General features: G+C 40.7%; 23 protein-coding genes, 3 non-coding genes and 5 pseudogenes across 52 annotated transcripts; 14 read left to right on the top strand and 17 right to left on the bottom strand.

Annotated features, from left to right (window-relative positions):
• Positions 1 to 21,038: 21,038 nt before the first annotated feature.
• Positions 21,039 to 21,992, top strand: LOC116572768 (olfactory receptor 49-like). Its single transcript, XM_032312050.1, has one exon. The coding sequence runs from the start codon at positions 21,048 to 21,050 to the stop codon at positions 21,990 to 21,992; it is 945 nt and encodes a 314-aa protein (XP_032167941.1). The 5' UTR covers positions 21,039 to 21,047.
• A 16,627-nt stretch (positions 21,993 to 38,619) lies between these two features.
• On the bottom strand, positions 38,620 to 39,573 carry LOC116573217 (olfactory receptor 6C74-like). The gene has a single exon (XM_032313157.1). The coding sequence runs from the start codon at positions 39,571 to 39,573 to the stop codon at positions 38,620 to 38,622; it is 954 nt and encodes a 317-aa protein (XP_032169048.1).
• Positions 39,574 to 54,419: 14,846 nt separating this feature from the next.
• Positions 54,420 to 55,382, top strand: LOC116572760 (olfactory receptor 6C74-like). Its single transcript, XM_032312038.1, has one exon. The coding sequence runs from the start codon at positions 54,420 to 54,422 to the stop codon at positions 55,380 to 55,382; it is 963 nt and encodes a 320-aa protein (XP_032167929.1).
• A 23,295-nt stretch (positions 55,383 to 78,677) lies between these two features.
• Positions 78,678 to 79,634, top strand: LOC116572707 (olfactory receptor 49-like). The gene has a single exon (XM_032311918.1). The coding sequence runs from the start codon at positions 78,690 to 78,692 to the stop codon at positions 79,632 to 79,634; it is 945 nt and encodes a 314-aa protein (XP_032167809.1). The 5' UTR covers positions 78,678 to 78,689.
• An 18,162-nt stretch (positions 79,635 to 97,796) lies between these two features.
• On the top strand, positions 97,797 to 98,608 carry LOC116572958 (male-enhanced antigen 1-like). The gene has a single exon (XM_032312475.1). It carries the CDS (start codon positions 97,823 to 97,825, stop codon positions 98,345 to 98,347), a length of 525 nt encoding a protein of 174 aa, XP_032168366.1. The 5' UTR covers positions 97,797 to 97,822; the 3' UTR covers positions 98,348 to 98,608.
• Positions 98,609 to 100,038: 1,430 nt separating this feature from the next.
• LOC116572825 lies at positions 100,039 to 100,991 on the top strand (annotated as a pseudogene).
• A 35,339-nt stretch (positions 100,992 to 136,330) lies between these two features.
• Positions 136,331 to 137,293, top strand: LOC116572758 (olfactory receptor 49-like). The gene has a single exon (XM_032312032.1). The coding sequence runs from the start codon at positions 136,331 to 136,333 to the stop codon at positions 137,291 to 137,293; it is 963 nt and encodes a 320-aa protein (XP_032167923.1).
• Positions 137,294 to 152,224: 14,931 nt separating this feature from the next.
• Positions 152,225 to 158,282, bottom strand: LOC116572668 (olfactory receptor 49-like). The gene is made up of 2 exons (XM_032311833.1): positions 158,271 to 158,282; positions 152,225 to 153,184 (listed from the first exon to the last, which is right to left on the bottom strand). The coding sequence occupies exon 2, from the start codon at positions 153,176 to 153,178 to the stop codon at positions 152,225 to 152,227; it is 954 nt and encodes a 317-aa protein (XP_032167724.1). The 5' UTR covers positions 153,179 to 153,184; positions 158,271 to 158,282.
• Positions 158,283 to 180,337: 22,055 nt separating this feature from the next.
• LOC116572802 (olfactory receptor 13A1-like) lies at positions 180,338 to 181,324 on the bottom strand. The gene has a single exon (XM_032312168.1). The coding sequence runs from the start codon at positions 181,322 to 181,324 to the stop codon at positions 180,338 to 180,340; it is 987 nt and encodes a 328-aa protein (XP_032168059.1).
• A 24,253-nt stretch (positions 181,325 to 205,577) lies between these two features.
• LOC116572824 lies at positions 205,578 to 208,927 on the top strand (annotated as a pseudogene).
• Positions 208,928 to 244,095: 35,168 nt separating this feature from the next.
• Positions 244,096 to 245,049, bottom strand: LOC116573123 (olfactory receptor 6C2-like). The gene has a single exon (XM_032312914.1). It carries the CDS (start codon positions 245,047 to 245,049, stop codon positions 244,096 to 244,098), a length of 954 nt encoding a protein of 317 aa, XP_032168805.1.
• An 8,709-nt stretch (positions 245,050 to 253,758) lies between these two features.
• Positions 253,759 to 254,700, bottom strand: LOC116573124 (olfactory receptor 6C74-like). The gene has a single exon (XM_032312915.1). It carries the CDS (start codon positions 254,698 to 254,700, stop codon positions 253,759 to 253,761), a length of 942 nt encoding a protein of 313 aa, XP_032168806.1.
• Positions 254,701 to 264,476: 9,776 nt separating this feature from the next.
• Positions 264,477 to 265,463, bottom strand: LOC116573122 (olfactory receptor 13A1). The gene has a single exon (XM_032312912.1). The coding sequence runs from the start codon at positions 265,461 to 265,463 to the stop codon at positions 264,477 to 264,479; it is 987 nt and encodes a 328-aa protein (XP_032168803.1).
• Positions 265,464 to 319,892: 54,429 nt separating this feature from the next.
• Positions 319,893 to 362,638, top strand: ALOX5 (arachidonate 5-lipoxygenase). 2 transcript variants are annotated; one of them, XM_032312650.1, is made up of 14 exons: positions 319,893 to 320,144; positions 325,512 to 325,710; positions 329,729 to 329,810; positions 337,321 to 337,443; positions 345,703 to 345,809; positions 347,776 to 347,948; positions 351,243 to 351,389; positions 356,893 to 357,096; positions 357,806 to 357,892; positions 359,347 to 359,525; positions 359,846 to 359,967; positions 360,366 to 360,466; positions 360,782 to 360,891; positions 361,935 to 362,035. In XM_032312650.1, exons 1-13 carry the CDS (start codon positions 319,995 to 319,997, stop codon positions 360,869 to 360,871), a joined length of 1,764 nt encoding a protein of 587 aa, XP_032168541.1. In that variant the 5' UTR covers positions 319,893 to 319,994; the 3' UTR covers positions 360,872 to 360,891; positions 361,935 to 362,035. The 2 variants fall into 2 exon arrangements, with proteins under 2 accessions (XP_032168541.1, XP_032168540.1); XM_032312649.1 differs by having other exon boundaries at positions 319,894 to 320,144; positions 360,721 to 360,891; positions 361,935 to 362,638.
• Positions 362,639 to 370,550: 7,912 nt separating this feature from the next.
• On the bottom strand, positions 370,551 to 495,818 carry MARCHF8 (membrane associated ring-CH-type finger 8). Of its 7 annotated transcripts, none has more exons than XM_032312268.1 (8): positions 495,657 to 495,818; positions 444,406 to 444,585; positions 392,156 to 392,206; positions 379,591 to 379,673; positions 378,528 to 379,367; positions 376,922 to 377,102; positions 374,834 to 374,981; positions 370,551 to 374,409 (listed from the first exon to the last, which is right to left on the bottom strand). In XM_032312268.1, the coding sequence occupies exons 2-8, from the start codon at positions 444,505 to 444,507 to the stop codon at positions 374,105 to 374,107; spliced, it is 1,710 nt and encodes a 569-aa protein (XP_032168159.1). In that variant the 5' UTR covers positions 444,508 to 444,585; positions 495,657 to 495,818; the 3' UTR covers positions 370,551 to 374,104. The 7 variants fall into 7 exon arrangements, with proteins under 7 accessions (XP_032168159.1, XP_032168161.1, XP_032168162.1 ...); XM_032312270.1 differs by lacking the exon at positions 495,657 to 495,818 and adding an exon at positions 495,527 to 495,648; XM_032312271.1 differs by lacking the exon at positions 495,657 to 495,818 and adding an exon at positions 495,118 to 495,517.
• Positions 495,819 to 505,361: 9,543 nt separating this feature from the next.
• ZFAND4 (zinc finger AN1-type containing 4) lies at positions 505,362 to 599,178 on the bottom strand. 6 transcript variants are annotated; one of them, XM_032313053.1, is made up of 10 exons: positions 599,094 to 599,178; positions 589,454 to 589,754; positions 543,965 to 544,040; positions 541,346 to 541,413; positions 537,462 to 537,648; positions 528,250 to 528,397; positions 516,168 to 517,343; positions 515,566 to 515,620; positions 507,246 to 507,363; positions 505,362 to 506,288 (listed from the first exon to the last, which is right to left on the bottom strand). In XM_032313053.1, exons 2-10 carry the CDS (start codon positions 589,713 to 589,715, stop codon positions 506,153 to 506,155), a joined length of 2,226 nt encoding a protein of 741 aa, XP_032168944.1. In that variant the 5' UTR covers positions 589,716 to 589,754; positions 599,094 to 599,178; the 3' UTR covers positions 505,362 to 506,152. The 6 variants fall into 6 exon arrangements, with proteins under 6 accessions (XP_032168944.1, XP_032168942.1, XP_032168946.1 ...); XM_032313051.1 differs by lacking the exon at positions 599,094 to 599,178 and adding an exon at positions 597,535 to 597,985; XM_032313055.1 differs by lacking the exon at positions 599,094 to 599,178 and adding an exon at positions 577,898 to 578,058 and having other exon boundaries at positions 589,454 to 589,536.
• LOC116573178 lies at positions 569,016 to 569,354 on the top strand (annotated as a pseudogene).
• Positions 588,907 to 589,009, top strand: LOC116573851. The gene has a single exon (XR_004279038.1). It is a non-coding gene; the product is annotated as a U6 spliceosomal RNA (small nuclear RNA).
• Positions 599,179 to 600,825: 1,647 nt separating the features above from the next.
• LOC116573052 (WASH complex subunit 2A-like) lies at positions 600,826 to 656,248 on the bottom strand. Its single transcript, XM_032312678.1, is given in 32 exon segments — positions 600,826 to 601,537; positions 603,703 to 603,841; positions 603,843 to 603,881; positions 604,695 to 605,312; positions 607,022 to 607,234; positions 607,591 to 607,653; positions 608,915 to 609,037; positions 610,455 to 610,535; positions 610,664 to 610,792; positions 613,181 to 613,363; positions 615,647 to 615,802; positions 619,695 to 619,797; positions 623,345 to 623,508; positions 626,000 to 626,131; positions 627,837 to 627,938; positions 631,100 to 631,186; positions 632,627 to 632,754; positions 634,894 to 635,085; positions 635,476 to 635,535; positions 636,694 to 636,751; positions 637,191 to 637,309; positions 638,032 to 638,103; positions 638,632 to 638,719; positions 639,249 to 639,359; positions 641,287 to 641,334; positions 642,958 to 643,016; positions 643,781 to 643,874; positions 646,772 to 646,945; positions 649,640 to 649,702; positions 654,938 to 655,102; positions 655,888 to 656,010; positions 656,115 to 656,248. Coding segments are annotated over 32 exon segments (4,029 nt in total). The 5' UTR covers positions 656,118 to 656,248; the 3' UTR covers positions 600,826 to 601,397.
• A 28-nt stretch (positions 656,249 to 656,276) lies between these two features.
• Positions 656,277 to 717,726, top strand: NCOA4 (nuclear receptor coactivator 4). Of its 5 annotated transcripts, none has more exons than XM_032312683.1 (11): positions 656,277 to 656,591; positions 659,066 to 659,163; positions 710,169 to 710,323; positions 711,558 to 711,698; positions 711,880 to 711,968; positions 712,493 to 712,601; positions 713,144 to 713,233; positions 713,768 to 713,914; positions 715,588 to 716,433; positions 717,059 to 717,199; positions 717,573 to 717,726. In XM_032312683.1, the coding sequence occupies exons 2-11, from the start codon at positions 659,139 to 659,141 to the stop codon at positions 717,576 to 717,578; spliced, it is 1,749 nt and encodes a 582-aa protein (XP_032168574.1). In that variant the 5' UTR covers positions 656,277 to 656,591; positions 659,066 to 659,138; the 3' UTR covers positions 717,579 to 717,726. The 5 variants fall into 5 exon arrangements, with proteins under 5 accessions (XP_032168574.1, XP_032168571.1, XP_032168572.1 ...); XM_032312680.1 differs by having other exon boundaries at positions 715,423 to 716,433; XM_032312681.1 differs by having other exon boundaries at positions 656,278 to 656,591; positions 713,771 to 713,914; positions 715,423 to 716,433.
• A 2,252-nt stretch (positions 717,727 to 719,978) lies between these two features.
• TIMM23B (translocase of inner mitochondrial membrane 23 homolog B) lies at positions 719,979 to 751,528 on the bottom strand. The gene is made up of 7 exons (XM_032312686.1): positions 751,266 to 751,528; positions 748,886 to 748,944; positions 738,440 to 738,533; positions 738,039 to 738,123; positions 733,645 to 733,703; positions 731,709 to 731,819; positions 719,979 to 720,461 (listed from the first exon to the last, which is right to left on the bottom strand). Exons 1-7 carry the CDS (start codon positions 751,369 to 751,371, stop codon positions 720,346 to 720,348), a joined length of 630 nt encoding a protein of 209 aa, XP_032168577.1. The 5' UTR covers positions 751,372 to 751,528; the 3' UTR covers positions 719,979 to 720,345.
• On the bottom strand, positions 726,652 to 728,937 carry LOC116573057 (annotated as a pseudogene).
• Positions 735,391 to 735,594, bottom strand: LOC116573805. The gene has a single exon (XR_004279013.1). It is a non-coding gene; the product is annotated as a small nucleolar RNA SNORA74 (small nucleolar RNA).
• A 37-nt stretch (positions 751,529 to 751,565) lies between the features above and the next one.
• On the top strand, positions 751,566 to 880,773 carry PARG (poly(ADP-ribose) glycohydrolase). The gene is given in 21 exon segments (XM_032312679.1): positions 751,566 to 752,068; positions 759,342 to 759,408; positions 760,023 to 761,009; positions 762,082 to 762,265; positions 767,014 to 767,136; positions 767,258 to 767,341; positions 772,740 to 772,814; positions 809,069 to 809,161; positions 813,410 to 813,567; positions 823,198 to 823,277; positions 827,219 to 827,279; positions 831,597 to 831,672; positions 837,340 to 837,487; positions 851,810 to 851,888; positions 854,841 to 854,883; positions 854,885 to 854,927; positions 854,930 to 854,949; positions 864,115 to 864,183; positions 864,185 to 864,219; positions 877,851 to 877,981; positions 878,667 to 880,773. Coding segments are annotated over 21 exon segments (2,931 nt in total). The 5' UTR covers positions 751,566 to 751,848; the 3' UTR covers positions 878,822 to 880,773.
• TRNAK-CUU lies at positions 860,632 to 860,704 on the bottom strand. The gene has a single exon. It is a non-coding gene; the product is annotated as a tRNA-Lys (tRNA).
• A 42,959-nt stretch (positions 880,774 to 923,732) lies between the features above and the next one.
• Positions 923,733 to 950,121, top strand: OGDHL (oxoglutarate dehydrogenase like). 3 transcript variants are annotated; one of them, XM_032313400.1, is made up of 24 exons: positions 923,798 to 923,888; positions 926,178 to 926,248; positions 927,714 to 927,918; positions 929,752 to 929,910; positions 933,475 to 933,577; positions 933,988 to 934,103; positions 934,207 to 934,361; positions 935,117 to 935,263; positions 936,687 to 936,777; positions 939,062 to 939,241; positions 939,523 to 939,651; positions 940,682 to 940,861; positions 941,156 to 941,308; positions 941,852 to 941,954; positions 942,544 to 942,672; positions 943,721 to 943,871; positions 944,351 to 944,478; positions 945,082 to 945,260; positions 946,688 to 946,759; positions 946,840 to 946,965; positions 947,068 to 947,140; positions 948,452 to 948,615; positions 948,782 to 948,936; positions 949,343 to 950,121. In XM_032313400.1, exons 3-24 carry the CDS (start codon positions 927,715 to 927,717, stop codon positions 949,464 to 949,466), a joined length of 3,021 nt encoding a protein of 1,006 aa, XP_032169291.1. In that variant the 5' UTR covers positions 923,798 to 923,888; positions 926,178 to 926,248; position 927,714; the 3' UTR covers positions 949,467 to 950,121. The 3 variants fall into 3 exon arrangements, with proteins under 3 accessions (XP_032169292.1, XP_032169290.1, XP_032169291.1); XM_032313401.1 differs by lacking the exons at positions 923,798 to 923,888; positions 926,178 to 926,248 and adding an exon at positions 923,733 to 923,795 and having other exon boundaries at positions 927,710 to 927,918; XM_032313399.1 differs by lacking the exon at positions 926,178 to 926,248 and having other exon boundaries at positions 923,786 to 923,888.
• A 17,605-nt stretch (positions 950,122 to 967,726) lies between these two features.
• C14H10orf53 (chromosome 14 C10orf53 homolog) lies at positions 967,727 to 978,827 on the bottom strand. 6 transcript variants are annotated; one of them, XR_004278678.1, is made up of 4 exons: positions 978,729 to 978,827; positions 969,927 to 970,046; positions 969,064 to 969,234; positions 967,727 to 968,398 (listed from the first exon to the last, which is right to left on the bottom strand). XR_004278678.1 is itself a non-coding variant. In XM_032313291.1 (3 exons), exons 1-3 carry the CDS (start codon positions 978,823 to 978,825, stop codon positions 969,170 to 969,172), a joined length of 282 nt encoding a protein of 93 aa, XP_032169182.1. In that variant the 5' UTR covers positions 978,826 to 978,827; the 3' UTR covers positions 968,975 to 969,169. The 6 variants fall into 6 exon arrangements, 2 of the variants coding, with proteins under 2 accessions (XP_032169182.1, XP_032169183.1); XR_004278679.1 differs by lacking the exon at positions 967,727 to 968,398 and adding an exon at positions 968,909 to 968,957; XM_032313291.1 differs by lacking the exon at positions 967,727 to 968,398 and having other exon boundaries at positions 968,975 to 969,234.
• Positions 978,828 to 982,574: 3,747 nt separating this feature from the next.
• Positions 982,575 to 982,910, bottom strand: LOC116573695 (annotated as a pseudogene).
• A 913-nt stretch (positions 982,911 to 983,823) lies between these two features.
• CHAT (choline O-acetyltransferase) lies at positions 983,824 to 1,036,280 on the bottom strand. Its single transcript, XM_032312200.1, is given in 19 exon segments — positions 983,824 to 986,856; positions 988,614 to 988,751; positions 994,853 to 994,915; positions 995,043 to 995,184; positions 997,996 to 998,118; positions 1,000,676 to 1,000,804; positions 1,001,705 to 1,001,805; positions 1,004,239 to 1,004,408; positions 1,023,493 to 1,023,670; positions 1,025,734 to 1,025,914; positions 1,027,439 to 1,027,492; positions 1,028,927 to 1,029,045; positions 1,029,876 to 1,030,067; positions 1,032,231 to 1,032,313; positions 1,032,316 to 1,032,333; positions 1,034,444 to 1,034,537; positions 1,034,540 to 1,034,712; positions 1,035,723 to 1,035,799; positions 1,036,252 to 1,036,280. Coding segments are annotated over 19 exon segments (2,334 nt in total). The 3' UTR covers positions 983,824 to 986,586.
• On the bottom strand, positions 1,036,123 to 1,038,541 carry SLC18A3 (solute carrier family 18 member A3). The gene has a single exon (XM_032312754.1). The coding sequence runs from the start codon at positions 1,038,050 to 1,038,052 to the stop codon at positions 1,036,499 to 1,036,501; it is 1,554 nt and encodes a 517-aa protein (XP_032168645.1). The 5' UTR covers positions 1,038,053 to 1,038,541; the 3' UTR covers positions 1,036,123 to 1,036,498.
• A 36,771-nt stretch (positions 1,038,542 to 1,075,312) lies between these two features.
• ERCC6 (ERCC excision repair 6, chromatin remodeling factor) lies at positions 1,075,313 to 1,151,154 on the top strand. 4 transcript variants are annotated; one of them, XM_032312455.1, is made up of 21 exons: positions 1,075,313 to 1,075,424; positions 1,078,917 to 1,079,353; positions 1,081,205 to 1,081,325; positions 1,083,268 to 1,083,379; positions 1,090,158 to 1,090,863; positions 1,106,136 to 1,106,261; positions 1,111,531 to 1,111,689; positions 1,118,053 to 1,118,188; positions 1,128,186 to 1,128,356; positions 1,128,802 to 1,128,978; positions 1,133,275 to 1,133,391; positions 1,137,089 to 1,137,184; positions 1,139,773 to 1,139,988; positions 1,140,428 to 1,140,538; positions 1,140,930 to 1,141,049; positions 1,141,675 to 1,141,769; positions 1,143,292 to 1,143,437; positions 1,143,523 to 1,144,224; positions 1,145,766 to 1,145,970; positions 1,146,560 to 1,146,638; positions 1,147,777 to 1,151,154. In XM_032312455.1, the coding sequence occupies exons 2-21, from the start codon at positions 1,078,932 to 1,078,934 to the stop codon at positions 1,148,194 to 1,148,196; spliced, it is 4,437 nt and encodes a 1,478-aa protein (XP_032168346.1). In that variant the 5' UTR covers positions 1,075,313 to 1,075,424; positions 1,078,917 to 1,078,931; the 3' UTR covers positions 1,148,197 to 1,151,154. The 4 variants fall into 4 exon arrangements, with proteins under 4 accessions (XP_032168346.1, XP_032168347.1, XP_032168348.1 ...); XM_032312456.1 differs by lacking the exon at positions 1,106,136 to 1,106,261; XM_032312457.1 differs by lacking the exon at positions 1,145,766 to 1,145,970 and having other exon boundaries at positions 1,147,777 to 1,148,007.
• The last annotated feature ends 2,279 nt before the right edge of the window (positions 1,151,155 to 1,153,433 follow it).

Genomic DNA, 1,153,433 nt, shown 5'->3' with positions numbered 1-1,153,433 from the left:
GATAGAGCCCCACATCGGGCTCTCTGCTCAGCAGGGAGCCTGCTTCCCTTCCTCTCTCTGCCTGCCTCTCTGCCTACTTGTGATCTATCTGTCAAATAAATAAATAAAATCTTAAAAAAAATAAATCTTATACTTGGGGTTCATTTTGGCTGGGTTCTTTTTATTTATTTATTTATTTATTTATTTTTTATTTCCAGCATAACAGTATTCATTATTTTTGCACCACACCCCGTGCTCCATGCAATCCGTGCCCTCTATAATACCCACCACCTGGTACCCCAACCTCCCACCCCCGTCCCTTCAAAACCCTCAGATTGTTTTTCAGAGTCCATAGTCTCTCATGGTTCACCTCCCCTTCCAATTTCCCCCAACTCCCTTCTCCACTCTAAGTCCCCATGTCCTCCATGCTATTTGTTATGCTCCACAAATAAGTGAAACCATATGATAATTGACTCTCTCTGCTTGACTTATTTCACTCAGCATAATCTCTTCCAGTGCTGTCCATGTTGCTACAAAAGTTGGGTATTCATCCTTTCTGATGGAGGCATAATACTCTATCCCCAGGGGTACAGGTCTGTGAATCACCAGGTTTACACACTTCACAGCACTCACCAAAGCACATACCCTCCCCAGTGTCCATAATCCCACCCCCTTCTCCCAAACCCCCTCCCCCCAGCAACCCTCAGTTTGTTTTGTGAGATTAAAAGTCACTTATGGTTTGTCTCCCTCCCAATCCCATCTTGTTTCCTTTATTCTTCTCCTACCCACTTAAGCCCCCATGTTGCATCACCACTTCCTCATATCAAGGAGATCATATGATAGTTGTCTTTCTCTGCTTGACTTATTTCGCTAAGCATGATACGCTCTAGTTCCATCCATGTTGTCGCAAATGGCAAGATTTCATTTCTTTTGATGGCTGCATAGTATTCCATTGTGTATATATACCACATCTTCTTGATCCATTCATCTGTTGATGGACATCTAGGTTCTTTCCATAGTTTGGCTATTGTGGACATTGCTGCTATAAACATTCGGGTGCATGTGCCCCTTTGGATCACTACGTTTGTATCCTTAGGGAAAATACCCAATAGTGCAATTGCTGGGTCATAGGGCAGTTCTATTTTCAACATTTTGAGGAACCTCCATGCTGTTTTCCAGAGTGGCTGCACCAGCTTGCATTCCCACCAACAGTGTAGGAGGGTTCCCCTTTCTCCGCATCCTCGCCAGCATCTGTCATTTCCTGACTTGTTGATTTTAGCCATTCTGACTGGTGTGAGGTGATATCTCATTGTGGTTTTGATTTGTATTTCCCTGATGCCGAGTGATATGGAGCACTTTTTCATGTGTCTGTTGGCCATCTGGATGTCTTCTTTGCAGAAATGTCTGTTCATGTCCTCTGCCCATTTCTTGATTGGATTATTTGTTCTTTGGGTGTTGAGTTTGCTAAGTTCTTTATAGATTCTGGACACTAGTCCTTTATCTGATATATCGTTTGCAAATATCTTCTCCCATTCTGTCAGTTGTCTTTTGATTTTGTTCACTGTTTCCTTTGCTGTGCAAAAGCTTTTGATCTTGATGAAATCCCAATAGTTCATTTTTGCCCTTGCTTCCCTTGCCTTTTGCGTTGTTCCTAGGAAGATGTTGCTGCGGCTGAGGTCGAAGAGGTTGCTGCCTGTGTTCTCCTCAAGGGTTTTGATGGATTCCTTTTGCACATTGAGGTCCTTCATCCATTTTGAGTCTATTTTTGTGTGTGGTGTAAGGAAATAGTCCAATTTCATTTTTCTGCATGTGCCTGTCCAATTTTCCCAGCACCATTTATTGAAGAGGCTGTCTTTTTTCCATTGGACATTCTTTCCTGCTTTGTCGAAGATTAATTGACTGTAGAGTTGAGGGTCTATTTCTGGGCTCTCTATTCTGTTCCATTGATCTATGTGTCTGTTTTTGTGCCAGTACCATGCTGTCTTGATGACGACAGCTTTGTAATAGAGCTTGAAGTCCGGAATTGTGATGCCACCAACGTTGGCTTTCTTTTTCAATATCCCTTTGGCTATTCGAGGTCTTTTCTGGTTCCATATAAATTTTAGAATTATTTGTTCCATTTCTTTGAAAAAGATGGATGGTACTTTGATAGGAATTGCATTAAATGTGTAGATTGCTTTAGGTAGCATAGACATTTTCACAATATTTATTCTTCCAATCCAGGAGCATGGAACATTTTTCCATTTCTTTGTATCTTCCTCAATTTCTTTCATGAGTACTTTATAGTTTTCTGAGTATAGATTCTGTACCTCTTTGGTTAGGTTTATTCCTAGGTATCTTATGGTTTTGGGTGCAATTGTAAATGGGATTGACTCCTTAATTTCTCTTTCTTCTATCTTGCTGTTGGTGTAGAGAAATGCAACTGATTTCTGTGCATTGATTTTATATCCTGACACTTTACTGAATTCCTGTATAAGTTCTAGCAGTTTTGGAGTGGAGTCTTTTGGGTTTTTCACATATAGTATCATATCATCTGTGAAAAGTGATAATTTGACTTCTTCTTTGCCGATTTGGATGCCTTTATTTTCCTTTTGTTGTCTGATTGCTGAGGCTAGGACCTCTAGTACTATGTTGAATAGCAGTGGTGATAATGGACATCCCTGCCGTGTTCCTGACCTTAGCGGAAAAGCTTTCAGTTTTTCTCCATTGAGAATGATATTTGCGGTGGGTTTTTCATAGATGGCTTTGATGATATTGAGGTATGTGCCCTCTATCCCTACACTTTGAAGAGTTTTGATCAGGAAGGGATGCTGTACTTTGTCAAATGCTTTTTCAGCATCTATTGAGAGTATCATATGGTTCTTGTTCTTTCTTTTATTGATGTGTTGTATCACATTGACTGATTTGCGGATGTTGAACCAACCTTGCAGCCCTGGAATAAATCCCACTTGGTCGTGGTGAATAATCCTTTTAATATACTGTTGAATCCTATTGGCTAGTATTTTGTTGAGTATTTTCGCATCTGTGTTCATCAAGGATATTGGTCTATAGCTCTCTTTTTTGATGGGATCCTTGTCTGGTTTTGGGATCAAGGTGATGCTGGCCTCATAAAATGAGTTTGGAAGTTTTCCTTCCATTTCTATTTTTTGGAACAGTTTCAGGAGAATAGGAATTAGTTCTTCTTTAAATGCTTGGTAGAATTCCCCCGGGAAGCCGTCTGGCCCTGGGCTTTTGTTTGTTTGGAGATTTTTAATGACTGTTTCAACCTCCTTACTGGTTATGGGTCTGTTCAGGCTTTCTATTTCTTCCTGGTTCAGTTGTGGTAGTTTATATGTTTCTAGGAATGCATCCATTTCTTCCAGATTGTCAAATTTATTGGTGTAGAGTTGCTCATAGTATGTTCTTATAATAGTTTGTATTTCTTTGGTGTTAGTTGTGATCTCTCCTCTTTCATTCATGATTTTATTTATTTGGGTCCTTTCTCTTTTCTTTTTGATAGGTCGGGCCAGGGGTTTATCAATTTTATTAATTCTTTCAAAGAACCAGCTCCTAGTTTCATTGATTTGTTCTATTGTTTTTTTGGTTTCTATGTCATTGATTTCTGCTCTGATCTTTATGATTTCTCTTCTCCTGCTGGGCTTAGGGTTTCTTTCTTGTTCTTTCTCCAGCTCCTTTAGGTGTAGGGTTAGGTTGTGTACCTGAGACCTTTCTTGTTTCTTGAGAAAGGCTTGAACCGCTATATATTTTCCTCTCAGGACTGCCTTTGCTGTGTCCCACAGATTTTGAACCGTTGTATTTTCATTATCATTTGTTTCCATGATTTTTTTCAATTCTTCTTTAATTTCCCGGTTGACCCATTCATTCTTTAGAAGGATGCTGTTTAGTCTCCACGTATTTGGGTTCTTTCCAAACTTCCTTTTGTGGTTGAGTTCTAGCTTTAGAGCATTGTGGTCTGAAAATATGCAGGGAATGATGCCAATCCTTTGATACCGGTTGAGTCCTGATTTAGGACCAAGGATGTGATCTATTCTGGAGAATGTTCCATGTGCACTAGAGAAGAATGTGTATTCTGTTGCTTTGGGATGAAATGTTCTGAATATATCTGTGATGTCCATCTGGTCCAGTGTGTCGTTTAAGGCCTTTATTTCCTTGCTGATCTTTTGCTTGGATGACCTGTCCATTTCAGTGAGGGGAGTGTTAAAGTCCCCTACTATTATTGTATTATTGTTGATGTGTTTCTTTGATTTTGTTATTAATTGGTTTATATAGTTGGCTGCTCCCACGTTGGGGGCATAGATATTTAAAATTGTTAGATCTTCTTGTTGGACTGACCCTTTGAGTATGATATAGTGTCCTTCTTCATCTCTTATTATAGTCTTTGGCTTAAAAGCGAATTAATCTGATATAAGGATTGCCACTCCTGCTTTCTTCTGATGTCCATTAGCATGGTAAATTCTTTTCCACCCCCTCACTTTAAATCTGGAGGTGTCTTCGGGCTTAAAATGAGTTTCTTGGAGGCAACATATAGATGGGTTTTGTTTTTTTATCCATTCTGATACCCTGTGTCTTTTGACAGGGGCATTTAGCCCATTCACATTCAGGATAACTATTGAGAGATATGAATTTAGTGCCATTGTATTGCCTGTAAGGTGACTGTTACTGTATATGGTCTCTGTTCCTTTCTGATCTACCACTTGTAGGCTCTCTCTTTGCTTAGAGGACCCCTTTCAAGATTTCCTGTAGAGCTGGTTTGGTATTTGCAAATTCTTTCAGTTTTTGTTTGTCCTGGAAGCTTTTAATCTCTCCTTCTATTTTCAATGATAGCCTAGCTGGATATAGTATTCTTGGCTGCATGTTTTTCTCGTTTAGTGCTCTGAAAATATCATGCCAGCTCTTTCTGGCCTGCCAGGTCTCTGTGGATAAGTCAGCTGCCAATCGAATATTTTTACCATTGTATGTTACAGACTTCTTTTCCCGGGCTGCTTTCAGGATTTTCTCTTTGTCACTGAGACTTGTAAATTTTACTATTAGGTGACGGGGTGTGGGCCTATTCTTATTGATTTTGAGGGGCGTTCTCTGAACCTCCTGAATTTTGATGCTCGTTCCCTTTGCCATATTGGGGAAATTCTCCCCAATAATTCTCTCCAGTATACCTTCTGCTCCCCTCTCTCTTTCTTCTTCTTCTGGAATCCCAATTATTCTAATGTTGTTTCGTCTTATGGTGTCACTTATCTCTCGAATTCTCTCCTCGTGGTCCAGTAGCTGTTTGTCCCTCTTTTGCTCAGCTTCTTTATTCTCTGTCATTTGGTCTTCTATATCACTAATTCTTTCTTTTGCCTCATTTATCCTAGCAGTGAGAGCCTCCATTTTTGATTGCACCTCATTAATAGCTTTTTTGATTTCAACTTGGTTAGATTTTAGTTCTTTTATTTCTCCAGAAAGGGCTTTTATATCTCTCGAGAGGGTTTCTCTAATATCTTCCATGCCTTTTTCGAGCCCGGCTAGAACCTTGAGAATTGTCATTCTGAACTCTAGATCTGACATGTTACCAATGTCTGTATTGATTAGGTCCCTAGCCTTCGGTACTGCCTCTTGTTCTTTTTGTGTGTTGAATTTTTCCGTCTTGTCATTTTGTCCAGATAAGAGTATATGAAGGGGCAATTAAAATACTAAAAGGGTGGCAACAACCCCAGGAAAATATGCTTTAACCAAATTAGAAGAGATCCAAATCGTGAGGGGGGGAAAAAGGGTATAAAAAGAGGTTCGTAAAGGAAGAAAGAAAAAAAAAAAGAAAAAAGAAAAAAAAATAAAAGAGAATTAAAAAAAAAGTAAACACCTAAAAAATGTAAAAAAGAAAAAAAATATATATTAGATAAACTAGTAAAAAATCGTTAAAAAAGAAAAAGGTAACAGTTAAAAAAAAAATTTTACCCGAAGGCGAGAAAAAAAAAACAAAAAATGAAAAAGAAAAAAATTAAATTAACTGCAAGACTAAAAAACATCACAGGGAAAAAGCCATGAGTTCCGTGCTTTGCTTTCTCCTCCTCTGGCATTCTGCTGCTCTCCTTGGTATTGAAACCACACTCCTTGGTAGGTGAACTTGGTCTCGGCTGGATTTCTTGATGATCTTCTGGGGGAGGGGCCTGTTGTAGTGATTCTCAAGTGTCTTTGCCCCAGGCGGAATTGCACCGCCCTTATCAGGGGCCGGGGTGAGTAATCCGCTCGGGTTTGCTTTCAGGAGCTTTTGTTCCCTGAGCGCTTTCCGTAGAGTTCCGGAGGACGGGGAATACAAATGGCGGCCTCCTGGTCTCCAGCCCGGAGGAGCCGAGAGCCTAGGGCCCCACTCCTCGGTGCGCCCTCAGAGAAAAGCGCCCAGTTACTTCCGTCTGCCTGACCTCCAGCCGCACTCCGAACTCACCGAGCCTGTGACCGGTTCAAGGTAACACCAAGCTGTGAGCTTACTGTTGGCTCTGTCTCTGTAGCCGGCTTTCTCGTTCCAATACCCGCAAGCTCTGCGACACTCAGACACCCCCGATCCTTCTGTGACCCTGCGGGACCTGAGGCCACGCTGAACCCGCGTGGGCTTCGCCCCGGTTTAGCCTCTGGAGCGATGTCCCTCAGCGGAACAGACTTTTAAAAGTCCTGATTTTGTGCGCCGTTGCTCCGCTGCTTGCCGGGAGCCGGCCCCTCCCCCCGGGGTCTATCTTCCCATCGCTTTGGATTCACTTCTCCGCCGGTCCTACCTTTCAGAAAGTGGTTGTTTTTCTGTTTCCAGAATTGCTGTTCTTCTTCTCTTCGATCTGCCGATGGATTTTCAGGTGTTTGCAATCTTTAGATAAGCTATCTAGCTGATCTCTGGCTAGCTGAAGTAGTCTCAGCCTGCTACTTCTCCGCCATCTTGACTCCTCCCCACTTCCCAACATCATTTTTTGAAGACACAGTCTTTTTTTCCATGGGGTATTCTTTCCTGCATTGTCAAAGACTACTTGACCAAATAGTTGTGGGTCCATTTCTGGGTTCTCTATTCTGTTTCATTGATATGTGTGTCTGTTTTTGTGCCAGTACCATACTGTCTTGGTGACTACACCTTTGTAATACAGCTTGAAATCTGGAATCTTGATGCCTCCATGTGTTTTTCTTTTCAGAATTGCTTTGGTTTCCATGAATTGTTTCAGTTCTTCTTTGATCTCCTGGTTGATCCAAGCATTCTTAAGCAAGGTGGTCTTTAGCTTCCAGGTGTTTGAGTTCCTTCTGAACTTTTCCTTGTTGATTGAGCTCCAGTTTCAAAGCATTGTGATCTGAGAATGTGCAGGGAATAATCTCAGTCTTTTGGTATCAGTTGAGTCCTGATTTGTGACCCAGTATGTGGTCTATTCTGGAGAAAGTTCCATGTGCACTTGAGAAGAATGAGTATTCTGTTGCTTTAGGGTGGAATGTTCTGTATATATCTATGAGGTCTATCTGGTCCAATGTGTCATTCAATGCTCTTGTTTCTTTATTGATTTTCTGCTTCGATGATCTGTCTATTTCTGAGAGAGGCGTGTTAAGATCTCCAACGATTAATGTATTCATATCAATATGACTCTTTATTTTGATTAACAGTTTTCTTATGTAATTGACCACTCCCATATTTGTGACATAAATATTTACAATTGTTATATCTTCTTGTTGGATAGTCCCTTTAAGAGTGATGTAGTGTCCTTCTGTATCTCTGACTACAGTCTTTAGTTTAAAATCTAATTTGTCTGATATGAGAATCACTACCCCAACCTTCTTTTGAGGCCCACTGGCATGAAAGATGCTTCTCCATTCCTTCACTTTCAGTCTGGGTGTATCTTTAGATTCAAAATGGGTCTCTTATAGACAACATATGGATGGGTCCTGTTGTTTTATCCAGTTTGCAACCCTGTGCCATTTTATGGGTGCATTTAGACCATTCACACTGAGGGTGATTATTGATAGATACATTTTTATTGACATCGTGTTACCTTTGAAGTCTTTCTTTATGTAGATTGTCTCTATATTTCTGTTCAATGCTATTCTTGAGCTTTTTCCTCCTTTAAAGAAGCCCCCTTAATATTTCCTGCAGTATCAGGTTGGTGGTTGCATAGTCTTTTAAGCCTTGTCAGCTTTGGCTATTTGGGGTCTTTTGTGGCTCCTTACAACTTTTGGGCCTCTTTGCTCTACCTCTTTGAAAAATGTAAGTGGTATTTTGATAGGGATTGCATTTCATGAGTGTATTGCTTTGGGTAATATAGACACTTTGACAATATTTATTCCTCCAATCCATGAGCTTGGAGTGCTTTTCCATTTCTTTGTGCCCTCTTCAGTTTCTTTCACAAGCGTGTTACAATTTTCAGAGTACAGACCTTTTACTTCTTTAGTTAGATTTATTTCTAGGTGTCTTTTGGTTTTGATGCAATTGCAAATTGGATCAATTCCTTTATTTTATTGTTGTTTCATTATTTGTATATAGAAATGCAAAAGATTTCTGCACATTGATTTTTTATCCTATGACTTTGCTGAATTCATGTATGATTTCTAGCAATTTTTTGGTGGAATTATTTGGATTTTTTATGTAGAATATCATGTCCCCTGTGAATAGTGAATGTCTGACTTCTCCTTTGCCACTCTGGATACTCTTTTTTTTTTCTTTTTGTTTTCAGATCACTGAGGCTTAGACTTCCAGTACTATGTCAAATAGCAATGGTTAGAGTGGACATCCCTGTCTTGTATCTGACTGTGGGAAAGGCCGTTTTTCCCCATTGAGGATGATATTACATATGGGTCTTTCATATATGGTCTTTATGAGGTTGAAGTATGTTCCATCTATCCCTACTTTGTTGAGGGTTTTTATCAGGAAAGGATGCTGTACTCTCTCAAATGCTTTTTCTGCATCCATTGACAGAATCCTATGGTTCTTTTCTTTTATTTAGATGGTGTATCAAATTGATTGATTTGCAAATATTGAACCACACCTGCAGCCCAGGAATAAATCCCACTTGACTGTGGTGAAGAATTCTTTCAATGTACTGTTGAAATCTATTTGCTAGTATTTTATTGAGAATTTTTGCCTCCATGCTCACAAGGATTTGGGCCTATAATTCTTTTCCATGAGGTCTTTTGTCTATTTTTGGAATCAAAGTAATGCTGGCCTTGTAGAATGAGTTCAGAACTTTTCCTCCCACTTCTATTTCTTGGAACAGTTTCAGAAGAATAGGTATTAACTCTTCTTTAAATGTCTGCTAGAATTCCGCTGGGAAGCCATCCTGCCCATGACTATTGTTTCTTGGGAGATTTTGAATATAGATTCAATTTCTTTGCTGGTTATAGGTCTGCTCCATTTGTTGGCCTGGATATTAATCTTCTAGCTACTGATAACACTTTGGCAATTATCCCCAGTGGCAATTTTCTAATAAAAATTTTTCATTATTATTTTAATATTTTCCCCTTCAGTGGTCCTAGGAGCAATCGACAAACTCATTTTTGATGAGTAAGATTCACAAATATAGCATTATCATGCTCTCTATGTATTACTTGAATAACCTATTGACACTTCTTAGCTGACTTTTTGCAGTTCTCAACATCATATAAATTTGGATCCAGCCAAAAAAATAGGATTTGTTGATGTAATATTATTTCAGGATTATAAATATTCTGAAACTGAATCATTATGTCTTGTGATGGAAACAGAATTTTATGCTGTGCTAGAATCTAGAAAAGAATAAAGTTTGTGCTTGTGTACAAAGCATTCCTGCATATCACCGTAATCTTCAAGGGACATAAGGAAACAGTGATTGACTAAACGAAACTTCTATTACATGAAAATTGTTTTCTTTACTTAAGAGAAATGTTGAGCAAGTGGAATATGTCCAGGAAAATACTGAATCTGATCTCAGTGACCTTGCATGGGAACTCCCAACAAAACATCATGAAAATAAAGAATACAAAGACATATTTAGTTCTTGTTTTTTAAAATAGACTACAGTTCACTATCAATAAAACACATAGCCCTTGAAAAGGATCTCAATATTCTTCTAAAAGTGTCCTCAAGGTTATAAAATAAAAGAGGAAATTATTTGAACATTAAAGAGTCACAGGACATTTTTGTCATTAACACATAACTACATCTGTATTCTTCTTCCTATTAGAGTTAGGAAATTTTTGTGAGAATGTGAAGTTTTTTCACAATAATTATATTCACAACTCATAGTTATATGTACTATTTTGTAGGATTCTATTTAATTTTTTTATTTCAACTTTGGGTAAGTACATTATTTTTAAAAAATATTATGTGTCTATTCATAATTTATATCAGAATTTCACTTTATATGTAGCATTTTTTCAATTTCTTACTTTTTGTGGTTATATGATTTATGTTTAAATAAATAGCATACTTCTCAAGTTAAAGCTGAGAACTAGTTTGACCAATGTATACACCCATGTACCCACCATCATAACTAAGATATGCCGCATTTCTGTGACCCCAGAAATTTCCCTTCTCTCTTTTCCCAGTTACTGAATTTAGGCTATTATGTCTTCCTCTTAAATTAATACTTTTATTATTATAAATGTGTTTTGTCCACAAGTTTGTATATATACAAATCTGTGTATCTTTATCTCTTGTCATAGTTTTTGCCTTAAAGTTTACCTTATCTAATACTCATAGAGCTAGCTACCTCACCATCCTTTGAGTTTGTACAGTATATGTTCAGTCCTTATTTCTCTATCCTTTTATTTATAGACATTCTATGTTCTGATATTTCCAGTCTGTCTCCCGTGGGCAGCATATAGTTCAATCTATTTATTTCTTAAATTTAATCTGACAATGTTTTAAATTGGGTGTTTAGCCTATTTTCATTAATGTGTTACTATAACTTTGGGTTAATTCCTACCATCTTATTACTTGTTTTCTACTTTTCTCTTTTTCTCCTTTATCCTCCTTTTTGAAAACATTTTGTTGTCTCCTGTGAGTTAAGATGGTGGAGGAGTAGGAGACCCTAAGTTCAAGTGGTCTCTGGAATTCAGCTAGTTTGATAGATATCAAATCATTCTGAACACCTGTGAAATCAATCAGAGATCCGAGAAAAGAAATGCTGCAATTCTACAACAGAAAAGCAATCACTTTTTAGAAGGTAGGCAGTACAGAGACATGAATCAGACGTAATTTATCAGTGGATACAGGAGGGTAGGGAGCCAGCTTAAGAAGACAGCCACAAAGTATTATAAGCAATGAGCACAGAATTGGAAATTGTAAGTCTGCTGAGGTGGGGAACATCCCTGGCTTAAAGGTACTCAGGTGGTGAATCAGGCAGAATCCCAGAAGGGACAGCATGGTCTCAGGATTCACAAAGATGGTCTCAGGGTCACAAAGAAAATGTTGGTGCCAGATTGCAGCAGAGTTCCCAGGCATAATAGCAGGGAAGTTGGCTGGAAACAGAGTCTTGGCACTGAATTTCTTCTCATTGTGCTATCAACTATGAACCACTGCATGATCACGACTGCTCTCGGGGCAAGGGCCCATCAAAATCCAGAAGCACGGACACATGCCTCCTCACTTGCCTGGGAGGAACAGCAGAGGTCTGGGCTGCTGGAGTACAGAAAGTTTGGAGATTTGAAACTGAGTCACATGTCTGTCATAAAAATTCTTGGTCATAAGCTAGGTGAACACAGAGTACAGACAGAAACCGAAGAGACACAAGTGATAGATGCTTTTCTGTGAGAGTTGTAGGTGCAAACTTTCAGCTCCAGGGCTACAGTTTGGGGTGCTGCCATTTTAGTTCCTTCCCAGTGGTGCTGAAAGCTTTCAGGGAACAAAACAGCACCACATAGTGCAATCTGGAGCCAAGTACACTGAGCTCGGTCCTCTGGAGAGAGAGGCGCAATGACACCAGGGAAAGGACACAGAATCAGGGCAACAGACCCCTCTCCTAGAAGACCAGGAGGAACAACTGACTAGTTTCAAGTTTAAAAATCATAGAGAATTGTAGAACTTCAGCTCGTAGGGAAAATAGTATATAATATTCTTTTTTTGCTGTTATTATTCTTAGTCTTTCATATTTAGCTATTTTCTTATCACCTCAATTCTTCTTTTATTCTTTTTAAATTTTTATATACACATTATATACATATTTTTTCATTTTTGGTCTCCTCTCATTGTATTTTATTTCATTTTTCTATATATGTAAGTTTTTCTTTCCTTCCTATTTTGGCATCTAATTTCCTTTAACAAACAAGCCAAAATACACTCAGGATCTAGTTTATTGCTTTGATCTGTTTTACTTCTTGTTAGATTTTCTTTATTTTGTTTTGTTTTTCTTTTCTTCAGGTTTGTTTTGTTTGTTTTTTCTGCTGCTGTTGTTATTTTTCTCTTTTCTCATTTTCTCTTATTCTTTTTTGGACATAATTAGGAAATAGAGAAACTCACCCCAAAAGAAAGAACAGAAGGAAGTACTCATTGCCAGGGTTTTAAAAGGAGAATTACAGACCAATATCCCTGACGAACATAGCTGCAAAAATTCTCACCAAGATAATGGCTAATGGGATCCAATAGTACATTAAAACTATAATTCACCACAACTAACTGGGATTTATTCCTGGGCTGTCAGAGTGGTTCAACATCTGCAAATCAATCGATAAGATAAATCACATTAATAAAGGAAAGGACAAGAACCATATGATCTTCTCGTTGATGCAGATAAAGCAATTGACAAAATGTAGCATCTTTTCTTGATGAAACAAACAAACAAACAAACCCTCCAATATTCAGGGATAGAGGAAACATACCTCAACATCATCAAAACCATATATGAAAACCCACAGCAAATATCAGCTTCAGTTGGGAAAAAAGTAGGGATAGAGGAAACATACCTCAACATCATAAAAGCCATATACGAAAACCCACAGCAAATATTATCCTCAGTTGGGAAAAACTGAGAACTTTTCTCCACTGTGGTTCAACATAGTGCTAGAAATCCCAGTATCAGCAATCAAACAACAAAAAGAAATAAAAGGCATCCGAATCAGCAAAGAAGAAGCCAAACTCTCACTCTTCACAGATGTTATGACACTTTACAGAAAACCCAAAGACTTCACCCTTAAATTGCTAGAACTGATACAGGAATTCAACAAAGTTATAGAATGTGAACACAATGCACAGACCTCAATGGCATTCCTATACGCTAAGAACAAGGCAGAGAAAGAGAAGTTAAGGAATTGGTCCCATTTACAATTGCACCCAAAACCGTAAGATACCTAGGAATTAATGTAACCAAAGAGGCAAAGGATCTGTACTCATAAAACTATAGAACACTCATGAAAGAAATTGAGGAAGACACAAAGAAATGGAAAAACAGGGGCACCTGGGTGGCTCAGTGGGTTAAAGCCTCTGCCTTCAGCTCAGGTCATGATCTCAGGGTCCTGGGATCGAGCCCCACATCAGGCTCTCTGCTCAGCAAGGAACCTGCTTTCACCTCTCCCTCTCTCTCTCTCTCTGCTTGCCTCTCTGCCTACTTGTGATCTCTGCCTGTCAAATAAATGAAATCTTCAAAAAAAAAAAAAAAGAAAGAAAGAAATGGAAAAACATTCCATGCTCATGGATTAGAATAAATATTATGAAAATGTCTCTGCTACCCAGAGCAATCTACACATTCAGTGCAGTCCCTATCAAAATACCATCAAAATTTTGCACAGAACTGGTATGAACAATTCCAAAATTTGTATGGAACCAGGGAAATTCCCAAGTAGCCAAAGGAACGTTGAAAAAGAAAACCAAAGCTGGAGCCATCACAATTCTGGATTTCAAGTTGTGTTACAAAGCTGTAATCATCAAGACAGTATGGTATTGGCACAAAAAGACACATAGATCAATGGAAAAAACTAGAGAACCCATAATATGTTCTTACATACAGTAACAGTCAAGTACATTTTCTCCATTTGAATACCTACCTGATAGAGCACCATCTACATGTGTTGCAGGACTATCATTTCCTTACTGCATTAGACTATCATCGTTGTCATAAATCTAATGATGTAAATTTTAATGCTAAGTCAAATAAGTCAGATAGAGAAACACAAATACTGTATGACCTCATTTTTATGGGAAATATAAAAACATGGAACTCATAGAAATACAGTGAAATGGTGGTTGTCAGGAGCTAAGCAGGGGGGGAAAGGGACGATGTCGGTCAAAGGGTATAAAATTTCAATTATAAAATGAGTAAGTTCTGAGGGTCTAAGGTACAACATGGTGTCTATAGTTAACAATATTGTTTTGCACCCTTGAAAATTGCTAATTGAATAGAGCTTTACTTGACAATAGAGTTTTTAATGTTCATACTATAACAACAAAATGGTAATTATGTGATGTGAAAGATGAGTTAGTTAATCTTACTCTGGTAAACATTTCATAATATATGGGTATATCATCACTTTGTACACCTTAAATTTACACAATGTTATATGTCAATTGTAACTCAATAAAAACAGGGGAAAAAAGAATATTCTGCTTTATAAAAATTTTTATGAATTATATTAACTCTTTTCATACCTTCTGAAAAACTGCATAAGATTTGTATCATTGCTCCATTAAATGAAGCACTGAGATGTACAACAAGAAAGTGTCACAGTCACTATGAATCCTGTGTCACTGAAAAACAGAGGGATAGAAATTAAGAGTATAAAGAACACCATTTAGTAGTAGGCCGTAAATTTGTAGACATGAAGAATGTGGCTTGAGGGTTAATGGGAGAGCAGTGGAAAGAGAATCCAAACACCCAGATGCTGAAGTTCCTAGAGTTGCCTGAATCTAGAATCACTCTCCACCTTTAGTGCCCTTGACAGCCAGGCCTATTGTGACTCCTGTTCAGGGTTTCTATGAATGAGATGCTACTTGTGAAATAAAAACCCCTCATTGACCATGATTGGTAGGATTTGCATTCTTTTCAAAACAAAGAATCAAACTAAGACGGGTATGAAGAGAAAGCAGAGTTCCTCTATTTTTGGTGGCTGTATCTTTCCTGAAGAGCAGACCTGATGGACAAGGGTGAGGCATGCCTCCAGAAGAAGCCAGCCTTCTGAGAATGCAGCAGGTGCTCACCCTGGCAGTATGCCTCTTGATCAGTCTGAGCATGGGCTCCCCCACTATGCCTGCACTGGACACTTTCCTTCCCTGCCTTGTGGGTGGCCTGACCTCCCAACTAAGGAAGAAGAGGCTGATAGATACCTCAATCCCACATTGAGCAGCCCAGCCATATTGGAGGCTGAAGAATTCTAATTCATCTCCTCTGGTTCCTGAGGCTTCTTCTCAGGAGCTTTGTCTCCAAGCAGTGATAAATGCTGGATAGGAAAACAGAATTTGATTGTGTTGTCAGTCCAGAGAACATCTCCCTCTACCCATATCTTACAAAAGCCCTGACCAGCCTCAGATTCCCAAAGTCACACGTGTGGAAAGAGATCAGTCTGGTTTACAAAATCTTAGGAATCTTGGACACTGACTTTATGACAGCCACCAATATAATACCAATTATTGGTGAGGTGATGACTGAATCCCAGCCAAAAGAATCCCATTTACTAAAAGAGGATCATACAAATTAGTTTTCTTTCCATTTATCATTCACCTTCTCCTCTAAGTAGTTCCCCTCCATTAAGAGTAAAACTAGTTCATGTAATAAGCTGTAAGGGTGTCCCCAGAAGAGATGTGAGCTTAAAAATATGAACTTTGCTTCCATTTCAAATTAGGTTTTTGGGGGAAAGGGGAAGAAGTTAATGAGAGTTCTTCCATACTTTGTGTAAAATATTGACCTTGCAAAATGTAACATTCACCATTTCATTTTTGAAGGGTACTGAGATAAAGATACTTAAGAATCCTGTGCTAAAAACACAACTAAGAACCATACGTGTTGTCCCCAGTACCTGGAGCATCCACACATCTGAGGGGAGACCAGCTCAAGAAATCCTACCAGGAAACAAGCAGTAGTGGAGGATCCAGATCCTTACAAAGTAGTTTCACTTCTGAGATTTATAGATAGCTCTTCTTCCTCTACCTTTTTTTCCCACCCACATAACTGAACTTAATTAATCATTTATATACATACATATACCCATATATATAAATCACTTATATACATATATTTTTTAATAACTATATATATAGTCATTAAAAAAAGAAAACATTTCTTTTTCCATGAATAAGTAAAAAAGAAAACATAGAAGCCCAAATAGGATAAATTACACTATACCTTCAGTTTTGCTTCATGGTTCCATGTTGGAAGCTACTAACACTACCATACTTTTCCTCACCTGGAGGGATATGTATTGGGTGTGGTATTAACAAGACCTCTAAATCAGAATTGATCTGTTCCAGGTCTCTATTGATATCATTACCTTACATTTATTGAAATTCTGAGGGAAAATGGTTCTCCATGTATTATTAGTATGCCAATAGCTCCAACCTCAGCCTGGGATTTGGCCTAATGAGTGTTTCTCGCCTTCCTGAGGCCCACATCCTGTTCAAATTAGTATCCTCTACTCCCTCTCCCACAACATCATAGCTGATAGGATTCACCTTTCCTAGGGCGTTAATTAAGGCTTCATCCTTAGGGATATAATATTAGAAACTGACACTCTTCTAGGAACAGACCATATTAACAAGATACACTATAAACCAAAATACTCTTATTCTCTAAATCATGAATATATATGTGTAGCCTAACTTGTCAAGAGTGGCTGAGGGTTAGTGTGGCAAACATGATCATATTCTGCAGCGAAGAAACCACAAACTGATATTTGCTTTATCTTTTCATGTTTGATAATCACAAATACAACTTTAATAACTATCCCCTTCCATACTCTAACTGGCTAACTAAAAATCCAAATCACAGCTAATGCTGGAAATGTCCAAGATAAATAAGATCTCAAGGTCATTAAAAAAATTTTAAGAAATGGCAGGTCTTGGAGAGGAATAAGGGAACTCTCTGAGAAGAGAGAAACCATGGGCCAAGGACAATTTGAAACATTTCTCAGTGCTAGATGCAATGTAGAGTTATCTCAGCCAATTTCTTTGAGTGTCTTCTCTGTAAGCCTTTCCATCAAACCTCATAGAGCCCCTCTCCTCCCACATTCCCACCATCTTTTGCTACTTGGACTTGCTCAGGTGTGACAGGCATTTTTGCACCATGAAGTTAGCACTGAATAAAATTAAAACCCCATGAAATGAGCCTTTATCTGGGCATTAAAATCTATAGATAGTCTCACTTTGCTCCAGCTTCTATAACTTATCTCTTGTTATTGTTTATTTTCACACATATCCAGGTTTGGCCTGGATTGAAAGCAGAGTGGGTAGACAGATAGATGTTATAAAAGTGTTTTTCTCTGTGGCACTTGGGTGGCTCAGTTGTTTAAGCAGCTAACTCCCGATTTTCCTCAAGTCAGGTCATCATCTGAGATTTACAGAACAAGCCTCCTGTCTTACTCACTGCCCCCACCACCTTCAACCACACATACTCTTTCTCTCTCTCTCTCTCTCAAAAAAAGGGGGATTTTGTCTATTTTGGGGAAGGTGGGACCCAAACGGAAACTCATGAAAGTTCCTATATTTCCCTTGTCCTTCTAAGATCAATATTAATACGGCAGACACAGGTAGAACAAATTTCCAAACAGCTCCCATATGTACCAGGGTTGCCTAAAAACACTTTGGGAGGTTAGTATTCTTCTCTGGCTTGTGATGGGAAGCAAGAAGTCACAGAAACATGGGTCTCCCGTGCCACAGTAGCCCAGCTGAGATACCCAGTAAAAGAAGCAGCTTTCCAGGCCACTGGTTGCTATGGATACGGCTTCTCCACCCTCAGGCTCACATCTCCACCTCTTCTGCATCTAGAAAGAATCTGGGTTCCATTTCCCACATTCTTTTTTAAAAGAGAGCCCTGACAGGCTAGGGATGTCACAGAAATCACCTAGCATTCCCCCTTCTTCCCTGATGAGCAAAAAAGGTGTACTTTCCTTTTTCAAGAAGATTGGAGAGCATAATGAAATTTTTTTCATATGAAAATATGGAATGAAAAGAACCATAACATTGGTGAAAGCATAAAGAAAAATTGACCAAGAAAGGCAGGCTTCCCCAGTACCTTCTTAAAAGCCTCATGAAATCTAGAATATAATCCAGCTTCTTCTCACCATAAAATCTGTTCTTTTAACAAGTATGCTCTGGCCTCAGTGCACACAGCACACATAGAAAACTAGTCTGGACTGTTAAGTCAAATCAGTAGCAACATTCAACTTGGGATTTTAAAAACCCTTGGGAAATTGTCATATAATTTTCTTCAAAATATTGCATAGAACAGTGTGGACATCTGGGAGTCAGCATCACCACACAAGGGAAGATAAATATAAGGGTTGCACCAGTAAATCTTGTCCTCAACATTGACCAATTAGCTGTCCCCAGGATACCAACCATGCCCTTACTTTCTGCCCCTGTCTCTTCAGCATCTAAGAAGGTTTGGGGGCCTGCACTCTCTGCTCACTGGCTGGGTCCATCCTGCTTCACAACCATACATTCTGGTAAGAAAACTATCACAGAGTCCCAAACTTGCATGACAGCTGCTTCTCAATGTTGATGCAGTGAACAAGGATGATTCTCCATATGAAAAGGTGAGGATGTGATGGAGGAACTGTAGAAGGAGACTTGGTGCAGGTGTACAAATGACATGAAGCCCTAAACTCAAGACCCTTGCCTCAGCAACACCAGGGCTAAAACTATAAGAAGCTACCTATTCCTGTTAAGAGTATAGGAGGTGACAGCAATGTTTCATGGTAGGTGGGCTTTTACTCACTGAGGGAGCAGAGCCAGACCTTTATCAGAATGCTAAGTAGATGTGGTCCATATACACTATGGAGTATTATGCCTCCATCAGAAAAGATGAATACCCAACTTTTGTATCAACATGGATGGGACTGGAAGAGATTATGCTGAGTGAAATAAGTCAAGCAGAGAGAGTCAGTTATCATATGGTTTCACTTATTTGTGGAGCTTAACAAATAACATGGAGGACATAGGGAGATGGAGAGGAGAAGGGAGTTGAGGGAAATTGGAAGGGGAGATGAACCATGAGAGACTATGGACTGTGAATAACAATCTGAGGGTTTTAAGGGGTGGGGGTTGGGAGGTTGGGGGAGCCAGATGGTGGGTATTGTGGAGGGCACATACTACATGTGGTGCATAAACAATGAATTCTGTTACTCTGAAAAGAAATAAATTTTTTAAAAAATGCAATTAGTTTCAAAAGAAAAAAAATATGCTAAGTAGTCTGGAAGTCCAGCTCTAGCCCAGAACAGTAGGCAGTGAAATATAGTTGTTTTAGTCTGTCTCCTCCTTTCTGGGCCTTCCGTGGTCAAGGCTGCCCATAGCTATGCTGTGCTATGAAACATCTGGGCTTTGGAAAAATAGACTTTGTCAGCCAGACATTGGCAGCATGGGATGTATATTCATCCCTCTCTGGGACAACAGGCTGTGACCAACAAATTTGCTTCTCCTCTCCTTTCCCTTCAGCCCAGAACAAGCTCTTCATTTCTTAGATTTCTTAGAACAGTAGTTGCAGGTGACTCCTGTGTGTGAACCTGTGGTGGCTTCATGGGTTTACTGGGTCCACTGGCACAGAAGCAGAGGCTCCCGCAGGCTGTGGCACTCAGGAAGGAGCAGATGGTTCATGAGCAGCCCTTCACAGGACTTGGCCCAGGGTGAGTTAATGAGAGAGACACATGCCACACAGCTGACCTTCAGCCTAGCATTGAGATGCTACAGCCAAACAGCCTGGTGAGAGAAATCAGTGACGGAGAGCTCTGAAGACAGCAAAATGTTCACCAAGCTTCAATGTAAGAGTGAGTGCATGAGTGAAAGGTGCCCAGCCTTTATACCTCACTGGGCTAATTCCTGTGACCTAATGTCACTCCTACCTCATCACAGGACAGCATGAACCCTGGGTGGGGGGTGGGGTAAATCCTGGATTTACAAATTATGTCATGCTGTAGAGAAGCCCCCAAAGTCTCTAGTCTCATGTTGCTTCTATAAAATGATTGTGTTAAGGTAGATGCTCCCTAAGCCTCATGTCATTCCACAGGTCTCTAACTCATCAGTGATACTAACTAAGGGTAGAAACAAGATAAATAAAGCTAATCCTTCACTTCAAGTTTAAAGATCATTAACAATACATTTTTTCTCTTTCAAATACCAAAATATTGACATAGATGGAGATAGAGAGTATACTACTAAGCCAAATATGGCAGTCAAAATATTTTGACATTGCATCTGTCAACAGCAGGGTTTCTGGATCTGGAAGATATTGGTAAAGTGCCAGCTATGTGGAGTTAATTCTCTGGAACTCTCTAAGCCTCAGTTCTGCTTCTCTAGAAGAAGGGGCTCTTTGTTATTGTGAAGAAGAACAGAAATACTGAATTTCAGTGACCAGCATAGTACCAAACATAAGTCCTCAACACAACATGGTGATCACAGTTTGGACCACAGAATGTTTTACATTATTAAAAGAAACATTTAAAGGTAATATTACTAACATCATCATTATGTTTACAAACAAATTGGTAATACTATTAAAAATAAAACATTGTATAACTAGGAAAGTGTCAATACCCCTGCCTACAGATGTTGCTCTCCTAAGCATTATATTAGTGATCATAACATTACAATTAGACTTTGAGGAACACATAGGAAACACTGGCATCGTATACCAAGTGAGTTACATGCTTTTCCTTACTTAATTCTCACAGGAACATGAACAGGTAGATCCTACCAACTTCATTCTGCAGAGGATGAAAAAAAGTTCACAATGGTTAACTAACTTTCCAAAGATGCCCATCTCTCATGAGTTAGGACTGAGCATTTAACTAATATTGAACTGAGGTCCATCTGATTGAAGAACCAACTGGCTAATCCACTTTACTACCAGCCTAGCCATCTTTCTGGATTGTCAAGTAACTTAATCATGCTCCTCTAAAATCTTTGTGTTCCTTGATGTCTTCATTGCAGAATAAGTACAGCCGAGACACTGCTGTGGAAAGAGATGCCCATGGAAATGGGGAATGGGACAACTGTCCACGAATTCACCTTGGAGGGGTTTCCTGCCATCCAGCACCTGGGAAAGGTCCTCTTCCTGGTGCACTTGCTGGCATACCTGGCATCCATTGCTGGCAATGTGATCATAATCACCATCACCTGTGCTGACTCCCGACTCCATACACCTATGTATTTGTTCCTCAGCACTTTCTCCTTCTTGGAGTGTGGTGTCATAAGTGCTGTTATTCCTAAGTTGCTTGTCATCTTTCTCTCAGGCAAGCAAAAAATTTCCTTTCCTGCCTGTTTCATACAAGCATTTGTCTTTTTATTTCTTGGAACAGTAGGTTTCCTCCTCATAGCAGTGATGTCTCTGGATCGGTATGTGGCCATTTGCAAGCCTCTGCATTACCCGACCATCATGAACCTGAAGACTTGCTTCCTCCTGGTCACTGCCTGCTTCATATTGGCCTTTCCCTTTATCACTGGGCTGGTAGTGAAGGTTTTCCAGTTGTCCTTCTGTGGTCCCCGTATCATTCCTCACTTTTTCTGTGACCTTGCCCCCCTGATTCATCTCTCCTGCTCTGACACCAGACCTACTGAAATGTTGACCTTTGTCCTCGCTTTGTTTGTCCTTATAACATCTCTTATCATAACCATCATTGCCTACAGCAACATAGTAGTCACAATCATACAACTCCCATCAGCCAAGGAGAAACAGAAAGCTTTCTCTAACTGCTCCTCTCACCTCATAGTCCTCTCTCTGATGTATGGCAGCTGTGTGTTCATATATGTGAAACCAAAGCAAACGAACAGGCTGGAGTCCAACAGGGAGGCTGCCCTTGTGAACACGGTGGTGACCCCCTTGCTCAACCCTGTCATCTACACTCTGCGGAACAAGCAGGTGCACCGGGCTCTGAGGGAGACAATGTGCAGAATGAAAATATCAAGATAAAAAACTCACATGGCTTTGGAGTGGAAGGCTTCAGAGAATCCTGTGTCCTCATTCTGGCGAGTGTAGCAGTCCACAGAGTTGTATTGCAGGGTCTCTGATAGACCTCACTGAATTCTGCACATTCCTAACAAAATGGAAACCTGCTTCTTCCAGGCTACATTTTACCTTGATGTGCATAGTTATCCCCTCCATAAATATCCCACATATTGATGACAACTGATTAATTGTAAAATTCTTCACTGAATTTTTATTCTTCCCTCTTTATAAATCATGTGCTTGAAATTTCCAAAATTTAGTAAATTTATAGTTATTATTTCCCTTCTCTCTACCCATGAATGTGGCTGAACAGAATTAATAAATATTTACCAGAAGTCATTTAGATATTCAAATGATATAAATTTATATAATAGGAATGTAGAAAATAATGGAAATAGTATGAATGTTTGGGTCTGCCTTACCTCCATGCTTAGACCAAGGAAATAGTGGTCATAGTACCCTTCACCTTGGAATTATTTGCTTTGCATTAGGTGTGCTCTTAAATGCTGTTCTTGGCCCTTAGCTTTGCTACATATATATGCATCAATCCCATTCTGGAGATAAACAGAATTGTTCTCAGTCTTAGAGAACAAAACACTGAAGAGGGAATAATCACAGCATCCCATGGCTGACCAATGTTCCTACTTCCTAAATTATTTATTCTAGCTCCAGCCCCTCAGATGCATAATGTACATTTCTGAGTGTTTCCCATCCTAAATCTCTTACCACAGATGCTTGTGTACATCAGTGGATGGGAGCACTTATTTCATATTTCTTTAATTTCTTCCAAAGATTCAAGTTGGGGAATCTGAGTAATTTGCTTATCTTCTTCACATTACTAATGAAAATAAACAAGTAAGATTTTTCCTGGTTGACTGGTGTTGTCATGTATAAGGTTATCTTCTGATAGATAACCTACTTTAAAACCAACATTTCTATGATCTCAATCCTTAAATGTTGTATACCTTTATAATCCAGCACGGTATGTATATTTTTTCTTCAGAATAAATATCTTCAAAAAAGATTAACAAGAGAGTAGAGGAATTAAGGTGGCCATGTAGCAGGGGGACACCAAGGTTGCCGTGTCCCTCTAACACAGCTAGATCAACATCCAACTATTCTGAACAACTATGAATTCAAACTGAGGATTAAGAAAACAGTCTGCACAGTTGAAGGGATAGAACATGGCAGATGGGAGGTTCAGAGCCCTGAATTAGGGGAAAGGAAAGCTGCAGGATGCAAAGGTGAGGGAACACTTTTCATGGAACAAACTCTAGAAGAGGGAAAGAGTAAGAGACTGCACAGTGGGTATAGATCAGACAAGAAAGCTTGGTGAGGAGATCCCCTGTCATACTGGATGAAATTATTTCCCTTTCCAGAGCACATTTGGAAGAGCACACTTTGAATCTTGAAGGACAAAAGGCTATTTGCAAGCAACTGAGCAGTGCTCAACAGGAGGGACAGAAGTGTGCACAGAGGGCCAGTAACCTCAGTTGGAATTCAGAAAAAACACAATGCTTCCAGTGGAGGCTAGAGTCCTCTAAGCTGAACCCCATCCCCTGAGCCAGGCAGGGGCATCTTTATAAGGTAAAGTTAGCTTCTGAGCTAGCCCAGCAGGCTTCACTCTCAGAAGACTAACACAGGCTCCCCACATGTACCAAGCCTACGGATTAAGAGTGCTCCAAAACATCAGGCTCTGGTGGAAATAAGATGAGGCTTGCTTCCTTTTTCTTTCTTCTTGTATTTTCTGGACAAAGTGAGATAGAGAAATTCACTCCAAAAGAAAGAATAGGAGGTAATACTCATAGCAGGGGATTTAATCAATACAGAGGTAAGTAAGATGTCTGAGCTAGAATTTAAAACAATGATTATAAAGATATTAGCTGGGCTTGGAAAAAACAAAGAAGACATGAGATACTTCCTTACTGTAGTGATAAAATAACTAAAATGTAGTCATGCCAAAACGAAAAATGATAAAACTAACATGGAGGCTATAAAAATGAGGACAAATGAAGCAGAAGAGCAAATCAGTGATGCAGAAGAAAAAAGTATGGAAAACAATGAAACTTAAAAGAAGAGGGAAAGAATACTATTAGTTCATGAAGGTAGACTTTGGGAACTCAGCAATTCCATAAGGCAATATGATATCTGTATTATAGGAGTCCCAGAAGAAGAAGAGTGAGAAAAGGGGGCAGAAGGTTTATTTGAATAAATCAGAACTGAGAACTTCCCTAATCTGGGGATGGGAACAAGAATTCATGTCCAAGAGACACAGAGAACTCCCCTCAAAATCAACAAGAAAAAGATAAACACCTTGACATATTATAATGAACAATGCAAATGACAAAGATAAAGAAAAAATTCCTGAAAGCAGCTCAGGACAAGACATCCTTAACCTACAAGGGGAGACACATAAGGCTGGCAACAAGGTTGTCCACAGAGACCTGGCAGGCCAGAAAAACTAGGATCACATATTCAACATGCTAAATGGGAGAAATATGTAGCCAAGAACACTGTATCCAGCAAGGCTGTCATTAAGAATAAAAGGAGAGATCAAAAGTTTCCAAGACAAAACCTAAAGGAATTCATGAACACTAAACCTGCCCTTCAAGAAATATTAAAGGGGACCCTTTGAGCAGAGAGAGAGGACAAAGATAACAAAAATCAGAAGGGAACAGAAACACTCTATAGAGACAGTGACCTTACAGGGAATACAAGGACACTATTCGTATCTTTCAATAATTACTCAGAATGTAAATGAACTGAAATGCTCCAAACAAAAGACACAGGATATCAGAATGGATGCCTCAGCAATCAGACAACAAAAACAACTAAAAGGCATCCAAAATGGCAAAGAAGTCAAACTATCACTCTTGCAGACTACATTATACTTTATGTAGAAACCCAAAAGACTCCACCCAAAAATTTCTAGAACTGATATAGGAATTCAGCAAAGACTCAGGATATAAACACAGTGCGCAGAACTCAATTGCACTTCTATTCACTAACAATGAGGCAGAAGAAATAGAAGTCAAAGAAATGATCCCAATTACAATGGTACCACAAAACATAAGATACCAAAAAATAAATCTAATCAAAGAGTCAAAGGATCTGTACTCTGCAAACTATAGAATGCTCATGAAAGAAACTGAGGAAGACACCAAAAAATGGAAAAATATTCCATGCTCATGGATTGGAAGAACAACCAGTGTCAAAATGTCTATGCTACCCAGAGTAATCTACACATCCAGTGCAATCCCTATCAAAATACCACCATCATTTTCCACAGAGCTTGAACAAATAACCTTAAAATCTGTATGGAACCAGAAAAGATCCAAAATAGCCAAGGGAATATTGAAAAAGAAAACCAAAGCTGGAGGCATCACAATTCTGGACTTCAAACTATATTACATAGCTGTAATAATCAAGACAGAATGGTACTGGCACAAAAACAAACACACAGATCAAGGGAACAGAAAATAGAACCCAGAAATGGACCCTCAACTCTAGGGTCAACTTATCTTTGACAAAACAGGAAAGAATAGCCAAAGGGGGGCAAAAAAGTCTCTTCAACAAATGGTGTTGGGAAAATTGGACAGCCACATGCAGAAGAATGAAACTGTACCATTTTCTTATACCATACACATAAATAAACTTAAATGGATGTAAGACCTAAATATGAGAAAAGAATTTATCAAAATCCTAGATGATAACACTGGCAGCAACCTCTTTGACCTTGGCTGTAACAACTTCTTTCTAGATACATCTTCAAAGACAAGGGAAACAAAAGCAAAAATGAACTATTTGGACCTCATCAAGAGAAAAAGCCTTTGCATAGCAAAGGAAACAGTCTACAAAACTAAAAGGCAGCCTATGAAATGGGAAAAGATATTTGCAAATTTCTTACCAGATAAAGGGCTAGTATCCAAAATCTATAAAGAACTTATCAAACTCAACACACACATACGCACACACAAAAAGAAACAAATAATCCAGTCAGGAAATGGGTAGAAGACATGAACACATATCTCCAAAGAAGACATTTAAATGGCCAACGGACACATGAAAAAATGTTCCACATCACTCGGCATCAGGGAAATACAAATCAAAACCAGAACAAGATACCACCTCATGCCAGTCAGAATGGCGAAAATTAACAAGTCAGGAAACAACAGATGTTAGCGAAGATGTGGAATAAGGGGAACCCTCTGACATTGTTAGTGGGAATGCAAACTGGTGCAGTCACTGTGGAAAATAGTATGGAGGTTCCTCAAAAAGTTACAAATGGAGCAACCCTATGACCCAGCAATTGCACTACGAGGTATTTATCCAAAGTATACAAAAGCAGTGATTCAAAGTGGCACATGCACCCAAATGCTTACAGCCCAATGTCCACAATAGCCAAAATATGGAAAGAGCCCAGATGTCCATCAATAGTTAAGTGGATAATGAAGACATGGTATGTGTATGTATGTGTATATATATATATATATATATATATATATATATATATGAAGACATGGTATGTGTATGTATGTGTGTGTGTGTATATATATATATATATATATATATGTATATATATAAAATGAAATTTTATGCAGCCATCACAAAAAGAATTCTTGAAGGTACTTGGGTGGCTCAGTCAGTTAAATAGCTGCCTTTGGCTCAGGTCATGATCCCAAGGTCCTGGGATTGAGCTCCACATTGGGCTCCCTGATCGGCAGGGAGCCAGCTTCTGCCCCTCCCCTCAGCTCATGTTCTCTCTCTCTCTCTCTCAAATAAAGAAATAAAATCTTTAAAAAAAGACTTTCTTTAAAAAAGTGAAACCTTACAGTTTGCGATGATGTGGATAGAAGTAGAAGGTTATTTTGCTAAGTGAAATAAGTCAGAGAAAGATAAATACCATATGATTTCACTCATATGTGGAATTTAAGAAACAAAACAGATGAACATAAGGGAAGGGAAGGAAAAATAAAATAAGATAAAAACAGAGAGGGACGGCAGCCATAAAAGACCCTTAACTATAGGAAAACAACTGAAGATTGATGGAGGGGTGGTGGGTAGGGGGATGAGGTAATTAAGTGATAAGCATTGAAGAAGCACTTGATATAACTAGTATAAAATGGGTGTTATATGCAACTGATGAATCACTAAATTCTACCCCTGAAACTAATAATATATGTTACCTAAATTGAATCAAAATTTAAAAATTGAATAAAAAACAAACAAAAGATGTTAGTTTAAAAAAAAAGTTAACAACAGAAGAAACACATGGCATTGGGGAGATGTGGAGAGAATTGAACCTTCTTACATTGTTGGTGGGATGCAAACCAGAGCATCTACCCTACCATCCAGCAATTGCACAACTAGGTAATTACCCAAAGAATACAAAATAGTAATTTGAAGACACATGCACCCTGATGTTTATAGCAGCATTACCTACAACAGCCAGTTATGGAAAGAGCCAATTATACATTGACTGATGAATGGATAAAGAAGATGTGGTATTTATAAATAAAGGAAATTTACTCAGCTATAAAAAAGAATGAAATCATGCCATTTGCAATGACATGGATAAAGCTGGAAAGTACTATACCACACCAAATAAGTCAGAGAATATACCATGTGATTTTCTAATATGTAGAATTTAGAAACAAAACAAATGATCATAGCAGAAAAGATAAAGGCAAACCAAGACACAGAGTCTTGACTATAAGGACCAAACTGATGGTTACCAGGGGGTGCGTGAAAAAGGTGATGGAGATTAAGAGTCACTTAATGCGATGAGCACAGGGTGTTGTCTGTAAGTGCTGAGTCACTAAATTGTACACCTGAAAATAATATTATATTGTATGTTAACTAACTGGAATATAAATAAACACTGAAGAAAATTTTTTTAAATGTTTAACACAATTTTTTATTTTGTTGGCTTTTAGCCAAAACCTGAGGTTAGGTTGTCTCAAATACATTTTGTGAAACATAATTAGATCCTTCTTGTCTTCATGGTCCTATTATAAAGTCCAGATTTCACCTAACTGACATTGAAGAAGTATCAACATGACCTAAAAAAATCACAGATGATTAGCTATACACATTGCATCAACAAATTTGGAAAAGCCAAGATCAGAGTAGGAAAGTGGCTACAGACCCTGTTACAGGAATTGGAAGGACGAATGATGGTTTAGGGAAGTGTCAGTGGGAATGGAATGCAAAGGGACCACAGTAGACTCTGAATCATTTGCACTAGACAAACCTGGTGTTGTCTTTAACTAACTGATCAACTTCCGAAAACACAAAAGTCACTGACCTTCTCCATAAAATATGGAGATTGAGCCAGATGATCTCTAGGGTCCCCTTGAAAATACTTACGGACATAACATCAAGATGCTGCAGGAACATGGAAATAATGTTCTGCTCTGAGAGTTGAACAACTGAAGAGTGTATGGAAGTGGTTGAGGTTCAGTAATGTAGGAATAAATCAGGGAATTATGGTCAAACTACTGAAAAGAATGTGAACCTCCCAACATTTTAGTAACCATTGGATAATTTATCATACTCAAACTAATTAAATGCATTTATATTACCTTGGGAAAGATTATACTGGTTGTGTGAACTGACCAATAGAAAAATGAAAACCAGAAATCTAAAACTGAGTCTATAAATCCAGGCTGATAGTTGCCAGCCTTAGATGGTACCCAGTGAAGAACAAACCCCAATGTGGAGATTAATGCACTAGATTCTGGTACTTTAAAATATTTATTGAGATAAATCCCTTAAGTTAATTGAATGTTAAAGTTACATGATTTTAAAATACTTCAATGAAGTATGGGGGCGCCTGGGTGGCTCAGTGGGTTAAAGCCTCTGCCTTCAGCTTAGGTCATGATCTCAGGGTCCTGGGATCAAGCCCTGCACCCGGCTTTCTGCTCAGCTGGGAGCCTGATTCCCCCTCTCTCTGTCTTCCTCTCTGCCTACTTGTGATCTCTGTCAAATAAATAAATAAAAGCTTCAAAAAAAATTCAATGAAGTATGATTGACATATACATATTTAGTGCATACAACTTGAATATTTGGAGTGAAGTACACACCCTTGAAGCCATCATCACTATCAATGCCATTAACTTATCTATCACCTTCAACTATTTCTTCCTGTAATCTTTGTTGTGGATTTTTTTTGCCCTAACATGAGAAGTAAAAGCACTTAATTTACGCACCCTATTAGCAAAATTTTAAATAGGCAATAAAATATTGTTAACCCTAGGCCATATGTTATATAGCTCTCCAGAACTCATTCATTAACGCCTAACTGAAATTTGATCAATACCTTCCTATTTCCCCTTCCTTCCAGCCCTTGACAACCACTATTCTACTCTCTGCTTCTCTGTGTTTGGTTAGATTCCACATATAAATGAGATCATGCAGCATTTGCCTTACCATGTTTGGCTTATTTTACTTATAATAATATTCTACCTGGGGTAGGGCTGGGGGAAGTCCAGGGTGTCAGCCTGTGCTCTGTCCTCAGCTTGCCTTCTGCTCCCTCATTAACACCATGGTACTTCTTACTGCTTCCACGGTAACAACTTTGGAAATTAACAGCAGTCATAGCCATGATCTGTTAAGGGCACAGTAACGAGAGGCTAAGACCACTCAGGTATGAAGGTCTATGTTACCTTAGAGGGCAAGCAAATGAAACTAGCAATCATTTGGCAAAGGGTGAAGAAAAACATGCTAAATGAATGAACATAAGGAAGATAATGGAATATTTATTTGGACTTCATAATGTGGGGGGAAAATAGCAAAAGAAAAATTAAATTTCCGGACTACCTGTGGCCCACTGATAAATCCTTGAAAGGGGCAGAGTGATGTTCCTCTAGGAACTCAACTGCCTCAATGTTAGTACTTTGCTAAGGGCAAAAGGGAATCTAGCCCAATGCCCAGTATCCTGTAAGTCTACTTTAACACATAAAAATTACTTTGGAAACTTCCTTTTTCTCTACCTCCAAAGATCCATGTTGACAATCATCCCCCAAGCATATAACCCACAAATATACATCTGAAGGGTCTCATTGAAGAGGAAAATTACGCAGAGCAAGCCCAGACCAGGAGGCCCCAGAAGACGGAAGGGTGCTAACAATAAGCTAGAAGCCCTACTGAAAGCAAGAGATAACCAGAAGCCCTACTGAAAGCAAGAGATAACCAGCCATTTCTGCTTCTGTAAAAAGGCCTCGCTCTTCAGGCTCCCTGCACTACTGTTTCTGCCTAAAGCAGCCCCCACTCCTCCAGTTTAAAACCACCTACCAGCAGTCAGTATAGCCCTTGGAACCCGACTGCCTCCATTTCCTTATAAAAGCCCTATAACCCCATTGTCCAGGGCCCAGAACTTCAAGCACATGCTCATATAGGTCTGTAGGTGTAAAATAAATCCAAGTTCTCCTACTTCTCCAAGTGTCACTTGGTCTCCTGCTGGTCTGATTTTCCACATCATGACTAAGGTTTTATTAGACAGTAGTAAATTATTTTTTCCCAATAATAGCCCACTCAAGGTCCTGGAAACCTTGCTTTTCAAATTCCTTAGAGACTGACTTACACTATCTCTAACCCTCTCCCAGCTTTAAAGTATATAATGGGCCACTCCTAACCCCAGTGGAGCTCTTTGTGCCCGTAGGTCCATGCCCATGATTTAAGAAAACCACCTCTTGATGTCTCAAGAATTCTTCCTTGTCTGTAGTTGATGAAACCTACCATGTTTTCTTACATCACTGGGACCAATGGCCACAGCAGGGCCTACAGCTCACCCACTTACCCCTCTGCTGTGAGTCAGGTTTTTTACTTTAAAAATGATGAACCACTACAGTAAAGAATAAGTAATAGGACAGGGTGAACTTAAGATGATATAAAAGTAAATCTAATTAGTGTACTTGGATTAAGAAAGACACTGCTAGACCCCACCAATATTACTTTGGTATTCAACTTGACTGGCAACCTGTAGAGTGTTTACTGCAAATTCCTGCAAACTGTGCTAGAGCAGTATTTTCTGGGCCTGGGAGCACATTTTTTGATGCACGAGACAAGCAATAAGTGCTTGAAAAGTTACGCTCCCAGAAGGAATCCTCGCGAATGATGGGTGTGATGAGAAAACAAAAGGCAAGCTGAGAACAAAGCAGAAGCTGACACTCTGCAACACCCACCCTCCATGGGATATATGTGACATTCCTCAGGCACTCCCAGCTGCCCTAAAGGAAAAACAAATAATTAGCTTGTAGGGATCACAATCCTGTAAGACCTGAGTCTCCCTCGGTTTACAAATGTCTTAGCAATCTACAAGAAAAAAGCATTCCTATCAATAACCTAGCTTCCAGAAGGAAATGTAGATATAATTAAATGTCCTTATAACCTGCAGCCATTGAAAGATACTTTAAGTGGGCAGAGTATAATGTTTCTCTAGGAAGCTCCCAACTATCTTATTGTTAATGCCTTACTAGAGGAAAAACAACTTTAACTTGACAATACGAACACCTCTGGTATCTTGCAGGTCCTCTTTAGCATATGAGAGTTCTTTGGAAACCTCCCTTTTTCCTTGCTTCCCCCAACCCCACGGTATATAATCAGCCACCCCTCAAAATCCTTGTGCAACAGCTCTTTCTGCCCAGGGGCCTTGTCCCTGTGCTTTAATAAACTGCCATTTTGCACCAAAGATGTCTCAAAAATTCTTTCTTGGTCATTGGCTCCCCCTTGAACCTCAGCTATACCTTCACCCCCTTGAACCTCAGCTATACTGTAAAACCCAACTGGGGCACAATTGCTATATATACACTCCATCTTCTTCTGGGTTTGAAAAGCTGTGAAGAGTATATTCTACACTACACTCAGAATTCCACAGTGAGACTGGGCTTCAAGTTCCCAGAAGGGTAACTGGCTTGGTAATGCACAATTCTTTTAACTACAATTTTCTGTCCTGCCTATTGGTCTTCCCTGGCACCAACTCTCCAATAAATTACATGTCTTCAAATTCTTGCCTCTGGGTCTGCTTCTGGGGTGATTCATCTAAGACATTGAGTTTTTTTCTACTACCTAGTTAACTGCCCCAGAAATTCACATCTTCTTTGCATTTTGTATACATAGTAAGACTATGAAGTTTCTTCTGTGAATCCAGCCTCAGATCAGTTTTCATGGGCTTCCATATGAGGAATGTCTTTCACAAAAAAATGCCTTTCAGTCCAAAATAACTTTGATTTCAAGGAGTTCATTAAGGACTTTCTCCATCAAGGTGGAATAATCCCTTTCTTCAGGTCTTTCCTCTGTATTTTTTTTTAAGATTTTATTTATTTATTTGACATAGAGAGAGAGAGAGCTCACAAGTAGGCAGAGAGGAAGGCAGAGAGAGAGGGGGCAAAGAAGGCTCCCCACTGAGTAGAGACCCTGATGTAGGGCTCAATCCCATGAGACCATGAGACCATGACCCAAGCCAAAGGCAGAAGCTTAACCCACTGAACCACCCAGGTGCCCTAGGTCTTTCCTCCTTAAAATAAAATACCCTGAGGGTGCCTGGTGGGTGGGTCCATTGACTGACTCTTGATTTCAGCTCAGGTCAGGATGTCAGGGTTCTGAGATAGAACTGAATTTGGTTCTGTGCTCAGCAGGGAATCTGCTTCTCTCTCCCTCTGTTCTTCCCTCTGCTTTCATGCATGCACACTCTTTCTCTCTAAATAAGGTAAACCTTTGCAGCAAAGGAAACAGTGAACAAAACAAAGAGGCAACCCACGGAATGGGAGAAGATATTTGCAAATGACAGTATAGACAAAGGGCTGATATCCAAAATCTATAAAGAACTCAAACTCGATACTCAAAAAACAGATAATCATGTCAAAAAATGGACAGAAAACATGAACAGACACTTCTCCAAAGAAGATATGCAAATGGCTAACAGACACATTAAAAAATGTTCATCATCATTAGCCAGCAGGGAGATTCAATTCAAATCCACATTGAGATACCACCTTACACCAGTTAGAATGGGCAAAATTAACAAGACAGTAAACAACAAGTGTTGGAGAGGATGTGGAGAAAGGGGAACCCTCTTACACTGTTGGTGGGAATGCAAGTTGGTGCAGCCACTTTGGAAAACTGTGGAGATTCCTTAAGAAATTGAAAATAGAGCTACCCTATGACCCTGCAATTGCACTCCTGGGTATTTACCCCAAAGGTACAGATGTAGTGAGAAGAAGGGCCATCTGTATACCAATGTTCATAGCAGCAATGGCCACAATTGCCAAACTGGAAAGAACAAAGATTCCCTTCAATAGAAGAATGGGTAAAGAAGATATGGCCCATATATACAATGGAGTATTATGCCTCCATCAGAAAGGATGAATACTCAACTTTTGTATGAACATGGACAGGACTGGAGGAGAGTACGCTGAATGAAATAAGTCAAGCAGAGAAAGTCAATTATCATATGGTTTCACTTGTGGAGCATAAGGGAGGACATTAGGAAAAGGAAAGGAAAAGTAAAATTGGGGGAAATCAGAGGGGGAGCCTGTGAACTCTGAGAACCAAACTGAGGGATTTCCAGGGGAGGGGAGTGGGCCGAGGGTGAGCCTTGTCGTGGGCATTAAGGAGGGCACATAGTGCACTAGGTGTGGTGCATAAAAAATTAATCTTGGAACACTGAAAAAATAAAATAAAATAAAATAAAATAAAATAAGAGGTTTTTTCTAGATGCAGAAAAGGAAGAGATGTAGAGAATCTGTGTCCATAGCAACCACTGACTTGAAGAAGTTCTTCTTCTCTTCTGTATCTCTGCTGGGCTTCTATGGCAGGAGTGAGCCACTATTCCATGGTCTGGCTTCCCTTGAAAGCCAGAGAGGGGGAGTAAACTCCAAAGTGTATTGTAGGCAACCCTGAAGCATGTGGTAGCTGAAAATTTGTTCTGCCTGAATCTTCCCTCATCAGAGTTGATGTTACATCAAAGTCAACACAAATATTATAGAAACTTTCAGAAGCATTTATATGAGTCCTACCTTCGCACAAATAGACTAAATCATTTTTATAACATTTGTCCTTCTACCACTGTGCTTTCAGTACAGGCCAAACCTGGAACTCATGGTCATATTCTCAGTTGAAGTGAGGGAAAATAAAGAATAATGGTAGATGAGTTACAGAAGCGATAGTAATGTGAGACTGTACATTTTAATGCTCAGTTAAAGGCTCGTTTGCATGGGGTTTTAATTTTATTCAGTGCTAGCTGCATGGTGCAGAAATACCTGTCACACCTGAGTGAGTCCCAGTGCCAAGTTCATGGTGAGAAGGTGGGAGGAGAGGGACTCTACATAGTTTGATGGAAAGGCTTACAAAGTGGAAAGCCAAAGAGATGGACTAAAGTAAGTCTACACTGCATCTAGCATAAGCAATGGTGAGCTGGCTCCAAGATTTGCTTCAAATTATCCTTCGCCTATAGTTTCTCTTTCTTGTATAGTGCCTTCTTGGTTCGCCAATACCTAGGATTTCTTCCTCTGATTTTTTGTTTTGTTTTGTTTTTTGTTTTGTTTTGCTGTGGTTGTAATAGTTTATTTTTTTGTTTTTGCTTTTTTTCCCCTTGCCACAGAGACATATCTAGAAAGAAATTGCTATGGTCAATGTCTAAGAGGGTACTGCCTATGTTCTCCTGGGATTATGTTGTCTTTTTGTCTCATATTCAGGTTTTTCAACCATTTTGAATTTATTTTTGTGTATGGTGAAATAAAGTGGTCCAGTTTCATTCTTTTCATGTTGCTGCCCAATCTTTCCAACACCTTTTCTTGAAGGGACTGTCTTTTCCCTTTGGATATTCTTTCCTGCTTTGTTGAAGATTGATCGACCATATAGCTGTGGGCTCTTTTCTGGGTTTTTCTATTCTGTTCCCTTCATCTAGGTCTTTACTTTTGTGCCAGTACCACACTGTTTTAATCACTACAGCTTTGTAATAGGTTTCAAAGTCTGGAAGTATAGCTTTTAAAAGGCAACAGGGATGTTTGTGGTGTTAGAAATGTCCAGTATCTTGATTGTGATGGTAGATACATGAACTAAGACAATGTGATAAAACTGTACAGGAGGTACACACACACACACAACCCACACACCCACACATGAGTATAAGTAATATTGGAGAAATCTGAAAAAGATTGGTGGATTGTATTAGTCAATATCCTGACTGTGATATTAAACTATAATTTTGCAAAATGTTATCATTGCAAGAAAATGAGCAGTGTACACGAATCTTCCTATTTCTTATAACTGCATGTGAATCTACAGTTATGTCAATAAAAATTTCAATTAAAGAAGAAAAGGATAGTTTGGGAGAGTTGAGTGAGGGTGTTTCATAAAAAGTAGTACATTCCCTGCTTTTTCAAAAAATGGATATTTAATTTCTAATTGTAGTGAAACAAAAATAGTAATGCTAAAGGCTCATGAAAATGCAAAGACACTGGGCCACTCATGCATTGCTAATGGGAATGTAAAATGGTATAATCACTCTGGAAAACAGTTTGTCTGATTCTTGTAAAACTAAATGTGCGATTACCATACAATCCAGCTGTTGTGTTCTTAGGCACTTATGCAAGGAAAATGAAATCTTATATTCATACAAACACCTGTACATGAATGTTCAGAGAAGCTTTATTTGTAACAGCTAAAAACTAGAAATGGGACACCAGAAAGATGTTAGGATAGAGGACCTCTGCCCCCCTCTTTCCACAGACACCCTGAATAAACAGCTACATGCAGATCAATTCCCTCTGAGAGATATTCAGAAATTAGCTGAGACACTCCTACAGTACCAGGCAACTGAGAAAATAGCCACATCAAAATAGGTGGGAAAAGCTGAGACACTCTCACCATAAACACCCTACATAGCACTTTATAATCAGGTGAGAACCCCTAACCCCCAGCTTTTCCCAGAAGAAGAAAGGGCTTATTCCACACATCTAGGGCCTCAACTTATAGGGTGGACAACCAAAGGATTGGATCCTAACTTGCCTGTTTCTAGGAGCTGAGAGACCCATCATAGACTAAAATCAGAGACCGGCATTAAAGCAGCATGCAAAAACTTTACTCAGCTCTTCCACCTGGGTCAACATAGAGCAAGCAGGCAAAAATGGCCAGCTCTCAGTTTCTCCGTAGAAGAGATTAGACTATACATCTAAAGTTTCAACTTGACCAGCTGCTACCTTGACGGTCGGGCTTATAACTAGCCTGCATCTGGGAGCTGACAGACAGGAAGTCACTACTTTCTAGGAGTCTGAATAAGCCAGTGGCCACTTTCTGTAGCTCCTTCTCTCCCTGGCTTGCTCCAGAGACAGAACCAAGTCTCCAACTAACCTGCCTGTCTCTGAGATCCAATGGCCCCCAGCTTCCATTAGGCCTTTGAGGATGACAGACAGTAAAGCAACAGTTTTAAAAGAGTGTGGTGTGAATGAGAGTGTAGCCATTTCCCACAGGGCCTCTACCCAACTAAGCGAACAGTGAGTAGAGGATTCACTAACTCAGCTGCTCACTGAGGAGAGAAGGAATTGGACCACGCATCCAGCATTCCCCACTTTTCTAGCTTCTGCTAGAAAGACTAGTTTCTATCCTACCTGTCACAGGGACCAACAGGGTTTGGCATACTTTAGTCTCCTGGGGCATACTAGAAACAAAGATAGTGGTTTGGATGAGCACAAAGGTTCAAGAAGTACCCAGAATCTCGCTGGGCTGATAGGGGAGGTTCATCTCCTCCACTAGTCTGATTCATGAGGCCAGGCTGTGAAAAGTGGCAGAGGTGGCTATTTCATCTAATGCATAGAAACCAGAAACCACGGGAATTCCTGCTTTTAGATTAGGCTCAGAAATTACTTCTTTTGGGGCACCTGGGTGGCTCAGTGGGTTAAAGCCTCTGCCTTTGGCTCAGGTCATGATCCCAGAGTCCTGGGATCGAGTCCTACATCGGGCTCTCTGCTCCACAGGGAGCCTGCTTCCTCCACTCTCTCTCTGCCTGCCTCTCTGCCTACTTATGATCTCTGTCTGTCAAATAAATAAATAAAATCTTTAAAAAAAAAAAAGTAAATACTTCTTTGGAGAAAGAAGGGACAAAGACACAGTTGTCCTTGGAAGTGCATAATCCCAAGGACACTTTATAATCAAACCATTCCCAGACAAAAAAAAAAAAAAAAATTCTAAATCTGCCAATATTTTTTGACAGGCTAAAATTCTTCCTAATCAGATTATGCCTTGAATATAGGTAATTCTCAAATCAAGCAGGAAGGAGTATATGTGCTCAAATCAGACATAGTGAAAATCAAATGCATAGTATGCAAGTGCCATGTGGGATGTTACAGGAACCATTTTCCATTAGAGCCAGTTGTCTTCAGGTGGAAGCTGCTTCCTCCATGAACCTACAAACACAATAACTGACCCAATTTTAATCCATTTTTTAAAAATTATCAATTACACTCATTTTCCTTTTAAACTTTCCTAATTATGAGTTTTGTTAGCTTTTGCTGCATACAGGGTCAACCGTAATTTAGCTTAACCTGACAGCAGCAGCTCCCACACCCAAAGTTACATTAGGAGAAAACATCTCTTCCATGTAGGGAGAAAATCTGGTAGTAGGGTCACCTACCTTTCAGCAATTTATAGGGGTCAAGGCTTGGCAACATCAATTACAGGGTAATAAACCGGAACAAATCTAAAAGTTCTGGGATGCCTGGGTGGCTCAGTCAGCTAAGCATCTGCCTTCAGCTCAGGTCATGATCCCAGCATTCAGGGATCAAGTCCCGCATTGGGATCCCTACTTGGTGGAGAGCCTACTTCTCCTTCCCCTTCTGACTCATGCTCTCTCTCTCACTATTTCTGTCTCTTTTTCTCAAATAAATAAATAAAATCTTTTTAAAACTTTTTAAAATTTTGCCTTTTATTTCTATTTTAAGAAAGAGTTAAAAACAATTTTGTTGATAATATTAGCTACATCCTAACCACCTGGAGTTACACTGAGCTATTTACACCTCTAAAACCAATAGACCCAAAGAGAGAACCAGCTTACTGTTGGCTCATTTACATAAAAGATCCAATTAATGAAATACCATTAATTTTAATTAGGCTATAATATTATGACTTTATATAATTTCAGAACAATTTGCTTCTAAAATTTCAAACCCTGAAGACATAAAATGGTAATGGTTTCTATCCTTTCTTAGTATCAGAAAACTCAAGCATGAGCATGTACCATGAAGAGTAATCATTATTATCTGATTGACAACATTTTTATTACTAAAGACTTTGTATTATGTGATTTATGTATACTGGGCTCTCCATAAATGTTGTATGAACTGAAATGAAAGACCACTGAGTAGAAAAATCAAGGAATATGTATTTCAGCATGATATAAAGAACTAAGAGGAATTTTCAAATAGTGAAAAGTATTGTATTATAAAGTAATATTGTACCAGCCAGATGAAAATTAGCATAAGCAGGATCACCTGATCCTGTAGAATCCTGATCCTGTAGATCCTAATATGTAGAATTCTATAGAAAATATTTCTTCAATTGTGGGAAATTGAACTAGGAGACCGAGAAGATCCACTTACCCTCCAAAGCTCTGTTTCTGTAACCTCAACCTCAATAGAGCCTCCCTCAGAGCCCGATGGACCTGCTTGTTCCGCAGAGTATAGATGACAGGGTTGAGCAACGGGGTCACCACCGTGTTCACAAGGGCAGCTTCCCTGTTGGAGTCCAGCCTGTTTGTTTGCTTTGGTTTCACATATATAAACACACAGCTGCCGTACATCAGAAAGAGAACCATGAGGTGAGAGGAGCAGGTGGAGAAAGCTTTCTGTTTCTCCTTGGCTGATGGGAGTCGCAGGACTGTGACTACTATGTTGCTGTATGCAATGGTGGTTATGATAAGAGATGTTATAAGGACAAACAAAGCAAGGACTAAGGTCAACATTTCAGTAGGTCTGGTGTCAGAGCAGGAGAGATGAATCAGGGGGCCAAGGTCACAGAAAAAGTGGGGGATGACATGAGGGCCACAGAAGGACAACTGGGAAACCTTCACTACTAGCCCAGTGATGAGAGGGAAGGACAAAGCCAAGCAGGCAGTGACCAGGAGGAAGCAAGTCTTTGGGTTCATGATGGTCTGGTAATGCAGAGGCTTGCAAATGGCCACATACCGATCCAGAGACATCACTGCCATGAGGAAGAAAATTATTGACCCAAAAAAGAAAAAAGAAAAGGCTTGTATGAGACAAGCAGTAAAGGAAATTGGTTGCCTTCCCAAAAGAAAGATGGACAGCAGTTTAGGAATAACTGAGGTGATAAAACAGCATTCAGAGAAGGAGAACGTGCTGAGTAAAATATACATTGGTGTCTGGAGGCGATGGTCAACCCAAGTGATGGTGATGATCACCACATTTCCTGTGATAGAGGCCAGGTATGCCAGCAGATGGATCAGGAAGAAGACATTCCCTAGGGCCTGGATGGCAGGAAACCCTTCCAGAATGAATTCTTGGATTGTTGTCTCATTCCTCACCTCCATTTCTCTATCATCAACTCTGCTGGATCTTTCAAATAGAAAATGTCACCACCAAAGAATAAAAATTTAATTCATGGCCACTATTAAAAAACAATAAATACTACTTGTAGCTACAATTCTGAATGAGGAATCACTTTATATAATTTAAATGTTATATTACAAATTATTTTGAAATTTGCAATTATTAAATTGTAAAAATTGAACATTTATTGTTCATTTTTGAAAATAATTTTGAATGTGCAACTTAAGTTTTCTGGATAATAATATATTTGTATAATAGTCCACAAGGTAAACACTATAAAATAGAAACTATTTTCAAATAACATATAAACCCAACAGATAACAGTGAAGGCTGTCATCCCACAGAGAATATTTTTATGGGGTCACAATGTTAATTTTTATACTTCAGGTAGTATATGCAATATATAAAGGCCTTCAATGCACTGGCTTTAGCCCTCTGGAAAAAGAAAGTATGGGGGAGGAAGCTGTTTTCCTATTCGCATGTTTCAAACCAGTTATTTTCCTCAGTTGGCTCATCCTGAGTTCTTTGCCCAAAACTTTAAGACTGAGCAGGATATCTAGTTTATCACAATATCTCATAACTACCCAGTCTTTGGGTTTAAAGAAACTATGTCTGAAAATGGGAGTGAGGGATGGTTATATGACTTGGTTGTTCAGAATCAGTGAGAAAACATTGAAATGTGCATCAGTTTCCCTCTCACTCTACACACCTGGCAGAACAGTTGATATTCCTTCTGCTATTAGTCATATCACCTTTGAACATTGTTTTCTGGGAATATTTTTGTTACACTGGAAAGTTTCAGTGTGGTGGAATTATACATATATTCCCATTGCAATCACAATAGGAACATTCATTTTTTTTCTTTCTTTTAAGATTTATTTATGTGAGAAAGAGCATGGGGGAGAGAGAGAAGAAGAATCCCTGCTGAGCAGGGACCCCAAGCGGGGATCAATCCCTGCATCCTGGGATCATGACTGAGCTGAAGGCAGATGCCTAACCAACTGAGCCACCCAGGCACCCGAGGAACATTTGTTTTTTAAAAAATGCCAGTGCCTACCCCAAAGATACAGATGTATGAAAAAAAGGGCCATCTGTACCCCAATGTTTATAGCAGCAATGGCCACGGTCGCCAAACTGTGGAAAGAACCAAGATGCCTTCAATGGATGAATGGATAAGGAAGATGTGGTCTATATACACTACAGAGTATTATGTCTCCATCAGAAAGGATGAATACCCAACTTTTGTAGCAACATGGACAGGACTGGAAGAGATTATGCTGAGTGAAATAAGTCAAGCAGAGAGAGTCAATTATCATATGTTTTCACTTATTTGTGGAGCATAACAAATAACATGGAGGACATGGGGAGTTAGAGAGGAGAAGGGAGTTGAGGGAAATTGGAAGGGGAGGTGAACCATGAGAGACTATGGACTCTGAAAAAAAATCTGAGGGTTTTAAAGGGGCGGGGGGTTGGAGGTTGGGGGAGCCAGGTGGCGGGTATTAGGGAGGGCATGGATTGCATGAAGCACTGGGTGTGGTGCAAAAACAATGAATATTGTTACACTGAAAAGAAATAATTTTTTTTTTTTTTAAATGCCAGTGCCTAGCTGGAAGCTGAATGAATTGTCATGTAATCTTTGGGAAGGGATTCAAGCATATGTTGGAAATCAGTGCTTTAGTAAGTCACCATAATTGAATTGTATTTTACTTAATTGTTTGACTTAGTTAAAACTATTACATTAACTATGCATGATCCACAATACAAACTTAAACATTACTAGTCTCTGCTTTAAATATTTGACTTATTAGATTGCAAATTATCCCCACGGTCAAGTACTCACCAAGAAACAGCTCACAGGAAACAGCTTCTTTGACAATGTGCTGCTTTTTTCTTCCCACAAACCAGGATCTTTCTTCAAAGCTAATGGAAGGGGGAGGTGAGATGTACTTATTCGGGAACTTTAAAGAAATCAATGAATGCCTATGTCTTAAATTAATAGGAGATTATTAAAGCTAATTTTTTTCATGGAAGACAGAGATTTCTAAACTCTGGAAGATTAACAGTCATAGTTTCCCCCTATGGCAATTGGAAAGATAAATCCTAGACCAAAACAGTAGAAACTGCTGTAAATATGCACAAGAATATGCTGATGTAACCATTTAAAATTCCTGAACAAATTTATATCCATTCTATGGGATACAATGACACAGTCCATCATGAACATCAAATCTGGTGGGTTGTGCATCCAAAAACAGAAGAGAGTCAGGAAGTAGAAACAACAAACATTACTTTCCTTTGGACCCTGTTGCTAGTCACTTTCTTAGCAACTAGTTGCTTCCCACCTTTCAGAGTAGGTGAAGATCATTGAAGTCATAAATGAGAATATATTCAAGTGCCCTGATGATATATTTACCACAGAGTTATTTACCATCCCTCATGAGGACACACAGAACCCAAAAGGACAAACCTCTCGAATAGTCAAGATTCATTAGAGGAGTACCAAAAAAAGGGAACACAAACTTAAATCACAACAGAGTCCCAGAGGACATTTAATTGTTCATATTTGGAAATTAGAAATTTCAGCAGAAACATACCCGAATAACCATTTTACTGCATGTTGTAGCATACTATCACCATCCTCAGAAGCCTATGCAGTCCTTTGTACAACTCCTCAAAGGTTTATTTGCCATGAGTGCCCTAGATTTGCAAAATTTATAGAGTCCTGAATTACATATGTCAAAAAAGACAAGCTTAGGCATCAGAAAGAATGTTGTACAATTGCCCTCACTCGCTTTTTTTCCTTTTTAACCTGGTATTTTCTTTAATGAGGTATAATTTATACACTGTAAAATCCATAAATTTTAATTACAAGTTGATAATTTTCTGCATATGTAAACGTCTATGTAACCACTACCCAAACCATAGAAATTCCCATCTCATCACAAGTGTCCTTGTGCCCTGTCCTAGTCAGTAGCCCACACCAAGAGAAAACAACTAAAGAACTACTTTTATTTCTGTCATCGAAATTTACTTTTGCCACCTCTTGAAATTCATTTATGTTTAACCCACTGAGCCATCCAGGCGCTTCTGAAATTCATTTAAATGGAACACAGCATATGTCTGGCTTTAGTTTTCCTCGGATTCCTCAGAGTTATCCATGCTGTCACATGAACCAATGATTAATTCTTTTGTATTGTTTTGTAGTAAGTCGTTATCTATGTATATCACCATTTTCCATTCTCTCACTGAAGGACATTTATGTCCTTTCCAATTAAGGGCTACTATGAATACATTATGAATATCCTTCTACAAGTCTTTTTGAAGACAGCATTCATTTCTCTTGAGTATATGGCTTGGAGTAAAAGTACTGAATTAATTATAGAATAGGTCTTAGCACTGTAAGAAATCACAAAACAAGTTCCCAAATCGGATTTAGGCTCTCAATAGCAATGCATGAGAATTCAAAATGCTCCATATTATCACACTGGTCTTGTAAGTCACTTTTAACTGAACACATTCTCTGTAAATTGGTTCGGCCACTATGGAAAACAATATGGAGATTCCTCAAAAATTTAAAAATAGAACTACCTTATGATGCAGAAATTCTACTTCTGAGCATATATCCAAAGGAAATAAAAACAAGATATTGAAAGATATTTGCACTACCATATTTATCACAGCATTAGTCACAATGGCCAATATATGAAAACAGCCATCAGTAGATGAATGGGTAAAGAGGACATTGTGTGTGTGTGTGTGTGTTTGTGTGTGTGTGTGTGTATAACATGTATATATGCATACATTATATATAACATGTATATAATACATATACATTATACATTATGTATGCATATATACTGTGTGTATGTAATGTATATATATAATACATTCACATTATGTATAAAATAATATGTGTATGTGTGTATGTATATGTATATAATGTATTATTATTAAGCCTTGAGAAAGAAAGAAATCCTAACATTTCTGACAACATGGATGGTCCTAGAGGACATTATGCAAAGTGAAATAAGTCAGAGAAGGATAAATAACATATTATATCTCTTTTTTCTTGTCAGTCTTGTTATGAGTTAAACAATTTTGTGAGTCATTTCAAAGAACCAACTTTTTACTTTTTTATTGTTTGTTTTCTATTCCGTTGGTTTATATATATTTGCATTCATATTTATATGAATTCACACTTATTTGCATACTTCAGTTGTAATTTCCTTTTATATTCCTACCATTTAAAACTGAACATCTAAATGATTAATTTTATAGTTATTTCTAATATAAATATTAATGCTATGAAGTTTCCTCTAAGCATGGCTTTAGGTTGCATTTCAGAAATTTTGGTATGTTGTGTTAATATTTTTGCATCCAAAATATTTTCAGATTGTCTTAGTAAAATTTTCTGTAATCCAAGAGTGATATAGAAATGTATTGTTTATATCCAAGTATTGAGGAATTTTCTAGATGAATCATTGTAATTGATTTGTTTAATTCAATTGTGACTAGAGAACGTATTCTATCGTATTCTGTATTTTCAGTCCTTTAACATGTTTTGAGATTTATTTTACAACCCAGCATAAAATATATCTTGAAATTTCTTTTTTTTTTTTGTAGTTTCAAGTTTTTATTTAAAGTCCAGTTAGTTAAGATACAGTGAAATATTAGTTTTAGGAGAATGGTGATTCATCACTTATATATAATAGCCAGTGCTTATCAAAAGTGCCCTCCTTAATATCCATCACCCATTTACCCCATACTCCATCCACCTCCCCTCCAGTAACCCTCATTTTGTTCTCTATAGTGAAGTCTCTTTTATGTTTTGCCTCTCTTTTTTTCCTTTCCCTCTTGTTCATTTGCTCTGTTTCTTAAATTCCACATGCAAGTGAAAACATATGGTATTTGTCTTTCTCTGATTGACTTATTTTGCTTAGCATCACATACTCTAGCTCCATCCATGTCATTGCAAATGACATTCCAAGTCCAAAAATGACATGACATTGCAAATTCCAAAAAAAGAGTATCATTCTTTTTTATGGCTGAGTAATATTCCATCCTGTGTACACACGCGTGCAGGTGGATGTTTCACATCTTCTTTATCTATTCGTCAGCTGATGAACATTTGCCTCTCTATATTCTTTACTATCGCTGATAATGCTGCCATAATCATCTGGGTGAATGTATCCCTTCAGATTAGTATTTTTGTATTGTTTGGATAAATACCTAGTAGTGCAACTTTTATGTGCACATGGAAATAATGTGTATTCTTCAGGTACTAAATGTAACAATGTACAATTATATGTACAATTAATGTACAATAATCTACAATTATGAATTAAGTCCACTTAGTTGATAGTCAAGTAAATTCTCTACACTTACTGATTTATTTTTTGACTTTTTGCTGTATAATTATTTAAATCATCATGTTTAAACCTCTAACTATGACTGTGGATTTTCTTTACTTCTCCTTTTACTTCTTCTAAGTTTTCTTTTATAAACTTTAAACACTATCATTGTGTGCATATACATATAGAATTATGCCTTCCTGATTATTTCATTCCTTTATCATTATAAATTTACCTCTTTATCTCTGAAATATACTTCACTATAAAGTCTGTTTTTTAAATATATATTACTACGGTCTCACAAGCTTTCTTTAGCTTGATGTTTGCTTGGAATTTCTTACTCTATGTATTTAAATGTTATTCTTATGACCAGCATGTAGTAACACCTTCCTTTTGACCTAATATAGTAATCTCTGTCTCTGTCACTATGTGTGTGTATGTGTGTGTGTCTCTCTCTCCTTTTTTAAATTAGAGTACTTAGTCCATTTATATGAATGTCATTATTGTAAGGTTAGATTTAACTCTACCATCTCAATATTTCCTTTTATTTGTCCCCTCCCTTATGTATTTCTTATTCTCCTTTCCTGTCTTCTTTTGAATTAACCAAGCATTTTTAGTATTCCCTTACAATCAGCTCTACAGATTTCTTGAGTTATCCCTGATACACAATGTCTATATCTAAAGTGTATAATTTGATATGTTTTAACATTTAAATACTTGTGAAATGACTTCTGTAATGAATATCATAAAAATATACATCAACCCAGTTTCCTACTGCCCAACTGTGATGATTCCATTTTATCTCTTTTTGTTGGCTTCTTACCTGTAACTTTTGATTTTTATTTTAGTGGTTGCTTTAGTATTACAGTGTACATCTTTAACTTGTCACTGTCTACCTCCAGGTGATAGTTTACCACTTCACATATAAGAAACTTAAAATAACATACTTCTACCCCCTCAGCTTTTATGATATTATTGTCATATATGTTCCTTATACATATGTTATAAACACCACAGTGCATTGTTACTATTTTTGTTGCAAGAGTCAATTACCTTTCAACAACATTTAAATAATTAAAACAAAGCTTCTTAGATGCCAATATAATTGCTATTTCTGGTGCTTTTCCTTCCTTTCCATACACCCATATTTCCATGTGGTATAATTTTCTTTTTCTTGGAAGACTGACTTTACCAATTATTATTCTGTAGATATTCTGGTGATTAATTTTTTTTATCTTTTGTATGCCTCCATTTTTTTAAAGATTATTTATTTAACAGAGAGCAAGATATCACAGGTAGGCAGAGAGGCAAGCAGGGAGAGAAGGGGAAGCAGGCTCCCTGCTGAGCAGACAGCCTGATATGGGGCTCAATTCTAGGACCCTGAGATCATGACCCGAGCCAAAGGTGGAGGCTTAACCCACAGACCCACCCAGGCACCCCAGTATGCCTCCATTTTTGAAAGATATTTACACAGGTATAGAATTCCAGGTTGGCAGATTTTTATCCATGTCCTTTCAAAGTCCTTGTATCATTGTATTCTCATTGTTTTTAATTTTTTTCCAACTAACATCTTTTTTTCTTATATCTTGTCTTATTTAAATTCAATTAGTTAACATAGGGTGTCATTAGTTTCAGATGTAGATTTCAGTTATTCATCAGTTGCATATAACACCCAGTGCTCATTACATCATGTGCCCTCCTTAATGCCCATCACCCATTTACCCCACCCTCCAACACGCCTCTGCTCCAGCAACCCTCAGTTTGTTCCCTACAGTTAAGAGCCCCTTAGAGATTGTCTCCCTCTCTGATTTCATCTTATTTTTCCCTCCTTTCCCCTATGATTGTGTTTTGTTTCTTAAATTCCACATGAATGAAACCATATAATCATTGTCTTTCTCTGGTTGACTTATTTCACTTACCATAATACCCTCCAGTTCCATCCATGTCCTTGTAAATGATAAGATTTCATCTTTTTTGATAACTAATATTCCTGTGTGTGTGTGTGTGTGTGTACCACATCTTCTTTATCCATTCATCTGTCAATGGACATTTTTCCAGAGAAGATTCTATGTTATCTTTATCTTTTTTCCTCAACAAGAAACATGTAATTTTTCCTTCTGGCTGCTTTTAAGATGTTCTATTTATCATTGGTTTTAGGCAGTTTATTGAGTGCCTTGGTGTAGATATTTTCATTTTCCTAATTTTTGGGTTTTACTGAGATTTTTGGTTCTGTTTTCATGAAATTTAGAAAATTTTGGCCATCATTTCCTTGAATCTTTTTTTGTCATCCCCCTCCACACATAAACTTCTCCTTCAAAAATTTAATATACATGTTGGATTATCTAAAGTTACCCCATACTTCACTGATGATCTTTTCGATTTTTGGTAGATTACTTTGTGTTTAACTTTCTGTATCTTCAAATTTGCAAATCATTAATCTGCAACATCTAAGATGCTATTCATTCCATCTATTAAAATTATTCAGAAAAATTCTGATACAAATAAGTGCAATTTTCTTTTTTTAAAGCCACTTGTTTCACTTAGGATTGACATACAGGAAGTTGAAGGGCAAAGTGGGGGGTTTGTGGGGTAGAGAAGAAAAAGGTGAAACAAGATGGGATTGGGAGGGAGACAAACCATAAGAGAATCTTAATCTCACAAAACAGAGGGTTGCTGCGGGGAGGGGGTTAGGAAGATGGTGGTTGGGTTATGGACATTGGAGAAGATATGTGCTATGGTGAGTACTGTGAAGTGTGTAAACCTGGCAATTCACAGACCTGTACCACTGGGGCTAATAATTTAATTGTATGTTAATTAAAAAAATTTTTTTTTAAAGAACTAGAAAAGATAAACTCAAAATCGATAAAAGACCTCAATGTGAGACAGGAATCCATCAGAATCCTAGAGGAGAACATAAGCAGTAATCTCTTCGATATCAGCCACAGCAACTTCTTTCAAGATATGTCTCTAAAGGCAAAGGAAACAAAAGCGAAAATAAACTTTTGGGACTTCATCAAAATCAAAAGCTTCTGCACAGCAAAGGAAACAGTCAAAACAAACAAACAAACAAACAAACAAACAAAAAAACAAAGAGGCAACCCATGGAATGGGAGAAGATATTTGCAAATGATAGTACAGACAAAAGGTTGGTATCCAGGATCTATAATGAACTTCTCAAACTCAACACACACAAAACAGACAATCATATCAAAAAATGGGCAGAAGATATGAACAGAGACTTCTCCAATGAAGACATACGAATGGCTATCAGACACATGAAAAAATGTTCATCATCACTAGCCATCAGGGAGATTCAAATTAAAACCACATTGAGATATCACCTTACACCAGTTAGAATGGCCAAAATTAACAAGACAGGAAACAACCTGTGTTGGAGGGGATGTGGAGAAAGGGGAACCCTCTTACACTGTTGGTGGGAAGGCAGGTTGGTGCAGCCTCTTTGGAACAGTATGGAGATTTCTCAAGAAATTAAAAATAGAACTTCCCTATGACCCTGCCATTGCACTCCTGGGTATTTACCCCAAAGATACAGATGTAGTGAAAAGAAGGGCCATCTGTACCCCAATGTTTATAGCAGCAATGGCCACGGTCGCCAAACTGGAAAGAACCAAGATGCCCTTCAATGGAAGAATGGATAAGGAAAATGTGGTCCATATACACGATGGAGTATTATGCCTCCATCAGAAAGGATGAATACCCTGTTTTGTCGAAGATTAATTGACCATAGAGTTGAGGGTCCATATCTGGGCTCTCTACTCTGTTCCACTGGTCTGTGTGTCTGTTTTTATGCCAGTACCATGCTGTCTTGGTGATCACAGCTTTGTAATAAAGCTTGAAATCAGGTAACGTGATGCCCCCAGCTTTATTTTTGTTTTTCAACATTTCCTTAGCGATTCGGGGTCTCTTCTGATTCCATACAAATTGTTGGATTATTTGCTCCAGCTCTTTGAAGAATACTGGTGGAATTTTTATCGGAATGGCATTAAAAGTATAGATTGCTCTAGGCAGTATAGACATTTTAACAATGTTTATTCTTCCGATCCAAGAGCATGGAATGGTCTTCCATCTTTTTGTGTCTTCTTCAATTTCTTTCATGAGTGTTCTGTAATCCCTCGAGTACAGATCCTTTACCTCTTTGGTTAGGTTTATTCCCAGGTATCTTATGGTTTTTGGTGCTATAGTAAATGGAATCGATTCTCTAATTTCCCTTTCTGTAATTTCAATGTTTATAGCAGCAATGGCCATGGTCGCCAAACTGTGGAAAGAACCAAGATGCCCTTCAACGGACGAATGGATAAGGAAGATGTGGTTCATATACACTATGGAGTATTATGCCTCCATCAGAAAGGATGAATACCCAACTTTTGTAGCAACATGGACGGGACTGGAAGAGATTATGCTGAGTGAAATAAGTCAAGCAGAGAGAGTCAATTATCATATAGTTTCACTTATTTGTGGAGCATAACAAATATCATGGAGGACAAGGGGTGTTAGAGAGGAGAAGGGAGTTGGGGTAAATTGGAAGGGGAGTTGAACCATGAGAGACTATGGACTCTGAAAAACAATCTGAGGGGTTTGAAGTGGCGGGGGGGGTGGGAGGTTGGGGTACCAGGTGATAGGTATTATAGAGGGCATGAATTGCATGGAGCACTGGGTGTGGTGAAAAAATAATGAATACTGTTATGCTGAAAATAAATAAATTTAATTAAAAAAACTAGAATATTATTTTCTCAGCTGTAACATTCATTAGTTGCTTGATTGTGGGCAATTAGTTTAGTCTCTTCATGCCTATGTTTTCCCATTTGTAAAACAAATAATAATATGTAGCTTATAGGAATATTGTGAAGCACAATTAATTTTTGTAAAGTGCTTTTTAACAACTTCAAAGTCATAGAAATGTAAAATAGCCTTAATTAAAATTTTCTTTTAAAAAGGCAACAAAGGAATCTGGACAGGTTAATTTACTCTATGCCTTCACTTCTCCTCTCTGACTCAGATTGGAAGCTACTAACACTACCATGCTTCTCTTCACATGGTTGGGTGGGTAATGGGCACGGTATTAATGAACTCCCTATTTTAGAATTGATGTATTCTGGGTCCTTATTGCCGTTGTTGCCTTAGTTTTATAGAAATTCCAAAAGGGACCATGGTTCTCAGAGTATTATTGTTCCTACAGTTCCACCCTCACACTCATATTCTGCCTAATGAGAATTTCAGTGGGTTCTGATCCCCACTTTCTGTTCAAATTAGCATCCCCTATGCCCTCTCCCACAATATCATAGATGATGGGATTCACCTTTCCTTAGGCCTCAATTTAGCCTTCTTCCTTAGGGATATAATACTAGAAATTGGAACCATTCTAGGAATAGATCATATTAACCAGACACACTATAAACCAAAATAGTATTACTATCTAAATCCTGAATATATGTGTAGCCTATTTTTAAGAGTGACCAGGGGACAGAATGGCTAACATAATAGTATTCTGGAGGGGAGAATCCACAGTTGATATTTGCTTAATCTCTGAATATTTTGATAATTACAAATAAAACCTTAAGAACTATTCCTTCCCTAACTAAAACTGTATACTTACACATTCAAAGCACAAGGAATTCTTGAAATGTTCTTGATAACAGAGATCTCAAGGTGTCCTTTTAAAAAGATATAGTGTGTATTGGAGAGCCAAAAGGCACTATCCAAAAAACAGAAAGTAGACCAAAGACAATTAGAAATATTACTTGGAGGGCACCTGTGGCTCAGTGGGTTGAACCTCTGCCTTCTGCTCAGGGTCCTGGGATCGAACCCTAAATCAGGCTCTCTGCACAGCAGGGAGCCTGCTACCCCCACTCTGTCTGCTTCTCTGCCTACTTGTGATCTCTCTCTTAAGAAAGAAAGAAAGAAAGAAAGAAAGAAAGAAAGAAAGAAAGAAAGAAAGAAAGAAAGAAAGAAAATAAATATTTCTGGGTATCAGCTCACCATCCCCTATGCTAGATACAATGTAGAGTTAGTTCAACCCATTTCTTTGATTGTCCACTTTGTAAAACTTCCCATCAAAACTAGATCCTCTCCTCCCATGTTCCCACCATCACACTGTTGTTGGGACTCACTCAGATATGATAGGTATTTCTGCACCATGAAGCTGGCACTGAATAATATTAAAACCCCCTGAAAATGAGCCCTGATCTGAGCATGAAAATGTATAGTCTCACATGGCTCTAGCTTTTATAACTCTTCTCCCATTATTCTTTATTTTCTCTCACCTCCAACTGAGGTCCAAGTTTGCCATGAACTGAGAACAGGGTATATAGATGGACAGATGTTCTAAAGGTGATTTTGTATACTTGTGGGAAGGTGGAACCCATATGAATACTCATGAAAGTTTCTATAATATTTGCCTTGACCTTGTAAGATCAGTAATGTTGAGGGCAGATTCAGGCAGAACAAATTTCCAGCTACCATATATCCCATGATCTCCAGCAAATACAAGAGTTTAGTCCCCTTCTCAGGCTCTGGATGGGAATCCAGAGGCCACAGAAAAATGGGGCACCCCAGCCACCAATGCTCAGCTGACATACACAGGAGGAGAAGCAACCCCCAACCCAGTAGTTGCTATGGGTACAGCTTCTCCACCCTCAGGCTCACATCTCTTCCTTTTCTGCATCTAGAAAGATCTGGGGAGCCACATCCCAGAAACTTTTCAAGAGAGAGGGTTACAGATGTTACAGAAACCACCTACCATGCCATACCCCCTTCTTCCCTGAAGAGGAAAAATTGCATGCTTTCCTTTTTCAAAAAGACTAGGGAGCACAATGAACATATTCTTCAGATGAAAATATGCAATGAAAAGAATTGTAATGTCAGTGAAAGCATGAAGAATTTGTTAATAAAAAGGAGGACTTCTCCAGAATCTTTCTAAAAGCCTCATGAAAGCCAGAGTGTGATCCCACTTTTTTTTTTTTAAACCATAAAATATGTTATTTTAACAACTATGTTCTGGTCTCAGTGTATACATCACCTGTAGAAAATTGTAGTCTGGACTTTTACCTACAATCAGGATGAATATTCAACTTGGGACTTTAAAAACCCTTGAGAATTTGTCATATAATTTCCTTGAAAAATCTTGGCAGAGAACAGTGTGGACATCTGGGAGTCAGCGTTACCACACACAAGGGAAGATAAATACAAAGGTTGCATCAGTAATTCTCATTCTCAACAGTAACCAATTAGCTGCCCTTAAGACACCAGCTGTGACTTTACTTTCTGCCCCTGTCTCTTCAACATCTGATAAGGCTTGGGGGTCCACACTTTCTGCTCACTGGCTGGGTCCATCCTGCTTGGTGACCAAACAGTATTGTGGTAAAACTATCACAGAGCCTCAGAACTGCATGTCAGCATCTCTTCGCTGTTGATGCAGTAAAACAAGGATGCTTCTCCATGTGGAAAGGTGAGCATATGATGGAAGGGCATATGCAAGAGAAGGTGTTTGGAGCAGGTGTGCCCACGACATGGAGCACTGACACAGAAGGATCCTTGTCTCAACAGCACCCAGGGCTAAACCAGTAAGAAGCTGTGTGCTCCCATTAACTGCTATAGGAGGTGACAGCAGTATTGCATGTTAGGTGGGTTTCTATCACTGGGGAAGGCAGATCCAGACATTTCATGAGAACCCTAAGTAGTCTAGGAGTCCAGCTCTAGGCCAGAATTCGGAGCGGTGAAATGTGCTTGTTTTAGTCCTTCTGTTCCTTTCTGGGGTTTCAGTGGTCCAGGGTGCCATGTAGCCTTTTTTCACTTTGGATACAGGGACTGGCAGCCAGAATACTGGCAGCATGTGATGCATATTCACCGCATCCCCTCCCCTTTCCTGACCCAGCCAGGGGCCCCAGGCTGACAAATGAGTTTCCTTCTCTTCCCTTTCCCCTCAGCCCAGAGCAAGCTTTTGATTTCTTAGAAGACAATAACTGCAAAGGAAGGAAGCCCTACACCCCATATGGTGACTCTTGGCTGAGTGCCTGTCCTCAGGCATCCTGCTAACTTGGTGGATTTACTGGGGTCAACAGGAACAGAAGGAGAGGCTCCTTCAGGCTGTGCTACTCAGGGGTGAGCTGCTCAGTTCCATGAGTTGCCCCCAGAACACCAGTCCCACAGTGCTTTACTGAGAAGGACACATTCCTCACTGCTGACCTTCAGCCTAGAGTTGATATGAAGGAATCAAACACCATCCTGAGAGAAGGTACTGATGGAGAGGACTGAAGAAAGAATGTTCACTGAGCTTGGATGTGAGAGTGAGTGCATGAGCGCCAGGTGCCCAGCACATTCTCATAAGTGGGTTAATTCTATGAACTACCATCATACACTCTTCTGTCACAGGCCAGAGTGAATCATGTGAAGGTGGGTGGTAAATCCTAGATTTACAACTTACCTCATACTATTGAGCAGCCCCTAATGCCTCTGGTCTCCAACTCCTTCTATAAAATGCTTGTACTAAAGCAGATCCTCTCTAAGCCTCATGTCATTCCACAGGTCTGTAACACATCAGTGCTATTGTCTGAGGAGAGAAACAATTAAGATAAATAAAGCTAATCTTTCACTTAAGGTTGAGAGGGCATCAAAAATACATTTGTTCTTGTTTTAAAATATTTGGGGGACGTCTGGGTGGCTCAGTGGGTTAAAACCTCTGCTTTTGGCTCAGGTCATGATCCCAGCGTTCTGGGATCAAGCCCCGCATTGGGCTGTCTGCTTAGCAAGAAGCCTGCTATCTCCTCTCTCTCTCTCTCTCCGCCTGCCTACTTGTGATCTCTGTAAAAAGAAAAGAAAAGAAAAGAAAAGAAAATATTTTGTCACTGTATTTGGAAACAGCAGTTACTTCAAATTTGGGCATTCTGGCTAAAGTCCCCGTTATGTGACTTAAGAAAAGTCCCAGTTATGTGACTTAAGATCCCTAGAACTTTCTAAGCTTTAATTTCTGCTTTTAGAAGGGGATCATTATTGTTATGGAGTAACAGAAATACTGAGTTTCGGTGATGAGCAGAGAAAAAAATGTAAGTTCTCAACATACGATGATGGACCATAGAATGTATTGCAGATTTTAAAAGGGATAGTCAAAGGAAATATTACTAACATTACTATAATGATACTTACAAATAATATTACAAAAAGAATAAAACATATAAGACAAAAATGTTAATAACTCTGCCTACTTAAACTCCAGGAATAATACTAGTGATCATAATACTACACTTAGAATTTAAGAAACACATTAAGAAACTTTGACACCATATGTCATGTGAGTTACATGATTTATCTTAATTAAGTCTCACAAGAACATGAACAGATAGATTCTATTATATTCATTGCCTAATGTCTAGCCAGCTTCTTGGCTACTGAAATAACTTAATCATGGTCTCCTAAAATCTTTGGGTTCCCTGATGTCTTTATTACAGGTTAGACCAGCAGTGATGATGATGTGGAAACAGATGCCCATGGAAAGGGGGAATGGGACAACTGTCCAAGAATTCACCTTGGAGGGGTTTCCTGCCATCCAACACCTGGGAAAGATCCTCTTCCTGGTACACTTGTTGGCTTACCTGGCATCCATAGTAGGCAATGCTGTCATAGTCACCATCACCTGTGCTGACTCCCGGCTCCACACACCTATGTACTTTTTCCTCAGCATTTTCTCCTTCTTTGAGTGTTGTTTTACAAGTACTGTTATTCCTAAGTTGCTGGCCATCTTTCTTTCAGGCAGGCAAACCATTTCCTTTCCTGCCTGTTTCATACAAGCATTTGTATTTGTATTTCTGGGAGCAGCAGGATTCCTCCTCATAGCAGTGATGTCCCTGGATCGGTATGTGGCCATTTGCAAGCCTCTGCATTACCCGACCATCATGAACCTGAAGACTTGCTTCCTCCTGGTCACTGCCTGCTTCACATTGGCCTTTCCCTTTATCACTGGGCTGGTAGTGAAGGTTTTCCAGTTGTCCTTCTGTGGTCCCCGTATCATTCCTCACTTTTTCTGTGACCTTGCCCCCCTGATTCATCTCTCCTGCTCTGATACCAGCTCCACTGAAATGTTGGCCTTTGTCCTCGCTTTGGTTATCCTTTTGACATCTCTTATCATAACCATCATTGCCTACAGCAACATAGTAGTCACAATCATACAACTCCCATCAGCCAAAGAGAAAAAGAAAGCTTTCTCCACCTGCTCTTCTCACCTCATAGTCCTCTCTCTGATGTACGGCAGCTGTGTGTTCATATATGTGAAACCAAAGCAAACGAACAGGCTGGAGTCCAACAGGGAGGCTGCCCTTGTGAACACGGTGGTGACCCCATTGCTCAACCCTGTCATCTATACTCTGCGGAACAAGCAAGTCCACCAGGCTCTGAGGGAGACAATGTACAGAATGAAAATATCAAGATGAAAAAAATCACATGAAAAAAATCACCTTTGACTAGAAGACCTTAGAGAACCCAGTGTCCTCATTCTGGCCAATGTAGCAGCCCACACAGTTGTAATACAGGGTCTCTAGCAGATCTCACTTGACCTAGCACATCCTTTTAAAAAATGGAAATCTGCTTTTTCAAGGTCACATTTTACCTTGATGCACATACTATCTTCTCTCTAAATATTCCACATTTTCATGACAATTGATTAACCGAAATATCTTTTGCTGAATTTTTTCTTCCCTCAGATATAAAGATATGTTTGAAATTTCCAAAATTTTATAACTTATGCACTTTTTTTAGATTTTATTTATCTGACAGACAGAGATTACAAGTAGGCAGAGAGGCAGGCAGAGAGAGGAGGAAGCAGGCTCCCCACTGAGCAGAGAGCCCGATGCAGGACTCAATCCCAGGACCCTGGGACCCCTTGAGCCCAAGGCAGAGGCTTTAACCCACTGAGCCACTTAGGCACCCCTTATGTACTTTTTATCTCACTTCTCTCTAGCCATAATCATGGCACAATGGCTTGATGATTAATCAAAAAGCATTTAGATAATTAAATGATAGAAGATTGTTTATTACTTTCTGGTTATGAAGGAAATGATGGGATTACTACCAATACTTTGGTCCATATTCCCTTCATGCGTAGCCTAGGGAAACAATGGTCATAGTACAATTCACCTTGGAATATATATGGTTTGCCTCAGGAGTTCTCTGAAATGCTGTTTTTGGCCCTCAGCTTAGCTACATATGATTGTGTCAGTCCCATGCTGGAGGGAAACAGAATTTTTCTCAGGCTTAGACCATTCTCTAAAGAGAGAGAATGACTGCACTATGACATAGCTGACCAGCTCCTATTTCCTAAATCATTTACTCTAGCTCCAGCCTCTCAGATGCATTATGCATGTTTATGATTGGTTCCTATCCTAAAGCTGTTACTACAGATGCTTGTGTATATCGGTGGAAGGGAGCACTTCTTTCATACTTCTATAATTTCTTACAAAGATTCAAATGCTTTATCTACTTCATGTTACTAATGAAAATAAATAAATTAAAAATTTTCCTTCACTGAAGTGTGTTGTCAACTATAAGGTTATCTTCTGTTTGATCATCTATTTTAAAAAATTAACATTTCCATTATCTCAATCTTATAGCTTGTGCTTTTTCCAACTATTTGACAGCTAGAATGTATCTATTTATTCTTCAAAAGAAACCTCTCTAAAATGATTAAGACAATTTTTTATTTTGTTTCTCTTTAACCAAACCTTGAGGTTAGATAATCTCATATATATTTTATGAAACACATTGTACACCATGGTTAGATACTATTTGGCCTGCATGGTCCTATTACCAAGATGAGAATTCATCTGATTGATAGTAAGGAAATATCAAACAAGTCCTAAAAAAGATCTCAGAAGATTGGCTGTTATCCATTGTATAAAAAAGGGTTTGGAAAAGCCAAGATCAGAGTAAGAAAGTGTAGAGTGTGTTACAGGAATTGGAAGAAAAAGAATGATGGTTTAGGGAAGTGGCAGTGGAAATGGAATGTAAATGGACCAGAGTAGACTCTGAATCATTTGCACTGAACAAGCCTGGTGCTTGTGAACAAGCCTGGTGCTGCCGTCAACTAACTGGCCAACTTCCAAAAACACGTAAGTCACCTTCTCCATAAAATATGGAGACTGAGCCATATAATCTCTAGAATCCACTTGACAATACTCATATGCATAGCAAAAAGATGCTGCATGAACATGGAAATAATTGTCCACCCTGAGAGTTGAATTATGGAGCAGTGTTGTGAAGTGGTCAAAGTTCAGGAATGTACAGAATAAATCAAAGAATCGTGGTCAAAGTAATGAAAGGAATGTGAGCCTTCCCAAGGTGTTAGTCAGCATTTGATAATAAATTATTACACATAAACTAGACAAATGCACTTTACATTACTTTGAGATAGACTATGATTGAAGAGTGAACTTGACAAACACAAAAACAATACCAGAATTCTAAAATTTAGTCTATAAGTCCAGGATGGTCATTACCAGCCATAGATCATAATCAGTGAAGGACAAACCCAAATCCTAACATGGAGATTAATGCACTAAATCGTGGTCCTATAAAATATTTTATTGAGACAAATCCCCTGAACTAATTCTGTGTTGAAGATACATCCAATCATAAAAGTTAAACCACTTAATTGATTAATGATGGTCATACAAAAAGCTGTAGATATTTAAAGTATAGAACCTGATATGTTCAGAGATATGTAAACCCTCTTGAAACCATCATCACTACCATTACCATACCTATCTGCCACCTCCAAAAATTTCTTCCTAGCTACTTTTGTTGATTTTTTTGTCATTACATGGTAGGCAAAAGCACTTAATTTAAGATATTCCCTCTTGGTCAGTTGTTGAGTGCCTGCCTTCAGCTCAGGTCATGATCCCAGGGCCCTGGGATTGAGCCCCATATTGGATTCCTTGCTTGGCTGGAAGTCTGCTTCTCTCTCTGCCACTCCACCTGCTTGTGTTCCCTCTCTCACTGGGTCCTTTTCTGTCAAATAAATTTTTAAAAATCTTAAAAAAAAAAAAAACCATATGAAAGTAGACCAAAAATTTTTAAAATACATATGAAAAGTATATATATGTATATATACATACACACACATATTTTTTAATTTATAATAAGATTTTAAAAAGGAATGGAAAATATAATAAATGAAAAAATAATAAAAATAAAGGAAATTTTAAAAAGTGAAAAGGAAGCTCAAACCTGTATCCTCTAGAGCTGAAGCTTTGCAGCACTCTGATCAATAAACTTGGTGTGAGCTAGTTGTTTGAGTTGTTTGTGCTGGTCTGCTGGAGGAGGGGCCAATGGCACTGATTCTTAGGATGACTTGTGGGTGGCTTGTTTCAGTGGAAACGCTTCTCAAGGACTGGTACTCCGTGGGAGGGATGGGAACCCTTGTGGTATACACAGCTCCAGCCTCCACTAGATGGTGCTGTTTTCTCCCTAAGTCTTACAGCAGTGATGGGCTGGATGAAAATGGCTGCCTCCTACTCTCTAGCCTCAGACCTGAAAGATTCATGTCCCTATTCCAGTGAGCCCTCACAGAAGAGTAACCAGTCACCCTATTTGTTTCCCCAGTTTCCACCTGTACCCTGCCTTCACCCTGTCAGTGCCCCCAACCTTTTTATCTCAGGTGTGTAACAAGTTTCAAAACTCCAAATTCAGGGATGCTTACAGCACAGACCCCCAGTGTTCCTCCAAGGGAAGGTCTTACAATGCCTGCTAGGTCTGCAGTTTATAGCAGAAAGCTGACACCAAGATCCTCTGCACTCTACTAGCTTCCCAGACACTATGGCTGGGAATAGTGTCACACCTTGGTGCCACCAATTCTTCTTGTGACTCCACGGCTCAGACCACCCTTTCATTCCTGGGATTCTGCCCTTCTTTGCCACCTGAGGACCTTTAATCCAGGCACAATTCTTCTCAAGATAGTAAATTTTTAAAGTTCAGATTTTTTTGCTCCACCACTTCAATACTTTGCAGTAGCCTCTAAGCAGGATCTTTCCTCATCACTATTTCCCAAGTGAAACTCCACACCGTCTACCTTCCAAAAAGTGGTAGCTTTCTACGTATAGACTTCCAGTTTTTGTTCTCTCAGACCTCTGATTGACTTCTTGGTGTTCAGAATAATTTGACAACTATCTAGCTGTATTTTAGGGACAAGACAAGCCCAGGGTCCTCTTACTCCTCTACCATCTTAATTCCCTTTGTGAACTGACAATTTTATCATTATGTTATCCTTCTCTTTAAGTCTTCATAATTATCTTTGCTCTGAAGTGTATTTGTCTCATATTAACATAGCTACTCTAACATTATTTTGATTAGCATTTGCATGCTATGTCATTTTCCATCCTTTTGCTTATAACTACTTATATCATTGTATCTCTTTAGTTTCTTACAAACCACATTTAGTTTAGTCATGTTTTATTTGTTCATTTCTATGTTTTCAACCTGACAGCTTCTGTCTTTTTGTTGTTGTAATAAGTACATAATATAAAGCTTACCATCTGAACCATTTTTCAGTGTGCGGTACATCAGTATTAAATATATCTCCATTGTTGTGTAGATATATTTAAAAAGCTCAAGATCTCTTGAGCTTTTTCACCTTGCAAAACTCAAACTCTGTATCTACCAAAGATCTCCCTTTACCCCTCCTCCTATCCCTGTCAACCACTATCCTACTTTCTATTTCTAGGAGTTTGAGTACTTTAGATACTACATATACAAGGAACCTTGTAGTATTTCTTATGCCAGTCTCTTTTAGGTGGGTGAGATTAGGTCATTTCCACTTAATGCAAATATTGGTATCTTTAGATTTAGTTGTATCATTTTTAAATTTGTTTTTAAGTGTTTTTTCCTGTTTATTCTTCCTTCATGTCCACAAATCCTGCCTTCATTTGAGGTCTTAGAATATTGCTATTATTCTATTTTAATTCATCAGATTTTTAAAAATAATACCTATTGGTATAGATTTCTTTAGCTGGTTACTAGGAAAATTACAGTTTACATATTTAACTTTCCATAGGACAAATAGAATCAACACATTACCATTTAAGTGGAATTTGGAAATCTTTCAATCACGTAGATCCCAGTACCCTCCATCTCTCTATGTTACAATCATCTTATATATTATACTGGGATACATTGAAAAAAACCTCTGCAGATAATGTCACTGTTTTTTTCTTTCAACCATCAAATATATTTTTCAAGAGCTCAAAAACAGAATACGTGCTAAGATATTTACCATTTCTCTTGCTTGTTATCCCCAATGTAATGTTTTCTTCTGGTATCATTGACTTCTCTCTGTAAGTACTTCCTTTAGCTAAAACAATAAAATAAAAAAAATAATTAATTTTAAAAATAAAAATAAGTTACAAAATAAAATAAGAACAACAATACCAACAGTAATAAAGAACTTCATTTAGCAATTCTTTTATAGCAGCTCTGGTGAGAACAAACTCTCTTAGCTTTCCTTCATCTCAAAACACCTTCAATTTACCTTCCTAAAGGTGGTTTTGCTAAAAATAAAATTACAAGTTGACAGTAGGTATTTTCTTTCTACAATTGAAAACTATTGGGGCTCATCTCAAAACACCTTCAATTTACCTTCCTAAAGGTGGTTTTGCTAAAAATAAAATTACAAGTTGACAGTAGGTATTTTCTTTCTACAATTGAAAACTATTGGGGCTCCTCGGTGGCTCAGTGGGTTAAGACTCTGCCTTCAGCTCAGGTCATGTTCTCAGGGTGCTGGGATTGAGCCCCACATCGGGCTCTCTGCTCAACAGGGAGCCTGATTCCTCCTCTCTCTCTCTGCCTGCCTCTCTGCATACTTGTGATCTCTATCTGTCAAATAAATAAATAAAATATTTAAAAAAAAAAAAGAAAACTATCATGCAACTTCCTTCTGTAGTTTCTGCTTAGAAATCCACAGTCATTCAAATTGTTCTTCTCCTACAAGTAATACACATTTATTTTTTTAGTTGAATTGAATATTTCTTTTGTCATTGGTTTTCAACTGTTTAGTTATGTTTGGCCTGAGGATAGAATGTCTTTGGATTTATCTTGTTTAAGGTTTTTTCAGCTTCTTGAATCTTTGGGTTTGTGTGGTTTGCTAAATTTAGGAAGTTTTCAGCCATTGTCTCTTGAAATACATTTTTCATCACTGAACTCTGTGCATGTACTTCTGATAAAAAGAAGTTTTACCTTCTATTCTTCTAAAGGTCCCTGAGGCCTATCCATTTGTTTTAAGTCTTTTTTTTTTTCTCTTTTTTTTCCAGGTGGAATAATTTTTCCTGATCTATTTTCACTTTCATGGACAATTTTATATCATCTTTTGAGCTTAGTCAGTAAGTGTTACTTTAATCATTGTATTTTTCAGTTCTAATGTTTCCATTGGCTTCTTCTTTAAACATCATTGTGGAGTCTTATGTTTCTATTCATTTTACAAGTGCTTATAATAGCTTGTTATAATATTTTTAAATAATTGATTTAAAGTCTTTGTCAGATAATTTCAACATCTTTTCATGTGAGAGTTGAAGTGTCTTGACTATCTTTTCCTAAGAGAACCAAGATTTTCCTGGTTCTTCATGTGCTGGGTAATTTTGAACTGGGATATCATGTTTTCAGATTCTGAGTCTTTTTAAACATGCTTTTGAAAATGGTGCTGTCTTTATTTTGGCAAGAAATGGACCTGATTCGGTTTAGACCATACATGCCCTCCCATCTTCTATAGGCAGTTTCAATGTCAGTGCAGTTTTCAAAACCTTTGCAAAGCTATTCAGATCTGTCCCACATGTGCACCACCAGTGGCAGTCTGGGATGGGCCAGATATCTTTCTGGTAATTCCATTTTCAAAGTTTTGATTATGCTGATTAAGATCAGATTCTGTCATGCAGAGTTTGGGAGTACATCTTTGAGTTACTGAACAAATTAATGGGATCTCTTTCCTCTGGTTACCCCTCATCATAATCTCCCCAATACATCTCATGTCCCTAAAGTGCCTCTTATGGGTTTTGTGGCCAGAAGCATAGGGCCTTAGTTACTCTTCTCTGTTGCTCACTTTTGTGACTGGACCAAGAAGCTAGAGAACCAGAGAATAAATAAACATGGTAAACTCATCACTGATTTGGTGGTATGTCAAATTCTGGTCTTCTTTCCAATCCTCCTGCTGTGGTCCACAGGGCAGAATCCTCTCACAGCTGCCCCAGCTTACAGTTCCTACAGTTATTTAATTCCTTCTTTATTTTTGTATTTCACCTTCATCCAATCTTGGACCTCTAGTTTTTGAACACCTTCTGGTCTTGACTCCCTTTCTTTCTTCACTGGTCAAAGCCCAATACTCAGTTGCTGTATTGCTAAAGACTTGTGTATCTTTTGTATTGTAGCTAGTCCCATTCTGAGTTCAAAGGTCAGAGTCACTGAGGTTTTGGGAGGGGAAATGCCTGATGACTGTTTTCCTGCATTAATTAATTAAGAGTATTAACAAGATAATGATAGCAATATTTTATGATTTCCCACAAGCTTGTAAGTTTCACAGAAAAATATTTTCAAGTTGAACTAAACAATGAAAAAATGCTCCCTAAAGAATTAATTATCTGCTAATTTATCCCCACTGGAGTCACTAGTAGGCTAGGAAATGAATTTTTTACTTCTTATTATAAGCCCAAGTGCACAGAGAATTTCTGTGTGGTAGCTCCTTACTCATGGTGTTCTGGGATGACAAGGGTCTCATGCAGCTCTGGAGAATTCCCTGATAATATTCTACCACAATTACCACTAACTAACTCTGAAGCCACTTCTGCTTATGGCTCTTAGAGCCAGTTGACACACCAAGTTAAGCAAAAATAAATAAATAAACTCCCTGTTGCCTGTCACCCTGCCTCTTTATTCTTTCTACTCCTTCCTACAAACTGTTCCATTCTAATAAGCCCCTCACCTGAGACTACAATTTCCCATGGCATTCATTTGCTTATACTCCACTTTGTTCCTGGATGTAAAACAGATTTATTTCCTTAGCTTCACCTTCCCTCGCTGATAATCTTCATGAAGATGAATTCACACTTACTGGAAGCAAATTGGAATGATGTCAAAGGAGTGAAATATCTCATTGGGTCTCAAAGTGTGGTCCCTACACCATTAGCAATACTCCACCTGGTAACTTGTTATAAATGCAAATCCATAGGTACCATCCACACTGTCAGAAACTCTTGGGATAGGGCCTAGTAATGTGTATTTTTACAAACTCTCCAGCTGACACTGATGCATGCCAGTGTTTGGGAACCACTGTGACTAGGGAGTTAATCACCTGGCAGTGGCATAATGAGGGAGAAGAGTGTTTCAGATGTGGATTGCTTGTCAAATTGAAAGTAGCTTTTGAACAAGTTTCCACTGTGCTTAGAAGAAGACTTCTTGCTAGCACTCTGAGTGGTTCAGTGGGGTGCGGGAGGGGGCGCAAAGTACAAATGTCAAGTCAGATGGGCTGACAAAGCCTAAAGCCTTCATTCCCTCTCTGCCTACCTGCTCCATCTGTTAGCCTAGAGATTAATCTCTTCACCTACTGATAACACTTTGGCAATTATTCCCAGTGGGATTTTCAAATAAAAATTCACTCATTATTATTCCAGCATTTTTCTCCTTCACTGATCCTGGGTGTAATTGGCAAACACAATTTTAATGACTAGGCCTCACAAACATGACATTATTATGCTCTCCATATATAACTTCAATAATGTACTTACACTTCTTGGCTGGGTTTTTCTATTCTTACCATATAAATTTAGATTCAACCAAAAAAATGATTTTGTTGATGTATAGTTATTTCAGTTTTATAAATAATCTGAAAGCTGAATCACTTCAGTGACACATGGACCGTCTGAATTTTACATTTTAACCTTGCTGATTTATGTGAAATATAAGTGCAGTGTGGCTTTAATTCATATTTCCCTCATCATTAAATACCCTCAATATTTTAATATAGTCCCAGCCTTTTGTAAAATCTTTTTGTGTAGGAACTCTGCAAATATTTTTGACCAGTTTTGTTTTTTTCCATTGCCTTCTCCTTACTGATTTGTAGATTTGTCTAATTAAAAATAGCTTCTCCAACACTGTGACTTGCCCTTTCATTTCCTTAATGCTGTCTTTAATAAATAGAGGTACTTAACACCATTGTTTTTACGGTAAATTCTTTAGTCTTGGTCAAGATATTTATTTGTTTTTCCCCAACCACGTTAAGATATTCTGCCATGTTGTCTTTTAGATGATTGTTATGCCATTTACATTTAGATCTACAACACATCTTCTGCATTTCTTTTCTCTTCTTCTCTTTTTAATTTTTTTTTGTATGACATAGAGAAAGGGTGAAGATGTATTTTCTCCATTTGAATACTCACTGACACACCACCATCTACATTTATTGAAGGACAGTCCCTTCCCTACTGCATTAGACCGTCATCTTTGTCATAAATCTGCTGGTATATATTTTATGGCTAAGTCAAATAAGTTAGAGAAAGACAAATACTGTATTATCTCATTTGTGTGTGAAATCTAAAAGCAACTAACTCATAAGAACAGATAGTGAAATGGTAGTTGTCAGGGCTGAGAGCTGGGGGAAATGGGGAGATTATTGGTCAAGGGTATGAACTTTCAGTTATGAAATGAGTAAGTTTGGAGGACCTAAAGTGTAGGAAAGTGACTATAGCTAACAATATTGTATTGCACACTTGAAAATTGCTGAGAGTAGAGTTTTTAACATTCTTACCATAAATAACAAAATGGTAACTATGTGAAGTGAAGGATGTATTAGTTAATCTTACTGTGGTAAACATTTCATAATACATGGGTATATAAATCATCTCTCTGTACACCTTGAGCTTATACCATGTTATATGTCAATTATGTCCCAATAAGGTGGGGAAAATGAGAATTTCTGCTGCATGAAGCTCCTTGGAAATGCTGGAAACTTTTCATACTGATGAAGTTTTAGAATATAAGTGAGGTTCAGTGAGATGAGGTCCAGAACCAATGACCAAGAAAGAATTCTTGAGACATCTTTAGTGCAAAATGGTGCTTTATTTAAGCATGGGGACAGAACCAGTGGGCAGAAAGAGCTGCTGCCCAGGGGTTGTGAGGAGTGGCAGGTTTTGTACCAGGGAGTTGGGAAAGGAAAAGGGAGGTTTAAGTAGAACTTTCATATGCTAAAGAGGACCTACAAGATACCAGATACCAGAGGCCTTGCCATTGCCAAGTTTCTTTTGGTCTTTAGCAAGGTATTAACATTAAGATAGTTGGGAAATTCCTAAAGAATGTCACAATATGTGCCACCCAGGAGTGGGGGTGGGAGAAGGTTGCTGTATGGCAGCTTTTGCTTTGTCCTCAGCCAGCCTTCTGTTCCCTCATCATTTCCCCCCTGAACAATTTGACAATTAAATCTTTAAGGTTGTTGAAGGTGGAAGGTCCCAGCTGCTGTAACTTCTTCCTGCTGACAGGGGCATAGAGATGTCCCTACTGCGGGTCGACATTGGCCAGTTGGGAAACATATAGTGGAGTTGTGAAAGGCAGCAGCATCTGAGACCAGGGGATACTGCTCAGGTGATGTTCCAAAGTGGAAAGGACCATCTGTGGAACTTATGGCAGCAAAGGAGTCGACGCCAGGTGAGGAGACATGGGAGAAAATAGCAAGACATGATTAGTGTAGCAAAAAGAAAATGAAGCTCAAGTAAGTTTTTTGCTAGTTGAGAAAAAAATCCTTTTCCAGTCTAGGAGTTTAATAAATCATTAAAGGAGAGAGGAACTGTTTAAAGTGTTAACTTGAGAATGTCAGAACCCAAGAAATAATTTGTGATAAACTGAACTATAAACATAGTATTTTGTTTTTGTGATAGTGCAACTTCTACCTTGTGTGACAGTTAAAACATTCAATGCCATTCTATCTTGTAAAGCTGCTTCACATTTGTATTACTATAGCATTTTAATAGAGAAATGCTACTTTGAGGGTCATTTAGGGTTGACCATATATTTATTAAGAGCTTTCATGTGCCAAACATCCTCCAGTTCCAAAGGGGGAACAAAAGTGGCTGTTAATTGGTCATATCAATGAGACAGAATGATTTCACCACTGTTTTAGGTTTTGGAAGGTTGGCCAGGTTGATAATGGTTTTAATAAAGCATCCGTGATTCCAGGCAAAACCCAGAGTACAGTGGCCTGTTCCACCTGGCAGAAGCCATGAGCACAAGTTAGAGCCATATAACCATTGGGTTAGGAGACAGTCCTCCAATTTTGGGTTTCTGTAACTGCAGTCAAGATATCAAGGGCTATTCAGTTTTGGAGGGCCATCTTTTAATGTGTAATAAAAAGCAGTCCATTGTTACTTTGTAGAGACCAAGAGAGTCCAAACCTAGGGACAATTTTCCTTTATGAAGTTTGTCACCTCCAAGGCCATTTTGCCCAAATCAGCAGCCTGGTGTAAAACCTATATTGATTTTATTGGTTCCTAAGGTCATACCTTTTAATGTCCTTTGAAGTGAATTACAGCTATCTCCTTAGGTAGGTGTATAGCCTTAAGAGTAATATTTATAGGCCTGTATTTGATTATGGAGTTATGGCTTGATAATAATCTCCTTTTTTCCAAATTGCTCCATGGACATGTAGGACTAGGAAAGCATATTTGCAGTCAGTATTAATATTTATTTTTAAGGCTTTGCCAATTGCAAAGTGCTAGTGAGCACTATGGCATACCCAGCTTTTCTTGTTCTTTTTATGAAAACCATTGTCATCAGTAAACCAACTGTCATTTGCATTTTTAACAGGGGCATCTTAAATCTGACCAACTAGAGTAAGCAAGATCAATAACCTCTGAACAGTTTTTGCTCTATAGAGAAAGTACAATGGTCACGTTCAGGCATACAGGTTAACTAGGTTTAAAATTTGATAACATTTAAGTATTATTTCTGGCATATCTGTAAGTGTAGTCCAATATTTAGTAAGTCAGCCTCTATCATCCATTGTGGCCTTTGGTTTCTAAGACAAATCTCATCCTGATGTGAAGTCATTACAGTCAAGGACTGTCCCATAGTGAGCTTTGAGGCTCCTTTTATGAGGAGGGTTGTTCTATGCTTGGCTAAAGCCTTTGTTTGCAATTGTACCTCAGTAGAGGTGGTTTCTAGGATAAATATGACTAAGGGATGAAACCACTAAGAAACCCTTTTTGAGTGGCCCAGCCTTAACAATATCCTAATTACAAAGGATCACTGGCAAGTGGGAGAAAACTTATCAAGAAACAAGGTGAGTCCCACATGCATTATCTAATCCAATCCTAAAGAAAGTGGGGTCATCCATTATCTCTACAAGTTTGTAGTTATCCCTGTGGGGTGGGGGATGCTCTGAATTTTAGGAATGAGGTCATTCCAACCACATAGAATTGGTCAAGGTGAGAGTTAAGTTATCCAATTTGGGGGCATCAATTCCATTTTCCAGTTATTTAATCATGTGCCATGGGGTCCTGTTATTATCCCCACAGAATAAAAAGCAAGAAGATCATCTAAATGAGCATTGTGCAACTTCTCTGAAGTTTACGTCAAGTTATCTAGTTGTTAGGTAAACAACAAACATTTAAAGACAATCAAATCTAGAACTTAACATCCACAAAGTTATGTTATTGAAACATAATTTTCCTCTCTAAAATAATCCTCATTCACAGAAATGGCCAAATCAGGGCTAATTTATTTGAAAAGTAATTCCAGTTTTAACAAACTTGGCCTAATTATTTACATAAGCTTAGCATGAACAGTGAGTAATCATAGATCTTTTAGAATCTGCTTTGCTGGACCTTCTTATAAGGAATCTCTAAGTTGAACTTTTTGTAGCATCTCCAGGCCAGAAGCCAAGTCACATACTTGCCATCAGACATGCCTGTAATACCTGTCAATTTGGGTGAAGAGGTCCCCAAAGTATCCTGAGGTTCCTGCACCTGCCAGGAAGTGACATTCTTTACTCACCTGGTGAAACTGCTGGGAACCCTGTAAGCAAGGTATCAGGCCAACAATTCCAAGGGCTTTACGGTTCCAGGTTTCATAAAATCAACCTTAGTTCCTTTTAGCTGTCTGATTATATCTGAGTCTATACATATCTTTCTCAAATATGACATTCCAGTCAAAGCCTTGTAAAAATAACCAATGTTTCCAATAGTGTCCTGTTACAAGGACAACAGATTCTTATTAAACTTATGCAAATGACTGATTTCCATGGAAGAAAGAATAATTATGAAGACCTTTTGAGTTTCAGAGGGTTCAGATAGAGAGAAAAGTTGAATGCTTTGATTTCTTTACAAATGAATTACTTTTACATTTCTGTAAGTAACAGCTATCTTAAGGAAAAAAGATTCCTTAGTCTTGAACAGTAAACATTAGAGAACCAGCAATGTTTAAAATGAAACACAACACTATAATCTTTTAGTTCATTTAGTCCCATGTTACTAATTTTGGTTTAGTTTGAATGCAGCTTTAGTTAGTTCTGGAAATTCTTACTCATTTCAGTTTGGATCTTAAAGATATTGAATGCATGTGTTGTCCCAAAAGTCCTTTTTATGAATCTCCTTTAAGATAAAACTCATTTTACAAGAGAATTAGAACAAAAAAACCTCAGAAATGGGACATTGTTAATGATCTGGGAGTTCACTATGATACTGTAGACAAGGAAACTCAAGTTATCCTGTGACCCACTGACACCTAACACTTCAATAATTCCAATATCAAGTGATGATCTATCAAAACATTTAAACTTTAGGAAATGCACTGAATCTCTAGAATAGTTATAGCATTTACCCAGATGTAACCCAAGGTTTATCATTTGTTTAGGAGTACTTCCTGAGTAACTGAGCAAACCAAGGAAAAGCATAATGAGTTAAAGTGATTTCATTTGCAATTTAAATCTTGTCAACATTTGCTAAATCTTATAAAGTTTTAAAGCACATGCCTACATATAATTAGAGATGGTAAAGACCTGACAGGCAAAATGTGAAAAATGGTTTTTGTGCGCAGGCAAAGAGGAAGCAACTATTTACATTTTCTTCATAACAGCAGATTTAAGAAAACTGTCTTTTTGAATGGCGACAATTTTAATCTTATACCAAGGTACCTTTAAAACCTGTTCATTTCAATCTTAGTCTGTCCTGACCACACCTAACCCTCTTTTTCTGAAGGCTTCCCTGCACAACCCTTCTACTAATTTTCTTTTACATTTAGATTTTGTCCCAAGCCATTTCTTTCCAAACAACCAGTTCATTTAGAACAAAATTACCTTTTATCTTTAACAAAATGAATTCCCATTCCTTATCTTTCTTACATATCTACTTTCCCACATACAGCGTTCTTTCCCTTATTTCCATTAGTCTTAATTATAGTTAGCAGAATTTTGTAGTCTTAGAAACACCTTAATCTCTAGTCAGTTAAGTACTAACCAATTGCGAACCATTAGGGAAGAATGCTTTAAATGACAAATTTATGAATCAGTTAAGCACAAAACATGTTAAACAACAGATTTAAATATTCTTAGTGTCTTTGCAGTAAGTCAAAAGCACAAACCTATGTCCAGTAATCAATGCTTTAGTACTTTATCCTATTTGGAAAAGACCTAGATGCCCAACAAATTTAATTCCATTTGTCATCCAAGCAAAATTATGAACTTTCAGGTTACCAAAGAGTTTGAAATCTATGTCAACAATTACCTATAAAAACTTTGAGACAGACAATTAACCATCAGTTTAGTCATCCTTTAGCTAACAACCCAACACAGGTAACACGAGGTTATTTGACCTTCAGTAAACCTTGATAGAATAAGTTTCACACTTACTGCTATAACTTCAAAAACATGTATATCCTAATTAAACCAACAAACTTAACTAGTTTAAATACTGATTTATGTTCCACCTGGGCCCACCCCATTTTCAGTATTTACCTGAGACATGGATGGGAAATCTGGAGTGGGGGGTGTTAGGCCCAGGGGGTGCTCTTCTTGCTCCTTGATAGTGAAGAGAAAGAGCCTTGGTGCATGGTCTAGAGGCCAGTTATTCAGGCTGCACCCACATTGGTGCAGAAACAGGAGAAAGGGGAGACAGAAGAAAAAAAGTGCTGCCAGAAGGCGGAGAAAGGATTCCTGGTTTTAGAGCTCATCAGCTCCAACAGAGGAGCAGATACCATGCTTTCCCACCAACAAGGGGTGGAGGGGTCAGGCAGTCCACGTTGGGCCAGAGAAGACAGGGAATTTCCCCAAAAGAAAGGGAGTTTTGGCAGCTGTTTGGGAATATTCCTTAAAGTCTCCGTTTTGATGTAGACTAACCCCAGTTGGCTCCAGTTATAGCCATTAACACAGGAAATGAGTAAGGGAGAAGCCCCCACATCTATTAGGAGGAACAGAGAGAGATAAAGTCAGAGTCTTCCTTGCTAGGGATGACCTGTGTATCCTCCAGCAACCTGGGTTTACTAGGAGAAGGCTTATTTACATAATTATCATCCAATATGACAGGAGGGAGTTTAATAGCTAACCCATTTGAGCAAACACATTCTGCAAAAGAACCTTAGGTTGGGGTCTTGGTGTACAGCAATGAAGGCCTAGGTATGAACAATGAAGGTTTCCTAGGTCCATGTGTCTGTTTCCTGCAGAGGAGCTCTAACTGATCGATCCCACTGAGGCCATGCAGTGTTACAGGAGCTCAGTTCTTTCCTAAGTTTCGCAATCCAAATTATTTCCAGTGGGTTAAAAGACACTCCAAGGTAGAGTCGTTGGGAACAGAAGAAGCCTACTGAGGCCATGACCCCAGAAAAGTAAAGAAAGTCCATTACAAAATCCCCCCTGGCTCCTGGGTGGTGTCCCATGCAGGATATGTCAGAGGTTCCCCTGTGTCAAAAGCGACCAGAGGCGTCCCTCAACAAGACATCACTATTGATCATGATCTTGCCTTCCTGTAAAGGCATTCCTGCTATAAAAGGCTCTGGAGGTGTGCGAGCTCCCTCCTTTACCCCATCGCATCCTAGGCTGCCGATGGGTGCCTGGTGAATGGAACAAAATGCTGTGCCGAGCCATGGCATCATCTGTCTTTAAGATTGCATACTCTTTTGCCATTTTAACCCATGGAAAATACTAGACAAGTTTTACAAGGGTAAATTACTGAATTTCTAGCTTTAAGTAGTTAGTAGAAAACACTGACAAAAAACAGTAAAGATGGAAATCCATCATGATCTATGCAACATTCCAACACATGTGATCTTTTCAGCCAACTTCCCTAGAAAACAGTCCCCAGTTGTGTTTTAATTCAATCGGGTACTGGTTTCAGCTGGCTCCCAGTGGAGGTCCTGCAACCAAAAGTGGCTAGACCAGGGATATGGAGGGAATCATATCAGACCAATCAGAAGGAAACCTCACATGGGAGTCTTCAAATTGGCAGCCATCCTGGTGACTTAGGTGGCTATCCCATGTCCAAGACAGACAACTATGTATAAGAACAGGAATGAAGAGAGGGCATTAAGTTTCTGGGTCTTATTACTATACTGGCCAGAGTACTAACTTCCAGCCAAAAGGCAGACATTCTCCTCCCCATAGAGTAGCCTCGAGCTAGAGGATTACAGCCTGAGCAATTGACATGCAAGTGTTCCAATAAGACCATACTCCTTGAAAAGCCCCTAATATAAGACTACAGGAAGAGGAGAGAAAGTACTCACCAATTTTGCACCAAAGCTCAGAGTCCAAATGTAGAGACTCACAGCCCCATGTTGGACACCAAATGATGAAGTTTTAGAATATAAGTGAGGTTCATTGGGATGGGGTCCAGAGTCAATGACCAAGAAAGAATTCTTGAGACATCTTTGGTGCAAAATGGTGGTTTATTAAAGCACAGGGACAGGACCTGTGGGCAGAAAGTGCCCAGGGATTGTAGGGATGGCAGGTTATGTACCAGGGAATTGGGGAAGGAAAAGGGAGGTTTCAGTAGAACTTTCATATGCTAAAGAGGACCTACAAGATACCAGATACCAGAGGCCTTGCCTCTGCCAAGGGCATTTTGGCCTTTAGCAAGGTATTAACATTAAGATAGTTGGGAAATTCCTAAAGAATGTCACAATATGTGCCACCCAGGAGTGGGGGTGGGAGAAGGTTGCTGTATGGCAGCTTTTGCTTTGGCCTCAGCCAGCCTTCTGTTCCCTCATCAATGGCAGTATGCTTCTTGATCAGTCTGAGCATGGGCTCCCCCTCTATGCCTGCACTGGCCACTTTCCCTCCCTGCCTTGTGGGTGGCCTGACCTCCCAGCTAAGGAAGAAGAGTCTGATAGATAACTCAACCCCACATTGAGCAGCCTAGTCATATTGGAGGCTGAAGAACTCCAATTCATCTTCTCTGGTTCCTAAGGCTTCTTCTCAGGAGCTTTGTCTCCAAGCAGTGATAACTGCTGGATAGGAAAACAGAATTTGATTGTGTTGTCAGTCCAGAGAACATCTTCCTCTACCCATATCTTACAAAAGCCTAAGATCCCCAGAGTCACACGTGTGGAAAGAGATCAGTCTGATTTACTGAATCTTAGGAATCTTGGACACTGACTTCATGACACCCACCAATATAATATCAATTATTGGTGAGGTGATGTCTCAAGCCCAGCCAAAAGGATCTTCTCATTTACTAAAAGGGGATCATACAAATTAGATTTCTCTCCATGGCACGTCCTTCACCTTGTCCTCTAAGTAGTTCCCCTCCATTAAGAGTAAAACTAGTTCGGGGCACCTGGGTGGATCAGTGGGTCAAAGCCTCTGCCTTTGGCTCAGGTCATGATCCCTGGGATCAAGCTCTCGCTCAGCAGTAAGCCTGCTTCCCCCCATCTCTCTCTCTCTGCCTGCCTCTCTGTCTCAAAGAAATAAATAAAATCTTTTTTTAAAAAAAGAGTAAAACTAGTTCATGTAATAAGCTGTAAAAGTGTTACCAGAAGAGGTCTGAACTTAAAAATGTGAATTTTTAAGTTTGCCACCTCAGAGGAGTTTTTTTTTGGGGGGGGGGGGATTGATGGCTCTTCCATACATATTGACCTTGCAAAATGTAACATTCACCATTACATTCTGGAAAGGTCCTGAAATAAAGATACTTAGGAATCTTGTGCTAAAAACACCACTTAGAACCACATGTGTGAACACGTGGAGCATCCATCCATCAGAAGTGAGACAAGCACAAGAAACCCTACTAAGAAAGTAACAGAATTGGAAGAGACAGACCTTTACAAAAGAGTTGCACTTCTGAGATTTATAGATGGCTTTTTCTACTTCTTTCTATCCCACACACATAATTCAATTTAATCATTCTACATGCAAAGGCAGGTTCATTAAAAAGGAAAAAAATTCTTTTTTCCATGCACGCATTAAAAAGAAAACAAAGATACCCAGATAGAATAAATTACCCTATAACTTCAGTTTCACCTCACGACCCCAAGTTGGAAGCTATTAACAAACACTACTATACCTTTGCTTATGTGGAGGGATAGATATTGGGTATGATACTAATGAGAATTCTAGATGAGAATTGATGTGTTCTGGGTCCCCAATGCCATTGTTGCCTTATTTTTATGGAAAATCCATAAGGGACGGTAGTTGCCAAAGTATTATTAATAATCCAACACTCCACCTTCAGCCTTGGGTTCGGCCTAATGAGTGCTTCTCTCCATCCTGATCCCTACCTTCTGTTCAAATGAGCATTCCCTATGCCCTCTCCCACAATATTGTAGATGATGGGATTTACCTTTCCTCAGGCCTTAACTTAGCCTTCTTCCTTAGGGATATAATACTAGAAATTGGAACCATTCTAGGAATAGATCATATTAACCAAATACACTACAAACCAAAATACTCTTATTATCTAAATCCTGAATATAGGGGTAATCTAATTTTTCAAGAGTAGCTGAAGGACGGAATGGAAAACACAAGAATCCATAAATTTAAGTGTGTTTTATCCTTCTAAATTTGATAATCACAAATACAACTTGAAGAACTGTCCCTTTCCTTACTCTGATGGGATAATTAAACACTCAAAATACAAGCAATGCTGTAAAATAGCCACAATAAATGAGATCAAGGTATCACTTAAAAACACAAAGAAATAGTAAGTAAATAATTAGCCAAGAAGGCACTATCCAGAAAAGAGAAAATAGACCAAGGACAATTAGAAATATTTCTTAGTATCAGCTCACCACCCCTTATGCTAGATACAATGTAGAGTTAGTTCAGCCCACTTCTTTGTCCATTTTGTCCACTTTGTAAAACTTAACATCAAACACAGACCTCTTCCTCCCACATTCCCACCATCATGTTGCCGTAGGGACTCATTCGGGTATGATAGGTATATCTGCACCAAGAATTAGCACTGAATAAAATGAAAACCTCATGCAAATGTGCCTTTATTTTAGGATTAAAATATATAGTCTCATATTGCTCTAGCTTCTGTAACTCTTCTCCCATTACTCTTTATTTTCCCTCACTTCCAACTGAGAAAATAACCATGGGGTCCAAGTTTGGCCTGGATGGAAAGTAGAAGTGTGTGGTGTGGATGGACAGATATTGTAAAAATGATTTTGGGACTTCATCAAGATCAAAAGCTTCTGCACAACAAAGGAAACAGTCAACAAAACAAGGAGGAAACCCACGGAATGGGAGAAGATATTTGCAAATGACAGTACGGACAAAAGGTTGATATCTAAGATCTATAAAGAACTCCTCAAACTCAACACGCAAAAAACAGATAATCATATCAAAAAAATGGGCAGAAGATATGAACAGACACTTCTCCAATGAAGACATACAAATGGCTATCAGACACATGAAAAAATATTCATCATCACTAGCCATCAGGGAGATGCAAATTAAAACCACATTGAGACACCAGTTAGAATGGCCAAAATTAGCAAGACAGGAAACAACATGTGTTGGAGAGGATGTGGAGAAAGTGGAGAAAGGGGAATCCTCTTACACTGTTGGTGGGAATGCAAGTTGGTACAGCCACTTTGGAGAACAGTGTGGAGATTCCTCAAGAAATTAAAAATAGAGCTTCCCTATGACCCTGCAATTGCACTACTGGGTATTTACCCCAAAGATACAGATGTAGTGAAAAGAAGGGCCATCTGTACCCCAATGTTTATAGCAGCAATGGCCATGGTCACCAAACTGTGGAAAGAACCAAGATGCCCTTCAATGGACAAATAGATAAGGAAGATGTGGTCCATATACACTATGGAGTATTATGCCTCCATCAGAAAGGATGAATACCCAACTTTTGTATCAACATGGATGGGACTGGAAGAGATTATGCTGAGTGAAATAAGTCAAGCAGAGAGAGTCAATTATCATATGGTTTCACTTATTTGTGGAGCATAACAAATAGCATGGAGGACAAGGGGAGATGGAGAGGAGAAGGGAGTTGGGGAAAATTGGAAGGGGAGGTGAATCATGAGAGACTATGGACTCTGAAAAACAATCAGGGTTTTGAAGGGGCGGGGGGTGGGAGGTTGGGGGAAACAGGTGGTGGGTATTAGAGAGGGCACGGATTGCATGGAGCACTGGGTGTGTTGCAAAAACAATGATACTGTTTTGCTGAAAAGAAATAAAAAATTTTTAAAAAATGATTTTGTATATTGGGGTAGATGGGGCCCACATGAATACTCATGAAAGTTTCTGTAGTAATTGCCTTGACCTTGTGAGACCAATTATGGTGAGGGCAGATTCATGCAGGACAAATTTCCAGGTATCTCCAGAGCTGCCAGCAAATACTTTGGGAGTTTTGTCCCCTTATTGGACTCTGGATGAGAAACCAGAGGTCACAAAAAATTGGGTCACTTCTGCCATGGCAGCCCAGCTGAGATACCCAGAAGCAGCAGTTTTCCAACACAATGGTTGCTATGGATACAGCTTCTCCCCCCTCTAGCTCACATCTATACTCTTCTAAGTTTAGAAAGAATCTGGGGTTCCACATCCCAGATACATTTAAAAAGAGTGGGGCCTGCCAGGTTAGAGATAGTACAGAAACCACCTAGAATTTTTTTCTTCCCTGAAAAGGACAATGTGCACTTTCTTTTTTCAAGGATATTGGAGAGCACAATGCAAATATTTTTCAGATGAAAATATGCAATGAAAAGAATCATAATATTGGTGGACGAATGAGGAATGATTGACCAAGAAAGGCGGAGTTCCCCCAAAAGCCTCATGAATGCCAGGGTGTAATCCAGCTCTTTTTCACCCTAAGGTCTGTTCTTTTAACAACTGTGCCCTGGTCTCAGTGCAAATATCACTGTATAAAATTGTAGTCTGGACTGTTAACCTCAAATCAGTAGCAATATTGAACTTGGGATTTAAAAACCCTTGGGAAATTGTCATATAACTTCCTCCAAATCTTGTGAAAAATCAGTGGGGACATCTGGGAGTCGCTATCACCAGAGACAATGGGAAGATAGATATAAGGAAGGGCTAGGTCAGTAATTCTTGTTCTCGACATTGACTAATTCGCTGTTCCCAGGCACCAGCCATGCCTTTACTTTCTGCCCCTGTCTCTTCAACATCTAGTAAGATTTGGAGGCCTACATTCTCTGCTCACTGGCTAGGTCCTTTCTGTTGGGTCACCAAACAGTATTGTGGCAAAAACATTATGGAGGCTTCAAATTTTCATATCAGCACCTTCTAACTGTTGGTGCAGTAAAATAAGGATGCTTCTCCACATTGAGAGGTGAGCATACGATGGAGGACCATAATGCAGTAGAAGGTAACTTGGAGCAGGTGTGCCCATGACATAAAGCACTGCTGCAGAAGGTCCTGTGTCTCAGTAGCACCTAGGGCTAAACCTATAAGAAGATGCCTTCTCCCACTAACTGGTGTAGAAGATGACAGTATAGGAGGTGACAGCAATGTTGCATGTTAGGTGGGCTTCTACCCACTGAGGGAGGCAGAGATAGACTTTTCCTTAGAATCCTAAGCAGTCTGGGAGTCCAGCTCTAGCCCAGAATTGGGGCCAGTGAAATGTAGTTGTTTTAGTCAATTTTCTCCCCTCGGTGGCTTCAGTGGTCAAAGCTGAATGTAGCCTTGTGCCATGAAACATTCTGAGCTATGGAAACAGGGCTTCGGCCTTCAGAGCACCGGCAGCATGGGATGCATATTCACCCCACTGTGGGACAACAGGCTGTGAAAAATGCATTTCCTTCTCCTTTCCTTGCAGCCTAGAGCAACCTCTTGGTGTCTTCCAAGACAGTAACTGCAAGAAGAGGAAACCTGGCCCCCAATGAGGTGATTCATGTGTGTGCCCGGCTTCATGGACCCTGGTGACCCGGTGGACTTAATGGGGTCAAGAGGAACAGAAGCGGAAGTTCCTTCTTGTTGTGCCACTCAGGGGGAACAGTTCGGTTTCATGAGCTGCCCTTCAGAGGACCTGGCCCAGGGTGTATTACTGAGAGATACACATCCCACACACCAGACTTTTAGCCTGGCATTGAGATGCTAGAGCCAAACACCATCGTGAGAGAAGTTAACTGATTGAAAGGAATGAAGAGAGAAGAATGTTCATGGAGCTTTGATGTAAGAGTAATTTATGAATGCCAGGTGCCCTGCACAACCTGCATAATAGTGGGTTGATCTTGTAAACTACTATCACTCCCACCTGCATCACAGACCAGCATGACCAGCATGAACCCTGCAGAGAGGATAAGGGGAGGTAAATCCTGGCTTTACAACTTACCTTAAGTTGAGCAGCCCCTAATGTCTCTAGTCTCCAGTCTCTTCTATAAAATGTTTGTGCTAAAGTAGTTGCTTTTTCAGCCCTGTCTCATTCCACAGGTCTGTAACTCACCAGTGAATCTAACCAAGGGTAGAAACAATTATGATAAATAAAGCTAATCTTTCACTTAAGATTGAGAGATCATCAACAATAGATATTATCCCATTTTAAAATATTTTGTCACTGTATTTGGAAATAGCAGATCCTCCAGATTCTGGCATTCTGCCTAAAGTCCCAGCTAAAGTCCCAGCTATGGGTCCCAGAGAGCTCTCTGGAACTCTCCAGGCTTCAATTTCTGCTTCCATTGAAGGGGCTCATGGTTATTGTGAAGACTAATAGAAATACTGAACTTCAGTGACCAGCATAGAACAAGCATAAGTCCTCAACAGATCATAATGAAACAACTTAGACAATAGAATGTATTGCATATTTTACAGAGGATATTCAAAGGAGGTATTATTAACATTATTGTTATGTTTACTTACAAATTAATATTACTAAAAATAAAATATTTGTAAGTATGAAAATGTCAGTAACTCTGCCCACCAATGATGCTCTATTAAGCATTATATTATTGATCATAATATTACACTTAGACTTTGAAGAACACTTAGGAAACATTGGCATCATCTATCAAGTGATTTCCATGGTTTATCGTAATTAATCCTCAATAAACATGAATAGGTAGATCGTATCATCTTCATTCTACAAAGGGTGAAAGTGAAGTTCACGGAGGTCCCTAAAGAAGACCCATCCTTCAGGAGTTAGAACTCAGTATTGAACTAGTACTGAACTCAGGTCCTTCTGATTCAACAACCAGGGCACTAAACCACATTGTTATCTGCCTCTCCACGTTCTTTGATAGGCAAATAACTTAATCATGCTCCTCTAAAACCTTTGTGTTCCCTGATGTAGGTTAAACCAGCAGTGATGTTGTGGAAAGAAATGCCCATGGAAATGAGGAATTGGACAACTGTCCAAGAATTCACCTTGGAGGGGTTTCCTGCCATCCAGCACCTGGGAAAGGTCCTCTTCTTTGTACACCTGCTGGCGTACTTGGCATCCATTGCAGGTAATGTGGTCATAGTTACCGTCACCTGTGCTGACTCCAGGCTCCACACACCTATGTACTTTTTCCTCAGCATCTTTTCCTTCTTGGAGTGTTGTTTCATAAGTGCCGTTATTCCCAAGTTGTTGCTCATCTTTCTCTTAGGCAAACAAACCATTTCCTTTCTGGCCTGTTTCATACAAGCATTTGTCTTTGTATTTGTGGGAGCAACAGGTTTCTTCCTCATAGCAGTGATGTCTCTGGATCGGTATGTGGCCATTTGCAAGCCTCTGCATTACCCGACCATCATGAACCTGAAGACTTGCTTCCTCCTGGTCACTGCCTGCTTGGCTTTGGCCTTCCCTCTCATCACTGGGCTGGTAGTAACAGTTTCCCAGTTATCCTTCTGTGGCCCCGATATTATCCCCCACTTTTTCTGTGACCTTGGCCCCCTGATTCATCTCTCCTGTTCTGACACCAGGTCTATTGAAATGTTGGCTTTTGTCCTCACTTCCTTTATCTTGTTGACATCCCTTATCATAACCACCATTGCATATAGCAACATAGTAGTCACAGTCCTGCGACTCCCATCAGCCAAGGAGAAACAGAAAGCTTTCTCTACCTGCTCCTCTCACCTCATAGTTCTCTCACTGATGTACGGCAGCTGTGTGTTTATATATGTGAAACCAAAGCAAACGAACAGGCTGGAGTCCAACAGGGAAGCTGCCCTTGTGAACACGGTGGTGACCCCACTGCTGAACCCTGTCATCTACACTCTGCGGAACAAGCAGGTCCACCAGGCTCTGAGGGAGACAATGTGCAGAATGAAAATAACAAGATAAAAAATTCACATGCCTTTGGAGTGGAAGGCTTCAGAGAACCATCTGTCTTCATTCTGCCAATTTAGCAGTTCACAGAGTTGTACAGCAGTGTCTCAGGCAACCGTAGCCGATCTACACATCACTAGCAAAATGAAAATCTGTTTTACAAGACACATTTTACATTGATGTGCCTAACAATCTTTCTACATATTGAAGACAATTGATTAATTGTAATACCCTTTACTGAATTTTTATTCTTACATCTGATAAAAATCCTGTGCTTGAAGTTTCTAAATTTTAGTAATATATACATTTTTATTTTACTTCTCTTTAGCTGCAAACACGGCACAACAGAATTAATAATGCGTTAAGAAAGGCATTTAGATAATTAAAATAATAGGAGGTTATATATTGCAATGTGTTTAGGAAGGAAGGAGTGGAAATAGTACAAATGCTTGGCTCCACATTCCCTCCATGCCTAGACAAAGGAAACAATGGTCATAGTACCCTTCAACCTGGAATATATTCGGTTTGTATCAGGTGTGCTCTTCAATTCTATTCTTGCCCCTTAGCTTAGCTATATCTATATGCATCAGTCCCATGCTAGAGAGAAACAGCATTGTTCTCACCCTTAGAGAACCAAACTATAAATAGTGGAATAACCACAGCATCCCACAGCAGACCAATACTCCTAATTCTTAAGTTATTTATTCTAGCTCCATCTCCTCAGATGCATAATGCATACTTACAATTGTTTCATTTCCTAAAACTGTTGCCATAGAATGTGTCTTTATGTAAATGGAAGGAAGCCCTTATTTCATATTTCTGTAATATTTTCCAAAATTCAAGTTCTTAAAATCTAAGTTATTTACTTATCTGCTTCATATTGCTAATGAATTATAAACAAATTGAACACATTTCCTGGTTGAGGGTTTGTGTTGACAACACCGTTGTCAACAGTTAAGATTGTCTTCTGATTGATAACCTATTTTAAAGGCAACATTTCCTTTATCTCAATCCTTAAAATTTGAGTACTTTTCACACCTTTCCAATGGGAATATATTTACTTATTATTCAGAAGAAACATCTCTAAAAAAGATTAAGATAGTTTTTAATGTTGTTTGTCTTTAACCCAAACCCTGAGGTTAGATAATCTTCAATATATTTTATGAAACACATTCTACACCATGATTAGATCCTATTTGGCCTCGATGGTCCTATTACAAAGTTCAGATTTCATCTGATTGACATAAAGAAGTTCTAAACATGTTCTAAAACATGTTCTAAACATGTTCTAAAAAGTCACAGATGATTCACTATACACGCTGCATTAAAAGGAGTTTGGAAAAGATCAGAGTGGGAAAGTGGGTACAGACAATATTATAGAATTAGAAGAAAAAGAATGATGGCTAAGGGAAGTGGCAGTGGGAATGGAATACAAAAGGACCAGAGTAGACACTGAATCATTTGTATTGAACAAGGCTGGTTCTGCCTTCAACTAACTGGTCAATTTCCAAAAACAGGTAAGTCACGTTCTCCATAAGATATCAAGATTGAGCCAATAATCTCTAGGGTCCACATGAAAATACATGGACGTAGTAGTGAGATGCTGCAGGAACATGGAAATAATGTTCCACCCTGAGATTTGAATAACTGAAGAGTGTATGGAAGTGGCTGAGGTTTCATAATGTAGGAATAAATGATGGAATTGTGGTCAAATTTCTGAAAAGAGGGAGTTTCCCCAAGGTTTTAGCCAGGGTTAGATAATTATTTAGTAGACGTAAACTAATTAAATGCACTTTATATTATGTTGAATTCGGCTGTGATTGAAGAGTGAGCTTGACAAACACAACACTGAAGGCCAGAAATCCAAAACTGAGTCTACAAATCCAGGCTGGTCATTACCAGCCAAAGATAGTATCAAGTAAAGGAAAAATTTTCATGTGGAGGTTAATGCACTAGATTCCGATGCTATAAAATGTTTTATTGAGACAAATCCCTAAGCTAATTCTATACTGAAGATACATCCAATCATATTTTTAAGACACTTTGTTGGCATGTGATTAACATATAAAAAGCTATAGATATATAATGTATACAAGTTGATGTGTTTTGAGATAAAAATACATCCTTGAAGCCATCATCAGTATCAATGCCAGGAACCAATCACCTCCAAAAGTTTCTTCCTGGTCCCTTTATTGTCAATCTTTTTTCCTTTGCAGGTAAAAGCACATACTTTTTTTTTTTTAAAGACCTTATTTATTTACTTGGCAGACAGAGATCACAAGCAGACAGAGAGGCAGGCAGAGAGAGAGGCGGAAGCAGGCTCCCCGCTGAGCAAAGAGCCCAATACAGGGCTCGATTCCGGGACCCTGGGACCACGACCCGAGCCAAAGGCAGAGGCCTCAACCCACTGAGCCACCCAGGCGCCCCAAAAGCTTATACTTTAAGATCTAGCCTCTTAAATTTTTATATAGGCAATAAAGCATTGTTAGTCATAGGCTCAATATCACACAGATCTCCAGAATTTATTTATTATTTATAACTGAAACTTGATCAATAATCCCTATTCACCCAGCCCTCAAACCATCATTCTATGGTCTGCTTCTACATATTAGTTTAGATTCCACATAGAAGATCATGCAGTGTTTTTTCTGTTTCCAGCCTTTTCCCATAGAATAATGACCTCCAAGCATATCCACATGGTTGCAAGTGGTATGACCTGCTTCTTTGTAAAGGCTGAATGATATTCCATAACATATACATGACACATTTTATTTATCCATGCCTCTTTACAGAGATTTTTAGGTTATTTCCCCATCTTAGCTATTATAAAAAATTCTACAGTGAACATGGGAGTAGAGATATCCCTTTGACATCCATATTTCAATTACTTTGGATATATACCCAGAGGTGGAATGCTGGATTAATGGAAATCTTATTTTGAAATTTTTCCGGCAAGACTATATTATTTACCAGATTGTTTACACCAATTGACACTTTTTTGTTGTTGTTGTTTGATTCAATATTTTTTTGTGTGGGTATAGTTCTTTTTTTTTTATTTTTTTTTCAGTGTAACAGTATTTATTGTTTTTGCACCATACCCAGTGCTCCATGCAATCCGTGCCCTCCTTAATACCCACCACCTGGCTCCCCCAACTTACCACCCCCCACCCCTTCAAAACCCTCAGAGTCCATAGTCTCTCATGGTTCACATCCCCTACCAATTTTCCTCAACTCCCTTCTCCTCTCCATCTTCCCATTTTACACTTTCATCAAGAGTGTACAAGGATTTCTTTTTCTCCACAACCTTGTTGACACGTCTTTTCTTTTGTGGGTTTTTGGTAATACCCATCCAAATAAACTGTAAAGTGATATCTAATTGCGGTTTTTACTTGTATTTCCCTTAGTAATGTTTGCAATTCCATTAGTGATGGCAAGCATCTTTCAATGTATCTGTTCGTCATTTGCATGTCTTCTTTGGAAAAATGTGTATTTAGTTACTCTGTCCATTTATTCCCACTTTCTTTAAGTGTTTATTTAAATTCCACTTTGTTAACATACAGTGTAATATTGGTTTTAGGTGTACAATTTAGTGGCTCAACACTTATATACAACACCCAGAGCTCATGATGACAAGTGAACTTAATCCCCACCCCCTACTTCATTCATCCCTCCAGCCACATCCCCCCTGGTTACCATCATTTTGTTCTCTATAGTTAAAATGTTATTTCTTGATTTGCTGCTCTCTTTCACTTTACACCCCATGCTCTTTTGTTTTGTCTCTTAAATTCCATGTATGACTGAAATCATGTTATTTGTCTTTCTCTGACTTTTTTCACTCGGCATAATATTCTTAAGCTCCACCTACATTTTGCAAGTGGCAAGATTTCATTCTTTTTGATGGCAGACTAATATTCCATTGTATATATATGCCACATCCTCTTAACTATTCAGCAGTCAATAGATACTTCGGCTCTTTCCATAATTTGGCTATTGTAGATAATCAGCTATAAGTATTGGGATGCATGTATTCCTTCAAATTAGTACTTTTGTATTCTTTAGGTACTAGTAGTGCAATAACTGGATCACAGGGTGGTTCTATTTTTAACTTTTTGAGGAATCTCCAAATTGTTTCCCAGAGTGGTTCACCAGTTTGCATTCCTACGAACAGTGTAAGAGGGTTCCCCTTTCTCCACATCCTCAAAAACACTTGTTGTTTCTTGCATTGTTGATTTTAGCCATTTTGACAGGTGTGAGGTGATATCTCATTGTAGTTTTGATTTGTATTTCCTTAGTGATGAGTGACATTGAGTATCTTTTAATGTGTCTGTTGGCCATCTGTATTTCTTCCTTGGAAAATGTCTTATCACATCTTCTGCCCACTTTTTAATAGGTTATTCATTTTTGGGGTGTGAGATTTTGCGCTTTTTATAAATTTTGGATACTAACCTTTTATCAGATATGTCATTTGCAATTATCTTCTCTCATTACATAGGTTGCTTTAACTTTGATTGTTTCCACCACTGTGGAAATATTGCAAAGCAATATTTACATTTTATGCAATCCATATCTAAATGCCCAACAGTATTTTTCACAGAACTAAATCAAACAATCCTAAAATTTGTATATAGCCGAAAGACCCAAATAGCCAAAGCAACCTTGAAAAAGGAAAATAAAGCTAGAGGCATCATAATTATGGACTTCAAGTTATATCAAATAACTATAGCAGTCAAAACAGTAGAGTAATGGCACAAAAATAGACACATGGATCAATGGAAAAGAATTAAAAACCCAGATGTGAAACCAGAATTACATTACCAATTAGTTTTTACCGAAGAAAAAAAGAATATCTAATGGGAAAAAGATAATCTCTTCCACAAATGTTGGGAAAGCTAGACAGCTATATGCAAAAGAATGAAACTGGATCACTTTCTTACACCACACACAAAAATAAATTCAAAATGGATAAAAGACCTAAATGTGAGACATGAAACCATAAAAATCCTTGAGACAAACACAGGACATAATCTCTTTGACATCAACTAGAGCAATTTCTTATTCAGTATGTTTCCTGAGGCAAGTGAAACAAAATCAAAAATGACTATTGGGACTACATCAAAATACAAAATTCAGGTATGAATAAAAATGAGGGGGGGAAACATATTCTTAAATATAAAGAACAAACTGATAGTTACCAGAGAGTAGGTGTGTGAGGGGATGGATTATATAGGAGATGGGGATTAAGGAGTACACTGGTGATGAGCACTGGGCGTTGCATGTAAGTGTTTAATCAAAAATTGTACACCTGAAACTAATATTACATTATATGTTAACTGACTAGAATTTAAAGAAAAACTGGGGAAAAAAAGTGTGTCCCTGGTAAACAACCAAGGTCTACACACATTCCAAGCATGTGGAAAGTTTTGGGAACCCACTGAAAATAAATAGATAGATAGATAGATAGATAGATAGATGATAGATAGATAAAATGGAACACTCATTATCCCCATTACCATTTTGTTTATATAGCTGCACCTGCCCTCATTAATAGTTCAATAATTCTTGGATGATGGAGGGTCTTTCAAATCAATTTCTGTTTTAGGGACTCTTTGTTTTATCTCAATAGTGTAAGTTTGTTGTTGGCCCTAAACTTATCAATTTTCTATGTCCATCTGAAAATATTCAGCCAAATACTGGTGAAATCCCAGATCTACAATTACTCATACAATTTTCTGGTCAGTTCCCTATTTCAGATTTTAGCCATTTATACAAAGAGAGGACAAGGATCCTTCCATGTCAGCCTGGAGTCCCCAAAAGAAATCAAAAGATTCTTGAAGCAGAATTCTAGATTCTTCTCTAGAGTGGATTTTTTTGGTTGTTTTTTTTATAAATGTCGCTATTCAAAAATAGCCCTACTTTTCTTTTCTTACTGTTTCTGGGCCTTGGTAGGTGTTTTCCATGACAGAATTTTAAAAATCTTTTTAACTTTCCCACATGATAGTTTTCAATAAATTTTGTCTTTATCTGAGAAAAATGAAGTGGCCAGTAAAAGACTAATACAATTCAATGTCACATAGCAATGCTTTGGTTTTTCTGTGGCTTTGGAAGTCTTCTATTATGGCTCTAATATGACTTTGCTTACATGCATCTTCCACTGATTGACCTAAAAATCTGAAGTGAGGAAGGACCCATTAAAGCAATAGTCTTCTGAGTAAGTAGTAAAGGAAAGTAGTCTAAGTTGTGAAATCACAGTAGGTAGAACATAAGAAGACACTGTGGGCCAGTGTATGGTGATATGAATAGATTATTCCTAACTTTAGGTTTTCCCAGAGAATTTTTGAGGAAGGCCGAAATGGAGTCAAAATTTTATTTTGAGCTCTCAGCATACCAATTCAAATACTGCCTTCTGAATACCTGGGATGTTTCCTTCTTTCCAGAAGTTACTCCAAAATGCTTTGTCTTTGCCATTTGAAAAGTTCTCCATAATGATCTTTGCAATTCTAAATCATGCTTAGTAAACTTGTGCTATTTTAGAATTTAAGTACAAGAATTATGATTATAGTGAGAATACATATGAGTTCTGATTGAAGAAAGTTTGATGTAGGCAGAGAGAAAATCATTGTGGCATACACACACACACACACACACACACAATAGAGCAAGTCTCAATAGTTAACATCTATGAGTCGTTATGAAATTCTGTGTCAGTCTTTTTTTTTTAATTAATTTTTTATTTTTTATAGACATATATTTTTATCCCCAGGGGTACAGGTCTGTGAATCACCAGGTTTACACACTTCACAGCACTCACCAAAGCACATACCCTCCCCAATGTCCATAATCCCACTCCCTTCTCCCAAACCCCCTCCCCCCAGCAACCCTCAGTTTGTTTTGTGAGATTAAGAGTCACTTATGGTTTGTCTCCCTCCCAATCCCATCTTGTTTCATTGATTCTTCTCCTACCCACTTAAGCCCCCATGTTGCATCACCACTTCCTCATATCAGGGAGATCATATGATAGTTGTCTTTCTCCGCTTGACTTATTTCGCTAAGCATGATACGCTCTAGTTCCATCCATATTGTCGCAAATGGCAAGATTTCATTTCTTTTGATGGCTGCATAGTATTCCATTGTGTGTATATACCACTTCTTCTTGATCCATTCATCTGTTGATGGACATCTAGGTTATTTCCATAGTTTGGCTATTGTGGACATTGCTGCTATAAACATTCGGGTGCATGTGCCCCTTTGGATCACTACGTTTGTATCCTTAGGGTAAATACCCAATAGTGCAATTGCTGGGTCATAGGGCAGTTCTATTTTCAACATTTTGAGGAACCTCCATGCTGTTTTCCAGAGTGGCTGCACCAGCTTGCATTCCCACCAACAGTGTAGGAGGGTTCCCCTTTCTCCGCATCCTCGCCAGCATCTGTCATTTCCTGACTTGTTGATTTTAGCCATTCTGACTGGTGTGAGGTGATATCTCATTGTGGTTTTGATTTGTATTTCCCTGATGCCGAGTGATATGGAGCACTTTTTCATGTGTCTGTTGGCCATCTGGATGTCTTCTTTGCAGAAATGTCTGTTCATGTCCTCTGCCCATTTCTTGATTGGATTCTTTGTTCTTTGGGTGTTGAGTTTCCTAAGTTCTTTATAGATTCTGGACACTAGTCCTTTATCTGATATGTCGTTTGCAAATATCTTCTCCCATTCTGTCAGTTGCCTTTTGATTTTGTTAACTGTTTCCTTTGCTGTGAAAAAGCTTTTGATCTTGATGAAATCCCAATAGTTCATTTTTGCCCATGCTTCCCTTGCCTTTGGCGTTGTTCCTAGGAAGATGTTGCTGCGGCAGAGGTCGAAGAGGTTGTTGCCTGTGTTCTCCTCAAGGATTTTGATGGATTCCTTTCGCACATTGAGGTCCTTCATCCATTTTGAGTCTATTTTTGTGTGTGGTGTAAGGAAATGGCCCAATTTCATTTTTCTGCATGTGGCTGTCCAATTTTCCCAGCACCATTTATTGAAGAGGCTGTCTTTTTTCCATTGGACATTCTTTCCTGCTTTGTCGAAGATTAGTTGACTGTAGAGTTGAGGGTCTATTTCTGGGCTCTCTATTCTGTTCCATTGATCTATGTGTCTGTTTTTGTGTCAGTACCATGCTGTCTTGATGACGACAGCTTTGTAATAGAGCTTGAAGTCTGGAATTGTGATGCCACCAACGTTGGCTTTCTTTTTCAATATCCCGTTGGCTATTCGAGGTCTTTTCTGGTTCCATATAAATTTTAGCATTATTTGTTCCATTTCTTTGAAAAAGATGGATGGTACTTTGATAGGAATTGCATTAAATGTGTAGATTGCTTTAGGTAGCATAGACATTTTCACAATATTTATTCTTCCAATCCAGGAACATGGAACATTTTTCCATTTCTTTGTGTCTTCCTCAATTTCTTTCATGAGTACTTTATAGTTTTCTGAGTATAGATTCTATGTCTCTTTGGTTAGGTTTATTCCTAGGTATCTTATGGTTTTGGGTGCAATTGTAAATGGGATTGACTCCTTAATTTCTCTTTCTTCTGTCTTGCTGCTGGTGTAGAGAAATGCAACTGATTTCTGTGCATTGATTTTATATCCTGACACTTTACTGAATTCCTGTATAAGTTCTAGCAGTTTTGGAGTGGAATCTTTTGGGTTTTCCACATATAGTATCATATCATCTGCGAAGAGTGATAATTTGACTTCTTCTTTGCCGATTTGGATGCCTTTAATTTCCTTTTGTTGTCTGATTGCTGAGGCTAGGACCTCTAGTACTATGTTGAATAGCAGTGGTGATAATGGACATCCCTGCCGTGTTCCTGACCTTAGCGGAAAAGCTTTCAGTTTTTCTCCATTGAGAATGATATTTGCGGTGGGTTCTTCCTAGATGGCTTTGATGATATTGAGGTATGTGCCCTCTATCCCTACACTTTGAAGAGTTTTGATCAGGAAGGGATGCTGTACTTTGTCAAATGCTTTTTCAGCATCCATTGAGAGTATCATATGGTTCTTGTTCTTTCTTTTATTGATGTGTTGTATCACATTGACTGATTTGCAGATGTTGAACCAACCTTGCAGCCCTGGAATAAATCCCACTTGGTCGTGGTGAATAATCTTTTTAATGTACTGTTGAATCCTATTGGCTAGTATTTTGTTGAGTATTTTCGCATCTGTGTTCATCAAGGATATCGGTCTATAGCTCTCTTTTTTGGTGGGATCCTTGTCTGGTTTTGGGATCAAGGTGATGCTGGCCTCATAAAATGAGTTTGGAAGTTTTCCTTCCATTTCTATTTTTTGGAACAGTTTCAGGAGAATAAGAATTAGTTCTTCTTTAAATGTTTGGTAGAATTCCCCCAGGAAGCCGTCTGGCCCTGGGCTTTTGTTTGTTTGGAGATTTTTAATGACTGTTTCAATCTCCTTACTAGTTATGGGTCTGTTCAGGCTTTCTATTTCTTCCTGGTTCAGTTGTGGTAGTTTATATGTTTCTAGGAATGCATCCATTTCTTCCAGATTGTCAAATTTATTGGCGTAGAGTTGCTCATAGTATGTTCTTATAATAGTTTGTATTTCTTTGGTGTTAGTTGTGATCTCTCCTCTTTCATTCATGATTTTATTTATTTGGGTCCTTTCTCTTTTCTTTTTGATAAGTCGGGCCAGGGGTTTATCAATTTTATTAATTCTTTCAAAGAACCAGCTCCTAGTTTCGTTGATTTGTTATATTGTTTTTTTGGTTTCTATTTCATTGATTTCTGCTCTGATCTTTATGATTTCTCTTCTCCTGCTGGGCTTAGGGTTTCTTTCTTGTTCTTTCTCCAGCTCCTTTAGGTGTAGGGTTAGGTTGTGTACCTGAGACCTTTCTTATTCTTGAGAAAGGCTTGTACCGCTATATATTTTCCTCTCAGGACTGCCTTTGTTGTGTCCCACAGATTTTGAACCGTTGTATTTTCATTATCATTTGTTTCCATGATTTTTTTCAATTCTTCTTTAATTTCCCGGTTGACCCATTCATTCTTTAGAAGGATGCTGCTTAGTCTCCATGTATTTGGGTTCTTTCCAAACTTCCTTTTGTGGTTGAGTTCTAGCTTTAGAGCATTGTGGTCTGAAAATATGCAGGGAATGATGCCAATCTTTTGATACCGGTTGAGTCCTGATTTAGGACCGAGGATGTGATCTATTCTGGAGAATGTTCCATGTGCACTAGAGAAGAATGTGTATTCTGTTGCTTTGGGATGAAATATTCTGAATATATCTGTGATGTCCATCTGGTCCAGTGTGTCGTTTAAGGCCTTCATTTCCTTGCTGATCTTTTGCTTGGATGATCTGTCCATTTCAGTGAGGGGAGTGTTAAAGTCCCCTACTATTATTGTATTATTGTTGATGTGTTTCTTTGATTTTGTTATTAATTGGTTTATATAGTTGGCTGCTCCCACGTTGGGGGCATAGATATTTAAAATTGTTAAATCTTCTTGTTGGACAGACCCTTTGAGTATGATATAGTGTCCTTCCTCATCTCTTATTATAGTCTTTGGCTTAAAATCTAATTGATCTGATATAAGGATTGCCACTCCTGCTTTCTTCTGATGTCCATTAGCATGGTAAATTCTTTTCCACCCCCTCACTTTAAATCTGGAGGTGTCTTCGAGCTTAAAATGAGTTTCTTGGAGGCAACATATAGATGGGTTTTGTTTTTTTATCCATTCTGATACCCTGTGTCTTTTGACAGGGGCATTTAGCCCATTAACATTCAGGGTAACTATTGAGAGATATGAATTTAGTGCCATTGTATTGCCTGTAAGGTGACTGTTACTGTATATGGTCTCTGTTCCTTTCTGATCTACCACTTGTAGGCTCTCTCTTTGCTTAGAGGACCGCTTTCAATATTTCCTGTAGAGCTGGATTGGTGTTTGCAAATTCTTTCAGTTTTTGTTTGTCCTGGAAGCTTTTAATCTCTCCTTCTATTTTCAATGATAGCCTAGCTGGATATAGTATTCTTGGCTGCATGTTTTTCTCGTTTAGTGCTCTGAAAATATCATGCCAGCTCTTTCTGGCCTGCCAGGTCTCTGTGGATAAGTCAGCTGCCAATCTAATATTTTTACCATTGTATGTTACAGACTTCTTTTCCCGGGCTGCTTTCAGGATTTTCTCTTTGTCACTGAGACTTGTAAATTTTACTATTAGGTGACGGGGTGTGGGCCTATTCTTATTGATTTTGAGGGGCATTCTCTGAACCTCCTGAATTTTGATGCTTGTTCCCTTTGCCATATTGGGGAAATTATCCCCATTAATTCTCTCCAGTATACCTTCTGCTCCCCTCTCTCTTTCTTCTTCTTCTGGAATCCCAATTATTCTAATGTTGTTTCATCTTATGGTGTCACTTATCTCTTGAATTCTCCCCTCGTGGTCCAGTAGCTGTTTGTCCCTCTTTTGCTCAGCTTCTTTATTCTCTGTCATTTGGTCTTCTATATCACTAATTCTTTCTTCTGCCTCATTTATCCTAGCAGTGAGAGCCTCCTTTTTTGATTGCACCTCATTAATAGCTTTTTTGATTTCAACTTGGTTAGATTTTAGTTCTCTTATTTCTCTAGAAAGGGCTTTTATATCTCTCGAGAGGGTTTCTCTAATATCTTCCATGCCTTTTTCGAGCCCGGCTAGAACCTTGAGAATTGTCATTCTGAACTCTAGATCTGACATATTACCAATGTCTGTATTGATTAGGTCCCTAGCCTTCGGTACTGCCTCTTGTTCTTTTATTTGTGTTGAATTTTTCCTTCTTGTCATTTTGTCCAGATAAGAGTATATGAAGGGGCAAGTAAAATACTAAAAGGGTGGCAACAACCCCAGGAAAAAATGCTTTTACCAAATTAGAAGAGATCCAAAATCATGAGCGGGGAGAAAGGGGATAAAAAGAGGTTCAAAAAGGAAGAAAGAAAAAAAAAAAGAAAAAAGAATAAAAAAAGAAAAGAAAAGAATTAAAAAAAAAGAAAACGCCTAAGAAAAATGTAAAAAAGAAAAAATATATATATTAGATAAACTAGTAAAAAATCGTTCAAAAAGAAAAAGGTAACAGTTTAAAAAAAAAAAATTTTACCTGAAGGCGAGAAAAAAAAAAAAAAAATAAAAAAGAAAAAAAATTAAATTAACTGCAAGACTAAAAAAAAAATCACAGGGAAAAAGCCATGAGTTCCGTGCTTGGCTTTCTCCTCCTCTGGAATTCTGCTGCTCTCCTTGGTATTGAAATCGCACTCCTTGGTAGGTGAACTTGGTCTCGGCTGGATTTCTTGTTGATCTTCTGGGGGAGGGGCCTGTTGTAGTGATTCTCAAGTGTCTTTGCCCCAGGCGGAATTACACCGCCCTTACCCGGGGCCGGGGTGAGTAATCCGCTCGGGTTTGCTTTCAGGAGCTTTTGTTCCCTTAGTGCTTTCCGCTTTCCGTAGAGTTCCAGAGGATGGGAATACAAATGGCGGCCTCCTGGTCTCCGGCCCGGAGGAGCCGAGAGCCCAGGGCCGCACTCCTGAGTGCTCCCTCAGAGAACAGCGCCCAGTTACTCCCTTCTGCCTGACCTCCGGCCGCGCTCCGAGCTCACCGAGCCTGCGACCGGTTCAAGGTAACGCCGAGCTGTGAGCTTACTGTTGGCTCTGTCTCTGTAGCCGGCTTTCCCGTACCAATATCCGCAAGGTCTGCGACACTCAGACACCCCCGATCCTTCTGTGACCCTGCGGGACCTGAGGCCACGCTGAACCCGCGTGGGCTCGCCCCGGTTTGCCTCTGGAGCGATGTCCCTCAGCGGAACAGACTTTTAAAAGTCCTGATTTTGTGCGCCGTGCTCCGCCGCTTGCCGGGAGCCGGCCCCTCCCCCCGGGGTCTATCTTCCCGTCGCTTTGGATTCACTTCTCCGCCGGTCCTACCTTTCAGAAAGTGGTTGTTTTTCTGTTTCTAGAATTGCTGTTCTTCTTCTCTTCGATCTGCCAATGGATTTTCAGGTGTTTGCAATCTTTAGATAAGCTATCTAGCTGATCTCCGGCTAGCTGAAGCAGTCTCAGCCTGCTACTTCTCCGCCATCTTGACTCCTCCCTGTGTCAGTCTTTTGATAATAAAACTACATAGTTAATAGCCTAGTAATCATTAGATCTGGGGCAGGAAAACTAAAAACGAAGACCTCCTATGTTAAAGTGCTTTCTCTTCTAAACAGAGAAGACAGGACCTTCTCATTGAGCATTTTTTAGAGAAAATGTTATTCCAAAATAATTATTCCAAAAATAAACAAAAACAAATCTGGCCTAAGAGCATGTGTATTAGTTCCAAAAGTCAGTTTAATGGCAATAAAATCTCTACCAATGCCCTATCCTTAAAAAGTTTCCTTCTTAACATTGAAGCTATGGTCAGACAAAATAGACCAAAAAAAAAGGGGGGGGGAATAATTTCAGAACTTCATTAATAACAGTGAGAGGAAATGACAGTATAGAAAGGCAGTACTTCTCCTAGAAGAACAGTTTCTATCACAAATTCCTATCTATTTAGAATTTTCAAAAACTAAGTAATCAAATAAAGCATGTGGGAGTGCATGAGGACTTAGTCCTAGGAAAACAAAATAAAGGCAGCTAGATTCAGTGGTAGAAACTCTATTAAAGAGTTGAAAGCTTCAGATGCAATGAAGACATTCATCAATCATGATGGGGCTGAAATGGCCCATGTCAACCCAGAAAAAGAACCAGAGCTCTTTGGAAAATGGCTGATTACAATGTTGCTGCAAGAAAAAACACAATGGGGATGACTGGGTGGCTCAGTCCTCAAGCATCTGTCTTTGGCTCAGGTCATGATCCCAGGGTCCTGGGATCAAGCCCCGGGTCTGGCTGCCTGCTCAGTGGGAAATCTGCTTCCCCCTCTCTCACTCTCCCTGGTTGTGTTCCTTCTCTCGCTGTGTCTCTGTCAAACAAATAAATAAATATAATCAAAAAAAGAAAGACAGAAAGAAAGAACAAATGAACACAATGAGCTTGGAACTCCTTTTGATGTTAGCAGGTGTCCCCAGAATAATGTAGACATGTCAAAAGGCATAGGAGTTTACTTGAAAGGGAACCCAGTGACCACATATGGAACAATTTGAGCAATACATAAACAGTGATATTAACAGACATAGACCATTACACAAAACAATTACTCTTGGTCCATCCATGCTGATATGGGTAAAGAATTGAATAAATACTGGTTGTTACACAGAACTATTGAATCATTGAACATTATATCAAAAATCAATGATGTACTATATCATGGCTAATTAAATTTAAATAAAATTAGAAAGTAAAAGTAAAAAAAAAATGGAATAAATAAATAAGGGCAGAAGGAAAACCACTTCCTTAGAGTAGAATTCTACGTGTAGATGGAATGATGGAAATAGGACCTCTCAATTTGAAAAATACCATGGTAATAACTGTTTCAGATAGGAATCATCACTGGATAATAAGTGAGTGGGCAAAAGTATGAGGATGGGTATTTACATAGTCCCAAAGCATCATTCAATAAGATATCAATTACCATGGGAAAAATAGTAACTTTACCAATGTTAAGCAGACACCACTTTAACCAAGTGATTATGTGTAATGGACAGTAAACTACAACCACCAATAATAAGATATGGTGACATCATATCCCTGAGAAAGGCACAATATCTTTTCTATAGTATTTTTGACAAAATTGCACAAGCTAACTTTAATCAGAAAAACCCACGTTAAGCATCATTGTATAGAATAAACAGCATCTTCAGGAGTATCAAAGCCACGAAAGGCAAAGAAATATGGGAGAAACTATCCCAGATCGGAGAGGGTCTAAGAAACAGGAAACTATGCACAGATGCATCATATGTCCTGGATTGGATCTTGGACTAGACAAAGGACATTCAGTAGGACAACTGACAACTTATGAATAAGATCTACAAATTAAATGTTCATTTCCCAGTTTTGATCATTGCTCTTTGGTTATATGGTTATATTGGAGGATATTGTATGAAGGGTGTATGAGAATTCCCTGTGTTCAGTTTGCAACATTTTTTGTTAAGTCTGGAGTTATCGCAAAGTGAAGAGTTAAATAGAAAGTTTAAGAGAAAAAAAGCAGGTTTTAAAATTAATGTAATCAGGGGTGCCTGGGTAGCTCAGTTGGTTAAGCATCTGCCTTCAGGTCAGATCATGATCCCAGGGTTCTGGGATCAAGTCCCACATGGGGCTCCCCTGCTTGAAACAGGAAGTCTACTTCTTTCTCTCTCCTATTTTCCCTGTTTGTGTTCCCTCTCTCGCTTTCTCTCTCTCTCTATCAAAAAATGGATAAAATCTTTAAAAAATAAACTAAAATAAAAATCTGTTGTGGACTGGGGTGCGTGGGTGGCTCAGTAGGTTGAGAATAGGAGGCTCCTGGTTTCAGCTTAGGTCATGATCTCAGAGTTGTGGATCAAGCTCTATGTCATGCTCTGTGCTCAACAGGGAGTCTGTTAGAGATTCTCTCCCTGTGCCCCTCCCCCAACTCACACTCACTCTCTCACTCCAAAATAAATAAGTGAATCATTAAAAATCATTAAATTATTAAAAAGTCATTAAAATATTTTTTGTGTAGGATATATATATAAAATCTCCACACACATAAATATGAAATTGCTGGATCATGTAGCAAATACGTACAATATGCTCAACATCAATAGATTTCCAAATTTTATCCTTCCAGTGTTGGTGAATAGGAGTTCCAGTAGTATCACTGACACTTGGCAGTGCCTGAATTCTTCATTTAGCCTTCCTGGTTTGTGTAAAATATTACCATATTGTGGTTTTAATTTGTATTTCCCTCGAAATGAAATAACCCAAATATTTTAATGTAATACCAGCCATTTGTATGGTCTCTTTTTGTGAAAGGACTCTGAAAATATTTTCCCAGTTTTCTTTTGTTACATTGTCTTTGCCTTACTGAACTGTAGATTTGTCATTTTAAAAATAGCTTCCCCCAGGCTGTTGCTTCCACTTTCATTTCCTTAATGCTGTTTTCCAATAAAGAGAAATACTTAATATCGTTGTTTTTTAGGATAAATTCTTTTGTCTCCATCAAGAAATATTTTCGTTTTCCCCCGAACACATGAGATATTCTGCCATGTTTTCTTTAAAATAAATGTTAAACCATTTGCATTTAGATCTACAGTGCATCTTCTGCATTGCTTTTCTTTTTTTTTTTCTCCTCTTAAAAAAATTTTTTTTGGTATGATAAAGAGTAAGGGTCAAGATGTATTTTCTCCATTTGAATACGCACTTGACACAGCACCATCTACCTTTATTGAACGACTTCCACTTCTCCACTGCATTAGACTGTCATTTTTATCATATATCTGCTGGTGTGTATTTTATTGCTAAGCAAAATAAGTCAGACAGAGAAACACAAATACCGTATGAACTCATTTGTGTGTGAAATCTAAAAACATCTAACTCATAGTAACAGACAGTGAAATGGTAGTTGTCAGGGGCTGAGCAGTGGGGGAAAGGAGGAGATGTTGGTCAAGTGGTGCAAACATTCAATTACAAAATGAGTAAGTTCTGATGATCTAAGATAGAGCATGGTGCCTGTAGTTAACAATACTGTATTGCGCACAGGAACATTGCTGAGAGTAGAACATTAGTGTTCTTACCACCACCACAACAAAATGGTAACTATGTGAAGTAAAGGAGGTGTTAGTTAACCTTACTGTGGTAAACATTTTATAAAATATGGGTGTATCAAATCATCACTTTGTACACTTTATAAAGTCATATGTCAATTAGATCATAATAAAGTGGGGGAAAAGAATATTCTGCTTATAATTTTTTTTGAAATTACATTAAATCTTTCCACATATTTTGAAAGAGTGCATAAGAATTGTATTGTTTCTCCCTTAAACAAAGCACTGAGATGTAAAAAGACAAGAAAGGAAAGTGTCACAGTCACTGTGGGTTCCATGTCACTGAGAAATAGAGGGATAGAAATTGAAAGTGTAGAGAAAACCATTTAGTGGAAGGCCGTAAAGACCGAGACATGAAGAATGTGGCTTGAGGGTCAATGGGAGAGTAGAGGAAAGAGGATCCAAACACTCAGAAGGACTTGCCCAGTATCTTCCCAAAAGTCTGAAAGCCAGGGGGTAAACCAGCTCTTATTCACCATAAAATCTATTCTGTTAACAACACTGTTCTGGCCAAGGTGCATAAACCACATGTAGAAAATTGTAGTCTGGACTTTTACTTTCTATCAGTAGCAATATTCAACTTGGGGTTTTAGAAACCCTTGGGAAATTTTCATATAATTTCCTTGAAAAATCTTGGCAGAGAACAATGCAGACATCTGGGAGTCAGCATCACCACAGACAATGGAAAGATAAATATAAGGGTTGCACCAGAAACTACTGTCCTCACCATAAACTAGTTAGGTACACCCAGGACACCAGTCATAACTTTCCTGTTTGCACCTGTATTTTCAGCATCTCATAGGGTTTGGGGGCCTTTACTCTCTGTTCACTGCCTGGGTCTATCCTGATTGGTGACCAGTCTTGTGGCAAAAATATCACAGAGCCTCAGACTTGCCTCTCAGCAGCTTCTCATTAGAATATAGTAAAATAAGGCTTCTTCTCCCTTGGAAAGGTGAGCATTTGGTGGAGGAGCTTTGTAACTTAGAAGGTGTCTTGGAAGAGTGGAACCCATTATGAGGAGTACTGCAGTAGAGGGAGCCTTGTCTTGGTAACACCCAGAGCTTAATATAGAAGATGCCAGCTTCTGCTGAAGAGTATGGGAGGTGGGCAGCAACGTTGCATGTTTGGTGGGCTTTAACCCACTGAGGGAGGCAGGGCCAGACCTTTCATCAGAACCCTAAGTAGTCTGGGAGTCAAGCTCCAGTCCTGAATTGGAAGCAGTGAAATATGGTTGTTTTAATCTCTCTGATCCTTTCTAGGGTTTCAGTGGTCAAGGCTGCCCTGCAGACTTGTGCTATGACACATTCTGGGCTGTGGAAACAGGGCTTTGTTGGCCAGACCCTGACAGCATGGGATGCACATTCACCCCCCTCAAGGACAACAGGCTGTAACAAATGAGATTCCTTCTCTCTCCTTTCCCCTCAGCCTAGAGCAAGCTCTTGATTTCTTAGAATCAAGAATCAATCGCGGGCTCCGAGCGGCCCCTGCCCGGATGGCAGCAGTAGTTCTAGGGGGAGACACCATGGGCCCCGAGCGTATCTTCCCCAACCAGATTGAGGAACTAGGGCCACATCAGGGCCCTACGGAAGGCACTGGGGATTGGAGCAGCGAGGAGCCTGAGGAAGAGCAGGAGGAAACGGGGGCAGGCCCAGCTGGCTACTCTTATCAACCCCTGAACCAAGAGCCTGAACAAGAGGAGGTGGAGCTGGCACCAGTGGGGGATGGAGAAGATGTAGTTGCTGATATTCAGGATCGGATCCAGGCCCTGGGGCTTCATTTGCCAGACCCACCACTAGAGAGCGAGGATGAAGAGGAGGAGGGAGCTACAGGATTGAGCAACCACAGCTCTATTCCCATGGACCTGGAACATGTGGAGCTAGTGAAAAGGACGATGGCTGGAGTAAGCCTGCCTGCGCCAGGGGTTCCGGCCTGGGCTCGGGAGATATCAGATGCCCAGTGGGAAGATGTGGTACAGAAGGCCCTCCAAGCCCGGCAGGGGGTCCCAGCCTGGAAGTGACTAGCCTGAGAGCTGCCTTATCCCCTTGCATTCTGGGCCAGAACCAGCACAGGACTGAACACATCCCTGGTTGTAACGTCCATCTCCATCTTTCCCATCTCCCTTTCCACATCAAGGCAAATCAGACTTCTTCTCAGAGACCCACTTTATTCAGTTCTGTACATATGGGGACATCAGCCCAAGCCCAACCCATCTTAGCATGTATCACTCTGTGGAGAATAAAGCACCCTATGTACACAGCCAAAAAAAAAAAAAAAAAAAGGGGGGGGGCAAGAGGAGGAAGCCCTGCCCTCCATTTGGTGACTTGTGTGTGCACCTGGTCTCGGGGTCCTGGTGCCTTGACGGACTTAATGGGGGCAAAAGGAACAGAAGCAGGGGCTCCATGATGCTGTGCCACTCGGGGGTGAGGAGTTCGATTTCAAGACCAGCGCTTCAGAGGACTGGGCCCACAGTTGGTAAGTGAGAGTGACACATACCACACTGCCACCCTTTACCCTAGTATTGATATGCAGGAGCCAAAAACCATCCTCAGAGAAGTCACTGAGAGGACTGAAGAGAGAAAATGTTCCTGAGCTTTGATGTAAGAGTGAGTATATGAATACCAGGTGTTCAGCATATTCACTTAAAAGGATTAATCCTATGACTTGCTGTCACTCCCACCTCTACCAAAACCCAGCATGAACCCTGGGTGGGGGTGGTGTTAAATCCTGGATTTCTACTCTATGTTGTGTTGCTGAGTGGCCCATAATGTCTCTAGTCTCCAGTCTCTTCTATAAAATGCTTGTGTTAATGTAGATCCTCTGTAAGCCCCATGTCATTCCACAGGTCAGTAACTCATCAGTGACTCTAACTAAGGATGGAAACAAGATAAATAAAGCAAATAGTCCATCAGCAATACATTTGTTTCCCTTTTAAAATATTTTAACACTGTAGTTAAAAACAGGAGGGGCTCTACAATCCAGCAGATCTAGCTCAAGAACCAACTCTGTGACCTAAGCACTCTGGAACTCTCTAAGCCTCAGTTTCTGCTTCTGAGAGGAAGGAGCTCATGGTTATTTTGAAGAAAAATTGAAATACTTAGTATCAGTGATCACCATACACCATATGATGCTGATGCTGACATCTTGGACTATAAAATGTGTCACATTATTAAAGTAGATATTCAAACAGAATATTACCAACATCACTGTTATACTTACTTACAAATTAATGATATTATTAAAAAAGCAATAAAATGTAATATGATTACAAAAATCCCAACCCCTGCCTACTAGTGATGCTCTATTGAAGCATTATATTAATGACCATAACATTACAATTAGACTTTGAGGGACATATAGGAAACATTAACATCATATGCCAAGTGAGTTGCATGCTTTATCTTAATTAATTCTCACAAGAACATGAACAGGTCCTTCCTATCATCTTCACTCTAAGAGGCTGAAATAGAAGTTCACAAAGGTTAACAAAGGTTCACAAAGGTTTCCTTTCCAAAGGAGACACATCCCTCAGGAGTTAGAACTCAGTATTGAACTAGTATTGAACTCAGGCTCTTCTGATTCAAGGACCAACTCCCTAAACCACTTTGATATCAGCTTAGTCACCTTTTTGGATAGGCAGATAACTTCCATATGCTCCCCCAAAACATTTGTTCTCCTTGATGTCTTTATTGAAGGATAAGACCGGCAGGGATGCTGCTGTAGAAGGAGATGTCCATGGAAATGGGGAATGGGACAACTGTCCAAGAATTCACCTTGGAGGGGCTTCCTGCCATCCAGCACCTGGAAAAGGTCCTCTTCCTGGTGCACCTGCTGGCATACCTAGCCTCCATTGCAGGCAATGCGGTCATAGTCAACATCACCTGTGCTGACTTCCGGCTCCATACACCTATATACTTGTTCCTCAGCATTTTCTCCTTCTTTGGGTGTTGTTTCATAAGTGCTGTTATTCCTAAGTTGCTGGTCATTTTTCTCTCAGACAAGCAAACCATTTCCTTTATTGCCTGTTTCATACAAGCATTTGTCTTTTTATTTCTGGGAGCAGCGGATTCCTCCTCATAGCAGTAATGTCTCTGGATCAGTATGTGGCCATCTGCAAGCCTCTGCATTACCCGACCATCATGAACCTGAAGACTTGCTTCCTCCTGGTCACTGTCTGCTTGGCTTTGGCCTTCCCTCTCATCACTGGTCCAGTAGTAATGGTTTCCCAGTTATCTTTCTGTGGCCTCCATGTCATCCCCCGCTTCTTCTGTGACATTGGCCCCTGATTCTTCTCTCCTGTTCTGACACCAGGTCTGTTGAAATGTTGGCTTTTGTCCTTGCTTTGTTTATCCTTTTGACATCCCTTATTATAACCATCATGGCATACAGCAATATAGTAGTCACAATTGTACAACTCCCATCTGCCAACGAGAAAAAGAAGGCTTTCTCCCCAGTTCCAATCACCTCATAGTCCTCTCTCTGACATATAGAAGTAGTTCTTTATATATGTGAAACCAAGGCAAAAGAACAGGTTGGACTCCAACAGAGAGGCGGCCCTTGTGAACACAGTGGTGACCCCACTGCTGAACCCTGTCATCTATACTCTGTGGAACAAGCAGGTCCACTGGGCTCTGAGAGAAGCTATGTGCAAAATGAAAAGATAAAGATGAAAAAAAAAAATGACATGGCCTTCGAGTGGAAGGCTTCAGAAAACCATTTGTCTCCATTCTGGCCAATTTAGCAATCTACAGAGTTCTTGTGCATTGTCTCTGGTCTACCTCACTTGAACTCTGCACATCCCTAGCAAGATGGAACTCTGTTTTACAAGCCACATTTTACATTGATGTGCATAACTATCTTCTCCCTAAATATTCCACATGTTGATGACAATTAATCACAATATCCTTTACTGAATTTTTATTCTTCCCTCTGATAAAAACTATGTGCTTCAAACTTCCAAAAGCTGGTAAATTTATACACTTTCTGTTTCACTTCTCTATAGCCATAAACATGGTCCAACAGAGTTTATAATGAGTTACCAAAAGGCATTTAGATAATTAAAATGATACAAGACTGTATCTGAAGGAAAGGATGGAAATAGTATCAATGCATGTTTCTTGATTCCCTCCATGCCTAGTGCAAGGAATCATGTTTGTCTTTGTGTTGCCAGCATTTTTCCTTAGAATAGTGTCCTCCACATATATTCATGTGGTTGCAAGTGGCAAGATCCTCTTTGAAAAGGCTGAATGATATTCCATAATGTAGATATACTGCGTTTTATTTATCCATTCTTCATTATGTGGACTTTAAGGTTATTTGCACATTGTAGCAATTGTGAAACCTGCTACAGCGAACATGGAGTACAGATATCTCTTTGAGGTCCATCTTTCAATTTCTTTGGCTATATACCCAGAGGTGGGATTTCTGGATCAAATGGTAATTCTATTTTGAAATGTTACAGAAAATACTATATTGTTTACCAGAGAAGTTCACCAATTTACATTTTCATCAACAGTGTACAAGCGTCCCTTTTTCTTCACATCCTTCCTAACTCTTCTTATCCTTTGTGGGGCATTTTGGTAAAAGCTATCTAAGAAGTGTGAAGTGATATCTGATTGTGGTCTTACTTGTTTTTTCCTTTAGTGACGTTTGCATTTCCATTAGTGATGGTGAGCATCTTTTCATGTACCTGTGGGCCATTTGTTTATCCTCTTTGGAGCAGTGTCTATTCAGTTTCTTCTTCCATTTTTTTAATAGTTTGTGGTTTTTTGTCTCCTTATGTTTTTTAAAATTTAATTTAATTTAATTTTTTCAGTGTTCCAAGATTCATTGCTTATGCACTACACCCAGTGCTCTGTGCAATACATACCCTCCTTAATACCCACCACCAGGCTCAACCAACCCCCTAATCCCCCTCCCCTCCAAAACCCTCAGTTTGTTTCTCAGAGTCCACAGTCTCTCCCTCTGGTTTCTCCCAATTTACTTTTCCTTTCCTTTTCCTAATGTCCTCCATGTTATTCCTTATGCTCCACAAGTAAGTGAAACCATATAATAATTGACTTTCTCTGCTTGACTTATTTCACTCAGCATAATCTCCTCCAGTCGTGTCCATGCTGACACAAAAGCTGAGCATTCATCCTTTCTGATGGAGGCATAATACTGCCTTGTGTATATGGGCCATATCTTCTTTACCCATTCATCTATTGAAGGGAATATTGGCTCTTTCCACAGTTTGGCAATTGTGGTCATTGCTGCTATGAACACTGGGGTGCAGATGGCCCTTCTCACTACATCTGTATCTTTGGAGTAAATACCGAGTAGTGCAATTGCAGGGTCATAGGGTAGCTCTATTTTTAATTTCTTAAGGAATCTCCACACTGTTTTCCAAAGTGGCTGCACCAACTTGCATTCCCACCAACAGTGTAAAAGGGTTCCCCTTTCTCCACATCTTCTCCAACACTTACTGTTTACTGTCTTGTTAATTTTGGCCATTCTAACTGGTGTAAAGTAGTATCTCAATGTGATTGTGATTTGAATCTCCCTAATGGGTAGTGATAATGAACATTTTTTCATTTGTCTGTTAGCCATTTGCATGTCTTCTTTGGAGAAGTGTCTGTTCATGTCTTCTGCCCATTTTTTGATGTTATCTTTTTTGTGTGTGTTGAGTTTGGGAAGTTGTTTATAGATCTTGGATATCCTCGATTTCAAGCTTTACTACAAAGCTGTGATCATCAAGACAGCATGGTACTGGCACAAAAACAGACACATAGACCAGTGGAACAGAGTCCAGAGTACAGATATGTACCCACAAGTCTATGGTTAAATAATCTTCAACAAAGCAGGAAAAAATTATACAGTGGAAAAAAGACAGTCTCTTCAATAAATGATGCTGGGAAAATTGGACAGCTATGCATAGAAGAATGAAACTCAACCATTCTCTCACACCATACACAAAGATAAACTCGAAATAGATAAAAGACCTCAATGTGAGGCAGGAATCTATCAGGATCCTGGGAGGGTGGAGGGGGGGACATAGGCAGTAACCTCTCTGACATGGGCCACAGCAACTTCTTTCAAGACATGTCTCTAAAGGCAAAGGAAACAAAAGCGAAAGAAACTTTTGGGACTTCATCAATATAAAAAGCTTCTGCACAGCAAAAGAAACAGTCAACAAAACAAAGGGGCAACCTACAGAATGAGAAAAGATACTCTATATGTTTTGAAGAAAATCAAAAGGTTATTTTGATTGTTAAACACCTGGTTTAGCAGAGAGCTAAAAGCTACTTTGCTCTCTCTGTTAAGTAGATCTTTCTTGATAAGTTCTTCAAAAACAAGACAGATTCAAACCCATCTCACATGTAGAGTTATGGAACTACCAGAAGGAAGAATAGTGGGAATGATTTCATTGAGCTCAAATATCTAATATCTTATTCCCATTGTATACCTGGATTATAGCTTCAAAGCAGTTGTAGGGCCAGGTAATGGTAAAAACAAATGGTATTATGGACATTGGGGAGGGTATGTGATATGGTGAGTGCTGTGAAATGTGTAAGCCTGACGATTCACAGACCTGTACCCCTGGGGCAAATAATACATTATATGTTAATAAAAATAATTAATTTAAAAAAAAACTAAAAATCAATGAATACCAATGTATATTTTTTGAAGCAGAAAACCATTCATCAATAGCACATGACTACACATACACTATCACCAAACTTTCATTTTGTATATATTTAGATCCATCAGATCAGGGACATACTAAGGCAATGATCACTTTGTCATTGTGTCTTGGCTAAGTTTAGTCTTTATTATGGGATACCATGGCAAATTAAAGTCATCTGTTGAACAGAAGGAAGACACAAGAAATGTTGTGTCTTAGAAGACACAAGAAGTTTTCCATTTTGATAATGAAAATGGAGGGTATTTCAAGAGAGACAATAGCATTGTGAAGCATGTCGCTATAAAATCATGTTTCCATATGCTTACAGGGATGGTGAGATGGAAAAGAAACAGAACAAGATGAGCTGAAGGCATAGGCAGAGTCTAAATTATCAGTGATATCAAATGCCACATGCAGGAAGAAAGTTTTTCAGTAGCTGAGTGGAAATAGATAGACATTCAGGAACCAAAATAGGAAGACTTGTAGGTGATGATTTTAGCTTATATGAGGGCAACAGGGGATTCATTAGGGTTGAAACCCTGGTAAGCTAGGTCAGATTTGCATTGGTAAGGTCATTATGGCTTCAGTGGGGGATGTGAGTAGTTTTAAGAGTAACTGGAGTCTGCAGTTTTATTAAATGTTTTCCACAACCACACTGTGTTCTCCAACCTTCAATTCCTTGATACCATTTTCTTTGTAGCCCATACAACCACCACTTTTAAAGGAACAATAATGGTTCTTCTTCCTTCTACATTCCAGCCATCACACTAGTGGGATTCAATCTGGATCCTGCTGGCAAGGAGTCTCTAAAATGTAGTTACCAGAGTGCCATCGGCTGTGATCTAGAAGGTAAGGTAGAGCAGGGTGGAAACAACTGCTGCTACCTCTTCCCTCCAAACCCATAAAAAAGAAAATGAAAAACAAAATTCATCACACATTGCTCCAAGATAATATTGCATCCTTAAAACACTGCTAAGTGCTGAGGTCAACAACTAACAAAAGAAAAAGCTTTTTATAAATTAAATGTGCAGTAGCTGAAAAAAAGAATCATCAGGATTGTTGACAAATAAGTAAATGGAGACATTTTAGGAAGTAAAATACAGACAGAAAAAGAGATAGAAAAATTATAGGGAAAGTAATTTGGCCCAAAATATCCAAATTCTGTCTATTAGGGATTTTGGCATAGAACAGAGGAAAAAAATAGGGGAATAAATTATTACATAAATGGTCAAGACAAATTCCAAATTGCTTGTATGAACAGCTTAAAAATTAAAATGTTGGTATCTAGACATGCATGATACAACCTACAAACACCAAATATAAAGAAATCTTAAAATCTTTCCAGACTAAAAAATAAATAAAAATACCTTTTCTGCAAAAGACCATAGAATCCCATCTATCAACTTCTGCACCTTTGGGATGCAGCAAAGGCAGTCTTTTTTTTTTTTTTTTTCTTTTCCGTGTTCCAGAATTCATTGTTTCTGCACCACACCCAGTGCTCCATGCAAAAGCAGTCTCAAGAGGGAAACTAGGAAAACAGGCCTACCTCAAGAAGCAAGAAAACGCTCAAATAAATAACCTAATGTTATGCCTATAGAAGTTAGAAGAAGAAAAATAAATAAACCCTAAAGTCAGTAGAAAGAAGAAAATGATAAAAAATTAGAGCAAAAAAATGATATAGAAACTAAAAATAAACAATAGAACAAAAAATGAAACCAGGAGCTGATTCTTTGAAAAAATTACTAAATTGAAAACTCTAGCCACACTTATCAAAATGAAGAGAGAAAGGACCCAAATACATAAAACCAAAAAAATGAGAGAGGGGAAATAACAACCAATACCACAGAAATACAAACAATTGTAAGAGAATATTATGAATAACTATTTGCCAAAAAATTAGAAAACCTGGAAGAAAAGGAAAATTGTCTAGAAACATAGAAACTACCAAAATTGAAATAAAAGAAATAGAAAACTTGAACAGACTGATAACCAGCAAAGAAATAGAATCAAGAATAAAAAATTTCTCATCAAACAAAAGTCCAAAACCAGATGGATTCACAGACAAATTCTACCAAACATTTAAAGAAGAGGTAATACTTATTCTTCTGAAACTATTCCCAAAAATATAAGGAAAGTTTTCAGATTCATTCCATGAGGACAGCATTACCCTAACACCAAAACCAGACAAAGACCCCAATAAAAGAGAACTACAGGCCAAAATTCATGATGAACATGGACACAAAAATTCTCAACAAAATACTAACAAACCAAATCCAAGAGTAAACTCACCATGAAACATTCACCATGATGAAGGGGCAGTGATTCTTGGGCTGCAAGTGTGGTTCAATATTCAAAAATCAATCAACATGATACACCACATTAATAAAAGAAAGGATAAGAGCCATATGAACCTTACAATAGATGTAGAAAAAGCATTTGACAAAGTATAACCCCCATTCATGCTAAAACCCCTGAACAACATAGGTTAGAGGGAACATACCTCAACATCATAAAAGCCATATATGAAAAACCCACAGTGAAACCAGTCAGAATGGCTAAATTCAACAAGTCAGGAAATGACAGATGCTGGCGAAGATGTGGAGAAAGGGGAACCCTCCTACACTGTTGGTGGGAATGCAAGCTGGTGCAACCACTCTGGAAAACAGCATGGAGGTTCCTCAAAATGTTGAAAATAGAACTGCCCTATGACCCAGCAATTGCACTACTGGGTATTTACCCTAAAGATACAAACGTAGTGATCCAAAGGGGCACGTGCACCCAAATGTTTATAGCAGCAATGTCCACAATAGCCAAACTATGGAAAGAACCTAGATGTCCATCAACAGATGAATGGATAAAGAAGATGTGGTATATATACACAATGGAATACTATGCAGCCACCAAAAGAAATGAAATCTTACCATTTGCGACAACATGGATGGAACTAGAGCGTATCATGCTTAGCGAAATAAGTCAAGCAGAGAAAGACAACTATCATATGATCTCCCTGATATGAGGAAGTGGTGATGCAACATGGGGGCTTAAGTGGGTAGAAGAAGAATCAATGAAACAAGATGGAATTGGGAGGGAGACAAACCATAAGTGACTCTTAATCTCACAAAACAAACTGAGGGTTGCTGGGGGGAGGGAGGTTGGGAGAAGGGGGTGGGATTATGGACATTGGGGAGGGTATGTGCTTTGGTGAGTGCTGTGAAGTATGTAAACCTGGTGATTCACAGACCTGTACCCCTGGGGATAAAAATATATGTTTATAAAAAATAGAAAATTAAAAAAAAATAGAACAAATAGCCATATTAAAAAAAAAAAAAGATCTCCAGAAACAATGATAACAAGTAATGAAATGTCATTAAATACATATCTATCTTTTATTATTCAGAATGTAAATCAACTAAATGCTCCAATCAAAAGGCATAGGGTCAGAATGGAAAAGAAAAAAAAAAGCAAGACTCATCGATCTGCTGCCTACAAGACACCGCTTTTAGACCTAAACACATCTGCAGATTGAAAGTGAGGGGATGGAGAAACATTTTGCATGCATATCAACACCAAAAAAAGTAGAGCAACAATACTTTTATTGGACAAACTAGACTTTAAAAACAAAGCCTGTATCAAGAGATTAAGAAGGACACTATAAAATAACAAAAGGATAACCAAAAACAAGATCTAACAACTATAAATATTAAATATTTAATATTTAACATGCACCCAACATGGGAGCACCCAAATATATGATATACTGGGTTAAAATATAAAAAATAATTAGTAACAAACATAATGGAACTCACTGATAATACAATAATAGTAGGGGGCTCTAACACCCGACTTACAGCAATTGACAGATCATCTAAACAGACAGTCAACAAGGAAACGGTGGCTTTGAATGACACACTGGACCAGATGGACTTAACAGACACATTCAGACCATTCCATCCTAAAATACCAGAATACACATTCTTTCCAAGTGTACATGACACATTCTCAAGAATAGATCACATGTTGTGTCACGAACAAGGCCTCAAAAAATACAAAAAGTTTGAGATCAACCATGCATTTCTCCTGAGCACACTACTATGAACCTGGAAGTCAAACACAAGAAAAAATTTGGAAACACCAAATATACAGGAAGGTTAAACAATATGCTACGAAAAAATGAGTGGGTCAACTAGTAAATCAAAGAAGAAATGCATGAAAACTAATGCAAATGAAAACCCAATGGTCCAAAAACTTTGGGACTCAACCAAAGTGGTCCTAAGAGAGAAGATATAGGAATAGAGGCCCAACATATGAAGCAAGAAAATCTCAAATAACGTACATGTAAACCTAAAGGAACTAAAAAAAAAAAAAAAAGCCTAAAGTCACCAGAATGAGGGAAATAATTAAGATTAGAAAACTATAAGCCAACATGCCTGATGAACATGGATGTAAAAAAGTAATAACAAACCAAATCTAACAATACATTAGAATCACTCACCATCATCAAGTGGGATTTATTCCTGGGTTGCAAGTGTGGTTCAATATCCACAAATCAGTCAATGTGATACAACATATTAATTAAAAAAGGGATAAGAACCATATGATCCTTTCAATAGATGCAGAAAAATCACTGAACAAGTTAGAGCATCCATTCCTGATAAAAATCCTCAACAAAGTGACAAAGTGAGTTTAGAGGGATCATACCCCTATTTAATAAAGGCCATATATGAAAAACACACAGTTATTATCATCCTCATTGGGAAAAAAGAGAGCTTGCCTCTATGGTCAGGTACAAGAGAGGGATGTGCACACTCACAACTATTATTTAACATAGTACTGGAAGTCCTAGTCACAGAACTCATATGACTAAAAGAAACAAAAGTTTTCCAAATTCGCAAGGAAGAGGTCAAACTTTGATTATTTGCATATGACTTGATACTCTATACAGAAAACAGGAATGACCCTACCAAAAAATTGATAGAACTGATACACAAATTCATAGTCACAGGATACAAAATCAATGTACAGAAATCTGTTGCATCTCTATACACCAATAATGAAGCAACAGAAAGAGAAACGAAGGAATCAATCTATTTACAACTGCACCAAAAAACAACAGCATGCCTAGGAGTAAACCTAACCACAGAGGTTAAAGACCTATACTCTTAAAACTATATAATACTGATGAAAAAATTTAGGATGACATAAATTAATGAAAAGACATTCCATGCTCCAAGATTGGAAGAACAAATGCTGTTAAAATGTCTGTATTACCCAAAGCAATCTACACACTTAATACAATACCTACCGAAACACCAACAGTATTTTTTCAGAGCTAGAACAAACTATCCTAAAATAGGTATGGAACCACAAAAGGTCCCAAATAGCCAAAGCAGCCATAAAAAAGAAAAGAAAAGCTGGAGGCACCACAATTCCAGACTTCAAGTTATACTACAAAACTATAGTGATCAAAGCAGTATGGTAATGACACAAAAACAAACACATAGATGAATGGAACACATAGATGAATAGAAAATCCAGAAATGAACCCACAACTATATGGTCATATGTAAAATAATGGGTTAGTATCCAAAACATATAAAACATAACACTCAACACTCAAAAAAATGAAAAATCCAATTAAAGAAAAGGCAGAAGACATGAATAGCCATTTCTCCAAAGAAGACACACAGACAACCAAGAGACACATGAAAAGATGTTCGACATCCCTCATTATCAAATAAAAGTCAAAACTACAATGCATATCCCCTCATGGCAGTAAGAATAGCTAAAATCAAAAACAAAGGAAACAACAGGTATTGGTGAGGAAGTGGAGAAAAGGGAACCTTCTTACACTGTTTCAGGAATGCAAACTGATTCAGCCACTCTGGAAAACAGTATAGAATTTCCTCAAAAACTGAAAAAAACAGCAATTTCCTACTAAGTATCTACTAAAAGAATACAAAACCTCTAATTCTAATGTTACATGCAGTATTATCTACAATATCCAAACTATGGAAACAGCTCAACCATACATCAATGGGTCAATATATAAGATGTGATATATATCACACCTTACATATATTATATTATATATATGTGTGTATGTGTGTGAATATATATATATGTATACAAATATATTAAAGTGGAAAAAGTTTCTTTTTTCAATGCAAGAATAAAAAGGATACAAAGACACCCAAATAAAATAAATTACCCTATGCCTTCAGCTTCCCCTCCTCATCCCAATTTGGAAGCTACTAACACTACCATGCATTTCCTCCCATGGACGGATGGGTATTGGTGTGATATTGGTGAACTTCTAGATCAGAACTGATTTTGTTCTGGATCTCTGCTGCCATTGTTGCCTTACTTTTATGGAAATTCCATGAGGGACAGTGGTTCTCAAAGTATGATTAGTTATCCAACAGCTCCACCCAATGCCTGGGTGCTTCTCTCCATCCCTCAATTCCTCTTCAAATTAGCATTCCCTACACCCGCTCCCACAATATCATAGATGATATTTGGGACACTTGTGATCTCTGAAAGGATTTACCTTTCCTCAGGCCTTAACTTAGCCTTCTTCCTTAGGGATACAATATTAGAAATTGGAGGCATTCTAGGACTAGACCATATTAACCAGATACACTATAAGCCAAAATATCCCTACTATCTACATCCTGGGTACAGGTGTAGCCTGATTTTTCAAGAGTGGCTGAGGGACAGAATGGCAAACATAACAATATCTTGCAGAGGAGAATCCACAAACTGATATTTGCTTTATCCCTCCATGGTTTGATAACACAAATGCAACCTTAAACAATAATCCTTCACTTACTCTAACTGGATAAACACTCAAAGCACAAGGAATGCTGAAAAATAGTCAAGATAAAAGAGATCTCAAGGTTATCATTTAAAACATAAAGAAATGCTGGGTGTTGGACAGTCATGAAGACTCTACTCAGAAAAGAGAAACTAAACTAAGGAGAATTCGAAACAGTTTACCACATCTGATGCTAGATGCAACGTAGAGTTAGTTCAGCCCATTTCTTTGACTATCCACTTTGTAAGCCTTTCCATCAAACTACATACCAGACTCTCTCCTCCTACCTTCCCACCATAATGTTGGCATTGGGACTTGCTAAGATGTGATAGGTATTTCTGCACCATGAAGCTGGCACTAAATGAAATTAAAATCCCATATAAATAAGACTTTACCTTAGCATTAAAATATATAGTCTCACTTTGTCCTAGCTTCTGTAACTCTTTTCCCATTATTCTTTATTTTCCTTCACTTTTAACTGAGAAAATAACCATGGGGTCCAAGCTTAGCCTGGAGGGAACATAGAAGTACATAGAAGGACAGATGTTATAAAAATGATTTTATTTGGTTTGGGGAAAGTGAGATTCATATGAATACTCATGAAAGTTTCTATACTAGTTGCCTTGACCTTGTAAGACCAATTATGATGAGGGCAGATTCAGGCAGAACAAATTTCCAAACAGCTACCAGATGCCCCAGGGTTGCCAGCAAATACACTTTGTGAGTTCAGTCCCCTTATCTGGCTCGGGATGGGAAACCAGAGGCCATGGAAAAATGGGTCACTATTGCAACTGTCTAGCTGAGATACCCAGGAGAAGAAGCAGATATCTAATTCAGAATCTGATATGGATACACCATTTTTACTCTCAGGCTTACACTTCTTCCTATTCTGCATCTAGAAAGAATCTGGGAATCCAACATCCCAGATTTTTTTTCTAAAGATTTACTTATTTATTTTGAAGAGAGAGAGAAAGCACACCACTAGGGGGAGGGGCAGAGGAAGAGAATCTTCAAACAGACTCCCCACTGAGCATGGAACCAGATGCAGGGCTTGAATCCTCTACCCATGAGGTTATGACCTGAGCCCAAACCAAGAGTTAGACACCACATGCCCAGATACATTCAAAAAGAGAGGGCCTGCCAGATTAGAAGTGTTACAGAAAAATCCACTTCTTCCCTGAAGAGAAAAAAATGTGTGCTTTCATTTTTCAAGGAGAAAGGGAGCACAATGAAAGTATTCTTCAGATGAGAATATGCAATGAAAAAAATCATAACATTGGTAGAAGCATGAAGAATGATTGACTAAGAAAGGTGGCATTTACCAGTATCTTTCCAAAAGCCTCATGAAAGGAAGAGTGTGATCCCACTGTTTCTCACCATAAAATCTGTTCTTTGAACACCTATGCTCTGGCTTCAAGGCATACATCAGAGTAGAAAACTGTAGTCTGGACTTCTACCACAAAGTAGTAGCAATATTCACCTTGGGATTTTAAAAACCCTTGGGAAATTGTCACATCATTTCCTTCAAAAGTTTTGGCAGAGAAGTGCAGATTCTGGGAGTCAGCATCACCAACAAAGATGGGAAGATAAATATAAGCATTGCCCCAGTAATTCTTGTTCTCAACATTGACTAATTAATTAGGTGTACCCAGGCACCAGCCATGCCTTTACTTTCTGCCCCATCTCTTCAGCAACTAATAAGGTTTGAGGGCCTGCACTCTCTGCTCACTGGCTGGGTCCATTCTGCTTGGTGACCATGCAATGTTGTGACAAAAAAATATCACACAGGCTTCACACATTCCTGTCAGCACCTCAGTGTTGACACAATAAAGCAAGGATGCTTCTCCACATGGAAAGGTGAGAATATAATGGAGGAGCACAGTGCAAGAGAAAGTCTTGAAGCAGGTGCACGCATAACATGGAGCACTGCCGCGGAAGAATATTTGTCTCAGCAGCACCCAGGGCGAAACTTAGAAGTTGTTGCTCCCAGTAGCTACTATAGGAGGTGACAACATAGGAGGTCAGAGGAAAGTTGCGTGGTTAAGTGGGCTTCTACCTACTGAGGTAGGCAGAGCCAAACCTTTCATCAGAACCATAAGTAGTAATGTCTGTTCATGTCCTCTGCCCATTTCTTGATTGGATTATTTGTTCTTTGGGTGTTGAGTTTCCTAAGTTCTTTATAGATTCTGGACACTAGTCCTTTATCTGATATGTCGCTTGCAAATATCTTCTCCCATTCTGTCAGTTGCCTTTTGATTTTGTGAACTGTTTCCTTTGCTGTGCAAAAGCTTTTGATCTTGATGAAATCCCAATAGTTCATTTTTGCCCTTGCTTCCCTTGCCTTTGGCGTTGTTCCTAGGAAGATGTTGCTGCAGCTGAGGTCGAAGAGGTTGCTGCCTGTGTTCTCCTCAAGGATTTTGATGGATTCCTTTCTCACATTGAGGTCCTTCATCCATTTTGAGTCTATTTTTGTGTGTGGTGTAAGGAAATGGTCCAATTTCATTTTTCTGCATGTGGCTGTCCAATTTTCCCAGCACCATTTATTGAAGAGGATGTCTTTTTTCCATTGGACATTCTTTCCTGCTTTGTCGAAGATTAGTTGACTGTAGAGTTGAGGGTCTATTTCTGGGCTCTCTATTCTGTTCCATTGATCTATGTGTCTGTTTTTGTGCCAGTACCATGCTGTCTTGATGATGACAGCTTTGTAATAGAGCTTGAAGTCCGGAATTGTGATGCCACCAACGTTGGCTTTCTTTTTCAATATCCCTTTGGCTATTCGAGGTCTTTTCTGGGTCCATATAAATTTTAGAATTATTTGTTCCATTTCTTTGAAAAAGATGGATGGTACTTTGATAGGAATTGCATTAAATGTGTAGATTGCTTTAGGTAGCATAGAAATTTTCACAATATTTATTCTTCCAATCCAGGAGCATGGAACATTTTTCCATTTCTTTGTGTCTTCCTCAATTTCTTTCATGAGTACTTTATAGTTTTCTGAGTATAGATTCTGTGCCTCTTTGGATAGGTTTATTCCTAGGTATCTTATGGTTTTGGGTGCAATTGTAAATGGGATTGACTCCTTAATTTCTCTTTCTTCTGTCTTGCTGTTGGTGTAGAGAAATGCAACTGATTTCTGTGCATTGCTTTTTTATATGCTGACACTTTACTGAATTCCTGTATAAGTTCTAGCAGTTTTGGAGTGGAGTCTTTTGGGTTTTCCACATATAGTATCATATCATCTGCGAAGAGTGATAATTTGACTTCTTCTTTGCCGATTTGGATGCCTTTAATTTCCTTTTGTTGTCTGATTGCTGAGGCTAGGACCTCTAGTACTATGTTGAATAGCAGTGGTGATAATAGACATCCCTGCCGTGTTCCAGACCTTAGCGGAAAAGCTTTCAGTTTTTCTCCATTGAGAATGATATTTGCGGTGGGTTTTTCATAGATGGCTTTGATGATATTGAGGTATGTGCCCTCTATCCCTACACTTTGAAGAGTTTTGATCAGGAAGGGATGCTGTACTTTGTCAAATGCTTTTTCAGCATCTATTGAGAGTATCATATGGTTCTTGTTCTTTCTTTTACTGATGTGTTGTATCACATTGACTGATTTGCGGATGTTGAACCAACCTTGCAGCCCTGGAATAAATCCCACTTGGTCGTGGTGAATAATCCTTTTAATGTACTGTTGAATCCTATTGGCTAGTATTTTGTTGAGTATTTTCGCATCTGTGTTCATCAAGGATATTGGTCTGTAGCTCTCTTTTTTGATGGGATCCTTGTCTGGTTTTGGGATCAAGGTGATGCTGGCCTCATAAAATGAGTTTGGAAGTTTTCCTTCCATTTCTATTTTTTGGAACAGTTTCAGGAGAATAGGAATTAGTTCTTCTTTAAATGCTTGGTAGAATTCCCCCGGGAAGCCGTCTGGCCCTGGGCTTTTGTTTGTTTGGAGATTTTTTAATGACTGTTTCAATCTCCTTGCTGGTTATGGGTCTGTTCAGGCTTTCTACTTCTTCCTGGTTCAGTTGTGGTAGTTTATATGTTTCTAGGAATGCATCCATTTCTTCCAGATTGTTGAATTTGTTGGCGTAGAGTTGCTCATAGTATGTTCTTATAATAGTTTGTATTTCTTTGGTGTTAGTTGTGATCTCTCCTCTTTCATTCATGATTTTATTTATTTGGGTCCTTTCTCTTTTCTTTTTGATAAGTCGGGCCAGGGGTTTATCAATTTTATTAATTCTTTCAAAGAACCAGCTCCTAGTTTCGTTGATTTGTTATATTGTTTTTTTGGTTTCTATTTCATTGATTTCTGCTCTGATCTTTATGATTTCTCTTCTCCTGCTGGGCTTAGGGTTTCTTTCTTGTTCTTTCTCCAGCTCCTTTAGGTGTAGGGTTAGGTTGTGTACCTGAGACCTTTCTTGTTTCTTGAGAAAGGCTGGTACCGCTATATATTTTCCTCTCAGGACTGCCTTTGTTGTGTCCCACAGATTTTGAACTGTTGTATTTTCATTATCATTTGTTTCCATGATTTTTTTCAATTCTTCTTTAATTTCCCGGTTGACCCATTCATTCTTTAGAAGGATGCTGTTTAGTCTCCATGTATTTGGGTTCTTTCCAAACTTCCTTTTGTGGTTGAGTTCTAGCTTTAGAGCATTGTGGTCTGAAAATATGCAGGGAATGATCCCAATCTTTTGATACCGGTTGAGTCCTGATTTAGGACCGAGGATGTGATCTATTCTGGAGAATGTTCCATGTGCACTAGAGAAGAATGTGTATTCTGTTGCTTTGGGATGAAATGTTCTGAATATATCTGTGATGTCCATCTGGTCCAGTGTGTCGTTTAAGGCCTTTATTTCCTTGCTTATCTTTTGCTTGGATGATCTGTCCATTTCAGTGAGGGGAGTGTTAAAGTCCCCTACCATTATTGTATTATTGTTGATGTGTTTCTTTGATTTTGTTATTAATTGGTTTATATAGTTGGCTGCTCCCACGTTGGGGGCATAGATATTTAAAATTGTTAAATCTTCTTGTTGGACAGACCCTTTGAGTATGATATAGTGTCCTTCCTCATCTCTTATTATAGTCTTTGGCTTAAAATCTAATTGATCTGATATAAGGATTGCCACTCCTGCTTTCTTCTGATGTCCATTAGCATGGTAAATTCTTTTCCACCCCCTCACTTTAAATCTGGAGGTGTCTTCGAGCTTAAAATGAGTTTCTTGGAGGCAACATATAGATGGGTTTTGTTTTTTTATCCATTCTGATACCCTGTGTCTTTTGACAGGGGCATTTAGCCCATTAACATTCAGGGTAACTATTGAGAGATATGAATTTAGTGCCATTGTATTGCCTGTAAGGTGACTGTTACTGTATATGGTCTCTGTTCCTTTCTGATCTACCACTTGTAGGCTCTCTCTTTGCTTAGAGGACCCCTTTCAATATTTCCTGTAGAGCTGGTTTGGTGTTTGCAAATTCTTTCAGTTTTTGTTTGTCCTGGAAGATTTTAATTTCTCTTTCTATTTTCAATGATAGCCTAGCTGGATATAGTATTCTTGGCTGCATGTTTTTCTTGTTTAGTGCTCTGAAAATATCATGCCAGCTCTTTCTGGCCTGCCAGGTCTCTGTGGATAAGTCAGCTGCCAATCTAATATTTTTACCATTGTATGTTACAGACTTCTTTTCCCGGGCTGCTTTCAGGATTTTCTCTTTGTCACTGAGACTTGTAAATTTTACTATTAGGTGACGGGGTGTGGGCCTATTCTTACTGAATTTGAGGGGCAGTTCTCTGAACCTCCTGAATTTTGATGCTTGTTCCCTTTGCCATATTGGGGAAATTATCCCCATTAATTCTCTCCAGTATACCTTCTGCTCCCCTCTCTCTTTCTTCTTCTTCTGGAATCCCAATTATTCTAATGTTGTTTCATCTTATGGTGTCACTTATCTCTCGAATTCTCCCCTCGTGGTCCAGTAGCTGTTTGTCCCTCTTTTGCTCAGCTTCTTTATTCTCTGTCATTTGGTCTTCTATATCACTAATTCTTTCTTCTGCCTCATTTATCCTAGCAGTGAGAGCCTCCATTTTTGATTGCACCTCATTAATAGCTTTTTTGATTTCAACTTGGTTAGATTTTAGTTCTTTTATTTCTCTAGAAAGGGCTTTTATATCTCTCGAGAGGGTTTCTCTAATATCTTCCATGCCTTTTTCGAGCCCGGCTAGAACCTTGAGAATTGTCATTCTGAACTCTAGATCTGACATATTACCAATGTCTGTATTGATTAGGTCCCTAGCCTTCGGTACTGCCTCTTGTTCTTTTATTTGTGTTGAATTTTTCTGTCTTGTCATTTTGTCCAGATAAGAGTATATGAAGGAGCAAGTAAAATACTAAAAGGGTGGCAACAACCCCAGGAAAATATGCTTTAACCAAATTAGAAGAGATCCCAAATCGTGAGGGGGGAGAAAGGGGATAAAAAGAGGTTCAAAAAGGAAGAAAGAAAAAAAAAGAAAAGAAAAGAATTTAAAAAAAAAACAAATAAGAAAAATATAAAAAAGAAAATATATATATATTCGATAAATTAGTTAAAAAACGTTAAAAAAGAGAAAGGTAAAAGTTAAAAAAAATTTAACCGGAAGATGAGAAAAAAAACAAAAAATGAAAAAGAAAAAAATTAAATTAACTGCAAGACTAAAAAAAATCACAGGGAAAAAGCCATGAGTTCTGTGCTTGGCTTTCTCCTCCTCTGGAATTCTGCTGCTCTCCTTGGTATTGAAACCGCACTCCTTGGTAGGTGAACTTGGTCTCGGCTGTATTTCTTGTTGATCTTCTGGGGGAGGGGCCTGTTGTAGTGATTCTCAAGTGTCTTTGCCCCAGGCGGAATTACACCGCCCTTACCCAGGGCCGGGGTGAGTAATCCGCTCGGGTTTGCTTTCAGGAGCTTTTGTTCCCTGAGTGCTTTCCGTAGAGTTCCGGAGGACGGGAATACAAATGGCGGCCTCCTGGTCTCTGGCCCAGAGGAGCCGAGAGCCCAGGGCCCCACTCCTCAGTGCGCCCTCAGAGAACAGCGCCCAGTATCTCCCGTCTGCCTGATCTCTAGCCGCGCTCCGAGATCACCGAGCCTGCGACCGGTTCAAGGTAACACCGAGCTGTGAGCTTACTGTTGGCTCTGTCTCTGTAGCTGGCTTTCCCGTTCCAATACCCGCAAGCTCTGCGACACTCAGACACCCCCGGTCCTTCTGTGACCCTGCGGGACCTGAGGCCACGCTGACCCCGCGTGGGCTTTGAGCCGGTTTAGCCTCTGGAGCGATGTCCCTTAGCAGAACAGACTTTTAAAAGTCCTGATTTTGTGCGCCGTTGCTCCGCCGCTTGCCGGGAGCCGGCCCCTCCCTCCGGGGTCTATCTTCCCGTCGCTTTGGATTCACTTCTCCGCCGGTCCTACCTTTCAGAAAGTGGTTGTTTTTCTGTTTCCAGAATTGCTGTTCTTCTCTTCGATCTGCCGATGGATTTTCAGGTGTTTGCAATCTTTAGATAAGCTATCTAGCTGATCTCCGGCTAGCTGAAATAGTCTCAGCCTGCTACTTCTCCGCCATCTTGACTCCTCCTCAATCAGTATTTTTTAATCTATTGGGTAAATATCTAGTAGTGCAATTGCTAGATCATCATGTCGTTCTATTTTTAACATTTTTGGAAACTTCATAGTGTTCTCCAGAGTGACTGCACTAGTTTGCATTCCCACTAACAGTGCAAGAGGCTTTCCCTATCTCTGCATCCTTGCCAGCACCACTTATTTCTTGTATTGTTATTAGCTATCCCTGAGAGGTGTGAGATGGTATCCCATCATGGTTTTGATTTGTATTATCCTGATGATGACAGATGTTAAGCATGTTTTTATAAGAAAAGATGTTAGCCATCTGGATGTCTTTTTTTGAAAAGTATCTATTTGTATCTTCTGCCCATTTCTTAATTGGGTTATTTTTTGGTTTTGAGGTGTATTTGGTTTTGTTAAGTTCTTTGTAGGTTTTGGATACTAACCCTTTATCAGATATGTCATTTGCAAATATCTGCTCCCATTAAACGGGCTGTTTTTTAGTTTTGTGATTGTTTTCTTTGCTATGCAGAAGATTTTATCTTTTTTTTTTTTAATTTTCAGTGGCTAGTGATGATAAACATTTTTTCATGTGTCTGATAGCCATTTGTCTTCATTGGAGAAGACATTTTTGACATGATTATCTGCTTTTTGAGTGTTGAGTTTAAGAAGTTCTTATAGATCCTGGATATCAACCTTTTATCTGTCCTGTCATTTGCAAATATCTTCTCCCATTCCGTGGGTTGCCTCTTTGTTTTGTTGACTGTTTCCTTTGCTGAGCAGAAGCTTTTGATCTTGATGAAGTCCCAAAAGTTCATTTTCACTTTAGTTTCCTTTGCCTTTGGAGACATATCTTGAAAGAAGTTGCTGTGGCTGATATCGAAGAGGATACTGTCTATGTTCTCCTCTAGGATTCTGATGGATTCCTGTCTCTCATTGAGAACTTTTATCCATTTCGAATTTATCTTTGTGTACAGTGTAAGAGAATGGTTGAGTTTCACTCTTCTACATATAGCTGTCCTGTTTTCCCAGCACCATTTATTGAAGAGACTGTCTTTTTTTTTTTTCCACTGTATATTTTTTCCAGCTTTGTCGAAGATTATTTGCCCATAGAGTTGAGGGTCCATATCTGGGCTCTCTACTCTGTTCCACTGGTCTATGTGTCTGTTTTTATGCCCGTAGCATGTTGCCTTGGTGATCACAGCTTTGTAGTAAAGCCTGAAATCAGGTAACGTGATGCCCCCAGTTTTGTTTTTGTTTTTCAACATTTCCTTAGCATTTTGGGGTCTCATCTGATTCCATACAAATTTTAGGATTATTTGCTTCAGCTCTTTGAAAAATACTGGTGGAATTTTGATTGGAATGGCATTAAAAGTATAGATTGCTCTAGGCAGTATAGACATTTTAACAATGTTTATTCTTCCGATCCAAGAGCATGGAATGATCTTCCATCTTTCTGTGTCTTCTTAAATTACTTTAATGAGTGTTCTGTAGTTCCCTGAGGACAGATCCTTTACCTCTTTGGTAAGGTTTATTCCCAGGTGTCTTATGTTTCTTGGGGATATAGTAAATGAAATAGATTCTCTAATTTCCCTTTCTGTATTTTCATTGTTAGTGTAGAAGAAAGCCACTGATTTCTGTACATTGACTTTGTCTCCTGCCTTATTACTGAATTGCTGCATGAGTTCCAGTAGTTTGGGGGTGAAGTCTTTTGGATTTTCCATATAAAGAATCATGTCATCTGTGAAGAGAGAGAGTTTGGCTTCTTCATTGCCAAGTTGAATACCTTTTATTTCTCTTTATTATCTGCATGCTGTTGCTAGGACTTCTAATACTATGTTGAACAAGAGTGGTGAGAGTAGGCATCCTTGTCGTGTTCCTGATGTCAAAGGGAAGGCTGTCAGCTTTTCCCATTGAGGATGACATTCACTGTGGGTTTTTCATAGATAGAATTTATGAAGTTGAGGACTGTTCCCTCTAGCCCTATAGTTTGAAGCATTTTAATCAGGAATGGGTGCTGGATTTTGTCAAATGCTTTTTCTGAATCAATTGAGAGGACTTTGTGGTTCTTCTCTCTTTTCTTATTTATTTGTTATATCACATTGATTGATTTGCAAATGTTGAACTACCCTTGCAACCCACAGAGGGTAGTTCAACATTCACAAATCAATCAATAATCTTTTTAATGTGCTGTTGGTTCCTATTAGCTAGGATATTGTTGAGAACCTTAGCATCCATATTCATCAGGGATATTTTCTAAAAGTCTCCTTTTTGGTGGGGTCTTTGCCAGGTCTGGGGATCAGGGTAATGCTGGCTTCATAAAAAGAGTCTGGAAGTTTTCCTTCTGCTTCAATATTCTAAAATAGCTTCTGGAGAATAGGTATTATTTCTTCTTTGAAAGCTTGGTAGATTTCCCCTGGGAATCCATCAGATCCTATGCTCCTGTTTTTTGGAAGGTTTTTGAACACTGCTTCAATCTCATTACTAGATATGAGTCTATTCAGGTTGTCAATTTCTTCATTCAATTTTGGAAATTTATAGTTTTCCAGGAATGCATCCATTTCAGCTAGGTTGCTTAACCTATTGGCATATAACTTTTGATAATAATTTCTGATGATTGTTTCTATTTCCTTAATGTTAATTGTAATCTCTCCCTTTTCATTCATAATTTTATTAATTTGGGCTTTCTCTCTTTTATTTTGGATTAGTTTGGCCAATGGTTTATCAATCTTGTGGATTCTTTCAAAAAACCAGCTTCTAGTTTCGTTGATGCATTCTATTGTATCTCCAGTTTCTACCTCATTGATCTCTGTTCTAATCTTGATTATTTCCTTTCCTGTATGTGGAGGTGGCTTAATTTGTTGTTGATTCTCCAGCTCTTTAAGGTGTAGAGACAGCTGGTATATTCTGGATTTTTCAATTTTTTTGAGGGAGGCGTGGATGGCTATGTATTTCCCCCTTAGGACTGCCTTTGCTGTATCTCATTGCTTTTAGACTGAAGTGTCTTCATTATCATTGGTTTCCATGAGTTTTTTTAAATTCTTCTTTGATTTTCTGGTTGGTCCAAGCATTCTTAAGCAAGGTGGTCTTTAGCTTTCAGGTGTTTGAGTTCCTTCCAAACTTCTCCTTGTCGTTGAGCTCCAGTTTCAAAGCATTGTGATCTGAGAATATGCAGGGAATAATCTCAATCTTTTGGTATCATTTGAGCCCTGATTTGTGACCCAGTATGTGGTCTATTCTGGAGAAGGTTCCATGTGCACTCAAGAAGAATGAGTATTCTGTTGTTTTAGGGTGGAATGCTCTGTATATATCTATGAGGTCCATCTGGTCCAACATGTCATTCAATGCTCTTGTTTCTTTATTGATTTTCTGCTTCGATGATCTATTACTGAGAGCGGCATGTTAAGATCTCCTTCTATTAATGTATTCATATCAATAAGACATCTTATCTTGATTAACAGTTTTCTTACGTAATTGGCTGCTCCCATATTGGGGGATAAATATTTACAATTGTTAGATCTTCTTGGTGGATAGTCCCTTTAAGAATGATGTAGTGTGGGACGCCTGGGTGGCTCAGTTGGTTGGATGACTGCCTTCGGCTCAGGTCATGATCCCGGAGTCCCGGGATAGGGCTCCCAGCTGCATGGGGAGTCTGCTTCTCCCTCTGACCTTCTCCTCGCTCATGCTCTCTCTCACTGTCTCTCTCTCAAATAAATAAAAATAAAATCTAAAAAAAAAAAATAATGATGTAGTGTCCTTCTGTATCTCTGACTACAGTCCTTAGTTTAAAATCTAATTTATCTGATATGAGAATTGTTACCCAGCCTTCTTTTGAGGCCCACTGGCAAGAAAGATGCTTCTCCATCCCTTCACTTTCAGTCTGAGTGTATCCTTAGGTTCTAATAGGTCTCTTGTAGACAACATATGGATGGTTCCTGTCTTTTTATCCATTCTGCACCCTGTGCCATTTTATGGGTGCACTGAGTCCATTCACATTGAGAGTGATTATTGAGAGATATGTTTTTATTGACATCGTGTTAACTGTGAAGTCTTTCTTTCTATAGATTGTCTCCATATATTTCTGTTCAATGATATTCTTAGGTTTTTTCCTCTTTTATAGAACTCCCCTCAATATTTCTTGCAGTACTGGCTTGGTGGTCACATACTCTTTTAAACCTTGCCAGTCTTGGAAGCGCTTTATCTCTCCATCCATCTTGAATGTCATTCTTGTTGAATAAAATATTCTTGGCTGCATGTTCTTCTCATTTAGTGCCCTGAATACATCTTGGCAGCCCTTTCTGGCTTGCCAGGTTTCTGTGGACAGGTTTGAAATTATTCTGATGGGCTTTCCTCTGTTCTTAAGCAATCTCTTCCCCCTAGCTGCTTTCAAGAGCTCCTGTCTAAAATTATGATTCATCACTTTCACAATCAGGTGTCTTGAGGTCTTTCTAGGTTCTAGATCTTGGTGGCAGACCTGTCTGCCTCTAGTACATGAATGCTGGTTCCATTTGCCAGATTGAGAAAATTTTCATGAAGAATTTGTTGAACTATATCCTCTAGTCTTTTTTTCTCCTCCCTCTCAGGGATTCCAATAATTCTGACGTTGGAACATTTCATGGCGTCATTTATATCCCTCATTCTTTTTTCATGGCTTCTAAGCTGTTTATTCCAGGCTTCCTCCTAATCCTTTTTCTCTGTCAGTTTGTTCTCCAGATCACTAATTTTATCTTCTGCCTCAGTTATCCTAGCTTTTAGAGAATTTAGATTGAACTCATTGAGAGCATTGTTAACATCATCATTGGTGGCTTTCACTTCTGCCTTAATCAATTCCATTTTGTCATCAAAGGCTTTCTCCAACCTAGCTATTGCCTAGATAATTGTTAGCCTGAACTCCTTTTCTGACATACTGTTTATGTTCATATTTAATAGCTCTGATGGATAGGTCCCAGTTTCTGAATTTTTCCTTTGTTGGGCATTCTTCCTCCTGGTCATTTTGGTGAGAGATGGCTGAACGGATGTGTAGGTGAATGTATCAACTATGGTGCAGGCAAGGTGCACTCTGGGACCCTTCTGAGCAATCAAGAGTCCCCACCAAAAAGTAGAAAAAGAGAGAAAAAGAGAGGGTGAGGGAGAGAGGAGAAAAAGAAGAAATAAAAAAAAAAAGAGAGAGAGAAGGCCCAGCCCAAATGGAACCCAAAGGTAAGATTTATGAAGTATACAAACAAAAACAAACAAACAAAAAGACCGTCAAAAGTAGATGACCTGTACCCCTGGGGATAAAAATATATGTTTATAAAAAATAAAAAATAAAAAAAAAGTAGATGACAAGAAAAATAAGTAAATAAATAAATAAATAAAAAGAACCCAGCCAAAATGAACCCCAAGTATAAGATTTATACACTACCAGAACAAAAACAAATACATATAAACACTGACAGAAGAAAAAGATGAGAGGGTGGTTATAAATTCTCAGTGTGGGCGAGGAAGGTTATTTTGAGTCTTCTTGGACGTATCTTGATATCTTTGTTAAAGGACTCAATTTTCTTGAGATAAAGGGGTATTAAAACTGGTTTACATATAAGGGTAGCATTGATTGGGGAAAGGGAATTACCTTAAAGCTTATCTCTATATGAATATTAAAAATAAAATAAAAAATAGAAAAGCAAAACAAACACAGGTATATGTAACAAAAAAGTTCAGGTTAAAAGGTTATTATGGAACTTGATATACTGAACATCTCATTGTGATGGTAAATAGGTTAAAAATTTATTAAAAAAATGAAAAAAATGAGAATAGTGGGAATGAATTAAAAATAAAAGTTGTATCTATGAAGTAGTGGTGGCTGTCCTCTGGTTTGTTTGTTTGTTTGTTTTTGTCTGGCTTTCTGGGGGAGGGGCCTCCTGAGTGGTTTTTCAGGGAGTCTTGCTAGAGTCCTCCTACCCCCATCAAAGGGCTGAGCTCTGAGGAAACCAGTTTTTCAGGCTTTTGTTCTCTGGAGGTTTTTTTGTTTGGTTGGTTGGTTTTTCTCCCCCTGATGGCTTTTGGGGGAGTTTAGAGGAAAGCAAACTGTACTCAGACCTCCATCTCAGAGAGAAGCCTCCGTTTGTTCCTCTCTCAGTGCTCCAGACCACATAAATTCCCCCTCTGCCACTGGCAGAGCACATCCCCAGTCACAATGTCTGGGGTCAAAGGAATGCCCACTTGTACCCAAAACCACGAGAAATACTAGCCGTGGCTGCCTGGGCAGGTCCAGACCGCCAGAGAGGTCCCAACCAGAGAGAGCACACTCAGATTTTCATGCTGGCCACGGCTGAGAGTGTTCAGAACCTCCTGGTCCAAGAGAGTACCAGCTAGCTCCTGCACCGACCTTTCTCAGGGTAGGGCATGGAGCATGACTCAGACCCTGGTCACACAGCACACGTGCAGAGTGCAAAAGGCTACAGTTCTAGAGAGCGCAGGTTGACGTCCCCACACCAGACTCCCTCATGGGCGCAGCCACCCAGATGCTCTCAGGCATGCCAGCTGCTCAGGGACCAAGACCTGGCTTCTTCGCTGCAAATTCCACCAATTTCCCCTTAAGATCTTTTGCTATTTTTGAGTGGTTTAAAGCAGACTGCAAGTTAATGCTGGTCCCTAAACACAGTGCACTCTCGTAATTGGGGATTACTTTCAAATGGGTCACATCTGTTGGCTCCCTCCCCCTTTTGTTTATCTTCTGATATCAGTCCTATGTTCCCACTCCACTTTACCTGCCCACTGGCCTGCCCCCATAGAGATCCAGAAGTGTATAATTCTAATCTCAGGCTTATTTCATGGGTGATCAGAGTTCTTTGGTAGATAATCAGCTCAATTTAGGGGACCGTTTGAAACAGTGCCTCCTACTTCTCTGCCATCTTGTCTTCTATCCAGATCTTTTACTTCTTTAGATTTATTCCTAGGTATCTTTTGGTTTTGGTGCAGTTGCAAATGGGGTTGATTCCTTTATTTCTTTTTCTGCTGTTTCATTATTGGTGTATAGAAATGCAAAAGATTCTGTGCATTGATTTTATATCCTATAACTTCTCTGAATTCATGTATGAATTCTAGCAATTTTTTTTTGTGGAATCCTTTGGGTTTTTTATGTACAATATCATGTCCCCTGTGAATAGTAAATGTCTGATTTCCCCTTTGCCCATCTGGATACTCTTTTTTTTTTTTTCTTTTTGTTTTTTGATCATGTATCTGACTGTGGAAAAAGGCTCTGTTTTTCCCCATTGAGAGTGATATTACCTGTGGTTCTTTCATATATGGTCTTTATGATGTTGAGGGATGTTCCATCTATCCCTACTTTGTGGAGGGTTTTTATCAGGAAAGATGCTGTACTTTCTCAAATGCTTTTTTCTGCATCAATTGACAGGATCATATGGTTCTTTTCTTTTATTTACATGGTGTATCATATTGATTGATTTGCAAATATTGAACCACACTTGCAGCCCAGGAATAAATCTCACTTGACTGTGGTGAAGAACTCTATCAATGTACTGTTGAATTCTATTTGCCAGTATTTTATTGAGAATTTTTGCCTCCATGCTCACAAGGATATGGGTCTGTAATTCTTTTCAGTGCGGTCTTTTGTCTATTTTTAGAATTAAAGTAATGCTGGCCTTGTAGAATGAGTTTGGAAGTTTTCCTTCCACTTCTATTTTTTGGAATAGTTGCAAAAGAATAGGTATTAACTCTTCTTTAACTGTCAGCTAAAATTCCTCTGGGAAGCCGTCCTGCCCACAACTTTTGTTTCATGAGAGATTTTGAATGCATATTCAGTTTCTTTGCTTGTTATACGTCTGCTCCATTTGTTGGCCTCGACATTAATCTTCCAGCTACTGATAACATTTGGCAATTATCCCCAGTGGCAATTTTCTAATAAAAAATTATTCATTATTATTCCAATATTTTCCCCTTCAGTGGTCCAAGGAGCAATCGACAAACACATTTTTAACGAGTAAGATTCACAACTGTAGCATTATCAATGCTCTCCATATATTACTTCAATAACCTAATAACACTTCTTGGCTGACTTTTTGCAGTTCTTAACTTCATATAAATTTAGATTCAACCAAAAAATAGGGTTTGTTGATGTAATAGTTATTTAAGTATTATAAACACTCTGAAAGGTTAATTATTATGTCTTGTGATGGAAACAGAATTTTATGCTGTGCTAGAATCTAGAAAAGAATAACGTTTGTGCTTGTGTACAAAGCATTCCTGTATATCACTGTAATCTTGTTTGACTAAACAAAACTTCTATTTCATAAAAATTGTTTTCTTTACTTCAGAAAAATGTTGAGCAAGTGGAATATTTCCAGGAAAATATTGAAACTGATCCCAGTGATCTTGCATGGGAACTCCCATCAATACATCATGAAAATAGGGGCACCTGGGTGGCTCAGAGGGTTAAGCCTCTGCCTTTGACTCAGGTCATGATTCCAGGGTCCAGGGATCATGCCCCATATCAGGCTCCCTGCTTGGCTCCCACTCCCCCTGCTTGTATTCCCTCTATCACTTTGTGTCTCTCTGTCAAATAAATAAAATATATCTTTTAATTTTTTTTTAAATTTATTTATTTTCAGCATAACAGTATTCATTGCTTTTGTACCACACCCAGTGCTCCATGCAATCCGTGCCCTCTCTAATACCCACCACCTGGTTCCCCCAACCTCCCACCCACCACCGCTTCAAACCCCTCAGATTGCTTTACAGAGTCCATAGTCTCACATGGTTCACCTCCCCTTCCAATTTCCCCCAAATCCCTTCTCCTCTCTAACTCCCCTTGTCCTCCATGCTATTTGTTGTGCTCCACAAATAAATGAAACCATATGATAATTGACAGAGTGAAGTAAGTCAAGCAGAGGGAGTCAATAAAATATTTTTTAAAAGATAATGAAAATAAAGAATACAAAGGTATATTTAGTTCTTATTTTTAAAAATAGACTATAGTTCATTATCAACAAAAGACCTAGCCCTTGAAAAGGATCTCAAATATTCTTCTAAAAGTTCCTCAAAGTTATTAAATAGGGGAGGAAGTTATTTGAACATTAAAGAGTTAGAGGACATTTTTTGTCATTAACTCATAACTACTTCTGTATTCTTCTTCCCATTAGAGTTAAGAAGTTTTGTGAGAATGTGAAATTCTTTTTCACAAAAATGATACTCACAACTCAAAGACAATTATATGCATTATTTTGTAGGATTCTATTTCTAAAGAAAAAACATTTTTATTTCAATTTTCAGTAAAGACATTATTTTTTAAAAAATATTATGTGTCTGTTCATAATTTATGTTAGAATTTCACTTTATATTTAGCATTTCTTTTCTATTTCTTACTTTTTGGAGCTATATGATTTATATTTCAATTAACAGCACAATTCACAAATTAAGGTTTGACCAATGTATACACTCATATACCCACCATTGTAATTAAGATATGAAGAATTTCTGTGACCCCAGAAATTTCCCTTCTCTCTTTTCCCAGTTACTGAATTTAGGCTATTATGTCTTCCTCTTAAATTAATACTTTTATTATTATAAATGTGTTTTATACACAAGGTTGTATACATACAAATCTGTATATCTTTACCTCTTTTCATAGTTTTTGCTTAAAGTCTACTTTACCTAATATTCATAGAGTTACCTTACCATCCTTTGAGTTTGTATGGTATATGTTCAGTTCTTATTTCTCTATCTTTTTATTCACAGACTTTCTATGTTCTGATACCTGCAGTGTGTCTCCCTTGGGCAGCATATAGTTCAATCTATTTATTTTTCTTTTCAATTTTTTATTTTTTATAAACATATGTTTTTATCCCCAGGGGTACAGGTCTGTGAATCACTAGTTTTACACACTTCACAGCACTCACCATAGCACATAGCCTCCCCAATGTCCAAAACCTCACCCATCTCTCCCAAACCCCCTCCCCCCAGCAACCCTCAGTTAGTCTTGTGAGATTAAGAGTCACTTATGGTTTGTCTCCCTCTTAATCCCATCTTGTTTCATTTATTCTTCTCCTACCCCCTTAACCCCCCCCATGTTGCATCTCTACTTCCTCATATCAGGGAGATCATATGATAGTTGTCTTTCTCCGTTTGACTTATTTCACTAAGCATGATACCCTCTAGTTCCATCCACATTGTCTCAAATGGCAAGATTTCATTTCTTTTGATGGCTGCATATTATTCCATTGTGTATATATACCACATCTTCTTTATCCATCAAAATCCTTGAGGAGAACACAGGCAGCAACCTCTTCGACCTCAGCCACAGCAACACCTTCCTAGGAACATCGCCAAAGGCAAGCAAAGCAAGGGAAAAAATGAACTATTGGGATTTCATCAAGATCAAAAGCTTTTGCACAGCAAAGGAAAACAGTTAACAAAACCAAAAGACAACTGACAGAATGGGAGAAGATATTTGCAAATGACATATCAGATAAAGGGCTAGTGTCCAAAATCTATAAAGAACTTAGCAAACTCAACACCTAAAGAACAAAGAATTCAATCAAGAAATGGGCAGAAGACATGAACAGACATTTCTGCAAAGAAGACATCCAGATGGCCAACAGACACATGAAAAAGTGCTCCACATCACTTGGCATCAGGGAAATACAAATCAAAACCACAATGAGATATCACCTCACACCAGTCAGAATGGCTAAAATTAACAAGTCAGGAAATGAAAGATGCTGGCGAGGATGCGGAGAAAGGGGAACCCTCCTACACTGTTGGTGGGAATGCAAGCTGGTGCAGCCACTCTGGAAAACAGCATGGAGGTTCCTCAAAATGTTGAAAATAGAACTATCCTATGACCCAGCAATTGCGCTACTGGGTATTTACCCTAAAGATACAAACGTAGTGATCCAAAGGGGCACGTGCACCCAAATGTTTATAACAGCAATGTCCACAATAGCCAAACTATGGAAAGAACCTAGATGTAAATCTATTTATTTTTTAAATTTAATCTGACAATGTTTTAAATTGGGTATTTAGTTTATTTTCATTAATTTGTTACTATAAATTTGGGTTAATCCTTACTATATTACTACTTGTTATGTACTTTTATTTTTTTCTTCTTTATCCTCCTTTTTAAAACCATTTGTTGTCTTGAGTGAGTTAATATGGCAGAGAAGTAGGACACCCTAAGTTCATCTGGTCCCTGGAATTCATCTATTTTGATAGTTATTGAATCATTCTGAACACCTGTGAAATCAGAGATCTGAGAAAAGAAATGCTGCAATTCTACAATAGAAAAGCAATCACTTTTTGGAAGGTAAGTGGCACAGAGACATGAATCAGATGTGATTTATCAGAGGATACAGAAGGGTAGAGAGACAGCTTAAGAAGACCCCCACAAACTTTTGTAAGCAATGAGCACAAAATTGGAAATTGTAAGTCTGCTGAGGTGGGGGACATCCCTGGCTTAAAGGTACTCAGGTGGTGAATCAGGGCAGAATCCCAGAAGGGACAGCATGGTCTTAGGATTCCCAGGGTCACAAATAAAATGCCAGACTACAGCAGAGTTCCCAGGCATCATAGCAGGGAAGTTGGCTGGAAACAGTCTTGGCACTGACTTTCTTCTTAGTGTGCTATAAAGTATGAACCACAGCATGGTCACATGACTGCTTTCTGGGCAAGGGCCCAGCAAAAGACAGAAGCATGGGCAGATGGCCCCTTGTTCCCCCTGGAGCAACAGTACAGGTCTGGGCAGCTGGAGTGCAGAAAGTTTGGAGATTTGAAACTGGGTCACATGTCTGTCTTAAAAATTCTTGGTCCTCATATTGGAAGGGGAGGTGAACCATGAGAGACTATGGACTCTGAAAAACAATCTGAGGGTTTTGAAGGGACGGGGGGTGGGAGGTTGGGGTACCAGGTGGTGGGTATTATAGAGGGCACGGATTGCATGGAGCACGGGGTGTGGTGCAAAAATAATGAATACTGTTATGCTGGAAATAAAAAAAAAATTAATGAAAAAAAAAAATTCTTGGTCATAGGCTAGGTGAACACAGATTTCAGACAGAAACCAGGGAGACATGAGTGATGGACCACTTTTCTGTGAGAGTTGGAGGTGCAAACATTCAGCTCCAGGGCTACAGTTTGGGGTGGTGCTATTTTAATCCCTTCCCAATGGTGCTGAAAGCTTTCAGGGAGCAAAACAGCATCACAGAGTGAAATCTTGAGACAAGTACACTGAGCCTGGTTCCCTGGAGAGAGAGTTGCAATGCAACCTGGGCAAGGACACAGAATCAGGGCAACAGACCCCTCTCCCAGAAGACCAGCAGGAACAACTGTCTAGCACCAAGTTTGTAGATCTTAGAGAATTGTAGAACTTCAGCTCATAGGGAAAACAGTATATAGCATTCACTTTTTTCCTTATTATTCTTTAGTCCTTCAGGTTCTATTCAGCTATTTTCTTATCATCTCAGTTCTTCCTTTATTCTTTTTTAAATTTCTTATACATATTTTATATATATATATATAAATATGTATAAGAAATATATATATATTTTATATATATATAAGAATATATATATATATATATATTTGGTCTCTTTCATTGTATTATATTCATTTGTCTACATATATAAGTTTTATTTCCTTATTTCATTTTTCTACATATATAAGTTTTTCTTTCCTTCCTATTTTGGCATCCAATTTCCTTTAACAAACAAACCAAAATACACCCATGATCTAGTTTATTGTTTTGATCTGTTTTACTTCTTGTTAGATTTTTTTAAATTTTGTTTTATTTCTATTTCCTTCAGGTTTGTTTTGTTTGTTCTTTTCTGCTATTATTGTTATTGTTGTCTTCTCTTTATTCTATTTCTTTTGGACATAATGAGGAGACAGAGAAACTCATCCCAAAAGAAATGACAGGAGGAAGTACTCACTGCCAGGGTTTTAAAAGGACAATTACAGACCAATATCCCTGATGAACATGGCTGCAAAAATTCTCACCAAGATACTGGCTAATAGGATCCAACAGTACATTAAAAGGATAATTTACTGCAACTAACAGGGATTTATTCCTGGGCTGCAAGAGTGGTTCAACACCTACAAATCAATCAATGTAACACATCACATTAATTTAAGAAAGGATAAAAAACATAGGATTATCTCATAGATGCAGATAAAGCATTTGATAAAATATAGCATCCTTTTTTGATTAAAATAAAAAACCCTCCACTATGTAGGGATAGAGGAAACATACCTCAACATCATAAAAGCCATATACAAAAACCCACAGTGAATATCATCCTACATGGGGAAAAACTGAGAGCTTTTCTCCACTGTGGTTCAACATAGTGCTAGAAATCCTAACATCAGCAATTGAACAACAAAAAGAAATAAAAAGCATCCGAATCTGCAAAGAAGAAGCCAAATTCTCACTCTTCACAGATGACATGACACTCTACAGAGAGAATTGATCTGTTCTGGATCCCTGTTGGTATCATTATCTTACTTTTATGGAAATTGCATGAGGAAAAATGGTTCTCCATGTATTATTAGTATGCCAATAGCTCCAACCTCAGCCTGGGGTTTGGTCAGATGAGTGCTTCTTCCCTTCCTGATGCCCACATCCTGTTCAAATTAGCATCCCCTACTCCCTCTCCCACAACATCATAGGTGATAGGATCCACCTTTCCTTGGGCTTTAACTAAAACTTCGTCCTTAGGGATATAACCTTAGAAATTGGAACTTTTCTGGGAACAGATCATATTAAAAAGATACACTAAAACCCAAAATACTCTTATTATCTAAATCATGAATATATATGTGTAGCCTATCTTGTCAAGAGTAGCTGAGGGTTAGTGTGGCAAACATAATCATATCCTGCAGAGAAGAAACCACAAACTGATGTTTGCTTTATCTTTCCATGTTTGATAATCACAAATACAACTTTAAGAACTATCCCCTTCCTTAATCTAACTGGCTAACTAAAAACCCTAATCGCAGGTAATGCTGGAAATGTCCAAGATAAATGAGATCTCAAGGTCATTTAAAAAAAATTAAGGGGTGCTGGGTGGCTCAGTGGGTTAAAGCCTCTGCCTTCAGCTCAGGTCATGATCCCAGGGTCCTGGGATCAAGCCCCACATCAGGGTCTCTGCTCGGCGGGGAGCCTGCTTCTCCCCTCTCTCTCTCTCTGCCTGCCTCTCTGCCTACTTGCGCTCTCTCTCTGTCAAATAAATAAATAAAATCTTTTAAAAAATTAAGAAACAGTGGGTATTGGAGAGGCATAAGAGACCCATCTCAGAAGAGAGAAACCACAGGCCAAGGACAATTCGAAACATTTCTTGGTGTTAGATGCAATGTAGAGTTAGCTCAGCCAATTTCTTTGAGTGTGTACTTTGTAAGCCTTTCCATCAAACCTCATAGAGTCCCTCTACTCACAAATTCCCAATATCTTGTTGGCACTGGAACTTGCTCAGGCATGACAGGTATTTCTGTACCATGAAGTTGGCACTGAATAAAATTAAGTTAGCACTGAATAAAATTAAAACCCCATGAAAATGAGACTTTATCTGGGCATTAAGATCTATAGATAGTCTCACTTTGCTCTAGCTTCTATAACTCATTTCCCATTATTGTTTATTTTCTCTCACATCCAGGTTTGGCCTGGGTTGAAAGCAAAGTGGATAGATGGACAGATGTTATAAAAGTGTTTTTGTCTGGGACACCTGGGTAGCTCAGTTGTTTAAGCATCCAACTCCTGATTTCCGATCATGTCAGGTCATCATCTGAGAGTTACAGAACAAGCCTCCTGTCAGACTCATTGCCCCCCAGCACCTTCAATCACACATGCTGTCTCTTTCTCACTCTCAGAAAAAGGGGGATTTTGTCTATTTGGGAAGGTAGGACCCACATGGAAACTCATGGAAAGTTTCTATATTTGCCACATGGAAAGTGTCTATATTTGCCTTGACCCTCTAAGATCAATATTAATATGGGCATATACAAGGAGAACAAATTTCCAAACAGCTCCCATATGTACCAGGGTTGCCTACAAACACTTTGGGAGGTTAGTACTCTTCTCTGGCTTGTGATGGGAAGCAAGAAGTCACAGAAAAATGGGTCTCCGCTGCCACAGTAGCCCAGCTTAGACAACCAGTAAAAGAAGCAGCTTCCCAGGCCACTGGTTGCTATGGATACGGCTTCTCCACCCTCAGGCTCACGTCTCCACCTCTTCTGGATCTAGAAAGAATCTGGGTTCCATTTCCCACAGTCTTATTTTTAAAAGAGAGCCCTGCCAGGCTAGAGATGTAACAGAAACCACCTAGCATTCCCCCTTCCTCCCTAAAGAGGAAAAAGGGTATACTTTCCTTTTTCAAGAAGATTGGAGAGCACAATGAAAATTTTTTCATATGAAAATATGGAATGAAAAGAATCATAACATCGGTGAAAGCATAAAGAAAAGTTGACCAAAAAAGGCAGGCTTCCCCAGTACCTTCCTAAAAGCCTCATAAAATCTAGAATATAATCCAGCTTTTTCTCACAATAAAATCTGTTCTTTTAACAACTATGCTCTGGCCTCAGTGCACACAGCACATGTAGAAAATTTTAGTCTGGACTGTTACATCAAATCAGTAGCAAATTCAACTTGGAATTTTAAAAACCCTTGGGAAATTGTCATATAATTTCCTTCAAAATATTGGCAGAGAATAGTGTGGACATCTGGGAGTCAGCATCACCACATAAGGGAAGATAAATATAAGGGTTGCACCAGTAAATCTTGTCCTCAACATTGACCAATTAGCTGTCCCCAGGATACCAGCCATGCCCTTACTTTCTGCCCCTGTCTCTTCAGCATCTAAAAAGGTTTGGGAGCCTGCACTCTCTGCTCACCGGCTGGGTCCATCCTGCTTCACAATCATATATTCTGGTGGTAAAACTATCACAGAGCCCCAAACCTGCATGACAGCACCTTCTCAATGATGATGCAGTGAAACAAGGATGCTTCTCCCTATGAAAAGGTGAGGATGTGATGGAGGAACATAGTGCCTTAGAAGGAGACTTGGTGCAGGTGTACCCATGACATGAAGCCCTAAACATAAGACCCTTGCCTCAGCAACACCCAGGGCTAAACCTGTAAGAAGCTACCTGTTCCTGTTAAGAGTATAGGAGGTGAGAGCAAAGTTGCATGGTAGGTGGGGTTTTACTCACTGAGGGAGCAGAGCCAGACCTTTATCAGAATGCTAAGTGGTCTGGAAGCCCAGCTCTAGTCCAGAATGGTAGGCAGTGAAATATGGTTATTTTAGTCTGTCTGCTCCTTTCTGGGGCTTCCATAGTCAAGGCTGACCATAATTATGCTGTTCTATGAAACATCTGGGCTATGGAAAAAAATACTTAGTCAGCCAGACATTGGCAGCACAGGATGTATATTCACCTCACTATGGGACAACAGGCTGTGACAAATGAATTTCCTTCACCTCTCTTTTCCCCTCAGTCCAGAGCAAGCTCTTTATTTCTTAGAACAGTATTTGCAGGGGAAGGAAACCCGATGAGGTGACTCCTGTGTGTGCACCTCTCCTTAAGGACTAGTGGCTTGATGGGCTTACTGGGGTCCACTGGCACAGAAGCAGAGGATCCCACAGGCTGTGTCACTCAGGGGTGAGGAGTTTGGTTTCATGAGCAGCCCTTCACAGGACCTGGCCCAAGGTGGGTTAGGGAGAGAGACACATGCCACAAGGCTGACCTTAAGCCTAACATTGAGATGCTACAGCCAAACAACACAGTGAGAGAAATCAGTGGCATAGAGCTCTAAAGACAGCAAACTGTTCAGTGAGCTTTGAGGTAAGAGTGAGTGCATGAGTGCCAGACACCCAGCCTATATGCCTAACTGGGCTAGTTCCTCTGACCTAATGTCACTCCCACCTTCATTAGAGGACAGCATGAACCCTGGGTGGGGGTGGGGTAAATCCTGGATTTACAAATTATATCATGTTGCAGAGAAGCCCCCAAAGTCTCCAGTCTCCTGTTTCTTCTGTAAAATGCTTGTGTTATGGTAGATGCTCCATAAGCCTGATGTCATTCCACAGGTCTCTAACTCATCAGGGATACTAACTAAGGGTAGAAACAATTAAAATAAATAAAGCTAATCCTTCACTTCAAGTTTAAAGATCATCAACAATACATTTTTTTTCCCTTTTCAAATATTTTGACATTGCATCTGTCAATAGCAGGGGCTCTAGATCTGGAAGATCTAGGTAAAGCGCCACCTATGTGAAGCAAATACTCTGGAACAATCTAAGCCTCAGTTCTGCTTCTCTAGAAGAAGGGGCTCATGGTTATTGTGAAGAGGAACAGAAATACTGAATTTCAGTGACCAGCATAATGCCACACATAAGTCCTCAACACATCATGGTGATCACAGTTTGGACCATAGAATGTTTTGCATTATTAAAAGGGACTTCTAAAGGGAATATTACTAATGCCATCATTATGTTTACAAACAAATTGGTAATACTATTAAAAATAAAATGTTATATAACTAGAAAAATGTCAATACACCTGCCTACACATGTTGCTCTCCTAAGCATTATTTTAGTGATCATAACATTACAATTAGACTTTGAGGAACACCTAGGAAACATTAGCATCATATGCCAAGTGAGTTACATGCTTTTCCTTACTTAGTTCTCACAGGAACATGAACAGGTAGATCCTATCATCTTCATTCTACAGAGGATGAAAAAAAGTTGACAAATGTTAACTAACTTTCCAAAAACAATCCATCTCCCATGAGTTAGAACTGATCATTGAGCTAATATTGAACTCAGGTCCATCCGATTGAAGAACCAACTGGCTAATCCACTTTACTACCAGCCTACCCATGTTCCTGGATAGTCAAGTAACTTAATCATGCTCCTCTAAAACCTTTGTGTTCCCTGATGTCTTAACTTTAGCTTAAGCACAGCTGTGATGCTGTTGTGGAAAGAGATGCCCATGGAAATGGGGAACGGGACAACTGTCCAAGAATTCACCTTGGAGGGGTTTCCTGCCATCCAAAACTTGGGAAAGGTCTTCTTCCTCGTGCACCTGCTGGCATACCTGACATCCATTGTAAGCAATGCAATCATAGTCACCATCACCTGTGCTGACTCCCGGCTCCACACACCTATGTACTTTTTCCTCAGCATTTTCTCCTGCTTGGAGTGTGGTATCATAAGTGCTGTTATTCCTAAATTGCTGATCATCTTTCTCTTAAGCATGCAAACTATTTCCCTTTCTGCCTGTTTTATACAAGCATTTGTCACTGTATTTCTGGGATCAGCTGTTTTCTTCCTCATAGCAGTGATGTCTCTGGATCGGTATGTGGCCATTTGCAAGCCTCTGCATTACCCGACCATCATGAACCCGAAGACTTGCATCCTCCTAGTCACTGCCTGCTTCACATTGCCCTTCCCCCTCATTACTGGTCTTGTAGTGAAGGTTTCCCAATTATCCTTCTGTGGCCCTCATGTCATTCCCCACTTTTTCTGTGACCTTGGCCCCCTGATTCATCTCTCCTGTTCTAATACCAGCTCCACTGAAATGTTAGCCTTTGTCCTCACTTCTTTTATTCTATTGACATCCCTTATCATAACCACCATTGCATACAGCAACATAGTAGTCACAATCCTCCGACTCCCATCTGCCAGGGAGAAACAGAAAGCTTTCTCCACTTGCTCCTCTCACCTCATAGTTCTCTCTCTAATGTATGGCAGCTGTGTGTTCATATATGTGAAACCAAAGCAAACGAACAGGCTGGACTCCAACAGGGAGGCTGCCCTTGTGAACACGGTGGTGACCCCCTTGCTCAACCCTGTCATCTACACTCTGCGGAACAAGCAGGTGCACCGGGCTCTGAGGGAGACAATGTGCAGAATGAAAATATCAAGATAAAAACAATCACACAGCTTTGGAGTGAAAGGCTTCAGAGAACCCTGTGTCCTCATCCTGGCCAGTGTAGCAGTCCACAGAGTTGTAGTGCAGAGTCTCTGACAGATCTCAGTGAACCCTACACATCCCTAGCAAAATGGAAACCTGTTTCTTCAAGGCTACACTTTACCATGATGTGCATAGCTATCCTCTCCCTAAATATTCCACATACTGATGACAACTGATTAATTACAAAATCCTTTACTGAATTTTTAGTAAATCAGTAAATTATTTATAAATCATGCACTTAAATTTCCAAAATTTTGTAAATTTTTACACTTATTATTTCATTTCATTCTCCAATAAGCATGGTTCAACAGAATTAATAGTGATTTACCAATAGGTATTTAGATAATTAATATGATAGAAGGTGATATATTACATTGTGTGTAGGAACAAAATGATAGAAATAGCATGTTTGGGTCCGCATTCTCTCCTAGCCTTGCCCAAGGAAATAATGGTCAAACTACTCTTCATCTTGCAATATATATTTTTTGCTTCAAGTGTGTTCTTAAATGCTGTTCTTGACCCTTAGCTTAGCTACATATGTATGCATCAATCCCATGCTTTGGGGAAACTGAATTATTCTCAGGCTTAGGCCATTCTCTAAGGAGAGGGAATTATCACAGCATGCCAAGACTGACCAGCTCCTAAATCCTAAATTATTTATTCCAGTTCCAACCCCTCAGATTCATAATGCATGCTTATGATCGGTTCCTATCCTAAAGCTGTTATCACAAAATGTCTGTGTATATCAGTGGAAGGGCACACTTGTTTTATAATTCTATAATTTTCTCCAAAAACTCAAGTTGGGAAAACCTAAGTTATTTGCTTATCTACTTCATTTTACTAATGAAAATCAACAAATTAAACATTTTTCCTGTTGAATTGTGTTGTCAACCATAGGTTATTTCTGACTGATAATCTACTTATTTTTATAACTGTTTTATTTATTTATTTGAGAGAGAATAGGATAAGGGGCAGAAGGACAAGCTAACACCACACTGAGTGCAGAGTCCTATGTAGGGCCTTATTTTGGGACCCAGAGACCATGACCTGAGCCAAAGTCAGACACTTGACTAAGCCACATAGACACCCCTGATTGATAAGCTACTTTAAAACCAAAATTTTCAGTGGGGAGGAGTCATGATGGTGGAGAAGTAGCAGGCTGAGATGACATCAGGTACCGGGAGATCTGCTAGACAGCTTATCAAACCATTCGGAACACCTACAAATCCAACAGGAGATTGAAGAGAAGAAGAGCAACAATTCTAGAAACAGAAAATTGAACACTTTCTGAAAGGTAGGACCAGTGGAGAAGTCAATCTAAAGCCACAGTTAGATAGACTGTGGGGTGAGGGGTGGCTCCCAGCAAGCGGCAAAGCAACGGAGCACAAAATCAGGACTTCTTTAGAAGTCTGCTGCACTGAAGGACATCACTCCAGAGGCTAAACTGGGGAGAAGCCCACATGGGGACAGCATGACCTCAGGTCCCACAAGGTCACAGAAGGATCAGGCGTGTCTGAGTGTCGCAGAGCTTGCAGGTATTAGAGCGGGGAAGCTGGCTACAGAGACCGAGCTGAGGAGTGATCTCTCAACTCGGGGTTACCTTGAACTGTAATCCATGGCACAGGCCACTATTCTGTGAGTGGGGTCCCCACAAGATCCAGGGACACCCCCCGGAAGAACGCAGGGATCTGTGGGGTTCAGAGACTCCAGGCAGAGCTCTGTGCCAGAGACAGAGATGCTTGGTCACAGGCTGGGTGAGCTCGGAGCACAGCCGGAGGCCAGGGAAATGGAAGTGATTGAACGCTTTTCTCTGAGGGCACATTGAGTACTGGGGTCCTGAGCTCTTGGCTCCTCTGGGACAGAGATTGGGAGACTGCCATTTTCATTCCCGTCCTCTGGAAATCTACAGAAAGCGTTCAGGGAACAAAAGCTCCCCAAAACAAACCCAAGCAGATTACTTAGCCTGGCCCCTGGTAAGGGCGGTGCAATTCTGCCCTGGGCAAAGACACTTGAGAATTACTACAACAGACCCCTCCCCCAGAAGATCAACAAGAAATCAAGCCAAGACCACGTTCATTTACCAAGGAGAACAGCGGAATTTCAGAGGAGGAGAAAGCAAAACATGCTTGCATGGCTCTCTCCCCATGATTCTTAAGTTGCAAAGTTAATTAATTTTTTTAATTTAATTTTTTTCTTCTGCTGAATTTTATGTAACTTTCACACTTTCCTCTTTTAATGTTTTTTAACAAGTTGATCTTAACAATACCTTTCATTAAAAAAAATCTTTTTTGAAACTTCATTATTATAATCATATTTTATCATTCACTGTATCTAACTATATTTTTTTTGTATACACATAGGGATTGTTCTTCTAAAAAATTTGGGGTACAACTTCTTCTAATAGATCAAAATACCCCTGAAATCTAGCACATGTCTTGTTCTAGTCTCCAGCCTGAACAAATTCTTTCCACTTTCTTTTTCTTTAGTCTCCCAACCAACTTACCTTATCAAGTCCTTTTTCAGAAATTCAAAAGAAAATTTTTTTCATCCTTATTATCATATTCCATCCCTTCATTGTGTTTACCCTTATATATGTTTTTCATTCTTTAAAATTTGGGGAGGTACTTTCTTCAAAGAGACCAAAATACTCCCAAAATTAAGTGGGGACCCTGTTCTAGTCACCAGTCATATATATTTTTTTTCTTTATTGTATTTTTTCTTTGTTTTATTTTTTTAACTTTTTTCCTGAACTTCTTTTTACCCCCTTTCTGCCCACCCCCCCCCACACAATTTGGGATCTCTTCTAATTTGGTTAAAGCACATTTTCCTGGGGTCTTTGACAGCCTTTTAGTATTTTATTTGCTGCTTCATATATTCTTATCTTGACAAAATGCAGGGCAGAAAAACATCACCACAAAAAAAAGAACAAGAGGCAGTACCAAAGGCTAGGGACCTAATCAACGTGGGCATTGGTAATATGCCAGACCTAGAGTTCAGAATGACAATTCTCAAGGTTCTAGCCCAGCTCGAAAAAGGCATGGAAGATCTTAGAGAAACCCTGTATGGAGAAATAAAAGCCTTTTCTGGAGAAATAAAAGAACTAAAATCTAACCAAATTGAAATTTACAAAGCTATTAATGAGGTGCAATCAAAAATGGAGGCTCTTGCTGCTAGGATAAATGAGGCAGAAGAAAGAATTAGTGATATAGAAGACCAAATGACAGAGAATAAAGAAGCTGAGCAAAAGAGAGACAAACAACTACTGGACCACAAGGGAAGAATTTGAGAGATAAGTGATACCATAGGATGAAACAACATTAGAATAATTGGGATTCCAGAAGAAGAAGAGATAGAGGGGTGCAGAAGGTATATTGGTGTGAATTATTGTAGAGAATTTTCCTAATATGGCAAAGGGAACAAGCATCAAAATTCAGGAGGTGCAGAGAATCCCCCTCACACCACATTTACATGTCTTAGCGACAAAGAGAAAATCCTGAAAGAAGACCGGGACAAGAAGTCTGTAACATACAATGGTAAAAATATTAGATGGGCAGCAGATTTATCCACAGAGACCTGGCAGGCCAGAAAGAACTGGCAGGATATATTGAGAGCACTAAATGAGAAAAACATGCAGCCAAGAATACTATATCCAGCTAGGCTATCATTGAAAATAGAAGGAGAGATAAAAAGCTTCCAGGACAAACAAATACTAAAAGAGTTTGCAAACACCAAACCAGCTCTACAGGAAATATTGAAAGGGGTCCTCTAAGCAAAGAGAGACCCTAAAAGTAATAGATCATAAAGGAACAGAGAAAATATACAGTAACAGTCACCTTACAGGCAATACAATGGCACTAAATTCATATCTCTCAATAGTTACCCTGAATGTAAATGTGTAAATGGGCTAATTGCCCCAATCAAAAGACACAGAGTATCAGAATGGATAAAAAAAAAAAAACCCATCAATATGCTGCCTACAAGAAACTCATTTTAGACCCAAAGACACCTCCAGATTTAAACCGAGGGGGTGGAAAACAATTCACCATGCTAATGGACATCAAAAGAAAGCTGGGGTGGCAATCCTTATATCAGATCAATTATATTTTAAGCCAAAGACTATAATAAGAGATGAGGAAGGACACTATATCATTCTCAAAGGGTTTGTACAAGAAGATCTAACAATTTTCAATATCTATGCCCCTAACATGGGAGAAGTCAACTATATAAACCAATTAATAACAAATCAAAGAAACACATTGACAATAATACAATAATAGTAGGGGACTTTAACACTCCCCTCACTGAAATGGACAGATTATCCAAGCAAAAGGTCAAAAAGGAAATAAAGGCCTTAAATGACACACTGGACCTGATGGACATCACAGATCTATTCAGAACATTCCATCCCAAAGCAACAGAATACACATTCTTCTCTAGTGCACATGGAATATTCTCCAGAATAGATCACATCCTGGGTCATAAAATCAGGTCTCAACTGACACCAAAAGATTGAGATCATTCCCTACATATTTTCAGACCACAAGGCTCCGAAGCTAGAACTCAATCACAAGAGGAAATTTGGGAAAAAACCAAATACCTGGAGACTAAAGAGCATCCTTCTAAAGAATGAATGGGTCAACCAGGAAATTAAAGAAGAACTGAAAAAATTCATGGAAACAAATCATAATGAAAACATAACGGTTGAAAATCTGTGGAACACAGCAAAGGCAGTCCCAAAAGGAAAATATATAGTGATACAAGCCTTTCTCAAGAAATAAGAAAGGTCTCAAATACACAACCTAACCCTACACCTAAAGGAGCTGGAGAAAGCACAACAAAGAAAACCTAAACCCAGCAGGAGAAGAGAAATCATAAAGATCAGAGCAGAAATAAATGAAATAGAAATCAAAAAAATAATAGAACAAATTAATGAAACTAGTAGCTGGTTCTTTGAAAAAATTAATAAGATTGATAAACCCCTGGCCAGACTTATCAAAATGAAAAGAGAAAGGACCCAAATAAATAAAATCATGAATGAAAGAGGAGAGATCACAACCAACACCAAAGAAATACAAACAATTATAAGAACATACTATGAGCAACTCTAAACCAACAAATTTGATAATCTGGAAGAAAAGGATGCATTCCTAGAGACATATAAACTACCACAACTGAACCAGGAAGATATAGAAAACCTGAACAGACCCATAACCAGTAAAGAGATTGAAAGAGTCATCAAAAATTTCCAAACAAACAAAAGCCCAAAGCCAGATGGCTTCCCAGGGGAACTCTATCAAACATCTAAAGAAGAATTAATTCCTTTTCTCCTGAAACTGTTCCAAGAAATAGAAATGGAAGGAAAACTTCCAAACTCATTTTATGAGGCCAGTATCACCTTGATCCCAAAATCAGACAAGGATCCCATCAAAAAAGGGAACTACAGACCAATATCCTTAATGAACACAGATGCTAAAATTCTCACCAAAATACTAGCTAATAGGATCCAACAGCACATTAAAAAGATTATTCACCATGACCAAGTGTGATTTATTCCAGGGATGCAAGGTTGGTTCCATATCTGCCAATCAACCAATGTGATACAATACATTAATAAAAGAAAAAACAAGAACCATAAGATACTCTCAAGAGATGCTGAAAAAGCATTTGTCAAAGCTTGACAGCACCCCTTCCTGATAAAAACTCTTCAAAGTGTAGGGATAGAGGGCACATACCTCAATGTTATTAAAGCCAACTATGAAAAACCCACTGCAAATATCATTCTCAATGGAGAAGAAATGAGAGCTTTTCCTCTAAGGTCAGGAACACGTCAGGAATGTCCATTATTACCACGCTATTCAACATAGTACTAGACGTCCTAGCCTCAGCAATGAGAAAACAAAAAGAAATTATAGGCATCCAAATTGTCAAAGAATAAGTCAAACTATCACTCTTTGCAGATTATATGATCCTTTATGTGGAAAACCCAAAAGGCTCCACTCCAAAACTGCTAGAACTTATACAGGAATGCAGTAAAGTGTCAGGATATAAAATCAATGCACAGAAATCAGTTGCATTTCTCTACACCAACAACAAGACAGAAGAAAGAGAAATTAAGGAGTCAATCTCATTTACAATCAATTGTGCCCAAAGCCATAAGATACCTAGGAATAAACCTAAACAAAGAGACAAAGAATCTATACTCAGAAAACTATAAAGTACTCATGAAAGAAATTGAGGAAGACACAAAGAAATGGAAAAATGTTCCATGCTCCTGGATTGGAAGAATAAATATTGTGAAAATGTCTATGCTACCTAAGGCAATCTACACATTTAATGCAATACCTATCAAAATCCCATCCATTTTTTTCAAAGAAATGGAACAAATAGTTCTAAAATTTATATGGAACCAGTAAAGACCTCGAATAGCCAAAGGAATATTGAAAAAGAAAGCCAAAGTCAGTGGAATCACAATTTTAGACTTCAAGCTCTATTACAAAGCTGTCATCATCAAGACAGTATGGTACTGGCACAAAAACAGACACATAGATCAATGGACCAGAATAGAGAGCCCAGAAATAGACCCTCAACTCTATGGTCAACTAATCTTCGACAAAGCAGGAAAGAATGTCCAATGGAAAAGAGCCTCTTCAATAAATAGTGTTGGGAAAATTGGACAGCCACATGCAGAAAAATGAAATTGGACCATTTCCTTACACCACACGTGAAAATAGACTCCAAATGGATGAAGGACCTCAATGTGAGAAAGGAATCCATCAAAATCCTTGAGGAGAACACAGGCAGCAACCTCTTCGACCTCAGCCACAGCAACATCTTCCTAGGAACATCGCCAAAGGCAAGAAAAGCAAGGGAAAAAATGAACTATTGGGATTTCATCAAGATCAAAAGCTTTTGCACAGCAAAGGAAACAGTTCACAAAATCAAAAGACAACTGACAGAATGAGAGAAGATATTTGCAAACGACATATCAGATAAAGGACTAGTGTCCAAAATCTATAAAGAACTTAGCAAACTCAACACCCAAAGAACAAATAATCCAATCAAGAAATGGGTAGAGGACATGAACAGACATTTCTGCAAAGAAGACATCCGGATGGCCAACAGACACATGAAAAAGTGCTCCATATCACTCGGCATCAGGTAAATACAAATCAAAACCACAGTGAGATACCACCTCACACCAGTCAGAATGGCTAAAATCAACAAGTCAGGAAATGACAGATGCTGGCGAGGATGCGGAGAAAGGGGAACACTCCTACGCTGTTGGTGGGAATGCAAGCTGGTGCAACCACTCTGGAAAACAGCATGGAGGTTCCTCAAAATGTTGAAAATAGAACTGCCCTATGATCCAGCAATTGCACTACTGGGTATTTACCCTAAAGATACAAACGTAGTGATCCGAAGGGGCATGTGCACCCGAATGTTTATAGCAGCAATGTCCACAATAGCCAAACTATGGAAAGAACCTAGATGTCCATCAACAGATGAATGGATAAAGAAGATGTGGTATATATACACAATGGAATACTATGCAGCCACCAAAAGAAATGAAATCTTGGGCGCCTGGGTGGCTCAGTGGGTTAAGCCGTTGCCTTCGGCTCAGGTCATGCTCTCAGGGTCGTGGGATCGAGTCCTGCATCGGGCTCTCTGCTTGGCAGGGAGCCTGCTTCCCTCTCTCTCTCTGCCTGCCTCTCCATCTACTTGTGATATCTCTCTTTCAAATAAATAAATAAAATCTTTAAAAAAAAAAAAAAAGAAGAAATGAAATCTTGCCATTTGCGACAACATGGATGGAACTAGAGCGTATCATGCTTAGCGAAATAAGTCAAGCGGAGCAAGACAACTATCATATGATCTCCCTGATATGAGGAAGTGGTGATGCAACATGGGGGCTTAAGTGGGTAGGAGAAGAATAAATGAAACAAGATGGGATTGGGAGGGAGAAAAACTGTAAGTGACTCTTAATCTCACAAAACAAAGTGAGGGTTGCTGGGGGGAGGGGGGTTGGGAGAAGGGGAGTGGGGTTATGGACATGGGGGGGGGTTGGGCTTTGGTGAGTGCTGTGGGGTGTGTGGACCTGGCGATTCACGGACCTGTACCCCTGGGGATAAAAATATATGTTTATAAAAAATAAAAAATTTAAAAAAAAAGAATTTTTTTTATTATGTTCAGTTAGATGACATAGCATTTTTCCAGCTATGTTCATAGAGGATATTGGCCTATAGTTCTCTTTTTTAATGGAGTCTTTGTCTAGTTTTGGTATCGGAGTAATGTTGGCCTCATTGAATGAATTTGGATGTTTTCCTTCTTTTTTTGTGGAATATTTTGAGAAGAATAGGTATTAACTCTCCCTTAAATGTTTGGTAGAATTTGCCTGTCAAGCCATCTGGCCCTTATTGCCCCTAGAAAGGGTGCTGCAGGAGGTTTCAACTCAGAACTACTATTTTTTTAAAAGTAGCTCCAAAAACAGGGGTGGGAGGGAGCATGTTTCCCTAACCAAAAAACTGGGAGAAAAATGAAATAATAAGAGAACTTTTGTCAATACCAACCAATACCAACTACTCCAGACAAATGCCAACAGAAAAGCCATACATGCTTCTAGTGGTTGAGCAGGGATTTTATCTTGCCTACCCATTCATGATTAAAAAATAAAAATAAACTCCCAATAAGCTAGGAGTAGAGAGGAACTACCTCAACTTGATAAAGAGTATCTACTAAAGACTTAGAGGTAAGACTTCTTAGAGGTAACATCATACTTAATGCCAAAAGACTGAATGTTTCCCCTCTGAGATAAAGAACAAGACTACTTTGGAAGTTTAACCTCTGTAATAAGGCAAGAAAAAGAAATAAAATGCATGCAGATTGGAAAGGAAGATATAAAGTGATCCCTATGGGCATATGATATAAAAATTTAGAAAATCCCAAACAAACTACAAAAGTAGTCACAGAATTAATAAGTGACTTCAGTAAGGTCATAGGTTACAAAATCAACACCCCCCCAAAATCACATTTTTATATAGTAACTATAAACCTGTGGAAACCTAAATTAAAAATACATTACCACTTGCAGTAACAAAGGAATGCTGCTAGAGTAATTGGACATCTGCATGCAAAAATAAAAACAAGAGAGAGAGGGAAAGAAGAAGAGAACAAAAGAAAACCTCAGTCTAAGTCTGACAAATAAAACAAACAACAAAACTAACTCAAAATGGATCCCAGACAAACATAAAACACAAAACAATTTTTAGAAAAAAATAGGATATCTGCAGGATCTAGGGCTAGGCAAAGACTTCTTAGACTTGACACTCCAGTGTGTGATCCATAAAAGAAAAATTAGAAATAAGATCACATCAAAATTTTACAAACTTTTGTTCTGTGAAAGTATATGAAAAGAGGATAAAAAGAGAAGCTACAGACTGGGGAAAAATATTTGCAATCCATGTTCTTGACAAAAGAATTTTTTATGTAATTTTTATATATTCCTTTATATATCTGGAATATATAAGGACCTCTTAAAACTCAAGAGTAAAAATATTAATAATAATAGTAAACCAATAGGAATATGGGCAAAGGACATAAACAGACATTTTACCTAAAAGGTATACAAATGCCATTTAAGCAAGTGAAAGACATTCAACATCATTAGTCATCAGTAACAGGCAAATTAAAACAATGAAATATTAGTACACACTGTACAGAGTGACTGAAAACATAGTGATAAGACCAAATATTTTTGAGGATGCAGAGAATATGGTCCACTTATATACTGCTAGTGGGAATATAAATTGGTACAAGCACTCTCAAAAATTATTTGACAGTTTCTTATAAAACTAAACATGCAACTACCCTACAACCCAGCATTTGCACATTTGGGTGCTTATCCCAAAGAAATGAAAACCTGTGTTCACACAAAAACCTGTACACAAACATGAATGTTCATGGCAGCTTCACTGGTAAAAGCCAAAAACTGAAATCAGCCCATATGTCCTTTAACAGGTGAATAGACACATCATACCATCCATACCATTGCCTACTATCCAGCAATGAAAAGGAATGCAATATTGGCATGTGCAATAGTTTAGATGAATCTCAAGGGAATCATGCAGTTTTTTTTAAAAAGATTCAAATGTTTACATTTTATATGATTCCATTTGTATAACAGTTTTGAAATGAGAACATTTTAGAAACTGAGGAAGTGGGATGCCTGACTAGCTCAGTTGGTAGAGCATATGGCTCTTGATCTCCAGGTAGTGAGTTCAAGCCCCACATTAAGCACAGAGCTGATTTTAAAATGAAAGAAAAGAAAAAAAACTGAAGACATTGCTTAGAGATGGAAAGGTAAAGTAAGTGTAGCTTTTAAAAGGGAACAAGAGGTATGTTTGTGGTGTTGGAAATGTCCAGTATCTTGACTGTGATGGTAGATACATGAACCAAGACAGTGTGATAAAATTGTGCAAGAGGTAAACACACACACACACACACACGAGTATAAGTAATATTGAGGAAATCTGAAAATGATTGGTGGATTGCATTAGTCAATATCCTGATTGTGATATTAAACTATAATTTTTCAAAATGTTATCATTGCAGGAAAATGAGCAATGTACACCTATCTTTCTATTTCTTATAACTGTATGTGAATCTTCTTTCAATAAAAATTTCAATTAAGGAAGAAAAGGATAGTTTGGGAGGGTTGAGGGATGGTGTTTCATAAAAACTAGTACAGACAAAAGGTTGATATCCAAGATCTTTAAAGAACTCCTCAAACTCAACACACACAAAACAGACAATCATATCAAAAAATGGGCAGAAGATATAAACAGACACTTCTCCAATGAAGACATACAAATGGCTATCAGACACATGAAAAAATGTTCATCATCATTAGCCCTCGGGGAGATTCAAATTAAAACCACATTGAGATATCACCTTACACCAGTTAGAATGGCCAAAATTAGCAAGACAGGAAACAACATGTGTTGGAGGGGATGTGAAGAAAGGGGAACCCTCTTCGACTGTTGGTGGGAACGCAAGTTGGTGCAGCCTCTTTGGAGAACAGTGTGGAGATTCCTCAAGAAATTAAAAATAGAACTTCCCTATGACCCTGCCAAGGCACTACTGGGTATTTACCCCAAAGATACAGATGTAGTGAAAAGAAGGGCCATCTGTACCCCAACGTTTATAGCAGCAATGGCCACGGTCGCCAAACTGTGGAAAGAACCAAGATGCCCTTCAACGGATGAATGGATAAGGAAGATGTGGTCCCTATACACGATGGAGTATTATGCCTCCAACAGAAAGGACGAATACCCAACTTTTGTAGCAACATGGCTGAGACTGGAAGAGATTCTGCTGAGTGAAATAAGTCAAGCAGAGAGAGTCAATTATCATATGGTTTCACTTATTTGTGGAGCATAACAAATAGCATGGAGGACATGGGGAGATAGAGAGGAGAAGGGAGTTGGGAGAAATTGGAAAGGGAGGTGAACCATGAGAGACTATGAACTCTGAAAAACAATCTGAGGGTTTTGAAGGGGCGGGGGGTGGGAGGTCGGGGTACAAGGTGGTGGGTATTATAGAGGACACGGATTGCATGGAGCACTGGGTGTGGTACAAAAACAATGAATACTGTTATGCTGAAAATGAATTTTTTTAAAATTTAAAAATAAATAAATAAATAAATAAATAAATAAATAAAAGTAGTACATTCCCTGATCTTTCAAAAAATGGACATTTAATTTCTAATTGTAGTTAAATGAAAATAATAATGCTAAAGTCTCACGAAAATGCAAAGACACTAGGTCACTCATGCATTGTTAATGGGAATGTAAAATAGTATAATCACTCTGGAAGTTTTGTCAGATTCTTATAAAACTAAATATTTGATTACCATTCAACCTAGCCATTGTGTTCTTAGGCACTTACCCCAGGAAAATGAAATCTTATATTCATACAAACACCTGTACATGAATATTCAGAGAAGCTTTATTTGTAATAGCTAAAAACTAGAAATGGGACACCAGAAAGATGGCAGGACAGAGACCTCTGATTCCCCCCCTCTTCCCACAGACACCCTGAATAAATAGCTACACGCAGATCAATTCCCTCTGAAGGATATCCAGAAATGAACTGAGACACTCCTACAATTCCAGATAACTGAGAAAATAGCCACATCAAAATAGGTGGGAAAAGCTGAGGCACTCTCACCATAAACCCCACCCCACATAACACCTTACAATCAGGTGGGAATGCCCAGCTTTTCCCAGAAGAGCAAAGGGCTTACATCACACATCTAGGGCCTCAACTTACAGGGTTGACAACCAAAGGATTGTGCTCCTAACTTGCCTGTTTCTAGGAGCTGAGACGCCCATCATAGACTAAAATCAGAGACCGGCATTAAAGCAGCATGCAAAAACTTTCCTCAGCTCTTCCCCATGGCTGAACATAGAGCAAGCAGGCAAAAATGGCCAGCTCTCAGTTTCTCCATAGAAGGGATTAGACTATACATCTAAAGTCTCAACTTGACCAGCTGCTACCTTGATGGTCGGGCTTCTAACTAGCCTGCATCTGGGAGCTGACAGACAGGAACTCACTACTTTCCTAGGAGTCTGAATAAACCAGTGGCCACTTTCTGTAGCTCCTTCTCCCCTGCCTTGCTCCAGAAACAGAACAAAGTCTCCAACTAACTTGCCTGTCTCTGAGATCCACTGGCCCCCAGCTTTCATTGGGCCTTTGAGGATGACAGACAGTAAAGCAACAGTTTTAAGGAATGTGGTCTGAATGAGAGTGTAGCCATTTCCCACAGGACCTCTACCCAAATCAGTGAACAGTGAATAGGGGATTTACTCTCTCAGCTGCTCACTGAGGAGAGAAGGAATTGGACCATGCATCGAGTATTCCCCACTTTTCTAGCTTCTGCTAGAAAGACTAATTTCTATCCTCCCTGTCACGGGGACTAACAGAGTTAGGCATACTTTAGTCTCTTGGGGCATACTAGAAACAAAGATAGTGGTTTGAATGAGCACAAAGGTTCAAGAAGTACCCAGAATCTCGCTGGGCTGATAGGGGAGGTTCATCTCCTTCACTAGTCTGGTTCATGAGGCCAGGCTGTGAAAATTGGCAGAGGTGGCTATTTAATCTAATGCACAAAAACCAGAAACCCTGGGAACTCCTGCTTTTAGATTAGTCTCAGAAATTACCTTCTTTGGAGAAAGAAGGGACAAAGACACAGCTATACTTAGAGATCATAACCTCCAGGACACTTTATAATCAAACCATTCCCAGGAAAAAAAAAAAAAAAAGAAAGAAAGAAAGAAAAAAATCTAAATAAGCCAATATTTTTTGACAGTCTAAAATTTCTTAAATCAGATTATGCCTTGAATATAAGTAATTCTCAAATCAAGCAGAAAGCAGTATATGTGCTCAAATCAGATATACTGAAAATCAAATGCATAGCATGTGCATGCCATGTGGGATGTGATAGGAACCACTTCCCATTAGGGCCAGTTGTCTTCAGCTGGGAGCCACTACCTCCATGAACCTACAAACACAATAACTGACCCAATTTTAATCCATTTTTTTAAATTATCAATTGCAGTCATTTTCCTTTTAAACATCTCTTCCATGTAGGGAGAAAATTTGGTAGTGGAATCACCTACCTTTCAGCAACCTATTGGGGTCAAGGCTTGGCAATATCAGTTATAGGAAAAAAAAAAACTGAACAAATTTAAAAGTTCTGCATAACAAATAGCATGGAGGACATGGGGACTTAGAGTGGAGAAGGGAGTTGGGGGAAATTGGAAGGGGAGGTGAACCATGAGAGACTATGGACTCTGAAAAACAATCTGAGGGTTTTGAAGGGACGGGTGGTGGGAGGTTGGGGTACCAGGTGGTGGGTATTATAGAGGGCACGGATTGCATGGAGCACGGGGTGTGGTGCAAAAATAATGAATACTGTTATGCTGGAAATAAAAATAAATAAATAAATAAGTAAATTTAAAAAAAAAAAAAAAAAAAAAGTTCTGGGATGCCTGGGTGGCTCAGTCCACTAAGCATCTGCCTTAGGCTCAGGTCATGATCCCAGTGTACTGGGATCAAAGTCCCACATCGGGATCCCTGCTCGGCAGAGAAGCTGCTTCTCCCTCTCCTCCCGACTCATGCTCTCTCTCACTATTTTTGTCTCTCTCTCTCAAATAAATAAAATCTTTTTAAAACATTTTAAAGTTTTGCACTTTATTTCTATTTTAAGAAAGTGTTAAGGACAATTTTGTTGATAATTTTACATACATCCTAACCACCTGGAGTTACACTGAGCTATTTATACCTCTAGAACCAATAGACCCAAAGAGAGAACCAGCTTATTGTTGGTTAATTTACATAAAAGATCCAATTAATGAAATACTATTAAGTTTCATTAGGCTATAATATTATGACTTTATATAATTTCAGAACAATTTGCTTCTAAAATTTCAAACCCTGAATACATAAAATGGTGATGGTCTCTATCCTTTCTTAGTATCAGAAAACTCAAGCATAAGAATGTACCATGAATAGTAATTATTATCATCTGATTGACAATTTTTTATTCTTAAAGACTTTGTATTCTGTGATTTATGTATACTGAGCTCTCCATAAATGTTGTGTGAAATGAATTCATGAAAGACCACTGAGTAGAAAATCAAGGAAGATATTCTTCAGCATGATATAGAGAACTCAGAGGAATTTTCAGAGTGAAAAGTATTGTATTGCAAAGTAAGATTGTACCCAGCCAGATGAAAATTAGCATAAGCTGGATCACCATATGGAGAATTCTATAGAAAATATTTCTGCAATTGTGGGAAATTGAACTAGCAGACCAAGAAGTTCCACTTAACCACCAAAGCTCTGTTTCTGTAACCTCAACCTCGATAGAGCATCCCTCAGAGCCCGGTGGACCTGCTTGTTCCGCAGAGTGTAGATGACAGGGTTGAGCAGTGGGGTCACCACCGTGTTCACAAGGGCAGCCTCCCTGTTGGAGTCCAGCCTGTTCGTTTGCTTTGGTTTCACATATATAAACAAACAGCTGCTGTACATCAGAGAGAGCACAAGGAGGTGAGAGGAGCAGGTGGAGAAAGCTTTCTGTTTCTCCTTGGCTGATGGGAGTCGCAGGACTGTGACTACTATGTTGCTGTATGCAATGGTGGTTATGATAAGGGATGTCAACAAGATAAAGGAAGTGAGGACAAAGGCCAACATTTCAGTGGAGCTGGTGTCAGAACAGGAGAGATGAATCAGGGGGCCAAGGTCACAGAGAAAGTGGGGGATGACATGGGGGCCACAGAAGGACAACTGGAAAACCTTCACTACCAGCCCAGTGATGAGAGGGAAGGACAAGGCAAAGCAGGCAGTGACCAGGAGGAAGCAAGTCTTCGGGTTCATGATGGTCGGGTAATGCAGAGGCTTGCAAATGGCCACATACCGATCCAGAGACATCACTGCCATGAGGAAGAAAATTATTGACCCAAAAAATAAAAAAGAAAAGGCTTGTATGAGACAAGCAGTAAAGGAAATTGGTTGCCTTCCCAACAGGAAGATAGACAGCAGTTTAGGAATAACTGAGGTGATAAAACAGCATTCAGAGAAGGAGAACGTGCTGAGTAAAATATACATTGGTGTCCAGAGCCGATGGTCAACCCAAGTGATGGTGATGATCACCACATTTCCTGTGATAGAGGCCAGGTATGCCAGCAGATGGATCAGGAAGAAGACATTCCCTAGGGCCTGGATGGCAGGAAACCCTTCCAGAATGAATTCTTGGATTGTTGTCTCATTCCTCACCTCCATAGTGATCTCCATTTCTCTATCATCAACTCTGCTGGATCTGTCAAACAGAAAATGCTACCACCAAAGAATAAAAATGTAACTGATGGCCACTATTAAAAAGCAATAAATACTACTCGAAGCTACAATTCTGAATAAGGAATCACTTTATATAATTTAAATGTTATATTATAAATTATTTTGAAATTTGTCAATTATTAAATTGTAAAAATTGAAGGTTTATTGTTCATTTTTGAAAATAATTTTTAATGTGAAACTTAACTTTTCTAGAAAATAATATATTTGAATAATAGTCCACAAGGTAAACACTGTAAAATAGAAATTATTTTCAAATAACATATAAACCCAACAGATAACAGTGAAGGCTGTCATCCCACAGAGAATATTTTTATGGGGTCACAATGTTAATTTCTATACTTCAGGTAGCATATGCAATATATAAAGGCCTCCAAAGCACTGTGGAAAAAGAAAGTGTGGGGGAGGGAGCTGTTTTCCTATTAGCATGTTCCAAACCAGTTATTTTCCTGAAGTTGGCTCATCCTGAGTTCTTTACCCAAAACTTTAAGACTGAGCAAGAAATCTAGTTTATCACAGTATCTCATAACTACCCAGTCCTTGGGTTTAAGAGAAACGATGTCTAAAAATGGGAGTGAGGGATGGTTATAAGACTTGGTTGTTCAGAATCAATGAGAAAACATTTAAATGTGCATCAGTTTCCCTCTCACTCTACACACCTGACAGAACAGAAGATTTTTCCTTCTGCTATTAGTCATATTACCTTTCAATGTTGTTTTCTGGGAATATTTTTGTTACACTGGAAAATTTCAGTGTGGTGGAATTATGAATATATTTTCATTGCAATCACTATAAGAACATTCATTTTTTTCTTTCTTTAAAGATTTATTTATTTGAGAGAGAGAGTGAGAGAGAGCATGGGGACACAGAGAGAGAAGAAGAATCCCTGCTGAGCAGGGAGGCCAATGCAGAGATCAATCCCGAGACCCTGGGATCATGACTGAGGAGAAGGCAGACACTTAATCAACTGAGCCACCCAAGCACCCCAGGAATATTTGTTTTTTAAAAAATGCCAATGCCTAGCTAGAAGCTGAATGAATTGTCATGTAATCTTTAGGAAAGTATTCGGGCATATGTTGGAAATCAGTGCTCTAATAAGTCACCATAATTTAAATTGTATTTTACTTAATTCTTTGACTTAGTTAAAACTATTATGATTACATTAACTATGCATGATCCACAGTACAAACTTAAACATTACTAGTCTCTGCTTTAAATATTTGGCTGTGCCTGGGTGGCTCAGTGGGTTAAAGCCTCTGCCTTTGGCTCAGGTCATGATCCCAGGGTCCTGGGATCAAGCCCCATATATGCTCTCTGCTCAACAGGTAGCCTGCTTCCCTTCCTCTCTCTCTGCCTGCCTCTCTGCCTACTTGTGATCTCTGTCAAATAAATGAAATCTTTAAAAAATAATAATAATAAAAATATTTGACATTATATTGCAAGTTATTCCCATGGCCAAGTACTCACCAAGAAGCAGCCACAGGAAACACCTTCTTTGATAATGTGCTGCTTTTTTCTTCCAACAAACCAGGATCTTTCTTCAAAGCTAATGGAAGGGGGAGGTGAGATGAACTTTTTTGGGAACTTTTAAATCAATGAATGCCTATGTTTTAAATTAATAGGAAATTATTAAGGCTAGTTTTTTTCATGGAAGACAGAGATTTCTAAACTCTGGAAGATTAACAGTCATAGTTTTCCCCTATGGCCATTGGAATGATAAATCCTAGATCAAGACAATAGAAACTGCTGTAAATATACACAAGAATATGCTGATGTAACCATTTAAAATTCCTGAACAAATTTATATCCATTCTATGGGATACAATGACACAGTCCATCATGAACATCAAATCTGATGGGTTGTGCATCCAAAACAGAAGAGAGTCAGGAAGTAGAAACAATAAATGTTACTTTCCTTTGGACCCTGTTGCTAGTCACTTTCTTATCAACAGTTGATAAGAATAGTTGCTTCCCACCTTTCAGAGTAGGTGAAGATCATTGAAGTCATAAATGAGAATATATTCTAGTGCCCTGATGATATATTTACGACAGAGTCATTTACCATCCCTCATGAGGACACACAGGGTCCAAAAGCACGAACCTCTGGAATATTCAAGATTCATTAGAGGAGTACCAAAAAAAAAGGGAACACAAACTTAAATCACAACAGAGTCCCAGAGGACAATTAAATGTTCATATTTGGAAATTAGAAATTTCAGCAGAAACATACCCTAATTACCATTTCACTGCATATGGTGGCATACTATCACCATTCTCAAGACCCTATGCAGTCCTTTGCACAAGTCCTCAAAGGTATATTGCCATGAGTGCCCTAGCATTGCAAAATTTATAAAGTCCTGAATTACATATGTCAAAAAAGACAAGCTTAGGCATCAGAAAGAATGTTGTACAATTGCCCTTGCTTTTTTTTCCTTTTAACCTGGTATTTTCTTTAATGAGGTACAATTTATACACTGTAAAATGCATAAATTTTAATTACAAGTTGATAATTTTCTACATTTGTAAACATCTATGTAACCACTACCCAAATCATAAAAATTCCCATCTCATCACAAGTGTCTTTGTGCCCAGTCAATAGCCCACACCAAGAGAAAACAACTAAAGAACTATTTTAATTTCTGTCATTGAAATTTACTTTTGCCACCTCTTGAAATTCATTTATGTTTAATCCACTGAGCCATCGAGGTGCCCCTGAAATTCATTTATATGGAACACAGCATATGTCTGGCTTTATTTTTCCTCAGATTTTTCAGAGTTATCCATGCTGTCACATGAACCAATGATTAATTCTTTTGTATTGTTTTATAGTAGGTCATTATCTATGTATATCACCATTTTCCATTCTCTCACTGAAGGACATTTATGTCCTTTCCAATTTAGGGCTACTATGAGTAAAGACATTATGAATATTCTTCTATAAGTCTTTTTGAAGACAGCATTCATTTCTCTTGAGTATATGGCTTGAAGTAAAAGTACTGAATTAATTATAGAATAGGTCTTAGCACTATAAGAAATTGAAAAACAAGTCCCCAAATAGGATTTAGGCTCTCAATAGCAATGCATGAGAATTCAAAATGCTCCATATTATCACATTGGTCTTGTAAGTCATATTTAGTTGAACACATTCTCTGTAAATTGGTTCAGCCACTATGGAGAACAATGTGGATATTCCTCAAAATATTAAAAATAAAACTACCATTTGATCCAGAAATTCTACTCCTGAGCATATATCCAAAGGAAATGAAAACAGGATATTGAAAGATACCTGCACTACCATGTTTATCACAGCATTAGTCACAATAGCCAATATATGAAAACAGCCATTAGAGGATGAATGGGTAAAGAGGACATTATAGGTGTGTATGTGTATAACATGTATATAGAATACATTATATATAATATAATGTAATATATAATATGTATACATATAATATACATATAATATGTATGCATTATACATTATGTATAATGTATACATATGTATACATATACATATACATATATACAATATGTATACATTATACATTATGTATAATGTAGCATATGCATACATATACATTATGTATATGCATAATGCAATATGTATACATTATACATTATGTATAATGTATATGCATATGCTACATTATACATAATGTATAGTATACATTATCTATAATGTATAACATGTATATATTATACATTATGTATACGTATGTACAATATATATGTACACATATATAATACATGCACATTATATATAATATGTGTATGTCTGTATATATATATATGTAATGTATTATTATTAAGCCATGAGAAAGAAAGAAATCCTGACATTTCTGACAACATGGATGGTCCTAGAGGACATTATGCAAGGTGAAATAAGTCAGAGAAAGATAAATAATATATGATATCTCTTCTTATCAGTCTTGCTAAGAGTTAAACAATTTTGTGAGTCATTTCAAAGAACAAACTTTTTAATTTTTTGTTTTCTATTCCATTGGTTTATATATATTTGCATTCATATTTGTATGAATTCACACTTATCTGCATATTTCAGTTGTAATTTCCTTTTACATCCCTACTGTTTAAAACTGAACATCTATATGATTAATTTTATACACTTATTTCTAATATAAACATTAATGTTATGAAGTTTCCTCTAAGCAAGACTTTAGGCTGCATTTCAAAAATTTATGTATGTTGTGTTAATATTTTTGCTTCCAAAATATTTTCAGATTGTTTCAGTAAAATTTTCTGTAATCCAAGAGAGATATAGAAATATGTTGTTTATAGCCAAGTATTCAGGAATTTTCTAGATGAATCATTGTAATTGATTTATTTAATTCAACTGTGATTAGAGAACACATGCTGTGTATTTTCAGTCCTTTAACATGCTTATTTTTATTTTTTAATTTTTTTATTAACATATAATATATTATTAGCCCCAGGGGTAAACGTCTGTGAATCACCAGGTTTACACACTTCATAGCACATACCTTCCCCAATGTCCATAACCCCACCACACTCTCACTCCCCTCCTCCCCCAGGAAACAGTCATTTTGTTTTGTGAGATTGAGTCTTTTATGGTTTGTTTCCCTCCCGATCCCGTCTTGATTCATTTATTCTTTTCCTACCCCCAATCCTTCCACATTGCCTCTCAACTACCTCATATCAGGGAGATAATATGATAATTGTCTTTCTCTGATTGACTTACTTTGCTAAGTACAATACCCTCTAGTTCCATCCATATCATCGCAAAGGGCAAGATTTCATTTCTTTTGATGGCTGCATAGTATTCCATTGTATATATATACCACCTTTTCTTTATCCATTCATCTGTTGATGGACATCTAGGTTCTTTCCATAGTTTAGCTCTTGTGGACATTGCTGCTATAATAATTCGGGTGTACATACCCCTTCAGATCACTACGTTTGTATCTTTAGGGTAAATACCCAGTAGTGTGATTACTAGGTCATAGGGGAGGTTTATTTTCAACTTTTTGAGAAAACTCCATGCTCTTTTCCAGAGTAGTAGCACCAGCTTGCATTCCCATCAACAGTGTAGGAGGGTTCCCCTTTCTCAGCATCCTCACCAGCATCTGTCATTTCCTGACTTGTTAATTTTAGCCATTCTGACTGGTGTGAGGTGGTATCTCACTATGGTTCTGATTTGTATTTCCTGGATGCCAAGTGATGTGGAGCACTTTTTCATGTGTCTGTTGGCCACCTGGATGCCTTCTTTGCAGAAATATCTGTTCATGTCCTCTGCCCATTTCTTGATTGGATTATTTGTTATTTGGGTGTTGAGTTTGGCAAGTTCTTTGTAGATTTTGGATACTAGCCCTTTATCTGATATGTCATTTGCAAATATCTTCTCCTTCATTATCTTACAAATTAATATCTTTAATTTCTTTAAATAATTTCATTACCTAATCTTCTCCAGTCTGTCAGTTGTTTTTTGGTTTTGTTGACTGTTTCCTTTGCTGTGCAAAAGCTTTTGATCTTGATGAAGTCCCAATAGTTCATTTTTGCCCTTGCTTCACTTGCCATTGGCGATATTCCTAGAAAGAACTAACTGCACCTGAGGTCTAAGAGGTTGCTGCCTGTGTTCTCCTCAAGGATTTTGATGGATTCCTTTCTCAAATTGAGGTCCTTCACCCATTTGGAGTCTATTTTTGTGTGTGGTTTAAGGAAATGGTCCAGTTTCATTTTTCTGCATGTGACTGTCCAATTTTCCAAACACCATTTGTTGAAGAGACTGTCTTTTTTCCATTGGACATCCTTTCCTGCTATGTCAAAGATTAGTTGTAGAGTTGAGGGTCTATTTCTGGGCTCTCTATTCTGTTCCATTGATCTATGTGTCTGTTTTTGTGCCAGTACCATACTGTCTTGATGATGACAGCTTTGTAATAGAGCTTGAAGTCTAGAATTGTGATGCCACCAACTTTGGCTTTCTTTTTCAATATTCCTTTGGGTATTTGAGGTCTTTTCTGGTTCCATATAAACCTTAGGATTATTTGTTCCATTTCTTTGAAAAAAAAAAGATGGCATTTTGATAGGGATTGCATTAATTGTGTAAATTACTTTAGGTAGCATAGACATTTTCACACTATTTGTCCTTCCAATCCAGGAGAATGGAACATTTTTCCATTTCTTTGTGTCTACCTCAATTTCATTCACAAGTACTTTATAGTTTTCTGAGTACAATTATTTGCCTCTTTAGTTAGGTTTATTCCTAGGTATCTTATGGTTTTGGGTGCAATTCCAAATGGTATTGACTCTTTAATTTCTCTTTCTTCTGTCTTCTTGTTGGTGTATAGAAATGCAACTGACTTCTGTACATTGATTTTATATCCAGACACTTTACTGAATTCCTGTACAAGTTCTAGCAGATTTGGAGTGGAGTCTTTTGGGTTTAAAGGATCATATCATCTGCAAAGAGTAATAGTTTGACTTCTTTGCCAATTTGGATGCCTTTCATTTCTTTTTGTTGTCTGATTGCTGAGGCTAGGACTTCTAGTACTATTTTGAATAGCAGTGGTGATAATGGCATCCCTGCCGTGTTCCTGACCTTAGTGGAAAAGCTTTCAGTTTTGCTCCATTGAGAATGATATTTTCAGTGGGTTTTTCATAGATGGCTTTGATGATATTGAAGTATGTACCCTCTATCCCTACACTTCGAAGTTTTGATCAAGTATGGATGCTGTACTTTGTCAAGTGCTTTTTCAGCATCTACTGAGAGTATCATATGGTTCTTGTTCTTTCTTTTAGTATGTATTTTATTACACTGATTGATTTGTAGATGTTGAACCAACCTTATAGCTCTGGAATAAATCCCACTTGGTCATGGTGAATAATCCTTTTAAGGTACTGTTGGATCCTATTGCCTAGTATTTTGATGAGAATTTTTGCATCTGTGTTCATCAAGGATATTGATCAGTAATTCTCTTTTTTGATGGGGTCTTTGTCCGGTTTTGGGACCAAGGTAATGCTGGCCTCATAAAATGAGTTTGGAAGCTTTCCTTTCATTCCTATTTTTTGGAACAGTTTCAGGAGAATATTAATTACTTCTTCTTTAAATGTTTGGTAGAATTCTCCTGGAAAGCCCTCTGGATCTGGGCTCTTGTTTTTTGGGAGATTTTTGGCGACTCCTTCAATGTCTTTATTGGTTTGGGTCTGTTCAAGTTTTTTATTTCTTACTGGTTCAGTTGTGGTGTTTATATGTCTCTAGGAATGCATCCATTTCTTCAAGATTGTCAAATTTGCTGGCATATAGTTCCTCATAATATGTTCTTAAATTGTTTGTATTTCTTTTGGTGTTGGTTGTGATCTCTCCTCTTTCATTTTAATTTTACTTATTTGGGTCCTTTCTCTTTTCTTTTTGATAAGTCTGGCCAGGAGTTTATCAATCTTATTAATTCTTTCAAAGAACCAGCTCCTGGTTTCATTGATTTGTTCTGTTGTTTTTTTGGTTTCTATTTCATTGATTTCTGCTCTGATCTTTATCATTTTTCTTCTCCTGCTGGGGTTAGGCATTCTTTGTTGTACTTTCTCCAGATCCTTTAGGTGTAGGGTTAGGTTGTGTATTTGAGACCTTTCTTATTTCTTGAGAAAGGCTTGTATCACTATATATTTTCCTTTTGGGACTGCCTTTGCTGTGTTCCACAGATTTTCAACCGTTATGTTTTATTATAATTTGTTTCCATGAATTTTTTCAGTTCTTTTTTAATTTCCTGGTTGACCCATTCATTCTTTAGAAGGATGCTATTTAGTCTCCAGGTATTTGGTTTTTTCCCAAATTTCCTCTTGTGATTGAGTTCTAGCTTCAGAGCCTTGTGGTCTGAAAATATGCAGGGAATGATCTCAATCTTTTGGTGTCAGTTGAGACCTGATTTTATGACCCAGGATGTGATCTATTCTGGAGAATATTCCATGTGCACTAGAGAAGAATGTGTATTCTGTTGCTTTGGGATGGAATGTTCTGAATAGATCTGTGATGTCCATCAGGTCCAATGTGTCATTTAAGGCCTTTATTTCCTTGTTGACCTTTTTCTTGGATAATCTGTCCATTTCAGTGAGGGGAGTGTTAAAGTCCCCTACTATTATTGTATTATTGTTGATGTGTTTCTTTGATTTTGTTATTAATTGGTTTATATAGTTGACTTCTCCCATGTTAAGGGCATAGATATTGAAAATTGTTAGATCTTCTTGTTGGACAGACGCTTTAAGTATGATATAGTATCATTCCTGATCTCCTATTATAGTCTTTGGCTTAAAATCTAATTGATCGATATAACGATTGCCACCCCAGCTTTCTTTTGATGTCCATTAGCATGGTGAATTGTGTTCCACCCCCTCAGTTTAAATCTGGAGGTGTCTTTGGGTCTAAAATGAGTTTCTTGTAGGCAGCATATTAGTGGGTTTTGGTTTTTATCCATTCTGATACCCTGTGTCTTTTGATTGGGGCACTTAGCCTATTTACATTCAGGGTAACTATTGAGAGATATGAATTTAGTGCAATTGTATTGCCTGTAAGGTGACTGTTACTGTGTATTGTCTCTGTTCCTTTCTGAGCTACTACTTTTAGGGTCTCTCTTTGCTTAGAGGACCCCTTTCAATATTTCCTGTAGAGCTGGTTTGGTGTTTGCAAACTCTTTTAGTTTTAGTTTGTCCTAAAAGCTTTTTATCTCTCCTTCTATTTTCAATGATAGCCTAGCTGGATATAGTTAGTATTCTTGGCTGCATGTTTTTCTCGTTTAGTGCTCTAAATATGTCATGTCAGTTCTTTTTGCCCTGCCAGGTCTCTATGGATAAGTCTGCTGCCCATCTAATATTTTTACCATTGTATGTTACAGATTTCTTGTCCCGGTCTTCTTTCAGGATATTCTCTTTGTCGCTAAGACTTGTAAACTTTACTATTAGATAATGGGGTGTGGACCTATTCTTATTGATTTTGAGAGGGGTTCTTTGTATCTCCTGGATTTTGTTGCTTGTTCCCTTTGCCATATTAGGAAAATTCTCTACAATAATTCACTCCAATATACCTTCTTCTCCCCTCTCTCTCTTCTTCTTCTGGAATCCCAATTATTCTAATGTTGTTTCATCTTATGGTATCACTTATCTCTCAAATTCTCCCCTTGTGGTCCAGTAGTTGTTTGTCTCTCTTTTGCTCAGCTTCTTTATTCTCTATCAATTGGTCTTCTATATCACTAACTCTCTTCTGCCTCATTTATCCTAGCAATGAGAGCCTCCATTTTTTTTATTGCACCTCATTAGTTGCTTTTTTTTTTTAATTTCAACTTGGTTAGATTTTAGTTCTTTTATTTCTCCAGGAAAGGCTTTTATTTCACCATACAGGGTTTCTCCAATATCTTCCATGCCTTTTTGAGCCCAGCTAGCACCTTGAGAATCGTCATTCTGAACTCTAGATCTGACATAATACCAATGTCTGTATTGATTAGGTCTCTAGCCTTCAGTACTGCCTCTTGTTCCTTTTTTTTGGGGGGGGTGAGTTTTTCTGCCTTGTTATTTTATCCAGATAAGAATATATGAAGGAGCAAATAAAATACTAAAATTGTGGCAAAGACCCCAGGAAAATGTGCTTTAACCAAATCAGAAGGGACCCCAAATTGTGGGGGAAAGAAAGGGAGTAAAAAGAAGTTCAGGGAAAAAAATTTAAAGAAAAAATAAAGGGAGAATATAAAAAGAAAATATACATCTTAGATGGTGAAAAGAACAGAGTTTCCCACTTAATTTTGGGAGTATTTTAGTCTCTTAGAATAAACTACTCCCAAAATTTTAAAGAATGAAAGAAAAAAATTTAAAATATATATATATATATATACACACACAAACTAAGGGTAAACATGATGAAGGAATAGAATATGACTATAAAGGTGAAAAAAAATTTTTGTTTTCTAAAAAAGGAGTTGATACATTAGTTTGGAGAATAAAGAAAAAGAAAGTGGAGAGAATTTGCTCAGGCTGGAGACTAGAACAAAGCCCTGTGCTAGATTTAGTGTGTATTTTGATCCATTAGAAGAAGTTGTAACCCAAATTGTTTTAGAAGAAAAACCCTATGTGTATACAAAATGTAAAATTAGATAATCATAAAGATTCAAAAAAGATTTTTTATAAGGTATTGTTAAGATAAACTAGTTAAAAGAGGAAAGAGTAAATGTTAAAAAATTTTAGCATAAGAAAAAATAAAATAATTTTGCAAGACTAAAGAATCATTGGGAGAAAGCCATGAATTCCATGCTTTGCTTTCTTTTCCTCTGGAATTCCTCTGTTCTCCTTGGTAAGTGAACTTAGTCTTAGCTGAATTTCTTGCTGATTGTTTGGGGGAGGGGCCTGTTGTAGTGATTCTCAAGTGTCTTTGCCCAAGGCGGAATTGCACCGCCCTTACCATGGGCCGGGCTAAGTATTCCATTCGGGTTCACTTTCAGAAGCTTTTGTTTCCTGAATGTTTTCGGTAGATCCCTGGAGGACATGAATGAAAATGGCAGCCTCCCAATCTCTGGCCCGGAGGAGCTGAGAGTTTGGGGCCCCACTCCTCAGTGCACCCTTGGAGAAAAATGCTCAATCACTCCCATCTCCCTGGCCTCTGGCCGCACTCCGAGCTCATCCAGCCTTTGACCAGGCATCTCTGTCTCTGGCACACAGCCCTGCCTGGAGTCTCCAAACCCAGCAGATCCCTGCGCTCTTCGGGGGATGGAGGGAGGTTTCCCTGAATCTTGTGGTCTCTGCTCACAGAGCAGTGGTCTGACAGTGCCACAGATCATAGTTTAAGTTAACCCCGAGTTGAGAGTTCACTCCTCGGCCCCATCTTGGCTTCCCTGCTCTAATTAATGCCTGTGAGCTCTGTGAGACTCAGACACCCCCAATCCTCCTGTGACCCCATGGGACCTAAAACCACATTGTCCCCAGCTTAGCCTCTGGAGAGATGTCCCTTAGTGGAGAAGACTTTTAAAAGTTTTGATCTTGTGCTCCATTGCTCTGCCACTTGCCAGGAGCCATCCCCTCCCCCTCCCCCACAGTCTATCTTCCTGTCACTTTGGATCCACTTCTCCACAGGTCCTACCTTTCAGAAAGTGGTCGATTCTCTCTTTCTAGAATTGCTGCTCTTCTTCTCTTTGATCACCTGTAGGAATTATAGACTTTCTGAATGGTTTGATAAACTATTTAACTAATCTCCTGCTACCTGATGTCATCTCAGCCTGCTACTTCTCTGCCATCTTGACTCCTCCACCCCTTTAACATGTTTTGAGATTTATTTTACAACCCAGCATAAAACATATCTTGAAATTCCTTTTTTTAGTTTCAACTTTTTATTTAAAGTCCAGTTAGTTAACATATAGTGTAATAGTTTTAGGAGAATGGTGATTCATCACTTACATATAACACCCAGTGCGTATCAAAAGTGCCCTCCTTAATATCCATCACCCATTTACCCCATCCTCCATCCACCTCCCCTCCAGTAACCCTCATTTTGTTCTCTATAGTGAAGTCTATCTTATGTTTTGCCTCTCTTTTTTTCCTTTCCCTCTTGTTCATTTGCTCTGTTTCTTAAATTCCAAATACAAGTGAAAGCATATAGCATTTTTCTTTCTCTGATTGACTTATTTTGCTTAGCATCGCATATTCTAGCTCCATCCATGTCATTGCAAATGACATTCCAAGTCCAAAATGACATGACATTGCAAATTCCAAAAAAAAAAAAAAAAGAATATTTCTTCTTTATGGCTGAGTAATATTCGTGTGTGTGTGTGTGTGTGTGTGTGTGTGTGCCACATCTTCTGTATCTACTTGTTCAGCTGATGGACATTTGGCTCTCTCCATAATTTGACTATTGCTGATAATGCTGCCATAATCATCCGGGTGAATGTATCCCTTCAGATCACTATTCTTGTATCCTTTGGGTAAATACCTAGTAGTGCAACTTTCATGTGCACATGAAAATAATGTGTATTCTTCAGGTACAAAATGTAACAATGTACAATTAATGTACAATAATCCACAATTATGAATTAAGTCCACTTAGTTGATATTCATGCAAATCCTCCACACTTACTAATTTTTTTTGTCTTTTTGCTTTATTAATTATTTAAATCATGGTGTTTAAACCTCTATGATTGTGGATTTCTTTTTACTTCTCCTTTTACTTCTTCCAAGTTTTCTTTTATGAACTTTAAGCTCTAATATTGTGTGCATATCCATACAGAATTATGTCTCCTTGATTATTTCATTCCTTTATCATTATAAATTTACCTCTTTATCTCTGAAATACACTTCACTTGTGAAGTCTATTTTTTAAATGTGTATTACTATAGTCACACAAGCTTTCTTTGGCTTTATGTTGCTTAGAATTTCTTACTCTATGTATTTAAATGTTATTCTTATGACCAGCATGTAGTAACACCTTCCTTTTGACCTAATATGGTAATCTCTATCTGTCTCTGTCACTATGTATATGTGTGTGTGTGTGTGTGTGTGTGTGTGTGTGTGTGTCTCTTTTAATTAGAATACTTAGTCCATTTATATGAATGTCATTATTGCAAGGTTAGATTTAACTTTACCATCTTGATAGTTCCTTTTATTTGCCCCCTCTCTTATGCATTTCTTATTCTCCTTTCCTGTCTTCTTTTGAATTAACAGAGCATTTTTAGTATTCTATTACAATCAGCTCTACAGATTTCTTGAGTTATCCCTGATATACAATGGCTATATCTAAGGTATATAATTTGATATGTTTTAACATTTAAATACTTGTGAAATCACCACTGTAATAAATATAATAAAAATGTATATCAACCCAGTTTCCTACTGCCCGATTGTGACGATTCCATTTTATCTTTTTGTTGGCTTCTTAAATACAACTTTTGATTTTTATTTTAGTAGTTGCTTTAGTATTATAGTATACATCTTTAACTTGTCACTCTCTATCTCCTAGTGATAGTTTACCACTTCACATATAAGAAACTTAAAATAACATACTTCTATTTCTACCCCCTCAGCTTTTATATTGTCATACATTTTCCTTATACATATGTTTTAAATACCACAGTGCATTGTTACTATTTTTGTTGCAAGAGTCAATTACCTTTCAACAACATTTAAATAATTAAAACAAAGCATCTTATATGACCATATAGTTACTATTTCTGGTGCTTTTCCTTCCTTTCCATAGATCCATATTTCCATCTGGTATAATTTTCTTTTCCTTGGAAGGACTGACTACCTGTTATTATTCTGTAGGCTTTCTGGTGATTAATTTTTTTATCTTTTGTATGTCTCCATTTTTGAAAGACATTTTCACAGGTATAGAATTCCAGGTTGGCAGATTTTTATTCATGGTTCTTTCAAAGTCCTTGTATCATTGTATTCTCATTGTTTTTTTTTTTAATTTTTTTTCAACTAACATCTTCTTTTCTTACATCTTATTTTATTTAAATTCAATTAGTTAACATAGTGTAACATTAGTTTCAGATGTAGATTTCAGTTATTCATCAGTTGAATATAAGACCCAGTGCTCATTACATCATGTGCCCTCCTTAATGCCCATCACCCACTTATCTCACCCCCCAACACGCCTCCCCTCCAGCAACCCTCAGTTTGTTCCCTACAGTTAAGAGTTCCTTAGAGTTTGTCTCCCTCTCTGATTTCATCTTATTTTTCCCTCCTTTCCCCTATGATCCTCTGTTTTGTTTCTTAAATTCCACACATGAGTGAAACCATATGATCATTGTCTTTCTCTGGTTGACTTATTTCACTTACTGTAATACCCTCCAGTTCCATCCATGTCCTTGTAAATGATAAGATTTCATCTTTTTTGATTACTAATATTCCACTGCATGTATGTATGTATGTACAAGTACATACATACATACATGCAGTGGAATATATATACAAATGTGTATATATATATACACCCATACATACATGTGATATATATATCACATCTTCTTTATCCATTCATCTGTCAATGGACATCTTTCCAAAGAAGATTCTATGTTATCTTTATCTTTGTTCCTCAGCATGAAACATGCAATTTTTCCTTCTGGCTGCTTTTAAGATGTTCTGTTTATCACTGGTTTTGGGCAATTTATGTCCCTTAGTGTAGATTTTTTCATTTTCTTAATGTTTGAGTTTTACTGAGATATTTGAGTCTGTTTTCATAAAATTTAGAAAATTTTGGCCATCATTTCCTTGAATCTTTTTTTGTCATCCCCCTTCACACATAAACTTCTCCTCCAGAAATTTAATTATATACATGTTGGATTACCTAAAGTTGTCCCATACTTCACTGATGCTCTTTTCAATTGTAGGTGGATTACTTTGTGTTTAAGTTTCTATATTTTCAAATTTGCTAATCTTTCATATGCAGTGTCTAATATTCTATTCATCCCATCTATTAAAAATTGTTCAGTAAAATTCTGACACAAATAAGTGCAATTTTCTTTTTTAAAGACATTTCATTCAGTTATGATTGACATACAGAAAGCTGTGCATATTTGATGTACACAACTTGATGATATTAAAGATAAGTATACACTCATTAAGCCATCCTCATAATTGAAGCCGTAAACATATACAACACCTCCAAAACCCCTTTTCTTCAACTCCTTTATTTTTGTTTTCTTTTGTGGTAAGAGCATTTAACATCAGTAAGGTCTACCCTCATAACAAATTTCTAACTATACAGTCCTATAACAACAGACCCTATCTTGTACCATGGATAGGTAGAACTTATTTACCTTGCAGTACTGAAATTTGGTATATGTTGACACCTTCCCCTCTCTGTCTCACCTCAGCCCCTAGTAGCGACAACTACACTCTCTAGTCCTACGAGTTTGAATATTTTGGATTCCTCAAAAAAGTAAGGAAGATGTGGTCCATATACACTAGGGAGTATTATGCCTCCATCAGAAAGGACGAATACCCAACTTTTGTAGCAACATGGACGGGACTGGAAGAGATTCTGCTGAGTGAAATAAGTCAAGCAGAGAGAGTCAATTATCATATGGCTTCACTTATTTGTGGAGCATAACAAATAGCATGGAGGACATGGGGAGTTAGAGAGGAGAAGGGAGTTGTGGGAAGTTGGAAGGGGAGGTGAACCATGAGAGACTATGGACTCTAAAAAACAATCTAAGGGGTTTGCATTGATGGGTGGGTGGGAGGTTGGGGTACCAGGTGGTGGGTATTATAGAGGGCACAAATTGCATGGAGCACTGGGTGTGGTGAAAAAATAATGAATACTGTTACGCTGAAAAAAAAAAAATGGCCTAAAAAAAAAAGTGAGATCATGTAGTATTTGTCTTTCTGTGTCTGACTTATTCCACATAGTACAAGGTCTACCAGGTTCATCCATGTTGTCACATATTTTACGGCTTCTTTATTTAAAGGGTCAGTAATAGTCCGTTTTGTATATACCACATTTCTTTATCCATTCATCCATCAATGAACACTTGTGTTGTTTCTGTATCTTGGCTATAGTGAATAATGCTTCAGTGAACAAGAAAATAGCTGTTCCCAGGAAAATAAAGACAAAGGCTTGTGTGAAGCAGGCAGCAAAGGAAATTGATTGCTTCCCTGAAAGAAAGATGGCCAGAAATTTTGGAATAACAGTGGTTATAAAACAGCATTCAAAAAAGGGGAAACTGCTAAGGAAGAAGTACATGGGTGTCTGGAGATGATGGTCAACCCAGTGATGGTGATTATGAGAATGTTTTCCATGATGGAGCTCAGGTCTGCCAACAGATGCACCATGAAGAGAACCATCCCAGGTGCTGGACGTTAGGAAACCCCTCCAGGGTGAATTCCTGAACTTCTGTCTGGATTCTTTCATCCTCCATCACTGACTTACCATTTCTTCAATTCTATGAGCTATGTTGTAGAGTATCATGACTAAATAATGAAGAAGTTTGTTTTATTAAACACATAAAACAGTGTAGGCAAATGGTGAAGTAAAAGGTACAGACTTCCAGTTATGGAATGAGTAAGTCACAGGAATGAAAGGTATAGCATAGGAAATAAAATCAATGGTATTGTAATAGTTTGGTATGGTGACAGAGAGTCGCTATACTTGGTGGAGCATAACATAACATAAAGAGTAGTTGAATCACTAGATTGTATACCTGAAACTAATGTAACATTGTGTGTCAATGATACTTTAATCAAAAAGCTTTTTTTCAGAATGGAAAAAATAAAAATAAAATAAAAGAGTGTGATCACAGTGACTGGATTTTTCTACTATTTTAAGCATTATATTTTATGTCTAATTGTTGCACTTAAGTAAAAATAAATTTTTATCTCTGAATATATTTATGTTAAATTACAAAAAAAGAACTGTGCATGTGGCTGTAAGTTTTCATAAAGAATAATGTAATTTTAACAGTGTTAGTCATTCTTCTATATTCTATTGAGAAACAGGAAAAAAATCCTTCTTTTAGTAATATATCTGATCATTAGTGATAGGTACCACTCACATCATGCATTCACTTGGTAAATATTGCAAAAGGAAAAATTGTAGCCTTAAAAAAAAAAAAACTTTGTCATGAGTAGGTCATTCCACAAAAAAATATTCCCCAATGATATCCTTAGGATTTGTCATCCATATTTGAAGTCATAACATCACCTGTAGGAAAATTTCCTTTGGTTCCAGTTGCTGCCCTCTAAAGTGAGAGAGCACTACAGTAGCAGATGGACACTAATTATATTGTTGGAGACACACATCAGGCCATTTTCCTATGGAGCTTGAGACTACTAAGAGAGGAGAGTTTTCCCTTTCTCCTGTGTTAAGTTGTCCATCTAAGGGAGACTCTCTATCATCTGACTCTTTCAGTCCATATATTTAGGGGATACTAATGTGATGAAAGAGAAATTGTATGCCTTGACTCTGGCAATTCTTTTTTTTTTTAAGATTTTATTTATTTATTTGGCAGAGAGAGAGAGACAGCGAGAGAGGGAACACAAGCAGGGGGAGTGGGAGAGGGAGAAGCAGGCTACCCATGGAATAGGGAGCCCAACGAAGGGCTCTATCCCAGGACCCTGGAATCATGACCTGAACTGAAGGTAGACACTTAACAACTGAGCCACCCAGGTGCCTAAGCAATTATTTTCTGATTCTTTCTCTCTTCTATTGTGCACTTAAATAAAATATTCTCTGTTACCATTTAAATCCATAAACTTCTCTATATGAGCCTTGTCACTCTGGTCAGCTAGTGTTCATCTCAGATCTCTAAAGTAGCTGGGTGACTTAGTCAAGCCCCACTCTTTTAATGTGGTAAATAAGCTTGAAGAGGAACAGACCCTGCTTCAATTCACAATAAACAAACAGCAAAATAAGCCAATCACACTACAGCCATGTACTCACCCAAATGTACCTCAGCATAAGCAGAAATCAGTCTCCCTCTCTTTCACTCTTTCAACAAACCAAAATGCTGATCTAGGCACTTAAAAATGTGTGTGTGTGTGTGTGTGTGTGTGTGTGTGTGTGTGTGTGTGTGAGAGAGAGAGAGAGAGCAGTTGCATTTGAAATGACCCTAATTTGTCCTAGAGAAATGCTCAAAATGTGCATCATGTGTCCTAAGCATGCTTCTTCATACGAAATCAGAACTTCCCAAAGTTGGGGTAAATGAAAGTGAATGTTCCATGGCAATCTGGCCTGATGAAATCCTGGAAAAGAAAGAAGAGCACATACATACAGTCCCTAGTGCTCCACTGGAATCTGAGAATAAGTTAACCTGGAATTCCAAAAACCTTTTATGCCTTCCTTGCAGGCTCTAGGTTCGCCAAACTCCCATTCTGCTCCTGAATTAGCCACCACCAACAAGAGACCCTGCTTGTTGGCAAATGCTCCAGGGCATAATGGAAGGCATTAAACTCCTCATTCCAACTCCTCCCTCCTAATAGTATTCTTCTTAAATGTATTCCAGGGCAGGTAAAATGCATTTCTACTTCTTGACTTCTCTAGGTTGAGTAGAATACACATGTCATTGGAAGCTGAGATAAAAATGAAATTAATTTTCCCCATCATATTCTTAGCATTGGACTCTCTTGACACCACTCAGAATCCACCAGGAGCACTGGGCAAACCCCAGACACACCAGACCTTATTAGAATATAGAACAAAACTACTTAGAGATCAATGTCCCTCTAGGATCCCCAGTGGCAACTAATTGGGCATTGTTGGAAACAGAAAATTATAATTAAAAAATCAAACCTACCCTTTCATTACATATGCAAATACAATAATATGGACTCCCAAATGTCTATGTCTTCCATGAAAATCTTCAAAGATAGACTGCATATAATCCTCCCAGAATTTATAAAGTCCCAACTTCATAGTGCTACTAAGGTGGAGTTGAAAGCTCAAGTGGGGGAATTAGAGCCCCACCTGTGGTAATAAAGTAAAGCTCCCCTTAATCTCCCAGAGAAGTGTCAAAGAACACCAGACAAAACACCAAGTTTACACAAGAGCTAAATGCCCAGGTTTCAGTTGATAAGAATTTGTCACACCAAGAAAAATGAAGAGTTCAACTTGAATGAAAAAAGACAATCAATGGACACCAACATCAAGATGTGAGAGATATTAGAATTATTTGACAGAGTTTGAAGTAGCCATCACAAAACACTTACAATTACAATTACAAGCATGCTTGAAACAAATTTAAAAACAGAAATTTTCAGCTAAGAAATAAAAGGCATAAAGAGGAACCAAATGGGGGGCGCCTGGGTGGCTCAGTGGGTTAGACCTCTATCTTTGGCTCAGGTCATGATCTCAGGGACCTGGGATCGAGCCCAGCATCGGGCTCTCTACTCAGCAGGGAGCCTGCTTCCCCCTCTCTCTGCCTACCTCTCTGCCTACTTGTGATCTCTGTCTTTCAAATAAATAAATAAAATCTTCAAAAAATGTATTTAAAAAAAAAAGAGGAACCAAATGGAAATTTTGGAACTGAAAAATATCATAATTGATTTTTTTTAATTCAGTGGATGGTGTCAACAACAGAATGCAGGAGATAAAGGAAAAAAATCAATGAACTGAAGAAAGAATAACAGAAATTACCCAAATGAAAAACAAAAAGAAAACAAACTGAAAAAAAAACCCACAGATACAGCCTCATGGATCTGTAGAACTACAGCAAAAGATCTAACATTCGTGTCACTAGAGTCTGCAAAAGAAAAGAAAAAGAGTGGGGCTGAAAAAGGACTTGGAAAAAAACAAAGGTTGAAAACTTCTCAAATTTGGCAAGCAATATAACTTACAAATCCAAAGAGCTGAATAAATTCTAAATAGTATAAATCCAAAGAAATCCACATCAAGACACATCATATTCAAACTTCTGGTAATTGAAGAGAAAGAAAAAGTTTAAAAACAGCAAGACAGAAACAACACATTACCCATGGGAAAAAACAATTTAAATGACAGTAAATTTCTCAACAGAAACCATGGGGGCCAGAAAGAAGTAGCACAATATTTTTTAAAGTGCTGAAAGAAAAGTATTGCCAATATATAGAATCCTACATCCAGTGAAAATATCCTTCAGGAATGAATGGGAAATAAAGACACTCTCAGATGAAGGAAAACTCTAAGAATTTCTCAACAGCATACCTATCCTAAAAGAATGGACAGAAGTTCTCTGAACATAAAGGAAATGATATCCGGAGCAACCACTAAAACTGCTGTGCAAATACATACACTTAAAAGCATTATAGATAAATCAAAATTTATTATTATAAAATGTTCGAGTAACCCATATGAAGGCAGGAAAAAGAAAATATGGAAATGAAAAACAAACAGAAAACAAACTGTAAAATGGTGGACTAAGACATCAAAATGGTGGACCTAAGATATCAAATGTGAATGGTCTAGCTACACCAATTAAAAGAAATATTGATAAAATAGATGAAAATCATAACCCAACTATATGATGCCTATAAACATTCACTTTGAATATAATAAGAGAGGCTGTTTGAAAGTAAATGGATGGGAAAAGATTTTCACATAAATATTTATCAAATGAAGGCAGGAGTGACTATATTAATATCAGACTAAGTAGACTTCAGAGCAGTAAAATTTACCAAAATAAGAGAGGGATATTACACAATGATAAGAGCATCAATCCACCAAGAAGATACAGCAACCCTAGATATGTGCACCAAACAAGAGACCTGCAAAATATGTAAAGTAAAAACTGATAGAACTGAAAGGCCAAAAAAAGACAGTCAACAATTATATTTGGATAGTTCACCATCCCTCTCCCAACAATTAATAAAACAAGTAGCCAAAAAATCATTAAGATGTAGAAGAACTCAACACCATCAACTATCAGGTTCTAACCAACAATTATAGAACATTCCACCCAAGAACAAAGAATAAAATAAAAGCTCTGAAACTATGAATGAGGTCAGGAGAAAGTCCTCTAAAATATTCAAAGGGATTTTTCTCCAGCCCAGTTGTGCAATGAGGAACACGCTGACCTGTTTTTAAAAAGATACTGGGTGTGGTGCAAAAATAATGAATACTGTTATGCTGGAAATAAAAAATAAATAAATAAATAAATAAATAAAAAGATCCTGAAATCTGTGAGGAAGCCTGAAAAAAATTCTTAGCTCTTATAATAAATATCACTTAAGGTCATCAGAAATGTCAAAAAAAATCAGAATTATGGTCTCCTGGCTCCTTGGGCAGGATAGGCTCTGGCCCTTTATCATCTGTCAAATGTCTGAGACAGAAATTGATGGAGTATGGCTTAGATATATCAGAGCCTGAAGCACTCCTGCTGGAGACAATAGGAGCAGAAGCAGCAACAACATTAAAGCAAACATCCACTGAACGGAAGCCTCCATCAAAGTCCAAGTTGGGAAACAGAAACAGTATCACACAACTTTACAGAGAAGATTTAATGTAGGAACTGGTTAGACAAGTTTTGGTGGACCATAGGGCATGAAGCGAACACTGAGGTGATACAGAGACAGCAAGTGCAGAAGAAAGCTTCATCTCCTAGAACTGGAGGAACCAAGACAAAGATTAAGGCTGTTGTAACTGAGAAGCCCAGAGAAGGAACTCCACTGAGCTACAGAGCTACAAGCAACAGAGACCTCTGTTGAAGGTGTGTTTCCTGGGTAGCCCTGGTCTTCATGTGGTGTGAAGAGATTCTATGGAGCTAGGACTCAGGCCCCTGAGGCATAGGCAGTCCTCAGAGAGTGCAGTTTCCTCAGGATCTTGAAGGAGAGATCGCCTGCTGAGCTGGGATTCAAACTTCTAAGTAGGCAAAACTTGTGACCACAGGACACTGTTTCTGTGGGGCTAATAACGGTACTCCTGTAAGTGTGAAAACTGCAGCCAGCTGCTGCGCCTGGGCTCAATCACTGCTGCAGAGTTAAAGAACGAGTATTAACAGCAATGCTGACAAAAACAGGAAGCAAGTGGAACAGAACAAGTCCTTTCTGCCTCTAGCAGCTCAGTCTTTCTCTAGGGCTCCCTCTGGGCAGACACTAACAGAAATCCTGGTGAAACATGGTTTGCAGAAACCCTGACTCAGAGTTCCAGAGCTGGGGTTGGCGCTGAGAGATAATAGGATGATAATGATCCAGCTGTTGCCCAAGCAACTCAAGACCTCCCCATCTAGACTAGCTCAAGGAGCTATCTCAGCACAGAGGGCAGCAGAAGAATGTGGTTGTGTTTCCTGGCATGTAGACCCACACAAAAGTTATGCTGTGTAGATTAATTAGCATCCCAAGGAATCTGAGTGAAGAATGGATTATAATTCGGTCTCTGAGTTTTTCCACTGTCCAATACAGGAAACATGGATGACAGTTTTGTTTCAGAAAACACACATTTATGGGGCTACCCAATCACCATAATTCATTCTAATCCAGAAAAATGAAGTATTCTGATGGGTCTCATTCTTCTCATAAGCATATCATAACCTCTACAAGTCTACCATGGCCTGTACTGGAGTACATGTGTTGAAAATGGCATCATACTACCAATAGATTCATACTACTCAGCATCACACTACCAATTGATTCAGACTCAAATGTATGGGAAATCCCAGCCCACTGAAGTCCTGAGGCTTGCTTTACCCCCCGCCCCACCAAAAGAAGACAAAGCAAGAACTAATCATGACTTGGTCCTCAAATCTGACATGAAACCAATGTAAGGAAGCACTGTCTTCAAAAGCCCAGACCCTCTCTTCATCTCAAGTTTCTCTAAGAGAATGCCAGGTGTACTCTCTAGCTGAGCTGTCAACATAGTATGACCAAAATATGGTGCCCAGCTAATGATCTAAGGAGGCTACTGGGCTCACTCCAGTGGGTGGTGGAAAACTAAGGACTAGCCCTGCCTCTGGGCTCTGTAGCTCCTAGATGAGGTGGGCCAAATAACCTTTTGCTTGTCTTTGATGAAAGCAACCCCTCCAAACTCCTAAGAGAAAGGAGAATCTTAGATTAAATTTTAAAAGATAACAAGAATCTGTTCCATGCAATGGGAAATCAAATGGGACAGGGATTCTGTAATTTTACACATCCCTTTCTCTGGAATAAAGGCCTGCCCCTGCCAAAGGGGCCTCTGAGAAATCACATCTGGGGAAATGGCTCAGGTCTCTCATCTCTGTTAAATAAGTGATAGACATCACCGCACCAATTCAGTATTGCTCCAAAAGAGTTATTAGATTGTTTTAATTTTTTGCTGTTAGAAACAGTACTAAATATTCTTGTATGTATGCCATTTTTTCTTATATGTGAGTATACTACTCAGATCAGTATCTAAGAGTGGAATTGCTAGGTCAAAAGGAATGTCTTTTTTTTTTTTAAGGAATGCCCTTTTAACCAATCTATTGATCTATCTATTTATCATCTATTTATTTATTATGTTAGTCACCATACAGTATATCATTAGTTTTTGATGTGGTGTTCCATGATTCATTGTTTGCATATAACACCCAGTGCTCTATGCAATATGTGCCCTTCTTTTTTTTTAATTTATTTTTTATTTATTTTCAGTATAACAGTATTCATTATTTTTGCACCATACCCAGTGCTCCATGCAATCCGTGCCCTCTATAATACCCACCACCTGGTACCCCGACCTCTCACCCCTCGTCCCTTCAAAACCCTCAGATTGTTTTTCAGAGTCCATAGTCTCTCATGGTTCACCTCCCCTTCCAATTTCCCCCAACTCCCTTCTCCTCTCTAACTCCACATGTCCTCCATGCTATTTGTTATGCTCCACAAATAAGTGAAACCATATGATAATTGACTCTCTCTGCTTGACTGATTTCACTCAACATAATCTCTTCCAGTCCCATCCATGTTGCTACAAAAGTTGGGTATACGTCCTTTCTGATGGAGGCATAATACTCCATAGTGTATATGGACCACATCTTCCTTATCCATTCGTCCGTTGAAGGGCATCTTGGTTCTTTCCACAGTTTGGCGACCGTGGCCATTGCTGCTATAAACATTGGGGTACAGATGGCCCTTCTTTTCACGACATCTGTATCTTTGGGGTAAATACCCAGCAGTACAATTTCAGGGTCATAGGGAAGTTCTGTTTTTAATTTCTTGAGGAATCTCTACACTGTTCTCCAAAGAGGCTGCACCAACTTGCATTCCCACCAACAGTGGAAGAGGGTTCCCCTTTCTCCACATCCCCTCCAACACATGTTGTTTCCTGTCTTGCTAATTTTGGCCATTCTAATTGGTGTAAGGTGATATCTCAATGTGGCTTAAATTTGAATCTCCCTGAGGGCTAGTGGTGATGAACATTTTTTCATGTGTCAGATAGCCATTTGTATGTCTTCATTGGAGAAGTGTCTGTTCATACATACAAGAATATTTAGTACTGTTTCTAACAGCAAAAAATTAAAACAATCTAAATTCCTATCAATTAAGGACTGATTCAATTACTATATATCCATAGAATGAAATATACTACATACCGGTAATAAATGAATATCTGGGGCACCTGGGAGGCTCAGTGGGTTAAGCCTCTGTCTTCAGCTCAGGTCATGATCTTAGGGTCCTGGGATTGAGCCCCGCATAGGGCTCTCTGTTTAGCATGGAGCCTGCTTCCCCCTCTCTCTCTCTCTGCCTGCTGCTCTGCCTACTTGTGATCCCTCTCTTTGTCAAATAAATAAACAAAATATTTTTTCAAAAGTGAAAAAAAAAGTTATGAGGATCTAAATCTGTGTCCGCTGCTGAAGCCAGTTGCTCCATTTCAAAACACTTTCAAAAAGATTGCTCTTCCAAACCCACTGGTCAGACAGGAGTTGCAGCAGGTTTGCTGCATGTTAACAAACTCCCCTGTCCCAACCGTGGACAGTGGCAGAAGGTGGATTCTATGACAGGCTCTAATATGCTTTGGTGGATAAGAGCATATGCGCTGGATTCATGGAGCTGTAGCTGAAATCCTGTCTCCACCTCCCACTCATTGTAGAACTTGGGTGTATCACCTAGCCTCTTATAGTGTTCCTGGAACACCAAAGATAAATTGTGGCAGTACTTAGTCTCAGACCTGACACACAGAAGCTACCATGGCTAGAGGCAGTAGTCAGTGGTGGAAGTGGCACACCAGTGACTACAAATCCCAAAAGTGAGAGAGACTGGTTGGTTGGAGCTCAGTGGTTCTCACCCAGAGATGATTTTGCTCTCTCCTCACCTCCAAGGAGATCTGGCAATGTCTAGAGACATTCTTGTCTGGAGTGGTTCTACTGACATCTAGTTGGTAGAGTCCAAGTATGCCGCTAAATTTACTATGATGTACAGGATGGCACCTGCCATGATCAACAAGTTCAACGTTGACAAACTCTGGTATAGTTGTACCCAAAGGTCAATCCTAAACTGAAGAAAAAGGAAAGCCAATATAAAATACAAGACTAGAAGTACCTCATTGTCTGGAGCCAAAGGACAGTTCAATTCATAAAGCAGTTCAGTTCATAAAGCAGCCTCCATAGAGGAGGATCTGGATATACCACAGGCTTGTATCTTATCTCCATCATCCAGACCTCTCACCAGCTGTTGGTGCTGCCGGACTAATCTGGTAGAACACTTACAGAAGATTGTCTTGAGTCAGGGAGGCTAAAATGGTAAGTGCTTGTGGTTGGAGAAACATCTGAAGAAAGGTAAGCCTCCCTTGACTGATAGACATTATCAAAAACAAAAAGCAGAGAAATGGGTAAGTTGGAAGTTTCACAGTTTCCTTCTGTGGTTCGTCAAAGAACTGATAATGTGAAGTCATATCAATCAGTCACAGAAAATGCTGCCTGCTGGATGCCTGTGGAGTCATGAGTTTGTCTACATGAAATCACAAGGACTAATTTCAAGAGATAACATCTGAGAAGCAAGAGCTGCATCTCTGTCTCAGCTAAGAAAAGCAAATCTGTTCCTGTATAAAGGAGCCACCAAAACAAGGTGTCAGGTATCAAGTCTATTGAAGGAAAGGAAGGCATCTAGAGATGTTCTAGAGAAAGGAATGTTCTAGAGAAGAAAAACTCCAAGCAAGACAGTACTCTGGCAGGGAGAGGTGCTCTACCTGGACATAGAGGTCACAGAGAGAAAAACCAGTTACTCACATAGAGCTCAGAAGGACAGAACCTGACACAGGGCTCCACTGAACAGGGAAGAAAAGTAATCTGAAAACTAAAATGGACTGTTTGCATTTGAAAATTTGGGGGAAAAGTTTGCAGCCTGAAATATGAAAGGCTTTAGGAAACTAGGAGAGAATCCACTAAGGAAATATGGATATTCTATCAGGAACTCCATTTGGCCTTCCCTGAGCAGAGCTGGTCTCACTCATGATCTTGAGACTCGCTGAGATAAACAGCGAGGATCCACTCTATATCAAAAACCACCAGTCTGAGGGGTTTGAAGTGGCGGGGGGGTGGGTGGTTGGGGTACCAGGTGGTGGGTATTATAGAGGGCACAGATTGCATGGAGCACTGGGTGTGGTGAAAAAATAATGAATACTGTTATGCTGAAAATAAATTAATTTAATTTTAATAAATAAATAAATAAATAGATTAATTAATTAATTTAAAAAAACAGAATGGCTTTTCATTTTCTCATCTCAATGCTGCTTCTCACTATGTCATTCTTAGATAGCTGAATCCACTGCCATCCCTGCAGTCTCTTCCTATGTTGTTGGATCATCTTAACCCCCACCTACCCTTTCCAACTAGTCACCACAAACATCACCCTGAGGCAGGCAGAGGTGAGGGGCTGTGATATCCAGACTATTGGGCTGCTCCTGTCCTCAGCTCACCCACCACAACAATATCATACACTTAGACAGCACTTGATAGCATTGTCTTCAGTTCTCTTGTTCAGTCTTGACAGCACCTCTGGGCTATTTATTTTCCTCATTACACTTAGAAGGAAACTACAGCTGAAGTGAGTTGAGTGCTCTGAAAGAGTCTGAATACGAATCCAGATCTTCTCCCCAACCAGTGCAGGGATCCTTCCACATTGCATTCATCTTTGTACATAAACACCACACCCTGGAATGCAACACTCCTTATGTCTTTTCTTTTTATATTCACCATCATGGATACTGCTATATTCTTAAACTGAATTTTTTTTAAAGATTTTATTTATTTATTTGACAGAGAGAGACAGCCAATGAGGGATCACAAGCAGGGGAGTGGAGAGAGAGAATCAGGCTTCCCGCTGAACAGGAAACCCAATGTGGGGCTCTATCCCAGGACCCTGGGATCATGACCTGAGACAAAGGCAGATGCTTAACAACAGCCACCCAGGCACCCCTTAAACTGAATTTTCTAAAGATATAATCAAATGAGCATTGTTTTATCAAATGAGTAATGTGTTTTCAATCACTCAATGCTCATTTAAATTTTTTTTATTTTTTAAATCATTACAAAATGTAGAAAATATAAAAATTACAAGATTACAAGAAAGCAAGATGAATGACAATAATGGCTCTTCAAGTCATTAGAGAATCTATTAGTAAACACACTGAGTCATTAGTGGTAGTTTCCAAAACCTTATTCACTGGACAGTCTCTGAAACCACTGTGGACTTCAACATGTAGTCTCCAACAAAAGCTTCAAAAGACAGAAATTAACTTCTGGAGAAGGCGAAAATCTTCCTGAGGGCTGCCTTGACCTCCTTGTTTCTTAAAGTATAGATGAGGGGGTTGAGTGTAGGGCTCACCATAGTATACAGTACACCAGCCAACTTGCTCTTCTCTGCACTATAGCTGGAGACTGGGCTTATGTAGGCATAGAAGACAGCAGTATAATACATGCACACCACAATGAGGTGGGAGGAGCAGGTGGAAAAGGCTTTCTTCTTCCCCTCTGCAGTCCGCATCTTGAGGATGCTAGAGATGATAAAGCCGTATGACACGATGGTCATCAGGAAGTTCAATATGCCATAAAACGCATCAGCCAGGACAATCATGATGCTGTTCACATAGGTGGAGCTACAGGAGAGAAGCAGCAGAGGAGGGGCCTCACAGAAAAAATGGGTAATGACATTGGGGCCACAGAAATTTAACCGTAGCATCAGCCCTGTGTGGATGGCCGCATTGAAGGCACAAAGCACCCATACACTTGTAGCCAGCTTGCAGCAGAATGCCTTGCTCATTGTGGTGCTATAATGCAGAGGATGGCAGATGGCTGTGTACCGGTCATAGGCCATGACCGTGAGGAGCAGCAGCTCAGAGGATGCAGACCATGTGAGGAAATAGAGTTGGGCCATGCAGCCCCCGTAAGAGATGGAGCTGTCCTTTGACAGCAGACCCTCCAGCACTTTGGGCATGATGGAAGAGGTGCAGATAATATCCATAGTAGCCAAGTTGCACAGAAAAAAGTACATGGGGGTATGAAGCCCAGGGTTGAAGGTGATGGCCAAAATGATGAGAATATTACCTATGAGAGCCACAGAGTAGAGGGAGAGGAAACAGCTGAATAAGAGCACATGGTATTCTGGGTGCTCTGAAAATCCCTGCAGGATAAATTCTGTTACTAGTGTCTGGTTACTCATGGTCCTTAGGCTGAGAGGGGTTTCCAGGACTATCAGGTGAATTTCTACCCACAGCTTCATGTGATTTCCAGGCTAGAGAGAGAAATGAGAGGTATTCTAAACTAGGCTGCTATTGCTTATTCAAACTTGACATCATGCCATGAGCAATATTATACAGATGTACTGGGATTTATTAAGGAAGAGAAACATGCCAATAGGACATTAGGCAAAGGGCATGAACATTTAGCATATAAAAAGTAAGTATAAGTGGCCAATTAAACTCATAAAGCATCATTCAACCTCAAAAAAATGCAAGTTAAATCAACAACCCAATCTTTATGAACCATGATTTGGCAAAGTTTGAAAAGTCTGGTTTTGACGAACAATAGCATGGGTGCCAAGAGGCAGGCCTTTTAAAATTCATATTCAATAAGAGCCAGAATCTCCACTTTTAGGAATTTAGCCTAAGGAAATAATTAAGAGCATCTTCAAGATGTCATCACAGCATTATTTACAATACTGAAAATGGAAAAGCAACTATACTTTTAAAGGTCAGTATATTATAATGTATTAATATAGAGTAATGCTCTATACCTATCAAAATGAAGGTAGAGGGGTTTTACTGGTGTTATTAAAATAGAATGAAGAAAATTCAAAAGTAAAAAAAAAAAGAAAATTCAAAAGTAGTGTATACAAAGGTATCTCATTTTGAGTTTAAGAAAAAATACTCATGTTTGTATATACAACTGGAGAAAAAAACAACAGGTGAATGACAGTACAGAATTTGAATAGTGGGGATAAATTATACTATACTTGATTTCATTTCTTTGCCTTTGCTTCTCTGTATTTTCTGATTTTTCCATTTTATAACCTTTCTAAAAGTCAGGTCTGACAGAAGAAATGCCCCCAGCTGGTACCTTGGATCCACCTCCTCTCCAGACATTTTCTTCCCTCTCATCTCACTCCTCAAAGCCCAAGCTCCAGCACACCCAGGACCCCCGAGTTTGGCCAGATTTTGTGGCTTTGTTCTTGCAGCTCCCTCAGCCAGAAATGTTCTCTTGCTCATGAACCAGGTCATCATCTCCAACCTTTTCTAGAGATAAAGATAAAGCTCTCCCTTCCCTAGAGATAAAGATAAAGCTCTCTCCTTTGTGACCCCTCAGGATTCTGTACTGACTTCTATCCTAGAACCCATTGCACATCACTTCACGGTATGGTCCTCTAAGACTGAGGCATTTGCCTCATTCATTTCTGAGCATCGCTTCTTGTTCTCCAGATATTCATGTTGAAGTAATAGTAAGGAACAGTCCAGTAGCAATAAAAGCAGAGTGATTTCTATTCTCAGCACAGTGCACATTCTTTATTGTTTAAGATGAAATCAGCATGGTACCACATTTGCTTTTCCCTTTTTTTCAACTCTCTATTCATTAAAAGGGTTCATTTAAGGAAGATGCTCATTTTCAATTAAGAATTCTGCTTTTGGAAGATCAACTTTTGGGACTTCATCAAGATCAAAAGCTTCTGCATAGCAAAGGAAACAGTCAAAGAAACAAAGAGGCAACCCACAGAATGGGAGAAAATATTTGCAAATGATAGTAGACAAAAGGTTGATATCCAAGATCTATAAAGAACCCCTCAAACTCAACACACACAAAACAATCATATCAAAAAATGGGCAGAAGATATGAACAGACACTTCTCCAATGAAGACATACAAATGGCTATCAGACACATGAAAAAATGTTCATCATCACTAGCCATAAAAAACAATCTGAGGGTTTTGAAGGGACGGGGGGTAGGAGGTTGGGGTACCAGGTGGTGGGTATTATAGAGGGCACGGATTGCATGGAGCACGGGGTGTGGTGCAAAAATAATGAATACTGTTATGCTGGAAATAAAAAAATAAATAAATTAAATATTAAAAAAAAAAAAAAAAAAAAAAAAAAAAAAAAAAAAACCACATTGAGATACCACCTTACACCAGTTAGAATGGCCAAAATTAGCAAGACAGGAAACAACATGTATTGGAGAGGATGTGGAGAAAGGGGAACCCTCTTACACTGTTGGTGGGAATGCAAGTTGGCGCAGCCACTTTGGAAATTCCTCAAGAAATTAAAAATAGAGCTTCCCTATGACCCTGCAATTGCACTCCTGGGTATTTACCTCAAAGATAACAGATGTCGTGAAAAGAAGGGCCATCTTTACCCCAATGTTCATAGCAGCAATGGCCACGGTCGCCCAACTGTGGAAAGAAAAGATGTCCTTCAATGGATGAATGGATAAGGAAGATGTGGTCCATATACACTATGGAGTATAATGCCTCCATCAGAAAGGATGAATACCCAACTTTTGTAGCAACATGGATGGGACTTGAAGAGATTATGCTGAGTGAAATAAGTCAAGCAGAGAGAGTCAATTATTATATGGTTTCACTTATTTGTGGAGCATAACAAATAACATGGAGGACAAGGGGAGATGGAGAGGAGAAGGGAGTTGAGGGAAATTGGAAGGGGAGGTGAACCATGAGAGACTATGGACTCTGGAAAACAATCTGAGGCTTTTGAAGGGGCAGGGAGTGGGAGGTTGGGGGAACAAGGTGGTGGGTATTGGAGAGGGCACGGATTGCGTGGAGCACTGGGTGTGGTACAAAAATAATGAATAATGTTACGCTGAAAAAATAAAAAATAAGAATTCTGCTTTTGGGGCTCTGGGTGGCTCAGTGGGCTAAGGCCTCTGCCTTCGGCTCAGGTCATGATCCCAGGGCCCTGGGATTGAACCCCACATCAGGTTCTCTGCTCGGCGGGGAGCCTGCTTCCCCACTCTCTCTCTCGACCTATCTCTCTGCCTACTTGTGATCTCTGTCTGTCAAATAAATAAATAAAATCTTTAAAAAAAATTCTGCTTTTTGTCAAACGTCAATAAATATATTTACCACTGAAGAGTTAAAAGGTTTATACAAAATGACTAAACACCTATGATCAAGTCATGTCACCACTTTGTAAGATGAAGATGATTCTTTGAATAGAAGAGCATAAAATTTCTCTGACTCAGAGCAATAGGCTGATTTAGTATAAATTCTCTTCAAAGGTGATGCAAATGATGGAGCTCCATCTGCATCTTCCCAACAGCAAAGTATCAGGTCAGCCCTATCACTTTGCCAGAGATGACAAATGTAATATGTTTTAACTTATTTTATATTTTTGGGGGACAAAAGTAGTGAATATTATTTTTGTCCAACTCGGTTGGAGATCTGGAGATTTTATTTTCTCTCCTGGAACTTTACTAGCTCCTCAACACAGTCTGATGGGTGACTCCTGTTTAACTCCAGGGACCACTGTGAGACTGAAAAGCTGAAGCAGGCTGAAAAGGGACAGAGTTGGATTTTCCCCATGGATGTCCCCCTGTGAGGTCCTCCACTTTCCACTGATTTCCTCCCTAGGATTCTAACCACCTGACACTCCCCAGTCATCCCTCACAGTCCACTCCGCCACACAGATTATAAGCCAGACACTCTTAAGGCTGTAGCCACACCTAAGAGGAGACAGACACCTCCATCACCAAACACTGAGCAGCAGTGAGTGGGTCAATCACACAGCATGACTGGAGTACCAAAAGAACCTATTAGGAAGGAAACCTTATATCCAACCTTTCTCTTAACTCCAGAGTGAGGATAGAAAAATAAATAACTGAAACCTAAATGGAAGTTTTGAACAGGCACTCAGCACAAGGAAGCCCACAAACTGATTCACATTCAGGGAACAAATTACCCCTCAGAAAATTACCCTCTCACTATAATTTCCACAGCAGGTGAACAGTCTCCTCATCCAACTGGTCAACAGGAAGATCAAAGAATTTGGAAGCCAAGATTCTTTCTGTGAGAATGACCATAAAATCTCTGTTGGACTTCAGCCAGTCACTTCCTCTTCTAAAAATAACAAAAAACCTTTCTCTCCTGAGGTCCACAGGGCATTGGCTTTAACCTCATCAAGTATTACAGAATTATTACCAAAGTTGTGAAGGAAAAGGAAAAGATTTCACGTACCAATTGCCAAGTTTAAACATGTACTACATGCAGACTTCATGACTCTCCACATGTAGGGTGATAGGACAGTTAAACAGTGATAATTTTCCATGCTTACCAGACCCTTCAACACTCAAGTCTCAAAAAATAAAAATGAATGTTGGATGATTTGATTACTTTAGAGAACCAGCACAAAGTGTCCTCAAATCCCTGAAATTAAAATGTTCATTTTACTTAATTTTTTATAAAGATAGGTTGGATTTTATGTGAAATATGTTTTATTTTTAATGAAATTTTATCTTAGCTCCAATTTATTGTTCATAATTTCAAAACTGTAGAATTATTGTTATTGTAAGGTACTCAACTAATAATGGAGAAGTTGACTACTTCTATTATTTTATCTCTAAAGAAGTTTGAGAATTTTCAGACACCATATAATAAATCCAATGTTCATTTATTACATATGAAGATAAATATTCTTATTGCAAAAATATTTTAAGAACAGAAAAATAAAAATCAGAAAATGCCAAAATCTCAAATGTTTGGGTTTAAATCTGAAAGATGCTTTGAAGACAACCTAGTCCTACCCATTTATTGTAAAGTCACAGAGGCATCCAAGTGACTTACCCTAGTCACTCACAGTATTAGTGACAAAACTAATACCTAGTCCCAGGACTTTGGGATTCCAGGCTAGAATTCTTTGCTATGTAATTTGCTAGTTGCCCCACTAAATCTCATCTCATTGAATGTCCAAAGAAAGTCAAGAAAAAGAAAAATCAATGAAGAATTTATATGATTACTATTATGACTGAGGTATGAATGCAAACCCTAACTCTCCACCAGTCTTTGCATCTTAGTTAGTCTATTCATTTAGGGATCAAACAGTAATAATACAGAGTGATAAATCTATAAATGTTAATGGTTGTAGGTCAGCTAAATGAAAAATATCAGGTCTTATAAATAGTTAATGATAAAAATTAAGCATACTTAGAATTATGAGCAGAATGTTTCTCATCCATTTATATCACCCAACAGAATGAGCCATCTTCACAATACTCTTAATTACCTTGAAAAAAAATTCTTCACCTTTGTGGAGCTAATGGATTTTATGTATAGCCATCCTTTCGCCATCAGTCACGACTGAGGTTGGAAACATGGTGACACTGAAGCAGTATGCAATCTAGGACAAGATCAGTCTAGATAAAAAGCTTTCCCCTATTTAAGCTAATCCTGCCAAGAACTTGTGACTCATCTTCAGCAAAGTTTGTCACTGCCAATGGGAGACACCTGGGGACACCCATTCTCAGCTATTATTCTAAGTGGACCCTGAAGGAGCTATTAAGTACCACTTTGCTGGGTGCTTGGCTTCACTGGTTTTCAGACAAAGGCCAGTTCACGTTTCTAATCCAAATATATATAAAAGGGTGTGAGCTTGGACAGAGAGCAGGACCAAAACTGTGTCCTAGTTCATAGAACCTGGGCAGTGCAAACCCAGGTTCAGGTGCCCAGAATAATGACCTCACAGATATGGACAGGGCTGAGGGGGCAGGGATATCAGGAAGGCAGCTGGCATTTCTAGACTACCTTTCATGGAAGTCTAGAGCCATAAAGCAAATGTCCCCATGTTCACCAGCATAAACCTTCCCTACCAACAGCGCTGGCCCTCTCACCATCTTTCACTCACACTTTGGCTCCCTTACCAAGCTATCTTCCCTTTCCTTGTCCTCATATTTTCTCTCCCTATCTAAATCCTATCCAGATCTAACTCTAAAAGCTCAAATAAGTCTTCTTTGACTTCCTGGAGTGACATAATTACCCTCTGGTAAATTTCAGTCATATCCAGGGACTCCCACACCATGCTTTAGTGATAATAACATGAGCTTTGCAGTCTTTACAGACCCGGGGTCAAATCCCAAGCCTGAAAGCTACTTGCTGTGTGACTTAGCATAAGTCTCTTCACCTCTCTAGACTTAATTATAATAATAAGACTTACCTCATTATTGCAGTATTTAAAACATGAAAATGGCTTGGTAATATTTTACTTCCTCTTTCCCTAGTGTGGCACCTACTTATACATATACATGTTCTTCTGTATGAGCAGAGAACAGGCTAGAAATGTCTATAACCTTCTTCCCTATGAAAAGGAACTGAATATCCCTGACAATGCATAGTTGTTGATTAAGGGACTGATTAGTTTGCTTGCAGACTTAAGTGGGTTTGTTATTAAAAGACACTTCAATCACTTCTAATTTTACTAAGCAGTGTGAAGTACTTAGAACAAGCACTAAAGTAAATAGTTCACAAATGGCTTTGAAACCTGTTAATTAAACTAATGTAGTCCTTTTTTAAAAGATTTATTTATTTATTTATTTATTTATTTGAGAGAAAGAGAGACCACACATGCATATGTGCATGCACAAGTGGGGAGGAGGGGCAGATGGAGAGGGAGAAGCAATCTCCCTGCTGAGCAGAAGCCCTATGAAGGTTCTCATTCCCAGGACCCTGAGGTCATGACCTCAGCCAAAGGCAGACATGCTCAACAAACTGAGCCCCCCAGGTACCCTGAATTTATAGAAGTCTTCTAATTTCTCTGAGTTCAATTTTTTAACCTATAGAATGTTAATAATAATATCTACCTTCAGGATTTTTCAGGACTCCATTTTAGTTTTTATTATGTATTATGTATTATTAATTTGGTTATTTTATTTAATTTATTATCTATTATTAATATGGGAATAGTTACACGGAAAGATTGTGCCCTGACAGCACTATACCCAATAAGATTATTTTTTTTTTCCAACAAAATAAAAGATACATAAACAAAAATTTCCTTCCTGGGATGTTAATGATATGTCACCGTTCATGAAAAAATGTGTATTAGTGAAGTTAAAAACTCAACTGTTATAATGAACTGCTATAATGAAGAAACACAAATATACTGTGGCTTAATATTTTTCTCTTTTACTCAATAATCTGAAGTGTGTATGCGTGGTGGGGTAGTTTCCAGATGGGATAAACTTGCCCCATCCTCATTAAGGATCCATTTCCTCCCAAGTAAATGATTCTTGATCTCCTAAGCCATTATTGTCTTCAACTATATGAAAGATTCCACAACCTCCACATTTCAGCTTTTAGGAAGAAAAGTGACAGGAAGCCCTAGGAAAGCAATTTATTTCAAGCAAATGAGACATATTTGTATACATAACTTCTGCTCACAGTCTATGGGTGAAAATTTAGTTATATTGCCTATTTAGCTACAAGCAAAATGTAGTCAAGCTGGGAAGTCATATAGGAAAAACGGAGAGTAAATCTTTGGGAAAGAAATAACTATTTCTATAGATATACAAGAAAAAACTAAAGATAGGAGAATTTACAATGGGGAGGTGAACCATGAGAGACTATGGACTTGGAAAAACAACCTGAGGGTTTTGAAGGGGCAGGGGAAAGGAGGTTGGGGGAGCCAGGTGGTGGGTATTAAGGAGGGCATGTATTGCATGAAGCACTGGGGTGTGGTGCAAAAACAATGAATACTGTTATGCCAAAAAGAAATTTAAAAAAATACTGGTAAGTCAGAATGAAATTTATTCTACTCTTTTAAACAGAGACTCAAAAAAGGAAAGAAAAATTATCATATATTTACACAGGAAGGAAAAGAAAGTTAAAGGGAAGGTAAAAGAAAGAGAGACGCAAATGATGTACACTGAAAGTTCAAAGGAGAAAGTAAGAAAATGAATTTAAGAGTTCTAACATTCTTATATAGTATCAAGAGTCCCATAGTGGTGGGACTCAGAAAAATTATGTGTAACCCCCCAAAGCTGCCATTTGACAGACAAGAGTACCAGGCAGAGTTAAAGAATGACTGACTGAAAGACAGTAGGGCCTGTGCTGTGAGACAGAGCAGAAAGGGAAGGCTTTCCAACAAGGAGATGTTTGGAAACTTGTACAAACTTAGGGATCTACAGAATGCCATGGGGAGTCCTACCTAGGCAATACCATAATCCACTCTTCCCAGGGCCTATGTCCTAACCTCAGCTAGGACCAACTGTTAAAACTATCTAATTATTGGGGCACCTGGGTGGCTCAGTCATTAAGCATCTGCCTTTGGCTCAGGTTATGATTCCAGAGTGCTGGGATAAAGCCTTGCATTGGGCTTCCTCCTCAGTGGTAGCCTGCTTTTCCCTTTCCCACTCCCTCTACTTGTGTTCCCTCTCTTGATGTGTCTCTTTCTATCAAGTAAATAAAATCTTTTTTTAAAAATCTACTTATTAATTTTTGGTTGATTCCATACTTCCCAGCTATAGCCCTGAGTGTATTTCTTACTCTTCAAGTCTTTCCTTTTCTGCCTTTTTCTCATACCTACCAGCCTTGCCTCATACCTTCCTGAAAAGGGAAACACCATCCTATCAGACTTCCTTCACCTCGTTCCTTCTCATCTCAATCTTTCTACATCATTATCCTTGGTCTTTGTTTACTCCTGTTCTCTGTTAAAGTTCTATGAGAAACCAGTAGAATAACCAAGAACAGCTCATTTTCCCTAAAAACTGTTAACATTATTATTTTCTTTAAGATACCTATAGAATCTTGAAATGATTCTCATGCTAAGCATAATTTGTATATAAGACATGCAGAGAAGGAGGAAAATGTACTCATATTTTGTCGTGAGAAAAATGAATCAAATCTCAGAAATGACAAAAATGATAAAATTAGTAGACAAGATCATTAAAACAGATATTATAACTATAGTCTAAATCTTCAGAAAACTACAGAAAAACATAATAAATGGAGACATAGAAGATTTAAAAGATTCAAATACAATTTCTGAGATGTAAACTACAATGTCTTCAATTAATATACACTTAATGGGATTAAGAGTAAATTATACATTGCAAAAAGAAAATTGGTGAATTTGAGAAACTAGTAATACAACCTACCCAAGTCAAACACAGAAGAAAACAAAAACCATAAGAATAGTGCATCAGTGGGCCATAAATCCACTTCAAATAGCCTAATATATGTGTGATTAAACCCCATAAGGAGATAAGGAGTGGGGTAGAATGTAAGAAATAACTAAATGAAAAAAGACTAATATTTTCCATATTTAATAAAAAAAATATAAATTCACAGATGTAATAAATTCAATACACTCCAAGCACAATAAAAACTGAGAAAATCACACCAAGACATATGCTTAAAACCAATGACAGAAAATCTCTAAAAACAGAGTAAAAAAGACACATTAAGTCAGAGAGAAAAAACAAATACAGAAGACCTTCTATAGAATCAATGCAAGAAAGAAGACTGTTAAGAAACATACTTAAAGAACAGAAAAGAGGGAAGGGAATGTCAGTGTAGAATCTTACATCCAGGAAAAAATATCTTTCAAAAGAAAAGGTGAAAAATATTTCAGAAATATAAAAGGAATTCATCACTGGCAAACCTATATAAGAAAAGTTAAATGAAATCTTCAGTGAAAAGGAAAATTACACCAGAGGGAAATCTAGGTTTACTCAAAGGAATGAAGAACACTGGAAATGGTAATTCTAGAAAAGATGCAATATTTATTTATCATTTAAAACTATTTAAAAGATAATAAACTACCTAAAGGAAAATCATAACAGTATTGTGAGGTTTATAATATATTCAGAAGTAAAGGATGACAGTGACACAAAGACCATCTGGAAAGAAATGAAATAATGTTATCATAGATTCTTAATACTATATGTTAAATGATGCAATACCACTTAAAATACACTGTGATAAATTAAAGATGAATACTATAAGCCCTAAAGCGACCACTAAACTTAAACACAGAGTTATAGTTAACAAAGCAGAAATCAAATTGAATCATAAAATATACCTATAGTCATGCATAAGAACGCAGAAAATAAGAATAACGGGAACAAAAAGTAGATGAGGTAAAGCGAAAGCAATTAGAATACAGTAAATTTAAATCTGAAGTTCAAGTGTAGGACACCCTTAAGAACAGTGGAGGTTGTGGGGAAAGACATTCCACCTTTAGAATCATGGAGCAAATGAAGATACAGCCTAGACTTAGCAGCTAGTTCACAGGGGAGAACCCAGGAGTAAAATAGCTGGAAGAAACTGTCTAGGCTAAGAACAAATATCAGACACTGACCTCATACAATGGATTATTATTCAGCCATCGAAAAGAATGAAATCTTGCCATTTACAATGATGTGGATAGAGCTAGAATGTATTTTGCTAAGTGAAATAAGTCTGTCAGAGAATGACAAATACCATACGATCTTACGCATATGCAGACTTTAAGAAAGAAAATAAACACACATATGGGAAGGGAAACAGAAAAAAAGGAGAGAGCAAAACATGCCATAAGAGACTATTAATGATAGAGAAAAACTGAGGGTTGATGGAGGGAAGTGGGTGGGGGATGGGCTAGGTGGGTGATGGGTAGTAAAGTGGGTACTCGTGCTGAGCCCTTGTGTTAGTGAATTCTACTCCAGAAACCAATATCGCACTGTATGGTAACTAACAAAATGTAAATTAAAAAAATATATATTCCTACTAAGAAGCTGCAATTTCATTGAATTCATTCATAGAGGCTTTTATGCCCCAGGGCATTGCTGAAAACAATACAGCAATCATCTTGCAATTAGTGAAATTGAACAGCAGGGTATGATGGGGAAAGAGTGGAAAAGAGACCTACCATTGCCACTGTCACACCAGGATGACTGTGGGCAAACTCAAAGCTAGGCTTCCTAAGGCTTATAGTAGATATTTCACACTGCAGGGAGGAGAGAGACCTCACTAAAATGATCCAGTTAGTCACTGAACAAATAAGCAGAGTAGGAAGTCCTGGGTTGGGGAGCCTGTCCCAAAGTTGATACAATATATTACCTAAAATGTTGAGTTCCCAACAAAAAATTACAAGCCATACCAAGAAACAGAAAAATATTACACACATACCAGAAAAAAGTAGGCAACAGAAACTACCTGCAAGCACAACCATATGTTGGATTTAACAGAAAAAGATTTTCAAACACACATTATGACCATGCTCACAGGAAGAATCATCTTTATATAAGAAAGGGATGATGACAAATATTATACCAAATAGAGAATACCAATAAAGAGATAAGAATTATAAAAAAAAAAAATCGTGGAAGTGATGATATGTGAAAGAGGGTAAAACTGGAAGCTCCAGGCCTTCATTTCCCCCAGGGAGACACTGAATTAACTACAACAGATAAACCAAAACACCTCAAAACCAAAATTTTGAACTAGTTTGAAACCTACAATCTCCAAGTGGATACACAGATAAGAACTGAAAGTTCACAAAAAGGGTAAGTTCATAGCATTTTACTCACCTTTGCCTCTCCCCTTATCTGGCACAGAGCAATTCAAACAGAAGGAAATCTCCCAATTTTCACCCCATCACTTAGGATGGACAGAAAAGAATGGGACTTGTGTCCAGAGTTTTGGTTTGTCACTGGGCTGCCTGAGGGACTGGTTTCTGTCTCAGTTGATAGGGAACATGAATGAGAATGGCAGCATTGATCTGTCACCATTTTAGAGGTCACTGAACACAGAGGCAGGTGCCACAGCACATTTAGAGCCACAAGGAATCTGATATTCCACAGATACGTGGCAGAGAAACAAGAGATTATGGGCAGAGGAGTAAAACAGATGCCTAGATCAAAAGCTTCCAAGAAGCAGAGAAAGTCTTAGGAAAATTAAGACTGATAAAAACAAATGTGTATGTTTTGGAAGAAAGGCACATATAGAAGCCTAGAGAAGATGCATCCCCAGAAAAAAATTGAAAGTCCCAAAAACCTCTAACTGGGCTACTTGGTGAAGGTCTTCTACATAAAGAGTGGGAGAAAGCAGCTTTTCAAGTGCCCAAATCTCAAAAAAGGATCATATGGGATATAAAGAAATAGGGAAATACGACCCAATCAAAGGACAAAAATAAATCTTCAGGACTGACCCTAAAAATAACAGATATCCATGGATTACCTGGCAAGTAATTTAAAACAATTGCTTTAAAGATGCATGATTAGCTAAAAAAGAAACACAAAGACAACTAAATGAAATCAAGAAATAAAGAAAAAATGATAATATCAACAAGGAGACAGAAACTATAAAAACTACATAAATTCTGAGGCTAAAGGATATAATAACAGAATTAAAAAATGCACTATGCAGGTTGGAAACTTAAAGGGCAAAGGGGAGAACCAGTAAACTTGAAGACACATCATTTGAAATTAGCAAAAAGGTTAGAGGGGAAAAAAAAAAGGTTAGAGGAACAAAAACAACAAAAGAAAAAAAAGAAAGTTAAGAGAGCCTAGGGGACTAAAAGATTACCATAAAGCAGACCAATGTACACATTATGGAGTCCCAAAAAAACAAGAGAGATAAAAAGGAGCGGAGAGCACATTTTTAAAATAATGAGTGAAAATTTCCCAAGGTTAAGGAAAGAAATGGACAAACAAATTCCAGAAGCTCAAAAAACTTGAGGATAAATACAGAAAGATTGATACTGAGGCACATTATAATCAAAATACTTAAAGTCAAGGACCAAAAGAGAGTCTTGGAAGCAGCAAGAGAAAAGTGACTTGTCATGTTCTAGGAAGCATTTATAAGATTATCAGTGGTTTTCTCAGCAGAAACCTTATGTTGGGCTAAAAAGCACTTGTATGGCACTGAAAGAAAGAGGCACTGAAAGAAAGAGCAATCAAAAAAATTATACCCAGCAAAACTATCCTTCAAAATTAAGAATAGATAAGAATTTCCCAGATGAAGAAAAACTGAAGGAGCTCATTGCCACTAGATCTGCTCTATGAGAATGCTAAAGAAATCTGCTCTATAAGGAAATGCTAAAATGTGACACCTTCAAGGTATAACAAATGGATGTTGTACAGTGACATAAAGTCATGTGAAAATATAACCTTCTCCTGTAAAGGTAAATGTATGGATGTATAGAGACTTGTATCATCTATTTTTGATATGTAAATCCATGTTAAATTCTTACACAATGTTTAAAAGGGAAGGGTATAAAAATAACCACAAAGCTATGTTAATGGATGCTCAATATATCAAGATATAATTTGTGACACATCAGTAACATAAGGTGGAGGCAAAGCTGTAAAGGAATAGAGTCTACATGCAATTGAAGTTAAGTTGTCATCAGTTTAAAACAGATAGTTAAAATTTTAAACTGTCTTACATAAGCTCCATGATCTCTCTCATCTCCACATAGAAAATATCTATAGAAAGCACATAGGAGATTAAAAGGGAATCAAAGCATGTCACTATAAAAAAGAACCAGCAAAACACAAGATAAGAGAATAACAGAGGAAATCAGAGTCAAAAACCTATAATACATACATTAAATATACATACATTAAATTATTAAAAAGCAAGATTAAATCCTTTCCTGTATTCATTAATACATAAATGAATTAACTCTCTAATCAAAATATATAGATTGGGAAATTGACTTAAAAATAGGATCCAACTTTATTCTGTCTACAAGAGACTCATTTTTGTGAGATTTTATTCATTTGATAGAAAGAGAGAGAGACAAAAGACTCTGCTGAGCAGGAAGCCTGATGAAGGGCTTGATCCCAGGACCCTGAGATTATAACCTGAGCTAAAGGCAGATGCCTAACCAACTAAGCCAGGAGCCCTGAATTAATGTAAGTCTTGTAATCTTCTGAATTCAATTTTTTAATCTATAGAATGTAAATAATATCTACTCTTCAGGATTTTTCAGGACTCCATTTTAGAAACCATGTTAGTTGTTATTATAGATTATTAATTTTATTTATTCATTTATTATTTATTATTAAGAAGGAAATAATTACACAGAAAGATTATGCCCTGGCAGCACTACACCCAATAAGGTTCTCTTTTTTCCAAAAAGAGCTCAACTACAACCAAAAAGTGTCAAACAAGAGTCCTATATCCAGCAAAGTGATATTTCAAAAATGAAGGTTATATACTTTACCACATAAACAAAAACTGAGATAACTGATTGCTCTTGAACAGGTTTAAATCAAGGAACCCCCAGACAGTAATTTAAATCCACATTTTTAAAAAAGCCACTTGAAAAAATATAAAGGTAATTACATAATTATGACATAGAAATAAATTTTTTCTTGTCTTCTCTTAGATGATTTTTAAAACAATATATTTTAAAGATTTATGTATTTATTTTTAGAAAAAGAGATAGAGAGAACAAGTGGAGAGGGGCTGAAGGGAGAGAATCTTTTAAGCAGACTCCTTATACAGTGCAGAGCTCAACATGGTCTAGATCCCATGATCCATGAAGTCATGACTTGAGCTAAAACCAAAAGTAAAATGCTTAACAATGGAACCACCCCACCTCCTGATTTTTAAAACAACTGTATAAAATTAAAAACATTATATGTCACATATGATGTTATAGATATAACATGCATATAATGTGTTCTGTTGGACCTATAACATGTACAAATGTAATAAATTAGTATTACATTTGCTAATAGCAGCAAGGAGCAAAGCTGTTATAGGCTAAGGAAATGACTACAGATGGCAAAGTAATAATTAAAACATCATACTATTGGGTTTGTAGCACAAAGATATGTAAGATGAATAAGAATCACCACAAAAGGGGAGAGAAGTAATAGGGCTATACTCTATTATAGAGTAATGTTTCTATATTTTACTAGAATCAAGCTACTATAAATATGAGATTAATACTAACAAGTTAAATGTATATAGTAAATCTAGAGCAACCATTAAAAATTTTTCAAAAACATAATGAAAAACATCAATGGAATTAAAATGCTTTATTGGGGGAGGAGTCAAGATGGCAGAGGAGTAGCAGACTGAGATGACATCAGGTAGCAGGAGATCAGCTAGATAGTTTACCAAACCATTTTGAACACCTACAAATCTAACAGGAGTTCAAAGAGAAGAAGAGCAGAAATTCTAGAAACAGAAAAACAATCACTTTCTGAAAGGTAGCACCTGCAGAGGAGTGAATCCTAAGCAACAGGAAGATAGACCACTTGGGGAGGGTCCGGCTCCCGACAAGTGGTGGATCAATGGAGCACAAAATCAAAACGTTTAAAAGTCTGCTCCACTGAGGGACATCCCTCCAGAGGCTAAGTTGGGGTGGAACCCTCACAGAGACAGCGTGGTCTCAGGTACCATGGGGTCACAGAAGGATGGGGGGTGTCTGAGTGTGGCACAGCTTGCAGTTATCAGAGCTGGGAAGCTGGCTACAGAGGAGGAGCCATGGAGTGAGCTCTCAACTTGGGGTTAGCTTAAACTGTGGTCCATGGCACTGCTGTTTGAGCAGGGACCCCACAAGTGGCAGATCTGGGGAGACTCCCCCAGAAGAGTGGCAGGGATCTGCTGGGTTTAGAGATTCCAGGCAGGGCTGTATGCCAGGCACAGAGATGCTCAGTTGCAGGCCCGGTGAGCTCAGAGCACAGCCGGAGACCAGGGAGATGGGAGTGATTAAGCGCTTCTCTCCAAGGGCACATTGAGGAATGGGGTCCAGAGCTCTTGGCTCCTCCAGGCTGGAGATTAGGAGGCTACCATTTTCATTCCTGTCCTCCAGTGCTCTACAGAAAGCATTGAGGGAACAAAAGCTCACAAGAGCAAACCTGAGCAGATTACTCAGCCTGGACCCTGACAAGGGGGGAGCAATTCGGCCTTGGGCAAAGACACTTAAGAATCACTAAAACAGGGCCGCTCCTTCAGAAGATCAGCAGAACATCCAGGCAATACCAAGCTCACTGACCAAGAAGGACAGCAGAATTCCAGAGGAGGAGTAAGCAAAGCATGAAATTCATGGCTTTCTCCCCATGATTCTTTATTCTTACAAAGTTAATTAATTGTTTTTTTCTTATTCTGATTTTTTAACTTTTACTCCTTTGTCTTTTAATTTTTATAACTATTTTCTCTTAATAATAACTTTCTTTAAAAAATCTTTTTGAACCTTCATTATTATAGTCATATTTTATCCTTCATTGTTTCTAATGCTATTTTTTGTATGCACATAGGGTTTTTTATTCTAAAAAGTTTTGGGATAAAACTTCTTCTAATAGGTTAAAATATACCTAAATCTAGCACAGAGAGTTGTTCTAGTCCCCAGCCTGAGCAAATTCTCTCCACTTTCGTTTTCTTTTTTCTCCCAACCAACTTATCTTATCAACTCCTTTTTTAGAATTTTTTAACATGAGGATATGGAGAGGAGAAGGGAGTTGAGGGAAACTGGAAGGGGAGGTGAACCATGAGAGACTATGTAGACTGAAAAACAACCTGAGGGTTTAGAAGGGGAAGGGAGTGGGAGGAGAAAGAGGAGAGATCACAACCAACACCAAAGAAATACAATTTAAGAACATATTATGAGCAACTATATGCCAGCGAATTTGACAATCTGGAAGAAATGGATGCATTCCTAGAGATATATAAACTACCACAACTGAACCAGAAATAAATAGAAAACCTGAATAGACTTATAACCAGTAAGGACATTGAAGCAGTCATCAAAAATCTCCCAACAAACAAGACCCCAGATCCAGAGGGCTTTCCAGGGGAATTCTACCAAACATTTAAAGAAGTAATTAATATTCTCCTGAAACTGTTCCAAAAAATAGGAATGAAAGGAAAGATTCCAAACTCATTTTATGAGGCCAGCATTACCTTGATCCCAAAACCAGACAAAGACCCTGTCAAAAAAAAAGAGAATTACAGACCAATATCCTTGATGAACACAGATGCAAAAATTCTCACCAAAATACTAGCCAATAGGATCCAACAGAACATTAAAAGGACTATTCACCATGACCAAGTGGGATTTATTCCAGGGCTGCAAGGTTGGTTCAACATCTGCAAATCAATCAGTGTGATACAATATGTACTAAAAGAAAGAACAAGAACCATATGATACTCTCCATAGATGCTGAAAAAGCATTTGACAAAGTACAGAATCCTTACTTGATCAAAAGTCTTCGAAGTATAGGGATAGAGGGTACATACTTCAATATCATCAAAGCCATCTATGAAAAACCCACCATGAATATCATTCTCAATGGAGAAAAACTGAGAGTCTTTCCACTAAGGTCAGGAACATGGCAGGGATGTCCATTATCACCACTGGTATTCAAAATAGTACTAGAAGTCCTAGCCTCAACAATCAGACAACAAAAAGAAATTAAAGGCATCCAAATTAACAAAGAAGAAGTCAAACTATTACTCTTTGCAGATGATATGATCCTTTATGTGGAAAACCCAAAAGACTCCACTCCAAATCTGCTAGAACTTGTACAGGAATTCAGTAAAGTGTCAGGATATAAAATCAATGCACATAAATCAGTTGAATTTCTACACACCAACAATAGGACAAAAGAAAGAGAAATTAAGGAGTAAATCCCGTTTACAATTGCACCCAAAGCCATAAGATACCTAGGAATAAACCTAACCAAAGAGGCAAAGAATCTATACTCAGGAAACTATACAGTACTCATGAAAGAAATTGAGGAAGACACAAAGATATGGAAAAATATTCCATGCTCATGGATTGGAAGAACAAATATTGTGAAATGTCTATGCCACCTAAAGCAATTTACACAATTAATTTAATCCCTATTAAAGTACCATCTTTTTTTTTTTTCAAAGAAATAGAACAAATAATCCCAAGGTTTATATGGAACCAGAAAAGACCTCAAGTACCCAAAGGAATATTGAAAAAGAAAGCCAAAGTTGGTGGCATCACAATTCTAGACTTCAAGCTCTATTACAAAGCTGTCATCATCAAGACATTATGGTACTGGCACAAAAACAGACACATAGATCAATGGAACAGAATAGAGAGCCCAGAAATAGACCCTCAACTCTATGGTCAACTAATCTTCAACACACCAGGAAAGAATGTCAATGGAAAAAAGACAGTCTCTTCAACAAAGATATTGGGAAAATTGGACAGCCACATGCAGAAAAATGAAACTGGACCATTTCCTTATACCACACACAAAAATAGACTCCAAATGGGTGAAGGACCTCAATGTGAGAAAGGAATCCATCAAAATCCTTAAGGAGAACACAGACAGCAACCTCTTTGACCTCAGCCAGAGTAAATTCTTTCTAGGAACATCACCAATGGCAAGGGAAGCAAGGGCAAAAATGAACTATTGGGACCTCAGCAAGATCAAATTAGAAAGGGCATGGATTGCATGGAGCACTGGGTGAGGTGCAAAAACAATGAATACTGTTACACTAAAAAGAAATAAAAAATTTTAAAAAAATCAAAAGATTTGCACATCAAAGGAAACAGTCAACAAAACCAAAAGACAACTGACAGAATGGGAGAAGATATTTGCAAACGACATATCAGATAAAGGGCTAGTGTCCAAAATCTATAAAGAACTTATCAAACTCAACACCCAAAGAACAAAGAATCCAATCAAGAAATGGGCAGAGGACATGAACAGACATTTCTGCAAAGAAGACATCCAGATGGCCAACAGACACAGGAAATAGTGCTCCATATCACTTGGCATCTGGAAAATACAAATCAAAACTACAATGAGATACCACCTCATGCCAGTCAGAATGGCTAAAATTAACAAGTCAGGAAATGACAGATGCTGGCAAGGATACAGAGAAAGGGGAACCCTCCTCAGTGTTGGTGGGAATGCAAGCTGGTGCAGCCACTCTGGAAAACAGCATGGAGTTTCCTCAAAGAGTTGAAAATAGAGCTACCCTACAACCCAGCAATCACACTACTGGGTATTTACCCTAAAGATACAAATGTAGTGATCTGAAGGGGCACATGCACTCAAATGTTTATAGCAGCAATGTCCACAATAGCCAAACTATGGAAAGAACCTAGATGTCCATCAACATATGACTGAATAAAGAAGATGGGGTATATACACACAATGGAACACTATACATCCATCAAAAGAAATGAAATCTTGCCATTTGCAATGACATGGATGGAACTAGAGAGTATCATGCTGAGTGAAATAAGTCAATGAGAGAAAGACAATTATCATATGATCTCCCTGATATGAGGAAGTTGAGAGGCAATGTGGGGGGTTGCAGGGTACAGAAGAAAAATAAATGAAGCAAGATAGGGTCAGGAGAGAGCAAACCATAAGAGACACTTATCTCACAAAACAAACTGAGGGTTGCTGGGGGGAGAAAGGTAGGGAGAAGGTGGTTGGTTATGGACATTGGGGAAGGTATGTGCTTGGTGAGTGCTGTGAAGTGTGTAAACCGGGCAATTCACAGACCTGTACCCCTATGGCTAATAATACATTATATGTTAATAAAAAATTTAAAAATAAAAGACTTAGAATATTATTTTCCCAGCCGTAACATTCATTAGTTGCTTGACTGTGGGCAATTAGCTTAGGCTCTTCATGCCTACATTTTCCCATTTGTAAACAGAAATATATGTAGCTTATAGGAATATTGTGAAGCACAATTAATTTTTGTAAATTGCTTTTTAACAACTTCAATGTCATATAAATGTAAAATAGCCTTAATTAAAATTTTAGGGGGAAAAAAGGGAACAAAGAAATCCAGACATGATAATGTACTCTATGCCTTCACTTTCCCTCCTGGACGCAAATGGAAGCTACTAACACTACCATGCTTTTCCTCACATGGATGGATGGGTAAGGCATGTGATATTAATAAACCCCCTATTTGAGAATTGATGTGTTCCAGGTCCTTATTGCCATTGTTTCCTTAGGTTTATGGAAATTCCATCAGGGACAGTGGTTCCCAGAATATTATTAGTATTCCTACAGTTCCAGCCTCGCCCTGGGTTTCAGCTTACTGAGAATTTCACTCAGTTCTAATCCCCACTTTCTGTTAATTTTAACACCCCATGCCCTCACTCACAATATCATAGATGATGGGATTTACCTTTCCTCAGGCCTCAACTTAGCCTTCTTCCTTAGGGATATAATACGAGAAATCGGAACAATTCTAGGAATAGATCATATTAACCAGATACACTACAAATCAAAATATTCTTACTAAGTCCTGAATATAGGTGTAGCCTCTTTTTAAGAGTGACCAAAGCTCAGAATAGCTAACATAATAGTATTCTGAAGAGGAGACTCTGCAGCTGATATTTGCTTAATCTCCAAATATTTTTTTAATTTTTTTTTATTTTTTGTTTATTTTCAGCATAGCAGTATTCATTATTTTTTCACCACACCCAGTGCTCCATGCAATCCGTGCCCTCTATGATACCCACTACCTGGTACCCCAACCTCCCATCCCTCCGCCACTTCAAACCCCTCAGATTGTTTTTCAGAGTCCATAGTCTCTCATCGTTCACCTCCCCTTCCAATTTCCCCCAACTCCCTTCCCTTCTCTAACTCCCCATGTCCTCCATGTTATTTGTTATGCTCCACAAATAAGTGAAACCATATGATAATTGACTCTCTCTGCTTGACTTATTTCACTCAGCATAATCTCTTCCAGTCCCGTCCATGTTGCTACAAAAGTTGGGTATTCATCCTTTCTGATGGAGGCATAATACTCCATAGTGTATATGGACCACATCTTCCTTATCCATTCATCCGTTGAAGGACATCTTGGTTCTTTCCACAGTTTGGCGACCGTGGCCATTGCTGCTATAAACACTGGGGTACAGAAGACTTCAAAGGTAACACGAAGTCAATAAAAACGTATCTATCAATAATCACTCTCAATGTGAATGGCCTAAATGCACCCATAAAACGGCACAGGGTTGCAGACTGGATAAAACGACAGGACTCATCCATATATTGTCTACAAGAGACCCATTTTGAACCTAAAGATACACCCAGACTGAAAGTGAAGGGATGGAGAAGCATTTTTCATGCCAATGGGCCTCAAAAGAAGGCTGGGGCAACGATTCTCGTATCAGACAAATTAGATTTTAAATTAAAGACTGTAGTCAGAGATACAGAAGGACACTACATAATCCTTAAAAGGACTATCCACCAAGATGATCCAACAATTGTAAATATCTATGCCCCCAATATGGGAACAGCCAATTACATAAGAAAACTGTTAATCAAGATAAAGAGTCATATTGATGTGAATACACTAATAGTAGGAGATCTTAACATGCCTCTCTCAGAAATAGACAGATCATCGAAGCAGAAAATCAATAAAGAAACAAGAGCATTGAATGACACATTGGAACAGATGGACCTCATAGATATATACAGAACATTCCACCCTAAAAAACAGAATACTCATTCTTCTCAAGTGTACATGGAACCTTCTCAAGAATAGACCACATACTGGGTCACAAATCAGGACTCAACCGATGCCAAAAGACTGAGATCATTCCCTGCATATTCTCAGATCACAATGCTTTGAAACTGGAGCTCAATCACAAGGAAAAGTTCAGAAGGAACTCAAACACCTGGAAGCTAAAGACCACCTTGCTTAAAAATGCTTGGATTAACCAGGAGATCAAAGAAGAACTGAAACAATTCATGGAAACCAATGAGAATGAAGACACTTCAGTCCAAAACCTATGGGATACAGCAAAGGCAGTCCTAAGGGGAAATACATAGCCATCCAAGCATCCCTCAAAAAAAACTGAAAAATCCAGAACACAGAAGCTGTCTCTACACCTTAAAGAACTGGAGAATCAACAATAAATCAAACCAACTCCACACATAAGAAGGGAAATAATCTCCAAATATTTTTATAATTACAAACAAAACCTTAAAAACTATTCCTCCCCTAATTCAAACTGTATACTTACACACTCAAAGCATGAGGAATGTTTGAAATGTCTTTAATAAATGAGATCTCAAGGTATCCTTTAAATACCATAAAGAATTAGTGTGTTTTGGAAAGCCAAGAAGGCATTATTCAGACAAGAGAAAGTAGACCAGGGACAATTAGAAATATTTCTTGGTATTAGCTCACCATGACTTATGCTGGATACAATATAGAGTTAGTTCAACCCATTTCTTTGAGTGTTCACTTTGTAAAACTTCCCATCAAACCCACATTCCCACCATTGTACTGGTATTGGGACTCGCTCAGGTATGATAGGTATTTCTGCACCATGAAGCTGGCACTGAATAATATTAAAACCCATGCAAATGAGCCTTAATATGAGCATGAAAATGTATAGTCTCACATGGCTCTAGCTGATGTAATTCTTCTCCCATTATTCTTTATTCTCCCTCACCTCTAACTGAGAATATGACCATGAAGTCCAAGTTTGCCATGAACTGAGAACAGGGTGTATAGATGGACAGATGTTCTAAAAGTGATTTTGTATACTTGTGGGAAGGTGGAACCCATAGGAATACTTATGAAAGTTTCTATAATATTTTCCTTAACCTTGTAAGATCAGTAATGATGAGGGCAGATTCAGGCAGAACAAATTTCCAGCTACGATATACCCCATGATTTCCAGCAAATGCAAGAGTTTAGTCCCCTTATCAGGCTCTGGATGGGAATCCAGAGGCCATAGAAAAATGGGTCACTCCTGCCACCAATGCCCAGCTGACATACCCAGAAGGAGAAGCACCCCCCCAACTCAGTAGTTGCTATGGGTACAGCTTCCCCATCCTCAGGCTCACATCTCTTACTCTTCTGCAACTAGAAAGATCTGGGGAGCCACATACCGGAAACTTTTCAAGAGAGAGGGGTCTGACTGGTTACAGATGTTACAAAAACCACCTACCACGGATGTCCCTTTCTTCCCTGAAGAGGAAAAAAATGCATGTTTTCCTTTTTCAAAAAGACTGGGGAGCACAATGAACATATTCTTCAGATGAAAATATGCAATTAAAAGAATCATAATGTCAGTGAAAGCATGAAGAAATTGTGAATAAAAAGGAGGACTTCTCCAGTACTTTCCCAAAAGTCTCATGAAAGCCAGAGTGTGATCCCACTGTTTCACCACAAAATATCTTATTTTAACAACTATGCTCTGGTTTCAGTGTATACATCATCAGATGTAGAAAATTGTAGTCTAGAATTTTACCTAAAATCAGGATGAATATTCAACTTGGAACTTTAAAAACCCTTGAGAAATTGTCATATAATTTCCTTGAAAAATCTTGGCAGAGAACAGTGTGGACATCTGGCAGTCAGTGCTACCACACACAAGGGAAGATAAATACAAATGTTGCATCAGTAATTCTTGTTCTCAACAGTAACCAATTGGCTGCCCGTAAGATAACAGCTGTGACTTTACTTTCTGCCCCTGTCTCTTCAGCATCTAGTAAGGCTTGGGGGTCCACACTTTCTGCTCACTGACTGGGTCCATCCTGCTTGGTGACCAAACAGTCTTGTGGTAAAACTATCAGAGCCTCAGAATTGCATGTCAGCATTGCTTCATTGTTGATGCAGTAAAACAAGGATGCTTCTCCACATGGAAAGGTGAGCATTTGATGGAAGGGCATGTGCAAGAGAAGGTGTTTGGAACAGGTGTGCCCACGACATGGAGCTCTGCTACAGAAGGATCCTTGTCTCAACAGCACCCAGGGCTAAACCAGTAAGAAGCTGTGTGCTCCCATTAACTGCTATAGGAGGTGACAGCAATATTGCATGTTAAGTGGGCTTCTACAATAGGGAAGGCAGAGCCAGACCTTTCATGAGAACCCTAAATAATCTGGGAGTCCAGCTCTAGCCCAGAATTCAGAGCAGTAAAATGTGCTTGTTTTAGTCCCTCTGCTCCTTTCTGGGGCTACAGTGGTTCAAGGTGCCACGTAGCCTTGTTTCACTTAGGAAACAGGGCGCTGGCAGTCAGAACACTGGCAGCATGGGATGCATATTCACCGCCACTCCAACCCGGGGCCCTAGGCTGTGACAAATGAGTTTCCTTCTCTCTCTCCTTTCCCTTCAGCCCATAACAAGCTTTTGATTTCATAGACGACCATCACTGTGAAGGAAAGAAGCCCTGCTCCCCCATATGTTGACTCTTGGCTGTGTGCCTGGCCTCAGGCATCCTGGTAACTTGGTGGATTTACTGGGGTCAACAGGAACAGAAGGAGAGGCTCCTTCAGGCTGTGCCACTCAGGGGTGAGCCGCTCAGTTCCATGAGCTGCCCCCAGAACACTAGGCCCACGATGCTTTACTGAGGACACATTCCTCATTGCCGACCTTCAGCACAGTGTTGATAAGCAGGAACCAAACACCAACCTGACAGAAGTTACTGATGGAGAGGACTGAAGAGAGAATGTTCACCGACCTTGGATGTAAGCATGAGTGCATGAGTGTCAGGTGCCCAGCACATCCTCATAAGTGGGTTAATCCTATGAACTACTATCATACCCTCTTCTGTCACAGGCCAGCATGAACCATGTGAAGGTGGGTGGTAAATCCTAGATTTACAACTTACCTCATACTATTGAGCAGCCCCTAATGCCTCTGGTTTCCAACTCCTTCTATAAAATGCTTGCACTAAAGTAGATCCTCTCTAAGCCCCATGTCATTCCACAGGTCTGTAACACATCAGTGCTATTGTCTGAGGAGAGAAACAATTAAGATAAATAAAGCTAATTTTTCACTTAAGGTTGACAGAACATCAAGAATACATTTGTTCCTGTTTTAAAATATTTTGTCACTGTATTTGGAAACAGCAGTTACTTCAAATTTGGGCATTCTGGCTAAAGTCCCAGCTATGTGATCTAAGATCCCTAGAACTTTCTAAGCTTTAGTTTCTGCTTTTACAAGAAGGAGCTCATGATTATTATGGTGAGTAATAGAAATACTAAATTTCAGTGATGAGCAGAGAAAAAATGTAAGTTCTCATAAAATGTGATTGTTTTATCTGTCTGCTCCTCTCTGAGGTTTCAGTGTAGATGACTTGTGCTATGAAAGGTCTGGGCTACTGAAACAGGACTTTGTCATTCAGAACACTGACAGCATGGGATGCATATTCACCCCCACTCTGGGACAACAGGCTGTGACAAATGAGTTTCCTTATAGTTCCTCTCAGCCCAGAGCAAGCTCTTGATTTCTTAGAAGACAAGAGCTGCAAAGGAAGGAAGCTCTGCCTCCCATGTAGTGACTTCTGTTATGTGCCTGGTCTCAGGCATCCTGGTAACTTGGTGGGCTTACTGGGGTCAACAGGAACAGGAGAGGCTCCTTTAGACTGTACCACTCAGGGATGAGCAGTTTGCTTTCATGAGCAGCCCTTCAAGGACCTGATCCATGGTAAGTTAATGAGAGAGACACATTCCTCACAGCTAACCTTTATCCCAGTATTGAGATGCTAGAGCCAAAACCATCCTGAGAGAAATTACTGATTGAAGAAGAAAGAAAGAAAAAAAAAGCACTGAGCTTTGATGTAAGAGAGAATGTAAGAGTGCCAGGTGCCCAGCATATCCACCCAAGTGGGTTAATCCAGGAAGTATTAACACTCCCACCTTCATCACTGGCCAGCATAAAACTGGAAGCTGAGTGGGAAATCCTAGATATACAGCTTAGCTATTTTTGAGCAGTCCTCAATATCTCTGGTCTCCAGTCTCTTCTGTAAAATGCCTGTACTAACACAGATCCTCTCTAAGCCCCATGTCATTCCACATTTCAAAAACTCATCAGTGATACTAAAGATAGAAACAATTAAGATAAATAAACTGAATCTATCTCTTAAGGTTGAAAAAACAATAACAATAGATTTGGTCCAATTTAAAATGTTTTGACACTACATTTGGAAGCACCACGGATTCTGGATCTGGCAGTCAGTCTAAAGTCAGCTATGTGACCCAAGCTATCTGGAACTCTGTAAGCCTCAGTTTCTGCTTCGATAGAAGGAACTCCTGATTATTGTTATGAGTAATAGAAATACTGAATTTCAGTGACTAGCATAGAACAAGCTCAAGCTCTCAACACATCATGATGATGACGATTGGACCATGGAATGTGTTACATTATTAAGGGGATACTCAAAGGGAATATTACTAAACTTACTGTTATGTTTACTGAAAATTGATAATATCATTAAACACAATAAAATGATAGAACTATGAAAATGTCAATACCTCTGCCTACTGATGATGTTTATTTAAGCATTCTATTAATGACCACTATGTTAAAATTAGACCTAGAGGAACACATAGGAAACGTTGGCATATGCTAAGTGAGTTATGTGCTTTATCTTAATTCTCAGAAGAATGTGAAGAGGTAGATCCAATCATCTTTATTCTACAGAGGTTGAAAGTGAGGTCCACAAAGCTTAACTACCTTTCCAAAGATGACTCATTTCTCAGGAGTTGGAAGTCACTACTGAACTAGTATTAAAATCTGGCCTTTCTGGCCTTTCTGATTCGAGAACCAACTGCCTAAACCACTTTGCTATCAGCCTAACCACTTTCTTAAATAGGCAAACATCTTAATCGTATGCCCCACTAAAACAATTGTGCTTCCCAACGTCTTTACTGTAGATTAAAGCAGCAGTGATACTACTGTGGAAAGAGATGCTCATGGAAATGGAGAAGAGAACAACTGTTCAATAATTTACCTTGGAGCAGCGCCTGGGTGGCTCAGTGGGTTAAAGCCTCTGCCTTCGGCTCAGGTCATGATTCCAGGGTCCCAGAATCAAACCCCACATCGGACGGGCTCTCTGCTCAGCAGGGAGCCTGCTTCCTCCTCTCTCTCTCTGCCTGCCTCTCTGCCTACTTGTGATCTCTCTATCTCTCTTTCTGCCATATAAATAAATAAATAAATAAATAAATAAATAAATAAATATCTTTTAAAAATTAAAGAAAGGAGAGAAAGAAAGAAAGAAAGAAAGAATTAATTCACCTTGGAGGGGTTTCCTGCCATCCAACACTTGGGAAAGATCCTCTTCCTGGCACCTGCTGGCATACCTGGCACCCATTGCAGGCAATGCTGTCATAAGCAACGTCACACCCGCTGACTCCCAGCTCCACACACCTATGTAGTTGTTCCTCAGCATTTTCTCCTTCTTGGAGTGTGGTGTCATAAGTGTTATTAATAAGTTGCTGGTCATCTTTCTTGTAAACAAAAAAATCATTTCCTTTCTTGCTTGTTTGATAGAAGCCTTTGTCTTTTTATATCTGGGAGCAGTAGGTTTCTTCTTCATAGCAATGATGTCTCTGGATCGGTATGTGGCCATTTGCAAGCCTCTGCATTACCCCACCATCATGAACCTGAATACTTGCTTCCTCCTGGCCACTGCCTGCTTCGCTTTGGCCTTCCCTCCCATCACTGGGCTGGTAGTGAAGGTTTCCCAGTTATCCTTCTGTGGTTCCCATGTCATCCCCCACTTCTTCTGTAAACTTGGCCCCTTGATTCATCTCTCCTGTTCTGACAGCAGGTCCACTGAAATTTTGGCCTTAGTCCGTGCTTTGGTTATTGTTTTGACATCCATTATCATAACCATCATTGCATACAGCAACATAGTAGTTACAATCATGCAACCTCCTTCAGCCAAGGAGAAACACAAAGCTTTCACCACCTGCTCCTCTTACCTCATAGTTCTCTCTCTGATGTATGGCGGCTGTGTGTTTATATATGTGAAACCAAAGCAAATGAACAGGCTGGACTCCAACAGGGAGGCGGCCCTTATGAACACGGTGGTGACCCTGCTGCTGAACCATTTCACCTACACTCTGAGGAACAATCAGGTCCACTAGGCTCTGAGAGAGACAATGTTCAGAATGAAAATATCAAGATAAAAAAAAAATCACATGGTCTTAGAATTGAAGACCTAGAGAACCCTGTGTAAATGTAGCAGTCCACAGAGTTCTAGTGCCATGTGTCTGGCCACCATAGATGACCTCTGCACATTCCTACCAAAACAAAAATCTACTTTTCAAGGGTATATTTTACCTTGATGTGCATAACTATCTTCTTCCAAATTTTCCACACTTGAATGACAATTGATTTTTTGTGTCTTCCCTCTGATATCTATCATGTGCTTGAAGTTTCCTAAATTTAATAATTTACACACTTTCTTTTTCACTTCTCTTTAGCAATAAACATGTCTCAATAGAATTAATAATGACTTACCAAAAGGCATTTAGATAATTCAATTGATAAGTGAAGGTATATTATGTTATTGTTAGGAAGGAAAGGATGGACATAGTACCAATACTTGGGTCTACATTCCCTCTAAGACTAGCACAAGGAAATAAGGTTCATAGAACCCTTCATAATGGAATATATATACTTTGCATTAGGTGTGCTCTTAAAGGTTGTTCTTGGTCCTTAGTTTAGCTACATATGTATGCATCAATCTCATGCTGGAGAGAAAGAGAATTATTCTCAGGCTTAGACCATTTTCTAAGGAGAAGGAATAATCCCAGCATCCCAAGGCTGACCAGTTCTTCTTTCTTTAATTATTTTTTCTAGTCCCAGCCCCTTGGATGTGCATAACATATTTATTTTAAAAGCAGTGACCAAAGAATGGTTGTATATATCAGTAGAAGAGAAGGATGCACTTATTTGGTATTTCTATAAATTCATCCAAAGATTCAAGTTGGTAGAATTTATTTGCTTCTCTAATTCATTATTAATGAAAAAAATTAAACATTTTCCTGGTGGACTAGTGCTGTCAATTACAAGGTTATCTTTTCCTTGATAACCTACTTTAAAACCAACATTCCCATGTTCTCATTCTTTAAACTTTGTATAATTTTCACACCTATTTTTTAGCTAGGATGTGTCTATTTTTTCTTCTGAAGAAATATTTCTAAAATGATTAAGATGAGTTTTTATTTTCTTGCTCTTTAGCCCAAACCCAGAGACTAGATTTTCTCAAATACATTGTATGGAACATGTTATACACCATGATTAGATACTATTTGTCCTTGATGTCCTTATTTCAAAGTTCTTACTTCATCTGATTGAAAATGAAGTAGAATTGGGCATCCCCTAAAAAGTCAGAGATGGTTCTCTGTACAGATTGCATTAAAAAAGAGCTTGGAAAAGCCAAGCCCAGGGTAGGAAAGTGGCTACAGACACTGTTACAGAAACTGGAAGAAAGAGAATGAGGTTTAGGGAAGTGGCAGTGGTAATGGAATACAAAAGGATCAGAGTAGACCCTGAATCATTTGCACTGGACAAGCCTGCTGCTGCCTTCAACTAAATGATCAACTTCCAAGAGCACACAAGTCACCTTCTCCATAAAATATGGAGACTGAGCCAGATAATCTCTAGGGTCCACTTGAATATATTCATGGACATAACAAGATGCTGCAAGAACATGGAATGTTCCATCCTGAGTTGTTCTAAAGAAGAGTGTTGTGAAGTGGTTGAGGTTCAGTAATGTAGCAGTAAATCAAGGATTGTGGCCAAACCACTGAAAAGAGTGTGAATCTCCCCATCATTTTAGTCAGGACTGGATAATAATTTCATACATAAACTAATTAATGCATTTATATTACCTTGAGGTAGACTATGATTGAAGAGTGAATATGATCAACACAAAGATGAAGAACAGAAATCCAAAACTGAGTCTGTAAATCCAGGCTAATGGTTACCATCCATAAATGGTACCCATTGAAAACAAACCCCAATGTAGAGATTAATGCACTAGATTCTGATACTGTAAAACATTTCATTGAGATAAATCTCCTAAGCTAATGCTATGTTGAAGATACTTCCAATCATAATTTTTAAACTATTTCATGGTACATGGTTGATATACAAATGGCTAACAGACACATGAAAAAATGTTCATCATTTGTCATCAGGGAGATCAAATCAAAACCACATTGAGATACCACCTTACACCAGTCAGAATGGCCAAAATTAACAAGACAATAAACAACAACTGCTGGAGAGGATGTGGAGAGAGGGAAACCCTCTTATACTATTGGTGGGAATACAAGTTGGTGCAGCCGCTTTGGAAAACAATGTGGAGATTCCTTAAAAATAGAGCTACCCTATGACCCTGCAATGACACTACTGGGTATTTATTCCAAAGATACAGATGTAGTGAAAAGAAGGGCCATCTGTACCCCATTGTTCATAGCAGCAATGGCCACAGTCACCAAATGGTGGAAAGAACCAAGATGCCCTTCAACAAATGAATGGATAAAGAAGATATGACCCATATATACAATGGAGTATTATGTTTCCATCAGAAAGGATGAATACCTAACTTCTATATCAACATGGACAGGACTACAGGAGATTATGCTGAGTGAAATAAGTCAAGCAGAGAGAGTCAACTATCATATGGTTTCACTTACTTGTGGAGCATGAGGAATAACACAGAGGACATTGGGACAAGGAGAGGAGAAGTGAGTTGACGGAAATTGGAGGGTGAGACAAACTATGAGAGACTGTGGACTCTTAGAAACAAACTGAAGGTTTTGGAGGGAAAGTGGGGTAGGGGGTTGGGTGGGCCTGGTACTGGGTATTATGGAGGGCATATATTGCATAGAGCACTGGGTATGGTGCATAAACAATGAATGTTGGAACACTGAAAAAAAAATAAAATTACCAAAAAAATAGGAACATGAAAACAAACAAACAAAAAAACCCACAACAACAAAAAAAGTTGTAGATATTTATTGTGTACAACTTTATGTGTTTGGAGATAAGTACATACCCTTGAAACCATCATCACTATCAATGCCAGGACCTATGCATCACCTTGAAAAATTTCTTCCTGGCCATTTTTTCTGGTTAGTTGCTTTTTCTTATATGCCAAGGAAAGCATTTAAGAAATACCATCTTAGTGAGGGAGGAGTCAAGATGGCGGAGAAGTAGCAGGCTGAGACTGCTTCAGCTAGCCGGAGATCAGCTAGATAGCTTATCTAAAGATTGCAAACACCTGAAAATCCATCGGCAGATCGAAGAGAAGAAGAACAGCAATTCTGGAAACAGAAAAACAACCACTTTCTGAAAGGTAGGACCGGCGGAGAAGTGAATCCAAAGCGACGGGAAGATAGACCCCGGGGGGAGGGGCCGGCTCCCGGCAAGCGGCGGAGCAACGGTGCACAAAATCAGGACTTTTAAAAGTCTGTTCCGCTGAGGGACATCGCTCCAGAGGCTAAACCGGGGCGAAGCCCACGCGGGTTCAGCGTGGCCTCAGGTCCCGCAGGGTCACAGAAGGAGCAGGGGTGTCTGAGTGTCGCAGACCTTGCTGGTATTGGAACGGGAAAGCCGGCTACAGAGACAGAGCCGACAGTAAGCTCACAGCTCGGTGTTACCTTGAACTGGTCGCAGGCTCGGAGAGCTCAGAGCGCGGCCGGAGGTCAGGCAGACGGGAGTAACTCGATGCTGTTCTCTGAGGGCGCACTGAGGAGTGCGGCCCTGGGCTCTCGGCTCCTCCGGGCCGGAGACCAGGAGGCCGCCATTTGTATTCCCGTCCTCCGGAACTCTACGGAAGGCGCTCAGGGAACAAAAGCTCCTGAAAGCAAACCTGAGCTGATTACTCACCGGGCCCCGGGTAAGGGCGGTGTAATTCCGCCTGGGGCAAAGACACTTGAGAATCACTACAACAGGCCCCTCCCCCAGAAGATCAACAAGAAATCCAGCCGAGACCAAGTTCACCTACCAAGGAGTGCGATTTCAATACCAAGGAGAGCAGCAGAATTCCAGAGGAGGAGAAAGCCAAGCACGGAACTCATGGCTTTTTCCCTGTGATTTTTTTTTAGTCTTGCAGTTAATTTAATTTTTTTCTTTTTCATTTTTTGTTTTTTTTTTTTTTTCTCGCCTTCGGGTAAAATTTTTTTTTTTTAACTGTTACCTTTTTCTTTTTTAACGATTTTTTACTAGTTTATCTAATATATATATTTTTTCTTTTTTACATTTTTCTTAGGTGTTTTCCTTTTTTTTTAAAATTCTTTTCTTTTTTCTTTTTTTTTTTCTTTTTTCTTTTTTTTTTCTTTCTTTCTTCCTTTTTGAACCTCTTTTTATCCCCTTTCTCCCCCCTCACGATTTTGGATCTCTTCTAATTTGGTTAAAGCATTTTTTCCTGGGGTTGTTGCCACCCTTTTAGTATTTTACTTGCCCCTTCATATACTCTTATCTGGACAAAATGACAAGACGGAAAAATTCAACACAAAAAAAAGAACAAGAGGCATTACCGAAGGCTAGGGACCTAATCAATACAGACATTGGTAATATGTCAGATCTAGAGTTCAGAATGACAATTCTCAAGGTTCTAGCCGGGCTCGAAAAAGGCATGGAAGATATTAGAGAAACCCTCTCGAGAGATATAAAAGCCCTTTCTGGAGAAATAAAAGAACTAAAATCTAACCAAGTTGAAATAAAAAAAGCTATTAATGAAGTGCAATCAAAAATGGAGGCTCTCACTGCTAGGATAAATGAGGCAGAAGAAAGAATTAGTGATATAGAAGACCAAATGACAGAGAATAAAGAAGCTGAGCAAAAGAGGGACAAACAGCTACTGGACCACGAGGGGAGAATTCGAGAGATAAGTGACACCATAAGACGAAACAACATTAGAATAATTGGGATTCCAGAAGAAGAAGAAAGAGAGAGGGGAGCAGAAGGTATACTGGAGAGAATTATTGGGGAGAATTTCCCCAATATGGCAAAGGGAACGAGCATCAAAATTCAGGAGGTTCAGAGAATGCCCCTCAAAATCAATAGGAATAGGCCCACACCCCGTCACCTAATAGTAAAATTTACAAATCTCAGTGACAAAGAGAAAATCCTGAAAGCAGCCCGGGAAAAGAAGTCTGTAACATACAATGGTAAAAATATTAGATTGGCAGCTGACTTATCCACAGAGACCTGGCAGGCCAGAAAGAGCTGGCATGATATTTTCAGAGCACTAAACGAGAAAAACATGCAGCCAAGAATACTATATCCAGCTAGGCTATCATTGAAAATAGAAGGAGAGATTAAAAGCTTCCAGGACAAACAAAAACTGAAAGAATTTGCAAACACCAAACCAGCTCTACAGGAAATATTGAAAGGGGTCCTCTAAGCAAAGAGAGAGCCTACAAGTGGTAGATCAGAAAGGAACAGAGACCATATACAGTAACAGTCACCTTACAGGCAATACAATGGCACTAAATTCATATCTCTCAATAGTTACCCTGAATGTTAATGGGCTAAATGCCCCTGTCAAAAGACACAGGGTATCAGAATGGATAAAAAAACAAAACCCATCTATATGTTGCCTCCAAGAAACTCATTTTAAGCCCGAAGACACCTCCAGATTTAAAGTGAGGGGGTGGAAAAGAATTTACCATGCTAATGGACATCAGAAGAAAGCAGGAGTGGCAATCCTTATATCAGATCAATTAGATTTTAAGCCAAAGACTATAATAAGAGATGAGGAAGGACACTATATCATACTCAAAGGGTCTGTCCAACAAGAAGATTTAACAATTTTAAATATCTATGCCCCCAATGTGGGAGCAGCCAACTATATAAACCAATTAATAACAAAATCAAAGAAACACATCAACAATAATACAATAATAGTAGGGGACTTTAACACTCCCCTCACTGAAATGGACAGATCATCCAAGCAAAAGATCAGCAAGGAAATAAAGGCCTTAAACGACACACTGGACCAGATGGATATCACAGATATATTCAGAGTATTTCATCCCAAAGCAACAGAATACACATTCTTCTCGAGTGCACATGGAACATTCTCCAGAATAGATCACATCCTCGGTCCTAAATCAGGACTCAACCGGTATCAAAAGATTGGGATCATTCCCTGCATATTTTCAGACCACAATGCTCTAAAGCTAGAACTCAACCACAAAAGGACGTTTGGAAAGAACCCAAATACATGGAGACTAAACAGCATCCTTCTAAAGAATGAATGGGTCAACCGGGAAATTAAAGAAGAATTGAAAAAAATCATGGAAACAAATGATAATGAAAATACAACGGTTCAAAATCTGTGGGACACAACAAAGGCAGTCCTGAGAGGAAAATATATAGCGGTACAAGCCTTTCTCAAGAAACAAGAAAGGTCTCAGGTACACAACCTAACCCTACACCTAAAGGAGCTGGAGAAAGAACAAGAAAGAAACCCTAAGCCCAGCAGGAGAAGAGAAATCATAAAGATCAGAGCAGAAATCAATGAAATAGAAACCAAAAAAACAATAGAACAAATCAACGAAACTAGGAGCTGGTTCTTTGAAAGAATTAATAAAATTGATAAACCCCTGGCCCGACTTATCAAAAAGAAAAGAGAAAGGACCCAAATAAATAAAATCATGAATGAAAGAGGAGAGATCACAACTAACACCAAAGAAATACAAACTATTATAAGAACATACTATGAGCAACACTACGCCAATAAATTTGACAATCTGGAAGAAATGGATGCATTCCTAGAAACATATAAACTACCACAACTGAACCAGGAAGAAATAGAAAGCCTGAACAGACCCATAACCAGTAAGGAGATTGAAACAGTCATTAAAAATCTCCAAACAAACAAAAGCCCAGGGCCAGACGGCTTCCCGGGGGAATTCTACCAAACATTTAAAGAAGAACTAATTCCTATTCTCCTGAAACTGTTCCAAAAAATAGCAATGGAAGGAAAACTTCCAAACTCATTTTATGAGGCCAGCATCACCTTGATCCTAAAACCAGACAAGGATCCCACCAAAAAAGAGAGCTATAGACCGATATCCTTGATGAACACAGATGTGAAAATACTCAACAAAATACTAGCCAATAGGATTCAACAGTACATTAAAAAGATTATTCACCACGACCAAGTGGGATTTATTCCAGGGCTGCAAGGTTGGTTCAACATCCGCAAATCAGTCAATGTGATACAACACATCAATAAAAGAAATAACAAGAACCATATGATACTCTCAATAGATGCTGAAAAAGCATTTGACAAAGTACAGCATCCCTTCCTGATCAAAACTCTTCAAAGTGTAGGGATAGAGGGCACATACCTCAATATCATCAAAGCCATCTATGAAAAACCCACCGCAAATATCATTCTGAATGGAGAAAAACTGAAAGCTTTTCCGCTAAGGTCAGGAACACGGCAGGGATGTCCATTATCACCACTGCTATTCAACATAGTACTAGAAGTCCTAGCCTCAGCAATCAGACAACAAAAGGAAATTAAAGGCATCCAAATCGGCAAAGAAGAAGTCAAATTATCACTCTTCGCAGATGATATGATACTATATGTGGAAAACCCAAAAGACTCCACTCCAAAACTACTAGAACTTATACAGGAATTCAGTAAAGTGTCAGGATATAAAATCAATGCACAGAAATCAGTTGCATTTCTCTACACCAACAGCAAGACAGAAGAAAGAGAAATTAAGGAGTCAATCCCATTTACAATTGCACCCAAAACCATAAGATACCTAGGAATAAACCTAACCAAAGAGACACAGAATCTATACTCAGAAAACTATAAAGTACTCATGAAAGAAATTGAGGAAGACACAAAGAAATGGGAAAATGTTCCATGCTCCTGGATTGGAAGAATAAATATTGTGAAAATGTCTATGCTACCTAAAGCAATCTACACATTTAATGCAATTCCTATCAAAGTACCATCCATCTTTTTCAAAGAAATGGAACAAATAATGCTAAAATTTATATGGAACCAGAAAAGACCTCGAATAGCCAAAGGGATATTGAAAAAGAAAGCCAACGTTGGTGGCATCACAATTCTGGACTTCAAGCTCTATTACAAAGCTGTCGTCATCAAGACAGCATGGTACTGGCACAAAAACAGACACATAGATCAATGGAACAGAATAGAGAGCCCAGAAATAGACCCTCAACTCTATGGTCAACTAAGCTTCGACAAAGCAGGAAAGAATGTCCAATGGCAAAAAGACAGCCTCTTCAATAAATGGTGCTGGGAAAATTGGACAGCCACATGCAGAAAAATGAAATTGGACCATTTCCTTACACCACACACAAAAATAGACTCAAAATGGATGAAGGACCTCAATGTGCGAAAGGAATCCATCAAAATCCTTGAGGAGAACACAGGCAGCAACCTCTTTGACCTCAACCGCAGCAACATCTTCCTAGGAACAACGCAAAAGGCAAGGGAAGCAAGGGCAAAAATGAACTATTGGGATTTCATCAAGATCAAAAGCTTTTGCACAGCAAAGGAAACAGTTAACAAAATCAAAAGACAACTGACAGAATGGGAGAAGATATTTGCAAATGACATATCAGATAAAGGACTAGTGTCCAGAATCTATAAAGAACTTAGCAAACTCAACACCCAAAGAACAAATAATCCAATCAAGAAATGGGCAGAGGACATGAACAGACATTTCTGCAAAGAAGACATCCAGATGGCCAACAGACACATGAAAAAGTGCTCCATGTCACTCGGCATCAGGGAAATACAAATCAAAACCACAATGAGATATCACCTCACACCAGTCAGAATGGCTAAAATAAACAAGTCAGGAAATGACAGATGCTGGCGAGGATGCGGAGAAAGGGGAACCCTCCTACACTGTTGGTGGGAATGCAAGCTGGTGCAGCCACTCTGGAAAACAGCATGGAGGTTCCTCAAAATGTTGAAAATAGAACTGCCCTATGACCCAGCAATTGCACTATTGGGTATTTACCCTAAGGATACAAACGTAGTGATCCAAAGGGGCACATGCACCCGAATGTTTATAGCAGCAATGTCCACAATAGCCAAACTATGGAAAGAACCTAGATGTCCATCAACAGATGAATGGATAAAGAAGATGTGGTATATATACACAATGGAATACTATGCAGCCATCAAAAGAAATGAAATCTTGCCATTTGCGACAACATGGATGGAACTAGAGCGTATCATGCTTAGCGAAATAAGTCAAGCAGAGAAAGACAACTATCATATGATCTTCTTGATATGAGGAAGTGGTGATGCAACATGGGGGCTTAAGTGGGTAGGAGAAGAATCAATGAAACAAGATGGGATTGGGAGGGAGACAAACCATAAGTGACTTTTAATCTCACAAAACAAACTGAGGGTTGCTGGGGGGAGGGGGTTTGGGAGAAGGGGGTGGGATTATGGACATTGGGGAGGGTATGTGCTTTGGTGAGTGCTGTGAAGTGTGTAAACCTGGTGATTCACAGACCTGTACCCCTGGGGATAGAGTATTATGCCTCCATCAGAAAGGATGAATACCCAACTTTTGTAGCAACATGGACGGGACTGGAAGAGATTATGCTGAGTGAAATAAGTCAAGCAGAGAGAGTCAATTATCATATGGTTTCACTTATTTGTGGAGCATAACAAATAGCATGGAGGACATGGGGACTTAGAGTGGAGAAGGGAGTTGGGGGAAATTGGAAGGGGAGGTGAACCATGAGAGACTATGGACTCTGAAAAACAATCTGAGGGTTTTGAAGGGACGGGGCGTGGGAGGTTGGGGTACCAGGTGGTGGGTATTATAGAGGGCACGGATTGCATGGAGTACGGGGTGTGGTGCAAAAATAATGAATACTGTTATGCTGGAAATAAATTTAAAAAAAAAAAAAAAAAAAGAAATACCATCTTAGCAAATTTTTAAGTTGACAATAACATAGTGTTAATCATATGCCCTATGTCATGTAGATCTCCAGAATTCACTTAGGTATGACTGAAATTTGATCAATACCTGCCTCTTCCCCCACCCCCAGCCCTGACAACCACCATTCACTTTCTGCATCTGTGTATTTGTTTAGATTCCACATAGTGAAATCATGCAGTGTTTGTTTTCTTCTGGGTTATTTTACTTAAAATAATGTCGTTCAGGTAGATAAATACGTAGTTGCAAGTAGCAGAATCATTTTCATTGTAAAGGCTTAATGATATTCCATAATGTGTATGTGTCATATTTTCTCTATCCATTCTTTTTTTTTAAAGCATTTTATTTATTTATGTGTCAGAGAGTGAAAGAGGGAGTGCGCACAAGCAGGCAGAGTGGCAGGCAGAGGCGGAGAAAGAAGCAGGCTACCTACGAGCAAGGAGTCCAATGCAGGGCTCGATCCCAGACCTTGGGATCATGACCTGAGCTGAAGGCAGTGGCTTAACCAACTGAGCCATCCAGGCCTAGTCGTGTCCATAGTCAGTTAATGTGATCCTGAGGGTAGGATAAAGGAGGGTGGAAACAAATCTTGGTACCTCCGCCACCACTGCAAAAGAAAAAAAAAAAAAAAAAGAAAGAAAAGAAAAAGAAAAAAGAAAAACAAAATCCGACACAGGGTGCTTCAAGATAATACTGCATCCTTAAAACACCATTAAGTTTTATCAAAGAAAAGGTAAACAACAAAAAAGTCTTATAACTTAACAATTTATAAAACTGTATAAATTCCACAATAGTTAAAAAAAGAGATTCAGGACTCTTAGCAGATGTGTTATGGAGAAGTTTCAGAAAGTAAAATACAGACAGAAAAGAAGGTAGAAAATTTGTGGGGAAAGTAATTTGGTCCAGAATGACAAAATTCTGTTTATTGGGTATTTTGGAAGAAAGAACAGAGAAAAAAGAGGGGAATAAATTATTAAATAGACAAAGAATGTGAAGCTTGCCAATTCAGAGATAAAGAGAAAATCCTGAAACCAGCTTGAGACAAGAGGTTCTTAACCTACGGATGTAGAAACATTAGGCAGCCAGCACACCTATTCACAGAAATGTGGCAGGCCAGAAAGGGTTGGCATAATATATTCAGGGCACTAAGTGAGAAAAACATGAAGCCAAGAATACTTTGTTCTGCAGGGCTGTCATTCAGAATTGAAGGACAGGTATAGAGCTTATAGGACAAATAGAAACTAAAAGAATTTGTGATCTCTAATGGAAGAGGATCCTGTAATCAATGAAAGAACCCAAAAGTGACACAGACCAGAATGAAACAACAACAATATACAGAAACAGAGACATTACAGGTAATACAATGCACTAAATTCTTATCTTTCAATAGTTACTCTGAATATAAATGGACTAAATGCTCCAATCAAAAACCACAGGGTATCAGATTGGATAAAAAGCAAGAACCATCCATACGCTATTTACAAGAGACACATTTTGGATGTAAAGACACCACTGGATTGAAAGGGAGGAAGTAGAAAACCATTTCTCATGCTATTGGGTCTCAAAAGAAAGCTAGGGTAGCAATCCTGATATCAGACAAATTAGATTTTAAGCCAAAGATTGTAATAAGGGATGAAGAGAGACAGTATATCATACTTCAAAAGTTTATCCAACAAGAAGATCTCACAGTTATAAATATTTGTGCTACTAACTTGGGAGCAGGCAATCATATCAACCAATTTATAACCAAATTAAAGAAACACATTTATAATAAAAATAATAGTATGGGACTTCTATGCCCCACTCACAGCAATGCACAGATCAACTAAGTAGAAAGATCAACAAGGAGGGGCACCTGGGAGGCTCAGTTAAGCCTCTGCCTCCGGCTCAGGTCATGATCTCAGGGTCCTGGGATCAAGTCCCGCATCGGGCTCTCTGCTTAGTGGGGAGCCTGCTTCCCCCGCTCCCTCTGCCTGCTGCTCTGCCCATTTGTGTTCTCTCTCTATGTCAAATAAATACATAAAATCTTAAAAAAAAAAAAAAGAAAGAAAGAAAGATCAACAAGGAAGCAAGCACTTTGAATGACATAGTGGACTATATGGACTTCACAGATATATACAGAGCATTCCACTCTAAAAGAATAGAATACACATTTTTCTTGACTGCACATGGAACATTCTCTAGAATAGTTCATATACTGGGCTAAAAATCAGGTCTCAACCAAGACAAAAGATTGGGATTATTCCCTGCATATTTTCAGACCACAATGTTTGAAACTTAAATTCAATCACAAGAGGAAAGTTGGAAGGAACTCAAACACTTGGAGGTTAAAGAGCATCCTACTTAAAATGAATGGGTCAACCAGGAAATTAAAGAATATTTTTTAAAAAATTCATGGAAACAAGTGAAAGAGAAAACACAATTGTTCAAAACCTTTGGGATACAGCAAAGGCAATCCTAAGAGGAAAGTACAGAGCAATATAAGCCTTTCTCAAAAAATCAGAAAAGTCTCAAATACACAAGCTAAACTACAACCTAAAAGAGCTAGAGAAAGAACAGCAAATAAAGTCTCAATCCAGCAGAAGAAGAGAAATAATAAAGATTAGAGTAGAAATCAATGAAATAGAAAGCAGAACAGTAGAACAAATCAATGAAACTAGAAACTGGTTCTTTGAAAGAACTGATTTAGATCAATAAACCCTTAGCCACATTTGCCAAAAAGAAAAAAGAAAAGATTCAAATTAATGAACTCAAGGAATGAAAGAGGAGAGATCATGATCAAGACCAAGGAAATACAATTGTAAGAACATATCATCAGCAACTATGTGCCAAAAAATTAGGGAATCTGAAAGAAATGGATACATTCGAAACAAACAAACTACCAAAATGGAAACAGGAAGAAGTAGAAAACCTGAACAGACCCATAATCAGCAAGGAAATTGATGTAGTGATCAAAAAATCTCCCAATACACAAGAGATCAGGGCCAGATGGCATCCAGGGGAATTCTACTAAACATTTAAAGAAGAAATAATACCTATTCTTCAGAAGCTATTTCAAAAAATAGAAATGGAAGGAAAACTTTCAAACTCATTCAAAACTTTCAAACATTACCTTGATCCCAGGACCAAAAAAAGACTGCACCAAAAAGGAGAAATACAGACCAACATCCCTGATGAACATGGATGCAAAGATTCTCACCAAAATACTAGCCAATAGGATACAACAGTACACTAAGAGGATGATTCACCATGACCAAGCAGCATTTATTCCTGGGATGCAAGGGTGGGTCAACATTCACAAATCAATCAACATGATTGATCATATTAGTAAAAGAAAGGACAAGAACCATATGATCCTCTCAATTGATACAGAATAGGCATTTGACAAAATACAACATACCTACTTGATTAAAACGCTCCGCAGTGTAGGGATAGAGGGAACATAACTCAGTATCATAAAAGCCATCTACAAAAAGCCCATAGCAAATATCTTTCTCAATGGGGAAAACTGAAAGCTTTCCCCCCTCCTATGATCAAGAACAAGACACGTGACCACTTCCACCACTGCTGTTCAACATAGTACTAGAAGTCCTAGCCTCTACAGTATGACAACAAAAAGACATAAAGGGCATTCAAATTGACAAAGACTAAGTCAAACTCTCACTCCCTGCAGATGAAATGATACTCTATGTAGACAACCCAAGACTCCATCTGCAAATTACTAGAACTCATGCATTAAATTAACAATGTGAAAGGATATAAAATCAATGCACAGAAATCAGTTGCATTACTATACATGAACAATGAGACAGAAGAAAGTGAAATTAAGGAACTGATCCCATTTACAATCATACCAAAACCCATAAGATACCTAGGAATAGACCCAACCAAAGAGATAAAGGATCTGTATTCTAGGAACTATGGAACACTTGTGAAAGAATGGAGAAAAACACAAAGAAATGGAAAAAAATTCCATGGTCATGGATTACAAGAATAAATATTGTTAAAATGTCTATGCTACCCAGAGCAATTGACACATTCAAGCAATCCCTATCAAAATACCATCAACATTTTTCACAGAGCTGGAACAAATAATCCCCAAATTGTTATGAAACCAGAAAAGAAGCTAAATAGCCAGAGGAATGTTGGAAAAGAAAACCAAAAGCTGGTGGCATCACAATGCCATACTTCAAGCTATATTTAAAAAGTTGTAATCATCAAGACAGATTGATATTGGCACAAAAACAGAAACACAGATCAATGAAACACAATAGAGAATCTAAAAATGGCCCCTAAACTCTATGGTCAACCAGTCTTCAACAAAGCAGGAAAGAATATCCAAATGGGGAAGTGGGGGAAGGCAATCTATGCAATAAATGGTGTTAGGAAAATTGGACAGACATATCCAGAAGAATGAAACTGGACATTTTCTTACACAATACACAAAGATACACTCAAATGAGATGAAAAACCTAAATGTGAGACAGGAATCCATCAAAATCCAAGAGGAGAGCACAGGCAGCAACCCCTTTGACCTCAGCCACCGGAAATTCTTCCTAGACACGTCTCTAAAGACAAGGGAAACAAAAGCAAAACTGAACTGTTAGGACTTCATCAAGATCAAAAGCATCTAGTCAACACAACTAAAAGGCAACCTAGAGACTGGGAGAAGATATTTGCAAATGCCATATCAGATAAATGTAGTATCCAAGATCAGTAAAGAACTTATCAAACTCAACACCCCAAAACCAAATAATCCAGACAAGGAATAAGGAGAAGACATGAATGGACATCTCTCCAAAGAAGACATACACATGGCCAAGAGACTTAAGAAAAAAATGGCCCACATCACTTGGCATCAGAGAAATACAAATCAAAACCACATTGAGATACCCCCTCACACCAATCAGAGCAGCTATAATTAACAAGACAGGAAACAAAAATATTGGTGAGCATGTGGAGAAAGGGGAACCCTCTCACACTGTTGGTGGGAATGCAAACTGGCACAGCCACTCTGGAAAACAGTAGGGATTTTCATCAAGAAGTTAAAGATAGAGCTACCCTATGACCCAACAATCATACTATGAGGTATTTACCCTCAAGATACAAATGTAGTGATCCAAAGGAGCACCTGCAGCCCAATGTTCATAGTAGCAATGTCCACAATAGCCAAACTGTGGAAAGAGCTGAAATGCCCAACAACAGAGAAATGGATAAACAAAGAATGAATACTTAACACTGACATCAATGTGAATGAAATTTGAGGGTATTATGCTGAGCTAAATAAGTCAATCAGAGAAATACAATTATCATATAGCTTCAGTAATATGTGGAATTTTTTTAAAAAGTGCAGGGGAAGGGGGGGAAACTGAATGAGATGTCACCAGACAGGGAGAAAAACCATGAGAGACTCTTAACTATAGGAAACATACTGAGGGTTGCTAAAGGATAGGTGGGGGAGATGGAGTAATTATTTGATGGGCATTAAGGAGGGCACATGATGTGATGAGCACTCGGTGTTATGTGCAACTGATAAATTATTGAACACACATCTGATATTAAAGATGTATTATATGATGGCTAATTGAATTTAAATTTTAAAAATAATAAATAAACAAACAAACAAACAAACAAGACAATCTCCAAATTGCCTTTATGAACAGTTCAATAAATTAAAAAGGCTGGTATCTAGACATGACATGATACAATTTACAAATGCCGAATATAAATAAATCTTTAAATCTCTACAGATTAAAAATAAAATAAAAATACCTTTTCTACAAAGGAACACAGAATTCCATATATCAATTTCTTTCCCACTTCTGATATTGGAATAAAGTAGGATGAGGCTGTTAAGCTTTGGGTAAATGATTTACAGTGTAGAGTCTTTTAGTCATTCAGCTACTGACAAATGTTAAAATAAATTATAAACTTTTAAGGTGACTAGGAATCATAAAATTTGCTTTTCATGCACCATTTCCTAGGTAAATTCCTGACAGTTTGTTCCCATGAAATAAGCAAACAATCTACCCCCTCAAAAGAAGTAAAAACTGCACCTTTGTTTCCTCATATGTGAAATAAGATGTGGATTGAGGAAATTAAGACAAATAATGCAATTTCAAAATTGTTTACGATTTAGCAATGCAATCTACTTAACTGTGGTGGTAGTTCTGGTGGTGGTAGTGATGATGATGATGACGATGATGATGATGATGATAATGATGGGTCCAGAAATGCCCAGAACTAAAGCAGAAAAAGAATTACAAAAACATTAGGGAGAACACCATATCCGATTTAAAAATGAAAAGGAAATAAAGAATAAAATCAAAGCCATGATGAAAGGGGAGGGTCATTAGAAATTCTAGGAGGTTAAAACCCTGGTTAAATTAAAGTGTTTCATATTCTATAGTCATGACTTCAGTAGCTCTTTGACGTTATATAGGAAGGTTTTTTATTGCCACAAAAAGTATTGATTATAAAACTACTATTGATTTCTAGTTCTTGTACATTTTGAATAGGGAATATGAATTCTACAATATCTGATTTAAAAGTTATTTTTACATTATTGATATCTTCTTTAATCTGTAATGTGGATCATGGACATATGCAAGCAAAGAGTCTTCTCCTCATAGGGCAAAGACTTCCTTCTGTAAAAGTCTCTGTGGTTTCATCTCATCAGTGTCTGTAGAAATGTAAATTTTCCTCTACATTTTTCTGGATATTTCCTTTCATGCTATTTGCTGAATGTTACTGAGGCAGTCTCTGATGGATGAAAACATACCATAAAATATGTGTTAATTAACCGAGAACCCAGTCCAATACAAGAAGCGGTTGTGGTGACAGGTATGAACATACATCCATTAAGCCAAACTTCCATATCTACACTGCAGAACATTTTTCAGGTACAAAAATCCCCTGGTATTAGCACGTACACTTCAGAGAACATAATTAACTCTCAGTAAAATTTGCCAACCAATGTTTATGTAAGAAATATTACTATTTGTAATAAACTCAATATGACATGAAAACAAATTATATGCAAAAAATACAAACTCAATTACAAAGATGAATGGTAGAAAAGCCACAGAATGTCAACAAAGTGGTAGATATCATGTGGTACTAAGAACCAGGGTACTAGGCACTCATGTGGCATCATGTGGTTCTAAGTACAGGCACATTTATATGTAGAAAGCAATGGTTTGCCAAGAATCATATTAGTTTCTTAGAATGTAGGACCAATGGCAGCAGCAGGGACTATAGCTCACCCACTTACCCTTCTGCTATCATTCAGGTTTTTACTTTAAAAAATCTGACCAACCACTAAACTGAAGGTTGAGTAATAAAACAGGGTGAACTTAAGGTGGTGGGCAAGTAACTCTAATTAGTATAAAGGGTGGACTGAAAAAGACACTGTTAGACCCCACCCATATTACCTTGGTATTCAACTTGTCAGGCAACCTGGAGAGTGTTTACTGAAACTCCTGAAAACTCTGGCAGAGAACTATTTTATGGGCCTGGGAGCACATTTTTCCATGCACAAGATATGCCAAAAGTTCTAGGAATGAACGCTCCCACAAGCAACCCTCAGTGAATGATGGGTAGAGAATTGTTATACACACATCCCATCTTCTTTTCTTTTGGGTTTGAAAAATTTGAAGAGTGTTCTACATGGGTATACAGAATTCCACAGTGACACTGGGCTCCAATTTTCCAGAAGGGTAACTGGCTTGATAATACACAATTCTTTTTACTATATCACATTCCCTCCTCCCTACTGGTCTTCCCTGGAACCAATTCTTCAATAAACTACTTATCTTAAATTCCTTGCCTCTGGATCAGCTTCTGAGATAACTCAACTAAGACATTGAGCTTTATTCTGTTACTTATATTTCTCCATAAATTCACACCTTCTGTGAAAATTATATACAGAGTAATAATATGAAGACTTTCCTTTGAATTCATCCTTATCTCAATTTTCATGGGCTGCCATATGAAGAATGTTTCACAAAGAAATGCCGTTCATCCAAAATAAATTTGATTTCAAGGAGCTCATTAAGGACTCCCTGTTCCACCAAGTAGGAATAGCCCCTTTTTTCCCAGGTCTTCCCTCTTTAAATTTAAATATCCTGGATGGTGGTGGGGAGTGAGGTGAAAAGATAGTGGGGGAGTAAGTTTACTCAAGGCTCATCTTGTCTCATAAACACAACTACTTAACTATGAAATCATCCTGAATACCCAGAAATCAACCTGAAAACTGACAGAACAAACTCCACAACAAAAGACACAGAAGAGACCACATCAAAGAAAGTAGGAAGTGTGATTTAGCGGAGAAATGATCGTATGTGTTGCAGAGGGGAGAGAGCCATAGTCGTGGAGAAGAACAAAGGAGTGTAGAACACACAAGGGGAACAAAGGAGTGTAGAACACACAAGGGGAATACAAGTTATTGATGGGGGGAAAAAGGAGGGCTGATTTTCATGAGTTCTTGCAACCAGCAGGGTTTACAGCCTGAGGTTTAAAGGAGAGCAGGCTTGGCTAAGATAGATCCCAGAGGGCACTGCTCTACTCCTGGATGGAGGACAGACAAATGTCCTAGGGGGGAAGGGTGTGGAAATAGTGTTGTGAAGAATCGCAGGGACACACAGAAGGGAATTACTCACTCTTCTTAGAGTGCATCCCCGAGAAGCAGCATTCCCAGAGACACTTCTCCGGAAACCAAGGAGTTGGCCAGTGCCATTTCCCATCCCATACCCCTGAATAAACACAAGAGCCACCTGCAGGAAGCAGCAAAGCACTGGCAATGGCAGCCTAACTAGCTTACATCAAGTCCCATGCTCCTGCACTCTGGGGGGACTGCCCTTCTCAGTGAAGCTGTCCCAGACTCTACTTTGCAGACCTCTACCCAGATCAGCCCAAGCCTTAGCCCACACCATGTCTCCCAGCCAGACAGGTTTGCGGAGCTTCAGTTCTAATAGAAGCAAATCATGTCTCATTTCACAGCAGACCAGAGCACACCAAGTTGAAACTCAACACATTTTGGCTAAGGAACAAACACTGCCCACTACAGGCAAGGAGAGCCTCTGCAGATAAACACATATACAGCACACACCACAGACACTCCTTGAAGTGCTAGGCCCTGGACACCTAGACCTCTTCTTCATTGTGATTACTCTCAGGAGGAAGAAACAGAGCTGGCTTTTTCAACACACAGAAGAAAGCAGAAACTTAGACAAAATGCCAACACAGAGGAATTCATCTGAATTGAAAGAACAAGATAAGGCCATAGCCAGAGATCTAAGTGAAGCAATATGCCTGATGGAGAATGTAAAGCAATGATCACAAGAATACTTGCTGGGCTTGACAAAGGAATGGAAGACTTCAGGGAGACTTTGACCAAAATTCAAAAGTCTTTGATAAAAGAGCTGAAAAAGTATCGTCAGAAATGAAGAGTGCCATAACTGAGATTGGAAACAGGATTGATGCAATGAATAGCAAGCTGGAAGAAGCAGAGAATGAATTAATCAATTAGAAGACAAAATAATGGGGGGTACCAAGGTGACTCAGTGGGTTAAGCCTCTGACTTCAGCTCAGGTCATAATCTCAGGGTCCTGGGATTGAGCCCTGCACCGGGCTCTCTGCTCAGCAGGGAGCCTGCTTCCCCCTCTTTCTGCCTGCCTCTCTGCCTACTTGTCTCTCTCTCTCTGTCAAATAATTTTTTAAAAATCTTTTTAAAAAAGAATACAGAACAATGAAAAATAAAGAAGCTGAGTAAAAGAGAGAAAAAAGAATTATACAACACGAGAATAGACATAGGGAACTCTGTGACTCCATCAAAAGTAACAACATTCATAGTCTGGGGCCCCAGAAGTGGGGTAGAGGGTGGAGAGGGGGATAAATTATTTGAGGAAATACTAGCTGAAAATTTCCCTAATCTGGGAGAGGAAAGAGACGTCCAGTCCCAGGCAGCACAAAGAACTCATATCAAAATCACAAGAGCAGGCCAACATTAAGACATATTATAATTAAATTTGCAAACTACAGTGATAAAGAAAAAACATCCTAAAAGCAACAATACAAAAGAAGTCCTTAACTCTCAAGGGAAGATCCATAAGTCTAGCTGCAGATTTTTCAACAGAAACTTGGCAAGTCAAAAGAAAGTGGCTCAATGTGCTAAATGAGAAAAAGAGACAGCCAAGAATACTTTATCAAGACTGTCATTCAGAATACAAGGAGAGATGGAGAATTTCCCAGACAAACCAAAACTACAGGAGTTCGTGACCACTAATTCAGCCCTGCAAGAAATAATAAAGGTGACTCTTAAAGCATAATGAAACACTAAAATTGAAAAGGACAAGAAAGGATCTCCAGAAACAATGATAACAGTAATGAAATGTCATTAAATACATATCTATATTTAAATACTCAGAATGTAAATTAATTAAATGCTCCAATCAAAAGGCATAGGGTGTCAGAATGGCAAAAAAAGCAAAACCCTCTATCTGTTGCCTATAAGACACTCCTTTTAGACATAAACACACCTGTAGATTGAAACTGAGGAGATGGAGAAACATTTTGGCAAATCAACACCAAAAAAAAGTGGAGCAACAATACTTATATTGGGCAAACTAGACTTAAAAAACAAAGCCTGTATCAAGAGATTAAGAAGGATACTGTACCATAACAAAGGGGATAATCCAAAAACAAGATCTAACAACTGTAAATATTTATGCACCCAACATGGGAGCACCCAAATATATGATATACTGGATTACAAATATATAATTAATAACAAACATAGTGGAACCCACTGATGATACAATAATAGTAGGGGACTCTAACACCCCACTTACAGCAACTGATATATCGAAACAGAAAGACAACAAGGAAACAGTGGCTTTGAATGACACACCGAACTAGATGGACTTAACAGACACATTCAGATCATTCCATCCTAAAATAGCAGAATACACATTCTTTCCAAGTACACATGGGATATTCTCAAGAATAGATCACATATTGTGTCACAAACAGGGCCTCAAAAAAATACAAAAAAGGTTGAGATCAACCCTGCATTTTTTCTGAGCACAACACTATGAACCTGGAAGTCAACCACAAGAAAAAATTTGGAAACACCAAATATACAGGGAGGTTAAACAACATGCTACTAAAAAATGAGTGGGTCAGCTAGTAAATCAAAGAAGAAATACATGAAAACTAATGCAAATGAAAACACAATGGTCCAAAAACACTGGAACTCAACCAAAGTGGTCCTCAGAGAGAAATATATAGGAATAGAGGTCCACATTATGAAGCAAGAAAAATCCCATAAACCTAAAGGAACTAAAGAGAGAATAAACAAAGCCTAAAGTCATCAGAATGAAGGAAATAATAAAGATTAGAGCAGAAATAAATTATATAGAAACTAACAAAAAAAATTAATGAAACCAGGAACTGGTTTTTCAGAAAAAAAATTAATAAAATTGATAAACCTCTAGCCACACTTACCAAAAAGAAAAGAGAAAGGACCCCCCCAAAATAAAATCACAAATAAGAGAGATAAAAACCAAACCCACAGAAATACAAATAATTGTAAGAGAATATTCTGAGAAACAATATGGCAACAAATTGGACAACCTGGAAGAAATGGAAAAATGACTAGAAACATAGAAACTACCAAAACTGAAACAGACAGAAATAGAAAACCTGAATGGACTGATAACCAGCAGTGAACTTGAATCAACAATCACGAATCTCCCAACAAACAAAAGTCCAGGCCCAGATGGATTCACGGCCAACTTCTACCAAACATTTAAAGAACAGTTAAACTCACTTCTGAAACTATCCCAAAGAAACAGAAAAGCAAGGCAAACTTTCCAATCATTCAATGAAGCCACCATACCCTAAAACCAAAACCAAAGACTCTTCTGAAAAAGAAAACTATAGGCCAATATGCCTAATGAACATGGATGCAAAAAAGTAATAGCAAATCAAATCCAAAAATACATTAGAATCATTTACCATGATCAAGTGGGATTTATTCCTGGGTTGCAAGTGTGGTTCAATATCCACAGATCAGTCAATGTGATACAGCATATTAATAAAAAATGGATAAGAACCATATGATCCTTTCAATAGATGCAGAAAAATCAATTGACAAGTTAGAGCATCCATTCCTGACAAAAACCCTCAACAAAGTAAGTTTAGAGGGAACATATCCCTGTATAATAAAGACCATATATGAAAAACACACAGTTATTATCATCCTCATTGGGAAAAAAGAGAGCTTGCCTCTATGGTCAGGTACAAGAGAGGGATGGGCACACTCACAACTATTATTTAACATAGTACTGGAAGTCCTAGTCACAGCAATCATATGACTAAAAGAAACAAAAGTTTTCTAAATTGGCAAGGAAGAAATCAAACTTTGACTATTTGCATATGATTTGATACTCTATACAGAAAACAGGAATGACCCCATCAAAAAATTGGTAGAACTGATACACAAATTCATAGTCACAGGATACAAAATCAATGTACAGAAATCTGTTGCATCTCTATACACCAATAATAAAGCAGCAGAAAGAGAAATGAAGGAATCAATCTATTTACAACTGCACCAAAAAACAACAGCATGCCTAGGAGTAAACCTAACCACAGAGGTTAAAGACCTATACTCTTAAAACTATAAAATACTGATGAAGAAATTGAGGATGACATAAACCAATGAAAAGACATTCCATGCTCCAGGATTGGAAGAACAAATATTTAAAATATCTATATTACCCAAAGCAATCTACACATTTAATACAATCCCTACCGAAACACCAACAGTATTTTCAAAGAGCTAGAACAAACTATCCTAAAATATGTATGGAATGACAAAAGGTCCCAAATAGCCAAAGCAGCCATAAAAAAGAAAACAAAGCTGGAGGCACCACAATTCCAGACTTCAAGTTATATTACAAAGCTATAGTGATCAAAGCAGTATGGTAATGTCACAAAAACAAACACATGGATGAATGGAACAGAATAGAAAACCCAGAAATGAACCTACAACTATATGGTGATATATATGATAATGGGTTAGTATCCAAAATAGATAAAACATAACACTCAACACTCAAAAAAATGAAAAATCCAATGAAAGAATAGGCAGAAAACATGAATAGCCATTTCTCCAAATGTCTCCAAAGAAGACACACAGATGACCAAGAGACACATGAAAAGATGTTCAACATTCCTCATCATCAAATAAAAATCAAAACTACAATGACATATGCCCTCATGCCAGTCAGAATAGCTAAAATCAACAGTACAGGAAACAATAGGCATTGGTGAGGAAGTGGAGAAAAGGGAATCTTCTTACACTGTTTGAGGGAATGCAAACTGGTTCAGCCACTCTGGAAAACAGTATGGAATTTCCTCAAAAGTGAAAAATAGACTACCCTATTATCCAGCAACTGTACTACTGAGTATCCACCAAAAGAATACAAAACTACTAATTCAAATGGTACATGCAGTATTATCTACAATATTCCAATTATGGAAACATCTCAACTGCATCAATGGGTCAATATATAAGATGTGATATATGTCACATCTTATATATTTATATTATATATAATACATATATAAAACATATGTGTGTGAATATATATGTATACATATATATATATGTATAAAAATGGAAAAGGTTTCTTTTTTCAATGCAAGAATAAAAAAGATACAAAGACACCCAAATAAAATAAATTACCCTATGCCTTCAGCTTCCCCTCCTTGTCCCAAGTTGGAAGCTACTAACATTACGATGCTATTCCTCACATGGACGGATGGGTATTGGTGTAATATTAGTGAACTTCTAGATCAGAACTGATGTGTTCTGGATCTCTGTTGCCATTGCTGCCTTATGTTTATGGAAATACCATGAGGGACAGTGGGTCTCAAAGTATGATTAGTTACGCAACAGCTCCACCCAATGCCTGAGTGCTACTCTCCATCCCCCACTTCCTCTTCAAATTAGCATCCCCTACACCCTATCCCACAATATCGTAGATGATATTTAGGACACTTGTGATCTCTGAAAGGATTTACCCCTAAAATCAGCATGCACAAAGGTTTTAGAAGAGCATGACTAAGTTATTTGATTATTCAAAAGGGTGGCTAGGCTGAGAGTAAAGTGGTTTAGTTGTAAAGTTAGTTGGTTCTTGAGTCAATAGAACCTGAGTTCAATACCAGGTCAATACTGCGTTTTAACTCCTGAGAGATGGGATTTCCTTGGAAAGTTAGTTGCCTTTGTGAACTTCAAGACTTCAAGTTATATTACAAAGCTATAGTGATCAAAGCAGTATGGTAATGACACAAAAACAAACACATGGATGAATGTTTCACCCTCTGGAGAATAAAGATGATGGGATCTACCTGTTCATGTTCTTGTTAGAATAAGATAAAGCATGTAACTCATATGGCATATGATGCCAGTGTTTCCTATGTGTTCCTCAAAGCCTAATTGTAATGTTATGATCATCAATGTAATGCTTATATAGGGTATCATCAGTAGGCAGGGTTGTTGATATTTTCATAGTTATACAACATTTCTGGTTTTTAATAATACTCTCAATTTCTAAGTAAGCATAATAGTAACACTAGTAATATTTCTTTTGAATAATCCCAACTGGAATGTTGCTAATTATTCAAGGTAAAAGTCCAGACTACAATTTTCTTTAAGTGATGTATGCACTGACATCAGAGCATAGTTGTTGAAAGAACAAATATTTATGTTTAAAAAAGCTGGATTAGATCTTGGCTTTCATGAGGCCCTGGAGAAAATATTGAGGAAGTCCACCTTTCTTGGTCAATCATTCTTCATGCCTCCACCAAGGTTATAATTCTTTCATTGCATACTTGTATGTGAAGCATGTTTTCTTTGTGATCCCAAATCTCTTTGAAAAAGAAAAGCACAAATGTTTTTCTTCTGAATGGAGTAAACAGGAATGCTAGGTGGTTTCTGTAATATCAATAACCAGGACAGCGCCTCTCTTTTTAAAAGAACCTGGGAAGTGGATCCCCAGATTTTTTCTAGATGCAGAAAAGAGTAAGATGTGGAGAAGCTGTGTCCTTAGCAACCACTGGCTTGAAAAGTTTATCATTCTCCTCGGCATATCTGCTGGGCTTCTGTGGCAGGAGTGAGCCACTATTCTGTGGTCTGGCTTCCACTCAAATCCAGAGAAGGGGACTAAACTCCTAAGTGTATTTGTAGGCAACCCTGAGGCACATGGTAGCTGGAAATTTGTTTTTGCCTGAATCTGCCCTCATCAGAATTGGTATTACATTAAGGTCAACACAAATATTATAGAAAATTTCACAAGTATTTATATGGGTCCTACCTTCTAACAAATAGACTAAATCATTTTTATAACATTTGTCCTTCTACTACTGTGATTTCAGTCTAGGCCAAACCTGGCCCTCATGGTCATATTCTCAGTTGAAGTGAGGGAAAATAAAGAATAATGGTAGCTGAGTTACAGAAGCTATAGCAACGTGAGACTACACATTTTAATGCGCAAATAAAAACTCATCTGCATGGGTTTTAATTTTATTCAGTGCTAGCTTCATGGAGCAGAAATACCTGAGTGTCACACCTGAGTGAGTCCCAATGCCAAGTTCATGGTGGGAAGGTGGGAGGAGAGGGGCTCCATGTGGTTTGATGGAAAGGCTTACAAAGTGGACACTCAAAGAAATGGGCTGAAGTAACTCTACACTGCATCTACCATAAGCAGTGGTGAGCACCAAGACATGCTTCAAATTCTCCTTGGCCTATAGTTTCTCTTTCTTGGATAGTGTCTTCATGGTTTGCCAATGGATTTCTTCGTTTGTTTGGTTTTTTTTCCTGTGGTTGTAATTGTTTATTTTTGCTTTTGTTCCTTTGCCACAGAGACATATCTAGAAAGAAATTGCTATGGTCAATGTCTGAGAAGGTACTGCCTATGCTCTCCTGGGATTGTGTTGCCTTCTTGTCTCATACTCAGGTTTTTCAACCCTTTTGAATTTATTTTTGTGTATGGTGAAATAAAGTGGTCTGGTTTCATTCTTTTCATGTTGCTTCCCAATCTTCCCAACACCATTTGTTGAAAGGACTGTCTTTTCCCTTTGGATATTCTTTCCTGCTTTGTTGGAGATTAATTGACCATACAGCTGTGGGTTCATTTCTGGGTTTTCTATTCTGTTCCCTTCATCTAGGTCTCTACTTTTGTGCCAGTACCACACTGTTTTAATCCCTACAGCTTTGTAATAGGACTCAAAGTTCAGAATTCTGATGGCTCCAGCTTTGCTTTGCATTTTCATGATTGCTTTGGCCATTTGGGGTCTTTTGTGTTTCCATACAAATTTTAGGATTATTTGTTCTAGCTCTGTGAAAAATGCTGTTGGTATTTTGATAGGGATTGCATTTAATGTGTAGATTTCTTTGGGTAATATAGACATTTTAAGAACACTTGTTCTTCTGATTCATGAGCATGGAATGTCTTTCCATTTCTTTGTATCTTCTTCAATTTCTTTCATCAGTGCTTTGTAGTTTTCAGAGTACAAGTCTTTCACTTCTTTGGTTAGGATTATTCCTAGATATCTTACTGGTTTTGGCAAAGCTGTAAATGGGATTGGTTCTTGATATCTCTTTTGCTGCTTATTATTGGTGTCTAGAAATTTCTTGACATTGACTTTTGCATTCTGTGACTTAACTGAAATTGTGTATCCATTCTAGCAATTTTGGGGGTGGGGTCTTCTGGGTTTTCTATATAGAATATCATGTCACTTGCAAATAATGACAGTTTTACTTTCTTGTCAATATGGAATGTCTTTTATTTCTTTTTGTTGTCTGATTGCTGAGGACTTCCAGTACTATGTTAAGTAACAATAGTGAGAGTGGACATGCTTGTAGAGTTCCTGACCATAGAGGAAAATCTGTCATTTTTTCTTCATTGAGGATGATACTAGCTGTTGGTTTTTTATATATGGACTTTAAAACGTTGATATATATTCCCCCTCTAAATCAACACCTTGAGAATTTTTATTATAAATGGATGTTTTACATTGTCAATGCTTTTTCTGCATCTATTCAGAGGATCATATAATTCTTATCCTTTCTTTTATTAATTTGGTGTATCACATTGATTGATTTCTTTTAAAGATTTTATTTATTTATGTGACAGATAGATCACAAGTAGGCAGAGAGGCAGGCAGAGAGAGAGAAGGGGAAGCAGGCTCCGCGCTGAGAAGAGAGCCTGATGCAGGACTTGATCCCAGGACCCTGGGACCATGACCTGAGCCAAAGGCTGAGGCTTTAACCCACTGAGCCACCCAGGAACCCCACAATGATTGATTTTTAAATATTGAACCACCCCTGGAACCCCGGAATAACTGCCACTTCATCATGGTGAATGCTTCTTTTAAACTACTATTAGATTTGGTTTGCAGTATTTTATTAAGAATTTTTTTATTATGTTCAGTTAGCTTACATAGTATTTTTCCATCTATGTTCATAGAGGATATTGGCCTACAGTTCTCTTTTTTAATGGGGAGTTTGTCTGGTTTTGGCATTAGGGTAATGTTGGCCTCATGGAATGAATTTGGATGTTTTCCTTCTATTTTTTTAATAGTTGGAGAAGAATAGGTATTAATTCTTTAAATGTTTGGTAGAGGGATGCCTGGGTGGCCCACTGGGTTAAGCCTCTGCTGTCAGCTTAGGTCATGGTCTCAGGGTCCTGGGATCTCACTGCTCAGTGGGGAGCATGCTTCCCCCTCTCTCTCTGCCTGCTACTCTGCCTACTTGTGATCTCTCTGTCAAACACACAAATAAAATATTTTAAAAAATAAAATAAAAAATAAATGTTTGGTAGAATTTGCCTGTCAAACCATCAGGCCCTTATTGGCCTTCATAGATCCCAGAAAGGGTGATTTAAGAGGCTCCAACTCAGAACCACCAGATTCTTAAAAATAGCCCCAGAAGAGGGGAGGGGAGCCTGTTCCCCTAACTAAAAAAAAAAAAACTAGGAGATGACCTAATAACACAATTTTTGTCAATACCAACACTACTCCAGACAAACACCAACAGAAAAGCCATACCTTCTTCTAGTGGTTGAGCAGGGATTTTATCTTCCCTACCCATCCATGACAAAAAATAAAAATAAACTCTCAATAAACTAGGAGTAGAGGGGAACTACCTCAACTTGATAAAGAGTATCTACAAAAGACTTAGAGGTAAGTCTTCTTTGTTTTATTTTTTTATTTTTTTTTATTTTTTTTAAGATTTTATTTATTTATTTGACAGAAAGATCACAAGTAGGCAGAGAGGCAGACGGGGGGGGGGGGGGCGATGAAGTATCCCCGCTGAGCAGAGAGCCCGATGTGGGACTTGATCCCAGGACCCTGGGATCATGACCTGAGCTGAAGGCAGAGGCTTAACCCACTGAGCCACCCAGGCATCCCTCTACCAAACATTTAAAGAATTAATACCTATTCTTCTCAAACTATTAAAAAAAAAATAGAAGGAAAACATCCAAGGCACCCTAGAGGTAAGTTTTTTTTTTTTTTTTTTTTTTTTTTTTTTTTTTTTTACGCAAGCTGGTGCAGCCACTCTGGAAAACAGCATGGAGGTTCCTCAAAATGTTGAAAATAGAACTGCCCTATGACCCAGCAATTGCACTATTGGGTATTTACCCTAAAGATACAAACGTAGTGATCCAAAGGGGCACGTGCACCCGAATGTTTATAGCAGCAATGTCCACAATAGCCAAACTATGGAAAGAACCTAGATGTCCATCAACAGATGAATGGATCAAGAAGAAGTGGTATATATACACAATGGAATACTATGCAGCCATCAAAAGAAATGAAATCTTGCCATTTGCGACAACATGGATGGAACTAGAGCGTATCATGCTTAGCGAAATAAGTCAAGTAGAGGTAAGTCTTTTTAGAGGTAACATCATACTTAATGCCAAAAGACTGAATGTTTCCCCTCTAAGATAAGGAAAAAGACAACTCTGGAAGTTTAGCCTCTGCAATAAGGCAAGAAAAGGAAAAGAAATGCATGCATATTGGAAAGGAAGATATAAAACCATCCTTATTGGCAGATGATATAAAAATTTAGAAAACCCCAAATAAACTACAAAAGTAGTCCTAAATTAATAAGTGATTTCAGCAAGGTCAAAGGTTACAAAATCAACACCCCCAAAATCACGTTTTTATCTACTAACTATAAACCTCTGAAAACTTAAATTAAAAATATTACCACTTGCAGTAACTCCAAAGGAATGGTGCTAGAGCAATTGGACATCTGCATGCAAAAATAAAAACAAGAGAGAAAGGGAGAGAATGAGAACAATCTAAGTCTGACAACTTAAAATAAAACAAACAACAAAACTAACTCAAAATGGATCCCAGACAAACATAAACCACAAAACTATTAACAGTTTTAGAAAAAAAAAATAGGAAATCTGCAGGATCTAGGGCTAGGCAAAGACTTCTTACACTTCACACCAAAAGTATGATCCATAAAAGGAAAAATTGGAAATCAGACCACATCAAGATTTTAAAAACTTTTGTTCTCTGAAAGTATATGAAAAGAGGATAAAAAGAGAAGCTACAGACTGGGGAAAAAATATTTGCAATTCACATTTTTTTTTTATAAATAATCTTTTTTTTTTTAAGATTTTTTATTTATTTATCAGAGAGAGAGGGGGAGAGAGCGAGCACAGGCAGACAGAATGGCAGGCAGAGGCAGAGGGAGAAGCAGGCTCCCTGCCGAGCAAGGAGCCCCATGTGGGACTCGATCCCAGGACGCTGGGATCATGACCTGAGCCGAAGGCAGCTGCTTAACCAACTGAGCCACCCAGGAGTCCCTGCAATTCACATTTTTGACAAGAAACTTATATCTGGGATATGTAAAGACCTCTTAAAACTCAACAGTAAAAATATTAATATTAATAGTAACCCAATAGAAATATGGGCAAAGGACATAAACAGACATTTCACCTAAAAGGTACACAAATGCCATTAGAGCAAGTGAAAGACATTCAACATCATTAGTCATCAAGGACATGCAAATTAAAACAACAAAATGTTAGTACACACTTCACAGAATGGTTGAAAACATAGTGATAAGACCAAATATTTTTGAGGATGCAGAAAAACTGGTCCACCTATACACTGCTAGTGGGAGTGCAAGCAATCTCAAAAATTATTTGACATTTTCTTATAAAACTAAACAAGAAATACCACACAACCCAGCAATTGCACATATGGGAACTTATCCCAAGAGATGAAAACCTGTATTCACACAAAAACCTGTACACAAGCATAAATATTCATGGCAGCTTTTTAAAATATTTTTTATTGGTATATAATGATTATTAGCCCCAGGGGTCATGGCAGCTTAATAATGAATACTGTTATGCTGGAAATAAAAAAAAAAAAAAAAAAAAAGCCAAAAACTGAAATCAGCTGATATGTCCTTTAACAGGTGAATAAACATATCATACCATCCTCACCATTGCCTACTATTCAACAATAAAAAGGAATGCAATATTGGCATGTGCAATAGTTTAGATGAATCTCAAGGGAATCATGCAGAGTTTATAAAAAGATTCAAAAGCTTCCATATCACATAACTCCATTTGTAGAACAGTTTTGAAATGAGAACATTTTAGAAACTGAGGTTGTGGGATGTCTGGTTAGCTCAGTTGGAAGAGCATGTGGCTCTTGATCTCCAGGTAGTGAGTTCAAACCCCACATTAAGAACAGAACTTACTTAAAAAGAAAAGAAAAGAAAAGAAACCGAAGACATTGCTTAAGGGTAGGAAGGTAAAGTAAGTGTAGCTTTTAAAAGGCAACAGGAGGGATGTTTGTGGTGTTGGAAATGTCCAGTATCTGGACTGTGCTGGTAGATACATGAACCAAGACAATGTAATAAAATTGTACAAGAGGTAAACACACACACACATACACACACGTATAAATAATATTGGAGAAATCTGAAAAAGATTAGTGGATTGTATTAGTCAATATCCCGATTGTGATAATAAACTATAATTTTGCAAAATATTATCATTGCAGGAAAATGAGCAGTGTACACAAATCTTCCTATTTCTTAAAACTGCATGTGAATCTATAGTTATTCCAATAAAATTTTCAATTAAGAAAAGGATGGTTTGGGAGGTTTGAGTGATGGTGTTTCATAAAAAGTAGCATATTCATCCTTTCTGATGGAGGCATAATACTCCATAGTGTATATGGACCACATCTTCCTTATCCATTCATCCGTTGAAGGGCATCTTGGTTCTTTCCACAGTCTGGCGACCGTGACCATTGCTGCTATAAACATTGGGGTACAGATGGCCCTTCTTTTCACGACATCTGTATCTTTGGGGTAAATACCCAGGAGTGCAATGGCAGGGTCATAGGGAAGTTCTATTTTTAATTTCTTGAGGAATCTCCACACTGTTCTCCAAAGAGGCTGCACCAACTTGCATTCCCACCAACAGTGGAAGAGGGCCTCCCTTTCTCCACATCCTCTCCAACACATGTTGTTTCCTGTCTTGCTAATTTTGGCCATTCTAACTGGTGTAAGGTGATATCTCAATGTAGTTTTAATTTGAATCTCCCTGATGGCTAGTGATGGTGAACATTTTTTCATGTGTCTGATAGCCATTTGTATGTCTTTATTGGAGAAATGTCTGTCCATATCTTCTGCCCATTTTTTGATATGATTGTCTGTTTTGTGTGTGTTGGGTTTGAGGAGTTCATTATAGATCCTGGATATCAACCTTTTGTCTGTCCTGTCATTTGCAAATATCTTCTCCCCCATTTATTTGTGGAGCATAACAAAAAGCATGGAGGACATGGGGAGTTAGAGAGAAGGGAGTTGGGGGAAATTGGAAGGGGAGGTGAATCATGAGAGACTATGGACTCTGAAAAACAATCTGAGGGGTTTGAAGTGGCGGGGGGTGGGAGGTTGGGGTACCAGGTGGTGGGTATTACAGAGGGCACGGATTGCATGGAGCACTGGGTGTGGTGAAAAAATGATACTGTTATGCTGAAAATAAATAAATTAAATATATATATATTTAAAAAAAACAAAAAAAAGTAGCATATTCTATGATTTTTTCAAAAAATGGATATTTAATTTCTAATTGTAGTGAAACAAAAATAGTAATGCTAAAGGCTCATGAAAATGCAAAGACACTGGGTCACTCATGCATTGCTAATGGGAATGTAAAATGGTATAATCACTCTGGAAAACAGTTTGTCAGATTCTTGTAAAACTAGGTGAACCATGAGAGACTATGGACTCTGAAAAACAATCTGAGGGTTTTGAAGGGACGGGGGGTGGGAGGTTGGGGTACCAGGTGGTGGGTATTATAGAGGGCACGGATTGCATGGAGCACGGGGTGTGGTGCAAAAATAATGAATACTGTTATGCTGGAAATAAAAATAAATAAAATAAAATTAAATAAAATAAAAATAATAATAAAAAAAATAAATAAAAATAAAAAAGAGTCTTCTCAAAAAAAAAAAAACTAAATGTGCGAATACCATACAACCCAGCCATTGTGTTCTTAGGCACTTAACCCAGGAAAATGAAATCTTATATTCATACAAACACCTATACATGAATTTTCAGAGAAGCTTTATTTGTAACAGCTAAAAGTTAGAAATGGGACACCAGGAAAATGGCAGGATAGGAGACCCCTGATTCTGCTCCCTTTGCCCATAGACACCCTGAATAAACAGCTACACGCAGATCAATTCCCTCTGAAAGATCCAGAAACTAGCTGAGACACTCCTACAATACAAGGCAACTGAGAAAATAGCCACATCAAAATAGGTGGGAAAAGCTGAGACACTCACCATAAACCTTACCCCACATAGCACCTTACAATCAAGTGAGAACCTTTAACACCAGCTTTTCCCAGAAGAACAAAGGGCTTACACCACACATCTAGGGCCTCAACCTATAGAGTTGACAACCAAAGGATTGGCTCCTAACTTGCCTGTTTCGAGGAGCTGAAACGCCCATGATAGACTAAAATCAGAGACCACCATTAAAACAGCATGCAAAAACTTTCCTCAGCTCTTGCCCCTGGGTCAACATAGAGCAAGCAGGCAAAAATGGCCAGCTCTCAGTTTGTCCATAGAAGGGATTAGACTATACATCCAAAGTCTCAACTTGACCAGCTGCTACCTGACAGTCTGGCTTTTAACTAGCCTGCATCTGGGAGCTGACAGACAGGAACTCACTACACTTCTAGGAGTCTGAATAAACCAGTGGCCACTTTCTGTAGCTCCTTCTCCCCCTGGTTTGCTCCAGAGACAGAACCAAGTCTCTAACTAACCTGCCTGTCTCTGAGATCCAATGGCCCCCAGCTTTCATTAGGCCTTTGAGGATGACAGACAGTAAAGCAGCAGTTTTAAAAGAGTGTGGTCTGAATGAGAGTGCAGCCATTTCCCCACAGGGCCTCTACCCAGCTCAGCGAATAGTGAGTAGGGGATTCACTCTCTCAGCTGCTCACTGAGGAGAGAAGGAATTGGACCATGCATCTAGCATTCCCCACTTCTCTAGCTTCTTCTAGAAAGACTAGTTTCTATCCTCCCTGTCACAGGGACCAACAGGGTTTGGCATACTTTAGTCTCCTGGGGCATACTAGAAACAAAGATAATGGTTTGGATGAGCACAAAGGTTCAAGAAGTACCCAGAATCTCGCTGGGCTGATAGGGGAGGTTCATCTCCTACACTAGTCTGATTCATGAGGCCAGGCTGTGAAAATTGGCAGAGGTGGCTATTTCATCTAATGCACAGAAACCAGAACCCCTGAGAACTCCTGCTTTTAGATTAGGTTCAGAAATTACCTTCTTTGGAGAAAGAAGGGACAAAGACATAGCTGTCCTTGGAAGATCATAACCCCCAGGGCACTTTATAATCAAAACACTCCCAGGCCAAAAAAAAAAAAAAAAATCTAAATCAGCCAATATTTTTTGAAGTCTAAAATTCTTCCCAATCAGATTATGCCTTGAGTATAAGTAGTTCTCAAATCAAGCAGGAAGGAGTGTATGTGCTCAAATCAGACATAGTGAAAATCAAATGCATAGTATGCAAATGCCATGTGGGATGTGACAGGAACCATTTTCCATCAGGGCCAGGTGTCTTCAGGTGGGAGCCACTTCCTCCATGGACCTACAGACACAATAACTGACCCAATTTTAATCCATTTTTTTAAAAATTAGCAATTGCACTCATTTTCCTTTTAAACTTTCCTAATTATGAGTTTTGTTAGCTTTTGCTGCATACAGGGTCAACCATAATTTAGCTTAACCTGACAGACAGCAGCAGCTCCCATACCCAAAGTCACATTAGGAGAAAACATCTCTTCCATGTAGGGAGAAACTTTGGTAGTGGGGTAACCTACCTTTCAGCAACCTACAGGGATCAAGGCTTAGCAACATCAATTACAGGGAAATAAACCAGAACAAATCTAAAAGTTCTGGGATGCCTGGGTGGCTCAGTCAGCTAAGCATCTGCCTTCAGCTCAGGTCATGATCCCAGTGTACTGGGATCAAAGTCCCACATCGGGATCCCTGCTCGGCAGAGAACCTGCTTCTCCCTCTCCTCCCAACTCATGCTCTCTCTCACTATTTTTGTCTCTCTCTCTCAAATAAATAAAATCTTTTTAAAACTTTTTAAAGTTTTGCACTTTATTTCTATTTTAAGAAAGAGTTAAAAGCAATTTTGTTGATAATATTAGATACATCCTAACCACTTGGAGTTACACTGAGCTATTTACACCTCTAAAACCAATAGACCCAAAGAGAGAACCAGCTTACTGTTGGTTCATTTACATAAAAGATCCAATTAATGAAATACCTTATTTTTCACTTGGCTATAGTTTTATGACTTTATATAATTTCAGAACAATTTGCTTCTAAAATTTCAAACCCTGAATACATAAAATGGTGACGGTTTCTATCCTTTCTTAGTATCGGAAAACTCAAGCATAAGAATGTACCATGAATAGTGATTATTATTATCTGATTGACAACTTATTTATTCTTAAAGACTTTGTATTATGTGACTTATGTATACTGGGCTCTCCATAAATGTTGTGTGAATTGAATTCATGAAAGACCACTGAGTAGAAAATCAAGGAAGATATTCTTCAGCATGATATAGAGAACTAAAAGAAATTTTCAAAGAGTGCAAAGTATTGTATTGCAAAGTAATATAGTACCCAGATGGATGAAAATTAGTATAAACTAGATCACCATATGTAGAATTCTATAGAAAATATTTCTGCAATTGTGGGAAATTGAACTAGAAGATCAAGAAGTTCCACTTAACCACCAAAGCTCTGTTTCTGTAACCTCAATCTCGATAGAGCATCCCTCAGAGCCCGATGGACTTGCTTGTTCCGCAGAGTGTAGATGACAGGGTTGAGCAGTGGGGTCACCACGGTGTTCACAAGGGCAGCCTCCCTGTTGGAGTCCAGCCTGTTCGTTTGCTTTGGTTTCACATATATGAACACACAGCTGCCGTACATCAGAAAGAGAACCATTAGGTGAGAGGAGCAGGTGGAGAAAGCTTTCTGTTTCTCCTTGGCTGATGGGAGTCGCAGGACTGTGACTACTATGTTGCTGTATGCAATGGTGGTTATGATAAGAGATGTTATAAGGATAAACAAAGCGAGGACAAAGGTCAACATTTCAGTATGTCTGGTGTCAGAGCAGGAGAGATGAATCAGGGGGCCAAGGTCACAGAGAAAGTGGGGGATGACATGGGGGCCACAGAAGGACAACTGGAAAACCTTCACTACCAGCCCCGTGATGAGAGGGAAGGCCAAAGCGAAGCAGGCAGTGACCAGGAGGAAGCAAGTCTTCAGGTTCATGATGGTCGGGTAATGCAGAGGCTTGCAAATGGCCACATACCGATCCAGAGACATCACTGCCATGAGGAAGAAAATTATTGACCCAAAAAATAAAAAAGAAAAGGCCTGTATGAGACAAGCAGTAAAGGAAATTGGTTGCCTTCCCAACAGGAAGATAGACAGCAGTTTAGGAATAACTGAGGTGATAAAACAGCATTCAGAGAAGGAGAACGTGCTGAGTAAAATATACATTGGTGTCCAGAGCCGATGGTCAACCCAAGTGATGGTGATGATCACCACATTTCCTGTGATAGAGGCCAGGTATGCCAGCAGATGGATCAGGAAGAAGACATTCCCTAGGGCCTGGATGGCAGGAAACCCTTCCAGAATGAATTCTTGGATTGTTGTCTCATTCCTCACCTCCATTTCTCTATCATCAACTCTGCTGGATCTTTCAAATAGAAAATGTCACCACCAAAGAATAAAAATTTAATTCATGGCCACTATTAAAAATCAATAAATACTACTTGCATCTACAATTCTGAATGAGGAATCACTTTATATAATTTAAATGTTATATTATAAATTATTTTGAAATTTGTCAATTATTAAATTGTAAAAATTGAACGTTTATTGTTCATTTTTGAAAATAATTTTTAATGTGCAACTTAATTTTTCTAGAATATATTTTAATAGTAGTCCATAAGGTAAACAATGTAAAATAAAAATTATTTGCAAATAACATATAAAAACAACAGATAACAGTGAAGGCTGTCATCCAACAGAGAATATTTTTATGGGGTCACAATGTTAATTTCTATACTTCAGGTAGCATATGCAATATATAAAGCCCTCCAAAGCACTGACTTTAGCCTTGTAGAAAAAGAAAGTGTGGGGGAGGGAGCCATTTTCCTATTAGCATGTTCCAAACCAGTTATTTTCCTGAAGTTGGCTCATTCTGAGTTCTTTACCCAAAACTTTAAGACTGAGCAGGAAATCTAGTTTATCACAGTATCTCATAACTACCCAGTCCTTGGGTTTAAGAGAAACTATGTCTAAAAATGGGAGTGAGGGATGGTTGCCTGACTTGGTTGTTCAGAATCAATGAGAAAACATTTAAATGTGCATCAGTTTCCCTCTCACTCTACACACCTGGCAGAACAGATTTTCTTTCTGATATTAGTCATATTATCTTTTAACGATGTTTTCTGGGAATATTTTTGTTACACTGGAAAATTTCAGTGTGGTGGAATTATAAATATATTCTTATTGTGATCACTATAGGAACATTCATTTTTTTCCTTTTTTAAAAGATTTATTTATTTATTTGAGAGAGAGAATCAGAGAGCATGGGGGCACAGAGAGAGAAGAAGAATCCCTGCTGATCAGGGAGCCCAATGCGGGGATCAATCCCAAGATTGGGATCGTGACCTGAGTTGAAGGCAGACACTTAACCAACTGAGCCACCCAGGCACCCGAGAAACATTTGTTTTTTTAAAAATGCCAGTGCCGGGCGCCTGGGTGGCTCAGTGGGTTAAGCCGCTGCCTTCGGCTCAGGTCATGATCTCAGAGTCCTGGGATCGAGTCCCACATCAGGCTCCCTGCTCAGCAGAGAGCCTGCTTCCCTCTCTCTCTCTCTGCCTGCCTCTCCATCTACTTGTGATTTCTCTCTGTCAAATAAATAAATAAAATCTTAAAAAAAAAAAAAAAAAAAAAAAAATGCCAGTGCCTAGCTGGAAGCCGAATGAATTGTCACGTAATCTTTGGGAAAGGATTCAGGCATATGTTGGAAATCAGTGCTCTAGTAAGTCACCATAAATAAATTGTGTTTTACTTAATTCTTTGACTTAGTTAAAACTACTACATTAACTATAGATGATCCGCAATACAAACTTAAACATAACCAGTCTCTGCTTTAAATACTTGACTTGTTAGATTGCAAGTTATTCCCATGATCATGTACTCACCAAGACGCAGCTCACGGGAAACAGCTTCTTTTGACAAAGTGCTGCTTTTTTCTTCCAACAAACCAGGATCTTTCTTCAAAGCTAATGGAAAGGGGAGGTGAACTTTTGGGAACTTTTAAAGAAACTGATGAATGCCTATGTCTTAAATTAATAGGAAATTATTAAAGCTAATTGTTTTCTCATGGAAGACAGAGATTTCTAAACTCTGGAAGATTAACAGTTATAGTTTTCCCCTATGGCCATTGGAATGATAAATCCTAGATCAAGACATTAGAAACTGCTGTAAAGATGCACAAGAATATGCTGATGTAACCATTTAAAATTCCTGAACAAATTCATATCCATTCTATGGGATAAAATGACACAGTCCATCTTGAACATCAAATCTGGTGGGTTGTGCATCCAAAACAGAAGAGAGTCAGGAAATAGAAAGAATAAATGTTACTTTCCTTTGGACCCTGTTGCTAGTCACTTTCTTATCAACTAGTTGCTTCCCACCTTTCAGAGTAGGTGAAGATCATTGAGGTCATAAATGAGAATGTATTCTAGTGCCCTGATGATATATTTACCACAGAGTTATTTACCATCCCTCATGAGGACACACAGGGTTCAAAAGGACAAACTTCTGGAATATTCAAGATTCATTAGAGGAGTACCGAAAAAGGGGAGCACAAACTTAAATCACAACAGAGTCCCAGAGGACATTTAATTGTTCATATTTGGAAATTAGAAATTTCAGCAGAAACATACCCTAATTACCATTTCACTGCATATGGTGGCATACTATCACAATTCTCAAGACCTTATGCAGTCCTTTGTACAAGTCCTTAAAGGTATATTTGCCGTGAGTGCCTTAGTGTTACAAAATTTACAAAGTCCTAAATTACATATGTCAAAAAAGACAAGCTTAGGCATCAGAAAGAATGTTTTACAATTGCCTTCACTTCTTTTCCTTTTTAATCTGGTATTTTCTTTAATGAGGTATAATTTATACACTGTAAAATGCACAAATTTTAATTATAAGTTAATGATTTTCTACATATGTAAACATCCAAGTAACCACTGCCCAAACCATAGAACATTCCCACCTCATCACAAGTGTCCTTGTGCCCCGTCCCAGTCAATAGCCCCCATCAAGAGAAAACAACTAAAGAACTACTTTTATTTCTGTCATCGAAATTTACTTTTGCCACCTCTTGAAATTCATTTAAATGGAACACAGCACATGTCTGGCTTTATTTTTCCTCTGATTCCTCAGAGTTTTCCATGCTGTCACATGAACCAATGATTAATTCTTTTGTATTGCTTTGTAGTAGGTCATTATCTATGTATATCACCTTTTTCCATTCTCCCACTGAAGGACATTTTTGTCCTTTCCAGTTTAGGGCTACTATGAATAAAGACATTATGAATATTCTTCTACAAGTCTTTTTGAAGACAGCATTCATTTCTCTTGAGTATATGACTTGGAGTAAAAGTACTGAATTAATTATAGAATAGGTCTTAGCACTATAAGAAATCACAAAACCAGTTCCCAAATTGGATTTAGGCCCTCAATAGCAATACATGAGAATTTTAAATGCTCCATATTATCACATTGGTCTTGTAAGTCATTTTTAATTGAACACATTTTCTGTAAATTGGTTCAGTCACTATGGAAAACAATATGGAGGTTCCTCAAAAAATTAAAAATAGAGCTACCATATGATCCAGAAACTCTACTTCCGATCATATATCCAAAGGAAATGAAAACAGGACATTGAAGGATATCTGCACTACCATGTTTATCACAGCATTAGTCACAATAGCCAATATATAAAAACAGCCATCAGTGGATGAATGGGTAAAAATTACATTATGTGTGTGTGTGTATAACACATATATATGCTTACATTATATATAATATGTATACATTATACATTATGTATACATATATACTGTGTATATGTAATAAATATATAATACACGCACATTATATATAACACAATATGTGTATGTGTATATATGTAAATAATGTGTTATTATTAAGTCATGAGAAAGAAGGAAATCCTGACATTTCTGACAGCATGGATGGTCCTAGAGGACATTATGCAAAGTGAAATAAGTCAGAGAAAGATAAATAATAATAGTCCATCATGTATATACCGCATTTTCTTTATCCATTCATCCATCAGTGGACACTTGTGTTGTTTCTGTATCTTGGCTATAGTGAATAACGCTGCAGTGGATGTAGGAGTACAGATATCTCTTCAATATCTTCACTTCAACTTCTTTGGATATATATCCAGAAATAGGACTGTTGGATCGTATGGTAGTTTTACTTTTTTATAACTAACTTTTAAACCGTTTTTTTAGTCAAATATAATTTTATACAGTGTTATATTAGTTTCAGGTATACAATATAGTGATTCAATAATTCTATACATCACTCAGTGCTTGTCATGAAAATGTACTCTTAATCCCCGTCATCTATTTCACCAATCCCCCCACCTACCTCCGCACCAGCAATCACCAGTTTGTTCTCCATATTTAAAAGTCTGGTTTTTTGTCTCTTTGTTCATTTGTTTTGTTTCTTAAATTCCACATATAAATGAAATCATACGGTATCTATCTTTCTTTGAATGACTCATTTAACTTAGTATTATACCTCCCCCATAACTGGGTGATGGGCACTAAGGAGGGCACTTGATGTAATGAACACTGGGTGTTATATGCAACTGATGAATCACTAAATTCTACCCCCTACCTCATCCCTGCTGCCTCAAATGACAAGATTTCAATCTTTTTTTGTGGCTGAGTATCCCATTATGTGTATATATATATACATTTGTGGTATGTGAGATATATATATATAGCCATATAGAGAGAGATATATATCTCTCTACATATGTGATATATATATATATATATATATATATATATATATATCACATCTTCCTCTTCTTTTTTTATATCACATCTTCTTTTTCCATTCATCTATAGATGGACACTTGGGTTGTTTCCTATTTTAATTCTTTGAGGAAATTGTTTTCCTTATTATTTTCCAAAATGACTGCATCAGTTTAGATTCTCATCAACAACGTACAAAAGTTCCCTTTTTTCCACATCTTCACCAATACTTCTTACCCTTTAATTTTTTGGATAATAGCCATTCTAACCTAAGTGTGAGATAATATCTCATGGTTTTGAGTATTTATCTGATGATTAATGATGCTGAAAATCTTTTCATATACCTATTGGCTATTTGTATGTCTTTGGAAAAAAATGTCTATTCAAGTCATTTGCCCATTATTTTATTTAGATTGTGTTTTTTATTATTGGTTTGTATCAGTTCTTTATGTAGTTTGGATTAGCTGTATGTGGCCCCAGATTTGGCCCTGACTCCTGTCACTAGCTTGTACCACTGGGCTCACCTTCAGGCCACCCCCATAGCTGTGCACCCGCAGGCCAGAGCCCAACTGCCATCACCAGTTTCCATCACCATGTACACTCCTATAGGGAGACCCTGCTGCCAAGAACCACACTATTCATTGTTCATTCTGGGGAAAAATCATTGACAATGTGATAACTTGAGCAAAGGGAATATCCCAAATGTCAGAAAAAGAGATAAGCCTACATAAAAAAATACATGGAAATCTTTATATATGCACAATGTTCTGTTAGTGGAGTAAAATATATTCTTAAATTCTTACATAATTGCATGCCAGAATTCATAACACAGTCAATTATTATCCTTGCAATCACAGAATAATCAGACCAAACTATCAGAGTAGCCATTAAGCAACCCATGCCAACAAACACCAGTACCAGGATTTTTCTTACAGTATTTTGTGTCCAAATCTATCCTTTCCTATGAAAATCTTGAATAACTAAATTACAGTTGTAATTCTCCCACAAAAATATCCCACTAACTATTCCACTAAAATATCATTTGCACAATGAAGGAAACCATCAACAAAAAGGCAACCTACTGAGTAGAAGATGTTCACAAATACCTATCTAATATACCTAATAAAGGGTTAATATCCAAAATTTAAAAAAAAAAAAAAACCTTAGGGGTGCTTGGGTGGCTTAGTGGGTTAAGCCTCTGCCTTCAGCTCAGGTCATGATCTCAGGGTCCTGGGATCGAGTTCTGCATCGGGCTCTCTGCTCGGCAGGGAGCCTACTTCCTCCTCTCTCTCTCTCTCTCTCTCTCTCTCTCTGCCTGCCTCTGCTACTTGTGATCTCTGTCTGTCAAATAAATAAATAAAATCTTTTAAAAAAAATCTTAAACATCCAAAAAATTCAAATAATCTGATTTTAATATTCATGACCTGTATAAACAATTTTCCAAGGAAGACATATACATGACCAACAAACACATGAAAGAGAGAGAGGCAAACCATAAGAGACTCTCACTACAGGGAAAAAAACTGAGGACTGCAGGAGGGGAGGTGGGTGGGGGATGGGGTAATTGGATGATGGGCATTAAGGAGGGCACTTGATGTACTGAGCACTGGGTGTTATAGTGAACTGATGAATCACTAAAGTCTACTCCTGAAACTAATAATACACTATGTGTTAACTAACTTGAATTTAAGTTTTAAAAAATGGCATGTGTGAACACACTCAAAATTTTAAAAAGGACTAAAATAAACAAACAAAAACATCTTATCATGTTCTCTCTTCTAGGCTCAAATTCTATTTCTGTTACAGTGTGTCTCCATGTCATGTTTGGCAGCAATAGAGTTATTTCACACTAGTACTAACAATGGTCACTCAGAGATTATCACATCAAACTTCTCATTCCACAAATAAAGATACTTATTTATAGATTTATTTGGAAAGACTCTACAGCCACCATTAGACTCCTTTCTACCTATGAATAGATTCATCCCAGTTCCTTTAAATTTCCTATAGTAGAGAGACAATCTTAACTACTCAATTTCTTGTCCTAGAACTAATAATGCTTCCTTTCCTGTGGTACTCGTCATCAGGTCTTTAGTACTGATATCAACCTGGCAAACCAGTAAAACCAGTGGGAACTTTTGATTTCAACCAGAGACACTTATGTGTCTTCATTATTGTGGGAACTAGAATCATAAGGATTTATATTCTATTTAAATAAAAACTGTAGACATCTAGGTTCTTTCCATAGTTTGGCTATTGTGGACATTGCTGCTATAAACATTCGGATGCATGTGCCCCTTTGGATCACTACGTTTGTATCTTTAGGGTAAATACCCAATAGTGCAATTGCTGGGTCATAGGGCAGTTCTATTTTCAACATTTTGAGGAACCTCCATGCTGTTTTCCAGAGTGGCTGCACCAGCTTGCATTCCCACCAACAGTGTAGGACGGTTCCCCTTTCTCCGCATCCTCGCCAGCATCTGTCATTTCCTGACTTGTTGATTGTAGCCATTCTGACTGGTGTGAGGTGATATCTCATTGTGGTTTTGATTTGTATTTCCCTGATGCCGAGTGATATGGAGCACTTTTTCATATGTCTGTTGGCCATCTGGATGTCTTCTTTGCAGAAATGTCTGTTCATGTCCTCTGCCCATTTCTTTTTTTTTTTTTTTTTAATTTATTTATTTATTCCTCTGCCCATTTCTTGATTGGATTATTTGTTCTTTGGGTGTTGAGTTTGCTAAGTTCTTTATAGATTCTGGACACTAGTCCTTTATCTGATATGTCGCTTGCAAATATCTTCTCCCATTCTGTCAGTTGTCTTTTGATTTTGTTAACTGTTTCCTTTGCTGTGCAAAAGCTTTTGATCTTGATGAAATCCCAATAGTTCATTTTTGCCCTTGCTTCCCTTGCCTTTGGCGTTGTTCCTAGGAAGATGTTGCTGCGGCTGAGGTCGAAGAGGTTGCTGCCTGTGTTCTCCTCAAGGATTTTGATGGATTCCTTTCGCACATTGAGGTCCTTCATCCATTTTGAGTCTATTTTTGTGTGTGGTGTAAGGAAATGGTCCAATTTCATTTTTCTGCATGTCCATCAACAGATGAATGGATCAAGAAGATGTGGTATATATACACAATGGAATACTATGCAGCCATCAAAAGAAATGAAATCTTGCCATTTGCGACAACATGGATGGAACTAGAGCGTATCATGCTTAGCGAAATAAGTCAAGCAGAGAAAGACAACTATCATATGATCTCCCTGATATGAGGAAGTGGTGATGCAACATGGGGGCTTAAGTGGGTAGGAGAAGATAAATGAAACAAGATGGGATTGGGAGGGAGACAAACCATAAGTGACTCTTAATCTCACAAAACAAACTGAGGGTTGCTGGGGGGAGGGGGTTTGGGAGAAGGGGGTGGGATTATGGACATTGGGGAGGGTATGTGCTTTGGTGAGTGCTGTGAAGTGTGTAAACCTGGTGATTCACAGACCTGTACCCCTGGGGATAAAAATATATGTTTATAAAAAATAAAAAATTAATTAAAAAAAATAAAAACTGTGCACCAGGGCGCCTGAGTGGCTCAGTGGGCTAAAGCCTCTGCCTTTGGCTCAGGTCATGATCCCAGGGTCCTGGGATTGAGCCCGACATCGGGCTCTCTGCTCAGCAGGGAGCCTGCTTCTCCATCTCTCTCTACCTGCCTCTCTGCTACTTGTGATCTCTGTCTGTCAAATGAATAAATAAAATTGTTAAAAAAAAAAAAACTATGCACCATTGAAAACAATTGCATTGAGTCATTTCGAGTAATGTTTTAATATCATGACAGATACATATACATATATGTCCTTCAAAAATCATTATAGTGAGACCATTTCCATCTATCCTTGAACAATTTGATAATCTTAATTCTTGTGAATTCATTTTTCATCTCCATGCACTTACCACAAGTAGACACTTGAAAACACACCTTTCCAACTTTGAGATTCCACATGCATCAAACAGAATCATGTATATGAAGCTTCTCATTAAAATTTGTTTAATTCTATTGAGCTAAAACTAGTGAACAGATCTGAGAAGAAAATTTCATTCAACATTAAAAAGAATGTTAGAGTTTTCAAGCAGGGGCGTATATTGGATTACAAGATAAATTGGTCCCTATTCTAAGAATAAACAAGTAGAACCTCTAAAAACACATTTGCAAGTCTATATAGGAGATACCAGAAATAGGAGGGAGATTGAATTCGATGGAGAAAAGGCATTCTCCTCTGACAGTCTCGTGTTCTATTTTTGCAATCTAACCCTGGACAGAGCATTCCTCAGAGCCTGGTGGACCTGCTTGTTCCGCAGAGTATAGATGACAGGGTTGAGCAATGGGGTCACCACCGTGTTCACAAGGGCAGCCTCTCTGTTGGAGTTCAGCCTGTTCGTTTGCTTTGGTTTCACATATATAAACACACAGCTGCCATACATCAGAAAGAGAACCATGAGGTGAGAGGAACAGGTAGAGAAAGCTTTCTGCTGCTCCTTGGCTGATGGTAGTCGCATAATTGTCACTACTATGTTGCTGTATGCAATGATGGTTATGATAAGAGATGTCAAAAGGATAACCAAAGCAAGGACAAAGGCCAACAATTCAGTAGATCTGGTATCAGAACAAGAGAGATGAACCAGGGGCCCAAAATCACAGAAGAAGTGAGGGATGACATGGGGGCCACAGAAGGATGACTGGGAAAGCATTATAACTGGAACCACCATGAGGACAAAGCCCAAAGCTAAACAGGCCATGACTAGAAGGAAACACATCCTTGGGTTCATGATGGCTGGGTAATACAGAGGTTTGCAAATGGCCAAGTACCGATCGAGGGATAATACAGCCATAAGGAAGAAAACAGTTGTTCCCAGGAAAAGAAAGACAAAGGCTTGTGTGAAGCAGGCAGAAAAGGAAATTGATTGCTTCCCTGACAGAAAGATGGCCAGCAATTTTGGAATAACAGTGGTTATAAAACAGCATTCAAAAAAGGAGAAACTGCTAAGGAAGAAGTACATGGGTGTCTGGAGACGATGGTCAACCCAGGTGATGGTGATTATGAGTATGTTTCCCATGATGGAGGTCAGGTATGCCAACAGATGCACCATGAAGAGAACCATCCCAAGGTGCTGGACATTAGGAAAGCCCTCCAGGATGAATTCCTGAACTTCTGTCTGGTTTCTTGCATGCTCCATCATTGACTTTACATTTCTTCAATTCTATGAGCTATGTTGTAGAGTTTCATGACTAAAGAATGAAGAACTTTATTTTATTAAACACATAAAACAGTGTAGGCAAATGGTGGAGGGCAGGTACAGGCTTCCAGTTATGGCATGAATAAGTCACAGGAATGAAAGGTATAGCATAGAAAATACAATCAATGGTATTTTAATAGTGTTGTATGGTGACAGACGTTGCTATACTTGTGGAGAGCATAGCATAACATATAGAGTTGTTGAATCACTAGATTGTATACCTGAAACTAATGTAACATTTTGTGTCAACTATACTTTAATCAAAAAACTTTTTTTCAGAATAGAAAAAATAAAAATAAAATAAAAGAGTATAATTGCAGTGACTGGATTTTTCTACTATTTTAAGCATTACATTTTATGTCTAATTGTTGCACTTAAGTAAAAGTAAATTTTTATCTCTGAATATATTTATGTTAAATTACAGAAAAGGACTGTGCATGTGGCTGCAAGTTTTCATAAAGAATTAATGTAATTTTAAAAGTGTTAGTCATTCTTCTACAGTCTATTGACAAGCAGAAAAAAAAATCCTTCTTTTAGTAATATATCTGATCATTCATTATAAGGTACCATTCATATCATGCATTCACAGGGTAAATATTGTAAAAGGAAAATCATAGCTTTAAAAAAAAAACAAAAACTTGTCATGAGTAGGTCATTCCACAAAAAAATATTCCCCAATGTTATCCTTAGGATTTGTCATCCATATTTGAAGTCATAACATCACCTGTAGGAAAACTTCCTTTGGTTCTAGGTGCTGCCCTCTAAAGTGAGAGAGCACTACAATAGCAAAGGGACACTAATTATATTGTTGGAGACACACATCAGCCATTTTCCCACATAGCTTGAGACTAGTCAGTAAGAGAGGAGAGTTTTCCCTTCCTCCTGTGTTAAGTCGTCCATCTAAGGTAGAATATCTTCTGACTTTTCAGTCCATACATTTAGGAGATAATAGCCTGATGATAGAAAGAGAAATTGCATGCCTTGATTCTGGCAATTATTTTTTTAAGATTTTATTTATTTCTTTGACAGAAAGAGAGACAGGCAGAGAGGGAACACAAACAGAGGGAATGAAGGAGGGAGAAGAAGGCTACCTGTGGAGCCGGGAGCCTGACGAGGGGCTCCATCCCAGGACCCTAGAATCATGACCTGAGCTGAAGGCAGACACTTAACAACTGAGCCACCCAGGTGCCCCAGCAATTATTTTCTGATTCATTCTCTCTTATATTGTCCACTTAAATAAAATATTCTCTGTTACTATTTAAATCCATAAACTTCTCTATGTGAGCTTTTGTCACTCTGGTCAACTAGTGTTCATCTCAGATCTCTAAACTGGCTGGGTGACTTAGTCAAGCCCCACTCTTTTAAGTATGTTAAATCAGCTTGAAGAGGAACAGACTCTGCTTCAAATCACAATAAACGAACAGCAAAATAAGCCAATCACACTACAGTCATGTACTCACCCAAACATAGCTCACAATAAGCAGAACTCAGTCTCCCTCTCTTTTACTCTTTCAATAAACCAAAATGCTGATCTAGGCACTTAGAAATGTGTGTGTTGGGGGGGCCAAGGAGAGCACTTGCATTTGAAATGACCCTAATTTGTCCTAGAGAAATGTTCAAAATGTGCATCATGTGTCCCAAACATGCTTCTTCATATGAAATCAGAATTTTCCAAAATCGGGGTAAAGTGAAAGTTCCATGGCAATCTGGCCTGATGAAATCCTGGAAATCCTCGAAAAGAAAGGATTACATACATACATATAGTCCCTAGTGCTCTACTGGAATCTGAGAGTAAGTTAATCTGGAATTCCAAAAAACTTTTATACCTTCCTTGCAGGCTCTAGGCTCCCCAAACTCCCATTCTGCTCCTGCATTAGCCACCACCAGCAAGAGACCCTGCTTGTTGGCAAATGCTCCAGGGCATAGTGGAAGACATTAACCTCCTCACTCAAATTGGTCCCTTCTAATAGTACACTTCTTGAATGCATTCCAGGGTAGGTATAATGCATTTTCACTTCCTGACTTCTCTAGGTTGAGGAGAATATGCATGTCATTGGAAGCTGAGATAAAAGTGAAATTAATTCTGCCCATCATATTCTTAGCATAGGAGTCTCTTGACACCACTCAGGATCCACCAGGACCAGTGGGCAAACCCCAGACACACAAGACCTCATTAGAATATAGAACATAGCTAGTTAGAGATCAATGTCCCTCTAGGATCCCCAGTGGCTACTAATTGGGCATTGTTGGAAACAGAAAATTGTAATAAAAAATCATACCTACCTTTTCATTATATATGCAAATACAATAATATGGACTCCCAAATGTCTATTGTCCTCCATAAAAGTCTTCAAAAATAGACTGCATATAATCCTCCCAGATTTTATTAAGTCCCAACTTCATAGTGCTACTAAGGTGGAGTTGAAACTCAAGTGGGGGAATTTAGAGCCCTGCCTGTGGTAATAAAGTAAAGCTCTCCCTTAATCTCCAAAAGCATTGTCAAAGAACACCAGACAAAACACCAAGTTTAAAAAAGAGCTAAATGCCCAGGTTTCAGTTGATAAGAACCTTTCACACCAAGAGTAAGGAAGAGTTCAACTTGAATGAAAAAAAGACAATCAATGGACACCAACATCAAGATGCAAGAGATATTACAATTATTTAACAGAGTTTGAAGGAGCCATCACAAAATGCTTCAATGACCAATTACAAGCATGCTAGGAACAAATTTAAAAATAGAAATTTCCAGCTCAGAAATAAAAGGCATAAAGAAGAACCACATGGAAATTTTGGAACTAAAAATATCATAATTAACTTTTTCCTTAAATTCAATGGATGGGGTCAACAGCAGAATGCAGGAGATAAAGGAAAAAAATTAATGAACTGAAGAAAGAATAACAGAAATTACCCAAATGAAAAACAGAAAGAAAACAAACTGGAAAAAAAAAAAAACAGATACAGCCTCCTAGATCTGTGGAACTATAACAAAAGATCTAACATTTGTGTCACTAGAGTCTGAAAAAGAAAAGAAAAAGAGTGGGGCTAAAAAGGGACTTGGAAGAAACGAAGGCTGAAAACTTCTCAAATTTGGCAAGCAATATAACTTATAAATCCAAGGAGCTGAATAAATTCTAAATAGTATAAATCCAAAGAAATCCACAACAAGACACATATTCAAACTTCTGGTAATTGAAGAGAAAAAAAAGTTTAGAGCAGCAAGAAAGAAACAACACATAATCCATGGGAAAGAACAATTCAAATGACAGTAAATTTCTCATCAGAGACCATGGGGGCCAGAAAGAAGTAGCACAGTATTTTTTTAAGCGCTGAAAGAAGAGTATTGCCAATATATAGAATCCTACATCTAGTAAAAATATCCTTCAGGAATGAAGGGGAAATAAAGACACTCTCAGATGAAGGAAAACTGTAAGAATTTCTCACCAGCATACCTATCCTAAAAGAATGGACAGAAGTTCTCTGAACATAAAGGAAATGATATCCAAAGCAACCACTAAAACTGTTGTGCAAATACATACACTTAAAAGCATTATGGATAAATCAAAATTGAATTATTGTACAATGTTCAAGTAACCCATATGAAGGCAGGAAAAAGAAAATATGGAAATGAAAAACAAACAGAAAACAAAATGTAAAATGGTGGACTTAACCCTTAAAACATCAAAATGTGAATGGTCTAGCTATACCAATTGAAAGAAATATAGATAAAATAGACTGAAAATCACAACCCAACTACATGATGTCCATAAACACTCACTTTGAATATAACGATAGAGACTGTTTGAAAGTAAGTAGATGGGAAAAGATTTTCACGCAAATATTTATCAAATGAAGGCAGGAGTGGCTATATTAATATCAGACTAAGTAGACTTCAGAGCAATAAAAATAACCAAAATCAGAAAGGGACATTACACAATGATGAGAGCATCAATCTACCAAGATAGAGTGATCCTAGATATGTGCACCAAACAAGAGACCTGCAAAATATGTAAAGTAAAAACTGATAGAACTGAAAGGCAAAAAAAAAAGATAGTCAACAATTACATTTGGATGCTTCACCATCCCTCTCTCAACAATTAATAAAACAAAGCCAAAAAAATCACTAAGATGTAGAAGAACTCAACACCATCAACTATCAGGTTCTAACCAACAATTATAGAACACTCCACCAAGAACAAAGAATAAAATAAAATCTCTGAAAGCTTTTATTAAATAAAAGCTTTTATTAAAATAAAAGCTATGAATGAGGTCAGGAGAAAGTCCTCTAGAGCATTCAAAGAGATTTCTCTCCAGCCCAGTTGTGCAATGAGGAACATGTTGACTTTTTTTAAAAAAGATCCTTAGATCTGTAAGAGGAAGCCTGAAAAATTCTTAACTCTTATAATAAATACCACCTAAGGTCATCAGAAATGTCAACAAAATCAGAATTACGGTCTCCTAGCTCCTGGGGCAGGATGGGCTCTGGCTCTTGATCATCTGTCAAATGTCTGAGACAGAAATTGATGGAGTATGGCTTAAATCTGTCAGGGTCTGAAGCATTCCTGTGAGCATAGGAGCAGCAGCAGCAACAACATTAAAGTAAACATCCACTGAATGGAAGCCTCCATCAATGTCCAAGTTGGCGAACAGAAACAGTATCAGACAACTTTACAGAGAAGATTTAATGTAGGAACTGGTTAGATAAGTTTTGGTGGACCATAAGGGCATGGAGCAAACACTGAGGTGATAAAGAGACAGCAAGTGCAGAAGAAAGCTTCATCTCCTAGGACTGGAGGAACCAAGACAAAGATTAAGGCTGTTGTAACTGAGAAGCCCAGAGAAGGAATTCCAGTGAGCTAGGTCAGAGATCTCTGTTGGGTGTCTGTTTCCTGGGTAGCCCTCGTCTTCCTGTGGCGTGAAGAGATTCTATAGAGCTAGGTCTCAGGCCCGTGAGGAATAGGCACTTCTCAGAGAGTGCTGCTTCCTCAGGATCTTGAAGGAGAGAGCTCCTGCTGAGCTGGGATTCAAACCTCTAAGTAGGCAAAACTTGTGACCACAGGACACTGTTTTTGTGAGGCTAATAATGGTACTCCTGCAAGTGTGAAAACTGCAGCCAGCTGCTGCCCCTGGGCTCAATCACTACTGCAGAGTTAAAGAAAGAGTATTACAGCAATGCTGTAATAAAACAGGAAGCAAGTGGAACAGAACAAGTCCTTTCTGCCTCTAGCAGTTCAGTCTTTCTCTGGGGCTCCCTCTGGGCAGAGACTAACAGAAATCCTTCTGCAAAGGTGAAACATGGTTTGCAGAACCCCTGGCTCAGAGTTCCAGAGCTGGGGTTGGCCCTGAGAGATAATAGGTTAATAATGAGCCAGTTTTTGCCCAAGCAACTCAAGACCTCCCCACCTAGACTAGTTCAAGCAGCTATCCCAGCACAGTGGGAAGCAGAAGAATGTGGTTGTGTTTCCTGGCATGTAGACCCACACAAAAGTTATGCTGTGTAGATTAATTAGCATCCCAAGGAATCTGAGTGGAGAATGGATTATAATTCGGTCTCTGAGTTTTTCCACTATCCAATACAGGAAACATGAATGACAGTTTTGTTTTAAAAAACACACATTTATGGGGCTACCCAATCACCATAATTCATTCTAATCCAGAAAAATGAAGTATTCTGATGGGTCTCATTCTTCTCATAAGCATATCATAACCTGTACAAGTCTACCATGACCTGTCCAAGAGTACAAGTGTTGAAGGTGGAAAAGGCAACATGTGGGAGCACATGACAGTAGATCAACTCAGCATCACACTACCAATAGATTCAGACGCACATGTTTGGGAAATCCCAGCCCACTGAAGTCCTGAGGTTTGCTTTATCTGCCCCCCAAAAGAAGACAAAGCAAGAACTAATCATGACTTGGTCCTCAAATCTGACATGAAGCCAATGTAAAGAAGCACTCTCTTCAAAAGCCCAGACCCTCTCTCCATCTCATGTTTCTCTAGGAGAATGCCAGGTGTACTCTCTAGCTGAGCTGTCAACATAGTATGACCAAAATATGGTGCCTAGCTGATGATCTAAGGAGGCTACTGGGCTCACTCCAATGGGTGGTGGAAAACTAAGAACTAGCCCTGCCTCTGGCCTCTGTATCTCCCAGATGAGGTGGGCCAAATAACCTTTTGCTTATCTTTGATGAAAGCAACCCCTCCAAACTCCTAAGAGAAAGGAGGATCTTAGATTAAATTTAAAAAGATAACATAAGAATCTGTTCCATGCAATGGGAAATTAAATGGGACAGGGCTTCTGTAATCTTACACATCCCTTTCTCCAGAATAAATGCCTGCCCCTGCCAAACGGGCCCCTGAGAAATCACATCTGGGGAAACGGCTCAGGTCTCTCATCTCTGTTAAGTGATAGACATCACCACACCAATTCAGTATGCCTGAAAAAAAAGTTATTAGGATCTAAATCTGTGTCCTCTGCTGAGACCAGTTGCTCCATTTCAAAACACTTTCAAAAAGATTGCTCTTCCAAACCCACTGGTCAGACAAGAGTTGCAGCAGGTTTGCTGCTTGTTAACAAAGTCCCTTGTCCCAACCATGGACAGTGGCAGAAGGTGGAGTCCATGACAGGTTCTAATACACTTTGGTGGATAAGAGCATCTGCTCTGGATTCATGGAGCTGTAGCTAAAATCCTATCTCCACTTCCCACTCGTTGTAGAACTTGGGTGTATCACCTAGCCTCTTACAGTGTTCCTGGAAAACCAAAGATAAATTGTGGCAGTACTTAGTCTCAGACCTGACACACAGAAGCTACCTTGGCTAGAGGCAGTAGTCAGTGGTGGAAGTGGCACACCAGTGACTACAAATCCCAAAAGTGAGAGAGACTGGTTGGTTGGAGCTCAGTGGTTCTCACCCAGAGATGATTTTGCTCTCTCCTCACCTCCAAGGAGATCTGGCAATGTCTAGAGACATTCTTGTCTGGAGTGGTTCTACTGACATCTAGTTGGTAGAGGCCAAGGATGCTGCTAAATTTACTATGATGTACAGGATGGCACCTGCCATGATCAACAAGTTCAAAGTTGACAAACTCTGGTATAGTTGTACCCAAAGGTCAATCCTAAACTGAAGAAAAAGGAAAGCCAATATAAAATACAAGACTAGAAGTACCTCATTGTCTGGAGCCAAAGGACAGGAATGTGGCTAAGACTTCAGTTCATAAAGCAGCCTCCAGGGGTACCTGAGTGGCTCAGAGGGTTAAACCTCTGCCTTCGGCTCAGGTCATGATCTCAGGGTCCTGGGATTAAGCCCTGCATCAGGCTTTCTGCTGAGCAGGGAGCCTGCTTCCCCCCTCCTCTCTCTGCCTGCTGCTCTGCCTGTTTGTGATCTCTCTCTCTCTGAAAAATGAATAAATAAAATCTTTATAAATAAATAAATAAATAAAGCAGCCTCCATGGAAGAGGAGCTGGATGGATCACAGCCCGTATCTTACCTCCATCATACAGACCCTTTATCACAATATGGCTTCTGGTGCTGGTGAACTAATCTGGTGTAACACTTACAGAAGATCTGCTTGAGTCAGGGAGGCTAAAGGGGTAAGGGCTTGTGGTTGGAGAAACATCTGAAGAAAGGATGAGCCTCCCTTGACTGATAGACACTATCAAATACAAAAAGCAGAGAAATGGGTAAATCAGAAGTTCTAACAGTTCCCCTTCTGTGGCTCACCAAAGAACTGATAATGTGAAGTCATATCAGCCGATCATAGAAAATGCTGCCTGCTGGATGCCTGTGGCATCATGAGTTTGTCTACACGAAATCACAAGGACTAATTTTAAGATAACATCTGAGAAGCAAGAGCTGCATCTCTGTCTCAGCTAAGAAAAGCAAATTTGCTGCTGTAAAAAGGAGCCACCAAAAAAATTGTCAGGTAGGACAGGAAGGCATCTAGAGATGTTCTAGAGAAAGGATGATCTAGAGAAGATAAACTCCAAGCAAGACAGTACTCTGGCAGGGAGGGGTGCTGACCTGGACATAGAGTTCACAGAGAGAAGGACCAGTTACTCACATATGGCTGAGAGGGACAGAACCTGACACAGGGCTCCACTGAACAGGGAAGAAAGTGGTCTGAAAACTAAAATGGACTGTTTGCACTTGAAAATTTGGGAAAAACTTGGGGCCTGAAATATGAAAGGCTTTAGGAAGCTAGGAGAGAATCCACTAAGGAAATGTGGATGATCAGACGAGATCGCGTGCATTCAGGGTGGTATGGCCGTAGACTGGATGATCTATCAGGAACTCCATCTGGCCTTTCCTGAGCAGAGCTGGTCTCACTCATGACCTGAGGCTCCCTGAGATAAACAAGATCCACTCTACATCAGAAACCACCAGAATGGCTTTTCATTTACCCTTCTCAATGCTGCTTCTCACTGAGTCTTAGCTGAATCCACTGCGATCCCTGCAGCCTCTTCCTCTGTGGTTGGATCATCTTAACCCCCACCTACCCTTTCCAGCTAGCCACCACAAACGTCACCCTGAGGCAGGCAGGGGTGAGGGGCTGTGACATCCAGACTTCCTGGGCTGCTCCTACCCTCAGCAATAACCCACCACAATAAAATCTTACACTTAGACAGCACTTGACAGCATTGTCTTCAGTTCTCTTGTTTGGTCTTGACAGCACCTCTGGGTTATTTATTTTCCTCATTACACTTAGAAGGAAACTACAGCTGAAGTGAATTGAGTGCTCTGAAAGTCTGAATACGAATCCAGATCTTCTCCCCAACCAGTGCAGGGCTCCTTCCACATTGCATTCATCTTTGTACATCCACATCACACCTTGGAATGCAACACTCTTTATGTCTTTTCTTCTTATATTCACCATCATGGATACTGCTATATTCTTAAATTGAATTTTTTTAAAGATTTTATTATATTATCTACCTGATATGAGGAAGTTGAGAGGCAATGTGGGGGGTTTGGTGGGTAAGAAAAGAATAAAAGAAACAAGATGGGATTGGGAGGAAGACAAACCACAAGAGACAATCTCACAAAACAAACTGAGGGTTGCTTGGGGGAGGTGGGTAGGGACAGGGTGGTGGGGTTAGGGACATTGGGGAAGGTATGTACTGTGGTGAAGTGTGTAAACCTGGCCATTGACAGACCTGTACCCCTGGGGCTAATAATACATTATATGTTAATTTAAAAATTATTAAAATTAGAAAAAATATTTTATTTATTTATTTGATAGAGAGAGACATCAGAGAGAGAATTCAAGCAGGGGGGAGTAGAGAGGGAGAAGCAGGCTTCCTGTAAATCAGGGAGCCCGATGTGGGGATCAATCCCAGGACCCTGGGATCATGACCTGAGCCAAACACAGACGCTTAACGACTGAGCCACCCAGGCGCCACTTAAACTGAATTTTCGGAGTATACAGATCAAATGAGCTTTGTTTTATCAAATGAGTAATGTGTTTTCAATCACTCAATGCTCATTTAAATGTTTTTTTTTAATTTTTTAAATCATTACAAAATGTAGAAAATATAAAAATTACAAGATTACAAGAAAGCAAGATGAATGACAATAATGGCTCTTCAAGTCATTAGAGAATCTATTAGTAACCACACTGAGTCATTAGTGGTAGTTTCCAAAACCTTATTCACTGGAGAGTCTCTGAAACCACTGTGGACTTCAACATGTAGTCTCCAACAAAAGCTTCAGAAGACAGCAATTAATTTCTGGAGAAGGCAAAAAGCTTCCTGAGGGCTGCCTTGACCTCCTTGTTTCTCAAAGTATAGATGAGGGGGTTGAGTGTAGGGCTCACCATAGTATACAGTACACCAGCCAACTTGCTCTTCTCTGCACTATAGCTGGAGACTGGGCTTATGTAGGCATAGAAGACAGCAGTATAATACATGCACACCACAATGAGGTGGGAGGAGCAGGTGGAAAAGGCTTTCTTCTTCCCCTCTGCAGTCCGCATCTTGAGGATGCTAGAGATGATAAAGCCGTATGACACGATGGTCATCAGGAAGTTCAATATGCCATAAAACGCATCAGCCAGGACAATCATGATGCTGTTCACATAGGTGGAGCTACAGGAGAGAAGCAGCAGAGGAGGGACCTCACAGAAAAAATGGGTAATGACATTGGGGCCACAGAAATTTAACCGTAGCATCAGCCCCGTATGGATGGCCGTGTTGAAGGCACAAAGCAACCATACACCTATAGCCAGCTTGCAACAGAATGCCTTGCTCATTGTGGTGCTATAATGCAGAGGATGGCAGATGGCTGCGTACCGGTCATAGGCCATGACCGTGAGGAGCAGCAGCTCAGAGGATGCAGACCATGTGAGGAAATAGAGCTGGGCCATGCAGCCCCCGTAAGAGATGGAGCTGTCCTTTGACAGCAGACCCTCCAGGGCTTTGGGCATGATGGAAGAGGTGCAGATAATATCCATAGTAGCCAAGTTGAAGAGAAAAAAGTACATGGGGGTATGAAGCCCAGGGTTGAAGGTGATGGCCAAAATGATGAGAATATTACCTATGAGAGCCACAGAGTAGAGGGAGAGGAAACAGCTGAATAAGAGCACATGGTATTCTGGGTGCTCTGAAAAGCCCTGTAGGATAAATTCTGTTACTAGTGTCTGGTTATTCATGGTTCTTGGGCTGAGAGGGGTTTCCAGGACTATGAGGTGAATCTCTACCCACAGCTTCATGTGATTTCCAGGCTAAAGAGAGAAATGAGAGGTATTCTAAAGCAGGTTGCTATCATTTGATTCATACCTGACACCATGCCATGAGAAATATTATACAGATGTACTGGGATTTATAAAGGAAGAGAAACGTGCCAATAGGACATTAGGCAAAGGGCATGAACATTTAGCTCATAAAAAGTAAGTATAAATGGCCAATTAAATTCATAAAGTGTCATTCAACCTCAAAGAAATGCAAGTTAAATCAACAATCCAATCTTTATGAACCATGATTTGGCAAAGTTTGAAAAGCCTGGTTTTGACGAACAATTGCATGGGTGCCAAGAGGCAGGACTTTTAAAATTCATACTCAATATGAGCCAAGCCTGGTTTTGACGAACAATTGCATGGGTGCCAAGAGGCAGGCTTTTTAAAATTCATACTCAATATGAGCCAGAACCTCCACTTCTAGGAATTTAGCCTAAGGAAATAATTAAGAGCATCTTCAAGGTGTCATCACAGCATTATTTATAATACTGAAAATATTTATAATATTTTTATATTTATATATATTTATAATATATATTTATATTTATAATATAATACTGAAAATGCAAAAGCAACTATACTTTTAAAGGTCAGTATATTATGATGTATTAATATAGCGTAATGCTCTATACCTATCAAAATGATGCTTTAGAAGGGTTTTACTGATGCTTATAAAAATAGAATGAAGAAAATTCAAAAATAAAAAGAAAGAAAACTTAAAAGTAGTGTATACAAAGGGATCTCATTTTGAGTTTAAGAAAAAGATCTTATGTTTGTATATACACGTGGAGAAAAAAACAACAGGTGAATGGCAGTACAGAATTTGAATAGTGGGGATACATTGTACCTGATTTCATTTCTTTGCCTTTGCTTTTCTGTATTTTCTGATTTTTCCATTTAATAACCTTTCTAAAAGTCAGGGCTGACAGAAGAAATGCCCCCAGCTGGTTTCCTCGATCCACCTCCTCTCCAGACATTATCTTCCCTCTCATCTCACTCCTCAAAGCCACAGCCACAGCCCAGTCTGGCCAGATTTTGTGGCTTTGTTCTTGCAGCTCCCTCAACCGGAAATGCTCTCTTCCTCATGAACCAGGTCTATCATCATCTCTCACCTTTTCTAACATCCCTTCCCTAGAAATAAAGATAAATCTCTCTCCTTTGTGACCCCTCAGGATTCTGTACTGACTTCTATCCCAGAACCCATTGCACATCACTTCACAGGATGGTCCTCTAAGACTGAGGCATTTTCCTCATTCATCTCCGAGCACCACTTCTTGTTCTCCAGATATGTTTGTTGAAATAATAGTAAGAAACAGTCCAGTAGTAATAAAAGCAGAGTGATTTCTATTCTCAACACAGTGCACATTCTGTTTAAGATGAAATCAGCATGGTACCACATTTGCTTTTCCCTTCTTTTCAACTCTCTATTCATTAAAAGGGTTCATTTAAAGAAGATGCTCATTTTCAATTAAGAATTCTGTTTGTTTTCTTTTTTTGTCAAACTTCAATAAATATATTTGCCACTGAAGTGTTAAAAGGTTTATACAAGATGACTAAATACCTATGATCAAGTCATGTCATCACTTTGTAAGGTGAAAATGATTCTTTGAATAGAAGAGCATAAAATTTCTCTGACTCAGAGCAATAGGCTGTTTTAGTACAAATTCTGTTCAAAGCTGATGCAAATGACAGAACTCCATCTGCATCTTCCCAGGAGCAAGGTATCAGGTCAACCCCATCACATTGCCGGAGATAACAAATACAATATGTTTTAACTTATTTCATATTTGTTTGGGACAAAAGTAGTGAATGTTATTTTTGTACAGCTCAGGTTGGAGATCTGGAGATTTTATTTGCTCTCCTGGAACTTTACCGGCTCCTCAACATAGTCTGGTGGTGTTTAACTCCAGGGACCACTGTGAGACTGAAAAGCTGAAGCAGGCTGAAAAGGGACAGTGTTGGATTTGCCCCATGGATGTCCCCCTGTAAGGTTCCTCCACTTACCACTGATTGCCTCCCTAGGATTCTAACCATCTGACACCCCCCAGTCATCCCTCACAGTCCACTCCGCCACACAGATTATAAGCCAGACACCCTTAAGGCTGTAGCCACACCTAAGAGGAGACAGACACCTCCATCACCAAACACTGAGCAGCAGTGTGTGGGTCGATCACACAGCCTGACTGGAGTACCAAAAGAACCTATTGGGAAGGAAACCTTATATCCAACCTTTCTCTTAACTCCAGAGTGAGGACAGAAAAATAAATAACTGAAACCTAAATGGAAGTTTTGAACAGGTGCTCAGCACAAGGAAGTGTCAACAAACTGATTCACATTCAGGGAACAAATTACCCCAGATAATTACCCTCTCACTATAATTTCCACGGCAGGTGGACAGTCTCCTCATCCAATTGGTCAACAGGAAGATCAAAGAATTTGGAAGCCAAGATTCTTTCTGTGAGAATGACCATAAAATCTCTGTTGGACTTCAGCCAGTCACTTCCTCTTCTGAAAATAACAAAAAACCTTTCTCTCTTGAGGTCCATAGGGCATTGGCTTTTATCCTCATCAAGCATTACAGAATTATTACCAAAGTTGTGAAGGAAAAGGAAAAGATTTCACGTACCAATTGCCAAGTTTAAACATGTACTACATGCAGACTTCATGACTGCTCCACATGTAGGGTGATAGGACAGTTAAACAGTGATAATTTTCCATGCTTACCAGACCCTCCAGCTTCAAAAAAAAAGTTTCAAAAAAAAATAAAAATGCATCTTGGATGACTTGATTACTTTAAAGAAACAGCACAAAGTGTCCTCAAATCCCTGAAATTAAAATGTTCACTTCACTTCATTTTTCATAAAAATAGGTTGGATTTTTGTGAAAGACAATTTTTAATGAAATTTTGTCTTAGTTCCAATTTATTGTTCATAATTCCAAAAGTGAAGAATTGTTGCTATTGTAAGGTATTCAATTAATAATGGGTAAGTTGATTACTTCTATTAATTTTATCTCTAAAGAAGTTTGAGAATTTTCAGACACCATATAATAAATCCAATGTTCATCTATGACATATGAATACTCCTATTGCAAAAATATTTTAAGAACAGAAAAATAAAAATCAGAAAATGCCAAAATATCAGATGTTTGGGCTTAAATCTGAAAGATGCTTTGAAGACAACGCAGTCCAACCCATTTTTTGTAAAATCACAGAGGCATCCAAGTGATTTACCCTAATCACACAGACTATTAGTGACAAAGCTAGTGTCTAGTCCCAGGACCTTGGGATTCCAGCCTAGAATTCTTTGCTATGTAATTTGCTGGTTGTCCCACTAAATCTCATTTTATTGAATGTCCAAAGAAAGTCAAGAAAAAGAGAAATCAACAAAGAATTTATATGGTTACTATTATGATTGAGGTATGAATGCAAACCCTAACTCTCAGCCAGTCTTTGCATCTTAGTTAGTCTATTCATTTAGTGATCAAACAGTCAATTATCATATGGTTTCACTTATTTGTGGAGCATAACAAATAGCATGGAGGACAAGGGGAGATGGAGAGGAGAAGGGAGTTGAGGCAAATTGGAAGGGGAGATGAACCATGAGAGACTATGGATTCTGAAAAACAATCTGAGGGTTTTGAAGGGCAGGGGAGGTTGGGGGAACCAGGTGGTGGGTATTAGAGAGGGCACGGATTGCATGGAGCACTGGGTGTGGTGCAAAAACAATGAATATTGTTACGCTGAAAAGAAATTTAAAAAATGTTTTTAGGCAAAATAAAACAGTAATAATACAGAGTGATAAATCTATAAATGTTAATGGTTATAGGTCAGCTAAATGAAAAATATCAGGTCTTATAAATAGTTAATGATAAAAATTAAGCATACTTAGAACTATGAGCAGAATGTTTCTCATCCATTTATATCACCCAACAGAATGAGCCATCTTCACAATACTCTTAATTACCTTGAAAAAAAATTCTTCACCTTTGTGGAGCTAATGGATTTTATGTATAGCCATCCTTTCGCCATCAGTCATTACTGAGGTTGGAAACATGGTGACACTGAAGCAGTATGCAATCTAGGACAAGATCAGTCTAGATAAAAAGCTTTCTTCCCCTATTTAAGCTAATTCTGCCAAGAACTTGTGACTCATCTTCAGCAAAGTTTGTCACTGCCAATGGGAGACACCTGGGGACACCTTTTCTCAGCTATTATTCTAAGTGGACCCTGAAGGAGCAATTAAGTACCATCTTGCTGGGTGCCTGGCTGTCACTGGTGTTCAGACAAAGGCCAGTTCAGATTTCTGATCCAAATGTATATAAAAGGGTGTGAGTTTAGACAGAGAGCAGGACCAAAACTTTGTCCTAGTTCACAGAACCTGGGGCAGTCCAAACCCAGGTTCAGGTGCCCAGAATAATGACCTCATAGATATGGACTGGGTTGGGGAAGGGAGGGGTATCAAGAAGGCAGCTGGCATTTCTAGACTCCCTTCATGGAAGTCTAAAGCCATGAAGCAAATGTCCCCATGTTCGCCAGCATAAACCTTCTCTACCAACAGCGCTGGCCCACTCACCATCTTTCACTCACATCTTGGCTCCCTTACCAAGCTATCTTCCCTTTCCCTGTCTTCATATTTTCTCTCCCTATCTAAATCCCAACCAGATATAACTCTAACAACTCTACCAAGGCTTCTTTGACTTCCTGGAGGGAAATCATTACCCTCTGGTAAACTTCAGTCACATCTAGGAAATCCCCCACAAGCTTTAGTGATAATAAAATGAGTTTTTGGAGTCTTCACAGACCTAGGGTCAAATCCCAAGCCTGAAAGCTACTGGTTGTGTGACTTGGCGCAAGTCTCTTAACCTCTCCAGGACTTACAATTATAATAATAAGACTTACCTCATTATTGCAGTATCTAAAACATAAAAAGGGCTTGGTCATATTGTACTTCCTCTTTCCCCAGTGTGGCACCTGTTTATATATACATGTTCTTCTGTATGAGCAGAGAACAGGCTAGAAAGGACTATTACCTTCTTCCCTATGAAAAGGTCCTGAATATCGCTGACAATGCATAGTTGTTGATTAAGTGACAGATTAGTTTGGGTGGAGACTTAAATGAGTTTGTTATTTTTCTTTTAAGTAATCCCTTTTTATTATTTATTTATTTTTAACTTTAAAATTAACATATAATGTATTATTAGTCCCAGAGGTGCAGGTATATGAATTGCCAGGATTCCACTTCACAGCACTCACTATAGCACATACATCCCCCAATGTCCATAACCCCACCATGCTCTCCCTAGCCCCCTACCCCCAGGACCCTCAGTTTTTTTGTGAGATTAAGAGTCTCTTATGGTTTGTCTCCCTCCTGATCCCATCTTGTTTCATTTCTTCCTTTCCTAGCCCCAAGCCCCCAACGTTGCCTCTCAACTTCCTCATATCAGGGAGATCATATGATAATTGTCTTTCTCTCATCAGGGAGATCATATGATAATTGTCTTTCTCTCATTGACTTATTTTGCTCAGCATAATACCCTCTAATTCCATCCACATCACTGCCAATGGCAAGATTTCATTTCTTTTGATGGCTGCATAGTATTCCATTGTATACATATACCAGATCTTCTTTGTCCATTCATCTGTTGATGGACATCTAGGTTCTTTCCATAGTTTGGCTATTGTGAACATTGCTGCTATAAACATTCGGGTGCATGTGCCCCTTCGGATCACTACATTTGTATCTTTAGGGTAAATACCCAGTAGTGAAATTGCTGGGTTGTAGGGTAGCTCTATTTTCAACTTTTTGAGGAACCTCCATGCTGTTTTCCAGAGTGTTGCACCAGCTTGCATTTAAGGTATTTCAATCACTTCTAATTTTACTAAGCAGTGTGAAGTACTTAGAATAAACACTAAAGTAAATAGTTCACAAATGGCTTTGAGACCTGTTACTTGAGTAGTTGTGTAAACTAATGTAAGTCCTTTTTAAAAAGATTTATTTATTTATTTATTTATTTAAGAGAAAGAAAGACCATGCTAGCATGTGTGCATGCACAAGTGGGGAGGCGGTGCAGAGGGAGAGGAAGAAGCAAACTCCCTGCTAAGCAGGGAGCCCAGTGAGGGGGTTTAATTCCAGGACCCTGAGATCATGACCTCATGATCCAAAGGCAGACATGCTCAACAAACTGAGCCACCCAGGTACCCTGAATTTATGTAAGTCTTCTAATCTCTCTGAATTCAATCTTTTAATCTATGGAATGCAATTCCTTCAGGATTTTTCAGGACTCCATTTTTGTTGTTTTTATGGATTATTAATTTGGTTATTTTATTTAATTTATTATTATTAATATGGAAACAATTACACAATATGGAAACAATTAAACAGGGCACAAGATTGTGCCCTGACAGCACTACACCTAATAAGGTTATACTTTTTCCAACAAAATAAAAAATACATAAACAAAAATTTCCTTCCTGGGATATTATGTATGTTAATGATATGCCACCATTCATGAATAAATGTGTTAAAGTTAAATTAAATGTGTTAAATTTAGTTAAATTAAAGACTCAACTCTTATAATTAACTGCTATAATAAAGAAACCCAAATATATGGTGGCTTAATATTTTCTTTTTTCTCAATAATCTGAAATGTGTATGAGTGGTGGGGTAGTTTCCAGACTGATGGGGTAAACTTGCCCCATCTCATTAAGGAATCCAGTTCCTTCCAAGTCAATTATTCTTGATTTCCTAGGCCATTATTGTCTTCAACTTCACGAAAGATTCCACAATCTCCATATTTCAGCTTTTAGGAAGAAAAATGACAGGAAGCCTTAGGAAAGCAATTTATTTCAAGCAAGTGAGGCATATTTGCACACATAATGTCTGCTCACAGTCTATGGGCAAAAATTTAATTATATTGCCTATTTAGCTACAAGGGAAATGTAGTCAAGCTGGGAAGTCATATAGGAAAAAGGGAGAGTAAATCTTTGGGGGAAAAATAACTATTTCCATAGACATACAAGAAGAAACTAAATAGGACAATTTACAAAAAAAAGACTGGCAGTCAGAGTGAAATTTATTCTACTCCTTTAAACAGAGACTCAAAAAAGGAAAGGAGAATACAGGAAGGAAAAGAAAGGTAAACGGAAAGTAAAAGAAACAGGCAAATGATCTACACTGAAAGTTCAAAGAAGAAAGTAAGAAAGTGAATTTAGGAGTTCTAACATTCTTATATAGTATCAAGAGTCCCAGAGTGGTAGGACTGAAAAATTATGTGTAATCACCAAGAGCTGCCATCTGACAGACAAGAGTACCAGACAGAGTTGAAGAATGACTGACTGAAAAATAGTAGGGGCTGTGTTGTGAGACAGAGCAGAAGGGGAGGCCTTTCAGCAAGGAGATGTTTGGAAAATTGTAGTAAACTTAGGGATCTACTGAATGCCATGGGGAGTCCTGCCTAGGCAATACCATAACCCAGTCTTCCCAGGACCTACGCCCTAACCTCAGCTAGGACCAACTGTTAAAACAATCTAATTACTAATTTTTGGTTGAGTCCTTATTTCCCAGATGTAGCCCTGAGTGTACTTCATACTCTTCAAGTCCTTTCTTTTCTGCCTAACTTTCTCATACGTACCAGCCTTGCCTCATACCTTCCTGAAAAGGGAAACACCATCCTATCAGACTTCCTTCACCTCGTTCCTTCTCATCTCAATCTTTCTACATCTTTATCCTCAGTCTTTTTTGACTCCTGTCCTCTGTTAAAGTTCTATGAGAAACCAGTAGAATAACCAAGAACAGCTCATTTTCCCTAAAAACTGTTAACATTATTATTTTCTTTAAGATACCTATAGAATCTTAAAATGATTCCCATGCTAGGCATAATTTGTATACTAGACATGCAAAAAAAGTAGGAAATATACTCATATTTTGCGGTGAGAAAAATGGGTCAAAACTCAGAAATGACAAAAAATGATAAAATTAGACAAGATCATTAAAACAGGTATTATAACTATATTCTAAATCTTCAGAAAAATATAGAAAAACATAATAAATGGGGACATAGAAGATTTAAAAGATTCAAATACGATTTCTGAGATGTAAACTACAATGTCTTCAATTAATAATACACTTAATGAGACTAACAGTAAATTAGACATTGCAAGAAGAAAATTGGTGAATTTGAGAAACTAGCAATACAACCTACCCAGTCAAACACAGAAGAAAACAAAAACCATAAGAATAGTGCATCAGTGGGTCATAAATCCACTTCAGATAGCCTAATACATGTGTGATTAAACCCCATAAGGAGATAAGGAGTGGGGTAGAATGTAAGAAATAACTAAATGAAAAAAGGCTAATTTTTTCCAAATTTAATTAAAAAAATAAACTCACAGATGAAATAAATTCAATACACTCCAAACACAATAAAAACTGAGAAAATCACACCAAGACACATGCTTAAAACCAATGACAGAAAATCTCTAAAAACAGAGTAAAAAAGACACATTAAGTGCAGAGAGAAAAGACAAATACAGAAGACCTTCTATAGAATCAATGCAAGAAAGAAGACTGTTAAGAAACATATTTAAAGAACAGAAAAGAGGGGAGGGAATGTCAGTGTAGAATCTTACATCCAGGAAAAAATATCTTTCAAAAGAAAAGGTGAAAAATATTTCAGAAATATAAAAGGAATTCATCACCAGCAAACCTATATAAGAAAAGTTAAACAAAATCTTCAGTGAAAAGGAAAATTACACCAGAGGGAAATCTAGGTTTACTCAAAGGAATGAAGAACACCGGAAATGGTAATTCTAGAAAAGATGCAATATTTATTTATCATTTAAAACTATTTAAAAGATAATAAACTACCTAAAAAATCATAACAATATTGTGGGATTTATAATATAATTCAGAAGTAAAGGATGACAGTGACACAAAGGCCATCTGGGAAATGAAATAATGTTATCATAGATTCTTAAAACTATATATTAAATTATCTAATACCACTTAAAATACACTGTGATAAATTAAAGATGAATACTATAAGCCCTAAAGCGACCACTAAACTTAAATACAGAGTTATAGTTAACAAAGCAGAAATCAAATTGAATCATAAAATATACCTATAGTCATGCATAAGAAAGCAGAAAATAAGAATAACAGGTACAAAAAGTTGATGAGGTAAAGTGAAAGCAAATAGAATACAGTAAATTTAAATCTGAAGTTCAAGTGTAGAATACCCTTAAGAACAGTGGAGGTTGTGGGGAAAGACTTTCCACCTTTAGAATCATGGAGCAAATGAAGATACAGCCTAGACTTAGCAGCTAGTTCACAGGGGAGAACCCAGGAGTAAAATAGCTGGGAGAAACCATCCAGGCTAAGAACAAATATCAGACACTAACTTCATACAATGGATTATTATTCAGCCATCAAAAAGAATGGAATCTCGCCATTTGCAATGATGTGGATAGAGCTAGAATGTATTATGCTAAGTGAAATAAGTCTGTCAGAGAATAACAAATATCATACAATCTTATGCATATGCAGAATTTAAGAAAGAAAACAGACAAACATATGGGAAGAGAAACAGAAAAAAGGGAGAGAGTAAAACAAGCCATAAGAGACTATTAATGATAGAGAACAAACTGAAGGTTGATGGAGGGAGCAGGGTGGGGGATGGGCTAGATGGGTGATGGGTAGTAAAGTGGGCACTGGTGCTGAGCCCTGGTGTTGTATGTAAATGATGAATCACTGAATTCTACTCCAGAAACCAATATCGCACTGTACGGTAACTAACAAAATGTTAATTTTTTAAAAAAAGAAATTATTTCTACTAAGAAGCCACAATTTCATTGAATTCATGAATTTTATGCCCCAGGGTATTGTTGAAAACAGTACAGCAATCATCTTGCAATTAGTGAAATTGAACAGCTGGGTATGATGGGGAAAGAGTGTAAAAGAGACCTACCATTGCCACTGTCGCCTCAGGATGACTATGGGCATACTCAAAGCTAGGCTTCCTAAGGCTTATATTAGATATTTCATACTGGGGGGGAGGAGAGAGACCTCACTAAATGATCCAGACAGTCACTGAACAAATAAACAAGCAAAGAATAGGAGGTCCTGGGGTGGGGAGTCTGTCCCAAAGTTGATACAATATATTACCTAAAATGTTGAGTTCCCAACAAAAAATTACAAGTCATACCAAAAAACAGAAAAATGACATGCATACCAGAAAAAGTAGGCAACAGAAAGTACCTGCAAGTGCAACCAGATGTCAGATTTAACAGAAAAAGATTTCCAAACAGACATTACGACTATGGTCACAGAAAAAAACATCTTCATATAAGAAAGGGATGATGAGGGGCGCCTGGGTGGCTCATAGGGTTGGGCCTCTGCCTTCAGCTCAGGTCATGGTCTCATTGTCCTGGGATCTAGCCTCACTTCGGGCTCTCTGCTCAGTGGAGCGCCTGCTACCCCCTCTCTCTCTGCCTGCCTCTCTGCCTACTTGTGATCTCTCTCTCTGTGTGTCAGATGGATGAATAAAATCTTAAAAAAAAAAAAAAAAGAAAGAAGGAAAGAAAGAAAAAGATGATGACAACGTTATACCAAATAGAGAATACCAATAAAGAGATAGGAATTTTAAAAAATTTAATAGAAGTTGTAAGGGCCTGCTTAGCCAGAGCGAGCCATTTTGTTGTTTATGCAGTAAACTTAGATTGACCCTGCCCCCCCCAGAGGAACTTACTTAGAAACAAGTCTGGGAAACCAGAAAAAATATGACTGACCAGCCCCTGATAACAGAGCCCATATACCAGGACGTGCCAGGTCAGGGGGAGGTAACAGAGACCAGAATACAAGGATGAGCCAAGCCAGGTGGAGACATCCAATCAGGAAAGCACCTCCCTAACCACCCAAGAATGTGGGCCCTGCCTTTTGGGTGCCAATTCTGACCAGAGAGATAGGCCAGTTCAAATAACTACTATAGGGTAAATTGTAATTCAATTGGCCACCTGTGTGTGGCCAGACTCAACCACATGGCCTTTACTCTATAAAAGTTAGTCTGTGAGGCTGGGAGGGGTCACCTCGTTGCAAGAGACGGCCCTGGCCGGTCAGTTTGATTCTCGATGCTTGGCGTGAAATAAAGCTTTGCTTGACATTCGCTTTGTATCAGTCTCATTCCTTTGACCATGGACCCAACAAAGTGATTATATCTGAAAGAGAGTGAACTGGAAGCTTCAGACCTTCATTTCCCCCAGGGAGACACTGAATTAACAACATATAAACCAAAATACCTCTATGAGAACTTCAGGAACTAGTTCAAAACCTACAGTCCCCAAGTGAATGCACAGTCAAGAAATGAAAGCTCATAAAAGGGTAAGTTCATAGCATTTTGCTCACCTTTGCCTCCCCCCTTATCTGGCACAGAGCAATTCAAACAGGAGGAAACCTCCTAATTTTCACCCCAACAGTTAGGATGGACAGAAAAGAGTGGGACTTGTGTCCAGAGTTTCGGTTTGTCGGTGGGATGCCTGAGGGACTGGTTTCTGTCTCAGCTGATAGGGAACATGAATGAGAATGGCAGCATCAATCTGTCACCATTTTAGAGGTCACTGAAAACAGAGGCAGGTTCCACAGCACATTTAGAGTCAAAAGGAATCTGATGTTCCACAGACAGGTGGTAGGGAAGCAAGAGATTATGGGCAGAGGAGTAAAACAGATGCCAAGACCAAGAGCTTCCAAGAAGCAGGGAATGTCTTAGGAAAATTAAGACTGATAAAAACTATATAGGTTTGGAAGAAAACCACACACAAAAGCCCAGAGAAGATGCATCCCCAGAAAAAGACTGAAAGGTCCAAAAACCTCTAACTGGGCTACCTGGTGGAGGTCTTCTACATAAACAATGGGAGAAAGCAGCTTTTCAAATGCCCAAATCTCAACAAAAGATCACAAGGGATATAAAGAAATAGGTAAATAGGACCCAATCAAAGGACCAAAATAAATCTTCTGGACCTGACCCTAAAATAACAGATATCCATGGATTACCTGGCAAGTAATTTAAAACAATTGCCTTAAAGACACATGATTAGCTAAAAAGAAACACAAAGGCAACTAAATGAAATAAAAAAACAAAGATAAAATGATAATATCAACAAGGAGACAGAAACTTTAAAAACTAAATAAATTCTGAGGCTAAAGGATATAATAATTGAATTGAAAAATTCATGATGCAGGTTGGAAATTTAAAGGGCAGAAGGGAGAACCAGTAAACTTAAAGACAAGTCATTTGAAATTAGCAAGTTAGAGGAACAAAAACAACAAAAGAAAGAAAACAAAGTAAAGAGAGCCTAAGGCACTAAAAGATCACCATAAAGCAGACCAACATACACATTATGGAGTCCCAAAACAGGAGAGGGAAAAAGGGGCAGAGAGCACATTTTTTAAATAGTGAATGAAAATTTCCCAAAGTTAAGGAAAGAAATGGACATACAAATTCCAGAAGCTCAAATAACTTAAGGACAAATGCAGAAAAACTCGTACTGAGACACATTATAATCAAACTGCTTAAAGTCAAAGACCAAAAAAGAGTCTTAGAAGCAGCAAGAGAAAAGTGGCCTGTGATATTCTAGGAAACATCTGTAAGATTATCAGTGGTTTTCTCAGCAGAAACCTTATATAGGGCTAAGAGGCACTTGTATGATATCTTCTCAGTACTGAAAGAAAGAGCAATCAAAAAAATATTATATTCAGCAAAACTACCCTTCAAAATTAAGAATAGATAAGAATTTCCTAGATGAAGAAAAACTGAAGGAGCTCGTTGCCACTAGATCTGCTCTATGAGAAATGCTAAAGAAATGTGCTCTATAAGGAAATGCTAAAATGTTACACCCTCAAGGTTAACAAATGGATGCTACACAGTGACATGAAGCCATGTGAAAATATAACATTCTCCCATAAAGATAAATATATGAATGTGTAGAGACTGAAATCATGTAATTTTGGTATTTTTAAATTCACTTTCAATTCTTACATAGTGTTTAAAAGGGAAGGGTATAAAGATAACAACAAAGCTACGTTAATGGATGCTCAATATATCAAGATATAATTTGTGACACATCAATAACATAAGGTGGGGGCAGAGCTGTAAAGGAATAGATTCTACATGCAATTGAAGTTAAGTTGTTATCAGTTTAAAACAGATAGTTAAAATTTTAAACTGTCTTACATAAGCTCCATGATCTCTCTCATCTCCACATAGAAAATATCTATAGAAAGTACACAGGAGATGAAAAGGGAAGTAAAGCATGTCACTACAAAAAAGAACCAGCAAAACACAAAATAAGAGAATAACAGAGGAAATCAGAATCAAAAACCTATAAGACATACAGAAAATTATTAAAAGGCAAGAGTAAGTCCTTCCCTGTCAGTCGTTACTTTATACATAAATTAATTAACTCTCCAATCAAAAGATATAGAGTGGGAAATTGATTTAAAAATAGGTTCCAACTTTATGCTGTCTACAAGAGATTCACTTTTTTTTAAGATTTTTATTCATTTGATAGAAAGAGAGAGATAAGCAGACTCTGCTGAGCAGGGATCCTGACAAGGGACTTATTCTAGGACCCTGATATCATGATCTGAGCTAAAGATAGATGCCTAACCAGCTAAGCCAGGAGCCCCAAATTAATGTAAGTCTTATAATTTTTTGAATTCAAGTTTTTAATCTATAGAATGTGAATAATATCTACTCTTCAGGGTTTTTCAGGACTCCATTTTAGAAACAATTTTAGTTGTTTTATAGATTATTATTATTTATTATTAATAAGGACACAATTACACAGAAAGATTATGCCCTGGCAGCACTGCACCCAATAAGGTTATCTTTTTCCAAAAAGAGCTCAACAACAACAAATGTCAAACAAGAGTCCTATATCCAGCAAAGCAGTATTTCAAAAATGAAGGTGATATACTTTACCAGATAAACAAAAACTGAGATAACTGATTGCTGGTTAACAGGATGAAATCAAGGGACCCCCCCATATAGTAATTCAAATCCACATTTTTAAAAAGCCACTTGAAAAAAATGAAGATAATTACATAATTATTAGACAACAGAAATGAATTTCTTCTTGTTTTCACTTAACTGATTTTTAAAACAATATATTTCAAAGATTTATTTATCTATTTTTAGAAAAAGAGAGAGAGAGAGAACAAGTGGAGAGGGGCTGAAGGGAGAGAATCTTTCAAAAAGATTCCTTAGCTAGTGCAGAGCCCAACATCGTCTAGATCCCATGACCCATGAGATCACGACCTGAGCTAAAACCAAAAGTGCAATGCTTAAACAACTGAGCCACCCAGGCTCCTGATTTTTAAAACAATTGTATAAAATAACACACATTATATGTCACATATAATATTATAGACATAATATGCATATAATGTGTTTGTTCTGTTGGACCTATAATATGTACTAATATAATATATGAGTATTATATTTGCTAATAGCAGCAAGGAGCAAAGCTGTTATAGGCTAAGGAAATGACTACAGATGGCAAAGTAATAATTAAAACAACATATTTTAGGGTTTGTAGCACAAAGATGTGTAAGATGAATAACAATGGCCACAAAAGGGGAGAGAAGTTATAGAGCTATACTCTATTATAGAGTAACATTTCTATATCTTACTAGAATTAAGCTCCTATAAATATGAAATTAATACTAATAAGTTAAATGTATATAGTAAATCTAGAGCAACCATTAAAAATTTTTCAAAAACATAATGAAAAACATCATCAATGAAATTAAAATGCTATATTAAAAATATTCACTCGGGGCACCTGGGTGACTCAGTAGGTTAAAGCCTCTGCCTTCGGCTCAGGTCATGATCCCAGGGTCCTGGAACTGAGCCCCACATTGGGCTCTCTGCTCAGCAGGGGGCCTGCTTCCCTTCCTCTCTCTGCCTGCCTCTCTGCCTACTTGTGATCTCTCTCTGTCAAATAAATAAATAAAATCTTAAAAAAAAAATATTCACTCAATGTTAACGAAAGAAGTAAAGGAATGGAGGAACACAAAAAGACACATATATAGACATATATATACATATAAAGACATATATATAGTGTATATATATATACACACATATATATATAAAATAAGATGGTAGAAATAAATGCAATAATAATAAAGATAACATTAAATGTGAGTGAAACAGGGACACCTGCGTGGTTCCTTTGATTAAGCACCTGCCTTTGGCTCAGGTCATGATCCTGGGAGCCTGGGATCCTGGGATCAAGCCCCGCATCCAGCTCCCTACTCAGCAGGGAGTCTGCTCCTCTTTCTCTCCCTCTGCCTCTCCCTGCTGCTCATGCCCTCTCTCTTGCTTGCTCTATCTCTCAGGTAAGTGAGTAAAATCTTTAAAAAAAATTATTTTAAATGTGAGTGAACTAAACTATCAAAAAAGAGATGCTGGATTGGATAGGAAAACATGATCCAATCATATGTTGCCTACAGAAGACACCCTTTAATTTCAAAGACAGAAATAGGTTGAAAGTGAAAGGATGGAAAAAGATTACACAAATAGTAACCACAGGGAAGTTTGAGTGGTTATACTGATATCAGGCAAAATAAACTTTAAAACAAAAAGTGGTACTAGAGACAAGAAGAAACTTTTATAATGACAGAAAGAATCAATCCATTAGGAAGATGCAATGATTATAAATTAATATGAACCAGTAACAGCACCAAAGTAATGAAGCAAAAGCTGACCCAAATGAAAGGAGAAATAAACAAGCCAACAAGCCAACAATCATAGAGACTTCAATACTCCACTTTCAATAATGGGTAGGATGACAGAAGATTAACAAAGAAATAGGGAACTTGAACATTATAAACCAAATATACATAAAACATACCATAGAACACTCCTCTCAACAATAACAGAATATACATTCATCTCAAGGACACCTGGAACATTCTAGAGGATAGACAATATACTAGGTCATGAAACAACTAAACAAATTTTAAATAATAGAAAGTATGTTCTCTGACCAAAATAGAATGAACCTAGAAATCAGTAACAGGAAAAAATGTGGAAATGTAAAAACACATGCTAAAACAACCCACAAGTTAAAGAAGAAATCAAAGGAAATTATAAATACTTTGAGATGAATACTAATGAATACATAATGTATCAAAACATGAGATGCAGCTGAAGAAAGGCCTGGAGTGAAATTAATATCTATAAATACCTATATTAAGAAAGAAGAAAGATTACAAATCAATAACCTAACATTCTACCATAAGATACTGAAAAAAGATCACAGTAAAATAAGCTGAAGAAAGGAAATAGTAAACATTACAGCAAAAATTAATGAAATCAAGACTAAAAACAACAGGTAAATCAATGAATCCAAAAGCCAATTATTTGAAAAAGTCAGCAAAGTTAATAAATCTTTATCTAGTTTCATCAAATGAAAGGAATCAAATTATAGAACCTAAAATGAAAGAAGGGACATTACTACTGACCTTACTCAAAAAAAAAAAAAAAAGAATTATGAAAGAATACTATAAACAACCATATACCAAAAACTGGATAATCCATATGAAGTAGACAAGTTTCTAGAAAGATACAACTATCAAAACTTACTCAAGAAGAAATAGACTGGACTTGGAGGGGAAGATGGCAGTGGAGTAGGAAAAGCCTAGGCTCATCTCATCCCACAAATACAATCAATAACTATCAAATCATCCTAAACACTCCAGAAATCAATCTGAACACTGGCAGGATAAATTAAACAGCTAAAGTTAAAGAAGAGGCCACAGTGAAGAAATCAAGAAGTCTGGAGAGACAGATTGAGAGAGAAATGGATTATGGCTGCTGTGGTAGAGAGGAAGCCACAATTGCAGAGAAGGGTGAGAGCGAGCCTAGCACACAGGAGTGTGCATGGGGGAAACAAATCCCCATACAATTGGCTTGGAAATTGAAAGGAGCTGAATTTCATGAGTTCTTGTAACCAGCAGGACTTAAAGCCTGGAGTTTTAAGTCAGCAGGCTTGGTTCATCTGAGGAGAGCCCAGAAGCAGTAGGGCTGCTCTTGGACAGAAGGCAAGGCAAGCCCATGGACATACAGCATGAAGACAGTGATCTGAAGAACATTTGGGGCACACAGTGGGGAGACTATTTGCTCATCTAAGAATGTGTCTCAGAGAGGCAACATTCACGGAGAGACCAATACAGGAACACAAGAACTGGCAGGTGCCATTTCCTTCTCCTACCCCTCAAGATACACAGAGCCACCTGTGGGAACCAGCACAGCACCAACACTTGCTATCTAACTTGCTTACACCAAGCTGTGCCCTCCTATGCTTCAATGGAACTGCCCTTCCCTGTCACATTTGCCTCAGTCCCAGCATAGTGGGTCCCCTCCCCCCTGAAGACCTGCCCACACTACATCTCCAAACCCATGAGTTTTACAGGGCCTTGGTTCTGATGGCAGTGGCAACAGGTCTCATTTCACAAGCTGATGAGAGCACATCTGTTGAAACATTCAGGTCAGGGACCAACACTGTCCACAACAAGCAAAGAGAGCCTCTGTAGATGACTGGTCTAAAGGACAAAGCAGCCAGAAGACAACAGCAGAGCACATACAGCACACACTGCAGACACTCCTGGAAGTGCCAGGCCGTGGGGACACTACACTACAGAGCACTACTGGACCTCTTCATAAGTCCATTACCCTCAAGAACAGAAAAGTAGTTAACCTTCCTAACACAGAGAAGCAGGCACAGAGACTTAGACAAGATGAGAAGAGAGAGGACTGTGTCCCAAATGACCAAAAAAAAAAAAAAAAAAAAAAAAAAAAAAAAAACAGGACAAAGCTATGACAAAGCTAAGTAACAGGGCTGATAGAGAATTTAAAGTAATGATCACAAAGATACTCACTGGAATACAAGAAAGAGTGGAAGACATCAGTGAGAACTTTAACAGAGATAAGGAATAGCATAGCAGAGATAAAAGGCTCAGTAAATGAAATGAGAAACATGCTGGAAGGAATGAACAGCAGTCTGGAAGAAGCAGAGGAACAAATTAATGACACAGAAGATGGAGTAATAGAAAATAATCAAACTGAACAAAAGAGAGAAAAAAGAATTATGCAAAGCAAGAGGAGACTTGAGGAACTCAGTGACTGCATCAAACGTAATAACCCTCAAATTATAGGAGTCCCAGAAAAAGAATAGAGTGAATAGGGGGCAGTGAATTTATTTGAAGAGGTAATAGCTAAAAACTTCTGTAATCTGGGTAATGAAACCGATATCCATTTCCAGGAGGCACAGTGAACCCTCCCCCAAAAATCAACAAAAACAGGCCCATACCAAGATATATTATAATTAAAATGGCAAAATATAGTGATAAAGAAAAAGATTTTAAAGCAGCAATACAAAAGAAGACAGTTACATACAAGGGAAACATCATAAGGCTATCAGGGGATTTTTCAGCAGAAATTTTCCAAGACAGAAGAGGGTGGCATCATATATTCAAAGTGCTGAATGGGAAAAATCTGCAGCCAAGAATACTCGATCCAGCAAGGTTATTATTCAGTACAGAAGGAGAGATAAAGACCTTCCCAAACAAAGGAAAACTAAAGGAGTTCATGACCACTAAAGCAGCCCTACCAAAAATATTAAAGGGAGTTTTTTTTAGTGGAAAGGAAAGATCAAAAGTGACAACATGAAGGTAGGCAACATAAAATCCAACAAAAATGAGTATTTTTGTAAAATACCCATTAAGGAATTCACAAAAGAAAAGGATATGAAGTATGACACCATATATATAAAACATGGGAAGGAGAGAAGCAAAGAATGGATTCCAACTTAAATGACCATCCAGTTAATATAGACAGCTATATATAGAAGTTATATACAAACTTAATGGTAACCACAAATCAAAAACCACTAATAAACATGCAATGAATAAAAAGAAAAAAATCCAAATGTATCATCAAACAAAACCAGCAAACCATGAAAGAGAAAAACAAAATAGGATCAGAGAAAAATCTTCAAAAACAACCATAAAACAGGTAATAAAAACACTCTCAATCATAGAGAACAAACTAATGGTTACCAGAGGGGAGGGGAGGGTAAGGGGAATAAGTGAAATAGGTGATGGAGATTAAGGAGTGCACTTGTCATGATGAGCACGGGGTGATGTATGGAATTACAGGATCACTATATCATACACCTAAAACTAATATAACACTGTATATTAACTAACTGGAATTTAAAAAAAAAAAAAGACTATGAAAATTTGAACAGGTGAGGAATTGCTTCTTATGGATGAACAAAAAAAAATGGTTTCTTGAGAATGGAATGGAATATACTCCTGGTGAAAATGCTGTGAAGTTTTCTGAAAAGACAACAGTAGATAAAGAATATCACATAGACTTAGTGACAAGATTGACTCCAATTTTGAAAGAAATTCTACTAGGAGTAAAGTCCTATCAAACAGCATCACATGCTACAGAAATCATTTGTGAAAGCATAAGTAGATCAAGACCACAAACATCATTCTTGTCTAATTTTAATAAATTGCCACAGCTAGCCCAACTTTCCTCAACCACTGGCCTGGTGAGTCAGGATCTATCAGATCAAGGCTATACCTTCCACCAGCAGAAAGATTACAACTCACTGAAAATAAGGATGATGATTATCATCTCTTAGCTGGGCATTGGGCTCTCTGCTCAGTGGTGAGCCTGCTTCCTCCTCCCTCTCTGCCTGCTTCTCTGCCTACTTGTGATCTCTGTCAAATGAATAAATAAAATCTAAAAAAAAAAAAAAAGTAAAAGTGTAGAAAAAGTCATATCATGCTAAAACTGATCAAAAGAAATCTAGATTAGCTTTATTAATAGCAAAGTAGATTTCAGGGCAGAAAATATTATCAGGGATAAAGCAGTTATTTCATAGTGTTAAAGTGCTCATTTAATCAAAAGGACATAACAATTCTAAACATTTAGGTACATAATAAAAGAGCTTCAAAATACATGAAGCAAAACTGATAGAACTGCAAGGATAAATACAGAAATTCAAATGACAGTCAACGATTTCAACAACCTTCTCTGAGCAATTGATAAACCGTGTAGAGAGAATAAAGGTAAACATTACTGTGACCAAACTTGATCTGACAATTTTCACTCCAAGCAAAAATAGCAAAATACACCTTGTTTTAAAGTGCACGTGTTTACCAAGACAGTCCAGCGTCTAGTCTTCAAAACAAGTCTCAAAAATGTATTCAAATGTCTTCAATATACAAGTAGGTTATTGGAACACAATGAAATTAAATTAGAAATCAGTTAAAAGATGTCTGGAATATACTCAAATATTTGGAAGTGAAATAATAAAATTTTAAATAGTAACACATGAACAAAGAAAAAATTAGAAGAAACAGACTCTTACTATAGAGAAAAAACTGATGGCTGCCAGAGGAGAAATGGGTGGGTGGTTGGGGGAAATAGGTGATGAGGATTAAGGAGCACCCTTGTACTAATGAGCACCGTGTTGTATGGAAGTGTCGAATCACTAAACTGTACCCTGAAACTAATACTACATTGTACGTTAACTGACTGGAATTTAGATGCTTGTTCCCTTTGTCATATTAGGGAAATTCTCTACAATAATTCTCTCCAATATACCTTCTGCTCCCCTCTCTCTTTCTTCTTCTTCTGGAATCCCAATTATTCTAATGCTGTTTCATCTTATGGTATCACTTATCTCTCGAATTCTCCCCTTATGGTCCAGTAGTTGTTCATCTCTCTTTTGTTCAGCTTCTTTATTCTCTGTCATTTGGTCTTCCATATCACTAATTCTCTCTTCTGCCTCATTTATCCTGGCAGTAAGAGCCTCCATTTTTTTATTGCACCTCATTAATAGCTTTTTTAATTTCAAACTTGGTTAGATTTTAGTTCTTTTATTTCTCCAGAAAGGGCTTTTATTTCTCCAGACAGGGTTTCTCTAATATCTTCCATGCCTTTTTTGAGCCTGGCTAGCACCTTGAGAATTGTCATTCTGAACTCTAGATCTGATATATTGCCAGTGTTCATATTCATTAGGTCTCTGGCCTTCTGTACTGCCTCTTGTTCTTTTTTTGTGGTAAGTTTTTCTGCCTTGTCATTTTATCCAGATAATATATGAAGGAGCAAATAAAATACTAAAAGGGGGCAAAGACCCCAGTAAAATGTGCTTTAACAAAATCAGAAGAGACCCTAAATCATGGGGGGAAGAAAGGGGGTAAAAAGAAGTTCAGAAAAAAAAATTTTTTTAAGAAAATATATATATTAGACTGGTGAATAGAACAGTGTCACCCACTTAATTTTGGGAGTATTTTGTCTCTTAGAAGACCTCCCAAAACTTTAAAGAATAAAAAACATATATAAGTGTAAACACAATGATGGGTGGAATATGACTATAAAGATGAAATTTTTTTTTAACTTCTAAAAAAGTAGTTGATAAGGTAAGTGGGTTGGGAGAATAAAGAATAAGAAAGTGGAGAGAATTTGCTCAGGCTAGAGACTAGAACAAAGCCCTGTGCTAGATTTAGGATATATTTTGATCTATTAGAAGAAGTTGTATCCCGAATTTTTTTAGAAGAAAAAACCCTATGTGTATACAAAAAATAAAGTTAGATACAATGAAGGATAAAATATGATTATAGGGGCGCCTGGGTGGCTCAGTGGGTTAAAGCCTCTGCATTCGGCTCAGGTCATGATCCCAGGGTCCTCGGATCGAGCCCCACATCGGGCTCTCTGCTCAACGGGGAGCTTGCTTTCCCCTCTCTTTCTCTCTGCCTGCCTCTCTGCCTACTTGGGATCTCTGTCTGTCAAATAAATAAATAAAATATTTTTTTAAAAATGACTATAATAATGAAGGTTTAAAAAAGATTTTTTTGAAAGGTGTTAAGATAAACTAGTTTAAAAACGTTAAAACTTTTTAAAAAAATAGCAGAAGAAAAAATAAAATTAAAAAAAAATAATTAACTTTGGCAAGAATCATGGGGAGACAGCCATGAATTCCATGCTTTGCTTTTTCCTCCTCTGCAATTCCGCTGTTCTCCTTGGTAAGTGAACTGGGTCGTGACAGGATTTCTTGCTGATCTTCTTGGGGAGGGGCCTGTTGTAATGATTCTCAAGTGTCTTTGCCCAAGGCAGAATTGCACCGTCCTTACCAGGGGCCAGGCTAAGTAATTCGCTTGGGTTTGCTTTGGGGAGCTTTTGTTTTCTGAACACTTTCCTAGAGTTCGGAGGACGGAGGATGGGAATGAAAATGGCAGCTTCCCAATCTCCAGCCCTGAAAAGCAGAGAGCTCAGACCCCACTCCTTTTTCCCCTTGGGGAAAAGTGCTCAATCACTCCTGTCTCCCTGGCCTCCGGCCACACTCTGAGCTCATCCAGCCTGTGGGCAAGTGAACTAACTGGAATTTAAATAAAAACTTTTTTTAAAAGGGAATTTCTAACTAAATGAATATGAAACTATATCAAAATTGTGAAATGCAAATTCAAGCTATATTTAAAGGAACATTTTTTATTATATATATTTTATTATTTTTTTATTAACATATAATGTATCATTAGCCCCAGGGGTACAGGTCTGTGAATCGTCAGGCTTACACACTTCACAGCACTCACTATAGCATATAACCTCCCCAATGACAATAATCCAACCACCCTCTCCCCACACCCCTCCCCCCAGCAACCCTCAGTTTGTTTCGTGAGATTAAGAGTCTCTTATGGTTTGTCTCCCTCATCCCATCTTGTTTCATTTTTTCCTTCCCTAGCTTCTTAACCCCCACTTTGCCTCTCAACTTCCTCATATCAAGGAGATCATATGATAACTGTGTTTCTCTGATTGACTTATGTCTTTCACATAATCCCCTCTAGTTCCACTTACATCATTGCAAATGGCAGGATTTCATTTCTTTTGATGGCTGCATAGTATTCCATTGTATATATATATATATACCACATCTTCTTTATTTAAAGGAACATTTCTAATACTACCTGCACATTTTATAAAAGAAGAAATGTCTCAAATCATTTATTTGTCTCATTTTTTAGAACTAGCAAAAGGAGGAAATTAAACCCAAAGTAAACAAAAGAAGAAATATTAAAGAGCAGAAAGGAAAAAAATCCATAAAATCAAAAACAAATCAGAAAAACCTACTAAATAAAAAGTCTGGTATGAAAGTCAATAAAATTGATAATTCCCTACCCAAATTAATTAGGGGAAAAGAGACAAATTGCCCATATCAGGAATGAAAGAGGGGTTTCAATACAAGCTCTAAAGACATTAAAAAGATAATGAAGGAATAGTGTGGAAATGGTATGCAAATAAATTCCACGACCTAGCTGAAAAGGACAAACTCCTTGAAAGAAACACCTCCAAAGTGCACTCAAGAAGAAATAGATAAGCTAAACAGTCCTATATATAATTAAAAAACTGAATTTGGAGATTTACAACTTTGCCCTCAAAAACACTCTAGACCCAGGAGTCTTTATTGATAAGTCTACCAAACATTTTTTTTAAATAATGCCAATTCAATACAACTCTTCTGGGACATTGAGGATGAGGAAACATTTTCTAACTTATTGTATGAGACCAAAGTTACCCTAGCACCAGAATCAGATGAAGCAATTACAAAAAATAAAAAATTATAGACCATTATCCTTCATGATCATAGATACAAAAATTCTAAATAAAAGTTCAGTCAATCAAATCCTACCAATATATAAAAAGGATAATATACCACAATCAGGTGGGTTTTATCCTAGCAATGCAGGGTGGCTCTAACATATGAAAATTAACCAATGTCATTCACTAAACAAATTAAAAAGAGAAAAACCATATAATCATCTCAACAGACAGAGAGAAAAAAATTTACAAAATCCAACATTCAATGTCCATTCATGATAAAAATCATGAGAAAACCAGGAATTGAAGGAAACATCCTCATCCCAAAAAAATGGCTTCTGTGAACCCTACAGCTAACATCATATTTAATGGTGAAAGACCAAATGCTTTTTTCTGAAGATCAGGAAAAAGACAAGGATATATGGGTTTTCACAGTGTGTTTATAGAAGCCAACAGACCTTTGGATTCTAAAACAAAAACAAAGAGAAAACAAGCTGCTAGAACAAATAAGTGAGTTTAGTAGGAGTGCAGCAGTTACAAGATCAATATATAAAAATCACTTGTGGGACGCCTGGGTTGGTTAAGCAGCTGCCTTCAGCTCAGGTCATGATACCAGCGTCCGACCCACATCGGGCTCCTTGCTCGGCAGGGAGTCTGCTTCTCCCTCTGCCTCTGCCTGCCATTCTGTCTGCCTGTGCTCGCTCTCTCTCTCTCTCTCTCTGATAAATAAATAAAATCTTTAAAAAAAATCACTTGTATTTCTATGTGCTAGTAATGAATGACTAGAAATTAAAATTACCAACTTATTACTAAATATATAAAATATCAGGATTTATATAGAGAGATAAATCTAACAAAAGACATGTAATATATGTACACTGAAAATTACAAAATATTGCTAAAAGAAATAAATAGGATATAATGAAATGAGGAGATACACTATGTTTGTGGATTCAAAAACTCAATTGTCTCCAAATTGACCTGTGGATTTAAAACAATCCCAATCAAAAGTCCAGCAGATTTTTTTATAGGTCTTGCTAAACTAGGTCTCAAATGTATAGGAATATGCAAAGGATCTAGAATTGACAAAATAACTTCAAAAAAGGACAAAGTTGGAGAACTACCTACCACCACCTTACTTTAAGACTTACTTTGGTGAAAAGATAATACATAAGTAAATGGAAAGGAATAGTTAGCCTATAAGTAGATCTATATACACACAACAAATTAATTTTGGAAAAATGTGCAAAGACATTTTCATGGAAAAAGGTCTTTATCAAGCAAATGAAGCTAGAAAAATGGGACATCTACAAAGAAATGAACTTTGATTTATACCATACATTAGATACAAAAACTGACTCAAAATGACTCATAGGTTTAAATGAACAGAAACCTGAAACTACATGAATTTTAGAAGAAAAGATAGGAAAATGGGGTTTTTTGATCAGTTAGGCAAAAATTCCCTTCATGCAATACCAAAAGCACAATCCATGAAATAGAAAATCTAATAAATTGTATTTCATCAAAATTTTGAAGTCCTGCTCCTCAAAATAAGCTGTTAAAAATAAATCCATGATTTATATAAAATATGTGCAAATCAAATACCTGATACAGGACTTACATGTAGAATAAAAAAGAACACTTAAGGGAGGAGGAGTCAAGATGGCGGAGAAGTAGCAGGCTGAGACTGCTTCAGCTAGCCGGAGATCAGCTAGATAGCTTATCTAAAGATTGCAAACACCTGAAAATCCATCAGCAGATCGAAGAGAAGAAGAACAGCAATTCTGGAAACAGAAAAACAACCACTTTCTGAAAGGTAGGACCGGCGGAGAAGTGAATCCAAAGCGACGGGAAGATAGACCCCGGGGGGAGGGGCCGGCTCCCGGCAAGCGGCAGAGTAACCGCGCACAAAATCAGGACTTTTAAAAGTCTGTTCCGCTGAGGGACATCGCTCCAGAGGCTAAACCGGGGCGAAGCCCACGCGGGTTCAGCGTGGCCTCAGGTCCCGCAGGGTCACAGAAGGATCAGGGGTGTCTGAGTGTCGCAGACCTTGCGGGTATTGGAACGGGAAAGCCGGCTACAGAGACAGAGCCGACAGTAAGCTCACAGCTCGGTGTTACCTTGAACTGGTCGCAGGCTCGGAGAGCTCGGAGCGCGGCCGGAGGTCAGGCAGACGGGAGTAACTGGGCGCTGTTTTCTGAGGGCGCACTGAGGAGTGCGGCCCTGGGCTCTCGGCTCCTCCGGGCCGGAGACCAGGAGGCCGCCATTTGTATTCCCGTCCTCTGGAACTCTACGGAAAGCGCTCAGGGAACAAAAGCTCCTGAAAGCAAACCTGAGCGGATTACTCACCCCGGCCCCGGGTAAGGGCGGTGTAATTCCGCCTGGGGCAAAGACACTTGAGAATCACTACAACAGGCCCCTCCCCCAGAAGATCATCAAGAAATCCAGCCGAGACCAAGTTCACCTACCAAGGAGTGCGGTTTCAATACCAAGGAGAGCAGCAGAATTCCAGAGGAGGAGAAAGCCAAGCACGGAACTCATGGCTTTTTCCCTGTGATTTTTTTTAAGTCTTGCAGTTAATTTAATTTTTTTCTTTTTCATTTTTTGTTTTTTTTTTTTTTTTTCTCGCCTTCGGGTAAAATTTTTTTTTTTTTTAACTGTTACCTTTTTCTTTTTTAATGATTTTTTACTAGTTTATCTAATATATATATTTTTTCTTTTTTACAGTTTTCTTAGGTGTTTTCCTTTTTTTTTTTTTTTTTTTTTTTTTTTTTTTTTTTTTTTTTTTTTTTTTCTTTTTTTTTCTTTCTTCCTTTTTGAACCTCTTTTTATCCCCTTTCTCCCCCCTCACGATTTTGGATCTCTTCTAATTTGGTTAAAGCATTTTTTCCTGGGGTTTTTGCCACCCTTTTAGTATTTTACTTGCCCCTTCATATACTCTTATCTGGACAAAATGACAAGACGGAAAAATTCAACACAAAAAAAAAGAACAAGAGGCAGTACCGAAGGCTAGGGACCTAATCAATACAGACATTGGTAATATGTCAGATCTAGAGTTCAGAAGGACAATTCTCAAGGTTCTAGCCGGGCTCGAAAAAGGCATGGAAGATATTAGAGAAACCCTCTCGAGAGATATAAAAGCCCTTTCTGGAGAAATAAAAGAACTAAAATCTAACCAAGTTGAAATAAAAAAAGCTATTAATGAAGTACAATCAAAAATGGAGGCTCTCACTGCTAGGATAAATGAGGCAGAAGAAAGAATTAGTGATATAGAAGACCAAATGACAGAGAATAAAGAAGCTGAGCAAAAGAGGGACAAACAGCTACTGGACCACGAGGGGAGAATTCGAGAGATAAGTGACACCATAAGACGAAACAACATTAGAATAATTGGGATTCCAGAAGAAGAAGAAAGAGAGAGGGGAGCAGAAGGTATACTGGAGAGAATTATTGGGGAGAATTTCCCCAATATGGCAGAGGGAACGAGCATCAAAATTCAGGAGGTTCAGAGAACGCCCCTCAAAATCAATAGGAATAGGCCCACACCCCGTCACCTAATAGTAAAATTTACAAGTCTCAGTGACAAAGAGAAAATCCTGAAAGCAGCCCGGGAAAAGAAGTCTGTAACATACAATGGTAAAAATATTAGATTGGCAGCTGACTTATCCACAGAGACCTGGCAGGCCAGAAAGAGCTGGCATGATATTTTCAGAGCACTAAACGAGAAAAACATGCAGCCAAGAATACTATATCCAGCTAGGCTATCATTGAAAATAGAAGGAGAGATTAAAAGCTTCCAGGACAAACAAAAACTGAAAGAATTTGCAAACACCAAACCAGCTCTACAGGAAATCTTGAAAGGGGTCCTCTAAGCAAAGAGAGAGCCTACAAGTGGTAGATCAGAAAGGAAAAGAGACCATATACAGTAACAGTCAACTTACAGGCAATACAATGGCACTAAATTCATATCTCTCAATAGTTACCCTGAATGTTAATGGGCTAAATGCCCCTGTCAAAAGACACAGGGTATCAGAATGGATAAAAAAACAAAACCCATCTATATGTTGCCTCCAAGAAACTCATTTTAAGCCCGAAGACACCTCCAGATTTAAAGTGAGGGGGTGGAAAAGAATTTACCATGCTAATGGACATCAGAAGAAAGCAGGAGTGGCAATCCTTATATCAGATCAATTAGATTTTAAGCCAAAGACTATAATAAGAGATGAGGAAGGACACTATATCATACTCAAAGGGTCTGTCCAACAAGAAGATTTAACAATTTTAAATATCTATGCCCCCAACGTGGGAGCAGCCAACTATATAAACCAATTAATAACAAAATCAAAGAAACACATCAACAATAATACAATAATAGTAGGGGACTTTAACACTCCCCTCACTGAAATGGACAGATCATCCAAGCAAAAGATCAGCAAGGAAATAAAGGCCTTAAACGACACACTGGACCAGATGGACATCACAGATATATTGAGAATATTTCATCCCAAAGCAACAGAATACACATTCTTCTCTAGTGCACATGGAACATTCTCCAGAATAGATCACATCCTCGGTCCTAAATCAGGACTCAACCGGTATCAAAAGATTGGGATCATTCCCTGCATATTTTCAGACCACAATGCTCTAAAGCTAGAACTCAACCACAAAAGGAAGTTTGGAAAGAACCCAAATACATGGAGACTAAACAGCATCCTTCTAAAGAATGAATGGGTCAACCGGGAAATTAAAGAAGAATTGAAAAAAATCATGGAAACAAATGATAATGAAACTACAACGGTTCAAAATCTGTGGGACACAACAAAGGCAGTCCTGAGAGGAAAATATATAGCGGTACAAGCCTTTCTCAAGAAACAAGAAAGGTCTCAGGTACACAACCTAACCCTACACCTAAAGGAGCTGGAGAAAGAACAAGAAAGAAACCCTAAGCCCAGCAGGAGGAGAGAAATCATAAAGATCAGAGCAGAAATCAATGAAATAGAAACCAAAAAAACAATAGAACAAATCAACGAAACTAGGAGCTGGTTCTTTGAAAGAATTAATAAAATTGATAAACCCCTGGCCCGACTTATCAAAAAGAAAAGAGAAAGGACCCAAATAAATAAAATCATGAATGAAAGAGGAGAGATCACAACTAACACCAAAGAAATACAAACTATTATAAGAACATACTATGAGCAACTCTACGCCAATAAATTTGACAATCTGGAAGAAATGGATGCATTCCTAGAAACATATAAACTACCACAACTGAACCAGGAAGAAATAGAAAGCCTGAACAGACCCATAACCAGTAAGGAGATTGAAACAGTCATTAAAAATCTCCAAACAAACAAAAGCCCAGGGCCAGACGGCTTCCCGGGGGAATTCTACCAAACATTTAAAGAAGAACTAATTCCTATTCTCCTGAAACTGTTCCAAAAAATAGAAATGGAAGGAAAACTTTCAAACTCATTTTATGAGGCCAGCATCACCTTGATCCTAAAACCAGACAAGGATCCCACCAAAAAAGAGAGCTATAGACCGATATCCTTGATGAACACAGATGCGAAAATACTCAACAAAATACTAGCCAATAGGATTCAACAGTACATTAAAAAGATTATTCACCACGACCAAGTGGGATTTATTCCAGGGCTGCAAGGTTGGTTCAACATCCGCAAATCAGTCAACGTGATACAACACATCAATAAAAGAAAGAACAAGAACCATATGATACTCTCAATAGATGCTGAAAAAGCATTTGACAAAGTACAGCATCCCTTCCTGATCAAAACTCTTCAAAGTGTAGGGATAGAGGGCACATACCTCAATCTCATCAAAGCCATCTATGAAAAACCCACCGCAAATATCATTCTGAATGGAGAAAAACTGAAAGCTTTTCCGCTAAGGTCAGGAACACGGCAGGGATGTCCATTATCACCACTGCTATTCAACATAGTACTAGAGGTCCTAGCCTCAGCAATCAGACAACAAAAGGAAATTAAAGGTATCCAAATCGGCAAAGAAGAAGTCAAATTATCACTCTTCGCAGATGATATGATACTATATGTGGAAAACCCAAAAGACTCCACTCCAAAACTGCTAGAACTTATACAGGAATTCAGTAAAGTGTCAGGATATAAAATCAATGCACAGAAATCAGTTGCATTTCTCTACACCAACAGCAAGACAGAAGAAAGAGAAATTAAGGAGTCAATCCCATTTACAATTGCACCCAAAACCATAAGATACCTAGGAATAAACCTAACCAAAGAGACACAGAATCTATACTCAGAAAACTATAAAGTACTCATGAAAGAAATTGAGGAAGACACAAAGAAATGGAAAAATGTTCCATGCTCCTGGATTGGAAGAATAAATATTGTGAAAATGTCTATGCTACCTAAAGCAATCTACACATTTAATGCAATTCCTATCAAAGTACCATCCATCTTTTTCAAAGAAATGGAACAAATAATGCTAAAATTTATATGGAACCAGAAAAGACCTCGAATAGCCAAAGGGATATTGAAAAAGAAAGCCAACGTTGGTGGCATCACAATTCCGGACTTCAAGCTCTATTACAAAGCTGTCGTCATCAAGACAGCATGGTACTGGCACAAAAACAGACACATAGATCAATGGAACAGAATAGAGAGCCCAGAAATAGACCCTCAACTCTATGGTCAACTAATCTTCGACAAAGCAGGAAAGAATGTCCAATGGCAAAAAGACAGCCTCTTCAATAAATGGTGCTGGGAAAATTGGACAGCCACATGCAGAAAAATGAAATTGGACCATTTCCTTACACCACACACAAAAATAGACTCAAAATGGATGAAGGACCTCAATGTGCGAAAGGAATCCATCAAAATCCTTGAGGAGAACACAGGCAGCAACCTCTTTGACCTCAACCGCAGCAACATCTTCCTAGGAACAACGCAAAAGGCAAGGGAAGCAAGGGCAAAAATGAACTATTGGGATTTCATCAAGATCAAAAGCTTTTGCACAGCAAAGGAAACAGTTAACAAAATCAAAAGACAACTGACAGAATGGGAGAAGATATTTGCAAATGACATATCAGATAAAGGACTAGTGTCCAGAATCTATAAAGAACTTAGCAAACTCAACACCCAAAGAACAAATAATCCAATCAAGAAATGGGCAGAGGACATGAACAGACATTTCTGCAAAGAAGACATCCAGATGGCCAACAGACACATGAAAAAGTGCTCCATGTCATTCGGCATCAGGGAAATACAAATCAAAACCACAATGAGATATCACCTCACACCAGTCAGAATGGCTAAAATCAACAAGTCAGGAAATGACAGATGCTGGCGAGGATGCGGAGAAAGGGGAACCCTCCTACACTGTTGGTGGGAATGCAAGCTGGTGCAGCCACTCTGGAAAACAGCATGGAGGTTCCTCAAAATGTTGAAAATAGAACTGCCCTATGACCCAGCAATTGCACTATTGGGTATTTACCCTAAGGATACAAACGTAGTGATCCAAAGGGGCACGTGCACCCGAATGTTTATAGCAGCAATGTCCACAATAGCCAAACTATGGAAAGAACCTAGATGTCCATCCACAGATGAATGGATCAAGAAGATGTGGTATATATACACAATGGAATACTATGCAGCCATCAAAAGAAATGAAATCTTGCCATTTGCGACAACATGGATGGAACTAGAGCGTATCATGCTTAGCGAAATAAGTCAAGCAGAGAAAGACAACTATCATATGATCTCCCTGATATGAGGAAGTGGTGATGCAACATGGGGGCTTAAGTGGGTAGGAGAAGAATAAATGAAACAAGATGGGATTGGGAGGGAGACAAACCATAAGTGACTTTTAATCTCACAAAACAAACTGAGGGTTGCTGGGGGGAGGGGGTTTGGGAGAAGGGGGTGGGATTATGGACATTGGGGAGGGTATGTGCTTTGGTGAGTGCTGTGAATTGTGTAAACCTGGTGATTCACAGACCTGTACCCCTGGGGATAGAGTATTATGCCTCCATCAGAAAGGATGAATACCCAACTTTTGTAGCAACATGGACGGGACTGGAAGAGATTATGCTGAGTGAAATAAGTCAAGCAGAGAGAGTCAATTATCATATGGTTTCACTTATTTGTGGAGCATAACAAATAGCATGGAGGACATGGGGACTTAGAGTGGAGAAGGGAGTTGGGGGAAATTGGAAGGGGAGGTGAACCATGAGAGACTATGGACTCTGAAAAACAATCTGAGGGTTTTGAAGGGACGGGGGGTGGGAGGTTGGGGTACCAGGTGGTGGGTATTATAGAGGGCACGGATTGCATGGAGCACGGGGTGTGGTGCAAAAATAATGAATACTGTTATGCTGGAAATAAAAAAAAAAAAAGTGGAAAAAAAAAAAAACACTTAAATCTCAACAATAAAAAAGGAAACAATCCAGTTCAAAAAACTGGTCAAGGGATTTGATCAGATAGTTCGCCCAGAAAAATATGAAAGACACAAAGAAGCACATGAAAATGTGCAAATGCCACTAGTTATTAGGGAAATGCAGACTAAAACCACAATGAGATATTAGTGTAAGCCTAAATGGTTAGCATTGAAACAACACACTTCACACTGACAACAAATGGCACATCTGGAACTCTCATACACTGCAAATGATATAAACACTTTGGAAGACAGCTTGTCAGTTTCTTAAATGGACACTTACCCATCTTACCCAGCCCTTCTACTCCTGGATATTTATTTACCTTACAAAAACGAAAATGTATGTCCTTATAAAGACCTGTATGTAAATGTTGATATGGCTTTATTTCAATAGCCAACTGGAAAGAAAAATAACCAGCTGAACAAAAAATGAATTGTTCATCAACAGGTGAATGGATAAACAGCAATATACTCATACAACTGAATATTTCTCAATGATTTAAAACAATGAAAAACTAATACAATACAGTCACATTGATGAATTTCAAAGTATCCATACTGAGTGAAGAAAAAAAAAAATCCAGAAGGAAAAGGGTACACACGGTAGGATTCCATTTATGTAAAAATTCTATAAAATGTATACTGATCTGTTGTGACACAAAACAGATCAGTGGTTGCCTAGGTAAGGCACAGGGAGTGATTCCAAAAAAGCACGAGGAAACTTGGGGTGCCTGGGTGGCTCAGTGGGTTAAAGCCTCTGCCTATGGCTCAGGTATGATCTCAGGGTCCTGGGAGTGAGTCCCCCCATCAGGCTCTCTGCTCACTGCTCAGGAGGGAGCCTGCTTCTTCCTCTCTCTCTCTCTGCCTGCCTCTCTGCCTACTTGTGATCTGTCAAATAAGTAAAATCTTTAAACAACAAAAAAAAAGGGCATGTGGAAACTCTTCAGAGTGATGAGTACCAATTTTCATTATCATGGTGACTTCAGATGTGCTCAAACTTCAAATTGTACAGGTGAAGTAGGTAAAGTTTGTTGTATGTCACTGACAGTAAATTGCAGTCACTTAAGAATCAAAAAAAAAGGACTCAGAATGGAGAGGCTGTGGTTCAAAAGAAAAAGAAAAAAAACTAATGGTAAGCATCAGACCCATTTAAATATGGACCCAGCACTAAGCAACTGTGGAATTCATGGCTACAGGACACAATAAATAATAAACGCAGTAATATAATTGTCTAGCACTGAAATTACTGTGACAAGGGATTTTGATAGATGTTGCCTAAATTGCCAACCAAGGGAATATTTTCACAACTATACCCATAATATTTTGGTATTTCATCTTTGCTAAGTGAGAAATATATTTTATTACTTTAACTGAAGGTTGAACAGCTTTTCATATGTATTAAATTTACACGGTTATTCTTTTTCTGTAATTTGCATGGGCTCTCGATATGTTAAGAAATCACCCTTTCATCTACCAGACATTACAAATAGCTTTTGTTTAATGTGTGTATCTATATGCATGCCTGTGGGTGCATAAATTTTGAATATTTTATGTAGTCAAATCAGTAAATGTTTCTTATTGTGAATTTTGTCTTTCCTGTCTTACTAAGAAAAGCTTTCTTTACTTTAGCATGTTAAAGATATCTAGTATTTTTCCTTGGTAATTTTAAGGCCTAATATTTTATACCTAAAATTATGAATCAGCAATTCCTCAAAAATTTAACATAGAATTATTATATAACTCAGCAATTACACTTCTGGGCATACACTCAAAAGAATCAAAGCAGGCATTTGAACAGATATTTACACACAAATGCTCAGAGCAGTATTATTCGCAGGAGCCAAAAGATGAAAGCATTCCAAGTGGCCATTGATAGACGAATGGATAGATATTTGGTGTATACATACAATGAAATTTTATTTGGGTTTAAAAATGAAGGAAGATTCTGGCACATGCTACAATACGGAGGAACCTTAAATACACTATGCTACGTGAAATACACTTAAATACACTTTGTGAAAGTCACAAAGAGAGAAGGGAAAATTGTGGCTGTCAAGTTCTGTGAGGAGGGGGAAATGTACCTACAAAGTGCAGATACCAGTGTTGAGCACTATGGTTGGCAGTGGAGTCAGTTCTCAAAAGGCAGGATGCCTTGAAGACATTTCTGATACCTTTAAGAGGGATCTGGCTTAGTGAGGAAAGCAGGTGGCCCATGACATCCTAAATGTACCCACCATACTCTGCCCCTTTTGCTACCACCAGTTGGGGGCATACTATTGAGATGAAAATCAGGAGGTTTTGTCTCCTGAATCATGCCTAACCACCCCCTTCAAGCTCATTCTGGAGCAGCTCTCAATTTTGCCAGCCAGCCCAGCTCTACAGGGCCCTTCAAAGACCAAAGATGTAAAGTGTTTGCCCCAGGGCTGGGTGAGGAAAAGGGTATGCCCCTGCTTTTCCTTCCATGCCAGGATTCCTTCTTTCACTCCCCAAGAATCCTTAGACTTGCCCCTGGGGAGCTGGCATCTGGTGTGAATGCCACCAGCCTCCAGTCCTGGATAGGTGAGAAGATGAATGAGAACCACTGTGGCCACTCCATAACACATACTTACTGGACAAGTCACTTCACCTTCCGGGGCTTCTCTTTCCCAACTGTTGGCTGAGAATAACCACTAAAACTCACCTCATCTGCCTCTCAAAGCTATCATGGGAGCACAATGAAGTCCATGCAAGAAAATGCTTTGTGCTGGGCAAGGAGATATGTAAGGGGTAACTGACACTATCATCATTGGTCTCACAGATCAAAAAGACTTAAACTCTAAAAGGTGAGGTTTTTAAATTCATTTTACTGATCGTACCTCCCTTCTCCCCTACAACTTTGATGAAAAGCTGGGACCCTAAAGTTAGCCCACTGAGAGTCACCACTTACTGGTCTGCCACTTAACTGGGGACGCAGCCTTGGGAATGTAACTTAGTTCCTCTTCCCCTCAGTTTCCCTATTTGTAAAATGAGGGTGAGAATAGTATGTGCCCAAATAAGAGTCAGGTCAGTTCCTGGCAGCATGGAGCCTCCAATAAAGGTTAGTCAACATCACACACATAATTGACATTTTGGGGTACTGGGTTTTAATCACACCAGATTATTTTGCTTTCTAAAGAGTTTTTCACTCTAAGAAGCACTTTCTTGGATGCTGATTGCTGTCCTCACCTACTTGAGACATTTAAACACATACACACACACACACACACACACACACACATATACACACAATGCCATTCGGGAGATATTTAAACTCAGGTTCCCTTCTCTGTAAAACTGAGTAATGATATTTACTTCCTGGGGGGTGTTATGAGAACAAATGAGATAGAGTATGCAAAATTTCTTAGCCCACAGTGCCTGAAAAATTCCTAGCTTCCTTTCTCCCCACCTACATGTGACCACAAATCTTTGTGATGGGAATCACACACTGAAAGTGAACAGAACTGGAAGATCTTGTGGTGCTCAGCCTCCAGTAGAAGACACAGACAATCAACTAGGAAAGACATACCACAGAGTCAGCCAGCCATAAGTGCAGTCATTATCAGTAAGAGCCACCCTGAACTCAGGAAGCTCCTAGAAGCTTCTGCCTAGCTACCAATTTTATGTTTTCAAAACTAACAAATGGCTGTAAATGGGAAAGAAACATTTTGAGTATGACCCCTAGGATGATGCCTGGGCAGATGAAATCATAAAGTGACCAAAAGTTAAGCCAGGTTCATTATATTATTAAAATCCCATCCTGGGAGGGGCATAAGCTTCATTAACATAACACACAATGTATGCATAGGTTTATTTTCTGAACGGGCATTTGCTTCTTTATGCCTGCCCATGATGTGCGATGATGGGACCTCCCCTTCTGAATATTCATCCCAAACCCTAATAAAAGGAACCTGCTTAACCCTGTTTGAGGAGTCAAGGCTTTGGAAATCATTCCCCATGATCTCCTTGTTTGCTGCAAATACAGACGACTTTGTGAGGCAACTCCACCTGGTGGAGGCTCTGTCTGTAACTCACCCAGGAGCAGACCCACCCTGGCTCAGTGAAAACAGTTCACATGGCATGAAGGGAGTGGTCTTTTCAGACAGGAGGTTAGGGCAGGCCTCTCTGGGGAGAGGCGACCATGCTCAGTCCCCCTGGAGTGAATTAGTCCTCTTGTGCTTGTTCGGTTAGGGTTCATAGAGATAATCTCTTGTGATTATCTGATGTTGGGATGAAAAATATCACATAGGTTTCAGCCTGAGTATGAGAATTATTCTTCATTTTGAAAAAATACACTAATCACAAATATAACAAGTGTATTTGAATCTCGTCCTTCATGGATCAGAAAGTATCTCTATACTCGGTGGTTAAGTTCCAAAGGGAAGAATGTCCACTAGGTTTGTCTTCCTAAGCAAAATAGTTGAACCGGACCACAGAGGGTAAACCTACCTGGGTCTTAGGAGAGTATAAAACAAGGTAAGGTAGTATGGGGTGCCCCATCCCACTTCTTATATATAACAGCCTTGCAGGCTAGGAGAGGGAGCAACCAACAAAGGCCTGATCTGGTTCTGAAATGCACAAAATGGGAGAAAGTGGGGGTTTGAGGGAGTACTCACTCAAAAGGGCCTGAACTCTGACCACAGACTGAAGAAGGAGCAACAGGCTGTTTCATCATTATCCTTTCAGGATCTTACAAGGAGTCACTCTCACAACTCAGTCTTATTCTTCTTATTCTACCTGGGAAAGCCTCAAACAATGGGGCTGGAGAAGCAGATGACAGGAGGGGAACTCATCCAGGACTAGGAGGTCATCTATCCAACGGCAGGGGTGGGGAGGTGGGGTTCTGGACAATATTTTTTCTTTTTCCTTCTTTTTCTTAATTCCCGGTGAATGAGCATTAGTCAGTGCTTAATTCTGATTAACTATGCAAATGAACTGGAAGAAACTGAAATGAGCTACAAATGTTTGGGGATCACCCAAAGAAGGTGTGGTCCAGGTGACAGATGATAACCACACTTATTATGGTCATGGGCATATCATCATGTATGAAATATCAAATCACTATGTAGTATACGTGAAACTAATGTCATACGTATGCCAACCGTACTTCCATTTAAAATGTTTAATGAGAAAGAAAAGAAAGTATGTATCTATGAAACAGTCTCCAGAGGGAAATGACTACTCAGAAGGACCTGTTGGCAGTCACATCCCCTGGCCAGCCAGGGCACCAGAACCACGCTGTCCGGTGGCAGTCATTAGTGCCATGGCTACAGGGCTTCCTGTATGCATGCCATGAGTTCCACTCCGTGACTCAGGCCATCATGAGACCCGCTAGAGGGGAAGTTAGAGCTGCTCTCTGGAACTTGGGCTCAGGCTGCCTGTCTGCTGTGCCTGCCACAAAAACCAGACTTTCCTAGCAAGTTTCAGGTTCTCCAGTTACTCAACCTACCACGGATCTACTTATAGCTTCTCTGTGCCTGACATCATGCAGGAGACCAAGAGATGAAGAAGCTACTCTCTCTGCCCTCACATACTCCAGGATATGTTGAGGGAGATAGAGACAGAAGCAAATGCCCATGGGACAGAGGGTCAATGTGCCAAAATATGGGCATGAGCAAAAGTTGTGGGAGCTCAGAAGACATGCAACTAGCTCTGCCAGGGAGAGTTCCACAGAAGAAGCAACACTGGTGTCATTTCTTGGAGGAGGAAATCAGGAGACAGAGAAAGAAGCCAGGAGTACTTCAGACAAAGGAAGGAAATATGCCAAGACTTCGAGGGGTGAGAAGAAGTAGTGTTCAGGAAAGAGCAGAATAGTTGAAATGTAGCATGAGGTCAGTTTTCTCTGTCAGTGTGGCTAGGCTATAGGACCCAGTCATCCAAACAAACACTAACCTAGGTGTTACTGTAAGATATTCTGTAGATGTGCTTAATATCTCTAACCTTTTGACTTTATGTAAATACAGACTATCCTGGATTATCTGGGTGGGCCTGATCCAATCAGTTGAAAGGCTTTAAGAACACAACTAAGTTTTCTCTGAAGAAGAACAAATTCCTCCTGTGGATAGCTGCTTGGCCTTAGAGCTCCCAACCTGCCCTTCTGGATACCCTGACCTATAGATTTCAGACTTGTTTACCCAACACCCCCAGTCACATAAGCCAATTCTTACAATAAATCTCTTCCTGTATACACATATGCTTCTGATCCTATGTCTCTGACGGAACCCTGACCAAAACACATGGGAAGGATGGAGAGTGAGTGAACCCTTGCCCTTGCAAGACTGTGAAGGGCCAGTGCATAGAGTGAGTCCTTCACCCTAAAGGCAAATGATCCTTAAAAATGTTCCCACTTGTATCAAGGACTTGGAGGATAGCAATGAGAGGTGAAAAGCCAATCAATCAGCATTTCCAATCCCTGCATTATTTCACTTTATGTTCAACCAGAGCATCTCTGCTTTTACCTGCTTTCGTGTAGGATTCCTTTTGAAAAAAGGATTCACTCTTCAGGTTGGAAAGCAAGGATGCAAGAAGCATTTCCAAAATGATGGCATGAGGAGCTCCGCAGACATTCTCCAGAGTGAAGCCACCATAACTGGTGAGAATCAAAAACAAAACAGAACAAAAAATATGAAAGTGAGGAGATATTGTCCTAAAGTCATACAGAAAATGAAGAAACATTTACTCAAGAAAAGCTGCTGACCTCAGTAAGAGTATTGAGAATCTGTGGCATTTTAGCCTTGACCCACTCCCTTTCTTCCCTCCACACAGCCCTATAAAACAGATACTTTACTCTGGGGACGTCCAGCAAAGAAGATAGGGCTCCCACATCCCTCAGCCCAGCCTATAGTGGTTATAGTGCCTTCCAGGAGGCAAAGACCACCACAATTTTTCATCTCATCTGGCTCTATGTTACAAAAGCTGTATTCTAGCCAAGCTTGGCCAAGAGGTTGAAAGCTCCTCTCTGGCTCCCAGTCCCTACTCTTAGGACATGAGCTCTCTCTGAGGCCCTGCAGGCCAAGAATACTGTGTTCTGAATGTCCTTACCCCAGGTTACTCATAATTGGTGAATGCCATGCCACGAGAGGAGATTCCATGCCACAAAAGGCAGAAAAACAGGGACTACTGCCCCACTCATAAAGAAGGGAAATCATCTGAAAAAAGTATGCCATTGTCTCCAACCTACCTCCAGAGCAGGGGCATGGTACTGCCCAGAAAGAGAGAGGCAGATCATAAGAAAGTCTCCCTAAGAGGACTGACTTTATTTGGAAGAGAGCATGGGGAGGTTCAATCTAAGGATGCTATCAAAAACAGTAGAGATTTTGGCAGTAAGCAATTAAGAGGAGACACCGGCTTACCGGGAGCAATAATCCAAAGTATAAACCAACTAGAAGGATACAATAGAAACCAAGAAAGGAGACTACCATGAAAAGCTTTCATGGTTGAAATGCTGAAACAGGTTGAAACAAACTTCAAATACAAGTCTCAGAGACTACTGCTATAAAGGGTCCAAATTTATTTGGATCTTACCATGAAGCAATTTATTCCCCAGGGAACTGTCAAGAACAACAGCAATCAGTCAGCAATTAATATAGGATTAATAGTAGGATGTGGTACCAAAAGAGGCAAAAAACTTAGCGGACAGGGAGAGACACAGAGAAAGAAGTGCTAAAAACAATACAAAACAAAACAAAGAAAAAAAAAAACACATTGTCATCCCGCTTGAGAATACACGTGCCCAAGTCTGCATCCTGTGGAGTGACAGCAGAGCCCCCCACACTGCAGAGGAAACAGACTTCACTGTACCGACCAGTCAAGTCAATAAAAAATAAACAATCAAATGAGAGCAACACACACATCGACCAACTGAATAGAACAGAGTGTCCAGAAACAAACCCATATACGTGGCCAACTAAACTATAACAAGTTTGCCAAAAATACACGATGGGGAGGTGTGCCTGGGTGGCTCAGGTCATGATCCCTTAAGGGAGCCTTCTTCTCCCTTCTCTTTATTTATTTATCTAATAAATAAATAAAATCTCAAAAACAAAAAAGAATACATAATAGGAAAAGAATAGTGTCTTCCATAAATGATGTTGGGAAAGCTGGATATTCACAAGCAAAATGATGAAAACAAGCTCTTACCTTACACCATATAAAAAATTGACTCAAAATAGATTAAAGAATTAAATGTAAGGCCTGAAACAGTAACATTCCTAGAAGAAAACATAAGGAAAAAGTACTTTGACATTGTTCTTGGCAATCTTATTTGGATATGATACCCAAAGCACAGAGCAACAAAAGCAAAAATAAATAAGTTAGACTACATCAAACTAAAACTCTTCTGCATAGCAAAGGAAACAATGAATAAAGTGAAAAAAACAACCATTCAATGGAAGAAAATATTTGCAAACCATATACCTGATAAGAATTTAATCTCTAAGGGAAACAAGGGCAAAAATGAACTATTGGAACTTCATCAAGATCAAAACCTTTTGCACAGCAAAGGAAACAGTTAACAAAACCAAAAGACAACTGACAGAATGGGAGAAGATATTTGCAAATGACATATCAGATAAAGGTCTAGTATCCAAAATCTACAAAGAACTTATCAAACTCAACACCCAAAGAACAAATAATCCAATCAAGAAATGGGCAGAGGACATAAACAGACATTTCTGCAAAGAAGACATCCAGGTGACCAACAGACACATGAAAAAGTGCTCCACATCACTTGGCATCAGGGAAATACAAATCAAAACCACAATGAGATACCACCTCACACCAGTCAGAATGGCTAAAATTAACAAGTCAGGAAATGACAGATGCTGGCGAGGATGCGGAGAAAGGGGAACCCTCCTACACTGTTGGTGGGAATGCAAGCTGGTGCAACCACTCTGGAAAACAGCATGGAGGTTCCTCAAAAAGTTAAAAATAGAGCTACCCTACGACCCAGCAATTGCACTACTGGAAAGATACAAACGTAGTGATCTGAAGGAATATGGACACCTGAAGTTTATAGCAGGAATGTCCACAATAGCCAAACTATGGAAAGAACCTAGATGTTCATCAACAGATGAATGGATAAAGAAAAGGTGGTATATATACACAATGGAATACTATGCAGCCATCAAAAGAAATGAAATCTTGCCATTTGTGATGATATGGATGGAACTAGAGGATATTATGCTTAGTGAAATAAGTCAATCAGAGAAACACAACTATCATATGATCTCCCTGATATGAGGAAGTGGAGATGCAACATGCGGGGTTTGGGGGGTAGGAAAAGAATAAATGAAACAAGATGGGATCGGGAGAGAGACAAACCATAAGAGACTCTTACTGTCACAAAACAAACTGAGGATGGCCTGGGGGAGAGGGGTAGGGAGAGGGTGGTGGGGAGGGTATGTGCTATGGTGAGTGCTGTGAAGTGTGTAAACCTGGTGATTCACAGACCTGTACTCCTGGGGCTAATAATACATTATGCATTTATTAAAAAAATTATTAAAAAGTAAGAAAAGAAAATAGAATAATTTAATCTCTAAAACATATAAGGAAATCCTACAACTCAATTGCAAAGAAACAACCCAGTTAAAAACTGACAAATGATCTGAATAAACATTTTTTTCAAAGACATACAAATGACCAACAGGTGCATGAAAAGATATTCAACATTATTCATCAGACAAATGCAAATCAAAACGACAGTGAGGTACCACCTCACACTTATTAGGATGGCTACTAACAAAAAGACAATAGATAACAAGTGTTCACAGTGTGGAGAAAAGGGAACCCTTGTGCCCTCTTGGTGGGAATGTAAATTGATGCAGGAACTATGAAAACCAGTATGGAGATTCCTCAAGAAATTAAAACAGAAGTACCATATGATCCAGCAATCCTACTTCTGGGTATAGATCCAAAGGAAATGAAATGGGGGTCTCAAAGAGGTATCTGACTCGCATGTGTATTGTAGCATTATTCACAATGGCTAAGATACGGAAACAACTAAGTGTTTGTCAATAGATATATATATGCATATGGATGTGTATATACATATATGCACACGATGGAATACTATTTACCCATTAAAAAGGAATTTTTGTCATTTGCAACAACATGGGTGATCCTGGAACACATCATTCTAAGTGAAATAAGCAAGACACAGAAAGCAAATACTGTATGATCTCACTTATATGTAGAATATAAAATGTCAAACTCAGAACCAGAGAAGAGAGCAGTGGTCCCCAGGGTCAGGGGTGCAGAGATATTGGTCAAAGGGTATAAACTTCCAGCTATAAGATAAATAAGTTTTGGATATCTATTGTACAGCATGATGACTACAGTCCATAACATTATATTGCATACTCGAAACTTGCTAATAGATCTTAAGTGTCCTCCCCCACACCAAAAAAACAAACAAACAAAAAACAAACAACTATGTGAAGTGATGGATGTCTTAATGGTTTGATTGTGGTAATCATGTCATGGTGTATCCATATCAAAACCTCACACTGTATACCTTAAATATATACAATTTCTATTTGTTAATTATACCTTAATAAAGCAAAGGAGAGGGAGGGACAAAAATAAATTGCATTCCTTCAAAAAAAAAAAAGGTAAAATATTCAGGAATAAATTCAATAACAAAAAAGCACACTGAAAACTATAAAACATTACTGAAATAAATTAGAAAAGATTTAAATAATTTGAAACATATCCCACATACCTCATTCAGAAGTCTTAATATTAGGATAGCAATAGTTGGTGGGAGGAGTCAAGATGGCGGAGAAGTAGCAGGCTGAGACTACTTCAGCTAGCAGGAGATCAGCTAGATAGCTTATCTAAAGATTGCAAACACCTGCAAATCCATCGGCAGATCGAAGAGAAGAAGAACAGCAATTCTGGAAACAGAAAAACAACCACTTTCTGAAAGGTAGGACTGGCGGAGAAGTGAATCCAAAGCGACGGGAAGATAGACCCCGGGGGGAGGGGCCGGCTCCCGGCAAGCGGTGGAGCAACGGAGCACAAAATCAGGACTTTTAAAAGTCTGTTCCGCTGAGGGACATTGCTCCAGAGGCTAAACCGGGGCAAAGCCCACGCGGGGTCAGCGTGGCCTCAGGTCCCACAGGGTCAAAGAAGGATCGGGGGTGTCTGAGTGTCACAGCTTGCGGGTATTGGAACGGGAAAGCTGGCTACAGAGACAGAGCCGACAGTAAGCTCACAGCTCGGTGTTACCTTGAACCAGCCGCAGGCTCGGTGAGCTCGGAGCGCGGCCGGAGGTCAGGCAGACGGGAGTAACTGGGCGCTGTTCTCTGAGGGCGCACTGAGGAGTGGGGCCCCGGGCTCTCGGTTCCTCCGGGCCGGAGAGCAGGAGGCCGCCATTTGTATTCCTGTCCTCTGGAACTCTACGGAAAGCGCTCAGGGAACAAAAGCTCCTGAAAGCAAACCTGAGCGGATTACTCACCCGGCCCCCCTGGTAAGGGCGTGCAATTCCGCCTGGGGCAAAGACACTTGAGAATCACTACAACAGGCCCATCCCCCAGAAGATCAACAAGAAATCCAGCTGAGACCAAGTTCACCTACCAAGGAGTGCGGTTTCAATACCAAGGAGAGCAGCAGAATTCCAGAGGAGGAGAAAGCAAAGCAGAGAACTCATGGCTTTCTCCCTGTGATTATTTTTAGTCTTGCAGTTAATTTAATTTTTTTCTTTTTAATTTTTTTTTCTTTTCTCGCCTTCTGGTAAAATTTGTTTTTTAATTTTACCCTTTTCATTTTTAACGTTTTTTAACTAGTTTATCTAATATATATATATTTTTTTCTTTTTTATATTGTTCTTTATTCGTTTTCTTTTTTTAATTCTTTTCTTTTCTTTTCTTTTTCTTTCTTCCTTTTTGAACCTCTTTTTATCCCCTTTCTCCCCCCTCACGATTTGGGATCTCTTCTGATTTGGTTAAAGCATATTTTCCTGGGGTTGTTGCCACCCTTTTAGTATTTTACTTGCTCCTTCATATACTCTTATCTGGACAAAATGACAAGACGGAAAAATTCAACACAAAAAAAAGAACAAGAGGCAGTACCGAAGGCTAGGGACCTAATCAATACAGACATTGGTAATATGTCAGATCTAGAGTTCAGAAGGACAATTCTCAAGGTTCTAGCCAGGCTCGAAAAGGCATGGAAGATATTAGAGAAACCCTGTCTGGAGAAATAAAAACCCTTTCTGGAGAAATAAAAGAACTAAAATCTAACCAAGTTGAAATCAAAAAAGCTATTAATGAGGTGCAATCAAAAATGGAGGCTCTCACTGCTAGGATAAATGAGGCAGAAGAAAGAATTAGTGATATAGAAGACCAAATGACAGAGAATAAAGAAGCTGAGGAAAAGAGGGACAAACAGCTACTGGACCACGAGGGGAGAATTCGAGAGATAAGTGACACCATAAGACGAAACAACATTAGAATAATTGGGATTCCAGAAGAAGAAGAAAGAGAGAGGGGAGCAGAAGTTATACTGGAGAGAATTAATGGGGAGAATTTCCACAATATGGCAAAGGGAACGAGCATCAAAATTCAGGAGGTTCAGAGAACGCCCCTCAAAATCAATAAGAATAGGCCCACACCCCGTCACCTAATAGTAAAATTTAAGAGTCTCAGTGACAAAGAGAAAATCCTGAAAGCAGCCCGGGAAAAGAAGTCTGTAACATACAATGGTAAAAATATTCGATTGGCAGCTGACTTATCCACAGAGACCTGGCAGGCCAGAAAGAGCTGGCATGATATTTTCAGAGCACTAAACGAGAAAAACATGCAGCCAAGAATACTATATCCAGCTAGGCTATCATTGAAAATAGAAGGAGAGATTAAAAGCTTCCAGGACAAACAAAAACTGAAAGAATTTGCAAACACCAAACCAGCTCTACAGGAAATATTGAAAGGGGTCCTCTAAGCAAAGAGAGAGCCTACAAGTGGTAGATCAGAAAGGAACAGAGACCATTTACAGTAATAGTCACCTTACAGGCAATACAATGGCACTAAATTCATATCTCTCAAGAGTTACCCTGAATGTTAATGGGCTAAATGCCCCTGTCAAAAGACACAGGGTATCAGAATGGATAAAAAAACAAAACCCATCTATATGTTGCCTCCAAGAAACTCATTTTAAGCCCGAAGACACCTCCAGATTTAAAGTGAGGGGGTGGAAAAGAATTTACCATGCTAATGGACATCAGAAGAAAGCAGGAGTGGCAATCCTTATATCAGAACAATTAGATTTTAAGCCAAAGACTATAATAAGAGATGAAGAAGGACACTATATCATACTCAAAGGGTCTGTCCAACAAGAAGATCTAACAATTTTAAATATCTACGCCCCCAACGTGGGAGCAGCCAGCTATATAAACCAATTAATAACAAAATCAAACTTTAACACTCCCCTCACTGAAATGGACAGATCACCCAAGCAAAAGATCAGCAGGGAAATAAAGGCCATAAATGACACACTGGACCAGATGGACATCACAGATATATTCAGAACATTTCATCCCAAAGCAACAGAATACACATTCTACTCTAGTGCACATGGAACATTCTCCAGAATAGATCATCCTCGGTCCTAAATCAGGACTCAACCGGTATCAAAAGATTGGGATCATTCCCTGCATATTTTCAGACCACAATGCTCTAAAGCTAGAACTCAACCACAAAAGGAAGTTTGGAAAGAACCCAAATACATGGAGACTAAACAGCATCCTAAAGAATGAATGGGTCAACCAGGAAATTAAAGAAGAATTGAAAAAAATCATGGAAACAAATGATAATGAAAATAAAACGGTTCAAAATCTGTGGGACACAACAAAGGCAGTCCTGAGAGGAAAATATATAGAGGTACAAGCCTTTCTCAAGAAACAAGAAAGGTCTCAGGTACACAACCTAACCCTACACTGAAAGGAGCTTGAGAAAGAACAAGAAAGAAACCCTAAGCCCAGCAGGAGAATAGAAATCATAAAGATCAGAGCAGAAATCAATGAAATGGAAACCAAAAAAAACAATAGAACAAATCAACGAAACTAGGAGCTGGTTCTTTGAAAGAATTAATAAAATTGATAAACCCCTGGCCCGACTTATCAAAAAGAAAAGAGAAAGGACCCAAATAAATAAAATCATGAATGAAAGAGGAGAGATCACAACTAACACCAAAGAAATACAAACTATTATAAGAACATACTATGAGCAACTTTACGCCAACAAATTTGACAATCTGGAAGAAATGGATGCATTCCTAGAAACAGATAAACTACCACAACTGAACCAGGAAGAAATAGAAAGCCTGAACAGACCCATAACCAGTAAGGAGATTGAAACAGTCATTAAAAATCTCCAAACAAAAGCCCAGGGCCAGACGGCTTCCCGGGGGAATTCTACCAAACATTTAGAGATGAACTAATTCCTATTCTCCTGAAACTGTTCCAAAAAATAGAAATGGAAGAAAAACTTCCAAACTCATTTTATGAGGCCAGCATCACGTTGATCCCAAAACCAGACAAGGATCCCATCAAAAAAGAGAGCTATAGACCAATATCCTTGATGAACACAGATGAGAAAATACTCAACAAAATACTAGCCAATAGGATTCAACAGTACATTAAAAGGATTATTCACCACGACCAAGTGGGATTTATTCCAAGGCTGCAAGGTTGGTTCAACATCCGCAAATCAGTCAATGTGATACAACACATCAATAAAAGAAAGAACAAGAACCATATGATACTCTCAATAGATGCTGAAAAAGCATTTGACAAAGTACAGCATCCCTTCCTGATCAAAACTCTTCAAAGTGTAGGGATAGAGGGCACATACCTCAATATCATCAAAGCCATCTATGAAAAACCCACCGCAAATATCATTCTCAATGGAGAAAAACTGAAAGCTTTTCCGCTACGGTCAGGAACACGGCAGGGATGTCCATTATCACCACTGCTATTCAACATAGTACTAGAGGTCCTAGCCTCAGCAATCAGACAACAAAAGGAAATTAAAGGCATCCAAATCGGCAAAGAAGAAGTCAAATTATCACTCTTCGCAGATGATATGATACTATATGTGGAAAACCCAAAAGACTCCACTCCAAAACTGCTAGAACTTGTACAGGAATTCAGTAAAGTGTCAGGATATAAAATCAATGCACAGAAATCAGTTGCACTTCTCTACACCAACAGCAAGACAGAAGAAAGAGAAATTAAGGAGTCAATCCCATTTACAATTGCACCCAAAACCATAAGATACCTAGGAATAAACCTAACCAAAGAGGCACAGAATCTATACTCAGAAAACTATAAAGTACTCATGAAAGAAATTGAGGAAGACACAAAGAAATGGAAAAATGTTCCATGCTCCTGGATTGGAAGAATAAATATTGTGAAAATGTCTATGCTACCTAAAGCAATCTACACATTTAATGCAATTCCTATCAAAGTACCATCCATCTTTTTCAAAGAAATGGAACAAATAATTCTAAAATTTATATGGAACCAGTAAAGACCTCGAATAGCCAAAGGGATATTGAAAAAGAAAGCCAACGTTGGTGGCATCACAATTCCAGACTTCAAGCTCTATTACAAAGCTGTCATCATCAAGACAGCATGGTCCTGGCACAAAAACAGACACATAGATCAATGCAACAGAATAGAGAGCCCAGAAATAGACCTCAACTCTACAGTCAACTAATCTTCGACAAAGCAGGAAAGAATGTCCAATGGAAAAAAGACAGCCTCTCAATAAATGGTGCTGGTAAAATTGGACAGCCACATGCAGAAAAATGAAATTGGACCATTTCCTTACACCACACACAAAAATAGACTCAAAATGGATGAAGGACCTCAATGTGCGAAAGGAATCCATCAAAACCCTTGAGGAGAACACAGGCAGCAACCTCTTCGACCTCAGCCGCAGCAACATCTTCCTAGGAACAACGCCAAAGGCAAGGGAAGCAAGGGCAAAAATGAACTATTGGGATTTCATCAAGATCAAAAGCTTTTTCACAGCAAAGGAAACAGTTAAATCAAAAGACAACTGACAGAATGGGAGAAGATATTTGCAAATGACATATAAGATAAAGGACTAGTGTCCAAAATCTATAAAGAACTTAGCAAACTCAACACCCAAAGAACAAATAATCCAATCAAGAAATGGGCAGAGGACATGAACAGACATTTCTGCAAAGAAGGCATCCAGATGGCCAACAGACACATGAAAAAGTGCTCCATATCACTCGGCATCAGGGAAATACAAATCAAAACCACAATGAGATACAACCTCACACCAGTCAGAATGGCTAAAATCAACAAGTCAGGAAATAACAGATGCTGGCGAGGATGCGGAGAAAGGGGAACCCTCCTACACTGTTGGTGGGAATGCAAGCTGGTGCAACCACTCTAGAAAACAGCATGGAGGTTCCTCAAAATGTTGAAAATAGAACTTCCCTATGACCCAGCAATTGCACTATTGGGTATTTACCCTAAAGATACAAACGTAGTGATCCAGAGGGGCACGTGCACCCGAATGTTTATAGCAGCAATGTCCACAATAGCCAAACTATGGAAAGAACCTAGATGTCCATCAACAGATGAATGGATCAAGAAGATGTGGTATATATACACAATGGAATACTATGCAGCCATCAAAAGAAATGAAATCTTGCCATTTGCGACAACATGGATGGAACTAGAGCGTATCATGCTTAGCGAAATAAGTCAAGCAGAGAAAGACAACTATCATATGATCTCCCTGATATGAGGAAGTGGTGATGCAACATGGGGGCTTAAGTGGGTAGAAGAAGAATCAATGAAACAAGATGGAATTGGGAGGGAGACAAACCATAAGTGACTCTTAATCTCACAAAACAAACTGAGGGTTTTTGGGGGAGGGGGGTTGGGAGAAGGGGGTGGGATTATGGACATTGGGGAGGGTATGTGCTTTGGTGAGTGCTGTGAAGTGTGTAAACCTGGTGATTCACAGATCTGTGCCCCTGGGGATAAAAATATATGTTTATAAAAAATAAAAAATTAAAAAACTAAAAAAAAAAAAAAAAGATAGCCATAGTTCCCAAATTGACCTATAGCTTCGATGTGATCCCAATCAAAATCCCACCTTCTTTTTTTTTCTTTTTTGTAGAATTGAGAAGTTGATCCTATAATTTGTAAGAAAAAGCCAAAATGCTCTCAAAAAATAAAGAATGAGTGTGAATTCACACTTTCCAATTTCAAAACTAGCCATAAAGTTATAGTAATCAAGACAGTGTGGCACTGACATATACACATACTGGTCAAAGGTACAAAATTGAAAGTCCAGAAATAAATCCCTACACTTACAGTGAATTAAATTTTTTAATAAGGTACAAAGACAATTCAAGGGAGACTCATCAACAAATGATGCCACAACAACTGGATATTCACATGCAAAAGAAAGAATTTGGATCGTTATATCACACCGCTCATGAAAACTGGCAAAACGGATCATAGGTGTAAATGAAGAACTGTAAGTATAAAATTCTATGAAGAAAACACAGGAGTCAATTTCTGTGAACTTAGTATAGGCAACAGTCTCCTAGATGTGGTATTAAAACCTTAACAACAAAAGAAGAATATATGTAAATTGGGCTTACTCGAAATTAAAACTATATTGCTTCAAATAGAACCATCAAAAAAGTGAAAAGGCAAACCACAGAAGCAACAAAACACATATAGATAATATTGTTACATCCTATCCAGGATGTATGAACACTTACAGCTCAATAATAAAATAATAAAAAGTAAATAAGCTAATTTCATAAATGGGTCAAGAGCTGAAAATACATTTCTTTAAGGAGATATAGAAATGGGAAAAAGTGTTGCTCAACATCATTAGCCATGAGGGAAATTTAATAAGATATTTGCAAATGACAGTACAGACAAAAGGCTGATATCCAGGATCTATAAAGAATTCCTCAAACTCAACACACACAAAACAGACAAGCATATAAAAAAAAATGGGCAGAAGATATGAACAGACACTTCTCCAATAAAGACATACAAATGGCTATTAGACACATGAAAAAATGTTCATCATCACTAGCCATCAGGGAGATTCAAATTAAAACCACATTGAGATACCACCTTACACCAGTTAGAATGGTCACAATTAGCAAGACAGGAAACAACATGTGTTAGAGAGGATGTGGAGAAAGGGGAACCCTCTTACACGGTTGGTGGGAATGCAAGTTGGTGCAGCCACTTTGGAAAACAGTGTGGAGAGTCCTCAAGAAAATAAAAATAGAGCTTCCCTATGACCTGCAATGGCACTACTGGATATTTACCCCAAAGATACAGATGTACTGAAAAGAAGGGCGATCTGTACCCCAATGTTTATAGCAGCAATGGCCACAGTCGCCAAACTGTGGAAAGAACCAAGATGCCCTTCAACAGACGAACGGATAAGGAAGATGTGGTCCATATACACTATGGAGTATTATGCCACCATCAGAAAGATGAATACCCAACTTTCGTAGCAACATGGACGGGACTGGATAAGATTATGCTGAGTGAAATAAGTCAAGCAGAGAGAGTCAGTTACCATATAGTTTCACTTATTTGTGGAGCATAACAAATAGCATGGAGGACAAGCGGTGTTAGAGAGGAGAAGGGAGTTGGGGTAAATTGGAAGGGGAGGTGAATCATGAGAGACTATGGACTCTGAAAAACAATCTGAGGGGTTTGAAGTGGCGGGGGGGGTGGGAGGTTGGGGTACCAGGTGGTGGGTATTATAGAGGGCACGAATTGCATGGAGCACTGGGTGTGGTGAAAAAATAATGAATACTGTTTTTCTGAAAATAAATAAATTAATTTAAAAAAATTTTTTTTTAAAAAGAGAGCATTATGTCTTAAACTCTGTTAGCAATCAAATATCACACACAAAAAATGGGTCAAACACTTTATTACATAAATCTTACAGGATTTTAAATTGTTGAAATCAAGATAATTAAATTCTCTGCATTTAAATAAAATAAATTACTTTGGGCTGCTTTAAAAAAAAAAAGATACCACTTCACTGTGTTGAAAAGGATGTGGAGAAAATGGAACCTTACAGATTGCTTATGAAAATGTAAAATAGTGCAGCCACTTTAGAAAACAATCTACATGTCTGCAAAATGAAGTTACCATATAATTCCCCAATTCACTTCTAATTATCTCCCGAAAAGAAATGAAAACATATGCCTATACAAAAATTTATACATGAATATTCATGGCATTATTATTCACAATAGCCCCAAAGTGCAAACAACTTAAATTTCCATCATCTGATGAATGGGTAAACACAATGTGACACATCCATATCCATAAAATGGAATATCATTTAACCACAAAAAAGAATAACATACTAATGCAAGCTATAACATGCATCAATCTTGAAAACATTATGGTAAGTGAAAGAAGCCAGCCACAAAAGGTCACATATTGTATGATTCTACTCCTAGGAAATGTACAGAATTGGCAAATCTATAGACAAAAAGTAAATTAGTGCTTCCCTTTGCGGGAAAGATGAGGGGGGCAAAGGAAAGTGACTGCTAATGAGGTGGCAGAAATGTTCTAAAATTGATTGTAGTGATGGTCTCACAATTCTCTGAATACTACTAAACACCATTACTTTAAATGAGTGAATTGTATAGCATACAAATTACATCCCAATAAAGCTGGATGGAAGGAAGAGAGAGAGGGAGGGTGGGAGGAAGGAATGCAAGCAAGCAATGATGGACTGTAAATCAGGTAGTGAGATTATCCCATCTACGCTACAGGGAAACTACTCCGGTTAGAGAATCGGAGGGAGGGGGGTAGCTAGGCTAAAGACCGAGAGATGAGGTAGGAAGCCATTGTTATAGTCTGTGTAGGAGATCCTGAAAGCCTAAACCTGGACAGAGACAATAGGGACAAGATCTAGGGATATTTTAGAAACTACCCCACGATGCCAAAATTTCTATGAAAGCAACATTCCATGTTATACATTACAGTAAGTGGCATAAGTATAAATTACTACAGTCCTTGGAAAAGTAGCTTAATAACATGTTACAAAGGTCTCAGAATATTCATACTCTCTGGTCCATTTCTAAATCCTTATCTTAAAACTTTTTAAAAATGTTTTAAGCACCGGGGTACCTGGGTGGCTAAGTGGGTTAAAGCCTCAGCCTTCGGCTCAAGTCATGGTCCCGGGGTCCTGGGATCAAGCCCAGCATTGGGCTCTCTGTTCGGCGGGGAGCCTGCTTCCTCCTCTCTCTGCCTGCTTCTCTGCCTGCTTGTGATCTCTGTCTGTCAAATGAATAGATAAAATATTTTTTAAAAAAATGTTTTAAGCACCAAATATGTACTATAGCAATTAATGAGGGAAAGCAACTTAAATGACCGGTAATAGTGGACTAATGAAAAGAAAGTGGTATATCCATATAATTGATTATACAGTTGTCAAAATATTTAAAAAGTAAAATTACGTAGGAAAATGCATGTTACAATACTAAGGAACATAGACATACAAAAAAATTACACACAATAGTGTGGTCCTAATGGTGTAAAAATGCCTAATAAGGAATATTTACTAACCACTTTTTCTACATGTTATGAATTTTGTTTATATATCCACTTTTCTCTAATTTCTACAATGACAATTTATTACTTTTGTTCAAAAAAATATTGCATTTACTTTTTAAAGAAAAACAACAGTCATCTCATTCTTAGATGTGAAGTCCAATTCCACAGCCATCCTTCACTCCCCCCCTCACCGGGGGTTCCTGGAGCCTATCTCCTGCCTGGCAGGGATTGGGTTCCAATTCTGAGATATCTTCACCTGCGCATCTCAGCTATGACCATTCCTCCGTGTCTTATTTGATGCTCAGAGAACCCCTTCAGTGCCTGTCTTTCCATGAATAAAGCCAGTCCGGCTGAAAACTGTCCTCATCTCCCACTGTAGAAAGTGGATCAGCAGGTTCCCTCTCTGCTTTGAGTGGTGGTCCTGCCAAGACATTGGAGGAAGCAGGATTTGCCACAAGGTGGAGCCCCGCATCCCAGAAATGGGGAGCCTGTCTCAGGCCTGCCTCTTTGCACCTCCCAAACAGTGAGTGTACAAAGCCGAGGACTTGACGCACCCACCCGACATGGAATGAACTTATATTTTAATTCAGTTCAGCTCATTATCGAATGCGCACCACAGTCAGACCCAGTTCTTAAGGGGGGGGGGGGGGGGGCGGCGGCGCTGCGAGCCAAGAAAGTGGAAATGAAAGTTGGGGTAGGTGCAGGCGAACACAGAAGACATATCAGATTAGGTCACAGCAGTAGGAAGGCTGACCACCGATGGGAAGCTTCCTTCTAGGGCCTTCTACAATCATCTCTTTCAGGCCTTAGTCCGCCACCTGTTGAAATCCGACCAATTTACTGGGCCAGGCAGCCTGCTCCCCAACTCCCAGCCATAACGCCTGGAACATGCTTGCTGTGGAGTCCACATCTTTCCCAGGACTTCCAGCCAGTGGTCCCCCTGCCCCCCGAAAAGCTATCACTAAGGAAGCCTAACTTCTTCCCCAGCCTCCCGCCTCTCCCAAAGTCCGCTGACCTTCTCCAGACAACACCCCGGTGTTCAGACTTGTGTTTTCTTGTCCCGGCCCGCTCTGGCTGCCCCGCTTCCCGCAGTACACCGGCAATCTCTAGTCCGAGAGCGGCTGGCATCTGACTCACCTGGGTGCCCACGTGCAGCTTGCCCAAGGTGACACTCAGCCAAGCCTGTGAAGAACCCAGAGCTGCCCGAAGTCTGTGTTCCAGATACCACTCTCAGTATCAGCTCCGGTGTAGCCTCCTCCAAGAAGCCTCTCTGGTGTCCCCAGGTGAGTCCCCCTTTCCCCTGTAGACTCCCAGAGCACCCCTAGTCTAAGAAACCACGGCATGCGTAATCGCCCCAGGCACAACCGGAACCTGGTGAGAGTAGACACGACTCTCATTTTCAGGGGTCGTCTAGGGGCTTCCGGGAGCGTGGCGCTGAGGCAGGAAAGAAGGATGAAGGGTGAGAACAATGAATGGGAGGCTGAGTGAGTGAATGAACGGATGCAGGGGTGAGGGGACGGCAGCTGAGGTGTCCCCAGTCCCCAGACGGCTAAAACAGACACCAGGCCCATAGGGTGAAAAGCAGGAACGCGCGACCCCTACCACGTCCGCCGCGAGTCCGAGCCGTCCGAGCGGCAGGGGCGGGGGGCGGGGCGGAGGCGGGGCCGGGCTTGTGGGGTCCCGGGAGGGTTGGGTCTGGCCTGGTGGAGGGCGGGGGAAGAGGCAGCTGCTGTGCCGACGCGCGTGGACCAGCAGCACCGAGGCTCCTGGAGTTCGCGTCCTCTGCCATGCCGTCCTACACCGTCACCGTGGCCACCGGCAGCCAGTGGTTCGCTGGCACCGACGACTACATCTACCTCAGCCTCGTGGGTTCTGCGGGCTGCAGCGAGAAGCACCTCCTGGACAAGCCCTTCTACAACGACTTTGAGCGCGGCGCGGTAGGGGCGCGAGGCTGGGACCGACCGGGCTGGGGACACCCGCGGCCCCATCCGGGCGGCACAGACCGAGCCGGGGGAGCCCCCGGGACCCGCTGGAGTGGTTAGGGACTGGGCTAAGGGAGTGTCCGGGACCACGTCGGGGCGGCTGGGACCCAAGTTCCGGGGCGGGAGGCTTGCAGGGTGAGGTCTGCAGCGCGCGGAGCTTCTCCCCCAGGAGAAGGTGCAAGGTCTGCTCTCCAGTTCACAGACAGGATTCCGAGGCTCTGAAAGGTCCCTTAACTGGGCAAGTGCTGTGGGCATGCTTGTGCCCCATTTCATAGGGCTCCTTCCACAGGTTGTGGTGTGCGGGAGTCTGGGGGTTGTGCAGTCCTTGCCCTGCTGTGAAGCACAGATGGCACCTCGGAGCAGCCTCAAGCTTTGGGGAGAAGGCACAGGTCTGGAAGTTCAGAGACCTGGGTTGAATTAGGGCACCACTGCTAGTTCACTCTGCCTCCTCACTGGACCTCAGTTTCCCCAAATGTAAAATGAAAGTGATGACTTCAAGCTGGTCCAGGAATCTGCGTGAGCCCAAGCGGGGCTGCTGGTCCAGAGTGATACTTGTAGGTGTCTTCACACCCGGGTTCCTGGCATTCTCAGACAGGTCCCCAGCGGAATTTAGAGGGTAAGAACGAGAAAACTCAAGCAAGAAGCCTTTTGCAACCTGGAGATATCTGACTCCCCACAGAGTATTCGCCAGGGAATACTTGAGCCCCAGGTGTGAGGGCTCAGCGGAGCAAGAAGAGGAAGGAGGGCTTCCTTGTCACTAGATACTCTGGAGCTGGGGGAGTCCAGGGAGCAAAGGGAGCCAGTGTTTACTGTACCTCTAATCTGTGCTGCCAAGTACTATATAAGGCCATGCACAGGTGGCCACATTTATAAGTGAGCTCCTGATGCTGACCTGGGCAGGAATTCCAGCCCCGTGGCTTTCTCAGTGAGCATGGCGGCTCATGGTCTTTACCGAGCATTTAGTGACTTGCCCAGTCCACTGCCAAGTGCATAGGAAGTGCTCATTGTATGATTATTCTGACAGTCCCAACACGCTTTAGGTAGGTGTGCAGGGAATGTTCCCATCTGTCAGCCCCCAGCTCCAGAACTGGGCCAGAAAGATTTAGACTTCACTAAACATTCTTTTCTCCAATTAGTTGATTATTGGGTTGAACCATATGAAATTACTCAGAGTTGACAATTTTTGATAAACAAAACCAGGAATTTCATATGGTTCAACTGAATTCTTCTGGGATAAAATTTGAGAATTAGGTTTTAGGTGTGTAGAGGCTGCAGTAAGTAAATAATAGTTCACTCCTTTCCCCATTTCCAAACTTGGAGTGGGCTTGATTCCTCCCCCCAAGAGCTTCAGAACCATGTTATTAGCCAACTTGGCAATTAGCTAAGTTCGGCATGTTAAGCCCAGCTCAAGCTCCCTTCAGGAAGAGCGAGGTGTTGAGTATAAATACAACCATTTGTTGTCTGGGTTCCCCCATTAGGGAACTGGGCCTGAGGACAGTGGGGTAGGAGGGAGGGCAATGAGACGTCCACTTGGGAAGATGACACCTTCTGCCATTTCTGAAGCACCTTCATTTACTTCCATTCTTTCATGGTTTTGCCAACACCTCAGGGAGGAAGACTGAGTGCAGACTACTTTCCCTTCGTAAGGGGGCCATGGTGAGCCTCATTATCCTCTAAACACACCAGTGTGCTCACGCTGTGCAGCGCAGAGTGCCCCATATGCAGAGTCTACCCAAAGAAGACACTGCGGTGTGGCCATAACAGGGTCATTAGAAGAGGGCTGAAAGCACCGTTCTGTTCATTATTTCCCCTTGAGATTTCATTCAAATGACACTATGACTAAACACCTCAGTGAGCGCCCCAGAAGCAAATTTCAGGAGAGGTTTGCATGTCACATTTCCATTAGGGTGAGAGAGGGCAAGTTAGGAAGGCTGCTAGGCTGCAGAGGAATCAGCTGGGTCCTAAAGGCTCTGATAAAAATCCACTTTTGAGAAAGTTCCTGTTGGTACAAAGTTACTCCACACTTTGTCTTGCACAGCCCAGTGTTACTTCCCCATTCTCCAGCCAGTGGCTCTTTAAGGACAGTCTGTCCCTGTTGGGTAAATGTGAAAAAGAAACCTTAGAGAAGATACTTGCTCTAGAGGAGTTGGCTATCCCGTTTTACTTGGACAAGTGTCCGAATCATTACGGTTAACAACAGTTACAGTCCCAACAATAAGGACTGTTACCAGCTAGTTCAGTCATTTCTAGGTCTTTGGCACATCAACATCCACATACCTCTGTGCAGAATTCTGTCAAACAGTAGGACTGATTTCTTCTCCACAATTTGAGTTACAGAGCCCCACTTATTCTCATCAGAGTTCCACATTCTGATTTGGGTCAGGACTAGGAATAGTTCTCCAAAGGTGAGACGCTCCTGTAAATGGTCTCTCCCTCAGGAGCTCCCCACTGCCTGCTTGGGAATGCCCAGACCATGGACCCAGACAGCTCAGAGACTGGCCTGAGGCTGGGCAAATTTGGAAAATTGATTTGTTTCCTTACTTCTTTCACCTGAAAGCTGTTCAAGGCAGATGGGATGACTTTTCTTGATCCAAAGATCTCTGGGAAGTCACTTGAGCCACTTTCATTCCAAGACAGCACTCTTAGGAAAGCTAGGGACAATACAGAAGTGTTTAATATATTGTCCTTGAATATATTCGGTGAGTATAGACAAGTCTTACAACTCTATGTACCCCTCATATATTCAGGGAATGTTAACCTTATTAATTTCTATGAAGAGAACACTCTAGAATAACTCTTCCTCAATAATAAGAATTACTGATTAATGAAGAATAAACATTTCCTTATGAGCTTCCATCTATATTCCCCGTCTTCCCTCTCTGTCCTCTCTTCCTAGATTCTGCCTCCTGTTCCTCCTTTTCTTCCTTCCTCTACTCCCTAGTCTCCACCATGCCCCAGCGTCCCCCATTTCTCTCTTCTTTTCTGCTGCAATTTCTCACTCTCGCTCTGTCTTCCAGTCCCCCCCCCCATCCGGAGTTCCCTCTTCTCTGCTTCACAACATCCCCCTCTCCCTGCCCAGCCCCTCATTAGCTTCCACCAAGAAAAGCATCCCAGGCTGGGCCTCAGGTCTCTCTTCTGTCTCTGCTTGAGCAGAGAGATCCCTCTTCTTGTCCCAGCAACAACAGGGATCTGGGACAGAAACAAAACCTTTCTAAAAATGCTCATATAAAGATGAAATAAAAAGTGACCAGCTAACACATGGATGAAATATTCAAAAGCCTTAAAACCATATAACCAATAAAGCATTGAAAGTAACAAGTGAAATCAGAAAACTGGCCCTTCTGTGAGATAAGGCTGGGGAATTGCATGTTTCCCTGACTTCCCGTCCGTCTTTAGCATCTGAGCACTTCTGGCCCAAGGAGCTCCAGGCTCTAACCTCCTCCTTCTAAATATGCATTCCCCACCTAAGGAGTCTTGCTCTCTGTTCTCTACAGATAAATGCCTTGCCCATTCCTTCCCCTCCCCATTGACCTCACCTCCGAAACCTTACCACTTGGCCTACTGATGCCTCCGCTCAGGGGTCTCCATTCTCTCCCACACCAGAAGTCACCCCGGAAGAACTGTGTACTTCCTTTCCTCTTCTCCTCCCAGCTCCTTGGGTCCTCCAGCCCTTTACTGGGACTCCTGCACCCTGGGGCTTCCTGGCTTCTTCCCAAGGGATTAGCACCCTGCAGTACAGATAAACTACTCAGCTGAAGTCCCGCAGCCTGGGGGTCAGTGCTGTCTGTGACCTCACCTATGCATTCTGCTCTCCCACAGGCACACTGTGGGAAAGAAGGGTTCTTTCACTTTGCAGGAGGGTGCATTCTGGCAGCACAGATATGCTTGTGCACCTGTTAGGGACCAAGAAATGTCATCCCAGCACAGAGGACTGGCTCCTTGGTCCTCAGAAACATTCTGAGGACCCAGGCCCAGACCACAGGGCACAGGGAAGAGACTTCCACTTTCTGACCACAAGTGTCTGGCATCTTCAGTAACCGCAGCATGCGAGCTGCTCACTGCACTCAGAGCCAAGAGGTTTGCTAAAAATACCCAACTTCCCATTCCTCTTAGGAAGTCCTCCCTGGGGTTCCTCTGGCAGTTTGGTGGGAGAAGGTTGGAGACAGAGACCATGGGATCACATGCAGGATGAATCCCTCGCCCCTCCATTTACTTCACTATCACACTGAGAACTCTAGGTTCTGCCACCAATGAAAAAGCTCAAGGACTGGTGAAATCCGGCTTAGAAAGTACCTTGGCGGGGGGTGGGGAGGTACCGAGTGCAGGGCTTCCCAAACCTGCTAGTATATAGAACACCCGATGTAATGCTTGAGCTCTCTTGCTTCCTTTTCCTCTGCCACCAAGAGTTGCAGACACACAGATCACCCCAGAGCCTTGGAAGGGTTGCCTGCCCATCTCCCAGAGTCAGGAGCCTGGCAGCACAAAGCTCTGAGCAGCTCAGGGACCTGTTGGGCAGTCTTCACAGGGCCTACGGTGGCACCTTCTAGCAGCAAGACCAACCTCAGCCCACCACTCCCACAGATCTCATGGGTACCGCTTATCTGATTTTCTTGACTTTTCTGTGGCTCAGTGACAGAGGATGCCCTAGGATGATGTGTATCTGTGCAACTTCTCTTATACCTGAGGCTCTTCATTTTCGCTCAGTTATTTGCTCCCCAGAGAACAAGGGAGACACGGAGTAGCTGTACTGGAAAGGTCTGGACTAGAACTCCATCTCTGCCAATGAATAGCTGAAGTGGGACTTAGTAAGCCTCAATATCTTCGTCTGTGACACAGTCATGACTGCCCCTCATCCTCACGTCATTGTAGGGGTCCATAGCAATTGTCAGTAAGCCCTTTGTAAGATGTAAAGGGCCTCCAAGCATGCAAGGACTAGTTTGCCCTCTCCAGCCTGCAGGGCGGGAAGGCCAGCTGCCCCCCTGCCCTCATTGTGAGCAGGGGCAGCTGCAGGGGACTCTTACCAAGCACAGCCTAGCATAGGGCATCCCTCCCTGGAGTCCCCCCTCTTCCAGCCAGAACCATGTGCAGACAGAAGAATGTCCCACTCTGAATGTGATGAATGTCCCCATCCATCCCTCACTCACTAGACCTCTGTCTCCGTAAAGGCGGAGCCAGGATTTGTCCCCGTGTGTCTCCCAGGTGCAGCATGGAGCCTTGCCAAGGGCAGGCATTCGGACAGTGTCTTAGCTAAATGAACTAAGAGGTGATACAAAGACTCAGGAAACCCCCCAAACAATCTGATTTGCCTTTTTCTCCTCTCAGGTTGATTCCTATGATGTGACAGTGGACGAAGAACTGGGCGAAATCCAGCTGGTCAAGATCGAGAAGCGCAAATACTGGCTCCACGATGACTGGTACCTGAAGTACATCACGCTGAAGACGCCCTACGGAGATTACATCGAGTTCCCATGCTACCGCTGGATCACCGGCGAGGGCGAAATCGTCCTGAGAGACGGACGCGGTGAGTGTCCGCTCCGGAGCTTCCCAGGGACGGATGGACCTCGCAGGCCCTCCTTCCTCCAAGAACTGTATTCAGGGGAATAGCAACACTGCTGCTCTGAGCCTCCATGCAGCGGCAGGTGCTGTGACCTTCCTCAGGGTACTAACAAGCCCCACACGCAGAGGGTGGAGGGAGAGGCCCCTGGCCGCGTGCTCAGCTGTCTTCCATCTGTGCTGCTGTCCTTCAGGGGCAAGCTTATGACTCCCTTTTTGCCGGAGGGTCCTTCATAGCACATGCCTGCAGGACATCTCCCTAGATGGGCAGTTTCCAGGGGAATTCTCCAGTTTTCCTCTTTGGGGGTCATAGTGGGGCTTGGGCTCCAGGGCATCCCACACAGGTCTGGGAGGGGAGGAGGTTGATAGGAGTGTCCCAAGTGCCAGCCTGGAGGGGCCATGGCCAGACCCGGCAGTCATTGTCACCAGTTGTTAAACCAGAAGTCCTACATTTTGCTAAAAAAGAACCTAAAATCTACCCTCTTAAGAAAGACCCTCCAGTGTACAGACCTCAACCCAGCACTTCCTTGGAAGAGCATTCCTCATAAGAGATAGGGAGTTGGCCTGGTGTGGAGGAACAGAGAGAGGGATGGATGGCAAAGGTCAGCTAAGGCCGCTTTCCCTCTGAATGACTCCCCCTTCCACACTAGCCTCTTAGCGTATGGGAGTCAAACCCATGCCTTGGCAAAATTCTATCTGACTTCAAGTCATGACCCTTCAGTTTTCTCACACTCTAAAACCCGAATGAGAAATCTTCAAAGCTGTGTACCACTACAATAATAAGGAAGAGGACAGATGTTTTAGCCATAAGATGTTTAATACTTCCTAGTCGAAAGCGCATTCCTATCACTAGATCATTAATTCTTCACAGAAGGTGAAGGTAAAATGGAAATGATTACTACCCCCATTTTTTATCTAAGAAAACTGAGACAGAGGAGGAAGTTCTTTTCTACTTCATGTTCTTAAACTAGCAGGCCACATCCCCTTGCTTCTCACATGGAATTTAAGAAACCAAATTTTAAAAATATTTCCAAACTGAGTGAGTGGAGCTAGAAAGATTTTATTTTTGTCTCCTGGCCTCATGACAAAAAAAAATAAATAAATCACAAAATTCACTCTGTCTTGTGGTGGCCAGAATGTGAACAGTTGTACACAAGGTTCTTCTCTTTCTCTAGTATTTGAAAAACACTAGCTCCTGGTCTCCTTCCTGCCACTCCCACCCAGGGCCTTGGTAGGACAGTCCCTCTTCCCACATACCCTAAATCCCTTTCCAGCAAAAAAAGTATGGCCCATTCAAATGAGGGTGTTTAGAAAGACCAGTGTGCAGGGGAGCACACCAGTGTGGAGGCCACTGGCACTGCTAGTCCTGGTAGTGTGAGGGGAGAAAAGGAAAGCCAGATTAATCCAAGAAGGGAAGTGTCCTCGAGACGGTGCTCCCTTGGGAGTAGCTATGGCTCCCAGCAGAGATGCAGACACTGCATCACCGGTGCAGACACTGGGGAAGTACTGAGAGAGGACCTGGGGAATTATATCCTCTCCTCATTCTCCCACACCCTCCTCTCCCTGGTCAGGGTTCCCAGTGGCTAACCCAGTATGAAGCCCATCAGTGCAGTTCATTCCCATCAAGGACAAGATGAGGGTCTTCAGGGACAAGACAAGGTAGATCTGGAGGGACACGTAGGAGCTATCCATCCAGTTGGTTCCACTTATCGATTGCTGTGTAACAGTCTGGTGGCTTTAAACAGCCATTTTCTTCTGTGCATGATCTTAAGGGTCAGAAATCTCGGAAAGGCTCAGCTGGGCAGTTCATCTGTGAGCCGAGAAGCATTGGCTAAGGGGGAAGGACTAGAAGGCTCACTTTTAAGATGGTTCTTCCCACATATGCCTAGTGCCTCAGGGCTCCTTGCCCTCTCTTTCCACCTGGAATCTCATTCTTGAAGCTTTCTCTATGGCATTGGGCTTCTCACAGTTTGGTGGTCACAGGATAGTTGCATTTCTTATGCAGTGGCTGGCTTCCAAGAGCAAGTACTCCAAGAAACAGGAGGTGGAAACTGCCAGTCTCTTCCTGCCCAAGCCTGGAAACTGGCAGAGGGTAATTTCCACCATATTCTATTGGTCCAAGCAATAGAATAGATCACAGAACATACCCAGACTCAAAAGGGACATTCCCACCTCCTAATGGAAAGAATGTCAAGGAATTTATGGCCATCTTTAATCCACGACATAGCACAACAACCAACCTTGGGACAACTTGGAAATGAAGGGGCCCAGCCCACGAGTGACATGGTAACCTCTGCCATCTAATACTTTCCCATGGCACCTGGGGTGAACATAATGGTCAGAGGCCCATCACTGTGGTCCTGGGGATCCAGAACACCTATGTGGAAAGACAGCTTCAGTAAGGCACTCATATCAGTGTTTTGGCATCAACCCCCACTCCCGAGCTTTGGGGCATTTAGTCTAGGTCTTGTCACCTGGTCACCTGCTATGTTCCCAAAAGTTCCATCAGTCACTGCAGTAAATGTCCAACACCCTCAGGGCCAGGAGAAATGGAGCTTACACCTTTTGAAACTTGGTACATGCAGTTTCACATGTTCTGACTTACTCATACCACTGGAACTGAAGAGACCCAATTTCTCAGATATTACAAATGATAAATGTCGAGTCCCCATGACAGTGTCTCCTACAGCCAGGGACAGCTATTGTTACAATTAATACTTATCTTGCCTTCACTGGCCTTTCACTCAGGCTGCACCTACTGGATGGCTTTCCATCCCCACTGGAGAACAAAGAGGTGCCCTATTGATCTTCCTCTGTGGGCCCCAGTTCCAGCCCTGGACTGGAGCTGCCTCAGCCAGAAAGGGTTCTGAGTGTGGGCTAAGAACTGGTGGGTGTTGGTCTTTAATGAGATAAGTACAGAGACTGAAAGTAGGCATTTACAAGCTTTTATAGTAACTTGCAAGAATTATCCTGTGACTGTTGCATCTTATAATAAAGACCGGGCTTTGTTTTGAATGTCCTTGGTTTGTTTTTTATTTCATTTTTCCCATAGTTAATTTTTATTGCATTTTACAAAAATATCAGTCTGTGATGGAATGGAAATTTTTAAAAACCACAGAGCTTGTGAAGTACTATTATAGGCCCCCTTTTCAGGAGATGTTCTGAAATCCTGCTAGTCTGGACTCCCACTAACTGTTCACTGGATTTACCTTAAATATATAATATTTATATATATATATATATAAATAATATATATATTTATATATGTATGTATGTATAAAGGGTAATCAGTAATGAGCCTCTCCTGCTCTAAAGGCCCTGAGAAGCTTGACCTTGCCCTTAAGCTACTTACCCCACTTCTGAAATGAGAACCAAGACACCTTTGAATCTGGGCTAAGAGGGAGGAAGAAGCAGCTCAGGTCCATCATGATTATAAGGACAATAATAATAATTATTGTTCCCACTTACTGGGTGCCAAGCACTGTGTGAAGTACTCCCAAAATCCCCATCATGACCCCAAAAATAGGCATTATTATCTCCATTTTACATGTGAGGAAGCTAAAACAACTTGCTATATACCCAGTGCTTGCGGGAGAGAGGCAGCAAATCAACGGCCTGCCCCCATAATGCCTGATAACCAAGCCCGGGGCTGGTTATCTCTCAGGGCCCCGAGTGCCCCCAGCTTAATGAGTGAGCAGGTAGAAAGAGGGGCAACTGGATTTGTCTTTTACAATGGGAGTGGCTAAGAGCACAGGTTTTGAATCTTGTGTTGAAAATCTACTAATTAGGTATATGACCTTGGGCAAAGTTCAAAGGCAAAGCTGTTCAAACTCCCTAAGTCCCAGTGTCCTCAGTATGAATAGGGGAGGGTATTCTGAGGCAGGTAAAGATGGCACACAGGCAGGGGGTGTGAGGGAAACCCAAGTACTGAACGTTGTTACCCTTCTTCTTGTGACTCTTCTCACAGTCCTGCCCTTTCCTCACAGCAAAGTTGGCCTGCGATGACCAAATTCACATTCTAAAGCAGCACAGACGTAAAGAACTGGAAACACGGCAGAAACAGTATCGGTGAGTTACGACAAATGGCTATAAAAAAAACTGTGCCCACAGGTTATGGCCGACCACTGCTGACAAATAATGGCCAAGCCACCAGTTCCCTGGAGGGCTCCCCAATCCTCAGGCTACCCCTGACCACCACTCCAGGCAGAGATGGTAAAGAGCATTATGGAGAAAACTTGAGGTCAACCATATCAGCATTTAGGAGGAACTGGGCAGCAAAAGCTTGGATTTACATTAATGTTCTTTCCCCTCCCAAACATGGCTTCCATAGAGTTTGGAATTACATTGTTTAGGGAAAGTTATATAGCAGTGGAACAATAAATAATAACAAGGAAATGATTCTCATAAAAGGGAGAATGGTGAGTGGGAAGCAGGTGCAGGTGGGGGTGCCAGTAACATTCTGATTCTCCATCTGGATGTTGGTTATATAGATGCGTGCATTTTTCTGCATGCGTCTGTATGTATATATACATATACACGTACACATATTCATATATTCAATTTCATAATAAAACGTTTATATAAAACTTTTATGTCTTTATATCAGGTAAGGAAAGGCAATCAGATTATATGAGTACTGTTAAAGATTTATGAATTTGTGATTTAAGACATTTGTGTGTGAGCTTCTCACTCAGACACCATATGGATGCGTACTGAGACTTGTGTATTTGGTACAGTGCACAGGGCATTGTCTGGGAGCTCTCCACCACCATTCCCATCTTAAAGGATTGTTATTTCTTTTTTTTTTTCTGAAGTAATTTTTTTAAATTTTTTCCCATTTTTTAATTTTTTAAATTTAGATTGATTAACATATAAGGTATTATTGGTTTCAGTGGTAGAAATCAGAGATTCATCAGTCTTATGTAATAATATCCAGTGCTCATTGTATCACATGCCCTCCTTAATGTCCATCACCCAGTTACCCCATCCTTCCACCTCCATCCCCTCCAGTTGTTTCCTATGATTAAGGGTCTCTTATGGTTTGTCTCCTTTTCTGGTTTCGTCTTGTTTTTTTTCCTCTCTCCCCCTATGCTCCTCTGTTTTGTTTCTGAAATCCCACATATGAGTGAGATCACATGATAATTATCTTTCTCTGATTGACTTACTTTGCTTAGCACAATACCCTCTAGTTCCATCCACATCATAGCAAATGGCAAGATTTCATTTTTGATGGCTGAGTAGTATTCCATTGTGTATATATACCACATTTTCTCTATCCATTCACCTATCGATGGACATCTGGGCTCTTTCCATAGTTTGGCTATTGTGGACATTGCTGCTATAAACTTTTGGGTGCACGTGCCCTTCAGATCACTACATTTGTATCTTTGGGGTAAAAACCCCATAGTGCAATTGCTGGGTTGTAGGGTAGCTCTATTTTCAACTTTTTGAGAGTTGTTATTTCTACGTTCCTTCCTCAGCTTTCCTCCCCACTTCGGCCACCCCTGCCAAAACCCCTACAGTGAGCACTTCATGTACTTTTGGCCCTGTGGGAAGAGGGAATCTTAGACTGCGGTGATGCTAAACAACTTTCAGAGAATCGGGCTAGTTTGTATCCTGTTAGGTGAGTGGACAAGTTCTATCAGTTCCACTGTAACTCAGACTAAGATGTTATCAGCTGATAAATTAGTCTTACAGGCACGTTGTCTTAACTCAGTATTTTCCAAAGTGTGCCCTGGAGCACTGTCCCAGAACTTTGTCCTCAAGATAAGACAGGTTCAGGAAATCCCATGCCCTTCCTGGAGGTTTCCAGGGCACATAAGCATGGAGAATTCTGAAAAGTTCTGTGCTAGTGGACTGTGCTTAATTTTTTTAGTCCAGTGTTTCCCAAGAGAATCTGACATATAATTCTTAGCATCCAGCAGAACAAGTCCTTCGTGGAACACCCTTTGGAAAATGCCCCTTTCCTAAGGAACGGTCAGTCCAGGGGTGTGTTTGTTTCACAGGGATGGGGCTGTGGCTAGGAAAATGGGGCTAAGAGCTTTCTGGTGAAACAGTTTTCCCCTTTCTTAGATCTAATCGTCATTTTTTTCTTCCTCCTTCCACTCATCTGTCCTTTTCAGATGCCTTCCTCTCCTTCCGTTCAGGAAACACTGAACTTTGCATTGTCTGCATAATCTAGGGGTTCCTCTTTCTCTTGAACTCTCGGGGTTCCAGATGAGAGTTTGGAAGTGAAGTAAGAACCGTCTCCCGTCTGTCAGCAAGCTGCAGGTCCAGCTGGCCCTCGGCCCTCAGTGAGCCAAGCAGGCCGTTGGAGAAGCCCACACAGCTCATCACGCACTGCCCTTTTCTTACTGTGACTGCACAGATGTAGATGGTGCACTCAGACAGAGCAGCGTGTAGTGTAATGGTTTGTGATTTATAACACATAATCTCTTCATGGCTTGCTTTTTTCACCCATTATTCTGTTTTGAGGGCAGCCAGTTGACACAGATAGGTGCCATCCATCCGTTAGGCATCTGGACAGTGCACCATGGTAGGAGCAAACCACCAGGCTCGCCCACTCTCCGGCGGAGGGACAGGTGGGCCATCGCTCATTCCTGGCTGTCGCAAGCCACACCTCAGGCAGCTTCCTCGTACGTCTCCTGGTGCTGTCATGGAAGAGTTTCTTTAGGGGCTATTCCTACAGATAGACGTGCAGGATTGCAGGCCACATTTTAAGTTTTCTAGATATTGCCAGTTGTCTCCCAAAGAGGTTCTGCCAGCTTTCAACCCTAGCAGCTGTTTCTGAGGGTTGCAATTTCCCTGCATAGTTCACATACTTTTCATCTTGAGACATTCTTGTTCAAGTCAGTCTAATGTCCTGAAATCGTATCGTATCTCCTTGATTTCTTCATTCTTAAATTGCCACATATTTCTATTTCATATTTCATATTTCATATTTTCTAGCTGTGTGTGAATTCAACCATTCCCCTACTGATGGACATTCAGCTTGGTTTTCATCTGTCTGTCCATCTGTCTCTGGCATCGCCCACAGTGCTGCAGGACGCAACCTCCACAAGCACCTGGATGCCCTGGTGCTTTCTTCACTGTCCATTAAGTTCCAGAACTCACACTCCTGGGTCAAAGTAGCAGTTTCATTTTAAGAAATACTAACAAAAGTCCTTTCCCACAATTTTATGCTAATTTTTGGTGCAATTTTCCAGTTGCATGTGTATACCTATGACATACCTGGTCATGACGATCTTTTATATTTTTAACAATCTAAAAAGCTGTAAGTTGGACCCCATTGTTGTTTTAATCTGCATTCCCCTCACCACTGGTGAGTTTCACCTCTGTGGAGGTCCTCTTCTTTGAATTGCTTATGTGTAGGCTTTATTTTTCTCCCTTCATTACGATTAATCCAAAGGAGCCCTCTGTATATCAGGCTAGTATCCTTCCGTTGTAAGTATAGAACATGTCATTTGTCTTCTGTTGCTTTTGTCACAGAAGATTTTAGTTCTTTGTTTTCTTAACTACATGTATTGGTTTTCCTGTATTGCTTCTGGGTTTCCTGCTTTGCGTAAGAAGGCCCTCCCCACCCCAGTGTTACATAAATGCACCTTTACTTTTGTCTAATACTTTTGCGATTTAGCCTTTAACATTTGGCTTTTAATTCGCCTGCCATGTATTTTTATACACGATGTGAAGCAGGGGTCCAGCACCCCAAGTATCACTTATTACGGATTATATTCCTCCCTCTTGCCTGGAGTGGACCCCCACCGCGCAGAGCCAACCTAGGACAGTGGTTATGAATGGGCGTGGGCTCTGAAGCCCGCTTCCAAGCTCGGCTCTCTCAATGTCCTGCAAAAGTTGCTTAGTCTCTGTGTGCCCCACCCCCTCGATCTAGAAGATGGGTAAAAGAATAGTACTACCTGACCAGGTTTTGAGAGAATTAAATCGATTAAACCATGAAAACACATAGACTAGTATTTGGCATCTAGAAAGCCCTGGATAAGTGTTAGCTAGTTTTCTGTCACATTTACGTAATTTCTTGGGGCTCTTTCTGGACTTCGCATGTTAGCCCGCGTTTCCTCTCTGCAGCCCAGTGCCATGTTTTGATTATTTAACTTTCTTTTTTTTATTATTATTTAATTTTCTAATATGTGTTAATAGCTCTGAAATTCTCTCACTGTTCTCTTTTAAGATTTTCATGATGAGGATTGCTTTGAAATACATATAAATATGTATGTACTGACATGCTGATGACATTCAGTCCTCCCCACCCCCGTGGAGACCTAGAACACAGTGTGCCTTCCCCCACCTAGATCTTGTGTAATGACCTCTGTGGGTACTTTAGACAAAAGAAAGTATAGCTTGTACCATTCTGAGTGGACTATTCTTCTGTTTGTAAATAAATATTGCTGGGATAAAGATAAATTAGTTATTTTTAAAAATATTTTCCTTGTATTGACATCTTACGAAGCTCTTTTATTGGCACTAATCTTTTCTGTTAATGAGTCTTTTTAGTTACTTAGTCAGTCATACTATCTAAATGATGATAATTTTGTCTGTTATTTTCCATTATTTACATCGCTGTATTTTTTTCTTATTTCACAGCTGGAATTTCCAAAACAAGTAATAGCAGCAATGATGGTCTTGATTTCTGAAAAAAATACCTTTGATATGTTTATTTACAATTATACTTGCTATTGTTTTTTGATGAATACTCTTTACTACATTTTAGAACTTCTTGGTTCATTCTAATTTTTTGGCTGAACATCTTCAGTTAATTTCCTCAGAAGAGGTTTGGGGGTAATATAATATCTGAGTCAGTGCTTGTCCCCACCCCCCCAAAATTCTCCCACCCTCACCAATTACTTGATGATATAAGAGGCTTAGAGGATGACCTAAAAAGAAGTCTGTAAACACTTGACACCATCTCCCCATTTTCAGTATAAAATGAAAAACCTAATGATAATTCTATTATTTTTCTTTTCCTGGAAATTCATGAGCTTATGAGAGCATCTCTCTTCTCTCCCCAGCCCCCCTCTCCTCTTCCCTCCCTCCCACACCCTCCCCTTACCCCCTCCTTTCCCTCCCTCCCTCCCTTTCTCTTTCTTCCCCCCCAACACACACACATACACGCACACACACACGGTCTTCTCTCTCTTTGGCAGTATATATCTAAACATGCCCTTTTTCCTTTTCTTTCCTGCCTAGGACTTACTCAGTTAATTGAAGTCTTTTCAACTTAAGAAAGTTTTTCTCTTATTTCTTGATTTTTTACTTCTCCATATATTTTTCTCTCTCTTTTTGGACCTCTTAGTCTCTGTATGTTAAATCTTCTATATCTGCCTTTCATGTCTCCTGTGGTTTTTTTCTTTAAGTTTTTATTTTAATCCCAGGTAGTTAACATACAGCATCATACTAGTTTCATACATAATAGTACACTATTCAACACTTCCATACAACACTCGGTGCTCCTCACAAGTACACTCCTTAATCCCCATCGTTGTTTCCTTTTCTCTGTGGTTTTGCTCTGCATTTGTGTTACATTCTCTTCCATTTTGCACAGAGCAGCGCCTGGCCCATGACAAGTTCTCAATAATTATTTATTGAATGAACAAATTTTGTCCAGGAGACAAATTAGATCTCTCATTGACTGTTCTCTTTTCCCATTTCTCTGTTGAATTTTCAATTCAGAAATCATGTTTTGCTGTTGAAGAAAGTCTTTTAACATTCTACTTATATCTCTTTAACACTTCTCCTTTTTTAAAATAAATGTCTTTTTTGCTTCTTTCCTTCCTTCGGCCTGGTTGTTCAACTTGGCCTTCCTCAGTGGAGTGTGATTTTATTTTTCTTTGCATATTATCAGTGGGCACGAAGTCCTTTGAACCCTGTGCAGGTCAGCCTGTTAGGTGTCTGAGACAGCAGTGGCCTGCAGTAGGAGGGACACCAACGTTTTTGGTGGTGAGCTTACGAACTGTGCTGTCTCCATGCACTAAGTGGCCCTAGTCTGGCTACCCTGATGGGGCACGTCCATCTCTCAGTGCTGCCACCCTCAGGAGGCCTGGGGAACAGCAGCGGGAGGCCGGGAGTTTAAGGAAATGAATCATTTTCTAAAACAAAGGGGAAAAAATCAGTAGATTAGTTGACGTACATGCGTCTGCATTTTATCCTGTTAATGTACCAGCAGTGATGCTAATACATATACAACAAATATGGAAGATTAAAGTCCATAAAAATAGAATATTTTAAGTAAGCCAACAGTGAGAAGTGACAGTACTGCATGACAGAAAATGCTTTTCAAAATGCATCTGCTCTGACTGAGCGTATCCAGTTCCTGTTCACCTCTGGTGGTCCTATTGGGAGTCTTACTGGGCCGACAGGGCAGGATGAAAAACCATAGGGACTTTCATGACAGTAAAAGGACAAGATGATATTAAAGGGATGCCAGAGTTTTTTATGACCTCAACTCTTAGTGCTTTAGTTTGCTGTCATAAGAGAGATTTTATTAAAGGAGAATTAGGAATATAAAAGGAAAAGCTGTTTACTCAGAATGTAAATTTTGGTTTTTAAACAAATATAAGATCATTCTCCCTGAGCTAAAGAAACAATCTTGGTTAGTTTGAGTTTTGTGGTAAGCAAAGAAAAAAAAATAAATTTTTTTTTTGTTTTTAAGTAAAATTTAAGGGGCACCTGGTGGCTCAGACTGTTAAGTGTCCAACCCCTGATTTCAGCTCAGGCCATGATCTCAGGGTTGTGGGAACCCCACTTCAGGCTCTGTGCTCTGTGGGGAGTCTGCTTGAGATTCTCTTTCTCCTTCTGCCTCTGCCCCTCCCCACCATGCTTGCAGGTGCTCTTTCTCTAAAATAAATAAGTCTTTAAAAAAAATAAATTAAAAACAAAAACAAAATGTATGTGCCCAATGCCGCAGGATAAGTTTCAAGACACCAGGACTGGAAAATTTGGCCTGGACAGAGTGCATGGCCCATGTTTGGGGGGAATTATTTTGATTATAACAGTCACTAAGCCAGCCACGGACAGCGTCTGTGCCTAAAGCCCCGCATCCAATCACCCTGCTGTCCTGGGCACCCTACTGGGAAGGAGTGACCGCCGTCCCCATTCCCCAGCCACCACTCAGAGTGCAGGGGCATGTCGACTGAACTGGAGGGATACTGGCTGCCCAGGTCAGCCTGGAAGTGGGGGAGCCTTACCCACTTCTACCTCCAGTGACCAGCAGGGCTGCTCTCTGCCAGGGGAGAGATGGCGGTTGAGTGTCCCATCAAATCAGTGAGGTCTTCGGCTGCTTCCTTTCAACTTCTTTTTATGCACTGGTAGGTGCACACCTACCATTCTCTACCCCTCTGCCAAGAGCCCAGTTTCAAGTTCAGAGGACCTTGGGCCTCCTACTGTGATGCTCCGGGCACAGGGAAGCAGACTACCATCAGCCCCTGGGAGGGGTCCCTGTACCTCTCGGGCTGCACACTCAGCTGACGGAGGATACCCCCTCAGACCACATGGGCAGCCTTTAGCCTGAGGGGCCAACCCAAAGGTGACCATTTGATAAAATTTTCTTCTTATTATTCATTCTCAGGTGGATGGAGTGGAACCCTGGCTTCCCTTTGAGTATTGATGCCAAATGTCACAAGGATTTACCCCGAGACATCCAGTTTGATAGTGAGAAGGGTGTGGACTTCGTTCTGAACTACTCCAGAGCGTGAGTTTCCAAGAGCTTAAGGATGCTGGGCAGGCCCTCCATGGGTCAGGGCGTGGGTGGGACCCTCACTCCTTTCTCTGTAGGGGCTTGGGGCTGGGGGGTGGCTCATCTGGACGCCTCTTCCCACATCATTTGACTGGATCCTCAGTGCACAGCCACAGGGTGGCCTGTATCTAAACTAAGTTACCACCGTGATGACTCCAGACACCAGACATAGCTCTGTCATCAGCCCAAAGTCTAGGTCTTTCCTTGAAGTGCCCCATCCCCATCCATCTCTCATCCCCCCGGGCCAGTTCAAGGATGGACAGAGTCCAGCCTGTCACCTAGGTAGCCGGGCTCTGCAGTGAGAATGGCCACCGTGGCTGTGCTGGTCACTGACACCCATCCCTGGCTGTCCATCCCAGAAGCCCCATGAGACAGGCACGGTTGTGATCCTCACCTTATCATTGGAGAATCTGAAGACGAAGGAAGTCACATACCTTGTTCAGTGGCCTCTGCTGATAAGCAGCAGAGGCATGAGTTCTGTGCTCCTTCTTTATGACTGAATTCCCACAGGGCTTCTACTGAGCCTGCTTGGGGGCTCCTGAAACGTATGGAGCCCCAGCACCATCCCAGGGCCAGTTGGGGAGCCCCGAGATGCACCTTGACACTTTAAGGAATTCTCACAATCATACACATCTAGAAAACTCTACATCCATGATTCTGCCACCCGACTGAGCTTCAGCACCCGCTGGTTCCAGGCCAACTCCACAGCCAGAAGGAGAGTCTCTGGGGTGGGGCCCTGGCCTCCTGTACGCATATCCAGGAGGCAGACAGGTAGAGAGCCACTAACCCAGTCAGCTTCGATGGCAGCATCTGCCTAGAGCAGAGCTGCTCCCCTCGAGAAGGGCCCCGCATCTGGTTGGACACACTCAGGCCTGTGCCAAAGTCTTCTTCCTCCTTTGCACATTTAGGAAGAACTCTACATGCAAACACAGCTTTACAATCAACCTCCATAGAGGACCCCCTCTATGGAAAGGGAAAGACCATGGGCATTCATCTCCCTCAGGCTGCACCTACCTTGGGGGGATGAGGTGGTAGGGGCCTAACTAACGCCTCTGCTGAGTGCCAGGCTCATAAGTGTGGGTGTTTTCTAGTAGAATCATCTATTTTAACCTTCACAGCCATCCTGGGAGGTAGACACTGTTCTTGAATGTCTCCAGGTAAATAAACTGATGTTCTCCTGGATCCAGGTCATGGAATTTGTCTAAGGACATTTAGGCAGAGATCAGCACAATCAGAATTTGAATTCAGATCTATTTGGGTCCAAAGCTGGGGATACTTTTTACCCTGCTACAACTGAGATCAACTAGGAGAAAAACTAAAACCAAACATCTACATTAGTAATGTATTGTAGTACCCAACATCTGGCTTCCTGGAAACACCAGGGCAATTAAATGTCTCATGTCCCACTCAGAGATTCCCAAAGTCATGTGGGTTTTCCCTAAAACATGTGGGTTTTAGGGCAAAGCCCTGACCAGGATGGTCCGAGCAGGAAAGAAGGCCTTTGTGGGGGGGCAGACTGGAGAGGAAATGATAAGGATGGAGAGGCAGCAAGGTCAGAGGGGATGATACTGCTTTGTGGAATAGGACCACCTCTTCTTAGTAGTGGAGAAGGTATAGATGACAGAGGGATAGTGGACGATGGATGGATGGGTAGATGGTGGATAGACAGATGGTAGAGGGATGGATGGATGATGAAGGGGAAGTGGACGATGGATGGATGGGTAGATGGTGGATAGATGGATGGTAGAGGGATGGATGGATGGTGGATGGGCAGTGGATGATGGATGGATGGTGGATGGGTAGTGGACAATGGATGGATGGTAGAGGGGTGGATGGATGGTGGATGGGTAGTGGATGATGGATGGATGGGTAGATGGTGGATAGACGGATGGTAGAGGGATGGATGGATAGATGGATGATCAATGGGTAGATGGTGGATAGACAGATGGTAGAAGGAAGGATGGATGGATGATAGAGGGATAGTGGACGATGGGTGGATGGGTAGATGGTGGATAGATAGATGGTAGAGGGATGGATGGATGGATGGTGGAGGGATAGTGGATGATGGATGGTAGAGGGATGGATGGATGGATGTTGGGTGGAGGAATGGAGGGAGCAAAGGAAGGTGGATGGCTGGTAGAAGAATATGTGGATAGATGGATGGAGGGTGAGTAGATGGAGAGTGGAGTGAAGGCCAGATTTTGCCTTTCCTATGTCTGCCCAGTGTTCCTGAAATTAATTGCCATCTTTGTATCTCAGGAGCCTAACTCAGCAGCTTCCGCAGAGTAGGTGCTCAGTAAACTCTATCGTAAGGAATGGAGTATGACCCAGGTGGCCTCTCAAAGGCCTTTGTTATCACCTCTTGGGTACGTCACACACCCACACTCACTCTCTGTCTTATTCTCTTTCCATCTCTCTCTCTCTGCCGCACGCACACACGCACACGCACAATCACCTTTCTCCTCTCATGTACCCCCAACACGGCTGACAGCCTCTTCGCTGTACTCTGTCTGCAAGCTCACCCCGCCCGGCCATGCCCAGACTGCTAACCCAGCCTCTGTGACGCCATTTCTACATATGTTCTCGGAGTCCCCTGGGGGATTCCAGTGTATAGTCAGGGCTGGAACCACTGGCCTCCATGCCTCCCTTGGCCTCTTCCTCCACCCAGTTGCCTGTGGGGTCATGTCTATCCCCTAGGGTCTCAGGATGTATGTCCTTCCCTCCCAGCTCTGTCATCTCTCCCTGGGACATTCAGGAATTCCCTTCTACCTGTTTCCCTAGGATCCATCCAACACAGCAATTGGAAGTTCATTCTCAAGTGCCCATATAGTTTGTTGGAAGCTCCTTCTACAAAGGCAAATATAATTCTTTTACTTCCCCATAAAAGCCTCACTGATAACCCTAGCTCCAGGAGAGAGCCTGCACATCTCTGCCGGGCTCCTCTGCCTTCCCTCCTGCCCCCAGATACAGAGGACATCCCAACCATATATACATCCAGAACTAGTTAGCAAGGCATCTTCATGCCCTTTGTCTTTGCCTGTGCCATTCCCTGCAACTCAGATACCATTCTGCCCTTCTCGGCCTAAACTCATCATTTTTCAGGACCTTCTCCCAGAAGCTCCTAGAAGCCCCTGGGCCTGAGTGAGTTCTCCTCCCTCGTGCTCCCCAGTACTGGCCGCACAGGCCACCACTTCTCCAATGACATCACAGCCCATCTTTCTCCACATCTGCTGTATAACTTGGTCCCTTGAACTGAGGACTATTTGGCAGAAACAAGCAAAGAAATCTTGAAATGGGCGCTCAGCCCCTCCTGCTACAGCACAGCTTGCAGGGTGGGGGGGTCAGCTAAGCCCTGCCTCTGCTGGCTGAGCACCATGAGGTTCTAAGAAGGAAACTAGAGATTTGCCCCCTGCCTTTGAGGAGGTTGCAGCCTGAATGAAGGGAACTGGACGTCAAGGAGATAGCTCAGAGTACCCCCTACCCTAAGAAGATGAGGGGCACATGGGAGAGGCCTCTGGGCCAGTGGAGGGTGATGTTAGGGAAGCTAACTTCTCTGAGCCTCAGAGTCTCACCTGAAGAATGAGACCACAGCTCCTGCTCAGGGCTGTTGTGTGAATATAATGAGGCCACATATGTCAACCCTGCACAGAGAAGATGCTCCCTAAAAACAGTATTAATTTCCATCCATTCTTGGTAATGGGGTCAGGTCAACAGGACTCAGGTCTCCATCATCACACACCCACTGAACACCTGCCTCCTCAGATTGACTTCCGCCCTCAAGGACTCACAGAGGACCCCTCAGTCTGTCTGGTGTTGTCTTCTTATGGGGACCATGAAGTCTGCACAGCAGGAAGGCATCTGGCCTGGCCTTGCAGTGAGCAGGCAAACATAGGCAGGGGCCTGGAGGAATGGGACAAGGATGCTCTGGCAGAGAGGGCACCTTAGGCCAAGGTCAGCTGTGGCAGGGCCTGTTCATAGAACCAAGTACATTGTAACATTTCCTGCTGGCATCAAAGGAGGAACAACTTGTGCGTTTACTGACCGCTCACTGTTTGCAGACTAGAGCTTGATTGCAGGCATTGGTGGGCTGATAAGGGAATATCCCTTTAAAGGAAATTGAGAAAGAGAGCTTCCTTCCTAGTAAGGTAGAACACTGCAGAAATGGGACTGAGTTCCAGAGGAGGTAACCAGCCTCGTGCCAAGACCAGGTGGCTCGGACCCTCATGCCCTGGGCATTTCCCATCAGATGGGATCCAATGGAGGCAGCTCCCTGAAGGGGCACCCTTCTCCCTGAGGTCCCAGGGGCACCTCACTGTGACCACAGATGGCTTCCTGGGAGGGCGGCCTTAGAAGAGCTGCCACAGCCTGCACGGACTGTTCCGGGCCTGCGTTTGCGGGGTTCGGTGACAGACGGGGAACTCTGAGAGTGATCATTGCTGCATTGCAGAAGCTCGGCCTGGCTGCTTTCAGGGGTCAGAGGAGAGAGCCTAGAGCTGGTGAAGAGGGGAAGCAGGAGAGTAGGGAAGATTGTGGGATGTGGTATGGATGGACCTGGGATCTGGTTGGAATTCAGGCATAATGGAGAGACTGAGGGGAGACCCCCAGGCTTCCTTGGCCTGCAGATCCGTCTGTCAGGAAAATAGAGTGATCCTTACAAAGTGGAGCTGGGGAAGGAAATGGGGAGATGAGTGCCACTTGGGAGCATTGATGAGGTTGAGAACCCCAGGCAGCCTCTGGTGGTGCGAGCAGGCTCAGGAACAAAGGCCAGAACTTGCTACAGATAGGATTTGGAACTTGTCTGCTTGTCCCCCAGAATGCCAGTGCTTAAGGCTGTAGACGTTAATATTAATAATGAGGAACTATTAGGGCACTACTTGCTAATGTTTGTTGAACTCTTTTTATGAACTATGGCTTTCTGTACATTAGGTCAGCCCTGTGAGGCAGGGACAGTCATTGTGCCCATTTCACAGGTGAGAAAACTGAGATGCAGCAAGATTAGGGACTTGCCCAAGGCCGCATGGCTGGGGAGTGATGGGGCTGAGATCTTAGGCCAGGCCTTTAACGCCTGGTGCAGAGCAGCCCCATTTCAGCTGTCATCACTCAGGGACTCCCAGCCCCATCCAGACTGCGTCCAGACCCCAGCACTTGGGTCTGGGGCTCCAAGACCCCTTGGTGCAGTCCCCTAGAGGTCTGACGGAGTGTCCTTGAGGAAGAGACATCAAGTGCCTGGCATCCCGCTCTGCATGGACAGAACCCACAAAGCCAGCGCCTAGCTAGCCTGTGTCCCTGCAGCCCACGCTGGAGCGTGCCACTCTGCCCATGATTAAATCAAGTCCTGCTGTGGGAAACAAACTTGTGGCTGAGGTCACCAGAGAGACCTTCTCCATTGAATCTCCGGCTTTGGGCAGTTCAGCCTCCACACCACTTGTGAGTAATTCCGGGGACTTGTCTCTTCTGAGCCACCTGCTCTGCCTGGCATGAGGCAGCCATCCTGTGCAGGTGCTGCCCCCCCTCTCCAAACAGCAAAACTATGAAGTGGAAAATGGAGATGCTGTTAGAAGGAAAGGGGCAGGGGAAGCAGAGGAGACCAGACCTGTCCTCTCTCCTGACACAGAGCAAGCAGCCCAGTACATGTTGGCGCTGGCTGTGTGACCCTGAATGAACCAGTCGCCCTCTTTGGGCTGCAGGTTCCTCTTTGTGCAGGAACAGGTCATCGGAGTCCCAACAGTCCGGTTGTCTGTAAGCATGTAGAAATATTTTGCCTTGAGATGACATGCAAATGTTTTCCTCCTAATTCCACTTCTTCCTGAATCTGTGGCTTCCTCTGGGTACCAGCCCACCCCACCCTGTGTTCAGTGCCAGCCTTTTGTTTTGAAGTCAAAGACACCCAGCTGGGGAGACGATGAGCCAAGGGCTGTGACTCACTCCCGGTTCCCCACAAGATCCTCAGACTCAGGACCTCTTTCCTGGGCACCATCTGGCATGTGCTGGGGCTCCTGGGCCTGCAGAGACCTGGGAAGGCCTGTCTTCTCCCAGAAACGTGTCCTTTTCCATACCCGGTCTCCAGTGGATGTCACAGTGCAGTTTACTCTCAGTTAATGCTGTCTGCCCCAGGAGGCTGAGCGGGTCAGGGAGGCTGAGGAGGACAGCAGATGCCGGCTGAGGAAGGGGCAGCGACGCTGATAGCAGCTTAGCGGGGCCTGCCTAGCCATGGCGAGGCTCCAAAGCGTGTGTGCAAAATAAGCGTGCGTGTAAGAGCCCCTCCCTCCTGGGGAGGGGCTAGGATAAAGTGTTGAAGAGACCAGTCCAGCTCATTCTCTCATTCTCCAGCCCCAGGGTGTGGAGCGCGGGCTGTGTGCATGGCACAGCCCAGGCTGCACCCCAGCACCTTCCCAGCACTGCAGCCTCTCCAGAAGCCTCAGGCAGCTGGGTCATCCGGCTCAGAGAAGGCGAGGCCCATAGAGGTGACCAGCCTCATGGCTCCTGGACCCACTCTGGGCGGTGTGGCCTCCTCCTAGGGGTCCCAGGGCAGCTGGTGCAGAGGAGAAGCATTTGCTAGATTAAGCAGGGGGATCAGAAGGGGAGTCGTAAAAGTGTGCCGTGTTCTGCCTCACGTGCCTTTCCCACATCTGGCAGGGCTAGGAGGGAACCCTGCTTTCCTGCATTCGGTCACTCAGACTTGCTGTCCTCGTGCATGCTTCCTGGTAGCTCCCCTGGGATGAGACAGCCATCTGTCCCCATCAGCCAAGGTCACTCTGGACAAAACACCCAAATCTCAGTCCTTTGATGCTGCTCGGAAAGGTGTGAGGTGGCTTTGGAACTCCCACACTGTCCTGCAACTGTGCTCAGGCCCCAGCCAGCACCAACCCTATCCCCTCCCACCCACTCCCCAAGGATCAGGTCTAAGGAGGGCCCCTGGCCTGCACAGGTTGGGCTGCTGCTTCTGGGGGGCAGTGACTCTGCTGCTCATGCCTGGGAGGTGGGTGGATGGGAAGGGGGGACCCCAGGAGGAGCACTGGTCAGCGTGGTCCCCTGCCTGTATATATACACTGTCTCTCTCAGTCAGTGATCAGGGCTGCCAGAGTCACTGGAGAGCCTGGAGCCCCCGGCTCTGCATGGAGCAGTGCAGATGCACCCTTGTCCTCCTGGCGCTGCAGGCAGAAGCAGGGCTCAGCATCGCTGAGACAGCATCATGGGGCGGCCTGGGCTGGGGAAGCGGAGCTCCCCTGAGATCAGAGGAAGTGTGGGGGTCCTCGAGGCCAGCCCTCCAGATACACTCACCCCATAGACCCAGGAGGAGAAGAAAAAGGGCACTTGAGGCAGAGGAACGGCACATGCGAAGGCCCCAAGTGAGGATATAGAAGAGGCAGTGCAGGCGGGAGGCTTGAACTCTGGAGTGGGCAGTGAGCGTTGACAGTGGGGAGGAACAGGGTGACTGCCTGGTACCCTTAGCTATGGGTGTTCCAGAGAGAGAAACTGAGGCAGAATGCGTCACATGAACACTGACCAGAAGGCCCTAACCTCAGTCCTGCACCTTGCTTGAGTTAGTAGGGAAGTCTGGGAGACCTCTCTCTCTCTCCCCCACCATTCCCAGGCCCGTTCCAGAGTTCCCTCCTCCGGTAAGCCCCTGGGATCGCTCGGACCACTCAGATCTCACTCCTGAGTGTGTGCAGCCTGCTTTTGGGATATGAAGCTCCTGTCCTGGCTTATTTGGCCGTCCTGTGTAAGGAGCATTTGGAAAACTCTCTCTCGGTACCAGGCACAGAGCCAGAGTTAGGCAGAAAGTAAGTAAGGGATGAACTCAATCAAACTGCTCATGCCCTAAAACTCTAGGTAGCTGGCTGGAGTAGCTGTGTAGGAACTAGGGTGCTCTGTGCCTGGGAGCTGGTCCCTGGTGGGAGCTGGTCCCTGGTGGGGACCAGCTTTACTGAATGACTGAAGGCGTGGGTGAAAGCCGGTGTGGAGGGGATTGGAGGCACTGTGGGCTGTTCTCGAGGGTGGTGGCGACTTTCCTTTCCAGGGCAGATGCTGTAGAGAGAGCATCGGCGTTGGTGCTGGTTCCTGTCCTGGTTCCACCAGGCTGACCAATTGTCCTCTCAGAGCGGCCCTGGGTTCAGTTCTTTGCTGCCCGGAGGCCACAGTGTGAAGGGGCTGTGCGGAGTGGGGCAAGGCCAGAGCGTGTGCGAGTGGGGAACGCTGTCTCCTGGTCTGCAGGATGGAGAACCTGTTCATCAACCGCTTCATGCACATGTTCCAGTCTTCCTGGAGTGACTTTGCCGATTTCGAGAAAATCTTTGTCAAGATCAGCAACACTATTTCTGGTGAGTGTACACACCCCTTTCCCAGGGTCTCTCATGGGGCTGGGGAGATTTGCCTGGGACCTTCCTTGGGCACTCAGGGCTAAGCACCCTCAACCTCACTTTGTCATCAAAGGTCTCAGAAGTGTCAAACTTTGTATTTACATGAATCAGTCATTTATGGTATATCTGAACAGAGTAAAAGCAGAACTTAGCTTGTTGTTGTTTTTTTTTTTAAGATTTTTTTTATTTATTTGTCAGAGAGAGAGAGAGAGGGAGAGAGCAAACACAGGCAGAGAGAATGGCAGGCAGAGGCAGAGGGAGAAGCAGACTCCCCGCCGAGCAAGGAGCCCGATGTGGGACTCGATCCCAGGACGCTGGGATCATGAACCGAGCCGAAGGCAGCTGCTTAACCAACTGAGCCACCCAGGCGTCCCTTAGCTTGTTTTTTAAGCATTTACAGAAAAGTAACCTTGGGTTTGCTTGGACTCGGATATGTTTGGTAGGTGTTGACTTGCAATAGCAACATAATTATCAGGGATGGTCCAGGAAGGAAAAACAGAAAAGATAAGGAAACAGGAGTGATGGGTGAAGAATGAGCATTGAAATAAGCCCCTGGGAAGACCCTGCGCAGACTTCTCCCCAGGAGGCCCCTCTGCTCCCCCTTCTCCCCCTTCTCCCCTCCTTCTCCCTTCAACTTAGGTGGAAGGTCTGGAGTCCCCCTCTCCCCTAGAGGCACAATGTTATACAGCAGATCTCTAGAACATACTCATCTTGCTTAACTGAAACTTCTTGGTCATTGGGTAGTAACTGCGCATTTCCCCTCCCGCAGCTCCTGGCAACCACCATTCTGACTTTAGGAGTGTGACTGTTAACAACCACGTGTCAGTGGCATCGTATAGTATTGGTCTCCCCATGACTGGCGGGTTTCCTTAGCATCATGTCCTCTGCGTTCACCCACGCAGGCAAACTGCAGGGTGTCCTTCCTTTCTTAAGGCTGTTTCCACACCTCGGCTGTTAGGAAGTGTGCTGCAGTGATCATGGGAGTGCGGATATCTCTTCCAGGTCCTGATTTAAGTTCTTTGGGATAAATGCCCAGAAGTGGGATCGCCGGATCATACAATAGTTCTACTTTTAATTTGGGGGGACCCCACCCTACTGTTTTCCATAGTGGCCACACATTTTGCATTCCCACCAGCAGTGCACAAGGTTCCAGTTTCTCCACACCCTCTCCAACCCCCGCTGTCTTGTTCTTATGATAGCCATCTGGACAGGTGCAAAGCGGTACCCCACTGTGGTTCTCACTTGCACTTCCCTGATGATTAGTGACATTGAGCAATTTTTCATATACCTGCTGGTCATTTGTACATCTTCTTCAGAAAAATGTCTGTTCCAGTCTTTTGTCCATTTGTTAATCAGTTTATTAGTTTTTTTGCTATTGAGTTATAGGGGTTCTTTATATATTTTGGAGATGAACCATTTATCAGATGTTCAGTTCACATGTGTCTGCTGCTCTGTAGGTTCTTTTCACTCTGTTGACTGTTCCTTTGCTGTGCAGAAACTTTTTTTTTTTAAGATTTTATTTATTTATTTGACAGAGATCACAAGCAGGCAGAGAGGCAGGCAGAGAGAGGAAGGGAAGCAGGTTCCCTGCTGAGCAGAGAGCCCAATGCGGGGGCTCGATTCCAGAAACTTTTTAGTTTGGTGCAATCCTTTTGTCCATTTTTGGTGGTGTTCTTGAGAATGAAATTCCCCAGGAACCTTCTGAGCCACCTGGGGCAGCTCAGGGAGAACAGGGTAGCGCCATGTCCTGAGCCAGGGGTCAAGCAGTAGGGCACAGCCAGCGGGATTATGGTTGACCAGCTGGTCGGCAAACACATGGGGGATGGGACCCAGCAGGGACTCTGGTCCTCAGCCAGGGTCAGAAGGGCTGCAGCCCGGATTGCCGCTACTCAGAACTTGGGCAAGGCCACAGTTTTCTCCCCTTTAGAGCGGGTCATGAACCACTGGCAGGAAGACCTCATGTTTGGCTACCAGTTCCTGAATGGCTGCAACCCAGTGTTGATCCGGCGCTGCACGAAACTGCCCAAGAAGCTCCCTGTGACCACAGAGATGGTGGAGTGCAGCCTGGAGCGGCAGCTCACCTTGCAGCAGGAGGTCGAGGTAGGACCTGGTTGTTGGATGACTTCAGCTGTGGCCAGCTCAGATGGCAGGGTCACACTTTGTGGGGCAGAAAGCACTTTCTGCCGGCTGGTGCTCACGAACCTGTCTCCAGGCGCCTCTGCCAGGCTAAGGTGGAGATCAGCTGCCCTCGGTGAGGAGGTCTCCTCCTTTCCCTGGGCACTTATGGAAAATGTCTTGTCCAGTGTGGGACGGTGGGAATTCTCAGTGCTCAGGGCTGGGAGCATGCCTGTATTTTCAACATCAATGTCACTAATTAAAAGAGCTCCCCCTCGGTAGGGGCTAGTTGTGGGCCAGGCTTTGGGACAGAAGCTTTACACACATGGCTGTTGGGTTGTCACCAACCTTGCAAAGGTAAGGAAACTGGAGAAAGGCACAAGCCTTGTAATAGCACAAGGAAAAGAGAGAAAATGGGTGGAATTTTTAACTTTCTAATTAAAAATGTTGGTGTCTTCTGCTTCTGCCCTCACCTTCCTCCCAACCCTCCTTCTGGCTCACCTGCAGGGAGCTGAGGCCCAGAGATGGTCCTGGCTCTCTAGTTCGTTGGCCTCTCCCACCAGAGCCAGCACAACAGTACCCTGCCCCCAGGTGTCTAGGTAGCCTTCTGTTTCTGGTCACATGTCTTGTTTGCTCAGCTTGTCTTGGGGCCCCAGTGAGTGAAGGGTGGTCTATGCCATCTGTGGAGATCCACCTTCTGCCCACCTGGCTCTAGAGGGCTACCTGCCCAGCTGACCATCCCCCACCCCAGGGCACATGGTCCCAACCCCTGCACCCTGGACTGCCAGGCCCCCAGGACACTAACAGGTCACATGGACTGCTGACCAGGGCCGCACATGCCCCCACACAGGCCCATACTCACACACACGCACACCCAGTGGTAGCCTTTGTAGATTCCATTTCTGGCCAGATGAACAGTGATTCAGTGACTATGGGTTCCCCACTTCAAGCCAGAGAATCCTACAAGCTCGAGAGCCACAGAGTTGTACAATGGGAAGGGACTGCATAGCCCTCTGGCCGGCGGACGGCTTCTGCTTAACAGTCCTTGCCACTTCCAGGGCTGGGGGTTGTGACCATCTTTGTTAGAGTGGCCACCTTTCTTCTGAGTGATGGTCTAGAGGCTCAGCTGTGGTTTTTGTCACAAATCAATAACCTAATAGCCACCACTGACTAGAGTCTTACATGCCATCCATCTCTTACACACACCACCAATCTCTTACACACACACTACCCATCTCTTACACACACAGCACCCATCTCTTACACATGCCTCCCATCTCTTATACACACAGCACCTATTTCTTACATGCCATCCCTTACACACATTTCCCATCTCTTACACACACCTCCCATGTCCTATAGCACAATTCTTAATTCCCTGAATCAGTCATTAGGGCCAGGAAAATGGAGCCTGTGGGCCAAAAGGAGAGGACAGGGACACCAGACAGGCAAGAATACCAGAATCCCAGAACAGCACAGAATCCCGGATGTTCAGCACAGAATCCCAGAACATCAGAACTAAGAGATAGGGTCTCCCCCCTCACTTTTCAGGAGGATGACACTGAGACCCAGAGAGAGGAGGTGACTTGGGATAACAGAGCAGTGCCCCTGGCACAGGCCCAAATTCCAGGCCTCCTGGTTCCCTGGCCTGGGTTCCGAGAGGCTCTGGTTAGCCTGGCATTCATCACCTTAACTAACCTGGGTCTCCTCGAGATTGGATTGGCAGCCATTCCTGGGCAGTACTCACGATGGTCATGTCCACTCTAAGAGTCCAGTTGTCCAGCCCATGACAGGAGCCCACCCAGCCCGGTGACCCACCAACCCATAGGCCTCTACCTTCTTGACAAGGTGATCCTGAGGGGCCCGGTCACACGCTCTCCTGAAACCAGCTTCTCCCCACACTCCTGCCCTGATGAGCGGTGGGCACAAACTCCGTCCTCTCTACCCCTGCCTCACACACTTTGCAGACAGACATCCCAGAGCTCATCACTGGTGCCAGGTGACTGCCAAGTTCCCTCGAGCTGAAAAAGGAGGAAGATGGTGACCAGGCCCTTAGCTCCTGTCCCATGTTCGGTCCCCGCTAAGGGGGATTCTTAAGGCTTGTGCTGGGTGGTCCAGCACGCCCTCTGCAGGGTTGTGGACACACATCTCACCTGAGCACTGGTGGACCCAGCTCTGCCGCATCGGGGACCACCCCCTCCGGTAACATCCATTACTTGCTTTAAATGAGAAAAGCTTTAGAAGAAGCACCCCATCCTCCCAAATTCTTCAAGTTCTGGCCTGAGCAGGCCCCAGCTTTAAGAAAGGAACCCTCACGGGGCACCTGGGTGGCTCAGTGGGTTAAAGCCTCTGCCTTTAGCTCAGGTCATGATCCCAGGGTCCTGGGATTGAGCCCCGCATCAGGCTCTCTGCTCCATGGGGAGCCTACTTTCTCCTCTCTCTCTGCCTGCTTGTGTTCTCTGTCTGTCAAATAAATAAATAAAATCTTTTAAAAAAGAAAAAGAAAAAGAAAGGAGCACTCACAGCTCTCAGGTTGGGCTCCCTGTAGAAGACTGATCTATAGTCCGTGAAGAGTGGCTTTCTCCCTTCCCTACATCCCAGACACATGGCTTTTTTTTTTTTTTTTAAGTATAACAACCCCAGAAAAAAAGCCCGAATCAGGAGTGTCAGCAAGATCAATGAATTTTCACCGAGTTACCCCACCTTGCCACCAGCCTCAGACCAGGCTGCAGAACACACGAGGGACACAATCCCTCTTGACCCCAAAGAGTGTACCCTCCTCCAAGGCCTAAGGACCCCCCCCCAGGACCCTGCAGACCCCTGCCCCTGCAGATGCCCCTGCAGAACCTTCCACTTCCGAAGACCCGGCCCCATTTCTTCTCCCAAGGGTGACATGTCGTGACACCATGTAAGTGCAGGCCGGCGGCGGTGCTCTGCAGAATTTGCATTCTTGTCTATCTCATCTGCACTCTCTCTGCTTCCTTATGATGCTGCCGCTCTGGGGTGTCGTCCAGCATCTTGCATGAAGGCAACACAGCTTCCAAGGACAACACGTGCAGACCAGGCCCCTGCCATTCCTTCACATCACCAGAAAACCGCCACAACCTCTGAATACTCTGGATGCGAATCAGCCCAGAGTCAGAGAACAAAACTGTCCATTTGGAGCTCTGATCAGATGTTAGGGGCCTCTAAAGCCACCTCTCCCTCCCCCTGGGCCTGGTTCTTGGGTCCATCTCTGTCTGAGGCTGACGCGGCCATATTTCCTCTTGCCTCCTGCAGCAAGGGAACATCTTCATCGTGGACTTTGAGCTGCTGGATGGCATTGATGCCAACAAAACAGACCCCTGCACCCTGCAGTTCCTGGCAGCGCCCATCTGCTTGCTGTACAAGAATCTGGCCAACAAGATTGTCCCCATTGCCATCCAGGTAGGTCATCACCCTGCTCCTTTCCTGGACAGCTCTGCCCTCAGCAGCAAGGGCTTGGCAGGGAGTTTCCTGGGTGTCTCCACCTGAACCTCCAGGAGAAGGTAACCACTCTGCTTCACATCTCCTAGGGTGGGTGCAGAAAGCTGAAGACTGTGCCAGGTAGATAGGAAAAACAAGAACTTAGGGCTTCCTGCCAGCGGTGGGAAGAGCTGGCCCCAAGCAGCAGGAAGGGCTCCCCTCCCCAAAATACACTTGACAGATTCCTGCTGAGCACCTGCCCTGGGATAACATACTACCCACCTTGCTCCCTCCCAGCATCCTGACCAGGGGCCCCAAGTCAGAACATCAAAAGGGGTCTGGCAGGTGAGGCTGTGAGATGAGCTATAGACTGAGGCCACCAGGGGACACCATGGAGGCTGGGGTCAGGAAGGGGCCAATGCTGCAATGCTGCCTTCTAGCGCCCAGGGGTTCTTGTTTCTACCAAAGAAGATGGAAGAGAAAGAGGAGCAGTTCGGGTGAATGGAGGCAGGGGCAGAGCATCCTCTCTCCCACTCCCGGCTGCTGCTTCCTCAGAGCACCAAGCACTCTGTGACCACTGGTGTGCATACAGTGGGAAAGCAACACCCAGTACAGGACTAGGTGTAGGTCTGTGAAGAGGGCTGCTGCCTAGGGGCCCCTGTGGGGGACAGATGGACAAACCATCTGCAGACTTGACTTTGAGCCAGCTGTGAACTGGGCGTTGAGTGCTATGGGCATAAGAGCCACTGGTTTGCCCTGTGCTAACCCCATGACAAGACTGTCCCAAAGGTTAGCCTGCACAGTCCACAATCCTTTACCCTCAATTCTGAAATCTAAGAAGTCCTAAAACTGCTAGGTTTTTCAAAAGTGTGCACCAAATTCATTGGCAGCAAAACTTGCTCTGAACCAAAAGGAAAGACTGTTTAGAAGCTTCGCCGCACCCAGTGTGGTATGCATGTGCATCATAGAGAAGTACTGATGCATTTGATTGTAAAATAGTGTGTTGCCCCGGACCCGGTGTAGGGGGAGAAAGGTGTCACCAAATGAAGTATATGCACTGCTAAAATCCTAAAACTTCTGGATTCTGAGACACGTGGTCATCAGGGTTCCGGACTCGGACCTGGCTCAAGTTATATCATTGTCTTGACAAGGCTCCGAGGTCAGGGACTACTGCCGTGAGTCATGTCCAGCAGAATAGAGGACAGACACAGGTGCACAGTCAGCATAGTGGGGCTTAGTGCCAGGCTGTCTGGCTCCAGAGTTCATGTTCTCCCAGGCTCCTGGTCTCGGGCACATCTTCCCCTAGAGGAATTCCTAGCCTAGCAGAGAGAAGCTCTGTGCTTAGGAAACTGAAGCTAAAGGTAAAGGGACATGAGATGGGGAAAAAAGCAAAGAGGACTTAGAGACCTGAGGAAAGGAGATGTTTACCAGTGGCAGGCACCCTGAAGCAGCCTGTCCTCCAGAGAATTCTTGGAGTGGCCTGGAGTCAGGGGCCTGGCTTCAGTCCCAGCTCTGTCACTTGCTAGCAGACGTGGGACCTTGGGCAAGTCACAATGTTCCTGAATCTCTTCCCTCTGTTAAAAATGCAACCTTTGCAAACTATGAAGAACCATGAAAATAAAACCAAAAGAATAATAAATCCAAACTTTGGTTCTTTGAAAGGTTCAAGAAAATCGAAAGAAAAAAACAAAAATACGTAAGATTAGGAATAAGACATAATCACAAGGGTGTTTGTTTTCTTTAAAAGTAATAGCATGGCATCAAATTTTTAAATTGGAAGCAATGGGTAAAAACCTGGCAAAATATAAATTATGAGAAGAAATTGTAGAAAATAGGCCAATATCCATATAAGCACCTGGGAAGCTGACTGAACGTCTAGTGGGGTGAGGGGCCTGGGAACTGAGCAGCTGAGCTCCAGCCAGCGTTTACCCAGTGGACACTTGCCGAGCTGTTTCACAGGCTTCAGCTCCGGATCTCGTTCTGGGAAGCCGGCATAACCTTCATGCTGAGCACCCCAAAAGGCAGACTCCCAAAGAAAGCTGAAGACCAATCCAAATTACAAACACAGATTTTATTTTATTTTTTAAAGATTTTATTTATTTATTTGACAGAGAGACAGCAAGTGAGGGAACACAAGTAGAGCGAGTGGGAGAGGGAGAAGCAGGCTTCCCGGCAGGCAGGGAAGCCAGGGTGATGGGGCTCAGGGCCAGGACTGAGCACCCGCATCACAGAACAGGTGTCCCCCAGCTGGAGGAGCACAGAGTGGGACACTCTCTCCTAGAACAGCCCTTCCGGGCCCAGCAGCCTGTCCTCTAGCGCCCGGTCCACAGAGACCATAGAGATGCAAGCCCTCACAGTTAGGGCATCACAAGCATCGCTCATGGCGGGAAAACAAACAAAAGACCATTTGAAGGCAGCAGAGGGTTGATTGAATGAAATCTCTTATGTCCAGACAATGAGCTGTTGCACCACCTTTAAAAGGAATGAACTTGATGTATCGCAGCAGACCTGAAGGGTTTCCACAGTGAGCTAACAAAGCAGAAGAAAGGACATCGGGCAGAGATCATCGCATCTCCTCTGTGCAAACGAAATGTAGGAAGCGGCACACCACTGACAAGACAGTACTTGCGGGAGTGGGGAGGTGCAGAAGGACACAGCCTCACCAGTGGAGAGCACTGGGATGGACTGGCTGGGGCACAGGTGAGCAAGAGAAAGAAGGGAGAGGCATTTATTATAGCAGTGTTCGACTTATGGAACATTGAACAGGTTAATATGCACATACACAAAGAGCTGGATTATGAGATTATTTATTAATACGCTCTTCTGAAGTGACCAAAATTGTTTTTTCTAATCAGAAACAAAAAACTACTTTGTTGTTAACCAAAACACAAATTTAAAAAACAAAAACAAGTTGTCCAGGGTACATTCTGGACTCCCACAGTTTCACTGAGCCTGGACAGAAGTGGGGAGGATGGGACGACGGGTAGGAGAGGGGAAGGCCCAAGCCGGCACGGCCTTCGAGGCCGTGGGAGAGTTCCAGGAGGAGAGCAAGGGAGAGTCTGGACTAGGCAGTGAGAGTTGAAGAGCAGGGCTGAAGGCAGTGCCCAGGCCCCATCCCAGCTCAGATGTTTACCCACTATTGTGGCTTGGGAGACCTGTGCAACCACTCAGAGCCTCAGTTTCCCCCTATGTAAAATGGACAGGAATACCTGCCTTGCAGGGTGCTGGTGTGAGGATTAAAAGAGACAGTACAGGCAGGGTCCCTCACAGCAGAGGGTGTCCTCAGCCATAGGGCCATGTTCCAGAGCATGACAGGCCACCCATGTGTTCTGGAGACCAGGTGCCCAGGCAAGTGTCTATGGGGCCAGGCAATTAGTAAAGAATGAATGAAGCTCCATGGAGCGGAGCTGACTCTGGGAGGGGAGGGACAGAGTGGAGGGGGGCAGCCGTGGTGGGGGGGCAGCCAGAGAGCAGAGCTAGTGGAAGAGAAGGGAGCTGCAGGGCAGGGAGTGTGGGAGGGGTGTGACCACAGGGAGGGGCGGGGGCAGAGGGGCAGAGCGGGCACTGTTTAAAAAAAGGCATGAGTGTTTTCTGGGAGAATGTTCAGAGTTCACAGACTTAGTTTTTGAAGAAAACCTGGTAATCCCAATTTTTATGTGAAATTCTCTGATAATTAAAAGTTGGCAACTAAATCTCATTAATAAACAAGCAAACATGAATAGTGTGAAAGTCAGACTGCTCTATCCTGGGTGAGCGGGACAGAACCGAGTCTCGAGCTGCTGGACACCCAGGGTCATAGAGCACTTGAGATGTGGTTAATCCAACTTCTGTAAGTGCAAAATACATGCCTGATTTCAAAGGCCTAGAATGAGAGAAAAAAAATGTTAAAATATCTCAATAATTTTATATTATTTTCATGTTGAAATATTTTCAAAATATTGGGTAAAACAAAATTACCAGAAGGTTCACCTGTTTCTTTTTACTTTTATTACTGCAGCCACCTGAACATTTTATTTTATTTTTTTTTAAGATTTTATTTATTTTTTGACACACAGAGATCACAAGTAGGCAGAGAGGCAGGCAGAGAGAGAGTGGGGGGAAGCAGGCGCCCCACTGAGCAGAGAGCCTGACGCGGGGCTCGATCCCAGGACCCTGGGATCATGACCTGAGCTGAAGGCAGAGGCTTTAACCCACTGAGCCACCCAGGTGCCCCACCTGAACATTTTAAATTCCATATGTGGCTTGAACTAGATTTCTACTGGACAACACTATGTTCAAAGGAGAGACAGGGAAATTACCTTCCAAAATACTTACCATGACCTTAAGGAGTCCACTGGATTTGGCCCCTCCCCACGGTCCCGGACAGCTGTCCTCCTCAGTTGGTCACTGTGCAGCTACACTAGTCTCCAAAGAGCCTAAGGGGCAGCCCAGCTCCTGCCCACGCCAGCCTACAGTTCCTCCAGCCCAAATGCTGCTCCTCCACTCCAGATAATTCCTTCTCGTCCTAAATGTTCACCCCTCCAAGGCTCCCTGTCTTCCTCCGAAAGAGGAGGTAATGACAGCGCGCACAAGACCTCACACTGTCGAGTCCAGAAGCTATGCAGGCTAATGGCTGTTGTCATGGGCAAAGCTAGGGACCAAGGAATTGGTGGGCAGGGAGGGCCAAACGTAGGGCTACTTCTGCAGAGACGACAGCGGCCAGAACATGGACTTTGGGGGCTTTCTTTTCTGGCATTAAGAGGTGACTGGTTTTAAAGAGGAGATTGACATAACATGATTTGCATTCAGGAAAAAAAAAAGTCACCTTGGCCCCAATGTGGAGTTGAAACTGGAAAGGCAAAGGCAAGCTTTGTTTCTCTGACAGGAGGCAGCTGGCTACAAGTCTGGACTCAAGTGACAGGGACCTAGGTCACTGCATCCTGAGGACCTTAGAGCCCTAGAACTGGAGGAGCTACTGGAGGGCAAGAAGGGAAGTCAGGTGCACCAGCCCAAGCCTGGGGAATAGCAACATTAAGGGAACAAGGGAGGAAAGGAACATATGGGACGTGGACAAGCAGCAGTCAGAGCAGTGGGAAGAATCCAGGAGGGAGAGAGCAGGCAAGGGAGGCAGGAAAGATGGGGGCAGGAGTAGAAGAGCAGAGCAACACACTCTAAGCACCTAAGCTGGTCATCTTAGTCACTTAGTCATCTTAGTCACTGGGCCATCTTAGTCACTTGCCGTCACTCTGGGAGGTAAGTAAAAAGTGTGGCAGATGGTGGAACCAGAGCTCGGAGAGGCTCAGGTGCCCAGTGTCCTACAGCTAGTAGGTGTTGTCACTGGGGTGGGAAATGCAAACCCTAGACCCTCTGCCCTCCTCCATGATCCTCTCATGACTCCAAGACCACTGTTTAGGAAATCTGGACTCTTCTGGAATTTCCTGAGATGCCAGGCTTTCATATGTAGAACAAAATATTACCACGTATTTTCTTTCTCCAATGTTATCAGCTCAACCAAATCCCAGGAGATGAAAACCCGATTTTCCTCCCTTCGGATGCAAAATATGACTGGCTTCTGGCCAAAATCTGGGTGCGCTCCAGTGACTTCCACGTCCACCAGACCATCACCCACCTTCTGCGCACACACCTGGTATCTGAAGTTTTCGGCATTGCCCTGTACCGCCAGCTGCCCGCCGTTCACCCCATTTTCAAGGTACGGCAAGCTACCAGTGCCCTCAGCTGGTGAAGGAGGGCATTGGCACATGGTGGGGGATGGCAGAGGGAAGGGGGCGGGGCCCTGACACCCCCACAGGGCTGGGGCCAGGAGTAGCCGGCAGAGAGGGGCCCTTAGGGATGCTCAGGTGGTGGTACTACAGCTCTGAGGCTGCTGGTTCCTGAGGACACGAGGCCTGGGCCTGACAGGGCCTCACTGGCCTGGGAGCAGAGGTTGAAGAGGCAGATGACGTCCATGTGACCCTGGTCTGATCCCAGGTGCCATCATCACTGCCCTTCTCTTCCTGAACCTCGCTGGCACTAACTCCTGGGACACAGCAGGCTCGGGGCCTGTTTCCCCATCCATGCAGCAGGCATTGAAGAGGACACCTGCCTCATAGGATTCCCGTCAGAACCAAGAGTTAACAAATTCCAGAGCTGAAAATACTACCTGGCACATAGTTCAGCTCTATACAAGGCCTGGCTGTTATCATTTTCATCATTATCAGGTCACTAAGCGTCAAAGTGGCAGTCCCCAGGCCCCCCAGCAGCTCACCTGACCTGCACCTCCTCCTTAGCCCTGGCATCACCCCTCCTCAGCGGACTGGGGTGCAGGGTGCTGGGGGTCTCTGGGGCACGCGGCGGGTGCAGCCCTGGTCAGGAGGCCTGGCCAGGCCTTTTCTGAGGCCTCCTCCTGCTCCTCCCCACAGCTTCTGGTGGCACACGTGCGGTTCACCATCGCCATCAACACCAAGGCCCGCGAGCAGCTCATCTGCGAGTATGGCCTCTTTGACAAGGTGGGCACCTCTCGTCCACCTCTGTGCAGGGCCCTGCCTCTCCAAACCTCCACCGCCAGCCCAGGTTTCCTCTCAGGAGTCAGGCATCTGGGCACCAGGGTGGCAGTGGGTGCCTGAGAAGGGTGGGGGGCTGGAGGTGCTCAGAGTGAAGGCTCCCCAGGTCCTCTGGCCAGTCTGGCCCTTCTCTATGGGTGACCTGCCCCCTCCCCCCCAATGCACTGTCTGCTTCTCTGCACTTCCTCACATGGCCTGTGTCACCCCTGTACCCTCCTCCTCCCCCGTCCTCTGGCTTGTGGCTGTGGATTCTGCCTTCCAGCCCCCACTCCTCCCCTCCTGCTCTGCTTCCCCATGGAGCACTACCACCCACCCTCTGCACTTCTGGGCTCACACTCCTACCCTCCCCTCAGCTGGGTCTAACCCCTACCCATCCCTCAAGTACTCCCAGGCAGCTCTTTGCCCGTTCTGACCCCTGAGGCCTTGCTAAGCCTGGAGCCTCCTAGCAGCCATTGCCCTGCCCTTCCTCCTCTCCCAGCGCCATTAGTGAGGCAGCCCGCTCATCAGTAAGGCTGAGCCCCCTCGCGGGCTGCAGATAACCAAGCCCAAGCCAAACAAGCTGAAGCTGGAAAAGAAGTGTATTCTCTCAAAACCCAGAACATAACAGAGGTGAGGGGCTTCCAACCCCTCCCAAAATGGACTCAGGGACTCAAATAATGGCCCCAGGGGACAAATGCACTGGCTGGCACTCTCTTCTACTCTTTAAACTGTGCGGACCCCATTCCCCCAGTCAGGCTCTGCGGACAGGCTTTCCCCCACGGGAGGGGAATGGGATCTCATCCAGGGAGCACCAGGCTCATGTCCCCACGCAGGGACCATCCTCTCCCATCCAAACAAAGTCCAGGGAGCAACTCCCATCACTCCAGCTTGGGTCATACGACCCTGTGGACCAACCTGTGGCATTCCAGTACCCAAGTCATCCTTTACAAGGTCCTGTGGCCTGAATGCTCAGCCACCGTGTGTGCTGGGATGGGGACCAGGATGCCTCCTGCGCATCTCTCACCCTCACCTAAGCAAACACAGGCCCTCAACAGTTGTGTGGCTCTGGGGGCTGCTATCTGCCCCTTTCTTGAGCCCAATGCTCAGATCACTGCAGTGCTTGCACTCCAGGCAGCCTGTGCTCAGAACATGAGCCCTGCCCTCCCACAGTCCCTGCACACACCCTTCGGCTATAACCCCTCGCATTAGATGGGGCCTCCCTAACATCTTCTGTGGGCTGCTGTTTAGGGAACTAAACAGCCCTCCTACCCCATCTGCTCAAACCCCCAAGACATGGGCTTGCCAGTCCGTGTTCCCGGCTACCCAGGCATCCTCTCCCAGTTTCTCATGGTGAGCTCTGGGTGAGAAGGCTGACCAGGGACGGCCAGCTTCAGCTCATGCTCTCTCCCCTCCCACTCAAGGCCAACGCCACAGGGGGAGGAGGGCACGTGCAGATGGTGCAGAAGGCCATGCAGGACCTGACCTACACCTCCCTGTGCTTCCCTGAGGCCATCAAAGCTCGGGGAATGGACAACGCAGAGGATATTCCCAACTACTTCTATCGGGATGACGGGCTTCTGGTGTGGGAGGCCATCAAGACGTGAGTGCCTGCTGGGGCCAAGGGACCCACTCTGCAAAATGAGTAGAGGTCCTGCAGGAGGAGAGGACAAGGGCATTGACTGGCAGGCCAGACCAGGGGCCTGGACCACTGACTCAGCGGGTCAGGGCATGGCTCTGTTGTCAGGGCCCTGAGACAGAGGAAGGTATGTGGGTGGGGGCAGGAATGAGTGACCCGGGTCTGGACATTAGGGAGTAAGTCACAGGGTCACCAGTGGAACCCTTCCCTGGGGCCCAGGGGCCCGGCTCTGCAGATCCTGGCCAGGTCACCCACTCCTAGCTGGGCCCCTCCTCCTGAGCCAGGTTCACGGCCGAGGTGGTAGGCATCTACTACGAGAGTGACCAGGTGGTGGCAGAGGACCAGGAGCTGCAGGACTTCGTGAATGATGTGTACGTGTACGGCATGCGGGGCAAGAAGACCTCAGGTACAGACCGCCTCCACTCTCCTCCTGGCAGGCTCTGCTCTTCCATGCACCTCTGACTTTCCTTGGGCAGCACTGGCCCAAGGCATCCACCTTAGCACCTGGTGCTGGGGCCAGAGCTCCCAAGAGACCCCTACCCACCAGTATGTCTCATGGGACTTTCTGTAGCCAGAAGTCAGGGACTTTCTGTAGCCACTGAGAACCAGGGCCGGAAACTTCAGGAACACTGGGCCACTGTCCCTTTCCAGTGTCTTGCCTGTGCATGGGCCCCCAAAGTCCTCATATGGGAGAACTCAGAGATTGGGGGAAGGGCGGGGGAAGGGTATCTGTGGGTCATCGGTCCACTGCGCCCTCTGTCCCCCCGGAGTCGGGGCCTCAGCAAGCCCCTGGCTCTGCCCTAGGTTTCCCCAAGTCCATCAAGACCAGAGAGAAGCTGTCGGAGTACCTAACAGTAGTGATCTTCACAGCCTCAGCCCAGCATGCAGCAGTCAACTTTGGCCAGGTGGGCTAAGGCAGGGCGGGTCCTCTGGGCGGGACATTGCCAGAGTCACCTTACCTTGACTGCTGCTGATGGGCCCAGACAGAGCTGCCCCTCTTTCTAGTCTTTGGGGGCTGGTCTTGGTGATGGGAAGGAGGGTGGAAAGTGTCTGGGTGGTTGCTCCCTCTGTGGGGCAGGTAGGGGATGGCCTGCTGTGGGAGCGGGGGGTGGCAGCTGGCTGACGAGGGGCCCAACCATGTCTGCGGCTGCCCCTGCAGTATGACTGGTGCTCCTGGATTCCCAATGCCCCCCCAACCATGCGGGCCCCACCACCAACAGCCAAAGGTGTGGTCACCATCGAGCAGATTGTGGATACTCTGCCAGACCGTGGCCGCTCCTGCTGGCATCTGGGTGCAGTATGGGCACTAAGCCAGTTCCAAGAAAATGAGGTGAGCAGGGGAGACATTCTGCCCCCTCTAAGGGGTGGGGTGCCCAGATTTAACCCATTCCTCCCTCTCAGGCCTTTGCGATTAAGGGCTTAGGCTAGACACCTGTTCTGACTTCCAAGGCTGGGGGTGCCTAGGGGGTCCCAGGCCTGTGCTTGGACAGAGCTCGGGGTGGGGGAGGGGCAGGAGAGCACAGGGATTCTGCTCCACTGGTGACCACCCAGAGGGGACAACTGGGTATCCTGCCAGACACTCCCATGTACATACACCTTACTGAACCTAGGGTCAAAGCTGGGTATCTCAGATGCAACCCCATGGCATTAGCTCAGTGTCACACAGAATGACTGCCAGTTCAACCAGCCCCAGACCCATGGGCATTTTAGGGGGTGTTGAGGCTGCTTTGGGGACTTTGCTAATGTCCCCACTGACTCACTAACATCTTTGTATATGTGTCTTTGCACAAGTGTTCAGGAGGGCCAGATGACGTGCTCCTCGTAGAGGAATTTCTGGGTCAGAGACCATTGAGACCGATGTGTCCACAAACTAATCCCAAATCCCATCCTTGCTAGCCCTGGCTATGAAACTTTCCAGTTTTAACAATCTCATAGTTTTGAAAAAAACAGATCTAGTTTTGATTTGGAGACATCTGTGTGAGTGTGGAAATGGGCACAGCACCACAACAGGGCCCGGCGGGGGCTGCCCCAGGCTGGAGAGGCTAGCGCTGGCCCCCGTGCTCCCGCTGCCCAGAGCCCAGACAGGAAGGCGGGAGCACCTCGGAGGACAGGGCCCAGCAGGAGCGGACCGCCGCCCACCCACATGCCATAGCCCCCCTGCGCCTGCACCATCCCACACAGGGCAGCTGTTTCTCCCATTTATCTGAGACCCCAGACTGGGGGCATTCTTGGGGTACTCTCAGCAGGGGGTGGAGAAGGGGAAATGAGCACATGCTTCCTCACTTCCCCAGGGATGGTCTCTGGGGATGAGACAAGGCCTGTCAGTTTGCATCACCTCGGCAAAGATTAACCTGTCTATGTTTCGGCCCTTAGCTGTTCCTGGGCATGTACCCAGAAGAGCATTTCATCGAGAAGCCTGTAAAAGAGGCCATGGCCCGATTCCGCAAGAACCTTGACACCATCGTCAGTGTGATCGCCGAGCGCAACAAGAAGAAGAAGCTGCCGTATTACTACTTGTCCCCAGACCGGATTCCCAATAGTGTAGCCATCTAAGTGGCCACCCGAGCCAGGCTCATGTGCAAATGGCCAGCTGCTCGAAGCCGAGCTCAGCACCCAGACTCCAGGCTGCCCAGGTAGGCAGGCCCACAGGTGGCCCCCAGGGCAGACCTCCTGGCCGCTTGCTCTCCAGAGACTGCCCTGGCTCTTCAGGGCCCAGGATGACTGGCTTCAAACCAAAGACTTCCAGGTTGGGCCATGTTATACCTCAGCTTCAGTGCATTTTCCAGTTTGTTCCTCAATCTTTAGTGAATCCCATACTTTGACCACAGTGGGCACACGGCAGGGACCTGTCCTATACAGAGCAGGACAATGTCGCTTCCTGCCGTAGGCCTCGCTCAGCACTTCTCCACTGGGAGCGGTGAGAAGTCAGGACCAATCTGCTCTTGCTGGGGGGCGTGGAATGATTCTCTTTGATTTATGCTTCATCCAATTTCCTGCATATAGTAGATGCCCAAATAAATCTTAATTGAATGAATGAACTGGTTATCCTAAAAGTAAAGGAGCACATTTAAAACAAACATCTGCCTGCATGTTATGTTCCAGGCACCCCAAACAGCTCATATCCCCACTCACGACCCAAAGAAAAAAAAAAAATGCCATAATCACTGTGATTCCATCTCGGCAAAAGCTCCACCCACCAACCCCACAAAGCCCAGTCTAGACAGAAGGTGGTTCTTCCTCTTCGTTCCTCAGAAAGCTCCTACATTTTCTTCAGAACACATCCTTAATATCGTCCAGCCTGGGGAGGCATCTTTGATTCTCATCTCTACCCACCACCACCCCTCCAGGCCCAGGGCTTTGTCCGAACCTTTGTTGTTTTCTTCCCACATCATCTCTCCCTTGGACTCAAAGCCCACGAAGGACAAGGAACTCACCTTACTTGTGGCACGAGGCACCAGCCTGCTGCTCTCTCATTTCCCTCCTACAAGGCACCTGGCAGGTTCTAGGCACTATATGGGAGCTGCAAGAGAGAACTTAAACTGACTTGTAAAGTGCGTTTCTTTCCCCACACCCAAGAAGCAGAGCCAGCCCTGAGCCTGGGCATGACGATCCGTTATGTCCTCCTATACACACTTACCCAACCTATACCCCCAGCTCCTGGCTTCAGAATCAGATCGCCAGGGTCTCCAGAATTTCTGGAAGATGTACCCAATGTGCTAGGTCAGAAACTCAAAGTCTAGGACAAAGACTTCCACTAGGGCCCATAAAGCATGGGAGAGGTCATGCAGGAGAAGGGTCCTGAAGCCACAAGTCCCTCTGAGGAAACTTGAGCACTGGGGTGGGGACTAGAGAGAGTGAGACCTGGACATTTACTGCCCTGGACTCCCTACCATCCCTCTGAGAACTGCCCACACTGATGAGTGACCTTGGTGGTGGACTCCATAATCTTACGGTCGTAGTAAAGTCACTCATTCAGCTCCATGTTCCTGCGAGGGCCAACGTACCAAACTTTAGAAGCTGCGAGGCCTGTGAGCAAAGGAAGGAAGAGGAGCAGGCAGGAGTGATGATTCAGGCCTGATCCTGTGGGTACAACCAGGGAGGGAAGGAAGGTCTGGGTAGAATAGACTCCCGACCGCAGGGCACCGCGATGAAAGCCTCACTCAGCTAATGTGGAGTCCTCAAACAAAAGTGGCCCATTACAGAAATCTTGCATCAGGCAGGAAGGACAAAAATGGTCTTGGCATGAAGGTCACAACAGATCCAAAGCTGTGGCAGCTAGAGCTATTGGTTAATTATGTTCTCTGCAGCTGGCCCTTGGCCTTGCCCATTCCCCCACAGCTGGGTATTTAGTAGCACACCCCAGCACGGCTAAAGACAGGGAAAACCCCACTTCTGTGCACAAACTCTGTCTAAACCTCTGGCTGACCCCTAAGCCAAGCATGCATGTGGCCAGCTGCAAATAGCTCAACTGAGGATCAAACCACTAAAGCAAGATTTGTTAAACAGTTTTCAGTCTCAGCTCAACCAAGTTAACTGCTTGCTTTAAAAAAAAGTCCTCTTCAGAGGAATGGAAGAGAACTCAGAATCTCTACAAAATGATATTCACAATACCCAGGGCACAATCCAAGATTATTCAACATAGAAGGAAAATGTGACCTACTCTCAAGGGAAAAGGCAACCAAGAGAAACTGATCATATATGATATCACAGATATTGGAATCAATAGATAATGATTTCAATGAAGCTTTTATACCTGTGCTTTGTGGGTTAAAAGAAATATATTACCAATTCATGAAAGGATAGGAAATCTTAGCAGAGAACTATACACGGTAAAGAAGAAGAAGAAGAAGAAGAGAGCGAAGAGGAAGAAAAAGAATCATCATCAGATGGAAATTCTCTAACTAAAAATATCTGGAAAAAATAATCTAGCAGAACAGAAGACAAGAGAGCAAGGAATCAGTGAACTTGAAAACAGATCAATAGAAATGATCTAATCTGAAGCAAAAAAAGATTTTTTTTTTACATGAACATCAGAGATCTATGGGACAATATCAAAAGGTTTTACCTCCATGTCATTGGGAGTCCTAGAAGGAGAGGGGAGGTTAAAGACGATGGGGCAGAGCAAATATCTGAAGAAATAAAGGCCAAAAATCTCCCAAATTTGGTGAGAAACAAATTTATAGCTTCAAGAAGCGCAGCCAAACCTAAGCCCAAGCAGAATAAATACAAAGAAAACCATACTTCAGAGACAAAGAATGAAAGAGCTACACAGAATTCTATAACCAGCAAAAATATTTCTCAAGTATGATAACGAAATAAAGAAATTTCCAGGTACAATAAAATAAAGAGATTCTATTGCCAGCAGATCTACAAGAAATGCTCCCATGGAAACTCAGATCCTCAGGAAGGACAGGGCAGTATCAGATTGGTAAATATTTGGTAAATGTAAGAGACTTTCTCCCCTCCTCCTTCCTTTAAAATAAATATCATTATTTGAAGCAAATATTATAACACTGTCATGTGGTATTTATAATACATGTAAACACAACAGGAAGATAGCATCAAAGACAATGGGTGTTAAAAGACTATTTCAGGCACATGGTTTCTACATCTTCTATCAAGGGGTACAATATTAATTCTAAGTAGTTTGTGAAATTGTAAGTAGGTAGATTATAACCTCTAGAGCAACCACTAAAATAATATAAACAAGTATAGCTAAAAACCGAGAGGACTTAAAATGGAATTCTAAAAATCTACAGATAATTTAAAAGAAAGGAAAAAAAAAAGAGGAACAGAGAAACAAAAACACAGAGGACAAATCAAATAATAAAATGCCAGGCACAGAACCAACCATATCAGTAATTACATCAAATACTTTAAGGATTAAAAAATCCAACTAAAAGCAAAGATTATCAGGATAATTTAAAAATCAATACCCAACTACATGCAATATATAAGACACAGACTCAAATCCATAGCAGCGTCAAGCAAATATTTTAGGTTTGGTAGGCCGCATACAGTCTGCTGCACTTGTAATTGTTTTTAATTTTTTTGAGATTTTACTATTTTTTTGGCAGAGACACAGCAAGAGAGTGAAGGCATATGATTAACTAAGCCATCCAGGTGCCTCTGTTTTACAACTTTAAAAGGTTGTTTTAAAAATGCAGCAGGCGGCACCTGGGTGCCTCAGTGATTAAATGTCTGCCTTTGGCTCAAGTCATGATCCCAGGGTCCTGGCCCCACATCAGGCTCCCTGCTCATCAGGGAGTCTGCTTCTCCCTTAGCCTCTGCCTCTGCTCCTTCCCCCACTAGTGCTCACACTCTCACTCTCTCTCTTAAATAAAATCCTCTAAAAATTAAATGAATTAAATAAAATTATAAAACACAAACTCAAGAACTTTACGAAAATTTGCCATGGGCTGGATTTGGCCAGTGGATTATAGTCTGTCAGTCCTGGTATGAAAAGATAGATAAACGGGCGCCTGGGAGGCTCAGTCAGTTAAGCATCTGCCCTCAGTTCAGGTCATGATCCCAGGGTCCTGCTCAACTGGGAGCTCAATCCTTCTGCCTCTTCCCTTGCTTGTGCTCTCTCTCTCAAATAAAAAAATAAAATCTGTTCAAGATATGTCCCCAAAGGCAAAGGAAACAAAAGCAAAAATGAACTTTTGGGACTTCATCAAGATCAAAAGCTTCTGCACAGCAAAGGAAACAGTCAACAAAACAAGGAGGAAACCCAGAAAATGGGAGAAGACAGTCGCAAATGACAGTACAGACAAAAGGTTGATATCCAGGATCTATAAAGAAAAACTCAAATGCAACACACACAAAACAGATAATCATATCAAAAAATGGGCAGAAGATATGAACAGACACTTCTCCAATGAAGACATACATGGCTATCAGACACATGAAAAATATGTTCATCATCACTAGCCATCAGGGAGATTCTAATTAAAACTACATTCAGATACCACCTTATACCAGTTAGAATGGCCAAAATTAGCAAGACAGGAAACAACATGTGTTGGAGAGGATGTGGAGAAAGGGGAACCCTCTTACACTGTTGGTGGGAATGCAAGTTGGTGCAGCCTCTTTGGAAAACAGTGTGGATATTCCTCAAGAAATTAAAAATAGAGTTTCCCTATGACCCTGCAATTGCACTCCTGGGTATTTACCCCAAAGATACAGATGTAGTGAAAAGAAGGGCCATCTGTACCCCAATGTTTATGGCAGCCATGGCCATGGTCGCCAAACTGTGGAAAGAACCAAGATGCCCTTCAGCAGATGAATGGATAAGGAAGATGTGGTCCATATACACTATGGAGTATTATGCCTCCATCAGAAAGGATGAATACCCAACTTTTGTAGCAACATGGATGGAACTGGAAGAGATTATGCTGAGTGAAATAAGTCAAGCAGAGAGAGTCAATTATCATATGGTTTTACTTATTTGTGGAGCATAACAAATAGCATGGAGGACATGGGGAGATGGAGAGGAGAAGGGAGTTGAGGGAAACTGGAAGGGAGGTGAACCATGAGAGACTATGGACTCTGAAAAACAACCTGAGGGTTTTGAAGGGGTGTGGGGTGGGAGGTTGGGGGAGCCAGGTGGTGGGTATTATAGAGGGCACATATTGCATGGAGCACTGGGTGTAGTGCAAAAACAACGAATTGTTATGCTGTAAAGAAATTTTTAAAAAATTTTAAAAATATATATTTCTATAAAAAAATATAAAGAAGATTTGTGAATGTTAAGCACATGACAAGAAGCACACAAAAAGACACTCAACATCATTAGTCACTGGGAAAATGCAAATGCAAATTAAAAGTAAATTACAACTACGTATCTATGTGAACAGCTAAAATTCTTACATTTTAGGTTAGTGACTGACAACACCAAATGTTGCAAGGGTCTGAAGTAACTGGAAGCTCCCACCTTGTTGGTGGGGATGTAAAATGGTACACCTGCTTTGTGAAAATGTTTCTTTAGTTTCTTATAAAACTAAACATCTCTACCCTCCCTGAACCAGCATTTTATGCCTAGGTATTTACCCAAGAGAAATGAAAATGTGTCCACAAAAATAATCTTAACAGTTCTATTCATAATGGCCAAAAACTAGAAAGAGCTCAAGTCTCCAACCATAAGAAAATGAAGAGATTGGTATATTTATACAGTGGAATATTATTCAACACAAAACAGGAATGTGCTGATACGGGGCATAGACAAAACTCAAAAACACTGTGCTGACTTCAAGAATGCTTACACAAGGGGCACCTGGGTGGCTCAGTGGGCTAAGCCTCTGCCTTTGACTCAGGTCATGATCTCAGGGTCCTGGGATCGAGCCCCGCATCGGGCTCTCTGCTCAGCAGGGTGTCTGCTTCCCTTCTCTCTCTCCGCCTGCCTCTCTGCCTACTTGTGATCTCTCTGTCAAATAAATAAATAAAATATTCTTTAAAAAAAAAAAAAAAAGAATGCTTACACAAGAGTGTGAGCTCCATGACTTCACTAAAATTAAGCTCCAGGACAAGCTAAAACCAAAAATCAAAACTACGATTTTGCTTCGGAAGGTATGGGGACAGGGGTGGCCAGGGAAAGGGCATCGTGATTTTCAGGACTGAGATAATGTTCTGTATTTTAACACAGAACCTATGGTTTGGGGTTTCACAAGTATATACATCTGCCAGACTCATCAGATGGTACACTTAAGGTTTATACATTTCACTGTATGTAAATTTTTCCTAAGAACAAAAAGAACCATAAACACATGTTGAATTGTAGCTAACGATATACAATACAAATTGAGGTGGGGTAAAGTATACACTTCCGGTTGCAGTCCACTCTGAAAGGCACTCAAAAAGCAAGGTGATGGAAGGACAGTGTAATGAACAGATGGAAATATATGGCAAAGCTTATACAGCAAAATGCTAACTGTAGAATCTAGGGTACATGAAATCTCACTAGGCAATTACTTAAAATTTTGTCTTAAAATTTTTCGTAATAAAATGGAGAAAAAAATGAAGAGCCAGTAACATCAAACCAGAGTTAATGTTCTTTGACCAGAAAAAGCACCTATGATTTAATGTAAAACATACCCAAAAAACCCAAGAGAAATGGCCAAGCCAGAGAAATTCACTCAAGCAGACACATACAGTAAACAAAAGATGCTCAATCTCATTTATCCAAGAATGCAAAGTAAAATATCAATGATAAGAGAGAAGACAATCATTTTAGTAGCAATTTAAAATACCTCCATGATACAATGTAAGGAGAGACCAATTTTTTTAAGTGAGCCATTCTGGAGGGTGCTTTTGGAACTTAAGCACCTTTACCCTTTTCTCTCCTTCTAGGAATTTGTCTTTCAAACCACTCCCCACAGCCACACACACATGTGCGTGCACATACAAAGATAAATGTCATGGATGTGGACTTCAGCCTTGTTTCTAATATCAAAATTCAATTAAACATCCTTATCGTTGTAGTCACGTGACTGCCATAAGCAACACGCATTTCCCAGGTCTTTCAGACACGTGGAGAGTATGTGACGCCTCTACTGCCTGACTACGGCCCAGAATCCCTGCCTTCCTGGGACCCAGTGCTGGGCTCCTGCTCAAGGCCTTTCCCTGAAAAGGGTTTGTTTTATGTTCTGCCTTTTTTTTTTTTTTTTTTTTTAAAAACCCATGCTGACCACTTTGCTTGTTGCATGCCTGCCCCTCCCCTCGGAATGATTAGTCAGACATTTCATCTTTTCCAAAGGGACCAGCCACTCCTGGTCATCTAGGTAGTTCTACTACCTAGCACCAGGCTCACCCTCCTCCCACCAGCCTGACACCCCAAATGATGAGCAGTAAGTATGTCACTATGCCACTGAATGGGGCTATAAGTCTGTTAAGGTTTCTTACAAAACAGGAGGTTGGCCTGCGTGTAGTCTGCCCCCCTGGAAGTGTGCCAGGCCGTAGCCATCACCCTATCACTCTGTGGCTGTTGTTAAAGGGCAGAAAGGCCTGGGGACAGCAAGGTCAAGCCTCTGTGCAACAAGACCCCACTGGGCATCTCTTCGGCCACCCTCACCAAATTTGGTGGATCCCCAAAGCAGAGGTGGGGAGCACCCCCCACCTCACCTTTTCACCCATGATTCCTCTTTCAGCTCTACCCTCCTCACCCCTCCAAACACTAGTCAAGCACTCCCTCCCTCCCATGGGCACATACCTGTTCAGCTCCTCCGTGGTCATGTCTTCCTCCACAGGCCTCAGCAGCTCCCGAAGTCAGGCAAGGACACTTGGCAGAGTATCCTCCAGCTTAGTTCCCAAGTCTCCTGGCAGTCACTCCATTACCCTTAACTGGTGACGATTCTCTGGGCTCACCTAGAGAACAGTACGTACAGGGCAATCCTGGCCTCCATTTTCACCTTGGGCACACAGATAAAGGCAGATGCCTGCCCTCGGCACACACAGCCCTGTCAACGGTTTTCAGTCTCAAGGCAGAAGGACCTATGACACCACCATGACTCAGGGAGGCCCCATCAGAGACTGGGAGATACAGCCAGGCTGAGCTATGGCCAGAACCTCCCTGATTCTCCTATTCAGCAAGGCTCTGGCTCAGTAAGTTTTTCAACAGACAAGGGGAATTAGGCAATAATCACCTGCTCCATGGTCACATCGCCAGACACACCCTGAACTTGAATCTGGCTTCTCGCAGGGCACAGAGTCCAAGTAGAGCCTGGATGTTTGAAGCAAGCACAGCTGTGTGAGCTACTTCTGTCTTCACTCCCGTGCCCGCACACTCTCCTGAACCCAACCCCTCCCCACCAACCAACCACCAGTGTCTGGGGGAGCCATCCCCCGTGCCTAGGAAAACAGATACCTCCAGAGGTTGCATGATTTTCTTCCCCAACGTGCAAGTCAGAGGACCAGGGACAGGGGAGTGAGAACCACTGGAATGCACGCCGACGGTCCCCGCCTTCTTGCAGGAAAACACTTGCATGGCAAAAATCCCTTGTTAAAGAGATGCTTTATTGCTGCAATTAGACCCCCATGTATAACACAAACAACCCCCCTAGAGAATGATTCAAGTAATACTGAGAAACAGTGAACATACACAAAAGGATACAAAACCAGACATTCAGATAACTAGAAACTTCACAAGTTAAGAAAATCTTCCAATGTGAAGTGCCTTTTAGAAACTACACCACACATGCCAGTGTAAATTTGGTTTTTATTAACAATCAGCTTTCTATAAACATTGCCTGTAAATAGGTGAAGAGCTGCACAACTTAATTATGTCCAAAACAAAGATAAATGCTTTTACTTCCCTGTGTTCCAGTCCTTCCTTGGGCTGGAGAGGGAAGCTGCATATTTCAAATCAGATTCAAAAGGGAAAGTATTCAAAAAGTGTCTTTGCCTCGGGCTAAATGCACAGCATCACGGCTCCTGGCCCTGTGGTTCCCAGGGCCCTTCCAGCCCTGCAGCCAACCCACCGGGCAGCAGCAGCAGCCCCAGCTGTGCAGGCCCTACCTGAGGCTCTGGAACTGGCCCACTGCCTGTGGCCTGCATGTCTGCAATCAGGTGGGGCACACCAGCATGGCTGAAGAGCAGACCCATAAGACTGAAAAGAGTGGAATGAGGCAGAAAAGGAGGAGATGGAAGAGGCCTTTGATAGTTTCCAGAATTTCTTAAAATCAACTCTGGCGCAAAAACTAAGTTCCTGCTGGCAGCCAAAGTTGGAAGTCCTCAGGCCAACTTTTGAGGGAACAGAGGCCAAATCAGAGAGGGCTGACTGGCAACACCCAGGAAGCCACTTCCCTCTCCTCCTGGCCTGGCCCCCCAAGTACCAGCCTCCAGGCCCTGAGACCACCAGCTCATCCCACATTTCTGGTTCAGCCAACTGTTGTCCGCCCACCAAAGCCACGTGCAGAATAAGGGGAAACTGGGGAATAAATACCCCCCCCCAAAACTCGAAGGCAAGGTGCTACAACTAAAGGAACCCCCTGGCAGATCCGCTGCGCCCACTAGATGGCAGCAGAGCACCACCTTTCCAGAGCTTGGGCCTCCAGGGTCCATATCTGGGGGTTAGTGATTAGAGCAGAGACTGAGAATGGAGTCAGAGGTGTTCAACTAGAACCTACGAGAAAAGAGAAAGGCAAGGGAGCATGTGTGTGCCATCCCAGGCGAGGAAAGAAAGATGTGGGATGGACCGTCCCCAGGCAGAAGGCTTTTTTTTAGGACCTTGGTGGAGGTGATGAGATGGTATTAGGCCTTCCTGAAAAGAAGTGAGGGTTTCACATGAGAATTTGGTCAGGCACGGGAGCAACACAGCAGTCATGGGTTATAAAGGCACCTCTGCCATAGGGGGTGCCAGCCATGACAGGTGGGCTGCCCAGAGGCTGTCCCTACCTAAGCACACTTTCCTCTCTGCGAGAAATCTAGTGACTTTCAAGTTCAGTGCAAGGGGTTCCATCAGGGACAGGAGAAGGAATCCCACTTAAAAATCAATCCCAGTCTTCACAGGACTGCTCATCTGCTGTAAGAGGGCAGGGACAAGGGACCTTCCCTGGGAAGCTCCTAAGGGGCACAGGTAGGGCCAGCCCAGGACTCAGCTCCCCTGAGTGGAGATACTGTGTAGCTACCGGCCATCCCCAGGCTGAGAAGGGGTGTGGGTAATTGCACTTTGGGGCACAGTGAACACGGGCATGGACTGGATGCGGCCTGGGAGGCGGAGAGAGCGAGCAGGCTGACCTATTTTTCAGGGGATAACCGGAGGAAGGCCACAATGGGACAGCTCCTTAGACCAGGGTCCGTGATGCCAACAAATGAGACACAGGATGGGAAGAGACGGCAGGACAAAGCTACCCTCCCCCAGAGCTTAGTTGCACTTCAGCCTCCTCCAGGCTTTCAAAACAAACCAGAGCACTTCCTCTCTGAAAGGCAAAGGGATCGTCTTGTGTTTGCTTCATCCTCTTAGCAGGACAGCAGAGTCAGCTAAGGTTCAGGGGACTGAGGGCAGGACCCCCGGGCACCCTTCCCCTCAGAGGAGGCTTATACATGCAGAGTCGCCTGGAGAGTAAGTACCCGGGCACGCTCGTGTTACACTGCAGACCCTCCTGGCCTGTTTTCCTGGAGTTGACTCCTATTTTCCTGGTGAAGTGAAACTCATTTTTTAAAAATAGAATTTTAAGCAGACTTTTTAAAGGGACAAAGGCCATCTGATGGTAGTGATTTTGGTTTTGTCTTATGAAAATGGTACAGGAAATAATCCCTGATGACAGAACGAACTGATCACAAGAATCCTCTCTGTGCAGTCCAGTTAAGGCGATAAATGGGTAGAGGTATGGCTGGGGGCAGTGACCATGGGCCATGGCAGTTTGCTGCTCACTCCTGGCCTTCGTCCCAGAGCCAGCCCGTCTGTCTCTCTGCCTGGGCCAGCGATCCACAGAACCTCCCCCGAAGCAGAAGCCGTCCAAGGTGGCAGGCACCCAAGGAGCACCCCCTGGGGCCATGCCCCAGACCAGGGCAGTGCACACTTACTCATTCAGTGAAGCCTCACAAACTGGAGAGGTTTGTCTGGAAAGGAGTCGTTTCTAAATATTCAGTTTTGTTCTAATTACTCGCTTGCTTCCTTTCGTTTAGATCTCACAAAACCTTCTTTTTCAAAGTTGACCAAAAAGAAATGTTTGGGGAAGGCCAGTGACATAAACACTTGTCATAAAATAGGCTTGAAACCACAAGAATTAGGCTCAAATTGCCATGCGGCATCCACTAATTCCCATGAAATGTCAGGAAAAAGCCTCCGATCTGTTTGTCCTTGCTTTAGAGCCACAAGTCCCTTTTATGGACACAGAGTAGATGTCAGGTTTCTTAGAATATATAAGGCAAAGAGGGTTTTAGATCTATTATAATGTAAAAGAGATAATGAAAGGAAGGCTTCTAAATGAGACGTTCTTTTAAATGTCAATCCCACTGGGCACACATATTACAAAATAAAGATTCTCTTTTTGTAAAGTGCTGTTTGCTTAGTGAATCACTCGCCACCATGCAGAGAGCACTACAGCCCCGTCTGCTCAGGAAAACGGTCAGTGGCAGCCCTGGCAGAGGGGCTCGGCTCCCCACGCTCTTCTCAGGGAGGAGGGAAATCCTCTCATCATGGCTAGACATTCCCAAACACTCTGTGCCCGGGTAGGGACTGCTGCCAACCGGGAGAGGCCAGGCTTCGAGGCCAGGGTGCCACCCTGCTCCTGCTCTTCCCTTGGGTTTGGCATTTTATTCTCTCATTCTGCTCACGGGCCAGAACAGCCAGCAACCCATCATAGAGCATCACAGGGACCTCTCTTCCCATGCAAATGCTGGCAGAAGTGGAACCCGGCCATGCAAAGCCAACATGAGGGCTTTCCAGAAGATTCACTAAGGAGGGTTTAGAAAAAGAGAAGCCATTAAAACAGTCACCTGCCCGGTCTATGCTATTAAAGGACATAAGAAAAGGTACACAATTGGCAGTAAACAATTTCCTTCAGCTGTTCTTCGATGCCTAGGAAAACTACTCCTCCACAAAATCAGACATGAACGATTTCTGTTCCAGTGTCTTCAGGTTCTGTCCAACAAGAAGAGTTTGTGTCAGAATGACAGATTCCACGTCCATCTTTATTTTCAAAGTTGGCTTCTGCTAGCGCAGACTTTTCAAAAATATTCTTTTTGCTTGTTTCTGGACAGTTCTGAACATAGATTACTCTGTTATAAGCCTTGAGTCTCTTCCATAATTGCACGTACACTTTGCACTGAACGTACATAAAAAGAAGTCCGCCGGTAAAGCCGATGGCCACAACCACCAGTTTAGTCCAAAAGGGCCACTCTAGGATTCCTGGAAGGGGAAAAACCTGGTTAGCCTATCCACAGACCTAATTTAAGACCTGAAGTAAATAAAACACAACTTCTGACCTTCACATAACCAATGGAATCTTTACTCATCAAATCCTGCTTCATCATAAGTGGGGAGGCAGAGGGTGTCCATTCTCTTATCCTGCTGCTCTTCCAGGAGATTCTCTCTTTCTCTTCTCCCTGATTGATCTCTTCTGACTGGGTTTTTTAAGAAGTGCTCACCACAGCAAGAGAAACATCCAAAAAGGATGCTTGGTGCCTCTTAACTGATGCCCCCACTCCAGAAATCCAGATATTTGAAGCCTGACTTAAAAACCGATCTGGAACGATGCCCCAATCCTAGAACCCCTGTGTGTTATCCAGGATGTCTACGCTGCCCTCATCTTTCACCCTGAGCACATACATACCTGTTGCCTGTCCGTGTTTGATCTCCTCGGTGGTACGGTCAATGAGCACATACAAGGACCAGACCACGCAGGTGATGGCGATGACATGGAACGTCACCGAGCACATGATCTTCCTGCGCTCACTGGCCGTCATCTGCAACCTCTCCCACTGGAAAGACCACACACAGAGCATGAGGTGCAGGACCCCAATGGAAAGGGCAACAATGGGGGTGAGAGCATTGTAGATGGGTAAGATTGGCTTTCTTGCCCCTCCCCTTTCCCCAGACTTCATGAATTTTCCCAAATACCAAACGTCATTCTCCTTAAACCAACCAGGTACCAGGCACTGGTATTCTGTCGACAGCCAACTTTTCATGCAATGAAAAGAAGCTGGGATCAAGATGAGCTATGAACCACAACCAGGTATCAATCCTCCTGTCTGCTTATTCTTGCAGGCAGACAGCCCATGGCTAGCTGAAGGCCTCTATGGTTTCAATCCTGATGAAAACAGCATGTTGGCCCCCGACCCAGGTGGCACACACGAGACCTCCCTGCCTCGCTGACTGGTGTGGGCAAGGGGAGGAGGGCTGATGACACCACGACACACTAGCAGATGGGTCACACTACATCGTGAAGGTGATGGCGGGAGGCGCTCACTCTTTGGTCCTTTGCTACTTTGGCAGCAACAGCTTGAAACCGATGCTAAGAGTTCCTGGTATAAGCAGGCTCTGCCAGTCCCATCTCCTCTAGGAGCTCATTAACTTACTCCAAAGAGCCAGATTTTCTTTTTCATTTACTGCTTTCCAAATCAGAAGAAAACACATAAGGGCAGAGAAAAAGAACAAAGTGTGAACACTCTACATATCCTTGGCCAGCCCTAGTCATTGCATCTTTCCAGAGAGATCTGTGCAGGACAAGCTGAGAACAGAGTCTCATGGATTATCTACATCGGTCAAAGTGCTACAGGCCCACTTGAGAGGCCAGCGCAGAGTAGGTACCCAATAAATCACATGGTCTCCATGGGGCAAAACATTCTTCAAGTAGTTTACATCTGCCTTCTCCAACAGCGTGAATGCTTTCTGCTATGGTTTTATATAGTATCTTCTTTTGGCTTTCCTCCTAAAATCCCCCCTGCTCCCTGATCTCCTACTATTTCCTAAGATACAATTAGTCCAAGCCTTCCACACTGCCCCGCAATGCTCACACACACTGTTTTGGTGTATGCTTCTCTACACAACCGGACCTCTCTAAACTCCTTTCACTTAACTCCAAATCCTACTGATCCTTCAGAAATGGCTTTAACACCCAAACATTCTGTGACACAACCATCATTCCACCTCCCCAAGGCTCCAGCCTATAGCCCGTACTTCCTCCTCTGAATGTCTGACATGCTCTGTGCCACTTAATCTAGCCTTCACTTGGCTATGTCATGTGTTGTGATTTGACTGTGTGACTGTCCTTGAATACACATTCCAAAATCCTGAGATAAGAACAAGTCTTACTCTTCCAAATAAAACCTCACATGCTGGGCATATAAACAAACACATTAAACCATTTTCACAGGAGGCACAAGTCAAACGAGGCTCCATGGAGAGGGAGCCATGACATGGGGCACAGAGAGAGTCGCGTTGCCCATAAGGCCTGCGGTTCCTTTCTTTTCCCACCCACCCTCCCCTTACCGACTGGCAAATACTTATCACAGGTACCGAACAAGTAACTATGTGCTTTGCACAGAAGAGAGATACTAATGTCTAATAATATACAGTCCTAATCAGAGACAAGACACGAACAGTTAATACATATAAAATTAAATGCTAAGATGTCACAAAACAGTCTGTGATCAACGGCCAAATGACTGACACAGATAAGAAAGCAGTCTTAGTTTGACGGAAAAACACCTTAGGACTGAAGGGTTAGAAAGAGCTTCTTCCCAAGAGGAAGGAGCAGGAAAGAAGACCTGGAAAGGATGACGCCCGTAGCAGGAATGCACGCGCCAGCACCCACTTCCGACAGAGGAGTCCAAGGCTTCGCCCCCGCCGAGGTGCTGACTCTGCCCGGGCCCTCATTTCAGTGAGGCAAGGGCACCTCCAAAGGTGTCCTGCCATGTACCTTTCTCAGAGGCTTCAGCTTGACCTCCATGATGAACTCGTACTTGCAGAGCTCACAGCAGCGCGTGTCCGAGCTCTTGATCCACTGCTGCAGGCACGTCTGATGCACGAAGTGCAGGCTCCCCGTGCAGCGGCAGGGGGTGATCAGAGGGCTCTCGTCGTCCCCCTCACAGTGGCAGATCCTGCGGGGAGAGGAGAGCCAGGCGTTACCAGGAGACCCGCGTGCCAGAGAAGAGGACGCTCCAGGGGAGGGTTGGTCCCCTAGTGAAAACTTTCAACAACAAACATCACAGAAAGGACCACAGGTACAAAACACACAAACACGGATGTGGACAGTGACTACAAACTAGAAACTTCTAGCTTACCGCACCAATATGGGAAGTCTGGATGGCATTTGGCATCAGAGAGGGAAAAACAATATAAAAAATGACAAAGCAGTCATTTTGGGTAAGATTTAAGAACTTCACCGAAAGCCAAATTTAAGGCAACATGGAAGCATCCTTCACAACATGTTAAAACAATTAGAAGAAAAATTTCCATGTAAAATGGAACCAGCACTCTACTTTCCAAAAATACCAATGTCTTAAAAAGATGATGAATTTGTTGGCGGTAATCACAGACGTCACCTTCACACACCACACTACACGTCTCCGGCCTCCCACAGACAGTACACAGCAAAAACACAGGACCTCTCCTGGACCTAGAAACCCCATTAGAAGGTGCCATTTCTTTTTTGAAGACACAAGAATTTAAAATCATTTCTGAGGACGCGAGAATTTTAAATCATTCATGATTTCTAAGAGTGCATGCAAGAGGACATAGCACTAACCTCAAGGAACTTAAGAGACTTTTGAGACACAGAAGGGTCTGTTCCAGCTGCTGAAGAACAGGTAGGGATACCTGGCCTGACAGGAGCTGGGCCCCAGCCCTGGCCGTGCTCGCAGCTCTCTGTTTCTGTGAGAGGAGTTTCTGATCCAACTGTTAGAAATGGTAACAGCTGGCCCGGAAGGGGCGCCCAAGGAAAGGTTGGAAGAGGGAAAGCATGAGCGTGGTGACCAAAAGCAGATTCTTAAAGATTCTAGAGGCCAGACAAGGATGCGGCACACAGGAAGACAAAGGTGGGAAGTGGAAGCAGGACCCAGGCAGAGGTGGCCACATCCGAGTTAAAAAGAAGGAAGGAAGGTACTGCAGAAGGCTGGCCTCTTCCCATTCACACTGTGTTGCAATTGGAACAAAGGGTAAAAATGAGGTTGGAAGGGGCAGCCAGTGCTTAACAACTAGATCCTCGAGCTGGCAAACTGGAGATAACTATTTTCTCTCTTCCTTAAGCAAAGTCTACTTATTTTTGGTTGAGAAGAGTCAGCTTGGCCTTTAATATGTGTAGCTTCTTCCTCTTTTGTCATCTGTGAAACTATTTGGGACCCAGCTCATAAAAATTTGTCAAATCACACCAATACTCCACTCTTCTGGAGGAAGCTATCAACCCACAATCGTCTACCTACCGCCCATTACTTCATTTTCCTGAAACTTCACATATTAAAGCAAGATGAGGCCACCGAGGTATGGGGAGCAGAGCTGGCCAGAACACTGGTTCTTGGCAAACCAACCTGCAGGCATCCCCTGACGTGGACACAGGAGAGATGGGGGGGCATTTTTCAGAGGGGGGAGAAGGACAATCCAGGTCACTGTCCTTCTCCACTGAGCAGAGGGGCGCCCGCAGGACCTTGCTCTTCCATTTTGCAGATGTGCTGTCCTCAAAGACATCGTCGTCTCCCATTTCATCAGAGTAGAAGCCCGTGCTCCCTGCCAGCCCGCTAGAGGACTTGGTGGTGTGCAGGTGGGCAGCACGGCTCTCCAGCTCCTGGAACCTGTGCAGGCTGCTGGCACTCGAGCCGTGTGAGAGCGAGAACAGGTACTGGAGCAGTCGCCGGCCCCGGGACACAGCATCGCCATCCGCTTTCTCTTCCAAAAGAGGGACATGCCTGCCCCCCTTGCCAGCGTCCACCTCTGAGGCAGTTGACCGATGGGCAGAAAGGGAGGAAGCACAAGAATGTTTGGAATTGCCAAGAGGTTTGTGATGCAGTGCTCTTTTTTCCTTCTGATGGAACCTGTTAATTCTCAGACCCGGATCTGGAGGGAGGATCAATTTCCCTTCGGAGCAAGTTCTCTCCACGTAGTCAAAACTTTCCACAGTATCCTGGGCCTTCTCACCCACATCGTTCAGGGATTTTGAGAACTTTAGCGTTCTTCTGGCTTTGGTATTGTCAGCAGGCTTCAAGGCCTGGGCCCATTCGGAACCACAGGAATTTCTCTTAGACAATGTGTCTTTACAGATAACTGTCACAGTGAGCCCTTGTGTCAGAGAACTCGGGCCTGGAGGAGCTTTCAAGACAACAGCAGACTGCACGGGACTGTGGTGACAACACTCAGAACACACTGCCCTGGAACTGCATGCAGAGAACAGTGGAATAAAAGCACAGAAAGTAAAAACAATCTTAAAGGAGAACAGACAGGTGGGAACCTGGGGAGCAAACAGCACAGAAAACTGAGCCAGATGTTTACAGCAAAGGTATACTGACCGAGCAAATGGAAAATCGAGAACCTGCAGACACTAATGCTTATTTCCGGGATGTCACATGAACCACTCCAGCATGTGAAGCAGAGTGTTACCTGCAGATGTCCTGATTGGACGGCGTGACAGAAGAGCGAGGGAAGGTGGACACCGGAGCCGACGCCAACGAAGAACCCCCAGCCTGCAACGACACACCCCCGGTCAATTTCAGAGGAAAGAGCAAAGGGGACGGTGAACACCACCTCCTTCTGGAGGGCAATGGACAGAGAATCTAAGAACACCTGCTATTTCCAACTGCTTGCTGAGTAATACATATTTAAGGTCCTGATGTGCGGAGGCGAGACAAATCAAACAGGACTCTCTTGTTCTGTGTGGGTTAAAGCGTAGCCAAGAACTATCTGAGACTCTAAAGCGGCAACACCAACCTCCTGCAGATTCAGTGATCCTTATTTACTGAGCATCTAAATTTAATTAGTTCATACATAGTCAAGATATCAAGTACTAGACAGGGGGGCGATGTCTGGCTGGCTCAGTTGGAAGACCATGCAACTCTTGATCTCAGGGTCGGGTCTTCTAAGTTCAAGCCCCACACCGGAAGCCTACAAGAAGGAAAGAAGGAAGGAAGGAAGGAAGGAAGGAAGGGGAAGGGGAAGGGAAGGGAAGGGAGGAAGGAAGAAAGGAGGAAACCAAGTACGAGACGGTATATGCAAATGCAAAAGAAATATGAGGGGCCATCCCTGCCAGCGCTTACCTTCCCCACCTGGCACTCTTTAGCCTGGTTCCAGGGGTAATCCTAATCAGGGTGGCTGGATGTGAGGGCTCTCTCCTACTCACCTCACACTGGGTCCAGGAAACCTTGCTACCCACCGGATCTCTTTACACAGAAGGGAAACTAGTTGATCACAGGGCCATCAATCCGTAACTCAACCTGGGGCCCAGGATGGGGGTGAGCACAGAAGGTTCCCCAGAATTCTAATCATGGGATTGGGAGTTAAGAAAAAGAACCAAGAAAATTTAAATTTGAAAGAATGTGTCACGACCTAGAGCAAGGGCCCTGAGGGTTTATAAACAAGCCAAAATGAGAAAGGAGCTGTAGGAGGGTGAAGGAGCACCACAGTGGAAAGAAACAGGAAGAGTGTACCTGAGCCTCCCTCTGCAGACTCCTTGTAAGCCTTCTCTAGACGCACATTCCTGAGTTCCCACGGCCCTCGGAGCACCATGTGCATTCACATAAATGCATTCCTCCCTCCTAACACAGTCAGCCTATCTGCCCCATACAACCTGAACAGCCACATGAAATCAGTACTAAGAGCAAGCCCACATTACCTCCCTACCTTCCCCACCCTACCTTCCCCAGGCCTCCCCAAGTGGCCTTCGGCCTTTCTCCTTCATTCGAGGGAGCCTCACAATTCCCCCCGCTGAGGAAAACACCCCAGTCTCACTAAGCGCCATCCCCCAGGGCCACACCCTCATCCTGGCACTGAAGCTACAGGACCCCTGCCATGGACCAGCCACCAAGCCAGCAGCACCACTGTCCAGAAGCTCTCTCCATTGGCCCTCCCCAGTAAATGCACCCACGTCGGGAGAGAGCCGGCCTGGCAGTCAGATTGAGGGCTTCAGTGGATCACTCTTCCCGTTCCCCAGCAGAAGAACTAAACATCACTTTAAGTGCAGCTCAACCTGAAACTTGGCCCAAGAAGTTACATGATATCACACTGCATGTGTGTGCTAAAACCATGCAGTAGTACTCAACTAGCACAGCTGCTGAGTCACCAAAGAACCTACATGTTCTAACTGAATGTGGAAAATATTCAGTGTCCTGGGAGGAGGCAGATCTCAGATGGGAAGCTGAAATCAAAAGAAAATGGCTTCTCACTCCTGTCCTGAGTTCAAGTGACCCAGGTCAAAAAGGGAAGTCTGGGGTTGTGAGAGCATCATCACGCGCCCCAAAACAAGGGAGTGCTTGGAGGCAGGAGGGAAGAGCCTCAGGGCAGAACAAAGCCTGCACTGAGGAAGCAGGGAGATGGTCCACACCCACAGCAGGAGCTGGGATCACTTCCCCGTGGATTCCATGTCTCAGGCGGACCCCTGGGAACCCGCACAGTCACCTGTGTACTTGCAGCAAAGCATCATGCCTGTGAATTGGTGGCAGCAGTCCTAAGTCCATGATCTGCTTATTCAGGAAAAAGGAATAGTCTCAGCATCCTCTCTCTGTGTCCCTGTCCTCATTTCATCCTATCTAATCCCACAAAAATATCACGAGACACCTTCAACAGGTAATGTCCAAGCCTCAACAAGCCTCCCAGTTATAGAGAAAAATTTTCTCTTCTCATTAGATCACGAGGTTTCAAGAAAATTTTAAAAATCTACTTTCTGTTGTTTGATATAAACACAAACCAACAAGGGCACCTGGGTGTCTCAGTAAAGCATCTGCCTTCAGCTCAGGTCATGATCCCAGGGTCCTGGGATCAAATTCCACATGGGGCTCCCTGCTTAGCAGGGAGTCTGCATCTCCTTCTACCCCTCCCCCCGCTCATCTCTCTCTCTCTCTCTCTCCCATTATCTCAATAAATGAAATATTTATAAATAAATAAATGCAGACAGACAGACACACAAACCAACAAATTTCTTATCCTGGCAGAGTCCTTCTCCAATAAGAATGAGAAAACAAGCAAGATTTGTGGGGCCATCACAGATCTCATAAGAGGCTCCTGCTGTTTCCAGTTAAAGAGGAGCCCATGTTGAAGTTCAGGACCAGTCTACATGTCAAATGATCACCAAAGCACAGCATGAACAATTTTAAAGAGCTTAACTTGCTGCTGGTACCAAGTTGAGTAAAATCTATCAACCTACCGATGAGGATTTATAAGACTGGATTCATCGTTAACAGCAAGAACAAAATGTAGCCTATATATACAGTTCAAATACAGTGCCAGGGTCCAACTGGGGAGGTCAAGATAGGTCAGGAGACACTAGGCCCCTCTCAGAGGCCTGGAGCACTAAACAGCTCTCCTGCTCATCCTGAGGAGAGCAGCCGGGTGGCATGGGGGAGGCCATGAGTCAGCAGGTAGTTGCCTTAAGCAGTCTGCCTTAAGGGAAAAGGAGAGAACCCTCTCTCTTCTACAAGATCAGACCACCCAGGAATGTTGCTGATAAAAGTAAGTGTAAATGTTCATAATGAGAACATTCCCATGTGTCGAAAGAACTAAAGCCCTGTGTTCCCGAAGCTCTTTGTTGGTTCTCAAACAAGAGATTTTCTGGTTCTGTAAAGAAATGTAAAGCAATCTCAATACAAAAAAATTTTCATAAAAAATCCCCTCTTCTTAAGATGTCGTAATCAATTATGCAAACAAACCTCTGGATTGCATCTAGGCCTAAACCCAGTTGATTGTATTTCTTAGGAATGACAATTTTAGACAATCGTCAGTAGTCAAGTCACTTGAGGGTTGTCCTTCCTATCAGACTTGTTGTTTTAAATTCCTTTACCAATGCTGCCAAAAACAACCAAAGGAAAACTTCCCATATAGCTTTAGTAGAAGCTGGCATTTCCTTTTGCGAGAGCTTGCTGCCACAGAAAGGGCTATCATGACAGACTCATGAAGTAATTTCTCCATTCATGCCGGGAACTTCACAATTTCGCATCCGAGGGACTTTCTCACTGCAGGACACCAGCCGGACCTTCTCTTCTTGCATCAGGTCCTTTCCCTGCTCCTTCCAGTAGGTTACTTCCCAACCTCCCTCTCTCTACCAACCGTTCCCTCCTTCTCTGCTGTAAACCCTCAGTGGGTCTTCTTTTCCTTTACTGACAAAGCTACTTTTAAACATCTGGGGCTCAGGCCCCCAACAAAAGTGAATTCACCCATCTGATTTACATCAACAGGTATCGGGGCCACAAGAAATGGTCTGGTTGGGTTCATTTGCTTTTAAGCCAGGTGCAGTTTGAAGAACGACTGGATAAGGAGGGTAAGAGATAAGTGGGGCTCCTGTTTACAAGTAACCTCAAACTCAACAGAAAAAATGGGAAAGGAAAAGGATTTCCCAATTTAGATGGCTCTCCAAACAGAAGATGCTTAGCCTCTCTTACAATGAGAACTACAAATTAAAACGACAATGAGATATACCATCAGCAACAACAAGAAAAAAAGCCTGTTTTTTTCTTTTTATATCACCTAATACCTGTGTTGGTAAAATGTGGGAAAACATCCATGCTTCTACACTACTGCTCAAGGGATTCCATTCATTACAACACAATATCCTGGGAATGACGCCTCGTCACATACAGGCGTCACATAGGCACAGGGTCTGGGTGTCGGGGTGGGGCATTTTAGAAGCAGTGCTTACCAGGCTACCTGACACTCCCTCACTGCTCAGTACTCACTAAACACTGCTGCCGTCCTCACGCCCTCCCAAACTGGGAGATAATCATCTGGTCCTTATTGCCAGCTCAGCAGGCCTGCCTTCATATAAATAGAGCCAAATAAAGTCTAACTTGGTGTTTAGACACTGCAATACAGACTGCCGACTGCATTTCAGCAAACTTGCCGCTTAGTACAGAAGTTGCTCTGTGAAAACAAATGCTTCCTTATAAACAGAGACCCTGGTTTCTATAAATACCCAGTTGTATTCAACTTCGAAAATGAGCTACAATTGAAGGAGAGGCCAGTTCTATGGCTGCTCTGATAAACACATGTTGACTCTTGATGAAGGGCTGTGCCAAGAACAAGCTTTCACAATGGCAGTTAATTAAAACTGACGATTAAGAAAGTAAATATAGAATATATACAATATAGGATTCATGGAGGAGAGTGTACAATAAAACTACTGAATCCTCAAATGAGTTCCATTATAAATGACTCTCCTTATTGCCTAGCAAGTAGTCCTAACATTGAACTCTGTTCTATGGTGGCCTTTTAGAGACACAATCACAGGAATAATAATACATCCCCAGCACAACGAGGGCCACATATCACAGCACTGTTAGAGGCAAAGCAACAACTGAAGGGACTTTCTCATGGCTCATCTTCCAAAGTAGGCTTTCAGCTATTGCTGGGAACATTACAATTATAGCTGGTTTTCAATAAATTACATTGAAGGCAATGATTTCTGAGCAAAGATAGCTCCACATTCCCAGAAAATACAAGTGTAACCATAAAAAGATCCAAAATCATGGTGTTGGGTCACCCAGCACTGCACACCCCCTCGCTCTTCCTAGGGATGCTCCATGCCCCATCCAGTAGGACCAGCCTCTCCTCAGATTTCTCTTCAAAAGGGGCTTTTCACTGTCCTTGTAACCCCGTTCTTTTCTTTCACAGCACTTGTGAAGGTTTACCAAAAGATCTTTCTGCTAACTCAGAAGTCATGGTTTAGCCTAGCATAGTGCCTGGCACACAGTAGGTGTTCAAGAATACTTCTGAATGAATTAAACAAGTACACTCTGAAGTGACTGCCTGTTCATAGGTGTAAAACAGGTTCTCAAACATGTGGGTCTCATGAGGGACCCCTTTATGCTATTAAAAATCACTGAGTCTCCCAAAGAACTTGTGTTTACGAGGGTTACATCAATCAATCTTTACTCTATCAGAAAACATTAAAACAAAAGGGGCTCCTGGGTGCTAAGTCAGTAAGTGTCCAACTCTTGATTTCAGCTGAAGTCATGACCTCCGGGTCGTGAGCTTGAGCCCCAAGTGTGGCTCCTTCCTGGGCATGGAGCCTGATTCCGAGTCACTCTTTCCTCTCCTTCTGCCCCTCCCTCTCCTCTCTCTTTCTAAAAAGAAAAGAGAACTTTAAAACTCAAGGCCATCAGCACATGTCCCACTAGTGCCAGAGAGAAGATGCCGTCTCACAGGCTACACAGCCCCGGGCAGCTCCTCTGTACACTCATGAGAGACTAAGAGCGAAAAAGGCAATTAAATAACATGCAGCTATGACACTGGTTTTAACCTTGCCCCTTCTCCCTGAGAAGATGCAGAACCAAGTGTTGAAAACCGCTCGTCTAAAGCTTTAGCCAAAAATGAAACTACAAGCAGTCAGAAGGAAAAAAAAATACATGAAAATATGGTCAATCTCTACAAAAGGTGAGCCACACAGCAAAACAGTGCCCGTGGCCCTCTGTCAGCATCCCAAGTGAGACCACATCGTGCTGGTGAAGCCACTCAGCTCCTCCACGTCACTTCCCTGTTCCTGCCACAGGAAAGTACGTATCTCATCCTTAGGACTGATGTTTTCTTCAATACAAATTAAGAAAGGTATAGTTTGGCCTATACTTAATCTGTAAGTCTGAGCAACCTAAGTCTGTCATTCATCAGCTCTGTCTTTAGAAACACAAAGAAGCAGACACTGGTCTTGACAAAAATACCACAGACCGTGACCTCCCTCCTAAGGCTGCATTTACATCTACACATGACATTCTACTATAACTCATTCCTATCTAACAGCAGCGATAACAAGAAAATATTCAAGACATCTGGGAAAGCCAATGCTTTCACTCAGATCTGCTTGCCAAACAATAGAACAGCAGTAATTTTAGGTGCTCTTTCAACAGGTCTGGTTGGACTCGTCCCCAGGAATATCTGATTAACCAGAGACACATAAGGCTCATGGTATCTGAATAAAATTATGCAGGAGCTCTAAAATATTCTACTAGGAACCAGCCTTTAGCAAATGTCAGAGCCTAGAAGGACTAACTGCCTGAGCGCAGAAAGGACAGGACCCATGCTCCAGTTTTCATGATGTATGTCTAGTTCACCTCCCCACTACCATCTCCTTTTATGTGCTACCAACCATGAATTTGCTCGAAAAAATGGTGTCACCTGGACCAAGTCCAATTCTCAGGGTCAAATGAGAATGCTTCCCTCATGATAAACTAATGCCATGTCTATGTGCTACGAGAGGTTGGAGGAAAGTCTCTAGTCCGGCCCCTACAATGAGCCAGGCCTAAGCAAATTCCTGGTGCCTGAAAGAACTCCAGTGGGAATAAGTGAGTTCAAGCATCTCCAGGGAATTCCAACCTTCCTCTGAAGAATTTTAAGCCGAAGTACGGTCGTCCTCACTGGAATGCCCCCAGCCAACATGGTCAGCAGGCACCGTGCAACTGGGCAGTTAGGACAGTCTTCACTCCCGGTATACAGCTGCCTTCCATTTCTACCTATTGTTTTGGATTTCTCAAGGTTGTCACCACAACCAGTTTTCTACAGTTTAATCCCACCCTGGCCGGCTCCTTTTCACGTTTTACGGTTTTTACGTCCTGCTTTAAGGAGCCCCTCCTCAGCCACACCTTTCCCAAGCAGCCCTTCTAAACTCCATTCCTTTCTTTCCCTACCTCAGCCCCTGTCTTTTACCTTCATAATAATTCTCTCCAGCTTTCCGCATTTTCTGGAGGTCTGCTTACTCATCTCCTCTGGCTGGTTCAGAGTTCGGAGCACAATGGTTGGCATAGAGTTAAGTTGTGAGACCAAATCTGACCTCACATAATCCTCATACATGCTGCACTGGGCCCCCTCGTCTCCTCTATGTTACAGATGATGATACTTCACACTGGGGTGATGAGAGAGGCTTTAGGTGAGAGGCAACTGTGGTATGTTCCCCTGGACAGGGAAGCATATCACCTCAATCTGATGTGGCAGGCCTGCCACAAGCGGTCATCTGAGGCCACCCTGAGGCTCTGCTCAGTACCTCACTGCACTCCCTCCACCAGCTCAAGCTCCAAATGACCCTGGGAGTGATGGCCACTGAAGCCACACACCACACTCCTGCAGCAGAGAGACCCCATTGAGCCCTCCCCTCTCTCTACCACACAGCCTCCCAAATCCCCTTGTCTGTCAGTTCACAAAGGGCAGAATCAGGAGCAGTGGTGGGTGACAGGGCAGGTGTTTAGGTGACATACTGAAGAACACATTTTTTAATATCTTTGTTTTAATTTCACATCAGAAAACTAGCAAATCAAAAATGTGATTTCAGATACCACAGAGGGATAAAAATTCTCACAGCAAACAAGTTTAATTAGAGTAAGTCAGTTAAAAGAAAACAATGAAGCAAACACAGCAGCACAGGTAGTGCATGGGGTGAGGGTGGGGTGTAGACGGCTCCTGCCTGGGGAACACTGCTGAACCACATGATCAAGGTCCCGTTGACAATGCAAAGGTCAAGGACAGGCTGCATGGAGAGCTGCATTCAAGTGCCCCCCTTCCACAAGCATGCCTCCAGTGGGACTCATCACACCTCAACTTCTCTAGGCACTGAGTCAACAGAACAGATCTTTTCCCAGGGGGCAACTCTGCTGCTTCTTCAAAAAAATAAATAAACAGGGGCACCTGAGTGGCTCAGTGGGTTACCTCTACCTTCAGCTCGGCTCATGATCCCAGGGTCCTGGGATCAAGCCCTGCATCAGGCTCTCAGCGGTGAGCCTGCTTTCTACCCACCCTGCCCACCACCTGCCTCTCTGCCTACTTGTGATCTCTGTCTGTCAAATAAATAAATAAATAAATCTTTTAAAATAAATAAATAAATAAATAAAGGCTTGGCCTCATATTGCTACAGTATCATTACAAACTACAGTAAGTGATTCAAATGAATGAGTGTGCATAGGGCTGGGACCGGATCACCTCAGATGTGGCACATGAAGGTAGAGAGTTTGAATCTTATTCTAAATGCAGTAAGAACCCACTGAAGGCTTATATGAGAACCAGTGGGATTCTGTTTACCTGTTGCTGGAGTGGAGGCTGATTTGGAAGGTTGCAAGAATGAAGGCAGATTCTTAGAAAGCTACTGCGGTAGTCCAGGGAACTTGGGCCTGTGATGTGGCTGTGACAATGGACAGAGCAGGGGGCTAGATGTCAAGGGTCTATCACAGCACTATGCACACATTCATCCAACAAACATGTACTGAGCAGCTCCCAAGCTACTGTCTATCCTTGGCTCTGAAGATTTATGGGTAAACAAAACACAATCTTAGCCTCATGGAACTTACTTGTGGGGCAAAGGGGCAAAAGAAAAAAATCAATAAAAACTCAGGGAGTGATAGGTGTTCTCTTGAAAATAAAATTGGAAAAGGTACCTAGGGGACCACTTAAGTGATTAGGATGGGCCACTAGGAGGAGGTGACCAATTTCATGAAAACTTGCACTTGTAACAAAGCCTCAATAAATGATACCCACTTAACATCATTACCATTAATACAAAACAAAGTACTCGGTGTAGACTTTGCAATCGAAACTGCTTGAAAGTCCCAATATTCTTCCTTAAATTAATTAGTTCTCTAAGAGGACCACACCTGGATGCCCATTTTAAAGCCAGAGGAGCCATCTAGCAGCCTCTCACACAGCCCATCTAATCTGCCTGTTTCCTTCTTTGAAAGGGGTGCATGGTTTCTGAGGCTTTAGCAAAACATGGGGAGCCTCCAACAAACATTGAATGAGACACCCCATCACTCTGTAACAAGATCTAGCTGGAACACTAGGAGAGAGATGGAAGGTTTATTTTCACCTGTGCTCAACCTCTAACTTCAGGTACCTTCAGTTACCAGTAAGCGGTACACCACGGCAGCATCATGCACACAGCAGATGACTGACTAACATGGACACCAGCCAGCACTGAACTCGGCCAGAGGCTGAGTCAGCGAGAGACAACGGAGATTTCAGGTTGCATAAGCCATGTCTGTGTTCTAACCTTTTTTTCTATCTTCTATATCAAGGGTATGAGGCATCGCCCTAAGTATGTCTGCTATATTGAAAATAGAGTTTTATGTGCCATGGCCTAAAGTGGCCTCAGACAACAGGCTCATTTTATAGATATTGCAAGAAAGAACTGCATTCTCAAAAACAAAGTTCTCTTTCATAGCAGTCCTGCCCACCTCCCAGCCCCATGTAACTGGTTCGTCGTGCCTAACGACTCCACATTATACAACTTTCTTATTTCAGAGGGGTACATTTTGCAACGAAATTTCATGCTGATAGTTCACTGGGAAGTAATGTGTGCACAACACACCACTCCTGAGATTTCCCTCTGACGCCAGTTCAGTGTGCAGGAACTCCTGCTTTGAAAATGGAAGGGGCCCACAGCTTCTTGGCCCTACTCTGTGGCAGAAAGCTGTTACCCCGTTTCTAAAACAAAGTGTGGAGCTAAAATTGCTTTTTAAGAAAACCCCAATCCTGCCCATAGGAATGCGCTACGTCAGTGCCCATGTTTGTTTTCCTCATCATTTTATGCCTGTACCCAGCTTAGAGCCTGGCACAAAGAACACATAATAAAAATGTATGCAAGAAGGAAGAAAGAAGGGGCGCCTGGGTGGCTCAGTGGGTTAAGCCGCTGCCTTCGGCTCAGGTCATGATCCCAGAGTCCTGAGATCGAGTCCCGCATCGGGCTCTCTGCTGAGCGGAGAGCCTGCTTTCCTCTCTCTCTCTCTCTGCCTGCCTCTCTGCCTACTTGTGATCTCTGTCAAATAAATAAATAAAATCTTTAAAAAAAAAAAAAAGAAGGAAGAAAGAAAAGGCCAGAGTTTTTATTAGATTTAATTTCCACCCCAGTTGGTATTTATTTTAAAGTACGTAGTCCTGCCTTTGATCAGTAATAAAATAGTAACAGCTATCATCAAGGACCAGCATGCCCCAATCCACCTAAGATCACCAGGGTTCAACAAAGGTTGACTACAGTGAGTTCACTGATTCACTGCAATGAGGGAGCTGCCCTAGGTTCCTTGCAAACATTATCCCCAAGACTCACAGCAACACTGAAAGTTGTATTATTTCCTGATTTTACTCATCAGGAAATTAAAATTCAAGGAAGTATCTTTCCTCACAGTCTCATGACTAGTAAATTCCTGTCCATCAAATTCACAGAGTAACTCAGAATATCACAACCCAGTCTGCACCAAGCTCATAAGATGTTCCTACAGACCATGTAAGCCAGTGGTTTACAATGTTTTGTTTTGGTTTGGTTTTTTAACTGCAGGAGGAAACTTCCCTCCAAATAAAATCTTACTAAAACCATAAATAGACATATATTTGAGGCACAGGATATTGCCGTCCTTCAGAACTGCCCTAGCCATTGGGGCAAGGCAATGAGTGCTAATATATACTTTTAAAATGTTTAATTCAACGTAACCAGACAGGCCATCTGGATCTACATCTTCTCACTCTTCTCGATTCTCAAATGTTGGACAGCTCCTTCAAAGGGGGTAGGACAAAACTGGGCATTTAACGCAGACAGCAAAGACCTACCACTGCATAGTTCCATTAACTCCCAAGGTCCCAGGTGAACAAACAGCAAAAGAAAAGAAATGGAGGTTGGAAGAAGAGGGATTATTTGTTGAAAGGTATTTATTTGAGATGGCCAAGGCCTATGCCTTGAAACATTGTTCTGGGGGTGGGGGGAGGAGGAGAGGTCAAGTCAGGAATGCACCAAGGAGCACTCTAAAAGACCTTTGGTATCATACTGAGCACTATCGACTTTTCTTTTTACACAAAACTAAGCGGATGGATGATATGGTGAGATCTGAAATATGTCTAAGAACAGACTGATCATCTCAAAGGATTTGCTAGATTCTACTTCTCAGTTAAAAAAAAAATGAGGGTGCCACAAATGAAAGTATCTGTATAGTTTTTAAATTAAAATGGCATATAACATGGATATTTATTTCTGAGTACTCAGGAGGTCCGAGACAGCAGGTCAGGTTTCATCACACTGTTCAGACCTTCCTGTCAGGATCTGTGTCGGTGTCTGGCTGACCGACACAAACATGAGGAGAAGGCCCATCTCTGCAAGGAACCTACACAGACACACTGCATGGATGACACTGGCAAGAGCCCGTGTCTGGGATGGGAACTGAGCAGTCCCTACAAACAAGTTTGCCTGCTGGCTCCTGGGTCACCCGTAGCAGCTAATATGCTCCTGACAGTCTAGTCGAGTGACTACACCACAGGTCAGGTGCTTTCAGATGGCCAAGTTTCCTAGCCACTTCAGCGGCAGGCAGCTCTGTGATCCAGTTCTGGCGGGTGAAATGTAAGCAGAAGTCAGGCAGCTGGGTGGGGCGTCTGGGAAAGCTTCTGGCCTTCCTGCTGAAAAGGGTTGCTCTCAGCTGACAAACCCCTCCATCCTTCATCATTCTTCTTAGTCCAACCAAGGCCACGGCCATGATACCTGGAGTTCCAGCTCCCGTCTTGAGATAATGAGGTATTAAAGCAGGAGGATGACAGTGTGCTAAGTAAAGTGGCAGAGAGAGGACAGAAAATGCCCGGGTCCCTGACAACACCTGGGAGCAACTGCATCAGCCTTGACCCACCTACCTCCAAACACACTTCGTATTCAGGACCACATAAACCCATAATTACTGAGGGCACCCGAGTTGGCTTTTTGTTACTGTCAGTCAAATGCACTCCTGAGGGGACAGATTCTCTGGTGACTCCCTGAGACTTTTTTAACCTCAGAGTAAATGACTTCCACTGGAAGAAATACAGGGTTTTCTCCTATTAGTCACTAACTTCAACACACATTTGAAACTGCCTCGCTAGAAAAAAGTAACAGCCATATACCTCACTGTATGGTCCTAATGAAGATTAAAGAAATGTGTTGATAACTTCGCATACTGAAAAATAAAGAGTACAAATACCTGCAAGATAGAAGAAACCAAACCCCAAACTACAAAAATAACATATTTCATTGGCACTCTACCTTAGAAATGTTACTTGAATGACTCATGGAATGTCCCAAAGTCTTCTCATTCTGCAAGAAAATGAAACAGGTGTTAAGCATCAAGAAAATGAAACAGGTAATTAAAATGTGCAGAGAAGGGGCGCCTGGGTGGCTCAGTGGGTTAAGCCACTGCCTTCGGCTCAGGTCATGATCTCGGCGTCCTGGGATCGAGTCCCGAATCGGGCTCTCTGCTCAGCAGGGGGCCTGCTTCCTCCTCTCTCTCTCTCTTTGCCTCTCTGCCTACTTGTGATCTCTCTCTGTCAAATAAATAAAATAAAATCTTTAAAAAAAAAAAGATGTGCAGAGAATAAGTAATTTACTCCTAACAATCCTCCTGACATGATTTCCTCAACTAAATGTGCTAAGCACAAATTATTATGTACTAGCAAAAATGAATGAAACAGTAGTCCTTGCCTTAAAGGAACTTAAGAACAGGAATTTAGAATTAACTAAAAATAAAAGAGTTAGAAGTGTTTTAAGACACATTCAAATGGAGGTTCAGAGGCAAGAAACTGCAGGTTGAGTTTTATCTGATGTTGCCAATGCTGTGAGGAGCCACTGTAGGATCAGGAAGAAAGTGGGATAACTGACCCCACCCAGGTCATTTGGCTGTCCAAGTGGTGGGTACTCAACAGGGACATCGCACACCTCATATCTGTTCCCTTAAGCCTGTTTCTCCTCCTGGATTAGAAAAATCTGAGAGTCATACTAGACTCCTCCACCTTTAGTAACAAAGTCTTGTATCAAAATCTTCCTGTTTAAGGTGTTGGCAAGGACGCAGAGAAAGGGGAATCCTCCTACACTGTTGGTGGGAGGCAAGCTGGTGCAGCCACTCTGGAAAACAGCATGGAGGTGTCTCCAAAAGTTAAAAATAGAGCTACCCTATTATCCAGCAATTGCACTACGGGGTAATTACCCTAAAGATACAAATGTAGTGATCCAAAGGGGCACTTGCACCCAAATGTTTATAGCAGCAATGTTCACAATAGCCAAACTATGGAAAGAGCCTAGATGTCCATCGACAGATGAATGAAAAAAGAAGATGTGATACACACACACACACACACACACACACACACACACCCCACACAAATATTATTCAGCCATCAAAAAAAAAAAATCTTGCCATTTGCAACAAGTGAATGGAACTAGATGCTATTATGCTAAGCGAGGTAAGTTTATCAGAGAAAGACAATTACCATATGATCTCACTGATGTGAGGAATTTGAGAAACAAGACAGAGGATCATAGGTGAAGGGAGGAAAAATGATACAAGATGAACTCAGAGAGGGAGACAAACCGTAAGAGACTCATAATCTCAGGAAACAAACTGAGGATTGCTGGGGGGTGGGGGGGAGTGATAGGGTGGCTGGGTTATGGACACTGGGGAAGGTATGCACTATGGTGAGTGCTGTGAATTGTGTAAGACTGATGATTCACAGACCTGTACCCCTGAAGCAAATAATACATTATATGTTAATAAGTTTAAAAAAGAAAGAAAGAAAAACTGCACAATCAAAAAAAAAAAATCTTCCTGTTTAATGTCTCTCAATCTTGAATCTCTACCCCCTACCCCCACCCACAAGCTCGATCAGACTTTAGTGAGCAAGCAAGCAACATAACGCCCCCAGAAGAGGCTGGAGCCTACTTAAACCAAACACCACCCCCCAGGGCTGGCAAGGGCATCTTTAGTAGGGAAGGTCTGACTTGTGAACCACCAGTGTAGTGGGCCTCTCCGGCCGAGGACCAACACAGGCCCCCTGCAGGTACCAAGGCTACTGATCATACCATGCTCAAAGCGTTGGCTTCAGTTCTGGTGGAAAGAGGACCAAGCATTTTCTTTTTTCATTAGAATCAAGCTTACAGTTTTTTGTTTGTTTTTTGTTTCCTTTCCTCATTTTTTGGATCAGACTTTATTTTTTCTTTGTTTTTCTTTGGAATCAGACTTATAGTTTTTTTGTCTGTCTGCTGGCATTTTTGTTTGTTTTCCTTTTGTCTTGGATCAGGCTTTCTCTTTTTTCTTTTCCAGGCTTATTTTAACAAAGAAATCAAAGCACGCTTAGTTAAAGGTCCAAATTCTCCCCACTGAAAGCAAGCTTCCTTGCTTTCAGTCCTCTGCAGAGGACTGACCTGTGGGAAAGAGTAGCCAAAACACCACAGTGGAGTGCACACAGCATACACCAGAAACACTTCCTGAAGCACCAGGCCATGGACAGTGTATGACCCGCTTCTTAATATGGCATTACTCTCAGAAGCAGAAAACAGAACAAGATTTTATAACATGCAAAAGAAACCTGGACAAAATGACAAAACAGAAATTTTCCCCAAAAGAAAGATCAAGAAGAAATCACAGCCAGGGATTTGTTCAAAACAGATATAAGCAGTATGTCTGAACAAGAATTTAGAACAACAGTCATATGACTACTAGCTGGGCTTGAAAAAAGCACTGAAGATACCAGAGAAACCCTGGTTCTGCAGAGATAAAAGACCTAAAAACTAGTTAGGCCAAAATAAAAAATGCTGTAACTGAGATGCAAAACCAACTGGATGTAATCACAATAAGGAAGAAGCAGAGGAATAAATAGGTGATATAGAAGATAAAATTATGGAAAACAATGAAACTGAAAAGAAGAGGGGAGAAAACAATTAGGTCACAAATAAGACTCAGGGAACTCAGTGATTCCATAAAGCACAACAATATCCATATCATAGGTGTCCTAGAAGAGGAATGAGAAAACAGGGCAGCAGGTTTATTTGAACAAATTATAGTGGAGAACTTACCTAATATGGGGAAGGAAACAAGGATTCAAATCTAAAAGGCAGCGAGAACTCCTCTCAAATTCAACGAAAACAGTTCAACACCAAGACAGATCAGAGTGAAACTTGCAAAATACAAAAGTAAAGAGCAATTTGAAAGCAGCTTGGAACAAAAAGTCCTTAATCAAAAAGGGCAGATATATAAGGTTAGCAGCATATCTGTCCACAGAAGTTTGACAGCCCAGAAGAAAGTGGCATGATATATTCAACATATTAAATGGGAAAAATACACAACCAAGAATACTTTATCCAGAAACCCTGTCTTTCAGACTAGAAGGAGAGATAAAGAGTTTTCAAAACGAGCAAAAACTGAAGGAGTTCATGAACACTAAACCAGCTCTGCAAGAAATATTAAAAGAGACCCTCTGAGCAGGAAAGACAGACCAAAAGTAACATAGAAAGGAATGGAGACACTCTACAGAAACAGTGACTTTACAGGTTATACATTAGCACTAAATTACAATAAATACATTGCATGTCAATGAACTAAATATGCCAATCAAAAGACACATGGTAACCAAATGGATAAAAATAATAAGACCCATGGATATGCTGCTTACAAGTGACTCTTTCTAGACCCAAAGACACCTACAGATTGAAAGTAGGGGGGTGAAGAACCATTTATCATGCTAATCTCCAATCTCATTTATAGTTCTACTATCAATGCCTTAGATTTAGGTTCTCTTCATTTTTCACTTGAAATTCTTGAATAACTTCCTATCTTATCATCTTTCTACTTTGAAAGTGACCTCCCTGATACATAATTGCTATGGACTGCATCGTGTCCTCCCAAATTTGTATGTTAAGTTCTAGCCCCTAGTATTCAGAATATGATGATATTTGGAGATAGGGTCTATAAAAAGGTAATTATGTTTAAATGAAGTCGTTGGGGTGGGACTTGACCCAATATGAATAGTGTTCTTATAAGAAGATAAACTTAAGACATAGGCACACACAGAGGGAATAATATCATGTGAAGACACAGGAAGAAGTCAAGGGAAGCTATCTAGGAGCCAAAGAAAGAGTCCTCAAATGAAACCAAACTTGCTGACATCTTAATCTTAGAATTCTAGCCTCTAGAACTGTGAGAAAATTATTTCCTGTTGCCTAAGTACCCATTGCCTCATTAGTTTGTGATGGCAGCACCAGCAAATAATACAAGAATCTTCCACACTATAACTTTCTTTAAAAAAAAAAAATGAATGTTCAAACTTGTAAATCTGATTTTCTAAAAATAAGAAAGTAACTCTCCCTGAATCTAATATTCTTACTCTAAACCCAAATGAGTAAAAAAAACAAAAACAGAAACTATTACCTATGGAAAAATCATGTATTTTTAAGATTGTCATATTCTCTTTTCATTTCACATGCTTTGCAATAATCATGGGGAAGACCAGAGAAGGTTGAGATGTAATTAGCAGGTAAAATTCCTTTGGTCAAAAGTACAAAGGAGCTATTGGATCATTTTAAAACTGCTTGGAGAAGAGTTGATTCCATTCCACCAAGCTTCTCCTTAAAGAGAACCAGCAATCAAGAAAATTTTAACTTTCCCCTTCCCCAAAACCCACTAAATGACATACTGCCTTGACTTTGGTACAGTTGGCTTTTGAATACTCAACACTCCTAAAATGTTAGTAAAGAAACATTTCAAGAGCTCCCAAGTGGCCTGCCAGCTGGCACTTGTTTCAACAATATTGTCTTTACAGCAATGTGTCTGTACAATTCTTTTGAGTATTTTCATTATATTCTCTTATTTTATAAATCTGAGTGAAAACAGAAGTTCAAATCTCTTTTAAGTATAATACAATATACACACTGCTATTAAATGTTTTTCCATCACTGGAATGTTTCTTAGTTTTAAGCTAGTCAATTAGCTTTAGGAAAAGAACAAAATTATAAAGTATGCTCTAAGTATTGACAATGTCAGCAAAGACTATTTCTAAAAGACAAGAAGAATCAAATTTCATTCATTCATCTTATTCATGCATTCACTCATTGGGAGTAGAGAGTCTCTCTGTCCAAAGCACAGGTAAATCTGTAACCAGTCAAGTGTTGTTCATGAGTCAAGAATGTACTATGGACAAACACAGGGCACTGCTGTGAATCCATGCTTTAAGGTTCATTTACCAGCAATTTACTACTAAATTTTAAGTTAGCTTACTAAATTAAAACAAAGGTTCCATATGCCCTGGAATATCTGTACAGAAAATCATTATAACCACTATGACATTTACCCACTACCTTAAAGGAAACAGCCAGTTTAACACCACCTGGAAATGTACAAATAAGTTCTGAGGTACAAAAGAAACAGTAATTTCTATCCTTGACTTTTTTTTTGACATTTATTATTCCACAGGGAAGGGTTACTGGGGTGGGGAGAGGCCTAGGTGTTAAGCTAGGTAACATTATAAATCCAGACTGAGATGCTCTTTACCTTATGAACTTGAGAAATAAATTTAATGATGCCTGTATCCTGTTTTCCTTCTTAGAATAAGTCAGTATTTTACTTTGGTAAAAATCAAACAAATTATCTAGCCCCAGAACATACAGATGCTTTAAAGCCTGAAACCTGTCAACATTTAGAATTGTTTCTTCCACTTGGCAGGAAATTAATAATTCCAAAAGACCATTTTTTTCCCCTTAAATACTAGTACATTTATTTGGACTTACTGAAAAAAATCTAAGAAGTTCAGGACCATAACCAGACCTATTTTTCAGGAAGCAAATCCCAGGATTCATTCAAACCAGTGACTCACTCATTCCATACGTATTTACTATTTGACTAACACATGCAAGCAAACGTTATTAGGCACAAAACATGGGCAAAAATAAATCTCACCTCTAAGCTTGTTCTAATGATGATGTTAACCACAGAACTTCTTTGAAATAGTGTTTCAATGAGAAATATATAACCAGGGAATCAAATAAATAAAAAAAAATTTTAAACATTAAAAAAGCACAAACATGGGGCGCCTGGGTGGCTCAGTGGGTTAAAGCCTCTGCTTTCGGCTCAGGTCATGATCCCAGGGTTCTGGGATCGAGCCCCACATTGGGCTCTCTGCTCAGCAGGGAGCCTGCTTCCCCCTCTCTCTCTGCCTGCCTCTCTGCCTACTTGTGATCTCTCTGTCAAATAAATAAATAAAATCTTAAAAAAAAAAAGCACAAACATGAATTATATCAGGATACAGTGGGTGACACCATTCTTTCCTACAGTAAAACTCGCATGTTTCAGAATGAAAAGGACAGGTTACCAAAGATCAAGGTCGAGAACTGGAATTAGGCATTCTGAAGAGAAAAAGAGTTCCATTCCAGTTCAAGCCAAAATTAAGTTCCAATGCCCAAGTGATACAAACCTTAGCAAATCATTTTCATAAATCTTAATATACTTAGTCACTGCTTACTGAGTCCACCATCTTATTATCCTGGGTGAGATAAAAGCCTCACTGCTGGTAGCAAAAAGCTGTTACTTTCTCTTATTGGAGAAGGTACCAGGAGATGCCCACTCTGATAGCACAAACTCCCCTCGCTTGCTCTCACCTCCATGTGTCTTTGGTGGGCTTCTGTCTACATTTTTAAAAAGAGGAGCTCCTCAGAACACAGTTCCATGCCCTCTTCTCATTTGTTGTCTCCCTCAGACCAGTGCTTCTGAAACTTTGTGCATTTCAATCATTTAAGGACCTTCATAAAATGTAGACTGTGATTTGTTAGGTCTGAGGTGGGTTGAGATTCTGCATTTCTGTTAAGCACCTAGGTGACTCCCGTGCTGCTGGTCCCCAGACTATACTTTAAGATGCAAGTTTCATTCCAAATCCTGGGTGAGAATAATCCATAAAGGCTATGATTCATTTTTCCAATTGAGGTATAACTGAATATGACTCATATTTTAAATAGCAAGTCATGACTACTGTAAAAGTAAATTTCTGCATAAAAGATGGTAGTGAGCTCACAACCGAGTTAATACAAATAAATCAATCAGGAAACAGACTGATACATACACTGGGAAAGACTGAGTCTGAGGGTGTGAGAAAGAAAAGTCTTATTAATGTTAAGAAGTTACCAAATCACAAAGATAAAGAGAAGCTCTGTTGAAGAATAAGGGACATTTCACAATTTACTCAGTCCAGTCAGTGGTGTTTTGCAAGTCCATGTGTGGCTCCAACAGAATGTACCTTGAGGGTAGAACTGAGATGCAGAGCGCACAGAGACCAAACATGCCCTGGGAAGTAGAAGCCAAGAATTAAAGAGAAGACAATGAGGTGAGATGCCCAAGCAAGTTTTGAGGATTTTGTATAAAGGAGTCAAACAATAAAACTTCACGTGGGAGTCTCCCTGAAACTCTGACCAGGAACAGTCTTTTTTTTTTTTTTTTAAGGTTTTATTTATTTATTTGACAGAGGTGGTGGGGGGAAGCAGGCCCCCTCCTGAGCAGAGAGCCCGATGGGGGCTCGATCCCAGGACCCTGGGATCATGACCTGAGCTGAAGGCAGAGGCTTTAACCTACTGAGCCACCGAGGCGCCCCAGGAACAGTCATTTAAACACACACACATACACACACAAACACACACACACACACCCCAAAAACCAAAAAATAAGCAAACAAGCAAAAAACCAAAACAAACAAACAAACAAAAATCTGTGTAACAGATATGCTATCTACCCAATCTCCATCCCTACATAGAAAAAATTTGTTCTGAGCAGCAATGGGCCCAAGTAAAAGTTCTCACTTTCTCACTCTATTTTGCAATTGTAAGTAAATATGTGAGAAAGTTCTCGCCAAACACATTAAACTTGAAGTTTTCTGGAAGAACATTCTGCTACAGCCACTGCTCCTTTATCCAGCATTTCTTCTTTCCTGAGTCACCCTGGAATATAGATGTCATGCCAGGAGGTGCAGCAGTCACCTTGAAACCATGAGGAGAAAAAGTATACACAGAGGTCTCCAACTTTTTGTTTCAGGACACCTTTACAAGTATATTACTGAGGACTCCTCAAACCTCCTATTTATGTGGATTATATATAATTGATATTTGCCATATTAGAAATTAAAACAATTTTTAAAATATGAATCTCTTAATTCAATTAGAATAAACCCAGTTAATATAAATAACATTTCTATGAAAAACAACTATTTTTCTGAAAAAAATTAAGTGAGCAGAGTAACATAGTTTTATATTTTTGTAAATCTGGTTATTGCTTAGTTAACAGAACATCGCTTAATTCTCATATCTGTTTGTGCATTCAATCTCCTCTGTTGTTCTGACTGAAATAAATGAAGAAAATTTGGCCTTCTACAGTTATGTATTTATAAACGGAGTGTGTATTTAACAGCCATTTGAGATAACTGGATATTCTTTTTACTACACAAAAACTCAACAAGTAATTAAAGGTGATGTACACTCTGAAATGGTATTAATAAATTTTTAATACTCCATTAAAATCAACTGGTCCATCTTCTACTTTGAATTGATCTCTTCTTAATCGTGTATGACTTTATAATATCACACTAAATTGGTCATTTAGAAATTACTGGTTCACTGGGTTATGCAAATCGTCCAAGACTGACACATTTCATAATGCAAAATGAAAAAAATCACACTTGTTAATATGACCATAATTATAGGAAAGCTATCAAAAAAAAAAGAAAAAAGAAAAAGAAAAGTTATCAAGCTCACAGTGGTGGATAAAAGTTTTCCAAAATCCTAATTTTTGCTTAAAGACTTCAAAATTTTTTTTGGCAACAAAAAAGCTGCTACTTTAAAGATTGGCTCATTCATTCAATTTAGAGAAAATGTCTACCAAATATCCAAGTCAGAATAAGCTAGAGTTTGACTGCCAGTAATTCTTTCAAGTAAAAATTATACTCCGGGGCACCTGGGTGGCTCAGCGGGTTAAAGCCTCTGCCTTCGGCTCAGGTTATGATCCCAGGGTCTTGGGATCGAGCCCCGCATTGGGCTCTCTCTGCTCAGTGGGGAGCCTGCTTCCTCCTCTCTCTGTCTCTGCCTGCCTCTCTGTCTACTTGTCCGTCAAATAAATAAATAAAATCTTTTAAAGAAAGAATTGTATTCCACTAAAACTGACTAGTTAACTTAGCAATTCAATCACAGGCATGCTTTACTCTGAGTCAAACAATGCACTTTGGTATTCAGTGGAAATGATTTATATCAGATATGCAAAAATGGAATAAAACATATAATCTAAATGGAGAATAGTCAAGAGTGGCAATAGTTAAGAATGGCATACATATTAAAATGAGCAGAAAATGAATCAAAGTATTATTATAATTATCTTCAAAATGTTCCCAAAGTTAAAGAGACATTAAGATACAAGAAATATATCAGGGGAGCCTGGGTGGCTCAGTGGGTTAAGCCGCTGCCTTCAGCTCAGGTCATGATCTCAGGGTCCTAGGATCAAGTCCCACATCGGGCTCTCTGCTCAGCAGGGAGCCTGCTTCCTCCTCTCTCTCTGCCTGCCTCTTTGCCTACTTGTGATCTCTATCAAATAAGTAAATTAAAAAAATCTTAAAAAAAAAAGAAATATATCAAACTTCTAAAGATAAACACTAAAAGAGATAAAGAGATACACTCATCAACACCACACATAAAACAAAAAGAAATTCTTAAAAGGGTTCAAGTAGCCTACATGATGGTAAGAAAAAGAGAAGGAAGAAAGAGAGATGGGGAGAGAGGGAAGAGAACAAACAGAAAATAAAAAGTAAAATGGCACCCTTACTTCCTAAGATGTCAGAAACTATCCTAAGGGCATGTGGCAAATAGAGAAAAATTTATTCAAGAAAGCTGACTACACTTTGGTATGAACAGTAGGAATCTGTGGTATTTGAAGCATAACCCAGTCCATCTTCAGGCTAGAAGCTCCACTCTGGAAGGGTGCAGCCAAGAAAAAATACCGACCTTTCCACCCAGCTCCCAAAGAACAGAAAAGCATCTCGAGAGGGGCAGACTCCAAGCATGACACATTCTACTCTACCAACTCTATGTTCCGGAAGTCATGTTCCAAGCAAAAGTGATTTAGAAGTAGGTCTGGGCTCCTTTCCACACAGTGGCCACTACCAGAGAAGAAGCTTCTACTTTGCATGTCGAACTGGGTATAATGCAGCCCAGGACTGATAGGTGGTAGTTGCAAGGACTGACAGGTGGAAGCTGCACACCAAGAAAGGCAAGCCAAGAGAGACACAGGCTACTGCCCTACATAAAGCAGGTTTGTCACTCCAAAAGATGTGGTCTACTACACCTACCCCCAGCTCTAAAGCACAAGCTTAGACTTTGAAAAGGTGGAAAGGCAGGCCAAAAGAACAGAGAGCTCATAAGCTATCTCCAAGGAAACAAACATTAACTGGAATAGAAAAAGTAGAAATTCCAGCCTAATGCTACTGGCAAAAATGATGGCATTTTAGGTGGCTGGTAGCTCTAAGAGAGCAACAAGAAAAACCATAAAAGTGTACCACAGAAAACCAGGGATAGAGACAACTAAGAAGGTCCTCCAGGAAGAAACCTCAAATACTGCCCAAAAACAGCTGTAGCAAAGGAATCTGCATTTACATAGATCAGACGTGAAGAATGCCCCCAGGGAATTGTCCAAAATAGCAGTGCCATCAGCCAGCAGTTAACGGAACTAAAAACTGAGTGTGAAATCAACAGAGACAAGAAAACATAAGAGGTCAGGGAGACAATCAGTCAAAAACCACTGCTCCCAACAGTCATCTCAACTTGAGAAAGCACACACCCAAGGCTTACCCCTCTGAGAAGCAAAATCAAAGACTACATATTGTGAGGAAAACAGATTTTGCTGTAAAATCCAGCCAAGTTACTAAACAAAGAACAACCCACAGGAGGTGGAGGGAGGTAAAAGAATTTTAATTCAAAGATGCTAAAAAATATTATCTAAAATATACAGCATTGAGTACAAAAATTACAAGATATGCAGAGAAAGAGGAAAGCATGACCCAAATGGGAAAAAAGGGAGGTAAAAGAAAAGGCCCTACAGAGAGCCCACAAACTGTCTTTAGTATACAAAGGCTTCAAAGTAACTATGATAAATATGTTCACAGAACTAAATGAAACCATACTTAAAGAGACAAAGGAAGATATGGTGCCAGTATCTTATCCAACTGATAAAAGCAATAAAAAAATAGAAACGATAAAAAGTGAACATGGAAAATGAAGAACTGAAAAGTACAATAACTGAAATGAAAAGTTCATCACAGTCATTCAACAGCAGATCTGACCTGGCAGAGGAAAGAATCTGTAAACATGAAGATGGATCCTCAGATTATGCAATCTGAAGAATAGAGATCAAAAAGAATAAAGAAAACTAAATTCAGCCTTAGAGAAACAGGGAACATGATTAAGTACACCAATATATCCATAATGTACAAGGGAGAAAGAAGAGAGGAGGAGAAAAAAATTCAAAGAAATAATGGCTGCATACTCCTAAAATTTAGTAAAAACATCATTCTCCACACCAAGAAGCTAAATTAAATTGTAGCAGGATAAAAGCAAAGGGACCCACATCCAAACACAACAAATTAACATGCTGAAAGACAAAGAGAAAGCTTTGAAATCAGCAAGGGAAAAATAACTAATTATATACAGCAACCACCCCCCCTCCAATTAATAGCTGATTTCTCATCATTTGAAACCATGGAGGACACAAGACTGGGGGAGGAGGGAGGGTGACACATTTATAGAGAACTGAAAGAAAAAGAATTTTAATCAAGAATATTATTCCAGCAAACCTATCTTCAATAATGAAGGTGAAATAAAGATATCAAGAAATTATCAAGAATGACAAAAACTGAGAGAATGCAACAGTAGTAGACACAGGTTAAAAGGAATATTAGAGAGAAGTTCTTCAGGCTGAGAACAAGTAACACCAAGCAATAATTAGAAACTATGTGAAAAAAAAAAAAGAATGCCAGAAAAACTAATTACATGAAAATAAAAGACAGTATACACATATATATTTCTTGTCCTTTTATCTCTTAAGTGATTGTAAAAGGAATTATACAAAAACATGTATATATTGTATTTTTGGACCTATAACAAAAAGAAATGTTAACATACTTGATAATAACAAACAAAAGAGATGAGTGGGTACAAAACTGTATTGGCAAAGGAAGCATTACCAGATGGCAACACAAATCCACAGGAATAAGTAAGAATGAGAAATGTTAAATAATTTTGAAAGAACAAACTCTGTAAATGCTCTTTTTTTACTTATTTAAATGACAAATTAATAACTGCAACAATGTATTATTAGGTTTGGAACATATATAGTGTAATGTATAACAATAAGCAAGAAAGGGAAAGAAGAAATAGAGGTATACAGGAAGCATGATTTTATATCTTATGGAATTTAATTAATATGATGAAGTTAGAGTGTGTTAAAAGAATGTATACATTAAACCCTGGAGCCGACACGATGTTGATAACTTTAATCACTTAATGCAACACAAAGCAGTAAAGGAGAAATAGAGAAAAGAGATGTAAGATATATAAAAAACAAAAAGTGAAATGACTAACAAATCAACCATATTAATAGCAATAAGTATTAACAATCCAATCAAAATGAGTTTATCAAAGTAGACAAAAATGCAAAATGCAAGGGCACACAGTCTAGAGAAAACACACTTTACACTGAAAATTACGAATAGGATTAAAATTAAAAGAAGGAAAAGATAAAATTGCAAAAAACAATAACCATAAGAAAGTTGAAAAGACTATACCAGTATCAGACAAAACAAAATTAAGAAAATTATACTAGAGATAAAGAGGGGTGTTCATTATAAGACAGTCAATCCATCATGAAAATGTAACAATTATAAACATATATGTACCTCATAAGAGACCCAAAAATTGCTCATAAGAGAGCAAAAACTGACAGAACTGAGTGAACACCAGATAATTCAACAATATTGGCAGATCTCAATACCATATATTCAACAGTGGACAGAACAACTAGGTAGAATACAACTAACAAAAAAGAACTAAACAGTGCTATAAACCAGATAGACCTAACAGACCTCTACAGGACACTAAACCCAACAACAGAATACACATTCTTCTCAAGTGTACATAAAACATTCTCCAGGACACACTACAAGGTAGACCATAAAACAAGCCTAAAGAAATTCAAAAGAATTGAAATAATACAAAGTATGATTTCTCACAACAAAGTTAAATTAGGTATCAAGAACAGAAAAATAAGAGATTCACAGATACATGGAAATTAAACAATAAAATCAGAAACAACCAATTGGGTCAAAGAATTCACAGGGAAAATTAGAAAATGTGAAATTAATAAAAATGAAAACACAAAATACCAAACTTATCCAATGCAGCTAAGACAGTGCTTAGAGAAATAGTTACAGCTGTTAAGTGCTGATAAATATAAAGAATAAGCTCAAATAAATTACTTCCACAATAAGACACTCGAAAGAAAAGAGCAAAGCACACCTAAATTAGAAAACAAAGGGAAAGATTACAAGGAGATGTTAATAAGGACTAGAAGATTGATGGAGAAAAAGCAACAAAACCAAAAGTTGGCTCTTTGAGACAAGATTTTTTTTTAAGTCAAAAAATTTATGTAGCTTCACTAAGTAAAAAATGAAATATAACTCAAATTATTAAAATTAAGAATAAAAGAGCATGTCCTACCAACCTTACAGAAATATAAAGGATTATAAAAGAATACTGTGAATAATTTTATGTCAAAAAAATAGAAAAGTAAAAGAGGAAATTCCTAGGGCCACCTGGGTGGCTCAGACCATTAAGCATCTGCCTTTGGCTCAGGTCAAGATCTCCAGGTCCAGGGATCGAGTCTCACATCGGGATCCCAGCTCAGCAGGGAGTCTACTTCTCTGTGCTCTGTCTCTCTCTCTTTCAAATAAATTAGTAAAATCTTAAAAAAAAAAAAAAAGAGGAAATTCCTGCAGAGATAGACACAAACTACCAAAAGTGACTTAAGAAGAAATTAAAAATCTGGGGGTGCCTGGCTGGCTCACCTGGTACAGTGTGTGACTCTTGCTCTTAGGGTCATGAGCTCAAGCCTCACAATGAGCATGGGGCCTAGTTAAAGTCAAGCAGAGAGAGTCAATTATCATATGGTTTCACTTATTTGTGAAGCATAACAAATATCATGGAGGACAAGGGGTGTTAGAGAGGAGAAGGGAGTTGGGGTAAATTGGAAGGGGAGGTGAATCATGAGAGACTATGGACTCTGAAAAACAATCTGAGGGGTTTGAAGTGGTGGCAGGATGGGAGGTTGGGGTACCAGGTGGTGGGTATTATAGAGGATACAGATTGCATGGAGCACTGGGTGTGGTGAAAAAATAATGAATACTGTTTTTCTGAAAATAAATAAATTAATTTAAAAAAAAAAGAAATAAAAGAAATTTAAAAAATCCAAATAAACCAGATTAAATTAGTTTTCTAAAAACTTCCCACAAATAAGGGCACCTGGGTGGCTCAGGCAGTTGAGTGGCCAACTCTTGATTTCAGTGAAGGTCATTATCCCGGGGCCCTGGAATCAGGCCCTGCATTGGGCTCTGCACTCTCTCCCTCTTCCCCTCTCCCCTGCTCATTCTCTCTTTCTCTCAAATAAATAAATAAATCTTTTTTTTTTTAAAGACCAAAGATATCACAAGAATAGAAAATTGCACACCAATATTCCTTATGAATACAGACTCAAGAATTCTCAACAAAATACTAGCAAACCAAATCCAGCAAAAGATAAAAAGGATATACACTATGACTAGGTAGCATTTATACTAGGAATGCAACACTGAAATAGCTAAAACTCAACATAAGACATATGATCAAAAACTGCGTAAAATACACTATAAACATTTGACAAAATCTAACACCTTTCCTGATAAAAACACTCAACAAAAGGGGAGTGTACCTGATAAAGTGTATCTATAATAAATCCACAGTAGTTAATATCACACTTAATGATCAAAGAATGGTTTTACACTAAGATTGGGAACAGGACAAGCTGTTCACTCTTTTTTTTTTTTAAAGAATTTTTTTAAATTTTTTTTTCAGCATAACAGTATTCATTATTTTTGCACCACACCCAGTGCTCCATGCAATCCGTGCCCTCTATAATACCCACCACCTGGTACCCCGACCTCCCACCCCCCGCCCCTTCAAAACCCTCAGATTGTTTTTCAGAGTCCGTAGTCTCACATGGTTCACCTCCCCTTCCAATTTCCCCCAACTCCCTTCTCCTCTCTAACTCCCCTTGTCCTCCATATTTGTTATGCTCCACAAATGAGTGAAGCTGTTCACTCTTTCATCTTCTATTCAACATTGTAGTGAGAACTCTAGGCAGGATAATTAGGAAAGAGAAAGAAAGAAAAAAGACATCCAGCTTGGAAAGGAAGAAGTAAAAGTAACTTTGTCCCCAAATGATATGATCTTGTATACAGAAAATCCTGAGGATGAAAATAATATACAAAAATAACTTGCATTTCTATATATCGTAAATGAACAACCCAAAAACAAAATTTGGAAAACTCTTTTACAATACTGTCAAAAAAGGTAATATATTTAGGAATAACACTAACAGGATAAATACAAAGTTCATACTCTGAAACTACAAAGTATTTTTGAAAGAAATCAAAGACCTAAATAAATGGAACATTAAGTTATTTGCTGTTGTTGAGTTGTAGGGAGTTCTATATATATTCTGAATATTAACCCCTCATCAGATATACGATTTGCAAATGCTTTCTCCAATCCAAAGACTGTCTTTTCATTCTGTTGATGCAGTTTTTAATGTTGATATAGTCCAGTGTATTTATTTTTATGTTGCTGCCTGTGCTTCTAGTGTCAATAAATCCTTGCCAATCCAATGTCATGAAGATTTTCCTCCTGTATTTTCTTCTTCCAAGAGTTTTACATAGTTCATGTTTAGTTAGGACTTTGACATATTTTGAGTTAACTTTTGTATGCAGTGTAAGAAACCCACTTCATTCTTTAGCATGTGGATATTTAGTTTTTCCCAGCACCATTTGTTGAAAAGACTACTCTTTCCCTACTGATCCTCTTAGCACTCCTAAATCATTTAGCACTCGAAAATTATTTGAGATCTATGTGAGGGTTTATTTCTAGGCTTTCTACTCTATATCACTGGTCTAAATGTCTATCTTTTTTTTAAATTAATTAATTAATTTATTTATTTCCAGCATAACAGTATTCATTATTTTTGTACCACACCCAGTGCTCCATGCAATCCATGCCCTCTCTAATATCCACCACCTGGTTCCCCCAACCTCCCACCCCCCGCCTCTTCAAACCTCTCAGATTGTTTTTCAGAGTCCATAGTCTCTCATGGTTGGTTCACCCCCGCTTCCAATTTCCCCCAACTCCCTTCTCCTTTAAATGTCTCTCTTTATGCCAATACCATGCTGTTTTGATTACTGTAGCTTCTGAAATCAGGAAGTATGAGGCTTCTAACCCTGTCCTTTTTTCACAATATCATTTTGCTATTTTGGGTCCCCTGAGATTCCATATGAATTTTAGGATGAATGTTTTACTTTGGGTACTACTGACCTTTTAACAATAGTAAATTTTCCAGGGGCACCTGGGTGGCTCAGTGGGTTAAGCCTGTCTTCAGCTCAGGTCAGGTCCTGGGATCCAGCCCTGCATGGGGCTCTCTGCTCAGCCGGGAGCCTATTTCCCCCTCTCTCTCTGCCTGCCTCTCTGTCTATTTGCGTCTCTAGCTCTCTCTTTCTGTCAAATAAATAAATAAAAATCTTTAAAAAATAAAAATTAAAAAAAACAGTCTTCTAATACACGAACATAGGATGCCTTTACATTTACCTATATCTGCTTTGATTTCTTTCAGCAGTGTTTTACAATTTTCAGTGTAGGTATCTTTCATCTCCTTGGTTAATCAACAAAAAACTCCTAAAATAAGTAAGTTCAGCAAAGTAAAAGGCACAAAATAAACACAAAAAAACTTAACTGCATTTGTCTATATATCAACCAACAAAAGCACATGAAAATTATTATTTACAGTGCAAATCTAACAAAACAAGACTCGAATGCTAAAACTAAAACACTGATGAAAGAAATACAGAAGATCTAAATGAACAGAGATATACTGTGTTTATGGATTAGAAGACTCAATATAGGAAAGTTGTCAATTCTTCCCCAAACTGATATACAGTTTTTTGTGTTTTTTTTTGTTTTTTTTTTGTTTTTTTTTTTTTTTATTTGTCAGAGAGAGAGAGAGCGCAAGCACAGTCAGAGAGAGTGGCAGGCAGAGTCAGAGGGAGAAGCAGGCTCCCTGTGGAGCAAGGAGCCCGATGTGGGACTCGATCCCAGGACGCTGGGATCATGACCTGAGCCGAAGGCAGCTGCTTAACCAACTGAGCCACCCAGGCGTCCCTGATATACAGTTTTAATTCAATTTCTATCAAAACCCCAGCAACTACTTTGTAGATACAGAGAAACTATTCTAAAATTTATATGGAGAGGTAATAGAATTAGAATACCTAAAACAACTGCATAAAAGAAGATTAAGGTGGGAATAAGAAGTCTATATGATTTCAAGACCTATGAAATAGCTACAGTAAGTAAAACTGTGTGGTGTTGGCAGAGAAACAGACATACTGATCAATGGAACAAGACTGATAATTCAGAAACAGATCCACACAATGGGTCAAACTGACTTTGGAGAAAGAATCTTCAGCAAATGGTGCTGGCGTCATCGGACAATAAGCAACAAAACAAGACAAAAACCTGTAAAACTTCTAGAAAAAAACAAAAACAAATCTTTAGAATTAGGTAAAGAGTTCTTATACTTGATATCTAAAATATGACTGATGCAGGGGCACCTGGGTGGCTCAGTGGGTTAAAGCCTCTGCCTTCAGCTCAGGTCATGATCTCAGGGTCCTGGGATCAAGCCCCACATCGGGCTCTCTGCTTAGCGGGGAGACTGCTTCCTCCCTTCTCTCTCTATGCCTGCCTCTCTGCCTACCTGGGATCTGTCTGTCAAATAAATAAATAAAATCTTTTAAAAATAAATAATTAATTAGTTAATTAAAATATGACTGATGCAGAAAAGAAAAAAAATGGTAAATCAAACTAAAATTTAAAACTTTTGCTCCATTAAGAGGATGAAAATAAAAGCTACAGACTGAGAGAAAATATCTGAAAACCACATATCCAACTAAAGACTAGTATCTAGAATATATATAAATTCTGAAAATTCAACAGCACAAAAAATTTGATTAGAAAATGGGCAAAAGACATGTAAAGACATTCGAATAAGAAGATATGCGGATGGCAAATAATCATAGGAAAACACGTTCAACATCATTAGCCATTAGGGAAATAGAAATTAAACCATAATGAGATACCACTACACATCTATCAGAATGACTAAAATAGAAAATAGTAACATCACCAAATTCTGGCAGAGGATACAGAGAATCTGGATCATTTGTATATTGCTTGCAGGAATATAAACATATTTACTGTGGAAAAACACTGGAAGTTTCTCTAAAAATTAAACATGCAAATACCACATGAAATAGCCATTGTTCTTCTGGGCATTTATCCCAGAGAAGTGAAAACATATGTTCATATAAAAACTTGTACCTGGAGGATGCCTGGGTAGCTCAATTGGTTGGCATCTGACACTTGATTTCGGCTCTAATCATGATCTCGGGGTCATGGGATTGAGCCCGGGAATCAGGCTATCCATTGAACTCTGCTTGCGCCTCTCCCTCCCCCTCTGCCCCTCTCCCTGCCCATGTAGGCTCTCTCTCAAATAAAATATTAAAAAAAAAAAAAAGCCTTGTACATTGGTGTTTACAGCAGCTTCGTTCAAACAAAGTCTTTCAAGAGGTGAATACTTGAACGCCCTGCTATATTGATACCATGGAACACCATTCAGCAGTAGGCAGGAAATATCAAGAGAATTATTCATAATTTAAAAAGCCACTCTCAAAAGTTCACAAATATGATTCCATTTATATAACATTCTTTAGTTGACAAAACTACAGAAAAAAGAATAGATTAACGGTTGTCAGTGGTTAAGGAGGGAAGTAAATATGGCTATAAAGGGCAACTGAAGGATCCTTGTGGTGATGGAAATATTCTATATCTTGACTATATCAATGTCAGCATCCTGATTGTGACATTTCACTAGAGCTCTGTAAGATGTTACCATTGGGTGACAGTAGGGAAGGGTACATGAGAGTCTCTGTAACATTTTTTTACAACTTTGTATGTGTGATTTTATGATTTATAAGAAATGTATATTTGGTCATTCAGATGACCAAAATCTATTTCTCATATATATTTGGTTTTCATCCATAGTTTGCCGCTCACAGTTCCCAAAACCCTTGGAATTTCCTAAGCTGAGAGTGGTAAGGGTGTCGTTGGTTACGTTAATGAATGACTTAAGGATGGGAGGCCATGTGATTACAGAGTTGGAACTTTTACGGTAAAGGGGGTGAAGCCTATCAATTGCCAATGGCTAATGATTTAATCAACCAATCATACCTTATGTAATGAAGCCTCCATAAAAACCCAAAGGACAGAGTTTGAAAGGCTTTGGGGTTGGTGAACATGCAGGGATGTAGGCAAAGTGGTGCTCCTGCAGAGGACATGGGGGCTCTATGCCCTTTCCCTATACCCTGCCCTTATGCAACATTTCCAACTATCAGGTTGTCCCTAAATTGTATCTTTTTACAATAAACTGGTGATCTACTAAGTTAAACATTTCTCTGAGATTTGTAGCAGATTAATCAAACCCAAGTAGGGCAGGCATTGTGAGAACCCCTGATTTATAGCTGGTAGGGCAAAAGTACAGGTAACAACCTACACTTGTGACTGGTATCTGAAGTCCAAAGAAGGGGTCATGAGAACCTCCAATCTGCAGCCAGTTGGTCAGAAGCACAGGTAACAACCCAGGTTTGTGACTGGCATCAGAAGGGAATGGTGGAGGTAAGGGGGCCAGTCTGGAAGAACTGAACCCATAATCTCTAGATCAGATGCTATCACCAAGCAGACAGTATCAGAATTGAGCTGAATTCTCAGACACTCTGCTGGTGTTCTGATAACTGCCTGGTGCTATGTAGGAAGCCCCTCTCCTCGTACTGGAATCAGTACCAGAACCAATTTGTATGTATATATGTATGTATGTATATGTGTGTTTGTGGTATACATGAATTAAACACCATAACTAAAACACAGAGGTTTTCGATTTGGAGATAAAAGCAAGATACAACTACATGCTACATACAAGAAAAATACTTTACATATAAAAATACAAACAGGTTAAAAATAAAGCCAGGGACACCAATAACAAAATTACACTAATAGTAAGATGACAGAGGTGTTGAAACTATCTGGCAAAGACTGCAGCTCAAATGACCATTCACAATTCTTAAAACAGAAAATGGACTCAAAAGTAAAGAAATAAAAGAAGAAAAAAAAATCAATGACAGAAAAAGTATTCAATCTTACACAACAGAGAGAAAAAAAAAAGATTTAAAAAATATGGACAAAATCTCAGGGACCTGTGAAGCAAAACCAAATGGTTTAACAGTCCTATCACTGAAATCTAAAAAGGAGAACGAATACAGTGCTGAAAAATACTTGAACAAAAATTTGCTGAAATGCTCCCAAGTTCATAGAAAGACATAAACCTACAGCTTAAAGAAGGCGAGTGAACTACAAATAGGATAGACAAACAAAAAACTTACTAGAAATCTTGCTTTAAAAAATAATCACCTTCGGGGCACCTGGGTGGCTCAGTGGATTGGGGCCTCTGCCTTCGGCTCCGGTCATGATCCCAGGGTCCTGGGATTGAGCCCCGCATCGGGCTCTCTGTTTAGCAGGGAGCCTACTTCCCTTCCTCTCTCTCTGCCTGCCTCTCTGCCTACTTGGGATCTCTGTCTGTCAAATAAGTAAATAAAAAAATTTAAAAAATAATAATAATCGCCTTGGTCAATGCTCTGGATTGAACTTGCCACCACCAAAGTTCCTATGGTGAAGCCCTAACACCCAAAGTGACTGTATTTGGAGATGGGGCTTAAAGAGGTACATAGAGTTAAATCGGTCATAAATGGCCCTCACCCAACAGGTCTGGTGGCCTTATGAGAAGAGGAAGAGAAAGAGACATCTCTGTCTCCAAACTCGTACTATTTTGTTACAGCTGCCCAAGCAGTCTAATATAATTGGCAGAAAGAAATATTACGAAGTAATCTACACCTATCTCAAAAATAAAAGAAAAACTCAGTTTTAAGGAATAACAAAAATGGCACACACTTTATAAGAAGTTCAAATCTGAAATAAAATTTAGAGCACAACTTGAGTCATTACAACTATAACCCAGGAAAAAAACAATTGTATCACAAAAATTTGGTGGGGGGAGCTTATAAAACTGTATTTCAACACATGGACTATGCAATTTATTTAAAGTTATACAAAATGCATCAATAGCTGTCTTCAGTAAAACAGTTCAAATTTACAGTAATGTGACTATCCACTTCACTTTTTTTAGCTTTAACACAATAATGAAGTAACAAGAAACTAGAAAGCATGAGACCATAACAGTAACCATTTTTTCTTGGCCATTCATCTATACTCTCTGGACTTCAGTTTTGCCCTTTATAAAGAGGGCTTGTATGGAAGGGGGTGGGTCAGAGAAGTTAACAAAGAGGACCCCTTTGGTTCCTCTGAGCTCCCAAATGTGATATATCTAGGGGGAAAATATGTTGCCCTATTTAGTTCTACTCATCACTACACATACTACAGTTTTCAAATCAGCCCTGAAGATATGAATAAATGGGTTTATAGTTCCAAAAACCCTCTGACATAGACTAATTAATATTTTTTAAATGTTAAATGTAACTGCATGAGTAGAGTGATAATCTTCCTAGTAATGTATTGATCAATACAAACTTTTTCAAAGGAGTTTTCCATTAATTTTCATTTTTATTTTTTGAACATGAAATAGTTATGCTGAAAAAAATTCAATGTCTTTGTATTCCTTATTCATATTTTAAAAACTTAATTATATAAACAGTAAAGCAGATTTTTAATTTCTGTCATTTAAAAACTCTATATATCCAATAAATTCATAGACTCTTGAGGTTAGCTGAAAAATCTTTATCAATACAAATCAGAATACATTAGCTATAAAAGTTATTATAGAAACTATAGCACTGAAAATACTTCCCACAGTGCTGCATAAGAAAGAGTGTTCAATTTCTTTAATATAGAATGTATTCATTCAGGGAACACATTCATTGACCACCAACTATGTGTCAGGTACCACTCTAAGTCCTTGCAAATGATGAATGAACAAAACAAAAATTCCTACTCTTGGGAGCCTAGGTGGCTCTGCTGGATGGGTGTCTGACTCTTGGTTTTGGCTCTGGTCATGACTTCAGAGTCGGGGGATTCAAGCTCCTGCATCAGGCTTTGTGCTTGGCTAGGAGTCTGCTAGAGTTTATCTCCTCTCCCTCTGCTCCTCCCCCTGCTCATGCTCTCTAAGATATATAGGTAAAATCTTAAATAAATAAATAAATAAATAAATAAAAATAAAGATTCCTACTATTGTAGAGCTTGAGAAAATGGTGCAGAAGGAGACTGTTCTTCTTTCCTGATTGTCTCAGAGCTCAGAGTGTTATCTGTTCACAACATGTCTGTTCACTGAAGAGTTTCAAAACTGTAAGTAGTATTTCATGGTGAAATACATACATCCAGTTTGGCCCAGATGCCACGAGGCTCTGATTCCTTTCATCTTCACTATCTTTGTCCCTTATAGGTCAAGAGCATCTCATAGTCTTAGCAAAGTTAACGGAGATAGATAGCATCCATACAAAATCAGACAGACATGCAAATGGCAACATTAGAATGTCCCTGACAAATGAAATCACATGTCTGGTTTAGATACACACACACACACACACACACACACACACACACACACACACGGTATTACCAACAAACAGAACTAAGAGCCATTGTTACTGTTCCGTCTTTATGCATTTTCTATCCTGTAAGAAGCTAAAATAAATCTTCCCAGAATAAATGCTCCAGTGAAAGAACCAAGCAAGGAGCCTTCTGAAAACAAAACTTCCTCAGGAAAATGCAATGGAGCCTGCAGCTGTGCTCATTCCAATTAAAAACTAAGTTTTCTCTTTCAGAATCTTTCCAAAGCCATAATTCCCTGATTTAAATTTATATGGGCAGTATCACATCAAAAAAAAAAAAGGTACTTTTTACACTAGCAGGAGAATACCATTAAAAGAAATCTGCTACAATTTATACACTTAAATGCTCATTTGGCTTAAGAATACTTTTCACAATTTCAAGGAACAGTTTTGTTACAAAGCACACCCTTGAAAATGGAATTAAACCCCTAAGCTTCTCTGGTTGAGAACCTCAACAGTGAGGCGTCCTTGAACAATTCTGGTTCTCTCTGTATTTACTCCATAAGGCCTAATGCATCCCTAAAATCAATGAGAAATCCAGCCACTTGCTGATAGGGCACATCTCCTACCTGAAGCTTCATTTTCCAGCAAGATGCATCAGGGAGTCCTCAGTGCAGCTCTCCCCAGCAGCATGTTCCTGGGTTCCTCTGCACAGCAGCTGCCGCCCTACAGCAGCCAGCAGACACACATCTGCGCAGCTGGACTTGTAAAGGCTTGCTGGAGCCCTTGGCATACCACTGCTGTGATCAAATTGGACTAACTACTTCCTCCAGCTGATTTCCAAGGAACTAGACAGTGAATGAATAATTCATGACAAGTCCATTCCAGCAAACCATTTCTGCTCTACGGTCTACTCCCCACAGCAATTTGCAATGTAAAGATTCTAAAGCCTATACTTGCTGGCAAAGAATGAAAGTTCACTTTCCTAGTCAATGACAGTAAATGTTAGTAGATCTGTTTGCTCTTCTTTCGTGCTAACCTATCACCCAGACTTACTTAAGAGATTTTTTAAAATGTAGGAAAGGTAAATGATTAACCACAGATATTGGACATATGCACACAAAGAATTTTTTCTCCATAAAACCTGTCCTACACAGTGGTTTCTGGTGGTAGGAAAAGCAGCAAAGTGCTTGCTCTAAGATCAGCAGGTCAGTACTTACATTTAGCAAAAGACCAGTTCCAGCAGAGCACAGGAAATCATCACATGGTAGGGGAGGGGAGTTTCAGTATCAATGCCAGGAAACAAATTGCTTCAAAGGGGAATTTTCCTGGTCTCTCAGGCTATAAATATAACTTTCATCTCATTGGTATTCTTCTAGGAAGAACATGAACATTCATTTTCACCAATTTGTCCGTGTTTACATATTTCCAAATGAGTGATATCTAAAGTAGTCAAATCTCTGCAACCAAATACATGATGCCAAGAGGAACGTGAACAAAAAAAAAAAAAAAAAAAAACCTTCTAGCTCAGCTCCACATCCAGGAAATCCAATCCTACACCTATCATTTTTACCTGCTTCAGCCTTTCTTTCCTTTTCTTCTGCACTTACTGGAGCTGTCTCAAGCTTGTGCCCTGTCAGTAAGTTCATTTTCCAGATATGACTACTCTGTTCCTAGCTACTTCTAATGTATTTGTTCTGCAAACTGGTTCTCATGTGACTCCTTGGCTTTGTATTCTTCCCTTTTCACCTCATTCTGCCATTTTATTATTTTTTTCATTCTTTTATTTTATTATATCATTTTATCCAACCCAGGTCCTTAGCAGCTTACTCCTTATAATAGCTTACTCGGGAATTCTCTTCATTCTGAAGGGAAATGAGTATTTCTTCAAGAATAGACTCTGCATCCTTCTTCTATACATCCTGTGCCTGTGCCTTTCCCTCCTTCCTGCCATGTGTTCAGAGGGCTTGTGATGTCTTCTTGTTGGCTCAAGCTTCACTAGGATGTTGTGCAGAGCGCATGACCTTCTTTTATATGAGTTAGTGAAGTTTTCATTGTTTAAGCCAGGTTGGGTTGGTTGTTCTGTTACTTAGAGCTTAAAGCATCCTCCTTGGACTATCTGTTTACATAATTAAACCCTCTTTTGTTAGCCTGTATATTTTTAAAATTAACACAGAACCTCAAACTGATTATTAAGACTCAAGTATGGCTGAGGATGCTTAAAAAAAATCAAAATCAGTGATTCTCAGAATGAACAGAGACAAAAGTCATCTATTCCAACCCAACACAGAACCTGAATCCTTGTATAATACTGAAGCTCTGGCTGTTTCTCCTCAACACTCCCAGGAACAAAGAGTTCTCCAGCCACCTCCCAAGGCAACCGATTTGCTTCAATCTGCTGATAAATGAATCCTTGTTACTGTCAGGCTCATCATCCTTTGGCCTGAGGGGTCTACTGGAACACTGGGTTTTAAGAGCAAATTAAAAAGAGGGCGAGCAGTTTGACACAATACTGGCAGCAGCAGCACATTGATGGCACAAGGCACACTATGGACACCAATTTTCCCAAGAATTAGCAGTTAGTTGGCAGAACTGTGGCTCCATTAGCATTTAACCAGATTATGAAAACTCTTTCTCAGGATGGACTGCACACATATACAATTCTATGCTGCATTTTAGGGCCTCTTTCCACTCCTCACTATAAGAATAAAAACATGAGAGGTACCTGGGTGATCAGTCGATTAAACATCTGCCTTAGGCTGAGGTCAGGATCCCAGGGTCCTGAAATTGAGTCCTGTATTGGGCTCCCTGCTCAGCGGGGAGTCTGCTTCTCCCTCTACCCTCTGCTTGTGCTCTGTCCCTCTCTCCCCAAATAAATAAATAAATAAAATCTTTTTAAAAAAGAATGATGAGGGCGCCTGGGTGGCTCAGTGGGTTAAGCCGCTGCCTTCGGCTCGGGTCATGATCTCAGGGTCCTGGGATAGAGTCCCGCATCCGGCTCTCTGCTCAGCAGGGAGCCTGTTCTCTCTCTCTCTCTCTCTCTGCCTGCCTCTCCGTCTACTTGTGATTTCTCTCTGTCAAATAAATAAATAATAAAATCTTTTAAAAAATAAAATAAATAAAATAAAATAAAAAAGAATGATGATCTGGTATCATGTAAAAAGGAGAACCTCTGCTATAAGAACGACCTATGGGGTGCCTGGGTGGTTCAGTTGGTTAACCGGCCAACTCTTGATTTTGGCTCAGGTCATGATCTCAGGGGTCTTGAGAGTGACCCATGCACTGAGGTCCACCTCCGTGGGGAGTCTGCTTGAGGATGCTCTCTCCCTCTCTCCCTCTGCCCCTTCCCCACTCATGTGCACACTCTCTCTCTCTCTAATAAATGAATCTTTTAGAAAAGGGCCTATAAGTTTTATAAGAAACTAAAGCTACAAGAGAAGATTCTGGAACCTAGAATCATTCAAGTTTTCTTCTATTTTCCATGTCCTCTTCAGCAGACTAAAGTTTGGGTAAACACATCCTAAATATCATAGGTAAGGTTTTCAACATTTTTCTATGACAAACCATGAGAAAAACATAAAAGACTGCTGGATAATATATTAATTCTGCATGATAAACTAATTCTGCAATTTTGAGATACTCATCGTTTTAGTCACAATCTACTGGATTTTTTGTATACTCTAAAATATAACAAATTTTTTGAGTTATTATTCTATTTCTTCCTTTTGTCTCTTAACTACTGTCATCTATTCCTTATCTCAACTTCCTCTTTTCAAGTATCTTGTGCTCTGGGTTTAAAACTCTCACTGAAAGAAACATTCTTCAAGATTTTAAAACATCCATATTTTCTGGTAAAGGTTTTTTTCTCCAAAGATCATTTCATCTGACAGCTGAAACAACAGATGATGAACTCACAGCATATTCCAAGCATCTCATGAAGAACTGATTCCTTTGGGGTGTCTGAGGTGAAAGGCCTGATTATGGAGGGCCTGGCCTTCATTTAAAAAAAAAAAAATGAAGTAGGGCAAGATGGTGTTGGTCAGGCAAACCTTTTCAACTTTCATAAAAACACTACATCAGGAGCACTTGTCTGCCTTCGGCTCAGGTCATGATCCCAAGGTCCTGGGATCAAGCCCCACATCAGGCTCTCTGCTCAGCAGGGAGCCTGCTTCTCCCTCTAACCCTTGCTCCATGTGCTCTCCCTTATCCTCTCTCTTTCAAGTAAATAAAATCTTAACAACAACAACAACAAAAAACTCTACATCAAAGTTGGACTTCCCCAGAGTATTTTCAGTCTATATTACAATGCCACATGAAATGCAGGATAGAGAGCCTTAGGTGAGACAGAATACAGAGGTTGTGGCTTGATTACAGTACACATGTACTCTCCCCCACCACTGATGACATTCCAATGAAGACCTTCAAGTTCTTAAGACCATTACAATGACATGTCCCTAAAGCTGCAGAAAATATGAAAGGAAAGTAGCCATTACCCTGCCTGCCTGTATCAACAATCACTCATGGCTTTTCTCTGTCAGTGCCACTGTTCTGAGGACCCTGATGATGAAGTCTTGGCTCATCAGCTCTTGAACATTCTTAAATGCTCCTTCAAATTTTGCCCAATACCCTAGACAAGCTATCTGGTTTGCTCTGACCTCTACTATACGTTTATTTGAGTCTTTCAGAAGGACTGGTCTTCCTTGGTTACTAAAGTTACCCAAGAGAGCATACTGTGTGAGAACTTAGTAGATCTTTTCTACATTATCTCTAGAATGCCAGTCCTAGCCTGGCCTACTGATAACAGCTCAGCAGCAAACTGTGCCCTCAGACATCGGTACAGTTTTCTACCTGGAGCCTTCTTCTCACTTATCTGCCACATACAAGAACATTCTTGAAGCTACCACTCTCTTATCATTGCTCTACACCACAATGTTTCTAATAAAGCACGCATTATATACTTATTGAAACAATTTAGCTTTCAAACCACTGTAGTTGTCGGAGGACTGGGGGCCTTACCAGTTTTAGAGCAGACATACTGAAAATCCCACAGCTACAGAAACTCTAACAGATGTGCTGGGAAGAAGTCTACACAAGAAAATCTTTCCCAGGGGCACCTGGGTGGCTCAGTGGGTTAAAGCCTCTGCCTTCGGCTCAGGTCATGATCCCGGGGTCCTGGGATCGAGTTCCGCATTGGGCTCTCTGCTCAGCAGGGAGCCTGCTTTTCCCTCTCTCTCTGCCTGCCTCTCTGCCTACCTGTGATCTCTGTCTGTGAAATAAATAAATAAAATCTTTTTTAAAAAACCATGAATTAAAAAAAAGAAAGAAAGAAAGAAAATCTTTCCCAGATTTTTCCAAATGCCACTGCATACTTTTTTTTTTAACATACTCTTAAAATGAAAATCCAAATATTTGAGTAGAATTACAATTACCATTTACAAAAGGTTGAGTATGTCTTCATTCAAAGCTGGATAGCTGTATGTTACAAGGGATTTCTGTTGATGACTAAAATATCATCCATTCTCAGGACCCTTGTACCTGATGCTAGAATGCAGCTTGGCTCCCCAGGAGTTCCCAGAACCCCCTGCTCCACATGCCCTCAGTCCTAGTACTGCCTCCAAAGCTGAAGGTCCATTCTACTTGCACTCCCCTATCACGTCTGGGGGCCTCATGGTTTCCAGGTATTTCCCTCCTTTGTGGGTCCTCTCTGTATTGCCCTCCTTTCCCCAATTAAAGTTCTAGCCTGGGGGAAAAAAAAATCATCCCAACCAGTAAGGAATTCATACTCTATTATGGGGATATAAACACAGGACTACAGGTAACAATCATGTAGTAGAATTTTTTAAATGCCACATCAGATAAACAGATGTTAATTTTTCTTTTTCTCTTTTACATATCTACCCATTACAACCCATTCATGGAAGAAGAGAATGGAGGATGGGGTGAAAGAATGGAGTCCCTAATAGGCATATGAATGAAAGAATTTATAAATACTTTATACAGGCCTATAGAAAAAAACAGAGTATTCACAGTAACAAACATCGAAGCAATTCTTGAATACTTGATATAATATACAGTATATTATCAAATTTATAATTTAACAAACTCAATTATATCAGATTAAATTCCTTCAATGCTAGAAAAAATTAATGCTAAATATATACCCAGGGGGAAAAAAGTACAAATGAAGATTTGTGCGGTTTGGATAAAGCAAAATCAGACTTCGGATTCAGAAATGGAGTAGGATCTGAAATAGGTATTAAGTAGGATTCAGACTTGTGCCAGTCACCCAACTGCATGCTTTTGTTACGTTCTAAAGACTGATGTAGTCTATGAATTCCTTTCCACCACAAAAGAGACGATGTGGAGAAAATATCAAGGTGAGATTACTAAAACCTACTGCAATTACTGTACTGCTAAAAACAAATTAGCCTGGCAGCAAGAATATAATTTCATTTTTTATTAATAGGAGGTAGAAAATAGAAAATACAAAATATTTTGAAAATTAAATATAACTAGAATATTTTATGATAAAATTCAATAAAGAGGCATTAACTTTGTTGAATGATACACATTTTATCTGAAAGAAACTACAAAATATTTTTATCCTTACATTTTACCTGAAATACCCTGAAACACTGTGTAGTCCCAGAAAATATTCTAGTCACATTTTAAAACAATCAGCTTCACTAACAAGTACTGCTTCAGCTGTTCAAATATGCATTACTCCATCGCTATGACCATCATAGCAACTGAGAACTGAGAATAGCTGAAAAATTAGCTTATCTTTAAATATGTTATCTTAAAAAAAAATTTCTATCACTTGAAACTTACTTTGCTCTGCTCTCAAAGGTTTCTCCCTCAAAAGCTCTTGACTGAAGAACAGTAATTGGGAGCAGAAGAGATGAAATCACTTTCATGAAGCTATCTATACTATGAGTTCAAAATATGCAATCACAGGGCAATATAGCCTAGCTCTGAGGCCTCAGAAATATAGTTCGTATAAGACAGAAAAAGATAAATGGCCTAATATTATAACGAAGTAATGTGATTACTTATTAAAATATTTCCCCAAATCAGTAATTCCACTTGTCCCCCCGATGGCCTAAGATGTTAATTTCCTAGGAATGGCGGCAGAGTTAAGTAAACGGATGTGTCCTCCTTCTTCCGAGGAGGGAAGAGCTGCTGGGAGAGGAGGTGCAGGTGAGCAGTCCCAGGTCCCAGGCTCCAGTGTACATGGAAGGGGAAGATCTGAAAATGGATCCCCTTAAGCCCACCCACGCTTGTGCATCCTCTGGAAAGTCTGCATACACCTCCCAGATATGGGTATGCCAGGCTGAAGAATATTCTTAAATACATCAGAGAAAAAAGGTTAATCAGAAAGAGTGAGCCACTCTTTCTCATTTGTATGTATTCTTAAATACATCAGAGAAAAAAGGTTAATCAGAAAGAGTGAGCCACTCTTTCTCATTTGAGAACACTGAAAGTACAGATATTTGATAGCACAACTTGCAAAAACCTAAACAAAGGAAGAAAATTCTCGTAAAATACAACACAGAGAAAATCTACAGCTAGTCACAACTTTATTTTAGATATTCTACTAATGTGATAGGTGAGGAATATCACTACTGGTCAGCAATAACCACATTTTAAAAACAGAACTCTCTATTCTGAGCATAAACATCAACCAATGTCTACATAATCCTAAAATATTTAGAATAAGATTTTAAAATATATGAGTATCTAGGAAGCATCTCATTAGATAACTTACCCACTTAGCCTTAAAAATGTTGTTTACTGTTTTTTCATTGTTTACTGCAATCCGAGCTTTATCTTATATCTGACAACAGCATAGTCTTTTATTTCCCAAAACTTTTTATTTTGAAAATTTTTTCATTTACACAGAGGTTGAAGAATAATATGATACCCTGTATCTTTCAACTAGATGCATTAACTAATATAAAATTTGCCACATTTGCTTTCTGATACACAGACGCGCGCGCGCGCACACATACACACATTTTTTTTTTCTCTTGTTATTTTTCTTTTTCTGGCAGAACCATTTGAAAGTTAGTTGCAGGGATCCCTGGGTGATTCAATCAGTTAAACATCAGACTCTTGGTTTCAGCTCAGGACAAGCTCTCATGAGTGGTGAGATTAAGCCCTTTGCTGGGCTCCACAGTCAGCAGTCAGTCTCTCTCTCTTTCTCTCAAAATAAATAAATCTTTCTAAAAAATTAAAAAATAAAAAAACTTTTAAAAAAGAAAGTAAGTTGAACACATTATGTACCTTACCACTGAATATTTCTGTATGCATTTTCTAAGAAAAAGGATATTCTCCTATACAACCACAGTCCCATTTTTATGTCTAATAAAATTAACCATAAGTCTATACTTAACTTAACAACTAATACATACACACTATTCGAATGTCCCAGTTGTCTCAACACAGTTTATAGCAGCTAATTCTATCTAGCAGGTTCCATTAAGGTTTACACATTACATTTGGTTGTTAAGCCCCTTTAAATCTAAAACACTGCCCCCATATTTTTGTTTTTCATAATAATTTTTTAAAGTGAAGAGCTCAAAGTTTAAATTTTTTTCAGAAAAACTCTCAGTATTATCTTGAGCTTAATGGAATTTTTTCAAAGTTATGAAAGTGCACTTATTGGAAGACTCTGTTTAGTCTCTGTGTCTATTAGTTACATCCGCGATAACAACTGCTATGGGTACACTGGCTATGGGAGGGCCACTGAGGCCAAGAAAGGAGGATAGTGATTCTCAATGAGTGATGAAAAGAACTATTCCAATAAGCAGAGGCTCATCCAAGTTCAGCAGAATCCTAGGTCACACAGTGTATTTAAAGAGAAGACCTCTGTTCTCAGGGAATAGCCGTCAATGAATCTTGGGGTACAGTACGAATCACTTGAGCATGTTTTTCACAGTGTGACTCAGCTTAGAAGAGCTAATCACAAGGCTGATAATACTTAAGCATTATGCCTCAATTGGCCCAAGCCTAATTAAAAAACAATGCCCCAGGGTAAAAGACATTAAGACTTTCTTGTAATGCAACCACTACTAGTTATTCACATATCACCCAAATACCATGAATCTGACAGCAGTCTCCTGCTATTTAAGAAAAGACATTTTGAAATGTGGTAAATTGAGTTCTTTATAAGCAAACACAAAAAAACACACAAACTCAGCATTAGGAAGACTGAACAAAAGGCGCACTATTTCATGGCCTGAGCAAAAGTGGCATGGAAGAAAGATAAAATATTCTCAAACACAGCAAGCACCAGAAGCCACCTGAGGTGCTTGCTGCTGTGATAAGGAATGTCTCTGAGACAGTGACTCCAGATGGTGCCTCCCCTTCCTCAGTGTCCTGTCCCCCCTTTTTCTTCTCACAATTCATTCTGACAATTTTATCTCTTCCTAGGGCCTTCTTTACCATCTATATGCTACCCAACTTCAAAATTTCTCTCTTTCTAGCTCTTGCTTCAATAGATTTCTCTCTAAAGACTGAGACACAACTGAATTCTGGACATCTTCAGGTGACCCACCCACACTTGCACATTCACCATCAAATTAACCATCCAATTTCCCCATCTTTCTGATTAACCTGCTGCCCTTCCTCCATCAAAGTGAATGTCTTGACGAGACCTCACCTCCCCAAGACCACCACAATCCATCAGCCACCAGCACTGTTATCAGTCCCGCCTCCTGTCCCTCTCCTGTGATCTGCTCACTTCTCCTCCCTGATGCCACCTCCCTGGTTTAGGCCGTCATCACATGGAGCGTAGCATTAGCTTTCTGAGTGCTCTCCTCCCCCATCCCCTTCACCAAACCACAGTCACGTTACTAAAATAGAGCTCTACTCCTCACGGTTTCAGTTCCCTTAGCCCCACTGTGGCTATTCCCACCTCATCTCACTGCTCCCCCACCTGATACGGCAAGCTCCAGCACAATGAGTTTTTCTCAGTACTATGTTCTTCTCTTCTCTACGAATTTTTGCTCCATACTGTACTGAACACTCTTCTCCTCAATCTTCAACCAGCTCTTACTTTTCAAGACTCATCTCTGACATCTCTTCTTCCAGAGAAGCCTCCCTGTCACCACAAGACTAGGTCGGGGTGCTTCTCTAGACCATGGCACTTACCACACCAAACTGGGCAACTGCTTATTTTCCCAGGCAGCAGTATGCAGAGCAGGAAGAGGGAGGCCGAAGTACAGAAACCAACATGTGGGTTGCTGCAGCAGGAGAGCCGACCAGGACCTGGACTACAGCCGAGGCGTGGCTTACAGAAGCATAAGCCCTGGGAGATTCGGGCAGCAGTGAGGGCGTCTCTGTGTTACACAGCACTTATGCCCACCATCTGACGGCAAGTGCCATGAAACGGGTGCTTAATATGGATCTGTTCAGAAAATGAACAGATCAATGAAGACAGAAGATAAAGACATAAGGAAGCAAACAGAAAAACACTGAATCGAGCTCAGTATAGACTCACTGAGTGCTGGGAGACTGAAGACACAGAGCAAGCGAAGCTCAGTATAGATTCACTGAGTGCTGGGAGACTGAAGACACAGAGCAAGCGAAGCTAGGCGAGTTTCATCAGGAGGGACATGTGGTTTAGAGAGATAAAGAGCAGTGGCTGGCAGAGCAGCATGCAAAAGGCAAGTGAATGAAGAGCGTAAGTGTGGAGGTTGGGTGTGAATACCAATTCTGATACTCGCCAACCGCCAACGGGGGAACCCTAGGCAACTCATCCAGCTGTTCTGTGCCTCACCTAGAAGATGAGGGTGACAATGGATGACAATGATAATGCCTAATGGTACTTGGATGAGGATCAAACGAATCCACTGAGTTAATGTTTGTAGAGTCCTTAGAAGAACCGCGCCTTGTACAGAATAATCATGAAGTATGTTAAATTAAACAAATCCTTAGTAGAATCTCAACCTATTTGGATGCAGTAAAAATGGCCACCTGTGAAGTGAATAATTAATTAATGGTATATGCATACCTCCACTTATTGGAAGGAGATGTATCAACCATATTTACTGTAAAATGTGAAGAATTTTCTCAACCAGAGTTTTAGGTAACAGAACTGTTTTTACACATATACACACAATTCACAGTACACTGGGGAAACTGGAACTTCTGAGCTACACTAAAAAAATACAAAACCCTATTCCCATCTCCAATCACACACAAATCCTGGGAAAATACAGCAAAATAATTTTTTAAAGGTTTTTTATTTATTTGACATAGAGATACAGAGTACAAGTAGGCAGACCAGCAGGCAGAGGGAGAGAGAGAAGCAGGCTCTCCACTGAGCAAGGAGCACGATGTGGGGCTCAATCCCAGGACCCTGACATCATGACCTGAGATGAAGGCAGCTGCTTAACCAACTGAGCCACCCAGGCACCCCAGCAAAATAACTTTTAGTACACAGCCGAGCTCAAAAGCAAGAAGAAAAAAATTCCCAGAGGCCAAGAGCAAGGAAAAAATTTAAAGTCAGAGCATTAAACAAGAGGCTAAAGCTAAAGGAAAGAAACAAATTACAGGTTCACAGAGATAAAGAAAAAATTCAAAAAACATTATGCGAAGACAAAGGAAATTATTTTTTAAAATTATGAAATAAAAACATGGAGACATTGAAATTATGATCGCGATAGCAGAACTAGACCTGGCTAAGGAGAGGGTTAGTGAACACAAAGAGAATGCTGAAGAAATCACAGCTCAGCACACAGACAGAAAGCATGGCAGAAGACAGTGAGCTTTACTCCCAGAGAGGCAAAATGAAGAGAATGGGGGAGAGGTACTATTTGAGGAAATAATGAGTGAGTGCTTTCCGAAAGTGAAGAAAGACCTAGGTCCTCAACTTCAAAAACTGAAAAAGCACACCTACATTCCAAACAGAAATGGGATAAACAAAAAACAAAAGCATAACAAGCTACATCACAGATCAAAAGACCTCCGGTTACAATACACTGGAGAAGCTGCCATCAGAGCGTTCACCACATTCTCTGACTTGGCTCTTCCCATCTCCCTGCTACATTAGAGGCTCCTCGAGTGCAGGGTACTTTCCAGCACATAATACACTGTTAGTATCTGCTTGTTGCATGAATGAAAGTATAAATGTGTGCAGTGAATTCATATTCATGGAAAAGCATTTTTTAAAAAGATTTTATTTATTTACTTGACAGAGATCACAAGTAGGCAGAGAGGCAGGCAGAGAGAGAGGAGGAAGCAGGCTCCCTGCTGAAAGTATATTTTAAAGATGTATATTCATCTCTTCATTTAAACACACTCATATGAAGAAACCAGGAATGGTCTGAAAGAGAACAATCAGAATGCTGAGAGATTCAATTTTGTGATACATAAAACAATGGATTTTTATGTTGCAGAAAAAGACTGATGGTCCTTGGAAGAAAAAAGTTAAGACTGAGGTGCCTGGATGGCTCAGTCAGTTAAGCATCTGCCTTTGGCTCAGGTCATGATCTCAGAGTCCTGGGATTGAGCCCTGAGTCAGACTCTCCCTCAGCGGGGAGTCTACTCCCTCTTACTCTCCCTCTCTCTCTCAAATAAATAAAATCTTAAAAAAATAATAAAAAAGAAAAAGAAAAAAGAATGCCAATAAAATAAAGTTACAGAGAATTTGTTCTTATAGTGGATCTCAAATTTCTGGTCACCTAAAAAAGAACAAAACAGTCAGGGCCATGAGAGATGCCCTAATGGTGCCCCAAGAACAAGCCAGCCACAATGATACAGAGCAGATTCAAGCATTAACTTAGGAGGTGGGCTAGATTCTGGTATGTCAGCAACTTCTTTCAAGATATGTCTCCAAAGGCAAAGGAAACAAAAGCGAAAATAAACTTTTGGGACTTCATCAAAATCAAAAGCTTCTGCACAGCAAAGGAAACAGTAAAAAAAAACAAAGAGGCAACCCACGGAATGGGAGAAGATATTTGCAAATGACAGTATAGACATAGGGTTGATATCCAGGATCTATAATGAACTCAAACTCAACACACACGAAACAGGCAAACATATCAAAACATGGGCAGAAGATATGAACAGACACTTCTCCAATCAAGACATACAAATGGCTATCAGACACATGAAAAAATGTTCATCATCATTAGCCCTCAGGGAGATTCAAATTAAAACCACATTGAGATATCACCTTACACCAGTTAGAATGGCCAAAATTAACAAAACAGGAAACAACATGTGTTGGAGAGGATGTGGAGAAAGGGGAACCCTCTTACACTGTTGGTGGGAATGCAAGTTGGTGCAGCCTCTTTGGAGAACAGTGTGGAGATTCCTCAAGAAATTAAAAATAGAGCTTCCCTATGACCCTGCAATTGCACTCCTGGGTATTTACCCCAAGGATACAGATGTAGTGAAAAGAAGGGCCATCTTTTCCAAACATCCAATGTTTATAGCAGCAATGGCCACAGTCGCCAAACTATGGAAAGAACCAAGATGCCCTTCAACGGACGAATGGATAAGGAAGATGTGGTCCATATACACTATGGAGTATTATGCCTCCATCAGAAAGGATGAATACCCAACTTTTGTAGCAACATGGACGGGACTGGAAGAGATTATGCTGAGTGAAATAAGTCAAGCAGAGAGAGTCAGTTATCATATGGTTTCACTTATTTGTGGAGCATAACAAATATCATGGAGGACAAGGGGTGTTAGAGAGGAGAAGGGAGTTGGGGTAAATTGGAAGGGGAGGTGAATCACGAGAGACTATGGACTCTGAAAAACAATCTGAGAGGGGCGCCTGAGTGGCTCAGTGGATTAAGTCTCTGCCTTCGGCTCGGGTCATGGTCTCAGGGTCCTGGGATCGAGCCCCATATGGGGCTCTCTGCTTGGCGGGAGCCTGTTTCCCCTTCTCTCTCTCTGCCTGCTTCTCTGCCTACTTGTGATTTCTGTCTGTCAAATAAATAAATAAATAAAATCTTTAAAAAAAAAAAACAAAACAATCCGAGGGTTTTGAAGTGGCGGGGGGGTGGGAGCTTGGGGTACCAGGTGGTGGGGATTATAGAGGGCACGAATTGCATGGAGCACTGGGTGTAGTGAGGAAATAATGAATACTGTTTTTCTGAAAATAAATAAATTAAAAAAAATTTTAAAAAAAACAGATTTTATGATTTAAAAAGGGAATGATTTATCAACTAGAAAAAATTAAATAATTTTTAATTATCTTTTAATTATTTAATTTTTAAATTATTTTAATTAATTTAGTTATTTGATTAAAAATTAAATAAATTTTATAAAATTAAATTATTAAATTATTGGATAATTAAATTTTATGAAATTAATTTAAATTATTAAATTGTTAAATTATTAAATTATTAAAAAGTAAATATGTAGTGATTATGCCTCAAAATACTGTTATCAATTGAGAGGCCATCTTTTCAGAAAATGTCAGGTAAAGATGAGTACAGTAATAGCTGCCAGCATTCATATATTCTTATAGCAAATATAAATCTGGTTAGATGATCATCACCCTATAAGTGCATATAAACTTAAGTGTAAAAGCAAATGAAATAGCTATGTGCTTAACACACTGAAACTACAGAACATATAAACCATCTTTCCAGTAACAACTTATTTCACGAAGATACAAGTATTTGTAAATGTATGTGGCAAAGCATTAAAAAAAAAAAAGGATCATCATCCTGATGCTTCATGGTAAAATCAAAAGCAATACAGTGAGGCCAAAGGGGTCAGCAAAGGAACTGTTCATAAAAATACAAAAGAAAATAGTACTTTCTTTTCCTACTGTTTCAATATAAGCTATTGACTGAATTACCTTTGTTTGCCCTTTTCCAAAACTACCATAAGGCGGGCCAGTTCATTCAGTATCCATACACATCTCATCTCAAAAGGATATAAAGCAGAAAATTTAAAACTGTATTTTCTGAACAATCTTGCAATATGGGTCCAGGCATAATCGGATTGTGCTTATTCAATGCACTCACACTCAGTGTTTTGATTGGGAGATGATACGTGGGGGTGAAAAACAGAGGGTAGAGCATCCACTTTGCCCATCCAGATCACAGCAAAAGTGAGTGGCTCTAGAGCCAGCAGCTTCTTCCCACTTCAGCGAAGTCTGTAACAATGTGGCAGCTATTCCAACTATGGTTAAGGTAGTGATTTCTTCACCAGAAATGGCAATAACAACTTTAATTTGCCAGCTGATCTCTGCAGAACAGTCCCAAGAGTGCAGGGATTAGCTGTTCCTGGAAACCCAGCCTGCTCCTCCAGCCATTCAATTATTTTGTAAGCATATAATACTTCGCTATATTAAATCCCTCTCCTTAAACTAATTAGAAATAATGCTGTTGCTTACAGTGGACCTGTCAGTAACAGGGTAAAATGGACATCATTCTGGAAAATAATTTACACATATTGTCAAGTGAAATGTGCATTTCTAAACATAGATTTGGTGGCCAAGTACAAAATTTGTCTTTTAGACTTTTAAGAGTACATATTAAAAATCCTACTTAAATGAACAGAAGGGTATTTTAAAATAGGTCTAAGTGGGGCACTTGCGTGGCTCAGCCAGTTAAGGGTCTGCCTTCAGCTCAGGTCATATCACAGGATCCTGAAATCAAGACCCTTATCAGGGTCCCTGCTCAGCCAGGAGCCTGCTCCACCCTCTGCCTGCCATTTCCCCTGCTTGTGTGTGACATATGTGAGCTCTGTCAAATAATAAATAATATATTTTTTAAATTTTATTTTATTATTTTTTTCAGTGTTCCAAGATTCATTGTTTATGCACCACACCCAGTGTTCCATGCAATATGTGCCCTCCTTAATATCCACCACCGGGCTCACCCAACCTCCCATCCCCCTCCCCTCCAAAACCCCCAGTTTGTTTCTCAGAGTCCACAGTCTCTCATATCTTTCAAAAATAAAATAAAGTATGCCCAAGGATAGGAAAAAGATCAAATAATGGGGAAAGGAGACAAAAGAATGAGAAATACATGGATTTTTTTTAAACGGTGAAATTATGTGAAAGAGAGACCTGATAATGAAATATAGAAAAATCTCAGTTAATCAAGTAGATACCCCAAGTACGCTAAAATTAGAGAAAGAAAAAAGTCTACAAAGATATCCATCACTTGGTATCTTAAGTCAGTTTTATTCTTAAATAAATTTTTTAAAGTTCAATTTGGATCACATGATCAAAAAATTTAACAGAGATATGGAAGATATGAAGAAAGAATCCAAACTAAACTTCTAGAGACAATAACTATACCATGAGATGAAAAATACACTAAAAAGATTAACAGATTAGACGTGGAAAAAGATTAATAAACTCAAACACAGCAATTAGAATGATCCAAAATAAAACACAGAGAGAAAACAAAAATTTTTTAAATGTAAGCATTAACACTGGACATCTTCCAAGAGTTAATGTGTGAAACGGAGTCCCAAAAGAAGGGAGAGAGAAGAATATTTGAAAAAATTTCAAATTAATGGAAACCATGAACTCACAGATCCACAAAGTTCAACAAACCCCAGATACAAGATATGAAGGGAATAGGGGATGCCTGGGTTGTTCAGTCAGTTGAGCATCCACCTCTTGGTTTCAGCTCAGGTCATGATCATGGGATGTGCTATCAAGCCCCAGATCAGGCTCCATGCTCAGTAGAGAGTCTGCTTGAAGATTCTCTCCCTCTGCCCCTGTCCCTACCATCACTCTCTAAAATAAATAAATAAATCTTAAAAAGAAAATGAGGAAAACAAAAAAAGAGGGAAAAAAGCTGAAAAATTCTTTACCAGCCAACTCACACTATAAGAAATGTTAAAGTCTTTCCCAAAGAGATAGTGAACAACAGAAATGGTATTTATGAGAGTAAACAGATATTTTTCTTACTATATTAATCTCTTTAAAAATGTTTTACAATGACACTGGGATTTATAGCATATACATAAGAAAGATGTATAACAACAATACCATAAAAGCCAGGAGGAGAGAAATACATAGTATATTGAGGTAATATAATATCACTTGAAGGTAGACTGTGACAAGTTAAAAATGTACACTATTACAAACCTTGAAAAAAAATTTTAATTAAAAAACCATTAAAGTAAAGAGTTATAGCTTATAAGCTAACCAAGAATTTATAAAGGCCAAAAGGGATGAGAAGGGGAACAAAGGCAGATGAGACAAACAGAAAACAAACAGGAAGACTTAACCCAACTGCAGCAATAATGTCTTCAGATATAAATGGTCCAAACACCTAAATAAAGAGTAGAGATTGTCAGACTAGATTTTTAAAAAAGACCCAACAATATGCTGCTTATATAAAGACCACTTTAAATATAAAGACACAAATGAGTTAAATGTGGAAAGACAGAAAAGATGATGCTTTGCTAACACTTACCAAAAGAAAGATGCAGTGCCTATAGTATTAACAAAGTAGCTTTCAGACCAACAATTATTATCGCCATGATAAAGATAGTCATTTCATAATAGTAAAGGATTAATTTATCAAGAAGACCAAACAACCCTAAATGTTTATACATCTAATAGCAGAGCATCAAAAACATGTAGCAAAATTGGGAAAAATAAGACAAAGCTAGAATTATAGTCAGCAACTTCACTGCCACTCTTTCAACTAACAGAGCAACTAGACTCTAGGATACAGTAGACTTGGAAAACATTACCAAACAACTTGACCTGACTTACATTCACAGAACACACCATCCAATAAGAGAGAAATATACATTTGTCTAAAGTTAGTACACTGCACATTTACAAAAAGAGACCGTGTTCTGTGCCATGGAACAAGCTTCAATAAATTTAAAGGATTTAACTTATTCAAAATATGCTTACAGACCAAAATGGAATCAAATTAGAAATAAATAAGAGCAAGATATCTGGAAAGTCCAGAAATTTTGAAAATTAAGTAACACTTAAAGACACCCATGGATCAAAGAAGAAATCGAAGGGAAATTAGAAAGTATTTGAACCAAATAAAAATGAAACTCAAGAAACAAAATTTGCCAGATGCCACAAAAGCAGAAATTGGGAAATTTATAATCTCTAAATACCTAGCTTAGAAAATAAGAAAGTTCTCAAAAAAAAAAAAAAAAAAGGGAAATAAGGAAGGTTTCAAATAAATAACCTTGGCTTATACCTTAAGAAGTTAGAAAAAGAAGAGCCAATTAAACTCAAAGAAAATAGAGGGGAAAAAATGAAAAAACAGAAAACAACAACGGAGAAAATCTATGAAACTGAAAGAATTCTTTGAAATCACTTAAACTAATAAACTTGTGACCAGATGATCAAGAAAAAAGGATAATCAGTGCCATAGATGAATGTTTGTGTCTCTCCCAAAATTCATATTCATATGTTGAAATTCTAATGCCCATGTGATTATACTAAGAAGTGGGGACTTTGCATGAGAGCAGAGCTCTCATGAAGGGAAAGAGGCCTCAGAGATATCCCTTACCTCTTCTGCCACATGAGGCTATCATGAGATGTCTGCAACCCAGAAGGCTCTCACCCTGGATCATGCTGGCACCTTGATCTGGGACTACAGAACTATGAGAAATGAATTTCTACTTTTTATAAACCATAAAGTCTGTAGTATTTTTTATTATAACAGTGCAGAATGGACTAAGACAACAAGGGAACATTATAAGCAATTTTATGTCAATAAATTCAACAATGAAACTGACCAATTCCATAAAAGACACAAATTATCAAAGTATATGAGAAAAGAAACAGATAACCTAAATGACCTTCTATTAAAAATATTGAGACTTTAGTTTAAAATTTGCTCACAAAAAATTTCAAGGAGCACCTGGGTGGCTCAGTCAGTTGACTATCTGACTCTTGATTTCGGCTCAGGTCATGATCTCAGGGTCATGAGACCGAGCTCCACACTGGGCTCTGCACTCCCCGAGGAGCCTGCTTGAGATTCTCTTTCTCTGCCACTCCCCATCCTTTACACACGTGCTCTCTCCAAAATAAATAAATAAATCTTTTTAAAAAAAAATTTCCAGAGCCAGATGGCTTCACTGGTTATTTCTACCAAATTTTAAATTAGAAATAATAATACCAATTCTATTTAAACTCTTCCAAAATACTCAAGAGGAAGAAACAATTCCTTAATCATTGAATGAGGCCAGTATTGTCCTTATGACAAAATCAGACAAAGACATTACAATCAAAGAAAACTACAGACCAATATCCCTTTCGAACATAGATGCAAAAATTCTAGACAAGAATTCTAGCAATTCAAATCCAACCATATATAAAAAAGTTAATACAATACAGGGTGCCTGGGTGGCTCAGTCATTAAGCATCTGCCTCTGGCTGAAGTCAGTCTCCAGGTCCCTGCTCACTGGAGGAGCGTGCTTTTCCCTCTTCCTCTACCCCTCCCCCCTGCTTGTGTTCCTTCTCTCTCTGTCAAATAAACAAAATCTTTTTTTAAAGAAAGCTCATACAGTATAAACAAGTGTGGCTTATACCAGAAATGTAGGGTTGGTTTAACATTAAAAAAAAAAAAAAAAACCCACTAACCAGTATACTTTGCAATATTAACAAACTGTGATGGTTATTTTTATGTGTCAACTTGACCATGCTAAGGAATGCCCAGATAGCTGGTAAAACATTATTTCTGGGTGCATCTATAGGAGCAGTTCCAGAAGATATTAACATTTGAATGCCCCCAAAGCAGGTGGGCATTATCCAAATCCACTGAGGGACTGAATAAAACAAAAGGCAGAGGAAGGGTGTATGTGCTGTTTACTTGAGCTACCAAGTCCATCTTATTCCGCCCTTGGATATCAGCACACCTGCTTCTCAGGCCTTCGGACTCCAGCTCTGTAATCAAACTGAGACTCTAACATTTGCTTCCCTGGTTCTGAGGCCTTTGGATTTGGACTAAATGACACCATCAAACTTCCTGTTTCTCCAGTTTACAGACTGCAGGTGGAAGGATTTTTCAGCCTCCATAATCATGTGAGCCAAGTCCTATAATAAATCTCATATCTATATCTATATATCTATAGATAAAGATATCTTTTTTAAAGTTTTTTTAAAGGTTTTATTTATTTATTTGACAGAGAGAGAGATCACAAGTAGGCAGAGAGGCTGAGAGAGAGGGAGAAGCAGGCTCTCCGCTGAGTGGACAGCCCGATGCGGGGCTCGATCCCAGGACCCTGAGATCATGACCTGAGCCGAAAGCAGAGGCTTAACCCACTGAGCCACCCAGACACCCCTAGATAAAGATATATTATTGGTTCTGTCTCTCTGAACAACCTTGATGAATATACAAAATAAAAAAATAGAGGGTGCCGGGGTAGCTCAGTTGGTTGGGCCGCTGCCTTCGGCTCAGGTCATGATCCCAGACTTCCAGGATCGAGTCCCTCATCGGGCTCCCAGCTCCTTGGGGAGTCCGTTTCTCCTTCTGACCTTATCCTCTCTCATGCTCTCTCTCACTCATTCTCTCTCAAATAAATAAATAAAATCTTTAAAAAAAAATAGAAACCATATGATCACCTCAGTAGACAGAACTGCAAGTACCCTTTGGTACATCTGACTCCATCCAAAACCCTGCACTAAGAGATTTGAACAAACACTAACTAGCATCATTTTTAACTTCTCATGGCCATGTCCCTAGAATGATGATTAAACAACCCTCTTAAGTTCCTGCCTGGAAAAACTCAAAGGTTGCCAAAAGCATTTAGTGTTTGTTCCAGCCAACAACCTGAAGATAGAACCCCTGTATCCCAATCTCTATAGGAGAGTACAAGCCTAATCTGAGTAAGCACCAGGTAGCAAATCCAGATGATTTAATCACCCTAACCAGCTCCTTTCCAACTTTTTGTAAATTTCAACATCCCTGACACTGCTCAAGTCCCCACTCACTTCCCATTTTTTCCTCCTTTCTACATCCTCATTCTCTTTTTAAAATATTCTAGTCACCTCCACACAAAAAGAAGCTGAGTTCTGCTCACACTGGACTCTCCTCCCCACTGTAATATTTATTACTGAATAAAATCTGCCCTTACTGCTTTATCTAGAATACATCTTTTTATTTGGTAAGACACAGAAAAAGCATTTGACAAAACCCATGATCCATTCCTGACCAAAACTCTCAGCAAACTAGAAATGGAAGAGAACTTCAACCTGATGGTATCTACAAAAAACATACAGCTTACATCATACTTAATATTGAAAGAATAAATGTTTTCCCCCTAAGATCAGGAACAACACAAGGACTACACATGTTCACTAGGACAAAAAGGAAGGAGGCAGGCATCCACATAAAAAAAAGACAATGTAAAACACTATTCATAGATGACACAATTACCTACATAGAAAATTTAATGGAATCAAAGCTACCACAACTCATAAGTGAGTTTGCTAAAATGTCAAACAAGATAGAAGATAGAATGGGCGCCTGGGTGGCTCAGTGGGTTAAGCCGCTGCCTTCGGCTCAGGTCATGATCTCAGAGTCCTGGGATCAAGTCCCACATCGGGCTCTCTGCTCAGCGGAGAACCTGCTTCCCTCTCTCTCTCTGCCTGCCTCTCCATCTACTTGTGATTTCTCTCTGTCAAATAAATAAATAAAATCTTTAAAAAAAAAAAGATAGAAGATAGAAGATCAATACAAGAACATCAGTTTTATTTCTAAATATTAGTAATGAGCAATAGATGTTAAAAAAATTTTTTTAAATAGTACGATTTACAAAGGCAGCAAAAGTACAAAGTAAATAGGGATAAAACTGACAAAAAAAAAGACTGACCTACACACTGAAATTTATAAAACATTGCTAAGAGAAATTAGGTAAGACTTAAAGAGAAGACATCTTGTTCATGGGTCAAGACTCAATACTGTTAAATGTCACTTCTCCCACAAACTGAACTACAAATTCAATAATCCCAATAAAAATCTCAGCAGACTTTTGTGTAGGAACTGACAACCTGATTCTTAAAATTCATATGGAAGTGCAAAAAAACAAATAGGCAAAACACGTTTGAGAAAGAACACTACTGACTTTCAAGATTTATTATAAAGCTGGAGTGTTTATGACAGTGTGGTATTGGCGTAAAGACATTAAATAGATCAATGAAACAGAAAAGAGTCAAGACAACTGACACAATGGGAGAAGATATTTGCAAATGATATTATCAGATAAAGGGCTAGTATCCAAAATCTATAAAGAACTTATCAAACTCAACACCCAAAGAACAAATAATCCAATCAAGACATGGGCAGAAGACATGAACAGACATTCTCCAAAGAAGACATACAAATGGTCAAGAGACACACAAAAAAGTGCTCAACATCACCTGGCATCAAGGAAATACAAATCAAAACCGCAGTGAGGTATCAACTCACATCAGTCCAAATGGCTAAAATTAACAAGTAAGGAAATAACATGGAGTAAACAGTATGGAGGTTCCTCAAAAAGTTGAAAATAGAACTACCCTATGACCCAGCAATTGCACTACTGGGTATTTACCTTAAAGATAGAAATGTACTGATCCGAAGGGGCACATGTACCCCAATGTTTATAGCAGCAATGTCCACAATAGCCAATCTATGGAAACAGCCTAGATGTCCATCAACAGGTGAATGGATAAAGATGATGTGATACACACACACACACACACACACACACACACACACACACACACAGGAATACTATGCAGCCATCAAAAAACAAAATCCTGCCATTTACAGGATGGAACTAGAGGCTATTCTGCTAAGCAAAATAAGCCTATCAGAGGCCATTACCATATGATCTCACTGATATGAGGAATCTGAGAAACGAGACAGGATCATAGGGGAAGGGAGGGAAAAATGAAACCAGAGAGGGAGACAAACCATAAGAGACTCTTAATCTCAGGAAACAAACTGAGGGTTTCTAGAGGGGAGAAGGGTGGGAGGGATGGGGTAGGTAGATGATGGACAGTGGGGAGGGTATGTGCTATGAAGAGCTCTGTGAATTGTGTTAAGACTGATGAATCACAGACCTTTACTCCTGAAACAAATAATACATTTTATGTTAATAAAAATAAATGAATAAATAACATTACAAAAATAGCTAAAAGTTGAGACCCAAGGCTTAAACTAATATGGAAATTTTTTTAAAGATTTTATTTATTTGACAGACAGATAGAACACACGTAGGCAGAGAGACCGGCAGAGGGAGAGGGAGAAGCAGGCTCTCCGCTGAGGAGGGAGCCCAGTTTGGGGCTCGATTCAGAACCCTGGGATCATGACCTGAGCAGAGGGCAGCCGCTCAACCGACTGAGCCACCCAGGCACCCACCCCCAATATGGAAATGTTTACAAGCATAAAGGAAAAGTCCTCTATTTGGATTCACAAATTAAATTACGTAATGTGTAATTACAGGTTTGACACATGTGATAAGGATTCCTGTGACCCAAAGTTTAAACTGAGCCAGTAATGTTTTAACCTGCAAAACCTAACTAACATATATTTTAGAAACTGTACATGCATTATGAATGCTCTTAGCCTTCTTCATCTGTACACCATACCCAGAATACATGCTCACTTCCCAACTTGCTAATTAAATGTATTCAATAAACCACGATGAGTCCAATTAATCACAACCAAAGAAGCATGGTAATTATACATCATACAATGTTGGGGGCAGCTGACACCCATCAAGCACTTAGGGAAAAAAGAAAAGAGTCAAGAAATAAGCACATACATATTTGGGAAACTGATTAAGGTAATGTGATGGAGAAAAGACAGTCCATTCTACTCAAAGAATGTTACTGGAGCAACTGGATATTTACAAAAAAACTATATTGGATATATACTCCATATAATAAACAAAAATTAATTCAAAATAGATTCCAGACATATGGGTAAAACCAAAACTATAAGTGTTCTAAGATACTATTTGCACCTTTGGGTTAAGTAAAGCTTTCTTTTTCTATTTTAAGATTTTATTTATTTGACAGAGAGAGAGATCACAAGTAGGCAGAGAGGCAGGCAGATAGATGGGGGGAAGCAGGCTCCCCACTGAGCAAAGAGCCCAATGCGGGGCTCAATCCCAGGACCCTGAGACCATGACCTGAGCTGAAGGCAGAGGCTTAACCCACTGAGCCACCCAGGTGTCCCAAGTAAAGCTTTCTTAATAGAACACCAAAAGTACAATAAATACAAGGGAAAAAGGATAAATTTGACTTCACCAAAATTTAAAAAGTTAAAACCAAACTTTACTCTTCAAAAGACACTGGCAGGAACATTAAAAGACAATCTAGTCCCTGGGAGAAAACATCTGTAAAGCACTTATCTGATAAAGGACTTGTCTCTAGAATACATACAGAATGCTCAAAATGGGGGCGCCTGGGTGGCTCAGTGGGTTGAGCCGCTGCCTTCGGCTCAGGTCATGATCTCAGGGTCCTGGGATCGAGTCCCGCATCGGGCTCTCTGCTCGGCAGGGAGCCTGCTTCCTCTTCTCTCTCTCTCTGCCTGCCTCTCTGCCTACCTGTGATCTCTATCTGTCAAATAAATAAAATCTTTAAAAAAAAAAAAAAAAGAATGCTCAAAATCAGACAAAAGAAAAATGGCCACCAATTTTTTAAGTGGACAAAAGATTTAAAGAGGCTCTTCAACAAAAAAGACATAAGGATGAAAAGATGTTCCACATCATTATTCATGAGGGAAATGCAAATTAAAACCACAATGAGATGCCAGTATATACCTATTAGATGTTAAAATTAAAAAGACAGACCAGGGCGCCTGGGTGGCTCAGTAGGTTAAGCCGCTGCCTTCGGCTCAGGTCATGATCCCAGGGTCCTGGGATCGAGTCCCGCATCGGGCTCTCTGCTCAGCAGGGAGCCTGCTTCCTCCTCTCTCTCTGCCTGCCTCTCCGTCTACTTGTAATCTCTGTCTGTCAAATAAACAAATAAAATCTTAAAAAAAAAAAAAAGACAGACCATATCAAGTGTTGGCAGAGATGTAGAAGAATTGGAACTCCCCTCCTTCTGGCAGGAATGTAAAATGGTACAATCACTTTGGAAAACAGTTTGTCCATACCTTAAAAAGTTAAACATACATCTACCATATGTTTCCACTACTAGGTATTTACCCAAGGGAAAGGAAATATATGTCCATACAAGGGCTTATATGAATGTTAAGAGTAGCCTTAATCATAACAACCCAAAATAGGAAACAACCCAGATGTCCATCAACAGGAGAATGAATAAACAAATTATGATAGATCCATACAATGAATACTACTCAGCAAGAAAAGGACACAACTTTGTACACACACACACACACACACACACACACACACACACATAAACACACACATAGGAATATAACTCAACCATCAAAAAGAATGAAATCTTGCCATTTGCAATGACATGGATGGAACTAGAGGATATTATACTAAGCAAAATTAAGTCAGTCAGAGAAAGACAAATATAAGATTGCATTCAAATGTGGAGTTTAAGAAACAAAACATACACATAGGGGAAGGGAAGGAAAAATAACAGGAAACAGAGTAGGAAAAACTGTTAAGAGACTCTTTAACTACAGGAAAGAAGCTGAAAGTTGCTAGAGGGGAGGTGGGTAAGGGGATGTGGTAACTGGGTGATGGGCATTAAGGAGGGCACCTGATATAATGAATAATGGGTGCTCATGCAACTGATGAATCACTAAATTACCTCTGAAACTAATAATATACTATATATTAATTAAATTTAATTTTTAAAAATGTAAATAAGTAAGAAAAGGACATAACTATTTATACACACAACTTGGATGAATCTCAAAAGAATCTCTGAAAAAAACTAAATTTAAAAAAGTACATAATATGTAACTCCATCCCTATAAAACCCTAGAAAATGCAAACTAATCTACAGTGAAAGAAAGCAGATCAATGACTGCTTGAGTAGAGGTATGAGGAAACTTACGAGTGATGGATATGTTCACAATCTTGCTTGAGAAGATACTGTACATTTTAAATATGTTACTGCATGTCAATTATAATGTAATAAGGCTATTTAAAAATGAAATAAAGCAAAAAAAAATCTTAAAAAATGTAACAGGACCTATCAAACCACGAGACAGATTTAGTTTTGATAAGAAATTAACGACTCTCTAAACTATAAGAAAAAATATTTTCCAAAAAAACTATGAAGAATATATTCCTTATAGATGGAGTGCAAATAACCTCCATATCAGGTTTCTAAATGCAGACCAGAGTCCGGAAGGTGACAGATTGATACTTATAAAACACTAAGAAAAAAAAAAATTCTCAAGAAACATCTACCCAGTTCATAAGCAAGAGTAGCAGAAATCTTTTTATTATAAAACATTCCTCTTAATTCCACAGTGGTCCCCATACCATTAAACTAAATTCATTCATTCATTCATCAACTGTATTGACTGCTCTGTAAGTCATTATCTGTTTTTGGAACTGTATAGATATGGGCTCATGCAATGGATGCTATAAAATCATGTACCCGATAAATCTAAGTAAAACTGTCAACATTAAGAGTTATATTATTTGATTCCGGGTAAACTGCAAGGCTCCTCCTCCTTACAAGATTCAGAAGGAATAAAACTATTATTGATGTAATGAACTGTCTCATGTTATCCCAGAAACTGTGAGATTAAGTTCAACCTTTGCAGCTCTGAGAACAGTGGGTAATGAGCAGGAAGGAAGGAGTGTCTCCTCCCCTCCTCTCCAAACACAGAGGATCAGAAATCATACCAAAGAATTCTGTTGTGAACTCACTGGGCCAGGGAAACTGGATAAAGGAAAACAGACTCCAATGGACAAAATGTGCCTTCCAAATCAATTCTGATACCACACTGCAAAACCTAGACACTCAAAAAAATCATTTTCAGCAACGTGCCAGCTGCTGCCGAAACTTCAAGCTCCTGTCTGGGCTGCAACCCCACTGCCTGCAGCCTCACCTTGGCACCTTGATTCCCCGAACTCTCACAATGCCATCAGGTGTCCAAATTATTCCCCACACTAAAGTGGCACAGAATGGTGCCTCTTCTCAATACCGATTAAAATCCCAACTCCATGAACATAGTCATTAGTGCTACTTATTTAAACCTTAAAATCCCCATCCAATAGATCAATTCACTAAGTATTTACTAAATACCCACTACAACAAATCTGCAATAGGGTTTTACATCCAAATGAATCTCCCTTCCTGGCCTAAAATGTTGGACTTCTTCCTTTTTTCCAAACAAGTCTTTTATATATATATATATATATATATATATATATATATATATTTTTTTTTTTTTTTTTTTTTTTGAGATAGATAGATAGATGGATAGATATCTCAAAAAATCCTGCCATCTGGTGTCCAAATTTGACACTGCACTGAACAGGGACCGAGCAACCTCTATGTGGTATAGGCAAGCACCCTAAAACTAAAAAATGTTCCATGTGGGGGTATTTAAAAATCCATTTGGGGGCGCCTGGGTGGCTCAGTGGGTTAAGCCTCTGCCTTTGGCTCAGGTCATGATCTCAGAGTCCTGGGATGGAGCCCCGCGTCGGGCTCTCTGCTCAGCAGGGAGCCTGCTTCCCCTTCTCTCTCTGCCTGCCTCTCTGCCTACTTGTGATCTCTCTCTCTGTCAAATAAATAAATAAAATCTTTTTTAAAAAATCCATTTGGACTAAAGAGTTACAAGAAAAGACCATTAATTTAAATGAATCTTAAATGAAGTCTATTAATTAACTTAAATGAAAACTGAAAGAATATGGGAAAACAGGCCTTCTCCCATCTCTAGCAAATCGAGGAAAAACTGAAGCTGAAAATGAAATATCCAAAACCCATCTACACCAGCACCACTCCTGGTCAGCCTTTCAATCAATGCTGGCCACACTCCTAAGAGCTCAGCAAAATAGAAAGGGTGCAGACTGACCACACAAACATCTGAAAAAAGGAAAACACAAACTAAGAATATAGAGACCTATTTTATGTTATATGGTACCTTTTCATTTTCCATAGTCCATGTACTTCAAGAACTATGATATGATAAATTCAGGGTTGGTTTTTTTTTTCATTATTTATGTAATAAGGCAAAGAGTGGTGTCCCATCAGCTATAATGACTCAACTTCAAACAAGATATTACTTTTTGACTTGACAAGGATTCTTTAGAGTCTTCAGCAAAGATTTACTACAAAATAGGAAGGGTATCAGAACTAATGAGCATGTGTCTACACAGCACATGGTAAAGGCGAGGAGAAAGTAGGAGGAATCAGGGATGACTCCCTATCTCACCCCACATGCAATTACCAAGCTCAGTGGATGAATAAACTAAGTATCTCTATCCCCACTGCCCTACCCTAGACAAAGTCACCATCACCTTTTCCTTAGACCAGGAACTGGCAAACTACAGCCTACAGGCCACATCTGGCCTGTCACCTGTTTTTGCAAGTAAAGTTTTATTGGCACACAGTCATGACCACTCATTTATATGTTATCTTTGGCTATTTTCATGCTACAATGACAGAATTAGGGAGATGTGACTGGCCTACCAAGTCTAAAACATTTACCATCTGCCTCTTTACAGAGAAAGTTTGCCAAACTTGGCCTAAGTAGGCTATTAAATAATCCTCTAACTAGTCTCTCTACCACTCAGTTAATTCCCTCTCTAAACTCCAGTCTGAGTGAAAAGTTTTAAGAACAGAAATTTGATCATTTATTCTGCAAAGATAAACCCAAATTCCTTATAAGGAATTTCTATTCCTTATTCCTCTTCCAACCTCCCATCCTGCCACTACCCGTTATGTTCCAGTAATTCTATCTTAATCTCTCCAAACCCACCTTGCTTTAGCCTCTGAGCTTTCAGCATATGATATTTCTTCCAACTGGGATACTCTACCTTTCTTTAGCTAACTCCAGGTCACTCTTCAGGTTCTCTATGTAAATGTCATTTTCTCTAGGAAGCCATTCCTGACCCCTTCGGCTGGAATTTGGTGGTCCTGCATTCCTCCATCACTGACCTTGTTTTTAGACTCTAATGCATTTTAACTGTCAGACCAGATCAAGAGCTATATAAGGGCAGAGACAGGCTCTGTGCTGTTAACTACGATACTCTTGCAGGAAACAGGGACTAGTACATATGAGGTATTTATAAAGTCTTTGTTCAAATTAATTTACCCTTTGCATCATGTTCTGAGAATTAAAGAACTTGTTCTCAGAGACTTATCAGAAATAATCATACCATTGTAGGCAATGAAGATAAATAAGTCGTGTATAACCATAGCAGAATATGTTGATACCAAAATCTGAAACCTAGAAACCTATAGAGAAAACTTCTGAGCCCAACGATTTACACCTTTTTAGTGTAATTTTTAGTATATTACTGGAGAAATATACTATATTTTAGTATATTACTGGAGAAAACCTTGATTGTCAGAGCTTATCATTCCAGACCACACATAATAAAAATGATGAAACTGAAAAAACATTCTCCTAATACCTGCTCTTCCCTCTCCTTTTCTTTGGTCTTACTTCTGTAGACTCTAGCAGAGGCGACATCCTGGGTTGGAATGGCAGAGATCTGATGCAGTGGCATGCTCATCCCAGCCTCCTGTCTGGTTGTCGTCTTTACTGAAGAGAGTCTCCAGTGGTAGAGTCATTTTGGGCCATCAACGTCAAGCTGAGAGGGAGGATACAAGACATAAATGAGCTTAAAACACTTCAAATTTCCAACAGTGAGATTAGCATTTCATATTTATACTCTTACATTCGTATTTGAATCAGTTACAATATCTGACATAAATATTTGGTATCCAAAAACAACAGAAGATACACGTTTTATGGGGGAAATTTTAACATTTTTCTCATATAATAAGATGGAAACACCTGAAAGAAGCTGTGGGTCAGGTACAGGTATAATGAGATATTACTTTTCCATTGTCCATTAGGTTTTAACCAGCAGTGTCATTCTTTAAGAGTATTTCTGAAATCAAATGTTTTTCTTGAAAAGGCATTCATTCTGACTAAAGTAGTCATCTTTCCTTAAAACCACTGCCCTAGAAAATCCACATAATGGTAGGATTAAAGGTTAAAAACTCTAGAATAAATTTAAAAGATCTATGATCTCTGCTTAACCTTCTGAAAGTCTAGACTGTCTAAACCAGTTGTCGGCAAACTTTTCCTACAAAGGACCAGAGAGTAAATACTTTAGGCATTGTGGGCCATATATTTTTTTTCTTAATTACTCAGTTCTGCTGTTGTAGCATGAAAGCAGCCACAGTAAGTGTGTAAATGAATGGGAATGGTTATGTTCCAGTAAAACTTTACTTACAAACACAAATGGCTGGCTAGATTTGGCCCATAGCCTACAGTGCTAATCCTGTTCCAAGGAATTTTCCAGGGAAGAAGAATGTCATCAGGAATATTCCTGGGATCTTGAAAAGGCTGCCCTTAGGTAAAATAATAGTTTCTAAGTCCAACGATTCCAGGCACACCCGTCTTTTTTCTGGTTCTCTTTTACATTCCTCCAAAGTACCTGGTAACTGAATTGTATGCTTTCCATCCCCCCAACACTGTCCCCACTGAAATTTATCAAACTCTGTATATAAAACCAATTATATATCCAAATTATTCATTAACTTTAATGTAGTAACGTTTCATGCTATTTGAATTTTAACAAAGGATGGAAGCATTAAACCAAACAATGAATCTCTGATTTGGGGCTTTTCACTTAACTAACCATGCATTGGAGGGTGGGACAACAGGCAGGGAGCGTAAACAACAGGGCTTGACAAGCCTGAGGTCATATTTGATGAGTGGCCATTTATTCTACCCAACCCTAAGGTCACATCTGAAGGGCAGCCAATTATTCTACCTCTCCCCAAACTCTGTTCTGTGTTTGTATGGCTGATCCCATCCTTGACAGTGTTACTAACCAAACCAATGAGCAACAGAACTCACAGAATTAATTTCTTTCACCAGATTCTCTGATTAACAAGCCACAAGAAGGAATAAAAACTGGAAGGGATCAACACTATGAGAAAATGAACAAAAAGAATATTGTTCTTAAAAGTCTAGTGTTGGGGTGCCTGGGTGGCTCAGTGGGTTAAAGCCTCTGCCTTCGGCTTAGGTCATGATCCCAGGGTCCTAGGATTGAGCCCCATATCGGGCTCTCTGCTTAGCGGGAAGCCTGCTTCCTCCTCTCTCTCTGCCTGCCTCTCTCTGTTTACTTGAGATCTCTGTCTGTCAAATAAATAAAATCTTCCCAAAAAAAACCCACTTTAAAAGTCTAGTGTTATAACAGGGGGGCGATCACTGATAACAAATAAAACAGGGAAATACAGGTGATATTAATGTCTACATATTACAATCAATAATTAATAAAATGTTAGTATCCACATACTATACATTACCTACTCTATCATAAGCCTTTGATGAGGCTGACTAAAGATGGAACACTGTGCCCAGCAAATGGTCTGGATATTTATGTTCGCATCACACAAAATAAGAGGCACTTACTGCTGAGTTGTCTTATGCTGTCTGGGTGGTCACAACAGTCACTGGAGAGCAGTTTTTTCATCACTCATGCATCAGAGTTCTCTGTCACAGATGGCAAACTCCATGTGGCCTCTTGGAATACTTACACAAAATAACCATGTCCACAGTCCTTACTACATATCATATCTATAGCTGCCTTTGGTGCTTCTAGTATAATAATCATTATTACATCATTGTACATGATCATGACAAGCCTGAAGAGGACTATTTATGCCAGAGAGACACAAATGTGAGAATAGGTTTTAAATATTTTGCAGAATTTTGAAGGTCCTCCCCTCCTTACAGTCATTTAAGCTACTCTTTTGATATGAACCCCTATCTCCAAGTAACAGTCCTGAAAGTCTGCCTGAAGCAATTCCTCTCCTATGCCGTATTTAGGACAAAAATGATAATGGTAAGGGGCGCCTGGGTGGCTCAGTGGGTTAAGCCTCTGCCTTCAGTTCAGGTCATAATCCCAGAGTCCTGAGATCAGGCCCCACATCAGGGAGCCTGCTTCCCCCCTGCCCCGCCTGCCTCCCTGCCTACTTGTGATCTCTCTCACTGTCAAATAAATAAATAAATAAATCTTTATTTTAAAAATGTAATGTTAAAAACCAAAATGCAGAACAGACCATGCCACTTTCTGTGTGAAGGCTCATGTGAAAAGCATAAAACAGGTATTACTTGTACTACTTTCTTTGCATGATTACCAAATACCCATTTTATATCAATTCATCTGTAATGAAGGGCAATAATTAAACCTCTGCACTATGCCTGACAATCCAGGCATGAGGACTTCAATTTCTACTGCTAAAAATATAGCACAACTGATACAAACATCCATATCTAGAAGAAATGGACAAACTGGGTGTTTAAGAATATGGAAACGGGGGCACCTGGCTGGTTCAGTTGGTGGAGTATGCAACTCTTGATCTTGTGGTCATGAGTTTGAGCCCCATGTTGCATGTAGAGATTAGTTTTTTAAAAATCTTTAAAAAATTGGGGGAGTATATGGAAAGAAATGGATATTCCATGTCACCAGAACAGAAGACTTACTATTACGAAGGTGGCAATTCTCCCAAAACTGATATTATACACATAAAGCAACCCTTATCAAAAATCCAGCAGACTTCTAGGCAGAAATTAGACAAGCTGATCCTAGAATTCGTATAGAAAGTAGAGGAACCCAGGATACTCAAACAATCTTGAAGAACAAAGTTGGATAACTCACACTTCCCAATTTCAAAACTTACTACAAAGGAATAGTAACCAAGACAGCATCAAATCGGAATATGGGTAGATATATAGATTAACAGAAGAGAACTTAGAGTCAACAAATAAGCCCATGTATCTATATCTATGGTCAACTGGTTTTTCAACGAGGGTTCCAAGACTATTCAATGGGGGAAAGAACAGTCCATTCCATATGCAAAAAAATGAATTTAGATTCCTATCTCACACAAATAAAAAATAAACTAAACATTGCCAAAATAAAAACGTTTGTGCTTCAACAGACACCATCAAGAAAGTGAAAAGACAGGGACACCTGGGTGGCTCAGTGGGTTAAGCCTCTGCTTTCAGCTCAGGTCATGATCCCAGGGTCCCAGGATCGAGCCCTGCATCGGGCTCTCTGCTCAGCAGAGAGCCTGCTTCCCCCTCTCTGCCTACTTGTGATCTCTGTCAAATAAATAAATAAAATCTTTTAAAAAAAGAAAGAAAGAAAGTGAAAAGACAACCATAGAACACAAAAAATCATTTTGCAAAACATACAATAAGGGTCTTGTGTGTTGAATATATGAAAAGGGCTGTCACAACTCAACAATAAATAGACAAATAACCCAAAGAAAAATGCGTTGTTCAAGAGACTCTTAATTATACAGATTACTAGAGGAGAGGGAGGTGGGAGGATGGGTCAAATAGGTGACAGGGATTAAGGAGTGCACTTGTGGAGATGAGCACAGGGTGATGCATCGAAGTGTTGAATTACTGTATTATAAAACTGAAACTAAGATAACACTGTTAACCAACTAAAATTAAAATAAAAACTTTTAAAAAGCAAAAATGGGTCGTTTAACATCATTAGCCAACAGGAGAATGCAAATCAAAACCATGAGATATACTTCCAATTATGACTATATTTAAAGACAGATAAGTGTTGGCAAGGATGTGGAGAAACTGAGGTCCTCATAAAGTGCTGGTGGAACTACATGCAGCTGCTTTGGAAAACAGTTTGGGTCTTCCTTAAAATGTGGAAATAACACAAATGTCCATAAATTAATAAACGGATAAATAAAACATGTTATCTATATAATGGAATACTATTTAGCAATAAAAAGGAATGATATATGAATACATGCTACAACATGATGAAACTTGAAAGCATTTTACAAAGTGAAAGAACAAAATATTTTATGATTACAGTTTTATGAAATTGTCCAGAGTAGGCAAATCATAGAAACAGATTGCCAAGGACTAGGGTAGGACTCAGGAATGGGAGCTGATGGCTAAAAGGGTTTCTTTTTAGAGTAATAAATATGTTCTAAAATTTATTATGGTCATGTTGCACAATTTTTAAAGATACCTAAAAGCCATAGAATTAAAGAATTTAAATGGGTGGATTGTAACAAATGTGAATTATATCTCAATAAAGCTGCTTTTAAAAAGAATATATAAGTAATTACTATGAATTAAGATAGATAAACTGACCCTCAACTGTACGGTCAACTAATCTTTGACAAAGCAATGTGAGTTTTTCCCAATGGAAAAAAGACAGTCTCTTCAAGAAACAGTGGTGGGAAAACTGGACAGCCACATGCAGAAGAATGAAACTAGACCATTTCCTTATACCATACACAAAAATGGACTCAAAAGTTGATGAAAGATCCAAATGTGAGATGGGAATCCATCAAAATCCTAGAGGAGAAGACAGGCAGCAACCTCTGTGACCTTGGCCACAGCAACTTCTTGCTAGATAAGTCTCTAAAGGCAAGGGAAACAAAGCAAAAATGAACTACTGGGACTTGGTCAAAATAAAAGCCTTCTGCAAAGGAAACAGTCAACAAAACCAAAAGATGACCAACAGAATGGGAGAAGATATTTTCAAATGATATTATCAGATAAAGGGCTAGTATTCAAAATCTATAAAGAACTTATCAAACTCAACACCCAAGGAACAAATAATCCAATCAAGACATGGGCAGAAGACATGAACAGACATTCTCCAAAGAAGACATACAAATGGCCAACAGACACATGAAAAAGTGCTCAACATCACTTGGCATCAGGGAAATACAAATCAAAACCAAAGTGAGATACCACCGCACACCAGTCTGAATGGCTAAAATTAACAAGTCAGGAAACAACACATGTTGGCGAGGAAATAGAGAAAGGGGAACCCTCCGACACTGTTCACTGTTGGTGGGAATGCAAGCTGGTGCAGTCACTCTGGAAAACAGTATGGAGGTTCCTCCAAAAGTTGAAAATAGACTACCCTACAATCCAGCAATTGCACTACTGGGTATTTACTATAAAGACACAAATGCAGTAATCCGAAGGGGCAGGTGCACCCAAACGTTTATAGCAGCAATGTCCACAATAGCCAAACTATGGAAACAGCTTAGATATTCACAACAGATGAGTGGATAAAGAAGACGTGGTACATATATACAGTGGAATATTATGCAGCCATCAAAAACCTGAAATTCTGTCATTTGCGATGACGCGGATGGAACTAGAAGCTATCATGCTAAGGAAAATAAGTCTATCAGAGAAAGACAATTATCATATGATCTCACTGATACGAGGAATTTGAGAAACATTACAGAGGATCATAGAGGAAGAGAAAAAAAAAATAAGACGAAATCAGAGAACCATAAGAGACATCATAGGAAACAAACAGAGGGTTACTGGAGGGGAGGGGGCTGGGAGGATGGGATAACTGGTGCGGTAATGAGCACTGGGTATTTATATAAGACTGACGAATGGTTAGATGATTAGTGGACCTCTACCCCTGAAACTAATAATATATTACATGTTAATTAATTGAAATTTTTTTTAAAAAGATAGATGAAACTGTTTTTCTTCATGGTGTCCCTATGTCATTTATCTGATGACATTATCCGATGACACAAGATACCACTGTTACCCGCTCTTCTGTTTTGAGAAAGGTAACAGGAAGAGTGTAAAATCAGCAATCATAAATCTAAGTTCAAGGCTTGACTCTTGAATACTATGTGATGTTGGACAAACTAAGGAATTTCAAAGGCTCTGTTTCCTTCATCTGTAAAACTGAAAGGTTAATAATCTCTACTCCATTCACAGGGTGATTGTAAAGACCAAAGACAACTGTGAATGTGAGGGTTGAATGTAAGGGTTCTTAACGTCAGCACATTTTCCAGCCTGCTTTTTCAGGCATCTGCAGTGATCCCCCTCACTGCCTCACAATGGCCAGTTTGTTTCATTTGTCTTTCCAATACTATTTTCTGTCTTCCTACATCTCATTCTAATGCAAGATTTACACAACTGGGAACTTCAAATCCTTTCTGACATTTATTTAGGACCTCTAGCAGCATGACTCTGAGGGGAAGCAAGGCTGACAATGCTATCCCTACAGGGGCAGAGGTAGGAAGGCCTGACCGTAAAGATGATCAGCGTGGTGTAACAATCACACTATTCTATGTGCTTTCCAAATGGTCAAAATAAACGAGTCTACCCATTCCAACGATGATGCTCAGGACAAATACAGACAACAAAGAGGCAGCCAGGAGAAGACAAAGATGCCAGTCGCAGCTTCCCTGAGGGACAGTCATCACAGGTCTGCGTGCCTCCCTGCACCCCTCCCTACAGGGTGCCAGGCTCCAGGAGCAGCCTGCTCCTACCCTTTGTGTGGTGTTGAACTGTAACATCCTGAATGGCACTCAGAATAAACAACTTTAAGTTAAGCCTGTTTTTATCAGAAGCACATTTCGTACAGAAAATGAGAAGCCTGGGTACAGCAGCTAACAGATACAAAGAAAAAAAAAGCAGTAAGAGAAAGGAGACCAGCTGTAATACTAATGAATGATCAAAGCAGGACTTAACACAGTGAATGTGGATGGAGGGAAGAGAGAGATGATTTGAAAAGGAGTACGAACATAATCTAGTGAGGGGACTAAAGCATACCCTGGCCTCTCACTGTACATTCAGAAGACCAGGATGCACAGAGGAGTGGGGGATAAAGAGAAGTTCACTGAGAGCACATTGAGCTTGACATGCCTGTGGGAAACCCAAGATATGTACACGGTGTACACTGGGAATCACCAACACGCCACAACACCTGAACACAGAGGAACAGAATTAAAGGAAAACCTGCAGAATCAGTAGTTTACATTAGATGCTATAAACAGATGATAAAACACAATTATCAATACAGAATTTTTAGATAGCAAAGAAGTATTCCCAACTTTGAAAAACACCCATCTCAACCAAAATTTAACTTTACAAACAGCAAAATTCCTAGAGATGTTCTAACTAAACCAAGAGGCAAAATAAGCACATTACCACTACCGTATTTAATATATAGATTTTTTTCTGCTAATGTGATAATAAGACTTAAATAGAGAACTTTATAGGGGCGCCTGGGTGGCTCAATCGCTTATCTTTTTTTTTCCATTTTATTTTATTTTATTTTCAGTGTTCCAGAATTCACTGTTTATGCACCACACCCAATGCTCCATGCAATCTGTGCCCTCCTTAATACCCACCACCAGGCTCACCCATCCCTTCACCCCACTCCCTTCCAAAACCCTCAGATTGTTTCTCAGAGTCCACAGTCTCTCATGGTTTGTCTCCCGCTCTGATTTCCCCCAACTCACTTCTCCTCACCATTTCCCAATGACCAAATGGTTATCTTGATCTCAACTCAAGTCTTGGTCTCGGGGTCATGAGTTGAGGCCGTGTGTTGCGCTCCACACTGCACACAGAGCCCACTTAAAAAGAAGGGGGGGGGGACTTTATAGTACAATAAAAGAGCTAAAATCTAAAGGAATTTTCTAAAAACTACTAGAATCAGTTAAAAACATAAACACTTGGGCGCCTGGGTGGCTCAGTTGGTTAACCAAATGCTGTTGGCTCAGGTCATGATCATGAAGTCCCAGGGTCAAGTCCTGCACTGGGCTCTCTGCTTAGCAGAGAGTCTGCTTCTCCCTCTGACCTTCTCCTTCTCCATGCAGGCAAACTCGCTCACTCTCTCAAATAAACTTAAAAAAAAAAAAAAGTCTTAAAAAAAAGCTCTTTAAAAAATAAAAAAATAAAAACATTTGTGTAAAATCAGTAATGTATTCTAGTGTAAAAGAAAAAATACATAAATATATAATGTCACCACATGCCTTTTATGCATGCCCTTCTTCTCAGCTCAGGGCCAATCCTTTTCCACTTCCCTCAGGAGCTATAAAAAACAGATGGTCACACCACCTTTTTGAATATGTCAATGAATCACACAAAACCAACAGTGTTTTTCTAGAGGGACAATACAGAGTGACATATCCCAGTGTGCTCTGCACATGGAAACTTACCAGGAAAAAAAATATACAATATCGCCAACATTCCTTTACACCAACATAACAAAAATCATGAAACAGAGATGAATGATACAAAATCTACTTAAGACTTTTTAATGAAAAATATTCAGTGATTTTAGAGTATATTTGAAAACTATAATAATAGTTTGTTGTAATAATTTTTATTCTTCCCAAATAAAGCATATGTATAAAATGTAATTCCAAGGAGTCTAAGTAAGATTTTTCCATTTTACAAAATGATTCTAAAATTATGCATAAGAATTAACGAGAACATCCAATAAAAATGTTGAGAAAGAAGTAATAGAGAGATCCTCTTGGAATATAGACATAAAAAAGCAATCATTATTATTAAAACAACAAGATACAGAAAACTGAAAAGACAGTCCAGAAACTGAATGAATTATACAGAAGAGTAAAATAGCAGCCCAAAATTATAGGAAAGGGACATTACTTCTTAACTTATGTTGGGATAATTGGATAAGAATTTGGAAGAGAAAAGAGTACCAATTAGGACTCACATTTCATTCACTAAAATAAATTCTGATGGACATAAAAGTTAAATGTTTAAAAAATCCACATAAAAACATAAAATGTAATTATGAATGAATATATTAAGGAACTAAAGGATGACTAACTTCCTACGTCTCAAATTAACGGGAAAAAAGTTACAAAAGAAAATGAATTATAGATATGACACTATAATTAAAAATAAAAATAAACAGGCAAAAAAAAAAAAAGACTGGAAAACATTTCTAGAATATAGGAGACAAAATCAGTATCTTTTACATATAAGAAGTTAATACAAATAACTTTTCAAAAACATTAAAATTCTCACAGATAAAATCGGCTTAGGAACAACTGCTTCACAAATGAGGACACAGCATAGGTCCTCACTTAACATTTTAATATTCAGGGAAAGCAACAGTTCAAAGAACCTATTTTTCAGGCACCTGGGTGGCTCAGTGGGTTAAAGCCTCTGCTTTCAGCTCAGGTCATGATCTCAGGGTCCTGGAAGAGAGCCCCACATTGGGCTCTCTCCTCAGCAGGGAGCCTGCTTCTCCCCCCACCTCTGCCTGCCTCTCTGCCTACTTGTGATCTCTGTCTGTCAAATAAATAAATAAAATCTTAAAATTAAATAAATAAATAAAAGAACCATTTTTCCCCTTCACAAAATTCTACAAAAAATATGGCAAAACCTACCATTGACCAGTAAGTGCCAAGCCTATGTTCTATGATCCTCCTGAAGAATCATAAAAACTCAGAATGCCTATCAGGAAAAACACTGAGCAACAGGGCTGAGAAACTGTGGAAGATGATGCCTTTGGGAAGCTTAGCCTGAAGAAATACATAAAAATCTACGAGCCCCAAGATTTTCACCATTACACTATTTACAGCAGAGAAAAACACACTTGACACTTTTGCCCTTAATTTTGCCAAACTGGGGAAAAGCTAATTAAATTACAGTGCTAGAACAATTAAAGGAAGGTTATGCAGGCATTAGAAGCAAGAGAAACATGGGTTTGATAAAAAGCACACACTGTAATTACAACTATGTTAATATATACCCAAGCAAAAATCCTAGGAGGGAAACTCATTAAAAATGGTAAAAGCAGTGGGGCACTTGGGAGGCGCACTCAGTTAAGAGTCCAAGTTCTGGTTTCAGCTCAGGTCATGATCTCAGGGTTGTTAGATAGAGCCCTGAGTCAGGCTCCATGCTCAGTGTGGAGTGTCTGCTTGAGTTTCTCTCTCCCTCTGCCTCTGCCACTTCCCCTAATCTCCACGTACTCATGCTTTCTCTCTAAAATAAATCTTTTTTAAAAAAATGCTACCAGCAGTTTAATGATGTAGCAATATAAGTGATTTTTCATTTCTCTGTATTTGAAAACCTTAGTTTTGATATATTACTTTTAAAGTTCAAATATTTAAAGAATCAAAATTAAAAGTTCAAGTTATTCCACCTAGGTTGGCAACAATCAGAATTTTAGATTGTCAATGACCATATACAACCATAAAAGGTAGTACATTTCTGAGGACCTCACAAAATTCAAGCTTAATCTTTTTTTTTTTTTTTAAAGATTTTATTTATTTATTTGACAGACAGAGATCACAAGTAGGCAGAGAGGCAGGCAGAGAGAGAGGAGGAAGCAGGCTCCCTGCTGAGCAGAGAGCCCGATGCGGGGCTCGATCCCAAGACCCTGAGATCATGACCTGAGCCAAAGGCTGAGGCTTTAACCCACTGAGCCACCCAGGCGCCCCAATCTTTTTTTTTTTTTAAGATTTTATTTATTTGTTAGAGAGAGAGAGAGCACGAGCAGGGGGAGGGGCAGGCAGGGGGAGAAATGGGTTCCCTGCTCAGCAAGGAGCCTGATGTGTTTTAGACTATTTTAGAACTGCAGTCCCTATCTTAAACTATTTTAACTATATGTTACATTACATAATGTTATAACATATCCTTAAACTATTATAGCTATATAAAACTTAGAGTCATATCTTTAAACGATTCTAGTAGATTACTCAAGAAGAGGGACAGAGTGGACTCCAGGTATGCCCAACAATGCTGCCCCATGGGAGGAGAATGGGCCCCTAAAGAAAACTGATGGAACTTGGTACTAAGTTCTTGCCCAAAACAAGACGTGGGTGGGGCGGGTGCCTGGCAGGCTCAGTTGATAGAGCGTGAAGCTCTTGATCTCAGCATCATGAGTTCAAGCCCCATGCTGGGTGTAGAGAGTCCTCAAATAAACTTTTTTTTTTTTAAATGGTGGGCAAGAGAGAGGAGATGTGCTGCAGACTTAAAGGCCTGTATGTATAATTTAGAATCTCAAGCAGCAGAGCAACACAGCAAGTAAGGGAGAAAACAATGTGGGGCAGATGGGACTCAGCTCAAAGAAGTGCATACCATCTTCTCCAATGACCCTGGGAGACCTCGGTAGAACCACTCCACCGTTACTGGGTAAAGGATGTGGACTAACATCCAGATTTTCCAAGAGTCTGAACCCTAGGAAAGTTAAGGAGGAATACTCCTGGGCATTCCCTTGCTCACAGGACAAATACAAGAATACTGAAAACACTCAGTTAACAAAAGGGAAAGAGCTCTATTGGGGTTCTTTCAGCATTTCACTTCTGAGAAGGAAGTGTGAGTCTGACTGACGTTAGAGATAGAAAACGCTTCCAATGAAGTACAGAAATAGTCAACTTCCTCTAGTTCCTCCAAATGTTCTTCAATTCCTGTCCTACGGAGAGTAGTGCCTGATCCTTAGAGCTGAGGAAAGAGGGACAGAGAAGAGATCAAGGCCACAGCAGCCCAGAGCCCTTCCTGGGCATTTACCACACTGTAACAAAGTGACCTACTTATATTTCTGCCTTCCTCACTGGACTCTGGGAAACTTGAGGGTTCAGTAATGGAACCATGACTAGAATACAGAGATAGATTCTAGCCATTTATCATAGGATGTTTCTGTTTGCTATTGCTGGGAAACAGACTACCCAAAACTTGGTTGCTTAAACAGCAATGATTTCCTACTTCTCACAATTCCATGGGTTGGCTTCTGCTGCCTTTATCTGACTTAGTCATGCTGCAGCATTGGGTCAAGGTCAGCCAGGGACTAGGCTCAGTGGGGAAGGCTGAGCCTCCCTTTCCATGTGGACTTCCTCCTAAGCTTCTTTCTGTAGCAGCAAGCAGCACTCTGAGAGGCGAAGCTTGAGAGGGGTGGCTCACTGCACACGGTGCCTCTGACTGCATCATGCCTGCTGATGTCCCACTGGCCAGTTCAAGTCACATTGGAAAGCCCAGCATCAGGGGTGAAGAAACCGACTTTACCACTTGATGGAAGAAACAAGCAGATTCATATTGTGAAAAGAAAGAGAGATGGACAGAGAGGCGGTTCATCAGGGGCCATTTTGTGCCAAACTACCAAATACTATTTGTGCTATTTTCCTCTCTGATAGCAATTGTTATTTTTATTGGTAAAGGGGTTTTTTAATACCACAAGGTATTTTTATACCTATTACATTTAAAAAATTAATTAGGTCATTTAATTTTTGATATTAAAAAAAAGTAACTGGGCTCTATTTCTATTTCAGAATAATGGATCCAGAAGTATTTCAAGGCTTTGAGACTGGAATTACTTCTGGCAGCAATTCACGTATGAAGTTATCATGTTTCTTCACAAACACATGGATCTTTTGAAGATCTTTATTAAGTTGATAGAGGAACACATTTTATAACAAAAAAAATCTAAGGCAATTAAATTTCATTTGAAACGCTTCTTGCAAAGGAATTCTCTTCACATCGTATAATACAGCAGATAATGCTGGCCATGCAGACAGCCCTGCACCAGTCACCTGTCACCTCAGGCTGGAGCAAGCACCTTCTCTACTTACTGCAGTGAAGTGGAGAAACCAGGGTGGGCCTTCCCTCACCTCTTCAGTCTTACCTCCCTCACCTTCTAAGATAGGTCTGTCCATCCAGGACAAATCTTCTCAAGGACTCCTGTACATGCCACAGTCAACTCTAGCCTTGTTCATTCTCATCTACCCTCTTGTTATGCTCTCCATACTATGTACACTGGGCCATAAACTCCCTGGCCTTCAGAACACATTCTGAAGCTTGTCTCCTCTACAAGAAATAAACAGCAAAACTAATTCCCCCTCCCCTTTAATACCACCCACTGCACTTATCCATTATTCTTTATGGTGTGAACAAAATGGCCCTTCAATATTTGCAATGGCTACTTTTTTTTTTAAGATTTTATTTATTTATTTATTTTGACAAAGACAGAGATCACAAGTAGGCAGAGAGGCAGGCAGAGAGAGAGGAGGAAGAAGGCTCCCTGCTGAGCAGAGAGACCGATGCGGGGCTCGATCCCAGCACCCTGGGATCATGACCCGAGCCGAAGGCAGAAGCTTTAACCCGCTGAGCCACCTAGGCGCCCCTGCAATGGCTAATTTTATGTCCACTTGACTAGGCAATGTACCCAGATATTTGGTCAAACATTATTCTAGACGTTTCTGTGAAGGTATATTTTCAGATATGATTAACATTTAACTCAGCAGAATTTGTATAAAGATTACTTTCCATAACATGGGTAGGCCTCATCTAATTACTTGAAGGCCTTAACTTTAAAGGACCAACCTCCCCTGGAAGAAGAGAGAATTCTGCCAACAGAATACCTTCAGACTTGAATTCCAGAATCAATTCTTCTCTGGATTCCCAGCCTGTCAGCTTCCACAGCACATGAACCAACTTCTCAAAAATCAAACAAAATCTCAATCTCAAATCTTTTTCAGTGTCTCTGTCTCTGTCTCTCTCAGTTTCTCTTTATACACACACACACACACACACACATATACATATGTGTACATATATTTTAAAAGTACCAATAGATTATATATACTTAAATATATATTATATGCCTATATAATATATAGATTTGGAGATATAAATATAAATATAAATAAATATATATATATATATATATATATATATATATATATATATATATATATATGTTTGGAGAACCCTAACAGACTACGTACTTCTAGATGATTATTTCCATGCATATAAAGCTTAGCTTACTTAAATGGCTGAATTCTCTCTGGAACATTATATTCCTTTACCACTCCCTACACTGTCCTGGATCATCATATATTTCTTTAGCATTCTCTACAGTGTTCTATATAGAACAGTGGTGAAACACTTCTGCAATTTTAACTGGTGTTTCTTTATGACTAAACTTTGAATCCTTTCATTTCCTAACCTTTTGCCCCAACTGACTATGACATGCCTGTAAATGCATGACAAAACAAAAGCTGAAAGAAAGAAAAGTAACCCTGGTCCTGTTTTCTTAAGGAAAATACCAAAAGGTGGCTAAGGTCAATTAAGAATTGGTAAATTTAATATTAATTTGCGTATGGGTGGTTAAATATTAAGAACTTAGGTATACTATTTTTTTCATGATCCTGGAGCCCATTCTTTTTAGTTTTCTCCCTCTAGATAGCATTTTCTAGTGAAAAAACTATAGTTACAGAAAAAATATTTCAGTCAATCATCAAAATAATAAACCCAATCCTAATTTAAAAGTAATATAAACCAGGAAATAGTTATTTGCTATTTTTTAATTTTTAATTTTTAATTAACATATAATGTAATATATGACCCAGGGGTACAGGTCTGTGAATGGCCAAGTTTACACACTTCACAGCACTCAGCACAGCACATACCTTCCCCAATGTCCATAACCCAACCATCCTCTCCCTCCCCCCAGCAACCCTCAGTTTGTTTTGTAAGATTAAGAGTCTCATATTTTGTCTCCCTCCCGATCTCAATCTTGTTTCATTTTTTCCTTCCCTACTCCCCAAATCCCCCACTTTGCCTTTCAACTTCCTCATATCAGGGAGATCATAATTGTCTTTCTCTCATTGACTTACTTCGCTCAACATAATAGTTGAGCGAAGTTCCTAGTTCCATCCTAGTTCCATCCACATCGTCACAAATGGCAAGATTTCATTTCTTTTGATGACTGCATAGTATTCCATTGTATATACATACCACATCTTCTTTATCCATTCATCTGTTGATGGACATCTAGGTTCTTTCCATAGTTTGGCTGTTGTGAACATTGCTGCTATAAACACTCGGGGGCACATGCCCCTTCAGCTCACTACATTTGTATCTTTAGGGTAAATACTCAGTCGTGCAATTGCTGGGTCATAGGGTAGCTCTATTTTCAACTATTTGAGGAACCTCTATGCTGTTTTCCAGAGTGGCTGCACCAGCTTGCATTCCCACCAACAGTGTAGGAAGGTTCCCCTTTCTCTGCATCCTTGCCAGCATCTGTCATTTCCTGACTTGTTCATTTTACCCATTCTGACTGGCGTGAGGTAGTAATTTGTTTTTAAAATCAACTATCAATTCTCAGAGGTTTTCACTTCATTAAAAATGCCTTCTTTTTGGGAAGACATGAAATATCTGAATCAATTAAACTAATCAAACAAAAGGAGAGACATGTATTTTCACAGGAATAAGAAAGCTAGTCTGGCCCAAACACTAAAATGGCTCATCAACATTTTCTGAGCACCTTCTAAGTGGCAGGATCCTATGGGGAACTGAGAAATGTTAGAATGGGACTGATTCTAGCCATCCCCTCCCTAAAATATACTGGCTAATACCCAGAACATACAGACTACTCACATTTAATAAGCAAATCTCAGTGAATGTGCACATTTCTGCTCCCATCAATTATGTGCATATCCAAAATCTACCACTTATACCTGCTAAAATAACCAGATTACACCCAAAAAGGAATCCCTCAAAATAAGTCCTAAGTCAACAAAGCAAAACTTAACTAAATCTCTATGTTCATCTCTTCCAGAAAAGGAAAATCTAGGTTAACAGTCAGCAACTGTCTGCTCAGCACAAACTACCTGACCTGGCTCCAAGACTTCCCTCTCCTCCATATAAGGAAAGTAACCATAATCCTGCTCTGACCAATGAGCAAACGGCCAGTGTAACTTCCTTAATTCACTTTGATCTATACACATCTTATAGAGTGCTTTTGATCTGCTAGGTTGGATGCTGCCAATTCATAAATCGCTGAATGAAAGCTAACTAGATCCGTAAACTGACTGGAAATTTTCTTCTAACATATCCAAACCTATTTATGTCAGCTGTTCTCCTGATCACAACTGTATAATTTAATATTATATAAACTAATCCCAAAGGAGGAAAAATGTGGCTACAAAAATAAGAAATTACTCTTCTCATAAAAACCAAGTTGACTACTTTGGAAATTACTGATAAAGGCATATTATTTCCCTAAAATCTTCTGACAAATGGGTTTAAGACAAACAACTACAAGAGACTAGGAAAAAATACTCTGAAACACTAGAATTCTGTGCTCAGATTGCTTCAAAAATTTCTGAAGTCTCAATCTATTTTAAAGAAACTAAAACTAGAAAATACAAGTTACCAGCTGGATGTAGTTTATATAACAATAATGATGTGGGACGCCTGGATGGCTCAGCCAGTAAAGCATCTGCCTTCAGTCTGCCTTTGGCTCAGGTCATGATCCGAGGATCCTGGAAACGAGCCCCACACTGGGCTCCCTGCTCAGTGGGGAGCCTGCTTCTCCCTCTGCCTGCCACTCGCCCTGCTTGTTCTCTGCCTCTCTGACAAATAAATAAATTAAATCTTGAAAAAAAAATGATCTGGAACTCCAATCAGTGGAAGCATACTCTAGGTCAAAAAATTGGCCTCCTTCATTCCCCACTGATATCAAAACAATCTATCAGTGGCAGTACCCTTGCATCTGAATGCTTCCCCCAGTTATTCTACTTAAATTTCCCTCGAGGGTGGTAAAAATTCAGAAACTGTATAGATATACCAGTTATTCACTATAGCACTATTTGTAACAGCAAGAGACTAAAGACAAAATATCCATTAATAATGGACTGGGTGAATAAACCACATCACATTCACACAAGGGAATACAATATAGCTGCAAAGACAAAGAATACTCTCTATATACTTGCACTGTATGATCTCCAAGAAATAACATGAAGAATAAAAGCAAGGAGAGAAAATTATATATAGTATGGTATCATTCATCTAAGACGAGGTTGAGAAGCCGAGATAAATACATACATGTGAATGCGCAACTGCATGCACACACATATGCCTACATGTTTTAAGTAAAATGACAGGGAGAGAAGACCAGAACAGAGGGGACGAGGATCAGAGCTAGGCTTTTCTGATGCTGTCCTGTTCTGTCGACTTGGCTCTGGGGCCATGTATATGTTTTCTGTAATTATTAAGCAAAAACACAAAAAAACAAAAAAATTTTTAATTCCTAAAATTCAAAAGCAAAATGAAACAAACCTAAATATTTATACAAGCAGTAGTATAACTATACAAAAAGGAATTATTTCAAATGACTGTAAACACAATTTCACCATACATCCCTTGAGGATATTATCTTAAGAATAGAAAAAAGAATCAGAGAAAAATGTTTTTTAATTCTTAAACCATTTTTAGTAATCATATTGTTAGTAGTAAAATTTATAAATATAAATATCAAAGGAGTTCATGTCAAAAAGACCCAGGAGCCAATCTGAATGAAGCTGCTCTCACTGGCCAAAGATGGGACCATATGATCAATAAGAATAACTGTGATGGACTGAAAAAATAATCAAATATGTTAAAATTCATGTGTTCATAATGATGTGTTTTAAAATGAAGAAAAAATCATTTACCATCTTTGGAGATATTAAGAATCCTCCAAAAGTTAAAAATAAAGAGAAAAAAACATTCATTTAACTTGTTTCCTGTGTATGAACTGTTACCTGGAGTAACCAATACTTAACAAAGAGAAACCTAAGGATGTATTAAAGCTAATAAATGAAGGAATGCTGAAATTAGAATAGAAACATCTTGGGGCGCCTGAGTGACTCAGTGGGTTAAGCTCTGCCTTCGGCTCAGGTCATGATCTCAGGGTCCTGGGATGGAGCCTGCTTGGGCTCTCTGCTCAGCAGGGAGTCTGCTTCCCTTCCTCCCTCTCTGCCTGCCTGTGTTCTCTCTGTAAAAAAAAAAAAAAAAAAAAAAATCGCAACATCTTGCAAGCCTCTGATTAAATAATGGATCTATGCAAATTATAAGTGGCCATTAACATCACAAAGGAAAAACAATCAGGCATGAAATGCTGTTGGAAACCACCCTCTATGAAATATTCTTGCAACAAAAATAAGCCTAAATCAAATCAAATCTCTAAAATTCACATTCAGTTTACAGGAAAAATGGGGTAGGGAGAGAAACATATTAAATGACACCACTGGGATGCATTCTGCAAAATTCATAGTATGGACAACTCTAAGATAAAATCACAGGATTTCTTCAGCAAATATGTTTCAAGAACAAAGTAAATAAATAAGAAGGGGAAGCTGTATGTTAACAGATAGTTAAAGAAAATGTACTAACTAAATGTAACATGTGGATGAACCAGGCTTAGATTCAAACAAATAAACTGCAAAAAAGAGTATGAAATAGATGTGTCCTGGGTGGCTCGGTGAGTTAAGCATCTGCTTTGGGCTCAGGTCATGATCCAGGGTCCAAGGATGGAGCCCCTCAGTGGGGCTCCCTGCTCAGTGTGGAGTCCGCTTGTCCCTCCCCCTCCACCCCACCACTCGTGCCTGCTCAAGAGCTTGCTCTCTCTCACTCTCTCAAATAAATATTTTTTTAAAAGGTATTGAAATAATTGTGGGAAAACTGTGGTATTGCAGTTAATTCTAAGAAAATGGCCCTTCTCTCTCGGTAAGAGTACCGAAATATTTAGATGAAATGATATTATAACTAGAATTTCTTCAAAGATGCAGGGGGGTGGGTGTAAGGAAAAAAAGGAACTAGGAGGGGATGTCAGAAGCATACTATACTATTCCTCTACTTTCATGTATATCTGAAATATTCCATAATTAAGTTTTGAAAATTTGATGAATGAGCAAATATATACTTTTAATTACTAATAAAATGTTCATGGTATATACAATTCTTCTCTTCTGTAATTCAGTTTAAGTGGCAATGCTTGTACTGTGTCACCTATCTGTCCTCTAGGGCATATGTCTCTTAGATCTCTAAATTATAAACCAAAAACACGGAGCCTACTATACTGGAGGTGCTTGATAAATGTTACATGAGTATATTCTGTTTGTTGTACATCTGCTCTGCTCTGGTAAACCTTCCAATAATTCTAATTTGTCAATACAAGTTTGTGATAAAGGATGAATAAATAGAACCAAGTAAAAAAGAAAAAGTTTTAAAATCCCAAATACTGTACTTAACTTTTTCAATCTACATCCCACAAAAAATACTCATTCTTCTTTTATTGTGGTAAAAAAAAAATGTATGAAATTTATTAAATTAACCATTTAGGTGTACAGTTCCATAGTGTTAAATTTATTCACACTGTTTTGAAAAGATCTCCAGAACTTCTTCAACTTGCAAAACTTAAAAACTTCCATACCCATTAAACAAAAGATGCTTCTTCTGAATACTTCCAACCCACTATTTTATCCTATACATGCCTCTAACTACAACAGCCTTTGAAACATAATTCTTCTAACAATAAAAATTATGGATCACTAGCACAATAGCAGATTTTAAAAAAAGAAAAAAGAAACACCTTAGTGTTTAGGAAATGGGAGAGGTCAGAAGTAGGGCTATGAACAGAAGATCCATATGAGCGCCTGTGCAGAGAGGAGGACAGGGCTGAAGAGCGGCTTCAGAGTTCCTCTGAAGGGGCATGAGGGGCCAGAAGCAGTGGTCCCAACACTAAGAGAAGTCCCGTGAGGCAGCACCCCACAGGTGTGCTCAACAGGGCTTACCGTGCCCCCAAAAGCCCCACAACAGTGATGGCAATACAGCTGACAAGAACACACCGCAAATCTACCGGACACCTTGGATCGGTACCTAGAAATGCTCTGTGCCGAGATTCACTCAACACTTTCAGTTAAGTATGCCTATTCAGGCATACAGTAATAATAATGGCAGCTGCAAATCTGGAATAATTATCTACCACAGTGTATCTAACAAATATGTAAGAAGAAGGATCACTGATACTTTTTTGCCTCTTATTACAGTTCCAGTTAACTTTGGTTATTTCTATCTTAGAAAGATGAACCCTGGGGTACCTAGGTGGCTCAGTGGGTTAAGCATCTGCCTTCAGCTCAGGACATGACTCTGGAGTCCTGGGATCAAGCCCCAGGTCGGGCTCATTGCTCAGCAGGGAGGCGGCTTCTCCCTCTCCCTGTCACTCCCCTGCTTCTGTTCTCTCTCTCTGAAATAAATAAATTAAATCTTTTTAAAAATCACTCCATACAATTTTATTCCTCCAAAGCACAACTCTCAGCTGAGCCTACACTAGGACCACTCTAGGAAAGACAGATTTTTCACAGGAATGAGGACACTGGCAGGGCCAGACCAGCCAAAGGCCTGTTTACAAAAGGCACCAAGAGGACTAAGAAATCTCTATGGGTGGGCTGCAGGGAGGGGAGAAAGGAACAACAATTCACAATTAAACTGGGTTTAATCCAAATAAGGCGACGACGGAGCATGAGAACAGAGTTGTGGTCTGGAAGACCAACATGGTGTGCGTCACTCACACTACGCTGCACAAAATAGGGGAGCTGTAGATAGAGACACTTCTCAACAAGGCTCTGTAGAACAATAAAATCTCAAGGAGTTGACAGGACAAGAAGATGCATCTGTTAGCCAGAAAACTAATAGCAGCAGGGATAATGACCATCCTGGTGCCCTAGCCGCAATGGTGCCCTGTCAACACAACATTTGCACCAGTAACAGTGGCTGTACTGACAATGTGGGGCATAAGGTGAGAGCTCTCAGTTCTGCCTCTAGTACCAGAAGGTTGTGTGTGGGCATGTGTGTATGCACAAACACACATATGTACAGGTGTGTGTAATATCCAACTATTAACAGTGTAACTGGAAAGCATACAGACAGAGAATGTGAGTGGCATCACAAGGGAACTTTCTCTTTTGTTATACTGACTGGGTTTGTTTTTTTTTTAACAATTATGTTGTAGTACAAATAAACTTATATTTTGGAGAAATAATGTCTACAAAAAGTAGAACATTTCGAGGCCTAAAGGGAAAAAAATATGTAGTAAAATCAGCAAAATTTAATACAGAATTTACAAAAAAGCCCCAGTCATACTTTGACAATTCTTGCCCTTTTATTAATTTTTTGAGAAAAAGAATGAAAGAGAGTACAGGGAGCAGGCACAAAAAGAGAGGAAGAGGGAGAAGTAGACTCCCTGCAGATCAGGGAGCCTGAACGCAGGGGCTTGATCCCAGGACCCTGGAATCATGACCTGAGCTGAAGGCAGACACCTAAGCAACTAAGCCACCCAGGTGCCCCTATTCTTGCCTTCTTATCTAAGTGAATGTATCTTTAAAAAGAAAAAGTGTGGTTTAAAAAGTAATAATTTCTAGCAATATCAATTATTCAGGAAGAACATAAATTTTAGGAAAGGAATGAATAAATGTAGCCTCTAATCATATGTACACTAAAAGTTGATAAACAGATCATAAACTTAATAGGCCATCAGAAAAAACACAATATAAAAGTACAAGATTCAGAGTCAGGGAACCTGGTCTGAGTTCTGGGTCTGCCAACAGGGTTAGTGACCTGCACCAGAACAAATATTAACAGAGCATTTACTGCACCACAGGCCAGCTCAACATACTTTACATATACTAAATACAGCAATCCTCACAACCCTATCAGACAGACCCTATTATATCCATTTTACCCATGCGGAAACTAAGACACAGAGAAATGGACTGGCATGCTGAGGGTCCTTCATCTGGTAAGGGCTAGCCCAGATGGCCAGCAGCAAGCCTAGTCTCAGAGTGTGTGTGTAACATCCAACTATTTAAAAACTATTATAAATATTGTATTATTATATGTATAACTATTATAAATATTTATAACTATTATAAATATGTATAACTATTATAAATCCTCATTAGCACAGCTCCCTACTTCCTGGCATAATTCATATTCAATGGCCTCTTAGTGAAAATATCTTAAGGGGGGTACGTGGATGGCTCGCTCGGTTAGTTGAGCATCCAGCTCTTGGGTTTGGTTCAGGTCATGATCTCAGGGTCATAAGAGAGAACGTCACATCAGGCCCTGCATTCAGCAGGGAGTCTGCTTAAGATTCTCTCCTTCTCCCTCTCTCTCTGCCCCTCTCCCTGCTCATGCACTCTCTCTCTCTAAAATAAAGAAATCTTTTTTTTAATTGCTCAAAAAAAAAGAGAGAGAATATATCTTCAACTGAGGCTCTTTGGACTCTAACAGACTAAGTCTGAAAAAATAAATATAAGCTCAAAATCAAATTTTGCCACACACATGAATATGTCTCTATGAGTGAAAGAGCAGAAAGAACAAATACCAGAAACAATACTTGAAGTGATAAAAGCTGAGAATTTTCACAAACATATGAAAGACTTGGACCAAGATTAAAGAAAAACAATATATACTAAGTAGTATAAATAAGAACTCAACACCTAGATACACTGCAGAAAACTGCAAAATGAAAGACTTTAAAATAGCCAGACAAAAAAACTGATTACTACAATTAGATCTGACTAAAGCATGCTGACCAGCAACAACAAAAATCAAAAGATAGCAGATTATCTTCAAAGTACAGAGAAAATGTAATGTCATCAAACACTGTATGCTCAAGAAATAAAGATGAAATAAAAATATTTCCAATTAAATAACAGAGTTTATAACCAGCAGATCTTCACCAAAGAAATTTTGAAAGACTATAATGCAGAAAAATGGAAAATTATCTCAGAAAACAGATCTGAGATAAAAGAAGCAATGATATAGTAATTATGGGTAAACATGCAAGAAAATGTAAACAAACATTTTTCCATGCTATAAGTAGTAATAGTTTGCAATTGTGGGTTTAAACAGAAGAGAGGAAATAAAAATCTGAAAAACTAAAGTGTTTAAGTTAAGGCATATAGATGGGAAGAGAGTACTATCTCAAGAATAAACCAGGGAAAAACTCCCAAAACAATACAGAGGGGAAAACATCATAAGAAAAAAACAAGAGAGGGGCGCCTGGATGGCTCAGTGGGTTAAGGCCTCTGCCTTCAGCTTAGGTCATGATCTCAGTGTCCTGGGATCAAGCCCCACATCGGGCTCTCTGCTCAGCAGGGAGCCTGCTTCCTCCCTGCCTCTCTGCCTACTCATGATCTCTCTCTCTGTCAAATAAATAAACAAAATATTTTTTTAAAAAAAGAGCAAAAAATCTTATTTTTTTTAAACAAGAGCAAAAAAGAAAAAAGCATAGAAAAGTGCAAATAAAAAGTGCAAAGTAAAACAGCAGGGATAACAAATATATCGACAATCATAATATACATAAGTGAATTAAAATTGCCAATTAAAAACAGATTATAATGTTATTTTATAAAATAGAAATAGCTTATATATTGTTTATATGTTGTTACATATTGTTTTCACAAGACATACCCAATAAACAAAAACTAAAAGTTGAAAGTAAAAGGATTAAAAATTTTAAGTTAAATATTAAGAGAAGACGGGAATAGGTATAATAATATCAGAAAAAAATACACTTATATCAGCTGTTACCCACTGTAAGCGAAAAAAAATAAGAAAATGTGGTCTTAATGTGTAGAAATCTCAACTGAGAACGAAAATGAAGAAATGGAACCAAACAGAAGTCCAAGAAGTGAAGAAAATTTAAAATTAAAAACTCAATAGATGATCTTAACAGTGGACTGGAGAGGATAGGAGAGTCAGTGAACTGGAAAACAGACCAACAGAAATTATCCAAGCTGAAAAATGGGAGGAAAAATTGGAAGGAAAAAAAAAAAAAAAAAGAACTCTCACAAATCTGTGATACAATATCAAGAAGTATAACATACATATAATTGGAGACACAGATGAGGAAGACTGTGAAAGTGGAGCAGACATGATAGCCAAAAATTTCCTAAATTTGATGAAAAACACTGACCTGTAAATCCAAGAACCTCAGTAGATACTAAGTAAGATCAAGAAAAGAGAATTATACCAGAGCATATAATAAACTACTGCAAACCAAAAACTTTATTTTACTTATTTATTTAATTTTACTTATCTTGAAAGTGCCTAGAAAGAAATGACAATAACAGTAACAGCAATATGAATGATAGCTGACTTTATCATTTAAAAAGAAGCCAAAACACAATGAAACAACATCTATAATGCTGAAAAACTGTCAGCCCATACTTCCATATGCAACAAAAATATCCTTCAACAATGAAAGACAGGGCACCTGGCTAGCTCAGTCAGTAGAGCATGTGACTCTTCATCTCAGAGTTGTGAATTCAAGCCCCAAGGTGGCTATACAGATTACTTAAAAAAATAAAATCTTAAAAACAATGAAGGACAAAGATCTCCATATAAGCAAAAACTAAGGAAATTTAGCCCTAGCAAATGACACCTGATAAAAACTAGGATCTACAAAAAATAATTTATCAGAAATAGTAAGTATGTGGTAAACATTAAAAAATGTCTTTCATTTTCTCCTCTTAATTTCTTTAGAAGACACTGGCTATTTAATCAACATATATAACACCAGGGTTTATTATGTAGGTATATGACAATAATAGTACAGTGAATGGGGCGAGAACAGAATTATATTTTTATAAGGTCCTTATATTTTACAGGAATTGTATAATATTAACTCTAAGACTAAGATAGCCTAGGGTAAGTTAAGGATGCATATTGTAATTACAAATGCAACCACTAAATAAAGTTCTTAAATAGAATACTTTTTTTTTTAAGATTTTATTTATTTATTTGACAGCGAGAGAGATCACAAGTAGGCAGAGAGGCAGGCAGAGAGAGAGGAGGAAGCAGGCTCCCTGCTGAGCAGAGAGCCCGATGCGGGGCTCAATCCCAGGACCCTGAGATCATGACCTGAGCTGGAAGCAGAGGCTTAACCCAATGAGCCACCCAGGTGCCCCAATAGAATACTTTTTTAAAAAACAGTCGATTTGCCCTAAAAATAAGGAAAAAGAAAAGAAAAAAGAGATTTAAGCCCAAATACAGTCAATTCTCATTATGCGAAGCAGTTATATACTTAAACTAGCCGTGAATATTGAATTAACAAATACAGAACCATTGTTCCTAGGGGAAATCTAGGGCTGGGTTCCTGTGAGACTTTGTTAACACTTTGGTCATCCAATCAATATGCAACCTTGTTTTATGTTTGTTTCTGTTTGAAACCACCTTATTTAGAAAATATATATTGCTGATTCAATAACACAAAACTTAAGACCAATAGCACTATAACTCATGCCTAAAGAGAAGTTTTATCTAACATGTCTGTATTCTTTGTAAGGCACATCACTGCCTTCTTGCACTAAGGAACACTAGACAGCACCTCACATTATATTTAGGGATTCAGAACTTATTTTTTTCACAAAAATATTTTTTTACTTGTAGCATACTTCAAAAAACACGGTTCTAAAAGATATATATAATACATTCCATCCAAGAAAAACACAACACACATTTTCTGTTAAGATATATTTATTTATTTTAGAGAGAGTGAGAGTGTATGCAGGGGATCAGGGTGAAGGAGGAGAGACGGAGAGGGAGAGAGAATCTCAAGCAGACTTGGAGCTGAGCTAAGAGCCCAATAGGGGCAGGAGGGCGGGGGAGTCTCAACCTCACGACCCTAAGATCACGACCTGAGCCAAAACCAAGAGTCAGATGCTTAACCAACTGTGCCACCCAGGTATCCCCACATTTCAAGCACACAAGAAGAATCCCCTGGTTATATTACATAAAAAAGATATAACAGAAGTGCCTGGGTAGCTTAGTCTGTTAACCATCTGACTTAGACTCAGGTCATGATCTTGGGGTCCTGGGATCTGGCCCAGGGCAGGCTCTGCCATGCTCAGCAGGGTGTCTGGTTCTCCCTCACCCTCTGCCCTTCCCCTGCTCCTGTGCTCTCTGTCAAATAAATAAATAAAATATTTTTAAAAAGAGAGAGACATAACCAATATTACAAATTTAGGAAGACTGAAATCATACCAAGTGTATTTTCCAACCACAATAGTAGAAAACTAAAGATCAGCAATAAACAAAGCTGGAAAATCTACAATGTAAATATTTAATATGTCAATATTAAACAACACACTACTGCACAAGCAATGGACCAAGTAAGAAATCAAATGGCAAATCAAAGTATGTCCCAGAACAAAAACTAACATGGCATGTGGAAAAGCACTGGATAGATGGCAAAAACGACACATGTTTATAGTAAGAAAGCTGAAATAAGAAAGCAGAATATGACTTTTTCAACCTCAGCTGAGAACATGAATGTCAGATGACTCAAATTTTTCACTGCCATGTGCATGTCCATCTTGAGAGGACTGCCGAGTATTGATTTTGGGGTTAAAATAAATTTTAGCAAGCGGACAAATTTGCAGATAGAGAATCCATCAATAATGAGGATCAACTGTGTATCAATAAATACATTAAATAAAAAGGGACGAAATACTCCAATTCAGAGGTAGAAAATGTCCAACTGGGAAAAAGAGAAAAATCAAGTAAACAAGGCCCCATATACTATGTCTACAAGAAATACACTTTGACTATAAAAAAAAAGGTTAAAAGTAAGAGGATGGAAAAAAAATCTACTACAATGATAAGAAAAACACAACTTACCACAACTGACACAGGATGAAATTTTAAAAATCTGAATAGCCATTACCTATTAAATAAATAAATGAATAAATAAATAAATAAAACTACCTTAAAAATAACTGAATTGGTTAGCCAACCCTTTTGCAAAAAGAAACTCAAAGCTCAAATGTTTCACTACTGAATTCTATCAAACATATAAGGTAGACAATTAAGGAGGAAAGACTTCCCAAGTCCTTTTAGATGGTTTGCCTAAATCTATTATCAAAACCTAAAAAAAATTATAAAACAACTACAAACCATGAACACAGGTTATAAATACAGATGAAAACACTCTTGGCAAACTAAGGGAAAATCAAGATCAGTAACTTAAAGAAGGATAATATATCATGATCAAGTGGGGTTTATCACAGGAATATAAAGTTGGATTAACATTTGAAAGCCATTATCTTTCAATATAATAACAGATAAAACACAAGCATTTGACAAAAATCAATACCCTTTCTAAGTTTAAAAAAAAGCCTCAGCACATTCCAAGGAGAAATTTCCTTTATAATATAAAACCTATGGCAAATAATATAAAAATGAAATCCTCAGAATTTTCCCTCTATGGTGGCAACAAGTCAAGTATGCCCACTCTTACCTCTTCTATTCAACAATAAAGAGAAAGTCCTACTCAGTATAATCTGGCAAGAAAAAGAATAATATGGTATAAAAATTGGGAAGAATGATGTAAACCTGTCTCTCTTCCCAGATGACATAATGTTAACAAATTCCTAAGAAATCTAAGTCAGTTTAACAAGATTAATCAAGGTCAATTCAGCAAGTTTGCAAGATGCAAGGTCAATAAACAAAATTCAAGTGAATTTCTATATACTAGCAACAAAAAAATGTTAAAAATTCATCTTAAAATAACGTCAAATGCTGAGTAATTATGAAACATTTTAACAAAAGCCATGAATTCCCTATATACTGAGAAATTATAATTTAAAAAAAAAAAACCTCCTGAGAGAAGTTAAATATCTAAGTATCTAAGTAGAGACGTACATCTTGTTTGTAATTTGGAAGATTCAGTGCTATAAAGATACTGATTCTGCCCAAATAAGAATTATATTCATATTCCTACCAGGCATTTTTATAGAAACTGGCCATTTGATTCTAAAATTTATATGGAGAAGAAAAGACTCTGGAACAGCCAAAACAATCTTAAAAAGAATGAAGCTGAAGGACTTACACTTCAAGACTTACTATAAAGTTCAGTAATCCCCAAACTATGGCCCAGGCCTAAAGACAAAAAGATCACACCAGGAATAAATGCACACACACAAGGCCAACTGATTTCAAAAGAGGCAGGGAATCAATTCAATTGATAAACTTCACTCTCTGTCTCACACCATAAGCAAAAAATAATCTGAGATCATAAATCATAAACTAAAAGCTAAAACTATTAGATTCCTAAAAATAAACATAGTAGAGTATCTTTTCACCATTAGTGTAAGCAAGATGCAACAGCATTTGAAAAATTCAATATATGCAGGGACACTGGAATGCATCTCCATGGTGTTGGATAACATTAGTAGTATCTCTATGAAATCAGGTGTTTTGTTTTGTTTTGTTTTGTTTTGAGAGAGAGAGAGTGCTTGCAAGCAGGGAAAAGGAGCAGAAGGAGAGAATCTCAAGCAGACCACACCCTCAGTGTGAAGCTGGACACAGGGCTCAGTCTCACCACCCTGAGATCATGACCTGAGCTGAAATCAAGAGTCAGATGTTGAACCCCGGCATCCCTGAAATCATTTTTAATATATATACATGTGTATACACACATGTATAAGTAAAAAATACAGATATTATGTGACTATGCATCTGCATACACACACACAAACATATGCTGGCTCTGTCCCCTAAGAGACCTAGATAGTAACAACACACTAGCTGCAGTAAGTATATCATGCACCCAGATCTTGTTCCCCACTTTTCCGAGGAAAAAAGTTTATTTGAGGGCTGAGGCACATAAAATGAGCCCAGAGTGTCTTGTTGTACCAGAAAGCAAATAAATTCTCAAAGAACTGCAGACATACAAAAAGGACAGAGGAGTCAACTTGAGAAGGTTCACATGGACCAAATCTGGAACAATTAGAGTACCCAAATAATTATAGGTCACTAAGTTATAATAAATTATAGGTCACTAAATAATATACCTATGAATCATTCAAATAAGTAAATAACAAATAAATGAGGGGTGGAGGGAGGAAGGAAGCTCTTTTTTACAACAGAATGACAATTAATAAACACAGAAGGAAAATGGAGTTGAAAGATCACAGGATGCTAAAACTAGTGGATGAAGGGCACCTGGGTGGCTCAGTGGGTTAAGCCGCTGCCTTCGGCTCAGGTCATAATCTCAGGGTCCTGGGATCAAGTCCCGCATAAGGCTCTCTGCTCAGCAGGGAGCCTGCTTCCCTCTCACTCTCTCTCTCTGCCTGCCTCTCTGCCTACTTGTGATCTCTGTCAAATAAATAAATAAAATCTTAAAAAAAAAAACTAGTGGATGAAGAATACAATATTTATATAGTGTCAATAATAACCTCAAAGGGAAAAACCATATCTTGACAGTGGAGAACTCTAACAGACAGCAACTTAATCAAGTGTTAAATTATTGGTGGTTTTATCACCAATATTGGAACTTCCTATCATCTGGAGGCTCCTAATATGTTTCACTGAAAAAATTTAAAACCACTTTTGTATTCTCCCCATCTAAAATGTATAATCTGAATCTAACCACAAGCAAACTTTAGATAAGCACAAATTGAGGGATACTCCAGAAAATATCTGGTCTGTACTCTCCAAAAATGTCAGTATCAAGAATGACAAAGACAGGTTGAGGAAATACTCCAGATTAAAGGAGACTACAGAAACCTGAGCTCCCCATGCCTGTTATTCACCAACCCACTTTCCAGCAATGTCAGTAACTCAGCTGTCTCACAGTGTTTCATTCAAGCAGCTTGACTTATTAACTATCATTTACATCACAGCTCACTTTATGGACTATACCAACTTGGTATTTTTATATCATCTATGTGGGGACAGCATGTGTCCATTCTGTAAGGACAAAAATTTGCAACCTCCACCCATTTCCAAATGGCTGTGTTAGTTTTGGCATATGGTCAAATAATTTTTGGCAAAGGCAATAAAGTGATACACGCAGATTAAAAAAAATTCAGTGTGATTCTGGATTGCATACTGGACAGGGAAAACAAAAGATCAATAAAGAACATTATAGGGACAATTGTTAAAAATGCAATATGAGGAGAAAGGAGTTGGGGGAAATTGGAAGGGGAGGTGAATCATGAGAGACTATCGACTCTGAAAAACAATCTGAGGGGTTTGAAGTGGCGGGGTGGGTGGGAGGTTGGGGTACCAGGTGGTGGGTATTATAGAGGGCACGGATTGCATGGAGCACTGGGTGTGGTGAAAAAATAATGAATACTGTTATACTGAAAATAAATAAATTTATTTTAAAAAATGCAATATGAATTTTGAATTAGGTAATAGTACTATACCTAATCATTTAATTTCCTGACAAACATTTTACTGTGGTTCTATAAGAGAATGCCCTGGTTCTTGGGAAACACACAAATTAGACTCAAATTAATCAGAAAAACGTGCATTTAAATATACGCACAGAGAGCATGATAAAGCTAATGGGTAAAATAAATAACCAGTGAATCTTGGTAAAAGATATGTGAAAATTCTTTGTATTCTTCTTATACTTCTCTAAGTTTGAAAGAGTATCAAAATAAAAAGTGACACATAACACAAAAGACATAATTGAAAAACTGGAAAACTTTTGACAAATATGTTAAGCGAAAAGTTACTTCCTTTAATAAAGAAACTGTACAAAATAATCAGGAAAAAAGTAACACCTCAAAAGATTAATGGGAAAAGGGTATGTACAGCTTATTTCTAAAAGAAATTAATAAACTTGTAAAGGAAAAACAACAAAAAAAATCAACTTCACTAATAATTTAAATAGGCAAAGAAAGACGAGATGTTTTCCATCTCTTAAATCAGTTGGCAAACATGCCCTAAAATGGCCGCTCAAAACCCTGTAGGTTAGAGTGTTAATTATAACCTCAAAAAAAATAAAAGAAAAGAAAAAAGAACCTTTCAGTAAAGCTTCATAAATATAAATCAAAAGCCTTAAAAATATCCACACCACCTTACTCAATGATTCTAGTTCATAATACTACGCTAAAGAAATCATCTGAACTATGGATTTAAAATGTATGCCCCAGGTAACCAGGGTGACTCAGTCAGTTAAGCATCTGCCTTTGGTTCAGGTCATGATCCTGGAGTCCCAGGATCAAGCCCGGCACCAGGCTCCTAGCTCAGCAGACAGTTTCCTTCTCCCTCTGCCCTTGACCCCACTCATGTTCTATCTCTCTCTCTCTCTCTCTCTCTCTCTCTCAAATAAATAAAATCTTTAAAAAAAAAAAAAAGAAAGACTTTACAAAATGAATGCCCAAAGATATTCATTAAAGGATATTAACTAGCAAAATTCTTTAAAGCAAGCTATACGTTCAACAATAGGGAAATGGGTAAGTAGATCAGGATATAATTATAAATACAACAGGCAGTCATTAAAAGTTATTAAAAATGGGGACTATTAAGAAATAAATGTTAAGAAAATAAAGTTTATAAAAACAGGTATTCAAGGATGACCCTGACTAGGTAAAAAAAAAAAAAAAAAAATCCATGAAACACAGAAGAAAAGTACTAATAACAAACACTGATCATTTGACTATAAACAAGGACTGTGAACACCTGTTCCAATTCTCAAGTTATCTGTAAGAGCTCTCCTTGTCCACCCCTTAGCATATGCCCCCACCTAAGAGAGAGCTATGGCCCCTTACATGGTGGCATCATTCTAAATTACCTGCCTCGCTCTTCAGAACTCAGTCTTTCTTGAAGGTATGGCACTATGCCCAGCTGCACTCATCAAACATTTGCTGCTTTATATTTACAAATTCTCCTACATCGTTTCATATATGTTAAAAAAAAAAAGCCTGTTAACAGTATCTAGCTATTTAAGTCACCTCAACAAGCCTGTTAACAGTATCTAGCTATTTAAGTCACCTCAACAACAAAATCAAAATTGAACATGGAAGTTCATCAAGAAGCAGTCTATCTCCTCTTTGTTTCTTTCAAATAAAAACATTAAAGAGAGAACATCCCTGGAGCTTTCTTTCAAAACCGCAGACTCCCAAGGCAGACTTCAGACAGCGTGAAGACATCACTTACCTGATGAGCATGAAACCACTGTCACTGTCAGCTCACTTTCATGTCAAGAAACATTTGTTTTTAAGTCTAACCATTAGCTGCCACCAAAAAACACCCATCTGTGCGTTGCAGGGATCAGCCCCTACCCAGAGCCACACCTTACACCAGCTCTGTCCTATTCCCCATTGATTTCACTATCTCTGCCCTATTCCCCACCTACCCCTTGGGAACTTTCCACCTAATTAGCTGAGCACAGCACAGTCACAGGGAGGAAGCCATGAGCAAGACCAGTAACATGAAGAAACCAGATGGGAGCAGGATGACAGAGGGCTGGCAGAGAAGCATCCGTAAGTCAGTGGTTCTCAACTGGAGCGATTCTGCCACCCACAGGACTTTTGGAGATATTTTTGATTGCCCTAACTGTGGGGTGCTACCGGCATCCAGTAAGAAAACACCAGGGATACTACTAAATATCCTATAATGTACATGACAGCCTCCCACAACGAAGAATTATCTGGCCCCAAATCCCAATAGTGCAAACACTGAAAACCTGCTATAAAATTATTTATCCACTAGCACAGTGCAATCTAGTCCCAACTCAGAAGGAAGAGGACACCCAGTGGGTAAAGGGGATCTGAGGTAGTTTAGGAAATGCACATACACACACACAACCTCCTCAACAAGACGCTAAGTCAGGGTGAAACAACTGTTCCTCTGATGACCAAATTCTACCGCAGTAAGTAGGAAAAGGAGCATTATAATTCAATAAAAGGATTAAGAATAATTTTTTCCCCAAGGGTGTGCTCCCCCACATATATTCCTTCAAAGACTGCTTCAAAGCAGAAACTATAAGACTGTACTACCAAAATTTTCCGCCTGGACCCGTAAACATCTCCAAAGAAGCTGGCAATGTACTCACAAAGTCAATGACAAATTTAGCTGGTATGTCAACAAAACCCAAGAACCCAAATTCACAGTTCCCAGCTTAGCTTAAAAGAAAAGTGCCAAACATTCACACATCAGTCAAAACAAAGAAAATAACAGTGCTGCTTTTCCCAGATGAATCACCAAAACTACACAAGACTCAGGAGGAGCAACATTTTCAAAACCAAGAACAAATAACAGTCTAACACTATCATGGAAAGAAAGGCAGAAAGAAACAAAGAAACAAACAAAAACAGAAATGAATTTTGAATACGAATGTCATTGTTACAATTCAGTTAAAGTCCGACTACTTTGCCAACTACAATATGGCTTTCTTTTATTGATTATTTTAACAATTTTATCATGTCATGATTTCCACCCATGGGAGGCCAGAAGGTTTCTAGAAGTCATCCAGCACCATCCCTGGCTGAGGCAGAAATAACTGGTCTGACTCTGAAGCATCACTTGCCAGTCTGGCCTTGGCCTTTATCCTTCCAGTGTGAGGAAGCACTTAACGTGGCCCATTTCAATGCTAGGACAGGAGTATCTGTTAGAAATGCATCCATCATGCCAAATCAAGAGCTCTTCCCTTCCAACTACATTCTTCCCTAGGTTAGAATTAGTGAAATAAACCTAACTATCAATGTATCAGTCCTTACTGTTTTCTGTAAGCCCATACTGTTTCTCCTGACTCCAAGCTTTTTTTTTCTCTCTCTTTCTTCTCCAGGATGTAAAATATGCTCTCCTCATGAACTGTGTTATAGCTAGATCAATTATGATTCAGTGGGAGACAAAAAACCAGAATGGAAGAACTGGAAGGACTCTTGGAGATCAACAAGTTCAAACCCAAGCCCAGTTTTTTTTTTTTTTTAAGATTTTATTTATTTGACAGAGAGAGACCACAAGTAGACAGAGAGGCTAGCAGAGAAAGAGAGAGGGGGTTAGCAGGCTCTGTGCTGAGCAGAGAGCCCAATGCGGGACCCAATCCCAGGACCCCAAGATCATGACTCAAGCTGAAGGCAGAGGCCCAACGCAATGACCCACCCAGCCATCTCCCAAGCCCACTTTTATAAATGAGTAAAGTAAGGCAGAGAGAGAAAGCAAGTTTGCTTGCTTACCAGAGTCAAGTGGCTGCTCAGGAAAGTAGGAAGTGGAACTCAGGTTTCCTAACTCACAAGCCTAATGCTCTCAGAACTATACCAAACTATAGAATATTCTGTGTATGTAACAGAATTGACATATTTTCTTTAAAGTTCTATAATTTAAAAAAAATAAATTTCAGTCTTAACAAGTTAAAAAAAAAACAGATTTCATGTTGTCACAACCACCCTATGAAATAGTAGAACTGTTATCATCTCCACTATATGGATGGTAAACCCCTGCTCAAGTCCATACAGTAAGAACTGAAGCTGGCTCCAGGGCCCATATCCTTAACTACTATGTTACCTGGGTAAGTAAGTACTAGAACATTCCTAACAGTATCTCAACTGAATTAACAAACTTAAGACTTCCAATAATTCTTGAAAATATTAATGCTTAGACAGAATCTAATATAAAAGTTATCCTTCCTGAGAATATAGTTAAATTATTTTTTAACAAATCAAGATAAATGCAAAAGATTATAGCATAAGAATTATAATTTATAAACTATAAATTTAAAGGATATATTATGCCAGTATTCCTGGCAAAAAATGTCATTTTAACCTAAAAATCAGGTTATGGTATTAAAGTATCATCTTCTACATCAGCTACCCTCAAGAAATTCACCTAAAAGCAAACTAATCTTTCTGGGAGTAACACAGAAGGGATTCATTTATAGAATGGAGGTTTTTGAAAAATCTTAGTAAAGCAGAGTTTCATGCTCTCAATCATTTCTCAAAGGCCTTCCCACATACTGTGTGCCATGTACAAAACAAGCACTGAGCAAACAAAATATGTAATCTCCCTAATTCATACAAATGTACTAAATCATTAATAAGTAATAAAAGTATGGATTAAACACAAGTTTAATTCCTCTTCCACCAAAACTATTAAAATGATGGTAAAATTACTTTTAAAAATGAAATGCTTATGTTTCTGGGAAGATGGAGTAAACATATTTTTCCTTCTCTCACTAAGTACAGCTAAAAACTGCAGACATTATATATAAAGACTCTGAAAGGCAGATAAGAAGGCAGATCAGCTAGGGACCTCAGGCTTTAAAGAACAATATGGTATCGAGGTTCCTTGTGTTTTGTTTATATAACCCAAACTTACAGATGAATAACTGGCAATTCAGAAACATCAAGAAGTACAGACTGAAAAAAAAAAAAAAAAAACTTCAAGAAAAGCCAACTCTTTCTACTCAACAAGCAGAAAAGGGTCAGCCCAGAAAGACAAAAAAAGTTTAAGACAGTAAAACTTTTAGACACCTTACTCCAGCCAGACACCACAGAAAAAAACTGCAGCTACAACCCCACCCAGTCCAGCAACTACAGAAGATAAACTAGACTTTTACTCCCACCAAGATGTAACAAAGCATCCCAATATTCTCATCAGGATGGTATTAGAGAAAGCTTAATAACAGCAGGGATTTTCATTCCCATTACAGCTGTGTCTTGGTAAAACAAACAAACAAACAAACAAACAAAAAACAAAGTCTCAGCAAGGAAATACAGGATACAAAGAAGAACCAAAAGGCGATTTCAGAACTGAAAAATATAATTATCAAAATATAAAAGTCAAGAAATGGGTTCAATATCAGAAAAGAGTCAGTGAACCAGAAGACAGAAGAGAAACTACCCAATCTGAATGACAGAGAGAAAGAAAATTTAAAAAAAGAAGAAGAAAGAAAAAAAAAAAGAGAGAGAGAGAGAGTGTTTCAGGGACCTATGGGACTGTAACTAAAGAGCCAATATTCATGTCATCACAGAGGACTGAGTTGAAAAAGCATTTGAAATAATGGCTGAAAACTCCCAAATTTCACAGAAGGTAATTTATACACTAACAGACTTAAGATTCTGAGCAAACTCCAAACAGGATAAACTTAAAGAACTCCTTACCAAGACATGTCATAGTCATACTTCTGAACACCTCAAAGAAAACATCATGAAAGCAGTGAGAGAGCAAAAACACCTCACCTACAAGGGAAAAATCATTTAAATGACAGCAAGTATTTAATCAGAACCCAAAGAGACCATTAAGAGAGACACAGTACTTTTCAAGGACTGAAAGAAAATAACTATCTAACTATATCACCTCAGAAATGTACATCCAACAAAAATATCCTTTCAGAAAGGAAAGGGAAATCAAGACATTCTGAGATAAAAGTAAATTAAGAGAAAGTGTCACTAGGGCACATACTCTAAAAGAATGAAATGGCTACATAATGTTCTCTCAACAGAAAAGAAAAAGAGAACTTTAACAAAGTATTCACAAACAGAATTTAGCAAATATAAAAAGAAACCATGACCAAATGAACTTTATTCTAAGGATATAAGATCTGTCCATTTTTGAAATCTATAATGTTAATCTACAATGTTAAAAAGCTAATAAAATTGCATGTTCCTATCAATGAATGCAGATAAAACATTTGATGAAATTCAACAACCATTTATGATAAACTCAGAAAAATAAGAAAAAGGAATTTCCTTAATTTGATAAAAAGCATCTACCAAAAAACAAACACCTACACCTTTTTGCTTTCCCCACTAAGGCTGGGGAAAAGGCAACTCTTATTTAATATGGTGCTGGTGGTGCTAACCAGTGCAATAAGGCAAGGAAAGGAAATAAGAGGCATGCAGATTGGAAAGTAAGAAATAAAACTGTACCTATTTGCAGCTGGCATGACTGTCTATATAAAAATTCCCAAGGAGTCTACCAAAACACTCCCTGAATAAGTGAGTTCAGCAATGTGCAGGATATAAGAGAAGCTTACTAAAATTAGTTGTACTTGTATATACTATCAATTAAAACAAGGACACAAATTATAAATACAACACAATCATTAAAAAATTATATACTTAGGTATAAAACAAAGATCTTTTATGCTGAAAAGCACAGAATGCTGGTGAAAGAAATCAGAGAACTAATAATATAAAGACACATAGTGTATTCACGGACTGGAGTTCAACAAAGTAAAGATGTCTATTCTTTCCTAACTGATATGCAAGCTTAACATAATTCCTATCAAAATCTCATCAATATTTTTTTGTATACATAGACAAGATTATTTTTGGTCACCTAGGTGGCTCAGTCAGTCAAGCTTCTGACTTTTGATCTCAGTGTTGTGCAAAAGAGAGAAGGAAAAGAAAAAAAAAAGACAAGATTATTTTTAAATGTATATGGAAAACCAAAGAATCCCACAATAGCCAAAATGCCTTTGAAAGAAAAAAACAGAATGGGATAAATCAGTCTACTGATTATAAGACTTTAATTACAGAGTTACCATAATCAAGACTGTGTGGTATTGCCAGAGAGACAGACATAGAGTTTAATGGAAAAGAATAGAGAACCCATAGATACATCCACACAAATATGTCCAGAAAATTTTTGATAAAGCCATTCAATGGAAGAAAGACAGCTTCTCAATAAATGGTGCCAAAGCAAGAGGGAAAAAAATGAGCCTTGACCTAAGTTTCATACATAATACAAACATTAATTCAATACATGTATAATATAAAGCTATAAAACTTTTAGGGAGAAAAAAATTATAGAAGAAAGTCTCTAGGATTTAGGGCTAGACAAAGAACTCTGAAACTTGACACCAGAGTCATGATCCCCAAGAGGACAATTTATAGATTTCATAAATATAAAAAATTTTGCTCTGTGAAGGGTGAAAAGAAATACTACAGACTGAGAGAAAATATTCACAAAGCACATATCTGACAAAAAAAACTAGTAAAAAATAAAGAAAAAAGGTAAAAATAAGAAGGCTACAAATAGAGAGGGCACCCAAGGAGTGGGTTTTTTGTTTTTTGAAGGAAGAAAATATGGAAACATTAATAATTAAATTAATATACAAATATTAATAATTAAATTAATTAATGCTAAATTGATGATTTAGCAAGGTGAAGAAGGCCACAATGTAAAATACATGAAATGATGGATAAAGATACAAAATGAACTAATTCAGGGCACCTGGGTGGCTCAGTCAGTTAACCATGTACCTTCAGCTGAGGTCACGAACCCAGGCTTCTGGGATGAAGCCCCACATCAGGCTCCCTGCCCACCCCACTTGTGATCTCTTGTGTATGCACTCTCTCTCAAAACAAATTTTTTTAAAAAATGAACTAACTTACCTATTTAAAAGAAAAAAACCACCACAGGGCTCAGGCTTCAGGTTACGAATGGAAACAATCTAAAGGCTAAGAAACAGAGATATGATAAAAGTCTATAAATAAAACAATTTGTCCCTGACCACCTCCCCACCGGGAAACTTCTACTAGAAGTAGGGTGCTATCGTAACAAAAACCTAAATAAGTTGTATTTATTTAGTCATCACTTTGTAGGCAATGAGGAACTTCATATAGAGAATGCGATGATGATGATTCATGTCATGAAAGGCAAAATATTTAGAAACTCTGCTGATAGCTCTAATTCAGAAAACAAACCACACACCTGGTGAACTTTAACCTCTATGGGTCTTGAAAAAGCTAGAAGTTGAAAATGATGGTGTGTTGGTTACTACCAGCTATTTCTATCAGGATATTACAAGAAAAAAATTGCCCCAGAGAAAATCAGATTATAGTGTGACATTACAGATGGCTTCCACTGAAACAAGACAGAGGACTTGAAGCAAGAAAGCAGAAAAACAGAATAGATTTCAGAACTATGTCTCAAAAACAAATTTGATTATTGGCACTGTGATTAACTAGAAGCAAATGAATAATGAGTCCGCTAAATTTCTAAGGGAAACACACTGGCAGAAAACTAAACCAGATTTGGAAAGTATGACTGTTCAAGACCTAACAGAAATCCCTGGTAGTCCAACCTTCTACAAAAAGACTAACCTCACAATACCCAAGAAGTGCAAGCTCCAAACATCAAACTTGGATATGGGATGTGGCCAAATAAGACAAGCAGGTGGGGTGAGAACCTTCTAGAGGATGGTGCCTGGAGCCATAAGGAAAAAAGAATGTGAGAGTTCGTCCCTGGAAACAAAATCAGAATCTACTTAAATATCCTTTCCTTCCATGGATGGGAATCTTCCTTTATAATGTCCGTCTGTAAGGATTAAGGAACTGTTACAGAAGAGTGACTTCTGTCTCTCTATGCTTCACCTTCCAAATGGGATTGATTACTAATCATGCTGTATTCTTACTATAATACATTTGAGGGGGGGTAGGGAGTAAATAGGTCACGTTAGTTCACTTTAACAAGAAAGGCTGATGTGGACTTGACAGCCAGTCATAGAGATCCTGTACTTTGAACCAAAGGCAATGACTGGTTGGATAGGGGATTAGTGAGCTCTATGTGTGGGAAAAAGAATGAAACAGTTTGGGAACCAGAATGACCTACCGAAACAGTGTCAATGCTATTTACCTACTACAGACTTTCTGTTCCCAGGCAAACCAGAGACTACATTTTCCACTCTCTCTTGCAATTATGTGAGAGGCCATGTGACAGATTCCCAGCCAATATAATAGGGGAGAATAATATTTGTCACTTCTAGTCCCTTAAAAATATTCACTGAGGGGCGCCTGGGTGGCTCAGTGGGTTAAAGCCTCTGCCTTCGGCTCAGGTCATGATCCCAGGGTCCTGGGATCAAGCCCCACATCAGTCTCTCTGCTCAGCGGGGAGCCTGCTTCCCCTACTCTCTCTCTCTCTGCCTGCCTCTCTGCCTTCTTCTAATCTGTCAAATAAATAAATAAATAAATAAAATCTTAAAAAAAAAAAAATATTCACTGAGATCCTCCAGCCAGGTCTCTCTTCAACTGCCATCCTGGAGGCAGATGGCATACTTACAGATGGAAGAGTTACAGCCACCTTGTATTAAATTTTGCATAACAATATTTTGTTGTTCCTATTGTTACTGTTACCACACTATAGCACAGCCCCGGGCTTTCAAATTTTTCAACACGTACAAATCATCTTGTTGCAGATCTGGGATGCAGCCTGAGATTCTATAATTTCCTAATAAGCTCAAAGATGATACTTAATGTGGCTGGTTTATGGAATACATTTTGAGGAGCAAGGGTTTAAATTATCAAGACTAATAGACAATGAGAGAACAGATGATTATCTGGAGAAAGTGGCCAGGATAGAGGTCTCCCACACAGTGACTGAGCAGGAAGCCCAGAGAATTCAGGTTCATATTAAATCAGGATTATGGAAGGCTCTAGGAGCAAAGACCTCCAGAATATTAGAGATTAACAGAAGAGATATAATAGATGATATAGAAGAGCATCTCGTAAAAATTAAGAACGTGTATATGAAAAGTTGTGTCACTAAAAAAATGAGGTAACTTTAAAAAGATACGTAAGAAAGAAAAAGTAGTCACAGACTATTACTTGGCTCTATAGAACAATAGTTAAGTGGTCACTGACTGTTATTTCAACAAAAATAGGGTTATAACCATAGCTGGAATACAGAAGAGGAAAGTAAAAAATTTAAGATTCCCAAATCCACGTAACAGGAAGGCAATGTATAATCTAAAGCTGGTAAGTATGTATATGCATTATAATGTGTTTGTATAATATGCATAAGCATATAATATGCATATGCATTCGTAATGCATAAGCATTACGAAACATGGAGGTAACTACCTAGAAATGAGAAAACAGAAATTGCCTCTGTGTTCATTATGAGCCCTTTGTATTCATTATTTTTAAACAATATCCAAGTATTTTGATGAAAACTTAAACATCAATTTTAAAATACAGAAAAATATAGAGATGGGTAACATAATATGGGCAAGGAAGTGGAAAAAATGTACCTACACATTATTAGGGGGAAATACAGAGTGAAAAAAAATTGGGGCAACAACTGCCACTACACAATTTAAATCTCATTTGGCCACACAATACCACTTTAGGACTCTATACTATACCAATACTTCAATGAATGTTCAAAGACATACATATGATAACAGGCACTTCAACACTGACAAATGAGAAAAAATCAGGGATGCTGGGGTAGCTCAGTCAATTATGTGTCCAACTCTTGATCTCAGCTCAGATCTTGATCTCAGGGTCATGATTTCAAGGCCCACCATGGGTGTAGAGATTACCAAAATCTAATAAATAAACTTTAAAAAATTTCACATAACTACTGCTCATAACAGGAAAAAAATTAACAACCCAATTATTCACCAAGAGTACAAAGATCAAATCAGGGAATACTCATATAATGTAATGCAATACAACAATTACATATCAGTGGACTACAACCACATACAGAAATAAGGGTGAGTCTCTCAAGTCTCGTATTATGTGGGATAAAAAAGCAAGTGATGAAAGTATACACGCAGTTTGATTCTAGTTACTAAGTTCAACAGTGTGAAGACTGAAAGAACACAGCTTAGGGAGGCAAATGTGATACAACTATTAAAAATAACAAGGAAATAGGGCGCCTGGGTGGCTCAGTGGGTTAAAGCCTCTGCGTTCAGCTCAGGTCATGATCCCAGGGTCCTGGGATCGAGTCCCACATCGGGCTCTCTGCTCAGCAGGGAGCCTGCTTCCCTCTCTCTCCCTCTGCCAGTCTCTCTGCCTACTTGCGATCTCTGTCTTTCAAATAAATAAATAAAATCTATAAAAAAAACACATTTAAAAAAAAATAACAAGGAAATAATAAACACAAATTTAGGGCATCAGTTATGTCTGTGAAGAGGTAAAAAAAAATGGGGTGAGAGGAGGACCAAGGGGCATCAAAGATAACAGAAGGCTTTGTTCCTAATCAGGGGTGATTAAAAAATAAAAGTATTTAAGATCTAAACATATTTCATAATTTTTATAGCACTTATTCAATATTTAAAAGATGAAAACATCAAGGAATAAAACTTCCAGATAACAAAAAAAAGAAATATTTTGCTTTTGTTAAGACATGTTCCTTGAAAAAAAATAGGAAATATTATAAATAATATAGGAAATCATATAGGAAATGTCCAAATAATATAGGAAATATTATGGGAAATAATATAGGAAAGTCCAATCATTCTTTTAAACCACCTAAAATTTCACCATCTAGACATAATCAGCAACAATTTGCTGAACATCCTTTCAAACATTTCCTATGCATGTGTGTACACATACATTTAAAAATTTTACACAGAATTACTCTATATAAAACATCTGTGCTTATTCTATAAAAGCTATTTACACCCTTGCGTTTTTTTTTAAGATTTTTATTTATTTATTTGATAGACCGAGATCACAAGTAGGTAGAGAGGCAGGCAGAGAGAGAGGAGGAAGCAGGCTCCCTCCTGAGCAGAGAGCCCAATGCAGGGCTCCATCCCAGGACCCTGGGATCATGACCTGAGCCAAAGGCAGAGGTTAACCCACTGAGCCACCCAGGCACCCCACACCCTTGATTTTTTTTTTTTAAGATTTTATTTGTTTATTTGACAGACAGAGATCACAAGTAGACAGAGAGGCAGGCAGAGAGAGAGAGAGAGAGAGAAGCAGGCTCCCTGCTGAGCAGAGAGCCCGATGCGGGACTCGATCCCAGGACCCTGAGATCATGACCTGAGCTGAAGGCAGCGGCTTAACCCACTGAACCACCCAGGCGCCCCACCCTTGATTTTTTAAATCAACTGTATTGAGTCACAATTTACATAAAATACCCATGTAATGTTGGAAGTTTTGACAAAAACACGGTGTAGCAACTAACCAATTAAAATTCAAACAGAACATTTCTATTACTGCAAAAAATTCCCTCTTGCTCCTCTGTAGTCAATTCCTCCCACTCTGGCCCAAGGCAATCACTAATCTGCTTTATTATAGATTAGTTTTGTTGGCTTTAAGAAGAATTGAATGGAATTATACGGTATGTACTCTTTTGTGTCTGGCTTCTTTTGCTCAGCAAAATGTTTTTTTGATTACGTGCTGTGATAGTATCAGCAGTTCCTTTTTTCCTGTGGAATAGTGTTCCACTGTGCAATTACTGATGGACATTTGGGCTATTTTTGATCTCTGAACATTTGGGTGTAAATCATTTGTGATGTAATGTTTTATTTTATAACTAGGAGTGGAATCGCTGGATCATCCCGTAAACGCATGTTCAAGCTAACAGGAAACTGCCACGCTGTTTTCCACACTGCCTGTTATCATCATACACTCCTACTAGCAATTCATGTAAGTTCTGGTTGTTCTACATTTTCACCAGCCCTTAATAAAGTCAATCTCTTCAATTGTAATCACTCTTATAGGCAAAGAGTTGTTCATAATTTTGATTTGCTTTGCATTTCCCTAAATTACTGAATATATTGAGAATTTTAAATGTGCTTCCTGTGAATTCAAATATCTTCTTTTGTCAAGTGTCTATCGAAATCTTTTACCAATTTTATAATTTGGGTTGTCTGCCTTATTAATGATTTATAGAGGTTCCTTATAAATATTGGATAAAAGTCCTTTGTCAGATATATGAATTGCAAATATTTGTTCTCATTCAAAGCAGTCTTTTGGGCACCTGGATGGCTTAGTGGGTTAAAGCCTCTGCCTTCAGCTCAGAGATCTGATACCAGAGTCCTGGGATGGAGTGCTGCATTGGGCTCTCTGCTCAGCAGGGAGCCTGCTTCCCTTCCTCTCCTTTTGCGCGCCTCTCTGCCTACTTGAGATCTCTGTCAAATAAATAAATAAAATCTTTTTTTTTAAAGGCGGTCTTTTAAAGTGCAGAAGTTTTTAATTTTTATTAAGTCTAATTTAACATTTGAAAATGTTTATATTTAGTACTTATTGTATCATTCTTAAGACTCAATCCTTTCTCCCTCAGACTGAGAAATAACACATGATTGTCTGCTTTCCACTTCTATCATAATGTTGGATTTGAGGTGTTAGCCAATGCAGTAGGTCAAAGAAAGAAATTAAGAAGGAAAGAAAGAAGGCAGGCAGGCAGGAAGGAAGAAATGGCATACTGACTGGAAAGGAAGAAATAAAACTGTCTTTATTCAATGATCACATTATGTAGAAAATTCTTAAAACGTAACCAAAAGACTACTAGCAGTAGTACGGGAATTTAGAAAGGCTACCAGATACTAAGGGAATACAAAAAACTGTACTTCTACATATGAGCAATGAATAAGTAGGAAATGATTTTTAATCCCATTTGTAACATCAAAAACCATAAAATATTAAGATACAAACTTGACAAAATATGTCCATGACATGTACACTACAAAATCAAAAACAGTTCTTGAAACAGATCTTTGAAAATAAAGAACAAAGGTAAAGAATTCATACTAACCAATTTCAAACCACACATAAAGCTACAGTAAGAAAGGCAGTATGGTACTGACATAGGGACAGACTTATAAACCAACAGAAGAGTGAGTCCAGAAATAGATCCACATATATCTCACCCATTGACTCCCAACATAAAATGGCAAGGTAATGCAATGGGCAAGGAATAAAGGACAACAAATGCAATATGGAAAGGATAATCTTTTCAACTAATGATACCAAATCAACTGTGTATTCATCAAGGAACCTAGATCCCTATCTCATACATATACTATTAACCCCTAAAAATAGATCACAGACCTAAATATATAAACTATAAAACTTCTAGGAGAAAACTTCTATGGCCTGCTTTTCTTCATATAACAACACTTTACTGATATCTTTGTATATTAATAAATATACATCTTTTATACTTTTTAAAAGATAGAAAAAATAAAGGACAAAGAGAATCCTTAAAACCTTTTTAAACATGTCTTCATTTTTATTTTTTTATTTTTTTTTAAATATTTTATTTATTTATTTGTCAGAGAGAGAGGGAGAGAGAGTAAGCACAGGCGGACAGAATGGCAGACAGAGGCAGAGGGAGAAGCAGGCTCCCCGCCAAGCAAGGAGCCCGATGTGGGACTCGATCCCAGGACGCTGGGATCATGACCTGAGCCGAAGGCAGCGGCCTAACCCACTGAGCCACCCAGGCGTCCCGGCATGTCTTCATTTTTAAAATCAAATTTCAAAACCCACAAGTTCCTTATCCACAGAGTCAATCTTTCTTCAACTGAAATACAGAAATATTCAAAGGCAAAGAAAAAAAAACTTTACCTTCCTTTCATATGGTTTCAATAGAATGAGGCTGTAGGGAACTGTGGTTTTTCCCTCAGTAACTATTTTCTAAGTGCTATGCTAAAGTCATAAATAATAAAATAAATCTGCCTAAAATATATTAATACCATCCATAACTTCTAAATATAAAAGAGTTATCAGAAGATCATGAAAATATGAGAAATAGTCTGTACTGCTATATGGTCTGGAAGTGGCCTGCCATGGCTGATAAAGATTCATAATGCAGCACATAGGATTATAAAATTTTTTAATTATAATAAAACAAATTGAAAATATTCTAAGCATAAATTCTCTTCACCCCCCAATAATTTAGAGAATATCTCAAGAAATATATTACTAACTCTTGGTCATGAGTTGTGGTTAACAAAATGATAAATAAAACGAAGAGTCAATTATAGTATATTAATTTAACCACCATGGCTTTCCATAACACCAAATGAAAGGCAACCCATAATGCAATGCTACTGCCCATGTATTATTTGTTGTGCATAACAAATTACCTCAAGACTCATTTAAAACAATGACCATTTACTATCTAACAATTATTATGGGTCAGCAATCTAGACAGCTAAAATGGGTACCTCTGGCTCATGGTCTGTCACAAGGCTGCAGTCAAAACTGCTGGCCGGGTTATGGGATCATCTAAAGGCTTGGCTCTGTATAAAAGGGAGGAAGAAGGAATTTGCTTCTAAGCTCACTCAGATGGCTATGGGCAAGTCTTGCTCCCTCACCACACAGGTCTCTGCATAGGGCTGCTCACAACATAGCAACCTTTTGTGTGTTTTGTTTTGTTTTAATATCCTCCCTTCTCTTAGGTGTTCAATTCAATGGTTTTTCACATATTCACAGAATTGTGCAACCACCAGCACAATCAATTTTAGGACATTTCATCATCCTAAAAAGAAACAATACTGATTATCAAATCTCCCATCTACCCTCAACCCAACTCCCAGCTCTAGGCAATAACTGACATATTTTCTCACTGTATACATTTGTGTATTCTGGAAATTTTGTATAAATGTAACCATACAATATGTGGCCTTTTGTGATTTTTATCATTTAGCATCATGTTTTCAAGGTTCATCTATTTATGTTGTAGCAAGAATCTGTACTTCATTCCTTCTATGGCTGAGTAATACTTCCCTGTATATACAAACCACATTTTATTTATCCATTTATCAACTGGCATACATTTGTTTCTATTTTTTGGCTATTATGAATATTGACACTGAACATCTGCGTACAAGTTTTGGTGTGAATATATATTTTAATTTTTCATAGGGTATAAACCTAGGAGTATAGTTGCTCTGCCATTTGCAATCCCTATGTTCAGCCGTTTGAGGAAATACCAGACTGTTTCCCAAAGTAGTTCCATCACCTTGCATTCCTCACAACACTGCATGAAGACTCTCATTTCTCCACTATCTCCTCAACACTTGCTATTATCTTTTTGACTACATCCATCCCTGTGCGTATGACATGGTTATTTCATTGTGGTATTCATTTGCATTTCCCTGGTGGCTAATGAAATCAAGCTTCTTTTCAGGTGCTTATGGGCCATTTGTACATCTTGTCTGAAGAAATGTCCATTCAAATCCTTTGTTTTTAAAATGAGTTCCTGTTCCTTTTGTTGTTGAGCTGTAAGTCTTCTTTACATGCTCTAGATACTAGACTTTTCTTATTAGGTATATGATTTGCTCATACCAAATAAAAGACAGCATATAGACAGGAGAGCAACAGGAACTCTCATACACTGCAGGGAGGAAACTAAAACAGCACAACCACAACAGAAAGTAACTTGGCAATATTTAGGAAATTACAGATACCCATATCCTACAAGCAGCAACCCCAATCCTAGCTGTTTACCTCAGTGAAATCCTTAAACTTCGTAAAAACACGGGTGGAACGTTGGGGGGGGCGGGAACATGAATGAAACATCGTAACCTAAGTGGAAAAGTCTCAAAAAAAAAATACACATAGTATGATCCCATTTATATAAGGTTCAAAAACATATAAAAGTAAACAATGTTTGGGGGAGTAGTATACACATAAGATAAGTTTATGAAGAAAAGCAAAGAAATGATAGAATTCAGTATGTGCTTACTTCCGAAGGAAAGGACAAGGGGTGTCTAATCAGGAAGGGGTACACAGGTTTCAATGGTGTGATAATATTCTATTTTTTAAGCTTTATATATGCAAATTATACATTTTTGTATGTGTAACATATTTCATAAATATTTTTTCAGAGAGCTACACTGACATCTGAAGATCTCTCTAATATATACACTGAAGAAATTTCATTCCAATATACTTAATGCAGATGAAGAGTATTAGTGAACCAAAAACTACATATATACAATATTATCAATTACTTTTAACCCAAAAAAGTGTATGTATTGTGTAACTGAGAATATGGATCCCCTGCCTTTTCCTGCTTCTTCATACCTTTCTGTAAGCCTGTCTTCCTGACCCAACATTTATCACAATGATCTAAATTACATACCACCTCCTCTAGGATGTTCCGCCATTCAATCTTTCAACTGATGGGTTCTCATTCTCCTCTCAATTTCCACGGTATTTGTATTAATTCAAGGCCCTGATCACATTATCCCTAGAATGCATGCGATTTAACTCCTCTGTCAAAGATAAGCACCTGAAGATCTAGAACACTGATTACAAGAGCCTGGCTCATAAAAGACACTCAATTTTTTGTTGACTATTTAACGAATGAATGAATTTGAAAATTCAGGAATTTCGGAGAGAGGTGAGTAAAAGATTGGCCTAGTTTTCTTTAAAACTCTCAAAAATTATAAAAAATTAAAAACTATACCCCTTGGAAAGGAATTTCAACACTGAAATTCTTCAAGATATAGCAAATACAAGATGAACAGTGGTCGGTTAAAATATAAAATGTTTAGGGGCGCCTGGGTGGCTCAGTGGGTTAAAGCCTCTGCCTTCGGCTCAGGTCATTATCTCAGGGTCCTGAGATCGAGCCCCGCAGTGGGCTCTCTGCTCAGCAGGGAGCCTGCTTCCTTCTCTCTCTCTGCCTGCCTCTCTGCCTACTTGTGATCTCTGTATGTTAAATAAATAAACAAATAATCTTAAAATATATATATATATCAGCATGCACTAGGTGTTTAAAAAATAGTAAAATAAAATATAAAATGTTTATACTGCATACATTGATTATTTTCCATATTCACACGGGACCAAATCATAGGTATAACAACTTCGTGAAAGATTATTTACCATTAGAACAGTCAACTGCCTTAGAACATATCTTAAAGTCAATCATATAACTGGAGGACAGGTAGAGTTTTATCTTCTATAGAAAAAAAAATAGTACATACCATTTCCTGACCCAAATTTGTTACTTTTAGAAATTTAAGCAACTTTTTTTTTCTTTCAGGTATTTAAATTGCTTACCAGGGAACCTTGGTGGCACAGATGGTTGAGCAACTGACTCCCGGTTTCCGCTCAGGTCACGGTCTCAGGGTCATGAGATGGAGCCCCTAGTCAGACTCCAGGCTCAGCATGGACACTCAGCAGACACTCTCTCCCTCTACCTCTGCCCCACCCTCCTCCTGTGCTTGCTCAAGTTCTCTCTAAAATAAATAAATCAATCTTTTTTTTAATTTAAAAATTTAAAAAAATAGTTTACCACCAGAAGTACAAACCTAAACATTATATGCCTGTGGTAGAAAAGGAATTGCTTCATGGTGCAACCACAAATGAAACAGAGCTGTTCTTCAAGAACTAGACACTACTGCTGATAATAGGGAGTCTTGAGTGAATAAATTCCTTCCTGTCTATGCATCTATAATTCCTTCCTAAAGCTAATTTAAAGACAAAAATGTTGAAGTAGGGTCACCAGATTCAGCAAATAAAAATACAGTAAGCCCAGTTAAACTTAAATTTCAGATAAACAATGGATATTTTTTAGTAATGCATGCCTTATGCAATATTTATACTAAAAACTTTTTCACTATTCATCTAAAATTCAAATTTAAACTAGGTTATCTGTATTTTATCTAGTAACCCTATCTAAAGCCAAAAAACTGAGTAGTAATCAATCCAATTTCCTCACTTTGTAGCAGAAACTGAGATGTAAAGAAAATATGTGACTTACCTAAACCTACACCAAAGATTAAGGAAGTGAGTCTACTTTGAACAGAGAAAACGGGGTACCTGGGTGGCTCAGTTGTTAAGCGGCTACCTCCAGGTCTGGTCATGATCCCAGGGTCCTGGGGTCAAGGCCCGCATTGGGATCCCTGCTCAGAGGGAAGCCTGCTTCTCCCTCTCCTACTCCTCCCTCCCTGTTGGTGTTCCCTCTCTGGTCTCTCTGTCAAATAAATAAAATCTTAAAAAAAAAAAAAAAAGGAAAAGAAAAGAGAAAACATATTCCATAGATCTCCTTGGGTTCCATTCATAGTACTTTCAACCTCCAATCCTGGCTCACCTCACAGAAGCACCAAGTGGACAAGCTGCAAAAAACTATGGTTTTCCTCTTTCAATATCAAACTTCAAGTTTCAGTAAATCTCTTATCAACCCTAATCTTCGAAAACAACCAGGAAACTAAGCAATTTCTCTTAAATTAAAAAAAAAATCCTAATAATTTTTGGTCTACAGACCACAATATGAAACAGGACGTCCTCTTCACCTAAACCCAGTTCTCTCAAAATCCAGAATTTCAAAATTTGTAGTATGTTCATGTTATTACACGACTCTATCGATGTAAGTCATGTATTCTTACTTATATATTACTTACTTACCTATATATTTTTCAGAGTTAATGTCCTAATCCATTCAGTTGGGCCTAAATAAAAGTCTTACAAAAAGTCTTCCACTCCCGTTCCATACCTGAGCGAGTAGGTTAATAAGGAGCACTAGGTCTATTATAAGCATACACTTACACCCCTTGGGCCGGGAACGCAAGCAAAGATGGAAAACAGAAAGGTCCATCGGAAATTTGGGGGCCTTTCCCACGTCTATATGCGAAATATACCAATTGTCTAACTATATGACGCAAGGCCGAACAAAATTGAAGGAAAAATAATAGAAAACTCCACATAAGCAAAAGATTCATCTTCCAGAGCCTATTAAATCTAACAAACACAGAACACTTCCTCAACAGTGTAACAGTGCTTTTCAACCTGTGATCCCTGGGGGCCCTTTGGGGTATTGCAGTGGAACAGGAAGACAGAGAGGCAGACAAAGGTTTCCAGTTTCTTTTCTTTTCTTTTCTTTTTTTTTTTTTTTCCTAACTAACTGGGCTTCAGAAGAGGTTCTAAGAAAGGTTTCGTTGCATAAGAAAAACCTGGGGGGGGGGGGAGCAGCAGCATAAACCATTATGACTTTGTATAGTAAGTTTTCTATTAGAAACTTCACCCACGTGAACAAGAAGCCAGATCGTGTCAGATGAAAAATTTAAAAACAGGAACTTAGCAATTAAAAGACAGGTATCTACCTAAACTTTCCCTCTGGCAGTTTCCAAAGTATGCAGGTCTTTCTCAAGACCGCACACGTCAGAAGTGGAAGCTCCTCACAGATCACCTAGCCCGACGTTCGTTACAGATGTGGAAACTCAGGCCTGGGCCAGGGCCGGGGCCACGGCTGAGGCTGACTTGCCCAAGGTCTCACAGCCCGCGTGGGCCGGCCACTTCAACCGAGACTCCACGCTGGCAGCCCCACACCCTAAGCGCCCGACGGATCCTGCAGCCCCCGGCTCGGCCCGTTCCCAGGGGCAGCCTCGAGCAGCCGGAACAGAAGGGCCCATAACCCGGGGTCGATGCCGCCTTTCCGCCGACTCCACGCCAGAGCCGCGACCCAAGGAGCTGCAGAGCCCTGGCCTCGGCGGCCGCCCCCGCCCACCCCACCTGTCGCAGACGGCACAGCCGGCAGCCACACCCCCTGCCGGGGCCGGGGGCTCTCTCGGCCCGGTCGGCGGCGGGCAGCAACTCCTGCAAGCGGCGTGAGGTACGCCCGTTCCGAGGCCGCAGGGGTTACCTCAGGTGGGCGCTGAGCTCGCGGCTGGGCCGTCCGGGCCCGCCCGAAGCATGCCGGACACCAGGATGCAGCAGGCCCGCAGCTCGGCCGCCACTGGGCCTGTTTACACCCCTCCGCGGGAGGACGCCACGGCCCCATCACGTGACATGCGCGTCACGTGTTCGCCCGCGGGCGGAGGTTGTGGAGGTGTTGCCTGGCAACGACCGGCAAGCTAAGGGGTCGGAGAGGAGCCGCGGAGGCTGTGGTGGCTGTGGTGGGTGGCTGCGGCAGCTTCTGCTTCCCTGGTCTTGGCGAGGCCCGCGGGTCGTACGCGGTCAGGACGCGGAAGGGGAGACACCGTTCCTGTTTCCCACCGTCCCTTTGTGAGCCCTGGGCTCGACCGCTTATATTATTAGTGCTTTGAAAGGAGAAGGGAATTCGGTCAGGTATTCTGATGTTGAACTTGGAGAAAAAAAAATGGAAATACTTCTTAACCTAAGACTAGCAAACGAAGACAGAGTGTTTGTTTACCTTAAGGAATATTTGTTTCCTTTCGCTCCCTAATCTGGAATGAATGGCTCTTCCACAGCCTACCCCACCCTGACCCCCATCCTAGAATGGGTGTGAAAAAGGCTTATGGGACTTCCAACTTCTATTTTAAATTATATTTTATTATCATTTTCATGAGAATTAGTTTTTGCATCTGTAAATACAAACATACCTAAATAAATATTTGATTCAGGGGGCACCTGGGTGTCTCAGTGGGTTAAAGCGTCTGCCTTCAGCTCGGGTCATGGTCCCGGGGTCTGGAGGGAGCCCCGCGCCTGGCTCTCTGCTTAGCGGGGAGCCTGCTTTCTGCTCCTCTCTCTGTCTGTCTGCCTCTCTGCCTGCTTGTAATCTCTGTCAGTCAAATGAATAAATAAAATCTTTTTAAAAAATATTTGATTCAGCATTCAGGTTTTGTTCACATCAAACTTTACTTATTATAGCTGACACTTGTTTTTAGTAACTATTTCTACCAAGTCATTTTCCTCCATCAGACTTTACAGAAGTAAAGTTTCAGCCACTGCCAATTTCTCCCATAATAGTCATTATAAATTGCATAAAAACCTGATAATATGTACTATTTCTTGCAAATTAATAGGAATTGTGACCCAATTCCTTCAAATATTCCAGAATTGTCCAGGAATGATCTATTGCATAATTAATTCTTTCATACAATCCTGATCATGTTGCATACATGGCTAAGAGCAAACTGACAGGGTCAAAACAGTGGGCTTAAAATATCCTTCCAGTCAGTGCAAGGTCAATCATCCTCTTCATTAACACACCTAAAATGCAACACTACAAAGAGAAGAAAATAGTGATTTTTCTCCATACTCATCTTTTACTATAGAAAATAGGTTACAAGGCTAGTTGCCACAACCTGCTTGACTTTTTCTGCTGCTCCTGGCAGCAGATGTTCCATGAAGGCAGGGAGAGTATCCTTCACTGCTATACCTTATGCCTCGACCATGCCTGAGAAGCAAAAAAGTTGGCTTATCTATGGCTTGTGGATCTGTAAGAAGTGGAAAAGACCCTTTAGATATCCAGAGGGATCTGTAAGTTAGGCTGTACTCATGGAGACAATGCTAGGATGAGTCCTGGCTCAGCCATTTCTATCTAGGCAATTTACTTCACATTTCTGAATCTCTTCATCCACCTAAAAGAAAGATAGTAGCTACTGAATAGTTTCAAGATGAAATGAAATAATGCTGGCCTAGCACTTTAAAGTGCCCAATACATACAGTGCTCAATAAATATTAACCATATATGACCTTTAGCAAGAGGTAGTGATATAGGAGGTCAGAGTCCTGAGGGAAATGCAACTGACAGCTTGAATGGGTTCAGGACCCGGGTCTGGACTCTTGCCACCTGGACTGGAGTTGAGCATTGCCAGCAAGGAAACTTAGCACAGCCACAAAAAAATCTTTGCATTTAGAATGGAAGGCTACCAATAAGGGAATTTCTCACGGATGACCAGGTCTTCACTCCAAGGCGAGTATTGGCCATATGGCAGCAGGTTAATTCCACATTATGTTTGTGGTGATGGCGACTCCTTGTATACTACCTGTCCACTGCCTCAGTCCACATAGGAAAATTGCCTGCCCTCTCCTAGTGTTTGTGGGAAAGAAAGAAGTCACCACCAAATGGCTGAACATATCTAGTTTTTCAGTTAGGGTTTCACTGCAAACAAAATGCATTGGTAGGTAGGACAAGATATACTATAATTATTGCTATAATTACATATGACTCTATAACAGCATATCATCCAACACAGTGCGTATACTAGAGTTCTCCCTAGAGTGATGAACACAAGGAATAACAGGACACTTGCAAACAGAGAAAGAGGTGAATAATCACCTCTTAACCAATCATCATAACAAAGCTATGATGTGGTAAAGCCAGCCTCGTATTTACATCTCCTGACTAAACGTCTTTTCCTTTTTATTGATAACCATCAAAATGTGGTTTCACTATATCTGTTTATTCTCTTGATTTTGGCCTTCCTATGCTATGCTAAATGACAGTCTTGCTTCACTTAGTATTTTTCATATTTCAAAAGTAGAGCCAATAGGATATTCAGATTGATTAGAGGTATTTGTTAAAGAAAGGAGTGAAGGATGACTCCAAGGTTTTTGGCATGTACAACCAAAGGAATGGAACTGTCATTTACTTAGATGGAGAAGGGTGTGAAAATTAATAAAGGGAAACCTCACTAAAATGGAGTTGGGATGGGGCGCCTGGGTGGCTCAGTGGGTTAAGCCTCTGCCTTTGGCTCAGGTCATGATCTCAGGGTCCTGGAATGGAGCCCCACATGGGGCTCTCTGCTCATCCGGGAGCCTACTTCCCCCCACCCCAGCCTCTCTGCCTACCTGTGATCTCTGTCAAATAAATAAATTAAAAAAAAAAAATCTTTAAAATGGAGTTGGGAGGCCAGAAGAGGGAGCTCTTGTGCCATACCACTCATCAATAACTGGAAGAATTACCTATTACCCCGACAGAAAAACGCGTAACAGGAAAGAATTATCAATTACAGGTCCCAATAGGAAAAGATGTACAGCATATCTCCTATATAAAACTATGCCAGCAATTCAGCCAATAAGAAACCCTCATCACTGGGGTGCATGGGTGGCTCAGTGGGTCAAAGCCTCTGCTTTCTGCTCAGGTCAAGATCTCAGGGTCCTTTGATCGAGCCCTGCACCAGCTCTCTGCTCAGCAGGGAGTGTGCTTCCCCGCCTCTCTCCGCCTCTCTCTACCTGCCTCTCTGCTTACTTGTGATCTCTGTCTGTCAAATAAATAAATAAATAAAATCTTGGTTGGGGGAGGGACCTCATCGCCCTGAATTCTTGCTTTTCTCCAATGGACTTCTGTTTAAAAAAAAAAAAAAAAAAAAACCTAACTTCCTCCTTCATCTCCATAAAATAATGTTCCTCTTTTCTACGACGAGCCTAAAGTTTTTGCTAAACCTTGCTTCTCCTGAATTGCAATTCTCTGCTATTCCCAAATAAATTCACTTTTGTGGTAAAATAACTGACTTACATTTTTAAAGTCAAAAAAGGGTATGTGCAGGCTGGCAGGAAAAAAAAAATCAAGAATTTGATTTTGGACATGCTAAATTTGACATGCCTGTCTATTAGCCATCCAAATAGAGGTGTACAGTTAGCAACTGCACAGAAGACACTAGAATTCTGAGGAGAGCTACAGAGACATGAATTGATTGGTCGGTAGTATCTAGGGCTACAAGATTGGATGACATCACACAGAAAAGCAACTTTCATACCTTCTGATGTCAACCCAGGATACAAAATACATTTTTCATACTGACCAAACACATGTCGATAACTTAAAAAGTTTCAAAAAGCAAATCTACGATAACTTAAAAGTTTCAAAAAGCAAATCTACCCTCTATAATTCACTATTTCCTTTCTTTTCCACTTTATTCTGTTCTACTTTTTAAAACTTCTCCCAACTCAACTGATTTTTTTGACAGAGTAACTGAACAGTATGGTGTTACAGTTTGAAAATCACTGAAAGTTGCTGACCAAGGCCATGAATTGCATAATTGCAGGGGAAATAAAAGATCCAAAGGCTGCTCATGTAGCACTTTGGAGATGGGGAGACTAGCAAAGAAAACAGCAGTAACAACTTAAGAGGAGAAAAATGAAATAGAGTTCTAAAGGCTAAGTGAAGAAAACTTTCTAGGGAGAAGGAAGTGCCTCAGTGTGTCATTTCATTTGCTGCTGAGAAGTTGAGTAAAATGAGAAGTGACCTTTGGATTTAGCAATTGAGAGATCTTTGAGAACTTGAGAACAGAGCAATTAAGATAAAGTGGTAGGGATACAAGCCATATTGCAGAGAGATTCCAGCGTCCTGGAATCAAGTCCCACATCCGGCTCCTTGCTCGGCAAGGAACCTGCTTCTCCCTCTGCCTCTGCCTGCCTCTTGGCCTACTTGTGATCTCTCTCTCTCTTTCTCTCTCTCTCTGACAAATAAATAAATAAAATTTTTTTAAAAAGTGGACAGAAGACATGAACACACACACTTCTCCAATGCATACAAATGGCTAGCAAACACATGAAAAAAATGTTCATCATTAGCCATCATGGAAATTCAAATCAAAACCACATTGAGATACCGCATTACACCAGTTAGAATGGCAAAAATTAACAAGGCAAGAAACAACAAATGTGGGAGAGGATGTGGAGAAAGGGGAACTCTCTTACACTGTTGGTGGGAATGCAAGTTGGAGCAGCCACTTTGGGAAGCAGTGTGGAAGTTCCTCAAAAAATTAAAAATAGAGCTACTCTATGACCTAGAAATTGCACTACTGGGTATTTACCCCAAAGATACAGATATAGTGAAAAGAAGGGTCATATGTGTACCCCAATGACATCGCAGAAATGTCCACAAAGCCAAACTGCGGAAAGAGCCAAGATGCCCTTCAACAGACAAATGGATAAAGAAGATATGGTCCATATATACAATGGAGTGTTACTCAGCCATCAGAAAAGATGAATACCCAACTTTTGGATCAACGTGGATGGAACTGGAGGAGATTAGGAGACTTTCAAGCAGAGAAAGTCAATTATCATATTGTTTCACTTTTGTGGAACATAAGAGATTGCATGGAGGACATTAGGAGAAGGAAGGGGGAAATAAAAGGGGTAGGCTCAGAGAGGAAGACAAACCATGAGAGACTATGGACTCCAGGAAACAAATTGAGGGTTTTAGATGAAAAGCGGGTAGGGGATGGGTTAGCCTGGCAATGGGTATTAAGGAGGACATGTATTACATAGAGCACTGGGTGTTATACACAAGCAATGAATCATGGAACACTACATCAAAAACTAATGATATACTGTATGGTAACTAACATAATAAAAAGAGAGAGAGAGAGTTTGGGGGGGAGGGGCAGAGGAAGAGGGAACGAGAGTCACAAGCAGACTCTGAATCCCAATGCAAGGCTGATCTTACAATCTTGAGATTAGGACCTGAGCTGAAATCAAGAGTCAGATGCTTAACTGACTGTGCCACCCAGGAGCTCCTGCTTTCAATTTTTAAATCAACCCAAATACAAGGCAAAAAAGGCAATAATATCACTTAATATTACTAGGTCACTAAAAAGACTTAGCACATCCTTAAAGTTTTTTTTTAATCATTCAACAAATACTAAGGGCTTCTCTCTGCAATGCTTGGGAACAAGGATAGATAGACAGGAGGGCAATTCCTACTCTGATGGACTTGCCATCTTATGCAATTCAAATGATCACAGAAATATCAAAATAATATTGTGGTTCATTCCATGAAAGAAATGTATATGGTAGGAAGAGGAATGGTACTGACTTAGACAAGAATACATCAGGGAAGGCTTCTTTCAGGAAGTAATGACGGAGTACGCATCTGAAAAACCACTGGGTATTAAGGAGAAAGAAACGGGCTGCGAATACTAAAAGAAAGTCAATGTGAGCAAATTTCAGAAAGCACGGGGAAACCATGCAATTTGAGACTGGAAAAATTGGTGGGGGCTAAATCACAGGGGCCTTACTAGGAAGAATTATTAAGGATTTGGGTCTTTATTCTAAGAACATAGAAGTCACTAATATATTTCAGGCACTGATGTGCTCAATTTTTGGTTCTCGAGTTCACAAGTGTAGAAAATGGGGTTATATAAAGGACACAGAAGTAACTCAAGAATCCCAGCTAGGGACATGTGGAGTTAGAGAGGAGAAGGGAGTTGGGGGAAATTGGAAGGGGAGGTGAACCATGAGAGACTATGGACTCTGAAAAACAATCTGAGGGTTTTGAAGGGGCAGGGGGTGGGAGGTCGGGGTACCAGGTGGTGGGTATTATAGAGGGCACGGATTGCATGGAGCACTGGGTGTGGTGCAAAAATAATGAATACTGTTATGCTGAAAATAAATAAAAAATAAATTAAAAAAAAAAAAGAATCCCAGCTAGGAAGCTTAAGCAGTTACAACAGCTCAGGTGAAAGCTATGGTGATAGGGACAAGAGTAACTGCAGAGGAGTGAGTGAATTTGACATAAATACTCTAACTATAAAGAATTGACCAAAAAAAAAAAAAAAAAAAAAAGAATTGACCAGTATGGACTAAATATATGTGTGTCCTTCAAATTGTTAAACCCTACCTGGTGTGGCTGTTTCTGGATTAAGGAAGTAACTGAGATGAATTGAGGTCATAAGAGTAGGGCCCTGGTCCCATAGGATTAGTACTCTTGTAAAACAAGACACCGGAGAGTTCCATGTATGCACACACTGAAGAAAGGCCATGAGGATACAATGAGAAGGCAGCTCTCTGAAAGCCAGGGTAAGAGATCTTACCAGAAAACCACCCTGCTGGACAGACCTTGATCTGGGACTGCTAGCCTCCAGAACCATGGAAAATTAATTTCTGTTGTTTAAGCCACCCAGTCTATGGTATTTTGTTACAGCAACCTCAGCAGACTAATACACTAATAAAAATTGGGGAGAACAGAGGTAATGAGTTATCAGGTTAAATTCCTGATCTATAATAATGGGGTGTCAAAAAATAATGTCTAAATATATTGGCTAGTGTTATGATAGTAACTACCAGAAAAACTAAAACAGAAACTTTTAAGAGGTGGGGGGAGGAGGTTGTCCATGGTGAAATTTCAACTTTCATTTTTTATCCTTATGTATTTTTTCAAAAACAATTAAAAATCATAAAAATCATTTTTCAAAAATCACTTTCATCAACCATTCTTAGAGTCTAACATAATTTTCAAAGAAACATGAGATACCTTATTCCTAAATTTCAGTCATTCACATCTACTGTTATGATGTTATACATACTCTTGCTTGTCAATTTTCAATCAACTTTTTTTTTGTATAAATTTATTTTCAACTTAAGCTACTTGAGTCATTTCATGATAAACATTAAAAGTATATAAATATTTTTTAAAAGTTCATTCATGTGTCACTTAAAATCTTGTGTTTCAAGATAGGTACAGGGTTCATACTTTGGAAAACCCCACTAGAAAGGAGATTGGATTCTCTATCCTGATGGCTTAAAACCACATTAAACATACACTAGGAAATCAATTCCTGTATTCTCTGTTATAATTAAATCCTTCCACAAGTGAGAACACATGAAATTTTAAAACATCTAAGTATATAGTTGAAATTCTCATGTTAGAATGATTAAAAAGCACTAAACTTAACTTGAAAAATATTTATTAAACATTTTAACTTTTAATGTTGCTAAAACCAAATACTTACTGTTTAAAAATAAAATTCAGAGAGGGTTCCTGGGTGGCTCATTGGTTAAGCATTCAAATCTTAACTTCAGCTCAGGTCATGATCTCAGGGTCAAGAGGGAGCCCTGTGTAGGGCTCTGGGCTGGGTGTGGAGCCTGCTTGAGATTCTCTCTCTCCCTCTGCCCGCCTCCTCAAAAAAAATAAAATCCAGAAACTGAATTTTATCACATAAAATTAGTTTAGCTATATAAAACAATATGAACACCTTGATTTTTGGTCACAGTTAAGCTGTCCCATATAATTAATTTATTTAACTAATGTTTAATCTGGGTCTACATGCAAAGCACTCTGATAATTACTGGGGTTGGAAAGACAGATCTGAGATCTGCAAAATTATGATCACCTCTTTGTAAGAATTTAAAGCATAAAGAAATGCTTTCCAATGATATTATTCCTGGAATTTGACTGGTTTCTCTCTCAGTGACTTAAAAACTAGTATGACAAGGACCAAAAACTCACTTTTAACCATAATCTTTGATGGACTTAAAACAAGACTTATTTCTACATGGTCTTAGTTTAAAAAGCATAGTGCACTGAGCATATATCAATACCCTAACCATTCATATTTATTGTAGAATAAATGTTTTGTCCTTTTACAGAAGCCTATCCATGCAATAGATTTTAAATGTCTAAAGTACATGTTGTCTTGATAAATGGGGGAGGAAAACTGAATTACTCAACACAAATGTAAGTATTTTCATTAGTTTGTATAGCTTGCCCTAAAAACCATCGCCATCGGGGCACCTGGGTGGCTCAGTGGGTTAAGCCTCTGCCTTCATCTCAGGTCATGATCCCAGGGTCCCGGGATTGAGCCCTACATCGGGCTCTCTGTTCAGCAGGGAGCCTGCTTCCTCCTCTCTCTCCCTGCCTGCCTCTCTGCCTACTTGTGATCTCTCTGTCAAATAAATAAATAAAATCTAAAAACAAACAAACAAAAAAAAAAAACAAAAAAAAAAACCATCGCCATCAACCCCTAATTGTATCACTCCTCCACTAGTATCTTTCCCACTTGTAAATGTATTTCCTTCCTGACCAGGAGCATCTTGAGATGTCTTCAGAAGGATGAAGGCTCTTTATCCATTTAACATTCCATCTCTTTTTAAGAAGTAGCAGGAAGAGTAGAACTCTCCAGTTCATTCACCCCTTTGTGGAGAAAGAGACCCTGCAGAGTACCTAAATTAGCCTCAGGTACCATTGTAGATCCAACTTGGGTGGGGCTAGAGTTGCAAAATCTATTTGGGTTGCCTGCCACCTGTTTACCAGGGATCAGGATCTGATTCAACTAAGCTTTCATGAAACGAATGAACTCTCAAAAGCTTATATTGGTTATATTGCTTACATCTGGGGAACAGGGCCCTTATATCCTAGAAGAATACCTTTATACTGATAGTCATTTTTTCCAATTAGAATAAATTACTGATTTACTTAATGAAATCATTGAGGGTATTATCCCAAGCAAAATCAGTCAGTCAGAGAAAGACAAATATAGGATTTCACTCATGTAGAATTTAAGAAACAAAACAGATGAACATAGAAGAAGGGAAGGAAAAATAAGATAAAAACAGAGAGGGAGGCAAACCATAAGAGATGCTTAACTATAAACTATATATAAACTATTTATAAACTATAAACTGAGGGTTGCTGGAAGGGAGGTCATTGGGGGTTTGGGGTAACTGGGTGATGGGCATTAAGGAGGGCACGTGATGTGATAAGCACTGGGTATTACATGCAACTGATGATCACTAAATTCTACCTCTGAAACTAATAATATAGTATACATTAATTAAATTGAATTTAAATTAAAAAAATTTTTAAAGTTATAAAAGAAAAATTATTGTAAATAATCAAATAATCAAACTCATAATGAAAATGAATATTTATTTGAATTTCTCCTGGTAATAGCACTCAACTTATAAGAAAAACAAATCAAGTTGTAAGATTTTGTTTTAAATGTAGCCATTTTTCAAAAAGTGAAAAGTTGGATTCCGTATTTAATGGCAACAACTGAGACCCCTTGTATTGTAAAACTACTCAAAAATACTACTCAAAAAGTAGTATTTTAAGAAATATATAGTATGATTAACATGATGTGTTTTATAGAATGGATACATATCTGAATGCCAATCTGAATATGGAAGAAATATATATGTGTTAAAATCACACCGAGAAACAAAATGTTCTTTTTTATAAAAAGTAGCTTGAAATAAAAAGGAACTTGCTGGCAAACTCAATAAATTTTCACACATGGGATTTAAAAAAAAAAAAACCAAATCCCCACCCCCCGCCCCACACCCCTCAAAAAAGTGGTGGATGTGAGTAGAGCCGCTGCGTGGCGGCACATTTCTGTACAATGTGGAAGCTGGTTACATGGTCAGTGATAACTTCCTAAAGTGCATCTTTTGAAGACTTGTCTATGAAATTGCAATATCAAATATAAAATAGTTAACACAAGACATGCAATAACAAAGCTAAATCATTATAAAGTTTTTAAAACTACTTTTTAAAACTTTCGATTCACCAAAGGATAAAGATGTCAAATACAGTAGTATTCTTTCTCCAACAGTATGCATTGTATGGTTTTGTCATTTGGCAAATCTTTTAGAGTCGAACAAAAATAATGCAGTCTGAACAATACTTCTTCTGTCATTGTAATACAATTCCTAGGCGCAGAGCAAGAGCTAGATTTTTGGAAGTTTGGGTGCGTTAACCACAGGATTTGCCTCCTGTAAGTATCTCCTCCCTGCACTCTTGTAATCATAGGTGCAGCCGTGAGTTTCTGCATAGCGATGAGATGCACAGAAGTTGTTTCCACATCTAAAGCACAAAAAAAGTCCATGTGAATGGTCACATTTCTATAGAGGCTCATCTCTTTGGAAGATCAGAGCTTGATTTCAGGTATCCAGCAGGAGCCCTCTGATTCTCTTAGCAATTTCCAGCACTGACATTTCCCTTGTGTTCATAAACCAGCACAAGTACCCCAAAAAGAAAAAGTTAACTGTCCATGAATATGAGTTTGTAATAAAGAACCTATTATGAAATGAAACCGGATACAGATCTTTATGAAGCAGTAAAACTGCAAAAGCTGGCAAATATGTCTATCATTTCTCTTTTATCTAGTAAACCTGGGAGAACTGAATTTGTGAGAAATTCAGTCTCAAAAGAAAATCACATAAAACCTAATTATTAAAGGACTTTTAAATATTTATAACAAATAAGATGAGCTATTTCTATTTGAATAAAAAGTACTCTGTGAAGTAGCAGTTCATTTTAATGCCTGCACTCAAACTAAGGGCAGATACTATCCTCAGAGCATATTAATCAATGCTAATGAGATAATTATGAGAAAACTCATTAATTTTTGTGAATGTATTATTCATGTTTTCAAATTAAACTGTACCATATAATAGTTAAATTAACAGTACAATAAATTTAGTCCCTTTTGTGTTCAATTTCAAATAGAATCTTGGAGGATGGATTCTTCCAAAGTTATATTAAAAAAAAACAAGCATATCTATCATGAGACAAAGAAAGTCTATTCTCCCATTGATTTAAATCTCCTAACTTGAAGTAACAGGAGAGGATCTCATGATTTATAAACTCAGGAGCTGTCTACTTACTCTTTAGCCAATTAGGAGCTGAACTGAGGACTGCTATTTGAACATCATCTTAATGATGTTAATGAATAGCCAGTTTAAAGAGTGTTTTATACTGTATCCCTACACTGGGTCACCACAAAGAAAGCATCTCAGCTTTTCCAGCCAGCCAACCTGCCTGCATTCGTAGCTAGTAGCCAGTCCAGTTTTCTTCCCACAAAGGAAACAATGCTTTGTTGCTTTCTTCTTTGTCTGAATGGGGGCATTCACAGGTGGGAGGTGATGAGTACATTCTCCTGTTTAAAGAAAGGATACCCTGATTAATACAGGCACAGGATTTTAAATGTGAAATAGTATTAGGCAAAACATGAAACACATCCCTGTCACAGGAAACTTCCTTGCCATAAGAAATTAATTTGTGTTATTTTTATATACAAAATTATCTATAGAATCTACAAGTGAAGATCCAATAGAACTGTTATAGGTTTCTTCTGACTGAGACTTGTATTTTCAGGACTTCTGTACACACTGGCACGTTTCTGATTACTTCCAACGACAATTGGTAATTGTAAAGTATATCAAACTTTGACAGAGAATCAAAAGAAAATGTCTGGGTCAAAATCATCTTTATGAGGCCTCTGAGAGGAAACAATGTAACCCTATTCTTTTACACCAAGAAGGAACACCAGAGTATCATGAAACTGGTCTTTTAGTCCTGGTTACCATTGAAATTATATTCATCAAAGTACAAGTAAGTTATTTATTCTTTTTTTTTTTAAGGTTTTATTCATCTGAGAGAGAAAGACAGGGAGAGCACAAGCAGAAGGAGAGGCACAGAGAAGCAGACTCCCCGGACTCCCCAGTCTCCCGGCTGAGCTGGCAGGTTAATGGGCTTGATCGCAGGACCTGGAGATCACAACCTGAGCCAAAGGCAGTTGCTTAACCATCTGAGCCACCCAGGCGCCCCTATTTATTCTTTCAAAACTTCAATTTATTCATTTTTAAGACAATGTAACATGTTATTTTTCTCCCTTAGGTTTCTAGGTGTTTTAAGGTCAACTCAGTTCTCACACGTAAAAAACATTCTGAAAAATTTAAATGTTATAATTATATTAAATATCCCATAATCAACAGTGATTAATATGGTACACTGCTCAATTTCACAGTACTACTACCTTTCCAAAAAATATTTACTAAATTTTGTACTATTGTAACAACTTGATTTTTTTAAAAAGATTTTATTTATTTATTTGACAGAGAGAAACACAGCGAGAGAGGAAACACAAGTTGGGGGAGTGGGAGATGGAGAAGCAGTCTTCCCACCAGGTAGGGAGCCTAGTATGGAGTTCGATCCCGGGACTCTGGGATCAGGATCTGAGCCGAAGGCAGATGCTTAATGACTGAGCCACCCAGGTGCCCCATAACTTGATTTTTTAACTTAAAAAAAAAAAAAAAAAAACAATTGCATTGATGTGGATGGAACTGGAGGGGATTCTGCTAAGTGAAATAAGTCAAGCAGGGAAAGACAATTATCATATGGTTTCATTCATATGTAGAATATAAGGAATAGTGTGGATGACCACAGGGGAAGGGAGGGAAAACTGAATGGGAAGAAATCAGAGAGGGAGATAAACCATAGGAGACTCTGAACTCCAGGAAACGAACTGAGGGTTACAGAAAGGAGAGGGGTTGGGGGGAAGAGGTAACAGGGTAATGGTATTGAGAAGGGCATGTGTGGTGATGGGCACTGGGTGTTATACACAACTAATGAACCACGGAACACTATACCAAAAGCTAATGATGTATTGTATGCCAGCTAATTGAACATAATTTTTTTAAAAGCACATGTCATCACATAAGAAATAATTAAATCAGGGGTGTCTGGGTGGATCAGTTGGTTAAGCCTTTGACTCAGGTCATGATCTCAGGGTCCTGGGATCGAGTCCCACAACAGGATCCCTGCTCAATGTGGAGTCTGCTTCAAATTCTTTCTCCCTCCCCACCTGTCCCACCGTCCCTTCTCTCATTGTCTCCAAAATAAATAAATAAAATCTTTAAAAAGAAATAAAAAGAAAAGAAAAAGAAATAATTAAATCAATTTTTTTTAACTTTCATTTTTTCAGTGTTCCAAGATTCATTGTTTATGCATCACATCCAGTGTTCCATGCAATATGTGCCCTCCTTAATACCCACCACCAGGCTCACCCAACCCTCCATCCCTTTCCTTCCAAAACCTGTTTGTTTCTCAGTGTCCACAGTCTCTCATCGTTCGTCTCCCCCACTGATTTCCCCCAACGCCCTTCTCTCCATCTCCCAATGTCCTCCATATTATTCCTTATACTCCACAGGTAAGTGAAACCATGAGATAACTGACTCTCTCTGCTTGACTTATTTCACTCAGCATAATCTCCTCCAGTCCCGTCCATGTTGATGCAAAAGTTGGGTATTCATCCTTTCTGATGGAGGCAAAATACTCCATTGAATATATGGACCATATCTTCTTTATCCATTTGCCTGTTGAAGGGCATCTTGGCTCTTTCCACAGTTTGGTGACTGTGGCAGTTGCTGCTATGAACACTGGGGTACAGATGGCCCTTCTTTTTACTACATCTGTATCTTTGGAGTAAATACCCAGTAGTGAAATTGCAGAGTGCTAGGGTAGCTCTATTTTTAATTTCTTTATTTTATTTTATTTTATTTTATTTTATTTTATTTTTAATTTTTTTTTATTTTATTTTTATTTTTAATTTTATTTTATTTTATTTTTCTTTTATTTTATTTTATTTTTAATTTCTTAAGGAACTTCCACACTGTTTTCCAAAGTGGCTGCATGAACTTGCATTCAATTTCTTTTCATTACTAAGTGAAATACTCTTAGAACTGAGCAAAATTCCAACAAACCTGACTCAAGCATACAGGCTCAAAGTCACTGCCCACAGTTGTTAACAACAGCAGTACAAGCACACTGTGCCTTGTGGCACTAAAAGGCCAAGAAGCAAGAAACAAACAAAACAAAAACAAGGGGGAAAGAATGAGAAGAAAAATGATAGTCTCAATGGTACTGGTACCTATTCACTACTGAAGAAGGTTTGGAAGGCCTGGGCTAAATGTTTATATGGCACTGAAAATCCTTCAAGCGTTCAAAAAATTGTAATTACAATGAATTGGTGCTATACCTTTTGCCACCCAGATTGGGGACTGGATATATAAACCCAGGAAAATTAAGTCAGCTTTATTACCAGCCTGAAATACTTTCCTAGATCTTGCCTAAAATTATAAACAAAATTGGACACTAACTGAATGACTCCTTATGGTAGAAACAAAACTGAAAACAAAGTGAATGGCTCCCAATAGTGCCATGATGCTAACTCAGCTAATAAACACTTTCTTCTTCAAGTACACTTAGAGTTATTATCAAGAAGAAGGCGATGGGGTACTTCCCACTTCTTAAAAAATGAAAGTAAGATAAGCATTTGCAAAGGACACAAAGAAGAGGCATATAGTACCAGATATCCTCTGAAACTCATCTAATTGCAATTATCTTTGAAATTCAGGTTTAGAATATCCTTCTAATAATTTAGATAATAATTTGGTTCAGTGTAGTCGTATTTTCATTTTTTTTCTTTCCTTGGAATTGCTTTACTTAATGTTTCCCAAACTGTTTCCATTCAAGAACTTTTGTGAATGTGCAGAAACATACAACACAGTAGTGACAAGAATGAGTTTGCAGGAACACAAATGCAGTCTTCTTCTATGAGAGTGGTTTCCATATATGCTTCTATCTTTTTACATAAATAAAACTTTTTAAATAAATCTTTTATTTTAAAAAATATTTTATTTATTTATTTTTCAAAGAGAGAGAGAGCACTATTTTTCAGAGAAAGAGCAAGCACAAGCGGGGGCCAGAGGCAGGGAGAGGGAGAAGCAGAGAGAAGTCCCTGATACAGTACTCGATCCCAGGGCCCAGGGATCACGACCTGAGCCAAAGGCAGACACTTAGTTGACTGAGCCATCAGGCATCCTTAAATAAATGTTCTAAATAAAACAATTTATAAGTCATCTATTCCATGATAGGATCGATCACTAGTATACATGTTTCCTACTATTTTTTACAGTGCCATCCGGAGTCTTATATGTCCAGTATGATATCTTTCTGACTTCCAGAGCCATTTTCTGTCATTTACCACATCATACCCACTCTTCAATGAAGCACCAGACCCCCTCATAGGTGCAATCTCTTCTAAAATGCTCGATTCCACCTTGTCAACCCAGAAAAACTCCACTCATCTTGTAAGAACATATCATCAATTATCAATTCCTCTCTGAAACCTTCTCTCATGTGCATTGGACATATGAATAAAGAAAATAGAGTAATATAGTAATTCCAATGTGAAAAGTTGCTTTTCAAAACAAGGTTAAAGTTATTTAGAATAACTCACTTGTTTGGTATTTCCTAGCCTAATAACTGATCTAAGACAATGATCTATAAAAATTTACCCAACGGAAAAGATAGCCAACAAAGTAATAAGAGTAGTGTTCTGGATGCTAGTAGGCAGTAATCTCTGCCTAAAAATGATGACTACACAGTGGATAAGATTTCCAAGGGAGACCCTGTAAGTTAAAAGCAAAGAAAACCAATGGAAGAACTTAGCAAATCAATTAAATAAAACTTATATCAAACTCTCACAGACTCAAGGAAATTCAGGATGATACAGTTATTACTGAAAAGAAATGTCAGTAAGTTACACAGCTCTGTTCAGGTGATGATGACTGCAGGTAGCAGTTGATGGCTTGACTTAAATGAAATCAACCAAAAGAGTATATACCTGGAGATAAGCAAAAGGCTGGTAAAACAAGTCAAAAAAGAAACTCGGGTTTAAAAAAATGAAAAAAAAAACAAAAATCTACAACAATACGATAGCCCAGAATTAAAAAAAGAAGAAGAAATTTTAAAAAAGAGAAACAAAGGAAAAGAAACAAACTATTTCAAGAAGGAGGGCCACAAAAATCAAACAAGATAAGAATATAGAAGTATCCACTGGATTTGAAACTGTGGACATCTTTGGTGACCTCAGCAACAGCAACTTCAGAAGAAGAGTGAGAAGAAAAGAGAAGAAGCACCAAAGGCCAAATTAGAATTAAACATAGATATATTACAGTAACATTGTGGTACTGCATAAATAAAGGCAATAAAGAACCCAGAAAGAAACCTTCACATATAGAGTCAAATGATTTTTGACAAGAATGCCGATGGCCATTCAATGGGGAGAGTATGGTCTTTTTAATAAATGTCACTGGAAAAACTGGATATACACATGAGAAAGAAGAAAGCTGGACCCTAACATTACACCATATACAAAAATATATACATTAAGGAGTTAATTCAAAGTGTATCAAAGACCGACCTATAAGACCTAAAACTATAAAACTCCTAGAAAGTATAGGGGGAAAGCTTCATAACAGTGAATTTGGCAATAATTTATTTTTTATTTTTAAGATTTTATTTGACACAGAGAGAGAGAAGGAGAGAAAGAGAGAACGCACAGAAGCAGGGGGAGTCACAGGCAGAGAGACAGGGAGAAGCAGGCTGTCCACTGAGCAGAGTCTGAGGTGGGGATTGGTCCCAGGACTCTAGGATCTGAGCTGAAGGCAGGTGCTTAACTGACTGAGCCACCCAAGCACCCTTAATTTGTCAATGAGTTACTGGACACAACATCAAAGTCAGAGGCACTAAAGGAAAAAAAAAAAAACAGCAAAGCTGGACTTCATGAAGATTAAAAACTACTGTCTATCAAAAGACACTGTCAGGGGCACCTGGGTGGCTCAGTCAGTTAAGCATCTGCCTTTGGCTCAGGTCATGATCCCAGAATACCAGGATGGAGCCGGGCTTCAGGCACCCTGCTCAGTAGGGAGTCTGCTTCTCCGTCTCCCTCTGCCCTTCACCCTGCTCACACTCTCTCTTTCTCACTCTTTCTCTCAAATAAATAAATAAATAAATAAATAAAATCTTAAAATAAGAAAAAAAGACACTGTCATTAGAGTAAAATGACAGAACGGAAGAAAATCTTTGCCAAGTATATATCTGATAAGGGATTGGTATCCAGAATATATGAAGAATATCTAAAACTCAGCAACAACAAAAAACCCCAAAACAACCCAATTTAAAATTGGGCAAAACATCTGACAGACATTTCTCCAAAGATGTACAAATAGCTAAGCTCAAAAAAAATGTACCTAACGTCACTAATCATCAGGGATGTGAAAAACCACAAGGAGATACTACCTTATACCTACTAGGAGGTCCATTATCGAAAAACACACACACAAACAAAAATCCAGAAGATAAGAAGTGTTCTTATGAATGTGGAGAAACTGGAATTTGCACACTGTTAGTGGTAATGTAAAATAGTGCAGCCACGATGGAAAACTGTATGGTAATTCCTCAAAAAATTAAAAATGCAATCACCATATGAGCCAGCAATTCTACTTCCAAGTACATACTCAAAATAATTAAAAGGAGGGTCTCAAAGATGCCCTTCAATGGATGAATGGATAAGGAAGATGTGGCCCATATACACTATGGAGTATTATGCCTCCATCAGAAAGGATGAATACACAACTTTCGTATCAACATGGACAGAAATGGAAGAGATTATGCTGAGTGAAATAAGTCAAGCAGAGAGAGTCAATTATCATATGGTTTCATTTATTTGTGGAGCATAACAAATAACACAGAGGACATGGGGAGATGGAGAGGAGAAGGGAGTTGAGGGAAATTGGAAGGGGAGATGAACCATAAGAGACTATGGACTCTGAAAAACAACCTGAGGGTTTTGAAGGGGTGGGGGGTGGGAGGTTGGGGGAGCCATGTGGTGGGTATTATGGAGGGCACACATTGCATGGAGCCCTGGGTGTGGTGTAAAAAAAATAAATTGTTACACTGAAAAGAAATTAAAAAAAAAAAGAAATTATGTTTGCTTCATTTATTGCCTTTGCTCCTTTGTCTAAGATCAGGGGAAAAAAAAAAAAGGAGGGTCTCAAAGACATATATGGGCATCCATGTTCGTAACAGCCTTCTTCACAAGAGCTAAAATGTGGAAGCAACACAGGTCTCCAGCAACACAGGTCTCCATCCAGAGATACATGGATAAGCAAAGTGCTGTATATATACACACAATGGAGCATTATTTGCCTTAAAATGTATGGAAATTCTAACACACGCTACAACACCAATGAACCCTGCTAAATGAAGTAAGCCAGACACAAAAAGACAAATGCTATATGGTTCCACTTATATTAGACGCTTAAAGTAATTAAAATTATTGAGAGAGAAAGTAGAATGGTGGCTACTAGAGGCTGGGGTGAGGGGAGAATGAGAAGTTAGTGTTCAATGGATACAGAATTTCAGTTTTTTCAAGATAAAGAGTTTTGGAAATGGATTCTCCAACAATGTGAATGTGTGACTGTACTTAACCTCAATGGGTTATATGCTTAAAAATGGTTAAGATGGTAAATTTTATGTTATGTATATCTTACCACAATGCAAAATTGAAAAAAGTATATATATTAAGACTTTAAAACTTTGGGTCTTACACAGCAGTGAAAAACAAACCTTAAGTATCTCTTTAAAGGCATAAAACTCATGTGATAACCATAATATATATTATATTGGTTGTCAGATCTGTTTTACAGACTTTTATAAAGTATCCTTGAGAACTCCTCAAGGGACTACAAAAGTGGTACATCTTTGGTAATGAGTTCCCACCCCTAGTCTGGGTATTAAACCATAAAAGATGAGAAAACAACGGCTGCCCTGGAAATAAGGATGGGCCAGTGCACTTTTTTTTTTAATTTATTTTTTTTTCAGCATAACAGTATTCATTATTTTTGCACCACACCCAGTGCTCCATGCAATCCGTGCCCTCTATAATACCCACCAGGTGGTGGGTATTAGAGAGGGCCAGTGCACTTTTAAGGTGTTCCTGAAAGAAGGAAGTGCTAATGTTATAGTCACTTCTGCTACTGTGCTTTGGAAAGGGCTGGTTCAAGGACTGTCCTTTCCTTTTACCCAGAAATAATCTGATTCATCAAAAGGAGATCTTAATAAAGCCATCCTTGATATTGGATCATGATATTAAGACACACCTCTCTAGGATACTTTCACAAAACCCACCCAGCAGCCCAGAATGGCTGTAGAGTGGCCAGTAACTGAGAGGGCTGGGAACTACATGTTAGTTCTTCATTCTTCTTGTCTTTTCACAAGGACCAATCTTTTCCAGGCAACAGAGAACTCAATTCCAATTTTTGCCTTATTCTTCAAATATGTCCTACAGTGAGTTTTCATAATCATTTTCTTAAGTGGAAAAAAGTTTAGGGAGAGTTTACTCCATACATACCACAAAGAATGTTCTTCTTTTCTTATTTCTCTCTGAAAATACAACAGCATGCATAATGAAATCATTGTTAGGCTTATATTTTCAGAATTATCAGCAGCTTACCTACTCTTTTCCCTGCTGCTGTGTTATTTCCATTCATTCCAATACCACGGGGAGACTATAATTAAAACACAAAACATCTACAGTGGTAAGTTAATGAAGAACAGAAGAAAAGATCACTAAACATGAAATACTTGTATTTTTTTAAGACTTTATTTAAATTCATGTTAGTTAACACTTACTGTATTATTAGTTTCAGGGGTAGAATTTAGTGACTCATCAGTTGCATGTAACACCCAATGCTCATTACATCCGTGCCCTCCTTAATGTAGGGCACTTAATTACCCCATGCCCCTCCCATCTCCCTCTCCAGCAACCCTCAGTTTAAAGACTCTTGTGGTTTTATTTTATCATGGAAATGCTATTAGGCTTTCATTTAATTAAAATTTTAATTATTTTCAAATTACAGCTCTCAATTTAGGACTAAAACATTTAAAATTCAAGTCAAATATATTTTCTACAAACTAGATAAACATTGTGAAAGAAACTTATGAAAAGAATTCATCCTTACACTTCCTTACTTACGTAAGCAAAAAAACAAATTTTAAATATGTTGAATGACTATAAAGATAACGAGGAGAACATACTGAAAGGCAAATACTTACTAGAAAAAAATCCGTAGGTTCTACCTGGGGAGAACTTTTCCTAAGATTTTCCTCCTGAAAATGCTGGAGGCTTGTAGACAGCCCGAATCCAGAGGTCCGAAGCCTGCCTGCTCCACGTGTGCTCTGTAAGCTATCTCTGCTTGCGCTCCGGGCCAGTGAAGCAAGAAAACCTATATTATTTACACAACCAACAGGCTCTTTGGAAGCCTTGTTAGCCATTTCTGTGATATCCCGAGCCTCAACTTTAGAAATAACATCAGATCTTTTCCCGGGTGAATCAACTTTAACAGCTCGAAAGCGAGTAGTCCTAGAGAAAGAAGAATCAGTTACATTTCGAACATCCAATGACCGAAGCACGTTTTGTGATGCAGAAGACTGGAGATTCCCAGACTCAAAACATTTGGACTGTCTCTGTGATTTCACCAGAGAATTATGGAGTGACATTGGTGTAGAACAGCGAAGAGGTGACAAGAGTCTATTCTTGTGAGGACTTAATTCACGGTGGTTGAGAACTGTAGTTTCTACTGATTCACCATTCAACATTCTTGCAACATGTTTAAGATGCTGCTCTGCAGCTTTCAACCCTTTATCATCATTAGTGAGTAAGAACTCTGGATTTACCTTCTGTGTGACTTCTAAGCCACTGCTCTGTTCATCAATGTTTCCTTCTCTAAATGTAGCAAATGAGCCCACTTCAGGCAGAAGTGATTCTTCAGTTACACCTTCTTCTGAAGTTGAAAATAAAACAGTGTCATCTTCATTATTAGATGACAAATTTCCTGAAAAGTGTTTTGTCCGCCTAGGCAGGGATGATCCAAGGTGGAGAACAGAATCAGCAAGCTCTTTGTCATTTTCCAATTCCATGTGGGGTATCTGAGGTGATAGTTTGATGCTACTATTGGAATGAGACAGTGTCTTACTCTCCCAGTTGTCATCTTCCTTAAGAAAATCACTAGTGATAGATGATAGGGGTCTATCAGCAGGGGGCAAAGTTGCCAAACTTGAAACTGCATTGTTGGAAGTTTCAGGTAGACATGCATTCCCAGGAGAAGGTAAACAAGACTGACCAATGTGGGGGAGAACCCTTAACAATCTGTGGCGAGCAGCTGCCGTGGAACTACTAGAAGGTCGAGGAGCTATAGGTGGACGAGGTTTTACCTTGACAGCTTTTTTAGGCTAAAAAAAAAGAGTGAATATATAATTTCTCACAGTCATTTTGTCTACCTATTAACAAAAACTAATGAAGGAAGAAAATGTTATTTATGCAACACTGGCATTTTGATAACCACAATTTAAAATGTCTTAAAAGATTAAAATTTTAAGCTTAGGACAGAAGAAATTTGCTCTCTTTCTTCACTGAGGAATGATTTCTTGAGAATGGTAAAGAAAACGAATTGTTTTATTTTCCTCACTACTGATTATTTGTCAGAGTTTTGCTGAGAAAAAATCTTACTGATTTATAGGAGATAGGATATCACCAATCTATTTTAGATCCCCAACAATTTTTCCTAGTAAGATGAACAGGTGTTGACTATATAGGCACTACAGAAAAGAGGTAACAGGTCTAAACTGCTATCCTCACAAAGGCCTGCTTGCAAGGTTGGCCCTTGGCTAGCTTCTAGGAACTTATATTTCAAGAGCATTCCCACCACCCTCACTGAAAAGTGCCTAACCTGTTGGTATAAGCAATATCATTTTTGCTAAATACCAGCTTTCCTTCTGGGAGTCTGGAATTTTGGTACATGTTAGGCAGAGGCTGTCTATATCAATGGCCCCTGATAAAACCCCTGGGCACAGAGTCTGTAATAGACAATATTCTACAGATGTGCTGAGACAACTCATTGATAGAGGAATAAAGCATACCCCATGAGACTCTTCTAGGAAAGGATTCTGGAAAGCTTGTGCTTGGTTTCCTCCAGATTTGAGTCATGAGCCTTTTCCCTTTGAAGATTTTACTTCATAGCGTTTTGCTGCAATAAATCTTAACCATGAATGCAACTATATGCTAGTACTGTGAGTCTTCATAGCAAATGATAGAACTGGGGAGTGATCTAGAGGTCCTCCATACACGAAGTTCTAATGCAAGTATCATGACAATTCATGATGTTATGGATAAACTTAAAAATCAAGGATATCAAGCCTCAAGATATTGGCTGAAATGTGCATCAGTAAAGGATGGAACACCTGATGACCTAAACAACACTCCCAACCTAGAAATACAAGAAAAGCCAGATACTTCAGTGGACACCAGTTAAGGCAAGAAACCGAGGAGCTAAAACTATAAAGAAAGAAGAACCTTGGAAAGAGATGCTGGCTCCTGCAGCTGCTTATACTCTAGGGCACTGTCTTATCAAACTACAATTCTCTACTCAACAAAAATATGTTTCAGAAATAAAGGTGATGACTTCTGGGCTGTTGAGATTAATGGGTGGTTGCCTAAATCTGAATTTCTCCATGTGTCCTCCAAAAAACAATACAAATCAACAAGCAAATAAGCAAATAAAACAACCCACAACTCATGCCTTCATCAAAACCAGGTGACAGATAAAATTAACTTCAAATTACTTATAAGGAGAAAAATATCCAAATCTAGGAGACTCATCTGCAAAGCTTATGCCTGTGCTGAGAGACAAGAAAATATGTTGAGCCAGAAAAGAAGGAAGAAAGGGAGTAAGACAGAGAGGGACAGAGGAAGGGAGAAAAGAGGGAGGGAAAGAGAGGGTGAGAGGAAGGAAAAGAAGAAAGGAAGAAAAAGAGAGGTGTAGATAACCCAGGGCTGATGGAACGGCCATAAAATAAACCCTTAAAAGAGAAAATCCCACTTGATTATGAAAACACTGAAAAGAGGTTTAAGATCTAGGATATTAATATTTATTTATTTATTTATTGTCAGAGAGAGCGAGAGAGGGAAGGAAGATGGGCAAGCACGAACAGGGGGAGCAACAGGCAGAGGGAGAAGTAGGATCTTCACTAAGCAAGGAACCCAATATGGCACTCCACCCCAGGACCCAGGGATCGTGACCTGAGCCAAAGGCAGACGCTTAACTGACTGATCCACCCAGGCATCCCAAGATCTAGGATATTAAAACATGAGCTGCTGGGAAACCAAAGGCAAGTGACCTGAAACTGTTCAGAAATAAGGAGATAGCTTCAAGAAGACATGACTTCTGGGGGAAGTAGGGGTAAATTCAAAGTACTCCATTGAGAACTTGTTAGTGAAGATAAAGAAGGCAGGAAAAAAATAAAAGTAAGGATCCATAGACACAAAAGGGAGTTGCCAAATCAGAAAACACAACAACCCAACCCTCCAATGAAAGAGTACTACTGATTTTTTAAAAACTGCATTTCACTATACCAAGAAAAGACGGTGCTCTTGAAATAAGAAACTTACTTTGCCACACAAAAGCCTCAGTTTTGTCTACACACGATTAATATTCCTTTGGGTAAATAAAAATTATAGGCATATCTCATTTTATTATACTTTGCTTTAATGAACTTCACAGATATTGCACTCTTTACAAATTGAAGGTTTGTGGCAACCCCGCATCAAGGAAGTCTATTGAAGACATTTTTCCAACAGCACTTGCTCATTTTATTTCTCTGTGTCACATTTTGATGATTCTCACAATATTTTAAACTTTTCCGTTATTATATTTATCGTGGCTATCTATGATCAGTGATCTCTGATGTTACTGTAATTGTTTTAGGGTGCCACGAATCCCGCCCATACAAGATGGCAAACTTCATTGATGAATGTTGTGTGTGTTCTGACTGCTCCACCAACAGGCCATTCCCCCAACTCTCCTCCACTCCTTAGGCCTCCCTATTCCCTGAGAAACAATAATATTGAAATTAGAACTACAACAGCCTTGAAGTGTTCAAGTGAAGGAAACAATTGTGCATCTCTCACTTTGAATCGAAAGCTAGAAATGATTAAGCTTAGTGAGGAAAGCATGTTGAAAGCTGAAAGAGGCTGAAAGCTAGGCCTCTTACAAACAGCCAGACTGTAAATGTAAAGAAAAAGTTCTTGAAGGAAACAAAAAGTGCTATTCTAGTGGACTCAAATATGATAAGAAAGTGAAACAACCTTACTGCAAAAATGGAGAAAGTTTTAGTAGCCTGGATGGAAAATCAAACCAGCCACAAGATTCCCTTAAGCCAGAGTCTAATCCAAAGCAAGGCCCTAACTCTCTTCAAATCTATGATGGTTCAGAGGTAATGACAGTGCAGAAGGAAAGTCTGAAGCTAGTAGAGGTTTAAAGAAGCAGCTGTCTCCATAATATAAAAGTGCAAGGTGAAGCTGCAGTGCCGATGTAGAAGCGGCAGCAAGTATCCAGCGATCTAACAAGAATACTTGCTGAAGGTGGCTAACCGAAACAGATTGGCAAGGAGACGAAGCAGCCTCATATGGAAGAAGATGCCATCTAGGACTTTCATAGCTAGACACAATTCTGTATAAAAGGAGACCAAGAAAACATTACAGCTAGATGCAATGTATGGTTCTTGACTGGAGCCCAGATTGAAAATAGCAAAAAATCAAAACAAATAAAATCAAGTGCATTACTTGGACACTGAGGAACAGGAATATAGCTGACAGAATGCATACCAAGGATAAATCATGTGTATGATAACTGAATTGTGGTTAGGCAAAAGACCCTTGTTCTTAAGCGAGAAATGCAAAATGAAGTACTTACAGGGAAATGATATTGGCAACTAACTCCCAGATAAATCAGGTGAAGAAACAAGGACAGAAAGCAATGTGTAAAAATGGTAATTGGTGAATCGAGGTACAGGTACATGGGTGTCCACAGTACTGGTCCTATAACATTTCGGAAAGACTGAACATTTTTCAAAATACAAAAGATAAAATAGTAAGTTTTCTGACAAAAGTTGAAAGAATCTATTGTTAGGAACCCTAAATGAAAAATAAATACTAAGAGAAATGATTCAGACAGAAGTAAAATAATCCTTGAAGGAAGCACATAATTGCAGAAAAAAGTAAATAGCAACAGAAAAGCTTAATATGTGGGTAAATATGAGTAAAATATTGGCAATATAAAACAACGGGAGAAGTTCAAAATTTTTGTAAAATTAATATATGATAACAATGACACAAAAGATATTTGAATATATAAGTAGAGTTAGACTCCTAGAATTCTGTCATTAACAAGAAAGCAATAAACATCATTTTTATTGGAATTTAATTTAATAGTCAAGGTTGCACATTTTAAAGGATATATTTTTTTTAATTTTTATTTATTTTTTTGACAGAGAGAGATCACAAGTAGGCAGAGAGGCAGGCAGAGAGAGAGAGAGGAGGAAGCAGGCTCTCTGCTCAGCAGGGACCCCGAGATCATGACCTGAGCCGAAGGCAGCGGCTTAACCCACTGAGCCACCCAGGCACCCCGAGGTTGCACATTTTAATCTCCAGAGTAATCACCTGAAAAACCAGTGTTTAAGGATCCATAACCAAGAAAGTAATGCAGAACAAAAACCAAATAAGGAAAAAATAGACTAATCCAAAAAAGGACAAGAAGGAGAGAAAAAGAAACAAAACAGCTGATTTAGCAAAAACAAAGGTGATAAAAATCAAAATATAACAGTAATTACACTAAACTTTAAGTAAAATAAAAGACTTAAGTTTGTCAGTTTAGGTTAAAAAGATAATATGTTGTATGTCTACTATATTTCAATAAAAGATAAAATTAAAAAATAATAAAACTAACCACATACCAGTTAGAAGAAACAAATCCTAAATATAGGGACATGAAGAGATTGAAAGTAAAAGAACAGAAAGAATATACAATAGAAACACAAATGGAAAGAAAGCTAGGATAGCTATGTTACTAGTGACAAAGTAGATTTTAGTAAAAGTGCGTTACTAGAGGTAAAACATTTTATAATAATACAAATGTTAGATACTACAATTCCTTGATATCACACAAATCTGTATTAGATCAAATGACAGTTTCTAAATATGCAAAATAAAAATAAAAGGAGACACACAAAGCTATAACAAAATAGGGAGACATTTTAAATAAACCTCTCTCAAAAATGGAGAGAAAACAGACCCCCTACAAAAACATTAGAAAGGATACAGAAGATCTGAACAACACAATAAACTTGATCTAATTAATACATACAGAATATTACATATAGTGACTCATTACATAGTCTTTTCAAGGACACAAGTGGCACCAATATGCTTTGTCACAAATCAAACCTTAACTATTATCAAAGGCTTGAAATCATTAAGAGTATGTTCTCTGATGACAGTGAAAGTAAATGACAATAACAAAAATGTATAAATATTCCACATGTTGGAAACTAAGGAGGCCACTTATAAATAAGCCATAAGTCAAAAGTAATACAAAGATTTAATGTAATCTCTATCAAAATCCCAACTACATTTTTTTCAAAACTAATAATCTATCCTAAAACTCATATGGAACCTCAGGGAACTCCAAATAGCCATAACAAACTTAACAAAATTGTAGGTTTCTCACTTCCTGATTTCAAACTTATTACAAAGCAACATAGTAATCAAGAGTGTGCTACTCTCAAAAAACGAAACTAGACCAGTACCTTACACCATATACAAAAATAAATTCAAAATGAGGACTCCTGGATGGCTCTGTTGGTTAAGTACCTGCCTTCGGCTCAGGTCATGATTCCAGGGTCTCAGGATCAAGTCCCACATCAGGATCCTTGCTAGGCAAGAAGCCTGCTTTTCCCTCTGCCTGCTACTCCCTCTGCTTGTGCTCTCTCTTTCTCTCTCTCTCTGACAAATAAATAAAATCTTTAAAAATAAATAAATAAATAAATAATGGATTCAAACTTGAATGTAAGACCTGAAATTATAAAACTCCTAGAAGAAAACATAGGAAATAAGCTATTTGACAATGGTCTTAGCAATATTTGGGGGGGGCCAGTCTCCTTAGGCAAGGGCAACAAAAGATAAAACAAACAAATGGGATTACATCAAACTAAAAAGCTTTTTTTACACAGTGAAGGAAAGCAACAAAACAAAAAGGCAACCTACTGAATGTGGAAAGATATTTGCAAATCATATATCTGATAGAGGTTAATATCTAAAATATGTAAAGAACTTACATAACTTAATATCGAACAACCAACCATCACATTAAAACATGGACAGAGAACTGGAATAGACATTCTTCTGAAGAAGACAGACAGATGGCCAACAGGCACATGAGAAGATGCTCAGTATCACTTATCTTCGGGGAAAGGCAAATCCAGACTACAATGAGATGTCATTTCGTATCTGTCAAATTGGTTATTACCAGGAAAATTAAAATAACAAGGATTAGCAAGGATATACAGAAAAACGAACCCCCATACGTTTGGTGGGAATGCCAGTTGGTACAGCCACTCTGGAAAACAGTAAGGAGGTTCCTCAAAAAATTAAAAATAGGAGACCCTGGGTGACTCATTTGGTTAAGTGTCTGACTCTTGATTTTGGCTCAGGTCATGATCTTGGGGTGAGCCCCCAACTGGGTTCTACACTCAGCAGGGGGGCTGCTTGAGGATTCTCTCTCCCTTGCCTTCTGCCCCCCTCCACTCATGCTCTCTCTCAAGCAAATAAATAAATCTTTTAAAAAATTAAAAACAGAACTACCATACAGTATATCAAAATTCCACTTCTCGATATTGACCTGAAGAAAATAGAAACATCAACAGAGAGAGATGTTTGCTCCTATGTTCAGTGTCACATTATTTACAAAAGCTAAGATATGGAAGAAACCAAGATGTGGTATATATATGCAATGAAATATTAGCCAAAAAAAGAATGAAATATTGCCATTTGTAACAACATGTATAGACCTTGAAGGTATTAGCCTAAGTGGAATAAATCAGACAGAGAAAGACCATTTCCGTATGATTTCACTTATACATGGAATCTAAAAAACAAAACAATCCAACAAAAGCAAATGGAGACAAACTCAAAGATACAGGAAACAAACTGCTGGTTATCAGAATGGGGCAGGGCTGCGTGGGACAAAACAGGTAAAGAGGATTAAGAGATACAAACTTCCAGTTATAAAAGAAATGTCATGGTGATGTAATGTACAGCATAGGAAATATAGTTAATAATATCGTAATAACTTTGTGTGGTGACAGATGGTAACTAGTTGTATTCTGGGGATTATTTCATAATATATAAAAAGACTGAATCACTATGATGTATACCTAAAATTAACAGGATACTGTATGTCAATTATATTTCAATAGAAAAATAAAGTGTAGTATTGGCACAAAGACAGACACATCGACCAATGGAATGGCGTAGATAACCCAGAAATAAACCTTCACATATATGGTCAAATGACTTCCAACAAAGTATCAAGACCACCAGGGGAAAAGACTGTTTCTTCAACAAATGGAACAGGGAAAACTGGATATCCACATACAAAAGAATGAAGCTGGAGTCTTACCTTATACCACATATAAAAAATAAGCTAAAATGTACCAAACATCTAAATATAAGACTTAAATTTATAAAACTTTTAGGAAAAAACAGAAGGAAAAGCTTCATGACATTGGATTTGGCAATGATTTTTTGAATATGAAACCAAAAAAGTATGGGCAACAAAAGTAAAAATAGATAAACTGGACCACATCGAAATTTAAATTTTGGTGTATCAAAGGACACCACCATCAGAGTAAAAAGGCAACCTACAGGAGAAAATATTTGCAAATCATGTGTCTCCTAAGACTTTAATATCCAGAATATGTTTCTAAAGAATTCTTAAACCTCAATGACAAAAACAAATATCCTAATTCAAAAATGGACCAGAGACTTCAATAGACATCTCTCCAAAGAAGATATACAAATGGTCAACTAGCACATGAAAGGATGCTCAACATCACTAATTTTTAGAAAAATGCAAATCACCTGCAATGAGATATCAGTTCACACTAATCAGGATGACTACTCTTTAAAAGTTAACAAAATAGCAGCAAGTGTTGGTGTGAATATGGAAAAACTGAAAACTTGGTGTACCATCAGTAGATTGTAAGATGGCGCATACAACTACTTTAGAAAACAATATGGCAATTCCTCATAAAATTAACAATATAATTACCACATGATCTTGCAATTCTGGGTATATATTTAAAGGATTGCTCTCAAAGAGATATTTATATACCCATGTTGCTAGCAGCAACATATGTGGTATAAGGTAAGACTTCCCAACAGACAGAAGGTGGAAGCAACACAAATCTCCATCAAGAGATGCATGGGTAAATAAAATATTATATATTTTTACACACACACACACACACCCACACACACTCAACCTTAAAAATATGGAAATGATGGCATGTAACAACATGGATGAATTCTGAGGACATTGCTAAATGAAATCATTCACAAAACAACAACAACAACAAAAAAAACCATGATTCCATTTTATAGAAGGTATCTAGAGAGTCAAACTTAGAGAAACAGAAAGCAAAACTGTGGTTGCCAGGGACTGCAGGGGGAGCAGGGAAATGGGGAATTGTTTAATGAGTACAGAGTTTCATATGCATGATGAAAAAGTTCTAAAGACTGATTGTGAAATAGTATGAATGTACTTAACACCCTGAACAACATGTAAACTTAAAAATGATTAAGACAGTAAATTTTATGTACATTTTACCATAACTAAAAACAATTGTTAAAAAAATGTTAATTATAAAATCTAGGTGGTAGATAAATGGGTATTCACTGTAAAATTCTTTCAATTTTGCTGTATGTTAGAAAAAAAATTACAGACCAGTATCTCTGATAAACAAAAGTCCTAAATATAATATTAGCAAATAAAATATAAAGATATAAAAAGGAAAATTTGTCACAACTAGGAATGGTTCATTCTAAGAACATAATAATGATTTCATACTAAAAAAGGTAATTCACATTATCAGAACATTTCTGTTCCATGCAAAATGATTTTTAATTTCTCTTTGGATTTCTTTGACCCACTGATTACTGAAAGTATGTTATTTCCAAAATATTAAACTTTCCATATATCTTTTATTGATTCTTAACTTTATCTCATTATAATAAGAGAGACTTTTTGTATGATTTTAATCTTTTCAAATTTACTGGGACTCATTTAATAGCAAACAATATGATTTATCTTAGTAAATGTTCTGAGTGCCTGTAACGAGAATGTACATTCTGCTGTTTTCAGGTGGAGCATTCTGTAAATGTCAATTAGAACAAGTAGGTTGATAAGAGTTATTATGTCTTCTTACATCCTTTCTGATTCAGCAGCTTTTTCTATCAATTTTTTCAGAGTGTAAATGTAGAATAATTCTAAAATAACTGGATTTGTCAATTTCTCTTTGTCACCTTTGCTTTGTGTTTTATTAGATGCATAAACATTTAGATTGTGGGGAAAGGAATTTTTTTCAATAGAGCTAGGTCAATTGTTCTCCACTTGAAAGAAATTCTCTTTACCCTACTTCACATTACACTTTTTTTAAGTTTTTTTTTTTTTTTTAGAGGGGTTATAAATCTAAATGAGAAAGGAAAATTACAGAGCTTTCGCAAAACTGTCTGGCATAGTGACTAAAGCTACACATAAACCTACCTATGACACGTCCATTCCTAGGCTTATGCCCCAAAGAAAAGAGTGCATATGTCCACCAAAAACATATATAAGAATGTTGAAAGCATCTTTACTGATGAAAGCCAAAGACTACAAACAACACAGCCTATCAAAAGGAGAGAAACAAACAGAAGGATCATCATATAATGCAATAGTACCTAGCAGTAAAAAAGAATGAAGTGATACCCACAAAATGGATGATTTACAAAAGCATGATGTTGGGCAAAAGAAACCAGACCAAAAAAAAAATAGGATATTTATTTATACAAAGTTCAACAAGTGGCAAAATAACTAATTTTTGGTGACAAGTGTAAGAATAGTAGTTATTTCTGGGAGTAGGGAAAGGTTATAAGGAAACCTGGTCCTATTTTAATCTGGGTTGTACCTGCATGAGTGTATATAAAGGTAAAAATTCATCAAGCTGTACATTAAAGATCTATGAACTTGGGGCGCCTGGGTGGCTCAGTGGGTTAAGCTGCTGCCTTCGGCTCAGGTCATGATCTCAGGGTCCTGGGATCAAGTCCCGCGTCCGGCTCTCTGCTCAGCAGGGAGCCTGCTTCCTCCTCTCTCTCTCTCTGCCTGCCTCTCTGCCTACTTGTGATCTCTCTCTGTCAAATAAATAAAATCTTTAAAAAAAAAATCTATGAACCTTACTATATGTATATATTATATTTCAAGAAAGAAAAAGGGATTAATTATTAAAAGAGTGAAAAGCAAAGTAACAGTAGTAAGTGTGTGTGTGTGTGTGTGTGTGTGTATGATAAAAAAATTTATATCCAGAATATAGGAAGACCAAAAAAAATCAGTAAGCAAAAAACATACCACTGAAGAGAAAAATGCCCAAGAGATCTGAACAGGCATTTCACCCAATAAATACGAGAAAGGTGCTCAACCTCATCAGTCAGAGGAATTAAAACCACAATGTGAGGCCACTACACATCAACCAGAATGAGAAAAACAAGAAAGAAGAATCATACCAAATGCTGGTAAGACTATGTGAAAACCCTCTCTCATTCATTACTGGACGGAATGTAAACTGGTTCAATTACTTTGGAATCACTTTGGACAACTGACAGTATCTAGTACAGCTACACATAGGTATATTCCTTTCAAAGCGCAAATAGAGGAGATATCCATAATAAACAAATATTAACAGAGCATTTTAAAAAGTAACTATTGAAAGATAAAAATTAGGTTATTTTTTATTATCTTTCTTACTAGAGCTACGAAATTTTAAAAAAACAATGAATTATTTTAAGTGCAGCATATCACAGTAAATAGTGGTGGCCTAAAAAAAAAACAATTCATCGCTTTTAATATCTCAATAAATAACTGAGGCCAGAAACTTGAAATGAACAATATTTTATAAATAATCTGTTTGCACAGTTACCAACAGACCTCAATGCTGTAAGCCCTGCAGGGACAAAGTAGAGAAAAGCCTGGCCAAATGCCAACAGCTTCACCTTTTTGCTGAGATTCATGTTGTCCATCTTAGCCTTCAGCAGCTTCATCTTATTCATAGTTATTGAATTTTCAATTATCTGTTGTCCAGAAGGAGAAGGCTCAATTTCTTCATCTTCATCCATATACAAATTATACACAGAACCACCACTGCAAAGAAAGTAGTAATTACTGCTGAGATGCTTCTGATACCTGCTCAATGACTAAAAATATTTATGTGCAGATGTTGCTAATGATAAAAGAATAAATCTTGCCAATGTAAATTCAAGGCAAATGTATTTCAAAAAATATATTTCTTAGAAGAAAAAAATCAATATGGACCAATAGCATGATGTAGCATTACTGACAATCTAGCACAGCTAAGCTTTTCTGAAGTCAGTGCACCACCACTGAAGGTCTTATGCCACCTACTACCTCACTCCCACAGAAGCAAAATCCATCTTCACAAAAATGCCCTGATTTCATTTTATCAGCCATGGCTGATAATTGTGAGACCTAGACCTAGGCTGATCAGAATTCCATTTAACCTTAATGAAAAAGAAATTGACACAGAAGCCAGATTTTCATTCATCCTGAGAGGATTTTCACTAAAAGAGAACTTGCACAGGTATCATCAGAACATTATCTGTTCTTAAGAAACAAACAAAAAATAAAATTAAAATAACAAGATTTTTTTCAGTGTTTGGAAGCATAACCCCCTAGAATAGCATGTATTTTAAAATGAAAAAAGAAACCCCAGTCATGACACAAATTATTATATATGTAAAACATCTGAATTACTGATCAGTCTCCATGACATTTATTGATACCTTAACAGAATTCTTTGGAGCACCTTGTCTTTGACTTCATAATATAATGGCATTTATCACACTATCCTCATATTTAGATTTATACGTCTATCTTCCTTCCCACTCCCCCATATGTAAACAAGGTGAAAACGGATATTGGGCCTTACTCATATTCTTGGTCTCAGAGCCTGGCACAGTGCTTGGTACATAGCCAATAAATATTTCTTGAACTGAATATAAACATGAATGAAGTTTCACTCAGCTTTTTCAGTAATAGTAAAAGGTAAAAGGTTTGGGAAAAACATAAGTTCAGCACATTTGTAGAATGACAAAGATTTTACATAGAGCAGACTAAGTATAAGACACCATGTCTGATTAACTTACAGAACTAAAGCATGTATCTCTGCTAAAGTATGAGGGTTAACAAAATTTCCTGTTTTATATGATTGTAGGAAATGGAAACAATGTAGGATAACCTTAAATAATAAGGGTGTATTCCATAACACTTCTGAAGTGTGTACTACCACCACACAAAGGCAATGTGTGGACAGCCCCATTCTTAAAACTTTACATGGTGAAATGATGACATTTTGAAATCACAGATTAACTACCTATATAGCAGGTATGGGCATCAGAAGGAATGATAGCAGGAACATGTCTCCATAATCAATTTAGTCCCTAGTGTTCGACTTGTGACCATCACCACTTCTACCTACTGTAGATGCCCTCCACAGTATGGAAATTGACACAATGGGAACAACACTAATATTGTTAACACTTACTGAATGCTACTCTGCCAGATTCTTTTTACATGCTATTTCTAATTCTCACAAGAACTATATAGGTGATATTCATTTTATAAATGACGAAACTACAAATGAGAGAGGTTTTACTAAGCCTGTAAATGTGGACTTAAGATTCACATCCCTGCTTCCAAAGCCTATTCTTTGTACTAATTCCTGCCGCTCCCTCAGGCACTGAACAGATTTTACTGCCTCATGCCTGTGAACCCAAGTAAGTGCCAGAACTTAAGAGTATGTGGGGGCAATTGTCTTGACGTTAACTATACCTGAAAAGGAGGGATGAGTGATTTTTGCCAGTTCACCCTTGGAGTTAGAAGGAATGACTCAAGTATTTTCTATCCTTGGTCAACTTGCAGTATTTTAAGTACTTCTCTCAACATCCTATGGTTATTTTAACTTAAAATATTGAACATTGAATACTGAAAGAGGTTTCTGATTCAAATTTCTTGTCATAAAAATTGGTCCTTTAAAGTTTTCCCATGGAAAACAGTGTGTCTGTGTGCCTGGGCTTGCATGCACACATGTATGTATGTATATACATATATTTGTAAAAGTACAATCATGACAACTATTTTAATGGATGCATTTTGGAGGGTAAAAACACTTTTAGATTCACTTAATGTTTTCAAAGAACCACATTACCATGTTTTCTCACAGAACAAATTTAGAAGTCAGTTAAAAACCAATCAATTTCTTTCAAAATGGAAAAATGTAACTAGACTAGGATAACATAGTAATTTATAAACTTAATCCATAAGTATCTTTTTTGTATTTAAATGTTCCAAATATTTTCTTAAGTTTCTAGATAATTTCTTGAATGCTATATTTAACTTTTTCTGAATCTTTTAATCTAATAATGTGATTAAATACAAGACATGGGCAAATGAATATTTATTCCAACATGAATATTGTTCATCCAGAAGCCACATACTCACATGACTGTCACAGACAACTTACCATGTAATTAAAACTGTCTTGCATTGCCTCCTTTAATTTCTTCCCACTTAATAAAGCAATAAGGTGGCATGATTAACTATAAAGGTTCAAGGTTAAAAAATGACTGATACTAGATTTTGTATTAGAATGAGCTTAATTAGCACCCTGTCTTCCTGTTTCCTCCCTAGAGCAGGAGTTGGTAAACTATGGCCACAGGCCAAGTTCATTCTATCACTTATTTTTGTGTGGTCCACAAGAATGGTTTTGACACTTTGAAATAGTTGAAAAAAATAAAAATAATATTTCATAATGTTAAATTATATCAAATTCACATTTGTGTCCATAAATAAAAAGTTTAATTGAAACATTGCCACACTCACTGGATCACATATTGCAGATGGCTGCTTTTACATTACAATGACAGAGATGAGTAGCCCCATTAGAATTTTATGTGGCTGTCTCACTGCTTTGCACTGTGGCTTGGCACACTACAAAGCACAGTGGCACAATCATAATTCAACAGCATTTTAAAAAAAGATTTTATTTATTTATTTGATAGAGAGAGATCACAATTAGGCAGAGAGGCAGGCAGAGAGAGAGGAGGAAGCAGGCTCACCGTGAGCAGAGCGCCAGATGCTGATGCCGGGCTCGAACCCAGGACTCTGAGATCATGACCTGAGCCGAATGAGCCCAGGACCCTGATATCATGACCTGAGCCGAAGGCAGAGGCTTTAACCCACTGAGCCACCCAGGCGCCCCAATTCAACAGCATTTTGAGTGCCATGTGTATCACTGTACCATGACACTGACACACACACCCAACATGTCAACAAGAAGAGAGGACTTTGAATGCTTTAGTTAAAAAGACAAAAAACAAAAACAAGATGAATGCCACAGTTTTAAGGCACAATAGAGAGTGGACTATTTTATTGTCAATTACATGGCAAAGCATTATGTTCATTATGCAATGACACTATAGCTACGTTAAAGAAAAACAACTTATTTGGACGTTACCAGAATGAGAATTCATCACACTATTCCCAAGTTGCAGGGAAGTGTCAGGAAAATTGCAAAAATTTAAAATGGAATATCTCATCAAAGTAGAATTTCTTTGCAAAAAGAAAAAATAAAAATGAGACTGCAACCAAAATAAGCTTTCAAATGGCTAATTTACTGGCTAGCTAGAAAACCTGTTTGCCAACAGTGAATTAATTAAACTATGCTTGAACATAGTAATTGAAGAACTATGTCCAGAGAAAACAAACTTGTTTAAATAAAGACTACCCCTTTGGCAAGAACAATTTCTTAAAGAACTGATAACAATGGAAGCAACAACAATAGTCAACTAAACAAGGCAATGATTTGGAATTCTGTTCCTTGGCTTTTGATGAGTAAACATAAGTTACTGGTACTGTTCAGTTGTTTTTGTGTATCAGGGCATCAATACCAACTTTGAAGTTATGGAAGAACAAAGGCCCTATCAATAGTCTGCATAAAACGACTGGAGGTAAGATTTTCAAGAGTTGCTAAAACACTAATTCAGTACAACTTGAAGTGAAATCTCCTACAAGTGATGGAGTAAAAATATGTGTGAACAGTAAAAAAAACAAGGTGGACAAATTTACAATGCTAATGAAAACCTAAAATATTAAAAGGCTATGGTTACTCGCTGTATCATGCATTAGCAGGTATTGGGGGTAAACATCTGCATCTATTATGTATTCTTGAACAACAGTAAACTTTTTTGGTTCATGGACTTAGCCATCTGTTCAATGTCGTGACTGTAATAGTTTTATTATGATTCTTTAAAGCTCAGGGCTAACATCGAATTTTTCTGAACACGAAGAATCACCTTCACCTAAATGCTTCTGAAAATTAGTTTTTGCTGTGGACTTAATGTTTCTTACTGAATTCCAACTGAAATAAAAACCAGAATAGTGCCCCTATAAGAAACTTATACTTAAGTAATGTCATTCTGATGACACTGATATTACTTTGAATCACATGTAATAGCATGCTTTCAAAAGTTAAAAAAACAAAAGAACATTCCCACACAAATTTATAGGGGGCATGCTTTGTAAATTTCCATATTTCAAAATCCATGTAAATGTGCAACTGAGCTCCACCTATCTTTTTTTTTTTAAGATTTTATTTATTTATTTGACAGACAGAGATCACAAGTAGACAGAGAGGCAGGCAGAGAGAGAGGAGGAAGCAGGCTCCCCACTGAGCAAAGAGCCTGATGTGGGGCTCAATCCCAGGACCCTGGGATCATGACCTGAGCCGAAGGCAGAGGCTTTAACCCACTGAGCCACTCAGGCGCCCCAGAACTCCACCTATCTTGAAGTGATTCATATGCAATGTAATGCCATGCTAAAGGCAAACAGCAAGAGGACACTGTATTGGAATTCTATAAATGCCTTCCAAGCAATGAATATGTTCAATTAAAATCATAAGCTTATGGACTGGTATCAGTACTTTGGCAATGTCTGTGTAAAAAAATTTTTCAAAGGTAAAATACATAAGATCTCATTACAGATTCATATTAAAGGATGAATTTTTACAACTGATTTTGCAAGTCTAATGGGCAACACTAGCCTGCAACCTCAATTAAGTAAATTATTACCCCCCCAAAGCATTCAATTCTCCTCTTTCATGGATCCAAATCATAAACACACACAAGTACTCAATTATCAATTTTTTTAATTTTTTTAAGAGAGTGCGTGTGAGGGAGGGGCAGAGGGCGAGAAAGAGAGAGAACCTTAAGCAAGCTCCATGCCCAGGTTGAATCTCAAAATCCTGAGATCATGACCTGAGCCCAAATCAAGAGCTGGGCACTTAACCAACTGAGCCACCCAGGTGCCCCTCAATTATTATTATTAAATTATTAATTTTATCAGTAAAAATTATGTGGAAATTCTTCTCTGTTGTTATGTAAGTACTGACACAGTACCCTTGATTCTATCCCTTGGCCTGAAAATCCTAGAATAGTTACTATTTTAATGACTTATTAAGCCAGAGGCTTCCATCAAGATTAAACAATAACCTTGTTGTTTAACCCTTAAACTGTCCCTGCTCCCTTCCCCCAGGGGACTTACTTAAAAACAAGTCCCGGAAACCAGCCCCAGGTAACAAAGTTCAGATACAAGGGTGGGTCAGGCCAGGTGGAGACATCCGATTAGTGGGGGGATGCATACTGTCTCCCTAGCTACCGAGGAGTATGGGCCTCGCCCTTTGGGAGACTTTTGGGTGCCAATTCTAACGAAGGTGATAGGCTAGGTCAAATGTCTACTATAGGGTAAATTGTAATCCAATTGGTCACTTATGTGTGACCTAACATGACTGTGGAGTTTCCTCTGTGTGTTACAATCTCATTGGCCACTTGTGCGTGGCCAGGTCCAACCACATGGCCTTTGCCCTTGAAAGCTAGTCTGTAAAACAGAGAAGGGTCGCCCTCTCTTGTAAGAGGTGCGGCCCTGAACGTTCGGTTTGATTCTTGATGCCTGGCAAGGAATAAAGCTTTGCTTGACCTTTACTTTATATCAGTCTCGCTCCTTTAATCACGGACCCATTATGGGGGGGGGGGGCATATCACTATTTGGCCCTTAACAAAAAAAGTTTGCTGCCTCCCTGCTACAGAGTAAGAAAGCCTCTCCTACAATAGTCAAGATAAATGTCATTCAAAGTATGGACAGGAAAAAAAGTTTTCTACTCTCCTTTCTCACCCATCCTTATCCCTTGTCCAATTCTGGTAGGTGAAAAGAACGGAAGAGAAAAGTTTAAAAAAAAAATCTGGGGAGGAAAACTATAATTTCAATTGAAATCCTCGGCAACATCTGGGCTATGTCTTAAACACCAACAGAAGCTGGCTGAGGAGAAACTGAGGTAAAAGGAGAAAATGACATTTCAAGCAAAAGGTAATGGCATAATGAAGGGGAGCTGGAAAATGGATAATGACAGGTTGTAAAAGGCCTTACAGGAAAAACTAAGGAGCTTGGATTTTCTCCTTCGGAAAAGGGAGCCAGAAGAGGATGTTCAAAGGAAGGAAATCAAAACAACAGTGAGCTAGCACATAGGGAGACTGGCATGAAAAAATTCTATTTGTGGTCCAAGTAGGAGGCAATGGATTAAGGCTGTAGCCCTCATCCCTCTTCTCTACTTCTGGACTACATGGTTGTGGTTACTATGTGCTTACTACTATACTTTGTAGTAACCAGATCCTAATAAGTTAGTCAGCAGTCAACACCCATTTGTCACACTCAGCTCTCAAAGAATGAGTCTAATCCTTCTTCCACATAACTTGTGGTGGGCAGAATGTAAAGGAATCCCCATGATTCTCAATCCCTGGTGCTCATATCCTGTATACTCCCCTACACTTGAGTGAAAAATGACCTAGGACTTGTTTGCAGTCAACACAATATGGCAAAACTGATTTTTCAGATGTTATTTAGGTCCCAAATCTGTTGATTTGAGTTAATCAAAAGGGAGCTGAGGGCAGCCTCTAGGCAAAAGCCAGGAAAAAACCCAGGGCCCTCAGTCATACAAGTGCCAGGAAATGAATTATGCCAAGAACATCATTAAGCTTGAAGTAGATTTCACCAGGGCCTCCATATAAGAATGCATCTTTGCCAATGCCTTGACTGTAACTTTGGGAGACCCAGAGCACCCAGCTGACCTGTGACTAGACTCCTGAGCCACAGAAACTGTTCTCTAGACTACAAGTTCTTTTTTCTATAATTTTTTCTATTAGCTTTACATACTGTGGGACTGAATTTAGGCACTTGTATCACCAAAGGATCCCCAAATAGCCAAAGCAATATTAAGAAAGAAGAACAAAGCTGGAGGTATTACAGTCTCAGATGTCAAGATACACTACAAAGCTATAATAATCAAAGCAGTATGGTAAGTGACACAGAAATAGACACATAGATCAATGGAATAGAACAGAGAGCCCAAAAGTAAACCCATGCTTATAGAGTCAAGTAATCTACAACAAAGAAGGCAAAAATAAATCATGGGGGAAAAGACAGTCTCTTCAATAAGGACAACTACAAGAAAGAAAGAAAAGCAAGCAAGCAAGCAAGCAAGTGAGAGAGAGAGAGAAACTAGATACTTTCTTACAGTCTACACCAAAATAAACTCAAAATGAGCTAAAGACCTAAATGTGAGACCTGGAACCATGAAATTCCTAGAAGAAAACACAGGCAGTAATTTTTTTGGCATCACCCTTAACAAAATTTTTCTAAATATGTCTCCTCTGGCAAGGGAAACAAAAGCAAAAATAAACTATTGGAACTATACTAAAATAAAAAGCTTTTGTACAGTAAAGGAAACCTTCAACAAAACGAAAAGGCAATCTACTGAATGGGAGAAGATATCTGCAAATGATATAACCAATGAGGGGTTAGTAACCAAAAATATATAAAGAACTTATACTATTCAACAGCAAAAAACCTCACAATTAATCTGATTAAACTTAGTTATCTATAATACTTTTCCTTCCTTGGTCTGCTTGGAAAATTCCTACTCCCTTTTTAAGTTCCCTTCTTCTCAGAGTTTGTCCCTAACTCCCCACCTTTCAGGCAAAATGAAGACCTTCTTATCCGGTTTTCCAGAGATGTTGATATATTTTTGTAACAACTGGTTAAGAATATATTATAGATATAGCTACAGCAGACTGCATGCTCCACAAAGGGAGGGACAGTCATCTTCGTAAGCCAGTACTCGTGTACAGACTGGCTAAAAAGTTCATTAAGTGTTTAGTGGCTTAAAGTGAAAGGCAATAAAGAATCAAAGTAAGACAGAGTACACAGAAACTTACAGATGACCTTTTCTTATTTCCTAATTGTTCTATTGCCTAGTTAAGTACCTTTAAAGTTTAGAATCTAAAGCTAAGTATGTTGGAGTTTTAAATCAATTTAACAACTCCTCTTCCTTTTACAGAGCAGGAGAACAAGACCAGAGAAGTAGAGAGATTTATCTGCCTCTAAGCAGCAGAGTTGTTAAATTTTGAATTAAAAAAAAAAAAAAACAGCAACTCTAGGTTCAACTCTATTATGTCTAGGCTATACAATAACAATAACACACTATTATACCAAGACTCTGTAATCAAGTCAGCATCTTACAGTTTCATAACTCTTGTTAAGAAATAAGTCTTAATAAATATATAGTTTTGGGGCACCTGGGTGGCTCAGTGGGTTAAGCCTCTACCTTCGGCTCAGGTCATGATCTCAGGGTCCTGGGATCAAGCCCTGCATTGGGCTCTCTGTTCAGCTGGGAGCCTACTTTCCTCTCTCTCTCTGCCTGCCTCTCTACTTGTGCTCTCTCTCTCTCTGTGTCAAATAAATAAATAAAATCTTAATATATATATAGTTTAATAAGTAATATACTAATAAATATATTATTTTTATTATTAATAAATATACTTCAATATAAGTAAATGAGTATAAAAATTCTACTCCATAAAGAAATTTCAGTTTTATAAATTACTCTCCAAATATCAATCATATGAAGGACAACTTCAGAATTAAACAGTTGGGCCAGGGATTGGGGAGAATGCATGAAATTTAGTTAGTCTTATGAATATAAGATTATTCTGAAAACACAAAATAAACATTAAGATTTATGGAGTATATCATACAGTGTTCTCCTTTTCAAATTGAGACATGCAAATGAAAACCTATTTACCTTAAAGATTCAGATAATGGTGTTAAAGTGCCATCTCCCCTATCTACTACACGAAAGAAATTCAATTGATCTCCTTCTCGGTATACCAAAAATGTAACTTGTTTGTTGCAGGAGGTCTTCTCCCAGACCTCATCTCGACTGGAATCCATGTACTCAGCCATCTCCCTAAGTGGATCTTCCATAGGAACTACAAATGGAAAAATTGATAAACAAGTCTTGAATTTATATCAGGTTTTATGCATGTTGGTACAGTGACAGGATATAATGTGCTGAATTAGAACAACATATACATGATGGTCTTTAAAGAAGTTTCTCGCCTTTTTTTTTTTTGCAATGTTTTATTTTTTTTAATTTCTATTTATTTTTTTAATTTCTTCTCAGTGTTCCAGAATTGTTTATGCACCACACCCAGTGCTCCATGCAATACGTGCCCTCCATAATACCCACCACCAGGCTCACCCAGCCTCCCAGCCCCCGCCCCTCCAAAACCTTCAGATTATTTTTCAGAGTCCACAGTCTCTCATGGTTCATCTCCCCCTCCAATTCCCCACACTCCCTTCTCCTCTCCATCTCCCCATGTCCTCCGTGTTATTTCTTGTGCTCCACAAATAAGCGAAACTATATAATAATTGACTCTCTCTGCTTGACTTATTTCACTCAGCATAATCTCTTCTTATAGTTAATACAGCATTCCTTATGTTGTACTAACATGAAAGAAACAAAACGCATTATTATGTTATTACATACAAAGACAGGGCTTAACTAAATACATTAGTATTTTCCTGTGCCACTAGAGTCTGTGTAGTTGCTGATTCTATGACATAATTACCTAAGACTATTTTCACTTCACATGTCTACTTCCTATATTTTCCAATATTGTTACATCAATAATTTAAAAGCAATATAAATTCCACTTACTTAAGATTTTAAAAAAAGGACACATACACATAACTAGGAAACATTATGTTGGAAATTAGAAGGAAATGAATCTCCTTTTTTCTTTCTGGTTTTGGATTCTTCTTTGATTTTGGTTTTACATTCTTCTTAGAGCTGTTTCTTGACATGAAGTTAAGTAATTAAAAGTATACAACAATTTAGAACACAAAGGGGCCCGTGAGTGTACTGAAACGGGCATGTGTATAATGGGTAGCACATTGTTTCTTGAAAGCATCCTCCCAGGACTCCCAACTGTCCTGAAGTGTACCCATGTGTCTAGTCAGAGCACAAGAACTGAGACAAAGCCCTGTACTACTATAGGCTCTTCTGGCCTCAAGTCATCCTCTGGTTGATATTACAGGCATCATTACAACCTGCTCGTGTCCACAGTAGCCACAGATTCTGCTCCTGTGGGCAGAAGGGACTCAAAGATTGCTGGCTCATAGGTTTAATGTTCGAAAAGACTCTGACCCCAGACTTAAGTAATGATTACAGGAAAAAAGTTGACTCCCAGAAACTCTCATGTCAAACTGCAGAAACATTTGTTCTTTCCTAAAAGATGCAACAACTTCTCAAATTCCCTAACTTTGATTCAAGTAGCTTATTTATTAACAGAATCACAGTACTGTGCTAACCTTTTAAAAACTTACAGCAATAAGAAATACAAAACTGGGAAAGTAACAAAGTAGAAACATTAAAGATGTCCCCAAATCCTAATCCAATACCACCATCACTAAAAGAGAAAAAGTAGAAATATAGTAAGATTTAGCTTATTTTGTAAAAATATTTGGATGTTTTGACCAACTCTTTCATAGGCACAAAATGTGCAAATATTAAAAGACATGCTTAAAATAAGTTCTTGCCATTTTTTAGATAATGTTACACGTTCCACATTACCTTAAAAAGAAATAAAATCTATGTTGCTGCCACTACTAAAGCCGTGCAAAGGCTTTACCTAAATCAACATGGTGTGTCCTATATCAGGAGGCTCTGGGATTGAGTACATGCACCACCTATGTGGTATATGCACACACCTTTTCATAACAGAAAAACCAGTCTGATTTCACCAGGTATAACACACTGTATATGTACTATAAGATAAAATTTAGTTTTAGAAAGGATTTTCTATGCTGTTTGATATTTTTAAAACTAAGTATTACTGAACTCATGGTATTTTCTAAACCATAACTTTCAAGTAAGACTAAATAGCCAAAAGGGGCGCCTGGGTGGCTCAGTCATTAAGCAACTGCCTTCAGCTCAGGTCACGATCCCAGGGTCCTGGGATCAAGTCCCACATTAGGCTCCCTGCTCAGCAGGAAGCCTGCTTCTTCCTCTCCCACTGCTTGTGTTCCCTCTCTGTCAAATAAATAAACAAAATCTTGGGGGGGAAAAAAAAGACTAAATAGCCAAAAAGTATGGTTTCTCAAATACAACGTGAAAAAGTTGTAGATCTGGGTATCATTTTTAATCTTCACAAAGTTTTCAATGATACATGGAGACAACAGCAAGCTTTTAAAGAAGATGATTCAATAAATTACAAAACACAGAGATAAAATTTGACTTGTGGAAGAAATAAAGCAGGGCGGAATCAATAATTAAAATATGACACCCTTCCCCAAATGAGGCCCACAGGAGCAAGACTTCTCTGAGCAGTCTAAGGGTCCCTCTTCTTTGTGGGGATTCATGTGAATCAGGAACCCAGGCAAACACTCCCAGTTTTTCCAATGCTTAGAGCTCTCTTGTTAATCAAGTCTCTGCTCACATCATCTCTTCGAAGGCCCTTCCACAATCATCCTCCTAGAATCCTACTTTCACAGACACTGTCCCAACTCCCTTATTTCCTCCACAGCACGGGCAACTGCCTGATATGACTTCGAATCTTTTCATCTTTATTGTGGGCACTGTCAGTAAGCAGAAACTTTTTCTTTCATGGAACACTGCACTGAACATCTAGTAGATACATAAAATAAATTTGTTAAATGAATGAAAGACCTCCAGGGACTGCTCACCTTCTCTTTTTTTTCCCTATTTACAGGGCTGTAATTTTAATATGGAACATATGGTGAGGTCTTTTTTTTTCCATGTTTCTTTTCTTTTTTTTTAAATAGATGTACACTTTTGAAATTTAAATTCAATTAATTAACAAATAATGTATTACTAGTTTCAGAGGTAGAGGTCAGTGATTCATCAGTCTTATATAATACACTGTGCTCATTACATTACATCCCCTCCTTAATGTCCACCACCCACATTCTGAAAAAGGATTCAACAGGGCTGCAATAATATCTATAAACCCAAATGCATCAAAAACCAGGTTAACAGGCAACTTTAGAATTGGCTAACAGGCAATTTCAGAATTTCTGTAAAAATCATTACATCCAGAGTTGAAGACTCAGTGGGTAAAAAAAAAAAAGAAAAAGAAAAAAGCAACAAACTGGTATGAACTTACACGATGATAACAACATATTCACACAATACTATTCATTTCCTTTCCCTCTCTAGTGACATTTATTTTTAAATATCCCTGGATTGAATCAGGAAATTTTTCTGAAACCTGAGGTTCTTCTGCACATATATGCTTTACAGAACAATGCTTAGAAAAACAAATGCTGTTCTAAGACCTAATAGCAGAAAGAGAACCTGATTAAAACTTGAGACTATAGGGCGCCTGGGTGGCTCAGTGGGTTAAGCCGCTGCCTTCGGCTCGGGTCATGATCTCAGGGTCCTGGGATCGAGTCCCGCATCGGGCTCTCTGCTCAGCGGGGAGCCTGCTTCCTCCTCTCTCTCTGCCTGCCTCTCTGCCTACTTGTGTTCTCTGTCAAATAAATAAATAAAATCTTTAAAAAAAAAAAAAAAAAAAAAAAACTTGAGACTATAAAAATACCAACCGGCTTGAAAATTATTATTGTCAAATTGCTTTAATGTACATGATTCTAATTAATGCTTACCTCTTCTAGTATTTATAGGTCCACCACGCATAGCCAATACCAGCTTCAAGGTACAACCTTCTGATATGCTGTTAACAGAAAAACAAACCATCATTATCAAAGCACATTTGGTGTTAGACATAGACATAATTAAGTACTAGTTTATCAGGCATCATACTCACCCTCTATAATATAAAAAAGATACAGCAATATGCATAAATATAAAATGTTAACTTAATTACTTGTATAAGTAATGAAAAAGTATGTTCTCATAAGCTAAATATGACATGACACCTCAGTTTAGCATCTTCATTTCACATGTAAAAAAAAAAGAGGCTGTAAGAAGTTTTCCAAGACCCAAAGTGTTAGAAAACAGATCTATTTAGTAAAAGAGAAAATAGAAAAACAGCAAATCTACAATATCTACAAGCGCTCCCAAATCCCAGTGCTCTTCCAGATATTTCACATCGCCTCTGACTCTTCTGTTCTTAAGAAAAGAGTGAAGAAAACTATGGCAAGAACCTAGATGTCCATCAACAGATAAATGGATGAAGATGTGGAATGGAATTCTACACAGCCATCAAAAGAAATGAAATGTTGCCATTTGCAATGACGCTGATGGAACTAGAGGGTATTAGGCTGAGTGAAATCAATCATGATCTCTGTGATATGAGGAATTTGAGAGGCAGGGCAGGGGGCTGTGGGGGGAAGGGAAGGAAAAAATGAAGCAAGATGGGATCAGGAGGGAGACAAACCAAGAGAGACTCTAAATCTCACAGAACAAACTAAGGGCTGCTGGGGGGTGGGGGGGGGGGGTAGGGATAGGGTGGTGGGGTTATGAACATTGTGGAGGGTATGGGCTATGGTGAGTGCTATGAAATGTGTAAGCCTAATGATTCACAGACCTATACCCTGGGGCAAATAATACATTTCATGCTAATAAAAAATAATTTAATAAAGGAAAAAAGAGTGAAGAAGTGCATGAGAGAAGGGAGAAAGAAAGACAAAAGTCAAATAATATATCTACAATCACTGGTGCATATACAGTGTCACTTAGTAATAGAAGGAGGGCTTGATGAAAAATGAAGGACTTGGTGAAGAGCAAAACTCTCTTATCCAATACTCTTTTTTTGTCTTTATCAAGTGTATTTTATGTTTTGTTTTATTATTTTTAATTCTAATTCCAGTATAGTCAACAGTGTTATATTAGTTTCACGTGACAATATAATGATTCAACAATTCTACTGATTACTCAGTGCTCGTCATGGTAAGTGTCCTCTGAATCCCCTCCACCTAATTCGCCTATCCCCCCGGCCCAACTCTTCTCTGATTAACCATCAATTTGTACTCTATAGTTAAGAGTCCATTTCTTGGTTTTTCTCTTTTTTCTTCTGCTCATTTTTTTGGTCCTCAAATTCCACATATTAGTGAAACTATATGGTACTTGTTTTGCTCTGACTTATTTCACTTACGATTATACTCTCTAGCTCCATCCATGTCATTGTAAATGGCAAGATTTCATTCTTTTATGGCTGGATAATATTCCATTGTATATACAGCACATCTTCTTTATCCATTCATCTACCAGTGGACACTTGGGGTGCTTCCATAATATGGCTATTGTAGATAATGCCACTATAAATATAGGGGCACATGTATCCCTTTGAATTAGTGTTTTTGTATTTCTTGGATAAATACCCAGTAGTGCAATTATTGGGTTGTAGGGTAGTTCTATTTTTAATTTTTTGAAGACCCTCCAAACTGTCTTCCACAGTGGCTGTACCAATATGCATTGGTACAGTGCAGGAGGATTCCTTTTCTTTCCACATCCTCACCAACATCCACTGTCTCTTTGTTATTAATTTTAGCCATTCTAACAGGTGTAAGGTGACATCTCACTATAGTTTTGATTTGCATTTCCCTGATAATGAGTGATACTGAGCATTTTTTCATAAGTCTGTTGGCCATCTGGATGTCGTCTTTGGAGAAATACCTATTCTTTAATTGAATCATTAGGTTTGGGCGTGCTGAGTTGTGAAGGTTTTTATATATTTTGGATACTAACTCTATTGGATATGTCATTTGCAAACATCTCCCATTCAGTAAGTTGCTTTTAGTTTCATTGATTATTTCCTTCACTGTGCAGAAGCTTTTTGTTTTGGTGTAGTCCCAAGAGTTTATTTTAGCTTTTATTTCCCCTGCCTCAGGAGACATACTTTAGAAAAATGTTGCCACAGCTAATGTCAGAAAAATTACTGCCTGTGCTCTTTCCTAGGATTTTTATTCTTACCCAATTCTTTTACAAAAATGAAAAAAAAAAAAAAAGGAAAGTAGTCAAGTGGGAATGGGCCAATATCAAAAGAAAAGAGCACAAGGCAAGTTCAAAAGAGAGGGATCTAAAAAGGCAGGGGATATATAACTTGGTGTGAATAATGAAAAGATAAAACAAATAATCAAAGGAAAGGATCAGGTAGTTGGCGTACTGAGCCAACATATCTTAAGGTGCAGGATTTACATTTAAATCTAGGGGTCACAACTATTCAGAAGAGACATGATACAAGGATTTCCCAAGAAAAACACTGATACATGGAGTTATAATACTGAGCATCTATAAAACAGCTAATATTTAATTACACTCACTTGTAATCATTCAAGCAATAATCATCTTCAAGTTCCATGTTATTCCAAATTAAGTGCTGCTGACAGATGGGAATACCTTAGGGGAAGGTTATAAAAATATGGTTATAAATTCAATAGAATCTTCAAAAGAGTATGATACAAAGCTCTTCTATTAAAGGACTACCTAATGATAAACATACTTCTAAACTGAATGCTAAGTGCTTAGCTAAAATTGACAGAATCACAGATAAAAGCTATGGTTAAAAGTAGATGGAATCCAGTCCGCTAACTTTAGAACGGTGTTTTAGTAACTCTCTATTCTTCAAGCCAAGTATAACATTAGGGAGCACTTTAAAGGATAAGTATCATGAAATCAGCCCTGAAGCATTTAAGATTTAAGGTCTATAAGACTGTTCTCAATGCTACAAAGTACAGTCTTCATTCAGTTATATGCAGTTTGTTAAAAGTATATTGTAAGCAGCAGTGGAGATGAAATGGGTTAAGGTTGTTAAAATATACAAAATTCTCTTGGGAAGCCTGGGTGGCTCAGTGGGTTAAAGCCTCTGCCTTCAGTTCAGGTCATGATCGTAGGGTCCTGGTATCAAGCACCGCATTGGGCCTTCTGCTCAGTGAGAAGCCCGTTACCTGACTCTCTCTGCCTGCCTCTCTGCCTATTTGTGATCTCTGTCAAATAAAAAAATAAATAAAATCTTTATTAAAAAATATATAAAACTCTCACTATAAAATAATTAAGTCATAAAATACATAAAATAAAGTATAACATGGAACTATAGTTAATAATATTGTATACCTGAAAGGTGCTATGAGACTAGATCTTAAAAGTTTCCATCACAAGAAAAAAATTTTATAACTATGTATGGTGATGGATGTTAACAAGATTCATTATCCTGATCACTTATCAATAAATACAAATTTTGAATCATTATGTTGTACATCTGAAACTAGTATGTCAATTACGTCTAAGTTTAACTAGTATTTCAATTATATCTAAGCTTAAAAATATAGAACATTTAATTTAGTTTACTGTCCTTTTGGGGGGGTGTATTCCTAAAATGTGTTCTCAAGTAACATTATTTAGTGATTAACATGTCATCTTTCATAATGCTTCTGAATGGAAGTCATTAATCTTGAAAAGGGCAGAAAATTAATTTCCAAAATAAACATTAATGTACTAGAAAATTCCTTCCACCTTAGCATTTGTATGTGACTGTACTTTAACATGACAGACTCTTTTGTAGAGTCTGAACACTAATTACAGAATAATTCAATACTTGAAAAAAAAACTATGTTATAATTTTCAATACTGGAAATTGTAGTCTATAAGAGAGTTTATTTGTATTTCTGTGATGTTAAAGAAATATTAAAAAGACTCCATACACTAGCATAATTAACCTTTTTCACTTGTTTTTTTTTTTTTTTTTTGCAAAGTACACATTAGACTTCCCAAAGAATATTTGGACTATACTAGTCAGAGAGTATTATCTACTCAACAGGACATTTAATGGATACTGATACTGATGAAAATCTTTTTTTAATATCTCATATACTGTCTTCTCAAATTACTTTTTCTTATGATACTAAAACTTGACAAGAATAATAACAGTGGTGGGGCCTCTGGATGGCTCAGCCAGTTAAGCATCTGCCTCTTGATTTTAGCTTAGGTCATGATCTCAGGGTCCTGAGATCAAGCCCCTCATCTGGCTCTGTGCTCAGCATAGAGTCTGCTTGTCCCTCTCCCTCTGCTCCTCCTGATGCTTACACTCTCTTTCCTTCTCTCTAATAAATAAATGAAATCTTTAAAAAACAAAAATAACAGTGGTATGTATGCTAGTCTGCATTATTATAAGCCAAGCACTGTTAAAAGTGCTTGACTTCTATCATCATACTTTAATTGCAACCACAATCTTGTGAAGTGTGCATCAATATTATGTTCACTTCACAGGTTATAAAACTGAATGAAGTACTGAGGAGTATGTAGGTGGCTCTGCCAAATAAGCATCCAATTCTTGATTTCAGTTCAGGTCATGCTCTCAGGGTTGTGAGATCGGGCCCTGTATGGGGCTCCATGCTGAGCATGGAGACTACTTGAGATTCTCTCTCTCTCCCTCTGTCCCTCTCACTTCCTTTCTTTTAAAAAAATGAATAAATAAAACTGAATACTGACAGACTGACACACAGAGTAGGCGGATTTGAGATGTGAAGCCCCCACAGGCCAACTCCAGTTATCAGACTGGAAATGTTAAAATAACTATGATTATTTTGCTAAAAGCTCTAACAGGTAAAGGAGATAGCAAGCAAGATTAGTTGGGCAATGTAAGCAGAGAGATGGAAATTCTAAGAAAGAAAAGGAAATGCTGGAGAGATCAAGAACACCATAACAGAAAGGAATAATGCTTTTAATGGGCTCATCAGTAGACTGGACACAGCTAAGGAAAGGATATATGAGCTTGAGAATAATAAAAAACATGAACAACTCCATGCCCACAAATTTGATGATCTAGATGAAAAGGGCAATTCTTCCCACACAAAACACACAAAAAAGAGATAATGTGAATATTCCTTTATCTATTAAACATAAATGGAGTCAGTAAGTAATGACCTTGAACAAAAAGCACTGAGGCCAGATTGTTTCACTGGTGAATTCTACCAGATATTTAAGAAAGAAATTATCCAATTCTCTACAACTGATTCCAGAGGCAGATTGGATACATCCTAATTCATTCTATGAGGCCAACATTACCCTAATACCAAAACCAGATGAAGACATTACAAGAAAACTACAGACCAATATCTCTCATGAACATAGATGACAAAAAACAACAAAATATTAAATGAAATTCAACAGTGTATAAAAAAGAATTATGCAAACCTTGTTGATCATTCAAAAATCAATGTAGTCCATTACCTCAAAGGGCTGAAGAAGAAAAATCTCATGATTATATGAACAAATGGAGAAAAAGCAAATCCAAAAGTCATCCATGATAAAAATCCTCAGCAAACTAGAAATAGAGGGGAAATCCAACTTGACAAAAACCCTATATATGTAATGGCTTAAAATTTAAAGTTTTCCCACTAAGACTGTGGAAAAGGCAAGGATGTCCCCTTCTTACTAATGCTTTTGAATACTGTACTGGAAGTCCTAGCTAATGCCAGGATTAGCTAAAAATAATAAAAGGAAATAAAAGGTATACTGATAAGGAAGAAATAAAACCATCTTTGCAGATGACATGATTGTGCAGAAAATCTAAAAGAAACAACAACAAAAACTATTAGAACTAATAAGCAATTATAGCAAAATTACAGGACACAAGCTTAATATACTAAAGTTAATCACTTTTTTATATACCAGTAATTACCAAGTAGAATTTGAAATTTATAATATATTGGTGTGGTGCAAAAATAATGAATACTGTTATGCTGAAAATAAATAAAAAATAAATTTAAAAAAATACCTATATCTTAAAAATATATATGTAGATTACCATCTACATTAGCACCTAATAAAAACAGGCATAAATCTAACAAAATATGTATAAGATCCATATGCAGAGGGGGAGGAGCAAGATGGCAGAGAAGTAAGAGATCTAAATTTTGTCTGGTCCCAGAAATTCAGCTAGATAGTTATCAAACCATTTTATTTTATTTTATTTATTTTTTTTTAAAGATTTTATTTATTTATTCGACAGAGAGAGATCACAAGCAGGCAGAGAGAGAGGAGGAAGCAGGCTCACAGCTGAGCAGAGAGCCCGATGCGGGGCTCGATCCCAGGACCCTGGGATCATGACCTGAGCCGAAGGCAGCGGCTTAACCCACTGAGCCACCCAGGCGCCCTCAAACCATTTTAAACACCTACAAACTCAACAGGAGTTTGAAGAGAAGAATAGCAGCAACTCTATGAATAGAAAAGCGACCACATTCTGGAAGACAGGATGTGCAGAGAAATGAATCTGAGGTGATATATGGGAAGATAGGCCCAGGGGGGAGGGGCTGGCTCCTGGCAAGCAGCAGAGCAGTGGAACACAAAATTGGAACTTTTAGAAGTCTGCTCCATGGGCTCCATGGGGCGCCTGGGTGTCTCAGTCGTTAAGCATCTGCTTTTGGCTCAGGTCATGATCCCAGTGCCCTGGGATTGTGCCCCGCACTGGGATCCCTGCTGAGGAGGAAGTCTTCTTCTCTCTCTCCACCCCCGCTGCTTGTGTTCCCTCTCTTTATGTATCTCTCTCTGTCAAATAAAATCTTAAAAAAAAAAAAAAAAAAGAAGAAGAAAAAGAAGTCTGCTCCATTGAGGGACCTCGCTCCAGAGGCTAAGTGGAGCTGGAGCCCTCACTGGGACAGTGTGGTCTCAGGACCTGCAGGGCCACAAAAAGACCAGTGGTGTCTAAGAATGGCAGAGCTCCCAGGTATCAGAGCAGGGAAGCCAGCTGCAAAGACAAAGCTGAGAAAGGGGCTTTAGAGTTCAGAGTTACCTTAAATCATGATATGAGGCACAGTCATGCAACTATTCTTTGAGCAGGGACCCCACAAGTAGCAGATCTGGGGAGAACACCCCCACTTACTCCACCAGGAGGAGTAGCATGGGAGCACACTGCAGGAATCTGCTGGGCTTGAAGACTCAAAGGAAATAAAAAGTATACCGAATCTGCTGGGTTTGGAGGCTCCAAAAGGGGCAGTGTGCCAGAGACAGAAATGCTCGGTCACAGGCCAGGTGAGCTTGGAGTGCAGTCGGAAGCCAGGGAGACAGGATTGACTGCTCTTCTCTGAGAGCTCACTGAAGAGGGAGGCCCTGAGCTCTCCACTCCTCCAGGGCTGGAGATTAGGGAGCTGCCATTTTCATTCTTGTCCTCCAACGCTGTACAGAAAGCATTCAGGGAAGAAAAGCTACTAAAAGCAAATGCAAGCAGATTGCTTAGCCTGGTCCCTGGCAAGGGCAGTGCAAATCCGCCTCCTGCAAAGACATTTTAGTAACTGGCCCCTCCCCCAGAAGATCAGCAAGAACATCCAGCCAAGACCAAGTTTAACAATGAGAACTGCAAACCACCAGTGCTGCGGGAATACAACACATAAAATTTATGGCTTTTTCCCCATGATTCTTTAGTCTTTCAAAGCTATATCTCTTAAATTTTCCTTATTTTTTTTCTTCTTCTATCTTTTTAAATGTTTCCATTTTCCTATTTTAACCAATTTTAACTATCTTATCAATACCTTTTTTAAAAAAATTATTGTTTATTTTCAGCATAACGGTATTCATTATTTTTGCACCACACCCAGTGCTGCATGCAATCTGTGCCCTTTATAATACCCACCACCTGCTACCCTGACCTCTCACCACCCGCCCCTTCAAAAAAATTATTTTTAATTTTCATTTTTATACTTATAGTCTATCCCTTCATTCTGTATAACCTTATTTTTCTTATACATATAAGTTTTTCTTTCCTTAAAATTTTGGGATGCAGACTCTTGTAACAGACCAAAATACACCCTAAATCCACCATATGGCTTTGTTCTACTCCCCAGCCTGATGACATTCCTTCCCTTTTTTTTTCCCCAACAACTTATCACCTCAATTCCTTTTTTAAAATCTTTTTAAATTTTCATCTTTATAGTCATATTCCATCCCATCATTGTGTTTACCCTTATTTTTATATATATATAGAAGTTTTTCTTTCTTTAAAATTTTGGGAGGCAGTTTTGTCTAACAGACCAAAATATACCCCATATCAAGTGTGTGGCTCTGTTCTCTTCACCAGCTAAATAATTTTTTTCCCTTCTTCTCCCCCTGGTTTTGGGTCTCTTCTGATTTGGTTAGTGTATATTTTTCTAGGGTCAATGTTACCCTTTTAGCATTTTGTTCTCTCATTCATCTACTCGTCTCTGAATAAAATATTCTTCTCTGGATTAAAGGCAGAAAAACTCACCTCAAAAAAACAACAAGAGGCAGTACCGACTGCTGGAGATCCAATCAATACAGATATAGTAAGATTTCATAACCAGAGTTCAGAATGATGATTATAAAGATGCTAGCCAGGCTTGAAAAAAGCATAGAAGATACTAGAGAATCCCTTTCTGGAGAAATAAAAACTAAAATCTAACCAAGTTGAAATTTAAAACAATATATTAATAAGGTGCAATAAAAAATGGAGGCTCTTACTGCTAGGAAAAATGAGGCAAAAAAAATGAGGCAGAAGAGAGAATAAATGATATAGAAGACAAATGACAGAGAATGAAGAAGCTGAGGAAAAGATAAACAACTATCTGGATCATGAGCGGAGAACTCAAGAGATAAGTCATACCATAAGACAGAATGGTATTAGAATAATCGGAATCCCAGAAGAAGAAAGAGAGATGGGCAGAAGGTATACTGAAGCAAATTATAGCAGAGAACTTCCCTAATTTGGGGAAGGAAACAAGCTTCAAAACTCAGGAGGCACATAAAAACTCCCCTCAAAAACAATAAAAATAGGTCAAAACCTCATCATCTTATTAGTAAAACTTATTAGTCTTAGTGACACAGAGAAAATCCTGAAAGCAGCTTGGGACAAGAAGTCTGTAACATACAATGGCAGAAATCTTAGACTGGCAGCAGACTTATCCACAGAGACCTGTCAGGGCAGAAAAGACTGGCAGGATATATTCAGAGCACTAAACGAGAAAAAAATTCAGCCAAGAATACTATATCCAGCTAGGCTGTCACTGAAAATAGAGAGATAAAAAGTTTCCAGGACAAACAAAAACTAAAAGAATTGGCAAACACCAAACCAGCCCTAGAGGAAATATTGAAAGGGGTCCTCTAAGCAAAGAGAGAGCCTAAAAGTAACAGAACAGAAAGGAACAGAGAAAACATACAGTAACAGTCACCTTACAGGTAATAAAATGGAACTAAATTCGTATCTTTCAATAGTTACCGTGAATATAAATGGACTAAATGCTCCAATCAAAACACACAGGATATCAGAATGGACAAAAAAAAGACCCATCGATATGCTGTCTGAAAGAAACTCACTTTAGACCCAAAGACACCTCCAGATTTAAACTGAGGGGGTAGAAAACCATTTACCATACTAATGGACATCAAAGGAAGCCAGGGTGGCAATCCTTTTATCAGACTAATTGATTTTAAACCAAAGCCTATAATAAGAGAGTAGGAAGGACACTATATCATACTGAAAGGGTCTGTCCAACAAGAAGATCTAACAATTTTAAAAATCTATGCCCCTAACATGGGAGCAGCCAACTGTATAAACCAATTACTAATAAAATCAAAGAAACACATCGACAATAATACAATAATACTAGAGGACTTTAACACTCCCCTCACTGAAATGGACAGATCAGCTAAGCAAAAGATCAACAAGTACATAAGGCTTTAAATGACACACTAGACCAGATGGACATCACAGATATATTCAGAATATTCCATCCCAAAGCAACAGAATGCACATTCTTCTCTAGTGCACATGGAACAGTCTCCAGAACAGATCATATCCTGGGTCACAAATCAGGTCTCAACAAGTACCAAAAGACTGGGATCATTCCCTGCATATTTTCAGACCACAATGCTTTGAAACTAGAACTCAACCACAAGAGGAAGGTTGGAAAGAACTCAAATAGATGGAGGCTAAAGAACATTCTATTAAAGAATGAATGGAAAAAATAAAAATAAAAAAATAAATGTCTCAACTAGGAAATTAAAGAAGAATTGAAAAAATTCATGGAAACAAATGAAAATGAAAACACAACTGTTTTGGGGATGCAGCAAAGGTGGTCCTGAGAGGAAAGTATATAGATTTAAAAACCTTTCTCAAGACACAAGGAAGGTCTCAAATACACAACCTAAGCCTCCACCTAAAGGACCTGCAGAAAGAACAGCATATAAAACCCAGCAGAAGGGAAATAATAAAGATAAGAGAAGAAATCAATGAAATAGAAACCAAAAGAACAGTAGAACAGATCAACGAAACTAGGAGCTGGTTCTTTGAAAGAATTAATAAGATTGATAAACCCCTGGCCAGACTTAGCAAAAAGAAAAAAGAAAGGATCCAAATAAATAAAATTATGAATGAAAGGGGAGAAATCACAACCAACACCAAAGAAAAACAATTATAAGAACATACTATGAGCAACTATATGCCAGCATATTTGACAATCTGAAAGAAATAGATGCATTCCTAGAGACATATAAACTACAAAAACTGGAGAGGAAGAAGTAGAAAACCTGAACAGATCCAAAACCAGTAAGGAGATTGAAGCAGTCATCAAAAATCTCCCAAATAACAAGAGCCCAGTGCCAGATGGCTTCCCAGAGGAATTATACCAAACATTTGAAGAATAATTAATACCTATTTTCCTGAAACTGTTCCAAAAAATAGAAATGGAAGGAAAACTTCCAAACTCATTTCACGAGCATTACCTTGATCCCAAAGACAGGCAAAGACCCCATCAAAAAGAAGAATTACAGACCAATATCCCTGATGAACACAGATGCAAAAATTCTCACCAAAATACTAGCTAGTAGGATCCAACTGTACATTAAAGGATTAGTCACCATGACCAAGAGGGATTTATTCCTGGGCTGCAAAGTTGGTTCAACATCCATAAATCAAACAATGTGATACAATACACTAATAAAAGAAAAAACAAGAAACATATGATACTCTCAATAGATGCTGAAAATCCATTTGACAAAGTACAGTATCCTTTCCTAATCAAAACTCTTCACAGTATAGGAATAGAGGGTACATACTTCAATACCATCAAAGCCATCTATGAAAAACCCACAGCAAATATCATTCTCAATGAGGGAAAACTGAGAGCTTTTCCACTAAGGTCAGGAACACAGCAGGGATGTCCACTATCACCACTGCTATTCAACATAGTACTAGAAGTCCTAGTCTCAGCAATCAGACAACAAAAAGAAATAAAAGATATCTGAACATGCAAAGAAGAAGCCAAACTCTCACTCTGCAGATGATATGATACTTTATGTGGAAAACCCAAAAGATTCCACTCAAAAACTGAGAGAACTCATATAGGAATTCAGTAATGTGTCAGGATATAAAATCAATGCACAGAAATGTTGTATTTCTATACACCAACAAGACAGAAGAAGAAATTAAGGAATCAATCCCATTTACAACTGCACCCAAAACCATAAGATACCTAGGAATAAATCTAACCAAAGAGGTAAAGAATCTGTACTCAGAAAACCATAGAGTGCTCATGAAAGAAACTGAGGAAGACACAAAGAAATGGAAAAACATTTTATGCTCTTGGATTGGAAGAACAAAATTGTGAAAATGTCTATGCTACCTAGAGCAATCTACACATTTAATGCAATCCCTATCAAAAATGCCATCAACTTTTTTCAAAGAAATGGAAAAATTATCCTAAAATTTTATATGGAACCAGAAAAGACCTCAAATAGAGGAATGTTGAAAAGAAAAACAAGTTGTTGGTATCACAATTCCAGACTTCAAGCTCTATTACAAAGTTGTCATCATCAAGACAGTATGGTACTGGCACAAAAACAGACATATAGATCAGTGGAACAGAATAGAGAGTCCAGAAATGGACCCTCAACTCTATGGTCAGCTAATCTTCGACAAAGCAGGAAAGAATGTCCAGGAAAAAAGAAAGTCTCTTCAACAAATGGTGTTGGGAAAACTGGAAGGCCACATGCAGAAGAATGAAAGTGGACTATTTCCTTACACCACACACAAAAATAGACTCCAAATAGATGAAAGACCTCAATGTGAGACAGGAATCCATCAAAATCCTTGAGGAGAATACAGGCAGCAACCTCTTTGACCTCAGCCACAACAACTTCTTCCTAGAAACATTGCCAAAGGCAAGGGAAGCAAGGGCAAAAAAATGAACTATTTGGACTTCAAGATCAAAAACATTTGCATAGCAAAGGAAACAGTCAACAAAACCAAAAGACAACTGACAGATATTTGCAAATGACATTATCAAATAAAGGGCTAGTGTCCAAAATCTATAAAGAACTTAAAAACTCAACACTCAAATAACAAAGAATCCAATCAAGAAATGGGCAAAAGACATGAACAGACATTTCTGCAAAGAATACATCCAGATGGCCAACAGACACATGAAAAAATGCTCCACTTCACTCGGCATCAGGGAAATACAAATCAAAACCACAGTGAGATACCATCTCACACCAGTCAGAATGGCTAAAATTAACCAGTCAGGAAATGACAGGCATTGGCGAGGACGCGGAGAAATGGGAACCCTCCTACACTGTTGGTGGGAACGCAAGCTGGTGCAGACACTCTGGAAAACAGTATGGTGGTTCCTCAAAAAGTTGAAAATAGAGCTACCCTTTGACCCAGCAATTGCATCACTGGGTATTTACCCTAAAGATACAAATGTTCTGATCCGAAGGGGCAGTTTATAGCAGCAATGTCCACAATAGCCAAGTTATGGAAAGAGCCTAGATGTCCATCAACAGATGAATGGATAAAGATGATGTGGGGTGTGTGTGTGTGTGTGTGTGTGTGTGTGTGTGTGTGTGTGTGTGTGTGTATCTGCAATGATGTGGAGGGAACTAGAGGGGATTATACTAAGCAAAATAAGTCCATCAGAGAAAGACAATTATCATATGATCTCACTAATATGAGAAATTTGAGAAACAAGAGAGAGTATCACAGGGGAAGGGAGGGACAAATGAAACAATATGAAACCAGAGAGGGAGACAAAACATAAGAGTCTCTTAATCTCAGGAAACAAACTGAGGCTTGCTGGAGGGGGTGGTTGTGTGGAAGGGATGGTTTGGAAGATGGACAGTGGGGAGGATATGTGCTATGGTGAGGAATAAATTAATTTAAAAATCCATATGCAGAAAACCATAAAATTCTCAGGAAAGATTTCAAAGAAGAACTAAATAAATGGAGAGAGATTCCATTTCAATGGATAGTGGGATTCAATATTGTCAAATGTAGGTTCAAAACAATCTTAATGAAAATTTCAGCAAATTATTTTGTGGATATCAACAAAATTGTAAGGTTTATATGCAGAAGCAAAAAGCCCAGAATAGGCAACTCAATACAGAAGAACAGAGATGGAAGACTAACACTACCTGATTTCAAGACTTGCTATAAAGTTTCAGTAATCAATACAGTGTGGTAATTATTAAAAAACAAATAAACCAACAGAACAGAATACAGAGCCCAGAAGTAAACTCACATAAATACCGTCAACTAATCTTTGATAAAGGAGCAAAGTCAATATAATGGAGCAAAAGCAGTCTTTCCCACAAATGGTACTGTAACAACTAAACATCCACATGAAAAAAAATGAATTTATTCACGTATCTTAGTTACACCCCTCACAGAAATTAATTCAAAATATACTGGGGACATAAATGCAAAATGCTAACTACAAAACCTTAGATGTTAACATGCTAAAAAACCTCGTTGACCCTGGGTAGGATGATGACTTTTTATTTTTAATTTATTTTCCAAAGTTAATATTTTCCCTTTTCTAAAAGATTTTATTTATTTTAGGGGTACCTGGGTGGCTCAGTGGGTTAAGCCTCTGCCTTCGGCTCAGGTCTTGATCTCAGGGTCCTGGAATCAAGCCCCGCATCAGGCTCTGCTCAGCAGGGAGCCTGCTTCCCTTCCTCTCTCTCTGCCTGCCTCTCTACCTGCTTGTGATCTCTCTCTCTCAAATAATAAATGACTTTTTTTTTTTAAGATTTTATTTGAGAGAGAGAGAGGAAGAGAGAGAGGAGTATGATTTGGGGGAGGAGCAGAAAGAGAGAGAATCTCAAGCAGACTCTCCACTGAGCATTGGAACCTGATGCAGGGTTCAATTCCATGACCCTGTGATCATGACCTGAGCCAAAACCAAGAGTCAGACACTTAACTGACTGAGCGACCCAGATGCCCCAATGATAACTTTTTAGATACAATACCAAAAGCATCATCCATGAAAGAAATAATTGATAAGCTAGACTCCATTAAAATTAAAAACTTATGCTCTGTGAAAGATAATGTTGAAGAATGAGAAGACAAACCACAGACTGGGAGAAAATACTTCCAAGAGACCTATCTGATAGAGGAAAATTATTCAAATTATTCAAATTATACAAAGAACTCTTAAAATGCAACAACAAGGAAACAAACAAAATCACTGGAATCATACAGTATGTAGGGTTTTTTTCCCAGTTAAAGACTTGACAAAACACTTTATCAAAGAAGATATAGATAGCAAGCATCTGAAAAAAATGTTCAACTTATATCACTACTGAAATGCAAATTGAAGCAAGATACGACTACAAAGCTATTAGAATGGCCAAAATCCAAAACACTGACTTCATCCAATGCTGACAAAGATATGTAGCAACAGAAACCCTCATACCTTGCTGGTGGAGAACACAAAATGGTACAGCCACTTTGGTAGTTTCTTACAAAACTAAACATACACTTACCATATGATCCAGCAATCAGTCACTCTCTTGGTGCCTGCCCCCAAAAGTTAAAAACTTATGCCCACATAAAAGCCTTCACCTGAATATTTATAGCATCTTTATTCATAATCTTCTGAACCTGGAGCAACCAAGATGTCCTTCACTAGGTGAATGGATCAACTGTGGTACACGCAGACATGGAATATTATAGAGTGCTATAAAGAAATGAACTATCAAGTCATGAAAAGACATGGAGGAAACTTAAATGCCCATTTTTAGGGAAAAAATCCAATCTGAAAAGTCTACATATTGTATGATTCCAACCATACAACATTCTGGAAAAGGCAAAACTATGGAATAGATAGTAAAAAGACTGGTTGCAAAAAAATTTTAAAAACTGGTTGCCATGGGGCACCTGGGTGGCTCAGTTGGTTAAGCAACTGCCTTCGGCTCAGGTCACGGTCCCGGAGTCCCGGGATCGAGTCCCGCATCAGGCTCCCAACTCCATGGGGAGTCTGTTTCTCTCTCTGACGTTCTCGCCTCTCATGCTCTCTCTCACTGTCTCTCTCTCAAATAAATAAATAAATTCTTAAAAAAAAAAAATAAAAAAAATAAAAAAAATAAATAAAAAAAACTGGTTGCCAGTGGGTTGTTGTGGGGAGGAAAGAATAAATAGGCAGAGCACTAAGGACTTTTAGGGCACTGAAATGATTCTATCTGATAATGGAATGGTGGACACACATCATTACACATTTGTGAAAACCCAAAGAATGTAAACATGCAAGAGTGAATTCTAATATAAACTACATGCTTTAGGTGGAAAATGATGTGTCAGTATAGATTCATCAGCTGTAACAAATGCACTACTCTGGTGTGGAATGTTGATAATGGGAGAGGTAGGAGGGGAGTGGTTGTATTTGGAAACTCTATTTTTTGCCCAGTTTTATTGTGAACTTAAAATTGCTCTAACAAAGTATATTAATTTAAAAAAAAAACACTTATTTTTTTGGGGTGCCTCGCTGGCTCAGTGGGTTAAAAAGCCACTGCCTTTGGCTCAGGTCATGATCCCAGGGTCTTGGGATCGAGGCCCACATCGGGTTCTCTGCTCAGCGGGGAGCCTGCTTCCTCCTGTCTCTCTGCCTGCCTCTCTGCCTACTTGTGATCTCTATCAAATAAATAAATTTTTTTTAAAAACTTATTTTTAAGTGGAAAAAAATCAATGCAATTAAAATTATTTCTATTTCCAATTTCTTGTCAATACTGAATGTGTACATCTATTCAATACTAAGAATTACAACTTTAATTCTTAAGGTTACATTGTTATAAATATACATATAACATGCAAACTTTAAAACAAAGATCTTGAAAGTAAATTTGAAAACTGTAGGGAATGCAGTCATTTCAGAAAAAGCAAAAAATAGTAGAAAGAAGATTGTGAGAATGAACTAGAGAAGGGAGTGGTATAAACATATAAAGGATTGCATATTTTAATTTCATAAACAGGAAAATAATCTACACCAGAAGATCACATTTCAATTAGATACAGTTAAGAAATATTAAGCATCACTCTGGATTGCCTTCACTCATTCATTCTTCAAATATCTGAACGCCTATTCTATATCAGACATTATTCTCTGAGCTGAAATATAACAGTGAACAATAAGAAAGACAATGCCCACTGGGCTTTGGATTAGGCAGTGGCTTCTTGAAAATTACCACAGTTTCTCGTGACTTTTCCAGATCATGTCCTGTGGCAGTCCCACTTGCTGATCCACATTAACAGAGAAGTTCACTTTTGGTTCTGGTTCAAGATGGTTATATAAGGAGGCACAACTCCCCTAAAGAACACACCAAATCTATTAGATGTATAAGGAACAATTCCCTCTGAAAGAAATTCAGAAACTAGCTGAGCATCAAAAGAACAAGGAAAAAAAACCCATATTTAAATAGGTTGGACAGGCTGAGGAACAACCTCACCATAAACCCCATCTCTGGTACAACAACACACAACTAAGAGGAAACTCACAATTCCTAACTTCTCCTTAAGGATCAAAGAGTTTAGACCTTGCACTGGGCATCTCCACCAAAGAGAAAGGACCTCAAAATATGTTGCTTTTTGAAACATGAGACTGACAAGGCTGAGACAGTTCTTAAAGGATTAATGTAGACTCACTATCTGAGGTGGGCTAACCACCACCTCAGGCCCAACATAGAAGCAGCAAACAGAAATGCCCAGACTTTCTGTGAAAGAGATCTGTTTCCTTAAGCTGGAGCCTGAGAGGCATGCTTCTAATTTAACACACATCAAGGGGTTAACTAAAATAGTCTCCAGAGACCAAGGAAACCAACCAGTGCCATCTTTGTACTTTCTCTCTCTGCATTGCTCCAGGCCTCTCTTACCTCCAGAAAGAAGCTTACACACATACTTGTCACTCTGGTTTTTGTGGGTGATGAAAAACAGAGAAACAATTCTTGCAGCAGATGGGTGGCTCAGTTTGTTGAGCATCTGACTCGGTTTTGGCTCAGGTCATGATCTTAGGGTTCTGGCTCCGAGTTCATCAGGGAGTCTGAGATTCTTTCTCTCCCTCCCTCTCTGCCCCTCTCACCACTTGTGCACTCTATCTCTCTCTGTCTCTAAAATAAATAAATAAACTTTTTTCTTTAAAGAAAATAACATAGAAATAATTCTTAACTGGATAACTACAGTACAGTGCAGAAGAGACAGATGGAAACACCCATCTACGAGTCTTTCCCTAAAAGAAGTAAATCTGCATACTTGAAAGGCTGTAGCCTAAGGGTCCAGCTTCCAAACAGCCTGCATCTACATGCTGAGATCTTCCCCTTTGGGACACCCACAGTCTTGGCAAATCCTCAATTACTGCAACCACAAAGAACAGACTATTTGGACAATCACAAAGATCTGAGACACAATGAAGAGCTACGGCAGGGTTGAATGATAAGGTTTATCTCCTACATGAGACCACTACATCAAGACTGGGAGAAGTGGCTGTTTTATCTAAAACATAGAAACCAACATAGAGAGTCAAGAAAAGTGAAGGAAGAGGCAAATACATTCCAAACAAAAGAGCAAGAAAAAAACTCAGAAAAAGACCTTAATGAAATGATACCTGATAACAAGTTCAAAATAATGGTTGTAAAGATATTTGCCAAAGTCGGGAGAACAACGCATGAACAAAATGAGAATTTCAACAAAGAGACAGAAAATGTACAAAAGCATCAGATAAATCAAGAGCTAAAGAATAAAATAACTCAATTGAAAAATTTAATATAGGGGTAATCAGCCAACTAGATGAAGCAAAAGAAAAGACCAGCAAACTGAAAAGAAAAAATCAGCAAACAGTGGAATTCATCTAATCAGAGGAGCAAAGAGAAAAAAAGGGTAAAGATTAATGGACTTATGGAACAATATTAAGACCAATATTTGCATTATAGAGGTCCCAGAAGGTGAAAGTACAGAAAAACAGACATAAAACTTAGATGAATCTATGGAGACCCGCATCAAGACACATTATAATTTAACTGTTTTAAGTTAAAGACAAGGAGAGCATTTAGAAAAGTAACGCGGCAAGAGAAAAACAACTTCTATTTTTTTAAAGAGTTTATTTATTTGACAGAGATCACAAGTAGGCAGAAAGGCAGGCAGAGAGAGAGGAGGAAGCAGGCTCCCCGCCAAGCAGAGAGGCCGATGTGGGGCTCAATCCCAGGACACTAAGATCATGACCCGAGCTGAAGGCAGAGGCTTTAACCCACTGAGCCACCCAGGTGCCCTAGAAAAACATTCTTAAGAACAAGGAAACCACCATAAAACTATAGGAAGACTTTCCAGCAAAAAAATCTCCAGGTCACAAGAAAGTGTTACAACATATTCAAAGTGCTGAAAGGGAAAAAACAACAACAACAACAACAACAACAACAAACCTGCCAACTAAGAATACTCTATCTACCAAAGCTGTCTTTCAGAATTACAGATAAGATAAAGTTTTCCAAAAAAAGTAAAAGCTGAAGGAGTTCAGCAACAACAGACAAGAATTATGAGAAATGTCAAAAGGACTTCTTTAAACTGAAATGAAAGAATACTATAACTAGTAACTGAATACACCTGAAAGTATAAATCTCACTGTTAAAAGTAATGGTTAAATTCAGAGTAATCTAATGCAATGGTGGTGGGCTAATCACTCATAAATCAAGTGTGAAAGTCATAGGACAAAAGTAGTGAAAACAACTGTAACTACAAGAATTTGTTAATGAATACAAGAGAAATTATGACACCAAAATGTAAAACATAGGAGGAGGAAGAATAATGCAGAGCTTTAGAGTGCATTTAAAATTAAGTTTTTATGAGCTTAAAATAAACTGTATAAACACAAGATGTTTTATGTAAGCTTCCAGGTTTTAACCACAAAGCAAAAAACTATAGTAGATATGCAAAAGATAAACAGAAAAAAATCTAAGCATACCACTACAGAAAATCATCAAATCACAAAGGGGCAAAAGAAAAGGGAAACAAAAGAATTACAGAACAGTAAGAAAACAATTAATATAATGGAAATAATGCCCATACCATAACAATAATTACTTTAAATGTAAATGGACTAAATTCTCCAAGTAAAGAGAGTGTACCTAAATGGGCCAATGATAATAATCGTAAGACCTAACTATATTCTGCTTAGAAGACTCACTTCAGCTTTAAGAACACACCAGAAAGGGATTGAAAAATGCATTCCATGTCAAAAGAAACCAAAAGAAAATCTGGAGCAACTGTATCAGACAATATGAATTTCAAGAAAAAGACTATAAAAATAAAGACAAAAAAGGTAATTATAGAATGATAAAGGTGGGTGGCTGTAATATCCCACAGAGGATATTTTATTTATAAATATCTATGCACCTAAATATATAAAACAAATATCAACAGACAGCAATATAATATAGTAGGGTACTTCAATGTCCCACTTTCACCAATAGATCATCAAGATAGAAAATCTATAAAGAAACATCAGATTTAAATTACCTGTTACACCAGCTGGATTTTTTTTTATTTAAATTCAATTAGCCAAGGTATAGTACATCATTAGTTGTTGATATAATGTTCAATGATTTACTGGTTGGTTTTAACAAACATTTACAGAACATTCCATCCAAAAATAGCAGGATGCATACTCTTCTCAAGCACAAATGAACATACTCCAAGATAGATCATATATCAGGTCACAAAACAAGTCTTAATAAACTGAAGAAGACTGAAATCATATCAAGTCTCTTTTCCAACCATAATGTTATAAAACTAGATATCAATTACAAAAAGAAAACTATAAAATTCACAAATACATGAAGATTAAACAACATGCTGTTGAATAAATAATGGGTCAAAGAAGCAATCAAAGAAGGAAATTGAAAAATACCTGGAGACAAATGAAAATGGAAATACAACATACCAAAACTTAAGAGATGAAGCAGAAGTAGTTCTAAGAGAGGCATTCACAGTTATAAACAATTACATTAAGACACAAGAAAGATTCCAAATAATCCAACTTTACAACTCAAGGAACAATGAAAAAAAGAACAAACTAAACCTAAAGTTTGTAGAAGGAACAAAATAACAAAGATCTAGAGCAGAAATAAATGAAATAAAGACTAAAAAAGCAATAGAAAAGATCAAAGAGTCTGGAAGTTTTCCTTCTGCTTCAATTTTCTGAAACAGCTTCAGGAGAATAGGTGTTATCTCTTCTTTGAAAGTTTGGTAGAATCCCCCAGGGAATCCATCAGGTCCTGGGCTCTTGTTTTTTGGGAGGTTTTTGATCACTGCTTCAATATCATTACTAGATATCGGTCTATTCAGGTTGTCAATTTCTTCCTGGTTCAATTTTGGGAGTTTATGGTTTTCCAGGAATGAATCCATTTCATCTAGGTTGCTTATATAACTGCTGATAATAACTTCTGATGATTGTTTCTACTTCCTTGGTGTTAGTTGTGATCTCTCCCTTTTCATTCATAATTTTATTAATTTGGGCTTTATCTCTTTTCTTTTGGATTAGTGTGGCCAATGGTTTATCAATCTTATCGATTCTTTCAAAAAACCAGTTTCTAGTTTCACTGATACATTCTACTATATCTCTGGTTTCTACCTTATTGATCTCTGCTCTAATCTTGATTATCTCCCTTCCTATGTGTGGAGTTGGATTGATTTGTTGTTGATTCTCCAGCTCTTTAAGGTGTAGAGACAGCTGGTGTATTCTGGATTTTTCAATTTTTTTGAGGGAGGCTTGGATGGCTATGTATTTCCCCCTTAGGACCGCCTTTGCTGTATCCCATAGGTTTTGGACCGAAGTGTCTTCATTCTCATTGGTTTCCATGAATTGTTTCAGTTCTTCTTTGATCTCCTGGTTGATCCAAGCATTCTTAAGCAAGGTGGTCTTTAGCTTCCAGGTGTTTGAGTTCCTTCCAAACTTTTCCTTGTGATCGAGCTCCAGTTTCAAAGCATTGTGATCTGAGAATATGCAGGAAATAATCTCAGTCTTTTGGTATCAGTTGAGTCCTGATTTGTGACCCAGTACGTGGTCTATTCCTGAGAAGGTTCCATGTGCACTTGAGAAGAATGAGTATTCTGTTGTTTTAGGGTGGAATTTTCTGTATATATCTATGAGGTCCATCTGGTCCAATGTGTCATTCAATGCTCTTGTTTCTTTATTGATTTTCTGCTTCGATGATCTATTTCTGAGAGAGGCGTGTTAAGATCTCCTACTATTAATGTATTCATATCAATATGACTCTTTATCTTGATTAACAGTTTTCTTATGTAATTGGCTGCTTCCATATTGGGGGCATAGATATTTACAATTGTAAGATCATCTTGGTGGATTGTCCCTTGAAGAATTATGCAGTGTCCTTCTGTATCTCTGACTACAGTCTTTAGTTTAAAATATAATTTATCTGATATGAGAATCACTATCCCGGCCTTCTTTTGAGGCCCACTGGCATGAAAGATGCTTCTCCATCCCTTCACTTTCAGTCTGGGTGTATCTTTAGGTTCAAAATGGGTCTCTTGTAGACAACATATGGATGGGTCCTGTCATTTTATCATATCTGCAACCCTGTGTCATTTTATGGGCACATTTAGGCCATTCACATTGAGAGGGATTATTGATAGATACGTTTTTATTGACATCATGTTATCTTTTAAGTCTGTCTTTCTGTAGATTGTCTCTATATTTCTGTTCAATGCTATTCTTACAATTTTTCCTCTTTTGTAGAACCCCCCTTAATATTTCCTGCAGTGTCAGCTTGGTGGTTGCATAGTCTGTTAAGCCTTGCCGGTCTTAGAAACTCTTTATCTCTCCATCCATTTTGAATGTCAGTCTTGCTGGATAAAGTATTCTTGGCTGCATGTTCTTCTCATTTAGTGCCCTGAATATATCTTGCCAGCCTTTTCTGGCTTGCGAGGTCTCTGTGGACAGGTCTGACATCATTCTGATGGCTTTCCTCTGTACCTAAGGAGCTTCTTTGTCCTAGCTGCTTTCAAGAAAGTCTGCCTACAATTATAATTCTTCATTCTTTTTTTTAAAGATTTTATTTATTTATTTGACAGAGAGAGATCATAAGTAGGCAGAGAGGCAGAGAGAGATGAAGGGAAGCAGGCCCCCTGCTGAGCAGAGAGCCCGATATGGGACTCAATCCCAGGACCCTGAGATCATGACCTGAGCCGAAGGCAGCAGCTTAACCCACTGAGCCACCCAGGCACCCATAATTCTTTATTCTTACTATTAGATGTCTCGATCACCAAGACAGCATGGTACTGGCATAAAAACAGACACATAGACCAGTGGAACAGAGTAGAGAGCCCAGATATGGACCCTCAACTCTATGGTCAAATAATCTTCGACAAAACAGGAAAAGATATACAGTGGAAAAGTCTCTTCAATAAATGGTGCTGGTCATCAAAAGAAATGAAATCTTGCCATTTGCGACAACATGGATGGAACTAGAGCGTATCATGCTTAGCGAAATAAGTCAAGCAGAGAAAGACAATATGGTCTCCCTGATATGAGGAAGTGGTGATGCAACATGGGGACTTAAGTGGGTAGGAGAAGAATCCATGAAACAAGATGGGATTGGGAGGGAGACAAACCATAAGTGACTCTTAATCTCACAAAACAAACTGAGGGTTGCTGGGGGGAGGGGGGTTGGGAGAAGGGGGGTGGGGTTATGGACATTGGGGAGGGTATGTGCTTTGGTGAGTGCTGTGAAGTATGTAAACCTGGCGATTCACAGACCTGTACCCCTGGGAATAAAAATATATGTTTATGAAAAATTAAAAATTAAAAAAATTAAAATTAAAATTAAAAAAAAAATAAATGGTGCTGGGAAAACTGGACAGCTATATGTAGAAGAATTTAATTCAACCATTCTCTTACACCATACACAAAGATAAACTCAGAATGGATAAAAGACCTCAACGTGAGACAGGAATCCATCAGAACCCTAGAGGAGAACATAAGCAGTAACCTCTTTGTTATCAGCCACAGCAACTTCTTTCAAGATATGTCTCCAAATCCAAAGGAAACCAAAGCAAAGATGAACTTTTGGGACTTCAAGATGAAAAGCTTCTGCACAGCAAAGGAAACAGTCAAAAAAACAAAGAGGCAACCCACGGAATGGGAGAAGATATTTGCAAATGACAGTACAGACAAAAGGTTGATATCCAGGACCTATAAAGAACTCCTCAAACTCAACACACACAAAACAGACAATCATATAAAAAAATGGGTAGAAGATATGAACAGACTTTTCTCCAATGAAGACATAGAAATGGCTATTAGACACATGAAAAACTGTTCATCATCACTAGCCATCAGGGAGATTCAAATTAAAACCACATTGAGAGGGGCGCCTGGGTGGCTCAGTGGGTTAAGCCGCTGCCTTCGGCTCAGGTCATGATCTCAGGGTCCTGGGATCGAGTCTCACATTAGGCTCTCTGCTCAGCAGGGAGCCTGCTTCTCTCTCTCTCTTTCTCTCTCTCTCTCTTTCTCTCTCTCTCTCTGCCTGCCTCTCTGTCTACTTGTGATCTCTCTCAGTCAAACAAATAAATCTTAAAAAAAAAAAAAAAAACCACATTGAGATACCATCTTACCAGTCAGAATGGCCAAAATAAGCAAAACAGGAAACAACATGTGTTGGAGAGAATGTGGAGAAACCCTCTTACACTGTTGGTGGAATGCAAGTTGGTACAGCCACTTTGGAGAACAGTGTGGAGATTCCTCAAGAAATTAAAAATAGAGCTTCCCTATGACCCTGCAATGGCACTACTGGGTATTTACCCCAAAGATACAGATGTAGTAAAAAGAAGGGCCATCTGTACCCCAACGTTTATAGCAGCAGTGTCCATGGTTGCCCAACTGTGGAAAGAACCAAGATGCCCTTCAACAGATGAATGGATAAGGAAGATGTGGTCCATATACACTATGGAGTATTATGCCTCCATCAGAAAGGATGAATACTCAGCTTTTGTAGCAACATGGACAGAACTGGAAGAGATTATGCTGAGTGAAATAAGTTAAGCAGAGAGAGTCAATTATCATATGGTTTCACTTATTTGTGGAGCATAGCAAATAGCATGGAGGACAAGGGGAGATGGAGAGGAGAAGGGAGTTGAGGGAAATTGGAAGGGGTGGTGACCCATGAGAGACTATGGACTATGAAAAACAATCTGAGGGCTTTGAAGGGGCGGGGGGTGGGAGGTTGGGGGAACCAGGTAGTGGGTATTAGAGAGGGCATGGACTGCATGGAGCACTGGGTGTGGTGCAAAAACAATGAATACTGTTACGCTGAAAAGAAATTTTAAAAAAAAATCCAAAAAAAGAAAAAAAAAGCAAAGATCAAAGAAACTAAGAGCTAATTTCTTTGAAAAGATAAAACATATAAATCTTCAGCCACTCACCAGGAACAGAGGGGACTCAAATAAATAAAATGAGAAATCAAAATGAAGCTGCAATTGATACCACAGAAATACAAAAGATTAGAGACTACTATGAAGAATTACAAGCCAAAATATGGGACCATGTAGAAAAAAATAGAATAAATAAATAATATAATAATAAATAAATACATAGAATAAATCTCTAGAAACACACAACATACTAAGACTGAATCATGAAGAAAGAAAAAATCAAACAGACCAGTTCTAGTAAGGAGAATTAATCAGCAATCAAAAATCTACCAACAAACAAAAGCCCAGGATCAGATGGCTTCACTTGCAAATTCTAGGAAACATTTAAAGAACAGTGAATACTAATCCTTCTCAAACTCTTCCAAAAAGTAGTAAGAGGGAACATTTCCAGACCTCATTTTACCAGTCTACAATTACCCTAACACCAAAACCAGACAAGGATACTACAAGAAAATTACAGGACCATATTCCTGATAAACGGAGATGCAAAAATCCTCATAAAATATTAGCAAACCACATTCAACAATACATTAAAAGGATCATATACCATGATTTATTCCAGAATGCAGGGATGGTTCAATACCCATAAATCAATGTGATACACGCCATTAAAAATTGAATGATTGAAAAAAGGATAAAAATATGATCATTTCAACAGATGCAGAGAAAGCATTTAACAAAATTCAACATCCATTCATATTACTGTCAACAAAGTGGGTCTGCAGAAAATATACCTCAACATCATGAAGAACACATATGACAAGCTCACAATGGTCATCATACCAAATGGTGAAAAATGGAAGGATTTTCCTCTAAGGTCAGTAACAAGACAAAGATGCCCACTCTTGCCACTTCTATTCAACATAGTACTGAAATTGAGTGAGAGCAATTAGGCAAGAAAAAAGAAAAGGTATCCAATTTAGAATGAAAGAAGTATAACTGTTCCTATTTGCAGATGACATATTATGTATTAAAAAACTCTAAAGATGCCACAAAAAAAAAACCCTGTTAGAATAAAACAAATTCAGTAAACTTGTGGGATACAAAATCAATCAAAAATAACAGTTCTGTTTCCATACACTAATAATGAACTATCAGAAAGAGAAATTTTTAAAAACCCAATTTACAGGGGCACCTGGGTTGCTCAGTCAGTTAAGTGTCTGCCTTTGGCTCAGATCATGATCTCAGAGGGGTGGGATCAAGTCCTGCGTCCGGCTCTCTGCTCTGCACCTTGTCTATTTCTCCCTCTCCTTCTGTGCTCTCTCTCAAATAAATAAATAAAATCTTTAAAAAAGTTAAACAAAATAAAAACCCAATTTACAATTGCATCAAAAAGAATAAAATACCTAGGGTTGTGTGGGTGGCTGTCAGTTAAGCATTTGCCTTTGGCCCAGGTCATGATCCCAGAGTCCTGGAATTAAGCCCTACATTGGGCTCCCTGCCCCAGGGGGAGCCTGCTTCTTCCTCTCCCTCTGCCTGCACTTCTCCCTGCTTGTGCACACTCTCTCTTTCTCTTTCTCTATTAAATAAATAAATAAAATATTTTTTTTAAATGAATGAAATATCTAGAAATAAATTTAACTTTGAAGGTTAAAGACCTGCACACTGGGGCCCCTGGCTGGCTCAATGGGACTCTTTATCTCAGGGTTGTGAGTTTGAACCCCAGATTGGGTACAGAGATTACTTAAGAATAAAAGCTTAAAAAAAAAAAAAAAAAAGACCTGTACACTGAAAACAATAAGACACTGATGAAAGAAACTGGAAAACAAATAAATGGAAAGATATTCTGCACACATGGATTTGAAGAATTGTTAAAAATTTCACTAGGGGACACCTGGGTGGCTCAGTTGGTTAAGCAGCTGCCGTCAGCTCAGGTCATGATCCCAGCATCCTGGGATCGAGTCCCGCATCGGGCTCCTTGCTCGGCAGGGAGCCTGCTTCTCCCTCTGCCTCTGTCTGCCTGTGCTCGCTCTCTCTCTCTGATAAATAAATAAAATCTTAAAACAAAAACAAAAACAAAAAAAATTATCTTAAAAAAAAAATTTCACTAGGTATTACATGCAACTAATGAATCATTGAAAACCACACAAAAACTTATGTACTATATTCTGGCTAACTGAGCATTAAAAAAAAGTTCATACTATCCAAGGCAATCTATAGACTTAATGCAATCTCTATGAAATTCCAATCGCATTTTTTTACATGGAAATGAACAATCCTAATTTTTTTTTTTACAGATTCTATTTATTTATTTGAGAGAGAGAGTGCATGAGCAGGGGGAGGGACAGAGGGAGAGGAAAAGGGACAAGCAGACTACTTGCTGAGCACAGAGCCCAACACGGGGCTTTGATCCCAGGACCCCAAGATCATGACTTGAGCCAAAGTCGGGAGCTTAACCACCTGAGCCACCCAGGGACTCCAACAATCTTAAAATTTTTATGAAACCACAATAGACCAGGAATAGCCAAAACAAATCTTGAGAAAGAAGAACAAAGCTGGACACATCAAGCATCCTGATTCAAATTATATTACAAAGCTATACTATTCAAAATAGTATGGTACTGGCATAAAAATTGACACATAAAACAAGAGCATAAAGAGCCCAGATTTTGGCAGCTACTCTTAGTTGGGGCCCACACCTAACACAGAAAGACAGGAAGATGGTGGCAGCAAAGAAGACAAAAAAGTCTCTGGAGTCAATCAACCCTAGGCTCCAGGTCATTACAAAAGGTGGAAAGTAGGTGCTGGGGTACAAGCAAACTCTGAAAATGATAAGACATGGCAAAGAGAAACTGGTCATCCTCGCCAACAACTGCCCAGCCTTGAGGAAATCTGAAACAGAATACTACACCATGTTGGCCAAAACTGGTGTCCACCACTACAGTGGCAATAATATCAAATTGGGCACAGCATGTGGGAAATACTACAGAGTACGCAGGCTGGCTCTCATTGATCCAGGTGATTCTGATAGCATGCCAGAACAGACTGGTGAAAAGTAAACCACGCAGAATTTTTCTTCAATAAAACTGGCACACAGCTTGTTTAAAAAAAAAGAGAGAGAAAGAAAGAGAATAAAGAGCCCCAAAATAACTCATACACAAAAGGTGAATTAACTTGTGAGAAAGGAGCCAAGAATATGCAACCGGGAAAAAAGTCTTTTCAATAAATGGTGCTGGGAACACTGAACGGCCATATGCCAAAAAATGAAATTGGACCACTATCTTATGTACATAAAATGTGCATCTCTCATAAATAAACATCAACTCAAAATGGATTAAAGACTTGAATATAAGAACTGAAACCATAAAGCTCTTTTTCTTTAAAGACTTTATTTATTTCAGACAGAGAGAGAGAGAGAGAGAGAGAGAGAAAGCACCAGGAGGTAGGGCAGACAGAGAGAGAAGCAGGCTCCCAGCTGAGCAGGGAGTCCAATGCAGGATTTGATCCCAGGACCCTGGCATCATGACCTAAGCAGACATTTAACCAACTGAGCCACCCAGACGCCCCTGAAACCATAAAACTCTTAGAAAACATAGTGGGTAAGATCTTTAACATCTGTCTTGGTGATGATTTCTTGGATTTGACACCAAAAGCAAAAATGAATAAATGAGACAACATCAAGCTAAAAAGCTTCTTACACCAAAAGAGCCATCAACAAAATAAAAAGGCAACAAAATGAATGGGAGAAAACAAATGCAAATCATATATAAGGGATTAAGATCCAAATATATGTTAAAAATTCATAAAACGCAATAGCAAGAAACCAATTTAATAAATGGGCAGAGGGTCTAAATAGAAATTTTTCCAAAGAAGAAATTTAGATAGCCAATAAGTACATGAAAAGGTGCCTGATATCATTAATCATCAGAGGAATGGATATCAAAACCATAGTGAGATATCACCTCACATCTATTAGAATGGCTAGTTATCAAAAAGATAAGAAGTGTTAGCAAAGCTATGGAGAAAAGGAGACCCTTGTGCTCTGTTGGTGGGAATGTAAATTGGTGCAGCCACTATGGAAAAAAGTGTGAAGTTTCCTCAAAAAAATAAAACTAGAAAGAACTACATGATCCAGCAATTTCACTTCTCGGTATTTATCAAAAGAAAATGAAACCACTGGGGTGACTGGGTGGCTCCGTGGGTTGGGCCTCTGCTTTCCGCTCAGATCGTGATCTCAGGGTCCTGGGATTGAGCCCCTGCATCCAGCTGTCTGCTCAGTGGGGAGACTGCTTCTCCCTCCTCCTCTTTCTCTCTCTCTCTGCCTGCCTCTCTACTTGTGATCCCTCTCTCTGTCAAATAAACAAATAAAATCTTAAAAAAAAAAAAGAAAAGAAAAGAAAATGAAACCGCTATTTCAAAAAGGCACCTGCACCCGCATGTTCACTGAAGCATTAGTACCCAAGGCATGAAAACAACCTAAATGTCCAAGGATGAGGTGAACCATGAGAGACTATGGACTCTGAAAAACAATCAGGGTTTTGAAGGGGCGGGGGGTGGGAGGTCGGGGTACCAGGTGGTGGGTATTATAGAGGGCACGGATTGCATGGAGCACTGGGTGTGGTGCAAAAATAATGAATACTGTTATGCTGAAAATAAAAAATAATAAAAAAGAAAATGTGCTATGTATTATAAAATACATATTATTTAGCCATAAAAAAAGGAATTCCTAATATTTGTGACAAGACTGATTAACCTCAAGAGCATTATACTAAGTGAAGTAAGTCAGAGAAAAACAAATCATGTACAGTATTACTTGTGGAATTTTTAGAAAACCAAACTTAAAGATACAGAAAACAGATGGGATATTTTCCAGAGACTTTGTCTAAGGAGTATGCAAAATGGGTGAAAGTGGTCAAAAGCACAAATTTCCACTTAAGAGAAGTCCAGTGTACTTACATAATGTACAGTATCGTGGCTATAGTTAACAATACTGTATTGTATACTTGAAAGCTGTTCAGAGAATATCTTTTTTTTAAAGAGAGAATATCTTGGGGCGCATGTGTGGCTCAGTAGTTAAGCGTCTGTCTTTGTCTCAGGTCATGATCCTAGGGTCCTAGAATGGAGCCCCACATCAGGCTCTCCGCTCAGTGGGAAGCCTGCTTCTCACTATCCCACTCCCTCTGCTTGTGTTCCCTCTCTCGTTGTATCTCTCTCTGCCAAATAAGTAAGTAAAATATTCAAAAATAAAGAAAGAACATCTTAAGAGCTCTTATCAGAAGAAAAAATATTGTAACTATGTATGGTGATGGATATTAAGTAAATTTACTGTGGTACTCATCTTGTAATATATACATATATTAAATTTTAAATTACTGTTATACATCTAAAATTAATACAACATGATACGTCAATTAAGTTTCAATTAACAATTATTTTTTTAAATGACAGCAAAAGCACAAGCAACAAAAGAAGAAAACCTAAGTTGGACTTCATGAAATTAAAAGTTTTGAGCATCAAAGGCATTAAAAGGAGGGCCCGTGATGTGATAACCACTAGCTGTTATACGCAGCTAATGAATAACTGAATGCCACATCAAAAACAAGTGATGAACTGTATGTTGGGTAACTGAATTTAAATTTTTTTAAAAGCCTGCAATAAATAAATAAATAAATAAATAAATAAATAAATAGATGTCATCAAGAAAAGTAAGAAGAAAATCCACAAAAGCAAATATTTTCTCCTGTTCTGTGGTTTGTCCTTTCATGAAGGTTTAGCATCTAAAATATATAACCAACTATTGTAACAATACGACAAAAAAACATGTAATTCAACTTAAAGATATGCAAAGGATTTGGCTAAAGCTTCCCCAAGATGATGGGCAATAAACACAAAAACACACCTACTTAATATCTTTAGTCATCAGAGAAATGCAAATCAAAACCACAATGAGGTATCACTAGGATAGTTATAATAAAAATTTGGAAAATAACAGGCATTGTTGAGGATATGAAAAGAGGAATTCTCACCCACTGCTGCTGACAATGTAAAATGGTGCAGCCACTATGAAAAAGCTCAGCAGTTCCTCCAGTTGTTAAAGATAAAACTATCATATGATCTAGTAACTCCGCTCTTAGGCTTATACCCAAGTGAACAGAAAACATTTGTTCACATGTAGATTTGTACATAACTGTACATTACAGCATTAATTCATAATAGCCAAAACTTAGAAATCAATTAAATATCTACCAACTGATAAAATGTTTAAAATGTATAGTATATGATGACATACAAGTGAGACATTAAAAAGGAATAAAATACAACTTGGATGCACCCTGAAAACATGCTAAGTGAAAGAAGCCACATACAGTGTAATTCCATTTATAGAAAATGTCCTGAATGGGCAGATCCATACAGACAGGAAGATTAGCAGATGCCAGGGTGGGCTGAGTATAGAGGTAAACTGGAAAGTACAAGGCTACTTTTGAGAGTGATGGAAATTTTCTGAAATCAGGGAGTGGTGATTAATGCACAATATTGTGAATGTTAAAACAGTGCATTATACACATCAAAATGGTGAATTTTATGTTACATGAGTTTTATCTCAACTTTCAAATGTAAAAAAGTGAAATACAAACATCTCAGACATACAGGGGGGCCTGGGTGGTTCAGTGGGTTAAGCCTCTGCCTTGGGCTCGGGTCACAATCTCAGGGGTCCTAGGACTGGGCCCCGTGTTGGGCTCTCTGCTTAACAGGGAGCCCGCTTCCCCCTCTCTCTTTGCCTGCCTCTCTGCCTACTTGTGATCTCTCTCTCTGTTAAATAAATAAATAAAATCTTTAAATAAAAAAAATCTCAGACATACAAAAGCAGAAAAATTCATTACCAGCAAACCTACACTACAACAAATGTTAAAGAAGTCCTTAAGGAAAAAGAAAAATACTACATTAAAATTTGGATCCATGTAAAGGAATAACAAGCATCATAAACAGTAACTCAGTATTTTTGCTTATTTTTTAAACATTTTTAAAAATAATTTTTCAAGTGTAATTACTAATGTATTGTGGGATTTATAACTTTTATAAAAGATGCATGACAACAATAGCATCACGGCCAGGATGAGAGAAGTGGAAGTATTATATTGTAAGGTTTGTATAAGACATGTAAAATGGCATAACAACACTCAAAGATAAAGAATGATAAGTTAAAGATGTATACTACAGAACACCAAGCAACACCTAAAATATCAAGATAAAGTGTTATAGCTGATAAGCCAACAAAGGGGAATAAAATGAAATTATAACAAATAATCCAGAACAAAGATGGAAAAAAGGAGCAAAGAACAGATATAACAATAGAAGCCAATAAAATGACAAAGTAAAACCTAAGCACATCTATAGACATTTTAAATGATCTAAAAACTGCACTTTAAAGGCAAGGGTAGATTGGATTAATCAATAATAATAAAAGAAAAACAAGATTCAATTACATGTTGCCTATAAGGTATAGCCACCTTGAATATAAAGACACAAATAGATTAAAAGTAAAAGAACAAAAAAAAAAATATTTTTTCTTGGCCACAAATCAAAAGAAATCTGGGGTAGATTTCAGGGCATACACAATTACCAAGAAAAAGGAGGTAAGTCATTTCATAATGATGGGAGTCAATGAAATAAGAAGGACATAAAATCCTAAAGTATATGTACCTAATAACAGTTTCAAAATACATAATGCAAAAGCTGAAAGAATTGGAAGGAGAAAAAGACAAAGCCACAATTATAGTTGGGAGTTTTATATACCTCTCTCCCAAATGGCTGCCAGAACAAGTAGATAATTAATAAGAACATAGTAAAACAGAACACTATCACCAATACTGAACTGATTGAAATTTGCAAAAGACTCCACCAATCAACAGAATATCCATTTTTCTTCTCAAGTGCACAATAACATTTACCAAGATAGACCATACTAAGGACCATAAAACAAGTTTCTACAAATTTAAAAGAATTCATGTTTTGTAGTGGAATTAATTTATTAGTCAGTAACAAAGATTTCTAAATATTCTCCAAATTTTTAGAAACTAAACAATATATTTCTAAATAACCCACGGATTAAAAAAAATCAAAGGAGAATTAAAAAAGAATTTGAACTGAATGGAAATACAATATAACAAAATATATGGGAGGACAATAAGGCACTACTTGGAAAGTTAAGACACTAAATTCTGGTATTTTTTTTTTAAGATTTGATTTATTTATTTGAGAGAGAGAGAAAGTGCACACACGTGAACAGAGGGAGGGGTGGAGAGAGAGGGAAAGAGAGAATCCCAAGCAGACTTGACTAAGTGCAGAGTCCAGTGGTGGGCTGGATCCCAAGACTTGGAGATCATGACCTGAGCTGAAACCAAGAGTTGGACGCTCAACCAACTGAACCACTCAGAAGCCCCATAAATATCAATATTTCATAAAAAATGTTTCATATCAACAATTTCATTCTCTTTATTAGAAAAAGCAAATTAAACCCAAAGTAAGCATAAACATAGTAAAAATAAAAACAGAAATAGATGAAATAGGAAACAAAAAAAATCAATGCAAGTAAAATCCAATTTTTTTAAGTAGGCTCTATTTTTTTTTAAGTAGGCCCCCAGTGTGGAGCCTGAACTCACCACCCCAAGACCAAGAGTCACATGTACCACCGACTGACCCAGCCAGGTGCCCCAAATATCTCTTGAAGAAATTGATTAAAATTGATAAAAACTGATTTTTAGGGGCACCTGGGTGGCTCAGTCATTTAGGTGGCTGATTCGATTTTGGCTCAGGTCAAGCCCCAAGTCAGGCCCCATACTCAGTGGGGAGTCTGCTGAAGGATTCTCTCTGCCCCTCCCCACACTTTCTCTCTCTAAAATAAATAAGTAAATCTTTTTTAAAAACTTGATTTTTAGAAAGAGAATATACAAATAACCAGTATTAGGAATGAGAATGGTGACATCACTACAGATTCTACAACTACTGAAAGGAAGTAAGGGAGTATTATAAACCCTATGCCAATAAAATTCAACAGATGAGAGAAATCCTTTAAAGATTCAAGCTACCCGAGCTCACTCAAGAATGAAAAGAACTTGAAAAACCCTTTGTTTATTAAAGAGATGGCCTCAAAAAAAAAAAAAAATGGGGTATGGTGCTTGGCTAGCTCAGTTGGTAGAGCACGCGACTCTCGGAGTTTGTGTTCAAGCCCCACATTTCATGTAGAGATTACTTAAAAAAAAAAAAAAAAAAAAAAAACTTGAAAAGAAAAAAAGGGCACCTGGGTGGCTCAGTAGGTTAAGCATCTAACTCTTGATTTCCCCTCAGGTCATGCTCTCAAGGTACTGGGATTGAGCCCTGAGTCAGGCTCCACACTCAGCAGGGAGTCTGCTTGAGGATTCTCTCTCTCCCTCTCACTCTGCCCCTACCCCTGCTCATGTGCACTCCACTCCCTCCTCCTCCCTCTCACTCTCGCTCTAAAATAAATAAATCTTTTTTTTTTTTTTTTTTTTTAAGAAAAAGAGAGATGGCCTCACAGGTATGGATACGATACCAATTCTACTTTCTTTGAAAACATTGCAAGGGGAAGGAACAGTCCCATTTCATCACATGAGGACAGTATTTCCCTGATCCCAAACCAGAAAACCAGACAAAAACATTACAAGATAAAACAAATATCCTTCATGAACACAGATACAAATATTCTACACAAAGTTTTAGCAAACAGAATTCAATACATTACTGTTATACATTATTATCAAAGATAATACAACATAATCAAAAAGGTTAATTCCAGGGATACTGATTTAATACTAAAAAAAAATCAATGAGGGGTGCCTAGGTGGCCAGTCTGTTAAACGTCAGACTCTTGGTTTCAGCTCAGGTCATGATCTCAGGGTGGTAAGACTGAGTTCCATGTTGAGCTCCACACTCAGCATGTAATCTGCTTGAAATTCTTTCCCCCTCCCTTCACCCTTTCTCTCTGCTCTTCCCCCGCTCTCTCTCTAAAATAAATAAATAAAATATTTTTAAAAATTAATGTAATTGAACTTTTAGAGAAAAAACTCTATGACTTCAGATGAGATAAAGATTTTTTAGATACGACATCTATATCAATGAAAAAAACTGTCTTGACAAACTGGAACTTCAGCAAAATTAAAATGTCTGCTCTTCAAAAGACACTGTTAAGAGAATAAAAAGATAAACCACAGCTGGGGAGGAAAATCTCAGCAATTATCTAATTAAAGCCAAATCTAATTAAATATCTATATTCAGAATATATAAAGAATTTTCAAAATTCAACAGTAAAAAAAAAAACAACCTGATTTAAAAAAAAATAGGTGCAATAGTTGAATAGACACCTCAACAAAAACAAAACAAACAAACAAACAAAAAAATATATATAAGGATGGCAAACATGCTCATAAAGATGCTCAATATCATTAGTCATTTGGTGAACACAAATTGAAACCACAATGAAATATCACTACATGACTATTAGAATGAAATTAAAAAGATCAGCCAAACCAAGTGCTGATGAAGATATGGAGAAAAAATCCTCTTCCATGCTCCTCTCCAACTACATTCTACCCCCTATCCAGGGGTAATCACCATTGCAAACTTGGTGTGAATTATTCCTCTGATTTTTGTTATTCCTTTACTTCAATATGTAGTATGGTTTCTTTTGCCCTTTTTTTTAGCTTTATATAAGTAGAATCATAGTGTATTTGTTCCTCCAAGATTTGCTTTTTTAATTCAGCATTGTTTTTAATTTATCCATGTCAGGCATGAAGCTATTATTCCAATCATTTTCCTTGTTGTAATTCTATTCCACAGAATTCGATTCCAATATATAATATTTACATATATCACAATTTATTCATTAATTAGTATACTCTTTATACTTCATTATTAGTATATTCTTCTGAGTGTTTCCACAATTTTAAAATTATCAACAATACTACTATAAACATACCTATATGATTTGTTCACATGTTTCACTTTAAATGCATTTTACATAATTATTAATACAGAAACACCAGTTTTCTTCAGGATAATATTTGCCTAGTGAATCTTTTTCAGTCCTTTCAACATTTTGAGGTTCTTACACTTTACATTAATTCTCTTGTAAACAGAATTTCACAGGCTTTTTAACTAATCCATCAATTGTGGTCATTCAATGAGAGACTTTTTTAATACACTTTACATTATTGGTATTACTGATATATTCTTTTTTAATTTTACCCTCTTATTTTGTGCTTTCTACTTGCTCTGGTTTAACTGCCTGCCTCCTTTATGAATTAATTTAGACAAATAGAAGAAGGTAGGGTACTTCTACCATTTGGAAATCAGATAACTCCATTTCTAATCTCTAATGATTACTCTGGAAATTTAAATGATCATATTTGATAAAATTTAGAGCTAATCACATCTTTACCCTCTTCATGAACAATGCTAACAGCTTTAGCACTGTTATTACAAACAACTCTTTCTTCACTTATGTCATTGTTACCAGCACTTTAATTCTATTTTTTCAAACCTTCATACATTATTATTTTATTAAGAAATGTTTATTTAGATTTACCCACAAGTTGCCATTTTCATAATCATTCCATCCTGCACCAACTTCCTTTAGAGATCATTTGTCTTCTAAGATATTTCCTTTAGAAGTTCCTTTTGCAAGAGTTTGTTGTTTGGAAATTCAAGTTTTGTTTTTTCTGGAAATATCTTTACTTTGTCATCATCCTAGAAAGACAAACTCAATTCTAGAGATTGTTATTTTTCTCAGCCTTGTAAAGATAATATTCCACTGTCTTCTGGTTTCTATTATTGTGGCTGAAAAGTCAGTTGTCATGCCCAAATCTTGGTTTCTAATACTACTCCAATAAAAGGAACCAGGACTCCTTGAAGAAGTGGCTGATTCTAAGACAGTACAGTACGTATACAAGATGATCCAAAAGCATCTTGCAGTACCAGAAAGTAGGTGGCAAAACAAAACAAAAACATGGTGGTTGTAGAATTTGAGGAACAGATTTATCTCTGAGCCAACTTCTCACTGTACTGAAATACCAGATTTTCTCTCTTTTCCCTTTTGCTTCCAGGCACAGGAGGATTTTGGTGGGGTTCTTGATTGTGGTGACAGTTACATGACAGTAATGTTTGCCAATAACAATAAAACTATACACTACATAAGGGTTTTCTTGTGTCTCCCAAAAGTTCATATATTGAAGTCTTTTTTTTTTTAAAAGATTTTATTTATTTGACAGAGAGAGCTCACAAGTAGACAGAGAGGAAGGCAGAGAGAGAGAAGAGGGAAGCAGGCTCCCTGCTGAACAGAGAGCCCGATACGGGGCTTGATCCCAGGACCCCGGGAACATGACCTGAGCCAAAAGCAGAGGGTTTAACCCACTGAGCCACCCAGGCACCCCCATATATTGAAGTCTTAACCCTAACCCTCAAGACCTCAACATGTGACCTCATTCAGAAATAGGGTCTTGATAGATGTAGTTACCTTAAAAACAATATTGAGACTTCCAGTTTCAGATACTACATGTAATATCTTAAAAGAGCTTAAAAGTTGCCACTCCCAAACTTAAAACAAAACAAAAAAGCTGAACAAATTGAAAACCAACAACCCCTCTTCAATTCATTAGAGACATAGGGAGGAGGACAAATCATCACCCCAAAATCTACAGAAATATGAAAATCCTGAGAGTTACAGCTAAAATCTGTTTACCTGAAGAAACACTGAAATGGCAAGTTCAATGAACTGCTGAAGGCTGTAGATGGACTAGCATAAGATTGAGGAATTCCTGGAGGCCACAGTTTGGGGAGGGCTTCCATACGATTAAGAGTTTTATCTCTAAGAGTCCCACCTGGTTCTCCCTGTGAAGAGTCAAGAAAGATCGTCTTGTAGCCCAGGCAGAGGGAGTAGAAACAAACATTAAGAAAAAGTTCAGGGGGTGCCTGGGTAGCTCCGTTGGTTGGGCGACTGCTTTAGGCTCAGGTCATGGTCCCGGGATCCTGGGATCGCCCCTTGACAGGCTCCTTGCTCAGCGGGGGGCCTGCTTCTCCCCCTCCCTCTCCCTGCTGCTCTGCCTGCTTGTGTTCTCTCCCTGTCAAATAAATAAATAAAATTTTAAAAAGAAAAGAAAAGAAAAAGTTCAGAGCAGTCTCCATAATAAAGGTCTATACTCACTTTATCAGAACTTTATCTCATCTGGGGTAAGGATATTTCACTGATTCCAGACCCGTCTAGCCTTCTTATTGCACCTAAGTAATAACAGGGTGGGGGGAGAGGAGATACTAACAAACACATTGAAGGTCATGGCCCAGGAACACAGGTCCAGCAGAAGAATGAGACTGAATAAGATTAGAGATGTTTTCCCTTCCCCAATACTTTACCACCATACTAACAAAGATCTAACATAATAACAGTGGTTTATACGTAAGTTACAAGACAAATTCTTTTGAAGCAGGAATTCTTACAGAAACCCATAGACAGCAAGGGAGACAAAACAAGGAAACTAGAGGAATCTGAAGCCTCTGGCACTTACAGCTACAACAAACATTAACCAAAGCCCAACTCCTGGCTAGTTTAATATAAAAGCTATTTAATTCAGTTATTATTACCTAATAACATCACATCTGGCTCTCAAAAAAAAAAAATTACAAGGCATGCTCAAGGAAATCACAGTATGAAGAAATAAAGTAAACATCAGAACCAGACTCAGATATGACAGATTTTGTAATTATCAGAGAGGGAGATTAAAATAACTATGATAAATGTGTTAAGAAATCTAATGAAAAAGTAGACAACATGAAAAAACAGACTGAAAGTATACAAAAGAATTAAAACTAAATACTGGAAGTAAAAAACAATAGCATATTTTAAAAACCCAGTAGACTGGATATGTTAACGACAGACTCAGTGAGCTTAAAGAAATGTTGATGGAAACTTCGCAAATTCAAATACTAAGAGAAATAAAAAAAGAAATCCTAGAATAGCCAAGAACTGTGGAAAAAATTTAAAAGGTGTAACTGGAATGCTAGAAGAAAGAGAAAATAGAACAGATGCAATATTTTAAGTAATAATGACCCAGAATTTTCCAAAATTAACAAGATATACCAAAGCAGAGAACAGGAAACGCAGAGAACACCAAACAGGATAAAAATTTTAAAGCTACACCTAGGCATGTCATACCAAACTGCAGAAAAGCAAAGGAGAGGAAAAAACTAGACAATAATTATAGGGAACTTTTCATTACAAATCCTGTAAGCAAGAAGAGAGTTTTTGGTATTTTTTTTTTAAAGATTTATTTATTTGAGAGAGAGAGCACACACACACAAACAGCGGAAGCAGTAGGCAGAGGCAGAGGGAGAAGCAGGCTCTGCCGGAATAAGGAGTAAGAAGAGAGTCTTTAATGAAAACCACAAAAGGCAGAAAAGAGTGGAAATGAAGTAACAAAGAACCAGGAGGATGAATAGAAAATAATAACAAATACAGTAGTCATTAAGCCAACAATATAAAAAATAATTTTAAACATCAGTTGCCTAAATAAACCAATTAAAAAAGATAGAGATCATCAGACTTGATCAAAACTGAAGACTCAACTATATATTGTCTATAAGAAATGCACTTTAAACATAAAGATATATATAGGTTGAAAGCATAGGGATGCCTGGGTGGCTCAGATGGTTAAGGGCCTGCCTTTGGCTCAGGTCATGATCCCAGGGTCTTAAGATCAAGCCCCATATCAGCCTCCCTACTCAGTGCAGAGCCTGCTTCTCTCTCTCCCTTGCCCTACAGCTCCCCTTGCTTGTGCTCTCTCTCTGTCAAATAAATAAAATCTTTAAAAATAGATAATTAATTAATTTAATTTAATTTAATCAAAATAAATTAGAAAGCTGGAATTGCTGTATCAATTGCAGACAAAGTAGACTTCAGTGGAAGGAAAGATCAGGGATAAAGAGAGGCATTACATAATGATAAATGGATCAACTCTCTAAAAAAAATAATTATTTTTTATTAGAAAGAGAGAGAATGAGAGAGAAAGGGCATGACAGTGGGGAGGGTCAGAGGGGAACCATAAAGTAGGTTATGCTGAACACCCCCCAACAACCCCAGAGATGTTAGTGGCTTAAAACAAAAACTGATTTCTTGCTCATGTTACATGTCCATAGCATATCAGCAAGGGTTTTCTGTTCACTACAGTTATTCAGGACTCAGGCTGAGAAAGACTTCTTTTCATAGCTCACTGACCAGAACTAATAACAGGGTCCCACCCACTCATATGAAGGCCAGGGAAAAAACCCTATCCCATGCATAGAAGAGAAATCTTTATAGGCAGTAGTAGTGCCAAGGACTGGATGTGTGAGAAATCCACTGCCCGTGGCAATCATGAACCAAATGACAATAATCCCTTATATTTCTTGGCACACTTTCTCTTTCCAAATTCCACTGGATTATTTCTCATATCCTCCTAGTATGCACTCTCCTTTGCAGACCATTGTTCTAGGTAATAAGCTCTGAAAATTTCGCCTTCTCTGAAAAACTAAGAGAGCTAAATTACATCCCCTCCCAAGGACATAGTTCTCATATCCGTGGGTACATACTGCATACTGTAACCATTTTCCCCTGATAAAGAACACGGATGCTCTGCTAAATGTTTTATATTTATTAACTAGGAATCCTAAGAACAACTTTTTGTGACTGGTACTATTATTATTCCTATTTTGAATTAGCACAGCTGAGGTAATTAGAGGTTAAATAATCGGCTCAGCTAGAAATATGAAATCAGGCAGTCTGGCTCCCATACTCCTGTCCCTTCAAGGACCATTGAAGTTCCCTTGCAGATTCTGCTTTCTTCCTGCTACAGCCCTGTCATTCCTACCAGCACATTCTTGGGTATAAAGAGAAAGACCACGGGTCCTTGGGTGACACAGTCAGTTAAGCATCCGACTCGTGATTTCGGCTCAGGTCATGATCTCAGGGTTGTGAGATCAAGCCCTGCACCTGGCTCTGTGCTGGGTGTGGAGCCTGCTTAGGATTCTTTCTCTCCCTCTGCCTCTCTACGACCCTTCACACTCAGTCTCTCTTAAAAAAAAAGAAAAGAAAGGAAAAGGAAAGAAAATAGACCACCCAGAAAAAAATCAAAATTCATTTTTCTTTTTTTTTTTTAAAGATTTTATTTATTTATTTGACAGGCAGAGACCACAAGTAGACAGAGAGGCAGGCAGAGAAAGAGAGGAGGAAGCAGGCTCCCCGCTGAGCAGAGAGCCCGATACGGGGCTCGATCCCAGGACCCTGGGATCATGACCTGAGCCGAAGGCAGAGGCTTTAACCCACTGAGCCACCCAGGCATCCCCCAAATTCATTTTTCATGAAAGATGCCTTCTTGAAGCCTCCTGAAGAACAGAATGATTATCAGTGCCCATGGGCTGCAGGAAGTTACAAGAAATTATGGAGAACAGGAGAAAAGAAACACATGAGGGATATAAGGATCAGGAAGGGGAAAAGGAATTAAGATCTACTGACAGCTTATGGTAGGTGCTATGGACTGAACTGTGTCCTTATCCTCAATTTTTATTTTGAGGCCCAAACTCCAGTGTAATGGTATTTAGAGTCATGATCTCTGGGAGATAATTAGGCTTAAATGAGGTTTAGAATAAGGCCCTCATGGTGGGATCAGTGCCCTTAAAAGAGATGTCAGAGCACATGTGCGCTCTCTCTCCTGCTGTGATATGATGACACAGCAAGAAAAAGGCAGTTTGTAAGTCAGAAAGAAAGCCCTTAGTAGAATCTGACCATGCTAGTACCCTGATCTCAGACTTTCAAGCTCCAGAACTATAAGACAATAAATGCCTGTTGTTTAAGCTACCTAGTCTATGGCATTTTGTTATGACAGCAAGATTTGTATTTACTATTTTATTTTACCTCATTGAATTTACCAGTAACTATATGCTTTATAAACATCTATATTAAGATTCAACTGTCTAAGAATAAATCAACAAAACTAGGACCTGTTTCTTTGAAAGAATTAATAAGATTGATAAACCTTTGGCCAGACTTATCAAAAAGAAGAGAAAGGACCCAAGTAAGTAAAATCATAAATGAAAGAGGAGAGATCACAACCAACACCAAAGAAATACAATTATAAGAACCTATGAGAGGCTGATATCCAGGATCTATAAAGAACTCCTCAAACTCAACACACACAAATCAGATAATCGTATCAAAAAATGGGCAGAAGACATGAACAGACACTTCTCAAATGAAGATATACAAATGGCTATCAGACACATGAAAAAATGTTCATAATCACTAGCCATCAGGGAGATTCAAATTAAAACCACATTGAGATACCACCTTACACCAGTCAAAATAACCAAAATTAGCAAGACAGGAAACACATGTGTTGGAAAAAAGGGGAACCCTCTTACACTATTGGTGGGAATGCAAGTTGGTGCAGCCACTTTGGAGAAGAGTGTGGAGATTCCTCAAGAAATTAAAAACAGAACTTCGCTATGACCCTGAAATTGAAATACTGGGTATTTACCCCAAAGATATAAATGTAGTAAAAGGAAGGGCCATCTGTACCCCAATGTTTATAGCAGCAACGGCCACAGTCGCCAAACTGTGGAAGGAACCAAGATGCCCTTCAACGGACAAATGGATAAGAAAGATGTGGTCCATATACACTATGGAGCATTGTGCGTCTATCAGAAAGGACAAATACCCAACTTCTGTAGCAACATGGACGGGACTGGAAGAGATTATGCTGAGTGAAGTAAGTCAAGCAGAAAGAGTCAATCATCATATGGTTTCACTTATTTGTGCAGCATAACAAATAACATGGAGGATATGGGGAGATGGAGAGGAGAAGGGAGTTGAGGGAAAGTGGAAGGGGAGGTGAAAAATGAGAGCCTACAGACTCTGAAAAACAATCTGAGGGTCTTGAGGGGGTGGGAGGTGGGAGGTTAGGGGAACAAGGTGGTGGGTATTAGGGAGGGCACGGATTGCATGGAGCACTGGGTGTGGTGCAAAAACAATGAATATTGTTACGCTGAAAAGAAATTAAAAATTAATTTAAAAAAGTATTAAAAGAGGCAAGAGTAAAATTAAAAATATTAGAATAAGGAAAAAATAAAATTAAAAAAAATTTTAAAGAAAGAACCTATGAGCAACTATATGCCAGCAAATTTGACAATCTGGAAGAAATGGATGCATTCCTAGAGACATATAAACTACCACAACTGAACCTGGATGAAATAGAAAACTTGAGGGGCACCTGGGTGGCTCAGTGGGTTAAGCCGCTGCCTTCGGCTCAGGTCATGATCCCAGGGTCCTGGGATCGAGTCCCGCATCGGGCTCTCTGCTGAGCGGAGAGCCTGCTTTCCTCTCTCTCTCTCTCTGCCTGCCTCTCTGCCTACTTGTGATCTCTCTCTGTCAAATAAATAAATAAAATCTTAAAAAAAAAAAAAAAGAAATAGAAAACTTGAACAGACCCATAACCAGTAAGGAGATTGAAGTAGTCCTCAAGAATCTCCCAAGAAACAAGAGCACAGGGCCAGATGGCTTCTCAGGGGAATTCTACCAAACGTTTAAAGAAGAATTAATTTCTATTCTCCTGAAACTATTCCAAAAAATAGAAATGGAAGGAAAACTTCCAGACTCATTTTATGAGGCCAGCATTACCTTAATCCCAAAACCAGACAAAGACTCCATCAAAAAAGAGAACTACAGACCAATATCCTTGATGAACACAGATGCAAAAATTCTCACCAAAATACTAGCCAATAGGATCCAACAGTACATTAAAAAAATTATTCACCACGACCAAGTGGGATTTATTCCAGAGCTGCAAGGTTGGTTCAACATCCGCCAATCAATCAATATGATACAATACATTAATAAAAGAAAGAACAAGAACCATATGATACTCTCAATAGATGCTGAAAAAGCATTTGACAAAGTACAGCATCCCTTCCTGATCAAAACTCTTCGAAGTGTAGGGATAGAGGGCACATACCTCAATATTATCAAAGCCATCTCGGAAAAACCCACTGCAAATATCATTCTCAATGGAGCAAAACTGAAAGCTTTTCCGCTAAGGTCAGGAACACAGCAGGGATGTCCTTTATCACCACTGCTATTCAACATAGTACTAGAAGTCCTAGCCTCAGCAATCAGACAACAAAAAGAAATTAAAGGTATCCAAATTGGCAAAGAAGAAGTCAAACTATCACTCTTTGCAGATGATATGATTCTTTAGGTGGAAAACCCAAAAGACTCCACTCCAAAACTGCTAAAACTTGTACAGGAATTCAGTAAAGTGTCAGGATATAAAATCAATGTACAGAAATCAGTTGCATTTCTTTATACCAACAATAGAGAGAAGACAGAGAAATTAAGGAGTCAATCCCATTTACAATTGCACCCCAAATCATAAGATACCTAGAAATAAACCTAAGGAAAGAGGCTAAGAATCTATACTCAGAAAAGTATAAAGTACTCAAGAAAGAAACTGAGGAAGACACAAAGATATGGAAAAATGTTCCATGCTCATGAATTGGAAGAACAAATATTGTGAGAAGGTCTATGCTACCTAAAGCAATCTACACATTTAAGGCAATCCTTATCAAAACCCCATCCATTTTTTTCAAAGAAATGAAACAAATAATCCTAAAATTTATATGGAACCAGAAAAGACCTCGAATAGCCAAAGGAATATTGAAAAAGAAAGCCAAAGTTGGTGGCATCACAATTCCGGACTTCAGGCTCTATTACAAAGCTGTCATCCTCAAGACAGTACGGTACTGGCACAAAAACAGACACATAGATCAATGAAACAGAATAGAGAGCCCAGAAATAGACCCTCAACTCTATGGTCAATGAATCTTCGACAAAGCAGGAAAGAATGTCCAATGGAAAAAAGACAGCCTCTTCAACAAATGGTGCTGGGAAAATTGGGACAGCCACATGCAGAAAAATGAAATTGGACCATTTCCTTACACCACACATGGAAATGGACTCAAAATAGATGAAGGACCTCAATGTGAGACAGGAATCCATCAAAATCCTTGAGGAGAACACAGGCAGCAACCTCTTCGACCTTACCTGCAGCAACTTCTTCCTAGGAACATCGCCAAAGGCAAGCGAAGCAAGAGCAAAAATGAACTATTGGGACTTCATCAAGATCAAAAGCTTTTACACAGCAAAGGAAACAGTTAACAAAACCAAAAGGCAACTGACAGAATGGGAGAAGATATTTGCAAATGACCTATCCGATAAAGGGCTAGTACCCAAAATCTATAAAGAGCTTATCAGACTCAACACCCAAAGAACAAATAATCCAATCAAGAAATTGGCAGAGGACATGAACAGACATTTCTGCAAAGAAGGCATCCAGATGGCCAACAGACACATGAAAAAGTACTCCACATTACTCGGCATCAGGGAAATACAAATCAAAACCACAATGAGATACCACCTCACACCAGTCAGAATGGCTAAAATTAACAAGTCAGGAAATGACAGATGCTGGCAAGGATGCGGAGAAAGGGGAACCCTCCTACACTGTTGGTGGGAATGCAAGCTGGTGCAACCACTCTGGAAAACAGCATGGAGGTTCCTCAAAAAGTTGAAAATAGAGCTACCCTACAACCCAGCAATTGCACTACTAGGTATTTACCCTAAAGATACAAACGTAGTGATCCGAAGGGGCACATGCACCCAAATGTTTATAGCAGCAATGTCCACAATAGCCAAACTATGGAAAGAACTTAGATGTCCATCAACAGACGAATGGATAAAGAAGATGCGGTATATATATACAATGGAATACTATGCAGCCACCAAAAGAAATGAAATCTTGCCATTTGCGACAATGTGGATGGAACTAGAGGGTATTATGCTTAGCAAAATAAGTCAATCAGAGAAAGACAACTATCATATGATCTCCCTGATATGAGGAAGTGGAGATGCAACATGTGGGGTTTGGGGTTAGGAAAAGAATAAATGAAACAAGATGGGATCAGGAGGGAGACAAACCGTAAGGACTCTCAATCTTACAAAACAAACTGAGGGTTGCTGTGGGGAGGGGAGTTGGGAGAGGGGTGGTGGAGTTATGGGCACTGGGGAGGGTATGTGCTATGGTGAGTGCTGTGAAGTGTGTAAACCTGGCGATTCACAGACCTGTACCCCTGGGGCTAATAATATATTATATGTGTTTATAAAAAAATTTTTAAATTAAAAAAAAAAAGATTCAACTGTCCAGTAACTACAAAGCCACTGCTTCTACACTGACGAAGCCTACTCCTACAGAGGACAGGAAGTTCCCATCTTGGCTCTGAAACCAACTCTGTCAGCAATTAAACATTTCCCTTGGATGAGGCCCCAGTCTTCTGTAAACTCAAGTTTACTAGACACTATGATACCTAAGCAAGGGGTGCCTGGGTGGCTCAGTCAGTTAAGCGTCTGCCTTTGGCTCAGGTCATGATCCCAGGGCCCTGAGACTGAACCCCATGTCAGGCTCTTGGCTCACCGGCGAGTCTACTTCTCCCTCTCCCTCTCTCTCTGCCTGCTGCTTGCCTTGCTTATGTGCGCGCGCGCACTCTCTCTCTCTTTCTCTGTCAAATAAATAAATAAAATAATATTAAAAAGGGGGGGGTGTTGCCAGGTGGCTCAGTCATTAGGTATCTTCCTTCGGCTCAGGTCATGAGCCCAAGGTCCTGGGATCAAGCCCCACATCGGGCTCCCTGCTCAGCAGGAACCCTGCTTCTCCCTCTCCCATTCCCCCTGCTATGTTCCCTCTTTTGCTGTCAAATAAGTAAGTAAAATCTTTTAAAAATAAAATAAAATAAATTTAAAAATTAAAGAAAAAAAAGATACTAAGCAAGATACTCTCTAAAATGCTTTTGCTGCCGATGATTATCCAAAATCCTTGAAAGGGGGGAAATACAGAAATTTAAATACAAGAGGGTTTTATCTTCCTGCTCCTAAAAAGATATCACTACGCCATCATATTAATAACAAAGCAGAACAATGCCAAAATAACCTATGCTGACTCCATGTCTCAGCAAATCACTTGAGGGAAAAGATGTTTCGTGTGCCATTACTCTATATACTAATGTGGTCACTGGACTCAGCTGGCCACTAACTTAATAGAAGTTAGTTGGAAGAGAACAGCAAATATTTAGAAGCTTAGCCACCAGGATCCTTGACTTTACAAAAACAAAAGATTCCAACCCTAATCATCCTACAATTCAGAACTTAAACTGGACAGGGGGCAATGCTAGTTATTACTTCTAAATTACAGCAAGACCCACTTACTGTTATAGAGACAATTAATTTTCAGGTACATACTGGGTTCTAACAACTACAATGGCAAATACCACTTATTTCTGAAATGCACAAAGTACAAAGAAAAAGACTCTAATTCTAACACAAAGTAATTTATGATACCTGTCACAAACATGTTAACCAGAGGGACACTGCACAATATTCAGCATCCCTGCTATACTGAGGAAACTTCAAATATATGTAAATGTAAACCAAAACTTTTAGAAAACCTCCACACTAAAAGAAGAAAAGTGCTCACTTTGGCAGCACATATACTAAAATTGGAACAATACAGAGAAGATTAGCCCCATGTGCTAGGATGACATGCGAATTCGTGAAGCATTCCGTATTTTAAATAAATACATAAATAATAAAAGTAAAAAAAAGAAAGGTATTTGCAAAGTAGTATAAATAGGTAAAGAAGGTCACTAAAAGGGAACTCAATTATGATTTTCCACTGAAAGTAACTGTAAGGTACTTATGGCAGATTTTGCATATCATGATAACCTGTTGAAAAATTATTTTAAAATATTATTTCACACACTATTACCACAATGCCAGGGATTTCCTTCAAAAGAATCTGGTAGAAGTGGAAGGGGGTAGGAGGAATATAAAACATGATAGTTCATGAATCAATAACTGCTGAAACTGAGTAAGGAGTATACGGGGTACATTATCTTATTTTTCTTAATTCCATATAGGTTTGACATTTTATCCATAAGGAAAGTTAGAATTATACATTCTTGATGAATAAATTTAATCCTAAATTTTACCCTAAAAGCAAAGAGAAACTAATACCTTCCAATCTTTGAATTTTTGCTTTCACAGAAATAACAGCTTCAAAGGGTGAAACTCTCAGCTCAAAACATGTTCCAGTCAATGTTTCAATGAAGAGCTCCATGGTATCATAGAAAGGAAGTTTGTAGTAAAATGGTCCCACGTTATCTTCATTGAAGAATGGAGGATCTTTTCTGTTATCCATTACTTTGAGTTTTCTAATTCCTCTGGAATATGTTGTAGGCAACCGTATTCCAGTTCTAGCCAAATCAGCTTTAAACATTGGTAATATATATTGTTGTTCATGTTTTGAATTTTGTACCTAAAAAAAAAAGAATATTTTTTTAATGAGACTATCTGGAAGTCTTACTCTGCCATAATGATTTTCTGAATAAGGGCACCTGGGTGGCTCAGTGGGTTAAGCCTCTGCCTTCAGCTCAGGTCATGATCCCACAGTTCTGGGATCAAGCCCCACATCGGGTTTTCTGCTCAGTGGGGAGCCTGTTTCCCGCTCTCTCTGTCTACTTGTGATCTCTCTAGCTCTGTCAAATAAATAAATAAAATCTAAAAAAAAAAAAAAAACCTTTCTGAATAACTCTGGCCCATATCAATATGCCAGACAGCCCCAGAACTCTTTTTAGTACTTAATTTATCTTTCAAGTTTATCTCCAAAACCACTCTCCCAATTAGACTGTAAGATTACCGAAAACAGGGATATTTACAATAATTCATGTATCCTTCTAGAGCTCAGCACATTTACTTATAGTACATATTTAACAAATATATATATATACACATATACATATTTTTTATTTTCAGCATAACAGTATTCCTTTTTTTGCACCACACAACAGTGCTCCATGCAATCCCTGCCCTCTCTAATACCCACCACCTGGTTCCCCCAACTCCCATCCACCCCCGCAGCTTCAAAACCCCTCAGATTGTCTTTCAGAGTCAATATATTTTTGTTGTTAATGACATTTAAAACAATGAACTCAACACAGAGATACATATTTGCAAGATTTGGGGAATTTTATGCATATCCTATACTAAACCATGTAAATTATGTTTTCTAACCCATACAAAATATAATTTTATAATCATTGTACATCTAAATCACTCTGAATAAAAGAACAGCAACCAATTTGATAGATTCCTTAAAAAATAGGACTCATTAAATAATCAATAAGCAAGTTATCTATCAGTACAGCACTGAAATGATATCAATATTGATAACAGACATTAGACATAATCGCTACACACAAACATGCAATGACTAATGAACAAGAGAGGCAAGCACACCAAACAGAAGTCCTAAAAGTGTATAATTAAGATAAAAGGAATAATCAAATTGATAAATTGTTATTAATCAGTGAAAACTTTGTAAAGGGAATGTCTTGAATCTATACTAGAACAGGTGATACACATCTTCTTGGAGGGGTAGGTAGCTTTACTGGTCAATTATGAGTTTTACTGAAACCTTACTGAAGTTTATGATAACTTTACTGAAATATAATTTATATACCATAAAATTCATCTACTTAAAAAAGTCTAAAATTGACTGGTTTTCATTACATTCACAGGATTGTACAACCATCACAATCATCTTTAGAACATTTTTATCAACCCAAAAAGGAACCCCATACACTTTAAATATCTCTCAAATTCTCCTTTTCCCTCTCAGCCCTAGGTACCCCTTAATCAACTTTCTGTCATTTTGCCTATTATGGTAATTTCACAGTCATACAATATGTAATCTTTTGTGAATAGCTTCTTTCACTTAGCATAACATTTCAAAGTTCATCCATGATTCTAAGATGCATCAGTATTTCATTCTTATTGCTAAATAATAATCCATTGTATGGATATACCACTTATTGTTTATGGAGTTGCCAAATGATGAGTGTGTTGGGTTGCCTCCAATTTGGGGGGATTATGAATAATGCTATGAGAACATCTGATTATAGGTTTCTGTGTGGACATGTGTTTTCCTTTCTCTTCCATATATACCTAGGATTGGAATTACTGGGTTAGGGGGTAACTCCACATTTAGCAATCTGTGTTACTACCAAGTGTATTCCATCTTACCTTCCCACCAACAATGAAAGAGGATGCTGATTTCTCCACATCCTTGAAATACTTTTTATTTCCTTTTTGATTAAAGCCAACCTAGAGTGTGTGAAGTAGTATTTTAATGTGGTTGTAAATTTTCTTTCTCTAAAGACTAATGATGTTGAGCAACTGGCTATTTGTGTATCATCTTTACAAAAATATCAATTCAGAAAAATATACTCATATCCTTTGTCTATTTTTATTTCAGTTGTCTTATTACTGAGTTGTAAAAGGGATTTTTAATGTTTTTTTAGATACAAGCCTCTTAAAGATATATGATTCTCAAATATTTTCTCCAGTGTTATGGGCTGCCTTTCAATTTTCTTGATGGTGTTCTTCAAAGTAAAAAAGTATTCTTTAATGATCTCCAATTTGGATTTAATGATCAACAATTTTCTTTTGTTGCCTGTACTTTCAGAAACACATTTTATTTTTATTTTTTTAAAGATTTTATTTATTTGACAAACAGAGATCACAAGTAGGCAGAGAGGCAGGCAGAGAGAGGGGAAGGGAAGCAGGCTCCCTGCTGAGCAGAGAGCCCGATGTGGGGCTCGATCCCAGGACCCTGGGATCATGACCTGAGCCGAAGGAAGAGAGGCTTTAACCCCTGAGCCACCCAGGCACCCCCAGAAACACATTTTAAATGCTTGACCTAATCCAAAGTAATAAGATTATTCACACATAGTTTTCTAAGAATTGTATAGTTTTAGCCTTATATGTAGGTCTATCCATTTTGAATTTATTTTGTGGATGGTGTGAAAGCAGGGTCCAGCTTTATACTTTTCCAAGTAAAAAAAAACAATTGTCCAAGCAGCATTTGTTGGAAAAACTATTCTATTCCCTTTGAATTGTCTTGGCACCCTTGTCAAAAACCAACCAACCATAAATATGAGGGTTTAATCCCAATCCCTCAATTCTATGACATTGATCTACATGTCTATCCTTGTAACAGTACCACAATGTCTTTTTACCTTTGTAGTAAGTTCTGAAATCAGAAAGTGTGAGTTCTCTAATTTGTTTTTCTCTTTCATGATTCTTGAGTTATTCTGGGTCCTTTGAATTTCCACAGGAGTTTTAGGATCAGATTGTCTCTTTTGCAAAAACACCAGTTGGGCTTTTGAACAAGGACTGTGTTGAGTATGCAGATTAATTTGGAGAAAATTACCATCTTGACAATATTGTCTTATAATCCATGAACAGGCAATGCCATTAGTTTATTTACAACTTCTTAATGGTGCTTGAGTGGCTCAATTGGTTAAGCGTCTGCCTTCGGCTAGGGTCATGATCCCAGAGTCCTGGGATCAAACCCCACATGGCTCTCCCTGCTCAGCGGGGAGTCTGTTTCTCCCTCTGCTACTGCTCCCCATGCTTGTGCTCTCTCTCTGTCTCATTCTACATCAAATAAATAAAATCTTTTTTAAAAAACTTCTTAAGTCGCTTTTAACAATGTTTTATAGTTTTTAGAGTACAAGTTTTGTTTTAAAAACAGTATTCTTAAGAATATTCTTTTTGATACTGCTATAAATGAAATTATTGTGTCCTATTCAATTTGTTCATTGCTAGTGTAGAGAAATACAATTGATTTTAATATATTGATCTTGTACATTGCAATCCTGCAATTCATCCATTAGTTCTAGTAGTTTTTCAGTGGATTCTTTAGGATTTTCTTCATCAAAGATCATGTCATCTGCAAATGGAGATTTTTACTTCTTCATCTCCAATCTTCAACATTCCAATAAGATGCTCTTTATTTCCTTTTCTTATTTAATTACCCTGCCTAAATCTCCAACACAAGGTTGAGTACTGGTGGTGGGAGCCAACATTCTTCTCTTATTCCTGACTATAGGGGAAAAGCATTCAGTCTTTCATCACAAAGTACAGATTTGGACTAGGGGGTTTTCCATACATAATCTGTATCACAATGAGGGTGTTCCTTTCTACTCCTACTCTAAGGTCTTTTTTTTTTTTTTTTGGTAAATCAGAAAGGTATTAAATTTTGTCAGATGCTTTTCTGTCCAGTGTCTATTGGGATAATCATGTGGTTTTTGTCTCTTATTCTATGAATACGGTGTTTAAAAGAACACTGATGGTGGGGTGCCTGGGTGGCTCAGTTAGTTAAGCATCCGACTCTTTATTTCAGCTTAGGTCTTGATCTCAGCATCATGAGACCAAGCTTTATATTGGGCTCCCCACTCAGCAGGGAGTCTACATGAGATTCTCCCTCTCCTCTCTCTCTGCCCCTCCCCACTCCTGTGTGCTTTCTCTCTAAATAAATAAAAAATTTTTTAAAAACCCACTGATCTTGTTTTCTTTATATGCCTTTGTCTGGTTTTGGTATCGAGGTAATATGGGTCTCACAGAATACACTGGGAACAAAATTTACAGAGTTCCCATATTACTCCCTTCCCCCACACATGTACAAACTTCCCCTCTGTCAACATCCTACACCAGAGCAGTGTGTGTGTTACAACTAAAGAAACTGCAGTGATATCGCATTATCACCCACACCCAAAATTTATAGTTTAATCTTGGTGTTTTCTATTTTACTGGTTTTTACAAACATATACTGGCATGTACCCACAATTACGCTATCACACAGAATTGTCCCCCTGCCCTAAAATTCCTTTGTGGTTCACCTATTCATCCCACCTGCCTTCCCAAATCCCTGGCAATCACTGATATTTTACCATCCTCACAGTTTTACCTTTTCCAGAATATCATGTAGTTGCAATTATACAGTATGTAGCCTTTTCAGATTGTCTTCCTTCATTTACTAATATACATTTAAGTTTCTTCGATGTCTTTTCAAGGGCTGACAGCTCATTTCTTTTTGACACTGAATAATATTCTATTGTTTAAATGTCCCACAATTTATCCATTCACCTACTGAAGGACATATCTTGCTTGTTTCCAAGTTTGGGCAATTATGAATATAACTGCTATAAACATCTGTGTATAGGTTTTTGTGTGGACATGTTTTTAGCACCCCTGGGTAAAAGCCAATGAGTGTGACTCCTGGATCTTACAACGTGTTTAGTTTTATAACAAACTGCCAAAGTGTCTCCTAAGTGGCTGTACCATTTTGCATTTACACCAGCAAAGAGTAAGAGTTCTTATTGTTCCACGTCCTTATCAGCATTTGATATTGTCGGTATTCTAGATTTTGGCCATTCTAGTAGGGGTGTAGTGGTAACTCAGAGTTTTAGTTGGCATTTGCCTAACAACATATGGTAGGGAGCACACCTATCTTATTAAAGGTAGAACTAATCATGTATTTCTTAGCTCCAGGCCCTATGATGGCTTCCACAGAATAGAATGCCTGTAGAATAAAATCACGGAATTAAATTCACTGCCTAGAGAATAAAATTCAGACTCCTGAGAAACGCCCTGAGGTCATGCATCTCACCTTCCAGCCTCATTTTATTTAGACACATACATCATCTCACCCTGCAACACCTCTAGTACACCTGTCTTCTAATGGTTTCTGCCTGCAGCTTCAGAATACATCAGCTCTATCTCATTTCTCCTACTTGACTCTACCCACTGCTATCCCCACACCTGGCTACCCAACGAGCACCTAATCATCTTTCCAGACGCAGCTCAAACAGCAACTAATCCACAAAGCCTTTTATGTGTCTCTCCTTCGTCCCCTGACGCCCTCCAACATATATTGCACCCATTACAATCCATTTCATTGTTTACATGACTTTCTTATTCTTCTAAATAAACTGTAAGCTACTTAAGAGGGAAACCACAACTGATTTTCTGCCCTATCACCCACCACAATGTTTTGTGTATACTAGTACTCATTAAAGGTTTGTTCAATAAAACAGTAAATAAATATTCACTCCTTCAATTGATCCTTGGAACAAACCTGTGATAAATATATATGGTATTACCCTTGTCCCAGAGATGAAGAAATATCTGGTCTTGCTCTAAAAGTCATGGGAATATTGCTTTCCCATGAAAATTATGTTATGATTCACTTCAAAGTTCTTTGCAAAGTTTGTCTAATTTATAACATACATGCACATACATGGATTTCTGCTACAGTGTGAATTTTTATATCATCATCCAGAAGTAGGATTAATTAGGCAAACTGAATGGCAGAATAAAGACTGCTAATGGTCCTACAGAGAAGGCACTTCAGGAAGAAAAGTTGTTGCTGGCACCACAGCTGCTTTGAGTGCTATAATACTAGTTATCAAAACAATGAGTAAGTAAATACAACAATACGAAGTACTATGCTAATAATACTGCTGGTGATAGTGGTAAAAGGTCATTACTCTTAAATATAAGCCAAATAAACGGCTGTTTTGCTCAGGTTTTGTTTTTTATACCTTTAAAACACTGAAATGGCTACAATAAAATGAATTTTTATGAACCTAATCCCTAACCTCTTTTTCCCCCTCTCTGAAACAACTGCTTTTGTAATATGACTTTGGGTAACGTGTGGAATTTTTAAAAGCATAGTTATGCTCCATCAAATAAGAATGTACTAAAGAATTATCAGTGTCTGTTTCCCCACAGCCAACGGCAATCCCACCTACACAGCGGCAGCTCTAGCAATGGAAGTCAGGGATGGGATCCGTAATGCTGAAATAAAGGCACGGGTCACCAATGCCTGCCCCAGGAAGGTAGAGACAGAAGATAGAAGGATCATTTCCTTCACTACAGTACCCTTCCACAACAATACCCGGAATACAATAAACATGCGGAGACGGGAGAGGGTAACAGATTTGGAAGTTCTTCACCCATAAGGAGAGAATGGATAAAGTAACTACGGGCCAAAAGAAAAACCGCAACTGCGGGCATCGCTAAATTGCATTGGAACACCCACCAAAAGTTTGGCACCGAGAATCAATGAAGTAATCTCCAAATCCAGAAAGGAGCAAGGCTGGTAACCAAATTCAAAACTGAAATGTATGCCTCTAAAAAATAATTACACTTCTCCTCGGTAGAAAACACAGTGAGAGAGGACAAAATGAGACTGTGAAATCTGGTAAGCCAGACTGGAGGACTAGATAATGGCAGAGAAGAAAATTAAAGTTCCAGCCAGTCGAAGACCTAGTCAGTACTAAAACCCGGGACCAATGACAGCTTCTTAACGTGGCGTGTGGTCATTCTCGACTAAGCACATTATGGAACCCTATATAATGCTGGAAAAGGAGGGCAATGAAGACTCAAAGACAGGATGGGAAATGTTGTATGAACATTAACAGCTAAATTATACAAAAGCAAGAGCAAAGAAAGGGGCAGGTAGAGAAAAAATATACTTCCAGAATTTTTATCAGTTATTTAAAAAACCTACTTAGCTATTAAGAGGAATGGCATCAAAAAAACATTCCTAGGGCGTCTGGGTGGCTCAGTGTTAAGCCTCTGCCTTAGGCTTAGGTCATGATCTCAGGGTCCTGGGATCGAACCCCCCCATCTGGCTCCCTGCTCAGCGGGGAGCATGCTCCCTTCCCCCCCTCAACACACCCCACGCCTGCCTCTCTGCCTACTTGTGATCTGTCGAATAAATAAATAAAATATTTTTTAAAATGTGATTTTAAAAATTCCTAAATCAATTCTCCCAAAACCTTACTTTCTTCTGCAAGAGTCCTAAAAATACACAAAGAGAGAGAAATTAAAGACAGGTAAAGCAGTAAGAGCGCTAAGTAATTTCACTAGAAATTGAGTTTATCCTATTGTAAAGAACATTAGCCACACAGAGCAGTTAGTTATCTTTTAAACTTTTCCCCCAATATGAAGAGACCCAGAATGTTACGCAACCATTAAAAAAATACTGCCTTTTAATGAAGTTTTTACTAATTATGTGAAAACATTCCAGTTTTAAACACAAGCTACATCAGTCTGCCCACCACTTCGTGCATATGTACCCTAAATTCTCGCCTAGCCTCAATCTTCTAGCGGCTCTGGGAAAACCCCTGAAGCCAAGTCCGTCTACCCGAGCCTACAATGTACACGCTCGAAGCCCGCCGGGTCACCTGCGCTGCCCGTGCTCCTCCGGGAGACTCCGGCTACCCACACGCTCGGGCCCGATCTGGAGGGCAGTGCTCAGGCTCCGCGTCAGAATCGGCGACTGGCAGATCAGCACCCGTCGGACCCGGCGGGGCGGTCCGGCGGAAAGTGCAGGCGGCGTCCTCGCGGAATGCGTCGCGCCGCGCCGGTCTTAGAGAAGCCGCGGCCGAGGGGGCGGGGCCTGGCTGCCCCGCGCCGAGCGGCCAGCGCTCCTCTCCCGCCCGCGGAGGACGGCGGCGGCAGCGCGGTCCGGTGCAGCGGCCCGCAGCCCCGGGCGCCCTCCCGGCTGTCTCGTTTACTCGTTCGCCTGCCCGCAGGCCTAGAGAGAGGCGCGGCCCAGCGAGCAACGCCAGGGCAGGCACGGACGAGCAACACTCGGCAGCCGCCGCGCCCCGCCCCTTTGTGACACCGCGTACCAATCGCTCGCCAGCGCTCGCGTCGCCCTCCAATCAGCGAGGGTACGGGCGGGGGCGGGGCCTGTCCGCCCGACGCCGGCGGTTGCTCGGGAGCCTGAGCTTCCTCTGCGTTCGGTGTTGGGTGTCGGTTAGAGGAGGCCCGGATGTTGGCCTTTTATTAGCAGCAGTGGGCACCTGCCTGAGACCCAGTTGGTTGGGTTGGAGACCCGCCGCACGGTCTGCTGGAAGCGGCGGGAGTGGCCCCTGGCCGGACGACGGTGTGGACTGCACCTTACCAGAGGCCACCCAAGGTTGCTCTTAGAGGCTCCCCAAGGGCTGGTGTGAGGAGGGTAACGAGCAGCCGGCCTCCAGTGGGTCCCTTCCAGAACCCGCGCATTCCTAGTGCTTTCAGGGCCGTCCTGCCTTTAACAGATACACCCTTCCAGTGCTTCACTGTTTCCTAACGTTAAGGCCTCAACGGTCTCATCTGAAAGGGGGCCACTACTATACCAACTTGAAAACAAGGGCAAAAGCAAATTACCTCTCTTGGTCTCTATTTATGCCTCATCCGCTTTACCATCTGAGAAATGTAGGTCAGGTACTAGAGTGGGCACCTTGGGTTGTTGAATCTCAGAGTTGGGTAAACCTAGCTACACTTTTTTCCCCACTCTAATTCCCAAGGTGCTGAACTCAAGTGTTTACGATGACAATATAAACCCTCCAACCTGAAATGGGCCCTCACTCCTTTTCCTCTCCATTCCCCACACATGTTCTAAATCCAACCTTTACAGATTTTCCAACCAAAGAGGCCTATTTCACTAGGTGGGTTACCAAAATGACAATGAACAGTAATCCCCCTCCCAATCTAGCTTCATCATCCTCATCTTTAGTCAGAGGAATGTATCTAAAATGAACCCCAGCATCTAATCTATCCTTTCTCACAGCTCCTCTGAGACCCCACCCACCAATTAATCTCCACAATCCAACACTGAGCATACACTGGGGTTTATGATGAGACATAACTTCAGGCTCTCGACCCTGATTCCTCCTTAAACTCCAATACTGAATTGACTGGAGCTTCTTAAGGACAGAGATATTATCATCTTTGTATACAGATTCTAAAATAGTACCTGTGATGGAGGGAATCATACTGAATCAAAACTTTGGTCTTTCAACCTGCCTCCTCACTTCAGTCAGGGAGAACTAAGATCACAGGCTTTGTGGAATCAGACAGATGGGTCTGTAGCCTTGGGTTCCAACACAGAAGCTGTTATGTTGGCCAAATCATTCTTTCTCATCATCATCATCATTTACTGTTTTTAAAATGCTTGTGGTCAACAAAGGTCATTGCACATTCTCTCCCATCACAATCCTACAAAGTTGGTACTGAACACTTGACAAAGTTGACAAAGGAGACAGAAGCTAAGAAAGGTAAAATACTTTGCCTACTCTCAAACACCTCTAGAACCAGATTCTCACTACAAAAACCCAAACTTTTTCCACAATTGTACTCTGCTTCCACATTTTATCCTCATCTGTAAAATGAGGACATTACCTATATGGACTTATGGAGACTGGATAAAAGACCATTGAAAGTGCTGACCATAGGACCAATAAGTATAAATTCCCTCCCCCTTTCAAACCTCTCAAAATAGAAATTTGCATTTGTTCTAACTCTAATTTCTCATGAATTCCCTAATCTGTCCTAATGATGACTCAGTAGAGCTATCATTCCCAAAAGAAAACAACATGTTTAACAAATGCCTACTGAGGGGCCCCTGGGTGGCTCAGTGGGTTAAAGCCTCTGCCTTTAGTTCAGGTCATGATCCCGGGGTCCTGAGATTGAGCCCCGAATCAGGCTCACTGCCCAGGAGGGAGCCTGCTTCCTCCTCTCTCTCTGCCTACTTGTGATCTCTGTCTGTCAAATAAATAAGTAAAATCTTTAGAAAAAAAAAAAATGCCTACTGAGTCAGACACAGGGGCAGGTAACTATATACACAAGTAACCTAAGAAACAAAAGGTATAAGCACCCTCTTTTGCCATCAAGTCACTCTCAGAGCAGAGCACCACAAACAGCTGATCTATGAGAGCTGTATAAATCTGACTCAGGCTCAGCAATTCCAAGTTCAATCTTAAAAAGTGCCGAAAGGGGGCGCCTGGGTTGCTCAGTGGGTTAAGCCTCTGCCTCCAGCTCAGGTCATGATCTCAGGGTCCTGGGATCATCAGGTTCTCTGCTCAACAGGGAGCCTGCTTCCTGCCTCCTTCTCTCTGCCTACTTGTGATTTCTCTCCCTCTCTCTGTCAAATAAATAAATAAAATATATATATATATATTTTTTTGTTTTGTTTTTGTTTTTGTTTTGTTTTGTTTTGTTGTTTTTTTAAAGTGCCAAAGGAAGAAGTTAGTGGTTTTGGGACTGGTAAAACCAACTGGGCCTGCCTGTAAGACTGTGCTATGGTTACAGTTTGAATACTTAGCACCAAGTCTGCACAGCACAAGAAAACACAAGGAAGGGTCAGGTATCCATGTGGCTAGCAGCTACCACACTGGACAACATAGTTATAGAGTATTCCCATTAGTGCAGAGTTCTAAGGTACAGTGCCGCTCCACAGAAAGACGTCTCCATCTTCAGTACTTTTCCTTCCATTATCTGGGTTCATTCTGCCTCATTCACAAAATAATGAAAAGCTCCAAAGGAATGGAAATGGATGCCTTAGAGCAAGGTTCAGAATACTGTTTATGTAAAGGGTCTGAAAGAAGATATCTTGGGCTTTGTGGGCCGTCCAGTCTCTGTCACAACTACTGAACTCTGGCATTGTAGAAAGGGTGAAAACAGCCACAGACAATAGGTAAATGAATGGGTATGGTTGTGTTCCAATAAAACTTTATTTACAAAAACAGACAACGGAGGGCCATAGTTTGCCAAACGAACCTATAGAGGCATTTTCAGAATTCAGTGGACTCAGAGGAAACCTACTCTCCTACTGCAGAGAGTCATGAAGTATACAATCTCTCATCCCCTTCCTCTATCACCTGCATAGGCCCTGAGCTAGGGCTTCTATCCATGAATGGAATATTCCTGGTCATCTGCCTGGCACTGCTTCCTCTGGAATTCCCTGCCCATTCATGAAAGGCACATAGAAGTTTTTTCTCCAACATGCCCAAAATCATACTGTGGCCCCATCAAGGCAATTAAATGGAAATATAGTTAAAAAAAAAAAACAAAAAAAAACACTGTGAAATACTTATTTTTGTTCTGTCACATTAAGCATGATTAAAACTGGGGCATAAAAATACTAAGTATGTTGGGTGAGAAAGAGGTGAGCTAGCTGCTTCAGTATTTGCTTTTTCTAATTCAATTAAGACAATGAGTACACAAGACAGCATTAACTCAAGGATGTAGCTGAAGGGTGAGATGTGATACCCTGTATGCTCTACTGGCCTCCAAAGGCGTTCAAGGGATCATCAAAAATGTTGGACACCTTCTGTTCGGATCTGGATTCAGGTGCTGCCTGTGAAGATCGACTTTTTGGTTTGGTTGTCTTAGCCTGGATACCAGAGGAGAAGATATCATCTTTAAAAAGAAAAAAGAAAAAGAAAAAAAAATTGCTGATTAGGCAAGAAAAACAGACACTTTTAAGACACATCTACATAAATCACCAAACATCCAAGTCTGGTAACAGTACATGATACCAAAAACATTAAGAGTCAAGCCCTTTAGATTCTGGTCCTGGCTTTGCTACTAATTTTTATAATCACATAAAGTCACAGGTTCTCTCTGACCACAATTTTCTCAGCTACAAGGTACGTGTATACACATGGAGGAGAAGAAAAAGGAAGGATAACCAAACTCCAATCCTGCCCCCGACTTTACTATCTGCGACTTATCTACTTTTACATTCTCTTCCCACTGGATTTTAAAAGGAAAGCGCAATACAAACAAGCAATGGGAAATCCAACATAGGAGTACCCCTCGCTCAGAATAAATGCACCTATCTGAGGCACATCAATGCCAAAATTCTAAGTCTTTATGACTACATTCATGTTTAGTTGTTTCGCTACTTCCAGTGTTTCATGGGTCATCTTACTCACCTGAAGCATTACTGCTAGGATTCTATCCTACATTTTAGCATGTGTACACAAAGATATGTATATATAAATGTTAAAGACCATGGCATTATTTTTTTTAATTATTATTTATTTATTATTTTTTAAATTAACATATAATGTATTATTAGCCCCAGGGGTACAGGTCTATGAATCACCAGGTTTACATACTTCACAGCACTCACCATAGCACAACCCCCCCCCCATTGTCCATAACTCCCCATGGCATTATTTTTAATTAAAAAAAAGTGGCAACAATCTAGATCACCTTCAATATGCTAATGGCTGAATACAAAGGAATACTATACAACCACTAAAAATAAGGAAGTAGATAGATCTCTATACTGACATGGGAAGACATCAAGTGACTAATAGGAACAGCAGAACAGATAAAATATATTCATATTTTGGAAAAAATAAGTATACATTTCTATGTATACAAAGCTCTATTAACATCACTCAATCTGATGTCTGAGTGATGGTTACCTCCAGGGCTTGTTTTTCACATTTTACACTTTTCAAATAGTAGTCACCTATTACAACAGGTATGTGTTACTTTTGTTGTAATTAAAAAAAAAAAACAAAGTCTCTTCTGCATCCCCTGTGGTGGGAAGCAGGTGGAGACAAAGCACATGGCTTACTCCAGGAATAGGCCCCATGTGGCACTGCAGCAGCTGCTTTCTTCCAGTTAACCCCAAGGTGTAGATCTGGGAGGGAGGAGAAAGTATGTCTTTGGCTTCAGCTCAAGTCCTATCCACCAACACAGGACATGAAAGAAGTGCCATATTTAAGATCAGGCATTCAGCTTGTCCGTTGATAAAGGAGATGTTATGCCATGGGGCGGGTGGGGGGAGTGGAATGAGCATGTTTACAAATGCAGAAGATCTCTGGTTAGACATTAAGTCTGAGTTATAAGCTGCTTTCATAGATAATCCTGCTCTGCTCTTGCACTCCACCACCTCCACCCTCTGAACTCCTGACGCTCACTCCCCACTTAGAACTGACTCGAACAATTGCACCATGCCCGAAGAAGCCATCGGGGCCTCCTTCAGCCTACAGGCGAGTTTCTGACCCCCCTTTCATAACATCAGAATGTTCAGAGTTATCACAGATGATTGGTGGGGGGGCTTACTAAAATAAAAGTTAAATTATAACTAAAGGTCAAATTCTGGGCTTTTTCAAATTACTTGATGACCATCAGGACAAAAAATTGTCTCACTGAAATAACTAGTCCATTTATTGATCTATCCTCAGCCTACCTCCAGATTATACAGCAAGCCAAAGGAAACCCACTGGGGAATATTTTCCAAGAAAGGGCCCACACAAAGGTAGAGAAATAACAGTCACTGAATGGTAATCACTCTCTGTGTCATATATAGAAAATCACTTACCCAGGGCACCTGGGTGGCTTAGAGGGTTAAGCCTCTGCCTTCGCCTCAGGTCATGATCCCAGGGTCCTGGGATCGAGCCCCGCATCAGGTTCTCTGCTCATCCAGGAGCCTCCGTCCCCCTCTCTCTGCCTGCCTCTCTGCCTACTTGTGATCTCTCTCTCTCTCTCTGTGTTAAATAAATAAAATCTTAAAAAAAAGAACCACTTTGCTAACTTAAAAAAAAAAAAAGAAAATCACTTACCCATATCATCATCAAATATAGACTTAGCTTCCACCTTTTTTTTGGACTTCTCTTTTGGTTTTACAGTTAGGTCAGCAAAGATATCAATGTTATCATCAAACAAGTTGGATTCAAATGTTCTTTCCTTGTCTCTTGTTTTTTTGTGTGGGTTTGATTGCTTCTGTAGCAAATATATCATCCTTGTTGAGCCAAAAAAACAAATGAAACAATTTTAAATCAAGTTGCAGAAATGAAAACTGCCACCATATTCTGGGACAGCCAGGTGACCTGTTCTCTCTGCTTAGAATGCCCTACTCCATCCAGATTCCTGCCTGGCCTACCCTTGGTCTTTCTTCTAGTCCTAGCTCAAGTGTCAGCTCTGTAAAGAGGCTTTCTCTACCAATCCTACCTGAAGGAGTGGTTCCTGCCCCTATCCATTACACTGTACCACTGCCTTGAGGTGTTTTCTTTATGGTACTCAACATTATCTGAAAACAGTTTATTTATATGTTGCTCTGTCTGTATCCAAAGCCTCTAACATACTGGGCCTAGCTCACTTTGTGCCTCCAGTACCTGGATGCTCAACAAACATGTGTCCAGAGAGTGGCACTGAAGGCTTTCCTGCCAGCACTAAGTCGTCAGCTCCAGCCAGGGCCCTGTTTCCCCAAGAACCACAGGCTAAACCCTTAAGCTGTACTGAAGCTGCTTTATGTATGTGTCACAGAGCGACAGGCCAAGGACACTGACGACAGCAACATGCTGGTAACAACTATACAAATGAAGATTTGTATCAGTAACTACGGCTGGCCAAGAACCACCCCCACGTGAAACAAAACAAAAAACGACTTCTGAGTAAATTTCAAAATTATTAATAAAAGGAGCTAACTTTACGTACTAAGTAGATAGCAAGCAGCAATGAAACAAGATTATTATAATGTATGGCTCAATGAGCCAATCCAGCATCGTTTTAATATAAAATCAGGCCCAAAAAAGGTACTGTTATGTCCTGTTACCTCAAAAATATCTTGTGCTTTTGAGATGACATCCTGCTGACTGTTGGATTTTGACTCATTCTTCTTGGCTTTCTGATCTGTAAAGAGATCATCCTCATCTTCCAAGAGGGGGAAAGGATTCGTTTTCTTTGCGGGTTTTGGTTTAACAGACTGGAACAGATCATCATCACTGCCTGCCTCCCCTAGAGCAGGAAACATGGAGCTCTTTTCTTTACTTCCCCCTGGTGGGTTGGCCACGCCCTCTGCTGCCTTTGCCTTGGCTTTTCTTCTCCCAGTGGACTGAGATCCAATACCCTTGGAGAAGATATCTCCAGAATCAAAAAGGTCATCCTCAAGAGGCTGACCCAGAGATTTCGCCAAGGGGCTTCTGTCCACTTCAGACACAGGACCACCTGCCCAAGCTGGAGCAGCAGCAGCCACGACCTCATCAGAGCTGTCTTGTCCGCCAGCTGCCCTGGACTGTGGCTGAGGATCACCTGGTGAAATGTCTCCATCTGTCAAGTGTGCAATGGACCTTCTGGGGACACTCACATCCTCAGTCTCAGTGGATTCCTGGGCAGCCAACCTCCGAGCTGCACGGGTCTGTGGTCTACGCTTCCCTCTCACTTTGACCCGGCTCTGCAAGGGCAAAAAACCACATGTTGATCTAACGATTTAAAAAAAAAAAAAATCTCTCCCCTCATGCTCTATCTCAAATAAAATCTAAAAAAAAATTCTTAAAAAAAAAAAAAGCATTCAAAGCTAACATAACAAGTAATCAGTGACTCAAAATATTCTAAGATTGTCTGATCTACCTCAATCAAGATCTTATCTAAGACACAGAAGAGATTATTTCCTAAAGATTTCCAAAGACATTTAATGGCTGCTCCAAGACCGCATTACTCTGAATCTTTTAATGTTCCCCACTCTTGAGTCTTGGAGGGCAGTATCAGTTGTTTCATACAAAAGGCTTCATTTGCTCCTGGAACCCTGCAGAGCAGGCATGTTGGTACACTTGTGTTCTATGCCCTAACTGGCCCTTACTCTGCCCTTGGCTTATATGTGGGTATCTTTCAAAACAAGAATCAGGGGGAATTCTAAGGGTAACCTTTATCAGGGGCTAGCCTAAAGCCAGGCTCCAAAACCAGGAAGATAAAAGACAATAAAGAAAGAGAGGCAATCTGAAGTGTTCTTTTCTTCAAGTCAACAAACACTAAATTCAAATGCTAAATATTTTATACAAAAAACCTGGTTTAGAAATCAGAACTTTTAAAATAACCACAAAATATGAGCTATTAATTAGCAATAATGCAGTATTTGTGATATTTTCCAAAATATACAATCACGTAGTTTTAAGAAGGTACAAGCTCTTTGGCCAAAGTATTTGGTTGTGTGTGCCTATTTCAAGAAAATATCACAAACAGTCATAAAGAGTAGCCAATGTAAACTCACCCTTCCCCTCTCCAAAGGCTGACCAAAAAACAAAAGGAAGGATATTTTTTAAAAGGAAAACAGGTTTGGAAATACTTAAAATGAATATATTTGCCAGGGTTATCTGAGGTACTGCTGCTTACTCAGATCAGCCAAGATTTCCTAGAGAAGGAAAGCTGGATAGAAGAGAACCAACTAAAATGAAAGCAAAACCTCAAAGAGTTCAGTCTATCGAGCATACATCCACAGTCCTGTGGGCCAGTGTGACAGAACCATACCACTGGGAAATAAGTGCCCTGGGATCGCAGAGGAGGGAGCCCAGGACAAGGCGGCAGGAGGGGAAACATCACAGAAGCAGGGAAGTCTGAGCAGACTGTCCATGTGCAAGAGAGCATTCCTGACAGAGGAAGCAGCCCAAGCTGTTGGCAGCAGAGGGCGGGAGCGTGTGTGTTCATGGAACGGTGCCTGGTAGGACTGGAGTTTAGGCTGACAGTGTGGTTGGTAAGCAAGTTGGAAGCTTTGCTTAGCATGTTTGTAAAAGGCTTTAACACCAAACCAAGGAGCTTGAATGTCCTCCTCCCCTCAGCACAGAGGCCAGAAAAAGGAGGGACGTGATCTGCTCTGTGTTTAAAAGACCTCCAGGGGGCAATGAAGGAGAGCCTGGAGGAAGTGGGACTTTATGTGGCTACTGAGCAGAACATACATTTAACAAACAGAGGCAGAGGAAGGCAGAATTAGGAAGGCGTAAGGGAGATGGAAAGGCTGAAGGAAGGAAGATGTGTCTCCTTCATGTGGGGGAATGGGAGGTAGCCTATGATATGTAACTGATGGACTAGAAAGAAATATACAAGTTATTCGGGCTTAAAAAAAAAAAAAGGCAAGCGAGCAAGCAAGCAAAGCGAAAGTGGTTTCATCACCTTGTTTGCACTGTGTAACGTGTCTGCCTGAGCTGGAAGGTCGAAACTCACGCCGGCCTCCCCACTACTGAGAAGAGTGGGCGTACGATCCAGATTGTGGGTCCTCTCAGGCTCAGATGAAGGAAAAGCCAGTTCTGGCGAAACGGGCTTTATTCCAGAGATCTGGGGAACCGCTGCAGGCAGCAAGGCTGCTGGGTTAATTGCTAAATTGGCCTAAAAAAGAAAAAATGAAATTTACTCTGTATGTTTTCTTAAACGCAGCAGTCTATTATCACTACTGTGACACATGACAAGAGACATGGTATACGTAATGTATAATGTGATAAGAGAAAGAAAAATGCAGGGAGGTCTCCTGATCTAGACTTAGAATTAAAAGAGTAAGATTATATACCTGTGCCCACCACTTGGACCAAAGAAAAGATGTTACAGACGCAGCACACAAGAAGCAACAACTAGAGGATGGGAAAGAGTAGGAAAATGCCAGGCAGCAGCTGACAAAAGTAAATATCCAAAAAAGTTTATAGATGCCACAAGGCAGGCAGTGCAGATTCCAGACATATTATAATTACTTGTATTTTCCAGATCCGAGGGGATGGCTCTTTGGTTTTAAATGGAGCGGGACCTGGTGAGTCCTGTGTGAAATTACATTCAGTTAAAAATCCATTGGGGAGATAGAAAAAAGAGGGTCTCTTGGATTATACTCATGCCCATTAAATTTGATGGAGCAAAGCTGTCCCTTTCTGTAATTCTATAATGGGAAAGACATTCAAATCTCTCCTGGGGCCTTGAAACCTTTCACTAACATTATTTCACTTCTGCCTCCTCATCCGTTGTGTAGGTGGAATGCTGTCAGACCATATAGGAAGTAAAGGCCCACAAAGATCATGGATAAGATTCCTAAGAATCACAGTGTATCCGAGCACCAAAACCTGACCAGTTGGCAAAATTACTATGCTGGTTCCCCCACACAGCAAATACCACAGGGCACACCAAAATTCATACACAACCTAATGCACTGAGGTTCTAGAAGCAAGGGAAGCTGAAATTTGGGGCACGTCAATGCAAACGTGTTTTCCCTAGTGCCTAATTTTCACAGCTCAGGACACTGAAGCCTCAGGGAAACATCCAGAGACAGCTGTAAGCCAGAACCAGATCTCACTCCCCGGTTCTGGTCTGTTTCCAGAACAAGCTCCAGAGAGAAGAGGGCTGAGGGCAGAGACCTATCAGCAGTAACCTCAGGAGAGGTAACCAAGAAAATGGGGTAACGAAGGAATACTGGTTACAATTTACATTTAATTGTTTATAATTTATATTTAATTCTAATGTAATTCTACTCCACCATAGCCCAAAGGGAGAAATTGGGGTTCTAACAGGAAAAATATTCTTCACCCTAGATCAACTCTATTTTGGAACTGAATTTCAAAGTTCTTTAAAAACAGTAATCATTAAGTATAGCTTCGTGGAACTGGGCTGTAGACGGAGAAGAGACGCAGTAGGGAGGCGTGTTTTTAAAACAAACACACACACACAGGAGGGGCGCCTGGCTGGCTCAGTCAGTCTTAGAGCATGAAATTCTTGATCTCTGGATTATGAGTTCAAGGGCCATACTGGGTGTAGAAATTCTTGATCTCCAGGTTATGAGTTCAAGGGCCATACTGGGTGTAGAGCTTTATTTTTTAAAAAATGTTTAAATTGTGAATTAAAAAAATTTTTTAAATTTAAAACACACACACGCGCGCGCGCGCGCGCACTCCCACTTAAGAAAGAGAGGCAGTCCTACTTGCTGTTTCCTCCCTAATCAAGAGAACTCTGAATAGCCTCAGGTCTGCGCAATGGAGTACCTCTGTCCAGATACGCAAATGAGAGCTGAAAGTCCTTATAAGCAGATCTCACCTGAGGTGTTTCTGGTTTCAATGTACTTTTTTCTTTGACACCCTGAGTGGATTCAGGATGTTTCTGATTCTTGAAAGAGGATACCGAGTGGTCTTTTTTCACTACTCTCTTCTTTTCTGGTATCTTCAAAAGAAAAAGAATACCAAACACCTATCATGTATCTTAGAAATTTTAAAGTAAAGTCATAACTCATAAAAGTAATCTGGCTTTTGAGTTTTGGGTCATTTCTCAAATGAGGGTTGAAGACAAAGGTAGCATTTCAGAAATGGCATTCTAAAGCCTGTGACCTTCTCAGGAGTCTTCACTATGCCAACAGAAAATAGAGAGTATCCAGGGATGCCTGGGTGACTCAGTCAGTTAAGTGTCTGCCTTTGGCTCGGGTCACAATGTCAGGGTCCTCAGCTAGAGCCCCGTGTTCAATGGCGAGACTGCTTCTCCTGCTCCCTTCGCCCCTCCCCTGCCGCTCATGCGCACTCTCTCTCTCTCAAATAAATAAATAAATAAAATTTTTTTAAATTAAAAAAAAAAAGAGTATCTAACAAAATCTACTGGGGTGGGGAAAAATGACACAAACAGGTTAACACTCAGATTTAAAGCTTTGCACCTGAAAAGCTAGAATATTTAGTCACCACATTGCATGCACTGGTCTTTCAACAAACAACCTAAAAGTCAAACAAATCTGGGAACACCTGGGTGGCTCAGTCGGTTAAGAGTCCGACTCTTGAGTTCGGCTCAGGTCAAGATCTCAGGGCTGTGAGTTCAAGCACCATGTCAGGGATCCTTGCTGAGCACTGAGACTGCTTAAGATTTTCTCTCTCCCTTTGCCTCTGCCTCTTCCTCCCTGTGCTCTCACACTCCCTCAAAAAATAAAAAAATCTAAAAAAAAAAAAGAAAATCAAACAGGGACACCTGGGTTGCTCAGTCAGTTAAGCATCTGCCTTCAGCTCAGGTCATGATGCCAGGGTCCTGGGATCAAGTCCCAAGTTGGGCTCCCTGCTCAACAAGAAACCTGTTTCTCCCTCTGCCTCCCGCTGCTTGTACTCTCTCTCTCTCCCTCTCCCTTTTCCTCTCTCTCTCTGCCAAATAAATAAATAAAATATTTAAAAATAAATCAAATCTGTAATGCAGTAAGAACCTGGGTTGGTTAACACTCTAATGTCAGTTAGGAAACATTAGATGGGGACACCACAAGCACTGTCATCAGCATGCTATTTGCCATTCTTTTACTAGTAAGCACCACAATTCTCTGTGGATTTTCCCTACTCTTTTTTCTAAAGATTTTTTTTTTATTTATTTGGGACAGTGGGGGAAGAGAAAGAGAGAGCACAAGGGCGGAGTGGGAGGGGTTGAGGGAGAAGCAGACTCCCCACTGAGCAAGGAGCCCGACATGGGGCTTGATCCCAGGGTCCTGGGGTCATGACACTTAACTAAGTGAGCCACATAAGCACCCCCATGTTTTCCTTACTCCTATAAATATATGTTAACTTCCTTCCCAGAACCCTTCCCCCACACCCTAGTATTGAAAATAAAAGGCTTATACCAAAGACCGTGACTTGACAGGGCTGAAAAGATCATCATCATCATCGTCCCCAAACAGGCTCCCAACACTTGGCTCCAATAACTGGAATAGACAAAATTCAAATTCAATATTCACAACAAAAGCCATTTACAAAGAAAATTAGGTAAGCTACTGACACGGTATCTAATACAATAACAGCATCATGATGTGAAGAACCTTTTGAAACTGACCCTGGTTTTCTTGGTGCCAGAGAAAAGGTCAACATCGGGGTCATTGTCCTTCTGGAGCTTGTGACTAAAAAGGAGCTCTTCATCCTGAAAGACACCTGTGCTCTTTGGGCGGGCATCAGGATCAGGACTCTGGAAAAAAGAGGGATGTTCTAAGGATTTATTCCAAGGAAATCACAGCTGCAAATGTGGAAATACAAAGACATTCCCTGCAGCTATTTACACATGGCTAAGGGCTGGGTACAGCCCAAGTGGCAATCGAAAAGGGAAGGACACATTCATGTAACAGAAGCTACCAAAAACAGTGGAAAATCTATTCGTAAATACAGATCATATATATACAATCTGGAAAGATCACCTTCCACAGCCTGTGTGTAATAAATGTCTGAACTTTTTATTCAAAAAACAATCCATTAGTTCCCAAAACAAGAAACATTTTAAGGGTGAAAACATACAAAAATCGTAAGTGCCCTCCATCTCATTCACAAAGGGACGAAGAGAACTCAGCTGACTTAATACCAGAACTACAGAGTGGTCAAGCACATATCCCTAAACGGTCAGCATCCGACCCCAACCTTCCCCTATGCCCATTCACCTTCCACCCCACCATCTTCGGATTCCAAACAAGTTCTTTTTATTTGGTAGAGTATCTGACATTTCAATGTTATTGTTCACATTACTTGTTTTGACACTCTAATACCCCCGACTTGACATTCTAAAATACTCCCGTAGTTTTTTTTTTTAATGCTAGATAGAAGCTACCATAACAGAGCAGTGGAAGGCAGAGTCCCAAGTCCTTGAGGGGAATGATAGAGACAAGAGCAGGAGGCAAGAACGATATAAATAAGCATGACAGCCTGACCTTGTGACTTCCAAGACCTTGGGGCTGGTAGACCAAAGAGCCACAACTATGGAACACAAGTTCTCCTCTCTCATCTCTGCCCCAGGGTAATCCCTAGGCCCATTATAATGCATTTGCATTGAAGGTACCCCCCCACCACCTCCACCATCAAAACCCAAGGAAAAAGGCTGCCAAGACCTTTGGGTAACAAACCTCGCCATGTCAAGAACTCCCCCTCCCAACCTGTGGAGCTTCCCAAATGACTGGAAGCAGCCTCCATTACAGACCACCCCACCTCTCAGCCCAGAGAGACCCACAAATAACCAATTCCAAAACAACCACTCTCCCACCATGAGAGTGTACTTTCGCTTTAATAAACTGCTGTGGTTACTACTTTCCTTCTGGCTGTCTTCATTCCGTTGACAATCCTCATGGAAAGCTCCTAAGGAATCCAAGGACTGAGACCTTCTTTCACACAATATATACTTTCTTGCCCATAACATTTAGTATCACAACCACAGAGTAAACAAAAAAACTCACAACTGAGGAGAGGTGTCACATTAAAAATTAACTAATTATTATTATTGATTATACATAAAACCCCAGTGTAACACAATAACTAAGTTTCACAACCATGAAAATCTATACAAAATCACACAGTAAAAGAAATAAAATATATTTGAAAAAAAGAATATAGCAAATAATTCATATTCACTATGCGTAGCTCCCATTTATAAGCAGGGATATACTACCGGTATAATAAAAAATAAAACATTTTTTATAGAAATCAACATGGACCATGCCCTCAGTTTGGTTTACAAAAAAGCACTGGCAATATGCCACCTTACAGGTTTTTTTTCAACATCCCTACTGAGATAAAATTCACATACTATAAAATTCACCTAGAGTATGATTCTGTGATTCTTAGTATATTCACAGAGTTATGCAAACACCACCACTGTGCAGAAGTTTAGAACACTCCCATCAACCCAAAAGAAACCCCAGTCCCTCTCCCTTCTCATCTACCCCACGCCCCCAGACCCAACCAACCACTCATCTACTTTCTAGCTCTATGGATTGGCCAAATCAAGACATTTCAAATAAATGGGATCAGAAAATTCGTAGTCTTTCGTCACTGGCTTCCTTCTTTCAGAATGTTTTCAAGGCTCATCCACGTTGTAGCAAGAATCAGTAACCCATTCTTTTTACTGTCAAATAATATTCCATTTTGAATAGATACGTTATACTGTTTACCCATTCATCAGCTGATGGATTTTTGAGTTCTCTCCATCTTTGGACTGTAATAAATAATGCTGCTGGGAACATTACATTCTAGTTTTGTGTGACTGTATGTTTTCCTAACTCTTAGATACATACCTAGGGGTGGAATTGCTAGGTCTCGGTGGTGACTCATGTTTACCAATTTCAGGAACTATGCAATTGTCTTCAGAAGTGGCTGCACTAACTTATACTCCCCATAGCAACACAGGAGGTTCCAGTTTCCCTGCACCACCAACACTGGGCTACTACAGAAAAAGTCAACAAGCATTGGTGGAGATGTAGAGAAAATAGAACCCTCAATTCTTCAGTAATTCACATGACAGAATGGACACCATAAAATGAGATTCTTTTGTCCTTTCAAAAACCTGAAATTAATAACTTGACTGATTTTTGCTCACCTTTCCAACTTCTTTCTTTGGAGCTTGGATACTGTTTTGATCTTCTGTTTTATCTTCTTCCTCATCAAACAAACTAAGAACAGTTTTGGTTCTACCTTTGGTTCCTTTCTCCACGGGGGATGATGAAGAAAATATATCGGAATGCTTGACTGCTTCCTGAGCAGATACAGTCAAAGGGCCTCCCTTAAAATGGAAACAACAAAAAAATTAAAAAACACGGAGAAATACAAGTCCCACTGTGGGATGCCCCCCCAACAACTCCTCAATTTTCGGTAATGGGGGGCGCCTGGGTGGCTCAGTGGGTTAAAGCCTCTGCCTTCGGCTCAGGTCATGATCCCAGGGTCCTGGGATCGAGCCCCACATCGGGCTCTCTACTTAGCGGGGAGCCTGCTTCCTCCTCTCTCTCTCTGCCTGCCTCTCTGCCTACTTGTGATCTCTGTCAAATAAATAAATAAAATCTTTTAAAAAAAAAAAATTCGGTAACGGCGACATCTGCATGTTTCCAGGTGCTATGGCTAATCACATCTACTCCAAAGTATCAAAATACCAAGGCCAACTCTCCACTGACTGCTTCAACAGAGACTCCTGTGCAGGTCGTTCACAGCCAAAGATAATTTCCCCAACTAGTTTAAAGTCATGGCTCCCTTCCTCCTACCAAGAGATTTATGTATCAGTTATAACCCTGATCCACACAGGTTGCTCATGAGCTATCAGCTTAGTCATAGAGAAAACACAAATGCCAATCACCAGGAGTGGATCATGTATTTCCTAGTATTCCATTAATACTTCAGACCCAAGGAAAAACCTTACTGACAAAATCAGACGCTTAAGCTATGGAGGACCCACACCACATTATACAATTAGAAGAATCACTAAAATAGCCTAAAATGTAGCATTTATTCATTCAACAAGTTCCACATTTCAAGTAAGAGACCACTGATTCTAAGAACCACTATTACTGTATGAACCACTAAGAAAAAAACAACTCCCAGTTGAACATGCCACTTATTGTGAAGCATATCCTAATATCTATCTGAGTGATTAAAATTGCGGAAAATACGCTTCTTTGAAGAAACAGGTAATTTCAAAGTGCCTGCTAGGTGGGAGGTAATCTGCTAAGGACTACAGATGTCACAGTGAGCCAAAGAAACCTGGCCCCGGTCCTCAAGGAGCATGTACTTGAGCCAGAGCCGGCAGTGCAACAAGCAACTAGACCTCCAGCTGACTGGGGTAACTCAGGGGGCTACAGGAGCACAGAAAATGTCCACACAGAAACTACAGGTAGGGAATGTCCCACAGTGTTTCAGGTACAAATAAAATATTTGTATCATTACAGCTCTAAGGGCCTCAACAGGAAAAGTATATGTGATATTCTTCACATAGGCCCTGAAAAAGAGATTAGATGTGAACAGCTGAACATGCAGAGAACTAGAAAAGTTAGAGGAAAATAAGAAAAAGTAGGGGCATCTGCATGGCTCAGTCGGTTAAGCATCTGCCTTCAGCTCAGGTCATGGTCCCAGGGTCCTGGCATCAAGCCCCACATTGGGTTCCCTGCTCGGCAGGAAGTCCGCTTTTCCCTCTCCTGCTCATTCTCTTTCTCTCTCAAATAAATAAATAAATAAATAAATAAATAAATAAATAAATAAATAAATAATCTTAAAAAAAAAAAAGAGAGAGAGAGAAAAGAAAAGAAATAAAAAGAAAGAGAAAAGGTATACAGACACTGAAGGCCATCAGTAACCCCCAGGTGCAGCCAGCAACCTTGTCCATAGGTTCCTGATGACAGACCACCCAGGAGAAGTCAGCAAACATTTTGGAAGACAAGAGATTTCACTTTACTCTCTAATTAACAGCCAACATCAACTAATGCAAGAACAGGAAATTTAGATCTTCTTAAAACGGTCATTTTAATTGAAGTACAGGTAGAAGCAGAAGAGAACTTGGTGTAGGGGTGGGGGGAAAGAAACGCTACAAAAGACACATGACCCAGAGCAGACATGCAGAGAAAACCGAAATGAAAAGCAAGCTGTGGGAGAACACCGTGGTGAGAGAAAGGCAAAACTGACATGGACACAAGATGTGTCCATGTGTCTCTTTGTAGAGAGTGTAAAATGGGAGCAAGGTACAGCACTGTGTGCACCTGCGCCTACGAAAGAGACTGAGCAGCAAGAACAATGGTGAAGATTTCCCTCAATGGTGGCACCAGATTTTCTTCTTCAGGCTTTGCAGTTTTTTCAAAATTTTCAACAAATTTGCCATCTGTTTTCTGTGCTAGAAAAAGGTAAGGGTGTGTGTGTATGTGTGTGTGTGTGTGTGTGTGTGTGTGTTAGTTACAAGACACAAGAAACAAACACAACAGAATGGACACGCCAAAAAAAGGCTACCTTCTGTGTGTTTGTGTGAGTGTGTTAGTTACAAGACACAAGAAACAAACACAACAGACTGGACACGCCCAAAAAAGGCTACCTTCTCAGACTCCTCCACCACGACAGTGTGCCCCAGTTCGGACGGCTCTTTGGCGCCCTCAACCTTCTTATCCACGGGTTTCACTCCGAATGGTGCCTCCTTCTCTTCTTCATCGCTGAACAGCAAAGGTGGTACCTCAGGGACAGGCTCTTTTTTCTAGCAAAAGAAAAGTAGATGACATCCTTAAAAACAAAAGTGTGCTTACCCAGCGTGACAACCTAAAGAACAAGGTGAAACCACAGTCCTCAAGTGAGCGAAACGTGAGGGCAGGAGAGAAAGGGCGTGACAGTGAAGGACGCACAAACAGGGCGAAGGAAAAACCACCACCCCAGACACAATGCTTCACACCTTTGGCTACAACACACGCACCTGTCTCCACGTGTCTGTCCCCTTCACAGACACTGCCATCACCTAGACCCTAACCTCTGCCACCCAGACAGCTACTAGTCTCCTGCTTCCCTCCTCCCTTTCCAGCTCAGTGACATCATCCAGAGGGCTCTGCTAAAATAAAATGCCCCCCAGATTACTTCATCTCCCACCCCACGCCTGCTCTATTTGTGTTAAGCAAATGCTAAACAGGATAATCAACTGACACTTCATTTTCTCCCTTTATCCATCTGTGCCCTATCAACCCTCACTACTCCCTACACCTACCGTAAACTTTCACACTTCCGTGCTTGCTCCTCACTGGAGAAGCAAACCCTCATCTTTCAAGCGCGGCCCAGCTCAAGGTCACCCATGAAGGTTTCCCCGTTCTCTTTCTACCTAGTAAGTATCGCTGCTACGCTGGTAAGATTATCCCTCTTCCGAGCCTTTACTTCACTTGCTTCCTAGTGTACATTAATAGCAATCATACATCTGTCCGTTCACTGAAAGGATCATATATCGCCACAGCCAGTCATGGTGTCTTATACCAAGCAGGTGGTCAACACAAGTTTGCAAGCACTTTGTCTCATCTCCCCTCTGTTGCCTACGTGGGAGGCAGGAAATTCAGAGATTAGAAAACTGAGGTTATGTGCCTTGTCTAGAATTACTGGCATCCTTCAGGCAAAGGATTGATCAAAAATTCTTGAGGAAAAAAACTGTAACTGTCATATCAGCTAGAGTAGGTGTTATGAGGAAGTACGCTCCGAAGCAGTATCTAAATCAAGTCAGGAAGACAGATTTGGGAAATCAAAGAACCCTACTAACTATGAGAGAAAAAATTACAAAGGAAGTAAAAATAGGGTAAGATGATTGAATATTGTTACGAAGAGGTCCTTAAAACGCATAATCATTTGAACCTGAAATAAAAGACTGGAAATCCAAAGAAACAGTTTCAGAAGAGATCAGGCAATACTGAAACGATTAAAGGAAGAAACTTTTGTGGAATGCGCTGGTCTCGCTGAGAACTACATACTACTTCGATGCAAAAGTCAGTCTGGGTAAGAAACAAGATTTAAACACGGTCTCTTAAATCAAGAAAAATGCCACCCAAACTTTTGGTTGTAAATGTTCCTAAAAATAAGCTGTATTCATCTTGATCATGAAATTAATTTCACTGATAGGCTGATAACTGAGTCACATCTAACTTTAAAATATTCTAAGATCTCTGAACAACAACAAAAAATCTTTTCTACACTGTTGTCCAGAGGCGTTTATATTTCACAAATGGTACAGTTCTGTGTGCAGTTTGTTCAGCTACTTAAGATGCTGATCTCTGACTTTTGTCTCATTTAATAATCACTATTACTACAGGTAGAAAGAAGTTTTCCATTTCCAGAACCTTTAGTATTTATTAAATTATTGCTCATTTATCCAGAGTAGAAGTTTTTATTTATAATCTACAGAAGAAAACCACTCAGATCTGACTCTTTTAACCACCTGATGTCTTCTTTAGGGAGATCCAAGGATGGGTGATTCAAGGAGAAGAGGACAAGAACCTCAGAAGTAGCAGCAGGGAAGGCAGCACGCTCCTCCCCATGCTGAAAGCTTCTGGTACAATTCCACTTACTGGGAATGTGGTGGAAAAAAAAAAAAAATTCCTAAATCATCAACTGACATGTGCCTGGTCTGGCAAGTTTTCACAGGACAAGTTAATGTTTGTCCTCTGTCTGAAAATATGAAGACTATTTCCAGATCGAGGAGAAAATAAGGACCCCTGGAGTATTGTGAGACAGGGTGAGTCACCTAGAGCACATGGCAAGTGAGGGTGGAAAAGAGGAGTGCCGCTTGAATGAGATTACAGGCGGCATGGGAGGCTCAGCTGAAGTATTTGTGACAAGGACAAGAGAGTACTGGGTTGTATTTACGAACAGAACCAGGGCAACGGCAAGGAGAGCAGAGGAAGAAAGGAAGAAGCAATCACGGAGAAGTCAGATATAAAATTATCTCAAGTCAAGGCTAAATATGATAAGGCAGTAAGGATGGGAAGAAACATCCCTAATAAACTAGAAGGAAACGGTGACGGTTACTCCATCTAAGCCAAAGTCAGTCACACATGTCCCAATACAGTTACAGGGAATATGGAGAGTGGGGAAAAAGAACAAGCTCAAGCTTATGAAAATGAAAAACATTCTGCAGGATGAGAAAAAAGATGCATAAAAATGTATAACATGATCTCACTTAAATAAAACAGACACGGGGTGCCAGGGAGCAGGCCTGAAAGAGCTGACAACACATAGTTACTGATGACTCCTCCGGGAGGAGAGTAAGGACTTTGCATTCTCTATGCACTTTCTAAACCTTTTTAAAGAATGCACATGGGAAGCGGCCCAGACGCTCTACCTTCTTCTCTGTCATGTGGGTCTTTTTGCCTCTATCACATACCAAATCTGAAGGGCCTGAAGTTGGGACTGAAGGCCTGATGGCAGGCTGTGACATGACTTGATTCTTGGCCTTTTAGGCTAACAGAGCCAGATGAAGGTTATCTCCATGCAGTCTACCCTAAAAAGTTTTACGCTCCCCTTTGGGGCTGTTAGCAACTGCCAGCTGGTAGTAAACCAGCGCTTGGCCTCACTTTGTTCTATGTGCACACGCTCACATATACCCACTAAGGGAAGGAGATGGGGAGAGATGAACGGCAGGCCAGAGCAGGATTCCAGTACGCCTGGGTTCCCTGAACTATTATCATAATCCCACCTTCCTCTCGTGCCTTAATACTCCTTTTTGATGTAACTATCATCACGACTGGCTCAATTTTTTAGCTTAGGTGACTGTGGTAGTGACATCACGTAGATGCAGTCACCAGAATCATTTACACTGGATAGCCACCGACTGACTTTTTCTTATCACATCCTTTTAACTACAAAAAAAAAATTTTTTTTACTCTCTTTAAAAAACATAAAATTGACCATCTTAACCATGTATATGGTTCAGTAGTGCTAAGAATATTTACACTGTTAGGCAACCAACCTCCAGAATTTTTCCATCTTGCAAAACTGAAACTCTGTACTCATTAAAAGACTCCCCATTTCCCTCTCCCTCTAGCCCCTAGAAACCACAATTCTACTTTCGGTTTCTTGAAAGCTGACTCCTCCAGGTACCTCGTCTAAGTGGAATCATATACTATATTTTTCTGACTGCCTTATTTCACTCAGTGTGAAGTCCTCAAGGTCCATCCATGCTGTAGCACATGCCAGAATTTCCTTCCCTTTCCCTGACTGGCTACTGACAGTAGTAAAAAGTGTTAGTACTTGAAATGTGCTCCTAAAAGGAATAACGTGTGCCTTTCTGGCCTGGTCTAACGTTAGCAGGATTCCACACGGCTGCGGCTGAGCCTGGCGATCCCCACCAGGACTGCAGCAGCGCTCTCCCCTGAGACTCCAGATCCCTACCCCTGATGCTGAAGGGGGTGCACGACATGGAGGAAACCTTTCCTCCACGCTTTGTGCTTATGTTTCATCTATAAAATACCACTAATAGAAGACCTCTTTCTAAAACTAGGCAAATGGGATTTTCCATTAGACTCAGCCTCCAAGATCGGTTTTAGGGGCTGATTCAGGGAAGTATCACTCTTCATGTGACATCGCCTCAAGGGTATTTCCTGGACCTAGGAAGCTACGAATACCGTTGTTGTAGGAGGAACAGATGCAGGAGGAGAGCCGAAGAGAGAGCTTCCACTGTCAGCATCATCTTCAAAGAGGAGTGACACTCTCTGGGTCTTCTTTTGGCTGTACAATCAAACAAAAGGTCAAATAAGCCAAACGTGATTAAAAAATACATACAGTATTCCCTCTAGGCCATACTCATAGGAACCCCCCTACAACTAAAACACCCAAGTCATCGCTGACCTTACATAATTAAAAAGAAACCAGAAAAACCTTTAAAATGGGTGCAATTTGTATCTAACATATCATCAGCCTCTGGCTCTCACCCATATGTAGAAGTTTGAAGGCCTCTTCATCTTTCCCTTTGACTCACTATAGGTGTACTAGTAGTTAGCTTGGCCAAGTATTTAAAAGCATGTTTGGTGATGCTGGGAAGAAAGGTAGGGTTGGAGTAAAAATGGTGTAAAGATTTGAATTATTAGATTTTAAAGCAACTGCTAGCTTTCTAGAATTCTTGAGAAGTACAGAAACTAGGGATCTCTAGCATCTGTTTTCAATAAAAAATATACTGGAGAGGGGAAGGGGGTACCTGGCTGGCTAAGTTGGTGGAGCATGCAACCCTTGCTCCTAGGGTCATGTGTTCAAGCCCCATGTTGGGTGTGGAGCCTACTTTAAAACAATAAAGCAGAATGAAGTTAAAATATTAGAAAAAAAAGGGAGAGGAGGCTGGGGGAGCGCACGCCTGGGTGGCTCAGTCAGTCAAGGACCTGCCTTCAGCTCGCGTCGTGACCCCAGGGTCCTAGGATCAAGTACTATGTCGGGCTCTCTGCTCAGCAGGAGTCTGCATCTCCCTCTCACTCTCCTTGTATGCTCTCTCTCTCTAATAAATAAATAAAACATCTTTAAAAAAAAGGAAAGAAGGAGTAAAAACATACTGGGCTCTTTCAGCCACAGCTCTCCTCACCACCTTCCTCTAGCCTTTACCTACCTCGTCGCCTAGGATTCTGCCCTGGCCCCTACAGAGAAGGTGACCAGTAAACACCTGCCAGAACAAATACTGGTCAGGACTTTTAATGGACAGGAATACAACAGTGGAGAATCACACGGAGGCTTAGCACTAGACGTGGGGAATCCAGAACAGAAAATGAACTGAAAGGTCAAGTTCCAGTTTTCACTATGTGATAAAGAGTCATCCAATTAGCACACTACACAATTACCAATGTAACAAAAACTTTAAATTCAATTTTAGGGGCACCTGTGGCTCAACTGTTAAGCATCTTCCTTCGGCTCAGGTCATGATCCCAGGGTGCTGGGATCGAGCCCTGCATTGGGCTCCCTGCTCAGTGAGAAGCCTGCTTCCCCCTCTCCCACTCCCCCTGCTTGTGTTCACTTTCTCACGGTTTCTCTCTGTCAAATAAATAAATCTTTTTTTAAATAAAAATAAAACAAATTCAATTTTATCTAAGTAAAAATGATACTAACACATCATTTCAGTAAATTGTTCACCATCTACACCTACATACACTAGGACATAATTAATATATATACACAAGTATACATATCAAAAATCTTTTTCGTATGTTTAATTACTAGCAAGGCACAGTCTATGTAGCTTATTCATTAGTTTAATATCGACTTCTGCCTATCTTAAAAAAATTTTTAAAAACCTAAGCATCACAGACTAGAGAACACAAGTAACCAAACCCTTGAGTGTACGTAGTTAGACATATATACCGAAGAAGGTTAAACATTAAGGCTGTACCTTGAAGAAGTTATAAAAGCAAAAAGCCATAGTACGGTAGTATTTAACAAGCCTTTATGGATATATACCACTAAAAATTTACACAAATTATAACCAAAATATTTCACTACTTGGTGATGAGTGATCACAAAATATTTACAACTATGTCGGATGCCAGAATACCAGAAACCTCATTAAGCTGCTACAGCAGGAAAACACCTTAGGCATGATTTTCTGAACAATTTCTAAAAACAAAACAGAACACCAAACCAACCCACAAAAAGTACATGATGACAGATTCTGAAGGTAAGATACAGAAAATGAGTTAGCTCTCTGGACAGAGCTACAGCAGAAAACAAAAGACTCAGCAACTACTGGTTAAATTGGGGCCTCCCATGGAGCTCTGTCCTCAGAAGAAAAATATGCTGCTCAGTGAACTAGGGTATTTCTCACTGTAAATAACAGGTTGCGTATTTTGATTTATTTGAAAGGTGCAGACATCAGTAAACATGAAGATAACCAGAGCCGATGGCCTAAAACAGGACATTTCTGAGAATGACAGGGAAATTAACAACAATCATGCTGGAATGACGGGCACAAACCGGGGCTGTCCAGACAAGCCAGGACGTGTGAGTGCCCTGCTCACAAGCAGTATTTCACAACTTGTTAGAGTCACAGCTCTTCGTTTTTTCAGAAGGGTTTTGAGATATCATTTACATGCCATAAAATTTACCCTTTTATAATATAGTATGAAATTCACTGGTTTTTTAGTACAGAGTTGTATAACTAACACCACCATCTAACTTCACAATATTTCCATGAACCCAGAACAAAACCCCATGCCTGTTAATAATCACTCCCAATTCTCCTTGCACCTCAGTCCCAGGCAAACACTAATTTACTTTCTGTCTCTATAGATTTATCTCTTTGGGATTATTATACACAAATGGAACCATACATGTGGTCGGTCCTGTGACTGGCTGCTTTCAATTAACACAATATTTAAGGTTCATCCATGCTGTAGCATGTATCAATATTTTATTCCTTGTTATTGCTGAGTTAAGAGTCCACTGTATGGACATAACACATTTTCTTTATCCTATCATCTATTGATAGGATGTTTGGCTTGTTTCCACTTTTTGGCTACTATGAATAAGGCTGTAACAAACATTCACATAGAAGTTTTTGGCTGGACGTATTTTCATTTCCCTTGAGCATCTACCTAAGAGTGAAATTAAGTCCTACGGTAACCACATTTAACTTTTTAAGGAACTGCTCGACTGTTTTCTAAAGTGAAACCATCTGACATTGCCACCAGCATTGTGGGAGGGCAACAATTCTTCCACATGCTCCCCTACACTTGCTACTACCTGTGAAAGCAGCATGGTACACCGCCAACAGGGCCCATGCGCAGTCTACAAAACATTCCACGGGCTTTAGTCCAAGTATCCACGTAGAGAGCAGCCAGAGCAGTGAAGAATCACCAGCCACTGGACTGACACCAGCCACTGGGCTGACACTGCACGGCTCTGCAGAGAACCAACCTTCAAACAAGGTTTTTCAATGCTTAGTAGATTTTCATTCAAATGGGAAACTTAAGTACTCAGACCAAACTTTACTTTCTATAGGGTATCCCAGAAGAAAACAAAAAAGATAAACTGCACTTGAATCCCTAGCAAAGAAAAATAATGTTTAGGGGTTAAAAAAATAATAAGTAGAAGAAATTAGATAAATCCACTATGAAAAACATTTCCCAGCAATGAGGAGAAAATACCCTACACGTGAAAATCAAAGATGTTCTCCCTTGTATGACTACTAAGTAATGAATGATAATCACGGCACCCCAAGTAACTGACATCTTGTGAATCAAATACCTTTACTTATTACCACAGACACTGGATAAACAATTTCTTACAATGACTATCTCACCTGTCCTTAGCAACAGCAAAGAGATCATCTTCATCATCCTCGTCAAAGAGACTGGTCTTTTTCACAGCCTTGGCCTCCTGCTCCTGAGTGGCACCAGAGTCCCGAAGTTTAGACCTGTTGTCAGATGCTGAGTTTGTCTGTGAATCAGCAATATTCCACTGGTCCTTAAAATATAAAATATATATTAAAATCCTGTGGCAATTCAGACTAAGGAACCTGGAAGTAAAATAAAACTTACATTCATTAAACTAAATTGTATTTAAACTAACTATTAAACTAAGTATATCATTCTTTTTTTTTTTTTTTAAGATTTTATTTATTTATTTGACAGAGAGAGATCACAGTAGACAGAGAGGCAGGCAGAGAGAGAGGGAAGCAGGCTCCCCGGCCGAGCAGAGAGCCCGATGCGGGACTCAATCCCAGGACCCCGAGATCATGACCTGAGCCGAAGGCAGCGGCTTAACCCACTGAGCCACCCAGGCGCCCTTAAGTATATCATTCTTGAAGAAAGTTCACATCTGGGGCTTTTCTTTGAACTCAAGTCTAGACATCTGGGTTCTTTAACCTCCAGTTCTGACCTTATGCCTTCCTCTATCACCACATGTTTCTTCCCTCTATGGTTTTGTTCTGGGTTAGGACAGGGAAGTTGTCTACCTTAGCAGATTCAAACTTATGTATAGAGGGGGATGAGAAGAAAGAGGAATATTAAAAAAAAAAAAAAAATTGAGAACACCCAACTTTTGAGGAAAATGATACTTTAAAGATCTTAAAGCAGACTGGAAAAAAATGTATGAAAAGCTCACACAATGCACATCTAAACAAGACACAATGAAAGTGCTAGTGGGAGACCTGGATGGCTCAGTTAAGTCTTCAGGCTCGGGTCATGACCCCAGGGTCCTGGAATGGAGCCCTGCGTGCATGGGGCTCCCTGCTCAGTGGGGAGCCTGCTTCTCTGTCTGCCTCTGCTGCTCCCCTTGCTTGTGCTTGCTTGCTCTCTCTCTGTCAAATAAATTAATTCTTAAAAAGCAAAAAAGGAAGAAAGCTGCTAGTGACCCTTTCACCACAAAAGCCTAAATCTTAGACCTTTAGAAAACATTAAGGGAATCCCACCTGGCTATGCTCTCAAACACAGGAATTCCTGAACACTTCCTTAAGTGGTCCTTTGGTCTCTAGAATCTAGAGTTTTGCAAAGCAAAGTGGGGTTCACAAGCAGCGGCATATGTTATACAGACTTCTGGTTCCAGCCCAGACTTTCTAAATTAGAGTGCATTCATAACAAGATGCCCAGGTGATTTCTTGACATGTCATGGTTTGAGAAGTGCTCCTCTAGTGTAGCGAGGCTCTCCCAGGAGAGCTTTAGAACATTCCAGTGGCAGGCCACATACCAAACCACTCAGAATCTACAGGAGTGCAATTAAGTAAAAGTACTCTTTTAATTTTCTCCAGATAACTTCAATGGGTAGCCAAGGTGGGGAGAGTAACTGTTCTAGAACCTTGATTATCTTTACTGAGCAAGTACTGTTACTCCCAGCTTTAGCTAACAGGATTGACCCTTCAACATGGGTTTGAACTGCATGTGGATTTTTTCGATAAATCTATGTACAGTATTGTAAATGTATTTTCCCTTCCTTATGATCTTAACAATTCTTCTCTAGCTTGCTTTATTCTAAGAATACAACGCATAATCCATATATACATGTAACATATAAAACTAAGTGTTAACCAACTACTCGTGTTATTGGTAAGGCTTCTGGTCAACAGAAGGGTATTGGTAGTTAAGTTTTTGAAGAGTCCAAAGCTACATGACAATTTTCAACTGTACAGGAGGTCAATACCCCTAATTCTCACATTGTTCAAAAGTCAATTGTATTTTTATTTTCCCTGAACCACTTTAATACTGTGTAGGAAAAATTCCAGATAGTTGGCCATTACTATAGGGAGAACAACTGAAAACAATGCTAGAGAGAAAAAAAATGGAAAACCCATCATAAAATTTGTATGTTTGAGTAGAAAAAGCAAATTATGTTTTATCATTTTAAGTTGCTTCCAATAAAACACATTACTATGTCTATAATTTCTCCATCCACATCATGCCTTCATAACTTGCCTACACTGTTAAAATAAAAAATAATTATTTTAATGCAAAAAGATTTTTAATGCTCAGGATCTGTAATGTCATTATATTTAAGGTCTTTTCCTATACAATTAAATCAGCAACTAAACCATATTCACTACTAGCTCTGCTAATCTGTATCTAGACAGCAAATAAAAATATTGTTAAGACTCACAAAAAAGGAGTTAAACTTGCAGAGGATATTCCTACCACGTCTAGCTACAGTTCTTGATTCATGAAACATAATAATCATTTAACAATATAAAATAGTCCTAACTCATCTGAATTGGCATATAATTTAAGACGCATACTTCTTTTATTCTGAACTGTTCTCTGAAAACATTAATTTTTACGTTAATATACTATACTAAATATCCTTCCAGAAAAAAAAAAATGAGACAGTTTTATGAACAAAATCTTTGGTGACTAAACTTCACTGGATATAAAATAGGTAGGAAAAAAGAAAATGTTTAGGATAGTTGTAACTCTTAAACCCCATCAAACAACCTCTTGCTCTTCTCCAAGAGAAACTTTCCACCCACCTCCTCATCACTGCTGAACAACAAAGCAGACGCTTTCTTTCTGGAGGGCTCAGATGGTTTTGCTTTTTCTTGGCTCTGAGTTAGAAGAGATGATGACTGCTTCTTAGCAGCTGTTGCTGCAAAAAGATTATCCTAGAAAAACAAATGGCAGAAGAGTATGGTAACTTTATAGACATAAAGCAAAAAACAGACAATTTTCCATGTCAAACTGTTGAAGAATAAGTCTTTAATCAAGTACAGCATACATATAATACCTTAAGGGGGAAAACACAAAATGCCAGTAAATCCCACTTTTCTCCTACAGATAACCCTAAAACAACAGTCTATAATCTTCTCTAACTGTATTCTCCATCCACAGAGGGAACAGACCATATGGAACTCAAAGGCAAAACACTTGGGAGGTAGTGGGAAGAGGCCAAGGTCACAGAGATAGGAGGAAACCTGGCCCCACTCAGGCCAGCTATATGTGGGCCCTCCATGCTCATCAGTGAGAGCAGTCCAGACTGTGTGACAGGCAACAGCTTGCACACCTTTCTATGACTTAGAAACCAGAGCAATGAATTATAGAGAGAAACTGGGAGCTTTCTCCACTCTCTCACCTACAAAAGACACATACCTGGGACAGTGGGAAGGAATGACTTGTGTTTTCTGGTTAATTTTAAAGAGACGATACAAACATAAGAAACAGTTTACCAAATAAAATCACTGGCCTACTAAAGAGCTGATTCTCCAGTTCAATGGCATTTACCAATTTTTGTACAGTCAAGCATTCCAAAAGTATCTATTATTTTCATTAAGGTAAGAGAAACAAAATCATCAGAGCGCCTGAACCCAAGTTAGACAAAAAAAATACTCTTAACAATATACCACAGTGGATGAATAGCCCTAAAATGTAAAGATTTGATAAAGGGAAGCTTTAAGCAAAGTGTGGGAAGGTAGGAAGGCCAAATGAACTGCTATCCGATAGAGATTCTAATGACAACAGTGAACACTTCCCATGCACTTACTATGTGCCAGGCACAGTGCCAAGAGCTGTACATGAGCTGTTCCAGCTGCCACAATGACTCCACATACTATTAAGCCATGTAAGATTTGGGAAGTTTAAGTTACTTGCCTAATGTCCCTGATTTACAGGTGAATGCAGGGATCTGGTGCCAAAGCCCATGAGCTTGACCACTGCACAGTACTGCATAAGAAAGAAGATTTGATTCGTCTTCCCTCTTATTTACTTCCCCCACTTCGCCCTCTCATCCAGGGTAGAAAAGAAAAACAAGGTGAGGACATGGCTCTCTTCTATTTGCGCTTTATCCAAGACATTCTCATAGGTCATTGGGTATAATAAAGACATCCTCTGAAAGGTATTTTCTTAAAGACCGATTTTTAAAATGAAATCTACAAAGCCTTCCATTAAAAGCTGGGTCAAGAATCTAACGTCCATAGGGCACCCAGGTGGCTCAGTTGGTTAAGTGTCTGCCTTTAGGTCAGGTCATGACCCCTGGAGTCCTGGGATCCAGCCCTGCAGCAGGATCTCTTGTTCAGCGGGGAGCCTGCCTCTCCCTCTCCTTCTGCCTGCTGCTCCCCCTGCTTGTGCTCTCTCTCAAATAAATAAAATCTTTAAAAAAATAATAATCTACTGTCCTGCCCATTGTACAGCTAGGAGTCAAAGAAGAAGGCAGAGACAAAAACTAAAATATTTTTGTTATATAAGCCTCAGATTATTTCACTGCCTCTCATCATCTTATTTTACTGTATGAGCCTCCGACTATAAAGCTACATCAGCAAAGATTTTCTACTCATCAAAAACTTATTTATCTTGCATTGCAATAATACCATTTACCTCTTCATCTTCGTCATCAAAAAGCGAGACTGACGTGGGGAGTTTGCTAGGCTGGAGAGATGCATCTTTTGACTTACTCACATTTTGAGAAGAAAACAAATCCTGTTGGACCAAGATTAAAGTTCCTGGTTAACAAGACAGATCAGCTTTTAAAGTATCAGTTAAATATAAAACACTGAAGACTATGGCATGATGGCTGCGTGAGTCTAGGTCTCTCCGTGAGAGGGAAGCTGGCTGAGAAGACACGTCAGTTTATCCTGGCGGGTGCAGCACAGACGCCCGACGCCCGTGTGTGAGAAGGAAGATGCCCACATGGAACTCCAGGTGGCCTCACTGGAACTCTGGGGTTTCTAAACTCCCACATGAACATCATTTCCCAACCGATCTCTTATCCTGCTAAAAAAGTAACAATGACTTCCTTTTTTTGCCCAGAGAATTGGAGCAATTAAACAGATTCAATAACGGAAGTAGAGGCTAGATTCCCAAATTACTGCATCTATGACTCTGTTGTATTTACTAACACTCTCCTCTCCCCTTATAAAAGTATGATACTATTTCTTCCACATATATACAAATCCAGATTTTATTTTAAAATGTTTGGTATTCTACTTGAACTATAGATAACAGATGCTGCTACTAGATCTACTGGATCTACTAGACCCTGAAGAAACTTCATGTGGTAGATCTACTAGATCTACTGGATCTACTAGACCCTGAAGAAACTTCATGTGGTAAGTGTCAGCCTATGATGCAAACTGAGCTGCGTGAACTAGAAACATAAAAATAGGATAGCTATTCCCTTAGGACAGAAACATCAATAGCCAAGAGCCAGACAATTAAATAGGATGAAAACACAGTTTCTGAGAGCTCTCTGGGTATTTCTTTTTATTATGGCATCAATGCCTCCTCTCAAACACAGACCTTATGAATTCATTAACTGAGAAGAGCTCTTCTCAGCCCAGTGGATTCACCTGGACCCCATGGAGACCCACGAGTCTGTTGAGGTAAAGAAACCACATGGGCGGAGCGACAGCCTCTCCTGCATTTTACACATTGGCAAGATTTCACTTACAGAAAGATTTCTTTGTCTCACTTTTCCTTGCATAAGTACCCCGACAGCATCCAGTAATAACAATCTATGACAGGGGCGCCTGGGTGGCTCAGTGGATTAAGCCGCTGCCTTCGGCTCAGGTCATGATCTCAGTGTCCTGGGATCGAGCCCCGCATCGGGCTCTTTGCTCAGCGGGAGCCTGCTTCTCTCTCTCTCTCTGCCTGACTCTCCGCCTACTTGTGATTTCTCTCTCTGTCAAATAAATAAATAAAATCTTTAAAAAAAAAAAAAAAAAAATCTATGACAATGCACACGGGACAAAGCCTTCGGTGGTGGTAGTGAAACCTGTCTGCAAATTCTTATACACTCCTACCACCAACAAGTAGAGTCTGCATCACCTCACCTGGAATCTCGGCGGGTCCCTGTGACTATCTCGACCATGCTGACCTCCAAGGCCAGGTTACAAAGAGTAATATGGCCTCTGCACTGCTCTCTGAGCAATCTCACTTTGAAGTCCTGTGCTACCACTTAAGAACCCACCTTCCCTGCAGCTGCCATGCCAGGAGACCACAGAAAGATGGAGAAGGGTGCCCCCAGAGCCCGAGTCTTTCTGCCCAGCTACTGGACACAGGAGTGAGAGGATTCTCAGCCCAGCCACCTTCAGACCAGAACCACATGAGAGACCCTAACTGACAAGTGCCTGGCTGAACCCAGTCCGGTTCTAGAACCGCAGGAGATAATAAAACTTACTGGTGTTTGATACCACTAAGTTTGGGAATGATTTATTTCACAGTTAATAGGGAACTGGAACACATTTTAAGTCACTGAAATTGCTCACATTTGGTTTTTTCATGTAGTCAACAACTCTAAAATTGGCTTACCAAAGGCCGAGCACTAGCCTAAGTGTTAGAGGTACAGGAAGAGACAAGAGCTTATTCTAGTTGGGACTGAGGTACAGGAAGAGACAAGAGCTTATTCTAGTTGGGACTGAGGTAATGAACAAGCACACATGAAATGTCACACAGCAACACATATCGTGGGGAACAACAGAGCAGAAGAGAAGGCAAGGAGTGCAGTGTGGCGAGTGCTGGCGGGCTTGCAATCATGCAAAGGATCGTCAGAGGAGGCCTCAAAAAAAAAAAAACAAAAACAAACAAAAAAAAACCCTGTAAGAAGGAAGGAAGCAAGGCATCCAGATTCTAGGACAAGCACTCCCAGAGGGCAGGAGTCAGTGCAGGTGTGCTCTAGGATGAGGAAGCCGGGAGCGTGGGATGCGACTGGAGTGCGAGGCCCCACCATGCTGTGCTCATGTGTCAGGAGTTTGGCTTAACTGGAGTCTGGTTAGTTCCTATCTTCTGTACACTGGCCGTCAATGAAATATAAGCCTCATGGGTTTTATTTACATCAATGGCAATCACTCCACTTCCAAAGAGTTGTACGTCCATCCTGGCTGTTAGTGCAAAGTAACCACAAATGCTTAATCCAGAGTTCACAATTTAGTGACATTACATGTAAATTTCTGCGATGTCCATATATTTTTCTGTAAAGGGGACTTACAATGCCCATTACATTTTCAGATAGGTCTCTGATCCCCTGAGCCCCATACTGGGTGTAAAGATTACTAAATAAATAAATAGGGACGCCTGGGTGGCTCAGTCCATTAAGCATCTAACTCTTGATTGAGGCATGAAATCAGATCTAAAAGGACCTAGGCCTGTGAGAGACACTTGTGAGAGGGTTGCTGTTCCACTGGAAAGATGCTTCCAGATGGGAACCTTCAAGAACTGAGGCTGTCTGCAAACACTGCCAGCCCACAAACCATTACTGGTCACAAGATAAAAGCCTATGCCAGAATACATACCACACGGCACTACGCCCGTTACTCAATGAGACTACTGAAAAAAGAAACAGCATGTTGACTTCTGTTCTGGTAAAGGCACCTCACCGCACCATGGATCAACAAAGAGCCTGAGAGTTGAGCATCCTCAAGAGAGTATTTTTCTCCCAGGAGATGCATTGGATTCAAACCCAACAGTGAAAAGTATTATTACACATACTGCTTTCTAAACACCATGTGTTCTCAAAACATGAATTTCAAAAAAAAGAAGTATTTAATAAAAGATCTTGTACCTCTACTAAAAAACCCTGATTTAGAAATATTTTGTCATATCCAAAGACTAGTTCCCTAGAACTAAGAACGAGAATTCCTTACCTCAGAGTCCTCTTCATCTGAAAATAAGCCTTTTTGAGTCTTTGTTTCTGGCAAGAGCTTGGGATTTTTGCTGGAAGGAAGGGTAACCTTGTGGGGGGGGGGGGGGCGGAGAAAACCAAAAACCTAAAGGTTAACAAACAAGATAAATAGAAATGAGGGTTTATTCAAACATTCATTTGGAATACAGACTGGGTCTCTGCTCGGGTAAGGCACCAGGCCATATGCCACGGGAATAAGATGCAGACCTTAAACACGTATGAAGAATTAATGCAAAAGAAGAATCACGAGAATTTAAAAATCGGTGTAAGTTAGGAAAGAAGAAAAAAATAGTTCCTCAATAAAGTAAATTTCTCAGGACAAAGCCTAAACACAGGAGATAGCACAAGCGAGGACAGGCCAGACAGAGGGAACTGCAGGAGAAGAGAAAAACAAGTTAAGCCAGAGGGTACAACTGGTGGATCTGGGTATTCAATACCCAAATGGGACATGTATAGCTGGAGCCAGCAGAGAAAGGCAGGTTACCCCTAGGAGCCTGCCAGACCTGAATGCTAAGGCACAGGTGGTCAGCAGTGGGAAGGTCTGGGTTTCACAGAAAGGACACACAAGAGGTGCTTTAGAAAGAGGATGATCAGGACACCTAGCTGGCTCGACTGGAAGAACATGCAACTCTTGATCTCAAGGTCATGAGTTCGAGCCCCATACTGGGTGTAAAGATTACTAAATAAGTAAAGAGGGGCACTTGGGTGGCTCAGTCCGTTAAGCATCCAACTCTTGATTTGAGGCTCAGGTCATGATCTCAGGGTACTGGGATCAATTCCTGTGTCAGGCTCCATGCATAGGAGGAGTCTGCTTGAGATTCTCTCTCCCCCTCTCCCTCTGCTCCACCCCCTCATGCACATGTGTGCACACGCTCTCTCTGTAAAATAAATAATCATTAAATAAACAAAGTTAAAGTATAGAGAGAGAAAGAAAAAGGATGGATCAAGCTATGTAGGATACCAAGGAAAGGGACAACAGCCAGAAGAGTTTAAAGGCTGATGGGGATGCATCCTGTTACCCAAACACAGGTTCATTTAAAACAAACAAACAAAAACAATGATGCTAATGGTTTATATAACAGGTTGAAGAGAGAATCCATAATCCTATAGTGACAACTTAAAAATCAGGAAAGAAAGAGGAAAGAAAGTTCTTCAGTTCTGTTTGGAAAAATGTTAGCTAATACAGAAGAAATGAGAGAATTGGAAAAACGTTCTTTTGTAACCCTTAACATGATAACCGGTTCAGGAACAGATCATCCATGGAGGTAAAACCCACTGAGCAAGGCAAAATCCCAACAATTCTATAGTCTAGGTGGTAGGTATTCGGATGTCAGTGCTCAGTGTTCTTTCACCTTGTGGTATGATTCAAGTCCTTCACCATACACCTGAAAGGAAACACCACTTCCCTCTAGGTTCCAGACGGACTCACAAGATGCCCCAAATCAACACTTAACAAGGCTTCACTATGTTAAGTTTCCCTCCTGCTCACCTTTTTCTCTGCCCTTGCTTTATTTTCCTCTGTCCGAGTCACAGTGGCTTCTGGCAAAGCAGCTGCTTTTTCTTGGAACAGATCTCCTTCCTCATCATCAAAGATACTGGCCGTGGATTTGACTTTGTCTTTAAAACATACCACAGCAGAAAATTACACTCAAGTCAAAACTCCCACCACTAAATTCACAGACTAAAAATTCTTCCCTCCCAAGGAGTAACTAGAAGAGAATTATTCTTTGATTAGTTATGAAACAGTATTAAGTTGGAATTTTTCAAAGTACACAAGAGCAGCTCAAATGAAACACAGGACCCGTGGTTTAACCACCTGGCTCACATACTCATCCAAGCAGTGGAGTCCTAAGCTTAGCCTAGCTTGGACTGCCATTAAAGGTAAACAGAGACCTAAAGAAAGAAAGATCATTTAAGAAGCAACCACCTTAGGAATCTGAGAAGTGAGGGTCGGGTCTTCCTTTTAAAAAGTCAAACTACTGGACACCTGGGTGGCTCAGCTGGTTAAGCAACTGCCTTTGGCTCAAGTCATGATCCTGAAGTCCCGGGATCGAGTCCTACTTCGGGGGTGAGAGGTGCATGCTCGGTGGGGGATCTGCTTCTCCCTCTGACCCTCCCCCCCCGCATTCTCTCTCTCTCTCTCAAATAAATAAGTAAAATCTTTAAATAATTAATTAAATAAATATATAAAAAGTCAAACTACTGGGGTACATGGCTGGCTTAGTCAGCAGAGCATGTGACTCCTGATCTCAGGGTTGTGAGTTCAAGCCCAATGTTGGGGGTACAGATTACCTAAAAATAAAAATCTTTTTAAACAGTAATAAATAAATAAATCAAAATTAAAAGTCAAACTATAAAGGCACACAAAAACAAATACTGAAATCTCCCGCATAACTCCACCTGCCCACCCAAACAAAACTACCATCAGGAATAATTTATATACACATACCTAATTCCTCCAAAGGATACACTGACATACTCATTTCAGTGACTCACAAATAAAGCTATAAATGATAACATAACTCTAATAATATTTCTTATGATTTGTTTTTCACTTAATGTACCTACATACTCTTTCTTGTGTCAACATACACAGACTTTATCCTTTGTAACACCTCACCAAATCCCACTGAACAGGAGACCACTGTTGACCCTATGGGTGAGAACCAGGGCAATCTCCAGCCTTTCACTACCAAGAGCACTCTTGTTTGGAACGAGTTATGTGTCACTGCAATGAGGACACTGACTTGCAGCAGCTGTCAACTTCTCTGTAATTTTAAATCAGTTCTCAACAATCCCCATTAGGCGAGAGACCTTCCAGGCCAAGAGAGGCACCACGACCTTTATTCACTGCCATTTTAGTCGGCCTAGATCTGAGTGTTTTATGCATCTGTTTGCACGCTTTCTAAAATAACTAGGTGATCATTTCTCTTGGGTTTCTGTTTCTATCCTTACTTCTCACGCTCACCACTGGAAAAGGAGTTAAGTCCAGAGAATGTGTTTCCCACTGAATCCTGGTTCACTTTGTCTTCAAAATAACAGTCTTCTTCTCATGTTGCTGGAAACTGTACACCTAGTAGTATCCTTCTTTTCTGGAAAACACTTGATGTTTCCCACCAGGGAGGCTGTCAGAAATGCAGAAATCACAGGCCTCACCCCAAACCTGCTGAATCTGAACGTGAGTCTGCATTCTGATGAAAGTCCCAGAAGACTCATCTGCACAGAAACAACTGATTTAAGAAGAGCGACTTCGTGACCATATGGGCTTGAATTTGAGGAGAGAAGAAAGGAGAGTGCCCAAGGGGCTGAAAACCCTGCCATATAAGAAAGGCTAAGGTTAGGTGGGCTTCCTAGCACAGGGACAAGAAGCTGGGAACTGAATAGCTAACACGTGGCATTCTGCTCATATAATTTACTATGTGCTGCCAGAAGAAAGCATCGTTAAAACTTCCTCTGTAACTCCAAGGGTCACAACCAGAAATCTTCAGAAGGTACTACAGGGGAACAGATTTTAGCTCTCCATAGGGCAGATAATCCTAGTAATTATTTTCCAAAGCAGGAAAGATTAGTTCGGGAAACAGAGACCTCTAAGGCACCATGACTAAGGAAAGCGAGATAACACTCTATAGCAGGAATGCTTGAGGAACACTCTATGGCAGGACTGCTTCCGTTACTGGAAGACATAGAGAACTTGACAAGCTTTGTCAACATTCTCTCCCTGGCTCAATTTCCAGAAAAAGATGCTGGAAGAGGTACCTGTTTTGGAAGGTTTGCTGCAGGATGCCGTAAAAAAGTCATCGTCGTCATCATCATCATCAAAGAGGCCAGCTGGTGCAGGAGGGTACGGGCTTTTCCCTGGAGTCGGCTGCTCAGGCTTCTGGGGCTCCTTGGCCTTCTGGGGCTCCTTCAGAGAAGGAACAGAGGTGGCACCAAACACATCAGTGTCCCCTGTGGGTGGAGGGACAGGACAGCCACAGCAGTGAGCCAGAGTGGGTAGGTCTCTTGATTTTACGGGGGTAAAAAAAAAGGACCACCCACCAAGAACAATCAGTTTCCGCTCATACACAAAACACATTAACAGGACCCAACAAACCCCATTCTTTACTGCTACAGAACATCCCATGACGCCAATCACCTGGTCACTAAAACATAAGGAAGTCCAAGGCCATTGCCTTCTGCAAGAATATGAGCTAACACCAATGAATGAGCTCTTCCTGCAGGCTATCCGTTGCCCTCTGAAGCTCCTCCTACTCTCCAGATGGCACTTGGATGACAATTTAAAAAATGACAAAACAGGACTTAGGTGGTTTTTAAAAAATAAACCCTAGGTCATGATACCTAAAAATACAGAAACAGCTCCTGCTGGGATTTTCTTTCCAGGTTTGGAGGACGAAGACACTAAAAATGAGAAAGAAAAAAATTACCACTTCAGGAAAGATGACTTTTCTTGTTAAGGCACCTTACTGAAATATGTACAACACAATACAGAGCTAATGGGAGACCTTTGAAAACTAATTTTTCCTAAAAGAGCCATTTTAAAACTCCTTAGCTTTAGTTCACTCTTCTCTCCACCCCAGTACTTTTTTCTTGGTACTAATAAAATCCAAGCTTTGATTCCCAGGGAGGATCACTCTGAGTCAGGTCAAACAATAGCACTGGGTGGGCTGAGGGGCCAAGGAAGGAGAAAGGCCCAAAGGGAAGGCAGAGGCAGAGCAAACAGGCCTCCTTAACAGTTTTGGCTCTATGCATTCCAACTGGAGAACAAACAATTCAAAGAGAACAGCAAAAATTGTGAAATATCAACAACAACAAATAAATGAAGACAGTAACAATAAGGAGGGGAAACCAGCATCCACTGATGCCAAGAAGTAGAGAGCAGGAACAGCAGGACATCAAACCAACAGCATCACAGCAAGACCAAAATCTGATGGCTGGTGACCCAAGGAGACCATTTGCTTCAATTAATTCCCAAATCCCAAGAACTACCACATATGGAATGAATAAAATTTGCCAAGTTTTTTCTTTTTCATGTGTGCTCCACAGACGATTCTGATGAACACCGGACAATGGAATTACTGACCTCCAAATTATATGCAGAATTCTAGAAATGCTCCTTTGAATTAAACATGATTAAATTAAAATATCATCAACACTGCTACAGAGTACTTTCCCAGTTTGACTTTTTATGACTTCTCTATTAAGAAAGAGATAAAGGAGGGCATGTGCTATAATGAATACTGGGTATTATAGAAGACTGACGAATCATAGGCCTGTACCTCTAACATCAAGAATACACTATATGTTAATTAATTGGATTTAAATTTTTAATATGTTAAAAAACACAAAATTTTAAAAAGAGACAAAACTATGATGTGGATTTACAAGACATGAATTAGAGAAAATCAGAAGCTCTTAACTAGACCAAGGCTATAAAACAGCTTCCTGCCTAACGAGCAAGGCTTGGGGAACAACTGTAGGGGTTCCTCTTCCTACTGAGAAATTAAGTTCTGGAATTCTGTTCACGAATAAGAAGAGCCAGCCTCAATGCAAGCTTACCTGCATTAACAGAGGTTTGAGCTTCCCGATCCTGAGGGGCTTCTGTGAAGAGGTCACTCTGCTTGCATGAAAGTACGGGACATGAAATTTAAAAAAAAAAAAAAAAAAGGAAAATGCAGCTGCGTTTGAGGATTTCTAAAGAAGAGTACCTTGTAAAGTTTAAAGATACATATTTATTGCTCTGTCAGAACTTAGTTTCAAAGTTAAAACTACGGCAAAATCAGAGTCTTAAAGAGTGTAGGTCTGTCCAGGAATTAAATATAATGGAAGAAAATAACAGATAAGAAATGACCATGTGATCGAGTATTCACTATAAACGCTCTCACAATCTCTCTCCACCTAACAAAGGGCCATCAGGATACAGTATTTTCTCATTCTGTGATCCTTAGTTCAAAATATGAGAAAGTACAACTTGCATCTAAGAAGCCGTTTCTTCCCTACTGAGTGTGAACCCAGGACACCACGAGGGGGAGCTTCGTTGATTACCAAGGACTCACCTCATCATCCTCATCATCGAAAAGTCCTTTCCCTCCACTGAACAGGCCACCTCGGGAGCCAAATGGGGAGAAGTCTTCATCAGTCAGCTTGGGGGGTCCGAATAAGTTGTCCTCTTCATCTAACAAGCAGAAAGGGAAATGTTTTGTGGGGGGAGAGTTAAAAGATGGGTTTGGAACTCAAATTTCCAGGGTTAGTCTTTACAACAACTCCGAGACTGGTATGGAGTGTAATATACATAACAGCAGTCCGAAGAATTTCAAATAAAATTCATTCAACAGTCCAATGAATCCCTTAAAAGGCTCTCTGGGTTCCTACCCTTAACTCTATATGTCTGAAGCAAGATGAATTCCACAGGCAACCCTTTTCACCTAGATTTGTTTCTCTGGAAGCAAGTAGCTGGTTCAATTGCCTTGAAGACCTACCCCACCAAGAATGTGGGAGGAGGGCAGACCGAACAAAGATCTGTAGATTGACACAGTCACAAGTAGGAATGTAATGGATGTTATTGTTAAATATGAAAGGCTCTGATATATTCTTTATTGAAAATAAATGCTAAAAAAAAAAAAAAATGCTAGAGATCCCTAGTTTCTCTACATCCTGAGAATTCTAGAAAGACAGCTGATGATAGCTTTAAAACTTAGTAATTCAAATCTTTACAGCATTCTGATGCACATACAAATCTCCTCCCAGGACCCCAAAGCACACTTTTAAATGGTTTAGAAATGAGAAGAGAGACAGACCCCATCTGTCGGCATTTAAAGCGGAATTCTATGAATTACAAAAGTGATATTCCTGAATCAGGAGCCTCCTACCATAACAGAAATGAGGGGAAAGGATTACCATCTGAGGGAGTTTTCTTCTCCTTCTTCTCCTTCAATGTCTTCCGAGGTTTTGCTTCTCCTGGAGACAAGGCTTGAAGAGTATTTCACAGTTTTAAGCATACACAGTCTACCCTTAGTATTTATAGACTGACTTTTTACACTTATTTCTGTCAGCTGTGGGGCTCCGAAGCTAAGAGCAGGACGTTCAACTTTGTGTCTCAGCTCTACCTTAGAACTACAGTCAGTACCCTCAACCTGAAAGAATTATTCTGACATCATTCCATCCTGCCCAGACTAGAATATATGAGATAGTACATTCGCGTTTAGTCAAATATAGGAGTAAATATTGAGTAAGAGATCCCTAATCTGGAGCCTGTGATAAATGATTAGGGCAGCTATTAAGCCTCTGAAACTCCATATAAAATATTACACACATGTGTATACGTGCATTGTTCTTGGGGGTTCCACAATGTTCAATTATGAAAGAGTCTACAACCAAAAAAAAAGAATAAGCTTCTCATGCCTCAGTAAAATTAAACAGGGAAATATGCTCTTAGTGAAGCACAGCAGAGGATTCTGCACTCCCTCCCTGACCCGTCAACTCCTCTCAGTGACGTACCTGTTCGCTCCTCTTCCACCTGGCCTGTAGCCTCCCCTTTGATTCGAGCAGCCAGCTCATCAGCAAACGATGTAGGTCTACTTTTTTTCTACAGGCAGAGAAGATCAAAAGTATCACCTTTCTCCGTAACACACAAACTACTACAGTTTCTTTTGATGCCTAACAAAATTACGTAAACAAAGGCAAAGGAATTGAACTGATTAAAAATTTAACTAAATGAATGTAAGCATATGTACCCTATCCAGATCACGTGAGAAAGAGAACTCCCTTCATAGGGAGAGGCTCCTTATTTGCTTATTTTATTTCAATATTTCACTTTAATCCTGGAAGAGTCAGATTAAGAACGCTTCCATGAGGAACTGAGTGTGAGAAGAGGAGTAGGGTCTTCAAACTCTAGGACTGAATAGACTTGAACGATCTGACTTGTAAAACTGTAACAACTGGAAGAGAAAGTGATCCTTGTAAGGCCAACTAGTGATGCTCCACCATTATTTTCAAAAGTGTAAATGTACAAAATATAATGCAAAATGAGATAGTTATGAACATAAATGACAAAAGAAGTAATGAGTCCTCATTTCTAAAACCTTGTCAAGAGAGTTAACTGTAGTCTTTCTTACAGGTCTAGTATTTTCTTCAATGTCCTCAATATCTTCCTCCTCCTTCTCAGAGTCAGCAAAAATGTCACAGCCGTCATCATCCTCTTCTTCATCACTCATTTGTGCAGTGTGCTAAGAGCATAAACCTCGAGATTAGAACTAAGAGATAAGGTCATCCAACTGAAACAGATACTGCCACTTAGCCTATCGACAAAACACTCACAGCTTGTCAAACAAGGGGCATGATGGTGGGGATGCAGCGGAAGTTCCAAAGCAATAAATATGCTACAACAAATAACACATAAGATGTATTTTCAGTGCAAATACTAGACAGAATAATAAACACTGAAATGTGTAAAACGTCCATCACTGGAGAAATGATAACCTGAATAAGCAGAATCTCATCTTGCTAAGAATACGAACAATTAAAAGGAATCAGATGTAACAACTGCAGAGGCATCAAAGGCATCAAGTGAAAGAAATGCTGAGTGAGAAACTGAGCATGATTCCCTGCCCCCCACCCAAACACCTATCTCACTTCTAGGGACACAGATACATTTGAAAAAGCAAAGAAAGCACTTACACCCCCAATCATAACACCTGTTACCTCTGAAAGAGTGTAGAATAATGAAGATTGGAGGGCTCAAACTAGGCTTTATCTGTGAAGTTCTAATCTTTATAAAAGCAGCCACTGGTAGGTATCATTTGTATAAACTGTGTGAGGTACTAAGCTAAAAGCACTTTATAAGCTACTTTAATCCTTAGAATCCTGAGGCTTGCTGGAGCACAGAAAACCAGTCTGTCTTTACCAATAAAATAAATGGTTAGGTCAATGCTTTTAACCACTATATTGTATTATATAAAAGTCTGAAGTTATCAATCTTAATAGTAAGTTCCATAGATATAAATATCTTCTACAGACCGATTATTAAATCGCCTCTGTGAATACAACCGGGAAAATACAAGTACTAACCAAAAAGTATGAAATCCTTTACTTGGTAGCTGAAAATTTTTGTGAAAAAATATTTCCCAATTAGGAAGTTGAAATGCAAATTGGGACTATCTCAATATACCACTGTACGTATATTACGGTAGCAAAAATCATAATCCCAGTGCTGATGAGATTATATGAAACTCATTATGCATGATCTGTAATGAGACAATAATATCAAGAGCCTTTATTCTAATTCTATACCATCTCATTCCTAAGGAAATTGTTCATATAAGCAGATTTTTGTGTACGGAAATAACATAATACAGCATTGACTAAAAAATAAAATCCTGGAAATAAACTACTTCCCATATAAATTTAGAAACTATGAGAGTATCATTATATTATTATACTTAAAATATGGAGTTCATAAAGCAAATATGAACAATTCAAAAATAAGAAAATATTTTAATATGTTAACATAAAAGAGCAGAAAAGATATGCATATTAAGGAAAGAATACATCCTTAGAAGGTCATGCAAAAATTAAGACTGCTATGCTAACAGAGTAGGATTAGATTTGCACCTTCTGAGTGTCCCTTAACCTTACTGCTGTATTATCTCAAATTTTAAAACAGGGGAAGGGGATTCATGTGAAATCATTCCGCTTGAGTAACTGGGCCTTCTTTTAGGGACTCTGTTTCTCAATTTTGTTTTTCACTTCTTTGTTTTCTAAGAAAAATGAAGGTAAAATACAAAGCAAAATGGAAAAAAACAAACAAACAAACAAAAAAACCCCAAGGTGATAACTTAAAAACATGAAATGCTTGAAGGAAAATTAGAAGTAAAAATAAGGAATAAATCTTTACTTTCCCTTAAGTCATTCTAAGTAATTTTTTATTTGATTTTTTTAAATTCCAATATAATTAACATACAATACTATATTAGTTTCAGGTGTACAATAGTGATTCAACAATTCTGTATGTTACTCAGCACAATCCCCTTCACCTATTTCACCCATCCCCCCCACCCAACTCTCCTCAAAAGTAATTTCAGCATACATTTAGTAATACATGCTATGCTTCAGTTAAAATTTAAAAGCAAAGTCACTTTAGTACATGAGACTCACCCGGTTTTGATCGTTGTCACTATGATTAGCAAAATCTTCATCTGACTCCTTTAGGGGAAAAAAAAGGCTTTGTTGTTAATACAGGATTTACTCACAAGCAGAAAAATGACTTCAGGTCTAAGTCTCTGGGGCACCTCTATACTCAGTCTCTTTGTACTGCTTACTGGTCACTTGGAGTATCAAGGTGCAGATAAAGTGGGGAGTTGGCAGTAGCACCAAGAGCCATTCAGGCTAACATGTAATTTTTGTGGTTAATTTAAACACCTCTAATAATTTGCTCATACCTATCTGCACTATCATTGCTAACCTCTGAAGTTAAAGTAATATTTGTACATTTAATTAAACTCTCACAACTTGGTTTGTGTGATGTGACATTTTAGACTCCACTCTCTATATTCCCTCTAACTAAGATAACTACTACATCAGGCCCAAGAAGGGGAGCATCAGTGTTTCTTACCAGCAATCGAATGCTAAAAGCAAAGGATTCAGCTAATGAACATCAGTTAGAGCCAGTTTATTTAGGAAAAGTTTATTCCTACTGTTAGGGGCTCTATTTGGAGGGCCAGCAGGAGGGCAGGGGAGGCCGACTGCAGAAAGAGGAGCTGAGAGGAGCATACATATAATACCGGCTCCTTTTAGGAATCCACACTCATGAACTATCCTTCACACATTAGTAACAAATATTCTGTCTCAAGGAACAACCCCAGATACAACAATGGTCAAGGTCCACAGAGGCCAAGGCCCTAGAGCAGGGAGTCAGATCATGTTCTGTAGATATGAAGATACTAGAGCCAGCAGCAAAATGAAAATGTAAGTGAATGCTTCAAGCCTTCTTCTGGATTAGGATTTATAGTATAAACAAGTTTTAAATATGGACTTTTTCCCTAAAATTATTCAAAAATAGAAACTCAAAGACTGCACTATAGGTAGATTGTTCCAAAATATCTAAGCTGCCCCCCTCTAAATATACTGGTAAGAGAAGGGCTTGATGGGGAGGTGAGAGGGAGGGGAATGGTAAAAAAGGGATTAAATGGGACGCCTGGGTGGCTCAGTCAGTTAAGTGTCTGCCTTGGGGTCAGGTCATGATCTCCGGATCCCAGCCCCCTCACAGGGCTCCCCGCTCAGCAGAGCAGTCTGCTTCTCCCTCTCCCCCTGCCCTTCTCCTTCTGCTCATGCTCTGTCTCTGGCTTTCTCTCTCCAATAAATATATAAAATCTTTTTTAAAAAAGCGGGGGGTAAAAAAGCAGTTTCCTTGCTTTTGTACACAAGACAAAAGGTAAACTCAGTAGCAAAGAAAAAAAAAAAAACCTCAGATTATGGCTGCTATCACTATTAAAAAAATTTGTGAAAAGAGATTGTTTTTTTTTTTTTAATTTTTTTTTTTTTTAAAGATTTTATTTATTTATTTGACAGAGAGAGATCACAAGCAGGCAGAGAGGCAGGCAGAGAGAGAGGAGGAAGCAGGCTCCCTGCTGAGCAGAGAGCCCGATGCGGGGCTCGATCCCAGGACGCTGAGATCATGACCTGAGCCGAAGGCAGAGGCTTTAACCCACTGAGCCACCCAGGCGCCCCGTGAAAAGAGATTGTTAATTGACAAATACTTATTTAGCTTGCTAAACACACCCTTAGGTTCCTGCCCACCATGACCTGGAGACACCAAACAGCCCTTACCTCTTCTTCATTCTCTTCACTGTCTGCAATACTGCCACGATCACTGCCTACTGACCCCTCTGGTTAGAAGAAAGAAAAAGCATTATCGCCAATATTCATAATAAAACATCCTACACCTGAGCATCACATTGATTTTGATAAAAGCATCTATACACATTAACTGGAACTGGAAGTATCTTCACTGTAGTGAGGAGTAAAACATTTACATAGCCTTAAAGGATCTCCCCATAAGGTACTTACTAGCTACAAAAAAAGTTAATTACCAAGGGAATAAAACTGGCCTGCATGCTTCAAAAATGTGAAATCTATAAAAACCAAAGAAAAGCTGAGAGATTATGTCAGACTAAAAGAAGACCAGAGATCTGACAACTAAATGCAGAGGGTGATCCCACACTGGAGCTTAGACCAGAAGGAAAAGAGCCCATAAAGGACATAAGTGGGACAACTGGCAAAATCTGAAATATGACTGAGAATTAGCTAGTAGAATTATGGCAGTAAAATTTCCTGACTTTGATAATAGACCCTGGATACATTTGAGACTGTTCTTGATCTTAGAAAACACACACAGAGATATTTTGGAGTAATAAGGCATGATGTCTGCCTCTCTCAAACAGATTCAGAAAAAAATATTACGTATAAATAATCAAAAAAATCAAACAAATGTGATGGAATGTTAACAACTGGTAAACCTGAAGGAAGGGTATAGAGGAGTTATCCGCAATATTCTAATAACATTAAGGTAAAGACTGAAATTATTTTAAAATAAAAAGATATAAATGTTCAAAGTAACAAAAATATTTGGCTCAAAAGAATAAAAGAATACCTTCACTAGACAGCTCTCCAAGACCTACATCTTCCTGTTCCATGAAGAGCTTTGACCCAATTAAATAAGGTAAAGGACGATCAATGTATAGATCCTATAAAGAATGAAAGATAACAGCCATGAAATATTCAGGTTGAAAAATAAGTTTCCAGGGCCTCTAGGTGGCACAGTCATTAAACATCTGCTTGAGCTCAGGTCATGATACTAGGGTCTTGCAATCAAGACCCGCATCAGACTCCCTGCTTGGTGGGAAGCCTGCTTCCCCCTCGCCCCCTCCCCCTGCTTGTATTCTCTCTCTTGCTGTATCTCTCTCTGTCAAATAAATAAATAAATAAAATCTTTAAAAAAAAAAATGACAAGAAAAATAAGTTTCCCATTTGACATCTTGTTGCATCTGACTACCCTAAACAAGTTACATAATGAGAGTGAAGAATAAGAAACAGCAGGATGCAAAGTACCAAAAAAAAAAAAAAAAAAAAACACTGACTTTTTAAAAAGTTAAATCTTTAGGTAAAAAATAGCCAAGAGAAGTTAAATCACTTCTCAAGGGCCTCATTATACTCGAAATAGCAAAGGTATGCACAAAATTTACCAGCAGTAACCAAATAAGGGTCACAACTTCATAGTAACACGTTCAAGAGGAGGACCAAGTAAAGAAACTGAAAGCTCTGGCCAGCTCTGATGGGTCCTACCCCTGCCTTCCTCTCCTAAAATGCAGTGCTGCTGAGCAAAAATCAACCACTCAAACAATCAGTCTTGAGAATCATCAATCATCATCCCAAATTTGCAAAGAAGCACACTGAGGATATAACCCAGATGCTTTTTTAGGACTGTGGGAGGCAGGGTGTGTCCAGGTTTGGGAGTGGGAAAAGGTGGGGACCAACAGCCAATTCCTGAACACTGCACTGCAGCAAAGAGAAGGCTGGAGAGGGCACATAAAGCATGGGCTAGATAAGAGGAAAACAGAGAGCCACTACGCAAGTATCTATGGTCAACAAAATGAACTAAAGGCACATGACAACTAATGAGAACCTGCCTGGGAGAAAAAAATGACCCAAAGAAGGAAAAAGAATATATTCCCCAGCAGCACCCACTGTATAATTTAGAAAAATGAAGTTGGTAAAATAAAACCAGATTATAAAACAACAGAATAAAATGAAGGACACGATATATAAGAGAAAACCTGCTGGACACCCTTCCATTCCCATCTTCTAAGTCCCACCCAACACACGTGTATTAAAAATTTAAGTTCAAGAAAGCACTTCACCACAGGAAAACCTCCCACCTCCATAGAAAAAAACTGATTTGTACTTTGCAAAGCAGGGCATTTGGCCAACACCTCTCTTCTGTATGGGAAAGACCCTAGGGGTGCAGGAGGAAACAATTCTGATGCTTAACCCAAGACAGAATTTGGGAAGGTTAATGTAAAGGTTAAAGACACCACAGCAACTGGGGCGCCTGGCTGGCTCAGTTGGTAGAGTGTGCAACTCTCAATCTCAAGGTCGTTAAGTCTGAGCCCCACGCAGGGTGTGGAGATTACGTGAAAAAATAAAAACTTAAAAAACAAAAAGATACAACAGTGCAAACAAAAAAGTACTAACTGGGCTAACCGTGACTTAGAAGGCCTTCCCACTAGAAAAGAAAGCAGTGTAGGACCTGGAACTAACAAGTGTGGCCCAGGCAATACTCCTGCCCAGGTCCACAGCTGACTGATAATCTCTACAGTGGGAAGGCAAGCTAGCAAGTGTACCAGTGCAAAAGGAATGGCTCTGACACCGTACAACACTGGAAGCTTAAACTAGAAGGAGAAGCGTGCAGCAGAATGAATGACCAGAAGAGCTTGGCTCTGTGGTATGTTTCTTTTTCTGTTCTTTTTTTTTTTTTAAGATTTTATTTATTTGTCACAGAGGGAGAGAGACAGAGGGAGCACACAAGCAGGAGGAGTGACAGGCAGAGGGAGAAGCAGGCTCCCCACTGAGCAAGAAGCCTGATGAGGAACTCAATCCCAGGACCCTGGGATCATCACCTGAACTGAGGGCAGACGCTTAACCCACTGGGCCGCCCAGGCACCCCTGTGGCATGTTTCAATTCATAACACACTTGTGTCTCACAAGGACTCTCTCTCAAAATCAATACGGCAACCTTTTGTGTTAACTTCCGAGTGGCTGTGCTGCCCCAGATGTCTGCTCTGCAGATCTGAAAGTAATAGTAAAGCAGTACCTAATTTCAAGGCTAATAGTCTATTCATGAGCGCTCATAACGGCTTTACTCATCCAAGCCAAAACCTGAAATCAACCCAAATGTCTTTCAACGCTTTTTTTTTTTTTTTAAGATTTTATTTATTTATTTGACAGAGAGAGATCACAAGTAGGCAGAGAGGCAGGCAGAGAGAGAGAGGAGCAGAGAGAGCTCAGGCTTCCCGCTGAGCAGAGAGCCCGATGCAGGACTTGATCCCAGGACCCTGAGATCATGACCTGAGCCAAAGGCATCAGCTTAACCCACTGAGCCACCCAGGTGCCCCTCAACGCTTTTTATTTTTTAACTCTTTCAATACTTCTGCAGTGTCCCTTAGCACAAGCTACAGAGAACTTCAGGTTCCCAACAATCTGCCCCTCTCATGAGCCTTCCCATACTTGGAAACACAATCGAAGTCTCCTCTGTACCCTCATTTTCCAGCTAGAAGTCAGTTCTCTCTCAGAACACTTACGATCAGGACTCATATAAATGTCTCCTCTCTCCCACCAACTGGTAATGCTGTAAGAAGCATTGTGAGAGTAGGAACCATGCCCCACACCCTTGTACTCTCCTACCCAGGCATGCTGCCTTGTATCAATGTTCAGGTAAACCAAGTCTTTCCAGAAGAAGCAATGTGAAGTTGATAAGTGCCACGCCTGCTTCCTCAAAGTCAAGTCCATGTCTTACTAATTCTGTGCCCAAGTAAAGCACCCAAACACAAGTATAAAAATAAATATATGAACTGAATGTCTTTACCTTGGGTTCAAGGATCAGTTCCACCCGTTCATTAGCATCTTCTTCTTCAGAGTCTGAGTTTCCCGCTTTTATATCCAGTTGCTCAAATGCACTGTCCAGTACTTGCAAACCATAGTTCACAGCCTCCTGAACTTTAGGAATCAGATCTACTTCTTTCTGTTCCCGGGTCTTCTCCTACAAAAAAATACTGTTCAGCATGGATCTCCAAAATATTGATACCACCCTAATAAAACACAATAAAACAAATAAATTAAAAATGTTAACAGAAGTCAGATTCTGCTGAATGTCTCAAGAGACCTTGGAGTAGGTTTTAAACCCCAAATTTGTCACTTTCCAGACATGGATCGAACTACCTAAGGTCCCAAAGTTCCCAGTTCACCACCTACAGAAACAAAAGCACAACTCTGGTACGAGGGTTCAGCTAAGTAACCTATGCAAAAATCCCCTGCCCATGAATGGTACATCACTCCCCTGCCACTGAAGGAATGAAGGGCCTAGATGTTCAGGTTCATTATGACTGCATCCCATGAACTTTGGTTAATGTGTCTTTGGACAATTCAGAAGTTAAGACTTTAGAAATACTCCAGCCAGAGATGTCATTTTTCAACTAGTTAAAATACAAAAACCAAAACCTAGTAATTATGGCTATTTTATAAATCTGTTTCAAACCAAGAGAGGGTCAGTTCCATCTCGGACCTATCCTGTACAAGATCCTAAAACAACGCCCCCAATGAATGTCTGTATGTATCACCAAGCTGCTGAAAATACTCCACAGGCCTCCATTTTCTACCACAGCAGCTCTCAGTGACAGTCCCCTCACTCATCAACTGTGTCTTAAGTTGTGAGAAATATTGAAAAAAAAAATTCATGTCATTTCCCCTCTTCATAAATATTCTAGAAGCTGATATAAATTATAGAAAGAACCAAATCATACAGTGCTGTTATGAGGGTCAAAGGGAAGACCTATGAGTCTCTTACACTTTTATCTCAAGTATGGAAGTCTTTCTTTTTTTTTTTTTAAAGATTTTATTTATTTATTTGATAGACAGATTACAAATAGCCAGAGAGGCAGGTAGAGAGAGAGAGGAGGAAGCAGGCTCCCCACTGAGCAGAAAGCCCGATGTGGGGCTCCATCCCAGGACCTTGGGATCACAACCTGAGCTGAAGGCAAAGGCTTTAACCCACTGAGCCTCCCAGGTGTCCCATGGAAGTCTTTCTAATGGGGCTTTTTTGTTCTGGCTGCATCTTTTTTCCACTCTGGTATCCTTGGTTCCAGTTAAATAGCTAACAGTGCACTATGTGTGTGAAAACGTGTTTGTTTAGTAAATATAAAGTAACTTTTTAAAAATAATGCACTACACACTCATCACTTCACAATGAACCTGATCTGGTGTAACCATATCCATTGCATTCAAATTTAAATGGTTAGCAAATTGTTTGAGAATCCTTAAAAGTAACTTTTTTAAAAGCTGAGAATAGGCAGAAGTATGGGTGGTGTCTGACATCCTATCTTAACAGTTTCATCTGAGCAACAGTTACTCACAGAATACCAACTTTTTCAAGTGATGTGTATTTTCTCAGTAAATTAGAGCTGAGCCGAGGCTACTCCCAGTATAATCTGATATTCCAGGGCTTTCCTGAGTGGAAGGTACAACTTATGCCAAGGGACTAGAAAGCCCAGAATGTCTTAACTATGCTCTGGCCCATGGTGTGGCAACACCCAGGGATAGCCCTCCAGTACCTACCCCTCACTCCCTTTTCCTTCTTCCTACCTAGCCACCAGTATCTTCCATTAACAAAGCCATAAAATACCAGGCACATACCCCAACACTGAACTTAAGCTGCTGGCATTCTCTCTCACTGAAATGGCCTTAAAATCTGGCCCTTCTTCCTTCACCTAGCTAACATCATATCCTTGTAGGTTTTCCCTGCTTATATCACTCAGCTCTTCTCATCTGAACTTTCAGAACAGTTAGCAGTTCTGACATGTTATTCCCTAGTGCCCCAACCAAGACCATAAAAGCTCCTGAGGATTAAGCCTTTAAGTCACCAGCTCCCTGCAATCTTAGGAGAGTCAATACATGCTCTCTGAGCATTCCATGCCCTCTACTAACACATCCTGTGGCGAGCTGGAGGCACTCAAATGTGTGTGGATTAAACTAGCATTCGTCTCACTGTCATTTCCAACTGGTAGGAATCCAGGCGGTCATGAAGGAACAGGGAAACATGGTCTTCAAAGAACTCACAACCTACAGACCAGTCTGTGGCCTGCTTTTGTATAGCCCTCAAGGTAAGAATGGTTTTCATATATTTTTTTTAAGATTTTATTTATTTATTTGACAGAGAGAGAGATAGCAAGAGAGGGAACACAAGAAGAGGGAGTAGGTGAGGAAGAAGCAGGCTTCCTGCCAAGCAGGGAGCCCGATGCAGGGCTTGATCCCAGGATCCCGGGATCATGACCTGAGCCGAACGCAGAGGCTTCACGACAGAGCCACCCAGGCGCCCCATGGTTTTTACATTTTCTAAGGGTGTGAGAGGAAGGAGGAGAAAGAGAAGAAGGGAAAGAAGGGAAAGCGACAGATGTAGCCAAACAAACCTAAAACATTTACTATCTGGTCTTTTACAAAAAATCTCCACTGACCTGTGCTCTGCTCTGAAGCCAGAATTTAGAAACTTTATATATTTCTTACTATACAAAATTTCAGAAACAAACCAAAAAATTTAACCCCTGGGCTCTCAGGAGCAGCCTTTGCATTTCCCCTAGTGACCATCCTCTTGCTCACAATCCCCTACCAGCCACATTACAAAGTTCCACCACTTTCTTTCCCTAAGTCAAGACTCAACAGAAGAGAGATTTAGTGCCAGTACCTGTTCTGCTTTTTCTGTCTCAGCCTTGAGCACCGGTTCCTCCACCTCTTCGTCATATACACGCTACATGTGGAAGCAAATTCACTGTTAAACGGTCAAAATATTTGCAACACCATGCAATATACAATATACAAATTCAACACTCAATATAAAAAGTCAAAGACAGAGGAGAAACGATCATTCAACAAATGACTGAGGCCATCAGTCAAAGACAAAAGTCAAAAAGCAGCAGTTAATGCACCAAATACTAAACTTGAAAAGATACAAAAGATAAAAAGACTAAGAAACATGAAAAAAAGTTCAATCTCATGGCTGGTTGACGAAAGAGTCACAAAAACAATTAAGATACCATTTTCATACCTTCTGGTGTAACCTAATACCTAATGCTGACAAGTGCAATGATACAGGTACTTAAACATGAGGCTACTGGAAATGCCAACTGGTAGAACTTACCTACTAGGTAACAAGAGTTTTAACACTTTGAGCAATGGAAATGGTAAAAGTTGTTTTTCATCCTGTTGCTTAAAATTGTTGATAAACTTTTATTATCCTGATTATATGAAAGCAGGTAAGCCAAGCCCACCAAATATTTGCCAGAAGGCCAGGCGTTTGATTGACCTGTACAGCACGCGCAGGCAGGCATCTCTTTTCCAAGAGAGCTATGGCTCCAGTAACTCACTGTGATGTCTTTTACTTTTTGACTACTTAACTATTAAAATGAAGACATGGGAATGTGTCCTAGTAAGACTTATTCGAAATCCACAGTATTTAATATTGGGAGACTGGCATAGAGATAATCATAATAAAATTCAGAGGTAAGAAACTGATCCATAATTACACGTAAGCCTCATTTTACATTCACAAAACACAAATGTATATATACATACTTCCATACACGAGTCAGTGAGGAAAAGAACTTAAAGCTTACGCATACAGGGGAAAAAAACAAAGTAACATTGCTATTTGGTACTACATCTAGTAACACTCCTACACATCCATGCAGATATATACTTTCCAGGTAAGAATAAAAATACAGATATACAAAGAGAGTCCCTCACCCAAAATATCTCGAGTTCAGGTAAAAAATGAAAAGTTGGTGCCTTTGAAACAAATATGGAAAAATATTAAAGTCTGCTAATGCAAAGTGGTGCATATTACTAGCATTTGTGGTTACTATCTGTTCTGTTCTAGACATTTGAAAGATTCTATTAAAATGGTTATGAAATAATAAACTAATATTAAGAAAAATGCAGCCTACAAATATATACATACAGAAAAGATTAAACTTTAAAAAAAAAACTAGAAAGAAATATGGCAAAGTGTTCAATGGCTGGTTAATTTGGGGAGGTGGAATTATAGTTGATTTTTTGTGGTCTTAATTTTTTCACTTTAGTACTTTTTATCTATTCCAATCTCTTCTACAAGTGTTCATTAATTTTGTAACAGGAAAGAAAAAACTTAAAGGCCAATGTCAGCATGGGAAATGGACTTAGAATGCATATATGTCAGAACGCTGAGAGGCCCCCTCCACCATCTGAAATTTCAGATGCTGCTTCATCTTCCATACTTTTTAAAAAAATAACTATTCTATAAGGACAAGAAATTTGGGGGGGCGGTTAATCTTCAGAGACAGAAACAGAAAAGTAAATAAATCTCAAAACTAAGGCTTTCAGACAGGGCAGCTACCAGGGTAACTTCATATTTTAAATAGCAAGACCATTTAACCTAAAAGGTTGAGCTTCACGCTCAAGTCTGAACAGCACCGACATCTTACTTTTTCCCCTGCTTGTCATTAAAAACTACTTCATAAGATACTAGTAGACTGCAGCTGGTAGGCCAAACTTGACCTCTAAGAAACCAACCAGCAAATACATAAAACCTGTGGATCTTCCAAGAGTGAAAAGAACGATGTATCTCAAGTCCTCAGCATGCAGCAGATAATCAGTGCTAACTTCCTTCACTCTCAACAGGCTACCCTCATAGCTTCGTGTGTTTCTTGATAATTTTTAAATCAGGTAGCTATTCCCAGATTGTTATGAAATAACAATCTTTTGTATTTGCCCTCAAAGGATCTTTTCTTCATTTGGGGAGATGGGGCCAGAGATATGGTGGTAAACTGGAGAAAAGGAACCAGGGGCTGAAGACATCTTAACAGATCATAAACAGCCCCAATCCTTTTATGTGTTCTCTTGTTCATTCATTCAAACCTTCTCTAGGGTCCTACAAACCAGGGACGTGCTGGGCCCAAAGAATACAATATTTAGAACAAATGTGGGGCCTGATTTAGTAGGGTAGATTGACACAACAAATTATATCAATAAATATGAAATTACAGTCATAAGAAGTGCACTAAAGAAGTCACTTCTTGGGTGCCTGGCTAGTTCAGTCAGAAGAGCATGCAACTCTTGGGGCGCCTTGGTGGTTCAGTGGGTTGACCCTCTGCCTTCACGTTGGGTCATGATCTCAGGGTCCTGGGATTGAGCCCTGCATTGGGCTCTCTGCTCAGCAGGGAGTGTGTTGCACGCCCCCGCCCGCCTGCCTCTCTGCCTACTTGTGATCTCTGTTAAATAAATAAATAAAATCTTGAATAAAAAAAAAAAGAAGAAGAAGAGCGTGCGACTCGTGACCCTGGGATCATGAGTTCAAGCTCCATTTTGGGTGCAGAGATTATTTAAAAAATTAAGTTAAAAAAAAAAAAGGCATCTCTAGGTCACTTAATGTTTCAGGACAAAATTCTTAAATTAATAGGTTAATGAAATCTTAAGAATTCTGTTCCCTTCTGATAACATGCCACTGTTAATTAGTCTGTCTTCTCCTTCAGAGTCCCCTCTTGGGCTTTTACTAAAGGTATTAATTTCTCTTGTCCTAGAAAGTTTTGATTGCTCTTTAATTTCACTAATTCTGTAATGCATTTTTCAACCTGGGTACCTGCTCCTGAGGTTAACTACCAAAACCCAGAAACGTACCTGTGATTTTGAATAACTTTCTAATAAACTACCGAGAAACTAAATGGTACCATCATGCAAGCCAGAATTGTAATACATGAGCACCAGTGTCAGGGTTTGAAAAAAACATATAAAAAGCCAAATCACTGAAAAGCGTCTTAACATATGTAGATTTTTTTTTCACAGTTTTTTTTTTAATTATTTATTTACTTGATAGACAGAGATCACAAATAGGCAGAGAAGCAGGCAGAGAGAGAGGAGGAAGCAGGCTCCCTGCTGAGCAGAGAGCCTGATGCGGGGCTCGAGCCCAGGACCCTGGGATTATGACCTGAGCCGAAGGCAGAGGCTTTAACCCACTGAGCCACCCAGGCACCCCAGTTTTATTAAGCATCAGCTGCACTCTTCACATCATTATGTTCTGCCAAGAATAAGAAGACCATGTAACACGTGGCATTACAGGGAGGTATGAGAAGCAGTAGAACAAGCAAACTGAGCAGGGAATTCTGGCTGCAGAATGGAAGGGGAAGAAGCTTAAGGACTAAGGCAATGGAAAAACGTATGGAAAAAAGGGCACCCAAGAAGTGAACAGAAGGGTGCCTGGGTGGCTCAGTGGGTTAAGCCGCTGCCTTTGGCTCAGGTCATGATCCCAGGGTCCTGGGATCAAGTCCCACATCGGGCTCTCTGCTCAGCGGGGAGCCTGCTTCCCTCCCTCTCTCTCTCTGCCTGCTTCTCTGTCTACTTATGATCTCTCTCTGTAAAATAAATAAATAAAATCTTTAAAAAAAAAAAAAAGAAGTGAACAGAAATAAAGAACTATTACCAAAAAAAAAATCAACAAGAACAAAAAAACCTGCTAGATCAAGGAAAACTCAAAACCTGAAAAAACCTGGCCAGAAAGTAACAGCTAAATGAAAGATAAGTATGACATGAAGACTGTGATTCAAAAAAAAATAGTTTATGATGCCCACCCCTACTCCACAAAATTCAACTGGGTACCAATTTAGTGGTACAGGCACATTGGGTACAAGGAGACCCTTCCAATTCAACTCCTTGCCCATTGTAGGGCTCCAGCACTGACTGCAGAGAAGAGCCAAACACCTAACCCAGCAAGAAAGGTGCAAAATGAGGGCAAACAAGTATACTTAAAAGGAGACTATATGTGGCTTGATGAAAATGAAACGGGGCTGCATACACCTGTAAACTGCATCTGCCAGTGAGAAAGATGCTCAGAACCAAGCATGCATGTTCTACACAGATCACCAAAAGCTGACTACAGATTTTAATAGAACACTTGCCATATCTTAAACTTACTGGCAAAGAGATCTCGAACTCCTTCACTAAATCCTTATTTTATACAGTTTCCCAAAAATGGTAATGGCTATTCAACATGAATTACTTAAAAAAAACACATTACTACGTGGCATAAGATACCTGCATGACAGTATTTGGCTCTCTCATCACAATCCTGAATCTCAGGCTTTTATAATTTTGCAATTTTCAAAATCCTTCCTAATACTTTACATCTAACAATCTCGGGAAATAGGCTACTTTAATAATCCTCTTTTGGCAGATTACTTAAGGCTGACACTCAGGAAGTTAACCTCCTGATGGACTCAGAGATGTGCTTAACTAAGCTTCCTCTCCATTCTCATCTCTTAACAGTCTCCCCTTCACTCACTGGGCTCTAGCCACATTTGTTTTCTTTCTATTCGGGAATTACACTATTTCAGAATATTGTTGTATTCTGCAAAGAGAGTTCTAGCTAATTTACCTATGTATTCCTAGGACCTAGCACTCAGAAAGTCAATACATATATAGTGAAAAATCACACATGGTTCAAAGCTCAGTACTCTGTTTAGAGCTGACTCCATATCACAGGTTCAGCCATTGAAACAAAACGTTAATCAATACTATAAAAAAAAAGACTATTTCAAGTAGGTACACGCATGCCTTTAATATAACTTATCAGAACGTGATGGACACAGTCAATATTGCAGCCACATTTTGGTGCCCAGATGATCAGACTAGGTGTACAGCTCTCCTTACAGAACATGTCCACAAAAAGGCTTGTTGGAATGCCACCCAAGTCAGCAGTACTACAACTAAAAACGGATGAAAAAACTAGGAGTAAGAAAACTGTATCACTAGATTTTTTTTTAAAGCTTGAAAAAATAAACTTTACTAATTTAAAAAAAAGTGATTAATCCTAGAGGAAGAAGCTTCAATTCCCAAGAACCCCTACATTCATCAAAATTGAATAGGGTACCTAATAAAAAACCACTAAGTATCACAACAGAACTCTCGCTTCTCCAACAAGCATTATTTATAAGTCTGATACAACTAGGTAACTCACGTTCTCAATGAACTGGGTATTAGACAGCATAAGGAAGTCATTGAAGACATTGTGAAGACGACAATCTGTGGCTTTAGTTTCCCGGATTAGTCCATCCACTTGTTTCTTGATTTCATGGGTCCTAGAAATAGTCTGCTGTGAGAATTCCTGTAGAAACTGTAGCAGCTATTAAAAAAAAAAAAATACAGCAATATCAGCATCACATGTGTCTGCTCTGTGGGTCAAAAGAAAAATGAACCCATTTTCTTTTCAACTTTGAGTGTGCGTGCTGGAATGCAACGGATGCTGCTTTTGACAGTACCCAAGACCAAGCAGCACGGAAAAACATTAAAGCAGCTCATCACAACAGTGACAAGGAGTGAATGGACACTTGCTATCTCGTATCTGGAGAAATTTTAAAGTCTTGTTTGGTTATCATTCTTCAGAAATCCCAGACGAAGAGTGAAATAACAAACCACCACTATTATTTTTTTTTAATGTATTCATATGGGACTTCAGAATCACAGTTCCGAGCTTCTAGGTCCCGAGGCCTTTAAAGTCCCACTGCAGGAGATGCGGCTTGTCTATCTCCCCATACAGTCCGGGTCCCAACGTGGAATGGCCTCATGATGCCCTAGCAATCCCGGGCGCAGAGAAAATCCATCTGCCTCGCTCAAGATGGAGGTGGGTGCACCGCTGGAAAACCCAAACAAGGAACAGAACCCCGCGTCTGGGCTGCAGTCCGAGTGGGGGCACTCAGCCAGCTAAGGACAACAGGCCCGCCCCCGCCCAGGTGCCTAGGGTCCGCCACCGTGGCGTTTGTGATATAGAGAAGGGGCGTGTTATTAAAAATAACAGAGACAGCGGGATAGACCGGGTGAAGTATTCGGGGTTCCCATCCTTCTGCTAGCAAGCTGCGCGTCACCCCTGGCGGGCCCCCTCCACTCCCGTCCCTGGGGCCCGCCTCTCACGCCCGCATCAGCCGCCAGCGACCAGCTCTGGCTGCTCCTGCGGATCTCCTCCACCGACCAGGGTCGCTCCCACACTGGCTCCGACGCCGGCGGCCGCTCCTGGTCGGGGGTCGTCCGGTTCATCTGCAGCGGGAAGGATGAAAAGAAGGGCTGAGCTTTGGGGAGACGCCGGCCCCGGCCCGGCCCCGACCCAATCCTGCCCGCTGCACGCCACCCTCCGCCCTCACCATCTCGGCGGTGCAGTTCGGCGAGCTGCTGGGTAGCCACCACGGTATTCGCCGAGGCCCGCAGGGCTGCGGAAGCCGAGTCCCGCACCCTGAAGCCCCGGCACGTGACCGGTTGTCACGTGACCGGGCTCGCACGTGACCGGATGTGCCGCGCCCGCGGAAAAAAAAAAGTAGCCAAGGATTCGGAGTTGAGTCACAAGGTCTGCGGCTGGGCTAAGATGGAAGCGGGGAGAAAGAGAGGGTGCGGACGCCTGGGGGCGCTAGTGGTCGGGTTGCTGTGGAGCCGGAGGGCGCAGGCGGTGGCTGTGGGGCGCGCTGCGTGTCCGGCTCCTCTCCAGAAGGGAACCCCGAAAGGAACCTGTGAAACAACCCGTCTAGGGGCTCCGGCCTTCGTGGGAGGAAGCAAAGCTTTCCCAACTGCGTGTCTTCCTGGTTGCAACTCTGCTGCCCTTCGCTGGGTCCGCGCCTTGGCGCACAGTAAGTGGAGGAGGAATGTTTTATGATTTACAAGATTTTATTTTTCACAGTGGAAACAATGGCATATTCTTGTCTTTATTTTTCAGTGAATTACTATAATGTGGATATTACACAAAGTCAGGGACAGGTCTAACAATTTTCTTGAAGACATAAACTTCTGAGCATTCTATAATCCAATATAATATATATTATTTCCTAATAATTTAATGGATTGTTCATTAATATTAGAGGATTTAATAAGAGAAAAGTCACTGACAAAATCTGCCTTACAATCAAAATCCAGGGGTGCCTGGGTGACTCAATCAGTTAAGTGACCAACTTTTGATTTCAGTTCAGGTCATGACCTGAGGGTCATGAGATCAAGTCCTGGGTCAGCTCTGTGCTAGGCTTAGAGCCTTCTGAAGATTCTCTTTCTCTCCCACTGCTCCTTCCCCTCCCCACGCCCTGCATGCACTCTTTCTTTCTCTCTATCTCTAAACAAACAAACAAAAATCCAAACAACTGAAAACCCAGCATTTTCAAAGCTACAGAACTGTTCACTGTTAAGACACAGTTTCATAAAGTCATTGCTGAAGCTGCAAATACCAATGGAAAAAGTAATAACAATAATACTAATTTTAAAAGCCTCAATTTATCCAAATTCTTTATCATTGATATAATTCATATAAGCAGTGTTAAATATCACATGTTTTACATTACAGTGTGAGGCAAGACATTTATAACAAGATCTGGGCCATAGCTTCAGTATTTAATATATGTAAATGAATTTGGACCCATAACTAAAAGTGCTTAAATCCAGCTGGTTTTCTAAGTAATGTGTGATACAAATGGTGTAACTATAGCATGAGAATTTGGGATTGTTACCAACAATCTCTAACGAAGCCCCCAGTTCCTGTGCATGTATTGATACCACTCTGTGGTTTGATTATTCTAGAGGACTTGTGAGTTTTGTTTTATGAGAGCCCACAAACCTAAGAATCCAGTAATATAGTTCTGACACAATTTAATAAGTCTACTAACTGTAAATTATATGCTTTTTTAAAGAAATGGTAGTTATGATTTTTTTAAGATTTTATTTATTCATTTGAGAGAGAGAACACAAACAGGGGAGGGGCAAAGGGAGAGAGAGAAACAGACGTCCCACAGAGCAGGGAGCCTGATGCAAGAGTCAGTCTCAGGACCCCAAGATCATGACCTGAGCCGAAAGCAGACACTTAACCAACTGAGCCACTCAGGTGCCCCAGTTATGATTATTTTTAAAGTATTATTTTAGTACTTAATTAATTTAGTACTTACTTAATTAATTAATTTAGTACTTTATTAATTATATCTCTGGTAGTGTGGCCAAATTGAAGCCAAATTACTACCACTATTATCATTTTGCACTAGTATATGAAGTGTGAGCAGCAAATGTGTGCAACTATATTCCAACAGTGTCAAATTCTATAACTCTTCAAGTTAGATTTCTTAGCTACAAGATATATTTTACCAATCACCCCCTGACCAAATTCTTTTTTTTTTTTTTAAGATTTAGTTATTTTAGAGAGAGAGAACGGGTGGGAGGGGCAGAGGGAGAGAGAGAGAATCTCAAGCAACCTCTGCAGTGAGCACAGAGCCTGATGCAATGCTTGATCTCATGACCCTAAGATCACGACCTGAGCTGAAACCAAGAGTGCGACGCTTAACCAATTTTGCCACCCAGGCACCCCACCAAATTCTTTTTTATTTCCCACCAGTTTCTTTTTAACAAGACTCACAAAATTATTTATGACATTGTTCGTTCTCTCTGGTGAAACCCCTGGTTTAGTTCAACAAACTACTGCCTGCAAGGTGAGTTTACAGCTCTTAAAATGTACGTGTAATTATTCCGGGTAGCCTTTATCTGAAATATTTTTTAAATACTAATGATCACAAAAATCTCCTTTCATTTTATAACAGTTTCTAACTTAATTCAACGTATACGCAATAGTGTAAACCACTAGCTGCTTGCCTTCTCAATAAAGGAGTTCCGAGGTATTAAATAATGTGTAATGTTTTCTATAGTATTATTAATTTTATGTCTTTAGGGCATTACAGGCTGAGAAAGTTGGCAAAAAAAAAAAAAGAGTACATGGTTTTATGCTTTTATAATGCATAGCTCTCAGATTTCATGCTGAACTACCCCCAGTTTTAAAATACCCATGGTTGGGGCACCTGGGTGGCTCAGTGGGTTGGGCCTGTGCCTTCAGCTCAGGTCAAGATCCTGGGATCAAGCCCCGCATCATGCTCTCTGCTCAGTGGGCAACCTGCTTCCCTTTCTCTCTCTGCCTGCCCCTCTGCCTACTTGTGATTTCTCTCAGTCAAATAAATAAATTTAAAAATTTTTTTAAATATCCTTGGTTGAAGTTGACCATCAAATGTGTTATACGTAAGAATTGATTCTCTAACTCTGCTTTCTTGAAAATAAAGTCTAGCCAACCTGCTTTATTTTACAGAGGCCCCTCCAGTGAGCAAGCCATGGTTCTTCTAACAGTCACTTAAAGTGCCTGAGAGATTTTCTCCAAGAACATGCAATTCAGAGGCTCCACGAGAGGTGAGTCAGAAATGCTTCCCAGTCAGAAAACCCAGACACCATGCACCCCACAGTAAGTACAACATATTCCTCTAAGAGATCCCTGCTCTCTGACCTGGGCAGAAAAGCTGATCCACATACAGAGTGACAGAGGCTGATGAGTTATGGGAATCAAGCGGCTTTGCTTACTGATACTAAACTCTGACTTTATATGTCAACAAGCAGCACTTTCTCGGTGGTCAGGAATGCATTTCTACCATAGCCTTTCTCCCTGCCTCTGTTAATCATTGAGCTCTTTTTTTCTGAATTTGAGAGTAGTCAAGGCTTTAACTCTAGGACAGCCTGATAAAGATTCAAGAGTTGGAATTTTAAATCAGCTGCAAACCTTTGAGTATTGGTGGAGGGTCATCTCAAGCCACGGGGGCAAAATTTGACTTTCTGAAAAATAGTGCTGAAACAACTGGGTAACTATTTGGGAAGAGATCAAAGTAGAACCATACCTAACACTTCACATAAAAATAAATTCCTACTGGATTAGGGATCTAAACGCAAAAACCAAAACCATGCAGTACTAATAGACAACATGAATGATTTCCTCTTTAGCTTCAGTGTAGAGAAAGCCTTACTATGACTTGAAATCCAGAGTGATAAAGAAAAATTAATAAATTTGAATACATAAACATAAAACATTTTTCATGGTTAAAAGCCATCATAAAAAGTCAATGAACAATTGACAAACCACGAGACAATATTTGCAGCATATATAACAGACAAATGGTTAGTATCACTAATATATTAAGAGAATATTAAAGAGTTCTCAAAAATTAAGTAGCAAGACAGCAAGAGAGAGAGAGAGAGAGCGCTACCTTCCAGTATCTCTGATGAATGTAGATGCAAAAATCCTCAACAAAATATTAACAATTCGAATCCAACAGTACAATAAAAAAAAAATCATTCACCATGATCAAGAGGGATGTATTCCCAGGATGTAAGAGTGTTTCAGTATCCAAAAGTTAATCAGTGTGGGGCGCCTGGGTGGCTCAGTGGGTTAGGCCACTGCCTTCGGCTCAGGTCATGATCTCAGGGTCCTGGGATCGAGTCCCGCATCGGGCTCTCTGCTCAGCAGGGAGCCTGCTTCCCTCTCTCTCTCTCTGCCTGCCTCTCCGACTACTTGTGATTTCTCTCTGTCAAATAAATAAATAAAATCTTTAAAAAAAAAAAACAAAAGTTAATCAGTGTGATATATCATTACAATAAGAGAAAGAGAAAGAATAAAACCCATATGATCATCTCAGTAAGTGCAGAAAAAGTTTTGACAAAGTACAACATCCATTCATGATAAAATCCCTCAACAAGGTAGATCTAGAGGGAATATACCTCAACATAATAAAGACCATATATGAAAAATCCCAAGCTAACATCATACTCAGTGGGGAAAAACTGGGAGCTTTTCTTCTAAGGTCGGGAACAAGACAAGGACACTCTCATCACTTTACTTCAACACAGTACTGGAAGTCCTAGCGACAGCAATTGGACAACAAAAAGAAAGAAAAGGCATCCAAATTGATAAATAAGACTTTCACTATTTGCCGATGACATGATACTATATATAGAAAACTTGAAGGACTCCATCAAAAATCTACTAAAACTGATAAATGAAATCATAAAGTTGCAGGATATAAAATCAATGTACAGAAATCTCTTGCATTTCTATTTACTAGTAATGAAGCAGCAGAAAGAAATTAAGAAAACAATCTCATTTACAAGTGCAAAAAAATAATAAAATACCTAGGAATAAACTTCAGCAAAGTGGTAAAAGCCCTGTATTCTGAAAACTATAAAATACCAATGAAAGAAATTAAAGACAACAAAAAGAAATGGAAAGACAGTCCATGTTCATGGGTTGGAAGAACAAATATTGTTAAACTGTCTATACTACCCAATGCAATCTACAGATTCAATGCAATCCCTATCAAACTCTCAACAGCATTTTGCACAGAACTAGAACAATACTAGAATTTGTATGGAACCACAGAAGACCCCGAAGAACCAAAGCAATGAGAAAGAAAAACAAAACTGAATATAGCACATTCCAGACTTCAAGTTATGTTACAAAGTTGTATTATTCAAAACAGTATGTTGCTGGCATAAAAATAGACATGTGGATCAAGGGAAGAGAATAGAAAACCCAGAAATAAACCCACAATTATATGGTCAACTAATCTTTTACAAAGGAAGCAAGAATATGCAATGGGAAACAGTCTCTTCAACAAGTGGTGTTGGGAAAACTGGCCAGCTACATGCAAAAGAATGAAACTGGACCACTTTCTTAACACCACACACACACACACAAACACACACACACACACCCTCAAAATGTGAGACCTGAAACCATGAAAATCCTAAAATAGAGCACTGGCAATAATTTCTCTGACATTGTAGCAACATCCTTCCACATCTGTCTCCTGAGGCAAGGGAAACAAAAGCAAAAATAAAGTACCAGGACTACATCAAACAAAATGAAAAGCTTCTGCACAGCAAAGGCAACAACCAACAAAACTAAAAAGACAACCTACTGGAAGGGAGAAAATATTTTCAAATGGCATATCTGATGAAGGGTTAGTATCCAAAGTATCTAAAGAACTGATTCAACTTGGGGGTGCCTGGGTGGCTCAGTCATTAAGTGTTTGCCTTCAGCTCAGGTCATGATCTCAGGGTCCTGAGATTGAGTCCCACCTGGGGCTCTCTGCTCAGCAGGGAATCTGCTTCTCCCTCTCCTTCCCACTTGTGCTCTCTCTCTCTCTTTCAAATAAATAAATAAATAAAATCTTTTAAAAAAGTAGGATTCAACTCAACACACAGAAAACCGAGTAATCTGATTTAAAAATGGACAGGAGACATACATAAACATTTCTCCAAAGAGGACATTCAGAAAGCCAATGGACACCTGAAAAGATGTTCAAAAGCACTCATTATCAGGGAAATGCAAACCAAAACCACAATGTGGTGGGGCACCTGGGAGGCTCAGTGGGTTAAAGCCTCGGCCTTCGGCTCAGGTCCTGATTCCAGGGTCCTGGGATCGAGCCCCGCATCGGGCTCTCTGCTTGGCAGGGAGCCTGCTTCCCTTCCTTCTCTCTCTGCCTGCCTCTGCCTACTTGTGATCTCTGTCAAATAAATAAATAAAATATTTAAAAACAAAAACAAACAAAACTACAATGGGATATCACCTCACACCTGTCAGAGAGGCTAAAATAAAAAACTCAAGGGACACCTAGCTGGCTCAGTTGGTGGAGCATGTGACTCTTAATCTCAGGATTGTGAATTTGAGCCCCAAGTTGGGTGTAGAGATTGCTTAAAAATAAAATCTAAAAAAAAACCCAAAAAACAAAAATAAAAGAACTAAAAAAGCAACAAGTGTTGATAAGAATGTGGAGAAAAGGAACCCTTCTGAACTGTTGGTGGGAATCCAAACTGGTGCAGCCACTCTGAAAGACAGTTCCTCAAAGGGAGGTTCCTCAAAAAGTTAAAAATAGAACTATCCAGCCATCTAGTAATTGCACTACTGTATTTTTACTGAAAGAATACAAAAACATTAATATAAAAGGATACATGCGCCCCTATGTATGTTGTAGCATTATTTACAATAACCAAACTATGGAAGCACCCAAGTGTCCATCAACAGACAATGGTCAAAGACATATCTCTCTCTCTCTCTCTCTCTCTCTCTCTCTCACACACACACACACACACACACACACACACACACACAAACAGTGGAATAGTATTCAGCCATAAAAAAGAATGTAGCCTTGCCATCTGAGACAACAATGAGAGTATAATGCTAAGCAAAATAGGCTGATCAGGCAAAGACAAATATATGATTTCACTCATATATGGAATGTAAGAAACAAAACAAACAAAGGGAAAAAAAAGAGAGAGAGACAAACAAAAGAACAGATTCTTAACTATAGAGAACAGAGGGGAGGCTACCCTGTGGTTACCAGAGGGGAGGTGGGAGGGTGGGTAGGTGAAATAGGTAGAGGAGATTGGGAGTGCACTCGTGATGCACAATGGGTAAGTATGGAACTATTGAATCACTATATTGTACACTTGAAACTAATATAGCTCTGTATGTTAACTGCCCTGGAATTTAAATAAATAAATAGCCTGATGACAATGGCGCTTCACATTTGTGACAATTAGATCATGTAGGTTACTGGGACCAACGTTGACCCTACATCTTTAAACCACACCTGCCATCCTTCTTCGTACATCACCACCACCACTCCCAATAAAGGAAAGCCCTAAATAGCCCAGGGTCCTTTAAGACTGTTACTTGGGGCTTTCCTCACTTCTTGCCCAGCCTACTCTAGTTCTTCTCCAATTGTATCAGCTGCCAATCATGAATTGCATCTCTGAGTTTGCAACCAGTTTGAAGGCCCCTGAACTTGGTATGATATTTGGTTCTTTGTCTTTGACCATTGGCAAAGATTTTGACTCAGATTCTCTGCTCTGATTTTACTCTCATGTGGTCACTCCAAATAGTAATTTGAGCCATATGAAACTGCTGTTTTTATATGACAAAAACACAAATATTTTGTATGGTTCAACGTAAAAGGTTACCCCAAACCTGGCCTGAACCTATTGACCAGCACAGCAGCAACGCTGTGTTCCCAACTTAGAGTATGTTCTATTTCAGTTTTGCTTTCCCAAACGTTTAATTATTTTATTATAGTCTCTTTTGATGCCTGCTAAGTCCCTTTCCATTCTTTTTTAGAATTATTCAGTGTGCTGTTGCTTATCTCATCATTTCTTTGCATATCTCATCATTTCTTACTGAAAACCTGGCTTTTTAAATAATATAACTTGGCAACTCTGTAAGTCAGATACATACCTTCCAGGCTTTATTTTAGTTAATTTTTCTTAACAGTTGTTGTTGTTGTTATGTGTTTATTTAGTGACTTTCCTGTACTACTTTTGTAGCCTGTTTTCTTTGTCATGTGTGGCCACTGAAGTCTCTGTTCACTTAACTTAGGGGTTAACCAGTGATTGGACAGAGATTCCCTGTATGCCTGGTACCAGTAAGTCTCCCAGCCTTTGCCAAGGGGTGTATGTCTGTGTGTTAGGGTATACCTTAAATCTGGCAGTTTACAACTCAGGCCTAGCCTTCAGTTCCTGCTTATATGGAGTCTCAGCACTAACCAGAGGTGAAAGATTAGGGCCTTCTCCTGGGCATGTGAACTGGCTTGTACATTAAATGGCCTCTAGGCCCCAGGAATGCATTGGCACTTTTCAAAGTCTTCTATGGACATGTCATTCCCCAAACTTCCTTTTCAGTTTTTGGGCAGTCTCTTCTTTATTCCACAACTGTTAACCTTCTTCATGTACCTACAATGTTAAACAGTCACTACTGATTTTCTTTTTTTAAACAGATGTTCCAGGAAAAGGCTTTCACAGTGAGTAAGCTCTGAATGAGGTCAAGTAAAGATAATCCCTGTGAGTGGGAATTTCCAGGAGCCTCTGAAAAGGTCAAACTGTGTAATTCTCTAGGAGTGGGGCTTTTTCAGGAGTCCCAAACTTGTCTGTTCTCTCCACTGGTTGCTAGGTGGCTGGGTTGCACAGCTACCATGTTGTGAGGCTGTAAGTTTTCCCAGCTACAAGAGAGCTGGGAAGAAGGGGATCAGAATAGGGCAAGTTATAATTCTGAAAAGCTCCCTTTCCTTACTGGGACTCAGCCATTTTTCTTGAATAAATGTTCTTTGGATTGTTGCAAGCCTTTGGTTTATCTTCAGAGTTCTGAAAAAGTTGATTTAAAATTTTTTTGCCAGAGTTCTCATTGTTTTTATGGGGAGTGGATGGAGGTTCTTAGTCTGCCATTCCATTCTCTGGTGGAATTTTGAAGTTTCCTTTCTTTTCTTTTAAATTTTATTTGTTTATTTGAGAGAGAGAGTATAAGAGCAAGAGCGAGCGAGAGAGAGAAAGCATGAGCAAGGAGTAGGGGCACAAGGAGAGGGAGAAGCCATCTCTCAGCTGATCAGGGAGACTGATATGGAACTCGATCCCAGGACTCTGGGATCATGACCTGGGCCAAAGGCAGATGCTTAAACAACTGAGCCACCCAGGTGCCCTGAAGTTTCCTTTCTATAGATATTATACATTTCTGAAGTTTATTCCTAGGGTATTTTTGTTGCTATTTTAAATACATTTTCTTCCACTATATTTTCTAATTGGTTTTGTCTTTATTTAGGAAACCTCTTTTTTTTTTAAATTCTAGTATAATTGATGTACAACATTATATTAGTTTCAGGTATATAATATAATAATTCAACAATTCCATATATTACTCAGTGCTCATCATGATAAGTGTCCTCTTTATCCCTTTTACCTATTTACCTGTTCTCCCACCCACCTTCCCTGTGGTAACCATCTGTTTCTCTTGTTGAGTCTGGGTTTTTTTGGTTCATCTCTTAGTTTTCCTTTGTTTCTTAAATTCCACATATAAGTGAAATCATACAGTATTTGTCTTTCTCTGACTGACTTATTTCACTTAGCATTATACTTTCTAGATCCATCCATATTATTGTAAATGGGAAAGTTACATTCTTTTTTATGGCTGAGTAACATTCCGTTGCATATATACACCACATCTTCTTTATTCATTCATCTATCAAGGGATACTTGGGTTGCTTCCATATCTTAGCTATTATAAATAATGCAATAAATTCAATAAAAGCCAACATTCAATAAATAAATAAATAATGCAATAAATATAGGGTGCATACAGCCCTTTGAATTAGTGTTTTCAAATTCTTTGGGTAACTATCTAGCAGTGGCATTATTGGGTCATATGGTGATTTTGTTTGTAATTTTTTGAGGAATATTTTGAGGAACCTCCACACTGTTTTTTACACTAGCTGCACCAGCTTGCATTCCCACCAGCAGTGTAGGAGGCTTCTCTTTTCTTACATCCTCACCAACACTTGTAGTTTCTTGTGTTTTTTATTTTAGCCATTCTGACAGGTGTGAGGTGATATCTCATTGTGGCTTTGATTTGCATTTCCCTGATCATGGGTGATGTTGAGCATCTTATCACCTGTCAGTTGGCGATCAGAATGTCTTCTTTGGAGAAATGTTTGTGTGTGTCCTCTGCCCATTTTTAAATTGGGTTATTTGGTCTTCTGTGTGTTGAGTTGTATCTTTAGATACTTTATTTTTTTTAAAGATTTTATTTATTTACTTGACAGAGAGATGACAAGCAGGCAAAGAGGCAGGCAGAGAGAGAGGAGGAAGCAGGCTCCCTGCCGAGCAGAGAGCCCAATGTGGGGCTCGATCCCAGGACCCTGAGATCATGACCCGAGCCGAAGGCAGCGGCCCAACCCACTGAGCCACCCAGGCGCCCTTCTTTAGATACTTTAAATCTAACCCCTTATTAGATATACCACTGTCAAATATTTTCTCCCATCCAGTAGGTTGTCTTATTTAGGAAACCTCTTGATCATTACATATTAATTTTGTATACAATGGATTTTGTTGAATTGTTGTATTGCTTATAATAGTTTTATTGTTGTTGGTTCTAAATTTTCAGGTAAACGAATAATGATACTTTTGCCATCTTTTTTCCCTCCAATGTTAAACCTCTTTTTCTTATTTAAATACATTTGTTAATACCTCCAAAGCCAAGTTAACAGTAGTAAGAATGAGCATTCTTGCATTGTTCCTGACTCAAGTGGATATTCTTTCACTATTTTACCATTAAACTTGGTGTGTTTTTTTTTTTCAATCATCTTCATAGTTTTTAAATACATGCCGATGACCTATTCTCTCTGCCTGACTATTCTTCATCATGGCTTCATTTCAAGGCAATCTATTCCAGCCCTTCCTTGTCTAGCCTGGACTCCTTCTAGTCATAACACTCTTCCGTATCTCCCCCTGGAGGAGAGCAACCAGGATTTCATCCTCTGGAGAAATACCGCAAACAGAGAAGTACAGCACAGAGATGATGATAGCAGTAATAACATATCAGAGGGGAATCTTTGAGAATATTAAAGCAAATATTTTTAATTTGTATTAGCAAACAGAATCCAGAAGCACATGAAAGTAACAATAGGCCAGTAATGTGTCTCTTTTCCCAAGCATGCAACAGTCTTCCAATAAAAGGGAATTTGATAATATAAGTTACCATTTTAAAGGTCAAAGAAGATGATCTACTGTCTTATACTAGACACAAAAATTAACTCAAAATGGATTAAAGACACAAAAATAAAGGCAACAGAAGCAAAAATAAACAAGTGAGACTGTATCAAACTAAAAAGCATCTGCACAGGAAGGAAAACATTAGTGGAATGAAAAGGCAACCTATGGGATGGGGAAAATTTGCAAAACTGACATATATCTGATAAGAGATTAATATCTGAAATATATAAAGAACTCACACAACTCAATAGCAAAAAACCCCAAAACAATCCAAGTAAAAAGCAGACAGATACAAACAGACATTTTTCCAAAGATATATAGATAGCCAGTGGGGTATATGACAAGGTGCTCAATATCTGTAATCACCAGGAAAATGCAATGAGATCACCTCACCTGTTTTAAAACACACACACACACACACACACACGAAGCAGCAAGGGCAGATGAGAACAGAGAGAATTGGGAACTGTTGTGCACTACTGGTTGGAATGTAAATTGGTGCAGTCACTATGGAAGACAGTTGGAGTTTCCTCAAAAATCAAAAATATAACTACCATATCCAGCAATTCCACATCTCAGTATTTATCTGAAGGAAATGTGAACACTAATATGGTCATTTTGTCACCAGCTAGACCCCAAGACCTGATCTTTGCTACCCACTTGCGTATTCTTACTGACCTTTGCCCACATTTTTCCTTAAGTTCTTTCCAGCTTATCTTTTAACTCAGGCTAATGGAAACCAAAGCACCCTCAAGCAGTAGTGACTACCCAGATGGGAGACCTCCTGCTGGCACAGACCTCCACTGATCTGGAGTCACTCCACTGACCTGGGGTCATTCCACTGACCTTTGCAGGATATAATTCAGAAACAGCCAGATAGAAGAGATGCATATGGAGAAGTATGTGGGGAAGGGCGTGGAGTTGTCATGCCTTCTCTGGGTGCCACTCTCCCTGTACCTCCCAGTGTTCACCAACCCAGAAGCTTTCAGAACCCCACCCTCCTGGGCTTTTATGGACGCTTTGTTATTACATAGGCATAGTTGATTAAATCATGGCCATTGGTGATTGATTCAGCCTCCAGCCCTTACCTTCCCCTGAGGTCAAGCCTATCTGATAACAAGGTTGGTTCCTAGCCATCAGTCCCCACACTTTGGGGCTTTCAAAAGTTACCTCATTAACACAAATATAGATGTAGTGGAAGGGGGCTTGATAGGAATCACAAAAGACACCTTCATTGGTCTTATCGTTTAGGAAATCCCAGGGGTTTTAGGAACTCTGTGCTAGGAGTGGGAATAAAGACCTAATATATATTTCTTATTACAAAGCACAATATTACAGTGCCCAAATGAGGAGCAAAAGAAATGGCATCTTGTTAACTTTGCAGGCATCAACTTAACTTTTATTTCAAGCCCCCATCCCATTGGGATGGTAGATAATTTCACCTCAGCCCTTTTGGGGAATTTTTGCCTATACTTCAGGGCATGCCTAGGTTATAGGGATTACACACAGTCAAGGTTTTGGAGGGGGTGCCCAAGTGGTTTTCAAACTCCTGTCTCCTCATGTTTTGGGGCAAACACTTGTTGTCTCTGGCCATGTGATCTCTTTGGATCTATAGCTGGTACGTGGGGTGCAAGAGCACCTGTCCCAGAGGGTCCCAAACAAACCAGGGTCAGCCATTAGTGCTGACAAAATCCACAGGCAGAAAGACAAGCATCAGTGAAACAAGAATGGAGTTTATTTCAGTGAGGCCAACACCAGGAAGACAACAGACTAGCATCTCAAAGACTGTCTCCAAAGTGCTGAATATACTTTCAGGTTTATATAAGGAAAAGGTGGGGCAAAGGTTGGTGGGTACATGCATCTGGGCAGTCAAGGTCAAATTGGTCAGTTTTTCTTGGGGTCAATCAAGCAGGGTCTTGTCAGCTCAGGACCATCCTTATTGCCTGAGTGGGTAGTTTGAGTTTCCATCTGGGGATGCTTTGCCCACAGGGCCTTTTGTCTAAGTTAAGAGATAAGCTGGAGAGAACTTAATGAATTAGAAAGTACTGACTGAGGTCAAAATGGAGTTAGTTGGAGTCCTCTTTTAATACATCATTATTTTTATTGCTTAATAATATGCCATTATAGGGGTGCCTGGGTGGCTCAGTGGGTTAAAGCCTCTGCCTTTGGCTCAGGTCATGATCCAGGGTCCTGGGATTGAGCCTCACATCGGGCTCTCTACTCAACAGGGAGCCTGCTTCACCCCCACCCGACCCCGCTCCCCGCCTGCCTTTCTGCCTGCTTGTGATCTCTGTCAAATAAATAAATTAATTAAATTGTTTAAAATAATATGCCATTGTATGGATAGACCACATTTTGTTTATCCATTCATCCAGTACATACATTTGACTTGTTTTTACCTGTTTTTTTTAAACTATTGGCCCTTGTGAATACTGCTATAAACATTTATTTACAAGTATATATCTGAGTACCTGTTTTCAGTGGTCTTGCGTATATACCTAGAAGCGGAATTGCTAGGTTAAATGGTAACTCTGTTTTTGACTTTTTAAGGAATCTCATCCAGTTTCTATATTTCCTTATTCCTGGCAACACTTGCTTCTGTCTGTCTTTGTTTATTATAGCCATCCTAGTGCGTATGAAGTGGTATCTCACCGTGGCTTTGATTTACGTTTCTCTAATGACTAAAGATGTTGAGCATCTTTTTATGTGCTTACTGACCATTACAGTGGAACTTTTTAAAACTTTTAGTTTTGATTTAGTTTCACATTTACAGAAAAGTTCCAGAATAGTAAAAAGGAAAAAAATATATCCTGTATGCCTTTTACACAGAATTACCAACTGTTAACATTATGTCCCCATTCAAGTTATTTCCTCTGTCTCTGAGCACTCCAACAGTAATGCACATTCATCATGCCCCTTTTCCCCTGCATAGCTGTGTGAATTTCCTGAGAACAATGGCTTGTTTCTTAAACATGACCTCAGTACATTTATCAAAATCCTGAAACTTTTTTTTTAAATTTTAAGTAATCTCTATACCCAAATTGGAGCTCAAACTTACTACCCTGAGATCAAGAGTCACATGCTCCACTGTCTGAGCCAGCCAGGTATTCCAAAATCCTGAAAATTTAACATTGATAAAATAATTATCTAATCCACTATATATTTGAACTTCTCCAGTTGTCCAGATATTCTAGTTTTGAGTCCAGGATCCAATCCAAGATCCCATTTATATAGGTGCCTTTAATCAAAGACAGCTCCCCAGCATTTCTTCATCTTTCATGGCCTTGATATTTTGAAGAGTATGGGCCAGCTATTGTGTAAAATATGTTCACATGATGTTTCCTTGTGATTAGATAAAAATATGCATTTTGGGCAGGAATTCCACAAAGGAATGTCCTCAGGGCCTCATAGCAGGAGGCTCATTTTAACCCAACCTTGGCGGTTAGAGTTGATTCTTTGGTTAGGTAGTATCACTTGGCCTCCATTGAAATTGCTCTTTTTTCTTTTGTAATTAAAAAGCAGTATGGATGAGTTACTTTGATTTGATATAATATTCTGTTCCTCATTAAATTTTCACTCACTAGTTTCAGCATACTGTGCCTTTATAAAAAATCAGTTCTAAGGTATGCCTCAGTGGCTTAATTGGTTAAGCATCTAACTCTTGATTTAGGCTCAGGTCATGATCTCAGGGTCTGTCTCTCCAAAGGAATAATGTGAGACAATAGATAGAAACCCAGACATGTGCTATCCCTAATCTTAAAGAACTTTGAAACTCTTTCTGAACCAGGCCTTACCTTCAAGCTCATTGTCTTGGTAGGAACTCAAAACATTTTATCCCTGATTCTTTGGGTGGGAGGGAAGCCACAAGGCAACAGGTCATACAGAGCATGAAAACATATTAGAAGTCTTTCCAGAAATATCTCTCCATGACTAGGGGTTATGTTTGTCTTCATTGCAAGGTTCTTGCAAGCCTGATGTCCTCCCAGAGGCCACAAGAGCACAGATGTGTTCCCTCACCACCCTTGGGGCCTAGGAGACAGGGCAGCTGTTGCCCCATAGTGCTGTTGTCACCACGTGCAGTGGTGTGGGGACACTTGAAGACGTGGCTTGCTTTCCCTGGTCCCCACAAGAATTGAGGACAACTTTCCTTTCCTGCTCAAAGACTCTCCCACTTACCTGAGGGTTCTGTGGCCCACACTCTTTTCTGGGCTGCCTGTCCTGGGTTGGGTAACGAAGAGGATAAGAGCTCTCTTTCAGGGACCTCATCAGTGACTTGTCTGTTGCTCCCTCTCCAACTCTCTCTTTTCCCAAAGCTATGTCATCTTCATCTAATCTGCCTGGTATTAGGTATTTTTCTATGCCTAGTGCTCAGGCTAAGAATTGGATTGTTAATGCCCCCAAAGCCTTTTTCTCCTAAGCTGTTATTTCTACCATGGGCTGTGAAGGTCTACTTTAAAATTAATAGTTGAGCATTGAATCACTTCTCTCTGAATTGCTGTAGGAAGTACTACTCTACCATCAGCCTTGGGTAACAGGAAGTAGAGTCGGGTAGGAGGAAGGGGCAAGCCTCTGGCTAATACATGTCCATACCGTGCCATTATTGTGCAATTGATTTGAGGTAAATAAACACAGGCCTTCACGTTTATCTACCTTAAATATTATCATTATGTATCTACCTTAACTTCTCCTCCTTTTAACTTCAGGACAAGCCAGATAAGGAAATCTCTCTGTTCACTGTTCATTTTTCTTTTCTGGTAGTGTATCAGGTAGGAAGGAAGATAAAGGTAGAGTAAAGATGACTGGAGAAAGCAATAAAGGATTAGATCCTGTAATGGGATGTGAGTTTGGGCTTTGTGGAACAGAGCACCTGGGCCTGAAGGAAAAGAGAGGCACCTTTCCAAGCATTTGAGAAGATGGCACATGTCCTGACCAACCAGTGTGAAGGGAACGGAGAAGGAAAGGGGGCCATGTCCTCCAGTATCATCTCAACCTAGGTATGTTTATTGTGCAATAAATAGGATATATTTGTAAATACTTAGTATATCTAATACCATTTTCACTTCTCCCAGAATTTTATGGACAGTGTACTTATTGTTAATTACTTCAAGCATGAATGGAACTTCATAATGAACTTACTGTTTTCCTTCCTATTGTATTAGTCACTTGGGCTGCCAAAACAAAATACCACACACTGGGGGGCTTACGCAATAGAGATTTATTTTTCACAGTCCTAGAGGCTGGGAAGTTCAAGATCAAGGTGCTGGCAGGATGGGTTTTATACCTGTGAGGGCGCAAGAATTCCTGTCCCCTTCAAGGGTCCTTCTAGCTGGACTAAGAATCAAATTGACACAAGACAGATTAATAGGAGAAAATTAACAGCATATCTATAGGAAATCTACATAGACATGGAAATTCCAAAGATAGGCAGGCAAAATGCCAATAGGTAATTCTGAACTAAGGAGAAAGGGGTAGGGGTCTGGGACTTCAGAGGAAAGAAATACAATTTACAGGACAGTAAGAAAAAGAGCAGATGTTTGGTAATTAGTTGTTTGGTCCGCTATACAAGTGGGTCACTTGGACAAAATTTATCTTTGCTAATAACCCTTACTCTAGGAAAGAACCAATTTAGATTCTTCTGTGTAGTTAAGGAAAGGACAGAATTTTCTCCTCAGCCCACAAGGTTTCTATTGCCTTCAGCTCAAAATAATCCACGTGCCAAAATATCCCGTCTTGGGGAAGCCTGCCCTTGGCCTCTATAATTCCAAGCCCTCTCCTCTTGGCTTGCAGACAGCAGCCTTTTTGCTATGTGCTCACATGATCTCTTTTTTGTGTGCTTGTTCGAAAAAAGGGGGAACTCTCTGGTGTCCCTTCTATAAAGGCATTAAACCCACCTTGGAATTCTCATCCTCATGACTTCATTCAATCTTAATTACTTCCACAAAGGCCCTATGTCCAAATACAGATATATATGAGGATAGGAGTTCATTATGTATTGGAGGAGGAGGGGAGACACAAATACTCAGTTCATAACATCTGTCTAAAACTGGCCCTTTTGTTTTCTAATAGCGTACCCTCCCCCAGCTATGATTTACCAGTATTTCCAAAAAGTCGTGGCCATGTGTAGTCCTCCTTCTACAGGAGTTTACAATGAGCTTTAAAAAATTAAAATGCTTTTGTCCATCTCAGTAGCAAAAGACAGTGGAAAGCTTTAATTATGCCTTAACACTATTTTCACACTCTCATATCTAGTGCCCCAAACGCTTATATAGACACCAGTATTCTTCTCTTAAGAAGTTCTGCATAAAGGGTGCCTGGCTGGCTCCGTGGATTAAGCCTCTGCCTTAGGCTCAGGTGGTGATTTCAGAGTCCTGAGATCGAGCCCCGAATCAGGCTCTCTGCTGAACAGAGAGCCTGCTTCCCCCTCTCTCTCTGCCTACTTGTGATCTCTCTTTCTGTCAAATAAATAAAATATTTAAAAAAAAAAAGGAGTTCTGCATAAAGAACTTTGTTTGGGGGTACCTGGGTGGCTTAGTGGGTTAAAGTCTCTGCGTTTGGCTCGGGTCATGATCCCGGGGTCCTAGGATCAGGCCCCACATCGGGGTCTTTGCTCAGCAGGGAGCCTGCTTCTCCCCCCTCCAACCCTGTCTGACTCTGCCTACTTATGATTTCTGTCAAATAAATAAAATCTTTTTTTAAAAAAATAACTTTGTTGGAAAGACAGAAAACAGCATTTACTTATTTACTTTTTAAGTAGGCTCTATGCCCATTGTGGGCTCAAATTCATGACCCTGAGATTAAGAGTCATATGCTCTACTGACTGAGTCAGCCAGGTGCCCTCAGAAGGCAGAGAGTAGGACTGCAGGCCCTACTATCCCATTTTTAAAAATACTGTTTATTAACATTCTTAAAAGTATAGAAATATGCAAAGAAAATAATTTAGTCCCAAATCCCACTTCCCAATAATCTCTATTGTTTTTGTTTTTTAAAGATTTTATTTATTTATCTGACAATGAGAGATCACAAGTAGGCAGAGAGGCAGGCAGAGAGAGAGAAATGGGGAAGCAGGATCCCTGCTGAGCAGAGAGCCCAATGCGGGGCTGGATGTGGGGCTCAATGTGGGGCTCGATGCGGGGCTTGATGCGGGGCTCGATACGGGGCTCAATCCCAAAACCCTGAGATCATGACCTGAGCAGAAGGCAGAGGCTTTAACCCACTGAGCCACCCAGGCACCCCTATTGTTTTTTTTTTTTAATTAATCTCATGGTGCTCGAGCTCATGACCCCAAGATCGAGAGTCCCACACTCTACCAACTGAACCAGCCAGGTGCCCCCAATATTTTTAAAGAGTAATGTATTCAAGAGATTAGAAAAATTCAGATAGTAAAGAAAGTGTAAAATGAAAAGTCAACCCTCCATCCTTCACTGTTCCAACACTTTACCCCAAAAGTAGCCTGTTAATATTCATTCATTAATTCATTGACTTAAAATAGTTGTTGAGGGGCAGCTGGATGGCTTAGTCCATTAAGCATCCAACTCTTGATTTGGGCTCAGGTCATGATCTCAGGGTCATGAGATCAAACCCCAAGTCAGGATGGCTCTGCACTCAGTGGGGAGTCTGTTTCAGATTCTCTCTCTCCCTCTCTACCCCTCCCCACCAATACATAAATCTTAAAAAACAAACAAACAAACAAACAAAAACCCTTGTTGAGTACCTGCTATGTGATGAGCACTGTTCTGGGTGCTGGGATTACAGTGGTGAGCAAGATATGTCCAGTTTATACCTTGTGGCACTTGCACTTGTTCACTTCAACATGGACAAGGGAGGTGATAGACAAACACATAAAATAGTGTCAGCTGTAAATGCTGTGAATAAAAAGCAGTGTGGGTGGGTGGGGGGATGGGTTAACTGGGTGATGGGCATTAAGGAGGACATGTGATATGATGAGCACAAGGTGTTATGGAAAACAGATGAATCTTTGAACACTACATCAGAAACTAATGATGTACTATGTTGAATAATTGAATTTAAAAATGTTTAAAGATTTTATTTATTCAACAGAGAAAGAGAGAAATCACAAGTAGACAGAGAGGCAGGCAGAGAGAGAGGAGGAAGCAGGCTCCCCGCTGTGCAGAGAGCCTGATGCGGGGCTTGATCCCAGGACCCTGAGATCACGACCTGAGCCGAAGGTGGAGGCTTAACCCACTGAGCCCCTTGGCACCCCTAATTGAATTTAAATTAAAAAAAAAGAAATGCAAAAAACAATATGGAAGAGAGTATTGCAAGAGGAGGACTATTCTGAGCTATGACCTGCAGTGAGGGATTAAGCCTCTGAAGATCTGGGGGAAGAACATTCTAGAAAGAGAGCCTAAGTGCACAATTCAGGGTTGAGAGTTTTCTTCCTGGGCCAGCACAAGGTCCACCATCCCTGTTGTTTTTGGAATCTGTGCTGAGTGTCAGCAGGCACTTACCATTACATTCGTCCAGTTCCCCTCTTGCAGTAAAAACTGAAAATTAAGGGAAACCTTCCAAAATGGAGCCAGGAGACCAGAAGGGGGAGCTCTCCAGCCCACTCTGCATGAGTTACTGGAAAAACTGTCAATTCAGACCCAGCAGAAGAATTGTCAACAGGAAAGAATCATCAGTTATAAGCACCAACGGGAGAAATGTATATTACATCTCCTACTTCAGCAACAAAGCCAATGAAAAACCGTCATCATCCTGCACTCTTGATTTACTCCATGGGACTTTCCTTCAAAACAACCCCTTCCAACTTCCTCTTCCTTCTCCAGAAAATAACATTGCTTTCCTTTGTTGGACTAGCCTATGGTTTTTGCCATAGCTTATTTGTCCCACAATGCAATTCTCTTCTATTCTTGAATAAACCCATTTTTGCTGCTAAAATAACTTTTATTTTTAAGGTCATTGAAAATGCATGTGTTATACATATGTCTCTGTCGAAATTGAGATAAAATTAAATAGACGAGAGGCAATATCCACTTAAAGAAAAATGAGAGAAAGCAAATTTGCTTGGGGATGTGGTCTCTTCTTCACTTTTTATGTTACCTGTCTGGTTCCTATAAGCATTTGAGCTTGCCACCCCAATAGAGAGCAGACTCCCTCATTTGCCAAAGAGGAATCTGGGACTATAACAGCATTCTAACCAGGAGTTAAAGGTTAAACTGTTTCAAGCTTCTGTACTCCCTGCTTGCTGACCTAAACTTCCTGCTTGCTGACCTAAGTTTCTTGGTCTGTAGTCCAACTAACCTACTTTCCTTGAGATTTGCAGGCCACTGGCCTTGAGGAGTGAAGGCCCAGACTTTTCCAGAAGGCCTGACCACCATTGAAAACACCTACCTCTGATGCTGGCCAGTCCGTTCAGCATCATGTCCAAATGTGACTAACTGCCTGGCCACTGCTTCTCCTGCATAGAGGCCCCTACACCTGACCTTCCCCATTTCCTGCACCTGTCCCCTTTAAAACCCTTCAGCTTCAGGGGCGCCTGGGTGGCTCACTGGGTTAAGCCTCTGTCTTTAGCTCAGGTCAAGTCCTGGGATCAAGCCTCACATCAAGCTCTCTGCTCAGCGGGGAGCCTCTTCCCCCTCTCCCTCTGCCTGCCTCTCTGCCTACTTGTGATCTTTCTCTCTGTCAAATAAATAAATAAAATCTTAAACAAACAAAAACAATCTTCAGCTTCACCTGGATGGGGAAGATGGTCTTGGAGATGTTAGTCCACCATCTTCCCAGGTTGCCAGCTTCCCGAATAAAGCAATGTTTCCTTTCCCAATATCATTTATCTCTTGAGTATTAATTTCCAAGTGGCAAACAGCAGAGCCTGAGTTCAGAACCATTCTCCACCTGGTAACAAGACCTGGGGAGGGTGGACGACTTGCCCAGGTCTTTCACCAATTTAGCAGTACGCTCCTTTTTACCTTGTCCGCCCCCCACCCCGACCATGGCAAAGATTAGTAACTATGTGACAGGCATTTCTTTTCCTACTGAACACCTATTAAAGGAGGGTGGTTTGAAAAATAAAACTGAAAACAGGTGGGCTGTGCCCTAAAGTTATTAGGCTGGTTGGCTTCTGCTGAAATTCCCTAATGCCAAAGGTCATGGAAGGTTCACACACATTGTCAAGAGAGAAGTAGGGCAGTAGACAGCCTGGCCTGAAGGCCCTATCCAGTTGGTAATGGCATTCTGGTTTTTTTTTTTTTAAGTATTTATTTACTTATTTGACAGACAGAGATCACAAGTAGGCAGAAAGGCAGGCAGAGAGAGAGGAGGAAGCAGGCTCCCCGCCGAGCAGAAAGCCCAATGCGGGACTCGAACCCAGGACCCTGGGATCACAACCTGAGCCGAAGGCAGAAGCTTTAACCCACTGAGCCACCCAGGTGCCCCTGGTAATGCCATGCTGGTGCTCCAGCTCCATAGTGCTTTTGTTCTTCTCACTCAAATCTAGCTATCGCAGGCCCTTCAGGCAGGTGCATGTGGGATACAGAATCAGGCTGTAGAAGGAGCACAGGCTCTGAATCAACAGGCCTAGGTTCAAACGTTGCCTCTTTCTCACCAGCAGGAAAACCTAGAGAGATTTCTTCGCCCTTCTAAACCTCAATTATCCCACCTATAGAACGGGTGTGAAAATGCCTATTTTGCAATGTTGCCATGAAAAGGAGGCAATGCATGCAGGCAGTTGTAAGAGGCCTGGTATGTTGGTTCTGCTCTACTCCTACCTCTTAGGCCTCTGTGCTGAGGGGATTCCAAACAGCATGACTCATAGGGAGACTGCAAAGGCTGCTGATGACTTTTTTCTCTCTCATGCTGGTGGCCATATTTACTTTGCAGGTGCTCCTTGACAAGAGACCATCAGGGCTGGTGATGCTGATGTGCAGCAGTTCAGACCTGCTGGGGGATAAAAGGCCACTTCCCTAAGTCCCTTAAGCGCCTCCACTCCCCATGGAGAATATCTTGGCCCCTCCACACCTCAACAGACCTGGAAACAGAAGAGGTAACACCTGGCCCAGCGGGGTCCCCCACACAGACTGCTGGCAAATGTACCAGTGGCTCAGTGTTTGAGTCACACTGGTTGTTCAACATTTTGACTAGCACCCATGAAGAGCAAGCTCTCTGTCACCAAAGCCTTATTGTCACCACCTGGTCTTCAGTAGAAGGCAAGGACCAACTTTGCAAAGGGTGCTGTCAGGGAGGCAGTGGCTCCTAACGTCTTTGTGTAGTTACTCTAAATTGGAAACATGATCCTTGACTAAATAGCCTTTAATCCACTTGCCAAACAAGAGTTCTGAGGTTTTGAGGGAATGCCTGGGCCACCCCCTCTGTCTGGAACAAAGCCTGGTTTTGTTTCTTGGTAATCCCAGACCTGTTTGCTTCAGCATTTTATTTGTTGTTTTCACCCTTCTCTGATAAACTTTCTAATTGCTTTACAGGGAAAAGAAAAAGATTTACCAGCATTTTTTTTTGGTCTCCAGATCCTCAGCTTTAAATATTCTTCTGATACCTGCGCACAGTACACATTGCTCATGGTGTTTAGTGTCCCCAGATACCCACAGCTGTGACAGTTCTTGGTATACTTCTGGTGGCTTCACAGTCACACTGTGAGGTTCCCTTGGAACTACAGAATCTCTGTCCCAGAATCTCTGGCCATCCTTCCCCATTGTAGAGAGAATTCACCCTACAACATTCCCTATATTGTAAAATACCCTTTTATTGCAACTTTGGGCACAGGGAAGTGAATTTGTGTTATTGCCCTTATTGCCCTGTAGAAGTCAATGGAAATATTCATTTTTGCATAAATAAACACACAGAATAGGGCCGGCCTCCATCTTTCTGGTTTCTGGAGAGTGAAAACTATAAGGTCTGACACAGTCTCAGATCCTATTTCCAGAAGCCTATTCACCTCTGGATTGAACACTTGAAACCAAAACATTTCCATTTGCCAATGCTCATTTGAGTCCATTTTTCTAACACAGCTGACGAGATCCTGACTTTGTGCAGAAATTGGTCTTGCCATAGGCTATTGTCGCAGACTCTAGAATGATAAACTGATGGGGTTTGGTGGCCCTTCAGAGAGGATTGTTCTTTCCTGGCTGGAAACTTGACAATTCTCACATACTGGGTATTTTTCCATCTGCCCCATCAAGCCCACCTGTCATGAGGGAGGCTTGAGGAAGCCCCTGGGAAGGTGTGTAGAGGTGAATGGAATTCAAGATGGCGTCTCTGATAGAACCAGGAAGCTGGAGGGAGAGCTGAAGGAGTAGACGGGTGGGGCGGTTCTCATCTCCCTTCTTTGCGAAGTAAGAAGCAAGGTTATCTTCTGGGTGTCAAGGAGGCACAGATGGATGGGAGGTTTGGGAGATGTGATAACAATCTGGGAAGGCGCTAGGAAAGGATGGAGGGTGACTGACACGAAACAAGTACTCAATTTGGAGACTGATGGAGAGGGGTTCCACTAATCCTAGGAACCCAGTATGACACAGCTTCAGTCCAAGGGAGGGCCAGCTGGCCAACTGTGGCTCTCTGGATGCTGAGCAGCTCTGTGGGGCAGAGCTGGACAGCAATTGATGGGCTGATGGACAGGCAGGGATAGTGTGGGTGCAGTGAAAGATGGGTGCAGAGGAGCTCACACTCAGGCTGACATCCCATTGGAGTCCACCCTCCTTTGAATGACAAACTGCACCTCTTCCCACAGTAGCCCAAATTCCGAGAAACAGCACCTGAGAAGATAGGCATACACCTGAGGCATGGGGTGGGGGGATGTGCCTTGACCATTCTTGTCTGGCATTATAGTCTCCATGAGAAATTGTCCATAGGAAAAATGTCCATTACAAAGATTCCATTTCAAAGCCTGGCTTGTAAAGGCCAACCTAAAATAGCTTTTAGGTTTTAGGTGGTGAGAGAGGACAGCATATTTTCTCCATTGCCACCTGATCAATCAAATTCAACAAAACTGAGCCTCCGCTGGCAAAACAGTATTTCCTATTCCAAAGACAGCTCATCCCAAGAGATTAAAAATTAGACCAATAGTTGTCCACTAGAAAACTCCTGAACAGTCCTTATTATAATTATAGCAAGGAATAGAAAGCCTCGTTTATAGGGTGTTTTATGTTCATTCTTTGCCATCTGTTACTTCCCTGAGTCTTCACAATAGCCCTGGGAGGTAAACAGACTTATCCCACTCTTTCTATACTTGGGATGATGATGTGAGGTGCCCCATTCTTCCTCCTTTGGGAGGTAAACAGACTTATCCCACTCTTTCTATACTTGGGATGATGATGTGAGGTGCCCCATGCTCATTCTTCCTCCTTTGCCCTGCTCTCTGAGACTAAAGGCATTTCCCTCTGACAGTGTATGGAAGTCTACAATTTACTAGTTAGTCACCGGATTTCCCTCCACCACCACCCCCACCCTGCCCAGTCTCGAGCCTTGCTCACTGCTGCTTAAAAGCCATAATACAACTTGTTACAATAAATGTTTCAAGGGCTCACTTGTAAAATGGACTTGGCAAAAAGGTGAAGGGCCAAGCAGTATTTTTTCTGTATCATTTGTCTCCCATGGGAGGGATGAATCTATGTTAATTAAATTAATTAAATTGCAAGACCAGCTACCTGTCAATTTGGCAAACATGAATTTCTCTGGGTTACTATAAGGGAAGTTGTGTTTCTGAAAATAAAATAATCCTGGATTGGTACTTGAAAGGAAGGAGTTGTTGTAAAATCAGAAGGCACCAAATGGGCACTCGATGAATATTTATCAAATCAATGCATCAAAACTCCTGCATGTGCCAATACGTTGCACCTTTTCTCAAAGGCCTATCTGTGAACTATGGGGAAGCAATGTTTGGGGATCAACAGGAAAGATATTTACCCAGTAGCTATGACAAGATGTCACATGGTATCTCATAAAATGTGAAATTGAAGCTACTTCTAAGGGAAATTAGAAAGTAAAAACATACATGTACCAAGATCATCCACTTAGAGAAGGCAGCTGCCCCACCTCCCCTCTTCCCCAGAAGCACAAGCTGCAGACAGATCTCATGATGGAGAGGGTGTGTTTCCAGTGAAGTATGGCCTCGTGCTTGTGGCTTTTGGCACTGTCCCCAGTGTGAAAGCAAATGGCACATCACAGAGACAAAATCCAGCAGAGAATTGCCAACACTGCCCAGAATAGAGGAGACTTGGGCTACAAGACTCAGTGGAGGGAGGGTGGGCGGCAGTGTGGGGGCGGGGGGGGGGAATGCAACAAGACAATGTTGCTTGCCATTACCCGCCCTATCAAAATGATGACATCACCCTTTATCAGGCCCTGGGCTGAATCTTTAGAACAGTATGTCATTTATTTTTCATGGCAATCCTTTGAGAACTTGGATTAGAACATACTTTTGTCGGCCTGTGCACAAATCTTGCTCTGATTCTGCATTCACCCGGCTCCTCAGGCAGTGTTTTCTAAAGGAGAAGACTGTGGTCGACAGAGACCATGAGACCCAACTGAAAGTGAATGCAGAGAGCTAGCAGATCAGAGTTCTGATTCAGATACTCTCGTTGGTGAGCTGGGGATAGTGAAAGGGTCTTCTCTTTCCTCATCATTCTCTTTCCGCAAGTGAGAAGATTTGGTGACCTCACAGGGAAAATCTCTTTGCTGCTATAGGGAATTCCCTCCATATGTGTTCTCCCTTTCCTCTTTGCCCTTATCAGTGTGATAAAGGGAACTTAGTAGGTCAACATTCATTTATGGGTTTCTTGGGAGTTTGGTACAATCCCGTGGATTCACAGACCAAAGCAAGTAGTGGATTTGTCTGTAAACTCAGATGCTGATTATTGCAGGCCAGCACTCCCCATAAAGACCCGGCTGCCGAGCAAGCCCACTTCTTTTTAACTGCACTGATATTAAATATATTGGCACAACACTGCTTGTGGCCTTGAAAGTCCATTTCAAAGGAGAGTGATAGAATATTTTTTCTCCCAGCAGTTGGAGCCTGGGAGGGCATGGCAAATGTCCTGGGGACAGCAGTGATTAGAAGATTCTGGCTTAGAGAGAGGGTCTTGGGTCAAGTGCAGACGGTGTATTCTCCTTCCCAAGCATTTGCATCTGGTGGGGCAGAACACAGAGCACAAACTTTACATCCTGTCAGGGCCAAACTATTCTTCTTGGAGTTACTCTGTTATAGCCTATGAGTTCTGTTGAGTACTAGAGTCTGGTCCCCAAAATGAACCAAGTCTCCAGGTTATCACCAGACATCCTTGTGATAATAATTCTCACCCCTGTTTGCATGGCACTTTATAGTTTCTATCACCCCTTCCACATACATGGCTTGATTCAAATCTCACTGCAAGCCTGGTGCTTGTTATCACTGGTCTCAGTTTCTACGACAGCAGCAGTGAAGCTGTGGCTCCCATTTCCAGTGCACATGTTGCGTGTCAGGAACTGTGCTAAGCACTTTTTGGTCATTCATTCAGTCATTCAACAAGTATTTGTTAAGCCCCTACTATGTGCCCGGTTCTTTTCTGAATGTTGGGAATAAAACTATGAGCAAAAGTGTCGAAATACCTGCTGTAAGGGAGCTGAGAGTCTAGCTGAGGGGAGGCAGACAATGACAAATGAACAGGTAGGTCACTGTATCTTAGGTGGGGGAAGATCTGTGCTTTGGAGAACAAAGCAGGGGAAGTGAGGAAGAAGGTAGTGTGTGGGGGCTGACCTGTGGGTGGGATGTTGTGTAATTGCTCAGGAAAGGGTCTACCGAGAGAGTGATATTTGAGCATCGGTCTGGAGGTGTCTGCAGCCAGCAAGGAGGGTGGGGGCAGTTGGGATGGAATGCGTGAGGGTGAGGGGGTCTTGGAAGGGCTGACAAGCCAGGGAAGGACTCCAGCTTGGACTCCAAGTGAGTTGAGAGACTGTTGGAGGAGACACCTGATCGCACTTGACTTTTAGCACGTTTTATTTCATTTAATTTGCAGAACAACTCCACAGAGTAGGCACTATTATAATCCCCATTTTAGGTGAATAATTAGGCACAGGGAGGTTAAGTCATTTGCCCAAGATCTTATGGTAAACATTTTAGAACCAGGATTTGAGCCCAGGTCTGTCTGCCTGCGTAGCCTGCAATCCTAAGTCCTCCCTAAGTGATACTAACTTTCAGGCACAAGCAAACTAGTGCCACACATATCCAGGAAGCCATGGGCTAGTTGGCCAATTTGAAATCATTTTCGCTTGCACCGATGTCTTGTATTTGTTTATATTTCATTATTTCCACCTCTATGGGAAAAGGTATGGGAAAAATAGGTAAAATATTTTCCAATGTACCAATCTTAGATTTTTCCTACCCCCCTTAGATTCCTACTACTTAGATTTTTCCTGACTCCAGATTGAAAACACACACACACACACACACACAAAGAAATAAAATGAAAGTGTATCAGGGACCTTGATAAAAGCCACCTAATGAAGGTCATCAATTGTGAAAAGATTAGGCGATGTCTGATGCTACTTTGGGCAAGTGACAGAGCCAGTGTGATATGTCACATGGCTCTCGACTTACCCTACCCTATAACATGGTGGAGAAGGCCCAGATAGCCAAGTGGGATGGTGTTAAATGGGACCCGGGCACACCAGAAAGCACCTATAAAAACTTCCGAAATCAGAATTAATTTTATAGTTTAAGTTATACTATTACACAACTGTGCCAATGTCAAGTTTTTGGGTTTTGAAAATGTGCTATGATTATTTAAGAGAGTATCACTAGGAGAAGCTGGGGAATGGTACACAGGAACCCGCTGTACAGTTTTTGCAGCTGCTTGTGAGACCTAAATTATTTCAAGAGAAAAAGTTGTTTAAGAAGTGGGAATATGGGGCCCCTGGCTGGCTCCGTCAGAAGATCATGTGACTCTTGATCTGGGGGTCTTAAGTTGGAACCCCACATTGGGTGTCGAGATTACTTAAATAAAGCTTTAAAAAAGTAAGAATAGGGCTCAAAGGCATGTAAACACAAAAAGAATAGAGCACTAAGAGAAGAAAGTAAGATGCAGAAAGAACAATGTGCAAATGCCCTGTGAACTGGGTTCCACAAAGTATGCACATACCCATGGATGTACAGACCAGCAAGGCTGAATCAGTGACAGCCACGAGTTCAATCTAGAGGAGCGGACAGACTGGGAGACAAGTGGAAGAGAGGCACGTGTGTGTGCATCTAAAATAAATTTTAAAACAAAGAGGAAAATAAAGCCCATTCAGTCTATAAAGAGGAAAGTTGAAATTGGAGCAAACATTGAAAATCAATCTGGCAGGTTTGGGTAGAGCGGGCTGCAAGACATCTGGGGAGGGCTGCTCCTTTTGTTTTCCTTTCTCCCCGCTCTCTGTGAGCAGCCCTCACCTCTGCTCACAACATTGTTTCCCTAGTACTCAGGCTCCTGGGGGTGGAAGGGCAGCGAGTGAGGGGGTGGGAAAGCAGAATCACCTTCCTGCCAGCACCTACTGAGTAGCAGATAAGCTCTTTCTAACCACAGCACAGATCTTTCTCCTGCTCTGAACACCTGCATTAACCCAGCTGCGGTTCTATCCCGTGTGGCTGCTCTCTGCCAGGCTTTGTGCCAGTCAGGGGGAAGGACATCAACAGAAATAAGTTATGCTCACTGATTCACAGAGTTCTCAGCTATAAACAACAGAACCTCCTCCAGTCTGTGAGCAGGAAAGGAATTTATTAAAGATAATGGGAAACTCACAGGCTTTGTGGAAGGCTAGAGATGCAGTCTTGGCTCATCCAATAAATACCCCAAACCCCTGTCCAGTGGCTCCAGAAAGACCTCACTGTCACTAGTCCCAGTCACTGCACATTGGCCTCTAGAAACCCTTGTCCTAGGAGCTACCTAGCCACCTTTGTTCCTAGGTAAGTGGTTCCCCCGCATGCTCTTTGAGGGAGTCCTGCTCGGTGGGTCTGATTGTGGAACCGAGGTAACGTGTTTGTGACAAGGATACTAGCACAGCAAGTCCTAGCCTCTACCTATCTGTAATGGGACTCAGATCCTAGGAAATTCTTCAAACTTGGTGTTTCAAAAGAAACCGAGGGGGTACAAACCATGAAAAATATGCCCTTGACTTCCAGGAACTTAGAGTTGATGTGGTTTAAACATACACAGGCAAAAGCAGAAGTGTGCAGGGGCCTGTGGTCTCCTAGTGAGTGGGGAGGCAGGCCTTCGAGGAAGCAAGAGAGTACACCAAGCAGTGTCGGTGGGTGGTAAGACTGACTTTCCAGTTGGTAGAGGATAGCACCGGAGAGGATCACTGTGGTCTGCTCTGAAGATCCCAGAGAGTCAACTGGTTAAGAGGCCTGTGCTCTCCTCTGTGGGTAGAGGAAAACCGAGGGTGGAATTTGAGGCACTGTAGCAAGCTGTGGAGGGGGAGCAATTAGGGACAAAATGGTGTGGTGGGTTGAATTGTGTTCAACCCAAAATTCATATGTTGAAGTCCTAAGCCATAATACCTCAGAGTGTGACTCTATTGAAGATAGGGTCTTTATTTATTTTTTAAAAGATTTATTTATTTATTTGAGAGAGCAAGAGAAAGCATGTACATAGCGGGGGAAGGTTCAGAGGGAGAGAGAGAACCTCAAGCAGACTTACCACAAGCATGGATCCCAAAGCCCCAAGCCTGAAGCCCCGTCTCAGGACCCTGAGATCATGACTTGAGCCGAAATGAAGAGTTGGAGGCTTAACAGAGCCACCCAGGCACCCCTGGGTATAGGGTCTTTAAAGAGGTGTTTGAGGGTAAAACAAGGATGAGCCCTAATCTAGGCTGACTGGTGTCCTTTTGAGTAGAGTAGGAAGCAGATGGCCAGAAAGCAAAGAGCATGTGAAGACTCAGGGAGCAGAAGGCCGTCTGCGAACCAAGGAGAGAACCTCAGAAGGAACCAATCACGCCGACACCTGGATCTCAGACTTCTGGCCTCCAGAACTGAAAAAATAAATTTCTGTTGTTTCAGCCCCCCAGTCTGGGATATTTGGTTATGGCAGCCTGAGCAAACCCATGCATATGGTAAGCCCCTCAAAAATACCAGGAGGCTCTGCTTGTTGCTGCCCCTTAAAAGCCATCCTGGGCATCGTGGGAGCAAACAGGGTTTTTTGGAAGATCATTGGTCTACAAAGGGAAGGAAGGCTTGCTTGATGCTTGGTGCCTGAAGGCTTGCTTCTCAAGATTCAAGAAGAGTTCTAGGAAGTTCGAGCTGTGCAGGCTGGGTTTGGGACATTCCCACTCTCTCAGAATAGACTCCAAGAAGAGTGCACTGGTGGCTGTGCTGAGCTGACCCACTGAGCTATTCTTACGCCTTCCTGAAGTCCAGCTTGGACAGGCTGCGTGACTGGCATCTGTGAGTCATGTGCCCAGCCATCTACACAGCACAGGATAAAAGCTCAGGAAAGCAGTTCTCTTCTCTGCTCTTTCAAATCAAGAGCAAATGAGGGGTGTCATGACAAAAGTAAATGTATAATTGGGGTGGAGACCTTGTTCATGAACAATGAAAGCATCTAAAAACATAGTTTCTTGTTGGTAGTCAACCTTCTGTAAACACTGAATGTGTTCTTGGTGAGTTGTCTTTCTGAGTAGTGTCACATAGGTGGTTGCCCTCTCTTGTGTAAGTTTGGGTGCATGGCCTTTACTTCCTGGGTGCATAGCCTGTAAAGATTCCTGCTCATCACGACGGCAGGTAAACTGATGTATCCTGCCGTGTTTCATTTCATGATACATAGTGATCATTTGCTCATGGCATTGCACATTCTTTTACCTCCTTGGTTTATCAGGTTTTTGCTTTGTTTTATTTTGTTTTGTTTTCTTGAATCAGCATGTTCTCAACTAGCCCTGTTCTTGGGCATTTGTGTTGGTTGTTTGGTTCATTTTACATTTTCCCACTGCAGTGGGTGTCATTGAGGATACCATACCCCTTCACTATACCGTCCTTCTTAGAATCAAGTCCTTGAGGTGAAAAGGTGAAGTCAAATGTTGTAAACAGTTTTAAGAAGTTGGAGATGCACTATCACATCCCTCTCTAATTGCTCTAACATACACCATCCTTGTGCATTTCACTTCCCATACATACCTCTATTTCCCTCTGGGTATTAGAACTTAGATAATTATTCTTGTTATTTCATTATGGTTCTGTTTTATCAATGTACTTAACCTTTTTTGTGTTATCGGTAAGTTGAACTTTTTCATGTGTTCACTCATCATTTCTATTTGGGTCCATGCGTGTGCGTGAAATGCCCCTTTATTTCCTTTGTCATTTTTCTACTAGGATGTTTTTCTTTTTCCCACTGATATTTAGAAATAAAGTCTTCATATAATGAAATTGTTCTCCAGATTTGGTCATTGCTTTTTAATTTTGTTAACAGACTCACGACTTTCACATATTCAAACTTATTTCTTTTTTTTTTCTTTTCTACTCAGAATAAGACAAATATTTACCTGTATTTTCTCTGATGAATTCACGATCTTACTGTAAAAATTTAGCCTTTGGATCCTTTTAGAATTTATTTCATTGTGGGAACTAAAGTAGAAGGTTAGTTTTGTTTCTTCCCAAATAGTCTACCACTTGTTGTAATACCATTTATTGAATGATCAATCTGTACAGATTTCTAAGACTAGATTTATTTTATGTAATCTTTTATATATACTTATATTTTCTGGGTTTTCTATTTCTGTTCCTGTGTCTTTCTATCCTTATATCAGTAGCACACTACTTCAAGAAGTATTCATAATTAATTTTAGACATCTTACAGAATAAGCATCCTCAGCCCATCTTCCTTTTCAAAAGGTTCCTGTAAATTCTTACATTAAAGTCTGTTTGTCTAGCTTGCTCATCTCAAAATGTTGACAAAAGCAATTTGATGCTTTTCTTTGTCCTACAGATCCAGTATCAGCCTAGATGAACTAATATATACATGCAACCTTCAAGATGCCTTAATCATCTGGAAGTGAGGTTCTTTGCCTCATGGTCCAGGAACTTGGACTAACCCAGTTACCCCATCAAGGCTCCTATTGTGTTTTCTTTGTCTCTGTATCTTTATCAGTGTTTTATCATCTTCCTGAAAGTTCCTTTACTGCCTTCTTTCTTTTTTTAAAGATTTTATTTATTTATTTGTGATAGGGCGAGTGAGAAAGAGAGAGTATGAGCAGGGGGGCAGGGGAGAGGGAGAAGCAGAGTCCCTGCTGAGCAGGGAGCCCAAAGCAGAACTTGATCCCATGACCCTGGGATCATGACTCAAGTGGAAGGCAGACGCTCAACTGACTGACCAACCCAGGTGCCCCACTGCCTCATTTCTATCCTTTAAATTCTACGTACTGTGAAAAAGCAGCTAAAAATCACCTATCCACAAGGTTTCTAGAATATCCTCTGTAATAAAATAGAACACTCTCATTGCTCTGTGACTTGGGACTCACATTTAGCTCTTTTCCCAGTTCATTTCAAATATTATGTGTAGGTTTTGTTCGTTTGCTAGATTACCTAAGGGAAGAAGGTCTACCTTTAATCCATCTGCCTCAGTCCATCAGGGATCCTGGTACAGGATTTTCACTCAGTGATTACCATCTGAATTCATTCTCAGCCCTGCTTACCATTACATAATGTTCTGGGCAGCCTCTGGGTTTTGGCCTCGTTTGTGATTTTATGCAGTGCTCAGTGCTCTACCTAATAAGAATGCTCCATGTGATTTATCTAATGATAGGTCCTGCTTCTCAGTTTGTTATATTATTGCATCCTGATAGATGTAACTTGTTGGCAGATGAAGGCCTTTGCATCTGCATGAGAAGGAGGGTTAGGGCAGATATAGGAATGGAGTAAAATGAGGAACTTGGATATGCCATTATATAAGACATTATTTCTCAACCCTTGCTGTTTAAGAATTACGTGGAGGAAAAAAAAAAAAAAGAATTTTGTGGAGGGTTTTTGAAACTTAGCAATGCCTAGGCCCCATCCCAGACCAGGTAAATCAGAATCTCTGGGGTAGGAGCTGCATGCACATTTAATAGCTTTGTGATCAACTCCTACATGCAGCCAGGGTTGAAAACCATCCATGAGTCCAAAGCAGTACTTCTCAAACTTTAGTGTGTATGCAGACCTGAGAATCTTGTTAAAATACAGGTTCTTATTCTGTGGGCCTGGAGTGGAAGTGATGTCCCAGATGGCCTCAAGGGGGTGCTGATGCTCCAACTTCTTCTAGCACACTTGGATCACTAAGGATCTAATCTCACCCTTGGTTGAATATTTGAACCACTTGGGGAGTTTTCTGAAAATATGACAGGCTGGACCCTATGCTCAGAGATTCCAATTTCTCTGTTCTGGGGTGAGACCTAGGTGTAAATTTGAAAATACTCAAAATGTTTTACATGTGCATTTGGGGTTCAGAACCAAAGCAAAGTCAAGAAATGAAGCATTTCTCCAGTGATAATCCAACAGAAAAAAACAAAAAGCAAACAAACAAACAAACAAACAAACAAAAAACAGAACAAAAAACTTGACCCCAGCCACCCATCAGCTCATAACAGCTGTCTGATTAAAGAGGAAGGCCTTATTTTTTCTTGAAATGTCTGTTCTGAAATAAAACTTGGAAGGATTTAAGCTTGTTTTAAGAAAGTATGACCAGTGGTATGAACTGGACATTACCTGAATTTAGCTGTGGGTGAACTCGGAAGCATTTCTTAGACACCTTTTATATTGATGAGATGGCTCTTCTCTGAGAGAGAAGGAGATGGTAAGGGCTGTCCTATGTTGCATGACTTGGGGACTCCACTGACCTTGCCACAGTGCTGCATGTATTATTTTAGAATGCAAGGATTTCGGTGGAGTGGAATACTAAGGTTTGTGAGGAGTGTTTTTGTGGCCAAGATGGAATTAACTGTTGCTACAAGGAAGTCTCAAGCTAGTAGGATCAGTAGGGGGTTTCAGCTCTGTTGGGCTGCTCTCTGAGGAGTAGCTACTCCCTTCTTTAAAATTCCCATCCTGGGACGCCTGGGTGGCTCAGTTGGTTAAGCAGCTGCCTTTGGCTCAGGTCATGATCCCAGGGTCCTGGGATCGAGTCCCACATCGGGCTCCTTGCTCGGCAGGGAGCCTGCTTCTCCCTCTGCCTCTGCCTGCCTCTCTGTCTGCCTGTGCTCGCTCGTGCTCTCTCCCTCTGTCTCTGAAAAATAAATAAAATCTTTAAAAAAAAAATAAAAAAAATAAAAATAAATAAAAAAAAAAAATAAAATTCCCATCCTGAAGGGGGTTTAGTTTTTCAGTGGTATTTCTTTCTTTTTTTAAATTTGTGGTAAAATATATAAAACATAAAATTTACCATTTTAACCATTTTTAGATGTAAAATTCGGTGGCATTAAGTACATTCACATTGCTATGTAACCATCTCCAGAACTTTTTCATCTTCCCAAACTGAAAGTCTGTACTCATTAAACAACTGTCTGTTCCCTCCTCATCCAGTCTCTAGCGACCCCCACTCTACTCTGTCTCTATGAATTTGACAACCTTAGGTACCTCATATAGGTGCTATCTTACAGTATTTGTCCTTTTGTGACTGGCTCATTTCCAGGTCATGTCCTCAAGGATCATGTGTTGGAGCATGCCTCAAGAATTTCCTTCCTTTTTGAGGCTGAATACTGTTCCATACATTTGGGTTGCTTCTACCCCAGCCTGACTTCCTTTATGTAGATTTTGAAACTTGATAAATATTTTATTATTAAATGCCTATATCCAGATGGGTTGTGCTCAGGATAGGAAATCATCTGAAGGTATTCTAGAAGGTATTCTAGAAGTTAGCCAGTGTCACTTCAGCTTTGGCTTGTGGCCATTTGCAAGAACAGAAGCGGTGGTGAGCACAGTGGAAGGATTGGATGTGAAGGTACAGAGGATGTCTGTAGTGTGCTTTACACTCTAAACTATGGTTGCTTCACTGCTCAGTTTAATTTAAGTCAGCACAAAAGTTGTGTAGATGTTTTCTGCTGGATTACTGTGGACATCAAAGGTCTAGTGCTTGGGGTGATAACAGAGTGTACTCAAATGGTGGCCCAAATTGTTCTGTTTCCTCAGTGGCTATGTCCATAAGAGCGACTTTCCACACCCATCCCCCACCCAAGTCCATGTGTCATCTTCATGCCAGTCTTGGCCTACAGCGTTTTGCAGGAACAGGAGCTGCTCTGATGACAGAAGCATTGGCACAAATAGCATTTTCCAAACTTGCCCGATCACAGACAGAGCTGGGAGATTTGATGAAATACAGATTTCTAGGGCACATCCCAAAGCCTACTGAATCAGAATCTTTGGGGCAAAGAAATGGAATTTTAACAAATGCCTCAGAGAGACTTATGGCACTACCAGTGAGTAGAGGGATGGAGCACTTAAACACCGGAGTGCTACAGATTTTAAGTGTCGGGAATATTCCAAAAATATGTATTGAGTGTGCCCCCATGCTAAGTGCTTAACGGGACAAGAAGGATCATGGATTGGGAGGCTGGCTGGCTGGCTGGTGGAAGCAGGTGTCCAGGTATTGCCTTGGTGGGGCCACCACCTATTCCAGTTGAAACTTGGTTTTGTGGTTCCAGAAATCCGACATTGTCTTTGTATAAAGTGTCAGTGTGGCTCTGGGGTGCGATTTTTTTGGACCAAATTAAGGGCTTGTGAAATGTTCCTCTCTGATCTAAGAGTGCATCTCCAAAGAGGCCAATGCATCCATGTCCCCTGGATTTGTCACTCCCCCACCCTGGTCAGTGCCGCATCATCACAGCTATGTCAACATAACCCTCCTTCAGGGTTCCCGTGGATCTAGTATAGAAAAGAATGAAGTGAGAAGAGCCCCGATGCTTGAGTCAGAGTAACTGGGTCTGATTCTCCATTCTCTTTTATACCAGTTGTGTGGCCCTGATAAATTTCTTAATCTCTCTGAGTCTTGGTTTACTCACTATAAAATAAGGATAATCAGGTGAATATAAAAACTAAATGAGATTTTAAATATAAATTAATTAACTCAAATATGTAATGCCTTCTCTCTGCTAGTTTGGAACCCGAGTCAGTAACTGACATCTAGTCTGGGCTCACGGTGCCCCTCCCCCTTTCCTGCCACATTGCCTGTTCATCCCATTTAGCACACTGCTCCACACAGAGGAAATACGTGCACTTCTCCCTACTGTTCAGAGCCAACTCCTTTGCCCTGTAATTGTTTCACAGCCTACTGGGTTTTTCTCATAAACATTAAAAAATTTTTTATTTTATTTTTTGCCATAGCAAAATAGAGGGTTTGATTACATTTTGTCTGGGAGAATTTTTTGACTTGTTACATTTTCTGTCCGGATCTCAAGCTGCCCATTGGTAGTCCAGCCTGAGGTTGGAGGCCCAGGCTCAGACTGCCCTGGTTTCCACACTGCCCAGGACACCCACCCCAGGAGCCCTGGGAAATCTTTTTTCATTTCTCATTATGGTTTCTACTCTTTGGGGAGAGTATTGAAATGTCCTCTTTTGTTAAAATAAATCAAGGGCCACATTTTAGAAGGAAACATTATCACAAAGGACCCTGAAGATAGCTGTTTCTATGTATACTTCAGGGAAGGGCAATTTAAATCTGGGGTTTATGGGTGTTTCTGGAGGGCGATGAGCCCTAAAATGGTTTGCACCCTTGAATGTGTGGGTGGACTTTCCCAGGGAGATGATCCTCATGTAACAGCACTCCAACCTGTCTTGAGGGTGACTTGCTTCAAGCTTAGGCACTCCTTGCTTGCTGACCTAAGCCCCTTGGTTTGTAGCAGAACTAACCTACCTTCCTTGAGATTTTGCAGACCACTGACTGGCCTTGAGGAATGAAGGACCAGACTTTCCCAGGAGATAAGTCCTGACTACATTTGAAAACAGCTGTCACTGATGGCAGTAAGTCTATTCAGCATCATATTAATGTATGACAAACCAACTGAGCCCTGGCTTCTCCTCTCATTGTTTCCCTGTTTTCCTGTTTACTACTCTCGGGCTTCACGTGGATGGGGAAGATGGTCTTTAGGACGTTAGTCCACCATCTTCCCCGGTGGCCAGCTTCTTGAATAAAGCAACCTTTCCTTTCCCACCATCACTTGTTTCTTGAGTATTTCGGAACAGTTAAACCTGAGTTCGGAGTTGGTTCTCTGTCTGATAACATCTAGTTTTCATCAGTTTCTTTCTGAGCTTCATGCACCTGGAGTGATTTTTTTTTAATTAAAAAAAAATAATTTGAGAGAATGAGCACACACATGCAAGATAGAGGAGGAGCAGGGGGGAGGGCAGGGGCCGAGTAGGGGAAGGAAGGGAAGGAGAGGAAGAAACAGATTTCCTGCTGAGCAGAGAGCCCCGTGAGACAACGTGGGGGCTTGGTCCCAAGATCCTGGGATCATGAGCCAAAGGCAGAGCCACTTAGGTGCCCCCCCACCTGGTGATTCTTTGTTCCTCTTGGCTGAGCTAGCTCCTGTCCTAACAGGCCTCCATGCCAGGAAGAGTTCCCGTCACATATTCAAGCAGCAGTACCGCTGGCAAATCCTGAGTAGGGAGGGCAAGAAGAGTCAGGCTGGAACAAGCTGACAGGCCCCACAGGAGCCCAGATCTGCTTCTGGGCCTGTCAGAACTTACTGCTGCCTTTCTGTGGATGCAGGGCAGGGTGGAAAAGAGTGATCTTAAGATGGTGAGGGTCAGGGCTCCTGGGTGGCTCAGTGGGTTAAAGCCTCTGCCTTTGGCTCAGGTCATGATCCCAGGGTTCTGGGATCGAGCCCTGCATCGGGCTCTCTCCTCTGCAGGGAGCCTGCTTCCTCCTCTCTCTCTCTCTCTCTCTGCCTGCCTCTCTGCCTACTTGTGATCTCTGTCTGTCAAATAAATAAATAAAAATAAATTCTTTAAAAAAAAAAAAAAAAAAGATGGTGAGAGTCACCCCAGACAGCTGGAGTGTAGGCTGCTTCCATCACAGAGCCAGTCCTGGGGAGGCCAGGCATTCTATGCCTTCTAACAGGCCTCGCTCTCATCTCAATGACAGCCCTGCTACACCTGTGTGCTAATGACAAAAACCAAGTGCCAGAAAATCTTCAGGAGGAGACCTACAGCCATAAGGTGGCGGAACAGAATCACCCAGAAAGGACTTGTATTGTCAGTTGAATAGGTAATGTAATGTGCTTGTTATGGGCCCAGGGCTCCCAGCCTGAGAGGGCCCAGGCTTTCCCAGGCCAGGCCTTGTTCCTCTTTGGTCTCTAACAATCCATGATTGTGTAACCCTACCTGCCAATAAAAAAGTTTTTGAACAAACACTTAAATCTGTGTATGCTTTTAGTTTATAAATTATTATGCATCAGTTTATAAATGTGTATGTGTTATAAATCATGCAAACACTGAAAGGAGACAAAAATAAATACGAATAAGGGGCACCTGGGTGGCTCAGTGGGTTAAGCCGCTGCCTTCGGCTCAGGTCATGATCTCAGGGTCCTGGGATCGAGTCCCGCATTGGACTCTCTGCTCAGCAGGGAGCCTGCTTCCCTCTCTCTCTCTCTGCCTGCCTCTCTGCCTACTTGTGATCTATCTCTGTAAAATAAATAAATAAAATCTTAAAAAAATACGAATAAAAGTTATAATGGTTTTATAATGTATACTGCAGTAGATCATTGTATGTCTCCTACTTAGGGAACCACTGCTGCTTCTGTCACTTCTAATGTCTGCAGTCTTCTGCCCTGGTGTCCAGCTATCTGGAGAACAATCCAAAAAAAGCATGTGTCTTCAAGATGAAATCAGATCCCTCATTTTCTTTGAGGTTTCCATGTTTATTCTTCCTTCCTTTTCTTCAGAAAGCATCCTCCATACTGTGTCCCACATATACCCTTGTGTTTGAGGTTAGGACAGGGTTTTTTGTTGTTGTTGTTGTTGTTGGTTTGGTTTTGTTTTCCAAAGTAAGCTCTAGACACAATGTGGGGCTTGAACTCATGACCCAAAGAGCAAGAGTCCCATATTCTATCAACTGAGCCTGCTAGACACCCTAAAGTTAGGGCAGTTTAGATCGGATGGCCTGGGAGAAGCACCTCCAAGACCACACACATCCTGACGGGGTATTAAAAGGCCAGGGATTGTGCCTTGTAGATGGAAATGGCTTGGGTGCAGGGCTTTGCTGCATACAGACCACCCCAAAATGTCGGAACTTAACGGAACTTACGTTTTGTGACAGTGACAGTGTTAATCACCTCTTGCTGTTTCTGTGTTAGAGAATATTTGTTCACTCAACAGCTCTTTACTGAGTGCTTGGGCTAGATAGTGATCAGAGCCTGGGGCTAAGCAATGCACCAGAGAAACAATGTCTCTGCTGTCCTGGGGTTTAGAGTCCAATGTGTATGTGACAGATCACAAACAAGCAAACAGTCCTCTTTTGAACAATCTGCAGGCAATCGGTGAAGAGCTTTATTTTTCCTCTGCCCCTGAACCCAACCTGTTTAAACATGCTATGTAGACTAGTTGAGCAATCTAGGCAGGCTCTATAGTGTTTTGATCCTAAGATAATTAAAAAGTGCTTTGGTCACTTTTAGTTACACTAAAGTATCTGTCCAGAGTCTGTATCTGAACTGGAGAGGGGGATGAGAAAATTAAGGGTCAGGTACGTCTTGGCTTCTTCTGCCAGTGGCAGTGTTTAGGATGATTTTCTTCCTTTTGAGGCTTTTGTGGACTTCTCCAACATGCCTTGCTGTTCCTTCTTCTCAGCACCCCTTCCACTACATGCTCTGACTGCCTTTTAGCATCTGTATTTAAATCCATGCTTCCCATTGCCTTCTGCAGAGATTGCTTTGCCCCTTGCCACTCTTGGGTGGGTCCTACTTAGATGGTCTTTCACCTTGCTGGGAAACGTGGGAGAGCAGATAGCTGAGTACTGGGGACCTCTGTCAAAGTTGAGACAGAAAGATTCCTGTATGACTATCTGGTCACAAATAAACAAAAAAGTTCTGATGTGGGTAATGTCACACTGTGAAAATTTTGAGAAAAGGTACAGAGTGGTGAAATGTGGAGAATGGTACAATGTGGTGCAAATGAACATATGCTTTGGAGTCAGATGATGTGGCTTGGAATCTGGACTCTGACATTTGTTTACTAAAATTAAAAGAAGAAAGTTGTATCCGAATATACAGGATGTAAATTTTACCACTTTAATCATTTTTAAAGTTTACAGTTGAGTGGAATTACATCCACATTGTTGTGCAGCCATCACTACGTCCATCTCCAGAACTCTCCATCATCGCAAACTGAAAGTTTATACTCATTATACAATAATTCCTCTCTCCCAGCCTGTGGCAACCACCAACGTGTTTCCTGTCTCTATAAATCTGACTTGCTCTAGGTACCCTCTGTAAGTGGAATCATACATGATTTGTCATTTTTGAGTCTTCTGACATTTATTTTTGCAAGCATAGGTTAAAGCTAAAATCTATCTTATGAGGACATTTCTTGTGAGAGAATCACTTAGGATAATCCTTGGCACAGAGTGTGCCTGCAACACTTTTTTGCTTCACTTCATCTGATTTATTTAGAAACGGTGGAAAAGGACACGGATATCGAACGCCTGAAAGAGTGCGCGCCTGCGCTCTGTGCTCTCTAGAGGGCGGACAAGGGCTTTGCGCTGACCCGAGCGAATATCTCGCGAGACTGTCAGACGTGTGGCGTGAGGCGTGGGAGGAAGGTTGTGCTCTCGCGAGAACTCTTCCTTTCGGCCCCTTACTTGATCGGGCCGGTCTTTCTCCCACGAAGCTTCCACTCCGATCGCCAGGAGCGGCCACTTGGAGCTGGTAAGAACCGCAGTGGCTCGTGGGGCCTGCACACCTCCTCTAGCCCTCAGGTCGAGGGCTGGTCCGGGGTGCCATGACCGCTTGTTCGCCGGGCATGGGCCTGCGCTTCCCGGCCGGTCTTTACCTCAACCCGTCCGCCCCCCAGGGTAGGGTGGGGGTGTCACCTTTTCTTGACTGTTGGCTGCGCTGAGCCTGTCCCCTCCCCAGCGCTTGACACGAGCTCTGCCAGGGGATCACCACCTTCTGCCCGTCCGCCTTCTCCGGCCCCGGGAGTGACAGCAGCAAGGTTTAGCGTGCCCTCGCCAGGGCCTCATGGATGCGAAGAGGTCCCCGTTTTCCAGAACGGGCGCAGAGCATATCCATTCCCAAACTGTTGGGTGAAAACGCGAGGAAGATGATGTTTTTTCGGCCGTCTGTGTGCCAACACAGCGTTACCTACCCTCTCATGTAATACTCCCCACAATCCGAGAGGTAGCTTGATTCTCTCCTTTTTTACAGAGAAGAGCAGGGTTTGCTCATTCCTTGATTCATCCCACCAGCGATCATTTATTCATTGCCTACGTGTTCAGCCTTTGTTGAGGCCACAGCAATGGGAAAAAAAAAAAGAAAAAAAAGGCACAACGCTTATTTTCGTGAAAGTAAATTCCTGTGGCGGGGTAACAGTAATATAAAACAGTCTTAGTGCCATGTGATGTAAGATGGGATGATGCGATCCAAAATGACAGCGGTCAAAGCTGTCTGTCAGATGGAAAAAGCAGCTTTTTCATAATACCTTTTTCCGGTGTTTTCTAATCAGGATAAGTTTCACCATCGCATAACAGTATTTTGGATAGGTTTATCTTTCCACCGCCCGCTTGGTGATCTGGAAATGTGGTTGTAAGGACTCTTGAGTTTTTTCCTGGGGTGAGGATGAGACAGGTAATCATGGTTGCCTCATTTCTGTACTGGGGTCCTAGCGTGACATTTCTGAACTTTAATGACTGTCAGACCCTCTAAGGAAGACTTACGCAAATGCTACAGTGGTGGGGCTGGGGGTGCATGTGCCTTGCGGCGTACGGAAATTACTTGGTTTGCTCTTTGGAATGTTTGCTAGCTTGCCTCTTTGTTAAGAGAAGTGAGATAATATATTTAAGTTCTAGCCCAGTAATATTCCTCACATTTTATTTTTCCTTCCCCCTCTTCTACGGGACTTTTGTCCTTGGGTGGGCAGGGAAAATCCTAGGGATTTAAAGTTTTGTGATATTTTGTGTCTAAATAAACCTCTACAATTACATTACTACTGTTGGACAGGTAGGTATTTAAAAAGTGGAAAAGCACAGTGAGCTGTGTAAGGGAAGGAAAATGTGATTCTCAGAGGGGGAGGAGATATCCTATTCTAGAATTACATAGGACACGCCTAGCCACCCGATTTAAATCAGCTTAGCTGTGCCAGAATTTCAGGAACCTGTGGAGGGGCTTCAGAAAACTGCAGGATATTCTGATACATCCCTACCCCCATCTAAAAGTCTCTTGGCTCATGTTTTATAATACTTTCCTTCTGAGAGTAGGGGTTAGCATACTGGAAAAAATTCAGAAATAGTCATCATTGCTGCTGGTGTATTTTTAACTCTCAGTGTCTTATTTCAAAGAATTAGTATGTTCTGCTGAATTTTTGGTGAATCAGTGACACAAATTCTCCTCTAGGTAGGAAGTTCACCATTGTGCTCAGGGACTATCATAAGTATATGTCAGTGTAGTCACTCAGTAAATATTTGTTGAGTAAATACATAAACTCTTAGTATTGAAGTGATCCCTTTAACATATATTGTGTGGCTAAAGACTTTAGACTCAGACCTGAGATTAAATCTTAGTTCCTCTACCTGGAAGCTTGTGATTATAGGTGATACATATTTAATTTCATCAAGCCTTATGATCTTTATTTTTATTTTCTTTTTAAAGATTTTATTTATTTATCTGACAGAGAGACAGATAACACGTAGGCAAAGAGGCAGGCAGAGAGGCAGACAGAGAGAGAGGAGGAAGCAGGCTCCCCTCGGAGCAGAGAGCCCCATGCTGTGCTTGATCCCAGGACCTTAGGATCATGACCTGAGCGGAAGACAGAGGCTTTAACCCACTGAGCCACCCAGGTGCCCCTAGACTCTTTATTTTTAATGAATTGTGGTGATAATATGTACTTTAAATGTTTGTGGGGACTAAATGGAAAGTTTAAAAAAAGAAACCCTTGGCACATAGATGTATTAAATACTTACTGAATTCATTCAGAAAATATTTATTGAATACCTACTATATAACAGTGTACAAAAAGACAAAGTTCCTTCCTGGGTGGAATTTACCTCCTAATGTGTTTTCTGAAGTGGGGTCAGAAAATAAATGGTTTCTACATGTCAGATTATCATAAATACTGTAGAATATATTAAGGGGGAGTGTATGGAAGAAAGATTTATTTTGTATAGGATAGTGAGGAATGGCTTCACTGCAAAGACAGCCTAAGGAAGTAGTAGTCAGACACCCTAAGGAAGTGAAGGAGTGGGCATATGGATATCTGGAGGAAAGTGCAAGGGCCCTGAGGCAGAAGTATCCTTGGTATGCTGGAGGAGCAGCAAGGAGGCATTTGTGGCTGGACTGAGTAAGCAAAAAGGTGAGGAGAGAGGAGTAGGGAGCAGTCATGAGGTTTCTGTAGGGATACTGGAGAGATACAATGGTGACTTATTAAGTTGATGAGCTACATAATAAAATGTGTTATTATCATTCTACCATCATTTAACTCTTACCAGAAGTAATAAAAATAGCTACCTATTATACTAATATAGGTATCCTCTGGTTTTTTAAAGCTTGCATTATGCCACTTTGATTTATGAAAGACCTGCATTTGTGTCTGTTTTCGATAAGTGAAAGAAATCCAAAGAGGATTTTGCGTTTTATAAAAAAGGGCAAAAACCCAAAAATGATGTTCAGCATTTGTTTTGTTGAGGCAGTATGCAGTATGCGCCCCAGCAGCTAGAGTGGCACTGCCAAGCTCCTTCCCTGGGAGTTACACTCCGCATCTCAACATCAGGCCACCACAGCTTTGAACTGTGTCTCTGAGGACCAGTGCTTTATCTCAGTTAATTTTGTGCATCTGACTTTTTCAGTAGCTGGAGCCTCAGACAATAAAGATTTATCACTGTGCATGATACACAATAGAACGTGCTCCTGGTTCAGAGAGCACTTTTTTAGGCATTGCTGAAACCAGTGAATTTAGTACTTTTGTTTGCATACCAGGTAGGTTGCAAGTCTAAAGTGATTATAATCAGGTATGTATGTATGGATTGTATGGATTGGATTAAGTTCAGTTTGATGGAGGCACTATAGATGTCCCTGGCATTTTTGTTACTATTCCTGCTACTTTCTTAAAGCTTTTATCTACAACTTAGATTTTGGCTTTGTTTTCATTATAGATGTGTCTGAATGCTTTGTTTCAGCATAGAACACACGAACAAGGTGAGTGGCCTAGGTGATATGGGGGCCAAGATGAGCACTTTTACTTGAGTAGCTTTAGATAGTGTCTCTAAATAGTGTGCTTGTCAGAGGAGCTGCTGTATAGTTCTTCTCACCTTGTCTTTGCTTGTTAAATTTTAATATTTGGTATAATTTATAAAAATCACATCAAGTCTACAATACCTCAGAGCCTGACATGGTAATCATCCTCTTTGAATTAGGTAGATTCACTGGCAAGAGAATAAAATAGTTATTTTTTTAAAACAGTGTTTCAACTTTTTTTTTAATTAAGATTTTATTTATTTGGGGGCATCTGGGTGGCTTAGTGGGTTAAGCCGCTGCCTTCAGCTCAAGTCATGATCTCAGGGTTCTGGGATCGAGCCCCACAGGAGGCTCTCTGCTCAGCAGGGAGCCTGCTCTTCACCCCCACCCCCCGCCTGCCTCTCTGCCTGCTTGTGATCTCCGTCTGTCAAATAAATAAATAAAATCTTTAAGAAAAAAGGATTTTATTTATTTGACAGAGAGAGAGAGAGCGCGCGCATGAGTGTGCACCTATGAGGGAGAAGCAGGCTTCCTGCTGAGCAGACCGCTATGTGCAGCTCTATCCCAGGAGCCTGAAATAATGACCTGAGCCTAAGGCAGATGCTTAACCTACTGAGCCATCCAGGCATCCCTAAAATAGTTATTTTGAAGCCGTTCTTTTTGATTCTGATGTGAATGATTCATTCTAATTCTCTTAGCCATTCTTATCCCAAGTCATCATCCCTGATTTTTGCCTGGCTTGATTATTCACTGGAATCAAGATGTTATTCTCTGGTGGTAGAAGTATGTCTGGGGACACTTGAGACGTACTATTCCTCTTACCCAGTGCCTAGAGTGCTCTACAGATGTGACAGTTTGGTTCAACGAAGGAGTGAACTGACCATATAGGTTAAAAGGTTTTTGATTGCCAGTTTAGTTGCAGATAAGAAATTAAGTCTTTTAATACAAGTACTGATTTCATAAGAACATAATCTTAGGTGTATTTTGAATTTAATTTTGACATTATTGCTAGTCCCCTGGGCTTGAAAGAAAAAAATTATTACTTGTTCATTTCCTGTTGGAAAAAACCACAAGATATTTATCATACAATTAGGGATAAAATGGTATTATTGCTGTGATGGTAGATGTTTTCCTATCCTTGATTGTATTATGGGCAGAAGTTTCAAGTTGAAAATAGGGCCCCAGTTCTGAAAGCCAACCAAACTTTTGTGGTGTCAGCTAGAATTTCTGTGGTACTGCAAAAATCTTAGGAAAAAAAAATCCTGAGTTGGCTCAAGTACTTAACTGTGCTGAAGTACAGTTAATATTTCCCCCTTTAACTCACAGACTTCCTGATGTTTGTGAGTCTCTATAGCTGAACTTTGGCAGGTCTGGACTGAGGAAAGATGCTTTATCTCAGTGCCTGTTCTGGGATCATGGTGTCAGTGGCAATACCCTTGCTAGTTTTGTCTTGTTTGAGAGAAAACTAAAAGTAGCATTACACTAGAAACATTTCCACTTCTGAAAAACCTTCCTGAATTAATGCAGGCCTTAAGTGTGACATCAAGTTAATTATCTATGTTTAATGAAGAACTATACTTAATCTGGCTAGTCTGAACTTGAACATTTGCTTATCATTTATTCATCTATCCATTTATCAAACATAAGTTAAGTCTTTGTTAAATTTAGGGTCATAGCACTGCACAACTTCAGGGACACCATTCTCTTTATGTCAGTGCAATAGAGCATGTAAAGTGAAGAGGGTTGGTAATGCCAAGACACCCTTATCAGGCTATCTGTTCAGCATTAGGGTGTACAAAGCCAAATAAAACATGATACCTTCTCCTGGAGGTCTCAAGCTAAGGAGGCAGACATGTAACATGTAATTAGAGTAACATGTTATAGGTGTCATGCTGGAAACCTGTCCTGATTAGAGTGGGTCCAGAGGAAGGAGCATATAACTCTGTTGGCCCAAACTAGTGAGGAGTGGGGTTGCTGGGTCAGGAAAGGTGTCAAAGTGGTGGGACTTGAGCATAGTTAGAAAAGCATACAGGTAGGGAGAAGGGAACTGATATTGCTGGTGGAGAGCACTGGGAGAGCCAAGCTGGACAAAGTGAACCAGCCTGGATGACTGTGGATAGAATAGCTGTGTAACAGGTCACAGTATGGGGCTGCCCTGAGGAGATAGCAGAAGAATCATGTTGGAGCAAGAAAATAGAGAACTTTATTAACTTTGTAAGAAATTTGGACTTTATGGGCGCCTGGGTGGCTCAGTGGGTTAAGCCTCTGCCTTTGGCTCAGGTCATGATCCCAAGGTTCTGGGATCGAGCCCCGCATCAGGCTCTCTGCTCAGTGGGGAGCTTGCTTCCTCCTCTCTCTCTCTCTCTCTCTCTCTGCCTGCCTCTCTGCCTACTTGTGATCTCTCTCTGTCAAATAAATAAATAAAAATCTTAAAAAAAAATTTGGACTTTATCCTATAGGCAAGTAGGGAGTCATTGGAGAGTTATAGTTTATGTTATCTCTAAATGAGATGATCTACTAGGAGTGGATGGTTCTCTTGTTCTGAGACAGCATAGAAATCTTGAAGCAGAAGAGAGGTAAAATAGAAACATTTTATAAGGATGTAAGGGCAAATAATGAAGTTTAAGGGCCTACAAAGTAGTTTGAATGCAGAATTCTAGATTTCTTTTTTTTAAGATTTTTTTATTTATTCCGGGCGCCTGGGTGGCTCAGTGGGTTAAAGCCTCTGTCTTCGGCTCAGGTCATGATCCCAGGGTCCTGGGATCAAGCCCCACATTGGGCTTTCTGCTTAGCAGGGGGCCTGCTTCCTCCTCTCACTCTCTCTCTCTCTCTCTCTCTCTCTGCCTCTCTGCCTACTTGTGATCTCCGTCAAATAAAAAAATAAAATCTTTTAAAAAAAAGATTTTTTATGTATTCACTTGAGAAAGAAGCAAGAGCATGAGCTGGGAGGAGGAGCAGAGGAAGAAGCACACTCCCCACTGAGCAGGGAGCACTACCGAGGCTTGATCCTAGGACCCTGTGATCATGTCCTGAGCTGAGAGCAGACATGTAACCACTGAGAAACCCAGGCACCCCTGGAATTCTTCTGGATTTTTATGATTTTTTCCTCCACAGTCTTTATGTTTATATAAAATTGAATAAATCACATCATTTAATAACAACTAAAGCTGGCATAAGCTGACAGAACAAACACTAACTCTCAGTTACTGTAACTCAGGAATTCAAGTGAGGGAGAGCTGGCGCATTTAGTGTGTGGAGGCGCTGATCAGGATCTTTTAGAGAGGGTGTAGAGACTACCGGTTATGTAGGTGATAGCACAGTTTCTACTGTATTTACACTGTGAGTATTTTATAGGGGCATCTAAAAGATGAAAGTTCTTGACATCAGTTATATTTTGATTGAGAATTCCTCCCTTCTAGCCATTTGACTTCAAGTACAAAAGGCCAGAAAATTTAAACTTTAATCATTTAGAAGTATGTCTAATTTTTCATCTTTACAAAATGTGTTATCCAATGAAGAAGAAATTGTTTTCTCCTTATTTCTGGTAATTAATATCTGAAACGGGATCCCAGAAACTTTGTGCATCATAGATAAAACAGAGCCTCCACAAAGTCTGTTCATCTGAAATCTGAGGGTTTCCTAATTGAAGGTGATGGCCATTAGTGTTTCCTTTGTCTTTTTTCATATGGTTTTGCTTTACTCTTACTATTTACAAAAATAAAACTATTTTTATTTGTGTATGCACATGAAACCATAAGCATAGACAAGAGCAAATTTTTTACATTAATAAAATGGATTGAAAGGGAATGACTAGTGCTGTCTAGATTTTGTCTTCTGGCCTGATTGGATATACAGGCTGTAAGGGTTGTTTTTGGAGAAAAGGACACCAAATTAGTCGTACTATGAGCATGATAATCAAACAGGAATACTGTATGCCAGGTACTGTCGTAAACATTTTACATATAATTCATGTAATTCTCATTGAGTTGGCGACAGTAATAATGGACACCTGGAACAAAAGGCGAGGGCTGAACTCCAGCTGTGCTGACAGTGGTTATCTCGGAGGCATAAACTACTGGGCAGGGACATGCCAAGAATAACTCCGTAAGCCTTCAGAAGACCCACGGTTGTTATTTCTCTGTAGTGAAGAGCAGCAAAATCCTTAAGCCGTAGACGCCTTGACGACTTGGAGCGCGGAGCGGGGTGGACAGAGGCTACGAGCTGGAGCATCTGGGTCGAGGGGAGTTTGGAGAGCGGCCCCTGGGAACCGGCTTCCGGAAGCGGCGGGGCGGGGAGGGAGGAGCCACGCCCGAGCTTTGCCAGCTGCTGCAGGGGCCTGGGGTTGTCGGGGGAGGGGAGGTGCCCGAGTGGGCGGAGCCTCTCTGCTCGTCCCCGGCGCCGACGTGCGCGCTCCCAGCCGCCGAAGTCTGCGGCCAGTATCAGGCGGGGTGGGACGTGGCTCGTGGCCTCGGGAACCTTCGGCACTCCAGTCGTGGTCAAAGCGGCTCCGGTTCGGCAGGCTGGTCGCGCGGCGGAGACCCGCCTGTGAGGTTCGTTGGGCAGCCCAGGGGCGCCGCCGGAGCGCTTGGAGTCTCTTACCACGCTGCTGTGGGAAAGGGGGCTCTGCGGCCCCGGCTGTGCGCATGCGTGCTGAGCGGTGACCCCTGAGGGCTGCGGGTTCGTAGGGCTACTGTGCTCTTAGAAAGTGTTGGGGAACCTGGAAAGTTGCATGAATCATTGTTGCTTTTAACTAGAAAAGTCTTACTTGGCATTAGGTGGGGAATTTTGTAGTCGGTTTGCAGTTACTGCTTCGGAAAGATGATGTGCTCGGTTGCTGTAGTTAACAAGTATACAGCGAAGTAAACTCTGAAGTGTAAATCTTAAAATATGCTATCGTGATTTCATGGTTACTTATTTTGTGTAAGTCTCTTCAGGTATTAACCTTTATTTGCGAGGTGTAAAAAAAGTTACGGAGAATCAGATCCTGAATTTCAAAAATACTTGTGTTCGTAAAGAATTAAAAGTGGGCTGAGGCTAGCGTAGGACATACATAGCATTTGAGTGAATGAACTGTGAAATAAAAAATAAGCTTTTTTAAACAATAACGTGTGATGAAGAAATGTCTCAAGGTAATGTGGAATATTAATTACTTCATAATTAATAATTTTTTTCCGGAAAATTCTAATCTATATTGTCTCATCAAAGATAACCAAATTGGCAGTATTTCGGATTTAGTAATCCATACAACACAGATGTATGCTGTGGATTGCTTTTTCAGGGCGTGGGCTTCTAGCAATGATTTGGATGCCAGGAAAATAAAAAGTGGAAAATTTTTTTTGGAGAGGAGGGGCAGGTGGAAAGGGTGACAGACAGTGAGAGCTGGAAGGTGCAGTTAGAGATGACCTGGCCTAAGCCTTCAGATAGACAAATGGAACTTCGATTGTGATACAGATGAGGGATCAGAATCAAGGTCGCTTGCTGTGTCCTTCATACTTGGCACTGGTATTTGGCAGTGTTTTGATTATTCCGAAACTATCATGACATGCACAGGTACTATTTGTTAGCATTATCCAAGGAAGAAGTTCTAAATATAGTCATAATTTCATTGGGGAGGGTATGTACTATGGTGAGTGCTGTGAATTGTGTAAGACTGATGAATCACAGAGCTGTACCCCTGAAACAGGTAATACATTATATGTTAATGTCATAATTGTCATAATTTATTGAGGACTATGAAAATGGACAGAATCTTGGTGTAAGTTACTCCAGTAGCATGCCATTGGAGTGTTCATTCTTGGGTTTCTTTTTTTTGGAATGTTAATTTCAAACTTTAGTATTGGCAAATAAAAGTAATTTGTGGGTGATAAGACACTAAAGGAAGAACAAGCTGGTCAGAGAGCATCCAGGACTAGACCTTAGGAACTTTAGTTCTGAACTCAAGCCTGTGGTCTTTAGATGGGTTGTTTAAATTGTCTGGGCCTTAGTGGCTTCATCTGTAAAATGAGAACAGTCTACAAAAGAGATGGCTAAGAGATTTTCAGCTTCAAAGTGTGGTTTGTGCTGGTCACTAGAGGGTTATAGCTTTTGGAAATTTTATGGTTAAACCGCATGATAATGATTTAGCTTCATTTGTGGTTGGTTGCTCAATCCTGGTTTCATGATCTTTGGGTTTCATAATTAGATTTGTGCAAAGATAGCATGTATAGTTTGTAGAACTCTTTGGGGAGAGCTCTAGGTTTTTCTGGAACTTTCTTTATTTGAGGGGTGCGTGTATCTCTCCCTTCTCCTTCCTCCTCCCCTCCAAACCTAATAGGACAGGAATCCTAGAGGCAGGAAAGTTTTAGAAGCACTTAAACTTTTGACTTTGTCTAAAAAAATGTACATTTAAGACAGTCTTCTGTTGAAGGTGGTGGGGCAGTGACAGATGGGCTCTAAAGACCCTTATTAACAAGATGACTGCGTTGAAGGATAACATGTGAAAACATGTGATAAATATGTGGGGAAAATCAGTTTTGTAACTTAAATCTCATCCTGCCTTCTGTTCATAGCTGATAAAGAGAAAACCCAGTTTGTATACTTTTGCCATTTTTTGTTCCTATTGAATAGTTTTTATAGTACTTGTAATTGAATTCAGAAGATCTACTTTAGGGATCTAGTAATAATAGCACTTTTATGCATTTGACTTTGCCACCTGTGTGATCTAGAGCTCGGGTTTGGCATTGTGAAGTACATTTTAATTTATTATTTATATACTTATTTTTTAAAAAAGATTTTGGGTTTTTTTGTTGTTTTTTGTTTTTTTTTTTTGTTTTTTTTTGGTCAGAGGGAGTGCGAGTGCACACAAGCAGGGGGAGCAGCAGGTAGAGGGAGATGCAGGCTCCTCGCTGAGCATGGAGCCTGATGTGGGACTTGATCCTAGGACTCTGAGATCGTGACCTAGGACCTTAACCGACTGAGCCACCCAAGTGTCCCAGTACATCTTAGTTTAATTTTATTGATTGCATTTTACACTGTGCCAGGCATTATGGCATTCCATACAAATGATGAAGACCTAAGAATGGGAAATTTGGCACAAGAGAAAGTTGGTTAATAATTGGAAAGACAGCTAAATATGCCTTGCATGTAACTTTTAAGTGCAAAGTGAAGCAACTTTTGGTAATGAGGTGACACTAGCTCTCCACATATGAGCCAGCAGTTCAGTTGTGTTGCACAGGTATTGTTCAGGGTCTCGACAGTGTGCACTAAATGCCTGTGCTTAAAACAGGTCAGTTTTACAGTGTGAAAAAGAAGTTAGCAAAATAGTTACAGCTGGCCTTTTGAGGGTTAAAAAAAAATTCCACAAAGATTTCTGTCAAATTTAGTTATGGAGGCCCTTCCTTTTTAGAGGTCATTATGGGGAAACAGATTGAGATAGCGAAATAACAGGGAAGTTACAAAGTTTCCTGAATCTTTCAGTTTCTTAGAGGATCTCTAGTTCCTCAGTATGTATCTTTCCCTGATTCTCAAAAGAAAGCCTATTAGGTTTCTTCTTCCCATCATTTTATTTAAGGATGGGGGTCATACCACTTTTGTCCCTTCCCAGCTTTTAGCTAGCTATGTGGTCCTGAACCCTAGGCTTGCAGGTACAGTCTAGGCCAGAAGTCACTTGCTTTCAGATGAAGAGTCAGCCTTTTGGAGGACTCTACACTGGGTAGGCTGCCATTCAGCCAAAAGCTGGCTTCTTTGAGAAGGTCTCTGCCTTCAGAACTGACAGGAGGTTCTTTCACGTGTTCCCTCAGATGTCTCCTGGTAATCCTCCTCTACTCCCTTTGGGTGATTCTGAACAAATCTAAGTCTTTTCAAGCGGTCACCAAGTATTTGAGTGTCGTAATCAAGTCCTCCCAGACACTTATCTAGGCTAAACAGCTTCCCTTCCTGGAGAAATTTTTCATGGTTTGAAGGTCCCTTTGCCTGTTCTAAACTGTGTTAATCAGAAAGAAATTTTAAATTTAGTTTAATAAACATGGAACAGCTTAGTCCTGTGACAACCACTATACTGTTGGTAAATGCAAATGGTGTGTTTTCTCTCGGACCCAGCACAGTGCTAACTCATATAGAGGTTACTTTCAATTAAAAATCTTCATCCTTTTAAAAAACATTTTATTCTCTTCCACTTTGTCCTCCCCCATTCAAGTTTTAGAAATTTATATTTAGTTTTATCAAATTTAACAGCTGTGTAGAGATTGTTGTGGAATCTTTTTATCAAAGTCACTTGTTAACTGCAACTGTAATATCTGCTTTCTGTTTTGTTTTTTTTTTAAATCCATGTAATTAGGGAAAACAGGGGAGTTTGGGGGAAAACATACCTCTAAAAACTTTATAGACTGGCTTCATTCAGTCTTCTATCCTTTTGAGTTGTTTGTAAAAAATAATCTTTGGATTCCATTTAGTTGTACCTGTTTATCTCATATTCACTTGTCCCCAGAGATAGGATATCACCTTGACACAGGACATACTGTTGAGCATCCAGATAGAGTGTGGCTGCAGGACTACATTGAGTGGCTGGTTTAGTAGAATTGTCCGAGAAGGAGATAACTTTGATATCATCAGGCTTAGTGAACACCTGCTGGGTTACATTGATTACTGCTTTTCTCTAAGTGTTTAGAAACTATCTCTGATTCTAGATCTATCTACGATAGACACCACACTTCTTCCAGTGGTTTTTGTCAAACTTTTGCTTCATTGTTTTTCCAACCATCTTCTGTCTCAGTCTCTTATCATTTTATCATTGCTTGTGTGCTGTTCTTTCCACTTCTGTTTCTTATCTCTTGTAAACCTAAGATGATTAGAAAACTCTGTAATTTCCCATACCAGTGCCTGTAAGCACCTCCCTTATATCAGAATCCTTTGAAATTACTTTGTTAGATTTACATTCTTGAGAGCATCCTACCTATGAAACCATTCCTAAAGCCTTTCTAAATTAAAAAAAAAAGTCCCACCTTAAAGAAAATAATTTAAAATTTACATTTTCCTAATCAATTTAGGTAAGTGCCAGATCCAAACAATGTTCTTAATTCTCCTTACCAAGTTAGTAGTTTTTAGTTGCTTTTCAAAGTAATTACGGATCCTTCTAGACCTTTCAGAACAAGAACATGTGCTCCCTATGTGTGCTATAAATAGAAACTTGCACTATAGTGTTCTTTTAACTTCTTGGAGGCCATTTGCCATATCAGTTCAGGAAAATTAGTGCTTTTTTTTTTTTTTTTTTTTTTAGGAATAATCTGTTCACATTTAAAATGTCACTAAAGTACATGCATAGAATTGTAGGGTAGGAATGCCGTAGTGGTGGGCAGGGAAGAAGAGGCAGTATTTCTTAAGGGTATACTATGTGTCAGGTCTGTGTTGGAGGTAATCTAAGTAAGTTAGTAATTGGGAGCTGGTTGGAATGATCATTTGGGGGATGATTGAAAGGTGGTTTTTGGTTGTAATTACAGTACAATTTAGATTGTTCTTTTTTTTTTTTTTTTTTTTTTCTTTCAAAGGAACAGTGAGCAGAATGAGTACCTCACAGGACCAGAGTGGCTGCTCCAGTACTAGAGAGCCCCTTTTGAGGTGTTGTGATGCACGGAGGGACTTGGAGCTTGCTATTGGTGGAGTTCTCCGGGCTGAACAACAAATTAAAGATAACCTGCAAGAGGTGTGACATGTGCTTTTTTCTTCGCTTGTCTGGACTCTCAGCACAGGGCTAGTTAGAGTATGGCTAAGGGCTTGGCTTCTGTGCCAACCAAAAAGTTTCACCTGATGCCTTGCATGGTATGCCTGAAATGTTGGTACCTTTGATTCCCAAGTGAAATTAAGCAGATGGTAGAAGAGTCTGAAAAACCTTGTACTACCTTAAAGAGTTCAGTTCAGCATGCATTTTTAAATTGTTCCTCTCTGTGGTCCCTGTGCCACGTACTGCCCTCAGTAAAAAATAACAAAATGAATGAGTACCATACTTCCCAGCTGTGTGTCCTTGATGCATGAAGGGTGGTACTTCATCATGTCCCCTGCCATCTTTTAACTTAGTGGTGGCATGGTTTTGGTGGTGGCATGGTTCTGTAAATAACTTTATCTGTTAGATCAAGCCAGAATGAAATCTCTTTGTTCCATTGACCTAATATTATTCTATTGGTGAGTGGGAAGACCATGTATTACATGACTTTGAAATACAACTTTATTATACAGAAAAAAATTGTTTTAAAATAGTTTCTTATGTGAATTCTCATGGATAATTTATAGCTGTTCTGATTTCTGTCCTTCGGATTTTTATATTTGTTCTTTTTTGAATTGCTGTTTATGCTTCCAGAAACACTTAGTTTATAGGTTTACTTAAACTGTCTGTCCTTGTGGTCTTCTGTCTGTTCACAGGTAGTCGCACATATCTTTACTGAATTGGCCTCTGTAAATAGATGGCTCATTCATAGAATGAGAAAAGGGATAAGGGCTAGCTATTAAAACTCCTGTCTTACTCCACTGGCAAATTTGTAAGACTTTAGGTTTTCAACTTGTATGGAAAACTGAGGGGGATCAGCATTACATGATCTGTCCTTTTATTTTCTCTTGATTGCTTTAGGTCATCCAAATAAACCTGCTAATCTTTGGAGAGAGGGGGTATTGAAGGAGGATTTTAGAGCTTATGAATGCTTTTATGGCTGGAATTCTTAAACTGGGTCCATGGTTTCGCTTTGGGGACCATAAATTCCAGAATTAACGGGCAAAATTTTGAGTATATAATATGTATTTTCTGGGGAGATGCTCCATAGATATGATTGGATGACGAAAAGGATTTGGGATCCCCCCCATAAGCTTAAGCAACTCACCATTCTGTGGGAAACACCATTCTTTGGGCTTTTTAACAGCAGTGAGGCTAATAGGTACATGTTTCCTAGGTCAAAGCCCAGATTCACAGCTGCATAAGCCGTCACCTGGAATGCCTTCGAAGCCGTGAGGTGTGGCTGTATGAGCAGGTAGATCTCCTCTATCAGCTTAAAGAGGAGACACTTCAGCAGCAGACCCAACAGCTCTACTGGGTAAGGAGGCTGTAAGGCAGTTATCAGTTTGAGTATGGTTTCTGGTTTCCAAAGAATGTCTTTCCTATAATGTAGCATTAATAAAGATCAGGTATAAGTTTAATTTCAAGTGCTGTTTGTTAACTTGGATATATTTGGTGCTTTTAGTATCACTGGCTACATGGTTCCATTTTTCTTACAGTTACTGGGCCAGTTCAATTGTCTTATTCATCAGCTAGAGTGCACCCAAAACAAAGATCTAGCCAATCAAGTTTCTGTGTGCCTGGAGAGGTAAAAATATTTTTTACTTGTTTTGACTTTTGGCTCTTTGATTTGATGTATGTATGTTATTTTTAAAAAGATTTTATTTATTTACTTGAGAGCGATATCAAGAGAGAGCAGGAGTGGGGGGCAGTTGGAGCGGGTGGGGAGAGGGAGGAAACAGGCTCTCCGCTGAGCAGGGAGCCTGATATGGGGTTTGATTCTAAAAGCCCGAATTATAACCTGAGCCTGAGGCAGATGGTTGACCAACGGAAGCACCCAGCTGCCCCAACCTCGATGTATTTAAAAAACAAGTCAATTTTGTGTCTTATTGTATGTCTTGGATTTAACCTGACTTCTCTTTTCCTGTGATAAGATCATCTGACTTTATATACTTAATATTATACCTGATGGTACATAGTGAAGTCATCTGCCTTTGATGAGTTTCTTAGAAAAGTAAAGTACAGTCATTTCAAATCATTCACACTTTGGCTTTTGTTTTAGATTAAAATCATTATTCCTTAAAAAATAGATTTTGTTTATTTTTTCTCCAGACTGGGCAATTTGACCCTCAAACCCGAAGATTCGACTGTCCTGCTGTTTGAAGCAGACACAACTGCTCTGCGTCAGGCCATCACCACGTTTGGATCCCTCAAGACCATTGTGAGTAGTGTTGATCTCTGATAATTCATAGAGCACTTCTCAGATCTGTGGACTCACAGATGGTCTTGAAAATTTTTGCTATGAATAGTGGCTTTCTTGAGCATTTGCTATGTTTCAGAAGTTTCATGTTCTGATTAAGTTGATAGAGCATTAGGCTGGTAGTTCTTGGAATGTGGAACTGACTCACTTAAAATCTCAAGAATTCATCTTGTATCCTTTTACATAACTTTTGACATTTTTCTTATAAAATCTATGACTTGAATGGTCTTTAAAATAAAAAACCAAACGGTCTCATTTGGGTCTTGTAAAAGCGGTAATACTACCAGTTCTGGTGAAGAATTCTCTTGTATAGTGAGTTATATAGTAGAGAATTCTCAGATTTCATAACTACTTGTGTAGGGCATTGAATTTAGTGTAAAGAATATTCTAGTGAAATGATAATGCTTTGCTTATTACTTTTGAAATTGAGGAATTACAGTTTCACCTTTTTGGGATGAAAGCATAACGTTAATAAATGTGATTAATTTCCTTTCATTTTATAGCAAATTCCTGAGCACCTGATTGCTCACGCTAATTCATCGAATATTGGGCCTTTCCTGGAGAAAAGAGGTTATATCCCATTGCCAGAACAGGTAAAATGTCATTTTTGTTTCTGGTAACTAAGTTATTACTTGGCTTATATGTCTTTTGGCTTTTGAGTAAATCACTTTTATTTATTTACTTTTTGGTACCATTTATTTGCAAAATGGCACCAGTGGAAATGAGTTAATTTATGCAATTAAACACTCCCTTTGAGACTGAATGTCAGATAGAAATTTAGAGATTTTATAGGTGTTATGAGAAAAAGGCAATTGTTGTCAATTAGTTCATAAGACATATTATCATTAGCTCTCTGATTGGGGTAGTTCTCTCTTAGGGAACCTTCTCTTTATAATTCTTAAGGCAATGTGAATAGGAATGCTAGATATTTTGAATTGAGAGCAACCCTGGAGATGAGCTATACTTCTTGTTTTATAATTGTTAAGATGGAGGGTTAGGGAAGTCATGTGATATGTGCGGGGTCGGTGGGAAGCCAAAATTAGAAAGTGTGGATCTCCTGCTTTTCTGGTGAAACTTCCATGGCATTTGGCATTGCCTTGTTAAGCAGCAGAGTATTATGTGATTAGCAGAAGTCAGCATCCAGCACCACGGCTGTCTCTCTCAGTGACTGGCTCGTTGGAAGCAAACCTGCCAGTGGTCGTCAGGCTCCTTACATCCCCAGCACCAACCTCCAGGACTGGCTCACCCAAAAGCAGACCTTGGAGAACAGTCAGGTGTGTTGCTGCCTTTATTGTTTCTGAGGTAGATGCAGTAGTAGTAGATGGTTTTAGTTTTTCACTTATGGTTTATGTCTTTGTTTGGTTTTTAGTTCTAAGCTGAAAATATTTTTACAACTCTTTATTACAACAGTGATACCTCTTCACTACAGATAGAAAGCTTAGAAAACGGAACCATAAGGAAATACAAACTCATAATCCCAAAATTCAGAGCTAATTACTGTAACACTTGTTTATATACTTCCATTTTTCTATGTGTACATATACTTCAGAAACATGATTCTGTAAATCCTGTTTTGACTGGATTTTTTCCACTAATAGAGCACAAATATGTTTCTCTTTAATTTCTTCCATAAAATCCTTAATAGCATATAATATTTTATTGATTGGCTCTAACTTAAACTCTAGTTTTCTAGGTATAAACAGAGTTCCCCTAAACAGCCAGGAGTTCGTTTGTGCACATTCTTGATTAGTAAAATCCTAGAAATTGCATTTCTAGATTATAATTCTGCATACCCTTCAAGACTTGGATACATATTGCCAGTTTGACTTTCCAGGAAGTTGGTACCAATTTATATTCAGAAGAACACGCAGCAGAATATTGAGGGTGCTTCCTTCCCTGAAACTTCTTGAATAGTGACAGTCATATTTATAAGTTCCTTTTTTCTCCAAATTTGATACAAAAGTAACAATTTTACTTGTTTTGAAGTTTCTTTGCTTATGGAGGTTGAATATTTTTCATGTTTATTAGCCTTCCTGGATGAGTTGCCTAATCATATCCTTTGTTCATTTTTGTCTTCTTTATTCATAAAGTTTTTTTTTTTTTTTTTAAAGATTTTATTTATTTATTTGACAGAGAGAGAAATCACAAGTAGGCGGAGAGTCAGGCAGAGAGAGAGAGAGAAGCAGGCTCCTGCTGAGCAAAGAGCCCGATGCGGGGCTCGATCCCAGGACACTGAGATCATGACCTGAGCCGAAGGCAGCGGCTTAATCCACTGAGCCACCCAGGCGCCCCCATAAAGATTTTTTAAAAAAATATTTTATTTATTTGACAGAGAGGGAGAGATCACAAGTAGGCAGAGAGAGAGGGGAAGCAGGCTCCCTGCTGAGCAGAGAACCTGATGTGGGACTCCATCCCAGAACCCTGAGATCATGACCTGAGCCGAAGGCAGAGGCTTAACCCACTGAGCCATCCAGGCGCCCTATTCATAAAGATTTATTACGTAGAACTGCCAGACTCTTTTCTATCAAATATGCTACAAGTACTCTTTCCTACTTTATCTTTACTATTTTTTTTACTTTTTTTAAAACTGCAGAAAATTATTTTTTTTTTGTTATTCACATATATAAATATTGCAGTAGAGAAATCCTGTGTCTCTTGGCCTTATCTATGTAAATTTAGAAACACTGGGCAGTGTAATAAATGTGCAGATAGAACTCTTATCATTGAATTCCAAAGCAGCCATAATGTTCTTTTGAACTAATACTGTGTACTTCTTGTGTAGACTTCTGCCAGAGCCTGCAATTTCTTCAGTAATGTCTGGGGCAATGTAAAGGGCTTAGAAAACTGGCTCTACAAGAGTCAGCAACAAGAGGTTCCTGAAAAACCAACTTCCCAAAAGTGTAACAGCCATTCTACCACCAGTTCTTACTCTGTTGAAATTGAAAAGGTTGGAGACCTGGACCTTCTTGATCAAGATGAGATGGACCTTTCTGATTGGCTGGTGACTCCTCAGGAATCCCTGGAGAAGCCTGGGAATGGCAGCTGTGAAACCAGTGAGAAGTTGAAGCTCCTGTTGCACGTGTTCCAGGAGCCCTACAGTGTGAATGATTGGCTTGTCAAGCCCGATTCCTGTACCAATTGTCGGGGCAACCAGCCCAAGGGTGTAGAGATTGAAAACCTAGGCAATCTGAAGTGCCTGAATGACCATTCTGAGGCCAAGAAACCCTTGTCTACTCCGAGCCTGATTATGGAGGATTGGCTTGTTCAGAACCATCAGGACCCATATAAAGTAGAGGAGGTATGCAAGGCCAACGAGCCCTGTACAAGCTTTGCCGAATGTGTGTGTGATGAGAACTGTGAGAAGGAAGCTCTGTGTAAATGGCTTCTGAAGAAAGAAGGAAAAGACAAAAATGGTATGCCTGTGGAACCAAATCCTGAGCCTGAGAAGTGTACAGATTCCCTGAGTATGTGGCTCTGTCCTTCCAGAAAAGAGGCAGCACAACAAGCTAAGATGTCAAAGGCAGTGGCTCCTTCTAGAATTGCTGATTCCTTCCAAGTCATAAGGAACAGTCCTTTGTCAGAGTGGCTCATCACACCCTCATGCAAAGAAGGTTGTCCCAAAGAAGTGCCTAGTATTGAAGATAGAGCTGGCAAGCAAAAGCTTATGAACCCGGCGGCCACTTCGTGGTGTCCCTTAAACACAGCTGACTGGGTCTTGCCAGGAAAGAAAATGGGAAACCTCAGCCAGTTAACTTCAAGAGAAGACAAGTGGCTACTTCGAAAGAAGGCCAAGGTGAGCACACATCAAAATAACACCATTTGAACTATAGTTAGTAGATTTGTACTTTTTTTTTTTCTTTTAAAAAGGAAAATTTTACTTGACAGAGAGTGAGAACAGGAACACAAGCAGGGGAAGTGGGAGAGGGAAAGCAGGCTTCCCTTGGGGCAGAGAGCCTGTTGTGGTGCTCGATCCTAGGACCCTGGGATCACGACCTGAGCTGAAAGCAGATGCTTAACCATCTGAGCCACCCAGGGGCCCTGATTTATACTTTAGTCATGAATCTTGTAAAAGGGCCAGATCCTTAAATATGTTAAATGTTATTTGGCCTATTAATTTTGATGGAAGATTAGTGATTCACACTGAAATTTTGGTGTATTTTCCAGACCCCCAATTCCCATCCTGCAGGAAACAATAAAAGGAAAACAAAACAAAACCCAGACTGTTATTGGCTGTTTATGGAAAAGCCATAAACTGTTGTACCATTGCTCTTGCTTATTAGAATGGCCAACATTTACAACATTATTACAACATCGCAAAATATTCCTTACAGACACTACACTATTTGGAAGATGAGTTAGGTTGGGTCTCTTGCCTCCCAGCTGTCATGTAGCAACCCACCCTTATTGTCTTCTTGCAGGAAGTATTACTTAACTCACCCCTACAGGAGGAACATAACTTTCCCCAAGACCGTTACGGCCTCCCAGCAGTTTGTGACCTCTTTGCCTGTATGCAGCTTAAAGTTGACAAAGAAAAGTGGTTATATCGAACTCCTCTACAGGTGTGTACATTCCATTAGTGTTAAAAAAGCGAGATTTTAGCTGTTTGTAAATGTTTTGTCTTCACTGGGAATTATCAGGACCCATTGAACTATATTCCTGTTAATGGCATGTATGCTAGGCAAGTGAGAGTGGCTGGGGTGGGGGTGGGGGTCATAACAGTTTTTCAGGTATTTCAGTTGAACTTGCTTTATGAAATAACTTGGACATACTTGAAAGTGACCCTTCAAGATGATAAAACTGTTGGGAATTTTCAGAGCCTGTGTGGATTTTATCAGCCTATTTAGAAATAAATCAGCTCTAAGGAAGGTTGTGGGAGAGATGTGCTTTTATCCTATAGTGAAGTGACTCTAATCTTTGAACTTTTCTTTATAGATGTGAAAGAATGGAACACGAGTCAAGCAGCTTTTCTGCAAATTTACACATCCATGGGCCGAGTGACTGTGTGGCTTACCAAATCATTGTGTTTCTGGGTCTGACCAGTCAGCTTAGTTCCTTTCCTGTCTAATTTTTAGCTAGTGAAGAGAAATAAGTCATCAAATTATGAGTTACTGTGTAAAAGAAAAAGGCTGTTTGTTGATGCTAAGGTGATTCAGTTCCTTCTTACAGAAGTATTAACTCAGCCCTACACTAGAAATAGCATCTTGGTGGATAGGTCTTTTTCATAAGCCTCTACAGCTCCTTAGATTGGATTGTTACTAGAAGTACACTAAAAGACTGTAGTTTTTAAAATGAAATAGTTGTATAATCAAGGCGTGTTGATGTATTGGAAAGCTAGTAAGCTTCCCTAAACTTTTGATTGTCCTCCTTTAGATGCTTCCCTTGCTGTGGGTTTTCTTCCATTGGTGGTGGAAATGATTCTTCTGTTTAATATATAGTGTATTTCACACAAATAATCAACCTTGCCAATGTAGTGATTTTTTTTTTTCCTTACCAAAATGTGTGTTAACAATCTTGGCCATTTTGGACATTAATTACAAAACATTTTAACTTACATGTCTGATTCTACATTATTTTTCTCTTTTGAAAGATTCAGCTACTGCAAAATTGTCTTTTTCCCTTTTCTAAATATTATTATTAAAGTATCTAGTGAGCTCTAAAAGAGCTCCATTATTGCTTCAAGACTGTATTTAGGGTAGTCCTAGCCACTTTCAAAATATTCTGAACTACAGGTCAGAGAGCCCTAGTGCTGACTAATCAATCAAAGAACAAAAGGCAAGACATGTTGGAAATTTACTACTTGAACTATTTGCTATCCTAAGGGTTATTGGTGCATCCTGTGTAAGGGGAAGCTGAGCTTGACACCTGGTGCTTTTAACTAGGAATAAATTAAATGTCCTCTCACTGCAAGCATAGCAAATCTATACCTCTGAAAGTATTAGAGTGCAGTGACATTTTAGTGAACAGGCCGTTTTGAACACTTGTGCCTTGGGGGTGTTTACTGAAGCTTTATGAAAACTTGATGTCTTCTCAGTATCCTTAAAAGTCATGTCCATGCTTTAAAAGGTTTCTCTGTAGGAAATGCGATTTATAATGTTTTTAAATTCTCTAAGGTGAGATAGATAGCTGCTTTCCAGGCTTTTAAACTATTAAGCCACTCAGCTTGCCTCTGTGTTATTGTTAATACTTTCCAGGTTTGTGATATGGTTTAAAAACCCTTCTGGGGAAAACTTCATAGTCCCACAGTCCTTGCCATACAGCTTCATTAGACTTCTTGAACCACAGCTGAAAAGAACCTTCTATTTTTTTTTTGCCCCCCACCCATACCACTTAGAACTTTATTAATAAAGATGGCAGGTAAAAATTTAAGGAGCCTTTTCCATTATCTTAGGTTGCAGGAAACTTTGTAGTTTTTTGAGGTTTAAGGATGTATTTCTAATTTTACATTCATCACCATGCTAATGAATATGTAAAACATTCTTTTGCATTGATGCATTTTGTACCCACTCCATTAAAAGCATTAACAGCCATAGTTGTTGTGTGTATTTGTAAGACTGCCTTGTCACAAAATGTTCTACCACGTTAATCCTTGGGTAGGAGTACAGCTTAGAAACTTGAACATAAATTGTTTTTATATTCACTTATGTATCAATATATTTTATGAATCTTAAATTAGTAAAAGGTATATTACTAACTTCATTTTGAGTCTTTTCCTGCAGACTTCAGACCTGCTATTCTAATTTTTAACCTGCTTTTTATGAAATATATTAAACTCATTTTTAAAAAGAACTAGAGGCCTTTAGCTAAGGTTCAGAGCTTTCCTATCAAGACTCCTTAGTAGGTGCATGCCGAAGGCCCTACTTTTCCTCTTTCCCTTCATAATAATCACCAGTTGTTTAGTATTACATATATGTATAACCTGCAGTGCAGTTTTATTTAACTTTATTTCATAGGTGAGAAAACAAACTCAGAAATTAAGTACCTTGCCCTTACCTCCCTTAGCTTTCCCAAGACCACCTTAAACCCTTGTAGCTTGTCCCTTTCCTCTGATTATGTTTCTAATTACCCTCCATGAGATGATGACTCAATGAGTAGAGTTAAGCATGATGGTTGGACAGACTAACAATAATACTCTAAGGGCATAATGGTTAATCTCAAGTATCTTGAGGGAGTTTTGTGTCAACTCTGTTAAAGAAAAATTGTAACCTAGCTGTTAATGGTGCCAAGAAGCCCTTCATTTCAGCACAACCAAGAAAACATGTATTGGCCGAGTCAGACAAAAATGCTAAGAGTAACTTTCACTTTATACCCAGAAAAATGCTTTTAAATGGAGACTCACACTATGTTTACACTTTGGTTCTATTTTCACCTTTTATTGGGAATACAAGGCAACATTACAGTTTCAGATCATTAAATAAACAAATGTGGTGATACCGTATTAACAATCATGACCTGAATTCTGTGAGTAAGCAGTTTTCCAGTTCAGGGAGTAGGGGAGAACCACATACTCAGCCTCCAGAGGGTTCTGGCTTCAACTCTGGGTAGAAGGAATGCCAGTCCTGGTCAACCATCCATGATCTTCACCACAGCAAACTGGAATCTCCAATTTTTGAAACTAATTGTAGGAAGAAAGAGTAACTCCAGACTGACATAAAAATTGATCGGGATGACTACTAAAGTGTCCTCCACTCCTAAGGTGGCAAAATCTTCAGAGTGACTGTTGGAGTAAGGAGCCTTTCATGTGCTCCCAGTTATTATACAGTGCATAGAGGCTGGTAAGCGTTAGTCCTGCTAGACCACCTCGTGCTACCCCTCGAAGACCACCTGGAAAACAGAACAGGAGGAATAGCCTTGTATTATACAGTGTCCTGGCATCAAAGGATTAAGTAACGTTATCATGAAATTGAGACACACAATTCATGTTTATAAATATTCCACCTCAAACAATAAAAGTCCTAAAGTAATATAAGAAACCAAGATCTTTCAAGTGAGAAATTCCCTTAAATCACTTGGTTACTACATATACTGTATTCTCATTCACAACCTTTCCTATTTACTTTTAATTCATAATTATAGGTAAGATAATAAGCATTAGTAATTTGATTTTTCTCAATCTTACTTGTTCCTGTAACACTTCAGACAAGATCTTGTGCCTATTATTGAAGTCCCAAACAGATCAATAATCTCCTCCTAGTCCTACTGTTTAGAACCTCATAGGCATTGCCAGTTGATTTAAGGCTGTAATATAAACAAGGTGACACTCTCTTTGGGAAGAGTATTAACAAACTTTGGACTCTGGACAGGTCTTCTGTTAACTCTGAAGACTCAAGAAGTAGTGGTGATAAGATGGCTATATCAAGCTTTGAGTTAAGTAATGAGAAAGCACCACCTGCCGCTGCCACCCCCACTCCTACACTGACGCATCACAGTCTTCGACAGCTCATGAGCAATGAGGCACTTAGCATCATCACATTCACTGAAAAACACTGAAGGATTAGACTTAGAACTATTTTTGCATAACAATAGTTTTTCATGTGAAAAAAGATTAGCAATATGTATTTCACTTGAAATGAAATATAAAAACAATGCTTTAATCATTGCCTGAAAACCAACCCAAGTCTAACATGAGGGCTAGGGGGTACCCAAATAAGCTTTTAAGAAATAACCTGATGCTCTCTTACAGTTTTACAAACAAGTGGATAACATAAACTTAAGGTAGCCTATGCTATACTTATGGATTGTTCATTCCAAGTCATGTGTTAGGAAGGCAAAGGTTGAATGGAGCTGTGGTTCAGTGATTACCTTACCAGAGGTCCTTTGGCTATGAGCCAGTAAATTCTGTGAAATTCAGTGACACTGCCAAGTTACAACACTTCAGACTAACCGTTTCTGCAATGAATGTTCTGCCAGATGCCTTCAACTGATAGATTAAAAGGCCAACCCCTCCAGGAGCCTCTCCAGTCTGAAGATGTATGATAGCTGACCTATGTAGGTTTCCACCATGAAGTGCCCTAATTATCTCTCTTAAACACACTGAAACAAACTGCAGTCATCATCTAAAAACAGCTGTCAAATATGTGGGAGGGAATCAGAAACAAAAAATTCAATGGAAGATCTCTCCTTGAAGCTCACATCATCTCTTTGTATCATCTTGCTATATTTAGACTGGGTATGGCAGCTGAATTTGCGGTTGAAAAATGTACACTCAACGGGCTAACTTAAAACAACCTGCCCAATTTAGTAATGATCTACCTCATATCTTTGACTAGTAAGTCAATAAAAAGTTTTAGGGACTGAAGGTGAACTATAATTAGACCAATTACTAAAATGGAAAAAAACTCTTGAAGCACAGGAGAATAAATGCTACAACACTCTGTAATGAGGGTTCTTTGAACAAGGAGGTTACAAGCATACAGTCCCCCATTCTGAGTCAACACAAAAAAAAGGAAAGGTGGCCTCACTGCTGTTTATTAGCAGAAAAATGATGGAGGGCTAGTAAATGAAAGCACACTAGGTTTGCAGATGTTTTCCTGGGACCAAACACTCAACTTTAGACTAACTCCCCCAGGTCGATTACAGATCCACAGGGCTCTGAACACTACCCTCTGGTTTGGAAATAGCTGTAACCTGTTCCAATTGGTCCTTTGCTTTGAGTGTCGCAAACATGTAGTTCCTGCTCAGCCTTTTTAGAAGGATTTTCACATTAGTTTTAGGCTATCAAATAGCAAGCCTCCCTGAGAAGAGGCACTGGGGTAACATAATGAAACCGGGAACTGCAAGACTAAGATCTTTGGGACACCACTGGCATATTAACTGTCCCTTGAGAACAATTTATTCCCTAGAATGCTTTTTATTTTGACCAAAATGAAACAAACTCTATTTTGAAGGTTAGAAAACCCTTATTTCCAGCAAGCAGACACATAGGCAGCGTTTGATTTACCTTGATCAGCACAGCTGATCCTGATTCAAGGGCAGCCTCTTATCACAACCCATGTTTTAGTTTTTTTTTTTTTTTTTAAAGATTTTAATTGTTATTGGACAGAGAGAGATCACAAGGAGGCAGAGAGGCAGGCAGAGAGAGAGGAGGAAGCAGGCTCCCCACTGAGCAGAGAGCCCGATGCGGGGCTCGATCCCAGCACCCTGGGACCACGACCTGAGCCAAAGGCAGAGGCCCAACCCACTGAGCCACCCAGGCGCGCCCCCATGTTTTAGTTTTAACTTTGCATTAATTCCAGCATTTCCCAACTGGTTGTGTTAAACGTTTGAAGGCCTTGGCTTAAGGCTTTCTGTAACCAATTTATGCCCAACTAAGCACAGGAAGTTGATTAGCAAACATTCCTGCTTTGTACCCAGTAACCAAGTAAGGCCAACGGTCAATCTGTATAAAGGAAAACAAACACAAGACGTGTGTTTCAGTTTTACCTTCTATCTTTTGGTCCTTACACAACTATTCCAGAAAGGGCAAGTATTATCTCTTCTCAACATAGGAAAACAAGGCCCAGATTATTAAAGGACCTTGTTTGTGGGGTACAGAGTTGGTTAGTGGCAGAACTAACATACTGAACTGACAATTACATTACAAATGGGACCAGCAAATTTTTCTTAAAGTGGCCAGAAAGTAGACATTTTAGGCTTTCAGGGCCCAAAGGCTATTATGTAGATAGTTACATAACCACTTAAAAAGTAACTACAATTGACCCTTGAACAGTGTAGAGTTAGGGGTGCCAACGTCCCACACAGTCAAAAATCCATGTACGTCTTCTGATACTCCAAAAACTAATACTCTACTGTTCACTGGAAGCCTTCCTGAATATATACACAATTGATGAACACGTATTTTGTGTGTTCACAAATTATTTATTCTTTATTTATTGCATTCTTACTTACTGCATTCTTAAAGCAAGCTAGAGAAAAGATTACTATAAAAATCATAAAAAAAATAACAGAATTATACTGAACGAAGAAAAATCATGTATAAGTTGACTCCTGCAGTTCAACCTCATGTTGTTCAAGGGTCAACTGTATTTAAAAATACAAAACACATTCTCAGCCTCCAGGCAGTAAACAGACAGGCATCTGTCTGGCCAGCAGAAGTTGCTGGCCTCTGCAGCCTTAACCTACACACTCACATGGTTACTACAGAATACATCCACATTTTTTTTGCACTATTTAAATTTAAATTTTGTTAAATTTATTTTAAAAATTGAGGTAAAAGACACATAAAATTGACCATTTTTAACTGTACAGCTCAATATTATTAAGTATATTGGCATTGTGCTGCCACCCCCCCAAACCATCTCCAGAGAATTTCATGTTGCAAAACTGAAACTATGTATCCATTAAACAGTAACTCCCCACTCCCCCTTCCAATCAACGCCTAATTTTTATTATGTTGATATATAGATATTTGCTCACTTAATTATTATTTTTAAAAAATTATTTACTTAATTATTTGAGAGAGAGAGAATGAGAGAGAGCATGAGAGGAGGAAGGTCAGAGGGAGAAGCAGACTCCCTGCTGAGCAGGAAGCCCAATATGGGACTCGATCCCAAGACCCTGGGATCACGACTTGAGCTCAAGAAGTCCCTTATCCAACTGAGCCACTCAGGCGCCCTCACTTTTTTAATTTTAGTAAAGTAGTTCACAGGCATAATTTTAAGTCAAAATAGTACTAAAAGATTTTAGTGATGCACAATGTGGCACACAAACCATCCTGTGAATTCCTAGTTCCCAAAGGCAACTACTTTCATTCTTTGCTCTTTACTTCTATGGTTTTAAATAACACAACTACCTTGCTATTTCTTGATTTTTCCATCTGAAATTTTATCTGACTTCCTACCAGGAAAACTGTGTTAAGCCTTGTAAGAACCATATAAAATGTGCTTATGGTGGGATTTAAGTCACTTACTTTCTATAGGTTATCCCATTTACAAGTCAGTGAGGGGAAAATATAGGTTGCCCTCATATAACAAAGTGAAATTCAGACAAGTTCCTCTCTGCATGTAGTGGTTTAGGGATCTAGTGGTAGTCGAGTCAAACCCAGTCTGATTCCAAAGCCCTTAGTCGTTTCACCACATTGAACTGCCTCCAGGATAGATTAAAAACAAAACAAAACAAAACTATCTATTAAAAGGGATAATAACAGTTGAGTTGGGCCTTATGGATGGACTGGATTTCAAATTTATGTGTTTGGTCATATGATATATATAAGGAAGTTATGGGGAAAAGCCTGAAAACATAGGACAGGATTAGAGCCTGGAAGGCCAGGGTGAAAAATTTAAGTTGAAAAGCATTATGTCACCATCAAAGGTTTTTGGACAGTGAGTACTAGAATTAGAACCATACTTGAGGAAGATTAAGCCAGAAATAGTGAACAGATAAGACAAACTGAAGGTAGAAACCTAAAATCAAAATGGCCAATGAAAAAGTTCTGCTACGGAAGTTTAGACTTGTGAGAAAAGGCAAATCAGGTGATGGATGGTGAACCTTATGAATGATGCAATGAGGGGATGATGAAGGCAAGGCGGAAACCAAAGGTGACTGAAGCTCTACAACAGGGGCTGTCTCCTGCCTTTTTTTCCTTTGCTCTCTCTGTTCAAGAGTGGAAGGAAGCAGGGTGTGTGGCTCCGGGCAGCAGAGCAGCGGGCTTTCGGGCTTCCCTCACAGGCGCTCCACCAGTCCTCTCCCAGCACTCCGAGTTTTACCAAGCAAGACAACACTTATTACATGATCTTACACCATCGCAGCTGTGTATGGATTTCAAATTTATGTGTTTTTATTATGGCTGCCTAGATGACTGTTCTCATTGGACTCCTTTTTTCACCAGATTCTTAGTCATTTTGGTGGTTGCTTTCCTGTGGTGGTATGGTGGCCCAGATCCCTTTGAGAATCTTAGGTTAAGTTTTAGAGGATTTATAAACCCTGACTTAACTAACATCTCCTGTGTAAACTGTACCCAGAACAACAGTGAAAGCTTACCTCTCTGTTATGATAAACAAGGCTTCCAAGTAAATGGAAATGCTTGTATTCAGAATGTACAACTTAAAGCCTAGTGAAGTCAAATTCTTTACAGTGGCCTATGAAGTTCCATCTTCTATCTGATTTGGTCCCTTGCCACTTTTATATCTCTAGATTCTACTACTCTCTCCTTCCCCCACTGCCTTTTTTTTTTTTTTTTTTTAAATATTTTATTTATTTATTTGAGAGAGAGAGAGATCACAAGTAGGCAGAGAGGCAGGTGGGGGGGGGGGGGCGGGGAGGGGAGAAGGCTTCCTGCTGAGCAGAAAGCCTCATGTGGGGCTCGATCCCAGGACCCAGGACCCTGAGATCATGACCTGAGCAGAGGCAGGCTTAACCCACTGAGCCACCCAGCCCCCCCACCCCCACTGCCTTTTAACCACCACTTCAGGGTCTTCATTCTGTTAGGCTTTACCTACATCACTGCTTCCAGACGTCCACCTTACGTGCTTCCTCATCTGTCTCTGTTCAAATATTCCCTCTCCTCGAAGCCAGTCTTAAACACATTGGTATAAGCAGTTTTGGGTGTATGCCATAGTTTGCTGTAGGTTAAATTCTTGAAAGATTACCTGAGCAAAGGATCTACGTATTTAAAACAGTAATAACTAATGCCAGTTGCTTGTTTACCTTTGCCAATATGCAGTGTCACCTACCATCACTTTTTTCTTTAAGTTTTTATTTTAATCACCTGGTGCTCATCACCAGTTCACTCCTCACTCCCCGCCACCAATTTAGCTGTTCAACCCATTCCCCAACCCACCTCAGGTCGGTAACCATCAGCTACTTATCATCACTTTTTAATTTATTTGACAGAGAAACACAGTGAGAAAGGGAATGCAAGCAGGGGGAATAGGAGAGGGAGAAGCAGGATTCCTGTTGAGCAGGGAACTGGATGCGGGGCTCGATCCCAGGACCCTGGGATCATGACCTGAGCCCAAGGCAGACGTCTAATGACTGACCCACCCAGGCACCCCTTTACCATCACTTTTTATTTTTATTTTTTTATAAGACACAGGCTTGCACTGAGTTTTAATTGCAAACATTAAAAAAATTTAACCACTCAGTGAATTATAAAACTTTGACAGTTAAATTGTACTTTCATTTACGAGGCATTTATTCATTATTTTGGTAGACCTGAAAGAAACTTTGCATACTTGTGTTTTCTGTTCTCATTTCAGAGGAATATTATGAAGAGGAGGTCTGAAGTATTTATAAATCAAAAGCCAGCGGAGCTGGAAGTGAAATATAAAGAGAACAAAGTCTATATGCAGCTGTGCTGAAAGAGCAGCAGTGGGTTTTAGCTCATGTTTTGGGTATGAAAACTGAGCTCTTCTCAAACAAAATGAAAACAGGTGCAAGAGTAAAGCTAAATCATGAAAAACCTAATTAGTTATTTTTAGCATGCCTCTTAATTTTCCTTTCCCCTGGTTTCTTGTCTTCTGAGCCTGAGTCTTGAACAGGTAACCTACTTGAGGGGGTGCCGGCGGTAAACGGGCCATGGAGGAAGTGTCAAGAAACATGAAAAAGCAAATCCGGCCGTAACTATATAGACAGTCTACCCAAACTGTTCAGCCACGTACCTACAGATAAATCCAACTATTGCAGAAAAAGAAAAATTCCCTGAAACATCTGTTTGGCTAGCTCTGGCCCTCGTAATCCATTTGTGTGGGCAGCGAGCTCAGATGCTCCAACATGACTGGCTGAGAAGGCTGGCGGCAGGGACTCGGGGACCGCACGCACCAGTATTTGATACCAGGGGCAGCTCGCAGAGCTGAGCAGTGGGATGGCTGTGGCCCCCTACCATCACTTTTTAAAAACCAGATGGTGAAAAATATTATCTTATCTTATTTTGCTTTACCCTGGTTGCTTGTGAAACTGAATGACTTCTACTGTTTAGTGGTGATTTGTATTTTTCCCTGAAGCACTCTGTCAACTCTACTCCATTTTCTAATTAAATTACTGGTTTAAGTGATCTGTCAAAATATTTCGTTTATTATAGCAGCTAGCCCTTTGCCTGTTACATACGTTATGTGCATTTTCATTTATGGGAAGAATACTGCTGCCAGAAATAGAAATAAAGAAGTTGTTAAGGAAGTCCTTTTAGCACATACAGTTTCATTCTAAAGGCCTGGCATTCACTGATACACATACCTATTAACAATAACTCTGACAGAATTTGCTTAATATGAAGAAATGTCTTTGTATATCCTTTTACTTTTATTTAGTTTGCTGTTCTAAGACTACCTTCTTAGGGAAGGCACAGAATGAATAGGCAGGGACTTTTTGTGAGGGAACAGGGAGTACCCATATCTTTTGGTCTCTGATGCCCTGTTCCTGATATCAGATAAATGACCTTTAAAGCCTTTAAAACATTAGTCTTAAGTTTATGAATGATAGTGAAACTAGAGCTGTTCATGTTTCGGTAGAATACTGGTCGTTACTATTTTTTCAAGGTATTATTTGAGAGAGAGAACACAAGTAGGGGGAACGGCAGAGAGGGAGAAGCAAACTCCCCACTGAGCATGCAGCCCAATGCAGGACTCGATCCCAGGACCCTGGGATCATGACCCAAGCTGAGGGCAGACACCTGAACCACACAGAAGCCTCAACACTGATCATTATTAAACAGATTTTCATATGCCACAGAAAAGCAAATAATTTTTCATACCCTTTGAAAATATTTACATAGATCCATTAAACAAGTATTAGGTATGAACTAAAATCACCTCCACAGAATTATTCCTTTTTTGGTCTGACAACTATCGATTTTCTCATGTATTTTTCCTCATGACTTTCTTTCCACTAAAGTAGCTCCATACCTACGTTGAGTCATACTACTTTAATTTTAAACCTTTTTAAAACTTGAGTTTCTATTGTTAAAAAATACATTGGGGATTGGAAATGTTTTAGGTTGGCAGTAATCAGCCATTCCCTAAATGTAAACTTCTGTCCTTAGGAGTTTATGCCGGCTCTAGTCCAAGAGTGCCTGAACTCTACTCCAAATCCCTGAATGTACAAGTTGGAAGTTGTATTTGTATTTCTGCCATACAAAATTCGTAATTCTGTGCTGTCTTATTAAGTTCACTCTAAACCAAAAATCAGTAAAACACACTGATCTGCCTTTGTAGACTGATTTTGATGTGTTGAGCTAAATTTAAATGGTTCAGCTAGGAAAGATGAGTCAACACTGGAATTCTAGGTCAGCAGTTATTAACTTCCCCTCTGCTTCATAATTGCAATGGAAGATGAAATCTACTGTCACCTGACACAGAATTAAGGGATAGTCTTTTTTTTTTTTTAATTTTTTAAATTTTATTTATTTATTTATTTATTTATTTTTAGGGATAGTCTTTTTTGCTTTTTCTTTACTGAACCAAGACCTTTCTCTTTTATAATTTATGTGGCAGGTGTGTCAGACTGTGTTACAAATGCCGTTACTGCAGGAAAGTTTTTGACACAGAAAGCTGGTCTCCCATTTCCTTCAAAATCAATCATTTGGCCTTTTCCTTTCTATCTTTTAAATATACATAGTATGTCCCAAGATATAATCCAGTACATTCTTATACCCCGGGCTGCCCTCAGCACAGGAAATGCCACAGTGGCTTGCCCTGAAGAAGACAGGGACTAGCGGGATGAGCTAAAACTTCAGTGCCCATCCAACTAGTACAGAAACAGCTGCCACTCAGCCCCAGGCATTTTCCAGTGTGAATAATGTAAGCTTGGTGTTTTCCATTTATTCAAAAGAAACTGGAATTCCAGATTTTTATGTGAAATCTTGTCTTTAAATATATATATATATATATATATATTTTTTTTTTTTTTAATATTTTATTTATTTTATTTGACAGACAGAGATTACAAGTAGGCAGAGAGGCAGGCAGAGAGAGAGAGGAGCACTGAGCAGAGAGACCGATGCGGGGCTCGATCCCAGGACCCTGGGATCATGACCTGAGCCGAAGGCAGAGGCTTTAACCCACTGAGCCACCCAGGCGCCCCTAAATATATTTTTTAATAAAGATTTTATTTATTTATTTGACAGACAGAGATCACAAGTAGGCAGAGAGGCAGGCAGAGAGAGAGGAGGAAGCAGGCTCCCTGCTGAGCAGAGAGCCTGATGCGGGGCTCAAGCCCAGGACTCTGGGATCATGACCTGAGCCGAAAGCAGAGGCTTTAACCCACTAAGCCACCCAGGAGTCCCTTGTTTTTAAATATTAATTGGATCTTTTGTAAACCCAGTTCGGGCCAGGTAAACTCTTGCTGAGTGTGTCCCTGTGCCAAGTTTTAAATTCTTCTGTCTGACCCCAAAGATTTTCCGAAAATTATATCTAGATTTTTAACAAGGTTTTTCTATGCCAAGGTAACATCTATGTGGACATAAAAGGTAGTTGCTGTCTCACTCTACCTAGGAGGTCCATTTATGCAAGTACACACGTGTGATTTTGTTGCAAGTACTGTGAGCTCTTAGGGATAAAATTCCAAATGTGGTCCATTTTCTTTTCTCTTTTTTCCCTTCTTTTTAAAGATTTATTTATTTATTTTAAAGAGAGAGGGAGAGAGAGAGAGAGAGAGAGAGAAAGAGAAAGAGGGAGAACGTGCACACACGTGCACATGGGAGAAAGGGAGATCATCCCAAGCCGACTCTACCCTGAGCAAGGAGTGATAGTGGGGCTCAGTCCCATGACCCTGGGATAATGACCTGGGCCAAAACCAAGAGCTGGATGTTCAACCTACTGAACCACTCAGGTGCCCCTGGTCCATTTTCAATAAAGGAAAAACCTCTTACTCTCAGATATATCAGGAAATCTTGATTTCATGATCCTCTTGAGTCTTGTCTTTTCTTCTAGTAAAAGTGAAGTAAAAATGCTACCTGATATTTGTGATGGAGGAATTACTAAAAAACAGATTTATTCAGTTAATCGTGTCTAATGCATAATAAAACAGAAGTTAATTCTCAAAAGCATGAGTACAGAACATATGTACTTTAAGCTTTTTTTTTTAAAGATTTTAAAGATTTTTAAAAGAATTTTTTTTAAAGATTTATTTGACAGACACAGATCACAAGTAGGCAGAGAAGCAGGCAAAGAGAGAGGAAGGGAAGCAGGCTCCCTGCTGAGCAGAGAGCCCGATACGGGGCTCGATCCCTGGACCCTGGGATCATGACCTGAGCCGAAGGCAGAGGCTTTAACCCACTGAGCCACCCAGGTGCCTAGCTATTAAACTGGGGTGTAATGATTATCATTTCAAAGTTTTAAATAAGTTATAGTAAGTGCTTATAGAAGTATAATCATAAGTCAGTGAATGTTAGTTTGTTTTCCATCCCAGAGGAGATATTTGATCTCCATGCAGGTCATTTTGGTTCAACTCTTAGGGTTCTGATTATTTTTTCAAAGTTGAGTTGTATTTAGTTCGCCCATCATTAAGGCATTATTCACAGTGGTCAAAAGTGGAAGCAATCCAACTATCCACTGACAGACGAATGGATAAACAAAATGGGGTAAATACATACAATGGAGTTTTATTCAGCCTTGAAAAGGAAATACTGAAGATGCTACAACATGGATGAACTTGAGGATATAATGCTACATGTGAAAAGACAGTCATAAGAAGACAAATACTGTATGATTTTCCTTACAAAGCTAAAGTACCTCAGAGTTCAGATTTATAGTTAGAAAGTAGGACGGTGGTTGCCAAGGGCTAAAGGAAGGGGAAAATGAGGAGTTTCTGTTTAATGGTTATAGAATTTCAGTTTCATAAGATGAAGAGAATTTCTGGAGTTAGATGGTGGTGATATTTTACAATGTATATATTAACTTAACATTTCTGAACTTACACTTAAAAAATAGTTCAGATGGTCAATATTATGTTTTGTATATTTTATCAAAATAAAAAAACCAAAATAAAACCCCAAACCCAAAACAACTATTAGGTTTTAGACAACACTCTGTTCCACTGCAAAAAATGTGTCAAGTATCCTTTAAAAACTGTGGATACCTAGTTTTTAAAGCATACTTCAAAGTATATTGAGAGAGAGCGCCTTCATTCAGTAGTACCTACCTGTACATTTATACAACATGCCTGTCATGGTTCCAGCTGCTATGGTGTTAAGGTCATCTTCTGCACCTCGTGTTTTCTCAATGATGACACCAAATGCACTATAGAGCAAAGCTACAGGGAAAATGGAACTGATCAGTAATAAGAGATTAAATGTCAGTACAGCAATTATATTTAGAGAAATATATCTTATAGACATTATATAAACATAAAGAATATATATATTCTTTATACACACACACACACACACACACACACTCACACACTATTTGTAACAGGAAAAGTCTGGCACCAAATAAAATGCCCACCAAAGGGCACAGACTAAGAAATGGACTTTCCATATAATGAAATACTGCATACTCAAAAAAAAGGAAAAAAAAGGCAAGAAAAACTACATTCACTAGCATGTAAAGCAGGGACATGTGTGTAAAACTTGGGAAATGCAAAGAAAATCTTTGGACTTTCTTCCAAAGAAGAAGAAGAAGAAGAAGAAGCAGCCTTTCTTCAGAAGGCTTCCGAAGAAACATGAATGGTAGCTAATTATAAAAAGTACCACTGGGGAGTCCCAGGAGAAATATTTTTAATCTTCACTTGTATTTTATTCATAATAGCTATACTTTGGATTTAGAAACAAAAACACACACGTTTCTACTGTAAGAAAAATGTTAACTTAAAAAAATTAAGGTATGGTTCCAGCCCATGTAAAAAACTAACACTAGCACTATTTAGTTTTAACAAAATGTTCCCCAGAACTACCTTTCTCCCACACCTGTAAAGATTCCTAGTAATCCTTTTCCTTATATTTTCTCAAAATTATACCATGTTTGACCCATCAATATTACACCAAACTCTGCCTTACAAATCCTGTGTGATGTTCTTATACTTCTATAAAAGGCTCTTACCAGTTCAACTTTTTTAACTGAAACTGAACTTGAGCAGAACATTGTGATTGATCATATTACACTGGGAACACACAAGGCAACTGGCCATCCCAATTCACCCACGACTGAGAGTTTCCTGGAGCATGAGATCTGCAGTGCTAAACGAAGACAGTCCCTGGACAGACCAGGATGGCTGACTAGGTATATAAGCATCCACACAGAAACAAAGAAGGGTGACACTGTATGGGGTGGGAGCAAAGGTGACATGAACAGGCTATGGAAGCAGTCATTTCCTAGGAAAAATGTACTGCTTCTAAATCCCGTGGCAAAGCTGGGATATTATTCTCTCACAACAGATGCCTCTTCTATTTTTTCAGTAAGATGCTTGCATTTTATTTTACTTAATCTGCCACCAATAAAAGATTTTCAGACTTTCAACTAATTTACAAAAACACAGCTGTTAGTGTAGGCACCACAGGTAGTATAATTTTTAAAAGCCATGAGTCATCAAAAGAGTCAATCATTCATAAACAATATAATATGAAATACTTTGGTCCTAAGTCCTACTAAATGACCCTTTAATTAGAACTACAAACGTCTTTCTTATCTACAAAGGCCCTATTGCAACTCTGTAAATTAGGTCTGGGAAATCTCCGAGGTAAAGAGAATGCTGAATGGGTTATTAGGAAAACATACAAAGAGGGATGAATTAATCATATCTTACTACAGAACCTCTGAACCTTTCCTAACATACAAAGGCATATGACTTGGACCTAAATTATCTGGATTTTCTATCTACTTAAAACATGATTTGGTAACTTGCTTGGACAGGAGAGTACGTAATATTGAAAAAGACTTTTAAAACATTGAGAAATGGTATTATTATTACTTTGTTATATTGTTCATTGTCTTTTCCTAAGTATTTACACTATTCATTACAATAGATTTAACTAAAATTTTTAATATCCTGAGGCCAGAATTTTGATTAAATTGCTCATGATAAATATACATTCTTTCTTTGCATTAATGATTTATTATTAAGTGAGATTTCTACTTACCCAGAGAACCTAGAGTATTAGCCCAAAGTGCCCCTTGCCTAGTCACCATGTTCAAAATCCTACCAGGGCAGAAAGAGAAAGAATTTGTGCTTAGAATCACCATTTCTCTAATGTGAAAAATCATAACTATAGCTATTTACAATGTATTAATCCAACAGCCAAAGTTTTCTTAATTTTATTTATTTTTTATTTTTAAAAGATTTTATTTATTGGGGCGCTTGGGTAACTCAGTCACTAAGTGTCTGCCTTTGGCTCGGGTCATGATCCTGGGATCCTGGGACTGAGCTTCTCCCTCTCCCACTCCCCCTGCTTGTGTTCCCTCTCTCAGTGTCTCTGTCAAAAAAAGGAAAAAAATCTTAAATTTATTTATTTGAGAGACACAGAGAGAGAGGAAGAGAGAGCACAAGCAGCAGAAAGGGGAGAGGCAGATAGCCTGATGGGGGCTTGATTCTGGGACCCTGGGATCATGACCTGAGCCAAAGGCAGACGCTTAACAAGCCGAGCTACTCAGGTGCCCATAGTTATTTTTAAAAAGATTTACTGACTTATTTTAGAGAGACAGCAGGAGCAGGGGGGAGGGGCAGAGGGAGATGGAGAGCAGCAGACACCCCACTGAGGCAGAGCTTGATCCCAAGACAACCTTGATCATGACCTGAGCTGAAATCAAGACTCAGATGCCCAACCAACTGAGCAACCCACGTGCCCTCCAAAGTTCTATTAATTTAATTTTATTTTTAAGATTTGTACTTATTTGACAGAGGCAGTGAGAGAGGGAACACAAGCAGGGGGACTGGGAAAGGGAGAAACAGATTCCCCTTCGGGCAGGGAGCCCAATGTGGGGCTTGATCTCAGGACCCCGGGATTATAACCTGAGCTGAAGGCAGACACTTAACGACTGAGCCACCCAGGTGCCCCCAGTTTTCTTTTTCTTTCTTTCTTTCTTTTTTTTTTTTTTTTAAGATTATTTATTTATTTGACAGAGAGAGATCATAAGCAGGTAGGGAGGCAGGCAGACAGAGATGGGGAGGCAGGTTCCCCGCAGAGCAGAGAGCCTGACCCGGGGCCCGATCCCAGGACCCTGAGACCATGACCCAAGCCGAAGGCAGAGGCCCAACCCACTGAGCCACCGAGGCGCCCCCAATTTTCTTAACTCAGTATCTCCTCAGAATTTATTAAGGATGATTATATAAATATAAATAACGGTTAAACCTCAAACATTTTCAGGCAGTGAGTAAAGAAATTTATTATTTTTAAATATAAGGCAAATATAGAAAGGCTCTGAATGACAACCTAGAATGTATTTTATAAAAAAGCTTATAGTAATTGATTTACATTAAAAATACCATTATAAGGGCGCCTGGGTGGCTCAGTGGGCTAAGCCGCTGCCTTCGGCTCAGGTCATGGTCCCAGAGTCCTGGGATCGAGCCCTGCATCGGGCTCTCTGCTCAGCAGGGAGCCTGCTTCCTCCTCTCTCTCTGCCTGCCTCTCTGCCTGCCTGTCATCTCTCTCTGTCAAATAAATAAATAAAATCTTTTTTTAAAAAAAAAATAAATAAATAAAAATAAAAATAAAAATACCATTATAACGGACAAATTAGCTTACAATTAAGTTTTTTAGGGAAGAATATACTTTGGATGTTAAATGGGATCAAAGCGTGGGATACTATAGAATATAAAGCAGAATTAAAGGGAAATACTCAAAGAGAACGGAAAAGCTGTCCAACTAGAATGCATGGAGAAAGCATCCTGTGTCTGCTCCCAGGCTAGAGCGAAGCGGCCAGAGTGAACGCTCAGCACACTCTCAAGGAAGCACAGTTCTGCCTTGCACCAGTGCCAGCTGTCACCAGAACAGTGACAGAGGCAACTGGAGGAAGAAGACAGGACATTCCTCTCCCAGCAGTGTAACACCATCACAGGAATGGGTCTATCCGGACAGCTGACTACTGCTGGAAATTATGGAATTACAGTAAGAGTGAAAAAACTTATTTAATGCAATTAAAATCTCACTTAAATTAATGCCCAAATAACAAAAATTTGTATTATTTCTAAAAGGCTTTTAAAAAATATTAGTAATGAAGTATATTGTTTCTAATTAATTCTGTTACATATTTCCTAACATTTTAAGTTCAGCATATTGTTGTCCTATGTAACACTTTTGTAAAACTAGTAATTTTCATTACTGCACTGCTGGAAGCACTGCAAACTGGTGAAATTGTCTGGCGTATGACTGGGCAATGCATCTCCACATACTGGGCCCTTATTAATCACCTCTCAATAACCCTTCAAGGCCGAAAGCAGAAAAAACTTACCTAAGATCACAAAACAGTAAGTAATGAAACTAGGCTTTGAAGCTACATAGATCTGTCTGGCCCCAAACCTTATCTTCTTTCCATTTTTAGAGGCTGTCTCCTATTTTATTAATTTTATTTTTCGAAGACTTTATTTACTTATTTGAGGGAGAATGCAAGAGAGCACAAGAGGGGATGAGGGATAGAGGTGGGGAGGGAGAAGTAGACTCCTCTTTGTACAGGGAGCCCAAAGCAGGGGTCATTCCCAGGACCCTGAGATCATAAACTGAGCCAAAGGCAGCAACTTAACTGACTGAGCCACCCAGGTGCTCCAGCTGTCTCCTATTTTAAACACTTCCTATTTAGTAAGATCAGAATTGTTATATAAAAATGATATATTTAAAAAATCTTATCTAAAAAATACAAACCAATTTGACTCTCTCCAAAAATTACTATCACTGTTTTAAGAAACAAAATTTATCTTTCCCAGGAGACCTTCCACTTTCTTTCCTTTTTTTTTTTTCCTTAAGATTTTATTTATTTGACCAAGAGAGACAGTGAGAGAGGTTAACACAAGCACGGGGAATGGAAGAGGGAGAAGCAGGCTTCCTGCTGAGCAGGGAGCCCAACAGGGGGCTCGATCTCAGGACCCTGGGACCGTGAACTGAGATGAAGGCAAATGCTTAAGGACTGAGCCACCCAGGTGCCTGGACCATCCACTTTCATATTTAATATGATGTTAGGGACTTGCTTTAAAGTAATATGGGAGAGAAGAATGAGATGGAGCACAATTGGTCCCAATCCTGGTTGACTGTTGAGGATGGATTATGGTTCATGGGTCTTTCACTGTACTATTCTGTCTACTTTGGTATATTTAAAAAAATTTTCTATAACACAAAAAAGTCAAAAATAAAAAGTACTAGAATAAGGGACAAATATATTTTTAAAAGATTTTATTTACTTATTTGACAGTGAGAGGGAGAACAAGAGTGAAAGCACCTGAGAGCAGAGGCAGGGGAGTGGCAGGCAGAGGAAAAAGGAGAAGCAGGCTCCCCCATGAGCAGGGAACCTATTATGGGGCTCAATCCTAGGGCCCTGGGATCATGACCTTAGCCGAAGGTAGACACTTAACTGACTGTGCCACCCAGGTGCCCCGGAGTAAGGGACAAATATTAATATAAATGTAAAAATATTCAAGGATGTGGCTTAGTAAAGCCAAGATCTACATCCTAACAGGAATATGAGAAACTTGACAAGCCTTCAGGATTCCCAACATCTAATTTAGCAAACCTGCTGCCACCTGCTGGCTAAATAACATACAAAGAAAATGGAGTTTAATGTGTCCTAAAGCAAAACCAGAAGGCATAAAATTATGTAAAACTAAACATCGAATTATTTAGAGAGTATCTACATGGACTGGTCATGTTTATTTCTTAGGCAGGGTGAAGACATCTGTACTTTCCTTTCTTTAGCCTTCTTTCAGAAACGGGGTGTGAACTCAGTAAGTAGTTCAATTCAAATGACAGCATATCCAGCAACCACTCTTACATGCTTTTTTTTTTACTACCAAGTCCTGTGGTTTTTGCATGCCCTCGAACAATCCAAATAATGAAGCAACTCAACAACTTGAAAAGAATGCCATATAGGCCTACAGAATGAAAAGGTAGGTAAGTTAGGTTGGGGTAGCACCAGCTAATTGAGGGACACAGACCAAAAATCACTCCTTTTAAAATGTTAGCCTCATTCTGGCTCAATGGTTTAAGCATCTGCCTTCGGCTCAGGTCATGATCCTGGGGTCCTGCATTGGGTTCCTGGCTCAGTGGGGAGCCTGATTCTCCCTTTACCCTTTCTCCCTGCTTGTGGTATCTTTCACTCTCACTTAAATAAATAAATAAAATCTTTTAAAAAAAAAACAAACAAAACAAACCTTAGCCTCAGTAACCTGATTCCTTAGTTTCTTTTATTTTGATTAAGTAAATTAAAAAAATCGATCAAAATGGATGTCAATCCTCTAAACATGTGTAATCTCAAGATTGTGTTCATCAGGTCAACAAAGTAGAGGTTAATATTCAAACACCACTACATGAGATGATTACATAAGACTTACTGTACGTTTCTCGGTTTGGACCAGGACATGTTCTGGGTTTCCTTCAATCCTAGCCGTAGACCATTCATCGCTCCAAATGCAGCCCCTAGTGAATCATAGTAAAAAACAACTGCACTTCAGATTCTTTTTTACTTGTATTTAATAGGAAAAAATAAAAAATGTAAATAATGATCATTTACTTATTTACTATTATTAAAAATTCTACTTTTAAGTAATCTACACATCTAACATGAAACATAAACTTAAAACCCCAAGATCAAGAGTCACATGGTCCACTGAGTCAGCCAGGTGGCCCTCAATAATGATTTTTTAAAACCCTGAAACCAGTACTTGAATTGCTTTTGATTTTAAGAACTTTTGCCAACTTGGATTGAGGACAGTGAAAAAATTATCATACCCACCTGTCATACAGCATCCTCCAATGGTAAAGAAGGCCAGCTCAAATCTGCCCCGGGTTTTATTAGCTCCAGTCGGTAAAATAAACTCATCTGTATCCTAAAGGGGCAATAACAAAAAACAAGCTGAGCTCCCCTCAAAACCCAGTACTTAAAAAGTGTTTTTTAATTTGTCAAATTAACAAAAGTAAAACCTGAGATTAACTAAACCTCAACTATACTTAGTCAAACATAAATTAAAACTTTCTGCAACAGCAATACCTAAATCAAAGTGAAGTGAAATGAACTACACATACAGTTACACTCATTAGTTTTTAGGAGGCATTCTCATCAGAACTTTGCTTTTGAATTAAGTTTGACCAATTGTATGTAATTTGCCCTACTTAATGATAAATATGATGCAACATGCAAGAGAGTTTAGGAAGACCAGCTCTAGAGAAAGGTAAACGGAAAGGTAAGAGAAGTAACGGTTTATTCGGTTGAGATACCACTGTGGAAAAAGAACTCTCATTCTATAGCTACTATTTATCAAGCATAATTTTACTATTATCATAAAAAATGAGCAGAAACTATAAAAGCATAACAGATTAGATCAATTATGCAAGGGCAAAACTACCTTCTTAATTCTTAACAGTTTGGGGAAGCATCTATTTTAATAATCTTAAAACAGCTAGTTTTCTAGTAAATGCATATACAAATTTGGTATGAAACCCATGAAGACTATTTAAGAATTTTAGGTTGAAAATGCTAACTGTAAGTGCACAATATGATTAATTCTATAATACAATACACTCATACAGAACACATTCAATACAGGTTTGCCAAGCTTTCTATACAAAAATGGTTAAAATAAGCCATAAGCACACACGGCTGGCAATTTGCTAACAAGTAAACATCACTTTACCAAATATGGAACTTCAGTAAATGCATTCCTGATTAGGAAAACTGCAGCTATGCACTGGTTTTTGATTTCTGGCTTATGCATACATTCTCACCAAAAAGTGCACAAATAAGCAAGCACATCTACTTTCATCACATAAAAACAGTCTGTTGGGCAATAATAAGCCAACTCTGAAGAGATCCCGTATCATGATATACATGGTTTCTCAAAAGTTTTGGACCTTTAAAGATTTTATTTATTTATTTGACAGACAGAAATCACAAGCAGGCAGAGGCAGGCAGAGGAGGAAGCAGGCTCCCTGCTGAGCAGACAGCCGGATGTGGGGCTAGATCCCAGGACCCTGGGATCATGACCTGAGCCGAAGGCAGAGGCCTTAACCCACTGAAGCCACCCGGGTGCCCCAGTTTTGGACCTTTAAATTAATCACTTAATTTTAAACTGTACTTCTGGCTTGGAATTTTTAGAAATGCTATACTTAATGAGGTATATAATTCTTCAACCTAGAAATGGATCGCTAATTACAAATAGAAAATTTTTTTTAAAAGGTCCTGATGAAGATTAATAAGCAAAGTGCATGTTATCACCAACTCAACTCTTTGCTAGGGTCAACCATAATAAAAGTACTAAAAGGACGAAGGCAAATGTACATCAGTTCACACACAGAGCCTCTTGAAAACAATTTCATGGTTAGCTGTCATTGGGGCTTAATCTTTTAAATGCAATTAGAATGCACTGTTTCAGTCCTTAATTTTTAAAAAAGATTTTATTTCTTTACTTGACAGAGACAGAGATAGTGAAAGAACATGAGTGGTGGTGGGGGATGGGGTGGTGGGGAGAGGGAGAAGTAGGCTCCCTTCCGAGCAGGGAGCTGGATGCATAGCAGGAATCCATCCCAGGACCCTGGGATCATGACCTGAGCTGAAGGCAGATGTTTAACTGAATGAACCACCCAAGAGCTCCTTAAATGTACTGCTTCACGTAACAAAAATCTGCAAAGACTTTTTTGAGGGAGGGGACACTGGACAAATTACATTAATCCTGGGAGAAAATGAAAAGTCTTTTGGCTTTCTATAAAAATGTGATTAATAGCTTTTTATGTTATGAAAAAAACTTCTGCAAGCCAAATTTGAACTGCAAGAAATAAGCACTTAACAGGTTGCTCTTGAAGTAAAGATAACACATGGATGTAGGGAAGATACACTGAAACGTTCTTGTGCTGAGGACACAGTGTAACAATCACCAGTACCACTGTTTGCCACACAGAAGAGAAACGCATCCAAGGATGGGAACCACTGTACCTGATAAAATAGTCGGAAGGCCAAGATTATGTGAAATATTTATATTTCAACTGGAGATACTGGATGTTAGAAATATTCAAATTCATCTTGTTTTTATATTGGATGTTCATCTGGCCTAAAAAGCGGAAGATTATCTACCAAATGTAATTTTTAATTTATCAGTGACGATGCAAAGGTGGGGACAACACAAAGCAATAGTAAGAGAAACCACAAATAGTGTCTCAGATAAAAGTTGTTGACAAAAACCAGTAGATGGTGAGTACACCTGTAGTACTTAAGATGTCTCTGTACTTCAGAAGTATGGAAAACTGTTCCATAAAATTCAGTTTTAACTAAGGTAACCTTTAAATTTAGGCTTTCCATAGTTTTTATAATGAGATGAGAAAAACTTCTCAATTCTGAAACCCCTTTGCATTTGAATGGAAAAGGTCACTACAAATGTCTGTGATTAAGCAAGAATCCCAAGCCCCACCTAGCACTGCAGGGTCACAGTGTTATGTATTTATTTATTTATTATTTTTTATTAGCATATAATGTATTATTAGCCCCAGGGGTACAGGTCTGTGAATTGCCAGGTTATACACTTCACAGCATTCACCATATTTTTAAATGGAGCTACAGTACAACCTTTAAGCCTACATTCAACATTGAAGCAAAACACATGTGACTAGTTTTGAAATTTTGAGTAAAATACTGAAAGAGATACTCTTGAAATAAAATCAATAAACATACACTACAGATATTTGACAAACATTTCCTGCAAAAACAAACAAGTCTTAAGTCCCAAATCAACTTGCTTCTATTGAAACACACTGAACAAGAAATGCAGCCAATTACTGTCAGTGATTCAACTTGAAACAAAAAGTCCCAACCACTACTCTTAAAAAACCACCCCAAAACCCATCCTATTTACTAATATGTAATTCAAATACTATATTATTCACCTATTTAAAGTGTATAATTCAATGGTTCAGTATTATACAACAAAGACTACCATCTTTAGAGCATTTTCACTATCCCAAAAAGAACCCCATACCTGTTAGCAGTCGTTCCCCATTTCTCCCCTACCCTGGGCAGCTACTAATCAGTCTGCTTTCTGTCTCTTTGTATTTGCCAATTCTGGACATTTCATGTACATAGAATCATACAATATACGGTCTTTTATGACTGGCTTCTTTCATGTAATAAGTTTACAGGGCTCAACCATGTTCCATCCAGCATGTATCATCACTTCTTCCTTTTTTCCTGCTAAATATCTCATTGCATGGAGATGCCACATTTTGTTTATTTTTAAGTTGACAGACATTTGGGTTGTGTCTACCTCCTGGCTATTCAGAATAAACCTGATAAGAGCATTCGTGCACAACCTCTTGTGTGGATATATGTTTCCAATTCTCTTGGATATATATCTGAGTAGATTACTGGGTCATATGGTAACTCTACTTTTCATATTTTGAGAAACTGTCCAATTCTTTTGGGTATAAATCTATTGAGGAGAATTAGTGGGTCAAATGGTAACTCTATTTTTAATATTTTGAGAAATTATCAGACTGTTTCCAAATCAGCTGTTTCAATTTACATTTCCACCAGCAGTGCATGAAGGTCCAATTTCTCCATATCCTCACCAACATCAGTTATTGCATGTTTTTGATAATACCTATAGCAGTGGTAAAGGAGTATCTCATGTCAGTTTTGTGATTTGCATTTCCCTAGTAAGTGACATTAAATATCTTTTATGATTATTGAACATTTCTATATCTTTTTAGGGAAACATATACTCAAATCCTCTACTCTTTTTTATTTTTAATTTTAAAAGATTTTATTTATTTATTTGTCAGAGAGAGAGAGAGAGAACACAAGCAGGGGGAGTGGAAGACAGAGGGAGAGGCAGGGTCCTTGCTGAGCAAGGAGCTTGATGCAGCACTTGATCCCAAGACCCTGGGATCATGACCTGAGCTGAAGGCAGATGCTTAAGCTTAACTGACAGAGCCACCCAGGCGTCCCTAAAGCTATAAATTATTGACATTAACAACTGAGAGGAGGAGTACACACCTGTTAAAGAGGAAGTGTTTTTGCATGTTATGGAACTTAAACTGGTAAAAATTAGATTTATAATATAATAAACCTATATAATATATGATATATATTATATACTTATAATATATAATAAAAACTAGATTTATAATTTTATGATGTTAAATTTTAGGATGTTAAATCCCCCAGTAACTAAAAGGAATATAACTACAGAACATACACAAAAGAAAATGAGAAAGAGATTTAAACATTTCACTGCAAAAAATAAATCAACTAAACACAAAAGACAGTAATTCAAGAAACAAAGGACAAAAAAGCTAGAAGACATATAAAAAACAAACAGCAAAATGATAGAAATCCCTCCTTATCAGTAATCATTTTAAATATAAGTGGATCAAACTCTCTAACCAAAAGACATTAAGATTGGCACAATAGATAAAATACCAGGATCCAACTACACTGGGGGTTACTTTCATTCCAAAGACACAAAAAGATTCAAACTGAAGTGATAGAGAAAGATATCCTATGCAAGTAAAATCCAAGACAGCAGGATGGCCATACTAATTTCAGAAAATATAGACTTTAAATAAATGAAAGGTTACAAAGAAAGAGAATATTAATAAAAGGTCCAATACAACAAAAAGATTCAATTATAAACATTTATACACCTAATAACAGGCCATTAAAATATATTAAATATAAAACAGTCGAATGAAAGGGAGAAATAGAAATTTCTACAGTAATAATTGGAGACTTCAATACTCTATTCTCAATAATAATAATCATAACCAAACAGAAAATAAGGAAATATGAGCACTTAACACCATAAATCAAAGAACAAACAGATCTAACAAACATCTACAAAACACTCTACTTATCAATAATATAATAGCATAGACATTTTCCTCAAGTGTATGTGGGACATTTTCCAGGACAGATAATATATTAGGACACAAATTAAGTCTCAATGGATTTTAAAATATACTATACAGACTATCTTCTCCAACCACAATAGTATACATTAGAAATCAGTAATAGAAATAAAATTAAAAATACACAAATTCATGGAAATTAAATAATACACCCATAAACCACCAACAGATCAAAGAAGAAATCATAAGGGAAATTAGAAAATACTTAAGAGATCAATAAAAAAGAAAACACAACATATCAAAACTTATGAGATCCAGTGAAAGTAGTGCTAAGGGGAAAATTCAGAGCTATAAATGCTTATTAAAAATATCAGAAAGATCTCAAATATACAACCTAACTTTGCAACTTAAGGAAACTTGAGGAACTAGAAAAAGAAATGAGAGAGTACTATAAAAAAACTGCATGCCAACAAATTGGATAACCTTGATGAAATACACGAATTCCTAGAGACATAAAACTCACCAAGAAACAGGAAATCCGAACAGGCCTATAATTAGTGAGAAGTGTGAAATCAGGAATAAAAAATGTCACACCAGGGACACCAGTGTGGCTCAGTTGGTTAAGGGTCCAACTTTTGATTTCAGCTCAGGTCATGATCTCAGGGTTGTGAGATAGAGCCCAACATCGGGCTCTGAGCTAGGCATGGAGCCTGCTAAAATTTCTCTTTCTCCTTCTCCCTCTGCCCCTGTCCCCTTTAACTCCATGTTCTCTCTCTAACACAAAACACAAGTCACAACCAAGAAAAGCCCTGGACCTAATGACCTCACTCGTGAAATCTATCCAACATTTAATGAAGAACTAATGCCAATTCTTTTCAAACTTTTCCAAAAAAATTGAAGTGGAGGGCGCCTGGGTGGCTCAGTGGGTTAAGCCGCTGCCTTTGGCTCAGGTCATGATCTCAGGGTCCTGGGATCGAGTCCCGCATCGGGCTCTCTGCTCAGCAGGGAGCCTGCTTCCTCCTCTCTCTCTCTGCCTACTTGTAATCTCTCTCTGTCAAATAAATAAATAAAATCTTAAAAAAAAAAAAAAATTGAAGTGGAAGTAATATTTGGTATAAGGCCAAGATTACCCTCATACCAAAGCCAGACAAAGACACTACAAGAAAACTACAAACCAATATCCCCTATGAACACTGACGCAAAATCCTCAACAAAATACTAGGAAAACAAACTCAGCAGCATATTAAAAGGATTACACACCATGACCAAGTGGGACTTATTTATGTAATGCAGGATGGCCCAATATATTAAAACTGATCAACATAATACACCACATTAAAAGAAAGGGGGAAAAAAAACCCACGATCACCTCAACTACTGCAAAAAAAAGCATTTCACAAAATCCAACATACTTTTAAGGTAAGAAGAATTCAACAAACTAGGAATAGAAGGAAACTACCTCAACATAATAAAAGCCACATATGAAAATCCCACACTGAACATTATATTAAAAGGTAAAAGATAAAAGTTTTCCCTCCAAAATCAGAAAAAGGTAAGGATACCCATTTCTGCCACTCTTCTTTCAACACAGCACGAATCCCCTATATCTATAAGTAGAATATTCCTATGAAACCTCCTGTAAGTCAAAATGTCATAAAGCAAAGAAGCAATTATCATCAACTTACATGGAAAAATGTTTTGAGTACTCCTAGACCCAAAATAAAACCTCTCTCAGTGTTTTCTGATACCTCAGAACACAGCTTGCTATCAAACACACAAAATAAATCAAGATAAAGCACAGATGCTCACAGATAAGCTGCGATGGCTTGATGCTGAGTGCAGATGCCCAGGAAGGAGCTCGATGGTGCCACTATAACAGCTCACTGCAAAACAAATGCTGAATGCTATTTTTGCTTTTTTGGCAAAAGCAAAAATTCTCTTCTGATTTCTTCTGTTCAGCGTAAACAGGTACTACATACACACCTACATAATAAAGACCTCTCATGAAGGTGAAATGGAACAATGAGAGCTTTGAAAAAGCAGGGGATATTTGTACTAGATGTTCTAGCTACAGCAATTAGGGAAGAAGAAATAAAAGGTATCCAAATTGAAAAGGAAGAAGCTAAATTTTCTTTGTTTGCAGATAAAACAATCTTATATGTAGAAAATCCTACATATTGCACAAGGAAACCTATTAGATCAAATTCAGCAAAGTAGCAGGATACAAAGTCAACACAAAAAATTAAAAGGATTTCCATATGCTAGTGATGGACAATTTGAAAAGAAATTAAAAAAAGCAACTCCACTTATAATAGCATCAAAAAGAATAGGGGTGCCTGGGTCACTCAGTTGGTTAAGTGTCTGCCTTCAGCTCAGTTCATGATCCCAGGATCCTGGGATCAAGCCCCAAAACGGGCTCCTTGCTCCACAGGGAGCCTGCTTCTCCCTCTTCCTCTTCCTACTGCTCCCCGGGTTGTGCTCTCCCTCTCATCCCCTCCCCCTCTGTTAAATAAAGAAATAAAAAACCATATCTTTAAGTTAAAAAAGAATAATACTTAGGAATGAACTTAACTGATGAGGTAAAAGTCCTACACAATGAAAACCATAAAATGCAAACAAAGAAGAAAGGGAAACATAACCCATGTGTGTGGGTTGGAAGACTTAATACTGTTAAGATATCAATACCATCTGGGACGCCTGGGTGGCTTAGTTGGTTAAGCAGCTGCCTTCGGCTCAGGTCATGATCCCAGCGTCCTGGGATCGAGTCCCACATCGGGCTCCTTGCTCAGCAGGGAGCCTGCTTCTCCCTCTGCCTCTGCCTGCCATTCTGTCTGCCTGTGCTCGCTCTCTCCCCCCGCTCTGATAAATAAATAAAATCTTAAAAAAAAAAAAAAGATATCAATACCATCCAAAAGAATCTACAGATTCAATGTAATCCCTATCAATATACCATGTTTTTGCAAATGGAAAAATCTATTCTCTAATTAATATGGTATCTCAATGAGACCCAAGCAGCCAAAACAATCTTGAAAAAGAACAAAAATCGGGATGCTTAGGTGACTCAGTTGGTTAAGTGTCTGCTTTTGGCTCAGGTCATGATCCCAGGGTCCTGGGAATGAGTCCCACATCAGGCTCCTCACTCAGCGGGGAGCTTGCTTCTCCCTCTACCTGCTGCTCCTTCTGCTTGTGCTCTCTCTCTGACAAATAAATTAAAAAAAAGAAAGAAAGAAAGAAAGAAAGAAAGAAAGAAAGAAAACAATAATCACATTTCCTGATTTTAAAACTTACTACAAGGATACTGTAATCAAAAGAGTGTGATACTGACAAAGACAGACAAATAGACCAATGAAACAGAATAGTGAACCTGGAAATAAACCCTCACATATAGTCAAATGATTCTGAACAAGACCATTCCATGAGGGAAAAACTCTTAACAAATGAGGCTCTGAAAACCAGATATCCACATGAACAAGTAAAGTTGGATCCTTAGCTAACATGTAATAAAAAAAAAATTAAACACCTAATATAAAAATTGAATGGATCTAAATATAAGACCTAAAATCAAAAAACTCTTAGAAGAAAACATGGGAGAAAAGCATGACACTGGATTTGACAATGACTTCTTGTTTTTGACACCAAAGCCCAGGCAACAACAACAACAAAAAGAAAAATAGGGGGCTCCTAGGTGGCTCAGTGGGTAAAGCCTCTGCCTTTGGCTCAGGTCACAATCTCAGGGTCCTGGAAATGAGCCCCACATTGGGCTCTCTGCTCGGTGGGAAGCCTGCTTCCCCTCCTCTCTCTGCCTACTTGTGATCTCTCTCCCTCTGTCAAATGAAAAAATAAAATCTTAAAAAAGAAAAATAAGAACTGGCCTTTGTGAAAATTTAAAAATACTGTGACTCAAAAGATAGTAATCAGCATAGTAAAAAGGCAACCCACAGGATGTGAGAAAATATTTGCAAATCATGTTACCTGTTCAGGGGTTAATATTCAGAATATATAGAGAACTTAAATTCAACAAAAAATAAAGACTCAATTCAAAAATAAGCATTTCTCCAAAGGTATGGCAATGGGCATAAAATGGGCAAAAATCATTATGAAAACGTGTTCAATATCACTAATCATTAGGGTCATGTAACTCAAAACTACAAGGAGCACCACCTCATACTCATTAGAATAGCTAAATCAAAAAACTGCAGAAAATAACAACTGTTGGTGAGGATGTAGAGAAATTGCAAACCTTGTGCAGTTCTTGGGAATGTAAAATGGTATAGTGCTACAGAACACAGTATGGCATTCCTCAGATAAATAATAATAAAATTTCCATTAAGATCCAGTAATTTCACTTCTGAATATATAACTGAAATTAAAAAAAGGTTCAGGAAGAGACATTTGTACACTAATGTCCAGAGCAACACTACCCCCAATAGCTAAAATATGAAAGCAATCCAAGCGTCCAGGGACAGATGGAAAAGCAGAATGGAATATTATTCAATTAAATATTAGTCAGCCTAAAAGGAAGGAAATTCTGACACATGCTATAGCATAAGTGAAACTTGAGAATATTATGTTAAATGAAATAAGCCAATCACAAAAAGACAGATACTATAATTCTACTTATTTGAGGTACTTAAGAGTATCAAAACCAGAAACAAAAAGCAAAACAGTGGTTGCCATGGGATAGGTGGGTGGAATGAAGTTATTTTTCAATGGGTATAGTTTGTTTTACAGGATGAAAAGAGTTACAGATATGGCAGGTGGTAATTGTTGCACAATATTATAAACATAGTTAATACTACTTGACAGTACACTTAAAAATGGGTAAGATAGTAAATTTAATGTTAGTACATTTCACAATTTAAATGGGAAAGGGGGGGATGCCTAGCTGGCTCAGTTGGTTAAGCAACTGCCTTCGGCTCAGGTCATGACCCCAGCGTCCTGGGATCGAGTCCCACATCGGGATCCTTGCTCCGCAGGGAGCCTGCTTCTCCCTCTGATTCTGCCTTCCACTCTGTCTGCCTGTGCTCGCTCTCGCTCGCTCTCTCTCTGACAAATAAATAAAATCTTAAAAAAAAAAAAAATGGGAAAGGGGAAAAAAACCCAAAACACCTCAAACCCCAGAAACCCTTTAAAGGGAATTAGTTAATTAGTAACAGAGAGATAAAAGTCAAATCCTGGAGTTTCTGAGAAAAGAAAAAGAAAAAGAAAAGAAAAGAAAAAGGAGTTGGTGCCCCCAGAAATATGTATCACAGATCTAGTTAGCATAAGAACCTGGATTTTTTTTTTTAAAGCAGTAAGATAAATCACCAAACTAATAAATTCATAAAAGGACTAGTCTTAATTTTACCTGAACGAGATATCGTGGATCCACATTTAAATACGGAGACAGAGGATTCATACCAGTCACTAGAGAGAAAACATCACATTGCAATGAAATTTTAAAAAGTTATTTCATTCAGTGTTAATTACGCTGTTCCGGGTGTTTTTCAATTTTGATATACAGGCTTACTGAATATGAAATTTTCTCCTTTTCTCCTTATCCTGTCTGGCAGTTTGTGGCTGTCTCCTCCTGAGGTCCTGAATTTCAAACCAAGTCCTGCACTAGTGGCTCAGGCTCTCATACCAAGAAGATATTGGCAATAACGTGGATCAAATAATCAAAGTAGCAGGAAGCATAGCCGAAGTCAATTATAAAGCTAATTTCCTCTACTTTACTACAAGGATGCTAGACATCCATACAAATTGCAAAATAAGACTGACAATAGACAAGTGAATTTCATGGGAAAACCAGTGCTTGGGTTATGAGTTATATATAAATATTTTAAGGCCATTCCTTCAAATCTTAGTATTGACAGTTGCTGACAAAGGTGAGTTGCTGTGGCAGTGTAGAACATTCTTGGGTCATCACCACAGGAATGGGAGTCAGGACAAAAGAAAATGGAAACTCTCAGAGAGCCAGACTTGAATCCCACTAACTTTGACAATGGGAAAAAAATCTATCAAGGAATATCAACTTTCTCATATTCTGAATTTAATCCTTGAATCCTTTGGATGTTCACAAATCTAAGAAATACCCAGGACTCCAGTCCTTTCATCAACTGAAAGTCCTATTAATTCTATATTCAATATTCATCTTGAACTATTACTTACCACCATCCTTACTGCTACCATCTTAGTCCAACCATTACATCTCACCTAGACTACAGTAATAATCTCCTACCTAAATGAACTCCTTAATCTGCTCTAGTCCCTTCAATTCACTTCCTATATAGTAACTCAAGTGACTTTTTTTAAGGAAAAGGAAATCAGCCTTAATGGCTTCCATTCACAATTTTAATCAAATCCAAACTCCTTACCATGGCTTATAAAACAATGCATTAGTGGCATTACTTGCTCTCCTGATCTCATTATCTCCTACTGCTCCAACTCGCTCTCAACTTTGTAGACACACTGGCCCATCAGATGTTCTTTAAACATGTCAGGTCTGTCCCCCCTCATCCCAGGGCACTTGGACTAATCATTTTCCCTTGTGTACCTCCATGTGCCTATGCGCCCCCACATTTGTACTGTATTCAAGTCACAGGTCAAATGTAAACACCCTCTGGTTGCTTTCCCTGACCTATTTATTCTAAAACAATGACCTGCTCCCATCCCCGATCCTGTTTTGATGCCTTTACATACACTTATTAACTGAAATGTGTTTGTGTTACTTGGCACACTAGGATGTAAACTCCATGAAAGCAGCAATCATCTCTTTTGACCACTGGTAGTCCTGCACCCAGAAAAGTCGTTGGCCCATTCCAGGTGTTCAGTGAATGGTGGTCACCCTCGACCTTCTCAATTTACCTTCAAACCCTGGGGACCCAGGGACTCCAGTCACCCCTTTCTGGTGTCTTGTGTAAATCAAATTAGTGTAACAATGCTTTGTCTTATTAAGGCAGTGCCCTTTGTGCTCCAAAACTCAGACCTCGGAAGGGTTATTATATGTAAAATGTGTTCCAGATTCAGTTTTGACGTAAGTGACACTAGGACTCTTTTGCTCTTGACCAAAGAAGACCTGGAGAAGTAGAACAAGTTATATTCATCCAGCTGAATACCCACAAAGTCCCAAACATCTGGACGACATTCACAGGATTGAGAGGGCACAGACAGGTAGTATTCATATTTCTGCACTTTTGGCCTTGCGTATTTCGTTTCCTAAAATTCTTACCTGGCTTCTTTTTTCAAGTCCATAAATGGCCTATAAAGTGCAGTTCACTTCTTGGCTCCTCCCCCGGCCCGACTCAGATTTCTTTCTTGCCTACATTCAATATTAAATGTTCTGCCCTGAAGGCTATATCGCAGTTTCGAAACACTGACTTAGAGCTTAAAAGTTATTTATAGCCTATTTGGAATGTATTTACTTGCAGAGGTAGGCTCTTCTCTTAATCTAGAGTCAAACACACAGCTCAAAGCACAAGAAATGTGTGGTAGGAAAGATAAGGCACCACACTCGTCTATAAAGGGAAGAAAACACGCAGCATCCCGCGTCCACGTCACCCGAACAGAACTTCTCGGGGATCCATGGCTCCAAAAACTCGAGCGGCAGCGCAAACACCCTAACCCCATCACTGGTACTGAAGATTGTAAAAGCCAGCCGAAAAAAAACCCACAGTAAACACACTGTATGTCTGGCGGGGTCGCCAAGAACCACTGAGAAATGTTCACAAGGTAGGCCTGATACTTACGCGGGACGCCGGCCAAATCCGCGTGCGAGTAACCTGCCCCGCCCGCTCCAAAAAAGCCGGCCAACCCCCCTGTGGTTTTGTTCCCGCTTCCCCCGCCGCTCTCCATGGTGTCGCAGCAAACTGCTCGTCTGCTTCTCACCGCCGCCTCAGGCCAGGTTCGTCTGTTTTGCCGTTGCTCCCCAGAAACAGCGGGGAGACCCGCGTACCCACCGCCTCCTTCACACGGTGACCTTCCGGGAGCCGGTACCCGCTAATCCTTATACTTCCGTTTTGCGACATTATACGTCCCGGAAAACGGAAGCGCCTGACGGCAACCTTCCGGTGGTGGGAAAGTGAACCAAGCCAGAATCAAAGCGGCGCATTCTGAGGCAGGTGGGGGTGCCTGTGGAAGAGGGAAGGCAGGCGACTGGCTAGGGCTTGGCTCGGGAGGCCGGCGGAGCAGCAACTGCAGAGAGAGGCAGCGGCAAAGAGGGAATGGTGCCGGGAGGCGCCGAGGAGGAGGCGCATTCGGTCCCTCTCAGGGTTAGTGAATGAGGCTCTCCGCCCGGGCCGGCCCGGGGACTCTGCGCTGCGGGTCCCAAGCATGAGTGCGGGCCCCGGCTGTGAGCCCTGCACCAAGCGACCCCGCTGGGGCGCCGCTGCAACTTCTCCGCCGGCCGCCTCGGACGCCCGGAGCTTCCCCAGCAGGCAGAGGCGCGTCCTCGATTCCAAGGACGCTCCCGTGCAGTTCAGGGTCCCACCGTCCTCGTCAGGCTGCGTCCCGGGGCGGGCGGTACCGCACAGAGGCAGCTCCACCTCGCTTGGTACGTGGGGAAATAAAGATCTTTGTCCTTCGCTTTGGCCCGAACCTTTCGGTCTCTGTCTGGGGACCCAGGGACTCCAGTCACCCCTTTCTGGTGTCTTGTGTACACCACTCTGAGGCCCTCTTGTTGAGCCAATGAGGTCGCTAGTAGGGGAATGTGGCTGAATTTTCTCCTTTGGGATTGGTGGTGTGAGAAACCCTGGTGAGCAGTCACTCTCAGGGGGGAAAATGGCAGTAGACTCCACCTGTTTGCTTTCTCGGGTTTGACTGAGAAATTGCATTAGTTGTTAAGAAAGTCTAATTGTGTATGTGAAGCTCCAGCCTTTAGATGGAAAAAAGGTACAAAGAAGGTCACAACTTCTTTTGGTTCAGATTTTATATGGGGTGGTGGTGGTGCAGAACTGTTAATATTAGCTGGCATTGCGCTTGTTTCTGGAATACAGGATTAAACAAGTGTAACTTGGGCACTGTCTTCAGATCCTAAAATCTATCAGGAGAGATAAACAATTACAAAGTCCACAGTCTGACAGGTGAGAGACATACATCGTTATGGTAGGAGTCAGGAATCTTAATCCACTCTGTGGGATCAGAGATAATCTCCCAGAAGATGAGGTGCCTATTCTGAGGGCTAAAAAAGAATGAAGAGTTAGCTAGAAAAGAGGAAGTAAGGAAATGTTCCTGAAGTTCAACTGGTGCATACCGTCAACAGAAGAGAGTAGAGAGAGATGGGGCTGCAGCGAGGTAGGAAAGGATCAGATCATACTGGGAAATAATAGGCAGTCCTGAGGGTTTTGAACTTTACCTCTAAGGGCAGTGAGAAGCTTTTAATGCGTTTTCAGTAGGGAAGCAACTAAGTATGTGCATGCACCCACATCTTTTTTTTTTTTTAAAGGTCTCTGGCTGGTGTGTAGAAAATGAAGAATGGATTGAAAGAGAGAAGTAGTACAGGCCCAAGACTAAAGGAGTTAGTCTAGGTGGGAGATAATGATGGTTTATACTTGGTTGTGTACAGTAGAGAGGGAGAGAAGTGAATGGAATCAGAGAATGGGATCTGTGGGTTTGTACCTCTTAATCTGTGCTGGAAATAAAGATTTGGGGATTCTTGGCATAAACGTGATAATTGATGCTTTGGACATAGATTCGATCATATAAAGCATATAGAGAAAATAAAGGTGACCTAGGAAAGAAACTTTAGGAACACCATCATTTAAGAGTAGACTGAAGAGAAGCAGCCAGAAGAGTAGAGTGAAAGCCTGACTTTTGTTGTGTCATGCAGGAAAGAACATTTCAAAAAGGATGCAGTTGTCAACAGTGTAGAAGGCTAGCCAGAGGTCCGTCTTTGGGTGACTGGTATAAACTTAGTTCTCTCAGGACTTAGTGGCAGTGGGGAGTAGATCTCAACTATAAATTGAAGGATGAGCAGGATTTGCTGTATAGATCAAGGAGAGAAAGAAATACGCAGAGGGAATGGTATGTGCAAAGGTGGTAGGACTGGAGCATAAAATGACAGGAGTGACAGGACTTAAGGCCAGGAAGAAGGACAGAACTTACTATGGACAAATTCTAGTGCCATTTCAAGGAATTTGGACTTTATTCTCTAGTTAGTAGGAAGCCACTGAAAGCTTTTAAAGAGAGAGATAACATTTGGTTAATATTTTGGAAAAGATGGTTTAGTGGCCTTTGGACTTCTCTACCTATAGTCCACTGTATAAATTCAGCCACTACACAGAGTTAGAAATCTTTGAACTGGGTAAATATGCCATATTTATTACAAACATGTTTCGTGAAATAATGCCTATTATGTAGGGCGCATTCTCACGTTGTTTGTATTTCACTATAAAAAGTTAGTCCTTTAAATATTACTCAGCCATCAGAAAGAATGAAATCTTTTCTTTTGCAATGCTGTCAGATGGAGCTAGAGTGTATTATAAGAGAAAGACAAATGCCATATGATTCCACTCATAAGTGGAAGAAACAAAACATGAACCTAAAGGGTAAGGAGTAAAAAAGGCGGGGGAGGCAAATCATAAGAGACTTTTTGAAAAGATTTTATCTGTTTATTTGAGAGCATGAGCAGGGATTGTGGGTGCTGAGGGAGAGGGAGAGGCAAACTCCCCCCTGATCAGGGAGCCAGACATGGGGCTCAGTCCCGGCAATCTGGGATCATGACCTGAGTGGAAGGCAGACGCATAACGGACGGAGCCACCCAGGCGTCCCAGAAGACTCTCAGAGAACAAACTGAGGGTTGTTGGAGGGGAGCTGGGTGGGGAATGGTCTAAATGGGTGTTGAGTATTAAGGAGGGCACTTGTTGGGATGAGCACTGGGTGTTATATGTAAGTGATAAATCACGAAATTCTACTCCTGAAGCCAATATTACACTATATGTTTAACTAACTAGAATTTAAATAAAGACTTTTTTAAAAAGTTAGTCCTTTATGTTAACACTGGTATAGAGATAGCCAAGACTAGACAAGGAGATCAGTTGCAGGAAGTAAATGCAGTTGTCCAAAAAGTACCTATTCTTTTGTTATTGGTGCTGTTTTGAAGATGGAGAGGAAGGAATGGATTTAAGATTTAGGCTGTAGGGTGCCTGGGTGGCTCAGTGGGTTAAGCCGCTGCCTTCGGCTCAGGTCATGATCTCAGGGTCCTGGGATCGAGTCCCACGTCAGGCTCTCTGCTCGGCGGGGAGCCTGCTTCCTCCTCTCTCTCTGCCTGCCTGCCTCTCTGCCTACTTGTGATCTCTCTCTGTCAAATAAATAAATAAAATCTTTAAAAAAAAAAAAAAAAAGATTTAGGCTGTAGATTTCAGAGAACTTAGTGAAGGAGAGTGGAAGAGAGGGGCGAATGAGAGTGACCTCCAAGTACAGTATCTGACTTCTGCGAGAAGCTAATTTGTAGACCCATTAACTTTATTTGCATATAAAGGTGGAAGAGTTCGTTGCTACTGGAGGAGGGCAGTCAGTCCTCATGGTTGGATCTTATTTTCTGCAGATTTCTGCAGAAGAGGAACCAAGTTAATACTTGGGCTGTACTTCATATGTGTAAATATTTTTGTATACTGGGCACAGGACACAAATTAACAAAATGTGCAAAGTCCAAACAAAAACTGTTGTTTCAAATTTGAAATTCTTTTAGGAACTTGGTATTAAAAATTTTAGTATATAATTTTCTTAGGAGAATAGGTGAGAAAAGGAAATGGATATTCATTCAACATCTTTAAATATGGTATTATTTACCTCCCTGGGCATATTATATTAGTTGAAATCTGCAGATCTGCATATAGGCAGAACTCAGTGCTACTCTTTTCTGCCTTTTATAGCTACCTGGAGTTTGTCTCCCTGCTCCAGGCATGGTCTAAGTGTAGATCAGTGGGGGCGATGGTGGTAGCAGTTGGTGAGGGGGCAAGTAACTGGACCCAGCTTGTCCCCCTTTCTCCATGTCTTTCCTTCAGCCTTAGTGCTGTCAAAAGCATCTTCTGACCTCTTTCCTCATCTCAAAACTCCACTGTCCATTACTTTGGTCTCACCATACCTGTCCTTCTCATACTTTATCCTGCTCCTACTGGAAGAAGGGGACTTTTTGTGGAGGTGGGTTGTTCCTTTGAAATGCAGGTTAGTTTCAAAGCTGTTGTGTCTTCCGCCTGTGTTGGTGGCAGGAAGTAATTGATTTGCTCAGTGAACTTTGAAATACACTGGTTACTGAGTGATGTTACTAAGGAGATTAAGTGTAAATGGTGTGAAATTAGAATAGAGTTGGAGAACTGCTGATTTCATTGAAAAAGAGATTGGGTGGGAGTGTTGCAAGAGAAGACATTTGTTGAATTTCTGCTTTGTGAGACTAGACACTTATTATTTTCTCTCATTAATCTACATAAACCTTTAGGTAGATATTTACTGCTAACCCCGTATTATAGTTGAGGAAATACTAGAAGCTCAAAGAAGTGAAGTACTAGTAAGTGACTGAGCAAGGATCTCAGTCCAAGATCTTGTTTGACTCCAGATCTTGTATCTTTTTCATCACCTACCACTGCTCTCCTTTTTGTTTGCTGTGATTATTCCTAGTAAAAAGACAGAAATTACCAGATAATGTGGAAAGCATAATTTTATCCTCAATTCAGGAATTAAGGGGTAAAATTCTGAAGCAGTCCTGTGGCATGTTGCAAAAGAAACCTTTGAAAGCCAGAAGTAGTGGCAATGGAAAGAAGTAGGACTCTCAGAAGGACTGAGGAGTATCTTATTATCAGGAAATACTGGTTCCGCAGCTCCTGCTCCTCCTTTATCCTTTTCACAGGCTTCAGGAATTATAGTAGGAAACTTGAAGCTGAAGAGAGGGCACATTCTCAGTGTCAGAGCTGTAGGAAAACACTTCATAGTTTTTTATGAAATAATGTTGGATGCAGTCTTTCAATTCTGTAGACTTGCCCTCATAGTGCTGGGCATACCATTTAATCCTTATATTTATGGAGAAAGGTGTTTTAAACTCCACACTGGCTCAAAACGTGAATTTTTGGCTCCTTGCTAGTTTGTAATTTGAGGATTTTCTACACTTGTGTTTGATGTAATGAAATTAAATGGATGGAGAAAGATGAAACTACAGAAGTAGTCTTGGAATCAAGTGGTTCATCCTTTTCTGATTGAAGCTAGTTTTTTTCTCTGAAGCCTGATTTTCTGTAGAAGTACTAACTTAGTAAAATCACGGAAATGTGGTGTTTAATAAGAAAATCGAATATAATTACTTTGTTGTGATAGAAACTATTTTTAAAATGCTAATCAAAGATTTTTACTGGTTGGAATGTTAGTATTTTTTTAAGGCATGTAAGGAATGAATTATATGGCACTCAAATACAGTGATAAAGCTGTTGATTTTCATGTGTTTGGGACAGCATCTGTTATGAGACTTGTTATGCTCATGTTATAGTGTTTGAGGAGAGACATAAGCAAATAAGAATGAGTCTGTGTCTTAAGGGGCTCAGATTCTTACATTGCAGTTTGGGGAATAGTTGAGAATATTTATCATCTTATATTTTCTTATACTAAGGTATTATATACATTTAATCCATAGGCAATGCAGTTAATTTTGAAAGCATGCTTATTTTTAATGCTTATGTAAATTGTGGTTTGCATTTATTTATGTTGTATCTTCCTCTACTGAGCCATAAATTCTACTTTGCTATTGTCTGCTGGTCATTTCTATCTGTTTATTTCTGGCATCTCAATTTTAGTATGTTCACAATTGATGTAATCATATTTTCCCCAAAATCCAGTTGTCTTTTTTTTTTCTTTTTTTAAATTAAAGGGGCAGGGATATAGACTGCACGCCTTACAGGGAAGAGTAGCAAAGCCCCTCCCCCCCTTTTTTTTAAGATTTTATTTATTTATTTGTCAGAGAGAGTGCACAAGCAGGGGGCAGGGGGACAGCAGGCAGAGGGAGAAGCAAAGCTCCCCACTGAGCAAGGAGCAGGACTCCATCGCAGGACCTTGGGATCATGACCTGAGCCAAAAGCAGACGCTTAAATTGATTGAGCCACCCAGGAGTCCTGGAGAAGCAGACTTCCTGCTGAGCAGGGAGCCCCACATGAGGCTTGATCCCAGGACCCTGGGATCATGACCTGAGCCAAAGGCAAATGCTCAACTGACTGAGCCACCCAGGTGTCCCTCCAGTTGTCTTATAGTCTACATTTTTTTTTTAAAAGATTTTATTTATTTATTTGACAGAGAGAAATCACAAGTAGATGGAGAGGCAGGCAGAGAGAGAGAGAGGGAAGCAGGCTCCCCGCTGAGCAGAGAGCCCGACACGGGACTCGACCCCAGGACCCTGAGATCATGACCTGAGCCGAAGGCAGCGGCTTAACCCACTGAGCCACCCAGGCGCCCTATAGTCTACATTTTAACTTAATGCTGTAACCATCTTTCAAGTCTATAAGACTTAAAGCTTAGTATCACTTTTAACTTAAATCATTGTGAAATCTGTGATGATTCATTTCTCAACTTTTATTCTCTCTTCTCACAATGACTAGTTTTGGTTCTTCGCCATTAGTTCTCCAACCTAGCTAATGATCATCAGAGTCACTTTTTGAAAAAAAATACAGAGTCCAGCTTCCCTCCTGACTCCATCATCATACAAAGAGTGATTCAGTAGGTCTGGGGCCTGGTCGCAGGATCCATTAATTACCAGTCCCTGATGATTCAGAAGGTTTGGGAGCTACTGACCTAGACCAATAGCTTCATTTCTACCAATAGGCTCTTCCTTCTGGCCCCTTTAGATTTGCCCTCAAGGATATGTATCGTGCATGACTGGGCACCTCCGAGATTTGAGTTTCGAAATTATAGCTCTGAGTATATGCTTTTTTTTTTTTTTAAAATAAAGGATTTTATTTATTTATTTGACAGAGAGGGTGAAAGAGCACGAGCAGGGGGAACAGTAGAGGGAGAAGCAGGCTCCCTGCTGAGCAGGGAGGCTGGCAGGACCCTGGGTCAGGACCGAAGTTGAAGGCCGACAGTTAACCAATCTGGGCTACCCAGGTGCCCCCATTTGTATCTGTTTTTGTGGGTCATTTAGGAACCTCTCTGATATGGTCCTAGTTGACTTTCCAGTCATATTTTCTGTTGCTTTCTTTTTAAGTTCTTTATATTTCCCTGGCATTGGTGCCTTTGCTTATGATTTTCCCTTTATGCGGGTATACGTTTATTCTTCAAGGAACAATTCAAGCCCTACTTATCAAATTGTCCCATTTACTCCAGTTCCCTAAAGTAGTTTCTTTGGTGGCCAGAAGCCACCAGAAGTGCACTTTAATTCTTTATCAGGATCTCTTTTAATACTAAAGGTAGTTAAGAACCAACATTTACTGAGCATGTACCAGATTGTGCCTTAAACTTAACACCTTGCATGTGCTATTTAATTTAAACCTCATAATAAGTCCAGGGGAAATACTATTAATTTGCAATTTTACAAATGAAAAATCTGAAAGACAGAAAAATGATCCCTCACAAAGACACATAAGGAATCCAATGGGAGTACTAGGATTTGAATCCAGGTGATTTGATTTCAGAGCCTGTACTCTCATTCATTAGGCCATCCCAGCTCTTTCATAAGCCTTTCTGCTCAAAGCCAAATGCATTTATATTTATATTTCTGTCTTATCTCCCATTGCTTGAGTGTGGAAGGAATGATTAATCTCTGTTTAAATCACAGAACCTAGCACAGTGCCTTACATGTATAAATGGTGCCATAGGTATTTTATCTTTTTGGTGTGTGTCTTTTCTTTTTTTTACAGTTTTCAAACAAAAGACTATTACCAGTTGGATGGACACTAAAGGAAACAAGACAACTGAATCAGAAAGGTATAGAAACATGCCTATATAGAAGAATATGTGACATGATATATGAATGTTTTATCTTGGTTCATGTCACTTTCTCCTTGCTTTCCCAATTTTTTATCTGTTTGTTTATTTACTTTTTCACTTACAAATACTAATTTTTAGAGTCCTTAATGTGCTAGGGTCTATCCTATATACTTGACATACAGAGATGAAAAAGGAGTGTAGTCTGTGTGTTTAAGATACAGTACACTGGTGGCAGTTGCAAAAACACATGATTATTACATAGTGTGATAAATAGAACAGAAAGGTATAAACAGAGAACAGTAGTGGTTAGCATATAGAACCAAGAATTAGCTTTATCTTTGCAGGAAGGCCTGCCAGGAGGTGAGTGAAGTTTAACATTTAAAGGAACGGCAGGTATTTCCCAGGCATAGAGTTGGGGAAAGGGCGCTTTAGGCATATGTGCAGTCATGGAGTCATGAAAGAGCACGCTCTGTGTTTAGGATATCACCAGTAATTTAATTACTGCTGTGACACGGGGAGTGTGGTTGGACAAGTGATTTTTTTATACCATAAATTCTTTTTATTGTATCGTAATTTCTCTTGTCTCATTAGTTCTTTTTATTCTGTTGTAGTTTGCATAGTAAAGAAAACAACAATACAAGAGTAGAATCCATGATGAGTTCTGTACAAAAAGATAACTTTTACCAACATAATGTGGAAAAATTAGAAAATGTTTCTCAGCTAAGTCTTGATAAATCACCTGTTGAGAAAAGTACACAATATTTGAATCAGCATCAGACTGCAGCTATGTGTAAGTGGCAAAATGAAGGGAAGCATACAGAGAGGCTTTTAGAAAGTGAACCTTCGTCAGTAACTCTGGTACCAGAGCGATTCAGTAATGCTAACGTTGATCAGTCATCCCGAAATGATGATCACAGTGACACAGATAGTGAGGGAAGTAGAGATAACCAACAATTTTTGACACCTGTAAAGTTAACAAATAAAAAGCAGACCACAGAAGGTGAACAGGCCAGAGAAGCCAGAAGCCACCAGAAGTGCAGCAAGTCTTGCCGTCCTGTAGAAGACTGTGCGGGTTGTCAGCAGGAAGAGGTAGATGTGGTGCCAGAGAGTCCCTTGTCAGATGTCGGCTCTGAGGATGTTGGTACTGAACTGAAAAATGCCAACAAACTGAGTAGACAAGAGAGTAGTTTAGGAAATTCTCCTCCCTTTGAGAAAGAAAGTGAACCTGAGTCACCAATGGACGTGGATAATTCCAAAAATAGTTGTCAGGACTCAGAAGCAGATGAAGAGACAAGTCCAGGTTTTGAGGAACAAGAAGATAGCAATTCCTCCCAAACAGCAAGTAAACTTTCAAGGTTCCAAGCAAGAGAAGCCGACACTGAATTGAGGAAACGGTCCTCTTCTAAAGAAGGTGAAATTCGATTACATTTTCAATTTGAAGGAGGAGAGACTCGGAGTGGAATGAATGATTTAAATGCCAGACCACCTGGAAGCAATTCTGGCCTGAATGTAGAATGTAGAAATTCAAAGCAACATGGGAAAAAGGATTCTAAAATCACAGATCATTTCATGAGAATGCCCAAAGCAGAGGACAAAAGGTAATTTTTTTCAACAAGACTATCTCCAATAGTCTAATACCTTTTATAATTTTGCAAGGGGGTTTATCAAAGTTATGGTTTACACTAAAGCGAAGAAATAGTTGTGTTTCCTGTTAATTACTTATGGTAAATTTAAACCTAGATTCAAAAAGACCAAAACAGATAACCAGAAGCAAATGAATATTATTAATGGGAATTTTTTGGTTTCGTGATTTTTCTTCTGGAATTTATGGGGATTATCAGAATATAAAAATACTAGGTTGATAGTAGCTTCTGTTTATGTATCAATTTTTCTAAGTTTTTGTATACTACATTTTCTCTAATGCTCTAATGGGTAGGCAGGCGATGTTGTACTCACTTCGCTAATGAGAAAACTGAAATTTGAATTAGATAATTCACTGAAATTTTAACTTGTGGGTGGTAATGCTGGAACTTAAATCAGTCTGTCTGACTATAAAGCTTACAATTATCCCATATGGAATCTTCAAGCTTGCTCTCCATAATTTCTGTGATATTTTCTGTCACATGTGCCACAGTAAGTTCACTTTGTTGAAAATTATTCTAGAAACCTGAGAAGTAGCTGATGCTATGAACTATGACTCATTTGGCAGTGTGCATATTCTTACCTGGTCTTTTTTGGGAAGGTGATTTCCTCTGTTTAGAAATTCTTAACACAGACTTGAAAATAAGCTCTTCAGTTTTACTCTAAGGTTTATAATTTTTTCTTTTGATTATAAGTACCTAGGGGAGAGAGCAAGCCTGGCACACTTTTTTTAAAAAAAAGATTTTATTTATTTATGTGAGAGATAGTGTGTGTGCACTCAAGCTAGAGTCGGGGACAGGCACAGGGGGAGGAATAAACAGACTCCCTGCTGAGCAGGGAGCCCAACGCAGGGCTTAGTCCTGGATCCTGGGATTATGACCTGAACTGAAGACAGACGACTGACTGAGCCACCCAGGCACCCCTTGGCATGTTTTAAACAATAACATTCTGGGTAAGTTTTGTACTTGTTTATCCAACAAAACTTTAGCAGTGAGTGATTGTGACTGAATACATTTGTTTTGACCTTAGAAAAGAACAGTGTGAAATCAAGCATCAAAGAACAGAAAGGAAGATACCTAAATACATTCCACCTCACCTTTCTCCAGATAAGAAATGGCTTGGAACTCCTATTGAGGAGATGAGAAGACTGCCTAGATGTGGGATCCGGCTGCCTCTCTTGAGACCATCTGCTAATCACACAGTAACTATTCGGGTAGGTATTACTTCTTACCGAAAAAGAGAGGAGACTCTTAAATCTTGATTTATTATGGTACTTACTAATGTGAAAAAGAGACCAAGTCATAGAAACTGCTTGTCTTTTCTGGATATATAAAATACTAAGAAGTCTGTAGAGAGATATAATGATAGCTTATTTGATAATAGTACTTAATACACCCATAAGATGAATCATTTTCAGCTGATAAGGAAATTGACTTTCTCAGTTTTGTTTTGGGAGAGGGAGAAGCAGGCTCCCTGCTGAGCAAGGAGCTCGATGTGGTACTCTATCCCAGGATCCTGGGATCATGACTTAAACTGAAGGCAGACAGACACTTAACCAACTAAGCCACCCAGGCGCCCCACCACAGTCCAATTTTTAAAATTTTATTTTATTTTATTTTGTTTTATTATTTTAGATTATACTGATTTATCTGAGAGAGAGAGAGAGAGCATGAATAAGGGAGAGAGGGAGAGGAGGCTCCCCACTGAGCAGGGAGTCCAATGCAGGGCTAGATCCCATTGGGATCATTACCTGAGCCAAAGGCACATCCTTAACTGACTGAGCCATCCAAGTGCCCCAAGATTTTGTTTTTTTAATACACTCAACATGGGGCTTGAACTCATGACCAAGATCAAGAGTCATGTGCTCCACTGACTGAAATAGCCAGGTACCCCTCTTAATCCAATTTTAGATTTCTGTCACTCATTGGGTAGTTTTAGAATTTTTTTGTCTCTGTATTAGATTTCACAGGAACTACTTTAAAAAAACCCCTTTTATTATATAGCTTGGTCTGGGGTTGATTAGATATTTTGAAGTATAGAATTTATCATGGTTAGAGGTAGAAGCAACATTGAATGAGGTAGGGTTTGAGCTGAGCTCTAAAAGATGAGCACAGGAGTGCCTGGATGGTTCAGTAGGTTAAGCATCTGACTCTTGTTTTCGTCTTAAGTCATGATCTCAGGGTCATGGGATGGAGCCCTGCATTGGGCTCTGTGCTTAGTAGGGAGTCTGCTTGAGATTCTCTCTCTTCCTCCCCACATCCATGCTCACTCATTCTTTCTCAAATAAATAACTAAATCTTTAAAAAAAAAAAAGAGGCAGAAATTTCTGATGGAGAATTAGTAAGAGAATTCCAAGACACATACATAATCCTTAGAAGAAGAGGCTTTGTAGTTGAAAAACTATTTGCTTTAGACATGGAAAATAATTATTAGAGCTTAGAATTTGGATGGAAGATGGTGGAAGACAAGTCTTGAAAAGTGGATTAGGTCCAGATTTTCCTTAAGCCTCAGAGTAACAGTTTGAAAACCTTACTGTCCATCGATAGATGAATGGACAAAGAAGAAGTGGTATATATACACAATGGAATATTACTCAGCCCTCAAAACGAATGAAATCTTCCCATTCACAATGATGTGGGTGGAACTCGAGGTATTATGCTAAGCAAAATAAGTCAGTCAGAGGGACAAATGCCATATGATTTCACTCATGTGTGATTTAAGAAACAAAACAGTTGAATATGAGGGAAGGAAAAATAAAATAAGATGAAAATCGAGAGGGAGGCAAATCATAAGAGATGCTAAACTCTAGGAAATAGAATTGGGGGAGGGTTGGGGGAAGGGGTAATTGGGTGATGGGTATTAAGGAGGATGTAGTGAGCGCTGGGTATTATATGCAGCTGATGAATCATTAGACTCCGCCTCTGAAACTATAAAAACAAAAACCTCATTTGCAATTATTTAGGCAGGGCAGTAGGATTTTCTTAATACTGTGTAAGAGATATAAATGTAAATTAAGTAGAAGGTTGATACAAGCTTTAGCTGTCATCCCTAATTTTGTATTTTGTATTTCCTTGTCATTTATTGATGTTGGAACAAGTAAAGGTTACTGTAAAAATTATATTTATAAAAATAGTTTTATTTTGTTTATATATGATTTCATATGAGATTTCTTAGGTGAAGAAAGGGATATGGTATTTAAAAGAATTTGCAAAAGACTGAGATAGGGTAATGTGGAAATAAAAAGAGCATGTAAATGGTTGCTTTGTTTTGGGGTAAAATTAATAGGATGTGGTGAATATTCTTAAATACAGGGTGATAAGGGAAAAGGAGGCACTGATAATGAAGGGAGAAATAAGAAAAGGCTGGATGACTGAGAAAATGTTAATGGTCAGGATTCGGAGAGAAGATTAATTGGGGAGATAAGTGGTATTTTGAGTTGACTGCCTTTCTTTGTCTCAGTGTCTGTAAGTAAAACCGAAAGCATCCTATACCATCATTACTTAATCTCTGAAATTACTGTTTACTTATTTTTAGATATAACCTGTGAATTTTAAAAGTCTTTTATTAAAAGATCTTTCTCTTATTACAAGAGTAATGCAGGGTCATTGTAAACAAACAAAAGGCAGCTATTATATGAAAGTATGTAGCTCAAACCATGTCTTTCTTAGTCCTATTTCCAGAGTTTAGCAGTTTGGTGTATTTTCTTCTAGATTCTTTTTTCTGAATACAGTAATATATACATGTAGTTAATAATTATTGCATAAACCTAGTTACATTTCTAAGATGCCACATATTAATAGTTACACATTTTAGAGTAATAAAATAAAGCTGATACTGTTAGAAATGTAGGGCAGGGGCACCTGGGTGGCTCAGTGGGTTGGGCCTCTGCCTTCCGCTCGGGTCATGATCCCGGAGTCCTGGGATCGGGCCCCGCATCGGGCTCTCTGCTCCGTGGGGAGCCTGCTTCCCTCTCTCTCTCTCTGCCTGCCTCTCTGCCTACTTGTGATCTCTCTCTGTCAAAGAAATAAACAAAAAATTAAAAAAAAAAAAAAAAGAAAGAAATGTAGGGCAAACTGGAAGTGCAGGGACATGTTATTTGGTGTTTGTTTATCTTTAAAGACATGATAAAAACATGTAGAACCACATTCAGATGCAAACACACAAAGCCTACTTTTATATATATCATGTGTTCCCATGTGTGTGAACCTGGACTGGTACCTGTTCTGTCACCTCTGATCACATGGAATATTTTTACAAAATCACCTTTGGGGCCTCCAGCTGAGGTTGAAAATACTTTTAGGGTAGTTGTTGACTCTTGACTCTTTTTTCTTCCTCAAAATATTCTCGTCCCTTGGCTTCTATGATAGCATATAATCCTAGTTTTCTTCCTACCTCCTTAGCCATGTCTTATGTTCCTTTAGTTTTTCTGGAATATGTGGCCATTAAATCTTGTTAGAGTTTCTCAAGGCTTTTCTGTAGGTCCTGTTTTTTTCTCACTTTCTTTCTATGGGTGGTCTCTTCCATGATGTATAGATGTATAGATGGCCTACAACTTTATTTCTCTGGAGTTGCAGACATTCTTTTTCCTTTTTCTTTTCTTTCTTTCTTTTTTTTTTTTTTTTCCTTTTCTGGGACTGGGGGGGCAGAGGGAGAGAGAGAATCCTAGACAGTCTCCACACCCAGAGCAGAGTCTGACTCAGGGCTTGATCTTAAAGCCCTGAGATCATGACCTGAGCTGAAATCAAGAATTGGATGCTTGACTGACTGAGCCACCTAGGTGCTCCTTGAGTTACAGACTTTTTATGAGCTGTGTATTGGACAGTCTTCCTTTCCATAAGCTATTCCCTTTTTGAGGAACGAGCTTCATGTCTTCCTTTTCATAGTGAACTTTATTCTTAAGAGTTCAGCTCAATTGCCACTTCCTCAAGGAAGCCTTCTCTAAGCTCACCAGGTGAGTTGGAATTGTCCAGAGTAGGTTCTCATAAAACCATGAAGCTCTCATTCATAACATATTACAGTTCAAATTTTACATTTATGTGATTGTTTATTTGCAGTGAAGAACTAATTCGTGCTACAGCATGGATGAACCTTAAAAACATTACATTTAAGAAGAGACCAGACACAAAAGGCCACATACTGTATGATTCCATTTATAGGAAATGTCCAGAATAGGCAAAATGTAAACCTTTCATGTTTCAAATATTCTTTTCCTCAAACATTTGTTTAATGCTTATTATAAGTAGCATATGTGTATGTGTACACATACATATGTATTTGCATATATATGTATCTACGTACACATACAAAAACGTGTAAACCAGGCTCTGTCATAAATATTTAGAGTCCACAGTTAATGTGGTTACTATTCTCAAGAAATTTAGAGTCCAGTGGGGGAAGGAAAAACAGATGTTTTCTGGTGTGATAATGATCTATTAAAACAAGAGGGAAGAAACTAATTGTCCTTAAGTTTTTGAAGACTTCTTAGAGGAAATGAAATTTAAATTGCGTGTTGAAGTTCAGAATAGATGTTTAACCAGATAGTGTGAGTAAGAGGATGTTAAAAATTGAGAACATCATTTGTATCACTATAGGTAGAGGGGAGCCATTATAAGATTAGGAGCCTGAGAATACTTTAGAAAGATTGAGTTTGTTCTCAAGTAAGGGGTTTATGGAGGGTGAATATCTGGGGGCAGTGTGAGTTAGGGGAGGGATAGAAGGGAAGCAATAATGAGGAACAAGGGCCTAGATGGGATGGAGATGGAATGAGCAAACATGATGAGTTGGAAACTGATCAACTGGAAATAAGGAGCAGGAACAGCTGGAGAGGACTTCTGAGATTTCTTACTGAGGAGCTGGTCTGCATTTTATAGCATTTGCTTTGGCTGCTTTCTTTGGATTATTTTGTAGAAGGTATGCCTCGTTTTGATGCACTTAGAGTTTCCTTGTTTCCCTCTTTTTCAGGTAGACCTTTTGCGAGCAGGAGAAGTTCCTAAACCTTTCCCAACACATTTTAAAGATTTGTGGGACAACAAGCATGTTAAGATGCCTTGTTCAGAACAAAACTTGTACCCTGTGGAAGATGAAGTAAGCACAAAACAGATGTTCTTTAATTCTCTGAAAGACAGTTTTGTATGTGCTTATTTGACTTCTGATTCTTTGACCTAAAAGAACTTAAAATAATTTCATTTATTTCTTTTCCTTAAAGAACGGTGAGCGAACTGCAGGGAGCCGGTGGGAGCTCATTCAGACTGCACTTCTCAACAAATTCACACGACCCCAAAACCTGAAGGTAGTTGCTTTTGCTATTGTTCTTAGAGGTGGGTCTTGTGTCTCCCTCAAAGACATTTTTTGATCTTTGATAGACTCTTAAAGGGGAAGGAAGAGTCAAGAGTCAACAACTATGGTAAAAGTATTTTCAGCCTTAGCTGGAGGCCCCAAAGGTGATTTTGTAAAAATATTCCATGTGATTAGAGGTGACAGAGGTTAACAGCCTGTTTGTTTGCAAATTGCTTAGTTCTTGAGGAACTATCTTAAGAGACATTTTGGGTTTCCACTCATCACTAGTAAATGAGTAGAAGAATCTAGAGTTGTAAATGACTGGCCTGGAGACACACAGAATAATTTGGAGAACCAGAAATAAGACCTTTGTTTCTTGATTCCCCATCCAGTTTCCTTCAGACAAAGCTTCTCTTTTATTTTTGAAAATTATCATGTTTCTGAAATGTCCTTAAAAATGTCAGGAAAGAATTATGACTTTAAAAATATTTGCCAAAAAGGAAATATCATTTCCTAATGATTAAAGTATACATTAAACATTCTGTTTTGTATTGCTGTTAGTATAGCCTTCTAGCAATCTAATTATTTATTAATTTTACATTTTGGCAATAATTTAGTTTTTTATTTTTTTAAATATTTCACTTAAGACTGTAAAAGCAACGATTAGATTCTTTTTCTAATACCTAAAATATGGGTGAGTATAAGTGTTTTTTGGCATTGTAGCCATGTAAGCTTTTGGAGGTTTTATAACTATTAACAATAACAGATTTTTCTATGTTTGTGTGAAAAGGGTTTTTTTGTTGTTGTTGTTTTTTCAAGGTTTTATTTATTTATTTGACAGCAATAGAGGAAGCGCAAGCAGGGGGAGTGGGAGAGGGAGAAGCAGGTTTCCCACCCTGCAGGGAGCCTGATGCAGGGCTCAATCCCAGGACCCTGGGATCATGACCTGAGCTGAAGGTAGATGCTTAATGACTAAGGCACCCAGGCACCCCAGGGTTTCATTTTCTTTGAGAGACTTTGTTGTGTACAGTTTCCTCAGGTTTTATAGTGTTTCTCCATTTATAGTCAACAAATTTTTCTTAAACTTTCTATACCTTTCTATAGCTCCTGTTTGTCTTTTTTCTCTACATGGAAAACATTGGATGTTGTACCATAATGTATTTTGAAAATTTCATTTCTCTAGATTTAATTTATTTAATTGACAGACAAAGATCACAAGTAGGCAGAGAGGAAGGCAGGGAGAGAGAGCGGAGGAAGCAGGCTCCCCTCTGAACAGAGAGCTCGATCCCAGGACCCTGGGATCATGACCTGAGCCGAAGACAGAGACTTTAACCCACTGAGCCACCCAGGCGTCCCCAATTTCACTCCTTAAGGACAGTGTTTCTCAATCTTATAATGTACTCCCTTAAAATGGAAGAAACTCTCAGGGTCCCCCAGAGTTTATTTTAGTATAATGTTAATTACATATGTGCAAGCATCAAACATTAAACATAAACTCTTTATGCTTATAGTAACAGCTATATCCATTTGTTGTTTTTTTTTTTGGCATTTTAAGCTTTATGAACCATCATTTGAGTTGTGTTCATTATCACAGTGATAATTTATACTCAGTATCCCCTTTTTGCACAAAAGTTTTTTTTTTTTTTTTTTCAAGATTTTATTTATCTGACACAGAGAGAGTAAAAGTGTGCAGTAGAGGGAGAGGGAGAAGCAGACTCCCAGCTGAGCAGGAAGACCTATGCGGGACTCAATCCCAGGACCCTGGGATCATGACCTCAGCCAAAGGCAGACAGCTAACTGACTGAGCCACCCAGGTGCCCTGCACAAAAGTTTTTTAACCATTGATCTGAACCTCAAAATAGTATGCTGAGGACTTTAAAAAATACTTTATAAAGAAAAAAATTGTTCGCTTTGTTTTTACTATTTACAATCACAAACAGTTGGTGGATGTCAGTAGATGCAAAGATGGCATTTGTATGGAGAACATGAGCTTGCAGATAAATACGATAGTGAGCACTTTGGTCCAGGTTCTGTAGAATTTGACAGTTCTGTACTGCTGTATTTCTTAGGATGGCTCAAAATTTTCACCATTTTTATCTGGTTAAAATACTTGCCTTCATTCCTGTGTTATCTTTTGCCCTTTGTATTCCAAAACCATGAAAGCAGGCCACCCAAGAATACTATTTATATTCCATTTGAGAAACACTGTCTTAGGTCCTATGGCCTTATAAGCAGGATTATTTAAATTTTTCATGTTTCTTTAAGCATAAACACAATAATCATAGTGTTCTAAATTACCTTGTCTGCTCACCTCTTTAGCAATTCCTTAGTGCACCAGTGATTACTTTAAGAAGAGGTAATTGCTTTATTCTGAATTTCCCTTTCTTGTTTATTTTATGGTTGATTCAGCAGAACAGAGTAATTCATAGAGATTTTTCTTCTGTCTGCTTATGGTAATTGTTTCTTTTGCTGAAAGAACACTATGGGGGAAGGGAACATTAAGTCCCTCTTACTGAGTATAATAATCTTCTGCTGCTTTTTTTTGATGTTGAGTTAAGCAGGATTAGAAATGTAAAAAGTTTAAAAAAGAAATAGTGTCTTCAGAAGTCAGTTTACACAATAATATTGCTATAATGTGTCTGGTAATTTTCAAAGAATGGATGTCTTTGTGCTTTAATTGTGTGTATTATGAACTATGAATTAAAGGAAATCTTAGTAGTTGGTAGCTAAGAATATAGGATAGTGTCCAGTTTTTCTAATGATAGGAGACCTTGTGATAGACTACTTTTGAGACTTGAAGACTAAAGTAAAACTAAATATTAGTTAGGAATTAATGCTAATTATAAAATCATATTAAAAAATTAGAGTATAAAAGTTAGAATGTAAAATGTTTTTCCTTAACTAACTTTGAGGAATAATTTACATATAAGAACATGCATGCTTTTAAAGTATGTAATTTGATGATGTTTGACATTTGCATATAGCCATGAAACCCCCCTCTACAATCAAGGTATAGAACATTTCTGTCACCTTCAAAGATTCCTCTTATTCCTATAGTTTAATTCCTCTTTCTGCACTGTCTCCAGGCAGCTGTTGATTTGCTCTTTTACTTTTTCTTTTTTCTCTTCTCTTTTCTTTTTATTTTTCTTTCTTTTTAACCATAGATTAGTTTACATTTTATATGAATGGAATCACATAGTATGTATGCTAGTGTGTCTGGCTTCCTTCACTTAGAATGAAAATCTTCAAGATTTGTCTGTTTTGTTGAGTTTATCAGCAATTTGTTGCAGTGTATGCATTGTTTGTCCTTTTACCTGTTGATAGAAATTGCTATTTAAGACTGTATGAGGTTCTGAAATCAGATGGTAATTAGAAAAAAAAAATCCTTAAAATCTTCTCTTAATGGAAAATTTTGTATGCAGCTGTAAGAAAAAGAAACACTTTTTCTTAGCATATTATTTTATGATTGATGGTTTTCCTTTTTGAAGGAACTTGGATATCCCTTGATTCCAAGTAAATATACATTGTTGGTTTACTTTTTAATCTCGTTGCTTGGTAATTGTTTATATGGCATGAAGTGTTTTTCACGCAGCTCCTTGACAGAGTATTTTTAAAAACTTATTCAATTATGAGGAAATTTGGAAGGTTTACTGTAACCTAACAGTGTTTTTTCAACTTACATGTACTTCAGTAAAAAAATTGGAGATGTATATTATAAATATAAATAGTTGCTTGTAAATTCTGTTTGTTAAATAGTAATATATACATTATAAAATATAAGCAAAATAGAAATTTAAAATGAGATAAAATGTAATTACAAACACAGTTGACCCTTGAACAACACAGGTTTGAACTGCACCAGTCTCCTGTGCAGATTCTTTTTTGGTAATATGGTACTGTTAATGTATTTTCTTTGTAATTTTATTAATATTTTCTCTTACTTGATTTTAAGAATGCAGTTTATGATACATAAAACATGCAAAATATGTGTTAATTGACTATGTTATCAGGCTTTGGTCAACAGTAGGTTATTAGTAGGTGAGGTTTTTGGGGGAGTCAAAGTTACATGCAGATTTTCAATTCTTGTATTGTTCCTGGGTCAACCATAATAGTTTTTTCTGCATAAGTAGTGGATTGTCTTATGCATACCCCACTCTGGTATTAAATAAAATTCATATAAGTAAGTTTTAAAGATTTTACTGGCTCTGTTCAACAATCTATGAATCAGGCAGGGTCTTATCTAGCAGATGGAAAGGCACTCTAAGATCTGTACAAAATGAAAGACTTAAAGGCAGAAGGGAGTGGGATCAAGTATGTTACACTAGGAAAAAGTGGATTGGTTGTGGCAGTCATTTTCCTTTAGGGGATGAAAGAATTCTGTCAGGCTGATGAACTAACTAGTGCTGACCAGGTGGTTCCTCATTGACTGGTTTAAGATTCCATTTGTGGGAGAAGCTGAAACTGTAATTAAGTCTCTAGTGAAGTATGGCTTAGCATAATTGACTCCATTTGGGGCCTGTTTTGTTTTTATCACCATTAACCAAGAATAAAGTACTGCTTAGTCAGATGTCACACCAGTAGATGGCGTGCTATTTTGACTTTTCTCTCTGAGTAAATACACAGTTTATATGAACTGCTTGGGGAAGATAACCATTTATATGTAGCTTATAAAAGTAGCTGATAATAAAGGGAAAAAGACCATTTTATGCCTTAGGCATCAGTCTTTTCTTATTATTGCCATCTCTCCCATGAAGCCTTTTTAGACATTTTTTCCTAATTTACTCCTCTCATGAAATTTTAATACTGAATATACACTGTATATTTGCATATATAGTGTGAAGTTATTGATAGCCAACAGTCATTAAGATATTTAATTTTTTTTATCTCCAAGTTCCAGTTTTATCCATTGAGAATGTATCACGTCTGTTTATTTTATTTTTTTTAATGAACTTTTTTTTTTTTAAGATTTTATTTATTTATTTGACAGACACAGATCACAAATAGGCAGAGAGGGAGGCAGAGAAAGAGGAGGAAGCAGGCCCCCTGCTGAGCAGAGAGCCCGATATGGGGCTCCATCCCAGAACCCTGGGATCACGACCGGAGCCGAAGGCAGAGGCTTTAACCCATTGAGCCACCCAGACGCCCCTATCACCTCTGTTTATAATGCAAGTGTTAGAGTTACAATTTTTTTCCTATTGCTTGACCTTTCTAATCTCATTTTTCTTAAGTGAATAATAAATAATAAATATTCTGTTTGTATTCTGTTTGTCCATAGCTACTTACATGGAGTAGCTAATGGTAGGAGGAAGCTTAATGCTGATTACTGGAAATAAGTTCATAAAGGAGAAAAGGGTATTTGTAGATAATTTACCTGACTATATCATGAAGTTTTGTTTATGCTTTTTCCATAGGATGCTATTCTGAAATACAATGTGGCATATTCTAAGAAATGGGACTTTACAGCTTTGGTTGATTTCTGGGATAAGGTAAAAGTATGCTCATTTCTTTAACTTATGAAAATAATCTGTGTATAAAAATTTTGAGAAAATACCCATAAATCTGTCATACTAACATAATTATTATCCATTATTTTTGTGAAAAATATTTCCAATTGTATGTATGCTTTGGGAGCTAATTTGGAATTTTGCTTTAATCTCTCATAATGCTCTGTTAAATATTTATACGTATCATCATTAACAGTATTAATGGTTGTATGATATTTTATGATTATTTCATGATTGGAAACATCTAGGCTGCATCCAGTTTTCCTCTGTTCTCATTTACACTGTAGTAACATGTTTATGTATGTTTGTGTAGGTATATATACACACACACACACACATATATATGGGGGTGTATATATATATGTTTTCCCAAATTCAATATTGCTTCCTTGGGTGATTTCCAGAAATTAGATAGCTAGGTCAAAGGGCACAGAATTATAGCCTGGGGTTTATGCTGTAAAATCCTTTTCCATAACAAATTGTAGTAATTTAGTATACCATTTTAATGGGTAAGAATACTACTTTCATAGTTGTGTTAGAAAAATGAAAGCATGGCAAAAGAGGGAGTGCCACAGATAAATTAAAAAATTTGCATGGAAGGGTGCCTAGGTGGTTCAGCTGGTTAAGCCTTTGACTCTTGGTTTTAGCTCAGGTCATGGTCTCAGGATCCTGAGATGGAGCCCTGCTTTGGGCTCCATGCTTAGTATAGAGTCGCTTGTCCCTCTCCTTCTGCTCCTCCCCAACACTCTGTCTCTAGAATAAATAAATAAAATCTTAAAAACAAATAAATAAAATTTGCATGGAAAATCAAAGAAAGATGACATCTCATTTGGAAAGTGTAATTAGCACATAAAGCTCCCTGTACGTTATCTTCTGCAGTGTATAAGAGCTTACTATGTTTGCTAAATTTGTTGCCTAAGGAAGTGTTCCTGTAAGATATTCAAGCCTCTTGGAAAAGCAAATTTTGGTTAGGATAAAGTAATTTTCTAGTAACTGTGGTGGTATCACTGTGAGAATGAGAGATCTCCAGTTTAAATGACTTTAATTCTTAGACTGTTAACAGGTAATTTTACTAATAAAATGTGAGGTTTATAATATAAATTTGTAATCAACTTGCTTTTAAAGCTTGAGATCATTTTTTTCCTGTGTATGTCCTTTATCTACTACATTTTTTTCACAGACCAAGAGAAATACGTTCAGCTACTTTTGAGGAAAAGAAGAATAAAGGGAATTGCATTTATTGAAGACATATGTATGAAAAGGAATATAATATTGAATTTAATCCTCAAACACTTTTGTGAAGTGTAGATAATCACATTCAATTTAGAGAAGAAAGTAGACTTAGAACTTAAGTAACTTGGTCAACATTATACAAATATTGAGAGAATTCACCAACAAAGTATTGGGGGATCTAGATTTGAGCTCAGATCAATTCCAGCACAAAATAATGTTCTTTTTCTTTCTTTCTTTCTTTTTTTTTTTTTTAAAGTAGGCTCCGTGCCCAGCGTGGAGCCCAACTCAGGGCTTGAAGTCACAATCCTAAGATCAAGACCTGAGTTAAGATCAAGAGTCAGACTTAAAGTTTTTGTTCTTTTTTTATTATGATGATGTTTAACCCTTAAGAACACTGAACACCCTTACGTATAAGCCATTGTTTTATTAAAGATAGAATTGATTGACAGTCTTATCATCAGAAAGCAGGGAGCCCTGAACATGTCTGTAGGTAACTGTAATAATTAGGCAGAGTGGAAGAAATGGTTTAATAGAGTCTAGTGAGTCTATTATTTTGGATCATGGGGGAGATATTATAGAGGACTAGTATTTGGGTGGTTGAGCGTAAAAAGTGTAGAGGAGTAGTTAAAGGAAATATATTTTGCAAATAGCTTGTTAAATGCATTAACTTCTTTCACTTCGCACAATGTTACAAGGTTCATTTGTGTTGTAGCATATGTCAGTACTTTATACCTTTTTATTGCTGAATAATATCCATTGTATAAGTATGCCATATCTTCTTTATCCATTCATCAGTTGATGACATTTGGGTTGTTTCCACTTTTTGGCTATTATCATTAGTATTGCTGTGAACATTTGTGTATAGGTTTTTGTGTGGGCCTGTTGTTTCACTCCTTTCGATATATACCTAGAAATTGCTAGGTTATTTGCTAACTTGTCATTTCATATTTTAAGGAACTGTCAAACTATTGATCCAATGGGTGCCTTACTTTACAGTTCTACTGGCATTGCACAAGGATTCCAGTTTCTCTACATCATTGCTTGTTAATGTGTGTCCTTTTGATTTTAGCCATTCTAGTTGGTGTGAAGTATCTCATTGTGGTTTGATTTGCATTTCTCTAGTGACTAATGACGTTGAACATCTTTTCATGTGACTGTTGGCCATTTATGTATTTCTTTTGAGAATTATCCATTCAATTCCTTTGCCCTTTAAATTTTTTTTTTTTCTTTTTTTTTTACTGCATTTTGTCTTTTAAATCGTAAGTCCTTTATCAGGTATTTGATTTGTAGATACTTTCTCCTGTTATATAGGTTGTCTTTTCATTTTCTTGATGGTAGCCTTTGAAGCACAAAAATTTTCAATTTCAATAAATACCAATTTTTTTTTTCTTTTGTTTCTATTTTTTGTTGTCATATCTAAGAAGCTATTCTGAGGTCAGAAAGACTTACTCCTTTGTTTATTTCTAAGAATTTTATGGTTTTAGTTCTTATATTTAAGTCCATGACCCATTTGGAGTTAATTTACATATATGGTATGAATTAGGGGTCCACTTTTACTGTTTTGCAGATAAGTATCCATTTTGTGTTAATTTTCATATATTATACAAGGTAGAGATTTGATTTCATTATTTTGTATTGTGGGCATCTGGTTGTCCCCGAACCATTTGTTAAAAAGACTCTAATATTCCTATTGACTTTTCTTGGCATTCTTTCAAAAACTAGTTGACCATAAACATTTATCTGGCCCATTGATCTGTATGTCTGTCTTTATGCCACTATCACACAGTCTTGATTACTAAACTTTGAAGTCATTTTTAAGCTGGGAAGTGTGAGTGCTCCAACTTTGTTCTTTTTCTAGTTTGTTTTGGCCATTGTGGATCTTTGGCATTTCTATTTGAATTTTAGGGTCAGCTTATTAGTTACTGCAAGGAGTTAGCTGTGAAGAGTAACTTTTATAATCATATTAATAGAATCTAAAAGAGTTTTGCATTTTGAGATAGGACCAGTAATTTCAGAGTTCCTTTATCAAGCTTTTGACCTATACGATGCTCAGTGGCAGGCATAAAATAATAGAAGGCTTGTGTCTGTATCAGAATATCCTTGAATCTCTGTATCTCTTAGTCTTACAGAGATAGAATTTTTGATGCAAAGTTGACCAAATTAATATCCTCTTTGTCTTAAATTGTAATTTATACATGGTCTGTTTGCATTTTGTAGTTTTCTGGGTTTTAATTGGATACAGTTGTTAATTTTGGTAAAAAGTAACATTAAATTTGACACTTGACAATGGCAGTAAAACATGCCTTTGGTTAAAATACCTCTGTCACCTTGGTATGAGGTAAAGTAGTCATTTTTTCTCTCTCTTCTTAATGAAACTACTCAGACAGGATCTTGTTTCCCTTTTGTCAGGTGACCTTGCCCAGAAGGGTAATATATAGCAAGTTTTGGTGTGTTTAGTGTAGAACATAAATATGAGATGATTACCAAGGTGCTGATGATAGTTTTATAGTTCTTTAGAGAGAGAGGCATTGCGTTTTTGACCTTCTGATTTTTATTTACTTTGTAAAAGTACAAATGGTTGGAGGAGTCCCTGTAACTGTACCAAATATTCATTTCTTATTTTCTTAAGTCTTTGCACTTATATCTAGTATTTTATAGTTATATCTAGATACAAAAGTATATTTAAAATGTTTTAGGATATATTACAAAATTGTGTTACATAGCTTTATCATCTTTCATCTTAATGGTTATATAATATTCCATCAAATTGATAGATCATTTTCTTAGCTATTGGAGTAAAGTATAAAGTATACTTTATTAGTATCAAGGACATCTGTTCTTGTATAAAGTATATCTAGAGATTCAGAGGTATTCTTCCCTGTGACTCTTTGTTATTCCATTGTCATCAGCGTATTTAACAGAAGTCGTTGGATGTTTAATATGGTTGTATGTTTTTCTGTCCATCAAATCTCCAAGGATATTAATATAGGTCTTTACCACATCACAGCCCACAAGGATAACATTGCCCAGGCTCACGGTGATTAAAGACATATGTTTTAGTGGGATTGGAGGAGGAAAATGAGATCTGTAGTACAAGAGAAGCGATTGTTTGGCTAGATTTTAAATTATGAATGAATTATATTTGCTTTGCATTATCTATGTCCACATAGATTATCTATGTCCACATTATCTATGTCCGCATAATTTAAAAGTAGGAGTACTTTTTTTTTTTTTTTTTTTTTTTTTTAAAGATTTTTTTTTATTTATTTATTTGACAGAGAGAGATTACAAGTAGGCAGAGAGGCAGGCAGAGAGAGAGAGGAGAAAGCAGGCTCCCTGCCGAGCAGAGAGCCCGATGCGGGACTCGATCCCAGGACCCCGAGATCATGACCTGAGCCGAAGGCAGCGGCTTAACCCACTGAGCCACCCAGGCGCCCCAAAAGTAGGAGTACTTTAAAAAAGGTTCTTAAATGTTGCTTATTAGCAGTATTTGGAAATTGTTTACTTAAATGTTACATTGAACTCTGCAAGCCTTGCTTTGCTAAGATAAAAATGAAGTTTAAGTTTAACATTATATCAACTTAATATTTTAACTGCAGAAGTTAAGTGTATTTGGGGGCAGTTAAAATTTATCTCCTTAAAACCTTGTTTTTGGCTAATTCTGTGTGTATTAGATTTTGTGACCTTCAGAACAGAAGGTGTTAATAACCGCGGTCATTTAATATCATTCCATGGTATGATTTTATCTATACACTAATATCTAGTGCAAGAAGTAAGAGACACAGAATCCTGCTAATCCTGCTATGTGAGCGTACTTGAGATGAAAGTGAGTTTTTACTTTTGCTAGAGCCCAGCAAAGATCACAGAGATCTGTTATTTTGTAATTTATACTTAAATATTTAGATGGTAGCCAGTTGAAATGGCCATTACTTAGTGTTTTTTGCATCTAGAGTGTTAATATTGGTCTTCCTCATTGCCAGATGTTGGAAGTGCTAGGAACAAATAGTCTGTGTTTTATGGCTCTCCTGTGTGATGTTCCACAAAATTTAATTCAGGTACTTCTATAATTTGTATTCTAAGTAGATTGTTATTACTAGCATTTTTCCCCCAGGAAAGTTTAACAAAATGTTCTATATATTAAAAAAGGTCCTCTATTAATGCACTTTAGAGATGTTTTAAATAGTTCCCATATTACAACAGCTGTGGTACTATTTCTTCTCATTTTCAGTGAGTTACCTTGTAATTCACATGCCACATTAAAGCTCTTATGGTATGTTTAAGAGTGATTACTTCTGTGTCTGTGATCCTGGCTTCTGTGTCTGTACCTGGGTGGTAGTAAAAAATGGATGTTTGCTTTATAAATATTCATTAGACCATACATAATATATTTTGTGTACTTTTTGAATGTATACTTCACAATAAATGTGGATGTTAATTTATTCAGTATAAAGAATTTTAAATTCTAAAACTGACTTATATAGCAAACTTTTTCAGCAAATGGATTAGTTTTTGAAAGGAAACCTAAAGTTTTAGTGACTATTTTATTTTCATTTTCGTGTTTAGTTTTATGTCTGGAATAGAAAAGATAGAATCGACTAAGCCTCTTATTTCCTCACTTCTGTTGGTTTATACAGGCTGCCATAAATAACAAGATGAGGGGTTTTATTATTTTTACATCTGTGACTGCTAAAAGAGACTGAGAAATAGGAGTACGGGAATGAATAGAATTTACAAATAAAAAATGGAAAAACACTTAAAGGAGAAAAGTTTTGTTGCTGTGATTAGGCTAGTAATATATTCTTTTTTGGAAGCCACAGGTCTTTTTGTTTGTTTGTTTGTAGTAAATACAGCATGAAGTCTATACCTCATACATATGCAATAAATTCTTTATTACAACTCAGAGATTATGCATCCTTTACTTTTGCTGTAGTTATTAAAATATTGTATATGTGTCATCCTATCAACTGGTATCCTGTGACTTCTCCTTTCCCTGTAAAGGAGGTCGTGTAAATCCGTCAGTAATGAACTTGCATTTTTTAATATGCTACTTAACTTTAAAAGGTAAATGGGAGTCACACTGAGTTTTGAAGGATGCAAACTAAGTGGAACAAATTACGCCCTAGTTACTTTTTCCTTCAGAGTTCTTCATAAGTAATTAAAAAGTTTGAAGATAGATACATTAGAATTTATTATCTTCAAAATTGAAGGATATACTGTTATACCTATGTTTAACTAAAATGATATTTTGAACTCATAAACTCTACTTTAAAATTATAATTATTGGGAACTTTAAAAATTATAATTATTGACATAACATTGTAGAAAAATAAATACAAGCTAGTATTAAAATAGATTATAGAAAAAGTTCATCTTACATGTATAATGTCATGGCTGGAAGAAGTTGTTAAATTTTTTTTTTAAGTTTTTTTTTTTTTTTTTTTTTGGTCAGAGAGAGAGAGAGGGAGAGAGAGCGAACACAGGCAGACAGAATGGCAGGCAGAGGCAGAGGGAGAAGCAGACTCCCTGCTGAGCAAGGACCCCAATGTGGGACTTGATCCCAGGACGCTGGGATCATGACCTGAGCTGAAGGCAGCTGCTTAACCAACTGAGCCACCCAGGCATCCCGAAGTTGTTAAATTTGATTCATATGTTTATTTGATAAAAAGTTAAAGTGTGTTAAAATTATTAGGCAAAAATCATAGCATAAATCGTTTCTCATTAAATAGCCTAAAACATAATAGTACCATGTTTATGGATCACTTTAACATCAATACATCTGTCTTCAAGTGGTATCTTGTAGACTTCCTGACTTTCTGGGGCATGCATACTATTAAGGATAGCTTATCTAATAACTATGCCAGATGTGCTTAGTATTTTTTTCTCTATTAAAAATTTTAGAACAAAAATACTAGAGCAGTTTTTCTCTTTTCTCTCTCCACAGTATAATTCCCCCCCCCACCCCGCAATAAACATTTCGTGGAACATTGGTATTTTCTAGAATAGTTTGGGAAATGGTGATGTAAGGCAACAGGTTGTTGTAATCAGTATTTCAAATCAGGGCATATTTCCTTAACTAATAGCCAGTAAAGATTGCAGCCACAATAGCTCTTATTTATTTGTTTATTTATTTAGTAATGCAGAAGTAAGTTTCTGAATGTATATAAACACATTACTCGTTAGCTTCCGAGTCTAAATGCAATCCTTCATGGCTAATCTGTTTCTGGATCTTTCTTCAAAGCTTAAAAGATTTAAAGTGTCGTTATTACATTTGTCACAAAGAGCCTGTAGCAAATTCCTAATCAAATGAAAGCAGCCTTGAATGTTTCATAAGACTACAGCTAATGTCTTTATCTCTCTAGCTTTCAAACCTCTGATTTGGAGTTCAGTGGAAATTTAGCCTTTTTGGACTTCTTCCCCTGATGACTCACAGTCTCTACAAACAATAAGGTCTGCATTGCTTTACAGCTTTTGACTTAATTTAATTCATGAGAACTGTAGGAGCCAAAAGAGAACTAATCATAGTCACTAAAATACTGAATTTAAGACTCATATGAAATATGTGGACTTTGCCCCCTAGTTTGGTTAAGGTATGTTTTTGGATCATAGCATATGTTGAGGGTATCAGATTCATGATTTTATTTTAAATAGTGCATATTCTGTAGTATTAATTGCTGCAGTTGGAACTAGGCATCTTGCTTTATAAACTCGTTAAGTTATTATGGATGATAAGTCTCAGTTGAGCCCTCCATGCACTGCGTCATTAATGATGTTAGTGTTGTTATTTTGTGTTTGTGAAATACTCTCTGTCTTATTTGTGTATGTAGAGGACAAGGAGGATGGAAAATATGATACCCACATGTGAAAATCCACCAGTGCAATTTCTTCTTTATTCCAATAAGAAATAAACCTAGTATATTAGTGTCCTGTAACTCCAACCTTAATTGTTTGGTTCGAATAGCTATGGAAGCCATTACTTTTAAAAAAAAAAATACACTTTATTTATTTATTTGACAGAGGGAGAGCATAAGCAGGGGAGTGGCAGGCAGAGGGAGAGGGAGAAGCAGGCTCCCCCAGGAGCAGAGAGCCCAATGTGGGGCTCAATGCCAGGACCCTGAGATCATGACCCGAGCTGAAGGCAGTTGCTTGACCAACTGAGGCACCGAGGTGCCCCAGAAACCATTACTTTTAAATGTTGCTATGGCATTGATTTTATTATCCAGGAATTTACTCTGTTATGGGGTGACAGTAATTCCGTGTTTTAATCTTTTTCATGATTGATATTTCTGTTAACTAGTTTGAAGTGTTTCTTGTTTTGTTTTTATTTGGTTGGCCGTAATGCCTTGATTTATAATTCCTGGTAAATTCATTTACATTTACTGTTATGTTCCTACTGTATTTCTTTTAGATAAGCTGCTAACACTGTTATTTACATGTAAGGTCTCATATTTAACAACCAGTAGGATTTTGTGGTATATAATATCTGAAGATAAAAGGATATTTTAAAAAATGTAAATCTGTTTTTTTTTAAGCAGTCATAACTTTTTTTCAAATAACTTTAAAGATTCAGGATGAATGATTTTTGTTTTTCAATTTTGTTTTTTTTTTTAATTAGCACATAATGTACTATTTGTTTCAGGGGTACAGGTCTGTGATTCATCAGTCTTAAAACAATTCACAGGGCGCCTGGGTGGCTCAGTGGGTTGGGCCGCTGCCTTCGGCTCAGGTCATGATCTCAGGGTCCTGGGATCGAGTCCCGCATCGGGCTCTCTGCTCAGCAGGGAGCCTGCTTCCTCCTCTCTCTCTGCCTTCCTCTCTGCCTACTTGTGATCTCTCTCTGTCGAATAAATAAATAAAATCTTTAAAAAAAAAAAAAAAAAAAAACCAATTCACAGCACTCACCATTGCACATACCCTCCCAATGTCCAATACCCAGCCTCCCCATCCCTCCCATCCCTAGCTCCATTCCAGCAACCATTAGTTAATTTCCTGAGATTAAGAGTTGCTTATGGTTTGTCTCCCTCTCTGGTTTTGTTTTATTTCATTTTTCCGTCCCTTCCCCCATGATCCTCTGTCTTCTTTCTCAGATTCCTCATATCAGTGAGATCATATAATAATTGTCTTTCTCTGATTGACTTATTTTACTTATCATACTATCCTCTAGTTCCATCCACATTATTGCAAATTGAAAGATTACAGATTTTTTGATGGCTTCATTATATTCCATTGTGTGTGTATACACACACACACACATACACACACACCACATCTTCATCCATTCATCTGTTGAGGGACATCTAGGCTTTTTTCATAGTTAGGCTATTGTGGACATTGTTGCTATAAACACTGGGGTGCATTTACCCCTTCGGATTACTACTTTGTTTTTTGGGGGTAAATACGCAGTGGTGCAATTGCTGGGTCATAGGGTAGTCTATTTTCAACTTTTTGAGGAACCTCCATACTGTTTTCAGAGTGGCTGCACCAGCTTGCCTTCCCACCAACAGTGTAGGAGAGTTCCCCTTTCTCCACATCTTCACCAGCCCCTGTCATTTTCTGACTTGTTAGTTTTAGCCATTCTGACTGGGGTGAGGTGGTATCTCATTGAGGTTTTGATTTGTATTTCCCTGATGCCGAGTGATGTTGAGTACTTTTTTATGTGTCTGTTGGCCATTTGGGTGTCTTCTTTGCTGAAATGTCTGTTCATGTCTTTTGCCCATTTCTTGATTGGATTCTTTGTTTTTTGGGTGTTGAGTTTGATCAGTTCTTTATAGATTTTGGATACTAGCCCTTTATCTGATATATCATTTGCAAATGTCTTCTCGCATTCTGTCTGTTGTCTCTTGGTGTTGTTGACTGTTTCCGTTGCTGTGCAAAAGCTTTTGATATTGATGAATTCCCAGTACTTCATTTTTTTGCCCTTGCTTCTCTTGCCTCCGGTGATGTTTCTAGGAAGAAGTTGCTGCAGCTGAGGTCAAAGAGGTTGCTGCCTGTGTTCTCAAGGATTTTGATGGGTTTCTGTCTCACATTTAGGTCTTTCGTCCATTTTGAGTCTATTTTTGAGTCTACTTTTGAGTATGGTATAAGGAAATGGTCCAGTTTCATTCTTGTGCATGTGGCTGTCCAATTTCCCCAGCACCATTTGTTGAAGAGACTGTCTTTTGTCCATTGGACATTCTTTCCTGCTTTGTCAAAGATTAGTTAACCATAGAATTGAGGGTCCATTACTGAACTCTCTATTCTGTTCCATTGATCTATGTGTCTGTTTTTGTGCCAGTACCATACTGTCTTGATATTTACAGTTTTGTAATAGAGCTTGAAGTCCGGAATTGTGATGCCACCAGCTTTGGATTTCTTTTTCAACATTCCTCTTGTTATTTGGGGTCTTTTCTGTTTCCATATAAATTTTAGGATTATTTGTTCCATTTCTATGAAAAATGTTGATGGTATTTTGATAGGGATTGCATTAAATGTATGGATTGCTCTAGGTAGCTTAGACATTTTCACAATATTTGTTCTTCCAATCCATGAGGGTGGAACATTTTTCCATTTCTTTGTGTCTTCCTCAACTTCTTTCATGAGTACTTAATAGTTCTCTGACTACAGCTTCTTTGCCTCTTTGGTTAGATTTATTCCTAGGTACCTTATGGTTTTCAGTGCAATTGTAAATGGGATCGACTCCTTAATTTCTCTTTCTTCTGTCTTGGTGCTGGTATATAGAAATGCAACTGATTTTATATCCTGCTACTTTACTGAATTTCTGTATGAGTTCTAGCAGTTTGGGGGTAGAGTCTTTTGGGTTTTCCATATAAGGTATTCTATCATTTGCAAAGAGTGAAGGTTTGACTTCTTCTTTGCTGATTCAGATGTCTTTTATTTCTTTTTGTTGTCTGATTACTGTTACTAGGACTTCGAGTACTATGTTGAATAGCAGTGGTGATAGTGGACATCCCTGCTGTGTTCTGACCTTAGGGGAAAAGCTCTCAGGTTTTCCCCCATTGAGAATGATATTCACTATGGGTTTTTCCATAGATGGCTTTTATGATAGTGTGGTATGTACCCTCTATCCTTACACTGTGAAGAGTTTTAATCAAGAAAGGATACTGTACTTAGTCAAATGCTTTTTCTGTATCCATTGAGAGTATCATATGGTCCTTGTTCTTTCTTTTATTAATGTATTGCCTCAACATTGATTTGCGGATGTTGAAACAACCTTGCAGCCCAGGAGTAAATCCCACTTGGTTGTGGTAAATAATCCTTTTATTGTACTTTTGGTTCAATCCTATTGGTTAGTATTTTGGTGAGAATTTTTGCATCCATGTTCATCAGGGATATTGGTCTGTAATTCTCCTTTTAGATGGGGTCTTTGTCTGGTTTTGGGATCAAGTAATGCTGGCCTCATAAAATGAGTTTGGAAGTTTTCCTTCCATCTCTATTTTTTGGAACAGTTTCAGGAGAATACGTATTAATTCTTCTTTAAATGTTTGATAGAATTCCCCTGGGAAGCCATCTGGCCCTGGGCTCTTGTTTGTTGGGATATTTTAAATTACGGCTTCAGGGCCCCTGGGTGGCTCAGTGGGTTAAGCCGGTGCCTTCGGCTCAGGTCATGATCCCAGGGTCCTGGGATCGAGTCCCGCATCGGGCTCTCTGCTCAGCAGGGAGCCTGCTTCCCCCTCTCTCTCTCTCTGCCTGCCTCTCTGCCTGCTTGTGATGTCTCTCTCTCCCCGTCAAATAAATAAATAAATAAAACCTTAAAAAAAAAAATTACAGCTTCAATCTCCTTACCAGTTATGGGTCTGTTCAGGTTTTCTATTTCTTTCTGGTTCAGTTGTGGTAGTTTATATGTCTCTAGGAATGCATTCATTTCTTCCAGAATTTGCTGGCATATAATTGCTCACAATATGTTTTTATAATTGTTTGTATTTTTTTGGTATTGGTTATGATCTCCTCTTTCATTCATGATTTTATTAATTTGGGTCCTTTCTCTTTTCTTTTTGATAAGTCTGGCCAGGGGTTTATTAATCTTACTAATTCTTTCAAAGAACCAACTCCTACTTCCATTGATCTGTTATGCTGTTCTTTTGGTTTCTATTTCATTGATTTCTTCTCTGATCTTAATAATTTCTCTTCTCCTGCTGGCTTTAGGCTTTATTTGCTGTTCTTTCTCCAGCTTCTTTAGGTGTAGCATTAGATCGATTATTTGAGACCTTTTTTGTTTCTTGTAAAAGGCTTGTATTGCTGTATACTTTCCTCTCAGGACTGCCTTTTCTGTATCCCAATGATTTTGAACAGTTGTGTTTTCATTTTCATTTGTTTCCATGAACAATGGCAGAATAATTCTTTAATTTCCTGATTGACTCATTCATTCTTCAGTAGGATGCTCTTTAGCTTCCATGTATTTGAGTTTTTTCCAACTTTCTTCTTGTGATTGAGTTCTAGTTTCAAAGCACTGTGGTCCGAAAATATGCAGGGAATGATCCTAGTCTTTGGTACCGGTTGAGACCTGATTTATGATCTAAGATGTGATCTATTCTGGAGACTGTTCCATGTGCACTGGAGAAGAATGTGTGTTCTGTTGTTTTGGGATGGAATGTGCTGAATATTTCTGTGATGTCCATCTGGTTCAGTGTGTCATTTAAAGCCTTTATGTCCTTGTTGATCTTTTATTTAGATGATCAGTCCATTTCAGTGAAGGGGTTGTTAAAACTCCTACTATTATTGTATTATTGTTGATGTGTTTCTTTGATGTTGTTATTAATTGGCTGCTCCCATATTAGGGGCATAAATATTTTAAAATTGTTAGACCTTCTTGTTGGATATATCCTTTAAGTAAGATATATTGTTCTTCCTCATCTCTTATTATAGTCTTTGGTTTAAAACCTAATTTGTCTGATACAAGGATTGCCACCCCAGCTTCCTTTTGATGTCCATTAGCATGGTAAATGGTTTTCCACCCACTCACTTTTAAATCTGGAGGTGTCTTTGGGTCTAAAATGAGTTTCTTACAGACAGCATATTGGTGGGTCTTGTTTTTTTTTTTTTTTAATCTGTTCTGAATCCCTGTGTCTTTTGATTGGGTCATTTAGCCCATTTACATTCAGGGTAACTATTGAAAGATATGAATTTAGTACCATTGTATTGCCTGTAAGGTGACTGTTATTGTATACTGTCTCTTTTCCTTTCTGATCTGTGTTACTTTTAGGCTCTCTTTTGGTTTAGAGGACCCGTTTCATTATTTGCTGTAGGTTTGGTTTGGTGTTTGCAAATTCTTTCAGGCTTTGTTTGTCCAGGAAGCTTTTTATCTCTCCTTCTATTTTCAGTGACAACCTAGCTGGATATAGTATTCTTGGCTTCATATTTTTCTCACTTAGTGCTCTGATTATATCATGCCAGTCCTTTCTGGCATGCCAGGTCTCTGTGGATAAGTCTCCTGTCAGTGTAATATTTCTAGTGTTGTAGGTTACAGACTTCTTGTCCCAAGCTGCTTTCAGGATTTTCTTTTTGTCTCTGAGACTTGTAAATTTTACCATTAAATAATGGGTGTTGGCCTATTTTTATTGATTTTGAGGTGGAGGTTCTCTGTGCCTCCTGGATTTTGATGCCTGTTTCCTTCCCCAAATTAGGGAAGTTCTCTGCTATAATTTGCTCCAAAATACCTTCTGGCCCTCTCTCTCTCTTCTTTTTCTGGGATCCCAATTATTCTAATATTGTTTCATCTTATGGTATTGCTTATCTCTCACATTCTCCCTTCGTGATCCAGTAGTTGTTTATCTCTGTCTCAGCTTCTTTATTCTCCATCCTTTGGTCTTTTATGTCACTAATTCTCTCTTCTGCCTCATTTATTCTAGCAATTAGAGCCTCCATTTTTTATTGCACCTTGTTAATAGCCTTTTTGATTGTGACTTGGTTAGATTTAAGTTCTTTGATTTCTCCAGAAAGGGATTCTCTAGTATCATATATGCTTTTTTCAAGCCTGGCTAGTATCTTTATAATCATCATTCTGACTCTAGTTCTGACATCTTGCAAATGTCCATATTGATTAGGTCCCTGGCAGGTGGTACCCCCTTCTTGTTCTTTTTCTTTTTGAGGGGAGTTTTTCCGTTTTGTCATTTTGTTCAGAGAGGAATAATGAATGAGAGAATAAAATGCTAAAAGGGTAAACAACGACCCCAGAGAACTATACACTAAAGAAATCAGAAGAGACCCGAAACTGGAGGTGGGCAAAAAAGAATATGATCAGGCTGCTGAATAGAACAGAGCCACACAGTAGATTTTGGGTGTATTTTGTTTAGAAAAAACTGCCTCCCAAAATTTTAAAGAGAAACTTATATTTATGTACACACACACACACACACACACACACACACACAAATAAGGATAAATATGAAGGGATGGAATATGAATGTAATGATGAAAGTTTTTAAAATATTTTAAGAAAGGAATTGATAAGGAGTTGGTTGAAAAAATAAAGACAAAAATTTTAAAAAGAGGAGAGAATCTAATTAGGCAGGAGACTAGAACAAAGTCATACACTAGATTTAGAGTATATTTTGGTCTCTTAAGAGAAACTGTATCTCAATATTTTAAAGAAAACCTTATATATAGACAAAAAAAATAAGGTTAAATTCAATGAAGGGATAGAATATGAGTATAAAAATGAAAATTAGAAAAGATTTTTAAAAAGGAATTGATTAGATAAGATGTTGGCTGAAAAGGGAAAGAAGAAAAATTTAAAAAATAGAAAAAGAAAAAGATAAAGAAAATTTTAAAAACTAACTTTGAAAGACTAAAGAGTCACGAGGAAAAGCTTTGAATTCTATGTGCTGTATTCCCCTTTGCTGCACTGGAGTTTTGCAGTTCTAATTGATCAGTAAACTTAGTCTTGCTTTTTGTTCTTACTGATCTTCTGGGGGAGGAGCCGTTGATGGCACAGACTTCTAAAAGTTCTGATTTTGTTCTTTGCTGCTTATCAGTATCACTTGCCGGTAGTTGGCTGATGGAGACTCCCATTACCCCCTTCTTCCCCTGTGGTCTGTCTTCCCAAATAACACCTTGGATTCACTTCTCTGTGTATCCTACCTTCCAGAAAGTGGTTGGTTTTCTGTTCGTAGAATTGCTGCTATCCTTGTCTTCCATCTCCTCTTGAGTTTGTAGGTGTTTGGAATGGTTTGATATCTAGGTGAATTCCTGGGACCAGTTGAAATTTATGTCTCCTACTCCTTGTCATCTTGCTTCTCCTCTCCTGTTTTTCAAATTTGTAGTTTCAATGTGTAGTCTGAATCAACAATGCAGTAATCTTGGTAATGAGGGTTAAATAGGTCAATTGTCCTCTCGATGCAGTGAGTATTTTATTAGTGCCAGTGTACCATCATAGCTGCATCTAATGAGGACTGAGCTAATAATCTTCTTTGTATTTTACTGTTGGTACTAGTTGTGAAAAGTACATACCCATAACTTACTGCTAAGGCAATGACAGGTAATGATTAACGGCATGATACATTCCAGTTTGAAACTGTCTGAGCAATTATTTTTTATCGTGTTAAAGACGTTTTTAGTAAGCTTAGTGGCATAGTAACTTGTTGCCTCAGATGCTCTTTGATTACTTGAGAAACACTGTAAAAAAGACATTTTCTCCAACAAGAACTATTTCCAGCGTAGTGAAATATAGAATATTTTCAAATGAATTCCCAGGTGATGCTGTTCGTCTAATCTACCTCAGTCCTGGGAAGCCCAGCTCAGAGGTAAACAAGGTGGTTTAGTCTATTCAGGCTGCTAGTAACAGAACACAATAGACTGGGTTGCTTAAAGCAACAGAAATTTATTTTTCACAGTTCTGGAGGCTGTCAAGTCCAAGGTCAAGGCATTGGCAGATTTGGTATTTAGTAGACTGTTCTTCGTGATTCATAGATGTAGGCTGTTTTCTTGCTATATTTTCACAAGGCAGAAGGAGCAACAGAGCTCTCCAAGGTCTCTTTTAAAAAGGCACTAATCCTATACATGACTTGAATAACCTCCCTAAATTTCCACATCCAAATACCATCACATGGCAGGAATAGGTTTCAGCATACGAATTAGGGTGGACACAAGCATTCAGTCTGTAGGACAAAGGCCATCTTCCATTGGGAATAGAATGTTAAAAGTGCTTTATATCACAGCTCACTGGTTGAGCAGCAAATACTCAACCTCTTTCCCCAGAGCTGATATCTCTCTTCCTCTGTAGTCCTTTCCTTTTGGCCAGCAGCTTAGCTAGCTTAAGTTGTAGACATTTCATCTTGGTTCTCTTGCAAACTTTTATGCATTCTGGGCTTAGCCCTATCTCCTCCCAAATTTAACCTCCTCTCCAAGGACCCCTGTGCCCTTGATCTCCTTGGAGTTTGCTATAACTCCCTACTTGGTTATCTGTGGTAGCAACAGTGGTGGTCCTTGTAATTGGGAGGTTTATTATGTACTAAGTATGGTGTAAGTGGTATGTTTTATTTCATTTAATCATCACAACTACCCCATTAGGCAAACACCATTAATGTTTTCATTTTACAAATAAAGAACTGAAAACCAAGGCTTAGAGAGCTTAAAGTAACTTGCTTAAGTGATAAAGTCAGGATTTCAACCCAGGTGCCTCTCACTCCAGTTTTGGCTCTTAACTACTATAGTTAATTATGATAGCTCTCAATTCAAGAGTGATTCTGCTTCCCAGGGGACATTTGGCGATACTTGGAGACATTCTTGGTTCTCACAACTGGGAGGGCAGTGCTGCTGGCCTCTGGCAGATAGAGGCAATGGATGCCACTCAACATTCCACATGAACAGGATGATACCCTCCATAACAGAATTATCTACCCCAAAAGGTCAGTAGAGCAAGATCAAGAAACCTACTCTACTGCAGTGGTTCTCAAGGTATGGTCACTGATTCAGCAGAGAGCATCACCTGGGAACTTGTTAAGAGTGTAAATTTTGCCCCACTCCTAGACCTACTGAATTAGAAACTGCTGTGGCAAGGCCTAGCCATCTGTGTTTTCACAAGCCCTCAGTTAACTGTGATGTGTATAAAAGTTCTCAAAATGACTGCTCTACTCTACCATCTTGTTCAGACATCTTGTATAGTAGCTGTCCCTTAACTTTTATCTTAGCTGAAGGAGCTTTTCTGAGCGGCAGTTTTTCCTTCTCTGAAGAGAAGGAATTGTTTTCCTCCTCAGGCCCCAGTGCTTAATGCCACTACATTGTTGAATTGTTTAACCGTATCCCAGATCTATGAAAACCCAGGGTGATGCTTATAGACCTTAGCTGAAGTGGGTCTCATTTTTTATTTGTGCACCGTGGTCCATGTCATCAGAGCCTACCTTGACTTACCACTTAGGAATGGCGTCAAACATACCACCCAAACATAAGGTCAGCTAGAAATGTTTAGGGAAAGGGGCAGAATCATCTTAGAAACCAGTTGAATAAAGCTAGGGAGGCCCAGTAAGTTCAAAGATTTTAATTACAGGTAGCAGAGAAGCTAAGAAAAATTCTCTGGGAAAAGGTTGGTTAAAAAGGTTAAAAGGTTAGTTCAAAAAACACATTGACTTTGGGAGGGCACATACCAATGTGCACATACCAATGAACAGTCTTTGTTCCTTTGCATCCTTGCCGTCTGGTTATGTCCCCTCTTACTTTGTTATCTACCCGTCTTTGACACCTTTTCCTCTCAGCCCTGTTACTGACATCAGCTTGAGCAACTTTGGTTGATACCATGTTGATGACACTAGTCATCAACTAGTGCTGGTCTGACTCAGGTCTGTATGGGAAACCCACTACTGTGTTAACTTCTATGACCGGGTATGGTCACAATTTGGACCTGGTTATCCAGGGCCAGTTCCTTCTCTAAAGTCATAAGTTTCAAGCTACTCCTTTACTATAGCCTCCTAGTTTTCAATTCTCATATTCCTACTATACCCTGTTTTTTAAGGCTGCTGCTTCTATCCTGTTTCTTCTGGGCCACTGTTTCCCCGCTTAGTTGCTCAAAATCTTTGTAAGTAAAGAGTTGAATGGTCAAGTTAGTATGCTACATATTATATCCTCCTACTGGGAATAGTTCTAAGGAGTCTTATAGTAAAGACACCTGCTTAGTTTTGGTAAAACATTTTTCCCAAACTTATTTACAAACAGGACCCTTTTCTGTGTAACAACTTATGATTTCCCTTGTAGTTGGTATTCCATGGAACACACCTTGCAAAACAGTGTTGGCTCTCTCCTGCCTTTCTCTTCCTGCCCAGCCTGGTAACTGTCATCTGTTTTTTCATCTGATTATCATTGATCTTTAGTATCTGCTAGTTTCCAACTCTGATAGCATCTGGCTACCTGTTTCCTTTCCTCTTAACTGAAAAAAAGGAGGGAAGGAGGTGGTGAAAGCAAGAAATAAATAATAAAATTTTCTTGATAGGCTTTACTGAGAGTTCCTGTTGTTGAATCTTAACTTAGCCTTTGGTTCTTTTTGCTGTCTTGAATATATTTTTCCTCATTGATCTTTGGTTGCGAACTTGCACAATGTTTTCTAATCCTCACATGCACTCTACTGTCCATCTGTTCCTACTTCACACCTCGGAGAGTTTGGAGACCATCTAAAAGGTAAAATTTTTTAGTTCCTTTATTTTAGATTTTCATTATTATTTATTCATCTTTTGTTATCTCAGAGGAAAACTAGTTTTATTCCAGCCCTTAAATTCAGCAAGTCCAAAATAGAATTATACTTGAGGATACAGATGTCACTCTATCTTTTCTGGCCTCACTCTTCTCGCAAAGGGCTGGTTAACTTTTGCTCATCCTTTAGTGTCCAGCCTAGCTGTCACTTCTGTTATGGACTTTTCCTTGTTCATCTCCCTTAGTTTTCCTTGAAGGAGGCTGTGATTTAATTTGTTTTTTGTTATGTTCCTATCACTTAACCTAGTGCCAAGAGCTTTAAATACCACTTAATGCTGAGGCATACTTGGATCTTTATCTTTAGCTCTTTTTCTCTGTCAGCTTCTTATATTAAGACACCATAATTTTACTTCCTACACACTTCTTGAGCCTCACCTCTGTTTCTACTATACTGGTCTAATCCATGCTGTCTTTATGACTCAGATGGTATATGGCACCAGTCATCCAGCTGACCCCTGTGTTCAGTGTTGCTCCCTTCAAATCCATCCCTCGTGCTGCACACACACAGTGAGCTCTCTGAAGCATATATCTTCAAATCTTATGTGGCACCTCATCTATTTTCAACTCTCCTGGGTGATATTTATGGTATTCCATGGCCTTGCCTCTGCCACTTCTCCAGCATCATTTCTTGCCACTGCCCTGCTCCAGACCTGATATCCTAATGACTGTTGCTTATGATTCCCTGGCATGCTGTTTGCTTGCTCTTAATCCACCTCTCCAGACTGAGCAGTCTTTATTTCCTCCAAGAACTCTTTCCTCTCTTCCCAGAGAGGACAGTAGTTTTATCTACTAAAAACTCCTCTCAGTGCTGATAGTAGTACCTCCATGAACTTGCTGCATAACACGTGATCTGTCCATAAAATGTCTGCATTCTTTATGAGGCTGAGCTTCTCCAGGGCATCTTAGTGTTTTCTGGCTTATGGCTGCTGCCCAGTACATGTTTCTTGAACTAAATTCAAGATACTCAAAAAGAGTAGGTTAACACACAAATGTGGGTCTTAAGCCACAGTTTCTTTCTTTCTTTTTTTTTTTTAAAGATTTTTTTTTTTTTTTTTTTGACAGAGAGAGAACACAAGTAGGCAGAGAGGCAGGCAGAGAGAGAGGAGGAAGCAGGCTCCCTGCTGAGCAGAGAACCCGATGTGGGACTCGATCCCAGGACCCTGAGATCATGACCTGAGCTGAAGGCAGCGGCTCAACCCACTGAGCCACCCAGGCGCCCTAGCCACAGTTTCTTAACGGAAGATTTAGGATGATATATTTGTGTAAAATGCTACTTGACCATTTGAGAGTGTCGGTTGGTATCAGAAAAAGTGAGACCAGCACACACAATCCTTATGGTTATTTATAGGACATTTTTACCCTAAAAGGTAGTGAATTTCTAGAGGACAGAGACCTTGCATTGTCAGCCTTTATTCCTCACAGTGCTCCATGTGATGTCCTAGACAAAGTGAGTGCTCCGTAGGTGCTTGAACTAAATAAAGAACAACATACTATTAGAGTTTGGTATCAAGTAGAGGCAGGCTTCTGGGCACTCCTCTTTCTTGGATTTCTGAGCTCAGCTAATCCACAGTCCAAGGAACCATTTATCTTTTTATTCTCTACATGTAAGAAAAGAATGAATGCCCCAGGTGATAATTAAGCCTGAACACTTAATCCACTTTATTTGATGTACCTAAATGTTATGGCAGTTGTCAAATATCTTCAGTTTTATATAGGTTATAAAGCCAGTATTATTTTAAAAGGAACATTTTCAAACTTCTCTGTATTCTAAAATGAATTGCAGTTACCAAAAGTAGCTCAGTGCAGTTGAATTAAATTAGTTGCACTTAAAAATCCCCAAATAAAGAGGTACAGATTTAGTCATATATATATTTGTACCATTCAGTTCTACATATGTCTGGAAACTTTTGAATCTTCCATCGACTGCTCTGGTGACTTTCTCTGCAGTGGAGTAGTAGTAGCAAATAGGGCTGGATCTGTATTGTCCAAACAGTAGCCAAAGCCATATGTGGCTATTTAAAGTGAAATAAAATTTGAAATTCAGTTGCTCAGTTGCACTGGCCATATTTCAAATATTTAGTCAATACATGTGCTAGGAAGTTTTCTTCTGTACTGGATGAGATCATCTCTCAGGTTCCTTCTGTGTTGGACATCTTGCTGGTCTTGTTGCCGGAAAGCCGCTGCTGGTCTGATTTTTTTCATAGGGAGCTTCAGAGATTTCTTAACATTCTTTGATCACATTTTGATTTTTACTACATTGGCTATTGCCTGAAATAACTGAGTTGTTGGGTAGAGCGTGGTCAGTTTTTTTCAAAAGATATTCTCATTGTGATAGTATTTGTTTTCTACTACTACTTTTTTTTTTTTCCCAAAGAATCTGCCACTAGGGGGTGCCCTCAAACCTTTTGGGAAAATTAAGTGTGTTTCAGCCTTGTTAATAAGAGTGAAGCGTAGACCAATAATACTGATTTTTTAATTCATGCTGTATAATTTGGGAATTAAATTAAGAATTAGGCACCATAATATGTATGCACATTACATTGTTTATATAGCAAATTATTTTTCTAGTGTATGTGAGAGGCTGTCTTTGAACTATCTTAAAAGTTACTTAAAAATAATTTTAAAGTATTAATTACAGTTCAATAATATTCTCATTAAATTTAAAAGTATAAACTGTAGTAAAAGATTGAAGTTACTACTCAGATTTCTTGAATGAATTAAGTTCATCTTACTTCCAGGACTAAAAAACTTATATTACCATTAGCTATTTCTCTGAAATCTTGTCATGTTCAGTTTGATTGCCTGACTATAAAAGATGGATAATAATGTGATTCTATGGTATTGAAAATATCTGTTGGCATATATGTAATAGCGTTGTGGTTTGGTGGTGTTTGCTAACGTGATTGATGGATATGGCCATGTAGTCATACGGTAATAGGATTGAGAGATGAGAAAGACCTATCAGAGCATCTTGTGCTACTGTGGGATTGTTCCCTAAAGGATAATCATTTACCATAACAGTATTGAGAAGTAAATTCTCCTTTGGAGACGGGATAGTGAGGATGCGTTATTATGCTTTGTCCTAAGATAATACTCGGTGCATTTTATTATTAGCATGGAAAAAGATTGTCATTATCAGTAAATACTGTTTAGAGAAGAGCTTCCTTCATGTTTCGTAAACCTATACGATTTTATTTGTGTATAATCTAATGATATCTCTGTAGCAGATAGTGTGACAGTTGTTTAGAGGCATAGTTTTTTTTAAAGAACTGGGTGAAGATGTTCCTTGTAAATTGCTTGTGTTCCCAGATTAATTGTTAATTATTTCAGTTTAGGCGTACATGATGGTGAAGTTTCCATCTACAAAAACCTGTGAAATTTAAGGCATTGGTGGCTGGTTTTCTGGATGAAGAGAGAAACTAGTGCAGAGTTGTGTCACGAGCCACAGAACAGTGATTGGGAGAGGCTAGAAATGGAATTGTGAGGACCATCCAGGAGAGCCCTTTCTCACCTCCTTCCTTATTTCTCTTGCCTAATAGGAGCCTAATAGGAATAGGGCTAACAGGAGCTTGGCTGTGGGCATGGAGATGTACAATAAAATTAGAATCCACTGCTTGCACTCCTTTTCCTCTGTTGCTGACAACCAGTGATGGGGAAGAAGAGGAAATGGCTGTAGCAGCCTGATTTACCCCATATTAAACAACTATCGAATTACTATAATGACAGGTACAGGTTATTTCCAGTGTAAGTTGCAAGATAAATACTTTGAAGCCTCTTTTGTACTATCCTTAAGTCATTTCAAATGCTTATAATGAGCTGTGATTTTTATCAGTGATTCCCAGATTCAAAGTCATAGCACTTTGAAAATTCATACAGTAGCTCTTAATAGCTCTTTGAAGAGGAAAACCAAACCAAAGCAAAGATAAAAGAGGGGCAGGGTGGCTTCCCAGCACAGCCCTTTTCCCTGCTACCAACACTGACCCCTGTTAGCACTCAGCCTTTCATATCACCTTGTTCTCCACAACATTCATTTTGTACCTCTTTTGATGCCTTAAGATAAAAATTTTAGACAGTCTTAATTAGGTGCACAAAATAGTTCACTAATTTCTGAAATATGCTTTCTTTAATATGAAAATGTTAGGCTAGCTATTTCCTGAAAACCAGCTGGGCTTTATTAAAATTTGGGGAATATTCTTATTGAAGCCGTAATTGTCATGGATGATACACATGAGAGATCACCCTGTGGTTGGCCTGTCAGACTTGCATGAGCCTTCAGAAATTAAGGGGGAGTGAGTGAGTTTGTTTTCTTGTAAGCTGTCACATTCTTCTTTTCAAAGTGTCAGCCTGAGTCACGCATAAATAAATGTTAGAAAGATTCACCTTCTCTAGTTGGTTTTTTTACCCTTACATAATTTAATGCTATAATTGGTTTTTTTCTTTCTAACATTTAATTTTGTAGTCTAAAAACATGCCTGAAGAATAAGTGGGTCTGAAAGATCTTGATAATTCTGACTTGTGTTATTTCTTTTGAATTTTTTAAAGATTTTATATATTTATTTTTAGAGAGAGAGAGAGTGGGAGGAGGGGCAGAGGGATAGGGAGAGTGAGTCCCAAGCCAACTCCATGCTGAGCGTAGAGCCCAACACAGGGTTCCATTGCATAACACTGAGATCACAACCTGAGCCGAAACCAAAGAGTCTGCTGCTTAACTGCCACTTGTGTGCCTCTTTTTTAAATTTTTGAAGTATGAACCTGCCTTTCTGGTTTGGGATCCCATTAAGTTTTAAATATATTATAGAAAGCTTACCCCATATGCAGTTTAATTTACTTTTCCTTAAAAAGAAAAAAAAAACAACAAGGAAAAGAAAAAAGGAAAGAGACTCTAATATCTGCCCTAAGTAGTGGTGATTTTCATAGGAAGTAGAGAGGTGGAAGAGGATGAGCTTTGTAAAATTACCTATAATAGAAAATTTAAGTTAATTGAACAAGTATTTATTGAGAATGTCACATATGAATATCACTGTTCTAGGCATAGTGAATCAACATAAATTTTGTTTTTAGTATTTATTTATTTATTTATTTATTTAAGAGTGAGCAAGCAAATGAATGAGTGGGCAGAGGGAGAAACGGACTTCCTGCTCAGCAGGGATGTGGGGCTTGATCCCAGGACCCCATGATCATGACCTGAGCTAAAGGCAGCTAGATGCCTAACCAATTGAGCCACCCAGGTGCCCCCATAAATCTTGTCTTAAGGAACTTCTAGTAAGCACTCGTAGGCATATCCATAAATAACTACAGTATAAAGCAGGAATTCTTAAGTGTCTTGTGAAAAAAAGTACAGATAAATTGGAGGAGGGAAAGTTAATCTTCTAGTTGACAAATCAAATCGTATAGACTTTGAAACAACATGTTGTTTGAGCAAGACATCAGAAGGTTAGGTAAGTTTTAAAGTTGAGTGGGAAAGATACTGTAGGTGTAGCACAAATTGTATCTGTGGCAGCACAGGTAGGTGCTCAAGGAGAGTAAATTGCGGAGTTGCCAGTATGTAAAATGCACAAAAGGTGATGCGTATGTGTGCTAAAGAAGACTAGACAAGCATCTAAGGCCAGATAGTTGGTTATTAGTTCAAAGAATTATACTGTATTGTAAAGGCAGTGAAAAGCCATTGAAAGCTTTCAAGTGGAGCTGGGACACACCAGGGTGTACTTGTGTGGAAACTGAAGGTGGGCCAGCAGTAGGGCAGCAGTTAGATTGCTGTAGCACTCTTGGGGAGATTAGATGAAGGGCTGAGTCAGGGGAGCTTAGTAGTAGTGATTAAGAGGAGGTAACGAGTATGTTAAGTTCCTGCTGAATCAGTCAGTAGGACTTGGCAGTAATTGATGTGGGGGTGATGAAGGAAGGAGGAGGCTCAATTCAGAAAGGTGGTGAATTATTGGCCCATTAGATTATTATTACTATTGTTATTACTTTCATTTGTATGTGGGGCTTTAGAATTCATAAAACACCATTACCTCTGAACCTTCATAACTCTGTAAGTTAAACAGAGTTAGAATTATCCTTATTACAGATAAGGAAATAAAGAATTCGGGAATTTTTTGTTAATACAGGAAGTAAATGCAGATCTGCGCCTCTTACTGTAGTCTTCCAGTATCTTGGCCAGTGCTCCATTCTCTAAAACCTGGTAAGCAAAGGCTTGGCATCTAGTCTTAACTTATGCCATTAAGTGTGAGTGTGGGAAACTGCTTTACCTCCTTTAAACTGTAGTTTCTTTAGATGTCCTTATGCTTTCTATTTTTCAGGGATACTTTCAAGGTAAAATGTAATGTTTTTATTTTCATTAACTCTTTATTCAGCAAATAATAGTGAGTACTGAATACTGTGCTTAGTATGGGAATGCAAGATATCAGAGATACAATCCCTGCTGTTGCAGTGTTTCACAGATTGGAGGAGAGGAGACAGACTTAAGTGGTTAAGTTACTATAATAAGCTGTAATAAGTGCTGCAGTACAGGTGTGTGCATTTGACAATAGAGTCACAGAGGAAGGAGCAATTAGGAAAGTCAGGGAAATGTGAACTAAGTCTTGACCCATATTTAGTCATTTAACTGTAGTAAAATGTTAAGCAAGGCAGAGGGTAAAATATGTATCATCATCATAATAGTAGTTATTATTTGTCAAAAGTTTCTAAAGCCAAGGAACCCCAAGGATTGCTAGTAGCTACCACAATTAGGAAGACGCTTGGAAAGAGTCTTCCCTACAGCTTTCAGAGGGAGGATAACCCTGCCAGCATCTTGATTTTAGACTTCTAGCCTCCCAAACTATGAGAGAATGAATTTTTGTTATTTTAAGCCACAGTTTGTGGTACTTCATTATAGCATCCTAAGGAAGCTAATGTAGTACTGACATAAGAATCAAATTGTGGTGAACACTGAGTGCCATATAGAATTGTTGAATCATTGTATTATACATCTGAAACTAATATAATATTGTTTGTTAATTATACTAAAATAAAAACAAAATGAAACAAAGAATCAAATTGATCTGTGGGAAACCAAGAAAACCCAGAAATAGACCCAGGATTACAGAATCATTTGATTTTCAACAAAGATGCTAAAGAAATACAGTGCGAGAAAGAAACGTCTTTTTAACAAATGGTGCTGGAGGAACTGGATATACATATGGTGGGGAAATGAACTTCAGCTCTTCCCACACAGCATACATAGAAAATAATTCTAAATACAAAAGCTAAAACCATGAAGCTTCTGGGAGAAAGTGTCTTTGTCATTTAGGGAAAGATTTCATAGGACATGAAAACATTAGCCATAAAAGAAAAAAAAATTAATACTCATCATCTAAGTACATTAAGAAAATGAGTAGAGAAACTAAAGACACGGATAAAATATTTTCTGAAAGTTTCTCTAACAAGGGACTTGTATTTAGATTATATAAATAACTATAATTAAAAGTTAAAAAGACAAACAGCCTTATTAAAAAAAATGAGCAAAAGAATTTAAAAGACATCACAAAGAAAGGCATATAAATGACCAAGTAGCACATTAAAAAGTGCTCAGTATCATTTGTCATTGGGGAAATGCCAATGAAAATTGAAATAAAATATTAGTATACAAAGACTAGAAAGGCTGAAACTAAAATGACCAAGTGTAGGTATAGATATGGAGCAACTGGAACTCTCATATTTTGTTGTTGGAGTGTGCAGTGGTACTACTACATTGGGGAAAGATCTGGCAGTTCTTTAGAAAACTAAACATTTATCTACCCTATGATCCATTAATTCATTAATTCTGTTTTTTGTTTTTTATTGTTTTTTTGTTTGTTTTGTGTGTGTGTGTGTGTGTGTGTGTGTGTGTGTTTAAGAGAGAGGAGGGACTGGAAGGGAGAGAGGGAGAGAGAATCTTAAGCAGGCTCCGTGCCCAGTGCAGAGCCCAAAGTGGGCTCAATCCCACAACCCTGAGACCATGACCTGAGCTTAACTGACTGAGCCACCCAGGTGCTCCTAATTCTATTCCTTTCTATACCCAAGAAAAATAAGAGTGTGAGTGCGAGAAAAGTCCTGTATTTATAGAAGAATGTTATAGCATCTTTATCTAGTAGCCAAAACCTAGAAATAGACCTGTTGTCTATCAACAGGAGAATGAATAAACAAATTGTGGTGTATTCATACAATGGGATAAAATAATAAAAGGGAACAAAACCACTGATAAAATATAGATATATCTCAAAAATACCGTGTTAAGAAAAAAAAAACCTTGCATAAAACAGTACAGGTCCTTTGTTTCCAATACATAAAGTTTTATAAGAGGCAGAACTAATCTGTAATAGAACAAATTTAGGACAATGGTATCCCTTAGGTGTGGGAGCAGGAGTTTCCTGGGAAGGGGCATGAGAGAACTTTTAAGGTTTTTGTTTTGTTTTGTTTTTTTAAGATTTTATTTATTTATTTGACAGAGATCTCAAGTAGGCGGAGAGGCAGGCAGAGAAAGAGAGAGGAGGAAGCAGAGCGGAGAGCCTGATGCGGGGCTTGATCCCAGGACCCTGAGATCATGACCTGAGCTGAAGGCAGAGGCTTTAACCCACTGAGCCACCCAGGCGCCACTGTTTTGTTTTGTAAAGATTTTGTTTATTTTTGAGAGAAAGAAAAATCACAAGTAGGCAAAGTGGCAGGCAGAGGAAGGGGGAGAAGCAGGCTCCCTGCTGATCACGGAGCCTGATGGGGGACTCAATTCTGGGACCCTGGACTCACGACTCAAGCCAAAGGCAGACGCTTAACGGACTGACACACCCAGGTGCCCGAGAGAACTCTTAAGGTTTTGATGATGTCCTGTATCTTGATAGGGGTCTAGATATGCAGGTATATACATTTATAAAAAAATTTGTTGAATGGTAATATGCCACTTAAGTATACCACTTAAGATTAGTATATTTCAGGGGCGCCTGGGTGGCTCAGTGGATTAAGCCGCTGCCTTCGGCTCAGGTCATGATCTCAGTGTCCTGGGATTGAGCCCCGCATCGGGCTCTCTGCTCAGCAGGGAGCCTGCTTCCCCCTCTGTCTCTGCCTGCCTCTCTGCCTACTTGTGCTCTCTCTCTCTGTCAAATAAAATAAATAAAATCTTTAAAAAAAAAAAAAAAAGATTAGTATATTTCATTGAATTTAAATTTTACCTCAAAAGAAAAAAACTAAATAAATATTAAATATTAAGCTATAATTGTTAAAATGCAGGCTGAAGTGATAAATGTACAGATGTACCCAATTACTTCAAAGTGAATTTAAAAATGGATTGATGGATGGGTAGATATGTGACAAAAGTAAATATAGAAAAATGTGATTTAATTATAGAAACTACCAAGTATATGGTATTAGTGTATAGTTATTTTAACTTTGCTGTCTTTTTGAAAGTTTCATACAATGTTGAGAAAAATAATTACTATTGATAGGGAATCATGCATCTAGTAACATCATTCTGTTACATGGAAAAACATCTGTGTCTTTCTCTTAAGACAGAAAATCAAGTTGCAATAAAGCATAGTATACCATTTAGTTAAATATTAACATAACAAAATTGAGTAGTTATTTTAATTTTAGGATCATAAGATTGTGACTTTCTTTCCTCTTCAGATTTTGGGGTGTGAGGTACTTTTTTTTAAAAAATTATATAATAAAATTTAATAGTCTAGACCTTGTATATAAAGGGTTGTTTTGTTTTGTTTTGTTTTGAAAATTTTTATTAAAAGATTAGTAGTAACTTCAAAGTTTTACTGTGATCTAACTAGGTTTATATCAATAAAAATGGAATGACTTAAGGTGTTTATTATATTCATTGATTTGTGACTGGTCACTTGTTTAAAGTTCTGAACTATTTGAAGAAGTAGGTCAGTGGCAACTTCCTCTTTTAGTAAAATGATAGTAGTTTTCTGATTTTATCAGCTACAGATTGCACTTACTCTCTCAAAGTTCAGAAGTCATTATTTATTTAATACTTTCTCTATGCCAGACACGGTACTTAGTCATTATGAATATATCTGTAGTAATAGAGCACAGTTCATAGATTTAGTTTTAGTTGGTTATCGCCCTCGGCGCACAAGGATGCATCTTCTCTCTCCTTATTTCCACAAGTCTACACACGTATATACGCTTACATGACCAATCAGTGAGCAGGGTACAGGAGGGAGTGAATCAGGCTGTGCACCTAAATGTACAACTTCGCTAGCAACCAATGCTGTTTACTTCCTCTTTGGGCGTTCCGCTTAGTCTCACGAGGCAATCCTAACCTGGCAACTAGCCAGGCGCCATCTTTTAATGGCGGAGGCCGCCCTGGCGAGGGGCCTGCCTCCGACATCTCCCCCTTTTTTCTTTTATGGCAGGGATCGTGCCTGTCTTAGGTTGTCAGTGGCAGGGAATATCCTTACCTGTCATCAGACGGCAGATATCAATGATCTGCGTCCTGTCTTAGGTTGGTATGTTTCCCCCACCAATCTTACCCGTCGTTAACTACCGATCCAGCATACTTAGCCACACTTGGGGGGATGTTCCAGCCTCGATGGCTAACAAGGCCTGCACCATGGCTTGCTGTTGCCTATGTTGCTGTCGCCTCCAAATTTGCAGTTTCCTTACTAGCAGAATCAAGCCCACTACGAGGATTATCATCAGACCAATTACGCTAGCCCATTGTTTCGTAAAGGTTAACACATCTTGCAATGTTTTGATTATCTCTGGGAGGGTTGCAAGCTCAACTCTGGTGTTATTTATCCTTGTTATTCCTAGTACCAGGTGCTGAGTCTAGTTTTGGAATTCTGCGGACTAATTCCCCCGCAAGTATTGGGAGAGCTGTCGGGAGACATTCTGTAAGTCACTCATATTAATAGAGGCTATGGGAGTTACACAAATTGCCGGGAAGGGTACTATACATCCCAGTCCCAGTAGGGCCCCCCATATGTCCACTTGTTCTTGAACCAAATCCACTCTCTGGTTGACTATCAGGATTCCTGCTTGCAGATGTGCATTGATCTGAGTCTGTGTTTGAAGGGCAGCCGTCGTTCCTTCTGCAAGGTGTTCACAGCTTCCGCAGTGGGTATAGTTGCAGCAAGCGAGACTGCTGCTGCCGTGGCAGCTGCTGTAGATATAGCCAATGCTGTCACAACGGCGGCTGTGATACCAAAATCTCTCTTCTTTCTGGATAGCACCACCGGTAACTTGTCCTCTGGAATGGAAACTGGGATAGAAACATGGGTAGGGATACGCATAATCACAGCCAGCTTGAAGGCCGTGACATTCCAGCACTGGGAAAGATAGCAATTCTTAGTGCAATTCAACGTGTCATTCAGCTCGCTAGCATTTGTTACGAGGAAAAGGAATGGTGGAGAGACCCATATGGGAGTGGGCTGATAAGTAGTATTATTGGGACAAGACACATTAACTGTTGTCTCAAAGGTACTAGAGTCATTTTGTTTATAAGAACAGTTGAGGAATTTGCCACTATTTAACATGGACACTGCTGAGATATCAGTACGTGCTCCTAGCAAGTTACAGACCTGCCATGCATCAAAGGGAGAGGAGGGAATATGAGAGAAGAGTTAGTCACTGGTAAAGGATATAGCCATGCTTTAACCACTGCTCATAGCTCTCTGGCTTGAGTCTGCCGCAGGAGGTGTAGCATCCCCCGAGTTATCATCAGCATCTTCAGCATCATGACTGGTGTTCGGAGGCAAGGCTGCACGCACCAGCCGCTCTGGGATCCAAATTGGAGCCTCCTTTTCCTGTGGAAAAACAGATACAGACCCCCTACTCCATACTAACACTGGATCTGGTCCATTCCACTTTCCTGCGAGGATGTCCCTCCAAAGTACTAAAGGCTTAGGGGAAGCAGCAGCATCACTTGCATGTCTGTCTGCAGCTGATTTACCCGTTTTGTCCAACGTTAAAAAATTCAAAATAAAGAGAATGGTGTTGAGCTTATCTTTAGGGGACCTGAAGGTGTCCCCTATTCCCCCTTTTTGTTTATAAAGCGCATTTTTTATTGTAAGATGCGCGCGCTCCACAACACCCTGTCCTTGTGGGTTATAGGGTATTCCATGTATCAAGTGAATGTCAAGTTGTTATAGGAAGGCTTTAAAGGGTTGTGAGGTGTAGCCTGAACCATTGTCTGTCTTTAATTGGCGTGGCTTTCCCCATGCCGCGAAAGCCTGTAGGCAATGGGCGATAACATCTCTGGATCCTCCCCCCCCCCCATGCACTGAGGGGAAAATTATTCCAGAGCAGGTATCTACAGAGACTTGAACATATCTTAACTTTACAAATTCTGAAACATATGTGACATCCATATGCCATATATGGTTAGGTAACAAACCCTTAGGATTAACCCCCAAGGACGGTGCAGGTAGTAAGATCACGCAATTTCTGCAGGAGACTACTATGTCCCGTGCCTGTGCTTTTGTTATGTTAAATTTGAGGCGAAGAGTTAAAGCATTCTGTTTCTTCAAATCCTCCCCTAAGTGGTCCCATTGAGGTATGTTTAGCAAGCCTTCATCTAGGAACCATGGAGCCGCCTTTTCCACTGTATTCAAAAAGGCCCGAGCAGTTTTTGCTTTTACATGGACGTTAAATTCCGGCTCTAAGGCCACCCCGCTTCTTATTGCGGACTTGTAAAATCCCGGCTCTAAGGCCGCCCCGCTTCTTATTGCGGACTTGTACAAGTTAATCCCGGCTCTGAGGCCGCCCCGCTTCTTATTGCGGACTCGCTAAATCCCGGCTCTAAGGCCACCCCGCTTCTTGTTGCGGTCTTGTACAAGTTTCCCACCACCGTCGTGGTTTTACCCCGCTTACCTGCGGACTTCTCCTTTGCTAGGTTTTTCTATTTTTACTCCCCGCTTTACCGTGGGAATTCCCACTTTTGAACGTGGCTAATGTCCCCGCTTACCTGCGGACCTTTACTCCCCGCTTTCCTGCGGATTACCTTGCAAGATTCCTTTATTTAGTTCCCGGGTGCCGGCGCCATTTATCGCCCTCGGCGCACAAGGACGACAAGACGCCCCAGTTCGGATGCATCTTCTCTCTCCTTATTTCCACAAGTCTACACACTTATATACGCTTACATGACCAATCAGTGAGCAGGGTACAGGAGGGAGCGAATCAGGCTGTGCACCTAAATGAACAACTTCGCTAGCAACCAATGCTGTTTACTTCCTCTTTGGGCGTTCTGCTTAGTCTCACGAGGCAGTCCTAACCTGGCAACTAGCCAGGCGCCATCTTTTAATGGCGGAGGCCGCCCTGGCCCGGGGCCTGCCTCCGACAGTTGGTGAAGTATTCTAAGAAAGAAGAAATAAATAAACATCTCTTCCTTTGCATGCTTCTAGAGATTTAAAACATTCATAATGAGGGGCACCTGGGTGGCTCAGTGGGTTAAACCCTCTGCCTTCGGCTCAGGTCATGATCTCAGGGTCCCGGGATCGAGCCCTGCATTGGGCTCTCTGCTCCTTGGAGAGCCTGCTTCCTCCTCTCCCTCTGCCTACCTCTTTGCCTGCTCTGCCTCTCTGTCAAATAAATAAATAAAATCTTAAAAAAAAAAAAAAAGGAGGGGGGCGCCTGTGTGGCTCAGTGGGCTAAAGCCTCTGCCTTCAGCTCGAGTCGTGGTCCCAGGGTCCTGGGATCAAGCCCCGCATCAGGCTCTGTGCTCAGCAGGCAGCCTGCTTCCTCCTCTCTCTCTGTCTGCCTCTCTGCCTACTTGTGATCTCTGTCTGTCAAATAAATAAATAAAATCTTTAAAAAAAAAAAAAACCCCATTCATAATGTTTTGACATTTGGCAAATCAGTTTCTCTTTTTAAGTAGTTCATCCGTGTTTCTGTCTGTTAAAGGAAGAAAGAAGATAACCTTTCTACAGTCACTGTGATGAGCTTTTAGTATGACCCAGGACAGTTCTTCAGGGTTAGGCCTAACCTATGGGTGGGGGTGGCAGTCACAGAAAGAACATAGGGCTTTCTGCTGGAGGTCAGTGATCGTGTCTGTTACTGTTTACGGTTCTGTCTTCATTCCTGGTACAGTGTCTGGTACATAATAAATACTCAAAATACTTGTTTACTGGTGAGTTGAATTAGCAAACAGATTTATAGTTTAAAAAAAAGAGATGAACAAAATGGCATTACAATTTTGAAACTCCTTATGTCAATTCTGATTGAGACATACATTTTACACATACACATACATACGCTTTTTGGGACTGGAATTAAAATACAGTATACACACAAGTATACACATGCAGAAACACCTGCTACATAAAGTTATGTATGCAGACAATCCAATAGAGAGCAGGCCTTTACTTGTGAGAAAATTTAATGAAACTCTCCTTTTATTGTCTTATGTTTATTTTCCTTATAATCATCATTGCCATTATTATAAATAAACATAATAGATGCTTTATTATAAATAAACATTAATTCTGTTCTTCAAGGTTCTTACTACTCTGGAAGTAAAGAAATGACTTACTTTTTTTTTTTAAGAAATGACTTACATTTTAAAAACCTTTCATCATTTATATCTTGGTTTGCACTGTATAGGTTAATATTAAATAATAATTTATAAAAGGTAACATTTGCATAAAAATATTAATATGTGAGAAAGCTAAAGATCATAACAGCATTTTAAATTATGCATTCTATTTTTTTTTTAGATTTTATTTATTTATTAGAGAGATGGAGAGAGAGCACAAGTAGGCAAAACAGCAGGCAGAGGGAGAGTGAGAAGCAAGCTCGCCCCTGAGCAGGGAGCCCGATGTGGGACTCGATTCTAGGACCCTGGGATCATGACTCAAGCCAGAGGCAGCTGCTTAACTGACTGAGCCACTCAGGTGCCCCATAAATTATGCATTCTATCTCAAACAGTAGTTGGGTTGGTTATGTTCTCGAATGATACTTTTTTATGTTCTCATTTGTGTTTCCAAAGCAGCGTTTAGACATAGCTCTGAAGTGTTGACAGTTGTGAAGAAGTCCAGTGCAGTAACATTTTATCAGATAAATAAGTGATATTTTAAAGCTTGTGACTGTCAGCAAAGCACGGCAGCAAGTACTTGGTCTATCAATTTTAAAAGACAAGGATAGGTATCCAAAAGAGAAGCTGTCAGTCCATTTAGACATATAAAGGTTAAATGTCTTTAGGTTAAAATATTTGGGTAGACATTTCACCCTGTCCATTCTACTAAATGTAGTTAAAACCCTGGATACTATATAAACATAAGAACACTCTGAATGGTTGAGAAAATACTGACCAGCTATGGTCTGTGGGGCCCTAGAAATGTACAGTAGAGGTCTGTCCGGGAGCTTGAACTCTCACCTCCACCCAGTGGCACAAGATGTCTTCCCCATTCCTCACAACTAGGGGGCCTGAGTTTCTACTCCGAACTGGCCGTAATGAGTTAGCTCTTGCTTTCCTCTGTTACAGAAGGCGTGCTAAAACAAGATTTAAACAAGATCCAGTATCTCATAACATAATACCCAAGATACCCAGGTTCCAATAAAAGATGACTCATCACCAAGAATCAGGAAAATCTGTGTTGAAATGAGAAGACAATCTGTGGATCTCAACCCCAACATAAAACAGCTTTTAGAATTATGTGACACGGTTTTCAAGGAGCCATCACAAAAGGCTTCAATGAGCTATTACAAGTCTGCTAAAAATGATGAAAAAATAGTTTCAGGAAAGAAATAGTAGCTATAAAGATAAAACCAAATGGAAATTTTAGAACTGAAAAATACAATAACTGAAATTTTTTAAGAAGTGCTATGAATGAGCTCAATGAAGAAATGGGATGACAGAAGAAAGAAATGGTGAACTTGAAAGAGGACAACAGAATTACTCATTTTGAACAATACAAAGAAAATAGACTGGCAAAAAGAAAAAAACCCAGAAAAACAGTTTAAGGACCTTTGGTGCTACTAATAAAACATCTAACACTGTCCTAATTTGGAGAGGGAGCTTAAACATAGGTTGGATGTTAGCATATTGATATGACAATTCTTAGTGTTAGAAATTCTCTATAAAACCAGAGTAGATGTAAATTGTTACTTTTTCTATTTACAGACATACCTTGTGCACCTTCAGATAGACGAATGAAGGTTCCTTAATTCCAGTTTATAGCAAAGAAAGTCTGTAGGTTTGTGAAGAGTCTGTATCCTCATTAATCCCTTTCAAGTAGAGAAGTGGGGAGAGTAGTGGAGTAGAGGTGGGAACACTTGGGTTCTAGTTTTGATTTAGTTGCTAATTGACCTTCTCAAGCTAGGATAATCAGGTAACCTCCTTGGCCTCAGTTTTCTTTCCTAAGAATCAGACTGGGTTATTAAATGATACCTCCTTTAGTTCAAATGTAATTTTAAGTTGATAAATGTTTTATTTTAATCCTTACTTAACAGTTTCTAAATGGTTATTTGGTTAATTCGAAATTGGTTAATTCCCAAATGAACAGTGTTTTTTCATTTTCAGTACTTTTAAAAACACATTTTTAGAGAGAAATTAGATCAAAAGACCTAAAGTAATTTCTAAAGCCTGTAGGGATGGGAAATTATAAAAGATAAAAATGGGCTATGACTGTTGTCTTTGTTGTACTTCAGATTATGATGTGGGAATTGTGGTTTTAACCTCCCAACGGTGCCTTAAAATAAAAATTCCATGATCATCAGAAACCTCATTGTTTACTACCCAGTAGGTTAGATTTGAAAAATATACTGTGCTCTGAATAATTAGTATGTTTTTTATGGTGATTTTTTAAAATTATGAACAACTGAAACTGGATGGGTTCTAGGGTTTCTTAGTGAGTCCTTAGTGGTCTAGCAGTTTTTAGTTGTAACCAAGAACAGAATGTGCTGGGTTTTTTTTATTTGCAAGTGTTCCATTTAATTGCGAAAGTTGACATGAGAGATACTTGATATTTGGGATACTTAATTAGCTTTCGGAGGGTATTCAGGTAGATTAGATATGTTTGAAAGTGAATTTGTAGGGGCATCTGAGTGGCTCAGTTGATTAAGCATCTGCCTTTGGCTCAGGTCATGATCCCAGGGACCTCAGTGGGGAGCCTGCTTCTCCCTCTCCCTCTGCTGTTCCCTCTGCTTATGCTCTCTCTGTCAAATAAATAAGTAAAATCTTTTTTAAAAAATGAATTTTTAAATATACAAGTTCCACCTTAGTGCATGTCTGTTGGTGTACTTTTACATGTGTTTGATGATACTGATAAAGTGCCTTATGGGATTCAGTGAAAAGCAGGTATGTAATTTAATTTCATAACAAACATTTGTTCATTGGTTATTGTTTACTAATATATTTGATTGGTTTTCAGGTACTTGAAGAAGCAGAAGCTCAACATTTATATCAGTCCATTTTGCCTGATATGGTGAAAATTGCACTCTGTCTGCCCAATATTTGCACCCAGGTTAGTAGAAATAACTTCTTCCTCAGTAGCGTCCTTGGCACTCACAATTGAATTTCTTTTTAACTCTAATGGCCAGGGTCAAAGAGAGAGAAAAAAGAGATGGGAAACAGTTTTTACCAAAGAGTGTAAGGATTTTGCTATACTGATGAAAAGGTTAGAGGCTAGAGGGAATGCTACAAAAGGACATTAAAAATGCAGCATTCAATTTCTGAGGGTCAATTTACACTGTTGAGGTTTGCTTATTCAGAGTTCCTATTCTCGTTTTGTTTAAACAATCTCTGACTTAAAAAAAAAAAAAAGTCATTATTCTAAGACATACTAATGGATTTAGAACATTCATCTTCAGAATGGCTCTTCCATACCCCACAGTGGTGTATTATATAACAAGTGAGCTCATGGTACTTTTTTAACTTTTAAAAATGAAAGAATCTAGTATTCTTTTGAGGGGGGGAGTATTATAATTGTAGCTATATAATAAATTGCCAAAATTCCGTGGCTTAAAGCAATAAACATTTATTATCTCACAGTCTCTGTCAGGAATTCAGGAACAGCTTTGCTGAGTGGTTCTGGCTCAGGATTTCTTTCGTGGTTGCAGTTGGGGTGTTGGTTAGGGCTGCAGTCCTTCTCTGAAGCTTTCACTGAGGCTGGAGGAGCCGCCTCTAAGTTGGTTTACTCACATGGCTTTTGGACAGAAGCCCTCAATTTCTTTCTTTTTTTTTAAAGATTATATTTATTTATTCATCACAGAGAGAGGGAGATGGAGACAGAGGGAGAAGCAGGCTTCCCAACGGAGCAGGAAGCCTGATAACGGAACTCGGTCCCAGGACCCTGGGATCACGACCTGAGCTGAAGGCAGAGGCTTAACCACCTGAGCCATCCAGTGCCCAGAAACCCTCAATTTCTTGCGATGGCCTTCTCCCTAGGCAGATTGGCTTGTCCTCACGACATGCTTGCTAACTTCTCCAGAACAAGCCACCTAAGGAGAGAACAGGAAATTGGCAGTGCCTTTTTTGACCTAGTTTTTGAAGTTACCCACTGTCACTCATGCTATTTTTTTGTTGATTACAAATTAGTCACTAAATCTAATCCACACTCAAGGAGATGGTAATTAAACTCTCTTAGAAGGAGGAAATGTTGGAGTTCCTGGGTGGCGCAGTTGGTTGAGTGTGTCTGACTCTTGGTTTTGATCTCAGGGCTATGAGATCAAGCCCTGTGTCGGGTTCTGCACTCAGCTCAGGGTCTGCTTGGAATTCTCCCGCCCTCGCCCTCTGCCCCTCCCGCTCATGCTGTCTTTCTCTCTAATATAAAATTTTTAAAAAAATCTTTTAAAAGGATGAAATATCAAAGAATTTGTGGACACATTTTCAGATCACCGTAAGAGGTTGTTGGTTTGTTCTTTATAATTTTCTTCCTATGTTTCTCACAATATAGGTTGTGAATTTGCCTCTGTTTGTTGTTTCTAGAGCCAGCCCCCTTGCTGCATGGATGCTAGCCAGGGTTTTGGTAATATTGTTGCTCTACAGAGGCCCTAGGGACATTTTGGGTGGAATAATTTATACATGTGAGAAATGGTTTCATACATAGTAATTTGTCATTGGGGATACCCACAAAACCACAGCCATAGTCATTGGAACAATCTAAAAACATAAACAAATGATTGAGGGCCATGCCACCTTCAGTTAAGAACCACTGTATGTTTTTTGATGTGCCATCTTTATTAGCATCTTACTGTGGTATTTCTCATTTTATGTAACTTTAATTTCATATCATTAATGCATTGTATCTGAAATAAGTTTTCTGTTGGGCAGGGAAAATACATATTAATACTCTGTATTTATGTTGGAAGTTTTTTTTGCTTGCTATGTGTCATGTTCACTCTTTATCCTTTTTCTCGTTGCTTTTTTCCTTACCTAGTAAAATCCCTTACTATCTCTTAGGTTGTGCTTAACTTTTATGTCTCCTGCGAAGCTTTCCCTACCTCTCCTAGCCAAAGTTAACCTCTCCTATGACACTCAAGTCACACTTAGAACATTATTTTGTGATTTTTATCTTTATATATCTCCCCCTACTATATTATATTCTTCTTGAAGGGAAATCCTCTTTGTGACCTCAAGTTCCATGTGCTTAATTAAATGGCCTTTTAATTCAACATATAGTTCATAATTGATAGTATATAGCCTTTAGACATGAATCACTTAATCTTCTCTTCCCCTTGCACTTAGGCAAAAGAGCATTTCCATATTTTATGAATGAGATACATATTCAAAAACATCTAAATTTATAAGTTCTAACAAGGCACTTGGTAAAACAAAATTGGACTTGTGGCTCCCCAACATTTTGTCCTGGTTAAAAACAATTTTGTTTTTCTATTCATGTATTAATGGGGAGAACATTTTAAGTCTGGGCTTTCTACTCTACTGAAAAGTAAATCTCTGTTGTGAAAGTTAACACTTCACTTTGATGTCATAGTGTATCTTTGGCAAGTTAAATTGCATATGTGGTTATTTAATGATTTATCACATTAACATTCTCTAGGCCAAACCCAAAAGGTAAATTTTAGATTTATAAAAAGCAAATTAAAGGAAGAAAGCAGATTTTTGAGATTAACTTTTTGAAAGATCTTGGTTCATATTAAATCAGTCAGTCTCTTATTTTATCTAGCTGAACACTTAAAAGATTCACACTTTCTAGTTCTCTCCAAATGTTGAGCTTTCGGACATTTCTCCTCCAAGAAAATAGAAATAAATTACTGTATTTAAAATTGTATTGTTTTGTTATTTGGGGGTTAAGAGATTTTTGTGTTTATTGTTCAGTAAGCCTAAAATATCACCATTACTTTTTAAAGTGATTTTTATGGATAACTTGGTGAATTGCAATTAAAAGCTCATTTTTTTAAAAACTAAGTAACAGTTTGCTTGAAGCCATTGATACATTGTCACCTTTTCTAAACTCATAGCTGGGTTGTAAATAAGTGTGTAGGATGGAAAGAGAAACCCATATGACCTCTCTCTTTCCTCTTTCTTAGAAATGGTAATTGCTAAGGCCTAAAAGGAGAAAATTTTGGTATTATAGTGATTCTTTCCATTTCCCTTGTTAGTTTATCTTTGTATTTTCCCAAGGGAAATAGTTGAACTGCAAATTTAACCTTTTCTTTTTCTAGCAAATTCTTATTCTAGCACTGATGTATGTTTTCTGTTACTTAGAAAAAAATTAATTTTTATATTATTGCAGTTTTGATTTGTCTTGCCTGCCTTTCCTCATTTTCATTTTTGGTGTTGATTCCTTAGACAGTTGTCTTTGTATACTGGTTTGAAATAAATGCAGGAATCCAGGATTCTTACTTCAGTGTCTTACCGAAAGGTAGAAGGAAAAGCATCTTAAACATTATGTTGGAGCATTTTAAAAACTTTACAACTGATACATAAACTTGACTTTACCATCATGACTTTGAAAACATATAGTTTAAACATTTTAAATAGAATAAGACCAACTGAACATAATAGTTAGGCCCATGGATTATACTGAAAAGAAAAGGTCAATGAATTTGGATTTGGTACAACTAGAAGACATTTCCATCATAAAAACTTTGAAGGGAAAATGCCCTATGTCTTCCTTGGCTTAAAATGAGTATGTAGGAAATGTCTATCTTCTTACAAGTTACACATAAGTCTGTATACACCTGTCTTATTAATTGCTTTAATAAGATTAGATTTAGGTCTCATGAAGAAATTGTCAAAGGAAAGTATAATTCAGAATTAGAAGGAAAAGACTTATTTATTGAATTATTTTCCTTAGATCATTTTATTCAGGACTAAGATAGAAAAATTGCTTCATCTGGCAATTATACATACAAGTGAAAATAAAATTTAGCATATGTAATAATAGCTAAACTCAGTGTTGCATTTTTTTTTGTTTGATCTTTTGTTTAAATTTTTCATTACATGGATAATGTGTTTTTATTTCCTACTTGCTAAAGCAATCTTGTTTTCCGCTAATAAGTAACAGTTTGTGTTCTCTTCACTATCATTATTATTGATTAGAAATCTGCAGTTTGTCAAACAAGTACACTTTTCCAATCATCCTTGATGAACTGCCCTTGACTTCAACAGTACTGCTGATTTACGGATTCAAGAGTGGCCTGAAATTATTCCTGCCTTAATTTAGCAAATGCAATTTGGTGCCTCTGCTTTTAAAATTGCTAAACTAATTATTGTTCTTCTTGTCTGTATATTTTGTTTCCTCTGTCAGCCAATACCGCTCCTGAAACAGAAGATGAATCATTCCATCACAATGTCACAGGAACAGATTGCCAGTCTTTTAGCTAATGCTTTCTTCTGCACATTTCCTCGGCGAAATGCTAAGATGAAATCTGAGTATTCTAGCTACCCAGACATTAACTTCAATCGGTATGTTTTCAGAGAACACCTCTTTAAAAGTGAAATAGAGAAGGCGGGAAGGAACTAATATTTGTTCAGGGATTTGCCATAGGTCAAACATTTTATGTCAGATTATCTAATTTAAACTTTATAATACAGTGAGTTAAGTGGTATTTTTGCCATTTTGCAGGCAAGATAATTAAAATTCAATGAAAATCTTTGTTATTATATGGTTACTCTCCATTATTAACACTAAGAAGGAGTGGAGAAACAATGAAAAATAATGTCATCTGTGTAAGAGAATTTATTTAAAATCCCAGCAAAAGATATCCATTTTATACTATGTTCTCTTTGATTTTGTAAATCCCAGTTGTGAGGAAAATGTTGTTAACCTAATTCTGAGTCAGTATGTTAAAGCTAAGTATGTTTTAAGAGAATAGTATTTAGTCATTTAGTTCAAACATATAGTGAGCAATTACAGTATTCTCCACAGTTTGTTAAGTGCCTTGAGGGTTACAAGAGAAGGGATGAACCAGTTTCTGACTTCTCTGCCTTTCTTTCATCCACAATTTTATACCTTCTTCAAGCAGCAGTTCATGTATCACTAACTGAGCTCTGATCCTGCCAGGATAGGTTTGCTACTCTTTTGGGTTCCTATGAAGGTGTGTGTGTACCTCTGTTACATCAGGGAGAGGTATATAGCATTATGATACTTTATTAGAAAGGATATAGTTTAATAAAGGAAACCTTTCTTGAAGAAATAACTTTTGAACTAAGTATGAAGGAGTGAGTAGAAGTTTTACCAAGGAGAAAAGGAGAGATGATTACATTCTGGGCAGGGGGTACAGCATGTACAAGGGCACTGTGATAAAAAGGACATGATATTTCCAGGGACTGAGAGAAGATAGTGTGGATGCAGCACAGAGAGAGAGAACAAGTTGCAGAAGGAGATGGGGGCCAGTAGGCAATCCTGCTGTGCCTACTAGGCCTTGCTAAGGCAATAGAAACTCATTAAAGGATTTGGTATGAGAGGAGGAGGAAGCTGATGTATTTGATCAGATTAACATTTTCAAAAGTTTATTCTGACTACAGTGTGGGTACTGAGTGAAGAAGGGCCATGATACAATGAGTTTAACCAGTTGGAGAGGATATTGCAATAGTGCAATACACCAGAAAGCTGGGATCGTGTAGTGGTCATGATGGAGATATGGTGACGTTTGAAGGGCAAGTCATTGTGATGGTGACGGACTGGATTGATGAGTGGGTGAAAGGAGGCATCTGGGGTACAACCAGGCATGTGCCTTCAGTGTTCTCTACTTTTCCTACTGTACCACCTACACTACTTTGTTACAGTTGTTTGTTTCATCCTTTCAGTGGGGACAAGGATTTTTTTTTTTTTTTTAAGATTGATTTATTTGAGAAGAGAGAGAGAGAGAGCTGGGTGAGGGGCAGAGGGAGAGAGAGAATCTCAAGCAGACTCCCTCTTGACTGTTGAGCCTAATGTGGTGCTCAATCTCTCACAACACTGAGATTGTGACCTGAGCCGAAATCAAGAGTTGGACATCTGGCTGACTGAGCCACCCAGGTGCCCCATTAGTGGGGACAGGGGTCTTATCTTTCATTAAGTTTCATGCATTATAGGCCTTCAGTAAATCCACATCAAGTGAATGAAAATACGTTTTACAGATGAAGTACTAGAGAAATGGATTAGTGGTAAGAGTGCTAGGATGAAAACTTAGACCCTTAGTTCTTAGTCTACCATTTTTTATTTTTCAAACTGCATCTTATCCATAGGAATTAGGAAGTGTTTGATTTTTAAGCAATATATAATTCAAATTTTTGCCTTTGATTTCTTTAGTATTTGGGATAGGACTGAGAGAAAACAAAGAACATTGGTATCTATAATTGTAATTGTGTAAAGAACCTGTTTATTAACTATAATTTTTTTGCTTATTTGAGAAATTGTAATTTTTTTCTGTTCATAGTTAAGGGCTTTGTATCTCTTGCAGGTTTTTTTTTTTTTTAGTATAGAAAGGAAATGGTCAAATTTTGTATGTAAGTAAACAGTGGAAATTTAATTTTGTAGAAATGTAATTATCTGTTTCCATGAAGAGTATTAGTTATATTAATAATAAGGATCTGTAGAGTAAATGGTCTTTCTGTTTATTTGGAATACATGTTTGATCTGCTCCAGGATCACCAGGGATACTATAAATTTTAAATTTAAAAAAAATTAAAAATGAGTATTTTTCTGGTTTTGGTTTTTGGTAAGCAGTAGCTCTAATTAATAATGCTTTAGAATTCATTGGGGAGGGTATGTGCTATGATGAGTGCGGTGAATTGTGTAAGGCTGATGATTCACAGACAAGTACCCCTGAAGCAAATAATACATTATATGTTAATAAAAATAAATACATAAATACATAAATAAATATATTCTTACTTTTAAAAAATGCTTTAGAATTAGGGTTTCCACGACCACTTACAGTTTGTTTCTATGGGATGAGTAGTCAGCTAGTGCTTGTATCTTGATGGTCTCTAAGATAAACCTTTGATGTCTTAGATCCAAGCTTTCTCAGACTGATTCTTTGATTTAATTATAGACCTCTTAAATTTATTTTTTAGATTAGAACTGTGCATTCTCTTACTAAGTTAAGGTTATATAAGAGAGCTAATCTTTTCCCAAAGAAGTTATTTTTAAAACTGTTAAGGATATTTTCAAACATACTAAAAAGTAAAGAAAACAGTGTTGTGAACCCATGTTTATCCATCTTCAGTATTTAACAGAATTTTTTATTTTGCTCTGTTTTCACATATCCAACCCCACTTTAAAAAAAAAATTTTTTTTTAAACAAATTGTAGATATTAAGTTTCACCCATGAAGAATTCAGTATTTAGGGGCACCTGGGTGGCTAAGTTGGTAGAGCATGCTAGTCTTAATCTTGGGATGGTGAGCTTCAGCCCCACGTTGGGTGTAGAGTTTACTTAAAGGAAAAAAAAAAAAGAATTTGGTGTTTAAACTCTTCACAAATAACTTTAGTCAGATATCTTGGTTAAATATTTATAGCCCTTTTCTTAGAAAAGCTAAAAGCTCTCTGGATAACTACAAATATACATACCTTATTGGTTAAAATAAGAAAAAGCACAGAAAGGGAGCAGAAGGTTAAGCATGATTAGAAATAGCAGTTGTAGGGGTGACTCAGCTGGTTGAGCTGGAGCATCTGACTCTTGAGTTCCACTTAGGTTGTGATCTCAGGCTCCTGGGATCATGCTCCATGCCTGACTCCACACTCAGCGTACAGTCTGCTTATCCCTCTCCCTCTACTCCTCCCCTTGTTCTCTTTCTTTCAAACAAACAAACAAAATCTTTAAAAAAAAAGAATTAGCAATTGTAGTCTTTAATAAGTATTAAAAAGTTATATGTAGAATATCTCAATTATGTTAAAATATCTGTGTCTATTAATTGTATCTTTGTGTTCACATTAGTACATGTATGAGCATGGAAAATGGACTGACAAGAAAATGAATAAAAGTATGATTACCATTGGTTAGTGAGATAATCATATTTAATGCTTTTTTTTCATCCTTTTCTATATTTTTGAAATTGTTTATAATAAACATATATTACTTTTATAATCAGAAGAAAAATAGTTACAAGTCAATCATCAGAAATGGAGCAGAAGACAAAGTTAATAAAAAGAGTGGATGATTTTTGTAATTTGAGTTTGAGGTTGGACTCCTACCAATTTCTTGAGCCTGTCTTAAACAGCTAGCTTCTTCCTAACTGTAGCCCCATAGACACAGTATCATAACCTCCCCTTTCCCATCACTGCCCATTCAGCATGTAAGAGAAACAAGTCCACAGGGCGCTCTAAAGGTTGGGCCCCTGCTACATTGACAGCATTCTTTCCTCAACAGTAAAATAGACCTCGGGTTTGGAATGGGTGACAGGTAGAGGTGGTCTTGGGAAGCCTTGGCTTTTGTGACTTCCCATTTCCTGCCACAATTACCAGGCTTTATATCAATTATAACGTGTGTTAATTTTATTTATTTTATTTTTAAGATTTTATTATTTGAGATAGAGTGAATGAGTAAGAGAGAAAGAGAGCACAGTAGGGGGAGCACAAGAAGAGGGAGAAGCAGACTCCCCACTGAGCAAGGAGCCTGATGTGGGACTCCGTCCCGGTACCCTGGGATCATGACTTGAGCCAAAGGCAGACGGTTAACCAACTGAGCCACCCGAGCAACCTCACATGTGTTCATTTTATTTTATTTTATTTTATTTTTTTTAAAGATTTTATTTATTTATTTGAGAGAGAAACAGTGAGAGAGAGCATGAGTGAGGAGAAGGTCAGAGAGCGAAGCAGACTCCCCATGGAGCTGGGAGCCTGATGCGGGACTCGATCCCGGGACTCCGGGATCATGACCTGAGCGGAAGGCAGTCGTCCAACCAACTGAGCCACCCAGGCGTCCCCATGTGTTCATTTTAAAGCATCATTGGTTTTCAACTAAACTTCTGACAGAGGAATACTGGAACTTCTTGGCAAAGGCGTGTGTTTATCTTTTTCATTGTGCAGGGTCATTTATTCTGAAATTTGAGCTGGTTGGCTCTGAACGTCAGCATGTTAGGTTTGATGGGAAAAGAGGCTGAGCTATTTTTCTTAATGAAGGGAATATGGATTTGAACAATGGAAGCATTTTATGTAAATGAATGGTGATTTCTTTGCTGGGCATGAGAATTTTTTTTTGCATGACAATAATTCTTAATAATAATACCTAATGTTTATTAAGTACTTGCTATGATCAGTCACCATGCTGTTATTTTTTTACATAATATGTCAAATTTATAAATTAGGTATTATTTTTTTCATTTTTCAGATGAGAGGATGGAAGCTTAGAGAGGGTAGATTACTTCCCTAAGTTAGCTGGTACAACTGGGATTCAAACTCAGGATAAAGTATTCCTCTAGAAGCTGTGTCCCTTAACCATTCCGCTGTCCGGCCTCTGTTTGAATAATTATTCAGATTAATTAGGTTAATACTTCTTACATCATAGCTAATCAGAAACCAAAACTATCCTTAGAAATAATTCTCAGTCTGTAAAATGAAAGTCATTTGTCAGTACAGAGTGACCATGAAAGGATTTAAACTCATAGTATCCCAATAGCATTTTCACCAAATGAGAGCTTAATCTATTGAAAATTTGAATACAAGTATATTCCTGTCTTCTGGTTGATGGATATTCTTTTGGTCACCAGAAAGTTGAAAATTAATTAAGTGCAAGTAAATCCTGTGGTAGTCTCTACAATTGTTTTAGGGAATCCTAGCAGCCAGGATGTCAGCACTTGGCTGCACTGAGATGGTATGTATTTAATATGCCTAAACTAGCAAAAACAAAACAAAACAAAAAAACACGAGGAATGATGACTACATATGATCACTAATGCTGTCTATTGACAGTTTACTTTGATTCTATCAATGGTAGTTTCTAGGTAGGGAACCCTCTATACTGATAGGTTTAGTGAGAATAAATGACTTGTCAACAGAACTGGGACCTGGATACTGTGTTCTGTTCACAGTCAGTGCTCATTTATTATGTCTTACTTCCTCTTGAGCAAAATGCTCTGAGTGTGCTCCAGAAGTGGAAAACAACCAAAAGTTCCCCTTTTTCATGTGACTTATGAAAGATCAAGTACCTAATTTGATGAGCCATTTGATAAACTGATTATGGAGCATTTTGTTGTGGTGGTGTTGTCTTTTTTGCCTAGTTGCTATTTATGATGATAGTTCTGGCAGTTGGGAGTTGTGTGTGTATGTGAGTGTAGTTAGCCTCAGAAGGGCTATGGCTAGCTAGTTGATTGAATAAGAAAAATGGTTAAGAGTATGTGGTGGGAGGCTGACGTCAATAAATTGAATAAGTCTTCCTGTTTTTATTTATTGTTGTGTTCTTCCAGCTCTGCTTAGTTATGTTAAATACCCCTGACCTTTTCCCCTGCTTGCCTTTCAGGGCCTAAACATTCATATAAAGGCTTCCAATGTGATTAGCATTGATGCTTCTGAGATTGCTTAGAAACTGATGGTCAGAGATTAATTGTGGGTTGCAGCAGTGGTCAGCCCAGGAGGCTTTTACATCTGCCTCTTCCCTGGATTGAAAGTGCTGTTGGGGCCATATGGCAGATTGCTTCACAGAAGAGCCAAGAATGACTTTGTGGCTAGGTTCCAGATTATCATTTGCATCTATTTTAAAGTGGAGGTTACAGTGCTTTGAGTTTGATTTACTGTGTACTAATGGGATTAATCCTTAACTTGAAATCACATGAGGTTGTGTGTGTGTGCCTAGAATTCAATTCCAGTAATGTTACCAATATACTATTCAAGGAAAGATTTTATTAAACTATGATTTTCTTTATATGTAAGGAAAGAAAAACATCAGTTAATAAGTATCTGACACTTGATTGACTTATTTCCTTGAAAATAAAAAGTTTTGTTTAGAAAAAAAGCGAGGTTGCCTGACTGGCTTTTTCTGTTTGCTTTTTAAAATACTCTATGATACTCAGTTAAATGCCAAAATGTCCTCTCATACTCTCTCTCACTCATTCTCTCTCAAGTAGATAAATAAAATCTTTAAAAAAAAAAAAAAAAGAAAGAAAGAAAAAGAAAAATTGTTGAGAGCACCTGGGTGACTCAGTGGGTTAAAGCCTCTGCCTTCAGCTCAGGTCATGATCCAAGGGTCCTGGGATCAAGCCCTGCATCTGGCTCCCTGCTCAGCGGGAAGCCTGCTTCCCGCCCCCCCCCCCCCCCCCCCCCCCCCGCCTACTTGTGATCTCTGTCAAATAAATAAATCTTTTTTTAAAAATTGCTGAGAATTTAAAATATTTCATGGTGCTTGGTTATTATAAGGTTTCATTCTCTGAGTCTCTATTTCTGGTTGACTTACACTCTGTGTGCATTTCTATCTCTCTTCCCTCTCTCTCCAGCCCCATCTCTGTTAGTCTCTCTCTCTCTGCCTTGTCAGCCTCATCTTTTTTTTTTTTTTAAGATTTTATTTATTTATTTGACAGACAGATATCACAAGTAGGCAGAGAGGTGGGGGCGGGGTGCAGAAGCAGGCTCCCTGTTGAGCAGAGAGCCCGATGTGGGGCTCGATCCCAGGACCCTGAGATCATGACCTAAACTGAAGGCAGAGGCTTAACCCACTGAGCCACCCAGGTGCCCCTCAGCCTCATCTTTTTGTCCCTGTCCTTTCTTGGAGCTCGTTTCTAGGTCTCTTTGTCTTCTTCCTCCCCCTAGATGCTGTCTCTCAGATATTATATCACTCTGGTGATATTCACTCATGTTGTTACCTGTGTTTTTTTATGTAGTTTTCACACCAGGATAATTGATTTCATTTGGGTGGCTCTGCATAGTACTTTCAGACTTCACTCTTGTGGAATTTTAGACTTCATGCAAGGGTTTTAAACCTGCTTCATCTTCCCTGATTTTTTGGTTCCTTCTTTGTCACTTATTCCTCCCACCTCACATGGCACTTCCTGCTCCATCAGGAACATGGGAAAGCATATTTGGTTACATAATGATTTGAAATTGGGCTTGGAGTGACAAATAAACAATACCTTGAGATTCTGCTTGACTTTGTACTGATAAGGTTAGAACCTACAAGATAAACAATGGGTGCTCATTTGTAGTAGGTGATAATAACTGCCCTATAATCTTCCAGGAAAGTCAATATTGCTAGGGTAATAAATCTACAGTCCTAAGAGGCTCTTAGGCTTACTAATTTGTCATCGTGGTTATGAAATATATGAACTTCAATGTGATTTTACAAACAACTGACCACAAATATGAGGCAGGGATGCTTTTTATTTTGGGGAGAATTATTTCTTAAGGATAACAACTACTTTTTTCCTTACTACACAGTAGTTCTGTGGAAGAGGAACTTTACTTGGATTATGTAGTATATCAGTTCATCTCTAAGAAAAAGTGATGGCTGCCTTTATATTCATACTGTTTCCCTCTACTAAGTAGTAAACCTAGAAAGGGATTTTGCAGTGGTTCCCAAGATACTCATTTAGTAAATCACATTTATTTGATACTGGATGTTTAATTAAACTACCAGGTGGCTTCTTCATTTTGACTATCATTTTGATTTAAATAAACTCTATCCTGGTTGACATATTACATAAGAAACCAAGCTAAAACCTGTGCTCTCAAAGATCCTTTCTTTCAGCAGGCAGTGGATTTTAAGAGTATTTGTAATAAACATTTTAGAAAAGTAAGTTCTTTTAAATGAGTAAAAATGACCATACAGGGTCTCTTTTTTAAGAGGTGTGGGGCAGAGGGAGAGAGAGAATCTTAAGCAGACTCCATGCCCAGCACAGAGCCAACTCAGGGCTTTATGTCACAACCTGAGATCATGACCTGAGCTGAAATCAAGAGTCAGACACTTAACCAAGCAAGCCACCCAGACACCCCCATACAGGAACTCTTAAACTGTTTTTAAAAATCAGTTCAATTTTATTTTATTTATTTTTTAAGTCCATTCAATTTTAAATTTGGTTAAAATACTTTTCTGACATTAGTATTCTTTTCAGGAAATAAGTATTCACATAAACTGTTTTCTCAGAAATTGACCCTAAATACAGAATTTCAGATCATTGAAAACAGGATCATTTGAAATCTACATTTCCTTCCCTTTCCCTAATTCATTTCAGTTGCTCAATAGGATTTTCTCATGAAATTAACGTTTCCCTCTCTGCATAGTTACATAAGCTTGCTTTTCTAATAATGAAAAATTGTACCCATTTCGTCACTTATTAAAGTGAACTTTTACTTGAAGGGTTTCTGGTTGTAAAGCCAGAGTATATAACTAGAGGCCGATAAATAATTCCTCATCATTTATAGCTGCAGAATCTCTTCATAATTTTTAAATGCCTTTGGAAAGCTAGATCTTATGCCTTAAAGCATGCTTTTGTGTTTGAAATCCTTTAGCGAACTCCCTATTCAGGTCATATGCTTCCAAAGCCCTGCTTTTCTTTCCTGAGGATAAATTGCATTATGTTTTACCATTAACAATGCCATGTCATTTCAAAGAAGACTAAATTAAGTAGTGTAAGTCCAGGTTGCTGGAAACTAGATGAGTAGGCATTGTTTTGATTACTGTGCAGAGGGTATATCTGTTTAATTACCAAAGATTGGTGAGTCCCTAAATACTGTGTCATACCTGCTTGTCAGTGTCCTAACCACCCATTGCCATCCCTCCCCCAACAAAATTGTGGGGATTTTTTTTTTCATGTACCATTTTTGTTCATTGATTTAACTACCTAGTAATATTATGAATTATTAGTATTTGCCATTGGGAAAATGATTGAGCATTATCTCACTGGCCTAATTGACTTTGGGGGGCCAGATGGTGCCTTCTCCCTGGAGGAAGATAGATGGGAGAAACGTGGTTGCTAGAGAGTGCCATCTGACTCGAACAACTTTTAAGAAGCCTTGGTTCTAGTTGGTGTTAGTCTTCTCCAGATGCCGTTGGAATCTGGTTTTCCAGTTCTCTGTCATTACAGGATTGCCTTCCTTTACTCGGTACTAATATATTTAGTTGTTTGTGAATCATTAAGGGATTTGAGATCACTCTTTTTTATTTTCTTTATTTGGTCTTTTTCAGGTTGTTTGAAGGACGTTCATCAAGGAAACCAGAGAAGCTTAAAACACTCTTCTGCTACTTTAGAAGAGTCACAGAGAAAAGTAAATTCCTTTCATTCTTAATACAGTTTTTATCACTGATGCAGATGGTTCAGATTAAGTGGCAGGTCAGAAACATTTTGTATTCCAACTACACTTTCCTGCCCAAACCAAATAATTCAGTATTATAATCTAGATTTTATGCATGTTACATACATTAAATGCATACTATGAATACGTGTGAGTTTTATGTACTCTGAAGTTAGACCAGCAGAACATGATTTGATAGGTTTTCATGAATGAAAAACAGTAAATTAGTACTTTGAAAAGAAAGTATATTGACCAGGAAATACATTTTGGGTGTTCTTTACTTAAAGAGGCATTGATTATTAACAATTCGTTTATTTACAGAGGACAACCTATGTGTTACCTTCCTACTCATCCCTCTTTTTTTTCCTCATCCCTTCACACTTTGTAGAATTCTTATAAAACAGTGTTGTACTTAGTGTTTATATGTTTCTTTTTCTTTTGGACCTTAACCATCTTGTTTTCCAGAAACTAATCATAACCTGAGGCAGTGGTGATAAATGTCTAACCTGTACTGGAAGTTACTATTACTAGCTAATAATAGATCATTATTACTACTCTTACCCTAGGAGCTGGGTGACCACAGACAAGTTTCTTAACACCTCTAAGTCTCAGTTTCCTTGTTGGTAGAATAAAAGAATAATGATCAGTTACCTCATAGGATAGTTCTAAAATATTAAGTGAGAAGTTATGTGATTAATATATGTTAGCTATTACCAGCGGGTGGCCTTTCCTACAAATCAGTTATAAGGGAAACCAGAACATCTTAAAGTTTGCTTTTGCTAACTAGAGCAGATCAACTCTGGTCAACTGAAATGAGTTCTTTTCAGTTACGGTCATTCAGGTTGTCAGATTGTTTTAAAGCACATTTTTGACTAATTTTAAGGTCAATTTTCTCATATTCTTCCTTTAGTATATAATTTCCCATTATAGTAGACTTTGCATTTTTTATTTTTGCAGGTATTGCTATTGAGCATTTTTTAGAGTTTTGGAAAGGAATCAGTTTTCCAAATGTTGATATTTAAAAGATAAATCATGCTTCTTTGATGGAGGGTTATTTATTTCTTAGCTTATTTATTTCTAGTTTTGATCTCTATACTGAATGAAATAATAAAGGGAATGAAGGCTGATTTGGGTTTATGAGACATAAAGCCAAATTAGAATTTGTAATAATTTGTTAGAAAGATGAGTACATTTTTTGTTATTCTAAATTTGTTTTGCTAAATAGAATGCATTCCATTATTATACCTAAGTAATTCAGAATTTATTTTTCTGTCCTTAGAGTCAAATCAAGTATGTCTTCTCTAAAAGCTAATTTGCCTAAGTTTTAGAATTTTATTTGCTTTGAGGGAAAATGCTAATTTTTTTTCAACTAGAAATTTATAAACCATCATAAGTATTAGGAATTAGGCTGAAAAAGATAAATTATAATTAGACATTTATTTTCTGGCTTTTTCATTGTACATGGTAACTTAGTTTTTTGTGAAATATAGCAACACATGTTGTAAGTTTTTAGGATGTAAAGCTACAGGCTTAAGGAGGAAATACTCTGTGGAATAAAAGAGGTTTGCAAGTTAATGATCAATTTATATAGGAGGCCCAAAGTCTACTTAATAGAAACTATAGAAACCTATTTAAACAATATTTCATCAAATCTAGGATATTGTAGATGGTAAAAAGTGTCATTATGTTATGTACAACTAAGAAGGAAAAAATATTCAGGATGGGGAGTCATAGAATACCTCTTACAAAGCTGAGACACCAAGGATCTGTACCTTCAGTCTAAGGATAGATGAGAAATTAACCTGTGCAAAAAAGGGAAAACAAAGAAACTACCAGTGTCAACCATGGCACTGGCTAGAGAAGAAACAAAAGAACCTCCCCTGAGAATTTGAACCACAAGCCTCAAGTTTGGAGTCTGAAGTCATATTATCAGTGTGACCCACAAAAGCCTGCAATAGTGGATTTAATTCACACTGATCTCAGGTTTCTGGTGCTCCCAGATGACTGCAGAAGAAGATGCACATCTTCTCTGGAAAAATTCAACTTATTCTAAACCAGTGGCAATGGCTAGATACCTTCTGTTGTGAAAGACATATCCCAGTTTTAGAAGTTAATGTGCCTTTTAGAATTGATAAAACGTAATTCCATCAAGACCAACTTTTCAGTGTTGTCAAATGTTTATTTTATTTATTTATTTATTTGACAGACAGAGATCACAAGTAGGCAGAGAGGCAGGCAGAGAAAGAGAGGAGGAAGCAGGCTCTCTGCTCAGCAGAGAGCCCGATGCAGGGCTCAATCCCAGGATCCTGAGATCATGACCTGAGCCAAAGGCAGAGGCTTTAGCCCACTGAGCCACCCAGGCGCCCCTCAAATGTTTATATTTTTAATGCGGATCTTGAAGTTGAAAGATTTTCAAGGGCCTTCTGAATTATTTTTAGTATAGTTTTAGATAAAGTACCTTATAGATGGAGTATTAAAAAATTGATGATTCATATGCAGTTTGTTTTATGCTTTTATTAAGGGAAATACTTGATTAACTAAAATAACCTATTCTATTGTAAAAGTTACCTTTTTATGGAAGAAAGATGATAAGAATGCTAAGTATTTTTGTTTTAATTATACTGAAAGAGCCATGGTCTGCCTTTTTTCTGGCTTTGCTAGTGTTACTCATTTAGGAATTTCTTTTGGGACCTCTTAGTATATATGAAGGACATTTAATATTCTTACTTACCTGTTAGGTTACTGAATGATAATATTGACATTAATTTTTTATTAATGGAATTGTTTCTCTGGTGTTTAAATTGTTTGATCTTGTGTAAGTTTTAAATATATTATCTATTTGCCTTAGAGAAATTTCTTAAGGAAATCTTAAGCATATTTTATAACCCATATTAATAAAAGTCACCCGTTAATGTTCTACTCTAATTATTCCGTATGATTTTTGTGTTATTACTGCTTGTGATTGAGAGCAGAGAAATGTGGAATCATCCAGAGGAATGAAATGGTTGTCAAGCTTTCATTGGGTCTCTGCCACCATTATCACTAATAGTTCCTGACATATCTCTCTTTGCTTAATAGCTTTTCTCTTTCTTGCTTGCATTTTTTTTTTTTTTAACAGAAGAAAACAAAAGTGGCCTGGCCTTTTTAGTTTGTTCTTTGATTTGAATCAAATTACTTTTGGCCTACTGATTTATTTGTTGCCTTTGCCACTAGTTAGGAAAAAAAAATAAACCAAACAAAGAAGGATCACCTTCCTCTAAAATATATTGCATTTTGATCCCCTCATATCTATTCCTCCTTAAAAACTATGTCATCTTTCTTCTCTAACCTCTTAGAACCCAGTAATTCCTCCTTCCAGCTAAGATGCCTTGTAAGTAGAGCAATTGCATGTCATCTAAGCCCAGGATTTAGCTTTGTCAACTCCGAAGGGCATGCCAACAATTTTCTTTTTTAATCACAGACATTTTATTTTATTGTAAAATGCATAAATGTTTATATATTCACCAATCTTTAGTTGAAAGATTAAGACCTTTCTTTGAGGAGTCTACAGATTAAATTCAGTTTTGTCTTTGTTGTATAAGCTACACTCATTAATGCACCTTTTTTTCAATGACTTTTTACAAATGTATTCAGTTTAGAAAACTTTACCAGTAAGTACCATTGTGCTGTTTTTATAGTTTTGTGTTTTAATGAGGGCTTACTATTTTGCAGAAAGAGTTCCTACTATAAGAGTAATATTATTTTAAATCAGTCTTTTGTTGTATTTTAACACTAAGCTTGGTATTTTTCCCATTAGTTTTATAACCATTGTTAGGCCCAGTTTTTACTGAATGTATATAATCTTTGCAAAATCAAACTTCTTTTGGGTATTTTTTTGTTTTGTTTTGTTTTTTCTTTTTTTATTGCTTTTGTAGAACCTACTGGCTTGGTGACATTTACAAGACAGAGTCTTGAAGATTTTCCAGAGTGGGAAAGGTAATAATAATAAAAATAATCTGGGAATTTTAGAATTAGAAGGACTCTTTTACCGTAATAGGATTCTATTTTGCAGCTCCTGGAAAGATGTTTTCCCAGCCTCTTCACTGCACTAGTGCTAGGGAGTTCCTATAAATGATCCATTGTTAGCTCTCATTGTTGGAAAGGTCATGCTGTCTGAATCAAAGTCTGTAAGCCTTTGATTTCTACTCTTTGCCTTATATTTTTTCTTCTGAAGCAAAGTCCTATTTAGTTTTGTGTGAAGGCACTAATATTAACTAAAACACCAATATTTATTTTTTTAAAAAGATTTTATTTATTGATTTGAGAGAGAAAGAGAGCAAGCACAAGCTGGGGGGAGCCACAGTCAGAGGGAGAGGGAGAAGCAGACTCCCTGCCCAGTGGGGAGCCCAATGTGGGTCTCCATCCAGGGACTCCGGGATCATGACCTGAGCTGAAGGCAGATGTTTAACTGACTGAGGCACCCATGCGCCCCTAGAACACCAATATTTGATATTCATCCTTACCCTATTCTTTTGGTTACTGTATTTGTATTTCATGGCTTTTCGTTTTGTAGGACAAGATCAGGGGAAATTTCTTTGTTAAAATAAAATGTAAATAGTAGTTACCTAGAATTTGTCTGAATGATAAGAATTTTGAAGTTTGGCTGTTCACATATACTATTGGCAGATTTTGTGGAGGTTGCCAATTTACTGGAGTTTTTTTTTTTTTATTATTTACCTGCAAATAACAGAAGAATAATAACCAGTCTGAGTTTATTCAGATTTGTAAGTCCTTTGTGCCCTGACTAGTTAATACATTTCCTAATCTAGATCAGATACCCAAAGCACTTAAAGAAGAGTAGATCAACTTTTTCACCATACATGAGGACATGATCAAACATACTAAATGTGTATTTTGCATACACATTTGTCTTAACTCTCAGTTTCACTTTCTCATAATTTTTATCATAGTTTGTAATTGTTTCCTTTGGAATTCATGATGAAAGGGACTCACTTTTAAGGGAGTTAACTTGAGGAAGCACTTCTACTTAAGTGGCTTTCTTGTGGTGTTTCTTACTCATCAAAGATGTTTATTTGTGAGATGAAAGAAAAACAAATTTACTTTAGGAGGCTGACTGCATGGCTGAGATGATTATTAGTAGAGGGAAGTGGGTAAAAGATTAAACAAGGGGAAGATAAAAACAAAAAATTGAGCCAGAAGGAAAGAGAACATGTGTAGCATTTTAGAGTCTTGGCATATTAGAGATGAAAGGGACCCCAGGAAATCATCTGGTCTAGCTGTCTACTAAAAATGTCGATCACCTCTATAATATCTGTGACATATGACAGACAGCTTCAGTGATGGGAAACGTACTGTCACCTCAGTGTATCCCAATGTTGGCTGCTCAAGTTATTATCTGATACTTGTATTCAGTAAGAAGCTCTGTACTGTAAAGAATCTCACTGTCCCTTCCATTCCTGGCTCTTCCTTCTGGAGGCACAATAAATAAATCCGATTTTCTTTAACATTCAGTCTTCTTCATGTATCATCATGCTTTCTGGACCCACCCCCACATCTAACAGTGCACACAGGCATATACTAAATTTACTCATTTCTTCTGTTTCACGTGTGATATGGATTCAAAAACCCTTTATTTTTGTTCTTGATACACTCCAGGCCATTGGTCCCTCTAAAATATGGTATCTACAGCTGAAAGTAACAGTCTGCTCTTATTTGCCCAGACCAGAGTACAGATTGGTTTTCTTAGCATTTCTATTAGTATCTGATAGGAATTCAGATGTTTTGTTCATTTCACTTTGGTATAGATTTTATAGATCATGCCAAGGCCTTGTTTTTAATTCAGCTGCAGATCTCTGCTCTGCATCTGACATTAATTTGGCACTAATGTGAAAGGACATCCAGTTGTGCATTACTGTTTGGGAGAGAAGGGATAGATCAAAACGCTAAGATGGGCAAGACTGCTGTATCAGTGAGATAACGTTGTCCTAAGTAGGATCAAGATATTCCCCTTAACTTTCATAGGCACAATTTAACTTGATAACTTTTTAAACTTTTTTTTGTCTCATTGACCTCTTTTTGTTTTAGCTGCTTTGTAAGTAAGTTGGAGAGTGTAATTAATCATTCTCCCAGACACCACAGAACCAGAAACATGTATTCATTTAGAGAGGGAGGATAAAGAAGAGAAGAGGGTTGTTGGTGTTTCCAAGAGTAAGGGACTAAATAGGTGTCATGTGGTTCGAGGGTTTTTCGATTTCCAAGTTTCTGCCATGTTACAGTTAACCCAGTGATTATGAGTGAATACTTTATATGGCCTTAGGTAATCACAGAGAGTCACAATCATTTGTGTCTTTGATTGTGACGATATGAAAGATTTGCTGGGCCAAACAGGAAGTAGAAGGATGCTTTTTAAAAAGTATCTAGCAATTTCATAATTTTAGCGAGAATTGTACTATATTTTCACAGCTTCGGTTATGAAGAATAGTTGATGACAGGATTTCTGTTTTGAAGTCGTAACTGACAAACTAGAGATTTCTGGATCATGCTTCTTTGTCTTTTCAGTAGTATGCTTATGGGTGGTCTCCCTTAGCATAAAATGGCTAGGAAAGTAGGATCAAAAAATAAATAAAAAGGAAGTTAAAAAAAGATCACACTTGTGTCACTACTTTCTAGAAGAGATTTAGAAAGTAATTTTTCTAAAGGTATAGCATACTGGTTAAGAGTTTGGACTGTTAGGCTATCTGGCTTCATATCCTTGTTGCTTTGTTGCTTTCTAGCCTTGGGCAGATTACTTAAATGCATTCTGTGCCTGTAAAAAAAAAAACCAATAGGGTGGTTGTGAGGATTACATGAGTTAATGCAAATGGAGCTCTTAGAACCTATACTGAATTGCCTTCTGTTTAAGGCTGTCAGTCTGTTGGTTAAGGCTGTCAATCTGTTGGACTAGAGCTTCCCCAGAAATGTATTTGGACTCATTGAAGTCAGGAAGAAAGTAAATCCCAGTAATAGTGCTTCTCCAGATAAATTATTTTTTAAGATATATAATTGTTTTAAAAAATACATAATTCCCCTCCAAAATGAATGCCACCCTTATATAAGTTAGGGATTTGGATCTCATCTGTTATATTCTATCTTAATTTATATTTTTTATTAAGTAATTGGGGAAAATCTATTACTTGAAAAATATCATCATCAAATACTATTAATAAAATGGAATTAGTTTTTTAATAAAATGTAAGCTAGGTTAAACAGTGTAAGGAAGGAAAAAGGTTTTTCTTGACCCAGCTAGGGTCCCAGGCTGAGTCTGAAAATTAAAAGGGCAAAGATTAACAGGAGAAAAGCACACATTTATTTAATATGTTTTACATGTCACAAGAATCTTCTTAAGGAAATGAAGGCCCAAAGAAACAGACCCACATACTTTTATGCTAGGTTCAATAGAGAGTGGACATGTCTGAGGAATCTGACAGATTAAGAAGTATGAGGTAATTGTAGTTATCCAGGGAAAACTTCACAAGGCCCATTTGTTGGAATTCTTGGCATCCCTTTTTCTTTGGATGAGGATATTTCTTTCCTCCAAATACAGGGTGGGCATCTTGCACATGAGGTTTTATTACACGTAGGAAGAACTGTGAGTGGGGGAAGAGATCATAGTGACCCTTCTGCTTCTGCCATTTTCTCAAACTTAATTCAGCTTAAAATATTTGATAGCCCATTGTGCCATATTTTGGGGTAGCATGTCAGTGACCTTGGTCAATGAAAGGGAAAGAAAATAATTATGACTTAAAGATACTGGTTTCATTCATCAATTTATTAATATAAAAATACCATAGATCGGATTTCTGTGCCCGTGTATTCATCAAAACACCCCCATCACATTCACTCATGTTTACCAAACTAGTGAAAATAGACCCCATCTCAATATCATATATGATTTATTGCCAAATTTCTTTAGTTTGCCAACTCTAGCAAAATAGTAAAATTGCATAGATCATAATTTATTTTACATTTTGAGAAGTTTTTCAGTTCTTAAAGTAGAGACACTGTTATTTTATAGGAGAAAAATGGGTTTCAAAACAGTATGTTATCCCATTTTAATTTAAATATGTATATTTAATATCTGAATAAGAAAAAGTTTGGGAGAATCTATATCAAAAATGTTAACCAGGCTTCTGTTTCTGGCTTTTAAGATTTGGAATGGTTTCAATATTTCTTCTCTAGTTTCATATATTTTCACATTTTTCCATAGTGAAATGCTTGTCATTAAAAGTAAAGAATTGTCTTTTTAAATTGTAGATGTGACAAACCCCTGACTCGATTGCATGTCACTTATGAAGGTACCATAGAAGGAAATGGCCAAGGCATGCTACAGGTAGGTGAATCACAATAGTATGTGTGTGTTTGGGACTTACTGTTGTCAAGCTTCTGACAGCAAAGGAAATATGAAAACCTGTTTATTTATCTCCTAAACTGATTTAATGCAAAGAAGCATGATAGCAGAATGGAGAAAAACGCCTAACAGATCATTTTGACAGCCTTGATAATACTGTTATTTGCCAGTGTGCACTGTTTCTTAACGTGCACCTCTTTAAAAAGCCTTTGACAGAATATCTTAAGATCTGAACAACATCAGGCCTCTTAGTTCAGACATTGATGTAGATTGACAGTGGAGGAAGTTCCCAGAGTATGGTCTTGACAAGCCGTCACCAAGCAATTTTGTTCTTTTTTTTTTAAAGGTTTTGCTCTGCCCCAAATGATGACCAGCTTGAAATGTTTTTCTGCCACCAACCTTGTTTAGGTCTTAGGAGGCAGACATCTAAAACTGATTGATAAGAAAGTCCTCTCTCCTGATACCTGATAAAAGGACTTTCTTATCCTTATTTGGTGCTTACATTGGGTCAGAAGCTAGATCAGTTTCCTGAGAATGGACTAACTTGTTTGAATAACTTAATGTGTACTATAAAATGACTAGACTCATTTGCATTTGGCTAGTTATGATGTATTTATGCTCTCAGTGCTTAAAGAAACTGAGCTTCTTTTTAGAATTGCCTTTTAAAAGACATGACTAAAATCTTCGAAGGGGAAAACCATATTTTGTTTTAATCATTTTCTCCCAGTAATTTTTTGATATTATAAACAGAAATACTGTTAACATAAACAGATAACTGAATTAATATTTGTCTGGCACTTAAAATTTTTTAAATTTTGTATTTAATCCTTACTTTTTCTTAAACAGTAATTTTGAAATATGCTTAAAATTTGTTTCAAATGAATGTTACTTTTTTCCCGCATTTCCATCTTGATGATGTTCTTTCCTACATAAAAGTCTTAGATTTAACTAAGGGAGTCTTAATACACATGAAGTAAACAAAGCTACTGCTAGTTAGCACCACAGGAATGCTGACCTTTCATCAAAATACAATACAGCGAGGAATTATTTAGCAACATTCAAGGTTGAGATTCTTCCCACTTTTCTGGGATATATTGTAGATGAAATGTGAAACCTCAGTAGATTAAAAGAATACCATAAAGGCTTCTATTAATTATTCTTCCTACCCATGCCATGTATCCCCAGGAGATCGGGGAATATTGTATTGCAATATTACAAAGCTCCTTGTGTAGCATATAAATTACATTATGTTGAATGGCAACAACAACAAAACCTCTCTAAGGATTGTTATCATTTCTCCCTTTTCATCAAGTTATAATTCAGAAACTGAGTAATCTGAACAAGTAGCTTTAAAGTGCGTTGGAAAATAGCTAAAAATAAGCCCTCATATGCTTGTTTTCTGTACTGGAACAAGTTTCTCACCTGTAATAGAGAGCCTTTTATTAAGAACTTTTTTAAGTAGTAGAAAGTTTGATTTTCTAAACGACTCCTGCATTCAGAGGCATATTGAGTTTAGTATAATGTATTTATTTCTATGGATACCTTTCAAGTAATAAATCTTGGCCTTTTATTCAAAGAATGAATAAATATATGCACATTGAATGTATTTCATTTGTCATTACCAAGTTGTACATAGTTGGATAGAACTTATTTTTTAATTTTAGTTATGTACCTTGTTCCAGTAAAAATTAAGTTTTGCTGATTTCGAACCTTGTTTGTTTCTCATTTGTATTCACAGCTCTGCTATGCTTAGCTAGTCTCTTAATTTTCAAGAGCTGTCCATTTTAGGTTTTGGTTTTTTTTTTTAAGATTTTATTTATTTATTTGACAGAGAGAGATCACAAGTAGGCAGAGAGGCAGGCAGAGAGAGAGGAGGAAGCAGGCTTCCCGCTGAGCAGAGAGTCCGATGTGGGGCTCAATCCCAGGACCCTGGAATCATGACCTGAGCCGAAGGCAGAGGCTTTGACCCACTGAGCCACCCAGGCGCCCATGTCCATTTTAGTTTTTGGTCTCTCATTCCTTCACTTTCTTCCTCATTGACCTGTTTGAGGCCCTCATAAGTGCTTATCTAAACTATTCAGTAGTCACCTAACCAGCCTCTCTGCTTTTAATTTTACTCCTTTCCAATTCATTCTTTAAATTCTAGCCTGAATTATCTTTCTAAAACCCAGTCCAGTTGTAACTTTTTTTCCCAGAATTTTTCTAAGAATCTTCAAAGTTAAGTAAAACTTTCCTTGACTCCAGAATACCTCATCAGCAACTGTAATCCTTCACATACTCTACATTGCAGACAGACATCCATAATCTGCTCTGTACAGTTGTTTTTTTCCCATGTCCTTATGCAGTTATTCCCTCTCCCTGAATGTCAGCCAAGTCTGGTTTGAATGCCATGTCCCTATGCTCCAGTTTTAGTTAATTGTATTATTTGGGAAGGATCTAATACATTCTAGTAGGTTCTTTAATAATCATCATATTCTGCTTATGTGCTGGGATCTCATCTAGATTACAGATGCTTTAAAGTCAGGGCTCATGTCATACGCATCTTTGTATCACATGGTTCCCAGCACAATATTTAGTTGATCTTTGTTGAACATTTTAAGCCATAAATCACCCAATGTATACCTTATACATTGTAAGCAACTAATTCTAATTAATGGACTAGTTCAGTCAAAATTTTTTTTCTATATAAGGCAAAGAATTAATCTTTTTTTATTGTTGATTTAGTATGTCAGAGTATAAAATATATATGGCTTTCTGTGATAACTCGTTTCCAAAACTTGTCCAGTCATTTTTCAGTGTTTTCAAGTTCTTCTCTAATGAAAGATTATTTTACCTTCTATTAATTTCTGTCTTTTCACATATATTTTTATATATCAAAAGATTCATATTCTTGTTTTGCTCTTTTATAAAACAGACTTCAAACTACCATGTAGTATCAAAATTGCTTTAGAGAACACAAACAATGTTAAGAAATCTTATATTTAACAATAGTCTCAAGGTTATGTAAAATAATAGAAAAAATATATATTGGTCTCTACCCCTCGTTCTTTGCAGGGAGCTCCTAAAACCCTGGTAATATCCTAACTGATAAGAGCACTAAGAACATCTTTTGTCCGGGGCACCTGGGTGGCTCAGTGGGTTAAAGCCTCTGCTTTCAGCTCAGGTCATTGATTCTAGGGTCCTGGGATCGAACCCCGCATCGGGGTCTCTGCTCAGTGGGGAGCCTGCTACCTCCTCTCTCTCTCTGCCTGCCTCTCTAACTACTTGTGATCTCTGTCTTTCAAATAAATAATTAAAAAAAAAATCTTTTGTCCAAATATTTGGTCTTTGACCCTGATTCCTGAAACAGAGCTCCTAAGTCCCTTGGAATTTCCTTGGTGATAGGGGTGTCTTTTGTTATAATGAGGTGACTCTTGGTGAGCTCATGGATAGCTTCAGGATGGGAGCTGGTCACCAAAAAGATTTAAGCCATGATTAGAGGTTTGGAACTTTCTACCCCACCCCCATCTTCTGGGAAAGGGAGAGGGACTGGAAACTGAGTTAATGATTGATCATGCCTAAGTGATGAAGCTTCCACAAAACTCCCCAAAAGTACAGGATTCAAAGAGCTTCCAGGTTGGTGAACATGTGGAAGTACTAGAAAGTTCCTTGTCCAGAAAGTCAAGAGTCCTATGCCTCTTCCCACTTACAATGCCATATGTATCACTTCATTTGTGTATTCATTTATATCCTTTTTAGTAAATCAGTAAACATAAGTAAGTATTATCCTGAGTTCTTTGAGCTGCTATATCAAACCACAGGAGCATGTCACGGGAACCCCAATTTATAGCTAGTCAACTAGAAGTTTAATTGACAATGGGTGATTTGCAGTTGATGTCTGAAGTGGGGCAGTATTGATGGGACTTAATCCTTAGCCTTGTGGTATGTGATGTGAACTTCTGGTAGATGACGTTAGAACTGAATTGAATTATAGGACACCTCGCTGGTGTTTCAGAATTTCTTGATGTGTGGAAACCCATACATCTGGTGACAGAAGTGTTGTGAGTGTGGTAGTAGTATAAGAGGAAAGGAGAGACACAGGAGTATTTTTTTCTATATAGTATATAAGCCTTTCTTACATTACTTACTAAATTCTTTTTGCATGTGTATAGCTATGTGTGTTCACAAGGTGTTGTGTATCTGTGTAATCTTAGGTCCTTCAATAGAATAAGGCAAAGCTGGAAACCATTTCTTACATGTTGCTCCATAGAGCTTAGCCTGGTGTTGGACACATTGGAGTGCTTAGTAAATTTAAGACAAACAGTGCTGAATTTGCTTTCTCTTGAGGATTGTGTAATTCATTTTTATTAATAGGAGCTTGGGGATCCCATTATAGTAATAGTACTCCACAGAAGGCTTATGCATAATTTTTAACTAAATTAGTAATTTAGGTAAATTAGTAATTTAGTAAATTAGTAATTACCATTAGAAATAGTAATTTAGTTGAATCTTTAGGTTTTTTTTTTAAGTTTTTTAAAATTCCAGTTAGTTAACATACAGTGTAATATAACTTACAGGAGTACAATTTAGTGACTTAATTACAATACCCAGTGCACATCAAAAGTGTACTCCTTAATCTCTTACCACCTATTTAATCTGTTCCCCCTCCCACCTCCCCTCTGGTAACCATCAGTTTATGCTCTGTAGTTTCTTGGTTTGTGTCTTTCTTGTGCCCCCCCCAACCCCATGATCATTTGTTTTGTTTCTTAAATTCCACATGAGTGAAATCATATGGTATGGGTCTTTTTAGGGCTGATTTATTTCACTTAGCATAATACTCTCTAGCTCCATCTGCATTGTTGCAAATGGCAAGATTTCATTCTTTTTATGGCTAAGTACTATTCCAGTTTGTTTATTTCTACACACACACATATACACACACACACACCCACTCTTCTCTATGCATTAATCAGTTGATGGACATTTGGCTCTAAACATGTACTCTCATGTGTATAGCAGCATTATCAACACTAGCCAAATTATGAATCTTTGTTGTTAAACTAGGTTTTCTGTTTTCATTTTTTTCTTTAGCTATATTAAAAGAATAGTTTGTAATTTTACACAGTTTGGGATTTGCAGCTGAATTTAGGATAAAATTTTCATCTCTTTATTCTTTCATAGAAGAAAAAGATTGCCCAAAAAAGGACAGTTATTAAGTTTCTCAGTTCTTTAGGACAAATGTTTGATTGCCATATTATGTAAGAAAGAAATAATTATATGAAAGTCATAAGAAACCATAAATGGAAATTGAATAGTGAATGGTGTAGAAATGATCTTGAAACCTTTCCAAATAAAGTTTCCCTTGATCTGTGGTCCTTGGAGTACATAAAAGGTTTGTAAACACCAGTCTGTATAATTACATTGAGGCTTTTGCCTAAAAGCTCCATTTTTCTGGTTCCTTCTATGGTTTTGGAATCCAAAGGAAGAAGCAAAGATACTAACTGCAGTGAGATGGAAAGAGTAAAGTAAACCACAACCTGTTCTCCTTGGGAAGATTACTAATTTGGGGATTGATTTACATGGGAAATGAAAGGAAGAGGGAGAATACTTCTTCATCATATATGTAGGTATTTTGGATCATCATTTAACATGCCATATTTTCCCAAATAGGTGGATTTTGCAAACCGTTTTGTTGGAGGTGGTGTAACCGGTGCAGGACTTGTGCAAGAAGAAATCCGCTTTTTAATCAACCCCGAGTTAATTGTTTCACGGCTCTTCACTGAGGTGCTGGATCACAATGAATGTCTTATCATTACAGGTTAGTTTTGGGAAGTCTTTATGATAGAGTAGTTTTCTTCAACTATGAGTATCTATCATGAAGGCTAGAGGCCACCCAGATATTGCTATTCTCTATCATGGGCATTGGTCTCAGTATTTTTATTGATTAATTTATTCCTGGTTTTTTGAAATTGTTATAGTTATATTTGCCTGATCTTGAGTAAGACATTTTATTCCCACCTTTTCTTTCTTGGCATCTTTATCTAAGGAACAAGGGTAAAATATATTTATTTACCCTTCAGTTTGAAATTTTATGATATAATGCCTTAAAAAGAGGATAGTGGTATGTCTTTGAGCACGTATTCTATTACTGTTCTTCCATTATGTTTCCATAGTGCTTTGTTATACTTCAATATGAAGACCTATATAAATTTAAAAAATACAGTTACAGTAGTCAGAATTAGTGAAACAGAGAGCTTTTATAGAAGAGAAATTAATCAGTAACCTAATATTAACCCAATTTGTAATCCTAAGAGGAAAAGTGTGATGCTCTGAGTGGCTTTTCTTGATTTAAGTTAATTGGGAGGAGGAGAGAGGGAAATACAGTCAAATTTATACTTCAAGTCTATTGAGATTTAAATTTTTTATTTAAGTTTTTTTTAGCTTAAGATACTACTATGTCGCTGTATTTTCTTGTGAATGAGCTACCAAAAAAACTAATGATTAATTTAGAGTCTTTAAGAAATTCTTAATCAGCCACCATAGGTGAGTTAAGCCTTCTTTTCAAGTACCTAAAAGAACATTCCCACATATGAGTCATAATTGGTCATTTGCAGCTGATACCTTTTTCTTTCTGCAAAAGAGGATTTCTTATTTTCTTTTTGAATCTGTTGCTGCTTTGAGATTAGTGTAGGAAACTAAACACTCACCTAGGTCGGAGAATTTGGTTAATTGTTATTCTGAGAGATTACAGTGAGAGAAAAACCATCCCCTATGAGTTGAATCAAATTTATACTTAATTATTTTACCTCTAAAGAGGCACATGCCAGAACTAAGACTCTGAGATTTAAACTTGAAGCCACTGTCATTGCTTCAGATATATTTGCAGGTAACCTTCAGGAAAGTATCTAAATTTATTCCTTATATTTTACTTTTAAGATTTATTCATTGTCTTTGAACAGTTTGATTATGATGTGTTTAGGATCTCTTTGATTTTTATCCTATTTAGAGTTTATTGAGTGGCTTAAATGTTTAGATAAATTTGGGATATTTTTGACCACTGTTTCTTTAAATATTCATTCTGTTCCTTTTTTCGTCTTCTGGGAACTCCATTGTGCATATGTTGGTACACTTGATGATGTCCTATTGATCTCTGAAGCTCTGTTCATTTTTCTTCATTCTCTGTTATTTCTCTACCTCAGACAGGACAGTCTTCATTGACCAATCTTCAAGTTTACAGGTTCTTTTTTCTGCTGGCTGTAATCTGTTTTTGAATTCCTCCAATGAGATTTTTTATTTCCGTTACTGTACTTTTCAACTCCAGAATTTGTTTGGTGGTTCTTCTTCTTCTTCTTTAAAGATTTTATTTATTTATTTGAGAGAGAAAGATAGAGCACGTGCGTATGGACGCACAAGTCGGGGGAGGGGCAGAGGGAGAAACACTCTCTGCTGAGCAGGTAGCCCATGATGCAGGGCTCAGTCCCAGGACCCTGAAACCATAACCTGAGCAGAAGGCAGGTGCTTACCTGACTGAGCCACCCAGGTGCCCCTGGTTCTTCTTCTTCTTCTTCTTTTTTTTTTTTTTTTAAATAATTTCTCCTTTTTGAGTTTCTCTATTTGTTTTTTTTTTTTTTTTAAAGATTTTATTTATTCATTTGACAGAGAGAGATCACAAGTAGGCAGAGAGGCAGGCAGAGAGAGAGAGAGAGGAGGAAGCAGGCTCCCTGCCGAGCAGAGAGCCCGATGCGGAACTTGATCCCAGGACCCTGAGACCATGACCTGAGCCGAAGGCAGCGGCTTAACCCACTGAGCCACCCAGGCACCCCGTGTTTCTCTATTTGTGAGACATTATTTGCATACTTTAGTTCTTTAGATATAATTTCCTTTAGTTCTTTAAAGATATTTAAAATAGCTAATATAATGTCTTTATTTAGTAAGTCTAATATCTGGGCTTCTCAGGTATAGTTACAGTTGACTACTTTTTTTTTTCCTGAGTAGTTACCTTACTTTCTCTTTTCTTTGCATATCTCAATTTTTTGTTGAAAATTTGACATTTTAATAATGTAGCAACTCTCAGAATCAGATTTTCCCCTTCCCCCAGGGTTTCTTTTTGTTGCTGTTTGCTCTTGTTATTTAGTGACTTTCCTAAACTAATTCTGTAAAGTCTATATTCTTTCTCATGTATGTCCATTAAAGTCTCTGCTTAGTTATGTTAGTGGTTAGCTAATGATTGGATTAAGATTGCCTTCAATGCTTAGAAACAATAATTCCATCTTTTCTGAAGGGCTTTGTGTACACACTGGGGCTCATCTTCAACACTCTACCAGGCCATTGGCATTTGCTTTCTGCTTGCACTTGGCACTTCATTTCTTGCTTGTACAGAGCCTCAAGGTTAGAGCAGTGAGGTTAGGACATTCTCAGGTCTTTCGTGAGCATGTACACAGCTGTAGTCATACATGTAGACTTCTGGATTCCTGGGGATACTAAGAATTTTTTAAAGCCCCTTATAGATATCTCATTTGTCAGCTTTTCCTTTGAAACTTATTGGTTAGTCTATTATTTGCCCCAACTGATGTCTACTGCCTCAGATAGCCATACTGTTAAGCAATTGCAAGTAATTGTTTTCAGCAAAAGCCATGGGGATTAGGCTTTTTACACTGGTGAAGCTCCAAGTCAGGTCAAATAAAGACAGGCTTACCAGTGAGGTCTTCCAGGGAGCCATCAGAAAGGTCAGCTGATGACAGTTTTCTGAGAATGGGGCTTTGAAAGAGCTGCATGACCCTGTTCATGGTTTTTACTATGATTATAAACTATTGGGTTTTTTTTATTATTATTATAGAATAAAGTGTCAAGAGAGAAAATCTCAAAAAGATAGGTCAACGAAGTAAATAAAAGTATAAGCCTGCCATTCACAGACCAAACTATTGGTTTTTAAGGCTACTCTAGAGCTCAGGAGAATGGAATGAGAATAAGGAGAACTAAAATGTCACAAAGCTCATTGTTTTTACCAAAATTCAGCCAATTTTTCTTATATAAACCCTCCTCAGACTGCTGCAAGCCTTTGGTTAATTCCCCCGGTTCAGGAAAAATTGATTCTTAAAATTTTGCCAGTGTTCTCATTGCTTTTATGGAAGAGAAAATTTTCAGAGGTTTTTACTTAATGAGTTTTGCTGATGCATCCTTACCTTTGGTAAGTGCTTGTTGGAGAAAAAAAGAAAGGCCTTCAACAAGTTATTCCACATTTTTGGAATATCTTCTGTCATAATATCTCTGTGATTCTGCTCTTTTGGGGACATAAAACAAATTGTTAATTTTCTAAGTTTATGTAGGAAATTAAGAATGGAATCTCAGCAAAGAAATTTCCTCTTGGATAGAGCCTCAACTATTTGAAGTAAATAACTTAAATATTTCATCTAAAATTCTGAGGTTGTGATCCGTATTTTTCCAAAATGTAAAGATCAAACCCTTCTGTTTTCAGTGTTGTCTCAACTCACTTATTGGCTACCTGTCTGTAATTATTATTTCTTATGTGTACAGATAGGAAGAATGCAGCTGGAAGATATTAGGGGAAAAGGAAGTGCAAGGGATTGCAGAATAAAAAACTTGAATTGTCATAAATCCATTGTTGAGCCAATAGGTACTTTGAATATGAGTCTTACAATGTTTTAGAGACCTCTGAAGGTCTGGAATGTGGCTGTTTCTAGCATTTGGGTATTATCAAGTAATGCTTTAAAAGATTTTTGATTTTTAGCAGCTAAGCTCTCTTTGAACTAAAGACTCAGAACAGAGTATTTCACCAGTTTTAAAGATGAGTTTACATCCCTACAATAAAAAAGTTGGTAGAATGCTGGACACTTAAAACTCAAAGCTAATTTGTTTCATTTGCTTTATTTCTTCTTTACTAGGAAAATAGTAGGTCTCTTATCATCTCCTATTAGTGTCACTGTAAATAAAAGATGTAATTTTTCTCAGAATAGTAAAAGGAAAACATTAGAATTTTTTTGTTTTTTTTTTAAAAGATTTTATTTATTTATTTTACAGAGAGAAATCACAAGTAGATGGAGAGGCAGGCAGAGAGAGAGAGAGAGAGGGAAGCAGACTCCCTGCTGAGCAGAGAGCCCGATGCGGGGCTCGATCCCAGGACCCTGAGATCACGACCTGAGCCGAAGGCAGCGGCTTAACCCACTGAGCCACCCAGGCGCCCTTTTTGTTTTTTTAAAGATAACTTGTCCCCAGTCTAAAAAAAAAGATCATCACTCTGGAGCTATATCTGTTCTCTGCTTTACCTATAGCTATTGCAAAATGAACGGAAAATTGCAAATCCATGATTCACCTTCACATCTATAATTACTTCAGGCTAGGGACATCCGGGGTGACTTTTAACTCAGCATTTTCCCCCACATCCACTTAACTCTATTATAGTGCCTTCTAATTAATATCTGTGATGTGATGTTCCCTTAATGGAAAAGGCCATTTCATCATCTATTTGATGCTGGATTTCTGCCATCTCCCTTCTTAGGAGACTCTTAACCATGCACTGCAATCTATCTGCCTGATCAATTCCATTCCTTCAATGATTCATCCAGGCTCAGTGAGCTAATGGCTGTGACGGTGCTGCCTGAATCTGTAGAAGAGTTTGAGAAATTAGAAATAAATTAAATTTACCATCATTGTGGGGCATCTGGTTGGTATCAGACTTTGAAATGAATATGAAACAGGTCATGAAACAGGCAAATACTTTTATCCAGATAGTGTTATCCCTCTCTTTGCTGTGATCCTCCCTGGAGGCAGCCTTGAGTTAAAACCTTTCAGTAAATATAGATAGAAAGAAACTCCAATCTTACCTGCCCCTCCCCCCCTTTTTATTTTTTTAAAATATTTTATTTATTTATTTGACAGAGAGAGAGATCACAAGTAGGCAGAGCAGCAGAGAGAGGGGAAGCAGGCTTCCTGCTGAGGAGAGAGCCCGATTTAGGGCTCGATCCCAGGACCTTGAAATCATGACGTGAGCTGAAGGCAGAGGCTGAATGCACTGAGCCACCCAGGCCCTTTTTATATTTTCTCATTTTCTTCTATATCATCAGTCAGATAGCTTTAATACCAAAGGGTGGTACCGTGGTTTTAGGAGTTTGTTTCAGTGAGTTGAGTACGTAAAGCTGATGCCTAGACATGAAACTTACTGAGCAGAATGTTAGTACATTTACCATAAAACCTGCCCTCTAGTGAATCAAATCATCCCAGACATCACACATCATTATATCTTTTGTGAATGTCAGTAGATCTGATAGAAAGTAGAAAGGTGAACAGACACTGTACTTACGGTATTGGTGCTTTTTATAGAGCAACAGTAGAAGCCCCTGACTTCAAAAACAACCCATTGCCCACTAAATGATACCAGCTCACTGGGAAATCCAAATTCATTTGGAGTTTAGCTTTTTTTACATCATGGCAATGGAAGTCAAAAGTGTTCTATCTCCTGAGTAATCATTGCTGTATGAGTGTTACTAATAAAAGCAGAGTAGGTGGCTTTGCTTTTATATAAACCTTATTTCCAAGGGTACACCCCTTGGTACATAGCTTTTATTACTCTCCAAATATTTTTTCCTCAGTTCATCATAAACTTTCATTACTAATAAGAGAAAAATAAGAACATTTCTTATTGCTGCATCTAAAAACATCTAAAAACTCATTAATCTGTCACAAACTTATGCAAAGATTTTAATGGGTTTCTTCTAGCTTTTTCCTTAAGTAAAGATTTGTCTTTGAGCATGAAGTCTAAATAGCTTATACCTACAGAAAGCTATCACAAAGGTCATTCAATCATCTGTCTCTTGTTTGCTACTATCACTATTAAGCTTTGTATTTTCATCTTAGTTTATCAAATATATTTGAATTTAAAACAAGGGTATCTGTTTTTCAGAATAGACAGTTGGCATAATTTTGAAAGGTGTCTATTCTGAAAACCCAGGATTTAATTTGTTTAGAACAAAATCATCTGTATGTGCATCTTTAATTTCCCATACCTAAAAGAAATTAACCTCATTTCTTTTAGGAAAGAAAGGTTTTCATCCTAATCTAAAATAGATATATGATAATTGATATTTTGTATTTTCCAGCCACTTTCTTTTGAAAAGACAAGTATTTGTTTTCATAGTTAAGAGATCAGAATAATTTTGTTCTGTTTTATTTTTTATAAATAAGGAAAATGAAATTTGTCCACTGCTGGGCAGAAAATAGAAAGGAACAGCACCATTCCTGTCTTTATTTCCAGTCAGGTCAGTGGAACAGGTTGCTTTTAAACCTCACATAAATGAAATCATTTATCTTTGGTTTCTGTCCCTCCTTACAAAGTAGAGTCTGATAACACCAATACTAACTGCTTTATGGTTTTGAAGACTTTAAAAAATTTTTAAATATGGTTTTCCAAGCAATTCTAGGAAGTAAACAGATAGGAATTATTAACAACCCTCGTTTTCAAATAATAAAAAGAAGTCCACTGAGAGATTTGGTTACCTAAGGATTCACTTTGGGTCCCTCATGTCTCCTAATCTCAGTGTAGTGCTCTTTTTACAAGGCTGCCTTTGTAAATATGAATGTTTTCCTATGTGTCAGTTACATAGTACTTTCAGATTAAGTCTTTCTGGAATTATAATTTTAACCTCAGTTAATACAGTGTTCTTTCTGTTTTGCTTCCTAGTTAATGTGTTTATGCAGCAAGTACTTAACTGCTTCTATAGTCCTTTTTTTGTTCTTTTTTTAATCTAGGCTCAGCACCAATGTGGAGCTTGAACTCATGACCCTGAGATCAAGAGTTGCATGCTCCACCAACTGTGCCTGCCTGTCACCCCTTGTGTCTGTATTCCTGCATTACAAAATGCTAATGTAGGCATACATGTTAATGACTTACAAACCCTTTCTTGAGAGCTGGCAGTCTAATGAGAGAGTTAGATTATATTTTTAAAACTGTTTTATTGAGGCATAATTGACATACAATAAACTATATTTAAAGTGCACAGGTAGGTACATTACTTTTTGACATGTGGCTACATACATGAATCCATTTTTTGCCCATGTTTTAGTTGGGTTATTTTTTATTGTTGAGTTTTTTTTATTATTATTTTTTTATTTTTTATTTTTTATTTTTTAAAGATTTTATTTATTTATTTGACAGGGAGAAATCACAAGTAGACGGAGAGGCAGGCAGAGAGAGAGAGAGAGGGAAGCAGGCTCCCCGCTGAGCAGAGAGCCCGATGTGGGACTCGATCCCAGGACCTTGAGATCATGACCTGAGCCGAAGGCAGCGGCTTAACCCACTGAGCCACCCAGGCGCCCTATTGTTGAGTTTTGAAAATGCTTTATGTATTTTAGATACAGGTCTTTTATCAGATGCAGTATATATTTTTATCTTATGTGATATATCTTTTCATGATCTTACAGTGACTTGTTTTGATTACTGTTTAATAATATATTACTTTATAATAATTCTCAAAATCAGATAGTGTGAGTCCTCCACCTTTGTTCTTCTTCAGAGTTGTTTTGTTTTGTTTTGAATTTCAGAAGCAGTTTGTCAGTATCTACAAAAAAGCTTACTGGAATTTTAATTAAGACTGCTTTGAATCTATAGATCAGTTTGGGAGAATTGACATCTTAACAGTATTTAGTCACTGATACGTGAATGAGATCTGTTTATTGAGGTCATCTTTAAATTCTTTCAGTGTTATACTTTCTACTGTATACTTCTTTTGAATTTGCTCAGGTTTATCCCTGTTTCATATTTTTTGTTGCTATTGTAAATGTATTTTCAAAATTCTAGTTTGTGATTGTTCATTGCTACTGTGTAGAAATATAACTGACTTTCAGGTTGCAATTAATATTCTAAATGCTTTCCTGATATGTGCAGAGTATGGTGGAGGACAGATAAGGGACCACCAGTGCTACTTATGGTGTCAAGGAAGGCTTACCCAAGAAAAAGCGTGAATTCCTTAGTTATTTTCATAATTTGTAGCTGAGTATCTTATCCAAGATTCTAGATGAATTTATAGGAATTAAGCTGTAAGTTATTTTAAATTTTTGAGAAAGTTATTTCTAAGAAGGAATATGCTGTGTAATAGACTGAAAACTAGTATTGAGTTTAAATCTTTTGTGTTTTTATTTTGGAAATTTTAATCATATACGAAAATAGAATAATATTTTTCATAGTGTTTTAAGTATTTATATTGTATAGATTTTTTTTTAAGATTTTATTTATTTATTTGAGAGAGAGACAGTGAGAGAGAGCATGAGCGAGGAGAAGGTCAGAGGGAGAAGCAGACTCCCCATGGAGCTGGGAGCCCGATGTGGGACTCGATCCCGGGACTCCGGGATCATGACCTGAGCCGAAGGCAGTCGTCCAACCAACTGAGCCACCCAGGCGTCCCTGTATAGATATTTTTATATTTGTATGTACATAACTAGGATACTCTTAAATGATAACAGTGTTATCAAAATCAGGAAATTTAACATTAATAAAGTACTATAGTTAATCCCTAGTCAGTATTTTCATTTTGTCAATTCTCCATATTATATTCTTTATAGCTTTTTTCCCCCTAGTCTGCTCCAGTCCAGGATCACACCTTGAGTACAGTTGTCATGTATCGTTTAAACTAGGACAGTTTCTCTCCTTTCCTTGTATTGGTTTACCTTGATACTTTAATTTTTAATTTAATCTGATTTTTTCAGTTTTCCAAGATTCATGGTTTATGTACCACACCCAGTGCTCCATGCAATACATGCCCTCCTTAATACCCACTATCAGTCTTGATATTTTTAAAGCTTATAGATCAATTACTTGATAAATTATCTCTTATTTGGGGTTTGCCCAATCTTTCTTTGTAACTAGATTCAGTTTTGGGGGGGTTTATCAGAGATAGTGAGAGAGAGAGAGCACAAATTGGGTGAGGAGCAGAGGGAGAAGCAGACTCCCTGCTCAGCAGGGAGCCCGGTGCACGGCTTAATCCTGGGACTCTGGGACCATGACCTGAGTCAAAGGCAGACGCAAACCGATTAAGCTACCCAGGTGCCCCCAGTTTATTCATTTTGATAGAAATCCCACTAAAGTGTTTTGTCCTGCTTTAGAGTATCTTTTGAGGTGAAGAGTAATACTACTTTGTCCTAGTGTTTGTGATAAAGCATCATAATTTGCTTAAGGTGGGATTGGTCAAGTTTCTCCACTTTCAGGTTAGTCTTTCCCTTTGTAGTTAATCTGTAGGTATGTATTTCACGTACTTTGGAAACTATAAACATCCTGTCCTCATCAAACATTCACCCACTAATTTTAGCACCCATTTTTTTTTTTTTCGAGATTTTATTTATTTATTTGACAGAGAGAGAGCACAAGCAAGGAGAGCAGCAGGGAGAGGGAGAAGCAGACTCCCTGCTGGGCAGGGAGCTTGATATGAGGCTGGATCCCAGGACCCTAGGATCATGACCTGGGCCAAAGGCAGATGCTTACCCCACTGGGCCACCCAGGTGCCCCTTAGCACCCATTTTCTTAACTCCATTATTCCTTCTGCATTTAGTAGTTGGCACTGTAGTGTAAGGAAGGATTTTCCATTCTCTTATTTATGTATATTTACTAGTATTTATATAGACACATGGATTCTTATTTTATTCAGTGTGTTATAATTTATTACTGTCACCTGTTTTGATTCTATGGTGATTTGATGCTATGGAGATTTGTCAGTGTTAGCTGTTGTGTTCCTTTGACATGTGCCCATCATTTTTTAATGCACTTTCCCTTTTTTTTGACTTTCAAAGATGTTCTAAGCTCATCTTGTGTATTCCCTGCCTCAGCTCTAGATTCCTCATCTCTCCAAGGAGTCCTGGCTTTGAAGTAATTTTTAGAAGCATTTGAGGGGTGCTTGGGTGACTCAGTTAAGCATCTAACTCTTGATTTTGGCTCACATCATGATCTCAGAGTCCTGGGATTAAGCCCCACAGCAGGCTCTCCACCCAGCAGGGCATCTGCTTGTCTTCCTCTCCCCTTATCCCTCCCCTCACTCACACAATCTCTCTTAGAGAGAGTTCAGCTGACATCCTCGTCAACATTTAGTGTTGTCATTCTTTCTGATTTTAGTCATTCTGTCGGATATATAGTGGTATCTCACTGTGGTTTTAATTTGCATTCCTCTTATGACTGGTGATATTCAGCAGTATTTCATGTAGTCAGTAGCTAATTGTTTATCTTCCTCTGTGATGTTTATGTTTAAGTCTTTTGCTTATTTTTCCAAATTGGGTTGTTTGTATATTTGCATTATAGACTTCTAGGAGTTCTTCAATATTTTGAACACAAGCCTTTTGCCAGATGTTTGTTTTCTAAATATTTTTCCTCCAGTCTTGCCTAAGCATTTTCCTAAAAGTGTTTTAATATTGATCTAATCTAGTCTTTTAAAAATTGTATTAAGGTTACTGCTTTCTTTTTCCTATCTAAATCTTTATGTACCCCCAATGTCATTCTCCTGTGTTTTCTTCCAGAAGTCTTATAGTTTTCGGTTTTATGTTAATGCCTTTATTTTATCTCAGAGTAATTTTTGTTCATAGTGTGAGGTAGCAATTGAACTTTATGGGGGTTTTTTCCTATATGAATATCTAATTGTTCCAGCAACATATTTTGGAAAGACTATCCCTTCCTTCCTCAATGGATTATTATTATTTTTTAAGATTTTATTTATTTATTTGACAGAGAGAGATCACAAGTAGGCAGATAGGCAGGCAGAGAGAGAGAGGAGGAAGCAGGCTCCCTCCTGAGCAGAGAGCCCAATGAGGGGCTCGATCCCAGGACCCTGAGATCATGACCTGAGCTACCCAGGCGCCCCTCAATGGGTTATTTTAGCACCATTGTCATAAGTCAGTGACCTACAAGTGTGGATTTATCTGTGAGTTCTCTTTAGTTCCATTGATCTCTTTTGTCTTTCCTTAGGTCACAACCAAGTAAATACTGAATTCAGGTAGTTAAATCCTCCAGTATTGTTGTTCTTTTTTCAAAAATGTTTTGGTTATTTTAGGATCTTTGCATTTCTGTAGAAATTTTAGAATCATGTTCTCAATTACTATTTTTTTTTCTAAAGTCTGCTAGGAATACTGACAGGATTGAGGGATATTTGTGATTACAATACTGAGAAATACCATATTGAGTGTTCCAACCCTGAGCATGGTCTGTCTTGCCATTTGTTTAAATCTTTCTCTCAGTGGTGTCTGCTACATCTCTTGTACACTTACTCCTAAGTATTTTACTGTTTTTGATGCTATAGTTAATGGATTTTTGAAAGTTTTATTTTCCTATTGTTTGCTCCTATTATATAGACATGCCTTATGATACTACATTTATTTATGAGATTTCCTTCCATTTCTTTAATTTTTCTTCTTTTCTTTTCCTGGCGATTCCCTAGAATTTGCTGTATAAACAGTCATGACATCTGCAAATAGGGATAGTCTTAACTTTTTTATACTCTTTATGACTTTTTTTGTTTCTTTTTCTTTTTCTTTCTTTCTTTTTTTTTTTTTTTTTGCCTTATTACGGTGGCTAGGACTTCACTACAGTGTTGAATTAGGTGGAATATTTTCATCACTATGTATGAAGTTATTTGTAAGTTTTTATGTAGTTGTCCTTAATCAGATTGAGGAAGTTCCTTTTTTTTGATTCTCAGTTTTTTTGAGAGAATTATGGTAGGTGTTGAATTTTATCTTTTTTGCAACTTTTTGATATGATTATGTGGGGTCAATTTCACATTTTTCAAATGTGAAATCAAAATAAAAGCATAATTTTTATCTTTCTGATGAATTGACCCTTTAATTATTAAGTGTTCCTCTTTATCCTTCATAATACTCCTTGACTTCAAATCTGTTTTATCCAATATTAATATAACTGCTCTCACTGTCTTACTAGTGTTTTCAAGTTTGTTTCTTTTAATTTATAGATTCGTCTCTTTTTTCTGCTTATAATTTTTTGTAAGCAGCCCAGACTATTGGTCCTGTAGAGTTTCCCATGGTCTGAATGTTGCTGATTACATCTTTATGGTGGTATTTGACATGTTTCTCTTTTGTCTGTCTATAAATTAATAGTGAAGTGTAGAGGCCATTTGCAGCCTTATTCAGTACATTCAGTAATCTTCATGTATAAAAGCTTCAAGTTGTTTAAGTAACATGTAAGAAGTTAACTTGACCCCCAAAATTAAATTAATTTGCTTTTGGATGAAGTGACAGTTCATAATTAGCATGTCATGATTGGATTTTGTGTTCTTTTTTTATTTTTGTTAAATATGTTTTCTGTATTTTTTTTGCTTTGTTTTCTTTGTTTGTTGCTTGTTTGTTTAAGTAATCTTTACACCCAAGGTAGGGCATGACCCTGAGATCAAGAGTCACATGCTCTACTAACTGAGCCAACCAGGCCACCCCTGTTTTTTATTTTTATAAATATATATTTTTTCTGAAATACTGGACATTCTAGTATCATTTTTTCCATATATTAAGTCTTTGTCACTGATATCTTCAATATTGAACCTTTACTGTATGAGTAGTCATTTTAATAAATAATGTTCCAGCTGTCTGAAAAAGTCAGTCTGCCTTGCATTTTATTCACCATCAAAATTAGGGCAATTGTACTTAAAAATCACTAATCTTAGTTGTCAATGTTGTCTTGTTTATTCTTTTTTAAATTTCTTTCTGATATGTGAAAAGTATTATCTTGCTCAGGGTTTTCAGCTTTTCATTTTACTGTTTTCTCGAGAGGTTAAGTAATTACTGAGTTGAACATAGGAATTGGAGTGATTTTATTTAGTTAAGCAGTAGGATAATTTTGGCACCATCCTTCCTGGTATATACAGGTTTGATGAAGTAGAAATTTCTGGGGACGCCTGACGGTGCCCTTAAATAAGTTAAATAAATTACTTAAATACTGAATTACTTAAGTAAAAACTTAAAAAAAAAAAAAAAGTAGAAAATCTTTGTTACGTGGCAAGCTTGGTGCATTTTCTCATCAGATGAATTTTAATTATGCTTCTTTCCCCTTGCCGCCTTCTCATGTCACAATATTCTGGTTTACAAAACCCTTTGAAGTCACTTGCATGTTAATAGGCAAGTCCTAGATTTAATTTTAATAATACTTTTCTTAGCAGGGAATGTCTATAGTAAAATTGCTTTCTCAACAATACAAACTAAGTATTACCATGAGATTACTGATACTGAAGACATTAGCCCTTAAAACAGTCTGTGTACCCCTCCTGAAAGACATTAATATGAAAGAGCATATTTTGTTTTTTCTGTTGAGACATTTATCTCTATATGATAAACACTGCAGTGGCTTTTATAGGTGTCATTTTTCTCCTTAAGAAAATAATAGGTCATTAAGACCAGTTAGGTTTTTTTCAGTTGACATTTGCCAACAGGTAATTTCAGAAATGAGGATTAACGAACGAATGGATAAGGAAGATGTGGTCCATATACACTATGGAGTATTATGCCTCCATCAGAAAGGATGAATACCCAACCTTGTAGCAACATGGACGGGACTGGAAGAGATTATGCTGAGTGAAATAAGTCAAGCAGAGAGAGTCAATTATCATATGGTTTCACTTATTTGTGGAGCATAACAAATATCATGGAGGACAGGGGATGTTAGAGAGGAGAAGGGAGTTGGGGTAAATTGGAGGGGGAGGTGAATCATGAGAGACTGTGGACTCTGAAAAACAATCTGAGGGGTTTGAAGTGGGGGGGGGGGGAGGTTGGGGTACCAGGTGGTGGGTGTTCTGGGGAGCACGGATTGCATGGAGCACTGGGTGTGGTGAAAAAAATAATGAATACTGTTTTTCTGAAAATAAATAAATAATTTAATTTTTAAAAAAAAGAAAAGAAAGAAAGAAATCCAGGGTGGGGGGTAAGAAATGAGGATTAAGTTTATTAACAAAGCCCCTTTAGGGGGCGCCACTCGATTAAGCATCAGCTTTTAGCTCAGGTCCTGATCTGCAGGGGGAGCTGGGATTGGCCATGTCAGGCTTCCTGCTCAGTGAGAAGTCTGTTTCTGCCCCTCCTCCCACTCTAAAGACCCTTTAGAACATGCAACTTTTAAGAAAACTCCTTTTGAAAAATAATAGCAGATCATTTGTTTCAGGTGCAGAACAGTACAGTGAATACACAGGCTATGCTGAAACGTATCGTTGGGCCCGAAGCCATGAAGACGGGAGTGAAAGGTGAGTTCATTTCTGATTTGATCAAGTATTGCCTGACCAAAAGCTAAGAAATGTGGGTTTGACCTAGTGCATTCTGTCTCCTATCCACTCTTACTTCAGAAATGTAACTGTGGTCTTAAGTTCAGTATTAAAGATACATTAGTAGTTAAACTGGTATTACCATCTCCATATACAGAAGGGAAGAACAGAGAAACAAAAGCCAAAAGTCTAAACCAAAAATAAGGACAGAACACTTGTTCTTTACCTGGTAGCTACCAGATGTAAGCAGTCAATGGAGGTTAACTTCCAAGGCCAAACTTACCTAGAATAGTTTCTTAATGAGCTTAAAGCCTTTAACCAGCTTATTTATCCTTAATTTTTCTGTGAGATTAAGTAGGTGGGGAAACATGTTGGGACACTTTGCCTAATGCTGCGGAATGGTTAACAGCAAGACCTATTTGCTGAAGGCTCCTCCCGAAATTGGTTTACCAGAGTCAACTTTTATAGAAATGGTGTATATTATTCCATTGTATATATGTACCACATATTCTTTTTTTTTTTATTAACATATAATGTATTATTTGTCTTAGGGGTACAGGTCTGTGATTCATTAGTCTTACACAATTCACAGTTTTCACCATAGCACATACCCTCCCCACCGCCACTTCACCCACCACCCCCCTCCACTCCAGCTACCTTTCATTTGTTTCCTGAGATTAAGAGTCTCTTATGGTTTGTCTTCCTCTCTGGTTTTTGTCTTGTTTCATTTTTTCCCTCCCTTCCCCTATGATCCTCCGTCTTGTTTCTCAAATCCCTCATCTCAGTGAAATCTTACGATAATTCTTTCTCTCATCGACTTATTTTGCTTATCATAATACCCTCTAGTTCCATCCACTTTGTTGCAAATGGTAAAATTTTGGGAGTTTTTTTGGTGGCTGCATTATATTCCTTTACACAAACACACACACACACATCTCCTTTTTTTTTTTTTTTTTTTAAAGATTTTATTTATTTATTTATTTGACAGAGAGAGATCACAAGTAGGCAGAGAGGCAGGCAGAGAGAGAGAGAGAGAGAGAGAGAGGAGGAAGCAGGCTCCCCGCTGAGCAGAGAGCCCGATGCGGGACTCGATCCCAGGACCCTGAGATCATGACCTGAGCCGAAGGCAGCGGCTCAACCCACTGAGCCACCCAGGTGCCCCACACACACATCTTCTTTACACATTCATCTATCAGTGGACATCTAGGCTCTTTACGTAGTTTGGCTATTGTGTACCACATCTTCTTATCCATTCATTAATTGATGGACATTTGGGCTCTTTCTATAATTTGGCTATTGTTGATGATCCTGCTATAAACATCAGGGTGCACATATCCCCCATATAGTCCACTATATACACATATAATATTGGAATAATGGAATATTACTCAGCCATAAAAGAGAATGAAATCTTGACATTTGCAATGACATGGATCAAGCTATAGAGAATACGGTGCTAAGTGAAATAAGTTAGTCAGAAAAAGAAAATACCATACGATTTTCACTCATCTGGAATTTAAGAAACAACAAGTGAACATGGGCAGGGAAGAGAGAGAGGCAAACCAGAAAACAGGTTTTTTTTTTTTGTTTTTTTTTTAAGATTTTATTTATTTATTTCAGAGAGGCATGCAGAGGAAGAGACAGACTCCCCACCAAGCAGGAAAGCCCATTGTAGGGCTTTGATTCTAGGACCCTGAGATCATGACCTGAGCTGGAAGGCAGATGATTTAACTAACTGAGCCACCCAGGTGTCCCCAGAAAACAGACTCTTAACTATGGAGCACAAAATGAGGATTATTACTGGAGGGGAGGGAATGGATGGGTTAGGCAGATGATGGGGATTAAGGAGCACACTTGAGATGGGCGTAGAGTGTTGTTTGTAAGTAGTGAATCCCTAAATTCTACACCTGAAACTAATATTACAATTAAAATTTGGAGACAGAAGAAACAAAAGAAATGATGCCTGAAAGCTCTTGGGTTGTGTGTGTGTGTGTGTGTGTGTGTGTGTGTGTGCGCATTAATGAAAAAGAGCCATTGCATTGGAATCAGCAATTGCCCATCTGTCCATGCCAACTTATTCTTTGTAATATCTCAAGTCCAGCCCCAGGTCTCTTTCCTTTTGTTTTGGTTAAAGTAATTTGGTTGTAACAATTACCTATGTGGATATTAATTCCTGATTATTATTTACAGGCTAACATGAAGGTTTTGGTTGCCTTTCTTCAGTGTGAAAAAGTTGCTTGGCTTGTCAATTTATGCATGTCTATAAAGGCAGTATTAGAATATTTGGAATTTTATGTTTCCAGAGTCATCTCATCCAGTCCTTCCTATTTCCACAGGCAGTGTGTTTACTGTCTGATTTACTTCTTTGTCTTTTTAAAAATAGTTGCCACACCATCACCAATTGAGCACAGTAGGTAGAATGTTTAGTACTGAATCATAACGCATTTTTTGTTACACTTCTTGGGATTATGTTTTGGATGACAGAAGGTGATATTATAAAACCCAACACCCAAAGAGCAGGTCTCTGAAAGCAAAGGAATAATGAGCACTTTTTTTGGCTTTTGTCAAAATACAAATGCCATGTTTTCCGTATTAGAGGAAAAACTGAGAATGAAGTTCCTTTTGTTTGCCTCCAAATCCTTTAACTTCTGAGACTTAGTGTAAATGATGTATGTTTACACTATGTCATATTTGTCATCTCGTGATAATTTTTCATTTACTATTTAATGCCTAATAGTCCATAATGTGTATGCCTTGAAATATAAAATGTTGCTTTCTGCCCTCTTGTTTTGCTGAGACCCCATAGCTACTGGTTTGTTGGTTTGTTTTTAATATTTTAGCCCTGCCAAACTCTCGAGAAATCCCACTTCCCAAGAGTTATAGTTTGTGAGTGTCTTTCCCCACTCATCATCTTCCCCTTCCCTCCTGCCTCAGGGATGCCTGGCAGCGGCGTGGCACTGAAATCGTCGCCATCGATTGCCCTTCACTTCAGACGCTACCTCGACCAGTTTGTGCCTGAGAAATCAGACGAGAGCTTAACAAGGCCAGTAACCTCATTTCTTACTTCATCTGGCAGCTGTCATCTATTTACTGCCATTTTATTAATGCTGAAATTAATGCTTTCTGGTAATTCTTGCAATGTCAGTATGTCTGCCCACAGCTCTCCTGATTTAATGGGTCTGTCAGCTTGTACAAGATGTACTTTCCATTTCATAATTGCTTGATTACTGATGCCAGATAGACTGTTGCTTGATATTAAGCCCCACACATGCATTTAGCCCATCAAGTACTTTTACTTGGTTTGGAACATTATTATTGTAAAACTGTATAGAAATAAATGAGTGCTAAAAAAATTTTTTCACACATTTCACTGACGTCTCTACAAGGTAAGCCATCAGGGTCAATAGAGATAAACCATAAGTTAAGTTCTATTATAGGTAAGGTCCACATGTAAATTGTTTATTGATTCGGTAATTTGGCATATTTAGGACAGAATCTGTGATTTTCTGTGATGCTTAGTGTTGTCTACTATAATAATTTTTCTAATTATATTACAGAAATATGAAAATGAGCCATACCTATTGCTCAGATTTTCACTACTGTTAACCATAGTAAATAAACTCTTAACATACAGTAGAGTGCTAGTGCTGTTCTTTAGATTCGGGGCTTTACCAAAACAGTTGATAATTTCTTTAGATCTTTTACAGCCAAGAAGACAGTCATATTTGATTATGAGATTGTTTATTAAGATAATTGCATTGACTTTTGATAATGGACAAGCAGACTGGGTATACCATTGCAAGGGAATTGGGAGTGCCCTTGGATTGCCACATTTGACATTATGTATACCCTCAGCTTCCCCCTGGTCTCACCACAGAAATGGTTTCTCTTGTGGTGCTCTGCATATCCTAGCACAAACACCTTGCCTTTCGTATAGTTAGTAAAATGAACAACCAAATAATCCAAAGAGGCTTTTACTTCTTTCAGAACTTGGTATATATTTTGGGTATAATTATATATATAATCTTATATTTTGATCTACTTGAGAATCTAATGGTTGATTGTGTTTTCTTACACATATCTATTAGTTTATTTTAATTATTTTAATGTTTAGAGTTCTCAAAGAGATCTCTTAAAAATTTTGAAGAGTAAATGCACTATTTTCCAAAGTTGAGCTTGAGAGATATCACTCATATTTTTTTAAGTAATTCCACAGAAAAGCTATGCAGAAAGGCTGTTCTGTGGCATATCAACAGGTATTATTTGTCTCTTTCACCTGACTCTGAAAATTAGAGATTCTGTGACAAAGAATATCTTTTATTATTAGATACATTTTAAATGTAAGCCTTTCACTGTTCAAACTCTTACCTTAAAGAAATTATTTCCAAGTACTTGATGTTTTTATTATATAGCATACCAAGTAGAATGAGTTTTATCTTTAGATTTTTACCTGATGTTTCTTCTTTATTAAACACCTATTATATGAATTTGTCACATGGTCATGGTTTGATACTAGACGATATTTATGTAGGCAGTAGGTAGTTTGGAGAGAAATGTATGAAAAGGGAATGTGTTTAATCATACTCATTCAGTTACACAAATTTAAAAGGTTCTTTTTCTTATGGATAAAATTTATATTCTGTAGGAGCTAGATCATTCAGTTTTAGGAATTATCTGCAAATAATGATCTTTTTAAATTACATTCCTGGGCATAAATAAATCTTTTTCTTTTTTAAACTGCCCATGGCCTATTGACGTCTACATTTACTGATATAACCCTAAACCTCAGTTTACCTATCCTCAAGCCACCAGAAAATTTAAAGATGTGAAACCTTGGTGTATCGGAATAGGTTAAGTTCATTGTAAGCGTTGGAAGACATTTATTTGTAGAATGTAGAGTCCTTAGGAAGCCCACGTTGTACACAAAGAGTAAGTCTTTAAATAACAACAGACAAAGTTTTATTTCATTCAAGCCAGTCAGCGATAAGCACCCTGCCTTGCTTCTGAAAATTTCTCAAAAATATTTGTTAAATGCGTTAGTCGGTGATTATTGAAATTTCTTATATATTACTAACACAGTTTTTTTTTTTTTTTTAAAGATTTTATTTATTCATTTGACACAGAGAGATCACAAGTAGGCAGAGAGGCAGGCAGAGAGAGAGAGAGGAGGAAGCAGGCTCCCCGCGGAGCAGAGAACCCGATGCGGGACTCGATCCCAGGACCCTGAGATCATGACCTGAGCCGAAGGCAGCGGCTTAACCCACTGAGCCACCCAGGCGCCCCTAACACAGTTTTTTAAAGTAAACTTTTTAGGTATATGTTATCTTAAATCACTTAAAATGTTACAAATTTATAGGTATTTCCCAAATGTTCTTTAAGTGCTAGATAAAGCTCAGTAAGTCCAGTGTTGATTCAGGTATGGAATAGATGAAACCATATGAAGCAGATGGATTGATAGTTATGTACTTTTCTGTTTCAAGCTGCCATCGTTTATATTAATATGCATTAAATTTAATTTATAGTTCATAAGAGATTCTTTTCTGTCAAATGCAGGTTGAAGTTTTCTTAAATTATGTAAGTAACAACAGTAAAAGTAATAACTAACATTAAATGATATGCTTATGATGTAAATGCTTATGATAGTTAGGCACGCTACTTGGCACTTCACCACCCAGGGAGATGTAGATACTCTTCTTGTCTCCAATTTAGAGATCATGGACTGAGACTTAAGAAGTTGAATAGCTTGCCCCATGTCACACATATGGGCAGTGATGAATTCAGGACTTGAATTCAGGTTCCCCTCGCTTCAAATCACTTTTTTAAAAAACAATAACTTCTCCCAGATAGAGATTACTGTAACTAGGTCTGTCTTTCCAGACTTTTTAACCTGTTTCAGTCTTAAGTCATTAAGAATATCCCCTGCAGGGGCGCCTGGGTGGCTCAGTGGGTTAAAGCCTCTGCCTTCGGCTCAGGTCAGGATCCCAGTGTCCTGGGATCGAACCCCACATCGGGCTGTCTGCTCCGCAGAAAGCCTGCTTCTAATTCTACATATTCTGCCACTCTACCTACTTGTGATCTCTGTCTGTCAGATACATAAATAAAATCTTTAAAAAAAAAAAAAAAAAAGGACTATCCCCTGCATTTTGTTAACAATCTCCTATAGGCATATATGCTTTGGTTACCTCTTTTCTTTTAATCACAATCCTATACTGTGAGCAGGTCTCCAGTGATTGCTTTTCTCAATATCCTATTCTGTTTGATACACTTTTTAAGGAAATTTGAGGACTTTCCCCCCAACCTATTTATTAAATTCCCATAAGACAAGGAAATACCGTAGGTGTAGAGTAGCCCATCAGCATATGGGCAAATATTGAGAAAGCACCTAGCTCAGGGCCTGGCACCATGAGAAGCCACTTGACAAATGTATGTTTCTTTCATTCATGACCAAATTCAAAACATTTGCTTTTATAGCTGAGAATTAGTTTCCTAATTCTTCCTTTTGAAAAAGCAGAAAGCAATAAATAATTTTGTTAATGTCATCAACAACTTAGAGAACTAATCCAAATCCAGATTAACTTTGGGTCTCAATAAAAGCATTCCATCATTTATTTGGTTACATTTACCTATTAAATAGAGTATGAATTTTAGTACAGCAACAGGGAGTATTACATAAACTGACCCCACAACTTGGAGAGAATTTAAGTTAAATATTTATATCTCACTGTTGTGTAAACTTAGGTTTTAAAGCAGAAGTCATATATTAAAAATGCTTTTAGAGATGACATAAACAATTCTACTTTTTTCATGCCAGAGAGAAACTGAGCAGGAATAGAAAAACTCATTTTTTTCTAGGAAGTAAGAGAGCATAAGACCAGTTTTCACCATCAGAATTCAGTGTGGATCTCTGAACTCTAGGGGCTTGTTTGCTACTTTTAGGTATTAGTCATCTGATAATAATTGAAAGGGCAATCCCACAAAGTGTTTTATTCTCTCTGGAAACAGTCTGCTCTGTCCAGGTTTCACCTGTCCTATTGGACCCACATCGTGACCCTGCAAACAGAGTTGGTTTTTAAAAGGAAGAATCGGTCACCTTTTTATCTAACTGGTATTGTGAAGCAATGTTTAATCCTCTGAGAGATCAGCTGGGTGACATTCTAGAGGAGAATTATCTTTGCAGTTGGGAAGATTTATGACTCCAGCTTGCAAAAGTGGCAAATAGCTCAGCAAGGGAAGAAAGAAATCATCTGTGAAAAGTTGTATTTAACCATGTTAGACTCGTACAAGTAAGATTACGTAATGAATATATTTCAGAGAGGCTTCTGGATCAGAAATTGATTAAGCAAACTGACCATCTCAACATGAAATCACCATTTACCCTTTTTAAATTGATTTCTTGATGTTTTTGGTATTACCCATTAACAAATTTGGAAAGAGGTTGTTATTAAACCAGATCTTGATTCAATAATAGCTGCTGGTATTTCTTTTCTAAGGAGTTTAACACATAGAGTAGCTGATAATAGCTCAGTTAGTTGTGAGAGTGTTAGAATGGAGGAGGAATTCAACATCTGATCATTTACATTTTCTTAAAGTACAGTTGACTCTTGAACAACTTGGAGATCAGAGATGCCAACCGTCTGCATGGTCAGAAATCTACGTGTAACTCTGAACTCCCCCAGAACTTAACTATTAATAGCCTACTATTGACTGGAGGCCTTATTGACAACATAAACAGTTGATTAACACGTAGTTTGTATATTTTATGTATTATATATACTGTATTCTTAAGCTAAAGAAAATGTTAAGAAAATCATAAGAGAAATAGATTTACAGTACTATACTGTATTTATCCAGAAAAACCCCTGCATTTAAGTGGACCATGCAGTTTAAACCCATTGTGATCAAGGGTCAACTATGTGTCACTACTTTTCAGGAATATTAGCCCAAAATGTGTCATTTTTAGTGAATTTTTCCTTCAGTCTCTGAATATGTAGAATCAGAATAACAATAGGTATACCTAATCCAATCTTTGATTTCACACACAAGGAAACTAAGGTCTGCATAATTCTTTCATTTTAAATAAAAGCAAAGTCAGTTTACTAGTGTTGCAGTTATTTTAAAGAGAAAAAAAAAAAGTCACCCATGATCCTACCTTTCAAAAAGTTGTTTTCATTGTTATAGGTCATTCCACATGAATATTTAGTTTCATAAGAATGTGTTTAAAAGTTATCTATAACTTTGTATTTTACCTGTTTATCAATATATTGTAAATATTTTTCATATTCCCTAATATCTTCATAATATGTTTTATGTCCATAAAACTGGTAGGATTGATGGTAGGATGATTAAACTACTATTTTTGAACAATTAGGTGTTCCTAAGTTTCTGTCATTATCCATAATGTAGTAATAAACCTCTTTGTTATTTAATCAAATAACAAAAGAAATTTGCAAAATTGTTATTATTTAATCTAAGAATAATATTTTTTGAAATATCCAAGAGGCTCATTTTTTTTTAAGATTTTATTTATTTATTAGAGAGATCACAAGTAGACAGAGAGGCAGACAGAGAAAGAGAGGGGTAGAAGCAGGCCCCCTGCTGAGAAGAGAGCCCAGTGTAGGGCTCGATCCCAGGACCCTAAGGTCATGAACTGAGTCGAAGGCAGAGGCTTAACCCATTGAGCCACCCAGGTGCCCCGATAATATTTTTTTTTTTTAAGTAGGTTCCACGCCCAGCGTGGGGCTTGAACTCACAACCCTGAGATCAAGAGTCACATGCTCTACCAACTGAGCCAGCCAGGTACCCCTCTAAGGATATTTTAAGACTCTTGATTAATATTACTTTATTTTCTTCCAAAGATTCTTTTTAAAAAAATCCTCAAGCAGATGCCCTGCTGAGTGTAGAACCTTACCCGGGGCTCCATCTCAGGACCCCAAGATCATGACCTGGGTTGACTTCAAAAGCCAGCCAGTCAACTGACTAAGGCACACAGGTGCCCCTTTTCCAAAAGATTATTAATGATTTTAAATGTTATGTTTGTTTTTAAGAAATCATAGTATTCTAAGATCTCAGACAATCAGTATTGGTACCAACTATGTTTAAGTTAGACAGGTGGCGGGGCGCCTGGGTGGCTCAATGGGTTAACCCTCTCCCTTTGGCTTAGGTCATGATCCCAGGGTCCTGGGATCGAGCCCCATGTCGGGCTCTCTGCTCAGTAGGAGGCCTGCTTCCTCCTCTCTCTCTCTCTCTGCCTGCCTCTCTGCCGCTGTGATCTCTCTCTCTGTCAAATAAATAAATCTTAAAAAAAAAAAAAGTTAGACAGGTGGTGGTAGGTTTGTCTTCAAGTAAACAACTCTTAGGAGCAATAATTGTTAAATTATTAATCTAGCAAACAGTATAAACTGTTTATATTATAATGAAAGATAGTTTAATTATATCTATTGGGCCTGCTAACCTTGGTGTTGAAGCCTAAGTTCTTACTTCAGTGTGCCTGTGTTTATGTGTGTGTGTGCCTCGGTATTTGTGACCAATATTTCTGGGAGTACCATCTATTTCTTGGATCCTCTTCTGGGCCTGTAGGTTTTTACAACTGGTTTTTTTGTTGTTTTTTGTTTTTTGTTAGTTTGTTTTATTTTTCACCTTTCTTTGCTTCTGTCCTACATTTCTGTCTTTATCTCATTATTTCCCAGCTGGGCTCTAGTTTGTAACTCTAGATACCAGTGTTTTCTTCTTCTGTCTCTTGCTTTTCAAAGCTCCCCTTTGTACCTTCAGGACTCCAGAAATACCTTTATCTTCCCTTTCTTCTTTTCCCATCAAAATTCATTCTGAGAGATAACTGTTCATTGGTATCCTCTACTTATTATCCAAGATATGAATGCTTCCCCTTTTCCCCTTAAAGTTGTTTATTAGTAAAAAAAAAAAAAAAAAGCTCTGTCATTGGTGAATGTCAGGTCAGGATGTGACTATAGAGTTTGAGCTGGCTTTTTCTTCTTACTGCTCTGATTAATCTCCTCAGGTGATCTGGCTGTGAGTGTGGGGGGAAAAAATGTTATTTGTTGCCAGCATGGAGCTCTTGAGAACTCCTAGTACCTTTCCCCATGAAGTAAGAACTTGGCAACCCTTTTGAGGTCTCTATCCATATCTGAATTTTATTTTTTAATAAAGGGTTCCATTGCTGTTGTAAAAGGAAATAATTCTTGATTAGTGACCGTGTTCTGGTCTCCAGCATTTGAGGGATCCCTCCTTACTGTAGGAGGGAGAAACATAGGTTGTCTCTCTAAAGAGGACTCAGAGGAGCTTGCTGCCTGTCTCTTATTTCTGACCTTAAAAATGCTTGGTTTAAACAGGATAAAATAATTTTGTATTTAATGATTATAAACAGTTATTCTTTATACCCAATTACTTTATAGTTGTTGTATATCATTTAATTTCTGGTTAACTTTTTTAAAGTTTGGATTCGTTTTGATCAAAACACCAAATGCAATTAATGTCAGTTTTATATTTTGTTTTTGTTATGGCATTTTTCAAGGTAGTTGTGGAGGGGTTTTTTTGTGTGGTTTGGTTTTTGTTTGTTTGTTTGTTTTAGTACAGTTGATTAGCCCTTTAGATTAGATTTTTCTCCTAATAATATAAATATTTCAAGTTCTCTGTTAGGCTCTAGTTTCACCAAGCTATGTTTGCTCATTAAAGATGTCAGCCCAGATACAGAGATGGCAGTAGGAAGAGACTAAAGCCATTCTGACAGTATAAAAGAGAGGCAGCCCCAACAGGAGGCTAAGAAATCATCTTCTTCGTGTAGGCCTGTTAAGGAGAATTTGATAACAAACCAAGAGGCAAAGTTATGTCTATTCTGACAGAGTTTGTTTTCTCCCTTGTTGGCATAAAGACAGAAACTCTATATTTTTTAAGAACCTGATGAAAAAAAATTGAGCTCTTTGATATTTTTGATCTGAAAGAGACTTTTAGAAGCTCCATGCATCTGATTACACAGGTAATTTGTGAGTTCTACTGTAAGCTCTGTATCACAGCGTTGAATAATGGTCTGGTACCAACTTATAATTAATATCTGTCAGGATTTACAGCCCAGGAGGGGGTGGAAGGAATAGCCTTGTTAATCTATCCAGACAGTGTGTAAAATAAATTTTTATACCTTAGTGGAAACTTCAGAAAGCAATTTACTATATTCTATGTGTGGGTTTCATGGAAGCATCTTTCTTTATTCTTGGTTTTTCTCTGGGAATATTTGTCACACATCATTCTTTTTATTTTATTTACTATTATATGTAAGCTGTATTTTAGGCTTTGTATCGTACTCAAGAGAACCCAGGGGAGATTTGCTTTGCTATTATATTAAACTTTTTAATATAGTCTGATAGTTTCAGAAAACTAAGAACTCTTAGGAGGCAGAAAAACCAACTGGGCTGACAGTAAAGAATGGAAAACAAAAACTCTGGGACCTTAAACTGCAGTCTTCTCATATACAAAATTAGCTGTTTCTCTAATTAATACTTAGCCAGCATCCTTAGGATATATTGTACTTTTCTCAGGTGACTAGCAAGTTTTAAAATATTCTTGCTTAAAACAGAGCTATGAAACAAGAGAATCTTAGAGCTGGAGGGGATCTTAAAGGTTATTGTATAACCAGATGTAGGAATCCCTTTTATTATATACAATTAATTGTTTGCTCATTATCAAGCATTTCAGTGGCAGGAAGTACATTTAAAAGCTAATCACAGTTTCTAATCTAGTCCCAGTAATTCAAAGTGAGCACTGAGGAAGCATAATGGAAAAAAAGGGGTGATCAGAAGCCTTCAAATAAAGAAATGTGTTAAGTGCCTTTCTTCCCTTTAGTTCCTGGTAGTTTGTAATTTGGGTCCCATCAGTTCTTGAATATCGCTGATATATCCATTTATATTTGTTTGATTAAGATAAACTGAGACCTGTATTAGTTTAAAGGCTTTGATTTGTCTAGCATCAAAAGAAATAAATACTAGAATTGATCATTTCTTACTCTCTTCTTGTATAATCCCAGGATTTTATGCTTTTCCCTCTACCTTGGCCCCAAAAGAGAGAAAGAAAGGAGGGAGAGAAGGGGAGGGAGAAAGGGAATGGACATAAACTTGATAGTAGCTACTGATCCTAGTACATCAGCCAGAAATACTGTTAGTGTCTAGTCACTCACATGTTGTGATATTCTCTTTTATCCCTGCAGGCTTACTGTGGATTTCTCCGTCCTGGAGTTTCTTCAGAGAATCTTTCTGCAGTGGCCACGGGAAACTGGGGGCTGTGGTGCCTTTGGTGGTGACGCTAGATTAAAGGTGAGTAATAAGTTGTTTTAAGAAGGCTAATAGCATTGTGACTAGGGAGAAAGTTAGTCCTTCAAACTGGCATTTCTAATGTTCTATTGTAATAAGAGACCGCAAAGATCAAAGAGAAGAGAAAAACAATATTTGACATCATCCTCTTTTTTTCCTTATCATGTTTAAAGGAATTCTTATTTTTATTTACTATTTTCCTGCAGAAGTCACTTATCTCTTTGATCTATAAGACACAGTATTTAGTTTTATAGAGATACGGAAGAGTCCAAAATGACTATGAAGTTTCAAACCAAAGCACCCATTAAGCACCTTCCTTGGCAGAAGTGATTTTGATGGACAGAACTATTTTGTTGACTCATGCATTCACCAAACTTAAGAGGCATCTGTTGTGGTAGACTGAGAGTACAAAAGTGAGTAAGATGTAGTCCTTGCTTTGAAATTCACAGTATATGGGAGAGGCATAGACAAATGTAGTATAGTAGTGAGTAAAGGTACACATGTGTGGGAGTATAGCTTAGGAGAGCTGCATGAATAACATATTTGAGGAGCCATTTGGATACCCAAGAAAGATGAACATTTCTTTTATTTTATTGTTTATGATAAAAATATCACAAAATCTGATCAACAAAACTATTGGCCATTTAGCAAATTATGACATTTTTCTTAACTCTGAAAAGTACTAGTTACAGAAAATAGTATTATATCATTACTTAGGAAGTGTTACTATTCTGTGTCAGCCTGACTGATCTGATACCAGCTAGATGTGCTGCAATATAATCCTGCCATTAACTACCTGGAGGTTAGGACAAATCCAACAGGTTAAGGGCAGAGTCCTCCATAAGACCACCCCTACTTCAGACTCTAGCCACAAGTATGGGGCAAGGTGTCCCAGGCTACCTATACCTCTGACCACCTGCCTATTAATCTAAGAGGTTCTTACAACCCCCTTTGGGTTTGATAATTTACTGGAATAACTCCGAGAGCTCAGGGAAGGTGCTACTACAGTTTTATGGTAACAGGGTGAGTGAGATCTGGGAGGGAATACAGAGTTTCCATGCCTTCTCTCTGTGGTGTCAGGGCATATCACCGTCCTCACACATTAATATGTTTGTTAACCTGGAGGCTCCACTGACCTTTGATGTCTGGACGTTTTCACTGGGGCTTCATTATGTAGGCATCATTGATAAAATCATTGGCCACATCACTGAACTCAATTTCAGCCTCCTTCCACTCCCTGGAGGTCAATGGCTGAAAATCCCAAACTTAAGCTCTCTCAGGGCCCTCTCAGAGTCACTTCCTTAGCATAACAAAGACAGTATCATTCTGAAAATTCCAGAGGTTTTTGAAATTCTTTGTGACACTACAGTTATTAAAGTAACAAGAAAACAAAGCAAACATAAAACAACCAGCTAGACTTGATAGCCAGCCTAGATACAGATAAAATCTGTTTCGCTGGGAATAAAACAGTTGAGTCTGTCATAATTTATGAATGTTACTTTTGTAAAAGTGACACATTTACTATTTTTTTAATCGAGAAAAATATTATGAAGTATGTAAAAATCATCAGAATTCATTGTTAGCATCTGGTGACCATCCTTTCAGAAGACATTTCTGTGTAACAATCTGTGTAACCATTTGACATTAATAACATCACACCATACTGTCTATGCTCTAAACTCTTCTTTTTGAAAACCCTACAGTCTAATGGATTTCTTTCAACACCAACAAATGTAAATGTACTGTCAACATTTTTAATAGCTACATAGCATTCTGTTGTATGTACCTCTGTGTACCATAATTTATTTCATTGGTTCTCCCATTTATATACAGTTGGTTTATTTTATCTTATAAGCAATACTGCAATATATAAATATATGTTACATATCATTATTTTTGTAGGATTAATTCCTATAAGCGAGATCAATGACTCAAAGGCCCATATATATCTTTATATTTTGATTACTTGTTGCAGATTGTTCTTCTGAAAAGCCATGTCAATTTATACTATCTTCCTTATATAAGAAGCTTTACCAATATGGGATTTTGTCAACTTTTAAAATTTCTCTGAGGTTTAACATTTTTCATACATATAGTGCCCATTTTTATTTGCTTTGTGAATTGCTTTTTCACTCTTCTGTTCACTTAGCTCTTTGGGAATAGTTTTGACTTTTCATTGACTATTAATATTAATAACTTTGTATATTAAAAAATGTTAATTATCATGTTGCAGGTGTTTTTCTCAGGTTTTTTCATTTATTTCAGCCTATTAGGTTCTTGTCATGTGGAGTTAATTTTTATGTGTTCACATATTTGTGGCATGTTTAGAAAAATCTTTTCTGTTTCTTCATTCTAAAGATTTCCTTCCCCATACTTTTTTCATATTCAGAAACAAAACTACATGTTATTATTTTCAGTTGTTTTGAAAATCTATAGAAGAAAGAATTTCTGACTTTATGAAATCCTTTATCATCCTCAGTTTGTTTGAGAAACCTGTTTTTTGCTCTAGGCTTATTGATCTTATGACAGACACTTTTTTTCTGTTTTTCCCTTAAGTAAAATGAATGAGTAGATTCATATCATCAATCCAAAACACCAGGTCTGCCATAAGCCTTGGTCATTTGTGATGGACAATTTGAGAAGCTTTATAAATGAGTTTGTTTCCTTTCTTTTCCTTATGGCATAAAAAATCTTTTTCTCAGATTATAGTTTTGTTTCCCCTGGTGAGATCAAGCATAGCATTCAAAGATTTTCATTATGTATTTCATTTTCTCAAGTATTGAGACTTATACTTTAGAGTGACTTTTTGACAACTCCCTCCTCTTCATGAATTTGAATAATCATTTAAAAATTGAAGTAGTTATTTATTCTTTAGTGGGGAATTATTTGCTAATATTGATTTTGGAAAGAAAGATATTATGGTACATCTATGTAATGAAATATTATGCAGACATTTTAACTGTTGCAGAAATAAACTGCTGACATGGAAATGTTTTTTTTGGAATACTGCCAAAGCAGGGGGAAATAAGTATCACACAAATTTGAGATTTTCTGTGTTTAATCCATTTATGTGCAAAGATTAACCATGGTTTGTCTCTCAGTGAGTGATTCAGATGATTTTGTTTTATTTGTATTTTTTCTGTTGAAAGCATATATTGTTTTTGTAACAAAGAGTTTTATCAGAAGTGTTCTGACAACATGGACGGGCCTTGGAGGCATTTTTACGCTAAGTGAAATGAATGAGGCAGAGGAAGTCAAACCACTGTATGTCTCACTTATGTATGGGATGTTAAAACAAAACTCTAGGCCATAGATACAGAGAACAGGTTTCCAGAGGTGGGGTTGGGGCCGGGTAAAGGGGGTCAGAATGTACAAACTAACAGTTATAAAATGAATAAATAATGGGGATGTAATGTATAACATGGTGACTATAGTGAATAACTATTGCATATTGGAAAGTTGCTAGTAGAGTAGATCTTGAAAGTTTTCATCATAAGAAAAGAATTTGGTTAACTATGTGTGATGATGGGTGTTAACTACTTTTGGTGGTGATCATTTCTCAGTATATATAAATATCAAATCATATATTGTATACCTGGAAACTAATACAATTTTATTATATCAGTTATATCTCAATTTTGTAAAAAGTCAGCCATCAGGATAGTGTAAGCCCTTCTTTTTACAAGCTCACCTTTTCATTAGTCACATAGACATGAGCAAGGGGGGATTTACATCCTAGATGAATCCTAAAGAAGAGAGTACCAAGAAAAAGAATGTTTGCTAATGACTCAATATTAGGGAGATAAAGCAGATGCATAGGAAAGAATCAAGAGGCTATGGTCCCAGTTCAGAGTATCAGTAGATGAATACAAGATTGGAAAACTAAAACTCTCTTAGAGCAGATAAAAACAGGGCCAATATTAACTCTTTCCTCGACTGGCCAACTTTATCTGTGCCTAGGTCTTACCAAACCTACCAGGAAGACTCTTTGAACCATCAGATGCTATCCCTACCTTACAAGAGAAAGAAGGAAGGAAGGATAGTTAAAGCAAACAAAAAAAGGGCGCCTGGGTGGCTCAGTGGGTTAAGCCGCTGCCTTCGGCTCAGGTCATGATCTCAGGGTCCTGGGATCGAGTCCCGCATAGGGCTCTCTGCTCGGCAGGGAGCCTGCTTCCTCCTCTCTCTCTCTGCCTGCCTCTCTGCCTACTTGTAATCTCTCTCTGTCAAATAAATAAATAAAATCTTTAAAAAAAAAACAAAAACAATGGGGCGCCTGGGTGGCTCAGTGGATTAAGCCGCTGCCTTTGGCTCAGGTCATGATCTCAGTGTCCTGGGATCGAGCCCCACATCGGGCTCTTTGCTCAGCGGGAGCCTGCTTCTCTCTCTCTCTCTCTCTGCCTGACTCTCCGCCTACTTGTGATCTCTCTCTTTGTCAAATAAATAAGTAAAATCTTAAAAAAAAACAAAAACAAAAACAAAAACAAAAACAAATCATAGAGTGAGAACATCAGCATTTAAACTTAAACTGGTGTTTCTTTTATTAGCAATAAGGCTAAATATTTGTTAATATGCTTGCTGCCTAACTGTACATGAGTGTTAACATTTACAACAATTTAATTTTGAACCTTTTTCATTGTACTTTTCATTGTACATTCTGCTGACAACTGTTAATATAATATTTTTCATATATTCATTAATTCAACAGACATTTACTAACAACTTCCGGCCAGTGGATTTTAGAGCCAGAGGGTGGGAAAGAAGGGATCTGGGGAAGAGGGAGGGACTTGGCGCCTGTCCCCCACCGGCGGCCAGTCATTTCTTGCATGCCTGTGCTACCACATGGGCTTTCTCTGTTCTCCTGCCTGGCCCCTCATCTTTCTGAGCAGCTTGTAAAGGCCTATGGAAAAAAGCTTTTGAGTGAGTATGAACTCTCTTTATTTCTGGGGCTCCTGCTTATTCCAGAGTAACCCCCCCCCCCAGTCTACCCTTGGCTTTTAAAATTATATTAAAGTTTTAGTTGATTTATTCTTACCCATTTGTATGGGGGTCACCTCTGTCTCCTATGCTCTTTCAAAGATAGTAGTTTATGTGCTTCATATCTTCTTGGAGGGGGTTGCCATACTTTGGTTACCTTGCAACAATGCAACTCTCTGGTAGACTCAGGAAAAAATTATTTTTTGAATTACTTGGCCTTTTTTCATTGTTAGGATGGAAGCAACTTCCTTTTGCAGCTTTATTCATCCTATCTCAGTAGAGACTGTGAAAAGGGCTTCTGCCTTACGTGTACCACCAGACACCCATGAGAATTTTTGGAGATAATTTAAAACCATTTTGAAATGGTCAGTTTAAAAACAAAATGGTTTCTTTTACCTTTTATTTGTAAATTGTATTACATTATCATCAAAGAGTATAGATAGTATTATTTCTACTTTTTGGAGTTTTTTGAGCTTCTCTTGGTGACCTAACAGTCAGTTGTTGCAGATACTATATTAGCATGTGAAGAGATGTCTCTGAAGGGTGTAGGACTATTCTAGGTCTATTAGATTCTACCCTGATTACTTATTAGATCACACTCTGTATCCCTCTAATTTTGACTGCTTGCTTTGTGAAGGGATTGAGTGGTACTCTAAAGGTCTTTCTTTTATATTTTTGCCAATTCCCCCTTCCATTTCCTTCAGTATTTATTTTTTATACCTTTTCAGTACTATGTTACCTGACTTGGGAAAATTATGCCATTGTTAGTTTTCTGTAATTAGAATGTATCTTGATGTTATAATCCCATGTATTTTCTTGTCTATCACCATTCCCTACCTTCACTACCTAAAAGTGATTTACAAATAAAATATGCTCAATGAATTTCTCTTTAACAATAACTTATTCAATGACCCTTTGTGCCTTTCATTAATTTAAGGTTTTGCACATTTTTCTGAAATTGCCTGTTATTGTCTGGTTAATTCCCTATGTTCCTTTAAGACTCCACTCTAGTGTTAACTGTTCCACAAAGATCCCATTCCTCTCCCACCACCTATCTCCAACTCACCAACACTGAAACAAAGTTCTATAGTAGGATTCTTAGTTTTAACAGACACTAATCTACGTAGTCACTTAAGCCTGAATGGGGCTTACTAGCAGATGTGGGTGAGATGGCAGGAGCTGGGGACCAAAAGTCACAGGCTTATAGTACTATATTTGAGTGACCCTAGAAGGAAGGAGAACTCCTTCATTAAAAATTTTATGGAGGGGCACCTGGGTGACTCGGTTGGTTAAGTGTCTGCCTTCAGTTTAGGTCATGATCCCAGGATCCTGGAATCAAGTCCCGCATCAGGCTCTGCACTCAGTGAGGGGTCTGCTTCACCCTCTACCCTTCCCCACCAGCTCCTGAGCTCTCTCGCTCACTCTCAAATACATAAATAAAATCTTTTAAAAATTAAAATGTTATGGAAATACTCTAGGTCACTTTTCCATCTGTTGGACCAAATCATTGTAGCCAGGAAGTCCGTAAACACGGGATACATCCCTTGTGAGATTAAGAAGTTTTTCAGTTGATTTTTATTGCATATTTATATTAAATGAAAAATTCTCTGAAATTATAGAAGCCTATCAATAAAAAAATGAAAGGGTATAATAGAAGTATGGGCCAGTTCAGTTCACTTTGTCTTACCACAGGCTCCTTATCACTTTGCTTACTTCTGTCAGAACACATCACACTCTATTTCTCTCTCAGCCTTGCTCTTACACATTTGAGTAAGAATATTCCTTCCTTAACACTTTCACATTGTCCTCTTCTGTGGGCCCAGTGCCTAGAATGGGGTCTTGTAAATGGTAATGCATTCAAGGTGTCTAGAGTGAGTGGAATGGTCATCAGAACCCTGGAGATGCTGCCTTAGTTAGTGGATCTGGGAAATGGCTTTGGGAAATTTTAACTGCCTGTGGATTACTAATGATCATCTGGGTTTAAGAAAGACTTATTTTCTCCTTTAGTTTGCATAGTTACCCTCCAATTTGTAGCCACATTTTTAAGGTGAGGAAACCAAGGTTCAAAGAGAGGCTAATAAACCTGCCCAAAGAGAGAGAGCTAATAAATGTCAGAACCAAAATTCACATTTGCCCTTTCTCAAAAATCAGTATATTTTCATTATTGTTGTTGTTAGTTGAGAGCATGTTGCATGCATTGTGTGTTCCAGAAATTGTACAAAGTGCTTTCCTTACATGTATTAGCTCATAACAATGTATTAGGTAAGTTTTATTTTTATCTTTGTAGGTGAAACAACCAAGGCATAGAGAGGTAAGTATCTAGCCCAAGGTCACAAGGATGGCATGCAGCAGTGTTAGGATACAAACCAGGATTGATGCCCATGAGTCCAGTGTCTGCACTGTTGCTGTTTAATCTTTCTTGGCCACAAATTCTGGATCTGGATCTGGATTTGGGATTTGCCATTTTGGAGATGGTTGAATTCTTAAAGAGAGAGTACATTTAAAGCAAGTGAAAGGATCAGGACACCTGGGTGGCTTAGTCAGTTAAGTGTCTACTTAACTGTTTGTTTTGGCTCAGGTTGTGACCTCAGGGTTGTGGGGATCAAGTTCCAGGTTGGACTTCACGGTTCAGCAGAGTCTGCTTGAAGATTGCTTCTGCCCTTCCCCCAACTCTCTCTCTCTCTCAAATAAATAAAAAAATATTTTTTTTTCTTTTTTTTTAAGAAGGTGAAAGGATTATAGATGGAGGCTTTAGTAATTTGGGGGCTTGGAAGCAGCTACAGGTGGTGTTGATTAAAAACCAGTAGCCAGGGACACCTGGGTGGCTCTGTTGGTTAAGTGGCTGCCTTCGGCTCAGTTCATGATCCCAGTGCTCTGGGATCGAGTCCCACATCAGGCTTCTTGCTTGGCAGGGAGCTTGCTTCTCTCTCTGTCTCTGCCTGCCACTCTGCCTGTGCTCACTCTCTCTCTCTCTCTCTCTCTCTGACAAATAAATAAATAAAATCTTAAACAAACAAACAAACCAAAAAAACCACAGTTTTTTTTGCCAGAGGACAAGACTAGTTACAGAGTAAGAGTTGGCTGAGAGGAGTGAGCAAAAAGCCTTGAGCTTTTAGAGTAACCAGGGTGTAAGAGGTCACAAAACACCTTGAGTTTCATTAGAACGGCATGAGTTATACTTTCAAATCTATACTGTTGGGTCTTTTTGCCAGCAGGCATTTAAATAATATAAACAACTTGAGGAAATTCATCTGCTGGCATGAGGTATATTTGCTTGGAGTAGAGCAGAATAACTTGGCCATGATAGCTTTGTAGAATAGTGAGTGAGGGAGCATGTCCTTAAGTCATGGGGGTTCAAACCTCAGCTAGGGTTCAAACCTCAGCTCCACTGCTTTCTGGCCTTTAACCCTAGATGAATTATTTAACCCTTTGATACCTATTTTGCCTTATTTTCAAAATGGAGATGATACTAATATGTACCATATCCAGTTTTTGTAAGGATTAACTGAGTTAATTCTTGTAAATCTTGAGTTTGTGCTTTTAAAGCTGCTAGAACCATTCAGCATGCTGTAAGAACTCAGTGTTAGCAATTGTTACTAAAATCATATGCTGATGGCCTCAAACCACACCTGTGGTATGAGTATCCATCATTTTACTCATTTTTAGTTTGGCTCATTTGTTGCAGGAGGACACTGTGAATTGTTTTTTGGTGTTATTTATATTTATTTGAATTTTCTTCATAGCTTAACATTGATGCCAAAAAGAAAATTAAAATCAAACTCCCTGCAGGTTAATTTAAGTGATTATTTTGGCACCTAGTTGTGCTGAAAGTTAGAATTTGATGCTTTTATATCATACTTGGACTTAGTCCATATACCCTATTAGATTTGTGATTTATTCTCCTCTAACTTGGGATGCAAGAGGATTCACCTAAATTCTGAGACTTAATTCTTTAGATTTGCAAAGATCTTGGGGATGTTGTAGATAGTGAGGTCTGAAGACAGTTCTGTTTAAAATGATCTTTTGTTAGTGATTACTGATACATGTATAGTCAAGATTAATTTATATTTCTGGAAATTTCACTTGTGTATTTATAGTCTAATATCCAGTGCAAGGAGAAAAATTTATAGCAGGGATTATGGAATTCTCCACTCTAAAAGAGTCTTTAGGGATCATCTGATCCAACTCCTTCATAGCATAGCTGGGAAAGATGCAGGCAAGAGAGTTAAGTGACTTTGCCAAAGTCATGGATCTAGAGAGCTAGCAGATGGGTGGGACTGAACTCCGGTCTCCTGTATCCAGTCCCAACCTGCCTGACACATGCTAATGTTGCAGCCCAAATAGAAATGGATGTGAAATAAAAAATGTAATGTAAATTGGTTTCTCTTACTACGATCCAACCTCTTTTTGGTAGCTGTGTCCAAGCTTAGCTCTAAGAGCCTATCCATAGGAACAAGATGGCCTGTGAAGCTTTCTTAAAATATATTCTTTAGGGTGATACATTTTGGATGTTTTTATTCAGACTTCATTTTCATAAGTGGCAAATGACCACTGATCTTGTATTTATGTATATAAAGAGGAAATAGAACTGAAAGGACTTTTCTTTGGGTTTCTCTTTTTTAATAGGAAATATTTAAAGCCAAATTTTCATTCAAACTAAAAGGTAAGAAATGGTACTTCTTGATAGAGGAAAGTGACAATTTGTTTTTCCTTTTTTATATGTAGTTTAGGTTAATTAGGAACCTTTTAAAATTGAGTGTACTGAAGCTTTAATATATGCATAAGTTGGTTGAACAGTTTTAATTAAAACTTACCTCTATTTTGAGATTAATTACTTTCAACACTGCAAGATTAATGAGGCCTAGTCATGGTACCTCACATGTTGTAGATATTCAATAAATATTAGTTTGGAAATTAGGGAATACTTTGGTATTTTAGAATCTCACATGTATTATGTCTTAGATGATTTTCCAAATTTGGGGATAGTCAGCTATATCAAATTTACTAGTCCAACTTAAATATATTTTTCTTTCTTACATAATTTTTAAAAACTTTTTATTTAAACATAATTTCAAATATACAAAAAGTTATAAAAGGAAAAACGACTGTGTGTGTATGTGTGGACATGCATATATATGAATACACACATGCACAATTTTTCTGAACACTTTGAGCTCAAGTTATATACGTTACACCTGTTTTCCTACATACTTCCAGTTTGTGCTTCCTAAGAATAAAATATTCTCTTACATAAACACTTTATAATTATTAAACTCATAAATGTATATTGATAAAATAGTTTTATCTACTCTATCACCTATGTTCCAGTTTTGTCAGGTACTGTAATAAAACCATTTATAGCCTTCTTGCCCTCCAATACACGGTCCAGGGTCAGGTATTGCCTTTAGTTATGTCTTTTAGCCTCCTTTTGAATTTGGAGTATTTCCATAGCTTTTTTTTCTTTTTTAATCTTTTATGACATTGACATGTATTTAAAAAACACTGTGTTCCTTGAGTTTGTCTGCTGTTTCCTCATAATTAGGTTGAGGTTATGCATTCTTAGAGTACTGCATAGATAATAGTATCTAGAGGCACTTGATGGCCATCTGACTCCATTGGTGGTGTTAATTTTGATTATGCAGTCAAGGTGTTTGATTTCTCCACTGTATGGATAGTGAGTTTTTCCCTGCCTTGTAGCTAATCTGGAAATACACTTTAAGACAAAATTTCCGTTAGATTTGGCATCCTTTAGTGATTTTTGCCTGATTCAGTCTTTACCATGATGGCTTCAGAAGAGGATTATCCTGTGCTATCTCTCCCTCCACCTTACTGATTTAGTCTTTGACTTTCTCCTATGAGTAAGAGCCCCTCCTTCTTTTTTTCTATTATATGTTATCAATGAGAAGAATCATTAACATTATCAAGAATTCATATTTTTTCAGTGGTTTGTAATTTATTACTGTATTTAATATTTTGGTGCTGAGCTTGTCCAGAGTTGACTAGTGGGCTCTCCTTCAAACTGGCTCCTATATCCTGAGCACTTTCTCTACTTTCTGGTATAACAAGATATCCTGGGCTTATCTTGTACCTGTCCTATTCTAACCATGGAATCAGGCATTTCTCTGAGGAATATAGCTCCTTTAAAGGGGGAATGGTATTAGAGACCAAGATCTGGGCACTAGATGTGCTCACTGCTGCTGGGGTGTCTTCTTTCAAAGCACATTAGCAGACAAAGCTAAGAATACACACACACAAACACAAATGTATGTATTTTACAAGTCTCTGAGTATACACTAGTGCCTTCCATTTCAATCCATCCCAGTTATTTTTTTCTTCCCCCATTCAGGCTTGTGTGTCCCCTCTTCTATGATAAGAGCCCCAGCTCCCAACAGTATCAACACCTTTACTCATTTGCTCAATCCTGAAATATATTTTAAAATAATTGCAAAATTGTTTTGCCTGAACTACTATGGTAAGCAAACCTAGTAAAAAAAATTGGGGATTTGTTTGTAATTCTTTTCTCCTTGCCCAAGACTGACAGTATATTACTCATATATTATGCTCATAAGTTACTTGGGTTAGTTCTTTTTTTCTTTCATCTTTTTATTTTTCCTTTTCCTTTCAGTGTAGTTATGTTATTCTTTTGAAATAAAATTAGGCTAATTTGTTATTGTTTGCATTTAATTATAGGTTCTTCTCCATTCCCATTCTTACTTTTGGTTTTTGAATATATAGAGTATCAACCTGCTCTCAAAATAAGTGGTGCCTGGGTGGCTCAGTGGGTTAAAGCGTCTGCCTTTGGCTCAGGTCATGATCCCAGGCTCCTGTGATCAAGCCCTGCATCTCAGGCTTTCTGCTCAGCAGGGAGCCTGCTTCCTTCTCTCTCTCTCTGCCTGCCTCTCTGCCTACTTGTGATCTCTGTCAAATAAATAAATAAAAATTTTTAAAAAATAAAATTAAAAAAAAAACACGCTCTCAAAATCAGAACTTTACCGAAGTTATTCTCCATAATGTTTTAGTTTTATTCCCACCTCCCTTTTTATTAAGTAAAAGATATTATACCTTTGTTGTTTTTTTCAGTTTATACCTATGTTCAGTTTTATTGTTATTTAAAATAAATTTGTTGACTTTTCTCCAAAGAAGACATACAAATGGCCGATAGACACATAAAAAGATACTCAACATAAACCTCATCATCAGAAAATGAAAATCAAAACCATAATAAGGAATCATTTTACACCTATCAGAATGGTTAAAATCAAAAACTCAAGAAACAAGTGTTGGCAAGGCTGTGAAATAAAAGAAACACTCTTGGCACTGTTGGTGGGGATGAAAAGTGGTGTAGCCACTGTAGAAAATAATATGGAGGTTCCTCAAAAAATTAAAAATAGAACTACCCTATCGTCCAGTAATCATACTATGAAAACACTAATTCAAAGGGATATATGTACCCTTATGCTTATTGCAGTGTTATTTATAATAGCCTAACTATGGAAGCAGCCCAAGTGTCCATCAAAAGATGAATGGCTGAAGATGTGGTATATATATTTTCCACATATGTGTGTATGTGTGTATAATATTACTCAGCCATAAAAAAGAATGAAATCTTGCCATTTGCAACAACATGAAAAGAGCTAGAGAGTGTAATGCAAAGCAAAATAAGCTTGTCAAGAAAGACACTATATCATTTCACTCGTGGAATTTAAGAAACAAAACAAATGAACAAAGGGGGAAAAAAGAGAGAAACCAACAGACTCTTAACTATAGAGAACAGATGGTTAGCATAGGGCAGGTGAATGGCGGGGGGAGTAAAACAGATGAAAGGGATTGAGAGTCCACTTATCTTGATGAACATTGAGTAATATATGGAACTGATGAATCACTATATTGTGCACTGTATATTAAATACACTGGAATTAAAATAATAAAGTCTTCAAAAAATTTTTAAAAATGAAAAATAATGTCCATTTAGATTAAGATTATGAAGGAACTTAATTTTTGGAAACATATTTCAGGCTTCAGATTTGTAACTTTGATTTCTGGGGATAGTGGTTCACAATGATTTTCCCATTCCTGCATACCAGAGTTACTTTTCAATGTTTTCAGTAACAATGACTCCATGCTGCAGTGATTGGGTGGAGGTGGGAGTACAGGAAGGATGCAGGTGTACGCTCTAAGCCATTTTGAGAATGCTTGCTGTAGGGTTAATGAGAGCATTAGAACCTCCCAAGTGCATTATTCATGAAAAATCATAGAGACTCCTGTGATACAAAAGACTGGTGACTATGTAATAAAACAAAATAATCAAATCAAGCAAGCAAAGAAGTTTAGTTCCAAATTAATATAAGTGGAAGAAAATACCTCCTTAGTGCCTTGACTGTGCTGCCTCGGATGCATCTTCCTTTATTTTCCCACAAAGGTGCTTGTGTGGAATTCTGTGGCTTAATGATATTCTCAGAGCATGTCTGAAAAGGCACACAACTAGATGATTAATACCCATCTGTATTTGCCATTTCTAATAACACTTATATTTGGTTTATAAATCTGTAATCCAGAATAAAGCTGTGGCACAGCAGCTATAATTTAGCTGGTTGAAAGAACTGAAGGTGTCTTATTGGGAAGTGTCATAATATAGCTGTGTGTTTTTTTTCTTTGATACAGCCTTAATACAGATACTGGCAGCTGCTGTAGCTGAGCGTGATGTGGTTTATTTCACCTTTGGGGACTCAGAATTGATGAGAGACATTTACAGCATGCACACTTTCCTTACTGAAAGGAAACTAACTGTTGGTAAGTAGGAAATAGACTTGACACTTGGTATCTAGATAAGACTATCCACCATCTTGGTGGACAATCAAACACTTGCTGAAACTGGATGGATTATGGTGGATAAGAAAGGAAAGCATGACTTTGAGAAGGGTGGACAGAGTCTTAGTTGGGCAACATCTGCAGAATCTTTTTTCTGACAAAGTTTTATCTGCTATCTTGAATGGATATGTCAACTTATTAAAGTCAGGCCAAGAAGCTGGAGTTTAATATCCATTTTTACATTTATGCATATAGAAAACTGAAAGAGGGATGGCATAGGACGATAAGTTCAAGTCTAAGAGGCCTCACTCTGAGTCATATTTATCATACATAACAGCATATTCATTTGCTGTATTTCAGCTGGATGTGAAAGGCCTTGGTATCCTGGGAGCTGAATGTAGAAATAAAGTTGCCACAGACTCCTAAAATGATAGATGGCTTATGTACATGTGTAGCCTGTTGTTGTCATGAACTAATAAGTAGTTTCTTTACGGTACTTAAAAAAATTTTTTTAACTTTATGTCATAAAAGCCTTCCAGGAATATGACATTCATGCTTTATTTTCAAAAGCCAAAAGTGAGCACATATTAACATGTGAAGTGTTCTTTAGTAATTTTATACATCTGTATACCTTAATGTGGATATTGGTCTGGCCTTTACTCTCCAGGAGAAGTATTTAAGCTGTTGCTCCGGTATTACAATGAAGAATGCAGAAACTGTTCCACCCCCGGACCAGACATCAAACTTTATCCATTCATATACCATGCTGTTGAGTCCTGTGCAGAGACCACCAACCAGCCAGGACAAAGGACCGGGGCCTGAGGAGCCGGAAACCTCTCACCAGAAACATCCTGTTGGACTTGTCAGGTGTAATATACGAATTGACTTAACTTAATATAAATGTGTATATAATCCAGTTTGTGGGCAAGGATGCAATCCCTTCCACACACCGGCACTTGTCAGTTTGTACATGTAAGCCCCCTCCATCCTCACTTACACAGGCTTAAATATATTTTGTTTGCCTTTTTTTCTATTTCAGTCTTCATCCTTCAGTTTTTCTTTCCTTGCCCCTCAGATTTCCTGTGAAATCCCATGAAGGGTTATGCTCAGCCTGTCAGGTCTCTTTTTTGATGCCTATATATTATGCACATTGCCTCTGCAGCTAGCAGATGCCAGGGAAGAAGTTGAAAACCAGGAAGTTTTTAACTGGGTTTGCTAAAGATTTCCCTGTAAGCCTTTCACCCCCAACCCTTGTTATGATTGTGTTTGAGTTTTTGAATTTTGAAAATGAAGAGTTGAGGATTTTTTTCATACATGTTACATAATACACATCCCCTAGGTTAAGACAGTTTTGTAATTCAGACAGAATAATATCCAGATACAGTTCTTTTGAGATATCACCTTGATCTACAGTGGTTTGTCAGTCCTTTCTTCCCTGATCAATTTTTATTAATACCGTTTTTGGAAACTAAGATGGAAGGAAATGTACAATAAGTTTCCCAGATGGTGTTTTAAAAAGAAGAAAAGATACAAGCGAGTTGCAGGATTTTTCTTTTCTTGAGTATTTTTTTCTTTTCAAATTAAAATTATTGTTTGTTCTATGGTGCTTGAGGCATATTCATATAACCAAAGTTTAGGAACTGGGAACTTATGCTGATTTGTACATATTGAAGTTTCTCTGGTATTCAAAGGTTATAGTTAATAAATTTCCATTAACAAATCATTTGTCAGAAACTCCCATATCATCTATATTTTATATATAAATATATGTTCTTTAAGTGTGTCTGTGTGCAAGCACATAAAATCAAATAAAACTGGAGTTATGGAAAATGATTAGGTGTAGGCTTAATCAAGGGCTCTGTTTAGAATCATTTATTTATAATTGTGTCCATTAAACTCTCATCAAACATATAATAGTGTCTTTTGGAGGTTAAAAATGAAAGCTGATGCTGCATTGAGATTAGAGTTTAATTGTGAAGCATTTATTCATATTTCTAAAATAATCCTTAGCTATATTGTTGAAGCTCTAGTTTATAGTCAGCTGTCAGAAAATGCTATTGGAGGTCAATCCTACTAATAAGAAATTTTGGTAGATGATCCAAACTCCTTGTGTCAGTATTGGCAGGGAAAAAAGGGACCATGGCCAATGTTTGCATCTCTTTTTTTGTGTTGAGATTGAGAGGTTAATGGAATTTGGCACTTGATGATATCCATTTGTCATTGACCAAGTTCTTTACCTTAGTGACTACGATTTTTCATTATCTCTCTAAATCCAAGGTGTCTGGCTTTATTTCTACTAATATTAAAGTCTTTTCCTTCTGTACCAACCCATTCTAAGCTTTGGTTAAGCATTCATGGTTCTATTTCATACCTTTTTTCTGTTTCCATATCTTTTCCACTTACCTGGCCCCAAGACTAAGTGAACAGTTCTTTAAAACATTACATGAACAATATAGGATGGTTCGTGTGGTAGAGAAATCATTAAATCCAGGTAAGTAGACCACCCAGCCTAATATTCCAGAACATAGAAGCAAAGACCTAACTGTTGGTGCTGAAGAGGCTTAGTGACTGGGCCATTACCTGAGTGCCTCTCTCTTTTGAGGGTTTTCCAAGAATAAAAACACCTACTTTGTCCCAGTACATTCCAGGATGGGGACAGTTTAATCAGATGGAATGTAAAAAGAAATAATGTCCATCTTTTGAGGCAGTAGGCATGCCCTCTGTAAAAATAGGAATAAAATCAGACATCTAATTAACGGTTGTTTGTTCTAAAACATTTAACAGCATCTTTTTATTCCCTTCCATTAGGGGTTTATTGTTTCATTTCATGTTGTTTACCCTCCCTCCTTTGATCTGTTGAGGCATGAAGCAATATTTTAGTTTAGAATTCGTAGGTGATTAATTAGCTCACTTGGTTTACACTTTCTGTCTAGCTCACTCAAATGCCATAGAGTTGAAGGAAGCAATGTGGAGTAATAGAAAGGATATGAGATTTTAAATCAGACAAACTGGGTTCAAGTGCTAGCCACATTCCTTGCTAATTCTCTAAATAAACTGAATTTCTGAGCCTTATTTAACTCATCTAGAAAACAGGCTATTAGCACTTTTTAGGAAATACTATATATAAAGAAGTGCCAATAGGGTCTGGCCCATAGTTGGTGCTCAATAAATGTCAGCTGTTATAATTGACCAGGAAACATTTATGGAGCATCCACTGTATATTAGGTACTATTCTAGTGGCTCTGCATATTTTAGCACTCTTTTCCAATGGGCTAACCGATGCCCAGACATGAGGGAATACCATCTAAACTTCCAGAAGTTCATTGTGAAAGGAAACTTACTCCGTGATTGCTGGAGGAGATCTGATAGAACAAAGACTCTGACACTGTTGTTATCTACCAAGTTCCTACTATAAGTTATTCTTCATAATGAATGACTGATTATCAGTGGGGTATATTAAAATACCTCTGGGAGAATTATTTTTTTCTTGCTGGTTGAAGGGACATTAAGGGCAGGCAGACCCAAATTGGTACTTAAAGGGGAGATTGAAAAGGAGATCTAACCAGGCTTCATGACTGCCATTCCGGGTATTCAACAAATATTTATTGCTTTGGCACCAAATATTGATTAAGCTGTCCCAATACAAGAATATGATGGAGCAAAGAAGTAGCTGGGTTGCATTCTTTAAAACTTCAACGGGAAGAGAAGCAGTTGTGTATGGATTCTCACCTGTTTGTTTATTTCCTGTCTTTTCCAGTCTGTGTAGCTGCATGTTCATGACTTTTTTCTGATATAATGAAAACCTGAATCCTAGTATGTCTGCTTTAAAGATAATACAATTTAGAAGGCCTGTACTTTCTTCGTTTAACTTTGTGGATCTGCCCCAGTCCTTTGTTTTTGGAAGTAAGAGAAAGACCAGCCATTGCGGGCACTTGAGTTCAGATATTTAATCCTGTTATTGTTTGGGGGCTGGAAGGGGGTCCCAGTTGATACTTATTGGAACAAACTGCTAAAATCCACTGACCCACTGCTGTTTTTTGTGCCTGTGTCTCTCATCGAATTCCCACACAGATCTGCTAAGCCTCCAGAGCAGAAAGTTTCCCATACAAGACAACCAAAACTGCTATGTTCACCTGATAATTGGTTTTGTTTTTCCTAACTGTTTATTTTTTTTTATCTTTATTTTTTTTTAATTTTAACTTTTTTTTTTTTTAAAGATTTTTATTTATTTATTTAACAGACAGAGATCACAAGTAGGCAGAGAAGCAGGCAGAGAGAGAGGAGGAAGCAGGCTCCCAGCTGAGCAGAGAGCCCGATGCGGGCCTCGATCCCAGGACCCTGGGATCATGACCTGAGCCGAAGGCAGAGGCTTTAACCCACTGAGCCTCCCAGGCGCCCGACCTAACTGTTTATTTTAAAAGTAGGACTGCCATCTCATGATGATTTTGAACTTGGGGATAAGGAGAGGTCTGTGCTAGTGTTTACATGATTTTTTGTAGGACTAGAATAAAGAAATTCTGGTCCCAACCTCTTTTTTCCTCAAGTAATCTATGCCACTTTTGAGATGTTCATATGCATGCTCTTATTTTCAATCTACAGAGTGTGTCCTAGGCATTTGGTGAAAGTTTTTACATATAGATTTGTTATTCTACATCAGGTGTTAAGCACGTAGAGGTGGTCACTGTCACGAGGAACTTTCCAAAAATATTGAGAATTCTGGCTGTATTAGTTTTTCATCCTGGCCAGGTTCCTAAGACCATGTGTCCTGGTATTCATTCCCTTTTCCTAATTTCCATCTTTCAAGAGAGCTCAAAACAGGGACAGGGAAGATGTCTTGAAGGTTCTGAGGACCACTATCCTTCCATCCATTCACATATTCATTGACACAGGTATCTTCCTTGGGTATCCACTGAACTTTCTGCTCAGGGATACAAAGATGAATGACTTGTCCTCTGTACTCAGATTTAAATAGAGAGGGTAAGTGATCTAAAACTATAAGGAGTTATTTTCTTTTCACTACTCTGTTCCTATTGAACCTAGAAAAAATAATTGAATTTTTATGTTGTCAGTTTGGAAACTTGAATAGGCAGTTGCACCATATCAGTTTACCACAATGTTGAACTCCCTTAAACAATTTCCTCTGTTGGAGAGTTGTGTAAACAAATGGGCTGACTTAAAATGTAACATTAAGATGGGCTACCTTCATGCCCTTTCTTGACTTAATGTAGGAGCTGGCATCAAGTTCCTGCCCTCTTGATTCCTGCCATGTTGATTCCCCTGGTTCTTGGATGGTTCCTGGATTCTGAGAAAGTAGCACTGGAAGCTAAAAAGTAGATTTCCTAATGGAAATGTACTTTTCCTTGTAGTGAGTCCATGTAGGATAGATAAAAGGTCAGCTTTTATTTTAGCTGAAATTATATTGCCTCCATTTGAATACTGCATATTTAATCTGTGAAGAATGAAGAAAATCAGCTTAACAACTGAATTTTACTTCATACCAAAATATTTCAAAATATGATGACATCAAGGATAAAATAACAAAAGGGGTCCTTGTGGTAAAATGGTAGAGACCATCATGTCAGAATGTTGTATTTTCTGTTAAGGTTTGTAACAGTAGCCTATAAACTTATTTAAAAAAGTGATCTTGAATACTTGTGACACATTTTCATCATGATCTTGACCTCATAGAGTATCATTTATTCTACAAATACCATATTTTGTTAATTATAAAATGAACTTTTTCCACATTATAGTATTTGAAATTCAAATATTGAATTCTAAAAATTGATGCTGTGCCATCTGTGCTATAATTTCATTTTTTTTTCTTAAGATTCTTTTTTTTTACTGGGGCTCCTGGCTGGCTCAGTCATGTCTGTGCCTTTGGCTCAGGTCATGATCCCGGGGTCCTGGGATTGAACCCCACATCAGGCTTTCGGCCCAGTGGAGAGCCTACTTCTCTCTCTGCCTGCTGCCCCCACCCCCCACCCCCTGCTTGTGTGTGCTCTCTCTCTCCATGTGAAATCTTTTTTTTTTTTTAAAGATTTTATTTATTTATTTATTTATTTATTTATTTATTTATTTATTTTAGAGAGAGATAGTGTGAAGTGGGAGGGGCACAAGGAGAGGGAAAGGGAGAATCTCAAGCAGACTACATTGAGCACAAAGCCCTGTGCAGGACTTGATTTCATGACCCTGAGGGATCATGACCTGAGCTGAAATCAGGAGTCTGATGCTCAACTGATGGAGCTGCCCAGGTGCCCTTGTGGTACTTTTTAAAATAATACATAAAGGTATTTTATCATCTGTGGCATTTATATTTGAGGAAACATGGCAGTTTGAATGCCAGCTCTGTGCTGGTCAATTTTAAGCTTCGGAGCTGTAATTAGGACCAAAATAGACTAGGTTGGAGAGCGCAGACAAGAGCCTGTAATACAGCTTAGACTGGGTGCTCAGGAAATGTCTTTCTTTTTAAGGAGAACTGCAGAATACACAAAAATAAAATAGAGTAATGAACTTCTATGCATACATCATCCATCTTCAACATTACCAGTTCATAGCTAATCTCATTTGCTCTAAAACAGACGTAAGAATCTAAAAGGTGGAAGAGAAGGGAGATTGGCTAAGGCAGTCTGGAATCAAGGAACAATCCAGTGGTGAGTTCCCTGGAATGTCTTATTCCCTCATATATTCCATATTGATTATAGAAGGCAGCAACCTGGATGTTTTTAGTGCAGGTAAAGGGGCAAGAAAAGCCTCTTCTCTCTAGCTAAAGGATCAGGAAAGAGGCAGCCTAACAAGACTGAAAACTTTTATGTACTAACTGCTCTACTCTAGCCAAAACCACAGAAAAACTAAGCCAACACCAGCAACAATAATGTGTAGAACTTAGACTTCTGTCCTTTCCAGGTTATAACAAAGTGCCTCAGTTATGTTGGGTTGTATCAAGGTTCTTTGCCCTTTGCTTTTAGGTGCCTTTCCCCCTTCACATTAAGTGGATCAAATAGCCTCACAGAGTCAAGACTTTTTATCACGGCTCCACAGAACTGAGGCCACTCACACACTTCATCCACCATCCTGCATTGTCACTGGAGAATACAAGGGGAAGGGTAATGAGGTGTTCCCCTTCCAAGCCAGAACTGTCACCATAGCCTATGATGGAACCTGAACTCCAACTCCAGCAGTGCAAAAGAAGCTCTCTCCTCTTGTATGTCATTCAAAGCAGAGACGAGAACCTGAGCTTCACCTTCACCTAGCTGTAATGAGGCAGTATCTTGCCCCCCAACTGAAGTAGTACAGACGCCAGCTACAATAGATATCAAAGAGGAATGCTAAAACAAGATTTAATGAGATCCTGAGTCTCATGATGTCCAAAATGTTCAACTTTCAGTAAACTCTATCATTTATCATTCAAAGGACCAGGAAGATCTCAAACTGAATGGCAAAAGACAACTGCAGCACTAAAATTATACAGATTTTAGAGTTTTCTGGTAAAGCGGTGCCTAAGTAGCTCAGTTGGTTCAGCATCTGACTCTTGATTTCAGCTCAGGTCATGATCCCAAGGTCATGAGACTGAGCTCTGCATCAGGCTCTGCACTCAGTGCAAAGTCTGCTTGAGATCCTCTGCCTCTGCCCCTGCCCCTGTTCATACTATCTTTCTAAAATAAATAAGATAAATCTTTAGAATTTTCTGGTAAGGATTTTGAGCAGCTGTCTTAAAAATGCTCTAACAAATGAATATAAATGCTCTTGATATAAATGAAAAAGAAAGTATCAGCAAGGAAATAGAAAGTTGCAACAAGGAAATAGAAGATATAAGAAAAACCAAATGGAAATTCTAGAACCCAAAAACAAAAAACTTAAAAAAGAAAACACTCCATGGACAAGCTCAGCAGCAGAATAGAGGGAAGATTCAGTGAATTTGATGATATAGCTGTAGAAATTAGCCAATCTGAACAACAGAAAATAGACTGAAAATAATAGAGCCTCAGGGACATTTGAGACTATAACAAATGATCTAACATCGCGACATTGGAGTTCCAGAAAGAGAAGAGGAAGAAGGTGGGGGCTGAAAAAATTTTTTAAGAAATAATTTCTAAAAAATCCCAAGTTTTGCTATAGATCCAGAAGCTCAGTGAACTCCAAACAGGACTAAACCCCAAATCCACACCAAAACGTCATAGTCTGAATGTCTGAAATGTCTGAAAACCAAAGGAAAAAATTCTTAAAAACAGCAACAAATGACACATAGTGTTAAGACATACACAATTCAAATGACGATGAATTTCTCACAAGGCACAACAAAAGCCAGAAGGAAGTTGCACAACACTTTTAAGTACTGAAAGAAAGGAACTGTCAGTGCAGAATTCTATATCCAACAAAAATATGCTACAATAATGAAGGAGAAACCAAGACATTCTCAGATGAAGGTAAACTAAGAAAATTTATCTCCAGCAGATCTGCTGTCAAAGAATGACTAAAGGAAGTTCTTAAAACAAAAGGGAAATGATAAAAGAAGGATCTTGGAACATCAGGAAGAACAGAAAGTAAAAGTATGGATAAGTAGAACATACTTTTTTTTTTTAGAACACTTTTCTTAAGTTTTCTCAGATTTGTTAAAGCAAAACAAAAAACCTACCCATTGTGATTTTCAATGTAGGTAGAATAATTAAGACAATTGGGGTGCCACGGTGGCTCAAATGGTTAAGTGTCTGCCTTCAGCTCAGGTCATAATCTCTGGGTCATAGGATCCAACCTGGCATCCAGCTCCCTGCTCACTGGGGAATCTGCTTCTCCCTCTTCCTCTCCCTCTCCCCCAGCTCATGCTCTCTCTCTCTATCTCTCTGTCTCATACAAATAAAATCTTAAAACAAAAAGAAAATTAGAAATGGAAGGGTAAAAAAGTATAAAGTTCTGTAGTTACCTCAAACTGGTAAAATGGTGACACCAATAAACTTGGATAAGTTATGTATTTGTAATGTAATACCAGAGCAGCTACTCTGAAGACTAGATGAAAAAGACCACTCAGGAGCGCCTGGGTGGCTCAGTGGGTTAAGCGTCTGCCTGCCGCTCAGGTCATGATCTCAGGGTTCTGGGATTGAGCCCAGCATGGAGCTCTCTGCTTAGCAGGGAGCCTGCTTCTCCCCACCTCTCTCTGCCTGCCTCTCTCCCTACTTGCAATCTCTGTCAAATAAATAAATAAAATCTTAAAAAAAAAAAAAGACCACTCAATAACAGTATGGATATATCAAAATGGAATTTAAAAAAAACGTTCCATTAACCTACAGATAGGCAGGAAAAGGAAAAAAAGAAGTTAAACATAGAGAACTACCAGAAAATAAAAATAATGGCAGACTTAAAACACTAATATGTCATGTTACATTAACTATAAAGGCATTAAATATAAATAAGATTGGCATAGTGGTTAAAAAAGTATATGACGCAACAATATGAATGATGTGCTGTCTATAAGAAACTCGCTTCACATGATACAGGTAGGTTGAAAGTTAAAAGGATGGAATATGAGACACACCTTGCAAACAATCAAAAGAAAGCACATGTGGCTATATTAATAGCAAAGTTGACTTTAGAGGAAAGAATATTAGGGACAGAGCGGGCTATTACATAATGATAAAAATGCCAATCCACCAAGAAGACTGCAATCCTGAACATTTATGCACAAAATGTATGAAAAAGGGGCACCTGGGTGGCTCAGTCGGTTTGGCATCTGCTTTCAACTCAGGTCATGATCTCCAGGTCATGGAATCAAGCCCCATGTTGGACTCTGCACTCAGAGGGAGTCTGCTTGGGATTCTCTCCCTTTCCTTCTGTCCACCCACAGCCCTCCCCAGCTCTCTTTCTCATAAATATTTTTTTTAGAGAAATTGACAAATCTATAATATAGTCAGTGACTTTGGCAGTTGATACAACAATCTGAATGAAAACCAGCAAAGAGAGAATTCAACTGCATTATTCCATCAATCAAGATTTAAATGACACAGATAGAACATCTTTTCAAGTGCCTGTGGAACATATACAAAGAACATTCCTAGGCCATAAATCAAACCTCAAGAAGTTTAAAAGTACTGATCAGAGAAAATGTGTCTTCTGATGCAATAAAATCAATTAGAAATCATTAACAAAGATCAGAGGAAAAATTCCAAACACTTAGAAACTAAACACACTTCTACATGATCCATAGATTCAGATCTCAAGGGAAATTGAAAAAGAAAAATATAAATATGTTGCACTGAATGAAAATAAAAATGTGTCAAAATTTGTGGGACACATCTAAAGCAGTACTGGTATGAAATTCAAGTCACTAAATGCATACATTAGGAAAAGGGAAAGATTTCAAATCAATCTAAGCTCCAAGAAATTAAGGGAAAACAACATAAACTCAAGCAGAATGCAAAAATTAATAGAGCAGAATTGAATGAAATATGAGAACAAAAATCAATAGAGAAACTCAGATGAAACAGAGCTGGTTTTTTGAAATGATCATTAAAATTGACAATCCTCTCACAAAACTGAAAATGAAAAAACTCAAATTAATAATATGAAGAATGAAATAAGGGCTATCACTACAGATCCAGCAGACATTAAAAGGTTAATAATAATAGAATACTGCAAACAATCTACACATACATTTGACAACTTAGCTTAAATGGAACAGTTCCTCAAAAAATACAAACTACTAGAACACATCCAATATGAAATACATTATTTGAGTAACTATATTAACTATTAAGGGAATTGAATTTGTAATTTTATACCTCTAACAAAGCAATCTTAAGGTCCAGATGGTTTCACTAGAGAATTCTACCAACTGTTTAAGGACGAATTAACACCATGCCTAAGGGGGCTTGGGTGGCTCAGTTGTTAAGCATTTGCCTGTGGCTCAGTTCAAGATCCCGGGGTCGTAGGATTGAGCCCCTCATTGGGCTGCCTGCTCAGCAGGAAGCCTCCCTTCTTTCTCCCACTCCCCTTGCTTGTGTTCCTGTTCTCACTATCTTCCTCTCTGTCAAATAAATAAATAAAATCTTAAAAAAAAAAAAAGCCTATATAATATCTTGCTGGAAGTAGAGGTGGGAAACTCCCCAATTCGTTTTATTACCTTGACACAAAAACAGTAAAAACACAAACAGAATTACAAACAAATATTCTTCATGAATATAGGTGCAAAAATTCTCAAAGTATTAGCAAATGGAATTCAGCCATAAAAAATTAGACCATGACCAGGTGAGATTTATCCCAGGTTTGCAAGCCTGGTTTCATTAATGTAATCTATCACATGAACAGGTTAAAGAAGAAAAGTCATTTGGTCATATCACTAGATGCATGAAAAGCATTGGACAAAACCCAAGACACATTCCAGATGAACATTCTCAATACAGGGGAACTTAACTCGATACAACAACAAAAATATACAGTTAATATTGTATGTAATGTTGAGGAACTTTCTTGCTAAGATCAGGAACAGGGCAAGGATCTCTCCTCTCACTGCTTGTATTCCACATCATCCTGGAAGTTCTAGATAACGCAATGTGGCAGTAAATATATATATATATGTATGTATATATTTGATTAGTTCCCCATAACACGATTATCTGTGTAGGAAATCCCAAAGAATGACAGAACAACCAACCTCTCTCTCTCCCTCTTTCTCTCTCTCACACATACACAGAGAGAGAGAAAGAGAGAGAGAAAACCTGGAACTAAAAAACTTGCAGGGTAGGTTGCAGGATAGAAAGTTAATATACAAATATCAGTTGCTTTGCTATATACCAGCAGTAAACCATTGGAATGTGAAATTAAGACCATACCATTTCTACTAGCGCCCCCAAAATGAAATACTTAGGTTTAAGTCTCAAAGTATGTAGAAGATCTGAGGAAAACTACAGAACTTGGATGAAATAAAGACAATCTAAATAAAAGGAGAGATATTCCATGTTCATGGATAAGAAGACTGCATTTAAGATGACATAACTTGATCTATAGATTCAATAGAATCTCAATCAAAATCCCAGCCAAGTTATTTTTGGATAGACAACTGATTCTAAAGTTTATATGGAAAGGCAGAAGACTAAGAGTAACTAACACATGTAACAAGAAGAACAAAATCAGCGGACTGACATGACCTGATTTTAAGTCTTAATATAAGTACAGTTGGCAAAACAGTGAGGTACTAGCGAAAGAATAGAATAATAGCACTAATAACACTGTATTTGTGGCCAATGCCTTGTATCCAAAAAAGGCACCAGATCCTTCAGACTGGGACGAGGCCAAGGTCACTATCCACTTCCTGGCCAACCTGCATTTGTAAACCTCTAACACCTCACTCACTCTGTGCTATTATTTTAACTGAAATAGTGTGACATTACAAGTTTTGTGTCATCTGCAAGTTGGAAAGGCAGAAACACAAAGCACCAACTGCCCCCGTGCAAAACCAGTGTGTTGACTGTGGCTTCTTTGAGAATAGGAGTCATCTCAATATGAGTCAGAATATGTGTTGAATGCCTTGGAGGCCTGCATGGTTCTAGAAAAGAAACTGAAGCTAGCCCTACTCGATCTGCTTTTTCTGGGCTCTGCCAGTACAGTCCCTTATATCTGTGAATTCCTGAAAAACTACTTTCTAAAACGACACGAAATTCAACAAGAAAATGGGCTTCCACCTAACCACTCTCCATGGGACAGGCTTGGGTAGTATCTCTTTGGAAGACTCACTCTCAAGCATGATTAGAGACCTCCTGAATTCAGTGGCCCTCAAGGGGCACTGCTTCAGGTCCTGGCCTTCGAGATTCCACTTGAACTAATGCTCCTGTCACCAGAGCATTTGCTTCTACACTCCCCAAACGCTTTCCCAAGCTATGGACCACGTGGAAACAATGAGGATTTTTTATGTTGGAAAGGCATTTTAAATTTAAAATAATTAGAAGCAGAGGGCAGATTGAGATCTAAAGTAAATGGAATTAGAGTCCCAGAAAAGATTTGGGAAAACAGAGCAAAGGCAATATTTGATGACTTTTCTAAGACCGATAAAATACCTAAACACATCAGAGTGAAACTGCCAAATTAAAAAAAACTAAAAACAGATCTTTTTTTTTAACAATTTTTTTAAAGATTTATTTTTATTTATTTATTTGACAGAGAGAGATCACAAGTAGGCAGAGAGGCAGGAAGAGAGAGAGGAAGGGAAGCAGGCTCCCTGCTGAGCAGAGAGCCAGATGTGGGGCTCGATCCCAGGATCCTGAGATCATGACCTGAGCTGAAGGCAGCGGCTTAACCCACTGAGCCACCCAGGCGCCCCTAAAAACAGATCTTAAAACAGGAACATAGGAAAGAGTGATACTCTGTAAGAAATAAAATTAATGAAATACCATAATTTATAATAATTACAAAGAGTTTGGTATATTGATTTTTATTCATTTCAAATAATTATAATTATATAATAATGAGTAAAATAAGTATAAAAATATCTATAAATGCTTAAAACGTAACTGTTAAATAAGCTGACCATCTTTCAAGAATGAAAATAGACATTTTGAGATAAAACAAAAATTAAGAGTTTCTGTTATCATGCTCTTACTAAATCAAATTCTTAAAGGATACACTTTAGGAAGAGTGATAAACAAAACAGTAATGTATATATAAATATGGTTTTAAAAATTTTTTGTATAACAAGAGCAACATTGATGCCTGATTTGTGATATTAAAAACAAGGATGAAAGTAAAAATACTGGATAACAATAGCATGGAATTTTGGAGGAAAGTGATCAGAAATAATGTTCTGATATTCTTATATTTTTTAAGTGATGTTATGACATTGTTACACATGAATGTTTAATATGCATGTTAAAAATTTCATGAGTAAAGTATGGAAATATCAATGGAAACATATGTGTATATATTCTAAAGGATTTAGTGACCCTAAATAGCCAATAGGTCAAAGAAGAAATCAAATGGAAAATCAGAAAATATTTAGCACTGGATAAAAATCAAGGCACAACATACCAAAACTTAAAATATGCAACCAAAACAGTGCTTAAAGACAAATCTGTATCTGTAAATGTCTATACTACAGGGTGGGGAGTATTGGGGGAAGATCTCAAATCAGTAATCTAACCTTCAACCTTAAGACACTGGAGAAAATAGGAGGAAAAATTAGAGCGGGAAAAATGTAATAATAAAAAAACAATAAAAATCTGAAACAAAAATGTGGCTCTTTGTACAGATTAGTGTAGCTGGTGACAAGGGAAAAAGAGAAGCCTCAACTTACTAGAATCAGAAATTAAAGTGTGACAGTACTACCAATCTTAGAGATGTAAGAAGGATTATAAAGGAATGCTATGAGCAACTATTTGCCAACAAACTGAAAAGGGGGATGTGTTTTGGAGTGTGGTGACACACAAACTACTTAAAGACACAAACTACTGAAACTGACTCTAGCTAGAAACCAACCATCTGAATAGACCTATAGTAAGTAAAAAGATTAAATGAATACTTACATAAAACTAACCACCAGGACTCCTGGGTGGCTCAGTCAGTTGAATGTCTGACTCTTGATTTCGGCTCAGGTCGTGATCTTGGGAATGTGGGATTGGGCTCTGAACTCGGCACAGTCTGCTTGTCCCTCTCCCCCTGCTCCTCTCCTTATGTTTGCTCTTTCAAATAAATAAATAAAATCTTTAAAAACAAACAAACCCCTAATGGCAAAGATAAGCCCATGTTCATGGATCAAAAGACTCAATATTGTTAAGATAGCAGTACCCCCAAACTGATCTATAGATTCAGTGTAATCCGTATCAGAATCTCAGCTGATTTCTTTATACAAATTGATGAGCTGATTCTAATTCACACGGAATTTCAAGGGAATCAGAATAGCCAAAACAATCCCGAAAAATCATGAGTGAAGTCAGGGATCTCACATTTCCAGTTTTAAAACTTACTAACACCAAAACAGATCTATAGATCAATGTAATGGATAGGGAGTCCAGAATTAATCTTATACATCTGTGGTCAACCAATTATTTGCAAGGGTGCCAACACCATTCAGCGGGGAAATATAGCCTTTTCAACAATAGTCATGGGACAACATGTAAAAGAATGAAGTTAGAACCTTACCTCACACAATAAATGCAAATTCACTCAAAGTGGATGAAAGACCTAAACATAAAAGTGAATACTATGAAACTGTGAGAAGAAAACGTAGGAGTAACTCCTAATGAAACATTAGGTAAAAGTAAACATTGCTTTGTCATTTGATCCAGCAATTCTACTTTGGTGTTCAGACACAAAAGAATTGAAAGCGGGCACTTGAACAAATATTTGTACAATAGTGTTCATAGTAGCATTATTCAAAATAGCCAAAAGGTGGAAATAACCCAAATGTTTAAGAGATGAGTTGATCAACAAAATGTGTATGCATACATTGGAATATTGTCTAGCTTTTAAAAATAAGGAAATTGTGATGTATGCTTATAGCATGGATTATCCTTGAAGACATTATGCTAAGTGGAACAAGCCAGATAAAAAGAACAAGTATTGTATGATTCTACTTATATGAGGTACGTAGTGTAGTCAAATGCATGTAGACAGAAAGTAGAAATGCTTACCAGGAACTAGGGGAGGGAGGAAGAAAGAGTTATTGTTTAATGCAGGCAGTTTGTTTGGAATGATGAAAAAGTTTGCAGGTGGATTGTGGTGATGGTGGCACAACAATGTGAATATACTTAATGCCACTGAAACATACACTTAAAAAGGTTGAAATAATGTATATTTTACCACAATAAAGAAGTAAAAATAAAAAATTCTTCATGACCTTGGATTTGATGAAGGATTCTTAAATATGACCCCAAAAGTACAAACTGTAAAAGAAAAATACAGGTTGGACATCATCAAGATTTCAAACTTCTGAGTTTCAAAAGACACTATCGAAAAAGTGAAAAGACAATTCATTGAATGCAAGAAAATTTTTGCAAATCATATCTGATAAGGGAATTTATATCTAGAATATACAAATAACTCTTACAACACAATAATAACAAGAAAAATGATCCAGTTTAAAAATGGGCAAAGGATCTGAGTGACATTTCTCCCAAGCAGATACAAAAATGGCAAACAAGCACATGAAACAATGCTTAATATCATTAGTCATCAAGAAAGTGCAAATCAAAACCACAATGAGATACCACTTCACACCCAGTAGGATGGCTAGAATTGAAAAGTCACATAACAATAGTTGGTGAGGCTGTGGAGAAATTGGAACCCCGGCACTCCGGCACTCCGTAGCTAGTAATGTAAAAATAGGCCAGCCACTGTGAAAACAGTCTGTCAGTTCCTCAAACAATTAAACAGAAGGTCACTGTATGACACAGGATTCTATTCTAGGGAATAGATGAAGAGAAGTAAAAACACATGTTCACACAGTAACTTGTACATGAATATTTATAGCAGCATTATTTACAACAGTCCCATCATCCATCAATGAGTGATGAGATTAACACAATGTAGTATATTCCATACAATTAAATATTATTAGCCATAAAAAGAAATGAAGTGGTGATATTGCTACATAATGATATATGGAAACATTATGTCAAGTGAAAGAAATCACAGAAGACCCCTAATATTCCATTAATGATAAGATCCAAAATAGGAATATCTATAAGGACAGAAGGTCACTTAGTTGTTGCTTAGGGCTGAGGACAAGGAGTGGAAAAATAACAGGATGATAGCAATACTTGGTTTCTTCTTGAGGTGATAAAAATGTTCTCAAATTGTGGTGATAGTTGCATTTATCTGTGAATACTGTAGCAACCACTGAATTGTACAGTTTAAATGGGGGAATTATATGGTATGCGAATTACATATCATTGAGGCCACTTAAAATTTTTAAATTCTGAAATACTGTCTTAGCAGATCAAAGAGCACTATAAAGGGAAGGGACATTACAGTGTATGGGACTCTTTCCTCCCCATCACCTCTCATATAATACTAACGAAAATCCCCGAGACATATTGTAGAAAATAACAAACTGATTCTAAATTGTAGATATGCAAAAAAAAAAAAAAAACCTGGAATGTACAAAACAAAGATGAAGAAAAATGAAGTTGGAGGAATTAACTACTCGATTTCAAAAGTTATTATAACATTACAGGAATCAAAGTTTGATACTATAATAAAGATCAAGAAATAGACTAATGGAACAGTCTAGATAGCCAGAAATAGACCCTTAATTTATATGATAATTTGAGATTCAACAAAGTTGGCTGAAAGGTACAATGGGAAAAAGAAAGTTTTTCAACAAACATTACTGGAATAATTGGCTACGCATTATGGGGGGGGGGAATGAACATTAAACCTTATCTCACGACATATATAATACTTCATTTAAGATGGATAAAACCATGAAGCTTTTTTATTTATTTATATTTTAAAGATTTTTTTTAAGATTATTTATTACAGAGAGAGAGAGAGTGATTGGGGGGCAGGAGCAGAGGGAGAGAGCAAGAGAATCCTTAAGCAGACTCCCCACTGAGCACGGACCCCTCCCCCCAAACATACAATACAGGACCCATCCATATTGTTGGACAGCCATTGACATCCAATGTCAAGATTTCATTCTTTCTATGGCTGAGAAATATTCCATTGTGTATATATCATATCTTCTTTATCCATTCATCTATCGATCACCCCTTGGGTTGTTTCCATATTTTTGCTATTGTAAATAATGCTGCAATAAACATGGGGGTATATATATCCCTCTGAATTAGTGTTTTTCATATTCTTTGGGTAAATAATGAATGACTGGATCATATGGTAATTTTATTTTTAACTTTTTAAGGCACCTCCATACTTTTTTCCACAGTGGCCACACCAGTTTTCCATTCCCACCAACAATGCACAAAATTTCCTTTTTCTCCACATTTTCACCATACTTGTCATTTGTTGTGTTTTTTATTTTAGCTGTTCAAGACAATTGTGAGGTGATACCTCATTGTGGTTTTAATATGCATTTCTTTTATGATGAGTAATGTTGGATATCTTTTCATCTATCTGTTGGCCATTTGGATATCTTATTTGGAGAAATGTCTATTCATGTCTTCTGCCTATTTTTTTAAAGATTTTATTTATTTATTGAACAGAGAGAGAGAGAGAGATCACAAGTAGGCAGAGAGGCAAGCAGAGAGAGAGAGGGAAGCAGGCTCCTCGCTGAGCAGAGAGCCCAAAGCGGGGCTCGATCCCAGGACCCTGGGATTATGACCTGAGCTGAAGGCAGAGGCTTAACCCACTGAGCCACCCAGGCACCCCTCTTCTGCCTATTTTTAATTGGATAATGATGATGTTGATGATGATGATGATGATTTTGGTGTTGAGTTGTATAAATCCTTTATATATTTTGGGACTAACCGTTTATTGGATATGTCACTTGCAAATATCTTCTCCCATTCAGTAGGCTGTCTAGTTTTGTTGATTGTTTCCTTTGCCATGCAGAAGCTTTTTATTTTGATGTAGTCCTAATAGTTTATTTTTGCTTTTATTTCCATTGCCTCAGGAAACATATCTAGAAGGATGCTGCTGTGACCAATGTCAGAGAAATTACTGCCTGTCCTCCTTTCTAGGATTTTTATGGTTTCGAGTCTCACATTTAGGTCTCACATTTAATTTATTTTGAATTTATTTTTGTGTATGGTGTGAAAAAGTGATCCAGTTTTATTCTTTTGCATGTAGCTTTCCAGTTTTCCCATTTGTTAAAGAGACTGTCTTTTTCCCACTGCATATTCTTGCCTCTCTTACCATAGATTATTGACCATATAATCGTGAATTTATTTCTGGGCTCTCTGTTCTGTTGACCAGTGTGTCTATTTTTATTCCAGTACAATACTTGGTTTTTAAAAAGGACTTTATTTATTTATTTGAGAGAGAGAAAGAGAGAGAAATGTGAACACGAGCAGGGGGAGGGGCAGAGGGACAAGAAGACGCCCCACTGAGTGGGGAACAGGACGTGGGGCTCCATCCCAAGACCTGAGATTATGACCTGAGACAAAGGCAGATGCTTAACCAAATGAGCCACCCAGGTGCCCCCAGTAACATATTGTTTTGATTACTACTTTGTAGTATATCTTGATATCTGGAATATCTGGGATTGTAATACTTAAGTTTTGCTCTTCTTTTTCAAGATTGCTTTGGATATTCAAAGTTTTCTGTGGTTCCATACAAATTTTAGGATTATTTGTTCTCATTCTGTAAAAAATGCTGTTTATATTTTGATAGGGATTGCATTAAATCTGTAGATTATTTTGGGTGGTATGGATATTTTAACAATATTTATTCTTCCAATCCATAAACATGGAATACCTTTCCATTTGTTTGTGTTGTCTTCAATTTCTTTCATCAATGTTTTATAGTTTTCAGAGTACAGGGATTTTACCTCCTTGGTTAAGCTTATAACTTGGTATTTTATTATTTTTGGTGCAATTGTAAGTGGGGTTGTTTTTTTGTTTTTCTTTCTGCTACTTCACTATTTATATGCAGAAATGCTACTGATTTCTGTATGAGTTTGTATGCTGCCACCTTACTTAATTCATTTATCAGTTCTGGTAGTTTTTTGGTAAAGTCTTTTGGGTTTTCTGTATATAGTAACATGTCATCTGCAAATAATGAAAGGTTGAGTTTTTCCTTACCACTTTGGATGCCTTTTCTTTTCTTTTCTTTTCTGATATCCAGTTGCTGTGGCTAGGACTTCCAGTACTACTTTGAATTAAAGTGGTGAGAATGGACATCTTGGTCTTGTTTCTGACCTTAGGAGGAAACTCTCATTTTTTCCCCATTGAATATGATGTTCACTGTGGGTTTTTCATATATGGCCTTTATTATATTGAGGTATGTTCCCTCTAAGCCTCCTTTGTTGAGAATTTTATCATGAATGGATGTTTGTACTCTGAATGAATGTACTTTGTCAAATGCTTTTTATGCATCTATTGAGATAATCATATGGTTTTTAGCCTTTCTCTGATTGCTATGATGTATCACATTGATTGATTTATGAATACTGAACCACCCATGTGTATCCAGGAATAAATCCCACTTGATTATGGTGAATGATTTTTTTAATGTACTGGTGTGTTCAGTTTATTAATATCTTGTTGATTTTTGCATCTAAGTTCATCAGAGATACTGACCTGTAGTTCTCTTTTCTTGTAGTGTCTTTATTTTTAGTATCAGGGTAATGCTGGCCTCATAGAATGAATTTGGAAGCTTACCTTCCTTTTCTATTTTTTGGAATAGTTGAGAAGAATAGGTATTAGCTCTTCTCTAAATGATTGGTAGAATTTTTCTGTGAAGCCATCTGGTCCTGGACTTTTGTTTGTTGGGAGTTTTTTTTAATTACTGAGTCAATTTCCTTGCTGGTAATTGGTCTGTTCAGATTTTCTGCTTCTTTCCAAGTCCAGTTTTGGAGGTCTTAAGTTTCTAGGAATTTATCCATTTCTTCTAGGTTGTCCAATTTGTCAGTATATAATTTTTCATAATATTCTCTTATAATCCTTTGTATTTCTGTGGTATCAGCTGTTGTTTTTCCTTTTTCAATTCTGATTTTGTTTATTTGAGCTCTGTCTCTGTCTCTGACTTTCTCTTTTCTTTTATGAGTCTGGCTAAAGTTTTATCAATTTTGTTGCTCTTCTCAAAGAACCAGCTCTTGGTTTCATTGATCTGTCTATTGGTTGTTGTTGTTGTTTAGCTTCTATTTTATTTCTGCTCTAATCTTTATTATTTCCTTCCTTTTACTGGTTTTGGGTTTTATTTGTTCTTTTTCTAGCTCCTTTAAATGTAAGGTTAGGTTGTATTTGATTTTTCTGGCTTCTTGATGTAGGCCTGTATTGCTATAAATGTCCCTCTTAGAACAGCTTTCATAGCATCCTAAAGATTTTGGACCATTGTATTTTCATTTTCATTTCTCTCCATGTACTTTTTTAATATCCTGTTTGATTTCTAGGTTTACCCACTCATTGTTTAGTGGCATGTTATTTAACCTCCAGGTATTTATGTGCTTTTCAGATTTTTTCATGTTGTTGATTTCTAGTTTCATAATGTTGTGGTTAGAAAAGATGCATAGTATGACTTCAATCTTCTTGAATTTGTTGAGATTTATTTTGTGATGTAACATATGATTTATTCTGTTCCATGAATGTTCCATATACACTTAAAAGAATGTGTATTCTGCTGGGTTTAGGATGGAATGTTCTGAATATATCTGATAGATCCATCTGGTCCAATGTGTCATTCAAAGTCACGTTTCCTTTCTGATTTTATTTGGATGATCTATTTGTTGATTAAAGTGGGGTGTTAAGTTCCCCTACTATTATTTTATTATCACCAATTACTTCCTTCAGGTTTATTATTAGCTGCTTTATGTATTTGGGTGCTCCATTTTGGGTGTATAGATATTTGCAATTGTTATATCTTTTTGTTGGAGTGTTCCTTTTATGATTATGTAGTATCCTTCTCTGTCACTTGTTACACTCTTTGTTTTAAAGTTTATTTTGTCCAAGGTATTGCTACCCTGGCTTTATTTCACTTCATATACAAGATAAATGCCTTTCTGTCCTTCACTTTCAATCTACATGTGTCTTCGGGTCTGAAATGAGTCTCTTGTAGGCAGCATATAGATAAGTCTTGTTTTTATTCATTCTCTCACCCTGTGACTTTTTTTTTTTTAAGATTATTTATTTATTTATTTGTCAGAGAGAGAGAGAGAGCAAGAGCGAACACAGGCAGAGTGGCAGGCAGAGTCAGAGAGAGAAGCAGGCTCCTTGCGGAGCAAGGAGCCCGATGTGGGACTCGATCCCAGGACGCTGGGATCATGACCTGAGCCGAAGGCAGCTGCTTAACCAACTGAGCCACCCAGGCGTCCCACCCTGTGACTTTTGATTGGTGCATTTAGTCCAATTACATTCAAAGTAATTATTTTATTTATGTACTTACTGCCATTTTCTTACTTATTTTATGGTTGTTTTTATAGTTCTGCTCTGTTCTTTTCTTCTCTTCCTATCTTTTCCCATGATTTTCTGGCTTTCTGTAATGATATACTATAACTAAGAACATTTAAAATTTAAGAAAGTAAAAAAAGATCATAGAGAAGATGGTTTAAATAGAAGACAGGCCAAAAAATGCCAAGTACACATATTAGGAATCCTTGAAGGAGAAAAACAACAACAACAAAAGGGGAACAGGACTAATATTTGAAGCTATAATCCAAGAAAACTTTCCAGAGATAAATTAAAGCTTGAATTAACATATGGAAAAGGCCCACCTGGTACCATATAAAATTGACTTAACAATGATCTTCTCTAAGTTAAATTTTAGTAAACACGTTAGACTTTAAAATGAGATGTTTTTAGAGCCTCCAGGTCTGGAAAGAACAAGCAAATTTGAGAGGAAGGGAATTAGACTCATATCAGACCTCCCAAAAGAAAACATACAAAGCAAGTTATGAATGGAGCAGTATTTAAAAATAAACTCAGAGTTCACCTAAGTCACAAAAAGGTAGACCACCCTAAGTGTAAATGAGCAAACAGAAACAACTTTATATCTAACCAATCTGTCTTTCAAGAATTAATGCTATAGAAAAATAGTTTTATATATGCAACAACCCAGGCTTATATGCACATGAGTACTTGGTTTATAGGCAAAGCGAAAAAAGTTGTTTTTTTCTGAGTAAGTGGTCCTTGGAATAGATATATGGATAAAAACTAATCTTAACCCTTACCTTACATTATACAGAAAGAATCAATTTAAGGTGGATTTTAAGTACCAATATGAAAGTCAAAATTATGAAGCCTTTAGAATTCAGGAAAAGACAGTATCTTTTTGACCTCAGATTAGAAGAAAACTTCTTTAAAAAGCAACAAACTTAATGAAAGAGAATGAAGTTGAATTACATTTAAGTTATAGGCTTATCTTTATCAAAAGACACCTATTACATGTGAAAGAACAAGCCCCTGAATAGATGTTTGCAGCACATATTGTCAACAAAGACACAGACTATGAAACAAATCAGTAAGAGAAAGACTGACAAACTCCAGTAGAAAAATGAACAAAAAACTCCCTACAGGCAATAAAGGGGAAATAAAAATGGCCAATAAACTTAAGGAAAAGTGCTAAACACCACTGGTCATCAGGGAAATGCAAACCTAAAACCACCATGAGATATCATTACACATCCATTACATTGGCTATTCAGAAGAAAAAAAACTAACAGTACCAATTGCTGGCAAAAATGTCCAATAAGGGACACTCTCCTTCACTGGTGAGAGTGTAAATTGTTACAGTCACTTCATAAAGTGAGTTTGGTGTTTTCTAGTAAAGTTGAAGCTAGCATACCTCATGACCAACATTCTACTCCTAAGTATTTACTCAACAGAATTGCAAGCACATACCTGGGAGGTAGATTTGGCTAAAAGAATATCCACAGCACGGTTATTTGTGTTGCCCCTAAATGATAAAATGCTTCAGTGCCCATCAATAATAAAATAAATTGTATACTCATACAATGGCAATATTAAACATCATCATCATCATCATCATCATCCAGAGCAATCATTTAGGAACAATACCTACACAAAACAACTTGGATGAATTTTTTTTTAAAGTTAAGTTTCTTGAGGTATAAAATTCACCCTAAAAAGTTTTAGAGGTGAATGTTTTGACAAATGTACATAATTACGTAACTGCCACCATAATCAAGAGAATATTAGAAGGATATATAGAATATTTTAGTGACCCCACAAGTTCTCCCTAACCCCTTGAAGTCAATCCCCTAATTTCACTGCAGCCCCTGGAAAACCCTAATCTGACTTCTGCTCCTATAGTTTTACTTTTTCCAGAAAGAGATGTAATCCTTTGTTATAGAGACTTTATCTGACATCTTTCATTCAGTATGTTCTTGGGGTTCATCCATGTTGTGGCATGTGTATAGTACTCATTCCTTCTTATTCATGAGTAGAAGTCCCTTGTTTGGAGGTACCATATTTGTATATTCATTCTCTAGTTGGTGAGACTGGGTTGTTTCCCAGGTGAGTGGTTATAAGTTAGGTTCCTATAAACATTTGGATTTTGTGTAGATATGTATTTTCATTTCTCTTGGGCATATCCCTAGGAATGTGATCACTGGTTTCTATAGTAAATGTGTGTTCAACTTTATAAAAAAAAAACACCATACTGTTTTCCAAAGTGTCTGTGCTAGTTTGTCCTCCTACCAGCAATATCTGAGAGTGGCATTTGCTCTGCATACTTACCAACACTTGGTTATGTCAGGGTTCTTAATTTTAGCCATACTGCTTGCTATTATTATTGAATTTTGAGAATTCTTTATGTATTCTGAATATAAGTTTTTTTAAATCAGATATGTATTTTGGAAATATTTCCTTCCAGTTGGTGACTTGTTTTTTCACTTCCTTAATAGTGCTTTTAAAGACCAGTTTTAAGATATAACAGAATACAACTTATTAAAAATGCTTTAATAGTTTGTGCTTTTCTGTCCTATCTAGGAATATTTTGTCTGACCAACATTTACAAAGATTTTTCTCCTATGTTTTCTTCTAAAAGTTTTGGAATTTTAGGTTTTACACAAAGGTCTATAATTCATTTCAAGCTAATTTTTATACGTAGGGTGAATGAAGTAAGGGTTAAGTTTCTTTTTTTGTATGTAGATATTAATTTCTTTCAATCACTTGTTGAAAATACTTCTCTTTCCTCATTGAATTACCTTGGTCACTTCATCAACAATTGGTGAAGATTTGTGACTCTATATCTGTATTCTGTTCTTACAAACATTATGTTGAATGAAAGAAACCAGGCACAAATTACACACAAGTTATGAATATTTGTATCTGTATCAGTTTCAAAAATAAGCAAAACTATTGTCACATATTTCAGGAGTACATACTTATTGTTAAAAACTCTAAAGAAAAGTGAGAAAGTTGTTTTCATAAAAGCTAGAATGGCGTTATTTAGAGGTGAAGGGAGAGTGATGATTGAGAAGAGGTCCTGTACATATAGGAGAACCCTCAGGGGAGCTAGAAATATTCAGTTTATTGACCAGAACAGCACTAGCATGGATGCTTGCTGAACATTTGTAGTTTAAATGTTTACCTGTGATTAAGAGTTTAGCCAAGGAGTAAGGAATAAAGAAAAAGAAAGGAAGGGAAGGGAAGAAAAGAAAGATAGGATAAGGGAGGGAAGGGAGAAAAGAATGAATGAAGGATAGTTTTTTTTATAAAATAACTTTATGGAGGTATAATTTACATACCATACAATTCACCTGTTTTAAGAGTATACTTCAGTGATTTTTAGTATATTTACAGAAGTGTACACCATAACCACAATCTAATTTTTAGAATATTTTCATCACTCCAAAAGAAATTTTATGACTTCATGAATCCTCACACTCACCTCTAGCCCTCTGTCTCTAGGTATATGACTTTTCTGGACATTTCATATAAATGGAATCATATAATATATGATCTTTTATGTCTGGCTTCTTTATTGTGCATTGTATTTTTGAGGATCATTTATGCTGTAGCATGCATAGTTCTTATTTCCCTTTCATGTTCGAATAATATTCCATTGTATGTATATGCCGCATTTTATTTCTCTTTTCACCAGTTGGTGGGCGGTTGGGTTTTTTCCACTATTCTGGCTATTGTGAATAATGCTGCTATGAACACTCACATTCAAGTGTTTGTAGGAACATTTTTTCTCCTGTTGGAGAATTTTTCTAACAAAGGAATTTCAGAGTCAATGGTAACTCAATGGTTAACACTTTGAGGAACAGCCAAACGGTTTTCCATCATGCCTACACTGTTTTACATTCCCATCATCAGTGTGTGGAAATTCCATTTTTCAACGTGGTCACCAACACTTGTTATTGACTTTTAAAAGACATTTTTTAAAGATTTTATTATTTATTTATTTTAGAGAAAGAGAGGGTGCATATTGGCGGGGAGGGGAAGAGATAGGCAGAGAGCATCTCAAGCAGACTCTACACTGAGAGCAGAGACCCACCTGGGGCTCACTTTCACACACATGAGATCATGACCTGAGCCAAAATCAAGAGTCTGATGCTTAACTGACCATGCCACTGAGGCACCCCAATTTTCTTTTTATTGTAGACATCTTAGTGTGTGTGTGTGGTATCTCACTGTGGTGGTTTTGGTTTGCAGTTCTCTAATGACCAGTGATGTTGAATATCTACTTAGGTGCTTACCGTCCCTTCATATGTCTGTTTGAAAAAATATTCAATATTCAAATGTTTTTCCCATTTTAAAGTAAAAAAAATTTTTATTGAGTTGTCAGAGTTGGTTTTTCTTTTTAATATTTCAATTTTCAGTCTGTCTTTAGCTATATGACATACATATAGCTATATGTAGCTATATATAGTCTGTTGGTCTTCTTTTCCATTCTTTAATGGTGTTCTTTGAGGTATAAAATTGAAATTGTTTTTATTAAGTTCAGTTTATCAGTTTTCTTTTATCATTTGTACTTCTGGTGTTGTACCTAAGAAGTAATTGCTTAACCCAAGATCGCAAAGATTTACTCCTGTGTATTCTTCTAAGAATTTTGTCATTTACATTTAGTTCTGTGATCCATTTTGAGTTAATTTTTCCTCGTGGTGTGAAGTAGGGGAGTCAACTTCACTTTTTTGCTTGTTGATACCCTGTTGTCTCAGTACCAGTTACTGAAAAGGAAGGGTTTTAATTGGATTGAAAATCTTTTGTGGCTTCCACACCTTATAAGAGCCACCCAGAGACTGCATGGGTCTTTCAAGCCTTTCTTCATAATTTGGTTCCAGCTTACCTTTTCTGATTTAATGGTCTTTTAACTGTTTTAACTTCTTTTAACAGTCCTTAGTCCATTTGCACATGTTTCTTCAAATTCAAATCAGTCCCCTTACTCTTCCCTAAATACCATCTTTCTTTATATTTTTGTTTGGGCCTGAGAAGGACATTCACTTTTTGCCTTTCAACATTTATCTCCCTTCTAAACCCAGGAACAAGAATTGTCTCTGCAAAGCTTTCCCTGACCCTCCTGAACCTGATTCCATTACTTCGTTCCAAGTCTCTGTAACAGGTATCATCTGAATACTTTTCAGTTTGGTAAAACCTTTCTCTCCTTCTCTCTGTTTTTCTCCCTATTGTCACTAACACTAACAAACAAACAAACAAAAACGTCTTAGACTTAATCCTGCATTTGCTTGATTTGTCTCTCCTCCTGGGAGCAGAGACCCACCTGGGGCTCACTCTCACACACATGAGATCATGAGCAGATCTGTGTGCCTGATTGTTTCTCTCCCAGGATTTAGCACAGCATATTTAGCAGGGAAAAAGTGATAGATATATGCTTATTGATTTACTATTACTAGTATCTCAAGGAACCAAGTAAATGGGTAAGTTTGCATTTATGTGAAATATTCATTCATCTGTACGTGAAAACTGTGTTCTGGAAAAACTATAAACTCAGTATCTGTAAAGAGATTGTCTTCAGTGTATGGATATGTAAAATCTATGCTGAAGCCTTTTGTAAAGTGAATTTTTGGAGTGAAACAATCATTATTAGATAGATTATATATATTTTACAAATTTTATATGATTTAATGGTTACTTTTCAATAACATCTTCATCCATGTGGTTCTTGTCTGTTGTTCTGTTTTGGTGAATTTTCTGAAGGCTAGATGAACTGGCAGCAAAATAAACTGGCAGGCTCTCAGGGACAGAATTCTGAGTGACAGTGCAGTGCACTCCGGGAAGACAGGGGTGCTGAGGGATTGTCAACAATAAGTCTGACCTAGATTTGAATCCCAGCCCTGCACATCCCAGCAGTGAGGCCTTAACCATATTCACGGAGCCTCAGGTTCCTCATTTGAAATAAGGGTTAATGACAGCTATCTTGTAGGGCTATGGAATTAAATTAAAGGTGAACACTGTGGAGCATTCATTTAGTGACAGCATTTAGTGGGTGCTTGGACTAGGAACACCCCCCACCCCGCCTTTTTAGCCAGTTGTACACATTGCAGAATGGTTTTGTTCTACCTACTCATGTTCTGCTTTTCACTTCTCACACACTTTACCCTCCAATTAGCAATCCCAATGGCCCAAGGACTTGTACTACAATAAGTCACTTTCAAATGCCAGGACGAGTTTCTCTCTAAAAGTGGGAGCAGTCTGAATTATCCACGCTCGACCTGACACACTGTCTTATTCCACACAGGACAGTTATGTCCTCATATTCCACAGAGGACAGTTAAGAAATCAATAACCATTATTATAGAGAGTAGGACAAATGTCTTCCACCACTTTTAAAAGCCCCATAGCTGGGGCACTTGGGTGGCTCAGTGGGTTGAGCCTCTGCCTTAGGCGGGTCATTATCTCGGGGTCCTGGGATCAAGCCCCACTTTGGGCTCTTTGCTCAGCGGGGAGCCTGCTTCTACTTCTCTCTGCTGGCCTCTCTGCCTACTTGTGATCTCTCTGTCAAATAAATAAATAAAATCTTAAAAAGAAAGAAAGAAAGAAAAAAACACTGTGGCTTTCTCTGGCTCATTATTGAGGAGATCCATTCGGTTGGAAGATGAAGGAAAGCCTGGACCTGCATAGGGATGGTAATCACAAGATCATGGGCAACGATTCAACGTCTAGTTGATCTGGCTCATTGATTGGCCATCCTTATCAGAACACCAGACTTTGAGTCCTGAGCTAGAACTAAGTTTCAGCAGAAGTGAGGCAAGTATTCTCTATATACTTTGGCTTTTCATGAGGTTGTATAAAAGATTAAACTGTTGCTACTTTGCCTCTAAGAATAATTAATTTGCAGTCCCTTGGCATCGTGTTTCAGTTTAATACCATTTAGAGGAATTGATCATTTCCCTGCCTTTATTGCCTTCAGGGGGAAAAAAAAAGTCCTTGGATAGAAATTTTCTTTTCTGTTTCACTTGAAATTCATGGACTCTCATTCTCTCTGAGCAAACCTGGAGGGCACTAGTCTGTTCTGATTTTTTCCCCCCTGAAAATATATTTTCACTGTGAACAAGGTCATCAGTACCTCTAATGTGCATTGAACACTCTGCCATTGATTAAACATCAGTATGGAGCCTGGAGAATGTTCTCCCTCCTTGCTTGATTTCATCCTTAAGAAACAAACAAACAAACAAAAAACCCATAAATTCCTTCATATGGGGGATAAGTATCTTCGAAATCATCTTCTATCCTCTTTCCAATTTGGCTTCATCTGTCTCTCTTAGGCTGCCCTTTCATCCTGGCCCTTCTTTTCGTTGGAATTTCCTTCCTCTCTTTTCAAACCAGTAAGCTCCATTCATCTTTGCAGAGCCAGTCCCAAAGTGACTTTCTTGGGGAAGTCTTCTCTAAACTCTTTCAGGCAGAGTCAGCCCTTCTTCCAACTGCATGGTACCCACAGCCCCTCACTATACAGAGCAGTGCTTCTAAAACTTTGCAGTTCATATTAAAATGCCGATTCTGATTCTAGAGACAAAGACTGTGTGTTTCTAACCACCTCTCAGGAGACACTGATGCTGCTGACCCCTGGCAACACTTTGGTAAGAATACAGAATTCTCAGCACAAGGTTTTGTTCTTGTTTATGTGTATCTGTCTGTCTCCTCTTTCTGCTTTAGCAAGACAGTGATTGCCTATTTCATCTCTGAGTACCCAGCACTGACTGAACGCAGAGCCAACAGCAAAACCCTGAATATTTTTTGAATAATGGTGACTCCTCCCTGTCATACTTACTAACATCAGTTTCCCCTCCGCCATCTTTATAACCATTACATAGGCTTTTAAGTTGCTGCACTTTTTCTTCCTTATTGCAGGTATTTTATTTTTGTTGTTTTTATTTTTAGGGCCGATGTGGGCTATTGATTGCTTTTTAACTGAGGAAATAGATACTTAAAGAAAAGTTACAAACCGTGTGGTCCTTTAGCTTTTATTAAGAGAAAGGGGTTGCAACTTCTCTTGCTGAGTGTCTTGGGGATTCCAGTGCTCAATCTCACTTCATACACTTCATGTCATGTGAGTGTGGCTAAGGTGGGCTTGGATTTCATCGTCATTAGGTTCCAGTGAACTAATGAGTATCCTAGTTTTACACGTACTCTGAGGTTGGTGGACGAAGGATAAAGTTTGTGAAGGATGAGTGGCCCTCGTGTATCCCATCCCAGGATAGTTTGGGGTTCCCTTTGCAGGCTGAGCACTCAGGAATGAAAAGGGTCTCCTTTTTTTCAAACAGGTCAGCTCCCTAAGCCATTCTCTTTTTCCTTTTCTCACTGGCTTGTCTTTTTCTTTCTTTCTTCTTCTTCTTCTTTTTTTTTTAATATACTTTTGTAGTCTGATAGGTACAATGGATTATAATAAGCAAAACTAAATTACATAATAAAGTGATACCATCTATAGACAGAGATGACTTGCAGTGAGGGTTTGAGATGATATAGTTCTGAACAACTTTAAAATATCAATCAGTTGTAGGATGTTCCACCTGGAAAGAAATAGCAGAGATAATCTGGTCTAACCCCATCATCAAATAGGGAAATTGACCCCAGAAAAACCAGGCAGAGAAAGCATGTAAGCCAGGACCAGAAAAGAGGACCCCTGAACCTGATAGGAAGTGCCAGCTACCTGTAATACACTTCCTGTGTCTGGGGGACTCTGGGGCCCCTTTTGGCCTCTGCAAGCTTTTTTTTCTTCCTTCCTTCCTTCCTTCCTTCCTTCCTTCCTTCCTCCTTCCTTCCTTTCTTTCTTGGTTCCAGGTGCATCACTATTTACTCAAGGTTTCTGTTATTCTTCCTCTTGACTCATATTATACCAGCTTTAACTTTTCTTATCTCTGACTTCCAGCCCTGCACTTGCCATCAGACATGACTTATGCTGGGTCACAATTTCCCGTTTACTTATCTGTTTCTGTGGCACAGACTGTAAGCCTCTTGAGGGGAGGGATCATAAGATGCTCACTGTCCCCAGTACAGTATCTCTGGCACACAGTGCAGTCTCAGGAAAGTGAAAATTCACTTGTCAGGAAAAGGAGAGCCTTAATGCATTCAGTTGGCACTCACATTTTGCATGCACACCTCTTTGATACTCACTGACTAATGTCTGGCTGCAGACTTAGCTCACCTCTTTCGAGAAGGACATTATTAAGCTCTGACCCAGAGACTAGTTTATTAAATCCTGTTAAATCCTGTTTTCCCTTTTTGGGTTTCTTTCATCATGACTCATGTTACCTTGTAAAGTGGTGTTAGTGTTCAGAAGCAGCTAAGATACAGTATTCTTTCTGCAAATACTCAGAAACAGCCAAGGAAACTATAATTTATCAAAGCAAAAGCCATTGAACATCTGTCGCCCATTTACAACAGAAGTGTTCAGATATTTTTTCAAAGATTTATATATTTATATATTTGTATATAAATATAGATATTTATATAGATTTTATAGATTTATATATTAATTTTAGAGTGTGTGTGTGTGTGTGTGTGCACGCGCCCAAGGGAACATCGAGGAGAGGTACAGCGGGTGAGAGAGACAGAATCCCAAGCTGACTCCCCACTGAGAGTGGAGCCCAATGCAGAGCTCCATCTCATGACCCTGAGATTGCAACCTGAGCTGGAACCAAGAGTTGGACACTTAGCCAACTGTGACACCCAGGTGCCTCCATAAGTGTTCAGATCTTAATGACTAAAAGTAGTATCTTACCAACTGTTTATCCTACTCCCTAGGCGCACCGAATACTGTCCTTTTGGGTCATTTTATCACACAATTTACACACTGGAGATTGCGAGTTGACCAGATGACTTGGTGGCAGATCTGCGGTGTACATTTCAGTCCTCAGTCACCCCCTGGATCATGGTTTTTCCTCTATCATAAAGCAATAACACACTGACTGTGGCAAAGGAGTGGGCTTCTAACAATTTGGACGTGATGAGTTCAGCACCTCCTAAACTACCAAGGAATAAACAGCACAGTTCATCGGTCTCCCAGAGGTTTGTTTCTTCAGCTATACCATCACCAAGGGGATTGCGCACCTCTAGCAGCGCCTGGTCCCTTTCTCTAAGTTGGGGTCTGGTGCACGATATGACCATGGAAAGATGATAAGCCAAAGAAAAGGAATAGAGCTGGCCAAATTACTTAACAGTAATAAAAACTTTAAAAATGTATATATATACTAAAGGGGTGCCTGGGTGGCTCAGTCAGTTGGGTGTCTGCCTTCAGCTCAGGTCATGATCTTGGGGTCTGGGGATTAAGCCCCGTATGGGGCTCCTTGCTCAAAAGGGAGTCTGCTTCTCCCTCCTCCTCTGCCCCCCCACTAGTGATTCTCTCTCTTTCCCTCTCTTATTTCTCAAATAAGTAAAATCTTTTAAAAAAATGTATATCCTAAAAATACATTGCAAACCTTCCTGAGAAGACATGGTCTGTCTGTGAATCACACACAGGCAAGTCCCTTATAGTTCATATTCCTGCAGGATCTTCCATAAATGTCATAGTAGAAAACACTCCTCAGTGGCACTTGGGAGAAAAATAATTGCCTCCCGAAAAGAAGAAAAAGAAAGGATATTCCCAAAGATTGGAGTTCCTGAACATATAGTCATATCTTTTCTGAAGAAAAGAGCTGAAGGATTCTTTTTTTTTTTTTTAAAGATTTTATTTATTTATTTGACAGAGATCACAAGCAGGCAGAGAAGCAGGCAGAGAGAGAGGAGGAAGCAGGTTCCCTGCTGAGCAGAGAGCCCGATGCGGGGCTTGACCCCATGACCCTGGGATCATGACCTGAGCCGAAGGCAGAGGCTTTAACCCACTGAGCCACCCAGGCGGCCCAAGCTGAAGGATTCCTGATGTTACAGAGAGGAGCGCTTCTCAAATTTAATGTGCATATCACTTGGGGATGTTGTTTAAAGATTTATTTATTATTTTAGAGAGAGAGTGTGTGTGCACACACACAGTGGGGGGAAGGGGCAGAGGGGTAGGGAGAGAGAAAATTTCAAGCAGACTCCTCACTGAGCACAGAGCCCACCCTGGGGCTTGATATCACAATGCTGACATTATGACCTGAGTTGAAATCACAAGGCAGATGCTTAACTGACTGAGCCACCCAGGTGCCCCAGGGTTGCCTGCTCTTTTTTCTTTCTTTCTTTCTGAGGGCCAGAGAGAGAGAGAGAGAGCATGCGAGCACGGGGAGGGGAAGAGGAGGAGAATCCCAGGCAGACTCCACACCCAGTGTAGAACCCGATGTGGGGTCCAATCTCACAACCCTGAGATCATGACCTGAGCCAGATCAAGAGTTGGACTCTCAACCAAATGAGCCACCCAGGTGCCCCCGTCCCCGGGAATACCTGATATAGATCCTGATAGATCCTGATTCGGTATGATGCTGATGTCTCTGGTTTGTAGACCCCCAACCTGAAGAGCAAGGGCGTGACAATGGTGGAACCCAATTCCTAGAAGATGTTGAGCACTCCTGTTCCTTGGTCTCTGAGCTTGAAACTTAAGGCCTGTTCCCTAAGGTTTCCTTTAAGGTTAGCAGAGACCCTCTTTCTAGCTGTAATTCACAGTGTGAAGAATGACAAATATCTCCTTCCCCCTCCCTGGTCAACCACTGAGAATATGTTGAAAACTCTTTTGGGCGGTGGAGTTTAAATAATGACACATATGTGACTATGTTTCAATAGCTCATTTCTTCCTTATGAAATCAATCTGACCCCAACCAAAAATGGCATTGATTATTCCCTAAGGCCATTCTAGAGCTCACATGCTTCATGTAATACAAGAGACTAGCCCATTTTTTTTTTTAAGATTTTATTTATTTATTTGACAGACAGAGATAACAAATAGGCAGAGAGGCAGGGAGAAGCAGGTTCCCTGCAGAGCAGAGAGCCTGATGCAGGGCTCGATCCCAGGACCCCGAGATCATGACCTGAGCCAAAGGCAGAGGCTTAACCCACTGAGCCACCCAGGAGCCCCAAGACTATCCCAATCTTATGAACTAACCTCAGCCTATACTTTCTCCTTGCTTCCACTGGAAGTTAACTATACTGCTATAATTTCTAAGTCACTGTGCTTAGAGTTGCCTAAATATTTTTCAGGAAAACAAAAAATGGATTAATAAGAGTCAGGAAATGAGGGCTGGCTAGAACAGTTGGTGAAGCACGCAACTCTTGATGTTGGGGTTGTGAGTTCAAGTCCCTTGTTGGGTGTAGAGATTACTTAAAAAAATCTAAAGAAAAAAAAAAGAGTCAGAAAGCTAGGTTTCTTAACTTCTCTTATAATGTAAAAGCAAGTAAAGCAAATGGCACTTGCATTCATAATTTGTAGATTCATTGGAATTCAGGGCTCAGGGATAAGGCTGAATCTGGCATGCCCGGATTAGGGTGATTTGTTCAATGCTGCAATGTTTAAGATGAGCCAGGAAAATTTGTTACATAATGAGAAGTACTTTTGATATTCTTAAGTAAAAAGGGATTCTGTGAGTTAAGAAAACAATATAACAACTGTGTTAAAAGTTTGAAAACTAAGGAAGAAAGGAAGGAAAACACTAAATAATAAACTCAACTGAGTGAGAGTTTGAGTGAGAGAATATGAATGTTTTTCCTCTTACCTTTTTCTGGTGCTTTTAAATGTTTCTATAATGAGCAGGTCTTGGCATTGCAATTTAAAAACATCTTGGCTCTAAAAACAACTCAGTTAAGAGTTTCTGCTTTATCTGATTTGTTGATCACCTCAGTGTTTTTTCCTTTCCTTTTATTCGTTAAGTCTCTGTCCTGTCTTCTCTGAATATTCGTGGCTGCAGGCTCTTTCTGAACCTGCTGAGAATGACCTACATCCTGAAACCACTTCAGAACCATCAATAAAGCAGGGGTTGCCTGTGTCTCTCCTCTTGAGCTCACAGTAGTTCTCCAAGGGCAGTGAGGAAACAAAATTCTCTTGTCCTCAAGTGATAGTAAGGCCCAGCTCTGCAAAAAGCAGGGTTTCCTGAACGATGGTAATCCCCTTCCTGAGAGGCATGAGCGGTCTTGGGCACACCTGAGGACCTGGACCACACCCTTGGCTCTTTCTCCCTCAGGCCCCACCACCAAACTATCCCACCTATGGGTTACAGTGCTAGGGGCGCCTTCCCCAGGAGGGGCTGGCACACTGACAGTTCATACAGGCCTCCACTGAGGGGCTCCCTCCTTGCCTCTGGCTTGTTTCCTACCAGTCCTTCCACCACCCCTCGGAATGACTTTCTAAAATAAAATCTAACCATATCCCCTACTTAAACCCTGAAGCGGCTCCAAGGAGCTTTGTGTTTTGGTTTCACTTTAGTGAAGCACAGTTAACATACAATATTGTATTAGTTTCAGGTGTACAACGTAGTGAATGGACAGCTCTAGACATACCCCATACTTACATGGTAAGTGTAGTTACCATCTGTTACTATACAACGTATTACAGTATTATTGACTCTATTCCCTATGCTATACTGTGGCCTTGAATGTTAGGTAGGACATTTGAGGCCCTTCATTGGACCTGTTGATGTCTCCATTCCATTGGATGCTGGGTCACCGAGAGCCACCCTGCCCCCTCCTTTCACCCCTCCCCAGATTTGTCTGACCCTTGCTTGCCCTCCAGACCTTTGCCCACAACATACCCCTTCCGCTTCACTCCATTCTTTCCTTCCCGTCTTGGAAACCTCTGATGCATCTGTCCTCTTCCCCAGGCCCAAAGGGGGCAAGTGAGCGGGTCAGGCTACCTGGCCCTGCCTGGAGGGTTCTCATACACAAGGGCTCATATGGTGTGTGGGATTTCAAGCTGCCTGTCTCCATTTTAAGGGAAACTCGGGTCCCTCTTAAGAGAAATGTGGCTTTCTTACAGCGCAGGCAGTGTCTTCCCGCATCAGGGGCCTGGGCTGGATCTTCCCGGATACTCCCCGAGAAAGCCCATCAGAGTTAGGCACAAGGCTGCTGCCTCCCAGGCGCCCATTTCAACACATGGTCGGCGGCTTCCTGCCCCCACCTCTGAACACGCTGCGGGCTCCAGCTCAGGGCGGGGGGGGGGCGGGGGGGGGCGAGTGGTGGGCGAGGTGGGGGGTGAGGCTCAGGCAGGCGCGCGGTCTGAGGCTGATGAGGGGAGCGCCTGCAGTAACTGCGGCTCGCAGGCTCAGAGCCTCCTGGGAGGCGGCGCTCTCGCCCGACGCTCTTGGCTGGGGTGAAGCTCGGACGCAGAAGAGCCGGTCGCGCGAAAGCGGGGAAAGGTCTCTTCAGCTCGTCCGTAGACGTAGGGACACCGCGGGGTGCAAAGCTCCGGAGGTCCGAGCGCACTGCGGGGCGTCACCAGCAGGGGGGGCCCGAGGCCGGCCCCAGAGAGCAGCCCCTCGGCGGCGCGGAGTTCCCGCCCAGCTTCCCGCGGCTCCGCTCACTTGCTGTGTCTGTGGATCGCGTCTCTGTACTCACACGTGGGGGGAGGATGTCTGCCCCCAACCTGCCTTTGCAGCCTCCCGTCCTTCCTCTACCTCTTCCCACTCTAGGAAAGGACCTCGCATCCCTTAAACAGCCAGGCAAGGTCGCGTCTTTGGGGCTTTCCTTCCCGCGGCTTCTGCCCGCGTTCACCCCGTACACAGCCTGTAAAAGTCTTACTCGTGGTTCAGGGCTCCAGCCCAAAGGCCCTCTCACTTCCTTACCCCTGCTCACCCTACCCAAGGAGGGCTTCCCCGAGCTCCCAGTTCCACTAACTGATATCGCCGAGCCCGCCCGAGGCCTCACGCAGGCAGCATCCAATTGCTCCTCTGGGACAACAGTGGTTCACCAGCGGATGCCTGCCACGCGTAGTCCACACCGGAGTGGCAAGAAAGGAAGACGCTGGTGGTGGTGGTGATCGGCCACCTGCTCTCCCCCCACCTCTGGACTCTCAAGGAGGGGACTGCCTCAGGACTCCTCAGAGGAAGGCTGCACTTACTGAAGACGACACAAAGGAGCAGCCTCTGACGCGCAGGTGCCTGTAGGGACCTTGCAGCAGGTGCCCCAGCCTGGAGAGAGAACAAGGATTGTTGCTTCTTTCATTCCAGTGCCTGGCTGTGACCTCCCCTGGGGTCTTGCTGGGGGAGGTGGGAGGCCTCAGCTGCTGCCGGGGTGGTTGGAGGCTGTACTTGCATCCGAACCCTGCTGCTCCGAACAGAACCCAGAGTCACTGCCTTCTCTGGGTCTGCTCCCCCTGGCCAGGCACAGAGTGTAAAGCATCAACTGGAGACAGACTTGAAGCAGAGGCTTGGCAGCAGGGGTTCCATCTTCCAGGGATGAAGACCCCTTGTCCTCAGGAGGTTGGGAGCCAAGGTCCCATGCCACAGGCAGTGGAAACCTGTGGGAGGCAGCTATGACTGTGTGGAAATAGTCAAAGTGTTTCTGGGGCCTTCCTGTGGAGCTGACCACTCCAGGCTTGTGCCCAGACTAATGTTACACCACAGCTTTATCAGAGAAAGCCTGTTCTCCACTCTGGGAACATGCAGATAATTTTTAATGCTTTATGTTTTGGAACAACTTGCTTTTCTTTTTCTTTTTTTTAAAGATTGTATTTATTTATTTGACAGAGAGAGACACAGCAAGAGAGAGAACACAAGCAGGGGCAGTGGGAGAGGAAGAAGCAGGCTTCCCGCTGAGCAGGGACCACCCCCACCCCATGCAATGCGGGGCTCCATCCCAGGATCCTGAGATCATGACCGGAGCTGAGCCAAAGGCAGAGGCTTAATGACTGAGCCACTCAGGTGCCCCTACAACTTGTTTTTCTTAAGGTGGTAAAAGTTCCCCTTTTAATTCCTTTTTGGAGTAATAAAAATGTTCACAAATTGACTGCGATGATGCCTTATTCCCAGCTCTGGGAATATACTAAGAATCATTTTAAATTGGTGAATTGTATGGTATACAAATTATATCTCAATCAAGTTAGCGCAGAAATGAAGCCACACAAATATGTCCAATTGAGTTTTGACAAACGTGCAGAAGTAGTTCAATGGAGGAAGTGAGATAGGGAAACTGAAGGGACCCCATGAAGCACTGCGTTTACTCCTTTTCCTGCTTCTACTTTTGCTAGGACCTGCACCCTTGCCTTATACCTGCCTTATAGGATAGATTGTGTATGTCCTCCTCGTCAAGGTCAAGGAGTTAATGATTTCTTTGGAGTCCTGTAGCATTATATATAACACCAAAGGAGTGGCTGGGCAAGGTTGTCATGCCCAGACCACCAACTCTAGACACCTCGATGCCAGAACCCCCAGTTCCAGGCATGAGTGACTTATGGAGGACACCTGAACACTTGTCCTTATTTTGACCAGTTCCTGGATGCTTGAGAGGGCACCTATACCAAGACACCATCTCAGTAAACCTTCCAAACACCAACCAAAGATGAGGCTTTCTCTCCTTCCCTTTCTGACTCTGCCAGACACTTGGTCAGTTATACTGTGTCACTGATGCCATTAAATAAACTGCTCTCACTTTCTCTCAGTTTGGGTTTGATTTCTACTCTGTGCAAAGCCAAGGACCCCCTTGACTGGTCTTGTGGGAACCCTTCTGGGTTCTCAGACCTGGCCACACTGTATCAGAAGGATTGCGTTTTCAACAAATTATGCTGGAGCAATTGCCTTTTTATAGGCAAAACAAACAAACAAACAAGAATCTCAACCTGTCTCACATCTTACACAAAAGTTAACTCAAAATAGATGATGAGCTTAAATATAATTATAAAAATAAAAGACTTTTTGGGGAAAAAAAGAAACTCTTTAGAATCCAGGGCTAGACAAATTCTTAGACTGGAAGCCAAAAATATGAACCATAAAATTAAAAAACTGGACTCCACCAGAATTGAAAACTTTTGTCCAGTGTAAGACCCTCTTAAGAAGATGAAAAGACAAGCTGCAGACTGGGAGAAATATTTGCAAATCACAGGGCTGACCAATGACTAGTATCTAGACTATAAAAAGAACTCTCAAAGCTCAATTGTTTTTTTTTTTTTTTTAAAAAGCACCCAATTAGAAAAAGGAATAAAAGACACAATTCACTGATGATGAGTGAATTGGCAAGCAAGCCCTGAAAAGATGTTCATTAGCCATCAGGGAAATGCAAAGTAAAGCCATAATATCATTACAGAGCCATTGGAAAGGCTAAAATTAAAAAAAAAAAAATAGTGACCTCATCAAATGTAGTTACGAGCATCATGAGGGATCCTCCTGTTATGGAAATATATTGTATCTTGACTGTATCATTGTCAGTATCCTGGTTGTGATATTGTACTATAGGTTTGCAAGACATTACCACTAGGAGAAACTGGGTAAAGAGTACACAGGATCTCTCTGAATTATTTCTTACAACTATAAGCGAATTTGCAAGCATCTCAAAGTAAGAAGTTTAAGACTAAAAATGTCTCCTATCCATATCTCTGAATTTAATCAATTTGCTTTAGGACAATTGCGTGCATAGATTAAGATTAATTAGAACATATCTTAAAATTAAAGGATGATAGACTGGTTTGAAGCTATTGGGACCTGAATTAATGAAGCTTTCTTTCATGCATAGGTCCCCACCCTCCAAGCACTAAAGGGAAAGAGTTTGGAGAAGTGGGAGGTGGGACTTCTTTGGGGCTGAGGCTTGTCCAGAGAAGTTCTCAACAGCCTGGTGCCTTCTGGGTTGGGCCCTCTCTAGCGGAGGGTGTGAAGCATGTGAAAGATAGACTGGCTCATAGAAAGAGCCAAGATGAAGAGGGAGGAGGCCCGGCCTCTGCCCCTGGCCATGTTCTATGATCCTGGGCAAATATCAGAATCTCAGTGGGTTCTCAGCTGCCAGCTCCATTAAAGGGGTATTGAGACTAGAACTGGCAGTCTCAGAGTTCTACTCTGATATTTCTTCATTGGTACACAGATACACTCTGCCTTCACCTATGTAGTTGTTTATAAGTGACTTCTGCAAATGTCAGTTTTTTGGTCTCTTAAATGTAAAGATTGAGATCTAACCATCTAACCCAGCTCTCTATTGGGAGCAGTAATCACAGTGGCAAACAAAGCAAACAGTGTGAGGTCTGGCCAGAGGCCACAGAGAATGACTCATATTGAAATTAAAAAAAAAAATGGTACTGTAGGAAGCACCAAAAAAATTATATTATTATATACTTGCAGTCATTAAAGTGAGGTTTATAAATATCTGATCACATGGGGGAATGCTTTAGTTATCTTGTTATCTAGTTTGCAATGTCTTGCAAACCTATAGTACAATATCTCAACTGTATGTGTAAAAATACATTTAAAAAGGTGAGGATAGAGGCACCCGGGTGGCTCAGTTGGTTGAGCAACTGCCTTCAGCTCAGGTCATGATCCCAGGGTCCTGGGATGGAGCCCTGTAATCGGGCTCCCTGCTCCACAGCTGGAAGCCTGCTTTTCCCTCTCCCACTCCCCCTGCTTGTGTTCCCTCTCTCACTGTGTCTCTCTCTGTCAAATAAATAAATCTTTAAAAAAAAAAAAAGTGAGGATTAAAATCTGCCCAGAAGCTAACAGTATTTGCCTTGTGCTGATGACCTGTCCCCATTGATAGCTCTCTTCAAAATAATAATAATATAATGGTGGGATGGGAGAGGAATTTAATGGATGGGATGGGGAAGAAAAGATGGGAGAGGAAAAGAACGGAAGAAATGTACTCAAACTGTAAGCAGACTTTAGTGGGGAGCTAACAGAGAGGGTAAAATGGGGCCATTCCTACCCTGCATGAAGATAGAAAGAGTTCTGCCTTAGAAGACGGAATTGAGGGAAAACCCTGGAGTTCTGAGTGGTTCTCAAATCAAGGAATGGGGCCACCAACGATAGCACTGCATTCATTTTCTCAGGCCACCATAACAAAGTATCACAGAATGGAGGTTTAAACAACAGAAATGTGCTTATTTTTTCACAGTTCTGGAGGCCAGAAATCCAAGATCAAGTTGTCATCTGGGTTGATATCTTCTGAGGCTTCTTTCCTTGGCTTGCAGATAGCTGTTTTCTCCCTCTGTTCTCATATGATGTTCCGTGTGTGTGCGCAGATGACTGTGTCCAAATTTTCTTTTCGTACACGGACACCAGTCATATTGGATTAGAGCCCATTTTAACTTGATTACCTCTTTGGCAAATTTATCTCCAAATCAGATTACATTACAAGGTACTGGGGATTAGGACACCAAAGTATTAATTTTGGCCGGGGAAAGGGGGATACAATTCAAGCCATGACAAGCATAAATTACCATATGACTAAAGCATCTGTAGACAAAGTTAAAAGACAAGTGACAGAGGAAGAGAAATAAATATTTACAACATTTAAAACCTGCAAAGAATTCTTATTCAGAATATATATACAGAGCTTATTGAATCAGTAAAAAAAAATGTAAACAATTCAATAGAAAAATGGACAAAACATGAATAGGAAATTCATAGGAAAGGAATACAAAATTATCAACATACAAGATTTTCAACCTTACTTATCAGTTTCATGCAAACTAAAACAAAGTGCTGTTTTTTCGTCTATCAGATGGGCACAAATTAAAAACACTGATAATAACAAGTCTTGTTAGGAAGGAAGTAGGAAGTTAGTAAGGAAGTAGGAACTCTCAAATGCTAATGGCAAACAAATAAGAATGGTGTTACCATTCTTATTACAGTACCTATTAAAATGTAAAACATGCATATCTTTTAGTCCAATGTTAAACTTCTAGGAACCAACGTTACCAAAAAAGTTGCACATATGCTAAAGGATATATGTAAAAGGACTTTTATTTCTGTAAATGTCAAAAAACAAAGTAAATGTTGGGGTTCCTTGGTGGCTCAGTCGGTTAAGCATCTGACTCTCGATTTCAGCTCAGGTCATGGTCTTGTCATGATTTCATGGTCGTGAGATGGAGCCCCATGTGCGGCTCCCTCTCAGTGGGGAGTCTGCTTCTCTCCTTTTCCCTCTCCTTCTGTTCCTCCTCCTCATGCATGCTCTCTCTCTAAAATGAATAAATATATCTTTAAAAAAAACAATCTAAATGTTCATTCAATGGGAGAGAAGTTAAATACAACCATTATACACGCCTACGTTGAATGCAATATATCCATTAAAATGAACGAGGTGGTCCCACACATACTGAGATTAAAACAAAGATCTTTAAGACAAGAGGGAAAAAAGAAGTTAATTGCAGAACTATATTCTCATGGATCTATTTAATGTTTCTGTAAATGTGTATTTTGTATAGTAGTCATAGTACACAATTTTGTAAAAATGTTTACCAAACTGTGGCCATGCCTCAAAGCTTCTCAGTCTTCTGAGAATGGCAGCTATCCTCATGGGAGCCTTGATTGTCCCAATGTTTGCTTTAATCAGTGTAATTAGCAGAACATCAATTAGGCTGGAAGACCTGGCAGCCCTGCAGTCTTCCACAGCAGTGCCTTCTGTTCTTGGCTGCCCCACCCAGCCCCTTTAGTGACTCAGCTTCCCACCATAGCATGGTTTTCTCTCCCTCCATGGCTCTTTGTTTTTCTCTCATGAACTCTAAAGACCACTGTGGGCAAATGGGAAACTGTGGAGACCTTTGATTTCCTGGGGTTTTGTTCCTGCCTGTTGCTCTACATCTCTTTCTTTCTTTCTTTCTTTCTTTCTTTCTTTCTTTCTTTCTTTCTTTTTTAAGATTTTATTTATTTATTTGATAGAGATCAGTAGGCAGAGAGGCAGGCAGAGAGAGATGGAGAAGCAGACTTATCGCTTGTGGAGCAGAGAACCCGATGTGGGGCTCGATCCCAGAACCCTGAGATCATGACCTGAGCGGAAGGCAGAGACTTTAACCCACTGAGCTACTCAGGCGCCCCCATACTCTTTCTTAAGTAGCTTCTTGGTAGATGCAACCTGTAAATTTTCTGTTACTCTCCCCAACCTGCATCTCCTTCTGTTTCCCAGTTTATTCAGAGGTTCCATTCCCTGCCCCCAACACCACACCAAAGCCAGAAATCAGTGAGTTATCATTGCCCCCACCACTCAAGCTTCATTAACTACTAAGCCCTGCAGAACCAATTCTTAAATGTTTCTCACATCTGTATCCTTTTTTCTCTCTCTCTACTGAGAGTGCATTATTGTCTCTCACCTGGATATATTTTCACTCTCACTTTTTACCACTCTATCCTCCCTCCAGTTGCCAGAGAAAGCTTTGTAAAAATAAAATCCGACATGTCCTTCACAGCTTAAAATGTTGGTGGTGTCCCATGGCATACTGGAGAGTCCAAACTCCTTGACATATGGTGTAAAGACCAGTTCTGAGAGGTCTGGGGGGGCTCAGTTGGTTAAGTGTCTGCTTTCAGCTCAGGTCATGATCTCAGGGTCCTGAAATGGAGCCCCACATCAGGCTCCCTGCTCAGCGGGGAGTCTGCTTTTCCCTCTCCCATTGCTCCTCCCCTTGCTTGCACTTTCTCTCCCTCTCAAATAAATAAATAAAATCTTAAAAAAAAACAACAAACAAACAAAAACAAAAACAGTTTCACTGGCCTAGGCCACCAGTCTTGCATACATGTAGGTAGTTCTAATCCCCCTAGTCCTTCATATAACTCTGTATAGGTATACATAACCTAACTTTGTACGGGCGCTTTCCTGCTAAAGGTCATCAGTGCACATGTGTTGATTTTTCCTCCCCAGCACCCACTCCTATTTCTTGTGGTACCAGCATCCTAATAACTATCTGCTTTTGTTTCTTAACCCACATGTGTTTCAGATGAGTCACCTCCGGCCTCGATCCCCCACTTCAGGCCAGACCAGATCTTTTTGCTTCTTTGCTCCAGGAATTTGAGTTTTGAACATCATAACAGCCTTGAAGAGATAGTCCATTTCTGGCTCAGCCCTGTTTCCTGAGACTAACTCCTGAGTTTTCCTTTGAATCTATGAATTGACAACCTTCCTATCAACTCCTTTTTGGAATAAGCCTGCCAGGTAATTTTCTAATGCTTTTAATTAAAGAAATCTCAATGAACCCTGACCTTCTGTAGCAGATAATTCTTCCTTATCATTCAGGATCCAGATTAAGTGTCCATTTTTTCATTCATTTATTCATCCAACAGGTATTTGCTGAAAACAGACTATGAGTTGGGCACTGTGCTATGTGCTAGGGATTTAATAGTAAATTGAATAGGTATGGTCTTTGGCCATATGGACCTTAAAATATCTCCAAATAAACGACTTTTTGGGACCTTCAGATGTAGAGGGTAGAATTAATTATATTCCTCCATTCATGGTATCTTACAGTATTGGTATGGGCAATCAGTTAATTACCTCATATCTATATCCCACAACTGGCAACCATATTCATGTGTTTTATATATATTTAAATGTATTCTTGTGAAAAGTATAGTGTAGTTTCATGACCGTGTGCTTTTAGTTAACAGAAAAACTATTACATCGTATGTTTTTGTAGTTTTCCAATTTTCTACATTAAGCATTGTAACATGCCCACAGTAACTGAGATGACATAATGGGCCTTATGAGCAAATCTGAGGACTTTGACTTTTACTTCTAGTAAAATGGGAGGTTATTTGACGGTTTTGAGCAGAGAGCAACATGATTTGGTGTTTTACAAGGAAAATTCTGATGTGTTGAGAGTAAATTCAGGAGTGCGAGTGTAGAAGAAATGAGAGGGGGGCTTTGCCAATAATCCATGGGAGAGGGGCACTTGGGAGGCTCAGTGGGTTAAGCCTCTGCCTTCAGCTCAGGTCATGATCTCAGGGTCCTGGGATCCAGTTCTGATTGGACTCTTTGCTCAGTATTAAGCCTGCTTCCCCCTCTCTCTTTGCCTGCTTCTCTGCCTACTTGTGATCTCTCTCTGTCAAATAAATAAATAAAATCTTAAAAAAAATATAATCCATGGAAGAGTTGATGGTAGTTGAACCACCGACACAACAAACTCCTGTGTATAAACAAGAACAAAACCCCAGAGAAATACAACAGGAAACCCTCAAAACTAACAGAAAATGTGAAATGCAAATCACTGATATTCAGGGAAGTGCAGCTGAAAACAACTATATGATGTTGCATCTGTTATTCTGGGAAAAGTTGTAAAGCTGGGTGCTGCCAAATGTTGGCTGGGATGTAAGGACTTAAAAGTCCTCTTGCACTCCTACTGAGAATCTAGAATTGAACAACAATGTGACGCTGCTGAGTTGTTAAGTATACACAAAACCATGACCGAGCAATTCAACTTCTGCTTATATATTACAGAGAAAATTTCACACAGGTTCATAAGAGAATATGTAGGAAGATGTTCATTGCAGTATTGTTTGTGGCAACAGGGAGGTGAAGGCAATCTAGGTCTCCATCACTGGCACGATGGAAGGGTAAAAGGTGTATCAGGCTTTACGGTAACCACTTTATATGCATTATCTCTTTTCTTCAAAACAACCCTAAGTCAATGATACTTTTAATAGCATGCAGTTTTACAGGAAATAAAACGGAAACTATCCTTCCATGCACACAAATGACTGGTTATTTTCTAGGACATTTTCCTTAGTGTTCGTTTGAGGACATTGGAATTCAGGGGCTCAGAGCCACAGCAGGTGTTCCAGTCATACGGAGTTTTCTCACCCTGTGGTCTTTGGGATCTTCACTCTTCCCGGGCCCGGGAGACTTCGGGCGTGCCTGGGCTGTCAGCACCGCGGACAGCGCCAGCGGGTGAATGGGCGGGGCGTACACAGAGACGTCACGACGCGCGGAGTCTCCCGGGCGCGCGCTCTCGAGCGGCCGGCGCTGCCGCGTCATGTGACCCGGTAATTGGCTGGGCAAGCCGCGCACCCCCTGCGCGCAGCCCCTGACTTGCGGCTTCTTGGACTGCGCTGCTGCGCGGACCCGCCGGCCCGGTGAGCGCGGCAGCCCCACCACTCCGGGTCTATGCACCTCCTCTATTCCTGCCTTCTCGGGGGCGGTCCCTCTGCTCTCCGGTCCTAGGGAGCCGCTATCCGGGGTCCTGAGCAGGGCCCCCTCGGCGGTGGCGGGGGTGGGGGAGTGAGCGTGACCTTGGCTCCGCCCTTGTTTGGCCGCGGCCTCTTCAAGGACCCTCAGCCGTTCGCGCAAGTTCGACCCTGTGAATGCAGTGTTTTGCGTGAAGGAGAGCCTTGTGAACGGTGGGGTTTCGGGCTTCAGCGTGGGTTCTCCAGCCCGAAGACCATAGAATGACCAGGCTGCCTTTTGTGGCCTTGGGGGAGGGGAGTGCCGGCTGCTTTTCCTCACCCTCTCAAAGGGCTGGCCTGCGGACAGCTGCGGAGCTGGTGATGGAGAGGGTCCCGCTTTATGTACCTGGTGGGACACATAGGCAGTTTTTCAAGTCTCGGGACCTCTTGGGGGCGGGCCCTTATAGACTGCTTTAACTATGGTCTCTGCTTACAGATGAGAAAACTGAGGCCTTGAGAGAGGCAGGATGGGCCAGAGGTTGCGCCAGCCTGGGAAGTGCTTCTCTCGTCCCCAGGGAGATGTTGGGGGAGAGGGGAAGGTGCAGCGGGGTGCAGTGGCATCAACCAGACTCTAAGGGTCCCACTCTTACCCCCTCCCCCTCCACCTAGGGGCCCAAGCCCGGCCCTTGCGGCCTCTCCCCCTGCAACTCCTTACACATGCCCTAGGCTCTTGGAACAGGTCCCGGTTACCTTTGTACTTTTTATAACCTCTGAGCTTTAGCTCAGGCCCTCTGTCTCTGCCAGTGAAATAAGCACACCCCTCCCTGCCCTGCTCCTTACCTTGGAGTCTGCCTTCTTTTGGGTTCAGCCAACTAGAGTTGGTTTTATTCCTGAGAAAAGCCCACCCAGATCTCAGAATGAGGGACCAGAGTACACCTGCAGCAGTGTGAATCCAGCCTCCATTGCTGCCTGGCTTCAAGGTCTTGGGGAGGGCCTTCCCCTCTTTGGATCTGTCTTAACTCATCTCTGCAGTGGACATAGGGGAGGGCAGTCCACACCAGGGCAGCCTGGACAGGGCCTTGTGTGTGGGAGGGTTCCTGGATGGCATGTCTATGGTTGTGGGGGTGGGGGTGGGGATAGTACTAACCTTGTCCATAGAAAGGTGACTCCCAAGAGCTGCCCAGAGCAACCTACCTATTTGTCTACCAGGGACTGGGCTGGGCAGGTGGTTCACGGGATGCCTGACTCTTAACTCTTTGCTACTGCCTTTACCTGTATGGGCAGGATGTGGCAGGGCTGGCTTGGGCTCTGGCTGGGGTTGATTCTGTTTCCACCCCTCCAGGGCTCTTGGGTCCTCAAGCCCTGCCAGAATGGGGGCAGGGGTGGCCAGCTGGCTTTCCTCCTGCCAGCCTGGGTGAAGGCCATAGCAGTGTCCAATAGCCGCTCCAGACCATTCAGTGTTTGTAAAACACAGTGTTCCTGCACTAGGGCCACTGGACACAGCCAGGCTTGGTCACTGCTACCCGAGCCATCCCGTTCCCCTGTGGGGGTGGGGTTGGGGGTGAGTGCGGTTGCAGGTAGAGAGTTCACTTTTGTTGGAAAGTGCATGTGGTTAAGGGAAATCTGGGTTTACATTTTGACTCTGCAGTGAGGAGGGCACAGGCTCTGGAGCCACACAGAGCCCCATCACTCGCCACCTTCTCACTTTGTGCCTCAGTTTCCTTTTTATAAGGTGGGGCTACTCTAAGTGCCCACCACATGAGATTGTTAAGGGGGTGAGTGAACACAGTGCCTGCCCCAGAGTCAGTGCTCACAGACCGTGTGCTCTTTTATTCCTGCAATGAATGGTCTTAGTGTCCAGTTTCCTTTGCTTTAGAATGGGATGATAGAACTTCCTGGCTTGTTTCCATTCTTTTGATGTCCTAGGCCAGTTTGTCTTGTGTCTCTCCCTCATTGCCTATGGTCACTTGGGCCCAGTCAGCCCTGTACTTGTATTTGTCTAGGGACAGTCAGAGGTAGAGTAGGGGTTGGGACCCTGGCACTCTGACCCCAGAGCCCAGGCCTTCCAGGGAGATCGAGCCCCTAGGGCCCTTGCTGTGGAGCCTGGAATCATTGGCTGGTGGGTCTGGGCTTATAGCCCAAAGCTTCAGGGCTCAGCATGAGAAGCTTGGGGGTACTGTGGGCTTAGGTTCCAGCTGAACCCACCCTCTGCCTCCCTTCACTGGACTCTATTTTTGCTTTTTAATTTGCTCTGTTTAGATTTCTGCTGGCTTCCTGGAGGAGCCTACTCTTTCTCCCTTGAGAAGACCACCCCCTTCTCTTTGCTTCATGTGAGTTCGGAGGGAAAAGGGGAGGAAGCAGGCTGGAAGGGCTTGTAGAAGGCCAACCAGATAGTTCTGGGGAATTGGTTGAGCTAAAGGGCAGGGGTAGAGGGGGGGAGCCTTGTCTAGGTGTATTGGCTCAGGGCCAGGTAGGACCTGGGAGCCACTTATGCCCCAGAAGGCATGTTTTCTGGGACTGAGTTATGTAAAGGGAAGCAGGACCCCCTGCTTACGTGGCCTCTGGTGGGGTGGCTTTGGTCCTGCGCCCTACTCAAAGGCTAGGATTCTCTGGGCAGAAGGGTGTTAATGAGGATTCAAGGGAAGCTGTTCTGTGTCCAGGCCATTCTCGGCTGGAGCAGAGGAGAGGGCTTTGCTCACAGTTGTGGAGGTGGGGTAGGGGAACAGAGGTCCTACTTTACATATCCTGCATAGGAGGAAGTGGCCTCAGTGGGCCCTGTCAGCTCTAGTCTGGCCTGGCTAGGGAGCCCCAGGGCTTGCCAGGATTGGAGGAGGCTCTCAGGCCCTCAAAACTGTCCTCTGATGAGGGAGGAGGTGGAGGAAGCTAGTGTTTAAAACTGGTTATTCAGGAGTTTTTCCTGGCAAAGGGTTGAGATGAGCTACAGGTTCTCCATCCTCTCCAGCCTGTACGGATCCCCTAAGCTGTTGATTATCCTGAGTGCTGTTGGTTCTGAGTGTAAACTATGGGCAGGGTAGGAGAGCCAGAGAGGGTGGCTCTGGCTGGGAGCTGGGGTGAACTGGGCATGGGGCTGGCTTCTGATCTGCCTCTCGATATTTCCCCTGCCCTTCTCTGAGTCTCTGTTTTCCCCACTAGGAAGTGGGGTCATTAAGGCCTATAATTGACTTTCTGGGCTGGTTTTGCGGTCAGAGGAAGACACTGTTCACTTCTGATGACAGGGACCAGAGACTTGGCAGTGCCATAGGCTTCCTGAGACAGTGCGGCCAGACCCCTTTCTTCAGGCTCTTTCCTGGCCAGGCATGGCACACACCAGCACCCCCCCCCCCAGGACTCCCTTGCTCGAGTTTTAGAGTGGCCAGCTGCATGGCCCACTCTTTCTTGGGTGTAGTGCCCGCACATACCCTGGGACCCTCTGAGTGGGCTCCTGGTCCTGGGCTGAATGCTCCCTGAGCCAGCGCCTGGGTGAGGTACTTGTCTCTCTATCAGGCTTAGGGGGACAGCAGCGAGGGAGTGTGGGCTGGAGTGAGTGGGGCACAGCAGGATTGGGGCTCAGGGATGTTGAATAGCTGTTGGTGAAGTTGACTGAGCTGGGAGCTCCCACTAAGCAGTGACCCCAGGAGGGCTGGCCACCTGTCCTAGTCTCTTCTGTCCCATTGGTGCTGAGCCTGGGGCCACCTGCCCTGTAGAACCAACAAAAGCCAGAGGAGCCAGTAGCGGGTGCCAGAGCCTTTGTTCCGGTCCTGTGGTTTATGCCTCTCCCTCATTGCCCTTGTCCAGAATGAGTCAGCTGAGACTGCTGCCCTTCCGGCTTGGGGCGCAGGCCTCCAGGCTCCTGGCCCCACATGATGTCCAGATGTTCGGCTGGCGAAGCAGGTCGTCTGGGCCACCGGCTACCTTCCCGAGCAGCAAACGTGGAGGCAGCTCCAGTTACATGGAGGAGATGTACTTCGCCTGGTTGGAAAACCCCCAGAGCGTCCACAAGGTCGGCACCCCTACCTGTCTGCCATGCAGGAGGGAACCTTCTAGAGCCAGGCTGTGGAGGGGGTCCTGGGGAGAAGCACCTTGCCTGTCCTGTGATCTGGGCAGGTTCCTTTGCCTCTCAGCTCCTCCAGTGTTCCCGTTCATAAAAGCCTTATCCTTGTGTTGGGTGAGGAGGGTCTGTGGCTGTCCCGTTGCTGACCCAGCCAGTCGGTGGTAGTCTGGCCTAGGAAGTCCCAATCCTGTCCTGCTCAGCCACACGTGGTCCAAGACCCACCCCTGCCCCCTTGTCATGGGGTGCTGTGCCCAGGAGGCTCTTTGTTGTGTAGTTAGGGCCAAAAGTGTTGACACAGGTACTGAGCTGATAAAATAAATACCTGCTGACTGTTAAAACAAACAAACAAACAAACAAACAAAAACAAAACATCAGATGACAGAACGAGGAGTGAGAAGTGAAGCTGCTCTCCGTCTTCACGCACCCTCCGAGGAGGGTAATAACATGACTCAAAACCAGAAAGTGTGGGCTTACACAATAAAAAGTCACCCTCCCCATCCATCCCCGATCTGCTCAGTGCCTGCCTGTCTGTCCCCCAGTTTATTCTTAGTTTCTTCTGTATCCTTTCAGAGTTTCCGTAAGTAAATGTATTGCAAACATAACTCAGTTCCCCCCTTTACACGACGGCCGGGCACTCTTCTCTCAGCATACATGGTCGAAATTTCCCGTGTCAGTGCCTCAAGGGGCTCAGTGTTCTTTTCTCCAGTTGTGTAGTGTTCCCTGGCATGGCTGTACCACCCCTGTCCCCACTGACAGAGAACTCACTCATTTCCAGTCCCTGGCTGTCACCGCCGGTGCCACAGGGCGTCACTTAGTCCATTTGTCATCTTGGGTGTGCACCGCTCTCTGCGGGATCAGTTCACCAAAGTTGGGTCACAGAAGGCTCCATGATACCATTTTTATGGGCATTGCCAAATTGCTTTCCAAAAGACTTGTGCCACTGGCTTCTCTCAGATGAGGGTGTGGAGAAAAAAACACTTCTGTGTTCTTCTGGAGCACGGAGCTGTTTGAGTATATGCATGTTTGCTTTTGGCTTCCACACGAATAGTCTCAGTCACGTCTCCTTCTGCTTGGTTCACTTTGCAGTGACTTATCTTGGTGATGTTCTACATCCATAGTAATAAATGCACCTTTTTTTTTTTAAGGCCACATAATTGCCCAGAATCGAAATGTACCATCATTTATTTAACCTGTTTCCTACTGGTCACCACTTAGATTCTTTTTAAAATTTTATTTTTGATTTATTTTTATTTTCAAGTAGTCTCTATACCCAACATGGGGCTCAAACCTACAACCCAAGATCAAGAGTCACATGCTTTGCTGACAGAGGCAGCCACATGTTTCTAGATTTTTTTTTTTAATGTTGTCATTTTATAAACAGTCTCATAGGGAACATCCTCACACGTACATCCAGGCACACAAGTACATCTGTAGAAATTACTGAAACAGAATTGCCGGTTCAGAAGGTACATTCATTGAAGATGTTGAGGGCCTGGTTGCCAACCCACAGTGTGTGAGGGCATGTTCCCCAGCCGCTTTCACACCTGAGACCCCTGGGTCACAAGTTAGAGCCTTCCCCCAGCACCCTTCCAAGCTGAAGAGATCTGGGCTTGGGGTTGGGGGATCCTGGGCTGTTACAAGGTCTCGGCAGGGTCCTGGGAAGGCCCTAAGAGCTATAGTGGTGAAGGAACACCCAACACCCCTTGAACCCCCCAGGCAGGGCCACCTTCCACTCCTCCCAGGCCCCGACTTGACCATTTTCTTCTTTCTACTTCTGCCCAGTCCTGGGACAGCTTCTTCCGAAAAGCCAGTGAGGAAGGCGCCTGGGATCCGGCTCAGCCGCGGTTCCCTGAGAGCAGGCCGGCAGTCTCCAGTCGGACTGAGACCAGCAAGCTGGTAGAAGACCATCTGGCTGTGCAGTCTCTGATCCGGGCCTACCAGGTGAGTGGCGGGGAGGGCCCAGGTGGGGAGGCGGGCCTGGCTTCTGGCGTGTGGCCAGGTGCTGATGGGAAGGGGGCTGACTGGGAAGGGGGCTGACTCAGCTCCAGTCATCTCCTCTGGAGAGCCTTTCTCTGCGTCCTGTCGTCCTGTCGGGTGGCTCTCGCTCTTCCCATGACTCGTTGTCATGTAACTGTCCATATCACTAACCACGCCCTCGTGTTTGGTCTGGTCTTTCTTGTGCTGTCTCACTCACCTGTATGCCCCACGCACCTACAGGATTTACTTAGTAATCAGTCTTGCTAAAGATTTAAAAATTGAGTAGATTGACCCTGTTCGTGTCTGTTTTCTTGACTGAGCATTCCAGGAGGACTGGGACTGATACACAGCAGGTGCTTACTTAGGGTTTACTTTCAGGTTTATAATGATGCCTCACTCTACATGGATATTTCAGGAAACAGCTCCTTCTCTACCGGCTGCTCTGTTCTGGGGACTTCAGCTCTCCCCTTCGGGCTCCCCAGGCTGGGCCCCTGCTCTGACAAAGCATCTTGATGAGGTGCCATAGTCTTGGTCTTGACTGAACAGGACTAATTGGAGAGGCCGCTCTGGGTTTTCCCTCCCTAACAAGTGTAATCACTTGGGATCTCTCTGGGAATCAGTGGCAGAAAGTATTTCCTAAGAGCAACTTGTCAGGCAGACCTGCAGAAGGAGGGGCAAGGGCATTCTGGGGCCCTTGGCAGAGACTCCCTGGGAAGGAGCAGCAAGCCTCCGCAGGAGCCGGGGAGGGGGAGGCCTTAGCCAATGGAAATGGTGCCTTGCCTCTGGGTGGGGGGAGGGGGGCTGGGCAGCTGCACTTCCTGGGTACCAGTGACGCAGAGCAGGGCTGGGCCACCCTGCTGGCCTAAGGACCTGTGGATTACAGGCCACCTGCAAGCAAAAGAAGTAATAATTGTTCCTCTTGGCTGAATGAGTCAGAAAATGATCTAAACATTTCCTTTGAAAACCAAGAACAAAGAACAGAAAACTCCATGTTAAGTACAGGGTAACATTCCTCGTGCTGCCTCAGGGCCTTGTCCTCTCAGCACAGTTCCCAGCTCTTTCGGGGCTCTTTGTTCTTTAGCCTAGACGATGCCCCGGGAGAGTCCTTCCAACGGGGCAGTGTCTGAATTCTGGCCTGTTACTGTGTTTTTATGGGGTAGAAGTCTGCCAAAGGCTGTGCCTGATGTGAGGGAGTTCCTTCCTACCAGGGCGGCTATAGCTCCTTGCTCTTGTTTGACCTGCCAACGTGCTCAATTGTATAGCAAATCCCACCCCTATTACAGGGTCAGTCTCTAATCCTCTGTTACCACCTCGGGCCCTCACCTGTTGGCCGATGATTATGTTGAAGCCTATCCCAGACATACCATTTCATTCACCGAACGTTTCAGCATGTATTTCTGTAGGTAAAGGCTCTTTCAAAATGTGCCATCATAGCGCCATCACCCCTAACAATGTTAACAATAATCCTAGGGGCATCAGATACCCGGTTGGTATTTACATTGTTTGTCTTTCGATTTTACTGCTTGAATGAATCAGGATCCAAATAAAGCCGTAGGTTGTGATAAGCTGATGCGGTTCTTAAGTCTCTCGTGCTCTCCAGATACCTCTCTGGTTTTTCTCTGTGTGTGTGTATGGGTGCGTGTTTTTCTTGTCATTCATTCATTCGCTCACTTATTTATTTATTGTGTGTGTGTGAGTGTTTGTGTGTGTGTGTGTAAGAAACCAGGTTGTTCGTGCTGTAGAGTTTTTCTGAGTCTGGATTTTGCTGATTGCATCCCCATGGTGTCACTTCATCTGTCCCTTTGTCCCGTGTAATTTCTGTAAATTGGTAATTACATCTAGAAGCTTTATCCAATATAGCTTTGATTTTTTTGTTTCAAAATCAGCTTCCTGGTGGTGATGGGTACTTCATCAGTTGGCAGCTCTGGATAATTATTTCCTGGACACATTAATTCATTAGGAGTGGTAAAAAGGGTGATCATACTCCGTTTCTACCTTTCTTTGTTTATTACCTGAAATGTTTCCATCAGGGGAAACTTCCATTGTTAACCCCATGTATCCTAAGCTGCAAAGGGTACAGGAAAGGCAAGATCAGTGCTTGATTTTTCTTTTTATTGGCTGATTTTCAAAAGTGTTCGGTGTCCTCCGAAGATGGTCCAGGAAGGTTTTTCTCCTTTTAGTATGATATGAATGTATGAATTTAAACCTATGTGGTAAGTTTAATCTGTTACAGACACCATCCTTTCCATTGTCCAGTTGTGTCCTTAATTCCCTTCCCCAGTAGTTGGAGTACCCCTTTGCTTTCTGGTTTGAGGGGACGCTCCGAGCTTGTCTTGTGCATTTCTGCCCCATCCTGGACGAGCCAGTTCTTCAGGGAATGCTGGGAGTGTCCCTGCTGTGGTCTGGTCGTGACTTCTAGGCCCTTTTAGTGGTTAGAGCCAGGAACTATGTACTTTTTTTTTTTTTTTAAATATAACACATTTATGGGTTTATTCTGATGCCTCCGTGTACTTCAGATGCAGGACTTGGGGTTTTTTCTTCTCTTCATTAATCTTATGTCACTGTCTTTTAAAGAAGCCAAAAGTAGAGGTTCCCAAAGACATCAATACCATGACTCACTTGATTTTCCCACAGTCTGTACACTACAGTTTTATGATATAACTCTTAATACAACCACTACTGATTGGTAATTGAAATGAATTTGTAATATTTTTTTCCCTGGAATTCTATTTGCCTTTCGGGGATATTCTGTTAGTTGATTGTGTAGTTATGTGACATAATGGATGTGTGAATTCACTTGTTTTTGTTTTAATTTTTAAAACTTAATTTTGTTTTATATTATAGTGGTATAAAATATTCACAAGATTCCCAAATCACATCTTCGAAGCGAAATATATTCTTAAAAGTCTGGCCTCTAGCCCTGGCATTCTACCCTATTTTGTCCTTTTTCCACAAGTAATAGTTTTTCTTGTTTTATGATATATTTGTCTAATGCATATATTTATTTGCATATATACAGATAAGTGCAAATGTGTATATTTTCTCGAATCTCCTCTTTCTTAGATAATGGCAAGTTTGCCACACATCCTTTTCTGCAGTTTGCTTTTTTGCTTAACAGTATTGTGTGGAGATGACCTCACTGCAGCCGAAAGGGACCTTTTTTTACTACTCGTAGCAGCTCTATCGTACTTCCTTGTCTGGGTTTCCCATATTCATATGCCAGTCTTCTACTGATGGACATTTGGGAAATTTCTAGAATTTTGTGACTGTCAGTACTACTGTAGTTAATCCTTTTGCATATGCATCCTCATTTTCAAAAGCTGCCTGTTGTGCTTTGAAACAGGTTGAGCTCCTGCCGCCTTAGTGCCCGAGGCCTGGGCCATTGTGCAGTGGCCGGGTGCTGGGGACAGCTGGAAGGTGGAGATTCTGAAGTGGGACATGAGGGGCCAGGGCCCAGAATGTGGCTTTTGGTGAGGGTCTGTCCATCTGTGTCCCAGCCTGGCCCCAACCTTTTTCCCTTTCTCCCAGATCCGGGGGCACCATGTGGCCCAGCTGGACCCCCTGGGCATTCTGGATGCGGATCTGGACTCCTTTGTGCCCTCAGATTTAATCACAACCATCGATAAATTGGGTGAGAGTTCTTGTCGCTCTGGCAGCTCCAGAGCCAGCTGGTACCTGTAGCCCAGTGAGGGGCTCTGGAACTGACTCGTCTCTGGAGCTTGGGGCTCAGCAGCCAGCCCTAGAGGCTTTCTTCTGCCCTTTGCCCATCTCCCTCCCTGTACTGTCCCCCCATCATCCCTAGCTGGTACACCATGTTCAGCAACCTCAGAGACTCATCCCAGCACCCCCTTGTGGTAGAGGCTGGCCTCTGACCTTCGCCCTCCCTGGATCCTGTGGATAGGGTCCTTGAGCTTTAAGCCCCTAACTGGTAAGGGAGCACCAGGGACACTGTTGGAAGTTTCGGGGGTCCTGCTAGGCCCAACTCAGCCTGACCCCCCTCCCCTCCCCTTTGCTGCCTGGGCTGTGTGTGTGCCTCATCAGCCTTCTATGACCTGCGGGAAGCTGACCTAGATAAGGAGTTCCAGCTGCCCACGACCACCTTCATCGGGGGTTCTGAACATACCCTCTCTCTGCGGGAGATCATTCGACGCCTGGAGGTGAGCTCTTTCGGGAGCCTGCTAGAGGGAGGGCGGGTGCTGCCTTTTCAGAACAGGTGCCCCTCCTGCTGGCTCCTTGTGGAGTCCCTGCCTGTTCCCTCAGACTACCTACTGCCAGCACATCGGCCTAGAGTTCATGTTCATCAATGACGTGGAGCAGTGCCAGTGGATCCGGCAGAAGTTCGAGACACCTGGCGTGATGCAGTTCTCCAGTGAGGAGAAGCGGACCCTGCTGGCCCGGCTGGTGCGCTCCATGAGGTCAGACCCACAGCCCCGCCCTGGGTGGCTGTGGTGATTGGAGGGGCTGCTCCAGGCTCTTCGAGAAGTCCCAGGCCCTGGCTAAGAAACTGGATCACTGGCAGGGGAAGTCAGAACTGGGTGGGCCTCGTCCTCTGGCCTTGGGGAAACCCATAAGAGGAGCACGGGGTGCAGGTGGGCAGGGATGGGCTCCAGGAGCATATGACAGCAGGGGCAGAGGGGCAGAAAGTGGCTGTGGGAATGTTTGGATAAGAAGCTTTCCCTTCATGGAGCGAGCGTCACAGCACCTCCCTGCAGGCGGGGCGCCCCCTGGCTCTGCCCGCTGGCCATCTGAAGCTGGGTACACCAGGCTGCAGGGCCCTCAAGAGCATGGGCTCAGCTGCCGGGTGCAGAATGGATCCCTGGTGGAAGTGTAGGCTGGAATATGAGTTGAGTGGTGCAGGGATCTTTGGGGCATGGAGAGGGAGCCCTGTGTAGTGTGTGTGTGCAGGATGGTGGTCTGGGAGCTGGGGGTGGGGGAGAGAAGGTGAGAGATGGGTTTGGGTGCAGGCAGAGGTCTTTGCTTGGGCTGGGAGGATGCCCAGCCTCCCTCTGACCTATGCTCCTTATTGGCAGTTGTTGGTGGCAGGTCCTGATGATGCAGAAGGAGGTGACTTTGCCACTTCCTCTGTCCCAGGCACCCAGCCCTGGCCCTCACGAGTAGCCCCTGTGAGCCCCATTCTCTCCATTCTTTCCCTTCTCCTCTCCCCAAGCAGATTTGAAGACTTCCTGGCCCGGAAATGGTCCTCCGAGAAGCGATTTGGCCTAGAGGGCTGTGAGGTCATGATCCCTGCCCTCAAGACCATCATTGACAAATCCAGTGAGATGGGGATCGAGAATGTCATCCTGGGGATGCCACACAGGTGGGCCCCCTTTCTGCTCCTCCACAGCCTGTCTGTTCTCCAGGTCCAGCAGAAAGAGGTGAAAGGGAGGGGGTGAAAATCAGAGCAGGAGTTTTGGTGGAACCTGGTGGGGAGAGGTGGGATGGCCTAAAAAGTTCTCAGTCCTTGGGCCCTAGAACCTGCTCATCACAAAGAGTTAGGCACTTGGCCAAGGGCATAAGGAGGCAGGGACTCCCCGTGTTTGCTCAGACTCCGTTTCTCTCTCCCCATGTTGCCACTGTCCTCAGGAGCGTCAAAATTTCAGAAAAGTGGTGTATCGTGCCTTTCGAGGTTCCTGTGGAGGGGTGTGTCCCGGGAAAGTGAGGGCCGGGTCTGGGCAGATGGCCTTGGGTTGGCATCCCCTGGACAAGGGGTCTGTGGAGGTGAGCTGAGGGCTTTTCCCCCCAGCTACAAGCTGACTGCGCATGGACTTGGAAGGCTGGCCCGGCAGCCTCTGAGCTGGAGCCTGTGGACTAGTGAAGCAGACAGCCTGGGGCCCGAGTCAGGGTGGCCAGGGGTCCTGGAGAACGGGGTGGAAGAGGACATGCTGAGCAGTCCCTGAAGCAGAGCCCCAGTATTTCCTATGGTCGTTTCCATCTGCTCATGGGTGGGCCAGTCCCGGACTGTACTAATATGAGGGGTGTCTAGGCATCCAGGTGCAATGTGAGAGGGTCCCCAACCTGTGGGCTGGCCTGCCAGGAGCCTGGGGCTGGTGTCTGCTGGTGGGGTATGGGGGTGAGCTCTGAGTCCCCCCCTGTGTCCTGATCAGCCTGGTGCCCACCCCTGAATGAACTGTCTCCTGATGGGAAGTCTAGGCTGGACTAGAGAGACTCTGGCTGCTTTCCTGACCCTACCTTTAGACTTCAGCTCCCCTGGACAGGTTCCCTGTAACTTCTGACCTTAGAATCAGTCAAATCCCCTCTTCCTGTCCTGTGGCAACACACTGCTGGCTGAGCTGGGAGTCCTGTATGAGCAGCTGTGATGCGTTAGCAGGTTGGGGTTGGGGTACTGGGTTAGGCTCCACTTCTGGGTGATGGGGGTGGGTGGGGGGAGGGAGATGGGGTGCAGCAGGGAGGTAGGGGTGGGTGGCAGGAGTGGGGGCGTGTATATCCTGCCATGAGGCTGAGTGGCCATGAGGCTGGGTGGCTTCTGCTTATGAGGGCCCCCACAGTCGGAGTGAGAGGTACAAGGGTTTCTGGGGGAGCTGGCCAGCTAGAATCACTCATGGGCCTTGTAGATTGAGATGGACGAGAGGCTGGGCCTCCCTTGGGCTGTACACAGAGGGTTCCCCTGCCCCCCCATGCTAATTCTGATAGCCCAGGTGGGCAGGCATGTGGGGGATGCTAGGGCCTACCGGGGAGGTGGCCTCTGTGCCAGATGAGAGTCCTACCACCTGTGGCTTCAGGGGCAGGCTGAATGTGCTGGCCAACGTGATTCGCAAGGACCTGGAGCAGATCTTCTGCCAGTTTGACCCCAAGCTGGAGGCGGCAGATGAGGTAGGTGCTGAGCCCTGGTCCCATTTATGTGGGAGGTGGACTAGGGAGGGGCTGGACCAGAAGCATCTAGGCTCAAGCAGACCTGGAGATGGATGGATATGTAGGAAAGTGGGAAGAAAATAGGTGTGTTTGTGTGAGGTCCCTAAGGTGTTTTAGAGTGAGTACTGTGATCTCTGACAGCTGGGAGAGCCCTCAGGTAGTCCGGACCAGTGTCTTTATTTTTAGCTAGGGAAGCTAAGGCCCGGAGAGGTGCAGGGGAGGGCCTAAAGGCATTTATTTTGGCTGTGTGGTCTGATTCTGTTTGAAAGGTCCTGTGTACCAGCCCAGAAGGGTCTCTTTACTCATATATTTGCCCAGGACAGTTTCCTGTGCCCGCTGAGGAGCAGAGGGAACATTTCTCTGCTCACACCCTGGCTCCTGGTCTGCACATATGTTAAGCACACCTACCACCCTGATGCGATCACTCACGCTAGGCCTGAACGCAGATGGCCTTCCTCTCTGTACTGTCTCTCTTCTGGCGTTCTCCAGCCTGTGTATGTGTGTGTGTGTATGTTTTCCTCTCTCCAGGCTGGTGACAGGATGAGGCAGGGACCTTGTCCCTGAACCTCTAGCACCCAGTACAGGGGCTTGGTTTGTTAAAGTGAACCACATCAACTGGCCGCTCCAAGGTCATCCCATACATTAGGCAGAGCAGGGACTAAATCCGCATCTGCTGGCTTCCAACCCAGAATCTCCCCAAGATGCCGTTCATTTGGCTTCTCAGAGATCAGCGCACTTGCTCTGAAGTCACCTTCATCTCCCCTGGACTTGGTTTGTTCTTCTGTAAAATGGAGATGAAAACCCCTGCCCCCAGGATGGTGGTGAGGAATCACAGAGGTGACATGTATAAACTGAAAAGTCTGGTCAAAGGATATTTTTTACAGAAGTATTTACTATTTCTTTTTTAATCAGAAAAGAAATATGAACACTATTAAAAAAAAAGTAGACTCGATAAGAGTGTTTCCCTCATGAGACCCTGCCCCTCTCCTGCTCTTGAAGGCTCCTCTGTGGCTGGTATATGTTTGTGTTAAGGTGTGTACTTCCACCAGTGTTCCACACAGGTACACACACACACACACACACACAGCTGTCTGGTGCAGTCCTGTTTGCAAAAGGCTGGGGGAGCAGTCTCTGACAGCACTGGGCACCTTGCTATTTTCCCTTAATGAGCTGTTGCTGCCTCGTACAGTGCACAGGGGACCCCCGAGCTGTGAGCACACTGCGGGGGTTCGCCTCGCCAGTTGATGGCGGTTAGGCTGCTGAATGAGTTTCTTTTCACACGTGTGCGAGTACATTGTTGGATGGTGTCTGAGAGGGCGGTGGCCAGAGTGACTTCCCCCCCAGAGAGCTTCAAGACATCAGTGAGCCCACCCCCAGTGTGTGTGAGGGTCCCAGGCCCTTGTCCTCACTTACTCTGTCAGATCTTTCTGGCTTTGTCAATATGATAGATGCAAAAATGCTTGTATTTTAACATATTTCTTTGTTACTAAGTTGAGTATCTTTTCACATGTTTTTAAGCCATGTATATTTCTTCTTCTGTAAATTCCTCTTCCTGGCTTTTGCTCATTTTTCTATGGGATTTGGGGCTTTGTCTTGCTGATTTATAATAGTATCTTGTATATTGAGGGTGTTAGCTCTTTGCCTGAAGTTGTCTTATAAATATTTTCTCAGCTTGATTCTTTCCCCCTAACACTGTGCATGGATTTGCTTCCCCGCCCCCGCCCCGGCAGGTTTATTAAATTTTAGCTCCCTTATCTTTTATGCCTTCTGAGCTCTCTATGTTGTTTGGAAGGGCTTTCCTTACTCCAAGATCACAAGATATATGATTTCTCTGCTATACTGTGGGTTCACCTGTTGTGTGTACAGTATTTGTTATTTGGTGTAAGGACTCAGGTAAGGTGCAGCTCCAATATTTGCCCAGAGGCCATGCCTCTTTTCTTAACAGCACCTTCATTTCTCTGCTTGCCCTGTCGTTAACTCTGGGATGGTAGTTGGTAATGCAGAGGGGTTCTGATGAGGGAGCTTGTCTGGCCTCTTGAGCCAAGGCCCAGGGGAACATGCCTGCCTTTCTCAGTGTGTGTGTGGGAGTGTGAGGGCAGGAAGAGGGTGTGGGTCAGGAATAGCACAGCCTTCCCAGGGAGCAGAATTCAGGGAATGTCCCAGCCCTACGGTGGGCTTGCATGTCTACTTGTCTGCCTGTCTGCGGTGAGAGGGCTGTGTCATCAGCGCCTGCCTCCACCTTCAGGGCTCCGGAGATGTCAAATACCACCTCGGCATGTACCATGAGAGGATCAACCGGGTCACCAACAGAAATATCACTTTGTCCCTCGTGGCCAACCCCTCCCACCTGGAAGCCGTGGACCCTGTGGTGCAGGGAAAGACGAAGGCAGAACAGTTCTACCGAGGGGATGCCCAGGGCAAGAAGGTGAACCCACCTGGTTGCTAAAGGGTGTACCCTGAGGGGCTGGATCTGAGGACCGGGCTCTGAGGAATGGGCTCTGAGGGCTGAACTCTGAGAGAGTAATGGTCTCTGAGGGCTGGTCCCTGAGGAACTGAACTGTTAGGGGTGGGCTACGAGGGCTGGACTATGAGGACTGGGCTCTGAATACTGGCTTCTGACAAATAGGGCTTGGATCTTTACGTTGTAGGACACAGAGCTGGGCTGCCCAGGCTCAGATTCCTCCTGTCTCACATCCTGCCCCGCAGGTCATGTCCATCCTGGTTCATGGGGATGCTGCCTTCGCTGGCCAAGGTGTGGTGTACGAGACCTTCCACCTGAGTGACCTGCCCTCTTACACCACCAATGGTACTGTGCATGTGGTTGTCAACAACCAGGTGAGGACCTGGGCTGCCTGGCGGTCCTCTTCAGTGTCCCCCTTTCCTGAATTCCAGGTAGCACTTCTGCAGGAAGTCTGAGATGATCCCTGTTTTTTTTTTTTTTTTAAGATTTTATTTATTCAAGAGAGTGCATGAGAGCAAGTGGGGGTGTAGAGCAGAGGGAGAGGGACAAGCAGACACTGTGCTGAGTGTGGAGCCTGATGTGAGGCTTGATCTTAGGACCCTGAGATCGTGACCTGAGCCAAGACCAAGAGTTGGACACTTAACCGGCTGAGCCACCCGGGTGCCCCAAGATGATCCTGGCTTTACTCCCACCACTCTGCCACTCCTTAGTGCGTGACTTTAGGCAGGATCCCTGCTCTCCCCAGCCTGGTCTGTGAAATTGGTGTGTGTCTGTATGTATACAGTACATGTAAATGCACACACACACATGCACACACCATGAAGGCGTTACAAGGACAAGGGTATACAGGTGTAACTAGTACAGAGGCAGGACAGGAAACTAGATGCTCCTTTTAACTCTCCGGGAACTAGTGAGTCTGGGAGCACAGCTGTCACAGGCCTTTGCTCTTCTGGCTGCTGTGCTCACTAATAGCTCTTCTGAGCCTGTAAAGTTAATTGCCTTATTTGCATTAAGTCACTTACTTTTCACAGAATAACCCTGTGAAGTGGTATTTAATGAGCCCTTTTACCAGACAAGGAAACTGAGGCTTTGGGGAATTGAGCACTTGGCTTAGCACTGCACGCATAGCCACTGTGGGGCGTGGCAGCGAGCCAGGCCTGTGCTCTTCCACTGTATGAAATGTAGGACAAAAGCACAGGCAGGGTTTCCTTGGTGTTGCTGCCATCACTGTAGGATCTGCTGCAGTGCCCGATTGAGGGGCCCTTTATTCTTACCCTTCCTGTGCCATGTCCCTCCTGGTCACACCTAACCTCAAGGCAGAGATCCCCCCGAATTCCTGGACCCACTGGTCTCCCAGCGGGCGGTGCCTGTGTAGCTCTGCAGAGGCGCTGTCCCCTCCTGCAGATCGGCTTCACCACAGACCCCCGCATGGCCCGCTCTTCACCATACCCCACCGACGTGGCCCGTGTGGTCAACGCGCCTATCTTCCACGTGAACGCCGATGACCCAGAGGCCGTGATATACGTCTGCAGTGTGGCAGCCGAGTGGAGGAACACGTTCAACAAAGACGTTGTGGTGGACTTGGTGGGTTTGGGGCTGGGACCGAGGTGGGGGTGTGCGTGACCAACTGGGCTGCATCTGCGGTGTTGTGGGCACTGAGGGCTGGGAGTGCTTCCTGGCTGGAAGGTTTACTGCCACTGAGAGAGTCTGTGCAAAGGCTTGAATTGGAGGTGGGGCTTTCAGTGGTTCATGGTAGTTGGGGGCTTTTAAGGGCCTGGAAGGCTGTGTTCTGCCAGCCACCCCCAACCGTGCCCGCCTCCCCCTTGTGCAGTGACTAGGCCTGCATGGCCTGAGCCCCTCCTCACGCTGTCCTTGCAGGTCTGTTACCGTCGGCGTGGCCACAATGAGATGGATGAGCCCATGTTCACACAGCCGCTCATGTACAAACAGATCCACAGGCAGGTGCCTGTGCTGAAGAAGTACGCAGACAAGCTCATTGCTGAGGGCACAGTCACCCTGCAGGAGTTCGAGGTGGGCAGGCGGGCTGCATGGACGCCTGAGATAAGCCTCTGGCAGAGCTGGAATCCTGGAGTAGTTGCTGACATTGGCAGTGATTTCAAGAAGTAGCCAATATGGTCTTTGTCCTTGCAACTTGTTGTTGTCAAGGGGGACAGAGAGCCAAAGACATTTACAGCCTGGTGGGCCAGTGAATGCTTGCCATGTGAGGGAAGCTCTGCTTCAGGCAGGAATCCAGGAAGGCTTCCTGCAGGAGGCAGCCCTGAGCTGGGTTTGTCCCCACAGTTACCTATGGATGCATTGGTCCTCCTGCTTTAAGGGAGCTCTGAGAGCAAACGCTGTGAGTCTTTTCTGAGCTTCCTCCAAGTCCCTTGCTGAGCAGGAGGGATCCCCCTTAACTCTGAGACTTTAGCCCCTGGTCACAGGGTCCCTGCAGGCCAGCAGAATGACAGCTCTAGAATGCAGCGAAGGGGACCAGGGCTTACAAGTCCAGGTTGGTCCAGCCTCTGGCTATCCAGGCCGTCACTGCCTCAATCCTTGCACTCACCCTAATTTCAGGAGGAAATCGCCAAATATGACCGGATCTGTGAAGAGGCATATGGCAGGTCCAAGGATAAAAAGATCCTGCATATAAAGCACTGGCTGGACTCCCCCTGGCCTGGTGAGTTTCCCCTGGCCCAGTGAGGGAGTGGTGTGTGGCTGAGAGTGACTCACCTGGGCATGGGACCAGGACTGCAGTGGTCCTGGGTGAGGGCAGTCAGGGCCCAGCCCAGAGGCTGCACGCTCCATCCCTGAGACTCCTGAGGCTTTCGGTGGGGGGGGGGGGGGGGGGGGGAGAGGGCTGATTGCTGCAGGTGGGAGTGGGCAGGGTACAGGAGAGATGCCTTTGGCCTGGGAGCATATCCAACCAGCTGTCCTCTGGAAAAGGAGGGCTGAGCCAAGGCAGGTGCACACCAAAGTGGAGGGAGCCTGGGGAAGGGATGCTCAGAGGGCCTTCATGTGCTGGAGCTAGATGGCAGTGACCCTGGGCCCAGGGAGCAGCCCCCACAGGCACTCAGGAGACAGAGTTGGGTAGGTGTTGGAGATGGAGCTGCAGCTGTCAGCTGTCTCGGGTCCTGAGGGTGGGTAGGGTTTGAGCGCAGGAGGGGTTAAGGAAGAGCAGGGCCCCTGAGTCCTGGGAAGGCGGGCTGACCAGGGAATCAGAGGCCTGACCTCGATCCCCAAAGCACACAGAGTCTCTGCCCTCGCAGGCTTCTTCAACATGGACGGGGAGCCCAAGAGCATGACGTGCCCAGCCACAGGCATTCCCGAGGATATTCTGACCCACATCGGCGAGGTGGCTAGCTCTGTGCCCGTGGAGGACTTTAAGATCCACACTGGTGAGGCTGTGGGCAGGCGCCGGCAAGGCCTCTGCAGGAGATGGTGCTCAGGGGTCAGGGGAGCTGGGTTTGCATCCCCACCCGGTGCTTGGCTGGTCAGCTGAGCTCTTGGAGCCTCTGGCACTCTTGTGAGGTGCCCGTGAGAGTAGTTCCTGTCAGGGTGGGCAGATGTGGAAGCCATGCCCGCTGCTGGGTGGTAGTGATGGAGGCTTATGTCGGGCCCCGAGGATTTTCACAGTGCCTTTGCTGGGGTGGTCCGTGGGTCATACAGAAGGAGAGCAGAGAAGCAAGGGCTTCCATGGAAGGGCTGGTTGGTTCTGGAATGCTCGGAAGGGGCAGGAGTGCTGGGCCTGCTGGTGGTCTAGATGGATGAGAGAGGGCGAGCCTGCCGCTTCTGAGTGAACCTAGGCTAGCAGGTGGTTGCTGGCCCAGCCTCTCGGCTGGGTGGCCTGGAGGCCCGCCTGGTGTTGCTGGATGCCTGCATGTGCTCTGACCAGCCTGTGGGATTCCTGTACAATGTGCCTGGTGGCCCAGGTGTCTTGGGGTGCCTGCTTTGTGTGCCCGTCACCTCGGGCTGGTACAGGTGTAGGGCCAGCAGGAGCCCCTCTAGGGCCGGTGCCTGGGCTCAAACCCAGACACCTTTATAGTGGTGTGGTTGTGTGTAAATCACTTCCCTCTTCTGAGCCCCAGTGTCCTCATCTGGAGACTAGGGACAGTCAGCAGCACTCTCTGGCAGGTGGCCGATGAGGAATGTTCCTGGCTCAGTGCACATGGTGTCGGCACGTGGCAGACGCTCACTTACTGATGCCTGTTCTTTCTTCCTGAAGGGAGGGAGGTTGGTGGCCGGAAGTTCAGTCCTGCTTGTGGAGTGGAGGTGCCAGAGGAGGGCTGCCCAGTGCTGGGTCTCCTGTGGCCTGCCAGGGCCCTGCTGTGTGTGAGGGGTGTATACTAAGTACATACATACCAGGTTAGGGCCCCGGTGCTACAGCTGTCCCAGCTGCGGTGGCTGAGCCCCTGCATCCCTCAGCGTAGCTGCTCATTCCTGCAGGCCTTTCTCGAATCCTCCGGGGCCGTGCGGACATGACCAAGACACGGACGGTGGACTGGGCGCTGGCGGAGTACATGGCCTTTGGCTCCCTGCTCAAGGAGGGCATCCATGTGCGGCTTAGCGGGCAGGACGTGGAGCGGGGCACATTCAGGTGAGGGTGGGAGAGTGGTCTCTGGGTCCTGGGCCCCACGGCATTAGCCTTGTCCTCACTGACCCCACAGGATTGCTGAGAACTCTCTGTGTGTGGGGTCTCCCAGAATCAGCCCAAGAGCTCTGGACGGAGCTGGCTCTTCCTCCTTTTCCTGGACCATGTCTGGGGAGCCCTTATCTGGCTGAGGTAGTCAAAGGTGACCCCATCAGCCCCAGGCCCCGCTCTTGGGTCAAGCCATCAGAGGGCTGCTTGGCCGCCTCTCTGACCCCTTCCCCTGGGAAGGGAGGCTACCTGGAGGAGAGACCAGATTGCTCTGGCTTCCCAGGGCCTTCTTGGTGTCACCATCCTCTGGAATTCTGTCAGGTTTCCTGGCACAGTGACAGAGGCTTGCCTGCCTCCTGCTACGTGTCCCACCTGCTCTGGGTGAATAGGTGGTAATCCACCTGCCTTCCATCCCTTCCCCATCTGTCTCTCTCCAGTCACCGGCACCACGTTCTCCATGACCAGGAAGTTGACCGGAGGACATGTGTCCCCATGAACCACCTTTGGCCTGACCAGGCCCCCTACACTGTGTGCAACAGCTCCCTCTCAGAATATGGAGTCCTGGGTGGGTCAGAACTCGGCCTGCAGGTCAGGCGGGCCCTGTGATACCTGGGGACCAGAGAGGGTCTTGGACCCCAGGCTGTCCTGTCTTTATTATTTTGACCTTGACCACCCAGCTGCCCTATCTTAAAAGCCCCTCCCGAGGCTCTGGGCTCCCAGGACTGTGTCTCCTGTACTCTTTCCTCCCTAGCTTGACCTTTAACTAGCCTGCTTCCTCCTTTACTGCCTCGTCTGAGAAGCAGGAACCCTGCAGAGGGCAGCCCCCGTCCTGTTCCTTCCCTTTTGCTGCACTGCACATATTTTGGGGGGATTCTTCTTGGCAGATGACTCCTGATGCTTCCCTAGGATATCTTTGGACTTGGCTTCTTGTCTAGATAAGGCTGAAGCTGGCCATATAGGGCTGAGGGTGGCATCTCTGGGCACATTGTGAGCTGCCAGGAAGGGAGATTCTGGCCTTTGGGCCCCAAGGAGTCCCCTGGCTCTTTCTGGCCTGCTGGGAAGGATGGGTGGGGGCAGGGAGAGTTAAGAGCAAGTGCTGATTTTGACTGGAGTCACTGCCACTTGGTGACAGTGTGCGGCGGGCTCTGTCTCTGTGTCTTCTGTTTAGGCTTTGAGTTGGGCTATGCCATGGCCAGCCCCAATGCCCTGGTCCTCTGGGAGGCTCAGTTTGGTGACTTCCACAACACAGCCCAGTGCATCATCGACCAGTTCATCAGCACCGGCCAGGCCAAGTGGGTGCGGCACAACGGCATCGTGCTGCTGCTGCCCCACGGCATGGAGGGCATGGTGAGGGCCACGTGGTGGCCGGGGGCCCAGAAGGCTCTGGTGTGCCTGGGAGAGGATGGGTGGGCCCTTGGCTGCTTGCAGGCTTAGGGGGTATTTTCCTTCCAGGCCCCTGGAACATATGGGTTTGCCCAGGGTGGCCCACGTGTCTGCAGCACTGCTCTCATTAGCCGACACGTCTGAGGGTTTGCTCTGGGCCTCGTGCTCTTTCACACCCTTTGTACAAACTCTTCTAGTCCCGACAACAAATGCAGTAGCTCTTGTTCCCGCTTTCCACATGAAGGAAACTGAGACAGAGAAGTAGAAGCTGGGACCTGAACGTGATGCTGTGTAGTAGTGCCGTCCGGTGGTCTACTCCTGAGTGGTGGCACAGAGGGAGGACGGAGGGCAGGAGCAGAGCCCTCGAGACAACTTGGGGCGGGGTGCAGCCCAACTAGGTAGGGGACGTGTGGGGCCGTGCGGGCTGCAGGGCAGCAAGGAGCAGGGTGCGTGCGGCCTCTAACCTGGCTCTGTGACCTGGAGCAAGGCCTTCCCCACCCTGGATGGCTGGGCTGCTGTGCGTGTCCCCGAGGGCCTGTTCTGCGTGGCCTGGTCATCCAGTCAGGGACTGATGATCTGGCCGGTGCATGAATCCTGGCCTGTCGCAGCCAGGATTCATGGTGCTGAGCGTCTTACACGCCCAGCGTCATCCTGTGGAAGTTTCACACCTGGGCTGGGCGGTCAGTCCTGTTTCCCATTGCATACATGAGGAAAGAAGGGGAGTGACCTGCCCCGGGCTCGTAGCTGGAAAGGTCCAGGGTGGAGCAGGAGCCAGGCTGGGTGGGGAGGCTGGGACTGCCTGACTGGAATCTGTGGGCTGTGGGACAGATCACCCTGGTCCCTCGGGGAGCCACCCTGGAGGCCAGTGTGGTGTCGTCTTGCTGCCTCATGGAGCAGAGGCACCCATGTGGGCGAGGGCAGGAGTAGGAGTCAGTCATGGGTTCGCATCTGCCCCTTGTGGCTGAGTGACCATGGGGTTGTTCTTAATCTCTTTGCCACTCAACTTCATCTGTAAAGTGAGAAAACATGTCTACACCATGGGGCTGCTTTCAGAATTAGTGAATAACGTGTATGGAGCCCATAAAACTCTGCCTGACACACAGCGGGTACTCACTAAATGGCAACTGCCCATTCTAGAACATTCTGGAAGAAGCACCTCATCTTGGCCTTTTTACCTGTTCTTCCTGTCCCACACATGTTCACAAGTGCTGGCTCTGACCAGACCGTCCTCTGAAGATGTTCTCTCCACTCTACTCCCACATTCCTGGTTCTTTACTGTGGTTTGGGCTCCAGAGAGAGAGGACATCTCCTCTAGGAAGCCACCCAGATTTTCCCCTGTGCCCTGGGTCCCCACACTTAGGCCAGTCCATGCCATTGGCACTTGCTTTCAGGGCCCAGAGCACTCCTCAGCAAGGCCTGAGAGGTTCCTGCAGATGAGCAACGATGACTCCGATGCCTACCCTGTAAGTGCTGTGCTCCCTCCCTGGGCCAGGGCACGGGTGCCGCAGGTGGGCCAGCTCCCAGCCATACCCTGGCCCCCCAGGTGTTCACGGAGGACTTCGAAGTCAGCCAGCTCTACGACTGCAACTGGATTGTGGTCAACTGCTCCACGCCGGCCAACTACTTCCACGTGCTGCGCCGCCAGGTCCTGCTGCCCTTTCGTAAGCCGGTGAGCTGCCCGCCTTGCTCACGGCCATGATTGCGCGGGGCCCTGGGGACGGGAGCTCTGGCCGGGTGGGGCCGCCGGCAGCTGGGCATGTTTCCCTTCCAGCTGATCATCTTCACACCAAAATCTCTGTTGCGGCACCCAGAGGCCAAGTCCAGCTTCGACCAAATGGTATCTGGTAAGTGCCCAAGTCTACTGGGGAGGTGGCCAAGGGGGATCCTAGTGGCCCATGGTTCTCTGCTCCTGGGACTCTCGTCCTCGCCTCTGCTTGTGCCTCTGTAGTGGCTCCTGGCTCAGTCTCCATCAGTGGTCAGGTTGGGAGGTTCGTGTGGTAGCCACCTGACATGGTCTGGGCAGGCTCACCTGGGCCAAGCAGCCGGGCCCCCGGCTGTGCTGGGGGAGCTGAGCGGGGAAGCCTGGTGTGGGCCTAGCTAAGAGGGCAGGGCACTGCGTATCATTCATGGAGTCAGGTTTTTTTTTTTTTTTTTTTTTCCTCCTGAGCCAAATAGACATTGCTGGCCCTGGGGACCCAGTGTCCCTCCAGGAGCTTTCAGACGCTTTAACCTGAAAGTTGAGGGTCAGGTAAAGCATCTGACCTGATCTGAAGGATCAGGGGTTAGAACTGAGATGTGATGCAGGGGAGGCTGAGGGAGGGACTGAGGGGGGGCCTGAGGCTCGCCAGAGCAGAGTCATCTTGGAAAACGGTCCTAAGTAGTAGAGGGAGATGGCAGGTGCTGGCCAGAAAGGGACTTGGCATGGTGGACAGGTGTTTTTCACCTGTATATGTTTGGGCATCCCCTCGGGTGTGGGCGGGTGACTGAGCCAGCAGTTCAGACCCCTGGCATTGGCTTTGCGGACCGCCCCACCTGAGCATGCGGTGCTCACTTTCCTCTGCTGGGGATGGGCAACTGCTTTCCCTCTGCGCCTCAGTGTCCTCGCCTGAGATTGGGGGACACCAGAGTGACTTCTCTGCTCCACGCTTGGCTTGATGCCTGGCATGTGGTGTGCGCGCAGGAAGGAAAAATGTTCAGGGTGGTGGGGGCTTGGCTGCAGGGCTGAGGGAGGGAGGGACAAATGTGCAGCAGCCTCCCAGACAGCTGCTCACCTTCTAGTGTGGTGGTGCAGTGGCTGGAGTGCATGCAGGAGGGAGGCGTGACTGGATGGGGAGCAGGTTTGGCACAGACATCGATGCTATTAGATGTGGACTTGATGCCACCTTCTCTGTCCCCCCCAGAGGTCCTCCCCAGCATACATGCCCACCCGCACCCCCAACCTGCAACCTTACATGTCCATGTTCCCAGGGCTATGCCCTTGACTCCAGCCCATCTCAGGGTGTCATCAGTCCGCTGCTCCATAGATTGGCTCAGAGGTGCCCATGGCAGCCACAGATCCAAACCTGGGGTTAGTCTCAGGGACCAGGGAGAGCCTTGTGGGGCAGCAGGAATGGAGGCCTGGTTCTCAGGCTGTCTGTGCCCTGTTGGACCTCCAGGGACCAGCTTCCTGCGGGTGATTCCTGAGGACGGGGCTGCGGCGCGGGCCCCGGAGCGGGTTCGGCGGCTCATCTTCTGCACTGGAAAGGTGTACTATGACCTGGTGAAAGAGCGCAGCAGCCAGGGCCTGGAGGAACAAGTGGCCATCACCCGCCTGGAACAGGTGCAGCTTAAGCCCTCGCCCAGTCAGAGTAATGGATGGGGTCAGATCAGCGGCCCCCCAGCTTTGGGAGGCATGCCCGTGAGGGGCAGGGCTCAGCCTCACCAGGGGTGCTGAGGCTGCTGCCCTCCCCTGGGGTACTCTGCTGCTGTCTCCCTGCCTGCCCCAGATCTCTCCGTTCCCCTTTGACTTGATCAAGCGAGAGGCAGAGAAGTACCCAGGCGCAGAGCTGGTGTGGTGCCAGGAGGAGCACAAGAACATGGGCTACTATGACTACATCAACCCGCGCTTCATGACCATCCTGAGCCGGGCGCGCCCCATATGGTACGAGCCTGGCTGTGGGTACCCCTTGCCTCCTCTGGGCCCAAGGGACTCTGGGGGCATGAGGCCCCATCCTGGCTCTACCTGCCCTGTTGGCCACTGCCCTTCTCTGGACCAGGTTGGAAATTGAGGGGATGGGTCCCATAGTCATTGCTGGTCCTGTGATTGTTAATGCCAGATCAGGGACCCTGTCAGTTCTGCCTTACGGAGAGTAAACCTTTGTTTTTGTTCTGCAGCCAGAGCTGAATGAGAGAACCTCCTTTGATCTTAGGCCAGTTGCTTGGCCTCTTGGAGCCTCCGGCTCTTCGTCTCTACAGCAGGGTGGTGATCGGGATTAGACCTGATGCAGTCCTGGGGTAGTGGCTGGGCCAGGTCCAGACCTCCGCTTAACTTGTCTCTTCTCCTCCAGGTACGTTGGCCGTGACCCAGCGGCCGCACCGGCCACAGGAAATAGGAACACTCACCTGGTTTCTCTGAAGAAGTTTCTGGATACTGCCTTTAATCTCCAGGCTTTTGAGGGCAAGACATTTTAGAGTTCGCAGGGCCCAGCTGGGTCTTGCTCTGGGACTGGCTGGGGACATGATGGGGGCTGTCATGGAGAGGGATGGGTGGTGCTTCTGCCCAGGGGAGGGGCCGTCTAGAGCTCCAGGATAAAACAATACTCATGTAAGTGATTCAGGCCAAAGAGTAGGCGTGCCGGCTTCCGTATTAAACCACCTGGGTTATCGTGTTTATGTCAGAATCTATTAGGACTGAGCAAGCCAGAGGGGTCTGATAGATGGGCTGTCATTTGGGTGTGTTTCCCCACTGGCCCTGGTCTTTCTGAAATTTTTGTTTGGCTTCTCCGTCAGTGCTGTTCATGTCTCTGCAGACGGCCACGCGGGAGACCATGTCTTTGGTCCCTCTCCCCATCCCAGCAGATTTGGTTGCTGCTTACCCTGTCCCATTCATCTGTAGATTCAAGGAATGTTCCCTTTTGTGCTCTTAGAAATAAAGATTTCAGCAATAACAGCCAGGTGAAGCAAAACCATGCCAGGTGATTTATATGTGCTCTGTTTTATGGGGCGTGTCATAATGAGATATGTCAGCTTCTGTGTGAAATATAGCCACAGCTCATGTGTACCAGAGTAGAAACCAAATAACAGAGAAATAAAAAAATGCTTAAGAGAGGTTTTCTGTTTTCATTTCATGTTGTAAAATTGGGGAAGAGGCATATGGTTTAGAGAGGGTAAGGAATGGGGAGGAAGAAAAAAGACTGAACATGTAGAGGGTAAAGTATCTGCCTCCACTGGACAGATTTCTTTTTGTGCCCTAGGCAGTGTTTGCCAACAATCTGTTGGCATGTCCACTCTTCAGCCTTTTGTTGATTTTGCTTCCCCACAAAGATGCTGGGAAGGTGCAGCAGAGGAAGGGTGTCTTGCTTTCTACTAAGCATTTATTCATTTATCGCTTCTTTGAGTACTTAATTAGTACTCTGTACTAGATGCTGGGGCCTAAGTAAAAGACTTATATTGGAGGTAAGTTCAGAGGGTTGTGAGAGTCAAGGAAGGCTTCCTGGAGGAGGCTCAGTTGGGCTGAGCAGAGAGCCTTCATGCTCCGGAGGTGAATGGTTGGGTGTCCACCTGTAGCACACGTTGCCCCTTCCTCACTCTCAGTGTAGAAAGACTGTGCAAAGGCTGATGAAGACCAGCTGCCGAGATCCTGAACTGAGGAAAGCCAGCTTCTCGAGACGAGGGGTCCAAACTCTATAAACATAAGAGCCAATTCTGGGAAGTAAAATGGCACTTGTGGAACAAACACAAGCTTTACATGAACTGTAATAACTTCAGAGGGCAAGGAGGATATTGCTACTATGAAGCAGTAACAGCCTCTTTTAAAAAATGACTATTTAGATATTTAGGAAATACCAAATATTGCCATGATAACTTCAGTAGATGTTCTGAATAGCAGAAGGGACACAGCTGAAATGCAAAATATTACATTTGGAGATAAGGCCAAGGAATTCTCCAAAGAATGTAGAACGATGGACAAAGACGTATTTAAAAGAATGCTTTAAAGAGACATGGGGTACGCATAGATCCCACAGTTCTGACTTGCATGGGATAGGGGTCCCGGGAGGAGAAAATATGGGGGAGTCTTATGATGGAGATGTTCTTGGACAGTACAATGTCAGAGTTGTGGCTGTGATACTATGCTATAGTTGTGCAAGATGTTGTCATTGTGGAAACTGGATAAAGGCTACACAAGATCTATTTCTTACAACTGCATGCAAATGTACAGGTATAACAAAAACAATTTCATTAAAAAATGACTTGTTTGCTCCCTGTTATCAAGTTGTGTTATCCAAATCCTTATAGGATTTGGATACAAGTCCTTTATCAGATACATGTTTTACAAATATCATCAATCTATGGCTGATATTGCATATTTTTATGTCCTGTAAAAAATTGTTCTTTAACCTAATGTCACAAAGATTTTCTCTTAGACCATAGTTTTATTTTTATTTATTTTTAAAAATAGATTTTATTTATTTATTTGAGAGAGAGAGAGCACAGGTAGGCAGAGCAGCAGGCAGAGGGAGAGGGAGAAGCAGGCTCTCCCCTGAGCAGGGAGCAGGATATGGGCCTCGATCCCAGGACTCTGGGATCATGACCTGAGCCCAAAGCAGCCACTTAACCAACTGAGCCACCCAGGAACCCCTAGACCATAGTTTTAAATTTAAGTCTATAAACACATATTTTGAATTACTTTGCAGGTGGTATGAAATAAGGGTCAACCTTTAGTATTTTCTATATGATGATACCCAATTGATCCTGCATCATCTGTTAAAAAGACTGTCCTTTATTCATTGAATTAACTTTGTAACTTTTTCTATGTATAGTCAATTACATGGCATCAAGAATATGAAAAGATGAGGCGCCTGGGTGGCTCAGTGGGTTAAGCCGCTGCCTTCGGCTCAGGTCATGATCTCAGGGTCCTGGGATCGAGTCCCGCATCGGGCTCTCTGCTCAGCAGGGAGCCTGCTTCCTCCTCTCTCTCTCTGCCTGCCTCTCTGCCTACTTATAATCTCTCTCTGTCAAATAAATAAATAAATCTTTAAAAAAAAAAGAATATGAAAAGATAAGTAAGACTTAATGTATACTACTGATAATTAAAGTAGATCTAATAAATTGAGAGTTCTACCATGTTCATAGATTAGAAATTTTAATATTAAAATATTAACAAAATTTCTTCTATTCTGGTTTGCTGAGAGTTTTTATAAGGGAGGGATATAGGACTTTTGCAATTCTTCCCTCATTTATTGAATGATCATATAATTTTTTTTCTTAATCTCTTAATATGGTAGATTGATTGACTTTTGAATATTAAGTCAACTTTGTATTCCTGGAATAAGCCCATTTTCCCAGGGTATGTTACCTATTTACATATTGATGGACTTGATTTGTTAAAATTTTGGTTTAGAATTTTTGTATCTGTGCTTTTGAGGGATATAGTTCTGCAGCTTTCTTTCTTGTAGTGTCTTTGTCAGGTTTTAATATCAGTGTTCCATCATCTCTTGTTTTCTGGATGAGATTGTGTAGGTATAGCATTAATTCTTCCTTAAATACTTGAGTAGAATTAACCAGTGAAGACACTTGGGCTTGAAGTTATTTTGTTTTTGTTTTTGTGGAAAGGTATCCCTCAAAAGCACAGATACAAAAATTCAGATTTCATTTATTTGGGAGAAGGGAGAGGAGGAGGGGGAGAGGTAGAAGGAGAGAGAGAACCCCAAGCAGACACTGCACTGAGAACAGAGCCTGATGTGGGGCACCATCTCATGACCCGGAGATCATGACCTGAGCAGAAACCAAGAGCTGGGTGCTTAACCAACTGAGCCACCTAGACAGCCCATGAATTCAATTTCTTCAATAAATTTAGGGCTACTCACATTATCTGTTTTCTCTTGAGTGAGCTTTGGTACTTTGTTATGAGCTAAATTGTGTTCCCTACAAATTAAAATGATGAAGTCATAACCCTTGATATTTCAGAATGGGACTATATTGAGAGATCTGGCCTTTGATGAGATAATTAAGTGAAAATGAGACATTAGGGTGGGCCCCAATCAAATATAATTGGTGTCTTTATAAGAAGAGGAGATTAGGGGGTGCCTAGGTGGTGCAGTTGGTTGGTTTCAGCTCAGGTGGTGATGTCAGAGTCCTGGGATCAAGACCCACATAGGGCTCCTGTTCAGCTGGGAGTCTGCTTGGGATTCTCTCTCCCTCTCTCTCTGTTCCTCCTGCTTGCGCGCACACACACACACACACACACACACACTCTCTCTCTCTCTCTCTCTCTCTCTCAGATAAATAAATAAATAAATAAATAAATAAAAGAGAGGACACAGGTATAGAGAAAGACCATGTGAAGACATTGGGAAAAGGTGACCATCTATAGGCCAAGGAGAGAGGCCTCAGAAGAAACCAACCCTGCTGATATCTTGATCTTGGACTTCTAGCCTCCAGAGTTATGGAAAAATAAACTTATATTGTTTAAGATATCCAGTCTTGGTACTTTGTTATGACAATCCTAGCAGAGTCTTTTAAAGGTCTTTTAAAGAATTTGTCCATTTCACCAAGTTGTTGAACTTACTAGCATAAAATTATTGATCAAAATGCAAAGCAAAACTACAACAGACATCATTTAACACTCACTAGAATGGCTATCATTAAAAAAAGAAAGGGGTGCCGGGGGACACAGCTGGTTGAAAGTCTGACTCTTGGTTTCAGCTCAGGTTTTGACCTCAGGGTGGTGAGTTCAAGCCCCATGCTCAGTTGTATGCTTGGCACAGAGTCAGCTTAAGACTCTCTCTCCCTCTCCCACTGCACCCCCCTCTAAATACATAAATCTTTAAAAGAAAAAAAGAAAATAACAATGTTGGCAGGGATGTGAGAAAATTAAAACCCTTGTGCATTTTTGGTAGGAATGTAAAATAGTATAGCCGTTGTGAAAACAGTAGGGCAGTTCCTCAAAATATTTAAAATAGAATTGCCGTATGATCTAATAATTCCATTTCTGGGTATATACTCAAAAGAATAAAATCAGGGTCTCAAGGAGCTATTCATACACCCATGTTCATAGGAGCATTGTTCACCATATCTAAAAATGTGACAGGACCCCAGAGGTCACATAGCTGGGAATTGCATGCAGTTGGCTGGGGTCTGGTATTCTTATCCTGAGCCACTGAATCACACTGCCTCCGGACTCAAGTGCATTTTCATACCCTTGACTGAACCTTAAGACAGTGCAGGGAGAGCACCTAAGAGAGCTCAATCTGTGGTGCTTGTTTAATGTCTGACCAGGTCGGTCAGTGTGGGGCCAGCAGGGCTCACTAGGTTTCCTCCGTACGTGGAGAGTGAGAGGAGATACTGTGAGTTGTTTTCATTTTGAATACCCCAGGGAAATTTTGCCATAAGCAGGAATTCTCAAACATCAGAGGCCAGAGTCGAACTGTGTTACAAATTGCCCGCCTTCCATGCTGCCTGTCGCCTTTATTTCCAGCTGAAGTGCAAAATGAAAACACCCTGCAGCCACTTCCTTCTCAGAATCACTGGGCCCAAAAGAAAAGTCGAAGAAAACAGATGCTGCTGCTTTGTTTCAGAGGATCTTAAAAACCATACTTCATCTTTTTCTTGATGGGAAAAGAATATATGTCCCTTGAACAAAAATAGACACTCAGGATCATAATAAGGAATAGTAAGACCTCACATTTACTGATGGCTTGTCAGTATGGCTGATGGCTTATCAGCGTGCCAGGATCCCTCCGCTCCTTAGAGTCTTTCTTTCATTTTTATCCTCATACCAGTCTGATCAGGAAGGCGTTAGTACCTCTCCCATTTTCTCAATTGAGTTATTTTTCGTCCGTACAGCTCCTGAGAGAGGAGGCTAGCATTCACACCCAGACTCTGAACCTCCAAACTGAACTCTGCCTATGGTGTTGCTGACAAAAAGAAAAAAAAAAAAAAGCCATGTTTTCTTTTTTCTGTGCTCCAAGTCCGTAAAATGGTACACATGTTTCTATCTGACCAACCTGCAAAGCATTTTCTCCAACTGTGTTCCCAAGGTTGTCTTGTTCAGGGAAGGGATTGGGGGACACTTCTTTTTGTTGTTGCAAGGGGAGATTTAATTTACACAGCAACCACTTGGGGCCCGGTCAGAGCTGGGACAGTGCGGGGATCTATAACCAGGAGGGACGCCCAACTCCTTCCCTTGAAGGCCCGTTCTAAGTGTCTGGACAACCCAGCGAGTTGTGCAGAGGACTCTACAGTCAAAAGGAGATTTGGAAATAAGGCTGTCCCTGAAGCTGGGGGAAGCCCTTGCCCTGGAGAGGGCTGCCCAGCTGGGGGTTGGGGAGGCGACCTTTGGCTTGGATCTCACAGCCGATTGAAACGTGTGCTTTAAACAACAAAAGGGCCATCCGTGCTGTGAGTCTACATGCCAGGGCGGGCATAACTCATGTTCTGAGCAAGTCAGGCTGTCTGAAAATAGCCACATTCACGGTGACACACTGAACAACAAATTGGGAAACGTGCAATTTTCCCAAACATATCAATGTTACAATCATTTTTCTCAGGAAAAACGCCACCACACATATTGCTGTACCTTTGCCCAAAGCCCTAACATGTTTGGACGCCTTCTCATTTAATGAAGCAGAGCCGAGCATTCTTGGACCCCTCCATTGCCTGTCTCCCTTGTCCATCAGCACCCGGCTTGTCCACACCAGCCGCTTAGCCTCATCCGGATTGCACAGGCGGAGTGGGTTTGAGGCCCAGCTCTGCCTCCTGCCAGCCTCGTGGCCAGGAGCAAGTTCCCTCACCCTGTGAAATACTGTTTTAAAAAATCTGGATAGCAAGTCTCATTAGCTCCCAGGTTGCTGAGAGCTCATTAACATCCATGATGAGCACTGTATGGTTTCCTCTCTTAAAACAGGTACCGCAGCGAAGCCTCAAGGCCTACGGTCCTTGTTTGCCTGGAGGAGTTTGCCGCCTGAGAAAATAGAAAAGTGTTTGCTTCTGTAGGGGGGGGTTGCAGAGCCCTTGGGAGTTGGGGGGCGGGGAAGGAGGAGGAGGATGTGCCAGGCCAGAGGGGACAGAGAAGAGCCTTGTGGAGAGCAGACACGTGATGAAGACTTCTGAAGTCATTGCTGTAGGGTATGTGACAGAAGCCTTCCCCTCTCTCCTAGGAAAGCTTCCATTAATTCTACTGTGCGCATGGTCTCCCCTGGGTGAGTGGGTTTATTTGGGAGTGCCCTAAGAGGAAGATAAAGTGAGTGACGAGTCATCTGTTGCAGAGGTGGGAAGGCCAAGTCCCACACTGGAGGGGCGTGTGCCGGGAGCTGCAGGGAGCTGCCCCAGGACCCGGGTGAGAGGTGACACAGATTCCCCAGATGCTCTTAGCTGCTATAGCCTTGGCTCTTTTTCCGAGCACCCACTGTTGTGTTTGATGGCTGAGCTGGTGAACACCATTTTGGTTCCAAGTGATAGGGATCCAAACTCACTCTGACCTAAGAAAAGGCAGTCCCTGTGGCCTGGGGGTGCTGTGCTCTGATTAGCTGGCCTTGAGTTTCAGATGCCGCAGAGGAAAGAGGGGCATCCCAGTTGGACCCCACAGGCTAAGGGCAGGGGAGAAGTGGGTTCCTCAAACAACAGAGCTATTAACTGGAGGAAGGGGGCAGGGAAGCAGCAGAAGTGAAAAGCCACTATTCCCCACACAGGGGAGAGCCAAGTCTCCTCAGCCCCACAGTTCCAGAGATTTTCCAGACACCTAGAACCTAGGGAGACAGTTTTCTCCAGCAGGTCAACTGATCCCCAAAAGGAGATGCTAAGAAATCGTCAGCAACCAGTCCTGTGTCCTAATAAGCACTTTTTGCCAAGGCAAGTTTTTTTTTTTTTTAATTTCTACAGAAAACCACCGAACTACTATTAGATGCCTTGGAAACATTTTTCAGAACAAGGGAAAATAAACGTCTCTCCTTCTGGGAAGGCACACACGATTTAAATGCCAGGGGGCTGTCTGGCTTTGGTGCCACTCCGGGGCTTGCTTCAGAAAATACAACAATCAACAAGTAGTTTGGATATTTTTCCACTGTGAATTGTGGTATTTAGCTCTTTTAGCTCATTTAATACAGTTCCCCAGTGATGCTGAATTCCTAATGAGTATTTAAATGACTGGAACATTTTAAAGACAAGAATCAGTCAAGCCTTGGAGCCTGATCACCAGCTGCTCTGAGTCTCTCCTTTGGTGTTACTTAGGCTCTCGCTTAATTTTGGTGAACTTTGAAGTGTGTTGCACAAACCTGGTTAATTTCACATGGGCCCTTTCACTAGGTTAGTGTTGTCAACCACTGTTGTGGAAGTCGACTCCCAGGAGGCCTGTTTGGGGAAAAATACAGCAATAGCATGAGGTCCATTCCAGCAATGAGGGGGTGGAGGTGGATTGTTTAGGCTCGGGGTCCTATGGGTGAGCTCTCTGCACCCAGGCGGGGCCACCTCTTGCCTGTGTAAGAGAGCCTTCACCTCTGCTGGGACTCGGTCTTCCCACCCAGTAAGAGACAATACTTACTGTATAGGGCTGTAAAGGAGCTCACTTTTTTGCCTTTTCTTCTTTATATTGTTTACTAACAAAATAGCAAGTGCTCATTGTAAAAAATTCAAACAACACAGAAGTATATAAGGTAAAAGAGAAACTTTCCCTCTTATTTACGTTTCTCAGGGAAACCTGGTGAAAGGTCCTGACATACTTGTCCTTGTGCAAGTGTGTGTATGCACACTGTACACACATGGCACAATTGTCCACATGAGTTCACACGAGTCCATACGATATGCACATCTTTGCAAGATGAGCCCCTATAGGTAGATTTATACAGTATCTTGTTCTTTTTTAAAATTATTCAAATAGTTTGGAGGAAAGAGACAATTGACCTTTTTCTGGCAACAGTTTTATGGATGTATGATTCACCTGTCATACAATTCACCCATTTAAGGTGTACAATTCAATGGTTTTCAGTTTATTCACTGACCTGGATAGCCATGATCACAATCGATTACAGAATATTTTCATTATGTCAAAGAAACTCCATATAATATCCCACCCTTACTCCTCCATCCTGCTTCCCTATGCGGCCACTAATGTACTTTCTCTCTCTCTAGTTGCTTTCTCAGACAGTTCATAGGAATGGAATCATATATGATGTGGTTGTTTATAATTGACCTTCTTCACGTAGCATAATGTTTTCAAAGTTTACCTACATCGTAGTGTGTAACAGCACTGCATTCCTTTTTATGGCTGAACAATATTCCATTGTCTGGACACACCACATCTTGTTTATTTGTTTATAGGCTGATGGATATTTGGATTCTTTCTAACTTTTGGTTATTATAAATATGCTACGAACATTCATGTACAACTTTTTGTGTTGTAAAATACAAAAAACATGTTTTCATTTCTCCATCCCAGGACCCCAGGATCATGACCCGAGCCCAAGGCAGACACTTAACTGCCTGAGCCACCCAGGTGCCCCTTGACTTTTTGGTAATAGCTGTCCTAATGGAAGTGAATGATATCTCACTGTGGTTTCGATTTGCATTTCCTTGATTACTAACGATGAGTATCTTTCCATGTGCTGTCAGCCATTTGTGTATCTTCTTTGAAGAACTGTCTACTCAAATTCTCTGCCTATTTAAAAATTGGTTTGTATGTGCTTTGGTGAGTGCTGTGAAGTGTGTAAACCTGGCGAGTCACAGACCTATACCCCTGGGGATAAAAATATAAGTTTATAAAAAATAAAAAATTAAAAATAAATAAATAAAATAAAAGCTTCCTTGAAAAAAAAATTGGTTTGTCTTTTTGTTATTGAGTTATAAGAATTCTTTATGTATTCTAGATACAAATCCTTTAACAGGTTTATGATTTAAAAAAAATGTTCTCCTAGTCTATAGGCTGTCTTTTTACTTTCTTGATGGTATCCTTTGAAAGACAAAAGTTTTTAATTTTGATGAAGTCCAATTTATTTATTTTTTTCTTTAGCTGCTTGTGCTTTTGGTTTCATATCTAAGAAACCATTGCCATATGCAGGTCATGAAGATTCACCCCTATGTTTTCTTCTAGCAGTTTTATGATTTCAGTTCTCACATACAGGTCTTTCATCCATTTTGAGGTAATTTTTGTATATGGTATGAGGTTAGGATCAAATCTCATTCTTTTGCATGTGGCTATCCAGTTGTCCAAGCACTATTTCTTAAGGGAATGAACTTTTGGGTCTTTCTCCATATCCTGAATTCTCTCTTTAGGGCCTTTCAGTTGATTTGTTTTCTTCCGGTTAATTCTTGTTTTTCATGTCTCCCAAGACCCTCTGCTGTGCTAGGCTCTGGCTTCTCTGTTAATCCAAACCTAAGTGCTTTATTTTTTAAAAGGCAATTTTTGAAAAAATTTCTATTTTTGAGTAGGTAATATCATATATACAAATTTAAATTTAAATACAAATTTAATAGGTAAAAAGGCTGTGTGATGAAAAGGTCTCCCTTTCACTGCTGTCCTTCTGCTACCCCAGGCCTCCCAATCTAGACGTAGCTACATCCTGCTTCTTGGTGTTTTATGCACGTTTATGTATGTATATGTATATATACGTTTATACATAGGTTCTTTCTCTTTTTTTCCACAAATTGTAGCATAGTATATATATATATATATATACTTTTCTGAGTCATACGTTCCATGATTTTTTTACTTAAACAATGTATGTTGGCGATCCTTCCATTACAGTATTCCAAAGATCTTTCTTCTTCTAGGACACACAGGACTCCATTCTATGAATGAAGTGTGTGGTTTATCGAATCTGTCCCTTGTGAGTGGACATGTTGTTATGATAAGCCATCCTGTAAAGAATTTTCGTACATGTAGAAATTCATATGTGTGAATGTGTATCTTTTGGATCAGAAGAATCTAATGTGAGGTTAGATATCTTTTCCCATGTTTAAGGACCCTATGTATTTCCTTTTCTGTGAATTGTCTCTCTGTGTCCTTTGCCTTTTTTTCTGTTGGGTTTCTCTCTTTCTTTTTAAGATTGTATTTATTTATTTGACAGAGAGAGAGAGACCACAAGTGGGCAGAGAGGCAGGCAGTGAGAGAGTGGGAGAAGCAGGTGCCCTGCTGAGCAGAGAGCCCGATGCAGGGCTTGATCCTAGAACCCTGAGATCATGACCTGGGCCGAAGGCAGAGGCTCAACCCACTGAGTCACCCAGGCGCCCTTCTCTGTTGGGTTTCTGGTCTTTCTTCTCATTGATTTGTGGAAGCTCTGTTTAAACTGAAGATACAAGTTGAAAATACTTTTCACTACCTGTATTTTAACTTCAGTGTTGTTTGCATTTTTTAAAAACCACAAAATTGTTTTTGTTCTTATGGAATTGAATTTATTTTTTGTGTTCTTCTCTGTCTTTGGGTTTTGAGTCACACTTAAAAAGGCCTTCTTGATTACAAGTTTAAAAAAATATTTCAAGTTTGTGATTTTATTTACTACATTTAAATAATGGATCTGCCTGGAATTTATTCTAGATAAAGTTGAATAGGAAACCAGATTTTGTCCAGATGGCCACCCAGTTGTCTACAACAATTCTAGAAGAAACACTCTTTTTCTCCACTGATTGGAAAAGCCCTTTCTCATACCCTACATTCCTCTGTTTGTCCATTTCAGATTTCTATTCTATTTTTCACCACTGATTTTTTTATATTTCAATATAAACTTTATAATCAGTTCTTGTTTCTAAAAAGGCCTGTTGGCATTTTAATTTAATTTAACATGACATTTATAGATTACTTTAGGAAGAGTTGATGTTTTATGATGAGTCTGCCAGTAGCCTCTAGTAGGAGGTAGGAGATAAGAGGAGAGAGCTTTTGAACTTCCTAGAAATATTCCCAGAACTATGACACTGAGCTTGTCACAAGACGGGGCATGATGAGCCTCCCAGGATGACTGAGTCGCCTTTAATGCATCTAGCAGACATCCTGTGAGCGTGTGGCTTTGTGCCCACCTGTGGCTGAGGCCTTACATTAGCTGTTCTGTCTTTTTAATAATAAGATGTTCTAGAGCATGCTACTGCTTGGCTGAACATCCCTATTTCCCTGTTCCTTTTGCAGCAAGGTTTGGCCATGTGAATGAAGGATCCTGTGAAGCTTCTGAGAATTCTTCTTAAAAAGAAGGGGAGGGGCACCTGGGTGGCTCGGTCGGTGAAGTCTGTAAGCGAGTCTGTCTTCAGCTCAAGTCATGATCCTAGGGTCCTGACATGGAGCCCCGTGTAGTTGGGCTCCCTGCTCAGGCAGGGGAAGACCCCTCTTCTTGGCCCCTTCTCTTTCTGGCTGCCTGCTGCATGACCTGGTAGCTACAGGAGGCTTGATGTTAAGATGTTGGGACGATGAGGTCGATGGAGTTCGGGTCTCTGGAGGGGCAACCACAGCCTGGACTGCTGTATTAGTCAGGCTTCTCCAGAGACACAGGACCAAGAGGAGATATATATGCATTTGTGTGTGTGTATATATATATATATACACACACACACACACATTATATTTTTATAATATTTGTGTATAGGAACGTGTGTATGTGTGTATATATATATATATATGTAGTGTATGTATGCTCATGATCTATATATATATATTAGAGAGAGGGGGGAAATGTATTATTATTTTTTAAAGATTTTTATGACACACAGAAAGAGATAGCAAGAGAGGGAACACAAGCAGGGGAATTGGGAGAAGGAGAAGCAGGCTCCCTGCTGAGCAGAGAGCCTGAGTCAGGGCTCAATCCCAGGACCTCCTAAGTTGAAGGCGGACGCTTAATGACTGAACCACCCAGGTGCCCCCTCAGAAAAATGTGTTATAGGGGATTGGCTCCCAGGTTTAGGGAGGCCGAGAAGTCCCACGGTCTGCTCTCTGCAAACTGAAGACCTAGGAAAGCTGGTGGTGTGGTTCAGTCTAGTGTGGAGGCCTGAGAACCAGGAGAACCAGAGGAGTGAGTTCTCTAACTGAATTGCCGCCCAAGACTGATGTCCCAGGTCAAAGAGTTAAAGGGGGCAAGGGGTGCATTCTCCTTCACCCTGCCTTCTGTTCTAGTCAGGCCTTCAGAGATGGGATGAGGCCCACGTACATGGGGGCAGTCAACAGATTCCAGTGTTAATCTCAACCAGAAACACCCTCACACCCACCCTCAAAATAACATTTAAGCAAATATCTGGGGACCCTGTATCCCGCCAAGTTGACTCATAACATTAACCACCACTTCTTCTGGCTTCTCACTGGTTTCAACCACTGTTACTTTGGGTTTTTCTTCGATGTGTTGCCGAACTTGATTCCACTCATCAGGAGCGGACCGGCAAGAAGAGAGTCTGGACGGAGGAGCTCCTCCTGCAGAGGGAACGCAGCAAGCCTCCTCAGCAGAGAGCACCTCACGGTAGGAGCCACTGGTGAGGCTGTACCCAGTGCCTCAGGCCAGACAGGGGAGAGGCCAGGGAAGGCTTTGAGCAGGGTTGGTTGGGTAAGTGGGACCTGAAGGTTAGGCAACAACATTTTTTCAGGCAGAGAACACAGCCTGAGCACTTCAGGAGGAGAAAAAAGCATGAAGACGCCAGGAACAAGAAAGGCGTGGTGTATGTTTGAGAACTGTGAGAAATGTAGGTAACCAGGTTGGGCGTGTATGGGCTAAGGTCTAGGTCCATGGTAGGACTTAAAAGGTGTGAGAAACCATAATGAATTTGGGGTGCAACTTGGAGTAAATAATGATTGTAGTTCAGAAATACAATTTTAGGTTTAAAATGAAAGTTAATGGAGAAAGAGGCACTTTGTACAAAATTTCCAGCTGGAGTTCTCCCCACCTAGTCTTCCCCATATAGGACATGTCATGTCAATGACAGAGCTTCACCTGACCGCAGGCTCCTCCCCGCAAGGGAGGGTCAGGATACCACCTTGTCTCCACAGAAGGTGTCTGCAGTTTGAACAAGGCCGAAATCTGACCCAGCCTTAGTCAGGTACGGCCTTTTGTCAGCCCTCCTCCTCTGTCCTCAGAGGGGCTGCTGTCTGCTGCCCTGAGCTGGAGTCTGCCGCTTCTGCCAAGGGAGGGGCACCTGGATTGATTTTTATCCAAGATAAAAGAGCCACTAATTGAAGTGTGTGTCCTTAATAAACAGATATACATAGAGAAGGGCAAGTAATTTTTATTTTTAATTTCTTTTTGTATGCATAACCCAAATGCTGCCCGACTCTTCTTGGTTCCTGGGTACGACTGAACTGTTAGCAACAAAAAGCCAAGTTTGCTCAGAAGTGTCTTCCTGTGTGGCTAAGGACCAGCGCCCTTCAATGTGCCCCCTTCTCTGGACAGGAGTGATGGGAGGATGCACCCCAATGGTCCCCCACACTGCTCTTTTTTCCATAGGGAGTCACCTCCAGCATGTTCCGAGGCCACTGCCTTCCAAGGCCTCTGCTGCTGCTGTACACACCTTGGGGGATATGCCCTTCCCTCTTTAAGCCTCCCTGCAGCCCAAGAGTAGACACAGACTGAGAAGAAGAATCGATTCCTCTCCACACATCACAGCGCAGATGTCAAGAGCTCACTGGAGGCTCTGGGATCATTGGTCACATTCATGGAGTTCCAGCCACAGCAAGCTTCCCCGTCTAACCCCCAACCTGCCTTTGTGCTCCAGAGGCCAGCTTCTCTCATACCCCAGGAGGATTCCCAAGTCTCTTTGGAATCTGAGAGGCTCAGAGGGAGGAAACATTCCATCTCACCGGTCTTCCTATCCGTGCAGGGCATGACTGAAGGAGGGCGACTCCATTCTCTTCAAGGGGGAGCCCTTCTCTCCCTGTAGGGATGTGGTCTTTCCCTAACACCCCGGTCCCAGGTTTCTCAGAGAGCAGTTGGCTTTTGTGCCCTGGAATCAATAGACTAATGTGTTAAAATGCAGACTCCTGGGGCCCATCCCAGACTCATTAAATCAGAGCATAAGAGAACATCAGAGAATACAAACATCAGAGCACTCCTTTAAGCAGTCCGAAGGTTTTGTCCTAAATATTGTATATTGTGGGCTTGAGTAATACAGCTGGACCTAATACTCCCATGGGAAGCAATGGTTGGGACTTACCATTCCCCTTGGGCTTCTGGGTCTCCACTCTTGTCCTCTTCTGAACAGCCACTCAAAGAGGAACCCATACTTCCAAAAAGGCCCATCCATAATCATGCAGGCCCCTAGAGTCTAATACCTACCTCACTTAGAGAAGGAGCATTTCCCAACAGGAAATGTAATGTGGGGGAAGCAGCACTGCCTACAGCTGGGTCCCCTTGCACCCAATCACAGAGAACAATAAGGCTTTTTAGGAGCTCAGCTTGTCAAATGTCTTCATTTCAGAGATCAGCAAACAGAGTCTTTGCTTTTTATTTGCATAATCAAATAGCAGGGTCAAGCTGTTTCACTGGGACTTGAGGGCCGTGGGCCTCAGGTGAAGGGTGACCTCATCCCTTATGGGGAAAATGACAGCCAGACTGAAGGTAAAAACTGGTGGGGTTTCAGGCAACCAGGAACCGGTGATTATCCTGCAAATGGACCTGATGTGGTAGTCTCAGTTTTGCTTATTGCTTTTTGGTTGGCACTGTGTTTTTCAAAAAATCAAGCCCGTGCTTTAAAACCAAAAGTTTCAAATAAAAATCTAGATTTCCGGGGCACCTGGGTGGCTCAGTGGGTTAAGCCTCTGCCTTCAGCTAAGGTCATGATCTCAGGGTTCTGGGATCAAGCCCCGCATCAGGCTCTCTGCTCAGTGGGGAGCCTGCTTCCCCCTCTCTCTCTGCCTGCCTCTCTGCCTACTTCTGATCTCTGTCTGTCAAATAAATAAAATCTTTAAAAAAAAAAATCTATATTTTCACTCCTGGTAAACTTGGAACGTTGATCCCAAGGGGCCTGCCTGTCCTGCACAGCGTGGGCCCCTCTGGCCCTTCCAGCCCTCACCCCCCACAGCGTCCCTCACACCTCCGCAGCCCGAGGTCGCCATGCTGCCGTTAGCCCTCTTGTTTCTTCTTCTTAGTGCCACTCAGCCTGTGCTGTCCCGACTGTGGCCTCCGCGGGCTGGGGAGTGACCTGTGGCCCCCACGAAGGAGAATTCAGGACTCTCTTCCTTTCAGGACATCAGCTCCGCGCCAGGACTGAAGTGTATAACCAAATAACCATAGATCGACTCTTTTCCTTGAAATGTTCAGACGATTTGGGAAGGACATTTCTCTAGGCTTTACGCCAGCCACCTGGGCCAGTATTTGCTTGCCTTTCACCTGGATTTGGTCACCCGTGTATTTCTCCAGAAGCATGTTCCCCATAGGGTGTCCACAAGTCCCCCAAGATATTCTCCCCCAAAGCGCGGGGAATTTGTGCATCAAACCCCAGTATTCCTTCGGGGTAGGTGTCTGTGGGAGGAGACTTTGCTAACGAGGGTGTGCAGGGTCCTATGGGTGCCCCCCTCCCCCATACCCACTGCTCAAGTGTCCTGGCAGCTCACCTTGGGAACTGATTTTTCACACAGTTCTCTTCGATATATACTTGTCCCGTATGGTTTGTCAAGGTTTTAAGGGTGAAACCATCAAGAGAGCGGGGATAGCCAGCCAGGTCCCCAGGCAGCAAGGCCGGGGAGACTCCTACAAACTTCATTCTTTTTGCATTTTAAAACTAGAAGAAACAAGCTTAGAGAGTCTGAATTTCACTTCATATAGCTAATGAGTTAGAGAGTATGTTTCTAATTTTATTAGAAGATAGGAAAGATGACCCCTCTGAAGAGACACTTTCTTTCCACATTCTCATGCCACACAATGAAATTGATCCGGCATCTTAATAAACTTAAAATATGAGCTAATTAAGTGACATTTAAAAAGCATTAAAAGGCACCTGGATGTCTAGCTTGTTGCAGCACAGAGGGCTTTTGCTTTCAATCGGGAGCAGGCCATGTTTCCTGTTTCTTTGCAAGGAGACAGATGTTCAAGAAGACATAAGACAGAGGATGATGAAGAAGCATTTGGGCACATTTCTTTGACTGAAAAATGATTACATTTCCAAAGAGAAAGCTCTGCTTAATCAATGACAGAAAAGGGCTAGGTTATATAAACGGATGACCTCTATATCAAATTCTCAATTTTTAAAAAAGATTCTATTTATTTATTTGAGAGAGAGAGATCACAAGTAGGCAGAGAGGCAGGCAGAGAGAGAGAAGGGGAAGCAGGCTCCCCGCTGAGCAGAGAGTCCGATGCAGGGCTCGATCCCAGGACCCCAAGACTATGCCCCGAACCGAAGGCAGAGGCCCAACCCACTGAGCTACCCAGGTGCCCCTCAAATTCTTGATTTTTTATTTATTTGAGAGGGAGAGAGGAAGAGAAGGAGCTGGAGGGAGGAGCAGAGGGAGAGAGAGAAGCACACTCCCCACTGAGAAGGGAGCCTGACCCGGGGCCTCTGAGATCAAGACCTAAGCTGAAGGCAGACACAATCGATTGAGCCACCCAGGCGCCTGATTTTATTTTAAATGTTTATTTGAAAAGCATCCTCGGGGCGTCCAGCTGGCTCAGTAGGTTAAAGCCTCTGCCTTCAGCTCAGGTCATGATCCCAGTGTCCTGGGATCGAGCCTCGCATTCGGCTCTCTGCTCAGCGGGGAGCCTGCTTCCCCCACCCACCCCCGCCCCCTGCCTGCCTCTCTGCCTACTTGTGATCTCTCTCTCTCTCAAATAAAAATTTTTAAAAATCTTTAAAAAAAGGAAGGAAAAGAAAGCACCCTTAAGCCCAACACATACACACTCAACACAAAGTAGAAATTCCATCACTGAAAACATCTACAGTATGGAAGAAATGGAAGTCCTGCTGCCATCTCCAACCACCCCCACCACCACCACCACCCAGGCGACTACCCAGAGGTAACTCTGTGACTTTTTCTGGTAATGCTGATTCATACCTCATTTAACTCTGGTTGAAACTGGAGCACAGCATCCTGGGCACAGGCATTTCCCAGAAACTTTGTGCGCTCGAGTTTATCTTACAATCTTGCCTTACCTGCCCTTCTTCTCTGGTCAGGGAGGGAAGGAGAGCAGGTTGAGGGGTGCAGCTCTGAGGGCACAAAGATGGGCTGGGTTGGGGCGTGTCAGGGGAGGGCAAGGCCGCTGCCTGGTGGAGCTCTTGCTCAACATAGGGGCTGCAGAGCCCCAGAAGGGGCCACAGTCCTTAAAGCTGAAGTTACTGCATCAAATGCAGATGGGAAAGCTTGCAATTTTATTTCTTAGCAGGAAAAGTTATGGCAATGAAAGTAGGAATCATTGTTCAAGAAGGAAGAATTTCCTGATTCATGATAGAATGCTTAGACAACGGACACCTGGGTGGCTTAGTTGGTTAAGCGTCTGCCTTCAGCTCAGGTCATGATCCCAGAGTCCTGGGATCGAATCCCGCATCAGGCTGCCTGCTCAGCGGAAGCCTGCTTCTCCCCCTGCTGCTCCCCCTGTTTGTGCTGTCTCTCTCTCTCTCTGTGACAAATAAATAAAATCTTAAAAAAAAAGGAAGAATACTTGGATAAGTGTTTTAATCACACAGGAAGGGGGTCAACACAAAATATTAAGTTAAAAAAATACATAATTGGTTACATACAATGTGATCCGAAATTAGTGAAATCAATTTCTCTATACATCTATCTCTTAATAATCAGCCATAAATAAAAGAAACCCAAATTGAAATATGATAAAACGTTATCAAATTTTTATTTTATCCTCACCTATCTTTTTTCATTTTACTATAATGGAAATGTATTTCTCGTGGAGTAAAATGTTCCTATGAACGCAGAATGCTACGTCTATAATAACTTAAACTGGTCGTTGAGAAAGAGGGACTACATCGAAGGTAACTGGCACCAGACACCAGGAAGAAAGTTTTTTAGCCTCAGGTTCTCAGTGAGGATGATTAAATATTTCCAGAGTCCTAAGTGATGGTAATCTCTGAATGAAACCTGGTAAGCGAAGCTTGGGCTGAAAATGAAACTTACATCCCCCATCTCCTCACATGCGAGAGACAACTTGCCCAAGTGGTTTCATCACCTCCTAGATGCTTTTGAAGTTCTGGGTTACAGGGGCTTGAGGCCACTGGGAGTGATGGAAAGCAGGGCTCCCCCAGTGCCAGGAAGCCACAGGAAGCCCAGTAGCTGCCTGGGGGGGGGGGGGGTTGGGTTGTGTTCTGAGCCAGCCGATGGCCTGTGGAAGCCTGAAAGCTCTTCTCTTTCACCAGGGTGTCCCGAGTCTTCTGTGAAGGAACCCTCTTTCTCCTAGTTCTCCTCCAAGGTGTGATGCTTTTTTACCATGACCTCACATTTAATGTCATCAGATCACTATCTGCATTTCTCTATAGCTGCCAACGTGGGCTATAGTATGGGTGTCTGGGACCTGAAAGTACAAAGAACATCCTGTAGGCATGGCTGGTTTCTACACTGACCGTAACTAAAATCCTTCCTTAACTCTGCAGGGCTGTGTTTTTCCCCAGACGGACAAGGAGCCACATGACCCTTCTGCCCTGTGTTCTTCTGGGCTCTCTCCAGAGCTGCTCGTTGGACTGGCGAATGCAAAAGCCGCCAGATAATTTTCTTGTTCTAAAGAATAACTGATGATTTGACTTCAGGTACTCATATATGAACGTTTAAAATACGATTGCCTTGGGGCCAAGAAATCAGCCTGCAGAAATGGCTGGGTTTCCAAATACCGACATTTACTTTCGGTTCAGATTTTCAGGAGCCCCAGTTCTCCCTCCCTGCTCCCCTTGCCGCCCAATCTTTAATTTCACCTGTTCCTAGCTCTTTACTCACTATAGAATGGAATCTTAGATGCTTCTGGCAAACTCCGTGTTATTAGGATGGGATGGCGTTTTGTTATTAGGCTGCATTTTATTATTTCCTTCAGCTCAATGTGGACCCGATTGATATTGGAGGGCTCTCCCTGTGGGTTGAGACTGAAAGATGCTGCAAATGATGTTTTATTATTTTTGTGGGCCCTGCTTCCTTGCAACCAGGTGAGGGACCCTGTGTGGGGCAGGCTGAAGGACAGGCTGGCCTTACCTGGGATTGCGAGAGCCTTCAAAGGCTCAGGCTGCTTTTTTGCTGCACAGAAGGGCCAGAGGTAGCTGCTGTTCTCTTGACTTCAGAGCCCGTTCGGACGAGGAGATCAGTAGGCATTTAGGACGGCTATCCTGGCCTCTTCACACAGAGGGTCTAGTTTGCCATCACCTCCTGGGGAAATAGATGTAATTTTCTCTTGGCCAGTTTTCTATACGATGTCATGTCATAGAAGACAACGGCTTCCACTAGAGGTCACATCTCAAAGTACACAGGCACGTCAATTGTTAACTAGCCTTTAACAGAGTATGAGTGGATTGCACAAGCTTTTATTTCTGAGCAGAGTGTAGGATGCGTAATGCTCGTCTGCCCGGCGGGAAGCTCTCCAGGGCCAAGAGGTCCCTAGAACCTCACTAACAACGCCATGCACGGCTGGCGTACGGACTCTCATTTTCTTAGCAAGCCTGGGTAGAAGAGTCAAATGGAACAGAAACTGTTTTGGAGGAAAATCATAATAAAACACACATAGTTAAAACGTGAAAAGAAAAAGAAAGAAAAAGAAAACCCCAAAACCTCTTATCCCTAAATTCCCATTTGAAATCTAGGGCTAACATTTCATTTTTCATTCGGTCCCTCCTATGTTTCCAGGGTTCTGGGAAGAAGCCCAGGGCACAGAGCACTTATCTCTGTATCCTTTAGGATGTGCTCATACACGTATCACAGAACACAGCGTTTTGAGTAAGAATTTAGGACGCAGAAAAAAACCCAACTTGAATCTGGGCATAACCACTGGCCACTTGCACTTGAAATCAAGCATGCTTCCGGGAAGGCAAAGTGCTGGCTGGGAGCAGTGCTGAAGGACCTACCGAACTCCAAGTCTTGGATGTTACAGTGGAAGACAATTTCTTCGTTCACCATGAGTTCCACCACATTCCAGTCTTCTATCTTCTCTAGGATGACCTTGTGTCCATCTCTGGTCAACACAGCTGCAAAAGATGGAGAGGGGTGTGAGTGACATGGGGACAAGCTCTAGATTAACCTGATATGCAGCTGTCCTCATGGATGGCAGCAGCTGGCTTGTTCTCCAGCTGCTCCTGGCTTAGCTCAGCTGTGCTGGTGGGTACCCAGGTGTGCCCTCACCTTTGCTGGGAAGTGCAGCCAGGGATCTGAGCAGTTCAGGGGTGGGTCGGTCACAATTTGCCCCAGACCCATAGGGTGCATGAAGATATGAGATGTCTCTAGGAAGGGTTTTTAAATGTTTCTTATAGAGATGATACTCAATGTTGGAAGCATTGTTGGAAGAAGCAGGGCCCACTTCTTATCCTGCGGGTGGAAATATAAACTGGTCACTTTTCTGGAGGAAATTTGGCAGTACACGTCAAAAGCCTCAAAAGCCTCAAGAAAATGTAGAATGACAGAATGAATTAAACTCTGGCCTGGGAAATTGCACTTATAGGAAAGCTTCCTCAGGAAAAAAACAAGAAATACAGGCAGACTTTTGTAGCAAGATGTTCCTTTCTGCAGCATTACAACAGAAAATACTTTGAATAACATACTGTCCTAATCGGAAGAGGATGGTCAAGCAGGTCCTTATGATGAGATTTTATTCAAACACTTCAAAAGATGTTTATGAATTTTTTAAATAGCAAGAAAAATATTTCTGACATAGGTAAACAATCAGGAGATATATATATATATATATATATATATATATATATATATATATATATATACACACACACACATACATATATAGTATCTATGAAAATGTATATTCAATACTAATTAAATATGTATATGTAATAGGAAAAGAAATACCCAGTGGGTATATATCTTTGGTAATAGTATGTGAAACCTCTTTCTCTTTATACTTTCAGCATTTTCCAGATTTTCTTTAATAATAAGAAACAAAATGCCCTTTTTATTTTTTAAGTTAATGAGCTAAATTTTGGAAGCCGCTTCTGGTTATCACTTCCCTAGAGATCAGCTGTGGAACAGTTTTAGATCTTGCCTCCATTGTGGAAATCCAAGAATATATGCATTTAGGAGAAATGATGTGCATTGACCATCACAGAGTTCTGTTTTCTCTAACACGTCTCTCCGCAGTTTTCTTAATAATATGTTCATCCTGTAACCTTGGTGGTAGAGTCAGTGGGCTAAGCTGCCATCTATGGTGGTCTTCATACGTTGGCGAGGATTTTGGTTAGGATGAGAAGAGGAATCAGAGGAAGATTCTTTTTTTTTTTTTTTTTAAAGTCTTAGAATCTCAATCCGTCTTACATGCAGAAAAGCAGACAGTTACGTCAGTTAATTGCATTTAATTACAGAGACAATTGCTGTTTCCAAATGTTGGCATGTCCACTTCTTCATCTTTCAATCAGTTCAAGAACATCCAACCCCAACTGTGAACATTTTAATTGCGTGATTTTAATTTCACTTCTGGAAAGGAACTTCAGAGAGTAACTCAGTGAGGATCTCCATTAACAAGATCGCTCTCCTCAGGCCCCCAAGTGGTGGCCCTAATTGACCCGGCATCAGCTAACGCCTCTTTCTACAGAACACCAGCATCTTTTTCTCTGGCATATTTATGTTATTGTATCCTATTTCAGTGTCCTGTCTTAAATGTCTTTGGAGGAAGGCACTCGGCTTGGACCAATGACTTGTTTAAATGAAGTGGTCCGTGCAGTTTGGGATGGCCATTAGATCTGGGGATCAGACACTCTCCCAGCAGCACCTCAATAGTGGGGACGTGTAGCCCTAGAGGAAAAAGCTGCAAGGGAGTAGGTCGGAGGCAATTTGGCCTCCAGGACCTTGGCTTTACATTGTCAGAAAATGCTCTTGGGAAATGGACTTCAACTTGATGGTAAGAAATCAGGAACACATCAGCTTCTCCACTCCTACCGGATCTCTGGAGACAAGGTGTCGCCTCTATCCTACTTACACACAACACCCACTCCCTAAGGCCTGGGGCTTCTGGAGAGGAGGCGGCACGGGTTCTGTGGGGAGCTGCCCACTGTGACTGCAGTAGAAGTGTGGAGGGGCTCCGCAGAAGGAGCCCCTAAGAAGGTGTGCACCCGGCAGCCCACCATGGTGCTTTACTTTCTCACAGGGCAGGGCCCCATCTGACTGAGTCTCATGGAGATTCTGGGTTTGGGGTTTGCTTTATGAGAAAAGCAGGACTCTTTCATGGCAGAGTGTCTCCTAAGAGACAGGATTGGATGCACCAAATGACCTACCCTGTGCAAGTCAGTGGTGCCAAATAATGGCACCTGAGCCATGAAGCCCAACAGGAAGAAATCTTCTGAATATATCGCACTTCACATCACCTTCTATATGGTTCACAAAGCGTGGGCTCTCCGGGCCTTTAAGGGCACAGGTCTCCCTCACTGACCCTGACCATAATCTCCCCACCTCCCAAGCCCACCAGGTGCCTGGTGTTAGAAAAGCTTGTTAAATAAACAAGCTCGGTGTAATGGTGCTGGGTACCTCCAATGACTCTTTAGGGCACTGAGCGACTTAAGTCTGCTTTTTATGAAAGCGATGAACCACCTCGGATTCCACATCATACATTCACCCTCAAGATGCCTGCCCCTTCTCATCCGTCCATGATGGGCTGAGCCCAGCTGCAGGGTGGTCAGCGCAGGCTTAAGGGATCAAACTTGGAGAAGCACCAGAATCCCCGCAGCTCACCCAAATGCCACCTCGCTACATGGAGGCCCCATTTTTTCCTACGAGCTGCTATGGGGTTGTCTATTCAAAGAAAGGTCAGATAAATATACTCCATGCAACAAAGTCTTTCCAAAGGCAGTGGCTAAACTCCAGCATAAATCAACCAGAAGCTGTAAGGCCACCCGCAGAACGCCTGCCTCTTTGAAGTGGCACCTCATTCTTCAAGGGAGATCTGGGTAAACTGAAGGGACACGGAAAAGCCTCCCTTTTCTCAGTGCTGGCGGAATTGTGCACCATCTGGGAGTGACTGAAACACAGCTAGTTAGGAAGTCACAGCGAACAGACAGGCATCTCCCCCTCCTCCGCTCAGCGCAGTTGCAAGGCTGATGACCATTACTGTGTGCAGCTTGTGTGGAGCTAGGGATGCGAGAATGGCACAGAGAGCATCTTAGCTGAATAAGGGCAGATCCTAGCTTTCTCGGTCGGTTTCAATTCCTTTTCCTTCCTTTCAGCAGGTCGTTTGGCAGACTTCATTTGGGACAACGGACAAAGGAGCAACGATGGCCGGGGAATTACTTCGGACTTGTTAAACATTAGATAGCTTAATTTCATCAATACTGAGGCCACAGTAGAGACACTTTTGCTGAGCGATTAGAATTTGTGGGTAATAAGGAATGAACAAAAATGTTCAGATTTCTTAAGGCAGGAAAGTGAGTGCAGGAAAGTGAGTGCAGGAAAGATCAGGCATATTTCCAAAGCCAGCACGACTTCGGGACATGCTAAAGGGCTATGGTTTTCAAAGAAATGTACAGAATTCAGATGCAGATTTTACAGAGGAGGACCTGTGCTTGGTCTGATGTTAGTATTGACTCTAAAGTGGTGGAGGGAGTGGGGGATGGGGGAGTGGGGAGCAGACCCTTCCTGTTTTGCTTCTGTTAGCACCCTGGCTTTTGTCGTCAGCCCTCAGGAAATGTTGGCTGCTGGCATTATACGAATTATCACTCAGAATACACAAACTAACTTTAAAAATCAACCACCTGCAGGTAGCCTGCAATGTTCTTCTCCTTTAACCATAAAAATTCTCCCCTTGATCTTCTTGAGATATTCCTTCCCCTCCCCTGCTGTGGGAAGAGCTGTTTGTGCTCTTGGCTTCCTCATCTCTCCCTGCTTTCCTGCCTCCTGCGGATGGAGGCTTCAGTCCATCTTCTCTTGACCCTGTGCTCTCAGAGGTGGGGAACCATCAACACACTCCGGGGATGCACTCCGTTCTCCCCACCCCTCTTAGCACATGGCCGTTCTCACTTATCTCCTTACTGACTTCGTTAAAATACATTTTTGGGGCGCCTGGGTAGTTCCACTGGTAAAGCATCGGCTTTCAGCTCAGGTCATGATCTTGGGGTCCTGGGATGAAGCCCTGCATGGGGCTCCCTCCTCAGCAAAGGGTTTGCTTCTCCCTCGGCCACCCGCCCACCTCGTGCTAGTTCTCTCTCTCTCGCAAAAATAAAGAACATCTTTAAATAAATAAATAAATAAAATGCTTTTGCTGGTTAAAAAAAATAATAACCCAAACTATTTTAAACTCTAAGATTTTGTCAGCTTATAAATGTAATGCAGGCCCATAATTTTTTAAAAACCTTGAAATTATGGGACAAAACTGCTAAATTACCCATATTCGTCCCTTTCCCCACTCTGGCACTTTCAGTAGAAATGGGATCACAGAGTGGGTGGAATTCAGGAACACACGTTATTCCCTCACTGCTGTGTCGTGGTTATCCAGCCCTATCGATATACATGGACGGCTGCACCGCATTTCATGGGATGGATAGACTACAATCTCAAGCCAGTCCTTTGTCCGGCTGTTCTCAAATCTTCACTATCAGCAAGAACACTGCAGAAAACATTCCTGGGCATGCCTCTGTGTACATGTACATGTGTATATATATATGTAAAAGTGTATAATTTAATATATATGTACATAAATTTAATATATATATGTACATACATATATACATACATATATATATATATGGGACTGAGCAATAGAAGAGCTGGGTTCTACAGTACATAGTTAAGTTTTAAGACACAATCAAGTTGCCCTCTAATTTCTGTGCCATTTTACCTTCCTGTTGCAAGTCCGTGAGAACACTTTTTTCTATGTCCTTCATCAACCATTAATTCATCTTTTTCTAGAAATGACTCCTACTTTACAGTTTGTTGCTCCTTAGCCATTTTCTTCTTGAAATCCTCACCTCACTGGCCTCCTTTGCCTCTGGGTTCTCTCCTACCTCTGCACCACTCGGAGGGGCCACTGCCAAGGTCCTGCTGCTTGCCAGTTCTGTCTTTCCTTGCTTTCTCCCCAAGTTTCACTTCCTGTGGGTCCAGTGTTCGGTTCCATTCAGGTTTGTTTTTTTTTTTAAGATTTTATTTATTTATTTGACAGACAGCGAGATCATAAGTAGGCATAGAGGCAGTCGGGGAGTGGGGTGGAAGCAGGCTCCCTGCTGAGCAGAGAGCCCGATGTGGGGCTCGATCCCAGGACCTTGAGATCATAACCTGAGCAGAAGGCAGAGGCCTAACCCACTGAGCCATCCAGGCGCCCCTCCATTCAGGTTTATTTTACCTCATGTTTATCAACCCCTAACATGTACCCGGCACAGGGGCGCCTGGGTGGCTCAGTCAGTTGAGTGTTTGACTCTTGGTTTCAGCTCAGGTTATGATCTCAGGGGTGTGGGATCGACCTCTGCATCAGGCTCCCTGCTCAGTGGGGAGCCTGTTTCTCCCTCTCCCTCTGCAGCTCCCCCAACCAACCCCGCTTGCGCTCTCTTGCTCTCTCTGTCAAGTAAATAAAATCTTAAAAAAAAAAAAAAAAAAAAAAAGAACTCTTGCCATTTGCAGTGACATGGCTGGAACTAGAGGGTGTTACACTAAGCAAAATAAGTCAGTCAGAAAAGACAAACACCGTATGATTTCACTCATACGTGGAATTTAAAAAAACAAAACAGATAAACATAGGGGAAGGAAAGGATAAAATAGGGAAGGATAAAATAAGATAAAAACAGGAAGGCAAACCATTAGACTCTTAACTGTAGGAAACAAACAGGGTTGCTGGAGGGGAGGGGGGTAGAGGGATGGGGTAACTGGGTGACGGGCATTAAGGCGGGCATGTGATGTGACGAGCTCTGGGTGTTATACACAACTGATGAATCACTGACCTCTACGTCTGAAAATAGTAATACACTATATGTTAACTAAATTTAATTTAAATATTTAAAAGAAAGAAAATAAAAAGAAAGATGCCTATGAATTTCTGGCCTGAGTAACTGAAAGAAGGGAGCTGTGTGCATTGAAATGTAGAGAATGCAGGAGGGACTGGGGTGGTCTGGGTATGAAGAGGCCAGTTTAGAGACTTTGCACATGTCAGTCTGAGATGACTACTGACCATCCCAATGACAATGAGAGGGCCTGATTGGAGAGATAAGTTTGGGAGCCATTAACAGAGAGATGTTATTTACAGTCACAACTACTGAGGCACCTGGGGGGCTCATTTGGCCAAGCCCTTGGCTTGGGTTGTGATCCCAGATCCTGGGATGGAGCCCCGTGTCAGGCTCCCTGCGTGGCAGAGCCTGCTTCTCCTTCTCCCACTCCTCCTGCTTGTGCGCTCTATCTCTCTCTAATAAATAAATCAATCAATAAATAAACAAACAAATAAAATATTAAAAAAAAATAAAGCCACAACTACTTCTGGCTCAAGTCATCTTTAGTAGTCAAATAGTCTTTTTTGTCTTTCCCCTGAACTTCAGAACTTAATTTCTAATCTCTTAATTTTTCTTAATAATTGTCTTCTCTCACTTCCTCTCCCTAAATCTCTTCTTTCAGGAATTGGCCTCTTAAGGCACATCCTTAACCTCATCATTCTTCACTCAGGAAATGTTGCTGCTCCTGTGGTCAAGGGTAAAACAGGCCTGCCTCTCTCGTTGTGTAACATCCTCAAGCTGGACCCAGTGACTTGCTGCTCCCCAGCATGTCCCAAGCTGTGCCCTCCTTCCCGTCCTAGTAATCTGCCTGCTCTGGAGTAATAAGAACTAATGCTTGTTGAGCATTTATTATGTGCAGGAATGGTATTCACGACTGTGTGCATTTTCCCGTTGGAATCTCACATTAGTCAGGTAGTGATCTGCTCCCATTTTATCAATGGGTAAACTGAGGCTCAGAAAGGTAAAATAACTTATCTTGACTTTGGCCACACAGCTATTAAATGGTGGAGACAAATTCAAAATGAGATTGGTTGGACTTCAGAGTCCTTGTGCTTAATCTCTGCTCTATCAGCAGTGCCAAGAATGCAGGTAGGAGACAAGTGACCAGAAGTGACCAGTCGAGTCAAAGGGATTTGTGTGCCAACTATATGGGAAGCCCCCCCAGCCTCAATACTTGTAAATTGTACATTATAACAAGTGCTTATGTATGCATTCCCCTTTAATATAATTCTTGGTATGTAATTGATCTAGTTGAACTCTATACAGTCATGCTGATTATGGCAGCAGCAAGAAATATAATTAAAAAGGATCTGTAGACAGCAGCAAAATGGCAGAGTAGGCACTCCAAACGCCCATTCCTCCACAGAGAAGTTGACAAACCACCAGAAACTGTGAGAACCCACTTCATCAGAACTTTGGAAAATAGTCAAAGTTGGCAAAAGAGTAAAGGCTGAGTCAAGATAAAGGCAACTTGAAAGTGGTAAGAAAGCTTTGTGGCCTCTTAACTTGCCCTTGTCCCCACCTCCTCCCCGGCAGCCCCTGTCCCCTGTGTGGGTCCGGGTTCCTGTGTCTAAAGGCAGCAGAGCACACCTTGTTTGCAAATTCCTGTTTGTCTCTGCCGCCTGTCTGGGGTCTACTTCAGGGACAGGCAAGCCCTTGTCTCTGTTTCACCTAATGCAGAACTTGGGGTGGAAAAGGCATGGGCAACGCGCGGGCAAATGAAAAATGCGAGCTGTCCAGGCAAAAGACTGTTGAGACAGACAAGGATCCTCTTGAAGCCTGAGAGAGAAAGTTGACGAGGAGGTTTTGTTGGGACATTATAGAGGATTTTAAAGCACTGAAGGCTCAGTCCTGGACTATTTTCTCGTTCTGCATGTTGTCCCCAAGTCCATGACTCAGACCTGAAAGTGACCGTCCTGATCCAAACTACTCTCATCTCTCCCTGGACCACCCCAAAGCCTCTTGAATTGTCTCTGCTTCCATTCTCGGCCCCCTCTGATCTGTTCTCCTCAGAGCAGCCACAGTTTCAACCCCCGCCTGCAACTTTCACACAGATCTGCGCCTGTCTGCCTCTCCAGCTTCATCCCCTCAGCAGTTCAACAAACGCATCATTTGTCCATGCTGCCAGCCTCTGCAGCTCCTCTGTCCGGCACACTCTTTTTCTTCTCCTTAACTGGTTAATTTCTCCTTACTCTTTAAAGCTCAACTCAAGTAAAGTTTAGTGAATAAACCTTTCCAGATCCCTTCCTCCCCTCCAATTATGACCAGTGGTGGGTCCTGCTATGCTTACGTTCCTCTGCTGGAGGCCGGGGCTCAACGGTCAACTAGCAGTCAACCATGAGAAGGGCACTTTAAGGGCATCTATCTTTGTTCACCAGTGTGACCCCGGTACCTGGAAGAGTGTCCAGCACACACCAGGTGCTCAGGAAAGTTTTGTCCCATGATTGAATGCTGAAGGCATAGCCTCTCCACCATTTTCCAGCCATCTGACCTTGGCCAAGTCAATTAACGTTCCTGATCTTCCGCTTCCCAATGTGTAAAGCAAGGTATGTAATCCCTCCTATCCAAATAACTTGTGTGAACTGCCTGGTCCCCAGTGCGAAGACTTTCCGGAGGTATGGCGCTTGGTCTGGGTCTGAGGAAGGGAGGAGGAATAGGCAGAGGGCACAGCCTGCACGGGTGTTCAGAGGCCGGGGTGCACCTGGGCACATGCAGTTGGGTGGCCTCTGGCTCTCAGCTGCCCACCTTGTAGGCCCTCTAGACGGAAGGTGCGGTACTCCACAGATAGGCCGACTGCACTGTACGGCCCATAGCGAATGATGACCACCGCATCCTTCGGCATGGCAGTCCGCTGGCTCCCGCTGAGACGCAACACACACTGCTAGGCAACTGCTGGGCGGACTCTTGGGAGCGGGTGTGGCCACGCGGGAGGGTGGGCGGGGCCAGCGCGGGTAGGGGCGGGACCTGAGGATCCTTGCCCCCAGGCCTGTGCCAGGTACCTGTGTGTGGCTGGCGGGATGAGCACTGTCCCTTTCTGGGTATCTACACCACCACCTCCGGGGTGCAAGAGAGTTGTGGTGTAACTTGCTTTCTCTTACCTGACTGCCAGGTAAATGGGAGACTTCTGCCCCGTGTGGCAAGTGTTAATGATAAATACCGACAGTAGCCAACATTTATAGCCAGTTCCAGAACGTATGTGTCAGGTGACGTGCTAGGCACGTTCTGTATATTATCTTATTTAATCATTTTACCATCCTTATGAAGTAGGTTGTGTTTTGTACTTTGTATTTACAAAGCTGAGGCTCAGAAGAGGCCAAGTAACCTTCCCAGGCAAGCCAGGGGTGTCGGAGGGACAGGAAACTCTTGTAAGGTGCCTGTCTATAGATTTCTTTTTGTTTATCTTGCCTAGGATTTTTCGAGATTCTTGAAACTGAATTTAAGTCCTTCACCTGTTTTTGGAAAAATGGGAGTCCTTATCTCTTCTCATATTGCTTCTGGTTCCATTTTCTCACTTTTCAGGGACATCAGTTAAATACATATACATATATATATATATATATTTTAAAATATTTTATTTATTATTTGACAGATAGATCATACGGGAAGCAGGCCTCCGGCTGAGCAGAGAGCCCGATGTGGCGTTGGATCCCAGGACCCTGGGATCATGACCTGAGCCGAAGGCAGAAGCTTTAACCCACTGAGCCACCCAGACGCCCCTAGCTAAATATATTTAACTGGGACTGTATTCTTTATGTCTCTTCCTTCTGTGTTTTTCTCTTTTCATTCTTCTTTTGCATTATATGTATATATGTGTGCATACACTCACTCATTTTTACATGTAATCCAGTTTGCTAATTTTCTCTGTAACCATGTCTTAACTGCTATTAAATTAATCAATATGGTTGTTTTTTTCAGTTATTTCTTTTTATAATTCTAGAGTTTCAGTTTGATCTTTTTTCAAATCTGCTGTATCACCTTTTATAGTTTTCAGTTTCTTGCCAAGTTTTTTTAGGTTTGAGGTTATTCTTGATCATAGTAAAAATACTTTATAGTCTGTAGACCTCACATGTCTGTTTCTCTTGTTGTTTCTGCTGGTGTCTGCTTATCTTGTCTAGAGTTCTTGGTTTACTTTAATTGTGTACTGGACATTGTATTAGAAAAATTATTTGTAGGAACAGTTTGAGGCCAAGGGTGATGTTATCTTTCTCTATAGAAGACTCCCTCCACACTCACTGCTTGCCAGTTCCTAGTAACACCAGCAACCCAGGATCCCTTCATACAATTTCAGGGTTTGAGATTATCTGAGCCATCCAGATGGCTTGAAACTGGGCTGCAGGACATGTGGAGGTTGGTTCATTTATATTTTATCCTCATTCCTGCCCCAAAGAAGGTGGTAGCTAGCCAGGATTCCCCCTGGGTATTGTTGGACTCCAATTTTTTGTATGCCTAACACTGCAAAGACTCAAAAATTGCATCTCATCTTCTAGGCTGCCTATTCAAGGATCCCTAAATAGCCCCAGAGTAAAAGTACTTCCAGTGCTATGCTTACTTATTCTCATCCTCTCCCTGGTCTTGATCTAATGAGCTCTCCTATGATTTTAAGAATATATATATAAAATATATATATACCAGGAGTGGCTCAGTTGGTTGAGCATCTGCTTCTTGGTTTTGGCTCAGGTCGTAATCTCAGGGTCGGGATCAAGCCCCACGTTGGGCTCCATGCTCAGTGGGGAGCCTGCTTGAGATTCTCTCCTTCCCTCTTCCCCTGCTTCCTGTCTCTCTCAAATAAATAAATAAATAAATAAATAAATAAATAAATAAATCTATCTTTAAAAATATATACGTATATGCCAGATATTTAAAAATGTCTTCTGTAAGAAGCTTCGTTTGAATTAACTAGTCTACCATTACCAGAGGCAGAGGATTCCCTGTTGAGAGTTTTGCTGGAGCTGCATTGAATCTAGAGATCAATCTGGGGAGAATTAACATCTTTCTAATGCCTTCACATTCATTATCTTGAAATACCTCTCCTTTATTTAGATCTTTTTCAGTGTCTTTCCATACATTAATATCTGTATTATAATTATAATATGATTATCTGTGTATAGATCTTCATGTCTTTTGTTAGATTTATTCCTAGGTTTTATTATAAATCATGTATTTTGTATTGTGATTTTATTGTTTGTTGTGGTGCATAAAATAAAATTGACTTTTGTATATTGATTTTATATAAGCAACCTTGATCTTTTTAATTGATTTGTTAATTTGTTTACAGATTTCTTTTGGATTTTCTTTATGGAAAATCACACTGTCTGCAAACAATGATAGCTTTTTTCTTTTATTAAGCCTTTCTTTCCTTTTCTCCTTATTTTATTGCACAAGCTAGAACCTGTAGTGCAATGATGAATAGAAGTGGAAATAATGTATATCCTCACTTTATTCTACATTTCCCTATTTGCAATGATGTATATTGTATGTTTTATGTAAATGTTAATGTCAAGCTAATTTCTTTTCTACTTCCTTTTGCAATGGGTTTTTTTTTAAATTATGAATAACTGTTGAATTTTACTGAATGCATTTTAATGATCTATTAGAGTGGGCCTATATTTATATTCTTTAAGCTGTTCATGAGTAAATGACATTTAGCTATTTTCTTGTTTTAAAGTTTTTTCAATAAATTAAAGTTTTTCTTGTCTTAAAGTTTTTTAAATAAATTAAAGTTTTTACTTTAATTTCAGTTGATTAACATACAGTGTCATATTTCAGGTGTACAATATAGTGATTCAACACTTCCATACATCACCAGTGCTCATTATCTAATATTAAACTACCTTGCATACTTGGATAAACCTGACTTGGTCATGGGTATATTATCTTTTTTATATACTGTCAGAGTTTGTTTCCTACTGTTTGATTTAGATTTTTTTTAAGTGGGAAGATTTTAAACTATGACTTCAGTTCATTTAAGATTTATAAGGTTGTCCAGAAATTTTATTTATTCTCTCATTAGTTTTAGTGAGTTATATTTTCTTAAGGATTTTTACCTAATTCTCAAATTTACTGGCATTAAGTAGTTGATATATTTTCTGGTTATCATTATAATGTCTACTGCAGTAGTATCTACCTTTTATTCATTATATTATTTCTGAATTTCTCTTTTTATTGGTTTTACCAGAGATTTGTTTATTTTGTTATTCTTTTTAAAGAACCAACTTTAAAAAGATATTTATCACATTGTATTTTAATTATGAGTTTATCAATATCCATTAGATTAGGGGCTCCTTGAAAGCCAATGATTGTTGCATTCATTTTGCCTTGACATAGGTAACAAATTATTTGCTAAATGAATAATGAACACTATTTCTATTCAAACCATATGTATTTACTCATAATTTCTGAGTGTTAAAACTCCAACTAGTCTATAAGCTGATTTAAAATACTCATATTTAAAGAAGAAGCTTATACCAAGGCTTTGCTTGAAAGCCTGCGCTAAATCATTTCTAAATTTCTAGCTTTGAGGCATTTTATCATTAAAAGCTCGTACTCATACACCTAAACTAACAAGAACTTAAAATTCATGACACACTTTCTTCATTTTTTAGCTTGACCTTCTTGTAAATCTTTAGCTTCATGGATTTGGGCTGCTCTATAAGGAGATCTTCCCTTGTCTGGGTGATTTAAAAGCAGAGTTCATTGGTGAATATCTCCTATTTTTCCTTTATTGGCTGTAGGTTTGCATCTACACCTCATATTATGTTGCTTCTTGTTTTATCATTTTGGGTTCAAACACATCTCTATAATGCCACCACTGGAGGCAGATTTTAGTAGATTTTGAAAAACTTGTTTTACTTGAGGCTTCGTATGTTTCATGGCTTGCCAGCCATAATGGTCTGCAAATCCTGCAGAGGCAATGGTCAGGCCAATGTGTACCACACATGGCTCTGACTGTGGCTTGGCTCCCCACCCTCCATTGAATGCATGGTCAAAGAACCCAATTTTCTTTTGTTTAACTTCTCTTTAACTTTGTTTTCTCCTTCACTGATAGTTGTCCTCCCTTTGTTACTTTTTGACTTTACTGTTCCTTCTACTTTCCTTAAGTTTAGGGCCTGACTCCTTTTCTTACTTTGTAAGTTACACTTAGCTCATCGATTTTCAGTCTTGCTTCTTTTCTGATGTATTTTAAGGTTAAAATTCTCCTCAAGGCATCAGTTTTGCTGTATCCCAGAGGTTTTGATATAAGGTATCTTTATTATCATTCTGATCAAAGTATTTCTAAATTTCCATTATTATTTCTTCTTTGACCCAAGAATTTTAGAATAAAATATTTCTTTGATTCTGGAATATTCCTAATGATTTCCTCTTCGAATAGTGCTTTCCCTCATTCTCTCTAATCTCTTCTTCCTGAACTACATGTACCTTCCCTGTATTTTTATTCCTTTCTAATGTTAAACATATCAATCCCCAGAGTTGGAGATAGAACAGATTTATCATCCAGTCATCCCATCTCTGAGCCTGGTGCTTTTCCCTCCACTCCATTCTGTCTATGCATGTTGGTGCAGGCTTATGTGCAGACACCCATCTCTACACCTAGATTTCTGCCAACATGATCACAAAAACCCCCTGAAGCGCCTCTGCCCTTCACCCTTTCCCCATGCCACACACTAGGAGAGACTAAGTTCCTGCCTCTCTTTCTCTCCTGAACCCTGTATCTTTCAGATGTCCACCACTGCTGCTGACCTCAGACAAAGCCAAACAGATCGTTGACCCAGTTCACAGAACTTATAACAAAATTTGAATACCATTTCTGTTTAGAAACAATGGCTAACACCGTCTTTCTTGGTATTACTTTTTATTGAATATGGACTTATGGTCTTTAAATATTTTGAATATAGTGCTTTCAATATACAGTTCTTTAGTCATACATATTTCTTCAAAGCACAAAACTATAACTTAAAATCGAAAGGCTATAATACACACATATATATTGCCATAAATCTAGAACAATTTTATAAAAATAGAACTCAAATGTCAACTTTATGTATCTTGGCAACTTAGTGGTATCGTAAGGTGGCCAGAAGCATGTTTATTATGCATGACTCCCCCACAGTGACTGTCTCCATGTTTCATTTTCTATCTCTTTGGGGACACTTGGAACAGTCTCCATTACCAGGATCCCCCAGAAATGCCCATGGCCATGGCTCAGCATTGCCTTTGCATAAAGTCTCAGTGCCTCCACTTGTTCTTGGAGGGGGAAGACCAGCTTCCAGATTCTTCCTCAGAAAGAGGAGGTGTTCCCTCCTGCCAAATGTCCACAATCCCCCACTTCCTGAAGCCCTCACAGTGCATGGTTGATACCTGAATGTGCAGAGTCAGTTTCCTTTCCTTTTGTGCAGAGAATGATAGATGTGAGTTTGGCTCTTTAAAATCAGTGTGAAAAGTTTGAAGCAAATTCATCTGAACATTGCCTACTGGGGTAACATCGTCATGACAGAGGACACCAGTGTCCACCTGCTTTTGCAAAACCCTTTACACACGTGCTCTACAGTCCTCACAGCCTTACAAGGTCGGGACATTCTTGTCCCCATCTGATGATAGAAAGAATTGAGTCTCTGGGCATTTAAGTCTCTTGGTTAAGGTCAGTGGGGTTGCCTGATCCCCAAATCAGTGCTCTCTGCCTGCCCTGAAATCCATGGAAGGAAACCAGCAGAGAACTCAGATCTGTACTGTGGTCATTTGGTGAGAACAGACAAGTGGCTTTGGGTCAAATTATAGCAGGGAGACAGCATTTCCCCAGATATTCCCAGGACACTTGAGCTGCAACTTTCCTAGGGTAGCAGGAAGGTGGATGTCTGTGGAAGCATATGGACCTACAGATTGATGACTATGAAGGGCTGTGCAGCATATCGCAGATCATCCAACAGAAATCCTCCGTCTAAAACCAGGGCTCAAAGCATTTACTGCTTGGTCCTGTTTGTGTTTTCAGAGAGCTGAGCAAAGGTCATAATGCCAGTGGAACCCATCTCAGCCCTGCCATCCATAGAGGTCCAAGTGCAGAAACTTGCCTAGTGGGCAAGAGGGACCTGCACAGGGTCCCCAGCCCAGAGCACAATGGGAGTGTAGTGAGGGGGCTTTGCCAGGACTTCCCTTCAGGGTTGCACTGCAGATCTCTCTAGCACTGAGCTCTGTTCCTCCTCTGAACAGAGACTGCCTCATTTATCTGCAGTTTTGATTTTCTGCTTGCTTTCCCACTCCCTTGCCTTTTTAGATTTACCATAAAAATATTCCCCAGTGGGAAGTGCCTCTCCTATCTCCTTGATGATCACAGCCTCTCAGGACAAACTTAACTTTGGCTCTGTGCACGGTCTGTCCCTCCATCAGGGCTGACTCTGGACATAGCCCTTCCCTCCTCCTGGCCCTGGTCCCCACCAGCTGTCTGCTCAAACTTGCTCCCCCCAACCCCCCGCCAGCCTAGGCAAAGCCCTGCTCTGTGCTCCTCCACATGGGGTTTCATTACAAGCCCTAGATAACATCCTCTACCTGCTTGGGTCACTGAGATCATTTTCTGAAATTAATGTCACAGTGGTTTTCTTAAAAACCTCTCTTAAGAATGAATAAAAGAAAACAAATAACAATGACAGAAAAATCCCCAAAGCAACCCTCTCACTTCTCCTCTAGAAGGCAGATCACCTATAATGGGTATGGTTCCTTATAGAAAGGGCAGTGGGGAAGCCACCAGAAAAAAAATACAAGAGACAGGATTCTTGGGGAAATGGACTGGTCCTCCCACCAACCCTGCCCTGCTGCATGGGGGGCACTGGGTTGTTTCCTCCTCCTGGACTGTCGCTGATGCCCCGGGGGCCGAGCAGCATAAGGTCAGTGCAATGGTGGATGATTCTTTTTCCCTTCTCAGATTTTCCCAAACTCAACGGAAGGCTGCCCCCAGGAGATGAAAGGAGAAATGTATTTTGGGGCCTGGGTCACTGTATTTTAAATTAACTGGATGTGTGTGTGTGTGTGTGTGTGTGTGTGTGTGTGTAGGGATGGGGTGTTTGCAGCCCTGTATGGCTCAGTGCAAGCCACCCTGGAGGAGGTCATGGTCACACTGCTTCGAATCTGAAAACAATGTCCCCTACTCCTCCCAGAAGAAAAGAGGTATTGACCTGAAGTTAGCCTCCTTCTTCATGACACTTGTAGATATGCTGCATGTAATAGAGTGATACATTCTCTTGTTGGGCAAAACCTCCCCTGGACACATTAGGTCCCGCTGGAGAAGTAAACACCACCATTAAGCTTCTGTGGCCATGGAGGGAAGGTGGTGTAGACTTGCACACCTCACCAAGGCCACCTCAGAGCCAGGCCGGACTTACTTCCCAGTACACAGGCCAGAGGGCAGTTTGGCAAATAAGGACAATCCCCATGCCTAAGGAGGGACACTTTCCTCTTCATACTCTTGCTTTGCGTGATGCCTCTGTGTGGTCTCTGTTGGGCCCTGAGGACAGGGGAGCTACCGAAAGCTAGGGGGAGAGGGTTGGGAGCTGGGGTTTGGCAGGGTCTAGCGGCAGCAGAATGCTGGGTTTGGGGAGCTGAAACCTAGAAGCAGGAGTCAAGGTTGGTGCCCCTGAATGGGCCTTGTTGCTTTTTCTTGTGGCGCCAGTGGCTTGCCCCCTGTAGACTGTGGCGGACTACACAGGTCCCTCATTTCAAGGAGGCTTTCTTCCACTGCTTTCGCAAACTTGGTAGAAGAGGTTTCCTTGCAGCCGTGAAAGCTGGAGATGCAGAAAAGGATATTCTCTGGCTGGGGGTTGTAGCAGGCCCCGTAGCCGTCCGGCACCACGGGACCATAGCAGCAAAACATCTCCATGGTTGTGGGCACCTGGAGGAGAGGACAGGTCAGAAGCCACTGGTCTTAAAAGTAACCTGTGACCTTGCTAGAATACAAGGTGTTTCAGCAACCCTGAGGCCTCGACGGGATATTTACTTCTCCATTTTCCACCTCGGTGTTTGACTGAATTAACCAAATGATCCAATAGCTTCAGCATGGATGGCTACAGCCAGAGTCATAAAAACAAACCCATCTAACTACACGATATGGAAAGAAGAGGGTCCATAAGCCACTCCCTGGTGGGAAATCTGCTCAACTTATGAAGTCGAAATCTCCCAGAGTGACCTGTGCTGGGTCTCAGGCTGAGTCTCCCCTTCACCTTGGGGGCTGTATGAGGCACCGAGGCAATCAGGGTAATTTCCTCAATGGCACCCTGGTGGCACCCCATAGTTAGATGGCTTCCCAGAGGGAGTAATTTATGAACGGAAGGAAATCTGGCCTGTCTTCTCTGTCGATTTTCCCCACATCCTTAATTATTGTCAGTATTGCCTGGCTGGTCTGCTTTTCTCCCCATAGCCCCCCGCCATGCGCAATTACCCAGCACTGGGCATTTCAGAGACTGCCATCGACTGGCGTTTTAGTTAGGCACCTAACACATTTTGAATTCAGAGCGCTGAGGTTTTGTAATTAGGATCACAAATCAGGAAAATGTGTCTCCGAAGGCATTCCCGCCATACATGTTCATTGTCAGTTGGGAGAAAGAAAAAACACCAAGCCACCCCCGCCCCCGCCCCCAAATTCATTGTCTTAGCTGGTCATAGGGGGAAAACTAGAACACATTCTCGGGGAGTTGCAGGCTTGGGATTGTTTTTAAACCCAAGGTTTTAGGCGCTGTGTAGTCAGGCCTTCAGAAGTGACACCGGCCGTTTTAATGGGGCAGAACAAACCATTAGTCTTGCTAATAGAGTCACCTCATTGTCAGATAAATTTGCCGTGCAACAGCTGAAGGTCGTAAAACCATTCCAAAGCACTTTTTGGCCCATGGATAGTTTCCTGAAGAATTTATGTTGTTGTGGCCTGCCCTCGCTGATTCGCGTCTGCGAGCTCACCGCTGTCATGACAGAATCAAATTACTGAGTGGGCTTTTATCCTCAAACACAACTTGATCAGCCCCTCTCATTGCCCATGTCCAGCCTTTAGCAGATGAAGCGGAGTCTTAGTCAACTGACGTTTGGGGGTCCTTTTCTTTCCTAAACTGCTGTCCTTCTCCAGTAGACTGTATTCTGTCTTTGTCACAGTGGTCCTCCAACAGAACAGGCTTGGGAGATGCTGGGCTGGCCACTGATCGTCTGCAGTTGGTCTCATAGCACTTTACCATAATGACTGTGACCTGTTTGGAGTGCCTGTTCCACGCCAGCCACTGGGCTAGGCTTTCTACCCAAACTGTTGCTTCTAGCTGAACCGGGACTTAGCTCTAGACCTGTTGGGCTTCAGAGCCTGTGGCCGTCACGTTGGAACACCACCCCACAGGTAACAGATTAAATGCTGGTAAGCTCAGGGCTAGAGTACCAGTTCCCATTCAGGACACCTCTGCTAGGGTCACATCCATGATTACAACCACTTAGTGGGGAAACCAGTACTCTGAGCATTTAGGTCACTTTGCCAAAGGGCATGCAGCCTGTGAGAAGCTCCTCTGGGACTTGTCTGACTCTAGCTAGTGGGCTGGAGTCACTGGTTTATGCTAACTGGCCTTTTAGAAAGCTCACTGGTTACACTAAGTGGCCTCTTGGGTGACAGCCACACCGTACCTGGCTGGTTGAGAGGACGAACCGGTTGCTGGTCAGGTATGTTTCATCTGTGAACATCTCGGGCAGCTCCTTGCACGTGTCCCGAGCTAGCTCCCGCAGCGCCAGCAAGTGGTTGTCGATGGCCATCCCTGTTATGGCCTGGGTAGTTGGGGGCAAAGAACAGGAAATGAGACAGGGGCTCCCAAACCCTCCCCCTTCTCTAGTCCACAATGCCGATGGCCATTGCAAGAGTCCTGGCTTATGCTGACCTGGTGCTTGCTGTGGACAACGTGTGTGGGTGGCCGCCCAGGGCTGACCACTCTACTGCTCAGCTGGTGTTCCTCAGATCATTCCTACATGCACTGGGCGAGTCTGGAGCAGGCTGGGTTCTAATGTGAGCATGCCTGAATTAAAGGTCTGTGAGTCTGAGTATCCCCTGCTTCTCAACCCCAGCATGGTCATTGCCGACACACTGCATATGACCCCTCTAATTGGAAGGGGTGGGCTGGGCATCTCTAGTACTTTCTTGAGTAGGGGAGGAGACTGGGGGGCAGGGATGGGTGCTGGGTCCTGTTGGGGCATGGAGAGTGGTGCCCCAGGCTATCACTGGGCAGACACTCACTGCAACAAACACTTTATCCCCCAGCCAGAGTCCAAGGAATGAGGGATAGAGGACATTAAGGCCTGTTCTTAAATCTTGGTTGCTATTTCATGGGTTCAGGATCGGTTCAAATAAACTGGATTTATAGCCTAAGAAATCATTCTGAGATAGGAACTAGACATCTTAGAGGCTCAGCTGATGTTTACAAGGGGAAATCTTGTTGAATGAAGAAAGATTTTTTTTTCCTTTTTATTACAAGATACTTGAACTCTTATCAAAGGTTAAGATCAGAGCAGTGGGGACTCTAGGATGTCTATGTAGGCAGAGCTTGGAGGTGGTCTGGCTGGAAGTGGGGCGGTGGGGTCTGCATACCCATTTCATCTCCTCCCCACTTGAGGCTGCATATGTAGGACGCACACTGGTTTTACTTGGATTACATGTTCATTTGGGGTTAATTTTAGGAGTGGTGGAGACTTGGGGGCCGTCTCTGGCCTGTAGTAGTGCGTTCACATTGGGCTAAGTGTAAATCTTGGGAGGTTCACACTTAGGTAAGACGGCTGCTTAGCTGTTAAAGCCCCAGATAGGAGGAAACGTCCATCAAAATGAACTTCGTTCAAGTTTACAAGGCACATTTTGGGATTTGACAGCTGTTCTTTTTCAGTGAAGAATGAATGAATAAAGATGAGTCAGAGGCTCCAGTCTCTTCAGATGCACCTAATTATAGGCTGGAAAGATGTTATATAACCACAGCTCACTTTGGACGTGCCCCGCTAGGACAGAGGGGAAGGACTCTGAGCCCGTCTATGCAGTGAGTGTGCTACTGGTTCCTCTGTCAAATCGCAGACTCGTGTAGACCTGTGGAAGCCGCTGCTCTGTGCGGCAGCCAGCCTCCGGTCCTCACCCCCTCCAGCTCACCGCAGCAACCAAGGCTGACTGAACGGAGAGTTTGGATTAAGGCCACGAGTCATCATGAGTAACACGATTCATCGTTCAATCTTTCATCCATTCGGGGAAACTTACTTGAGCTCCCACTATGTGCCCAAGGCTGCTGGGCACTGGGGATGTGCATGCTGTGAAGGGAGAGCCTAAGGTGCTGTGAGAGTTTGTGTGGGAGGGTCTGGACCACGACGACTCCTTCACTGGGATGTCCTTTCTCGCTACCGTGGCCCAATACAGCTGCCACAGAACTGTAGCTCTCCTTGCTTCTTCCCCCTGACCCTGACCCAGTACCACACAGCCAGCCAGGCTCCAGATTCACCACAACAGATTTTCATAGTTCTCCCCTTCCCAACCCCCTCTGTTTTATTTAGCTGTTCCCAACAACATAAAATAGTTAACAGAGCTGAACCCTAGAGCCATGCTTTAGAGGATATTTTTCTAAATCTTCCATAAATTATTACCAAAGCTATATATTTATATAGCTTAAAACTCCGGAGAAGCTGAAGGCGTCTGTCTCTTTGCCAGGTCTGATTCCCACTCTACAGAGGCAACCAATTTGGCTATTTAATTGTCTTAGTTCTAAATAACAGTTTTATAATGCATTCACTACCTTTTTCAGCTTTATGTCTTCGTGCGATAGAAGACGAACCTTTGGCTCTTTCATACTCCTGCTCCCCAGACAGTCTTCCATTCTCCCATGCTCTCAATAGAGCTACTTTTAACTCCTCACTGTCTGATCAGGAGTCAGTGCTGACATGATTTAAATTATACAAGTATTCCCATCTGAGTCTCAGGCTGTATTATGATCAGATTTACTTTCTTATTCATCTTTTGTTTTCCTTGGAATGGACAATTTTTAATGATTGAATTACGATTTTCCCCATTTGCTTAGCTTTCTAGAGATCCATAACTAATTGATTCCTAAACTCTCAGCCAGAAGTGTAAAACTTTTCTTAGTACAGTCAACTAAATCAGATAATTTATCAATTTCATTCCATCTCTCACTTCTTGCTTCTCTATTTTTTAAAAATGATTTTATTTATTTATTTGACAGAGAGAGCGAGTGAGCGAGAGCACAAGCTGGGGGAGTGATTGGCAAGGGAGCCCAAGGTGGGACTTGATCCCAGAACCCTGGGGTCATGACCTGAGCCAAAGGCAGATGCTTAACTGACTGAACCACCCAGGCGCCCCCTCTTCTGGCTTCTCTATGGGCTGATTGTTTTTGTGTCTGCTAAACAGCTGTCGACTTGGGACCTCCTTTTACTGTCACCGTCTTTCTCACTTTCTTGTGCTGAATCTTCTGATTTTTGGAGCCTATGATGGCTTTTATGTTTTATCTCTTACTTTAGTAGTCTAAATCCTCCAGTAGTTTGACAAGAAAGAAAGCTTAAAAAGTAAAGCTTTTGAGAACTTATCTGTCTGAAAATGTCTTTCTTTTGTCTACAAAGTTGATCATAGTTTAGCTGGGTATGAAATATACATTAAAAATAATTTCGTATTTTTTTCCCCTCTCTCCCACTGAGATTTTACGATCTTCTCTTTGATCTTTGTGTCGTGAAATTTCCTTGGTATGAATCTTTTCAACTCTCATGCAAATACATGGTGGGCTTTCCCAATATGGAAGTTCACGTCCTTCAATTCTGAGAAGTTTTCCTGAATTATTTTGTTGTTGTTCCCCTTTACCCCCATTTTCTCTTTCTGGATATGTATTACTTGGGATATTGTTTCTCACATAATGAGCCTTTTTTCTGTCCCATATCTCATTTCTTGTTTTGTTGATATTTGGGGAAGATTATTTCAGCTTTATCTCCTAATCCTTCCATTGCATTTTTTCTACCATATTTCCCCCAGAATTATTTTTATTGCCCCCAGAAGATTTTTTTTCAGTTTTGTGTTCTTATTAATGGATGCAATAAATTCATTATCTTTCAGAGGACCTCAATTACAGTTTTAAAACATGTTCTCCTGCTTCTGCATTGTTTTCATTTCTTTGAAGTTTCTCTTAACTTATTTTTAAAAATTAACCAAAAATTTAAAAATTACACAAAAACATTTCTACTGGCTTTTGTGTCTTATGTTAGTGGCTTTCCTCAACGTCTGATGATTAATGGCTACTTACTTATATATCAGAATAAAGCACTGAAAGAATGATAAGAAGATACAAGGGTAAGCCTGTGCTTGCCCTCTGGTAGCCTTCACTGGGAGGTGAGCTGGCTGGGCTCTTTCTCTGGGCACCCCAGCAGTCAGTGTCTGTGAGTTTCTTCTCTTGGCCTGGTCAGTTTCACCACAGAGAAATTCTAGAATCTCATGCTTGGAGAGACTTTGTAATAAAAGTACTTCCCAATGAACCTGGAGCTGAGTAGGTAGACTTTGATTAATCGCCATGTTTAATCTGATTAACCCTCCCTGAGCTCTACCTGATGTCCCCAGATCTAGAGTCTTTTGTCTTCAGCTTCTCCAGAGGCAAAGCTTCTAGCTTACCATTGAGAAAGGGTAGTCACCTAACTGCATGGGATGGTGGAAAGGAACTGAGGGTCTGATTCTTTCTTATAGAGATAATCAGCCAACCCTCTTCTTTTCAGCCCTACACACACCTGTACTTCTGGTGGGTGCCTCCAATGCCTGAGCCATTTTGCGATTACAATTCATTGGGTTCCTGGGTCTCCCTTACTGTTTGCCTGGGTTTTAGCTTACCCTGGTTTGCTAAGTCACTGGCCATCTGTTCTATTTTCCAACGTGAAAACTTTGCTGTTCCTTTTTTTCCCACTCTCTTTGCCTAGTGTACTCATGGCTTAAAAAAGAAAAAAACTGCCTTTGCTGATATTTCTGAGGATTTCAGAGGGAGTAACAGTAAACCCTTGTGTCCACCATGGCTAAACAGAAGTTTGTGTCTACCTCTTCAATCCGCTGCCCATGCCCTATGTCAGTCCTTAATTCAGCTCTACCTAAATATTATATAGGTTCCTAATTAGTGTCACTGAATGTTGGCAGACCGCCCATGCTCCAACCAGTCCTCCTTCTACCTGGCCACTGGAATAAACTTTGTGACTGAAAAATCCCACCTCATAAGCTCTCCTGTGCCTCTGTCCTTCGCAAACATACACTGAACTATTTGCCTTTCCTCCAATGTGTCTTATTCTCTCAAAATTCTTTACCTTTGCACATACTTTTCCCTTCTGGGACCATTTTCCTCTTCTATGTCCACCTGACAAGCATCTCTTCATCCTTCAAGTCTCATATCAAGCACCACTTCTTCTGGGAAGTCTTCCTGGCTTTCCCAAGATGAGGAACTAGCTTGCCCCTCCATGCTCTCTCCTACTTCCTGAGGACTATTTTCACATGAGATGAGATTTATCATTTAAGGGATTTTCCTCTCAGCTACTCAGTAAACTCACTAAGGACAGGGGTTGTGGACTTCACCTTTTATTTCCTCCCACCCAGCACCTTGTCTAGCATTAAGCAAGAAGACCAAAAATACCCACTGAATACATGAATGTGAGCTGGATTTTCCCCAAACAGAATGAACATTTAACTCTTCAGATGAATTTAGGACCTGGTAACTGAGTGGAAAGAAGTCTACATTGGCTCATTCTAAAACCCAGATGAGCATTGTACTTGATTTCAAGTATATAGAGTGAAATTTGGTCAAGCCCTTTTCACAGGATCTATGCTCCTTCAAAGACTGTATCAGAATAAATTTCAACTGATATATTGATCACCCGTCCAAGTAGTAGCTTATTCTGTTATTTATATGCAAATGATGGCTCTGCCATGCTAGAAAATAAACGACTTCCTTAAACTAGGAGAACATTTCCTTTAGAATTTTGATTTAGGGGCGCCTGGGTGGCTCAGTCGGTTAAACAACTGCTCTCAGCTCAGGTCATGATCCTGGAGTCCCAGGATCGAGTCCCACGTCAGGCTCCCTGCTCAGTGAGGAGTCTGCTTCTCCCTCTGACCTCTCCCCTCTCGTGTTCTCTCTCTCTCATTCCTCTCTCTCTCTTATATAAATAAATAAAATCTTAACAAAAAAAAAATTTTTTTTTGACTTGGGGTATCTGGGTGGCCAAGTGGGTTAAGCATCTTACTCTAGATTTCAGCTTTGGTCATGATCTCAGAGTCATGAGATGGAGCCTTATGCCAGGTTCCACGCTGAACATGGACCCTGCTTAAGATTCTCTCCCTCCCTCTCCCTCTCCCTCTGTCCCTCCTCCCCTGCTGTCTCTCTTAAAAAAAAAAGTAAAAATAAATAAAATTTTGATTTCATTATTAATTTTCAGCAAAAAAGTTTTACCCATAGGCGATATAAATAGAAAATAAGAAAGCAAAACCAGCTCTAGGTGGGAATAAGTACTATCCCACCAGCAGTCATACAAGGTGCCCAAGCCACCACAGTGTGCCAGGCTTGGCCGCCATCTCTCACATTTGACTTTTCTTGTTGTATAAACTGTAAAGTACTATACGCATTTGGTGCTATTATTACCATTATTGTTCTTTCAGAGATCATTCATGGTATTCTTGTAAAATCCAAGTGAAAATGAGTGCTGTGTTACCCAGGTACTAAAAATAAGAAAAAGGCTGAGAGGCATGGCATCAGCCAAGCCACTGGGTGGCTGGTGGCTCGGCTCTCACACAGGTCCTGTGCCGTGGCCCGGTGCCTGCAGGACCAGCTTTTGGGCCCACGGTCATGAGATCCCCCAAGAAGAGCCACCGTGTCACTCACCATGACTGTGTACTCGGTCTGGGCTCGGATGGCATCCTTCAGAAGCAGCAGCTTCTCTGAATCCTGTCAACAGACCAGAGATGGGGTTTGAAGGGCTACTCAGGGACCAGCAAGTGAAAGGAGCTGGCTGTCCCCGAGACCTGGCCAACAGGAGGCTCCCGGGGGACTCCTCAGGCGGAGCAGGACTTACTGGCACGGCAGCCTTGTGGTCAGTGATGGCCTTCACAAAACTCAGCGCCTCCGGAGTGGCTGAGCGAATGTTGTCCACACGGCCCTCCTGGAACCGGCGAATGGACGCGCTCTCGTAGGTGGCCACGAGTTTCCTGTGGAGCCTGCAGAAGATGGAAAATGAATGGCAAATGCTGTCGCCGTCTCAGGAAACCATAAACGCTGGAAGAAAAATAGCATCTGCAGGCTTTATGTTTACAGCCCTGACTCTACTGAGCACAGTATTTCATTTTAATGTTAATAGAATTCTCGGGGAGATTTCCCAAAGATGAGTGTCGGGGAGTCGCTAATAGGAAGAGCTGTGTACGCCTTCAACCACCAGTGACACTGTGTGGATATAAAATAGAGAAGTGACAGGTAACTTTTCAAAAAACCTCCATCTGGTGGGAAACCTAGAATTTTCTTCGAGACCTGATGAGTGTTTGATTAATAGCACAGAATGGAATAACTATGTGATTAATCATTCATATCCTTGAGGGAATCCTGTTTTATTTAGAACAATTCAAGTATGACCTATGGATTGAGGCAGGAAGGAGGCTGCGGCCCAGGCCTGCCTGTCCAGGGGCAGCTGAGTTTCCAACAGACCCAAGGGCGCCATGGCTGTGCCTCTCCCGGCCCCAGCCAGGCAAAGTCCTTTCATTAGGCACACGAACCAAGTGAGCACTCCGAGGCTTGCACATCTGGCTGGCACATGTCTTTCTCACCTGTCAGCAAAGTCTTTGGTGTTGGAGGAGGTGGGGAGGAGGAAGACACAGAATCACAGAGGGGCCTTGATAAGGGGACACAAGTCATGGGCCTGCATGCTGGCTTTGTCAGAGCGTGTATCTCCTGTGCTGAGGGAGCTCTACTAAGAGGAAGGCCAAGTCTGATTCAGCACAGGGCTTGGCGTTGTAACTTGGTGAGAAGGTGAATAAACTTTCTTGACACTTTTGTCTCATTACCCCAGGTAGGAAGGACTCTGACAGTGAGCTCATTTCCCTGGCAGCAGATACCATGTCCAACACAAAAGTAGAAGCCATCACTGGCTAGTCACTGACCAACCTCCATCTAGGCATCTTCCAGGCTTTGCTGAATCTAGGGGCAGAGTAAAAATATTTTTTTTGGTTATGGCTTAGACTCTGAAGAATGTTCTCCATGGGAAGCAGATCCTATTTTGGTTGTTCACTGAGCCCAGCAGCCTCCGGCCATGTCCACTCCTGGCCACATCCAGTGCCACAAGGATCAGCTGAGGATAGAGGAGGCTATGCGCAGGGCTGGCCAGCCCCTCCTAGCCCTCGAACTGAAATGCTCCCTGTCTTATGGCCCATCTCAGCCACCAGTATCAGAATGGCGACAGTGGTTCAGAACACCAGGTCCTTCCACGGCTCAGTGTCAGCGAGGTCTCTGTGTCCTCACGATGAGCACAGACCTCACGTGGGATGACGTCAGCCTTCCCCATGGAGTCAGTGCCCAGAGTGGCTGAAGCCATTTCCTCTCCCTGTGAGCTATGGCCCCTCGGGAGGACACTAGGATCTGGGATGCTGTGTCCACAGGAGAGCTGTCTGCTCGTTAGTGAGACCTCCTTCCCCTGGCCTTACTGCAAGGTCACTTTATGTCCCCTGCTCCCCCTGTATATTGCAAAGTAAAAGCAGATACTGGTGGGGTCCTGTGCCAGTTGCTTTGGGAACACTGGAACCAACAGGAGCCAGCCTTGTCTTGAGGTTGGTCTACTTTGCATTTTAGTTTAGCCTCCTGTAAAAGACCCATTGGCCTCCCTGCCCTGTTCTCAACCCTTGCTCTCTACTTTCTCTCCTTCCCCAACACAGAGCTACCACGAGATTTCTCTAAACCCGACCTCACTGTGCCACCCCCAGCTAATACTCCCGTAGTGTCTTCTCACGTCTGTGACTCAGCCCTTGAGGCCTACTCTGGGCCAGGTGTGTGAGACATGCAGTGTCAGGCTTGGGGGAGACAGGCTAGAAAACAAAACTGACAAATCAATGAACAAGGCAGCCCACATGAACAATGACTGCCATGAAAGAGAACACAATATGATAGGCTGGAGAGCTGGACGGTAAAGGGGTCTGAGGTGGCTACTTGAGGTAAGGGGGTCAAGGAAGGCCTCTGAGGGCGGACACCTGGGCAGAGACCTGGGTGGAGGGGAGGAGCAGGCGTGTGAAGAGGGGTGGTGGCAGCAGGCTGGGGGTGCGAGACACAGGGGGGAGCAAAGGGCCAGAGGTGGGAGAGAGCTTGGGAGGAGGCGAGTTCAGGAGGCGAGGCGAGTTCACAAGAAGCCTTTCAAAACCTGGACTTTGTTCTAAACACGGTGGGAAGCCATGGGGAGGGTTCACGGTGGTAAGTGATGGAAGCTGATTTGCATATTTCAAAGTTGATGATTTGTGAAGATGGGAGTGGGAAGCAGAGCCCCCGGGGAGCTTGCTGCCGCTGTGCAAGCACGAGATGATCAGGGAGGGGCCGGCGGCCATGGAGATGGAAGACTGGGTAGGTCTGAGAGACCTCTGGAGGACGGACATAAGGGTGTCCCAGGTGGGAGAGGAGAGACAGGGACGAACCAAGGATGAGTTCGCATTCTTGGACCTGACCCATGGAGGGGGTGCTGGCTGCATGTCCTTATCAAGGAAGAGGGCAGGGCTATAGGGGCCCACGTGAGGGCAGGAGGAGGAGCAGCCCCTGGGCCTTTGCTCAGGCAACTTCCTGACTATGATGTCCTTCCTTCTCATTTCTGAGATTGGATTCAGACTCTGAATCCCGGTTCAGGCAGCTCCTCTTTCTCTGCAGCCTGCCCTGCTCCTTCCAGCTTCTCAGCCCACAGAAAGTCATTCCTCCCTCCAGGATGCTTCTAGACTCCAGAGTCTAGAGCAGCTTGTCGGGCAGCCCACCTGGGCCGAGTTGTTCCGCTGTCAGACTTTGCTTACCTGTAGAAGGCCAGCTGGAGGGCCACCTGGATGAAAGCATCAGGACTGCATTTCTGCTTCTTAATGAATGTTTTCCCAAAGATGTCAAACTTATACACAATGAAGTCGAGATTCTTTACTATTCTGTGGGAGAAAAAGAAGAGGCCCTATTGCATGCAAAACAGAATGCACAGACTACGAAGTCTAACTGAGTGACTCAAGCTTGGTCTACGACCCAGGACTCTGAGGTGGAGGACATGGTCCTTGCCCACTGGAAACGCATCGGGTGTCAGAGACAGGACTTGACATGAGGAAGTGGCAGAGGGCATGTCAGACCAGGGTTCCCTGAGCTGAAGGGGAGGCTTGGCCAGGTAGGGCAGTGGCCCTGTTCTGGTGGTCGGGGAGGGGACCTGGCTGCAGGGAAGGGCATGGGGCGTGGGGGCAAGAGACATTTGCATGCGCAGGGACAACACTGCCCACAAACGAAACCCTGGAGCCCATTGCCTGCAGAAGTGGGCCTGAAAGAAGCCATTCATCTGACCTGTTTGGGAATGCGTGTCCCACAACCTCAGATTCTTCTGGCACCCTGGCCATTCTCCCAGACCTGGCACACCGCCTTTGCCCAAGGAAAAACCCGTTTCTCTGATGGCTGGAAACCATGTCTTCTCACAGAGACTCCTCCCTGTTGTGCTATGAGAAGAAATGCCTGGGGCCTCCCTGGGGGTCCCAGTCACCACAGCGAGGGCAGCTCGACTGTAAACCCATCTTACCCAGAAATGATTGCTGAGCCTCCTGTGACACACCCGGCTCTTTACTGCCCACGAGCCACGGTCAGAGTAACGGGTAGATTCCCTGACTCTACACTGAGACCTTTGAGCATTCATCCCCTCACCAGTATGGACCAGTACCCTCCTTCACAATGAGCTTGGGGTCTGGGCTGATTGTCCACTGCAGCAATGTCTGGCGGGGTCCACACAGTCTGTCCACAGGCTGCATGTGAATGCAGAGCCCTGAGGAGGCAACCAGTCACACTGCTGCAGGCCTCAGATGCTCTCTGCCTTCTCGCCTCGCGGTGGGGCCGTGCCAGGTTCTGGGGACCAGGGTCCAGTCAGTTAGCCAGCTGTCTCTCAACAGGCTGAGCACATGGTCACACAGTCACCTGGAAGCCTGTTGCTTGGGCCCTGCCCACTCAGACCCTGCTCCCTTCTGTAGGCAGCTCGGAACCCTCGAGGCTCCTCCTGCTTTCCCACACTCAGACCTCTCCTGGCTCCCCACCTCTGGAAAGAGAATTTTGGAGGCACCACTCAGTTCTCTGAAGGTGAGTGGGCACCTTTCTCCACCCAAGGATGTCAGCCCACCAACTCACTGGTTCTCCTAGAGGCCTGCTTATCTTAAGAACAGCACCTACAGTTGAGCTCTCAACATCTTTTGTGGATGAACACCCGAGGCCTCTTCTTCTCTCCCGCGTCAGCCAGTCAGCCCCCAGAGCAGTTTGTGGTGGACTCGTCCTCCCTCCCCTCCAAGCTTGGCCATGATCTGTCCTGCTCACTGCATCTTCCTCACTGGCTCCCTGAAACCCCTGCTCCAAACCCTCCGAGGGCTCCTCCCCACCGCACAACAGCATCCAGGCCCCATAACACAAGAACAGCAAAGCTCTTCAAAATGTGACCTCAACTTCCCTTTAGTGCCTCAGTTCTGGCCGTTCTCTCACTTGCTGGTTTCCAAACCAGCCTGCATCTTCTATAAATCTTCTATGTACAAGCTCAAACAAGCTGCCTTTCTGCCTCTTCTCCAGCTGCCTGCACCACAAACTCCTATCCATCCTTCAAGACTCATTGTTGCAAAGCCGTTCCACGATCTCCAGGTAGAATTCCATTGCTGTGTCCTCTGTGGGTTCAAGCCTGTATGCCTTTCTCCAGTTTGGCCACTTGCGTCACACATGTTTTGGTCTGGGGGTCTACTTCCTCCACTGAAGTGTGGATGGCAGGCTCCATGGCATATTCATTTATGTGTCCGCAGCCTTTCCACGTACTGGCACATTCATATGTTTGATGAATGAATGAATGAATGAATGAATAATGCTCACTTACTGAATGAGGGAATGAAAAATCAAGGGGCCGATTTAGTTGCCAGCCTGCAGCTCCCTCCACAACTTGGCACTGCGCCAGTGTGGGGTTGGGGGACACAGAGACCCACCCCCATCCCAGCCCTCCTGCCTGTGTCCCGTTAGGGACTGAACTGCCTCTCTCCCCTTGGGGAGAAAGGTCCCCTTGTCACATTGTAGTGTAAATTCAAGCAAATTGAAGTAGCTTGGATTCAAATGACCTATTCAAACCAGTTGTTTATTACTCCCCCCCCCCCCCCCCCCCCCCCCACCAGCCAAAGCAGAGGGATAATTTCCCCCGCCTTGACTCAGCTCAGTCAGGTGAAACCTGTGAAAAAATAGCTCCATGTTTGCATTTTATGGAAATGCTGGAGACTTGAGCAAGGTTATTTCCCCAAGAGTTATAACTCCCCTTTAGTTTGACTACATTTCCCTGAAGGGTGGGCCGGGGGCGGAGGCGGGGGGCGGGGAGGCAGAAGAGCTGGGGTCTTTGGAAACTTCCAAGGGGCCTCATCGTCCTGGGCAGAGGGGGTTGGGGTGAGAGTGGACACGGGGTGACACCAGAGCATCCCCCTAAAAGAGGCTTGGGCTTTGTACCGTTGAAGTTTTTCCGCTGACGAGGCTAAGAGGCCTTGGATTTCCGGGGAGCACTTCCAACGCAGCCTCCTGGGGGCTGGGAGCTCGCTGACAGAGTCTGCTCGGACCAGCTTCTTGCTGCTCTTCACCCTGCAGGCACAGACAGGTGATGGCCTGCGGCCCTGGGAGCTGAGGACTGTGGGCAGCTAGCCTCGCCCTCTGTGGGCATCCTAGCTGCTGGAGCCTCGGGGGTGTGAGTTGCCCTGGGCCCACTGCACAGATGAACAGACTGACGCTCAGTCCCCGAAGCCACCCAAACAAGCACGTGGCAGAGCCTGGATTCCCGCCAGTTCCGCCCGACTCCAGAGCCTATTTCTTCTCACGTTCTTCCGCTCCACTAACGCTTGGGAAACACTCGGAGAGAAACTGAAGAAGCAAACTGTGTTGTTTGTTTGTGAGGGTTGCTTTGGGCTTTTAGGGATTCTAAAGAGCTCCCAAATCATGGAAGAGATTTAGAACTTTGATTCAGGGAGAAGATTCTGGAGGGACAGAAGGAGCAAACTGTGAATGGAGGAAGGAACTCGATGTGTTTAAGGGATAGGCAAGCACTCAGTCCGGCCAGCCCGGAAGCTAGGGAGAGAGGTCCAGCTCCCAGGGGTGGAAGGAGGTACAGCTCAGAGACCTCCCCCGTCCCCTCTGTTGGGTCAACAGTTGGCACAGGCCTGACTCGGAACAAGCACTAGATATTGGTCTGGGTTCCTTGGGCCAAAGCAGATGTTCCTTTTTGGCTAAGAATTCTTGGCCAAGCTTCTCCTGATGCCCAGCCTGCCCCCACTGTCCGTGGCAGATAAAGTGTCTGAGCTCAAGCTGGTTTCCGAATCCATCCTTCGCTAAGACACTTTCCAGACTAATGCAGCCCCCCGGTGGCCACCCAAATTTTTCATGGCCCAGGCTGGCCACGCCTTGGCAGTCTGGTGTTGGTTCCTGTGGCTGCGGCGGGGGTAGGGAGGTGAGGGGATGGCATCGGGGGGAGGATGCGCCCAGACTCACATGTGCTTGAGCAGATGCTCCGTGCACTGCACCAGGACGATTCCATCAAACGGGGAGTGCTCGCACACGACGCCGCATGTGCCATCGCGACCCACCACGAACTGCAATACGGAGGGAGTGAGGTGAGCGGACCTCAGGTAGGGTCTGCATCTCAAATTAGTCCCTGGGCTCCAGGCTGGGTCTCCCTGGCCTCTCCGGAGCGGGGGGCGGGGAGGGGGACCCTCCTCCAAGGACACAAAAGCACATAATGTCCCAAAAGGAATGTTGTATGAAATTGCCATGACCTGAGAATATGGGGGCGTCAAGGCAGCTCTATTAGGCGACCTCCTTCCCAGAAATGCTCTGGGCAGTGAGGGTAGAGCCCAAGGTTCCCCAGTTGAAGCAGTCCGGTGATTCCTAACCGTCCGCCCTGAAGCCCTGCGCTCTTTTCTTAGGTCATGGGCAAGTTCCTTTGGCTTCTGTTACGCCGTATGTTCCCCTACCCCATCGTACAGTGTGCAACAGGGCCACAATCCTGTATAGCTTCGCGAGAGTATGGGTCTGAATGGCGCCTGTGTGTTTGGCCCCCCTGGTTTTCTTCCCAGGATCTAGACCCATGTGTACCCCCTAGTAGGTGCTCAACACTTCTGTTGAATGAGTGAAAGAAAGGTAACAGTCCGGTTTGGATCGTGGGCAGATCCTAGGGAGAAATAGTTGTCTCTGGGTGGGAGTGAAGGAAAGGTGTTCTAAGGGTGTTCCATGAACCACTGTCTGAGCTTCGAGTCAGGGACCGGGGTTCCAGGTCTGCCACAGCCACCTGCCAGCTGGGAGACCTTCGACAGGATATTTTAGCTCCTGGCTTCAGTTTGCTACCATTGAAAATGGATCCAATAAAGCCCAGTTCACAGGATGGCTAGGAGGATCAGAGAGAAGGTTTAGGAAAGGTCCCCAGGGACTGTAAGGAGTTTGCTAAGGCTGTACTTAGCTGACGTGGACAAAGGACATGCTCGGCATGTACAGAGGTGCTGGGAAAAAAGAATGAGAAGAATGGGATTTGATGGTTGACGTGTAACCCAGATGAGGTGAGGCTGCCCATAGCCCGGCTCAGCACAGCATCCCATCTGGTCCCCCATCCACAAGCAAGCAAACAAACAATTATTGACAGTTTTCTGATGCCCTTCTGGGGCACTATAACACATGTGAGCTGACTCTCCTCCTGTCTTCTGCCAGCCCTCACCTAGAGCCAGTGGCCCGAATCTCTACTCCCATTCTTCCAACAACCTCCCCACAGAGTCTTTCTCAAAACTCATCCCTTGCAGTCTTTTCTTTTCTCCCTAGTGTCCCCTGCTTCTCTGTCTCCTGCTTCCTTCTAGCTCTTGATCGCTCAGCTCAGGTCCCTGGAGCCTGTTTGGCTTCTCCAGGTCATCTGATCATCTGTCTTGCCCGTGAACAGCACCCAGCGGTGGGCACAATCACCCCTGTGGGGCAGGAGGAGAAGACTGTGCCCACTTGTGCATTAATGCTTTTCTGTCCTTGCCACTAAAACAAAAGGGAGGAAAACAGTGCCTTTTTAAAACCACTACCAAGGCTTCCTATGTTTCTGGTCCCCTACATCCATTATATCATTACATTCCCACAGCTGCGCCATGAAAGATTACAAGCCATTAGCACCACTGGTGGAGGCTAAAACGGCCAGCGCAGCAGCAAGTGAACTCATCAGAAACAGCAGAATCAATATGCAAACCAATAAAAAGGATAACCTGCAGAACGCAGAGGACAGAGAAAGAGAAAAATGAAATGTTGCCCAGCAATGCTTATCTGTGGGAGCCGATGTTAGCACAAAGCATAGCGATCGCTGGCTATTTAATATGGTCGTTGTGAAAGTGGGGTGGGGGGCTTTAAAAACAAACAAGGGTCGATTCAGGATTGACACACCGGAGAGAAAAGGCTAGAGAAACAGGAATGAATGGGCCCAAACTCGAACTTCATCTGTACCTGCATGAGCATTTCTCTCCGGGTTAAAGTGAGCATCTTTTTTCTGGGTTGATGTCACGTGAATGAAAAACATAGGAATTGCATTATTTTATTTTATGGCTTTTCTTCTGTGGAGATGCTGGGCTGTCCTACTTCTCAGAGTTGGAGGGAGGTATGTCGAAACAGTCAGACAAGAGTGATGGAGATTCAGAAAAACTGGCACTTCCGGGCATCAGCCATGATTCTTGCTGGATGCATTGAAGTTATGTTCAGGGGGCCCCCGGGACACCCCACCTTACAGTGTGTGCTTGCAGAGTGGGAGTGAGCTCCAGGTCTGACCCTGAGGTCCTGCACACCCGGCCTAGGCTGCAGGAAGGTTGGGAGTTGGAGTTGGGTTTGGTCACTGGCTCTCGGGAAGGGGTGTGACCAGTCCCAGGGGCTGACACCAGTGGCACATTTCCAGTGCCTTCGGCTCCCCCGGCCCCAGATGCGGCATCCTGGGCAGCACAGGCCAGCGTGTGAGCCCGGCAGGTGTGCGCATCTGCTGGCTTGGCCCTGGCTCTGCCGCTGGGGAGGCTCACCTGCAGGGATTTGTCATACCAGCGGTTCGCCCCGTTCTTGCTGCAGCCTCCGCCGTGAAGGAGCTGAAGAGCCCTGTTGGTGTCGCTGAGCTCCACGCCTGCCGGGGCATCCAGGCACACAAGACAGATGCAGCGTTCAATCATATCCAGTGCGTCCCGGTTGGTGGAGTCTGCAGGCAAATAAGGCCTTAATCCCTATCCTCCGGACCCCAGGTCTGAGGTCCCCTCTGTGGAGCCCCACGCGCCACAGGCAGACACACATGGACACCCAGCCCTTGAGCCGGTCCTGACTCCTCGCCCGACTCCAGTGGGTGGGCCATGGCGGTCAGCTAGACTCTCCTGAGCGCCTGTGCTAATCCCAGCAACCGGCTCCCACTCAGGGGGTCTGCAGGAGTCCCACCGACACTCCAGCTGTGGCCAGATCTGCCTCCAGACAGGTGGTCATTGGAACTGCCCACCAGGACGAAGGGGGTTCATGCGGGGCCTTCTCCATGGACATTAGACCCTCAGACCGGCCTTGCCAGGGGAGGAGCCCCAATTCCTGCATCGAACAGTACCCTGCCCCCCCCACTGTGCTGCTTGAGAGCCACATCTGGCCCATAGGTCTGTTTGTTTTTTCCAAACTAAAATTCTCAAACATTAGTTGCTGAACATTAAAAACCTGTCAATTTCACATGAAAAGCTTCAGGGAGTCAAGGTGTTGCTGTCCCTGCCCCTCCCCGCCTCAGCGGTTATTTCAATGAAGAGCGCAGATGGAAGGGCCAGGCGGTCTGCCCCAAAGCCATACCCCGGTGAGCCCACTGAGGCCAATTCAGGCATGTGGAACTTGTCAGGACAAATAGGCTAGAAGCCACTGAGTTGTGCAGGAGACGTGTCACCAAGGCAGCCTGATTGCTCCGTGGGAGACATTGGGCATAAGGTTCTTCCCCAAACAGAGCTGGGTCAGCTGGATGGGCTCTCCCCGCACAGCCCCCTCCATTGCCACCACATCCTCTATCAAGACTTTTGGGCTGGAAAGCTGTAACAGGATGAGGGACAGGGTTACCTCTCCCCCCAAGCCCCAGAGTATCTATCCTATGCATGGAAGATGGGGTGCAAAGTATTTGGAGGCAAGGGGACACTGTGGAGCAGAGGCTGCTAGCTGTGTAGGGCAATATCCATTCTCCCTTTAGACACAGAGTGCCTGGTTTTAGCTTGGCACATGGAGGGCCAGAACTAAAGGTGCGTTGCCCAGCCTCACTTACAGTTAGAGGAGAACACACATTTAATTCTGCCAATAAAATTTAGAAACCCTATATGAGAGCTTCCAAGAGACTTCTTTAAAGGTAACCAGCATGTGCTCTTTGCCCCTCTTCCCACCCTCTTCTATCTACTGCTCGGAGCACTGGTGTGATGGCTGGACCTCTAGCCTCCTTTTCGGATCATATGGCTGTGCACCACACCCTTGCAGTGATGGAAGAATCCTAGCCACTACGTATCGGCTCTGATGGCTTACTTCTGGTATACAAGAGAGAAAGAGAGACCTCTGTTTTTTTTAAACCACTATTATTTGGGGTTTTCTGTCATATGAGGCCAAATCTAATCTTAACTTATACCATCTAGTGAGTTTGGGTTCACATTCTCACACTGTAAGAATCAGCTGGAGCTGAGAAACCGCACCCTTGTTTTACCATAGTCCTCTCATTCATTCAGCCCCCTTGGTCCCTGTAGGTATTGAAATCCAAGGTCCCTGTCCAGGAGGTGTTTGTCAGAGAGAAACATTCTGCGGGCTAAGGAGCCCCTGCACAAGATGACAGTCCCTGTTCCTTTTTGCCCCATCAAGACAGGCAGTGGGGCAGGTTCTGGTCCTGAGTGCTGGCCCTTCTATTTCCTGTAGTCAGTCCAAGCCCAGGCACACATACCTCTCTGCTCCTGCCCTTTCCCTCACTACTGGGATCCCACTTACTGCTGAGTCAGAGCCCCTGGTTCTGGAGGTTTCTCTTCTTCTGGAGCCTCAAGCCAAAAATTATGCCCATCACCTCTCATAGCCACCTGAAATCTGCTTTCCTGAAGTCCAGGGAATTTGTGGGAGCCAGTGTGGTCTCCGTTTACCAGCCAGGTCCTGCCTGTGGGTTGAAGCCAGGCACAATGGGACCTTCCCTAGTCAGTGGGAGGCTGAGTCCATACACAGTCTGACGTTGCCAGTGGGAGCCTATCCTTCCCTTTGTCCAGCTAGGGACCCAGGGGTCCTGTCTGTTCCTCCCTGCTCTTGGCCTCACCTTGACCCTCCCTGGGACATGTGGTGACTTCCCTCTTCCAGTGCAGTCAGCCTTGAGTGGAGAAGTCCCCAAGAATCTCCCCTGGGCCTCCTCAACATAAGATAGGCACACGGATGCTAAGGTTACCTGTGACGATCACTGCTCTGCCCACGTGATTTCTCCAGCTCATGAGAGGCGTCTGTATACAGTCTCACGGAAGACAGTCTCCAGTCTCCACCCATCCCCTTCCTCCCACTTCTTGAAAATCCCTCTCACAGCAAGCCTTCCAGTCTGAGAAGCAGAATGACCAGCAAGCCAGCCCATCCTTGGGTCATCTTTTCCCCACTTCCTGTGTAGAATGAGGGTTTGGAGAGTATCATGCTTTCAGGACCCCTCTTGATCCCGAAGGGGCCAGGATGACTCCTTATCTTTTGCATGGCTTCTTGGGCTTTCCTGGACTCTGATCATCTCCAAGACTTTTGGTCATGCCCTGAGGATCTAGATGTAAAGGTAACCCAGTTGAACCTCTGGGGAAATTCCCCTTCCCTCTGCCCCTGAAGGGTGGGGCAGTCACTGTGTTACCATCTTCAACCTGAAATGACTTCTATGAAGTTGAGTTTAAACATGGCCTTTTGGGCTCCGTGGCTTACCAAGCTGCCCCTCGAGGGTCACATCCCCTGAATGCATAGGGTGTCTCCTGGATAGGGGCCCTTCTCCTACTCTTCCTATCAGAGTTTCACTCATAAACCTCTCCCAAGCTCTCTGATCCTTTTAATGCGGCTGGACCTAGGCCTGGCATGGGTGGCAACAGCCCAGACAAAGCGCCTGCCCTCCAGAACTCACACCCAGAGGGTGGCGGCTGCTCCTCAGTGCAGACAAAGCACCTCTGCTCTGTTCACTAGGCTGGCCTCGTACAGTACCTGGGTCCAGGGCTAGACCCATCCCCTCTACACCTGTTGTCTCCTACGACATTGCGCATGCCCTACCATACATGACCCAGCTACTGACTGCAGACTTCCCCATGCTTCAAGCAGTCAGTGCCAGTCCAACCCCAGAAGCTCTGACCTAGTCTCCTCCCCCATGTCTGGGAGCTCGCAGAGGGTGGAGGCTGGGTCTCCAGTGCAGGTGGGCACAGGAAAGTGTCCATGGCTGGCAGTGGACTCAAGTGTACATGGACAGGTGAGGCAGAGATCTGTGTATGCAGCTCAGAGAAGGAACCTGGAGGAGCCCAGCTGGCTTGAGGATCAGAAAACCACCACCTTTGGGGTATGGACCCTTATGGGATGGGGGAATGGTGAGAGGTTGGGAGGGATGGAGATAGGGAAGGGATTCCTTACCCTTTGCAAGGCTCCCAGTCCTGCCCCTGTCTGCTCTAGAGAAGTCCCCACCTATGGCTCTGGGCAGTGGTCCTGCCCTGTGTGCTGTTCTGGGGGTTCATTTGGGATTCCAGGCTGACTGGTGACTTCAGAGCATGGGAAGTCCTTGGCCATACTGTGGTCAGATTCAAATAGGCAGAGAGGAAGGGGGAAGCCTGTCAGGAGGGAGATAACAGTGCTGGAAAATGTTCTGAGGGCTGGGGTGCAGACACCCAGGTTTGTGGGCAGAATGTGGGTGAGCAGGCCACCCCAGGCTGCAGTTCACCCCCAGATTGTAGGTGAAGGCGTGCAGGATTTAGGTGAGGCTGAAGAATGCAGTGAAGTGATGCTATTAGTGAACATTTGTTGAGCACCTACTATGTGCTCAACATAAACCTAAGTCCTCATACTAATGAACATGAGATAGGCGTTTTTATCATCCCTGTTCACAGAGATGCTAAATGTCTTGCTTAAGGTCACCTAGTAAACTGAGGGAGCTAGACTTGATCCCCAGCATGCAACCCCAGTGCCCAGGTTGGGAACAGATCATCAAGGGCTGTGAATGGCCTTCATCTAGCAACAACAAGCAGCCGCCAAAGGATCTTGGACAGGGGTTGATGTGGTCAGAGCAGAGTCTAGGCTGCCTAGCAGCCTGGGGAGGGTGTTGGTCTGGAGGCCAGTTAAGGGACCATGGGCAGCCCCAGAGCTACTCATCTAGGCCCTGTTGGCCATGTCTCAGTGAGCTCTGAAAGCCCAGGCTGGGCATCTGCCTATACCAAAATTTCCTTAGAAACAGCCCTAAGGCCAATGTGGAGTGGACAGGCCTGTCTAGCCAGGATGCTGGGGAGTAGGCCTAACACATCCTCGGGGCAAGAGAGAGGAGGCCTGGCACACTCCTTCCCAGATGGGCAACATGAACCTGACAGCAAACAAGGATGGCTCCCCAGGTCTCAGTGCCCAGCCGCCTCCAGGAAGAAACACGGGACTCCTGGGGAGGGACTGAGCCATCACCATCACAGGCAGGTTGTGCAGGGTCCCAGAGCTCAGCGCCAACCTACAATACCCAGGTCCTGGCTCATTAGACAGGGCGAGATGGGAGCAGGACAGCCGAGCCGAGATGCCAGGTGGCCTTGCAAATGAACTCCCTGCATACGAGTAGCTGATCGGTCAAAGGCTGACAAGTTTATCGTGTAAGGCAGAAAATGAACTACACCCAAATTCATCCACCATGACTCTGGCCCCAGTATAATGGAAACAGGGGGTGGGGGGCTGGAGGCACGCGGCAGGAGCCGTTTGTCTTGTGACATTCTCATCGAGCACATGGGGGCTCGTTTAATGTGGTAAATCAATCTTCCTCAAGGAGCCCTGCTTAATAGTGAGAAGTGGGAGGTGAGTAATAGGAGGAGCTTGCTCGGCCACCCACGCCTGGGGAGCTGACAGCTTCGGTGATGCAGAAATTCCAGAGACCACAAGGCCTTGGGGGACCTGGAGCTTCTGTTAGAGACTGAAAGCTTATAGACTGTGACTAAGGTGAACAAGATGAAAGGAACAGAGCACCTCTGTCTTTTGGAGGGCTTCAGAAATCAGGTGCTGCTCCCCAACACCTCTACCTGTGCGCGCGCATGCACACACACACACACACACACACACACACACACACAGGTCTGTCTTGGACACTTGCCTTCTCTGGTCTATCCCCCTGGGAGGGAGGTTGACTCAAGTAAGATTCCTACTTTCCTGCCTCACAAGGTCTGCGAAGATAGAGCACTAGGCTCCTCTTCTGAGGCTTAGAGCTTTTCAACCTCTGTCAATCTCATCTGAGGATTTTTCTTCCTCAGAAAAAGGGATTGTATCTGCTTTTGGGATAGAACTCTGCCATCACGCATCCCATGTTCTTCTCGACTTTATGGCTTATAGAATAATCTTTATGCTCTCAGTTCCCAGTTTCCAGAGGCTATGGAAATTTCCACAAAAATATTTCTTGCCCAGTGAAACCTGCCTCTTGCAAATCAGAACAGCTTTTACTTGAGTTACAAAAGACTCTCTCTCTCTTTTTTAAGATTTTTATTTATTTAATAGACAGAGATCACAAGTAGGCAGAGAGAGGTGGAAGCAGCTTCGCTGCTGAGCAGAGAGCCCGACCTGGGGCTCAATCCCCGGACCCTAGGATCATGACCTGAGCTGAAGGTAGAGGCTTTAACCCACTGAGCCAGCCAGGTGCCCCACAAAAGTCTCTTTAAAGAGCTCAAGAGGGAGGGTCTTCTGCTTCCAGGAAAATAAAGTGGAATTTTCCTTATTCCTTCCACTAAAAGTTCTGGACATTATATTTAAAACAAACATAAGACGATTCTGAGAGATGGACAGAGAGGAGCTAGGGACCCCAGGACTCAAGGAACAACATGATGGTGAGTTCCTGGTATACTGGACTGAATTGTGTCCCCTCCACCCTGAAGTTCATATGTTGAAGCTTTAACCCTCAATATGACTATATTTAAAAATGAGGCATTTAAAGAGGTAATTAAGGTCTAATGAGGTCATAAGTGTGTAGTTCTAAACCAATATGACTATTATCCTTATAAGAAGAGGAAGAGACACCAGCAATGTGTGCACACAGAGAAAAGACCACTGGAAGATGCAGTAAGACAGCGATTATCTGCAAGCCACAGAGAAAGACCTCAGGAGAAACTAACTCTGCCAGCAGCTTGACCTTGGGGAGGGACTTCTAGCTGCCAGAATGGTGAGAACTAAATTTCTGTTGGTTAAGCCACTCAGTCTGTGGGGTTTACCTAAAAAATGATCACACTTGGTTTTCGGTTTTATGTAAAATTTCCCAGACTTGGAGCTCAAACAGTCAGTAACATAAAACACAAGCCAATGTAAATGAACAAACAAACAAAAAATCCAGCAAAACCTGCTTTCTTTAGTCAAAGGACCAGGGAAGAACAAGACTAGCAACACAGGAAACCTTTAGATAATGACCTTCCTCCATGCTAGCAAAGGCAGAGTGGGGAGCCTAGACTTCTACCATAACCCATCTGTAATGAAGCATCTCAACCTCTGATGGGTCAGAGGAGACATGCTCTCAGGGAGAAGCTGGAACATTCATCTCCTTTGGATAGTAACCATCACCTCAATTCCTCCAGATGGCATCAGTAGAGAAGATGTGGGGACCTTGAATTCCCACTCTCACTACCAGTAATAAGAAGCATCCTCCCCTAGGTTGTCAATATAGGCCTCATGAGAAACCTGGACTTCTACCTCCACCCGGCTATAATAAGGTAGCACCCACCCTGCTCCTGCTGGAGTTTTGTCAGAAAGTCAGCTAGAACATAAATTTTAAATAACATCCAGAGTCTCATAACACATCCAGGTTTCAACAGAAAATCACTTATCACATCAAGAACCAGGAAAATCTCAACTTGAATGAAAAAAGACAGTAGATGCCCAACACTGATGTGACAGGAATGTTAGAATTAGGTGACAAATATTTTAAAATTAATCATTATAAAACTGAAAAATCTGTGGGACAAAAGATCTAACAATCATATCACTGGAGTCCCAGAAGGACAGAAAAAAAGAGCAGAGCAGGAAAGTACTCAGGGAAATAATGGCCCAAAACTTTCTAAATTTGGCAAAAGACATAAACCTAAAGATTCAAGATTCAGTTAATTCCACACAGGATAAATTAAAATAAATCCGCATCAAGACATTATCATAGTCAAACTTCTGAAAACTAAAGACAAAGGAAAAAATCTTAAAAGCAGAGAAAAAGAAATGATGCTTTATCTCTAGAGGAAAAAAACAATTCAAATTATGGTGTATTTCTCATCAGAAACCATGAAGGCTGACACAAACTTTTTCAAGTAGGGAGAGAAAAGAACTGTCAACCCAAAATTTTATATCTGGCAAAAATATCCCTCAGGAAAGAAAGGGAAATCAAAACATTTTTAGATGAAGAAAAACTAAAAGAACTTATCCCCAGCAGACCTGCCCTAAAAGAAAAGCTAGAGGAATTTCCTCCTTCAAAAAAGGAAGTTATATAAAGAAAGGAACATTGAAACATCAGGAAGGAAGAATAATAGAAAGAGTAAATATTTTAGTAAATAAATTTTCATTCTCTTCTTGAGTTTTTTTTTTTAAGATTATTTATTTATTTGAGAGAGAGAGAGATCACAAGTTTAGGCAGAGAGGCAGGCAGAGGGGAAGGGGGAAGCAGGCTTCCTAATGAGCAGAGAGCCCGATGCAGGACTTGATCCCAGAACTCTGAGATCATGACCTGAGCCGAAGGCAGAGGCTTAACCCACTGAGCCACCCAGGGCCCCTCTTTTTGAGTTTTTAAAAATTATGTTTCACTGTTGAAATAAAACTGTAACACCACCTGATGTGGCACTAAATTTATATTAGTGGAAATAATTAACAAGTATATTATAAACATGGGAGAGTAAAGGGATGTAAAGGGTGGTAAACTTTCTACATTTCACTAGAACTGGCAAAATTTCAATAACTATAGACAGTGATAAATTATATATATAAAGTAATACCTATGGAAACCACTAGAGAAGCTAGTGAAGGGAGAGTAGACAAACCCATAATTATACCTGGGGACTTAAACACCCTTTTCTTGGTAACTGATAGAACAACTAGACAGAAAGTCAGCAAGGATATAGAAAAGCTCAACAACATCATCAATCAATCTAATTGACATTTATAGAACATTCCATCCAACAACAGCAGAATGCACATTCTTTTCAAGTGCCCATGGAATATATATGCCAAGGCATATTCTAGGCTATAAAACATCCTCAAATATATTGAAGAGAACTGAAATCATACAAAATGTATTTTCTAATGTATGAAATCAAAGTAAAAATAAAAAACAAGGAAAGTTCTAAACATTTGGAAACCAAACAATACTCTTCCAAAGAATCCATGGGTAAAGGAGGAAGTCTTAAGGGAAATTAAGAAAATTAAGAAAAATTAAGAAAATTAAGAAAAAAACATTGCAATGAGTGAAAATAAAAATACACCTTATCCAGATTTGTTCTGAGTCACAGCTAGACCACTGTTGAGAAGGAAATGTATAGCACAAATGCTTATATAGATAAGAAGAAAAGTCTTGAATGAATTCTATTAGCTCTTACCTGAGGAGCCTAGAAAAAGAGCAGCACAATAAACAAAAAGCAATCAAGAGTTAGGAAATAACAAGAATCAGAAACCAACAGAATTGGAAAAAAAAAAACCAACAAAAACAATAAAAAGAAATTTAGTTCGTTTAGAGGATCAATCAAATTTCTAGCAAGACTTGTAAGAGAGAGAGAGTGAGGGAAAGACAGAACACTATCAGGGATGAAATGAGGGTTAGTACTACAGACCCAGCAGACATCAAAAGGATTATAAAGAAATACTATGAACAACTCTACAGACATAAATTTGACAATTTAGATGAAATGGAGTGATCTCTTGAAAATTATAAACTACTACAATGCACCATATATAAAATAAATAATTTGAGGGCACCTGGGTGGCTCAGTGGGTTAAGCCTCTGCCTTCAGCTCAGGTCGTGATCTCAGGGTGCTGGGATCGAGTCCCGCATTGGGCTCTCTGCTCAGCAGGGAGCCTGCTTGCCCTCTCTCTGCCTGCCTCTCTGCCTACTTCTGATCTCTCTTTGTCAAATAAATAAAAACAAAAGGAAAAAATAAGAAAGAATTTGGATAGACCTATAACTATTAAGAAAATTGAATTTATAAGTTTTAAATTCCAGAAAAAGAAATTTCTGGGCCCAGAGGTTTTCACTGGAGAATTGTACCAAATATTTAAGGAAGAACTAAAACACAACAATACAATTCCTTTCAGATAACTTAAGAGGTTAAGAATATTTCCCAATTCATTTTATGAATCAAGTGTTATCCTTATACCAAAACAAGATGAAAACAGTACAAAGAAGAAGAAAAGCCACAACACCCAACCAGCTATAGGCCAATAATCCTCATGAATGTATGAATATAGATACAAAAATATTGAACAATATATAAGTAAAAAGAATTATATACAAAGTGGGGCTTATTATAGGAATGCAAGGCTGAAAATCAACCTGTATAATCCACCATATTAACAGGTTATAGAAAAATCATGATTATATCAATTGGTGCAATAAAAATATTTGACAATACTCCTAAAATTTAATATCTATTCATGACAAAATCCCAGAAAAATAAAAATAGAGGGGAACTTCCTCAACTTCATAAAGAACGTCTGCGAAAAGGGCTATAGTTAACATCATTTTAAAGGTGAAAGATCACATGCCTTTTCCCTACGATCAGGAAAAAGAAAGGATATCCACTCGTACTACTGTTATCCAAAATAGTACCAGAAGTACTGCCCAGTGTGATAAGGCAATAAAAGGGAATTAAAAGGGATAGAGATCAGAAGGGAAAAAAAATCCCTACTTTCACATGACATGATTGTTTGTGTAGAAATTCTAAGAAATATACCAAAAAAAAAAAAAACCACAAAACCTAAACAAACCAAAGCCCCACCCCAAACATCCTAGAATGAATTAATGCGTTCAGCAAGTTTGCAAGATACAAGATAAACATACAAAAATCAATTGTATTTCTGTACACCAGGGACAAGGACATGAACACCAAAATTAAAAATATAATACCACTAATAATGATGCAAAACACTGAAACACTTCATTGTATGTAACAGAAATGTACAAGGCTTGTATGCTGAAACTATAGAACACCAATAAAAGAAATCAAAGAAGAACTAAGTAAATGGAGAGATGTTGTGTTCAGGAATAGGAAGTCTCAACATGGTGCATATGTCAATTCTCCCCAAACTGATACACGGGTTTAAGACTGCTGCCATCAAACTCCCAGCAAAACTTTTTGTAGGTAGGGGTGCCTGGGTGGCTCAGTGGATTGAGCCGCTGCCTTTGGCTCGGGTCATGATCTCAGTGTCCTGGGATCAAGCCCCGCGTCGGGCTCTCTGCTCAGCAAGGAGCCTGCTTCCCTTCCTCTCTCTCTCTGCTTACTTGTGATCTCTCTCTCTCTCTGTCAAATAAATAAATAAATAACTTTTTGTAGGTATAGACAAGATTAGTCTAAAATTTATATGTAAGTTAGAATAGCTAAAATAATTTTGGAGAAGAATAAAGTTGAAGGAACCAGTATATTCAATTTCAAGACTTAGAGCTACATAACCAAGAATATGTGGTATTGGCAGATAGAGGAGCACAGAGATCAATGGAGGAGAATAGAAAACCTCAAAATGGACTCAAATAAAAATTCCTAACTGATTTTGACAAAGGCATGAAAGTAATTCAGTGTAGAAAGGATGTCCTTTTCAGCAAACATTGCTGGAGCTGTTGGAAGCTATAGGCAAAATAAATAAATAAGATCAAAATTAAAATTAAAATTAAATAAAAAAAGAAAAAAAGCCTGACTATAAATCCTCACACCTTATAAACAATTTAATGAAAAAATAGATCATATACTTAAATGTACCAATGTAATATCAACTTTTGGAAAAAATATAGGAGAAAATTTGGGGGACCTAGGGCAAGGCAAAGAATTTCTAGATTTGACATCAAATGCATGATTCATCAACGGAAAAACTGACAAATTGGACTTCATCAAAACTGAAAACATTTACTCAGTGAAACACCATGTTAAAAAGATGAAACTGTAAGTTACAGATTGGGAGGAAATATAGAACCACATAGCCAAGAAAGGGCTAGTAAAGAATATATAAACAACTCTCAGAATTCACAGTAAAACAACAACAACAACAAACCCCAAACCAAACAATCTAATCAGAAAATGAGCAAAAGACGGGAAATGACATTTCACCAAAGCGGATCTGAAGATGGAAAATTAGCATATGAAAAGATACTCAACATCATTAGTCACTAGAAAAATGTAAGTTAAAACTACAGTAAGATATCACTACACACTGCTGAAAAAGGCAAAATTAAGAAATAGTGACAACACCAAATGCTGGCAAAGTTGCAGAGAAACTACATCTGATGGGAATATAAAGTGGTACAACCAATCTGGAAAACATTTTAGCAGTTTCTTTAGAAACTAAACATGCAGATATCAATTCTACTCCTGGAATTTTTCCTAAAATGAAAACTTATGCTCACACAAAAACATATAAATATAATGTTTATAGTAGCTTTATTTGTAATAGCCAAAAAATAGGAATAACTCAGGTGTCCTTCAATGGATGAATGATATCACCCATACCAAGGAATAAAAAGGAATGAACTACTGACATATGGGACAATGTGGATTAATCTTCAGAGAATTATGTCAAGTGAAAAAAAAGAAAGTCAGGCTCAGAAGGTTATATACCATATGATTTCATTTATACATCATTCTTAAAGCAATAATATTACAGAAATGAAGAGAGATTCCTGGTTGCCAGGGATTAAGGAGAGATGGGGTTGGAATGGACATCGGTGTGGCTATGAAAGGCAATAGGAGGGGTCCTTGGGAAGATGGGAATGATCTGTTTGTAGGCTGCATCAATGTCAAGATTGTGATGTTGTACTGGAGTTTTACAAGATGTTAGCACTAGGAGAAAAAGGATATGGGGGAGATTATTTCTTGTAAGGGTGTGTGCATCTACAATTATCCCCAAATAAGTTTAACTTAATTAAAAAAAAAAAAACACCTTCAAGAACTAAGCATTGCTCTTTCTTCTGGGTTTGAAACACCCACAAAGGCAGATTTAAAGAGCCAGCATACTTGCAGAATTAGGGGCGGGGTGGTGAGTGGAGAAGGGCAGGAGATAAAAATGAAACAAAGCAAAGCAAAACAAACAAAAAGACACACCTCCCACTCACTTTGAACCCCAAATATCATAAAATGGAAAGTGAGGGCCAGAGAGAGGGTCACAGGGGGAGAAATGAAACAAAAGAGTGCACACTCGGAGTGTGTGGCCTGTGAGAAGCCCAGGGGACGCAAAGGAGCGGCTCAGAGTTAATAAGGGTTAGGGTTCCAAGGCAAGGAATCCAGGCCATTCAGTCTGAGGCCACGGGTCACTGTCATCGACGGAACAGATTCAACAGGTGCCCATGTGCAGTCTATCAGATTTTTCCAGTGAGGCTGTGAGCCTCGGACAAACCATCCCCACAGTATTTCCCCAAATCTAATTAAGAGTTAATCCTTTAGTGAACAGCCTCGGTGCCCCAGGGACCAGACCACCTGCCTTGCAGCCTCTCTGCACCCCCTTGGTCCTAGCCACTGGGCAAGGCGACCACCTCCATGTTCTAGCCTAGAAGCGAGCTCCAGGGCCCCGGGAGGAGGGCCAGGGCAAGCCCAGGTCTCTTGCCACAGGCCATGTGCCTCTCCCTGTCTGGAGGCCCTCAAACACCGGAATCTTCATACTTCCACTGTGGGAGGCAGACAATGGCCCCAGAAATGCCTCCCACCCTCCCCAACCCCCACCCTGGAGGAAAGAAAACAGCATTCAGCCTCAGGAGCCCGGGGGGTATTTCTGGGCCAATTAAATCAGAGAGGCTGTTATTGCTAATGTGTAATTGGTTTTAAAATCAGCAGACTTGCCTATCTCTGGATGACAATATTTAAGTAGCAAAATGCCCATCCCGAGCAGTTCTTGTAAACCATGACCAAGGCCTTCTCCAGACGTAGCTGCCTTCTGTCAGCTCCCTCCTTGAAGGCAGTGGCTCAGCTCTAATTGGCTGCTGGGGATAAATATTTACGGTGCTGTGTAAACACAAGCATCTGCCTGAAGTCAGCTCCCAGGATCTCCACACAGCACCCAGGAAAGCCAGCAGGCTCCGGGTGGGGGGTGGGGGTGCCGGCTCTCTGAGCTGGCTATTCTTTTCCTACAAATTGACAAGCACTGTAGTCTTCCAGACTCAGGGCTGAATATCTAATTAAATTTGCAGACCAGGATAACAGTGTTGGTCCTCCTGGGTTCAGGAAGGCCACAGTTTCAAGGCTCTGCAGGGAGGGAGGTCCTGGGAAGTTACGGATTCCCTTCCTGAGGCCTCAAATCCCGCCCGGCCTGCGAGCCCTGAGGATCTTGGGCTTGGGAGACAAAGATGCCCTCATTCAGTCACTGACCACCTCCAAGGGTGAAGACTAGCTCAACCTGCTGGAGAAGGAGCCGCCTATGTTTTGTGGGGCTGAATCCCCACCTCACGGGCTCTGCTGAAGACTCAGAGCAACAAGGGACAGAAAGGGCCCTGGGTAAGGCCAGCATCACGGGAGACCTCCATGCACAGTAGCTGCTAATTTAATATCTGCTTAAGTTGGTTTCAACCTGGCCTGACCATGAAGGTGCTTTAAAAATACAGATTCCTGGGGCACCTGGGTGGCTCAGTGGTTAAGTGCCTGCCTTTGGCTCAGGTCATGATCTCAGGGTCCTGGGATTGAGCCCCGCATCAGGCTCCCTGCTTGGTAGGAAGCCTTATTCTCTCTCTCCCATTCCCCCTGCTTGTGTTCCCTCTCTCACTGTGTCTCTCTCTGTCAAATAAATAAAATCTTTAAAAAAAAACAACCAAAAACCGATTTCTTGGCCTCATCCCTATCCCACTGGAAAATCCCTGGGACACCAGAATCTTTATTTTAGGGGTTCTCCATATGACCCTGATTTGTTAGCCAGCCCCAGTCACAGCCAGCTCAACCCACCTGGGCTTAGCCTCATGTTCTACTTGACACAGGAAGCTCTCCTTAGCTATGACAAGCACAGGGGATAAGATCCTCAAATTCCCTCAGGACTCCTGTTGGAGACGCTCCTTTGGTTTTATCCTGTCCACTCTTGTCCTGATAATTCTGTTTATTCCGGGTCTCCCCAACAACACCACAGGCTTCTGGGGGGGCAGTGATGGTCCTGCCAGATCTCTTAGCCCTTGGACCTCCAAGATCTTATTCTGTGTTGGCTGTGGATGATTAGGCTGCAGATAGAGATGATAATACACTCACCTCTCCTGCACCACATTCTCAGAGAGCTCTGCGTGAGCAGTGCTGGGGCCACAGGGGGTGGGGGGAGCACTGGGTGAAGGGGGAAGCCTGGGTTTTACGGCAGACAGCTGGTCCACTGTCCTGTGAGCTCCACCCTCCCAATGTCACGACACAGGGTCAGGCTGGGGAGCCAGTGGGCCGACGAAGGGAGTTATTTTGATTGGGGAGCAGAGTGAAGGATCAGGGATGGTCTCTCTAGGGAGAACATGTGGATAAAATCAATTGCCCCGCTGGTTCTCAGTGGACCCTATGAGAATTCAGATTTTGTCTGAGCTCAGATGTCTCGGTCCAGATCTCCAATCGGTCAACAGGAGCTCAACTTGGTCGAGAAAGCTCCTGCCAGACGACACCTACCTGGGCCCATCAAACCCCTAGCCCAGCCCCCACAACCACACCTGGAACCAGGAGAGTACCTTCCCAGAGGCTGAGGATTTGGGAGCATTGTATACAATGAGGACCACCATCCCTGGGTCTTTGGCTGGCACTCCCATGCCCTGCTGCTCTAGTGTACCCTGCATGGACTCATCCCTTACCCTCCGCAGCTTTCCCCCTTCTCGAACATTTCATGACGTCTGAGTAGTGATGGCGGGTCTCCTTGCACTGCTAATCTCTTCTGAGGGTGTTCTGTTCACCTGCCTCACCGGGGGGGCGGGGGGGCACCCCCTGAGGGACACACTTGAGGGACACACTTCCTGTGACCTCTCCAGGAGACTATTTTCCTTCACACTCATGCACCGTGGGAGTCTGGTGGGGTCGGTGGTATTCTTCTCCCTGTCCCTACGCCTGCGCGGCTCCTCCCTGCTTTTCCTTTGAAGCCGCAGCTCTTAGACTTCCACCTTCCCATCCCCATCGTCGCTGCCCCCGTGTTGCTGCATTCCCCTGATGTCCTCACAACTCCCCATCATGCAAGTCTGGGCACCCGGTTCACCTTCTTCCTCCCCGTCACCACTCCAGCCCTCATTCCTGCAGTCTGTGTGGAGGACCCAGCCCACGCGCACCCTCCTCTCTCAGACCCTCGGTCTCCCCCTTTCAGATCCCAACACTATAACCAGTCCCTTGCCATACCTTCACCTTTTCTCCCTCAGTTATGTTCTCCAGCCAAGGCTGAACCTGGTGACCTACCTTCTCTTTGCCTGAACCTGAGGCAACAAATTGTAAAACAAAGCTAATTAATTTCTCCTAAAACATATGGCCGCCAAGCCCTTCAATATGAGCTCAACAGAGTCCATACATCTCATCAAGTTTTCCAAGGGGCTATTTCTTGTGTTCTCTTTTGTCTTCAGAATGCCACTGGTGCCTCTCTCGGCTCATGGCCATTGCTCTGCTGATCTGAGACCAGAAGCCATCAGTCAGGAACCTCCTCACGTTCCCACCACCACGACCGCATGCCCAGGTTTCAGTTTTCCCCATACCAACCAAAGGCCTCTTATTCTTTGGCTTGCATTTCCTTTTGCCTTTGCAAGAATCCCATGCCTCCATTCATCTCTGTCTTCATTAATAATTTCTCCTATTGGAGTACTTCCATAGACTTGTCTGCATACAACCAGGCACTTGCCTCTCCGACTCGACACTTCCCTTGACTCCCATCCTCTCCCATCAACTGCCTCATTTTCCTGCTCTTTTAATACCTAAATACCCGAAAAGAGTCATCCACACTTAACTGAGCCTACTCATTGACAGTCCCATCAACAATTTCTTCCTGCTGTTGGATCACACCCATTAGCATACAATCATTCATCCTTCCTACTCCTGTGTCTGGTCTTGGTGAAAGTCACTGATAACTTAGTGTTGCCAAGCTCTGAGTCTCCTCTCTGTCCAGCTCTTCCTTGAGCTCTGAGCAGCATTCCAAGTGGCTGGCCGCTTCCTCTTTCCCTTTGGATCTTCATGACTCATCTCCTGGTTTGCTCCTGACTTCATAGGCTGCGCTTTCTCAATCCGCTTTGCATCTTTCCCTACCTGACCTCCAAGGACCCATTCTGCTGTTTCTAGATGATCTCACCCAGGTCCATGACTTTAAATATCACTTATGTGCTGATGGCTCTCAAATTTATGTCTCCGTACTGACCTCTCTCTTGAGCTCCAGACACATAGATCTAATTTGACATCTCCACTTAGATGACTCAAGGCATCTCAAACCTGACATACTTAGAAAGGGCTTCATTCTGTAGTCACTTCACCAACCTGGTTCCCGTCACAGGGAAATCACCATTTAGGATACTCGAATCAAGAATCTAGGAATCTGGGACACCTGGGTGGCACAGGGGTTAAGCTTCTGCCTTCAGCTCAGGTCATGATATCAGGGTCTTGGGATCGAGTCCCACATCAGGCTCTCTGCTCGGCAGGGAGACTTCTTCCTCCTCTCTCTCTCTCTCTCTGCTTGCCTCTCTGCCTACCTGTGATCACTCTCTGTCAAATAAATAAAATCTTTTTAAAAAAATCTAGGAATCTCTCTCATTTTTCTATTCCTCCTTGTCACGTCTCTTTTGCAATGTATCTGGACCCCACTCATGTCTTTCATCTTTACTTTCCAGCGTCGTCCAAGTTGCTGCCATCTTTTACATCTATAGTGAAATCCTTTCCTAAATGGTTTCCTCTCTGTAGGCTGGGGCTGCTCTGGGGAGGAGGGCTCTGGAGGGTTGGTTTCCTGCTGTGCCGATGACACAGTCCGTGCCAACCGCAATAATCAGATCTCTGAAGAGAAAGCGTGTGGGCCCCTCCTCTCTGTCACACTGCCCTCGGAAACAGCACTTCCATTCAGAAAGCCAGATCAAGTGCCATTAACAAATTAATTCCGATTAGCACAGCCCAAGCACTTAAACCTCAAGGCAATCCCGGTCAGTCCTGCAGGGAGGTAGCTTGGTCTGCTAATAAAGTGGAAACTGTATTGGAAGCGGAGGGGATTGTCTGATGCCTGTCTCTGTCCCTGGAGGGGAGAGGAGTGGGATTTGATTACACCATGGTCTCCTGAGGGAATTAACTCACTTTCCAATGAGAAGTTATTAATTTTCCAACTTGGCGGTTAGGTCTGTGAGGACGGGTTTGGCTTTCACACCCTCCTGTGGCCCGTGCAGCCCCCGATTTAGGACTGAGCATTCCGCAGGTGCCCCATGGTTGAATGAACAATCAGTAACTGGTAGGGAGGCAACAAGTCTGGGGCCTGCTATCATTCGTAACCCTCCGCTCTTTTATTTAACAGATATAACCGGGGCCCCACTGTGTTTGGCACAGCAGATTAAAAAGTTAATCCAAACAGATAAGGCCCCTGTTCTCCTCAGAGACTAGGGAAGGGAGGCAGGTAATCAGCATGCATAAACAAATGAGAAGCTGACTTCAGAGAGTGACAAGGGCAATTAGTATAAGACAGCAGGACAAGATGACAGAGTGTGCTGAGTGGGGGATGATGCCCTAGGGGGCCTGAGGCAGTGACACCTGAGCTGAGTCCCACCTCTTCCAACAAAGCCTTTCACAGGCCTCCCAAGCGGAAAGGCCCCCTCCTCTCGCTGAAGTCCTAGAGCACTTTTTTTTGGACCTGCTGTCTCTATTGCTTTACGTGGCTGGTTGCTGCATCACTGTGTACTTGAATCTGTGCCCCCCCCCCACCCCATGCCTTCCTTTTCCCTGTCCAGTGGGCTCCTCGGGGGTAGGGGCTTCCTCCTCTCTGCCTCTGCCTCCTAACTTTCCAAGCCTCACCCAGATCCTCAGCTGACAGACACTCAGGGGAGTCGGAATGGACACCTGGCTGAACGAGAGTCCGAGATGCACATGGAGTTCCACAGAAGCCTTCCCTCTTATCCTGGACTCTCTAATTAGGCAAGGAGGGAAAGCACTGCAACTAATTCCTGGGAATAGGACTGGCTTTGGATTTGAAGATGAGTTTCCAAAAGGATGGCTTAAAATTTTTAAGACTATTACTAGCTTTCTTTTTTAAAAAATTTATTTTATTTTATTTATTTGACAGACAGAGATCACAAGTAGGCAGAGAGGCAGGCAGAGAGAGAGAGAGAAGGAAGCAGGCTCCCTGCGGAGCAGAGAGCCCGATGTGGGGGCTCGATTCGGGGCTTGATCCCAGAACCCTGGGATCATGACTTGAGCCAAAGGCAGAGGCTTTAACCCACTGAGCCACCCAGGTGCCCCTATTATCAACTTTCTTATGGGAATGCTTAGAAACCTTCCTAAGAGCAGCAACCAGCCAGAAGGATAGGTCAGCCTGAAGATGAAAAGTTCCAGGACTGCGGCAGTGAACCACCCTGCCAGAGCTGGGCTCTATCCTATATCTCCATGTGACGGCTCTGCCAGTGACTCAGACCCTCAAAATGGGTACCATCCCTGCCCACCAGTAAATCACAACTGCTTAATTGTAGCCAGCCTTCCTCCAGCTCAAAACCTTCCCTCCCCCAATATTCCCAGACATCCCAGGATTTCAGCGCTAATCATCCAGGAAGCTAGAACATTGCCGGATGAAATATGAGGGTACAAAAGGTGCTGTCAGCCCCCGGGTGCCTCAGCCCACGTGCTGTCGGGTCCTGAGTTGGAGGGAGGTCTGAACTCTCCATGCTATGGCAAATGGGGATGAGGCATGGTGCCCGACCCTGGAGGAAGGAAAGCCAATGGGCATGAGGATGAGATGAGCGTGGAGACGCACTGGGCACTGCTGCTAACCTTTCACGAGGACCGTCCTGGCCTCAGCCCACTCGCTCCTCCCTTCTGACGTCAGCAGGCCGATTGGAGGCAAGCGTTCATCCTCGTTGGAAGCCATTTTGACTATCTTTCTCAACTGAGTGAACAGATCCCCCTCACTGAGACGGCGGAAATTAATGACAACATCCAAGACAAAGAACTGTGGGGGAAACAGGTCAAACACATCACTCAGGGCAGCCAGCCCAAGGCCAAGGGCCTTCACTGAGCCTTCACACGTGAGCCCAGGTGGGGGATACTCAGGCCCAGGGATCTCAAGGTACGTGATGGCTCTGAACAGTCACAAGTTGGGGACCCAGCCAATGCTGTCAGCGGTGCTGGACTCCAAGCTCCCCCAAATCAAAGAAGGCAGATTAAACTTAGCTCAAATAAAACTTCCTTCTGTGGTTCTTACTTCGTGTGGGGTTCAGGTATAAATTTGCACCATTGCTGTTGGAGGGCAGTGTCTGTCCAAACTAAAAACGTGTGTTCTGTATGATTCAGCAATTACTCCTCTATATGAATATTTTAGACTAAGGCTTGGAGAAACATATACTCTTGCGCCTCGAAGATAAGTGAAGGAGTGTGCATATAAGTCATATTTGCAATAACAACATGGTAGAGGGTGCCCAGGTGTTTTCCAGTAGGGGGACAGCTAAGTCAAATGTAACGCATTTGTCTAGTGCACATCTACTCAACAGTTAACGGGAATGAACTAGCTCTAGATATGGCTACAGGGACAGATCTCAAACACAACTGAAGCAGAGAAAAAAAGGCAAGTCAAATAATATGCAGAGGAAGATTAAAATGAAAAACAACATGCAAAAGTTCTATCCCTATATGTGTACATATACATGTGTGCATGTGTGTGTACCGAGGGAGGTGTGTGAGCTATCATTTAGCAGTTCTGAAGCTGAAGTCTTGGGCTTCATGAAAGGTCTTATTCCAGCCCCAAGTTCTGATCCCTTTTCTGCCAGTTGGTATGAGAACCTGGTCTCGTGCCCTGAGCAGCATACGCATGGCCTGGTCCAGGGCAGGGGCCCTGGGGGCGTTTCTGGAATGGATGAATACTGCAGCATGTGGGGGCTGGGAAATGCTAGTTTGATGTTTTAATGAAGATGGAGAAAAGTTCTTGTTTGTGGCCAAACTCCCAGGTGGGCTTCTTGGTGGGAAGAGCCAACCTAGGATGACAGACTTTCCCTGAGCTCCTATCAATGACTGCAAATGTCAGGGGAGCCCAAGAGAAAATGTGGTGACAGGAATATTTGGGGGATCTCTGGGTAGGCGTTAGACTTGGGTTTTAGAAAAAATAACAATAACAAATGAACAAACAAAGAAAACACACCAAAACCCAACAACACCAAACAAAAAGCCCACCAAAACCCAAAAACCAAACCAAACCAACCAACAAACAAACAAACAAACAAACAACAACAACAAAAAACAAACCCCAAACCAAAAACAAACCCACACCAAAAAGCCCCACAAAAATCCAAAACCAAAAAACCCTAAAACAGCTTTTTGTCAGATGAAATAATTAGGGGGAGGCTCAACATAGAATCTATAGATAGCCTGGTGGGCACTGGTAAGGGGCCAAGGGTCCTTATGCTCAGCCTGTCCCCTTGGTCCTCATGGGCCATTGTGGGCTCCCGGAAGCCAGTGTGAAGTCATGAGTTACTAGGAGGTGGGCCATAAGCAGGGGCCACTGGCCAGGTCTCCGAGGCCTTCTCAGCCTTGGACAGGCTGCTCAGCTCTTCTGTCAGATGAGCTTCCAAGCCCTCCTGCGAGTCACTATGGAATCAGCAGGATGAATACATGTAAGTAGGCAAGCTTATAGCTTAGACATGGAGGTCTGGACAGTGAGTCCGTAAAGCTGTTCATCTGTCTGCATGTGGTCTCCAGGAAGGCCACCGCCTGGGTGATTCATGAGGAGTGGCTGAGGCCCTGCTGGGTCTCATGAAGACCCCACCGTCCATCCAGACCAGCCAACCTGGCTGGTCAGGGCCAAAATGGGAGCCCATGGAAGTCATTCTCAATCGATGACTCTCCTTGTTCTTAAAATCCAACTCAAGGGAGAGAAGTGGGACTGACTAGGAGTCAAGAGAACCTACTCTGTCCTAGTTCACTGTGTGCCTCCGAGAGGAGGCTGAGCACCCTTGGTGAAGTCAGACTGGTACTCCTGTGCCCTCCCCAGCTGGAAAGGCTGCAGCAGAGAGGGCCACTTACCTGGTTGCAGCAGGCCACGATGACGTGCTCTGGCTCGGGCATGACACTGCTCTTCTGGGCCACCAGTGTGTCCTGGGTGTGGCCAGGGAGCCGGTAGGAGGAGAAGAGCCCATAGTATTGCTTCATACAGAGTGGCTGCCCCGACAGCTGGCCCTTGGCACAGTCAGTGGGGATGGAGTGGCTGGAGAGCAGGGAGGAAGGAAGGGATTGGAATTGGTGCTATTTGACTCGATTTAGCAAGGCAGGGCACAAAAACCAGAACTGCATTAGGATGGCCATCAAGGAGCTGGATTCCCCACTCTTTGAAGTAGTGGGGTGCCCTATTTCCATGGCCCATGGGGAGACCCTTGGGGTTTTCTGAACCTCCGACTGTCTCTTTCACCCCTGCCTCGAGCACTACATGTACAGAACTTGCGTTTCAGTCCTCACGCCTTCGCTTGTGCTGATCTTCGCTTAGCCTGCCTTCACCCCACCCCTGTGCTCAATGAATTTGTTTGGAAAACTCCTTCCACCCCTTCAAGAGCCTACTCTTGCATCACCTCTTCCAGAAGCCTTCTCTGAGTTCACGGTAGAAAGTCCTCCTTCTCCTGTGGTCTCAACACATCTTGCGTCCCTCTTGGTTCCCGCCCTTGGCCTCTCGTCCACCACTTCCTCCCCCTCCTCCTCCCCTCCTCCCTTTATCTCTCTCCTTCCTTCTTCCATCCCTCTTTCCCCTCTCCTCCTTTCTCTATCTCCCCTTCTTTCCTTCTCTTCCATCTTTCCTTCCCTCCTCCCTCCCTTGTGCCAGGCACCTTTCTGGGATCTGGGGTTATAGTGGCAAACAAAACGTGAGTGTCCTGTTCTAATGGGGCACAGGTCCTGGGCTGTGTAGGTAAAGCATAGACAACAAGCAATGAGCTGATAAATGAGAGGGTTTCAGGGTGACAAGGACCAGCCTTGTGAGCTGAGCCCTGAGGGTAAGCTGGGGCAGAGGGAGGGTGGGGTGTCCCATGCCCCTGCTGCTTGAAGTACAGGCACCGCACTGAACTGTGGGAGTCAGTGGGAGCTCTCAGAAACTTTTATTATAGCAATTTGACAGTGGAATTTTTTGTCAAGTCTAAAATAAAAATAAAATACATGGTTGTGTATTTTGTACCTTTATACCATTGTTCTGCAGATTCATTTTTGTAGTGTTTTACATTTTATAAAATTAAAAAATACATTGGTCCTTCACCACGGCTCATTTGGAAACAAGTGTCCAAGCTGGGGAGGAAACCAATGAGGTTTCATGGGCTCAGTGTGGGGAGACCATTCCCCCAGCTGGCAACTAACAAGGCTGAACCCACCATCACCTGGCTCGCGCTCCCAGGACTCCTTCTCTGCCTTCTCCTGGATTCCCTAAATTCCTGATGCATGTAACAATGTGGGTGTGTGGGGGAGTGCAACGTAAAGAGATTATGATGGGACAGGGCTCATGCTAGGAAAAGGACCCATTAATGTTCAGGTCAGCCGGGGTAAAGGTTATTCTGATGCTGGAGGAGTTGGGATGGGGGGTGGAAGAGGGTGGTAATGCACCTGCTCTATGACAGGAGCCGGAAGCACAGAGCTGGAAAAGACAAGGTCTCTGCCCTCTGGGAGCTCCTTGGCTAGTGTGGCAGGGAGACATATGACTCAGCAGGCCGTGCTAAATCAGGGCACTGCCCTCCCCAGGCTGGCCCCATCCTACCTGTCCAGCAGGGTCTTGTAGTGGAGCACACCAGAGATGAGGTTGGCTGCAAACCTGCAGAGAGAGAGCAGGCCTGAGGTTCTCCTCTTAGGGGCCCAGGCTCCTTCCCACTATCCAACCTTCCATTCCTTCCACTCCACACCCCACCTCTCAAGCTCAAGGACCCCTTCCCCAAGCTGCCATCACACTGCCAGTCCTTCAAAAGCCTTGGATTAAAATGGTCGTGTGGGGGTAACGGATAGCGGGGAGGAGAGGATCCTTGAAGGTGAATGAGGAGGAGGAGGGAGAGGAAGCTGGGAGGGGCCGCAGAGCAGGCGGGAGAAGGCCGGATGGTCAGGGGTAGGGTTCTCCCTAGGAAAGGACTGTGCTGGGCCTAGACTAGGCCAGGAACCCAGCTTTGGGGAAATCCAGTCTCCTGGGGGAAAGTCAATAATTTGGTCCCCTTAGTGGTAATGAAAATGGAAGGGGGTGCTGGAAGGCGGGGTGGGGGGGACATCATCAGAGATGGTGCCGCAGGACTGTGTCATCTCCACTGTCCATGGATGAGGACCCTGGCTTGATTGCATCAGGAAGAAAATGCCCCTGTGGATGCAGTTTGAGAACTGTTTTCAGAAGCTGTTCGTCCATCTATCGGCATACTTTCTTCTGCCCCGCACCCCCCCTTCCCCGGAGGTCTGGGCTACAGGCTGCCTGGCCAGCAGCTCAGTGGGGCTTGTCCTGGTGGGGAAGGAGGGAATGGGGGATCTTCTGAGCATCGCTGAGCCTTGCCTGTAGGCCCAGGTAGGCCCTGCCTCTTTTGTTTGTTGGTTGGTTTTTTTTTTTTTCCTCTCTGAACCGTGGTCATGCTGGGCCACATTGGGTGTGGCTCCAAGCCACTCCTGTCCAGAGGCCCTTCTTCCCAGCCACATCCCTGTGCAAATGCTCCCTACCCCGCCCCCCCAGCAACATCGGTGGGCCCAGAGGCCGTTCCAGTGGTTCAGTGAGCCCTGAAATTACAGCAGATGGTAGAGGCTCTTGTGGTGGCAGCTGGCAGGAAGGAACCGTTTCCACCCCCTCGGAGCCTCTGTTTGGAGCTCGGGGCTGGTGGGGGCTCAGCGGAGCTCCTCTCAGACAGCCTGGGGCAGTGTGTCCTAGGGCCAAGTGCAAGCCTCAAGTCCTGGTGGGGTCAGAGAGTACACACCTCCTTCCAGGGCCTCAGCCAGAGCAAGAATGCCATCGAAACACCAGGGGGTGGGGCAACCACGGCCTCCACTACTGTCCACTGCATCCCAAATAAATATGTTCTGAGGAAGACCTTGTGTTTGTCCCTCACAGAGCAGCCTCATCTAACCTACTTCCTGGACCCGTGGCCCAGACGGCGTCTGTCTTGGGCGATTTGGGCCTCAGAGAGCTCAGCCAGGGCACAAGCCTCCACCTTTCCTTCCTGGTCCTGGGGCTGGGCTCCAGGCAGACTCTCCAGCTGTGAGCCCAGGAGCATGGTGGCCTCACCTCAGCTGGTCGTTCGTGTCTGGGAAGTGCTGCCGGGCGAAGATCACGGCTGGGCTGGAGTTCACGGGCAAGGCCAGGCGGTTATTGAGATACATGTCATTCAGCCAGTACTCAGACACCTGTTGGGGAGAACAGGAGCGGTGCCATTACCCCCAGGGGCCATACCCTCTGCACAAGGTCACCTTGCCTGTGGAGAGCACCCGTCCCATCCTGGCAGCCCCCAGGAATGACTGGGACACTTTGTTGGATCACGTGCTTCATTCCTTCATTCCACAAATACACCCTGAGCCTCTGTTACCTGCTGGGGCCTGTGTGCTCTCCAATCCCCCATGACTGACCTCCATCTTTGCCCCATACCTTCCCTCTCTTCCATCCCAGTTTCCTATTCTGGGTGTTTGGTACTTCATCCTTGAACCCTGCCTATCCTAATGTGTGTCCCATTCCTGATTTTTCCCCTTCTTTGCTTCCCTGAACTTACTCCTACCTTCTGCTGCCACATCTCTATCTGCCATACTTGTCCCCCATCTGTCTCCATTTCCGTACCCTGTCTTTCCCTACTGCCCCATTTATATCCCCTGTGGCCCCACCTGTCCCCTTCCCTTTCCCCATCTGTCCTCTATCCTTGTCCCTGTCTGTCCCCCCATCCCTGACTCCCATTGTTTTCCATCTCCATTCCCTCTCTCTCCCCATCACCTCATCTCTATTCCCATCTGCCCCTCTTGATCCCCATCCCTATCTCCCATCCCACATCCTGTCTGTCCCTCATTTTTGCCCTTGCTGTCCCCTTGTTTCTCCTCTCTTCCCTATCCCCCCATCTGCCCCATCTTTGTTACCTACCTGCCCCTCATCCAAACCCCTGTCTCCACGTCTGCTCCCTGCCCCCCACCCTGTGGTTCCCTTGTCTGCGTTGCGCCCTCTCTGCAGTCCGCCCCCTCTCAACAACTCTTACCCAATTGGCTGTCTTCTTCTGTCGTTCTAGGAGCTTTTGCTGAAGGGTCTCCCCAAGGCCACCCGGGGCCCCAAACCGCTGCACAATGGCTTGACTCCTTCTAAACTGTTCCTCAGGTACCAGATGCTGCATGCATCGCAGATAAGTGGAGAGGGTCTGCTGCAGGGGGGGCACTGGAAGTTTGGGCAACTCCTAGAAGAGAGAGTTGACAGGCACTTGTTATGCCGGATCTTATGTGGGGTCTATAAGACTATGCCTGTCCCCAGGTTGGTCCCTGGAGTGTGTCTCCATCTGTTCCTATCCTTGTTCCCCATCTTGGGTCTTGCCTATTTCTAGGACCCAGCTCAGTGGAATTCTGACCTTAGAAATCTTCTGTTTGTTTTTTTCTGATATCCCAGGCCTGCCCCCAGGAGGGGATAAAGTGTAGAGGAAAAGACCTTGATGTTGGCAGCAGACAGACCTGGGTTCATGCATTGAACCTGATGCCGACAAGTTGTGTGATCATAAGCAAACCCCCTCACCTCTGTGCCTCAGTGTACTCCCCTGTAAAATGGGGGTAATAGCTTCTACCTCTTATCAGATCAAACAGATCCTACATGAGAGTGCTTTTAAACCATAAAGAATGGGTGTAAGGTAAAAGAGATCCGTTATTCATAATGGCTGCTGGTCACCATTAATTTAGGAATTGTTCCCAGCTGGGGCTTCAGAAGCTAGTTCATCTCTGGACCCAAAGGGTATAACACTGAAGGAGAGATTGGCTCCTTTTTCTATCCCTTCCTTTTCCTTCTTCCTCACTGAGCTAGTCACAGCCAGAAACCACAACTTTTCATAGTACCGATTTGAGTTCACAAAGTTGGTGGTAGGGGGCCACCTTCTTTCAGGGGTTTTTCCCTTTGGGGTGGTGGGGGCAGGCTGTGGAGTAAAGGGACCCACTGAAAGCTTGCCTGTGCTCTGGTCCTGCTGCTGCCTGGGTTGGAGCCCTCCCCAGAGCTGCCCTGGGCAGACAGGGACCATGTGTGGGAGCCTGTGCTGATGAATGAATGGGAGTCTTTGCCTGCCTGATCCAGTCTTGAGAGCTCACTGCCCTAGGGGTAGGGAGGAGGGTATCAGTGCTAACTGTAGGCTGCTCCTATCCCAGAGAATGCTTGAGGACGAGGGTGCTCTGGGCAGCATTCTAGGCTGCTCAGCCCACTTCAAGAGAGCCATGCCTACCCGTCACCCAGCTGCTCTGGTTCCCTCTTCCTTCTCTTGGGGTCTATGGTGGGCAAGTGGGCAGGCACCTGCAGAAAGCCCAGTCCAGCTGGTGGCCTTGCCAAGAGTATCAGCAGGCCTGAGTGGAGCCCCTGCTAGAATCAGGCCACCCTTCCTCAGGGCTCTGACAGTGTGCTGAGACTCAGTCATGGGGAATGGGTGGTGGGTAAAATGGGATGAGGCAGGAAATCTCGGCTCACATGTCTCAGCCCTCTGGGGCTCCTCCCCAGACTATCCTGAGCTTCCTGGATAGGGACATGTACCAATGAGGACACTAATTTGGACACTAAAGTCTCAAGTCAGTACACATTTCATGGGCAGTGCATGTGAGCCAGGCCCTGGACTGGACTTGGGAACAATGGAGAAAGAAGGGCTGCTCTCAAGGAAGCCCCAGGCCAGTGTGAGGAACATGCCATGGCATGTTCAGCAACAGAGCTGTCTGTCAGCTGTAACAGTCAGGACAGTGTGGTGAGCAATTTCATGTGGAGAAGCCAAGAAGTTCTGATTAGGGTTCCAAATGAAGCCCCAGGGAAAGACGTGGCACGAAGACAAATGTCACCAAGGGGCCAACACCTCAATGACCTGCAGATTAGATGGGCTGCTCCACCACTTAGGAATGTGGGGAGGGAGGATGCCTGCCTAAGGAGGGGTGGCACTGCCTTCAGCCAGTGGGGAAGATTGTGCCTAAGCCTCCAGGACTGAACTAGGGACAGCAGCTGGGGCTGAGATGTGATAAGGCTTAGAGAGTTCAGTCTTAGCCTAAGGCAACTCCACTGGGCTCAAAGCCTTTGCAAGTGAAACTTGGGGAGAGGGAAAAGCCTTGGGACTAGAGTACCTGACCCAGGTCAAGGGCTCTTCCTGGCCTTGGGAGTTAGGAAGCATGGCTGTCAGCAATTCTTCAGCACCCCCTGAAGCCACTCCCCACCCCTCCAGGCTCTCCCAGGCTCAGGGCAGGACTGCAGCCTGGGCTTCATGCCCAGCAGAGGGCAGGGCTGGTCGCCAGGCAAGTGCTCAGGGCCAGTCCCATACAGGACTATTCTGGAAGCAAGGATAGGTGAGTGGGGGAGAGTGGGGATAAGGGACGGGACTCCAAAAGTCACTCACAGGCTCCTCCTCAGTGCTGGGAGTTTTTGCTGCCATCTTTTGGGGAACTTTTTCCAGTATGGGCATTGTGGTGACTCCTGGCTGGGGAAGCAGAGGTGCAGACCTGGGGACCAAGAAGCAGGGAGGCATCAATACAGAAGCCACAAAGAACTCCCACGGACCCTTCACCTCCCAGATTCCGATATTCCACCCCTCCCTGGGAGGAGACCACAGCTGGATGTGGGGCCCAATTACACCAGGCCTCCATATAGACCTGGTCCCAACCTCCCAACTTCCAGACCAGCACCCCTTACCACAGTGTCCTTTCTGAGTCCCCAGATGGGATAGAGAGAGGTCTACAGCAAGCCTTTAGCTGACAGCTGTTCCATAAGACTGTCCCCCAGGCTCAACTGACCACCCCAGGCCAGAGTGGGAAAGAGCAAGTTTGGGCAGGCTCACTCCAAATCACAAGGGGTCATTGGCAGTGTACTCGCTTTGTTCCTGCCTGAGATCCAACAGATAAATGTTTTGCTGATTAAAATCTCTCCTAGTAGACTGTTAGCTTCTCCCGTTGTGTTCTGTGCTTCAGCTCTGGGACCCAGCTGGGTGATGAGCATGGAGTAGGATCAGGGCTGGGTAGCTGAATAAAAGGAATGCACGCATGCGTGAATGCCTGCGTAAATGAATACAGGTCCTCTAAGGCTGTGGGCTCCAGGACACAGTCTGGGCCAACTAGGGAGCCTGGCCTGTGGCCAAGGCAGCGATTGTGGTGGAGGGTCCTGGGGTCTGCTGGTTGGACCGTGACTTAGGAAATCAGTCTCTGGTTTGTAGGTTCCTAGTGTGGGTGGCATGAGAATGCTCAGGGAGACGGTACAGGGCAGCTGGGCAGTTCCGGCCCTAGGGGCGACCAGACTCAGCCTGATGAAAAATGGATAATTTTTTATTTACAGTAGAAGTGACCCAGGACAACAGGGGCAAAGGCCCATTTTTAAGACCATCCTCTACTCTCAGCGACCCCCCTAAGCAGAACCTCAGAGCCACACACCCATGATTTTTCACTTACCCATCCTCTATTCTCTCCTGAGAGCCTAAAACTGATGTTTAGCTCATGTGATCCCCCACCCCAAGCAAGCACAGCACAGAGGGGGGCTAGGCTCCAGGCACAGATGACCCAAGGACAGAGCATTCAGAAAGATGAATGAAAAAGGCTCAGGAATGGGTGAGTCTGGGGCTGTCTGGCAGCACTAGGCAGAGAATACAGAACCCACACTAACTCTGTGCCAGGATGCTCTGGTCTAGGTGGCCCCCAGAGCTGTTGAATAGCGTGGTAGCTGCCCTGACATCCTGCAAAATGGAAGCAGCGGGCATCCAAGTTAGGGGCCTGCAGGGCTGCAGAGTTCTGAAAGGACGGTGATGGCAAGGTCCAGTTGGTAGAGGCCCTTTTGCAGCTGGAAACCCTGTATCTTTGAGAGGTGTGAGATTGGAAAAGGATGGTTTCCTGGGGACCAAATGGGAGGGCCTGGTGTCCTCCCGGCTGCTTTTCCTCCCTGGCCCATGGGCCCGCAATTAAGAGGCATATGTCTATCTGAACGCGTATCTTTCTATCTTTACTTGGTGCCCTCCAATGCATGCTGCCGCCAGCCTAGCTTCCGAAGGCTGCCAGGAGAGGGTCTCCGCTCTGCCCCCGGCGCCCAATCCCAGCTCCGCCCCCACAACACAGGCGGTCCCTGTCCTCTAGAGACTCCCTGGGACCCAGTTCACACTTGCCACCTGCGGCTGCTCCCCACCTCCCGCCTCCGCGAGGGTCGGGCGCGCACCCGCAATTCAAAGGGGGTCCGCATGAGCCCCGGCAACGCCATGGCTGGGCATAGAAAGTGCAGACCTCGGCATTTAGCACACGGGGATCCAGGAGAATAGAGAAGCGAGGATACGCACGTGGAGCCGCGGAGCCTGACGGTCAAGCCTCTCCCAGCCCTTTCCCCCTAACTTCTCACGGTCCTGCTCCCTCCCGGTCCGCCTGCCTCCACTCTCGGCGCGCAAGCGCCAGAGCGGTGGAATCCAACAGTCTCCCGGCAGTTCCCCGACGGCCGCTTCGGTTCAGGACTCGGGAAAATCCCGCGGATCCTGGCGCCTCTAGATCCCCGCGCCTTCCCTAGACGGAGCCTTCCTCCACCTCCCTCGGCTCCCTGCGCTCTGTTCCCCGCGCCGCGCTCCTCCAGCCCAGCCCCTCTCACCTGCCCTCCTCGGTTCTGCCGCGTTGGCCGCAGCTCCACCGCACCAGGCAAGACTAGGGGCGGGAGTATGAGCCGGAAGGGATCCAGGGGCGCGTCAGCAGTACGGCGGTGGGGGCCTCTGTCCGCGGTAGAGACTCCGACGTCGCCGGGTCCCCGCGGCCTCCCTACTGGCTGCCGGCGGACCGGCCGCGCCTGTGATCTCCCTCCCCTTGTTCCTCCTCCCTCCCCTCTTTCCTTTTCCCTCCCTCCCTCGGCCCCACCCCGTCTCTCTCGCTCTCAATCCTCGCCCCTACCCTCGCCGCCTCCTGCAGCGATCCCACCTCCGGGACCCCTGCCCCGGCTCGGACGGCTTCCCGGACGAGTTTGTGTCAGGGCGGCGGAATCCAGGCCCGAGATTTTCCCACCCATGCCCGAGATTTTTCCACCCATGCCCACTGGTCCCCTGACCAGCCTTCCCCAGTCCAGGCGCTCCCCCAACTCCCCGGCTGCGTCCGCACAACCCTGGAGAGGGTTGGGTCCGGGGAAATCTGGGCCCTCCCCGCCGTCTAGGCCAGGCTCAAATCAAACTACAACTCCTTTCAAAATGATAATGAAAATAATAATAATAATAACCCTGTTTCTTGATCACTGCAGGTTCTCCGTCCTTTTCTATTTCCACTCCATCCTTGCTGGCACTATGGGGCGGGGGGGGGCTGTGGGGGAGGGAGTGGAGATTACAGACCTGGGATGCTTAAAGACCACGCAGCCAGAGGCAGACACTCCTCCCAGACAAAGCACTCCTCCCCCCACCCCCACCCCAGATATAGATCCTTACACACCAACACACACAGACAGACCCACAAAGACAGACCCTGCCCAGACAAACCCACACACACAGCCCAACACGCAGACTGGGGACAGACGTGCACGCACCAGCAGTGAAGACGCTTACAGGCATTGTTTCATACACAGGCATACCCCAACTCAGGCCGCAGGCTCCAGGACTGGGAGTGGCCTGCAAACCCGCGGCCTGCAGGTCCGGAGACTCAGGTGGGGAGACTTCCGACAGCCTTGGCCAGATGCTTCCCCCAAGTCCGGGGTAAGGGTGGGGTAAAGAGGGTGGGGGGTTGGCACCAGCTCCTACATTGGCACCCTCTTCAGTCATGACTCTGACCCGCACAGGTAGGACACAGCAGACACACCAACTGTTCCCCCGCTCCTCGAAGGGTAGAGCCTAGCTATCTATCGAACACACTTGACTGAGACCTCTGTCCGGAACAGCTCCGCCACTACTCCTCACCGGAGCCGCCGGAGCCGCGGCGGGCGGGGATGCCGGGCTCGAAGGGAGCCCACGCCCGGCGCTTCAGAGCTCCAAGGCTGACACAGGGAGTGTCCTCAAGGGGCGGGGCCTAGCGTACCCGGAGGGTGCGGGTCCTCAGGCTCCCCCGGGCGGCGCCCTGGGGCGCTGCTTTGGGGCTGGAAAGAAGGGGCTGCCGCCGGCTGAAGGGAGTCGTGTGCTACAGGATGTATGGGAGCCTTTGCTGAATTTGCTTTTTTTCGTGTATCTCCTCTGCCACAGGCTTCCCCAGAGCTTGTCAGGCTAGACCTGGATTAGGGCTAGACCCCGCTCACCCTCCCCTCTGCCCTAGCCCTGTGCCCGGCCGCCCACCCTCATCAGTAAAGAGACTCGGTCTCGAACAGATATAGTTTATTGATTCGGGCCGGAAGCACCGCGGTGCAGGGGGCCAACTTGGCACTGAGAGAAACGGAAGGAAAGAGACAGACGCACGGTTCTACACAGGGGAGCCCCGAGGTGGCGCCTCTCGCACCTCTTTATCTCTGCAGGACCGTATGGCATCGCCCGTGCTCTACGTCCCACTGGACGAGAGGGAGGGAGGCACAGAAAGGGGTCATAGAGAGGGGATCCCGACAGGGAAGTCAAGACGCGCGAGGCTGTGGAATACTCGTTGGAAGGGGCGGGCCCTCAGCCTGAGCTGGCCAGTGCTCTAACAAAGTAGCCACCTTGACCCAGGGAGGGGGGGAGTGGGTGGGTGGCCTAGAGGAGTAGCGGGACTGCTAGCTGCGGGTGTAGTAATTGTTGTAGACGTCCTCGCACTCGTCAAAGGGGCCCGAAGGGCTTCGAGGTGCGCCGTCGGGGTCAGACACCGGGCGTTCACGCAGGCGCACAGCGTCATACAGACCCTGGGGTGGCTCGTCCAGGAGCACATCGCGTTCCGAGCGGGAGCGCCTCAGGAGGCCCACGTTGCGCAGCAGCAGCAGGACGGGTGCGTAGAGCAGGTTGGCCAGGCCCATGCCAAGGCTAAGTTGCGCAAAACCGAGCGAGTGCACTATGTGGCCCGCCACTATGGGCCCGAGCGCATAGGCCACGGAATAGGAGATGTCGGCGATAGCATAGACGCTGCCGTAGACGGAGACGTGGCGCACGTCCACGAGAAAGGCGAGAGTGGGCAGCAGTGCCGTGTCAACTAGCGCAATGCCAAAGCAGAGGCCGCAGAGCGAGACCACTAGTGGTGCGAAGGAGCGGCAGGCAGGCACCACGCAGGAGCTGGCTCCGATCACTGCGAGCCCGAGGGCTCCGTACAGCCACTGCAGGTGTGGGTAGCGCGCCGCCAGGCGCACGGTGAGGTAGACGCCTAGCACATGCGGCACAAAGGCTGGCAGCCAGGCCATGCCCGTCTCCCATTCAGACGCCGCCATCGTATGCTCCATCCACGTGGCGATGGTAGGCTCGAGGAAGGCGAGGGGGATGTTACAGGTGGTCAGCGCCCCGGCCACCACGGCGATGTAAGGGTCCAGCATGAGGCGGTGGATGGGTGTGCCCACCGGCAGGTTGGCCCGCGCCCGCGTCGCAGCTGAGAAGGGCTTGGCCACCACCAGCAGCAACAGCGCGTCGAACAGCGAAACAGCGGCGAGCACCAGAAAGGGCACGTGCTTGCCCGCGAACTCATAGAGGAAGCCCCCGAAGGGTGGCGCCACCAGACTTCCAAAGCTGATAAAGGCCAGCGCCACGCCCAACGCGCGGCTGCGCTCGGGCTCCTCCGGATACTTGTCCGCGATCATGGCAATGCCAGACGTGTCCGCAAAGGCTGAGCCCAGGCCCTGCAGGCTGCGCGCAGCGAAGAGCGTAGCGTAGTCTTCCGCGAACGCGAACAGCAAGGTGGAGGCGAACAAGACGCCCAAGCCGATAAGCAGCGGCACGTCGTAGCTCATGCGGTCAATAAAGGGCCCGCTCAGGGGGTTCACCAGCAGCTGCAGGATGGCTTTAGAGGCAAACAGCACCCCGATCTTCACGTCCTCACTCTCTGTCTCTGCCTTCTGGGACTCTGAAGTGTTGCCCATGTTGGCACCGCCATTGGCTGGAGTGGACGGCTGCAGGGTGGATGCTTCGGTGCTCGGGGTGTTTCTGCCGGCCTTCTGCATGTGGGCAATGTAGTCGGGCACGATGGGCACGATGACCATGTACAGCATGTTGTCCAGGAACAGCGCTATGCACACGATGACCAGCACCAGGCGCCGCTGCCGCCGGGGATCCTGCAGCACGGCGCCCATAGCCTCCGACAGCTTGATGGCTGCCGCCCTGGCCGGGCCCACCGGCGCCGCGGGTTCCATCGCCTCTACTCCGCCGCTCTTCCGAGGACGCCTCCGCCGGGGCCGGTCTCGGGCGCCCTGCAGTGCAGAGACCAGGGCACCGAACTTCGCCGGCGCGGTCCGCGCGGCGCAGCTCAGCGCAGCGCCCCCTGTATCTCAGGTGGCTGCAGGGCTCATGTGTCCCGGGAAAGGCAAAGACCCTGCCCCTCGAGACGCCGCGGCTGTTCGGAGCCGAGCCGGGACCCGCCGCTGCTGGGATCAGGGGCGGTCAGGGAAGGCGGGCGCGCCGAGGGGCCAGGGCTAGAGACTGAGCACGCTGCACCTCCGGCTCCCCGGGCGCCGTCCCCGAAGCGTTGAAAAGCCGCCCGCGCGGGCCGAGGGGCATGCTGCTGCCGCCCGCCCGCCGGCTCGCTCGCCCAGCAGCCGCTCTCCCCTCCCCTCGCGTCGGCTCTTGCCTCCTCCTCCGCCGCCTCCTCTTTTTTCCCTTTCCACTCGGGGCTGTGACGCGGCGAGTCTCGGCCCCCGAGTGGTGCCCGGGCCACTTGCGTCGCTCATGCTAATGCGACGTCGGCGGGGTGGGGGCCGGGGGGCGGGGCGCGGCCGGGCAGGGGTCCCCTTCCCAGATGCGCCAGGACTGGAAACCCTAGAAAGGGGTCTTGGTGAGAAGAGAGTCCTGGTCAAGCTCTGAGGATGGATGCGCTGTGGGAGGAGAGGGCTGTCTGTTCCCCCCGCTCCCGCCCTGTTCTAGGACCCGCGGGCTTTGCGCCCGCTTTTTCTCCCTCCCCAGAGGGTCGCTCAGCGGCCGCTCCCCACTGGCCCCGCTGGAAAGGAGGGCGCCGAGGGCTCCAGATCTCCGCCTCAGCCTGGATCTCGGCGCATAGCCGGCAAAGAGCCCCCGAGGTGAGCGGTGCCTGCGTCCATCAGTTCTCGCAGCTGAAACGTGGGGCGGCGATTGGTGGGGGGCCGGCTGGGATACCCCAACCCTTTCTCTGGCCCCACCCCCTGGCCCCTTCCACCCCCGGGAAGGGAGGGGGAGACGCAGAGACTGCTGGGCCGGGTTCCGACAGACCGGCCCTTCGGGAGAATGTCACAGCAGAGAATTCCGGACTATGAGCTTCTGGGGATAGAGGGGAGAAGTCGCTTCGGTCCCACCAAGGGCCCCGAATAGCAGCTCTGCCCCTCCCACCCACCCGTGCTGCTTCGCCACCTTCTCCCTGCCAGTACTCCCCCTTTCAGTTTAAACTGTCCGGGTCCCCCAGCTCCGCCTCCTCTCCTTTCGCTCCTCCTGACCCCCTCCCCACTGTAACTCCTCCCAGGCGTTCTAGCACTCGAAAAGCCCTCCCGCAGCTTCAGCGAGGTCCCGCCCCCTTCCCTCCCCCCTCCCCCGCCTACTCCCCTCCCCCCTCCAATTACCAGTGCTGCCTCCAAGTCCCAGGTGGATTCTAGGAGTGACAAGGCCGGGGTCCTCTCTTGCAGCTGTAAGAAAGCCCGAGTGGGCGCCGCGCCCACTCCCACAGCAGGACCCAGCCAGCAGCTTTGCTCTCATCCGAGGCTCAAGGGAGGCTCACCTTCTGAGAGGGCCGCACCGCCCAGACGCATTCTCTGCAGACTGGCTGAGCCGCCCTGGCTGTGACCTGGGCCTAACGTGTTCCCCAAAGAACCATGACCCTGGATGGCACACCGAGTCCGTGCTCCAGTCCGAGGCTGGCAGGAGAAAGGCTCTGAGATTGGGAGACCTGTGTTGTTGAGATTACAGTTGGCCTGTTCCAGAGTCAGAGAGGAATTTTCCCATTCTTCTGGTCTCAAAAGCACACTAGCACTAGATCCAGCTTCTTTCTCTACCGTGCTCCCCACCCCAAGCTCGGTCCCGGTGATGCAGTGTGCGGAACTTGGGCTTAAGAGACAGACGACTGAAGTGGCTCCCAGCTCCGCTGCTTATTCGTTAGGGTGCCACAGACTTACTTCACCTCTTTGTCCTCCAGTTTCTTTATTTGTAAAACGGGGTGACGAGAGTATCTGGTGCTGAGGGCGAGAGTACGTGGTGCTGAGGGCACCTGGCCCATAGCATAGTAAGAGTGATGTAAGTGCTTGCTGTTGTCGCCACTCTCTGTAAAGCATGTTCTTTTATCTTCCTTTCATGGTAGCAGGTCTTGTGAAGAGCAGGTAAAAGGTACAGGGGCATCTTGGCTTCCTGGCTAGTCCCTGTGGTTAGGCGGGCGTTGTGATTCCAGACTTTGTCATAGCTTGTGGGAGGTCCAAGGGCATTGGCATGTTGGCTTCTGTCTTTGAGATGCTGTGGGATGAGGTGATAGAGACCAGTGTGTCAGGGTGAGAGACAGCGGCTCTGGTACCTGTTGTTTAATCTGCCCACCTCTCCCACTAAGCACCCCAGGGAAGAAGAGGAGAAACTCTTCCATTTAAGGAGCTCCCGGTGCCTGCTGTGTCCTGGGTAACCTGCCCTCTGCCTGAGACAGGGAAGGAGCCTGGTATGGAGACAGATCTGGCTCTGACCAACCTTTGGCAAGTCGCAGCCTCTCTCAGTCTCCAGCCTTTGTCTCTATTAAATAAAGGGTGAGGGAGGACCCCACTCACTGCATTCCCTGGGGAGGTGGGTACCGGAGAAGGGCTCTTCGGGGTGACAGAATTATTTTAAATTTTATTCAAAGGCCTTGAGTCAGCTTACACTTTTCAGTTTACCACAGCATCCCTCCAACTGACTTTGCACATTTATGTCACCTGCCACGCTTTTCAGTCATTTGAGTTTTAAACTTTGTGATGAGGAAAACAACTTCCAAGAAAAACAACTTTTGTTTTTCTCAGGGTCTGCCTAGGCCTTTTGCAGTTTGATAGCCTCACACACACCCAGAGTCTGGACATTTAGATAAGGACTTGAGTTTAGGATAGATAGATAGATAGATAGATAGATGTGCATATATATCTATACACACACACACACACACACACACACACACATATGTATATGTATGTATGTATGAGGCGGTGAGGGGGCAAGGGGCAGAGGGAGAAGGAGAAGCAGACTCTCCTGCTAAGCATGGAACTCAGACTCCCTGCTAAGCATGCCTGGGGGGAGGGGCTTGATCCCAGGACCCTGAGATGATGACCTGAGCCAAAAACAGATGCTTAACCTACTGAGCCACCCAGGCACCCTGAGTTTAGGATTTCTGACCCAAGTTCCCATTTTGCTTTTCCTGGGGCACCTTTAAAAATAACTACTTAGAGTTAAGCCCACAAAATATTGGTGACCTCCACCTCAACCACCTTATAAGTAGTGTTTGCTACCCTGCTGTCTACTGCTCCCTGTTGACCTGGAACAGAGAACCAGAGGACTGCCCTTCCCCTGTTTATTGCAGCCCTCTCCCCGCCTCCCCCACCCCCGATATCCCTCCCCCCTTTTCTGGGATCTGTAACAAGTAAATCTGTGACTCTGACTCCTTTGTACAGTTGTATTAAAACTGCATCTTCAATTGAAGTGACCCCATGGGTTTCACTTTCCCAGAATGGGAGCTTGGATCCTGGGGTGGGGGGCTACTGCCACCTCTGTGTGGGTGGTTTTCAGCACATCATAATCTGCATATTCTTAATACAGTACTTCAGTTCCTGTTTCCCAGCACAGACCTCTGGGCTCTTCTGACTCTCTCATTGTAAGACCTTTAGAGAGGCAGTCTTCCAGCCTATAGAGCAATCATTTTATATGCATATATTGTTTGCCCTGTCTGATCTTAAAAGAGGGGGGGAATTTAAAGCAGATGTTTTTCTGTCTAGTGGCTGAAGAATTTAGTGGAATTTTAGAGAAAAGAAACTTTTCCAGGGACTTCAAGGTGCAGACATCTCTTCCAGCCTGCTAGCCCTCATAATTCATAACTGTTCTTGAGCATGGAGCCAAGTTATCTCTTAGATCTTGCTCAACACTTCTCCATTCTCCAATGGCAGGAAACAGACTCATTTATTAAGCACTCTATGCCAGGGGTGTTATGTGTGCTGTTTCATTTAATCTCACTCAATCCTGGCACAGTGTAGGTGTTTTTTCCTTTGTCTTACTGATGAAGAAGCTGGGCATGGAGAAACCAGGTCACTTGCCTGAGATCCCAACAGTAGGGCCTGGATTTAAACTAAGGTTGCGGGACCCATCTTGTGGTCTTCATGACCTCCCTGTTTCCTATGCTTCAGTGTGCCTCTGTTTGTCCATCTGTAAGGTGGCCACACCTTAGCAGAATAAGGTAGAGGGACAGATGAAGATTGGTGAGAGGAGGAAGATTCTTGGCTGCCTCCCTAAGGAAGTTTTGGGACATTAAACTCCCCACCCTCCAACTTCTAGCTCAGAAGGCAGTCTTCTATCCCATCAGTCAGAGCTCCAAGGACTAGGGGACAGGAGTCTCAGGGAATTAAGGACCCCCTCCCTCAGCAAAAAGCTAGGGCTTGAGCCTTGGCAGAACAGGGAACAATCCCAGCTCCTGAGCTGGCCTGTGGGGAGCTGTCCAGGGTACTGGCCACAGCTTCGCAGCTGGCTAACTAGCTTTATGCGGGGACCCTGTCCCTCCTGTTTTCCTGTGTCTGTGGCTTCCTCTTCAACAGAACTCTTGTCAAATTCCTTTCCAGAGACTTCTCTATCTGACAGTAACTTGCAGGAAGAAGAGACCTTCCCATCCAATCATATTGGAGAAAATGGCAACATTTTCTTCTCTGCTTTCTCAAATAGGTATAGAAACTGTTGCTACAGAGTACATATCTGCTCTCCAGGTAAGTCAAATGGTAAAAGGAAGGGATTTATTTTTAAGCACATAGAAGTGCTTATGATGTTCTAGGCACTGTTCTAAGCATCTTACAAATATTAACTCATTTCATCCTTATACCAACCTTCATATTACCTTCTTACAGGCAAGAACACCGAGGGACAGTAATTTATCGGCTGTCAGAGAGCTCATAGGTGGTGGAGACAGGATTTTAATGCAGACTACCTGGCCCCAACACCCAGCTCTCAACCACTATGCCATCCTCCTCCAGGAGGGCTGAAGATCATAAGTTGACTTCCTTGAAAGTAATCTAGCTTAATGTCTGATACTTAATAGGAGCTAAATTATTATTTTGTATGGACAGAGACAACTTGGTGATTCCCTGATGACAACTTTTCTCATTTTATCCACTGGATACAGCAGTGGCCTCCATCTTCTAGAACAAAGCCCTTTCCTCAAGCTTGGACTGGGGTCCTAGTGTTGCTTGTTGCCGATGGGGAGTCCTGGTATGTGGGAGCTCGAGGAGGGTGTGGAAGGAGAACCTTCCTGCACATGTGTCTGGGGGATGTATGGTGTGTGTATGCCTGAATGGATCTGGAGAGAGTTGTACATGTGGGTGCTGCTTTGGAAGAAGGCATCAGCTCATCCTGGACTCTTTTCTGGAAGGTTGTGGATCATGTTAATTCCAGGGCCATGCCATTTGTTGCTTCACTGAGACATCTGGTCTCAGAGACTAGAAATGACCATGTTACTATAGAGAAGCATGTTGATAGCAGTGGTGGCAGCCTGTGGGCGGGGCACCTATTCCTGATTTATGATTTCTTTGTCTCCCTGGAAGCACTTAAGTGCAGGCTTAATTCCAATGAAGCTCAGATGCCTCTTCGGATTCCAGTACTGGGGGAGGGGGTGCCATTTACCCTGGTCTCACTACTCACCCTGTGTGCTTCCTCAGGGCCTCAGAATCACTTAATTAACTTAGGCTTCCTCAGTCACATATTCTCAGATTCAAAGGAACAGAGCAGCCCCTGTCAGCTTTTCCTGGAAGCCTGTGAGTCTGGTGGCTGGAAGCCAGAAGGGCTACATGCCTGCCTGCTTGCCCTTGGGTAGCGCGTCCTTAGGACTCAGACCTGTCATGCACACTGCATAGCTGGGCTCCAGTGGGGGAGTAAGGGAACCAAAGTTCATCCTGTGGGCAGACCTCGGAACCCCTCTACAGATCTCAAAGTAGAAGCTGCTCTTACCTGCTTTTCTTCTGACTCCCAACACTTCTCATGAAGTGGAAGCAGGGCCTCAAAATCACTTGGCTTATGCTTCCTCCACTCTCCTGACCCCAATCCAATGAGTTTCTCAATCCAATGAATTTCATCTCCCTCCTCCATTGAGACCATCCCTGCCCAGACCCCTAGTCTTCCCTTAAACATAATCTTCCCTCACACTGGGACAGCCAATCACCTCCCAATCTTGTCCCTTGCTTCCAGACCTGGCCAATTCACCCTTGAATGGATGCCAAACTTCTTTACTGTAAAGTTTCAGGCAAGTTCCCACATGATTACAGACCTCGCAGGGCACCCTGCTGCTGTCCAGCTTCTTCTTCCAGTGTTGTGGCTTTCCACAATGAGTCCCCAACCTTTCCTGTCTTCCTTGTCTTCCCTAACAGACCCCTGGAGCTCCCATCTCTGCACCTCTGAACCTGAAATTCCCTCAGCCCATGCCTGGCTTTGCCTTCCCTTCGTTACCATAAATGCTTCCCTGATTCCTAAAATATTGTGAGCGCCCTCCCCTCTCCCTATCATGACCCCTACTGCATTTTTCTACTCCTCTTCAGGAATTTGTCTCATACCCCTATTGGACCTGCTCCCCCCTGCCAGCCTGAGAGCTCCTTGAAGGCATTATCTGCCTAGTGTGTCTATTAACAAGATCTGCTTGTCATGCCTTCAGAGCATCCGTCACAGCACTTTGCATAGGAATGGATATGTCACTGGCTTTTAAATCTATCTCTACATTTACTAAAATGAAAATCATGGAGGTATAAATGAATAAAAATTGCTTACAGACACGCTCATAGAAATTAGAACATGACGATTATTAGTTTTGGTCCCCAGCCCTGGCCCCTCTGCCTCCTCTCAGAAGCTACCACTGTTACTGTTTTTACATGTATTTTCCAAGAGCTTTCCAAACCCTTTTCCAGGCATACCTATGAACCTATATAAAATGTAACACAAGCAGCCTTTGTGTTTTAATATATATATTTAAACTTTAAGGTTGTTATACATGTGTCATTCTGCAGTTCTCTCCTTTTCCATTCAAGAATATATCCACTTTAGTCCATAAAGAAATAGCTCAATTTTCTTCGCTGATGTGTGGTATTTTTTTTTTGTTATGAACATGCCCTAGTGTTCACAGTGAGTTCCTCACAAGAGACATTTGAGTTGTTTCTGATGTTTAGACATGGTAACGCTGCAATGGCTCTCCTGCGCGTGGGTTGAGGTGCTTTCCCGGGAGAAGGTGTTTCCCAGCACCTTGCTTGATTCCAGCAATCTGTGCACATTTTGAATTTTGAAAGAAATTTCCAAATTGCCCTCCAAAGTAGCTGCATAAATACGTACCCCTGTAAGTAGTAATTAAGGGTACACAATTTCCAATACCCTAGCAATACTTGTTCTTTTCTGCCTTTTTCCCCTTTGTCAATCTGTTGGGAGAAAAATTGCATTCAGTATTATTTTAATTAGATATTTTAATTGGCCGAATACCTTCTCTTTGTGGGCCGATTGTGTTTCCTTTTTCATAAATTGCCTGTTACTTTCTTTCCCCATTTTTCTATGAGGTTGTTTGTTCTTTCTTTCCCGAGTTGTAGGAATGTTCATTATATACAATATCATTATTAAATAGAATAACTTCATTAAAGCAAATATATTTTCCCTGGACATGTCATTGTGAATAAAAATCACTGTTATATCTTTACTGCTAGAATTTATGGTTTATGCATATTAGGCAGGATAGATTGGAGTGGATGTGAAGTTGCAACATCAGTTAAAACCCTTCAGAGCCTCTTCATCATCAATGGGAGAGACTCCAAATTCTTTAGCTTGATGTAACAGGGTGTTTCTAATCCATATACCTCTGTGGCCTCAATGTGATACCCAGATTTGATTGCCAATTCCATCAATTTCTATCAGTTTAACTTTGGGTACATTTACTTAAATGCTCTGGATCTAGCTTCTGTCATTTAAAAGCATACAGTTGTCCCTTCTTGGCAAGTTGCATAACCTCCCCAAACCTTACTAATAATATCTATACGATGGGTGCATGGACAATGCCTCCCAGGGTTTGCAATGAGATTCCTTGTGAAGTAAGTGGTTGCTGCTGTTAATTATCTCCCGTCCTGTCTGCCTAGATGACTCCTACATGTCTTTTGTGGTCAAATCAAGTCTCTTTGTCCTACTCCCCAAATAAAACTGATTGCTCTCTGCTTTGTGCCAAGACCATGTCTCTATCCCTGTATTTGTCACACATTGTTGCAAAGGTGAGTTCACGTGTCTCTTTCCTCTACCAGAGCGTAGGGTCTGAGGAAGGTGGGGTGCACTCAGCGCCTGGTATACAACACCCCAGTAGATGACAGTGCAAAGAAGAATTAGTCTATATGTCAGTTTTGGAAAAGAATAGGGCTTCCTCATTTTGCCAAAATCTTGTTGAACCTGGAGCAGACAGAGGGACACTTAGAGGAAAGCTAAAGTGTACCTGAAAAAGAGTCCTAGATGTACTCTGGGGAGAGCCAGGAAAGAGATTGGCCTTAAGACACATTGACACTGCAGCCTAGCCAAAAAGCTCCCCTGATTGACTAGTTGGATGGACAAAAAGATATTAAGGGAAATGCTACATTTTACAGTTAGAGCTGGCTAGGTTGGGAAAATCAGGAAGCTACATGAAGGTTGCCAGCCATTCCTTTTTGTTTTTAGAGGCTTGTCTTGATCAGAAAAGCAAGCACTGATCAGTCAGAACCACTCCAATTTTCAGACTTGAAAAGTATAAGGTTAGGGCAGAGAAATCTCAGAGCCCTGCACAGAGCGAGGGCAGAGGACTGTTCCAGAATGCATGCGACACCAGGCATGTGATCGGTACATCCCCAGCACCTAGCACAGTCTCTGCACTTAGAAGGGCTCAGTGCAAATCCAAGGGAGATGCTTGTCTGGGAGTGAATTGTCTGAATGGGTATGTACTGACCATCTCCCCTGCGAACAATGGAAATCCTCTGTGCTTGGATAGTGTCATCATGGGTTCAAGATCATCTATCTTGAAGGTTCGAAAATAGACTCCTTCTCAGAAGGGTGCCAGCTATAGATGGTGAAGACGCAAGGAGAGGACCCCCTCAGGTAAGAAGGCTGGTCCTGCAGGGCCCACCTCCTTCTTACTGCCCTCAGCTTCCAAGTAACTGTGGATGGATGGGTCTGAGTTTCAAACATGGGCCTGGAGGGCACAGGGACACTACAGAGTCATCTCAGTTCCCCCGATTTGTGTCTGAGAGGCCAGAAGTTTGTCCTTTTCCAGGCTACCTGCCAGTGCCTTCTCCGGGCATGTCTATGATGTAAGAGAGAGGCCAGCAAGCAGCCCTAGTGCAAGCGCAGGTCCTGTGCCAGACACCGTGAAAGGCTTTTACCATTATTAGCTTTCAATCTCATAAAATTCCTATGAGCTAAGTCCTCTTCTGGGCCTCATTTTATAAATTGGCAGTGTAGTGGGTTGAGTAATGTGCCGAGGTCACCTGGCTGTCTGATTCATGTCCGTAGGTTTATCCATTTGGCCATGTGGCTTCCGTCCTCTGGAGGCTTGTGGAATTTCTCTGTGGTCTTCAAAACTCTGCTCTCCCCCACAGGGGGTGGGTCATGGCTGCCATCCTCTTCTGGGTGTTGGGGACCATCCAGCCCTGGGGACAGAGGACAGATTTCCTCCTTCTTTAGACATTCTGACCTCTGTCCTTATTCTCTCTTGCCAGGACTATTATAGTAGCCTCTTGGTCAATTCCCTCTGCCTCTGGTGTTACCACCAGCTCCTGACTCCCCACAGCCAACTTTTTAAAAGCATAAATCTTCCCCCACAGTAGGCACTTAATAGATATTTGTTAAGTCAGTCATCCTCTTGCTTTAAATTCCCATTGCCTAGGGTCAAGTTCACAAGCTCAGCTTTATTTTATTTTTTAAATTGATTTAATTGCTTGATTGATTGATTGATTTTAGAGAGAATTAGAGAGCACGAGTGGGGTGGGGGGTGGAGCAGAGGGAGAGAGACGACATCAAGCAGACTCTGCACTGAGTGTGGAGACTGACGTGGGGCTCGATCTCATGACCCTGAGGTCATGACTGGAGCCAAAATCAAGAGTCAGATGCTTAACCAACTGAGCCACCCAGCGCCCTTACAAGCTCAGCTTTAAATTCCCATGCCCAGGGCCAGGTTCATAAGCTAACCATGGCTTGCAAGGCCTTCGATTATGTCCCCAGCTCCTCCCCATGCTGCTTCTATTAGCACTCCATGCCATACGCACCTGGCTGCCTGCCTAGTCCACTGTTGGCTATGTTGTCTTTCCCAACACAATGAGTTGCTAACCATGGGGGAGCATCATGGCCCACGTACCCATAGCTTACCCCTAGCACTGCAAGAGGGATTCTAGGGTTTGGTTGCATGTCTTCTCCCCATCTTGGCCTGTATTTAATCCATCTAACATCTCCCGAGCCCACAACGGGATCTCACAAGGAAAAAGAAAAAAATTTGGGAACGGTTTCTTCCACACACACATAGAGATATGTGTATACTGACCTATCCCAAGTGAGGCATACTCCCATTTCTACTATAGTTACATTAGATGCTGATCACAACCCACTAATTTGGGTTTATAACCAGCAAATAGTTGGTGACCTGTGGATTGAAAAGCTTGACCACCTCCCTCATTCCTCACAACAACATCATCATATTACACTGCTATTCTTTTCCATTTTATATTTGATGAGATACAGACCAAAAAAAGCACATCACACAGCTAGGAAGCAAGAGCCGGGGTTTGAACCCAGGCAGGTGGTCCCAGAACCCATGCTCACAACTTGCACAAATGTGGCTTTGCTGATGGGTCAGGGCTTGTGGAGCGGGGTGATTTGGTAGAAAGGAGGTCAGACTGAGCCCCGTGCAGGGGTGGCTTCCAGCTCCCTGCACACCCTTGGGAAAAGGCCAACAGGAAAGAAAAAAGCTGGTGCCTCACCTCCCCCTGAGGTTAGGCTGCAGCTGCCAGGTGGTCTGACTGCTGTTCTTGCACCTCCGGGAGGGAGAGGACAGTGAACTTGTGCCAGAATGAGGGACAGCGGGATCCTTTCCTCACCCGGGCTCCGCACTCAGCAAGTGAGGCTGGGATGAGGTAGCAGAGGGATGGGAAGTTGGGCAAGTTGGTGTTGGCCAATGCTTTATAGACAGGAGCCATGCTTCCCTCAGATCTGTCATCGGTGTGTCCCCAGGAGCTGGCTCCGTGTCTGGCATGTGTGGAAAAATGAATAAAAAGCGGCTTTTTCTGGAGGTGTTTGCAGGGAGGAAAAGGACCAGAGTTGTGACTTCTCCTTGTTGAGGTATGAAGATATTAAGACACATCTGAAGAAACTCAGAGGCCCGCTCAGTGGCCACGTGGCAAGTTGAGGCCCCTAGAGAATGTCCCCAGGAGAGAACAAGTTTGGGCTGGAAAGTTGTGTATTCCAACCCTCAAACTTCTGGTGATGTCATGGGAGGTTCTGGAGGGAAAAACCTATATCTTGATGGAAAGAAATGGTCCTACAAGGTATGGGCGGGTGGCCAGGGACACTTCTGAGTGACCTACCCTCTGATTATACTGGCTACATGTGTCCAATTCTACAGTGAGATCTGACTCAGGATTGCCTGCCTGGGAGAGGGGATCCCCCGACTAGTCCTGGAGCTCCTGATGGTGACATGGACAGGGGCACAGAGACTTTATAGCTGCAGGTGTGAATGCAGATGTGGCTTCTCCTCTCTACCCACAGGTGTGGGGGACTGGGCAGATGGGGTGCCAACTGTGGGGAGATGAGTGGGGGCACTCTCAGTTCAGAAAACATGATCAACTCTGAGTATCAGGAAGACCAGCCAGAACATTGTTTTCTCAGATAATTAAGATTCTAGTTAAACGCTGGTTTCAAACTAATTCTTAAAAAAAAAAAAAAAAAGATTTATTTATTTATTTGTGCACATGTGCAAGAGAGAGCACAAGCAAGAGGGGCAGAGGGAGAGGGAGAGAGAATCCCAGGAAGACTCCACACCTAGTGGAGAGCCCAACAGTGGGGCTCCATCCTACGACCCTGAAATCATGACCTGAGGCGAAACCAAGAGTCAGATGCCCAGCTGACTGTACCCCCTAGGTGTCCCATTTCAAATTGATTCTTGATGATACGTGCACGCATGCTTCATAAGGACCTTGCCTGTCTCCCCTGGGCTAGGAGGCCCGAGCAGAGAGTTCAACTATCAGCAAGCTCCAGGCCTGGCCAAACTAACAAAGAGTGAACAGTCTGTGGGGTTGTAAATGAACAAATGACAGGAGGACAGGTGCCATGTCCTCTCTTGAACTTCTCGGATGCCATCTGATAGAAGATTACTTGACTTGAAATAATGTACTTTTTCTCTGTCCTCCTCAGATACTGAGCCAATTCCAGCCTCCCTGTGAGTTAATCTGCAGGGCTGATGGGCTCAGAAAGCCTCTGTCTTTCCTCTAGTGGCCAGGAAGAGAGAACAGCAGGGCCAGGTATTGCCCTGAGTAGCCCTCCTCGGCCATCCCTAGTGAGACATGGGATCCAGTGAGCACTCTAGAAGGGCTCAGAAAAGGTCCAGTCTGTACCCCACATGGAGGACCACCACATAAGACCTTCTAGTTGTGGTGGGAATAAGAGATGCCCAAGTTGTCCCCTCTGATCCTGTCCAACTGGCCCAGCTTCAGACCCTTGTAGGAGGGATGGAGAGAAGCACCTGTTGTAGGAGCAGTCCTGGGCATTTTGGGGAGAGGAAGAGAACTCATTCCTGAGCTGGGGGTGGAGTGTAAATGGGCTTCCCCATGCCAGAGGGTTGGAGAGAGAGGCACATACTGACAAGTGCTGTCCAGGGAGGAAAAGACGGAGGCTACCATCCCCAGAGGTAGGACCTGCAGGTGGGGGGTTGGGGGGGTGCTGGGCGTGGGGGGGACATGCAGGAGTGCAAAACCCTGGGGTTGGAGTGGCTCTGTGCCAAGGCCCTGGGAACCAACTACCTTTCTGTGGTTAACTGAAAGGAACAAAATAAGAATCCATATATTTTTTTTTAAGGATGCAGTTCCAGATGTGGAATGAATGGCTAATTGAAAGAAACAAAATAAGAATCCCCCCCCTTTTTTAAGGATACAATTCCAGATGTAGAATGATGGGTCCAATTTTTACATCTTTTAATACATGAAGCCAAATGGCTTTCTAAAATCATGATTCCCAATTCCATTCCCACAGCGAAGTGCCTCTTTCCAACCTGACAGCAACCAGTTTTTAATCTTTAAAAACCAACAGTCTCATAGGGGAGCCACATCCTCTGTTTTATTATTGCCCTCTGAAGATTAGACATCAGCACCATGTCCTCCCAGTGGCCTCCGGGCCCTATGGTCTAGACACAACCATCATCCCAGCTGCTCGGCAGGTCCTCCGCACAGCTGATCCACTCTTTGCGTGAGTTCCACCCACTGCTAGGAAAGTAATCCCTCTGCACATCTCATTCCCTCATCTCCCTCTGATCTGCGTTTGTGAATGAAGCCTCTCCAGACCACCTTGCCTAAGTTTCTCCCCGCACTTCTTATCCCCCTTGGCTGCTTTTCTTCTTTTCCAGTGTGAATCCTCATGCGCATAGATTGTGTTTACTGTCTGTCTCCTCTCCCTGGAATGGATGCTCCAGGAGGTCACACGAAAAGGGAAAAGCTGACTTGTGTTTGGCCGCACAGTTTCCTGGGCATCAGCATTGCCCAGAGGGCGTGTTAACACACAGGGTTTTGGGCCCCACAGTTTCTGATTCAGTGAGTCTGGGAATCTGTTTTTTAAAAAAAAAAAAATTCCCAGCAGGGCATTGTTTGCCCTTGCCTGAGATTATCTTATACTTTTCCTGAATGGGCTGCTGGTTCTGATACCGTCCTTAGAGATCCACTGGCTGGTTTGACTCTGTTACTGGTCTTTGCTGCCACCATCTGGTTACTCTTGAGAATGACAGGCTCTTCTCTGATGTGTCAATTATGCGTCCATTCATCTGGCTCTTGGTTTGTTTGTTTGTTAAGATTTCACTTATTTATTTGAGAGAGAGGAGAGAAAGAGAGAGAGTGAACATGAGAGGGGGAAGGTCAGAGGGAGAATCAGACCCCCTCCTCAACAGGGAGCCCGATGTGGGACTCGATTCCAAGGTCCAGTATCGTGACCTGAGCTGAAGGCAGTCACTCAACCAACTGAGCCCCACGGGCGCCCTGGCTCTTGGTGTTAATGTTGATTTCTCTGAAAGTATCTTCAAGGGGATGAACTCTTGTCCTTGTAAAGTCCTCAATGAAAATTTTACTTATCCACTGGATTTTAATAATCCATGTCAAATTTCCCCAACATAACTACTACCTCCGAGAATTTTCTTTAGGCGAGGGTTAATCTGTTACTTAATCAATTAAAATTTTTTGTCTATGCTTTTATACCTATTGTATTTTGTGTTGACTATTTTTAACAAGTCCCCCACCTTTCAGGAAATTTGGTCAAAATGTGGCTGAAGTTAAATGGGCAGAGTCAAAATGTCCTGCTTTGTCTGGGTAATTTCAGGATTATGAAATGATCTCTTTCTAGGATGAGCCAAGAAATTTGAAACCATCAGAATTGAAAGGCCTAGATTTGAGTTTAGGATCTGCTACTTGTTGGTGTGATCTTGAGTGGGTTACTGATATTCCATTTCCCGAGGATTTAGTAACATAAGGTCTGTAAAGCCCTGGCATGTCATAGGTATTTTTAGGGTCTGCAAAGACCTGGGCTGCATCTGTCCTTATCCAGGCCAGACTATATACTCTGATGCTTCATTCTTCCTAAAATGGAAATAGCTCATCACCTGGATACCAACTGTCGTCTGAGGTTTTCACTCCTGTGTGCCCAGATGTACACAGCACCATGTAACGTCCAGGAGTTATTAGCTGGGATCGCTGGGATTTAGAGAACTTCTACACATGTGGCCCTGGTCTATAGGGGTTTGCCTGGAAATGGGATGGGGTGGAGGGACCTATTGGCTTTTTTTTGTTTTCTTAGTTAAGCCCCTCTAAGGAAAACTGGGCAGAAAAAGGTGGGGATTGTTTTGACCAACATCACCCTCTCTGGGGCAAAATTATAGGTCCACAGAGACAGCTATAACATATCTCCTTGGTTCTATTTGGGCATAAAAAAACCAAGTTCTTTCCCCCAATTTATTTAAGATACATATCAAAAGAGTAGGCAAACAAGTTTTAAAAAATGAATTATGTCTTTATGATATATAACTCATTCAAACTGAGTTTTAAACAAGTAGGGTTGTTAAAGAAAGGGCTCTCAAACATCTGCTTGAAACAGAAGATACATGTCCTCCTCCCTCAGAGCAGATTCATAGACCACTTTCCTTTCAGAAGACACATAAAGGTCTTGGCATGCCTTGCTTAGGGACAAGGGACAGGAAGCACTGTTACTTAGTGACCGAGAGCCCTTAATCTCATATTGGATCTACCATGGTCCGACTCCTAGCCATGATCAGAAGCTGCGGGCTAGGTGCTCAGATGCGGGGAACATGGGTTGTTCTTTGAGCATCCAGGAAGGGGAAGCTACTGCAGTTTGAGAGAATTGTATATGATTTCCCTGAGTCCAGACTTGAGCCCCACTCTCAGAGTTGCTAGTTTTTTCTGTTATATACTCCAAAATTTAATTTCTAACAAATCCCCAGGTGATGCTGAAGCTGTTGGTCTGGGACCACACTTTGAGAATGAATGCCCTAGTTTCATAATTGAATCTGGGTCCCTGTCCCATCTGGGTTGCGGTCTGTGGGAAGGTAAGAGTGAGCTACTTTCCCTGATTCCAAGGCTCCAGTCTTTTTTTTTTCTTCTTTCTTTCTTTCTTTCTTTTTTGCCACTATTCTCCACACACCACTATTGAGCTCTTAAGAGGATGATTCTCCCCCAAAAGGGACCACCAATGAACCTACGCTATCCCTGAGTGAGAGAACACATTGGCAACTATACATCTGGTATCCAGGGCCCACATTTACTAGATGACCAGGGTTTTTGTGCCTTTTGTTAATCATCTGTTCCTCCTGGTTCAACACAGTCTAGCCGTTGGTGGTAGTGGGAGCAGAACAAGGAGGTATTGAAGATATGTTCTTTATACCTACCTTATCTTCCAGGCTCCCTGGAAGTTTCCAGTCTGGAACAGGTAGGGATTAAGGTAGAAGGTAGTTTTAAATTGGATGACTTCAGAAATATGATTATTACACTGGAATGAGATTGAATATTGAGGCTTATTTTATAAACTATAATGTCTTGGCAAATGTTCCATGAGCACTGGACAAGAATGAATACTTTGCTGGGGAGCATTCTATAAATGTCAACTAGGTCAAGTTGGCTGAGAATGTTTAAGTCTACTGTCTTTGCTGGTTTTTCTGTCTGCTTGCTATAGAATTATTTTTAAAAAGATTTTTATTTATTTATCTGAGAGAGAGAGCATGAGTAGGGGAAGGGGCAGAGGTAGAGGGATAAGCAGACACCCTGCTGAGTGGGGAGACTGATGAAGACTTGATCCCAGGACCCCGAGATCATGACCTGTGCTGAAGTCAGACACTTAACCAACTGAGTCACCCAGGTGCCCATGTTCTATAATTACTGAAGGAGGAGTATTGAAATTTCTGAATATAATGTGGATTTATCTATTATTTATTTATTTCTCAATGAAGTTCTATTGGTTTTATTCCATGTATTTGGAAGCTCCTTTATTAGGGTCATAAATGTTTATGATTGTTTTGTTTTCTTGATAAATTGGTCCCTTTATCTTTATGAAGTGACTTTCTCCATCCCTGATATTTTTGCTCTGAAGTGTCCTTGGTCTGATGTTGATATAGGTTTCTTTCGAAAGCTATATTTCTGAATTTCTGTAGCTTTCTTTTGACAAGTGTTATCTTGGCATATGTTTTTTTCTACCATGATGTTTAATCTATTTCTGTCTTTATACTTAAGGTACATTTCTTGTAGCATGTAGTTTTGGTAGTGCTTTTCCATCCAGTCTGATAATTTCTGTTTTCTGATTGGATGTTTAACCCATGCACATTTTATGTGATTCCTTTATATGGTTAATTTCAAGTCTATCTTCTTACGGTTTGTTTTCTGTGTATCATTTCTTTGTTCCATTTTAAGTCTTTTCATATTTTCTTCGGATTGAATGTTTTCTAATATTCAATTTTATATTCTCTGTTGGCCTATTAGGTCTTTGTTTTGTGATTTTGGTAGCTGCTCTAGGGCTTATAGCATATATCTTTAAATCATCATGGTCTACCTTTGAGTGATAGTAAAGCATTTCACATAGAACACTGGTTTTGAACTGGGGGTAATTTGGTGCTCTAGAGGACAGTTGGCAATGTCTAGACACTAGGGGCCTTTAGTGGGTAGAAGACAGGGATGCTTCTAAAAATCCTTCAGTGCACAGGACTGTCCCTCAGTGTGAAACATTACCTGGTACAAAATGTCGTTATTGAAGTCATTGAGAAACCTTGACATATAGGATAAAGAACCTTGTAACAGTGTACTTACTCTCTCTCTTAGGCTTTGTGCTCTTGTAATATACTTTACATATGCTGTAATTACTATAATACATTATCAACATTTCTGTTTAAGCTATGTTATCTTTTAAATCAGCTTAAATAATAAAAAAGTCTTACACACTTACCCATATAATTACTTTTTATGACATTGTTTCTTTGTATAGATCCAGACTTTTTTTTTATTTTAAATTATTTTTATTTATTTATTTATGAGAGAGAAGCAAAAACGTGGGGGGAGGGGGAGTGGCAGAGGCAGAGGGAGAGAGAGAATCCCAAGCAGGCTCCATGCCCCGTGCAGAGCCCCCAAGGCAGGACTTGATCTCATGATTTTAAGATCATGACCTGAGGCACCCCGATAGATTCAGATTTCTATCTGGTATTATTTTATTTCTGTTTGAAAGATTTCCTTGAACATTACTTATATTGCAGATCTACTCCTGATACATCCTTTAAGCTTCCCTATGTCAGAAAAAGTCTTTACTTCATCTTTGTCTTTGAAAGATGTTTGTGTTGGGTATGAAAATCTAGATTGATGCTTTTTGCCTATCTGTACTTTAAAGATATTGCTCCACTGTGCTCCTGCTTGCAACGTTTCCAAAGAGAAATCTTCAGTCTTCTCTATCCTTTATCCTTTGTACATGATATTTTTTTTCCCTTTTGACTGCTTTTAAGATTCCTTCACACTGGTTTTGAGCAATTTGATTATGATATGCCTTGGTGTAGTTTTCTTCATATATCTTACACATGGGGTTTGGTAAGCTTCATGGATCTGTGAGTTCATTGTTTTCATCAAGTTTGGAACCTTTTCAGCCATTATTTTTCAAATGTTTTCTGCTCCCGCCCTCTTTCAGGGACTCCAGTCACACACAGATAAGGTTGCTTAAAGTTGTCCTATAACTCACTGATGCTTTGTTTATTTTAAAAATTCATTTTTATCTATTTCACTTTGGATAGCTTTTGTTTACAAGTTCACTAATCTTTTTTCTTACAATTTATATTCTGCCATTAATCTTATCTATTGTATTTTTCATCTTATACATTGCAGTTTTCATCTCAGGAATTTAACTTGGGTCCTTTTATAAGTTCCTTATCCTCATTATGAATCTTTTTTTCCTGCTTCTTTGAATGCCTGGTAATCTTTGAATGTCAGACATTATGAGTTTGCCTTGCTGGTTGCTGAATATGTTTTATTACTAAAATCTTCCTGTGCTTTGTTCTGGGATGCAGTATAATTTACTTGGAGACAGTTTGATTCTTTAAGTTTGATTTATAATTTGTTTGGTGGGTCTGGAGAAGTACCCAGTCTTGGGTTGATTGTTTAGCATTATGAGACAAGACTTTCCTGAGTACTTCTATTGTGAATTATGAAGATTTCCAGTCTGTCTGGTCGAAGCAGGCGTAGTCCAGTCATTGTGTGAGCATAGGCATTGTTACCTCTAATCTTTTTAGATGGCTCTTTTCCCTGACCTGGGTAATTTTTTTATATAATCATGCTGGTTGATACTCTGCTAAATACTCAAGAGAGACTCTTTGTAAGTCTGTAAGTCTCCATAGTCCTCACTCCTTTCTGGTATTCTGCCCTCTAAATGTTAGCTGTTTTTGTTATCCTAGACTCTCAGCTCCATGTTCTCAAATCAGAGAGTCTTCTGGTTCTGTTTCAGTTCTTCCTGTTTGTATTACAGCCTGGAAATGTTCTAAAGGTGGAAAGCTGAGGCAATTTTAGGGCTCATCTTGATTTTTTTGCCATCTCTGTATTTCATTGCCTGGTGTCCAATATGTTGAAATCCATTGTTTCATGTATTTTGACTGGATTTTTGGTTGTTCCATTTTGGGGGGGGGCGGTAAACATGGTCCTTATTACTCCTTCTCAAAATCTGGTTTTGTGTTATTATTACTTTCTCATTATTACTGACTTCTCAGCATCAAGTATAGGATCTGAAAGAGAGAAGGTGATCAATAAATGCTCACTAGATGGACAGGTGGGTGGGTGGATGTTGTGTTGTGTATACATAATACAACAATAATAATAATAATAACAATACAATAATAATTGGTTGACTAAAAGCAGAACATGGTCTAACTGAGCTGAGGACCAGCACAGGGTGAAAAAGCTGAGAATCAAAGACTGGGGAGAGGCTAGAGGACACTGGACAGTCACTAGAGTCCAGTGTAATGGCAGAGAAAAAAAACAATGCCGACCCAGTCAGAGAGCTGGCATGGGCGTGAGAACCAGGGAGCTCTGTGGTATTTAACAAAGAAGCAAGGCAAAGGAGCAAGGCCACAGGCATAATGTCTGTGTGAAGTTCTGATGTGGTGGGGCTTCTCTGTGGGCACCTCTGTGCTTCCTCCCAGAGTGGCAGTTAGGTTAGCATCAGCAAGAGGTAGAAACAAGTGACTGATTCTCATCTTTGGCCTTGGCTCTTTTATTTTTTAATTTTTTTAAAAAAGGTTTTATTGGGCGCCTGGGTGGCTCAGTGGGTTGGGCCGCTGCCTTCGGCTCAGGTCATGATCTCAGGGTCCTGGGATCGAGTCCCGCATCGGGCTCTCTGCTCAGCAGGGAGCCTGCTTCCCTTCCTCTCTCTCTGCCTGCCTCTCTGCCTACTTGTGATCTCTCTCTGTCAAATAAATAAATAAAATCTTTAAAAAAAAAAATAAAAAAAAATAAAAAAAAAAATAAAAAAGGTTTTATTTATTTAATTTTTTAAGTAATCTCTAAAACCAACATGGAGCTCAGACTCACAACCCCAAGATCAAGAGTCTCATGCTCTTCCAACTGAGCCAGCCAGGTGTCCCTGGGCTTAGCTCATTTAAACAGACCAGATACTGGGGCCATCTGGGGATCTATGAGAATCCAAAATAATCTGCACTATTTATTTCTGCTTTCTTTTTACTTAGTATAGGGAACACAATGTAGGACCTTGTTTAGCCAGACAGAGTTGTATCTGTAATGTCAAATTTTTTTTTTAAGATTTTATTTATTTATTTGACAGAGAGAGATCACAAGTAGGCAGAGGCAGGCAGAGAGAGAGAGAGGAGGAAGCAGACTCCCTGCTGAGCAGAGAGCCCGATGCGGGACTCGATCCCAGGACCCTGAGATCATGACCTGAGCCGAAGGCAGTGGCTTAACCCACTGAGCCACCCAGGTGCCCTGTAATGTCAAATTTTAAAAGCCAATAGTACTCTGAGAAAGAGAGAAAGAGCAGGAGAGAGAGGGAGAGAGAGAGAGAGAGAGAGATGGTGAAAGAGGGGAGAAAAATTTAAGTAGAAACATCTTACACAGTATTTAACATAGAAATATGATTTTCAAAAGGTTAATTTAGAGGGACCTGGGTGGCTCAGTTAAGCATCTGCCTTTGGCTCAGTTCATGATCCCAGGGTCCTGGGGTCGAGCCTCATGTTGGGCTCCCTGCTCAGTGATGAGTCTGCTTTTCCCACGCCCTCTGCCCCCCTCTTACTCGTATTCTCACATGATTTGTTCTCTCGCTCTCAAATAAATAAAATAATCTTTTTAAAAAAAGGGTTAATTTACTCCCTTATTTAACTCTCTCTGTGCATTTCTCTCTCTCTCATACACACACACACACACACACACACACGAGTCAAGTACTTAAAGCTCATGGTGGTTGTTGTGAGCCTTTTCTTGTGGTTTGCTCAAGACATGGAGAAACAATAGAGATGTTTGGAAATAACTGGGTTATTTTACCTTTTGAAATAATAGTTTCAGATTGCATGCTCTGTTCCAAAAGGTCCAAAATTTACTCACATCTCTTGCCAACCCAGCTACTTTATAGATAGTCTGTTTTAGCAACCAGAGTGCAATCAAGACTAAACGGCTGGTCCCAGTGTCTTAATGAGGTTTAGAATCATCCTTTCCTCCTCTTTGGCAAAGCTTGTTTTCTGCCACATTGGCAATGTTTACACACTCTTCATTCCTCTTTCCATCCTCCTCTCTTATTTAATCCTTCTGGGTCCATTCCTTGGAAAGTTTCTCGTTACCCAATATTCACTACAATTTCTAGTGGATTTCCTGTGGGAACAGTGCTGTCATTGCTCTTCTATTTATAAAATTACTGGCAATTTGGGACAGAGTGGTCCACAAGAGCCTCATGAGAGCAGTAGGCCTGGGAGGTAGACAACAACAATAGGCCTTTTAATGGTGAGAGGTGGCCCTCCCATGCCTGGCACATAAGGAATTTTGCGTGTACTGTACTGTTTTGTCCCATGACGTGGGTCCTATAGACACAAAGGGTTGTTCTTGTCTGATCTCATGGCTTCATCTTTCATCTACGTCCTGAAGACTTCCAAACTTCTGTTTCTACTTCAGACCTCTCTCTTCAGTTCAGGTGAGCAGGGTCATATCTTTGTTACTTGCTGCTGTCTCCTCAGTGCCTAGAACAGGGCAGGAGCACAGCAGGAACCGGAATCACTGAATGAATAAAAGATGAGGAAACCAAGGCTCTGAGATGCTGACTCACTTCCCAGGATGCATATCAGGGGCTGAGCCAGGACACCAGGACAAGCCTGTTGCCACATGGCCTCAAAGATTGTGCCTTTCCATATATTCAATGGCTGTCATGGGGAAGGGTCCCAGAAAACTCTCCTCTAGGTGCATGCATGGCGGGGAGTGTGCACATGCCCAGAAAAGTGGGCCAGATCTGATGCCCTCACCAAGGACTTCCGGGATCAGCCACTTGAGGTGAGGGCAGTGGTGCTGTGTGCCCAGAACACCGAGTGCTGCAGCTGAGTCTTGTGGAGTAAGCCAGGCATCTGGCCATGCAGCGCAGGACCAGCACTGTGTGTGGAGGACTGGAGAGGTCTAGATGCTGGTCAGATGCCAGTGCTGGCACGAGGTGCTCTGATTCCTGCAAGTTGGACACTGCTCCCACTGAGACTAGCTGTGCATGGTGACAGCGGAGGGGACAGGCTGTTCTTTTTCATTTCTTTTCTTTTCCTTTCCTTTTAAAAAAATACTTTATTTATTCATTAGAGAGACAGCACACGAGAGAGAGCATGCACAAACAGGGGAAGAGGGAGGCAGAGGGAGAAGCAGGCTACCAGCTGAGCAGGAAGCCTCATGTTGGACTTGATTCCAGGACCCTGGCGTCATGACCTAAGCCAAAGGCAGACACTTTACTGATGGAGCCACCCAGGCATTCTGGGACCTGGCTGTTCTTTCAGGCTCTAACCACGAAGGACTCTCTAGGATTGATGGGGATATGTGGTCCACCATCGACATGGAATCAGTCAACAGAGGGAGGGAGGATTTCAGTTTTTTTGGGTGTTTAAAGAAAGCTTTCAAACCTAGGACATAGCTGGGGAGTATATAGTCAAGAGGCCATGGTCTGGCTTGCCATGCATCCATGATTCTCTAAGGAGGAGGTTTGGTATTTTGATGGCTAAGGGTGGCGAGAGTGGGATACCTAAGGCACAGACTACCTTCCAAAAGGGCCCGTGATATATAAGGACTGCACACGACCTTCAGCCTTTCCCTGATTGAGTCTGGGGATAATTAGAGCTGCGAAGAGAGACACAAAGTGATTCTCAGGCCCAAGGGAAGTCAAGGCTCTGTGTGAGCAGATGTGGGTGCATAGCTCAGAAGAAGGGTTAATTCTAGGTGGTGGCTGCCATCAGGATTGGATGACAAATGGGAGTGGAGAATTGGCAGCTTGGTAGACATAAGGCCACACCAAACACTTCTCTGTGGGTTCTGGAAATTTTTGAAGTCTTTACCCATGGAGGTCTTGTCCTGGCCATGTTCTGTGGCCCTCCTCTCCCCAGCTTCCCAGGAGGGGCTGCTGCCTCCCAGGAAATCCTGGTGTCTGGTGTATTTGGATGGAAACCAAGTCCCTGGGAACTGCATTTGAATAGCAGTTCAAAATGCAAAAGGTGCATTAGCCCCCATACCTTCGATTTTCTCTACCCCAGAACCCCACCCCAGGTCTCCACAGAAACAGCCCTACGGTAGCTCCATAAACCCCCAAAGCAGCCATGTTTCTGTTTCTTCTGCTCTGTGAGGCCTAATGCCCCCAAGAGTGCCTAGAGCTGGGCACCTGGGAAGCCTGCATTTTGCTTCTTCTGAGCACGCACAGATCGGACAGACCACAACCTTGTATTTTTCAAGTTTTATGATGCCAAAGATGACTCATTAGGTCTACGGTAGCTTTACTGATTAATCTTACTTATGCACATGTCTTATTTCTCCCTGAAGGTTTGCTGGGAGCATTTATTTCTGCTACACTAGGAACAAAATCACAGGCAGGTCTCTGGAGCATTGCATACTGCAGACTCCATCTCCTTGGCCTTCCACATTAATTTCCTTCAAAGGACACCAAGGGGCCAATATGTTGCGCGCACACCTTTGCTTTGACGAAATTTTTGCTTTCATTTCTAATCATTTGTGTAAAAAACACTCTAGTTTGGGTTTGTTTGGATCATTTGGGCAGCGAATTGATCTCCAAACCATTTCCAAATTGCTTTCACTTTGGAATCTTGCTGAGCCTGGCATTTTCTGTCCTGGACCAAAGGCCTCAATGCCCCTTTCAGTGAGAAAACAACACATACCACATGGGCTGTGATTCCCAACTCACATCCCCAATAAGGATTTAAAAACTGTAAATTAGAGCTGCGATTTCAAGGCATGAATTGTCTGAGAGGGTTTTGCATTCTTTTCTTGAGTATTGTTTTGTTAAGTTGGGATTTATCTTGGGACCTTTCCCGATTTCTGCACCTTTGGTCCCCACCTGTATCGGTTCTGTACCGACTCTGGCTAGAACAGTCAGCTGCAAACAAAATACCCCATTTCTTGAGTGGGTAATGTGAAGCAGTGTGACTTTATGAAAAATGTTACCACTGGACTTCACAGTAGTAATTCTGGTGTGAGAGGAGGGAGATAACCAGGAGGTGGAGGCACATGTAAGGAAAGAAAAGAGCCAAATGTGGGAGAGTATTAGTGAGGATGAGAAGGAAGGATAGAGGTTTCACTGAGAAATCAGAAATGCTTCCCGAGTCTGGAACTCCAGAGGCTGCCACTCAGCAAGTGGCAGGTGCCAAGGCTGGGAGACAGGCCTGGGGAATCCCAGTTCCGGCGGTCTGAAGGGAGCCCGGGAATCTGCCTTTAATGACCACATCCATGATGCTGATGCAGGTGTGCCTCATGCCACACTTTGAGAACCACTGCTCCTATCTAAGAAGAGTGTGCTAGAGCCAGGTGGTAAAAGGAAACCCTGGCAGACCCCTTCCAGAGCCCATGGGCCAGCCTCCCATCCATCTCATAAAAACCAAACAGAGGCGTTTTGTTAGGTGGGGAGGGTATGGAGGTAAAATGGGTTCTTTCTGTCCCTGCCCTCAGGACCTCGTAACACAGTGGGATCCGTGTCCACACTGATAAAGCACCATGCTATATTTAAAGTATTATTTATGGAGCATGGAAGAAGCTGTTACTCAAATGGAAAAAAACCCAAGCCCCACACTTATTTATTCTGTTTCTTAAAATCCAGTCTTTAACTGAAATGTCCGTGGCAGAGAGGAATGTGGTTTGGAGACTTCGGTAGGTCCCTGGAGAGGAATTGAAATGCAGGCCCTTGGGGACAAAACCCTGCCATCCTCCACAGGTAACTACTCTCCTTTCGAGAGACAATACTGGGCCGGTTACTGGGTCTTCGTAGAGACTGAATGCTTAATCGTGGGCCACCGAGTTCATATGTGATCTGAGCACCTAGTAAATGCCAATTTCAGGGGCGGCTGGGTGGCTTGGTGGGTTAAAGCCTCTGCCTTCAGTTCAGGTCATGATCCTAGGGTCCTGGGATTGAGCCCAGCATTGGGTTCTTTTTTTTTTTTTTTTAAATTAATTAATTAATTAATTAATTTGGCAGGCAGAGATCACAAGTAGGCAGAGAGGCAGGCAGAGAGAGAGGAAGGGAAGCAGGCTCCCTGCTGAGCAGAGACCCTGGGATCATGACCTGAGCTGAAGGCAGAGGTTTCAACCCACTGAGCCACCCAGGTGCCCCAGGGCTCTTTTTTTATGGGAAAAAAGAAAAAAAAGGCAAGCCAATTTCATTGCCTTTATGACCATTACTTCTCTTGAACTTCTCAGAAGCCTGAGACCTGGCTCCTGTAATATCCTTTCCCCCCTGACCCATTCCAGTGCATGACTGGTGTAAGTTATAATAACTGCACTGTCTTCACACGCTAGGGGCTGTCTGCTCCTCCTAATCCAGTTATGGGGCCCTCCTTGGCAGCCTGTAAGATCCCATTTTAGAGTCCGATTCCTTGAACCACTCCGGAATCGGACTGTTTCAGGTCTTGGTCCCTGGGGACACAACTCTCAGGCAGAGGACGTTTACTGGGAAGTGCTCTGGGTAACCACGCAGTGTGGAAGTGAGGGAAGTGGGGCTGGGTGGAGGGAGGCAGGTGGTTCAGCTGGGATGCAGTTGCAAGAAAGGCAGAACTTATCCCCTGAGAGTCCTGGGGCTGGGCTGGCCGTCCGTAGATGCTTGGAGCTGTGGCATGGAGCCTACCCTCTGTGCCCCTATATGACTCGGTCATTACACATTGGACAAAGGAGCACCTGTTCACCGAGCTAACAATTTTTGTGGAAGGACTCAAAGACCCACCCTGTGGTTATTTCCCCCGCCCCCAAGTGGATCACGGGGAGGCACATACTTGGTGATCGATGGAATGCCCACAGTGGTCTCTTGGCCTATGGAGTAAGAGCTACTGCAACAGGGAAGGCCAAGAGAAGTTTCTGAAACAGCTGCCCTCCCTTCCCCCCCAACCCCGCAAGATAGTAAATCACACCTAGTGTTGCATCCTGGGGGAAAAGGCCAAAGGTAGTGCCCCTGTGTCCCAGTCAGGAGGACACATTGTCCCGGTGTCCAGGCCAGGTCTGGGATCCCCACCTTCATAGCCCCAAATCCCTGGACATAGTAGTGAGTGGAAAAGTAAGGAAAACCAAGTAAGGAACACTCCTGGCCTTGCCCAAGACTCGCAGGAACTGGAGTGGGTGTACAGTGTGAGCGGAGAGCTGGGGACAGACTCAGCATGGCAGCCAGCCGGATGGAGGGTTTAGACCCGGCACAGCTTGTCCAGGCTGATGTGATGCTCCAGGGGCTTGGAAACGGCTTCTGGAAGTCCCCTCAAACTTGAATCAGACCTGCTGAGATGGTGGGGACAGGGAACAGAAGGAGCAGTGGGAGAGCTTCTTCTCCAAAACCCTCTCAACAATCTTTAAATTCACATGTTGGCACGAGCTGTGGTTTTCGCACTCATGTGATCCAACCCATCCGTTTCTATAACAAATATTTCTTCACACCCCCTACACACAGTTCTTTTTTTTAATTGGCATAAGGTCCTACCTGAGTAAAACAAAAGGGAAGTCATTCATAATAAAATCATATTCATTTCAACATGTAAATATCCAGGCAGACCCACACTCGCGTGCAAATGAAATACATACCAGTAACATGCTTGTCCCTGTATGTGGAATCACCTTAAAAGTGACAAGCGACAGAGAGAACAGATGCAGGTGTTATATTCGAGATGTGGCTACTAAGAGGGGTGTTGCCACTGGGGATGTGACTTTTAAAATGCCATCAAGCAAAGTCCCAGTTTCCCTTGCCCGCATGGTAGTTGCATGTCCTTGGTAAAATTGTGCAAAAGGGACTTCATGTTTACACGGAGCTCAGGCATAAGCCCAAATAATTATAAACAGGTGGGTTTTTGTGGGGGGGGTTGTTTTTATTTTTGTTTTTAAACCTACATACATCTCTAGGGAAGCAATTGAAAGTCAAATGGGATGTAGGATGATTCTCCCTTTTATGCCCTACCCACCGAGAATGTCAGAATTCCAGATCCCTGTCCAAGAAATGCCTGTAGTTCCCCCTGCTCACCGTTGTGCTCCCTGCTCCTCAACATGAGGACCAAGATACTAAGGAGTGACCTGTGAAAGCATGCCAAGGATATGGAGACAAAGGGCCTCCAGAGTGTTACTTTGTTTTTCCTTTGGTTTCTTTTTTTTTTTTTTTTTGAAAGGCCAGAAAACTGGAGCAGTTTCTGCAGAATTAGTTAATAAGACACACTAAAATGGGGATTGCACCAACTTGCAAATTGCACCCGGGGGGAGGAGCTCTCTGTGGCTTCGTTTCTGCTGGCCCTACACTTCTGCTAAAACCCATCACTCGCGGTGTGACACTTTCATTATTTACTGCTCCGAGGCTCATAGAGCAAAGTGGCCAGGCTGGTCTCCGCTCACTCATTCATTAGTTTTAATTAAACCCTCTAATTTTATTTATGCTGCCACAAACTGATTAACAATTTGCCAGCAAAGAGCAGGAAGTCTTAAAAAGCATCTTGAGGAATCTGTGGGTCTCTAAACACAGACCTCACAGAAGTGAGGTGGATTGTGGGTAGGAGCTCTGCCAGGCTAGAGGAGGCGTGTTTTGGAAGCTTCTCGCCACCTCATATAACCTGAGCACAGCTGTTGGCTCGGAGATCTGCAGTCCCCGAGGGGCTGATGCACCTCGAAGGAGTGGCCATGTCTCTACCTGCAGTCCCTGACAGTCCTGTGTGTAGGAGAGGACAAGGCTGGGAGTGGCATCCTGTGTCCCTGGAGGGAAAGGGTCAAGGTTGTGGGAGCAGCTGAGATCTTGGGAAAGGGACACTGCCCCAGCCAATTGCAAAGCTGTCTGGGAGTGCTGCGCTGGAATTGAGGATGAAGAGCAAGGAGAATTTCCTGCAGACGGAAGTCAGGGGTCAGGAGAGTTTTATTAAACGGCTGAATTGAATTAAATCATGGAGGACTCCTAGAATACCCGTCATCACAAAGGAGAAGGACATGAGCAAAGACTCCGATGTTTATTCCTCTGCTTCCTGAGATCAGGCACATGGCTAACATCAAATATTAGGGGGAGAAAAATGAGTGAAAAAAGGTAACAGGGTGAATTGAGCAGTTTTAACCTAGCAATGTACAAATGTGACCCCCCCACTCCCCCGTCTGATAACCATTACTATCAACTTTGCTTTCTCAGTTTCTTCTTCTGTTCGTGAAAGCGGGGAGAAAGAAAAGTTGGTCTCTTGCTAGACAAGATCACCCAGGTCACACTTGGCTAATATTCTAATGTAGGGTTAAAACTTTTGTGTCTTTTCAGGTAAATATTCAGGTTCTTGGAGTGTTAGGATTCTCGGCCCAGGTCTTCAGAAGCAGTGGGCTTCTGGCAGAGGAAAGCATGTGGCCTCCCTTTCTCCCAAACTCTAAGCTCGAGGTGTCTGTGCTCATCAGGCAGTGCCAGGAAGGGTCCCACTGAAGGACCACCTGCTCACGGTGGATGAGGAGTGGCTCTCTTTTTGCTCGCTCATTCCTGCATCTCCTTTAAATGTCAGTCCTCTGTGTGGCCTTTGGAGTCCCTAGGGATGTGTTTGCTCCACGCAACAGTGCGGTGACCTGCTACCTGGCAGGTCCTCTCTGGTACGGCGGCCCCTAAGGAGGGAGCCCCCTTGTTGTCTTTCCCGTCTTTGGCACTGAGCATTGTGACAGCCTCCTGGGTCATCTTCCAGATCAGTTAGCTTTTGCTATATAACACGGTGCTTGAAAACACAGTGCTTAACACAGTCAATATTTATTGGCTCTCACAATTCTGTGGGTCATTGAGGAATTTCTCTGGTCTGGATCAGCTTTGCTGATCCCTGAAGTCAGCTAAAGGCCCAGGTCTCAGATGGGACTGAATGGTCTAGAATGACCTCACTCAAACATCTTCAATTTATCTAATGTCCCTTCGATTTATTTAAATGGCAGCTGTCACAAAATTTCCAAAAAAAGAATTCAAGCCCTAATGTATTAGAGCTTATTTAAAAATTGTTTTATTGAGATCTCATTCACATATCATAAAATTCACTTTTAAAGTGTAAAAGCCAGTATTTTTTTTAAGGATATTCACAACATTGTGCAACCATTACCACTAATTCCAGAACATTTCATCAACCCAAAAAGATACCTTGTACTCTAGCAATTACTCTCCAACTCCCCTTTCCCACAGGCCTTGGCAAATACTAATTAAAGTGTTTTTGGTTTGCATTTCTGAAAGGACTAATGATGCTGAACATCTTTTCATGCCTTTCATGTGCTTTTTGGTCATTTATATATATATTTTTAAGAAATGTTTATTCAGATGCTTTGCCCATTTTTAATTGATTATTCTTTTTGTTGCTGAGTTGGAAGAATTCTTTATATATTCTGTATTCTGTATTCTTCATCAAAAATGATTTGCAAATACTTCCTCCTATTCTGTGGGTTGTCTTTTCACTTTGTAGATAATGCTCTTTGATGCATGGTAGTTTCAAATTTTGATGAAGAAGCAATTGATCTTTTTTTCTTTTTATTGTTGCTGTTTTTTTTTTTAAGATTTTATTTATTTATCAGAGAGAGAGGGAGAGAGAGCGAGCACAGGCAGACAGAATGGCAGGCAGAGGCTGAGGGAGAAGCAGGCTCCCCGCTGAGTAAGGAGCCCAATGTGGGACTCGATCCCAGGACGCCGGGATCATGACCCGAGCCAAAGGCAGCTGCCCAACCAACTGAGTTGTATTTTTGCTGTCATATCTAAGAATCCAATGCCAAATCCAAGGTCATGAAGATTTACTCCTAAATTTTCTTCTAAGAGTTTTATAGTTTTAGTCTTACCTTTAGTTCTTCACTCCCTTTGAGTTAATCTCTGTATATGGTGTGAGGTAAATTCCAATGTCATTCTTTTGCATGTGAATATCTCGTTTTCCACCACCATTTGTTGGAGAGACTATTCTTTCTCTATTGAATGGTCTTGGCACATGTGTTGAAAATCAAGTGACTATAGATATATGGGTTTACTGGATTCTTATTTCTATTCCATTGTTCTATATGACTTTCCTTATGCCAAAATAATATTTTAAAATGTAAATGTATTTATTTACCACTTCCTTACTTAAAATCCTCCAATGGATTTGATTTGTACCTGGAATAAAAGCTAAGTTCCATGCCTAGCTTACAGAACTCCAAGTACCCGGCCCCTGGCTACCTTGGCTTCGGTCACAGTGGCCCAATTTCTAGTCTTAAAACTTGTCAAGTTTGTACCAGTCTGATCCTCTTCGCACTACTGCTTGCTGCTGAAAATGCTCTCCCATCTGACCCTCAGATAGTGATCTTTTCTCATTCGGATAGCAGTCAAAATCCCCCCTATTCGGACGCTACTTTATACCCACTAAAGAGGCATTCCAGGTACTCTCCAACCTATAATCTCGTTTTATTTTCCTGAATAGCATTTATTACTTTATCTTTTTATTTGCTTCATACATTTATTGTCACCCCTCCACCTTTGCTAGAATGAAAGTCTCATGAGTGCATGGACCTTGTTGGCCTCTGTGTCCCCCACATCTATGAGGACAGGGGAGGGTAGTAGCTGCTGGATAGAATGTATCTGCTGAAATGAAATTAACCAAACCCATGCCCTTGGTGCTCTGCGTTCTCTAGTGGCCATTAGTTGAATAGCCTTCTTTGCAAGGTGGCTGCTCCAAGGGAGCTACACAGGTAACAAACAAGTGGAATTGCTCCACATTGTACAGCATTCAAGATCACGTGATTCCACTTTCTTTCTGCAGATTTCATCTGGAATTAGTTACCCTGTGAACATGTCCTCATCCTCAGGTTATTCTTACTCTTGCTAAATTCTTCTTTATGTTTATACTCTGAATCAGTTTCCACTCATACAGAGACTAGGTCAGCAGTAACTTTCCTTCTCCTATGTTCAGAATCACCATGGTTCCCTTCAAAATCTCCTTAATGTACAAGCACAGATGTCAGTTACCATGCTGGGTACTACTAACAAAATTACCCTGAGATAGCAGAGTCTGCTAAAATCAGGGTGCATTGAGAGTAACCTGTACTTTTCCCTGAAGTTTGAGCAGAGCTTTGCTCATGCGTGTTTTCTTCTTCTTTCCTATTTATTTATTCATTTATTTTGTTAAAAAATTTTAATTGAAGTGTTGTTGACATACAGTATTAGTTTCAGTGGTACCACATTGTGATTTGACAATTCTGTACCTTATGAAATGCTCACCACTTTAAGTGCAGTTACCATCTGTCTGTCGCTGTACAAAATTACTACAATATTGTTGACCATATTAGGTCATTATACTTTGCATCCTTGTGACATTTTATTACTCGAAGTTTGTACTTCTTAATCACTTCACTTATTTGATCCATCCCCTGCTCCCCTCCTTTCTAGCAACCACAAGTTTATTCTTTGTATTTATAAGTCTGGCTCTGTTATTTTTTTGTTTGTTTGTTTGTTTTGCTTGTTCATGGTTTTTTTTTTTTTAAGGTATTTTATCTTATAAATTAAATCATATGGTATTTGACTTTTTCTGTCTTATTTCACTTAGCAAAACACCCTCCAGGTCCATCCATCCATATTGTTGCAAATGACAAGATTTCTTGTTCTTTTCTTTTATGTATCAGCTTTGGAGAGCAAGGTGTTAGTTGAAGTTTATTGAAATGACCCTAAAAGATTAGGGGAAAAAGGCAGTGCCCAAAATTAATCCTGGAGGGATTTGAGAAAAAGTCAGGGTAAAGACAAAGTTGGATAGACTGTATGAAAGAGTGAGACTAAGAAAGTTAAAGGCACAGAAGGCCATGGTGGAGACGTGACCAAAAAGTAGGAAGACGGTTCCTCATCTCCACACTGTACTTCCCTACTGTAGACACACAAGCACATAAACACACATATATACATGTAGGTTCCAGTGGAATTATCTAACCATTGTCATATATCATTGCTTTTATAATTATTATTCATTTATTCAAAATATTTTTAACACTTTTTTGTAGTGGTTGCTGACATAATTTAAATATGCATTTACCCTTATTTTTAGCTTTATCAATTTTGCACAGTGTTCAATCCACTTCTAATATATTTCTATTGTTTGTTTGCTTTTTTAATTAGTTTTTTCATGTTTATGGGAAATGGGGAACCAATTTGGGGCATTGCCACTACCCTGAAGTTTTGAAAAGTGAGAGTCAGCTTAGTTGTTCTGTTTTGTAAGGGTAGGGAGAGAGTTTCTTACATGGAACACTACATAGAAAGTAAAGGCACAATGACAATTCTGGTCATATTTAAATGAGTTAACATTTGTAAAGCAGGACAAAACCTGGTCCACAGTGAGGGCTATAAAAGGGCTTGTTACGTAAAATGCATTAAAATCCAAAAGAAGGAAGTGCCACAGTAGGGATACTGAAAATATTGGCTTGGGATGCAGAGAAGCTGTGAAGGCCTAATTCTGTTTAGAGGGTCAGGGAAAGCTTTAGAAAAAGAAACTTTGGAATGGGTGAGAGAATTCCAGGCAGAGAGACCCATGTGCAAAATCACAGAGGCCTGACAATAAGAAGTAGGGATATGCTGGGAAAAAATAAAACGGCCCCCCTCCTACCAAAAACCCTGGTTTGGAGATTTTGTCTATTTGGGTAGTGTAAATCCCACAACCCCGAATTTCAAGTTCCCAATGTGAGGCTACTGATTCACATGCTGGAGCCCTAACCCTTATTTATTTATTTATTTATTTGACAGAGAGATCACAAGTAGGCAAAGAGGCAGAGAGAGGAGGAAGCAGGCTCCGTGCTGAGCAGAGAGCCCAAGATGCTGGACTCAATCCCAGGACCCTGAGATCATGACCTGAGTCGAAAGCAGAGGCTTAACCCACTGAGCCACCCAGGCACCCTGGAGCCCTAACCATAATGTGACGAGATTTAGAGATAGAGCCTTTATGAGGTACTTAAGGTAAATAAGATCTTAAGAGGGGGGAGGGTCCTGAACTGCTGCCCTTATAAGAAAGAGACAGGACCACCTGGATGGTTCAGTTGGTTAACTGTTCGCCTTTGGCTCAGGTCATGATCTCGGAGTCCTGGGAGCGCCTCTTCCTCTACCTCCTACCCCCACCACCTCATGCTCTCTATCTCATTCAAGTAAATAAATAAATCTAAAAAAAAAAAAAAAAAAAGGAGACACCAGAAGTGTCTTTTCACCAAGTGAGGACAGTGAGCAGGTAGCCATCTGCAAGACCAGAAAAGAGTCCTCACTGGGATTGCATTGGATTTCCCAGCCTCTAGAACAGTAAGAAAATAAGTAACTGTTGTTTAACCCGCCCAGTGCATAATATTTCTGTTATGGCAGCTTGAGAAAAATGAGACAGTTGAAAAAAGGTACACATAACAGACTTGCTAGCCAGTCCAAGCTGATGGCAGCCCACCACAAACAGAATAGTAAATAGTTCCTTCAATCTTGGGCATAGGCATCCAGAGTGCAGAAAATCAGATTGGGCAGGATAATAAAATGGCTTGGATAACATGTTAAATACCTCGGATTTTATCTTGCAGGGATGGGTCTGAGGCAGAGGAGAGACAGGATTAGAAGGGTCTGAAATCCCCACCCAAGCCTGTGTAGGGAGCAAGACTGGGCTAGGAGACTGGCTGCAACAGTCAAGAAAATTGAACAGAGGGGATGGGGAAGATGGGATAGATGTATAATCTATGGGGGAGGCAGAACCAGTGGAATTTGGGGACTGAATGGATGTAGGGGGAAAGGAGAAAGATTTTGGTTGACATTCAGACACCTAAGTTTGTAAATGACTACAATAAGTAAGTTTCTAAAACCTCCACCACTTCTTATAGTCGATCTTAACCCATTCAGGCTGATAACAAACTACTACAGAACTGGAGGCTTAAAAACAACAGAAATGTATTTCTCATAGTCCTGGAGGCTGGGATACGAGGTCAAGATGCTGTAAGATTTGGTGTCTGGTGAGAGCTGACTTCCTGGTTCATGGACTGCCATCTTTTTGTTGTATCTTCACATGGCAGAAGGGGTGAAGGATCTCTCTGGGGCCTCTTTTATAAGGGCACTAAATTCCATTCATAAGGGCATGGGTGAAAAGAAGGATCCTGAGTATTCAGGTGGGCACAGGAATCGTCAAAATCTGAGCTGTTGCTGCTAATGTGACCTTATTACTACTCTCAGGCAACACAAGTCAGGAGAAACTTGGCTTAAAGTACACAGAGCCTTTAATTAGCTAAATACAAATTCATCTAAAAAGCTTTACTGAATTAATAGTGACTGTTTCATGATGCCTGCTCTAAATTAAAGGGATACTAAAAGGATAATTACAATCATGTGGGGTAATGATGCATCTTTCCAGTTTGGTGCTCCAAACCTACTCTCCATCTCTCTCAACCCTGCCCTGTGCCCAATGAGGCTGATCTATATAGAATGGCACCAACGGGTTGCATGACCCTCTGGCAGTGAGTAGGTTTTGACAAATGGGAGGCAGCCACAGATGAAATAATGAAAGGGTAGTGAGTTTAGGGTATGGATTTCCCAGTTCCCTCCCAATGAGTGACCATGGGTTGGTACATTTCAACTGGTCTTTTCCATTCAATTGTTCTCTTCTGAACCTATGTCTTCCCGTGAAGACCCTTTCATACCCAGGGATGGTGTATTCACTTGTTAGTGCTGCCATAACATAGTACTACAGACTGGATGGCTTAAAAAACAGAAATGCATTTTCTCAGTCTGGAGACTCTGAGACCCAGGGCTGGCAGGGCTGGTCTCTTCTGGGGCCTTTTTACTTGAATTGTAGATGGCTGTTGTTTCTGCCTGTCTTCACATGGTCTTTCCTCTGTGCATGTCCATGCTCTAATCTCCTCTTCTTATAAGGATACCAGTTATACTGGATTAGAGCCTGCCCTGATAACCTCATTTTAACTTAATAAAATATTTTTAGTGTCTTTAGAGATCCTATATCCAAATACAGTCCCATTTGAGTGACTGGGGTTAGGATTTCAACTGAATTTGGAGGGATGCAATCCAGCTCATAATATATGGGAACATCTCCTAAAGTCTTGCTAGGCCCGGGGGTACTGTGCTATCTGAGTTGTTTTCCTAATCCTGCCCACACCTTTATAAAAGTTGTTAATTCTTGGGGCACCTGGGTGGCTCAGTGGGTTAAAGCCTCTGCCTTCGGCCCAGGTCATGATCCCAGGGTCCTGGGATTGAGCCCTGCATCGAGCCCCCACATCGGGCTTTCTGCTCAGCAGGGAGCCTGCTTCCCTTCCTCTCTCTCTGCCTCCTTCTCTGCCTACTTGTAATCTGTTTGTCAAATAAATAAAATCTTAAAAAAAAAAAGAAAAAAAAGTTGTTAATTCTCCTCAACTACTTAAGAGTGTACCACCTGCCTCCTGTCCAAATTCTAACTGACACACAGGCACTCACGAAAATAGTGCACATTAAAAAGGGGACCTCATTTTCTTTCTTACTTTTTTTTTTTAAAGATTTTATTTATTTATTTGACAGAAAGAGAGAGAGATGACAAGTAGGCAGAGAGGCAGGTAGAGAGAGAAGGGAGGAAGCAGGCTCCCTGCTGAGCAGAGTCTGATGATGCCAATGCCGGGCTGGATCCCAGGACCCTGAGATCATGACCTGAGCTGAAGGCAGAGGCTTAACCCACTGAGCCACCCACGGGCCCCAGGACCTCATTTTCAAAATTGTTGGAAAGCACTGTATATCTGGGAGAAACAGCTTTCACATTCAAGCATTAATACTAATATCTTACCAATGCCTTTCTGTTCACAATTATTGTACTCAGGAGATCACCAGAATCCTTTATTCCTTTAAAAAACGAACAAACATTTTTATGTGGGATGACTTAAGGCAAACGTAGATTGGTGCTGCTAACAAGAGAGATATGGTGGGGTGGTATTACTATTACCAAGTAGCTTCCTAGCCCCCTTTTCCTACTGTCTGACTTCAGGCTTCAAAATGAGGAAGGCACTTCCCTACTCAGGATCAAAGATCCTTTCCTAAAAAAACAAACCAAACCAAACTAAACAGAACTTTCCCCACCCCCCAACATAAAGGTCCTTCCCTCAGTCACTGCTACTCGCAGAGGACTTTCCGGTGCTGGCCCTGGAAAATTCACTCTCTTAGGGAGTGGAAGCCCTGAGAAGCCGCCTTTTTGGTTAAGGCGGACACCTATCGTGGGCTACTCCTTCCTCAGGAATAGCTCAGTTTCCTCCCTCCGTTCTGAACCTAGGTGTGGATGGATATTTTGTTTCTTCAAACGCTGCAAGCAAAAATTCTCATTTGGCCCCAAATCCTTCTTACTGCTTTGATGTGAGGACAGGTATTAAATGACTCACCAGTGCAATCAAGGCATTCATGTGGGTCCACTATACACACACATCCTCCCCGCCCAGCTGTGTGCGTAGGAGCTGGAGGGGCAACAGGTTTAAACAAGGCCTCTCCCTCTTTGCGTGCTAACAGCCGTGCCAGATGACCAAGACCGAGCAACAACGCCCGCCGCGAGAGGCGACTGAAACGGGACATTCCAGCCGGCTCCCCTCCCCAAGCTTATTTTCTTTGGGGTTCACGGCACACAGTACCTCTCTCTCTTTCTTCCTGAAAACATGTCCTTCCATTCTTATGATCGTCTTACTGAAGAGGTACTTTTTGACCAGCACTGAAACGCCGGACCCAAGTCACACATCGGATCACCAGCCCATACAACCCTTACACGCAAAACGCAGAGAGAAAGGCGGGGCTACACGCATCCGTCCAATCACGTGGCCGCGCACGCCCTTCCAGGGCCTTCCGGCACTTGCGCCTTGGTTAGGTCACGCTTGGAGGCGGTGCTTGCGACGGACCAAAGACGCATGCGCCGCGGCTGCCCCAGTCCGGCTTCCACGGCTGCGGGCGTTGGTGGCATCTGCGTTTCCGTACTGGCGGCCGCGGGGCCCTGGGGTGAGTGTTGGGGAGGCCGTGCTGAACTTCGAGCTCGGACTCCCAGGAGCCTATGGCCTCGTCTTGGGCATCTGGCTGCCTTGAGGGAGTCCATCCGCGGGGCTGACCAGGAACTGGCCCTTGAGTCGGGCGCGCGCCTTCCTGGCCCGCGCACCTGCGGCCGGAAGTGACGCACAGCGCTCTCACCTGGGGCGGCGGTGGGTCCCAGCCTCGGGCCGGCGGCAGGCTAGTGGGCCGGCCCGGAAACTTGAGCTTCTGGGCTTTGTGTTGGCCCAGAGCGCAGGATCAGCGCGGCCCTGTTCGATTTCGATGAAAAAAATAACAGGAGTTGTTACTTGAAAGAAAGCATCGGGGTAAATACAAGTCAGGCGCTTTGGGCATTGATCCTGTCAAGTGGGTTTGGGTAAAGGATTGAGCAGTCCGTATACGAATGCTGTAACACGGATTTCCTACGTAGCATCCATCTTCAGCCTGTTCCAAGCTGCAGTCGTTTTCCCACCCGTGCGTCTCCCGTCGTTTCCTTGTACTGTTTCTTCCAGTCCGTTATCCATACAGTAGCCCAGGTGATCTGTTAGGAAATTCAGATAGGTCATGACATCATCACCCTGTTTAAAAGTCTTCAAAATCACTGGAATGAAATCCAAGTTCATGTTTTACCAGGTCCTTTGTGATCTTGGCTACCCCTCCATCTTCACTTCTTCACATCTTCACTTGGGCCCCACTCCCTCCCCAGCTAGGCATGTTGACAACCGAGTGCAAACCAGAATCCAGTGCCTCCCACACAAGTCCCAGTGCTCAAAGGGGAGGACAATGAAGATACTGTTTTTCCCGATGATTACTCCTTGCAGGGTGTTAGAAAATAATCTGTAAGATTTATACAATGAATGGAATCCTTATCAGCAACTTTAACTCAGTTATGCGCATAGTATAAAGTAAAAAATTCTCAGTGTTCCATCCTTTCATTTTCCAAGTGCACCAGCTCTTACCAGCCTTAGAAATTACACGTTTCTTTGCAAAATGTTCGTTTCAGTTTTGTCCTGTTTAATCCTTTTCATCCTCCAGACACTGGCTCAGGTATCATTATCAGAGAGGTCTCCCTCCTTATCCCTAACTCTGCACTGTCAATTAGTTTCCTCTGTTACTTTGTCCTAAAGAATCCTGTACTTTTATAGCGGTTACCATAATTACATGTGTGGGTATAATTTATGTATGAACATGTTTAAATGCATAAATATGTGTATGTGTATATAATTCTTAAAATGTATGTTTTTCCCAAGAGACTAAGCTCTGTGGTGACAAAACCTAGTACACTGTCTGGTATAATTGACTATCAAGTATTTGTTAAATGATTTATTTCACATCTGAAACTGTTTAGTTTCTGATGAAAACTTCCTGATTTTCAGCTTTTATTCTCAGGAAACTTGGCCCATTGGTCCATAGTCACTCTCCAAGTGGCTTCTTGATGTCTCCCTTTCTCCTTCCTTCCCTTCCTATCCCAGTACCTTCTGGCTTCTTCTTCTTCTTTTTTTCTGATCTATCCAGCTAGGACCCCAAGTTCAGTTACTTGAACTACTCTTCTCTTCAGCATCTGTACCCATGCGCTTTTGTCCTTCTGCTGCTTCTGCTCTGAAAGCTCCCAACAGTGACATTTCCCTGGACTGTTAATTACCCAAGGAGCAAATTGTACAGCCTTGCGGATTGTTGGCAATCTGTGGTTTTGGGGGGCCCTCCACACCTGTCACCAGTGTTTGTTCCCCATCAGCTTTTCCCTTCTATAGGACATTTTTTGCAGATTCTTATTCTTCTCCAGCCCCTCTTTCTGTTTCCCATCTGCTTCCTTTCTGAGATTCTTATTTTTATGGCTGAATTCACCAGTGACTCAGTTGTCCACATTGGACGTGTTATTTTAGACTCCTCTCTGAACATTACTTCCCTTCAGGATATATGGGGTGTCTTCAGTGTATCAGACCCTGGATCAGGGGTTCACATCTTAGCTTGTATAAGTTTCTTTAGCTCCAGACCCAAAGCATTGTCCCTTCCTCTGTTTCCAGGCGGCCTCTTGTTGGTGCCTCTTCTACAGACCTACCCTGCTGTGTTATTATTGACATGTTTCTCCTCCCCTAGAGAATAAGCTACTCTGGAAGGGATAGTGCTAAGTTTCTGGTGTCTTTGTACTTGTGCTTGGCTGCCAAGATGGTTTTATTTAATGAGAAATCATTGGGGCTTATTGGGAGAACTCCTGGTATTTTTATATAAACAAAGTTTCGGTGGTGAAAGAAACCTTAGTTATTTAGTTAAATAAAAAGCAAGGCTGTCTCCTGGTTATTGCGTTGCTTTTTAATGTATTTATTAGAGTTATACAGGCAACATAGTGAATACATTTTACTGAAGGAGATCCTGAGTATGTGGAGTGAAATGTGAAATCTTCCTTTATTCTCCCCTATCCTGCTTCCTCCTCCCCAGTGGTTGCAGGTTTGGTGTGTCTCTCCAGATCACTTTGAATGCATTTAATACACACAGATGCAGATAGACTTTTTTTTATCTAACATAAATGTGTTCATACTCTGTGATTTCTTTTCAGTTTACAAGCCTTTTGTATCAGTGTCACTGAAAATACTTAATGCTTATACGCTTATATTAAACTGTTGATATGCTACAGTGAATAGCCTTCCTTGCATGTATGTGAGTATTTCTTTGGAATACATATCTGGTCATGTGCATTTTAAATCTTGATAGATATCGTTAAATTGCCTTCCAAAAAAGCTTTAGTAATTCATATTGCTTTCAGCATTGTGTGAGGGTGGATCTTCCTTGTCTGCTGGACATAATCAGGCCTAATCTGTTTTTTACAACCTGATTGGCAAGAAATTGTGTTGCACGTTGGAATAGGGTAATTTTTGAGAATTTTCTCAGATGCCGGATTTTAGTGGTGATACTATGTCTTGTTCAGAGTTTCTGTGTATTAAGTAGCCAAGTTTCAGAGTTTCTACTTATTAAGTAGCCAAGTTTCTAGTGGTCAGATTCATAGAGAAGCTTGTTGCTTACTTCACTAAATTTGTGTATCACAGTTCATCATGCCACTGTATTATCAAACTTTTGTGCCACAATGCAGTGAAGATGCTAACTTGGAAAGTAGCAGTCAAATGACGTCAGTTGATTTGGAAAAGACTCTTAGGGTGCCAGTCAAGATTTTGGTTGCCAGTTTTCTTACATGGCTTTCCAAATGTCTTTTATTGTTGATGCTGTTTTTTCCTTCTTGTCTTTTTTTTTCTTTTTTTGGTTAATACTTCTTATTATCAGAACTCAAGAAGATGTATAGCTTTTGCCTTTTTAAGAAAAGTAATACTTGCAAACTCAAATTTATCTAATTGGAGGATTATTACTTGATCTTTTGAGAATTCAATGTTCCTTAATTATAAAGATGTTAAGAAACTATATAAATATCAATTCTTTATAACCAGAAAGGTTTATTACATTTTTTTTCCCCTTTAGGTATTCTTGTAGAGGATGCAAAATGCGAGAATCTCCAACTCAAGTTCAACTCAGGAGCAAGACGGTTTGCAAAGTCAGTATGTCAATGATAAACAAGAAATGACAATCAAGCAAGAGAATGATGGCAGTGTGGAGGTGGAGGGAAGCCTCCCCTCTTGTTCCTCTGCTAATGGACCATCCAGTTCTGCCGAGGGGTGTTCATCGGAAGTTTCGAGGAGAGGGCCGGCCCTGCTGCACATCAGCAGACATCACATACAGACGGTGGAGCCAAGTGCGCAGGCCCTTGAACTGCAGGGGTTGGGTGTGGATGTGTATGACCAAGATGTGCTGGAACAGGGAGTGCTTCGGCAAGTGGACAGCGCCATTCATGAGGCCAGCCGTGTGGCCCAGCTTGCCGATGCGGAGAAGGAGTACCGATCAGTCCTGGATGACCTCACGTGAGTGTGGACTGTCTTCTCTGATTGCATATTTTGTGTTTACATGTGATGGAGAAATGCAGGTAATAGCCATGGTATTCCAGAAATATGGGAGATTTATAGAACCTCTTATTTGGAGGATGGAGTCAGTTAGGTCAGTCCTCGACCATGTGTGCGTGAGCTTAAGTCCTTTCCCTCAGGAGCAACATTGAATGTGGTAGTCAGGGTCTCAGGTCAGCTCACAACAACCTGTTTATGCATAACATCCTAGAGAGAAATAGTGTTCTGAGTAGCCCAGAACTCACAACCATGTGCCCGGAATGGTTTTCAGGAGAAGTGTACCTAAAGGTGTGATGTGTGCAACTTGAGACACCAGGAACACATCATGCCCTTACCCCTCACATTTTTCTCTTGCCCTTTAGTTTCTTTTTAGTTTCCTGTGTCTAAACCCAATGTCCGTCTTTTGATAATTTTTCAGATTTGCATTTCGAGAAATAATGTGAAACAACTCCTTGCCTTTCCTTTCTTCTGTCCTACTTTTGACTCAGTAGAAAAGATGAAGTCCCATGGAAACTTCATTTGTGTGTTGGAGGAGAAGCAGCTCTGGACCTGGGCTGGAAGGGTGGGGCAGGCGACGGTGGAGCTTCTTCACTATTGCCAGTCTGCCCTGTCTTGGCCAGTGTTCTAGGCTGTGTCAGGCAAGCCTGAAAGAGAAAAGGAGTGGGGGGAGGAATGGAGCGGTCTCAAATGGGGATGGCTGGGGAAGGGGAGAGGAGGGAAGAATGAGGAGCTATTGGCTACCCTTGGCTGGGGACGCTGTGGTGCAGATGGCGGTTGGAACTTCAAGGACATGTTTTCTGCCAGCAGCTTCCTGGTGTGTTCTCTTGGCCTTCTGAGTGGCAGGTACCCCGGAGTACTTATGGTATTCTAGGTGTCGGGAGCTCGATTCCTGATAAGGAACATACTTTCACATCTGATCTTAGATATGTGCCTCCTGCTTGCTTAGGTGACAGAGTGCTGAGGAATTACCTCATGGATGAACATGACATCCGTGGTGACATGTGGTTAGACTACCAGTAACTTGCATTGATAACATCTTTAGTCCTGATATCCACAAGGGATACAAATAGCAAAGTATACAAGTGTCAGGATTAAATTTGTGTTTTGAAAACTGGGAGTTACCATTCTACTGTGTCTGTTTTAGAAGAATCATGTTAGAGATTGGTTCCCTCCCCGTCACACTATAAAATATTATGCTACAGCAAATAAGTCTTCCAGTATTGTGAAAAAAAAATATTGTCACAGGTATCTGACTTTATAAAAAAGTGTCAGCATTTTTAGTACTTTTCCAGACTTGGGGTTACTTCCAAAAGGGGCTTTAAAAACCCATGTATGGGTAGTTGATAATGAGGAAGCTTGTGTGTGTTTGGGGAAGGGCTATATCGGAGTCTCTGTACCTTCCTCTCAATTTTGTTGTGAACCTAAAACTGCTCTGAAAAACTAAAATCTTGAAGAACCAAACAACGTATATCATTTTATTTTAATTTAAAAGGACAACTATTGTACATTGTTTTAGCACAGTCTCTTGAATTGGGTAGTCACTTAAAATGTAGAATGAATGAAACAGCTTACAAATGGGAATGTGCCTGGTTCTAATCAGCCAGATCAAAGAAAACACTAGCAGTTATCTTAAACTTGTAATAACCCTTCAAGTTGTGTATTTGGCAACAAGAACATGCATTCTGCTTTAGTTTCTTTTATCTGTCAGTTAATAAGAAGTAAAAGGACATCTTTGTAGCATTTCTGTCTTCACATTACACTACAAAAAAATGTTACCAGAGTGGAAAATAGACATTTTATTTTATTTTTCAGGTCATGTACAACATCCCTAAGGCAAATCAATAAAATTATTGAACAACTTAGCCCTCAAGCTGCCACCAACAGAGACATCAACAGGAAACTAGATTCAGTAAAACGACAGAAGTATAATAAGGTGATTCCAAATAACATTAAGTATTGCATTTTTGAAAAAGTCATCATTGCTGTTCATTTAATATTTGGGAAGTATTCTGAAAAGAAGATGTGAAGGAAATAGGTATAATAGAAAATTTTGAGTTCCTTTTTCACGTTTAATATTTTAGCTGTTTCTGTTTAATATCTTATGTTAAAGAACGTCTTTTAAAATACACACATACATCATCACACATACTTGAGAGAAGTTTCTCTTGCTGGCTTTGCGTGCTGTCTTGTTGATGTTGATGATTATAGTCTTCCTTGCTGTGCCATTTTCTTTTACCTAGCTTAGGCACCTGTTTGGCATGTGGGCCTCACGTCTATCTCCTTGTGTTGTGTGAATTTTCTTTTTGTTTGTTTGTTTGGTTTTTTTGCTTGGCTCCTGCTTGTCCTGATTATTGTGTTTCCTATGGCCACAGCCATCACCCCACATATGCTCAAGGTCACTACTCTTAGGTATTATGATTACCACCCAGACACACTGATGGATCTGCACTTAGGGTTGTACAGCCTCAGGGTAGGGAATATCTGTTACTTATGACACTTTTTTTGAGGTTTGTAACATTTTTTGGAATTTATGCTTTTTGAAAATAGGTCAGAGTGGATAGGAATGCCTGGTTTTGATCATTTGATTTCTGCCATCCAAAATGACGAGCAGATATCCTTGTGCTGGCAGTTGACCCCCTGCTGCGAGTAAAGTCCTTGCATCTTTTATTTAAACTTCATTTACTTTATTTAAACTAGTGATGTCTGTAGAGTGCTTCCTCTTGTTTTCCACTCACCAGTCTGTTATCTTCACCGTCCCGTCTATCACCTACCTCCAGAACAGCAGTCCAAAAGTCAGAGCTAGCAGTGGCCTCAAGCAGCTGAGGTCTCCCCAAAGCAGAGAGAGGACATCTGGCCTCTTGTGGGAGCATGTGAAATAATGTGCAGAGACCTCTGACCTTGGACTTCTGGTGGGCTGAGGTTTCAAGGAGCGGGGAGGACCAGACTTTGGGCCGTTTTACATACTAGTCTAAGTCAGCTGTAGATTCCTATCTTTCTAAAATAGCCCTTTGATGGTTAGAGATAAACTATTCAGAGAGAAAGGCTCTGTTTGTTTCTTTTTTGAAAGGCTGTTTAAATGAGATTAAATGAGGGAAAAATGAAGGAAAAGGAATTGCAGTTTAGTATAACACGGCATTTATATTCAGCATTTCTCCATTTATATTCAGCATTTCTCCTCATCGCACTCTCATATTTGGTGTTTAAACATTCTTGACCTTGGGAAGAACAACCAGGTACCATAGGCCTAGGTAATTGGAGAGGCCCTAGGAACCGCTGCATAGCTGAGCTCTGGTGATAGAGAGGGAGACAAGACAAGGTGGGGTCTGGGGTGGGTAGGGTAAAAGAGTATATTCAAATATATATGCCTTTTAAAGTCTAGCAATTGGGTAGAATACTATAAAAGACTGTAAAGGACAGTTGTAAATACGGTAGATGATCAGAGGTGCTTTTTTATGTGTTTGAACAGTTGTGTTTGTTTCTTCTGCCTACAGCCTATTGACCTCATAGCCTGTCCGTTGCTAAAGTCAGAAACAGAAGTTTAGTCATTTACCCAGTGGGCAGTGGGGAAACCTAACTAGAGCAGTTCCACCTCCTAGTGCAGTGTCAGTGCACAGGAACTTCAGTGCTCAGGCACATAGAAAGCTGGGCTGCCCAGCCAGGAGAGTGGGTGGGGACAGGGATGCCTGCCCGCCCCATGGGAATGCTTTCAGGCCTACGTCCTACGTCCTTTGGCTCAAATATGGTTCTTTATGATAATAGTAATATATGGAATTTCTGTTTTATTTTGCCTTGATTAAAGTTTTTAAATGTATCTTTTGTATTTAGCAATAAATCACTTCATTGCTGTTTTCTATATTCAATATTTACCACTCAAGGAACAACAGCTAAAGAAGATCACAGCAAAACAAAAACGTCTCCAGGCCATCCTTGGAGGAGCGGAGGTACAAGTTGAAGTAGACCATGCCAGTCTGGAGGAGGAGGATATAGGTGAGGCTACTGGGAACAGTGTCTCCTTGTTCTTGAATTGGTGCCTGATGCCTGTAGCGGTGAGGGTATCTCCTCAGTCCTGGCCGGGGTTTCAGGAAAAATCCCTTTCTTTGCCTTACTGTTAAAACGGATGAGGAAGATTTTATTGTCTACACCTGCAGAACCAAATCTCTTAAGTTATAAGGGGGTATTTGGAGAATGAAAGTAAATGTTCAGCTCCATCTACTAGAGACTGCTGGTGTACACTTGGTATTAGTTTAATAAATTAGGGAGCTTAGCATTCTTGTGTAGTTAATTTTGTAGGGACAACTGACTTCTTGATTGAATTACATTTTTAAGCCCAGCATCATCAGTCAGCATTCATAGACTTGCTTTTACATATGTTTTTGGGATGTATTTGACAGGCTTTCCAAACATCATCACTTCTTTTGTTTAAGAAGAGCTATCATACTATGGCTCCGATTTTGTTTTTATTACTGCCCAGAATGGGTGTCTTTTGGAGAATGTTTTGAGAAAATGCATAAGCTCCGAAATGAAATATCTTTGTGGTCTCTGTGTGTGTATGTGTAGGTGTGTGTTTAGAAATTGTTGGTAGCTGCTCAGTCATTTAATATTTGAAATACAGATTAAGGCTTCTTCACATTTAAGCTTTTCAAGCAGATATTTTCTACTAGTTTCTGAACTTTATTCTGTAACATGGGAGAATTATTATGAAGAATTAATTGAGGCAATAGAAAAAATATTAGATGAACTTTTACATTTCAGTCTCTCAGAATTTATTGGGCCTGCGACCAAGGCTTTCTGCTGCTGAGAGGCCATGTTTCTTGTTCCTGTCTGGCTGCCTAAAACCTTCTACTGCATTTTACCTCCTCTTGCTTCCTTGGTAAAACTTTGCCCAGGATTAGTGGTTGCTTCCCCAATTCCAGAAGCCCCTTGTCACCCTTGCTTCACTTGGCCTGTCTGTAGCAGCAGATACTTCTGTGCCTTCCAGGATCCCAGTCTCTCCTGGTTTTCCTTTTGGTCCTCTGACCATTTCAGTGGGTGGTTTTGTTTGCTTTTCTGAGGGAGAAAGTCTGGGGTGGGAAGTATAGGGTGAGGGTGGGGGCATCAACAAGCTGATTCTGAAATTGATGTAAAAATGTGTTGGGCCAAGAAAAGTTCATCTTGAAGAGGAACAAAATATCGAGACCTGTTATCAAGCTGCAGTGATTAAGACAGTGAAGTATGGGCACAAGGAAAGACAAATAGACCCGTGGGACAGAATATAGGGACCAGCAAACAGAACCACCCCCGTGTGGTCACTTGGTTTATGACAGATACAGCAGTGCAGTGCTGTGAAGAGGTATCATCTTTTCAGTAAGTAGTGCTGGATTCATTCACACCAAGGTAAAACGAACCTTGGGCCCTTACACCATGTACAGAAATAAATGAAAAATAGATTTTAAATATAAATGTGAGTGGTAAAACAAGGCTTTTAAAATACAGCATAGGAAAGTATTTTCATGATCTTGGGGCAAAGACTTAATGAGACATAAAAATGCTCATGGTAAAGGAAAAGGTTTGATGAGTGAGCTGTCTCACAACTTCTGTTGAAAAGAGAACACCGAGAGAGTGAAAAGGCAAGCTGAAGAGTGGGAGATGATTCTTGCAACACATGTATTAATTGAAGGACAGGAATCCAGAGTGTATTAAAGAACTCTTGGGAAGGGCTAAAGACCTGAACATTTTCTTCAAAAGAGGCTATTCAGAAGGTCAACGAATCTATGAAGAGGTGCCCTAGTCCTTTAGTTCGTAGGGAAATACAAATGACAACCACAGAGTGGTACCGTTGCATACGTACTAGAATAGCTACGATGCCAAGAATGTAGACCCATCGAAACTCTCAAACATTGTTGGTGGAACTTAAAATTAATAGGACCATTTTGAAAAACTGTTTGGCAGTGTCTGCTAAAGCTTAACATACCCAAAGAATTACGTATACACGAATTACTGATGGATGTGTATTGGAATATTCATAGCGACGTAATTCATAGTAACTAAAATCTGGAAACTACCCAAATGTCCATTAACAGTGGAATGGAAAAATTACAGTGTAGCTATGTGATAGAATACTAACAACAGTGAAAACCAGCAACTGCAGCTGTATTCAAGAATGGGGATGACTATCAAGTGTAATGTTGAGCCAAATAAGGTGACACAAGTGTACAAACATTTCCGTTTACATAAAGCTCAAAGCCAGGGACAGCTTGTTTGTAGTGTTAATAGTGTGGTGGGTCTTTATTCTGGGAGTGGGTTAGAGACTGGGACGTGCCATCACAGGTGCATCTGGTGGTGCTAGCAGGTTCTGTTTCTCGATCTGGAGATGGGTGTGCAGTGTGTTTTTTTGTGAAAAGTAACTGAGCTGTACACTTGGCATTTGTGCACTTCCTGATGTGTATTTTTCTTCACTGCAAGTTTAGTGAAGAATGGGCTGCGGTGTTACTGCACCACGAGAAACGTAGATTGTGGAATGTGAATTCCTCATGCTCAGCCCTACTTCTGTTGGAGTTTCGGCTCTGGGTAAAGCAGTGCTGCTCGAGATGAAGTTCAGAGATTTCCGGGTGACTTTATGTTATTAAGACCGAACTTCCTGTTTACACCCTCCGTTCTGTCAGGTGCACATCTAACAGTGCTGTCCTGTAGACCTGCTGGCAGTGATGGGAGTGCTGTCTGTGCTGTCCCTTGTGGTCGTCCTTAGCCCCACCCGGCTCATCGAGTGTCGCTCTCGCCAGCAAGAACGACCCGCAAACGTGATGAGGAGCAAACTTCTTTATTAGGGTTTCTATTAGCGTCTCTACTACTACTACTACTACTACTTCTACTTCTACCTCTATATATCTCTCAAGCAAGTTCTGGCAATATATACATGTAGGCGGTCCAGCCCAGTTATCTAGTCACTGCCCTGTGCACTCAGTCTCCTCGTGAACCCTTATGTAACCACAGAGGGCTCTATTGTTCTCAAGCAGTAATCATGCATTTCTCTCTTGGCTCCTGGTGCTGTTCATGCATCAGCCACGAGTGCACCCATACCCTACCAAGCCAATCATTCTCACTACCTTAATCTCCAGGCATTTTCGTCTACGTGACTCCTTGCATCTGCTGGATGGCTCTCCACAGCTCCCCCTTTTTTATTTGTTTACATGGCAGGGATCGTGCCTGTCTTAGGTTGCCAATCCTCAGCACACATGCTTACCCGTCATCGGGTACTCTCCCGGGTCGAAGAGCCCCTGTCTTAGGTTGCTATGGTGTGGGATCAGTCTTACCCGTCTTTGACTACCGATCCAGCATACTAAGCCATATTTGGGGGGAGGTCCCGACCTCCAGAGCCATCATGGCTTAGACCAAAGCCCGTTGCTATAGCCGCTGTTGTCGCGCAATTCTACAGATGCATTTTAGAAGGAGTACTTGAGCCAGAATCATCAACATGATCAGGGCTCTTATGCCTGCCCAGGTTTTGAGGAATGAGACTGATTGTTATGACATACTAACCCAATTGCTGACGGAGCCAAGAGATACTTGAGTGGCATTCAAGGTGGTACTTTGAGCCTATTGCGAGTGATTAACTGGTGGTTACGTACAATAGCTTTTACCTTATAAACTTCTGCGAATATAATTTTAAGTGCATAAGGCAGGAGGCACATGAAAAGAACAATTACCACTAGTACCCCTATAATTGTTACTACAACATACCATGCGTGCGTCAGGGAAGGGAAGTGAGAGAATAAAGAGCTCACAAAGCTTTAAGCGTCAGTAACAAACATGAGTTAGGGTGAGAAGATTGCACTCTATGCTGAGCCATTTGAAGAAGGGCTTGAAGCTGGGCAGTCTCTTGTCTCGGCCACAGTTGAATTGACTCCGCCTTCACGGGGACAGGTTGCAGGACGGTCGTCGTTGCTATCATCATCATTAGCAGCATCCTCCACAGGTTCCACTCCGGCACCCAGAGTGGAGCAGGCGCATCCTGTGGGAAAACACAAAGGGAACCTCGGTGCCATCTAAGCACCGGGTCGGGTTTGGATAATTGGCCTTGCAAGTCTCCTGCCCCTCTCAGAGTCTTCCAAGCCCTGAGGGTCGCCGTGGCTATCTGTTGATACACCGCAGGGGGATATGTACTCTGCACTTGGGCCCCGAGATATGGCCCCGTGCCTGTCAGCATTTCCAAATTCCATTGCGGGTTACCTGCGGCTGCATTTCTCCGTGCTGTGTCCTGACAATTGTCCTGATTTTGGATTTTCCATTCTAGATATTGTCCTCCACTTAATACCGCCCTGGTCAGGTTGGCCCAATCCTCGGGAGCGAGGTAGAGTGCTCCCAGCGACTCCACAAGGGAGACCGTAAAGGCTGCCTGGGGCCCATAGCCGCTAACTGCCTCCTTCAGCTGCTTTACCAACTTAAAATCTAGTGGCTGGTGGTACCTCTGCTGATTCTGATCTTCTAACACTGGAAAAAAGCCTTTTCCCGGGCCAAGGACCTCTCTCCAATTCTCCGCGGCGCAGCCCGAACAATAGCACGTCTTGGTGCAGCTGGGCTTATAAGGCGGGGGCCACTCGTGGGGTGGCGCTGTGGAGCTAGAATGCGGAAGCGGCGTAACTTTCATTTTTAATTTCGATTGTGCCACAACTGCGGCTTCCGCCCCTGCTCTCAGCTGCGCCATTACTTCTCCCTGCACTCTTAACTCTCCTAATACCTTTTGCAATTCCGCCTCTTTATCCTTAAGTCGTTGCCTCATGGCTTCCAAATCTATCTGGAGACCGGGAGATTCCTCCTTCTTGTTGTTTGCCTCTATCTTTCCTAGCTCCTGCAACTCGCTTTCTGACATCCCTTCTGAGCTTTCGCTTTCGGGGTCAGAGTCTCGGGAGGAGCCCTTACGGGATTCTTCTTTCACTTGCAAAAAAACTTCCCCTCCCTGTAGTACTGCTCGCTGCAGGGGCTCTCGGGGGGATTGCAAACATACTTTCACCAGGGACCACACGGCGAGAGTCCCCGGGGATGTAGAGGGACAGAGTTTTAAGTCCTCGCCCAGGTGTTCCCATTGTGGCACATTTAGGAGCCCTTCTTCTATAAACCAGGGGGCAATCTCTGCTACTTCTTTTAAAAAGGCCCTGGCTGTTTTTGCCTTTAAGGGGGTACCGTTCATCTTGAGAACGTCTTTTAGGGGATCTTCCATTCTACGTCTACTAAGCTCGTTCCCCATCCTGAGGAAACTTTCACTTGTATTGTCCTAATCCTAGGAACTTTCCCTGTCACTCACTAGACAGAAATAGGTGCACTCCTTACCTTATCGTTGCTCTATCTCAATCTCCGTTTTGCGATGCGGACAGTTTCCCGGGTTGTCGGCACCAGTTGTCGCTCTCGCCAGCAAGAACGACCCGCAAACGTGATGAGGAGCAAACTTCTTTATTAGGGTTTCTATTAGCGTCTCTACTACTACTACTACTACTACTTCTACTTCTACCTCTATATATCTCTCAAGCAAGTTCTGGCAATATATACATGTAGGCGGTCCAGCCCAGTTATCTAGTCACTGCCCTGTGCACTCAGTCTCCTCGTGAACCCTTATGTAACCACAGAGGGCTCTATTGTTCTCAAGCAGTAATCATGCATTTCTCTCTTGGCTCCTGGTGCTGTTCATGCATCAGCCACGAGTGCACCCATACCCTACCAAGCCAATCATTCTCACTACCTTAATCTTCAGGCATTTTCGTCTACGTGACTCCTTGCATCTGCTGGATGGCTCTCCACAATCGAGCACTTGAAATATGGCAAGTGTGTCTGAGGATCTGAGTTTTCAACTTAAATTTAAATAGCCACATTGTGTGGAGCAAACATTTAACTTTTACCTGTTCAGGTGCATGTTGATTCTTTATACATTTGCAGTTTTGCTGTTTCTTGCATTTTAAGTTTGTGCGGATCCTGGTACTCGAAGTGGCATGGAAACTTGGGAGAGTGCTTCCTGGGGGGCTGTTCTTCGATAAGGAAACAGACACATTTGTCTGAACATTACATATGGATAGGTCTGTCTCTGGCTGCATAGAGAGTATATTTATAATGCATTATTTTAGAAAAAGTTATTGAGAGGGGCTGCTGGGTGGTTCAGTGGGTTAAGCCTCTGCCTTTGGCTCAGGTCATGATCTCAGGGTCCTGGGATTGAGCCCTGCATTGGGCTCTCTGCCCAGTGGGGAGCCTGCTTCCTCCTCTCTCTCTGCCTGCCTCTCTGCCTACTTGTGATCTCTCTCTTAAGTAAATAAATAAAATCTTAAAAAAAAAAAAGAAAAAAGAAAAAGTTTTTGAGGAGTCAGCTTTTTGACTCAGTATATTGAATTTGGCATGATGAATGCTATAATAAATGTTGTTCTCTTCTTTATACACAATATGCTTTTGTACATCCATGGTATGTTTTAATTTTTAAAAAATTTTTATTTTTTTAAGAGAGAGAGCACACATGCGAGTGGGGTGTGGAGTAGAGGGGGAGGGAGCAGGAGGGGGAAAGAATCTTAAAGCAGACTGCACTGAGTGCAGAGCCCGCTGAGGGTCTCAATCTCACAGCCCTGAGACCATGACCTGAGCTGAAACCAAGAGTTGCAGGCCCAAAAGACTGAGCCACCGGGTGCCCCCATCCATGGTATGTTTTAAAAATGTGAGTTAATCATAGTTGCTGTTTGTTGGAGAAGTGACTATTTGTGTTGTGCTCTTGGAAAGGTTTCCGCTAGTGCCCAATGCACTGTCATCCCTCTTTCAGAACCGGGGCCGTCCTGTCTCGGCAGCATGCTCATGCCTGCCCAGGAGACCGCTTGGGAAGAGCTCATCCGCACGGGCCAGATGACACCTTTTGGAACCCAGATCCCTCAGAAACAGGAGAAAAAGCCTAGAAAACTAATGCTCAATGAAGCATCGGGTTTTGAAAAGTATTTGGCAGATCAAGCAAAATTGTCTTTTGAAAGGAAGAAGCAAGCTTGTAATAAAAGAGCTTCTAGAAAAACCCCGGCCTCGGTCACTTCGGAACTGAGCACAGCACTCCACGAAAACAAACCAAATGAGCAAAGCAAAGTTCTCTCGAAAACAGATAAGCGCTTGAAAAAGCACATGAAGAAGCTCCAGAAAAGGGCTCTTCATTTCCAGGGGAAGGTGGGCTTGCCAAAAGGAAAGAAACCTTTGGAGTCTGACGTGAGGCCGAAGGTGGAGGGCAGCTCTGAGGGTGAAGAGTCCGAGTACTTGCCCACGGAGGAGGAGCTGGAGGAGGCCGAGGGGGCCGAGCTGACGGCAGAGGACACAGATTATGAACTCAAGCACCGGAAACGGCAGAAAAAAGTCACAGGGCAGGAGATCGAGGATGACTTCCTTCCAAGTTCTGGGGAAGAAGCAGAAGCTGCCTGTGGAGGAAGAAGTCGGAAAGTAGTGAGATGCCGAGATGATGGAGATGAAGATTATTATAAGCAGCGGTTAAGGTCAGTCTGCAGGTTGTAAACAGATTGTGCTCTTTGCTTTCTCTTAGGCTGCAGGTTTATTGAATAAGAATTCTAGATTTGGCTTAATGTATTAGGCCCCCATTTATCCAAAGGTTGGAATCCCTGCAGCTTTAGCCTCCTTGAACCAGCAGAGCCCTGGAATCCCCAATGGAGCTAATCCCCAATGCCTCTAACTTTTGTATCTTCGTTCAGATTTGAGGCATGTCTCAGAAGAAGAGCTTAGGGGAAGGGCCCAGGCAAGAGGCATGCAGAGGACTGAAGCAAGAGCCGTGTACCTTTACCCTCAGAGAGGACCCCGAAGGGAGGGTCAGGAAGAGGAAAACACTGCCTGTGTCGTGTATGTTGCGTGGTTGGTTTTTTTCTTTTGATGCAGGAAAGTAATTGTCCAGGACTTTCTTCCAAAAAAGAGCTGAAATTTAAGCTTTAGTATATGAAAGAATAAACTTGTTTTCTTAAATCCCTCCTTCCTTGTCTTGAGAAAGTAGTTCCCTGCAGAATTACGAACTCCCATCATGCTGCCAGAAAGGCATTTCACGGGCAATCGCCTGCCCTTCCTTTTCACTTTTAAGTTTTGATGCCGGACACTGACTTTGGCTTTTCTTTCCGTGACTCAGTAGATAGATAATGCAAATAAGATGAAAGGAAAGGTGATCATGTTCCTTTGGGAAGTCAGTTGCCACATATTTTTTGTGAGCCCTGAAAAATGGTCTGGACGCTGTAGGTACCTGGTGTGCCCACCAAGCACGACCCTGCCCCTCCCCGGCCTCCCACGTGAGCTCACTCAGCACTAAGAAGGTCCAAGGGAAAGGGAATCTGTTTAGTGGATTCATTTTTAAGTATTTGCTCCCGGGCTGGCCTTTTTCCAGTCCTCAATAGTTTTTTTCTTGTTTTCTATGCAGGGAGACCTCATTTATCATGTTTCTTGTAGCTTTCCGCTGATCTTCGTGAATGCAAACTGTCCTGATAATTTTTTTCCTTCTGTTGAGAACTGATGACCCACACCCAGACTATCACATACATTATCTAGTCTTTTAAAAGCAGATGTGGCAGAGTTCTTTTCACAAAGAGGTTGAGGACCTGTGACCTGAATCTGGTTCTTGAGAACTGTTACACTCACACTGTGGTAGACCAGTGTAGCATAGTTGAGGAGGGACTTATATTTGTTACTTCTCATTGCAACTTTATTTTGCACATTTAATATCTGTAGAGCTATTTGAGGGATATGGCTGGATACTCTTGAACCTTGAGCACTGTCATTCTCTTAACTAACTGTAGAATTAATAAAAGTGTTAATCTCAACGTATTGATTGTAAATGGAATAGTACTTTCTTCTCATTCAATATTTATTTTAAATGTATTAGTATCTTGAGCAGAAGTGGTTTATTTTGATTGAATTTTAAATAAGGATTTAGTTCAAATTCATGGCAACACGTTTTTCTTAATAATCTCAAGACCGTAGAACAGTTACTTCGAAAGCCATATCAAAGCCAGTTTTTTGCTGAAGTTACAGTAAAATCTCAACTGAATTTCAGAAATATCAATAACTCTAATTGCCACCAAAATACTATAGCTTTTAAAATTTTATGGCTACAGTTATTAAGGCTGTTAAAGTGCAGATAACACATTGAAATGTTTTTATGACATCTCCTTTGGTACTCTATGGTTTGGGGGATGGTAAAAGGAAAGGCAGGATCTAAGAAGCATTAAGAACATTTTAGAACTACCGGTTGGTTTTTTATTTTGTTGCTTGTTGTTGCTGATCTTTGTGTACATATTGAAATTGTAAGGAACAACAGCAAAACAAAACCAAAAAAGACTTCAGGCTCCCTTATTTTAGCAGTGGTTTGATGACAGATGATCAGAATAAAGCCCTATAGAGTTTGCAACATAGAAAATGAGTTTTCCTTTATAGTTCGAACTTAGGAATATGTTCCTAGGCCAGGTGCTTTCTTGTATTGATAATAGCCCTGTTAATTATTATGCTCATTTAGAGCATTGTGGTGCTTAGAAGTGAAAGTGAGTCATTCCTACAGATCTTAACCCCTTAATTCTCTCAGCTCGAGTGTCACAGTTCTTTCCTTAGCTCTAGCTTAGTCCCAACTATGTATCATTGTTTTTAGCTGTTGCCAAGTGGGAATTTCCTGTCAAGCCTTCTCTAGAGCTTAACCTTTTCTGGAATAGGATAATAGCACTTAGGATCCTACTTTCTCTGACTTAGCCCAAGACCTCAGAACAGTCTTGGAAGTGTTACTCGTTGTTTTAAACTGCCCATATATTTTTCCCTTTCCACATTTGTATCTTGCTTCTCTTTACTGAGTTGCATTTGGAGGCTGTCTGTGTCCTTAGTGGTGTTCCCTGATTTTCATACCTCTGATAATGTACCAGGACGGATGAGCTAGTTCTTAGAAGTACATACTCTGTTGGTTCTTACTCATGTCCTTAGTATGCAGAGCCTAGAAAACATCCATGATTTTCTAATTTTCATTTTGTAGGAGCAGAGTATCAATTAGGGTATTGCTTTTTAGTTGTGAGGTTCAGCTTTTCTTAAAATACATTGCTGCTTTACAAAACTAGGGTCCGGGAGCTCCAGGAGCCAAATAATAGGAATGACACACATTCAGTGTTGGAGCGTTAGGTGTCCCTGGTGAACACTTACATGTCACTTACCTCATCCAGTCTGTACAGCCAGAACAGGTCAGGGTGGCCTAGAAGACCAGACATAGGTGCACCTTTCTCCTCAAGGTGATTAAAGATCAGCAGTCCTTGTTACCTTAGTGTTCCTGATTGATGAACAGATGAGATAGAAGGTAACTCCCATTGTTTCCTCCTTGTTCTCGCTGCATGAATGTATACGTGCGCTCTAGGACCAGGACTAGGTTTCCAGCAAGGAATTTGTGAACTTTTATTAGGGGACACAGGCACCAGTAGGCCCAATGTGAAGGGAATAATGAATTCAGACACGAAAGATTTTGGGGAGGAGATTAATTCTAGCACAGGGCTTTGTCTATTGAGTAGTTCAGATATTTTGAAATAGACCTTAGGGTGCAGGTTACTGAGAGGGAAAATACTTGTTTGCTTTGGAGGCACATTATTTCTCATTTGGATTGGTGGGGTGGTCGCCTGGCTTCTAAGCAATCTGCCGTCGCCAGGTGGTGCCTGGCTTCTAAGCCATCCGCCGCAGGACAGGTCAGGCACAGGCCCTCACCTTGCCGAACAGTTTCCATCTTGGGTAGTGGCAGTCTGTTCGAGGGGTGGGGGGGAACAGACCCTGTTTGGGCTCTTCGGGAAAGAGTGGCACAGTCCATTAGTGGTCTCTGCCATGGGCATGGGGGCCTGGGGGAAGCAGCAGCCTTCATGCCAGCTGTTTGCCAACCTTGAGATACAGCACCAACAAAAAATGCCACCAATTCTGGCCTCCTTCTCTGGCAGTGGTCAGCACTGCTTGGGTCAGGCTTGGGCTGTAGGTCAGGTTCCATCCCGAGTGAGAGGATGCATTTCCAAATACACGTTGTCTCCTGCTGGCACAAGTAGGGCTAGTGTTTAACCCATACCCTGAAGCTCTTCTTTCTGTTTCTGTTTGCCAGACGTTATTATTTAAGTTGCTAACCTGATGGGCTGTATTTCCTTGGCAGTGAGCGTAGACTAAAGCAGAGGTTACCCCGCCACGGCCTGAATCTGCAGAATCACCTGGGAGCTCTGCCGTTGGAGGTGCTGATTCAAGAAGGCTAGCATGGGGCTACCAAGCAGTAATATTTAGAAGCTTTTCTAGGTGGTTTGATGCACTGTCAAGTTTGGGAAGTACATGTTGTGTATAAATAGGTTTTATATACTGTTTTCCTTTTTGAGGTTGTGGCTTTTGGCAGATTCAGTTTGTATTTGTTTCTCTAAAATCTTTATATATACCCTGCACAAGTTTGTTTATATAGGGGAGGGCTTGAAGGGGAACTGAGGTTAGTTCATTCAGCTACTTGCTGTATGTAATAGATCATTTCCTTCCTATCAGACCATATGCTTCAGAATCACCTGGAAAGCATCTTCCAGACTCAGCCTAGAGCGTCTGAGGCTCCAGGTCAGGGGTGGGAGGAGCTGGGCACTATGTGGGTACATTGACTGAGCTCCCGCTGATTCTGAGGTGAGGTTGGTAGCATTCCTTATCATTACAGGCCCTTACTGTGTTCCCACTAAGGAAGCCCTTGAGACTGTTGGAAAGAACTGTGGGTAAGGATGTTGGGGTTTGAAAATGAAATGCTTTTTTCCCCTACTCTAGCCCAGAGTCAGTTTGGTATTGCTGCTGGAATAAATCTGCCCCCTCTCGCATTCCACTGCCACCTCAGCGAGTGGCAGTAGATTTCCCAGACTCTTGAGTAGGTGGTGCCTAAGTCTTCTCAGATTATCAGGTCCTTGGGACCAAGCTGCAGAGGTCACAGCCTGAAACCGATTTGAGTTGCTCCCTGTGAATGGTTTGAAGACTTTCCACACTCTCCACCTTGCACTTCTGATGATTCCTTGTTTTTTTTAAATAGTGAACTTATGATAACATTAAGATGAAATAACTACTTACATCTCTATTTTTTGTGTTATTTGTCTGCATTTCATTCCAGGCTTTGATCCTGCGCATACATATCTTTCAGTTATTAAAGTTATAGTAAGAGGTTCAAAAATTTGCTCATGTCCTGTTCAAGTTGATCAACTTTCCTGTGATCTCACTGTTAAGAGATAGAGCTGGGATTTGAAGCCAGGACAGAGTTGTGTAAATGTCATTTTCCTTCTGTTTGTGGGATTGGGTGGAATGTGCGATATCTAGATATGGCCACAAGGTGGCGCCAAGAATCAGTACATAGCTGTCTCCACCTCCCTGTGATGGAAACAACCAAAAACCTAAGTCGCTTGGATGGGGACTTGGGGAGATTATAGGGAGTCTAGAAGACTTGACAGATAATGTGTGGATGGGGATAGGATTTGTGTCATATCTTGTTTAGCCTGCATCTGTAGTCATGATGCCTGTTGGTGTAACTGGATTCTAATCCATTTAATAAAATGTCTTTAAACCTTAAAGATTTTTCTTTTCAGCCCCCCTTTTTAAAATTTTACTTTATCTTATGTGACTAACTTTAAATGGCTCCATTCATTATGCATATCTTACACAGTGTCTTCACACTGCAAGGCTTAATCATCTGAGTAAACAGTATCTCCGTTGTCCTTCCTCTTGAGCCCTGGGCCCCTGTGGCCAGGGGTGGATTGGATCCTGGTTTGGAGGGTTTGGCTGTATATACATGAAGAGAAGAAGAAAAAGAGACTGAGAAGAGAAAGGCTGTCAGTGTTTTCAGATGCTTACAGGGTTCAAGCCAAGTGAGGTAAATGTTGAAAAACGTCTCTTGGGTTTGGAAATTTGGAGGCTTTGATGGCCTGAGCAAGGGTGGCATGTGGGGGATGGAAGGAGGTTCTCTGAGAACAAATATAGCTAGCATCACTGAATGCATAGTACTTGGCAGTGCTTCATATCAAGTGGGCTTGCTGGTTTAATCCTCACAACCCCGAGGAACTAGGAACCTGAGCCCAGAAAGCTCAATAATTTGCCCAAGAGAACATAGATAGAGAAGCCTGGGGGAAGGGGAGGGGGTCTGAAGGGGATTGGGGTAGGCGGGAGTGATTATCGGCTTGGTCAGTACAGTGGACTGAGAAGAGCATTGCTTCAGCAGCGGGATTCCGCCATCACTTGATGAGGACCACCTCCACACTTCTTGTGGGTCCCGTTCCTAGGAGGCCATGCCTCCTAGAACCACTCTCCTAGCTGCGTGTCTCCATCTTATTGTCCCCAGAGCTGCCTTCTCTTTGCCCAGAGCTGGCTCCCTTTGCACTGCGATTGTCTCATTTGTTCTTTAATTGGATCTTTGTTTGCCTTGGATGATGATTTAGCACATTCGGGAAGGAAGGCCAGATTACATTGTAGAGCTTATAACTTTTAAAAAAAATCATTTGTTCTCTAAAATCTGAATTTATTAGAAGTTTAAATTTGATCAAGAAACCTAAACCTACTTTGATCAAGAAACCTAATGATTTGAAGATTGTTCTTATCATCAGTTTCTGGGAGTTAATTTCTCAGGAAATACGCCCCTCCCCACTGGAGTCCATATTTTAAAGAGAGAAGAAAAAGTTACTCCCTTACAGAGTTCTCTCAGAGAGAATCTTGGCTCCTTTTAAATGACGAAGCTGAGACACAAATGAAGACTAATTCTGCTTCATGCTCTGCACACACCTCTCATTCCCAGCTCCAGCGCCTAATTGTGTGCATCAGTCTTAATTTACTCTGTGAGATCTGGACTTCTAACTGAGGGTATTTCATCTGCTCACATGTGCCAATTAAGTCCACCCAGATAGACCATAAAAAGGCAGATAAGAAAAGTAAAACACTGAGTATCTCAATTTAGCAAATTAGACTAATCTGTAAGGGATTCTTAGCTGTCTGAAATAGAAAACCTACCGCACTACAGAAGAGAAAACAATATTAAATACCCAGCTTGGTGCCTTGAATATATTTTCAAAAATCAAATTGTGCTCATTGTGCTTCTGTTGTAGAATTTCTTTCTTGGATATTGCAATAGTGGAGAATGAGCCCGAGATTGAAATTTCACCCCATATTGAGAATGATTTAACTATGCGGTGTGTGGCTTTTTCCTCACAGTGCAGATCCAGACTCTGAGCCTGGTGGCCCTTGCAATGTGAAGATGAAGGCAGAGCAGTTAGGTCACTTTTGAATTTCAAGCAGCTCAGTGTATGACTTCCTTGGAGCTTTGGAATGGGCACGTTTGTTTTATTACTCTATGACCTGAAGCTACTGATAATTGACAGTTCTTATTGTTCAGTGTATTTTGCCTCTTTTGTGAGTTGGTATAGGCACCGTTCTTTTCTGTTTATTAAATGTATCCTGTGAGTTTGTTCAGCCCAGGTTATTTGTAGTGAAAGGAATTGCTAAGCTGACTTAGTGTTACTTGACAGAGTTGGCAGGTGTGCTGTGAAGAATGAGTTTTGACTCGCTCTGTGCAGTACTGAGGTAGGGAAGGACATCTTTTGAGACAAATTTGAATTGAAGCTTTAGAAATTGGTTTGCTCTTGTACAGTTGTTTTCCTTGTATGGTGCTTAAAGAGGCGAGTATTGATTCTTTAGCTCACACTATGAGAAAAGAAGTAGTTTGAGGTAGTTTGAAAAAATATTTTTTGAGAGGCAAGATATGTAACAGGAGTACAGACTCTGGGGGCCGATTATCTGTGTTCGAATCTTCATGTTGGTGATCTTGGCCAGGCTACTTCACCCTTTCCCTGCCTACTTCAACTGTGAAAAAGAGATTAAAAATAGTATCTGCCTCATAGGGTTTGTAAGGATTAAGTGAATTAATACTGGTAAATTGCTTACAACAGTGCCCAGCACACAGTGAACATTGGTACCTATTCTTGTTATGACTTAATATTTGTTTTCTGACTCTAAATTAAAAATACATCCACACACACACATGCACACATGCACACACACACACATACACACACACATATATATGGTATGGGTGTTTGTATGTGTAATTTCCCAAAACACAGCTGGTCCAGAGCAGCAAATGTTACTTAGGAGGTGGTATGTAACATAGGGGTTAGAAATTACAGGCCATGGAATCAGATGCCAGAGTCTTACCTAGTAGCTGTGAGATATTCTACATCTTTTCATCTGCAAAATGGGGATTGTAAGAGTACTTTGGTCAGGGGTCGTGTGAGGATTGTAAAAGATAATATATCTAAGCTATTGGGCATATGTCAGGCACTCAGTAAGTCCAGCTATTCTTATTTGCATGCCCACTAGCTAAAATATTTGCTACAAGGATTTCTTCAAGCCAGTAAGAGGGTCTGTGAGAATCATGAAGAAGAGCCCATATATATTGATATATACGAAAAGGTGTCCTCTTTCTAAAGTAAAAGGCAGTTTACAGTTGGTATTAGTATGCATAACCAGATCATTAGCTATTATAATACTTAAGTTATGTTAATGTCAGGCTTTTCTTACCTCTTTCACATTTTTTTATCAACATGATAAGGTCCACTTAGTGATAAAATGTCTGTACAAATAGGAGCACATTATCCATAGTTTGGGGAGAAATAAAAAAATTATTTCTCCTTTGAATGCACTAGGGGGCACTAGACCTCTGCCCAGGGGGCACTCTTCAAGTTTCTTAGCCTGCTGGTCCGTTCTAAGTGTGTGTAAGTCAGGCTTACACTTGGGTTCCTCACGGTGTTCTCTGTTCTCAGGTCAGTGTTCTGGATTATTCTGTTGTGTCTTGTAAGGCTTGATTTCCATACTCCTTGCTGACCTAGATGAGCAGGACATCATTCCCCAAGTGGTCTGTGATAATTTTATTCTTGGCTGATGGCATGGGTGAACTAGCACAAGGGCCGTCTAGACTTGGGGGCTACATCTGACTCCTGCCTGCCCAAGATTGCAGTTGGTGTTCTCACAGTTGTTATTTTTTATTCCTATTTAACCTATAATTAACTAAAATGTTTCAGTTTTACCTTTTTGTATAATCTCCTGCCAATAATTAATTGTGAGATGGGGTCTGGCATGTATGCAGTATAAAAAAAATAAGTAGTTTCCAAAGGGTGTAGTACATATATTATCATGTAGTGCTGTGAGAACCGCTTATTTGGCTCCTTTCTTGGCCGAGGAGACAAATGCAATGATGTTGAATGATGATACTTCTTTTCTTTTCTTTTTTTTAAGATTTTATTTATTTATTTGACAGAGATCACAAGCAGGCAGAGAGGCAGGCAGAGAGAGAGAAATGGAAGCAGGCCCCCTGCTGAGCAGTGAGCCCAACTTGGGGCTCTATCCCAGGACCCTGGGATCATGACCCGAGCCAAAGGCAGAGGCTTTAACCCACTGAGCCACCGAGGTGACCCTGAATGATATTTCTAAAGTTTAGATCGCCCCTTGCCATTTATAGACCTGAAATTTAGCTCTCGGCCCACATCTAGTTTTCACTTCTTAGTGGGACTCTGAAATCTGAGTTTTTTTTTACTGGGTTCTCCTCCAGTGGCAGCCACCAAAGTCTGCGAAACTATCAGAGTTAGAAAATCTCCCCAGTGACTAACATACTTCATTTTATTTGGTTGCAACTGCGACTATTACATGTGTGGATTAAAGAAAAAGATAAAGGTGGGACCATCAAAAGCATTATTTCTTTTCTAGTAATGTCACTAGGGCTAGTTAAACTTTTGCCACCTCTGTCAGAAGATGAATTCTTTCATTAAAAAAAGTTGAGGGGCGTCTGGGTGGCTCAGTGGGTTGAAGCCTCTGCCTTTGGCTCAGGTCATGATCTCAGGGTCCTGGGATCGAGCCCCACATCCGGCTCTCTTCTCAGCGGGGAGCCTGCTTCCCCCCGCCCCCCCCGGCCCTGCCCCCCGCCTGCCTCTATGCCTACTTGTAATCTCTGTCTGCCAAATAAATAAATAAAATCTAAAAAAAAAAAAAAAAAAGTTGAATCTTTTAACCTCCCTTTTACACCTGTCCTAGGGAAGCTTGAACCCCAGCTCAGGGTTCCTGATTCTTCCCAAGGACTAGAGTGTAGAAACCAGTGTTGTTGCAAAGTAAACCTGCTCGAAAACCCAAAAAACAGACCTCAGGACTTAAAAATAACTTAAAATATTTTTATTACTCAATATAATGAGCTTCCTCTCTCTCTTTTTTTTTTTTAATAAAATTGAGAATTTCTCTGATTTTGTCCTTGCTATGTCTTATTCTTTGTTGTGGTCCTTAACCATGTTTGTCCAGTAGATTAATCTTAGAGTAGTACCTTAACATATGTGTGGAAAGAGGAGGAATGCAGCAGGAGCTAAGGCTGTAAATGAAACAGAACAGGAGCATTCTTTTTTTTTTTTTTTTTTTTTTTAAAGATTTTATTTATTTATTTGACACAGAGAGAGACCACAAGTAGGCAGAGAGGCAGGCAGAGAGAGAGGAGGAAGCAGGCTCCCTGCTGAGCAGAGAGCCCGATGCGGGACTCGATCCCAGGACCCTGAGATCATGACCTGAGCCGAAGGCAGCGGCTCAACCCACTGAGCCACCCCGGTGCCGGAACAGGAGCATTCTTGAACCCATTTTTAAATGACCTACTTCCACCATTCTCAAGCCATGGTATCTTCCTTATCTTCAGATCAATTCTGAACCTCATTCATTGATTCATGCAGCATTTACTGAGTATCTGTGTTAAGGTGAACCATTGTACTGGTCTCTAGAGGTATGAGAATGACCAAAAACAGTCTCTGGGCTCATGTGGCTCCCGGTCTAATGGAGGAGATAGATACGGTTTTCAAATGATGCTGAACACTTGGTGAGTGCTCTAGTTTAGAAACACCAGGTATGCCCGTGGTGCTGAAGGGTTGAGAAGAACCTGGAGGACAGGTCACCTAACTCAGGCTGGTCAGAGAAGTCTTCCTCCTCTGAAGGTACTTCCTGAGCAGAGCTCTGAAGACCCCATGGAGGGTGTGTATGTGTGTGTTTGTGGGAGGGAGGCTGGGGACAGTACAAGATACAGATGGCACAGGAAGGAGGAAACCACGAGGCAGTGGCATAATGACAGCTAGCTGTGTTTCCCACTTAGGCATTTTGAACATCCTTGGCATTCTGGAAATTTTCCTTTGAAAATAAGTTGAAATGGTGGCAGCTAGCTGCCAGGTGTATTCTTAAGTTTCCATTGACATGGTGGCGTGGCACCTGGAGGAAGTATTGTTCCTGGTATGGTTCAAATGGTTATGCCAAGCATTGTTACCCGCGGCCCGGCCCTAGGTCTGAGTTGCTTCTGCAAGATCGTTATTGTGGTCTTGGCCCCAGGCCCCACAGCCTGGGCCGGGTTCTTGTTCTTGCATGAATGTAGCTGAGCCGGGAGCAGTTTCTCTGCCTGCATCTGATTGGAATGGTAAGTTTATGTTTATTGCTGGGTTCTTTTCTAAGTTGCTGCCAGTGGAGTCGCTAGTGGGCTGATGATGGCAGGCATGTGAAGTTAGAGACGCTGCCAGGGAACACCGGGCCCACTTGCTTTTATGTGGCTGCAGCTGTGACGATGACATGTGTGGAGGTCTTGAAGTGAGAGCACAGAAAATATGAAGTTGTTCTTTCTTTTCCAGGATGTAAATATTGACTGTCCCCTTCCATTTTTAAAATCCATTCTCTAGCTTATTTGTTGAAATAACAGAATTTAGACATTTGGGGACCATATCTGATTTTTATGATTTTAAGTCTCTGGGCTCCAGATCTTAATCTTCACCCACCCCCAACCAATTTTTAAGTCTTTCTGTATCTGTTTTTTTGTTGCCCTCAGTTTGAAGGCAGCCGTATTTCATGACAGCTCACTGTTTACACACCTACTACAGAATTTTAAAATGGAGGTGTTCCAGCAGGAAACTTCTGAGGGGAAGGTGTGTTTACTCACAGTGATCAGTGATCACATTATTCGTAACAATTTTCTGAGCATCCATTTGATTCACAAGCGTGATTTTTGCTCAAATGTACGTGTTTAGGTCATTCTGTCAAGCCTTATGGTGCATTGGTTTATCGCGGGCAGATTGTATTGTACGCATACTGCTTCCACTTTCTTCTCTTCTGGGAACAGAGTAACAGTACCGGCTTCTGAGGGTCATGTGTGAGCTTGGGTGAGGATTTCAGTGAGCAGATGTGATTATGCAGAACAGTGCGTTTATTTGTTGAGTACTTACAGTCTAGGCTCATGCTAAGTGCTTTCATGTGACACCTCATTTAATCCTCCCTAAATCTGGGGAAGTACATGCCATTGTTGTCCCCTCCTCACATGTGAGGAAAGGTAGGTGCCGTAGAGGCTGAGTGACTTGCTGAGGGTTAAAGAACTGATAAGGAGCAGTCAGGACTCGATTCTAGACCATCCGGGTATGGGCTTTGCGGGTTTTGGCTTGTGCCAATGCCATGCGTCAGACCCAGTTTATTCAGAGCGCAGAGATCTCTTCACACCTGCTGGCCAGACAGCTCGCTCAGCCCGCCAGGCTGCAGGACAAGCGGTTAAGCATACAAAAGAGAGCAACTTTAAGACCCTTGATGGCATCTTGGATGGGAAGGGCATCTGTTTCTCTCGATTCAGGTGAATCCGGCGCTCCTCCACCTCCCTGGTCTGCCACGGCGTCCTTCTTGTCTGTCGGCACTCGGTGCTGCCCTGCCTCGGTGGGCATTGTTTAGGTGGTCAGAGGTCTGTTTTGGCTACAAGCCACATGACAAATTACTGCTTTATATAACAGAAGGGTGTCTTAGCCCGAGCCGCATATGCATGTGGTTTTATAACCCTGGTATTTTCTGTCTCTAATATGTGTATATGATTCTTCTGGGGCGATTTGTCTTCACAGTGGTACAGATGGTTGTAGGCAATAATGATTTTTCCCTACCACCTTTAGTCATCCTTTAGCCAGACTGAATAAATGTTCGGCTTCTTCTCATCTTTATGAAGCGGAAGGCACTGGAATGCAATTATTTCTGCAGTGGCTTATGTGGTTTCCTAGGTGCTGTGTTCTGTGGTGACATGATGCCTGAAGATTTTAGAAGGGAGGAGAAGGAGGAAGCTGAAACCCTGTTGACTCAGAGTGATGCAGTGGGAAATTGAACAGCCACAAGGAATTACTGGCTAAGTCTGAGGAAATAGCTATCATCTATCAATGGAGTTTAATATGTGATACTCTTTATGCAAAATATTTACTGACTTTATGCCAAACTTCTTACACCAGTATCTTCTGGTATTTTTATTTTTCTTCCTGTAAAATCTTCTTCGCATAATTGCAAAATGGAGTATTTTTAAGCGGATAATGGTAGTTGTTGTGATTCTTCTGAGTTTTGTATTAGTCATAAAATTGCTAAATACAAGTATCTTTTGTTTTGCAGATGTTTGGTTTTGAGTTCTGATGGTAAGGAGTTTGGATACTGAGGAATATTTTGTTATGTGAAATTGCTTGCTTACTAAATCAGATAGAATGTAGCAAGAATTCAGATATATACACCAGGAAAATGTATGTACGTCATTTTGGTTTCTAAGTTTCAGTAGCGGGTCTACTTACACACCAGGGTTTTTCAGCCTTGGCACTGTGGACATCTGAGAGCAGTTAACATTTTGTTGTGGAGGCCTGGCTTGTACATTGTAGGGTGTTTAGCAGCATCCCTGGCCTCCACCTGCTGGAGGCTAGTAGCGTATCCCCCTCCCCACAGCTGTCGTAACAACCAAATATGCCTCTAGACGTGGTCAGATTACCCTAGGGTGGGCAGGATGGCCAGACTGCCCCTGGTTGAGAACCATGGCTGTGTACCATCGCACGTAACTCAATTTGTAGATAATACGAAACTCAGAAGAATAGTAAAGACAGTTATAGCCACCAAGAGGTACTTCATTTCATCAGTTGCACGGAGATAATTTTTTTTTTTTTTTAAAGATTCTATCTATTTGACAGAGATCACAGCAGGCAGAGAGGCAGGCAGAGAGAGGGGAAGGGGAGGAAGCAGGCCCCTGCTGAGCAGAGAGCCCGACACGGGACTCGATCCCAGGACCCTGAGATCATGACCTGAGCCGAAGGCAGCGGCTTAACCCACTGAGCCAATCAGGCGCCCCAGCACGGAGATAATTTTTAAGGAAGAAAAAAAAAAAAGGGGAGGAAGAGATTGCCTTTAGAAGTTAAGCACAGAAAGGTCATTAAATATTTTATACAAAAAGACTATCTCATGGTTATATGACAGCTATTTTCTTAGGCTTGGTTATATACTGCCTCTTACATTAGCTGTTCTTCTCTGGAAATTACCAACAGTGCTTATTTATAGGGACTCTTAGTAGCCTGAGAAGCAGCTGCCCATCACCAGTGACTTCTTCCTTATCGATTACAGTTAGACCTCAGGTAGCCCTTCCTTTTGTTCCTGTAAAGAGCTGACATTCTCAAGGCAGGAATCTATTGGAGGACGTGCTTTAAGGTCCTCCGGCAGCTATCCGGATAGGGTTGCCTGTTGCTCTTGTACTTGGCCTCTGTGCGGGTGTGGTCATTGACCCTGGAAAACACTCTTGGTCCGATCAGGCAGCGTGTATGACACGATCCTTCCATTTCCTCATTTTACCTTCCCCCACACATTCTCTCAGTGTTCTTGTGTAATTAGTGGCTGTTACAGGTCTGCTCATACATGTTGCTGTTCTCATTCCCTCCTGTGAGGTTTTTACTTAGACGGCATTTATCTGTATTTCTTTATTCCATTGCCACCATTTTGTGAAATTCACACTGTGAGCTGCATGCATACTGAGAAAGGTCATCCTTTTATTTTGGAAGTAAATGGAATATGAGGCTCTTGAGTTTGTGTGTATGTGTGTGTGTGTGTAAGTTGTACACACAGCACACAGACACACACACACACATATTAACTGAGGACACTGGTGTCCATTATGTAGTTATTTGGATGCAGAATTAGTCTGTTTAAAGGACTATATCTTCCCAAAAACCTCAGTGTGTCTTTATTAAGACTTTCAGATCTTTAGACGTTTCTTCTGGTATACATGCCTGGCATCACCTCTGTGAAATGTAAACTCTCATTTTATATCCGAAAAGCATCATATTACTAAATTTATAACTTAGATTTTATTTAGTGAACACATTTTTTTCTAAGTTGTTTACTTATTAGTCCTTTGATATTGGTGATGCCCCCCATTAAGTAAACAGTATGTTAATCTGATATATAGCAATTTTGACACAATATTTGCTTTATGTTCAAGGTACTATGCTGTTTTATGCTATGACTATCATGTCTTTAGCACAGAAATAATAATGATAAAATCTATTTTTTGTTATATTGCTATTTTGGAGATACTTAGTTATATTGAAATTTTCACTGAATCTTTTCTAGAATTAAATTCATATATCTTAGGAAGTAGCAGAGAAATTTCCCCTCAGGGTAAAGTCAGAAGAGGCACAAGTAGTTTTGATAATGAAATGGGACCTTACAGAAATATTTTTAAAGCAGATGTAATAATTCAAAGAAGAATTGAGTTGAAAAGGAAGGAAGGAGAAGAGAATTTTTTTTTCTTTGACTATCAGTGTTTTGGGTAATGACAGTAGCAGAAAGCTAAAAGACCTTTCTAATTTCCTTCTTTTTCCTGTGCATTATCTAGAACTATATTTTAATCTGTCTTGTAACCAAAGTAATGGAAATATGATTTTTATTTTCATGGTAGGAGATGGAATAAGCTGAGGCTGCGGGACAAAGAGAAGTCTCTGAAGCTGGAAGACGATTCTGAGGAGAGCGATGCAGAGTTTGATGATTTTAAAATGCCGGGTTTTCTGTTCAAAAAGCTTTTTAAGTATGTGCCTGTGTTCTTTCCTTTATATCTGTCATCAAGCCATTGTGTACAAATTGATATTTTAGATATGACACAGTAGTTACCTATGGGCCCGTAAGGTACTTGCAGCAATTCATTGCAAATATAGATACTGTCAAATGAAATTTTAGCCACGTGCTGCTCATTAAAAGTAGATGATAATAAATTGACTGAAGTGCGCATGGGGCACGTTTGGAAGCTGGTGAGTCTATGTGGACCTGTCTCAGCCGGCTAAAGCAACACGTTTAAAAGCCATCTGCACTGAATTATTTTTTTGTTCTTAGTGATTCTAAGGGACCAAACCTCTTAATTTCTTAAGTCAGATGAATTAAGTCAGAAGAGCTGTATATTAAAATCAATATTGGGGTGTTTTTTTTTTCTTCCGTGTAGAAATAAAAACTATTGAGAGTAGTTTGAGTGTTTTATATTGTACCTAAGGGTATAATACTTTTGAGCTGACCAAATGTGCATCTAAATATTTTATGTAGATCTTGTTCTAATGTCAAAAGAGAAGATCAAGGCAAACACCTTCAGTATTAAGTTGTTATTTGAAACTGACTATTTCATATGTGAAGTGGCCCAGTGTTCTAGATAACCGGAAGCTGTGTGATAGATGGCTCTGGCCTGCATGGCCTGGGCCAGTCCCCCATGATGAATGAAAATCCTGAGGCGCAGATTCAGTCTCATCACTCCTGGGATTTACTTAACAAGATACTTTAGGAAGACTTCTTGATGCATGCACATAGGAAGTTAAACCATTAAAAGAGCTACTTTCCGTTTAGTAGCATCACTTGGTAATTGGCTGGAGGATGTTTAACTTCTTTCTTTGAGACGATTATGCTTATTCTCCTTCATAGATTCGGTTGTCTGCCATGCCTTAAACTCGTGCAAGATGTCTATTTAAAAATAACATGCTTTTTATATTTCCCCTCAGAGGGCTTATATTATGGTTTTAATTTTTACCTCAGTGAGGGTAGGGTGGGCAAAAGGAGTTGGGAGTGTTAGTTTATCCCGCTAAATATACAGGAAAGCTGAAATCCTAAAAATGTGAAGTATCTTGGCGGGGTTGCCATCACGGGACAGAAGCCGATCTACGTAGAAGCTCAAATCTGAATCACTCTAGTAATTTTTGCAGACAAATCATTTTGTAGCCCAGAGAGGTGGCTACTTTGTTTATTGCTTCTTCCCAATGAAAATTAATTATGGAAGGGTATGTAAACAACATTTATTGACAATTCTTTTTATCATCTCTAAAGTGATTGCTTGTTAAGGAGCAGTCCAAATAGTATCAGTGTTGTACTAGCAAAAGGAATAATCACATTATAAATTAAATTGATTTAATGAAGATGGATACTTCTGCATGTGTAGTAAGTTGGTATGTATCCTCAAGAGTCAAGTTGAATGTGCATTGTTGTATAAGTGTGAGATTTTCTGCCAAAGAAATTTCAGTTATTAGAACCAAACTTTGCTTATTAAGAGTATATAGGAGGGGCACCTGGGTGGCTCAGTGGGTTAAGCCTCTGCCTTGGGCTCAGGTCATGATCCCAGGGTCCTGGGATCGAGCCCCGCATTGGGCTCTGCTCAGCAGGGGGCCTGCTTCCTCCTCTCTCTCTGCCTGCCTCTCTGCCTACTTTTGATCTCTCTCTCTCTGTCAAATAAATTAAAAAAAAAAAAGTAAATAGGATTCAGCGTATTGACTATTAACTCTATAGTGTAGTATATTTATGTAGTTGTATAAATATGTAGTTTATGTAGAGGTGTATATATATAAAAATATATTGTTTATATAGTTGTATTTATATAAATATATAAATACATGTCAGTTTGTTTTAATTAGTCTTAATTACATGTTTCTGGAAACTATTTTGTGTTTATTTCTCAAAAATGGGTTTTTAAATATTTCATAAGTGTTATTAAACTTCTGTTCCTTTTCTTTCGTGGTATGAAAAAAATTAATAGGATTGATAAGTTTCCATTTTTCTTTTATGATTAAGTTTTAGCCAGGCCAGTTTAATGTTAAACCATAGATCTATTTTTGCTGTATTTATTGCACTCTGTGGAATTAAATTAACAGGGTATAGTTGTACACAAGGGAGTCAGAAGGTACAATTATCCATTTAAGTGCTATTTTCTGCAAGGTCATGTTTAACTTTTAAAATTCTATGTTGAAAGTTTGCCCAGCAAATGCATTCATCTGTGTAATTTAGCAATCAGATGACAAACTTCAATCTTTGACCTTACATTTAGCCACACTAGCAAATGCAATCTTGGGTTAGTGTGACAATGCCAAGATATACCAATTATTTGTGGTTATTTTGTGTACTTCAGTCTCATGGGGGAAGCAGAGTATCATCATTTTTTAACTATTGTACAGTAGTTTGTAAAAAAATATTTACAAGGAGTAATTTTTTATATGCTTTCCAGATTTTCTGAAAACTGTGTTCTGTAACCTGCTTTTGATTGTTTACAGTATTTATTAGGAAATTAATGCAACAGAACCTAAGTCAGTCAGTGGCACTGCTAAAACGAGAACCCAGGCCCCCTAACACCTCTTCCTCCAGTGACACACACCTGCCAGCCAGTGTGCTGATGCAGTTCGACGGCCACTGTAGAAAGAAAGAGCCACTCTTTGCCATCTTTGCACAATGCCCCAGTTATTGGGAATTTCTGTGTAGTGATGTGACTTATAGGACCACTTAGTAGATAATTTTCCTTAAACCATTTCTTTAGTGTTAATCATTTTATAAACACATAATCATATGCCCTTGGAGATTACATTTGTAGAGGAGGAGACACCCATCACACTGTTATTGCCTCTCCTGGGTCACATAGGATGTAGCCATCTTAAAGCCTTCCTAAACTCCCTTTGGGATACTGTGCAGGTTGCTACTTTTTATTCCTTTCATGGTTTCTCAAGTGCTCCTCTGGATTTTCCCCGCCTTCAGTTGATTGGCTCCAAACAAAAAGAGGTATTGGACCCATGTTGGGGAAGCAGTGTGCTGTAGTGGTGGAACACTAGAGAAACTCTGGGAGAGTTTGGTCCTTACTCTGCCTGGAGGAGCTGATCCCATAGTTGTTCTCCACTTCAGTAAAAGGAGGTTGATTAGTATTTAGTGCTTCTGGTCATACATCAGTTCGTTGCACTATATCATTATCTACAGCTGAGATTGGTCTAGTGTAGTGGTTCACAATCAGCTTTTGGTCTAGATCAGGCGTTCTCACCCACAGCACAGCTGACATTTTGGACAGAATAATTATTTTGTTGTGAGGACTATTCTTGTATTGTAGGATGTTGAACAGCATCTCTAGACTCTACCTATTAGATAACAATTGTACAACCAGTTTGAACAACCAAAAATGACTCCAGGGATTGTGCTATGTCCCCCAGGGAGCAAAATAATTCCCATCAAGAACTGCTGGTCAAGATTCTCTCCAAAGTAGAGTCACTTTGGAAGGAGAGGCTCTGGATTTCAGTTCTGGCTTCTCATTTTTTCCTAACAGTGTGACCTTTGGCAGGTTGCTTAACCTCTGTCTGCTTTCATATCCTAACTGTAAAATGGGTTGCTCATCTTTATGTAGGGTGGCTTTGAGGCTCTATCCAAACCATGAGGCCCTTTGTTTCCCCAGCAGTTGGTGTCTTAAGGAGTTAGTTAACCATTATTCTCTGATTATATACCATGTACTAATAGAACTTGTATTTCTTCCTTGATTTAATGATCTTTTATCCGTACTAGACTTTTTACTGTGTTTTGATTTTTAATCCTCTTCTTCAGGATGCATAGTCAGTGTGTATAATAGCAAACTTAATAAGCAGCAACATTCTTTTTTTTTTTTAAGATTTTATTTATTTATTTGCACAGAGAGAGAGATCACAAGTAGGTAGAGCAGCAGGCAGAGAGATGGGGGGAAGCAGGCTACCTGCTGAGCAGAGAGCCCTATGTGGGGCTTGATCCCAGGACCCTGAGATCATGACCTGAGCCAAAGGTAGAGGTTTAACCCACTGAGCAGCAACATTCTTATACAAAGTTTTCCTTATATAGTCATAATAGCAATAGCTAGAGGTAAACTTTTGGAATTGATTCTGGGGTAACTACTGGGGAAAATTAATTATAACACATGATTAAGAGATGAAATAAAACTAGTTCAATAAGGACTAGGGTTCACAGTGAGATTTTTAGGTTGACATACCACACGGACTGGAGCAAATATCAGGCCAGTAAACCAACACCAAAACCACCTGTGTTTAAGATGGGAAGCTCATCAGCCTTGATATTTTCTTTGGAAGAAAAAAAATAATCTTTAGATTTCATGGTCTTTTGAATATTTTTTGCCTTAGATTTATTTTTAAACTTGCCGTATAATTTTCATACCATTGTGTGATATTATCTTGCCTTCATTCTCAAAATGTTTCTTGTATTATTCCTTTTTTTACCTTCACTTTTTGATTATAGATTAAATATGCCATTGATGGAGAAAGGGAAATACCAACTTTGTTTTTAGAGGGGAACATACTATTTTTCTTTGTCTTGTACTCCTTATTTAAAGTTTTAATAGCTCTGTATCTGTGATAAAGCCCCTGAATCAAGTTTTGCTTTAAAATATTAAGACTTTTTGTATTGTTGAGTCTTTAAACTGTTCTTTTTTGCATCTGCTAATAATATGAGAGATCATCTGTCATATACTAATTTTGTGAGCAACCTTTTTATTCAAACTTGTTTATGGCCTTAAAATTCAATTAAATTTTTCCTTTAAAGGATAATATAATTGTCAAGTGACTTTTCAACAGTATAGGCTGTAAATTGTGTTCTGTCTTTTGCTTTTTGATGCTGCTGAGATAGAAAAACTTAATGCTTCTTTTTCATAGAAAAAATGTTGGAACTTTATATAACTAAAAATATTTGAGATTTTTTTCCTGGAAAGATACTGAATAAAAGATAATAAATTTATGCTTGTTTACCACGCTATTTCTAATGTTGAAAAAGAAATGAAATAGTCCCTAATTACCCCATCTATCAGTTTAATTAGAAATGTGTTAACATGTTCTATAAAGAAAAATTTGTGATTTTATGCCTAGGTAATCAAAAATGTATGACCTTATAAATATAATACTCATGTAAAACACACATCCGGCATGTTTCTCTGACTGGTACTAGAACCTAGCCAAATGATTAATTCATGAGTACTTTCTGTTATGATCTGTATTATCCACCATTTGCCATTTTCTCTTTCTTGTTGGTGTTTGTTGTTGTAGGTACCAGCAGACAGGTGTTAGGTGGCTGTGGGAATTGCACTGCCAGCAGGCAGGAGGAATTCTGGGAGACGAAATGGGATTGGGCAAGACCATCCAGATAATTGCCTTCTTGGCAGGTCTGAGCTACAGCAAGATCAGGACTCGTGGTTCAAATTACAGGCAAGTGCTCCTCTGCAGACTGTCAGTCTGTGGAGCTCAATTAATATTTCATCAGATGTATTGCTGTGGAGGAGGGTCTTGTGAATTATTGATGACATTTCAATTACAATATTCCTTTAATTCTTTTAGTGGGGGACATCAAAGGAAAATTTTTACGAGACAATGGAGCTGTAGGGCAGGAGAAATTAAACATGTAACACTTTTAATGAATTCCAGGCATTGATGCTTCATTTTGCAGATGAGCCCCACTAGATATTTTGGGTCAATACAGTGTCTAAGGTTAGCTTCTACAAATGGATTGTTTACAAACTCAATTATGTTAATATCGATAGTTTACACAATATGGAATTTTAAATTGGGCATAATACCTTTCGTTCCATTTATTAAATTTTACATTAAAATATTTGTTCTGGCAAGAGACCAGGTAAGCATTACAGTAAGTACAAAGTCTCTTCCTGGGGAAAGTTGGAGCTCTGGAGAAACCATTCTCCTGAATTTCTTTTATAATCATTATGTGTGATAGCATTTATAGATAGTGGTAGTGGCTTTTTTTTTTTTGTAACATGAAATTGTCTGCTCGCTATGCTTCTCTCTCCCTCTCTAGTCTTCAAGAATTTTATATCAACCCTAAAGCCAGAGCCTAAATGATTGCCTAAAATGATGGAAAATTATGTTTCCATTGTGATCTTTGTTCTCTTTAGGAATTTAGTTGAACTATTAAAGCTATGATATTCAGAAAGAATTGGCATTTAGATTGTGTAAATTCAGTATGTTGGGACTGAAGTATTTTATCGTGAAGTACAGTGAGCCTTTATTTCCATATTGAAGCTGTAAATCGGCTTTATGTAAGTCAACATTGGTAAAACTAATATGAGGTGAATTATATAGGTTATTTAATCTTGAACCCAGATAATCTAAGAGCTCCTTGGATTCCAGTAGGTTTATCTAATGAATAACAGCAGTATGTTTACCAGATGATTATGTTGTAGCAACCTCAGATACTCACTAAACAGGGTTTAGAGATACCTTTAACAGTGTGCTGTGCCTGAAGTCAGCAACTGCAGAAAGTGACTGTCCTGTAACATGGGTTTAGCCCCAGAGAAATGTTTAGTATGGAGCCAAATGCAAACCATAAACTATTGAGCAAAGAATTTTTTTTTTTTTTGATCTTCAGTAGTGTTCTGTTTTTATTCCTTAACTTTTCCATTAATTTAAAAGATCACAATTCTCATGAGTATTTAAAGTTCTAGACTATTTTGGGAATATTTTACATGATGGGGGAAAGGGAAAGAAGCATTTGAAGCTTTTAAAATGCCATATTTTTTGTTATTACATGGAAGTTGTATTGAAGCAGAGGTTTTCCTTCAAATATTAGAATTCTATTGCATATTTTGTTTGGAACCATGAAAACAGCCCAGCCCAAGGGAAAAGTCAGAGCTGAAAATGAGCCTTTAGTGTTTTCTTATCTATGAGTGTCATTAGTTTAGCATTTTAAAAAGTACTTTCTCTGTTCTACATAAGCCCTTTGATTGGGTTGGCTCTGCATCCTTACCTGAGTATTTTTTGTTTGTTTGTTTGTTTTCTTTTTGGATAACTGGAATGCCCCAGGCTGCCCCAGATGGTTTCTAGGACTGTCTTTGTTTCCTTAAATGATATCTGGGATTTTCTTATTTCCCATCTCTTATCTTTCCTTCCCTTCCTATTATCATGAAACTTGTGCGGAGTCTATTACTCTGGGCCTACGAAAACTCAAGTCATCCCTGCAGTGTAGTTTTGATCTAAAAATTAAAACATGCTCTCCAGAGTGGTGGCAATCCTACTAGGAGTGAAGGCAGGGCTAATCATGAGCAGCAGCTGTAATCAATTAACCATCAATGCTCATATCCTCTTTTCCATAATGAAATAGTGTGGCATGTTGGACAATAGCCCAGATTGTCTTTATTAAAATAGTACTGGTAGAAGTGGCTCCCCAGAATGCAGTCCTGTGTCAGCCGAACAACCAGGTTCTTTATGAATAGAGGTGTGCTGCGGGAGCTTGGTCCCCTCCACTTCCATGTGCCAGAGCTCATTTTGTAATCACAGTTTTCTCACAGTTTTATAACCTGTCCACCTCTGCAACTAGATGAACTTGGAGTTCTTGTCTGTGTTTATGTTTTAAAGAAAAATGGATGCATGGTCAAATGAAGTTCTCAGTGGGCTGACATGGCTCATTTTGGCTGTTTACATTTCTCTGAACGCCTGTGAGCTTTAGATTTGGGGGCCCTAACTTGTGTTGCATTTTGTGGTCCATGATCATTGAAATGGTTTAAGTCTCTGGTTTACCAAGAAGAAACTTCACTTTAAAGAAGTTTTTTTGGTTTTGTTTTTTTAATGTGTTTTGCATGTGTGTTTTTATGATTTTTTATTTTTTATAAACATATATTTTTATCCCCAGGGGTATAGGTCTGTGAATCGCCAGGTTTACACACTTCACAGCACTCACCAAAGCACATACCCTCCCCAATGTCCATAACCCCACCCCCCTTCTCCCAACCCCCCTCCCCCCAGCAACCCTCAGTTTGTTTTGTGAGATTAAGAGTCACTTATGGTTTGTCTCCCTCCCAATCCCATCTTGTTTCATTGATTCTTCTCCTTGCATGTGTGTTTTTAAAAGAGAGTGTATTACAATGCACCTGTACGAGTCTATACTGGTTTTTGTGCTCCCAGTTCATCATGTGTATACTGCCTTCTCTTCCCTTGGCTATTCATATTATAATGCTGGGTCCCCTGAATTTCATGATGAAATAAATTGTTTACTTTTCAAACTTCAGTTAGTAATTTACTAAATGATATCCAAGACTTTAAATTCCTGGTTACAAATAAAGTGGCCTGAAAAAATTAACGAACTTTCAAAGGTTAATATTTTACTTTGTAATTCCTGCTAAGTCCTAGCCTGTGGATAGCAGGATTTCCATCCTGTAGATTGAGGTATTTGACCGTTGGAGCTAGTGGCTTGTCCTAAACTCATTAGATAATCAATGCTAATCAAAGATGAAAGGAATTTTAGCCAGTTTGGTAATTGATGCTAATCACTCTAGTACATTTAGCCATTTCTTATGCTCATCTCACTGGTTTTGAGGGTTGGAAAAGGGTGGTTCAGTTGATGTGACTGTTAATGGATTTGATTGCCCCTCCTGTGGTTCAGGAACAATCTAGGTCTGCTCCTGGATTTCCACTCAGTGTGAAAACCTCCATAGTCTTCTAATAGGGGGAGAATGGCAGCAGTGAAAGGGCATCATAATGCCAGATACGTGTCAGCTAGGATAAAGTGTTGGCCCTAAATGACACAGTGTGAGTCATCAGTGTAGCAGTTTGCAGAAAGCATGTAATAAAAAGAAAAAAAAAATGTTATGTAGCTGAATAAAGCATGTATATATATTTATGCTTATTTGAAAGTGACTTTGTTTGTAAATATTTTAAACAGGTTTTGATTGGTTGTTTCCTAATCCCTGCTAAGTGCATATTGATAATAACTCTTGTTCCCCGTGGAGGGTATAAAGAAGCTGGTGCATTTAATCCTTTTAGAAAGAAATATTGTCGTGGAAGGGGCCAGACCAGAGTTATGCCATCCCCAGGGAGCTTGAGGGGGCGCCTGTGGAGGCCCTGTCCTTAGTGAGGAGCAGGGCCTCCTTGGGAATTCTTTGGGAAGTGTCAAAGTCTGCTGTAGTCCCTACTTCTTGAGCCCTTAATATGGACAGTGGGCTGGGGCAGTAGCTGTAGTTGAAGGGTGAGAGGCTTTAGAAGTGGGTAGAGGCTTTTTGTCACGTTGGAATACAAGGGTACCTCGTTTCAGTTATGGCTTGTTTCTTTATTAGAACGTCAGGTATTTTTGAGTTGTGCGGAAGATTATTCTTAATATTTCAAGCACTGTGTGATTTACTCTGAGTGACTTACAAAAATTTTTTTAAGCTCAGAATTTACTGAGCTGTAGCAAAAAAATAAAAATTACCCATGATTCCCTAACTCAGAAATAATCTCTTTGAACATTATTTTCTAACAACCTTTAAGAAAATGTCTTCATTTAATAAAGCCAGTATTCATGAACTACATCTTGTAGTCTAGGCATCTGAAGAAGAAGCCATTCTTACCCTTGGGGCTTAGAAAGGATCTAACACACAATTACAGAACAAGTGGTACGTGTATGGTGGTAGGATTAGTATGGGGTCCTAACTAGTGTGGGTATGCCAAGGAAGGATCCTTAAACCATTTGGAGAGAAAAAGGAAGACTCTGTAAGAGAAGCTAGGGGCTAACGCTCAAGTAGATGGCAGCTTGGATAAAGGGTGAGAAGGGACAAGGGGAATGCCAAGACATGAGAGAAATATGCACTTTGCGGGGACTGAAGACAGTGCTGGCAGGTGGAGTGCGGAACCACAGACGCAGATGTTGGGATGGGGGCAGTGAGACAGGTGAGGCTGAAAAGGTGAGCAGAGGTCAGTCCTTTTGGTGTCATAGGTCAGTTTAAGGTGTGTAGATTATTCAAGAACAGTGGGCAAACATTAAAGCCTTGATGTAGTGGGGTATGGGCTCCTAGGTACAGACAGAGGGATTAGTTACACAAGAAGGACACTTGTTCCACTGTAATGGGAGGAAGGAGGGCAGGATGGTACAGGTTCAGTCAGTTACCTGTGGTATGCAGTGTATCAGGATATTTTGGCTGCAAGTAGGCAAAACCTTACACTGAGTCAGATATTCCCAAATGTGTGATACACTTAGGAACCTCCAGAGGAGGTGGGCAGTAGACACAGCGTGATCTGCAGCTCAGTGCTGTCATCAGGGACCCAGAGACTTCAGTTTTCTCCCAAGGTCAGTTCTCCTTATAGTATCAGATGTCCTTGCACTGTAGCCCAACTGCCCCGCAGCCACTGGGTGATATTTCCTTGTTCATGGAGAGACCTTGAGAGAAAACTCTCCTCCAGCCTGCAGTGGAAGTCCTTCCTTCCTTCCCTACACTGAAGGAAACCGGTCTTACCAGGCCCTTAGTGGGAGAGTGAGTGGTACCAGGCTGGGGTGGGGGGAAGGGGTACTATGTGCTGACAGCTGTGGATGACCCGAGTTCCTGCTTCTCCCCTCTCACCGCCGCAGCTAGGCAGTGGGCAGAGTCCCATCAAGTACAAGTGTGGGACGGAAGAGGGGACACATGCACAAAGTCTTGGCTCTGTTAGGAAGGAGGGAGAGGGAGGGAGGGATGTTGAGATAGTGGCCACCATGGCCAATCTCCCAGCTCTCTGTGAAAGTGAGTTGGAGTGATTTCTGTAAAGTTTTGTTTTTTAAGACTTCTTAGGAGCATTTCTCCAGGTTTTTAAATATTCTTCAAAAGTGATTTTAATGGTTCTGTGATATTCTATCTTACTTAACAAGCCCTTATAATATTTGCTGTATGGCATTGTTGTTCTGAGCACTTTATAGGTATTAACTGAATTAATCTTCATTTAGTCCTCTGTGATCAGTACTATTATTATTCCTATTTTAAGATGGGAAGCTGAGGTTCAGAGAGGTTAAGTAATGTGCCCAAGATCATGCAGTTAATGTGGGCAGAGCTGGAATTCAGACCCAGGCAGTGCTCCTAACGACGAGCTTGTGCTGAATTAAAAAAATGGAATGGTTTGTCCAACCCTTGTCTACATGGATGTTTAGGTAGCGTCCATTTTTTCCACAGTGTAGATAATGCTGCAGTGGGTATCCTGGTCCATCCATGTGTGTTTGGGACTGCTGGGTCAGTGGGGGACTGCCCTTAATACTCTTGCTGTGTTGTGCTCTGCTGCTTTCCACAAGAACAGTGCAGCTGCACTCTTGGGGTGGGCTTCCCAGGGGAAGTGGTCACTGTGATCACCTCCCTCCCACCTCCCCCTGACACACACACACTATGGAGAAGCCAGCCATGCGGTGTCAGGAAAGCAGGCCATGGCAGTTCGAAAACTGATTGTAGACATCGACACGTCCACTGGTAACCACGTCCCTTTGGGCCTGCCAACCTTCAGAGCCCTTCTGTCCTGCTTACTTCCCACAGCTGGGAGGTTGGCTGAAATTGTGTGGGTGGAAACTCCTAAGATTCTCCTATGTTTGAAGAGTGATGTAATACCTTCCCTCACTTAGAATTTGTTAAGTAATTTTTGCTTCATTTTCTTTTATTTTACTCTGAATTTCATTTACTGGGTGTTAACTTCAGCAGCTTTTTCTTTACAGAAAATATCAATAAATTTCCACAGCTAGGCTTTCTATTTCAAGCTGTTACCTTCCTATTTATTTTCTTTTTTGTTTTTTGGTGGTTACTCATCCATATGCTGTCATTCATGGTTGTGTTTTCTTGGATGTTTTGGGTGCAGGTTCAAGGGGTTGGGTCCGACTATAATTGTCTGTCCAACGACAGTGATGCATCAGTGGGTGAAGGAATTTCACACGTGGTGGCCTCCATTCCGCGTGGCAATTCTACATGAAACTGGCTCCTATGCGCACAAAAAGGTAACACTACAATACTTCAGTACCTGTTGGTTTGCTTACTTTTAAATTTCTCCACTTTACATATTTTTCCTTTGATTCCTGTATTCCTCAAGTGTATGTTCCTTTGTGCTTTTATGCATTAACTTACTGTTACTGATTTAATTTAGAGCTGTATGTTTTCAAAACAATACATGAATATAGGCTTTATCATTCTAACAGTTCATAGTGCCTTGAGATGTGTTTGTTGTCCAGCAAAACACAACTGGGCACAGACTGGGCACCACAAGCCTGCTAGCATGAGTGGGACCATGCACTGGGGGCTTCCAGAATGGTTAAGTAGTCGGATTTGGGCCATTAGCAGCTTTCTACAGTTTTAGGAAAGTAATGTAATAACTCATCATTGGTAAGTACATACATTTAACATGGTTTTCAGCATATTTTTAATGAACAAAGGAACAACCTTTACAATTATGAGAATTTCTTAATTTGTATTGTTTTTCTTTTTTGTTTGTTTTTTTTTTTTAAAGATTTTATTTATTTATTTGACAGACAGCGATTTCAAGTAGGCAGAGTGGCAGGCAGAGAGAGAGGAAGGGAAGCAGGCTCCCTGCTGAGCAGAGACCCTGGGATCATGACCTGAGCCGAAGGCAGAGGCTTAACCCACTGAGCCACCCAGGCGCCCCCAATTTGTATTGTTTTTAGTTAAATTGCTTTGTGTTCTCTGAATCCTTGGTCATCATGTAAGCCTAATCACTGTATTTTGAAAGTTGGATTTCTTCACTTATTTGTAGTTTTAATCACCTGATTAAAAAGGTGGTTTATTTGTGCTCAGATGGATAGCATGGAGAGATTGTATTATGCTTTTTAAATTTTCAGCTTTGACCATCCAGACTGTGAGCTGGGTGAAGTGCCCATAAGCGTTTGCTGAATAGCTGATAATTACACTTCTTCCCTGTGGGTTTGCAGGTTACTTTTTTATGATGAAGTGGTAGTTTGTTTTGAGTTCTTTCTTTCCCAAGTCTTTGGAGCTCTTGAGTGAGCCTTGTGTACCCCCACAAGAGCAGTGTGCCTGAAAAAGCTGCTGAATGTTTGCCTGACTGAGTTAGACACGTGAGCCCCTGAACGCCATTGTTTCTGGAGTTTGACCCAGTACCCCTTTCCTCCAAACTCCCATTTTATTCACGATTATGAGTAAGTGGAACTTTCGATAAAAGTGAATCAGGAGTGTCTGTAATTGGGTAGCTCAAGTTCAGTGAGGTGGAATCCTGCTTATACTAGCTGCTATTAAAGCCAAGTGACTTTGTCCTGAATTTTAAATGATAAATGAAAAACAAACTGAGTTAAAGTAATGAAGTAGGGTTAGTGCTGTGATCAAAACGAAACAAAACTGATTTTTAACAGCATGAAAATAACCATTTTGGTTGTTTTTCTAGTCAAACTGAATGGTTGTAACTATCTTTTTGACACCTTTTTTTTTTTTTTTAAAGATTGTATTTATTTATTTGACTGAGAGATCACAAGTAGGCAGAGAGTTAGGCAGAGAGAGAGAGAGAAGCAGGCTCCCCGCTGAGCAAAGAGCCTGATGTGGGGCTCTATCCCAGGACACTGAGATCATGACCTGAGCCGAAGGCAGCAGCTTAATCCACTGAGCCACCCAAGCGCCCCTCTTTTTGACACCTTTATTAAACGTTTTTGATGTCTTTTTTCACTTCTATCATCTGTTGACATTTCATAATGTTTTGTGTTGCAGAATCCAGCAGGATTCCTTACTTGATGTTTCCCTTGAAAAGGCACATTTTTCATAAGTTCTCTTTATCTTTTTATTTTCTTTTGGGCTTCTGAAGGGTATATATTCAATTTCACCTTTATCATAGCTTACTTACATTTCCTCTTTTATTATAACCTGAAAAACTATCTTCATGTAAACCAAATGTCTCTGTTGGTGCCTTGCTTCCTTGTTTGGAGGGTAGAGCTTTGGAGAAGAGACGCTTCACTTGTTTGCAGGGATTCCGTCTTCTGAGGTTGTTTTGCGCACACCAGCGCATGTATACATGTGATTTTTCATAATTTTGTTTGATGCTTTACAGTTTGCTAAGGACCTTAACTTGAAGTTTCTTATTTAACTTTTGAGGAAAAGCAGTGGACGTGTGTTTTTCCTCTGACCCTTAATTAACTCTACCGTTTTTTTTTTTTTTAATTAACATACAATATATTATTAGCCCCAGGGGTACAGGTCTGTGAATTGCCAGGTTTACACACTTCACAGCACTCACCATAGCACACACCGTCCCTAATGTCCATAACCCAACCACCCTCTCCAACCACTGCTCCCAACCCTCTTGTTTCTTTTTCGTTATAAAGAATCCCAGATCTCTGAATATGTAAGTTGTTATGCAAAAGACCAAAAAGATGTTTGTTTGCATCATTTATTATTTATAATTGTTAATATCAGTTTTGTTATTTGTGATGAGGATATTGAAAATACATTAAATCCTTTGCATAGACCTCGTTAGTAACACTTCCAAGATCAGAATTCCAGCTGCTAGATTAAAAAACCAGTGACATTTGATACCTTTTCTCATTCCTTTTAATATTTGTTCTTGAAGATCTTTGTCACCACCCCTGCGTACCTGTTGACTTGCAGATAATGTGTTAGATTGGAATTAAATACGTTTTTTAAATTCATATCTCAAATATTCTCTCAGTGTCTGATCCAACCCAGCATCTAACCCCTGACTTCCTTTCTGTCCTTATCAACTAGGATTCTTTTTCTCCATGGGGGAGCTTTCTGTGCCCCCGGGCCTGTCCAGATAATGGCGCTCTGGCCTAGGGACATTCAGTGCTGGAGAAAATATGGAAGAAAAGAGAATTTCTCTTTAGAAAACTTGAAAGTACTGATTCAAGAATTGTTCTGCTTATCATTCATGTAGATTGTCTTTATTTTCCTAATGATGTTTTGTAACTGATATGACATAAAATTTTGAAAATTAAAGTTTCCATTTAGAGCACAGGCATCAGATGATCAGTTTCTGAATGGAGCGCATCCGTCATTCTTCTTCCTTACATTGCCTTTTAGCTTCCCACCTCTCACCACATGACCCTGTATTATCTTTGTTAATACTCTCTTTGATTGACAGTGTAATTTGGAATTATCAAATGTGAACCCAGCAACCATGCAGAAAAATATGTGGCTGGTATTTCAACCAAACAATCAAATCAGATACAGACATTTTCAGTCGTCTGGATCTTCTTTTAATGGTCAATTGAAATCTCATTTCTTAGGAATCTAAGATTTTTCTTTTTCTCATTATGTTTTGTGATTCCTTTTTTCTAACATAGAGAAACTTGATATGTGAGTTGATTAACACTTACTTGTTTAGTAACTATAAACATGACATTGCATTTGTATTGTCATTGCATTGCATTGTATTTGAGGCTGTTGGCGCTCCAAAAAATGCATATAGTGTTTTTGACTGACCTTGAAAATCTAGCCATTTTCTTGGGGAGAGAAAATGCCCGAAAAGATAATAAAAGAAGGGAGTTTTGTGGTACTTATGCTATAACTCACGTGGATGGTGGCATCTTTAGCTACTGTGTTATGAAGTTTATTTAATTATTAAGGACCCTTTTTTCAATTTTCTGGAAGATATTTAATGAGAAATGTCTTCCTTGTATTTTGAACAGTTGTCACTTTGTCTCTCCCACCTTTCCCTGCTGTATCCTGCAGATACAGTAATTCTGTGGAATATTTGTGATAATTCAAAGAGTTTTATCTCATTTTGACAAACTCATGACAATTAGAGGGAATCGCAACAATAGCATAAAGGTTTTAAAGCATAGCTTTTGTCATGACCAGACCCGGGTTTGAATCTTACAGCTTTGTGACCTTGGGCAAATCACTTAGCTTCTCTGAGCCTAGATTGGTCTCTCAAAAAATGAGTATTTTTGGTAATTTTGTGAAGAGTTGTTGAGGTAATAGGTATGCACGAGAAGCTTAGTGTCTCAGGTAATTCTTTTACTCATTCATTTACTCAGGTAATTCTTACTGTTAGAAACAAAGAATGTTGTAGACCTATTCTTCTGTGGTAGTCCGAAGAGAAGATGCTCTGCTGTTGCTGACTGATTCAGTATAAATACTCGCTAGACTGAAGGTTCACACTTGATTTATCAAACACGTTCACAGGCATTCACATCTAGACCTTTTTTCTCACATCCAGGTGCATTTGGTCCCAAATGGAAACAATGAAATAGCATGTTAAAGTTCTTTTTGCGAAACACAAGTTTTGATTAAAGAACAAACCATGGAAAACATGGCTATTTGATGAAACTGCCATCACGTGTTCTTTAAAAAGGCCCGTTTTTCTGCAACACTAGAGTCAAAGGACTTGGCTTTTTAAAGAGCTGGAAGGGAATCAGGAAAAAACATAAAAATTAAAGTAGAAAAGGGCCACATGGTCCCTCAAGCATCCTAAATATTTCAAACCCATTCCAAGTACACAAATTATAACACAAAGTGATGTAATTCCTATTAACTTCAGAGACGGTGTATACACCTGATACAAGAAATGATAGATGCTATGCTTGTTCTGTGAGGTATATTGTAAAATTATGTTGCTGGAGCCCTTTTTTTCTTCATTGTCAGCACAAATCCTTGTTTATTAAAGATTTAGCTTGAAGGAAATTTTAATTAATTACAGGTGCAGTAAATCCTGCCTGGGAAGCTGCCGTGCTGTGTTTACCGTGAATGGCCTTCATGTGCCTGTGCTCCACTCCGCTCTCCCCGCTGCCTGACAGTGTGATTTATGGCTGTTGTTTTCTACCAGTCCACTGTTTGCCCTCTAGGAGGGATTGGTCTCCTGAGCCTCCATAATAACAGCAGCACTTTCACAGACATCTTTTAATGACAACAGCACTGCATTCAGTAAGTCAGGCTAATTGCAGATGTACCCTATTAATTGCAAAAACTAGGAGAGGTTACATATTTTACAAGCTTTTAATTTGAAACCGCCCGAGATGATTTGTCTTAAGTGTTTGGATAGAGACGTCCATAATATTCAACAATTCGCCATTATTGAAACTCTAGTCTAGGCAGTTATAGAATTCTGAGATTAAATCAGGTGAAAACAAAAAGTCTTACATGGTGTTTTTTACCCAGTGGCTGTTAAGTGGAAGTTACATTTTCAATAGGACATTTAAAAAAATTTCTTATGCTTCTTATAAAAGTCTTTTTGATTTTTACTCATCATCATACATCTTTCTGAGTATGGTAGAAATTGTGTAATTCTGTGGCTTAACATTGTAGAATTTTCCAAATACACTTTAGTCCTTATTGAACATGCAGAAGAAGGTGACCACAGTGCCAGTGGTGTGTATTTGAGAGGGTTGGCATCTCATTTGTTCTCCTGTGGTGAAGTGACATCCAGAATCCAGCTTGGGGTGGCATTCCTTGGCGGGGTTTAAGGGAATGGCCATGGCAAGTCTTTGCGTCCAGCAGTTACAGGAGTTCAGGGTCCCAAGCAAGTGGACCCACATTTGTAGGGCTTGTCTATGACCCAGACATTTTATAAACGTGGGTGGTAATTTGATCCTCTTTGGTTGTGAAGCCCCAAACATTGGTAGTTGTTTTCATCCCCCTCTTGTCTCTGTGTATGCACAGAGTTCCAGGTCTAGAGGGGAGTTGGGCATGGACATTCTCGGGTTCAGTCTGCTGCCTTCTCAGGTCCTAACTGCTTCATGAGTTCTAGTATCCACTGCTCTCTTGGTGGGGAAAATGAGGGTAGAGCTGGTGGCAGCTGCCTGTCCCCAGTCTCAGTGGAAAATTGAGATGCAGAAGAGCTCTTAGGATCCGCTCTGGCTTCTGAAAATCACGGGACTTGTGGAATGAGGCGATCGAGGTGGTGCAGTGTGTCTTTGGACAGCCCACCGTTCTACATGAGCGCTGGTAGCTCTGGGGGGCCGGTGGTGGTGGATAAACAGTGTAGTCAGGATGAAAGGGGGAGAGGTGAGTCCCAGGAGAAACCTGTCTGTATTTTTGGAAAGCTGTGAGCTCTGAGGTTTTTACTGTGCATTCACCATAAGGTACAGAGTTGGGAAATGGTTAGTCAGGTGTGGTCTTCAGTGTAGGACTGTGCAGGCATTGAAAACCGTGAATAGGAGGACAGCAAAGTAGTAGTAGATAATACAGCTCTCCCTGTTGAACCTTTGATGTGTACTGGGTATCGTACTTTTATGAACTGGGAAGTTTTGAGTGTGTTATGACATGAGAGAGTCATTTCTCCTACTTTGTTTTTCTCTTTCAAAATTTTTTTGGCTCTTATTACACCCTTTTATAACTCTGTTGAGTTAAAAAAATATTTTAGTCCTAGTTTATTAACATATTAAAATCATTTTTGAAGATGTTGAATTTTTTAAAATTTGTATAATTATAATTACATGAACTACTGCATTAGGTTTCTTGATATTTCACTCTTATATTACTATGATGAACCTTATTAGGTTAATATACAGCTAGGTTTCATTTATAAGTAACGGATCTCTGCTAGGGAGTACACGTGTGTGTTGTGCCTGTTAGTTTTGAAAACAGGGTTCTTTTGGCCTTATAGTAACGCATTTCAATGTGTCCTGTCTTTTCCTGCATTTTGAGATAGGTTAAACAATGGGATGGATTTCTACTTTGCTCATGAAACCCTTTGAGTCTGGTTGGCTTTTGGTGAGAAGAGCATATACCATCTTTTTCAAGTTCCTCAGTAATTGGTCTGATTGGTTTGTCTCATTTTTCTTGGGCCTATTTTGGTACTTTATTATTATTATTATTATTGAACAGTTGTCCTCTGTCAAAGTGTTCAGGGTTTTGGCATTAGCTCACTAGTGGTGGTGGAGAGAAGACACATTTGTGTAGTGTCTCCATCTGCTTTCTGCTCTTTCGACATTCTCATGCTCTGCGTCTGAGTCTGCTCTTTGGGCTGACTTGACAGATCTTTGTCTGTTTTGTTTGATTTTTTCAGTGGGCTATTTCATTTTATGGTTTTTCAGTTCTGCCAGTTTTGTTTTTTTAGGGTCCACTGAGTTTTGTTTTTACCTTATTCCCTCATTTTCCTTTTTAGCAGGTTGCGCTGACTGACTGTTCTGCCTGAGTTTAGCGTCAGTGGCGTGCGAAGAATGAGTATTCTTTGTGTGGTCAGAAACTGCTGATACTATTAAAAGGAGCTCGGGGATGGTGGTGCTCACATCATTTGTATCTTAATTTTTGACCTCTTGTTTTCTTTAATCTTACTTTCTATCTTCTGGTCTGTCAGACTCTGGGAGGCTGTGCCAGGTCCCCTGCCGGCTGTGGATGTCCTGCTTCATCAGCACAGCTCTGACGGCTTTGCGCCCCGGGTTTGGTGCGCGGCTCCTCCGGTGTGCACTGTCTCCTTTAAAATATAAAATATCCCTCTTCTTTTCTGTTCAGTTCTTTCTGTCTGCTATTTGTATTTCTAGTCCTGCCCCATTTCTGTTTGCGTTTCTTGGGTAATGCCCATATTTTCAGCTTTCAGTGCCAGGCTCGTTTGGGTCTAAGGGTTGGGCCGTGTGTACCCACGGGAAAGTCTTGCTGCTAATAACCCACTGTCATTGTGGAGACTCCTGGTACATTTCATCTGAAACCAGCGATTGTATTTTCTATTTTCCTGATTTTTTTTTCTATCTTCTATTACTTTTTTCCCCTAGAGTGGTTTGACAGTTCTACAGTCTGTTTTTTTTCTTGTATTCATGTGGAAGTAGCAGCTGTGGGTCAGTAGATGGGCTTGTTTTTTTACAAATATAATCCAATGTGTTTTTCTTTCACAGTTAAAAAGTGGACAATGTCTGTCATCTCTGCCCCTTTCTACCCTTGGACAGGGCGGGATTTTTAGTACACATATTTCTCCTGTTGTTATTCAAGATTTTGTTATATTAAACTAGAATTATAGTGATACTTAAAAATATACCCCCCCCTTTTTAAAAGATTTTATTTATTTATTTGAGAGAGAATGAGTGAGAGAGAGCAAAAGCAGGGGAAGGGGCAGAGGGAGAGCAGACTCCCATCTGAGCTGGAGCCTGACATGGGGATCTGTCCCAGGACCCTGGGATCATGACCTGAGCCGATGGTGGACACTTAACCCTGAGCCACCCAGGCGTCCCCAAATATATCCCTCCTTATATTTTAGATTTATTCTTAACGGTTTCATTAATATTTAAAGCAGTGTTTAAACATTTACTTACTGTTTTAAAACAGATTTCCTTGCTCTCCAAAAGTGGAGCATTCCTACAAAACCTTTTTGTACCCTGAAACGGCTTGAAGTGAAGAAGCACTTACCATTAATTTGTTTGGAAAAGTTCTTGAGCGTTCCCTACCCAAACAGTAACCTCTCTTAGGCTTTTCTGATACCTTAGGATACATCTTGCTAACACGCACAAAATAAATCGAGATAATGCATAGATGCTTATAGATCCCATTCAAAGCTACGGCGCTTGCTGCCCAGATGCAGAGTGTAGTTCTCAGGGAAGGAGCTTGGTGGCGCCCCACTAGTGCTCGGGGCGTGGGCTGCCTCTATAAATGCTCACTGCACAACAAAGACGGAACGCTGCTTTTGCTTTTCACCTTTTTTATAAAAGTGAAAATCCTCTTTGGCTTTCTTTGGGTGGGCAAAAACGGGTACTAAAGTCCGTCTTTTGTAACAGTGAAGAAGCTAGCTGAACTTTGGAAAAGCAGAGGATACCTGTAATATTTGAAAGAACTGGTATAATATTACATGTAATTTACCCTTAAATTTTTTTTTTTCTTTCACCGTTAGGTATGAGGCAATGTTGCCTGATACTTAGTTAATACTAGCTTTGCAGTTAGCTGCCCGTCTACGTTCACATCTTGACTCCTCCACTTACCAGCTGTGTGACCTGATATATTATTACAGTCTCCCCCCATAAACCAGGGGTTCATAAGGACTCTGTCCTTTTTCAGGGAGTTGCTGGGCGTGCTCTGTCTGCAGTGAGCATTCTGGGCCTGGGAGCTCTACCGTCTGCTGTTCTGCAGAGTGCTGTGTGTTCCCGGCACACTTTCTTTTGCCCTTGGAAAGGGACCGTGTTCTTTCAGTGACCACACCTGGCTGGATATATCATGTACTATACCTGGCCTCTCTCTGGCTGCTTTATTTTCTGTTTTTGTCTGTCTGGAGGTAGAATTTATTTTTTCTGTCAAGCATGACTGCTAGTTTGGATCAGTGCAGAATTCCGGGGTCAGAGCGTTTCCCCTACAATTATGGAAAGTCTGGCTCTTTTGCTTTCTGACAGTTTAGTGTAACAGAAAAGGTGTCCAGCTCAGGTGGAGTCTTTTTCCTCTGAAGGGAATCTTCTGTTTTGTTCTGACTAGAAGCTACAGCATTTTCTCTTTACTTTTGGAATTCTAGTAGGTATATTCCTAGCGATAGGTCTTTTTTCAGTGTTTCTCCTTGACACTCCATTACTTTTTGCTCTATAGACTCCTGTTTCTCCTCAGAATTTTTTTCTGCCTTTTTAAAAAAAAAAATTGTTTTTATATCCTTTTCTATTCTCTCCTCCTGGAATTCATGTTCTGCATCAGTAGAGCGCCTGAATTTGTCTTTCTGGTCTCTCTGGCTTTTCTCTCATTTTCTTTTTCTGGTTTTAAAATAACAAATCACTTCCCATCTATCTTGTTGTTTTAAGTTTAACAAGAATTGACACAAAGGATATTTCAGAAAAATAAATATTGGGTAAGTGTTTACTTATTGTAACTTTTTCTAGTTTTCTTTTGAGGGCCCTCCTCCTTAAGTAGATGTAGTAGTCAGTGTTTACAGAGTAATGAAACATAAACTTCCAGTGCTGATAATATATAGTTGCAATTGTATGTATTGTGATTGTATACATATTTTAAAAGTACAGTAGATTACATCATTGAAAGATTACCATTTAAAGAATCATGTTCATTTAGTTTATTTAAATGAGCTTATTTAAAACTGGTTTTACCATTTTATCATCATTTTAGGAGAAACTAATTCGAGATATTGCTCATTGTCATGGCATTTTGATCACTTCTTACTCCTACATTCGGCTGATGCAAGATGACATTAGTAGGCATGACTGGCACTACGTGATCTTGGATGAGGGACACAAAATTCGAAATCCAAATGCTGCTGTCACCCTTGCTTGCAAACAGGTATGAGCTTTTATAACAAGGGAGATTTCCAGGGAAAATAGTATTTAATTGAGAATAAACTCTGGTATCACACTTATTGACTCTTGTGCCTCTGCATAAGGAATTTGAAATACATGTTTTGCCTTAGTGCAGAAAATTCTTTATTCTTGCCCATAATCATGGTTTTAAGAAATTCAAATTATTCACATTACTGACTGTGTCTCGTAGGGATCAGTTGTTAGAATGTAATCCAATCCAACTCTCATTCCTAGTGTTCAACGAACAATAAGAAATATTCTTCCCTCTTTATTTTTTCTATATTGCGTAAAATGTCTACATTTTGGAGATTAAAGTGATGTATAAAAATGTTAAATAACCAGGATTGTGTGGACATATTTTGGGGTAGGGATGGTGATCATCTCTTGAAAAATGGATTTAACAAAAAGTGTTTTCTTTTCCCAAATAGTTCCGCACCCCTCATCGCATCATCTTGTCTGGCTCGCCAATGCAAAATAACCTCCGGGAGCTGTGGTCGCTCTTTGACTTCATCTTCCCAGGAAAGTTAGGCACATTGCCTGTGTTCATGGAACAGTTCTCAGTCCCCATCACCATGGGGGGGTATTCAAATGCCTCCCCAGTGCAGGTAATGTAGTAGGCAGCTAACACTTGTAGGCGTTTTAATATTTAAACTGTTTCTACTTAATACTGTACTTTGTAGCCAAGTCATTCATAATATAAGGGAAATGGCCAAGCTTATAAACTGGTATCTGCCCAAAATCACAAAATTATTTTTGCTTGAGAGCTCCTGTTTTTCTAGATGAGTTTTAAAAAATTATCTAACGTGTTCAAAACCAGTCAGAAAGTGTAAAACAAGAATGAATCAGTTCTGGACACTATATAATTTAGTATATCTTATAAGATAGTGTAACAGCTTAGAGAAGGGAAAGCCAGGGAGGATTGAGTTGTTCAGAGAGGACTTAGTACAACACTTAAATGTTCTTTAACCCAGTTCTGGGAAAACAGGCCAAGAAAAATGAGAGCATTCTAGATCAGGGCAGTGGTGTGACCACAGCCATATTGTGTGGCCATGGGCCACAGTGAAGAGACATGCCTGATTGCCCTGGAGATGCTTGTGAGGTAGCCAGGAAGGTGTGGGTGCCAGAGATGGGGGCTTTGAGAGGGAGGCAGAGGCTCTCAGGCAGCAAAGAGCCACCGAAGGTGTCTGAGCGGGAGGCTGAAAGATGGCTGCTCTTCCAGGGCCACTTAGGCTGCAGGTGGTGATGGGACTGAGGCTGGCTTTGAGGGACCTCTGGGAATTGTTAGGGGTCAGGGTGGTGAGGGTGGTGAGGACCTGAACCTGGACTTGGATGGTGATTCTGAGAAAGAAGGTGGGGAGCAAAAGTTCCAAATGGCATCTTTTCCCATAAAACAAACAAGACACGGGGGCCCCTAAGATAAAGGAAATGGGGTAGAAATTATAAAATTTGGAAAAATTATAAAAAGAACTCCTGTACTCTTTTACTAGATCCACCAGTTATTAGCATCAGCTAACATTTCGCCACATTTGTTTTATCTTTCCTTCCTTCCTTCCCTACTTCTGTGTACCCATACACACAAATTTATACTGTTTGTTTTTCCTGAATCATCTGAGAGCAAGTTGTAGACATTATGTCCCTTTATTCTAAATCCTTCAGTGTGTATTTCCTAAGAACAAGGACAGCCTCCTATATAAACACAGTAAAAATATCCAAATCAGGAGGAAATTTAACACAGTACAACTCTGAGGTCTAGACTGTAGTCATCCACATTTTGTCAATTCTTCCAGTAGTTTCCTTGTCTCTTTAGTCTTCCTTTAATCTGCAACAGTTCCTCTGTTTTTGTTTTGCCTTCCGTGACTTTCCAGACGACAGGCCTTGTATTTTGTAGAATGTGCCTCCCTTTGGGTTTGTCTTCCACTCTCTGTGACTTGTCTTTCTTGGTGTTTCACTTTAGCACATGCTGTTGGTTTATCCTTCATGGGTAGTGGCAGTTGGTAGTGTCTGATTACTTGGGTGAGGCGGTATTTACCAGATTTCTAAACTCTTTGAATTAACCACTTTCTTTGGAATTAATAAATCACTTTACAGAGAGATTTGGAAACCCTCTAAACATTCTCTTTTTTCCTTGACATCCTTGTGTTAAAAGTCTATGTACTTACCTATTTTCCCTTTGTAGGTTATAAGGTCTTTGGGAGCAGAACTTTTTGTTTTTTTGTTTTTTAAAGATTTTATTTATTTGAGAGAGTGAGGCAGACAGAAATGAACCTGAGCAGGGGGAGTGGCAGGCAGAGGGAGAAGCAGGCTCCCGACTGAGCAGGGAGTCCGACACGGGGCTTGATCCCAAGACACTGAGATCATGACCTGAGCTGAAGGCAGATGCTTAACTGACTGAGCCACCCAGGGGCCCCAGAGCTGTTGTTTTTGTAATTGCTTTTTTGTTTTAAGTCCATGGTTGTCATGAATTACTGAATCCCAAGAAGATCATCTGTCAGCAGTTATTTATTGTTTCAGGCTGGGGCTAAAATGATGAGAGGTGGCTGGCAACCAGAACCTTCCCTTGAATTGTGTTCTCAGTTCAGTAGGATGATTGTAGTACAGGGTAGTGAGGACTATGATCAGGGGGGATATCTAATATCAGAGCTTGTGGGAGTCAAGAAAGGATTCCTGAAGGAGAGATGACTGTGCTAGGCTGAGGAAGGTGAGCGGGGAGAACATTAGTTACCAAGAATATGGCCTGCTTCTTGGCTTTGCATGTTAACCTTAGATTTTAGAACTGATAAGAACCTCCTCATTCTTACTCATGGTTTATTGAGATTCCATGGTTTGGTGACTGGCCTAAGGTAAGGTTTCTCAGCTCTGGAAAAGGCAGAACTGGTGAGTAATATCACTCTGCCTTGTCAGGAATAGAAAGGAAACTTAGATGTTCAGTTGGTCTCCATTTTCCATGGCACTGGGAGGTTGGGAGTGATAGTTAAGAGAAATACAGTTCTGGATCCCTACCATGTGGTGTGGTCAGAGAGACAGGGAGGCAGATGGGAAAAAAAATTTAGAATCCACGTTACTGCCTGAAGCACAGGACTGCCTAGGAAGGTTGGACAGAGAACGTGGCTGAACATCAAGGCTAAAACTGGGTTTCTTAGTCTTCCTTGCTCTTCTATCCCCACCACATTCCAGAGTTTCAGTTCTTCCTCTAAGGAGAGTTGGGTGTGAAAAACAGACCCATCCCCAGCCACTGTGAGGTCTGACCCCTGTGAGTTCCCCGCAATGGGCCAGGAAGAGGGAGGGGCGGGGGAAGGAGAACTCTCCAGAGAGCTGGGCGGGCAGGAGGAAGTGGGAGTGAGCAGCCAGGTGCTCACCAACCCGGCCCTGGTTTTCCAGCAGCATCATCTAGCTCACTCGTGCTTCTGGAGGAGAAATACGTGAGTAGAGGTGGGCATATGGAGATAGTTTCCTTAACATACTGTATATATTTTTAGGAAGAATTTTAACAGTATACTTCTTGGTGGGACCGTAGTGTCACATTAAATTTTGAAATTTATTATCTCTGTATTCCAAACCATAATATATACCTGATCATCCTCTTACGGATAATTTGTAATCAGTGGCTGAATGATACAGTTATGATATTACCTGTAACTAGAAGTTGTTGATTAATTGAACTTATTTGTTATTGTCTGCTGTTCCAAATAAATCCTGTATTTTTCTCTGTACATGCTCACATACACACAAGGTGAACACACATATGTGTGTATACATGTATACATACTTGAGTGAGGGTATTCTTAGGGTTTTTTAAAATATTTTTCACTATTATTTTTTTTTAAAGATTTTATTTTTTTATTTGAGAGAAAGAGAAAGAGCATAGTGGGGCAGGGAGGGACAAAGGGAAAGGGAGAAGCAGGCTCCTCACTGAGCAAGGAACCCAATGTGGAGCTCTATCCCAGGACTCTGGGATCATGACCTGAGCCAAAGGCAGACATTTAACTGACTGAACCACCCAGGCACCCTATGTTAATTTTTTAATATGAATTTTTCTGTATGTGTTACATTCAGACTCTTTTTATTTTCATTCATTTTGTAGCTAATTTTGTTAGACTTTGGTTAAAATTTTTCTTGTTCCGTTAAATAGTAATTTACTAGGTTGTTAAGCCTATTCAGAATTTTTTTTTTAAGTATCAATAATTTACTGAATTCTTTGTTTACCTTTAAGTGAATTGCAGAGGGAGTGTTTCCAGAGCTGTGGGTCTTTGTTTTTCTACATACAGTTAATACCCATCTCATGTGGCTATGCTCCATTACAGAACCATATGCTCCATCTCAGGCTAGAGTGACCTTTCATTTCTGGGATCATAGGGCTTTTCTTGAACTTACTCTCCTAAATCCCCAGTGGGCAGTAATCTCTGCTTATTATCTGGTTGCTCCCATAGCTGCAGCTTTCCCCCAGAGTTAGCTTTTGATCTTCAGTCTTGCAGAGCAGCACTTCCCTTGTAGCTTTAGGAGAATGCAAGATTATAAACAGAGATTCATTTGAAAGCCGTTTTTTTCCCCTAGAGGGTAGTCGAGAACTGAAGAAATCTCTACTGTAGGGTCTAGCAATATAATAATAATAATTAAAGCAAAGTATGGAGGAGGAATTAGACACAAGATTAGATTACCAGTTCTTTTGTTGTACATTTTGGTAATAAGGTTTTTTTAACTGATGATACCTTTGGAAAGGTACCACCTTCTGGAGTATATGGAACTTATCCTAATTTTTCCAAACTATTTTCAACCATTTCCAGCCAATTATGTATAAACATAGGTCTTTGGAAAAATTTTTTAAACATTGCAATCAGTTGAGAGGTAAGAACAAATGCATTTGTTAAACGTAAGTAATTGTTTTCCCTTTTCTCTTTTTAAAGGTTAAAACTGCTTATAAATGTGCATGTGTCTTACGAGATACCATAAATCCATACCTGTTGCGGAGAATGAAGTCAGATGTCAAAATGAGCCTTTCTTTGCCAGATAAAAATGAACAGGTCTGTAAATCCAGGAGTTACCAACCCACTCCTAATGTGTGGGTATACCTCTCGGTTTATTCTGCTTTTCACATGCAGAATTGGTAAGGCTAATGGGTGTGGTTGCTGTGCTCAGGGCAGCTGGTTTCTATCTGTATACACCTGTATGGGATAAGTGAGCCTGCTGTGGCACCTGCCCTCAGCAAGACTCTTCCTTAGTTCACAGGCTGTGATCTTTGTCCTATTTACACACAGATTCCTGTGGCTGCACTTTTGAACTTCCCCATTTTCTTCACGCCCCAACTCATTCATGCCATAAATTGGAGGTGCCAGGCCTGTTCCTGGGAGATAGCAGTGAACAGAGAAACTGCTTGCTCTCCTGACTCACCTTCGTTCTTGAGGAGGGGAGACAGTCACAGACACACATGCCACCTGGTAGGCAGCAGTAACGTGGAGGAAACTCTGAGCAGAGTCAGGGGAATAGGGCATATAGAGTGAGGATTTGGGGAAGTGGGCTTCTTTTTTTTTTTTTTAAAGATTTTATTTTATTTATTTGACAGACAGAGATCACAAGTAGGCAGAGAGAGAGGGGGAAGCAGGCTCCCTGCTAAGCAGAGAGCCCGATGCGGGGCTCGATCCCAGGACCCTGGGATCATGACCTGAGCTGAAGGCAGAGGCTTTAACCCACTGAGCCACCGAGGCACACCGGAAGTGGGCTTCTTAAAAGGGACAGTGAGATGTTTCCTCTCTGATAAACAGACATTTGAGCAGAGGCCTAAAGAAGGTAAAGGAAGCAAATCATGGGGTTCTTAGAAGAACATTCCAGGTTGATGGAAGTAGGAGGGTGTTGGTACCTCCAAGGACCAGCAGGGAGGGCATTGTGGCCTGAGGGCAGGAAGAAGGATGAGAATTCTTGGAGGGAGAAGTCAGTTAGTTGGCTAGGTCATCAGGGCCTGCTGGTCCTGGTGAAGACTTCAGATTTTACTGTGAGTGAGGAAGCAGTTCATAGGTAGAGACGGAGCCAAGGAACGACGTTATCTGACTCAGGTTGTAGAAGGGGCATTCTTTTAAAGCCCATCCTAGTGTTCTGTTATTGCAATAGACGACTGCACCCTCTTTTTAACATTGAATAGTAAATACATTGTAGATTCTCAGTGTTGAAACTATAAAGGGTCTCGGAGATCTGTCACCAAGGTTGGTTTCATCCCCGCCTCTTCCCTCCCCCCAAACTCATTTCCAAAGTCAACCCTTGATCTCCACATTCTCCTAAGAGGTCTCCCTTTGCCGCCAGTGTCTTGGGCCACAGTGCTCTGTGCCGTGGCTGATCCCAATCCATCAGTTGTTGTGCTGTTTTGTCCTTTTTCGCACGCTCACTTTGCGCCGCATCCTCGTAAAGTAGTGCGGCGGCGTCTGACGGTCTTACTGGCCTCCAGCCGTGGGCGCTCTCCACCTCATTCGGTATCGCACAGCATCGCTGGCTTTGTTTTCCCAGGCTCCTCTTCCTGCTGACACGCCTTCATGGCCCTCTTCCCATCAAGAATCCTGATTTAGCTTCTTTGCACCAATTTATTTTCACTATGGGGTCCCAGAATATCTCTTCTTTGTAATCCATGTGGAGCCAAGACAAATAGCTTGGAAACAGTTCCTGTTTTCCAGACATGTGCCACTTGTCTTTCCATTTGCATGTGATGTTCCCTCTTCCTGGAGGTTTTTCCACCCTATCCTCCAGCTTTCCCACACACTGAAGTTGTAAGATCCCACTAGGCTCTTGACTAGATCTCCTTGAGATCGGGACCTTAAAGTGCCACGCAACACCTAAAACAGTGATTTGTACACACTAAGCATCTGGTGAATGATTAGTTCAGTTAACCTTGTGGCTATCAGAGAAAAGGCTTTTCTCTGTTACCATTGTCTTTAAAGACTGAAATACAAATTTAAGAAGTGAGGAATTAGAAATACTCAGATTCATATTTTCAAAAGATGACTCAGGCAGCATATGAAAGCATTGGAGGGGAAGGAAAGTGGAGGCAAAGGGGTGAGTTAGGTGGTCCTTCCAGAGTTCACAGCGGGGTCGGGAGGGACTGGAGGGGATGGGCCTGAGCCCTGGAGGGTGTGGGGCTGGCGGGTGCTTCCCAGCTTCCTGTTTAGATGCTGGGATGGATCTGCTGACAGGCACTTCAAAAGGCCAGAGCATAGAGGAGATAGTTGTGAGTTGATTCGGGTCATTTAAAGTGTCCACTGCACATCTGCCTGCCCAAAAGGCAGTTATAGGTGGGTCTTGGGTTCTGAGGAGAGTTCTAGGCAGGGATGTAGTTGTGACCTCAGAGCCAGGAAGGTGTGGAAGATATGAGCAGGGGTGAGGTTGCCCGAGGCACATACACAGACCGAGAGGAAAGAAGTTACAGTGGAGCCGGTATCTGGAGGGGCTAGCTGGGAAGACAGGAGGCCTGGGCAGAAAGGCAGGAGGCAGTTGGGGGAAGTGGAAGCATGAGGCCTAGGGACTCGGCGTGGCCGGCTGCTAGGAAATCATTAGTGAGCTCGTTCATAGCACTTTCTCAGTGGGTATGCCCTCCAGGCTTGTCCCAGAAGAGACAGAAGGGGAGGGTGTGGGGATCGTGAGTACACATAATTCTTTTAGGGAGTTTTCCCCCCTCAGTTTTTGGAGAGAGTAAGGTGGTGGAGCACTGTCCAGAGGAAGAAGAGAGGGTTTTTAGATCTGGTGTTGAAGGTCAGAGGGTTGTCCCAGTTCCCAAAGAGGAAACTAGCTATTCCCCTGAAAATTAAAAACAAAACAAAACAAAACAAAAAAACCAAAGTGAGGTAGATAAAATAGATAAACTTTAGGGGGTGAAAATTAGGGAATCATGACTGATAGCTTCGATTTCTGTCTTCGATGTTTTGTCCATTTTTTTGGTCTTGTTTTGTTTTTAAGAGTTTTATTGATTTGAACGGATGGAGAGTATGAGAGAGACTGCATGAGCAGGGTGGGGGTGCTGATAGGGGCAGATGGAGAGGGAGGCAGACTCCTTGTTGAGCGAGGAGCCCGATGAGGAACTCGATCCCAGGACCCTGGGATTATGACCTGAAGGCAGGAGTTTGAGTCAGTCTTCATGTGAAAGTTTACAAGGCAGAAGTAGTAGGTGGCAGAGGGGTAGCTAAAGGAAGATGTCTTGGGTTTATGACTAGCCAAGGAATAGAGTGAATATGAAGGAGAGGAGGATTGAGAGGCAGAAAGGGAACATTCTGGCATGGAATAACAGGCAAAGCTGGGCTGGAAGGATGGACAGGTCTGGTAAACTCGTGGACCTGTGCTTTGACCTCTAGGAAAGGGGGCAGGTCAAGTGAGGGTAGGGTCCCTGGTTAAGTGTGCTGAAGTGAAGTGTGAGCGAGGGGCATGGGCTGTCTGAGTGCTTGGAGGCTACGATGGAGGAGGACTTGTGCTGAACGTTGTTTTGGGAAGGAAGCCAGTCTTCAGGGACTGTTGGGATAGTGGGTGGGGACCAAGAGGTTGATGGATGACAGAAGTGGAGGAACTGATGAGAAGGGGTGACTGTGTCTTTGTTTAGCTTTGGAATGTGGCACCATTTTGGCTTTTTGAAAAAAGAGGTACTTTGTTAATATTGTATAGGTTGTGCTTTTTTGATTAGAAAACTTTGTTGATGTTTTAATTATTTTTTTTAATTCTCTGGGTTTTTTTTTTTTTTTCTCTCCCCCATAGGTCTTATTTTGCCGTCTTACAGAGGAGCAACATAAAGTCTACCAAAATTTTATTGATTCCAAAGAAGTTTACAGAATTCTCAATGGAGATATGCAGGTCAGAAATGAATTCTAGAGCAGGGAAGTGGGGAGGAAAGGAAGCTAGTACTAGTCCTGTTTGATAGTTTCCTCTTAGGGAAAACTTGGGTGTGAACCATCCCTTAATTCAGAGCTGTTGCAGAAGTAAGACAACGTGCAGTTATATTTGAGCACACTTGCTTTTGTCTATATTGCAGCACCATTACACTTGAACCCCACATCATGTGGTCTAGCAGAAGAGTAGTGCTAGGTACAGGGTCTGTAACGCTGAGTCCTACAGGGATGTCCGTTCCGAGCAGAACACAGGGAAGTGGCCCTGGACTGCTGGGGTTAGCAGGGGCCTGAAGGAAGAATTAACTATCATAAGTGTTTGTGTAAGTAATAACATTTTAGTTATTGGCAATACTCAGTAACAGATGCTGGTAAAGGTCTGTTCAGTAAGCATAAGTAGTGGGTTTATAATCAGCATATACTTTGAAGTTCCATATGAACTAATCAGTTTCTTTGTGCCTCAGGGTCCTAAAGTGAATTGTGTTTTATTTATTAGGCATATAAAACTTCTTAGTCTTGGGTCTGTCCTCATGGGAGGTACAGCTAAGTAGCAAGCATCTTACTCTCTGAAACACACTTCCTGCTCATACACAGAGGTTGCTAAAGAGATGAGTGTGGGTGTTGTGGCTGCCTGTGTCCCATCATGTCTGCATGCTTTTTCTTCCAGAGGAAGTCATTTCAGTTCTTTTGGCTATAGGTCACTGTTTCTCTTATTTCATCTATGATTGGCCTCTATGAGAGGTTCTTACATCATTCACATTTATTCATCTCTCTTAAATCTGCCCTTATCTTCATGTGCCTTCAAGTTGTGAAGCTTCAGGTGATCTAGATTAGCACTGACCTGTAAATACTGAATATAAGCCACATGTGTGATTCTAAATTTTGCTAACAGTCACATTCGAAAAGGTAAAGAGAAGAACAGGTGAAATCAGTTTTGGTGATGAATTTTATTTAATTTGATCTAAAATGCCATTTTTAATATGTAATCAAAAATTTTAGATTATTTGTGAGGTATTTTACCCTTTTTTTCCTAAAACTATGTCTCCCAAGTTGGCTGTTTTACATTTGCAGCACATTTCAGTGTAGACTGGCTTTCTGTGGCTTGTGGCCACTGTACTGGAAGCATCAATCTGGAGGCAGAAAGAGGAGTTACACATGACTCTTCATGGGAGTTCTGAAATATTCCTGATTTATTCAGATTTTTAATTATTTGTTTAACTGTTGTTCGCTAGTAGAACTACCTTGGCTTAAATTATGGTTTATCTTTTTCTCCTTGAGCTTTTGTACTTATGAGGTGGATTTGGGTCACACTTGGAAAGCTGTGAAGGATGCCTTCCTGCTGGGGCCTGGAGGGCAGGCACCCCCAGTCTCCTGTGCCCTTCTGCTGCGTGAGCCACGGCCATATCTTTCCCGTTTGTGTATTTCCCATGCAGATGTGTTTTCTGATATTCTACTGTATAAGTAGGTGGAACTTCAACCTCTCACGCATATGTTTAACTACAGAACCTTTAATGAGGGGTACTTAGTGTAGTATTTGAATGCATCTGCTAAGTCATTTACCTGATTTCTCCTAGTATAGATGGGCATGACATTTTTTTTTAAGGATTTTATTTATTTATTTGACAGAGAGAGAGATCACAAGTAGGCAGAGAGGGAGGCAGAGAGAGAAGGGAAGCAGGCTTCCCTTCCCGATGCGGGGCTGTGATGCGGGGCTCGACCCCAGGACCCCGAGATCATGACCCGAGCTGAAGGCAGAGGCTCAACCCACTGAGCCACCCAGGCACCCTGACATTTTTTTATTCACATAAAAGATGAGTCATTTTTTTATATACTGTGAATTATGTATTTTTTTCCTAGTAAGAGAAAATAAGTCATTAGCAATTAAATATGACCAGTAGATGTTTGATCCAATAGAATGTTTTTGTTTCTAGAGAACTTGCCTTGTCAAGAAAAGATGAATGAAGGTTGATTTCTTCTAGCTCCTAATATGCTGTGAATAGGGAGGAAGCTAAGAAGCTGATGAAGAATTACTTTTTTTTTTTAAGATTTTTAAAAATATTCATTAATTTTAGAAAGAGAGAGAGAGTGTGGGTGGGGGGAGGAGGAGAGGGAGAGAGACAAGCAGACTCCATGCTGAGTGCAGAGCCTGTTGCGGGCTAATTCCCATGACCCTGAGATCATGACCTGAGCCTGAATCAGGAATGGATGCTTAACTAACTGAGCCACACAGGCACCCCAAGAATTACTTTTTTTTTTTTTTAGGATTTTATTTATTTATTTGACAGAGATCACAAGTAGGCAGAGAGGCAGACAGAGAGAGAGAGGAGGAAACAGGCTCCCTGCAGAGCAGAAAGCCTGATGCAGGGTTCAATTCCAGGAGCTGGGGTCCATGATCTGAGCTGAAGGCAGAGGCTTTAACCCACTGAGCCACCCAGGCGCCCCAAGAATTACTTTTTAATCTGTGTTACATATCAGATAGTTTCCTTCCCTTCCTTCCCAAGTGAATGTTATTTTATATGGCATAATCCAAATGCACCTAATTTTTTTATACCATAGATTTTCTCTGGACTTGTAGCCCTAAGAAAAATCTGCAACCACCCTGATCTCTTTTCTGGAGGTCCAAAGAATGCTAAAGGTATTCCAGATGATGAACTAGAAGAAGATCAGTTTGGATACTGGAAACGTTCTGGGAAAATGATAGTAGTTGAGTCCTTGTTGAAGATATGGCACAAGCAGGGTCAACGAGTATTGCTATTTTCTCAGTCAAGACAAGTGAGTATACAAACGTCATACAAGAAACAGTTTGGTTCTTTAAGACTTACAGCCAGTTGTGAAGAAATGGGTTATGATCTAAAATAATGATTCTAAAAGCAAATTCACCTGCTGATACTGAGGTGGCAGCCTGTAAATCTCTCTGGGAGCTTGGATCTTTCTGTAGACTTGGTGCCCAGAAGTTGGCTTTCTTAAAAGGCTTACCGTGAGGTTCTAGGGTGTGAACAAGTCTGGGTCTGAACTCAGGTAGATGGCCTATAAGAATGAACAGTAGGGAGAAACCAGATACTTTCGTAGTAGTTACATTGATCTGCCTCACAGCAAGAAGCCCCTTTTAATTTAAGACTGTGGGAAGGTATGACTGTTTAGACAAAGGTGGACCTCACCGAGGGTGTGTATTTGATTTTTAAACTCTTACCCCACCCCCTCTCCCAAACAGATGTTGGACATCCTTGAAGTATTTCTTAGAGCTCAAAAGTATTCTTATCTCAAGATGGATGGTACCACTGCAATCGCTTCAAGACAGCCACTGATTACAAGATACAATGAGGTGACACGGGGGAATTGAACAGTAGAACCCAGTATGCTACTCCGTGCAGAGGAGGGAAGAGCAGCCTCACCCACCTGAGCCCTGCTTACCCTGGGGATGGGCGGCGGGTAGAGGGGGACTTTTTGCTTTTACCCCTGGGCATTGCTGGATTCTGTGTGTGTAAACAAAGAACGTATTCCTTCTTGAAAAGCCACCTCTGAGCTATTGCCACTATAACTGGTATTAAAAGCAGAAGTTGTGAGATGGCATCTTGACTGACCAGCAGTCTCTAGGATGTAACCTACCCTTTGTATTGGGAGGAGGTTTCAGTGTGTGGAATATGTAAAGATAGAGATGAAGAGCTGAAACTAGTCCTAACTGTGTGTGCTCAGTGTTGTGTGTCTTACTCTAGGACCCATCCATATTTGTGTTTCTTCTGACTACGCGGGTGGGTGGCATAGGAGTCAACCTGACGGGGGCAAACAGAGTCATCATCTATGATCCTGACTGGAACCCAAGCACAGACACTCAGGTAAAGGGGAGTACGAGTGACAGACAGTTGAGTGGCCAGCCCTTGGGAGGGGCCTTTGGTGCCCCTGTCAGCTTGCTCACGGAGCCCCTGTCTTGGTTGTTACCTAGTCCTAGGCATGGAGGAAGGCACCCTCGGCCTCACAGGTGGGCAGAGTCACCAGCAGTTTTTTATTTTTTTATTTTTTTTATTTGACAGAGATCACAAGCAGGCAGAGAGGCAGGCAGAGTGAGACAGAGGGGGAAGCAGGCTCTCCGCTGAGTAGAGAGCCCGACGTGGGGCTCGATCCGAAGACCCTGGGATCATGACCTGAACCAAAGGCAGAGGCTTTAACCCACTGAGCCACCCAGGCGCTTCTCGCCAGCAGTTTTATCTGTAGCGTTCATCACCGTGTCTGGGGTACAAAGAGAGAGGGCAAAGTTACAGACACACATTGTTTTTCAGCTAGAGGTGGCTCAGCCTGTCTTTATCATCTGCCTGTTTTATCTTCCTTAATGGGCCTGAGGTGTATTTAGTAGCATTAGGCAGAATTTGGGCTTTGGCAGGGGGAGGAAGCGGCCAGCTCTGTTTGTTTTCTTGAGCGATTGTCGTCGGGAAGGGTGCTTGTTGAAGTGCATCTCTGCTCTAGGCCCGGGAGCGAGCATGGAGGATCGGCCAGAAGAAACAAGTAACTGTGTACAGACTTCTGACTGCCGGCACCATTGAAGAAAAGATTTACCACCGGTCAGTACAGGTGGCGGCTGTGACCGGAGACAGCTCTCCTGGCTGCCGTGCGGTCAGGGTATAGCTATAGAAGTACGCCACCAGGGTTGAGCTGGGAATTTTTTAAATGCATTGTTTTAAAAAAGTGTTCTTATCTTAGAGCAATAGTTGCTGTAATTTAAAGGATATGTGGGGGTGTTTTGTTGTTTCATTTTTGTATTTTTTTCTTTCTCACTAAAATAAGCTTAAATGGCTTATTGTGAGTTTTTTAAAAATGTCTTTGAACTTGATCATTCTTGTACCTTATAAAACCTCAAGGACTGCTTGTGTGTCAACTTCATCTTAATTACTCTTTAAGAGAATGTACATACCTACTATAGTGTACCATCTTTTTTTCATAAAAAATTTTTTTTTAAGATTTTATTTATTTGACAGAGATCACAAGTAGGCAGAGACAGAGTAGGCTGGGGGGTGGTGGTGGTGGGAAGCAAGCTCCCTGCTGAGCAGAGAACCCAATGTGGGGCTCGATCCCAGGACGGTGAGATCATGACCTGAGCTGAAGGCAGAGGCTTAACCCACTGAGCCATGCAGGTGCCCTTTTTTGTAAAAATTTTAAGAAGCAACAAAGTTGAAATATGTCCTGGAATTTTCACACACTTTGCAGTTGTGTTCAGCATGGGTCTTTGGCTCAAATGCCCCCGAGGGGGAGGTTGACCAGGACACCTGTTTCTTTTTCCATCTCTCTGTACGAGTAGGGGTTTAGACAAGGGGCTGTTTAACAATGGGGTGTAGATACGGCCAGCTTCTCCCCCTCTTCTGCCAGGACTTTATTCTTGAACTGCACCCCAGCTTTTAAAGGGAAGCTCCCTGCTTTCCACTAGGCACTGGGGCACTCCCAGATAGGTGTGTGTTCTTCCAGGCCTTATTCTGAGAGGGCAGGAGACGAGCTGTGTCCTGTGAGGGAGAGCGTCCTCTCAGATGTGCTTTCGCCTCAGGGTGAGAGGGGGTGCGGGAAGGGGCAGAACTGCTTTGTGGGGGTTTCTGGGCAAGAGTGACAATGGTGTGGAGCTTTAGCATGCAGTGTGAATCAGCGGGCGGAAGGTGGGTGAGATGGCTCCCAGGGAAGGCTTCACAAAGGCCCAGTAAGAGAGAATCCTGAATCCCATCACAGAGGGGTCCTGAGGAGGGCAGGGCAGGGGACTCTTGGTCCAGGAGTTCTAGAATCCAACTCTTTCCAGTTTGGAGAGGCTGCGAGTCATGTGATTGTATGTAGAAAGGTGATTTCTGACATGTGACGTTGGAGATGAAAAAGCTCAGTGGGTATAAATAATAAGATACTCTTTGTAATTTAAATTCCATCAGGCATGGGAGACCGCCCGATATTTTATAAACTTCGAATTGTAATTTTCCAAGGTGGAAAGCTTGGGGATGATGTACACATTTGTCCAGCTACAGTTACCCTACCTCTCATGTTGTTTTATAGCTGGGATTTTGAGCTGCAGCTGAACATTGTTTTATACCAGTTTAATTTTTATCTTTTTAGACAAATTTTCAAGCAGTTCCTGACAAACAGAGTGCTAAAAGATCCAAAGCAAAGGCGATTTTTCAAGTCCAACGATCTTTATGAGCTATTCACTCTAACGAGTCCTGACCCTTCCCAGAGCACTGAAACAAGCGCGATTTTTGCAGGTATTACATAAAATAATTTCACTTAAAATCATAAAGTACAGAAGAATTATGTCATGTAACTTGAGTGTGTTTTTCCTCTTTACAGGAACTGGCTCAGAAGTTCAGGCTTCCAAGCTCCATTTAAAAAGAAAACTTCCACCAGCCTTTGGAGCAGACCATGATGTTCCAATATGCAAAAAGTTTCCTGATTCTACTGCATCCACAAATGAGGCCTCATCCACTGAAGAAAAATCTACAGCGACAGTAAATGAAGTAAATGCAGTAACTTCTGATCCATGTGATCCTTTGAACGATGCCCCCCAAACACCTCGGAATCTACCTGGCAGTGATGGGCCTGGAGAAGGGACGAAGGCAGTGCCTAGACTGGAGGAGTCAGCCGTGATTAACGGACAGGGGGATTGTCCAGATTCTCCAAGAATCAGCAAACTGGATGGCGTCTCTAGTGAGGAAAGTATCAATGAAAAGCAGGGTCTTTCTGACGGGAGAGAAAACTGCCAGGCTCAGACAGAGCCTCTTTGGGAGAAAAAGCAATCGGAAGGTAATTTTTGTAAGCACAAGTCAAAAACGAAACATAGTGTGCCAGAGGAGGAGCCCCCGGAGCAGCCTGGGAGGCCCGCGCAGAAGCTGAAGAGCTCTAAGCATCGCAGAGATGCTAAGTTTGAAGGAACTCGGATTCCACACCTCGTGAAGAAAAGGCGGTACCACAAGCGGGACAGTGAAAATGAGAATGAGACCAGCGAACAGAGCAATGATGATTATGTTTTGGAAAAGCTTTTCAAAAAGTCAGGTAATCTTTTTGCGACTTTGTCACAGGTGTGCTAGGAACAGAAGAGGAGTAGGCTGTTTCTAGCAGCGCAGCCTTGACTCCCAGGGCAGAGTGGGCTCGCGACTGGAAGTATCTGTTCTTCTAAAATTCAGATTTGAAATGTATCGACATTTTGAAAATCGTATTCACCTCTCTCTTCTGAAGACCTAGAGGAATTTGAAACTCTGGAGCACAACAGTACTTGACTTATAGCCACACACAGGAGGGGTGCAGTGCTCTGAGTAGGTTTGTACTACTGACCAGTGATAGGAAGTTTCTCTGCGTGCTGTCTTCACCTGATTTTCCAGCCGCAGATTAAAGTAACAGCCGTGGGGGAGAGGCAGGGCAGGCTTCCTGGAAGTCGGAAGGCTTGATTGCTCCTGTCAGAGGAGAAAACTCAGGAAAGCAGACTCAACAGTTGCTCAGAACCAGGGAGGACAGGCAGTCCTGCACAGCATCGTCATCCCTGGGGTGTCATCCTGTTCGGGCCTTGCAGTCACTGTGTTCACAGCATGACGGCCCCGAGTTCCCAGAGGTCACTGTCTGTCGTTCTGGGTGCAGGAGCGCCAGGTTTCTATATGGCATTTCAGGAAAAACCATTTGGGCCTGAAACTTTTTTGTAAGGTAGTTTACTGGTGACTTTCTGGTTTTTTTCTATAATTCCTGGTCTGTTTTTCTAGGAAATGATCTCTTTTGCCTAATTTTCAAGTTTATTTGCTCAGAGGCATTGAAAATGTTCTTGTAATAATTTTTTAAAAATTTCTTCCTGTCTCAAGATAGTTTCTCCCTTGTCATTTCTAATTTTGTATATTTCTTCCACCCCTTTTTTGGTCGGGTTAAGCTAGTGGTTTGACTATTTTGTGATTTTTTTTTTTTTTTAAACATAAACCAGCATTTTAATTTGTTAATTAGGTCTATGGTTGTTTTCTACCTCATTAGTTTTTGCTTTTATCTTTATTACTTTCTTCCTTGTGCTTTTGTTTTTGTTGTGCTTTGGTGAGGGTTTTTTTGGCTGAACTTTTATAAGACTCTTTGACTTGGAAATTTAATTCATTTGTTTTTATTCTTTCATTTCTATTGATATATAAATATTTAAGGCTGTGAATTTTCCACTGGTGCCTGCATTAAGTTCTGCTGATAAGTAGCACTTTCATGATCATTGCTTTTTAAAAATTCCATAATTCTGGTTTATATTTTTATATTTTTCTTTTCGATAAAGAATTGATTGATTAATAGGAGGCTTTAAACTTTTCCAGATAGCAGGGATGTTGAAGTTGTGACAAAGGCATTATACTTAGGTTATTACAAAGCAGGGATAGCGACTGGTCCCTACCTTGTAGGGTAGTGATGGAGGTGAGTGGCAGTGGCATTTGGAAAGTCCCTGGGTCATGAGAGTCACCTCGGCAAATAGCTGAAAGTGTTCACTGTTTTTTCTCTACCCACAACATACTAGACTATACAGAGGGAAAAAGTGTGACTGTGTACAAACTGAAACATGTCACTGTTCCCTTTGTTCTTGCTAGTCGGAGTGCACAGTGTCATGAAACACGATGCCATCATGGACGGAGCCAGTCCAGATTATGTGCTGGTGGAGGCGGAGGCCAACCGGGTAGCCCAGGACGCCCTGAAAGCGCTGAGGCTCTCTCGCCAGCGGTGTCTGGGGGCAGCGTCTGGTGTTCCCACCTGGACGGGCCACCGGGGCATTTCTGGTGCGCCAGCAGGAATCAAGTAAGAGATGACTGCCTTGCCATGCACGTGAGGAGGCCAGACCATCTAGGCTAGGAGTACAGCCAGAGCAGGCGCGGTAGAAAATTGCTCAGGGAGCAGTGGGGTCACCCAGATTTGGAGGACATGGGGAACGACGTATCATCTTACATTTTGCCTTACGTTGTCCCCTGCTTTCCAAAGCTGAGTTTTAGGGAAAGGAGACATGGTCTGTTTTGTTTAAGAGATGATGTTAAGAATAAGATAACAGAATAGCAATTACACTTTAATGAGATGGTTAGGCAGTGTTCAGCAGTCAGTAACCACTGTGCTATTTGGTAGATTCATTTAGAATAATCTTCCTACCAAGAATCTGAGGATAGTCTCCATCCTGTGTTGAAAAAGATATTGAGTGGTTCTTACTTGAAATGCAGCAGTTACTTCCTAGGAGGGTAAAGTAGAAAAATTAAAGGGGATGAGCATAGTGGCTATGAAAGAATAACCTTGCAGAAGAAAACTTTTCCAGGAAAAGATTAAGTTGTCGAAAGGGCATTTTCATGTCTAAGTCACAAAAGCAAACGTTTTATCTACTGTGATTCTTTTCCTTATTTAGGAGTAGATTTGGTCAGAAAAGGAATTCCAACATCTCTGTGCAGCACCCTTCTTCAACAGGCTCAAAGGAGAAATGCCAGGTAATACGATGGCCTAGCTGCTTCTCTTGTCCAAGACTTACGTGGCTGCGTTGCCATGAAAACTACACCTGAGTCAGATGTGAGGAAAAACACTGGCATAATGACACCTGGTGTGTGTGTTGTAGGCTCTGATGAATGAAGCACTTACATTTGAAGCTAAAAGGACCAGCCAACTTTGTAAAAGACCAAGTATTAACCTCAAATCTATAGCGGAATCTGTGTTTGGGCCTGAGAAAATTAACAAAGGGGATAGGTGATGTGTGAGTTGCTGCCCATTCCGCCTGCCCCATCCAGGGGTGAGGTACCCGCTCCAGAGAGTACCACCCTCTAAAACGAAGGTGGAGAAGAGCCCTTCGAATGTTGTATGTAACGTACTGGCTGCTGGAGCCTTGCGCCCGTCTCTCCCGGTCCCGTAACCCCCGGATGCCTTGATTGCTTCACTGAGTAAAGATTAGACCAAACCCCGTCATTCAGTGCTCTCTCTGGTCTTTTCTAGTCAAGGGCTATGTTGCTGATAAAAGTTGAAGACTCCCAAGTTGAGACTCCTATTTTAGATTAACTTGAACACACTTGGAGTAGCAAACCTTCTTTGACTTCCCATGTTAGGTGCTTTTGGCAGTAGGGATGTGGAAAGAAGTTAGATTTGTGGTGGTGTTCTAGGGCAACTCACATGAGGCGCAAAGAGGGAAAGAGTCAAAAGACTGAAAAGTGAGGAGAAGGAAGCGTAGCTGTGTAACAGCTCCTTGTCCCTCAGTGCCACGGTCAGGGTGGATTTGGGAGTAAGAGCAGGAGAAGCCTGCGGAACCCGTGCCTCCTGGAACCGGCTTTCCCGCCAAAGGGAGGCTCGGTGCCCCCACCCTCCCCTCCCTCCTCTCACCGCACAGAATGATGATGAAGTGAAGAGTGTAGTTTGGGGGATTTGGGTTTTTTCCAGAAACGTTCTTTAATGTTGGGTGGATTTCAGTGCTCGTCTCTCACCCTCCCTTTTTGTTTGATGCTCTCTCATTCTTTGCTGTCAGCCTCATTGCCTGGGGCTCGAGTGTTTCTCTGTGGTCTGGGGCTCCTCAGGGCCTTTGGGGAAGTAGTGGGACCAGGAACTAGAAGCTGGCGCATCACTGCAGTGGTGTTCTTTCTCCAGGACGGCGTCACGAGAAAGGATGGGAAGGATAATGCTTCCGAGCACTTCAGTGGGAAAATGGAAGATGCAGAGTCTTCACCCGCGGCCCTCTCTTCGTCTTCACTGTTGGCTAAGATGAGAGCTAGGAACCACCTGATTCTGCCAGAGCGGCTGGAAAGTGAAAATACACACCACGAGGCATCCGCACCACCACCCTCCACCACCGAACACGATGACCTGCTGGTGGACATGAGAAACTTCATCGCTTTTCAGGCCCACGTGGATGGCCAGGCCAGCACTCGCGAGATACTGCAGGAGTTCGAATCCAAGTTATCAGCCTCACAGTCTTGTGTCTTCCGAGAACTGTTGCGAAATCTTTGCACTTTTCATAGAACTTCTAATGGTGAAGGAATTTGGAAACTTAAGCCAGAATACTGCTGATCAACATTACTTTTTAAACTTTCAATTTCCTAGTGGGAATTTCTGATTATTAATCCTATGATTAATAATCATGTTCGTCAACAGAAGTTGGCTGTGTCTGATGTTTACTTTGATATCTACCTCATAATTTAAAACTTTAAGGAAGAAGAAATTCATCTCTAAAACTTAAATTTTAAAAATACTTGGGTTGATATTTTTATTTTGGCACTATGAATTATGTTACAAAATCAGGGACCTAACAGTTAATGCTTGGATCACATTTGTTTGTTCACCCGAAAGATGCCATCAGAGAGCCCGTTACTACTCATTTAGATGTTTGTAGACAAGAAATCGCAAGAATTCATTTTATTGGTGCTAAAAACATGTCTTACATTCAGTCAGACCTATTCAATTAATTAGCTCACCAATATCTGATAACAGATATTTATTTTTGGTGCATAGCTTTTAAATGTTTAAATTTATCATTTGCCACCCATAAACAAATGAGACTTACTGTCTTTTGAATATATTAATTGCCTTTAAACAGTCTTCCTTTTAAGGTACTATAAATCGGCAGGTATTTTTACTAGTAAAGCATGAAATAGCTCAGTAATAAATAATGGGGCCTGTCCTTGCAGAAGGTTGTAGTGTACTCAGCTTACATGGGCTTAACTTAAAGCAAAGGACATCTTTTTCCCCTCTATGGGGACTGTTGGTTTTAGGAAAATAAAATACATTATCTTAAAAAATACACAAATCTTAAGCCGAATCAAAAGTGAGTACAAATAAAAACACACACAGGCATACAAACGTCACTCCGGACCGCAGCCGGTGTGCCACCATTACCATGTCGTGACCACTGTTGTGGCCCCCTCTCTCTGCTTATGTGCTGGGAGGGGACTTGGAGCATTTTTTATTTTATTTACTGTTTGCTTCTCTGAGGATGCTGATGACTTTGTCCTGGGCACCATCACTCTCCTGCGCATTATCTTCTGTCCAGTTGTGTCCGCCTCTCTCTGTCCTTTGCCTTCCCTGCGATGCTCCTGTTCTGGACGTTTGGTTTTCAGCTGTTTTCTGGCTGTTGCTTATGCATTTATAGTTCTGTGATGGTGGTGTTTCGATCCTCAGTTTGCTTTCTTAGCTTCGATTTTCTTGTTTCCCTCTCTCTGTTGTTCTGTCGTCTCAGCCCTGAAGTCTTGTTTTCTTAAATTCATTACATTCCTTAAATTTCTTCTCGAGCTGTCACAGTGGAGTTCTTTCTTGGGCTTGTTCTCTGTGGCAGGCTGTTTTTCCTCTCTGCCTTCTCCGTATCGCGTATCGTGCTCGTCTTCCTCCCGTGCCGTTTCTTTACACCTTGTTTATATTGCACGTGAGGAGCTGCGTCCATATCTGTATGCCCTTCCCTGTGACCCAGACAGAAGGGGTTTGGGTTTGGGAGTGGGGAAGAGCCTCTTGCTGGGCTCCACACAGTTCTGGTTGGAGGATTTGCGTTTTACCCCGCCGTTCCGGAGATTTTGTTAAATAGCTCGGGCCAAAGAATCCTAGAGGTAGCGAGGAGATGTCCTAGAGTCATGATTCCCACCAGGATTTTCTGCTGCTCTTTAAAAACATTCTGGCTTATTCATCTTATTCTGTTTTTAGAGTGATTTATGTATTAGCGGAAGAAGATTCTGTTATTTTCTTCGGTCTCCTGTCATTATCTGGAAGTCATAGAAAGGATTTTTAAACAGCTCAATAAATCTTAAACTTGAGAATTTGGCTCAGAAGGGAGTCAAAACTCATGACTTTTGTTTCTGGGAAGTTCTTTTTTTATTTTTATTTTTGTAATCATTAGCCTGTAAGGAAATCGCTTCCCCCTTATTGTCAGATTGAATGCAGTTCATTTTCTCTTTCTTTCTGAAATCCGAACTCTACTGAGGGAGAGGTTTATCTTTTTTTTTTTTTAAAAAGGATATTATTTATTTATTTGAGAGAGATTGAGAGCATGAGCAGGGGAGAGGGAGAGGAAGACTCCCCACTGAGCAAGGAGCTCAATGCAGGGCTGAATCCAGGACTCTGGAACCACGACCTGCCCAGTACCCTGGGATCATGACCTGAGCCGAAGGCAGGTGCTTCACCGACTGAGCCACCAAGAGTGGCTCAGGTGCCCCAAGAGTGAGAGAAGTTGTAACCTTCTCATCAAATAGAAAATGCCATCAAAAAGCTATGCAGTAAAATCAGGGTGGTCCTCACTCTCGTTCTTAGCTCTGCCACCAGCATGCGGGGACCTTGGGCAGGTTGCCATTCTGCCCGTGTCTCAGTGTGGACATCTATAAGCATGGTCATCAGGCCTCCCAGGTGGAGGGTCTTAGAGGAAGATACTCAAGTGTAATGTTTTTAACAATAGAGAGTAACTTATTCGTTTAGATAGAATCTACTTTTTGGAACTTAAAAAGCTTCGTACGATGTAGACAGATTTAATGTATTTAATGTGTTATATTGGTATCAAGCAACAATAAAGGATTTTTAAATTTTGTGAAATTTTAAAACTTCCTAGTTCCTACATAAATGTACTATCACCGTTAAAACAATTTCAGGCAATTAGTGTCTATTTATTCCAGGTTGTTTTTCCATGTATTTGCAAATACATGTGGCAGAGAAGGCTGCTGTCATGTGTTTCCCCCTTCCTTTACTGACGAATTTCTGGAATTTTGCCAGGACGCCTGGCTGCTTTGCTGATGACTTGGCTTCCCCACCTCCCTTGCAGTTAAATTGTGGCCCCGTGACTGGGCAGTGGGATGTGAATGGAACTTCCTGATTGGGCCCTTAAATAAGGGATTGGGTGTATATTCTTCTGGCTGAGATTCTGGGGGACCTTAAGCTGTGATATGGGAGCTGTGGAGCTTGTGTGTTGAGGCTGGAGAAGCTGGCCTGCCAGCCTTGAACTGCTTTCCTTCCACCTGTTACTTGAGAGCAAAATAAATTGCTGACTTGCTTAAACCACTGTCTTTTGGAGTCTCTTTATTATAGAACCAGCTTAGTTTTATAGGTGTGATTTAACGTAGATGAGATTATATCATCCTTACTGCTTTTTTTTTTGTCTTTTTTTTTTAAGATTGTGTTTATTTATTTGATGGACAGAGATCACAAGTAGGCAGAGATGCAGGCAGAGACAGAGAGAGAGAGGAGGAAGCAGGCTTCCCACTGAGCAGAGAGCCTGATGCGGTCTCTACCAGGACCCTGGGATCATGACCCGAACCGAAGGCAGAGGCTTTAACCCACTGAGCCACCCAGGCGCCCCTCATCCTTACTGCTTTGCCCCTAACTTTTCATTTAATGTTACATGCAAGACATCTTTTCTTCCTTGCAATTAATAGCTCTACCTTAGTGGAACTGCTGGATTAAAAATGACATAGATTTTTAAATTAAAAAAAATTTTTTTTAATTTAAATTCAATTCAATTAAAATATACTGTCTTATTAGTTTCAGAGGTAGAAATCAGTGATTCATTTGCATATTATACCCAGCTTTGCCCGTTACTTCAAGTGTCCTCCTTAATACCCATCACCCAGTTACCCATCCTCCCACACCCCTCCTCTCCAGCACTCCTCAGTTTGTTCCCGCTTGTTAAGTCTCTTACGGTTTGCCTCCTTCTCTGTTTTCGCCTTATTTTTTTTTTGCCTTTTCCTATTTTCATCTGTTTTTTTTTCTTAAATTCCACATAATTGAAAAGAATGATATTTTTAGTTTTTTTTTTTTTTTCTTTAAATGTATTTGACAGAGAGAGAGATCACAAGTAGGCAGAGAGGCAGTCAGAGAGGGAGAAGCAGGCTCCCTGCAGAGCAGAGAGCCCGATGCAGGGCTCCATCCCAGGACCCTGAGATCATGACCTGAGCCCAAGGCAGAGGCTCCACCCACTGAGCCACCCAGGGGCCCCAGATTTTTAGTTTCAATTGATGTAGTGAAACTGCTTTCTTCCATTTATACCCCATAAGAGGACCCATTCTCCACAACCTTAGCAGCAATCAGTCTTAGGAGGTTTTTGTTTTTGTTTTGTTCTTAACCAATCTTACGGTTGAAAATACCTTGTTTGAACTTCAGTTACCCTGATTACTTAGACAACCAAACATTTCCATGTTCGTTGACCATTTGTAGATCTTGAGTATTCCCTGCTCACATCACATTTGTCTAGTTTTAAATTGGTTTTAAATCTTATAGGGTCCCTCCCCCCAAACAAAAATGAAATGGTGATCATCCCTAATTACTATTGAAGTTTTACATTCTTCATTCTTTTCTCTGTTCATTCTTTCTACCCATCTGAAATGCCAAGTTTATTGTATGCTAAGTTGTCTTATTCCTGGACCAATGGATCCAGATGTCTATTCTGCCAACCACACTCTTCACTGTTGACTTTGTACTATGTTTTGCTATCTACAGGCAAGTTCCTAGTCCTTCTGGTCCACTGCCCAGGTAAATCTTAGAATCAGTTTATTACGTCACTAAGATTGTGTTGCTCTTCTGATTGAGATTGCATTAGTGTATTCATTGATTTGAGGATAATAGACTTCTTCAAATTAATATAGTTTTTCCCATTAGGATCATGAGGTCTCATTTTCTTAGTTAAAGTATTTTATATTCTTGGATAAAATTTTAATAACTTTCTTCATAAAAGTCTTGCCACATTTCATATTAGGCTTATTCTTAGGTCTTAAAGATTTTTTAGTTTTGGTTGGGGATCTTTCTTACATAAAAATGTGGAGAATTAGAACATCCATGTATCTACTTTGCATATGATGTCATTTATCATACAGAAGTTTTAAATGTAAGTATAGTCAAATTCAGTCTTTCCCCTTTTTTTGTTTCCTTATGTAAGAGTCCCTTTCCTAATCTGAGATCATGATTACATTCTCATAAATTTTCTTGTAAATTCATATTTACTTTTCCTAACACCTCTAAAAAAAAAAAGAAAAGCCCATTCTCTCCCTGTGATTTGTGAAGCTATCTCTATGATTATATCAAATTTTCATATAATTATGGGAATATTTCTGGGCTCTGTATTCTGTTAAATTGGTCCACTTAGATACCTTTGCTAATAACCCACTGTTTTATTCATTGTAGCCTTAGAATTGTTTATCATATGGTAGAATGATTCCTCTCATCTTCCAAAGATGCCATAGTTCATGACTCCATGTAAACTTGAGGATCATGTTGCCACATTTAGATTCTTGTTATCAAAATTGTAATGATTTATACAGATTATTTGGGGAGGACTGTTTATG

This window comes from Mustela erminea, chromosome 14 (assembly GCF_009829155.1).
Source record: "Mustela erminea isolate mMusErm1 chromosome 14, mMusErm1.Pri, whole genome shotgun sequence".
Lineage (NCBI taxonomy): Eukaryota > Metazoa > Chordata > Mammalia > Carnivora > Mustelidae > Mustela > Mustela erminea.
This window is presented reverse-complemented; position numbering and strand designations above follow the sequence as displayed.

Excerpts from the sequence above, each read along its gene's own strand:
- ERCC6 (XM_032312455.1), top strand. The coding sequence starts at position 1,078,932 with ATGCAAAATGCGAGAATCTCCAACTCAAGTTCAACTCAGGAGCAAGAC. Across the intron at positions 1,141,050-1,141,674 it reads ACCCAAGCACAGACACTCAG|GCCCGGGAGCGAGCATGGAG; the intron begins GTAAAGGGGAGT and ends TCTCTGCTCTAG. Across the intron at positions 1,143,438-1,143,522 it reads AACAAGCGCGATTTTTGCAG|GAACTGGCTCAGAAGTTCAG; the intron begins GTATTACATAAA and ends TCCTCTTTACAG.
- LOC116573217 (XM_032313157.1), bottom strand. The coding sequence starts at position 39,573 with ATGGAGGTGAGGAATGAGACAACAATCCAAGAATTCATTCTGGAAGGG.
- ALOX5 (XM_032312649.1), top strand. The coding sequence starts at position 319,995 with ATGCCGTCCTACACCGTCACCGTGGCCACCGGCAGCCAGTGGTTCGCT. Across the intron at positions 337,444-345,702 it reads GTTCTGAACTACTCCAGAGC|GATGGAGAACCTGTTCATCA; the intron begins GTGAGTTTCCAA and ends CCTGGTCTGCAG. Across the intron at positions 360,892-361,934 it reads GCCAGTTCCAAGAAAATGAG|CTGTTCCTGGGCATGTACCC; the intron begins GTGAGCAGGGGA and ends TTCGGCCCTTAG.
- LOC116573122 (XM_032312912.1), bottom strand. The coding sequence starts at position 265,463 with ATGAAGCTGTGGGTAGAGATTCACCTCATAGTCCTGGAAACCCCTCTC.
- LOC116572958 (XM_032312475.1), top strand. The coding sequence starts at position 97,823 with ATGGCAGCAGTAGTTCTAGGGGGAGACACCATGGGCCCCGAGCGTATC.
- OGDHL (XM_032313401.1), top strand. The coding sequence starts at position 927,715 with ATGAGTCAGCTGAGACTGCTGCCCTTCCGGCTTGGGGCGCAGGCCTCC. Across the intron at positions 927,919-929,751 it reads ACCCCCAGAGCGTCCACAAG|TCCTGGGACAGCTTCTTCCG; the intron begins GTCGGCACCCCT and ends ACTTCTGCCCAG. Across the intron at positions 942,673-943,720 it reads GGACTTTAAGATCCACACTG|GCCTTTCTCGAATCCTCCGG; the intron begins GTGAGGCTGTGG and ends TCATTCCTGCAG.
- MARCHF8 (XM_032312268.1), bottom strand. The coding sequence starts at position 444,507 with ATGAGCATGCCACTGCATCAGATCTCTGCCATTCCAACCCAGGATGTC. Across the intron at positions 392,207-444,405 it reads AAAAGGAGAGGGAAGAGCAG|AATGAGAAGACTTTGGGACA; the intron begins GTATTAGGAGAA and ends ATTTTCTTGCAG. Across the intron at positions 374,982-376,921 it reads AGCTGAAGCCTCTGAGAAAG|TGGGAGAGGTTGCAGATGAC; the intron begins GTACATGGCAGG and ends TGGTCTTTCCAG.
- LOC116572758 (XM_032312032.1), top strand. The coding sequence starts at position 136,331 with ATGCTGTTGTGGAAAGAGATGCCCATGGAAATGGGGAACGGGACAACT.
- TIMM23B (XM_032312686.1), bottom strand. The coding sequence starts at position 751,371 with ATGGAGAGCGGCGGGGGAAGCGGGAACAAAACCACAGGGGGGTTGGCC. Across the intron at positions 738,124-738,439 it reads TGGAGGATGCTGTATGACAG|GGGCTGCATTTGGAGCGATG; the intron begins GTGGGTATGATA and ends ATGATTCACTAG. Across the intron at positions 731,820-733,644 it reads TAATACTCTAGGTTCTCTGG|CTTTGCTCTATAGTGCATTT; the intron begins GTAAGTAGAAAT and ends TTTTCCCTGTAG.
- LOC116572707 (XM_032311918.1), top strand. The coding sequence starts at position 78,690 with ATGCCCATGGAAATGAGGAATTGGACAACTGTCCAAGAATTCACCTTG.
- LOC116572760 (XM_032312038.1), top strand. The coding sequence starts at position 54,420 with ATGATGATGTGGAAACAGATGCCCATGGAAAGGGGGAATGGGACAACT.
- LOC116573123 (XM_032312914.1), bottom strand. The coding sequence starts at position 245,049 with ATGGAGGTGAGGAATGAGACAACAATCCAAGAATTCATTCTGGAAGGG.
- SLC18A3 (XM_032312754.1), bottom strand. The coding sequence starts at position 1,038,052 with ATGGAACCCGCGGCGCCGGTGGGCCCGGCCAGGGCGGCAGCCATCAAG.
- LOC116572768 (XM_032312050.1), top strand. The coding sequence starts at position 21,048 with ATGCCCATGGAAATGGGGAATGGGACAACTGTCCACGAATTCACCTTG.
- ZFAND4 (XM_032313053.1), bottom strand. The coding sequence starts at position 589,715 with ATGTTTAAAGCTGATTTGGCTAGAACTGGAATACGGTTGCCTACAACA. Across the intron at positions 544,041-589,453 it reads AAAAATTCAAAGATTGGAAG|GTATTCCCATCTGTCAGCAG; the intron begins GTATTAGTTTCT and ends CCTTCCCCTAAG. Across the intron at positions 515,621-516,167 it reads AACCTACGGATTTTTTTCTA|TCTCCCCGTGGTATTGGAAT; the intron begins GTAAGTATTTGC and ends TTTTAATTATAG.
- LOC116573124 (XM_032312915.1), bottom strand. The coding sequence starts at position 254,700 with ATGGAGCATGCAAGAAACCAGACAGAAGTTCAGGAATTCATCCTGGAG.
- LOC116572668 (XM_032311833.1), bottom strand. The coding sequence starts at position 153,178 with ATGGAGGTGAGGAATGAGACAACAATCCAAGAATTCATTCTGGAAGGG.
- LOC116572802 (XM_032312168.1), bottom strand. The coding sequence starts at position 181,324 with ATGAAGCTGTGGGTAGAAATTCACCTGATAGTCCTGGAAACCCCTCTC.
- C14H10orf53 (XM_032313291.1), bottom strand. The coding sequence starts at position 978,825 with ATGCCGAAGGATGCGGTGGTCATCATTCGCTATGGGCCGTACAGTGCA. Across the intron at positions 970,047-978,728 it reads CCGTCTAGAGGGCCTACAAG|CTGTGTTGACCAGAGATGGA; the intron begins GTGGGCAGCTGA and ends CATCTTTTGCAG. Across the intron at positions 969,235-969,926 it reads CATCCAAGACTTGGAGTTCG|GAGGTGATGGCAAACTAGAC; the intron begins GTAGGTCCTTCA and ends CTATTTCCCCAG.
- NCOA4 (XM_032312680.1), top strand. The coding sequence starts at position 659,139 with ATGCAATTCAGAGGCTCCACGAGAG. Across the intron at positions 712,602-713,143 it reads TTGGATCCCTCAAGACCATT|CAAATTCCTGAGCACCTGAT; the intron begins GTGAGTAGTGTT and ends TTCATTTTATAG. Across the intron at positions 716,434-717,058 it reads TACTTCGAAAGAAGGCCAAG|GAAGTATTACTTAACTCACC; the intron begins GTGAGCACACAT and ends GTCTTCTTGCAG.